The sequence below is a fragment of the Osmia lignaria genome, chromosome 9, assembly GCF_051020975.1.
Source record: "Osmia lignaria lignaria isolate PbOS001 chromosome 9, iyOsmLign1, whole genome shotgun sequence".
In the NCBI taxonomy this organism is placed as follows: domain Eukaryota; kingdom Metazoa; phylum Arthropoda; class Insecta; order Hymenoptera; family Megachilidae; genus Osmia; species Osmia lignaria.
This window is the reverse complement of record NC_135040.1, coordinates 11,432,015-12,403,705: the sequence shown is the minus strand read 5'-3', so window position 1 is coordinate 12,403,705 and position 971,691 is coordinate 11,432,015. Positions and strand designations below refer to the sequence as shown.

The following is a 971,691-nucleotide window of genomic DNA, read 5'->3' as shown; positions in this document are numbered from 1 at the left end:
CACGATTCACATGATCGTGAACCGATAATTATTACCAGACTAAGATCTCCACCTGTTCCTTATTATGCACTGTTTACCGGTATTTTCATATCGTTACACTTTTTTTGCATTTTCATTACATCAACATCAGAACAACCAAACCCATCAAACCGACGTATTTCAGACTTCTTGTTTTCATTATAAGAACTAATGAAGTTTCATTGTTTATTAATTTTTGTGATTTATTTTTAATTAAGAAATGGGTGTGTATCCAAAGTTGGCTGTTATGGTGTTAAACTTAAATGGCAAATTTCGATAAGAAATTGAAACGAATATGCCAATTCTAATGATTAATTAAGGGAAAGTGTTAGTAGAATTTAATTTAGTTTAAATTAGTCACCTTCAACTATTTTAGATCGCAGATTGATTCATTTCTACGTCGCAATGCAAGTTCCATTAACGTTAAATTGTTTTTGTTACAATTTTTTAATCAAGAATTTTCCACACCTGTATTTACATAACACCTTTTTCTGATTTCTTCTCGTCAAACGTAACGGTAAAACACGATCATTTAACTTTGGAACATCCTATATGTGATCTTGATACAATTCAATGTGTTCGAAGTGCATAATAAATGTTATTCGCCCTTGACAAGCGACTTCTCTGTGATAACAAAAAGTGTGATCATTTCAGAACGTGAATATTCCATTGCGTTGCCACGGTGTTATTAAACACCGAAGATTTATTCATTTTGTTACATATTATCGCCGATGGATGCATAAACAAAATTAATTAACGTAAGAGTAGATTTTTATTGCTTAGCAACATTGAATAAAGATTTACATGCGTATGCTACCATGTTAAGATAAATTCATTTATACAAAACTTAGTAGTTCAAAAATTAGGTTCGCCGTGAAATCAGAAAATGATCTATGATCTATGAAGAGGAATAATAAAAATTTTCTATGCTAGATTTTGTGATTGTATAATAAATATATGAACTCTTGTTTCTATCGTTACACTGCAATATAATTAAAAAAAAAAATTTGTTTGCTGAATCAAGGGTTAATAAACTATAATAAAAATAATATTATATAAACATGAAAATCGTGATAATTTGCAAATTCTTTTCTAGAATTACCTCTAAAGGAGTTAATTCCTTGATATCAGTATCTCCTCTAGATTTAAAAATGATTATATATAATTAAGCAATCATTTTCGTTGTTCTCTGGTATAATAGGAATGCATATTGTGAATGGGTTCGTTCGTCACGAGTCTAAACATAGAACGAAAATCAGGGATAATAAATTACCAGCACGTGAGAGAACTTCACACGGAAGAACGACGGCTTTATGATGGATATCGTTAAAACCATACCCTTGTTGTATGTAGAATTACGACGATATATCTATATAGAGAGAAAGAGAAAACAGAGACACGTACAATGCAAGAGTGCTCTTAACGAGTACATGCAGTAACCTTTCACGATGATTCAGCAAATTGGTCATTCAAATTCTGAATCGTATCATATTAAGTCGAATGAACCTAAATCGATGATCATTGTTAAGAGTTAGAACTATACCATTCATGATTTGATAATTAAATTATATTCCTAAATTAACTATTATAGCCTATTGAATTAACACCTATGACATATATAAATTTAATAGTTTATAGAAAATATGGAAAGGATACTGAAAATTTCATTTAATATTTGTAATAAATGAAATTAATAAATGTTAATTTGGCAAATTTTAATTACAAGATATAGTCGCCTCAAATAGTCCTAAAAATTAGATTTTATTTTTTTTCCAGGACCACTGAAGACCCCCATAGTATTAAATATTGTTTATAATTTCTAATATCTCTAACTAATAATAATCAATAACAGTTATTTTTATTGTAGGATATAGTTGTTTCTATCTGCCATCGCTGATATACAATATATTTAGAAATGAATTTCAGAGGATCCCCGATTGATTGGAAAACGCATGAAAACGTAGTAATACGTGACGAAATATAAGTGGCAGGTAATGGTGTAAACGCGACTAGATAAAAATCTAGCCTTGTATCGCAGGTGTGGTCTAGCATAGTGTAATTTTTACATCGGTCTCGCGTCGCTGTAATATGAGTAATAACGACTTTATCGCTCAACTACTGCTCGTTATCAGGAATAATTCTGAAACTGTGCAAGGTGCCGTTCAACTCGACCGTACCATGTATGAATTTCTTTCCTCTATTTTTCAATGATTTTACTTACTGATAAGTGAATCGATAGACAAGTACGAATGAAAATGTGGAAACTTTTCGATAGTGATTAAGATTATTACTGTTATGGAAAATTAATTTTCTGAATTTCTAAATAGCGGAGGAAAGATTTGGAGAAAAGAAAGAAGGAAACTATGTGGCGCAATAATATTGCCCTTGTTCTATATTGTTTCTTTGAACAGTTTGCATTCAACCTCGGACAAAAGTGGAGGCCAAACACCGATAGAAGGGGGGAAAGCATTGTCTACAATGTTGAAACTCTGTGCAGTCGTAGACAAATGATTTAAATAAATACAGTCTGTTCGAAAAGACTGAGTATCCCATTTTCTATGCACTTCCTAATATCAATAATTATTGGTAGAAATTAATTAACCCTCGGACAATGCAGACTGAAAAGAGTTTCGTTTAAAAACTATAATTTAAAGAATGAAAAAATAAGATGAAATACGAGAATTGGGGCTCTCTCCATGGTCCGCCATCCGAATCATAGGTTTAAAAATGTATAATCATTATAAAAATATTTTGAAAGTGGTGCTATTGATAATTAGCAATCACATCGTTGAAAATAAAATAATTAGAAATGATTTATAAGAACATTTTTCAAATATTATTCAAATTATAAGTAAATACGACACGTCCTGTTTTGATGGATCTAAACGAATACGATGGTGATCCTTGATATAATAATTAATAATTAATTAAGCTGTTTGTTTACCATAGGAATTTAGGTACATAGATCCTCCCACACGAGAGTGTACGGGGATAGTTGTAATACATGCTGTATACGTCGAGGTCATTGATTATGTAAAGCACACGACAAAAACGATCATTCAGTATCAAGAAACGGGTATTTAAATGCTGTCAATTAATCATTCTAACTCATAATAACAAATAACGTATACCCGATTAATTGGTCGTTTAGTACAATTTATTCGTTAATTATTATCGATCATATTGATTCCCTGTCAAAAAAGCAACTGGTTTTATATATATCAAAATGATGAGTGAAATTTAATTATAAATGAATGATAATGTAATATCCTCAAAATGTTAATTTTTAAACAAAGGCATCTTCTAATCCTTGCATAAACATATAACGTATGTACGTGATTAATTCTAAAGAACAATAAGAAACATCATGATAATTATTGTCTATCATTATTATCAGAAGATTCACGATCAATTTTCCCATAAGTTAAAAGTGTTTATGATCTGTTGGTTTATTCATCGACATCATTCACGGTGATTTCAACGAGTGTAAACGAAACAAAACAAAACGAAAATTCACAATGGAAGAAAAACCTGGAAACGAGTAATTAATTACGTTAATTACGAATATTTAATTATTCAAATAATACAGAAGTGCATTTTAAGAGCGTTTGTTGTGATTTCTTTTTTTATTATCATTTAAGAAAAATAGATAAATATTTTTTTTTCAAATGTTCTGTTTTTAAAAGAATATTTCATTTAATAAATTTGATGTTTACAGAGCGAGAACAGGTGGATAGGATAAATGTGCAGGATACGTATTCCTTGTTGATAATTCTGGTACGGATGTAGGCGTGGAGAGTATAAGTCAAGGACGTTTTACTCTAGAAAGCCTGCATCTTTGTGTTCTTAGCGCTCTACAGTAGCCATCTCGATGTGTATGGCAATTATCGTTTGTATACTTTCGATCGAACCTTCTCAAGAATTAACCACAAGAACAATTAATAATGAAGATAATTGATTCTGAAAAAGTTGCGTTAAATCCATAGCAGGAAAATTCATGGAATACTGTATTAATTGACGGATCTAATCGTGATGAAACGATTGCAATAGAGGAACTAATTAAAAATACAAACCGATGCTGGCAGTTTGTTCAGACAATGGTTAACGCTTGAATACCTGAGGGGTCGCTAGTGATCAGCATCGCTAATTCGATATAATTGAATTATCGAGAGAAGAACAATTAACTGAATAATAATTAAAATGCACTCCTTCTAATTAACAACTCTTGTGTGAAAAACAACCTGTACACTATTTATACAAATAAGAAAATTATATTATTTATTTTCATTTGTATAGCTTCTTTGCGATATTATTTTCTGAATGCGTGAATAGTATGCTAATTTGAAGTGATTCAGAATCATTTAGCTTTCCAATGCAACTAGGAACTTGGAAAGCGAACCCACCGGCCGATACCGTGGATGATAAAAATTTCAATCGCAATTCTAATTTCCCAATTTGTAAGAAAATAATAATGCATTATCAGTTAGTAAATCATAAACGAGGCCAAAGTGAAAATCTTCCGGTGATTTTTCAACAGAGAAACTCGTCGTTGTTTGGTTTCAACCTCGACCTCAAGTTCGACGGAACAGCAACTTTTATTTTCACCTGATTTCGTTTCGTCAAGGCAAAGGCAAATTTTCAGATTTCTCCTTTTGTTTTTTCACTCGTGAATATGGAACACTTCTTTCATAAAACGAACGATTTACGAGATAAGAAAATAATTATAACAGCCGCTGATATAATAACCCTGTTAGGGGTAATTTTTTCATCCCCTCATTAGAAACATAATTTCTTTTACGGTTTTTCAAACTCATTCCTCGAATGTATTGCACTAAAATGTATTTCAGCTATACGAGCAATTTATCTTTTTTAATGTTTCACATTAGCATTCTGCGAATGATTGCAATCATTACGCGAAGACAAAGTTACAATTGAAAAATGCATCGGTTTTTGCGCTTTAAATTCCGTGCATTTTTCTCTGCTGAACTATCGTAGATTACTGGGTTGTATAATCACGTGGTTATCGTAGTTAGTAACCGATTTCTTGTCTCTGGTCATCATCCAATTTCTCATTACGATTTGTACGATTTAATAATTGTTACACAATCGTAATTACCAGCCGATATTTCTTTGTCTTTTTACTGAATATTCTTGTATGTTTTAGTTGAAATATCTTTTTCAAAATTCCTCTAATTCTAAAATATCTATTATACCTATGACAATTGTTACGTTAGATTTTTGTCATTAGTATAACTGTATTTCATTGATTAATTTTTTTAAACTGAAAGTTTGAAAAATCTTCCAAGTGTTTGAAGGAAAAAATTGCGCGGGTGAAAGCACATCCTTGTCATCTAACGAGACTTCTAATACGCTTCATTATAGTCACAGCAATTCCTCGCGATTAACTTCCAGTCAAAGTTAATTGAGCGATGAAAAAGTCAGGAAGCTGTCATTCGGCTTTGTCAAAAAATGGAAAAATACAAAGAGGACGTTCATTTGCTCAAGGTTCGCACGCGAGCATCCTCATTTTCCTTTCAGTTCGAGGTTAGAAGAATTCATTTGATATGGTAAACTTTACTTTCATTATTTTCATCATTTTTATGAAGGATACTAAGAAGTCTAAGAAAGAAGACGATAAGCAAAGATTCAGTGTTCCCGTTTCCTCTTTGAACCATCATTCACCATAGGGATACTCGGCGATACTTCAAGACATGTCAACTTCGATCAGATTGAGTGACAACTTCGGAGACGTGCAAAATGATGAAATCGTTACGAGTAATGGTAACTCGGACAAGAACATCGAAACCTCTTGGAGGTCTCTTTGAGAATCGTAGAATGGAACTCGTCAAAGTTGCACTACGGAAGCAATGCAAGAGATAGTGTCCCTAATCGAACCCTAAATTTTGACCCTCTTGTCCGAATATCGGCCCTGATTTTAATTAATTAGGCCGCAAATTCCTGTCCCTTCATTGGGAATTTCTCTCAACTTCCTACTGGTCCACTGGGAATTTTCCCCAATTCTCTACTGGTTCACTGGGAATATTCCCCAACTCTTCTACTGGTTCATAGAGAATTTTTCCTACCTCCTAATGGACGTCATTCATTTTTCAAGAAAGTCAAATATAAGAAACCGAGTTAAGGATTTGAGGAGAACAACAATTTTTGAGGACGAATTTTTGATTCTGAGAAGAACGGGAATCCCTGCCAACATTCCTGCTTCCTCTTATGGTACTAGGAATTATTATTCCATATTATTATGAAAAAAAGCGTTTTATGCTATTTTTAAGTATAATATTAAGTGTAATAGCAGGAATTTATTATTTTATGGATTTTAGCTATTCGTTTTGTTTTAATCTAGGATTGGCTTGACTATCATTAATTAATGACGAGAGAATTATTTGCACTTCAAACGGAAAAAGATTCAATGATTTAGATCGATTCATTATTGAGTCTATGATCTTTCTCATTCATGGTTTATTATTTGCAAAGTAAAGCGTTTTTTATGAATCGTTTTTTTTTCTATCGAGTAAATGCGGATAAAAGCAAGGTTAATAAGAAGCGATAAAAATAGAGCGAATTACTTTGCTGAAAATTTAAATGTAATTAATCACAGTCATTCATGGTTGCTAATACTAATTGATCAACGATAAAGCGTTAAATCGAACAAACACATCATCGATCACGATTGAGATGTTATAAATACCTATATTTATAATGTTACTAGCAAAGCGTAAAATCTAAGCAATGTATTAATTACAATAATTAGAAACTATCATTTCATTGTAGACATATTCCTAGGTAATGGATACACAGCACAGGTAAAGTATAAAATACTCTTTATTTTACTTAATTTCGATTACTAATTAGAAATATTCGAATCTGCTTGAATATCTATTTCAAACATTCGAGGAATTAATTAATCGCTTTGATTCTTTAATTCGTTTTTTCGTGTCAATGATAATTAAAAGAAAAATACCTCTTTGTGTGTTCACGAACATTACATAAATTCGATCGCAATTCTTGATTATTTCTAACTTTAAAGCTGGATTCTAGCGATTTTAATCCACATCAAAGTGTTCATTAATTACGCAACCGCGTTTAATCGTTCCGAGACAGTCGGTTAATTAATCGAGTGAAGAACATTATCCATGTATTTCTGTTGTTAACTATTTGAAATTGTTCGATTTTTTTAAAATAAATACTATAGCAGATTAGATGCTATATAAATTCATTTCCATCATCATCGAATCAAAGAAAAATCCTAAAATTTAATTTTTAATTTTTGTTAACACAATTAAAAATATAAATAAAGGAAGCTGCAGATTCTTAACACAAAATTCTCAAATTTCACAACGAAATTAAATTGCAAAATTGCACAAAAGCAAAACAGCTTTTGTAAAATGTATCATCAATATAGATCGACTGTGTAATTAAACAACTCCCAGGTAATTAATATTAATTATTCTTACACGGAAGCGATACATTGTATCCGGTGACTCTTTTTACGCGATGCAATTTTTGCATTTTGACTGATCCATATCTCGACTGTCTTATAAACAATTATCATCAGCATCTCCTTTGTATGAATTGATTAATTAACAACGAACGACGATTTAATCTTAAATTAAAGAAGGTTTCTCGAATGATCATGTGATGGCAATTTTTCTTAGATAATAATATTTATTGCTTGTATTAACGATCCCAAGCCCCAGGCAATCGCCTACGTGACGTATTTCATTACTAACTTGCCTACCTCTGCTTCTAAAAACAGAACAGTGGAAACCTAGAAATTGATCTCATTACCAGAGGAATTTAGTTAATCAATAATTGATCTTATTTAGGATAAATTTCAATTTTTTAACCAAGTTTGTAAATACAAGGGGTTCCTCGAAGGTTCGAACGCCTGGGGCCCCAGAAATTTTAATTCGGTCCTGATTATATTTCAAAGTGGATATCGCGGAATAAAAGGATATCTATTGTACAATTCACGTTGCCTCTACACTGTGCTCCGAAGGACAGCAGTTAATGAACCTCGTTATTAGCTACTTTTTTCCCCCGTCTCAGTGGTTGCACGCTCCAATGATGCTTCCTGTTCCGGTACACGATCGAACGGCAATTCGCTCAACCATTCGCTAATAACTAGAGGCTCTTATTGGACGTTGATTTCGATAGGAAACTTTATTCGATGCGTTAAGGTCATCTTCGTGGTACCGAGAAAACGATTTAGGTTGAAAAACGTAATCGAAAAATCTCAGCTAATGAGTTCTCGATAATTCTGATTCATAATGGTAACGATGACTAATCGCGAAAACTTTGATTTCTAGATTTCGAAGAATAATGATGGACAGGTGTACCGTGTTACATCGTTGTGTTGGAACGTTTTAATTGGATAATGGGAACCGTATTTATTCATTTTTATTTATGTATACCTATGTACTCTATCATTTATGGAATTATTAAAAATGGGAGAAAATGTTATATATAAAAGTAATTTGATTTAATGGGAGAAATTTAATCTATTAAAACTATGTTATTTTCAAGTTGGTATAATAATTATTATTATAAACAAAATATGTGGCTGAGGTAAACAAGCGAAATATTTAATTAAAAAAAAAAAAAAAAAAAAAAATTGTATCCTTTTATAATTAATTGAATTTAGAGTTTCATGATAATTAAAAAGAAATAGGCCAAGGGTGTATTCCTATAATTTTGTGAATGATATCTTGAAAAATTAAATTCCTGTTGAAAAGAAGAAAAAAAAAAAAAAGAATTGAGATTGTCATTAACGTAGTTGTGTTTGCATGCAGCAATCTTGCAAAAAGTGTCAATCAAGAAGTGCAATTACAGTGGCAATTGATTCTGTTGATAACTCCCGTTACGTAATTGATTTATTTGCCTGTGACGATCGATAAGGATAATGTAGCATAGCTATCCATTATCACGATAACCCTTTCCTTAGATGACGCACATGATTTAAGACTGTCTGCTCATGGATGTGGGCAGACCTGTCCGGCAGCTGTAAGAACCAGGCCCCTTTCAGACCTTGAATTCTCTTATATCCCGGTTAGACACTTGATCATCCATAAACAGACATTAGTTGCACATCTATTTAGACAAATTGTATCTTAATCCAATAATGGACAAGTGGGATGCCATATATCCTAATTTAATTAAATTGTATGCTCTTTGTTTGCATCGATATGATTTTGACCTCCTTCTGATGGGACAGGTCCTTTAGAAATTTGGAAATTTTAGAATTTTGGAATTCTGAAATTTTATAAATTTGGAACTTTGGAATTTTAGAATTTTAGAATTCTGAGATGTAGGAAATCAGAAATTCCGAAATTTTGGAATTCTGAACTTCTGGGATTTTGGAACCTCAATATTCTAGAATGTCTATATTAATGAAGGTCTATATTTTTAGGGAGGAACCAGACCAAATTTTTGGATAGGTAAAACCCACCATGGTTCCTACCTAATTACTTGACGTCACATCATTCAGAGAAAGTCCGAATAGTGCGTCATTTGCAAATGCAGGAAAACCATAAGATACAAAAATGACGATTGCAACTTAGAAGCGAATGACTTTCACAAACAGTAAACATTCAATCTCATTTCGCTATCGATGAAAAAATAATATCCTTGATGAGGAGTTTCCACGTGTAAGCGCAGTTTATATTAATTAGTTCTTGGATACGAACTAGACGTAATGTTAATTATACGTGTCAGATCGTGACAGGTAGATCTTATATTTATTCAGAATGGTTACTTGGAAAAATATTCATAATATGAGGGTTCTGTATTTCATGGTATAACCACTTCCTCTTTATCTCAATTAGAGGATAATTCGAACGATTCTTCAGGGTACTTTTCTAGGTAAAGAAACATTCCATTCGATTTTGCAACAGTTGTAAAATGAAATTAAATTTATATCTTTCATAAAATATGTTTCTTCATCTTTCACGCCTCGAGTCGCACCTTGAGCAGTTCATTGCCTCGCCAGGGGTACTCTTGGCCAACGAAAAATTCTTCAAGGGTTGTTGTAACCTTGACAGCTTCGTAAACCCATCTTTTTTACTCGTGATAAGCAATCCGTTAAGTGTACCACACGCTTGATTCCTCGAACAGATATTCATGCGCGATAATGATATTAACCTTGGGACCAGAGGAATACGCGGAAAAGTCAATTAAACATATTGGATTCACCTGTTTGATCATATGTGACCAGAGTGTAGATGCTCCTGCATTTATAACGCATCCAGACAGGTGCAAAATCAATAAAAAATGTAAACAAAACTAAAAATAAAACATTATAAATTTTGTGATTTTCCATTACTATATTATCAGTAGCAATAGATATTACATTTTATTAAAAAAAAGAAAAATGGAGTGATTTTCCTTTCAACTTTTAATTAAGTCTAATTTGCATATATATTTTAATATCTCTGATCGGTGCCATTTGTCTAACATAATTAATTAACTCCCTTCTATAATATATTCCCAAGTTGCGAATGCATTTTTCGCCCTAAAGAGGGGGTATGCTTTTACTTCACTCCAAAGTCAACAGATTAATAAGATATCAGTGACAAATTAAATTTAACGATATCGAAACAGATACGCACCGCGTAGCATAGCCGTGCCATTTTAATACAATATGCAAAATATATGCATTATGCAAAACGTATGCAATGTCAATACGTCACATATGCGAAATAAAAGTCGCACATTCTAAATCGACTTGCGGCACATTTTGATATCGTTCTACCGTTTCCATCAGTTTCCGATCGAATTATGCATAAGCGTTTGCGGTTTCGTTAATACGATTTCCCGGAATCGTTTAGAATTCCTTGCGGTTCCTTCGTTCTTAGTAATATTTGTCGGTTGTAAATAGAAAAAAGTACAGTGTGACGTTATTTTTGTCAAAATCATACGCAGAAACGTTCGCGGGAAAAAGAGGAACGATCGAACGTACGGTGAACTGCTATGGGATTCCCCAGAGGAAAGGTAATCACCCACTGAGAGGAGAATGGGTGGTCGGAAGAATGAGAAAAAGAAAGTTGCCATCAAGAAGATGTAAAAAGTTGAACGCGCGAACAGGTTTCAGGTGAGAAGCACGTTGGACGTCAATGGACATTACGAGGGTTGAGATACCTGGTTAAACCTCTACTTAAAAATAATGACTCATGAAAATATTTGTATCCTCTTAATTAATAACTGGCCACATGTGATTTTATTTCTGCAAATGCAGCACTTTGATATTTGATGCAATCATGATTATTGATTACAATTAAGTTAATTAATTATTATTATTATTAGATTGAGGGAGTTTATACGTTTACAAGTTATGTGAGGATACTGAAATATGATAGTGAAGCAATGTTTTCAATCACTTGGAAAGCGAAAATATTTTGTAAAAACTAATATTTACATATTGGTAACACAAAGTCCTAACGTCAATCTCAATGACCACGTGTGAGTAAAAATGAAAAGAGAATTAAGGAAATACGAAACTTTTTAAAAAATTTTGTATAGAAACGAATAATAAGTTTTTGTCAACTCAAAATAGGTCATCAATATACCTCTAATGAAATTAATATCAATCGATAGGGTGCTCTGAAAATATTAAATTTTTCCTCTGAAAAATAATTCAAAGTACAACACTGGAAAACAAATCGATCAATTCGTCCTGATATTTTAATTGAAACAAGGTTCAATGAAATTGCAAGCTTTCGAAAGTGTTCTTAGTAAAGCGACAAGTGACAAGACTTATCAACTGGTACTCGATCGCGTCCAGTTGCTTATGCCGCAACGCTCGCCCATTACATACATTCTAAATAATTGCAATAATTAACGATCGATTTGCATCTCTTACTGTCTTGGGTTTCACTCGAGATCCACACAAGGTCGGCAAGCACACGTAGCACGCGTGTCTCGTTATATCACAAACCCGATACACTGTAAAAACAAGCATGGTACTTTGTCGATATGTACCATGTTTTTCCTTACCTGCCGATCGTACCTAATTATATGTGCTTCTTATCGGATAATGCTCTCTCTTATCAATTATACATTCTAAACATTCTTTTTCAGTCGAATGTTACCCACGATTGAAATTCTTTCTATATTTTTCAATAATAAGTACCTGTAAGAAGTATTTGCATAAATGTTAATTAAAATTCTCCCGCGTAAAAGTTTGAAAGTGGTGGGGGACTATAGACGTATAAATAGAGAGCCTCCACCCCCGCATCGCCAGTTTTTTCGGGAACGCCTAAGGGGAAGGGTGGCAGCCCGGAATAATGCTGGGAACCCCGAAACCCTGGAGGGAGGGCTCGGAACCCGGGGAAACTCGCATTAGAAGGAGGATAGGACATCGTTATTTTTCGTGGAGGGGGGCATAGACCTATATGTATACAGAGCGCTTCCACCCACACGTCGCCAGTTTTTTCGGGAACGACAAGATGAAAGGGTGGGAGTTCGATAAAAGGCTGGGAACCCCGGGATGCCTACAGGGAGGGCCCGGAACCCGGGGAAACCCACATTAGGAGGAGATTAGGATACCGTTATATGTACCATAGACCTATATGTATACAAAGCGCTTCCACCTCCACATCGCCAGTTTTCTCGGGAACGACTAGGGGGAAGGGTGGGAGCCTGAAAAAAGGCAGGGAACCCCGGGATGCCTACAGGGAGGGCCTGGAATCCGGGGAGACCCACATTAGGGGGAGGCCATTTTTCCTGGGAAAGCCTACCATTCTCGGCGCTGTACAAATTGAATTCTTAATTACTAATCTTAAATCAATCTTCTTAATATTCTTAATTACTATTTTAAATTTTAAAATCACTAATTGTAAGAGGTGCCATAATACCACCATTTCCTCTATCATTATTCAATATCAATACAGTCAATTCAGCGCGTTTTAATATAAAACTCACTGGACCAATGAATCGCGCCATAATAAAGAAAAGGCGGTACGTCGTTGAAAATACAGTTCTTTGTGCACGAACCAAGGATTAAAATATTGGCGCTCGATATTTGTACGCCTTTTACCGCTAGGTTTTCATCGTTAATAAAAACCTATCGTAATATCGTTCAACATGATTTTAACATCGCTCCTGCTAATGTATTCCCTCTTTCGTAACACCCTCACGGTGCAACGTATCTGTCTTTCTTTATGTTCCAAGCGAAATCTAGATTCGTTTACTATTGTTAAGAAAATATTAAGCAAATCGGTATGAAAAATGCAAGTCTCTCTCGAGGGAATTATTTGTCTTTTCTTTGCAATTCTCTCCTCTATTTCTCATATCTCTGACAATAGGTATTATTCAAAATAGACATCACAGTGCCATTGTCATATTCATTTCTAACTATTTTTAACTGGGATTCCTTTTTAGCTGATGATCTATTCTATTGACTTTTCTCAAAATGATGCAATCGTGTCTAGGTTAACGTTCTCCAGGTAGCCGTTCCAGATCGCCTTTTCGAATGGTCGCATCGTCCGTTTTAGCTCGCGAATAATCAGCTGATTTCGTAATGCGACAATGACGAAGAGCGTCGGTTTCCGTCAGGATGTCGGAGTTGCTTGGAAATCTCTCAGTTATCGTTGCTTATCCAGAATAAGTGGTTCACGGGAATCTCTATGAAATATACCCGGTTTTACCGGGCCATTTTCTCTGTAAAAATGTGGCGACATTCGAGCGGCTCAACTCGCCCACCATAAGAATTATCGTCGCATCATAGAAACGATTTTCCACCCCAGACTACTTAGTTTCTTCTTGACCTTTGAGAGAATCACCCCTTTGATTTATTCACAACTGGACATTTATTCTGTTAATTATACGAATAACTCGAACTCGTTGAACTTCTAGACGCAATAACCGATGATCTTAAAAGAGTTTCAACAACGTTATGACAAACTGGTTGAAGTTATGCAAAAAAACGGAGTGTCAATGGAAGAGGAAAAAATGATTCTGGGCCACAGCGACCCAGTATCTTGTTTACCTTTCGAAGTATTCGACGCGTTGATTGCCATATTAATTATTGGTGACGTTTGAATTTCCATAGGAATTGATCACTCATGTTAGAAGGAATTTTCTCACTTGCTTAATTCGATATTTTCATATTTGATTAATGATCACTTCTATTGAATTTCTGCATGGGTGTCCACTGTTTATCACAATTGCCTTAGCCTAAAAAGCGATCAGTGACATTGGAATAGACGCGAGTGAAAGACACTTCCTCGTGGACCAATGTGTCCTTCCAAGGAGTCACGAATTGATCGGTTAAACGCGAAATCAAGGGCAAACATTGGAAACGATATCGCAGGTCACTCATTGAACGTGATATATGGCATGTTGTTAAACCGTGATGAAAATTATTAAGAATATGAATAAAGAAAATCTAAACCATCGATTTGGTGTTTTGCATTTTAATTGCTTGATGCAATTGATACTAGAAATTAAATATGAAAAAAAATTTAGAATAGCGTTAATATTCTGTAATAATGGAAAATGACTAATTTGTTAAAATGGCAATTAAGGCGTTTACAAAATAAATTATTGTATTTGCTTCTATCTTCATTTTTTTTTTTTTAATATTGCCCCATAGAACACGATAAGTAATAAAACGACGATATTTTTTCGTCCGAATGGAAGATTCAGTTATTGAACGAAAACAGAGCATCAAACGTGAAATTTCCAAGTGTCACTACGAATCTACGATGAATCAGACACCAAACATTTCGATCTTACCGTACCGGTTGATCAAGTTCCTAAAAATAACACGAATTTCAATCGAACTATTAATGGCAACTTGATTATCATATACTACTATGCGGCAACAATAAACGTATAATGCATATCTAAATATAACGTCGTCTGAAAAGGAACACCCACTGCTTTAATCCCTTGCCTTGTTTCTCAGCAATCGAGTTTGTCGGTATACACTGTATGTGGATTCGTTGCTGCAATGTTAAAGTAAATCGAGAAAGTTGAAATAAATATTATGCATAATTTACATTTAACGATCCTTGACTATGTAAACTGTAATTAGGATTAAACATTCGATATCACAGTACAAATTACGTAAGAAATTCAGAAAATTTCATTTTATTTAAAAAATGTTTCAAATTTTAAGTGTACTAATTAATTCGGTACCTCTTGTTTTTTTTTAATTAATTAAAAATTCATTCTTGCGCCATTTTGCAAATTCACAGATGAGCAGGAAAATATTCAAATTTAATATAGTAATTAAAAAAGTGTAATGCTAAAGGTATCAACCTAATAAAATGCTGTATGGATCACTAAAGTAATTAATTTCAATTTTAAATTACCACTTAAGCCAGGGATCCATGGAAAAATATAAATTGAAAAATATTTGAGATTTTAAAAACACGATATAGAAACATTCTAAAGGTACCAAAAAATCCTAATTAAGGGAAGGGGTTAATTTCGTTCATAGGGGTGGACGAAATCGCGGAGCTCTGTCAATATTCTCGAGTTATATCAACGTAGAATCGCACGCGGAGGTCAGAGATCGTTCATTCACGAATATTGCGTCGGTGTTGGTGCAGAAACGTCGCGATTGCGAGCCCTCGTAATTATTAAAATCCACTCTCCGTGGTGTGACAGAGTGGTGCTCGTGCCATTGGCACGCTCATTGTTGGCCCGTCAATCTCAGGCCAATTTCCCTTGAATCCTCCCACCGAGCCTGACTTCGATTCTACACGCGGTATCGACGGTAAAGATGTTTCCAACAAGAAAAACAAAATGCAAAAGAAGGAATAACCGGTGTTCGAAAATTAAGAAATGCTGGACACGAATCATGGCTGAGGTCCGCGAGATGTTCAAGTATAACGAACGTTGGAAAAGCCGATGCAAATATCGTCTACGATCGTTCGGAGCATACAGATTTACTTACGACATTTACCCGGTTGTTGACTCGCGACAAGCATTTTCCTTTACGCAAGAATTACAAAGAATCCGACAGAACGACCTTCCGCTAAGTAAAATCGCCTAGTAGGCGTTCGAACGCGTTCTCTCGCCTTAAAAGACACATTAATACTTAGGCGAGGAAACCGACAATGGTGTTCTTCTGGGGATAATATTTGACGAATTTAGATATGTTGTTAATTAGTAAGAGTCAGGGATGTCAAAAGGGGGTAGAAAATTTTTCCCTATCTTATTAAGTAGTATCCTCATTATATTATGTTTAATTTTCTTCACTTTTGTTCATTCATGACATTTTTTGAAATTATGAAAGATATTAAAAAGAAGGTTTTTTAAAATATTTTAACCCCCCTAATTACGCTACAGATAGAAGCCCATATATCTAACAATAAGTACCTGTAATTAATTTTACCTCAGCACTGTTACAACTGTTCTAATTAATTTTCATAAATTTTAATATAATGCTCGAAGAATTTTCTCCCATTGTCAATTATTGCCAATAATAATTGGTAACCCTAATCTGAATTTATCATTTTATTCCTGATATTGGAAACGAAATGGAAATCGATGAAAGAGTATAGAAAAAGGAGAGGAGAAATTGGATAAGTGTCGAAGGAAGTCGCAAGCGGAACCTGGCCGGAACGGCAAAACGGATCCTTCGTTGGGTATCCTATGAGATCACAAAACGATCTACCAGTCGCTGGGATAATTGATCCTTGAGTTTGGTTCCAACCGAGGTCGAATTGCTTTCTGTTTCGCGTTAATCGCCCCGCCCGGACGTGAGTAATCGTCGAGTAATCGGTGCATGTGTTGTTAGACGGTAACGAACCGGTACACACAAACCAGCGACCGTCTGTTTCATGGTACGAAAAGAGAGAGGGAGAGGCATTGAACTCACCCAGACCTTAATCGACGAAAAAAATTTTAAAAAAATAAATAGAAAAAAAAAAGGGGGTATCGTTCCTTTTGACGGGAAAGTCCAACGCCCGTTTCTTTCATAGAATCGTGTCTGTCGTTGTCGGTGCTTTTTACTTTAACTCGAATCGCAAATTAATTCTATCGCCGATCGCGATAAAGAACAATTGATAGGTTTTTATCAAAGGTACCTTCGATTCTTTCCGCTGGTCGAGCTCGACTGCGCACACGATGTCACGAATTCTCGACCTTGCGACTGGAAGCTAGTAGAATTCCACGTGGAATGTCGTCCGAATGATAAAGTTTCTGGTCCGCGAGCACCAGCACTCGTTGCAACCTTTTTAACCCAGTTCCGTCTCGATTCGATCCGATTCGCGTGGTGCTTGTTCCTTTTTTTTTTTTTTTTTATTTTAAATTTAATAATAGTTAGGTGTTCTTGCAAGAAAAATTATTAATGTTATTAGAAGAAGAATTATGAATCTCGAATTATTAATGTTGAAATCTTGAATTTACCGCACACGTCCATTTTCATACTGTCTTAATTGAACTTGTTAGAAATTAAAAATCGTATAAATTTTTTAGGACGACTTAATATATTGTACTTTTTATAACTTTACTTGAAATACACGTAACACATGTCCCACGATCCACGTAGTAACTTATTTTCCTTATCGACAATCGGCGATCGCGAGAAATCACGATGCGAATTAAATCGATGATTTATGAAACTGGATGACGATGAATATTGATCGATTAAGTATGAAACGATATTTAATCTCGCGCCACTTACGTGCGGCCGAGCCACGGATAAATGTTTAATCAGCCACTTATGAATCTCGCCGGTTTACACACCCTCGGTAATGAATATTAACAGGCATTAACTGCCGGCACATTAAATATGCCTAACGGGTACGTACAGAAGCGTAATCAGATTTCATTTTGCAAAAGCTACCAATCTGGAACATCAAATATAACGGATACTTTATTATTACAGATTTTTCAGAACTATGTAACTGAGAAATAAGTTATAACAGAGGTAAACGAAATTCCATTACTGAAATATGATAAGTGGATTGTTTTGATCGAAGACCGTGTGTCATGTTAGGTCATGTAACGACTGTCGTAATGGTCTTTGATCGACGTAACCAATTCTTTCCAGACGGCGGGAATCACCGATCAAACCAGCTGATTACAGCACCCATTGACGTACTTTAAAGGTTCGCGTTTCTTTGAAATTCGACTTTTCCAGTCCTCTGGGAATAGAGTGAAAGAAGTTATGATATGTAATGATTGGAGAAGCGAAAACGTCATTCGAACAACGTTTACCTATTTTTAATTGACTTCGAAAAAGAAGGACGTTACTCAATTCGATCGGTATATTTTTTTTTCCCCAGAACATTAGATTAATTGTAGCAGGCTTGTTATTTTGTATAAAAAATATAAGAATTTTCTTTAAATTTTCTTGCTTTTTTTTCCCTCTAATTTATTTGGTACTTAAATAAGAGTTTGAAAGAATATCAAACGGATCCTATTGCGACGAAAGGCTCGACAAACGGGACTCTGACTGATCACGTAACCAAGCATAGTAATGAAAAGAAGGATGCCGAATGGACGAGTTTATTACTAGTGTAATTACCATAATCGAGCCCCCGCGTTAGGAAAACAGCTACGTCGTTCAAGGCGCGTCTACAAGTCGATAGATTTGCATTGGCGAACTAATTATCCGGGTATTGTATAAGTTACTGTCTGTGTAACGGCTATCAAGCACAAAACAGAGATGGAAAAATACTCTGAATATACTGGTTGCATTGGGCAAGGTGGTCAGCGATTGTCGGTGTTTTGTATTCAACATCGCGAACAGCTGGATAACGTGAGAGGGAACGTAAATTGCATGCTTGTTAATGATAAACGAATATATTGCAAATACCGGGAGCGCTATCTCGCGTTAAATCTCACTAACTCCTGTATTGCTCGTGTTTAATACGATGAAAGAGAATTAATCGACTATTTATCGTTAGTAAAGTGCAACTGGTTGTACGTATTGCATTCTGGTTTCTTTTAGAAAAGGCAATTTCTATTTTTTGAAAATCATTTGAAAGGTATATTTTTTTTTATTTATTCAGATTTATATTGCAAAAGTTTAAATATTAAATAGGGAGATTCATTGTCCCGAGATTTCGGAATTTGGCAATGTACAATATCGAGCAAAATTGACTTCCCTATGGAAAATGGAGATATTGGAAAAGGACTTCGCCATTTTCCATAGAGAAGTCCACTTTGTTCAATACTGTACATTAAATTTAACAAATTCTAAAATCTCAAGGCAGAGAATTTTCACATCGGCCATTTTTCTTAGGGAAGTCTACTTTGCTCGATACTGTACATTAAATTTGACAAATTTTAAAATCTCAGGACAATGAATTTCTTTACTTAATATTTAAATTTTTGGAGATGAGGGGGCTTCGACATTTCCCCTAGAGAAAATGATAATATTCTGAATTGTCTTCTCCTCCAAAAAATAAGAATTATACAGTAAGTAATCACAGGTATAATTTTAGAAAGAACGTTCAAAAAAGTAGATACATTAAGTTTCATATAAAAGCCACGCTATTTCCATACGAATTCATTATAGTCGGGACAAAATTCTTCAGCGTCTGCTAACTGCACGATTCACCGAATTCTGATAACATCATCATGATGTACGATAGCGTTACCATCTTCAGGTGTCCCGAAAATTCGTGACAGAGAAAGTTGATAAGAGCTGTACGTGTATCGGGTTACGCAATGGGATTAAAAATGAGCAGAAATATCCGAAATTACCGTGGATCGCGTGTCGTTAACCTTGTTCACCAGATATTTACGAATCCGGGTCGCGATTTCTATAAAACAGAATTCAATACCAGTTCGATCGGGTTTACACGCGAAAGGCGACCTTAAACGCGTTTCCGCGAGCTCCGTTCGCAATTAACGTTTCGCGACATTCCTCGAGTTCCAGATCCCGATGGTTGTCTTCGATTTCATCCTGAGAAACGTAATAAATGTCTCTTTGTATTCCTCTGACGTATCAATCAGAGCCACGGTTCTTTTCTTCAACACGTAACACGGAAACGGGAAATTGTTTCGAGCTTCTTAAAATCGATTAACGTTTCCAATAAGGCTTTGGTAATTAGTAGAACAATCAAGACACTAAGTAGTTCTACGATCTGTTTATACAAATCTGATCGCACGTCAATCATCGGTAATCCCAGGCATAATAATGAATCAGATTATAAAAAAAGAAGGGACAGATGGTGAAATATACTAGGAAAACATCGAATTCATAGGAAACCTGCGATAGATTGTTAATCGATTTTGATTTTGATTTTCCTCCAAGGGAAATGATCTCCCGTCTAATCGGTGTTCCTTTTATTACTTTTCCTTGATATGATTTCTAAGCAGGAAAATTTCGCGTAAAAAATATTTCGAGAGATTAACAAGAAACCATTCGCGTCAAGGATAGAGGAGGTTGATAAAATATCAGTAAACCGGACAAGAACAGGATCATTGCGACAGTGACGCGATGCAATGTGAACAGCAATGAAAATAGGCACAGATTAATATATCTTGGCGATGAAAACCGACAGTGAACTTTTCGAGACGATATTTATTCACCTGGGCTTGGATGTCCGCGACTAATGGAAAATTGTTGAAATTACTACGCCGGAGGATAAATTAATAGGAATTATAACCAGACTTATTGCGTTATCGCGTTTCCACAGAAACGAGGATACATGGAAACATAGTTTATCCCTTGGCTGGTAGATCATTAGAACAATCGTAATTTTAATTTTAATTTAGAAAATTTTTTTATTGCGATAATAAAAAATTATGATAATTTCGTTTTAGAAAATTAGGGTGTGAATTCTTCCCCGTATGAATCCTGGAGGAGTTCTCAGTTATATACTAAATTTTCTAATATTTAATAATTAGAAAATTATTTAAAAAATTTCTAAATTAAAAAATGAAGGTTTTGAGAATACCTGTTTCTCCTGTATCCCAATTTTCTTTAGGTTAACCTGATTTGATCGCGAGTGTACATACCGAATTTAATTCTACCACCGATATCAAATAGTCATGAGTTTCGTGGTTCGTTGGCTATGCATTTTTTCAGCCAGCGAACAGGTTCGGTAAACGTGACACCGATTTATGTCAAATTCGTTGAATATCAGGATCAAGGCCGATGATTTTCATTCGATCGCCAATGAATCATCGACTTGCAATCGAATAACGATACGTTTCGTCAGATATTCGACGGTTGAGTAGTTGCCATAATTCGACCGTTCATTTGTCGCTAATTAGCATTTTATATCAGTAATTTTCCTGTAATCATAGGTGGCACCATTTTTGCGTCCACACGTAAGTACACGTGACATATTGGTGTTACACGCGCAATAAACATCTTTTTTCTTCGTTCAAGAGAGGAATCCCCTCGTGATCAGTCTCGGATTCCTAATCTTGAAATATCTCGGATGAAATACGTGCATGTGTTTCGTAAGTGCGTGCATCGCTTGGCCAATTAACATTTCTCCTGCCGTCACGTATCTTTAATGATTCTTTTTTCCTTTATACTGCCAGCAGATCCTAGTGTTTTATAAGAATTCGGACACTTTGAGAAAAATTGAAAGTAACGGTGCTTAATTGTTTGCTAAGTACCATGAGTCACCAACTGAAATCGATCTAGTTATCTTTGCAAAAAATTTATCCAAGGTTTATTAAAAAAAATTAGTTCTTTAACGAACTAATCATTATGGTCTATTTATTGGTCTGTCGAACCTTTCACCGACATATTCGTATGGTATTATACATAGGCTTTGTATCAAAGCTAACCATAGAGAATTCTAATTAAGCAATTAAGAATGGACCCCATAAAAATTCAAGTGATCTTCATGTATGCTAAAATAAAAATAAAAAAGAAAGTCAATACAAAGAGTACCGGAGTATATTTGACATACCAACATTTTGATCTATTACTTTATTATTTTGCGAAATAATACCCCATTTAATATCCACGTAGATGACATTTCGCTCGGTCGCGTCTCGATCTTCGCTTCAGCGCAAAATCAATTCAGAAGAAAAAATGTTGCCGCGTGAATCGAACGTTTGATTAGACCGATCTGCATCGATTTAGCAACCCGTAAATTATCAGGTTACCTGCGTACACGCGTGTTGCCGGTCTGACGTAGAGCAAGTGCCGCTCCGTTTCCGTGCTCTTAGAGCAGGCCTTGATGCATGAAAGTAAGATCTCGTCTCATTTAGAACAGCGCTGCTGGAATGGAGGCGCGTACGATCGCCGTATACGTAGATATCCTGCCGATCTATGCAGCTTAACATTGTCAATGATACTCCTCTAACGTTCGATCTCTTCGACGAGATAAGGAGGAAGGCCGCGTACAGGACTTCCGGCTTGTCTGTTCCACGCGTCCTGACATCAACTTTCGAGGAACGATTCGACGAATTACGGATTGGTCAGCGATATCGCGTGACGATTTGTACACAATCGGAAATTCAGCGCTAAGGACATCACCTGATGGTGACGATATCGCGTGACCGTTTGCGAATCGGAGGCATTTTCAGACGCGGTTCTTCCCTGTCATTGGATTTCCCAGAATCGCGTGAACGCGAAACGTATCGATTAGGAAAATTGATCGCGATTCTTTGAACGAGCGAAAGAAACAGGTGATAGACATCTGCTTTTTTCTTTTCTCTATGGGACGAGATTACTCGGAATGAATCTCGACTCGGGGAATTCACGGTGAGAGTGGAACGAACGGTGTGCAGGTATCGACGGAATGAACGAGCGCAGTTGGGAGTTTCCAAACGCCCGTGTGCGGCTCGTGACGCGTTCGTGACGTGGTTCGGCAACACGGAAGAAACGAGGCCCAAGGAAAATTTTCATCCGAAGAAACGGCCGCACGTTTCGCTGTAAATAGCGTGTCGCCGCTATTTATAGGATCCGCGATTCGATCGCGGTTTCCTGGTTTCCGTTTCTAATTGCCCGATGACAGAGCGTTTCGATGCTGTTCTTTGTCTCCTAAGCTTCTAATTTACTCTTGATAAGTTGTTCCTTAAAAAGTAAAAAACAACCTCCAGGTTGATTGTGCTCCATATCACTCTTTATTCGATTAAACGCTTATTGAAAGACTTCCTCGGAGTGTCTAAAACGTAGGTATCGATACCGAAGGAACGACACTTGTTACGAGCTCCGAGGGTCAATCTCGATGGGTAGGAGCTGTTGCTCGAAGCACCTCGTGGTGTTCGAAAATCGGTTCTGCGCGGACGTTGGAAGCGTCGTCGTTGGAGCGGCGAGGACGTGACGGTGGTGGTGATGGTGGTGGTGGTGGCGACGGCGGAGTTGGCGGTGGCTGCAGCTGATGGACCACCCGAAACGAGGGTGGGGTGGGGGCACCCCTGACCCCGACATTAGCCGGCGGTGAAGGGAGGCAACGTTTATATGCGGCGGCAATCCGCCCCGTAGGCGCATTCGCTCGCACGCTTCGTACACGGGAACCACCCGTTATTAATTGTCATCAGCGTCGTTGTTGTTGTCGTTGCCATCGAGAACAAGGATCGAGACCGACTAGCAGTGTGAAGAATCCAAGTTCGACGAGCACCGATTCGATCGAGAAGAATTCATTTCGTGATCGGTGATTGTCTCGCTGATAAATCGTCGTTGATCAACGGTTCGATCCATCCGGTTCGACAGTAGACGACGGTGTACACTTGCTGCTACACATATACAAGTATTCCCGGTTTTTCCGACAAGAGATAAACCGAGAGACAAAAGCAGCCGATTTCGGGCTCGAACAGTTTTCTCAACGAAGAACAACACGACGGATATGATGGCTGTCGCAGCGGCGCAGAAGAATCGCGAAATGTTCGCTATCAAGAAGTCTTACAGTATTGAGGTGAGTACTTTCTGTTCTCAACATGTTTTTTCTCTTTTAATTGAATTCGTGGTACCGGCCATTGTATATCATTCAACGTGTTAACTAGCAGAGTTTGGGTTAATTAAGATCCAAACTTACAAAAAATATTATTAATCCAAAATTAAATGTATAATTTTCAAACGAAAGAGTTTCATATAATTGGTAAAGAAATAGTGTAAAATTTAGAAAATGAAAAAAATATGAAATATGACATTAAATTAAAATTGTGGCTCTCTCCATGGTCCGCTATCCAAGGATTAACGATCTTTTGAATTATTATCGTAGAATCGTGGTGAGATATTTTGATAGAAATAAATTGTTTAAAAATATAATTTTATAAATAATTAATAAAGTAAAAGTGAGTTTAAGGTGTCGATTGGGAACGCGAGAAAGCGCGGGAAGTTTGCCGAACGTTTAAACCTGCGGGAACTTAGCGCGTAACATTGTAATTGCGAGCACTCTTATTCGCTTTCCCCGTTTAGTATTATTAACCTGTTGCATGATAGCACTTTCAAGAATGATCTTTTCCAGTTAACCCTTCTATTATAAGATCTACAAGATCCCAACTCAGTTTCATTCATTTAAATTTCAATTATGCATCTATCTCATAAATCAGCTTAAAAGGCAATTAAAATTTTAATTTTATTATGCTCATTGCTCTATACTTCATCAGTGATGGCTAATATTGTTAATATATTCTACTTATTATTAACTTTTCAATGTCTAAAATATTTGATTATTTTATTACGTCTCGAAATGTTAATTAGGACAATTAGTGAAGGTCTTTGAAATATAAATATAAGGTCTTTTTTTATGAACACGATAGAAGGATTATTACTGTTAATTTCGATGTTAATCTAGTCAAAGTTGTTGAAACGAGCATAATCATTATCGTTTAATCATATGATAATAACACGTGGTCGAACAGCAACGCCGTATGTTACTGGGACGTCTTAAGAAGTAGGTTTCCACGAGATTCGTCTGAGTTCCTCGGAACTTTCTTACATGGAAGAATCCTCTTTCTTGCTTGCCTACGTGACTTCGTGATAAAAGTCCGGTGTATTTCGTAACAGGTAAAAAAGAAAAAAAAAAATTACATCAAGAGTTTGTGTGAATTCGTGCATGAACACACGAATACACGCGTCTTTTTAGCCTTCCTTCGAAAAGGCCGTTCCACCGTACGAGTGAAATTCTCCGGTTGGAAATGAAGAAGAGACTCAGTATAGAGAAAGTACAGACGATTAATTATTACGACTGTTGCGCAACATTAACGACCTTGCCGTTCAATCGTTTTGCATTGTATTCGAGCAAGTCGAATCAAGATCTAGACTTTGTGCAATCATTCCTTCCTCGAAACGTTTCACGGGATTTTGAAAAAAGATGAAGAATTCTCGAATGAAAACGACGGCAATCAACCTTTAATCTTTTACTTTTCCCTTGGAAATACACTATCGTTCATAAATAATAGGATGCTTTTGGAATTTTCAAATTTTCAAATTTTTAGTAGTACTAAGATTGCAGAGTCCTTATTTTATTATTATTTTGAAATTTTCAACTTTCTATTCCAGTATTGTTTACCTTACAAAATTCCACCTAAAAAATTAATAACTTTGCAAATTTATTGAAAATTTTACAAGTGCCCTGATACTCGCAAATGGCAAAGTACAGTACCGAGAAGACTTCCTAAGTCAACTGGAAAAAATGCTCAATTCTGTACACTTTCCACGAAAAGTTTGCACGTTTCGTTCAACAAACGAAAGCCTTATCTATTTTCAAAATGACGCGAGTCGCCATGTATGGTTCGCAATGAGGCAATAAATAACATCATCTAACGTGTAATTAGCGATCCTCTAAGAACGTTTAATTTTCAATTCCACTGTAAACGAAGTTGGTAAGGTCGCTTCGTTTGTCTTTTCCTATGGCAAACTATCGCTCCTTAGATCGTGCAACGATGACTTTCAATCGAAGTCTCGATTCGAGGCCGAGTTTCTTTTTTCCATTCATAACGAGAGCTCCGCCTCGCAGGAACAGGTCCTCCGAGAATTAGAATCGCAAGGACACGTCCCTGTGCATTTTCCAGTGCATTATAGAAAAAAAAAAAACGAAAAAAAAAGATAAAAAGAAGAAAAATCGTGCGATATGACGTTCTAATTGGTATCTTGGCAAGGTCTGCGGGAAACTTTTTCATTCATGGCTCGTTTCATCGCGTCGATCGGCATTTATTTATCCCACGCGTTGTTTTTCATAGTTTTTTATTTTCTATTAAAAATTAAGTATTCACAAAAATAATTTTATATAATTAAAATGATTAATATTCAAACGCCACTTATGGGTAGCGTTTGGAATCGCTAGAAGGAATAAGAAGATATTCGAATGAAAAATAGTAATTAACGAGAGAAAATTAACAAATTTCTAGATAAACGCGTTCCCATAGAAAGCACGGTGATCCGCGAGATGACCCGGCGATCGGTTCGCTGACCCGGCAGAAAACGAAAAACCAAAGATCACGGAACGACGTGAAATTTCACTGGCGAAGCAAAGATGTGCTCTTCGCTCTGATCCGTTACTTTCTCCGCATATCATGAATTCTACAGCTTCTTGAGCACTTCTTCGGCTAACACGAGTTGTAATTAGGCGATCGCGTCCTCGGCCGGGAGTCAAGCTGACGAAATTTTCGAGATTATTGTATCGGAAACGAAAAATCTTGTATCACCCAAACGAAAACGTTCTGTTCGTTTCGTTTAGATTTAAATAGAAAAATCGACTCGCGTATGATTGCTACACAATTTACCAACATTGTTAACGATAATGGCGAACAACGACGATGATAAATCTGAGTCATTCGAACGGAACTCGACCGCACCGGATCTAGGTTCGATCCAGAATCCGTTCCACGTGTGCCGGATAGATCCTTATCGAGCGTGTACCGCGTTACTTCAACGAGGGGTGAAAAATGACCCGATCTCGGTTGCGTTCTTAATTATTTACCGTTTCAACTATAACGCGTATCTCTGAGTTTATTAAAAAGTCCGTTAGTATGATAGATAAATGAATAGCAATTCCAAGCTGCAGAATCAATCAACCTGGATAAATCGATCGATTATGGAATCGCGCATAAGCAAATAGCTTAATCGGTGCACGGATTTATTACAAAATCGCGTAACTAACTCTGAACACCCTCGATTGGAGGCAGCCATGTTAGCCGATCGCTTCGCAGGATCGTGTGTAATCGTATCGCGTTGCAAAATCGCTCGGCCTCGGCTCCCGCATGATAATTATGAATATGTTATAAATATAAGAACGAAGTGATTGTAAGTTCCCGATGATAGAGAGAGTCGCGGAGAGGCCCTGAACAGTTCCGAACCCCCGTTATTCGCCTTTGGAGGCTCGCCGTACCGACGGTAACGCCTCTGACCACTTATCAACGCATTAACACGATTAATCATGATCCATGCTACGTTACATACACAGGTAAATCATATACGTGTATCGATGGCTGCTCGTTGATTTACTATGCTAATCGCTCTATTTAACCCGGTGAGCGTTAGATTAAAAAAAGAAAAACATTGCAGTTACCGAGCGTTGGGTGCGTACGGCATGTGCACATTATGTCTTTATCGAATTATCAGTGCATTTCAGTAATTTTGTTATTAAAATTATTTCAGTCAGATTTAAATCGAGTTAACTCAATTTAACGCTTCAGTAGAGCCATTTGGGTCATTCCATACTACTTAATTTTTCAAATTTGCAAATTCAAAATTTCCATCTAACATTATAGTAGAATCATTTAAGTTATTTCATGATGCTTAATTTTTCAAATTTACAAATACAAAATTTCCATCCAACACTCGTTAGATTGAACGATACTGTTTTCTCGAATTTCTACTTCGCTCTAAGAAAAATCATATTAATGCTACATTATGAATGCTAATCATGTGACAATTTGCGGTTGTTGTCGCCTTGCAACTTCTTTTTTTATCCCTCTTGTTGCCTTATGCATTTCACCTGCCGTTTGTTCGCTGTTAAACAATTCTCACACGAACGATCGTGTGGTCGAATTTTCGGTATCGCGGTCTATCGTAGAACTCGTTTCGTTATCTAACAGCTGGTCACGTTTCCATAGACTAACTATGTAGGTGGTTACATCGTGGATTCTGTTCACGTTAATTAATAACGCCACGCGAGCTATGATTTTAATGGCGAAATAATGATCGACCTTGGGCACGTTTGCCACGGATCATTAAGCCTCGTTTTACCGGCAAAAAATTCCAATCCACCGTGGAATATTTCACTCAACCGCGAAACTCTTGTGCGTATACCAGTTGCATGTTTCTTGGAATGTCGTGTGATTAACAGGCAATGATTTTTCACTGGATTACTTTGCGAGGATTATTTTGGAAAATTAACACTTTGCACCTGTTCGAAAATCACAGGAAATTCTAAGCAAACGGAACAAAGGATAGCGTATATAAATTAATTAACCACAGCTGGACAATTACGTGAATCAGATTAATCAGCCAGGTGACACATTTGAATACGAGTCATCGCTCCAAAGGATCGACTCGTTCGATACTGTTTAGTGTGTTTTTCCTTCACCTCTGTTCGAAAAAACAATTTTTCTGAATCTCTCTACGGGATAATCAAGCAGGTTGATGCAATCATTCGACAGAGTCATCGGTCACCTATCCGTTCCATTGGCAAAGTACTTGGCCCACTTCGCAGCGATATGTCGTCAAAGGGATTACTACACGTTTTCTGTAAACCGTGCCAACCGCTTAACTCGGTTGGAAAATCAAACCGGGTCTCGAGCCATTCATGAAAACCACCTCGTAAAGAATTTGAATGACATTCAACGCGTCTGTTCTTTGCAATCAGCGGTAAAACACGGTGACATTTCTAACGAACAACTTAATGATCCTCTACAACAACTGGTATTCCGATTAACCCGTCGGCGATGTGCTGGAAAAATATTACCACGAAGTATGTCGTATACTTCAATCAATTTCTTTTTTTCATTTAAATCCTGTGTAATACATTTTTGCGCCGTTCCGTTTGGCAATCCTCCGTCCCGATTGTCCAGCATTTAATATCTCTATAAACGTGGTTCGTTGGCGCGTGATCTTCTTTGCGATTGGGAGACGCTTTGTCTTCCTTTTGTCAGGATCCGCTAATTTCCGACCCTTCAACGACAGGACGGACACCGGGGAAAATTAATTTCCGTGTCTTTGCTTCGTGATCGAATCTTTCTGACCGAGTTGGATAAGCTTTGGCCAGTTCTAAATCAGACAGGATATCCGTCGTTTAAAGTTGAACCGTTGAATGACACAGGGAGTCACTGTTAATTAGTAACTGATTTCAATTTAATTTTAGACTCATTTCCTAAATTTTGAATTAAATCTTTAGATATATTTTTCTAATTTTAATCAAAGCACTTGGCTTACTGAAAAGTGTTTATTTGATTTGTTTAGAACGGATATCCGGCAAGAAGGAGATCCCTGGTGGACGATGCTCGTTTCGAAACGTTGGTTGTCAAGCAAACGAAGCAGAGCGTGTTGGAAGAAGCTCGTCAACGTACGAATGGTAAGTTTTTCTTCTTTCATATTATAATGATACTATTGTCTATGATATTTTCTATATTTATGGAACGTTGTACACTTTCTAATGCATGAATTTATCTAAAGTGTATTCGTGCTCCAAATAGCTATCGAACTATGTCATTTAAATAGAAGCTGTTCGTGTAACTTGATTACCAACTATTCAACAATATGTAATTAAGCGTATCATCGATGTTGCATGATAATCTTGTTTGCTGTTAGACTCAATAACCGATCAGGATCACTTAGAGACGGAACGTTATGCATCGTCGAGCGACGATGAACAGGCGGAGACGTTGGCTTGTGCTGCTAAACACGGAGGTTTGTACTTAGAAAATTTTTAATACCAATCTCTGGACTCGATAATTAGTTTATATCATTTTTATTCTAATTAAAATACGTTCAGAGATTGTAAAAATTCGAAGATGTTAGATGTTGTATTAGTACGAGCATGGAATTGTCTTTGACTTACAGAAGCCAAAGCGGAAGTTTCTTCATCGGAGAGCGATGGCAGACCGGACGAGGATTACAACGATGGTAGGTAAAATTTTCAATTGAAAAAATCCAAAAGATTCAGATGGTTCCAATAAGGAGGGGAAAGTGGTTGAGGTAAATTGAGAGTGAAACAGCCCCTATTGTGAAGAGTATATACCAGAGCAAAAAGCTACTTTTCTCTACACTTGGCTGAATTACGCGGACGACCTCTTTCCACCTTTTACCAACCGTTCTTCGTCTTTTTCCAATCCGCTTTGTGCATTTAGAATCGTATTAGCCGAGGACCCTTTTCCCGCGATAAATGTATAACTCGGTTATTTCCTCTTTTTGCCTTACTTCATCTTCGCCCGCGGACCGTCACGTAGCTGGCGACAATAAGAGCTACTTTATTCTGTCCTTATTCCCACCGTTGCCTCTATAAAACTGGCCGACGGTTCCGTGGAAATGGACTTTGAATTGCTCGATTATTACCGTCCACGGAAATCACTTAGCGCCGCGAAATAACGCGTAAGAACGTGGAAAATGATTTGGTATTCTACGCGAAATTTTCAGGCATTATCCCTGAATCACGTACATAGAGACTAGCTTAACTTCGCTTCGGTTGAAATGAAAATAAAATTGCTATAATGTAGGGAGAGAAAATGTCGTTTCGTCTCGGGATCATTTGCTAGACTCTGCCCCAGACGCCTATAACCCCGCTTTTTGGAACTCATGCCGGGGGAGCGCCAGCGAGAACAGACTCAATCCCGCCGCCACCTGGCGGTCGTCGACCCGAGCTAATGACGTCCGGGGAGACTCAGCCCGCCTTTCCCCTCCACTAAACGCCTACAATAAAGTAAAAATCCTCTGTCGAATCCATCGACAGAAATTTTAATTCGCGAAGATCAACCCTCACCGTCTCTCACGATTCCTTTCAGACGCCGGATTGACCGAGGAGGAAGTGGTGCTGGCAAAGACCATAGCCGAATGTCCCGAGAACGAGAACGCCGTTCAGAAAGCGGCTCTAGTTCTCCGTCTACGCGAGGGAATCAGTTCACTGGCGAGGATCCTGAAGACGATCGAGAACTTCAAGGGAACGGTCACCCACGTGGAGTCGCGACCTTCGAAGAAGGAAGGCCTGCAGTTCGACGTTCTAGTGAAGGTCGACATGACCAGGCAGAGCCTGTTGCAACTGATCAGGAATCTCCGTCAAAGCGCCGCTCTAGACGGCGTCACTCTGCTCGCGGACAATTCCGTCAGCATCAAAGACCCGTGGTTCCCGCGACACGCGTCCGAGCTCGACAACTGCAACCACCTGATGACCAAGTACGAGCCCGATCTCGATATGAATCATCCCGGTTTCGCCGACAAGGAGTACCGAGCTCGCAGGAAGATCATCGCGGAGATCGCGTTCGCTTACAAATACGGCGATGCAATCCCGAGCATTCCCTACACCGAGACGGAGAACGACACCTGGTCCCGCGTGTTCAACACGGTCGTTGACCTGGTACCGAAGTACGCTTGCGTTGAGTATCAGAGAGTATTTAAGAAGCTGCAAGAGGAGAAGATCTTCGAGGCTCATCGTATACCTCAGCTTCAAGAAGTGAGCGATTTCTTGAAGAAGAGCACCGGGTTCACTCTGCGTCCCGCGGCTGGACTGCTCACCGCTAGAGACTTCCTGTCCAGTCTTGCGTTCAGGGTGTTCCAGAGCACCCAGTACATTCGTCACATCAATAGCCCGTACCACACGCCAGAACCGTAAGTATTTTTCAATGTTTTTCAATTCTTTTGTCAATATGATCATCTAATGTTAAATGGGGATTTTATAGCAAAAATGAGCACAGTCGCTTCATGATTCTTGGAATAATAATTTTTAGGGCAATCTAAGCTTCTTTTAATATTCAATGAGTTTATATTGGGAGGAGATCTGTTTCATACGACTCGATGGAGGGCAATCGATCGAGTGGGTTATGATGAGAGAGGGCTGACGTTACACAGAGAACGATAATAATAGAATTACCACGCTTCTCTAAGCTCGTAATGGAGCTCTAATTGGCTTTTAACGACGCGATGGCGTTGATAACTTAGTTTCCAGGGATGCGATCTTGTATCTAGACGGAAGTACCTTCCGCCTTGGTGAAATTTTCGATTCCAACGAAGGCATCTTCTGTTAGAGAGCAGTCATCCTGATGACAAACTCTTCGATCCTTATCAAACAGAAAATTATGCAAATTTCCATTCATTTTTGATCTTCCATTTAATACAAGTGTTTCTGCTATTATTTTCTTTTCGCATTGCTCTTTCGAGTTACGTTGATTTCGTTTCACCATGAAATTGTGGATAACGAAATTATATCGTTATTAATGCAGAGATGAAAGAGCCCCTATCTAATTTCCGGCGAACTTTCACCCCTGCTTTATGCTTTCATCCCCTTTTTCGTTAAATTGCCTTCGCTCGGCGCCGATTAAAGAACGACCATAATTATTCCCGATGATATTAAGCGTCTAATTAAAGACTCGTTTAATTTTCCTCCTTTCGTTAGAATGAAATTCTTCTCTTTTCCATTCGCAGAGATTGCATCCACGAGCTCCTGGGACACATGCCGCTGTTGGCCGATCCAAGCTTCGCTCAATTCTCTCAGGAAATCGGTTTAGCTTCGTTGGGTGCCTCCGACGAGGAAATCGAAAAATTGTCGACCATCTACTGGTTCACCGTCGAGTTCGGTCTCTGCAAGGAGGGTCAAGAGGTGAAAGCCTACGGCGCTGGTCTTTTGTCCGCTTACGGAGAGCTGCTTCACGCTCTCAGCGACAAATGCGAGCACAGAGCCTTCGAACCAACCACCACTGCCCTTCAGAAGTATCAGGATCAAGAATATCAACCGATTTATTACGTGGCAGAAAGCTTCGAAGACGCCAAGGAGAAGTTCCGTCGTTGGGTATGTATATCGCTCTGTCGGAGACTTCGATGCTGAACAGACGGTGCGCTCTTACGCGAATCCATAAACGTTAATTATAATTTTGCTCGATTATTTTCTTGCGAAATTTCCAATTAAATTAAATTATCAATAGTTAATTTCTCAAAGGTTTTTTTTCGGTATTTTTTTTCTAAATACAAATTTAATAATGTTAATTGCAAAAAAGGTTTTCGGTCAAGATAATACTGAAAAGTGAAAACGAAAAGTGAACAGGAATCCATAAACGTTAATTATAATTGTGCTCGATTATTTTCTTGCGAAATTTCCAATTAAATTAAATTATCAATAGTTAATTTCTCAAAGGCTTTTTTTCGGTATTTTTTTTCTAAATACAAATTTAATAATGTTAATTGCAAAAAAGGTTTTCGGTCAAGATAATACTGAAAAGTGAAAACGAAAAGTGAACAGGAATCCATAAACGTTAATTATAATTGTGCTCGATTATTTTCTTGCAAAATTTCCAATTAAATTAAATTATCAATAGTTAATTTCTCAAAGGCTTTTTTTCGGTATTTTTTTTCTAAATACAAATTTAATAATGTTAATTGGAAAAAAGGTTTCCGGTCAAGATAATACTGAAAAGTGAAAAATTCTAGTTTCTAATTATTAATAATTCTTTGATTCCAGGTGGCCACCATGAGCAGACCCTTCGAGGTCAGATACGATCCCCACACGCAACGTGTCGAGGTGCTCGACAGCGTGGACAGGTTGGAGAACCTAGTGTCCCAATTGAACACGGAGATGACCCACCTTACGAACGCGATCGACAAAATCAAGAGGTCCTTCGCGTAAAGACGAGGAGGGTGTTTCATCCTCGTGACACGATACGGTTCTTCCTTTCGCGAATCACCGAGCATACTCGCTCGAGAATCCCCGACGTTTTCTTTCTTTTTCGAAGCTCTATGTCTACGTAGCGAATTTCAATCGATCGAAAGAATCATTTCGAGAAAGGTGATACACGATTTCGAGGGCAACGTTTCTCTATGGAAAATACGTCGAAGTCGTCTAGGCACACTGGCTCGTTGCTACACATGTCACGTCATTTCCATCATCGTTCGTCGTTTCGCATTAAATCGTCCTCACTCTCTGTATAAAGTCGCTCATCCGCGTGTAACCGAAGCGGATTCGTCGTTGGCACACGCGCGTGGACCGTATTCGATGGAGCCAATAATTTAATCGTGTTATTTATTCAATTAGCGTCCCTCGTCCACGCGCGTCATTCGTGAAAATAAGAAAAAAAAAAAATACTATATTTATTGGTTAGATGATTGAAAACGACTCGAGCCCGAGACACTTGTCAGCGTGGAAATTTCGCCGTTTACGTTACACGCGTCCTATTGTATTTTATTCTATCGTGTTACATCTTATTATTATTGTATTATTATTGTGTATTAGTCGTAGAATTATTGCGTAGTTGTGTTTTCAAGTAGTTACACGTAGCCATACAAAAGTATCCACCGCGATAGTAAGTGATATCAGCGTGTCGTCTTCGATTTTAGATCAATTGTACGAACAGGACGACTAGTATTAAACAGGCAATCGTAGATTTTCTTTTCTTTTTTTCTGTTCTCGATAACCATTAACGAAACTTTGATTCTTGGGAGACAGATTTGTTCTCTCGATAGATACTATGGATGAATATAAGAGAGGATCGGGGTTGTTTCCCAAGGAACAAATTACTATTCATGGAAATGTAAAACTTCGTTAACGAAGTCACGGATCAATGTTGTATTAAAAACGCACCGTTTAGAGTGTAGTGCGAGTCCTCTGCTTGTGCACCCTGCACTTATTATTTTCTTGCTAACTCGTACCAAATACTTTTTCCTTCTCGTTCGAATGCGTTCGAAAATGATCCGGCGCATTAGATTTCCTTTGTATTATATTGTAAAGTACTCAGAGCATAATAAAAACCTAAGATATGAATCTTACACGGTGCTTTCGTTTATTTCACCTTGTCGCTTTTAATTGATAAATTGAAAAATTAATGTTACTATTGTCGTAATTAGAAATTAATACAAAATCAATGTAATTTCTGTGTCAAGTGCGAAATGTCAAACAGCTAGGGAATAAGGTTACACCATTCGGTCTTTCTTATCCGAATACCGATCTTTCTTATTTCGCTCGTAAATTCTTTCATTTATTTTAAGAAGAGGCACCAGACATCCTAAGAATTCCATATTCATCGCCGATACCAGTTGGATATCTTTGGCGAGAATCTCAATAAAATACATCAGTAGGGTTAATTTTAGAAAAATTTGAAAAAAATCGCAACTATGCTGACGTCTCTGTTCAACGTTCAGACACGCGCGAAATCGGTACGAGTTCCGGTGTAGGACATCGGATCAGAACCATATGTAGAAATTTCGTTTTTCTAATAAAAATTTTTTGGGTTTATAGAATGATCTAATAACAGAATGACGAGGAGCCTTGATCACCCTTGGGAGGTGAAAATTAATTTCAAAGTAAAATGACATTGTCATCTTTTGACACGTGGATAATTTTCAAAATGCAAAAAATGGAAAAAAATATTTCAAACAGAAGTTAAATGGTGAAATAACCAAATCTTAGGGAAATGACAGGGCATACGAAATAAACTTTGCTACGGTTTACATTTCCTAATTTTATTTAAGAAAAATGAATTTAAGCCGGTCCTAAATCGTCGAATAGAGGCTAAAACGCATACCGTTACAACCGTTACTCACGTGAGCGACACGTTTCGAAGTGAAATTTGCTTCCTGATATTTCGATGCGATCTCGCATCGATGAACTCCGTTGCCACCTTCCGTCTCCTGTTCGCGTGCTACTAGAAACATGACGATCCTCACGTAAGCACCGATCGAAAAACTAACCGAACGACGAACGACTGGCCGGTCGATTCGCGACGAACATGAAATTCCTGCTGTCGGTTCTGATCGCGCACGTGTTACAGTGCGTGGCATCGAGATCGAACAGCGACAGTAAGTGAAAGTGCGTTCGCGCAGGTGATCGATATGACTTCCTTCTTCGTTCGACAGGTTATCAGGAGGATTCGTTCAGCGTCTTTGGCTGGATCAGTTACTTGAAACGCTTATCTCTGATAACGTTGATGATTTCCGGTGTCGTTCTCTATTACGTCCCCGAATCGCGACCACGTGAGTAACAGGGAAATATTTTTTCGTGATTTACGAAAAAGGGTTATTACGTTTCCGTCAACAGATGCGAGGAAAATTTGTCGAGTACTGATCGATCTCACGGCGGATGGTTTGAAAGCGGTGCTGAGCACGCGCGAGGACGAGCAAATTTACGAGAAGATCAAGTCCAAGTATCATCGTGTTAAATACGAACAATCTCTGGCGGCTCAGAAACGTGTCTCGAGGGAGGTTCAAGACGATGAAGATTTCGAGTTGATGCAGAAGAATCAAGGGAAGAGGGCGAAGATGTTCGTCGATGGCGATGGATTACTGATCGGGTCGGTTGAAGTTGTCGATAGTAATAAAAAAAATGAATTTTATTGATTTTAATTCGCGAATTAGGTATGATTAGGAATTAAAGAATATTTTAGACTCTTCTTCTGTTCCCCCAACTAAATGCAAATGATGAGAGGCTACTCCCTCTTCATTAATTTAAAATTTATGCAATATTTAATATTCAACAGGAACAGAGAAAAGAAGAAAATAAACATGAAACAATGTAAAGAGCACCGACACTCTCGTCAACGTCTGCGTGGCAGTTTCGTTAAAGACATTTCCGGCGAGTCCTCGACGGAAGTGACGAAACCAGTCTACTTCTATTCTGACAAACTGGAGGATTTATCAAAATATTTCAAGAATAGTCTGTACGGTGCGAAACGACCCAGCGAGGCCTCTGTTGAAAATTATGCGCTTCTGATCAGGTAAGAATATCATTAATTTATGATACAAAACATCAGCAAAGTGTTTTTCATTATTTCGAGTGTTATAGTGGCAGCCCACAACAAATGGCAATGTTAGATGAAAAATACGACAAAGATGATGTGGTCATTGTACAGGATCCTTATGTTAAGCTAGAATACAGGGAATGTGGTACTTCGACTGATAAACTGTCCTCGATAGCGGAAGCTTCCGTCTTGGAACAGGAAGGACCTACTAGAGATTATAATGACCATCCAACAGAACCGGTAATTTTAATTTAATAACATTAGATTGTGCGGTATTTGTAATAAGCGGAGATTGTGGAAATAGAGTTCTTTAAAAATGAACATAAGAAGTAAAAGAGGATTACAATCAAACAGTAATTAATAAATTAATTTGAATGGTATAAAAATGACATCAGGTCATTGCAAAATAATTAATATCATAAACTGAGAAAATTGTATAAGGTATTTTTTAAATTTAATATCTTCCCGAAAATTCAAAACAGTATCACTAGCACCATCTAGCAGCGCGTGGGAAAATTAACCAAACAGAAAATCATATTTTTCTGCAAAATGAATGATTTTTATAACTTGCTGACAATTAATCCTGAATAACCTAATAATCTAATTTTAAGATTATTTGGAGCATTATATTATAAAAATAAAAAAATATAGTTCTTCATCTGGGAAACAGATGCTACAGTCATCTAGCGGTGGAACCCCAGAAAAAAGTGGTATTATTTTCAAATCGTCCAGCAAGAAATTAAACATTCAAAAATAAGGCGCGCGAAGTATTTATAATTTATTAAACCAGTTATTTTACAGTAATATGATGTCACTTAATATTGCTATATAGTTTAATTATTGATTAGCACTCAGTTTCCCAATTCCACAGCGATCTTTTCTTTTTTAAATTTAATTAGAATAGAAAAAACACTGAATCTGTTTGTGATAATCATATGCTCTAGAATTGTCATTTTGTACCACTACAGGGAATGGAATCGTACGTTAAGGATGTTGACTTAAACTCAATACCTGAAGTAGATTCTAGATTTTCAGTCAATAAATCAATGTATCAGACGAGTGAGTATCAGTGCGGTGGTGAATGTTGTGATAGCGGATGTTCTGATATTCTTGGTTCTTCAGCTGATACAAAGAATGTACTAAAGTAATTAACTACTATCAGCATGACAAACAACTAGCCAATGGAAATATTGTAAATCTTCAAAAATTTATTCATTACAGATCATCTCGAAGCATGTTGAGCTCGAAATTGCACAAAAAGATAGAGGAGAACAACGAAAACTTGCAAGCCTCAAATTACACAAAGTACAATCACGAAGGTGGTCGTTTTATGAAGTTAAGTAATTTGAACAGTCGTAAAGTGGATTTTCGAAAAGAAGATAAAATAGATCATTCTCATCAGGTGATTAAAATTTCCAAACGAAAAACTAATATTTAAGAAAATACTTTCTAAGTTTTAAATTCGAACATTTTTGTTTATCAAAAGTGGCAAGAAAATGGACATCAATACGAAAGTACATGTAGAAACGTTCGAAGGAAGATTTCTAGGACCAACAATCCATTGAAAAGTTCCTGTTGTAACGATGTTTCTTATTTCACTGATCGAAGCGGGGAAGCTGATGATGAAATTTCTCATCTTGGTGAACGAGTAACAGTGAAGCATGATCTTGATGAAAAACCTCAGAGGGAAAATTATTTGTACAAAAGAAATTCAGACGATTCGATTTTTGATCACATTTGCAACGAGTTTGAGACGGAGCCTATTTTAAAAAGTACGTTCAAAATATTTCTCCTAATTGCCAATTAAGCCTACTATTAGAGTCAACCCCTTTAAGTACTAAGGGCGACTATAGTTATTTAAACGATAACAAGGATAAAATGGAAATAAAAAAATGATTATTACAATCAAATACACCTCATTGTAAATTAAATTTGACACAAAGGATTTTTTTTTATTTAGATCGAGTAACACCTGCCTTAATCCGAGCGGTAAATTGGATTTTCGGTGGTTGCCCGGAAGCGAGGAAAGTCGGAAAGGAAGGAAGTCCTGAAACCACTGGCGAGTGGCTCCTCTAACGAAGAATATTAAATCCATCTCCGCAGACTCGAACCGTCGGCAAAATAATAACTCTACCATATCGAAACCACTTCTAGTTTATCACATCCTTTGAAAATCATTTCTATCGATGTCCACAAACGATCTTAAAAATCGTTCGCAGATCGAGAACACGATTTAGAATAAATCGGAAGCCTCGCAGCTGTACTTTTGCTTATTTTCCAAACATAAACGAACACGTCACCGCAGTTAATAATAATAACGATTCCGATCGGTCTGTTCCTCGTCGGTTTGCAAACACCCGTTCGATTTGCACGCGTAACCGGAAGAAACATTCCGTGAATTACTTTACGATCGCGAACCGCCAAGTCAATATTTGTGTCGATTTAAAAACGAGTACAGTCGAGTGCAAAAGAAGAAATGATCTATCGATCGCCTTATTCACCTTTGTTCCTTAAACAAGGAGGAGATTTTAACAAAGGCTGATAGATCTATATCTAAAATAAGCTAGTTTAAAAAAAAATTTGGAAAAACGCATAATATGGGATATTCGGATAACGTCCCTGACATAGATTTCAAATTTTTTATCAAATCACATAAATTACTATATTTTTATAATTATAAAAAAATATTTCTATCATTTCTATAACTGGAATTACTTCTATAATCATAAAAAATAATTGTATAAAAAAAAAAAAAAAAGTTCACTCGACTGGATTCGAACCCGTGCCAAAGTATTTGAACTCTACATTTGCTGGCTGGAAGCATACGGTAAGGGTCTCCCTACGTTCCCTCAAAATCAAGGGCTAACTATATGAGCCTACATTGCACCCGAGTGTACAAGTTTTCGAAACACGACCTTCTTCTGGTTGGTGCGCACTCCCGCACCGGAAGTGAATATCGTTCGTACGTGGCTCGACCGAGCAATAAAGAAGGCCCGGACTCGCGGAGCCGCCAAAAGAGAATGGGGAGAGACAGTCGGTCGGAGACCAAGAAGCGAGTCGGATCACGCAACGGAACCACTATATTGTCAGGAAACACGTGATTCTCACCATGCGAAACTAGATCGACTAGTCGGTTCCGTGGATTCCCGATATCGATCCCTTCCGCTCCGTTTCCCTCGATTGTATTCGGACAGGTAGCCGTTCGCGTTCGATAACAGATAATAGGAGGAACGGTATCGCGTCGCGAATTCACCTAACTTTGATACTCGCTTACGTTCACCACAGGCCGTTATGTTCGCCGGGCTAACGAGCTGATAGAAAGTGTTTCGAGGAATGCTGAGAGAGAGATACAACGGCGCGTTCTAACCGACTGGTAAGTAATCCACGTCGATGAAGAAAGAAAAATAACGCCGCGTTCGTAACAGTTATTGGAAATCCTATTGAATGCTGATAGACTGGCACCTTGACTTACTTATTAAATTAGAACGTTCTTTGTTTACGCTTTGTCAATTTTCTCCACGGTCGAGGAACACGTTCGATAATCTTTGAATATGAAAATAAGTAAGGTATAATGGTCGTTGAAATACAACGTGGTTAATTAACAAATTTTATTAAGTATCTTTAAATATTCCAAGTATTAAAGAAAATTAATAGTACGTTGCAATATGCTGCAATTTGGCGCGTTATGCAAATTTTTGCATTGCAACGCGATGCACTATAGTCCGTCCTAAAATTTCCATGTTTCCATGGTTACGTACAATGCCCCATCTTTCTAGGATTAAAGGTGCGATCCACACGCGGCACTACGGGCATTATCGTCGAACAATGTAGCCGTTCCTTCGTTGTTAGAAAATCTTTATTGTATAATAAACACGTTATATTTCCGCGACTACCGTACCTGCGAATTCAGGTGTACGGTCCGCTATGAAAACGCGGTCGATTAGAAATCCACGGGGTGTCTGGTATACCCATGACGCCACTTACGCGCGGTGATGGTACATCGTTAGACGCCAGAGTAAATTCTTCAGATTCCACGGTACATGTGCGAACCGTTCTATTAATGTAACCATCAAGTCGGGCCTTCTCTGTTCCACGAGGTTTGCACGCACCTCGATTCCGTCGCTTCTTTCTCCGCCTCCGTTTCCCCTCGTTTTCTTTCATCCGAAAGACGCCGAGGAGTACGGTGTATTTAAACTTTCGTTCGAAGAGGAACACGAGGCGAAACGGCTCGGTTGATCCCGTTTTGATTTCGAAGGGGAGACACGAGACAGCCGGTAAATGGAAACGGGTGCAGGATATTTGGAAACGTCGACCTCTTCGACATCGGAGCAGTCTCATGCAACTAAGATTTTCAGTAGCTGAAGAGAAACGTAGAGGAAGGAATTTTCCGACACGGGAAAAGTATCAGGCTCTTCTTAAGATGAAAGCAAATCAAGAAATTGCATCCATGGTACAAATTGGAAATAAGCGAAGATTATTGGAAATTATGTTTCTGGACTGAAGAAAATTAACTTTTGAATGACGCACCATGGAGAGAGATAATCAGAATTTTATATCATTTACATTTTTTTAAATTTTATACCATTCGTCTAACTTTAGACAGAATGTAAAAGAAGAATATGAAAAGTAGAAAAATTTTAGATCAGTGGATCACGAGGTGTTAACTAAATTTTATGAAAATACAACCTTCTCGCGTTGTTTTCCTTGGCAAACGCCAACAGAATGCACGCTACCTGTGTCGCTTTCGAATATTTTATATGAAATTCGGAGTCGTAATCGAGGCTCGTGGAAACCGGCCAAGGAAAGATGTAATCGCGACAGATTTTTGCGGTCCGCGTTGAATACACACGGCACCCTTAATCCGCACGTTCAACGCGTTTGCTAACGTTACGATCTTCTGTTATACTTTGTTCAGTGACAAATGCGCGGAGCATGACGTCAAATGCGATCAGAGGTATTCGAAGAAAGAAGAGTTCGCTATGCGAGGTAAAAGTGGCTGTTATCGGGGCGCCAGGAGTTGGGAAAAGTGGTGGGTATAAGAATTATCTTAAATTTCAATTATATATTAATTTTCATCTTTTCAAATTTGAACCATCGAACGTTTGCTCTAATATTTAACCCTTCCTCTTTACTGTGCTCGAAAGTGTAACATCACTCATTTTGCCTAGCAAATATTATTATAGTGTTATTAATAACTCTATGATATACTAATAATATTATAATGATCAATTCTCTCTCATTAATGTGCTAAAAAATAAAACACTGCTCTATAATACTCAACCCTTTCCAAACAAGTACAAGAATCATACTTCCATCGAAAAGTACATATTCGAATGATATTCAATCAGATCGGTATGAAACCCAAAGAAGACGAAGAGGAAGAATCTTCGAAGAAAATGAATCAGCCCAGCTGTTAATTCAAGTACAAGTGCACAAGTCACATGTTAACGGGTGACCAAGCGATAGGTGTGCGCGCACGAGAAACGTGGTCAGAACCCAGAGAGAAGCCAACCCGGGTGTATTTTTGGTAATGGCACGTGTAAGGCATAGAGGTGAATAAATAATTGCCTTAGATCCCGGCGATTATGCGTTCCGCCCTATTTATAAAATTTTATTTCAATATTTCCTTGGATCACGTAACGTCGCGATCGCGTTTTCTCACGAATAGAAGAAAAGAAAAGAAGAAAAAAAAAAAGGAATGAATCGTAGATATCGGTTTCGAACACAACGATGACGGCAATGTTTTCCTTGCAGTTTTCGTTTGCTGTATTTTTAACTTGCCAAGTAATTGCTGGTTTCGTCGAAAGAAAGGAAAGGGGAAGGGTGGTTAAAGTTGATTCGGGTAGCCGAATTGATCCGCGCAGGAAATTGGCACGAGGAGCAGCAAACTTTTAACGAGCCACGCGAGGGAAAGCGTCCAAATGATGTTGCTCGGTGGAATCGAGCAAGAGATACCCGATCGCCGATAAATTTGTTCTCTATGAAGCGTTCAGGTGGTCCTGTCAGTCACGGGATGAAACGTGCTCTAGTCTTCGGGGATCCAGACCCGCTGTGGCCAGTCTACAATTTTAGACGCCTTGGAAAATCACTTCCTCTTCTTCTTTCGATTTCACAAATCAAAATTCCTACGACACGTTTAGTTTCGGGCTAGTTTTTCATTGAATTTTCAGACGAAACATCGCGAGCTGACGTTCGATGCTCGTGCAAGGTTCTGTAGCACCGTGGCAGGTTCGAGTTCGAGGTAAAAATAGTGCGGTATACCTCGAAGCGGGTCACTAGGCTGTAGCTCTCGTTTCTCTCGATCGAATCACGATACGTTGGAACGTGCATTGTATCGAACAAGATCGTGTAAGTTTCCATGATATCGAGTGGAAATTGATTCCTACAGATAGGACAGGGAGAGTCAAAGTAGAAGAAACTGGACCCTTAAACTTAGTTAGTCGTCTCTATATTTCTAACATAGAATTAATCAAAATTCTAATTAATGCATCTAGAAAAATTTCAGATTTATAGAAAGTATTTCAAAATAAGTAGTAAGATCCTAGCTACAGCTCACAAGCTGTTATTTTGAAGAAATGTCTATCATTGCACTTGTTATCTTATGCAATTCGTCCCTGTTTGGAGCTAATCGAATATCATAGAGGAACCGATAGAAATAGAGCGCTTGGTTCTGGTAAAATGTAGGTTGATAACTTTCTAACAGATATGTGCACGGAATTTCTATTGATGTATGCACAATCTAATATGTGTCACACTCGTCCACCTACTGTCCTGATAGATGAAAACGGTGCCGGAGGAAAGTTCTAACGATAGAAACTGGAATCGAATAACAACGCTAATTCAAGCTAATTCCTATGAACGTTTCAAAACGATATCACAGATATTCTTTTCACGTTCCAGCATTGACAGTGAGATTTCTAACAAGGAGGTACATCGGGGAATATGATCACCAGTCAGGTAAGGCACATCTCGATTTACAAGATGCGGCTTCTCGATACCAGAACGAAACGTCGATAACAATGTCGCGTATATTTCCATACAGTTTTCTTTTTTCTTTTATTTTGAAAAATTGCCAACAACCGCGCTGAAGCACCTAAAAGGCTGCGTATACTCTCCCTACGCATACCTTGGGCTGCGTCTGGTCTAAATTTATCGAAGACGAATTTGACACTAGACAGGACGGGTACTAATGCGAGGTTGATACTCGTACAAAACTCCTTGTTTTGTTGAAATACAGAAGCGGGATAGACGAGACGAGGGACTTTCTTGCGAGCACGTGTCTCGTATCGAGGGGATCTAAAACTAGACCGGACTAGAAAGATCCACTAAACAGTCTTCGGCTACCTGATCACCGAATGAAACGCGATGAAAATTTCTTATATAATTTCTTTGTTCTGACGTCTTTTCGAATGCGTTGGTGTAAGTTATTGATCACATTAAAATTGTATTATTTTTCTTTTTCTTTTTTTTTAGAAAACAGATACAAGCACGAGGTGTTGGTGGACGGTGAACCGATACTATTTGAAATTTTAGACACTTGCCCGAAGGTAAGAAACGAACGGTTTCGTTAATGACAGAGGATAATGAAAAAGTATATTTTCCGATGTTACAGAGCGAAGATGAATTACCATCCACGGAAACTCTACAATGGGCTGACGGATTGCTTTTGGTCTATTCGATAACCGACCGAGGTTCCTTCAATTTTGTTCGAAAAGCGAAGGAAACACTGGCGGTGGCTGATCCGGAGGCTACGATGCCTCTTGCTTTAGTTGGAAACAAAGCCGATATGGTTCATTTGAGGCAAGTTAGCACCGAGGAGGGAGAAATACTCGCGAAGGACTTCGAATGCTGGTTCAGTGAAGTATCCGCCGCGGAACAGGTATACTTTCTATTCGGTTCGACCAGGTAAAAAAGTTTTCTCTCTTGGATAATTTGAATGTAACAATATTGTATTGTTTTAGGTAACTCAAGTTGCCGAATCGTTTCACGAACTGTGCCGAGAAGTTTTGGCTGCCAGGAGGAGGAACAAGCAATCGTTATTGGATAGGATGCTCGGTAGCAAAGCGACCCGTGCTTATTCCCGGGGGAAAAGCGATTCTGCACTTCCGAAAGATTAATTTCTATACGCGGAGTCTTTCTAAGAAACATTTTTCTATCTATATTTTTTTCTTACTAAACGGGAAATCGTGATGATTCTATTTAAGAAAATTTCGAAGCGTAACGAAACATATTTTATGCATGCATACACGTACTTATCAGTAAAATTTTAAGTACCAAAGATTTATGTAGTTTCAAGTAACTATGATTTATACTATAACGTGGTACGTACATTTAGAAGCTTTATGTTAGAGAATAATTTAAGCGTATAACGTTTCAATATGTTGTCATATTTTTTACTGAAACGCTTTATTGTCTTGCAAGATATACATATTTCCATCGAAATTCAATTACTCGGTTCACAATGTGTGAAAAGTGAATGGCTTGTTCGTTTTACAAGGCTGATAATGAATACAACATACACGAGTGTAGTTTATATACATACAGAAACCTGTGCTAGTTGATCTAGATTTATTTTGTACTTATAAGGTAAAGTTATGACAATAAATATTTTATCTATTTATTATATCACGATGATATGTAAGGCTATAATTTTAACTTCAAAATAGATGATTTTCATAGAAAGTTGATCATATTTAATCATGATATAATGATAAATCCGTTCTTATTTATCTTTCAACACTTAAATCACAATTTCGTATTATTTACAGACATTAAGTAAAGTCTATTTTGTATCATCGTATGTTTCCAGAACATCTGCCAAATGTTCATTATCTCTTGGCCTCTTGAATTGTTTCCTCTTACCGACTGGTTTCTTTCTTTTGATCGGAGCCGGTTTCTTAGGACCGTGATCTTGCATCGATCGTATTCCTTGTTTCTCAAGATATTCATCAATCTTTTGATCATCCATTGCATCAACAGCAACAGCCCTCCATAATTTTTGAAATTCATCGTCTATTGGAAACTGTGCCGTTTTATCGTTATAGAATACAATCTTTTTCTTATCCATGGGCCTTGTTATAAATAATATTTCGTTTTGTAAACTCTAGAATTGTGAAATCACCGTTACTATCACTGTTTCACACTACGCACTATCAGCCACACACCATTCACTCTTCTACTTGCCTTTAAATGTTTATCACAGTGTGGCAAGCTTTCCTGTATATCCTCTAATAAAATTCCCCCCAGACCTTTCAAGTCCTGTTGTTTTAGCAATCTCAACAGAGATTTCTTATCTTTGATTTTATACATAGCTTTGAATACAAATCTACCGTCCGAAGTTACCTCAATTTTTGGATTTTTAATAAGAGCTTCAGTTTGAAGCCATTGTTTTACCTGACCAACAAAAATCCCCATGCTCCAAATCTATGCTAATATTACTTACATATTATTAGACTTACCTTAGATCCAACATCTAATTGATTTGTCTCATCTAGAATTTCCTCTAATGTCAAAGGATGATCGTCACCATCCTGATGCCTAGTTTTCATGTGTTTCACTATCTTGGCTAAAACACCAAACTTGTATTGGGTACTACCAGACATGGTTTTATAGTTAACCATGTCCAGCTTTGGCCCTGTAGACACAGAGGATGGCTTGGGTTTCTTTTTGAGGGGCTCATCTCGTGCAGAGTCTTTATCCTGTTCCTTTTTCTTTTTTTCTACCCTGTAAACATAAATTTTACATTTTACATTATACCATAAAGCATATAGTATGTGTTTAAACTTTTAAATTTTTGTGAAACAGGTAATTCATAAGTTTAAACTTTAATACGAATGTTATAATAAAATGTGTCTATGGTACTTTTAAATTTCTACTTTCTATACAGATACAGGTTAGAAACGTAATTTGGTATCTAATACTTACGCTGGTGTGCTTAGAGCTCGTTTTTTAAACAGTTCTCGTTCTCTGAGTAATGCTGGATCCATTGTGTTTAAAATTTACAATTATACAAATACCAAAACCACTTATTTAACTCTTGCTTACGATCTGTCACTTTTGTCACATGCTAATCTGCTTGACGAGTCGTTTGCCAATCCAAAGACTCCATTTCTCTTGGTGCGTCGAACTGCAAGAAAACTTATACTGCGCATGCGCCAGTTTGCATTCGCTTAACTTCGATAGTTTCAAATCTTCGATACTTGTATCGAATTAGTTTATCGTTAGTGCAGTTGTGGTTTGCGTCGTAAGTGTAAATTGGAAGAAATATACAAATATATTTATGAATTATAACTAATTACGTGTGTCCATCATAATTTAAGGTGAGTCTTTACACTTATATCCCTGTTTCAAGTGTAATTGTTACTTAATAATTAATATTCATGAAAAGAACGTGTTTATTGGACATGACGCCCCGTCGAGTCTTGCAGTAGACGTCAGCCCCCCTTGCTTCTCTGGAGTTTTCGGCATTTTACAACATTTTTAGGTAAGTGCTTAAGTTCTCTTGGTTAAGAATAAGTATAATTGGAGGAGCCCACTACATTTAGTCTTATTCTGAATAAATAACGCCAATGATGGGATACACTTCCTCTACATCTATTCTAGAAAAGTATTTGTAATTCTTGGACAATTCATTTGATTCATTTCATGCTTTACTGTACTTCCAATTTCGAAAGTTCAATACTTTTATCAATATAACATATTCATTGATATTCTTTATGCATGCAAACAAATTCTTTCCCGCCAATTGCGTTACATCCATACGGCCGCCATTTTAGTACATAAATATTCGTGGAAATTTGCTTTACCGACGCTTACCAAATTTGCTTTTTCGATGAAATCAATCATTAGCATTTATCAAAATCATATAACACCTTTCGAATCTACCAGTATTTAACACGTGCCTCTTAATGTTGTCGTTGTTTTATTAAAGACCATAACCTCGATTCGAGCATACAGACCTACCGTGGTTCTCAATAATACTCGAGAACGTAAACAGATCGAGCGCCGGTATCAAACCAGCCAGTACACAAAAACCAAATCCGGCGAAGTAATCGTTCGGTAACGTCAACAACATTCCAGAGCAGGTTCGCTGGTCGTCGCGGTGTTTACGTTTGATAAGTCGTTCCCGACTAGTTCCAGTTGTCGGAAACATCGCGCGTAGATTTCTTCCGTACCAGCGGAGCAACAGTATTGCTCACCGGTATCCGTCGCGTCGGTGGAAAATAACAGGAAACGTCTTGTGTTGGGATCGCGTGTGGCGCGCTTCTGTCGTGTAACGTGCGCGCGAAGGATGGCTTTCTGAACGGAAAAAGATGGGGATATTAGGTTAGGGAGCGAGAGAGCGAAAAGATGGCGCGAGAGAGGGTTGTGCGTAGGGGTTGGTTGGTAGAGATGGCACCCAGACCATGATCCGCAGAGGGTGCGATGAGGAAACAAGAGAGACGATGAGAAGCGAAGGGCAGAGAAGGGAAGGGCTGGTATGGTTGGTTAAACGGTGGCTGCTCTCGGTCGAGGGGGTAGGGGAAGGTACGCGAAGGTAGGAGAGAGGGATGCTGGGGCGGTTCAAGCGGGATCGAGTTCACGCCGAGTGAAGTGCGCCAGTTTGTGTCAGACCACGGAGCACGGAAGATGCTCCCGGTAGTTCACGAAACGGGTGGACCGCCCTTATCGCGCCGGCGGCGTCGCGCGACCATTTTTCACGGTGTCGTGTCAAATACGCTTGAAAACAGCAGGAACGTTGGAAGCTCACGTATCACCAGGCCGTTATCTACGTTCACCGTCATGACCACGGCGTTCAGCATACTGATGGTCCTGCTGCCCGCTGCCTACCCGGACAAGATCTCCATCGGTGAGTGTCTTTTACGTGTTACAACGTTCAGCGAATTCGCGTATGATACGCTTGCAACCGGCTCGCGTGTGTAGCGACACGATCGGTCGAACGTTGTGCAACTACTCCAACGGTTATGGAGGGTTGTTGCACTCGGCTCGTTGCTGTCTATTTAAGATTGGACGGAAGTAAATATTCCGTTCTTGATGCGCGATTTTTTACGCTCGAAAGTGTGCATATTTCTCTTCTACAGAGAGAGAAATATAGAGAAGGAACGATTGCTTAATCACGTTCTTACTCGGGATAAGAAAAAATTAGGCAGTCAGTGATTAGGTCTGCGAAGCTTCTGGAGCTTTAGTTCATGAAAAATAGAAAGTAGACAGTACTATCACACAGTTAATATTACTAATATCACTGCTACGATTTAAATTTGAGACTGTGAAATTTCGTCGGTCATCAAAGGATTAACACGTTCGTTGCCACTTCCCGTATTGTCCGATTTTTCATATGATAGCATTGAAAAGTATAATGTACAAACGACGTTCATGGACCGAAGTTACATTATTTTATTTTATTAAAAGAGCTGTCCTATTTTGGACAAATTTCTATTTGGGTGCTGTTAACGAAGGTGTTGAATAACAGGTTCTTCGTGATATATTCATTCGCGTGTTCATTCTTGACGATAAACACGCGTTCATGTAGAACAGTAAACAGCGATTCGGGTGGGGTTATAGAGTAGGGTGTTTTCGTTATTGCTATATTTCGCGTAGGTGATAGGTGTGCACGATTGCAATGAATCGCTGTAGTCATTCGGGAAAACGTATCGACAAGTTTCGTCGTTGAATCAATAAAGAAGGGATACGCATTCTAGAAACGTTTTTAATACATCATACGCGTGTCGATATGAACATCCGTTTTTAAAATTATTTTATAAACAACGACGAGAGGCGAGAAACTGCAATTTATGATCTACATGAAATAACTGATCAAGTATTGATTTACAACGCGTTACACGAGATGGTAATTGGATTCTCAATACAAAACAGCATATGCATGTCTTTTAATTAAAAATGAACCGGTAGAAAATCAAAAAAATTTGATATTGAAATCATAAAACATACACAATCAAATTCATTGTTTCCTTTAAACAAAATGCCGTTTCCGAACTTATAATTTTAAATAATTTCTCTTCAACGAAATTTAATGTTTCATCAGGAGCATGTTCATATTTAGCCTTAATTAACAAAAGCCACGTACAATACAATTTAATTATTCCCCTGATCAAAACAATTCCATCGGATCAGACTATTCATTCTCTGAAACCCCTAGACGTCCTTCGTGGATTACAGAGTTGTTAAATAATTCGATTTAATTAGATCAGCTCGAAGTTATTTCATACGAGACTAGCAACTTTGATATTAACTCTGACCTCGAGTAATACGTACAAGCGCTTGGGAAGCATAAGTTGCAATGGTGCAACCGTTTCTAATTAAATAAGAATACGAAGAACCCTTTCAAATATATCACATCGAATTTACTCGTAAATAATTCGTATGATTTGAATAATAATGTCAAGCGTGTGTCTTGAATCGTTAAGAGGTAGTTATTATTCAACGCGTTTAGTTCAAAGTTCGAAGGAATGAAATTGCATCCTCTAAACATTCGTACATCGAACCATCAAATTTCCTTTCTCAATTTTTCCTCCACCTTTCGATAAGCTCCGTTGAAAAATCGGCCACGGAAATCTGCGGGTACCGGGAGAAGCGTGATATTCGGTTAAAAGCCTGGTAGATTACCATCAATGCACATCTCAGCTACGTAACGGTGGAGGTTGCGGGGAGGAAAAAACGATGGAGAAGAAAAGAACGAGTGAATCTGGCGAACGGGTGCGTGAAAGAGGGAAAGAAAGAGAAGGGTTGCGGAGGGGGATGTGTTTTTGGAGGGTTGGAAAAGGAACGGGGAAAGTGAGCGCGAGACGATCAGACGCAGAAATAGAGGGGTGGAATAGAGAGTGAGAGAGAGAGAGAGAGAGGGCTAAGGGATTAGAAGGAGAAAGAAGAACGTTGAGCGAGGAGCGAATGATGAATGCCTATAGAAATGGTGGTGTCTTTCTTCCACTCTCGTATGTATGTAGGTAGAGAACTGGTGGCTAAGTCGACGGAAAGACGAGGAGGAGGTCGTGGCACGAGAGGGTGACGGTGGTGACGTTGGAGGAGGTGGAGGAGGAGGATAGTCGAAGGTTCGTTGCCTTGCCAAGTTATACCGCACACGGTGGCTTTCTTTGCTACTCGAACCTCGATGCCTCTCTCCCACTTCACCACTCGTTCGCTATATTTTTACGGAATTATGCGAAAGACCCTGGCGAAAAATATATCAGACGGACGAGTCATCGCTACTTGACCCCACTGTCCCCTCGCAAAAGGGGTTGGTTTCGCGAACTACCCTACATGTCTTCTCGTATAAATCGTCAGGTTGAAATACGTTTGGAGTGGACAGTCGTTTCCAACAGCTGGATAAGAAAAGAATATTTGTGGACTTGTTTTTATTTCTAGAATTCTTCCTGTTAAATTTAAATGAAAGTAATCAAGTGATTTTTGATAAAATACCTCGTATTGCTATTTATGGAAACTTCTGCTTATCTTTAATAACATCTCTCGTTTTCTGCAAACTTTTATCATCTTCTTTACATGTTCTATCTATTAAAGTACTCGTGCTTCAGAATTTCGTGCTCGTTTTGCAACGAATTTTCTCTAATCAAAGAAGAAATGTGTAGAATGTCGGATATGCAATTTTTAACCAATTAGATACATTTTGCATATAATAATGCAAAAATTCAATTAACTTTGAAAGTGTATGATTTAAAATTATTTTTATAAATGAAATTGATGGAGGATTAATATTTTATCTTGCTATATTCCTTTAAGAGTCTCGTTATCTATTTATCCAATTCATGCTTCTTTAAGTTAGTTAATTAGCTCGGTTCAAAAGGTGAAACGAAAACGTGATTGCGATTAAACAGCGATCAATTATTTAAATATGTATATTTAAAAATATTTCTTCAGGATATAAAAATGAAATATTCAGAAATTCTATATAATTATTTAGAAGAATATTCCATTCTCAGAATACCTCGAAAATTCGCATATGAATTTAATCAGTGAATTTCATTGAAGCCGAGTTAGAATGGTCAATTTAGTCATTTGATTCAATGCAGCATGAAATGTTCCGTCTTCTTGGTGCATGTTAGTCCTGTCTGGCAAGGAGCATCTCGGGCAACAGGAGCAAAGATAGCCTGGCCTTTGTAGAGCAAGGTAGAGGTGCTTACCACTCAAGAGACTCGCCGTCCGACTAATGCGATTAATAGCACCAAGCTATCAGACAAGGGAGACATGTCGGTGCTCCCATAGCTTCTCCATCGTGGCGCATATCGTCGAAGAATTTCCCTAGCCTCGCTCGGGGCTGCTGTGCAACGGGACAAAATCGAATTTCAGTGCGTCCCGGTCATTTCTAGGGGAAATGAGTGCTCGACGAAGTAGGAGGGTCGGGGAAAAAGTGTCTGCTGAGCGTTTCATGGAAATATCTATCTTCATAAATCATTCTAAAATTGATTTATTCAAGCTACGAGACGATGCGTTCCGTATTTCATATCGAATAGATTCCTCATAATGAGAAATGACAAATGCGATTCATTATTTTCATCCTTCGAAATGAAAATTTATTATTTTCCAAGGGGTTAAAGTTCTTTCAAATAAGTATTACAAACGTATCGCAATAGCGGATGTAACGTATCACGAAGGTAATTCGATTTCCTACCGTTTGCCGATCGATACTAGTCGCATGATGACCAAGAATTATACTAATTTCCCGTACAGAATGATCGGAACAAAAGGGTTGGCATTCTGCTGGCTGGAATGGCGAATGTCTCCGGGTACGGCGCGCGTTCGAATGCCAATTTATTATTCGCATAATCGGCTGCAATCGGAGCGCGTTATTCGGTTGCCGTGATAATACGAGACCGGCTGCTCTGTGTTTCTATAATTGATGCATCGGTTCGCCTATTAGAATGACAAAACCGCCGGCTTGTGTACGATCATCGACGCATATTCTCGACCAGCCACGAACACGACGCCCGACCACGCAGCCAGGATATCTGTCTAAAGCGAGCTTTGCAATATCGTATGTTATACGCGCAAAGTTACTCGCCATTAAAGCTACCTATCCCCGTTGAAATCGGCCAGCGAAGTTTCGTGAAATTACCCAAAACTCGTAACCGGCTATTACAGGTTACTTCAACCTTCCTACCTAGAGCAGACGTTCATTAATTACTCGGATGATCGTACTTGTTCTTCACCTCTAAACCTAAAGCCTAAGACATAGAATTTCATACGTGACGTTCGATGAAACGAATACAGATAAAAATGTTAGGTCGTTTCAACGATGGTCGCATTTTTTGATTTTTGATTTTGACAATTTTAGAGCAGATAGGGATTGAGATAAAATGATTTAATTGTTGGCCACTCTGCGGATGCTCGCTCTAACCGACAGCTCATCGATCGTTTACAAGGCGTTTTCAGGAATTCAGGACGTCGCTTTAGGACGAGAGAGGTTGTTCAAGTTGTCACGGTTGCTCTCCATCGACAGAGCATACACGCGAGAGGGTATCAGCTTCCTCGTGGCATCGTATAGGATAGGTATCTTCGATCAAGTACACTCGCCGTGGTAGTTACACGGAATGGATATCGTCGATAAATTTCCCGCTCGTAAAGTATAACCCTTTTGCACTTTGCGTTCAACGAGAGAATAACAAGGTAGAGGCGTTAGCGTATCCTCGATATGATATCTGGAAATATTTACATATTCGCTTTAAAGCGTTCTCAATGATCCAGCCTGCTAGCAGCGTTCTTTCTGCTCTCTGATCGTTGAGCATCAGTGTCAATGGAATGTACCTACCCCTTTGCTATTGGAAAATAACGTTACACTCCCGGTCGTCGCGTGTCAGCTTTACAGCATCTCCGGGGAGGGTTGGAATACACCCACCGTTACGAGTATCGTAGCAATGATAGAAACGTAGAAGCATCAGACGCGAGCTAGAGTAATCCGATATTATCGAGCTGCTTTTCCATATGTAGAAATGGGTATGTCTCTCCCTGGAAGACATCCTTAGGGTTTTCAGTCGATGTAGCCTTTCTCCTACGAAGGATGCATTCAGTGCAGCCACGTAATGCGTCGTACGTGGGATGCACTTCGTGGTCACCTTTGTTTTCACTGTCTTACGTTGTTGCAAGAAGCTTATAATATAATATTTATTTAACAAAATAATAGCTTTCTAGCGTGGCGTATCTGAGCTATAATTATTTAGAAGGTGATTATTTGTTAATTTAAATTTTCCATTTATTACCTTCTAAAATTAATATAATATTCTTGTTATTTAGAATTCTTTTGAATAGTCTTTTCTTAATTATTTGATTACGTTCAATTCGAGGCGTCGATCATGGTTGACCTCCATAGCAATTAATCGGTATTGTAGCATTAGTATCGTTGTACAGCAAACGTTTACGTCTGACATTAATCGAATAGCATTCTCAATGGGCAAAGTGGCGCGTACGTCGCCACAGCTTCTGCATTAATTCGAACAGAGAATAATGTTAGCTTCGACACGTGATGCTAGCTGCAGTATCATCATCGATACATGTTCACAAACGCATCCCCCTGTGTTCTCTGAAATTAACAGCACTCAATTACCAACGCGTTAAAAAGAAACCGGAATATATTCTGAACTATTCATATATTTATCATAGAAAATTCAAGTTTGATGTTCTATCGAAGAAGTTTCTTTCGTTTCCATCGCGACAGCGCACGCCGGCGAAATAAGCTTGTCGCGGTCGAGAAAGACAAGCAGAGAGACGCGCGGTGGCATCGCGACAGAGGGGAAAAAAGATAACGAAATGGGAAACTTTGACGGCGGGGAAAAAAGGTTTAGAAAATGGCACGTAAAATTGCGCGACAACCTCGGTGTATCGATTGTTCGTCGAACAGACAAAAGCAGACTCAAGCCAGACAAGTAGGTGGTAATGGAAACACGCGACGAAGGGGTGAATACTGAAGTAGAGAAACGACGAATAGTTGGATATAACGGGGACGGAACATAAGGGAAGATAGATAAGCGGATAGATATGGCTGGGAAAGTGTAGAGGGAAAAATGGTGAAAACAGTGGAAGAGGGGAACTGATAGTCATATGAAAGCGCGTTTGAGTTTCAACGAAAATGGAGTCGGTGGCGAAAGAGTAACGAAAAGAAACGAGCAGAAGGGTTGAACCATGGGTAAAGGAAAAAAAAAAAGAGAGAACGAAAAGCAGAAAGTAAGGAAAGTTAGCAGAGGATGGAAGTAAAAAGATCGATGCTTGACTTCGTCGAGCTTGGATACCTTCTCTCTATTCGGGTTCCATAGCCACCAGCGATGCCGCACAGCCATTTGCCAGCTTCTTCTTCTTCTTCTTCTTCTTCTTGCTCGGATAGGAGACGGTTATTAAAACCTGCGTGGCCCACTCGGTTCCCTGCTTGCCGCTCAACTTTTCCCTGCTTTCGATTCTTCGGAATTTAATTAAACTTTGAGTAAGAAGCGCAACATCCGGCTACGATTTTTATAACGACACGTATCTATTAAAGATGCATTTGCATGCTTCGAACCAGGAATAAGAAAAATGTTTTTGTCGGCTTCATTTTCTTTTCGCAAGTTATGATCATTTTCATACGTCTATTGTTCATGTAAATGTAGATAGGAAAAGGTACGAACGTCTTCGGTGTTCCGTGTGTTTCGCATCGAAATAGTTTTCAAAATTCGAGAAAATCCAAGGTCCCACTCGTAATTTTCCGCTTTGATGACTCCGTTGCGAGTTACCCCGGAGCTTGGCCGAAGGACCAGGATCCTACTTGGCAGACCGCTGTGGCTTAGAAACTTGACAGTGCCTACGATCTCTTCTATACCTTCCTGGATTCGTCCTCTTATTCAGTTCGCGATATTCCTATTTATACGTCAGGGCACGCAAGGATCCTGACTCGGTTCCTTCGTCCAAGTATAAGTTGATTTCGCAACTTTTTTCCACCGCCATGTTTTGGTTATCAATTCAAGGGAAACGTTTAATATTAAACAAGGACGAGTGGGATCGGGCAAAAAGTGACTCTTGGTTTTGCGAGTCTCGGATTTGGAACGCGGTGCTTTGTTGCGAAACAGACGGAACGTAAATGGTATCCGTTTTGGTTTCCCTTTAATGGCGAAGATTATCTAAGATAGGGAACACCGTGGAGGGTGAATTCCACGGATAACTCGAAGTCGCCATCGCCAAGGGATATTTCCAACGATATTTTATCGCCCCAGCGTGTGTGATACGACGTCCCATTAATCCTCTTCTTGTTCGCTCTTCTATCTCCGTCGGCTACTGTACGACTGTCCTCAGCCGGAAAGATGATAACAGGGTCATGGAAACAGTTTGTTACGTGGCACCAAAAAGGCGTGGAACGTTAAAGGAGGAAAAAAGGGAAGTACTGTATAGGGAAACGTTAGGGACCAATCTTTCAGTGGATGGTTAATATTTTGAAAACCCTAATCTTCCTTTTGAAATGGTCAGATTTATTGCCTGTATCATTTTGGACAGTTTTATTTGCGAGCAGCATTAATTTTTATAAATGTTTATATTTATACGTTACTGTACAATCCTTTGACATTGAATTAGGATCACTGAAAAGATCATTAATAATTACTCATATAAATTGCATGATTGTATAATAAATATATGGTTTAATATTGCTAAAAAATGTACAATAAGAGATGGTGTTTCTTCGAAGTAGAGCAGTCAGCGATAATAGATGGCACGTCTGACCTATTATAGAGCTATACTACTGTCACTACTCACTGCCAGTTTTCACCGCGTTTATGATATTAAAAACGCTACTTATGAATGAAATTTCTGCATCAGAGCTTTCAGAATAAAATATTTAACATTTGAAACTAGATCAGAAATCAAAGATATAAAAAAACAAAGAATTTTAAAGCCTCGAATGTCCTGAATAGCAATTGTCACTCTGGAAAGACTTTTTATTTTGCAACACTACCATTAATTTACCTTAAAAAATGGATGGCACCGATAAAAATTTCAGCCCCATTTTAACGAGTAAATTTCACGAATTTTTTATTTTACCGCCTTTCGCACTGAGATTTAGTGAAAATGCAGCGGCCATTTGTTCCTTTACAGTTGAATAATTGAAAGTACTGCGAGTTACACGGAAAGTAATGGCGTTAGGTATACCCAGCGCGGGAAGACAAGAAAGGAAGGATATAAAGGGATAATTATAGGGGAGCCGGAAGTCTCGGGGAACGATTTTACGCGCGTTTACAGAATGCATGCGGGCTGTTTCACGTTTCATGTCGCGCGCTTCATGTTTCGCGTATGTAATGGGAGGGTAACTCGCAAGTTACAGTCCCAAAGTTGACTCTGGTTTTGTCTTTAACGCCGGATTAGTGTGGCTTCGTCGAGACTCGTGGTAACGTTTAATCATTTCCCCTGTACGCGGAATATGCCGGTGAATCCTGAAAACGCGAGAGAAAGGCTGACGATGAGGAACGAACGGGATGAGAATGGAGAGGGTGACACGATGCTTTATCCGGCTTTTCTCTTGTAATACTATAATACCATAAATTCGGTGCAATCGAATCGTTGTGGCGCAAAGGGTCTTCCATGCTTCTCTATTAAATAAAAATCAAGTATAATATTCAGCTATTAGGAGGATAATTCAAAGGGCAGATAGGTAATTAAACCTGCCTCTAATTACGCATGAATTTGATATTAAATTATTTCGAAACGATTTAAATTACATACTGATGTTTAAAAAACCAAAATTTAGGGAAGCCTTTAGAAGGATCAGAGAATCCTTAAAAACTGCACTCCATTAGGTGATTTATTTTCTGTCAAAACTTGCTCCTCTTTCAGGTCCTTTCGTCCATTGCACCGTTTTTTCGGTCGAATAGAAACAAAGCTTGTTATTCGACTCGTTCGAAGTTTATTTTAAGGACAGCTTGATAGTTAAATCTGCCTTCGATTGTGTGTTTGATGCAAAAATTTCTAATACAATTGGAAAGGTCTTCGGGACGGTTAAAAGATTCTTAAAAACTGTACTCCATTAAATGGCTCGAAATTCAATTATTCGTTGAAAGTAGATCGGTATTACGGTCTACTGCACGATCGTAAGCGTTTATCAGCTATTATTCGATAATTTCACGAAATTTCGACTATTACCAGAGTCTCCGCTCTCCGGCGACTCGGTACGCGTAGTTTGCCTTATGAATAGCGAAGCGGGGGCGGTGTTATATTCTAACGAGGGATGGAAATAACCGCGTTGCGAATCGAGCCAAGAACTGTTTTGGAATTTGTATCGCGGAAGGGTGGGCAGGGAATCGAGGCGAAGCGGAAGGGGTTACAGGAAGGTGGAAGTAGACTCGAACTCGAGAAGATGGCCAACTGATCGCGGATAGAGGAAAAGAGTGGATCCGGCAATTGTTTTCCGTAGCACTAAAACCTAGCGAAGTTTTCCGTTCGCATGCATGTATGCTCGCGTCGTGCGGGGGAGGAAAAATCGTAAAAAGAACAAGGGTGAAACGGTAAATGGATGCGAAGAGTATTGGAAAGAGGAAGCAAGATGTGCGCCAGCTCTTTACAAATTATATTTGCTTTCGGTTTTAGAAGACGAACAATTCTATTTGAACTCTTTATTTTCAACATCCAGCATCGTTTTACCAAGTGTTTCCCTTTCGAAACATTCAGTATCTCGGAGGGAATCTTCTTAAATTAGCCGAATAATCGTCAAAGTATTATCCTGTGAAAAGGATTTAACGATGTTAAACGCGCGATCGTGGAATTGTAACTGATAGGGGGAGACAGCTGTTGAACGTTAGGGATGCAAAGGGCGGGTTAGCGATGTCGCCGAAAAAGGGAGAAAGATAGATAGAGGGAGAGAAATAATAAAGGCAGCGACAAATCCGAATGTTTATTTGGTCCAGAAATTTTCAGCCGGCAGTCACAATGAATATTTTAATGACTTCCTGTGGATGCTCGCGCCTCGAAGCAGTTGCAAAGTCGGCATCTAAGGAGTGGCGTGGAACTGTAGGAAGGGTTAGGTCGAGGGGTGGTACGGAAGGAGTTGAGAAGAACAGACTGCACCAGAAGGGAAGTCCTCGGTCTTACTCTCTCTCTCTCTCTCTCTCTTTCTCTTCCATTTTCTTGGAAATTATAATCGCGCCACTTACCGTGGCACAGTCTCGTCCGTTTCTACGTTTCTCTTTTCCTTTCGTTTCATCCCAGGGCTACGGGTCTCACCCTGCGCCCTTTACAGGACGTTGGTTTCATTTTACGGTAATTGTGTTTACGGAACGACACGCGAGTTACAAGCCTTTGTAATTCCGTGGAATTGTCAGCCTCTCGTTGCTGCTTCTCTTCCTCTCATCAAAGCGAAAGCCGCGCCGCGGAACCGTGTTTCCTCTTCGACGAGAAGACCACCGAATCGCTCTTCGAAGAAGCTCTTTTCCCCTTTCCTTTCCTCTCCATTTTTTTTTTTCTTTTTCCTTTATTCTGACGATCCGTGCATATACCGTATATATCCCGTGGCAACGGAGCCACGAAAACGACTATTTCACCGTTCAATGGAAGGATAAACGTCGTTCCTTTTACCGTTACGTTTTCGCTCTTTTAATAAAACGACACGCGGCGCAGCCTGGCGGCAAGAACGTATCTGGCCGCGAGCGTGTTCACCTCTTTTTTCGAATACGGGGCGGAATTTATTCGGACGGAAACGAAAGTGCGCGCGTTCCCGAAGCGGGTATATTAAAAACGCTTTTAAAAGCGACGGAGAAAAACAGCGAACACCGCGTTATAAATTACTTTTTAACCGTGCTTCGGAGGTGGCTTTTAAGGGGGTGGATGGAACTTGGTACTTTGATACTTTGTCGAGTTTCGTCGTACGGCCACGCATAAATACACGAACGCCCCCTCCAGTAATTTGAGACCTTCCCTAGATCGATAACTCGAATTAGACGGTGCGGATGCATGGGTTTCAGTTTCCATGGAACTTCAAGGAATTTCATTCCGTAGCGAAAGATATCGATCCGCAACAACGTTTAACATACCGTTAAGTGGATTTCATCGATTCGGTTAATGATCTTGGCTCGTTTATTAAAGATTCGTTCGGGAGAAGGATCATATTAATATTAAGTAATTTATGGCAACAACGATGTAACATTTATTCGTCAAACATATTTAAATTTTAAAAATTAACAATAATTGCAATCTGCATCTACATTGAAGTCAAATCCATGTTTATTCAAAAAAAAATTGGTCAAGCCGAATTCAAAGCACGCTCCGTTTTTTTAATAAGTTTCTTTTTAAACGCATGTAAATAACCACTAACTCGGGAACACAAATTGCCTTACTAACTTAGACAATGTTAACATAAATATTAATATTAGATGTTAATTTATTTTATAAATGATTTAAGAATATATTAAATCTATAATATTTAACTTAAAATACGAATTATAAAATAATTAAATTAAATTGTATTTTTTACTATTTTGATAAATAAGACCCGAAGTTCAATGGTGTGACAGACATACAAAAGTCCTGACATAAGCCCACTCTTAGGAGCGTGCTAAAAAGATATTCATTAATTTTATTCCGAATAATTATTGCAAATTTATGAATTATATTTGAACTCAGAAAATTTCAACGTGCACATACGTGTCGGTATCCTTCGAGAGATTAGATATTCAGATACAGACGGTCTTTCAAAGTGTCCATACCGTCCCTTTTTCCATTTCCGGTGTCGCGTTCGTATCGTTTAGAATGATCATCGCGATATTCAGCAGGCAGAGATGATCTGTTATCGTCACGTCGCCCGTTCCGGCCTTTCAGTTTCATTGAAAACGCCCCTGGCTCGGGGGGGGGGGGGCAAAGTAAATCTAATCTTGATTCAGCCACCATAAAAGCTAGCGTGACATCTCATTTTACGATACGCCGACTACCTATGTTATATTTCACCTACGTACACCTGCGAAAGTGTAAGATGTATTAAGCAGACGACATATAACCGTGGTAATATTCCATCCTTCGAGCTCTCTGCAAATCCTTAATCGAGTGCTTCGACGATGTTCCATCGTCGCGATGCTAAAGCCGCGATCGGAAGTCTGATTCGTTTTTAGCTTGGAAAAATTGAAAAGAAAATGAGGGGAAAAAAGTGATCAATTGTCCATCGCAAAGTGCACTGCATTTGAAAATTGATTGATTCTTAGAAATTCTAATCGATGCATGCATTTTCAGCATGCTGTGGGTTAATTATTGCATAACACCCGGTAGCATGATTCGCTATCGTTGCTTTGCAGATATTAAATTCCTGCCGTGCATATTCCATCGGGAAGCGGAAGTTAGAGGCTACGCGTTATCGAACGGCTACCGATTTTGATTTCGTGTGATCAATTTAATAACAGGTGTCTCGAACGCGAGCTGTGGTAGTTTCTTTGGCTCCTGATCGATTGTTACGATTAGATATATTACATCTACTCGAATGAGCTTCATCGAGATGCAGCGGAGTAGCTAGTCAACGACGTTATTGAATGATAATTTCTGATCACTCCTTTGGGAGATATGTCTCTTGGCACCGTTGGCAGCCGTGTAACCCAACCTCCAAGTAACGTCAGCATCCATTATGTCAGCTGTTCTCTTAGTTTATGTTCACCTAAATCTTCAACGTAGCATGGTAATTTTCCATATTTTATAAAATATCTGTTTCTTGAGATTATTCAAATTTCATATATCTTTGGGGAAATTTATTGACTTTCTTTTATGTATTCCGATTCCGTACCTACTCTTGATTCATTGGAAAAAATTATGAGTAGAAGCTAAACTAATTTCTAAAAATTAGAAGTGAAGTTTCACTTTAAAAAGTGAAGTTCATCCTTCCATATTTCCGTTATTGCAATTGCAATTTAAATTTCAAAATTCTGAACTCGTCGACCGGTTGGAGTACTTATTTCCGAGAATATAAATTCTTCTATTTCACCAATTAGCACGGAAAAAATGTGATCAGAGCAGAGGCAGTATTCGCAATGGCGCGTGTAGTTCTCGTAACGACACCCGAGGCACGAAAATGATTCGAACGCGATATTATCAGCGATAATAACCAGTGTGACGTGTTCAAAAATTAATAACTCGGTGAATTTGGAAGTGCACTCGTTGCCGGCAAGTGAATGTAATCAGGCGAACCGATATAACGCAATTATCGTTCTCGATCTTTGTCATTCGATTAAAACTAGCTGCGCTGTTCTATGCCGTCGAAGTTAATCGCAAACATTTCGATTCCTTTCGAATAATTGATAAACTAATCGCGCATCGAGTCTCTTATTTGGATCAATTATAGAAATTAATTGAAAATTAATCCAGCTTCGGTCGTACGATTTTTCTCCCTCAGGAATCGTAAGTAAACACCAGGTTTTCGATCGAAGTGGTTCTTTCGTTTGTCTGCTGAAGCGATATCCTCGGAGAAGGTCGGAACAAAAATTTTTACGACGAGATAGATATTGGGCAGGGGCCAATAAGTCTCCCGTCGAATTTATTTGGCAAACACCTCGCCGTCGAGTGTTATACAGGTCGAGTAGCAAATATAAGCTACATGAAAAAGGATTCCTTTTTCTCTCTCAGTTGGATCACCGAGTGACGTGGAGAAGACTTATTTCTGTGATCCACCTGAAAGGATTCAATCCTTTTATTTCTTTTTCGAACACACCTTGGATCGTTGGCGCTGGGGATTAAAGACAAAAAGAATTCTTTATCTCTATTTCGAAAATTGATTATCTATTTTAATTGTAAAAATTGAAGTCCCTCGTATTTCACTTTTCTGTGCCTCGGTTACGAAACGAGGAATGGAAAAATAGCATCAGTAGAGTTGGTCGGGTAAGCTTTTAATGCGTACATTGGAAATTGAAACTTTCCATTCCCGTCGAGTAGACTCGATATTTCCTCGCGGTTTCAGCGAATGCTAGTTGGTCGATGAAATTTTCCCGAAATAATTCACTTTCGTCGAACTATGCGCGTCTGCGGCAAGCGTTTGATCGAATACTGGCCCGTGTACTCGAAATGGTCGATCGACGTTTCGCCTTTCCCTTCGGAGAATACAGATTTCGGGACGCGTGCTAGCGAGGAAAGTTCTTAAGAAAATACGCTTCGAGCAATCGGTAGCGGAGTGCGAAGTCTGGTTCGAAGTTTCGCGACCACTCTGGCTTGCTGTACGACCGCTAAGCAATCTTCTTGAAACTCTTCCCGGTCCATTGGGAAGCGGGCAACTGCAGTTAGTTTTCTGATAAACAACAGTCGCTCGGATAACGAATTATTGACAGCGTCCTCTTTAGATTCGTGGAAACACTCGTGGAGCAAATATTTTAATGTTAATCGTGTACAAGGGTGTAATTAACCCATTATATCTGCAGTGCAAAAAGTAAAGAGAAAGCTTTGACTGTGTAATTGATTGTAAAATTTTATTAATTTTGAAGAAATTAAAAATTATAAAAGCTTTGGGTGTATTTGCGCTCCCTGTACACAGAGAGAAGATTCAATTATAACAGTATCCTTTCATCTTTTATTTATTTTCATTTATTTACCGATGTTACCAATCTAATATTTATATAAAAGCATACAATTTTATTTAATATATTTCATACAGATATTTAAATAATTACTTTTCGACGAACGTATTCAATTTACTCAAACAAAGGTAAGCGAAAGCAGTATTTCTTTTCAAACAAAACAGCATGTAATTTCTCGATGAAGGAAAACTCAGTTTTCATTTTCTACAGTTTCACCATAATTAACTTTGCTTTGATGAAACACGTTTAAACCAGGGCAAAGTAACGCGAACAATTTTGAAAGAACGCAAAATTTTAATTAATTTACACGGTTTCGATGATCGAGTGTTTCCTATTGGGCGCAGTGCTTTCGTTCGAACAAAAGTATAAAGGGGGAAAATAGAATGGTACGTCAAAACGTCAAATAGAATTGTCTTTTCTTCTCCATTGTTTTCCTTATTTCCGCTCTTTCTGTTTGATCGTTGACTCAATATTCGATAAGACACGATCGCGGCCATCGAATGAAATAAAAGTCGTACGAGGTAAAACGTCGATCGCAGTCGAGTGTCGGATCGACGTTCGTTTGTTCATTTCAACGTTACTCAAAGAGGAAAGATACGTTCTTAATTTCGCAATTCCTTCAAATTCCTTCGACGAATATTTCGAAGCATCGACAAAGGATTTAATTGTTTCGCCTAACACATTGAACGACACAGTGAAATTGGGCATTTTTTGTGGGACGTATTAAAGCTCTAATTATTAAGAATAGTAATAATTAATTTTGAAATTTCAAATTTCAACCTTTCTATTTGCCATTTCTCTATTGTTTTCTTTTAATTATTCAAGCGTGTGTAAATTGCGAAGCCGGTCACCGGTGACCCCCGTGGCGTGTTAAAATACAATGCTCATTGCGGGGAATTTCTCATGAAACCAACTTCGTTTCTGGAATACATCACTCGAGGTTGTTTTCCCCGAAAATTTCCCGACAGATTGATTTTCACATAGTCGGCAACCGGAGGAAATTTTCGAACGGCGGAAAATCGCGAATAGTGGAGGAAGGGGTAGAAGCGGAAAATGGGTGACAGGATGCAGATGACGCGAGGTCGTAGCTCTGCGAATTACAATTAAATTTAATTACGTAGCTCCGGTAGTTACACAGAAATGCATGGGAGATTTTCCAGCAGAAATTACTCGTCGACACGGCAGCGGAAAACTTGTCCGGCTTCGCCTTATTTCGTACAGGAGCCGTTTATAAACGACACGTGGAACTATAAACCACTGTCCTCGAATTCGATCGCGGACCCTGGACCTTTTCATTGTTTAACGAACAAAAAGCCTTGATATCGTTTGATTTCTTCGTCGGTAACGCGGTTGGATATTATCTCTCTCTCTCTCTCTCTCTCTCTCTTTCTGTTTGGAAACGACGAACAGTCTGCTGCCTCTTTTACGGTTAACACAATGCGCCAGAAACAAAAGCCACGAGGCTTCGCTGTAATAATTAGCGACCATGGAGAATTAATGTAGCGTGGAATGCGAGAGGGAAGGGTAAACTTTCGAGTACTGTGAAACAACGGCATACCACGTTATAACGGTATCATAACAACCACGAGCCCGTTGCTGATCATTAATAAAGCCGGCAGGCATTGCTTCTTACGCTCTCTTCTATAAACATGCGACAGCCTGACGTCGACTTACGAATTAATCCCTTCATCCCTCCGTACCGCCGCACAACGGCCATTCATCTTTCGGACAAAAGGAAAACTTGCATCGACTTTTTCGTTAATAACCCAGGCCAACTATAAGGATATTCATCCTCGTACGGTCCAAATTACCGTGGAAATTAATGTAGTAAAAGAAAAAGAAAAAAAAAAAGCGAAAAGAAAAACGTCGATATTGATAATACGGTGAGATACGGCCAGGTTTGTGAAAAGGATTTCCAGCCGATATTTTATAATTTTCTACAAAAAACGAGCTTCGTAACGAGCTACCGCTCCTAAGAATATTAATCATCCCGTGGACTAAATTAGCTACTGAAAATAGTACGGCGATCTAGTCAAAGGATTTTCCGCCAGTCTTTTACAATATTGTTTGGTCGAAAATTGTAAAATAGAAACATATCTATAGTTTGGCTAAATATGACCGTTTGTTTGAAAAGAATTTCAAACGGGTTTTTAGAAATTTCGTAGGTGAAAAAAACTTCATTTGGAACGTGAAATAAAGAGGACATACCTTGAACGTGTATACGTATGCGCGACGACTAATTACGAGGATGGCTGCCATTCGAATCTCAGGTTGTTCCAGCTGCCGACTAGAGAGGATGAAAGTAATTACTACCCGTGCGAACGATTAATTAAGTAGCTGCCGGTGGATGCGCGAATTGTAGATGGCCAGAGTAAATTGGAGGACCGTTGACGCGTTCTGGTGTACACACAAGCTCTCGTATACACTCAGGCCCATCTAGAACGTGCCAGTACCGTCATTGTACTATGAAATACTTCATGACATTCCGAGCGGAAAATTTCTCGATGAAAATTAATTTTCAATTCTATTCGAGCTTCTAGCGGCCGAACGAGACCTCCGAGCCTTCCGTGATCTTCGTTTTAATTCACCTGCTGTTAGGTCACCCCTTTGTTTAGGTAATTTGTTAAAACGATTCGTTCTTCGTTGACGTGTTTAGATTTCCATAGGGATACACGAGCCGTATTATTAGGAATTTTTTGAATAATCTAATTTGAAATAACGGATAAAATAGGTATAACGAAATTTGTAATAACTTTTCGTCGAGGTTGGTTCACGAGGGACGCGCGGAGATAAAACGCAGCTCGGACACGGGAAACGCGTTTTATCGAGAGAAACATAGTGTTCTAATAAGTGTCACGGGGGCGGGAAAAAAAGAAGCAGCCGGCTAGGACACGGTATGAAAAATTCGTGTTAATTACGGCTGTATAAATCAAGAAGCCGAAGTAATTACACGTTTGAAGAACGGCCCCCGCTTTGATACTCGTGCCGCTCTTGAATTTCTCAAAGAACATCGCGACACCGCGACGCTTTATTAAAGCACCTTGGCCCTTCCCGTTTGTGTGCGTGTGTTTGACATAGATATGCGGTCACACGCACACTCTTAATACGCCTCTTGTCCGTACTGCAAGCTCGTCCACCGACGTGGCTGATGCCACCACCGACAACGGGTTAATGTAATCATTCCTGAGTGTACCTGCTGCTATACGTGTCGCGGCATGCACCAGCTGCACCTGCTCTCTCTGATCAACGTCATCGTCTTCTCCTTTCGCGCACGATCGTCGCGAAAGAGGAAAATCGAGCTACAACCGCCTCTGCTCTCGAAACTTGTACGTGCGTGGGAGTACGTGTATTTGTCATTGTGTGATTGACCTCTTAACTGCTGCTATTGCTCGATCGACGCGTTCAGAATATATATAGATAGGTGAATAATGAACATGGTGATCAATTAGTGGCGCAATAATAATTATTAGATAGGGGTGGACAATTGAAAAATAAATTCTGTTCATTTTCGTTTATTCTAGATAAAATATTTTGAAATTTATTAGAAAAGAAGATTTTTAATTAAAAAATTCTTTCCATTTTTGTTTATCCTAGACAATGTATTTTGAAATTTATTAGAAAAGAAGGTTTTTAAATTCTTAGCAGGAGGTCGATTCATATGTTCAAGTTACAAAAATTCTCAGAATTTATTGGCTGGAAAATATTTTATGAAACGAGGTGTAAGTTTAAAGAAAAATTTCGCCATAGTTCTGAGTAATAGTATTCTCACGGTATTCTTGAATTGTTAAATACAAGAGAAGGAAAACGGAAATGGTGCATCAAATTAAATGTTGCCTCGTTGCCGGTTAAATTAAACAGGTTTATGCTTTTGAGGTGAGTGTAAAGGACTGAATATTTTATGTCTTTGCTCGAAGTTCGTTGAAAGTAGGGTTTTCAGAAAATTTCCTGTGGACGAAAGTACATGCGAACTTCGCCGCGGAAGCTAATAATGATTAAAGGCGGTTAATATTGAATCTGGCCGGAAGTAATATAAATTAGTTGAATTTTTATCAAAAGATTTGCATTAACGAGATTCGAATCTGCTCGTTTTCTGCGAACGTACCCTCATCTTTTAGAGTTACCAAAAACCGTTTCCCCGAATTGTTGTACAGGGTAGCCGAAATGGACGTTATTTAATGCGAGCCATATCTCGCGATAAACGACACAGCCGGGAAAAACGTTCGCATTGTTGACGCGGATAATTATTTCGGGGGTGATTAAACGTGAGGATAAGTTAGCGCGCGAGTGTTCACGACGGCGGAAACGGCACGGTTTGCACAGTAAATTGCACGATTTCGATATCTACCGTTGCCGAGAGCAACAAGAGAATTAGTTACAGAGATTTCAGCGAAACTGTTTCTGTATACCTTGACCAAACTTGGCGGTTGGTATCTCTTCGATTCCGGTATTAAACGAAAGTTCGTCAACGATAACATTGCCTATATTATTCGCTCTAACTGTTTTCAGTATTACCATTGAATTATTAATTAAATACAGTAAAATTACTTTCTCAACACCATGTGTGTATTTCATCGATGCGTCAATTACAAGAGGAAAGTAATTTTCATTTTCACGATTATGGAAAGTTCGGGCAGTTTGGTAGGAAAGTTTGAAAATTATAGCGGGTGAAAATTTGCCGGCGAACAGCTGTTGATCATCACGGTTGCGCAAGGAGAACGGGCGAGGTCAAACTTAATTGTAGTTAACGATCAGAGATTAGCGTTTGGTCCCTGGGTGGCTACTAGATTATTATTAACGGGATGCTAGATACACATAATTGCTGGTGTAGCTGCGACTGCAACTGCGACTAGTAATTTTGCCGCTGGTAGGATGATCTTGACGGAACATGTGTCTTGAGTCATCGCTAACGTAACGTTACGTCGTTGGTGATAAGCTTAACGACCCCATCACACCTGACGCACACCATCTAGTTAAAGAGTTCTTTGCGAATTCAAATTACTGCAGGTAGACGAGGACGATCTATTCTTTGAAGTTCGAACTCTAACTCGACGCTATTCCACGCGTCGTAACTCTGCCAGGTGCGAAACATGTGCAGTAGTTAATGCTTCCAGGCACGTTTACGACTTTAGTTTGCAAAGTGCGATGGATTTACGATGTCGAGTGAAATTGGCAGCTTATGAAAATTAAGTACTGCATCCTGTTTAATCCTTCAATCCGAAGTTCAATTTGAAACGAAGTGAAATTAAAAACGGGCCTCTCTCCATGGTCCGCCGTCCGAGGAGGCAAACGAGGCAAGAGGAAAATAGATCAATCTTTTCGTCAAATTTTCTGTCAAATTTCACTCGTATCGAATCGTTCCACTTATATTCATCTTCCAGACTCGTTCGATTGCATTTTTTCGAAATATCCCGAAGAGGGTAAACTACGATCCCCGCGGCACCAGTTGCATTCGCGAAGGGGGCGTTAAACTTGGCGTTGACAGAGGCGCATCTGAAACGTCGCGTGAAACGTATCGCGGCTTGTAGAACGAGCGTTGCTACGAGTAAACGTGTCTCGAGTCACCGGCAGCCAAGTATCGTGTATCACGGTACAGCGCGTAGAGCCCTCCTACGCGTTGGATGATAACGGTGACTATTATTAATCTACGTAGGACCGCGAGGCAATCAATTACCCTATCTTATGCCACCTCTACACAAGAGAAACCCACGTAGCCAGCTTTCTGGCCGCGAAATGGTAATACTAGCGAGTCCATGGAACAATCTACTCAACGTATACGGGTAACGAGTTTCCAGGCTTGGCTCGTTGGTATCGTATGTAAGAGTTAAGTTACAGGCGTTCTGTGTACCGACGTGTTCCTCGTGTGCGCCCATACCTGGTACGTACAGGTGCACGTTTGCCGTCCGGACACGTACCTTCTCTACTTCCATCTATGAATTCACGTAGTCGCAATTCCTGTACAGATATACGCGTACACCTGAGACGTGAACGCGCAATCGAAGGACACCATTAAACCGTTCATGCAACAGGAATAATACGTTGCGAACGTGACGTAAAATCGCTTTCGTGTGGTCAACTCGGTGTTTGGTACGGTGTGTGCACGCTGGTGAAATTGCTGTTTGGCCAACAAACCGAGAAGAGAAGTTCTCGTATTCGTCTTGGGAAAGTTACTCGACTGCTGTTGCTTCGAGTAGAGTTGTTACTGTATTATTAACAAAAAGAGAATTCGGAAATAATTTTTCAAGGATCGAAGATTGCACTTTCCAGAGCAATTGAATCACGCGAATAGGAATCTGAATCTTTTTCGTTAAATCACCGAGAGATGTAGGGTAATGCGTCTGCTTAGTTCAATTGCTGTCCGGATAGGTAAATCGTGGAAATCGTTCGAGTCGAAAGGGGAATCTTTTCGAATTTTTGGGGCCAAGTGGACGGATAGATCCAACGACGGGGAAGTTTCAGGGAAGATTTACCACGAACGATCGAGCTTTCGACAAAGCTCCGAGCCCGCTAATCGACGTGGACGCAAACGACTCTCGTTATCCCCTTTAGATGCTTATCGATTTAGCGAATCGCACGAGTGGAATCCGTTTAGACGATGCTATTTGTCAGTAGCAAATGAGCCGATTATATCCGACTCGCATATACACTCTAGCAGACGCTATTTAATTAGAAACAGCTTGCTGTTGCTGTATAGTCAGATTGCGTTTAGAGAGTCAAAGGACTAACTCGTTAATCTAGTTTGCATCGATAGTAAATAGGATATTCGATGTGTAATTAGGAAGTTATTATATCGTTCCGTGTAATAATTTCATCGACTATCGAATTTTGCAGACTACAGAGACGAGAATTATAGTAAGAGGCAAAAGTAAGTAGCCACTGTTCAAAATAGAACAGCTCGGTTAAAATTGGACTAAATTTGAGAAGCTATAAAAATTAATTCACTAAAATATGTATTTTCATTGTTTTAAAAAATTACAATTTCTGAAATCGTGAATAAAATAGTGAATGGTAATTTTTCAATTTTTTTATGTGAGTCTATTTAAATCAATTTTAATCAAGGTATTCTATTTTGAACAGTGTCTACTTACTTCTGCCTCTCACTGTATTTAAATAAGAATTAATACTGTGATGAAATTCATCTTTTTCATTCGTTTTCAAAAATTCAATATTTTCTACCATGGTTCCTTGTTTCTCGATTTCATGAACGACATTGTTTCGAACAGATTATACCGAAAAATTCTGGTGGTCGTGAAAGTATGCACGTCCGTGGCAAACAAACGTGGACGAAAAAAAAAAAAAAAAGGTCATTCCAACGTGTTTCGTGGCATTTAACGCGGCGTAAAAATTCATCCTGACGCGTTCCAAAGCTGTCGTTTGCAGCGACAAAGTTCCAACCTCCAGAGATTTGAACCGTCCAACTTATGAATGGATTTTCATAACTGTACACGCGTGTATTCGTTTCGTATTTTCTCGTTTTACGATACGTTGATCCTTTCAAATCTTCGCAGAATATTTTGTTAAATTTATTACGAAGAAACGATCGAATTATTCAGTTTCTAAAGTGTTGTTGTCTTGTTGTCTTGTGAAAGGGTTAATAACGCGTGAAGAATACGTTTATACCGAGAATTTGTCGTCGAAAAGACAGCGAACCGAATGTGTTTCCCGAGAAGAACGATTCATATGAAATTTAAGGCTGATCTGCTTGCACGAAAAGTCGGGGCGGATAAGTCGACTGTGGAATCGAGATGGTGCGCGGTAGGGTGAAAACGGGCCAAGATGAATATTCCATGCTAAATCCGTGGCGGAATCGCAGGAAAGAAATCCAAAGTCGACGAGGCATAGGAGACGTAAGGCGTGGTAACCCTTTTTTCCTCGAGGATTTACCGTCCCTCTTCCGTTCTTCAGAGTTAACGTTCGTTTGAAAAGTTAAACGCACCCTCATTTTACAATTTACAATGTCGGATATAGTTCGCTATCGTCACCTTGATTCTGCCTATATTTTATGAAATCAATAACTAAATGAAATTAATATTATAAAATAGAATTATTTAATATAAATTAACTTGTAAAAATAAAATGATACATCAACGCGATGTTGATTAACGGATATAATTTATTGGAACTAAGGATTATACAGATGATGATATTATCAGACGCAACTTTATCCTCTCTCAATTTTCAACGACACTCCCCGACTCTCGTTACAACTCTATTCGCTTTCCGCAGGGAGAAACCCTTGCTGGTCCTTTTCTTTTCCCCCACGATCCTAGAAGCATCCGCGACACATCGGTCGATCACCTAATCGTTGGGTCTGGCTTTTGTTCGTCAGCGCTTTCACTTTTATGACCCTCTTCCTGTTTTTAAAACTAAAGTTCTCTAAAACTACGATACTACACTTTTTATTGCGCGTTAATGGAAGACCGAAGAATATGTAATTAAGAGCAAGAAAAGGAAACAAGAAGTCCGTCTTGATACCTCTTTCAGCAAAGGTATCCCGCGGTTTCGTTCTTTTGTACATAATTTTAGGTCGCGCAGCGTAAAGTCAGACCGGTGACTTGATGCATCAGCCTACTTCCGCTCGAGTAAATAAAACGTTAATTAACGCCGCGTCTGCTCGCGCCTTCCTTTGCAAACTCTCGCCTGCATGGACTCGCGACATAGCGAAAGGGACGTAATTCAAATGATTGTCCTACGAATGAGCCGAAGAACTAGCAGGCAGAGAAGGGAACGACTATGAAAATGCCGCGTTCCTTTTCCCCTTTCTCGAGCGAGCAAATTAAATGAGGGCAATCCTAATTTTACTCGACGAGTTTCGTTTCCCTTTCTTCCATTTCGCGTTTCTTCTTTGATGGATACTTTTAAAGCGTACGTTCACGTCGAAACGTTTCTCTTGATGATCCTTCGAGCATCGAGAGTTGCTTGTTATTTAGCAAAATACAGGAATTAACATTCGGGTAGTATTAACAAATTCATTCGAAAATGAATTATTTAACATTTAATTATTGGTATACGAAATAACGTGAGAATTATCGGTGATTGATGCTATAGAATTTTGAACGCTGATAAAATTATATCGATGATTCGAAACGGAGTAGGAAGGTATTTAAATAAGAAGTTAATTTGTAACGTTTGTAATGGGTTGATTGCAACGAGGTTTCAATTTCATTTATAATAATAGCTTGTTGGGTTTTAATTTAATAGCTATCGCACAATAGCATAGGAAATATCATGGAAATTATCAGTGATTGGTCAGGTAATTAATAGGTTGATTGTAATGGTGGTTAATATTGATGGATGGAACAGATATGATGGAATTGAATTTTTGCAAAAAGAAAATTACTATTATATTGATAATTTGAAGCTCGAATTATTATAATTTTATATTTTAAAGGAAATCATTGAGAAATATAAGTCTCGAAACTTTCATTTAAAAAAAAATTAGATTATCTTCGTGATAATCGAAGTGTTAACAAATTCAGTGGTCGTATAGTGAATCAGTTTTTCTTTTTATCGTAAAGTTTGAACGAGCGTGTGATCCACGTCTCTTCGGATCATAAAATGCGATTTCCAGAATCCTTCGGTAAATAACATTTTTAGGGGCGATATTCGAGGACGTGACTGCCCCTCTTTCTCTACTTATTCATGAGTATTTGACTTATTCAGAAAGCGAGCGGTCCGAAAATGTTTGAATGCTGGCAGCGTTGGTCATACATCCACACTCGATGCGAGGGTATTATAAATCCAGAAGTTAAACCCATCTTGCATTCTCAAACGCTTATGAAAAGCGTGAAGGGAAACTTCGTGAAATTCCACGCTTAATAAAAAAATAAAACAAGAATTTAATCAAACTTCGAAAACGTAAATAAGTTCTTCAAAATATTCTGCTTTTCTTTTTTTCTGATAAAGAAATTTTTCACAAGAAAATTTTTACTTTAGAAATGTTTTTTGGAATTTTTCGACGATGCTATAAATGTTTGGTACATTTTTATCGAACACTTCGAAGTTTCTTAAAGTTTCTTTTGGCATGACCGTACGCCGTTTGACTCGAGTTTAAAAACTTCAACATCCGTTGATGTAATATTCTTCGACCTCGAGGTCGCCTCTGATTGGCCGTCAACGCTTCCGGTCTGTGTTTTTGTCCCTCGGTGTCGTCTTAATACGGATCGAAGAGGACGACGAAGAAAGTTTCAGTCAATTCCACGTTCCGGCTAATCTTCCAAACTGCTCGAACTTTAATCTTTTTTTATCGTTCCTTGAAATCTATGTTTCGAGTCTGTTCAACTTCATCTTCCGTCAAGCGATGAGGGCAAACAGGAAATACACGTTTATATTTGATTTCAAATTACATGTCTTTGCATTTTCTTGCTTTCGTCGCAGCCATCGCGATCTACAGCGTTACAGAGAATTATTCATCTTTCTTCCCGTCTTTTCGTTTCGAATCGACTTCTGAATTTTAAGAAGTCTTCAATCTTTTAGTATTTTCAACTTGATTTGAAACGAAGATGGAAACGAGTACCTAATGATTAACACGAGAGCAGAGAAAATGAGCCGCTCATTTGATTATGAAATTCGAGGACATGCTTGAGGCTGCAATTCTGAAACTCTTTGTTGACAATGATAACGTTTCCTAAATGTCAACTGCCTTGTAAGGTGTACCGGAACGTTGCAGGTTTGCGAACGGGACATTGAATAAACCATGCATGGTTACTCGGCTAAAATCAACAACGAACGATTAGATTAAGTGGCGTTTAATTCGATTTCTTTAACACCTGCTGCACTTTTTTACACGACCCGTTAATTAATCAACTTGCACACGTTTGCGTTTTGATCGTAAAACTGATGGTAAACGAGACGGCTATTTGGAAAATCGATTAATTCCAGAAAAGGAGAAACGAAAAAATTGATAAAATATCAGAAATTAACCGCCAACCGAGTGCTTTGGTACTGAAATTTTAAAAGAATTCAGAAAGTTTAAGCAGTAAATATTTTTTAAGTTGCATTTATGTCTTTGAAAGAAACGAGGCAATAAGAAGGTCGTTAAATTATTTCCAATAGAATATCCAATGACTAGGTACGCTCGTAATACTGCGGAATAGATGATGCGACGCTGAAGTTCAGGATATGACAACGACAACGGCGGCAACGACCTCTTTTTCTCTCGCAGACCATTGCCTCCGTTCGTCGTCACCTTATCACCGACTTTCTTCGAAGTAGAGTACTTTCCTCTCACCCCGGTTTTACCTACACCCTCATCATGGTAGGTCGTGTTCCTGGATAGCGGGACACCGATATAACTTAAAGCTAGCCTTCTTCAAAAAGACGAATGCCAAGCCGTCGACTGGTCTTTTGCCCGGATTAACAGTCTTCTCCCTTTTTTTCGTTTTTACCCCCCCCCTTTTGGTAGACTCGAGTTCCCTTCGGTGTCTCGGGGTATTGCTCGTAAACAAAGCCAGGATAAATTGACATCTCTCCATCCCGTTCTATTTATCACCCTTCTTCATGGTTTCTTCTTGCCACCCTCCACCTTGGAGTCAGTCGTTTCTCACCCTGGTGGATATCACGCGGAGGGTGGGCGACTCGTAATGCCAGAAAGTTGGATTTTCGGCTGTTAGAACTAACTTTCGACTTAGGTATTTTGAAATTTACATCTTACACCTCTTATTTTGAAATTTTAATATTTCGAACTCCTAACAATTGAAATTATAATATTTTTAATAATGAATTTTATCGCTTATTAATTGCTTGTAAATTATGTAACAACGAAGTCCTCCCAATTATTAAAATATGATTATAGCGATGAAATTAATTCAAAGGAAAAGTTTCAAGTTACTCATCGTTGCGATATTCGCCATTATGCATGGAGCCAAGAAAAAAAAAAAAGAGACAGCGAACAATTGAAAGTTCAACGAAAGTCGTTTGGCACTTTGTACGATGAATAAAAGAAAGAAACATTCTTTCAAGTTTCACGTGAAAATGTGTATTTTAGATACGAACGCGGAGGACGTTTAGGACTTCTCTTGGTGAAAAGTTGAAAAAAGATGAGCGACAGAAATGCATTCTCTTTGTTCCGTTTCGCATTCTCGGTGCTTCTTTTTAGCGAGGAGCCACTTGCGAGAGCTTATTTAAAGGAGAAAGATAGCGAGGTACAATGAAGGATAACGCATTGTCCACCGACGGGGTAGTTAAAACTTGTCTCATAATTACTCTCATTTAGCACCATCTACCTCCGCCTCCTGCTACTCGTGCCTCTTCTTCATCGCCACTGTCGAGCAGCAACTTACTGACGCTCGTGTTTACTTATTTAGATTATGCCGCGTTGCGTTGGAATAATCTTGCTCCACTCTACGTCATCCTTTTTTCAGTTTCCTTTTTTTTTTACATAAGACGACGTGTAACGACATATTCTGTGGAAGATGACGATTAAAAGGACGTAGAATAAACCTTTTCTCTTGCAAGACTAAATTCTCGACAATTGACATAACATAGTACAAAACACAAGTGTCTAATTATTTTAATATTCACTAATGGTTTATTGTATAATTAACTTAAACAAAGGTCGCAAATTGTTAATAAATGTAAAATTACATAAAAAAATTGCACCGAAAATGAATGCATTCGGTTGTTCACCATTTGACAGAATTTCAAGTAGTACGAGTCAAGCATATTCGCCATCAGAAGGTTTTTACCATTTCACCGATCAAAGGACCAATTAACACATAACGTATTATTGTTCGTTCTTTTTCTTTAATATCAGATCATTCGATCGTTCTGTTACGTTGACTAAAAAGCCTGACTTGTTCCACTTTTTCCACTTGTTCCACGGAAAGAGAGAAACGTATATAGAAAGAGGATCTGGCTGAGGGGTAGGACTCTCTCTCTATCTCTCTGTGGAAACTCTGTTAGTATCGATCGAAATTCGTTTTATACGACCGCCTGTAGCTACATCCTTTTCAACGGCACTGTCGCACCGTATCTTCGTCATATTTCCATTCGTGTTTACATACGGAATGCACACAGTCGCAGGATACCGGCAGCAGCCACTGTTTGAACATAGAGCGACAACTGTGTTGCGTAGTCAAGGATTTAATTTTCGATTGATGCGATTTTAATGGCGCGTGTTTGCTTTGAGATCCAGTTTGGCATTCGATATTCCGATGACAGCGCGACGAAACTGAACCGAACAAATACAAACGAAAGAAAAATTCGTTCGAGATAGGCTGTCTTCTGAAATGTATATCTTCTTCAAGATGTAATATACAAAAGTATTCTAGAACGAAGTAAGGGGGTATTTGTCTTGAAAAATTGGTCGACAATTTTTTTTATGATCTAGTTACTTAGCTAATTATTTCTAAAGTGAATTTTCTATAAGAGTATCTACGGAGATGTTAATAACCAAGAGACTGGTCGATGATCGATTCATTTTTCCTTCCCACCGCCAATTATAAATTGCTTGATTGACTGTCTGTCAATTTAATGCAACCACCATGGTTCGACGGCTTCTATTTATAGGAGGTTCAATTAGCATTCTCGGAAATTAATTAACAATTTGCGGACGCAATGCCGTGGCAGTATTCGTAGCAATTTCCCCGGCACATATTATAATGCCGCAATCTGTCCAATAACCAGCTGTGCACGCTGGTTGGTTTGAACTTCGGCTTTAATAGTTTCGGTATAAACGTCGCGGCAGCGTCAAACTGGTCGGCTAGCTGCTAAACTTTATTCCCCTCGTTTCTCGATGCTGCCCACAGCGTTTTCATTTTAACGACTGATTCAGCTGCTACGCGTCGCTTAATCTCTTCTCACAGCGATTCCACAACTTACCTGCTCTTCTGTTTCCCGTTAAAAATTGCCGACAATAGATCATCCAACATTGTGTCGATAATTTCGTAGAAAAGTTGTTAGCCATAGCCGTTTACTCGCGTTGAAATCAGGTTTCTTTAGGGAAAATGGCAATATAGGGGGAAGAGGCTTTCTCCAAATCTTAATTATGAGGATATTAATATTAACAATAATTTAAAAATAAAGTAATATCATTTTTAATTATTATTTATTATAAAATTTAGTATATAGCTGATAAATATAAATAATAAATTAATATCAATTTTCCCCCGTAAACGTTTACGTTCAAGTGGTGGGGAGACAGACCTATATAATTGAGATTCTTCCTCAATATTGTCATTCTTCCTCAGGATATCTATGGGGAAGGGCGCAAACGCGGGATATCATTATTTTGATCGTGAATTTATAATTAAATATTTCAATGGGAAAGGTAGTACAAAGTTATTTTATATTTAAAATCAGTTGTTGGTGTAATCATTTGATTTATGCTGTTGTGGTGCCTATATCATGGGGTCACAATATCAAAAATTGAGTAATTCTTACTATCGTCATTTTTCTTCATTTTTTTTTCTCTTCTGAAGGACATGATATGAGATTTAGGTTCCTCTGTAAGCTCGTCTCAATTTAGTAACAGTGCCATTGTCGCCTTATCAGGTTCACGTTACGGAACCAATTTTATCGACGACCAAGTAACAATTTACTCGCTCTGGCAATGTTCCTGGTACCGTGGTAGACTTCCGGTGACCAGGCCAGCTAGTAAACGCTTCCGTTATCAAACCACGTTTACGTGCTGTAAGTTAAACGACCGGTCCCTTGGAAATTCGCCTTCTACGGCATGTAAATTGCTAAATGCATACGAGAATATTAATAACGTTTTGTCATATCCACGCGTTATTACGAAACACAGTATCTTCAATTTCCAATATAACGAATTTTTAAGAAATTCTATTTGCAATGCAAAATACTTGAATTTTCTCGATTCGTTATCCTGGTTTCTTTTTTAAAAAATGAAAAAGTTATACAGCTGAGAGATCGGTGTACTTTGATGCGCGCAGATGAGCAACGATAATTTATATTTCATCTCGTCAAAATTAAGGATTTTCTGATGTAACCCATACCGGCGCATAGAATTTCCTTCCGTCTACCTTTCAGTGAACGTACGCGCACCCATACCGGAAATGCATGCACCTAGATGTATAATACAGGGAATATAGCGGTGGCGCGAGGCCCCGGGGCGCTGCGAAATAGAAAATTGGCCCATCCATTTCTCGTAACACTTTTCCTGCCAAGCGGGATTGCCCGAGCCGCGTTGAATAAATGCATGTATCTCGAAGGCATAGCGAATTTCAGACCACCGGCGGTTTTTCCAGTTGCGTATTCTTATTTGCTGGTTAAAGGTACCAAAATAGGAAAGGGTTAAGAATGTAGGTTGGAAATTTCATTTTTTAAAATAGTATAAGACCAACATTGTCCCATATTTGCGATTTGCATTTTTATCCACCCTATCAGTTTTGCAATTTGCTAATAAAATTGCAATTTGGAAATAACTAATTTTTTAAAAATTTTATCTCTGGCAGTAATTTTTACTTTGTATCAAAAAGCGTAAAATTGCAAAAATTATTAATTTTATCAAATTTGCAGCGATCAAAGTGTCAAAGGTTCAGGATTGACTATATTATATTTGATAATCTTTCAGCATTGAAACGAAAAACGTTGTTCCAGTTAAGGTGTCATAAATTATTTGGTTACCCTCATCAGCAAGAACAATGATTCGATGCTTTCATTCGTTTCGCTGTTGCTGGAGAACCCTTCTTGATTCGACGGACACGAGGTATTAGGCTCCTCCCGGCTGGAAGATTAATTACCAACCTCCCCCTTTTATTAAGGCATTTGCAATAGATCGGTGCGTCGCGATAAGCTAGCCTGCCATTTGCGAGCCTTCACCATTCGGGAATTACGTTACAAGTTTATCGGTCTCTTTATTCATTAATCATTTGACGGTATTGTCGGAACGTCAGCATACTCGAGGGTCGCTTTGGAACGCCGATTATCTCTGGACAAGTTGAGAGACAACTTGCATCGTAGTATCGGTAATAATGTATACGTTCGATCATTCCGTCAGTAATTGTTCTTATATCTGGAACACTGGAATTTCTCATTACGGTATGCGGATAATCAAGGAAGCAACATATTATTACTCTATATTACAGTTAGATGACATTGAAATTCTGATGGAATATTTTATTAGAAAATTTCGAAATTCGTTTGAATAACATTAGATTGACAATTAAATTCACCGAAATGATTTGAATTCGTTGAATTTTCATAAATACTTTAGCTATTTTCGTCGTTTCTCGCTATTTTCATCGTTCCATGCGAAACGCTCGGTTAATATCGAATTTTATACACTGATTCGTGTCTGGAGAAGTTCCGTTTCATTCTTACAACGATCCGGAAGAGGAGAACGTTCGAGTGTCATTGTGTGGCAAAGCGTTAGGAGAACGTGAGTTCTGCAAACATCTCGGTCGCAGTGGTTCGTGAAACGAGGTTGAAGGAAGAAGCCAGAACGAGGGGGAAAAAGTTCGTCTCGTTATTCGAGGCTCAAGAAAATCCCTCGTTCTTGAGGTGTTCACCGACACCGCGGCTAACGGTGCACAGGTGAGACAGAAGGAACTGTTGTTTCGTAACGTTGTTAGCTCAAAACGTGCCGCAATTCTGTCCTCGCGATTCATTCGATTAATCAACGTCTCCTTCGAAATCTTACTCGTTGCAGTTTTTTCATTTTTATGAAAGCTTGTTCTCATCATTTTTCCAATTCTGTTTATCATCATTTCATTCGAGTAGGCAATTTTATTTATACACCGAGGACAATTATTATATCATTTTATGAAAATTATTCTCTAGAGTCATCAATCAAAGCTTTCGATTTTATTTCCCTGCAGAATTCGCAACAACATCGACCGATTTTAATAATTATTTCTAACCATGTAACGCTCGTCGATGAATTCCAGCTATTAGAACAAGAACAACCGTGGAATTTGCAAATGAAATTTTGCCTGCGTACGACACTCGAAATTATACCAACGTAATACAAACATCATTGAACGCACTTTATATAATAATAATAATATTTCATCATGTTCGACCGTGTAGAATAATTCGAAATTAATTGCAGTCTCTAGCGATGATAATTATGGGTTAACTAGGATCCTTAGCAAATGATTTCGAAGGGAAATAAGCGGAAAACAATGACGTCTCTATTTCACACACTCTTGCAATAATTAATTTCCAACAAAATCGCATTTATAGAGTAATTTTTCTATATTAGAATATTTCGTTATCATCGACGCGTCTGAACGTATGAATGCGCCTTTGAGCGTACGAGCAAACGCAGCGTTTTAATTTCCGCAAATGGCAGCGGGTAGTGATACCTAGGTGATATCATTGGGCATTCGATAGAAAACACGGTGAATCCGTCGGCGATGGATTTTGCGCCACGGTCAGAAAAGTAAATTCATATTTAATATGCCGATATCGAACACCGCTGACCGGTTCGAATAATTATTTTCCGTAGCAAAGTTGACTGACGTTTACCCGGTCAAATTACCGTTATTTGCGGTCGCGTAGAGAGGTAGGCAGACGATGAAAGGTAGCAACCGGTTGAAAATTAGGTGATTTTAAACGTGCCAGCATACGGTGCCACGTTTGATGTATCGCAGGGTACACAACGAACTGTCAGCCGCGTCAAAGGACGTAATTCGAAACCGAAATCACCAATTTCTGTACGCGTATGGATGTCCATTAAACGTTACTGCTTACTGTTGCAACGTGTTAATGTCCATGCTGGTAAATCACTTTTCCAACGGGAATAAATTTGGTGATGTAACAACACGCGGGAACGCGACTGTCCCTAATGAGATATCGATACCTCTTTACGGTAAGGAGCGAAAATTGGAAACATAGAATTTCAAATATAAAGAATATTTGATTTAATTAGAATTGATTTATTTGATTTAATTAGATATTTGAGTTAATTAGAATTGATTTATTTGATTTAATTCGATATTTGATTTAATTAGAATTGATTTAATTAGAGTAATAAAAATTATTAGGAATAACTTCTAGGTACTTATGTTAGAATTCTAGCTAATAAAAATAATGAGGCTTTCAATAATTTCTACATAGCAATCGCAGTGTATTAATATTTCGCAAATATTTCAGTAAACGATAAAAATTATTGGAAATTATCGAGTTTGCTATTTCCACTTTTTCCACTTTTTCGATTTCCTTCTGATTCACCAATTTTTTGTTCAATTTATTGCGAATTCAATGAGCAGAATTAACCAGCAAACTGTGAACTCCTCTCGAAGAGGAAAATGCTAAATTTTCAAGCTTTTCTCTATCGATTACGCGTTTCATTAAGTACCGCTCCGCGTCATTGTGCACGTATTTGAAATTTCCATTGAAAACTGCGATCAGAAATCAACTTTCTCCTCGTAAATACGTGCGCTACGGTTAAATGATTTTCTCTTTCGTAATGTTTCCTTTTAATTCGATCATTAGCGCGTTTAGTGGGGGCTGTTGCGAGGGAAACTGACGTTTCATGGGGAATAAACGGGAGCCGGGCATCGCGTTTTATGTTGCCTCGGTCCAATTTCATGGCGGAACGAACGCATCCGCCTCACGTAGAACGTATCGGAAAGCTTTATGCTTCGACGAGAAGGAAATAAAACGAGAGAACGTTTATGCTTTAAGCGTAACAAAACCGAACCGTTCTTCCTTCCGACCGTGATCGTAGTGAGGTTTCTTTGCAGCTGGCCATCGCGACCGCGTTGTTTTTAGCTCGTGTAACGCTTTCGAGCGGATAGAATTGTACAGAAAACAAAGAGCTTGATACGTTTTCAAACAACAAGTTTGTCTCGTTGATCGTTTTCAAGGTATACTACCAGTCAAAAGTATTTCACGATGTACAGTTGCTTTCGTTAATATTCGGATACCATTTAAAACAGAATAATTTTTTTTAAATTAAATTGAAATTTTTTTTTTTTAAATTCTTTTACAAGGGTTTTTTCTTAAATTCTTTAAAATTTTTTTAAAACATCTCGAGTTTTTTTTTTTAAATTGGGTCTAGATTTTTGGTCTTCTGTACCATTAAATAGATAAAATTGGAACTTGGAAATTTTTTTCCAAGTCTTCAGAGCTTTCGTAGATACGAAAGATCCGCCCGGAAGGTCGGCGACGCACGGGACTTAGACTCTGTTCCCTCGGTATCAAGAGGAACTTCGATTTTTCACCTCCACTACCATTAAATGGATTGCGATACTTTTTCTCATTTTCTTTTAGTCTACGTTCAATGTTCTCTTCCCGTGTTCCTTACATTAGCGAGTGTAACTCGAAGCCGGGGAGAATTTCGAGATTTTGCCGGTCATTAAAGAGCTTCCAGCGGAAACTGGAGAACGAAGGGTAACTGCTTCGATTCGTTAAATAATTCCTCGCTATCGGGACAATTAATTTCGAGACACCGGCAGCCCGGGGCTGAACGTTTTGTTTTACTCGCTCGAACGGACCGGAACGACAATTGAAATCCTTTCTTTAAAACAGTAGAAACAATTTCATTTTTTTCTTTTCATTGAACAACGACGATACTATCATTTTATTCCAGTAAGAAACGTTGTAAAAATGTATTCTTCTTTATTATTAACCTTTTCATTCGTACCTTCTTATAATTCTTATACTGACGATGAAAAAAAAGTAGGGGCGTCGATCGACGAGTCAATCGACATCTTGTCCCCCATAATATCCCATATTGAATAATCAGAAGGGTTGATGGCGAATGCAGTTGTGACGCGTGACGATGCCACGGGTCCTTTGGCGTAATTGAATGATAGCCGACAAACGATATTAATGCACGAAGATTGGCACCAGGACACATTGGAATGGTCATGGATTTGCGGCAGTTCGGTGGCTTTCACAAAGCGACCGCCCGTAATCCGGCATCCGGGCTTTCCAGCCGGTAGAGGGGTGGAATTTCTGTCATACGTACGAACTGGAGAGAATTATAAGCGGAACTCGATGCAGACGATCCGTCATTACATCTCTACACGGTTCATGATAGATGCGAGCCCTTGTACGAAGACAGTGGGCCGTGTCAGTGAACGAATTAAACGGGGGCCTCGGTATGCCGAGTTTGCATGCGAAATTCCGAACGTGAGGGATGACCCGACGAACGGGATTGTCACGATTGATGGATCGTCTTCGCTCCGGAGCGAACTCTGTTCGGATCTTCGCAAAAAGAATTAGGCTCTAAAAGAAAACCCGTGTACTTCTGTCATTCGTTAAAAAATTCATCGTTCATTTTCTATGACATCGTAGCGGTGAATAATTAGCTGCGATAGAAGGAATTGCTGAGAAAATGATGAAGCAAGGGGTTAAAGAGTAGTCAGTTTGAAATAAATTCTCTTCAGAAGGTGGATTAACCAGTTAAAACGAAGAGGATTCCTGTTACGTTAGTGGATTAATATCGCGGTATAATCGTGGCAGAGCTCGGCTATTTTGTAAATTCTTCGTTTAACTCGAAGCTTGTTTCCCTTCTGTTTTCCTCCACCTAACTGTTTTCCTCGAATACGTGTTGCTGTTTTTATGCCACGCGTTTCTTTCTTACTTTTTCCCCAGCTAAATCAATAACCCGAGTTATTGGATTGATTGTCGATATTCGTTCTGTCCACCTCGACTCTTTCTCTGAAACGTCGATTTATTTTATTGTATTGTAAGAAATCTGGAGCATTCGAGACCAATTCGTATTAGTATTAATAATACTAATTAGTCAACTGATAATAACTAATAATAATTCGTATTATCACTTCAAATAGAATCAATTTCATAGGAAATTTCATCTCGAAATTGTTAATAAGATCATAGAAACGTACTATCTATAAACACAAACATATATCCGTGTATCCGAATTCCGTTTCGTAGGTAGGATTAGAACAGATCCGTCTACGGTTCGACTTAATGGTACGTGTGATTACGGCTAGGGTATCCTGATAGCTAGCACGGATAGACAGCTGTTCCTCTCAGCTCGCGCCTCGGTGTATTCGATAATTGTCACCGGTAGTTTCGACGATCGGTAGCAATTATCGCGCGCCAGAGAACGATGCCCGTCGAATACGATCACCGGTTTGATGAAACTGAACTTTGCCGCGTCGATGTTCCGGTTAAAATCGTGGCAAAGTAAACGTTTTCCCGATGCAACGAGCGTTTTCGTGTAGCTCCGACTATATGGAACTTCCCTCCCCCGCTTCAGCCGTATAGAGGGATATCGATAGAGCAATCTGCTCGATGCAGTTCGATGTTCGCGCAGATGCGTTCTCGCCTGGCCATCGATACAACTCGATTCACCATTGGTCGATGGGAGTATTCGAAACGTTCGAGCGTTTTTGAAATCGAGATCTCGTTGCATCGTTCGAGCGTTGTCGATGACGAGCTAGGGAGGTTTCGTCGCGTACACCCAGTTCTTGATAGCGAAACAATTACACCGACGCGTTTCAGTTTTCAACGAAACGTTTCGTTGCTTTTCCATCCGCGTCGAAATGCTCTTGTTACTCGCACCGATGATAGAGATGCATAGAAAAACGATTTTTTCTCTGTTTACGATATGCCGTTTGATTCATGGTTCGTTTAAAAGAGAGGAACAATTTTCGTTTATAAATGTAGGGACAAATTTATGAACTTAAAATTGTAATTATTTAGAATATAACAATTTTATTTTCAGATTCAACGCATTGAAATTATTATCATTATTACGGATAATTAATTTTTCTTAAACGAACTCTGAAGCTTTAATAATTTTCTGCCTGTTTACCATTTGAAATTTAATCTCCTGCATCCCACGAACTACGAGAGATTCGCAAAGGTATAAAGAAATCGGTATTAATTTCTCAACTGGAACACCAACAAGGGAATTTTGATGAAATTTCGGTTGCAAAGCAAATCTGATTTTTTAAATAGCTTTCGCCAAAGGGTTTCGATTTACTCGAAAGAAAAGCGAGGATTTTCCTATTTCTCTCTATTCTTTTTTCCTTTACGAGATGTACAACTTTACTACCGCGTCACGAATAATTCTGAATACGTTTGAATCTGTTGAAAAGTATAATCTGCTCGGTATGAAAACAGCCTTTTGAAAGTGCGCAGAAAGGGAGAAAAAAGTAAGCTTGATTAGCGAGCATGTACATCGGGTTGATTTTTGATCGCGTTCCACGAATATATGTATCTGGTAACGCCGACGGATATGGGAACGGTACTTGACCGCGTTCGAATTGATATTGATTTTAATAGAACGTTGATGGTTCGCATGCAAATCAGTCCATACGAATCGGTTTTCACAGACACATAAGGATGTGGCAGTAATATGTAAGCCATTATTACTTTTGTAATACCTACTCTAATTATTATTAACGCGTAAGAAATTTAATAGAATTTCCATAGGAGACAATTTATAACATTACCTATTTAACTAACTTATCTAATTTGTCTGTACTTTACTTTCGAGCACACAAAATTCTCAAAATTGTCTCTGCATTTATTAAGTTAGGCATCTATTAATTTTGTGTCCTCTATCATAAAATTTAACCAAGAATTCTCTTAAGAAACAGGTAATTTCATAAAGCTTTCGAATTCCAGCTTTTGCACAATTAATTCCAACGTTAATTTCACAGTTAAATGTTCCTGTCTTATGGGAATATTAACGTATCAGTGGAATCCATCTATGAACGTGGTCTATTTACCAAGGTATTCCGTGTGTAACGTATAACAATGTATATGGTCAGACCGTGTCCCTGATATTGCTGTTGATGCTTGAAATGCTAGCAAGACGGTACTGATTGTGAGAGGTGTATCTAGTATCAGTGTTGTATCTGATATTAGTGTTTGTCTACGATATTGTTCCAAACCTATGATTCTCGTTAACGCGTGCCTTTTGTTCTCTTCTTGCTCTGAACCAATTATAATCTTCTGAAATAAGAACCTTGTAATTTTTAAAAATAAATTAAATCTTTCGTAAGGCACTGCAATTTAATAGTCAATTTTTATTTTACTCGGGAAATTCACGCATGGTATCTGTCATATCATCGCTGTAACATAAACAAAAGGAAACAATAATACCAATTCTGTTATTCTTCTAATGGCTCGTGTTTTCATTAATGAACTAGCTCGTTTTGATTTCCCTGACCCCGTTCATCCCCTTTGTTCGTCGATTCGTAGTATGCAGCTGGTCGATTCAACCGTGAAAATCCGAAATTGTTGTTCCAGAATTTAGCATTCAAATTCCCGTTCACCCTTCTCCGTAAAAAACGAGTAGTGGAAATTTTTGTTCTGTCCGCAGTCTCCTCTCTCGGTGTCAATTTGATGTTTACATTCCCATTGAACGGAGATTTGAAATTGTCAATTAAAAACGAAAATACCAGCGATGAAAGATAGTCGAAAGGGTTGCGAACGGTCGAATTGAAAAACGGATGGTTTCGCAACTTTCCCTTATCGTTACCGTAGTTTTCACTGATGGCGTACACGCATGAGAAACACGCGCACCGTATGCTAGCATGTTCGCAAAGCGTTCTCGGTACAGCGAACGTTGAAAATAGTTACCGCGAATCACGAGTGCACCCGTTGTCCTGTCCATGTACCCTCTTCCATCCGGCATCCGGTATATCTACTATATATATATATATATATATATATATATAATACGTCGGCGCACAAATTTGTGCAACTTTTTCCTTCTGCTCCGCTTGCATGGCTCCGTTTCCGGTGGACGGGTCGCGCGGCTCGTTGAAATAGGTTAATTATGAAAATCGCGACCTCTTCCCTGTTCCGTGAAGCGTGTACAGTTTGAAATTTTCTTCTTGCCCTCGCCCCGCTACTTTCCACGTCCTTTGAAAACAGACGGGACAACGTTTTCTTGCGCGTTTACGTTTCAACCGTTTTTTTACGGGTTTCGACGTCAATGCGCTTAATGTAGCCTGCATTGTGCAACGCGCTCGTCGGGAAATTTCGCCTCCCTAACGTTTCTCACGTAAATCTATGTATATACGTGTATGCGTGGGTGTCGTGGTCGCGTCGCGTTCCTGGTCAACCACTTGGCACCTGAACCGGCTATGCGGAACTGGAAAATAGTTGCTGCGAATTTTTGCCATGCTACTCGTTTATTTTTCACCGAACTGTACCTCGTGTTTACCGGATGCAACTTCCCCGTTTTCCTCCGTACGGATCTTCCGGAAGGAAGAAATTTATGTTTGGAGATGGTCGATGTTTGAGTTTAACCCTTTTGGATATTTGGTTACTGGGAATTGAGGTATATGTATTAAATAACAAGTTGTAAATACCGGTTGGTTTGTTTGGAATATTTCGGTGAAAAATCGGTCGGTTGAGAATTTGCAACATCGTTAACCGGGGAAAATCTGAGGGGGTGTGGGATGGATTATTCGGCGGCGTGTTATCGACAGAAAATTAGTTTGCTCTTTCGTGGCGACGGTGGTGGCGGCGACGCAACAGGGAGCCGATGGAATGTCTGCGCTCGAGAGGAGGCGCGTGTAATAATGACGACGCGTCGTTTGCGTAACGATCGATCGGGTTGGAATGAAAGTACCGGGTTAGGGCGGGGGAGGAGGTTGCGGGATTTTCTGAATTTTCACGGTATTTTCTCGCATTTCCTTGGAGCGCCAGCGAAGCTTTTCCTACGCCAGCAGGTTTTCAGGCTGCGCCGCGGCGCGGAGCGAGCTCGACGCAGGGATTCGGGTCAGCCACAGCCCCGACGTACCCGTTATCCCTCTCTTCCTCTCTCACTCACTTTTCCACCAGTTCGATCCTACCTTTTCTCTCTCTATTCGCGTCTGTTTTACTAATATTTGAACACAATTAATCCGTGCTTACGACCGCTTGCCTTTCTGCAACCTCGTTCGTTCGTCCATTTCATGGGAAGTTCGACTTGTTACGGGGAAGTTTTCCTCATTTTTGTTCAATTTTCTTTTAGAATTTTTTTTTTCAAAAATGAGAGATTGTAATTATCAAGCATACGTTGATATAAAGTTATTATTTCTTTTCTTTACTTACATATTTTTCATGATACTTCATCAGTTCATTTAAATTAATTACCGTTAATTATGTACCTTGAACGTCACGAAAACGTCTTATTTCGTCTGCTCATTCAACTGTTATCGCAGTTATTTCGTTTGTGGTGCTTTTGTATTGATTTAATGTAGTACATTTGACAATCGTCGATAGAGATTGATAATTCAATTACATCGCGATAAGTTATCGAACGAGTGACACGTTCGTTCGTCGAAAGCGGCATTCAATTATGAAAATCCATTAAACTGTATCGTTTAGTGGGCGTTGCTACACGGATTGGTTGTCGATGAATTACAAATGAAATGGAAATTTCGTATGAAAATTCAGGAACCTCGGTAACATTGTTTGCAACCGAACAGTGGAAAAGCTCGTTTCTTATAGAAACTATCGAAGAATTAATAAGTGATACGTCGAACGTGATTAAACGATAAGGTAAATTCTGTTGAATATTCCTTGAAGTTTGCTTAATTTCTTTAAGAGCAACGGTACGTTTGCTGAATTGTAGCTTTATCTTTGGTGAAATTTGAAGAATTCGTGAAGAATCATTGAAACTTTTTAGAATGGTAATGTTTGAAACTTTCTGGCATAAGTCGCTTTCTCGGTCGATTATCTGAATTTTAAATTCATTTTTTACCTAGTGCTTCTATTAGCTGTTTGACACTTCCTTTGTTTAATATTGCAATTATTTAAAATTTACTTATTACATTTTTTAATTTAAGCTTTATATAATTAGCGTAATATTAGTGCTACTCCAAATTTAAAATTCTCTCCAAAAATTTTCAATTTACTTGAAAATAAAATAAATTTGAATACTTCATTGAAGAATAAAACAATATTATAGAAAAAGTTTTTCGTACTTTTTCACAAACGTATGAAAAAGTGAGGCTGTTTGGTATCGAATGGGTTAATTCAGCCGAAGGATCAAATTTTCTGTCAACACCGGTACTCGTAAGAGGAGGGCGCGAGAGAAATTCAGCGTGGAAACAGGGATTCGGTGGTCGGTTTTCCATGCGGAAGCAGCGAGGCCGAGACGAAGCCATTGTCCAGTTTGACGGTGCGCATCCAGCCAAACCGGTGCTACTGAAAATATTTGAATGTGAATATAACGTGGACGCGTACCGCGACGCTGAAAATATAATTCAGAAACCATTTCAACAATGGGAAGGGGCAGCCGGCCGTTTTATCCGTTATGTAAATCGATGCAAAATAGCGTCGGTGGTGTGCGCCCCGACGCAGATGCGTGTACAGAGCTTAGCCATACGTTGCTGTGTCCAACGTCGAGCAACACCTCGAATTAAGATACACTCGTTACGTCGCGATTCAACAGATTGCCAAAAATTTATTATGGAACTATCAAAAGATTATCCTTCAAAAGTATCATTAGAACACCATCACATTATTTGAAAAATATAACATTAGGTGTTTACCATATTAATGTTTAGAGCTTTGTATAATTTTCCTAATTATCTATTTAGTGAAATTTTCACTTTAATTGGTTTATTATATTATATTATATATTTATAATGAAATTGTAGCACAAAAATATTTTGGATCGAATTTGGCCGATTTCTTCAGAGTGAGCAATATCGGGTACCCAAAGATTCGAAGCCCTCCTGAAATTTTCCGAGCCCATAATTTCGGTACCTTTTTAAATTAGTTATAAGGGGATTTTTTGATAAAACGAATCCCACATTAATTGCTGAAATTTTCTGCTAATCCTTCGCGCCATACAATCATGAAAACTTTATAAACAATGGCTAGCTCTATGTGGGTAACGTAATTATTGATGTTATGGAGGGCTCGTAAAAGAGGAAACGCGAAACGTGCGCAAGTTTAATGGGAGAATTTTAATAATAAGTAATATCGGCAGGTAAAACAATACGGACGCGAGAGTGTTTGCCTTTTACTGTCGCGATAACGTCACGATTTCAGTGTATTTATAATTCTACAAATACTATTCGAGCGATTTTCGTCGTTCAAATCCGTAAGCTACCTCGAATGAATAGGGGTTTATATTCGTGCAAGCATCCATTACATTTGAGTATTTTAATGCACCATGTAATGGCGGTCCGATTTCCTCGCGTTCTTCATTTCATACAAAAATTCCTTTTTAAAGTGGTACATGTTTCGATTTATAGATATTTTAAAAAGAGAGTTAAACAATATTTCACTCCATAAATTAATTCTTCGAGTACCTTTAATTTCACTGAAATATAATTAATTGGATTTCCATTTCGGGTCAACCTAAGTATGAAATATCCGAATTATTTTAATATTATATAAATTTTTCATAAAAATTTTGTGAAATAATTATTCTAAAAATTAGTAAAATAGGAAAAAACTCCTAAAATGCTCTTAATATAAAATTTTAATTTAGGGAGAAATTAATATTGTTTATAAAGTTATAAAATCATCAACGTTTAAAAACACGTATTAGATTCTTCTGGAAGGCTACTTAACGACTGCTTAACTTGGCGCTTTCTCGAGTACATTTTCCCTCGTAGGATGGTTAAAAGTTTCGTTGGGAATTACGAAGAAACCGATGAAACGAGGCGCCATGAACACGAGTGTTCCGCGTGTTCCACACACGAGATAAATGTTAATAGCTAAGGTAGACGTTCGACAGCGTCTACGATCTCTACCAACGTCCATACTCTTCTATTTTTTTTTCTTCTTTTTCGTCTCCGCTCTTCCTCTCGAAAATCGCGGTGAACAAACGAGAGGAGCCTGGAGGCTACGGCAATCAGCAGGGTTTTTCAACGATCTCGTTGATTCTCCTTTTCTTCTCGCCGTTGCTCTCCTGCTTCCTCTCCGTTCGTTCGTTTCCGTTTTCTTTCTTCCACGCTGCGCAGCCACGGAATCGTGTAGGATTCTACAGCTCCTCCCTGTCCCATCGCTATCTGATGGCCCGTGCTAAATCGGCCATTATCCAATTGTCCTGGTGTGTGTAGCGCATGTGGTTTCACACACACGTGTAATTCGAGATGGCCGGATAGGTAAAGGTAGTTCGATCGTCTTTCCTCCTTTTACCTTTCTGACTTTTTAGTTTAACCCTTTCTCTTATGATTTTACATATTATTTACATTTTATATAAATAACCATATTTCTCAGTTGTTGAAATATTTGAAAATTATAAAATAAATTTTCCATTTCATCGTCCGCTTTTCAATTCGCCACGGTCGCGTCGGATTATTAATAGAATTTTGCGGGTGATCAAAAATTTACCTCTGTCTTCAGTTTTTAATTATTCGACTAAATTAAATGCACAGCGACGATCACTGGTGACCCCAATGGCGGTCTGCGTATTAAACAAGCGCTCCGTGTATAAGCTGACCTATTTTTAATCTATACCGAGGGGTATGGTAAAAAGTAACTTGAATTAAAAAAGTTCGATGCTACGGAGAGACGTTCAAGAATGTGTCGAGCGGTTTATTAGAATTTCATGGAGAAAAATTGACCAAACGAAGAGGCGGGGCGGGAGACATTTTGGAATTACTTAAACGTTTTAAGAGGAAACTTGTGCTTTCATTTAACCGCGAATGAGGGAAAAGTGGGCCAGGGCATGGTTTAATCGTGCACGGGATTTTATTGGAAACTTTGAATATAAAATAGCTTCACGTAGAAACGTTTCGCCGTGTTGTAGTCTTCGGCAAAGACCTACCGAGTTTCAGCATGAATTTTTCAAGGAACTCGTGCTACGTACAATACACTTAGGGCATTATTCATTATTCTGCTTTCCTTGGGTAAAAAAGTGATGTACGAAAATGACTTCGCTCGAAAATTCCAGCAATCCAATATCTAGCGGAAAAGGGTGTCTTTAGAAAATAATATTTTTCACATACTTTTAGATTGAATTGAACATTTAATATAATTATTTCTATTAAGCTTCAAATTGATTCGACATAAATGCCACTTTTCTCTACTTTTATGTCATAAAATCAGAATAGATTTAAAACATCTCAGAATCAATCCCTCTTTGATATAATTGGCAATAATTCGTTTTGTATTCATAATATCAACAAAAGCTTTATGCAGTGATTTTCTTTGAATCTGAAATTTTAAATTTACATAGCATAAGTGGTACTTTGTGATACTTCTATATCATTAAATTGTATCAGACTTCCATAGTAGGTGAAAGGGTATAGCAGGATAAGATGGTCAAAAGTGCCCTTGAGCCGAATTTGCTTCGCAATGCACCATTCGATAGCATATCCCAAAAAACCATGGTACACCAAGTTTCAACCCTGTACCTCAACCGGGAGGGTAGTTACAGGGTAAGAAAGAAAAAGTAGTTTTTGCCATATTTTCCCTATTTAATGGCATTCAAAAAATCTGAAAAAATTCTAGAATATTCTAGCCATGTTTCTTTATGATTGTGAATTTTCTCAGATTTTTCGGTTGCAAATCCTAGGCGTGAAAAATCAAAAACGCAAAAAAAAGTCGAAAAATAGAGATTTCGGGTAGAAGCTTTCGAGACACTAGATTTTTACTTTTACAGTAGTTAGATATTAGCATGACTGGTGTCCTCAATTTTTTTCAGATTTTTCATTCTGGTGCGTCAAACCGAAAAAAATCAAAAACCGATATTTTCGACATATTTCGTGCGATAACATGAGAAATACTTTCAATTTTTACATTTCCTTTACACACTTAGTGCATTATGTGATTTCGAACATTTTTGCACTGGATGCAGTAAAATCTGAATGGAGAGAGTGAAGTTATTATAAATAATTGAAAATTACGCACCTTATCCTCTAAAATATTAGAAATTTTTTCAACGTCGCCGATGGATAAGTCGGTAAGGTGTCCGACTATGGAACCGCTGGAAACTTTTTTGTCACGAGTTCGCGCCCCATGAATGTACAATTCTATTTTTTGTCATAAAACAATTTTTTTTTAAATTATTAATCACATAAGAATACACAATAATCATTTAATAACGTATGAAAATAATTTTGAAATATTTTATTATTAAGTATACATAAAAATCAGTGGTACACAACCGACTCTTTGGCTATATGTACAATTAAGGTAAAATATACATATCTGTATTGCTTTCAATATCCATCATAAACCAACAACCACACAACTTTTCAATTAACAAACAGTACGAAATCAGAAAATCGGTAGTGCACCACTTATTTTTATGTATACTTAATAATAAAATATTTCAAAATTATTTTCATACGTTATTAAATGATTATTGTGTATTCTTATGTGATTAATAATTTAAAAAAAAATTGTTTTATGACAAAAAATAGAATTGTACATTCATGGGGCGCGAACTCGTGACAAAAAAGTTTCCAGTGGTTCCATAGTCGGACACCTTATCGACTTATCCATCGGCGACGTTAAAAAAATTTCTAATATTTTAGAGGATAAGGTGCGTAATTTTCAATTATTTATAATAACTTCACTCTCTCCATTCAGATTTTACTGCATCCAGTGCAAAAATGTTCGAAATCACATAATGCACTAAGTGTGTAAAGGAAATGTAAAAATTGAAAGTATTTCTCATGTTATCGCACGAAATATGTCGAAAATATCGGTTTTTGATTTTTTTCGGTTTGACGCACCAGAATGAAAAATCTGAAAAAAATTGAGGACACCAGTCATGCTAATATCTAACTACTGTAAAAGTAAAAATCTAGTGTCTCGAAAGCTTCTACCCGAAATCTCTATTTTTCGACTTTTTTTTGCGTTTTTGATTTTTCACGCCTAGGATTTGCAACCGAAAAATCTGAGAAAATTCACAATCATAAAGAAACATGGCTAGAATATTCTAGAATTTTTTCAGATTTTTTGAATGCCATTAAATAGGGAAAATATGGCAAAAACTACTTTTTCTTTCTTACCCTGTAACTACCCTCCCGGTTGAGGTACAGGGTTGAAACTTGGTGTACCATGGTTTTTTGGGATATGCTATCGAATGGTGCATTGCGAAGCAAATTCGGCTCAAGGGCACTTTTGACCATCTTATCCTGCTATACCCTTTGCTTTGAAATATTCTTTATAATATCATAAGGTCTTCTGAATCGAAACGAACCACCTCATATGTGTACAATACATCAAACGACTTCTATCTTTCTCCACTTTCGCATTTCTTCCAGCTGGGTCTTCTGTCTCCACCTTTTATTCCGTTTTTCGAGCAGTCTCTACTGCGTCGAGCGGATTCGACCGTATCGTTCAGGTTGCACAGCGACGTCGTAAATTGAGCTCTTCCCTTTTTTCTTTCTTCTTCGTTTCCGTCACACTTCCCCTGTTCGCGTGGAAATAGCCGTTCGATTTTTTCCGAGCGAGTTTTCCAGATCTACGCGCGCGGAATTCCGTCCGCTTCGAATTTGGCAACGCAGATACGCATCTAATTAATTCTAATTATTCCACTGGCGATTCATATTTTTTTAAGTACATGGTCAGATCAGTGTTTTTTCGCGAGAATATCGAATATTTTCTCGACGTCGCGATACGAAATCCGGCGGGACAGCCGCGGGGAAATTTCATTTTCAATCAAGGTATCGCGAAATGAATATTCGATACCTGTACTCATCGCGATATTGAATTCCTGTGCATTGTTCGATGAAACACGTTATCAAAGTAGAGATTGATTTGATGTTCTCCTGTATTTACTATATCTTTCGAGGGTACTGAATTTTCTTCAGAAGGGTTGATGATATTTTAGTACTTCAGAGTCTTACAAATATGTAATAATAAGAGTAATAAGAAATTTGATTAAACTATAGGAAAATTAATTTATTTCATAAAATTTGGTAGGAAGGTTTTGATTTCTGAAGAAACTAAATCAAATTTTTATTTTTATTTGTATTTGTTGATACTTCTATCCCTATGTAATAATTCAAAAATAAAAGATCCTTTCATTAATTATTTAAAAGTACTTAGTCTAAAGGGTTCTCAGCCTCATTGTACAAAATTTAATTCATCCCTCAGCTTAAAGTCTAATTTCCAATTTCTTTTGTTTTGTTTCGTTCTATAATATACATTCTATTTCACACAGACCATACTATAATTAATTTTCATCGCGTGACTGTTATTGTCCGAGATCGGCTCAATCCCGACGTAATTTACGTATGAAAATATCGGTACGTGTTGTCGATAGATCGATCGTATACAATGGGTACTGGATGCTCTTCAAATTGTCCACGCTTCCTGCATTTAACGAGGGACAAACGAATCGGTGACTGTGTAGTGCGCTAAATAATAGCCATTGATGGATTTATTAAACGAAAAAAAAAGAAAATGCAAACGTCGCTTCCCTTAAAAATATCACTAAAAAAAATCACTTCGAACATTGTGATCACGGGTGGCCATTACGATTAAACAACTGAAAGGAAACAAAAATTTGTCATCCCGATGACAAATTGCTATTTCCAGTTTCGCGTCGTGTTTCCACGAGTTGGAACCTCGAAACCGCAACTGTAATAACGTTTCCTCGAAAGAAATATGAAAACGTGCGAGACATCTCTCAAAACTAGCTACGTCCTACGAAAACCAACTTTGAATACATTGAAATTTTTACGTAAGACAGGCTGGTGTCTTGTTAAGCGAAGCACGCTGAAGAACCTTAATCAAGTCTGAAGGTGTAACGAACGAGGTGTGAATAACGCATGGAATTAAGAAGGATTAATTATCGTTCTTTCTATCCGGCCCAATTAGAATCAAGGAGGTAAATAGAGAGGTGTAATTCATTTGACCGTTGTAAACTTTATTATTACATTGGCTTTGGGTGACGAATGTAATTTTGTATAAATAGAAAATGAATTGTATTTTATAAATTTATCCTTTCCGAGGATTTTACATAAAGTAGTGTAAGCGTAAAACAGCGTGGAGCAAACGGTTAATAAAGAGGATAGATCGGCGAAGTTCTTCTCGCCACTTGATTTTCACTTTTGACGAAAGAAGAGATCCCTGTCGAAAGGTCGGCGGAGGTGCAAAACGTAATATTCAGCATTCCGAAAAGTTTTCAGTTGATTAAAGTCAGTTAAGAAGCTTGGCCGATTCTAAAGGCCGTTAGAAGTTGCCACGACTCCGGCTGTATCTCGACAAAGAGTGGTTGGCAACTGTTCGCAAACACCGCAGCCCGCTTCCGGCATTATTCAGGTCGAATTTAATATTCGCTCATTATTCAAAATTAGCCCGACTTCCCTGGAGTCTCGTTGCCGTTCCAGTAGGTGGCCGCTAGCTAGTAGAAATCATGATTATTACAAATCCCGAGAGACGAATCGGGGACGTAGTCGAAGAAAAGGGAATAGGAAAACAAAGGGCCTGACTAGGCTTTATTAATTTGCGATTTTATAAATTATTGCTCGAACAGATCTGTCGATTTATCTGCGCTGTAGGTGGATATTTTATTTTAATGGCTAAGATTTGAATATAAGAAAATAGCATTCATTTTCAACTTTGGGTAAGGAATTAAATCGTTAATAGAATTAGGAAAAATAAGTGGGAAGATTTGAATAAAATTTCTTATGAATCATAAAAATATTTTTTATTATTCTGCTTATTAATAAAATAGAGATAAACCTGAAGGAATAAAATTAATTAGTTTGCTGACTATTCATGGTTATTTCTGTGTATTCAATTTAATAGTTCAATTTTTGTCTATAACGTCTGACACAGTATGTATATTTGGTGGTGATCAGATCATTAGCATGCGTGTAGGTCGTTTTAGCCGATAGCACGGGGCTATAGGCAGCGTATCGTCCGATTATTTGCCAGGGGTGGATACCCTTTCGTGTTGAGCGCGGTTAATATTGCCTATACGGGAAACGTGCTCCAGGGGATGGGGATACAGCGAAGTTAATGCGATCGCTATTCAAAGTACCATCCTGAAGAACTCACCCCTTTCATCGCTTTACTATAAAAATAATATCAAAAATCGAATAACAATTTTAAAATATAAAATATAAATATGAAATAATAATTTTAAAATATACAAGTATACTAAAAATTTGATATCCATATCGAATCCTTTCATTCTTCTTCGTTCGCGTCTACTCGAGTCTACAATCGTATTTAATATCTTTCCACGCGGAAAACAATTACTAGATTCCCGTTGCGGGCTAAAAGTATCCATCGTCGGTTCGCTGACGCGGGAAGAAAAAGCGGAGGGGAAGCGCGATATCCTATTATAATCCATATCAGGGATGAAAAAAGGGCTGCGAGATTGCAGTAGAGGCGAGGGAAATCGCATTCAAGCATGGTTAGATTGCAACGAGAGGTATAGGAAAAAGAATCGCTTGGGAGGGTGGAAGAAGACTTCTCGACTCGGCACGTCGCGGCTACTTAGGGATTAATCCGGTATCGTCTGATATCTCGTTCGAACGCGAAGCGAAGCGAATAGGATAGGGGATGATGAAAAAAGAGAGGGATGGATGGAAAAAAAAAGAGAAGGATGCGTGGATGAAATTACTCGGAGGTTCGTGGTGGCTGAGAGGTTATGACGTAGACCGATGGACGGACGAGGGAGAAAATTTTATCGGCGGTCAATCGGCTATATGGGATTATCCTGTGCGGTGATGTGTACGAGTGTGTGTGTGCGCGCGCGCGCGCTCGCACACCGAGCCGTAATCCAGTTGGGGTCGGACAGGATAGTTTGCCGATACACCTGTACCGGTGTACGTGTTCGCCTGGTATCGCGTACATTTCTATGTGTGCCTGCGTCTCTGAGTTCGACCGCGTATATAGTTGACAGGGCCAACAATGCGGAGCGCAAGCCGACCGCAACGCAAATCGGCCAAAATCCTTTTGCTATTTGCTCCCTCTTTGAAACGGCGATGATACGCGACGTTCGAATGCACGTCTGTCTGTTAATCGAACGAACCTTCGTTGCATATCGACGAGAATAAAAAGGGGCGACCGGTGGTATTCGTTGGACCGTGGCAATAAATGGATAGAGATACTATCTGGGATCTATTATTTTATGGAAATTTTAATTTTTACTTGCTGATCGGTACTGCGAACCTATGCACCGAGTTAAAATAGTTATTCGATGTTTGACCCAATTCGAACGTTATTTAACGAAGTTATCAACTTAGAATAATTGATTTTATATCGCTTTGTACGCGATACGGAACGTAGGTTCGAAATGTAATTTTGATTTCTAATCGATCAATGTACCTGTCGCATTACCATGTAGATCTCTTGGATTATCCGTGATTCACGTTCGAAATATTTCAATGTTTGCAGATCTTGTTACTTCATTAAACCGATCCGGGCAATTGCGCGTACCCGCGAATTTTTGATCGCGACATAAATACCGTATAATCCCATCGGGTTTCATCGTTACGGGATTTCGAAGGGATTTTCGTTAACAAATGCGTCCTTTCCATCGTTGCACACCATCCTATCGTTTCACAAAAGGGAGTTGTACCATATTGACCGAAGGCATCGTTGTATTAGCAGTAGAACAACCAGCTTTCGATGTATACTCATCGTATATCGTGCTTTCATAAACTTGGTGAAAATTGAAGTACATTCAGAATTTGGTGAATTGATTTTCACTCCTTTCAGGATATCATTAACCCTTGAACGGCGAAATCTGGGTCAATCCTGATCCAAGTTTATAAAACATAAGGACATTAACCTAAAGTTAACTCTCTCCGGGGCTCTCTCCATGGTCCGCCCTCCGAGAGTTAATATTATTTCCCATATGCAAACCCATAAACAAGGCTGCGTTATTTTCGTCATATTTTTTAAGACTTTTGCTTATCAGAGACTTTTCATTCGTTCCAGAAATTCACTTCGTTGGATACTTTACAAAATTTATCCAAGTTTGCAAAATCTTCGCATTCACTTTAAATTATAATCTTATTAGACGACTTACATTAGACGACATTAATTCATCTGTAACGTTTAATAAAGACCCAGAGTTTTGTCAAGCGTGTAACCTCGCGTAACGACCGAACGATAGTTTGATAAATGATCGGTAAAATCCGATTCGACGTAGTTTTTAATTAAATCCCGTAAAAGAGGTGGTTCACTTGGTGTCGTGGTTTATCACGATCGATAGAGTTCTAATTGAAAACAAGATGATCCGAAAAAAAAAAGATACACGAGGAAGATTTGGAATGAAACTGGTTGGTAGGAGGCTTGATATAGCGGTTACAAAATTTGATCCGTTGCTCGTCAACGTAAAAGAAAACCGTAATCAAACTTCACGGACAAGGAAACGCGGCAAGGGATGCCGGGTTTCTTCTTTTTATTCCCGCCCCGAGGCGTCTTCTTTCAGCGCGGAAGCTCCTTTCATCTTGCGCTTTAACCGCTTCCACCGTGTTCGCGAGTCGACGCGAGTGGCCCGTGTCCGCCAGGCGTAAATTGGGACGTAAAAGATGACGGTCGACGAGTGATAACGTTATCTCGCGATAGAGAAACTTTTTATCCGTCCCCCTCTATTTTACGTTCGTTTTTTTATCAGCCGTAGTTACTCGGCTGGAAATTGTTTTCTGCTTGACAATTTCTTCGCTCCATTTCACCGTCTGCGCCCGCGAATCTCGGATCGCGATACTCCATTTACCTGGCAACTGTACGAGTTCCTCGTTTGACTCGTTGCAAGTATCCTTCTGATTGTGAGACCGAGCTTCAATCCCTTTGCGTTCTCAGCTTTCTCCCTTGGCGAATTTTTTTTCACCTGCTTGCAGTTTCTTTCCGCCGAGTGTTCGCTAATTGGGGGGGTGTAATTAAAAAAGTGCCGATTCTATGCGTAAACGTGGAACTAAATCCTTGTGAAATGCTCCGTTTTGGAGAGAAACGAATGAAAATATTTTTCAGTATGTATTTTTACATTTTTTTTTAAAGCAAAATTGAATCACAGAATTTGTCATCGTTCATCTAATAAAGAATCGTTGTTTGATCCTCTCTGGTGTTTCATAGACGTTTTGAAAATCACGAAAAAGACTCTTTCCTCTTCGCAGGCTGACCTTTTCTTTTTTTTTTTCGTGTTCAGGGATGACCTATATTGGCGTATAAAGTTCTACCGAGTAGATTTAACGGAAGGCTTTTGGGTTGGGTTAGAACAAGCCAGGTGCAGCGAGCTGGATTTCTCCGGTACAAATGGATGTAAATTGCGGAAATGAAAAAGCGATCGCACGTGAAGCGCTGGTTAAAGCATCGGCCCTCTCCTCTCACGTCGACCATGAATTTCGTTGCCTTAGTATAGCCACGTGATCGTAAGGCAATTCGATAACGAAAGAGATTATTCAAGAGGTCGATGTAAATTATCCTCTTTCAAGATTCCCTAAGGAAATAATAATTAACCTTTGTATCTTCGTTCAACGGTTCAATTTTCTATTTAGAATGATCATTTCGAACTCGTCGAACTATTCATTAGAGGTGTTTGAAACTTTGCTGATAGGCAACGATGTCACACAATTATCCATAATTGTTGAAAGTTGCGCGACCTATGGTTCGCCTCTGAAAGTTTCAAACAACACGAATGCATCCTGTCCCCTTGGTTGATGATCTCGTCGAGTTCAATGACCGTGATACGATCCTGTCGAGGGAACGAAATATAATACAACGTTATGTATGCATTATTCTTGAGAGCATCATCCTCGAACGATATTCAGACGCTCGTTTTCGGAATCAAAGCACGTACGCCGAAACGACATCGAGGCCGGCCTGCTTGTTCTTTGTATGATAACAGGCGAAACCTTTCTGTCATAAAGGAAGGAGCAAGTTTTTGACGAGTCGCCGGAAAGGATCAGCCACGTCGATAGTCCAGGTGAAAGACTGTATAGGTCTCGCGATTTATTCAGCTTTAGTCGAGAATCTATTCGGCTCGTGGAGCAGCGGGGTGTCTTTGATACACAAAAGAATCGTTTCCTTATTTCAAGGCACCGCGTTCCATGCCTATTCGACCACGAGCTATTCGAATGGTGAGATATCGTTTCACGGTTGCGAAAGATTGTAATTTTATCATATGGTAGGAATAGGGGATCCAGAGGGGAACAATGGAAGCTAAGGGATATAAAATGACATCAACGTCAGTAGTGAAGATTAATAAATAATTTTGTAAAAGAAGATTTTTTTTATGAAAGGAATGAAATTTTGGGTTTGTTGCAATTGGAAATTTTAGATAAGTTGTAGCTTAGATTCTAGATTAACCCCCCCCTTTCCAACACTTATTCTGAGGAAAATTACATTAAATTAAAATTTACAGAATTAATATCTTATAATAAATAAGTATTATTGGGATAATGAAAAATATTTATTATAGAAGTTGAAAATATTCTTATATAATATAAAAATTAGTGTCTATTTCTCTATTCGTCGCTGTATATAAATCGTAATTAGAAGAAATTTCTTGACACGTTTCATTGGAAAGCGTGCATCGAAAGTAAAGAAAAGTTGATTAACCGTGTAGGTTATTTCAAGATCTCGTCAAGCGGAAATTCAAAGGCGACGTTGCTGGATGCATCCCTTTTGAAGCGACGCCAAACGAGACAGTCGGATGTTTTCTTTTTCTCTGCTTCTGTTACATCGGTACAATTTTGCGGTGACTTTTGACAACGGAATCCTCAGAAGTGTCGTTATGATAGGCGAAACGACAAACGGATACGTGGTGTCGCTTCAAGGATACATCACGGTTCGTTGAAGAACACAGGCCGTCCATTTTCATAAAAGTTGACGAGACGGTTGTTTTTACACGTCGGAGACGCGCCAGGCATTTCCGTGCTCGTGACCACTTTCGTCTTCGTCTTTGTCTTTCAGCGAAGATACGCGAGAAGTCGCGATTAAAGTGTCCTTCCACACGACTGCTTATCACGCCACGCGATATAAACGTCTTCCACTTTGTCATTTTTAAGACGCGAAACGTTTTCCCTCAGCCAACGACAAAAATGGTTGACAGTGACTGGTTGTTTTTTATGATTAGGTAATTGGGAAAAAATTATTATTTTTCACCGTGGAAATTTTTTTCAAAATTGAAAGAGATTTTAATTTTCACCATTTCATTCTTTTCTATTCTAAAAATTCAAAAGATCACTTTGAAGGGTTTTTGGAATGAATCACGTTCCCTGTATCAAAGGTAGATTTTCAATTAGCAGAATAGAATGCCCAACGTCATATACATGTTGATTTTTCCGATTTTTTACGTAAAACCATCGTGATATATCTGTGTGAACTATGAGCCTCCATTTCGCATATTTGTATAGCAAAAAAAAGAACTGTCACATATAACATATTGTATAAAACGTTCAGTTTTGTTGTTTAATAGAATCTATAGGTACGGACGTGCAGGGATGCACAATATTGAATTTAGTTATTAAATATATAGCATGGTCTGTAACAATTTTCCATATATGTATATATGTGGAAAATATTGGTAACGAATTTACAGAGATTGATTTTCTTTTTCAATTTACAATTCATTCCTTGCTTTGCAATATTTCATAATTTTTCTAATCAATTAATGCTAAAACAAATTACGATGAAATTATTTCCAAATGGAAGTAAAATACACTAGCTTAGAGATAAATGAAACGAGAATGGTTTTAATTCTCATTTCGTTAATAGAAAATAAAAGAAATCGAGTTAAGCAGGGGTATCAAAGATCTCTTCTTTTCAATTTTCTCGGAATGACACCGATGAGAATCCCGTCTCGGAAAACTCAGTTACGTAATCTTAGCCGCGAAAATTCAGTTTCCCGTTCTTTCGCAGCCGCGTGTCTGGCCGCCGGATAAATTTAAGCCAGCAGAAGCATTTCCAGCCGTTGTACTCGCACGCCACCGTTTTTTCCGGATACCCGATCTCGGTCAGTGGTTCACCATTTAAGTCGCTTTTCATCGAGCGACACTTTGCCCTGCCAACTTTTCGTTTAACTTGCTCGACGAAGAAAAAGATGCGGTGCTAGGTAATCGACTTGGAGTATCTTCGTTTTTCAAACCCTACGTCTCGCAAACTCCGAGGATTTAATTAAGAAACGAGTTTAGCTGAAATTTCGGCGCACTGATTTCATTTAATTATCATTAGACATCATTTTCTGGCGTCGAATGAGCTTAATTAATTTTCTCATTATCAATATTAGAACTTTCCATTACTTAATTACATGTTCAATTATAATGTTAAAAGGAAGCTTAATAGCGAAATTTAGATAATTTTAGTTATAGCATCTTTGTAGTAACTGTGATTAGATTGAAATTTATTTTCGGACCATTTTTTCGTTAAGTATCATTATACTAAATTAATGAGTACAAATTGATTTGGTTTGCAGTATTTAAAAATTCAACGACACTTTTAGCACATTCATTTTTGAATACTGTTTCCAATGAAAAATTTAAAATCTGAATTCACTAGAAATTCGAAGTTGACTTTGCAGGTCTTTAGAAGTACTGTACATATATATGATATGAAATATCCGAAGAAGAAATAACTTCTGCGTATATTTTCTAGAACCTCTGTTAAATGTGTAACGGGGACGTTAAAATGTTCTCACTTGGTGGAAGAATTCCGGCAAAATTATCGGGTTCGATAAAGCGGCTATAAATTATTCCCGGTAAAAGCAAAGTTATGAAAGGCGAAACGAAGAGAAAGGAAACGTTTCTTCGTGAAAGTGTCTACTGAAATTCAATGTACATATCAGATATATTCTTTTCTGATTCCTCTTTCCTCCTCTCTTTCTTTCGAATATTATATTCTGAAAATTTGTCAGCTTGTTAATTTCTTCGAGGTAGTGAAAAATATTGCCGGTGAAAATTCATTTTTCAAACTAATAAAGCTGCGTGTTTCGTCTGATAATTCAGCGCATATTTTCCGGTTTCTTTCAACGGGGAAACAGCGAACTTTGTATACATTACAAGCTGGTGAAAAGAAATAAAAAGGGGCAGTCAGTAACGTCGACTTCATCTTTTGTGGTGGATCTTTTGTACGAGGGGAAGAAGCGTCGTTGATGTACGAGCATTTAATGATATTGACTGCAATGCAGAAGAGGGTTGGCCTGCACGATGGTGTAAACGACGAATCTTCGTCCCTGGCCTCTTTCTAGGTCGATTTCAATGGCAGTTTTATGGCAAATCAGATAAAGCAATGGCCTTACTTCTTCGGGTTGCCATCGCGTTGAATACGTTTCGTGATTTCATGCTACTTTTCGTTTTTACCTTTTCTTCCAATACCAATTTCCCTGAATCGTTGATGAAACGACGTGCGATTTCAAAATGATCTGTACTTCAATTACTAGATCATCCCCTAAACAGTGTCACCTTTTATATCTCAGTGTCATTTACTGTTACTTACAATCATTTATAAAGAATTTATTGTAAGAATTATTAGGAAAAAGAAGCAGTAATGAAACAAGTAGAATAGATCAGTGTATGGTCATACAGCTGTGATAGATTCAGTATATCATTAATATTAATCAACCACAGCCCTCAAAAAGATGGATTTTAGACTTCTTATTTTAAATTACACATATTATTAATGTTCTTCTCTTCAAAATGCATGATTTTTGTTGATATAGAGAACGATGCTTGATCTATTCATTTTCAATCACGTACACGTCTATTACTATTCATTCCACTGTTGAGCAAGTAGAATAAGAGTACTATAGATCAGACGAATATTATACCATATGTCAGACAAGTAGGTTGGGAATAAAGAATAAATAAACTAGGTCAGTACATGGTCAAATAAACGTAATAAGACCAAAACATGACCAAGTAAGTCGAATAGAGGCAATTTATAGCCAGATAAGTACAACAGAAACTCGGTGTGAGTGCACAAGTAGAATAGAGGTCATGCATGATTAAACAGATAGAATGTGTACTGTGGTCAGCCAGATAAGTAGGAATACGGGCGACGTATGGTCAGACAAGTAGAATAGGTATACGGTGCATGGTCAGACAAGTAGAATAGAACAAGTTTAAACATGCTGTCAGCAATCAAGTATACGGGTATACATTTCTATGTTATGTTTAATGATTTTCTAAAATTTAGAACATTATTAATTTCTTAAAATTTAGAAATTTAGAATATTATTAATTTTTTCAAATTTAGAAATTTACAATATTAATTTTTTCAAATTAAAAAATTTACAATATTAAAACTATACTAAAGTACCTGTTTCTATATTTCTTTTTTTCCAATTTTCATTAAAAAATATAAATTAATTCTTATCACTATTATACGACATATCGAAGATTTATTCTTTTCTGCACCATTGTACCAAATTTTCTGTTATATCGCGATAGTTAGAGGGATGGTACAGAAATCGAAAAACAGAGTTGGAATCGTTCTAATGCGCTTTGACCGGTGACTATCGATCGCATCGGATGTTAGAAGGAATGTCGACACGAACGATACGACTCTTTAACCGCAGTAACCCAGTGGCACGTGTTCAAGTCGGAAAACTCTCTAGGGGATCATTAGAATACCACGTAATCGCATGTGTCTATCGCCTTTCCTACGAATCGATGACCACTCGAATCGAATCCAAATCGGACACTGAAACGAATCACCTCGGACGAAATCGAAGGTAGAAAAGGAGGAATGAAATGGATAATGGTAGAAAAATCTGTGGTTCGATAAGTCTGAATATTTTTTCAAAATAATGTTCAAGAATAGTATCGACCCTTGATAGTAAAAAGCGCTTCTACCTTTCTCAAATTTTTCTCTTTTTTTTATATATAATCATTCCTGAACGTATTAAATTTTTCTTAAAATATAGAGAGAATGAAAAAAAAGAAAGATGCGCCAGGAAGTGATATGAAAAGCCATTATGACACGAGTTGCTAACCCATCGGGTCGAAGGGCTGTGAGAATGGTAGGATCGTAAAATCGTATCGTAAAATTCAAAGTAAAAGAAAGGCGTAACGACGGCGGACAATAAAGCGTCGTTTCGGGCCGTCGTGCATCGCATGCACGATGTCTATTGCGATAAAACGTCGGCTCTGCTTTTTTAATGGGTCGTGTCGAAGGAAAATCTGGTATTACTCGGATGTGCATTCATCTTTACTTGTTAACATTACAACTTTCTTAGCCAGTGATTTATCATTATATTTGAAAGTTTTCTGAAGGGGAATGGAATATTTCGTGTAACCAGCGATGGGTCAAATTAATAATATATTCATGATCTTCTCTTGTTCAAAAGTCAAAACACTTATTATAATTTCATAAAGACCAAAAGGTACATGGAATCATTAAAATATCTAATTTATTATTTCTTTTTATAAAAATTCAGCATAATTATTATTTTATTTATTTTTATCAATCTACTAAAATAATTTTTCTATTCTTATTAATTAAAATTTGAGATTCAGACCACTGATTCATATTAGAATTATTTGTTTATCCAATAAGTCTTAAATCACTGAAAAAAACATTTCCCATATTTCTTTCCACTGTACACGCTCATATAATTCTTTTATGCTGTCCAACATAGAAAAAATCCACGTAGTTCTTCATGTACCAAATTTATTACCTGTACCAGGAACCTTAACTCTGTCCAGGTCAGCAGTAGAAAATAAAACAAAGCTCCTACCAATTTCCCATTTAACGACTCGATTTTCTGTTACTCGTAGAATTCCTAAAACGTTCCAAGTTTATGGTTATACTCCTCCTCCACGTTTACGAGTCTCCTTATCGATGTTAACTCGACAAATCACTCAAATCAGTGATGAAGGTATATCGTAAGATACAATCAGTTTAGCTAATTTTTTTCGTATCATGGAAAAATTCATTTCCTTCAAATTAAAATTACTAAAACAATTTTAATTAAAATCACCCTTATTCCCCTAAGTCTAATACTCAGAATTATAGGTAATAAAAATAAGTATTATCTAGTGAAACTTTGAATGATTTCAACGTGGTAATTAAGGCGTTAAGGAATAACAGATTGGAGTTGATGATTTTAATGAACGTAATCTTTGTATATTTCATAATGCTGAGTGTCGATTGTCATAACAGCGGTGTTAGAGGGTTAATATAATAACCGGGCTGATTCGTCGGAGGAATAGGAAATTTCGCATGGTTATTTATGAAAGCGAAGGAATACTTGACGCTATAGGAAGCATGAAATTCTTCGGAGGATGCCCTGCGGCACTCGATATTGCCTCGAACTCGAAGGCATCCGCGGTTCCAGGTAGGTTTGAAGTTTCTCGTACCGGCAGCGGCGGCGTCGGCAACGATTTACGAGGTCCCGAGGGTACCGACTATCTTCCCAGGAAGTAATACCTTTTTCTTGGCGCGAATACCAGATACCAGATATACCAGGATTCCCGGGTATATTTCCCATGCCCCTTCCGTCCTTCTATGTACCCAGTCCGTTGCTCCTCGGAAGGTCTACTGACCCAACAGCGACCGAACGAAGCAATCTTTCGCTACGTAGCTTCGAACCATAAATTCTTTCACGCAGATTCTAGCCGGAACACGCTGCGAAATCATGGATTACGATGTCGGCGCAACGCTTCTCTTCGACCCACTCTCTTTTCAGCTTTCTCTATTCGACCATCTCTCCGCTCGGCTATTGATTTCCATTCACGTTCGACGTCGTTTATTACGAACGAACAAAGAAGCGTCCACGTTCATCGATCGCATTTATTTAAAACGCCGCGCCGCGCCGAGTCGATTTCACCTAATTCATTGTAAGATACTCGATTCTTTATATTCTAAAGATTAATATTTTCTTAAGTATTCGTTCTTTTTGCCAAAGAAGATATTAATGTGGAATTAATATTTTTCCTTAGGGGATGTTAGTGCGTTTCAGAGTGTATAGAAATGATAATAATTGAGAAGCTATCAATTTTCTAAATATAATTGCGTAAGTAAATTTATGGAAGTCAGTTTTGACTTACGAGAGAAAGTATCTGAGAAGAGACTGTGAGTTAGGGAATCCAGGGTCCACGATCCATCAGAGGAGTAGAGGGAAAGGAAATCGGCAAATCAGTAAAGAGAAGAGAGAAGCAGAGGGTGGGTTGGTTGACGAAGGTGGATGGAAGAGAAAGCTGGGAAAAAGGCAAGACGACTAAACTCAATTACAAAAGTTACGGGCTCGCAGCTCTTCAACCTCTTCTCCTCTCTTCTCTTTAGTCACCCTTCCGCCCCCCGCGAACCGCCCCTCGTTGGTCCGTTTACAGCGACCCCCTTTTCGACTAGCGTTTCTTCGATGTTGTGCTTCGACTCTCCTTCCTTTTCTTTTTCTTTTTTTTTTTTCGTTCTACTTTCAACGCAATCGTTCCCTACTCGTTTTCCCTTCGTCCCGTCGCGTCGTCGCTTTCCCTTTAATATGCAAGACGCGATTCCTAGACAATATGAGAGAGAAATGGCGGGGTTAGAGGAGGCGCGAACACAGAGACAGAGGTGACAAGGACATAGGCGAGGGTGGAAAATGGAAGGACGAAATTGGGATGACAGTTCCATACGTTTTATGGTAATGTATTTCCGGGGAATTCTGCTTTCGGTGATTATTTTTGAACAAGCACATTTTCAAATTATATCTACCTTTTTTGAGTATTGAAGACAAGATGGACCACTTTTGAAAATTGAATAGGATGAAGGATAAGATGAAGTGTCATATGTAATTTCTCTTTTTGACTTTTTATTATTATTGTACCATTCTACATATAAATATAAAAATGAATATGATTCAATATTATAAGGTAAAGGGGTAATAATTAAAGAGTAGTGTAACACTCCAACTTTTATCTCAATATTTTAAGTTCGATTTCTAAATAATTTTCTTAACAAACCATTAATTCTCACCAGAATAACTGAATACGATAAATGAAAAAATATTGCCTTACCGAAAGTGTTGAAAGGGAATTCGGCTAGGAAATACGATGAAAGATTTTCCTGTTTCCTTGTCTATGGTGTAAAAGGGGTCGAAATGAGAGATAGAAGAATGCAGGAAGAAAGATGCGAGACAGAAACGGTTGCGGGTTTGTCATGTCCGGCGTGGAGATGACAGTTCCGTTCGTCTTAAAGTTTGTTGTCTTTTTGAGGCGGGAAATCGTTACGTGACGAAACTGCGTTAGACGTTCTCGCGTGGTGGCAGTTCGAGGAAATGAGTTTCTCGAAGAAGGGAAATTTACGAAAAGAGGGGGTGGGCGGAGCGAACCTTTGCAGGCCTGGTAATATCATTATCTTTGGCAAAGATGAAGGGAGATTACCGTTCATCATGTTTCTTCTTTCCCTCTACTTCGCGGGATCATCTCGTGTTCCTTCTTCTTCGCTCGGAAAATCGTTGTAACGCAAACATCTCGCGCCGGAATCTCAAACAAGCTCGAACTGTTTACGAGGGCAGTTATTCCCGCCACCCTTCGGCTAAGGATTTACGAGCTGATTCAGTTATCGCGTGGAATTGAACGACTCGATCCTGTCAGTCCTTCGTCGTCAGTGAAACGCTGGATCAACGTGAAACGATCAATCAAAGTAGAACGGTGCGAAGTGACTAAACTCGTGGAGCTTGGGATAAGAAATATTTTCAAATGACCGAAAATACATAATTATTAAGGGTGCGAGGATACTAAAAAATTATGTCGGAATTGGGTCAGAAATTTTTTTCCAAACTCAAATCCCTATTTATTTATCAAAACAAAGAAAAAATTCTAAAATCTAAACTTGCATTTTTCTATTTTTAAAAGAGTGATTCATAATGAATGAATTTCTAATTGACTGCTCCTAGAGAATGTGTCAATTACATTCTGCGGTGACATTAGCCGAGGTGACGATACTTAGATCTTGACAAAAGCATGCCTCTGTTGTTAGTAGAATTCTCCGAGAAACGAAATAGTTCACGCAACAGCGATCACAAACGCGTTTGCACCTTTGTCGCGATCGTACACGACGGTAGTTTTTAATCGCGCGAGGAACGACGACGGGACGCCTGAAAACCGGTCAAAGTGAATTTGCATTAATAGCTCACGCCGTCCATTAGCCAGCTAACTGAATTTTTGTTTTATTCTCATCGCCATGTGCGCGACCAAGCGTCGTTTAACGAAGTCACAAAGCGAACAATGTTACGGACAGGCTGGCTTAATGGTTGATTGAGCGTACATTTCATGATCGCGTCAATTAATCGCTGATACTAATATCGAATGATACATGTACGTATACATATTTCCCTGCATGATACATTTTTATTATGTTTATCAATATACGAACCTATGACAGCGCGAATCTGTTAATTTTCCAAAGAATATTCCATTTGACAAAGAAAATTTTGAATTTTTCTTTTGATAAAATGAAAGAAAATATATCGTTAGGTTTCTTTTCGGTGTTCTTTCGAGGAAGACAATTAAATTAGATGGGCAGAGAAAAGTAGCAGCTCGTTTCTTGGAAGAATAGTTTATAGTCCTTGTGTAAAACTGATAGGATGATTGCGCTCGCAATCAAGCATCATCACCGCGTGTACTCGCCTTAAAATCTGCCCTCTTTCGGCCAGGATGCTCGGTAGGAAGATCGCAGCAGACGCTCGCAAACTCGAAGGGTGGAATAAAACGCTCGAGCGTTCAGCTTCGTTTCATGGACCATGGATCCAATGTGCAGTCGAGTCGAACAGCTAATTCGAAACGTGCAACGACTAGAAATATCTAGGCAATGCCGATTCTTCAGCAACCGAGAGAAACGGGAACACTCAAGTTTAGGACGGAAATAAAGAATGGATCTACCCTTGGAGAGGGTTGAAATGTACCTGAGTACCTTCAAGGGTGAACCAGTTAAACGATGTTTTAACTAAAGAATTCACTGTGTGTTAACACTTTTTCGATTACTATGGTTCGACACCTGATCCAAAATAGGGAGTATTATTATTATTTGATTAACTCTTATACGTGCAATATTTATTATTCACAAAAATATCAAAGTTGATTTTTTGGAACCCCTTCAATAATTTGTTAGTAGATTTTATATGAATATTAAAAAATGATAAAGTACTAAATTTCTATTTCGAAAAATTCAATTCAAACGATGGTTAAAATATTCATTGTGGTATTCGATATAGTTTTAAATAAATTTGATGTTCAAAATTCGTGGACTGTCGTATGGATTTTTATTGAAAATTTTGTCAAAAAATGAAACATTTTAGAAATCAGAATTCAAATGCATGGTATATTAAGTTGAAATTATTTTAATTGAAGACTATCTAAGGGGTTTTTCTCGCGATGTGAAATCGTCGGAACAAGAACTATTGGATGTGTAGGCGAAAGTTCGTGAAAGTGGCGGCGAGATCTCGAGAAGAGCACAGTAGCAATTCCATAGGGCAGTTACCCTGGTCAGTATGGCATTGTCCGGTCGGTAGCCGCAATGCGACGTATTCTCCTCCCTTCCACCCTTTCCCTCTGCCGAAATGGAAGTTTTAGGCTGGTTGGTTGTTAGCAAAGTAGCAAATCCGGTCAGGAATTCCTCCGGTTGCTGGCCTTCATCGAATCACATTCGTGGTTTTGCGCGTTTCGCGCCCTTTCCGTATCCTTAGCTTCTCCTATCTTCGTTTACACCTGAAACAAAGCAGAAAATTTCTTCTCCATTTCATTTTTTTAAATCTCAATTTTAACACACGGGTGAAGAGTGATCCGGCGTCGAGCGGAAAAGGGTTAAATCACTCATATCGGTTTTGATTCTGATTTCTGTTTCACGCAAAGAAGTGGAAGAAAAAGGAAGGGGAATAGAAAATCTCGGGGGGATTTGTCCGGCGTCGTCGAAAACGGACAAAAGAATTCTTTGAGTCCGACTTGGCCGCTCGGTTCCAATCAAAACTCTTTTCTTTGTCCTATTCGGGCGCAAGGAATCCATCACCGGGACAGAATTGAAACGTAACTCGCCGTTCGGTCTCGGACACGCGTGCACCTGCGTCACACGTACGAATGTGTGTCGTCAGCACACATTCGCACGCTTGACGAATTACGAATCTTGCCGCGTCGCACGCGTCGGCCAGCATTGTCGCGGCTGATTGGAATCCGGCCGCGTTTCTACTCGTTTTCATCCCCCTTCCGGTCGCGCCGTACCGCCTCGCATGAATTCTTCCGAATCGCTGCTGCATTCATGGCCGAATAATACGAACACGCCACTAGCCATTTCATCCTCTATCCAGCGTGTTAATTATTTCGCGTTTATCTCTCCTTCGTCCGGGCTTTTGTTTCCCTTTTTTCCTTTCGAGGAAGATGAATCATTTTTATAATTTATATATCAATTGCTATTTTTGATACTGTTTCATCTAATTTCTGTAATTAAATTTAAATGATTTATTATTGAATTATTGTTTTTTCAAGTTGATTATTTTTTGCATTTCTAAAAATTTACGAATTCCTTGCATTGTGTTCGTTATTTCAATGTATCCTGCACCAATGAATAAATTTCACAATATCCATGTGGTTTCCATGAGAATTTTCCAGCCGCGACAAAGATGCCGTCTTGAATGCTGGGCTAAACGGCAGAAGATTTTTCGGTGAAACGTTGAATAAGAGGCGTTTTGATAACGCGTCCGCGGCAAGAAGGATCCATATAGTAGTCGACGAGATGAAAGTCGATGCGATTGAATCCTCGAGAGGAGCGCATCGATAGCCCCCGATACCGCAACCCACTTTATTTCTTTGTGCTCGAAGCTGAAAGTCTGCCACCTGGCTTTTCTTCTCCGTTTCCTTTCATCTGAAGAGATCGCCTCTACCCGTCCATCAATATTTATCAATTACCCTCGCCTCGACGATACCTCTCGCTTTGCTTCGCGCATCGAATTGCAAATCTTGGATTGCAGGGGTGCTCGAGAAAGCCGATGTTCGTATCATGGTCATCATTAGAATCAGAGTTGAACTGGTGCACGCGTCTTCTTCAGATGTAAAAAAGGTTCATTAATTCATTATTGATTATTATTGAAGTAGTAGGTATGTTCGTTCGATGATTTTCTTTTCGTTGAAAATTATTTAAATTAAAAAGGAATTGTACTGATATTTATCTTTTGATCATAAGCAACAAAATAATAATTATTTTTTTCATTTGATTTTTAAAACTTTAGTAAGCTTTGTTATTTGAAATCCAATGAATAATAATTATTATTATTTTTCTTACGATCAGAAGAGAAATATCAGTACAATTCTTTTTCCACTCAATAAATCTTAATAAGTAACAATAAAATCAATCTTGGTGTAAGTCTAGCGTTGCGTTTCATGGTTTCTATTTCTGCAACAACGTTCACCAGAAATAGAAGGATCAAGTTTGTTCGATCGAATTCTCGTCTCGATAAAACGGCTACTGTTCCTCTCGTGACAATCCGAAAGCTACCTTACGGTTTCCTCTTGCTCTGTTCTTTCTCATCCGTGTCTTTTCTTTTTTCTTTTCTCGTCTACCTTTCGCCCCTTGTTCCATCTTCAGTCACCGTAGACGTTCTTACCCCACGCTCTTGTTTCCCTTTCTTCCCCTTTCTTTTCCCCCCCTCACTCCATGGTATCCTGGAGTATCCGACCGCCGCCTCGACCGACATAAAACTTCATAAAGAGGGAGACGCCCTCCGGGGACTGTTCGCGCTCCAACAAATATTTTCAGATTGTAGCCGGACTCGGTCGCCACGTAGCACGATGCATTATTAAAATTTACACGGGCACGATATGGGGCTTATTAAGAGGAACCCGGGAGAAACAACGTTCTCTGCGGAATATCCTTCTTTTTCTGCGTTATCCTTCAATTTTCGAATGAAGTTTGAGATTGGAACTTATTTTGGGGTGGACGGGTTCACAGAATTTTTAAATTTTGCAATTTTAGAGTTTTAGAATTTTCGATTCTTAGAATTTCAGAATCTTCAAACTTTGAATTTTCGAATTTTTCGAATTTTAGAACTTTAGAATTTTAGAATTTTAACACTTTGAAATCTTAGAACTTTCGAATTTTAGAATTTTAGAACCTTGGAATTTTAAAATATTCCAGAAATAAGAGGTGCCAATCCACATTTTTGGAAGTCCAGGCCCACCCTGGCCCTGCCTAATTACGCCAATGCTTATCAATGCTCATTAATCACAGTAGAGACAGTCATACTTGAATCTAAAATGATACCAAAATTATTTTAATCAAGAGAAGAGGAGAAACATTGTATCGTCAGAGTTGTTACACCAAGCTTCAAGGTCTTACGCACGAAATGAGAGCTTAGTTTCGTAAGTTCCTCTTTCAGAAGATCCTTTTCTCGTTCTTTAACTCGAATATCATTTAATCGTGAAATTCAAACGACTTTAATCTTTCTGTTCAAAAAACTCCATCGTTTCTATCTTTCTAAACCTAAGACGAGTATATATTACTTTCAATTTCGTCTAGCTAGAAATGCAAAGTATTGCGCTTTTAGCAGACACTTGGTACGCTACCGTTCCCAGAGGAAACGGCGCTAAGAGTTTAAAGAAATGTTTCCTTTGTCGTCAAATACGCTTTATTTTGGAGCGGTGCTTGCGCGAGCTTTTTTTCGCAGGGTGGAACAATAAAACAGAGACGTCGCATAAAACCGTGCAAGGGCCTGGGAAAAAAGAAGAAGCTCAAACGTAAAACCGTGGGGAATGGGGACGTTGCGGAAATCTTGAAGGGTTTATCCTGCGGCCTTCAGTCAGCTGTTTCGTCGTTTCTTCACGACAAGCTACGTAAACGAGTATCCTGGTTACGAGGACCGTTACAATTTGTAATTTCAAAAGACGAGGTCAGGGGATAAAAGAATTTTTAATTTAAAACAAAACCTACCAGTGAATAGCATTGAATCATCTACAAAATGATAAATCAATAATTTGAATACTGAAACAGTTCCATGCCACCCTTATGGTTCGCTAAAATCATAAAATCATAAAATGAAAAAGAAGAAAAAAGAAAACGTTATTTAAAGATGCTGAAGAAACGTTTCTGTTCCGCGTGAAGGAGCAAGCAGCCGCGGAAATCTGTCGAGAGGCTGCAGCGACACGCTCGATTCCTCGGAGTGGAAAATATTAAGGGCGCGGTAAGAAAAGCGGCTGCTGCCGCGTGTAAACGCGACGAACTCACTCGCAAGTTCGGTCAACTATGAAACGTTTCACTCGACTCGCATACACGTGGTCCAGGTTTCTTTTTAACTTGGAAACTGTTCCCTCGTAAACCGACAACTTTATCCTTCCCTCGCGTCCTTCGCGTCGCGTATAAAGGCGGATTGCCGTGCGTAACGCGTACGCGTTGTAGGGTGGCAAAGAATAGGTCGCTGTATGGGGTTCGCCTAACGCGGCTGACGGTTATAAAAATATCAACGGGAGCAACCTTCGACGGCACCGTAAAGCCAAGGACGACAGGGATATGCTTTTAGCCAGCTTTCTGTCCGCAAGGTGAAACTTCTTTGCGTCGTGCTAGCTGGAAAGCGTGTCTCCACGTTTCTAACGTTCGCCGCGATCAGCTTGTTTTTTATTTGCCGCTCGATCTGTTATTTGTAACACCGTGGACGGTTTAGCAGCGAAGGATGTCTACTTTTGGATCCTCGAGGTTTTTCTCAGAGAATCAGGTCGCGTTGAAGGGCTTTGGAAATAGCTGCGGATTGTCGGCTGACCTGTCACGTTAAAAATATTCAGGATCCAAGAATGAAATGGTAGTTTTTACGATTCTTCGGGCTTCAATTTTTGATTAATTTATATATCTATTTCTACAGAGACTCGTCAAATTGATGGGCAAAGAAAAACAAGTATTTTTTTTAAGAAGACGATTAATTTAATTAAAAAATAATTTTTTACAACATTAACAGACTTAATTAATTTATATAAACTTCTTAGCTTGGGCGACAGATCTATTTGTAGATATTAGGTTACTTATATTTGATACCGGAGAAATAATTTCATGAGTAAAGCCGATTTATTACGATTAACTATGAAATTAGCCAACTTATCAATTTGATGGTTCCATAGAAATAGATATAATACATATAGATCTTAAAAGTTAGAAAGCTTAGAAGGAAATAGATGTGTCTTTATAATTCTTCGAATAAAGTTACTCATCTACAGTAGTATAAATTGTTTAGAATTAATGCTATAGTTTATTCGAAATTTGAAATTCGTCAAATTGATGTAGAACGTGTTAACAACTTTGGCTATAATTATAATTGAACATCATCTTTTATTTCTATTTATTTTGAAAACTTTCAAAGTGTTTCGCGTATGTTTACGCGGTCACAAGATATTCTCGTTTGAACGCGAAATCGTTGTATCTGAACGGTCGTAACGTCGCTGAAACTCGTTCAAGCGTAAAATACAAAAGTCGTAGAGAATGTTCCACGAGGTGCGGTCCGCGTAATTCGCGGGAGAGAAATTTTATGCCACGTACAAATCACCGGATCGTCCACACCGACGCTGGTGTAACTTTACGACTGCTCGTCACGACTGCTTGCTGTACGAGTACACCGGAAGCTTATGAATTACCCACTCGCTTCCACCTACGTGTACATTATGAACAGCTTTTTCTCCTTCCTTTCTTTGAGACGTCGCAGTAAAATATTCTTTGTTTATGAAGAAGTCGGATAGATACTTTGTTCGAATCGTGATGATTTCTAATTCTTATCAAAGGGTTAAAATTATGCATAAAACAATTTTGAAGGGGTATTCAATTTATAATGTGCTATTATACATAAAAAACACATTATATTGTATATAAAAAAAATTTTTATTTTTTTCTTCTGGTACATAACCACCCCCTAGATAAAAGTTTTGAGTATAAAGATCCCATAGTAGGCACGACTGTTCCATATAAGGGCCTCGTTGTTGTTAAGGGTGAAATAAAACTGAACAGACGACACGGTACATTTACATATCCCTTGTACCGTACAGTTATAGCTAGGCCACGCGAAACGTCATACTTTCGTCTTTACATGGAGCACTCGTTTCCGTGTCGCGCGTTTTATCGACGTCCCATTCGGCCAACGTTTCAGACGGATCCCCTTTTATTCCCATTTGCCTCGTTACGTTAGAGAAGAGGGCCGCGTCTTTCTGCAATAGGGACTCTTTTTATTGTCCTTAATCGTATCCGCGACTTTCGACGCGAAACAAGCCTCGTTTCGGCTAACCATCCAAACGAAAGCTTTATTATCGTCGCGTGAACGCGTCCTCGCGGAATCGTGAAAACGACCAACCACCTTTCCGCAACCTTCTTCTTTCCCTTCTATTTTTTTTGCTCGTCGATTTCCAAGCTGGAAGTTCGATTCAATTCGCCTCACTCGTTGCCCAATTACAATCAACGTAATGGCGTTTTCCCCGGCTTTGCCTCGTCCCGTCACTTGCTCCTGATTCTTCTCTCTCTCTTTTTTTCCTACGTCACACGGCTGGATTATTGGCCTGATTGCTGGTTCTGATTGTACGCGTCGGGTATCGACTAACGTCGGGCGAAAATTAAACGTTAAAAATACCGTTGAGACGAGGCGGCGCGGCGCGACGCGACGCCGGCGTCTGTCAACGGGCTCTGATCACGCCACGGGTAATTCTACTTAACGAGGGAATGCCTCGTTAAGGTGATCGTGATTAGTCGCTGTGGTCTAATTTCAGAAGGACGTTGATGGTATTTTCGGCAGGTGTTTGTAACGCATGAACCGTTCTCCCTTTATTCTGACGGCGTTCCAATTGATTATTAGGTGAATTCTGCTGGTAATTGTCTTTGAGCTGATGCAAATGACACGGTGCTTCAAGATTTATTAGTGATGTTTCATTAGGAATCTTGAATGTGTAGAAATTGCTTGGATATAAGCTGTATTAAATAGAAAAAGGATAAAAAAAATTATTGGTATTTATTTTTGTTCATTAAAATATTACAGGATTTACTTTATTTTAATAGATACCGTTTCTCTTGAAATGTATTCTAGCTTTAGATAATATTCATTTTTAGGATTTATTGAATCAGAATCTTATTATTTCAATTCATACAAATTACCTATACAATTACAATTGAAATTAGGATATAATTTATGACCATTTATAATCCGTAGAAATGTGTGAAATTTGCATCTATGGTATATTCTATTCCAAATTTGAAGTTTTAAATTAATATATCATAAGTGCAATTTTATCAAACTAATATTTGATCAAATTTGATATGCAACGAATTCAACCGTGTGTATATTAAACATTTTCCTATCTTAACACATAAATCCGTCGCTTTTCATTCACTCCAACGCTTTCATATTTCCATCGATTATTTTTTTCACCCTCGCTCGTCCGAAAGTTTATGAAGAGTTTGCGCGAAGCTGGACGGGCTTCGCCACGGGCAATCAGATAAACAGAATTGGCTCGTTACCTCTTAATTGTATGATCGCGATTGTGCATCGGAATTGAAACGATACGTAATCGTATTCGCGAGATCGTTACGTTGCAACCAGACCAGATCGCTTTTAATAACACGAACCTGGTGTAGCCGGTTAACAATCAGCATAATGTGCGTCAGAGGGTGGACCAGGAGGGGGAGGTGGAAGTTAATTAATTTTTCAGAAGCTCGTTACAACGATACACTTGCGTGAGTGGTTGTCTATTAAGGAAGTCTCATTGACGATACTTGCGAAATGGCACATTGCCTGGAGGACGTATTTTCGAGAGTGGATTACCCTTTGGAGGGCCACTCGTTGGCTCATGGCGTCTTGGCTGTGATCGTTCCATTTCCGGCTCCATCAACGACGCCGATTCTGCCTGCCGCCGCTGTCTCGGCCATCGCTAATCCCCATCCCTGCTATTAATAATCCGAACCAGGAGGGATTCCTCAACGAGCAGCGGAGGGAATGAAACGACGATGGGGAAATGCTTTTCCATTTGCTTGGCCGATGTTCCTCTGCATTGCTTAGACGCGTCACTTGTTTTACCGGATTGTACGGAAGATTAGCTTGGAAATAATTGCTTCGGATCCCGAAGATATTCGTTGGATCAGCTTTTCTTTGAATTATTAAACGTTTACTGGCGATAGCAATTGATTGATTTACAATTTCTGAGCTTCAATTTTCGTTTTTCTCAAATTCTGAGCCTCAAAATTTCAAATGGTATTTTTAAATAATTTCGTATCTGCATTTTTCCAGTACAAAAGAATATGAAATATGAAAGATTCAATATCAGGAACAGTTTTCAAAAGGTTTCAATGAATCAAAGGGGAACAGAAAATGTCTGATTAACAATGAACGCTCGAAACACGCGCGACTGTTAATAGCCGGGACACGTTCCAATTAATTAGCAAATTAAATAATAATCCTCGAAGCTACACGATAAAACAGGCGGCGAACGGATTAACTGGTATCATGAAACGAGTGGGAACAAGGATTTCGGGAAAATGGTGCGAGAGAAAAAGCGATCATTTAGTTTTTTTTTTTTCTTTTTCATTTAACGCCTTCGCTGGTGGTTGCATCTAACACGTCTCATTTTGGACAGTTTCCGGGTGCGGCATTTTTTCTTTCTATACGTTGCTCGGTTTTTGCGCGAGCGGTTGTCGCGCCTCCTCGAATTAATTTATTACAGCGTGCAGGGAGTAGGTAGCTCGGCGATGGTAACTCCGTTAATGGGTAACACTGTTTACCTAGCTCACACGTGGACAATGAGAAGGAAAGAAAGAAAGAGAATGGCAAACGAGGCTACGGGTCGAACGAGTTTTTCACCCCCAAGTGACCCAATTAATTCGCCGAGAGTTCGCGCCGACAGACCACACGAAATGCACAAAAACTCAAAAACGTTCGCAGCCACGGTGAAACGTATATGGTGCTCTTGTAATTGCCTCGCCGAAATTGAATTCTTTCTTTCCAAGTAACACCCTGCGTTTCTTCGGCGACTGTTTTACTTTCACACGATTCCTTATAGTAGACACAAATCAGGGATACTAATGGGTTTCTGGATTTTTAACTTTTTAATATACATATAATAGATTTCACAAAGGTGACACTAGGGTGGGAAACAGAAAGTTATGCGATCCATTAGAGACTCGTCAAGTTTACGATGCGTCAAGGGAGGCAGGCGAAAATTTCCAAGTCCCAAGTGGAGTTCAGAGTTTTCCTTCAAATGCTCGGTTATCTCGAACAAGGAAAACGTGTCGCGTTTGCGTCATAAAGCCCGCAGACGTCGCTTCGTTAACGATGATTCCGTCGCTGATTTCTTATCTCGAAGCTGTTAAAATTGAAAATAATTTTTTATCAGTACCTGTTAAAATATGCTATACTGAAATTTTCATCCTGATATTTGATACACGAATGCATCAGTTACTTTGTTTGCAAAGTTAATTAGATTTCTATTATTTCTCAGCGGCGTTGATAACGGTTATGAATCAAACAGCGGGTGTCTTTCGAAGAATGCGTTTCTGGTGCAAATTAATCAGACGTCGGTACCACATGAAAATTGCGAAATATTTTCTCGTACGGGTAACGCGACCCGTAAAATGACTCTTTATTAGAAAGCGCCGTAACAATGAAGCTTTAATAAGTTAGCCAAGGCCGGGCGGGCTACTGTATGAAATTTAATTAAGCAAACGCAACACAGTTTTATATTTCAGGTAACGCGTTCGCAGCGGGAACGGCAAAGAGCGCGGATCGGATTTTTAATATTAAATGGCGGTAGGGAACGGTTTATCGGGCGCGAAAATTAACGAAGCTGGTGAACGGCATTATCGTAAAACGGAAAGGGTACCAGCTTCCATTTCGTCGTTCCGTCCAATCGTTTCCTCGAGAGAAGATCCTAACCGATAAAAAAAAGTATCGAGGTATGTCGGCCGAGGGGTTACGCGACCGCCGCCAGCGTAAAAAGCAAAAATCACCTGGATCCTCCTACTTTTTCGAGGGGGTAAAAATCGCGACGTAAAGCTCGTACAAAGTTTCCCGGTAATTCGAATCAAAGCAATCGACTGGAAAACGTAGGAACCGTGGAAAAGAGACAGAGGATGAAAGTTGGTAAGTTGACAAGAGAGAGAGAGAGAAAGAGGGAGGAAGGTTGGTAAGGGGGGGGGGGGGGGGGGGGGGTAGAAATTTCAGCTCCGTCACTGATTTTATGTCATTCCCGCCATTCGGCGGCTTCCATTTCCAGTCTGGACTAGCGGAGCTCGTAATTCAAACACCACCCAGGAACGAACGAACGTCGTCGTCGTCGTCGACTTCCTCCCCCACCTTCTCATCCCCCTTCAGCTCGTAACTCACGCCGACTTGTTCACCCCCTTGCCCCTCCCACTTTCGCGTCCGGTTTTCCTTCATACTCTCTGCTACTCTCTCCCTCAACCACGGCAAGCCGATAAATTCGATATTTGTTTCAACTTACGCCGCATTTCATCGACCCTCTCGCTCCTATTTCTGTTGTTCCCCGAACGCTTTCCACGCTCACGGCTCGAAGAAAATTGTTTTCTGCACCGACGGCAGAAAGAGCGAACCCTACGCGCCGCTTGTGTCAGACGCATACACCCCCTCGCGATGATAGACGCCTGCCATTACTCATTGAACGTATAAACGCGGGCTATATACGGCTCATATAACGCTGCCGCGTTGGCTGCACCAGTATTAACGATCGAACAGCGTCAAATCTCTTCTCCGATCGGACGAATGAGAAAAAAATTGTCGAGCGAATTAACACGTTCGATATCGCGAGAGTTACCGATCAGTCAAAATTTATTCTTTCATCCAGATAAAATTTTTAGAATGTACAGATTATCATAGATCATCCTGAATAACTGAAAGTTTCCTACTAAAAAAGGTTACGAGGGAGATAATAAACGTAGGGAAAGAAGGAAGTTTGTTTCGTACCCCGTAAACAAGGAACAATGTTTTCTCGTAATTTTATATTTTTATAGATACGAGTAACTTTTATTCGTTATAATTTTTCCCAAATGTGAAGAAATTTATAATATTATCTCGTTAAACGAAAGTGGAGACATAAGAGGTACTTCTAGGATACTTATCAACACTGTAAGTAGTATTACATTACGCATGGTCAGACGTCTCGCGCAATTAGCACTGCAGCTACTATAAGTCATATTTCCTCTTGAAAAATGAAAGATTAAAAAGTTATTTTACAATATAAAAGTAAATAACGCGTCAGATTTAGTAAGTTAACTTTTTCCTTTCGTAGAATTGCAATTTCCATGGAATGCAGAAAATTCTTCGAAGCCATGAAATTACGAGAAAAAGTACCTTTATACAAGTCGGTATTACCGGCGTTTATAAAGGGGTTAGTGAAACATTCGGTGTACAGCTGTGCTGAGCGTACAATGCACAAAAGAACCGGATATAGTTTTTTTTTTCCCTTTTTCATTATGGTTTTTGCCGAGCGAGCGTATCGCAACTGGCTCGAAGGAAAAAAAGTATCTTGCGTGGCATTTGCATCTATGTTTCTGTACGCGTGTGTACACGTACACGGTCCGTGCACAGGCCTAGAATGGAATTATTTGTTGGTTATTCACGTCGAGTGGAGGACGAATGGTTCTGACGTGAAAAACGAGAGAGCTTTTCTCCTCTTCCCGCGATGCGTGACCATAGTATTTTTAACGGCGTAACGTGGCGTTTGTCGTGGTCGGACCTTTGCCTTTGCAAAATTCACGTTGAAATCTGCCTTTTCAATTTTTCCAACCCTTTCCTTTTAACATGGACATCGAATTGTTCGAAATTTATATATCAAATTATTCATTCTGCGATTATTTTATTTGCTTTTGATCGCGGATGTATTGAATATCTATTCAGCATTCATTTTATACATTAACCCTTTGAGGGACAGTGGTACGTATTTGTACAACCTTTCTGTTTTTAGGTTTTTTTTAATTTGGAATTAATTTACAGATTTTTTTAACATGTGAATACTTTTTAAACTCTTGAGGTTCAAAATTATATAATTTTCATGGAAAGCTGTATAAATGTGTTTACTTATAATTAGTTGTTATCAATTAAAACACAAAAACCTTGGTTTTTTTTCAGAATAAATTCTGTTATTCTTGAACAAAAAGTCCTACAGCTCTGAAATATTTTTTTCAGAATTTTTCGCATGACAGTTTTCTGGAAAAAGATTTGTGAATTTTCCAATAATTGAATTTTGCAATTCTGAAAACCTGTAGATAACCTTTGACTTCAATAATTTGTTTAGAAGAAAAATATGCCCCTTAAAGGGTGAAGTTATTTAAATTTTATATCAAATTATTGATTCTAACGAAAAACTACAGTTTTCGAAAATATATTGTTTAATTTAGTTTTTTAGGATAACCAAAAGCATTGAATTTGAATTTAAATTTATATTTCTAGAATTAACTTTAGGTTTTGTAATATTTCACTTCATTGAATTCATCCATTTTCTATGCGCATGAATGTAACATTTATTTCTCTATTTACTGTAATAGAGTGAACACTATGGACACCATTAAACGGTGTTCAAATTGGCAATAATTCTTTGATTATTTATGAAGCTATCCACAGTTGGTTGAATGGACGAATGTAGGGCACCTATGTAAATCAAAGTATCACCTTTCACTGTGCTCGTAAAAGTTTTTACTGCTTCTAGTGCATGAGTTGTGACCCTTTATTTCAAGAGTTATGGTAGCACCGTTTACAATCTTTCTTGTATCGGTTTTTCTGTTCAAAGATCAATAAAAAGGAAAAAAAACTATACAAAATTGTCGATGCCTCTGAAATGTTTGTTTAAAAAGTACTTACTCGTATACCTTTCGTGTCACGTTCGAATATCGACGTCGCTGACAGAAATGGTGTGAAAAGAGGATTTTTTGGAGGCAGAAAAATAGCCTCGAACCTTGGACGTTTTGATGTTTGAAGTACAGTTGCTTTGCCCGTGTAAAATATAGACATATGTCAGTGGGGCTATTAAAAACGGAAACGTCGTTGATTATAGTAAAAGCTTCGAGAATTTACATACCCTCTGTTGATATTTTTGTTCGAATACAAAAAGATTTCAAACTTCAAAAAATTACACAAATATGTTCAATTTTTTCCAGTGAAAAATGTTTCTTTAATTTAAACAATAATCATTGCTAAATTCTTCACGAATAAACGGAGATAGCGTTAATTTCAGCTCGGCTAATTAGTTTAAAATTAAGAACTTGATTTTCATGCGGAACTGTCTCAAACTTATTGCATCTAACAAGAATCTGTTTAAGCGTCAGAGAACAATTAAACGTATCTGTCTTTCACTGCGTTACATCCTCTCGTCTCTTTCCATTCTGCTCCTTATAATAGAGCTTAGCTCTTGTTACACGAGCTTCTAAATGCTCCCGTTCTTGAGACGCAACCCTTGTTCCAGAAGAGATTCACCAGGATTTGATGTTCTTGTCGAACGATAGTTAGCTGGAGACATCGATATCTTGTTCCTTGAGACAGTCGATATAACGGATAATAGACTCTGCATTATAATGATGCTTGCACTTCTGTCTTAATTATTTTTAATATACCAATTAACGAGAGAGTCATTAGCGATCGACATCTGAAATTTGATAAAATTAATTAATCAATAGAAAAAGGGGAGAAAGATAAAAGAAAAAAAATTATATAAGTTTCTTGATTAGTCTACGATGGTAATTAGAAATATTATATTTTGCATAAATTTCAATTCTGATTCAATTAATCGAAGTACAAACTGGGATTAAATAAAAATGTCATCATTAATAGATCAATTAGTCTATTCATCAATATACCGTTAAAACACTGTTTGCGAAGCAATAATAATCTCCGTACACACATGAATCCCTAATCTAGTAATTACGCGCACGCGTGCACGATACAAGCTGGTTCGGTTCTTGTTTAGCGAGATTCGTGATGTTATCTCTTCAATACCTTTGAATGGCCGATCACCGAGATCAGGTTCGTTCCCTATTCCCTTCGGCTTGGTATATTCCCATGGAACCGATAGGTACCACCAGATGTTGCCAATATCCTTGGATCGTTCGGTGGAACAGCAAACATAGTAGGTAACTGGTTCGGGGGCTAGTGGATGTGGCAAAGGAGCTGGGAACCAAGTTTCTGGAACGTAACCCTGTAACAGTCAGGAGATTTGCCGTGTGTGCAACTTGCCACGATCGCCGAATTCTTGTACAAAGCTGAAGTTTCCCTCGATCTCCGACGAAATTTCCTACCCTCCCGACTCTGCCTCGCTTTCGTTCGTTACGAAACAACGAAAGCCTTTTGTAATGCCACAATAATTAGTGAAAGTACGATAAAAGTACCGTTTCAATTAGAGTCGCTTTATTTCGAGAAATTCGAATACTACAACAATTTAACCTGCTTATCTTACTAATAAAATTATACATTTTGAAATTGACCTAATTATTTAAAAAAATTGTTCTATCATTTTTCTAATACATAATTTTTTGGTCTGATTACAGGTACGTACACTCGTTCAGTCATGAAGTTTCGAGACGAAGCGGCAGGTACCAGAAAATGGTAAAGTACTTTTAGATTTCTTTTGACATAAAAAATCATTGATACTCGAGTAACACCTTTATTATTATCGCCGTTGCGCGCCCTCGTGCCGCATGTCCTATCGGCTATGAAACGAGCCACGTATCAGGAATGTATTTATACGTCGGTCGATCGTACGACATGTAACATTTTCTTTCATGAAACGATCACGCGATACAGAATAATCTCTGTGTACGTACATTGATGTAGCTTGTATTTTCTGGCCGCTTCCTACGGAACCGGGATAACAGTATTTCCAAGGGAACAGGGTGATGCGCGTTTGTCAATATCGGGGTTGTTAGCGAGCTTCGTTAACGATGACGTTCATTGTACGGGCATCATTATCGTTTAGGGTTACTCGCCTCTTTTCAATTGCGACTTTTAAGGGAAACACCGTGTACATATTTTTATTATTATTAAAATCTCGAATTCGTCTTCTTCGAAAGATATAAAACAAATGAAAAATTGTTGAAATTACTATTTTCTATGTGAAAATCAACACCGTTACAAGAGAGAAATCGAAAAATTGTTATTTAACCGAATTGTGAGTTCAAGATGGAGACATCAGGAAAACACGTAGGGAACATTTCGAGGGTCGGGTAAATGAAATGGAGGACAATTTTTCCTTTTTTCTTACTTTCGAACGTTGAAATAGCGAGCACATACGCACACGTTCTTCGAGTTCTAACGTAGTATCTTTGCAATCAGTAACTCGATGCGGCAGAAAATCGTGTTCCGAGGGCATCGTCGATCGAGGTTCACCGTTGCCCAATCTCTCGAAGCACCGTTTGATTTCTCGATTTTTCTTTTCCATCCCTTCACCTTTCCCTCAACTTCTTCATCTTCTTCCCTTTTCCTTTACCTGCTTTATCTCCGATCCACGGCAGCACGTTGGTCCGCGAAGTAATGGGCGTACCTTTGCTTCCTGGCCGGGAGGTAAAGTCAGGGCAAAGGGAAAAGAGGAGAGGCAGTACGGTTGGTTCAATTTTTTTTTCTTCCCCCATTTTTCTTCCTTTTTTTCAATTGGTCCAAGTTTTCGGATGAAACGACTTATTCCGATCGATCCAATCTGTTCGACTCCAGCGTTCACCGTGTAACCGTACCTGAAGAGAATTCTTTGTCGTTGATGTTCGCCGTTGGATCTTTCGGATTGATGTTCGATGAACTGCGATTTTTATTCCTCTCCTTCCACTTTTAATCGATCGACCGGTAGCAACCAGATTCTCGCAAAGGGCCTTTGAATCTCGCGATAAGGAAACTTTTTTTCCTCCAGTTTTCTTCGAAGATGAAGAGAAAGCATAGAAGCTGTAACGTGGAATAAAGCATTCTCCTTGCGATTACATTCGATTCCATTCGACTCGAATCACGTTCTATTAATTACCGCCGATTATATTGATTCGCTTCTTTTCTTCTTCTTAGCCAATTGAAAATCGTTCCCCGATGGCGAGCATCCTTGACCAGAGAATGGTTGATTCGATCGGTATTTAACTTAGAATTTAAAACCGCTATCTCGATGGGTGATCGATCATCCATATTTAGTCGGCGCACACACGGAAGACGTTTCCTGAATCTTCCTCGGATCCAGATATCCGGTTCATCCGTCGAGGAAACTAATTGGCCATCAAACGTTTCGATTGAATCGCGATTCGCTTCGTACGTTCGCTCGTTCTTTTTTTCGCCGGCATCGCCTGGAAATCTTTCGACTTTCGGCTTAATGGAGGGCTCATCTTTTCCGCGGGCAGGATAAAACGAAAGGAAGGAAGGTGGGGAGGAAGAAAAAAAAAAAGTTCTTTCAACGTTCCATCTCTTTTTCTTCTTCTCTCACTTTTATTCTTCTACCATTAGACAAAGTCGTGGCAGGCGGTCGACTTATTCCGCTCGATCCGTTCTATATAACCGCAACGTTTCATCCGCTCGACCGTCCATCAAGGATTTAGTTAGCTGGACGAGCCCGCGCGCGTGTACGCCCGCGGAGCCACGCTGGGATAAAGCCGTTCGCTATATCGTTTGATTCAATATCGCGGCAGCCAGGATTGGAGGATTTATATCGGAGGGAAAATTGCGTTAGCAACAGCTGCCGGTTACCTAACCCATATACCTGGCCTCTTAACGGCCACGAGAGCCCGTTACACCGTAAGACGTGTTAATAAAGCCACGTAGCCCCGAAGAACGCTACGCGAACCTTACCTTTTCTCGGCATCGCCCACCCTTCTCCATCGACCCTTTCCAGCCAACCAACTGCCAGAGAGATCGCTCAAGTGCCAAGTTTTCTTTCGCCAGGAAAACGCGGACAATAGTTACGCGGTTGAGCCTCGATGGTTATTGGGTTGGAATATTGAAGGTGTTCACTAGAGCGTGCTCCGTCAAATTCTTCCGCGTTCGTCGTATATGAAAGGGAAGAATAATAAAAAAAAGAACAATGCTAATGGGTGCGATTTAATTGATCATCGCTTTGTTTTTCGATACACCTTGTTCCATGACGTTGGTTTGGTAGTTTTGTATTGTTTATTATTTAATTGAATTCGATTTCAATTAATAGTAGGTGCACTAATTAATTTCGTACCATTTCTTTTTTTTCTAAGTCATTGCAATTGCAATTAATGAAGTAACCGTAATTATTATTATATTCTCCGTCACTTTTCAAATATTATCAAAAGCAGGGAAAAATATTGAAATTCAGAGTTCTATTAGTAACTTGCAAATTTTCGTATCAGTAAAAAATAGAAATATTCCAAATAATTCATACGTAATTAATAATAATTAATTGATAGTGCTGGAGAGCTTAAATTCTTCGTCAATAATTTCAGAAATTTCAATCTGCTCAATAATCTCAAACAGTTATCGCAGCTTTTATCCCTTTTAACATTGATCTCGTTCGTATTCGCGAAAAACACGTGGTAGTAGTGGAAGAATCGTGAAACAAGAAAAGTTACGAGGGAACGAGGTAACGAACACAGCGACGCGATCCGACGCGGAGGCGAAATTTATCCGGCCCGATATAACGGTCTAATTTCTTGGCCACGCTTTTTTCAAAGCTCATAATAAGAGTTACGGTTTCAATATTCCTGGGAACGGTTTTACAGAGTCCGCAGCCAGTCTCCGTGGAGATTGGGCAAAAAGATTGAATTTATGGAAATCGCATCGAGAGCACGCGAAGAAGGAGCAACAAAAAAGAGACGCTCTCTGGCTTCCATCAGATCGTAATTCAACGAACCTGAATCTTTCTCATGGATTTTGTTTTGTTTACCAAGGGCGATTAACAATTTATAGGGGATAAATAATACTATGGTTAAGGATTAATTTCAAAGATTATACAAAATATTATGAAAAAGATCCAGGACTTGGATTATAAATTTTTATGTTAAATTTCTAGACCATTATTAGAAAAAATAATTGCAATCTTGAATTAGGGCTCAGGCATGGGTCAATGGTGACCCAAACTTACAAAATATTAACTTAAAGTTAAATATGTAATTTTCTAAGAAAAGAGTTTCATATATTGAAAGAATAATTTTTAAAGAACTGTGTAAGATTTAGAAAATGAAAATAATATAAAATACAAAATTACATTAAGATGATGGCTCTCTCCATGGTCCGCCCTCCGAGAGTTAACGTATTAAGGACAATTTTTGATTGTATGCATGTCAAATATTATCCTTGATAATAATCTTCAAATATAAGGAAATGGAAAGATATATAAATTTTTGCAAGCCCCTAGTGTATTACATTTGAATAGATTTAATATAGAAAATACTTTCATCTCTTACAGTGACTTAACAAATAATTCTTCCACATTTTGCCAAATTTATCTCTAAAAATGGATCAAAATAACCCTGTAGTTAATAAGTATTCATAAGGAGCTTATCGCTTCGCACGAATACTATCATAATTTAACAAGTCCTGAATCCTGTTCTTTAACACCCTACAAATTCTTGTGGTTCTTTGAAGATCGTTCCAGCACGATTGACACGTTCAATACCCGCTATCTTATCTCGAATCAACGATTAATCTTCAGAGAAATACAAAGTTAGGATTCGCCGAAGGGATAGGAAAAACGAGGGGCATCGATAAACCGTGACGAGGGATGAAGCGACGAAGAGAAAAGGAGTTAGGGTCAGAATTTATCCCGACGGTAATATTTCTATTCCATCGGTGTCCCGTTAAAGCCTGAGATTTCACTTTCCCTTTTATTCCGGTTATTTCATATCGCCCGCACCCCGTCGCGCTTCTGTTTTCAACCTGAGATAGGGCTGACATAATTTTCCGAGATAGCGCCTCCTGGTCCAAAGTCCCGTCTACGCCAAACCCCTGTTTCCACTTCCTTCCGTCTTCGAGCTCGCTCGGCGTTCCAACTTTTCCTTTTTTCCTTCCCTTTTTCTCGCTGAAAACAAAGGGTTCGCGTAAGTCACTCGATTCGAGGATCATCGTTCTTCCCTTTTCCCCTCGCTCCTTGCTTTCTTCTTACATTCATCGCGTCTCGCAATGAAAACTCGGCTTTGCGTATCCGTTACGTCGTTTCTGATTGTTCTTACCTTTGATACAGACCGGCTGATTCATCTTCAATTTTTTCTTCAATTTTTCCTTTTAATTTTCTGTACGAGTACGGTTATGATGTTTTTATATTTTAGTCACTATGATTGTATAGCGTTGCTTATGAATTTTTCAATCTCTCGTGGATGCAAAATCGTATTTATAAAATAGCGTTCGAAGAGGTGGACGAAGAAGCACGTTTCCCAAGTTACTTCGTTACTTCCGACCGATAGGAAAAATCCAGGTGGAAAAGTTTCGAGGACGCGTACGCGGGAGGATGGTTTCCATGCACTTTTTTCTTCTCTCCCTCTTTTCCCACATTTTCGTGCCTCGGACCTTTAACTCTTTACCTTCAGCCTGGCTGGGTGGCTGACTTTTATCGGAAAGTGATATCGCTGAAGCCGCAGGCAGTGCACTTTCGCGCAGGGGGGGAGAGAAGAAAGTAAGTCGTTGTGTGGAAAGGGTGAGAGGTTGAAAGTAGCTTAAAGAAAGTAGAAATACGGTGAATGAAGAGGAGGAGAAGAAGAAAAAGATGGATGAGGGAGAAGTTTGAAAATACTTGATCGGTTTGATGCTACGCGGAGAACCTTTTAGAGACCGATCGCCGTCACCTACCGGGACAATTTCTTCAAGAAGCTGCTTCTCCTCCTTTAACCGTCGAATTTTCGAACGTAGACGTTGGAAGTTCGATCGTGAGGACCGGCCAGTGAATTCAGCGACACGGAAAAGCCATTATTCCGTGAAAAGAAGCGAACTCTTTCGTGGCTGCGCAAACCGCTGCCTTGATTCAGCGTGTACAGTCGTTGCAGAAATATAGAGGTCCACCGTAGATTGGTGATATATTTCTGCAACGACTATACACCAGTCGAAATTCGTACGCTCTTCTCGGCAAACCTTGTATTCAAGTGTCGGCATCTTTGAAAGTTGAAGTTGAAATTAATTTCTTGCTTTGTCATCGACGATTATCACCGGTACAAAGGCGTTGTTACTTGGAACGACGAAGGAAGCAGCCTGGTTTCACGAATTCCCTGGAAAGAGTAAAGTTTATGAGATCGATTATATTCTCTGCGTGAGAAATTCAACTGAGTTGTGACGTGCTGTTAGGGGACAATTAGAACGGATTCAACTCGAATGGCATCGCTCAATTAGGCAGGCAGTAAATTAACACTTTGAAGAGTGATTACTGCGAAGGAAAATTATCTTCGCTCCTATTGTACTTGGTAATAAGTTATACAAGATAGGTGGAAGAAGGTATTAAATTCTTTTATATTTAATATTTATTATTATAAATTAGCCAAATGTATTGGAAGGTAAAAAGTGTATACAGAAGGACATTTGCCTTTTTGGAATGAGCCTCAAGTTGAAATTCCACGTAGAAAAAGAGTAATTCCACTTTCGAAGTTAAAGTTTAAAGCAGCCCCCATAACCCGTATAATTAGTTCAGCCCGAGAAAACCGGCAAACGAAGCTCTGTTAGCTCGGAAGGGATCCCACTGAAGAGAATGCACCCCCTCCCCAATAGATGTTTAATTGCGTGCAACTTTCTCGTAATACACTCTCGATATCCGAGTTGTACGTTTGCAGATTCGCGAAATTATCGACTTTATCATGTTTCCTTCAATCTTCTCATCCTGTTGCGGGCTTTCGAAGCTCAAAAATTAATCAGACTATACATTAATCACTTATAAGTTATTATTAGCACCAAAGTAACACGAGTAGGTATCTACGTGATTAAAATATTTGGCAATTATTATTTATGTAAAAATGTGAGTAAAAACATACTTTCTACTTCTATTTTCCAAATTTAGAATTTTTTCCATTTTCCATATTCCAAATTTAGTATTTTCCATTTTTCAAATTTAGAATTTTCCCATTTCCCATTTTTCAAATTTTTTCATTTTCTATTCCGAATTTTTCCATTTCTTTATTTCAAACTTTTCCATTGTTCATTTTTCAAATGTTTCCACTTTCCATTTTTCAAATTGTCACCGATTCCTCATCAGATATTCTAATGATGGCTATTAATCTGATCTGAATCAACCACTTATCGTTTTCGACTATAAATCATATCGATACGCACACCCTTAAAAAAAGCAAGCATAGAAGAAAGGATAGGAGAGGTAGGAAGACGTAGAGGTGGTATACAAAATTCATAATATGAGAGCGTTATAATGTTTGCCAGTATAGCATAACGGTGTAGAAAGTCCTGCTATGCATAAAGTACGACGATGTAGTGGTATACGATGAGATCCTTCGAGAGGGAGTTGTTTCTGGCCAGGGATGAAGGGGAGTGTTATGACTGGAAGCAGCAGGAGACTGTAATGGATCGCCGTGAGCTGAACACGGCCGACCGAGCTGCATTCCCACTTTATAAATCACCATCTGTATTTACTTGTTGAAAAATCGGCGAGAATGGCCGGTGGGAATAACCGAGGCTGATTTTTTCGCAAAATCATCCCTTCTTGCGTCGATAATGGTGCCCGAAGAAGAGAGAATGCTCCGTTGTTGGTGGATAGCTTTGATACCTTCTCTTCGAGGGATGAATTTTATTTGAGATGGTGTTACAGCGGGAAAGAGATTGAAAAGGGTGAGAACGAAACGGTGATTTTGCGTGTTTAGTGGGTGAAAGTAAATGGGAAGGTTTGATCGAGAGGAATGATCGAATTTAAAGGGATGATGAAACACTTTCGTTTTCATGATACAATAATTATGAAATTTTAAGCGAATTAATATTCACACTGTGAAATTAAACATTTATTTTATTCAGAGATGGATTATTTAAAATTGTAATAACAGTGGTAATGTACGTCTGTGTAATGGTACAGGATCCCATAGGGAAAATGGCGATATAGAAAAAGTAGAAATTCTCAAAATCTTGATTTTGACAATATTAATATTAAAAGTGATTTAGAAATAAAATAATATGATTTTTAATTATCAAATTTTATAAAATTTAATATAATGTATATATCTGGAAAATGGAAATAACAAAGTAAATATTAGATCAAATTTTCCCCGTCATTTTCCCCAGGACCGCCAAATGGGGAAAGGTGGGAGTCCGGGATATAGCCATTTTCCCTGGGAAAATTTAATTTGACCACGAATGTATATACAAAAACGTAAAATTGTTTTTAAAAAATTAATTCTTCCCCAATCAGAAGATATTTAAAATTTCAAACTCAATTATCAAACAAGCGAATCGAAGTTCCTACATCCACCCACGATGTTCACCCACCTTTTACCATAGAAAGCAAAAAACAAAGAAGCATCTAGTTTTCTTTATCGCCAGTCCAATTCTTTCATGATTAAACGAAAGCGTAGCGTTTCACGCGAGGCGAATGCACGCAAAGAATCAGTTTTCTGGAAAGAAGATTGGACAACGTAAACCGGGCAAGAAGTTCTAAGTAAGAGGCGACCAACCGAGGAACATTCTTAATCATGTAAATGGGAGGTTGTCTTAAAAGCTCTTTCGTATAATAGCGATGGTTCCAACCAACGAAAGATCGTGGCTTCGAGATCTTTTGTTCAAAGATTTACGAGCCAGCCATGGGGAGCACGAACGAGTGGGTCCCGTTAAAAATGCTCAATTCGATCGTCGATATAACGTTCCTTATAGAAAATAAAAGTTGTCAGATTTTTTTCATTCGATTTTTCTTGCTTCGTCGATATTAGTCGAACCTTCGTTGAGGATAATATTTCTATTGAAAACGGAAGTGTTGTAATTTATTTTCGGTATAATGCTTTGTACCTGGGAAGCTTTGAAATAGAAGAAAATACTCTAGATTCGAGGAACTTCGAAATTTGAAAAGAAAATTCGTGATTCAAGAAATTTTGAGGAAATTCTAAATGTCAGTAATATTATATTTTTAATTTGAAATTGCTAGGTTACAAATATTTTTAATTAGGAAGCTTCGAAGCTGGACTCCCTTTAGAATTGCGAGAGTAATTTCAGCTGAATCGTTTTGATGAAGGGTGTCTACAGAAGGACAGCTTTCGAAATTTATATTCCATGGTTGTACTAGGCTCGACGACAATCTATCCATTCCTGGTAGACAGTTGACCGGAAAGCTATGTGTTTGGGATGGGTCGTCTGCAAGTTCGATCAAGAATCGTTGCGGGTGCTTATGAGCATGTTCGTCGAGACTGATGTACCCTATCAAACTGTTTGATGTACTGCCTCGTTGTAGAACTCTATTGGTGTTCTCGAGCAAGTCATAAATTTCCACGATCCAGTCGAGTACGCGATCGAAGATTAGGTTGCTTCTATTTTTCACGTTGCCATTATTGTGAAACGTTAGGCACGGATTATTTTCCGATAATCATCCTGCAAGCTTTTTCCTGCTCTGTGATTTTCAGACAAAATTGAGAAATACTTAAGTTGGTGGAAACAAAATTTCTTCTCAAACATTAAAGCTTCTCAAGTTAAAATTTGTTCTAAAATTTTAAAAAGCATTTTTCTTTTTCAAGTGTCAAATTTTCTTCACAAAATTTCAAAGTACTTTTTTTTTTTTTTAATTTTAAAGCCTTCTAAATTTTACACAATTTTTTCCAAATTTTAATTACTGTTGTAATTAAAAAAATTTTTCTTTTCAAATTTCCAAGGTTCACAAATTCAAAGTATTCTCTTCGCAAATTTTCAAATTTTTCAAATCCAAATTATATTTTTCCCAAATCTCAAAGCAGTTTTTTCTTAAAATTTCAAAGCCTTTCAAATTTTACACAATTTTTGCCAAATTTTAATTACCATCGTAATGCAAGGGACAATGTTCGTTTGCAAGCTTGCAACTACGATGATTCTACTGCAACCTGTTATTCGGTAGCGTACCATCCCAGCTGGCCGATAGTTTAGGAAAATTATATCTCTGACGAAATTGCTGGGTAGCTGGTTGGTGTTGTAATTAGGAAGGAATTGGTCGTGGCTCGAATAAGGAAAAGTTAACCGCGTATAGTGTCCAGCTAGCCTATTAGCAAATTATCCATCGAGACGAGGCTTATCTCGATACGGTGGTTGTGATCGAACGACACCCTCGCGAAGCAATTTGCTGTGCCAGCCTGGCAACGGTATTGGCCGGCGGGACAGGAATTACTCGGTATTATCCCGAATTGCAGACAAGCATGAACGCGAGCTCGTAAACGCGACCAAGTCAAAATTAAGCAATAAGTTATTCGCTATTGCTGTTCGCGCCGCTTGAATTTTCAACTTCGATTAATTGCGCTAGCAAACTTGCGAACGTTGAACGAAAATCACCGATGCTTTTAATTTTCAACCGCTTGTTTGGACTTTCGAACAATAGTTATTCGGCTTTGAGAACTTCCAGTTAAGAACTTTACCCATTGATTGGTTTTTAAGGAGAAAAATATTGAATCACTTCGACCATTGATCGATTCATCAATTATTTTTCAATAATTAGAAATAGTTTAGTTTCTTCTAAAATTAGCAAGATTTCTTTATTTCTTCCATGATATTAAATATTCTACAACTTTTCCTGAAATTCAACCAACTTTTCGAATATTTCTAGGATAGATATAAAGGAAAGTTTATAATCAGCCATTGCTATAATTATTCAGAAAGATTCATAAAATTAACGAAAGTGAGAGGTAAACTTTGCGTTTTTAGATCCGTCCAAGTTTCTTCGCGTCTCTTCTGTAACATCAAACACTATTTTCCGTGAAATTCAAACAGAACTCTATTCCCTCTCCCTTCTCCAAACATTTCCATCGTCGCGACGATAAAGAAAGTTTACAGTCGGTCGACGCTGGAATCAATTCTGACCGAACGGCAGAGATCTCCCGGTGAAACCGTTCATCAAATCGCTTAATCGAATTATAACCGGGGCGAAAGCTCGACGAGAAGGGACGAAACGAGGCCTCGGTCAATTCACGAAGTTCATAGGGACGAGGAGACGGATCGGTCGGTCGTTCTTTCTTTCCTCGAGGCTCAGCCGGACGAGCTTTCGGAAATTATTCGAGTCGTTCAGATTCCAACGAGACGGCGGGGATCACTCGGTATTAACATAAAGTGGATTCAATATCTGCGGCTAAGAACTTAATTTAAATCCTTGGAATATCTTAAGGGACACAATATCGGATCGTCGACGAAAGGGAGGAAACGTCTGGCGGTTCGTCTGTGTGCCCAGTCAACAGACGTCTAGAAAGATATTGGGCAGGAATTGAAATCGAGTTAGCTCGTTAGATCGTCGAAGACGAACCAGATTTCTCGTGGTACGCTTTGATTAGCTACCACCAGCAGAGAATAGATTCGCATGGTTAATACCGCGAATTTCCAGATACGAATTTTCTCATTTCGCCTGATGAATTTGTTACGGTAAAACTTTGTCTATTAGAGAACTTTGGGAAATAGAACCGTGTATAATAGACAATTCGTGGTTTCATATTTATGCTTCCATTACAGTATCTACAATCTTCTATGAATTCTATTTTTCGCTTTTAAATTGTGCAAATAGAAATTCACATTTATATAGAGTGTTCAAATTAAGGGATAAGCTCTATAAATTGCTGATAAAATGAAAAAAGAGGATTATTCTTTATAATACAATTTTTTTCTTAAATACTAATTTCATTATTAAATTTTTGTATTTAAAGAGCTAATATAAATAATAATTGCCACCAGAGATATGAAATTTTATAGTAGAACAAGAATTTTGCACAATATTCAAAAGTAAATGAAATGGGTTTGAATTGATGAATACATAGGATTAGTAAACACCAATGAGTCGCTCGCAATTTCCAGCCTCGCCACTGTAAACAGAAATCAAAACATAGAGCATCAGTTGTCGCGCACACGTTGTCTAGTACGGTTCTGTAAAGTGAGATAAATTTTACATTTAACCCTCGGAGAGAACCCCAATTTTAATGTAAGTTTGTATTTTGTATTATTTTCACTTTATAAATTTTACACTACTCCTCTAAAAATTATTCTTTCAATATATAAAAAAAATCTTTCGTTCAAAAATTATGTATTTAACTCTGTATATGTTTTGCAAGTTTGAGTCACAATCGATCCAGGCTCTCATTAAAAATTACATTATTTTATTTCTAAATCACTTTTATTATTAATATAATTAAAATGAAAATTTTGAAAATTCCTGCTCCACTTCAATATCTACCATTTTCCCTAGAGAAGCCTGAGTGTATTTAAAGTATTTTTTAAAATATTGAACACTGATAAATTCTGCGCTCATCTAATACAAGCAAATGCTTTAACTCGATGCACAAAACACGCGTCTCTTAAACACAACCACGAAACTTCACTTTCCAAGCAAATCGACGAGGTCGTTGGAGCAAAAGAGCGGATGACTGAAAGTTTGATCGGCGAAGCTTGAAATTATCGGTGCTCGAAGCGGAATGGAGGAAATTTCGAATAATGGCCGTTACAAGCTGAACGACATCGAACGATCGACAATGTCGTTATGTTTCGGTTATTGCGATTCGCTTCACCGTTTTCCATTAACTTTATTCGTTATCTTTTATTATGGTGGTACGGTGGCCGGTGCAGTCCGCGGAGTTTATGGTGGACGAGCGTGCGCTTTCTCGTTAAAGCGAAAAACACGAGCGCAGAACGGTGAATAGTGTCGAAAATAGTGTTCGCCACTGTGGAACATTTCGTTGCTGAAAATTACGTGAAATGTTTAAATAAAATACAACTCCAACCTGCGTGCAGTCGAACGGTTTTAATATTCCGTCGTGAACGATTAAAAAAAAAAAAAAAAAAAAAAAAAAGAAAAAGAAGAAGAAGAGAATTGTAAAGAATGTTCAGCTCGTTCGCGTTTTGAAATTGTTTAGATATCAGGAAGACAGTAGTCGCTTGTCAGTCGTCTCCGGTTGATGGAAGAAGTAATCCATTCCCGGCGAAAGCGATTAAAAGTTTTTCAATTTTTATAGAATGTTGAAACTCGAAAGTTATCTGCTGTGAGAAGCTTTTTCATACGCGCATGAAAAACAATATTTGACGATACGAGGGACGGAATATTGCGCGGAAATTAAATTTTTCCCGTTTGACGGCAGGCTGACAATATAACGGTTTGAACTATTAAAATTTTCATGTAAACCAGGTTACACGAAACTTTGTGTTTTATGACGCACTTTGTAATGCAATCTCTATCGCAACCTCAAAGTGATTTCATTAAGTTTAATACGATTATTCGTGCGAACGTTGCATCCGCGTTTCCGCTTAATCGATAGCAAATAATATTCCTTCAATTAATACTTTCGTTTAATGTATCTTATTTCTGGGTCAGTGAATGCTTTGCTTTTCTGCTTAGATAGAGGGATTCGAATTTCCAAGCTCGCGAGCAATTACTTTTCAATGCAAATAGAAGAAATTAGCGAAACGGGGAAATTTGTACAGGCTCCAAGATTATTAGATATAATTTGAAGTTTCTTAAATTAAATGGTAGAATTGCGAGTATTCTTCCAACAAATTGTACCGTCAACCGATCCAATACCTTGGCAAACACAACAGGAGATTCGAAACGAAGGAACGATCCAACTAGCGAAAAGACAAACGTGGAAAAAGAGTGTTCGACGGTTTTAGGAATTCACGTAGCGACGGAAGGAACGCGGAGAAAAGGTCGGTTGATTCGTCCAAAGCAACTGGGACAAAGCAACCGCCAGAAACAATAAAAAGGAACACACGTAGAGGACAAAGAAGAAGAAGAAAAAAAAAGAAGAAGAAGGAAGGAGACACGAGTGAAACAAATTACAGAACGAGAAAACGATTAAGCTCGTAGCCACAGAAGCAAAGACAGAAGTTCGAGACGGAATTCTAAGCCGAGTTCAATTGAAGAAGAGACTGCGCCGGTAACAAATGAGGGAAAAAATGAGGTAGAAGCGAGCGGGTTAAAGCAAACGGCGAATACCGATGCCGAAATACGAGCTTCTCGAAAGAAAAGTATGAAGCGCCTTCGTGAGAGGCGGAGGAGAGTTAAAAAGGTGGAGACGTAGAGAGTGGTGGGTGGAAAAATGGAAGTTGAAGGAACAGGGTGAAGAAGGACGAAGGACAGGGGTTGAGAGGAGAAAAGGGGAATCAATGTGAGTGTGAGAGAGTGGGGATGCTGGGCACCAATCAATAGACGCGCGGCGGCGCCCCACCTGTCAACGCTCGCCGAAGTAAACAGGGACAGCCAAATTGCTATTTAACCTTCGCCCCAGACGATACAGCCTCATTTTTCACTTATGCCTTAAAGGACAATGAGAACCAGCCGTCTCATTATTTGGTGAAATTTCTAAGTTTCTATGTTTCTAAATTTCTAAGCTTCTAAACTTCTGAGGTTCCAAATTTCCAAGTTTCTAAGTTTCTAAATTTCTGAGTTTCCCAATTTCTAAGCTTCCAAGTTTCTAAATTTCTAAGTTTCTAAACTTCTAAACTTCTGAGGTTCCAAATTTTCAAGATTCCAAGTTTCTAAATTTCTAAGTATCTATAAAACCTATTTAAAGATTTCCATTATAATAAATATGGAATTTACCCTTCTTGGTATTATCATTGTTTTCTGAATCGATAAGTTTTATTCATGAAGAAGAATCATGGGGCTGTAACCGATGGTACGGCAACGGATCGTGTAAATCCAAGACACGTTAGATCATAAATGGTTGATTGTCTGCGAGCAACTTTACGGCCGTAACTCATCAAACTTCTCCCAACTACACTATTAGAAGCTTGTTTCGCGAACAAGCGTCAACGTCTTAGGTGTTAAACAATGTTTGCGCTACCGCTTGTATCAATTTCTGTTCATTATTATCGACTTATGGGCCGAAGCCATTCGCCCAACAATTTACTGGCTTCTAAACAATGAAATATAATTGTACAGAACTAGAAGATCAATTATTTACCAGTCTAAATTTTTTGTTTGAAAACTCGTTGTAAATTACGTATGCAGTTTTCTATGAAGCTCAAGTTCTGACAACATAACAGACCAAGATTTCACGAATGTCAAATGATTCTTCTTCTTTTCGACAGAAGATTGTAAATTTCCTCCAAGCGGTATTCTCTCAGAGGAATAACGAAAACGAAAATTCATGTAACTACGGAAATTCACGAAGACAAACATCTCGACGGGAGTATCGACCTCAACTTTCGACCTGTTTTCAAAGAATCCTGACAGAAAAGTCTGTGAAACAGCTGCGTCATGTTCGCATTATCTCTTGACCGGGTTTATTTAACATCATCCTGGATGAATTATAATCTTTTTCGTCTTGATATGGTTTTACGAACCTTTGTGACGTCGCAGTGGAACGATTCAAAAAGTAGAAACTAGGTTTCGATAAGAGAAAAGAGAGTTCTGTTGATATCTCATCAAGAGGGTAAAAATCAGGCCGGAATTTTATAGTTTTTCATGGAAAGATAAAAATATGTTTTCTTTGTAAGAAATATCTAGCTTGCTTTGTAATATAGCGAAAACACCTGTTGGTAGGGTGGTACATACATTATTTACTCTAACGAACAATTAGCCACTTTATATAAAAACTATTAACAAAATGCTTATATAGTCATTTTTAGCAAACCTTAAACTTTAAATTGGTGTAGCATATATACTATTTTGAAACACTTTTCTGTCGTCAAATTGTATTGGACTTCAAACGTTCCAAAATTAGTCATTGTTTCTTTGAATTGACAATCATCCATTTTGTATTAAAAATATTTTTGAAATGTTTATGTAATAATTTTCAGCAAACCTTAAGCTTCAAATTGATATATCATAAGTGCCATTTTATGAAACTTTTATGTTATGAAATTATGTTCTAATTTACAATCTTAAACCCAAAGAAAGAAAGGAACATTAATATTTAAGTATTGACGCGCGTTGGTTATTTACTTTGATTGATAATCGACTCGATAAAGTCAGATGATTCGTTTGTTAGCGATAGCAGACTCTTTGAGGATTTCCTGGATTGGGGAGACGTTGAAATTGCGCGAAGTGGTACGTGCCTGTAGCGAAGACGCGATACGAGAAACAAGAAAAATCCTGGAATAATATTACGTAAAGTTACGGGGGTGCTGAGAAGTTCTCTCATTTCGAGGGGAAAAACGAAACACTCGAAAGAAAGTTGAATTTAGCGTCATGAATTGTGCGAACTCACCGAGAACGCGTTTTCCACGCGACCTCGTTGCTTACTGTTCAAGATTTTACAAATTTCAGACCGAAAACAACACCTATGCTTCGCGGAAACATATTGTTAAAAGAAATACGTGTCGTAAGATTTTTTTTAAATGAATCATATTTGAAATAACGAACGAAAAAATTACTGTTCACTTTTTAACCTTTTATAATAAGTTCATTTTTTAAATTTCCATTGCAATTAATTTAATAAAAAATTTTGTATTGCATTATAGCAAAATAATAATAAGAATAACAATTTTAATATTTAATCTAATTCCTATTCTTTGACTTTCTGATCTTTGTATTATCTTCTTTTAATTATAAGTCCATTAATTTTTTCACTTTGTCAATATAAAAATATTCTTTCGTTTCAAGTTTTTTCCTCTCGATTATACGTAAAACTGCGGAGCTTATTCCCAAATCACTTACTCGCGTCTGTGTACATTAAGCACGTTTCATTTCACTAATACATCGACGGGAATCGATAATAGATGCATGTATCGAGGAACGTGTATCGAAAAAGGCCGCGAGCTGACCAGCTACGATCGAGGTTATTATAATTAGAAATTTAGTAGAATATCGGTTACATGGGTGGTTTAGGGTAAACCGTTGGACAGGCGGCAGCATTAATATTGGTACGTATTAAACGGCGAATAGATCGACGTAATTACACGAGCAGGAGGGTCGAGGGCCGACAGTGGCTGAGCAGACGTTGGCTCGTACTACTGTACCATATGCGAGTAAACATAGTTTCCGACCGATCATAGCTCCAATACAATCTATGTACGTAGGATTATTACATTCTATTTTATGGTAAACCGGATAATCGTATTTTCTTCGAACATCGACGGTGCTTGAAATTCCATAAACCGAATGATTTATCCATAGTTCTTGACTCATGGATGCTTGATCTTTCATGAAATTTGGAATTTTTAATAAAATATCATATGATCTTCCCATAATTTTTTCATGTTATTTTAAGCAAAATTAAGAAATTATATGATGATGGTATGCACTATATTGTATATCTTTGTGCACTGTGAAGAAAAAGATTATTTCAAGAATTTATTTGATTTTCTTTTTTTTTTTTATTCGAAAAAAAATTATTTTAGAAAATTGTCAAATTTCATTTTAATATAAATGTTCATGTTTCTTAGTGATAGAAGGTATTTCTTATCGTTAGAACACAACTGATGTGATATATTTTTGATTGCAGGTGCAATCTTCGAGCAGGGCACCGACGAAGTGCAGTCAGCCTTCAAATTTGCGATGGTCAACCACAACCAGAATACCACAACTCGCAAGTTTGAGTTGCTGGCTTTCGTAGATGTAATTAATACTGCGGATGCCTATAAGCTATCCCGCCTCAGTAAGTAGGAACTTTCTCCATTTGTACTATTCTAATGTCATACATTTCTAATATGCATGCATTTCTTTCAATCGTTTCAAATGATCAGTAAATTCACCTATATTCGCAAGTGAAATGGTTTATGCTGAAAAATAGAACGCAGTAATAGATTTTCTATGTAACAAGTTTTATCGAGAATTTCACAATTCTATTATTGACAAGTCAAGAAGTAAAAGGCTAACGATAAGTCATCTGCCAGCTACGATCCAGAATTGTGTTTCTCAGAATCGCATAACTTTTCTTGATCCCCAGAATTATCGTCCAACTTCTTTATATATTACTTTCGAATCAAGAGCAAGAAGCAGATTTTTCTTTACAATAAAGTCACACGAATGAAATATTGTGAAACTAACGGATAAGATTTCGGGAAATTTTCTATAACGCTTAGATTAGAATAGAAATCCATCACCTATGTTATTAGGAATTTTGTCATTTACCTAATTAGATATATTGCTATTAGCAATTCTGAAATTTACCTAATTAGAAATATTGCTGTTAGGAATTTTGTTATCTACCTAATTAGAAATATTGCTATTAGGAATTTTGTTATTTACCTAATTAGAAACATTGCTATTAGCAATTTTATCATTTATCTGATTAGAAATATAGCTATTAAAAATTTTGTCATTTACCTAATTAGAAATATAGCTATTAGAAATTTTGTCATTTACCAAATTAGAAATATTGCTATTAGGCATTTCAAATTGCAAATAATAGAAATAGTAAAATATTATGAAGATAATCGATAAGGTTTGTGTAAATTTTCTACATAAATTTTAAATTTTCATCAAAAGGCAACATTCACATTATTAGAAATTCTTTGATTCTGAAAATGTTTTAAAAGCAACAACCCTCCAATAAATGTCTTTTATATCGCAAGACAATGCACAGCGTGACGTGTTATTCGAGCCGTCGCGGATGTAATATCTTGGAGTTAGCTTCCTGTTTGCGGTCGATACGATAACAAGTGTTTCGATCCGCGTCGTGGTACGTGCACGACTTCCAAAGACGAGAAATAGAAGCGTTCCGATGAAGCAACAAGATTAGTATCTTCGGCGAAACGTTACTTATTTCGTGGCCGAGATGCAGCGCCGATTTCAGCTCGTGTCAGCTTCAATAGGAAGCGTGATGTCGCGTGTTCCGGCACGTACGAACCTGAGCATTGTCGATCGGTCGATGTTCCCGATACCAACGCGATACCCCGAACAAAGTGACGTCGATTCTTTCGATTTTGATACACAGAAGGTCGGGCACGATTCAATTCGAATTTCCTATATTCAGAAAAACAAGTAATAATGATAGGTACTTTGACATTACAAGGATTTTTTATTTCTCTAAATTAACAGATTTATCAATTATAGTAACTTACAAAGATTCTTAATTCGCTCAAAGGTACATATTTATTTAAGAACATCAAAGTAGCTTCTTAATGGGAAACATTTCTAGAAAGGCATTGTATCAATTTCCTCTGTTAATCAACTTAAACAAGTATTTCCTTAAGAACTTTATTCTATTAGCAGAATAATAAGAAGCTTAAATCGGTAAAATAGATCAATAATTTCAATTAATTTTTCCTTTTATACTTTATTATTTATTCTATTTGAAAATACCATTCAAACGCGATTACATTCTCCCTGTTACAATATTTTCGTGCTGTCTTTAATCCTTTAATTTTGTTGATAAAACGCTTTGTTGAAATTAAATTTTTTTAAATGAAATATCGTGAAGCGTTATTTTACAACTGCTATCCACATAGTTGAATAAATTAAATAAAGGAGAAAGTGATATGAAAATTTGACAAGTGACTACGTTTATTAATGAAAGGGTTAAGAGGGCAATGGTAAATCAAGTTGGTGCAATGAAAGAAATCGATTTGGCAATGGTGGAAATTAATTTCCATCTGAGATTCAACACGGTCATTGTCCACGTGAGGGTGGAACGCGTAGATTTGAAAGGCGAACGAGCTGGCCGTCCATCCGCAGGATCGTTTGACGCTTTCTAACCCGAGGGTGTCGGCCAATCGAGCCGAGGTGAAATTGCCTTTGAAGCTGATCGAGTCCGTTCTAAACCGTAAACGAATGGCCACCTGGGTGCCAAAGATATCGCTGTCTTGTCATCGATGAAATCCTTTATAGAAGTTTCGGCCAACAAAGGGACACTAGCCTTTCAATTGTAACGTTAGACGATTTCTTTAACTCGATTTGTTTCACGAACGACTGGTAAAATTTAATTTTTTATTAGTACAAGCATTAAAAATGATGAAATTGATATTAAGGGTTTTTACGAATTTGGACTTTTGGAATTTTCGAAATATTACGAAACAAGAATTTTTAAAATATTAATTTGAACGATATTAATATTAAAAATGATTTAGAAAAGAAGATAACTTAGTTTTTAATTGTTAAATGTTATAAAATTTAGTATGAATAATAATACCGATATCAATTCAAATTCTCCCGCGTAAATGTGCATATGCAAGTGGTGGGAGGTCACAGACATATATACATGGGCCCGACTCCCCTACATCGTCAGTCTCATCGCGGCTGCCTAAGGGGAAGGTCGAGAGCGTAGAAAGGGGTACCAGGGGTTCCAGGGAACCCAGAGAAACTTACGGGAGCGGGGACATCGCCAGTTTTCCTGGGAAAGCCTACCATGCTCGGTACTGTACAACAGTCAATTTTCTAATTAATTAAATTTCATTCTCAGAAATGACACGTTTTTATAGAATTGCGTAAAGTAATGCATATTAGAGAAATATTCTGAAATACAAATAACCGAGCTCGACATTCCACAGTAAGCGTGACATCATGCTCGAAATCGTTAAAATGCTCGGTAAATAGCGATCGTCTCGGCAATTCCAAACGGTGAATTCCTTCAACGGAATTCCATCTACTCGATTCATCAAATAATAATTCCACCATTTCTCCTCGCCTTTGCTCCCGTATATTCCCCTTTCCGCTCGTGACCTGCCCGTCTCTATCTCAGTCGCGCCCGTGTAAATCCTTTTAGGTATCCTTTCTATCTTCGGCACGACGAACGTCATAAAATATTCGAAGCACAGAGGAAACGTATAAGGGCTGGGATTCGGTAATAGAATTCGTCGGCAGGTCGACTCGCGGTCGCTTGGACCCATGGAATCGCGAATATTTGGGCCAAGTCCAAGGGTCAGAGGTGCGCTATGCAGCACGGGTTACGCCGCTTAGGGAAGCTCCGCTAATTGTATTAATGCTGCTCGCTTCGTACGGATCAGGAGGCCGTTGTTATAATCCGACGGTAAGCTGTGTCGCTGGCTCGGTGTATTCATCGTCGAGACGCAGCCCGTTTAAATGTTTCCGCTCGTTGGGGAACAACGATCGACTTCCTTAGGATCCGCGAGACTCCAACTTCCTCCGACTTGGACTATGAAAACTTGCCTCTTCGTTTCGGTTAATTGGAGCCGGTTCGATGGCGAGGAATATGGAAATGAGTAAATGAAAGCTGCTTAATTCGTTCTGTTAATTGACCAACTGGGTCATTCTTTAGAGGCAATTATCGGGTTCTTCTATATCAAAAGGCAGATTTTAGTAATAATTTATTTGAATGAAATAAATTATTCTCCCTTCCGATTTTCTTACCGAGAAGCTTCGATTCGTGTACAGTATCAGAACACATAACAGATATCTATTTCTTATCTTTGTCGTGTAATATCGAAGCTGTCACATTTTTCTCTAGAGTATGGTGTGTATCAAGAAAGGACAAGTGCTATTTCGAATTTCACGATGCAATACCAATATCCCAAGAAACACGGTCAATAAATAGGTACAAGGAGGAACTTCTCTACACTTTTACAGACATAGCTGTACGAACAATTTGAAACTTGGTTTCAAAAGAACAAATAATTTTTAACTTTTCTTATAGAAAAAGGAAAATGTTTTATTGTCGTTTCAATTTTTCAATCATCCAATGAACAGTAAATGATTCGAGGAATATCAGACGTTTTATTCTTTCCTACTGGTTTTGCCATCGATCGATTTTGAGTTCTATCTTGTAATTGATTCCAAGTGAATTCATTTTTCCCTTCGTCAGTGGGCTCGTTTCAACTCGTTCCAGTTAGCCGAGCTGGGTATAAAACATATTTTGCCGTGAAACGGGAAAAAATGACGGCGAACGGAAGACACAGGGGCGGAGCATAAGTTCTCATTTGGGTTGCTCGCGTCTCGTCGAGCGAAACGTAATGCGATAATGCTGGCGTCGTTATCGCAAGATCCGGGACGAGAAATTCGCGTAACGAATACCGATTTCCCTACAACGATCGTGCGCCTCCGATGGCGGATATTCAATCCCAAATGCATCCCCGACGACGAGGCTCAACCACCGGTAAAAATGTCGTTTAGAATGTACATTAGGTGTGATAGAACCTTACCGAATTCGAACATGAGTTTGTCGGTGTGGATAATGCAGGGTGGGTTAACAAATGTTATTTTTATTATTAATTTTATAATCTTCTTGGCGATCTTAGATTCTGAAAATTCTATATAATTTATTATATCTAATTAATCTAACATTTAACCCTTTGAATTCGTATATCATGTTGAAGATGACACGAATTTTTTTGTAAAACTTATGTTTTTTTTTAATGAAAAATATAAATTACCTAATTTGACATAAAATAAATACAAGTTGACGCGCGACAGCATTGAAAACAAATCTAGTTCAAAGGGTTAACAGAAGGATCACTCCTTGCTATTCACCAATTCCTTAAAAACCAACCACCACAAAGAATATCAAAGAATTCAGTCTGTAAGAGGGTAAGAAAAAAGCCAAGTCGTTTTCACGATCGTGGTTGTACGATAGACGAGTAGCAAGAGAACTTTCTCACCGAAAAATCACATCTTGAATGAGCTCGAAGGTGGCCAAGAGAGATCATCTGGATGAAAAAGAGAAAGAAAGGAGGAGGAAGAAGAAGAAGTGCCGCAGAACATAGTACGGTCGTCTTAGCGGAACGTAATAGCCATCTATCAAGTTTTGGTGCATATCGTATAATATCCTGTAGGATCTTTTGGTTAGAAGGTAACCCCCGTAGCCGGAGGGTGGATAGGGCTGGAAGGTATACAGGGTGCAGAGTTGCCAGCCAGCCAACCAGCCAACCAGCCAGGGGCGGCATAAATCTGCCGAGAGCTCCCGAGGGTATTTCCCGCCTTTTTTTCCTTCTATACACTTCTACCGTTTTCTCTACCATTCTTGTCCGCTGTTCACCCGCCACTCCTCGCTTTTACACCCTTCTCGTTCTCCTTCCTTCTTTCCTCGTTTGCTCGCAGCCCCGACGGTAGGACGCGAGACGAATCCCGAGCTTCAATTCCCGCGTGGTTTATCCCCGAGCAGACATTGCTCTATCGTCACCGCAACCGAGACGTTCCGCTGCGACAAAAACCGACCAAGCTGGTAATATTTCCGCTTTCCTCTCGATACCACCGCTGCAAGACACGATTTCGGCAGCGCGATTTCTGCTCGAAAGCCTCTCGATCGCTCTAGAATGGATTCCCCCTTTTTTTTCTTTTAATTCATTTTTCAATGGATTTCTCTGATGTTTGATCGTGCACGACAGGTGAACTGAGGTTTTGTTCTGGTTGGAGAAATAGGGGTTGATTGAATAGTTGATGTTTCAAAGGGATGGTTCTTTATTGAGAGCGTTTAGTTTGAGAAGATTGGGAAATGTGAAAGATCGTTTCTAGAGAAATATAATAGAAAAATTTGAGAGGTTGAGGATTTTAAAAGGGAGGAAAATTTTATGGATCATTAACATATTAATTATAGCAATGATAATATTTATAGTAATAACTGTGATAGCGGTAAATATATTTTAGTTACAGTGAATATTAAATAACGTAACGTTTAACCCTTAGCGAGCCAAGTGTGCCTCCTAGGCATGCTTTGAAGTTTGAAAGTTTTAACGAAAAGAAAAATTCACAAAATTACTTTCCATCGTTAGTTTCCTCATGAAACTTAAAATCTCCTTTAATTTTCTAACATAAAAATTCCATTAAAGATAAAGAAACGTGGTTCATTACGAAAGGATTAAATAATAAAAATCTACCCTCTTGATATTCAATTTGCAAATAGTTTAATTTGGCATAGGAAAAATGAATGAAGTTGTTGCCGGTGCGTTGGTAAAATTTTCTACATATTTATTTTGTAATGAACCTTCGAGTTAACTTTTTTGGAGCTTCGAGCGCGAAACAACGTTAGAAGTCAATTTCAGTCGAAAATTGGACCGCCGTCAACGTGTTCCTCGAACTTCAGAATAATATACGTTCGCGAATAGAGAGTTTAAACGGTTGTTTAACCAGCCTCGTGGCATCGTGACGCTTCTTTCAGCCGAGAGAAGTGACAATCGGAAATAACACGATCCTGGAAGCTTCGTGGCCACGGACGAAACAAATAGGGTTTCTCCACGGTGTCATTCTAACTAGGCTTGCAACCCTTTCGACCAGCTAGGAATAAATATTAACCCTCTTAGACTCGAGTACTTTTGTAACTTCCGGATACTATAAATTGCATAATTTCCTTTACATAGACCTCTACAAATTCTTAATTAATAATAATATTGAATGATCTGGGAAAATCGGATCGAATAATTAAAAATATATCAAATTCATCTGGCGAATGCCTAATCAGTTCGCAGCGAACGTGTTAAAACTTGCATAAAAGGAACATGAAATATAAATGAAACGGGATATCGCGAATTCTGAAAATTTTGATTACACGTCAGAGGAGTTCACCTTCCAGCTTATTACTTCTTCGGCTTAAAAACTTTCGAATTGAACCGCGAGACACCGGGGCTGTTCGAAAAGTTTCGCCGGCGATACAACTACTCGAATGATCGTGTCTTTTCGCCATGTAAAATCTCACCTTCCTTTTACTGACTTTCTCGCTGGATTACTTTCGATCGTTTGTACTTCCGACTCGCAGACGTTTCATCGTGATTGGCTAGCGAGCCATCGTCGTCGATTAATTCTCCATCGAGTGGACCCGATAAATTCCTGTTCGTGTTCCAGGTTAGTTACTCAGCTCGGTTACGATCACTCGTTACGTTTAGCAGGCCGTATTTTCGAGAGGTTCGATCTCGTGGAATACGAGGGTGCTTCTGATCACCCGACGAACGCGTTCCGGGAATTTAACAATGGCTTCCGGTGGTAGGAAACAAATCGGAAAGACTTTATCATATTTTTCTGGTTCGTCCGTTTTCTTCCATTTTTGCTATGATTTTTCCACTGTCCAGTAGTCGCAAATTAATTGGATTAATATTAAAATAATATTTAAATAATAAAAATAATATTTCAATTTGCCAAAGATACCAAAGGAAATATAAATGTAAGGGTGGTGAAGGGGTGTTGCGAGTTATTTAGCTATTCCATAGGGATTTACTTGAGCATGGTTGAGAAACACTGAAAAGTATTCTTTATCAATGTTTCACCGAAACTCTATTCTTTCTGGCCAACGAAAGCTTACGAACGTATGTTTTATCGGTCACCTGGTGATTCTCCTTCGAGGAGCATCGTCCTTCGCCGGTTACTTACACTGTAGCGAACTTTACTTAAACTCCATAAAGGTTTCAGGTCTCTCAGGAGAATAGCCCTCTACTTTCGCAGTTTTCACGCTTTCTTAATAACTACACAGTATCAACGTGGCTTATATTTTTACCCAACTAACGTTATAAATAAAAATTAGTCGATTTAATAAACGAAGAGGGGCGAATATTCTTCAGAAATTTTCACATTTTCTTATCGAGTAAAGCCATTTCTCGCGGCAGGCGTCGCTGATTTCGTTCCAGACAAGTACGAAATCGCGGTACCAGGCTGTTCGACGTAAAATCGATAGGTTCGATGAGGTACGTCGTCGTTTCCGCTGGATTTTCTCGTCAAAAAGAGGCGGCTCGATCTTGCTGACGATGAAGAACACCGGGTTGCGAGAAAGATTAGCAAAAGGGCGAGACGAGCGAATAACGACACCCACGAGACGAGAGTATCGAAGGAACGCGTCGAAGGGCGAAAGGGCATTGGTTCGATTGGATCCAGAAATAAGGGAAAATCAGTTTCGAGTATCTTATCGGAAGTTGACTCTTAAATGAATATAATGAGCGCAGAAAACAATTTGCTGATGAAATGTTTCTTAATGAATCGATGCCCTTTGATCGATACATTTTTTTAACAGTCGCGTTGCTGATGAAGGCCAAGGTTTAGAGACCCTTGAGACGGTCGTCTTGAAAAAACGCTTAACCCTTTAAGGGTTAAAGCTTAAGACTCGAACAGTGGAGTTTGACGCAATTTTATTTAAAAGATAAGAGTACTTCGTGGAATTATTTTTTATTATTCAATCATAAGTTAAATAAAAGGAAAGGATGATTAAGGTAGAATAGGAAAAGAGTTTTCACCTCCAGCCATTCTTTTCTTTCCTCCTTTCTCGATGAACTTTCTTAGTTCTTGCTCGCTTCGATGGGTTAATTAATATTGATTATTAAAGAACGTTCTCGCGGGTGATCAATTTTCATCGGTATTAATATTCGTCGTTTAAAAAAGAACCTAGCCCTCTAATCTTCCCTTTCTCCTCCGTCCTTATCGTGGAGGTTGAGCTGGAATGTCGCTTAATTAAAATGGAAAATGAATGTTGATTAAACCTTGATAAGGAGAACGAGGCTTCGGGGGTTTTTATGTTTTTAAGGAAAGGTGGTTAATCGTTAGTGTAATTACTCTTGATTACTTTTATATATCAAACCTTTATGTTCGAATTTTACAGCAGTGACTGAACATTGTTACAGTGTTTAATTAATCAAAAATCCATTAGAGATTAGTTGCAATTAGATATTCACAGAATTTGGTAATTTAGTAGTCGAACTTCTTCTGTAATGCCTGCGTCTGACTTATGATTGATCTTTTCACTTAAACGCTCACTTACCCTCAAGTTTGTACGTTTATACTACTTCTCGTTAAATTTCCACGTTTCTATAATGATGATAATTAAAACTACTAATAACTCTTTAATTCAAGATTACTATATGATCATTTAATTACTGATTATCAAACGTATTGATTTTACTGACGATGAATATTGTATCCATATTATTAATTCTTCAAATACATCTGTGTAATATTAAACAAATAAATTAAAAATTTACAAACTATATTTTATATTAAAGCTTAAATGTTCAGCCTGCTGAAAAGATTAAGCTCTTTCAGATTTTAATTGCAATATTAATACTGCTTAAAATTTTCTATCATAATTTGTCACCAATGAGTTAGAAGAATAGTACACGGTGTTGGAAGGTTGCTAGTTTCTTAAATACAGACGAATGGTGGCAGGAAGTCGATGAATTTTTATGATTCAAAGGATGAACGGATAACGCGGCAAGGAAGACGTGATGCTTTTCAACGAAAAGGGGATTTGCTGCATTAATCGGTGCTATTAAGTCGGCGTTCTGTGTTGCTCTCGGCGTGGCAGAGCTAGTCGGAGCGGGGAAAACCGGCATAAGTACCCGGTATAATTCACTTCGTTTGATTTATTCGGCCCGATTTATCTCGTTTGCATATTTTTTCCCTTAGTCGGACGGTTCCGAGCTAAATCACGGCCCGATATCGCGGCGGTTACTAACAACGTCCGAGGTGAATCCTTAAAAATCACGCTCTCTGCTCGCTGGCTTCTGATACCGTTAATATTCTTCGATCCACCAATGAGAAATAACGACGTCGAGAAATATAAATCGTGGCGAATATCTGTCGAATGATGAGTTATGAAGTTAACCTTCGGTTGCTTGCAGCAATTCACATTATTTAATGTGAAAGAAATGAAACATGTTCGTGCGTCATATTTTTAGAAAAATGAAAAATTAATGAAGAAAAATATACGCATAATAATCGTGCAAAATTATATCCGAATGAAACTACCTATCGTAGAAAAATTGGTTGAAAGCCATCGAACGTTGATGTCAATTTATAACCGATCTTCCGTTAACCGACCGCATCGCGTCAAAAGAATTTGCAATTTATAGTCGATGGCTAATAATCCGGCTCGATCGTCGGATAACCAATTTACGATTATAACGGGACGAGAAAGTTAACGAGAAAAGCGGCCGGCTCGGTCTCGTTCGCCAGGATGTTGCAGACTCGTTTGTTAAACTTAAAATTGATCCCTCTTCATCGTTCGATAGGGAGGGTAGCATTAATTACATCAGGATCACTGCAACGGAACAGGATTTTCGATTGCTATACATTGAAATCCTTTCTTATATTCTCAATCTCGTATAATCTTAAATATCATTATATTGCACGTAATTGATTTTATTTGGCGTATGATTTTGCAGTTTTAATTATTCAAATGTCAACGTGTTATCATTGTAATTTTAATTCCGTACATAATGCGTTATATTCTTGGTGCAAAACATAGCTATAAATATGCTTTGAAGAATGGAATTATTACTTCCTTTAACGTAAATTAATAATACTTTAAAAATGCTCCATCTCAAAGGGTTAAATAATGCCAAATATCTGATCAATCTTTTCGCTTAAGCCCTGATTTTTCAGTGTCCGACTTATGATCCATCTTTTCACTTAAGCCCTGATTTTTCATTGTCTGACTTATGGTTTATCTTTTCACTTAAATACTCACTTTTTGGATATATTTGCCATTTTGGAAGTGCCTCTACTTTTAAAACCGAGACAAATCTTTAATATTAATATAAAAAAAGAAAAATATTTACTCGTTTACAAGAAACAAAATACCGACCAGTGTAATCATTCCAATTCAAAGTGCACGTCGATATGAATCTCGTCGAAGAAAGCAAGACTCGATTTTTTATTCATTACGCGCAACCATTTCTCTTCCAGCATCCCTTAGCTCGACTGGCTGCTCCCTCTTTATCCTCCTTCATCCCTCCTTCGCTTTCCACTTCGCAGCTTCGGCTAGCTTTTTACAGCTGGTCGTTAGGAGCCGGACCGCAAATGTCTCCGCATGAATTCTAATGTCCGACCCTTGCTTCAACACCCCCCCCCCCCCCCCCCCCCCCAACCAACCCTCGGTCGTCGTGGCCCGGTAATCCCGGCCAGTTTTCCTCCCCGTCTCGAAGGGGATGTTCAAACTACCCCTCGCTGTCGGGAGCCGTTGGAATTTACGCAGGGTCACGAAACGCGAATTCCACGGAAGTCGTGTGGCACCAGGAAAAGCGTTTTGTCTTGCATTTTCATAAGACTTTGCCGACCGACCGTTAGGGCTAATTGTAATCTTTCCCCACTTTCTAATTTACCGACCATGCAGTTTTACATGCTAACGAGACGCGGCCAATTAGCGCACCGTTCGAGCCCTCCGGTCGAATTACTGTTTTAGGAGTGAATTTTTAAATTTATTTTGATGGATTTATTCATTTTCGAGAGGTAAAATGTTTCAAATAATATTATGTTGAGAGAGCATTAAAAGTAGTGGAGTTTTATTTGCTTTCGACCAATATTTTGAATTTAATGAAATTCATAATATAATCTCCAGTTGTTTATAACATATGATCTCGCAGAAATCTGTCGAGAGTGCAAATAACCAAGGATCGATCAACAAATCCGCGGAGAAAGGAAAATCCCTGTTTACGCACGGAATAACAACTCGTCGTCACTGGACGATTCCGCTTACTGGAGAGTTCTCTTTTTTAACGAACCTGCAGGCAATTCGTCGATAAAAATGACAGAATTTTATCAGAACGCTTGGACATGCTGGTTCGATAACGCAGCCTTGTTTCGCGATGTCGGAATTCTTATCATAAACAACAGATCAAGCTTTATTTGTGAAAAAGTTGGTGAAAAATCATTTCTGATCTTCGTCGATTTTAGTGTTTCCTTTGATCCTTTAATTAAGATAGCTGCAAAGATATTTATTATTTTGGATATTACACCTTGAAGTTTCAACTATCAGCTTTCTTCTCGCAGCACGTTCGAAGTAAAAACGATCGAGATTACCGGACGGAAGTTCGCGAAACGGATAGGACACGCGAAGGACCGATTTATTTCTCTTACCGGTAATTGTAAGACAGCTATTTTTCTCGCCACTTTCCGAATGCTTTTTTCTCAGCCAGATGTTCTCCTGTACGTTTCCAATGAAGATGAACGCTCCACCAAGTGACGTGTTGGGATATACTCCAAGTTTCCCATTTCTTTATTTCAAAATCTTCGAATGAAATAAGTATCTAAATAAATATCAGGTGTACAAATTAATTCTGAGCCTTTTCTTTGTTCTTTCAATTGAAGATTCATTTTTAGAAATTCGTAGCAGTTGCAAATATTGAAATAATAGTTATTCTTATCATATTCTCGCGCCACTTCTCAAATACATAGAAGCGCGGGAAGATATTCAAATTTGAAATAAGAAAGCGTGATTCTAAAAAGCACAGAATTTATTTATGCATCTAAATTTAAAATTCAATTTAAACCGGAATCATCAAAGATTCACCCACATCAATTCTCGAGAAGAATCGTAAAAACAGAAGTTTCACTTGCGTTTAGAATAAGAAATTCCGATCATCAGCAAGCGTTATAGGGAAGAATCGCGACGATTATCGGTTCCAGATCGACCGGAAGTGTATAAGGGATCTCGCGCGCGTACATTCGTGCGGAAGTTAACCGACTCGGTGCTGGCTTTTATGGAAATGAAGAGGAAAGTTGCGCGTTTACCACGTTGGGGAAAAGTTTTCGGTGAATTTTGGATGACAAGCGACACGTTCAAGTTTCATCGTAGGGTCGAAGGGTCGTCGAGCGAGCGGCTTCAAGATGAACTCGGTGCTGCACCCACCTCGTAAACTTACCACCACCGTCAGTCCGCTGGTGAAGTTGGCACGCCGAAAATTTTCCAACCCTTTTACCGGATAAAGGATATTGAAAAACTAAAAGTTCCCGACGGTTTCGTCAAATGCGTGAAACTTTCCGCTTTCTTGTCCTGCCTTTCGCATTTTCTTTCGTTTTCTTTGTCTCCGTCCCCATTGTGTTTCGTGTCGATCAGAAAAGTTCCCCCTTTTCCTTACAATTTCTTCTTTTTCTTTCCATTTCCTTCGTAGATGCCCAGTCGATCCCGCGATATTGCACATTTTATTAATATTTCTAAATCAAAGAATATTTACATTGCCTTTGCGAGATTATTCGAAGAGCTATTCCTTGTCAGATTTCAGCGAAAATAGAAACGAATTTCCACCCTTTACGGTGGTCGCAACGAGTTCAGACAAATTCACCTCGTTTTTCTCCCTTTATTCGCCCTCCCGCCCTTACGACAGCTGCGTTAAAACTTCCATGGATACCGAAATGAAATTCTGTACGAAGGAAAAATCGTGCTTGTCGCGGGTGTCGACGAGAAAGTTTATAACGGTGGTTAAAACCGAATGGTTGAACAAATATACAGGGTGTATATTTTTCGATACGAAGCCACTGTAACGATCGAAACGAGATTACATCCATTAAAATCGAATTAATTGAAAATAACCCGTTGTATTTCGCCAGTGGGCAAATCGTCGGATCAACGAGAGCTTGTAAACATAATGCACCGCGATCGATGAAACTACCATAATCCTGACTATTCACCGACGATAATAATCCGGAAATCTAACAGAACAAAATTTCGTCGAAGCAGGGAAAATTTATGGTGCTTAAGAGACGGTGGGTGGCGGAGGAGGGATTGTTGGTCTCTCAATATTTCGTTTATTCGTAATCGTTGCTGGGATGGCCGGTTTTATCGATTTCATTTCTCCACGCAAAATGGCCGCGATATTTACGTTTTATAATTTAGCGAAGTTCATTCGGTTGGTTGAATTGGCAGCACCGGGCACACACCGTATATTTCACCGACTCTACCCTATAATTCTTCGTTTCGCCGCGTTTTGTTTTCCTTCCCCGCTATCCGCTGTTGTTCCACGATTGTTCCCAGGTATCGATGTTTGTTTAACGTCTTTTTCGAGCGTGACTTCCTTTTGTGTATCCAACGTTTGCTTTCCAATATTTCATTCGACAGAATTAACAGGGCTTCAATCGATCTATCGGGGAGACATTAAGCTCGAAGGGTGTGCGGTGTATTTGTATAAATTTAAAAATTGCTTAGTATAAAATATTATTTATCTTTTTTATTAATAGGTTTTTTGACAGAATTATCAATTAATAATTTTTTGATTATTGCAAATTCACACGTAACACAGTCGAAATAATGAAAGTTAGATGTACTTTAATTAAGAGGAAATTGAAAAGGAAAGTTACATTTTTTAATCTTTAATTACGATTAATTATAAGGTGGTAGTTCGGTATCTATTTTATTTAGAGCCGGTGGATAATACGTTAATTAAACAGAGTCTTGGAAAGGGGGAAAGAAATGAAACAAAGAGACAAAGGTTATATTATAAAGCAGAAATGGCAGGCTCTTCAGAGGATCCAGGTCAGTACGAATATATTGAATAAGAGTCGGGGCTAATCCAGGGTGAAAATAATCGTTCGTTATCAGCGTTAAGGTCACCGGTACGTGGGTGGGTGTCCGCTAATCAGACTGCAATATAGAGAGGACAACGAACCAGAATGGAGAGAAGAAAGGTGTGGGAAGAGAAAGAAATGGAGCGAGTACCGTGAAACAGGGGTTTCAGGAAGGGTGCTCGGCTAAGGGATAGAAGCAGAAAGGTGCGCGTGTGAAGCGTAGATGTTGAACGAAGATGAAAGCAGAGTAAAAGAGGTCGTACCTAGAGGGGTGTGAGGGTGGTCCTCCCAATAGGATTAACCCTCGTCCCGTTAATCCTTTTATTGGGCCGGCAAATCCTGCGACAGGTCACGAAAGAGGGTGCCTGCTGGACCCGGATTCGTAGCCGGATATCCAGCAGGATGGAGACCAGGGCACGAACTCGAGTATATCGAAATCGTTACCAGACTCGATGGTCCAACGATTCTGATAACGGTTTTATAAGGACCCAAGTATCGTCTGAAGGGTTCCTTTTGAAAATTTCCCTTCTATCCTTTCAAGATAATTGACCAATTCAAATGGTAAATGATGTGTGTGTAAAAAACTATCAAACTTGAACCTGGTATCTACCAAAATAATGGATTTAATGGTATTTAATTAATTTCCATTTGAAAAGAACTCTACTTCTATTTTGTACTTTTTACTCTACTTTCTACTTTGTTAAATCCATTATTTTACACCTACCAAACCAAAAAAGGACTCCCACTTTGGTATCGCTGAAATAAATTTGAATATCGGTTAAATGAAATGAGCAAACAGCAGATTCTACAGAAGCTAATACCATTTGAAGGAAGTATCGATTGCACTCTGGCGGCATTCTCATAAAAAAAGAAAAGAAGAACACGTTCGTGCACGACTGGCAAACGGTAAAAGGCTTCTCCCTATATATATATACATATATCGAAGCAGGTTCTCTTAGCTGGGAAATTCAGCCGTACGGATCGAAGGATAAAGTAATTCCGTTTAAATGCGCGCCGGGCTTTTTCACCTTCGACGAGCCGGATGCGATCGGAATATGCAGGTAGGCAGAATGAAACGACGGACATGCATTAGCCTGTATCGGAAGCGAAAACGGGAACAGGAACGTCGAAGGGATGGTCGGCTGATAAATAGGCGAGAGAAGGATACGTCCGAGAAGGGTGAACGTACTCTCTGTTCCGTACACGAGAGAACGTGTGTACACGAAGATGATGGGATAAGCTTGTTGGATCTCGATCAAAAGAGGGGCATTGATTTTCATTTAAATGCGAGCCAGGATGCTGTGAAACGCCACCGGTTGTCTACCGATCAAACGACGAATTTTAGCCGCCCTTTGATGTCGGCCTGATTAAGTTGGCCCTTGCACGGTCAGATTCCTCGAGACGTGAGGCTGAAACGAAGGAGATAGATGAGGTCGGACGGAGAAAGGTGTGAAAAGGAGAAACGAAGGATAAAGTTTGAGGAGCGTGAGCAGAGGAGTGGGGAAGATGAAAATTGAGGGATAGAGGGAAAATAATATGGTAATTAGACAATTTTTATCTTGGAAAATTCTTAATAATTCCAATTTTCTAATTTTTAAATTTTCTGATTTTCTAATTTCCTAATTTTCTGGTTTTCTAATTTTCTAACTTCTTTTCTAATTAAGAAAGTAAAACGATTACCTGCTCTAAAGGTACTAAATTAATAATGAAGACTTGGCGTTTTGATACAAAATAATCTAATTCAATTTCTATTTTTGTTTATTTAACCACGAGTTATAAAAACTTAAAATTAGAAGATAATTATTATTAACAAAATGAATTGTAAAAGGTTCTCACTACTCGGTAAAAAAACTGACTTGGTTTTATAAAATTTTCAGGGATAAAAATGTTTCTTTAATTGTTAAAGGTAATACTAAGGCGTATCGTTTCTTGCAGTTAATTCTTTTATTATTAGGGCCTTTAACGAGCACCACAATGGTAACAGTTGCTTTGCATAATTTATTTGGCTCTCGACAATTATTCTGTTTATTCGCTCGCAGACCGTTCAAACATACACAATACTGAAACGCTCGTAGTTCAAAATAAACTTCCGTACCGCCAATGGAACAATATCACGAAAATTGGATCTGAACAAAAACAAAAGTGGAAAATGGTTTCTTTAAATTATGAACGATATCATTTTAGTTTCACGTCGCATCAGGATAAAACGTTGGTAAGAAAACAATTGAATAAATTGTTGAAATTAAAAAGGAAAATGTAAATTTAAAAAAAAAAGAATATTTTTTTGCAGGTTCCCGCCCTTATATTATTATAGTATTTTTCAATTATATGCTAAATTTTATGATATTTGATAATTATTATAAAAATCATGTTATTTTGTTTCTAAATCAATTTCAATATTATCTAAGAATTTTTGTTTCCCTTCTATTGCCATTTTCCCTGAGGAAAATCTGATCTGCTCGCGAATATCAATCATTGGTGACCCTCGCACTAAAATGTTAATAGCCTCGAACTCCTGCTATTGAATCAAGAAAATCCTCGGTAAAAGACAAATCATGAAACATCAAGAAAATCCTGGCAATCTTGCCAGGGCCATCATCGATCTGTCTCCACAAATCGTTCGAATCACTTGTAAAGACGAAACAGGTGTCATTCACGATGCCATCGGACGCGTGCCGTGGAAATTCCTCGTGGAGAAGATTAATTACAGGAGGAAAACGAAAGATCGTACGTGTCGTCGTTTTCGCCGAGACAAACGGTCCGGTCGGACGTATTCGGTGATGTTATCGGTAACGATAAAACCACCGGTTTTCCGCCATTCTATTTGTTAGGCCGACCTCTCTGTTCGTATTCCTTTTTCTTCGCCCGGAGCTTTGCCACCCTTCCGCCATTAGTTCTCCTTTCTCGCCGACGGTGTCCCTTTTCATCCCCTATTTCTTTCCTTGTACTTCCGAGACCCAGCGACCGCTCATTTTCTCTCGGCTTTTCGAACCTCGATCGGATTTGTAACCTCGCTCGTGCGTATCTGATCGCAATCCTACACGTGGATAGCACGATTCTGGATAAACCAAACGAGCCTTTTTAACTCGTATCAGATCTCCCGGTTTATTGGCTCGGTTGTTGAATTCGATGAGGCGCATCGTTAGAGAGGGATTCTTTTATTGGTATAATCGGATTCAGGAGATCGTTCCGGTGTTTGAAATGAATTTTATCGTATGGGGTGGCGCGAAAACGACGAAAGGATTTACAGAAGTTAATATAATTAACACGGTACTTGGATTTATTCTGGGGAAAGCTGGAGACACGAGAGGGGTTCGTTCAGATCCGTAGTAATCATATTTTCATTCTCTGAATTTAATATTATTTCAATTTGGATAGTGGAAAATTTTTGATCCACCGAAAACGTACTATGTATGTACCTGGTAGTATTTTTCGAAATTTAATACCATTGCAATTTCAAAACTGCTAAATTCATAGTGTATATTGCAAAGTTTATTTTACTATTCGATGTGTTAAAAAATATATAATAGCTATCGATATCTAATTAATCTAATCTCATAGCAATTAAGCTGTAGAAATATTTTATAATAAAGCACACAACTTTCGTGCTAATTATAGAACGTTTACACGATTGAACGAACAAAATTTGCATTCGTTAACCAGATATCATAATTTTTTCAAACGAAGTTAATTCGTTAATTCGCTCGAGTAATCGTGATATTGCAACACGAATTCGTAATTAATTGAATTTTTGTTTCAAACTCCGCTACAGGATCCTCGAACATTTCCAGTTCGGATATTTGTTTACCGATCGTTAATTTCCTTGGAATTTTTCCTGCTTGAGCATGTGCTCGACAGTTTATTTCGATGTTTACGATACAAAATTCAAATTGCAAACAACTTCACGACTGATTAAATAGGAAATTATATCGTTTCATTTGCTTCTGCGATGTCTGCACCTCGTTTAATATTTCAACGATTTATCCGAAAACAGCCGAGACGTTTCACTAAATTTCTACGTTCCGGAAAAATATAAATTCGTGGAGAAATTATGGCGTAAGGATAAAACTCATATAAACATTCCCGACAAATATTTCTCTCCGAAGCTCTGGGGTACAATACCGAAATCGCACGATTTTCGAATGTTTTCGTTGCGTACACGTCCCGAGGAATATGTATCTCCATGCAAAACGTCCGTTCCCAATCTCGCCGTCCTTTAAACTCTACTTCCTGGAATCTCTGCTCTTTCTGCCGAGTTATTTCCAGGGATTTTGCAAGCTGGTCCTTTGCGATAAAACTGTACGGTAGAAGGCAAGGGCTTCAAGAGAAACTGTATTTCGCCTAGTCAGACCTACCAGCTTGCAAAATTTCAAAATAATTTTTATATCTTGCATTAGATTTTAATTAGTTTGGATAAATATAATTATTCGGAATATCAATCTTAATAAATAAGCAGAGAATTAAATTACCATGCTCTCTATTACCCATTTATTAAAATTAATTAAATAATAAAATTTTTATTTCGTATAATAAGGAAATGGCATCAATAAAAAGAAGCTTGATAAAATAAGAGGAATAAAAGGATCGAGATGTTTACGCGAGGTAGGAGAAACAGAACAGAATTTAATGGAAAATAATAATAAAAATAAGAAGAATGAAATTAGACTGTTATCGTTGGTGTACATTTAATAAAGTGACCTGGACTTGGAACATCTGAAATTGTTATAGGGATTACATTTCCACGAACGGGTCGTGCTTGGTGGCCGATAATGGGACCACTGTCGTTTCAATTACACGATAATACAACGAACTTCATGTTCGCAGACCTTGGAGCCTGTAAACGCGACTAAAAATCGCTATTGTTGTTTTCGTGAACGAAGAAGGATTTAGGATGTTGCTATAAAGATGTAATATAAAAATAAAATAATAAGATGTATTTTAGAGGCAAATTATACAGAAATTATTTATCTAGAGCAGCGGTCACCAAATTACGACCCTCTAAAGATTCTCATCCGGCCCCTGACTTTTATTTATAAATATTTTATATAAGGAATATTAATTTTATAAAATTTTATGATTTGGTTGTGATACACAAGAACGATTCTTCGTGATTTGGTACATTTTAATAGATATTTTCCATTATAAATTCCAATATAAACTATATTTGTTTACACATGCAATGTAAATTAATATTCTAATAAGATTTCGATAAGAATATTCTTCGTCTGTCCCCCAATTTTTAAAAATTTCAATCCCGTCCCGTTTCTCAAAAAATTTGATGACTCCTGATTTACAGAGAAGCTAAAGTTGTTTTAATAAAAATTGATTGTTTAATTTTTCATCATTTTCCATTGTTAAAATGGCAAAAGCTATTTTATTAAATTAATTATTTTCCAAAAGATTTTGATGGGATATTTTTCTTTTCTGAGGGTTAGTTTTAAAAATTGATGAAAAATCTTATAAAATGTTTATGAATTCACGGTTAGCCATTGGTTAGAAGAAAAAGAAAGTAGGATCGTTGATTTAAGATGTATCGTTCGAGAGGGCCAGGTGCTCGACGTCGTCGTTTTCCGTTCTTTTTCCAGGAGAAAGCTGTCAGAGACAGGCAGTTTCTTATCGTAACGATGATCTTTTGTAAAACAAGTCGGAAAAGGGGACGTCCACGGCCTTTTCTTCGCCGTATTGCCGTGTGTTGTGTAACCCGCCGTAGTATCCGATACTTTTTCTCACTGTGGTTTCGCGTTTGTCGGGAACGATCGCGATACAAAACTTTTCACGCGTCATCCGCGATCTTGCCTCCTTTTTCCTCCTTCCACGGGGCTAACTTTTCCGATCAAAGTGCAGATTGAGCTTTGAACCGGAAGAAAATCTCGTGGCGCCGTTATCTCGCGGCAAAGCAGGCTGAAAATCGAAAGGGATGGTACAAGTCGGGGCGAACAATTTCTCGTGGTTGCTTCAAAGAATCTTCCTACGGTAGATTGTTTTCAGAATTTCCCTTTAAATAAACAAATATTCAACTTTGCTTTCGTTCTACTGATTTTTATCCCATCGAAAGTGCAGAGGAATAAATCGTACATTATTCAGATTTTCTTGAAAATTTTACTATTTATTTATTTCAATGTAATCATCGAAATGTCGAAAAGAAAATTAAATTTAAAAAATAGTCGAGGTGTTAAGAGCAATTTCTAAGGACACCGCTTGTCACAAAATGGATACAGCAAGCATTTCTTTCTCTTCTCTATCTCTGTTCGTTCAGAATATTGTGCAAAGAACGTAGGAGACCGGAAGGTTTCCAGGACGATAAATTCCCTTGAATCTTGACGCGATACGATTTCGCTCGCGTCCCAGCGCGTTCAGAGGAAACGTTTCTAGAAGCCACGAAGACGAAAGGTTCATCTCACCGTTGGGTCTCAGGAGGGAAACGGTCAGCGAGCAGGAGGTAAAAAAAGGTGTACCAGGTCCTACAGGAAAACCGGACGGTCCTTGGAAAATTCCACGAACGTTATTACGCGTCTCTCGTACCACGTATCGCGAGCAAAGAATAATGGCCGCTTCCTGCGTCAACTTGCAAGCCCGTCGAAATGAAACGTCCTCGGACACACGCGGATTGTCGCGTGAAAGAAATAAAGCCGTTGCTGCTTTTGATGCTTCTTTTTTTTATGACAATATCCTCCGCAAAGATAAATATCGCAGATAGAAACGATGTTGAATGGTTTAATCCCCATTTGTCAAAGATTTACCATTTATTCTAGCGGATAAAGTTGAAGTTTAGATGTGGAGGTTGGACGGGGGGATTATGCTTGGGATTATTAATTTTATGATAAGTGTTGGTAATTTTAATTAGAGAAATAATTTGCAAAGCTTGTAGATATTAAGGTAGTATTTTTCGATCTCTAAGGGGTGCATTTTCCTCATAAAATCAAATTCTTTTTCTCCAAATTCCGAAGGGTTTATTTCTCCAGTTGGAAAATGCTCCAATTTCCACAAAATTAAATTACTTTTTTCCAAATTCCAAAGGGTGTGTTGGAAAATACTCAGATTTCCACAAAATCAAATTACCCTTTTCCGAATTCCAAAGGGCGTATTTTATCTAATTAGAAAATACTTAAATTTCCACAAAATCCATTTGCCCTTTTCCAAGTTCCATAGGGTGTAATTTCCCAATTAAAAAAGAATTTCTGTAAGTTCAGCTGTCACTCGTTTCGTCTTAAAAATTCTTATAGCAATTACGAAGTTGGAGAAATGTTCGTGTCGTGTAACTACCCTTTCCCAAGTTCTAAGGGGTGCATTTTCCCACGTCACGAGCGAAATTTTGAAAACGTTACCACGATGGTATCGAGCTGATACGCTTCTCGGATTCCCCGCATGCCTGTTCATCGGCGAATTCGTGAAATCTCATCCAAACCTGCTCGAAATCCCGAGATAATCGGTAAATCGAGGAAAGTTTCTCTCTGCTGTAGAAGGGCAAGTTTGTGGGGTAAGGTACAGGGCTCGCGAAACAGCGGTCTGATAATTCTGATAAGAAGTGCATGCAGTTACGTGTGCACGCGTACACGACTGTTAAACGACAAGTAGGAACACACGTGTATAGTTCGAGTTAGCAACTTAAATGGTCCGTGAACTGTAGTTAGAATTACTTGTTGTCTAGTTGCTAAATATAATACGAGGCAACGATTCGAGATACGCGCCTATACTTGATGGTAAATTACGGTTTCCGGTGTCTTCGGAGACTCGGAGGATCGTAAAATCATGCTTGCGATACTTACTGTTGCCAGAGCATCTCGATGAACAACGATGAATGTTAAAAATTAAAAATTAAATATATAATTTTTAAACAAAAGAGTTTTATATAGTGGAAGAATAATTTTAAAATAATTTTAATTTTAAATTCGTGGCTCTCTCCATGGTCCGCCGTTCTCGGGTTAAGATCCAAAGACTAGACTTATTTCCCCACGCCCAAAAACTCAAAGTTCAACGTGTCCAGAACAAGGCCTTAAAAATAATTCTCGATAAACCCAAACGCTACTCAACTTAAATGTTAGGGATACAATGATATTAGCAAAGTTACACTGACAAGAAGGGTCTTGAAATTTTGTTTCAAAAGAAACTCCCAACAATTCTAATAATCTTCCAGAAGGTAAGGAAAGAAAGCTCGGGTTGCAAACTCATCTTTCACAATTTATCCAATATATCACAATAAGCTGTCACGTACTATTACATTACCTGCATTACCAACTTCACAGCTGACGTGAGTCTGAATTTTTCACCAACTCGATATTAAATTTTTAGTCGAAAATTGTGTCAATAGGCTTTCAATCGATAAAGATAGACGTTTTTAAAATTAGACGTTTTCATTCATCAATGTCATATTGTTATTCAAACGACACAACTTCGTACAAGGGATACAAGGTTATGATTAGATAGCAAGAGTGGCATCTGCAAGAGCTTTGCAAAGTAGAAACTTCGCCAGCATCGTTACTCCGTCTATGACCGTATTTTACATAATCATAGACGTTAACTAGTTCGTACCAATAAGAGGAGTCGATAATACTGTGGCCATGTGCCGTCTACTTTATTGCGAACCGCCCTTATATACTGGATACAACTTTGGAACACATATTTCGCCCGTTGGAGAAACAGGTGTTCAAGGACTACCCTAATTAATTTCTTATTAAAATTAATAACTCAATTTCTTTTCATTCGTCTGTAGATTAAAAATTGAAAATTTTCTAAAGCTTCTATTTCCCTTAGAGAAAACTAAAATTTTCTTGAATTTTCTGATTGGATATTTAATTTCGCCATCCTATTAAAGTAGAGGTATTTCTCATTACACTGATATGTCAATTAATGATTAAGAATTAAAAATTTTCTAAAGCTTCTATTTTCCTTACAGAAAACTAAAATTTTCTTGAATTTTCTAATTGGAATATTGAAAAATATTTAATTTTGCAATCTTATTTAAAGTAGAGATATTCCTCATTACACTGATATGTAAATTAATTATTAAGAATTCAAAATTCTCCAAACCTTTTAATTCCCTTACAAAAAAATAGAATATTCTTGAGTTTTCTGAATGAAATATTGAAAAATATTTAATTTTGCAATCCTACTTGAAGTAGAGAGATTCCTTATTACATTAATATGTCAATTAATTGTAATTAAATTAACGCATAGAGAAAACTAATACTACAGATTTAGTAATATAAATATAATAATCCATAATAAAGCACCCTGAAGTGAACTAGAATCAGATCATCTTCAGTAGGAAGACGTAGAGAAACGTCTTCCGGAGTAGTAGCTTTCCTTGTCTCCTGCGAGTCGAAAGACGTGCACAGAATCCGCACGAGGATCGGCTGCGCTTCCCGCATGCCTGTGGCGTGTGTTTTTCAGAAGGAGTACATACGTAAAGCTGATAATGGGGCGGCCATTTGCCAGGCTGGCTCGATCGTGCATCCCTCTCGCGTACTCGACGCAGCCGGGCCACGGCGTGTGCAACACGCGGCATCGCATATCGATTAGAAGCTTTCGTGGCGAACAACGGGAACCGAGAAGTCGACTTCCATTCGCGACAACCTGCGACACGATTGCAAAGCTAATAATCACCAGCTATTTTCAAGCGGAACGGCTGAAAAAGGTCAGGAAATGCTGGAACACCATAAGAGACTAGCTCTTCGAGATATCTTTTGTAAATGGGAAGGAAAATTGGGACCCCTATTGTTACTTTGATGCTGATGGTCGAGTAGGATTAAAAATGGAGAAATTGAAAATTGAAAAGTAGATACATTTTATTTTTAGCACAATTTAATGATTACATAATTTTCTACATAGGTGCACAGAGGTATATACATTTTAGGGCATGGTTCTATAGGGGTTAATTTTTGAACAGCGGAGTCTGGGTCAATCTAGACCCAGATATTAATTAAGCTTGAATGCATAATTTTTAAACGAAAGAGTTTCATATATTGGAAGGATAATTTTTAAAGGAATAAAATATGAAATACGAAGTTAAATTTAAACTGTAGCTCTCTCCATGGTCCGCCACTCAATTTACTAAAATCAAGGTAATCTATGTATCTCTTAAACGACTCCGTCAACAAAAAGCCTACTATTACTGCATACTACCACTCTCCATACAATGCATATTTTATTTAAAAAATATTCTTCCTCCTGTTACAATTTACGAAATAATGAAAATGGTAACAGTCTACCCGGCATATCGCCCCCCTTGTAACAATTTCTGAACATAATCCTTCCGCAATTTGTCTTGCTACTTACGTACTATGGTGTCGCATAAATGAATATGAAAATGAATGATTGGAATTAATAATGATGAAAGAGAGAAGGGAATGGAGTGGAGGCGTGCCGCGACGGTACGCGTCACGTTGCCCCATTATGCTTATGAATATAAATGTACCCTTGGTGGTGGCCGCAATAAATGCCGGCCACAGCGGCGGCGGTTCTCGGAATTCTGTGTTGGAAACTGGCCTGGCTAGTACACGTGGTGTTCTGGCCATGGAACAACTGGAAAATAAAAGGCGTAGCTCTGCCTGCGGCCAGTTTTTCCTCTTTTTCCTCTGCGTCCCTTTACCCTTCGCGCGCAGTTACTTCGGTCCTTTTGCTTTACGTTCCGACGACCAACGCCGCCCGCGAATGGCACCACGCGGTGGGCCGCATAAAAGAATAATTAAAATAAAGTAGCGGAGTAACGTGTAATTCTGCCGAAATTGTGGCGCGACTATGATAACGAATAACAACGAAACAGTTAATAAAAGGAAGGTGGTTCGGACGTGGAACATCGCGTTGTCTAACGCGTTCATTGTCACAATGAAATCTGTATTATAATATTAATTATCATCCTGTTAAACGGCGCGCTAGCCGCCAGGAATTTAATTCCCATAGAATAAGACAATTTTAAATAGCGTTAATATTGTTATAACTAAAGCAATGGCACTGTGGTATTCGATATGGTAATTTTTAATTTTACAAAAATAGATCAAAGAAGATTTCTTTTCATTTATTTACTTCGTTTCATTATCTCTTTTGCGAGCAATGGAAAGAATTTCCTCGGGAAATTTCCCTTTGCAATTCGTTTAATGTTGTGGGAATGAGGTATCGGAATTTTGGGATTTATACAGTGGCACGGTTTCCAGGTTCATGAATTATGCAGGCGTCGGAGGAAGTTCTCGAACAGGCGGTAATGAGAGGCGAGCTGACTTTCTTCTTTGGAAACACTGGTCAATGAACCTTCCTGTCTTTCGTTGTTTGTTTCTATTTTCTTCCTGGAGTTCCGATTTCATGAAAATCCGAGACGTATATTTGAAACTTAATGTCTGTGATTTTGCATAATGAATTCTAATATATTATTTTTAATTTTTCTCCAAAATATCTAACAATTTTCTTATCTGTATATAAAAATATGAAGATCATTTCACATGGATAAAAATGATCGATTCGAATTTTTCTTCAGGAATAAAGTTACAAGCGAAGCAACTTATATCCAACTTACCTCCCTTTTTCTCACCTTGCCACCTCTTTCATCCTGGGTGTCCACGTATACACGGTTGGCAGGCTTCCAAACGTTTGAATCGTTGCCCGATATCATATCGCCTCTCTTCTTCTCACGGTTCCCTCGTTCGAAACTTTTCTGTCCCCGTTTTATCGCGTGTCGGGCATCGCCATTTGGCGCAGGTGTATCGATCACGTTGCACGATTTTACGCCAAGTGTCCCAAATTATCGGAACGTTCGCCAGCCGTATTTAGCTGTTCGAATTTGTCCGGTATTTTCGATCGCTCCGCTGCCGTACCGTTCGGTCTTGCTAAAAGGGAATTAAGTCGACACGTAACGGCGAAATCGTTCGGAAGAAAAGCGATGTAAAAGGATTTGAAAAATAAATTAATTTCAGAAGTTTAAATAGAAATTAGAAACTAATGTTATAAACGTTTCCTTTTATCCGGAATTACATTATTTCAAAGACAATTTTTGTTAAGGCAAAGTAAAACTTTGCTTCTTTCGTCGGGAGGTAAACGCGTTATCTGTTACATCAACCGCAAACACGCTTATCGATCATCTGCGACACGTCTACCTTTCCTCTGCAGAAAAGCACGAATAAGTGAAAAACTATGTTCACCTTCGATATACATTTTCAGCTCGATAGAAAAGAATCGATCAATCAATCAGGGTAATAGACGATATAAGAACATTCAGCTTTGGTAAATTGTCCAAATTATTTTCTGACCCTTATATAAATTTCCACAATCAGCTCTGATGTGTTTAATATTTAAAACATATAAAGGAGAAATGAAATAAACGTAGTTATTCGTTAATCCTCGGAGGGCGGACCATGGAGAGAGCCACAATTTTAATTTATGTAATTTTGTATTTCACACAATGTGCGTATGGGATAATTAATTCCCCGCTTTAATGGGAATGATATGTTTGTCTGTTGCAGTCTGCAGTCAATTCAGCAGAGGGGTGTTCTCCATGTTGGGTGCAGTGAGTCCAGATTCGTTCGACACCCTTCATTCTTACAGCAACACGTTCCAGATGCCTTTCGTCACGCCCTGGTTTCCCGAGAAGGTAAATAACAGCACACTTTCACCCGTCAGCTAAATAGAAACTTGTAACGTCATCGAAGGGAACACCCTCGACTATTTTTAACCCTTCGCAACCTCGCAGATTCCCCGCTACCAACCGATCAACCTTCGACCTTATTTTTACCTCGTCTCTGAACGCTCATCTGCGTTCAATTAAAAAGTTGACGCGAACTACGTTCCGTGATTTTTTAACGAAGAATAACTTACGGTATCTGATTAGTTTAGAATTTTCTAACAATTGGAAACTCTGATTTCTTGATAAGTAGTTCGCGAAGATAAGATGGATCGAATCTTTGAATAAATTTGTAAATCACTTGCAACGATATCTGAAAGAGAATCTCTAATTAAAATCTATCAAACTGAAAAGATTTTCTAATTTAATTAATCGAATTGCCAAGATATTCCTCGCGAAGAGTAGAGGGAAACAATAACGCGACGTTTCGTGATACCGCGAGGGAAAAATAACGTGGCTGGTGGAAATTGAAAAAGATCTCCTCGCATAAATGGCGAGCCGTAACTGACCAATGGAAATGCGAGAGGAGGATAAAAATAAAAATGAAGGGAGAGCCTCGAATTAGCATTACTACGCGATTAGCATTTAAACGACACGGACGTTCGTTACGCGGTCGACGGTGTTCACTTACCTTCATACGTGTAATGCACGTACACACGTGTGTACACCGAAAACACAGATCGGATAAAAACGCACACTTACGTCCAGCCGGAATATACGGCCGCGCCATTCATCCAATATGGACGTACGATATCAGTTTTGCAAGTGGTACCGTAGACCGATAAATGCACCAACGTTCGCCATTCCACGCGGCGAATAAATTTTCAATCCCCCCCTTTCTCTGTTCATTTCGAAATTCAAATTGTAATATGTTTGTATACACCCTCTGTCCATACATATTCAAGAATTTACGAGCAGGGTGTGCACCCTCTGCATACGCTAATTATCGACACGATCCTTGCGAAATTATTGATACCGATTCGAATTTCCTCTGCTAACAAAGAGAGTTTAGAAAGATAGCTTTTACCTTTGTAGTTCGATTTTTTTTTTTTTTTATGGTCAATAGGAACTTCGTTATGTGAAATGAAAAATGCGTAGTAATACAGGAAATACAGTTTATTTATTATAAATACAAATAGTTTATATTCAACTATCGACTCGCTACGATTCGCCACAAAATCATGGTAGCCAAGCTGATCCATGGAACAAAAAAGCGACGTCCTGCGTCTCGCATGCGACGTACACGCATGCCGCATGCTGCACGCTGCCGATTAAATCTATCGCCACAGTTGTGTACTGCACGGGGTATGTTAGACTTCTCCAGGTTCCTGGCCCTCACCATAGGATTCCCGTTCCCCTGGTTACCCGATAGTGACCTTAGGAGTTCCAGAGATCCCAGGTGCTTGTTTTACCAGTCCCTATATCATCACACGTTGCAGTGACAGCTAAGAAGACATAATCTTGACTCCTCTTGATGGTATTCTTTCAAAAATCGGTAAAAATCAGCATAAATCTAAAAAATTATTAAAATAATTGTTTGAAAAATTTGTATACACTTCACGGGGTTTGGTAAATAAATCATTATAAAAATGCAACTGAGTTGTTAATTAATTTAGAAAAGATTCTGAGCTATTTATTTAATTTACCCAATTTCCTTTCTGTATCATTTATGTTTCTTCTACAGAGGTATTTATTTAACTTACTTAATTTCCCTTCCAAGTTATTTAGATTATTTACTTAACTTCATCACGCAGTTATTGCATCGCTGCATCTCTGCATCCCAAACATCGTTTTCTTGCTTATATACATGCATTCCTTACCTCACTGCATCACACTTATATCTCTGCATCCCTTACATTTTTGCATCCCTCACATCCCTAGATTCCATACATCCCTGCACCCCTTACATTTCTGCATCCCAACATCCCTAGATTCCATACATCCCTGCACCCCTTACATTCCTGCAATCCAGATTTAAATTTTCCTCGAAACAATAGCGCCCTCTAGCGGCAAAAAAAGGAACTAAAGAACGAATAAATTTTGCGCCCTCTAGCGTAGAAAGTTTGAACTAAATTTTTCTCGAAAAATCAGCCCCCTCTAGCGGCAAAAAAAGGAACTAAAGCACAAACAAATTTTGCGCCCTCTAGCGGAGAAAGATGGAACTAAATTTTTCTCGAAAAATCAGCGCCCTCTAGCGGCAAAAAAAGGAACTAAAGAACGAATAAATTCTGCGCCCCCTGGCGGAGGAAATTTGAACTAAATTTTTCTCGAAAAAACAGCGTCATCTAGCGGCAAGAAAAGGAACTAAAGCGCGAATAAATTTGGCGCCCTCTAGCGGCAAAAATTTGAACTACATTCGAAACGTCGAAACAGCGCCCCTGGCGGTAAAAATGGTAACTAAATTTATCACGATTCTTCGAATTCTTGTATAGATACAGAAGAGATGGAGGGATGTGAGGGATGCAAAGATACAAAGAAAGCAGAGATGTAGGGAATGCAGAGATGTAAGGGATGCAGGAATACAAAGATGGCAGTGATGTAAGAGATGCAGGAATATAAGGGTGGCTGGGATGTAAGAGATGCAGAGATGTAAGGATGTGAGGGAGGCAAAAATGTAGGGGATAAACGGACCTAAGAGGTGCAGGGGTGTATGGGAATCAAGTATGTAAAAGTTGCAGGGATGTAGGTATAAAAGAATATAAGTGTTAGATGGTTACATAGATATAAGGGATGTAAGGGATACGGGTATACCATGTGGTCCTCGCGAAGCCCATAAAAAGGAATAAAATAACAAATAGTTGGGAATTGTGGACTTTGGACCAGGAGGAGGGATAAAATGAAAAATAAAAGGGATGGTCATCCGAGAGATAGAATCATAAATTTCATCCCCCTCGTGAGCTTATTCAATAAGCTATGAAAGTAAATAAAATAAATAAAATATACTTCGGAAACAAATTAAAGGTATATGTACGTTTGACAGATAGATCCGCACCCCTCGGCAGTCGCTGTAAGAGTGACTACGTTTCACTTTACTCTAAACCTAGAGTCTAGGTCAAACTTCTCATATTGAGAATTAATTACTGTGTTTTAATTTAGGTGTGATTTTCACATATTTTATGTTTTTAATTTATTAAAAGTAACACAGTTATTAAATGTTGTATAAATAGATATCTGAGAAAAGAAATTACGTGCATTAAATAAATAACTGAGAAAGAAAATTGGGTAAATTAAATAACAATTCAGTTCCTTTTTAAAATAATTTATTTACCAAGGCACATGAAGTGTATACAACTTTGCCAAACAATTATTTATACCGTAGTCTGTGGTCTCCACCACTTGCATATGAACATATACGCAGGAGATATTCAATTAATATTAATGCTATTATTCATTAATGTCATCGAAATTAAGATTTTGAAAATTTCTACTTCCCCTGTAACGCCATTTTCCCAAGGGAAGCCTTCTGTGCTCGGTATTGTGCAAATTACCATAACTTCCAAATTATGTACAATATTGTATCGTGATTTTTCTGAGTAAAATAAAATTTAAGTTTTACCTAAAAAGTTTCTAGAGAATCATTTAAAGTACCTTCAATCATCTTATTACAATTTATTTATGGACTTTGAACTATCCTATCTGAACTTGTATACAATGTGTAATTAAAAGCAAACACATTGCATAAGGCGATTAAAATGGCTCGTTCCTCGAGTAATTTTAACAATCCACTAAATTGAAAATCTGGTCTATTAACCGTTCGGGTTAGCAAATTTCTATTTCCATTAATCTTTATAATATTTCAAATTTATTTAAATTCAAATCGCTAACATAAGGAACGTAACACAAGATTCGCTATAAACGGACAGACTTTTGCACAAACACCATAAGTATTTATGGTGTATGGCTACACTGTTTAACGTTTCCTCGGATGATTAGATTTTCTATCGAGCGCATCGAAGTGAAATAAAATCTGAAATTCGAAGCTTCGACTGTAAGTACCTGTTTCCTGATGCCATAGGTTCTGACACCGTCCTCCGGTCTCCTGGATTTCGCCATAAGTATGCGCCCGGATTATCATCGTGCCATCATCGACACGGTACGATACTATGGCTGGAAGAAGATCATCTACCTATACGACTCCCACGATGGTAAGTCTCCTGGCTTTCTCATGCATTTCTCATTTTACAACGTAGCCTATACAGCCCTCGTTTCACCCCCTCATACTCTGCGAACCGGTACGTGGCCACTTGTATTTTTATTTCATCCGTTCTCCGGTTCTCCAGTGGCCAACATTTCTGCCAGATATCGTAGAAAATCGGCTACAGTCGTTTGCTCGTGCAACACCGATCTGAAACACAAGGATGGTAATGAGAAACGTTGAAGGCGCAGAGTGGAAAAATGGCTCATCTTTCCTGTTATGCAATGATTTTTAGGGTTACACGGTTTTGTATTTTAAAATTGCAAATTAAAATAACTCGAAGATTGCATGTAGAATATACAAATTTTGATCCTTTTGAATTTTAGTAGATGCGGAATCATGGAATTCCATTGGTTTCGAATTCGAATATCTTGGAGTTTAGAATACTTGAATAATTTTGAAAAATCTTTTGAGGTACTTCAGATATAAAAAAGACTTTCTTGAATTTTCTGCACAGAAAATTGTAAGATTCTAAAACTTCTAATATTCTAATTTGAAATGCAAAAATTATATTCAAAATTATACCAACACCAAGTTATAATATTCACATTTGAATTAAAATAACTTTTGAACCTTAAAAAATTTGAGCAGTTCTCAAATCTCTTGAAAGGAGATTTCTTGAATTGCTCCTGAAGATGTAAAATTGCAGGGTTTTAAACAAATCTGCATTGAAAAGTAGGACGAAAAATAAATCTTTTCAGCTTACTCTTTTAAAGTAATTACTTAATTGAAATTTTTCCTGTACTTTTATTTAAAGTCTAAATTAACTAATACAGGCGTGAATTCAAGGAATTGCGTTTTTCATCTGGGCGAACGTCGAATGTCCTCGGGCGACGTCGATCCTTAACGCAGTATACGAGAAGGAAATGCATTTGCATGACTAACTACGACACTGTGTTAATTTTAATTTCATACCTTCACGGTCTAGTAGCCGGCAAAAATGGGATTTTTCATTTCGACCGTGATTCGATATGCAAACGAAAATGTAGGCGACATTGAGATAGTCGAGTGGTGCGCGCTAGAAACCACGATACACTATAATCTACGATGTTTCGCCTCATTTGTGCGATCTAATAACCGTACGAAAAAAGCAAAACGATTTATCGGTGTAGCTATTTAAATAGCACAAGAATGTGCAGACGACATTGAGCCTTAATTATTTCCATATTCAAAGAGAAACCTTCATGTACCAAGGATTTCAATTTTCTTAGCAATTATGTTTGTGTAATAATTACCAATCAACTTAAGATTGTTAATCGTAATTCGTCTCAATATTTTTTATCTTTTTAATGATTATGAAAATTTGTAACAAAGAGATCAATAAGTATTGAAAGCGATTTGAAAATTTTTATTTTTCTGCCAAGTAATAATTTCATTCAACTTAACGTTTCGTTAATTAATTCTCGCAATCAAGGATTTACTGAATATGTTAAACGAGTATATATTTATAGATACGTACAAAAAAGTTTCATAAGGAAACGTAAAGGTGTGTTCACATGCAAATTAGGTCATTTTTCCTGGAAATGTTCAGTTGTTCGAAAAGTTCCATCGCTTTATTTCGTATATATGAAATTGCATCATAATATTTAATCATAGAAAGCTATAATTATACTACATTTACTATGCCAATTTTTATATGTACTATGCAATTATTTGCAGAAAGCTGTAATTATTTAATGAATAACGGTGTAATATAGCAGAGGCTAAAATAAATATCTCAGAATTTTTTAAATAAAAAAATTGTTGATTTGTGAAAAGTTAAAGTGTGCTTGCAATAAACCTCATATGTCACTGGCAACCTAGATGTTACAAAATACGCCAGGATCTGAAGGTTTAAGGAAATAATTTGGCACGGGAGGTCGTACCAATTATGCAGCATCAAGGAGACGTTTTTCCTCTTACTTTCGCCATTTGCGTAAGCCGTCGATCGTTTCTAAAACGAGCTGTGATTATTTGCCAAACGATCTGTCGTTCGATCGACGTGTTGGTCGAAAGTTACAAGAATACAAGGAATTTCTCGAGTCTGCGTCAACGGGAACAGTCGCTAAGTACTTTGTAAATTTCTGCTTTAGTCATTCGACATCCTAACGTTTACCAAAGGTGACAATTTTCGGGGAATAACGATTTTTAAAAAATTTTAAATTAACACGTAGATTGTGACGTCAGCCACCAGTGACGAATAATTGAAAAGCAAACAAAATTAAATAACAACGCTATTATAGAAGATTGAGAGTTTTGAATAAAATTTTTTAATTAACACGAAGTTAAAACAGAAAAAGTGATCACGCTTGAATATTCAAAATACCTGGCAACTGTCCGATAATGCAAACTCTTTCTCGCGTTTTTATGAAATTTTCACAATCACCTCGGCAATCTTTCGAACTCGATTGCCTTCAACGGATTGCGAACGTGTGGAACAATCAATTTACTTTAAAAGTTGCGCAAGTAATTGCTCTTTCAATGGTAGGTGTATCAATTTCAGATACGTCACGGTTTGTTGATTCTATTCATTCTCAATCAATACTTTGAATAAGTGACGAAGCAACTTTGAACGGTTTAATCACCGCTTAAGCTACTTTGAAATTCATTTTTGTTATAGTATGCCAATATTTTCTGCAATTCTATTTATATCCAAACGACTAGTCAACAATCCGTTATTTCAAGTTTTAATTCAAGAAATATGAATGAAAATATGATGAAAGAACTAAGGTAATATCTACAGTAAAAAATGATTAAAAGGATAATAATTAAAGCAGTTAATTAATTTAACAATATTGCTGTTAATTTCTCAAATGCAAGGATAAAATTTAGAAAACTCACAATGTGAATTCATAATTTTTTGAGCTGAAAACTCTAATTGTATAATCTAATCATATAGAGTTATAATTAAATGAAAATGAAATAGCTTGAAAATTGCATCTACAGCAAGGTTCTTCTTGAAAACAATTTAGGTGTCTCATTCAGGGGAAGGAATCGCTCAAGTCTCTCTGATTTGTCCGAAACATTAGCCCGAAAAGTGGAGGAGGAAATTTAATTACTTAATGAAGCCGGTGGAACGATCGTTCGAGCGAAACGATTAATCACCCGCCCCCTCGTGACTGTTTCGTGCCTTGCCGGTTTCCGTTTCATTATAACTCGGTCACGCGCACCCAAAGCTATTTAGGATTCCGACCAATTGCTCTTCTTCGACCAGTAAACTCCGATAAGAACGAGCATCCCGCGAACGGACCAAGTTTAATTACCGAATGCAAATGCAAATATACTTTAGGGACCGTCTTCGTGCATCCCTGTGCCTTGAATGTCCCTTACAACTTGCTATTTAAACTTGCAACAACGAAAATTGGTAGCAAACATCGATGAAATTTTCTATTTGAATATGTGTTCAATGATTTATTCAGAAATAATGATAACAATTTGAAACTATATCCTAATAAACTAGATGTATTTTTTTACTTTTCGTGATTCAATTTTCAAAAAGGTTTGCATTTATAATAAAAGAAAGGCCTAATTTATCAGTGATACTTGTGGAGGATAAAATTTCCGACACTTTTCATTCCAGAAAAATAAATGCAATCTGAGTATCCTAGTCTAGATGGTAAGATTTTGGAGTTTCTTTTTTATTTTACTTTAACTCGAATTTCAGAACAGTTGGTATATAAAATAGAAAAGAATCTAATTTAGAAATAGAATAGGGTAACGTATGCAATTGTTAACCCCTATAAAATAATTGATCCTTTTCCTAAAAAAGTAAAATCCCTAAACCTCTGATGACGGACCATGAAGAGTCACAATTTTAACTTAATTTTGTATTTCATACTATTTTCTTTTGTTTAATAATTATACATACAATTTTTCAGGAAAAGAGTCAATGATTATATAGAGGGCAGTAACTGTATACGTTATCCCTTATAGAACAGGAAATCAAGTATACTTTTCATTGAAGAAAACTACTTACAATCTGAGTATCCCAGCACAGATGTCAAAACTGCATTTCACTGAACTCAGTTTTCCATCAAATGGATTCTTTCTCTTATTTCGACTCAAACTTTAGAGCACCCAGAGCATAAATAAAGAGGACAATCTAACTTACAAATAGAATCCTACTTTTCATCCAAGCCTACTTTTCATAAAATAAAAAAATTGTTACAATTCCAGAGCAGACATCAGAGCCACATTCCACTGTGCTCGGTTTTCCTTATAGCTCTTTGCTTGTCTTATTTCTTCTTGACTTTCAGACTAACAGGGACTTCCTTTTTCTGTATTAAATAGAATTGTACCTTCAAGGTCGAGTTGAAGGTCTTCGCCTTTCTGTCATCGTTCTTAAACTTAACCCCACATCTTCCTGGTGGATTATTTCGAAATCGGGATGCTGGCTGGCGCGTTCCAGCCACTTGTGACTTACGAAACGCCTTTTTAAACGAACTTGGCCCGCCTCAGCAATTGGCCATTCAAGGCCATCGAGTTAGTGACCCCTGCGATACGCTCGCTTCCATTTTTCTCTGCTTGTTTTGCTCGAAACAGAACTGTGTTCGTGGAAAAATGGTAGAGGAACCGGTATTCAGCTGTTTAGCTCGTAAACTGGGTCGACTAGATGCGGCCGAAGTTTTGTGAGAATCGTTTACGTGGTCAGTTTAAATATTTTTTCGCTCTTATGAAGTCAGTGATTCCATTTCTGCACCAAAAAAGGGATTTTTGCAAGTTAAAACGAAATAAAGTAAAAAATGAAGCAATTTATATAAAACAAAACACAGTGAAAAGAAATTTAAAAAGAAAAATTAAAATTAAATTTTGGAAAATTTCTATAATACATATCAGGAAAATGTAAATCAATTTTCAAATTCTAAACAATACACAGTAATGTAAATAATTTATAAATGATTGAATAAGTAATAATTTCTCTAGTATAAAAAATTTCATACGAATCTCCTGAAAAATATATTTTTTTCGAGCACACCAATGATATAATATAAAATATTAGAATTAATAACAGTTGCAACGGTGGATTGTAATAAAAATTGTAGCAAACTCTATCGCGCACATGGTATTCTGAATCTCTGGCATGAAATTGTTTGTTTTTCGAATGGAACACAAATTCTGTGGATTTATTTCGCATCTCAAACAACGGGTATTTTAAACAAAAACTTTAATCGAGCCACAAATCCACGATTAATAAATTCATTTGTTTTAACCGGATTCGCATGGAAAGTTTGCTTATCAGTTTGAATTTTATTTTTCATTCGATATTTAATAATTGCCACGAATGATCGGCTCCATTACAATCGAATGTTGATCCAAATAAAACATCGATTAACGGGAATTTTTCTCCAAGAATCGCGTATTTTTGGCAAACAAAATAGTAATGAAGAGATATCGATCAACAATGGAGAACGTGTAACGATGATTCCGATGCTCGGTGATCGTATTATCCATTTTGATGGCGAAAGTTAGTTGATTTAATAACATTTGCTCGAATAACAATAATCGTACGCTTTTAATTAAAACATCATGGAACTTGTTCGATATTTTTTCCTGCAATGCTGTGAGGTAATACAAAACGCGATTGTGTATTGAGTGATGAAAAAAGATTTTTAAAATTCAATAAATTGAACGTGAAAAATTCGATTCAGGTGCTTTGTGAATCAATACCATCCATTTGAATTAAATTCTTTCACCTTTGTAGTATAAGTCAATTGTTAGACAATATGAAATGAATATTTATTTTAATTTCAAAATAATTGAGTTATAAAGTTTGTATAATTTTCATAATTAATTGATTGAGTATGGAAAATTCAATTCGGGTGATATGTTTATTAGATTTACTATGTATATCAATTATTTAATTAGAAAATATAGTATTACATATATTTATTATAGAAATCAGAAAAATAGAACTGTGCTGATATAATTTATATTTTATGTCTATTGAAATATGATAGAACAGTGCAACGATAAATGTACTTCATACCTGCATAAACAAGATGCACATGCAAGAAATTGCATAAACAGATACAATGTCAGCTAAACAAAAGCAAACAAAATTGTACATTAATTGATCTGCTATGTAACATTGTTCAATATTTACTTTCCACACATCAATAATGATATTCAATTCTTATTCACGTACTCGTACTTGATTACAACGAAGCATTGCAAGAAATAATTATACAAGATTAATTTTGTAACTATTTACTGATAGAAAGTCGAAACAAAAGTTTATTTGTTTGAAAATATTATAACATTATTATAAAAGATTCTTTTTCTTAATTGAAACGAATAAAATAAAACAATTCTCTTGGAAGGAAAAAAAGGTACCTGATAAAATTATTATGATATATTCTCGGAGCATTCGAACGAATCCTTGAAGATGATTTTCCAAGAATCATCGACGATCCATATCTAATCTATTATTTTTATGCGATCGACCGGTTCTCGCGCTGCTCGCAATTAAATCCCAGCAAGGAAAATCAATCGTAGATTGAAACCGCAGCTCCGTCGAGCCTTTTCCTCGACGAGGAAAATCCTCGTGAAACCAGGATCGATTAACACGGATTTCTCAGTTACCTCGGAGACTTTCGTCGCGAGGACAATCGCGGACAACAGGCTGGAAAGAAATAATAAACGTCGTTTCTCGCGCGTCATACGCGGTTTATAAAAGTCGACGGAGTGGGAATCGAACAAAATCACCGGCTGTTTTACGTGTCTACGTATCGGGACCGAGTTCAGTTTCCTTTCCTGCCGTGTTTGAGGATGATATCGACCAAGACCGGCGCCGAGACACCGTTCGATCACGGACTTTTGAAATCTCCCGCGTACCCGCTCGAACGTAGCGATGTTCTTCAATGAAAAGTTGCGAGAAAATTGAAAGTGATGTACTCGAAATGATCGAGAGAAAAGGAGCTTTCCATTGGTGACAGAGATTGCTGGGACAAATGAAGCTGGATGAAGAAAAGTGATTGTGTTCTAACGTTTCGTTCTGAAGCGAAAGCGGATAGTCTCTGGAAGATTCATCGAAAAAGGAACTTTGTGTCGAGTCGCAGAATTACTTGAAAATTCTTTACAGTTCCTGGGGATACGTTCTGATTCTATGACGGTAATTTATTTAATCGATTTGTGGAGTTTTGATGAGTCATTTACGAGCTAGATTGATTGTTAAATAATTTACTGACTATGTGATTTTGAATAGATTAATTAAAATGTGAAATGATGCTAGAATAATAGGATAATGATATTCATAATTAATATTTCAGATCGTGTTATCAGAATTGATTTGATTGAGCACGTGGATTTCTCTTTTAGTATATCAAACGATTTGTGGTTTACTCTGATGATTTGGTTTTGTGATTAAAATTTAAAAATAATTATGAAATATTATTATGGTATTTTCTATAATTCATTAATTAAATTTGACAGATTCAAAAGTCTAATTTGCAAAGAAAAATAATATAAAACTTGATGATATTAAAATATTGAAATATTAAAATGAAATATTTAGGAAAAGAATAAATTTTTCATAACAAAGTGGAATAGAATGACATAGCTGTAATTAGGTTTAATAATAAAGAACCTTTAGTATTCATATTCCAATCACTTGGAACTCTGTTAGACAAGCATACTTCGTGTTAATAACTTCTAAACATAGACAGAAGATTGGTTGAACCGTGATGAAGAAATAATTACGATTTTTCCATATGCGGGTTTACTAACACCGTTTATTACCGAGGTGATAACGAAGCCGATGACTCCAATACGTCTGAAGTGTCATAACTGTGTTATCTTTGTCGCTAATTAATTTGACGGGGTCACATTATGTAGACAACGAGTTACACAGATAATTCTGTCTTATGAAACTATAATTGAAAATCAAATATAATTGCTTGATAATTTGAAACAATTGAAAAATCTTGAAATTACAATTAGATATTTATTTCTAACACTATTTAATTTTCTAATCATGCAGATCTAATGATTTCGAAATATTTTTATATTCAATTTTCATTTGAAAATGAAATGTCACCTAAATTAAATTCATATAATTAGCTATCTGTTCGATAGTAACGGGAGCGATCAAACGAATAAGATAAGATAAATAAACTTTTTAATTCTCAATTCTCTTCACGATGCAATAATATAACAAAAAGTTTCATTAAACATAGCGTATCAAAGTATCTTTATCACGGATATTACGTAGCTGACTAATCAGAGAAACCGTGGTAAATGTTGCCACGATCTAGGCACACGTTTCACAAAACATTCTGTTAGGAGTTTCGCGAAAAGCCATGCAACGAATCAACGAATAACGAAGCCAATTTAGGGCTTGCGTGGTACATCAAATTTTCCCTTGCATATCTGCTCTCGAGCAGTTCGCCTCTGAACACGGGCTCGAAAGCTTTTGCAACTATAACACACATTTGGACGCTGGTATATGGAAACAACTTGTTTACAACGTCAAAGAAACAGAGCTTGAAATTCTAAATAAATTGACGAAGAATTAAGGTTAACTAACTGGCATGCGGTATGGCCAGCGTTACGAATTTCATTTAGTCAATATAATTAGAAAATTAAAGGTAAAAGAGAAATTTTGTACACCGTTAAAATGATACTAATATTAAGTTGTATGAAATGGTGGAAAGTCTGGCTCAATTTCATTGCATAAAAGCACCGCAAAATGACACTTCACGTATATCAAATTGAAGCTGAAAATTTGAAGAAAATAACCGCATAAACCCTTCGTTAATATTCTCAGTACGAAATAACTGATCCTCGGTTATATCAAGCAACGACCGATTTGGAATCATGTAAAAGTCTAACAAAATTTGATGACATAAAAGTATCGCAAAATACCACTTATAGTACGTCAATTTGAAGCTTGAAATTTCAAGAAGATAATTATGTACCTAATTGTAATTAGTTCAAGTGTTCCGTAAGCTTCGAAAGATTCTAAAATAAAAAGCAACAATTCCCAGTCATAAATACGGTAGAAAAGATCTCGGCGATCGGTGTACGCTAATTTAACGAATCGATAGAAAAAGAATAATAAGAGAAAAGCTTTCGAAATTGTAAAACGATGAAAAAACACGAGGAAGCTTTGAGCGTCGAGTGTAACTTCGTTTCCTGTTCTGCGATTTATTAATCGGGACTCGCGCATTTCCGTAGCAGTGGAACGGCAGATAACTCGGGATAATAATTCAAGCACTCGTCCGCGCTGGATTTTCTTTCCTAACTAAATATTCGCCCGGGGAAAAACAGTGTCGTAAATTATACGGGAAGCTGGGGATACTTTGGCGGAAAAATACAATCTTTCGGGATTGCGTTTCTCAACGCGAAAGGGAAACTGTGATTTTGCGCGAAAAGAGAAAGAAGAAAGTACCGAGTGTCCCGATAAAATATGAACTTTTGAATAAGTACGTGGGACCTGTGCAAAAATTCTACGGTAAAATACTATGATTAACTGTCGAAGTTTATTTAATTAAATAAATAAAGAAGATTCTAAATAATATTGATAGGTAGAAATAGTAAATTGAGTCATTAAACTGAAAACATAATTAAGAATTCTTATAATGTACTACACGTAGCTATTTTTACTTGGCATAAGTGTTGTAAATTATCTTGTAAATGATTGCCCTTCACAATGCTGTAATACTTGTTAATCATTGTAATTATATATTATTATTGATGCTAATCGAAAGATGAACAAAGATTTTAAAGTACCTGATAATTATAGGAATATTACCTAAGTAAATTTTCCACAATAATTATGAAAGATTATAAGCAATTTGAAATATCATTGTATTGAAATAATTAAAAAATACCTCCATCAAAAGAATTTCAATTTTCTTATTTCATAATTTTAGAACACAAAGTTCGAGAGAAATATTTTAATTACAAAGTAAACGTTGATACTCTTATATTGTAGTTTTGATTAATGCTCAAAAGATGCATCATTTAATTGATTCAATACAATGAAGATATTCAATTATGTCTTCAATCAAGGGTACTGTGTTAATAAATATTGATGGTCCAAAGTTTACATAAGCCTCCTGAAACAACAGAGAACAGAATGAGATTCCTGCAATACAGCGTCTAAACTGGAGACAATCTATTTAGACTCGCGTTGCACCGGCGCAACATTATGCAATCGTGGAAGATGCATTATCTGTATTACGAATCGGCGTAATTACATCCTTAAACGTCTGCTAGAATTGCGTAACGATTGCGCGTCAACGCTGATTACGCGTTTTTCCACCCGCACGCTTTGAAATCCGCCTCGGGAAAATAATGTTTCCTAAGATCCTCTAAACAACTTAACATTAATAATAAAACGTCAGATTTTTCAAATTAAAAACAGGGAAAAGAAAGATTTCTGATATTTTACAATTCTATCCAGAGTGGAAATTTCCTTGTATTATAAATCGAACGGCGCTTGTGTTATCAGTAATTAAGGATTAATTGCTCGACAATGTTAATGGACAGAATTCGCGTGCTAATAATTACGATAATAATAATATGTATAATAAATGACGGTGCAGCTGCGTTATCGACCAGGGGGATGACAAATGGACAGATCAAAGATTTGAGTCGAGCGAACATTAGTATACTCCTGATAAGCTCTGCCTTGCTTAGAATATCTCCTTCTACTGTTTAATTAAAATATGATATTACAGAGGTTCTTGAACATTATATTACAGTTCGATATGATAATAACTTCTGCAATTAAATCGGTCATTGCTTGCTATAATCAACAACCAGGTATTTTATATTTTCTCACGTAAACTTTTATATGCAAATGATGGGGAGGAGGGGGGTACAAGTTTGCCAAATTAATTAACTTTGAAAAAACGAAATATAAAGAAATTGATAAAATATAAAAGGTTAAGCATCAATTAAGTGCTGTGACACTCAAATTTTAACAAATTCACAAATTGGAGTTAATTACTTTAGCCTGTGGACAGCTCATATATGGGGCCCCCTTCGCTAGACTGTAATTTTTCCTGTGACTGTCTATGGGGAAGGACGAAAAGTCCATTTTCTCTAGAGAAGTTCTCATTGATCGCGAACGTGTTACATATCAACATTTTTATTTTATATCAAATTTTCTATCCTCCAAAATTCACCAACTTAACAATTATCCCAATATATTCTACAGCCTCAATGATCACTTCATTTACCAACAATTTACCAACGAAATGGATCTCGGAATACTAAGACAAATGTTCATTGGAATTATCTGTAAGTACCATCCTCCCAAAGGAACCAATAAAATCATTCCCTCGACAAATATTAAAGAAAGAAATAATCGAAAGTATTTTAAATAAACATACAGGCAACCTTCTGGTGATCGATAGCGGATTGAACGAAGGATGGATCACTCCTATCATACCAAAGTTCCAACAAGACGATCCTTTAAGGGTGTCCACCGACCAAATGGTCTGGGTGGTGAATTTGATGTACGTTGGAGTTGGTCTTGGTTCGCTTGTACCGTTTCTTTTGATGGACAGGATTGGTCGTAAGGGAACTTTGCTGTTCGCTACGATACCAAAGATTTCCAGCTGGTTTCTGATCGGTCTGGCAAACTCCATTCCGCAACTTTACGCGGGCCGAATATTGGCAGGCGTTGGGTGCGGGATAACGTACGCAGTGATGCCGATGTATCTCGGCGAGGTTAGCAGTAAAAGGACACGCGGTCCTTTAGGTATTATTTTATTTTTATTTTATTATCTTTCATCTGTCACTCCTTTTCTATTCATTTCTTAATACTTTACCGATCAGTAGCCTATCAATCTATTATTATCTATTATTGAGTTACAATTGTGTTTAGATATTCCTAAATAATTTTTTTAATCTTACCCTTCGCTGAAATAAAGCGATTAATGTTCAACCGCTACCGGTCGGTAACGTGTTAATTACTTAATCAATTACGTCAACTATATCAAACATATTAACCCATCGTCCTTGAAATCCAAGAAAATTACCGATCGATCAATCACGAAATCAACGACACCAAGATCGCCGATAATCGAATCGAGTTATCCAGGTACACTGATGGCGGTGCTGTTGAACACGGGCATGCTGTTAGTGTACGCGATCGGTCTATGGGTGTCACGGTTTACCATGTCCATGATATCGGTCGTGATTCCCATCTTGTTCCTCGTGATGTTCGTCTGGTTACCGGAGAGTTCCGTGTTCCTCACGAAGAAGAAGAAGCTTACGTCTGCGGAGAGAACGTTAAAATGGACGTTGGGCAAAGAGGACGTGGTGGAGGAACTGGAGGAGATCAAACGGATCGTGGCTACGGAGGATTTGAAGCCGGATGTGACGTTCGCTGGATCTTTGAAGGAGATGTTCACGAAAAGACAGAATCTGAAAGCTTTTCGCATAGCTCTGATAGTATTGAGCGCTTTAACGTTAACGGGCGCAGCGCCACTTCTCGCTTATCAATCGTTTATTTTCGAAGAGGCTGGCTTTGATATTTCCACCAATATCAGTATAGTGATAACAGGATGCGCGATTGTGTTAGCCGGCACGGTGTGCGTAGCGTTGGTGAGGATTACAGGCAAAAGGTTGTTGCTTCTGATCTCAGCGCCAATTTGCGTCTTGTCCCTGATGATAATGGGCATCTTCTTCGGGCTGCTGTCGAGAGGAGAGGACGTCTCGAATCTGCGATGGGTGCCCTCCGTGTTCTTGGTGATTTATGTGCTTGGATACGGGCTCGCATTGAATCCTATTCCGCTCGCATACATCGGTGAAATCTTTCACATAGATGTAAAGGTACCCGCGGCGATATTCTGTTCTCTCTATTACGCCATTACCACAACCACCGTCGTGAAATTCTATCAGGTAGGTTTCGCTGCGATTAATAATCGCCAGAGTTGTTCTTAAAATCATTATAGATACAGAAAATTCGAATTAAATAAATTTTCATTTTCGCCGCTTCAGCGATCCTTTGTGTAAAGTTGATAAATTTAATAATAATGCGTTATATTATAGCGTGAATTTTCCATGATAAATTGCAAAGTGTATTAACGTTAAGTTCATTGCAATCACGGTTGAATTCAAAAGCTCGGCAAAGAATGATGTTCGAATCTTTCGAGCCGAACCGAGATGGGTCAAGATGTTCGAGAGTAAAGTCAATAGTGTGAAAACATTTTCGTAACGCATTAATGGAACGCGGAAACAATGAAGAGCTTACAAAATATTTTCCCAAGACGACCTGAATTTTCTGTTATTATCGGAGCGAAACGGGAGAATCTGTTTCGATTGATCATCTCTTTTTCATAATTAACATACAATATTTTTAATGAATCTATAGAATATAAAAAAGAGGATTGATGTATCAAGTTTAATTGTAGTATTTGTAATTAAGGATTGAAATAATGAATAATTATTAATTTTTATGGAATGAAAAGTTCGCTGATCAATGGAAGCAGACTGTAACAGCAACATCGATTCTTATATGAAATTTACAGACAATCAATTGATCAATCGGTTTACTTTATTTATAGGTTTTGCAAGAGTCCTATGGAACATACATGCCTATGTTTGCCTTCACTGCGATTACTGCTTTCGTATGGCTCTTAATTTATCGATACGTACCGGAAACGGAAGGGAAGACATTGGAAGAGATACAGACCGAATTGAAAAGCAAAAATTAATATCATGGATATTGAAAGAAATAAATATTTTTACTAAAAAAATCTACAGTCTCCTTTTTTTATTTAGAGTTATTAAGACTGAATCAAGAAATTATAAGTTTACTTTTAAAATAAACGAGTGGAGTTAAATACAAGCACCGAATTAATTTGTACGCCTAATATTGAAACATCTTAAAATAACAATATTATGGATAAAGTTACCTAATCGTAGCAAACTTACACTAACAACCATCGCGTCGAAGTACAAACTGATTACTTAAACATCCTGATCGCAGAGAGTTTCGAGAAGAGTGAGGGGGAGAGAGAGAGTAAAAAAGAAGGAGCTGGATGATTTCCTTGGAATCAAACACGAGGAAGAGGACAAACTGTAATTTCGACAAATTACACTCGAAACTAGGAAGGAGGAGGCGGAGGTGGAAAAGAGCCGTGGGACTCGTTTGATCGTGAAGTTCTCGTGTGCAAAGAGAATCGCTAAGCAGCGACACCGTGCAACGGGTCGTTCTCTCACGCTTGCATTCCGCTCAAAACTATTTGAGTTTCAGTTGAAAAACGCGCGTGCCCCGTAACCGAGCCGTGTTTCCAACGCTAACTTTCTCCGTTCTGTTTATTTGCAGCGGGTCGTTGCTGATTTGTTTGCCCTCGCCGCGTCATACGAAATTTTCTCGAGCTAGGTACACACTTTACTGGTTTGCCCTCCTTCGACAATCTATGTTTCCTTTTTTTTTATTTTACCCCTTCCGTTTCGACGACTACCGCGACTCGAACAATGTCGCGACACGATATTTCTTACCAAACGATAAAACTGATAAACAGGATTTTACAGCGTTTTTGAAAAAAAGAAAGTTTCAATATTTCTTGAAAATATCGGATATGATTTTATAAAAATTTTACTTTTCGAACCTCTTATAATTGCGCTAAGTTTAGACAAAATTGATACTATTAGATTTCATCAGTAATTGAAAATAGCAAATTAAAGGATTCTATTGTAAAATCAATTATAATATACTGCGGTAGTGAAAGGGTTAATAATTAATTTCAGTTAATTTATACTGCCCTTCAATAATTAAAGAGGCATTGTTATTCATAGTTACAGGAAGCTATTTGTGATTTAAATTAGCTGCAGCACGATACAGTGCCCTTGAAAATTGCTGGTAACCTCAATGAAGAACTATTCTACATGAATTCGGGATGCTATGTCTGACTAAATATAGATTTTTTTACTTAAATTCCAAGACCGTCGTCTGATATAACAGAGACACTATCTACTGTATCTATAAATTCTAATTTAACACATCACAATTTCTTTTTATTAAATTTCCACAATTTTAACTCAATTCTGAAACTCAAGTCTGATATATTACGAACCCTTTCTACTTAATTTTGAAATGAAAATTTGACACAGTGTAACCATTTTTTACGACTACATCAGAAAATTTTAGTCCGATGTAACACATATATTTTCCATTTCGCTTCAAGATTCCAGTCTGATATATTACGGTACATTCTACTGCGTGCAGTTGCTGTCTGACACGTCGTATCCTCGTTCCACTGCGTTTTAAAATTTAATCCACCACAAACCGTTTTTTATATTTTATTCGAAGATTCTAGCTCAACGTAGTGCAGTCACTTTCTATTGTGCCCGTTGCTGTCTGCCTGTCATAACACAAACCCTTTCTACTTCTGATAAAACGTAAACTGTCACGATGAAAAATAAATATCCAGAAAATTATTTAATCCTCTCCTGAAAATATAATTCTTTAATTTTTCAGCGTCAGCCATTATATCAAAATGGATTCTTAAATTTTTAATATTGCATCAACATATTTTATTTCAATAAGTCTCGAATGGATTCGAGGATTATAATCCTCGATTTTCTACCGAAAAATCGTGCGAGTCTTTCGAACGACTTCCATTTGGTGAAAATTGAAGTCGCATCGAAACTCTCTGATCCTTCAAACAGAGAAAAGTCTCCAGACGCGGAGCGGTTGAAACTAGCGAGCAAGTTAAGTTCACGGCTGTTCCTTCGCGGACAAGTGGCTGCCATTATCAGGATTGCAGCCGTTGCATTAGTTGAGAAAGCCAGCCTGTACACACTCTCATCGAGATAATGCACCCGCTAAGTGGATGCTCCATGCGTGTTGCGACTCGCAGCCTATCAATCTTGATCTCGCGAGCGCATCCAACGACAGCCTTGTATTCCAGACACGTGTGCGTACGATTCACCAGCACGGAAACGTATTAACACCCGTAGACGGCTCAAGTGCGACGTGCATGTACGCTTAAGTGTCCAGGAATACGTAAAACGTGTACACGTATTGATTCGCCTAGGGTTTCGTAACCCTTTGCTAAGAAACGTCCGAGATTCGTTCGATTCATATCAATTCATACACTGTCTACCAAAATATAAGTTTCGGTATTAGAATTTTAATTTTCTTTATTAATAATAATTTCAGATACTCTCATTGTAAAAATGTCAACGTCTATAATTGTCAATTTTGAAACCTAGAGAGTCTAATTAAATTTAATGAAATAAAAGTGTTTAATTAGTTATATTAATTATATTAATTTAAAGGTTAGAGTTCTGTGAAAATGACTAGATAAATCTTTCGTTAGTATTTATAATAGAAAATGAATTATTGTTGATTACAGAGAATAATGAATCTACTTCTAATCAATGATACATCTAACACTCTCCAGTCAATAGATTCGTCATAGAAAAAAATTTGCACACGACATTTTATTTAAATTGTCTTAAACAACGAGTATGTATGCTGATTTGATCCCATTATAAATGGAGATACATATTTCTGGAGTTTTCCCGGGTTTTGTAAACGTTCGGATAAAAGGGTGGCAAGAGTAAGAGGGAAGAGACAAAAAGGAATAACAATGCGATTCGAGAGATTTAAAGAGGTATGTTAGCACGAAAATCCATGGCACGATAGAATCGATTGTTTTCGTGCGTTCGGATGTTCGATAAAAAACGCATTCGTTGTTTAATTAAAAAAAAAGAGATAATAAAAAGCGAGTGTGGATCGAAAAAAAAAAGAGGGCGAGAATTTATTTTATCGGGCAAAAGCGTTCCGTTTACAAAGCCATTATTGTAAAAGCTGCTGGATTTCCGAATATCAGGACGCTTTTAAGAGATGTAAAACTAATTCCTTTATGCCCTTTAATTTCATTAAATGATGTTGCGGCAAAACGAATATCTCGCTGCTTGACACGCGTTATCGTTCCTGATTATCCGGTAAAAATTCAACATTTGTAGAAGATATTTGCATATCAATCGATGAAGAATAATGAACATTTCCGCGACATTTGTTGCACCGAATATACTCATCATTTTACTAATAGGATTAATTAATTAATTCGATGCAGAATAAAGATATCAAATATTTATCATTCGACCTGATATCTGTTTATACAAGTTTAACAACTGATTATTATGTAATGAAATATTTTACAGCTCGTCGTTTTATTTATTCCATCGAGTATATTAATATTGATTAGGTTATATAAATTCAAAGAAAATCTCATTTTCCTCTATGCACAGTTTTGTAAAGTTTCCTACGTTTTGCTGTCAATAAGTTTCAGAAATAATATCAATGGATAATTTGATAAAAAATAAATTATAGAAGCATTCTCGAGATAAAAATTTTCTACAATTTAAATGTCTTGTTGTACGATACCGTTTTATATCGTTTTATACGTGATTAATTTTCCCTCACACGTCGCTAGAATAACAGTGTAACGCTTAAATGTAGCTGTAAAATAACTTACCAATGGATTGTTACGCCTTCAGTTGTCCCGACGTGTAAACAGACCCCATCCATTTCCGCGTGTCGCGTATAAGCCGGTAATTGCAGTTGATTCATCACCGCGATCGTTCTTCATTATGGTTGAAATTGTCGTAGAAGAGTTAAAACGATTCGAGCTAATGTGTGTTCGCGACCAAACCAACCTTCCCTAAGAAAAACATATAAAAATGACTTAGAAAAAAATTAATAAAATTTTTCATTATTAAATGCTATAAAATTTAGTGTACAACTGAGAAATATGGATAATAAATAAATATCAATTCAAATTCTCCCGTATGAACATTTATACGCGATTAGTGGTCCGCCATAGATCTATATATATTGGGCCTCCACCCCCACCCCCACATCGGGAACGCCTAAGGAGAAGGGTCGAAGGCTAGGTAAGGGGAAGCCTACAGCAAGGGTCAGGAACCCCGAAACCCGAGGAAGGGGAGGTTTACGACAAGGGTGAAAAACCCCAAAATTCGAAAATATTTACAGAGGGGGAGGGGCTGGGAAAGCCTAAGGAGTGGGGGCAACCCCATTTTTTCTGAAAAATCTGACTTGATCGCTAGTGTAATTCCCATTAGATATTTTAACTTTGTCCCTCCCTCCAAATTAAAAATTTCATCCACCCTAAAATAATTGAAATTTTAAACCACTAAAAATCTGAAATTATAACACATGCCATTTGCTGCTGGTATATATCGTCTATCATTCTATTTTCTCTTTATTACGTTTCAACGATACCGTTCGATAAATCCCGTGAAAATAAAAGAGCAGAAAGCGACAAAGCATGGCTCGCGACAGCCGGAACACGTCGATGGCGAATTATCCACTGTGGCGGATCAAACACAGTCTTGGAAGAGCGCTTCACGCCCATCTGCTCTGTGTCTGCGGGACCAAAAAGACCCTTCCAACCCTCGCGGACGTGTATCGTCGCTGAAACGATGTTAAATTGATCGAGTCCACCTTTGTCCGCATGATAGCTCAAGAAGTATGGCTGCTCTTCAGAGGATAAAGGGGAAAGGGATAGGAATTTTTTACAAGAAGAGGTAAAGAACAAGAAAAAAGTCTATCTCTTGTACTTTGAACTTTGGTACAAGTTTTGGTTAAATTATTTATGAGAATTTTGTCGGAGATAATAATTTAAAAAGTGATGATATGAAAGATTTGGAGAAGACTGTTCATCTCAATATTATTTAAAAAAATTAAGAGCTGGTTGCATGAATTTCAAAATTCATTGGCGCCCCGGGAGTCACGAAAGAAAGATTGGAAAGTGGAAAAAGAGAGATAGAGGATCAAGGGAAGGAACATCGAATTGCTTCTGGTCCATCGCAATTTCGGACTCACCATGAAATTGAATTGATACGACTTACAGGCCGGTCGTAAAATATATAAGCTGATTGCTTTCCTGATCGTGACACCGACATCGATACGAAATAACGTTAAATGTCGTTCGGTGGAAGCAACTTGAACCCGTTTCCCTATCCTTGTAATCGTTTATTACTACACTACCGAGAAAACGTCCGGATCGTTGCGTTTAAAGAAATAAATAGCGAGAAAGAGAGAAGAGAAAGAATAACGTCTAAACATGTACAACGCGCATAAAATGAGAATAGGAGGATGGAAAGAAAAGTGGAAGTCGAGGGAAATAAGGAAAACTTCCGTTCGAGGAAATGGATTGCTGCAATTATTCTGTGGTATCGAATTTCGCTTGTTGGCTCTCTGGATATTGTTGTAGAACCTTGCGTGTCTGTGTTGAATAAAATTATCGGGGTACTTCTACTTGCAAGTCGAAGCCTTCGTTCTCTTCCAGAGAGTTGCTCGATTACTTGGATTGCAGATGCTGCTTTCCGAAGGAAACGTGAATTTTTGAGAGTGGAAAGTTGATATTAATATTAATAGAGCAGCTGGAGGGAAATATTGGGATTTTATATGAAAAAATATAAAGTACAATTTTTTAATAAAGGCCTTCGCTTTTGAGAAAATCACCCTTGAATATTCTTGATACAAAATCACAAGAAAAGAAAGAGAGAGGGAACATTCGAAAACCTAAAAGTGATTTTGATTTTTTTTTTCATTCCTAATTTATAGAGAACTTCAAATACTTAAGTGATAAATGAATTGCACTTCTTAAAGTGTATTGAAAATTTTCTTATTTTCACTAATATTTAAAAAGGCTGTAAGAAATGGAGTGAAATTTTTCTAACGCTCTATGAAGATAATAGAAATTATCTAGCCTCAAAAAAGACTTGTTAATACTTATTATAAATAATTAACACCTTCTATCCCAATGTATTTAAGATACTTTAACGAGTTTGGATAATTAAGAAACTCGTGAAAATCGATCTGGAAAACTGTATAAAGTCAGACAAATCGATAGTACTGGAACATGAAGCCCTCTATCGACTCTCGAGTCGTAAGACTCGATATGAATGACCCCTGAGATGCTAGTAATACCGACTATCCTTGTGTCATGGGAACAGACCTCAACAACGATGGAACTCGACCACCCTAGGGATCTAGATACTATTATCGATAACATCCAGTTCATGGGATCCAATATTCAACGGTCTAGAAAAGGGCCGTATCAGCCATAAGAACGTTATGAAACTTAATACAGAGAATTTTTAATTCTCAAAAGTAGATCTAAGAATATTTTTAAAAATACATCAAATTTTCCATCGTCCATATGCAATATAATTACATAAAATCTGTTCCCTCCAGTGGAATCAAAATCTAATTTTTATTACAGTTCTTTAATTAATTTAGAAACGAAAGTATTAAAAACAAAAAGAAGAGAGAAAAAACAAAATGAAATCCAATGGTAATGGAAGAATTTCATTCGAGTATTTTCTTTGTCTCATTCGCCTCGAAAATTCTTTCTCTCCTCTTCAATTTGAAAAGCTCCACCATTCCGTGGATCCCGTCGATTACCAGCACGAATCAGAATCTTTCTCGAACTTAGATGCTCTTGATAAAGCAATGTTAAATCTATCGAGTGCAGCTTTACCTGTCTTCTTGAGCAAGGGTAATCGTCTGTCAGAGGATACGAAAGGCAACTCCCTTTGGGATGGTAAGAGAACGAGTGAAGGAAAAATGTTTGAGATAGAAGGAAAGGAGCAGAGGGAGTATTAAGATAATCCTTGAGTGCTGGAACGCCTCGTTCTATCTTCGTCAACGTTTCCCTACCCTGCGAGATCTCATCTCGTTTCGTCGAGAAACGCGAGCACTCTTGTAATAAACTTATGTTTAAAAACACCACCACCAACCTTCAGGATCGTACATAGGATTCGACTTGTTATTTCAAAAACCAAATCATTAATATTTCTTCTGAATTTTTTATAAATCAATTTTAGAGTAGATTTTGCTTAAGGGTATGTGTACTTTGAAATTTATTTACTATGTGTACAAATTTTTTTATCGAAGATTTATTTTTAAAAAGTCATAGTAATTCCAATTATTATTGAAATTCTCGCGCCATTTTTCAAATACACAGAAGCGCGAGAAAATATTCAAATTTAAAATAGTAATTAAGAAGACGTAATATTAAAGCCATTGAATTAATTTGTACGCCTAATATTTAAAAATTTTGACATATTCTGAAAGTATCTTCAATTTACAAAATTTGTATTTCTCCTCAGAATATTTTATCAACCGTAGAAAACAAATTTGCCAACATCGTTAGCAATAATCTCGCCTTGAATGTCGCAATTAAAAAAATTTATCCCAGCTGTCAACGGATCTTCAATCGAATGGTAATCGCGTGGCACTTAAAAATCGCTGAAAAATATTGCCGGGAGATTGAAGTACTGTGCTTGGATAAATAAATAATGCAACATATTTCACCGTGACGTGGGACAAATTGTTTCGGGACGAAAATGCGTGGAGTAAATAAAAATTGACAGAAGGATGCCGAAAACGCGAATAAATATCAAGCAAAAAAAAAAAGATAGGTTAATGAAAATAGAATAAAGGGTATGTGCGTGAGGGAGAAAAAGGAGAAATAATATTTTTCAGCGAGTTCGATAACTTCGCACGTCGATGAGAAATTGCTCGTGAACGAAACGTAACTCGAAAAATTGTAACTAACTTTTTTAACAATTTTCTACAAACCTGTTGTTAGTATAGAGATTGATGACACTAGTGTCAGAATATACTCGGTCGCTCGATCAACTTGAATTATTGTTAATTTCATGAAAAATAATAGTCAAAATAATATTCTCCATAGATGATTTAATAACGGGAATATAAAATGAAATTAAGAGAAATTTTTGACAACCATTACAGTAACATTATATTCACTCGACAGTCTGAATGTTTTAATTATTATAGCACTAATTACCTAAAAATACTCACATCAGAAACTTTTTACTGAATTGCCAACAATTTTCATTATAACAGTTATCAATTATATCAAAACAGTAAAAACATTTTAATTAACGAACAGTGTTCTCGATACCGGGAACCTCTGGCAAAACCTGCGTTCATTCGCTAACGAGTCAAGTCATCTCGGGATATTACGAAACCGGAGAAAAATTTCATACACGCCACGAATCCATGGTACCCCATTGCTGTCGTTCTATCGTCGAGATTGCGTTTCGTACATTCTCGAAATTAAATTGGTCCTATTGGACGCTTGAAAAGTGCTAACTTTTACCTATCAACGAAAACTCGTTTTTACGTTAGAAACTCTGTACGAACAATTACACAGGGATGCGTGTACAAATGCATTTTGCAAGGCTAAACGAACGACGTCTCGCTGGATGTCGATCGATCGTGTCTCCAGGGAATCGACTTCGTTCCAAGGAGCTACACCGGTGATTATTAAATTGCTTTGATTATTAATTCCGCGATCGATCGTCCGTACGAGGTAATTAGCCTTCTATGCTTGATTTTCAAATGAAATTTCAAAATCTGATATTTTCGTCGTCAAATTACACAGAGTCGAAAATACACTGAAAATTGAAACGGAATTAGGAATCGTAGGTCGAGAGAATAGAGGGTGGATATTGGAAGCATACTCCGCAAATCGGCAGAGACGACAAATACCCGTAAGCGAAACAAGAATTTCAATTTGCGTCACGTACGTGGCGCGCTTACCGAGCGACGAAAAATTTCCTCGATTCTCTCGACGAATCCCGGCTACTCGCAAGGTACACCCAACTTCCGGTGTAGCTACCCTACACGTCGAATATACATCGTCCATTTCACCAGGTGGAACGTTCTGCAGCTGTTTTCATAAACCGTTTGCTTGCTCGACGGAATTCCAGCGATTTTCGAAGATGCGCCCACGACGATTACGTCCGGGTCACGTCGAAATCGTGCGCTGTCGCGTAAATTGAGCAGGAGACGAGAGGAGGACAAGCGAAAATCACTTTGCCGCCTGACAACGTCGGGGGATCGAGACATTTGGACGGCGACGCGTCGCAACTAGCGTTGCGAGTTAGCCTGAGACGGCTAATTTTCCGAGAGACGAACGCAAGACTTGTCGCTAATAAGATACTTAACCAGGACCAAACAGCGTTCGGATAATCCGAAGCTAACGTAACCTAGATTTAATCATGCTTGACCTAGACCTCGTTTATAATAGATCTAGATCCAGCTTGATCTAGACCGGGGTTAACTATATACTCCTAATCGTGTCCGATGGAATAGAATGCTTGATCAAACTTGAACTGGCAGGATTTAAAGGGATTATGTCTGCTTCTAATCACTGTACACATATGGCTTTGATTGGCTTTCAATTACCGAATGTATTCTATATCTAATAAATTTTGTGACATTCTTTGATTGTATTGTAAATATAAAATTACATTAATGTACACTAATTTGGGTGAGGAGTATGTCTAACAGTGTTAGATGGAATAGATCCTTGATCAAACTTGAACTAACAGGATTAGAGGAGATTAGATCTGCTTCTAATCACTGCACACATATGATGTGAATGGTCCACTTGGGATCTCAGAATAATGGGAAGTGATAGAAAATGAGTATCATGAATATAATTAGTGATATTCTAATTTCAAATGAAATTAATTGCTGCAGTTTAGGAATTGTGAAGAAAATTCTTCAAGGAAAGTTTCAGTAACACGAGTCCCTGGAATCCATAGTTTTAATTATATTTCAGAAAAATATCAATATGAAAGAAGCTGAAAGCTCGTGAAATGGCATGATTAAAAAAGTTAACCGAGACCGATTGTTAGCCAGAGGACTCAAATATCGGTGGAGGTAGATGTCTATAAAATATTGCGTCGCTTTTCCTTTGACGAAAGCCTCGGTGAAATAATAGGGAAAATAAAGGATGGGGGTGGGAGGAAGCGGTGTGATACGAGATCTCACGATCGATCCCCGGGGTAACCGTCGAGCGGGCAGAGTCGAACCAACATTTCCGCTCGACGACGCCACCGGCGGAACAATGCGCCGCGATATGTCACGCGTTCCAAAGTGTCCTCGACGTGCCATTAATTGGAATTCAAATGGACATAAACATCTAGCGGGCACGGTCGGTGCGAGCAAGATGCACCGATCGAAGGGTCGAACGCCTCTAGATGCGGACTGCGACCCGCTCGTAAATTACGCTTCCTTGTCAACGCGTTGCTAAGCGTTTTCTGAATTCGAATCGGCTTCCTGTTTAATCGCATCCCTTGTAACGTTCAATTGTAAAGGATTTTGATTTTGCTCGCGAGAAATTTTATCGAGAGAAGTGGATTTCGAAACAAGATTTTCAGTAGTATAAATCAATAATATGTCAGGCTTGAACAGGGTTTTTGTTTTATCGTATTCGTTTTGCCTCGAATTTCAGAATAATTTAATTTGATTGTAGAGAAATATTATATGAAATATCAGTATAAAAGACAGGGTTGTAGATGACGGGGATGTATTCATAGTGATATTCAGTAGTACGAGTCAATAATATATGATTTCTTGACACATGGCTTTTGTTTAATTCCTTGTTACTTTAAAAAGTAAACAATTTCGATTTCTTTTTGCAGAAAATTATGGGAAATATTAGAGATCAAGTTGTAAATGACAGAAATGCATTGTTTGTGATTTTCAGTAGTATAAGTCAATAACAAAATCCATATTGATGAATTATCTTTCTATCTGCAATTATCTTTGGATCTAATAATGCACAGTAGAAAAATGAAATTTTCTAATCACAATAAAATGCAACAACTTGCTGTTCGGCACATAAAATTCGATTACAATCCAATCCAATCCAATCCAATCCAATCCAATTTATTTGTTCCTCCAATACTTAAAAACAAAAAATCCACCTAAAAAAGACAAAATCAACTAGTGGCTGTGCAGTAACTCGAAAAAACGAGGCTCGTAGGAGAAACGCGGGAAAATGTGGCTCTGCCAGCATGAAAAATCCTCCGCTCGACGAAGCTGATGCCTCGAGCGGGCACTCGCTCGTCAGTCTCGTCTCGCGGCGGACAATTTAAGGTGGACGATATTAAAAGGATATTAATGTCGGCTAATTAATCCTACCTTTTTCCCGCTGGCGCGAATCGACGTCGCTTTTAAAGGTCCCCCTAATCGTGCTGGATACGCGTTCGCTCGCTCGCGTGCACGCTGCGAGAAACGAAGATAAAACGTGTCCGAGGAACGGCGAATTTGTGACGATTTCTCCTCGAAAATTTGCTGGAAATTTAGCGTTGACGAGCGTGCACGCGAGGGTCCAGCAGCCGGAACTCTTTCGATCACGGTTACCCGGTAATCGAGCGGAAATGCAAAGAGTCGTCGAGAAAAATCGTCACCCCGTTCGTGAGATCCCGTCGCGCCCACGTACGTGACATCTCTTTTCCTGCATTTCGACGAGAGAAGCGCGCACTTTCTCCCGTGAACCAATTTATGGAAGCTCACGATCCGCGGAGCGTTCTTTCCCTCGCCGATTCATCGCTCGTTTATGAGAGACGGCTGCGTTTCGCGCGCCATGTGTTTCCCGCGTCAGTTGCCGCGAATTTTACATAATGACGGCGATCGTTGCGTGGGCGTAACGGGAAACCGATCCGACCGCATTTTCCTTTGTTTTTCGGGCAATTAGCGGCTTCTCTGTAATCGATTTCATTAATGGATCATTAATGAAAAACTCATTTCCACCAACGAATCCAATTGCTATTTGTTCGTAGATAATGACGGGTCCGAAATTGTTTTTGTTAATTATTGGACTTTTCATTGGCCGCAGAGTGAAATTTATATTTGAAGAAAATTCGTGTATTTCAATGGAACTTCGAATACCATGGAATATAACAATGGGTGGATGCAGGAATAATTAAAAATGTAAATTAATTGTCTTATTTTATAACTGGAGTCAGAGTACAAAATGGAATTATTTAATGTAACCGTTATTGTACTGTAAGATAAATATGAGGTTTGGTTGGGTAATTGGTAATACAAGAGAATACGAAAAGAAATGTATTCTTTGGGTTTTTCAATAGTATAAATCAATAATAAGTCATACTTGCAGGGGGTTCATATTTTATTTTACTTCTTGACTCCTGGAATTGCAAAGAAATTTAATTTGATTTTAAAGAAGTATTATACGAAAGAATATTCTGTAAAATAAGACTCTAAGTAATGGAAATGTATTCTTAATAATTATTCAGTAGTATAAGTCAATAATATGTCATCCCTCGAATAAAATGTTTATTGTATTGGATTGTAAAGACTTTGAATTTCCTTTCAAAGATGAATTTAAAAATAAGATTATAAATGACAGAAGTAAATTTTTGTCATTTTAAGTAGTATAAGTCAATAACATGTCAATGTCACTATATCAATACATTTAAAAGTGGTTACCAAAATCTCAATCGAACCATTATCAATCAAGCCCAATGAGCAACAGGTAGATCGTAAAACAGATATCCTCAGGGTATTTCATTTTATACCCAAAGGAACAGAAACCCCCATAAAAAAAGAGATATATTCTTCTTCCCAAAGGACCTTTAACCCTCAGGTCCATGGAGATCCAAACACTGTCCTAACTACCCTTAACTATAAATAGCTTCGCTCCGGAACCCGAGTAACCAGCAGTAAACTCCGCGATGCAAATGAATATTCTTTCATCGGAGTTGGTAGCCAGGACGATGACTCGACGATGACCGAAACTACTCGATGAAAATGATTCCGGTTGGCATAATGGAATATTCTATTTACCCGGCATGAGCGACACTAAGCGGGAGACAATACCGGCACACTGTGTTGCCGTTTAACTCAGGCTTAACGGGGTTTAACCATGCCTTCCTTTACCCCTGTGGCCTCTGAAAATGGTTGGCACAGGTATCCAAGTCGATCCACTGTTTCAATTCATTCGCACGTGACCATTATGCTATGAACCCAACCGAACCCTACCTCTCCGTTCTCTATCCTACTCCTTCGTCGAAGGGTAACAATGCCACACGGGGGTGGCGCGTTCCGAACGTAAAATTCACCCCTGTCGTCGATCCGAGAACGGGTTATAACTTCCTATCGTGAAACACGAGCGAACGGTCTATGAACGTTGCGTGAAATGGCCCTCCTCGTAAATGCCAACAGACTGCTTTTCGTTTCATTTGAGAATTTCAAAAAGCTGTTTCAATTGTGCTTAAGGACGCGAACGTTGGCGCGTATGATTCGAATGGTAATTTTTATTCGATCGACTGGATATAAATAATTGGTCAATATTAATACGCGTTAAACATTGGTTTAACCGTTTGACTCCCAAGCAGCGCGGTCGCGCTGTTTAGATTTTATGTCTAAAAGACCCAATATTGGGTTTATAACACCGCTATTGTGCTGTTCAGTACTTTTCGACAATGTTTTTTTTTTTTGACCCCTGGGACTCAAACGGTTAAAAATTCACACGAAACGCGAGTTTCATATTATTCACAGGGAAGGTATAGTCGAGGGACAGTCAACATTTTTTCCACGCAACCCGATACGTACACATTCTGATTACGGCTCATCGGCTTTCAAGCCGATCCTAATTACCAGCAGTCGTAATTTGAACCATCCATTCACCTAAATACTCATTGTCCACGCGTTAACCCTTCAGTTGCGAACGACGTATAGGTATATACGTTAAGGGCCGCAATCGGAATCGGGTTTATTATGTACTAGCTATTGAATTTCAAATAATTGTAATATCTGACTAATAATTGTTAATTATTGTCAAAATTTGGAAATCCCAGATTCCTCTAAGAATTTTTTAAAAAACCACCCCCAACTTACGCCTAATTTAGTACCTCATTTCACAAAATAATTTCGAAGGACAATTCCTTGATTAAAAATTTGAAAATATCGACTCTCGAAGCTTTCGATAGCTTTGCAATTAACTGTTACATTTGAGCCTCCTACAGATATCGCTACTGTTAATTGTACAAATAATAAAAAGCTGCCGTTTGCTATATCACACCTACATTTAATGTAGGTAATTAAACACGTGTCTCTTGTTATTTGTTTTTCATTGAGAATTGAAAATACAAACAGGTGTGAACACGATTTCGAATGAACGTTTATTTCTGTGATAATAACCGTGACAAGTAAATAATATAAAATTAACAAATAACACTTTGTCTCTATTTAAACACTTGGGTGATAATTTCAAGACTGACAAATATATTCTGTTCTTCGAATTTCATTAATTTTTGTTTAATGAAACGCGTTTAATTGAGAGGGTTTAAACATTCAAATATTTGTAATAATGATTTAAGCTTCACAAGTACGTAAATCTGCACGGTCCATTGATCATCGTAGCCGTGGTCCGATAATCGAGTCCCATTGAAAATTCTTGGTTAGCCTGGCGGATTTTACCGCGATCAGTAGCGCGGTTCAAAGAGGCGTGCGTTATCGTATCGTCCACGAAAATACCGGGAAACCGTGTAGCCGGAAATAACCATGAAAGCCGAAGAGGGATAAATACCCGTGCGAACGTGATCGTCACGCTTCGCGGTTCCTGTGTGTGACCCAAATCGAACCTATCCCCGAGGGACACCATGGAAATCGCAGTTTCGATTTTGACCGCGAGAAACGAATGCACTGACAAGGATACTTTTCCTTTTTTTTTTACGATGACTATTTTAACACCTTTATTATGTAGACTGATCCATAAAATTGGAACGAGTTATATCTTTTTTTTTATTGGGAAAGCAGTGCATTTTTTGCAAGTGCAACGATGCACATGCATTTTGAGTGCATACGTATATTTTTCTAATTTGCATAAAGCAATATTTAAATAAATTAATTGTACGATATATAGTAAATGATATATTTATCAAAGGAGATATTTAAATAATGATTTCTCAATTGGATGCAACAGTTGGACCCTTTTCTTTTTAAGATACAAAAGTACATCTTTTATATTAATTTGCATTTGCATTCTATTTGAACAAAATATTGAAATTAAAAAATTAAAAAATGGTAAAATAAATATATCTCCATAAAATCACCAATTAAAGGGGTTGTAGGAAACGAATAGAAGAAACTGAGAACAGTCTTGAGCGTGCCGTGAAGAATTATACATCCTCGTGGTTGGCTTCGTTATGAAATATATCTTCATTACGTTAAACCAGCGTTTCCGGTCTCGTTAAAAAAGTACCAGTTTTCAAGGATGACCTGTCTAATCCTTCTCCAACGAAAGGAAAAACGTACGGAAGCTTCACCCTTTCGTATCGCAGCAGTTTCTTGTTAGAACGAGTGTAATAATTACACGTCCGCGCGGTTTTTCAGCTTCGCTCCTCGAATAGAAGAAAATCGCGGCAAAGGGTGCAGATTGCTTCAATACATTCCCCCAAGCGCCGTTAATTGAACAGGAAAAAATTAACCGTTCCCAGCTTATTAGCGGCAGATGAGAAAATGAGTAACGTTAAATTTGAAACGAGAACGATTCAACTTCAGATTTTTCTTTGCGGCAAGAAATTTAATACGAAACTTACAAAACCATGTGAAGGGAAAAGAAGAATTCATAATTTACAGTGGCAAGTTAAATTAATCGTGTAACACGGTAAACAGTAAATGAAAGAAAGAATAATTAAATGTAACACTGGCCATCAACAATAAATCTTCGGAAGCAAAACAAAAGAGAATGTAAAGCAATTTTCAGCGTGGAATCTAGTATCAGCCGGAGAAGAAAAGAAAGCTGAAGAATTCATGGTGACCGAACGGAAGACAAAGAGGAGCGTCCAATCAGCCACGAAACTTTCAAGACCCCCCCCAGAACGTCCTGATTCCTCTCTTTCATCGCAGCGTCTTTCCTTTCAAACGAGCCCCGCTTGAAACAAAGGTCCGACAGAAAAGAATGTTGAAGAAGCTCTAGTCTAATATTCACCGCGTCTAAGACGCCTGTAACGATGTCTGCTGGCAGGATCTCGAAAGAGAACGAGGACGATTGCCCCCGAGGACGATTACCAGAGCTACGGACGCGCTAATCACTCCTTCGGCCTGTGTTATTCCCGGCTGATCCCGGATATTCGGCTCGTTTTCGACCCGCTGCCACGCGACCGTAGCCCACGTTTAATTCGCCGTACCTTCGAATAGTCGCAGTTCTCCGTTTAACCGATGCGATCGCATTAAACGGCCGAATGGTCGCGTCATTAGCTCTCGCAGTGTCGATTATCGACACCGTTACTAATGCCATTATTGGTCTCTTAGCTCGTGGAGCATCCCTCCGAGAGGGATGAACTCTGTCTCTCGACGGGTCGCGAGACCGTGTTCCAATCGGTTTTCCGACTACCCCGTCAAAGGCGTTGACAATACGATCGATAATCGGCGTTACGCGTTAATGGGCGACGCAACGTGTGACACGCGGCTCGCGCCTAACAGAGATCGATGATTCTACGAGAAGCCGAATTTAACTGCACCCTTGTGATCCTCTGTCCGAACTAGCTCGACCTTTGTACCGATCTGTTTCCGTCAATCGTTCAAGTTTATGACCGTTTGCAAATATATTAGGTAATTCAGAGAATTGAGACGTATTGATTTTCAACCCTCTCTGTACTCTCGTGTAACATCTATCGTGAAATTTTTTATTTTCCCTCTTCCTTTTCGTACGTCATAAATGCATAAATATTCACAGTCTAATAACAACTGTAACTCGTATATTTACTGTTGTTTAGAACGTGACTCGTTTCGTAAAACGTGCACGAGGCGAACATTCATCGCGCGCGGAGAAACAAAAAATATTGCGCCTCCTGTACGGAATAAATAACAGGGTACGAATAAAAAATATATATATATATATATATACAAAAAAAAGAAAGAGAAGCAAGTTGGAATGCCGATGATAAAGGTCGGAATATTTAAAAAATCGAACCGTGGGGCAAACAATCCGTTTCAACGCTGGCCCCCCGAGCTACGTCGTGAACGACGGGCTGAATAAAAACCAGGCCAGAGCAAGATCATTTGCCGCGAACGTTTGCGAGAAAAATTTTGTTTCGTGCCAATGTTTGAAATGAAATTACGCTTGACGCGAACTTTTAGAGAAAATTTCCCTCCCGTGATCCTGCCGCGAGGAAAATTCGACTCGACGCACGCGCGAATCTTCGCGAGGAAATTTTCCTTCGCGTGAACACACACGGTAAAATGTTTACCGATGGAAATTCTACTCACCGCCATAACGTGGTTAAAAAGGATTCTCCTCGATATTGTTCTCCGTTCAAAGATTTTAAGCACATTGCTTTCACATTCTGTTAATTGTTTTTCTGTTAATATTTTTAAAAGCACTTAATGATTCAAAGTATTTCGACCTAATTTTGAATTTCCTAATTCTAAGTAATCTTTTCTTGAATCATCCTTGTATTATACTGTACCTTTTTATTTCATTGCAAAGTACATAAATTATATTTTTGAAAACACTTGATAACCCAATGTGTTTCAACACAACATTTAATTTTCTAATTCTAAATAATCTTCCCTCAAATCATCCTTGTACTATATCTTTTTACTCTGTTGATGAATTTTCAAAACTTCTGGCATTAGAAAGATACTGACCGCTTGGGAGAACAAGAAATTGTTCACTTGAAGCAAGAGGCAACGAGGCTTACCGCAGATAGAATCAGACGACAGTCGATGCCAGGGACTATCGCCACTGTCGTCTATTTCGACGTTAGTTTCCGGCAGTCGCGATGGCATTTCCGTCTCGAAGTACACGGCACGAGAAACCGCAGAGCTTCTGTATGAGGCGGCAGACAGGATTGTTCGCATAGCGAAGCTGACGTGCCGTATGCGTTCATCCCTCCAGCCATTCGCGAGGATCGTTGATCGTTGAATTCTCGCGTCAGAGAACTCCTCCTATGCTTGTTACTACTCACGATTGTCTGTCTTAGGATCGAAATGAAAAAAAAAACCCCTCCCATTGATCATCAGCAGAAAGTTTGATTATTTTAATAATATTACAATGAAAACGAAAAAAAAAATTCATCATTTATAACGAATCGATACGCAACAATGTTAATTATCACCAATTCAAACAAGACGACACGGTTGCAATTATGCAAGTTTGTGCGAGGGTTACAAAACAGCGATACTAATTAACCAGAAATCTGGTACGATATTGAATGCAAACTTGTTCGAACAGAGGAGAGTCCGTGAATAAGCTAATTAAAAAATAGGTCGAGCACTGGATCCTTTTTCAAGCAGCCAAAGTTTCGAAAACAAGTAAAATGTACACGAAAGGTTCGATGTTTACCAGGGATAAAATAGCAGTTCGATAGAACCGAAACGAATAGAACAACGCTGCTTTCAGTAACAAGATGAAAAGTGCACTCTTGAACACTCGAGAAGATAACGACGAAAACAAGGGAGAACATGAGAATCGAATTATCACATTCGAGGACCTGATTATTCAATTATCGATCGGCAGCGATCTCGAAGCCGCGTACGAATCCTTGGAGACACCGTGAAACGATTCAGACAGATGGAACACGATAAAGTCAATTATACGTATCGTTTCAAAGTTCATTAGCTTTTCTTTTGATACGAGTGAATTGTAAGAGAAAAGTAAAAGTAGACACACGAGACAAAGGAATACAGAAAAGATCTAGAAATGAATCCAGAATTCTTGCTTTGAAAAGAAAGACGATTTATTAACCCTTGAAATATGCAATCTGGGTCAATCGTGACGAAAAACTTACAAAATATACAGAAGGATATTGATCTAAAGTTAAACCTCTCATATATTGAAAGAATAATTTTAAAAGAACAGTATGACAAAATTAAAATAATGTGAAACAAAATTAAATTAAAGTTGTGACCCTCTCCATGGTCTGTCCTCCGAGAGATAACATTTCTAACAGTCTAATAAAATTGAAATATTAACAGAAGCAATTTTATTTTATAATATTAATTAATTTTGAAAAATTTCTAAATCCTTAATTTCCAAATTCATAAAAAGAGCGAAAGTAATCGAAAAACAATTTTGAAATGGGGAAAAACTAAAAGAAGAAAGAAGAATAAAGAAAAGCGAAGGAAGAAGAGTGAGAAGAGATGGGAACGGGTGTGTTCGAACAAGATTCGTGGAGTATTTTCAAAGTTGAAAGCATGCTAGGGTTTCAAAGGCTGTCTCGAAATGAAATTCCGCAGGAGCTGGTTCCTTCGACTAATTTGTCTATTATTACGTTGCCGCTGCTTCTGTCGAGCATGATCGCTTGACAAACGTACGCTTTTAGCGTAATGCGTTCCTACCTACCAGCCTTCTCTAATAGTCGAACAAAGAACAGAATCGCTGTGAACGGAAAACACCTGACTTATACCAAGCGAACAGAAACGCTTCGTACAAAAGAAAATGGCTTTCGCCAATGCTTTAACGAATCCGATGCTTCTGTCAGATAAATATCTTTTGACAATGACAGAAGAACATTATTATTTGAACGTTCGTTAATTATGGGAGCTAGACAATCAGTAGTTTTAATTAACCAAATCATTAAATTGTTGAATATGAAACGGGCAATTTCAGAACATAGAAAGCGTGATACAATTTCATAACATAAAATTATCACAGAATAGCACTTACGATATCTCAATTTAAAGCTCGAAGAGAACAATGAACAGTGAAATTGACCTATGATACGTGTTATAATAATATTTATAACAAAACTAAATATGCTAACATTTTTTAAAAAGAAAAACTACATATTTTGAACTGGAGTTATTAAAACTTGCAACTTGTAACGTTGAAAATTGCAAACGCATTTGAAATCTCGTCAGCGTCGAGCAGTTTTTTAGCTGAAAAATTCAAGAAAAGTCTGTTACAGCTGCATGCTCGCCGGAAGTGGCCACGAAGGGTTGTTGGTTTCCGGGTCAGTTGGGTGGATCGTCGAAGGTTGCGCGACGTTGTTGTCGCAAGAAACGGGAAACGGGAAAGAAAATGGGACCGGCAGAGGGGGGACAATGTTCACGAAAAGCTCCGGCTTGGTGCTCGTTGAAATGCAAGCTCTTTTATAACGCGCCGCTGGGCTTACACGCGCAGAGCGCTCGTTAACCCGGCCATCAGTTTCACGCATGGCGCTGCAAAAAAGCAGCGACGACAGCTTCAAACGTAGCCCCCTGTTGACTTTTCCACCCCCTCTCGCCCGGGCATCCCTCCACCCGTTGTTCGTCCTTTTATTCCTGACTCTCGTTTTTTTTTTTTTCCACCAACCCAGCCTGCCCTCCGTTTTCAACCCTTTGCATTACGTGAATCCAGTCGCGGCCGCGGATCGGTCGATTCTTTGACCGCGAATCCCCGATTGTTCCGGAAACGATCACGTTAGCAAACAGGAAAGCATTTAACAGCGGTCTTCTTCGATACACACGGTTCGAATGCGACTCGACTCGGTTCAATTTCAACGAGATTCTACGTTACAAATCAACCCTTTTTATTTGAAAGAGATTTGACGAAATTAATGGAATATTTGAAATTGGGGATGAATTATTTTTGAAAGGGGAGTGTTATGATGATATTACGTGAGAGAAGTTATGAATGTAAGTTGTTTGAAGAAAGAACAATAGAATGAGAGATTAATGTGGAGGGCAGTGTAACAAAGGTACTTTGGTTGGTCTTTGTTAAGGTTAATAATTGTAATGTATAATGACTCTATAGTCTTAAATGAAAAGCAGAGGTATGTAATTACAGGGTGCCATTTAACTGCTGCAATCAGAAAAATTGAGATTGCATATGAAAAACTAAAATCTTTTCTCTATGTGATTTTAGTTTCTATTAGATTGCTGGCTAATATATAAAAATGAAAATAAAAAGATCAACAATTAAAAATCGTATCATCCTATCAGAGAACGCGTTACACGGTCCGCGTCGTCCAATTACAAAACCAGAAGTGGTTTCGCTCCAATCACCGATGTAACGTTTCGGTGTCGACGCGAACCGCAAACCAAACACTCTGCCAATGAATTACGGACAATGTTACGTGCAATCGCGTGCAAAGTCGTTTTCGGAAAGTGTATACACTGCAATATAATACGTAATGACGAGCGGTAAACCGCGACGAAACGCGTTCACCAAGGATTTTGCGAACTAGAAAACGATCAATGTCGACGATCAATTTCCTCCTTGTTTCAGGATTGCTCAGGCTGCAACAGATTTACCAGGGTCTGAAACCAGGCAACGAGTCCTTTCAAGTGGAGACTGTTAAACGAATACAGAACATGTCCGAAGCGATTGATTTTCTCCGGAGCTTGGAAGAGCTCAATCGGTGAGTTTGGTGACTTTATTTTCTATCAAAACTTCCACTTTCGACGACATAATATAGAAAATTGTTGAAATTTTATATTTTCAACACTTTCGATTCGAGCTCTAATTTAGGAAATACGCGGATACTTGAATTACCTGTAAGAAACTTCGATTTTCGACAAAATAATTAAAAAAATTATTGAGATTTGATATTTTCAATCCTTTCGACTGGGGTTATAATTTAGGAGATACGCGGATACTTGAATAACCTGTGAGATACCCTGATAAAGAAAAATTTTCCGAGTAGGTGGATGTGTCATGAGATATGAAACAGTAGAGATTCGAAAATCGAAATAAAAGAAAGATTTCAAATTTCAATAGATTGAGAAGACCGACTAGTCTCTCGGCTACCCGAGTATTTTACAGGTACCCGAATATCTCGAGTACCCACTCCGAATTAATAGCTCCATTTCCAACCCCTTTTTTGTCAATTTACAAAATATTGAAATATAATAAATATAAAGTGAATATCTTGCAAAGGTAAGTGAATATCACTTACAAGGTAAATATCTTGGAACTAAATGTTCTCTATACGTGTCCGCGCGCTAGTGGTATTATTTTTGGAGGATGGTAAATTCTGTCCGCATTCGGACAATCTGACGGATCACACTTTAGTGGGAGCACGAGTGGTCACCGCGTATCTGGCCGCAATTTACCGCCGGCCACGCATTTGCACAACCCGGGTAATCAACAACCATTCCGGACAATGAGCCAGTATCGAGTAAATAGTGCAGTCACCAAAAACGGGACGCGAAACGTTCTCAGAAAACGCGCGATAACTTCGTTGACAAAAGAAAGAGATAATTAAATCTCGAATATAAAATAAAATTTCTTCGCTTACCCCGGCTTCTTTTTCGAAAAAGACACGATGAAAGTATTCGAATAATTCACAGGTGGAGCAACAAATACGTAGTGTTGGACTGTCCTACGGACATGGCGAAGGACATCGTGGTGAGCCACGTGAGGGATGTTGCCCTAGGGAAGAGAACGTATCATTATTTATTAAGTGGACTGGTGAGTATGCTAACAAATTAATTTTTTAATTTACTATTTCATAACGAATCAGAATTTCTGAGTTATCGAAAGAAACCCTGATCCATCAGATATTTTTGTATTATAATTCTATTGTTTTTGTGTGATTAGATAATGGACGACAGATGGGAAAGCGAGGTGATCGAATACGGAGCCATAAATATCACTGGTTTTCGCATCGTGGACGCTACACGACCCTACGTCAAAGATTTCTTAGCCAGTTGGCATCGACTTGACCCAGCAAATTCTCAAGGAGCTGGTCGCGAATCCATTTCCGTACGTACCGTTTCTACCCTTCAATTTTTAATATTATAATTTCAATAATTTATTGAAAGAATGAAAAAATTGTGTAACTCGTGAGTGTTCAAGAGATCTAATAGTCTGACAAGTACGATTTATTTCAAAATAATCCCTACAATATCAGCTTTCTCCAATAAGTTCGCTATTTAGCAGTCTCCAGCAGGCTTTAGTCGTCTTTCCAAGGGTTAGACGAATATTTGAACTAGACTGATCGTCAAGAGCGACTTCGAGTACTCCAATTTTCTAGTCTACTCCGGTTTCCGTCTTGTTTTTCAATTGCTCGCGTAAGAGCCACCACGATTCATCGACCACACAGGAAAATCAAACTGGGATCTGTAATTCGAGTAGAGTGACCGCGTTCAAAGGTGAAAGCTCCAAGACCAATTTAAACGACGGATCTCGAATGTCGATTTTACTCTTCAATACTTCCAACCTTTCGTTCTTTTCATCCATTATTTGCAACACTATTGATTAATTATAATTTAAGTCTAGAAGAATCTCATGGGATGTGTATAAAATTGCAAAAGAAAAATTCTGAAACTGTAATAATTTGTTGGTTTGTGATTCTAATACTAATTCGACGATGTTATTCGCCTTAGGCACAAGCAGCGTTGATGTATGACGCTGTGTTTGTTCTGGTCGAGGCGTTCAACAAGTTTCTGAGAAAAAAGCCGGACAGAAGTAACGTGAGGAGAACTGGGATACCGGGCAGTAATCAGATTACAAACGGTACCAGGGCTTTGGATTGCAACAGTAGCCGTGGATGGGTGACACCGTTCGAGTATGGCGACAAAATTTCCAGGTTACTGAGAAAGGTGAGCATTTTTAAAAATTAAAACCATCGCTGAATTTAAGGGAAGTCTAAAAAGGACCTTTCCAATTACTATGTTAAAAAATATTAAATGAAATATTATTTAATTTTATTTGAAATTAATTTTTATTTTTGAAGCAAGTTTATCAACTAAAAGGATTTGATAGGCCTGGGTTCCAGAAATCTTAATCCAATTCTGAATAAAACAGAAATAATTATAAATCTGATGGATAAGAAAGTTGCAGCAGTTGATCAGTCTCGAAATTCTTACTCTATGAGCTGCGGATAGAAATGCAGAAACAGTCGATATGTTTCGAACAGCGTGGCAACCGAAATTGCCAGGGACTCTTCCCGACGTCCCTCTGCTATTGACAGTAATTGGCGGTTATTCCGACTCTCTACCGGCATTCCTATGTCGACGTGAGATCTGTCTCCCTTCGTTTCTCTACGTACATACAATCACACGTTTACACCGAAAATGTCTGTCCCTTTTCCGTTGATCGTTCGCTTGTCGCGCGACAGAATCGAACACGATAATGTCTGTCAATATCAGGCGGATCATTATGCAAATTTTTCATCCGTAACACTGAGGAACGTAGCGTATTACACGTATGATTAATCGTTACCATAAATACATTCCTTGTAAATAAAATTACAAAAATAAAATTATTTTTTTTAGAACCTTAGGTGAATATGGAATTTGTGAACGTAGACACATTGAAAATTATACAATCAGTGGAATAAATAAAATCAGAGAATGGGTATCGATTAAACAAGACTGAAAGTAGTGGAGAATTGTTAGAAAGGATTCAATTTCCAGGAATCAACGACTGAATATATTTACAAACGTGCATCACTTTATCACAGACCCACCCACACGCGTGTATGCTATTCGAGGCTGACATCGGTTGTATATATTTAACTTTCAGGTGGAAATCGAGGGACTGACCGGTGAGATACGCTTCAACGATGATGGTCGACGGCACAATTACACCCTCCACGTCGTCGAGATGACGGTCAACAGTGCCATGGTCAAAGTAAATATTTTTCTGCCTTTTTTCGTGCTACCAACCCGCCGCGTGTCCTCTCGTCGTGTCACAAATATTCGAATTTCTATCCTGTACGAAACACGTTTCAAAATATAAATGATCGAATTGTTTTAATTCGTGCACTTTCAGCTTCACGATTTTTTTTTTTTTTTTTTTTTTAATGTGGTTTATAAATTTCGGATGTGATCAATTTATCGATGCTTTCTGATTTGTTTTTGGAGGTGGCAGAATGGACGGACGAGGCTGGGTTTCAAGCGATCGCCGCGAAATATATTCGACTTCGACCGCATGCGGAAATTGAGAAGAACAAGACTTATATTGTCACCACCATCGTGGTAAGAAATTAAATTTCATGGTATTTTCCATAGTATTTGATTATGTACGTACACTGATGATCAAATTAGGTTTCCCCGGGGGAAACGACGTTCGGGGCTCCCACTCTTCCCTGTAGCTATTCTCGGGGAAAGTGATACTGTGGTGAAAGGGGCCTCGTATATATAATAAGTTCATGGTCCCCCCACCACTTACCTATAAACGTTTCATATTTCTCAGCTATGCACTAAATTTTATAATATTTAGTAATTAAAAATTATATTATTTTACTTCTAAATCACTTTTATTATTAATATCGTCAGAATAAAAATTTTCAGAATACGAATAAGTTTTTCTTCATTAATCACGCTCTCATCGCTTAACCGATAGAATAAATTGTTCCAATTAAAAGAAACTGGGTAATATTGATTACTTCCCTCATTAATAGGGTGTATTCGTTTCATAGGAATTGTGTTAAGATGTTAGAGATATACTGAGAAATTGATTTTTTAATACAGGAAGAGCCATACATCATGAAGAAAAAGTCGGAAAACGGAGAAGTACTCACTGGAAATGATAGCTACGAGGGTTATTGCAAAGATTTAGCTGATCTTATAGCTAAGAAATTGGGAATAACGTGTAAGTATTATCGCTAATTGTAATAATGAAAAATTAACATCTTATAACATTTTGATATTAGAAGGTTCTAACATTATTTGTTTTTTAATTGGTAAATTTTTAAATCAAATTTTCTGGTGTTAACAAATGGCAATGATGGCAATTTCCTCAATTAAATTGTAAATATTGTATTAACAAATTTAATTAAATTATATAATTCCCAAATGCTACATATTGTAACACTCTCGTGTTTAATCTAATTTCCAACGAAATATCTCACGAAATACTAAACCGAGAGAATAGTAGAATTAACGCTTAAATCACACTTCCATTTGCTAATTACACAGGGAACGTGTGCTCACAGTACCAGAGCACTAACAAACTTAATTAAATTGAATTAAGTCACACCGTCTCATCTATACACTCTCTATATTACCATATAGCTGCTTCGAGAATTGCAAGTATCACGATAATTCTCGATTAATTAGTAATTAATTGATAGAAGAATCATAAAATTAGCAACAAATTCCGATTATGTTAATTGTATAAGAAATATAATGTCTATTTAATTACTTCACTCTTGATTAATTCAAAAGTACCATATTATTAAAAATTTTTGCATAATTGAATTTTTCTTGTCCAACTAATATTTTCTTTTTTTTGTTTATGAACATCTGAAAATTCGAATAGAATCATTGCATAATTTCCAAAAATAACATTCTCAATATTTCTCTTTTCAATAATGCAGATGAATCATTAGCATTTCCCTCGAAATATGCTGATTTTCAGGAGATACGATAAAAGTTCCATCGTATTCTCTGTTACAGATAATAACTATGATTCCTTTCGATTTTCCAGACGAGCTACGGATCGTGAAAGATGGTAAATACGGCATGGAAAACCCGGATGTTCCCGGCGGTTGGGACGGGATGGTCGGCGAGCTGATACGCAAAGTAAGTTCGTAGAGATGCTAATCGCGACGATTCCAACCGTTTCCAAAGCGGAACACCCCGGAAGTGGTGACTGCAACCCGACCCGAACAATTTCACACAGTTACGACGAAAGATTCTACTATTGATCGGTGTGCTTCGACTCGAAACGAAAGCTGAACAAGCTGTTTTATCTTCCAGCAGAAAGTCCGAAGTTCTTCCACCAGATGCCTGAACCATGCAACCCCTTTGCCCTATTTCCAACTACATCTGGTGGACGAGCTTCGAAAGAGCAAATATTATATTTCTACCCTCAAAAATATTACATTTTCAATACAAGAATATTTCTACCTCCAAAAATATTATATTTTCAATATAAGAATATTTCAACCCCTAATGATATTATTTATTTTTTTACGAAATCTGTAATAATTTTTACTGATCGATTAATAATTTTGATACTGTTACAGGAAGCGGATATTGCAATTGCCCCAATGACAATCACGTCTGAACGCGAACGAGTGATAGACTTTAGCAAACCGTTCATGTCTCTGGGTATCAGTATCATGATAAAGAAACCTATTAAACAAAAGCCTGGTGTGTTCAGCTTCCTAAACCCTTTGAGCAAAGAAATTTGGGTGTGTGTCATCTTTTCCTACATCGGCGTGTCCATCGTTCTATTTACCGTGTCCAGGTAAGTGATCATTTTTCAGTGACTGATAGCTGTTTTCCTCGGACCGCAGTAGTTACGGTCGGTATATGGTCAGACGGTAAAGGAAATTTCAAGCGTACTACTTGTTTTTTAGCGCTTACTTATCTTGATACAAATTATTGATCTTACAAATACCGTACAAAAAGATGAGAAAAAAATTAATAAATAAATGATTCAGTTACTAATATTCCAAATATATTTTATTTAAATTTAATAAGATTGGACATTAATAATCAATACTATGTAAAAATTTTATAACAGCATATTTTATACTTTTCTTCCTCAACAATGATAAAACTTTGCAACTTTTGAAGAAACATATGGTATTTTTCCAGCAGTGTTAACTTCAGGAGGTAAAATCACTTTCAAAACTTTCACCCCTCTGGCAACTTTCAGTGTCACCAAAAGTTCAAGTTCTATCAGAATAAGAAAATCATGTTTTATAAATATTTCACGTTAACTTTCTGATCTCTAAAGTGTAAATCAACTGTTCTAAACCACAGAATAGTAATAAATTTTATACCTCAACCACTAGAGCATCGAAATTATTTTTTTTAAATCAAGATATCCAAGTACCTGAAGGTAAACATAGTCGACGTTTATTTAACCCTTTCACACAGATTCTCGCCTTACGAGTGGAGGGTGTTAACACTGAGCAGTGGAGGGGATCCTACAATGGGTACAAGGAACGACCCCACGTTACAACACCCCCATGGATCCCAGGGATCACCCCATATGCCAACTTCGAGCATGGCGAACGATTTCAGCATCATAAACAGCCTATGGTTCGCATTAGCTGCGTTCATGCAGCAAGGTTGCGACATATCTCCCAGGTAATCATTCGTTCCAAAAAATTAATCACCCTAATTGTACTTAATTACCACATTTAACTTTTCTTATTCATTAAAACTCCAGAAAGACTGAGAGATGATTCGTGAAATTTACCACTTGGAAAATATTGAAAATATGCTCTGCTTTGTTTATCCACAAAATTATTAATTCCGCTTATGTCTTGGTTAATTAAAACTGTTATTTTAACAGTTTATCGAATGATGAAAAAATGTTGAATCTTTCCATCTAACGATCAGGATAGATAAGAGAAGTTGGTCTCTTTTGTAGCTAATTATAGCCACTTTCACCGTAGCTGTTTCCGTTTCCGCGGTACAAGCAAACGGGGCAAAGTACATAAAGGCTTCCTTTTTAGTTGAGACAGGTCAACCGTGCTGTCTGCTAATAGGATGAATTGGCGGGGGAGGTGAAGTGAGGGGTTGAAGGGATAAGATTCAAAAGGTTCGTCGCTCTCGACGAGAGTTTAAAGTCTCCTGTGTAAACGTTTCGCAGTTCTTCTTCTTCTTCCACGGTGTATCGCACCGTGTCTTTCGTTGAAAAGAAGCAACTTCTGTGTAATTAGCGACGGGGTTCGATTCAAGAAGCGGTAAAGCGTAACGAAAGTAATAAGCGTTCTTCGTAAACGATGCCCGCCCTCTTTGCTCGGGCTAATTGCATCGAACAATGTATTACAATTTGCGTTTCGCGAAATGAACTTTTCCTCGTCGTTTAAACTATCCTTTTCATGTAATATTTCTATTTATGCCTGTTTTCGTAATTAGAACTGTTCTTAACAGATGAACACTTTTAAGAACCACCTTTGGATATTACATTGCAAATTAATTTCTATTTTGATTATCGTCGTGAAATTAAGTAGAATGTAAGGTATTGGATAAAAAAGTAACTGGACAGTGTTATTAAAAGACATAAGTTATCAATGAATTCTGAAACTTTCAGTGAAACTTTATTGAAAGTTTCAACTGGTAAACTCTTCCTCTAAATAAGATTCAAAATGTCAAGAACTTCTACCACTATTATTAGATCGCTATCTATACCAAAAGTTTACGCTTTCTTTACTTCAAAATAATACCCTCAGGGTCACAATCGAGCAGGAGGGTCAAAGTTAATTTTACCCAAGAATTCAATAAAGAATAAAGGAAAAAAAATGACGAAATGCCAATTATATTAAATCGATATTCTACTTGGAAAATATTATTTCACATTTTATTGGAATAAAATACCTTGATCAGATTATAAATTTGCAAAATTTCCAGATTCTTAAGATTTTTCATTTATAATTCAGAATTAATTATAATATGTTTAATATCAAGTGTCCTTCAATGCATAATCCCCATAGTTAACCAGCAGATAGTACAACAAAGATAACCTTTAAGAAGGTAATTTACGAGGTTGACCAGCAAAGGGTTCAGGTACACGGTAATTACTGTTGTAAATTCCTACGTTTAAATTACAACCGCGTGCCGGATAAACAACGATTATAACCGGCTGGTTGGAATTATCACAATATAATCGGATTACGTTTCGTAGCCTATCGTGCTCGTTGTAATTTAAAGCAACTTCGTAAATCGGCACCGCGATTAGGCCAACAACTCATTTGAATGAGCGTGTCGTTCTGAAAGAGCCGCAGCTTGAAAATTCCATTAGCGGCACGCGCCTACAACCGAGGCCGAATCGTGCGTTTTCAAGCGGTACCAACTTTCTTGTTCCTTTACTTTTTCGAATAATTTCACTGTTTAATTCTAATTGTCCTTCGAACATTTTCCAACGAAAGGCAATACATACTAAGGCGTCTCATAAATTGTGAAAGGAACGATTGCAAGAAATTCGCAACGTTTCGACCACTTCGAAACTGGGTCTCGATTAATTTACATTTCGCAGTATCCACCCATGTCGCGGTAGCCTTCTTGATTAATGGTTTAAATATTCGCACCGCGACGATATGAATTGTAAATTTCGTGGAAACCTTCTGTCTCGCCAACATCCGTCGCTTCCCTCCGCATCTACCATCCGCTTTTCTTCCTTCTCCAGCATTTCCTACACCCTGATTTCGGACAGGACCCCCGTGTTTCGTTATCAAACGCCATCGTCTCTATAGAATGTACTCTGTAATTCGATTGCAAGTTTCGTTTCGAAGAAGAAGAGAATCGAATCAACAAGATGATGTTATTTTTAATGACGATGTAAAATCAATTAAACGCAATAAGGGTTGATTTTTATATCTGTTGCGAGGGAAATAATTATGGTTTCTATAATTATTAATAAAGAGGATATACTGTGAGAGGATATAATTTTACAAAAATATAATTGATCAAAATGCAATTTTACAGATCAATATCTGGACGAATCGTGGGCAGTGTTTGGTGGTTCTTCACCTTGATCCTAATCTCATCTTACACAGCCAATTTGGCCGCGTTTCTAACAGTCGAAAGAATGGTCGCACCGATTAATTCACCGGAAGATCTAGCCTCCCAAACGGAAGTACAATATGGGACACTCTCGCACGGATCTACTTGGGATTTCTTTCGCGTAAGTGATTCAAAGTACAAAGAAACTTCAAAGCAAAGGTTCTACGGGTTTAATGAATTTTTATGGGATTCATTATAGAAATCGCAGATCAATCTGTACAGCAAAATGTGGGAATTCATGAACTCACGAAAACATGTATTTGTTAAAACGTACGACGAAGGTATACGAAGGGTCAGAACGAGCAAAGGCAAATATGCCCTTTTGATAGAGAGTCCAAAGAATGAGTACATTAACGAAAGAGAACCTTGTGATACGATGAAAGTTGGAAGGAACCTTGATGCTAAGGGTTTTGGCGTCGCGACGCCACTTGGATCTCCGCTCAGGTAAATTTCATTCATTAATCTTTCCAAATTTTTCTGATGATAAAAAAATTCGGAAATTTAATTAGTATATTTTATTTATATTTCGAGGTAAAATAAAATTGAAATTCGTCCAGAAGCACGTTCTGTTCGCAGTTTAAAAATTCAATTCGCTGATTGAATCAGAGGAAACGAAACAGATACGCGTTTGATTATTCCACGATAAATTCGATGTTTTCAATGATCTTGCAAGGGATAAAAAGCCAGTAACATAAAACTGAAGAAGTGTAGTATGCGTAGACTAAACGAACAGACGAGTTCGACCTATTTCTTCCGTACGATCGAGTAACCAACGAGGTTTTGTTAGAAGGGAAAACTCTATGAAATCTCGTCGCCCTGCATCGAAACCTCCCGGCTCAATTAGCATAGAAAAACTCGTACGGCCATTTTTCCGTATCATTACCTCTTAAGGATCCGGCTCGAGCCATTCTCCTCGTCTCGACTTGCAATTCAATCTCGTTCTACTTCATCTTTCCACTCCATTCCACTCGCCTAACATTTTTCAATTTCTTATTTAACAGCTTCCACGCGCGATGTTTACGATAAGATAAAAGCTCTTAACGTTAGAGCAGCCAAAGTGAATGGACACCTACTTTTAAATGAAAAACGAGTTGAAAAAATAAATATATAAATAATGGAAAATATAGTGACTTGAACTATTATTTTCTTTTCTTGATAAAATTTAACAAAAGTAGAGTTAAAGTTTATTGTTTTTCAATTGTTCTAACGTTAAGGGATAAAAGATAATGTTAATCGATATTTTTAACATTACAGAGACCCTATAAATTTAGCAGTATTATCGTTGAAAGAAAACGGGGAATTAACGAAACTGGTGAACCGATGGTGGTACGACAGAACAGAATGCAGACACGGTGATAAACAGGACGCGTCCAGAAACGAATTATCCCTGAGCAACGTGGCAGGGATATTTTATATTCTTATCGGTGGTCTGCTTTTAGCGTTAGCAGTCGCTCTATTGGAGTTCTGTTATAAATCGCATACTGAAGCTACCAGAGCGAAGGTAATCGATCAGATTGTCATCAAACAATCTCAAAATACCTCAAATTTTCCCTATAATTGGAATGTTAAAAATTAACCACCGATCGTCTAATATATATATTTTCCAGATTCCATTGTCGGACGCGATGAAAGCGAAAGCCCGATTGACGATCGGTGGTGGTCGAGATTTCGACAATGGCCGGGTGAGTGACAACGACTCTCTACCACCCTTTATTCCTTCTTATCTATCATTAGAAACAGTCAAATTGCATAGAACGTTGGTTGGAAATAGATAAGTGGGCAGGAATCAAGATATCTCAAAATATAAATGAATTTCTGTATTAATAATAAATAAATAAATTTTCATAGAATCCTCAAAAATCCTATTTAAAAACTATAGAAATTCATTTCAAAAGCAATAGTACGTTTCTATTCATCTTAAAAAAGGTGTTTCTAGCTCTGCCCCGATCTTGACCCAACGATCTTGATGTACCGTGTAACATACTCTCGTAACGAGGATGCATTATGCGCCATTCGTGCAATACAACGACCAATACATACATACGTATACGTAGATACATAACAAATAGAGTAGGTTTGGCATGCAGTTAGCAGCGTGTAAGTGTGCTGTAAAGGCGATCGAGAATTTCGAACGGTTTACGAGGTTCTCGAGGGTAAACAGTAAACACGATCGACCCAAGGGCGATCATCGATCGTGAACGACGCTTCGTGTATATATAGATAATAACGAGTATAGATATTATACATATATACATTATGTATAGATATATATATACGTACATGCGTGCGATGTGCGGCTGGCTGGATGTGTTGCGCTCTTTTCTACTTCTATCTATCCATCCTCGTCTTTATCTTTTCTCTTTCCTCTATCTCTCTTTATATACTCGATGGATGCTGAAGACGTAATTTGCTCGTTTTGCGCGTTTCGTTCTACTTTTGTTTTTGTCTCTAGTGGTACGGACTGCAGAGTTAGACGGAGGATGCATGCGCCTTTCCCGGGACCATAAGTGAGTACTATAGTCGTTAATTTAACATCCCAATCGTACGTATCGTTTAGTGTGCCCTCTATTTTCTATCCCCGCTTCGTATAGTACCGAGCAAAGTAGGTTCCCCCCCACCCAGGCTCCCGTCCGTCCCGCTTGACGGCCGCGCGCAGACTGACGCTGGAGGGGAGACGGTCCCGTATACATAGGCCTATCTACCCCCACCACTTGCGTATACACGTTCGCGCGGAAAAATTTGAATTGATTTAATTATTAATAATAATTAATAATTATGTTATTTTCTTTCTAAATCTGTTTTATTATTAATATCGTCTAAATTAAGGTTTTGAGAATTTCCGCTTTTCCTGTAATGTCATTTTTCCCAGAAAAGCCTACTGTGCTCGATACTGTACCCTACCTTCATAGGTAATAAAGAAGAAAAATAATTACTTTTCGCCTTAATTCTTATAGATCATTATCAAAAGATTCACCATTGTCATTCACTTTTCACCGTCTGTTTTGTATCATTTCAAAGTCACGTACATAATTTTTGCATTTTGATCGTGCACGTGAATGAAAAATTAATAAATGAAAATAAAATTTGTATCTTTAATATCGACACTTAATTAATACTTTTGGTAATAATTGTTTTTACATTCCCTGTTAACAAAGGGACGACGATCGAGATTTAAATTTAATTTTTAATTAAATTCAGTTCATTCCAGAATCTATTTAATCAAAACCGTCCTTCTACCTCCTGCTTTTATTCCATACTTTTCTTTTAACCTGAACAGCTTTGTATATCATGAAAAGGCTGGCTTCAATTCGCGGAACGAGCATGGCTTGAAGCAATTATTTAGATAATGCAAATGAGAAATGATTTGTCGAATCGCATGTCGCTTCTAAACAACTGTTATGCTTATACATTAGACTACATTTACTTCACAAAATACGTCGAAAACTCTGAAGAAACCTCGACAATGAAACAATATATCAAATTACTGTGAAACTAATTTCTCCAAATTTTCAGATACATATTTCGCAGAAGATAAATTGTTTACTGGAATGATGAACGTTACATTAATACTTTTTTTTTAAGGATGGTGGAAAATTTCATGGAACGATATATCAACAATCTGAAGGATTCTTGAAAATTAGACACTTCAGAAAATCGAAAGAATTTCAAAGAATTTGAATAATTCTTTGCAGAGGATTTTGAGCATATCAAAAACACCAAAAATTCAAGAAAATTTCACAGAGGGGAAATTATAAATCACTTGTCAGTGTAACTTTGGACCTCTGTAAAAATCTCTACTCGTATCAGTAAAACCTTTCAGAATTACAAAATCTTTAATTATTAAAAGATAAGAGTGAAACCTTACAAACTCCCTGAAATTTTCAGAATTTTCAAAATTGTCATTGATATCCGTGCTTACAAATATTAATTTGCTATGCTTCTATAATCACTAATCTTAATTTGTAGGTATTCAGAATGTTTGCTACAAGTTTCTATAATCTACACAGAATTCTTCGAATTTAATATTTTACAAGAAGCTCGCATTTACCTACCCTCGATTTCACAAATTTTCCACTAATCATAAAGGAATTTCCAATTTCCCAGTACTGCTTTCTTTATTATCTATCGTTTCAATCTATTGTGACAATCTAACGAATCTCTTATATGGAATGCAAATCGAGCTGAATCGCTTATATTGGTCTCTTCTCTCGCAATAAATAAAAAATGGAACTCGCTTTCTTCCGAAATACATTGTGCAAAAGGCAGGACGGTAGAACGACGACTGAGAAGAACTGCACTCATTGTTCACCATACACTAATGAACATTATGCAATTCGCAGCACAATTACTTTTTATCTACACGATAAATTTCATCACCTAATTCATTTCTGTTATTCCATATTTACACGTTGTTTGAAAAATTCTTCACACGAATCTGGTAGAATCATTATTTACAGACTGTGGATGTTTATGCAGATAAAATAAATAGATTACATAAATGAAATATCAATGCAATACGTGGGAAAAAATTGTGAATATTGACAAAGAAGTAAAATATTACAATTAAAAAATCGAAGGTTGAATTTGTTATTTTCTGTGAATTAAAGAATTGCTAAATACAATATAAATTTCTAATTTTTTTATCTTTAATTAGATATATACTTGAAATTCATAAATGAGATTTATGATAAAAAATAAGCAAATAATTTTCTGAGAAAAAAAAATAGTATGACTACTCGTGGCTGTACAAGCAATAACGAAGACATAGGAGAAAATCACGGAACTTATCTCGACGAGTATTGCTTCACCCCTGTACCGTAAACGATTTATCAATCTCTATTTTCCCTGTATCCCGTTCTTAGACCTTCCAGCGGTATTCTCGTCAAAAATAACCATCTCGTCAAACCTCAATCCAGCAGCCATAAAACCGATCTATCCAACCACAATCTACTTTTTCTCCCTCTTTCTCCCTACGAAGGTACAAGCCGGCGTAAACATCCGCAGTTGAACCATCAATCATCAGGAAATCGTGCACCGATACACCCTCGATCACTCCCCCATCCCCCCATACCCCATCCACCGTGTCATCATTTTCTGAAAATCCAATCGTCTAACGCAACATTGGTGAAATTTTCCAGTACTACGCTCCGGCAAACGCGATTGGCAATACCGAGGGCGACCAGGTACACAGCAATACGCATACCCAGGTGTAAGTTACCTGGAGAGCCCGAGTGAGTCGCCCGCCATCTCCTTGCCCACACCGCCACCGCCGCCAGTGATAGCGGTTCTGCCTCCGCCACCGCCACCACCGCCCAGAAGACCGGCTCGACGAAGCGTCACCTTCGCGGAATCGCCGCCCAAGAGCCCGAAGAAGTCCAGGTTCTCGCCGTTCCAGCGTCGACCTAGCATCACCTTGCTAGACATCGCGGTCCCCTGGACGCCGGCCTCCCCTCGTGTCTGGAGCGGTCGTATCGGCGATTACAAACCAGAGTACATCATCTAATGTCGACATGAGATTCGAAAAAAAAAAAGCGACGATGATTGACGATAACCTTGACCCACAACCCTCTTTCGCAACGCGTTTACCGATAGTCGAATTCTCGCGTCGCTTGCTCCCTCGATGATTTATAAAGTCGGTTCCTTGGTGTAATCAGAGATCGGTATAACGAGGAATAATTCTAACTTCGTTTTATACAAAGACTCTGACGATGAATACGATCGTTCGAACGATACACCATAGGGATTCGTTGTTTTTCTACTTCAAGTTCCTCCACGCTCGACGCGTACTGCCATATCGTGGAAGATCGAGCAACGATCAATCGCAGGAATCCTTTCGGAACGATCGATTCATCGGCAAGGAGCCCGACCAGGAAGAATAAACCGTTTGATAAACGCTGAGAAGGTCGAGGTTATACGGCTGAGGAACCATGATAGAGTCCTAGCTGTTGGCCATGTTTGTACATTGTATATATATATATGTTGTAATCGAACAGCGAGACGGTTCGAGGAGAGCAGGGTCGCGGGATTCGATAGTAGAATTCGATGGTCCTGGGGTGGGTGCATGTGCAAATCGTGAAACTCGAACTGAATATACTCAACTGCCATATTCCTTGTGGGGGAACGAGAGACCCTGACACACGCGAAACACTGAACACCTTTAACGTACACTCGCGCACATTATGTATATGTAAGTATCGTAAAGAATACGCGTCGACCGTGATGAAACTGCCAGGTGAATAATAAATGACTAGAAGATCCCTGAATCGTGGAAGTTTCATGGAACCGAGGTGCCGATAAATGGACAGATTGGGTCGACCGTGGGGACACTACTATTATTATTATTATCATCATTATTCTGAGTATCATTACCACGTTTTTATTGTCGATTATAGCTGATTACGGATCACTGTGTACACCGACCGGTGCAAACTATTTTGTGGATCTCGCGAGGATGGATTTATTCGTTGCGCAGGATGCACCACTACTGAGACGCGGATACGTTTTTTAACTGACAATGGTGTATAATTGCGTGAGTAATGCGTGTGTGATAAATGTACGATGGGGTGAAAGTCGTAGCGGTGTTGGTTCGTAATTATACGATCATTTAGCAAAGACAAAATTTAATTAATAATCTTTGGATTTCAAAGCTCTCTAATGAACTATATTATTTTTATGCCATGCATATTTTTAAAGAGGGATTAAAACATCGTATTTTTAATTCTAATATCATTTTTATCAAATATTAGAATCCTATCTATTATAAAAAAAATTAATTTAGATATGTTCCATTAGTTTTGCTGCCTATTGGCTTATACGTTGACTTATACTACTTACTAGTTATCTAAAAACACAAGTCAATACTTTAACAAAATTTGACTCGTACCCTTACGACTTTTATCTCTCCGTATATAATATAAATATAAATAAGAAATATAAATATATATATATACAAATATAAATATAAATATACATACGTATAGACGTTTATTGAGAGACGTGAATGAACGAGATACGAGCGTGTTACGAGCGTGTATGGCACATAGGTTAACGATATCGTGTAAACGCATTATTAAGTACCTATAAATGCCAGTTGACGGTGATCCGAGCCGAGGGAACGTCGTTTCTTCTTTTCGTCGAATGACACAATTTTTACACTAGCTATGAACAGACCTCCTTGCGTCGTCGGATCGCCGTGATCTGGCTCGAGGAACAACGTTTACGGCCAAGGTTTTTCGTGCCAAAAGACGATATCTCTCCCGACAATCTAACATCCGGTGCTACGAGCTACTCCAAAGAAATAAGGAACTTTTTAACGATACGCTGAAAGGTGGGGAGTTAGGTTGGGTCTTAATGCAAGATCAGGGAGGGAACTTGAAAGGTCTGAAGGTTTCTTCAGAATATGAAAATTCAACTATGTTACATCGAGCTATGTCAAAATTAGAAATAAAAATATAAACTTCTCGACTCGCATCAAAATCAAAAATCAAAAGTATAGACAAGGCAAATGTTTTCTTCGAGCCTGGAAAATACTCTTTTAAGAGCTTGGCTATTAATTGTTCCTACTTTTTTATTTTTGTTACATGAAAAAAGGAATTTTTGAAAAGAAGAATAATTTATATTTTGAAATAATAATTTGAAAGGAGTAACTGCAATCAAAATTAAAAATAATAAACATCCCAGAGTAATCGTAGCACCGTACAAAAAGGGGGAGAGAAATCGCAGAGCCAAATTGCATGTTGCGACGTATAAAACTATTTTTCTGGAGCCCAAGTTAGCTAGCCGTTCGTATTTGTTTAAACAAATCAAACTGCCACAGAGCCAATTAATCTACGAAGAAATCTTCTTGTGTGTTCAGTTCCATGCAACCCTTTCGAAACTTCCACTGAAAGACGATCGAGCCGAGCGAGTTTTATACGTGGCAGCGACGAGACCGATCTACCTATCATATCGCCAGATTTTCTTATTACGACTAATTGTTATTTATCACCGGTTAATAACGATAGACGATGCGTATATCGGGTTTGAAAGCCGTTCGATGGTAACGCGATACATTTCAAGAACGGTTCGGAAGAGAAACTCGGGAGAAACTCGTCTTGATCGAAGGCCGCACGTGTTCTCACGATCACTTTAATTCGTTCGAAATTGTACCAGGTATTCAGAAAAATAATGATCATGACTTACTCAGGTAATTCTGCATAATATATTGATTGAATATTTGCAAAATAAACCCAGTCAGAAAATTTCAATTTAATATTCCTTTAATTGATTGCGATCGACATTAAAAATTTAATATAATCGAGTAAGAAAATTAAAAATAGCATTAATATCATATTAATGATGCAAACGAGAAAATGTGAAATTTAAATTAAAAAATAGAAGGATCATGGTACTTCCATCGTGTAAAAGTGTTTATTAAATTTATCAAGCTTTGCTTCGAAAAATAAACCTACCTCACAAAAAGGAATCATCTTTACAAAATCATGATCATTATTTCGATGACACCCTGTACGATTGCAGCAATCGCTACGCGGAAGCGTAAACAATTCAAAGGAGGAAATGATTCGAGAGAAGATGTACAGATAACAAAGTTGATTCGAGTGGCATGAAATTGAAAAATCATGATGATGTTTTTGTTCCCCCCCAATCCCATCGTTGTCGTTGACATACCCGTGTTGCTGTTCGTCGTAACTTTTTCTATACCCTCGAAGTTTAAGAAAGAAACTAGTGTCTGACAAGTAAACGATGTAACAGTCCCCGCATACCGTCCCAAAGTGGTTACGAGTGCAGCTCGATTTTTACTTCGTTCACTTTGTATTCTTTTTATTCTACGTGAAGCACGAAATTCATGTTCTGTACTGGATAACTGTACATACTTCGCAAGAACATAAGATAATTTTGATTTATGAATGGTAGAAAAATTAATAGTACTATATCTGAGTAAATAAATTCTGATCGAATGAGTTGCATCTTAATATTCAGGGAAACTCAGTGGAAGAGATCAATGCATAATCAGACAAAGAATAATAGAATATATTATATTATTTCTTCTTTATGAGAAATAATTAAAAAGCGAAGAAAAAACTAATAAACTTTTCGTTAATTTGAAAAGGAATCAATTTAATCAGTGGAATAAGTCAACGTATAATCAGCCAAGGTATAATGCAATACCTTACACAATTTCTTTGTTATATTTACAAATTCAAAGGAAATTAATTTAAATTAATTTATATTCGATAGAAAAATTAACGTCGAGTGTTTAGAGGGATCCAGTAGAACAGCTCCGTATTTACTCCGACATTTAAGATAATTCATCTTTTTTGTAATTAAAACACTTAAAAACCAAAGCACAAAATATCCGACAGAATTTTGTATTGTTATATTCTATGCTGGATGACTGTAAATATTTCTCCTTTTACAAAATGAAAACCATAGCTGATTTTATTACATAAAATTAATAAATTTTTCAATTTTATACACGATCAAAGAAAATCGATCTTCTAGAAACATTCGACCACTCATCAATGAATCATTTCATATTCAGACAAGCTTTAGCTTTCGATCAGAGTATTTACAGAGATCCAGTAGAATAACCAGATATCTGGTCAGACGAACCGTGAATAAAAAAGCGCGAAGAGACTAAAAGCGTAAAATGAAACTCCAAACGAAGCATGATTACCCATAAACGAGCATACTCGTCAAATATGATAAATAGATTGCGGATGTTCATGCAAATAGATATTTTTATACAATATCGTCTTTTTTACACCGATTAAAAGCATCGTTTCATTCTTTCAATTTAAAACATTCTATGTATTCTAAATGTGTTCTGCAATTTTTATAATGTAAGTTTGTTATTTTAAATTGTAATAACAATAGGAAAAAAAATTACAACACTTACGATCAAATCAGGCTTTCCTAGGAAAAATGATAATACAAAGGAAGCAGAGATTTTCAAAATCCTAATTTTGACGATATTAATATTAAAAGTAATTCTGACAGAAAATGGTATAATACAACTGAGAAATATGAATAATAAATAAATATTAATTCAATATTTTGGTGGTCCACCACAGACCTATATGTATGGGGCCCTCTCCCACACATTGCCATTCTCCCCCTGGTCACCTATAGGGAGGGGTGGGAGCCTGGAAAACTTACAGAGGGGGGCCATCGACATTTTTCCTAGAGAAATCTGATTTGATCGCAAATGAACAATCTTATAACAAATTATAATAAAATTATCAAGTAATTTGTTATATAGTATAAACGTGATTTTAGATATAATATAGACTTTGTGTGTGTCTTGCATGCTTTCATGCATAAAAAATGCATAAATATTCGCAGTCTAAAAATGAAGGACGAAATAAAAGAAATAAAATAGCGTCTTCCAGTTTGCGCTTTCACTCATCGCTGCATAAGAATTACGCTCGTACCTTCGATTCGAGTATCCTTTGTCATCTCCCGTACCATTCCGTGGCATGATACGATCGATTCCCTTGTAAACCGTTGTATACCAATCAAATTTGTCACAATACAGGATCGTTTATTTAAATGTAACCCGTGATGTCTTTCAATTCGATCTACCTCCCCTTTAAATCAATTTTCAAACAGAGTGAATCACTCTGTCAAATATTAATTTTCGTAATTAATATTTTCTTTTTCCAAAGCAAAACATCGTCAAACTGTATGATGTTAAAAATTGTTTATAATTTTGTGTACCATTAAGAAAACACAATTTTCATGTTCCACGTGAAATTATTCTCTCTCCGATAAACTAATTTGTAATTTAATATTGGTTACCGTCAAAAGTTCGATCGATAGTCAGAATTTCATTCGTAAAGCAAATATTTGCTCTAATTACTTTATGGTAGAAGTTACACGTATCCAGATGAAATTGGACCTGATTTCTCTGAGCTTCATATGTGTACCGAAATAAATTCGAATTTAGCAAATACACTCGTTATGGAAATACATAATTATTAATTATTATTAATTACTGTTATTAAACGACACGAATTTTGTAATAGAAATTCGCGATGTTAAACAATTAATTTACGAATCTAGGTATTATTCTCCAAAATAAGTAAATAATAAAATTGAATAAATTTCTTTTTAAAGTAAGAAAATATTATGCACTTAAAGTTCAAAAAGATACGAACTCATTTTAAATTTGATCTGTCGCATAAAATATGATAACTTACAGGAAAGTTCCAAATGAAAGCTGTGGGCAACAACTTCAAATGCGACTCTCGTACACATAATTTCTTTGGTAAATTCAGTTTCTTATATTAAAGGGAAAATGGTAAAGTTAAACCATAGTAAAGCGTTTCGGATAAGCAGATCTTTCCGCGATCAAAGGTTGCAAAGTGTCTAAGTATTCGTCCATTGCAAATCAGCCGACCGCAATGCAGAAGCACCGGCAATGATTTATGCAGAGACCTGTCAGAAATCCCGGTACACTTTTCTGAATGCGTCGTTCGCCACCAGGAAAACCGGAATATTGTATAAAATATCCGCGTTTCGGCAAAAGGTAACACGGTATAAAGGAGTTTCCGTCGTAAAATACAGGCCGTTCAAAGTGTTTTTTTATTAAAGAGCAAAACAGCGAAGCGAAACGAAGAGGCATCCTCGACGAATTATCATATAATGAATAATAAAGCAGCAGAAAATCTGCTTTTACGATAAGTGCAACGTAAAAACCGTTTTGCCCGGGATAATAAAGAAACGCCTCGCTTTGTATTAAGTACAGAAATTAAGGTAAATTGCTGTTTAGCTGAGCGATGGAAAAAAGAACGTCTTTTTTATTGTTGCCTCGCGAGCTTTAAACTTTCGCAATGCGATAGATTCTCTTGTAAAATACGATGCTTTTACCGTGTAATTTTTAACTTATCATTTTTCACCGACCATTCAGTAAAAACATCGTTCTGCTATCAAAACAGCTATGTTAATTTTTGAAATTTAGTTCATCGAGATGGAAATTCCGCGTTCCAGAAGAAACGTGGTTAAGTGTATAAACATTTCTATTAAGTGATATAAGTATATCATTCTTGATACTTTAATTAGAGTTTTCTTTCAAAAATAATCAATTTTGATAGATGGTCCTGAAAAAATATTCGACATGAATTTACTAATTTACAGAAAATTTAAGGGGTGAAAATTACGCTTGTTTTCTAATTAACCCTTGAATAGCCGAGCCTGGGTCAATCGTGATCCACATTTAACCTAAAGTTAAATGTATAATTTTCAACCAAACGAAAATAATAGAAATACAAAATTAAATTAAAATTGTGGCTCTCTCCATGGTCCGCCGTCCGAGGGTTAATTCTTAAACTGCCTTATTTTACACAACATTCAGTCCGAATGCAATTAATATCTCAGGAATCGAAATGACCGTTTTCGGAATCAGCCTCAAAGCGAGCAACGCTCGTGGAAAAGGTATCCTCGTCAAAGTCAGCCCCGAGCGTAAAGGAGGAAAATCATCGTGTTCGTGCAAAGAAGGATCTAGCAAAGTTTCATCCGACTGAGAACGCGTCCGAAACTATGAAAAGCAAGGCGAGAGAATTTCCGAAACTCTCTAAATCGTGATTATCGCGAAACCGTTCGCTTTGAAAGCTTCTACGACCAGGCAGAAGCTAAGTAATTTCGCGATCCTTTCTACGATGACCATTGCGAGACCCGGGCTCGTAAAGGTAGACGCGACGTCGTCTATTCGGTTGCATTTGCATTCGAATTATTTCAGCCAAATGGCCGGTGATCGATGGATCCTGCGACCCCCTGCTATCCCGTCGCTAGCCGAGCTGAATTCGAACGACTCGCTGCTGCCTCATTCACATGCTAACGACGAACGAGCGGACGATCGATGCGGCCCAATCACGGGACGGGACGACGCTCCAGATGTATTATATACACCGCTATGATGAGCTTGTCGATAAACATTAATCATGATAATTTAAACGAACTTCCTACGGAAGACCGGGGAACGGGTATCGATCCTCTTCGTCCACCTGGCGGGACGAGGAGCGCGCTAGACGCGTCAGGGCTTGAATTTAAATAGCTGGAATTTTTGCAGACATCTTAAAAATAAATCCTTCTCTTTTAAAAATAACGCAAAAGACATAAGATACTTTGTGATAATTTATCGAATAGAAATTGTCATTATCCGTAGGCGCGGAAGAATTGATCGAAGAGTAATTAATTGTTACTCATTTCTTATCATAAGTCTCGTTTGGAATTTGCGTGAAAATTTTAGAAACTTAGATGAAATAAAGACAAAAAGAATTTTATGAGTTTCCGAAATTTAAGAGTAGAAGCGTAGGTGCGGCTGTGTGATATGGGTGTAATTAAGGGTGCATTGTTTCGTCGGAGGGCAAACAAAAATGTTGAGGGAGCAAGGTTTTATTAAAAAAAGTTGTGGATTTAAAGACCGTGGAGGGTAAATTTAAAGACATTTCGCGTAGAAAAAGTTCCACAGAATTAACCACGAGACAAATAATTAAACAATTGTTATAAAAATTGTCCGATAATATTAAAATAGAAGATGAGATAAAACTTGAAATAGAATAAAATGAAATATTTAGATAGATCAAATCGAACTCCATAGAAGGACGCTTTCAATGGGCACGGAATTGAATCGAAAGGGTAAGGACATTACCCAGCAAATTTAGAAGGTCCGTCCATCGAGCTGACACTACCATTCAAAACTATCGCGCCGATTTATCGATACCCTTCTCGCTCACGATGAATCGTTCCTAGTCTTATCTACATCTGGATAGAGGCCGTCTCGTAAAACCTACGTATCTCTCCCGACAGAGCAATAAACAAAAGACGCATCGTTTTGCACAGCCTCGAATGAAACTACGACCCTGTAAATTCATGACAATTCAGCATCTAAAAATCATGGGACAGTAGCCGTTCAATAATTTCCCACCATAAAATTCCTTACTGAAAACATTAATCAAAAGTACTCGTGCACCCAATGCTCTCCCTTCTAAAATCAACAAATGTATAGCTGAATAAAATGAACAAAAACGCGAAGAATGTTCGATAATTCCCTGTTTCTTAAACAGACCCACCTCTAGATCCTGGAAAAATGAAGGATCATCAAACGTTTAGAGCAGCAAGGGAAAAGAGGCTGCAGGACACTATCAGCCCAAGCCTCGCTTCGGAGTCTGTTGATCGGGCGTCGTTCGAGCCGCCGCCTCTCGCTGGTTGGCGCCGTCGCAGAATGCTTGTTTATATCGTCTCGGGAAAGAAGGAGAGGCAGCCAAGGGTCGCGAGACGGAAAGAGAGAACTCGGGCCGGATCATGGAGAGCGACGGGGTGGAAGAGAGACTGTGACGCAGTCGAAGGGGAAAGAAAGAGGGAGAAAGAGGGGTGAGAAGGAGATAGACGGAGAAGAAGGCTGAGAGTTGTAGACAGAATGAAAGAGAGAGGTGAGAGAGGAGAGAATGTGGTGGTGGGGTACGGAATGGATGCTAAATATAGACGGGGTTGCCAGGTTGCAGAAACAGCCGCCGCCCCTTTGAGTACTGGGACGGGTTTGGTTCAGCCCGAAGGGGTAACGTAGGTTTGCCAGAGGATGGCGGAGGGTGAAGAAGGGCAACAAGGTCGCGTCATTGATCGAGGGTGGAAGGGGTGGCTGTATGACGCTCCTGGTGACGTCATGGCCAGCTACAACCCCCTTTCGAACTACCCGCAGGCGCCCTCTATCTTCTTTCACCACCTCTGCTACCGTCCTGTTTGTTACCTCGCCCTGATACACCTTATTCCCAACCCCCTCGTGGACCGCGCACCACCCCCTCTCTCACTCTCGTCGTCTTTGCTTTGACTCGTACTGTGTTCCTTTTTTTCTTCTTCTTCTTCTTCTTCATCTTCTTCTTCTTTTTCGTACGCTTTACTTAACACCGCGACGCGGTTCGACGCGTTGCTCTCTTTTCACGCCGCCCTTACTAGATTTCCTCCGTCCGCGACGGTAAACGGAGGGCGAGGATAATTTCGGCCGGAATATGGAGCATCTCTTGGCGAACGAGAGGGAATGACACCACGGAGGCTGCCACCTCGGATCGATTAATCTCCATTACAAACTGTTCCAAATGCGTGCCACGGTTTTGTCGTCGATTCTAATTACCCCGAGCACCGGGGCTCCTCTTTTGTTCGCCGAGCAAGAAAAAGCCGACTGAAAATCCACCCCACCGCGATAAGTCTCCCGACTATGACTTTTAATCGTAGCCTTGAAATATTGCGAGATAAAGAGCCGCCTGAAACGAGATCCTAATTTATATCTTTTTCTTTCTGTATGAAAAATTCATCGAAAATATAATACACAAAGAGCGCATTGTATAAAATTGTACGAAACAAAGAATTCCTTCACGATGGACGAATTTCTCCGTTCTCCAAATACTCCGACAATCTATCCGATCAACCACCAAAAAGAGAAAGAAGAAACGAAGGAAATGGTCGAGCAATCGTGAACAGACCACTGTTTTCCACCGACAAAAAAAAGGGGTTCTCTTCAACATCGTCGAGAGAACCCTCGAAAGGGAACAGAGCGATAAAAAAGCCCAACTGAAGGAGCGGTAGAACGCAGAGACACAAACGAATTCACGTAAGGGAGCGAACGGAAAGGGATGTTATAAAAAAAAAAAAGAAAAAAGAAAAAAGAAAAGTAAAAGGTACGTGTTAGCCGTGATCCAACAAGCTATGCGTGTTCTGCAGCTTTTCGCTCGACAGTTCGGATCCCGGCAGACCCGCGCCAGCTCTTCGGTTCCTAGGCATGACGGGTATAAATTATGCCGCTGGCCTATTTACATGGCTGCCATCCTGGCCAACTCGACCCGTTCGCTCTTCACGCCAGAGATACCTACTTACGTACGCAGCTTTCCACATTTCGTCCTCCGCCACTTGGCTCACTCGATAGCGAATGACGCTGATTTACCCTCTGAAGGGAAACTTGGACGATCCGTCGGGGGTTAATAAGCGGATAATGGGATAGAAAAGGCTTTGAGATTCTTAGTTTTTGATATAATTCTGGGAGGATTGGAGATAATATTTCGGCTCATTCGATGGCGACAGAAATTTACTGAAAGGTGAAAAGGAAACGTGGATGATGTAGAGGAGGCTTTGAAATACATGCTTTTCCATGTGTAATTTGAAGATAACATTTGCGATAGACGCTGATTCAAAGGTGAAAAGAAAGGGTGGATTATTAGAGAAAAGCTATTAGAATCGAGAGTAGGTAGACACTGATAATTTCTAACATTTTCTACGCAATTTCGGGGTAATAAAAGTTGACAGTAATAAGTGTGAAACTATCTGGTTCCGAGATTACATCCGGTACCTACTGTAAATTTCTTCTTCGTCCCTTATGCTTTTTGCTCGTTTCTTCAACGAATACCTTTTACTTCTAACTTCTCGAACATCTGCTTTTAACATCTTCTGCTCACGACACGATCCGAAATTTTGTTTAAAGTTCAAAGTGTACCATGAAACTTACACGTCGTTAAAAGTTATAACGAAATTATTATTTCACCGAATAAAAACTTTATTTACGTACGAAATAATTCAACGTATATGAGATTACCTCAAACTATAGTTCCATTATTATAAAAGGCTGTTCCATCTATAACGAATGAAATATCACGTGTATAAATATGCCAATAAAATGTCAATATTCGCATTAAAAACGAACGTTAAAACAAAGTCATAAATTCGAATCAGTGTAATAGATTACGTGTGAATATACATATATAGTCTTCCTCTTTTTCTTGTATCAACATACACATAATAAAAGTAGGAGGGCCATAAATTTCCTCGTTTCACGACTAACAATAAATGACCACGATATTTCACAAGCAAATATATGCGAAAGAATAAATAAAAATTTATGCTCGCTAACCGAGATGAGGAATCAAACCCGCCCTTCGTTTATTACTAAATGGCTGCAATTAAATTAACAAAACTCTTGTGGAATAATGAAAAATATGAAAACTTTTGTATCTCCGAGAAAAAGAGAAAAATAATAAAATCGTGTGTGAATATAAATCGAAAGAAAGAAAAACAGAAGCAACCGAAAGTTTTTCTTTCGAAAAGAAATTATTCAGCTAGTTGATGGAAGCTTTGTGTCGAGGTAATTAGGATCAAGGTGTTTCCAGGTGCGCTCGGTACAAAAATAGCAAACTCTCAATGATTAAAATGCCGTTTCCTGTTCCTTGCACGCTCAAGAAAAGAAGCGATAAAAAGGAAAAGGGAAAGAAAGAGAAATAAGAAAATCGAAGAAAGAACGACGCCTTTCAGGAAAATAAAGCGTTCGAGTTACTTTGCACGAGGAAAGTAAATTTTTTTCCAAAATATTTGCTTTCAATTTCTCGAATATCTTTTCCGGGCACGAAAATCATCAGCTGGAAACAGAGAACCGTGAAAAGAAGAATTCACGGCGGGGAATGAAAAGAAGAATATCACGAATAAGAGAGAGAGAGTGAAATAAAGCGCAAGGGATGTATCCACGCATACCATTTTCCACGACATTGTCTTTTTCACGCTACAGCTTCGACAAAGGTCCTTCCTGAACTCACGACCAACCATTTTCCAGTTCAATTAGAAACCAGGGAATAAAACTGCTTTCTCCCTGATGCGAGATACACTGGCTGTAGAAAGTATTCCCACGGCAATTAATTTCAAACAATACTTCGTCTCATTCCGGAAAAAATTCAGATATATTTTCCAAAATCTTTTTAACTAATATTGTACAAAAAGGCATTGTTCATTAAATTAATATTTGATATACCAAAAATTTGATATTTGAAATTTCGCTATTCTGAATAAATAGAAGTTCAACGCATTGAAAATATGATTTGAAATATCATTTACTATTGTTGCTAAAATTGAAAGGTTAAAATTGTGAAATTTGAAAATGAACTTCTTCGCTATTTCTTCCTGTTTGTCGCGGCACTCTGATTTTATTACTCAAAATTGTTTATTGTATCGTATCCTATTGTGTGTCGAGGATCGTAGCAGGAGTGAGAAGGCAGCGATAACAATGGACCGCTCGACGATCAGCTCGTAACGTTAATCGTTATTGCGGTGAAAAGCAGGAGAGGGATCGCGTTTGAGAAACAACGAGACGAACGTCTCCAGAGGGATGATCGACTTTCCGTGGAAAAGCAAAATGATCCGCGAAACTGGGTTACGAGACACGTACATAGATCGTATTTCCTGGCGTGTTCCATTGTGCCGGTTCGCAAAAACGGGCAAGAAAACGCCCGGCACTTCGATCTTCCGTTCCCCTAACGATACTTTGAATCGTTCCTAGACCGACGTCTTCTTATTCGCGTGCACCCGACCTCCGCCTCCTTTTCTTCCTCTCTCGTTAAATATAGTCGACGATCGTCGAAACGGAACAGCCATTTTTCTGCCGGAACAATGGCCGCTGTATGATTGATCGATCGCCGTTCAACATTTCGCGAACATCCTCCGACGGACCGTATGCTAGTTTACAATTCGAAACTCCCGCGATTCAGCTGGTTAAATAAATTTCAAAAACACACGCTTTTGTTCCCGGCTGCGATTTGTCGGCGCTAACGAAACGCGAACGATCCATAGATGAAAGGGTGACTTTTTGTTTAAAAATGGCTTTCTCGTGATGAAATAATTGAAAAAGAAAAGAAGCAAGATTCTAAAATTAATTATTCATCATATTTTTAAAACTCTCATCCGTACACAATAAAAAAGAAAAAGAAATATTGAAATATGTACGACGATAAGAATTCCTAAAATGATTCAACAAAGATTGCAGTAAAACGAGATGGAATATTTCAAACCTCTCGGATGTCTCGGATAACGTTTAACGATAAATCTCCAGAGGAAAGGGAAGCGAAGAAAAACCGTTAACAAAGACAAAACAGTGAAAATTATCATTGTTCATTGATCAATGTAGAGCGATAAATGTAACCGGCACAAAACGTATCTTTCATCGTAACCATCAATTATCCACTCGAACAGTTGGAACTAAATGAAGCACGAACTCGCGATTTGGCATTTAAGGGGTTAAGGAGAGGAATAAAGTTTACAGCGAGCGTCGCGTCGGCCTCGTATAGCCTTCTGAAATCGGATCGATGAGAAACGCCCCCTTAAACGGCCCCTGGAATATGTAAATTGATAAACGGTCCGCTTGAAATTACCGAATCGTGTTTCCAGGGTGTTCGATTGGCCGGAAACCGATCCCCCGGATCGTTAAGACCGATTTTCACCGAGGACGGAGATATGGCTGGCTTGATCACTGCCACTTGGCTCAATGAATTAATTACAGTTAATTGGCAATTACCACCTTGCGCCGCCTCGCGACCCTGATAGCTTGGCGCAGTGACGCTGCGGAGGAAAATATATTTTCTCGGTAATGCAATCTTCACCCGTGCCGTTCCGTATTCTTTCACCCTCCTTCCCTGAATTCATTTAATAAAATGCTGAAACACCTTCCCCCCTTCGTTCGACGCCTTTCTCTCGGCTCTCTTCCTGTTCAACGAACGGCTATTAGGTTCGACAACGAGCAAACCGTATCGATACTTCGAATCTCACCGATACCACCAGCTTTATTTATAATCACTTTCATCGATGGAACCGCTTAATATAGCCACTATACCGTCCGTCCTGCCTCGGACCAAACGACGACGAAGGCTTATCTCTTCGAGCTACCAAGAAATTCAGGCTAAGGGATGAATTGCGTAATTTCGAATTATTTCTGTTACCGTACCGTTAATGAAACGATCTTTTCTTTATTTTATTTTATATTAGGGCAATGTATAATTATTACTTGTTAAAAGTTACATGGGTACTGCTTTGTACACTCGCGATTAAACATGGCTTCCTTATGGGAAAAAGCGATATAGACAAAATAGAATTATTAAGAATTTTAATTTTGATGATATTAATATTAAAAGCGATTTAGGAAAAAATAATATGATTTTTAATTATTAAATATGCATTATCATTCTCCTCGGAAATGCCCATGGGAAATGGTGGGAACCACCACGATCCTTCAGGAAGCTGGTTTTGATCGCTAGATCGATCTACTCCAAAGACTTTACGTTTTAAATTTTAAATACATAGAAATTATGGAACGTATTCTACGGGGAATATAAGTTACGTGCCATATGCAAATGTGACCGAAATCATTCTATCCTAAACCTCTGAAACAGCTGAGACAATAATATACTAAATAAGTATAATTCTTGAACGCAAGCAAGTGTGCAAATTTCAAGCGAGTGTACTTGAAGCAGAGTACTTTGCAACGAAAAGCTTGAAAATAAAATAAAGTTCGCCGAGAATTAACACAGCGTAAACACATGTGCGGAAATTATGTATAAAAATATTCTAAAAATTATAAGAAAGATTTTCTCGAATGCGATGAATTACAGAAGAAGATACAAATTGAAATAATTTGGTTAGCAACAAATAATCGGGAACGCAAATTTATTCGAGGAAGTATAAAAGAGCGTTTGTAATTTTATCGAGCCAATTGAAAGAAAATTTTTAATTAGAGCGATATCGTCGGAGTCAACTACGTGCAATTTTCACGACGTGACTTTTTATTTTTCAGCTTGCACTCGAGGCAACGCATCAACTAAAAAAAAATGAAGAAAATATGAGCTCTCTCGAAAGTATTAATTTGCTGGCTTTTTCTTAATTGAGCAAACCAATTAATGTTCGTTTAGAATTTTTTACCCGTCTCGTGTAACTGATATCACAATCGACCTACGTAAATTTCAAATTTCAACTGAAACAAAACGCGGAGCGCAAAAGAATAAAAATGATTGTTTCATATAATTAATTGTATTTCGATTCCTTTCGCGTGCGGTATACCGTTTTGTATAGAGTATTTTTCCCGAAAGAATAGTATTAAATTTTCGGATGACGATCGCGTGCGTCGAATCTGAATCGCACAAATAAACGGATTCGATTCTCGTTTATTCGCGAAACGAGCTATTCAATGCGATAAAGCTATGGGACTTTATCGCCGGCGCAAAGCAGAATTCTCCAAAGCCAAACGTTTGTCATGAAAATCGACAAAAAATATTGCAACCTTATAAAAACATCCACGTTTAACGCGTTGACTGCCGTTCGAGATTTATTTAAAAAAAAAATAAATTTAAATTGCATTTAATAATATAAAATTGCGATCATAATATATGTATTTTATTTAATAAATGTTTACCAAATTGATTCTGTATTTTTGTTATTACACCTTTTTAATTCCTATTTCAAACTTAAATATTTTTCCCCGCTTTCATGGACTTGAAATAGGCGCTAAAATTTGATAATAATAACGATAATTTGAATAACTGAAGTTTCTATGAATAGTAATAAATCTTCAATTAGAATTAATAAATATATGACACAATAAATTTACATATATTCATCCAAGGCTATTTAAACGAACCGACCCTTCGAAGCCAAGAAACGAAACTCAGACATGAGTGTAATTAATTAACATTCGAGATTCGATCGAGCAGGGTGAGGGCAGGGGGGTGTTACAGTTAATTATCATGGCCGCGATAATCTGGAACTAGCGACAAAGCGAAGCGGATAAGATGGCTCTCTAGCGAGCCACTATACGAACATTACGATTGATCGAGTCTGTTAATGGAGTATCAGACACCATGAGCATAATTCCGTTAATTGCTAGCACATGTTCATTTGCACGCGCGACGACTTTGCCTGGTTGGATTAATTAACCGCGTTACACTCAGCGACTTCTAGCCAGTACCTTCCTCTTGCCTTTAATACTTGATGGAGGGTCCACGGGAAATTTACGGGGTTTAATGTTTGATTAATTTCCCGAGCGACTCCGCTTCCTAGCCGTCTCTAACGTTGCCAGTCTTCTAACAACTCAGGGTTTTAGTGGCGCGTTAATTACTGACCCAAGAAGGTTTGCCAGCATTGTTTTCACAACTCGGTAAACTGTTGTCGATTTTGTTTACCTTCAACGTGCTTATATACACAAACATCCTATATTATTTAAAGTTAATCGTTAAAATTATTAATCATTTCGTCGATTTTATTAAATGTAAAAAATTTTGTCATAAAAGTGTTGCAAAATATTAGCTGTACATTCGTGATCAAATCATCCTTCCCTGTAGACATCCGGAGGGGAACTGACGTAGGGGAGATGTCCCCTAATATATAGAGTCTGAGGTACTATCACTTGCGGGTAAACGCTTACGCGGGAAAATTTAAGTTTGATATATTGTAATAAAAATACCAAATTAATTTGTACATCTAATACCCCTTACGACACATCGATTTGAAGTTTAAGACCGAATAAAAATTAATTTTTTAAATAAAATACTGTTAACTATAAATTACAATAAACACAGAAAGTCTGGTGATCTCGATTGAAACGTAACAACACCTTTTTCTCTCTTCGAGGCTACCAATCTCAGTTACAAAGCGAGTGATCTCATTACAGTTAAAACGTATCCCGTTACATATGTACACGGTTAAGGTGTTAGGAAGGATTGATTCGCGTTCAAAGAGCGACGATGCATCGCGTCATTAAACCCACAGTCTAATTTACTTTCCCCTTTGGTGTTCCTTTCATTTACCTTTCCTTCTGCGGGCCAGCGTAGTCTAACGCGAATCTAAATTAAATCCTCCTGTGAAAAGGTGTACACAAGCGGAGGACAGGTGAATGAAGGTGGAGGAGCAAACGTGTAAGCTTCACATTAACCGCAACCACCACATTGTGCGCGTCACTCGTTGCACACTCGTTAAGCGTGTTGCCGGTACGCGGTCGCGCAGAATGTTGCGATTCAACCACGCCAAGAAGCCATGAATAAGCTGTATTATACTTAGGAAGGTAACTGAGAGCCTCTGTATTAACGCCTCGTAGTTGGAAAAGTCATCGGCTTAACGCTGGATGAGACAACGAACGTTCGTCTACCAGCCATCCCGTTTATTTCATTTTATTTCTATTTCAATGCCGTGATCGTATCGCGACGATGCTCGTCGACATTCCGACGATCGCGATGAATTTTTGCCGTCGAACCGGTGAAACGGCTCTGTTTCAATCGTACCAAGCCGGATGAATGAACGTTTCAGAGACGAGGATCGAATGAATGCAGAGGTTTTTAACGTGGGTCGCGGCCAATGTAAATGGAAAACAGCGTGGAGGGAAATGGTTCTGGTTTCTGGCGAGTGTCACTTACCGAGTCTCGGTGCTTCCCTTTAATTTCCTCGAGAATTTCGTGAAAGAAATACGACGAGAAGTTTCGAGCGTATCGTATTTTTAAAGGACATCATTTTTCCCTTCAGTTAATTAACGATTTGGCAACGAAATTCTATTTAATTAATTTTGGTAAATGCTGAGACACATTTTTATTTATAAGAAGAGGATTCTATTTTATTTGATTGCTCGATAGTTTCAGAGATATTGAACTATCTGCTATATGTTGTATACTTTTTAACGTTCCTGTACGCCTGCGACTATTAGCTGGGTAAATAATCGCGCGAATTTCTATTTCGCATAGCGGTCATGCAAAATTGCGGGCTAAAATGGCATCGTTCCAGCTCATTGCGTTGAATTATGCGTCGTTGGATCGCGCCACCCTCGGAGCCCGTACGGTGTTACAAAATTAAATAATTACAGGAATCGTCGTGACGAATGCTCGCCAAGGGGGCCAGAACCTTAACGATTTTCCTGAATGTTCCAGAGAATCTACACGAACGAGTATTCAACAAAAATGTTTCTATTATCCAGGCGTTAACGCGGTTACTGTCATGAGATCAGCTTCAAATATTATAAAATTTAATTATTAGGAACATAGACTAAAAACTAAATATTAATCAAAAATAAAAACCTAAAATTTGGAAAGATTTTCTAATTGAAAAAAAAATTTCTATTTCTAATTTCTGTAAAAATTATTGAAAATTGATTGAAAAATAAAATTCAAATGAGACGCTGAAAAACAGGAGAAAATCTAAAAATCAGGTTCTTGAAATCTATAGTTTCACGAGAAGTTCGCTTTCGAGACCTATCACCAAGCTGTCCAATAAACTGAAAGTTCAATTCGCTTTCCTGACGTCTTAAATTTATAAAAGAAGGAAATTTCCAAGTTGCTAGCCCTCAGCAGTTTTCTGAAAAGAATTTCCCTCGGTGACGACGATCTACGGTTCGAGGGTACCGTCTTAAAAATCAAGAATTATTCGAGAACGTAATTAAGATTTCGGATAAAAGAAGAACAGCCTCGTAATTATGATATGGAAATGATAACTCATCTCCGTTCCATTTGTCTGATCAATTATTGACCTTATTTCAAAGTTACTCCCTCATTCCGCTTGTCTGATCATCTGCACATTAAATCTACTTCTCCCGCTTCCCAAAACGATCTTATTTCCTTTGGTAATATTTCAAGCATCAATCTTCGTTTTTACTCGATAATCCCTTTACTATAACGATTTTTAAAATCTACTAGAAAGAGTAAAAGGGAATAAACTAATCCTTAGCGAACTTTCACCGTTCCGCACGGTACGGGATTATCTCCGACGTTGAACTTCGAGATTTATTGCAATTTATTTAGACAAAATAAAACTCGGAAGTTGAGGAACGGAAACATATTAAATTAGCAATTAAATTGCTAACGATGTTTAGCTCCTCTGGAACGATGTTTATTTTAATTAAAAATTGTTACTCGTTTAATTGAGATAATTCTACAATGAAAGGATTTGAAATAATTTAACCCTTTACAAATACTTTGACAAACAACGTAACGATTATTCTTTCTATGTGTCGATAAAATTACAAATAGAAATTATCCTCGGAATACGAATTTAAATCAAGAAAAAATAAAATCCAAACCCTCCTGCGCGATGGATTGAAAAAAATTCTTAAAGGGTTAAATCACCCGCATGAAATGCCAGAAGCCTCTTCAAAGGCTCCTGCACCGCGAAATCGGATAGTTTCAAGAATCATAACGATGATCGTCAAAGGGAATCGCAGTTTCCGCGATTGATGCGCTATCGCTTCGTGGAAAACCCTTGATTCCAAGGGATACGAACATCCGAGCCCGTCAAATCGCAAAGAATCCTGCTCTTTGTCACCGCCTTTCGAGGACTTTTCAGATTACCATTAGCCCCCTTTCCGGGACGAATCAAAAGGCATAATTCGGTAATGCTCTCTTTAGATCGGACGAAGCAATGGTAGCGTGTAAACTCGGCCGACTGTTCGTGCAAAGCCCCCCTCCGAAAGAATACGCGTCGACTGTTAACAAAGTTTTAATTAATTTCACGTCAAAGGACGTCCGTTGTCAGACAGCAACCGTGTTACGTGTGACGTCGGGTCAAGGCTCGAAGTTTCTTTATATTTGCCCGGGGTGGAGGCCTCGAAAGATCAAAGTTTTTTTTTTTTTCGTCATCCCTGGCCAAGAATACTTGGTCGATTGTTTCGAGTTTTGGGTAAAAGAAACTTTAATGTCACGGGAGTGGTCGGATCTACTGGAATAATTAAGAAGAAACGATAGAAAAGTCAACCTCGATATGGGAAATATTTCCATTCATAAGGTGATAGAAATAAAAATTAATTGAAAGAAAAATCGAATAGCTTTTGATGCTCTATTTGAATATCAAAAGCTCCCTCTGTATCTTCTATCATCGAACAAAGTTCGCGCCAAACTATTAGAACATTTCGACCCAATTGTACATTTCCCATAACCTGAGATCGCAGCAAACGAGACCGGCAAACACGGTTGATCCTCAATAAAGTCGTCAGTTTTGAAATAACCGGAGGATTGTTCTCTCACAACTTTCCAACAGAATCCTCAGCCCAGTTCCATCGAGCCCGAAACTCAAACGACGTACAATTCACAGATACGACAGCTTCACCCAAAGTCCCCCGGTAATCCTTCGTTCAATCGTTCGCCTCTATAGCCGGCCGCTATTATGGCCATTAATCGTACGTGTACAATCCGTGGATCCTGGATCCCTGCCTAGTCGAGGACAGGATCTCGGGGAATATCGGTAGTGTCGATAATACATTTGCCAGCCCGTCTATACAACGGAACGTAAGCCGAAACTTTCGATTGACTCGACCAAGTCGCCCGCAGCTATGGGATCGAAATAAAGCGCTGTTGCACGGCTTTCGAGAACCGGCTGCTTTCGACCGGGGCGGGAAGGAAGAGGTAAACGGTGGCTGAGACTTAAATCAATTCGATGCATTCACGCTCGAATACCTGGTAGATATATTATGTACCCTATTATCGGGAAAAGCAATCCACCGAATATCGGCGGGCTTCGCGAAACGGAAACTCGATTTCCCTAATCGAGTAACAGTTAGTTAACCGCGTCCCTTCCGTGTTTCGAAAATCTCGCGAAATTACTGAATATCGCGAACAGAACGATGATATCCAAGATTTTTATAACAATTTTCCACGTTATTGAGTTTTGTAAATAGTAAATAATTTTCCTTACATTTACTTCAGCAATTCTATGAATTTCGATATTTATTCTAAAAGCTTGGAAGAACATCTTTACTGTGCTGTGAACGAGCAAGGAATGAAACCTCCTGAAAATGCACGCAGAAAACTGGCGCCCACTTTCAGAAGGAAAAATAACGGCCCCGAGCCTTTCAATGTATTTATTACTAAATCAGACCTTTAGGTCTGGTACGGCTCGAAACCCATCAACTCTGGTGACAGAGCTAGACCTTTGTCTGATGGTCAGTGTCCCTCAACGTAAAGATTCGTTTTTGTATGCAGATAATAATATTATTCCAACAGTATTATTATATTCTTACTTACATATCTGCAGATACACACATCCAGCTTTTTAGCGCTGTAGAACTTCAAATTCCAGGTCTCTTATATTTCCTGAAACAAACAGAAAGCTGATATCAGTAAAAGAGTTTCTATAAAAAAAATTATATTTGTACAAACTTCAGCAGTCTATTGATAACCCTTCGCTTTCACTTCCAAAGACCAAACTTAAATTCAAAAATTTAGCAAAAGAAAAATGCAAATCTGTACTTCTAATTAACCCTTGAACAAAAATAAAATATATAATTTTAAAACAGGATAGTTTCATGTATAAAATACTTGTGACTCTCTCCATGGTCCGTCGTCCAAGAGTTAACAGAAACTGTTCATGCATAATATCAGATCGTGACCAAGAAATATCGCTTCCCGAACCGCTATAAAGTGACGTGATTCCGCCGAAGTTTCCGAAGATTCGATAATGAATTTACAAAGCACCGCAGGAATAGTATCTGTCGTTCGATCGTCATGAAAAGCGAAGATGGGGTTGACAGGCGGTTGCCGAGTCACGGTGAACGAGCGAAATGCTGAGCGGGATAGGTCGGATTCGAAGGAAAACAGAGGATCCCGCGGAAAAATCCCGAGGCGAGATCGTGAACGAGAAAGTCGCGCGCTGGTCGCTGGCACGTTGCATCGACTGAATAATAAATACCCCGAGTCCGGGCACTGCGACCCCGAGAGTGGTCACAGATGCGCTAGGCTTAGGGATGCACTTTACTGCAGTGCAGTGCCGAGCCGTTGCACGCCGCTGTACGCCGCGTTCCTCTATAATGCAACGTATGTACCGTAAACCAGCTCTTAAGTATCCACCTTTCGAGGCTTTACTTTTTCTGCTTGACGAGATCGTTTCGATTCCGCTCTCGTCGAACGTCTTTCGATACTGTCTACGAGCTACCATCTACTTTCTTTTTCATACTCGAAACGTGTTCGTATAGATCTTTGCGGCTGATAGCAAAGCAGTGTTTCATAACCCCTCTATCTATTATCCATAATTTCATTTGCGTTCTTTATAAATGTACCCTAAGTTAAACTGCGCAGAGTCCTTATTGAATCGATGGAACAACAGCGAAAACAAAAAGTACACTTAAACCCCTCGATTATTATTCAAACACTCGATGTTTTTCTGTAACAAAGAAATTACTTGACCACTGTTTCCCTCGGTCATGATGAATCGTTCACTTTTATCGTGCAATTCGCTGAATATGAAATTAGAAAGCGGCCTGAACGAACGTTAGCGATCACGAAATATTGTGATTCCGATGGACGGTAAAATGAATTTAATTTACATACAATATAGTCCCGGAACGTACCGCGCGACACCGGCAATGTAAAATGTAAAAATGTAAAATTGGGATTAAATGAAAATTTTTTCCATTTTGCTCGACGACCAGTGATACTATGAATTTGATTCGATCAGATAATTAAGAAATGAAAAAATGTATGTAAAAAAAAATTTTTTTTTTCCAATAATCCTATCATCCGTAATAGATATCTCGAGTACGATAAACATTTCACGCTAATACTCTGCTGAAATCCCATCGAAAAGCATAGAAAAATGCAACGTGTGCCGGGAAAACGGAATTTTCAACGTGAAATTTCGTTCGGTGCGGTGTTACAATAGGCGAGCGTTGTTCGCTCACGGCCGCAAGGTAATCCGATGGCATTTTCGTGGTAGCTAACTTCGCGACAGGTAAGAAGCTTAAAACGCTACCGCCTGTATGCACCGTGCACACAATGTACAACACAACACGAACACGTTTTGACGAGTTTCGTGCGCCGAGATATCACGCGATAAAGCAACGTCGAATCGCCTAGTCGAGTCGAAAGTAGACTTCAGTCGTGATCAAACGTAAAAAGAATCCTTGAAAGAAGCCGAAAGCTTTGACATTTAAAAAAAACATCATTGAATATTTCCATGAATCTATGATCGATTGAAAAGAAAACAATATGGACTTTTATGATCTTTTCAATTCATTTTCCTTTGGAAAATAAAGTTTAGATGTGCTCTATCATTGGTGCGTGATGTTCTTTAAGAAAAGCGAAAAGATCAATAAGAATCGAATAGACAATTGATCGAGTTTCCTTCGTCGTATCCTTCTTCCCCATTTAATTATCGTTCAACCACCGATTACGTTCGCCGCTTTCCACTCGCAAGCTCTAACGACGATCAGTTACCGATATTCTCCATTTAATACTGGAAATTACCAAGTTTCCAACCCCCTTCCCCGCTCTGTTGGTTCATTTTTCATCGTTTAATAGAGATACTACCCTACACCCGGTTATAATGTTTCATGAATTTTCAATACATTAATTATGCATGCTCTTGCACTCCCATTAACCCGTTCGTGACCAGCTTCTTATTACAAGACCATCCACTGCAGCTACGATTTCTCCTATTTAAACTTTAATTATTTAGGATACAAATAGTTGATTTGCAAATTTCAGCTTCAAGGATTATAAGGATAAAGACGACGGATTCGACACACGGTACTTGGGCTTCTAAATTAACATTTTTAACTCTCGTTCCACCAGTATTATTTTCCCGCATTAATAATAATTAGGAAAATGATAACCTACACTTAATTTGCACATATTCTACATATAGAATTTAGTAACTGATATTCGGCCTGATATTCAATGATGAACCATAATGTCTTAAAGGGGTTAAGAGGTAGATCCTGGCAATAAATCGTAACCCTTTTCTGCGAAGAAGGCTCTCGATCGTCGTGGATCGATTTTCATCGCTAGTGACGATGACTGAAACGATTGAGACCGTTCGAGCAGACGAAGGTCGAAGACGAAACGATGGTGAAGAGAGGGGACAAAAGACACGAGCACAGGGGGCTCGAAGCAAAGGTAGACGCGGTAAGGGGATGGGTTACCTTATCGGACGAGCCGACGAGCCGTGAAATCGATAGCTCGATACTTTGCGCCGCGCCGTCGCGAGCGGCCTCGTTCCGGCGTGAAATCTTTCTAACGAGTTTCCGCGTTTTCTGAAACCATCCCTCCCCTATCACCTCTACCCGGTGCCGCGATCCACCGCGAATTTCCTTCGATACTTTTCCGACCGATCCGTTTCCTCGACTTCTCAACTTCTACGCTCCTTTCCGCGGCTTGTCGCGCGATTGTGCGCGCGTTTTCCGTCATGAAAACGGTATACAGCGGGGCGGTGAGTTGAAAAACGCGATTCGAGAATCACCAAGTGGTTCGAGAAATTGAAAATTACTCTCCGAGTGGAAGAGCCAGATTGAAGTTAATCCATTTTCACCACTGATTTTTGAAATATTACAGTTCAATTTGTCAGTACCTTATAGTATTTAATTAGAAGAGTAGTTGAAATTTGTTTTCTAAAGTATTTGTAAACTTTGAAAATTTTGAACTTTGAAAACTTCAAATTTATACTAATTATAATGTGTTGTATTTGATACACTATAGTGCTATGCAAATAGGGGCTATACAAGTATAAAAATTATTACAATAATCACAGTGTGTGATTATAAAAATATAGGAAAAAGAATGACGAGGTAGAGAAGTAAACACGTAGCGATTCCTCTAACGTAAGTGGAACAATCAATCATAAGATGCGATGTCTGACCTATTGCAGGGTTATACTACTGCCACTGCTTATCACTCACTGCCAGTTTATACTGTACTTATGATATCAAAAAATATTAGTTATGAATGAAATTTCTATATCAAAAGTTTCAAAATAAAACACTTAATATTTCAAACTAGATGAAAAATAAAGAATTAGAAGAAGACTGAAATTTTTTGTATATCCAATTTGAATTCAAGAAATTACAATTTCTTTCCTTTTCCATGTCAAGTGATATATCCTCCTTAATTAAATTAATTATTTCCCTTACAAAAACGATACAAACTACAAAACACATTTCTATATTTCCATATTTCTATCGTCAAATATTTGAAAGTGCCCACAGTGTACGAAAGTTGTTGATAAATATCCGAAATAGCAGGGTAATGGTCGAGGCGTTTAGCGAAGTTGAAAACTGTTCAATAATCCATGAAGTCCGGCAAGCTAAACGAAAACTGCAAGAGTAAAGAGTTTCCAGGCCGGCCACCAGTGAAATTTCCTCTTTCCAATTTTCCACCAGCCAACTAGTCGCTACATCGAGCTCGTTAGCCACCGCTCTCTCTCCCTTTTTTTTTTTTTTTTTATCATCCCGCTCGACGCTGGATTTCTTAATTGAGCTTCGAGAAAAAGGTCGGAAGTTGCTTATCCAGTTTTCAATTTCCTGTTATCAGACTCGGCCGTTGCCAGGATAAAGGAAGGACTAACTTACTACGCGATAATCGGTCGGAATCTTGATTGTCTAGGGAATCGCGAATATCCATTTCCGATAGTAACGTCCAAGAGGACTTTCGAGTGGCGTGGTAAGAAGCACGCTACCCGTCCACCGATCGTTCATCGATAAGGAGCCTCGATAAGACGGCTGATAAAACGGCGCCAATTGTAACTGGACGCGAACGTTTCGTGAACGTTTCGAACGGAAACACGCGTCAAACTTGAAAGCAGATTTCTCGTTAACGAGAAAGGCTTATTCTATTCTAATGTTGTATAGAAATATTTATCAAAACTTGCCTATCAAACTTTATTATCTATAAGAAATCTTTGATAAATTTATTTTAATACAAAAGGGTAAAAGTTATGAACTCTGACATATTAATTTCCATGAGTTGAATAACAATGCTATATGATTAAAAAAAAAGAAAAAAAATTTGAATAATTTGAATAGTCCTTTATCTCAAGATAATCTTACCGACTTCAAGGCCTAGATCGAACAACTTAACCAGGACACAGCATGAGGCCATGTAATCAGAATAAAGATACCCAAATAGCCTGGTTACCAAGAATTTCTAAATCACGAATCAACGGTATTAATCATTCTCGAAACTGGTAGCAGTGATTTCAATGTAACTCTAAAATAATCCCCTTTGGACACGATCCACTTCTGTCAAGGAGAGAAAGGCAGACAAAGAAATTGGCTGATCATAATAAAGTGTAAGAAGTGATCGATGAGTCGTGACAAGAAGAGTATCCTGTTACATCTGCATGTTAAGGGGATACTCTGGACGCGCCTAGGGCGGAAGTATTCAGAGCTCGGAGAATGCAACAGGCACGACAAGGCTAGGCATAGATAGTGTTCTATATCTATAGCGGTTGCTTGGTCGGTCGGTCGGTCGGCCGATCGGCACCTGGCTCGAATCGCAACGATGATTTTCCAGCCTCCGAGCCCATCCCCTTTTTCGTTTGCTTTTCTTTCCCCAGGGCGTGGCGCTCAACAGGCTTGGCGAGCAGCCAACTTTCTGCTTTTCTCCATCCCTATATCTCTTTCTTCCACCCTCGCAACCTCTATACTCAGCCCTGTTCTCCTTCCGTTTTCCTTCCACCGAGCCTGACTACAACAACGAGGCAGAAAGGATGAAAGAGCTAAGGGTGCACCAACACTATCGACCCTTTTCTCCCTAACACACGTACACGGACATACCGTTATTCGTATCATATCAAGTGTGTATATGTGTTTGTGTCACATATACAGACGGATCTTGGTTGGATCTATTGCCGGACTCTAACTCGCATTGGATACATCCGGATGTATTTATGCGCGCATTTACGTGCGGTCGCCCGAAAGCCGCACGGCCACTAACTTCCTGTTACTCGCGTGGCTTCTGTCTTCCTATCTGTCCGTGTACCAGCCTGGGATTGCGAGATATACCGAATAATAAGTATTTGTTCAACGGTGAAATATATATGGGGTGTCGGTAAAGTTCGGTGAATAGCATTATAATTGTCAATGAACGTGCTATGCAAATACGGGGTATTACAAACAAAGTTGGGCATTATTTCGAATAATCTTCCGATACATATTTTGAATAAAATGAAAATATTTGAAGATAATATTTTAATGAAAATTTATTTATGGATCTTTGAATAAAAATCTTGAATATAATTAAATTATTTGAAAATAGTGATTAATTTTCAATTTAAAGTCACTTTCGTTTTAAATAAAATTTGATTTGTCCTGCTATTTTCAAATAACTATTATAATTGAATTTTTAATTATTCGAATGAATAATTTATTTCTTATTTCCTTTGAAATAATGCTCAATTCTTATTACAAGCAGGATCTACATAACAGCATGAAATGACTACTTTTTTAACTGTTACCTAAGAATTAATTAATAACACTAATTTCTGTCAATGAATCACCCGGTGTGTCTTCGAATGTGTTAATAATTGAGATATAAGCAAAGAGGCTTACTTAAGGATGAAATGGCATAAAAATGAATTTTTTTAGGGGGTTGTACGCGTGTAACATTATCACGGCGAAATACGAGCCCCTGCACAGAGGAGGGAGCCTATTTTCCGCCTGAAGCATGCCACTTCCGCGTGGCACGACGCGAGCGTTATTATCGTAAAGCGTGCTTTTTACGCGGGATAATTTCGAGGGAAGATTTCCAGCTGTGTGTTTATTATTTTGTTGGGAGAATGAAGGCTCGTTGTGGTAGATTGGTGGTAAGCTTCGTCACGATGGAATTTGTTATTTCATCCGGACAGGTGTGTGCCTTTACTCGGGAATCTTGAAAACGTTGGAGAAGAGAAGACACCAGGAGGAATGTTAATGGAAAAGTTTCCAACGACTGTACACGAGGAAATGAAGCTGCGACGGTCCGACTTTCAGGAGAATTAGCGACCCGATGGTGCATTCTAATTTCTCTATTCTTCTCAAGACGATATTCATTTTTAAGTAGTCCTTCGACTCTACTAAATACTCGAGGCACTCGCGAACGATAAATACTGCATAAGACGCGAACTTGTAAGTTTCTTGAGTTAAAGGGTTAGCTTAATCCCTCTGTAACTGTTTAAGAATTGAACATTCATCTGACTGAGACAAGTGTATAAGGGAAAATTAACTAGACAGCAGATTAACCTAATTAATGTAAAAGAGAAGGCTCCTGTTACTCTAGCTCCAACAGTAATAGAATATTTAATTTTAATACACAGCTGAATGAAGGGATGCTCATTATAATTGTAATAAATGCAACTTGAATACTTCTGTAAATTTTATCATCTTTTATTATAATAAAAAATGTGTTATTTTAAACAGATATTCTTTGAAAATGTTTCCTGCATAATGCATAAAGGTTTCTAAAAATATTTCATATGTATCTTGCTTGTAAATATACTGATACGAGTACTTTCATACAACCAACGTATCTTTTCCTATTAATTTTCTTTTTTATTTACTACCACACATTCATTTCAAAATATATTATCCTTTAAGATGGTGTTTATTCTACAAATTTTGCTCTAATTTATTTCATTTATCGCGAGTGTACAAGGGTTGACGGTGGATGACTATAATCAACCCTTATTAGCAAAAGGGTTGATAGAAATTCTTAGAGTTCATTTTCGGCTGGTATACGAATGTACTCCCCTAAATTTCTAATCAAACGACGTAAAAGCAACAATCTGTCTGGTCATAAAGAACTGAACCTAGCAGAAGGGTGTCGTTAAATGTGTTGCAGGCGCGATTCAAGCCTTCCTCGTCAACTTATCTACTCGTTCATCGGTTGCTTGCATAATAGATAATAGAACGACGACAAGGTTTTCACCTACACAGGTGTCCAGATGATATCTTCTTACTCCTATGCTATATCTGTCCGCTCGACCGTCGATTTTATCCGACCGCGTGTTCCCCGCGAACGATAAGACTTCCGGCCATTACAAGGATTTTGCTGTCCGTGAAAACACGAGCGTCGCCGAGCTTCTGCTTCCACCAGCCGGTAATAACGCTTTATCGCGAGAAATGATCATTCTAGTCGCGGGTGAGATAAATGAAATCGTGGGATTAGAAAATCGCCAAAAGGAAACGTTACGTCGAGATATCGCGGCCATTTTTTCCAGGTACAGGAAATTTATTACGCTCTCCGGTTGAAAATTTATTCAGAATTCGAAATAAAAATTTTTCACACCGTCGGAGGGATGCGACTCCTTAATTTAGAGGGTAGGTACGTCCTCTGAATTATTTCTACGATTTCAATAATGCGTTCTAATTAGTGATTCACGGATATGCCGGCACCTTCGTCGAGCTAGATTGGACAGTCTTATTTATGAGGAACACGGATTCCTGGAGAACCAGGGACGTCCCCGAACCGTGCCGCGCGATATTACGAACCCGGCTTCCAGGCCATGAAACAAAACGACAATCCTAGGTGGACAATCTAGCCATTGGCGACGGAAAATTCGGAACAGAACGACGGCCGCAGTTTTGAAACTTGGCTTCGTTGCGAACGCGATCGAAATTCGCTCGCAATGAGAATACGGGAAACTAGAATTTCGAAGTTTATCAAATCTGTGATTGTCGAATTATTTCTTTCGGCTGGAAGCTTCATTAAAAATGTATATAAATAAGAATAGACCGTAGTTGTTAAAATTTTAATCAATGGTATACGTATCACAAATGCGAATTTCAAAATACCAACTGAAAATAATCACTAATTTTTAACTCAGAGAAAATAGCACCCTTCTTTACCCCTTTTTAATTTTCTCACGCAAACAAGGATTATCTGGAGAACAAAATTTACTGTGACATCCTACTAGAAGCAACAGAAGCATATGTATAATTTACTCTCAAAGAGAAAGTATTAGCGAGACATGTGTTACAGGGTATGTAGGAAGGGTATAACCACCCAGGCATCTCCACACCATACTCGTAAGGTCATTACAAGAGGCAGTACTTCATCCACTTTATCCCTTTCTCTACACCCTCAGATAACACAAGTCAAAGTAAAATTCTGCTGAAAGTAACAAAAGTATGTAGGTAATTAATCCACCCCAGAAGAGAATGTGTCAACGAGACACGATGTTATAAGGAATATGCAGGAAGAGCGAAGCACTTACGGGAGGTAGTACCTCTTACTATTCTCTCTGACTCCCTTTCAATATCATCATACAAAACAAAAATTACCCATCCGAAATATTCGTAGCAAAATCCTGCTAAAAGGAACCAGAAGTACAATCAATTCATCCCCGAATAGTAGGCATCAATAAGAGGGTGAAAAATAGTAAAAGTAGCAAGATCAGAAATTTAATCTACGACTCTTGTTGAATCTAACGACCAATCGTTGAATAACGAGTCGTATCTTAAGGAACAGCTCAATTATTTCGTTGGAATAATAAATCCAAGCATTATTGTTCTACTTCTATCTTAGTTGGGGATGAAACTGGGGTCAGAAGCGGGATGTCGCGTGGACGTTGGAGGGTGGCCACGTGGAGGCGCGTTCTCGCGTTTGTCTCGAGGGTTAGCGTTATCGTTCGGGCCGGTGCGGTCTCTGGAGCAGGGTGAGCGAAGCGAAGCGGAGCCGCGGCGGGACGAGGCGGGTAGCAGCGTACAGGAGAGAACGCGGAGCCTCGTTCCGGCGCGCAACGTTGGCCAAGATCAATAGGCGGGCCACGAGCCATCATCCCAGGCGACAGAGAGCCCGCTGGTTTTGATCTCTCGCGCAAGCGCCCCCATCTTTTCCTTCGTACACCGGCTACCGTCGCTAATAACAGCCACGCTACCGGCTATAATGATAACGTCACCGTGGCAATCGGACCGGGACAGAAATTCTACGCAGAACCGCCGCCACGATCGGCCGGCGAATACGGGCTCTTTCGATCGAGATTACCAACCCCTTCGAACCTGCAAAATCCGTTCGATTGATTTGATTCGATAATTTCGTTTCATACGTGACGGATACAGCGTATGGAGAGATATGTACATCAAAAGTATGGAGCCATTTTATAGATAATGATACTTTAGTTTTTGGTGCTTACTTAATTAACCCTCGGATGGCGGACCATGGAGAGAGCCACAATTTCATTTTCTAAATTTTACACTGTTCCTAGGAAACTCATTGCTTTTAAAATTGTACATTTAACTTTAAATTAATACCATTGTATATGTTTTGTGAGTCTGGGTCGCGATGGTTAAATAGTTAAACATTATCATCTGTAACATTGACCTGATGTAAATTTCCAAGAATTAATAAAATACAATTATAATCGATATTAATCACTTTTTATTTATTAATCAATTCAGGCACAAGTATTTAAAAATTAGCAATGAATTTTTAACAAACGAAAATATATTTTAGTATCTAGTTTCCTCGAAACTTTAAAGCGATAGAATAAAAAAATGTAGTACAGAAATAGATGGGACATTTTATACTCCCGGTTAATGGATTATTCAATGCACGAACGTAGTATTTCACGTGAATTTAGAGAGTAGATAGGTGTTAGAGGGATGATTGAAACAGCGTCGTTATAATTGAAACAACCATCCGAGTCGGGCCATTAGAGGGGTTGAAAATAGCGTGTGCGTCTGACCACTGACCCATACTACTTCCGAGGGACTCCATTGTCGTTGCTCTAAGACCGGTGTTAGAGGCAAATGCTCTTAATATATGCCGATTTATTTCCGTTCTACGATAAACCTCTGACTATAGGGACGACACGTGATGAAAATTAAATTTACTGCGAGGACAGGCTACGTAAATACACGTATATTATTATAGCAAAGATAATCAAATGAAATACTTATCACTGATATCATCGCTTATCATTAAAATCAAAAAATTACGAAACATTATTTTAAATTTTGTTCAGATTTCACATTACCCCTTCGAACATTACTTTTTAACACACAAAATCCTTTCACGACTTTAATCGAAATACAACTTTGTCCATTTTGTAGATCTGGGTCAGGATCGACCTGGATACTCTTAACTAAAGCGAAATCTTTCCATAAATTGTTTAATGCAAAACAACGTGTTAATACGAAACAATTCTCGGCGGAAACATCGAGATACTTTGGTAACTGTATAAAAACCTGCACGACGATGCCTTCGGACTTTTGTAAGTTTGAATATAAAACAGTATCTTAGTACGTCTGATTTACGCGTTTCTGTAAAATTGTAAAATTACACTCCGTACGCGAATAAAAGCAGCGATAAACGAGCCAGCTCGGCAACAAGATACGCATCGAGGATAAAAAAAGTAACTCTCGTAAAAGTACGTAAGCAGAATTATCCTACCGTAACTTACGAACGTGTACGTGAAACAAAGGAGAAATACCCTGAACGTTTATCTTTCACGGGCAGAGTGCAATGTTATCGATCAAAGAATCGTTAATCAGAGGAAAATAAATAATTCAACGGGGCGGAAAACCGCGAAAAGGGTGAGAAAATGAAGGATGTTAAGCAGCGTTGAAAGACGAACTCGCGGAATTATGTTGCGTCTGCTGGGAATTCATGGAAATCTCTGCTCAACGACGTAGATTGCGACGAGATAGAGAAGAGAAACAGGGAAATGAAGAAGCGACAGGAAACAGCCTCCGCTTGTGCAGCCTCGCGACGAACGACGAAGCGGAAGTCGCGAAGCTCAGCTTAAGACGATGATTCAAGATAGAGAGAATATGTGTTTTCATACATTTGTCGATACTTTCTTTCGAAAATTTTTTAGACAATTCAATGGCACTCGAAACTTTCAAATCCAAGCTACCTGAAAGCTGCTAAAATTTTCAAATTCTTCAGAACTTTTAGAAATTCCGAAAATGACGGATTTTAAATTACTTGAAAAATGACTTACTAATCTGTGAATGAAGATCCTCTCGAGACACGGAAACGATTAAAAGTGATACGGTCTCGATTTGAACCGCGCGAAACTCCCAGCTGATACTAGTTCTCTCTAATTTGCTCGAGATGCACGCTCGTCCAAGACGCAGCCGCGTCAACGACGTCGGCCTCTCTTCTTTTTAATTAAACGTTAGTCCCTTAATTAGTGGCGGGAATTTTATATCTGATATCACGTCATCCGTCGTGGCTTGTAACCAGCGCGACGACTCTGCTAATTAGAAATCTTTGCTCGTTTATTAATTTTCTTTTTCTTTTTTTTATACATATTTCCCCCATTACGTTAATCGTTCGATGAATCGCTAGATCGAAACTCGCGGGCGATGAAAACGCGACGAGTTTAATTAAAAGGTTCGCCCCGTTGAATTCTAGCCTTTCTTTCGACAATTTTCTCTAATCAACTCAATTTTCCGCAATTAACGCGTACAACCGGCACATAGGTTCGCGTGAAAAGCGTCGCGTTACGCGGCGACACGCTCGAGGCCCGCGTCGAGCTTGAATTTTAAATGGAACGCGCACGGTGGACGCGATTATTAACGCGAACAGAGGCTCCCTTTTAATTAGCTGGTATCCCTGTGGACGCGTTAACAAGGAAATAACGTGCTGGATTGCCACCGTGTCGCACAGCATTCCTGTCGAACGTGTCGCTACGAGAATGTAAAATCGATCCTAAGTCGACGGAGCTTTTGCATTCGATACCGTTTCCATCTGCTTGGCCCCGATAAGCAACCGAGCGGACCTTTATTTCGAATAAAAGCCAATTTTCCAAACTCGAGGGACAAAGACGTTTATCCGGCTCCTTATTCTTCGACGGATAAACTGTTTTGATTGCGGCTCGCGCTGAAAGTTTTGAGAATCCGATTGTATTGTCTTCTTACGTATGAAATGGATGATTTTCAGACCAACCAAAGTCTGACGTAATTTCATGACATAAAAGTATTACGAAACAGCACTTGTGATGCATCAATTTAAAGCTTAAAATTTCATGAAAATTATTATATAAATGCTTCGTTAATATTTTTCATAAAAAATAGCTAATTCCTAATTTTTCAATTAGTAATGCTCATTAGTGAATTTCTCAAAATGATACAAAAATTTTCAATTTATCTTGATCATAAAGAATTTATAGATTTCAATTCTGATCAATTGAAAGTGTATTACCGTTTCAACCAGGATTCTCCAAATTTTCAGAGTAACCTAATTGTAGACGTGTAACAATGGATTTTCGAAAGGACGAGCAGTATTTCTACCCTGTCCCCGTGCGGGCTAGCAAAAGAGTAAACGAAGAATCTGAAGCAAGAATTTTCTCTCGAACCTTGAAGATGCACCGGAAACGAGACTACTGTACTACGAATTCGGTGAATCGAGGAATTCACCGAGAACTCGACGGGACACTCGAGGATTATTTTCATTCCCGGAAATTCGACTGCCGCTGCAAGCTCCTTTTTTTTTCTCTCCACTTTTTTTTCTCTCTCTTCTCTCTGTCTCTTTTCCATCCTACCCCTTCGGTTTCCCTCGTCGACGATCGCAATTATATTCGAAGCAGACCCGCCACGGGTAAATATGTACCCAGAAGTGAGCGCGACGAGAGACAAAAGCGTTTTCCCCTGCTGTAATCCGCGTTTATGAAAGAGAAACAAAGCGATGAAAGAAATTAAAGTAGATTTTCAGCGAACGGGAAACGGTCGGAACGCGACCGGGCTGAAGGGTCGTGGCTGGAGGGGTGGAGAACTTCTAACAGGCTGAAATTAGACCAGTCGCTTCTTAGAAAACATCGTAATAGCTATGCTGACCGAATAAGCAGGCTAAAATAACTCCGCCCTCTCGTGCGTTAAAGAGCAACCCTCTAGCGATCGAAGCTTTTTAGAGCTCCGCGGTGTGCGAGCATGCGAAATAAAACGCCGGCTCCGCTCGCAATAACTCGCTCTAGCCGATATGTACCGGCACCGAAGAGAAGGTCAACGATCGTTCGAGCCCGCGCCAAGATACTTTCAAACTCTGCGAAACAAGCCACGTTTCTATCTACCCTCAACGACCATCGTTTCCCTTCGCCCATCGGCGAATTCGCGAAAACAGCCTCCGAATGGTCACTCGACGCCGACGCGCTTCGATCGGGCCAAACGTTCCATTACGAACCTGTCAAACGCAATATTTGCAAGGCAAATCCTGTGATTTTTACCCGGCAAGCTGTCGGTGTTTGTTTAAAAAAAAAATTCGTAGAATCGTTGAATTTATCGTGTAAGGGGTGAGTTGAAAAGTTGTAAGCTGATTTCCTTGAAACCGTGTTTTCCGAGAGGGTGAACAGGAGGATGAATCAATATTTTTGGTTAAAATTTTTATCGAACCCGCGTAACACTTTTCTTAAGAAGGAACGGATTTATGAAGATCGCAAAAGTTTGAGAAAGTTTATTGAAGTTGATATTTCATGTATAACCCGGCGAATTTTTAATGAAACTTGACCTCCAAGTTATTAATTCCATTGTAGAATATTTAAAGCACCGATCACTGCTGACCCTCATAGTGTCAAGGGTTGAAATTGAATTACTCGTTGAAATTTAGCTCGCTGAAGTGGACGTAAAAATGATTACGTTTCAAATGTGTACCTACTAATACGTTATTCAAGAGGGCTGTTCAGTATCTTTTAATCCTCCCGAAGAAATGCATTTTCCGTGATGAGTTCTCTGCACACAAAGCGTACGAGATGTCTTTTGTAGCGGGAGAGAAATACTTGGATAAGTCAAAGGAGTTTGTACGCGGATGAGTTCAATGATACAAAGGCACAACAACCATTGATGATTTGTTTAATCGAGATTTCAAAGCACTGTGCGTTTCAAAAGGGGATGAAATAGTCTTTGATATTTTTAAAAAAACATCAAACGTTATAAACTTTGCAATATAAAATTAAATAATATCGTGTTTAGAGAAGGGGTAACCGGTGCTTTTATTAAATTCCAACAAGTTTTTAATTTCCTACCTTATTGCTATTGATTAGTAGTAATTAGGGGTGTGGGGGTATCTGAAATTACAGGCTCGGGGGGGCTCGAGGGGGATCAAGGGTGTTTAAAAAAATTGGAGTCTTCATTAATTTTCAAAAAATTTACAATTAGCTACATTATTATTATTAATTAGTAATAATTAGGGGTGAGCGGATACTCAAAATTTCCCAAAGAGGGGAAAAATTGGAGTTCGCTCAGAAGAAGTCAGGCAAACACCGTAATTCTACCGATGAAATAAATTTTCAAATCCCCCATAAATATCATTTCTTTTTTAATAATGCAAAGGGGCAGAGGGGACTGTGGAAACGAAGATAAAGAGAAAGGATTGGTCCTCGAAGAGACCTATCAGTTTCGAGGATCACGTCAGAGGATCGATTGCGAGGAAGATTCAGCAATGGGTTCACGATTTACCACGGAATGTCATCGTTAAACTCTCGAACGGAACTTTTGCGCAAGTATCGACTCTGTTACTGTGTTTCTTTCTCTCTCTTTCTTGCACACATCCCACTTCCATTGCAATTCTCTCTCTTTCTCTCTCCCGGTTCACTTCCTGCACATTCAACCGAGCGAATGCACCGGGTGAAACCTTGCGCTCGGTTAATTCGCGGACACCACCGATACCTGGGTCTTCCTGGGAAATCGGAACCGAAATCCTTGTTTGAACGTACACTGTGTCGTTTCGTAGCGTGCTCCCTTTGTAATCAATGGCAAACCCAGGGGAAAGGGCTTTCAACCTTTGATCATGTACCATCTGAAGACTCGATTGATCAGAGAATTGCTGTAAGTTGTTCGGTCACGCGCTTGTTTGAATTTGGTGATTGATTTTATTCGATAACAACTATCTTTGAAATTGCTATAATTATAGTTTTCTTTATTAACATTAAATGATACTTTGAAATGAGTGTGTAATTTAAAAGATAAATTTTTCATATTTTCACCTGAATATTACTGATAGAGAAAAAATAATGAGTGACAAGTAACGATAAAAGTCTGGAATACATTAATTTACTTCTATTTACGTTTCACACGTACCATCTGCACACGTTTTCACTGCATCAGAAATCCTAAAAGCAGTGGAAATACTGCAACGAATAAAGGCGTTTTTAGGCGTTTTTAGTCTTGAATCTCGGTTTTATTCAGAGATATGTAAAAAATATATAGAGATGTAGATGGTAGAGAAGAAAGAAGGAGCGAAATAAGATCATCAAAAACGAGGTTTTCACGAGCGGTCTAACGAGGTAGCAACTTTTTAACCCCCTATAAGTGAAATCTTTTATGTTTGCGAAAACAAGATTACCTGAGTCGACATTATTAAAACATAGAGAATAATATATATGAATTGTACGATGAAGAATTCATGATAAAAATTTATCACGTTAACTAAAAGTCACACAATTTTGCAAAGATTTAAATAAACAACGACACCTCTTTCATAAATAATTGTAAGCTGAGAGTTGTTGCAATATTGTCAAACTGTAATTTAGTCGAGAGAAAAGAGCAGAGATGTTGAATAAAAATCCAGCTTCCAAATTGTTCCGTCCATGAGACATTTTCTTAATGAACATAACGAGTTGACTTTTTATTAAACATTGAGCTTAACTTGTTAAAGTTAAGGGGTCGCGTACTTTTATGTACCTCTTGCCAAGACAACCTTACGTTTCATAGTGTTCCTTTCGGCTTACTTTAGCATTTTTCAAATTATATATATACCATCCGCTGCGTGGAAAACCGAGTCTACTCTAAAATTCAGACTCCGTTACAAGACACGCGTTCCACCAGGAATCCAAATATTGCGACGGGATCTTAAGGTAGCGTTATGCGTCGCATCCCGTTTCCAACACTGGCGAACACCGCGGTAAAAAGAAGCTAATAAAACTTCACTCTTCGTCGTATACTCCTCTTCTCATTCTTACACGTTTATTTTATCCTTTTCCCCTGCGAGCAACGGGAAGGGAATGCGAACACCGTGTTTACCCAAAACCGAAAGCTTTAGACAAAAATCAGTTTGTTTATACTGCACTCCTTGTTTAACATATCCCATCTGCTGTATTCTGTTGTATTATTTTGACTTTTTAGCATATGTATTGTGGAATATTTAAAGTTATCTTTAGGGAAAATTAAAATATTCTACGTGGTTTGAGGAAATTTAGAAATAATTTTATTTATTTTTTAATTGTACTATGAAAAAAGAGAAGAAAATAGCAAATATTAATCAAATTACATTAAATAAATAAAAGCTTTCAGTTAAAAATTGATCTTCAATACCTTTAATAATTTCTGTATTGTATGTCGTCCAAAACGTTGATATTACTACTGGGGCGATCAATGTGTTAATAGTACTATGTACTTCGAAAATTACGGAATACCAGACGTGGATGAAAATATTTTTTAAAAATAGAATCATATTTCAATTACAAAATTGATTCTAAATACCTTTAATAATTTTTATATTCGTATGTCGCATTAAGCGTTGATATTACTACTGTGACGATCAACGTATTAATAGTTCTACTTAGAAAATTACAAAACACCAGTGATATATGAAAATATTTCTTGAAAATAGAATTAAATAGAGTTATATTTCAAGAAAATCTAAAAAATTGATCGAGAAATAATAAAATCAACAATTTAGAAGGAAACTGGTTGACGCAACGATCAAACTGAATCGATCGTCTTCACTTTCAATTACCCCCGATCAAAGGACACTTTCGATTAATGAAATTTCTCGTTCAACGATCGCAACAAGGTTACAGGTATCGACAAAGAAATCCCGCAAAAAGATACGATTCCCGGTATCAAAGCAAATACGAGGATAGGGGTAAAAAAAAAAAGCAACGTAAAGAGATTTCGTGAAACTGAATCGTACGTCCTCAAAGGTGGATGCTTCGATGTGCAATTGAATCGAAAAGGTTTCGAGCGGATACCGAGCTAGTTTGGCCAGGCGTATGCAGGCGTTTGCAACGCGCATCCAATGTTTATACCGCGAGCGGATCTCTCGATTCAGAATCACGCGGTCGTGAATAACGCTCGTCCGCTCGGACGGGGACGATTTTAATTATCCTGCCCCGCTGGATGCACGCAATAAGAAGCTACGATATTCTTTGCGTAGGCGCGTTATACGCGTCCTTTTCCCTTTTGTCGTAGTTCACTTTGTCTTTGTGACGCAAACATTGCTCGCCGAGACGAACCGAATGAACTTTACAGCTCGAGAACAAAGTTAACAGGCAAAGTTCAAGCTGCAGGTGGTTGAGAAATGAAGAGATTCTTCTACTATACTTTGAGAGAAATGTAAATAATACGGAGAAATACGAATGTCAATTTAAGTCTTGATTCGTTGCAGAAGTTTATATTGCGATGGCACTATGGTCACTTGTGAATGACGTCTTGAATTTAATTGAGTTACCATGACACAAAGAGATCCTGGATATATTATTGATGTTTTGTTAATATAAAGAAAAGGCAAATTGAATTTAATTAAAAATTGAAAATATGAAAAATTCATTTAATGTTTTAATAAAATTTGAGCATTTTCAAATTTTGTTTAATAGAGTAATTAATAAACAAAAAACGAAGGTAAGCTTTAAATAGTTTTAATATTATATTAATAGTGTAAGGTACCGATTAAAAGTTTATATTTGAAAATTAACTGATCACATTTTTAGTAATTACAGGTTTGGTATGTCTGACTATACGTGGCCTTTTCTACTGTAGCATTCAATGTGTTAATAGAGTAGTTCACTGCCGCAGTAGAAAAGGTCGAGTTTAGTCAGACATACTTTAACGTAAGACGCTCTCTATTGAACACACTAATTTGAAATCTTTTTATCATACTAATTGGCTACATTTGCATTAAAATTCACAATATATATATTGAATTATGACGACATTATATTCACAAATGCATCCTTTAGAATAAAACGAAAATACCAGAAATGTAAATAATAAAACGGTTTATTCTTAAATAAATAGCTTCGCATAATAAAATATTCATCAATTGAAATTTGATTGTTACTTTACGTGCGATGGTAAACGTTTGCCATTTCCCTGTTCCGTAATTTCTCTTCAGAAACAGAAAGGAAATTCAGTTACACAGAGATAAAATAAATTTCTGAGAAGATCAGCTAGAATTCTAAAGGGACCCTCTCAGCGAAGTAAGATCGTCGGTGCAGGTAAGACGTTCCAGTGGTTTCAGTGTAAATAGATTCGAAAGGTTCAGTCGACCAGTGAAAAAGAAGCTAGCGAACCGCGGATAACTGAACGAACGATTGATCCAATCTTGATCAGAAAAAGAGGATTACAACGCGGATCTTAAAAGCAAACAGTTCACAATAGCGTTCAAACAAAATCAAACCCCCTTAAAGAACAAAACACACGAACAATTTATAAAAATCAATTAAAAAATAAACAACATCAAACACCAGACGACGAATATAACGAGGCAAATTCAATCTCCGAATAAAATAAAATAAAAAAAAAAAAAAAAAAAAGAAAAAAACAAAGATATCCAACTTGTTGTTCATTAAGAAACCTTGAAACACCGAATCAAAGAGACAAGAACGGAATTCCAAGGGGAAGGGAAACGCAATCGCGGAAAAGGAGTTTACAGCGAAATAGGCAGTCGGGAAAAGTAGTGGAGGTCGGTTGGAAGCATCCTTGGCGGTTTCGAAGCAGCCAGGTAAGGGAAGGCCTAATCAGGGGGTGAAAGAGGTATACAGGCAGGCAGGGAGGCAGGCAAGCGGGCAGGTGGGTTAGAGATAGGCAGGGAAGCAAGCAGGAAGAGAGGAAACGAGAGCGCTTGCGCGCTGCTACGGCCGGGCTAGACGCGAGAGCCGCCACTCCCGAGCGCGTAGCGGTGTAGCGCGGGTGCTGACCGAGTGTCCCCGTGAGAAGAGCGAGAGAGAGTGCGAGAGCGAGCGAGAGTGCCGAGAGCGGAGAAGAGAGAAGAATGTCCATCGTCGAGGGAAGAAGGATCCTGTGGAAGCGGAGCCTGCGGCAGGACATCTTAGCCGATCAGGCGGTTCCGACCTTGTAGAAAGAGTACAACGAACAAGAAGGATCCACGACCAACAAGAATCTCGCCAACAGTTCTCCCTCCTCCGCCAAGCCCCTTGTTCGTTCCCTGGACCCAGAAACCTCCTGATCCTTTATTCCACCCCAGGTGAGATCGAAAAAGGCTGCGTGAAAGCTCTGGATAAAGAGGGGACGAGATAGAAGAAGCTCTGACTCTATCGCGACATCGGCATCGATGCTCGGAAATAGGATACTCGCGTTACTTGGTGGAACAGTTAGATCCGTGCTCGTGAACTTGAGGGCTGATCTAGACGCGACGACGCTCGTGTAGATCGTTATCGACTGCACCGTACCCGCTGGTGGTGCCCGACGAAGAACCGCGGTGAGGAAACGATAGAAATTTACGTGGCCCAGATTCTTCTCTAGCAAGAATCATTAATCTCTCGTTGTGATCTCGTTCGCGAGTGGTGACAAGAAGCTGTAGAAAAGGACCGGACCCGAGTGTCGCAGCACGTCGAGGTAGATCGTGTGAGGTGATACCGATTTCGCAGAGGGATCGAGAAAAGAGGGAAACAGTGTTACGAGGAAACGTCGAACGCGAGTGTCAGTGAAGGGGCAGGATCGGGGTGAATTCGAGATCGTAGCCGAGGCTAGAGCAGCAGCCTGTACGAAGAGTAAAAGGAAGAAGAAAAAGGAAAAGGGAAAGAAGTAAGAGAAAAGTGGAGAGCGAAAAGCAGACGACGAGAGCAAGACGGAGGTAGGAGGGCGGGGCGGGTGGGAGGGAGGGTAGGAAGGGAAGAGGAGGACGAGGTGGAAGAAGGGGTGAGGGTGAGACGCGGACGGCACGCAGAGAGGCGCCGGGTCAACGCGCCAGGTAACAACGCCTCAGGACACCCGCTGGCGTCCTCGCCGACGTCCTTCTCGTTGTCCTCGTCGTCATCGTCGTCATCGTGAAACGGCGAACGCGCCGTTGTGATTCACCTCCAACCTGGACAGCCCGATCCTTACCACGGATAATATGAAGTCCTTCCACGCCGCCTCCTGGAGCTTCGCCCTCCTCGCGGCCACGGTCGCCTTGCTGCCCGCCACTCATCGTGCTCCGTTCGCGCAAGCCGCGTAAGTACATATCATTCGTATCTATCGCTTCCTCCCTTCATCCCTTCTCTTTCTTTTCTTTTTTATTTTTTTTTTTTCTTTTCTTCTTTACTTCTTCTCTACCATTCGAGTTTACGTTCGATTTCGATTCCCTTGAACTTGGACCCGATTCGCGTTAGTAGAACGAGCACCTGTCTGACTTCGAATTAACGAATTCATTCTACTCGAATGTAATTCCGCTCGGATGATTAACGAGTACCTGGTTGAAAAATTCACGGTTCGCGCGTAATTGAAAAGTCCCTGTCTCGTCTGCTCCCCGATACTGGAGACGTATAATTTGCGGCTTGGAAATGTAGCCGCAGACGTCTGAATCGATAGCCGCTGAAACTGTCCGCGGACTTACGGCGTGTGACCGAACGTCTCTTTGAACTTCCTGGACAAACTTATCGTACACAACGAGAGAGATATCGAGAAGATACACGATCGCGCGTTAACCCCTTAACACTTATGGGGGCACGTTGAAACGTCTAATATACCCGATATAAGTTATCACTTATCACGACTACCCATATGAGTGAGTAACATTTAAATGTCTCTAGGAATCCATCATTCGCGTTATTAGAAATGATTTAAATTTAACTAATTAGAAATACTCCTATCAGAGAGTATCTATATTTGAAACAAAGGATAAGTGTACCAAAATACCTAGGCGTTATATTGAAAATCAAAGCGATAAGGGTTTCCAGGGAATTGTCCAAGTGTAAAGGTGAACAGTGTGAAAATCAAATTCTCCTCGGTGACCTCGAACGGACACGCGGGTCGATGTTAATCGACGAGAGCCTAATGCGCCCGGAATACCCCGCCTCGCGAATCGATACACTTGCAGCTGATTCTACGAACGAGCCGGGGCACAAGGATTTAATTAATGATCCATAATCCTGTATCTCGATTACACGTTTCGCCCGTGGCTGTGGCGTGCACGCGGATGCCTTGGCACACGAAATTGCTCGATAACCGAGTATAATGGCCGCGACACAGGGGAAAAACGTGAAATTTGCTTCTGGTTACCAGGCGTTACGTTTCTCTTTAACCGGCTGTTGGACCGTCTGGTTCGAACGGTAACCACTTCTAACTCACCCTATCCTTTCCACGTACATAAACGTGGGGGACATCTATCTTTGACACGACACACGACGCCGACAATACGATGCTGCGAGCTTCCACAGCACGGGCTTACGGTGTCTGGATGCACGTTCGTGATTGCATGTAAATGAGCGGAAACGTGCAGGAGGCTAGGTTCCATGGCCAGACGTACGGCACACCGGTAGGCGCACGCTCTTTCAATGATCACAATGACGCCAGCCCTCGTGACTTCAAGACAACGCCGAGTAGTCGTCTCGCGCTTTAATCGACGCGGCGCGGCGCGTCCGTTGCGTCGAAAAATTCATTTGTCAAACGATCTAATCGTACCGTCGATCCTCCACGCTGCTTCTCTAATTGCTCTGACTTTAATCTACATCTTTGCCATTCTTCGCTAAGATTTTAGAAACACCCTTCAAAGGTTAATCCACCCTCTAAATCTTCCGCAATATTATTAATAATTATGTTCAACTTCCTGACACACCCATTTTGAAATTTTAAAGGGTCAAAGGGTTTTCAACCCTCGGAGTGCACATGCACTCGACGACTTTACCAACTCAATTTTCTTTAAAACGAAAGCTGAAACGAAAGAAATGTCGTACTATCCGACCCGTGACACCGTGTATAATTGAATAATAATTTTCTAGGAAAATATTATTCTCGAAATGATGATGACATTTGCCGCGGTGCGAATCGAAATAACTCGCGGGACAAAGTAAGCTCGTTAAATGAAAAACGCGTAAGAGCGATAGGATCTCCAAAACGTGGGAGCGGCCTCTCTGTGTAATAACCGAAATGGAATCTACATTCGGTTAATAAATATAAAGCTGTATGGGGAGGTAGACAGGCTTAACAGGTACACCAGCCACTGTGCCGAGAGTGACAGCGGCATCGTGAGAACAATGGCGAAGCTGAAATTAGTTGTACCGGCTCATCCATTCTTGCATTAACGTGCGATCCGCTCGCTCCGTGTACCTACACATATACGCGTAATCCAGCAACGTTTCTGCAACCCGACCGACTGATATCGAGCGCTATTTTCTGACAATGTTTAACGCGTTTACTTATCGCCGAGAGTTCGTTGCGTTCTAACGCGTCGAATACCGATAGGGATCGTTGGTGACCAGAAATTTAAAACAGAATTATAATTATAAGCGTAATTCGCTATATACGCTCATTTTCGCTGCAGTATTAATTAATTACAAGGAAGAATGATTTTCTTCGAGTTACGTTAGCTTCTATCAAAAGGACGACTCGGATTTTATAAAGTCGTTAAACTTTACGAATCCTTTGGCGAAATTTCATATGGTATAGATTATGATCCTGAAATCCCTCGTATAACTTCAGCAGGATTAACTTCTGAGACGGTATTGCAGCGGCGGAAGGGTGATTAATCGCTTCACCGTCGAGCACCGAGAGGGTTAAATCGATTTCAAGATTAAACAACGTCGAGCGTTCGGAGGCTAGGAGACGGTAATTAAGCGTTATATTGAACTTTGATGTATATTTCGATGATTAAAGTAACGCGATAGCGATTAGAAACTACTTCTTCGATACCGTGACAGAAGAGAACTTTCTTTCAACTATGACAAATATCATTCAGAATATTGAATTTATGAAAAATATACTTTTTTAAAACCTAAAAAAAAATACTCGATAAAAGTATATCAATTACATTTGCATACTCGGCTTACGTTCCATATATATCCAAGCAACGAACCACCCTCACCGTAAACAATACAATTTCCTCCGATAATTCCAATTCCACCCTCGGCATGCGGAGGCAACAACCGGCGGAAAAAAGAATCGCATCAACAGCAGGCTGGCCCATCCCCAAAGATATCGTCGGGGGAGTAAGGAAAACAGGGAACGGGGCGCAACAATTTCGTCCGGGGCTGTGATCTAATCCAGGAAGGATGGAAAACGGTAGTTAGGTACAGTCGAAGGGATTATCAATATTTACGCTCTTCCAACAAGCACAGCTCCGGTCGTTCCACCTGTTTTCTCCTCAAGGGCTGTGCCTGTCTCTCTCCCTCTTTCACTCTAGCCTCCTCCAAGCCCCTACGAGTACCAACCGCGGACGTTCTGTAGTGTGGTGGTATCGGTGATCGCAGTAGAGCTCTCGAGCAAGAGGGTGCTCCCGACGTGGCAGAGCTCCAAATCCTCCTACGCTGCCACCCTCTCGCACCGCTGTCGTTACCACCACCCTCGTCGTACACTCCCCCCCACCCGCCAACCATACCATCCTCGACCATCGACACACATCAGACTTCTTTTTCTTATCGAGAGAAACTGTCCTTTCTCGGACTTGTACGTCTTCCACACTAGCCACCCCTCTCTCTTTCTTTCTTTCTTTCTCTCTTTATTCACCCCTTTCTCGGTCACCCGGACCAAGCTCGACCCGCAATCGTACACTCCTCTCTCGCCACTATTCTTCCTTCATTGACGTTTCCTTCCTCGAATGCTCGCTCATTGAGTATGCCGTTCGTACATCCACCACCGTGGACAACCGATTTCGTGATTGAAACAGCCGCGGCGTGCGCCACGAATACCAATGTTTCTTCCACATTTTACTTTATTATCTTTATCCTGAAGATTTATGCAATTCTAGCATTTATCAACTTTTGACGATTGAGGAAAAATGATGGTTCTTTTTAAACTATTATTTGAATTTAATAAAATTTCAAGGCGATGAGTTGTTGATTCAATTTGTATACGAAAAATTGTACAAATTCCCAGAAAATTGAATAGTTTCTTTTCAAGAATAAAGAAAAGAGTTCAATACCCAAGGATGGTTCTTGTTAAGCTATTATTTGAATTTAATAAAATTTCAAGGCGATGAGTTATTGATTCAATTTGTATACGAAAAATTGTACAAATTCCCAGAAAATTGAATAGTTTCTTTTCAAAAATAAAGAAAAGAGTTCAATACCCAAGGATGACAATTTATAATACAATCCTATTTAACGACACAATACTTGTTCTAAAATTTGGATATTGAAAACTGAAGAAGAGAAGTATCTCCGAGGGAAAAGTGCGCGATCTTTGAACGCTGGATAATGATCGCGTGGTCGTGAGTGGCAAGCGGAAGGGCGCGTGGCACAGGACTAACAGGAATTGAAAACGCGACGGATACTCGTGCGGTCTCGAATAGCCGTGTTTTTGCCGTGAAAGCGGAGAGAATCGTCGTCTAGCACGGAAACGAGAGAAAACGTGCCAAGTCATTCGGCTCGCTCTGACCCACTTTCCTCGGAAGCGTAAAACGCGCGCACTTCGCGACGACGATCCAACGAAACTGATTTCGTCTCTCTTTTCCTCTTCTCCCGGTTCTTCTGTACGGTTACACCGCTACCTTGGCGCTTTTTCTTCCTCTTCTCCTCCTCTTTCCATCCTCTTTTCTTTTTTCGGCAGACACAATGTGAATGACGCTTGAAGAGCGTGATTCGCGAAAAAGAAATCCCAATTTCGCGGCTACCAGCTACAACTTCGCGATACTTTGCCGAGGATACTACTTGAGAAATTGCCTCCTAGTTTCTCGATTCAATACGACAGACTGTTTTCCTTCGTTCGTTTTCATTTTTCGAGTTCCTTTTCATAATCTAACGCGACGAGCTCTGAGGATGTCTTCTTGTATTACATACGTTCAACCGTCTATTCAATGCTTTTCTACTTAACGCGATGATAATTAAACTTTTTATTTAGTGAAAGATTTTTAAAATTAAAGAAAGAAATAATGTTCGATAAAAGTGACTTGAATTAACATTCTCAATAATTCTTGTTCTTTTTTTTTAACACGATAATTAGTACGAATTTTATTTAATAAAAAATAGTTTTAAAAAATTAGAAACTGAGATTATAATAAGGATTGAAAATCACGAATTGAAATGTTAGATTGAAAAATGAACACTTGGTATTCTTAATAACTCGTATCATTGTTTATCACAGCAGACGCTGTTTCACCTGTGTCCGTCATAGTGTTAATTATTGTATAACGTCACATTAATTACTTGATTATTAACACGTTGACGGGCGCAGTGAAAACGACCGTGTGTAACACGGAACGATATAATTGAAATTATTCAGGATACGATCGTTTTACGTTTAAATTAAGCTCTCCACTTGCTACCTTCCCTAACTAACATAATACTGAAAATTCTCTTTCATTTGTTTCCCTTAGTTATTCGATTATATTAAATTCCTTATGGTAATGAAAGTATCCTTTGACAATAATACCTTTCTTATGATTTATTATACAAAGTTTATGAAAGGACAGCAATTTATGAAACAATCAAAGTTGCCCTTTAAGCTTCTGAATCGAAACATTCGTCGGACGTTTAGCATTTTAAACAATTCATTAGAAGGTGATCGATAGCGACTCTCCTGGTACAGTTCTCCATAAACTTTGTCTGTATTTTCGTCAACAAATATAGATGTTATTTTAAAACAGCCAATTCTTATTCGGAGGATCACTGTTTGTTTTTCTCTACTTGAAAGCTTTTCTTTCTGTGATGATTTTGAAAGAAACAACCACAACCTTTCTACCTCGCTCAGATGCTATTTTTCTTGTATTATTTTCAATTTAGCTTGAAATATCATGTTTAGGAGATCAAAAAGATTTCCTCCTTGAACGTTGTTTTTTAGACACCCGTTAAAACTTTTTCAATGCAAAATTTCTGATTGAATTGTGTTTATAATGAAAAATTCAATAGAGAAAACCATAAATTGGAGATAAAAGTTCGTTATCTCAAAATTACACGAATGCATTATGAATGAACGGACAGAATTGGATGCAGTAATAAAAGCAACTTCCATAATCCATCAATGATTACCAAGTTACCAAACGGCCCGGAAGAGCTTGATGCTTTGAGTTCATATTCACGCTCTTTGAACTTCTGTTTGCCCACATCGAGCTTCACTGCAGAACTCTCTGGCGTAATTAGAAGCACAAATAATTATCCACGGCTACGAGTACGAACAATTACGCGCGGTAACTTCGGTCTCGCAAGCAACCAGCTTACTGGTCGACGATTTAAAAAGAAAAAGATTCAAAACTTACAAAGCGTCTTTGCTTCGCTACGAACGAACAAAAAGTATACAGTTACCCTTTCAAAATCTACCGGATATAATTCTTGCCACGTGGAAATTATTCCACACGATTTTCCATCGATGTTATTTATGTACGCTTGCGATCAAATCAGGATTCCCCGGGGAAAATGGTAAAGTCTCGGGCTCCCACCCTTCCCCTTAGGCGTTGCCGAAGTGAATAACGATGCAGGGGAGGAGGCCCCGTACGTATAGATCTGTGGGATTTACGCGGGAAAATTTAAATCAATATTTTAGTTATTCGTACTTTCCAATAGCACATTAAATTTTATAATATATAACAAGTAAAAATTATATTATTTCTTTTCTAAATTACTTTTAATATTAATACCGTCAAAATTAAGATTTTGTGAATTCCTGCTTCTCCTATATCGTCATTTGCCCTAGGAAAATTCAGTGGAAGAATAAAAACGATTTCGTAAGTAATAAAACAAGCGTAATTTCGAGCGTATACAGTCGCGATGACCGTAAATCAGTGAACTGTTGTTAATTATCGATGACACTAATGGACAGGATTCGATTGCGACATCGCGATACCATGGATCGACCGAGTTCCACGCGTGAATTTGATAATTCACGCGGGACAACACGTTCGGGTGGTGCGTTTTAAAACATTGAAAACCGGCTCTCTCTCTCTCGACTGCTGTTTAAATCGCGCCGAGTTAATTGACGGGGACGATTAACGAGTAATCGGCTATTCGGGGACAGTTGAAAACGCGAATGAAGAGCGCATGTAAACGCGGAATGGAAAAACCGGAAAACGAGAGCGTGGCGTTCGCGTGACGCGTATTGAATGCGAAAGGTCGACGTTCTCGACGACCCAATTTAAGAAAAAGCGAGGGGGAAAATAAAAAAAAATGAAACTTACGCGTGAAGAACAGCTTTCCGTCGCGCAGCAATTAGTATGGAATGGAAACTGTTATGGTGTGTAGCCTCCAGTTTGTTTTGAAGGGTGAAAACAAAGAGCTCCCTGGAACAAAGTAGAATGTTTCTGTGAACGAATGAAAAACGGTTTGTAAGAAAACGAGCCTTGGCATTTACACTCTTTATGAATTAGTTGCAAATATTTACAACCTCTTTAACAGTGTGTATTACAATTTAGAATTGTAATTTTTTGAAAATCTGTGATTCAAATTCATTTATTAATAATAAAAGCTACAAAATTAGAAAGATTCTAATTAAATAATTAAAATGCCAATCACTATATAGTTCATCTCATTTAAAAAAAAATATATAAAGAGAAACAATTCTCCTCGCATTAATTTGCTGTGAAAATATTGTAGCACAACAATGGATCGAGAAATCATTCTAAGCGACAGAAAGGAAAAAAAAATATGTAAAATGGAATCATCAAAAGAGGAAAGAAACGACACGGTCGACAAACGACGAGATGCATATTTAATGGCAAACGATTATTAATGCGCGCTTACCAGATGATTGATGAAACTGTGCACAATTCTACTCTAATGACTTCCGGCTACAACGCGAGGATACTTGCTGTTCGACTGTTCGCCGGAACGACGATACTTTTCGGCGAAAGAAACGGACGACGAAAGGAGAGAAACAATGAGAGAACGCTTGCAAATATCACCGCGACCTTCATAATGTGCAAGAACCGTTTGAAGAATTAATTAGAAGCGACCAAACGACACGAGTGCAGAACGGTGAAAAGGCTCGGATGCTGAATGCACCGTTTTACAATGCACGTTATTAACCCTCCGACTTCATTTATTTAGAGGCCCCCGTTAATTATGGCTTTTGAAACAACGGCGAAAAAAAAACATTCGGACAATGCGTGCCTACTGGTGACACGCTTTCGCCGTTGCAATTTGCTGATTCACCGGCGATTCCGTTTTTAATTATCATTGCCTTTTCAAACGATAACCCAAGCTTAAGTCCTACTTGGACGTTTTATTTAAAAAACTCGTCTACGAAATTCTTCCGAGGATTACAGGATAAAAATGCAAGGTATTTGAAATTAAGATCGTATTGATCAAGACTTTCAATTGTTTCATACAGAACCGTTCAGAAAATTTAATATCATTTTTATGAACATAAAAAATTGTTATTTACAGAAGAGGCTTTTCAAATACTGGCAATAATATTTTTTTTGATAGAAAGTTATCGATACGATATAAAAAAAATGATAAAATAACAATTTTGATTTTATTCAAAAGTGCCTGGAGGGTTGTCTCCCTCCTGTTTTCTATTTTATCGCTTCTGATAACACAGAATAGTATTCGATAACATAGGATGAATATTTTCATCGAATCTATGCGAAAATATCGAATGAAAACATATTTTTCACATTGCAAACCGAATGATTTTATTTGATTTTATTGCAAACTATTCTGGTTCTATCTGTGTCATTAAACACGCGTGGGAGAGAAGATGGGGAATCAGGATCAGGATCGATGAACGAACCTCCCTAGATACGTGGAAATCAAATATTCTTCAGTGACTGCAATATCCGGCGTTGCGGTTCAATCGAATCGGGACTAGGTCTGACTACGCGTCGAGCTATACCACTGCCGCCGCAAATTACATATTCCACGGGACAAGGATCTCCGTGAAATCATTGCTACAGATCGATGCTGAATCATTCCGTCCGTGGCTACCGGTCGATTCCAGCTAAACGTCTTGCCAGCTTTACTTAATTATTCAATCGTTTCCACCCTTAATGAGGTTTCGCCTTCGTTTCCGACAAGATTATCGCGCTTTCCTTCCAACACGATCGCCTTATCCGTACCTTATTATACTTTAATCGCTTTCGGTTGATACTTCTGTTATTCGTGGCTATTTATTAATTATAAATATCTAATATTTTATAATAAAATAGATTCTAATGTCTTACTGATATTTATAATCCTTGGAAATAGAAATTATTTAATATTAGAATAATTTGGATTGGATGTACGATAAATAAAAGATGGAAAATAAATGAGAAAATAATTTTAAAATTCTGAACTGGTACTATCTTTAATTACAAAATAATTGTTTTGGATAATTAAGTCTATACGCGTACCGTAACGAAATTCAATCTAACATACGCTAACTGTAAAACTCTGACGATAAAGTAACAGCAAACACAACGGATTCTCCCAATGGGATAACAACAAGAACTCCCACGCTCTAATCTCTTCAAGCACTCCCTCTTCGCTTCTAAAACTTCCGCCTCTCTCGTTATTCTCTCTAAAACCTCCGCCCATCGTGCACCGATCTCCCTTAAGAACCCTCCCACATTGTACACACTCGTTATCACCACTCAGCTATTTTCAACGCACGCACTGTTTCCAGTTTTTTTTTTTTTTTTTTTCTCCATACGTTGCTGAATCAAAACGCGATCAATCCCGGCGGGATAAATCTTCGAAAATAAGAAACAAAATAACCGAGCAAACAGCGAGGGTCGCATTAACGATCGAGTTAAGTGGCAACAATCGAGGAGAAAAGGTCGAGCGGTCACGCGATTCGGAAATTTTCCCCTTCGTTTCTGGATTTTCATTGGTGGTCCTCGAGCTTCCTCGTAAATTCATGGGTCGCGGTGAGCCTCGCGATTAATATGCGGTCGTTACACCTCTTGGCAGGCGAACTCGCGACCGTGTCGTGTTTTCGAAGTACCTTTGAATTATTTGTTGGCAATTGCGGGCTAGTTATAATACGGGATAACGAAAAATTCACCGAATAATCAGTCACCCTCGGATCATTCGTTTACGTCCAGTATGGTAATGAACGTTTGCTAATTAATTTGGAAACACGCTGAATTTGATTTTATCCTTGATAATAATTTACACGTAGACATTTATATTTTCTTATTTATTTACTTTTTTGTATTTTCACGACAGCAATAATAACTATGTAAAATCTTGAATGTCAAGAAGAAGTAACCTGTGACGAATCGATTAATCAAGAGAGGCCACTCCATCACGATCACCCTTGAAAGAACGAGCACACTTACACGGGAGAACCTAAAGGGAAACCCTTAATTCCATGTTCAAAGAACTTTGAGAAGCCACGAAAAACATCTCATTGAAATGACTTTCCATAGAACTTACAGTAATTATAAAATAATCAATAAAAATGTATGCTTTCCCAATTACAGTAAAGATAGTTATTCAAGTTTTATACAGTAAACTAAACAATATCATAGATCAATGTAAACCTAGAACAGAGAAACTCCTCGGAATGATCAGAATATCAACTTTCAATCTTGAAATCGTAACCCAGGGATCTCTCTTCAAAGGAACGATATACGAAGGACAAAAATCGCGTCGAAACGACGACGTGGGTCAGATAAGTACGTTCGCGGGTAGACAGAACGAGTGCACGCGGTGCATTCGTCCCTGGCGAATAGTGGGAAGAGCACGGGGTCGTGGAAGAGGAAAGAAGTGGAAGGAAGCGACGGAGAGAGAGAAAGAGTCGGCATGAAGCGAAACGTTGCACTGGCTGCTGGTAACGGAGAGTGTTTGTGTACTGGTACGTGTGTGTATGTATAGTTGAAGAGAAAGAGGTGGTCGACGAGGGGGGTCGCAGGAGGTCGAAGGGGGTTGTCGGAGGTTGTGGGTGGTCGGCGGCGAAACGGGGGTTCCTCGCGTGCAGCCTTGACATGGGCCAGGAAATCAATGGGACCTCCAACACCAACGCAAACTCGGTCAGTCGAGCCGCGCACGACCCATGCCTATAATTCGCAGTCGCACGCGGGAATGTTCGGCATCGTCGACGGGCAACGATCGATCCCCGCGGATCCAATCGAGAAACGCCTCTTTCCGTACGGGACCATTTCTTTACGCTTTTATTTGGCCGATTAGAAACGTAGGTAAAACGAATGGAAGGAATGGGGGGGGGGGGGAGGAAAGGAACACGTCCAAGAACGGGCGAAATGCCGACGCTGCGCTGCCTCTAATGTCGCCACGACCCGAACATACGAGATCGTGACCTCGATGAAACGTTCATTATTCGGTACACGGTGGTCGATTATTGGGAACGTTGGATGCGCGTCGTTTCTTCGTTCGTTCGAACCCGTCGATGAGAGAGAAAGAAGAAGGACGAACGGTTCTTCGCCGTTCGCCATTCGATTCGAGGGGTCGACGCCGATGACGGGTAGCATCGTAAAGATTAAAAGGATGGATGAGGAAAAAAATTGGGGTATCGTGTGCGGAGAAAATAAGAATCCTTTTTTCGACGCCCTCGCTGGTGCAGTAGATACAACCGTGACTAGTCAGACACGACGAGAATCACTTTTCTAACGTCATTAATTTTTCTATTATAACGTTTCGAGTTGTTTATACAATTTTTGGCTGTATTCAAATTTGACGATGACACGAAAAAAGTGGAGGGTTTAAAGAGAATTTGTTTTTCAATGATATATGGCATGGTTATTAATACAGTAGAATAAACCACGCCTGGTCAGACATACGAACGATCACTTTTCTAATGCTTCCATTTACTAAATCGAATTACCGATGCAATTTCTTGTCATTAATGAACATTTATTAATCACACGATAGAAATGAAATTTACAATACCAATCATCGGTGCCCTACATAGCAATCAATCAGTTCAATAAAATGAAAAAGGGTATTGAACGCGAAAATCGAAAGAATGATGGAAATTCATTAACGAACGGTTGAAAAACGATCGTGTATTGACTTTATAAAGAGAATTCGTTCGCTCGACGAAGCATTTAAGTAGCGAGACAGACAGAATTCGAAGAATAATGCTTCGGGTATTGTTCGTAATTCGATTCACCGATCGAGAATTCAATTTCGCACGGTGAAAAGGGACGAGGTGGGTGAGGATAGGAGAAGGGAGAAAAAAAGCTGTTAATGCAGTTCGATGGTTTATCGGTGGAGGAAAGGTAAGCGGTAATAGATCGAGCACACCTCGCGGTCGAGATCTCGATACAATGTCCATTGCAACGTCTGTCCCGATGACGGCACCGATACCGATAGCTAGGAAATGAAACGACGTTTCGAAGGAAACGTCAAACAGTTGAATAAGGACACATTGATCACGAATAGAAACGGCGAGAACTTTCTTCCGACTTTCTAAATCTATTTCTGACCTTTCGACTTCTGTCAACTTCCCCCGCGAACAGTTACGAATTCTTTGATACCAATTGATTTTCCTTGTTCGATTAATACAAAAAAGAATTTCGTTTCTATTAAATTGATGCAAAAATAATTGCTCCATATTAATTCTAATGGAATAAAGTACATCTTTTTTAAAATAAATGTTAGAGAAAAGAAAAAGATTTCCCAGAAGAAAATCGAGATCCATGTCCAGTGTAATCCGCAATCGAACTGCGTGTTCGAGTGATGAAACCTTGACGAGTACGCGGCCAGGGCTGCCAATCAATGGCGAGGACATCACCCTCGCCGACCAACGTCTACGTCCATGATCGTCCGTTGGTCGCCACTATTAAAACTCCTACCCCTTTTGAACGATTGCAATATTGGAAAGAAACAACTGTCGTAACTCCTGTTAATTCCCATCGATCGGGTGCACACTACATTTTTCACCTCGTTACAAAGGTTTCGATGGTAAAGGGTTAAAAAGAATTTGAATCTCTTCGATTTTTGATCCGATATCATCGCCTTTAACAGCAAGCAATTTTCAAAAAGGAAGAAAAGAGAAACTGTCCCCGGTAACGTCTCCTTTCATCAACCGCCATCAACTCTGGTCCATTCTCTCTGCGTTGATCACCCGAGAGGAATAATTATTTCCGCGCGTCGCGCTGAAGAATCACGAACAAAAAGGGATTAATCACGGCGAAAGACATTAGAGTTCCAAAAACGGCCGTTCAGCGGCAAACGAATAGGGAAAGTATGCTTTTTTTCAATCCGGCATGGCAATAGGATCAGAAGCAGCGGCTCTCGTCCGCGCGCACACGCGTACCTCTGTCAAAGTATTCGGTTGTCGAATGCACGCCGTACACACGGACGGTGTAATGTGTACGGCCGAGTACGAGTGTAATAAAAGAGCTTTCTGGGTCGCATTAAGGTAATGCTTCCATGGCGCGGCTACGCGGACCGAGACCCGGCTGAAAGTTAGGCGAAATGGCGGAACAACGAACAACCGACGGATTTTCGGCTTCATGAAAAGGGCGAACCGGTTCGTCTGTATCTTCTTAACCCTTTGGATACGTCGTAATTTTCTTGAAAATCATCTTTTATACACAGGATAATATTCGTAAGTTTGTAAAAAATAAATTATTTATCGTTGATGAAGTATTTTAATTTCTTTTTTAATTTAATATTAACCCTCCTTTGCTCAAAGAAAAAGTACTCCATCGTTTTAATTAAAATAATTTTCAGGTCGCACTGACAATTTGAGATAGTAAATAGAAAGATTGTACATATTACGAAATTAACTTGCAATATCATAAATAATCCATATTATAATGTGCCGTACTAGATATGGCTATTTCTACTGTGACGGTCAACGTGTTAATAATACACGAGTATCGTATGTCTGACTAAGCATGACTGTTTCCACTGTGGCATTCAATGTGTTGATAATAGTATAAGCATACATTTTAACTTCAGAATGAACAGTCCGTTTTCGATGCTATCGTAGGTGTTTATAAAATGAAGAGCAAAGTTTCAAAAGCATAATTAACCAATTATAAAAATGAAAGAATATTATTATAAAATTAGATCTGAAGATCCATTGTTTCTAGATTAAAATCATTCAATGTTCGTAGTGAAATTAAGTGCTAAATAGGTTTCAAGATTCTTAATTCTTTTCATTTTATAAAATTACTCCGTAAACAAATAACATCTATTTCTTTCGAAAATTAGATTTAACATAAAATCATCAGTCAGTATACCTCACGGAAGAAAAATTCTGAAACTAACCCATTAATTAATGGAAAGCCAATAACGCAGGCGATAAATTACGATCTTATCGATCGCCAGTTCCGTTTTCTTTTTGCACGGTGTGTTTCTTCATTGTTCCCCGGCGAACTGCATTAAACCCTGAAACGCCGATCACTGCAAAGCTCTATAAATATAATAATGAACCGAACGTTGCAACTGGAAGCGTCATTGACTAGCCATGCCCGACTAACTTTATGAAATCGATCGCGTCTATGTCAGGGTCGCTCATAGCCGCTCGTCCTACGAAACCCGTTAACACGTTTACGTCTATGATGGTCACTAAAGACCGGCGCTACGAACTTAGTTTAATCGAATAGTTATAGAACGATTGAAGAAAAAAGAAAATTCTAAACTTTCAATCGGCTATCTTGTCCGCTACCAAACCATCGATACATCGAAAATCATATTCCTTGCTCCTAAATCACTTTGAATATTAATATCGTTAAAATGAAAATTTAGAAAAATCGTGATATTTCCCAAGGAAGTCTACTTTCCTCGATACTGTACCGGTATTATTTCCGCTGCGGTATTTCACGACGTAACCTCGTTTTCCTATGAATCGTGTTTCTGTTCGCCATATAAAGCTAAAGCTTAAGCTCAAGTGGTCAAGATTCTGAAAATCTCTATAGAAAATTTTCAAAACTACTGGACGCTAATTACCAGCGATGAAAAAGCATACCCGACCCCGCGAAAGCTACAGAACATACTGCCGAATAAATTGAAGACGGAAGAAGAAAAGGAACGAGGAGGCCTCCTATCTTCTTCTTCTTTTTTTTTTTTTTTTTTTTTTTTCGGTTAAGGATCACGAGGAGGTTCTGTGAGCACAGTTGGTCGAAGCGATCCCCTAATTGGATAAAACTGAACGACGAGCCGGTAACTGGTAATTTCCCTACAGCAACGTAATTACTGGCCCGTATTTACGCAGAGGGCTGTACGCGGACCAAGGTGGCGCGAGTACAGGCCAGGTGGAAAAAAGGCAGCAACACGGAGCGGCAACAGCAAACCCTCGCGGTGGTATAAAAAGCCATCGCAATCTCGCGGTATACTGGCACGCTAATGGGACACTGATATAATTAACTGCTATACCTACGCTCTTATCGAGCCCTAGCGACGTTGCTGCCGCCACCGGCGTCGCATACCTTGAATAAAAATAGCGTTAATCCTATATACAGTCCCCGACAAAAACACGCGTATCCATGCTGCTTAAATTCAGAAAGCAGGTAAACGATATACCCGAGCGTCAAAAGTGAATAATTTTTAATAGAAACACCTCGATAAATCGTCGAACACCTACCTAATTTTATCTTGACGTTTACATAAACGCTATACAACTGCAGGGGGATATATTTATTTTTCCCACCGCCTGTACGTATAACAGGTAACGCTTTGTGATATCGGCCAGAGCAGCTGCACACGCGAACACGTCATTTTCTTCAATTTCCCTTCCAAGTCTTACGTCAATGCGCAACGGGTTTTTCGTTTGCATTTCACTTACCAAACGACACGTTTCTTTTTTCCCGTGTACAATCGGTGTCACGCTGGAGGGATGCTCGTTTATGGGGGCTTAAACGAACAGGCGAGTCACGAAAAGGAAAAGGGACGATGAGTCGACACGTAGGATATTTGATTTTTCTCTTTTCAAAAGAATTGGACAGGTTATACCGTTAACTGATTTCAAGGATATCCGATACGTAGATGAACGATATTGTCGAATTGTAAATTGTGTCACGAACCTGACTCGATGTCATAAAACTAAAGATTAATAACGGTAAACGTTCATTCCGGGATACTTGAGGATGCAATAAAGAAGATTTTCCATGAATCGGCTTTCGCGATCTTCGAAATAGGACTTATAGATCTTAAAGATAAATCGAGGATTAGACCTTCGAAACCTTATTGCGAAGCACGAAATACACTTTCGACTCGGTGACCCAGTTATCCTACCAGTTTCATCCAAGAATATCTTTACGATCTTTCTGAAGACCTTTTAAGAAACCGAACTACCGCCTATTCAGTCCTATCCTGTTTCGTCTTTCGGACAAAAATAACGAAAGATAAACGAACGGAACGTAAATCGTTATCGAAACATGTGATCTATTTGTGAAAATTCAATGAAAATTCAATGTCTCGATTTTAATCCATCGATTGTCGTGTGCGCCAGTGAACTGCCGCTAATTTTCAGCCACGTTGTTCGGGCTACTTCCAGGAATTTCTCGGTTTAATTGGAGCACGTTGTTTTCGACCGACTGGAAAACGATGTTCATTATAAACGAACACGGGAATGGCCGGATGGCGGCCAGGGGATATCGTGTCCTTGCAAATTACGCGAATAAACAGCCGTCGAAATTGATGTCCATTATAATGAACAATGTGGCCGAAGACGTCAACGCCGTTTAACGATTCACCGATCGCTTAACTTTACGAATTAGCTGCTAATTGAAACACCGTGTCGCGATATCGACCTACCTGCGCATATATTTTTGCCAATGTACACGCAAATACTTTCTCATAATTTCCTGGCAATCAACGAATCGAGGTTCGGCTAATTGCAACTGGTCAGAAACTCGTTTGTTTCTTCCTGTAATTTAACGATTCACTGATAAATTTTTGTCCGTAATTTGAAGCTTAATTCATTTAATAGATTAATAATTAACTGAAAATCTCGCGCAGAGGTTTAGGAAAATTATTGGCACACTTTGTATTGGCGATAGTTTCTGCCCGATGTTGGTTAATTAAAGCGCGGCAGGATCGAAATGAAAATTTTCAATGAAACGTTCAGGTGCGTGATAACGCGGCCACGCGATGACTGATAAGGAAAGTAAGGTCTGCGTGTCAGTGCCTTCTCGTTTCCATTCAAGATGCGCGATTTTATTCGAAATTCAGAGTAATCGAGAAAAAGAAAATTCAGTTTGACTTTTATTATTAATTTAGTGAAAAATTTTATAAGGTGAAAATTAATCCATAAATGAAACATTGGTGTCGAATGAAAAACCGAATGAAAGGAGTTTCATTCGCTCCTTTTTACCGCGATACCTAATTATAAATGTTCTAAAATAATAAGAGAAATACGAAATGTATTACCGTTAATTTCATTAATTTTACAGTATATTATATTATAGTAAAGTTTTCTTTATTCCGATAACTATTGTACGTTCTTTTTCGACCCGTATGTTTCGGGTAACGTTGTTAATTCCCGGCCATTTTTCTCCAGCTAAGGTCTTTGTTATACGCATCGAACATGGTACGAATTAATCCCGTAGTAGATTTTTTGCTCGTTGCCAGCAGGTTTTGCGAATTTGCGCGAAATCCTATCGGAGTTGGTCAGTGTACAAGGTTCGTATACGCGTGGAACATTAAGCCGTCCGTGTAGCTTGCATTTAATCTCGAAAAATGAACACGCTACGTGGTTTCTGATGTTACCGTGTACGAAGTTTTTATTCGCCGCCGGGTGGCACGCGTTATGGGTAAACTTTGTCGAGTGCAATCCGGTGAAACGTTCGCTTTCCAAGTGTTTTTTTTTTTGCAACGTCGAGGGTTAAACATGCGGGTATGCGTCTGTCAGAATTAATTAGAAGGAGAAGAGACGGTATCCCTGTCGGACGATAGAATATAAAATTAATAACGAGGAAAAATTTGTCGTTCGTTAGAGCTAATTGACAATCGTTTCATCGTTTCATTCGAACGACCATCTGAATTGCAGAAATATATCGCAGAAATAAGTGTGAATAATAGTACATGATCGATAACGATCGTGCTGCGTCAACCTGTCTCCCTATTTACCAACCTAAATATGAATGTCCCAGTGTTATCGTATCCTTCTCTAATCTTCCACGATCAATCACGAAATGTGAAAGACACCCACTTACTTCCTTTATCACGTAAGCCTTTCAAATCTGGAAATAAGAAGGCTTTTGTGAACTGGAATGAGAACGTCGCTTTGAAATTATTTGCTGCATAACTGTTGAGATCGGGATCAATTTACCGTCGATCCAGAACGTAAATAGAACAATTTCGTGATAAATATACGACTGTTTTTACGTAAGAGTTATGCAAATTTATTATTATTCATGAAAGAATATTGTTTCTCTATAAATCATTTTAAATACATTTGTCAGAGAAATTATTGATACAGATTACTTGCGTTATTTTTTCAAAATTTATCAAATTTATTTATGGAAGAGAAAATGCTAAATATATGAAGTAGAATATTGAGAAATTATAGTATACTTCCCACTGTGACAGTCAAAGAATGGAAAGCTAACTCTATCCACACTGCAACAGCTCTAAGTAGTTTATCCTCGTAATAAGTCAGACATGCAGTCTTAATCTTCTGCGAGCGCATCTATGACACATTGCGCACTACAAACGATCACATCTATCATTTTATATTTCTTCATTTAAAAATACACCCATATAATTAATCCTCATTTCATAAATCTTATAAAAACAATAAAATTTAAAAGAAACCAATGTAACTAAAAATGCCATTTTATAAAATCAACATAATATTACGATTTTACACGATTTTCTAATCCGAGCAATTAACAATGCCAATATCGCTATCTAAATAACTTGGAGAGCAGGTAAAGTTGATGGCGATAAGAGAGCAGGGTAAATCCGTGCCGTAACTAAAAGCCATTTTCATCGACTGTCCAAGGCCCGTGTAACGCGGTTAATTCCTCATCCACGTCAGCTAACCGGGAAACGAGTTCACACGGACGCCAGTTAGGAACAGTGAAATCAAAGTAATCCGTTAGCCGGTCGCTTCTGCACGTTGGACGGACCCTTCCATCGCACACGGATGTGGGAACGGTTAGCGAACCGATGCGGACACGTACGAGGCACGAGGGCGCGATTACGTCGGCACCGAGCATTATCGGAAAGTGCATTAGCACCGCGTCGATCTCAATTCCTATGCGCGATTTCCACTCGGCGCCGATACGCGTTCAACGAGCCGAGCTCGTGGTGCTGCTTCGTGATCGACGCCCAACGATCGCCCGAGGATTACCCCTTCGTACCGATTATAAAGGCAGAAGCTGGGATTTCCTCGTGTAATTACTCGTCACACCGACCGTTCGTCAAACTGCATCGACGAAACACCGAATGGACCTTGATTTTCACCCACGCTTTTCGATCACTTCGTTCCTTTCGTCGTTATAATTCGGAAGCATCTTCTTATAATTACAGATAATTTTAAATCACTTAGAATTCCTCGAGTCTACGGGTTTAATGATCGAAACGGAGAGATGAAAAACACAACTAATATTCACAGCAATTACCCACAGAATGGCTCGGACAAAATAAGGTTCAGGATCTAAATTAAAACCATCAAGATTAACGATAACAAATGAACTCGAGCGACGTTTGAAATAATAAGAAGATAATAGCGAGCAGATAGTGGGAGAGAATTATAGTACTGTAATATTCATGGTGGAATTCACGAAGCACACTGTGCTCTAATGCACCGTGGAAAGAATGAATACTTTCACACCTCCGGCTAAACGAAGATTAATCACGATGATAACCATGCTACAGAAACATAAGTCTGAATTTTATATCATAGAACTAATAATTAAAAACGTTTCAATTTACACCTGTATGTAAAACGTGGATAGAATGATGAAATGTAACCGATTGAAAATGTTAATTGAAAAATTGAACAATGTTCGAATAAACGATTGACCAGGATAATAACTATATGTATTAGCCTAGATGTATGGTAAAATGAATCGAGGGTAGCGAGTTATAAAAGGAATAGCAAAAGGGAATCTAAAGTGGTCACTATCGTGAACGCAGATCTTCATTGCGTGCTAGAGCTACCCTATAGGTAAGCTGCTGGCAATTGCAGGGCTATGCTTATCGGAAGTGGTCTGATACACACCGCTTTGCCTTTTCTTCTCCCGTTTCCACACCTGACCTGGCCTATCGAGAACGACAAAAATAAATTGCAAATGTTCCCAGTGTCGTTCGACGACCGACCCCTATCGTGCCATTTTATCATTCCTCTTTTTTTTCTTTCATACTTTGGTACCTGACTGTACAAGATGTTACGGGATTCTCAGACGGAATGAAAATATTAATTTGAATGATGATCTTTGCAAAATATTCGACGAAAATAAAGAGAGAACGAAACGATCGTTTCGGTCGATCTCATTTTGTACATCCTGGCACGAACAGGGTGGCTTCGCGTTTCCAGAAGCCGAACTCCTGATTGGCAGATCGAAGTAAGCCGTGTTCATGTCAGAAGAAACCCTCCCATTGGCGCGGAACACGATAAAGCGTAACTTTATGACAAGGTCTCGGTACGCCATTCGCGTGGAACTGTAGTTCGCAAATCGTTCCAACTTTCTAAGACACCCATTCGAACAATGGTGTCATTGTTCGATGAACATACGAAAAAAAAAAATCGGTTACACTTACGAGAAAAGTTATGTTTATCATGTAATATTATAAATTAAATTTAATCAAATAATTAAACCGACGTATCGTTAAAATCACGCTGGTAATTAATAGCGAATAAAAGTATTTAGATTATCAAAAATTGATCCCTAATACTATTTATCATTTGTATGTCGCGCCAAGCGTTGATATTTCTACTGCGGCAGCAACGTATTAGCGTTAAGTAGTACAACCTAAAACTGTTCAGCCCAACTACACTTACATAGTTCTATATAATTTAATTGCTGATTAATTATAAATTTATATTTCCTAAATTTGGCTTATTTTATTTTATCACACCCTAAGGAAAATATCATAAAACGAGGAAAAAGAATGATAGCGTGCCAGGGTTGCATTACTCCCGGCAAAAACCGAAGCCGAAATGAAAAATGTTATTTGCCAAGATTACAGCTGCTAGATGGTACGTATACGATGCATAATCCCCTGCCGTCGATGAGGGGGGAGGGGGTAAAATCAGGCAATTTCTCCTTTCTAGCTATGCAGCCACTTATTAGAGGCCTTCAAATGATTTGCATGCTGCGCGAGAGGCGCAGTCCCGATTTACTGCTTATTGCTTATCGATCCACGCTCACGCTTTACCAATTCCCGTCAAAATCATCGCGATTTCGCGTGCCCGCTCCATTTTGCACAGACCCATATGTCATTATCGTCGATAACAGTTGTCCGTCTTTATCCCGCTTCTTCTATACGTGAGCGTAGATCCCGATCGCCATTAAATCACGCTTAAATTGCGATTAGATTCGATTAATAAGTGTACTTATCGTTTCATCAACCTGATTTTCATTATTCTTGATGAAACCGGTCGATTGCTTATGATTCTATGAGAAATCGCAAGTCTAAAGTGAGTAATTTTCACTAATGGAATTTAACACGTTGACTGCCATAGTCACTTGTGATCGGTCTCTAAAATTTTGTGCAATTAAATGATTAATAAAAAAAGAGAGAAGGTAAACTTTAAATAGGTTCAGTATTATACTAATTATGTAAGGTACCGATTTAAAAATTTACATTTGAAAATGAACTGATTGTACCATTAATAATTATAGATTTATTGTGTCTGACTACACGTGGCCTTTTCTACTGTGACAGTAAACGAGTTAATTATTTATCCTATGATAAGCAAAGAATATTTTCAGATGCTTAACTCGATCCTCGATCAAGAATCTTTCGCAAACAACCGGCAGAGACGGTCGAATCTCTGACGAACGATAATTACTCTTTCCATCTTACGTAACCGCGCAAACAAAGTTGCCAAGCCGGAAAAGTAAACGTACTGCATTGTTCGCGCGGCGTCGAAGCGTCAGTCATCTGTGTGCCAGCTCGCTGGCGAGGGTATTAAAAGATTGTTTCATCGGGGCACCGAGACAACGTCGTCCGTTGTCATCCACGCTCGTATCCATCGATCTTAGTTAATTATACGAGCGATAGTGGCGACCTTTAATGGCTTTAATAACGTTGGCTCGCACTGCAGGATGCATACGGAATGACATAAATCGTGGACCTAACGTTTCGCATAATACGGAACGACTTTATTGCCCGGCGAACGATATACGCTCTGCGGGAAGGGTAGTTTTATACCTTTAACCCCCTTGTCTTACTGGCTTCAGCGTCGTACAGTTTCGAAGAAAATCAGTTTCTTGAAAATTATTATTTATTTACACGTTAATAGAGAGTGACCGAAATATTCAAATTTTTTAATTTATTTTTGAACATAAGTGTCATTAAAATTGTACGAAACATTTTAAATAGTAAATGGAAGCATTGGGTCATGAAAAATTCATTCTTAATATCCTTGATAATCTCTACTATCGTACGTCGCGCCAAGCGTTGATATTTCTACTGCGGCAGCACCGTATTAAGTAGTAAAACCTAAAAATTCTCAGCCTGAGTGTGCCCAGATTAATTATGAAATTATCTTTTAGTTTGTATTGAAATTATCTTTTAGTTTGTATTGAAATTATCTTAATGTTTGTACTAAATTATGTATTAGAAGAAAAATTAAATTTCATTTAATATTAATAATTGAAATTTGCAAACGACAACTTTGACTTCATTTCGATTCCCGCTTAAATGACCATCCTCGTCCCCTTTTACCCGAAGACAAGAGATAAAAACTGTTGGAAAAAAAAATAGCAGCATTTCCCAAACTGTATCTAATATCTCTGAACGAAACGGCCAACATTGGCCGAGTAGAAGTCGAGGGAATCGCGTACAAGTTCCGATTCCGTACGGTCTAGGCCAAGGGATGCTTATCTAAATTCCCAGGAACATCGCGTGCTTCACGGATAAGCCGGCCACGAATTGTAATAAGGACAACGAGAATTTACTTGCGGGCAAATACGAGAAGGCGGCGTCGACTTTGTCCGACAAACTTTTATGAGAAAAGCTAACCCCTACCACCGCATCTTGGACTCTGCATTCTCGAAACGCGAAATTACTCGTTGAAATTCGTCCGCTGACTTTGTTAACTCGAAATCTTTTCCCACAATTTCGTTCGATGTGTATGAAGCGGCACGGAATATGTCTGAAAGTCGAACAGAATCTAAAACGTTTGCGATACGCTCGAGAAAGGTTTAACCCATGGAATGTGCGCGGATTGGTCTCGTGTTTCGCGTCAAAGAATGGAGTTCACTGATTGCTATCGACAAAGACGAGGGACTTAAATTGAGAGGAAATGATTCTTTATGCCTGATGAATCATCACAAATGTTCTCTTTTAAGCGTTTCCATTTATGAAAATACGAAGGAATGAAAATTACTTGGGAAATTAAAATGTAAAAAAATTTTTTAATTTTACGAAACAAATTTTATTGCGGGAAAATAACTCGAGAGGTAATAAATGAATTTCGTGCAGAAGATACCTCGACTTCCAACCGCAAAGGGTCAATTTCCCAACTACCATCGCGAAACTTTCAAGAACCGTTCTCGAAGGTATTTTTTAAGTACACAAAGGAAAATTCGATTCTTTGAAACTGCTGGCGTGTTCGATGTAGAGTAACGAGTATCAGAGGCGGTGAAAGACGATGGAAAGGTTTCGACGAAAAACTTCTTATCTGTTAAGGGTTCTCGGGGACACATCGCGTGTCCCGTAGATAAGCCGACCGCAGAGTCGCAATAAAGACAATGAGAAGTTGCTTTCGAGCGAAGTGGCCGGGACGAGGGTGGCCGTGGTCTCGTCGACGATCGTTCTTGTTGTTTGTAACGATTGTCGTCGACCGTTGTATCTTCGATCTTGGTTAATCGTCCGGGTTCGTGATCGTGAACGCGTGACGGGTAAAAAGGGCAACGAGTGGCAATAAAGACGAGCAGAGACCCGTTGCTCGTCTTTGTTGAGCTTCCTGCGTATCTCTGATCTCTCTTATTCATGCGAACTGACACACAGCCTTTCGTTATTTACGTCCGTCACTGTGAACACGGCCACGGTCAAGAGGACGTTGAATGGCGATAAAGAGAGCCGACTGTCATCCCCCATTGACCAGCTTGTAACCGACAACTCCTACGATTTTGATTACGATTTCCATTTTCATTCAGACTAAAGATTGCTCATTCTAGTTTCTCTTTTTTTACGCGAAAATAAATTTGATATTATTGCTATTCTCTGTAACTTGAATTTTCAACGTTTGGGAAAATAAATGATAAAGTTACTCGCAAAAGAAATTCTCAAAATTCTAATTCTGACGAAATTAATATTCAAAGTAATTTAGAAAAGGATAATATTATTTTTAATTATTGTACATTATAAAATTGAGTACAAAATTCCAAAGTACGAATGGCAAAGAAAATATTAATTCAAATTTTCCCACATAAACAGACCTACATATATGGAGTCTCCTCCCCTACATTGTAATTCTCCCTGGGGATGTCAATAGGGAAGGGTGGAAACCCCGACCATCACCATTTTCCCCGGGAAAGACTGATTTGATCATAAGTATACTTCTACTTTAAATTAACTTTTGAATTCCATTATGTTCCTATATCGAAGGTATTTTCTTTTTAATTAGTTGTTTAATATTACGGAAGGTAGACGTCTTCACTTTGATTCGAAACAAAAGTTTTATTCAGAGTGCATACTCGGTCTGGAAGAAACTTTTCTAAAGAGTATTCTTCTACAATTGCAGAAACGGTGAATATACTTCAGATAATGAAGTTATGCGCGACATTCTGCATAATGAGAGAGATTAAAGGATGTAATAACTTGGAAAGTTTGCACGCTACATCCAGGCCGAATGTCTGTCTAGCCTTAAGAAAACAACTTTGCCCGTTTCGTGGGCCTATTTCCATATCTCAAGTACATGCCACCAATCCTATATATCTAATAAATGCTATACCGAGCTTGTTTCTAAGATTCAACGAGTTAATTAACTCATTAGAAATCGAATTTTTCTATGCTCGCAAAAAGAGATGGTAAAGTGCCTTTAAAGATACTTGTAATTATAATTTACAATTTCAAATTTATGTAATAAATTTGTAAGTTAATACTTTACCAAATTTAATTTACACCTTCTCATTAATGATACCCTTTAAAATAAAATCTGAGTACCTATGTTTATTTAAATTTCTGGTTACATTCATCCTAAGTACTATTTTATATTTTTAAGTAAAATAATATTTTCAAATAATATCCTAGACTTCATATCTCAGTCTTCACTATTTCTATGTCCTGATGAAAAGTCACCAACCATTTCCATCATTTTTCCACACCCTCGACCTTAATTATGCGGTTCATCGAGCCACCGAAAGGAGAGTAAACAAAATCAGTAATCACGATCCTATGACAATTCTCGTGGACGATGTTGTCAACGCGTAAGCAGGGCAAAAGTCGAGATTCTCGGCGTGTTCGCCGTCTAAAACGGCCCAGACAAACAGAGAAGGGGGGAGGGGGGGAGCTCGCAGGAGGGTTGGGGGTGGATTGAACGGAGAAAGAGAAAGGCGCAGTATTCTTCATTTGAATAATATATGCGCTTGCCAAGAGGCTGCAGGATAAATGTAGTCGTATTTGCACAACAATTTCCAGCGTGTAGCTCTTGTGCTGTCGGTCCGTTTGCCGAGGGAGGAGGTCGACGTTTAATGAGCCGTGTCTCACCCTCGCCCTCGCCCTCACCCTCCGTCTCCTTCTTGTCCTCGTCTTCGTTACATCGCGAGGGATCGTTTGACGCGCGCTACGTTGTACATCGTCCTTCCAGTGCAAAATATGGAAAAACGAAATCGATATCGAACGATCCCCGTCTCTGTGACGTTAGGCTACGTAATTGCCGTCTTTGAGACACCTTTGGGCTATTTTTGGACAGATTGCACGTCACGAAATTTGTGATACATGAGAGAATTTGAAAATTAGATGGAGAATGATGGTACTATTATTAACCCTTGGGCTACTGAGATAGGAACAATTTAATTTTAATTTTATCTTCTAAGCTTCTCAATTATTTCATTATTTTTCCTGTAATTTTAATCAATGAAAACTAATATCATAAATATTTAATTTTCTATCAAGATAACATAAGAAATCTACAAGAATCCCTGCATTAGCCTAACACTTATCAGATTCTTCAGACTTTCATGAACTGGATGCTTGCAATTGAATCTATTAGAAGCTTCCGACTATAAACCGTGCCCTTTAGGGAAATAATCCTGAGGTTTCGCCGGTATAGTAACTAAGTAGTTCCATCAGAAGTTACCTAATCCCTGGTCTCAGTTGCAATTACAAATTTTATTCAAAATCACTGCACGAAGAAGATCTCAAAAATCCACCGTTTCAACGTGTATGATAAGCTAAAATGTAAATTTTCAGCTGCTTTATACGAGGAAAAACAATTTTCCGCGGAATAATTCAAGCGTTTTCATGTAAAATACGCTCAACGAAGCATTATAACGTTTCAATCCCCGCGACCCAAAATCACGAAAAACAGAAATTTTTGTATATTACCAACATCAATTTATACTTGTAAAAGTTTTTCGTAATTAAACTCTTAAATAACAAACTATAATAAAAATCATAAATCGCGTTAAGCATTATCGATTCAGAAGGGATGGAAGAAAAATTCATCTTCGCGACAAAGCAATGGAATCCTTTTCCAAAGTTCTTTCTCTTCTCTCTTATTTACAATCCAAACACGCGAACTTCCGCGAAAACATATCAAGAACGACGACAACGAGGCTTGTGGAGGGAGAATCGCGATGAAATGTTATTTTTTCGGATTAATTTGCAATGAAACGATGCGAAGGCAAAATAGGAGAAAGAGCAATGGAAGAAAAACGAAGAAAAGACTGATAGCAATTTAAGTGTTGCCAGGGGTGGCTCGACTAATAGGTCTTCTTCATCTTTCTTAACCGCCCCCCTTTTCACTGTGAGCTACGCTTACCTAAATACCGGAAGCGGTTGCCTGGAAAGCGGCGACGACACTCTGGCTACACGTCCGTCCTCTCCTTAAGCCGGTCTGAAACAAGAAACACGAATGAAAGGAGGATTACGCGGAGGCCAACCTTCTCCCCCCACCCCAGGCTTCGTCAACAAATGGTTACAGAAAGCTCGAGCGAAATAGTTTGAACATTCAAAACGAGCAGATTAAGTTTTTCCTTGCTGTGTTGAAAGGTAAACCGGTTATCCAATTTCTTTCTTGTCCCCCACTCGTCAACGTACCCTTTCCAATTACAACCCTGTCCACGTCTAAACCCATCTGGAAATTCTCGTTTGCCCATTTTCAACCCACTGACGAGTGACATTGTCACGCGTTGATTAACTTTGAATGACGTGAATTTTAACAGGGTGACTGTTATGCGACACATACGTGGCTGATGCTTCGATTTCCATAGGAATAATCTCTTTTTTTTCTAAATTCCCAGTTTCAGAACTTTTCCCTTGCGAGAATAAACGATCGTGTCGAATGACAGTGCCAAAAATGAAATATAAACCGTTTGGCATACCAACACGCTTCCAGCCTCGATGTCCGATCGTGAAATGTGTACCGGTTCTCTTGGAATCGTCGGTAAATTAAATGAGGAGCTTAGCCTGGGCAAGTAGTGGCGTTAAATAAATTGCTGGAATCCGTTCTTTAATTACGATTCGCCTTGAAAGAAACACGAGCGACGCAGGGAAAAAACAGCGAGTTTAATGAGCCGCGTGAAAGGCGAGCTTAAACCGAGCTCGTCTTTTCATCTGGCTGAAAATTTCGCGAAAATTCGTTCCGTTTTCAGCACGGATGATTTTAACTCGGCTTACCGCGGCAAAACAGCCGACGTATCCCCGTTTATCCCGGTTAAAAGTCGGCGATTCGTTAAGAATCAGTGACCTCTGGCTACCGTGTACGAACAGGATGGGGAGCGGAAAGAAAACTCGTGCAAGAACGAGGTGGAAAAAATAACGCGCAAAGTGTATCCCTCCCGTTTGCGAGGGTAGAAAGTTGGCCAGAGGATGCGTTCCACTCGTGCACGTGGCTGTTTTCGCAAGCTTACAGCCAGATCTGTACACAGCCAAGGGGTTAACCGACCGCGTATCCCCTGCTATCGTCATAACCCACATAGAGGGCGTCACACCGACCAAAGAACGGGTCGGGGCGAGGGTGAAAGGAGGTGGCCAGTGACGTCAAATTCCCCTCGCACACGTGCACACAGGTTCAACACAGATGCGTCGATAAGCTTTTGCTGGATGCTGCATCTCCCTCCCTCCTCTCTCCCTCGCTCTTCGGCCTTTTTTTTTTTTCTATCCTAACTACCGAACTATGACGTAAACCGTTTTGCCAACGGTTCTCCATTTATCTTCCGTCTCTTAATTTCCAACGGAAAAATCGAAAGCCCGCGTAGCTGCAGACCCGCGATTCCAATACATTTCTGCGTCAAACTGTCAACGCGTGCTCACTCGATGGAATACCGGGGGTTAGGTGGATTTTCTATCGATGCGCTTTGCTGTTCATTTTCCAACGTAGAACGGTGCTACGGGCACTGCATCGGTAATTGTACGCCGACGTTTCGGCGAAAAGAGATTTATGACGCGAAATGAAACGGGAACGTCGTTCCGCAGAAGAGTTGGACAATTTTGAAATGACATTACCGTGCGGCTTTGATTAACACCCAGGGTTGGGATCAAGCTCTATATATTTAGAAAAGGTTCGTTTAAATATATTTTACAACGTACCATTTAAGATATTTCATAATTAACCAACGTGTTTATAAATTAACATTAGATATTCTTGGGTAATTAATCTGTCTCTCGAGAATAAATTAATTTATTGCAAACATTGATGGCTTTGCATCTCCTTGAAAAATATTATTATAAATTTACTTCGGAACAAGTTAGATTCTTGATGCATTAAGGGTAAACCAGAGTTTCCATCCCTCACGTATAGACAGCGACATGAGTTATTGTAGCAGAATTCGCAACATATTTTGCTTTGTTGTGCCACTATCGGTTAACAAATGCATAAAGTGTGACACGGAACAAGCAATATCCATTGACATGTTCGCCGTTGTATGCCTTTCTTGTGTAATCAGCGTAAAACAGTCGCCGAAGCGGCAAGAAACATTAGGGAAACTTGTGGATAACTATTGATATCACAATGGTTATTATTATATTTTTCTACAATTACTTGCTCTGAATATGGCAAATCGTAATAAAAAATAACTAAATATGTAAAGAAAATGTATTTCTTTAATTTGAATATTGCCGCGCTTAGAAAAGATCGTGGGATACACGGTAGAAAGAGAAAGATAAATAATTTGCACGTGATAAACCAAGGTTATTGATAAGTGATTAGGATAATTGTAATTAATAACATTAAATGTCGTTTCGTTTATTGCAGGTAGGAACATTTGTAAATAGTATAAAAAGGTAGGATGTAAATAACGAAATATAATCTTTTATTACAGTCACTTTTCCTAATTAACTAACACCACATTATAAATATATTTTCACTAACAGTATTCCATCGGTTATAGAATATTCATAAAGAATAAACTGCCACAAAATGTCTGAAAACTTTTGCATAACTTTGTTCGATTGTTTGCAAATATTGTAACAAGTCAAACAAAAACACAAAATAAAAAGGGGTATCGCGTATTCATGGAACGCTCTTTTATCGTTTCAAGCCCTAGACCAATCTCTCGGAGTAGCGATTTACAATTCAAAATTGTTCTAATATATTCAAAACGGAAAACAGAAACGACGGAAAGCAACGGGATGGTGAACGGTGGACCGTCGGAGCATACGTATCAGCGCGTGCATTAATTATACTTCCGGTGACAGGGCGCGAACGAAAATGGACGGGTATATTATACGCCTTAGGTGGGTGCAGTTCGCGCGCGGCATTTAATTACCCCGGAATCCAATCTTGGTTAGCCGACAATGAGAGTAATTCACCGGTGCCTTTATTAAACTAACATCGCCGAATCTGCCGTAGCGGTGCGTTCCGGGGGGACCGGCAAGCATTTTAATTGAATTTTAAAACGGAGAACCCCGGCAAGAGGGAAGAGCAAACGCTTTGGCGATCATCCAAACAGCTTTCTACGTCTCCGAGTTCGGGCCAATTGTCTTCCGTTCGATTAAAAATCAACGGAAATGGGCGAGAGTATCGTTGAACGCGCCGTTTAACAGGGGACGATGCTTGATTCGCGTGGAAATCTTAAAAACGTTAACCTGAACGGAGCCTTCCAAGACGCCGAATAGATGACCACTTTAAAATAACAGAGTAATTAAAAAGAGAATTGAAAATTTTTAACGGCATTGCTATTCGCTCAGGGATTATACAGTGGGTGATCAAATTATTCGAGCCACTCACATAAATTGACGATTTTGCATAAAAATGATTAATTCTTAAATGAAAACCAAGTTAAACAGTGTTTTTATTATTTTTTTATGATGTATCGATGCTTGTAAAATTATGATACACAGTTGAAAAAAGTGAAAGTTCCTGACTGGCCTGAAAATTCTCCGGACCTCAACCCCATCGAAAATTTATGGAAATATTTATTATTAGTAATAAATGTCAGAAGTATGGGCCAGAAATAAAGCAATCAAAATGAATTTAAATTGCAGCAAAAGGCGGCGTTACGAAATACTAACGTACATGTGTAAATATAATCTTTTAAATGTATTTCTTTATTTTTATAAGTATTTTTTTGTGTATTAATAGCGGAGGATTATTGATTAAAAGTTACACAATGTAAAAACCTTAAAATTGTGGCTCTATTTCTACACAAACACGAAAAACCTATTTTTCATACCGTGGTTCTAATAATTTCATCACCCACTGTGCTTTCTAAATCCGCCAATGGATAAAGAAATCTTTTTTATTCGCAATGCGCGAACTTTCCGTGTCTAATCCTCCGAGGACGATCGATCGGACGTAGACGGACGTTTCGCGAGATTTTCGCGCCTCGATGCCGACGAAAGCGACGAAGGATGAAAGGATGGGAGAGCCGAGGGATAGACGGTGGACACAGGGCTAGCAACTCATTCGGACATTGACAAATGGTTCCATCGATGGGTGGGGAACGTGTTAAATGTATCTGGTCGCGTTAGGATCGGATGGATGACTGTTGGTAGTATCGGGTCGGCTCCATTTCGAATTCTTCTCCCGGCTTTTCTTCGTTATCGGCCTCGCGTCCGTGAACGCGCTTTTCCGATCCCATTACCCGCGTTATTTATTACCGGTCGCCGCGTGAAAATAGCATCGCACGACGTCAATGGACGCGTCGTCTGATAATTATGTGGCCACGGGGATAAAGAGAACGAACAGGTGAGACCACGTTGAGAAACGATCGGCATCAGGTCCGAGCAAATCGTGCGGTTCCTTCTATAGCCGCAGGGATTCTGAATACCTGATGGTGCGTGATGGTACCTGATGGTCTTCATTTCGAGGAAATTTACAGAAAATAATCATTGATAAATATATAAATTCGAAAGAAGATTATTGATTAATTTATAATTTAGATATCGCCATTTTAATATTTCTAAAAAAGGAAACTTTTTGGAATCTGTAGTCTGTGAAATGGAAATTCATAAGATACCCCAGGCAGAATGAAGAAATACAATAATATATCGAAATTTTATGCAAATCACCCAGCTCCTAAAACTACGCCAAAGAGTAAGATTCCACTCCTCCTAGAACCACAGTAGAAACAATTCCCGGAACCCTCCAAAAAAAAAGGAGCATCCCCATTTCTCCTTCGCCGGGATTCAATCCAAAACCACTCGAACGAGTAGCAGCTTATAAATAAAACAGCCGTTGTTTACGATCCTCTTCTCCTTTCCTCGATCCGCCCTCGTCGCGTGGAAAATACATTAACCATCAGCAGAAAGTTTGAAACTTAATCAGAATCCTCGCTCATTAGCTATTCCGACGGAGAGATATTTGTCGGGGAAACGGGGACGGGCGAGAAAATTTGTGTTGGCGGTCGGGAGGATAAAAAGCACACACGCGACATCGAGCGCAGCGGAAGGATGCGTCCGCGCACTTACCGGCTTCCTGGCTGCGGTCGAGCGTGTAAATCGGTGCCGAAATTAGCGTAAATCACGCCGGGGGTAGCGTTTCGTTCTCGCGCACGCCTGCCTTTTTGCGGCTGTGTTGTACGTAGAGAATGTCCGACGGGCAGAATATAACCCGGTTTTTCGGCCGATGCGACCGGGGTGGCTCGCTTATCATGAATAATTCATAACCGATAGCCCGGCGAACGTCGGCTGTTTGGCAAAGGAATAAAGAGGAAGAACGAGGATCGAAGGGATGGGTAAGAGGCCGAAGGGCGACGCCGGGACGACGTAAAAGCAAGGGGAATCCTAACCGACGACCACGATCGATCCGAGAAGCAGCCAATAGACGGCGTCTTGTAGTCGATAACTTCTTAATTGCGAGAAGAGATCCTCACAAAGGCTTCGGGGCTTCATCTTTTCAGGGACACTTGCGCAACTTGCCGGCAACAACGTTAACGAAACTCGTGTCACGATTGTTTAAGACACGGCCATTGTCGGCCAATTTAAAGACGACGATGAACCTTTATTCTGGTTAACCTTTACCAATTTGCTTTTGAAATGATTAACTCTTAAACGAAGGAACCAAGTTTTTTGATGATCCAATGTACGATTTAGAACTCAAATTCTATTATAATTCTTCTATTACGAAAAATTTAATTAAATCCTCGAGAAAAATAAAATTTAATTACTTTTAAGTAATAAGTATTACTTCTAAGTATTTAAATATTAAATACTAAATATTAAATAAATTATTAAATACTCTTGATAATCTCTACTACCGTATGTCACGCAAAGCGTTGATATTTCTACTGTGGCGGCGCAGCATTAACGCATCAAGTAGTAAAGTCTACAATTTTTCAGCCACGCTCTACTTAAACAGACATCCACGTATAATTTTATCGCTGCCTCATTACGAACCAATAAAAATACAAATAAAACACCACGAAAAATATCATTCTTACCGAATGACTGAAAGAAAAAGAACGAAATCGAAATTGAAGTTACATTAACACGACGACGAAATTGAATCTGTTCCAGCATCGCTCGTCGAGAGATTCGTTTGGCAAGTCGTAAATATATCGTCGTGTTTCGGGCGAAAGAGTACGTACAGTTTTCTCTGGACAAAATTACGACGTCGGAAAGTAGGGAGGGTGGCAGGAGGGTGGGTGTCGCAGGGCGAACGAACGAAAGAAATCGGCCACGAAAGAAGCTGTGCATTTTAGTGTGTTGGAGGGTAAAGCTGGTACCGCCAGCCGGATCACAAATCAAATCGAGAAGAAGTACGAGAGGATTTCGTGGAACGATCGAGCGGAGAGAAATTCTCTGATACACTGGTCCTCTATGTTCTGCGGCGACCCTCCTCCCTTTTCCCTCTGTTTCTTGGCAAGCAAAGGGAATGGAAGACAAAGTTGTCGCAGCGTGTAACGTACAGAAGTGTTTGGAATGGGCGAAAGGTTGAAGAGGAGCGTAAGTTCGGGCGGTAAATTCTTAAGAAGAGGACGAAAGAAGGGAGAACGAGTAACCCAGACCCCGAGGGCGAGACAATTGCAACGGAGACGAAAAGGGAAACAACGGGGACGGGGTTGAAACGAAGGAAAAAGACAGGCTACCGCTCGTGAAGAAGAAACATCGACGGGTCAAGAGCTCTTGGATATCTGAGAGATTGAAATTCGAGGCGCCACGACGCTCGAACGGTCCTCCTCCTTATTTACGCGATTTTCAATTACACTAGGCTCCGCTCGGAACCCTACAACTTTTCCATCCCCTTTCCTCGATACTTTCACCACGTGCTTCTGACGTGTCCAAACGTTACGACGTTCAATAGCAGGCTATCGACACCCGTCGACATTATCATACCATGCGAAACGTCGGTTCCTCCAGCGATTCTCTTTGCGCTTCGACGCCTCGCAGACTGACGCTGATGCCAGCGAATTACGGTTATCGGAATTTTCTCCAGAAACACTATCCAAAAAATCTTTATGTAAATTGAACATTTTTCTAAATCAAAATTAACAAAATTTGTTTGAAAATTTTTAATAATCGAATAGATGGATCGATCATCAACGACTGTACAGTGTAAGGATAATTAAAAAGCAAACACAGTTCAGGAGATTAAACGAGCGCGAATAATCTTTCAAAAGGCTAGCAAACGAGCGGCAAGAAAAGCGTAGGCGTCGAGCTGACATTTCTGAGGCGAACCCTCTGAAAAGGCTGTTTTTCCCTAGCACGCGTTTCACGCTTTGCTCGTCCCCCTAGCGACCACTCACTCATCCCGAAACCAGCACGTCTTCCGAATATTTCAACCGATCGAAAATGTCATCCGTCGAGGACACTCTGCCCTTTTCTCGTCTCCGTTAACAACGACCGACTACGATTCGTACGGATCACTCGGCTCGAAGTTGATTAAAGGAGCCTGTAGGCGGTGCGATGCCTCTCAACCGAGAATGCTGCTTAAAGATGAGGAAGAAAAAAATAAAAAGAATCGAGCCTTCAAAAGGTGCAAAGAAATTTGAATAACGACTTAACGCGTCGCCGGATGACATCTGTTCGCGAGTCTGAATAAATTCGTGCTTCTTAGATAAGGGTGCAGCCCGCAGAGGGAAACCGCTACGAGGACATTTTACACAAGGAAACTTTCCGTCGGCCAAATTAATCACACGTGACTCCGCGCCAGCTCCACGACGCGTTTAATCCGCCGGAATTTACCGTGCCTCCAAGTTTACGGCACTTTGGAATTCACGGTTCCGTTTTCCACGCAATTAGCGTCGGCAACCGACCACTGTGCTCTCATCTCAGCCGCAATGTTTTTTCAAAGAATTTCGATGCTTCGAATCGTTTGCCAACCAGGCTCTTCGCTAACGTCGATCGATAACGATTAACTAAATTATTCGATGAAATACGTTCCTAATGTGGAGCCAAGAGACATTATGTAAATGGGCCTTGGTAACGAGCCTGGCTGTGAGCGAATTCGATAAGAGAATGAACGGTGATAATGACTGCATCTCTGTTTAAACTTAACGTCGAGCTCGAGTGACACCGATTAAAGGAAGAGATTCGAATATTGAAGAAAAAGGCAATTTTTAGGAAATATTTCTATATGAGAAAATAATGTTTTCCAGAAAATCAATCTAGAACTCGTTTAGTACGCGTGCACTTGATTACAGTTCCAACGAATCTCGCTATAAAATATTCATACTTCCATTTATATTTGTTGCATTCGGTATGAGATTGTAAAATTTATTGAACAAGTTGTGCTTTGTAAATGCATCGAATTTTGTCAAAACTGACACGTTGAACGTCGGTGTTTCCAATTTATACTTTCCATTTATCATTTCTTGAATTATTCCAGTTTTGAAAAAGAACATTCCAGTGTAAATATCTCATTAATAAAGTTCTCTAACGAGTAAAATATAGCAATATTCCAACGCAGCAGTTTGCAACCCTTCAAAATTCAAAAATTCCAGTACCATCGAAGATGGTATATTCTGTAATAATACAATTTTTACTTTTTAAATTCCATAAAATTTAGAATTAAAAAGTATGAATAATAATACAAATATCAATTCAAATTCTCCCACATAAATGTTTATACGCGATTGGTGATCCTCTATAGAATTATACCTATGGAGCCTCCCCCCCTACATCGTCATTCTCCCCGTGATTACCTATGGGGTAAGATGGTAGCCCGAAGAAACCTACAGAAGAGAGTCCTCTCCAATTTTCCTAGGAAAGCCTACCTTGCTCGATACTGTACAATCATCAAACAACACTAAAATTCTTATACTATACATCCGAGAAATGATCCCTGAACCACTAATCGAGAAGCATTATTCTATCGTACAGTAATGTTCATTAAATCGTAACGAAGGTTTGTCGGGAATAGCCAAAATGATTGCGACCAAGGTAATTTAATATAAATGGATCGTGGCTGGCCATTATCCTCGGGACAAGAGTGTGTACCTGCATCCTGGCGCAGTGTGTATCCGTGCACACGTTGGCAACGGTGCTATGCTATTCGCACCCTTGTTCTAAGAGCGGGTATCTGCGTCTAATCGATACGCCTAACCTCTGACCTATTATCGCAGCCCGCTAGTAAGTTCTTCGTAGATATCGTTGCGCAAGATTTAGTTCACAGCGGGTTCTGGGAGTTGTTCAATAAATCGCCCCCCAGCTACGTACGGTCAAAGGCACTTCCACTGGGTGCACCTGTCGACCATCTCTTTTTTAAAAATAGTGGAACGACGACGGTATGGCGGTTGTATGGTGATTCCAGATTCACTCTCTCAGTGGATCGGATACAACGACCGTGTTCCCTTGTTTCATCGCGAATTCTCGCGTACAGAATGTCAACGAGGAATGATGAATCGAAGGACAATTTTGTGTACCAGCTGAACCACTTTGTTCACCGATCGTTCATCGGTCCAGTCGGAATAAAATAACACGTTCCCTGACTCGGCAAGTCGAACTTATTAACAGACAGAAACAATAATTTACTGTATCTCGGAGGATTAGCAAAGTTTTGCTGCTTGTCAGGATCTTAGGGAGTTTCGATGGTTTCTAGAATCGGAGGGAATTATGGTGACTCCAGGGACCTCCGAGGTCCCCATTGGTCCCAAAGGAGTCGAAAACTTTAGCGAGCTTCAGATGTGTCGTGAAATTCTAGGGATTCCATTAATGCAAAGCAAATTCAAGGATTCCACATTTACGAATGGCTCTATGGTTTCGAAATCGCTCTGGGAATTGTAAACGGTTCCAAAGGTATCACAGGGCTCCGAGACGTTAATACCCTGGAATTTTTAATGGATTTTAAGAATCGTGAAACTTTTAAACAGTCCTCGAGATTTTCAAAATCCTTTAGAATTTCTAAAATTCATAGAAACTAGCTAATACAAATATCCTGTATTTCAACAATAGTCAGCATACAATTTATCAAAAGTAATTTAAAATGAAGAAATCTGAAGTAATTCTTCTTTTAACGATGAAGAAATAATTACAGATTGATAACTTGGTCATTGATATTAGAATCAGTGCAATTACTCAGGTACCGTAATGAGATGCGAGGTGTCGAATTAGCAATGAAAGGGAAAGTCTCTCACATTTCAATGTAACATCAGTGATCACGGATAACCAGAGCTCGCACATCGCGTTACCCATGTCGCATCGGTAAATTAACTTCGTCATGCGGTAATTTCTATTACAGTCTATCTCGATCGTGCATTCGGTTGACAAAGATCGCGGCTATATCGTATCGCTCAGCACGAACCTCGCGATTCTAATCTGCGTTCTAGTGCACCGAAATTGTTACGTTTCTAAAGGTTTAAGTTTATAAAAAAAAAAAGGCCACAGAGAATTGGATCGGGCAAAGATTCGAAGTCGAAGGCAGATTGGCTAACCGAGTCCATATCTGCTGACCCGTTAAGTCAAACCCAGACGCTCTGCATTTTATGCGTCTAACCTTGCATACGAGCTTCTTCGTGCTCGAGTACGTTACACAGACTGTTACAATGGCTGCTGGTTTGGAGAGAACCGCCAGCAAAACGGGAGATAAGAGGTGGACGATAAATTATCGCGAGGATGAGAGAGGATCGTTGGATCCTCGTATCTGTGATTGCAAAAGCTTCTGTGTCACAGATTTTTTTCTCATTTTTTAATCCTTTCCCTATTATAATTCATTATGAATAGTAATTATAGTCCTTTTAGCTATTATCACCGATTATAATCTATTGGCTGTCGTCTCTTGCATATAAAAAAGTCTATGAAATAAAATGCAATATATTCAATTTATACTAAAGAAATTTATTGCATAATTTGATCATCTTTAAATGAAAGGGTCAAAAGATTTTAGAAGAGAGAATTCTTTGAACCAATTGGGAATTTGATTAACTGTCTGTTGAAAAATCCCACAAGAATCTAATTTCAACTTTTGTTTTCCAGTGAAATTTTCGATAATTGTTTTTGTTAATACCGATTTTAAAATACATGGAAAGCATACGTTTTCGGATTGAATAAACAAAAAGGCTGCAAATTGACGAACAAAATCCATGGATTAATAATACTTCAACGACAGGCTTCGAAATATAATTATCTCACGCCGTTTCGCGTCATTGACCATTTAAAAACCCATCAACTCGTCAAAAGCGTATTTTTTTTTTTTTTCAATTTATCTCGACGCGTGATCTTGTTTAACGTTATACGGTAACACATTTGGCGAGCTTCAAAATCGATCCCTCCGTTGACGTATGAAAATTTCGAGCATTCGCGAGACAGAAAATTTACGTTGCAATCGCGACGAGAAGCCACGAGAGGAGCAAAAAAAAAATAAAGTTACCGTCCTAAATTTATGGTCGCCTCGCTGTTTCATAATTAAAGCGCGGTGTGCACGGTACACAGAGGGATCGAGGATTCTTTTTTAAAGTTCGTCATAGCGTACGAAACTTTAATATCCACGACGTGGCTCAAACGTCGGACTTTATATACCCTATATACAGCTACCTGTAAGTTTTGAAACGCTTCAAATAAAAAGTCAGCTATCTTTTAGGAAAATATGGTCCTAAGCTTTTTTTATTGTAAAATTATATATTTTTGGAAGCATTCATTTTGTATTTACGAAATTTCGCCATTTTTTTATTATGTAAAAAATCATGAAAACTCTAAGAATCTTAATTATGATAATAAAAATATAATCCTAATTCTTTTTTTAATTATAGAACTATATTTTTGAAAGAATTAATTTATATCTAAACAATTTTGCCATCTTTTTATCACATAAAAAATCATTAAAACACTTTAAAGATCATAATTGCTACATGACGATGGACTTACATCAAATTTTTCTAAGAAAATTTCAAAAATCCTGGACGCCACTATAGAACACATCCTGTAAATCGTAACTCGTGGCACGTCGGTCATATTAAAAGTGTTTCCCGCGTGTAAAACGATGCTCGTGACCAACCACCGTCGCTCTCTCCTACCCTCGTTCATCCTCGATTCAACATTTCCTTTTTTTTTCCCCCCGTGTCGGCAACTTTCTCAAAATCGTTATCCTTTTTATATTGCAGAACCGGCGGAGGCAGTATGCTGGGTGACGTCAACATCTCCGCGATATTGGACGCGTTCTCCGTCAATTACGATAAAAGAGTAAGGCCGAACTACGGAGGTGAGTAGGGAGACACGAGATTTCTTTCCATCCCCCCCTACCCCTATTATCTCACTTAACCCCCGCCTATCGATAGTCTGATCATTCGACCACTGTGTGGTAACGTCGATATCGTGAGCAAAACCGCAATCACCGAGCAATCAGGCAACGATTAACACCGGCAAACGTGAGAACGGCTTTGATTAAGTCAATCCAGTTTGTTCATTTCGCTTGTAAACGGAACGGTGAACGGTTTCGCTTACGATGCTCGATTACTTTCGCATACCTGCTTACTCGTCGCATTTTTCTGATAGTCGTTGCACGGACTGGGCGTATCGAAAGTATTCGTTTCGCAGCTAACGAACGTAAACGAGAAGCTGATGGAGAATAAATAATTACGATCGAGTTCGTTCGCTGCGAACCACGCTGCGGAGAAGATCTACGACGTGTGCTTGGTATAAAGTGTTAATTGAAACGAGATTGGTTAGTAAACGGTGCTGGAACGTGGCTCGATAACAGATGGAATCGATCGACGAGAATGAAACTGAAACTGATCGAAAACGTTTAAACTCGAATACCTCTTTTTTTTTTCTCTCTTCCTTCGATTTATTTTTTTTCTTTCTCCTCTTTTTTTTCTGTAACGAGAGAGAAACACGAGGGAGAAGGACGTAGGTAAAAAACAGCTGGATGAACGAGCACGCGGCCCGGAAACGTTGATCGGGACACGACAAAGGGATAAAAGCTCGACGACAACGCGGAGAAGAGGCAGAACGCTCGGGGAAATATTTTTGACGCCGCTTACTCTTTCGTCGCGGACGATACAGAAAAGAATATTCGGGACAATAGGGAGCAAGCTCGTGGGCGTGTACTTTGCAGTGTTGAAAAAGCTTGGCCCAGGGACGGACACGGAGAATGAAAAATCCGCTTCGTCCTGCCTTCGATCTAAAGCGGGCCAACTAATCCGTTGTTCTCCATCCGTCAGATTCGAAAATGATGCCCTTAATAACCGGCGACGATCGATGAAAAGAAATCGAGAGAAACGTTCCGTTTCCATCCAGCTTCGTTTCATTTCGTTCGTTAAATTCTACACCTTCGTCGACAAATAATTGTTCATTTAAGTATGAATAAAATCATTTTTCAATTGGCTAAATAAGTTCGGTTTCCACTAAAATAGGTAACAGATCCTTATGAAAGCTAACCCAGATATGGCTGACATAGCGCTCAAAGTGTTGAATAAGGTCACATCTTCCACAGTTCACCTATCCTTCAAAGTATGAATATTGAATTCGCGCATCGTGTGTAATTATGTTCGCAAAAGGTTATGGGGTGGGTCGTTTTTCGAAAAGTGATACTATGCTCTTCTAACCCTCGGACGGCGGACCATGGAGAGAGCCTGAATTTCAATTTAATTTAATTTTATATTTCATATCATTTTCATCTTCTAAATTTTACACCGTTCTTTTAAAAATTATTATGAATGTATTTTGTATAAAAATCATACATTTGGGTCACGATTGACCCAGGTTTCGTTGTTCAAGGGTTAAACAGCGGATGTACGAGCAGAGTAAGCTCGTGTTTTGTACAACTTTACCATAGCTGATAGAAAAGGAAAGTTGGTTCGTGAGATAGTTTATGAACGCAACGAGGAATTTAGACGCGTATCGATGAAAGGGAATGGGAAATTTTCAATTGCCGCGAAAGTCGAATTTTCGGGCGAAACCTGTGGCAAGTCAGGGCGGGGCTGGAGCGCTTCGATAAAACTTGGATCGATGCTGGGACGCGGCACGGGTTGCCACGGGTTACCGTTAACGGCATCTCTGCTTCAGCTACGCTCCGCCACAGAGTTCTTCACCTTCGATTACAATTTCAACATTGATTCTGTCAGCCACGAGCCTCCTCTCCGTCATCGTGTACCTCGTCAAGCGTTCTTAACCCTTTGAGCGGCGACATCTCCGAACGCGAACGCTCGACAGAGACTGGAATCAAGGGAAACCGATCGTCCGGTCGAGTTCGTCTTTGTTTCTTTCTTCGAATCTTCACCGGCATCCAAATTATCAATCCTTTGGATTTCTATCTTATCTGATATTTCTCTTTGATCACAATTCGTGAATGCAGATAAAGAAATGAATAACACTATCATAAAATTTCAATATTTTCCATCACCTTCATAAAAAATTGTATTAGAAAAAAGATGAAAATTTTACATTCATGAATCTGTCATAAGAAGAAAGATGTAACCCGTTCATTGAATTGGTAAAATTCAGTGGATTTTCCAAGTTATTCGACTACTCCTCCGAAAGGATTCACCCAATACTGCACTGTTCGGTATTTTCGGGTAAAAGAGGACGTTACCGAGAAGAGACAATAAATCGCAAGGTAACGGGATCGTTCGAGGGAATCCTGACGGAAAATTTCGTACGATTTTCGTGGAGGGCAGAAGGGAAACGGTAAATAGGCTTTATTTATTCGCCACCGCCTCGAACGTGTAATCATTTTCGTTCCGTCCCTGATCCCGTTCTGGGACAGTTCCAGCATTGACTGCTGATGCTGGCCCCGAGCCACGGTGACCCACGTAGGCATACCACAACCGCGGTTTCTTGCTCTTTTCCCGCGAGAGACAATACCGGTGCAATTCAAGACACCGAAAAGTATGCCGACCGTGAGAACCGTTCCGAAGTACAACCCCTATATCTGTTCCCCTTGTTCCGCTCGAACGATCGATTTCCTCGCTATTGCAAACTTACCACCGTCGAAATTTCTCGATCTATCAACCCTTTCGAAAATATTAAAAGTCAAAAAAAAAAAGAAAAATATACTGAATTGAGTAACCTCCTCCTTTTTCGAAGTCGGTTAAAAAATGAAGGATTTTCTGGGAAGCTAATTTTAGATGAAATCTCTTGATTTTCCCGCGGGACGTAAAGGACTCGAAACAGAATTACTTTTGCGGCGAAAAAGCGTATAGATCAGAGTAACCGGAGTAGATAGTCGAGGTAGAATTTATATTTCGACACGAACACGTCGAAAGCTTCATAGAACTCTCGGAATCTCCAATCTCCCGTGAAGATACCAGTTAACGAGTTCCTCGGGAAAAAAAAAGCTCCCTCAGTTTCAACGGGATTGATCTTCACGCAACGAACGGGCCGCGGAAACTCCCGGGATCGTAAATAAAGCCGGAATTTCGTGCGGAATTCGTTGTTTCGAGGCGCGGCTCGATATCGCGTCCAATAGAATGCATTATTCGCCGCCGTACGTCTCGAATTTATCGGTGCCCGGTAAAAATGGCTATAAATCCCGGTGAGAATTTTCAATAGCACCCCGCCCGTAGTCTCTTTATTTTTAGCGATCCCGGATACGCGTAAACGCGATCGTATCCGTCTCCGTTTCCAACATTTCGATCTTCCGGCCCCGCTAGGGGAACCGCCGTCGCTGGATTTACTTCGGCTTCGCGGAGAATACTAGGTTTCAACATTTAAAATTTAGATGGACCTCGAAAGCGTTACGAGCTGACCGAAACCGTAGGTAGCATGCGTCGAACTGGATAAACAGTGCGCTCCCGGTCTCTGCTTCCTTTTCACCTAACCGTCCTTCATTCGATATTCCCCGTAACGCCGAAGGATTTCCGGCCATCGTTTCCCAGTCCTGCTCCAAAGTCTACGTAAAAATGACAAAATACGTGACGGGCAAGCTCGATACGAACGCGTTCCTCGACTCGGCTCTTTAACGACCTGCCCTGCGGCTACCTGTGCACCTATATATTCGCGCGTGCAAACAATTCGATCGATCGCCTGCCGTACGTAATTCAATATAGTTCAAGGACTCGATTCAACGTTCCGCCTTCGAGTGTTCGTAAAACTCGCGGATCGATCGGCGCTTCGTTGCTTCGTTATTAGCTGCAACAATCTTTAGACGGGGGTGGATTTTCGATCAATCGCAGCAACGGTGGAGAGATTCGATAAACCTTACGAATCGTTTTTCTTGAATAAAATCGTCATCGCGATGCGATTTTATGAGAACGAAGTAAAAAGTTGACGATTTCTTTCGGAAGATAAAAAGCATTCGCGTTATTGAAGAGAAAGAGGAAATTTATACATGTATGAAAATATGCAGGAAGAGCGTAGATGAAATCAATATTTTTCGTCAGGGATTCGGTTCAACCGATGCTATTCACTCTTTTTTTTTTTTTTTTCATTTTTCCCCAGTTTTTCCCTGAAACAAGTCCTCATGGACGATTGGGTCGGGCAGGCAAAACCATACCGACGCATTTCAATTAACCCGATACCCAGGTCCGTTCGTTGCGTTTTGCAACGTGTACGCGAAACCGTCATTGTGAAATATGTGTCCCATATGGGACGGTAGCAGGCTATAGGGTTTTAAAAGCATCCCAGAAATGGAAATGAAGATATATCGTGGGCGTAGAGCTCGGTGCCTCTGGCAGGCCTTGTTGTTTACGAGTCAACTTTATCGTGAAAACGTCTGTTCTTGGGCTTTTTCTTTTTCCCTTTTCGCCAGCATTCCCGCTCTTATTTTTCACTCGGCTCCTTCGAACTTTCCCGACAACGACCGTTTCTCTGCTCTTCCCGTTCTAATGAAACTCTAATGCCCGATGCGAGGCTACTCGATGTTAAGAACCCCCATCGTCCACCCTTGCCGCCTCCACGATTTCCTCTAACTCGATCGTTCGACCGTTTCCCCGATCGCTTCCACTTCTGCTCGAGTTTATTGTTTTCATCGGGGTATAACAGTTCGGCTCAACTATAACAAACTTCTATTTCAAGTACTCGTTACACGAAACACCGGTTAAAGAAGTTTTCACGACTTTGAACGGTTCTAAATTGGAGAAATTTTAAAGGTGCGAAGAGAAAGAATCGATTGGTTCTCGAATGATTTATGGAAAAAATATACTATTAAGGTATTTGCGTATCGAATAATATGATCTTCAAAAAAAAACTAACGATCAACGTTTCAGCACTAATGAAAAAGAAAATCAGAAAAGAACTCGATCAGTAACCAAGCACACGTATCGGGAAAAGACGATCCTGGTGGTCCTCTAATCGAGAGTAATTACCACTTTCAGCGATCCATCCGACGTAGCGATACCACTCAATACCCATGACATTCCACACTCACAGTAAAAAAAAAAAAAGTACATTTCACAAAATGAAACGAAATGAAAGGCAAAGAAAAAAAAAATATATATATGACAAAGCATCTGTTTAGAGAGTTAACGAGAATGATAATAACTTTTTAACGATCAGTGAACAAAGTAAAAAGCCATAGTCACCCCATCGTGTAACATATCCGCGGCCGGAAACGGCCGACTCAGTCTGACTAACCTTCGATTTCAGGTCCTCCTGTCGAGGTGGGCGTCACCATGTACGTCTTGAGTATCAGCTCGCTATCCGAAGTGAAAATGGTACTATACCTCTAGGTCTTACTCAGTCATTAAGCTGAAAAATCGATTACTAAATCATTCCTGATCGTTCGACTAAAACATCCCCCTTTTTCTCCCTTTCTTATTATTATTATTATTATTATTATTATTGCCCGAGCAACCATTTCTATTTTAGTGCCCGTGTATTTGAGAGAACGATTGTCGTCAATCGTTATTAGACCACGATCTATCGTCCACACTGTGCATATACACACAGGCACACGTATTCGTACAGTTCTATACGTGAAAGAGAAATCATACCAGAAACGTAACACGGAACAACAGAACTCGCTCCACATTCCTACACACTCGATGCATGCACGCGCACAGGAATGCATAGATTCCCCTCAAGCTCCGTCTTTCGTTCCCCTTTCTTCGACGGCATAATATTCGTGAAAGACCGAACCATACTTTCCCGATACCTTTCTTTGCCGCGCGCATGCGCGCGCAAACATACCGGAAACGCTTTGCCCTGGCAACTCTTTCCCGAAGGGAACGTCGCGGGATATCACGAGTTTTATGGAAGAAACGTTTTAATTCTTTTTTAACAAAGATTACGGATTTTTCTCTTGATCAAATTTGAAACTAAAATAATCACGTTCAGTAACGAAGAGATTAAATGAATTCTATTCGCGTTGAGTTGCAATGGAAGGACAGAAAATTCGGCAGGTTTAATCCGGTTCGATCGCGAAAGGAAAAAGTAGAAATGCTCGTGGGTGTTGTACGGAAGCGATTGCTGGTCGCTTGCTCGTTCGATCGTACGTGTCGAGGCTCGATTGGCGCTTCGTCGATGAAATTAGTTCGGTTGCCGTACACAGAACCGCATCGCCTCGAGCTGTGTGCTCCTTTGATCTGCTCTTCGTTTCGCGAGAACGCCTGGAACATCGCGACAATCGCGTAACACGATTACGATCGAACCGTCCTCGTGTTCGAACTCGTCTTCCGCTCGACGTCCAATTTCTTGGCATGCTGCTCGACCAAATTTTCATCGATCGAATCGCGACGACCGATACGCGTTTCGTTTAATATAAAAATCGTCAATTAGTTTCGTTCTCGAGAGAGTAGTTGCAAATAGGAGAACTTAAAATGTATCCTTTAAAAAATATTTCGTTTGTTACACATATACAGGGTCGTATTCACTGAAAATCGGGAAATTTGTAAACGTTATATCTTGAAAATTGATTAAAATCGAGTGTATGCATAATCTGAAAAAAATATATGGTTCCATTTAAAAAATAAAACTTGACGATCATATCTCTTAAACTAATAATGCAAAAGATTTTTCACTTCGGCCAAAACATAGATCCCCTTTTCCCATGCAATTTCCATATCAACAATTTTTTGTATCATTAATAGTTACGGAATAGAAGCTCTGTATCCGTTTAAATGAGACACCCTGTAGAAAGGACGGATATGTTTATTTTATACCGCTGTACAACCAAAATGTATACGGAGCTACGTTTTCCCCCCTGCTTGAAACCAACATCGTATTCGTTCATGCATTTTACATGTTTCCTGGTACAGTGTAAATATAAATAAACTATTGTCCAGATTGCGGAAACCGTAACATTTTATCCTGTTGCAATATAAAAAAGGATGCATTTTACGTTCGAATATTAACACGTTCAGTGCCACGAGAGGTACCGGTTAAATTGGAGAAAAAAAGAAAGAATTCCAAATAACATTAACGTCGCGTTAATTATCTAAAGTAAATGAAGAATGAAAGGATCATAATTCGAATTCTTCGAATTATAACGCGTCGGGTGAAATAAGTATATTTGAAATTAAAGAGAAATTTAAGGAGAGTTGAACGCAACAAACGCATTTCAAGGGGCATAAACGTATATCAAAGTAGGTATATAAAATAATACTTAAGTGGCAGGTGTAAACGGTTACAGTTAGGAGGGTGGCTTTGCCAGCGCAACTTCGAAACTAACGAGATGAACCCAACTCGGTTAAGAGGTCTGACCAGCTTGATACGTTGCATTACGTCCGCCTGGTTACCATTAGTACATACTACTCCGAGTGTTAATGTCGAAATAATTGTGCGCGTGCATAGCACACCGACACCCGCACACGACACCGCGCGATAAACCACCAAACCAAAGAAGACAACCAGACACCGAGCCCCAAAAATGGACAAAGTACTATTTCGCGTGTGTGAAACGATGAGAAAGTGCTCGCATACCAAAACTAGGCTACACTCAGAAAAAAAGAAACAAAGGGGAAAGAATAAAATTTCTCCCAAAAAAATGAAATTTTATATTCACATGCAATTATTCGTTGAATCGTAGACGATCGATGGTTTGTATTTTCTTACACATTGCATAGTTCTCTTAGAAGGCACAAAAATTCTCTTGTATTTTATCAACTTTTTTATCGCTATCTCTATCCGACGAGTCTCTTCGACTAATTTTAATACGAATTTACTCTACTTCGAATAAACCTGAATATCGTTTTTCCGAGTGTAGACGAAGTTATTTATTTACTCACTGTCTCCTGCTTGTGTTACATCATACTTTAATTTATATATATATATTTTTTTTTAAATCTTTTCTTTAGCCTATAAGCTGTCTGAAGCGTGATATGCTGTTGTCCGAAACGACAGAACGAACGAACACTTTTGTTTCCTCTCTTACAGTAGAAGAATAGTATCTTGTTCAATTTTGGATATTACATAACGCACGAAACGTCCCGTTAGACAATTTTTTTAGACGCTAGCTGCTATGCCGCGGTTGCTGACATGGGCTGCCCGCCTGCCACCACTTATACAATTTATTATTATTCTCTATATTTTATAATTCCCGCCGACAGAAACCCTTGTCGCCCGAGCGCCCCTGACCCCGATCACCGTCACCGCCACACTACCTTCACCCCCCTCAGCCCCCGCCCCCGCCCCCGCCCCTGTGTCTGACACCGCACGTATCACACGTTCGTTTACGAACACGAGAATAGAAAAATGAGAAAAAAGAAGAAGAGTTACCCAAAGGTTCCACGTCTCTCACGACGTCCACACGTACGTCCGATAATATAAAACCGATTCGTTTCGAAATTTCCTTCGATTCGATTCTATTTTACCATCCTCGCGACTTACGATCCGTACGGAATCGACAATCGCAGTGACAATGACAGCAAACATGCGAATTATATCCGTTTTCTGAACTCGTGCCAGACTCGATGAAGAGAAAGATAATAAAAACGAAAGCAAAGTAACGAAAGGAAAATCAACAAACACGTCGCTCGGGAAATGGACAGGTAAAGGACGGGGATTAAAGGGAGTGAAAAACACCGGGGAGAAACACGAAATAAAAACCGGACCGGATAGACGTTCTTTTTAGAGAGACCGCGATATTAATTAGATTCCGACACGATAACAACGGTGCAAGATGAGACACTTTCTAAAGGGTAACAGAAGTAGTGTCAAAGAGAATAACGAGAAAAGAATATGAAACAGAAGATAAAAGAAAGCGAAACAGAAAAGACGGTAGTCGTGTAAGGTAATATATCACCTTGCTACACGTGACTGTGATGGGTGTGTATATGTATGTAATAAGGATTATATATACATATATAACGGTCAAGTGTGAATAATTCTTCTAGCTTGGAAAACAACGTGGCCGACGAGTGCTGTTGATTTGGTTCCGTGCAGGGTGCGAGCTCTCTTCGACTTGTACGCTTGCATTTTACCCCTGACTCTCGTTTTCATTCAAATTTGGCAAATTAAATATAATTTTATCGAAAAAAGAATATTTATATATATATGTGTATACATATATATGGAATATAAAATGAAAAATAATCCCCCCTTTACGATTCTGCTCTGAGACACGAACCAAATCGCTCTATTCGTCTTTTTCTTTATCATTTTCCAGAGGAGCACAGCCTCGTGTCCGTGAGTCAGGGGTAGCACACCAACTTAACTGTTATAATTATCTACGTACAATCTCTACCTGTCACATGTACGGAAAACATAGAAACTAGCGGATAATCAGAGCGACCAAGGCCGGATGGTTTTGTTGATTGCAGGTCCACCAGTGGAGGTTGGCGTCACCATGTATGTCCTCAGCATCAGCTCCGTGTCCGAAGTGTTGATGGTACAGTTTTCATTCTCAAACTCATACAGAACTCACATCCGAACAGTTCGTTCGTTCATTTTCTTTCTATCTCCCTTACGTATAATTCGGTCGTCAGGTCGCGTGAATTTCGATCCTCCCTTTCTTTTCTATATTTTTTTTTCTTTCTCTATCGAATCGCAATCGAATCAATCGATCGAATTCGATCCTATAGATCGACGACGGATCTATCGTATCGAACGTATCGTTCGTGGGATCAGCTTTCGCCGATCGCGATACCGTTCATTCCACTATGCCGCTTGTTTCCGATTCTTTGTTTCGCGATTAAACGGCGCGCGTGGGTGTGCGTGCGCTACCGGGGCCCCGCGTGAAATATTCATCGCGAAGGAATTTTTGTAACCCGCGCGGTTCGAACGAAATTTCATCGTCCCAAACGAGAAAAATGTTTTCCCCGTTTCGTCGACGAGGGGGAGGGAAAAGAAAAAAAAAAAAAGAGGTCCAAGTATCGCGATCGATCGCGACGCGTTGCAGGGCGCGGAGGAAGGGCTTTCGAATCGCGGCGTGTACTTTGTATCCGAGTGGAAATTTTCGAGGAATTCTCGACGGGTGACTGGGGGTAAAACGCGCACCAAGGGATGCATAGGCATCGCGACTCGCGATATTTATGTTGGCAGCAAGGGGCATATTGGCACGTAACACACACCTACATATTTGCATCCATACGCATATACGTTCACGTACATGGATATACAAGGAGAGAAAAATACATACATAACGTACACGTACACACACTACACGGATGGCCTACTAACCTACGTTTTTATAGCTCGTCACAGCTGTTTGGTTGGCTGAACTGTTACAAGGGAACCTTGCTACGTTCCACAGTCTTCGCAAGATATATTCTTGTCCACTTCGTTTATGGTTTATGGTTGACTCGTTTAATTCGATTTGCGATGTTCTTGTTGCATGGCCCTACCCGCGGTGCTCGAATCGCCGACGAACTCGCACCCACCCCCACAGAAAAGAAAAAAATCGTATAAGTACGGTACCAACGGAAAAATCCGTTATAACGACTTTCATCGCGATGAAAATTTTTCTCTGATATTTTTCATCCAAATTTTTCTCGAAATTAAATTTTCCTTCGAGTGAATCGAATAAAGGAAAGGATCGCGATTCGAGCACTGCAGGCCGCACATATACGTTGAGGCACGCATATATACGCGTAGACGTACACGTACTTTCGTAAATCATAGATGTATACGTATATAAGCGTGTGTACAGCGTCACGTATGGTATACATGTATATATATCTAATATATATATATACACCTGTATATGTACATGTATATTTTCTTTCTCCATATTTAAGATACGTATATAGCGTAATGATATAACGTATTGTGTATTGCGTATACTCCTGTAGTATTCAAAGGTATGTGTTCCGGTGTCTGCAATCAGTTGCAAACTGGCACGTAACTGGATCGATTTCCATTTTTCTTCTCCGCTTGTTTTTTTTTTTTTTTTTTTTTTTTTTTTTTTTTTTTTTTTTTTATCGAAATATCTGGTCCACTCGGAACATCCGTATCCATAAATTACACAATTTTTTTTTTTTTTTTTTTTTTTTTTCGTCCATCGATACCGTTCGGTTATCACTGAACGAAACGAGAATCGGGACAACGTAATCTCGCGATAATTCAACGAGGGTCGTAAATCGAGATAGAGAAAGTCGAGGATAACTCGATCGAGATCCAGAGTGCGAGTTTGAAACTGAATGCACGAGACTGGACCCCAGGTGTTGAGCCCTGTGCGGAAACCAAATCAAGTCGACACTGTCACCTGGGACGTGACTCGCGATTTTTCTACCCGTTGGCGAGCCTTCAAATATACATTCCGTCTTCCTACCGAATCCTCCTATATCCTAGCTCGAATTCTCCTCGAGACCGGATCGGAACCGGACCATCGTTGCCGATCGTTCGATCGGAAACTGGTCCGGTTCCACTTTTCACGGAGTCTCGGAAGAACGAAGGCAAAGAAGCCAATTTTCCTACCAATTTCCACGCCCTTTTATCTCCCACTGTCCGAGAGTTCCATCGAACCAGCCGAGAAATCTCGCGCCACCCTGCAGGAAAATCTCCTCCCCTTTCTCCCTCTCCATCCCTCTCGTGAATTCTGGACAATCGGGTTTTTTATCAGACGGACGTCACGACTAACCAAACGACCAGAAAGAAAAATATGCAAAGCGAAGTGGGAAAGAGAGAAATCCAGTGATACGATTCGACGAGATACATGACCGTGTCCCTTTGCATCCCTTCTTATCCCTTTGGCCAGCCGACGATGATTTCACATTTAGAGAAACCAAGTGTATAGCTCGTGCTACGTTGCCACTACGATCGAGGCTATACAAAAAATGATATATTATTAACTTTTAGATATAAATATTGTTTCGTACATTTCTATTATGATATATAATACGACACCTATATGAGCTGTATCATTGTCAGTGTGTGCAGTACGCTTCTGGTCGCTATGAATCACTATGAGTATTGCCGTACACGTTCTAATTATTATCTATCTTTGTGTGTGTGTGAGAGTGAGTGGGTGGGCTTGTACGATCTTGTGTGCACATTAATACACGCTGGTGTGTGTCGCGAGATGCGTGCACGCGTACACAGACGAACAAGCCACTCGTCAGGGCGCAAACAGCACGATGAAAAAAAAAAAAAAAAATAAAAATAAAAAAAGATATATATATATATTTATATACGTTGGGCGAACCGCGCCCTCGTACGAGCCTCTCTTTTGCCTTCCGTCATACACACGTTGCGTTATCTTTCTTCTTCGTTTTTTTCATTTTTATCTTTTTTCTTTTTCCAATTTTCAGTTTCGATTCGCTTTGCAAGCTTCTGCTTGGAACGCTTCTCTGTATATGTAACAGCTTCGTCACCTGTGCCATAGACGTTTCGTTACCTTCTTCTGGCTCGTTTCTTTCGCTCGTAGATCGTAGGCGAACGCTTCTCTGCTCGTCGCTCTTTCTCTCCTTCTCACGGATAGGTAATGTTTAATGAAATATCGTCTCGAACAGTGTATCGAAGAGATCGGGACCGAATCCATTTTGCAATGTTTCGTTTATCGATTGAAAGGTTAAAGTAGAAATCAATAATTTTCTTCTTTTACATTTATTTATGAAATTGTCTAAATTAGCATTATTTCAAGCTTAGCCTGTATTGATTCATCCATTGATTTGTAATGATACGTTTATAATGTTTAGAGTTGATTTTTAGTGGAAGACACGTCACTCTCGAAAAATAAGAGCACACGGAAGAGGAGTATGATTGCAGATAAGTATGGTTGCGATAGTGTTGCAAATTGAAAGGTATCAAGCGTCAAAGAGGAGAGTAGGACAGATTAGACGTCCAGTGTGCATCAGGGCACGACTGCACTGCGCCTGGAGGAACGCCAAACGAAGCGAAGCTTGCTTGCCATGACAACTTCCGCTCGAAGTGACATCAACGCCACATTACAACGGAGTTACTTTCGAGCCCACTTTAATTAAAGTTACATCGAGAGAAACTGGTACCACTCGTATCGGATACCACTTACGCCGATGCTTCTACCTTCTCCAATTAATAACCAACGCGCAATTTTCCGAATCGCGAATTCTTCGGTGAAGTGGACGAAACCGGATATCGAAATGTTTTCCCAGGTTAACACCACTTCATGGGTTCGAACTTTGAGCAGAAACCCGTGAAAAAAACTCGTGCGGACGTATTAAATTTTGTTTGTACGTTTCAATGATTCGTTTGATAAATTCGATATAAATGTAGAGTTTTAAATAATCTATATTTCAGATACGCTTGATTCATGTTAAATATTCAATTAAAATTATAAAAAAATTACAGCTTCGGAGAAATTGCAATTAATACGCTGCCACTAATTGAGAACCGCTGAGTACAGATATTAATTTATAACACTTGATGAACGGGATCCTTGATAATGATCCTCTTTGTCCCGAATGAACGTTTCATACCGCACAATAAAGTATGCAGCGCGACTGCAAATCTGTTCAAATATCTATGCAAAGCCTATTCAGAAACTGTGGATCAAGCGATCGTGTTCGGGTGATAAGTTCCAATTAGTTGGCTTTGTCCAAACATGGAACAATGTACCGATCCGTTTCAATAAAATAAATATTGGAACTATATTTCCTTGGTGTTACTTAGAAGTTAAAGAGACATATAGATCATTCTTAACTGAAAGTGGAACTCTAAGCATTAACCCTTTGCATTGAATTATAATTAATATAATTAATACATAGATTCGTAGAAAATTTACAACTTTTTCTTTTCAAATCTGTCGCGATTTATTAATAAGTAATTAAGGGTTAAGATGAGCCAACTAATTACCAACAACACTATACGTTCACACGAGTTCTTTCCATTCACCGAAGCGAATTTCAGCCGTGACAATTGCACATTTATCCGGCAAGAAAACTTTCCGCGAGTTGAAAATGTCAGAAAAATATAACGTCTACATATACAGAGTCGATGATGGCGGTAAGCGTCGCCTCGGGTTGGAATCCTTCCACAGTCGCCGAGTGAGTGTCAGCCGTTATTGGAGCCGTAAAATGTCCAAGTTGCTTCCTAAAGTTTCCCAGATATATATACATCTCTCTCTCTCTCTCTCTCTTTCTATCGCGTACCATCGAAATTTCACACCTATAACGGTAGCAGAAAATTCCCGGAAGTTCGACGTTTATAATGCTCGTAAAATTTCCGACGTTGCACGGACGAATGTTACGAAAATGTAACGGAGTGAAAAAAAAGAAAATATGGGGGAGCAGAAATTCGTACACGGCTACTTACGAGCCTGGATTTATAACGGCGATTATTATTTATCGGCCACGAAACAAGCGAACGTTCTCTCGTTTTATTACTCGCTCAGCTAAATCAGAACTTCTCTGCTGGCGTGAAAATCATTTTCACGAAACTCTCGGAATTCGCACGGTTCGATTGCGAATACGTGCGGGTGAACAGGCTCGACAAAATCATGAAAGCATCGCTTCGACTCCAACAAATCTGTGTATTCGTCGATTACGATCGGTAGAGAAACGTTCGATCGTGTTCAATTGTGTACTATCTGTTCGATACACTTCGCTGGACAATGATTTCACGGAGAAGAGTTTTGGTTGATCGTTAACCCTAGAGTGGGCGAGTACTGTCTCGCAAATGAACACAGGATGTTCCAAAATTTTATTTTAGGAATTCAATGATTTTCAGAAGAAAGGAGTTTTGAAACTTTACAAAAGAACACACACGTAAAAACACAGAATTAATTGTCATTGTAGAAAAATACTTTTACCTTTTTGAAAATTTCTTCTGGACAACCATCTGAAAATATAAGCAACGGATGGAAGTAGACATTGTTTCAGTTTGCAAAGTTTTCAAGTATTTGAAGTTTTAAAGTTGTTTGAAGTATTGGAAGATGCTAAGTAAATCTCAATGTCTTTATCGAATCAACTTTTATTCTTTTCTTAAGAAGGTTGAGTAAGACCAATGACATTTTATTTTGCAACCACTCTGATTGAACCACTCTGCGATGTGATTAATATTAAATATTTAATTGTTATTGAATCTGCAGTGTTCACACTCTAGCTAATTATAATAATCTAAAAAAATAAAATTTTCGATGGAAAAGGAGATTCAAAAAAGAATCCAACAAAGGACACTCATATTCGATTTAAAATCGAGTTATTCTTTGCATTCATTGCATTTATTAAACTTTCATTAATTTAATCCCATGATTAATAAATAAATCACGCCTACTCTATGGTTAACAAAAGTGTAATAATTAATTAATAATCGGTGTCTGAAACGAAATGAATCAGCTTAATATTTTCACACTATAATTCCACCAACTTTCAGATCCTTCTGTGTACCGTTTGCCAAAAGTTCAAAGTTCGATTAGACAATAAGTATTCACTGTTTAGATCGAAGGTTCTATCTATGAGAACATTACACGTAGACAGTGCATGGTTGCTTGATACTCGTGTTTCGCAGCATGTTTGCACGTATTAGTGTCGCCCAAAGTAGCGATAGTCTGTGTATGGAATACATATAATCACCATATACACGGTCCATGCACCTTAACGCTTTCGCGTGTACACACGAATTAACCCTCGCGTCGCGAAACTACCCCAACCGAGATCGGTCACGTCGACAGGGCTTAATTACGAATTTAACCACCTACCAAACGACACGACTTGATTCGACTTCTGGTCATTTTCATACGTCGATTCATTATCTGTTAAAAATTTCCAACATATAACACGCGAGAAAATTCGACCTGATCATCCATCGTTTTAATTAACAAATCATCGAATGAATAATTAATACACTCACGATTTACGAATATTTAATCGTTCTTTTTAGAAAAGTAAAAAATTAAAATAAGAGAAGATGCACAATTATTTTCAATTTCAATCCTCCGAATCTTTTAAGCGTAAAATTCTTGAATGGGAAGAAGTTTCAAAATGTTAAGCAGTTAAATCTTGAAAGCTTCTCGAGGCTCGAACGCATCGAGTAATTAAACTTTTAGTAACAAGATGCAAATGCGATCAAATCTTTCGTTTTTTTTTTTTTTTTTTTTCTTCTTTCTGTCGTACAATCGATAAGCACTCGGGCTTTGATAAGTGAACTTTTAATAGCGTCTTTGCCGGCTGGTGGAACTTGAACCGCGTTTAAATTCGCTCACTTGTAATTACGTCCCCCTAATAATAGAATAATCAAGAAACTTTAACGTGGAATGATAAATCTAACCATCGGACGGTGGTTGATCGTACTCGGCCACTTAAACTTTCTTTATCGGATGAATTTACTCGGCTTCGCGACTAGGGAATTGATGAAGAACGTCACGCCACGCGTTTCAAGAATTCATCGTCGATTTCGGAATCGCTATCGAAGTAATCAAAGTTTCGAACAAAGATCCCGTGATATTTTGACACCTGTAACATAACGATCGTTACACCGAGGGTAACACGTTCGACGTTAAATCCATTCGTTCTCGAACCGCTTCAAACGGAATCGTGTTCGTTCAATCGCGCGCCGATTCCCCTCTTCATGCGTAAAATTGTTTCACAATCTTCCGTTCATATGAACTCGAATAACCGACCGACGAAAATCGTTTGATTTTATGTGATTTTCAGGCTGACCTCGATATTCCCCGCAACGCTATCTCCAAATGTTTTTCATTTAAACGAAAGAACTTCAACGTTGTTTAAGCAAAAATTTTAGCAACGTGAACTTTCGTTACTGTCTCGAATTTCCATAAAATTGCCCTTACGGGAAGCTTCCAAGTAAACTGTTCTAAGCTCGGAAAATTCGTTGCTAACTAGGAGTGCGCGGTATTGCCAATTCTTATGCTAATCAACATTTACCGCGTGTAATTGTTAAGTAAATTAAATTAGATAAGAAAAAGAATTTCTAATAATAATGTTAATGATGTTTCCTATGGAAATTCAGGTGCCATCCAGATATGGAAATAAGATTCTCCTGGTACAATTAAAAAAATTATATAAACGTGTTCAAAGAACAATTGGTGTGACATTTCCATAGCACTTAAAGGGTTAATAACCGCACGAATCAAGTCGAGGTCGGCTCCCAGCGTGAGGTGAGAACGAAAGGCTCGAAGGAGGCTCCTCGGTAAAGAGTTACGTGAGTGTTCAAGTAGCCGATTTCGCGCGTTAAGATAACCACGACACGTGGTACGTGCCACGGAGAAGAGGACGATATCGTTCGACGAAGCTTTCGAGGCACCTGTCGACGTCCACGATCTCGGTACTGCGTTTCCTCTTCCCCATTACCGACCGCTCGAGCGAAACCCACCCCCGCCAACCCCCTTAATCTTATCCGATCGCGTCGCTCTTACGTTTCGTTTCCCAGTTACGTCTAGCTGTTTCCTCCGATCGTTTTAATCTCGCCATCGTACAATGATTTCTCGCGGGACGTTACATTCCCACGGAAACACGCTGAATTCTCCTTACGCCTGGAATAGTTCCCTCGCAAACCAACAGGAACGAGCACACCGGAAGAACGAGGAACAACTCGAAAAGATAATCGCGTTTCTTTACTACAGATTCTAGAAAATATTGCTGGCATTCTTTCACTAAAATTCAATTGTAATTGTTGTTATATCAACCATCGACTTGTAACTTTAAAAAACTTCGAACGATCTATCTGTAAAACATACCGACAAATTTGAATAAAACAAAATTCGGACACTCTGTATATATTTGAGGGTAAACCGAACGTATTCAACGGGAGATAAACCGGGTATTTCGAACGGACGACGTATCAAATAAATCAGCGAATTTAATCGACGCGAATCTATTTATTTGTATAAAACCGGGATCAGTGCGTGAGATAGAAGGTCCCCGTTATCCGACCATGATACTCTCATTTTATATATTTTTTTTGTCACGTTTTACTTTCCTTCCGCGCGTGTTCAGGAAATTCTGTTATTTTTAACGAAGGCATTGTCGCGTAATGCTGTTACCGTATACGTGTCACGTTTGCATTGTTCGCTTGATCCTCTGGACCGACCATTGTAATTTCTGGATCATCGTTCCCGACCGGAAATACCGTTCGACGAGAGGATTTTTTTACCCCTGGATCAAACAGAATTTGTTTGCTCGAGTTTTTTCCACGTTCTTCCCGTGGCCGTTCGCGAACAACGCGCTAGAAACACACATCACGATTTTTTGCGATGATACTAACGGATACCCCTCGTGTCTCGTGCCAGGACTTCACGCTGGATTTTTACTTCCGGCAATTCTGGACGGACCCGCGACTCGCGTTCAAGAAACGAAAGGGCGTCGAGACGCTGAGCGTCGGCTCGGAGTTCATCAAGAACATCTGGGTACCGGACACCTTCTTCGTCAACGAGAAGCAGTCGTACTTTCACATCGCTACCACCAGCAACGAGTTCATTCGTATTCATCACTCGGGAAGCATCACGCGTAGTATACGGTGAGTGTGAACAAATTTCATATTTATTGTAGACTAAATTTATTAGAGAAAATTTGAATTTGTTAAAGTACCCATCAGCTAATTAATTTTCTAATTCCCATGAATTCCAATTAAAGAAAAATAAAATTTGCATCTTCTATTGTATTATTTTATCAGAAATTTAATAATCTTTGCTAGAGTTAAAAGCATAAATTTTATCTTTATTATTAACTAAATTTATTGTGAAATAAAATTCGAATTTGTAAAAATAATTATCAGGTAAGAATGTCTAATCAATTTTCTAATTCCCATAAACTCCAATTAAAGAAGAATAAAATTTGCCTCTTCATAAGTTTAATAATCTCTGCTCGAGTTAAAAATGTAAAGATTTCATTTGCAGACAATTCAGGGGATCGAATATACATATCTAGGACAGAAGAAACACGCGGGGCGTTTAATGACGCCGGATCTTAAGTAACTAACTAAAAGTAAAACGTTTAATATTTAACTCTTAAAGCTCTTAAAGTATCGAGCAACTTGGCGAACGATAAAATCGCTCCCGGCTGCGTAACCTTTTAATTATTTTAAGCAGGGTATATTTTCAGCCTCTTATCGTTCGAATACTCGGCGATATTGTTGCTAACTTTTAACCGAAATTTCACGCTAAAGTGTCGTTTCTTGAAACGGGGGGAGGACCAATTTCGATGCGAACGCAGAAGAGGTCAGCGGATACTTGGTTGCAGAAAAGTCAGTGAACCTAGAAACGGAAGGAAATTTTCCCGTAATGGAACGTATTTTCTCGTGCAAAGAGAGGCACGCGATAAAACTGCCAACTTCAGGCGCGATTTTAACCCCGATTCGAAACCCCGTACCATCGAAAAGCACCATCTAGACACTTGAGGGAATAGTTGTACCAGCCGCGACAAATTTGTTCTCGTCACACCACTTCCAACCCTTTTACCAATCCCATCGTCGATTTGTTACAAAAATAACACAAACCGGGAAAAGTAGATTTTCCTACTTTCACAAGAAAAAGAAATTTTATTCAGCTATGAGAAAAGTGTAATTTTTCTAACAAATATCATCCCCTTCAAAGGATTTCAGTAGTTTCAGACTGCTATATTCAGACAATCCATGCATACCTAACTTCCTTTGCACGTCATTCCCTTCGATTCAGCAAAGGAGGAACATTGGAAGAAGAGAAAATAAATTCCGTTCATTCGGAGTGAAATTCAATCGACAGCTGTTCCTTGAAACCACGGTAGAATTGGCAAATCGTAAGGGTTTCTTCTGTCCCATTTGAAATTTCCTTTCTATCACGGTAGAATCGTGAACTTGACATTCGTTCTGCTAACACTTTCTAAGATCTCTCAAAATTCATTGAAACCTTCGTTATTTTTACTCAGAGATAATGCAATTCCATAACCTTTTCATTTGTGTAGGTTACAGTAGATATGTTAATTTATTAAATGCATACACGTATTGGCTAATGTATGCGCATACTAATTTAATGAATAAATGCATTCGCGCGCAATGAAATTTCAACTTTTATTAGCAGAAGCATACATCGAGGTTGCGATAAACGTATGCATTTACTGGAAATGGTAAATTTAATTCCACAGTAAAAAAAATGCCAACACCCATTCATTTGGGGATTGATTAATGAGAACTCGGGGAAGGGTTAAACGAAAACGAGGAATCTTTAAATAGAATGTAAAGGCGATTTTCACGTTTTGTTTCAGTTTAACGATCACGGCATCGTGTCCAATGAATCTGCAATACTTTCCGATGGACCGACAGCTCTGCCATATCGAGATCGAGAGCTGTAAGTACGCACGTGTGCGTGTATAAATGCATACATACGAACAAGTGACGATCTGAGAAAGTTCGACACCCTCGCCTCCGTCCACTGTCACACAGACACGCTACATATACGAACATGAATATACAAACTATCCAAATATATCATTGGAGCATCAACAGTGTCGATCTTAAAAATGGCAATCGATGATTCTCGATATAATTTGAAATTTCATTGAATTTCTTTGATAAAAAGAAGACAAATATCAACAATGATTCGAAGAAGATATCGACTGCCATTGATTAAACGAGACTCAACAATACATCGCTTTCAACCCCTTTTTCAGATAAACTCAGAAAGACGCTTCTGTCATGCGTACATGCATCGAGACAATGAAAAAAAAAAAAAAAAAAAAAAAACAAAGAAAAAGAAAATCAAAGAAAACCTCGTATGTTCTTCTTTTACATGCTCATACGAAATATCGTAACACCTACAACCCTATCACCCCCGTTTAACGCAACCAACAAACCGTTCCAACAATCCTCTTTCCCGAACCACCCCCTTTTCTCGCTCCCCTCTTTCTTCTCTATCTTCTCCTTCTCTAGCTATCTATCTATCTGTCTGTCTGTCTGTCCATCACTCGCCACTTGACACGCTCACTAACACGAATCAATCACACGATCCACGGCATCGTCGTGGGTCATTTTCATTCACTCCGTCCACTCACTCGCTCACTCACCAGCTCTCGCTCACTCTTATTGAGTTTTCTATATACCATTCACGATGACCGTTGCCATAAAAGTGGCTATTCAATTATTCCGAATATCTGCTGTCTTTTCATTGTTAAAGTGTCAATTTGAACGAGCCAGTATCGTTGCGTATGAGAAAAAAAAAGATGGGTTCGATTGATAAGGGGAAAAAATGATGATAAGACACGGGTACTTGCGTTAATTGAATCTCTACTACATCGTGAATCTGCGGAACCGTGCTCGTGTTTTTGATCATGAATCATTAATTTTGATTTGAAATAATTAAAGTGATATACTGTGGGTTGCTGGAAAGGTGGCAAATGGAGGAAATTAGGATTAAATTAGTTCTATTTTTCTAGATCTATCGTTATTATCGAACAACGCGACGTGCCAAGCGAAAAATCTTTTTCAGCAAATAAAAATATTTGTCGTTCACTTTTGATCCTATCCAATTTGATTAAAACAGAAGAGAAACTCCTGTGAAAGTTTCCTTTCAAGATGGGCGCTTGAAAAATCAGCTGATGCAAAGAAAATAGCCCACTTACTCCTGTGCCATCCTGCCAGCAAGTCAAAGTGGTTCTCGAGATAGAGAGAGAAGCTCTTGAAAAGGTATCTACGAACGTTGCGGTTCGATTGAACGGCGACTGTTTCGAGAGCGAATCAGGTGGTGTTTCGGAAACGTACAATCGAACAATTTCGACTCGAATCACGCGTCCGGTTCCGTCCAACGAGGCACAAGTGTTCGAACAACAAGAGCACCTTGACGAGAGTCGTCCGCAATTGCTAACCAACGATCGTCTCCGATCGGGACGCTCGTTGGCTACGCAATTTACATTATCGTTGACTTCAGCACGGGACGAGTCGGCGATAAACAGACATACACACACACACACACAGACATATACGGCTCGATCAAACGACGAGTCGCTGCTAATCAGCGTTACTAGGCTAGAGAGAATAACGAGAGGTTCTCGTAAGCGAGGGATGAGCTAAACACACCAGTGTACGGTGGCACGTACGGGGAAGCCTAAAACTAACCATCTGTGCGTGTGTGGGGTGTGTGACTGCGACAATTATCATTTTCTTTTATTTGCTTGTGTACGCGCGATTGCGTGCGCGCCTGCGCCGATCATCACTGCTGCAAATTGCACGCGAAAATTGGGTGTGTGAAACCGAAAGAGGATGCCCGGATGCTCTCTTTGATAAAACATCGACTACCCAAACGCTTATTGAAAAAAAAAAAATTAATAAGAACTCGCGGAAAATAATCGCGGTGCGGTGTCGATTAATTGGCATCGAAAACTTATCGTCGACGGTTCGAGCGTGGCTCGTTAGAAATATTTCTCATAAACTCATGGCATGGTAGTCGATTAATTCGTCGACGGTAATCGGGTTGGCGGTCTTGATCGTTCAACGGCCATTAAATCACTGCTCTTCTATCAATAAGTTCGGTAATTGTACCGTTTAATCCGCTGGCGGTTTCTACTCGCTTCGCCTAACGACGGGATATTATCGACGAGCAAACGCATAAATAAACGGTTAAACGACGCGACTAATAACGATCGAATTACGAAGCGATCGTCTCGCGTCAGAGGGACGGACAGGGGTTGCGATCTAGAAGGAGGAGAATGAAAAAGGATCGTGAAACGCATCCGGTACCTTTGATTACGTCGGTCTAGCCCCGAGATTGGTAATCTATACTGGGGACAATGGAAAAAGTTTCGGCCTAACTCGTTCCGGCTAAGAGATCTATATTAAAAGTCGGTCGTTCGCAGGATACGAGCGAAAGGCCGGCGGAAGTCGGACGCTCGAGATATCAAAGTAACTTGACCAAGTTCGTTGATTAGTTTCACCGAGTAGAAAGCCGGATCGTGTCTTCGTCCTTAATTGCTCCCCGCTTCGTACCGAGCGAAATTATTACCGTCGTTAAAAGTATTTCTGTCCCGATCTGTCGCGGACCACGCATTACCTCCCCTACTTTCCGAGTAATTAACATTCGCGTAATCGTCGCTGATCCTTTCGAAATCACCTCTGCGATTTTATATAACTTTTTACTACACATTTAAACAGAGCGCAGTGAAACATTTCCAAATTATTTTTCAAAAATAATATTAATACTACTTACATGCCGCCCACGCTAATTATCCAAAACCTCCACGAACAGCTGAAATCAGATAAAATGCAATTAGTATATCAATGATTTAAACCCGTTCAGGAAATTTCCCACGTTACAGTAAATTCTTGTAAACGAACATCGATCCCCTGTAATTCATCTTCATTAATCCAACCTTATTCACCCGTTAAATTCCTCATGCGTCTGATTAAAACATCGACCGATTTGTAAATTCAAAAATTGACTCGCGAAAAATGATACATCCCTGCGCGCGAGGGTAGACGAGAGATTAATTAAACTTTCCCGAACACGATTCATTGGCGTCGTTATTTTTAATCTCGTTATCGTTCGACAGTAGCCGGATACTCGTTATTTATCGGAACAACGCGGCTCGTCAACGACAAGCTTCCAACCGGCGAATTTATTTGGTTCGACTGAAAAAAGAAAAAAAAACGAAAGACGACCATTGTGTGTCGGGCCAATTTATGATATCGTTCTGTCTGCGTAACGCATTAACGATCGTAATTACGCTTGCTAGATCGTCGACTAGAGGGGACACGTGCAATTTGCAGTAAATTCGAGCGACAGGTAGCGAGCTGGATCGCGCAGAAGTACGGTCGATCGTCGATCCACCCCTTGGCGGATACCGAGTCGACCGGCGTTCACGCAGCGAGGGCAGACGCATTTCGTGCTGCTTTTCACGGAATAAAATGAAATAGACCTGAAGAAAGGTCGATTTTCTGCATTCGCAATCAGCGTGACGTGAACGTGAAACGAATTTACGAGCATCCTCCGAAGGGTCTCCACTCTACCAATTCACCACTCTTGTGAAGTATCACATTGGTCTTAGCGAAATTTAGTGTAATTTCTCCGCACCCACGGTTATCTCGCGTTGAAGAACCCAACGAAACGGTACGTTTATTCGTAATAAAAAAAAAAAAGAGAAAAGAAAAAAAGAGAAAAGACATATATCGACGGAGAAATCGCACAAAACTCGAGGAAAAATAAATCTACCATAGAGCACACGCACGGCTGTAAATACCAGAGGTTTCAAAAAAAAAATAAATAAATAAAAATAAATGAAATAAAATATAAAATACTGATCAAACCCGTTGGCTCCGACGACTAAAGTGTACGAACGTGTGCTACATGAACACCAAAGTCACTATATGCCACTGTCACAGAATCACCACCACCACCACCACCACTACCACCACCACTAACCATCACTATCACAATACCAAACCCCTGGCCCCTTTTGAAATTAAAATATATAAGCCTCCGACATATAGCACTGAGCCTCGTGTCCGGGGACGTAGTAAGGGCCGACGACGGCCAGCCCCGAAGGAGGCTAAAACACAGAAAACGACGTGTCGACTACGGTGCGACCGAATTAAAACGCATTGTGCATCTAGCCCAGCGCATGTAAAGAACGAAACGACTGCAGCATTTAGCCACGAGGTGACACCGTGGCCCCACCCCCCCCCAACCCCTTTCGGTATGCCTAATTATTCCAAATATGTATTATCTTAATTTTCGTTCCGTATACTCGTACATACCTTATTTCCAACCCCCTTTCTCTATATTTTTTTGCGTATGCTGATCAATAGACGTAACCAAGTAGTAGATGATTCCTTCATTTTTTTTTCTTTTTTTTTTTTTTTTTCATTTTGACCTGGATGAAAAATCGTAAAGGCATGCCTTTGGCACGACAACATTTTGTTACGCTGTCCGGTCCAGGACCGAATGAATCTTTCTCGACTATAATCCACCATTAGTCGGCATCGAGTTTTTTGCTTCCTATTTTTCTTGCGCGTATCTTGACGACGCGTTCAACGCAGCTTGCATTAACGCTCGTAGACACGATACATTTTTATTTTGTGTTTAGCGATGTATTTGAATTAAATATGGAGATTAGGACGATCTCTTGGAGCGATAAATCGTGATCTACGCAAAGTAATGCGATATTTCCTTATTTTAATTGGGTAAGTAGAAAAATAAATATATCAATTGTAGTCATTTCGATTTGTTTGGATCACGATGCGCCCCGTTGCTCCAAGAAATTTCCCTGACGCTCGTCCCTGTATTAAGTGTTTAATTAGCAGACGAGAAGACTAAAAATGCAGTATTTTTATGTTTAAACGTATCAGGGGATTGAATTCGTTGTTTGACGGTAAGTCGTGTTAATTCGTTCGTTTCAAACGATTTCTAATTTTCGTTCGGAGAGGACCACCTCGATGGACGATCGTGGAACGCATAAATCGATAGTACGAATTCGATTCGAGCTATTTACGGGATTGGATAGTAACGTGATTAACGTACGGGGGAAATATTGCAACGGAGGATTTTCAACGGGAGTGAAAAGATAGTTAAATTCCGTGTTCAGAATTTGTGTCACTAGTGAAAGCACATAGCATGCGGCATCGGGAATGACGTAGAAAATTACGTGGCACGAAGCATGCGATCGTATATATTGCTAATTGCATGTACGTGTGTACGTGTGTGTGTTGGCGCGCGCGTGTACCAAACCACCACCTGTGTATTTTCCAAATCCCGCACCACCTACGCATGACGATGCACGATACTTTTTTTCTTCGCTTCTCCATATCTACTTATAACACTTTCCACTTATCGTCTTTATACCTAAACTTGCTACCATCACTATGATCCTCGATTTCTCTGTTATAATAATAACAATGCAATTCTCCTCTACTTACGGTATTCGATAAGTCACCGTTTCTAACCATCTCCCATTGACCCCACCACCCTGTAATGCTTAACGTTGCCCCAATCCAGGATATTTTTATCGAGAAACAATTCATTTGTGTATGTTGCACCAAAATTACGTGCGACGATCATCGGCGAAAAGAGTATCATTCGAAGATATATAGCTACGGGAAAGTCGAGTTAAAATAATTGAAACAGATTCGAGGAAATTCGAAACTTTGCTAGCTTACGTGCATTGTAGAAAAAAAAAAAAAAATTAACCTTTTACTATTTTAAAAGAAAATACAAGGGAGAAGTTTAGAATTTAGTCACCGACCTAATCAAATATTATTACACCCTCTGGAGAAAATATTTTCTATCGTACCTCGGTAGACTGGCAAAGTTACGAAAGGGGAAATCGATAAACGAAAATAATTCAAATTTATTCGGGATCGTTGGTCGAACTCTCGTAGATCGTTGAAACATTGGGATCGGAGCTGGCAATCGGCGCAAGCTGGAAACGACGAAGAACGTGCAGATAAATCTGTCGGGCGGAATTACGGCGTGGCATTTGCTCGGCTGAAAATGAGCAAACGGAACGGGGTGTGCGCGATAGTGTTTCCGTGTTCCAAAAACAAAAGCAGTTAATCTCGAATACTCGGTCGTGGATCGCTTAATCCACGTTTCGCCGATGTTCGCGCAATGTGGCCACCGCCGCGATGGAATGCCACTTTGGTGCCTGGAATGCGGTGTAACGATCGTAATCACCTAAGATTCAGTTACGGAGGAATGTTTCTCGGGCCGGTATGCGCGCGTTCGAGGCCGCGCCGAGGAATTAGAGGAACATAAATAGGTGCGAATTCCGATAGATCGCGGAAAATTTCACCAATTGGAAAACTCATTCTTCTACGATTAAACGATCTGTTCTAATTTCGAACGGGGATCGTCTTTACTTTCGTAAGGTACACCTTCCTTCGTTCCTTGCGGCCTCGATCGCCCAAGCTGACTCTACACTATCTAACATTTTTTTCTATTAATACAGCAAATTTTCTCATGGTATCCATCAAGTGATCGGTGTAATTAAAAAAGAATTATCAAATATTATTGTATGACAAAGTTCGATTGTTTTAGAACTAGTTATAAAAACATATTGTTATAATACAGTTTGTTTTATAACATTCTTTTGCTACATAGTGTAGACGCAGCTTCATAAACGATCAAAATTATGGACGTATGAAAAGCGAATCGTTGAACGTTGTTTCTTTTTGAAACAGCTGCTTCTTATGCGTCCATGATAAGCAATTTAAACGCTGCACTCGCGCAAAAATCTGGAATTACTGTTTTTTGATCGGGTAAAATGTTTAAGTGAAATTAATTCAGTCATTTCGATGGACGAGTGTTCTAAATCCGAGTTGAAATAATATAAATTGCAAACAAGGTTCTGATTAGATGAAAAATACAATTTTAGGATAGAAACTTGCATGGAATTTAAATCCTAATTACAATATTTTTTTGTACCTCTTTAAGTAAATTTTATCTTTGTTTATTTTTTTTCTTCAAAATACTATATTTTCAACAATAAATATTCAATGAAACCAAAGACATTAAATTTAGAAAGAATTGCAAGAGCGATTATTAGTTTAATTTAATATTAAACGAAATCATTTCTTTTTTCTCAAAACTTATAAAAATCAAATTAGAATTTATATTTCGACTCGATGAGCAAAGCTCGACTACGCCAAACGATTTTTGGAGTGCAGAAACGCACCTTAAGCCGACTTAAACGTGTGTAGAATAGACTAGAGTAGCCCAACGTGGTCTAATTGTAAGATGTACAGAATGTGTTCCATGTAGATGTGTAAATAGTAAAAAAAAAAAGAAAAAGAAGAAGAAAAGTAGAGGGAAAGCGGTTTAGGGTGCTCGATTAAGATTTTTTGCTTCTTACCTACAAACTCCTACCCCGAATCAAAGCGACCACCCTAAGATGAACCCTTATTTTCTCCCGGTAATCCAACCACCTAAACACAAAACTTGAGTGTCTAATTATTGTATGTTAGAGCGAAGATATTTGTGTTCTTGTTCTCCCGGCAGTTGGATACACAATGCGCGATATTCGGTACAAATGGAACGCCGGCCTACAATCGGTCGGCATCTCGAACGAGGTGGAACTACCGCAGTTTCGCGTGCTCGGTCACAGGCAACGACATTCAACCATACACCTATCTACAGGTAGATATCCCCCTCTTATTAGTTCTTCCTTCTGAACTTCGTCCAGAGGCTCGCGCAGATGATTAATAATTGTATTGAATTGTTGTAAATTAATTGTTCACACGCCGTGTACACGCCGTATATACATAATACCATATGTATAAAGCAATCTTCTTTTAATCAATGATTCTTTTTTATCATTTACTTTTTCTGTATATACAATGTACTTTATTTTACATTCGTTGTTTGTCCAGTTTTTGTTCACCTTGATTCGCACCGATATGCACCGATACCACCGTGTTGCCTTACCGCGAACACATTTGATTGTTCCTTGATCAGGGAACCGCTTTACCCGCTAGGACGATACGTCCCCGGGGCTAAACTCATTCGACCAATCGACCGATCGACTTAATCAATCGACTTCATCGATATTTTTTAATCCACGGAACAAAAGGACGAAGACGTACTTCCCGGTCATACGAATCCATCCCTTCCGACCTCCTTAATCACCGTTCGAGCTCGACCGTATACTATTTATCAATGCAATTCGTCGATTTGTTCTTTAACCGAAAGGGAAAATGAAAAAATTCTGATCTGCTTTGAATTCTGGGAAAACGTAGGAAAAATCTAACGTAGACTCTCTTGTCCCAGCATGTATTATGAAAAACAAGGACGGAATAAAGAAAGTGGTTAGATCTTTCCCTTACTATTTCTCTGAATCTTTAATGAAATGAAAATAGTATCGAGTCTAACTCGGACGCACTATCCACAACATCAAATCAAACCGACACGACGGGCTCTCAAAGAGACAAAAGAATAATAAAAAAAAAAAAATTATCGTAACCCTCTGTTTTCGATCGTGTCTGAGATCGACTACGAGATGAACGATGAAAAACGAGCAGAACGAATGAATTTCGCTCGCACGTGTTCCCTCACGTTCGTATTCGATCCTTGTCCACTTTTGTTAAGGGATGATAAATAAAAGGATGAACGGAGAGGGACAGATAGATAGAGAAGAACGGTGAGAGAGAGAGATAAAGAGAGAAGAAAGGATAAGGTGGGAATATTGCGAGAAGGAAAAAAAAAAAAAGAGATGGAATTGAAAGAATGAACGGACTTGTTGGGGTTTTGACGGGGGTGCGAGGTAAGTGGAGGCCCCCTCGGAGCTGATACGCGTTTGAGGGCTTCCGCGAAGGTACGTACCAACCGCGGGGGGTCTCTCTATTTTTTCAGTCGGATACACGATGAGGGACATCCGGTACAAGTGGAACGAGGGACCGAACAGCGTCGGTGTCAGCAACGAGGTCTCCCTCCCTCAGTTCAAGGTCCTTGGTCATCGTCAACGTGCCATGGAGATTAGTCTTACTACCGGTAACGTATCAATAGAACCCCACCCCCACCAACAACCAATTCAAAAAATAATTAACAATAATAATAATAATTCAATGATCGTTTTTAACGTAAGGTATGGGTAAGGTGGAGAGACACGTTTGCGCTATCCGATGTCCGCAGCCACGATGTCGTTCGCAGCAACGTTTTATTCTACGTTCGAATAATCGTCGATCGATCGATCGATATCTCTCTCTTTCTCGCGATTTTCTACATAAGCACGAACCTGGTGGATGTTAATCGGCCATTTCTTTTTTCCCATGCCGCTTGCTTCGTTGTCGCTTATCCTACGAATTTTAATCGTTTCCTTTTTCTATCCTTTCGGAATATTCTGTTCGAAAAATTCCAGAGCAAATCGAATGAAAGAAACTCTTTCTAAAATCAATTCAGCTATGTTCCGCGATTTTTGAAAATGAATTCTTCCTGAAATTTTTCGAATGGAATACATTCTCTACTCGTGAATAATTCTTCAGAGAAAACGTTAGATTCTCCTCGCGGTAGCGCTCCTCTTTGACGTAGTTCTACTACGTACTCGAAGTTAACGACCGGGCTCGTAACAGTGAAAGCCAGAGGCAATCAGGGTGGTTCCAAGGAAATCCTATTTTCCTGCCAGGAACGTCGCTGATTTTTCTGATGATCCGTAGCGGAGCGTACAGCTGTAAACCTGGACTATCTTTTACGGCGAACGAAGGAAGAAACGAGAGGAGCAACTAGATTTTTCTATCCACCATTTTGCCCACTCGCTTCCAGCTACGTATTTCCTACGGTACACGCGATCTTCTCGCTCATCCACTCGCGAGACCGAGCTTACACGTACAAGCACGCCACGCGCACCAGATCCATCAACGGCTAGAACTTTACTTAACATCTCGCCAGCCCTCGTGCATCCACCTATCCATCGCGCGCAACCAACGGAAACGATGAAAAAAAAAAAAAAAAAAAAAAAAAAAGAAGGAACAGAGTCGGTGGCGAATTACCAGGTCGCATTTTCCCTGGTTTGGACTGATCGATGAGAGAAGGCAAAGGGGAATGTCAGAGAAAGAGAGAGATATGAAGGAAGTAAAAAAAAAAAGAAAATAAAGGAAGGACAGAGAGACAAAGGGAGAGACACAGAAAAAAAATGAAAGAAAGAGACATTTCATGGCGCCTCTCCGTCCCCCTGTCCTAACTGTCGATCTTTTAATCGTAGGAAATTATTCGCGGCTGGCATGCGAGATCCAGTTCGTACGGTCGATGGGCTACTACCTGATTCAAATCTACATTCCCTCGGGCTTGATCGTCATTATCTCGTGGGTGAGCTTCTGGCTGAACCGAAACGCGACACCGGCTCGAGTCGCCCTTGGAGTCACCACTGTGCTCACCATGACCACCCTTATGTCGTCGACGAACGCGGCGTTACCGAAAATCTCTTACGTCAAATCCATCGACGTTTACCTGGGCACGTGTTTCGTCATGGTGTTCGCATCGTTGCTCGGTAAGTTTCGTTAATCGATCGCACAATTTTCACTCCAACTTGCGCCCAGCTGTCTCTTACCGCGTAAAGGGATGAAAATCAGATATTGGTGACCGTTTGGTTTTCGCAGAATACGCGACGGTGGGTTACATGGCAAAGAGGATTCAAATGAGGAAGAATCGTTTCCAAAAGATAGCGGAGAGTATGAAGACGGCGAGAGAGAATCCCGGACCGCCAGGGGTGCCCGGTGATCACGGCGACCACGCGCCTAAGCAAACTGTGAGTGCAACATCGACCAGCCATTTCGCGCCCCTTTTGTCTTTCTTTCCAATTAGTGACTTTCTTTTGCCGTCGTCATTGCCACGCGTTCCGCCTTTAGACACACGTAGGTCGATGAAATTTCTAAAGATTTCACGACGAGCTAGAATAGCCTGTTCATTAGTGCAGATCAAGCGTTTATTTTCTTTCTCGCGATGAACTGGTTCCTTTTGTTTTTCTATTTTCGACGTACCATCGCCTTTTGCTGATCTAGTTTAGCCATCAACCATCTTTTATCCCACCTTTTCAGCCCCGATTCGACGACGATTATATTCGCGATATCGTGCGAGAGATATCGTTCGGTATTACTCTTGGAAAAAAAGAAACAAGAAAAGAGAAACGGAAGAAGAAAAAAAAGAGGAGAAAAATGTTTTTTTCACTCGAAAAACGAACGAGCCGCGAAAGGTCAAAAGCTAAAAGGTTCTGTGAAATGAATTCCCATTCGGTCGCGTTGCGCCGGGCCGGGCCTGGCCGCGTGGTTCGTGGCACGACGAAACGCGATGCACTATAAATTTTCTTTTAATCTCGGGAATTGTGAAACGAGAACGAAAAATATTAAAGGGGCGCGAGGGTGAACGGCGGCGGGAGGGTGGCGGAAAAGAGGCTGGAAAAGAAGGCGGTGCCGGCAGATGGACGACGAGGGTGGCCGCGTAAAAAACTGTCGCCGGGATAAGGCGTTTTAATTAATTCTCAACTGGATTAATTACTCGTTCTTTGACACAACGTACAAGCCGGGATATCTTCTTCTCAACGTCCACGAGTCGTTTCTTCGAGCTGCTTTTACGACTTTGAAAAAATAGCACCGCGAACGGACGGACATTAATGATAATTACAGGTAGAAAGAAGGCGAGTGTTAACGATGTCTTTGGTATCCTCTTCCTCTGTTTTCTTATTTTTCAAGCGTGATTAAACTCGAGCATGAAGCGCGCATTATAAGCGTGGCAAATACCTTCGTAGAATATATACAACGAATCTAATTACATTTTGAAACACGGTTCGAATGCGAAAGTTGGTGTCTAGGGGAGGAAAAAGGAATCGCGTGAATTGATCTTAAAGTCAGGTGAGTTGTCTGTAGATCGTTCTAACCCTTTCGTCACTAAATTAGACTAGAATCATCTATCATTTAGGATTGAAACTGATATGCAATCTAAGCATTTGATGTTGAAACTCATATGCAACGAAGAAGAATGCAACTCGGATGCATTTAATTTCATCTTACAACGTATCGTAATGGTATAGTTTGAATATTTTTCAACCGAACGTTCCCAAGGCGAAAGGGTTAAATCACGGCGTTAAATAACGAGAGGAATAAAAAAGAGAGAAAGAGAAAGAGTAGCCTATCCTCGATGTCGCATGCCAATCTACCAAAGTAAGGGGTTCTCCTGAAAGAAGGACACCCCACATCGAACTGCCGTGTCTCTTGTAAGTGGTCCCGTGTTGTCCAGGAGGTGCGGTTCAAGGTGCACGACCCGAAGGCACACAGCAAAGGTGGGACACTCGAGAACACCATAAACGGACGAGCCGACGAGGAGGCAGCGCCAGCGCCCCAACATCTCATTCATCCTGGCAAGGATATCAGCAAACTTTACGGTGCGACTAAATACATCGATTCTATCGAAATATTATATATATCACGAATCTAATCCGATTTTAACCCAAATAAAAGTGATCCGATATCCTTCGTACGAGAACTGAATTTTCCCAATAATTTTCCCTAATTTTCTTTCCTCTTTCCGCCAGGTATGACGCCATCGGACATCGACAAATACTCCCGCATCGTGTTCCCGGTGTGTTTCGTCTGTTTCAACCTGATGTACTGGATCATCTATCTGCACATCAGCGACGTGGTGGCGGACGATCTGGTGCTTCTCGAGGAGGCGAAGTAAACGCGAACAAATTGTTCGTTGATAGCGAAGGGAACGTGCGGTCAAAGACAGCTACGAAAGTATAAAAACGACAAACGGGGGTGGGATGGGGGGGGGGTGAAAGCAATTCGCAAGCGGAACTAGAAATAGATCGAAAATCAATGTCCTGCATATAGGACGGACTAAAAATAACGCTGTGATTAATTTGAGGCGAGTGGAGGTAGAGAAACAAAAAAAAGAAAAAAAAACACACAAAAAACTGTATAAATTAAACCGAGACACAGGCACGCCGGATCGACGAACAAGGAGACCAGCAAGAAACAGGAAGAGAGAAGAAAACGATATCGTTTTACCGATACGACGACGACGACGAGGGATGGAAAGTGTCGAGACCAAAAACAAGTGGACGAAGAACAAGTTGAACGAGCCTCGCTTTTGTGATTCGTTACGAAACCAGGGGATAAAGTCGGTTGCTGGTCAGACCGGTCGGACGAGAGAAAACCGTGCTGTGACTACTTTCGTGACATTCCAAAAAGCGTAGCACGCCGATCCGTAAATATCCCGTCGAAGTGATATTTCCCGATAAACGCGATCCCTCTCGCCGACGAACGCGAGATAGCAAAAGTGAGCAAAACACGAGGGGAACGAGAAATAGAGAAAATCGAGCGAATACCAGGAGCGTGCATACCTTTAAAACATTGCCAGTCTAGGTACCTAGGTCTTAAAAAAAGAAAAAAAAAAAAATAAGAGAGAAAACGAAAGAAGAGAATACCTTCGATATAAACACTTGTCAATTTAGCCATCATTATATACATACATATATATATACATATATATATAGTAAAATTAACTACCCCGTACGGGGAGAGGAATATAAGAAAAGAAAGAAAGAAATTAAGGAAATTCGTCGACTCGAGACGACGAATCGGGAGACGGCCGATGGAGAACAAGAGGTTCGAAGAGAAGGTAGCTCGGAAAATGGCGCTCAGAGTGTAGATGAGATCGAGCTGAAACGAACGAGGAATCGCAAGAATCCCGTATACACATGCGAGACGGCGCGAGAGTGGACGCGTGTGTTCGCCACTGTCCTTACAAGTGGCTTTATTCGAGAGTGCGTGTGTGTGTGTGTGTGTGTGTGTGTGTGTGTGTGGTTCGCGTGGGTGCGTGTGCATGTGTGTGTCCCGCGAGCGCCAGGGCGCGTGCACGAGATGAAAAGAGCCGATGTGAAAGAGAACAAAAGAAAAGAAAAAGGATAAGGTTTTTATTTCGTACGAGGAGAAAGAAAAAATGAAAATCTAAGAAAACGGTTCACTACCGGAAACTGGTGCGACTAAATCCGTTTAAGTAAGTACGTTCTAAGTATCTACGTATGTAAGAGAGGATGCGTGACGATTAGGTAATTATACGTGCATAGACACACGTACACGATGATCCGCGGGTCGAACCCGGATCGGGGGAATTGAAAGAGAAGCCCAGGTCTGGTCCGCGCGATCGACGCGAGTCGCATCATTTCGAGGTAGAGCTGTTTCTCGAACGTCTTTTTTATTGCCACGAACGTTATGTGTGTCCGTTTCATTTTATACCACTTTTTTACCATTTATAGAACTCGTCGGACGAAGCGACTTTTATATTTCCGTCACCTCTATGTGTATGGCCGCGATCCTCCCTCGGAATCGTTGTAACTTCCGTGATATCGTCGCGGCGCGCGACCCTGTACGCGTTCGTGTACGTGGACCACGCTGAAAACGTGGGGAATTACTTTAGCTGGTATAAAACCACGTAGACCGCCAACCGTTTACGTAGAGATACTCTCCTGGGACGTCGGAGTTATTCCAATTTTCCGATCGACAACCGAAGGATAGGAGGTTAACGTATGGCGAGCGAAGGAGGGATAAATACCTTTCTTAGCCTTCTTCGTTTATACGATTAACAGAGGGAGAAATGAAACAGCTGAATTCCTCTGTTTCGCGGCACGCGAGTATAGGGATGAAAAACGTAATCGCGGATGGGCGGGAAGAACGAGAGCGAAAGGAGAAGGGTTGAAATAAAAATCGTCTCTTTTTCAACCCTCACAAGTTATCCCTCTGTCATAAATGTGGCTACCTAACACCTCTTCTTCCTCATTAAAGCTTCTATCGAGAAAGGAAGAACGGAAGTTGCAGGAGAACAAGCGCTGCGATGGTTTACGTGGCAGGGTTGCATAAAGCGAACGCGACAAAACGGGCTCGCGATCGCGTTTATCTCGGCGCGTGGATTAGTTTCACCGTCGGCGCACAGCCGCGTACATGTGTACGGTCCTTCCGTAGAGAGGCCCTTCGCTTTCCACGTGCGCCTACCGTCGCTACGTTTTTCCCCCGAGTTAATTAACGCCAATTGTATGCCGTTCTACTTCCGTCTTTTGGATACCCCGCTGCAGCCTGTTCGCGTTTTTCCTCTCGCCTTCTCTCCTCGCGGTGTATACAAACGTACACGCGTCTCTACCCCTCTCTATTTCCCTACCCTTCTATTCTCTCTTCTTCTCTCTTTCCAGCCCTCTTCTTCCTCTCATCGCTCCTTCTCGCTTCTCTATCTTCCAACGTGGTTGCCGACTGCAGACTGGGTCGTGGAAGCTTGCCATTCAAGATATCGACCAGCTGACACGCCCAACCCACCCTCTACCCTCTGTGTCTCTGCTGTAATCATCTTTCTCTCTTCCTCTCATCTCCTATCTCTATCTCTCTCTCCTCCTCTATCGGACCAGCTCTTCGCCGCGTCGCGTCGCGTCGTTTTTCTCCACAATCGCCAAACAGTCCGTTTGCCAGACGCTCTTGCTCATTGTGCATTTAATAAGGAGCTTCTTGCCTCGCTACTCCGCGAGAATTCTTTATAAAAGTAGGTAATCTTGCTCGAGGATCTCCTCGCTCGCCATCCGCCCTCGAATATACGGGAAAGAAAAAAATCATGTGGCCGAGGGAAGTTCGTGTTTGACCGTCCCGTTGTACCACGTTCGACCGAGAACAACGGGACGAGTGGTGTGTCCCTTTCTGAATCGCGCGGATCGTTTGTATTATTTGATATATATTTCTTTTTTTTTCTTTTTTTTTCTTTTTCGAAATTTCGAAGAAATGAAAGAAGGAAAAGAAAGGGGAGCAATCGATTCGGTGGCGAGGTGCGACGGGACGCGAATCGACATTTCTTATCCCTCGTTCGTCTCTTCGTTCTGCACGTGTTAAATGATAGAACGTAAGTTATATCGACGATACTTCCACGTCCGCCCCACCGGAAGCATTACTAATGCAATTTATATATGTATAATTGTACATCCGTTATCTACTTGGAGTCTCTATTCTTAGCGAGGAAAACGAAGGAAATGAAAAGTGGAATGGAACTAGCGTTTTATCGTTGTGATATATTCTATAGTGTCTATATGCATTTATTCATACGTATAATCCACGTATGCGTTTATGCATACCCACGTGTTTGTACGTATGTACGGTTATAATACGTGTGCCTATTGTTTACGTTGGATCTACGAACCGTGGTGCGAGATCGTTGCGGAGGAACTGGCGCGTCACGAAGCCGAACGACGAGGATAAGCTCTTCCGTAGCTAGGCGAACATTATTAACGTTAGGCAATTAATCTAAGCTAAGGTGTTACACATCTACGTAACGATAGAACGAACAATGGACCTTCATACGTTTCATTTATTTACAATTCGCGCGGCGCCTCTCCGCGAATACGACGAAATTAGAATCCTCGAGGTGCACGCGACCATTCGAAACAACTAAATTACGATACCCGGAGAATCGATCAAGCTAATCTCCGATAAATCACACTCGTGTACGCTCCGATATTTCCCGCCCATTTCTCGCTAACACGATTACGAATGTACATAGGCTTATCTGACACGTTTCCACGAAGAACGGCAGTGCTGGAATTCCTTCCAAATGGCGTGAAATAGAAAATCTCTTAGATACGTATGAAATGTTTGGAAAAAAAAGGTCTAAGATTTTAGAGATTTATTCGAAGAAACAGAAGATATTTAACACAAGTTTTAAAATAATTTTAATAAATTCGTTCCTGAATAGGTATCGTTAATTCCTCGTTTCAAATTGCAAAGAACACGATTGAACAAAAATTGATATTTGGAACGTATGTTGCACTTCTGTTCTTTCGAACAGAAACGTGTTAATTACAAATAATTCCTGAATTCATGGTATGTATACTCGCGAATAAATCAGGGTTCCCTGGAAAAAATGCTAATGTCCCGGGTTCTCACCCCACCCAGTAAGCACCCCAGTGCACGAGAGAGGATCCCCTATCTATAGGTCTGTGGCAGACCATCCCTTACGTGTGAACGTTTACACGGGAAAATTTGAATTATTATTCTATACTAAATTTTATAATATTTAGTAGTTAAAAATTAAATTATTTTATTTCTAAATCAGTTTTAACATTAATATCGTCAAAATTATTTTTCCTAGGAAAACCTGATTCGATCGCGAATGTAGATCATCGACGATGCACACTTGTATCACGAACAAGCTGACGCACGTGTTAAACGTGCCTTGAAAAGCGCGCCAGTTCCTCCGAACCGGCCACGGTCAATTATTATTATTATTACTATGATTGCTATGATTATTATTGACTATTATTGATACTATTATATATATATATATATATATAAACGTTTTATGGAAAAGAAGAAATTTACGACGATCTCTGTCCGCTGGCAGGATGAAAGACAAAAATAAGAGAGAAATGAAAATGAAAAATATGATTTACGTTATCGACGATCACTTACGTATATATATATTATATATATATGTGAAGAAAAATAAACATGATCGGGTATTATGTTACCAAAATAAATGGTATCTCGTTGATTAACATCTCGGTATTAAAAGAATGATAGAGGAACAGTGAAATCGAATAAGATTAAAAAAAAAAAAAAGAGAAAAACAATGAAAAAAAAAAACGTGAAAGAAAAAAACCTATTAATACTATACAAATCGATCATCTTGTAAATACGAGTTTTATACAGAGCGATTGTATTCGTTAAAAAATGAAAACAAAGAAACAGAGAGTACCTACCGCGAAGTAATATTATACATATTATATATAAATATATATACGCAAATGTAGTGCACACGAGAATGTGACTGTTCGCACATATTTAGGTAAAATCACTTTTAAAGTATAGGGAGATTAATAATAAAACAAAAAACAAAGTAGACTGGAGGCACGTCCGGGGACCGAAATGAGTACGTACGTTCGTTCATTCGTTCGTTCATCGAAAACGTTTTCAATTATTAGCAAAGAACGATGAGAAAACGCGCGATTGCCGACCGAGAGTATTTTCCAAAATCGACGATTCGATCGAGCAACCTGGACGAAATAACTAAATAAAAATAAATAAATAAATGAAAAACGACGATGCCCATGACGTTCGAATCGATTTCACGGTATTTCAGCGTCGTTTAAAAAAAATATATATAATCCTCAAGATACTCGACGAATAGGCGCAAAATTAATTTCTACACGATTCTAAACTATCCAAGGATCAACGAATAATTTTGCACGGTGATTCGCGTATCTTGGGACGTGTAAATTGCTCAAAACGAAGCTTCACGATTGGCGAGGATCGAGAGCTCTTTAGACGGTGTCCACGAGTTTCTCCTTTTGGACCAAAACAAACCCAAAACATCGTTTTCGCGTGTTGGTTACCTCGATGCCTGCCAGTCCGTTTCTCATCTTGACTGACGCGAAACAAAAAGAGGATACCAACGAGAGAAGAACATGTTCCTACCGAGCGCGAAGATACTTTGTTAAATCGTCGACCAACAGGAAGTGCGTGTGAAATGAACGATATTTAACGATTCGACGTCGTGGACGTCGTTGGTATCGAAGAAAAAATAGACGAGCGTGCACACGACAAGACCGTGTCAGTTCAAATCGCGTTGTAACGAAAACTGCCAACTTCATATTGCAATATACGTTTTAGTCAATCGTGACGATACACGGCGAGGCACGCGATCAAACAAAAGGAATTTATGAAACTGCAAGGAATTGGGGGATGAAAAGATCGGTGTCGAACGCCGATCTTTTCGATCTGACGATCGATCGAGATCAGGAGAATACTCGAAACGACGTTTATCCCGTCGTATTTTCGACCGGTTCGATTTCACAATAATGAAAAATTCTTGTCGCACCTTCAGACGGATGAACGTGTTCGATTTTCTTCGTTTTTAACTCTCATAGGATCGTACAGGTGTACAGATATAATTATTTATTTATTAAAAATATATAGAATACCCTATGCAATTGGACTAGACTAGACTACATTTCTTATGACAGAAAATTTAAAAAAATTTATTGAGTAAAACTTGTTCTAAAGTAGAGCTAATAGAAACGTTCAAAATTTTAAGGTTTTCATCGGTTCTTTTTTTGTTTTTTTTTTTTTTTAATGGAACTGTGTATTGTTTGAATACCAATCGATACATTTAATTATTCTCTACAAAAATGGCGAGACACTTGAGTGGAAAGTTGATTAGTCCAAAAGATATATTTCAACTTCAATTTCATTAGTAAATACAGTACTTGCGTTCAAACGTACATAGGTCCAAATATAATATTGAGAAATTGAAGTTGAAATATTTTTACATTTTTTTAGAGAATAACAAAACACAGTCCCATTAAAAAAAAAGAACGAAATTAAACTTGAAATCTTTGGAACACCTCCATATTTAATTTTGTCTAATGAAAATTTCTATCTTCTTTTATTTATGACGTTAAAGTACATATTTCTAAATAAATTCTAGAAAAATATAAGGAGGAATTATTTGAATACTCATTTTTAAAATACTTTCTTTAAACAATGTCTGAGCTTAGTTCTAGAACACGGTCTTACGAGGGTTCGTGTAATAATGATATATGCAAATTAATAAAATTTAAGTTCGATTTTAAATGAAATAGTCGTTGCATATTTCTACAATATTCTAGTCTCGTTGCATCCCTATCACGTTTATTATCGAAAGAGATTTCTAAGACTTCCATGACCTAGGTTTTTGCACTTCATATTGTTCGAGGTTTCCTAGGGTATAGATCATTTTTACGATCTTAATGGGTCTACTTCAACACCGTCGCAAAAACGACCGACAAACTCATTATCCAGAATAGCTTGCATTCTTAAGTAAATTAACCCTTTACGATCCAAAGTCACGTATGCCATTATTGTACTTAAGTCGTGTTCCAGTTCCTCGATCAAAAAGAAAGCACAATTTCTTTCAAGGAGAAATTACTTCCCTAAGAATTGCAAGAAAAAAGTATCGATTGAGAATTGAAACTATGCAACCAGAAAAATTTCTGTAATTTACAAAGATCTACACAAAACTTTCTAAATGATCTATTATTATAAAGAACCGGGCAAAAATAAATGATGACCGAGGATGTAAAATTACTCTTGAGTAAATCACACCTATAAACTTCGATTAATATTATTCACTGCAAAACGAAAATACACTTTCGAGAGTAGCCCGCGAGAAGGATATATTTCTGTTCGAGTTTGATCAACAGTAAAGTATTTCCGGTTAAGTATTAGGCAAGTTTGCAGTTCGCGAAATTGGCAGAATTTCTTGGAACCTGATACCCCACTTTCCTAAATTTACCCAAAACTAAAATCAAAAGAATCTTTCACAGATCATTCGCGATCTTCCTCCAAAATATAGTCGAATCACATTTCCTTTAATAAAATCATTTTCTTTTTCTTTTCTCGACTGAAAATTGAACACAAATATGACCAAATAAATATTGATAAAAATAATGGTCGAACATGAATAAAAATACAACGGGAAAACGAGCGAACGGAATGTTAAACGAAAGAAAAAGAACGAAAGTACGACGAAACATCGCGTGACGAATTGTCTCGACGAGAGTACCAAATTCTAAAATATATTTAAATAACACACACCAACATATACATGCATACATACATACACATACACACACTAACCGCATTATGTTGTAGAAACGTATTCTACGATCATTAACGATAAGGAAAAATACAATGTAGATAACACAACATGCTCGGAAATGAGTTCAAACATAAACACACAGGCATACCCCGTAGGTATTGGGCGATTACCATCTCGAAGCGATTATACATATATATATAAAAATTAAATATAAATATATATATATATATATACATATACCAGCACTCGGTAGATATAGGTACACCCATACGTTTACCTATACTACCTTAACAAAATAAATTAAAAAGAAAAAAAAGTAAAGACACTTCAACGTGGCTGTAAAACGCCAATTCTACGAAAGTGAGATAATAGAGTGAAGATGAAGAAAGAAGATAATGTTGAAAATTGCACGACAGAGGAGTATAGCAGTGCGAATTATACATAAATAACATATAATAGCGTAGTGTTAATAGAAAATCCGGAGAAAAGCGAATGTCTGCTTCGAAACGAAAGTGTGAATCGTCCGTGAAAGAATGATCCGTGTGTATACTCTAACCGCGTGTACGATGTGTGCGAGTTATCTTCGTGATCTGTATTTTATTGCGGAAGTTCCTGTTCCTCGAGAATTAACGCGAACAATTAGAAGAAGCGAGATAAGCGTGACGGATTCGATCGAACCGAGAGGAGTATCCACCGAGATTTTGTAGAATCATTAACGATCGTGCGGGTGCCTCGATATCTGCCCGATTCATCGATCCTTTCCTATCTTTCATTCGAGATGTTCACCTTTCGTTCCACGAACGACCGTTCTGTTCGTGGACGAATCGTAAATGGATCTCGATTAGAAAACGTTCGATCGGTAAACTTGATTTTCCTTTCGACGATAGTGAAAATAAAAATAGAAAAAACCAAAAAAAAAAAAAACGGGCAGGTTACGGTACGCCCCTTATTTACGATTAGCCGTGCGCCATCAAAGAAACCGTTTTTTGTAATATCCGAATAAAATGCATGGTCGACGACAACGTATATGGATATCAAGCTCAATCACCATTGATCGTCCCAGAGAAAACTATTCGATCGACTCTGTAGAAAAACCACCCCCCACCCTTAAAAACAAACGGCTAATAACGATGAGAAATTGGACACCCATGATCGCGAATGAATTTCTATCGGTGGAAAATAAAAGTTCTAGTCTACCTCGGCGCTCACCGAATGCCAGAACTGAGTTCGTTTGAAATGCATCAACATTTTTTATTTTTACTTTTCTCATTTAAAGTTGAATGTATGTAGCCAATGCAAATTACAAATTTACTTTTCTTTCTATTTGAGGGCAAACGTTTGTTTCATAAATATTTGTACGCAGTTTTGTTCGAACTTTGTTTAAACAGTTTCGAACAAATGTTTTAGCTCAGCTTTTTCTGTTACCTATAATACCGTTACGTTTGCAATCCTCTTGTTTGCAGAACGAGCTCAACAAAAATTCAATTGCACCACGAAAGTAACGCGAAACGTGTAAATTAAATTACGATGACCTCTTACCGACCTTATCCTTAATATTTTCAAACGAATATTGGTTTACAAGCAGCCAACGAATAACATTACTATTTTTAAAAGAAGCAAATCCTTCTTTTTTATCTTGCATCTCTACGGTAATTAATAGAATTGATTTTACATTAAATCTAGAGAAAGCATTTTGCAGGTAATATTTTATATTGTACCTGGAAGTTACAGCTGTTTGCACAAATCACCTTGCTCCATTTTCTTTCTCTGTTTCATTTCATTTCCGTTTTCCGTGAAACAAAAGGAACAACGACCTCGTTATTCCGCGAACGAGAAAACTGGCATCCAGCGAGCGCGGCCCGAAAGAGACGAAAGGACACATTGTAAATAAATCAAATAGAAAGTGGAATCGAGCGATAGGAAAATAGATAGAGAGAATATGAATGTGGGAGAGAATGAGAGGGTGTAAGTGAAAAAAAGAATTAGAAAAAAAGAAACCAAAGAAAGAATGAAGAAGCGCGTGCGTGTATTATTAAGTTAGAACACACTACTGTATTAACGTGCGTCAGAATTGGAGAATTGCTCGCGCTGACTGCCGAAATAAAAAAAAAAAAAAGAAAATGAAAATGAAAATGAAAATAAAAGAAAAGGACGTATTGACGGGACGTAAGCGTGTCCCTCGCGCTCGTATCGTTAACGGGATTTAAATGGAAAGAAATAACCAAGATGAGGAAGAAGTAAGAGAGATAAAATGAGAGGCGGGCAAAAGGATAAATGAAGTAAATAAAGAAAGAGGCTCTCCTAGTTACTTGCTCATTGAAATAATATTCTAAATAACGTTCGTTACGGAACAAAAGTCTAGATACGCATCAGTATAATTGAGAAAAAATAATTTTACGTACAAATAAGTAAGGTTTACGCGCGCGCGGCCGCAGACATGCGCGCGCACACGCCCGCCATATTTGTTCCGTTTTTTGGCGCCACGCGAACGCGCACTTGCACCGATTCATATCGATCTTTAAACCACCGACTCGACGAATCGATATTGTTTCATTAAATCGTAAATCAAATTACAAAGTTAAACTATTATCGGTATTTTCCAGCGATAGGTACAATTAAAGGAAAAATTAAAAAAAGAAAAAAAAAAATAAGAAAGAGAATAAAGAATCCTTTCCTTCCTTTTTATCATCTCTTATCGATGATACGTTCATGCTTCCTGACAAATCGTAATCGTATCGTGAAACACCGGTTAATCGAGACCTTATTGTATTTATGATTGCTACTTGAAATTATAGAACTGTTTATATTCCGTCAGACACGAGAAAAGAAAGAGTAGCTTACACGAAAAAAATATACACCAAATTGCTCATCAAGTGTTCAGTAGACGGGATACATCGAAGTCACGGACAAAACATGTGTTGTTGTTTCACCGACAATGATTACATATTTCACGGACACTAATCTCGACCGATTCTATGTAATCATCGACGAACGTATAAAGCATATTCGTGAACTTAAAGCTGCACAGAATATTCAATTTTATAATCAACGTTCAACAGGTTAAATAATAAATACAATTAGGCAAATTGCCCAATTATAAACTTTTCAGAAGCATTGGCACATAATATTGTAACTTTGTAATTACATGATTACATTAACGTTTGTATATTAATAAAATACGCATTAGTAACGTGTAACGATCTTTACTCTGTTTGATTGACTGTAAGCTTAAAGTATGTCTAAACAGTGTCGTGCCGGTAAGGTCGGTCAACTCGGCATTCTTGAGAACGCGTATATGTAAACATTGTCGGTACATAACGCGTAGGTCAATGAACGTGATTAATATAACGTCGAAGCAAACAATCTTGTCGATGGTATCTTTCGAATCGTTACGAATGATCTCGATGCATCTCTAAATTAGATTGCTTTTGTATAAATTGTAGAAAATTTTTGAGATAGACGCAATGGCGTGCGCATGCCTGCTCGCCGTTACGCATTCACGAAGGATCACGATTTCTATACATTTAAGGTCGATCGCTGTGAGCCGTACAATTTACAGTGAGCATGTACGGCCTGCGAGCAATTACAAGCTTGTGTAATTGAGAAACAAGAAAAAATATATATGGCAACGGTAAAAGAGAGAGAAAGAAATGCACGTGATAACCACCTTATGCATACTTATGGACAATGACGGCGAATATGATATACATTGTTACGTAAAACGAGTAATAAAGCAAGAGAAAATCGTGTCATTGCATGATCGATATACCTAAATGAAACTATTACTACGTGATATGACATTATTATGTAAAAGTTTTTATTGCGTGAGTAAAATTATGTTATGGATGAAAATGCCTACCTTATGCTTGTGAATAATCTCGTCCTTTCGAACAGCGTTCCCCTTGAGCAGCGACCTCTCACACACGATTCAAACGAGACCCCGGCAACGAACAATTCTCGTTCACTTTTCCCGTGTTTACTCGCGTTACGCGCGTCAAAATACTACTCTACGTTAAACATTATCCGTTAGTTAACTAATTAAAGCGCTACTTTTGCAAATATCTCACTAAAACGTGCAAAAATCGCATTAATCGTACGAAGAATTTAAATGCGTCACTCCACGATAGCGTCCCGACACGAAATGGCGACTACCGGCCCTCTATGATCACGTGACCCTAATCCCCCGTGAGCAAAGCAGGTATCTGCGACTAAATTCATGTTTCTGTGCATAGATGGCGTGACTGTTTGAAATTACAGTGCTTCTCTTGAAGAATTTTTATTTTATTTTACAAGGAAATTACTTGTAAAATGATAATTTTTATTTATTTATTAGGCACGATTGATTAGTGTTACAGTAATGCGCAAATTATACAAATATACGTATATACACGCATCTTCAGTACGTGTCTGGTTTGAACCAGAAAAGACTTAAAAGGAATAAAGTTTTCAAAATATTTATTTATAATCAGTCAGTAAGCATTTGAATAAATATTTTATTAAACCATGTTCATACATATCAACAATTTTAATATTGTAATCAGTTGAATGGTTTAAAATACAAAATAAAACGTTAAAACTGACCTAACCTTTTGATTTTTTAGCAACCTCTTCGTAATATGTATATATGTACAAATTATTTATCCTTTAAAATTCATTACTTTAATTTCATCTATTTTCTTCTATTCATAATATTTTTATTGGAATAGAAATAAGATGCAATATTTCTACTTTTGTGTCTTTGTTGTATTGTTTCTATTTACAAAACAAGATCAAGGTTAAGAACATTCACTTGATCCTCTCGTATTTCATAATTTAATACTGATGCATACACAATTATTTATATAAAGTATTGATAAAGCAAATCTAATGTTTAAAATAATAAAAACTATATCATACTAACACAGTTTTACGTTTTCCATTATATTCCTATTATTTTTCGCAAAAAACAGTTCATCTGAGAATTTTCTGGTACTCTCACGTTTATACTTAGAAATAACGTAATACTTTCGTTACTGTGTGTAGATTTTTAAAAATACGAAATTTTACAAATTATACAAGAAAAATTCGAATTAAGTTATTTTTATAAAGCTAATACTAGAACAAGAATAAAAATTAAAGCGAATTGTTACGCAAGTACCACCACCAATACAGATATGCAAACGTTATCATTGATCGTACTTTCTTATTTCGGACACTTTTCTGTATTATATAAAAAATAATTCTTTTAAAAATTTCTTTTAGAAATTCTTTAAAAAAGAATATATTCTAAAACTTTATCTAATTATTTAAGCATCTGCAATCCTTCTAAAAACAAAAACGTTCTCTTTGTTCTTAAACAAACTGATTATTATAAGATTTTGGAATTTCTAAAATAAACGAAGAATCATTACGAAATTTTAAAAATACTTGTTTGAAACAAACATTTTAATGGAAATAATATACAAAATTTGCTTTCCATAGACCTTCAGAAAAATTGTAAGAATTAATGTTCAACTAAGATGTTCAGATCCTGAACAAAAATATTGGGCAATTAAACTTCATAGAAAAAAGAATATAATAATAAAAGAATGTTTTTAAATATGGTAAATGAAAAATTAACAATTCTATTTTGAAAAAATGGTTATTGCTAATACACTTTTTTCTTCATAATTATACAAATTTGTAATTAAAATTTGACGTTTCTACATATAAGAAAGATGTATTTTAAATTGTTTTTAAAGAAAAATATAATTCTTGATTGCATGCCAATTGTATGAAATATTACTAACAAATAATGGGAGTATATCAAGTATTCTACGGATATAATGTTTGATAGCATTAAATGTATTTAATATCCATGTGCATATACGTGTCATTATACCATTTTTGATGTTTACCGCATATAACCTTTTCTCAAGACTCTCAGATTCGAGATATCGCGACGTTTCTAGACATGTGCAGTAATGTCGTCATTTCCGTTTACTACGTGAGTGGACTTAGAAACTACGTACTCTGTCACACTTTTTATACTTAATTCAGTTAATTTTACTTACCAATTGTTTTTGAAATTTAGAAAATTAATTTTCACGATATTTTCTTTCACAAATAACTTTGAAAATGCGTGTAAACTGCTTGTTATTAACAACATATTTGATAGAATGTTCGAGTAATCGGGTGGGCTTCCGGTAAATGCCTTCTAGAATCTTCAAAGCTCGATAAAAGCGGCTGCTGCGCGCCACTATTCAATACTCTGAAAAGTGACGGGGAGAGAGACTGATCGCTCGAAGCGAACGCAAAGCTACATTTCCTCTGTGAATAATACATAAAACGTATTCTGATCGTTTGTGCAAAGGCTACTATTTTATTTCTTGTGCATCAGTATTATTTATATAATTATACGTAATTAAAAACAGCGAAGATGCCGGACGACGTGATGATGTCTGAAGCCGGTGAAGTTGAAACCTTCGCGTTTCAAGCCGAAATTGCTCAATTGATGAGCTTAATTATCAATACCTTTTATTCTAACAAAGAAATTTTCATCCGAGAATTGATATCCAACGCATCTGATGTAAGTAAAAATTACTTCTACGTTTATGAACGTTTTTAAAATATTTCATGTACCGAGTATCTGGAATATTCCGAAGAATTTTTGTGCAATTGAATTACCCCGAAATATTCTTTATTATAGGCCTTGGACAAAATTCGTTATGAATCTCTCACAGATCCATCAAAATTAGATACCTGCAAGGAGTTGTTCATCAAGATTATTCCAAACAAAAATGACCGTACCTTGACTATCATGGATTCGTAAGTATCAATTTTATTTTGCTAACACTATTAAAATTTCAATAACTTTTTCAATAGTTTATTTTTGATTACTTTTCAGTTTACTGTTTGTGTATGTTTTAACATTATAATAACAGTAATTGAATTTTGCTTGTTACAGTGGTATCGGTATGACAAAGGCTGATCTTGTTAACAACTTGGGTACTATTGCCAAGTCAGGCACAAAGGCCTTTATGGAAGCTCTTCAAGCTGGTGCAGACATCTCTATGATTGGTCAGTTTGGTGTGGGTTTCTATTCTGCTTACCTGGTTGCTGACAAGGTGGTTGTAATTTCAAAACACAATGATGATGAACAATATGTGTGGGAATCTTCTGCTGGTGGATCCTTCACTGTTCGTCCTGATAACGGAGAAAGAATTGGAAGAGGCACTAAAATCATCTTGCACATCAAGGAAGATCAAACCGAATATCTGGAGGAATCAAAGATCAAGGAAATTGTTAAGAAACATTCCCAATTCATTGGTTATCCGATTAAGTTGGTTGTTGAGAAAGAGAGAGACAAGGAGCTAAGCGAAGATGAAGAAGAGGAACCAGCAAAGGAAGGAGAGACTGAAGATGAAAAACCCAAAATTGAAGATGTTGGAGAAGATGAGGATGAGGATAAACCAAAGGATGAAAAGAAAAAGAAAAAGAAGACAATCAAGGAGAAATACACAGAGGATGAAGAACTTAACAAAACAAAACCAATTTGGACAAGAAATCCAGATGATATTACGCAAGAAGAATATGGTGAATTCTACAAAAGCTTGACCAACGATTGGGAGGATCATTTGGCTGTGAAACATTTTTCGGTAGAGGGTCAGTTGGAATTCCGGGCATTACTCTTCATCCCACGACGAGCGCCGTTCGATCTCTTTGAAAATAAGAAGAGGAAAAACAACATTAAATTATATGTCCGCAGAGTCTTCATTATGGACAACTGTGAAGACCTTATCCCAGAATACCTTAACTTCATTAAGGGTGTTGTAGACAGTGAAGATCTTCCATTGAACATTTCTCGTGAAATGTTGCAACAGAACAAGATTCTCAAAGTTATCAGGAAGAACCTTGTGAAGAAATGTTTGGAACTCTTTGAAGAATTAGCTGAGGATAAAGAAAATTATAAGAAATGCTATGAACAGTTTAGCAAGAATTTGAAATTAGGTATTCACGAAGATAGCCAAAATAGAAAGAAACTTGCGGAACTGCTGAGATACCACACGTCTGCCTCTGGAGATGAAATGTGTTCACTGAAAGACTATGTTGGTAGAATGAAAGAAAATCAGAAACACATCTACTATATCACCGGCGAAAGCAAGGAGCAAGTAGCAAACAGTTCATTTGTTGAGAGAGTTAAGAAGCGTGGTTTCGAAGTTATATACATGACAGAACCTATCGATGAATATGTTGTACAGCAACTAAAGGAATTCGATGGGAAACAGCTAGTGTCTGTAACCAAAGAAGGTTTGGAGCTTCCAGAAGATGAAGAAGATAAGAAGAAACGCGAGGCTGACAAAGTCAAGTTCGAGAATCTCTGCAAAGTTATGAAGGACATTTTGGACAAGAAAGTAGAAAAAGTTGTTGTATCTAACAGGTTAGTTGATTCTCCCTGCTGTATAGTCACATCACAGTATGGATGGACTGCAAACATGGAAAGGATCATGAAGGCACAAGCTCTTAGAGACACGTCAACTATGGGATACATGGCTGCCAAGAAACACTTGGAAATTAACCCAGATCATCCAATCATGGAGAACTTGAGGCAAAAGGCTGAAGCAGACAAACATGACAAATCTGTAAAAGATCTAGTCATGCTTCTCTTTGAAACTGCACTCTTATCTTCTGGTTTTGCTCTTGAAGACCCTCAAGTACATGCTTCCAGAATATACAGGATGATCAAACTTGGTCTTGGTTTCGACGAAGAAGATGCGCCACCAGTAGAAGATGAGAAAATGGACACAGAAGTTCCTCCCCTAGAAGGTGATGCAGAAGAAGCATCCAGGATGGAAGAAGTAGATTAAGATCTTTCATTATTTAAGACTATTTAATTAAATCCAAAGACTTCTAGGATGTCGAAAGACTGTTACAGATTAATTCTACTTAAGTATTCAATCTTATTTTTTTTTTTTTCGTTTTGTTTTTCTGTATATGACAGAATGGAGTGCCATGCTTAAGTATTACGTAGTATAACTCTGTAAATTAATATTTCCGTATTTATTTGATAAATATTGAAGTAAACGCGTGAGCTCGGTGCATTCTACGAATATTGCACTTTATAAATTGAGCCTGCCACTTGATTCTGTCCTCAAATTCTTTTTTTATAATATATCATTTTCACATGACTCTTCAACAATCATCTTGAGTTTTTTTGTATATTTTCATTTCTCACTTTCATCATTCCATTGTGAAATTGTCATGTAGACGAATAACATCAAAATCGCTGTAAACAGTTTTGTGCGCAATAAAAATGACCTTACATATTTAAATTACAGTTGTATTTTCCTCATCTCTTTTTACTCTAATTGTAAGTTATAATACAAATATGTTTCAATCTTCGGAAAAATTTGTTAAATACCAGAGAATAAAGTTGAGTGAGATTACTAAATTATGGAAATGATTGCATAAGTATTTTTAATAAAGATCCTTTTTAATCAAAGTAGTTTTATATATTAAAATACTGATATTTATTGTAAAAGTACATTCACGACGTAATCCACAAATTTATCGATTACTGATGATTAGATATAATAATAAATAAATTTTATAATGAGGTGAATGCAGGATATTCAGTATTAAAATATTAAAAAGCGATATATATTGGTAATTTCCCATAAATTTTGTTAGCATAAAATTTGGAATATAAAGCATTTATTAACATATGATGCGTGTGCATAAAAATGAACGAATAAATGCACATTTTATAAAATTGCAATGCTATTATTTTTCTACCGATCAAACTATCAATATAGGTTGACCGATAGAGTGCGACACTGCAGATTGTCGAAGTGTTGCGTGTTGCCACATCACCACCAAATCAAACGTATTTGGATGATGTTTCTGTGTAGATTGCGCTCGTGCCGACTCTTCCACAATACGTGGAAAGCGTGAGTTTCTCTGCTTCAATCCAACATGTCAAATTTTTCTTGAATTTCTGACGAATATTTACTGGAAAAGGAAAAATCTACGTATAGGCAATCTTGATTTATTGAAGAGCTCTCCGGGCACAATATAGATTCAGAAATTATAGATTTTTTTTTGGTATTTAACGGAGTCAAAGTACTAAACGAACGACACGATGAGCGCACCGCAGGCGCAAGTGAAATCAAGAAACGGAGTAGTAAAACAAGTAAGATTCTCGTATTTTATAAAAATCTCTTCCTTAAATAATATTTTATCCAATTGTAAATATAATTTATATGATTACTGTCATATATAACCTTATATTTTGACATGCGTGCGATCACATTCAACACAGTTGCAGAGAATAATCGGTACCGAAAACATATGGTCTTCGGACCAAAGTAATTTCATTCCATACTTTATTTAACAACAATATCTTAATTACCGTATAAATATTTGTAATATTTATTTGTAATATGTATTTAAGCACACATTTATCTATATTTATTTAACACATCTCTTGATTTAAAACCCTCTACTTTAAAGTTTTAAGCAAAGCTTAATTTTATCTTCCTGATCTTCTATGAAAAGTATATTACTGTTATATACGATGTTATTTTAGGAGTTAAGAATAGATTTTTCAACTTTGTTTTAATCTAGAACTTTACATTTTAAGGTTGCTTCTGGAGATACCATTGTTATTCGTGGTCAGCCTATGGGAGGCCCTCCTCCAGAAGCTACCATCACGCTATGTAACATAACTGCTCCAAAATTAGAGCGGTGGAAAGGAAATGATAGGTATTCACATATAGCTATTTTATATTTATTTATAAGTTATAATAGTGCCGTAAAAGTTGACCGCTGCTTCGGATCGAAAAAGCCAACTATCAAAGAAAACATTGCAGGAAATCTCGGGTATATGTTTCATCTCCGTTGCGAACGGATGAATTTTTCCGAAAAAATGGCAGTAACGATCAACCTTTATGAAACAATTAACGGCTAACTTTCTTGAAACTACTACACTTCATTACATTATAATAATCATAAATGCAACTTGTTCCAGCACGGACGAGAGCAAAGATGAACCATATGCTTGGGAAGCTAGAGAATTTTTACGTAAAAAACTTATTGGTCAAGATGTAACTTTTGTTACAGAAAAATCTATTAATACAAATAGAACTTATGGTACTGTGTGGCTGGGAAAAGGTATATCTTTATATGAAAATTTATTACGTTCAGTATGTATTACCATTTATCAGAAACTGACCTATGAAATGTTTTAATAATTATAGATAAAAGTGGAGAAAACATAATTGAAACATTAGTATCCGAGGGTTTGGTAACTGTTAAAAAGGATACTCGAAATCCCAGTCCTGAACAGACGCGATTAATTGAATTAGAAAATGCAGCTAAAGCAGCTAAGAAAGGAAAATGGTCAGAATCGCCATTGTCTGAACACGTACGCGATGTAAAATGGACTGTGGATGATCCTCGAAAATTAGTTGAGAAATTTGGCAAGAAACCAGTAAAAGCCATTATTGAATATGTTTTTGATGGATCTACAGTGAAGGCACTTTTATTGCCCGATTTCTATAATGTAGTATTGATGATATCGGGCGTTCGATGTCCTGGTTGGCCAAATGGAAGGCGCGAATATTCTGTAGGTGATCCTTATGCAGATGAAGCAAGATATTTTGTGGAATCTCGCCTTCTACACAGAGACGTTGAAATAGTACTTGAATCTGTCAATAATAATAATTTCATTGGTAGCATTCTTCATCCAAAGGGTTGGTATATTTTAAACCACATTCAATTAGACCTCTGATTATTTGAATAAGCATTTACAAATTCTTTCTTTCTAACAGGTAATATTGCGGAAATTTTATTGAGTGAAGGTTTTGCTAAATGCCAAGATTGGTCAATTAATAACAGTAGAGCTGGTGCAGAAAAGTTGTACCTTGCAGAAAAAGCTGCAAAAGAAGCACGTTTGCGTTTGTGGAAAGATTATAAACCATCAGGTCCACAGATAGAGTTTACTGGAACCGTTGTTGAAATTGTGAATGCGGATGCACTTATGATCAGAACTCAGAATGGCGAAAATAAGAAAGTCTTCTTAAGCAGTATCCGACCACCGTCCAGAGAGAAGAAAGCTAACGATGAAACTAATAATGCAAATAGAAAAGATTTTAAACCTCTTTATGACATCCCGTGGATGTTAGAGGCTCGTGAATTTTTACGTGAAAAATTCATCAGAAAGAATGTGAAAGTTGTTGTTGATTATACACAACCCGCCAGAGACAATTTTCCGGAAAAATTGTGTTGCACTGTTACCTGCGGTAAAACGTATGTTATTATACTTTTATATACAATACTATGAATTAATTTGGTTTAAGTTAGATTTTTATTCAATTTTAAATATTTTATATTTTTTAGGAATATTGCGGAAGCGCTGGTTGCACGAGGTTTAGTAAGAGTGATTAAATATAGACAAAATGACGATCAACGTTCATCTCATTACAATTTACTGCAAGTTGCAGAAAGTAAAGCAGAAAAATCGCAACACGGTTTGCATGCAAAGAAAGATGTTCCTGTGCACAGATTAGTAGATCTTTCTAATGATCCTCCAAAAGCAAAGGCATTTCTAACGTCCCTTAAACGAGCACAGGGCATCAAAGCTGTTGTCGAATTCGTCACAAGTGGTTCACGTTTGAAACTGTTTTTACCGAAAGAGGATCAGCTAATTACATTTGTTTTGGCTGGTATAAGAACTCCTCGATGTCAGAGATCGCTACCTAGTGGCGGTGTTGTTAAAGCAGATGAATATGGTGAGAAAGCATTAGCTTTCACCAGGGAACACTGTTTTCAAAGGGATGTGGAAATAAAAATTGAAAGTACGGAAACGAAAGGAAGCGGATTTATTGGATGGCTGACAGTGAATGATATTAATATGTCCGTTTCTCTTGTCGAGGAAGGACTTGCAGAAGTAGTTACCTTCCCTGACTTCGGAGAATTAACGAGAACGCTTAAAGCGGCTGAAGAACGTGCCAAAACGAAGAAATTAAATGTAAGTTAGCTTAATGGAAATATCATTTAAAAGTGGTTTGTAATACTTGCAAATACTAATCAGAGTGTATTATGTATTACAGATGTGGAAAAATTTCGTAGAAGTACAAGTAGAAAATGAAAAAAATGAAAACGAGAAAGAAATTGTGGAAAGAAAAATTGACTACCAAGAAGTAGTCATTTCTGAGGTTACTGACGATCTTCACTTTTATGCGCAAAGTGTCGATCAGCGCAGTATGTTGGAAACTCTACTGTTGCAATTACGTCAGGAATTAGCATCCAATCCTCCGCTTCCGGGTGCTTATAAAGCTACCAGAGGCGATTTAGCAGTTGCCAAATTTACCGGCGATGACCAGTGGTATCGCGTTAAAATAGAGAAGGTTTCTGGTACAAATGTCAGCGTTTTTTATATTGATTATGGTAACAGAGAAACAGTTAATGTTACAAGAGTTGCTGACTTACCATCAAGATTTGCCACTGATAAACCTTATGCCCATGAGCATGTTCCCGCTTGCGTTACACTTCCGGGTGATGTAAGTAGTTCCTTAAAAAACACTATTATACAAATTTTTAAATATTTTGAATATACTAAACGTTGTGTATTTTATGTATTTATAAATATTTTCTAGAATGATGATAAAAAATTAGCAGTCGAGTCTTTCAAGGAAGATGTAATGGATAAAATTTTATTATTAAATACGGAATATAAATTGAGCAGTAGTGTTACTGCTGTAACCTTGGTTGATTCTTCTACTAATGATGATATCGTGAAGGGACTTATTTCTGATGGATTATTGCTTGTTCAGAATCAACGTGATAGGAGGCTCACGAAATTGGTAAGTACATGTTTTACATTATTATCTGTACATACATGGAACTCTTCGATTAATACTCCGAAACAAAAAAATATTTTTTATGATAATTTACAGATCGAGGAATACAGGAAAGCAGAAGAAGATGCGAAACATAGTCGACGTAATATATGGAGATACGGCGACATTCGCACAGATGATGAAAAGGAATTTGGATTATAAAGAATTAAATGCTCAAGGAATGGTTAAAAAAGTGATTGATACAGGGAAAAAGACATCATGTTATGCATAATAATTGCAACTGCATAATAATTGTGTAAGAACCTATTACATAGATTAACGAAAAATAATAAATGTCCATATGAGAGTTATATATGTTGCATTGTTTATGATGCAATTATACTTCATTACATACAAATATGAATTGTATATACCACTTTCATTGATTCTTGTAATTTTTGAACGAAACAGTGACGTAATATATTCGATAATATATTGTCATTCGTTATTTGTATTACAATGTACAATTTTGTTAACACTGAAAGGTACCGTACACGACTATTTCAAATTTTACATGATGTATACGTGCAATTTATTTCTATTCATTTACATTTTTATTGAAAAATATCAATGTTTTTACATGTTTACGTCGCATTCAATCTCATGCGAGAGTTATATGAACACATATAAACTCCATAATTGTACATTTCGTCAAGCATACTTTGTTATAAGTATGCAAAGACTTATATTAAGAAAAGATACTATATTTTGGTTAAAAGTAGCATCAGTAAATCATTGCATAAACAATCTGAATGCTAAACGAAATTATACAAAATGTACATACAAAATCATTCACGATATATGTATTTTTTTCAATATTTAACTTGCATTTATCCTATTGGATGTTAATATCGCTTCAATCTGCGATATATTTTTACTTCAATCAGAAATAGTACTTTATGAAATAAATATCGATCAAATTAAAGTTAATTTCTTTTTTCTTTCTTCTTCCACGCTTTTAATTAGCGCAAATATATTTGGATCTTAATCAATTCGTAAAATACTTATACTGTATTTTTTTATTTTCTTTGTTAATGGCTAACAGAAGGAATAATGAATTAGAAACAAGGAGTTCAATTTGAGACAAGATACTGTAAATTTAAAAAGAAACAGGAAAAGTTAAAATTAACAATGTTTCCATCTGAGAAAATCGATATAATCGATACGTAATATATATAACTTAAGAACGTAAAAAAGTTAATATTTACGTGTAACGTGCAGATGGAAACATATGTTACTCAAGAACAATCTGTTAAAAACTAATTAAATAGTAGATGTTTATAATCAAATTAAATAATATCTGATAAATTTCTATGAACATTTATCGGTTGAAGTATGTAAACAGCATATCATTGAACATTTACTGTGCTAGAATTGTACATCCTATAATCAAGAATTTATAGATTTACTGGTGCAGAAAAATTAGACTTATGATTTTAAGTACATTTCAGTAGAAATGATAAACATATTACTGGTATAAGTGAACATACTGTAGAATCAAATTAAAACAATGTAGCTTCGGATTATTTATGAACATCATTTCCTAAAATTTTGTCCATACGTATATGATGTTAATCCCTTGTAATTTGTATATTATACTATACATTTCACGTTATACTACCGAAGTATCTAATGAAGAATTATATTAAACGTTTTGTAGGACATTGTGTTCATGTACACTTATATTAAATAAATACAAACAATCATACTATAAGAGAATGGGTATATCTAAATTTGAAAAACAATTTAGAACCGTAAAATTTGTAAGATTAATATCTTTAATTTAGCAATTTGACTGATTTGTAACTATTTCATAGTAACGTATATCGTATAATGTGAACTGCAAATAAATCATGAAACTTTTTTATTTACATAATTATTTTTGCTCTTTAAAAAATGTAAATGTTATTTAGGATAGATTTTTGTTGCTTTTTTCGGTACAGTACCATTTATTTTATTGTTACTGTTTAAGAACCTATAAAGAATTTTAATAACTGAATTATATTTTACAAATAAAGTCTTGTGCGGGTTTGTTTTCGTTTTATTATATTAAAAATATAAAAATAAAAATGATGGAGAAGAACACTGTTTATGTGGAAAGAAAATTAAATTAAATACGATATAAAAATCTATTTTTATGTATAGAAATGAAATTTAATACTAGCTTACAAATAAACCGAGTTTAAATTATACGTATATTAATAAGTATTACACATTTTGAACTGAATGTATTGTATGTTTCAACACTGTATTATCCCAAGAACAAGAATATAATGCATCTTTAAACCATGTTAAACCACGGACGAAGTCACTATGACTTTCATCCTTGTATATGGATGAAAGCTGACTGTTTGTATCAAGTACTTTTACAATATTATCATCACAACAACACGCCAATTCTTCTGACCTAGAACATAATAATACTATACAGTTTCTTGTATTATTAACATATTTTCCAATAATTCAAGTATTTAATTTCTTGACTTGCATTACCTTTCCGAATTCGGGTTAAATAATAGTTTATGTACCGATCTAGGAAATATACACGTTTCCTCTAATACTGAGGTATCTGTTTTTCTAATATCAATCAATACTACGTCTCCACCATCGGTACCTATTGCTAAAATATTATCTGAATTGGGATTCCAATTTACCGCAGTTAAACCAATATCTTTTTTTAGAATACCTGAGAAGCAAAGTAAAAAAGATAATGGTATCATTCTGCAAGATTTATTTTTATATATATTTTTTATGTTATATCAATATGCGCTTTGTAAACAATTTCATTTGGCGGTAATCAACGAAATTAGTGAAACAGAAAATTGCATTTTTTAGCAAAATAAGGGAGTTTTGTACTTCGTTGACACAAAATGAATGTTCTATGATTATAATGAAACTTCATTAGGGGTATTATGGTACGCTTCGAGCGTTAAAATCAATAATTTAAAATATTGCATTTTTAAACACGCTATAAAACACTATAGCCACCTAGCGGTAGAGTACCGGGATTAGTGAAACTGAATTTGATTACTTCTTTCATCTTACAAAATGCATTCCAAATCTAAATGGAAGAAAAAAAACTTTGCCCACTATAATTCTACATATGATGAATCAGGATCTAATAATTTTAGAACTTATAACTGTTAGTATCTGGTTCCTCAGAAGCTGATAGTATTTTATATTTGTACTAGGACTTCAGTACATACTTTGTGCTGGTTTTGACTGTCTTATATCCCACATTAACGCCTCACAATCTGATGATGTTGACACAAATGCTGTAGTACTTTTGGGCTGTGCATCGACACAAGTGACTACATCTATATGTGCATACCCAAATGAATGGGTTACTAGTAATTCAGATAGATCCCATACTTTTAAGCTGTAATACAATTAACATCCTTCAGTATATGTCTTAAATATCTTTTGGCTTACAAAAGAACCTTTGAATATCTTACCAACAGTCCATTCCACCTGTGACAACATGATCTTTATCAGAAAATGCAGAAATAGATAGGGTACTGCTGTCGTGAAGACAAGAATATCCCATGCATTGTAATTCTTGCAAATTTGTTTCAGCTGTTTCAGCTAAACTAAAAATTTGCAAAACTCCACTATCTTCAGTAATTACGAATTTATCCTCTTCTAGATATATAGCATCACAGACACCACTTTCTGTTTTTGTGGCAACAAAACCTTTATCTCTATTAAAATCTGAAATATCGTTGTAATACCACACGGTACCGCTCCAGTAACGATCTGTCATGTTACTACCACCAAGAATAGCGCTTTTTTCTGGGAATAAATGAACATGCAAAGTCTTTATATGTATTTAAAAAGATAATACACAAATTATTAAATTATTCATGGAAAATTGAGCTAGTTTGTTATAAAAGCATTAAAAAAATCATATAAAAGATTTAACCTGTACATTGTTACCATTATAAATCAGAATAAACTGCAAATGCTTATCGGGGACAGGTGGCCTATCGGCTGCTGTCATATTTCTATAAACATCGGCATTTAAATTCGGATCTATTAAAGAACTCATCTTAAATTTCTTAATTATTTCAAACACCTCAGTGAAACACAAATTTAAAATGAACCATGCGCCAAACCGGCGAGAATATATTCATGTATAGATTGTAAAGTGCCGCGAACAAACCGAAACAAGTTAATCACTTCAAGATGCGTAAGATTACCAGCAAATTTTTATCAAAACGTAACAGAAGATTACCAATCAAAAACAAGATCTATAATTAATATATTTTCAAACAGAAGTTAACATTCAGAATTAAGCGAAATCATAATTTTAATGTTTCCAAATTGATTTATTGGTGAAACAAGAATGAAAGTGATAGAATACATACATTAAATTCTTTATAGAGTAACCAAATTTCAGGAATTATAAATTATTTATAATATCTGTGATAACAGAATTTATAATTTTATTTTGTCACATTACGATTAATATTGATCAGTATCTATTAACCGAAGTAAGCAATATCGGTAATTGCGTAGTAGCTTCTATCGACAATCTTTTTGATTTCATTTTGTTCGAACCGTGTGTCTTTAACCGGTATTCCAAGTTTCGGGATGTGCAGAAGTAGCGAATATGATTACCGCGGTAACGTCTCTTCGTGACGTAACGGCTATACTCCTGATACTTTCCGTCGTAACGCATGCGTATTTGATTCGGAGCAAAAATCAGAATTAGTCCAACGGAATCCCGGAAAGTAGTGAGACACGGCGGTGCCGTTGTATAAAATCATAAGCAGGGCTGATTAAACTGTCAAGACGTAGTCTCGTACAAGTTATTCACGCGTTTAAAAAGTGTTGCGACTAATCGTCCCTGGGATACGGTCAACAGTCAAGCAGGATGGTGAAGCCTGAGCAAGTTTTAATTATCGAACCGCAAAGCGAACTGCGGTTCAGGGGTACGCTTTAACGACGAATCATTCTTTGATAAGCATTTTCTTCACATGTTTCTTCCTTATCTTCTGTTCTTTTCGAATTTTGCCAAAACCATGACTGGCAAACGCATTGTTGGTTCGTTATCATGAACTGCACACGGTGCGCTACGTTGTCAAGATGACGTAAGATTGATTTCGCTAGTTAATTTTGTTACATTTTCATTTGTAACTAAATAGGATTACGTACGACGACCCAGCAGAAATCATCGGCCTTCTTGTTCGTACCTAACCCTATTCGTTGTACGTCATTCGCTGTCAAAGCTAAGTAGAGTCATGATTGAATCCTTCGATTCCCCCCTCTCACCTCCATTTCCCATTAGCCGATATACAGTCAGCATATTTATCGAATTGGAGCGCATATGTTTATTTTCTCTATATGTACCTGATTTATCCCAATGTCCTCGAAATTTTTTTAATAAAACATTGTTTAAATTACGTTTCTATTGAACGTCACATTTCGGTTGTCGTTTAATGTCGTATATAACGTATACCGTCGCATTTGTTGAGGACGTTTTGTATTCAAGCGTTTAGAAAGCATGGAGAAAAAAGTACTTATAGTATAATATCTGTTTCTTCTTCAATAATGTTTGTTAACAATATTTATACTTTGTTATTTATCAAGCAAGACATTTGAAAATGTTATCAACAAGTAATTATTAACATTTCAATATTTCAAATACTTCATTTAAACAACAAAGGGAAGCAATTTAATTGTTAACATTTGTATTTGATTTATTTATTTTATTATGTTTTATGAAAGAACTGTAATAAAAATTGTGCGTGTAACATTTATTTCATGAGTCATCTCTTCTTTGTAAGATTTTTTAATAAAACAAAAACATTTAAAAGTAACATGTTTAAATATTATTCAGGATTTATGTTGTATTACAGGCCCGTTCACAGGATCAACAGTCACATCTTATATAAAATTAACTAATCCATCGAATCACAAAGTTTATTTTAAAATAAAGACAACTGCACCTAAAAGGTATTGCGTACGTCCTAATTGTGGAACTGTTAGACCAAAGGAAGTCACTCAAATAGCTGGTTAGTTTTAAAGAAAAAAGGTCTATGGTGTTCATACACTTCTTGATTAATTTATGAAAGTTATCAGTATAGATTTTTTAAACTACTTAATTTACGTTCATTTTCAGTGACTCTGCAACCATTTGATTTTGATCCAGCAGAAAAAAATAAACACAAATTTATGGTACAAGCTTTAATAGCTCCGGATGATGATGATGAAGACTATTCCGATGTGGTATGTAACATTGTAAAGATTTGTTCTTTTAACATTAGGTAGAAATGATTATGTTTTGGGGTCTTTGTTAAATATATCTAATACTTAATTTCGTATGCAACCCAACTTTTGAGTTTCTTTTAAAGTGGAAAGACACAAACCCAGATCAATTAATGGAATCTAAATTAAAATGTGTATTTGAAAATCCTGTAACTAATACAACAACTGCTAAAAGTCCTTCAACTGCAACAACGACTAAAACGGAAGTGAACACAAATAATGGTAAAAACAAAGGAGTTGGTGATTCTGTTAAGTCATCACCAAAGGTAACGATTAATGTTCAGTGTATTTTGCTCTTACTAAAATGATTGCTTATGATGTAACTAAATGACACATATATGTTATCAGATTCTTGGGGAAACAGAAGAAAAATTAATAAAAGCAGCACAGGAAGTGAATCAGCTCAGGGTAGAAGAGAGCACTCTTAGGCAGGAAAATCTTCAATTGAAGGTAAGAAGTTAAAGGGTTTATGAATTATGTGGTTATGAAATATGTAACACAATACCGCAAGCTGCATTTGATTAAAAAAAGGGAAATTTACATAATAATAGGTAAATAGAGAATTAATTGTTATTTGTAGGAGGATTTATTGAAATTACAAAACGCGGCATTGGGTAACGATGCTACTTTAATAGCGGCTAGAGGTTTGACCTCACCAAGCAGTAGCCAATTGTCACCAATTCCTACCAGCGTCCTCATTGCTATTGTCATGGCCATACTAGGATATGTGCTGGGAAAATTGATCTGAGCAGCCATTACTTTACCGCATAACTTGGCACATCCCTTCTTCCCCTGTGTTCCTTAGCCTGCCCTCTGCTACCATATACCATGTACTGATCGTAAGGATCGAAACCAGTCATTGTATTACACGGTTGTTCATAATAAATATTATAAACATGAACGGGTAGTGGTTTACAATAATAGAGTTATCAGCTGCAGGAGTGTGCTTATATTTTGGTAAAGCGACCGAAATTAAAATCCTCTTTTAAGAAATAAGCGCAGTGCTCGAATGGTTACTGTTGGAGTCTTGTCGCAAAACTTTATGACAGATTTTGTTATTATGTATTAAAAAGAAAAAAAAACGTACTATTAGTTTAAATAGAAAATTATAAATAAAAATAAAGTATTATATATTCACATTTATAAATCGCTTTTGTTTCTATATTTCTTACAAAAGGATTTTCGCTTTACATATAGGCTTACGATTGTATCATTGAAATCATGTTGTCACTAAGTGAATTATGTATAGGATACAAACAAATTTATTAAATACAATTCCTTTAAACGAACATATACGATTCAAAAGAAAGTAAATTCTGTTGTCTTGAGAATTGTTGGATTCTCGTATGAAAGCAGAATCCGAATCTTTTTTTTCTCTTCAACATTCTCAGCGGTACTTAACAATCACACGATGTAAGATTGTACATAATGTATCCATTTTAAAATAATGTATTAATGTCTAACATATAGTCAGGAGGGGAAGGGGGGCTGGCCGAATTGGTAGTGGTCTATGACTCAGAAATTGGACACGCTGGCTTTATCCATCAGTAATGGTATATCACTTAAGGAGTTAATGCATTAATGTTTTTGACGCTTCAGTGTATTTTTATTTCTTTATGTTTATCTTATAAAAATTCGAAATAAAGATGTCAGATGGCGAAACTTTTGTATTTTGTACCTTTCTGTCGGTTATCAGTTATTCAGTTGTTTAAAGTGGTGCATGGTATACACAAAACGTGGGGTACCATTTGAAATTTTCTTGTAACGAAATTATAAAAGAAGTTTATATACATATATATATATATATAGACATACTCATAAGCAGTTTGTAGAATCTACAGTGTAGATTGTCACGTCACTAATAATATTCAGCACGTCACAGTTATTTACACGTGTGTATGTATGTATACATACATATATACGCATTAATATATCTGTGATTTAGAAGTAGAGAGAAAATTATAACTTAATCGTGTTTCACTGACGTTTCATTATTCTAATATTTCTTCATTCTATATACCCCTGCTAACACCTTCAGATAATGAAAAGTTAATTATTGTAGCATAAAGGTGTGAGCTATTACTAAACTATCAAGTGTAAAGATGTAAACATTCGTTGTTTACAGATTATATAATATTTATTTCGAAGTCGTATATACATACATATATATACATGTTAATATCTGAATATACATATATATTTTGTATCGTTAGATACTTTAATCATTCTTCGAGTTTCTGATCGAAGTATTTTGAATTCATTTAACAGCTAATTAACTTCATAAATATTTCAAGGAAACAAGATATCAGTAACTGGTAGAATGATGATGTGTGCAATGCAAAACTTACATAACACTTTGTTCTTTTTCGATTGAAACTTTTAAAACAATTCATCGTTTTACATATCCTGAGACCGAATAAAAAGCGCAATCAACTTGAATCTCTATATCGTGTGTTTGTAACATAAACAATTACGAACAACTGTCCAACTATATGCCTAAGGTACAGATACAAGTTGCTTTTCCGTGTGGTTACAAGAAAATGGTTTGAGAATTCTTTGGTAATGTACCGCGATTTCTTAAGCGGAAGAACTTTCTCTTGGTTCTTGTTAAAAAATAAAAGGAGTTCGTTATGAAACTGATAAATATACCATCGTGTAATATGCATCAGCACAAAATTATTTCGTCCGTGGAAAGACTACGATCAAAGTTTTTTTGTATATGATCGCTTCATTGTCGCTTGAATTCTTGACCCATTGTGGAGTGTCTTGACGTTATTGTATTTAATATCACTGTTGTGAAGAATATGTAACAATATAGAATTAATACCATTAAGTGGGATTGCTGTCGAATTATTGTCTAACTTAAAAAAATAATCCAAGCAATGAGTAACTAATATTACAACTTCAAGTTATGAAAATTAAAATATCAATGAAACATTTCCTTTATTAAGTAGTTTTTGTAAGGAACAGACCTCTTTTTGATTTTGCTAAAATATAATAAATCTTCTACGTGTGAAAAAGAATAACCTCATCCTTATCGCATAATTAATTTGCATCAGATAATTGTCTGGAAATTATTCACATTGAAATTTTAGTTTATAAGGTTCCAATACTATTCTAGAAAAATTTCTGCGAACCCAGGAACCTGGTGAAGCCGGGGGAGGTGGGTGCATCGTCATTTTTTTTGAGAAAGCCCATCATGCTCGGTGATGTACCGTGTTTCGCTTATCCCGACTAATTGTACGTTCAGAAAATTTTAATTTAGTATTATTATTTCTTTAATTTAAAAATAAAAAATATTTATAATTTCTCATTGGCGAAATAGAAATATCATGCAGAATTGAAATGATAACAAACCGATATCCACGCACGGTATTTATTTTAACATTCAACTGACAACAATATATATATGTACAGTTTACGTATACGTAATATCAGTGTATATATACTCATTAGATTTTTATATATAATCATAACGTTAGCTATCGTCCGCACCTGTATATTCTTATTTATTATTGCAAGCTACATCGACGTTGATTACCTGATACCTGACGTATCGTTAATAAAACTTTGATAACGCGAATCATCTCTGACAACTAACTTTACAGCCTAAATTCGTGTCTCTTCGAATAAACAATCCTCTTGTTTCATGCTATTAATTGCATCTTAAATATGGATGGACACGACTTCACACACCTTTTCTCGAAACTTAGTAGGATATGTATAAATACAACGAACAGAATTGAACAAATTCGAAACTTAGAAAATAGTGATATTCCATTCCTCCTATCGTTGATTAAGCACGTAGTATTCTCTTGTAACATTGATACGTTTCATTAACATTTTTTTTTCGTTCATTCCACTGATATTGATATGAATCCAACGGACTTTAAATTAGCGTGTAAATGTATAAAGTGCGCTGTTACAATTTATAATAAGAGAATCTTATTATTAAGACTCTTTATTATTGTCCATTAATTATTGTCTTATTTATGGGGCAAATAATCGTTACTCCATTTTGTATTTGTACCGCTTACTTAATTTTGTTTTATCATTCTGAGCAATAAGTATTAACGCTTTCGGCGCGGATGGCGTAATAAGACGATAGACCTGTCTCTACCGAGTGACGTCATAAGACGCCATGCTCAGTTTAACGATATCGCAGTAAAAGTATTGCGATGACATCCGTTCTAAAAATGTCAAGTGTTCCATATAATCGTTAAAACATGGAGGAACACGATATAGTAGAAAATTTAATAGAAAACCATTAAACAACATCAGCACACTCTATACACTAACGTAGTCTTTCGAGTCCCGAAATTTTGAAAATGATATGAAAACTGAAAATTCAATCGAATGAATTATTGTTCGATATTCGTATGTTTCGTGTTCTGAAAGAACGCACGCGAAACATATAATAGTGAAAGAAATATTTGTACTATTCATCGCAAGGGAAATTTATCGTGTTTCACGCGGCAGATTTACATCCTCCACTTATTGTCGGTTTACATTTTAAAAGACACTTCAACAATTATTTACAGCTACATCATATGAATAATCATAATATGCGAGTACGAGTAAATCACTAATCGGTTGAGAGTAACACAATTTTCGGGGCAATCATTAATTCGATAACAGGATCTTAACAAGTACATTAACGATATTTATACAAGGTGTCCCACATAACTGGGTCAAGCTATAGCTTCAAAACGGTAGAAGATAGATAAAAATGCTATCAGAATATCCCCAAGAAATTAATATTCTTATTAATATTTTTTTTTTTTGTATCTTTTATCATGTTAAAGTTATAGTTTGGTCTAATTGTATGAAACATCCTGTATATAGGCTATGTATATTAAATCGCGCTTATGTTATCGTAGTTTAGCACCTTCTTGGTAAACAGAAAAAAAGAACGAATATACAACTATCACTTAATCGAAGATAAAGATAATCTGCTCATTCTTACATAACGATAGACTAATTTTCGGTATTGTGTGCGAGTTCTGCAACTCTCTCTTTTCCAAACCGCTTCAATTGGAATGGTATATGAGAATTTGTGATATCGAGAATTTATTAGAAAGAGTTAAAGACCATACCCAAAAGCGCACATACAAAATAGAGAGATCCGAAGTACAAATAGACGCGATTAGGCGCATCTCGCTACTGTTCTAGTCTCTGCTAGTGAACAGTTTTCTCCCCTATCGAAGGAATAGATTTAGTTTTCTCCTTCTCGTAAATGACCAATTTCAAACGTTGATTTGAAAGAATTTTTGAAAAGTTTTTTTATATCAGTTGAGAGACCAATTCCTCGACATTATAAAATTTTTCTAAAAAGTATCCTATCTTAATTGCACGATATAAATAGGTAGAACATTGCAAAAAACTGAAGTTTCAACTTAACATATAAAATACATTGTATAGTCAATAATACGAAAATATACATATATGAGAACGAAATTTATTCTATCCCTTCGACGCACCAATTTCTTGATAGGCCTTTGTGAATGTGCAAGATAGTGCAGTGCATACATTGACCTTATTATTGTCGTATTCCTTTGATTTCAATCGATTAGATTACATTATTGTCGTTACGATTTTCTCGTCATTGTTTTATTTTTATTGTCCTTACACGCTACGAACGTTCGTCGTAGAATATTGACGAAATCACGGGAAAATTGCAAAAAGCAAACTCACACGCTTGACATGCGCTCGTCTCATGTTCGTTTCTATCGCTATCATATACTTTCAATCGTGATAAAGCTACCCCAATCGTGCTGATCTATCTTTCTGTCCATGTGAACACTCTTCATTGTACAGTACTGAACATAGTAGTCTTCCCTGGGGAAAGAGTTTCAATTGGAATTTTGAAAATTTCGAATTTCAGAATTTTAGAATTTTACAATCTTGGAATTTTAGAATTTTGAAAATTTAGAATCTTAGAAACTTAGAGTCTTGGAATTTTTGAATGGTGAGGAGTCTCACCTCCTCTTTCGAAGGGGTACAGAAGGGGATGAATTTTAGTCCAAAAAATAAAATCATGGGGTAGGTTAATCTTGTTCTCAAACTGAAAATCAGGTTTTTCCATTTTTCCCTTCAGAAAAGTACCATGCTCGATAGATTACACAGAAATAAAGCTTACAAATTCGACGAGAGAGATATGTTGAAGTTTCATTAAAATAACTGATGATATCAATTAAAAACACAGCTACAGTGGGATATCAACTATAAAAATCCATCAAATTTGGTCATTCCCTTGAACAAGATTTTGATATGATTCTCGGTTACCTTCTTTCTTCCATACTTATTGAAATTTTCGAATATAGCTTGTATGAATTCATAAAAGGTAACATACAATGATATGATCAGAATAAAGAATTAACCCCCGAGCACCCTCAATCGTAATCTATACCTACGAATTCATAAAATAATAATTCTTTTAAAATTAGCCATTTCAATTTTTGAAACTGAAAAAAGATAACATCTGAACAGTGTAAAATGATAAAATGATAACTTCCCCTTTATAATATTTTACACGTATACCTTTTTCGTTTTATTTTTAGTATTTAAATATTTTAATATTATTCAACTTCCAATAGCCTCTAGTTCCTTTTATCTCAATTATAACTTTGTTTCATAAATTTCTTTAATATGATATAACCAGCATGAAGAACAAATTGAATTAAACTATAAAATTCAATAACTGAGATGTATCTATATTTGTATAAATCAAGAAACTGCAAATTCAACTTGAATTTTATTTTTTTCTTTAAGTAAAACTTCCAGTTTCTTATTACCTTTTCTATCCCCTTCATTTATTTCTTTTCATATTATTATTCAGACTTACCTTCTGAATGAGTATTGACATGTTTATCATCGTTAAATGATTCAGAGACTCGAAACACAGCAGAGAGACACGTCTATAAACGAAAAACAACCCTTAGTGATTTTAATACTTCCAAATTTATCTGTACTTTGCTTAGTTTTCAATCTAACCATGTCCTAGATTCTCTTATTTATGAAACACCGTCTATGAAAAAGGTCGTTAAATCTTAAATATAGACTGAATTATATAAATGTCATATTTAGAGTAATTGACACGGTACCCCCTTGTAATACGCTAAAAAACAAAGAGGAAGGATATCGTCAAGTATCAATATTAAACCGAGGCAAGGAATGAAATTTATAATTAATCATCAACGTTGATATCGGGTAAAAAAATGCTGTTTCTCGGTCTTTGAACCATTTAAACACATGTTAATCCAACATGCACGTGGATAACCATTCCTAGGTGAGATCCTCGTCGTCGTCGCTGGGACCACCGGTCGGGCAACACAAACCCTCTGACCCGTCGCTTCTTATACAGAATAACAAAGTTTCGGCTGGTGTTACTTCATGGGGCACGATCCCATGGAATTCTTTCAAATCGGCCGCGGGGAACCAGGCCTTCTCGTTATCCTCGATTATCAGTATTCCAAAAAGTCTAAATCGAGGAATAAATCGTTTACGTGTGAAAATATGAAAATACTTAATTTATTTTAATTATCTACTGACTGAGATTTTTTGCTAAAAATGATACTTAGTTTATAGGCTAATGCGGAATTAAATACATAAATAAATGAAAAATTAAAAAGAAACACTTAGCGAATAACTTGAGCAATGATATAGGGATATAGGGTTCAGTCAATAAAGGGTTAAATTATTTTGAACAGGATGAGTAGGTTAAGTAGGTTGAGTAGAGTGAATAGAATGATTCAGTAGAATGGTACCTGCAAATAGCAACTGCAGGAATCCAAAGAACAGAGGCAAGAATAAGAAGACCAATGAGACCAATGGACCACATGGGCCACTCGTGCTTCTCTGTGATACCTTTGCTGGCAACCCAAGCTGGATAACCACTTCCATCGACAAGGATTTCCACGACCGAGGCAACTAAAATGCTCAGCATGGCTAACGGACTGAGATATTTCCAACAGATTAGCCAATAAAGGCCTGGACGGTTGCCAGTCATCAGTTCGATATCATCGGCGAATCTATGAAACCCATAATTATGACGATTCGAATGATCCTGTGCATATATATATATATATATATATATATATATATATTGTTGATAATAAATATATTTGCATACCTCTTTAGACCGTACACGTATGATACTGCGATGCATTCGAAGAAGGCGATAATCAGCAGAGGAAAGTTTCCACTGAAATTGTCGAACAGTACAAAAACATAGCTACCAGCACCATGGGCGAATGCCATTGAAATCACGCAACAAACCAAACAAATACCACCTATTTTGTGAACGAAACGAAACCTGTCAAGTGAATTTAAATTGCGCGAAGAAGAATTTTATTGAGTCTCACCGACCTGTAAGGATCTCTTTTCGAAGGTTGGGAAATAATTTCATGTCCACGATACTCGTGACTACACCCTCGAGGGTACCAAACTGTGAATCAATGCCCAATGTGAACAACATCAGGAAGAATAACACGGACCAAAATTGGGCACCCGGAAATTGATTGATTGCTTCCGTGAATATGATAAACGCTAAGCCTGTACCTGATGCTGACTGCAATATAAATTCGAATTAAAAATATAATGGGTGATTTAAATATTTGGTAACAGAACCGGATTAAGATTTCTGGAGCCCCGGGACTATTGAACATTCGAGGGCCTCTTTGGTCGATAAACTTGGTTCAAAAATTAAAATTAAAAAAAGAAGAAATTTAACTCCATGTAAAGTGAGACGCAGGGTTGTAAGCACCCCGCCTGGGGTGAAGCCACCACCTAAAACGATCCTCGGCGTCGGCAGCGTTGAGGAGGTTCAGGGGGCCATGGCTACAGGAGTTCCCCTCTGAGTGCACGACATTGGAGAGCCCCGAAAATGTTCTTCGGAGTTCCCGGGGCTTTCCTCGCAACGCCCGGAGATGGTCGTCGCGATGGTTCAAAAAGGGGGGCTGTAGGTACTCTTAAATCTTCCCTTAATCCGGCGCTGTTTGCTAAGTAATTCGCGGACTCACATTATCTAATTCTTTTTGAAGATCACATTCAGGTAATTCTGGCATGATTAAATTGTCTAACGTTCCATTCCCTGTGGTGATATTTAAGAGTGTTCCACTGATTGGTATATCGTCTGGAATTTTATCAATCTGACCAAAAATGTTCATTAGAGTAGAATTTCTTTCTGATAAACAACGTTCGTAAACCAAGGTAGCTTTGAACCCTAGAAATTTTATATAAATGGATATTTATGTGTCTTATTTAATATTTGTGATTTAACCCTTTCGCTACTTTGAGTGACTATATATTGGTATGACAATTAGAATTAAAAATTTCTCATTGCAAATGAAATTATTTCATTTATATTCGAATATTGGATTTTATAATTTAATATCAAACTGTATAAGTATAGCTTCTGAAAGGGTTAAGATGAAAAGAGCAACATAATAATTACCGATGATAGAGAATACCACGATCCCAGCGAACATAGAAGTGAAACAATTTGTCAAACTAACCATAATGGCATCTCGATAACAATTATTATTTACGGGGTTGTAAGAAGAAAATGCGATCAGACCGCCAAACGCCAAACCAAGGGAAAAGAATATTTGTGTGCCCGCTTCTAACCAGACCACAGGATCGGTTAACTTCCACCACTAAACAAATTAATCGAGTGTTGTAAGCGAAAATTTTGTTAAGGTAGCTTATAAATATTTTTCAGCTGAACGTGTTAATTAAAGAGCTGCCATAATAAATGTAATAGATCACCTTTGGAGTAAAAAGATGTCGCAGACCGTCAGACATTCCCTTTAAAGTAACACCGCGAAAGAAGAAAATAATTAAAACTATATACGGAAATGTGGCAGTCACGTACACAACCTATAAAAAGACATTTCAATCTATAAAGTTGTTTGAAGAACGTGTAATTAACATTGCTGTGTTATGTAACGAATAGAGGTATAGGAAGACCCAAGGTAATGATCCTCCGACCCTATGAGACCTGATATTCTCGGGTTCTCGTATATCTCTAATAATTAGCATTGACTAATTTAAAGGAATACCTTCCCTGAAGACGCGATACCCTTGATCATGCACATGTAAACGAGAATCCAGGCGATAACTAACGCCAATGCAATCTTCCAATTGAATAACTCTGGAGTATTAATGTCATCGGAGATCATCAAAGTCGTTCGATACCAGAAGTACTGCGTGGGACTGCTTACCTGAGGAACAAGCACTTGTTTATACCGCAATCATTCATTTAGTTTGGATTATGTTGAAAGATAAATATGATCGATCGTACCACACACTCTGGCTCGGGTGCGTACGATCCATTCTGAAAGTAGATGTTGGGACACTCTGCCCATGGTAGCTGTGATTGGAAACTCTGGAAATAGAAATGAAATTTAAATGATATTTAAATTGAAAATTGTACAGTGGATCAATGATGATTTATCTAAGGGTTGACGATTGATTTTATAGATTTGAAATCGATTGGTTGCAACTTACTTGGACAAAGTAAAAGAGGCACCAAGCGATAATAGTGTTGTAATAAAGAGCTACATTGAAGGATACTACAGCGCTGCTTATTCCGATACCACCCATGTACGGAGAAACCTTTGATAAAAATAATACACGGTTTGTAAAAACTCGGTTTCTTTCTTTTGATAAATCATAGCGGGTACTTGTAGAATATTTACCTGATTCCACACACCAATAGCACCCTTTCGTAATCTCTGGCCAATCGCCAATTCTAAATAGAATATGGGAATACCCTCGATAGCCAACATTACGAAGTACGGGATTAAAAATGCACCTGTTTTGAAAAATAATTACGTACTTACATATTTCTGTTAATTAACATCCCTTTATTAACAGTGTCAAGTATTAGAATTTTGTAATTTTGAAATTTTAGAACTTTAGAATCTTAAAATCTTAGACTTTTGGAATTGAAAAATTTGGAATCTTGAACAGTGAGGGGGCCAGTTCACGTTTTTAGGGGGGGGGGCAGGTCTACCTTAGCCCCTACCTAGTTACCCTAATGTTCCTGAAAATAAACGCACCTCCACCATTTTTCTGAGCGAGATATGGAAATCTCCATACGTTTCCGAGTCCAACAGCATATCCAACGGTTGCTAATAGAAAAGTGAGCTTACTATCCCAATTTTCCCTCTCGTCTTCCCCAGCTTCCGGTCGAAAGATTGCTTTTCCTTCGTTACTTCCGAGCTTACTAACCCCGCCCCCATTCCCCGTTTTGTTCTGCAACAGAAAATACTTGATATCATTTTCTTTCATTCATCTTCCTAATTGCTCACCTTCGTATTAGGACTGGAGTCCTCAAAGGCTGCGTTCGTGGCCCCATAATTGGCAGTGGTGATGTTCTTCCTATTATCAACCACTAATCTCCCTCTCATTTCTTTCATTTCGAGCTTGTCCACGCTTTTTTGGGGCTTCAAATCGCGAGAGCTTTGCCGACGGACCAGATGAGCCGTGTTCGCCATTCTTGCCTTTTATCCTGCGACCACGGTTTTGTTTTCTTTGCAAAGATCAAACGGAAATACCACGCGCGCCTATGGACTCCATCCTGTCGGAGATAAAAAAAGGCGATGATTATTATAATTGAAATTCATTATTAAGAAACGGAATATAAAATTCGGAAAATTTGATATTTATATTTAATTTAATAAATTTTATGTAATTTTATGAAATTCAATAAATCCAAGTTTAATTATTCCGTCCTCGGTTTCGGAATAATTGAATATAAGCGTATTTAATTGTTCAAACAACAACGTAAATAATATTAAATAATCATTGTAAATTTTCCATACTTGCAAGTGAAAATTATTTCTATTTTCAAAACTGAGGGGTCAGAATTTCATTTCTAAAAGAAAGTATTAAAACATTTTTTTTATTTTCATTATTAAATAGAAAGAAAACTTAAATGTATTGTTGTCATCTTTGTAAGATTAAATCACTTCTTATATTTCAAAGAAAAAGCGGATTAAATAAAAATCAAATTTTTTAATTTTGCTCAAAACACCTTGCATCGTGTTTTTCATCGATACGACAGTCACTCAGGAGGGAGAGATATTTGCTTTTCAGCTTTACCACGACCCTGACCTCCTACGCGAGAGATCTTAACAGTAAATTACAAATTACTTCACATCCTCTAAGTGTAACTACACTGAAAGAAACATATTTCTTATGGGAAATTGTTTACTTTTGTTCTCCATCATGTTATCGACTACTACTACCACCTTTCCCCTGATCGTTTTAAAACAAATTGATAAATGAAAAATTATAAAAGAGAGAAAGATGCATTTAGAAAATACATTGTCACTGCCAAATCTCTGCGTATGACTAATAAAAATCAAACAACCTATCGCTGTTAATTGACGAGTTGTTCAATAACACATCGGGCGGCAATTTGACACGCGTAACACGTACTATAACTATTGTTCCCATTGACGTCATGGGCGCACCAGTCAAATTCGTCCCACACGTATTTCAATAAAAAGAAACATTCATAAAACAATTTACAAATAATAAAAAATCAATTTTTCCATTAACTGCAATTGTACGAATGAAATTAATAGTACTTCCTCGAGGGATCCGGGAGATTCAAATAAAGATCGGTCCTTATTGTTTTCGCGTAATGAAACTGTACGTAACAATGAAGTACACGATTTTTTTAATTGAATTAGTAGAACGAAATGATGTTTCTTAGTCACGATAAATCGTAACTAGTTCGCCACTGACCTGTTGGGGTGAGATAAAGAAAAGCGCTAAGGCCTCCTTATGGTTCGAGGAGCAGTTAGCTACTGTGGCACCCTCTACTAGGATGGTAACTTTTGAAATCACGATATCCAACGGAATCAATAGCAAGCGCCGGCGCCCCAATGCCTCACTGTCCTACAGACCGGAATATACCCGAACCCTTTTTGTCAGGAGATTGGTCGATGATCGGCGAACCGATCGTAACGACCAATGTCAACCATGTACATAACAGGGTTTTACCAGCGACGAAAAGAATGAAGATAACTGACAGGATAACTGATGCACTGGTTCATCGAAGTTGAAATGTTTTACAGAAAAATTAAATATTTTTTATGAAACGGAAAATGTATAGACAAGTTGTTGTCATGGTTTATTAATCTTTTCCAATAAGAGATAATTAAATAAAGGATTGGATTTGTATTTAAGAATCTGAATTCATTCAATTCGATTTGTATTGAGGTACTTTTGTTAGAACTAGAGGGATGCAAGTGTAATTTTTAGTAATTTTTTAATTAACAGAAATGGATAATTAAATATAATATTGTAAATGAAAATGAGTCACTTGTAACCCTTTCGTTGTAAATGGTTTAATTGAGGTGGAAAAAGTACATGGTAGTTATATAGTGGGTGTATTGTTCGAATGTATAGGATTTTATTCGCATATTAATTATATTGGAGATTCTTGTGACAGATTAAGTACAGGCATTTAACCTTTACAAAAACTAAATCGATAGAGTAACTAACACCTATCTTTATAAGCTATAAATAGAGAAACACGTCCAAATTATGGAATTTAGAACTTTTCGAATTTTTGGATTTCAATATTTCAGTATTTTAGAATTTTAAGATTCTGAGATTTTGGAATTTTATAATCGTGAGATCTTCTTATTCACTTTTGCTAATGATCGTATGGAGTATTGTAATTGCTGTTCGATTAATGGTTGCTTCCTTCAGTTACCAACTATTCACATTACGGATCAGTAACAGGAAGAGAGTAAAGGTATGACAGTAATGCAATAATCGTTAATATTGTTTCGTGTATACGCTCATTTCGATTAAACAGTATACGATGAAACTTTTATAATTTCATTATTCTCATTTGTCCCTAATTGATCTTAAAAATAAAAAATAAAGAATTATGTATTCTTTCTATTTCAATACTTTTAAAACAAATTCAAATTTTACGCTGTAAATCGTATAAATGATGGATGGTTATTGTGATTTCAAATAAAACTTTTGTTCAATAATACTTGTCGGGAACACTTGATCATTGGATAATACTAGCGAAGTTGTAGTATCCTTTTATTGTCATCATTTGCAGACAAAAGAGGCTTATTCATTGTTTCAGTAGATAATCCTACTCTTAGTCAGACAAGTAGAACACGTCTGCGTGCGTCAGCTTCCACAACGTTTTAAACTACTTGTAATGCTTGTTCCATGAGGAATTATTATTTGTAATAATAGCATCATCTAAAGAATATCGTATTTGGTGGTTTTCGTCTACTAATTGTAAGAAGCAGTGTTTGGCATCAATTGATTACAAATTCTAATTTAATTTTTAATGAAACAAGAATTATTTGAAAGACATATTTTTATTTCAAATATTGCTATACAAAATTTTTTATAGAAACATTCCTTTTTTAATTTATATTATTTAATCTCAATAAATAAGGTTCTTCAGCGAACAGTTTCTTTTATTAAGAATTGTGTGGAACCAAGTATTCCTGAAATAAATTATCAAAATTAAAAATATGTAATTTTCTTTTTTAATTTTTTTTAATTTACTTATTTATTTATTTATTTATTATTAATTACACATAAGTACTTACGATCCATTCGTGATCTTTTGAATCTATCTTCAACAAAAGACTTCCTTAAATCTTCGATCATATTTTCGTCTTTATAATCACACTTTCTTAAATTTCCATTGATTAAGAGATATCTATAATCTTTGTAAGTTTAAAAATTTTATAAAATCAGAATTTGTACTGTTTTTGCTATTAAAGGATACAATTCGTGATAATGATTAAAGGCATCGATGGCCCATTCCAAAAGTAAATTTAATCTGGGTCTATAAGGTGATCCATTAATTAATTCTTTCATCGTTTCTTCGTTTAATGAAGCTTTACTTCGAGCATCTTCTAAATTTTTCAACCGATTTTTAAGGTCCTAAAGCAATATTTTGATAAATAATATAATCCTATAATTTTCATTGTGTAACAAAAATTAAAGGTTATTTTGAATTTCATAAATATATTTTTTAAGATTTAAAATAATGTTTGTTTTTGAATAAAAAGTAGAACTAATGCAAATTTAAAAAGGACTCAACTAAAAAAGTTTAAAGAAACATCTTATGTACTTGATTAATATTATTGAAGCGCGTTAAAATATCAAAAATTAATACGAGTTCGTTGTTAATTCCCATAAGAATTTTAAAAATCAATCTTTCGTGTACTTCGTCCATCTTACAGAGTTCTGCATCATTGACCTCTTTGCTGTAACAGAACGACATCTGACGGTAGAACTTGCGCTTTAATATCGAGTTCCTGCTCTAACAATCATTTGCACCAAAGACGGGTACTTGTTATGAGATTCGTAAAAAAAAAGTGGAAAATTGACATTACCTTGTTACAAGTCGGAGTTGCTCCGATTGATTCCTTAAGGCTTGTATGGGTCGTTCAGCTTCTTCAGATAGTTCCTTCCATTTACAGTCTACTTTCTCTAGTTGTGAGAAATAATTAATCAAACATTTGTGGAGGTCTTTTGCCATGATTCTTATAGGTTATTCTTGATAAACTCAATGACTACAGATGTAGAAGACTAGACATGCCTTTGTTTTCGAGGGGTCATGATTTAGGGGTTCCTAGATCGTGTTGCGCACATACCAGCTGAGAATTAGTTCTTTCAAGTTCGTAACAGACCACGCAAGTGGCTCCACCAGGCCCAACGAAAAAACTGCTGCTATCCCCTTAACAGTCCTTCGTCGATGGAGTCGGTAAATTGTCGAGTAGTTTCTGTCGTTTCTGTATAGATGACATTGAGATCGGTTTTTAATAATTTATAGTAGTTTTTTAAAATACAGATTTGTCGAACAGTTATTTCAAGTTTACAATTAATTTATAATCACGACTTCCTATTGCTTTAGAATGCTTTAGTGACAATGGGTTTGGTTTTATAGAACCTTAATTAGAAGTTTCTTATTTATGTGTTTAATAATATACAAATTAACAGTAAGTATTATATATATCAAAATATTTATTTTTGAAAGTCATATGTTTCAATATACTAAAAATATCTATTTAATTAAATACTTTTATTAGCTCTCAAAATTTTAAGCTGAAAACTATTTCATACCAGAAAGTTTCAACGGAATGCTTCATGTTCTAGAAACGAAGTAAGGTAATTGTATGTTAATTTCCGATAGTTCTACCTTAAGTATCTACCTTAAGTCGTTTGTCAGGTTTGTGAAAATTGCTGTTATATACCATCCAATTAACTGAATATCGAATAAACTACGAAGGTTAAAATTTACATCTACTTAGTTGAAGAAATTACAAACTATTAAGTTAATTAAGTTAATTAGTTAATTAACAAGTATTTTCATCATTAAAAAAAACCACGTCACGAATAATTCATAAACCTAATAGATATGAATACATAAACTTTTAAATGTTGGTATATGTATTTTCAAATGTCCGAAATGTATCTATTTATGTATTCTATGATCTGTATTATTAAGAAAATAAATCAAAAAATGAAAAGGAGGGCGCTGTAGATTCGTCCTTGGCGCCACTTTCTCAGATCTGTTCGCGCCCACAGGGGGAGTTTGACGGAGACATCTGAAGTAACTTTCAACTTGGCAGCATGATGCGCACGCATCTGACAGTACCCCTTGTGTGTTCGGTAGGGTTCGGTAACGGTCGGAGAACGTTTGGCTGGTTCGTTCTAACCGCGAGCACAGTATACCGCCGACCGACAACCCCTTCGCGTGCGACGATGTTGCGTTGCGGCTGATCAGAACCCTTTTTGTCTTCGCTGTTTTTTAATTCTGTCTCATTTCGAAAGTTGTTATCAGTGCAAGCAGTTGAAATATATCATCGGAACGTCTTGCACCTGCCGATACGTATCGACGTTTCGCGGCCAGCAGTGTGTGACAGATCGAGCCGTGTTAAGTCACAACTCGGTCTATCGTTTCGTTTCTCCCCTTACCCTGTCTTTCCCTCTCTCCCACCCGTTGAAAAAACATGGCTGAAGCCAATGGGAAGATGCTGAATAAACATGAGGACATTGATGCTGCATCCCTCGGTGCTGACATTCTCAATCCCTTCGTGCATCGTCTCGAACTCGACACAACCTATGACAAGCTCAAGGTTAGTAGCCCTCACAATTTCCTTGCATACGGAAATCACCCCGGGATCGATGTTCGCGCGGCCGACTGTTTTAACAGTCGACCGAGGGCGGGGCGGGGAATTTGATCGTAACCGAAACAAGCACCACTTTCTAATAGACAGACACCATGCCTTGATGAACTAGAAACATACCCTCCTCGTAAAAATAGAATGGTATTTTGCCCGTATGCCTCGGTGAGACTCTTTGTGCCACTGTTCCACCGCGGTACTCTGTTTCGTCAACATTTTCAGAGGGCATCGTCGACAGTTACGTAAAATTGAAATCCCCGGTGCAACATAAATTATCAGTTTTTTACTCATATTATTTAGGGTTAATGTTCAAATGACACGAAATCGGTTCGTTGCGTTCGAAAAATATATTTTGTGAAACACTTTCGTGTTGATAATAACACTGTCGATCATGAATATAGAACAGCCGGCGTATACGTCGTTTTACGTAATATTATCATTATATGCACTCCTGACATTTTATAAATTTGGTTAAAAAAATATTCCAGTGAAATTTATTGCATCATTCGAAACAAGTTAATTTACCATGTAGAAATATTCCTAAAAATTTCAATATTTTCGAAATTACCGCGATTTTTGGGAGCGCGGACCAGGAAGAGTTTCCTACAATTTCGTAGGGGAAGTGATTGACTCTCGTATTAAATCAATAACTAATGCACATATAGTCCATAGTATTAAAACAATGACACAGCAAATAAAATTAATGAAAGAGAAAGTATTTATATTATCGGATGTTCAAGCGTTCACCACGTGGTTTGTAAATGACTGAACAACGATTTTATCGATCTAGATCAGTATCGCGATGTACGTTGGCGTGACGATAACGTCAAAATACTTTTTTGCTCGACACATGTGCTAATTAAGCCGTCTACACATCTGTTTTATAACTACACTGTACGTGCGAGCGCATGACTTAAACACGCCTCGAAATGCATTCTTTGAATAGAGATTCGAAAGCATGCGGATATACGTTGCTTTTATATACAATAGCGATCGCACGTATTCGTGACCGTCACAGAGATGAAGAGATCTTTTCCTCATTTTGTCACCGTTTCATTTTTTATTTAGAATCGTTTAACAAAGTAGATTTCATTTATTTTGGAAACGTTCCATGTGTTCGCAAAGTCGTTGTTTGAAATTGGATATTTTTAAAGAGATAAAGAATTAAGATTTTAAACCCTCGGATGAACCATGAAGAGAGCCCTAATTTTAATTTAATTATTTTCATTTCCTAAATCTTACACTGTTCCTCTAGAAATTATAATATATGAAACTCTTTCGTTTAAAAAATTATACATTTAACTTCAGGTTAATATCCTTGTACATGTTTTGTAAGTTTGTATCACGACTGACCCAGACTCCGCTGTTCAAAGGTTAATTTACTTTCTTGAAATTATTATATTGAGTGCACCACGATGATGTAACGATGATCTGGCTACGGTGTTGGAATTTTTCAAGAATTTTTATCAATTCTGATTTATTATTTCATAAATGATAAATTTTTAAATGATAAATACTTCGATATATTTGGTTTAAATATTTGTTCAAAATATAAGAGATAGTAATCTGAATGTGCAACGTGTAACACGTGTAAATATTACAATAATTTTAACGGCATCTTTAGGTACCGTTAAATTTGATGTTTACTCCAAGTATAATTGCATGGTGCATAAGAGTAAATAGGCAAGCGTGTTTCGAAGAAACAGCGTTTATAACTTAGTCATGAACTGATAATAAAAATAACGTGATAATTTGTAGGTGAATAAGTGTTTGCGCACACATTATGCCAGAGATAAGGCCTCGTTTCGTATTTTTTTCCGAAACTGTATTTTTTTCCGAATTCAATTCTCTGTTATTGAATTACACTTGCAATATATTAATTCCCGTTTCGTAATATCACACGTGTGGGTGATAATTTAATTAAACTGTACATGTGGGAGTAATTAACATGTTTCCAATGGTTACAAAATTTACTTTCACAAATTGCAACATACGTAATTTAACAAATCTGTGATAAAATTAATTTTCAATGGATTTCCAATTTTCAATTGGAAAAAATTTGCAGTAAAATTCATGCAGTCTTTGGACGAATTGCAATACTGGTTTTTAAGGTAAAAGGTTCGATACGGCTACGTATTTAAATTGAACTTTCTCCATACGAAGTGAACTGATCGTACCGGATCTGAAGTAACCTGAAATAAGTTTAATAAAAAAAAGGAGCACCGTTGCTTTTTAGTACAAATTTCAATAAATAAGACTTTTCTTCGAATACACGTAACCTTTCAATACCCTTTCTGTGACTATTGCAGTGGTATTACGTAACAGGAACCTGAGAGTAGGATAAGATGATATTACAATGGAAACCTGTTTCCATAGTTCCATGCAACATTGATCTTCGATAATTTTTAATAAAATAATTTGCGGTCATCTAGTCTGAAATGTAACATTTGTGTTTTCTAATTTCATTATACTCCATTTATTTACATCACTGTGAGTTTCTGTTAAATTTCATTGAATTGCAAAAAATTTCATTTTTACACTTTATATTAATATTTAATAAATCTTGAATTTTATGTTTAATAATAACAATAAAAATTCCAGTTGCAATTATCAGTCGCCAGAGAAATATTTTTGAGTACATGGAGCATAAGAAATGATAAATTTGTTATATTTTCCTCTGGATTCTTCATTTGTCGATTACAATTAGATATTGCATCACAGTAATACGAGATGTACATATATAAAGACAATACCTATCTAAGCAATATTGAATTTCGAAGCCTGTAACTATCGTTTCGGTTGGAAAGGAAATCTTTTTAAGTATTACATACTAGTAAATCTGATGTCTGCATGTTGCATTCATGATATGCTTCTTGCATTTACAGTTGCTTGCTTAAAGTAATTTAATCCTGAAAATCAATTACCAATATTAATTTTTAAACAAACCAATAAATATCCAATCTGCATGAAGTGTTTGGAAATTAAACTTCGAGATTCTATTAGAGGAAATGCTTGTTGCATTCTTGAATAAGATTCATTCTACTTAATCAGGAAAGCAGAAATCCTTAAAGATTATAAAAGGTGCACGTATTAAGGAACAATCTACTGTTTCTTTAATGTAGCAAATTAAAAATGAAATGTGAAAATTGATACCATGCATATCTTATGATTAGTTTAATCATTCTAATTAGCATAAGAAAATAAGTTGATTTTACTTTTACCATATTGATATATATTATCTACTAAAATATTATATAATTATAGAATCTTGAATCAGTATTACAGTAATTGATATTAATCGCTTATAAAGAAGGATTTAAACTAAAATTGCACGGAAATGCTTTCAATACCACGTTGCTTTTCACTTTTTGCGTTGACCCAGTTTAATTTTCTTCAACACATTATAGAGAATAGAAAGGTCCGAAAGAACTTTCGCAATAAACAGGAACGAAAACGCTAAGAATTTCGGCTTCTTATCAACAAAGTTGGGTTAATAAAATATCGTTAAGTCGGAAAACGTGAGCGATGTAAAACGGCTAGGAAAACAATTTTCTTCAATTTTCATCAGGAGAAGAGCAAATCTTTCGCCGCGGCGAAATGTGGGTCATAAGTACGCCGAGAACCTACTCTGTGGAACGTATTCTCTACAAAGAGTTTAAAAAGGAGCAGAAAATCGTTCCGACATTCTTTTTTTCATAAAAAAAAAGAATTATATTTGATTAAAGATTATATAGATTCCTATACTCAAAATTTTAATAATAAAAGAAGTAAGAAAAAATTTCATTACGAGATTTTGAATGTTATGTTCAAAAAATTAGAAGAAGCCTGCGATAAGGTGAAACATTTTCTTAGCATAAAAGATTGGCTGTGTTCATAAAAATGAGCACGTATTTGATAAGACGTGTTATACATAACGTATGTAAGTACATATGCATATACGCTTAGAAATAGTATATAAAATGCTCGTTGTCAATGTACATAGGCTTGAAAATGCCTTCTTCTCCTTCCTCGTCCTGAAGAGCCTTGACACAATTTCTAACCGTCAGCCCAAATAGCTACAAGTTCATTAATTCACATCATAATGTTATACGCGCGAGATTAAATTCGTGATTCGTTCACAGGTTTCGTTTTATTACACGATTCGCGATTCTCAATGAACTACCTTTAAATCACATACAGGGTGGTCCATCTAACGCGACCATCTTAATTTTTCTTCTCCTTTTTTTAAAATTTAAGTTCAATATTATATTAACTATTTATAGCTATTAGCGATACTTTTGTGTTTATATTTAATTTAAATTAATATAATTTTAATTCATTGTAACAGTATTATATTTGCCAGATACTATTTGCAGATATCAGAATTTAACCCTTTGCACTATAATTGTTTTCTTAATTGTTCTCGTTCAATTCTAATTTAATTTTTATTCAGTCTATGACTCAAGCGTTTTAGGGAGAAACAATTTGGTCACGCCAGGGGTGACCTCGTAGTGCAAAGGGTTAAAAAGCAAAAGTTTTTAGAGAACCGAAAGGGTAAATTAGATTTGCAAAATTCAGCTGGATTTGAACCCGAGACCCTTAGATTGATAGTCCAGATAATAATGAAACTAATTGAAGTGGCTAGATTAGGAGGACCACCCTGTAGATATCTCGCACGGCATTGAAAAGTTCATTGTAAGTTCGTGAACGAAAGGCTTACGTATCACAGCACTCATTCTTCTGGAATACTAATTACGGTTTTAATAAACGTCTCACGCGATTAGTAATCTGTGTTTGATCTGACGAACTCGTTTTCGTGACCGTGAATGCACTTGTGGAAGGATCGTATCAAGTTTAAACAATCTGAAACCTTCCTAGGCAAACATATTTTCTCACTTTCTGTAATTGTAATATTTACAGAAAACTTATATTGTACAAAGAACTCATTTCTCATTTAATTAGTCATACTGGCAAAAAATAACGCTGACGTTAACTAATGAAATGAATTCTTGATTATGAAATGAAGATGGCAGTGATAGATTAACTTCATGGGAATTTTTAAACTGTGACAACAATAATTTACTCTAAAAATGAAGGTTGATCTTGTCATTTGAAGTATATTACACAAGAAATATTATCATTTGAAATTTTTCATTAAAGCAATTAAAATTAAATTATCAAACACAACAGAAAATAATATTTAATTAATTCTCTTAGGGAGCAATTAAATATTTAAACGTTTGAAAGTATAACATCTATTAATTGAAAGGTATCTTGTTTAAAACTTGAAATAAGATACAAGATAGCTAGAAAATATAGGTAATAGGCAGTCTTGAGCTAAACGAGTTTTTAAGGCTTCAAGATTTATTCTACAGTTTATAGTTGAAGGTACACTTCTGTAACTTTGTTATTCACTTTCTCCAATAAAACTAGCTTTTACTCCATAGATTGAGAGCGGACGCAAAGAAATAAGTGGTACAAACGATATTTTCGAGGCATTTGAAAATGATGTTCCTGTCATGTCTAACGATATTTCTAACAATCATTACATGTAAAGATTTATAGTACGATTTCCTTCGTATAATACGAGTCTCGAACAATCTAAAGTCTTATTTCAAAAAGGGGACTAGATAAAGAATATATGACTAGTGAAATATCGACTGTTCGAACAATTTCACTATTTTATTTTCATTTCTTTTATGCTGGAACATCTACATATTCGATATCAATATGGGTCTCCTAACAAAGGAAACTGGTACAAAAGGCATAGTTACAGATTTACATCTTTTCTACTTATAAATATACATTTATCTTCATCCCTTACATAGCCATTTTCCCTAAGGAAGCTTACTATGCTCAATGTTGAATAATTTCCACTGTGAATGAGCATAAACGAACCTTTAGAAATTATTATACGAATATCATACCACCTCCCATTCTTATTAGCCACGTTTTTCTTATTAGACCGCAATCAAAGGGTTTAGAATCCAGATAACGAAAAAGATTACTCGGTCATGACCTCGATCTTGAAAGACTCCTGTGACCAGTGTTATGTAAATATGAGCGCGTAGTTGTTGTACAGGTATAAAATGAAGTTAACAGGTGAAATGAAGCCTAACGGAACAAACGAACGGTACTCGTTTCTCCTTTTTTCTTCTCTGCTCTCTCCACCATTTCCTTCTCTGCCTTTCCGTTGCTCTTCTCTTTCCATCCATCGGATACCAGCATCTCAAATCCTCTTCGTTCCTGTAACCTTGGCCCACTGAAGAAAAAAGTAGTTCCTGACCGAGAAAGTTTATTCGGTGAACCGGCGTTGAACACGGTACTATAATTTTTAAACACCTTGAGTGTGGTCATCTTTCTATGGGGTTCGATGTGCCTTCATCGACTTCAGTCGTCATCGGTAAATTTTGTTACCGGAAAAATTAGAAAACTATTTGAGAAATAGAACAATCGATTTTGACATTAGAAGTTAATCAGGACGATCCGTTTTGATATTAGAAGTGATCGAAAATTGTTACTATTTTATTTTATTCTTGGCATTTCTTAATTTGTATTTTAATAAAAAAGAAGTATTGTAAATATTCTAATTTTTCAAATTTTATAAATTCGCAGACTTTTCATTCTTGGCCTTGACATTTGACAATATCTGAGCTTAGTAAAAATTTTATAAATTGAATAAAAAATTATTAGAATCGACACACTTTTGATAGTAAAAAAGATTTATTTATTTTGGAAAAATAAAATTTTGCAAAATTTTGCAGTAGAGAAATTTTTCGAAGGCATTTTAACTAGCTGCTTAATGATTAAAAAGAAATTTTAGTAACCTAAGATTCCAGAAAAATGAACTTTAGAATTAAAGTAAATAGCGTACAATGGAAGAATGAAATTGAATTTATATGAGCAATCAAAATATAGGGTGTTGTACTCTTCTATAGAAAGCAGTGCAATCTGATCATCACACAAATGCTTTCCTGTGTAATAGAAGTACCGTTCATTGTCCGTAAAGAATCATAGATCTTGCTGATCGAGGCTTCTTTCGTCTTATCGATGAAAAAGTTTCTTTATGCACTTCAAACACCGTTAACACCACCTAAAAGCAGTGCGAAGCATCTTCAGCGTTAACCCAATAAAGAATCTTTTGAGATTCAATTTAATAGATGACCTACTTCTAATGTTTTCAAAATTTCATTTTTAATTAAGAACTTGGCTCTTATATTCTATGTATATCTATCGAAAAAATAAAGACGTAGAATGGGAGTATTTTATGATCGAGGAAAAATCGAAAATATAATATGAGTAAACAATAATTTTAAATATAAAATCAAATGTTTTTTGTGATACTTTAAATTTAGCACTCTGACCACTACAATAAAAAAGAAAAAAAAAAAATACACATCGAATTGAGTATCCTCCTCCTTTTCAAAGTCGGATAAAAATAGCCATATTTATTAGGCTGTAGCATATAAAATACTGAAACAAATTTCAAATGAATTATCATTAGGAAGAGTAAAAAATAAGCTTTTATATGATCTAAATACATTTTCAGAAAATATCTAATTAGAACTGATAAAAAATTATTTGACAAGAAAACTAGGATAAACAATTTTAAACGACGCGATCCTATTCCTTTGACTATTATTAACCTGTAAAACGTTTTAAAATAGTTCACCATTGACCATAACAATCAGGTGTACGGGATACTAAAGAGGTTGTAAACTTGACGAGCATTGTACCATTGTAGGGTTAAAGAACTTTCCGGTTTCCATGCTTCTTTTCCCCTGCGTTATAGTAACACGCCGATAGCAACTACTAAAGCGGAAATACTTGATGTTTCAGACCGCATTCTTGACGGTAGCTCTTCTACCATTCAGGTTGGCTGCAATCACGGCTCTGGTGATCATGGCCTGGCTTTTAGCTTGTCTAGGTCTCCTAGGACTGTCCGAGGAAGATCTACGTCGAGCTCCTTTGACCGGATGGAGACGGTATGAATCAAGCCGCAATTATGTTTCTTATCTTTCACATTTTATTATAGCATTTCCTTGTTTTTGAAGCTTCGAGCTGCAATTGGTACCCTGTCACTCCATTATAAGTATCCAATATTTTTTGTAAATCTCAGCTTTGCGAGATACTTATAATTTTAAATTGAGATATCAAAAAAGTCCCCAAATTTGTTTTCTAAATTTTATAAGGCAATAATAATTTCTGATATTTTTGTGGTACTTCTTTGAATGCTAATAGTGGCCTCAGTTTTTAAAGAGAAGTTAAGAAATTTAAAATGAATGATGCATTTTTAATTTGGTGTAAATTAGTGTTATAGAATGCACACAAACTCATTTCATATAAAATATATAAAATTAGAGGTATCCATAATGGAGTAACAGGGTACATTACTGCCCTCTTTAACTAAAATATCCTATTTACCATTCTCATTATTTTTTAAAATACTTTGAAATATTTGGAATCGTAAGCAAAGTTGAAATGTACTACTTGGTTCTGTAGCAATCTAAAAATAGTTTAATTTATTTTTCCTATCTGGTTGTTGGATCATTTTATCATTTTTCAAATGTTACTTGGGATAATTGAACTAAGGAGGGCAGAGTAAAAGCATGTATCTTTTGGCTGTTTATTTCCATTAAACGTTTTCACTCAAATTTTTTGTTTGCTTTGAAATAATGTGTACTATGCTCGTTTCTATTAATTACGCTTTTACTTTTCGCTTGTCTTGATGGTTGCACTTTAACTTTCATTTATCCCGATTCTTACATCGCATTCACAATTCATTCACGTTGAATCTAACTAAGCATGACATTTGTACCATCCAGTTTAGAATACGTTCATGTGTCATACGTTAGTACTTGGAAAAGAGAATAATAGAAAGTACGTAATTCGATTTAGTTTGATGCCGGTTTGTAATACGAAGCAGTGGGAGCAATATATGTTATTGAACATTTAGCTATGAAATTGTAGGTTTTTAATTTGAAATCATTGTTTTTATTGTTTAATTTTAAATATGTTTATACCCCGTTTATTTATATGCAATTATAATTGATCTCTGATTAAATAATATTTTTTTAAATTTGTAAATATATTTTTAATTTGTTGATTGTTAATTGAAGTCTTTAAATATTAAATTTAGGATTTAGAATATTAGAGTAGCCATTAGTTTCAAAATAATTCTTTAGCAATTTTCTAAATGTATTTTCGAATGTTTATAAATAGATAAACATTTGGATGCCTAAAATTAATTAAACGTCACACTTCTTATAAAGACACTTCTCCATAACATTCGGAGAGAGGCATAAAGAATATTTCTCCCAGAGATACATTGTAGTCGGAGCAAAGCGGGGTAAATAAATTGCGGAAATCCGCTGAAGAATTTTATTTCATGAACGCATACTTGAAACGATTGAAGATGTCGGAGGGGGAGGGCGTGAATGACCGCCGCGAAGAAACGAGCGAGGATAGGATAAAAAGAATAAGTAACAGGAGAAAGTATGCATCAGACAAGTAGCTTAGGTCTAGCTTTGTATGGACGTCGAATCGATGGAATTCTTCGTTCGTGCCGATCTTTTCACTTGTCACGCGTTCATAATTTTAACTCATAATTTCTAATCACGATGCAAATGCAACAAGTGCACTTGCAGCCTGTTCGAGTTCCAATGCTACGTATTTACTGTCTTTCTAAAATTTTGAGATTATTATTGCTTTGTACGATGACAGTAAAATTATGCTTCCTTAATTAGTTTTTGAGAATATTTGAAAGTATTGCAATATATAATGTAATTATTTTGAATAAATAGAAAAATTAAATTTTTCCTAATAATTAGTAACTGATTAAATGAATCAAAATTAAATCTCCAAGTAAATATCACATTAATGACATTAAAATAAAATAAAAAATAGAAACATTTTTTTTTCCTATTTATAATTTCATTCACATTGGAACTTGAATAAACTGTATAACTTCAATCATGCTTTCAGCAATATTTCTAATTTTCTTCATGTTTCTTTTAATAATTTCGCATATTGCGCAAATTTATTGAAAATCAACACAAGTCATTCGATTAAATTTTATTGCAATTGAAATAATAACTCCTGCAGTCATAATGAGACCCATAATTAATTAAATTCGACAATGTAATATCGATTAATGATTAAACAAATAAATCATTTATTTATTATTAAGGAAGATTATTCAGTCGATAAATTTAAATTGAAATGTGTGTCAGAACTTTCGTTGACACTTTCACGTCTGAGGATCGTCCAGAATAGTAAAATGTGTCGAAAGTACGGTTTCAAAAGAAGGAATTGTTATGGAAAATAAATATTAGTCTGCATGAGATGGCGTAGACGCTTTTCGCCTAGAATTGCTTCTATTTCGCACTTGTACCGTTAGTTGTTTAGCATTCATTATTAACTAAAAATCTAATGCTTCGTGCACGACGTATTTTCAATTATTGAGTATATAAATAAATCAAATATAAACAACGAGATATTAAACGAATAGAATAATTCAACTTATCAATTAAATTATTTCTTATTTCTATTTTCAATATCATTTTAAAAATACTTTTTTTCTAATCCACCCTAAAATTTTACGCGTTATCACACTTCACTTGGAATTATTTATAAATATCTAATAGTTTTAGAAATGTTAAAGAATAGTACTTATCATTGGTATAATCGTAGTCTTCACTAGTATAATTACACACAACTGACTTTGAAAAGTATCGAAAAAGGGTGAATACTAAATAACGAATAAAAAGTGTCTTTTTAAACTTGACTCTATACAGCAAAATTTTCCACGATTGTTTGCTTTATTTATGTAATAATCGATAAAAGTGGTTCTTTAGATCTAACTGCTACGTGGATCTATGTAGTTTCTAATAAATTATTCAGTAGCATGACCTTAGATTGAGTATAGTTCTGGAAGGGGTAGTTTCGGTTTCGGTATAAGCAAACTGTAATAACGCGTAGAATAACGTTATTTGACTATTTGACAATTTCTCTTTGTTTATTTACTTGGAAAAATTAGTGGCATGTTTTTAAACCCTTATCTACCAAGATTTTCTATATTCCTCTCAAATATTTGGAAATTTCTTATTATGTAGAAAAGCATCTCAATAAAATCAATGCATGTCTCGTCAAATTAATATTTTGAATGTTTAATGCAACGACCGCTGTTTATCATTTTTTATAATTTTAAAAATTATGTCTTTTTATTTAAATAGTTGCTTTGTTGCTGTATTATTTTTATTATTTATTTGAAGAAAATTTTGTTTAGTTACTGCCGAAGTAGAATCTTGATTACTAGATCAAAATTTAAAACAACATCCAATTTCATAATTTCATATCGTATAAAATTTTGTATAGCCATTGTTCAAATAATTTTCAGTCGACAAATGATGTTTAATTAAACATAACATCAAATATATATATTTTGCGGTGTAAACATTCGTGTAAACAAGATTCTACTGATAATTGCAATATTCTTGATTAATTATATACGAGGTGTTCTACGTAATTGGAGCAATTGGTTACATCTCTTTTCTGATTGTAATCAAAAAAAGATGAATAGTTCAAAGAGATCTACATTTTCAGAATCGTATTTTTTTTACAAGTGTAATGATGCACCTCTATTTCATAGTTGCATTATTCTTCAGTAAAATTTAAATAAATAATAAATTAGTGATAAGAAAAGTAGTTGATTTAACATATATCAATTATATAAAAATGATTAAATTACTATGCTAATTTATTTGTTACCTTTTATTTATTTACATTGCAAATTTATCTTCAATTTAAAACCAGATATACATTTAACATTGATTGTTCTATTATTAATAGAAATATTTATTTCAAACATATTATTAACTAATCATTTCACATCTATTTTATTCTAATGATTTGAGAAGATATAATTTACACAAAAAATAACATATACTTATAAAAAATATATGATTCTGAAAATGTACGTAGTTCTATTTGAATCATTTAAATGCAGTTCTCTTTTTCCTGTAAATGCGATCAGAAGAGATATGTCTTGTTCTACTTGCATACGAAAAGATACGAAAGACAATTGCACATATACCAAACATATACTTACAAAAGGTTCCATTCAACTGGTTGAAAAATAAAACAAAATTAAAAAAAAATAATAATAAAAAAATAAAAAAAACAGAGACATGCGAATTGTGATCTGCTGGGTGATGCGAGCGTTGTTCATCTGCGGGGGATTTCACCATCTGAAGGTCAAAGGTCGTAAAGCGGAAACAAAGGATGCCCCCGTGTTAGCCCTAGCCCCGCATTCAAGCTTCTTCGATGCACTTCCGGTCGTTTACCTCGGCGGACCGAGCATCGTCGCGAAGGCGGAGATCGGGCGCATTCCTTTTTTCGGAAGTAGGTCTCCCACTTTTGCTCTGTCAAGCCATCAACAGAGTCGTCGTTCCATCATTCAAAATCGTTCGACATGTAAAACTAATTAACTGGGAGAAGAAAGTTTAGTTTCAAATTTAGTTACTTTCTTTTTGCATCGTATAAAAATAATGACAAGTCTTTGTGCCTTTAACCGATTCGAAGATTAAGACCTGTTAGATTGCTTTTCTAACAAATTTTCTATTAGTTATAGAAGAAACTGTCATGAGTTAGCGAGAATATCTTGTAAGTATATACATACATGAGCATTTTCGTGATTTCAGTAGGTCTTATTGCCCGGAATTTCATGTCCTAGTCATCGGTTTTGTGTATCAATAAGAAGTAAACACCATCTGAAAAAAGTGTGTCAGAAAAAGATGTTTTCAAGCCCATATTGGACATAATAACAAATAAAAAATATCTATACTTGCGTGCTGGAAAAGGTTCCTTTTTATTTATTTTCGATCCAAAAATATTATTTATTCCTAAATACTGGAAATCTGAATTTATCTTTCAAAATATCATGAGCAGAGTATCTCTTAGGATAAATGGTAATTATGTATAAACTGGTCCATCGAAGTACATCCAATACCTGAAACAAAAAATTAATATATTAGAAAAATAATATCTAAAAAAAAGAGTATAATAAAATAAAATTTTAAAAATCATAATGAAAATGAATTTGAAATTAAATTAAAACTTTAAGTAATTAGCAAAGACTCTGCTCGATTATGATAGTTCAATTTTTAAAAATACTAAATTATGAAAAGAATTGATATAAAATACAATAAGTATATTGGACTTAATCATTTTCCATAATTTTATATTAATAATTCGGATTATTTTAACGATCCTCTAATTACCTACGAACCTTACGAAACGATGGAACGCGGCTCTGCCTTCATTCCACACAAATGAAATTCCATACATAGTAATTTTTCAATAAATAGAAGCATCTTCTTTTATATCATTATCTTATATTATTACTTGTTTCATAAAGAAGGAAAATTAAAAATTCATAAACACAAATGTCATAATTAACACATCAATTATAATTATATCAATCATATAATTCTGTAAACAGGAAAAGAATATAAAATAATTATTACTCAATTGATTATTAAATACATGTTATCGATAATTGTGCAAATATACATATATGTTATTATCTTATTCAATATGTGTCTATCAGTGATTAAAACAAAAAGAAAAAAGCACATAACTCTATAATGTGGAATAATATACATACATATACACGTATAAAAGAAGAATATTTAGAATAAGCTAACAGAAAATGTATGTATGCGGTGAATGGGAAGACCTATATTGCTACTAACAAAGTCTGGAATAGTGGGCATACATATGCTACTAACTGACACTATTAATGTTCTGGATCACAGTTGGAGGAGCACGTTATTTATTATTTCGAGGTTCAAAGGAACGCTCGCTTTTATTTATTTTGTTTAACGCTTAACGATGCCATCAATCGCTTCGTATATTTCTTTCTATCTCTCTCTTAAATTCTTTCTAAAGTCTATTTTTTCTCTTTCTCTTTTTTTTCGTTTTATCACTTTAACATAATCGAGAACTTTGTGTCGCGATAAAGTCACATTATAAATAAATTGTATTTTTAATATGAAAACAAGGAGATGTCGAAATTGTCGGGTACTCGTAGAGTAACGAACTCATAGCTGCATAAACTTTCTCGTTGCAATGTCACTTGGCTGCGAAGCAGTAAAGTTTCACTCTTGTGCAAATAAACCGGTGGTGGAGTTTTCTACCATACGGGTGATGAAGTTTTATGCATCGTCGAGGAGACTTCGTAAACAAAACCATCAACTCTAATAGAGTGCTACAGAATTTAATCGGGCACTTTTATTTCTTTGATAAATTATTTTCTTGAATGTTCATACTTCAACACGTTGATTACTACGGAGATCATTGGTGAACGTTTTAAATTTAATAAACAAACAAAAATTTCAATAATATAAAATATTATAGTAAATTGAAAGCTGTAGCATTCTATTTGTTAAAGGTACTTTCCTGTTACGTCAATCCAAAAATATAATTGATTCTCAGAATTTTATTCAAAAAATACTGAACGTCATAGAGTGAAATCATTGAGGATAATCAGAACATTTTTCGATGCTGACTGTCATTACGATAAAAAAAAGTTACTTATCTGCGGCTAAGTGGTGGTAGAATTATTTGAAATAAGAAATTAAGAGAATTTGTTTTTACTCTTTGTTAATCATAGGGGTGGTTAAGAATTTTTGTAATTTGACGATAAACGGTATAATAAAAAATTAGTCAAAAAATTGTAATATATGGGGAATCGCGTTCGAGGCTTAACGTTTATATCGCGACAAATTATTTCGTGTAGAATAAAATGCAGAACGCGTTAATGTAATTGGGATGCGTTAACCTGCAGCAAGATAGTGCCCTGGCTGTGCTTTTTTGGCCGGTTGACATACCAGGCAGGAGGAATGAGAATCATTGTACGTGGAAGACAAGCAACCAGGGCTGAGGCGCCGATCTTGGTGGTTGCACCCCATTCAACCTTCATGGACGGTGGGATTGTCTACATAACTGGCTTTCCTTCCATCATCGTAAGACGAGAATCGGGACTGAATCCGTTCATCGGAAGTATGTGATAATTATTGAAAGATTCCGCATTCGTTTTACCGATTAAATTATCCCGATAAATATTAATTGCTCATATCACTTCGGCTGAAATAACATTTTTTTAAATCGATGACAGTAGGTAGGAATACTTGAGAAATATTTAGGGACGTAGGAGTCTAAGGTTTTCAAGTGTAAACAGAATCTCTTTGAATACTGATTTCAATGACCTGATTGAAAATCTCAAGAGTTGGGCAAAAATTTGATTAATTAATCCTTGAACAGCGGAGTCAGGATTAATCGAGATCCAAATTTATAAAACATATACGAAGCATATTAACGAAGGATTTTATATTATATTAAAAGAATAATTTTTAAAGAAACAATATACAATTTAGAAACTTAAAATAATATTAAATGCAAAATTAAATTAAAATTGGAACTCTCTCCATGGTCCGCCGTTCGAGGATTAAAGGTGCCTGATTTATAATAAACACGAAGTAAATTATTTAGATTGACTTTCTGCATTAATAAACATTTTAATGACTCATTAGTGCATGCAAATAAGTTACCAGTAATTTGAATAAATAGCACTTTGGTATAATCTTGTCAACATTACTTGTTGAGAAGAATTATTATGAAATAGGTATAACGAAAATGAGTATGAAAGATCAATGAAATAACAAGTAAATGTTTGAATAATTATTTGCCAAAGGATTATCCCATTCACCACGATACATACATGTGTGTATTTATTTACCACATTTTTATTCATCGATATAACGTGTATATTTCTCAATTACATATAAGACAAAGATATATTAAAAAGAAAAGAAGGAGAATTCTATTTAACTTTATTCAAATTGATATCAATTTAGACGTGATCTAAGTAGAGATTCATATTAACTAGATTAAAAGACGTTACATATAAGTTACATAGTAAAAATTAATTTCATCTAAGAGTTCGTCATTTCAATTTGATATATATATTTGCATTTTTTTTTTTATACTACGCTCACAGAATTAATCAACTATACACAACCGGTCTATGTTTGGAGAGAAGATCCGAATTCACGGCAAAATACCATCAAGGAAATTATTGAAAGGGCTACATCGAAAGAGGATTGGCCACAGGTATTGTTGAAATACAATTTTTAATTCCATATGAGAATGAAAAATAAATTTGTAAAATGAATTACTACCTTTCTTAAATGTAAGAAACAATTTCAAATTGTATCGATAATTTTCGATAAGACTGACGCAACTAGATTCTATTTTTCAGCGATATTAAACTCGAGAAGTAATTATTTTTAGCATGTCGATTTCTATCAGCATATGTTTGATTCAATCGTTCTTCATAATTCATCGCATAAAAAATTTCAAAATGATTTATTTATAAATTGTTTACCTGTCGAATTTCGTCACCCCTATAGCAAATGAACAATTTTTATTTAAGGAGTCTTCTCAGTGTGATGGTTGAAAAATGAAACGATTTTTGAGAATTTTTTTAATAAAAAAATTTGGAAACCTTTTGGAACCTTACACTGGGAAGATATTTGTACAGTACATATTTTCTTGTTTTTAATTTACTAATAAATCGGTAATTTCTTTTCTGCAGGTTATGATTTTCCCGGAAGGTACATGCACCAATCGATCGTGCCTAATTACTTTCAAATCAGGTGCATTTTACCCTGGTGTCCCCGTTCAACCCGTTTGCATCAGGTATCCCAATAAATTGGACACGGTAACATGGACATGGGAAGGTCCTGGAGCGTAAGTATTCTTAAGTCTTCATCGATTTTAATGAATCAAAGCTGATAAGAAACTTTATCAAATCGATAAACAAATATACGTTTTCATCAAATATTTTCTCCCTTCAGGTGATTGAAAGTATATTTTAATTCGGCTGAATTACAGTTTCTAAACGAATTGAAAAATATTATGATTTTAGATTGAAGTTACTATGGCTAACGTTGACTCAACTGAATAGCAGTTGTGAAATAGAGTTTCTCCCTGTGTACAAGCCGAGCGAAGCTGAAAAAACAGATCCCAAGCTTTATGCAAACAACGTGCGACGTCTTATGGCAGAGTGAGTACATTTCATTAGACATAGATATGTAAAATTGAAATTAACTTCTCCAATTTATTTTCAATTTTCTACACGATTTAATCCCCCATATGAGTAATTCACAGGCCAAGTTGATTAACTTCATTTTTTGAATTTTTTAAAATTTTAGTACCAAAGCATTGGATTGTTAAATTTTAATATTGTATCAATTTCTCTAATTTTTTTTTACATGGAATTAATCGATTTGACAAATGAGCTAAAATGATCATAATTCCAAATGTTCATTATCCGATGGTTAATAATGTACGTATTTTTTAGGGCACTACAGATTCCTGTATCAGACTACACATACGACGACTGTAGAATTATTACTAAAGCTCATCAATTGCACATACCACATGCGTCCACTATAGTAGAAGCCCATAAGCTTCGTAATAAACTCGGGTACATATGCAACAAAAAAAGAGAACTATGAAATGAATATTATATAAAATAGAAATTAATATAATATAAAATTTCTTCTCTTTTTTTTTAATAGCTTAGTTACAGCAAAGACGGAAGAAGAATTAGTTCAAAAGAAGACAGAAAGATTTAGCGAAGAAATGAACTTGCACGAATTTGCGCAAATCCTTAGAATAGATGAAAAGGAACCTGCTACGCAACAACTCTTCCGAATACATGACAAAGTTTGTATTATTCCGTTTGACTTATCAGTGAATGTTGCATTTCTTATTATAAAATGACAAGTTAGATACTGTCTTGTTATCCATAGAATGATTAATACGTTGAATGCTAGGGGGGTCACCGGTGAGTGGCACCGCAAATTAAGATATATTGGAATGATTAAGAGGAAACAATAGAGAAATGTTGCTTCGAATAGTATTACTACTATATTGATAATTTAAAATAACTTGAAATTTGAAAATTAACTACTTATTTTTATTATTAATAATTAGAGTTTTGGTACCCCATACAAATGGAACAAGTTATAATTTTAAAATGGTAAATGATAAAAAAAATTACATGGCGTCGAATAGAGTGTCACACGATCCATGCGTCGGTACCGGAAGTGGAAGCGTTTCAAAGATTTCAACGTCAACTACATTTTTTAAACGGCGTTGTGTACTTTGTTATACATCAATTGAAAGGTTTTTTTATTCCCTACGAGAAATTATTAAGGTACTTCGGCCGAAAACTCTTCGATTCAAAAGATATTTTAGGGAGAGACAGGGAGAGACTAATGGTCTCTCCCTAAGATATCTTTTGAACTAATGAATTTTCGACCCAAGTACCTTAACACTTTTTTATAGAGAAGAAAAAGACGCTTCGATTGATGTATAACATAGTATAAAATTCCATTTTCAAAAATTTCATTGGAATTGTTTATTAGAATTCAATGACTTCAAATATAATATTTTAAAGAATAATACGTAGCTTCATACATGAATCACATTATACACATTTATTGTATTCAGAAAAAAAAAGAATTCTAAATATTTTCGAACTTTCTGACGTAGTTGCAGGAATGACCACTTAAAGGAAAAATTCGATAGCATTGTAATAGGTACAAGATTTATATTATAAGTCCATGTTATTTCAAGGAAGATAAATTTAAAATTAAAATGACACTCTTTGTGCACGATATTTCATGATGTTACAAAAATCTCTCATCAAATTGTAAAAAAAGTAAATATGATTTTCATATTACGAAAATATTTTCTTCTTACAAAAAAAATTATAATAATATAAATGTCAAAATATCAGTAACTATGAATCTGTATAATTACTGTGTGTACAATAATTTTTTTTTTTTAAATATTTCATCTGTTATAAATCTTTCAATTATTCCAGCAAGCGAAGGGTATAATAGATTTCGAAGAGTATTTATTCATAGTATTAGCCACAGCAAAGGCAAATTCTGAACTAGAAAAAGTCGAAACAGCGTTTGAAGTAAGTACAAATTAATTAATTTTACTAATAACTAGGATTTTTATTTGTGATAACATTACCAAAAATATGAAGTATCTAGCACTGCTTAATTTTAATATAAGAACAATATCGTTCATCTTAGCCCATACCTAGTTACACCAATGCACATGATCATTTATCGCATCCATTAATTATGAATTTAATTACAGGTATGTGGCACAAAATCATTGTCCTGCCTGAATAAAATGGAACTGCGAAAGGCTTTGAAACTAGCATTAAGTTTACCAGAGGAAGAATCGGACAAAATCTTTCAGAATGCTAAAATTGATTCTGCTGATACGACAGTAAATTTCGGTAAGCATTTTCTAAGCTTCGCTTATTCGATAATAACTATTACTTAGTTTCTATACATTCGTAATTATTTTCAACAGAATTCGTGCTTGCCGCGCTAGCAGCGCGAGCAGAATTGGCACATATATTCGTTGGGAACACCGAAACGAGGAAAAAAAATATTTGAGAATATTTAATCGACTCGTTCCGTGCTCATCGAAGATGCAGGACACATCGCGTTTGCAGCAGACCGCTTTTAAATCAGGCATGCGTCAGTCCTGTATAACTTTGCTCCTCTCTTGCTGATATTACCCTTTCAACGAATAGATAGCCATTTTCTTTTTTTTTTTAGTATTATTATCGTTGACGAAGCAAGAAGTACCGTCTAAGGAAATAAAAAAAAAAAAAAAAGGAACGAGAAGATCGAATAGTAATATTTAAGAATTTCATTGAATGATTAAAGAAGGGTCTGGATAACGTAGATAAATTTCTTCGCTTCTAGAAGAATTTTTTCGTACGACTAAAGTCATCTCTCAAAATAGAAAAAAAAAGATGTATTTATTATTTAACATACATTTTTACCATCTTTTTTTATTTACCACTTTAACTGATAAGAATCTAAGTTTTTATATTCTGTTATTTTGATCGTAGTTAATACGAATGTAGATAAAAACTTGATCTTTCTTTCTTCTTTTATTCGTTACGCATTGTTCATATGCATTCGATAATTGTGATATAGTTTCTCATTATTTCGAATACTTAGTGGTTAAATAAAAAGTGAAATCTCACGTTTATTTTGAAATATATTTGTGTTCTTACTCGTTTAGAGATTTTTCTCTTCAACAAAATGTCACATTCATGTTCAGAATCGTGTAAATAGTTATTACACCGAAGGTTTCTTAGACTTAAGTGTGCAAGCTTCATCGTGTAAAATTTACACATCATGGCAGATGGATTGTCTATGCAAAATAAATATTCTTAGAGCGTTAGAATTATTATAGATTGCTCAGGGTATCGATGAATTCATGGCTATTGAGTGTTACGTGAGTTGTAATAAATAAGACGTGGTGAGCGGTACACCAGTCACAAAACTTACCTAAGTTTCTGATATGTCTAATGAAACCAACATGTTTAGAACAAAAAGGCATTTAGAATAAATATATTATAAAATTTATTCTTTGCACGGTAATAATATATACTACAATATTTAATATTTAATAAACATTAATGCATATACATGTGTACACGTATATATGTATATGTATATGTAAAATAATGATACAGTGGTCATGAATTATCATTGTATATACGCATACATTATATACATGTATTGTATATGTATATACGAGAAACATGTAATTGTATATATATATATATATAGATACAATAAAATATTCTTACAAGATATGAATTATTTTAAATAAATTTGATTGCTTCTTACCATTCGTTTACAGCTAAAAAGAAACCTACTGATTTATGTTAGGATTGATTTAAGTACAAATGTACAGATATACGTTAGCTACAACAAATCTATGGTATCACACGTAATAAAAATAAAGACTATGTTACTTCAAATATCAAATAGTAATACAAAAAATGAAACGATCTTTTAAAGACGTCAACGCTTGATAATCACAACCGATTTCTTAAACTGTTAATGTACCTATAAGATACTCTTATGTAATTTTAAAATATAGTAAATATTATTAAATCCTTGTTAACATTATTTTTAAAATCGTAATTGCATTATGGCAGGATATATTTCGAATTTTTTGTTTATTTGTAAGAGCACGAGATGACGTATACGCAGTATGAAAACTATCTATAACACAGTAAGCAATGAGATTCATTTTAATAAATATATTGCAGTTTGATATAATATAAAGTAACAAACTATAATAACATTTCTCTTTAAACAAGTAATCTCGTACAGAGCTATATAACTATTTTAATACACGATGTTATACTTAATTGTGCATTCGAAAGCCAAAATTAAAACGTTATTTATTGACTCTTTTTCCTAAATTTGTTATCCTTCTAATGGATTGAATTTTATAATTCTCATGATTTAAAATTGCATCTTAAAAGGCACACCATTATAGTGATGTTAATGATTCTTTAGTAATATTTAACTATAAAATTATACCGCGATTTTTTTTTTTAAACAATGCGTAAAATTATATTCCGATTCATATAAATTTTGTGCTTTATTTGTACTTGTAATTGTATAAGTACAAAAGGTCTTAAAAAAAGGAAATTATAGAAAGAAAAAATTTTATAAAGAATAGGCAGAAACATTTGTCCCTATTAATAAAACAAAGATTTATCTTACTTTTTTCGAAAAATACTAGTCATACTAGGCGAGCTAGTTTTCTGTTGAAATATTTTGCTCACTCTTTGCCTCATATCTTCTACACCTTGCCCTACATTTACTGTAGCCATTGACAATGAAAGCCCGGAACTCATTGATAATGACCTAAAGAATAAGAAATAATTTTTATAAAATTGTTGAAGCAGTAACAAAAAATATACGCTATAAAATATGACAAAATAACAGCATGGTTTGAAGGAATACATATGTTGGAATAAAAAGAATTCTATTAATATTAAGGTCATTCCTTCATAAAACTAATTGTTTGAATATTTATTGAAACAAATATTGCAATTTAAAATGTTTTATTATATTTAGTTTCTTCTAAATAGATACTAATTATAATTTGAAGATCATAATATTGCACATCGTGTAGTACGTTTGGGTTAAGTATAATATTGTACGATGATGATTATTATATTTACCTTTCCATTGGTTTTGATAAATCCTGTCGAGATTCAGCTTCTCTTAACAACGATCGTACAGCTTCTTTTTGTTGTGGTAAATACTGATTAACTAATTGCTCAAGACATTTTAATCCTGGTACCAACATACCAGAAACACATTGATTGCTAAGTGGACAGTAAACCAATACAGAATATGCTTCAACCAAAGCATTAATAAGATCAATTTTACGACCTTGTTGTAATGCCGATGAAGTGATGCCAACTAACTGTGCAGCAATAACTACGTAAAAATGAATAATCTCGTTTTATCATAAATTACACTAAAACTGAAAATACAAATTTGATTGAACCTCTTACCGTCTTCTATATAATTTTGAGGACAATTAGGGGCAATAAATGCTAATGTCGAAACCAACGGAAGTGCTAAGGTTGGTGGGACACCCTGAGGTTCTTTAGCAATAGTTTCTAAAGTTAAACGTGCTTTATCGCGTACTTCTCTAACCTTGCACTCCGTTATCAAACGACCAAGGGAAGGAATTGCAGCAGATCGAACAGTTCTAAAAATAAAGTACTGTTACAAATGTGTACATAAGTTCATTAATAAAAATCTGTGAAGTTTATAAAGACTAATATGGTTACTAATTCAAAATAAAATATTTACAAATGTATCTTACACATCGGAATCACTAACGAGTGTTACAATTGCAGGAACTACCTTCGCGCTTGCTAACCTATCGGAAACATGAGCTATTACACAACCAAATAGTGTTGCAGTTGCACATCTTACAATAGGTCTTTGGTGCACTACTCCTATAAAAAAATGGAGGAGAATTACTAAACATCTAATAAAAATAGAAAATTCTACGTAAAATGTCAGTGAGACTAACCATCCCATAAACCACTAAGGACATACTCTTGCATATGCTCTTGGGAGCATAATATAATTATTGCAATTTGTAAACTAGTAATACTGGTTCCACTCATAGATAAAGCAACAAGGAACTGTTTTAAAGAGTTAGAAACCTTGGTACCGTTTAAAGTGGACAATATAATTAAATATGCTGGAATTAATGTTAAACTCATATTCTTTTTATCTGTTGATAATGTCGTTAATTGCTGTTCAAGTTCAGCTACCTCAGATGCAAATATTGGTTGGATCTAAAGAAAAAAAAAATATCAGCCATAATTTCTACACAAAATATAAGGTTTATTAAAATATTGAAATTACCCGAGTTTCCGTAATATATTGTCCAAATCCCAAACACAGAGAATGAATATACGTAAGAAGAGCATTTAAAATGGATTCTTGTAAAATATCAATGGATTTTACCATTGTCAAAATTTCCACAACTCTGAAAAATATCAATTGTAAGTATTCGATAGTAACGAATAAAAATATAAAAAAAAAGTATCTGTTAATATACAATTTATTAGTGAACCATTCCAATTCTGGCCAGGTATCATTTTCCCACGTGTTCGCAAAAAACGTGTTTAAAAGAGCTCCTATATTTGTATCTCCATCATAAAATACTTTTGGATTTACGATATTGGAATGGTACAAGTTCAGGAACTCATCCGCTGCATCATAATTAAAATGAATTTATGATCATTTATAATACTTATATGCATTCAGATTTATTATACTTACGCAGGTCAGATGATATTCCATGATCAATATAAGTTTTAACGATCTCGGTATCTGCTACGCAAATAACTGTATGGGGAAGTAAATACTGTAATACCGCAATTGATGAAACAATTCTTCCTTCATCGATATGATCTTTATTAGGTGAGTGTTGAGAATGTCCAAGTTTTAAATGATTCTTTATTTTGGACGTTATACGCGGTAACAAATGCGTCTGCAATCTTTTCAGAGAGAGCGCCCATTGAGCTAAAATCGGTAAAAGTATAGAAGATGCGACTTCAACCACAATAGGCGATATATCGTGAAGTGCTGTTAATGCTAATTCTTCGCACTGTAAAAATAATAATTATTAAAATAATACACCCAGATTTCTGTTACCAAAATTTATGTAATTCTAATTTATTATGTACCTGAAAATATTTATCAGGATCATCCATTAAAGCTATAAGCAATGCAAGACTCCTTACTACACTAGCTCTGACTGTAGGATCTTTATCTTCGAGTAACATTTGTTGCAACATGGAAAGCATTAAAGAGTTCCTTATGCCAACTGACATGTATGGAGTTAATACGGAACAACACTCAACAGCTAGCAATCTTTTCTCAGGATACTTGTGTTGACTCTGTTCCCAACAGATAGTCAATATTTCTTCACCTTCCATTGGTTCATCTTCAAGTTTAGCCATTGCAACGAAACCTAAAAATAAAATATGTAAGTAAAAAAAAAAAAGTAATAATTTACTTCATTACGTATAATGATTTGTATTAACCAGCTAATATTAATTGTCTCTCATCCTCCTGCGGCCTCTTCTTTAGACTGAACAAAAGTTGTAGTAATTTTTCTCTTTCTGCAGAATCACTATGTAGTCGAATTGCACTTAATATTAATGGTATCACTTCTTCGCGTCTATTCAAAATAATATTGGGTACGATGCGAGGTAATGTTTGTGATAGAATTTGAACAAGAGTGTCGCGCGTAACTCCATTTTTGAAAAGTTCTTCAGTGGTAGAAATGATAGAACTTGGTATATTTACTAAACAATGTGCTATTACCTCCATCTTGAATTTCAATGGTAGATTTCTGTGAATAAAATATTAATATATAAAACATTAAATTTCCACGTAAAATGCTATTTATGAAAATATACCGTGATGGAGGATTTGGAAGTATCGATGACCCTTCTGTCACGTCTACCCTGGGTAACTGAATTCTCGTCCACTCTTTGTCACCAGGATCTGTTTCACCAAGACTAACAACAACAGAAACGCTATCATCTTCTTCTGGTTCTTGAGTAACAGTGGACGTATCGCGAGCTGGTGTTTCAAGGAGTTCAAATTTATCTGGAGTTGTAGAACTCGAATTTAACGTTTGTATGGTTCCACTGCTATCTTGCTACAAAGAAAAAAGTATACATCAGTTATAAAAATTTAAGTAACGTTCATGAATATTTGTTATTCATTATACCTTAGTTGGATTTTGAGATAAGCTTCCACTTGTAGCAATAATTTGTTGTAAGTCTAATTTTTCCTGTTCTAACAATATAGCCTGTTGTTTAAGTTCTTCCACTTTGTTTACCATTTCTTTAAATTCATCTTTATCTGTTTCAGATTCTATCTCGCAAAAATCCGTTTGCACACCAATGCTCACAGAAGGTGGTTTATCATACCCATTAGCTCTCATATATTCTCTATAAATTTGTATTAATTCTGCAGGTTTTGAAATATTCAATCCTACATCTTGCCAATCTTCGAAATCTTGATTTTCATTCTCATCGCTAAATGTAATTGATGTTAATTTATAAGAACGTGCTAATAAATATTCGTTAATAAGAAAGTTTAGAGCTCTTTGTTCATGGGGTTTTATGGGTGGTTTGCTAACTACCTGCTTATCAGAACCTTTGTCAGATGTGGCTGCTTCAGATTCTGAAATGTTTGGAAGAATAATATAAAATACTATAAATTTGTATTTAGCAGCTTTCATTAGTCAAGATGAAAAAACCTGTTACTACAGTGAGATTCGCACGAAGAGCAGAAATACTTTCTCTTGCCTTCCTTAGTTCAAACTCTAAAATTGCTACTCTTTCATCAACGCCTCCACCATCTTCTGAATATCTGGTCATATCCAAAGAATCTAAAGTAGCCTGACTAGAAGACCTAGCTAATAAGTTAAAATACAAATATTAAATTATATTATTCTTACTACTTTTGATATTCAAAAATGTAAAAAAACATGAAAGATAAGAATTCAGACAAGAATATATCTAAATGTTTCTTCTTATAAAGTTAACAAATTATTATACGAATAAAAATAAATAACTCTAATAATATTATACATACGCATAGGAGTATATGGTTCTGGTTTAATATTATGAGTCTCAAAATGATTTGGGTTTGAGAAAAAATCTCTTAAAATAGGCAACTCTTTTCCAGCTTCGCATAGTTCCGCGTGTAATTCCAAGGCCGTTAATAACAGTTTTTCATTTAACAGTTTAATGGCAATCTCTTCATAAGAGATCAATGATTTTGTGACTGGACATCCTAAAATTATATAAAAATTACATGTTATAACAATTCTTGGAAGACGATATATCATTCATAATTAATACATAAGATTTAGTTCGATTTAACTACCGATGACGTGTATACATTTGTCGAGCTAGTATCAATGACACAATTTATATATATATACCGCAATTCACCAGAGTCCATAACTGCGAAAAGACCAGTTTTCGTTCTTCGCGCTTCTCCAGTGCGCATCTTCGCCCTGATTGGCGATACTCCCAAACGAAATGGAAAGCGATTAGCAGAGAGCTCGCTGCGTTCCCCCACCATCTTCCAACCTGCGCGTCGCAGTTATGGACTCTGGTGAACTGCGGTATATATATATTAAGGAATTTCTAACCTCAATACTTTATTTGACGTTATAAATACATATTACATTTAAAATGTAAAATATGAAGCTCTGTTATCAAATATAATTGTTAGAATATGTTTATTACCTTTACTGTCTGTGGGCAGAGAATCCCTAACCTCCTGTACACCATCAGCCATAGCTTTCACTTTGTTGGGTCATCAACCAACAATGACATATCTATTTAAAGTGACGGATAAAACGGTAACCCACTCAAGTGCGTGCCATCCCTTCATTAATCTAATTAAATATATTAATAGAAATTCCTTGACTCTATCCAACACAATACATCATTTATAATGACAACAAAGCCATGTTACTAACTCCAAATATCCAAACCTACTGTATTTTCTGCTGCAGTGACTACAGATCCAACAAGACTGGACATGCCTTTGTTCTCGAGAGGCCGTGATTTGGGGGATCTTAGACACCCCAAGATAAGCCTGCTCTAACATCTTTTACCGCATCTCACACTGACAGCTGAAAAGAAACAATGTTGACTCTCTTCGATTCTATTTTCTTAAAAATTAGTCAAAATCCGCACAAGATCGAAAAATTATTAAAGTAATTGCTCGATAAACTTATATTCTCAAATCTGTGTTTTAAAAAGGCCGCCATAAATCAAATATTTTTAAAATTTGACTCCAGTCCCATCTATATAAAAACGGTGAAAACTATTCAACACCTTACCGACTAGGTTCGAAACGTGTGGCGGCCGACGTCGATGTCGATAAAGAAGATAACGCCGTCAAGGTTATTCTCACCACCACCTTTTTCAAACTATATTTATCTGTTCATTTGTCATGTTTAAAACAAATTGGAATTGCTTTTATGAACATTCGTTCTTCACTAAATCCTCAAACCATTAAGACATGTCAACCTTTCAAAATTCCCTTTTCAATAAATCTTTTAATTTATACAACCGAATGTTTTAACTTTTAATTTTTAATTTGGGCTAAGACACTAGCTCCGTCTATCGGGAAGTCGCTGAAATTACTAGCCAAGTACATAGGTTCAACAACTTCCCGACAGTTGGCGTTAATGTTCCGTTGTTTCTGAAACAGTTGTTGATGAATGCAATATTACTTTGATTATAAGATGTATAGTAAGCAAGTAAGCACAATTTATATAGTAAGTAAGCACAATTTGTATAATAAGTAAGCACAATCTGTATATCAGTCCATGGGCAAACAAGAAAGCCTAGGACTTATTGAAATAAAAAAAAAAATAGTTGTTGAGTAGTTTCCGCCGCTTTTGTATAGTTGGTACTGGAGACAAATTTCAAAAATATTTTATTTATAACACCTTTTTAAAATGCAAGTTTGAGAATACAAGTTTATCAAACAATTACTTTAATAATTTTTTGGTCTTATGCTGATTTTGACTAAACATTGTTCCTCTTCGGTTTTGAATCCGAGGTGTGGTAAAAAGGATGCTTATCTTCTTCTACAGTACTTGGAGCAGTCGCAGTAAACGTCAGTTGTATAAAACACATGAATGAATGAACGTGCGGAAATAGGATGTGTATTGACGCAGGTTATATATATAGTATATGCATTCGTGGCAAAGTAGTTTTATAATTTTATGTGGATATTGTCATTTTTATATGCAGCTAAGCAATAATATAGTATTCGCTTATGTACCCTAATCCTAACATACTGGATAATTAATTGTATCAGTTTTACGGATTTGACGCTGTTCTATATAAAGTGCAACTTAAATGTAAGTTTTATTTAGTAAATACTGTAAGTAATTTAAGATTCAAGACGCGTAAAGCAAATGTAAAGGAAAATTATTCTTCGTATAGCGCACTTTATCTATTATCATCCTAAATAAACGAAAGATATTTTTTTGCATCCAATGATAAGAGAAACCTAGTTATATTATTAATTTTATTTAGAAAATTATATTTTAATTAATATAAGGTTTGTAAATTTGAAATGCTGTGTCGTACAACACTGAGCATAGACTTCTCCGATGAAATTGACAATGTATGAGAGGAAGCCCAGTACTTACTTAAGTATACTTGATGTCACGAGAGTCCATAACTGCAAAAAGACCAGTTTTCGTTCTTTTCTGCGCATTGTCGCTCTGATTGACGATACTTCCAGCGGAAGTGGAAAGCGATTGGCGGATCGCTTTCCCCCACCATCTTCCAACCTGCGCGCTTAGTTATGGACTCTCGTGACCTCAAGTATAAATACAAAGGGCTATAGCTCCCCACCACTTGCGCATAAACGTTTACGCGGGAAAATTTTAATTAGTATTTGCTTTGTTATTCATACCCTTCAGTTATATACTAAATTTTATAATATTTAATTTACAAATTTATATTTATATTAATAAACAAATTTGAATTTATTACACTTTTTAATTTTGCAACACTATATCTATATACAGATGGATAATGCACAGTTAAAAAAATGTTTCTCTGACGATACTGTATTCAATCTAATCAATAAAATGTTTATAACATTACAAGATAGTGAGGTAAAGAGAAATAATGTGTATCTAGAGCTGGTATGTATTTACAATGCTTATTCTTATGGATTTTTGACAATAACATTGTAACAAATTTTTTAGAATATAATATTAAATTCAATTGCAGGTAGTTAAAACATTAATAGAAAGAATGAAATCAATGAATTCATTGTTTGAAAAAGCATATAAAGAAATTATTTTTTGTGGTAGTTTTTATAAAGGTACAAAAGTAGGCCATCCAAATGAATTTGATTTAAATATTATTTTAAAACTTCCAATTATCTGTGATTCTATAAATGTAAGGATATTGTGAATTATTATAAATATCAATAAAAATATCTTCTTTTATTATTATTATTTTTTAAATTATTATATCTCTTATATTTTTAGTTTAGTCAAGTAGAGCCAGCTTTCATTCAAATACTTGTAAAAGAAAATTCATTTGCATCAAACTATAATAATCTTTCAAATAAAGAGCAGAGGTAAACAAATATACAAGCTATAAACTATTTAATTATATTTTTATAATGGTACATGATATGTACAATGTTTAATGTTACTGTACTTATTATTATTCAGGTTACTCAGAACATTTATGTATAATGGCTTTTTAAACCCAGATAAATTTCGTCAATGGGTTGAAGGAATTATAAGCAAAGTTATTAGTGAACTACCAAGAGTTGGAGATAAACATTGCTTAGAAGTAAAAAATGTTTCTGCTAATTTTACTACAAGAATTAAAGTAAAAAAAAGTGGTCCAGCATTTACATTGATGTTAAATATCCCACAAGAAAATGATGAAATACACATTGATTTAGTTCCTGCATTAGCTTTTAATATACATTTACTTAATGGATATTTTAAAAAATTAACTGAACTTCATGGGGTTAGTAAATTGCATTATTATGTTTCCTTCACTCTAGAATAATACAGACAGTAGATTACAGAAAAGTTTCCTTCTTTTAAATTATTACACTTGGTAAATATAAAAGTCATCTTTGATAAATTAAATAGATATAGTATTTTTTATTTGTTCACGTGAATATAGCTTCTCTGGCAAATAATAATGGTTTAAATATAAATTACGTGAAATAGTAGAGGTATTAATAATTACAGATTTACTTTAAGTATAAGTATGTTTAACTGTATGTTCATATTATAGTAAATAATTTTTTTTTTTTTCAGTATCAAAATAAAACATGTTATGCAATTCCACTACCTTTAAAAGATATTAATTCTGATGCAACTCATTGGAGACTTTCTTTTTGCAATCAAGAAAAAGAACTTCTTTCGAAGTATGGCCGAATAAAGCCTATTATACGTCAAATGAAGGTTTATGCAATGTAAAGAATATTGAATTTTTAATATAATTGAACAGTACCTTCACATTACTGTACTTGCAGAAATTGAGAGACATGCAGAACTGGAAAAGCATAGCCAGTTATTTCATTGAAACATTATTTTTAAACACGTTAAACAAATCAGAAATGGATTTGGACAAAATACCTTCAACATTACTTTTCTACATGGTAATGTATACAAAATTAATACATAAGGCTTGCATGATACATTTATATATGAATTGTATTTATACATATGTAGATGCTTAAAGAACTACATCAGGCTTGTGAACAACACAAAATACCATTTTTTTGGGATGATAGATATAATTTATTAGGAAAAATTCAACACATCGAAATGTTTAATATTTCTTCACGTATGAATAACATTATAAAAATGATTGAAAAAAATATAATGACAAACAAATTTATATTAGCTGAATATATTTGTAAGTTCGTATTTTATTAAAGGATGCATATCTTTAATCTAAATATTTACACCAAATTTCTAATAAAATTATTTTTTTGTATTGTTACAGTAACCAAACATGAAATGGAATTGCTGATTGCTAAACAAAGTCTAATACACATGAGCTTACCTGCTTACAGTTCTTCAAATAAAGGAGACGAGCCACAGGAAAATGGTTCGATCTGTTCAATATTATGACTTAATTTTATAGATTGCAGTTTGTTTATAAAATAATGTTAGTTTTATCTTAAAATGATAATTTTTGTATCGAAATTTTAACTATTATATTTAACAATTCAGATATCATAAACTACTAAAAGTATATTGTAATAATTTTATAAAATTTTGATAAAATGGTTTTTTAATGAATATTTATAATTATAAATGTAATAATGATCACATGCATCTTTCCTAGGTAAAATAGAATTATATGCTCTAAATATTGTATAGAAAACATCATTAAAAAAGTTACTGATGTAACATACATTGTGTTACTCTTTCTCTTTGTCATAGTTAATTAAAGGTGTTGCTTTACAATCTGCCCATTCAACAAAATAGTTCCCTAATTGAATTGCACAACGTATCATACTAAGGCAGTCTCCTTCTGCAGTATGAGCATTTTGTGGATCAGTTCCAAAAATATGTTTACAAACGCTAGACAATTTAAAATTAACTGGCTGTCCACTTGTAAAATGTAATTTTCTTCTTGCAATGCTTTCTTTTCTCTTGTGCAAACATTTATCCATATCTTGTGATTTTATAACTTGATTTTCAGGTGTTTTCTCATTCATTTTCTGTATTTTTTTATAACAACTAGTTTTTGGAGTGTTAAGTATATTGGCAGCACTAGAATTACTTTCTTTATTTTCATGGTTATTCTTATTATACTTCTTAAAACTTGAATTCATAACAGAATCTAATGCATCACATAATGCTTTATCATAACCATCATTTAACAAACTCTTAATATCCTCTTTATTAGACATAGAGGAAGTGGTTTGTATGTCATTTCTATTTTCTATTGCGTTTTCTTTCAGTGAAAAAAAATCTTTAATTAGATTAAGCATGTCAATGCTGAGAACATCTCCACTGACATCCTATAAAGTATAAAATTAAATTATTCATAAGCTCAAAAATTATTATTACAAACTTATAAACACCTTATTAATATTTTTAAGTTCTGATAAAAATATTGGATAATCAAAGTTATTTCCATTGTATGCTACAAAGCAAGTTGGTGGTGTCTGTCGATTTATAAAATTCATAACTAGATTACATGCTTCATAGTTAAAATATTGAACTTCTTCTAAATTTTTATTTGATAAACCTGTAATAACATGACTTTAATAAAAGAATTAATGACTTTAATTAAATATCATTAGGGATAAAATACCTGTTAAATTATGAATTAATTTAGAAATATCTGTATTTGGATGTACTGGCAAAACTAGCTTATGTAAAACTCTTGGTAAAGGATCCATAGTTTCACATATAGCATTTCTTGACACTGCAATTAATGATAGTTCTATGATCTTGGGCATAACTTTTCTTTCAATTAATCCGGTTGTTTCCAGATCAAAGAATATAAACGTTTTAATCATTTTTAAAGACTGATCCAATGCATGCAATTTAATTCCTATTAAGAAAATATAGTTCATAATATTAATACTGTCAATCCTTTCATTTATGTTATAATGTAAAAATTTATTTACACTTAAATTTTTATTTAATGGAGTTAATATTATAGTAATCAGTTATAAAACCTACTTACCATGCATCTAATTTTTACATTTATAAATACTAAGACTTTTATTTGTATGTCAGATAAGCATATCTCTCATGTATTGGTGCCTATGTGAGATTAGATAAATACGATTTTTAAGATTACTTTTTATCAAGCATATTACTTTCTTAAACATGATTTTTCTGCTTGCTCTTTGTATATAGATACACTATCACTTTCTTAAAATAAATATCATTTCGTTCTTTTCATCAAGTATGTTACTACATTAAATTGTGATTGAATTCTCCAATTTGCAAGAAATGTTTTCTATGTGATATTCAATTACACATTGAATTAATATATAGAAGTAATTTAAAAACACCAAAAGGTCTGTTTTATAAAGAATAGTTGCATAAAAAGGACTGAAACTATAAAATCACAGAAAAGCAGCAGTTGTGTTAGGTTATCACATTTTTTACTACATAACACGTATTTATTAATTTAATTACTGATAAGCAAACATATATTTTAATTCGTAGTTATTTATGTTTAATAAAAACATGTAATGAGTTATTTAATGTGTATACATACATTGGTATGTAAATCAATAAACTAAACTGATATCAATGACTACAGATAGTAGAGAAAACTGGACATTAGTGGACATGCCCTTATTCTCAAAGGGTCGTGATTCACGACTCGTGAATTTGTGCCTCGAGAATGAGCGCCATCTGCTCTTTCCTAGTATAAAGGTGTTAAAAACACCACCCCCCTAAATGCATCCCACTTTTTCCGAGGGGAAAATTTATATCATATCATACAAAGATGTGAAACGTTTCACACTGCACTAGTCTAATCACCGACGAGATGCATGCCCCTGCAAACTATGGTAAAACAAGCATGACTGTTATACGGGTTGCTGCCTGTACGGGTTGACCTAACTTCACCTGGGGATCTTTGGCACCCCCAAAATCATGACTTCTTGAGAACAGCGGGATGTTCTGGCCTTTCGTATTTGTAATCTCTGATAATTATTAAAATTGAAAAACGTGAGAGCTCTCTTGTGGAGAAAACATTGAATCACATTTAATGGGAAGCAAAGAAGCAACCGGTTGTTTAATTTAATGTCATTATTGTAAAATTTGCTTTTTTGTATACAATGAAAACTACATAATCATTTTAATTATATATGTTACAAAACATTATTCACTATGTCTGTGGATTTAATGAATATTGATGGGAATATAAAACGGGTGCAGAAGGAAACTTTAACCCCATACAAAGTAGCAACTGTCATTTTAATTAAAGAATACTGTAATGAAACAACAAAAGGTAACTTTGGATATATTCTTTTAAATATTGTAACATAACTTCTACATGTGATGATACTATAATATGTGTACTGATTGTATAATAAATTACTATAGAACCTGTAACTGACCAACATGTGAAAAATAACATTAATAATGTATTTTTATTATAGCAATTGTTGAAAGACGTGACTTTTGTTTAGCTGCATTAAAATTAATTCAAGTAAGTATTGGTAATTTATATATAACAGTTTTAATGAATTTAAACAAATATAATGCATTACAATGTAATTATTACTGATTATTTTCAGTCACCTGATATGGAGTTCAATGCCCTTTTGAATATACTGTACTCTCCTGAATATATTTTGCATCGTTTTGCTCATCAATTAGAAGTACAACTAAATGTGTTAAAAGGGAAAGGAGTTGAAGGATTATTAGATTTATTTGACAGTGTTGGACGTCTTATGAAACCAACAATAGATCTTGCTTTACCCGCACTGAATAAAAATTCTGTTCTTGGATTATATATAAGAAGAGTTATCATTTTTTTCGAGAAGTTACCTTTTGATCAAGTTGTAGCACTTTATGAAGCTTTAAAAAAATATTTAGAAAGAAGATCTAACGCTTCTGAAAGTTCTGGTATTTGTATGGGTTCAAAGGCAGAAGATTCTTATTCGAATGAGTATGTATTTATAATACATATAAGTTGCATTTATATTGTGCTCATTTAAACTGTAGTATTTTATATTATTAATAGAATTAAAACAACCTGGGGTGGAAGACAAGCTGAATTACTTGTTGCACAGCAAGCACACGCATTGCAGACAGACGAACACAAAGCAATGCCTCCTGCAGAGCTCCAAGTTCTTGTAAGGGAACTTTTAAGCTGTAGTCCTTATTATGCAGAAGCTGTGAGTACTGTGTGGTAAGAATGTTTTTCTGTTTACATGTTGAATGTAAACAAATATCTTTTTATATTACTTACATCTTAATGTGTTTCAGCATTATTTAAGTTACTTAAATTGCTTAAGAGTTAACGAGTACTGTGGTGCTGTAGATAGTCTATATCATTGTTTTGATAGATTAGCTGCTATGGAAAATCGTTCTGCACCTGAAGATAGGTCCCGTATCTTTAGATATGCAGCTTTAAATTTAGCAGTCCTACATGCTCAATTTAATCATAAGTATGTTCCAATATGTTAATACTATGATGATAGGTTTAGTTGATTCCTAAGTAAAATTTATGTTAATGTTTTTTTTATTATTATTCTTTTAAAGAGAAGTAGCACAAGCTGCTTTAAAAGAATCTATCATGATGGCTCAAGAAGCTGGAGATAATGTCTGTTTGCAATTAGCTCATGCTTGGATGTATTATTTAACTACTAGGCAAAAGTAAGTGTCAAAATTATTTAATAAATATTGATACATGTAAATTATCGTATATATAATGTTTTCTCTTAGAGGGCCACTTATAGAACGATCTGTTGGTAAAGCGAGTATGTTAGGAATAACTCATACAACTGGATTAGGTCTTATCGCGTATGCTCATAATTCTGCTTTAGAAGCTAAGAATCCATCACAAGTGTTTGAGGTATGAATTTACATGAATGTAATAATTATAGTTCTAGAAATGTCGTCCTTGTTAAGTAATTAAACTTTATTGTAGACTTTGACAAAATCTGACGTTTTAAATTGTCAACATTCCATGACAGATTTAATGTCAATAACGTATGCTGAGAAATGTGCATTATGGGCGTATTATGGTAAAACCGAGATGTCTTCGGTTTGCGGGCAATTGTTACTTTTACATAATACAGGCGATAAAAAGCAACATATGTTCAATGGACCATCTACTTGCCAGGCTGTTGTTAATATTGCAAATATTTTAGTAGAATTTGGTGAATATTCCATGGTTGATATTGTACTTGCTCATGCCAAAGATAGATTTCCTAATGAACCATGTAATAAGGTATTATTTATTGATAAAAATAATTTTATTTAAACACAGTAGATATACATATCACTTTATAGTATTTCCTATGCCTGTTTAATAGATATGGATGTTAAGTGAGCAACTTTATGTATTTACACAATTAACGAGACAAGAAAAGTGGAGCGAAGCCGAGGCAATAGCGTTAAATATATCAAGTTTAGATTTATTGGAATGTAAATTTAGGTACAATAACGTTCTGAAGCATTATTTTAATATTATGTATTGGCATCATTTTTATATGGAAACTGAATTTTTAGGTTAGCAGAAGTTTATTTAGGGAAAGGAGATTATCCCAAAGGTTTAGAATGTATCAACGGTATTGAGAAAGATGAACAAATTACACCTCAAAATAAAATAAGAACTATGATTTTATCGAGTCAAATAATGTGTGCATCTGTTTCACCAGAGAATAGAATTGCGGGATCCAATTCTTTAGTGCTTCTAAATACAGCCTTGGAATTGGCTGTAAAAAATCATTTATCTTACTACGAAGCTTTAATTAAAATGCATCTTGCAAATATTCAGGTAATTAAATTTGCTAATATCTTTCTCTGTATTTTTTTCTAGTAATATCGCAATGATAATTATTTTTTCTATTAATTTTTAGTTAATAATGAATATGCCGACTTTAGCAGTAAACTTAGTGGAAGAAGTAATAATACAAATTTTAGCTCACGGAGGCTATTATGATCAGGGTAGAGCATTTGTTTTGTACGCGAAATGTTTGGTTGCTACCGCTCCAGCAAACGATAAAGCACGAAAAGAAGTTATTTTAAAAGCTATTAAAACACTTTCGAAAGCAAAAGATTATTTTATGAAAGTCGAAGCGTATGGAAGACTTCGTACGACATTGTGCCTAGAATCTTTATTATGCCATGAGATTGACCTTAAAACTGAACGAAATCAATGTGCTTTCGAATTTCGTCAACTAGATCAACAACTTCTCACAAAGCTGGACAACTTGTCTTTATATTGAAAGCATAAGAAAAGAATAAAAGACACATGAAATTTAAATACCTCTTTTGTATTGATAAATAAAGTAATTAAACAGATCACTTCTTCATTTATTTTATGTTTAAGTATTAAATATTTATTTGCTTCCTAAAACACAAGATATTATCTGTTTGGTGAAGAAACAAAAATTGAAGGAAAGCGAGGATGCGAGCAACGACAAGTATACAATAGAAACATTTATTTATAGAATCCGCTGCAAAGGTACAACGGAAGTTTTGATAATCTAGTTTTCTACCTACTCCACGTACAGGAGTTAGGTATAATTCATGCGAGTTGTTTTCATCTTCCATTTATTTTGCACCGTCATTTTCTTGAATTCTTTATTGAAGATTCAACTCACACGAATCACGTAATAAGTGCACACGAGACACAGATAGGTGAGCGACGATACACGGAAATTGCAGGGATGAATTTTCACTAAAAGAAAAAACAAAAGTAGAAAAATCCTTTCTAGGAGGATTAATCCCAACAATTTTCGGTGACACGTCAAAGACATTAGATGATGCTTTGTTGAGGAAAGTTTAGATGTGTATAAGTGATAGATTACATCCGGTACAACACGTCAAGAAACACGCATATAGGTTTTGAATTCTATCAGTGACGTCTTCTGTGAGCAATTTTTATCTTATTCAAGAATTTCCTATATTCGAAAAAAGCATTCCTTTTCTTTACAGTGTTGATTATCTTTTCTCTAGTGCTAATGGTGAGACTCATTTTGCAATTACATTTTCTTTTTTTTTTTTAATCAGATATGTTCTTTTTTCTGGAAACATCTTTTTCGATTAATGATTATAAAAACTTATTTTAAATAAACTTGTAACATTTTTTTTTTTCAAACACAGGTGCTCACTTTACAGTACAACGAAGAAAGGGAAGACGTACGAAGATACACAGCCGGGTTTACACACAATATTTCTGTTTTTAATTCTTCTAAATACAGCAGTGTCACGATTTAGAAAAGATTACTATATTGTCACCATCTTTCAATTTGTTTCAATGTACTAAATCATTATTAAATTCATTTCTTCTTACAGAAAATCAAACAAAAATTTGCAGAGTTTGGGGTTTATAATCTTGTAGATATTTCGTTTATTTTAATTAATTCTAAATAAAATTTATTTAATAGAATCTTTCAAACTCACATGTAATTTTGTTGTACCTAAATAATTATTAAGAATATTATCATTATTTTTATAATATAAAGCAAAAATTTCAATAAAAATTATAATTCAATATTCCTTATATAAAATCCAATCATCTCGACACTTTCTGGGTTATTAGAATAATTATAAAAATGCGTTAAAAATAATTGTTGGCGTGTCTGTACTATAAATGATGAAACTAAAGAAACAAAAGAAATTAGATGTCCGAAGCTATACGTACTGTGTTCGCGATATTTTTTTGTTCGAGGTAGGTTTTCCTTCATCTTTTCATCTAACGTTATTCTGATTGAGCATCTAAGAAGGGACAGACTTTGTAGCCGGGGGGTAGGTCGCACAAGAATCAAGCAACGAGAGACCCTCACCTCCAGAATTGCTTGTTTTATCATGATTATCCTTACTTCCACGGGATCCTGACTTATTCGTTATCGAGAATAGGACGGCAGGGAGGTCGTACAGAAGTAATTTACACGTCATTACAGAAATACAACAGATTGACAGAACAATCAAACTTCCATAACTCTTTGCACAGAGTTGATATCCAGAGCGCAACTGCCAATAGTGTCAGGTGAATCTTGGAGGTATTCTTCAGATGGTGTCACACCTGCGGTTCTCATGTCGTCCCTCACACGTTCCACCTGTACAAATACTTTTTATCAATATCTACACAAAATTGGCTATCTTTCAGCCTGTCGGTTAAGAATAAATTTCAACCTGTCGCATGACCCTCAACAAATTTAGACCAGCGACTTTCTTTAAGTCCAGCACGTTCCACTTGCCACTTCGAAGAAGTTCAGCGAATAATTCTGGATACTTTGAAACATCCTCAAGTCCTCTGGGTGTTCTGTCAACAGAATTGAATGATATATCCTTCGAATTGAGTATCATTGTTCGAGTTAAGTTACAATATGAATCTCGTTATTCATTAATTCATTATTTTATACATGGAATACGATGTTTGACGACTGCACATACTTGTTTATACCATCGAAATCGCCACCGACACCGATGTGGTCCACGCCAATTAAATTTCTAATGTAGTAGATGTGCTCAGCGACATCCGAGACGCTGGCTTGAGAGCCACACTTTACAAAGTAATTATAAAATGTCACCATTACTAATCCACCGTTATCAGCCTGCAAATGAAGTCCACAGATTAGTACAATTATTTAGTAGGAAATCTTTGGTTTGCAGTGTACAAAGTTGACAAGAACAAATAGATTTCTTAATTTCTTTTTCACCAAGGGGGTGAAGAGGAGAACTCTTTAAAACTCGACAACAGAAAAGAATTGCTGGTGGTTAATGTTTCCAGCTATTAAAAGCTCATCCACCGAGGGCCGAGATAATTATCTATCTTCCAGAGAAGAAAGTGTAGAAACTACAATTTTTCTTTTCTTCATTTAAGACAAATTAAAATTAGAATCCATTATATAATCCAAACTATAGCTACATTATTTGACTAAAAAAGAAATGGTCTATGGTTTTTACTTGAATGCTGGTAGTGAATCAAAATAAATCAAAGAAATATGTTACTAAAGCATGTAATTTTGTATGTACCAGCTGCCTCAGAATGTCGTCGGGAACGTTTCTCGACGAGTTACAAATGGCAAAGGCCGAGGAATGAGAAAAAATGAGGGGTGCTCTGCTGGCCCTTAAAGCGTCCCTCATGGTAGCCCTCGCTGTGTGACTAAGGTCTATCAGCATTCCCAGCCTATTCATTTCCTGGACCACTGCTCTTCCGAATGCCGTCAGACCGCCTCCTGGAACAAAGGAAACTTTACTTTCCACCCTCTATTTACCTTTGAAACAAGGTGAGAATTGTGCCCTCTGTATCTATTGATCTTGTCTCGTTTGTCAAACGTCTTGTGAGTATTATTTATCTTCGGATAAAAGAACGATGGCGAATGCTCGATCAAATATGATTCAATGGTATAATCTTTTGTATATTTTTCAGATTTTGTCATATCATTCATAACTGAATGACGCTTGAATCTCCATAAAAATTCATTATCTATATTATAATTCTTTGATTTGGGTTAAATCTGGTTTACCATCTTCATCCTCGTCTTCCACCGACGAACTCTTTGCCCAAGGTGTGTTACAGGTGTGCGTGAGCGTGAGATACCGAACACCCAATTGATATAGCGTCCTTAAAACGGCTAAACTACTTCCTAGACTATGTCCACCCTCCACTCCAATTAGGGAAGCTATCCTGCCTTTTCCGTGGGCCTCCAAGATTTCTGAAAATCGTCGATACACAGAACCTGAATTTTTCACTTCGTATTTCCTTGCATTCAGAATAGGAACATTGAAATTTATCCTTGAGAAGTATTTGAAGCTGTCAGGCAAGAATATCAGATTAAAAGCTAATCGAAAGATTTTACTGAAGATATTCACCCCTTGAAGATGCAGCGAACTGCATGTCTTGAGAGTATTTTTCTATGAGCCTCTTAATGAGGTCCACCTGCTCCAGAGTCAACTGGACTGCGTTGAGATGCTGCGACTCGCATGGCACATAAGCAGCCCAAAACTATGAACAAAAAATCCATTGGATTATTCTTTAATTAATTAACTAACTGTCCTTTGTGTTTCATATATCGTACACTGGCTACGTACAATATTTTACAATTAGAGTGCTCCAAGTAGATTAACTCTGCTGTTCTCTTTGCTTACGTTTTCATTTTATCACATTTGAATTTTTAAACAAATTATTCGTAAGAAGAAATTAAAAATATTAAAAAAGTAAGAGAAAAGAAATCTTTAAAAGTATGGTACATATGGAAGTGTAATTTTCATTGTGGGTCGTATAGACCCGAAGGGAGACAGGAGGATTAGGAAATTATTGTTCTCTTTATTAACAGATACAAAAGGATATGTTTCCAAATATTTATAGCCACGATCTATGGTTGCAATTAGCCGGGCGAGCTCGAATTTCGGTTGATTATTGCAGTTTAATAAGATCCCTGTCCATTATTGTTTCCGAATTTATTACTCATTATTTCATAGCGTGCTACCGTGACAAATTTAACGATCGTGGTTTTACGCTTATAATTTATCGTACCGCAAATAATGGTATCACGTAGCGTCTATAAATAATCCTCTGTATGAAAATTTACTGAAACTTATAGTTGGATAGATCATTATGATATGGTGTAATGAGGTGTCGTTAAAAGTTTCTTATTCAAAAAGAAAAAGGAATCAGCAAGTATGCAATTATATAAAAATTGCAAATATTTGCAAATTGCAATTATAGAACATTTGATTCATCCCTGCCGATTTGAATATTAAACCAACGCTTCCTTTGAACTCCACAGCCCATTAATGACCCACGTAACGCGTTAATGCAGCACGATTCCGCGTTTGGAGAAGGATTTAGCGCCATCGCGACTTCGTGCTCTCGAGTGAAGAAATCGTGGTAATGATGTACCCGGTGAGAAAGGTGATGAAAGTAGGATATAAAAACAGGAAAAAGTATTGGGCCAGGGAGAAATGCGGCCAGCTATGGTACAAAAAGAAACTGCCAGAAAACGTAGGGAACCGGTAACGAGCTTGCGGTCGAAAGCGCAGAGACAGAAAGCAACGCGCGGCTGGAACGTAATATCGAACCACCTTCCTGTTTCATTTCTGCACACCATAGCCGGGTGTTTCATTATGAGTGTCGCACGCCGTTATTACACGGTAACCTTCATAAAGAAAGGAACATTTTCTGTGTCATCGTTGTCATGTCCTTCTTAATATCGCGACTTTACGGGATATCCGCTCTGCCGAGTGGAAACTAGATAAAAATTCGAATATTGCAATGTTTTCGAGTAATGAAAAAGGATGCTTCCCATGGTAGATCTAGAAATATTATTAAACCTTCTTTGGTTTATGAGGATCACACCCTCAAATTTTTAAATTAAGTGTGCTTCGATAAGTGTTAGTATAAGTATAAGAAAATTTGTTTAATAATAGGGGGTTGATGATATATTCTTTATTTCACCCTAAGACATTGGATTTACGAGGCAACTCCCCAAGAGTTACATTTACTTATTAATGAAACTTTATTACCTTATAGAGTCCGCCAAGCTAAACACTTCTGTATCACATTTTTGGGGTAGACAGTTAATTGCTGAGAAGATATTTTAACAATTCAAGTTAATTATTCGTTATATTCTAAAGTAACGCGTTTATGTATGACTTCAAATCTAAAGGTCCATGGTTCGAATCACGGTTCCTTCATATTTTTTTTTTTTCAGGATACCTTGTTTTTTTTTAATCTAATCGTTATGATATAGATGATTATACATTTATTTATAATAAATGAACCCTGATTTATTTATTTTTTTGTTCTCTTTTAAACCCTGACTTATTTCTTACTATTTATTTATGCACAATTCTTATCGTTTTAACGGAATAATAACGTAAAGGGCTAAATGAAATGCTATTTAGAAAGATAATTACCTGACCACCGACCATGCCTTGACGAAGTCTAACCAGGTCAGTCTGACTCCAGGCGCTTTTACTCCATGGCGCGACCTGTCGTAGATCCTTATCAAAGTCAAAGTCGGCCAACTGATTGTGGACAAAGTTTCGAATGTTCCAAGGTAAGTCATTGTGCCCGTCGATCAGAGGCACCTCCGAAAGAACCTGTCGCACGGTCTCTAGTCTTTCCTTAGATGTCAGGTGTGAAATCTCGCCATCAGCTGGTCGAGGCCCAACTTTGCCAATCCAGCTTCCAATTGACAGTATGATCACGCTCGCTGTCCAGACACCGCTCTGACCAACACACTGTAACCATCGATTATTGCTTGTTAGTTGAAAATTGTTGGATAACAATTTCAAGAACTACAATTAGAGTACGTGAAGTTTGATTGAGGGTAGGTGGACTGGGAAGCTACTTTTTATATTCAAATTTACGAGGTACTGATTTTAGATATTCAGGTTTTATATGGATAGCATTCTTTGGTACTGCAGTAAAATTATAGTAATTAATCATTATTTACAGTTTTCCAGATTTTATTATTGAATTTATTAGAAATTTTTAAAAATCTTTCAATTTAAAATGACCGCTACCAATTATACCACAGGCGCCATCTAAGAACAAAGTGCGGAACCTTGACGAAAACATTTACCTACCGGGGTTGAAACATTTTGTCGATTACCGACTGAGATTAAAATAAATTATTTTAACGACAGATGGTACTCGCAGCATTCTGAAGCGCGTATTATATGAAATTAAAAACCTATTTTTAAACAATTCCCGTTTATTATTTTTAGATTAAAATAGAAATTCTTTTCTTAATAAGTTAATTAATTGAACTCAGTTAAAAATTTTAATATTACAATGATTCGAAATTTCGGTGCCTTGAAATTTAATAATAAAATCATTTTATAAAATAAGTATCAAATCTTGTTTGTTCTTAGATTAATTGTAAAGCAGTTTCATTATTCTTAAGCTTGACAAAAGTTTATCTAATGACGTTTTCGATTAAAAAGTGATCGCAAGATTAATCCACCGTTGATTTAAAAATATATTATTTAAAATCTCAACAAAACATACCATCATATGAAAATTAATAACATAAATCACTGGTAATATGCGCTTAACAATTACCATTTTACATAGACAGATAATTTTATCAATTTCGACCTCAATTATCGAGAAATTTCATTATACAAAGGGTCGTTCGATCAAAACTTCATCCGGCCAGTAATTAGATTATCCGAAATCTTGCTGGTCTACGAACTCCGTTAGTTCGGTGCTAGTTTAATCAACCGGTTAAACGCTGTTCATAATTGCGTGTACCGTGGGAATAACGATTTTCAAAGACACCGTGCCCTTTTACAAAATCTTCCTAATTACACTCGGATATTAATTTTCGGTGTATGTATTTCTCATTAATCCACGGGTGTTTGTTTGCATTTTGCTGTCAAGTTTGTTTCTATAGAACGAAGCAAAGCCTTCCCAAAGAGGCAAAGGCAAGTGAGCAGCTAAAGGGAACGAACAGCTTTGATCCTTTCATCTAGAAATAATTTACTGTTTCGTCTTGTGAGTTGCAAATGTTCCCCGGGACAGGTAACTGTCATCACAGGGCTGAAGGAGATGAATAGTTTATGATCTTCGTCAAAGGAACCTTTTCCAGCAACAATTGTTGCATGTGGCTTTCAGAACGCGTTCAACTCTATCAGATTTGTACTTTTCTCCTCAAATAAATCCTATGCTTTTATTTACCTTCAATAAATAATTTTTTAGAAGGGAGATTATTAAAAATTTGGAGCTCAGGCATGCACTGGTGTACTTATGATAGATAGAGCTCCCTTAAAATTTTAATATTTTAAAATTGCATTAATTACATTAATTATAGAATTGTAAAATTTTGAAATTTCAAAATTTCGAAGGAACTTTTAAGAGAATAAGATACAATGAAATTTAGTTCCAGTATGAACATTTATATCACTCACTGAGGAAATAATTTATTTAAAAAGGTTTGATCAAAGGATGGAACATAAGATTAATCCTTATAATTGCATCCTTCTTCATCAAACGGGATCGCTTCGTCAGCGGTAATTCGTCAAAGGGACGACGGATTGCTTCTTGCCACAGGAATGATTGATCAGCTTGATTAAGACGGAAAATCACTTGTCAGAGTCCGTCCAGGTAGAAGACAAACTTCCCTTTTAATGTCGCTCGAATCGTAGGAAAAATCTGTTGGAACGAGCGAACGTTAAAACGACAATTTGATCGTGAAGTGGAAAGTTTCACGATCGTACGTTTCACACGTGAACTTCCATTAACTGATCCTTTCAGAGGGGCTTTCAACCTGTACCGCGATACAATGAACTTTTACTCTTTCGAATTACCGAAGGTGAATCTGGGAGAAAGTGTACCGTAACATTGAAAATCTGTGAAACTAATTTTCCAATAAATGGCGAGCAAAAAATCCTTTCGAGAGAAGTTTCAAACTTTATTCTCCTTTGTGCAATGTATACTTCTGTTCAAAAGTCAGGATTCTGATAATTTTTATTATTTAAATGATACAGCTTCGTTGCTCCATATATTTACTTTTCTTTAATCATTATTAGGATTGCAATAATTTTTTTAAGGGCCTTTATGAAATTTTAATAAGTGCATTTATCAATTGTAATATGTTAATTTTATTAAATTCACCAATTTTTAAACTTTGTCTATTTTGAAAGGGAACTATCATAAGCTGTTAAATTAATAACCTTATGAAAATTATATATAATAAAGTATTTAAAATATTCCAATTGTATTATATTTATTTAAATCTAGAACCATATTAAAATAGAATGAAATTAACTAATGAAAATTGAATAAGGTTTCTTGATATATCATTTAAAGAAAATACTGGACTGTAAAAGATTATATGGTATCAGAATTTTTTGTAAATAAAATATATATAAATTTGTGAATGTAAAATATTATTCACGCCATTTGGTTAATACACAAAAGACTGCAAATGCACTAAGAAAAGAAAAACTGCAGAGTGCTGAACAATGTAGTTTAGTTGTATACAGCGTCTGACCAAACGGCTACCTCAACTACTTGCCCGCTAGACTGCAGTAACATAGCCGCGTCTGATCTAACACATGATTTTCCACTTGCCAGCGACCGAGTTTCCTACTACCCTATGGGAATAACCGTAACATGCTAATTTTATCTTATCTTGACTTCGTTACTAAAGGAGATTCCAAAACACTTCTTGCTTCACTTATAGTAACAATTTTGCTAATATTATACAAATTTTCATTTCATTTTGAGTAGAGAATGGAATACATTTATTAAGAGTTTGATTGCCATAGTGGAAATGGTACAATATAATTGTAATTTATTTCTCAACTTGACCCGTTATATTTAAAGTATGATTCTTTTATTTTTTATAATTCTTTCATTTGTTTTTTAGGAAATTAATATATTATTAATGCTATTTCGAGTTTTAAAAAATTTCTAATGTTGTCTAAAATCTTAGATTCTTTAATTATCCTTCTTTTAGTGATTAATTGAAGATTAAAATAAAATAGTAATAACCTAAATCTTGAAAAGAAACACAAATAAAATTTTATCAAAACTCCCAGGTGAAAATTTCAAAAAACGACCTCAAACCTGAAGAACTTCCTTTTCCTATTCCCGTGTTAGTCGATTAATACTGGTCGTAAAAATTCCAATATCAGCCGACAACCTCGAAGAAGAAGAAGAAGAATAAAGGTGGAGTAGGTCCGACAAATCTTCCTCGAGGTAGCATCGACACGAAACCGGCTCGCAATTTACATTCCCCCGGGGGCGTTTTTATTAAAAGATCGTAAAAGGGGTTCGTGGAGCCCTCGATTCTTCGTTAATGTCTTCGACGTAGCAACGGAGACGGGGAAAACAGAAGGGACCTAACGACGAGAAAGCAGCCATTGCCGGAGAGGGAGCGTTGAGCAGAGGGGTAGGAAAGGTGGTTCGTACTGGCCAGCATCCAAATGTCGAGCGTAATAAAAGGTCGTATTAAAGGAATACGCTGGAAGAAAGTCACGGACAGTGGCAACAAAGGACGATCTATTGATTCGTGGCTGGATCTATGCATCGTATTCGGTGAAACCACAATGGGGTAGTTACATCGGACTAAAGTTGCTAACGACCATCCCTCTTTTTACTTTTCTCCCTCTGTTTTGTTCTCCCTTTCTCGCAGCTTGATTTTTTTCCTCATTCAATACGTGATCTGATTGAAAGATAATGAACTCTTTTTTATAATGTATTTTTAAAAATTTTAATTTCATCTTTATAAACTATAATAAAAATTGTTTCGTTACTTCGAGATAATTTGATTTTTAAAAATGTAATATAGGAAAACTCTTATGAACATGCTCTCATTACTTTTGTATCAGACCACGTATATCGTTACTTCGAATACAGGCTGGAATTTAATGTGTTCTCCCTCCAGTCCCGAATTTATCACCTCGCTGCTCGAGACAGCTTCCTTGAAATTGGGTGGCAAGGGAGAGATCCACGTTGACCCCGTCGAAATACAGGGTGAGTTACGTCATTTGCGTTACGTAGTTGTTTTGTTGAAGATAGAAAATTCAATTTCACCGTACTTTTATGTCATAAAATCATCGAAATCGTCATGGCTCTAATTAGCAAGTAGTACAAACGACGATAAATCAGAACAAGTAATAAAATAGGCTTCTGTGGGTTATTTCAACTCCAAACAAAAAACGTATAATATGTTAAACTCGTATGGTAATAAGAAATTTCTTTTAGGGTGGAAATCATAAAACATTAACAAATTATGATAAATAATTGTTGCTTTGGATTAAACTTTGATATGGCACAATTTTAAAGAAAATTACGCCATTTTCTTATCGATATACCGAAGTTAAGGAAAAATTCACGTGTGAACAAGATGCATTCGCGATGTTTCGTGAGCGTACAGAATCGTTTCGTCCGTTGGGTTCGCATCTTCAGCTACCATCGCACAGTCCCCAGAGAAATTTCCATGAAATACTGTAGCCGGTCACGTAACGTGAATTGCGACCGTCGGAATTTCCAATTCACTTCCTTGACGCCCCGGCATTTACTCTTAGATTTCCACTTACTTGCATCCACTTTATCGGGCAGGTCGCCGACAGTACGTGATTCAATAATTTGAAAATATAAGGGGAGGCTCGTGCGTGACGTGCCGGACGAACGGAGATGAATAAGAATTTATAGAACCAGAATAATCTGCAGTAACATTTCTTTCAAGTAATAAGTTTCATTTCCACTTAATACATTATAGCAATTATAACAATTCAAATTAGAAAATTTTGTATTTTTTTTTAAATACAGTCTGGTGCTATTTAGGCTTCCTTCGTCCCATCATTTATTATAAAAAAAAGAATACTGCAAATTTAAAAAATCCTAATTTTCAGGATATTAATTTATAAATTAATGTAATTTCTAATTATCGAATATTATTTCAATAAAATTTTCCTAAGAAATTATACCAAATAAATTGCAGTCAAATAAATTCATTTGATGGATCAGACCATGAATCTCGAAAGGTACAATGGAAATGGAATGTTTGGGGAAACGACGTTGGGAATGAATGGGAAATAAAATCAAGCTTCCTGCAGGAACGTATCTACAATACCTACGTCATCTGGAACGAGCTTGGAACAACGGATGGCACTAATAAATCGTGATACATCGTTGATAAACGAACGCACTGTGAAGCCATTGAAAAAAAATGTTTGCAGCACGTGATGGCAATTTGAGCACGTTGTATCTGTTAGTTTAACCCCAGAAAAATTAGAAGAACGTTCGTTTTCCAAGGGTTAATCATTCTGGGACGGGACAGTAATTTTTTAGCGGTAATTTGACCTGTCCTATAATTATCTGATAGGGCGATTAAGCACACTTAGTCAAGATAAATGCTGTTTAAACTTCGATACTTAGTATCAAGAAGTTTACAAGTTACTCGAGTAAAACTATCGATAAACCTTCTTTGAAGCAAAAAGTAATTGCTTCTGGGTAGTTTGATAATGTTACATCGAATTTGTGAAAGGGATTAGGTTTTGTGAAAAGTAAATAAAGATAATGTGATTAATTTTTTTTATATTAGCTCTTGCACGTCCAAAAGTGTGGACTGTCCTCCTCATTATTTTAACATTTTAATATTCTAATGTTTTAAGATTCTCTTGTAAAATTTTGCGAATTGCAAGAATATTAACTCTGTTGTAACCATAATTAGAAAACCAAGCTTTCTGATTCATTGATTTTCATCAGATCCTTCCATTATAACAATAAAAGTTCTTTCTTTTTCTTTTGTTTTTGGAATAATGCTTCGAACATAAACAACAGCACAGTGGTAGGAATATTCTTGAAAAGGGAAACCGTAACCGAATACGAGAGACAACAAGGTGGAAAATAGAGACTGCCGTAGGCAATTCCATCCGAAATCTGTACCAATATTTTCAATATTTTCCGACATCATTTCATGACATAAAAGTATTTCGAAACACCATTTATGACACATTAATATAAAGCTTAATGTTCATTAAAAATGACTACGTAAAGACTTCGTTAATATTGTTGATACAAAATGGCGGGTTGTGGATCGCAACGAACATAAGGTCTAATACGAATTCATGACATAAAAGTATAACGAAACACCACTTATGGTATGTCAATTTGAAGCTTAAAGCTCCACGAAAATGTCCATTATTTCACCAAAACGATTAATCTCCATTGAATGCCCAAACGTTATTAAATTCAATTCATTATAGGTACAAGATTTTGTAGCACAACCCTTAAATCCATTTCGTTTCAAAACCATTCTAAAATTATATTTATAGACTATATCAAGTGCTCAAGAATGATAAAAGCTCGTTACAGTTTATAGTTGAGCCGCAGTTTATAATTTTTAACTACGGTCTCGAATCCATTCTGCTTTGGGTTTCAAAACGCGCCAGCCTCTCGAACAGGGCAAACAGCCCCGCGGTAAATTGCACTTTTACTTCGGAACTTTAGGCGGAACAACGAGCCAGGGCGAAGAAGCGGAAGTCGTTTAAAAATAAGATTACCCTTCAAGATTTTTTACGTTCACGCGGCACTCCAGCAATTTCGAAACCTTACGACGTCATTTCGTAACGAAGTACATTAGCTGTTTTCCCTTAGCCCCTGGCCTCACATTGTTCGTTGCAACTATAGGAAACTGTGTGAATGTTAAGATTACGTTTCTACGTTCAGGTTAAATGACTCTTTCGTATTGTTTTCCAAGTAGAACGACGTCCAAGTGGTCGTATAATAGTCGTTACTGTTCTAGATCCTTGATCCGTGATTTAATGACTGAAAAGTTGCTGATAACAGCCTGATAAGAAAATTTATTCTACTGGTAGTTTATAGGGACAGTGGTGGATAATTAGAGTGATGGATAATTGGGTGTTCGAGGGGTGCAAGTGATGTGCACTCATTGTCAATTTCTAAATTTTTATAATTCTAAAATTTCAAATTTCTGAATTTCTAAATTTTTCAATTTCTAAGTTCCTAAGTTTCTAAATTTCTGAATTTTTATATTTCCAAATTACCAACTTCAAAAATTTGAAAGATAAATAATTTGTAAGTGTGAAAATTTATTATTTGGAAATAGACAAAAATCCGAGAGGTTTATCTAATTTTTACTTCAAACAAGATAAATTTTCACCTGCACCCTAACGAGTAGTGCTACGCGTAGCACGTATCGAAATACAGGTTCAGCAAAGGCAAAAGAACGGCGACGAAAAAGGAGAAGGAGAATCAAGCGTCAAAAGACCCCCGAAAAAACGAGAAAAGGAACAGCGCATTCGTTTAATTTTCGACGAAGGTAGAGAAATAAAAAAAAAAAGGAGTCTCGACGTGCACGAACACCCCTGGCTCCTCGCTTCTCCCGCGACCTTTTTATTTCAGACCAGTTTTTTCCCTCGTGAAACAATTCCGCGGTGCCCCTGTTCATTGTTGAATCACGCGATTCCTTCCTCCCCTTTTTTCTTCCTCGGCTGTGCGGGTAAAGGAAACAAAGAGGCCGAGAGAAACCCCGTGGAAAAATGATAAAACTGTTGCAAAGTTTCTAAAGGAACTTTGTTATTCCCTTGGCCAGGAAGATTCATAGGAAGTAAGTAGCCATGGATGACGGGGATGGTTCGACCATCAGCCAACTTTCAGTGTGAAACTTTCAGATTGGAAATATTTCGTGAAGATCTCTTTTTACCCTCGTCGACCCCCATTTCGCGTGGCATATAAATCAAACGATCGAGTGCATGTATTGCAGGAGATTCGAATGATGGCACAACTAAGACCCTTTTTCTGATAGAGTCTTTTGAACAGGACAAAGACTCTACCAACCCCTTGGGGAAGTGATAAGCATCACGAGAATGGGACTGTTAGATGATCTTGATATATTTTGTGGACATATATCTTGATTTCTTTGGATTTAGGGGTTGATCATCGGAGAATTTGCAGTGGATCAGGGAGGAATCGTGAAGAGTTATTGAGAGAGGGATGAAAAAGATTTTGATATTAGGTTTTGGAAGATCGATCTACTTTTGGAGATTTTGTTAAGTTAATAATTGTTATTAACTTAACATCCTTGGTATGATCTAATATTTTTTTAATATTAACTATAGAAAGAATAATTTTGTAGCAATTTTATTTTTAACTGGCAGAGTCGATGGTACAAACATTTTATTTTCCTGTATTTAGAAAAAGATTAGAAATCTTGTTTAAAGTTATGGATAATAAGGGGGACGATTTAACAGTGAAAAAAAGGGAAAGGTACCGCAAGGGACACTTGCTGAAAAATAGAATAGCTAAGGTTGAAAGGATGACAGCGGCTCCAAACCGCTTAGCAAACATTTTCGACGTATACTCGTGTGATCCACTCAAAATTTTATGTACCCTCTGGTTAATATTAAAACCTGAATTAACGCTTCCCCACCTGTCTGCGGTAAATACACTGAATTTATCAGATGAACTGAACGTTTCATTGTGTCTTTAATAATGTATTTCAATTTTGGCAACACCTGTGTTTCCCGAATGTTTAACTCTTGTACATGGGACAATCGGAACCCAAACTTATAAAATATATACAAGGATATTAATTTAAAGTTAAATGTATAATTCTGAAAGGAAAGAGTTTCATATATTGGAAGAATAATTTCTGAAAGAAATGGAATATAAAATTATTATATATTAAAATTGAGTCTCTCTCCAGGGTCCGTCGACCGAGGGTTAACATAAACGAAGATGTACGAAATAAAAATGCCTCCATTTACAAGAAATTCTCATCAATTACCACAGTGTATCCTCACCGTAAACTGTGAAAAAAAAGCATAACTCCTGTGGATATCCGCAAATTTCAGCTAGCCTCAGGCTGACTAACAACGATTCGAAGTGCAACGTGTTTTCGCAGAAGAATTACGCGGTCTGAGGAGTGTCGTGTACCCCCGGAAGCGACTATAGACGGTCTTAAATTTTACTTAACATTATCTGGCATCGGTTTGCAAGCGTGGATGCGCGCAAGACCAGCCAGCCACTCGTACCGAAGTTATGCACAGCATTTGCCCGCGAGGACATAACTCTAAGCGCAAAGTTGGCAGAGAACAGGGTTGGAATCCCCTCCGTGCTAGAATAACCTGAAAGCCAGAATAACAAACCACCTATGTTACTGTTCATCCTTTCTATCTCCGTGTCTGTGAAACCCTCTCTTGAATTCAATTTAACGCAAATTCAAAGAACCCACCAACAACCTATATAATACCTTCAAATTTCGACTTTTGTTATTCGAGTGTCAATCTCTCGAAACGTTGCATTAAGAGAATAGAATAAAATCAATTCAGGCATTTGTTGTAAATTTAATTTAAGCAAATAATTAAGAAACGAAAATGAAAACGCTAAATTGAATTTTGAAATGAAAAATATCATGTCTGGTATTCTAAATAATTTATATTATCCTATCTGTCTGACTGTATATCGATGTTTCTACTGTGGCAGTGGAAGAATCTAAAAAAGACAAAACTTTCAGTGGAATATGATCCGCGTGGTTGAAATATTCTTGCGGTAAGTTTCAAGCAGCTAGCTGGCCCGATGTTTCGCCAGAACGGAGAAAACTAATTATTCATCGAGCCTCGAAGCAGTTTCCGGCAGCCGTAATGGAAAAGTTTCTTGCCACGAGACGTTGGTGTAACGTGTGGCGTCGGGTCGCGTACGAAACTTTTATTTACGGAGCGTGTAATAAAGACGATAATAGAATATTCTATAAACGGAGGGAGTAGCAGGCAGGCACAGGCTGGTTTTCATAACGTATTCCATTAGCGGAAGTTGTACGCGGCGAACTTCCACAATAGCTGGCGGGAAAAATGATAATGGAGCTGGAGGATCGTGGAGAACTCTTTGTAGCACTCTTCAAACTGTCGATAATTGATATATAACATTTTCGATCGAGTAAAATTCTTTATTTTTTTTATTATTGTTGTTGCTCGACGGATGAAGTAAAATCAATACGAGAACGAGTGTCAACTTTTCGAGGGGTTCGGTTGTTCGAAATTTCTCCCGTGACAAATATAAATTTCTGCTCGCTGGGATACGGGAATGGAAATAAATATGCTCGGCGCTCGTCGCGAACCGGATATTCCCGGTGACGGAATTTTTATGAGAGTATTCTGCACGGAGAATCGAACAAACAGGAAGGATCTTCGCATATTTTTGATTTTAAAGGATTAATGAAAATTACTATTGTTGCTATCTCTGCAAGTAACGTTCCAATGCAAATGTTCTAATGGTTGGTGTTTATTGAGGCAGTATCTCTGCATATCTTTTTTCATTTTTGTTAACTCAATAAACCTGTTACATTTTCTCTGGCAATTATTTACTTGATCAAAAAACAAATACAGATACAGACACTTAATTATTTATACTTGTCAATATTATTGTTATTATCATTTTAAGTGATGTTTCAATGACTGGTGTTTATTGGGCCAGTATTTCTGTATCTTGTATTTTTTTGTTAATAATTTAATAAACCTTTTTTCCCTCACATATGTATTTATATTCTGACAAAAAAAAAAAAAAATAGAAATACAGTATATACTGGCCAATATATTCATTTACCATTAATTAATAAAAATGATCAAACAAATAGAAATGATATTCGAATATCAAATGATCGTCTACCTAAACAAACCCTCTGTAAATACTTAAAAGGACAGAATGTCCTTTTCTAAACGAAGCAAGGATTTAAGATCAGGATGGAAGTTTCAGTCGCTGCCTGCAGGTGTTTGTTATTATAATTACTGAGACGGTTGGAATATCTGGACTGAACCGAGCACAGGAATATCGTGGGACAAGGAAACAGAAACGGAGAGGGATGTTACCCTTGTCGGTTGACGCTGTTATCTAACATAACATCGCGAAACTCGAAGAGCTCGTAGATTGTTTCATTTGCATTAGATATCATGCGTGAAAGGAGAAATACAATATTTGCGTCAGCTATCCGTCTACTAAATTTCAAGGCTAATTAAACTAATTAAACACAATTCTTTCGTTGTAACGAAGCGAGCCTCTATATTGTAATATCAAATAATATTAATCAATTTCGATCGATCAGCTAACCGGAAGTAGCATTCGAACCGCGAGTCGCTCATGAGAATGAACGCGTTTCGGTTTCGGGAGGATTGGGATCGTATTAGGTGGAAAGAAAAACATTCGTGTGCAGTGTGCGGGATGTCGGGCAATTTTGTATTCCGCCTTCGCGGCAATATTTCTCCAAGTAGAATCCTACGTGCCTTCTTCGTGTTCTGGACCAACGATACCGGCTAGAACACACCCTGCCGAACGAGGTCGCGCCTAGTCTTCGAATTCCGGTCACGACGACCGCCGGATCCGCCGCGGAAACGGGCTACCTGCCGTGGTTACATGCTTTTACACCGGCATTACATGTTTCGAAGGCTGGTTGACCGTCCCCTTGTGAAAATAAATCAGCACTGGCGCGTCTGAATAAAAGGATCAACGAGCTCGATGCTCCTATTTGTTGACAATCTTGTTTCATGAATGATTTTTAAGCTATTAGGTGAATAGATGGATAAAATTTGGAGAAAAAATATTTCTAATACTATTGAAAATATTAGATGCAACGAAGTTCAAATGAGGAAGCGAAATTTTGACGAATAACATAATTTTATTTTACATTATAAGGAATTTTATTTTCTGAAAATAATATTTCTTTTTTTAATAGATGAAATTTAGATTTTGACAATTTTTAGAAGATTATTTTGAAAATTAATTTGGGTGAAAATAAGATGTCTTATTTATTAAAATACCTTTTCAAAATACTATTCTTAGATACAATTTTAATTTATTTAACATTTCACTTTACCCACGTGAATTTTCATCACCTATGCATCTGATCCAATGATTCTAACTTGTGTTACCTCAAAAGTTCTCGAAAACGAAACACGAAACGACGGGATCTCTGATCCTAAAATCTCTCACGATAGCATGCAGGCAAACTGGTAAAATCCTCTATTTCGTGAAAGCTCGAGGAAAATCGTCGAGTAAGTAGAATCTCGTTCAGATGCGAGCCAATCGTTCGCGAAAGCCAGTTCAACAATCGCTCGAGACTTGGTTCGTGAATCCAGGATTCGCGTTGCGTTACGTTTTACGGGTTCGTTCTTCCACATGGTCGGTGTTCGCATTAGCAGATAACGAGCAGGGAAATACGGCAATTTTAGCGAAATTTACCAACAACGAGTACGTCTGTTAGTATACGGTAGAACGATGACAACGATTTTTAATGGAACGTAGAACTTGTAATGTTCTAGCAACCGGGTAGGAATGCAGCTGTTGGAATAAATTCGCTTCGTGCCAGAAACTGCCACTCTGTAATTTGCACGCTTCGTGCTTGAGAACAAGCAAGCAGTCGGACGAACGGGACAGAGCTTTTGTCTTTTGGACAAGAAAATTGCTTTCGAAACGGTGAATTGTACTTTTGTGCTGGATTTATGATACGTGGATCGGCGTAGAGTTATTTTAGGAGAATGTTCATTTGAAGGATCATCATTAGTGTAACTAGTTGCTTTTATGACGTATGCTATGTATGTTTGGAAGTTAAACATTTTAGAATTCTAAAATTTTAGAACCTTAGAATCATAGAATCTAAAAATCTTAGAATCTTAGAATCTTAAAACTTTAGAATTAAAAAATTTTGGAATATCAAAATCTTAGGATCTCAGAATCTTAAAATTTTAGAATTAAAAAATTTTGTAATATTAAAATCTTAGTATCTCAGAATTTTTTAATTTCAGAGTTTCTGGCCCCTACTTACTTATTCCAATGAGGATCACCCTTCTCAATCCTTTCATCACGAAATAGGTGTGAAAAAGACGGAAAATCGTAAACAGGAGACACAGAGAAAAATACAACCAGTATTTTTGGGGAATAAAAGAGTGATAGAGGTAAATAGCTGATCGTAAACTGGAGTTAAAGGATAATAGAAAAAATTATAGCTTAGATAAGAGAAGAGTCACAGAGATAAGAGAGAATACTATTCAGCAATGAGAAGACTGAAAGGAAATAATCGAAGGAAATGAGAAACACTGAGGAAATAAAAACGAAAGAGAAACAGAAAGAAAAAGAACGTAGGGAGGTGGTAGTGTTGTCGAAAAGAGGCGATTAACCGAACTAAATTTTATGGATCAGGTGTCTATGTTAATGGCAGACGATTTTCTACTAACGACTGTCACGTTCCCTAGCGTTTACGAGTTCAGAAACGATTCCATGGAGAAAAGAAGTGGAACGAGGCTCTCTTTGACCAGCTTGAATTGCTCTTCCTTAATTGTCTTACTCTCTCGATGAACAGCCCTCTTCAGACGCGAACGAGGAGCATCGAAAATGGCTAGGTATCTTTTCAAATCAAAGAAGTATAAAATACAAGGAAAAAGAAGCAATATCGAATGTACATATATTTCAATCAAGAATTATATGAATTTTAAATTCAAACCACGACAGTCTCCCTTGCCATAGAATGTTTCTAGCTTAGGTCGATTCTAATTAGAAATTCTAGCGGTCGTTGGTCGAAAACCGGGAACAGGGGTAGGAAATAAAAGGCAAAACGTTTCGCGAAACTTACGAACACGTGACGGGGTTGCAAAGGAAGGAAATAGAAAAAACGAAAGGGAGAAATCTGTGATGTCGAGAAGTTTTAAAAAGGGGTTACGAGGTCTCGTTCGAAGAGTCGTGCTTGAAAACCACCCAGTCTTCAATATCACCAGGAAACTTCCTTTCTTCCCTCTCAATCAACCTTAACCATTTTTAACCTCTAGGAAGTAATTTGTTGCTTATATATCAATATACATTAGTAACAAACTTGATACAAAACTTAAGAAAGTAGTAGACAAACTATTGATAACATCATAAGATCATAAGATTTTTTGGATTCTTTTTAATAATTTGATATTTACTCAAAATAAGGAAAATCTGTGATCCTAAAAATGATAGTGATTAATAAAGAACTTTAGAAGAATATGCAAAAATAATTAACAAAGAGAAAAAATAAATATGAAACTGGCATAGTGAGCAAAAAAGATCGTTTAGATAAAATGTCTTTTCAACTGTATGTAAAATAAAATAAATTAAATTTTGTTTATTAATATTTTTGCAATGGTTTGCATCGAGGTAAATATAACTTTTTCAACGAACCCTCAGCAAAAAAAGTTTGCAAACTCCCAACATTTTCCAATAACTTTTCATGAAATTTTGTATCACCACTATATGTTTCATGAACGAACTGGCGTGGAATATTATTCAATACGTAACCTGCAAGCTGCCTTTATTTACGATTCCCACCGGGAAAGGAAGACAAGCTTAAAAAATTGTTCTCACGAGGTGCATACGTGAAAATCGTCGATTCCACGGATTTCCCTGCAGACCTTGTTATACCAAAGGGTTGGCGCAATCTGAGGATATATTTCCTGGAAAATTATTCGGTAGCAGAGAAACTTCGAGGAATGGTAGATTCTTCAAGTTTCAAAGAGTTTTCGATGATCGTGTTTCGTATTTTCTTTCTATATCATAAGCTCATTTTCTTTCTCTGCAATTCTGGTTATTATTTTATAGTATATTTGATCGAAGGAATAGGTGTCAAATCGTTGATAAAATTAATAATGAAATTCATGAAATATCTCCATAACAATGCCTCAAATTTTCATTGATCCTATTATAATGTTGATCCTGTTTTAATTAATTTCTGGGATAGAAATAGCTAGTTGCAGGTTTAGCACAGCATATGATATGATATACTATATCATGTTATATACTATATTATGTTTAAAAAATTTCAAACTCTTGTCCATCACCTCGTGTGTCTACACGATTTCCCTCGTAATCGTACAGTATTTCTCCCTTCTCTTTGATTAAATATTCTCAAAGCAAAATTATCGACGAAACGTCAATAACGATGAAAGAAAAATTTCCTTCACCGATTGAAGTTGTTCGACGATAGCACGAGGAACAATTCCGGAGAACGCGTTTCATGGTTAACATTTCCGCTTCGACACCGATAGTCCAGCCCATCGTCGAGTCCAGCCGGATTAAATTATAACCCGGTCCCTGATTTACATCGATAGCGCTCGAAACTCTCCGCTGGTTCGTTAGAAAGTTCCACGGAAGTGTCGCAGTTGGTGTGTTCCCGGGTACTGTCACCCTGAGCAACGATTCTCATGCAAACACAAACGCTGTCATCCGGTCACGAATGCTCGCATACAGACGCCGGTTATCCCTGTCGTCCTTTCCAGCTCTATTTGTTTTCAGTTACTTTTCCACGGAAGTTGCGCATCGACCCCTCTGCTGATTTACAATTCCCCGCTTCCTTCGGTCCACTGGTGGTCGGTCATGCATATTTAATCGGTCTAGGGCCATCAGCGGGTAACTAGACCAGCTCCCCTTTTTTATTCCGCATTCTCGTGGAAACTTTCCTGTTCGTTTTGATCCTTTGTCAGATTCCATTGGGATGTGCTTCTTTTCAAAATGTGCGCTTTTAGTACTCCATTTCCATGGCATTCTTCGGTATTTATTTCCATGAGATTCGTTGATTGTGATAGAGATTGGAAAACATCGAAATTCTAAAGCAATTTTATCACATAAAAGTATTTCAAAATTGCACTTATGATACATCAATTTAAAGCTTATAGTTCATTAAAAATGAATGTGTAAATATTTCGTTAATATTCTTGATAGCAAATGAGGGGTTGTGGATCGCAACGAACAGTGATCGATTTGGGAACATGTAAAGTCGGCTACGAAATCATGCCATATCAATTTAAAGTTTAAAGTGTAATAATGATCATTACGTAAATGTTTTATAAACTTTGATTTATAAAATCGTTCTAATTTCCATGTTAGAAACAGTTTCTCTAAATCACACTGTTTTTTCACTGAACAGTAGAGGAAGTTAGTCATTTAACTGTATATCGAAAGCTATTTCACGAACATTGGACGTAAGAAAAGTGGGATAACTAGTTCCCTTCCTTTCGTCGATCATCTCCTCAGGATTTTCTTGTTGGCCGTTCAACTGTGCTCTGTATTCGCCTGAGGGTGGTTCTGTTCAACGAAAGAGGCTGAGCAAACCTCTCTTCCACTCGATCGGTAGTGCATCATCAATTCGTAATCAGCTAGGATTTGTCCTCCGTTTCCTAGGCAAGGTTCTCGTTGAAACGGTAGATGCAACGGGTTCCCTTATAAATAAGATAGAACGAGTCGAGCAGACGACAGCTGGTGAACTTCGACACAGACGTCGCCAACTGTTGGTGGTTAAACGGAAATTGCTGGAGAAGTCACTCGTTGTGGTTAAAATTTTGTAAATTATTTAGTAAATTCATTTTTAAAATTAATTTTTCTCTTACTTTGAATCCTAATGTTCGCTAATAAATGTATTACGAATAAAGTTTTAAGAATTAATCTTCTAACTTTCAAAGTTCCAAGAGTGAGTTAACAAATTATTTATATTAAATATTAGCAATACAAATCATAAATAATTTTTCATTTTATTTATAATAAGTATAAGGAACATAAAGATTATAGAACAATTTTACTACCATCTTAATGAAAACTGAAAGGGTTAAATATGATCTTCATTAAATTAATTGAAACCATATATTGCTAGTGTTATTAATTAAAATTTGTAAGAATATTCTTTAATTTATTTTTGAAGAAGAATTTCATTAACTGGAATGTGAATAAGAAACTTTAAGAGGTCTATAGAAAGTTAGCATAGTAACTTATTTTCTGGACGAATAATTTTACTCCATAATAGCAGGTGAAGGGTGAGTATCCATAAAAGAGGATGAACTTATACGTGAAACTTCAATTTTACGAACGTTCCATGGAGAGAACGTCAACGTTCTGCAAATATTCAAGCTCTGCAAAATCTAGAACACTATACAGACGAAGTATAGTAACTTATTTTCTCCATGCAAGAGTCTTCTCTATAACAGTGGACCAAGTATGAGTATAAAAGAGGGGTGAACTTATATACATGAAACTTCAATTTCATGAATGCTCTAAAAAAGTGCGTCAGTTTCATAAAAATCTACTTTGTCGAAATAAATTAGAGTTTGTAAAATTATTATGACGTATAACAAACTGCTTTTCATAACAGAAATAACTGTATTTATTATTCTTTTTTATTTAATTAAAATTTCAAAATTTTTCTTTTTCAATATTATATCTTTTACTTAACCCAATTTATTTTTCATCTAATAATAAACATACACTCTAATGTTAATTAAATAAACTTTTTAGCATTGATAACCCCAAGGTATTCAAAGTCCCAAAAAACCTTCCAAGTTAAAATGATTCCATAAAACCTGTTCAAATAATTCCATTAGTGTCAACCTTTTATAAACCTAATTACCTACTTTCTTAAACATAAAATTTCCCCCACATTATTAAAGCAAGAAGAAAAGCAGTGAATTTAATCCAAATTGACTGGAATCTAAAAGAGGTGAAGTTTAAAGAGAAAACAAAAGAGATCGATGTTCCCATTAAGATCCCCAAAGGATCCCATTGATGTATGGATGTAAAGGAGGTTCAGGGTTAGTTTATCAAAGGAAAAGACATCGATTCGACTGGCTTAACGGGGTAGTTTTGTATGGGACTGTTTTTAAAGGAGACTAGGTAATCCGTTTTAGCACGTTTGTCAAGGAATCTTTTGCAAGCCGTTCTATCGGGGTCCTTTAAAAGCGAGTATCCTTTTTCTAGCTATGCCACCTGCAAAGGTAATTCTCTTAAGGACTTCCTACGTTCATAAATCTTCTTGTATACCGTTCTGCGTGTTTGTAAGAACATTTGCATCCACGAAACAGGAGCGACGAATGGCTAAGAAGCTAAAATAAGATCGAATAGTCTCGTGAATAATACAGGATGTTTCCTCTTTTCCTCTTTGAAATTAAGAAATTGCATGGAAATATGAACAAATTACCTATTGTCTGCAAATAAAATAAATTGACAATAACTCAGAATTAAAAAGAGTAACCTTGACTCTCCATTAAACCTAACAAAGTAATAATTAAATAGCAAATAAGCGAAATAATAAAATTGTAAATAAAAAAAGCGAAAACGAGGGGTTTTGAATATAGTAATAATTAGAAAAATGAGAAAGAAGGAGAATATCATCCAATATCAATCTTTTAATTTTCTATCATTTCCCAAATAAAAAGTTAACACTAATTCAGAAATTTTCCCATTGACAAGGAAAAAACTATTTGCTCATGGCGGAGTATTGATTAACAGAGTCGTAGGTGGAAGATTACGATGGTCCGATACGTGTGGTGTACTTTAACGAACCGCACCGAGCACCCATTGACGGTCATCTTTAATTCAACCGACGATCAAACACGGTCCAGCTCCTTTCTCCGACCGCCTCTTTGATCCTTTCCACTTTTCATTCTCTTCCGGATCGTTGTCGGAGGGAAAAGAGAATCCGTCCGTACACGCCATAGGATGCGGGTGTTTCTGTTTCGCCCTTCGCGTTCGTTCTCGCGGAATCGATGCTACGCGTTGATAAAAATCTATGAATTTTTTTCCCGTCGACGCAACGTCAATCGCGGTGAACGAGAAAGAAAGGGAACGAGGGGGAAAAAAAACCCCCAGAAAATTGTTGCGAACGAAATGTAGGTCGCTATCGAGTTTCCAACGAAATAAAGCTCCCTTTGAAGCCTTCACACTTTTATCGCAAATTCGATAGTAAAGCAACGATACACGGTTAAACATTACGGTTTAACGTTTCCCTTACCAAATCCACAATTTCAACCCTCGATAATTTCCCTCTCGATTCTAATTCGTTCGACATTTGTCAAATTGTGAATTGATTTCTTATTTTCCAAGATTTATGGATGTATGGATCCGGAGGGATGAATATGTTGCTCGAGGTATGGCTCTCTTTTGAGGGGGTAAGATTTGATTGAAAAGGGGTGGTTTTATTCCGGTTTGATCCGTCGCGAGAGATTAAATTGCTTCGAGATTGTATCCCTGGGATCACGTAATTGGTACGGTTCAGGTTTATGGCTCCGATGTTTTATCAGATTTGAATAAATTTCTGAACACCCCCTGTGCCGCGTGGCACGCCCTCCCTTTCAATAATTTATCAAAACTTTTGCAGATTGGACTGTAGATCCGGTCACGTATCGTGCTATCGTAAAAACCATCTTTCATTCGATCAGTTTTATTCTTCGGCAGGAGACAGGGAGTGGAGACGAGAAAGGGAAGAAATTAATTGAATAATTTTACTGAAGAAATATAAAAAATGATAACAAGTATTCCAATATTCTGTTAACTATGGAAGGTGTCGGGTCAGAGTTGAACGAATTAATTTTCAACCCCCAGGTACGTCATCGTGTTTAGTATCGTCAATTAAACAACAAGGAGCAATCTCGCTTAAACGCATCGAGATCCATACGGTGTTGGAATATCAGGTATTGAGGTAAATATCTCCTTGAACTTTCGAACGTAATGGGGCATTACTTGCAATTAAACGGGTAGCCAGTGGTGACCACAACGCGTCGATGCAATCCGTAGTTCGCAACTTGGACCAAGTCGTTGCTGCATCGCGGTTTTCCCTTCTCCCCGCGTCAGATGTTGTTTGCGCGTGAACTGAAAGATTCGATAGCAACAGAATATCGGGGCAAGTTACTAGATTCTCCTAACTTGTTCCAAACTTAGTAAATTGTTTCGTTTGACCTACGGCTCTCCCTGTATTACCACCCCGGCTGATTTCACACTTAACGCCCTCGACCCTCCGTCAAGTATGCAATCAGCGGTTCTCGTTGCTGCCGATAGAGGATTATGGTTCTGTTTTGCACAGTTTCATCCCAACTCGAGATGATGGGCGATAATGTTGCACGGTTACGTTGCAGGTGGCTCTAATTAGTGGTACTAGTTGGATCTCTCGGAAACGACTACCCTTCTCGCGTGCTTATACATTCGCTGGGTTTTATGCTTTGAGTGCAAACGGTTATTTTAAGGTTTTTTTGTTATTGATTTTTAATTATTATTTGTATGTAACTGAAGGATTAGTATAGAAGGGTAGTTTCTATGGGGTATGTTTGGAAAGGCTTCAAGATATTTTCAACCCCTCAAATTGGTAATTATGTAATTATAAAAGATTCAAATTAACTAGAATAATAGTAAAATATTAATTTTCATCTGAATGTAGAAAGTGCAATAGATGCAGAAAGTAGTAGCGGTCAATGAAAGGTCTGACATCAGGCCAAAAGTAATTTTCATTTACATTTCATTTGAAAACTGATTTATGTAGAAAACTAGAGAATAAAAATAACTATTTCTAAATGATAATAACGAGCAATGGAAGTCAATTACCTTATTAATTTTATAAAATTTACATTATTTCAGTGCATAAAACCCTTTCGTTCGGAGCGTCTAATTTTAGTTGAAAACCATTGAATATGTAGAAATCTTTTTGAGAATAATATATAACTCAGTTTTAACGTAGATATATACCTTTCAAAAGACGAAACGAACTTTTGACAAACGTAACTTAGGATCTCCAGGGTGTTTCAAGTTGTTAATATCGTATAATTGAAGGACAAATTTCGGGACGACGACAAACGAAGGAACTCTAGCGAAGTAGAGGGACTTGCTTTCAACATTTCACGTTCTCGAGTGCTCGTAGAAAAATGAACCTGGCACAGTTTGCTCTGTTACACCGACGATCGTCGACTCGCTAATTACCTTCCCGAGGCTGGATTCTTCGTTACTCGAGAACCGAGAGAGATTCTTGAAAGATGTGAACGTTGAGGCGAGATAATTCGATTCGCAAAAAAAGAACAATATATAAGAAGCTCATATATATTCTTCTTAGAAAATGATCTATTAAAAATTATTGACTAGTACCTCCCTTGAAGATTCATAAAATTACCTGTACAGGTAAAAAATATTAATTTGATAATTTAAATTAAAATCAACAATGATTATCATTATTTTATGATTATTTGAGAATTGAGGAAATAATTACAAAAAAAAATTAAAATTTGTAATAATTCTTCCTATAATAATGCTAATTAAGCATCGTTAATTAAGGAAATTTTTCATAAATAAATAAATGAATTTGACTAGTTCTGTTCCCAAAAAATTAAAATTTGTAATAATTCTTCCTATAATAATGCTAATTAAGCATCGTTAATTAAGGAAATTTTTCATAAATAAATAAATGAATTTGACTAGTTCTGTTCCCAAAATTCACCATTAAATTTAAATTAAATAAAAAACAAAGAAACCAGTGTCTTGAATTTTAGTTGAAGCAGTATTATTTCGTAATTAATCAAGTCACGACTACTTTCCAAGATCATGTGTCTTTCGAACCGATTAAATCGCAATTGAACGCGGCGTTGCATCGGAACGATTAGCGAAATTAATGCAAATCTCACTGGCAAACGCGTCATTTACATGTATAATTACCGCATGGCCACCCATGACCCTAGAATCGACTCAATTACTGGGGATCGCATTTCACACCTTTTATATTTTTTCAAAAAAAAAAAAAAAAAAAAAGCGCTTAACGACGTCGAATTCACGGAGGTCGCATTATATTCGAGGCTTGACTGTTGAAAATGGCCGGCTCTACGTTTTGCGAAAATTTTCGTGGTCCACCGCAAACAAACATAATCGCGGGCTGCGGCCATGTAATGTGAAAGACAAAGGGAGCCGTTGAAAAGGGTTAGCTGGAACAGGAGAAAAGATGGCAGAGGAAAAGAGAATTTTTACATGAAAAGAGATCAAAATTCAAAAGGACCAGCGGGAAGCTTGTTAGCTACAAGGAATAATGAAAATGAAAAGCGGGAAAAAAGGTCCTGAAAGCGACGAAAATGACAGGAATAAAAAGAAAGGGTGAATGAAAAAAAGGGTGCGGTCGAAAGGATACCAGTGGAAAGAATAACGATCGTGGAAGAAGATTCACGAGAATTCACCTTAATCCGCTTCGGGTACGTGACACTGGAAAGCAAACGTTGATCTAACGAGCACTGGTATAATTGCCATTGGGTTAATCACAATTCTCGGGTGCTTTCTTAAAAAATACAGGCTCAATCATGACCCAAACTTACAAAATGTATACGAAGATGGTTCCAATACTAAACATTCAATTTTTAAAAAACTTGATACCTATCAAAATAGTTTAAAGTTTAGAAAATTAAATTAATCAATAATGTATTAATAGAGTAGCAAATAGTATTATGAAAAAAATATTTCATTTTGCTGTAATAGAAAATACTATATGTTAAATTATTTTTTCTATTTAATATTTCAAAGGTTTCGAGGATTCAAGGTGATTATCCTGAAATTCAATAATTCAGTCTGTATATGAAGTTGAAAATAAGAATAATGGATAAAATTGGAATAAAGTAATGAAAAGAGATAATTTTTCCAGCTCCCCCGACTCAGCTTAATCCACACGGTATCGTTTGTTACTCTGTAAAGCTAACCCATAGCCGGAGGTAAACTTCGCGCATCTCGTGCCATTCAATTATTCCTCTTGATTTGTGTTTCAAATGAGAGCAGAGTGGTTGCTCGTCGAAAATTCAACGTTCTCACGCCACCTATCGCTACACGTCCCCCTACGTTTTGTAGCAATTGCGAAATATCTACGAATTGCAAAATTCTTTTGCACTCCACTTTCTTTTTAATCCCTGATAAAGCTTTCACCCCGATACTCTGTACTCAAACTAAACAAGAGAAAAAAAAACTGTTATTCGATTTTAAAAATAATGAAATAGTCTCTTCGTGTAAATAAATAACTTTTTGTAAAATTTTCACACGAAAAAAAGTAACATAATTGCAATGTTTTCTAATCAGTTGACTGGACAAGTTTGTTCTTTATTTATCCGGGATTTAATATTTCTAATTAGATAATTAATCGTCCTCAAAGAGATAATAGCTCCTGTTCACGGTTTAAGTTAATTTTCCAGGGAAAATTTTGCACGAATTCACATGAAAGCTTTCCTCTTTCGCAGAAATCACAAAGCAGCGGTACAATTGCGAATCAACCATTACCTTCACCCCGTTTCACAGTAATTACCGTACTGTTGAAAATTGTGTAATTCTTCCTCTCATTCTACTACTGTCTTTCGTTGACAATTTTTCAACGTGTTTGGTGAAAATTTTGCACGATTACTGTTCATCTTCCCGTAATAACTCACCTAAATTAACCCTTCCCGTTACATCGTTAATATCTTCCGTATTTTTCATTATTTTTCTGTACAGAAATTACTACAAAATGAAGATGTATTTCTCAAAATAATGAAAGGTTTTCTTCTTTTCTTTTAAATAGCCATAAAAAAGACAAAATTTCTTTCTTTTTAAATAAAGCTTCATATAATTTTTTATTAGAAGTATATGTTTTTTATCAATTTATATGAAGTTTCATTTTAAGAAAAATTAACTGAATTTTAAATTAAATTGTTAATATCAAAATGTTATAATGCTATAAAATTTCGTTTTTACAAATCCACAGAAAGTTTAGGAATAATTCTAACGACAACGTTTGCCAATTTTTCTTGGCAGCCTTTGCTATTGTGGCAACCGAAAAATTTCAGCCAAATCCGTATTACAGGTTCCCGCAATAATAGCTTCGTTCTTCTGGCGGCTTCTTTTGCCAGCCTGCGCACAGTGTCCGGGGTATTCGGGAAACTGTCGTGCAAAAATTGTATCACGTACACGCCTCTGCACAACTTTCATTAAACTCTGTCCAGGCTGCTGTACAGGGTGGCCAGGAGTTCGCGAAAAAAAGCCACGCGAAACTTCTCGCCCCACATCGAGCAGCTCGTTACTCGACTGAAAGCGATTAACATTCGACTAGGAATTATGTTTTGTTGGAAAATACGGTGTACGAAGTCGATTCATTCCGCAGGACAAAGGTGAACAGAGACAAAGGGATTTTTGAGTATTTGTTAATAATAATAATATAAGCCATAAAAAATTGGAAGCTTTTTGAAAATTTTGAAAAGCCATTGGTGTAGGTAAGTAGGGGTTCGGTACCTTCTAAGATTCTAAAATTCTAAGATTCTGAAATTTTAAAATTCTAAGATTCTAAAATTCTAAGCTTCTAAAATTAAGATTATCCTCTCGCATTAAATTTCGAACCTTTCGATTTTCCTCCTCCCATTGAAAGCAGCTGATCTCCCTTAGAAAAAAATCGTATTCTTGAAATGATTTTGATGTTAGATATTTTACTCCCGGTTCGCACAATAAATGGGCGATATCGAGCGAAGCGTAGCAGCAGGTCTAGCCGATAATCGTCCACTTCGCACCTTCACGAATTCGACAGGCAGTGGCTAGTGCCGTAAGTGGTCCCAGTCAATTGCTCAGGTGTAATTTTGTTCAGCACAGACTGGTTTGCTTTCAGCCATCGCTACGGGAAGCCTCTCTCTATGCGGAGTTTCCACTTTGTAGGCTACCTTCACGTGTGCCGACTAAAACTTGGATTAGTTTGCTTTCAGGTTCGAATGTCATTTAAACTGGCCACTCAGAACGGTGTTCCTCGCTCTTGGCTTCCTCCATCTACTTGAATCACGTACATCGCACGATATGCGGTTGACGTTACACTGATTACCGATAAATTAACGTGAAGTACACTTGTAGTTCCCGAGTAGGGTGTCAGCTGAACGTATCAGATCATTCCATGAATAATGTCATTCCCACGTACAATTTCAATATATCATAATAACAACTTAATTATCATATCAAATTGCTAATTCAGAAACATAGATATTCTGACGTGATTTCATGACATAAAAGTATTTCAAAATACCATATATAGCACATTAATATAAAGCTTAAAGATCATTAAACATGACTATATATTCGCTTCATTAATATTTTAAATATAAAATCAAAACAATGATCGGTTTAGAAATGCAAAAGATTCCCAAAAGAAAATGTATGATTTCATGACATAAAAGTATCTCAAAATAGTACTTGTAATAGATCAATTTAAAGCTTAAAATGTAATGAAAATAACTATATAAAGATTTTTTCGATATTCTTTATACAAAATGGCAGATTTTTCTTTGAAGCAAACAATATTATCCAGTTAATGAATATTAACATCACGAATTTTTTTTCTGTATGTATTTTATTTTTTATCAAGTTAAATTCATATTTATATTCGAATTGAAACGTTAGAATATCAAATTTCAAGCAAACATCGTGAAAGTCAGCATTCTAAGGACCATGATTCCCATCGAAAGTGGAAACACCTTTCGCATACGTAACAGCGACACGGTAATAGGAAGAGAGACGGTTAGTTCGACTTGCCAGCGATGTTCTCGTCGTTTTGGCGGGGTTTCAAATTTTCTTACGATCCCACGATCTCTCTGTGCTACTATCGGCTTGCTTACGAGGCAATTTAAGTCGCCTCGCGGGATATTCGCGACATTTTCGCCGGATTTGCAAGCTTGTTACCAGGACTTCTCTCGGATATAATGCGATCCTGCTATAATTCCCTGTTCCAGTCTCGAGGACGTTCTGATTTCTTTTAAAATTACACGTCAACGTGGCTGGAAGTTCGGACATTCGTCGGCTGCCAAAAATAGTTTAAGCTAAACTTGCCATCGTCCTTCTACTCGCTTTCGAGAAGTTTTGATTTTCATTTCTATACATCGTTTGATTAATAACAAGTACGCTCTGAGTTCATACACCTTCTGACAGATGATTTTCTTCACATTTTTAAATTTACAAAATTTATTTCAAAGAAGGGGATGTAAAATTTAAATTGCATCAATTTAAAAACATAGCAGGGTATACGAAAGATTTAACATTATATTTTTAGATAAATGTAGAATTCTCAGTCTTATTTAAAATAAAATTCTCAATTTCTGATCTTTCAGACAAAGGAACAAGGTACAATTGATTTTAGGTAGAAGGATTCGTAGAGACGGGGTAACGAGGACAATGCAAAATTATAGAGCTCATTAAGACGTTGTTAGAGTTACTGTTTCCGCCTGTTTCAAAGGCAATCCGAGAACTTGCCAGCTTCTTATTAGATCCTGAAGGGACGTGTTTGTATCTCGTTAATTAAATGATAAACACGAAGCGGAGATCATTAAAAGCATACTGTGCTCTTTACGGGTATCCTAGACGTGAACATTGTTAATAATTAATAACGTCGGACGTTTTCATAAAACTATGGTAAATATTATCGCAACAATTAGGAAAGTGAGAAAATTCAACAATTGTAAAAATTTCTAAAATTGTTTACCGTATTAAAATTTTAAAGTTTCATTGGTTACATCTTTGAAAACATCTGGAATTATTCTTGTATTTTTTTGAAACCACAATAGTTCAAAATTCAACAGAGAAAAAACGAAAAGTGTATCCTATTCGAAATCGTAAAAGCCAGTGGTAAATATTTTTGAAACCGGATGGAACACGGTTAAATTTATTATTCGATACACCACTGTATATGCATCGATTTTTCCATTGACTTTTTTGTCTGTCCGACTCTTGTTCATTCCCCACAATTGGTTGCAGCTAAAAGCACGACTATTTCATATATTTTAAACTATTAGCTCCTTTCTACGATCAAATGGATTAATAACATGCGTGATTTTCATTCTTTTCATTCACTGTTCCCTGTCAATTTCATTTCGTTTGAAAAAAAAGAAAAAAAAACATGCGTTCATCGTCGAACACATACGGTGAAAATTTGTTTCCGTTTTTTCCTCTAATTAATTGCATTCGTCGCCCTGACCGGCCTCTGAATTAAGCTTAATCCTATTTTTCAATGGACGAATCAAGCTCGATTGTGCCTTTAATGGGATAAATTAAATCGTGTCTGCTGTTTCGACGACCAGACGGATCTCGTTTAATTCTTTTTTTTTCCATTTTTTGTTACTTTTCAGCACGGTTAATAAAATCAGAATATGTACAGTAGTCGATCAGCAACAACGCACGATTCATTTATTATTTACACAGGGATTTGATGGATATTTTGCTTTAATGTAGAATTTTATTTCAGATAAAATATTTGAAATAAGCAGGCATAAATTAGTCGGTCCATTGTTTATTTCAACAAAGAATCAATTAATTTATTATACAAAAGTTCACTGAAAGATTATCTATCTATGTTATGGAATTTTTCTGAAATCCAAAGACCTTATTCAGAAGATGGATATAATGGAAAATAGTGGGATTTCTAAAATCATGAGTACTCTTCTGTTCAACGTATCTTAGTTCGTAAAAGTTCAACACTAGCGAGTCTCGGTCGTAGAAACCAATCTCGACGACCTCGGGTTCATGAAAATCAATTTCAACGACTTCCTTCGAGTCGTGGAAATCGATAGCGACGACCCATGGGTTATTCCAGTCCATACTTATGGTACCGAGTTAGAGATATAGATCTTAATGAGTCCCAAGTCGAGTAGACCAGTATCGATGACTTTCACTGCTTGAAACCGAATTTTATTGTACCTACTGCGACTTATGAAAACCCTTTAATATAACTTCGAAGCATTAATAATTTATTTGGATATGAAAAGCTCGTTCTATATACCTTGCAGATTTTAAATTCACCCTTTCATTTCCCTTATCAACTCTTAAATTTCAACTGTAAAATTTGTTGAATTATTAAACATTATTTGTATTAATTTCTAGATAGAATTATTTGTAATTATAACATCTCTGTTAGCCAAAAATTTTTATATTCAGATGGAAAAAAAAGATATATTATATTTAATTAATCAATTTATATCAACTTCAGTTACCATAAAATTAAATAAAATAATTTCTGCATAAATGGTATTCATTTATTTTGGAAAAGTTTGAATTTTAACTTCCTAATTGTAGAAACTGCCCTTAGGGTATAGAATTGTCCAAACTTGCTACGGGGATGCAAAATCGCTCATTGTTCGTTTTATTAACCGAATCCTGTTTCTGTTATTGTGATTATTATTAATTACATTCGTGGCGCGAAGTTCGTTTAAAATAAATGAAGCTGCGGGGTCTGGCTTGGGCCGATCGTAACCGGTATGCAACGTTATTCATGGTAATTAAATGGCTCCCCGTTATTACCGTTTTCTGCTTCAACGCGGGTGTCCTGTTCGCCGTTCTAAACAACCACAATTTTCAGAATTTACGGGACACCGTTGGGAACCAGGGATACGACACTCCCAACCGGGGGGAACGATTAAAAAACTCTTTCGCTGAAACAGGAGACTGTGAAATAAGATAGGACGAATTCTTAGGTGTTTTATGAAGGGACGTTTAAACTGTTCAGATTTTCAGATAACTTGTAATAAATGGAAGAAGGAATTTGTAAAAGATATAGTGGAGATATTAATCTTTGATTACATGATTTTATATTAATAAAATAAAATTGTAAAATTCTAAAAGAATGTAGTAGTAGAAAACTTCTGATAAACAGAAAAAAGAATTTGTAGAATTTTGTTTAATTTTGAAATGGAATACAGCATTTGAAACGTCAACTCTACTTTAAAAAATTAAAAAGCGAAAAAGCATTCGAGAAATTCGTATTTCGGAATGAAAATTCTATCGTCAGGCTTTTGTTACTTGCCAATGCAAGATGAAATGTTAACCTAAACGATGTGAAAAGAATAGAGGAAGATTTCTTTTGCTTTAAATTATTCGAGTGAAACATTCGTCATTGTAATCTTTGTGTAAATTGAAAAATTTTAGAATCAGTTCATAGTTAACGATAGGAAATATAAAAAATGATCAGATGGAGTCCCAGTGTAGACAGAAAGTCCCCGAGATTCTCCTTAACATTGTCAAAATTGACCCTCTTTCCACCGTTTGTACATAAAAATGATGAATCATTTTTTGAAACGACAAAGGAAAAGCCAAAGAAAACCCGTCGTGATCGCCGCCCACCCACTAAAAAGGAAACAATTTCCTTGGGTGATAATATTTCTACGTGTAAGAGTCATCTGGCAGAATCTTCCGCGAAAAATGACCCAGCAGAGTATGTTTTGTGCAAAGATGATTGCGGATGGAAGACAATGACGTGCAAAGAGCTTCATGATACAATTGAGGAGGAAACAAGTGCGTGTTTTATAAATATATATCCAGAGTGAATTTTATATTATTCTTTCTTATAATCTCTTTAATCTTTTAACTCTTTGAGGACGATAAATCCATATACAAAATTAAATATGGCTCACATTCATTTTGGGGAAGGACCGATATTGACATGTACCATATATGTTATGATTCTACTCATTAAACAGAGTCGATTGACACAACTCTCGACATTTGACGAATAGATTATGAATTGTATAACTTTTATATCGATATCGATCCTTCCTCAAAGTGAATATCTACCTTAATTATAATGATTTAAAAATTCATATACACTATTGATAAATGCTTTCTTGGCACAAATAAAAATTGTAAATACAGACATTAGAAATTTACGATGTCTGTTTTGAAGCAAGAAAATGTTAAATAATTTAGAATAAGAAAATAATGCTGAATGTAAAATTAAATTTTACTTTTATAAAAATAATTTTAACCAGTGACTAACACTACAAATTTATTTTTGTCAAATAATTAAAAAACAAGATTATAAAATAATTTAAAATAATTTGAAATAGGAATTTAGAATATTTATTAAGAAATTGAATTGTTAATATTTTTAATATTTTATATTATAGTACGTTGCACTATATATGGCTATTTCCACTGTGACAGTTAATGTGATAAGCATTGTGATATGTTTTATAATTTCCTAGTAACTATAAACTGGAAGGAGTAATCCGTATTATCAAGATCCTCTTATAGTTAATATTGTTTGAAGCACTGATATTGTGTGCTTTAATATTGAAAGTACTTTCCTTCTGAATACAGCTTAAACTTGAAAGCCGTAAACAGTATTAACCATTTCATTACTAAGGGTGACTTACTATAGTAACTCGGTTCAAATTCAGAGATAATTAATACAGAAAAGAAGACCTTCCTATATTCTAAAATATCTATAAAATTTAGAAAATAGGAATGGAAACGAATTTAAAATTAAATTTAAATAAAAAATTATCACATACCAGGATATTCGATGAAATGGTAGCTGGGGTGATGCTGAACAACTTTTTCCTTCACCTGAATTATTAATTAAAAACACTGACCAATCAGAGCGCACATAGCACGCAGGCTGAATCACAGGAGTGTTGGCTACGAGAAGCGCTCTCGACCGCGGTCGCGAACAAACTACTCGTCGCGTCGGTTCGCAGCCGACACTGCCGAGGCTGCGCCTGCGTCTTATGCGCGCTCTAATTGGTCAGCGTTTTTAATTAATAAATCAAAAACTGTGCCTTAACGAGCATTTTGGTGAAGGAAGAAGTTGTTCAGCATCACTCCAGCTACAATTTTCCCAAAGGATGTCCAACCCCGCCCAACACCCTCCAAGGAAATCGAAGGTGTTACATATGCATATATACGTATGTAACTCTGCCAGTGAATATACTAAGGTAGAGTAACTGCAGAAATATAGCCTAATTTTATATTTCAATATACTTTAATATTTTAAAATTGAGAAATTATTGAAATTAAGAATTTCCTAAATAATAACTTGATTGAATATATGAGTTAATATACAATAAATATAAAATTGAAATTATTAAATGACCTATAACTTATAAATTGACAGGGATGTATAGACATATAAATATGTCTTCCACGGTCAAAGGTCTGTCACTGAGTCGATTATTGAGCCCAAAAGCCATGGTATTTATTTCATACGGTTCACGTGTCATGAATCGTCATCCGTTGATGTAACCATCGATCACATTTCATACGAGTTTTTTGGCCAGTCGATACGTACGACGATCACTCGATCGCCAGGGAGTTGAACGGGTTCGATTCGAACGTTTTGTTGAAACGCGATGATCCGTACATCGATCCATAAACGGAACTTCCATCGATAGTCGTTACTATGCACGAGTTTCGTTTCGATATCACACCAATATCTAACCATTTATTTCTTTTTTATAACCGTTTCGGTTTTTTTTTTTTTTTTTTTTTTCACGATTCGTCGCGAATCTGTGAAATTTTTATCATCGAATCGAGGTGAGAAGAACGATTATTGTTGTTGGATGTTAGGTTTAGAAACAAAATTATTATTGTAACATCAAATAAAGGTTTCAAATAGCATTTTAAATAATATAAAGATGTATAATTATTTCTAATCTAAATGTCAAAAGAATAGATTTTGAAAATATTTTTAATTTTTATTTTAAATACTATTTTACCCAGGAAATATATAAATTCAAACAAGATTTGATGACATAAAAGTATCTCAAAATAGCACTCATGGCATATCAATTTAAAGCTTACAGTTTCACATAAATGGCTACATAAAAGTTTCATTAATATTTCTGATACAAAGTGATTGGTTGCAATTTACAGCAAACAATGAACAATGTAGAGGCAAAGGTGTAGCATGTTACAAAGGGTGGTCAATATTGATTTTCGAGATACAGAGGTCATTAAGATTGACGTCCACGACCACAGGTCATCGGGGTTCCACTATTCGAGGACCGTCATTATGGATTTTGAGATTGGTTCCTATGGACCGCCATTGATTTCAGCAACTCGACAGTTATTAAGATTGACATTTGTGATCGAGCTCGTCAATATAGATTTCCATATTTCCATGTTTCAGAATTCACTGCTGAGACTGATGTCTACCAGTTCAAAGTTTTCTAATTCCTTTTAATATTCCAAAGTAATATTTTTGCAATAAATCCAAATTTTCGAAAATATATTAAAATTCTATTCTAAGACTTCAATAGCTAAAATTATAAAAAGAATTTTTAATGGTTGATGTAAAATCTTATCAAAGAGAAAATTCTTCATTACTCGTCTTTTAATAACGCAGCATTCAGTGATCCTCTTAGAAATGTCCTTTGTACCTGAGCGACGCCGAGATTTTCCGCTCAAGCTCACAATGCGGCACGATTTCAATTGTTTATCCATTGTTTATGTGTGGCAAAGTGATGCCAGCGTGTTTTTCTTGCCGTTGAAAACGGATTGCATCGTCGAGGTTCAATCGTCGCTGTGTACCCGCACAGCTTTCATTTTCGCTTTCAGAGAAATTTACGCGTGTCATTTTCGACATTCCTCACGAGGATCAGGAAGAAGAAGAGGAGTACGAGTTTGAGGATGAAACGGACCCTGACGAGGAAAAGGATGAAATGGGGTCGTGGGAGTTGGGTGAATGCGAAAGTTTTTCATCCCTTAGCGATAACGAAGAAGAACCGAACACCACAGATCCGTGCATGTCCCATGAATTGTAAGTATACATGGTAAAGCAAAAACCTCAACCTGTATACAATTAGATAAAATGGTGTTTAAATCAAATAATGACCCCATGATATCACTCGTTGGCGTAATCCCACTGTAGTTTCCTCAAAAATGTGGAATGCCCCCCTCATTATTTTAAAATTTTAATATCTTAATGTTCTATAATTCTAATATTCTAATGCTTTAATTTTCTATAACTCTAATATTCTATAATTCTATTATTCTACAATTCTAATATTCTATAATTCTGATATTCTATAATTCTAATATCCTATATCCTAAAATTTTTTCAATTTCTATCAAATAACCAGCTATAAAAAAACCCATTAGAAAATGCATAAAATAACGTTTACTAGGATTTGTCTTTAAAGGATAACGTTGGGAGATTTTCTCTATTCATCAGACTTCTTCACCAATTTCCGTCGAATCAGTAGAAATAGAAGCACCGATGTTTACTAATACCTTCCCTCTCTCGGAAGATTTTCTTTACCGACTAGCCAAGACGTAGCAACATCACGGCTATTTCACGACCAATTTCCGTCGGATCACCAGCTACCAAAAAGGCCAGCAAACACAACGAAAGGGTCAAAGCCGCACCACTTTCCGTACGATCAGTTTGGTGTAATTGAACGAAACCATCGCAGTTACATTTCCCGCAATTTCCGGCCAGTCGTCACCTACCAAAAGGTCTAACAAACCCCTCAGGATGGTTACCGTGATCTTTTCAAACTGGCTGGCTGACGTAAATGAACGGAAGCCACACGTTGATGATTCTCGTTTAACGACCGTCTCCTCTATTCGTGCTTTTCGTTTCGCTATACAACATGGAAAAGCTCGTTTCATGCGAGTAAATGATGCCGGATCCCTGGTAAATGAGTGGGATACTCCTTTCCGTTCAATTGTTCGGTTTTAGCTTTTGAAATTAATATTTATTTACGAGGGAAGTTATTCGGATATTGGATTAATTAAAAAAAAAAAAAAAAAAAAAAAAAATACAGAATGGAAGTTATAACACTCCGACTTCTAATAATTGAAATAAGTAGCAATTAAAATTTTTATAAATTTGCATTTCTTTTCTTCCAAATAAAATGGCAATAATTTCACCTTTTAATTATTCGTTTGTTTTTTAGGTACCTTCCATACTATAAGATACAAAGACCAAGATATTTTGAATCCACAAACACCGAGTCAGGAAATATTATCATTCGTTTGCCTAGAAGACCTCGATCTCCCGTTAGGTCTGTAATTTTACTTATTATTCAATTAAATAATTAACAATTATCCCAACACTGATTTTCAGATACCTATTTATTAAAATATTCCTTGCGTTCTATTATACTACAATTATAAATTAATCACTCAACCTTGATAACTAATTTATTCATTTCTCATTAACCTCCCTACAAAAGTCATGGAGAATCAATCTTTCAAGTACCCCAAAATCCCAGAATCCGAAAGTTTCATTCGCAATATCGCTGACGAAACTGTTCTATCTTTTTGTAATGGATTTGAAATCGCAGACAAATTCTACCGGACAAGTTTGAACTGAAAAACGCTTACATGGAATGGGACCGGAAACGACGGGTCTCGGAGAGGAGAAAATACTTGGAGGAATCGAAAGAGCGCATTTCATATTCGATCGGACGTTTATCCATGGCACCAATCGACGAACGTACTCTGATCAGCTCTATGGTTCTTCAAATGGTTTGCGAACAGGTCACATTGACCCTGATGGATGTGGAGATTGATGTTGACGTTCAAACTTTCGTTAATATCGCTGCTGTCTGGGCATTGTCCGAGTTGGACATTTTTGATTATGGCGGGTTATTGGATGAGAGATATACTCAACCAGAAAACGCGAGGTTTTTCAATTGGAAACGTAAGCTTTTCACTGGCTGTCAGCCTCGTTCTATTATTAATATTTTCATTGCCACTTTAAAATACCAAATTAACTCTTCGCCGACACGGTTTGTTAAGTTCTAGGTGAAATTCTCATTTCTCAGAATTTGCTCTCCTGTTTTTATTTTTATTACAAGAGGTTTAAAAATTTCACTTAAATATCACTTGTAAGTTAAATTAAAAATTTTAATAAATATCTCACAATTTTGTCAGATATTTTTAAAACCTAGAACAATATAAAATCAGACCCGGAAATATAAGATCTATTCAGCCTGCCATGTTAATGAAAAAGGATATTATCACCGGAGGGTTAAGACAAACAAGTTTTTAATGATGTAATAAAATTAACCTTTCTTGACTGATTTTGTGTAGAACAAGATATTATCGATGTAATGGGAACTGGAGGGATGCGGAAGATCTTGATGGGAGCTTATAGACCACCGTTCAATCGCAACCTCTTCACGAATTTTCATCGTCGTTTACCTTGGCCTTCTGTGAGCCCGTCGCACGCACGAGGATACCCTAAGTTCTACCCGAATGTTCGTGAACGGATCGATGAGAAAACGAAAGGAAGCGAGGAAGCACCGTCCAAACTGACCCATGTGCCTAATTTGACTTGCTTCCATCTTAGAGAAGTTTTGGATAAATCTTACGTGGCGTATAGAAGAAAATCGAAATCCTTCTTCCTCAGATTCTTTTCTACTGAAGAGAAGAGTGATTTGTTTATACAGTTATTGAGTTTGATGTAATGGATCGATGAAATATATTTTCTATTTTTGTTGCTTATATATTATTGCAATTTAGTTCTATTTTTCTACTTTTTCAATTTTCTATTTTTCTAATTTTCTGTATTTAAAATTTCTATGAAATAGAAAACTGAGCGAAAATTTAAAAAATTAATTAATCAAAATAATTAATAACAATTTTCCTCGGGTCAAAATACGGTCCGAAATATAATTTCATACAACTGGTTCGTTTCATCTGCAGGAATCTAACGAATTATCGTTCGAAAGAAAGAAATTTTCTTCTTGCTGAGTATATCGTCGGATCGATCGGTCGGGCTATCGCGCGGAAGATTTAGCCGCTCGTTGTTTTTGGCTCCTTCTATTTCCTGTTCTTCCATTTTCCGGGCATTCGTCTTTGCTGCCGAAGCCACGTTTGTTGTTCGTGAAAATAACACAGAAACGTGGGGGCGCGGGAATAAGGCAAGTCAGTGGAATCGAATTCCGGGACAAACTTCCTTTTTCGGCTCGACTCGCTTTAAATCGTCCCCGAGCGGCTTCCACCTATTTTCCCAGTGTAAAAACCGTCCTTTGAGGCGGCCAGAAAAATCATCGTTACTTTATCGGCTCGTCTAATCGGCCGTAGCCGATCAATCGACCGGAAGCTATTGTAAAACACCCCGGTTAAGTGTTTTCAAGACAATTTTCGGAGATCATTAAAAATCTGGTATTGCAAAAATTATCCAAATAATTCTATGGAAAATTTATATAAATTATAACAATATTTCAAGCAAAAGTATCAAATATTGAGTAATATTTTTTCTAGAGAAAAATTTGATTTATTAAATAATACTATCTTATTGTTAGTTCAGTCTTTATTCGAAGTCTAGAATTATCGACTACACTGTTCGAAACATTTAATTTCATTTAAAAAATTCGCGAACATATGTTCGTGAAATCGATATATCGAGTGAGCAGATGGAGAAATAGACAAATGGTCTAGAAATACGAGAATAAAATTGAGACGATGATTCCGAACACGAAGGACTATTTGTCAATCAGTCTAACTATCGATCCTGCACGCTACCGAGTCGAGGGTTCTCCACGTGATCTATTTCATCTTTTATCTCTTTGAAAAAGAGAAAAAATTCTCTTTCCCTTTGTTTCTCATTTTGTATGACTAATAAATGGCATATCCTTTAATACTTTTTTATGTAAATAAAATATTCCAAAGAATCTATTTGTGTAAAAAAGCTATGCAGTTTCATTCAGAACAAAAGTGCAATTGCACTTCTTTTAGTCTTATGCATTTTTCCTACCATAAAAATACGCCTGCTATTTGGAAGATCCATTATATATACAGAACCTTCCATTTTGAAAAAAATAATTTCTATGATTTAGAAAGAATCAACGAAGACGTTTATAAATAATGAAGAAAAGGTTATGAGAAAGGAGGAAGGATCGAGACACCTGTGAGCGTCCTTTGCACCGATAGATCCTGACGTAATTTCACCGCTGAATCAGCAACTGCTGCGGCTGAGCGGTTCGTGAAGTGGAAAGTCCATTAACCGACATCCTGTTGCCCCTTTTTTTTTCACTGCTCGCCTCTTCCATCGTCTACAACCTCCATTACGATAATACCGAGTCCTTGTAGTTCGACCTCGCGCCAGAGAAGATTAGGGACAACCCTTGGGTAATAGAATGCTTCTGGGAGAGCTTTTCGCGCGGTTCTCTATCAAACATCGCCGATACTCGAGATATTGAAAATTGAAAGGCTCTTCAAGAAGAAACGACTCCCACCTTAACGCGTTAATTCCAGACGATCCGTTTTACGAATTCTTTTAAAGGAATTTACTCCTAATAAGACTTGGACGTAAAGTCAGATACAATTTTATGACATAAAAGTTTCTCAAAATAGCACAAAATAAAGCTTAAAGATTGACGAAAATAATTATATAAGCGCCCCGTTAATGTGATTAATAGAAAATAATTAATTTCCAGTTAGAGCAAGCCTTGATTAATTTTGCTACGTATGAAGTTTAATACAATTTGATGACATAAAATTTTCGTAAGGTAGTACTTATAACACATTAATTTAGAACTTAAAGATTATTAAAAATGACTATATAAACTTCTCGTTAATATTTTTAGTATGAAATCATTGATTACAGATTGCAACGTACATCTAATTTGACAACATAGTAGGTCTTTTATTATAACTTGTAATTAGCCATTTTGTAACAACAAAGAGTTTATGTAACTCTTTGATATAATATAAATGCTATAAATGCTATAGCATTTGAGATACTTCTGTCATAAAATTACATCTCACATCAGTTGGTATGCAACAACCTGATGTAATAACTTCTGTTGAGATATAATCATAACCTGTACATTGAAATTTCTGGGCAATTAAATGCCACAGTAATCCAAGGATTGCAATGTTTGGTATTTCAACGACTGTATTCCAGAAATTCTTGGTAATATACAGAGTTGATTGACTATAATCAACACAACCGAGCTATGCAAATTCTCCATAAACTGGCCGATTTCCAGGATGAATAAACTTGAGAAATAAGCGTTTAATTAAAAGAACCTCTGTACTCCTAGAAACTACAATATGTATCTTCATTAAAAATTCCTTTATCATACACCATTTTAAAAAAAAAATAAATTATAAAACAAGTAATATAGTTTCATATTATTTTTCAAATTACACGACAGAGCTTGATTATTCGTCTATTTTAAAAAGAACGAATTTTCTGCAGTAGATGAATGAACCTCCATGCTCGAGTGATTAAACACGACTAAAGTGTCAAGACAGTGACAAACCTGCCTCTATTATTCGAAACTGGATGCTAACCGAGTAGCGTGCATCGATCGTCCTCGGTAACAGGATTGATGGGTTAGATCCTTTACGGTTCGACTGAGGTGTTCCGGGACAGCAAGTAAATTCAAGGGCAACACCATCGAAACTGTTTCTCTCTCATAGTTAGAAACTTTCAAATGGACAATTTTTCAATTTCACTAGAATTTCCCTGGTACCTGCTGTGCCAAGCATTTTCCGACGCTTCCATTAACTGTTTAAAAGCTCGTCGTCCATTGTAGTCAGTTCAGAACCGAAACACGGTTATCAAGTAATAATTAATGGCTGTAGCTGATATAATGAATTATTCTTGCACAAAAGATAATTTTAAACTTCATTAAACTTAACACTTTCGACACGACACATAAATTCTGGCATATAAAATTGTTTCAAAACTGTCATCCTCAATTTTGTTAAGGACTCAGATCTTTCTGTTCGTTTTGACAAAATCAAATTCTTCGAACCTCAAACCATACAGGAATAGTTTGATAAATATTCATAGCTGGATGATCGTCTCCCTGGTCGTTGTAAAATAACGGGGTCAAAGTTGAACGACACACAGCCACAGATTGAACCCTTTGATGGCAATCACGGTGGCTGACAGCGGGTCATTTAGCCCTTGAAGCAACGGAAGTCGATCGAATTGACAGGCTGTCTAGCAGTCCGTTGGAGGATTTTCTATCGCTAAAACTTGGCGGCCAACGTCAAAGGAACTCGACTAATATCGAGTGCAGGAGAGAAGGTGAATTTCTAGGTTACTGGCTTGGATCCAGTTTAAAATGCAAAGAACCAAGTGGTTCGTAGTAATCGGACATAAGAGCTTCGGGATATTTGATTGGAAGAAAGGGGTGAGTTGGACGAGTAAGTAGGAGAATTAGATTATGCTCGAATCGTGTGGGGGATGAAAGTGGGTTGCGTGAAAGGCGATCCTTCTTTCGGTGAACATTCAAGTTTCAATTTCTAATTTAAAGAATGCAACATTGACTTATAACACCGAGTCACATTCTATTTTACAATTTTAATTATAATTTGCACAGACAAAGGATTGCTGAATGACAAGTATGTGTGATATTTCAATTTTTTTATATTTCTTTTGAATAGTCAATTATCACTGATGCAACTCTCGAAAAAATCATAAGGAAAGGGGTTAACTTCTAATTCTCAAAAATATTTAAAAAATAAAGGCGATTCTTCATAATATTTTTTCCGAATTTGATACACGCATTTCAGCGATTTATCCGTGATACTAAAACTCAAACTCATGATTTGCTAATCAGCTTTCTACATCGTTTCGATAACAGGGATCAGCTGTTTACCCGTGGAATAATCGAGCTCTATTAGGCGAGTAGCCGGTTGCATCCCGAGATTCAACGGTGTATGCTTTCACGGTAACGTGTTACATTTTAATCCCGTATTACCAGCCAGACTGTACATCATAATCTCGGACCGAGCAGGTCCGGCTAAATGCGTTGCACGTGTAATGGCGATGACTTCGTGGCTCGTCCGTTAACGCGCCTCGTAACTGGAACTAACTGTCGTAAAGCCAAGGTTGCTACTTAATTCCCTTCACGACCAGATCCTTCCTTTCACGCGATCGAAGATACGAATATTCCTGATCTTTAATAAATATGTATTGACTGATTCGAAAATAATTTAAACAAATTTTGATACTTCTTAAAAAACATGTGACATCTCAATATAGTTAAAAATATTCAAAGACTTAGAACAGCTGTAGTAACGATATTCAAGTTACAGGATTTCTAAATCACAGAGCTGTGAAAACGAGTAAATCTACTACCTTCCAAACGAAGTAACAAATTGTAAGGCGGCCAACTCTCTAGAAACAAAAGCGGAGATGGCTTGGTCCCTTGGAATCACAATAAACCTCGGTTTAGAAACTCGAAACCAAAGGAGCAGCGCACTAGGAAACATGAGGTGTACTGTGTTCTCGTTTAAAAACTAGAAACTCGATCATCCTAAATTTTGGTTCAACATGTCGCAAACATAGGTCGGCAAGTTTGGAAAGTCGATCCAATTTCCAGCCAACGAATCTCCTTTTCTATCCCCGTTGATTCCAAGTTCACGCTCTTATCTTAAACTTATCATTCCAGCGAAGAGAATCCGGTAAAGTTTAATGCACACCAAGATATACACGAAGAAGGAGGAAGCAACAGATTCCAGCTCACCCGATAACCACATAGCCGTTCTTCTTTCTTTAGAAAAGTCCTCGACGATTCAACAACGACCACCTCGTTCCCCTATCAGGGCTCCGCGGAGATACCTAGTGTTCCGTTATGAAACGTCATCAGTTTGCCCATCCATTATACTAATGACACTCATTGTTAGCAAAACATTCTAATGGACACTTGGGATCATTAGAATTCCTCAATCGTGTCGGTTATATAATTATTTATTAACTCTTGATGCGTTTAGTACCGCGATGAAGACGTTAAAAATTTTGTCAAATGGCATTTCTATTTCTAGCAAATCTTGTCTATTATTTTCCATTTTCTATTACATGAGGATTTTTAATTAGGTAATTAAGATTTTTTATAAAATGGATGAGTTTGTTACTATGATGAGGACGTTGAAAATTTTGTTAGATAACATTTCTAATTTTAGCAAATCTCGTCTATTATTTTCTATTATTTATTAAAAGAATTTTTTATAATATGGACGATACACTTTCTATCTATGAATTCTAACACCTGTAAATTTCAAAATGACAACTAAATCTCCTGTCACTTCATCCTTGACGTTCACGATCCCTCAGAATCCCCCTCACACGAAGATTTGCATAGAAAACAACGAGAAATAATGCTAGGAACATCGGCGGCGCAGTTTCAAGGCGGGAAGAAAAGAACAATGTCCTTTCTCTCGTTAGACGCGAATCGCCCGCGCGATGTCCAGGGGTCGGAGATGGTGTCTGCTGCATTTTTCTCATTACTTCCGAGCCTTCGTGGAGCAACACGGATCTGCAACGGCGAGGGGTGTTTCGAGCTTGTATCACGATTCACGGTAGCCTGAATACGCTGGCGAGAGGTCGCGTATCGATTTTGAGATTCCTTTCGAGCAACAACGTGATGCTGCACCAACCGGGTCAAAATGAATTGACGAGAAACGTTGAGACGTTTGCTTAATGGACGAGTTAATGATGGACGTTAGATAATATCCTTTACAAAATTATCAAACCATTCAATCGAAGTATTAAATTGTAATGTGTGAATTGAATGGTGAGTTTTGAAATGTAGAAATTATAAAATTATTTCATGACATAAAAGTATTTCAAAATATTGGTTATGGTATATAAATTTCAAGCTTAAAGCTTATTAAAAATGATTACACAAACCCTTTGTTAATATTCTGAATATAAAATGATGGGTTGTGGATTGCAACAAACAATGACTGATTTTGAAATGTCCAAAGTTCGATCAACTGATCAATCAAAATCTACAGAATTTTCAACAATTTTTAATTTCAAAAGCGTGTTTATCATTTTATCACGATATCACCAAAGGGTTCAGCTTGTCAGGGGATGATTAAAGAAGAGCGTACTTCAAACGTATTTAGGGAGTGAAGTATAAAGAAGGTTCGCTGTTGTTTCTTACGACCTTCGTAATTCTTTCATTATTACCATTGCTCTTGGCGCTTATGAGAGCTTGAAAAATTCGCTCGCTATGTGCTATGGCCAGCCATAATCACCTAATTAATCACTATGAGTAAGCGGTTATGAAAACAGCTAGTTGTTTGAACGAAAGAGAAATGAAAAATTTAATATACTTCTGAGAATCCACAGAATTCAAATTGTTTGTCGTAGTATATTAAATCCTGTCTACCGTGTTAACGTTTCATCTTTGCCTATGAATTCAACGTCGACCGTAAATAAAAGAATTTTCAATTTATACCAGAATCCACTGCCTTCATCCTTCACCCTTAACCCCTCAAGCAATTTCCACCTTTTCCCTCTAATTTTGTCCGTCCCTTCTGACAGATCTTAGCCACGAGATTCACGACACCTTTTTTCACCTAGTTTTACGATGCTCGATGAAACGAATGATCCATAATATTTTCCCACGGTTGTTTCGACCTTTACGGTCAAACTCGTGGCGACGACATCCGGACGCAAGAAATACGATGGAAGATAATCGACGAGGAAGAAATACACCACCACCGTGTAGACACACTATCGTCACTCCTGTTTCCCGTGTTTTATGGATGTTCTTACGATTTTGTCACCATTAACCAGCACAATTTTCTTCTGTCCCTAGCTTGTTCGGATGATAACGTTTCGGTTTTGTTCGGAAAAGTTTCTGTGGAAATAGAGGGTAGAGGGTTGTGTTCTTGTTATGTTCAGAGGAATATTGAGGTAGGGAATGGAAGAAACCAAGACCACCCAAAAATATGGACTATACCGTTTTAAAAGTTTTAATCTTCAAATTTCCAAATTTCTAAGTTTCTAATATTCTATAATTCTAATATTCTGAGATTCTAATATTCTGAGATTCTAATATTCTGAGATTCTAATATTCTGAGATTCTAATATTCTGAGATTCTAATATTCTGAGATTCTAATATTCTGAGATTCTAATATTCTGAGATTCTAATATTCTGAGATTCTAATATTCTGAGATTCTAATATTCTGAGATTCTAATATTCTGAGATTCTAATATTCTGAGATTCTAATATTCTAATATTCTAAAATTCTAATATTCTGAAATTGTAATATAATATTCTAATATTCTAATATTTCTAACATTCTAATGTTCAAACGTTCTAACATTTTCAAAATTCATAAAGATTTATTTAAATCATCCTGAAAGCTTCCGTTATTATTCTTCAGTCGAAATTATTAATTTGTACGATGTAAATCGCCTGGGACAAAGATAAATCATAGTTATATAGCAGGTATCGCGATATGAATGATTGGAATCGGTTGCAGAACCTTTCTCATTCCCGGGAGATCAGTCAAGAATTTCTCTTCCGATTCACGATCGTTTCTATCACGAAACACTAGACCTTTTTCATCGATGATACGAGATTTTTCATCGGTGTGCCACGTTTAAAAGCACTTTGCATCGGGCAATGTAAAAGGTGGCGATGAGTTATAGGGCACCTTCAATTTCGTTCGCGTTACTTTAAGGAACGCGTCCTCTCTTCTTTCTTCTTTCCTCTATTTACGTTGCCGACTATGAAATATTGCTTCTGTCTCCGTGGCGAAAAGAATACCCGTTTCCAACGCGAAATAAAAACCAGTCTCCTTGAGAAAACCAACATCCAGGCTGTTGAAACTGTCGTAAGAATTCTTTTCTTTTTTTTCTCCTACCTCCTTTCGAGTTTTCAAAGTTTGCTGATCCGACGGAGTTGCTGAGAACACAGCGAATCCGAAGGAACATTGAATCAGGATGAAATACAAGAAAGTTGTTCAAGAGATTTTGAATATTTTACTCCAGATATAGTGTTGTAGATGATCAGAAATGCAAATTGGATAGAGAGAAATAAATAAAAGAAGAAATAGATAAATATTACTTTGAATTGCATTAATATTTATTATACTAATAATGCAAGATAGGAAATTGAAAATTTAAAATCTGATATTTGAAAATGATTAATTATTATCATTAGTAATTTCAAATAATCATTATAGCAAAAATTTAAAGTGATTCAATATGAATTTTAAAAATACATTTGTTATTTAAAAAATGAGATTCGTTCAATTGTTTTGGGTTCACTATCTGAAGATTTACAGTTTCAAGTTTCAAGCGTCGACAATGTCTGATCACAAGAGCTGTCTGGAGACCCTGAAAAGGGTTCTACCGGTGAATATTGCAACGACCATTAAGAAGGGACCGTAGCCCTGCGCTTGTGTTTGTTAATTTTTCAGAAGCCTTGCCCACCACGAACCTTTGCATATTTATCCCACATGTATAGCGCTACCCTTCAACGAGCACTCGTTTCGGTCACCTTTTATTGACCACCAAACTTCGTATATCCCTCCTGATATGGGTGAAACGCGTCACGTGTTTTCCTTTGGTTTATTCATATACGAAGCTAAGGGATTTTGTCATTCTGGTTGATATTTTATAATAAAAATGAATAAATTTTTAAAAAGGATCTAAAGCAATTAGAGGGTTCATAAGTGCCTTGAATTTAATATAAAAATATATTTTTCTAGAAAACAAATATTAGAAATTAGAGATTGGAATTTAGAAATTAAATTAGGATTAAAAAATTAAATTAGAAACCAAATATTAATAAAATATAAAAACTGTAAAATATATAAAAATTCTGAAAATTTACTGTGAAATGTCAACGAGATAAAACATTCAACGTTGGCTGATTTTTCAAACACTGTCGTCGGTAGCAAACAAGGTATAAAATAAAGATAAAATAGTGAACGTGCCGGAAGGGGACACCGTAAGATCTCCGGTAGGAATCATGAGCGGTGCCAAGGAAATGAATTACACAGACGGTAACCAAGAAGCAAGAGGGTTGGGGGGTACAAACGAACAGAAACGACTCCCTTGGGGAACTCGAAGGGAGAAGAAGTTCGTTCTTCCCTTCTGGAACCGAGATCCTCACTCTGTATCGTGCAACAGGAGATTAGAGCCGGAGAATTCTGAGAAAAGTATGTACTTCCTATATATCTGACCTGTTCTTCCTGCGGGAACGACGTCTCTCGGCTGATTTTACGCGTACGTTTCACGAAAGTATGACAAAAGTTCACTTTACACGAGCTGTGTTGTCGCAAAGCAGAATTAAAGTTAAGTAATTAATTGTTTACAACAGGTAATTATTTTTCGTCGAAATATTATACCGTCTGATTACTTCGTTTCATATTTAATGAAAGTTATAACGACTTTTCTGTTATCTCGATTTCATTTGAATAAATTAACTTGTCTGATGTTATTAGTCTCCGGGCGACTTACTGATAAGATAAGGTAAATTAACTTATACCCTACAAAATAAAGAATAAAATAAAATGTACGTTTGTGAAAGTATAATTCTTTGGAAAAAGTTTAGTATATTAAAATTCTGAATACAAATTATCTAATGATAGAAAAGATGACACACCATTTTATAATATTTACACAGTTAATATTTTAATTAAAGGGGTATATCCTGAAGCTTAAAATGAAAAAATCTAAAGTTGAAATTCAAGAAAAAAGTAAATAAAAGAAATTATATGAATCAGAAGAAATCATTAGTTTAATTTATACAGGACAATTCATATCTAATAAAATTCCGATTAATAAAATAAATTTAACATCAAAAGTTCTGTCAATTTTGAGGCAATTCCTCTATTCTTTTTAGAAAAAATTCGATCTGAAAATTTAGTAATCAAAGTCAATCCGATAACGTGTAACTTTCATTCTCACGTAGCAAGCTGGAATTTAATTACGCGCACTTGCACCCCTTGCGCCTAGTTCAAGCTTCGGCCTGTTTAAATAATCAATATTGACGTAATAACGTGGAAACGTCGATATCCGTTCTCCAGCAACCGGGAAACGGAAGATTTCCACCAGGGTATCCGTGCGCAACACCGTTGAATAATAAAACGGATATCGTGGAAACGTTCGAAGCGAACAAAAAGAGTCGAGAAGAATGTTACTCTTCTTCTAACTCCAAACATTTTCTTACCCCAATTCTCCAGCCTCGTCAATATTTACCCTCAACGAATAATTTTCCTCCTCTTATCCACAGAAAGCTAGGGAAATGTTAATCATCGAAGCGTGTAATATTCGTATTAAAGTAATTTTGATTTTCTGAATTTTTTCAATTTTTCATTTTCCACTTTGTGTTTTTGCTTTTTTCAAATTTGTGAATATGCACCGTCAGATTTGAAAGGAAAGTACTAGGACCAAAAATAATTAATCTTATAATCAATCGTCTGAAAATGTAAAAAAGGTGAAGAGAAAAAGCAAATTAATATAATTTAATATATTGTATGAAAAACGTTCAAAAATAAATAAAATAAGATCTTATGAATTTTTACTGAAAGTGGCAACAAATAGTGCACCGTCAAAATTAATACAGCTTGCCCAATCTAGCCCTAGAGTTTTAGTAGTAGAAGTAAATCGCAACTTATAATTAAGATTTCAGTAGTATAGGTCAACGCAGGATCAGACTATCGAAACCAGAATGAATCAGAAGGATAATTTCCAAAGTAATTTTATTATTTATAACAAAATTGAACTATTACTTTTATAATATTTTATTAATTCTATTATCCAAAATTTCAAGTACTTAATACAAATATTTCTAATTAGATAAACGAAAGAATTTCTAATACACGATGGAACAGCAGTGAACGTGTTAAAATTTTGCGAATTTCTTTAGAAATCCACAAAAATATTGAAAACCAATCACGATACATTCTGCTGCATAATAAAACAACTCCGTTCGAGTACACTTTATCTTGTACCAATACACACGAAGCCTCTTTCAGAATCGGAAAAGGAGTAGGATCAAGGAGAAACGCGGCAACAATTCAAATCGCTATTGAATTCGAAAAGCTGCAGAACCCTGGCCAGAGATTGAAGCAATATTTTTCTTGAACACGTGCCGGAGAAACAGAATAAGAAAAGAAGAGAAATTGTGGACGAGGCTGGGTTCCAGCATATGGCTGGATAAGCGACGCCGACGTAATAACGTCTAGACGAGTTCTAGGGCTTTGATAAAAGGGTTCGATGTAAAAATTAATCCTATCTCTATTTTTTTTATCAATATTCTCTATGCCGTTGGCTTCTTTGTCTAAAAGGTCTTGTCTAACGAACGCTCGTGAATCACACGCGTCGCTAAAGTCTAGAATTATTAAATTCCAGAGCCGGCCTCTGTCTGAAGAAATTAAAACCGGAGTATGCCGCTTTCGTGTGAAAATGAGGAATCACCTGGAATTCTAACAATGTTCTTTTGATACAGATTTGCCTGGCTATGAATGATTAAATTTTGTTTACAGGCTTTTACGTGAGAAATCTTTGTTAAAAGTGTAAATGCTCTGTTTGGAATAATAAATGAAACTTTATGTTATGAAAAATTCCTAATTTTTATAATGATGATACACATCTGGGAGTTGTTGAATATAAGCTCTAGGACATTTTCTGTTTCTGTCAAGTACTTGGCGCCTGTAAAGGGCTACTGGATTACTTGCTGACATTTTCCAATTGCTCATTTTGCGGCCCTGGTAATCCCTGTTGGCGACAGGGCTTTTTGCCGCGTCGCCTCAGCTCACGGCACACGATTACCACCCTTTATCGTCTTCGGGGTTAACGATACGTGATACAAGATCAAACATCGATAATGGACACCCCGTTTCTGACAGCGTAAACCGAGATACGTTTATCTCCATGGACGATCAGTTGACGAGTTCTGCTATGTATCGTGTTAAACCGGAAGTTAAACCGATTTGTGTTAACACGCTGCTTGCCAACGACTTCGTCAGTGACGATCACTGCGGTTAACGATGAACGCTGAGTCAATGTTGATTCAGACTGAATGATTTGAATAAAATTAGGCATAGTTTGGAATAATATAAAGTGGAAAATTGAAAGTTTGAAAATAAAATCACTACAGCAAATACCACTAATTATCAATTGCATATTAATCCACTAATAATTTTTCATACTATTATCATGTCTACAAGGATTTTTCAATGATTTGTTTCGAGCTTCTGAACGAGACAAAAAAAAGGTAAAGAACGAGTAGAAGCGAATTTTTGAAGTACAATTAAAACTCCCTCTACTCGAAACTTTTCACACAGACAGCCTTTCATTTTAATTTCGCTAATAGGCCTGGGAACGATTAATCCGAGATATCGTTACTTTATACTCTCTCTGCGTTTCATCCAGGAGCCTTTCAAATTGGATTCTCAAAGGGTATGATTGAATTCTCCTTGTTGCGTTTCATACTTTAATCAAATTTAAGAAGATTATAAAAAGGTACGGTAACAAACTCCTGGAAAATGATCGTAGTAAAAGTAGCAAAGAGAATAAATTGAGAGTAAATTATTACTCGACTCTGCTAGAGAATTTCTGACTATATGTCGACTTATACTACTGAAATTCTAGATAGAAGCTTATTTTCTTGTCTTCTGCAGACTAATAGCCCTATAAATTAAGTAGATATTTTTTTCATTAAAAAAATTAAAAATTAAAAAAAGAGAAGTCATAATAACTGCAGTTATTAAAATGGTTCTGGTGGAGAAGGTCTGATTATACATTGACTTATACTACTGAAATTCTGAAAGGACTTGTTAGGTAAATAGTAATATATTTTTGCTACTATAACAATTTTACCCCTTTCATAGATTTTCGTAGAAGAGGACTACAAGAAGAAAAGAAAACAATCTATTTTGTTTACAAAATTCAGCACAATATAAAAAAGAAAATTTACATTTTCTCAATGCTAAAAGGAAATTTATCGCACCCCGTATTGCGGAATAAAAATGAAAATTGCCAGGATTATTTCCCAAGGTATTTATTAGGCTACAAAATAAGAATCATAGTGTCCCGTCCCCTCGTTTCACGTGGCAACATTTCTCGCGATAAAGCCGCAACGACTATGGCGTCGCTTTTGACCCGCCGCCACCGAAAGCTAGAACGTAGCTGAACAATAAAAATAACCGTAACCGTATCGTGGCACTTGTGCGTGAATTTATTACGCGGACGTGTACGTGGCACACGCCTCGTCTCGAAACTTCGTGCACATTAGATTACGTCAACGAAGAGTAGAAGGATAATTCGACGACGTCTTAAGCCACGAAGGGAACGAGAACCACCGTCTATAACTTCCCGGTCCGAAACTTCCGGACTGAATTCGACAAACAATGAACTTCCTAACACGTGAACTTTGCATCGCTTGCGTTCTACACGAACATCTCGATGACAATTCACGCAGCTAGGCGCTCTGATAGGTTAACAGCTAACTGATTAATCTCGTTTCAACGTCGAGTTTGCCTCCAATGGAAATCTCGTGGGAAAAACTGGCGTATTCAATGGGAATTGTTGGAGCACATATCAGAATCACATTCCATATTATTCAAGAAATTTTAAGCTTCATTTAAATGGTATTTTACATAATTATTATTTATTTATTTATTTTAATTAAAGTCGCATCGACAGCGAGGGTCATTAGCGACTTAGCCTGAAAAGGCCTACAATGTTGGTGGTACATAATAACATAAATGAATAGTGATTAACATAATATAAATATAAATATGTATAACATATTACATATAATGAACATAAGGTTCATTAATTCGGTGATTGACGTGAAAATATTATTTTTAGTAGTCTATCATAAACTGTTAAGAATTTAAACTATATTTTTTTTCTTGTTGAATTAATTCAATGCAATATTAAAGGAATAAAAAAGATATCTTGTTTCGTTGCCAGGAAAATCCAATGAAATTTAATTAAATTTCTATAGAAATACCTGTTTGTTATGCATTAAAACTTGACAAATATATCTGTATTGTTACAGTTGTTCAAACATATCGAAACTCGATACACCTTTTTAATATATTCTCTAACGTGATTTCGTGGAAAAAAGTCATCAATAAATATCTACTGCTATGTTTGCAATGAAGTATACGCGGAGTTACACAGACCAGAAATCAATTGAATTGATTTGTTTTATTTTTGAAATTTTCCAATAAATTTGTGTTATACGAACTTCTATCCATTTTCGATGGAAAATAATTAATCAGTTTAACGTAATCCTTTCATATAATTTTTTATTTATTCTGGCTGGTTAAATAATAAAATTGGAATTTCATATAATTAATAATGAACCAGCTTAATTACCCGAAATTTAATAAATTTCATATAATTAATAACGAACCATCTTAATTATCCGAAATCTAATAAATTCTATGAGAATGTCAAACTCACGAATATAATATTATCTTTATTAAAATCTTCCAAATCCTCCTTCAAACTATGTCTCAGATTACATGCAGCTAGGATACCTTACAAATAATTAACCGTATCAATAACCTGGGAGATAATCCTAGTAATTTCCGGCTAATTGATACCAGACACAAAATTGTCGACGTTAATGCACAGTCATAATATTTCAGGCTCGTTAAACGTGATAATGCATGTCGTTCCCTCAAATTCTTGACAATAATTTCGAACTTCGCACGGGCTCGATACTCGTATTTACGGATCATATTTAATACACTCGAGAGCCTCTACCAATTCGATGCGATATCGTCATCTACTCTGGGAACATGTAAAGTCGGTGAATAAATTTAATACACATACACGAGTCGAGTATCTTTTGATGAATTTTTAGGTCGTTCAAATTCGAACGGGATGCTTCTTAATGCGAATAAGCTCTCGAGACTTTATTGGATACCTTGATTCTTAATCCTTTGGCTTATCACGCCGAGTCACGGGTGTGTCATAAATTATGGGTCAAATACGAGAAGCGAGGACTTATATTTAAGGTAATTTTATCGAGGTCGAGATAAAATTCAGGATTTATGAAGAATTTTATACTATTATTATATAAATTTGAAATTCAAAGTTTTAACCCTCTCATGGGGGAGAATATATATTTCTGATGAGTAGTGAGTGAGATTCATCGTTAAAGTGCAAAGGGTTAAAATATATTAACAGAAAGGAGGATTAAACTTTGCTGAATCGCACAGGCTGGTAATTTTATACACTTCAAAACAGTAATTTAGACCGCACGTGTTTAAATTAATTTTGAACGCACTACGTCTTTATGATTGTGTCGAGAGATATAATTCTTGTTATAATCACTTGAGCGTTACGTCTGACCGTATACGATCCTGTTTCACTTGCTCACCGCGCAAGCAGAGATTACAACACCTTATATATTACGTTCATTTCTTGGAGGTTCATTACTACGTATTTTATCGCAAATTAAAATTATTCGCGTTCAAATAAAACATTGATACGAATAATCAACGTTAATCTACAGAGTACCAGGACACATCAAAATATGAATAATTAAAACACTATCGGTTAAAATTAATAATATTAATTCAAAACATGGAGGGAAACATGTGTAAAATATAAATTCACTAAATAATACAAAAATAATTGTTTCCGTGTTCAATATTAAACAATCAATAATGAAACTGTTTCGCGCGCGCGCGTATGTGTGTGTGTGTCAGAAAATGTCAAAGTCCTGACGTTGACAGAAATATCGTCCAATTTCAACCGAAGCAGGAACAAATAAAAATATACGGACATATATTTTTTACGGTATTTCGTACGAAACTACGTGCATCGTTTTAATGATCGTGACAATTTTAACAGTCCACTGCTGGTACCGTTTTCATATTTTTGTTCGTGAATCTCGTCCAATGGTACGATAAACGAGTTGTCTCAGTACGATACAGTTATATGCATATGTATATTAACAAAATCTTGATTACCGTGTGCCAATTACGTGTTTATACACGAAGAATATGCTTCGCCAAATTAAAGCTTGTGATTTTGAGATAGAAAGAGAAAGAGGTATCAACCGTGACTTAAAATTATGAAATATATAATAAGAATGTGTGAAATATAATTAGATGGTTAACACGTCGACTGCCACAGTGAAAATGGGCAATTGTTGTGGGACTTGTTGAAACTCAAATTACTAAGAATAGGAATACTTAATTTTCAAATTTCAAGTTTCAAGCTTTCTATTTGTTGTTTTATATTATTTGTACAATAGCAATATTATTTAAAATAATGTTCTTCTATTATTTTCATAGGTATTCAACGTGTTAAATTTTACAGTGAAAGATTTTTATGTATCAGAAAAATATATTACAAAATTAAATTGAAATTATTGATCCGCTATTTGAGAGTTAATTGAATTATCCTTTCAGTTCCTATTAATTTCCTCATTATAGTTCTCTATAATAATTCTCTGCCCATTCCTCAGCGGTCCTGTTCAAGCTTGATACACTCAGGAACCTAATATCGTTACAATACCCCAGCAACATCCTCAATCGATGTGCAATTCAATATCTTATCAATGGATAGCAAAGCAGATGTATCCTGTTCGAGCATACAAATATGCTCCTTTGAATTATTCGAGGTAACATTATTAATCCAACGAAAGTTTGGCTGCTTTGAAGAGGTCTTTGAAGCCACGCTCCTGCTCGTAAAACTTTTATTAAAGACCCGAGACGATCATTTCCTTCTTATCAGAAGACTAAAGAGCCTGGATAAGGATTCGAAGAACGATCAAAGGGCAACCTAAATTTTGCATACGATCAAGAGCTTACAAGGATGAAAAACAATTCTTGCTTAATTGTAATTTTTAAGGAATTTATATTTAATAGAGTTTAGAAGATTTCAATTTTTTAACGTAGGTCTACCTTCTTTTTTTGAATTGGTCGATAAGAGAAGACCAGTTGTGGAATTTATAATTAAAATTTAAAATTAAGTACAGAAAATTTTAAATTGCTATGAAAATTAAATTATGAAATTTCTAGTGAAACAAAAGTTTCAAGTCTCGACCATTTTTCTTTCTCTTCCAAGTCGATCAATCCACTTTTTAAATCTCTTGTCAGAAATTAATACTTTCCGTGGTCGTTCGTTGGAGGGTAAACAGTCATCGTTACTTTGAGCAAAGAATTTTTCATTAGCCTGAACCGGGAACGCTTTTGCCGTAGCTATACCGAGCCGGATGAGAAAGTAAATAACCAGCGAACCGTTACTTCCGGCATGGCTCGTAAAGAAACTCGCTAACTATTTAATTCCATTCTTTCGCGAGCCCTGTTAAATTTTCATACGCGACGTCACGTACAGGAGTAGGGGGATCCTTGCCGGCTGCATAAACGAGTTTCATAAAGGAACAGCTCTGAGAAATTGCGAAACATTACGGAGTCTCTTTCGCAGAGACCTTGTCATGGCTGTCGCATCTTTTTTCAAGCTGCTTCTTTCGCCACCGACAACCCCTCTATTCCTTCCAAATGGATTCCAGTTCAAGCGGAATTCGTTACGAATAGATGATCAATTTTTTTTTAAATCGATATTACAAAAATGAGGACCATTTATTGCAAAATTACACAAATTAAAAATTACTAACCAAAAAGTTCTAAATTAGACAATTAATTAAATTTGTCTACCAAGAAAATTCTTATGTATCAACTGTTAGAGTGAAAATAATTTGAAATCTGAAAATAGTGTTCTTGTTCTTTAGAAATTAATTTTGCCAATGTTCACCCAACTTTCTTGTACGAAATGGATATAACGTGTTTGTTCGTCGAATAATTGTTTAGCATAGCCGAGTACGTAGAGGACAGGGAATTGCGCGTGAATAAAGTTGAAAAAGTTCTCATCGCCAGCTCGGAGTAAAAGGAGAAGAAAGCACTCGAATCTCACACCTGTGCGCTCCATTGAAAATTCTCTCTTCCAACTTTTTGATCGTAGTCATTTCTATAGCTACTACAGCCCCGAGACACGCTATGAAAACGGCTCTTTCGAGACGCAACATTTGCTTATGCAAACTATCCGCATCGTATCCTACATCCAATTCCAATTTTCTTCTGTGATGTTATTCGACAATTACATCATAATCGTACAAATATCAATAAAGATAAACTTGTCACATTATTTTTTCAATTATACAACCAGAGTTTGATTCTCTATCTTGAAGTATATAAAATAAAAAATTATAAATAAGCTGAGAAAAACATGATATTCATAAGCATTTTCTATCATTTTATTTCTTATTCCCAATTTTCAATTTTTGATATAATATAATTCAGAAACTTTATTAATGAGTTATTCACAGAAAATTACTATTTGCACTAATTAATAAAGTAAATGAGAAATTTTTCAATATCGAGCAAAGTGCAACGAATAATAAAATACTGTTAAATAAATCTTCTACATTTTATCTCCGTAGCAGAACGAGAACGACCCAACATTAGTGCGAGAATTGATAGCATTAGAAGTGGAGGTATCGAGCGGATGTTTTTCAAAGAAAAGCATTCTAGTCTTTTTGTTTTCCCTCATAATTATGCGGGTACTGGGAGGTGTGGCAATGGGTAGCAATAAGCCCAAAGGAATAACTCTTAGCCGAGCTAACAAACGGAATACAGAAAACTGGGACGCGCTTGTACCTCGTTCAAATATTCATTCTTCTTCGGTGCCACGCGGTCAAGACTGACTTCTATTCTCGAAAATAATTTATATTCCACTTGAAGCATGTTCGCCGACAGAAATTTAACGAACCGAAAATTATATCCGCGGTCTCTTTTAGGACAAACCTGAGAAAAATAGGGGTTGGACCGGTTTAAGAATTACTCGCCGTTCTTTTCATCTTTTGTTCCTAATTCACTGTCAAAATCTGTTGATTCCATTAATCTTGTGAAAAAACAAGATTTAAATTTAACAATTCAACAGGTTTCTATTTGATTGTTTTAAGAGAATTATTACAACGAATATTTGTAGATTAAAAGATTATGCGCTTTTAAGAAGTTACTGAAAAATATGAGTTTTTTTAGTAAAAGAGTTCGAGTGCATGATTCTTTGAAATTGCCTCTTGAAAATTTTATTGTTATAAAGTTTTATACGAGCTGCCGTTAATGAAAAGGATAAGGGCTTGCTAGAGATGAAAGTTGTTAACAAATTTTTATTCGTGAAAGGAGATTGTGATTTAAACTTTGATAAGATTCGGTGAAAGGATAAAAAATATCATCTAAAATTGATAAAAATGATTAAATTCCAATGGACTAATTTTTTAAATTATAATATTGAATTGAATGTTATTAAAATACAGTTTTAAACGATGCTTCAGTAATACAAACTTTCTGTATCGAGTAAAAGTTGGAGTCTGAAAGTTGATTAATTAAAATGTTACAGCAGATAAAACTGAAGCATACAACAAATCGGTAGTTAAAATCTCGGTGCTGTTTGTATTTTTTCAGAAAGTGGAACGTTCTGTATTTCTACATATTTCTCTGTTATATCTTTTTTCCGCTATCGCAATTAATGTTTCGCTAGAAAGCAGTGATTCGTAAAGAAAAATCCGAGTAATTCATAAAGAAAATTCATCTGGATTTTCGTAAGAGAAAGGAATAATTTTAAATAAAACATGGAAAACCGATGTTTCTTTTGATCATCTCGTCGTGAGAGCGGATGTTTAATTCCTCATGCGATCGTTATTATTGCAACTGAATAAAGGCCGTTAGCAACTCGGGACCGCGTGTCGGCCATTAATAACCTTGCAGGACGAATGACCGGACGTTGCAAGTGGTCGCACCCCGGAAGTGGTTTTCGCGTCCGACCCACTGACTCTACCCGAGAGGGTAGAAAAAAGTCCTCCCATTGTTACACGGTTTAATTAATCGTTTCTGATTATCAAATTCTCTTCCTGCTATTTCAATCTGTTTGTAAACAGGAACCTGAATCTGTATTATTTAAAGGAAATTAATTTTTCTATTAAAAACTGTGATTTAATTATAAACTACCACTGCCAGCAGTTTGTAAAATATTCATTTTTGCCTATAAATATCTGATAATGCCAAATATATACACTAGGATAACAGAATAAAATAGATTTAATATAATCTTGCCTTTTAATATTAAGTATGTCAAGCAGGATACAAAATTCTTATGAAACAAAAAGAGGAGTAACAAATTATTAGATTTAATGTACAAAAACAGAAAACAAAAAAATATGTATTCTTTTATAAATGGAAGGAAATATCTCAAATTTAAGGTGTCTATTTTATTCTGTTACCCTGGTAGATAATACGTAGCAGTGAGGGTAGTAATAATAATATTAATAATATTGATTGAAATGAATAATAGCAGTAAAAAAGACCACTAATAAACTATAATGATGACAATCATGTAGTGGTAATAATTATAAAGATATAAGAGGGTACTAGCAGTAACAGTAGAAGAGCTGTAGTATTATTCCTACATTTAAGTAGTACAACCATATAATATCTACTACGCAATTGATTACCCTCTCTTATTTAGAATGTTCACCTTATTCCCTTCAATTCTTTGATGTTAAAAAGAGAGACAGGTAAAAACTGAGTATGGAATAAACGAAAACATACATCTTCATCAATATTTGAACAGTTAAATGTTGCTTTCTGAAGGAATGAATTTGCCTGGCGGATTTATCGCGCGGAGGCTGAGCTAACACCACGGCTAAAAACTATTCCAGTTTTTTCCATGTCAAACGCAAAAGTTCGTAGCCGTTGGGACGTGAATTAATTATTCTTCCTCATTTTACCTCCACACACGTGATTTTCGTGTACAGTATGTTTCATAATATGTGGGATTCATTTTAGTGGCAACCTAAACTTAATTCAATTAAATATCTTAATCCTCAATTAATAGATTGATGCAATTATAAATAATGGTACAAATAAAAATAAATACAATTATTTATGAATCAGTTTTGGGATAACTCGGTGAAATAAATTATACATTGCTTATTATCCTTAAGAGAAATGTTCATTTTTGTGTCTTTTATTTAATTTCTTCAGGGACGAATATTCAAAGTGAGAAAGAAAATGATTTAATTTCTTTTCAGTTCTGCCATACGAGAAGCTTTTTGTATGAACAGTTCACCAATAGATTTTAAGTTCATTTTCACTTGAAATAATTAAAAAAAGAACTAAGTGTTCCTGAAGAGATTAATATCGAAGTCAATGCTACATGTTACGAAACACCCTGTATTTCCCTGACCACGTCTCCGCGATCTCCATTTCAAACACTAATGCACACGCGTCCGTCGCATAGATGTCCTTCCCCGGCTATGAAAATGGATGCTTTCGTAGCGACTGTAAAATATATATACCCGACGTGTATGTTTGCCTGTCATACGTCACCCATAAATTCAACCTCTGGGAGCGCACCGTCAAATTGTTGCATACCCTGACACGATGACGTTCCTCCTCTCGTCGCGCGTACGCGAAGCGAAAAACTTTTGCAAAATACGTCGAGCGTGTTACATCCGAACGAAGCAGGATCAAGTAACGAGGGAAACGAACGTGTCGTTTTGTATTTGTTGAAATAATGTTGGTTTAAGCCGGGGATTTGCCTCTCGTACATTTTGCCATTTAAATACTAAAAAACCATCCCCCCCCCCCGTCGTTCGCGCATAAAATCGGCCATTTTGTACAGGATGGTCCAAAAAATATTACAACACATATACACAGAATTTTCAATTCCTTATTTTCAATTATTGATTTCACAATAATTTTAAATAATTCGCAAGATATTTAAACATGTTGAATATTAAAATAATTTCTTGGATAAACTGAAGCACTTTTTCGTTTGTTTCTTTATGGACAAATATTTTATGTAATTTCCTGTACACTGAATCGTGAAAACCGTGCCACAGTCGTGGTTCGATTATTTATCACAAATTTAAACGAACGCATCGCCGGGGAAAAGTGTTTTTCATGGTAACGAGCGGCGGGCCGTGTTCGCAGTCGACAGATTGCTCGGTTTTGATTGAAATCTCGAAAACGGGGCGACGTCACACCGCTTCGTCATAATTCTTTAAAACGTATCCACGTGTGTGCACGCTCACAGTGATCGATGATGGCTAACGATGGCTCTTGGTAATTAACGGACTAACCACTAGCCGCTCTAGTTGGTAGACTCTGGAACTTGCTGAGAATTTTTCTTATATCCGAAGGGTGGGGAAATGTTCGTAACATGTTATAGAATTTTTATTTTTATACGAATATCCATCGACACATCGGATTTCATTCGGTTTGAATAATTAGAAAATGATTAGAATAGCTCAAAACACCATTAAAATCATGCTAATTATTATAAACAGCGGACTAGAAAATATTTAAATAATTTATTCTATAATGTATTAGGCAAGTAGAAGTTTTATTAATTTTTAATTTTTCTAAATTAATTACAGACATAATAATAAAAGGATCTTTTGTATTTATCTTCCTCTTTAAACATCTTTCATAAATCAACAGCGATAAATAACAGAATTAACCGGTGTCACACTGAATACCGTCCAGTCCAAAGGAATCAAGTTTCGGAAGAATCGACATCAATCGATGTCATACTGTATCCGAACAGACGAGGAAAAGGAAAAAAAAATGGAAACTCAGAGCTGGGAGGGCTTTTGTGCAGCCGTGCGCCGAGTCGAAAGAATTAATCCTTTCAGCGCGGTTGACGTTGATCAATGATGCAACATTCTTTAAAAGCCGAACACCCCTTGAGATTTTTCACGAGACGGATCTATTTACCCAAGAGTGACCCTCGTTGAAAGGGCTTATTACGTGATAAATAGCTAGTCAATGACGCATCTAGATTTTAATCAACTTCAGAATAATTTGCAATCCAATGGCAACTAAAAATATTTTCAAGCTATTCCTTCGTCATTTAGCTTAATTCCAAAATTAATTTAAAAATGATCCTATAAACAAATCTCTAAACGAAGAGTTTAATTTTGAAAATTAACTAAAGTTCCTTCACCTATTTCCTCTCTCTACCATCAGCATCACGTTATAAAAATAAAAGAGCAACGATCGAATGATTATTTATCGACGATATTAAAAATACTCTTAAACGAACACGGAAGATCGGGAATATATTTTTCTTTGATAAAATTATAATTAGCATCGACGGGAGGGTTGAACATTCGCGTAAAGGGGAGGACTCGATCAAGGATCAGTGAGAAAACGTTATTGAACGATAGAGAGCATGGAAATTCTGCTTTCCCCGTATTTCACCGGCTTCTATTCGACCTATTCCCGCCATTATGATTGATTCTCGATGGAAAAAATGCTGGCGAAAATACAGGAAAGATATTTCTGGCAGGCGGATGCGCCGTAGGGGCGTGTCGCCATTAAACGGAAGCTCTCCCTCAATTAGTTCAACCTAAATAATCCAACGAACCTGTCCGCCGGCTAAGTGGAATATGATTCAGAAAGGTGAAAATAGAGCATCTCGATGGAACGTGAAGTGCAAACGCGGCCATTAATCTCTGCCCTTCGAGCGGTGCAGAACTTGAAGGGGTTAATTTAAGGGAGTATTTTCGGACCATTTTATCGCTTTTGTTATTTATGCTTTGGAAGAAAAACGAATTTTTCTTTATTTAACAGCTGATTCTCCTGTCGTTATCGAGGCTTCTGTTCAGTTATTACCTTTAAGTATTTAAGATACTTGCTCAAGTATTCCAAAGTTAAACACATTGACGTAAAATCGAACTATAGAAGGGGGAAAGTTTCTATCGAGTTAAAGTTTATTACTGTCCAAACAGCCGCCAGTTTGACGGTACATTAATCGGAGTAAGATTTATAAGAAAACTTTATTTGTATTTTTATGACAAACTTCATATGTCATTTTATGCATCCTTCAATTAATAAACAAGTTACTCGAGGAAGAGAATAAACACTATTTATAATTCTTAACAATGAATTGTATATTAAAAAAGAGAGAACAATGATAAAAAAAATCAATAGCATGAAATAAATTACTCTTTAAAATATTTTACTTTTGAATTTAAAATATATCAAGAGCTATTGATATTTTTAACATTGTATTTATTTTTAAATTAATTTTTTTTTAAGCGATCTAATAATTTCCCGTTTGCATACTAAATACTTGTTCTAATCAAAGTCATCCATGAAAAATTGCATCATAAATTCATCTCTGGAAAGTCCTGACTGAATTTACTGACTCAAAAGCGATTATGAATTGCATGCCACACTATCAGCACGGGAGTCGAATTTATTGACCCATATCCCTGATCGAAGTCATTTCGACCGTGAGTTTATGGCGCTTTCGACACCTGCTATCCTCTCTCAATTTCAAAGAAAAGAGAAATCCCGAAGCCTAGAAGAGATAGAGAAAGCAACGGTACTACGAAGTCGGTTCGAAACTTGAATCGTTAAACTTTATAGCATATCTTGCGTATTTACGAACCGAAGGATCCTTCATCGACGTCGCCGGGAAGCGTCGGGACCACGTAAAATTCCGGCCTGGTCTACGGCAATGCAGGTGACGCACCGCGACTGCGGGACTGTGGAGAGGGGTAACGTTTCGATCCCATAATACCGGCAGAAACGAACCAAGAAAAATCTTACGTCGAATTATTTATTTAATGGCCCTTCGATTTCAACATGGGGCACTCGACCGTGACGCGTGAGAAATTGGATCGCGTTGACCCCGTTCGAACGGTTCGACGATGGTCGCGTTTTATGAGAATGGGCTACGCTTCTTTTTTATGGCAAATAAAGTGTCGGGGGTGAAGAGTTTTCGTGGTGGGTTTATTCGAATAGATAAATAAAAATGATGCAATAATTAAATAATCGAGAATCATAGTCTGATCATAGTGTCTTATTTTTTTTACCTTTTAAGTATATCACGTCAGGTATAATTTATGTAAGCTTTCTTCGATCCATGAAATTCATGCAATGAATAATTATTTCTTTACCGTCACGGCAACGATTAATTTGATTGGACGAGTAAGGCGAGTAAGAAGATTTATTAATATTCTCCTGACATTCCTTGATCCGAATATATATTTCTCCATGAACAGAGCTTTCAGAATTAATATTAAAATGACTTATATTTCAAGGATGTTAATAATAACTGACGATTAATTTATTTTATTTTGTTTTTGTATATCAAATGACAAATTCGGAAACATATACAATCTGATGTACTTCCATGACATAAAATTATTTCAAAATGACACTTATGATATATTAATTTAAAGCTTAAAGATTTTTGAAACTAATTTTATAAACGTTTTGTTGATATTTTTAATACAAATTAGTTGATTCTTCTCGCAATACTTTGTTGTAAATTGAAGGAATCATTATTTGTTTTAACCAAAAATAAGTCATTTTTTATTAAGAATATTTATAAAACTCTTAAGCAATTGTGTTTATTAGATCTTAAGCTTTAAATTGATATATAATAAGTGCTATTTTGTAATACTTTTATGCCATGAAATAGTGTCAGACATTTTACATTTTAAACTCCACCATTTGATATGCAACAACCGAGTATAATTGCACAAATTGCATTATATTACACAACTGATATTAAGCGAGTTAACAAACTGAGAAGGTTTTGTTAAGATTAACAAAAGCCATTTCTGTGCCGTCGGAAATTTATTATTTAACAGCCGTTTCATAACAACGAACCTCTCGAAACGCATAATCCTTTGTGTTTACGGGATTAAGGTTCGCAACGTTTGCACGGTTATGACAAATTTGCACAACGAAGCTTCCTGTTTCCTCTACGACCCGGAGAATTAATAATATTTGCATGTAACAATTTTCGGAAGTGATTGCTACAAAAATTTACATTGTCTTAAGAATTTCGGATTCAATATGAAAAATTCCCTCACACTTGAAGGACGTTAGAATATTTATAAAGAGAAAATATTACATATAATTGTACGATATTTATACTGCAGTTATTTCAATTAACTATTTTAAGCAAGAAAATAAGCACGCCGGAGTTGTCAGTAGAAAACACTACGATTAGTCAGACGCTTTGATTCCACAGTGAAAATAACAATGTATGGTACAACGCATTATAATATTTCGTCATATTTATTTATCTCTTTTCTAAATATTTATTTATTAGCAAGAAAAGTACATTCTGATACTTAATAAATATAAAAAGATAGTTTTGATGGGTGTAAAAAATAATTTAAAGTGACTGAACTACAAATTTAATTTAATGAAAAAATTGATAGAAATTAAAGAAAATTTTAAATAGTATTAATATTATATTAATTTCGTAAAGTTCCAAGTGAAAAATTTCAACATTAGCTTATTTTTATATCAGCTTAAATAATATTAAATGTAATGTAGCTATTGCAGTTCAAATAAAAAAGGTGTAGAAACTTGTATAGGGTGTTTAACCTGTTTAAAACAAACAAGACCTTCCGTATGGAGCTGACTACTTGAAGCATGAAAAAAATAAAAGAATCCCTTTTTATCCGATCGATTTCCAATAAATCGACAACAGCATCATTGTTCCGAGACGCGTTGGTATGAAATAATAACAAGGAAGAACAGGGAGCTGGTTCAAGGAAAGCTTGTAACGAGATAAAATAAGATGGTTGCGATGCAAGTGTAGGCAACTGTACAGGATAATTGTTATCTCGATGGGAATAGCTCGCTTGTACGTTCGTTTTTAGTGGTGCAATTTCGCGGGAGCGAGCTTTTCAGATACCGTTGCTCGCTTCCCTGGCCATATTCCCTTGATGACCTTTACTTTTACAAATGCTCGACTAAATTACACTCACAATGCTGCTTTCGCGGCGAGACTTTCATTTCTTTTCCTAAGCAGTAAGTTAATATCTCGCCAGATATTATTCGCTATGGTGCAATTAAAAATTCTCTTCTTCAAATACCATTATACATAGTTTCTGGTATTCCTTAAATAATATATTTTCGACTAATGAAAATTCACGAGTTAAGAACTAACCCTTTCCTATCGAATGATGGAACATTTTTATCATTTTAAAAAATACTGAAATGCTTCCAATATTAATTAGAAAACTAACTAAAAAAATTCTTACTATGAAAATTCTAATGATCATGAAAATTTTCTAATCCAGAAAGGATTGAAGACTCTTTAGTGTTAAATAACTTCGCTCATCTCTAGAATATCATTTGATTGAATATCACGAATGCAACAGGAGTATCTTAAACTTTGCTAATGCCCAGGATAAAAATGATCCCGCAGTTTTTCGAGGACTCGCCAAGAGTTATGGGACCGTTAAAAGGATCAAAGTAATGAAAGACAAGGATGAAAGCATCGATTCGCAAAACTTTCCTGCTGGTCGATCGTTCGACATGAAAGGCGAACTCGGTAAAAGCTGATGGTTAAATAAAAATCGTATAAGCCGCGGGATGTGACAGGAGATGTGTCTCGGACAAAGTGCAGATTCGCTTGGATTAGTTTATCAAAATGTTCGAACGGGAAGTTCTCGGCTTTACGGTCGAAGTTTCGTCGCGAACGAGGTCGTAGAGGAATTTCTTAAATGGCGTCTAGAATTCGCGATAAACGTTTGCGAAGCAACGACAACAGCCATCCGTATTGCTTGCTTCGATAAATTAGATTCGATCGGGGATAGTTTTGTTTTTCTAGCTGAGATTGCCGGCGCTGTTTCGCTTCGGTTGATTTTGATTTCGTTTTATTCGCAGAACGGCGAAGTTTTAATCCTAAATTCGACGAGCGTCGAATTTCGAGGAGGATAAGAGGATAAATGTAGATCAACATCGCTTACATGGTTCATTTAATGTAGATTCAACTTTTTCGAATACCAAAGTGTAATGTAAAGTTTAATCGAGCGTAGAATCCCTCGAAAGAGGAATTATTGAAGATTCCAATTTGTTTAATATTTTTACCACGAAGCTAACTCAGTCCACTTTGTCAACTATTATAATTTTCAGTACAATCTTTTTTTTAAAATATTTCTGTATCGAGCTTTATTAATTTCCCAAGTTTTAATTATTTTCAACCTCACAGCTGCAAAGTTATGATTTTCAGATTAGTCTTTGAATTAATTTTTAAAAATTTATTATCCCGAGCAAAATCGTTCGCTCGAATCAATTTTTCAAATTAAAAAAAAGGAATTATAATAGAGTGGAGTCAGTTAGGTATCGACCCCGAAAACCCAAAGCAGACATAACGATCTGACTCTGGCGTAAAGAACACAGGGAAGACGTGTACACAGACATCGGGTCATCCGCATGTCCTGCACGTCTCGCCGTATTACATATGTATGACGTACATTTCACCGGTTCTGCCGCAATGTACCGTGTATACATAACACACGATCGAATATTCGACGCGAGGATCCAAATGGATCAGAAAATGAAAAAAAAAAGTGTATGTAAATGGAATCATATTGAGTTCGTGTCGAACGTATAAGATGCTTTAAAATATACAGGAGATATGACCAACGAGAAAACAGGATTAAGTTAGACAGAAAATTTATTTATAAATATATAGGAGAAGCAAAATTGAGATATTCATTATTTGAACACTGCATTAGATTATTACACGTAAAACAACTGATTTTGAAATACAGAAAGTCTGGTAAGGATTCATAACATAAAAGTATTTAAAAATGGTACTTACGATATATCAAATTAAAGCTTAAACTTTGATGAAAATAATTGCATAAAGACTTGGTTGATATTTTTAATACAAAATGGTGGGTTGTGGATTGCAACGAACAATGACCACTTTGGTATACATCAAGAAAATGCTAAGTATACATATAGATTTATACAAACTGTTCTAATTACTTTTGTATATTAAATTTACTCGTAAAGAGATATCTACGTACAGCGAAACATTTTGCATGGGAATTTTGAAACTTAATAAAGTCACATTTACGTGCGGCACCAATAACGAACATAATTTCAATTCCATTCGCTTAGATTGGTATCCATTTAAGCAGATTCCCAATGAAATTGGAAATACCATCGCGAGGAAGCAATAGGATGCATTAAATAAATCAGATAAGCATCGCTCCGATGAATGATTTTAACTGTATCAGCTTCTATCGGAATTTATAAGTATGCAAATATCGTTTCCAGTATATACAAAGTACTTCAAAAAGTAGTAAATTAAAATGAAAAAATGAGTAGAAAATGAAACATGCAATCTCTTTTATAGAAGATTCTGTTTCTTGGAAAATTGCAATTAAAAATTTATTAATATTTATCAGGATTCATTTTATAAATTCATGGTTTTTCTCCTTGTATTGCACATATTACACATTATGGGACACCTTGGATAAAAAGGAATTCGATGTTTCATGAGCGAGCGATTTATCCGTTTAATCGAGTAAAAAACTTAGATTGGGTTTGATCATATTTCCTCTTTTTTTTTTACCCTTTTCCCAACGCAAATACTGCTTCCACGGCCTGGCGTGGTTTTGCTAGATAAACATTGAGAAAAGTTACAAGAAGCTGAAACTGTGTTATCTCAGAGTGGAGCTTCGCTTCCAGGAAGACTTCATTCCACATAATTCTGCAATCGATAGCCGGAATAAATTGAATTTCCTATAAAAGAGCTTTTGACCACGTTTATATTAAAAGCACACGCGTAACGGGTTATATTTTTCAAAATTCAACTAAAAGTATCAGATTTACATAATGCTATTCATTAAAATTTTAAAAATAATAATTTTCGATTAAAATAAACACCATTTATTGTCATATTTGTTGTAATTTTTCAATCTCTATGCAGTAACAAAACTAGGATTAATAAAACTAGGATTAATTGTGTCTTATCACCTTTGCTTCTGTAACAAAAACTCTACACCAGATTGTTTTTAAGAAACAGAATATCCTGGTTTTATATTTCTGCTTGGACTTGAATTTCAACTAAAGGCTAGAAAGAATTAATTTCTTTTTCTTATGAAATTGGAGGGCCAGTGCAAATTGATTAACACCGTGGAAAATACAGGATCGTAAGACGATACTTAGAAATTTTAATCCTAGTTATTGTAGATAAGTAGATTAATTCATTATACTTAGGAAATAAGCTCTACAGCTTCTTTTAAGCATAGCTAATTATCTTCATAACGATAGAATAACAAAATGAAGTGTATAATATAAATTAATGATCGCGAAAGAAGCTAGAATCTTAATATAAGGGTAAACAGTATCCCCCAAATCCCTGAAGTAAATTCCACCCTTGAAACTCTACCATTCTTACAAACTTTGTCTCACTCGACAAACCAGCATTCTTTTCCCCAGTTAAACATTTTAATAACAGAATATTTATTATGATATTACAAACCTTTATTACCAGGTTTATTGAATCAAAAGGATAAACTGCAGCTTCCACATTTCCAACACAAATTCACCCCCCAAAATTGCAATATCCTTACAAAATACGTTCTACTCTTTCGGGGTAAAGAATAAGAAAATTCACGATGCAATAAGAAACAAAAATTTTTAAATAAGGCAAGATCTATTATGAAGGTAAACAGCTTGCGTATTCCCGACACAAATTCAACTCCCAAAACTGCAATAACCTTAGCAAAATTTCTCTTGTCCCAGGAAAATGGTATCTCTGAATGCTCTCAATTCTCCCAGGTGGTTCCCTTGTATCTACACGTGTAACGCAAGAGAAAATACATATAACGCGTGGGAATTACAATACATTCGCGCGTTCCTGTATCGGCTCCAGGTGTCGACGTCGGTCCTGTAAAGAACCCTAACACGTACCCGATTCCCGAGGGTCGCCGTCCGTTCTTTCGTCCATGGACCAGGAAACTATAACTCAGCCACGTCCCAACGAGAGTAGTCTCTGCTTGTTTTCTTCTCATTGTTTCGTGCTCGGTGCCGAGCGTGGACGTTGCTTGATAAATCGAGTGAAAATTTCAAGTTTCGAGGTGCCCGCCGCACGCTTGATAAATAGAACGGTCCTCGCTTTAGCGAAATTAACAGTTCCAATGGACGCGGAGAACGAGACTCGACGAGATAAATAAATGACAATAGGGGAACACGCTGTCGCGTACGAGAAATGGGATCAACGACTATTTTTTCATTTATTTTCGAAGAAGGTGAATAACGTATTCAGAAGGTTAACTGAAGCTCGCTCGACGGAGAATGTTTATTGTTATCTCCTCAGGGAACGAGGGGATGCTTTTGAAATCTGTTTCGCGATGCGTACTCTCGCGGGAAACCGGGAAATTTACGGTGAAATGCTTGAAAAATGAAAATTCAGCCAGTTGAGTTGTGAACAAGTGGTATTCGATGATTTCAAGTAAATCAGATGCTACTTTTAACTTGAAAAATTTTAAATATCAATTAACCATCTAATTTTTTAGAAGCTAATAGAATAAAATTACCAATGGTATCGGTAAAATATAGAAATTCATGTGATTAACGAAACATCGAGGGAAACAGTTTGTAAGTGACGCAAAGCAGGAAGGATTAAACGCGAAGCACGATATCACGAGCAGGGAAAATCGTGAGTCGAACCAGGGAACAGAAACGCGAATCGATGTGTATCGATGCTCAACGACGTGTGTGCGTGTGCCAATTCCTAGCCTATAACCCATCCCAGGGCTATACTGCAAATTCGATGGTCATTAATTTGTTCCGTAACCAGATACCCGCGAAAACCTGCATCCGGAGGGCCTGATGGATGCGCAAACCCAATGGCGTGGATCTATCGCCTCGGTTAACCCGGATTATTTAGAAGCGTTTTAATCAACGTTTCTCGTTAGAAATCGTACGATTCGTTTCGATCATCAATTAAAAGCAATTGCTTCAAACGTTACCCATTAACAGAGAATGGATTTTATATGATGTTTTGGAGCAATCAGGTTAAGAGCTGAGGATATCGTTTCTGCATGATGGGACATAAAGTACATTTTGATGACTCTTACTGCAATTTTCTGTTATTTTATTTTTCACTTTTTAAAAAATTGGAAATAGTCTCATTTTAAGATTGAACGTACACAATTGAAGTAGATACTGTTTGATTTGTGACAGTGATTTTAGGGTGGAAAATGATTGTGAAAAATATGGAAAATGGAATTCAATTTTTCTTTGTTTGTTATATTATACCTTTCAGTGAATAGTGAAATAAATAGAAGTTAAATTATACATTTTTATAAATTAGAAAAATTAGAAAAAAATCAATATTTTCAAATTATTTAATTATTGGCTCCTATAAAAAGATACTCGGTTCAGTTTTCTCTATTTTCTTGATACGACAAAGAAAAACTGAATACAAGCCTGTCGAAAAGATGAAAGATTGTAGGTTGACACATCGATAGGTTGAAACTGTCCTCGAATGGTAGGCGTTAAATGACAGATACACAGAATGATAGCTTTAAAGCGAAAAGAAACGAGCTCGTTTCGAGAGAAGAGGTCAGTTATCGGTCTCCCAGCTGCAGTTAACCGACGTGATCGGAAGTTAATTTAACCGGTTTCATAAAACCCGACATCGAGAACCGTTATGAAAGATCCAGGAAAGAAACTCGGCCAGAAAATTGAGTGAAGGTAACTATAAGCTCACGGTGCCATCAACTAGAGCAAAATGGCCCTTTCGAACGAGGAGGTTCTTTAAGATGCGATTTCGTTCTTTTATGTTTACGATCGATTAAGATCATCCTTATAGAAAAAATATTGATCAATGTCATTGATTATGAAGGCAATTTTCTTAATTAAAACGTCCTATTTCCTATTATCCTCTCCGTGGTCCGCCCTCTTGGGGGTCTCTCCATGGTCCGCCGTCCGAGGGTTTAGAAACGCATTATATTAAATTTCTTACTTTTTTAGAAAATAAATTATTACATACTGACAATTTTTATCAATCTGTCAAGTTTCAGATTCCATGTCAAAGTATCACGAGAGTAGGTATATACATAGGGATAATCTATTCTCAGCGAGTGGTACGAGTTACAAAGCTGTATTTCACTGTACCTACGAAACATAGAATCGCGCGATAACTTTGAAACGGAATATCCGATTATAAATCGTCATAAATCTGCCGCTACTACCGCGATACTTCCGTAATGATGAGCAATTAATATCGAGTGAAAAAGGTCGGATTTTATCATAACCACGGACACAATATGTCATTGAAATCGATGAAAGTTTAACGCCGAAATTCTGGCCGATTCTGGAACATTTTCAAATTCTATCCGCGAATTTCGTCGAATTTCATGGATGCTTGACATTCTGATGCAGTCAGTTATCCTCGAGTTAAAAATACAATGGTTCAATGATCGTGGTTCGATTTTATTTGGCTTTTTAGATTTCGAGTTCATTCTGAAAATTTGGATTTAATTTTAAGAATAAAGAATTGGCAATAATTTTCAAGCAATGTAAAAGAGAAATAATGATTTTCAAGAATAATTCCAATTTGAAATTATATTAATTATGAATTAATAATTCATTAAGATGAATGATTTAAAAAAACTGTATAGACAAATCAAATGACGGCCACCATACGTTCTTTTTAATACACTGTAGATTTCATGAGCAAAGTCATTTGAGAGTATTAACGAGCTCATACGTACCATTTACCGGACAAATTTCCCTCTTCCCTTCCGCCAATTAAGATTACTAATTGGAGTTCCCGAACACGAATCAACTCGCGCGACAAAACCCAAAACGATCTGATATCGTTACCGTGGAAACCAAGATTTGTGGCAAACGAACCGTGATCGAACCATGACCGTACGCCATCCAAAATACTGTCGTAAATCAACCCCTTAACCGTTCACTTATTATCTTCTACTGTAGCGTGAAAACATTTCTCAGAAAAGAAAAAAAAAATTAACTCTGTCAATGTCATTTACTATCCATGATACAACACTATTTCTCACCCTATTGAGGTATAAATTAACCTTTTCAAATTTTATTTGTAATGATAAATTTTTTAATTAGATGCTATAATTTTCAATGATTATAAAAAAAATTTGTATTTGAAATGTAAATACCTTGCATTTGACGATTGTACCAGCGAAAGGGTTAAAATCATTGGTAGAGAAAATAGATAAGAAGGAGGATTTTCCTATTTCGATGCTTTTGATGGATTTAACGAGGATTTGCATGCATTTCGTGACGGGCTGCCAAGCAGAGGGGTAGCTTCGTCTCTACATGCTTTCTCCATCGGTTTATCGGTAATTTAATTATGTCGTATAGCGACCAAGGTAGCGTTAGCATCACGCGGCTCCGTAATTACTATCTCGTCCCTAATAATACCGGATAATGCCCCGCCGCCGAGTCTACGACACGTACAAGTTAGTCTGTAAATTAGAGACGTCCTTTCGGCTCGCCTCGTATTCCTGATTTATCGTACGTGGCCCTGCTGTTATCGTTCACCGCACACTCACACCCCCCGAAGAAGAAGGCTTGATCTCGTCTCGAGGAAGCGGTAATTCAAAGCGGCTCCGATGGCCCACTAATGTTCGATCTTTCTTCCTTCCTTTCGAACCAGACAACGATACTTTAGACAATACCCCGAGCATTTATTGCCTCGCTTCTTCCTTTTTTTTTCCTTCAATTTCAAACGTCAAGTACCTAAGTAACGTCTGTTATTTATGGGAGAATGGTGTCTGATTTATGTGGAATTTACTACTGAAATTGCAGCAGGATGTATGGACAGCATAATTCTTTTCTTTTGTGAATATTGCAAATTTATTTTCCAATTTGTTAACAAAACAAAAGAAACAAGGTGTTTCTTCAATTATTGTCGAATAAGGTGTTTCATCTTTGAATTAATGAAACATTGAGCTTTCAGACGCGATGATTAAACGAGCGATTATACACGATTTATTTCGGCGAAGATAGATGTTAATTTCAATAAAAGTTTATGAACACCGAGGCACGTAATCCAGTCAAAAGTTTTTCGAAATAATGGACGTTGGTAATTGGTTGGTGAGAGTATTAAGGGTAGTCACTTCGCCCATCGACACCTATTGAGGTGAAAATTCATAACGTCCAGGAAAAAAAATTCTCGCGGAAATTACATCAGACTTGATTAAAAAGCAATGTTTTAAACCTTCAGTTCCGAAGTTACAATCATTTCATTTTTTATACAAGTAACACGTTGACGATCAGTTAATATAAATTGTTAATCAAAGAATAATTTCTCATTTCATCAAGTAATACATTGTTAAAAAGCGATGAAAGTTTTCATTTAGTCTGATTTTATCTCAAAAATAGAAGTCTTTTCCGCTAAAATTTCTTTGGGCAGAAAAAAATTTCCAAGTGATGAGATTATAGGTTTCATGAAAAGGAAAAACGAAGGAGGTAAAGGGCGATCGTTTTACGAGTGGAACAGAATTTTCGGAATGAATTCGATTAGCGAGTAATCTAAATTCAGCTCGGTTACCGATAATAGGAAATCACAGACGATGCAATCTCCGACTATTCTTTGAAATTCTGTGATAGTTCGTTCGCGAAGGCAATCAATGTTTTAACGTAATTGCACAGAAATGAAAGCTTTCCAGTAGTATTAGTTTTTATTATAGAGAAAATTTTTTAAATATATAATTTCCATATTTTCAATTAGCAAATCGAACTTCACGAAATACAAAAAGGTGAAAATGATGAAATTTCGTAAATGGCAAGATAAATTAAATTTTCAACATGATTATCTTTTTCTGCTTCATTACATTCGATCAGAAATTGAAGTCAGCGAGGCTCGTTAAGTTGAAAGGATAAATATTATCTCGTTTCAGGAAATATTTGATTATTTCAAGAACTAAATACAGTCACTTTAAGTTAATCAGCCATGGTATTGATTTTAGATGATGAAAATTATGATCTGGAAAAGTTGGATGTAATTAGATTATTCGCAAAAGAAGAAGAAAAGAAATGGAAAGCTTTCTGCTGCTTAAACCATCACATTTTTTACGAAAGTTGTAAAATTAAAACGCGTACAACTTATAGTGTAAAATAATTCGGACTGCACGGAATTCGTATGAATTTTTCACGAGCATAACGAACCTTTATGCATATGGAACGAGACTGAGATCGCTGTGAAGAATGTATAAAGGTCGTTCCCATAATTTCTGTTTAATTAAACGAATTCCAACGACGTACGAATAAATGTCGCTAAAATTGTGCCTGACAGAACCGTCTACCATTCTTTTCTCTTTCAAAATTCTACATTCCTGATTTTATAATGTATTATATAACCTTCAGAAAGATGTATAAAAGATTTCAACGTTTTTAACACCGGTATAATTGAAACTCATCAAAAAACGAATATCAGGTTCCTTATTTTGTACTACAGAAATTATTAAGGTATTTTTAGAATAATATCGGATTTAATGAATATCAGGTTTCTTGTTTTGTATCAGAGAAATTATTAAGGTATTTTTTGAATAATATTGAATTTAATGTAAATTCTAAAAGGGTTGAATATCTTGCGATCAATTCAGACTTCCCCAGGGAAAATGGTGATGTCCCGGATCCAACCCTTTCCCATCGGGAAAAATGACCACTTGTCTATAAACGTTTACGCGGGAAAATTTGAATGAATACCTACTTTACTAAATTTTATATGTTATAATTAAAAATCATATTATTTTGTTTCTAAATTATCTCTATACATTTATTCAGAAATTATTAGATATCTAAATTCAAAGCTACCTCATTTCCCTTAAGCCCTAAATTTTTCTCTTATATTTATCTCCAATATCGATACGTAATCCATTCGCGTAAATTGCCGATTTTAGGATGAATCAAAATGTACATAGCAGGCTGTATTCGCTACATGTACCTTGCTACGCGTTGCTATGCCGTTTAGACCGATAAATTATAAGCTCTGTTCATTATGCGAGACTGTTTAAACGGATATCGGATGCACAAGGTGCCATGTATCCAGTGGTTCAACTGGTAAAACTAAAAATATTATTTTTCATAAAAAAATAAAATGAAAATATTAACTTATAGAACTAACTCATTAACATATAGAACAAATGTAAAATAAATATACGTTCCATTTAATGTTAATTTTTCTAAAAACAAATCAAGAACAATTTTTATCTTATTTCTTAATGCAGAATCTAAGGTATACTAGTTATGCCATTAGTTATATAATATTCAGCATATCCTTTGCCTGTACGTATGCAGATGTATTTAAATGAGGCTTAGCATCTCAGAGTAACGTAATAAACAGAGATAATACAGTGTCCTGGCTAACATAATGCCGTTCAAGGAACAGCATATAGACAGCCAGGACGTTTAGATGGACAATAGGGCAACTCATGGACATTCTGTAAATGTTTGGGACACTTAGGCGAACAATGGAATGCCCAGGTCGCTTCCTGAGGACGTTCGTGAACCTCCACAAACAGCCCGAGCTCCTCGAGAAGAATTCGCTTAAAGCAAATAGTTCGCGATCGCGGGGAACCCCAAGTACTACTTGTACGTTCAAGATTCAATTGTTCGATGATTATTCCGGCGAAGAATCCGTCTTTCATTTTCTCACAGAAAATTACAGAAAGGTGAACTTTCCAAGTGGCTCATTCAGATTTTAACGAAATTTTGTGAATTAAAAGATCAACTTGACTATTTTTCAGATATCCTTCGTTTCATTTGCAATGAAAAGGTTAAATAATTATTAAATTGATAATCCATAATTTCCATTCATCATTAAGTAATAAATAATTGAAAATAATCACCAGAAATTATCGAGCATTTATTTAACTCATTTGCCAATCGATTTCCTATCGATCGATCATTTCCTTTCAAAGTCGGAGCAAATTTTCGTCAAACGTGGAACTTAAAGTTGGGGTTGAGCCCCGAGGGTTGTTGCACCGCCAGTAATAAATTATAATGGATGGATTCGCGGCGCTAGAAACATAATACGTTAATCTATATTCGGCGGCTGATTAATTGATGCGTTGACAAACGATTGCGCCAGCTACGATGCTATAGTTCATTCACAAAGGATAATTAATCCTGGCCAACGAACTGCGTCGATGAACCAGCAAATTAAAAAACAACCAAACAAAATTGGTTCATCGTGTTATAATAAAATAATCTTTGGTTAAATCAATTTTTTTTATTAACGAAACGAAACGAATCAATTACTAAATGGACAAACAAACAGAAAATGTTCAACAATACGCAAACATTCAACGTTGCACGAAGCATTAATTTTCCTTGCGGCAATTTTCTTACAAAAGAATTCAATTTTATTCAAACGCAAAGTTATACGCACGAAAGAAAATTACCGAGAGATAAAATAGAAACATCTTTTCCTCCATTCTTCCAAACAGAAGAAAAGGAATAACTGATCGGACTGAAAATGTTTTGTAAATGTTGAAAGGGGAATTATCAAAGGTAGGAATGTGTCGTTGGCTAATAATTCAGAACAAAATCGATCAGAGATGTAAAGATAAGAGTGAAACAATCGGTAGTACAAGGATCAGCTTGAACACAAGGGAGATTTAGCAGACGGATTTACACGTGCTGTAATAAAGCACCGAAAGCTGATCCAGGATCTTAACCGCTCGAAGGGGATTATAAATCAAGACTTGATAATGATCCGTAATAGATGGTTTCCCTCCTTCAGGCTTCTGGCCAATGTAAAGTTACCTCTACGACGACGAATCATCCTGGCATCACGATTATTCATGCTTACCTACTTTTCCAACCTTTCAAGAATTAAGTCCTTACACACGACAGGAATCCTGATACCTTCTGCTTTTTGATGGGCGAACATTTTTAAAATTGCGAACGCTAAAAATTCCAAATTCCAAACTGTTGAATAATCGAAAGTAACGAAGAAAAATTACCTCGTGTTTTCAAGAAAAATCTTTATTTAACAATCCACGGGTTAATCCTTCAACCATCCCTCTATTTGATACTCAAATATTTAATTAATTCAAAGCGAAAGTGCGCTGTAATTGCGCCGCATAAACACTAGAATCCTTTCCCTAAATCTCTCTAAATCTTCGTACAATTATTTAGAAAGCGAAAAGAGCACGTATGAGCATAATTCAGTTTGCAAACCTTCCCTTAAACGAACCCGGTAATTTCATTTCTGAACGTCGCTCGACTCCCCTCGGTCACATAATCAACTCCCTCGCTGAAATTTCGTCTCCTTTTCTTTTTTTTTATTTTACCCAGTAATATCGAATGGGACCATTTCAGTCACTTCATTCGAACGTAACGAAACGAAACGAAAGCAACGATAACCGAAAAACAAGCTGTTCCGAACGGGTAGAAGCGTACAAAGCGATTCCACGGGAAATTGAATTTTCCCCGGGGGCAGGGATGAGGCGAAAACATTTAGATCGCCACGGGATTTCTACCGTGAAATCCGCGAAATTCGATGTTACAGTTGTAATGGATTTCCATAACGACAACGGGACGAGAATCTTTTTCCAGTCGTCCCCCGACAACGTGCCTGCAATCCATGAATAAATAAGGAAACAACTTTGGAAACAAGTCGACTGAAGAATACATCGCGTGACCCGTTCGCGAGGATACAGGAAATTCAATGACTTCGACGAACCCTTCTTTATTCTTCCATCCGCTTTACTCGCAGCTTCTTACCCCTCTGAAGCTTTCAAGGAACATCTTTGAAATTTTTCATATATTATGTAAACACTACAATTTCATCCCTTTTCTTTTTTACTGTATTGCTTGCTGCTGTTTTTGGCAAATTATCCGTCGTCGACGATTCCCGCCCCAAGGATGTCGTCAGGTAGTTCCGTATTTTTTCCAACCGGATGCTCACGCCTCTAACGAATCTCTCGAATTTGAGCAGCAAGCTGGAATGGATTCGACCGACTGGCCCCGGAAAGCGTCCTCCGCGACGAACAAATTGGATGTACCATTTTGCCATTATTTTTCTAGTTTCTGTTTCACACAGCTCAGAGGTGGAAACGTATTTGATTTTAAAGGATGATTTACAGCAAGCGGTAAATCTTTCTACGATTTAAAATATTTTCAAAATTATAAGAGAATAATGAATGGAACTTATACTGGGAAATTGTATTTCTTTTCAAAATTAACAAAAGTCAATCTACGAATACTGTTTTAATAATCATTAATTCGTCAGTCCTGAATACCCTATTTTTAAAAATAGAATTAATTAAGTTCAATGAATTAGATTTAATTAGGCCAATGACTGAAAAGATGGGTGTCAGGGGTGTATTATTCGCTCGTTTTGAATCGAGGTGTCACGATCGATTTCGCGAGAAAGAAGAACAAAACGTGGCCCTTATTCCTGCTTGTTAACAAACCCGGTCCATTCGATAATGGCTTTCTCTGATACTCATCAAACTCTGCTGATTCGTGGTATTATTCGCCTAACCAGCTCGCGTAGCTTTTGTTATTCCGTATTTTTTTTTCAGTTAAAACCGCAACCGAACGACCGACACCATTTCTCATTACTCTTCGTGATTTTGCTTCGCACGGCCATGCGGTCGATTTGAGACTTTTTCAATCGAATTTCTCTTCCGTAAAATTAGAAATGAAATTCCATCGCGGATATTATACTTTCTCATTTATTTTCCACCAGTATTTTGCCTATTTGCAATCATCCTGTCTGGTTAAACATTTCCAACCTGAATCTCTTACTCCTTTATAGAACTAATTATAAACAAATCAACATTGCTTTTATATTTTTTAATTTTTGGATTCTCGTTAATGTATTCTTGAAAAATTGACATAGTTGTAAGCACAGTGGTGTTTAAATATAATGATAGCAAAAATTCAAAAAATTTTATAAGAGTATAAGTAAATTAATGCTGAAGATCTCTAATGACACCCTCAGCACATAACGTGTTAAAATAAAATAAAAATTATAGATGATAATGGTGTTTTTCTTACACTCTCTCAATGGGTTTAAAGTTGTTAAATGATTCTAAGATAAGTGTAGACATTATCCCCGTTCTTCTTCATTTCTTCCACGTTTTACACGATAACTAGCCTCAAGTTAGAGAGGTTTCGATTGAACTTTTCAATCGTATCTGATTGCCAGGAATTTAAATGCTACTCGTTTGCTACACGAATATCCCGGAAAGTTTTCACGGATTGGCATGCTCGGGATGCTTACAGGATGCTCGAAAGAAAAAAAAAGAAGGCCTAAAGTTTCACCCATAATCCTTTCTCCCACCCTTTCTACCCATCGCTAGACTTTCCTTTCAAACTTTTTCATCGATTACCATGATTGCATTAAACATGCAAATCCATCCTGGCCCGAGAGATAACTCTTCTATCAATAATTCGATCGCGTTCCCTCGGAATAAGTACGCTATGGTGTGCCCCATCGAAATTACCGAGGGACCAGGGTATCGCGACAGCTTGTTGCTGGTAAAAATTCAGCTCGGCTCGGTGCTTCGCTTAATACCATGCAAATCAGGAACCGAGCTGAGCTGACTAGAAATTTTGATGAAGCCAAGAAACCTTCGCGAACTTAGAACATTACTCGTGTCTTTAATATAAGTTTGTAATTAGGCGTAACTTGGAAAATATTTGAATTCAACGACTGCGAAAGAAAAACAAAATTTGCTGACAAATTTTTATTACTTTATTTTTCCGTGCCAATTTCGTGAAAATTTGCCAGGTACTTCCGATTTATTTTTTAGCACTGTATAAAATCGTGTTTCTCTGTTTCGTTTTTGGTGACAGACAGGCGTGAATGCAACAATGTATAATTTCCGGTGACCCAGTTAACTGAAAATGTAAGAGGATTATGAATACACAGCGAGCCAGAGAATTTCGACCACTATTTTCACGACCAGCCTCGTTGAAATGTATTAGCGAATCGTTAGATTATAGCCTCCGACAAACTCATAACGATCAACATTTCCCTGGCTAATTATGAGATACTGTTAATGAAAATAGCTAGGATAAATTTTCACCAAAGAACAATCAATTCATTGGAAAGTGAAAATGATATTTATTAGTCTGGCAACTAAATTCCTGACACTTTTGTGTATTTCCCAGCAAAATCGTTCGAAAATTATTTTTCAATGCTATTTTAATAAATTTGTACCGTTGCCAAATATGCAATCAAAAATATTGACAATCAATCAATAATTATATGTAATTATCGATGCCATAGAGATTTTGAAATTAGAATCTTTCTTTTCCTTTTTTTATTTGACAATATAAAATATCGCTCTCTATAAATTTTAAAATGTTCTAAAATTTCACGTGTTTTATTGTCTCTCCTATATCTGCAATTTCCATCAGAGTTGTTCGCGCAGTCCTTTTACGAATCAGAAAAATACATAAAATACGAAGGAACTTATGAGCGTGTGCCATAACTTTTCACGAAAGACAGTAAATCGAGGATTTTCGAGTGGCGTGTTTGCCGACGATATTCCTGTTTACCAGAAATTCATTCGCGCGAAATCAAATCAAGATGGTCCGTTGAATCGGTAAGCTGATCGCAATCGATCGATCCGATCGAACTCGAAGCATGGATACCGATCAACAGGGACATGGATAATTAGAAACGGGCATCGTTAATTATCGCGTTGATTGATAGTCGATGGTCGCATAGATGGAAATGGACGGACGAACAAGAAACGGAAATCGAACACTGTCACGAAAGGGAAACGAGAAATTTGTGGACGGTGGAACGAACGAAATTTATTGTAACATTCACGCGAGTTGGTTGCGGAAAATTTCGCGAATGGTACATAGAAGTTTGGGCCGTGAAACTGGAGCGAACGACTGCGCCAACTCTGGAGAAACTCTAGCAGCATTGCTGGGCATAATTTTCCGAAATCCTCGGAAAATTCTTTCGGAAATAATTCTTCCTTCATTGGATATGTTCATAAATTTCATATCTTCTGACAGAGATATTGAAACCCCCTTTTTTTACTGATTAAATAAAAATTATCGAGAATCATGGTTTGGATTAAATTCTTAGATGAAAGATATTGCTCTTTCAGAATGTTTCATTAACAAATCCTACAATTCTCAAAGGCAGTTCGATGTAGTTTCGATAATCGATGATCGTTACTTCCTTGTAACTGGAAATAGAGCGCGTGTAGAACCAGGAAAATGGTTGATTTTCTTGGATTCTACTGGGACTCAAAGGTTCTACGTTACGAGAACGTCAAAGAAGACCGATATCAAGGGAAACGAGAAGGAAATTTTCAAATACGTCTGTTTCGAGAATTTCTCCTTTCTCTGCAAAGTCTCTCAAATCTAATATCATCAGCCCATGATTGAGTGATAGTTGATAAAAAACGACGGAATGAAACAAAAAATTTCATGATTCAAAATTATATCATATAAAATATAATATATTGTAGTTGTTTACGAAAACCTGAATATTTATTCATAGCCAACAGGATACATATAAATAATAAATAAAACAAATTGATAAAAAAATTAAATAAAAGCCTGATAAAATGAAAAATTTGCATGATAATATATACATACAAAATTCATCCATCTTACTAATTGAAGTAAAAAATAATTGACACAATTATTGAATAGTTAAAAATGGAAAGAAATTGAAAAACAAAGGTCGGTGAAATTAAACATTTTTCATGATTAAAAGAACCGATTCGAGGATAAAGCATTGTCGTATATAAACTCCTCCACGTATTTACTGTGTTTTACTATTGACACGTGGATCAAAGAAAGCTCGAGAGAATCGTTTGACCCAGCTCTGCGAGCCTCGTTTTATTGTATCTTCACTAGAGCTATACCTGGTATATTTACGGTTTGCTTCAAGCGGACTGAGTTTATGGACGTGCAAGAAAATTGTTTGAAATGACTTGCAACAGAGTCGCTGAGCAACCTCGTTTTAGAAATAGGAAATAAAACGGCTATCATCATGGAATTTCTAGGCTATTTTAGCAAGATTAATGTTGTTTCACTTTTGGTCCCGTTGATGGTTATTAGTTTCATTGCAACCACTGTAGATATGTTAATTATCTCTATTTACTAAATTAGATCTTTTAAACGTTATGCTTGGTCATTTTTTAAATTTTGATTTTAATTGTCTAGCATTTGATTCGTAGATAACAATTTTCACATTTTCTATTACAAAAGTATTCTATTTTAAATAAAACAAAAATTGTAACTGCAAATACCATTTTCCAAGCATAATGCTCAATTCATTTTTCAATTTTCCATATAACAAGTTTTCATTTCAATTGTCTAGCATTCGATTTGTAGACGAAAATTGACAAATTTCCATTGGAAAAGCTTTGAATTTCCAAATGAAACAAACGGTCCCTTTATCAAACGTATTTAGCGTTGAAAAGGTTCAAGAAATGAAGGATGATTTCGTCTTGGTAGAATAACAATGGGAATCACCTTGTACAATAGGGTGATTGTTAATCGAATTCCCGGGGGTTTCGTTGGTAAACGAAACCAGGAAAGAAGTTATCTCAAAGTAGCCTGACGGAAAGTTTGAGTTCGTAGTTTGAGACGATGAAACAAAAGCCACTATTTACTTAAATACACAATTTCTCTTGAAAGTTCTGTTCATTGTGAAAATTTGAATAAGATGGATCATATTTGAACGTGTACTTACTAAATGTTTGAACAGCGATAGTAATCTAACAGGTAAATGGATCATTTTTTGTCTTTAAACAAATGTAAACAGTTCGATAACTTATTACTGCTATCGTATAGGAACATCACGTACGAAATTTCTTTATTTAAAGAATTATTGTAGGAAGAAATTTCAAACGAAACGAGATATAATAGAAATTTTATCAAATTTTAAAATTATTACAGAAATAAATTCAGAAATTCTTTGAAATTTTCGATCGTCCAAGTGTTAAGAACACACGTATTCCCTTTCGTCACGATGCATTATACTAAACTTGACCCACTTTCGTGAAAATGCTCTTCAACTGTTGTATCAGCCTGCATTACTCGTCGTCTTCGTATTAATAACGCGATTAAGGGGATCACGCGAGCAACTCGTCGAAGTTTCAAGTTTAATTTACAAGTGGCTCGTTCCAAATTCAAGTTTCCATAGGGTATCATACCCTTCAACTTTGTTATCTCAAAGGCTGACGCAGGGAAAAAGTTTTCCCAAGATTAGCTATTGCTTTCTGAAATTATACCGACGTAGGGACAGAAAGCAATAATTTTGTTTTTTATATAAATTAAGTATTACGTTATTCAATGACCTTTTTTCCAATTTTCTATTTCACATACTATTATACTCAGGACTAACGCCATTATACCTGCCATGTTATCCAAAGGAATTTTTATAAATAAAAATAATAAGTTTATTTTTAAAAAATTTCTAAAGAAACAAACACTTCGGAGTACATTTTATTTAATTAAACCCAATAAAATAGTTTAGCTTAACTTTTTAGTACAGGTACTCTACTGTGTATTGATTCTACGAGTTTCGAATGGAAATAAGGTAAAATAATCGACGACAAGGGTTAATTTACAACGAATGCTATTTAGTTTCCCTTGAACGAAGACAATAATCTCGCCAACAGCACGAACATCGTAACTGCGTGAAAATTAGGAGAAACGTTTACCCCTCGATACCGTTCGATCGATTCCTGTATTTTCCTTGTGAAAACACCAATTAAACAGCCGGTGTCTCATTATGGATTTAATCGACGCGGAGAGATTTCATTTACTTTGCGAACACGTACGACGAATGAACGAACGAGCTTTTTGCATCGTCTTGATTTCCTAACTTCGACTTTCCATTCCGGAATGATTTTTATTCAAATCTAATCCGAGATCATTTCTGTTAGGGTTATTAATTTTGTCTTATATGAAAGATAAAGGAAAAAATTATAATTTGTATAATATTAACTGGAAATTTTATCGTACTAATTAGTGAATAAAATTATTTCAAATAATTAATATATTGTATAAACTCTAAAATCCTTTTTCCAATACTGGTCACGGGTAAAAAAGGAAACTTAAATTGATGGTCGAACCAACACGTAGGGATGCGTAAAAACACGCCCTATCGCGGAAGAGAAGGGTTTAATCCCGACACCGGTCACGTGAAAATAATTACAACCCAAAGCTGCGTAGCTCGTTCAGCGTGCAATAAATCAGCACACGCAACGGGTGGGTTTAAACGGTAACACTTACCGCGGATGTGGTAATACAGAAAATTCGACCTGACATTTCATTGACCTTTCGCTATGCGAGAGCTTCTCTTACCCTGTCGTCTTATTTGCATTCCATTTAATCGGAGAATCCATTTAATACATATGCGATAGAAACGTTATTTCGACAATAGTATTTAACGACGTGTTACACGTATACAAAGATAAAATCTAACATACATTGGACCAATATTTTTCAAATTAACATAGAATGCAAATATTGAAAAATTCGAAAAAAAATCAATAACGAGATTCTACTGTACTTTTCATTTCAATAATATAAACTTGTGATGATGGTTGTAAACAGAATCTGAATATTTTTAATTTTCTTCATACTTGCAATTTGTATTATTAAAATGGTACCTTGTAATTTTATTGCAAGATTGATACAACCGTTTTTAATTAAAAAGAATTTCAACCTTTTCCATTTAAGATTTAACATTCTAATTCTAATAGTAACACATTAAAAATTTCATTAAAATTTTTGAGAGTCAAATGCAGCGTGTGAGGGTTAATTTCCAACCCCCAAAGCGACCGAATATCTGAACGTAAAAGAAACAGTAGCAAAACTCACCCTCATGGTCGTAGGCTCACATGGTTCCCCCGTTGCGGAAAAACACCTTCAATCCCGGATGGACCAGTAGCCCCGTGTCTGTCACCCATTCGCCATGCCAAAACGAGACGATTCGTCACCTCGAAGAATCCTCGTGCAGTTTCACTTCACTGGAAAGATTTTCTTATTCACGTTTACACTTGTACTCTATTACAGAACTTTCCGTGGAAAGTTCGTCACTCGATATTGTTCTATGTAAGAAATTGTCGCGTGTTAATAGGGAAAGGAAATGAATAATGAATGGAACACTTGAAATTCGCGATGTAAAGAGAAGCGTGGCGTGATATACGATCGTAAAGGGAAGCGGAAACCGAGTGAGATGCGAGGTCGTGGCCCGGCAGCCGGCGACTGGCTGCTGCTCGAAAGCTGGCAAGCTCGAACCAACCACCAGTCGGCCTGGCTAAGCGCAAACTCTCTACTCGGCCTCGAAAACAACCCCCCTCGTATGAAGCTGCCGTTGCCCCTGAATTTCTTCGGCGTGAAATACTGCGAAAAATACCGCATGCTTCGTACACGCCTATTGTCTCGAGACCGTCGATCGTTTCGTGTTTACAACGCGTTCTTATAATACCTCGTCCAATGTTGTGCTTATTTCGAATTCAATGGTGATTGAACGTTTACATTTGAGGCAAATGCCTGTCGCGATGAAAATATAAACACGTTGATTGTAACGGCTGAATATGTAGAACGATACATTGAAGTATAATATTAATTATGAAACATACAAATATGAATTTGATTTGTATTACTACGATTGGAAATTAATTGTTGGTACTACGATAGGCAATGTGTTAAAATGAAGAAGTTCAAATACCGGTTATTGTAGCGAATATACTTCAGCGTAGTAACTTTCAAGAATGATTTCGATTGCAAGTAGAGAAAAGGTGGAAATTCCTGCACTGGCACACAGTAAAATCGCCGATTAAGCTAAATAACTCACTTCGAATCGCCGTGACGTGACTTTAACGTCTTTCCACGAGCACGGTTTTACGTCGTAACTACTTGAGTCAAGTAAGCGTAAGTACTACTCCAATCAATGCATGTGCTTGCGTTTCGGTTTAAATAAGACCCCACTTCCGGTGGTACTTTCTAAATCGTTATAGAAGCTACAGTGATTTTTATTTATATTTATTATACTGTTAAGTAAGACCTATCAATTACAATAATCCCCCTGTCCTATAACATGAGGAGTACGTTCCGTCTTACACGAGTCACTTAGATTATATAAACTATTATGTAATTTACATGTGTAAACACGTATTTATAAAACAGATAAATATTCCCTACTCTTCTTAGGACTTTTCTCCATGACAGGAATCATGATTAAAGACTCGACTTTTATATAACTTAACCTAAAAGTTAATCAAAAGTTACACTTACCTAAATTATGTATGTTTATGTTGTTTTCTTCATTGGTTCAAAACACTTGACTTTAAACACAGTTTAATTGATAATATTTTCCAAGAAATGACACTTAATTTGTCCAAATATAATAAGTTAATACACTGCTGCTGTAAACTATGTTTTGTTCAGCCGTCCCCTCGAATATATGTGCCTCGTGGCTTTCGAAGTGTTAATAACAATGGCGTTACACCCGCGAAAATATAAATGTACCGCGTAATACGAATCCGCAATTCATCAGGAATTCTTTGTATTAATTTTTGACGCGTATTAAAAATTCTTTATTGCGATACCAGCATCGTTTTATGAGTAAAATCTGGGGCATCCAGTATTAACAGAGAATCAATTTCATTTAAAAATAACACCTTGCTAGAATTAAAAGCATCTTTTTCACATGAAATGGACCAGTGCTTTCAAATGCGAGTACTGAATTAATTATTATTACTTGTTCGTTGGGATATTTTCACTTAAATTTTTCATCGTACTTTACATCACTAAATCTCTAGCAGTATAAGAGATAAGCTTTTCTGTGAAAATTTCACGTAATTAAAAACGACACCTGAGTATAAATTTTAATTAAATAAAAAACGATACTATGATTACATTTCATAATTATGATTAAACGTCAAAATTTAAATCAAGAGTCTTAACTGATTTAGCAATAGTTATATAAATTTGAAATAGGGTCATATATAAATCTTCTGACCAAAAAGCAACAATAGCAAGCTCTATTATTCGCAGTGCAACTGTAAGGAAGTAAGCTAGACATAACTTATAGCTCAAAGTGCAATTAATTTCCATTAATTATTCTCGTCGTTCCATCAACTTTTCAACGCAGTTTTCTCGGTCGAAAGCTTGATTCGGCTGAGCTAGTGATTACTCAAAAACAATTGCCCGTAAATGATTCCATCATTTAATGGCCACAAAGTTAGGTAAGCTAAGATAAACAAATCCTTAAACACTGCAGTGATTAATTAAACAGGCTTTATACATTATTAATTACAAGCGTTCGTATAGGTAGGAATCATTAGCATTTATGAATGGGTAACATGAATATGCAATTGGTTCATTATATGACACCAAGTAGTATTATCTTTCGCTATTAAAAATGAAACAAATGTTCTGATTAATTATCATTTCATTCTCCCCGTATAAATTTCTTAAAAATTCTCCTCGCGTTATTTCGTTTGCACATGTAGCAAAAGGATGATAGTCTAAAATAAGAATAAAAATTTGCTTAAAATCAGGGTGGATGAGACGTGGTTAGGGTGGGTCTACAAATGCAGCAACCCCCTCATGCTGAGACCTGAGCAATCGATATTATTTGATCTGTGTAATTATGATTTGTATTATCGACGGTGTAATACAATTATTAATTATACAGTGCAAATAATGCGAGCTAATTGGCTGCAAATTTTCCTCGTCAAGAATTATGTTCATTATCGTATAAATCTGGGAATTATTCAGGCACTCATTTATATAAACAATAAAAAGCTTTGTCATATATTTCAGGAGGACAAAGAATTAAATTGAATCAACATAATTTGTTATTTGAGGAGTGATTCATTTTCACTAACGTTATTAACAATTAATAACGAATTACAGGTTTCAGACTTTTTATTTCGAATATTCGAAATCAGATTTATCAGATTTTATTCTGATAAAAATTATTTCGGTGAATTACGAACGTGACTGAAATTACAAGAGCCATTGATTCTTTACAATATACCAGCGTCAAAGTGTTAATTACTGGAGCCATCTGATGAAATTTTCAGCACGGACGAAAGCACGATTGGATAATGCCCAGACTGAGCTTGCGGTTGGTCAAGAACAATTGCGGCTCGACAATTGCCCGCAAGGAGCTTTAATGGGGCGCGATGATTCGGCTACGGCCAATTTGTGCACTTTAATTAATTTTCTTCCAGATACAAATCTTAACCGTGTACCTGGATGATTCCGAAGCGAGAATACGTCGACAATTAACAGATTTCATCCTTTGAATTTCACGCTGCGCTTGGTTAATGACTAATTCTCAGCAATCTAACCAGAAACCTTGTTATGCTTGCATCCCCTCGCTATTTAATATTTAATAGTAAAGCGCAAGGATGCCGCTGCACTAGTGAACGTTATTCGAAGCGCCAGAGGAATTCGAGCATCGAATCTTGCGGTTGCTTGATAAGCAACCTCGTGTTTGCTGATAATTATAGGGGTTCGCTAGTGCAGCATTATTGATTGTAAGGTTTCAACATGGAGAATATAGGCTTAGAAAAAAAAGGTAGCATTTCCTTTAGCCTTGTCAAACCATTTTCTTTAATTTGCTTCCTTGAAACATGAAATCATCAACTCATAGAAAGGCAGTAATTAAAATTTGCTAATTAACTCTGAGAAGATAAAATTATTTTCCACGGAGTTAATTTTTATTCCATTTAAAAATTCAACCATTTTCACTCGCCAATTGAACGCCGAATTAAATTCAACGAGTTAAATTAATTACAACGTTTGACATTAATTATTTGTAATTTTACGATTCAACGGAAAACAGGTAGTAAGCTCGTTCATCGATCGTTTCACCGTTTCCTAATTAATCATGGCATTATTTTGTAATGTTTGTCATTTTTTCATTAATGGTTCAGTTTGAATTGCAAAGAACAGTACCAATTAAATTTTAGATCAAGGTATCAATAAACATCGAACGGTATCAAACCCTTCTTGATCGATATTTAAAATTGAAACATTGAATAAAAATTGAAAATGAAATTCTACCAAAGGTACAGACATCTTCCATTCGACGTAACTCAAAATTCTCGTACAGAATCGAGGGAAAATCCCAGTTGCCATGTCTAACGGTTCAAATATTTTGCCGTTCGCAATAATTCCGGCAGTAGTCCGCACGAAGGAATTTATCGCTCGTGATTCGAAAGGACACGAGGAAATATCGGGAGATCGAACGGGAACGGGGTACGATCGGTAACCGCGTAACCGTACAGAAACGAGCATCTCCAACAAGCAGGCATTCGCTTTTTCGAATACTCCTTTTTATGCTCGGCTCGTTCTGTTAAAAATCCATCCACTTTTTCCGACTCTCGAAAAGTGCACGCACACGCGATCGATACTCGCGTTTAATCACCGAGGCATTAACCCGAATGATGGGATTGTGCCGTTGCTGCGCGACTAACTTCGACCATTTTCTTTTTAATTACTTGTGCCACTCCGTTGCTCGTTTACGCGGAAACCTGGCGCACGTAGTTTTCGATCAACAAACTTCCGATTCGTTATGTCCTCTCTGTTCCAAAACGGTGCGATTAGAGGCAGCTGTGCCGCGCGAACTTCATCGTTCTTCCACGAACGTGATCCTGAGGAATTAAATTTCTTGCCAATTGCTCACACTTTTATTTCGTTCGTTCTTCAACGTTTCTTTTGAAACATTCTATATGGTACTGTATAAATTTAGATTCTATATTTTCTTTTTAGAATCTCAATTTTTCCGATTACGCAATCATTTATGTGGGACTCTATTTATACTAAAGCGATACCTACGTAAAAGATCAAACAGAAAGAATTAATCTCGTTTAAACCAGTTCATCCATATGTTTTCGTTAACGTCGAAACCCACGACAATGTGGCTGAGCCATTGTTATTACGCCAATGGTTGTTGTTCCACCAATAATGTCCCTCAAAGGAAAACATTTCGCTACCAATTTGCACGATATTCATATAGCTGTGTCGATGAGTCTCCCAATAATATCGCAATGCAGGCTAGGGATGAACGAGAATAGCAGAGTCAAAGAAAATCCTGACTGAAATGTTGGCTCTTCGTTGGTCCACTTTCTAAGCCTGGAGATACACACAGAGGACTAGAGGTATGTTGGAAAGCAAAGGGAAGTGTCCTTCATCACGAGAGACTGTCCATATCAAAATTCTCTGGCGATAAATGGACTCGGTATACAGAGAAACGTCCAGTTCCATCTCTGGCCGTAGCTCAGCCAGAGTTTCGCAAACTCCATTCTACTCTATGTTGGATGCATTCTGCCAGGTTACTCGACTGATCCCGGCTGGATGAAGGGCTCGTAAATATGATCGAGGATCTCTGTGGACGACTCGACGGAACGTTGATCCCCTATCATTCGTCCGTTCTTCATCTGGGACAGGAAGAAAGACAACATTGGCGTAACTAGCCCTTTTACTACCGAGAATGAATGTTGTCGTCACCGTAAAACCATCGCTGAATTGTGAGAGTAACTATGCTCATCGGTGGAAGTAGCGTTTCTTCTGGGGTGGGTTAGCTCCCTTAGAATTTGAGAATTTAGAACTTTAGAATTTTGGAACCTCAGAATTTTTTAATCATAGAATTTTTAAAATTTTGGAATTTCTGAATTTCAGAACCCTAAGATCTTTAGAATCTTAGAATATACAAATATGTGGATAATCAAGTGGAAGAAGTAGAGGGTGATAATGGCATAGGTGAACTTCTTTCTGGTCGTTTCGAACTGTAATCAAGAAGTGTCTGGAAGGGCAACCGTGTTCTCTGTACGAATTCTCTTCTAATGACAAATGGTCGTAGCACCCCGTGGAAACTCGATTTAGTTTCTATCGTCTCTGGGAGATAGTTTCGTAAACTCCATTTTCCTCCTATCCACCCCTTCTGGCAGATCGACGATGATCGAGGATCGCAGAATATTCCTGAGTTGGTAAACGAGACGAAGTAAGATGTGTTCTTCTTTTTTCTTATCTTGTTTCTCCTTTGAGAAATGAGTGAACGTGAACACGTCCAAATATCACCAGATAAATTTCTGACATGTAATATTTTGTCAACATGATTCTTTGAATTAATGGATATTGGAGTCTGAGTAATGGTGCTCCATGGATTTCTTTTTTTATTTCTGATAATGAATTAATATCTTTGATTTTTTAAATTACAATTATGTTACTATTGACTCCATTACATAATTTTTAAATTACCGAAATTTTAATATGTTAAATTATTATTGTATTCAAGTTAAGGTGTGGAAAGTCATAAAAATTTTTACAATAATGTAACTTAACAGATGGATCGTTATTATTTTACAGATGTAGAAGATATTTTCAGAAATTTCCAAGAGAATGTCTTTGAATTAAGATGATTGGAGGGATTAACCCAGATTAAATGCAACACATATTAAGTAGATTTAATGTATTACACGTTCTGTCCTAAAGACCGTTTAAAACTCGTCCCATTTCCTCTCTGCTGTTTCAGAATTGTTGCTTTAATCTCTTGCTCTTCACGCATTATTCAGCTTTAAAAAATGCACTCACTCGTAATCGCTGTTTATGACGTGCTTATTTATCTCTGCTATATAAATACACAGCTCGTTAAATTTGCATATTATTGCTTCCCATTCTGAGAAACATTTTTCTGTAGTGAAACTAGCAATAACGCCGATACACAATAACCATAAATTAATCCTTTTTAAATAAAACAACAAGTTAGGTTTATAAAACCATAACTCGAATAACAAATAAAAATTCCATGTTCTTTATCTCTTTCAACTCGAACAGGATACCCTACGATAATTCATATGAAAAAATACTATGTGATATCAATTCTGAAAATTCGAAAAGCAAGGATTAATGTTACAGGTATAAAAAAAAGGGGGGTGAATGTTGTTTCTAGAAAAATTGAAAAAATATCTAACACGGAGAGATGATTTGAAAAAATTCATGAATATTGTTTAATACACCATGAAAAATTGTTTGATTTTATATTATTATTCTTAAGCTTTTGTAGCAGGAAATGTTTTTTTTTTTCAAACTAAATTGATCCCTTTATTGGTCCTGGTCACCAACGGTTTCCCAGGGCATTCAACCTGCCAATGTTCCCAGGAAGGAGGAAAATAAATATTGATCGAACGGTTCGAAACAAACGACAAGGTTTTATCAAGCTCGATGTGGAAACGTTTCGATTTCGCGGCAACGATTTTCAAAAACCACGAAGGTGGAAAGGAACGTAGCATCGTGGCTCTATTTTATCACAATTGATCTTGGCTCATTTTTCCTACTTCCGGCCACCATTCCTCCGGCCATATTTCACGTCTTGGTACAGCACACCGCGTGATCCTCGCATACGTGACCGAGCAGGTTCGTAAGACGGAAAATTAGGAAGATTCACGAGCGCTTCAACATCCGCGATTCGTTTATCTATCCGAGAACCGTAGGAAAGACACTTACAGAAGAACGAACGTGGAAGAGATTCGAACGTGATTCGAAAGGAAGTTCCTTGCATTCCTTCCCTCTGTTCGCGTCCCTTGAACCGGAAGAATGTTTTAAGACCGACGAGAGCCTATTTGTCTAACGGTGACCCCGATGTTACCGCGACAACGTGGCTCAATCCCATCAGTTTTCTCATATTTTTCAAGATCTACCATCATACCAGACACTGTCCGTTCCTCCTTTGTGGTTTTCCTCTTGAAAGAGATGAAAATGAATTTCCACCCTTTTAGATCCTTTTGTTCTTTGCCAGAGGATTAATCGTAATTGAGTTCTGTTTGGGTGGACAGATGAAAGGAAGAGTTTTTGGAGGTTCATATTTCTAATTAATCATCGGAGGGTAGCTAATTTATTTCGTCTTAGATTCTATATTTCTTTTTTTTCGTTGAGGGTAAAAATGACATCCACAGAATATTCTCCTTAGATATTTATACGTCGTTTTGTATAAAATATTGAATTTTCCTTAAAAGGACCGCCACCTGTATGTATAAATCTCTCCTAGATCCTGTGATAATTGGCACATCAACGGACCAGACAACCAGACGCTATATTTTATTTGGCCTCCATCTGGTTTTACCCGTGAAATGGGGTGATAATGGCCTAAAATGGGGTGATTGTGTTTTATCGTAAGCTAACCGTTGACGTCTTTGTCAGCCTGCAGGAAATGTTCTTCGGGTATTATAGTATTACATATTGCATTACGTTTTGTAATTAAATTAATGATCCAGAAATGTGTTCGAATAATAACAAGGTCCAATTACAGAAATTGTTCCAATTAATTTCTCTTCCTTAATTTTGTGTTATTTTATATCTCTAGTTGAAAATATAATAAAAGATTAATCAGTAAAAGAAAATTTATTATAACTGAAATATAATTTATCATAGAAAGGTACAAGATTTAAGCAAGATACTTACAAAAATAATTTTAGCTGTTCGAATCAAGTCTTACTATCGATTGACCTAAATAAAAAGTCGATTTCCTTAAGGAAGAAAGCCGATTTAATAGAAACGGCAATTATCGTCAGTGCAAGAGCACCTTCGAGCAGGCTTTCTTGAATCGTTCGAAGGAGAAAAGAATTCCAAGATAATGGCGTGTGCCGGAAAAATCGGAATTCTTTTATTCGTGCAATCTCAGCGGATACGGAGGAAAAGTATTAGATACCAGAAATAATTCGTGTGGAGTTATAACACAAGCTATGTATCTTCGATCTTCATCGGTTCCTTCTATTTCGTGTATCGAAAGATCCCATAAACATTCCCATCCATTAAACACACCGGCGTGATATCATAAATGTATACATGGCTTGCTCTACAGAATATTGCGAACTTCCACCAGCAACGTCGGTGTTTAATGTTTCGTTTAAAAATTGTGTTCGCCCCTAGCGAGCTTTTCGAACAAGCTGAATTTTCACTGAACTGACGACAGGAAAGTTACAGGGACAAGATACCTAGAGCGAATATTCCTCTTTTGTTAGTTTATTGCAATATGAAAGCGATATTATGGTTGTTCTAAAATATATTTCATCTGTACCTAATACAATGAAAAAAAGTGAATTTTAAGTATAGTATTTTGGATTTTTCTTTTGATAATTTATTATCAGAAGAAAAATTTCTATAACTTATATGTTAAGATTAGAAAAAACCCAATACGAACATCTTTAATTAGAGAAGCTGTTCATTTGCCAAATTGATTAACTTAAAAAAAAAGAAATAGAGAACTTGATAAAATATACAAAATTATAAATCAATCAAGTATTTTGATGCTAAAATTTTTAAAAATTAAAAAAGTAAAGTTAATCACTTTGGCCTGTGGAGGGCATAAATGAAATAATTGTTAATAATATAAATTATCTATTTGTGGTGTCGAAGAAGATTGCCAACATCCTGTACGTTTCTTGTAATTAATCCACTCGACCATTGCACGGTAATGAGGCTGACAAATTCATAGACCGATGAATTTTGCGGAAACCTTCGAAGAATCTCTCATTACCCGTCTCCCAATAAACGATGAGACAGAAAGCTGGCAAAGGTCTCTCATTGCATTTGCTTACGTCGAAACCGGTAGAATTACATCGTCCTGGGTGTGTAAAGCTAATAAATGACTGATCGGATGAATTAGCGCAGCAATAACGGAGTAACAAAGCGTGTTCGCATAACGAAATGTCACAGTACGAATGCGTGCAAGAGCCGTTAATTAATCAGACCTCTCGCTTCCTGCCTCTATATTGGCTTGCTCGAATAAATTGCGGACCATTGGAATCATCTTGCTGGTAGATGATAAATATCACTGTATTATACGTTATTCATATTACGTATGCATATATGCATACACGAATTGCATTGTTGAGAATGAAGTGGCGGTCACGATGAACGGGACTCGGTTAATTCAGCAGGAATTTACATATAATAATATTTCCTTTTCGTCCAACCGAACACAGTGATTTTTTCTTCCATACGAACGTTTTGTAAATAATTGTTCGATGGAATACATGAATGGGAAATATTAAGTTTATTAATATTCAAATTTTACACACTTTGGAGGGACAAAAATTTGTTAAATTTGATCAATCATTTACTTTAATCAAGAACTGTATTCTCGTATTAGTATTAAAACTGGAAATATTAATAATACTAATAGGTGTTGATTAAAAAAAAAAAATGAAAGGGAGGAAAAATTAAATTTGTAGAAGATATTAATTTTCAAAAGCCTTTAATGACTTTCGCACCGGTCTCTACGTTTTATCGCAACACGGCAATTAAAACTTGTTACGTTTTCATCGAGATACGCGGGATAAAGTTTACTCGAAAAAGTAACGAATCTACACGACAAGTTATTTAATAGTTTCAGCATAATTTCGAGCAGGGAACTGGTTTGTTTGTGCGTTCATTACGAGCGTGGGACTCGGCTACGTTTAAATGCGCGTAATTTTTAATACCTTAGATATTCCCCAGATGAGACGTTAAATAGAGAATTTCTAAAGTGACACCGATGAGAAAAGTGTGTATACAGCGAACGGGTACACTTCCACCTATGCAATGAAACAACCGCAAGCTTTCATAATGGAATAAATAAGTAAGCGAAGCTTCTGTTCCCGAGGCAACCTGACGTTTTAATTTCCTCGAGAGATATTTCTTCTTGCAGCTCTTCCTTCCATTTACCACCTAACCATTCACTTTTTTTTGTTTTCACCCCAGCGTACTTTCTTCTGGAGTAAGTCGCGGCGAGTACTTTAGAATGCAAGAGAATATGAAATTAAGGAACAGCAAAGCTACCTTATCGTTCAAATATTTCCTTTCCTTAAATTCGAAAAATTTCACAAATATTTCAACCTCCTAGGTAGGCTTTGCATTTACCACTATCCAATTTATATTTCGTCAAAAATGGTATATTTGCATAAAAATTTAAATTCCAGTGATTAACATCTCATCAGAAATCCATTTTAACTTTAGTTATTTTCTCACCTGGACAATTATTTTTTTGTCGAGTTCGAGGATTTTAATATTCCCTTGAATTTTCACGTTCTTGACGCCTTATTTGTCGTTGGACGTTAGCGTCCAACCGGAGAACGTGTCTGAAAAATTGCACGAAATGTCAGCCGTACAAAGCCGGGGTTATTTTCCGGAGGCCAGTAGTAACAGGACAGCCTGTGTCCAACAATAGAGCGGAACGAGAGAAAGAAAGGTAGGAAAGAAAATTAAAAGTCCTACATATGTAGCGCGGCGCAAAAGGGTTAATGAACAGTCAAGGCGATGATTGAGGAGGCCACCAGTGGAAAAACGATAATAGGACACTCCTTTTTATAGAGACTATGAATCCCTTTTTCTCTGAATCCTCTTCATATCGGTCTGCAAATTCATTTCTTCTACGTCTATTACGTGACACGAAGCGTGACGCATTGCATTTTGAAATTCTTTTCGTGTTCAGACGTCGAGCGACCTAGTTTCATTATCTCTTTTTTTTGTCGTCACGCAGGATGACTATGTTAACGTCCTTAGAAATATGAATATATTCCAGAAAAATATCTTAATTCCAAAAATATATATATTAATTAAATATTGACTTGGTGAAATAGAAAATAAAACGTAGAATTTTAATGTTTTAATCAAAGTAGGGAAAATTATTTTTTGATATGAATTCCACTCCAAGGGTTCTAAACTTTGAGTATTTTAAAAATTTATAATTATTTTACATAATAAAAAAGGTTAAGTATTTATAACGTTACTTGTAAAATTAAATTACTATATGTCTGAATAATTCTTATCTGTTTAAGAGAAAAAGAAAATCAGGGCAGGAAGATTCAGGACACAACATGAAAAAGCAATTTACCTTGATGCAGACGCGTGCATGGGATTAATCCACGTAGAAAGCAGGGCGTTCTACTGGAAATCAGTTTTTCAATTGTTCAATCTACTCAACTGGTAATAGTAGAAAAGTTTGTAGGGTGCGTTTGGTATTTATTGATTTCCGAAGTCGGCCCACTTCCACCCTTATTATTCGAGACAGAGGCTGATGGTAAATTCGCGAAGCGGGGTGTTAACATCGAATACCCACGATTCCCAATTACCCTCGCTTTACCGAACTTCCCGTCGGAGCGTTCGCCGGCAACTCCGTCACTCGATAAAACTTTGCCGAATTATTTAAATGACCCGCACTCGATCGACCACTCGGTAGAATCTTGCAGAGTAATCGCCGTCGGTTTTAACCCTCTCTGCTTCGAATTCAATCGTCAGTCTTTGTCGTTGAGATTGCCCCATGAAAAGTAACACACTTTATTCGTTTCATTCAAGTTTGCAAACGATTTCGGCAAACTTTGTTGCCTTTTCGTCTCGTTGGAATTTAGTTTCTGGAAAGTTTAAAGAGAAAATTGGTGAGGAATACTCTCGAGTAATTTCAAGGAACGCGTGAATAATTGATATTTCGTTTCAAATAATTCTGGTAAAATAAAAATTAGAAAAATTATAACGCGTAGAATTTTGTGTAATTGAATAACTGGTGGAAGAAAGGAGAAGGTACAGTTTGAGCGGCGTTAGTACTATCCAATGTAATGCCAGAAGGTGAATTCCAATAAAGGTGCGGAATTCCAGGTCATCCTGGAATGTGGTTACATCGAGAAAAATAGGATCAGTTCCCCTCGGCGATTCAGAATTGTGTAAACGAAAATAATGGCAAAGGTCGTCACGTTTTCTTCTTATTTACGCCAATTAGAAATCATCCTATCACCTTCAACATTCTCTCTGTTCGATCTATCCCAATAAATATACGACTGAAAATATTATATTGGAATTTTTAAAAATTATTTATTTAAATCAGATAGTAACTTTCGTAGATTCATCGCACCGGCATATTGGTTCATCGATGTGCAATCAACTAACAAGTCCATCGTATTGATTGATCACCCAATCGATCTACACTTCTCCATTTCTAAAATGAAAGTCAATATTTCATGAACAGATAGCTGATTATAGTTTTATGAAAGATACACAGTATGTTTCAGTAGCACACAAGTCTCGATTCATTTTATTCTGTAATCTATACGAATCATTCTAATAATTTTCTAATATCTTTCAAATGGATGAAGGCATAGTAGAAAGATATCTCATTAACTATTGATTTTTTACCAAATTGCTGCCCTCTATTTTTTTCAAATTATTATAAATAACGAAAATATTCAGAATAAATAAAATTAAGATGTTAAGTAATTAATTTTCTCCAAAAATCCAGCACACGATTGTCGACAATATTGAAACACGCGCGAAACCAGTGACCCTAATATGACACCTCCTCCCAATTAACAATCGTCTGATCTCGTTAAAGTTGCTGATCATTCCGTGACAGAAATTTCGTATGTGCATACGCTTAGCAAATCCAGGTGCCAAGCCTTCGCGTGATCATTCAGGGAACCTCTCACTCTCTCCCTCTCCCACGTGTCGAAGCACGAGGAGGAGAGAGCAAAGGAGAAAATCGTGAAAACCTGGGACGAACGAGGGAAAGAGACGCGGAATAAGAAGGCGCGACCAAGAAACAGCCAAAGGTAGTAGGATCGGGAACGGCGAACGTTTCTTTCTCTTTCTCCCTCTACCTGGCCCCCCAGGTGTATCTCTGTCGCTGGTACACCTGAGAATCGGGGAATGTCCTCGTGGCGAGAGCAGTCGTCAGTGTCTCGGTAGACCTCCATCTGGAGCCTGGTTCTCTGCACAGAAAGAGGTTCGTTCGCGTGTGTCACGTGTGCACGCCTTTCGATCTCAAAGCGAAAACACGCTGATGATAAATTCGGGAAGCAGAGAGGAGGAATCGCGTTGATCGTCTACGTATCCCTCGTCTTCCGGTACCGTGTCGATTTTACTTCCGACTCGATTTTCACGCCGTTGAAGCGCGTTGCCTGGCTGGCTGCGAGTGGTACGTGTGAAGTGAATCCTTAGGGGGATGCGGGTTCGTCGAAACGTAAATAACGCGATGAAAGGGGAAGTTGGAGCTTCGATCGTGTTCCGTTCTTGGAAATTTGTTATTCTTGCAGAGACGAGCACAAGTTTCTGTCTAAAGTTTAGCGATCAGGTTTCCCTACAATGGGAATCATGATCGAGCGATTAACTATGATAATTAGCGAACGGGCCCTAATTCCTCGACACGGCCTGTTTACACCGATCGATCATCTGCAATCAATCAGATTCCACGTAACCGGTGCTTGACCAAACAAATTATTTCCTCCCGATTAGAGCCAGCTTCATTCCCTCCCTAGCATTATCCGGTGGATCTAATGCAGTGAAATCGTTCGATTAAACTGCACGCGAATCGTAAACCGCACTCGAGCTTTTCCGAACTCACCACCTCCCCCCTTTCCATAGCTATTTCGAACAATTTCCTTGGTGGTTAGGTTGGACTGCGCTGATGTAATGTCATCAGGATCGCGGGAAAGAGCGATGGCTCGTTTAACGTCAAACGAGTCGGCTATTAGCTACACAATACTACTCATCAATTGCTCGTAACTGTCCGCGTTAACAGCGTACACCTTTCTCGTCGTTTAATCGTCACTCGTTAAAACGTTCGTGTACCCTCTCTGCCATGCTCGAACTAGGTGTTGGAACACTCGTGCTTGACAATCCTTTTAGCACATGGTAGCTGATAAATTGCTTTTTATCGGTATTACATAGAACCTTGTAACGAGCCTCTCTTTATATTTACCGAGAGAAATTGATTCATTCAGATCAGATTTTTTAAAAAATTCTTATTTAATGAATCGTCTGGCGTGTAATTGGGAATCTTTGATTTTATGCAATTTTTAATTCCTTTTTATAATAGTATTGCATTTGAGAGTTTCAGCTTAAAAATATAAAAAAATTATTCATTTTAATTGCAATTAAAATTTGCATTACATTTGCATCTCAATTAAGATTATTAATGCTGATATTATTGATATTATGGTTACGTAATAATTTTCGTTAAAATCGGAAGCTTGTCCAGTTCGTATATTCGGCAACCAGTTTTCGCGGTTTCACCTTTAAAATAGCAAAGATCGATGACTTTGCTAGCTCATAGCAAAAGTGACTGAACGATATTACACGCAGTAACGTTCCGGGTTCGCTGACATGAAAGGAGCGGAAATCTGTGCAGGATGAAGTTCCTCTTTGATACCAGGATTTTCCTTCCACTTGGAAATCTACTATTGCTCGCGCCTTAAATTCACGGAAATCTCTCTCGGGAATTCCTCCTGCGAAAAGGGACAACGCATTCCAGGTGCTCCATTTCCGATCTCTAGAGATGACGAGGTATCGTTTGGTCTTTGATCTTGAAAAATTAATTTTGAAATATGCTCAACATTTTACAACTCCAAGTTTCGAAAAAATAACGAAGGTTACTCATCTAGAATAGTAAGAATGCTCGAATTTATTTAATACGAGCTCTAGTTGCAAATATTTTACTTTTTTATCAAGTAAGATTAACGTTAAAATGTATCTAATAAATTATTCTTACTTAATCTACATCCTACAGTAATTAAATTCACACTAATTTTATATTTAGTTTATTTCGAATATTATAGCACAGTGTTTTTGTACTTGAATTTTGGCGCTGTGCTGTGAGAGCCACGCCCCTAGCGGTCGAACTCGCGAACCAATATCGATTCGAGAGTACTCGATCACGTGCGCCATTCCGTTCGCGCGTTTCTCCCGGAGCATCGAAACTCGTGTGCGTCCTTTAATTGTCCGTTCTATAATATCAAATTCTCTTCAAATTATATAATATTCGGTACCGAAGTGTCGCAATCCTTCCGTGTTAATCGTATTAACCTCAATCGAAACCTCCAATCGTGTGAATAATGTTTATTCGCGAACTCGTTGCCGGTTGTAATTGTTGGATCGTTTCGTTTCAGTGGCGTTCATACAAGGGTGTACTTTAGCTGAGAAAAGTGAGAAAAGTCGAGAATTTTAAGTGGCATTTTTTAGTGACGCAGGTGTGAAACTGTCTTGCGTGTTACATCGTATGCAGAAGTAGCCGAGAAAAGGGAAGAACGCCTGGGGAGGGATACTTTTGTCAACTCGAAGAAATGGTGAGTCAAACAACGAGATAAAGTTTAATGGCTTCTCTGACGGAAACTTTTGACGCACGACCGTGCAGAAAGTTGCTGTTTCGTGTTTTCGAGACGGTAACTTTACTACGCGATTAACAAGTAGACTCGCGATCAATTCTGGTTTTCCCAGGGATAACGATGATGCCCTGGGTTCCCTCCTTTCTCCTTAGACATCTCCGGCGGAAATGACCACTAGTGTATCAACGTTTACGCGGGAAAATTTGAATTAATTTTTTTAAATTTCTACTTTTTACTCGCGTACTTAATTTTATAATATTTGATAATAGTATATGAGTGATAAACGATGAATTTTACAAGTAATAAATTAATTATATTATCATAATATCGAGATAAAGGAAAATGATAAGTAGCTTATACGAGCAAATCGCTAATTAAATAAGCAAGAGAATTATTTCCGTTCGTAGGAAGTTAACTTTCCAAGGGAGTAGAATTGTTCTTGATAATTTTGATATATACAGGGCACACGGGATGGTATTAATTTTCCGGGAAATTAGTAACGACTATGGGGGCACGATGGTATATTTCTAGTCGAGACACTTTGCTTGGCTCGAGAACAATTTAGGAAGAATCATTTCCAAATGTGATCGTAATTTTGGAAATTATCAGGGGTTCTGGAATAATTTGTCTCGGAAATAGTTTTCGAAATTAGTGACGTTATTTTAGTAATACACTTCGTATTGTCACGTTGCTATCGTTTCCAAAGTTTCGAACATTATCAAGTTTCTCCGGAGGTGTATCAAAGTAACTTCCAAGAGGCTGATTTATCCGAAAAGGGAACACTGATAGAAGCCGTGCACCGTAGTCAAACCAACGAACGAATTTACCGAACATTTGCCTGTTAATTCACCTATGCAAGCGTCGTAATCCGGTTATGTTGCTGAAACCGCAGGAATGTGCGGCTAATAGAACCTCCACTCGTATCCTCCGTGACCGCGTGTTCCGTGCACGTCCACGTGCGTGTACGTGTGCAGATCCTGTGAAACTCCAACAAAAGGGTGTACGAGACTGGAACTGGGTCAATGTGATTTCGCGAACTCTTTCGCAATTTAACTTCTCGAACTTGGCGCTTTCGCGAGACAACGTTCTTCCCTTTCATCTTTTCTCTTATCTCGGCGTGGTATTTTGGCGAGAACAAGCCTTGACGCTTTAACACGTTGAAAATTATATCTCGAGAGTAACAAGGGTACTACGCTTGCAAACGACGAACGCTTAGGTAAGGTGACGGTTAAAAATGATCAGGCTCGTGAAAGGGTGAGGTTGCTTGAGCGCGAATGAACGAATGAGATATAGAGAAAAATCAGCAGCGGTCGCCTGGCTCTCGATTATCGATTCTACGTTCTCGAACTGCTTGCTACGTGTCCCGCAATCGAATTGGCCGGTTTGCTGGGGCTTGCCGAACATTTGCTCGCCAATTTACTTAGGCACGACGTGCGTGAACCTGCGACAACCTCGTTAGCGTTATCGGGTGTACGGTAACGCGCAAATGCGATGTGATAATCGCTGTCTCCTAACTGCACTCCCGTCTCCGTTTCTACGATTACAGTTTTCAACCTCTCCACTGAATCGTGGTTGCTATTGTACTGTTGGAGGTGAAAAGATTCTCTTTTGATAAATGTAGATGGTTTGTTTGAAATAAGCGTGAACGCAATTATTTTAATAATAAAATACCTGGGTGTGTATAACTCTGATGTATTAATTTTTAGGAGGTTGGGTTTAGACTTTTAGTTAACGTCTGAAATAAAATTATGGTTAGAGGGACAATTTTTAGGTAATTTAGAATGAAAATAGAAGATCACAAATTTTTATTTAAACTTATATTTTATTAAGATTACTGCGGATCATTTTTGATTTCAACAGTACAATTATTGATCTCTGAATATGTATAATGTAATTCGAAAGTTCACCGCATTGTAAACATATCAATGTTGCAATATTGATCAACGAAAATTGAAAAAGATACTGATTCAAATGAAAAGCTGAATTTACTTATTAAACATTAACATTGCTATGAACAAAGAGCAATACGATTGACAAGCATTCGCGATCCGAGGTTAAATCGCGAATTCAATGGCACAAAAGGCTGCTGTTTACAATTTACACATGATAATAGATCGACGTAATAAATTGCATCTCAGTTTTGAATGCTTCCTGTTAAATATTTACAATGGAGGAAACGCGGTGGTAGCGTGTATCGCGAGATTCTTTTTTTCTGGAATTTACTTGATGGCAAAACAATTTTATCGTTTTCAACGAAATTGCATAAATTTTATAATCAACTGACGGAACAGAGTTTCGCGTTTCCTTTTTTTCATCGTCCACGTACGATCGTAAAGTATTTATATTTGGAACATAAAAATCCGCCCTGTTTGGCACAATTTGTTCCGTCAGCACAATTTCTTTAATTTCCGTAGAATGACGAGGTGATTGATTTAAATAATTCTTGTTTTGATTGATTGATAAATCAGTTTGATTCACGGTGGAATAAATTTGGGAAGTTCAATGTGATTTAAATACATACGTTTGATAGGCTAATATTTATTTGTATTAACTATTGAACATTCAGTTTGATTTTTATTATGTGGAGTAAACAACTGTTTTTAATAACTTTTTATTTTATTCTGAGTAGCATTATTTCTTAATTATCGTATAAATTAATTTGAAGACTGATCATTTACTTTTGCAATGATCCAATTGAATATTTCTTAATTTCAGTTAACAAATTTTTCCTGAAATAAGAAATACCTTTTGTTAATTGGAAAGTATTTTATTTCTGCAGTTGTAATTTCTCCAATGAAACATTATATAATTCTGAAGGTAACGAATCCGTAACATTGAATGCAGTCGAAGCAGTTGAGAAACTTGAGGTTGTATACCAAAACCACGAGACGTCGTGAAATAATTGCAGCTGCGGTATCCTGTCCGTCAGTGAAACCGTCGTTACATCGCATTTCATGTTGTTCTGCGGACATTGCAGATCGTGCCATTTCCATGGTACCATTCCATTCCCTTTCCCTTCTACGCTTCACTTTCTGATCGTTCGGTGACATCTCCTCCTCGCTTTTCACCATTCGTCTCTAATGAAATAACATTCTGTCTTAAATCCACAAATTCTTCTATTCAGTTTTTCATCATTTCCAAGCTGACGTAGAAATTCTCACGATATTTTAATTTCCGAGATTCAAGAATTTTAAGATACCAAACAGGGGTGTGTAAATTGAAATTTGTATTTTGAAATTAATTCACGTTCATAAATATAGAACTAAGGGTGGTAGGCTTTTGTAAGAGAAATGCGAATATAAGGGAAGGAGATTTCACCCCTCGCGTGGAAAATATTTAACAAGCCCTATATTATCCATAAATAATTCAAAATCAATTTAAAGTCTCTGGTGAATACATTGTCGAAGCATAGAAAATCAATGAAAAGCAGAGCTCGTATACGTTCACCGTGCTAACCAATTACACGCGAAAGGGTGGCAGGTAGCGTTTAAAAATGCACACGGCGTGCTCGTAGTTGACGTAAAAAATTAAATTGGTGGTAGAGGGTGTTGCTACGGAACGTCCCGTCTATTGTGAAAACAACGCGCGATAATTGCTCGGCAATCGGCATGCGATCGCGTGCGCGTATACAAGAGTTTAATTGCGACTATGTTACCAACCATCACGTTGCATTCTATCCTTAATGCTTTCTAATGGCCGACGATGAAGCTCGCTCGTCCTTTTGTTTCCATTCATGTCACTTGAACGGCGCGTCATTCTTTTCCTGTTTCCCTTGTTTCGCGACCCGCAATGCCATCCCAGATGGATGAAGGGAAACCGAGGATTCGAATACGTCCAAGTGTTCACTTTCTATCGATTCGATTGCAAATGTCGTCTTTGATTACGTTGCTGCTTGCTCTGTTTAATTTCGTAATCAGTCATTTGCGTTCGTTGCATTTGACTCGAAGGTGAATAAGAAAATGGTATTTAATAGATTACTTGAAATGTGTGTTGGATTTAAAAGTTAATGCCATCTTTTTATATTAACCTTTGAACAGCGCAGACTGGGTCAATCGAGACTCAAATGTTAATTTCAAATTAAATGCATCATTTTTAAACGAAAGAGTTTTATATATTAGAAGAAAATTTTTAAAATAACAGCATCAAATTTAGAAAATGAAAATAATATGAAATATAGAATTAAATTAAAATTAGAGCTGTCTCCGTGGTCCACTGTTCGAGGGTTAATATTCCGAACGAAATATTTAATATTATTAATTAGAAGTAATTGTGAAATTCAAATGGAACAAAAGATAATTGAAACAAATAAATAACATTTAGATATTTTCACTTGTAAACAAGATAGCAAGGTGAATTCCTTAACATAGTTTGCGCACTTTCTTTCTTGGCTACGTCGAGACACAGAATTCGAGAGACCTAATTATTCCGACTGGGTGACTGTCTCTTGATACTTAACGCTAATGCTTTCTAATGCCCATCGACGGGGCGCGCGTGTTCTTTTGTTCGGTATGTATACAGAACGGCTGAGTATCGTAGGGAAAAAATTGCTCGCTCGAACTCGAGCTATTTCGCGATTTTGCAACGTCGATTATCCGCGATGCGCGAGATAAGCGAGCGGATTTTCCGCTCGAGCGTTCCATGGAATCGGGTCATCCAGTGTATTTCGAAGCGGATCCAAAGATCACGTTGACTCCGTCGCTTGAAACTAGATCTGTACAACTTCGAGTAATTCGAGATATTCCAATTACCAAGTTACCCGAATTTTTGTAATAAAGACAGCTTCGTCTTCGAAATAAAAAATTCAAATCCCACGATGAGATACCTTTCATCCTTTTGCATAATTAACCAGAAATAAGAGGTCCTGATGACGAAACAGAAAGCAGCGATAAGACAAAGTTATAAAAAATTAGATGTTTAATTCATGAGCTCGCACGCTTGTTAATTAGCGGGTTTTCGAGCCGCGGAATTCATCATTGCTCGATTCAGTTTTTGTTGAAACGGCTCGGTAATTTTATTAACTCTTGACCCAATTCGTATTATACTTTTCTCTTTGAATTTTTCTTTGGTCAAGGTAATAGAACTTCTTCTTTGATCATATTTATTGCTGCAGTCTGAAGGCAGAAAGAAAATGAAGAAGAAAATTAAATCCAAATGTAATTTATACAGATAATTTATTTTTGATTTTAAAAGTTGTCCATTGCTTATCATTAAAATTTTGAATTGAACTAATTTCATCGTGATGCTAATTCGACGCGCGAAATACGAGTAGGTAAAGGTTTAAACGAAGAAAATTAATTAGTTAATGAAGCACACGGGATAGGGTAATTGGATAGTGTAACAAAGTTGTGTAAGTCATTTTGGAGGCGTTAGCCTGGAGAAACTCTCTCTGGTATAAAATTTATATCCACCACTTCAAACAGCTTCCACTATATTTAATATTGAAACATTTTCTCAACTTTGGAACTACTGTAATTACAAAAAGTTATCCTAAAGTAGAACGTAAACACCGCGAATACAATGGTTCATTCTGTTCCATTCGAATGATGAATTAAAAGTTTAATGGAAATTCATTTCCCATGTTTGCAAATAAACTGATTCACTTCTACGACAGTTGTTATTAATAATTGATGTTGGAACAAAACTGGTTTCGAATACTATTATTCTTACTATAATGAAGTAGAAAATTTGATCATTAGTTTTGGATAATCAGAACACTTTTGTGTGACAATAAAAATTAAAATTAGTAAAATTTATTTTAAAATTTAATGTTTTTTTTTTCATTAAAATATTACTTACAAAATAGAATTTGTATTCATTTACTTTTCTTCTTACCTAAAATGATTATAGATAATTCGTATCTTACATAACACAGAAAATTCTCAGTATCATCAAACTTTCTTTTAAATAAATTTCTAAAATAGAAAAATATTTTTTATTATTCGAAGCTGTATTTTTTTTTTAAATCAACAAAATTATGCAACGTAGAGTTAAAGGATCGACTATTCGTGTCTCGAATACCTCAATTGCAATGAATCACAACAGATATATTTTTCAAATGAATTAACAATGGATTTGACCTGAAACGGTTCGCGTGCGATACAACTGGTATCCTGTTTCCGATTCGGAGCAGTACCGTTTAAAGTTAACCTCGTTGTGTCTCGTTACGAAAGCAATTATGTAAGGTCATCGTGTGACAGTGAATGCAATCGGGTGTGTTTATTGTTCCGTGGTCGGGACATAATGGCGTTCTACACTTCCTTCTGAGATCGTGCGGTGAAAATGCACGACTGACGCAAGATACGAATGCTTTGTCGATTTATTTCCCTTCGCGAACACTGGAATTCGACGTTCGCGAGGATAGGTGTGCGCAACGTAAACAGAAACACCTCTCACGGCTTTCCCGTGATGTAACATAGAAATTTTCATCTGAACTCGATTCTATGAAGTAGGCGGTTAACTGTGATCACGATAACAATGATTTAGTATAATTATGACAATTGGTGTAACTAGGAATTTTTTCTAGGGTGGGTGAAGTTTCCTAACGTTACTAAAAGTGTCGAGAGTCTAATTCTGTTTAATTCCTTTTATCCATAATTTTCGATAATTACCAAATATTTATTTCTATTAAGATGAGATTTGACAAGGACGTAGTTTATTTCGTTATATCAAAGTAGAAAGTAATTTCGTGTGAAATAATATTTGAAGTAAAAATAAAAATACAATTGTGTGTTTCTTTTTCAAATGAAATATCATTTTTCTCATCATAAATTTCATCCAGAAGCTGGTTTATACGTAAATGCTCTACTTTAAGAGAAATAATATTGCAAGAATTCAGGGAAAATGTAGTCTGATAACTCCGGAAATCAAAGTAGCTAGCTCTTTTTTATTCTACTTTCACGATTCTTTTTAATATTAAATCTCCAGCTCCCGATTCTGCAATATTGAAAACGTAAAAATGTAAGAAATGATAACAGAATCGTGCGAGACAGGTTTTGCACTTTCGTATTCTTCTTTCGTTCGATTCAGGTGCGGTGAAAGTTATTTTAAACGCAAAATGAAATATGATTTTCATCTTAGTATATTTTGTTTCGAAAGTGTATATAACAAATAAGTTTTATTCTTCTCATAAGGAGACTATGTTTCCCCAATTTTGCAGAATTGTAATCCATGTGTGTATTGTCAAAAGCCCAATTACATTATCGAAACACAGTAGTACAATTAACAAATCAAACGTCAAAATATAATAACCTAATAACTAAAGTTCCACGATAACCAACATTTAACACTGTACTGAAAATCAATATAATGCATCGACATGTCATTAATTTAACTGCTTGTTTCCATTACAATGGCAATAATTAATGAACATGCTATTTAGACTTGTGAATACCATATAATTTAAAAAAGAAGAGAAAAATCACGAGATAAATTGGTGATAATTTAGGGAAAAAGATTGTAATTTCGTTACGGAACCACGTACGACTCTTAATTACATGTTTCTCCTTATCTGATGTTGTATTAATGATTCGGAAGTCGTTTAGATCCCTGATACTTTCGATTTTAATGCAATGGACACATTAATTAATTGAAATGCGGTTGGTAATCAAAGTGAATTACACGATCAAGGATCTAGAAATGATCCGAATAAAAATGAATGCTAATGAAATTCAGAATAGATATGATTTCAATCATTGTTCCTCTGGAGAGAGGAAGAAATGAAGTCACTCGCTACTGTTCCCATTACAAAGAACCAATGCATTTATTAAACCTGTTTGAAAGTATGTTACACCTTAAATACTTGGCGAATGACGAAGCTGTTGAAACAACGCCTACTTTGAATTAAAGGGGTACACCGCCCTAAATACCTAAAATTATAATAGATAACATTTTCAAATTTTTCTTCAATAAACAATTATTAAGTAAAAAAATTCGGATTTTTCTGGCAGTGAAAATTGGTCAAAAATTAAAATGTCTGAAGCATAAAATTCATTTTAGCACGTTAATAGAAATTTGTTATCTATGCTTTATTAAAAGTAGTAATAGAAATAGTTGCACTAGTAATTCCTGAATTTATCGAAAACGAATATGTAATTTGATTGTAATGACGGGAATCTCCATAAAATTCTATGGAAGATGGTCAGACGTCGCGTCGTGGATACGTTAGAAGTAGTTCAACTAGTATAAACACCGCAGACAATGGGCAAACTTTAACAACGATCGCGATAGAAGCTTGCTAGATCCATTTAGGCTCTGTTGAATTTGGGTGACCGTAGTGGGCATGCTTAAAGTTTGGATAGACGCGTTTAAATTCTGCTAAACTTGACTAAACTTCTACCAAACCCAAGTTCAACGCAGTTTTATCACTTTCACACTCTTTTAGGATCCTTAGACGCGTTTAAAATGTGATGGAGTGGATCAAAATGCGGCTAAACTGAAGTTTTACCGCGATTTTGTTACCTTAGCGTTGTTTTGCAATTTTTTAATTTTTATAGATGGACTTTAGATGTTTGAAAATTGCATAAAATGCAATTTGAGTATTTTGAACATTTCGGAAGTTTCATAGAAATATTTAAATTATTTGAAATTTAATTAAATCCAACATTTTATTCGTTTTTGGAATATTAAAAGTTCGTCAAGTGCTCTTAATTTCTACTAAATTTAATTAAAGCTAAGCTAAAATTTAATTTTACAACTTTCATATTTTTCGATAATTTTAATAAGTCCCATCGTAATGTAATTGCACCCAGTTATATTAAGTTCATTAAAATCTTATTACATCTGAAATCTACTCGATTTTCATATAAATTAGGTGTAAGCAATCAGTTACAATCAATAAATTAGGTAGATAATTCAATAACATAACCAGCGATCCTTTATCGTGTCGATAGTTGCTTGTTTTGCTGTTTGCTGTAGATTCTCATTAAATCGAAGAGACCTTCGGGGTAGAATTATCCCGGTCTAATCACAACGTTCTAATTACATTCTACCCGATTGAACTAACTTACTTTTACGATACCAGCTATTGAATTGACGTGCTGCTTTGCCAGCTGAGCTTTGATTACATGCTTTGCAATTGACGATGAAATGCCTCGTATTCCACAGGCATGTAAGTCGATTGTGTAATGCTCTATTTGATTTTGATCCGATGATGCTATCATGCCTGACAGACAAACTATTAGTCTTCGTTGTTACAAAATAGTTACGAAATAATTTCTTCAACAAATTCAGTGTGCTAAACTTAAAATTAGAAAATTCGATAATTGGATCTTATTGTATACAATATTTCACCTTAGATGTAATGTAACTATTATTCAGCGACTTTTTTTTGAAAAAAAAAAAAAAAAAAAAAATTGGGTACTGTTTAAAACAGAAAATGGCAGAGATGCACTGAGAAGAAAACAAGACAAAGAGAACAGAGTCTAACAATAAGTACCGTGCGTCGCCGACCTTCCGGACGGATTCTTGATATCTACAGGGGGACAAAAAATTTCTAAATCTAAATTCTATCTGTCTGCTGATACTGAAAGTCAAAAATCTAACTATGTTCCACTCGACACAGGGGAACGGAGTCTGAGTCCCATCGAAATCTCGATCATCGAAATTGAAGATCTGTTAATTAATTTTTAGTCAACAAGTGTTGTTAACAAGAAACTGTTGGAAATCTCTCCCTTCAACGTTATATTCTACATGTGGAATCGTTTCGATTTCAAAGCAATTCACGGCTAATTGAAACGCACGGGGACGATATTCGCGGCGGACTTTATTAACACGAACGGCGATGAAAGTTTACGCCCTGTGTTATTCCTTCTTAAACGACCGCGGAGAAAGTTTGTTCTCGCGAGAACGGTTCTGCTACACGTAGCCGCGATAAAACCTCTCCCCGTTTCAAAGTCGACGAGAAATTGCAATGATGCGGAAGCAAAGAAACGAACGCGTGTCACAATACAAAAGCGGCCTTTCTTAAACGGATACGTCTCTTTCGGGAATGAGTTCCGTACATGGATTTTAATGTGCACCGCATCAAGCATTATGTAATCAGCGTGTAGTATTCGTGAAGTAGAATTGCAATAAACGTTGACGACTATTTTCATCGAGATCCCGCGGATTTTACGGAAGTCCGTGTTTGTTGTTCCTTTTTATGCACACGGAGAATCGTGCCTTTTAAACGAACGAGGTGATCAAGATAATTGCAGATACTTAAACTTGTTTTTTCCTTTTATTGTACCATCGGTCTTATTGTGCAATTTGTCCTAATTAGGGCGTTCCATGGGAGGATTTGTAGTTCGTAGGAATTTTATTTATGTTGAAATACTCGATTAATCATTTATTATTCCTTGTCCTTTAACAATTTAAGTCGTGTTTTCGTCAATTTTAATTGGTCTGTCGAACCTTAAACGACGATTTATCGTCAAAGATTGCATTAATTAAAGGAAAATTCGTTTGTGTAATCGCGATTGGTTCGTTGAAGCGTATACACCGGTGGAGAAATACAGAAAAAGTATTAAATTTTCCGGAACCTTTATTTACTGGAAATCGTAGCCGGTGCTTCACGATTTTATTTGGAATCAGTGAATGGAAGAAAATCCCTGAAACAGAATTTCGAGGCGGAAACTCGTGCACGACGACGACTTCGTTAGCGTCCATTTTCGAAATCGTCATCCTCGTAATTACATCTGCTGGTCGGTGTGTAATTAGCAGTTTTTATTCCGTCGAACGTGAAGCGTGTCTTATGAGAGAAAATAACGCTGGTGAACATAAAAAGAAGGAAACGTTTGATCGTTGATAGATTTCCTTCATATTTTGTGTAGCACGAGAGGAGGTAGAGGAAATGAATAATTTTCAGTGCTAAATTAAAAAATAATGGAAAGAGGTATTAAAACTATTCAAAAGTTTGAAGATAAGTGAAAGAAATTTGAAGATTTTTTATTGTTTATATTAATAGCCAATGTCATGTGTTAATGACTTCTAGCAGTAATTTTCTACACCAACATTTGTTGTATTAGATAATAATTTTAATTTGAGAATTAATCATTTTATGTGTTCAATTACAAAAATTCTAAAATACAGTTCACTCGAAAAATTGAAATATATGAAGTTATAAAAACTATTAATTTTATAAAACATACAGCCATCGAATTATTAATCACCATTGAACTTCAATTAACAAACATTGATATTGCATTTTCGTTTCCAATTAATTTCTCTATAAACTGCTCTTTATTTCTGGAACACTACAGTTATTTTCATGAATTAATAGTTGGTTGTATGCAGAATCAACGAAACCGATCGAAAGCTAACAAAGTGGAGATCAAAGCGTTAAAAATTGTTTAACAGCGAGAGAGTAAAATCGTTCTCTGTAAGTGTTTCTATGGCTTGAAAAGCGGTCTGTTAAAAATCGTCAAAGCTGAGCTGATTGTTCGACAAATGCTTTTCCGTGCAAAAACTGTAAACATTTTGAAACAACAACATACTCTGATTGATTCAAACGGTATACAAGATTTATCGAAAAGAAATTGACTACAATTGCGAATAGAAATAGTTAAAAGTAAATAATTGATTTGAAATAGCTATTTGATATATAATATTGTGATATATTTAATTTTATTCACTGCATTGTTTTTCAACACTCAATTTCAGATATGAGAATAATTTTCCATTGCAATCTGTGCAATGGGTCTTCCATGATATTTTTTTCAATATTTTATTTTTGAAATAAATAACGGTACCGTAGATGTTTAAATTCTGAAATTTTGTCAAATTTAATATAAGCAGAAATTGAAATTTTCCTCCAAAAGTCAATAAAAGCACATTAATAATTTCTATACTTTAAAATTCATTTAGAGAGGTTTGGTAGTTTCGGTGTTAATATTGTCTAGTTTCAAAACTGAACAGTTGAATTTTACGAAACTTTATCGACTGCGATGTAGAAATTGTTAAAGCACCGTCTGGTTAACTAGGAACGAGCAAATTAGCGATTGTTCGGGTAGGATTTGGTTTACGCAGCGTTTCAGCTGACATCGTTGAGCACAAAAACTCTTTCGTTGAATTGTCTTTCGGCTAATGAGCGTTTCATCCGCTCATCGGACTCCTGCGTGACAAATGGCCGTTCCCTTGGCGAACTTGCTTCATTAAAACGGCTGCGTTAATTTGTCACGGACTCGAGCGCTCGAATCTGGAAATCCTTGGCGCGGAATCGTCAAGAATAAATCGTTGGGAATTCGTGAAATTCTCACCTCTCCGATCTTGAATTTGCGCATCGAATTTTCTTGCTAAAAGGTGCCTCTGCTTTTGCTCGTTGAAACGAAATTACCGTTTCCGGTTTCGTGAAAATATAAACAGAAGACTCCAGGGTAAATTATTTATTTCCCGACAAATAATATTTGTGAAATGTATTCGCTTTAGAAAAAAACTGTAATTACTGTTCTCTTTGATTACATAAAAGTCTATTGGTCGGGAAACGTCAGAGGACAAAAAGGGGGCTCCCATTTTATAGATTGAATCGTATTTGCAGGAAATTCTAAGGTATTCATCGGAATGAAAGCGACCAGCATTTTCATTGCAAAAAAGGGTGAATAAAATGGATGCTTGGTTCTTGATATCTACCATAAAAAACAAACGAAAATAAATCTCTAATAATATGCCAACAAAAATTGAATTATTCTATTGAAATAGAATAATAAATATGAAAAGTTTCTTTTTGAAATTTTATTTATGTATTTTTTAACCAAACAATATGAAATGTGTAAATATTATTAATAACTTGAGAAAGATTTATTTGCTTTGAAAGGAGAAAGAATTGAATGCACAATATAAACCCTTTCATTTGCTATTTTAAAGAATTTTACATAGATTTTTTTTATTTCATAATTGTTTATATTACTTTAGTACATTTTTTCGACAGTAAAATTAAAATTGTTCCATATTATCTACAGTTACAAATATCTCATGCTAATTAGACAATGAAAAGAATTTCTAATAAAATGACGATCGAATTCCTATAGAAATTTAAATATGGGTGACACGAACATTCATAAATCGGATTAAAAATCAGAAATCGAAATCGAATCAAAATCTTGATTCGAGAAAGGAATCCATCGCATTTTCTCAGTGACCTACATTCGATGAATCGTCCCAATGCGAGTCGAAGTGAAACGATCTCGCAAATCTATCGCTCGAGAAATCGAGTTGTTGACCTGCCAGACAAACAGGCAATCAGCTGGCTAAGGAGCTGATGTTTACCATCCCCTGAATCTTTTCACCTGCGCTCAGGTGTACTCCAAATTACCTGCCTATCTATTTCTGTGACTTTTTGGAGGTGGTCGGTGACGCCGTGGAAAAGGTAAATCCTGGCTTCAGGTGAGCAAACAGGTGCATTCGACCAGGGGATCAGGTTACACGAGAGATCGGCCAGGTTGTGTTTCGAACCGGTTTTCCGTATTGGAATCTCAGGTGCGCGATAGGTGCCTTATGCATTCGTGTTTACGTTGCTTCAGAGACGTGCATTTGCCTCGGTTAAAGGGGAACAATGCTTATAAATTGGGAATAAAATGAATTTTTTACTAGTGAAAACTATTAACAATGATTAAAATTTCGATTTTAAAAGATCTAATTATTCAAAGATATAAGAATAAATGTTTAAATATGTAATGGGATCTATTTTTGTGAAATTTATGTAAAAATTAACCGTCGAACGGCGGACCATGGAGAGAGCCTCAATTTTAATTAAATTCTGTATTTCATATTATTTTCATTTTCTAAATTTTACACTGTTCCTTTAAAAATTATTTTGCCAATATAATAAAACACTTTTGGATAAGAGAAAATAATAAATTACAATCTGCTGAAATTTTCAAACGGCTTCGTTACAGTATTCAAATATTCGATTCTAAAACTGGTTAAAAATCAAAATTTCCACCGACACGGTTCTCTGTCTTTTATTTTTCCCACGATATCAACGCCACGCTGTGTTACATATTCAACGGTCTAGACGCGACCAGCCATACTCTCGCGTGAAATACAGTACATACCTTGAAAATGCAAAAATACGAGCAGCTTGGCTAGTGAGTTTCGTTGAAACACGAACGAGAAATGAAATAGGAGAAGGACCGAGGTGATTCGGCGGAGAATTGCCGGTCGAGGAAAGAAAAGTACAGGAACGTTCACAATCCTCCTCGTAGCTTGGTGTCCTGATATTGAACACCTGTTCGCGCACCTGAATCACCTGGAAACGCGAGTTTATCTGCGCATACGACCACTCCAGAATCCTCCTCCTCTTCTTTACCGCTCTGGTAGAGAAACTGACGTTTTGTTTTAACCCTTTCGAACCTATAATTTCCTTCTCCTAAGAGGACAGAGTTTAACCCTTACGACCTAACATCGGTATACTGTACCAACACATGCTCTCATATGCAATAGAAACTTTAATATATAAAATTGTGTAAAAGCTCCTGTTACAAAATCTCATTATTGGTAAATAATAAATAATTATTCTGGAAATTATAAATCAATATTTTAAATATTTTGGAAATGGAAATTTGTATGGAAGGAAATTACTATTGGTCATGTGAAATGCTGGGTCTGGAAGGTGAAGGGGAACAATACTTATGCATTTATCAAAAAAGTGCATTTTTTATAATTTCAATCCTAAAGATATAAATATTCAAAGATACAAAAATAACATTTTAAATATTTAGTGGAGACTATTTTTGTGAAATTTCTATAAAAATTCATCCTCGAACGACGGACCATGAAGATAGCTCTAAATCTAAGCTGAGCTCTACAATCAGTCAAAATTTTTTCTCGACTGATAATCGCATTTCTATTCAATATTAAATTGTGATTATTTTCTAATTATGAATCCGGCATTTTTCGAATATTTTTATATCGGGCACATTTGTATCTTTAGAAATGAATATTGGAGGAAAAGAATTTTTCTTGAAACTGGTGCATTGTATCATATATAAGGTGTTAATTCACACATTATAATATTTCTTCTGAAAAATTATTATGCATACTAAGAATACTTGTACGATTTGCTGTAGTTCAATCGAACATCAAAGGATCGTTACTCTTCAATTCAGGTATATCGGCCGATTCTGAATGTCAGGAGAGCAGCAGGTGGAAAGACGTGCAGGTATATATACAACGCCAATCACGTTCCACCTGAGACGAGTGCAGCGTAGAATGTGCAACGTGTCTTGGTGCACTCGATGCTGTGAATATGGTTGTAGTGCATCCTGGACTAGGGCAGTATGCACGAACCACCCATCGTTACGCTTCTATCATTCTTATAGAAGTGTAAGGCGATGGAACGTTTGATACATGAATCCCATGAATAATTGATATTCTTGATTATTTTTTATTTTTCATAATAGTCAGATGAAATGTAACATTTCAAAGGAAAAGATTGCTTAACATTTGATTTGAGATAGAATCTGAGATCATTTTATCAGCTATAATATGCAATATGAAAAGTATTAGTAAATTAATATTTTGCATAAGTGAAAGTAATGCAAAATCTATTTGTCATATTAATTTGAAGCTTAAGTTATAGTTTGATGAAAGTGACAAATAGAAATTTTTTCTCGGGCAATAAGTTCCAAGTAATTACACATTTCCAACGAATTATACAGATCGTTGTTGCATGTAACAAACTAGCTGAAATGCTTACGCTTTCAACGACGATTTCTTACTTTCTATTTAGCGGTAATAGCACATTTTCACAAGCCACAAATAGTATTCGCGGATTGTAATCATCCTATCCACGGATCCATAAAATAGAGTGAAGTAATATTGAATCCTGTTTAATAGATTAAATTGAAATTCTAAATAAGAGTTTCAAGCATTTGTAGTCTAGCAGCTTTACAGAAAGTAACAATATATATATATAAAAGAAATAAAAATAATAATATTCGTCAGGATCTTCAGAATGTTCTTCTATCAATATTTTCAATAAATTAGAGAGAATTTTTTGATTATCAATCTCTTTGATGCCTAAATGAACGATGTGTAGCAGATTTTTTTCGATTCGGTGCTTCACTAGGAATCACGAAAAAATATAGAAACGCTGATTTCGTTTATCCTAGATAGGAAAAAAGAGTGAAAAGTAGATAGACATCGAGACGATGGTACCCTGTCAAAATTCCTGTTTCTATCATGTTCGTCGATATCGTTGCTGAGCGAGGACGGGTTCATTGACAGGAAATCAATAGGCAGTGTATTATTTACGTAACGAACGGAGAGGAATACACATTTACACGTACATTTTTCTGTATTTTACTTCTACAATCATCCAACACCGTCAATAATAATCGATAAATCTAATCAAACCTATGAACAAATGGAATGACAAATTGAGACATGGAAGATAATAAAAACGAGCATTCAATCTGATCTACAAACATTTGTTACATATTAAATTGCTGATTTTGAATCATGGAAGGTTTGATGCAATTTGATGGCACAAAAGACAGTTCAACTTTATATAGTTGAAACTTATAATTATATCAATTTGCTGAAAATTCTACATAAAATATGGAGACAGGACTGAAAATTTCAAATATCAACAAATTTTACTTTTAGTAAGTTTCTGAAACAGGTCAGATTAGGTAGAAATTAAAACATCAATGAAATATCAAAAATTAAATTTTCACATTGTTGATAGATTGGTTCAGAAAAATTGATTATTTATAAAATTTTGTTCAAATTCAAACGAGGTCGTTTTGCATAGAGTAGTTCTATAGTGTCCCATGACTTATAGAGAGTAGCGTATGTGTTATTCAATGGCATACGAGTTGTGCCAATTGTAGTTGGTGAGAACTTCAAATTGGCAACCCTTAAAGATAACAAATCACCAGGTAGGTAACAGTCGGTCGACGTCCAACGGTTTGTTGTTAACCTGTTACCTTGCCGTGTGGTTTACCCCTACCATGATCGTGGAACATTAGCAAGAGGAGAATGAAGAAAGGTAGGAAAGAAGGAAGGAATGAAGGGGGGTAGGAGGCCAAGAAGGGTGGGGACGCAAACTGTTGACCTTACACCTTGCCAGGTACGACATCCTTGCTTCTCTGCTATCCTGTTCACCCACGCTCGTGGAATTCACCTGAAAAGGAAATCCGAGGCTCCTTTACCTGCTCACGCGCAACGATCGCTCGTCTTATCTTCGTCTGGCTATCGCGTCGCGCTAACAGAAACACGTTCCGAGAACATTGACACGTTTCGCGGTTGGGCAACTGGTAGTTCTGGTCTCCTGGTAGCCGGGAATCGTGGAAATCATCCAGACTCTGCGTCCACGTGCAAGAGTACCCGGTACTCGGTTGACTTTCCAACAATCAGTAGCTTGGTGTATGTGTCTGATGGATTCGTTTCTGGATGGTGGAGTCTTCGTTGAGTTTAATCCCTTAGAAAATCATTTGAAAAACGCGAGTATCCGTCGTACATGTTTCGTTGGCCTGACTTATGGTTGACCTACTCAGTGACGTTCAAAGGTTGACCTTAAATTGGACATGAAATGATTATTTCCATATCATTATTAAAGTGCGTATGATTAATAAATTTAACGTATGAATTTTGGGAATGGATTCAGACAATAATAAATATCTATTTATTTATTTACATTTTTTATAGTTTATTATAACAGTGAGTATTTGGAACATTGAATTTGTGATTTAATTAAAAATAAATTTGTTATGATAATAAAATATACTAGAATTTCTAAAGTTAAGGTAGAAATCTTTCCTTTGTAATTTGAACTAGTTACAAATATTCCAAAATGGGATATATTTAGTGAAACGAGGATCATCTTACAGAGTTGCAAGTTAGTTACTAAATTACCAAGCGAGTAGCCAGACTTTATGTAAATTTAATCTCCCAAGTGGAACACCAGTGTAGCGATGAATAATACTTCGGGAAACTGTATTCGTTTCGAAAGTAGATAAGCCCAGTCATTTACCTACGCGTAATGGTTTTGCTTCATCTATTGCATAGGTGTTACTCATAAATGTATGACGTATGTTTTTAAATAACAGGAAACATGTGAACACGTGCTGAGTCATTATTAAATGACTGACAGCCATTTTCAATAGGGTGTACACTTGAGTGAAATACTTTCGACAGTTTCTCCCGCGAGTTTCACTTTCAAGTAGACATATATCCTTATGGAATCTTTCATTCTCTCTTGGGGTATATTTGGAAAAAATTTAGAGATGATTAAATTTATGTAAATCAAATTTTTTCGAGCCGACACAATTTCAAAGCTTCATCGTTTATTTAAAGTTTCGCCTTACTCTGAATGGAGGTTTTAATGAAAGAATAACCGAGCGTATAATGTATCAAGTTGGTCCTCGGAGAAATTTTTAATTTTAAAACTCTCTGTTATAAATTAGAAGGTTAGAATCAGCCGGAATATCGTATAGCCGAAAGAGCAGAGTAATTTGGTTAGGGACGAGAATGGTGGAGGGAGAAGGTAGGAGAGAACCTTTTGAAGGTAAAGGTGGGAGGTGTGGGCGTTGGGCCAGGTAAAAGGCTGCACCTCTGACTCACAGGCGAACAGCAGATCGAGGAATCAGCTTGCATGCAGGCGCAGGTTGCACCATTATATCGATACTGAAAGTGCTTGTATGCAATTCTAGTTACCAACCGATATTGTCTATCATCTCGCAGAATTGTCGATGCAAACCCTGAAACAGGCGTTCTATCTCGATCGAGCATCTTGATGGAATCGTGTAACTGGAATTTTAGCCGGTGATTACGGTGAATCTGAATTGATGACTCCTAGAATGCATTGGAATTGCATTCGGTATAACATGAAATCGTCGATATTGAATTAGTTGATTGAAAATGGAATTCAAGTATACTGAAAGTAGAGTAGTTAGGAATAGAGTACTTTGGAAGTGAACTCATCGTCAGAAATAAGTTTGAACTTTCAAATGTCACCAAATTTTGACCCCAGTACATTTAAAACTTCATATTCTTAGTGTTGATTCCATTTAGAAAAAATCATTTCTCTGTGTTTGTAAGCTTTTAAAAAAGAAATTTAGAACAGACAATTTAATTTAATGACAATGGTATATTTTTTGACAAAATAAAATTTAATGATTTTTAATTCGATTTATAAAAATAGTAATTCTTTATTATTGTCTTTGATTGGACTAATGTTTTTTCACTGCTTCTTTCGAAGCATTATTAAAATTGTTTGTTCTTTCAGTGAAAGAATTAAGCTAGGTAACTAAGTGTTAAACAAAGATCTTAAAGGTACACAAGAGCGAAAGTAATTTGAGAATACAACAACGTTAAGTCTCTTATTACCGAAACAATTAAATTCTTCACGTAAGCTGCTTAACTGAGTAAGTAGATTACGTGGATGGTTGTACAGACTGTACCAAGTATTAAGAATGGAGGGTATGCTATTTGTCTAATGTACTATTTTTATTATTCTTGATGAAAGAAATGCCTTATTGTGCAAGTATAATAATTATTTAACGCTGGAGTAATTAAACCTATAAAAATGATGAATTTTAGATTTTTCATTTTAAGTTCAATTGAAGCAAACTAAATCCTTTAATTTAGGATTGTTTATTATCCACAGAATATAGATATCTTTGATTAAAACTTTTCTCCAACAACAAAAACGCAGCAGAGTAATTTCCTTTCGTTTGGCTGAATCAGCGTAATTTTGTGTCCATGTTCATTTATCATTCTCTTTGCACTTTATCTTTGCCACAATCGCTTGGAATTCTAACGGTGACAGAGCGTTTTATCAAATTCAAGGGACGAGGTCCTGGCTTTTGTGAAATCCCCTATCACGACTTCCAGTCATCCACCATCGATTAACTCTGACGAAAAAGTTTCTATTATTATGATATTTAACTTTAAATTAATAACATTTCAGATTTATAACATATTCATTCATTCTAATTATCCGTGTTCCATGTTAATTATAAAACTTCTCTAATTAACTTCTGTTACGTACAAAATTAAATGTAATGACTATTTTATTGTATAGCCTTTGTTAATATTAAATTTACTAATCAGAACCTAACAGAGTTTAAGAAAAATCTATAGTTTATAGTTTGCCGCGGTTCAATTACTCGTGCATACAAAGTATCGTTAATTTTCATTCAATGTGGGATTTGTATTGAGAGTATGAATCAGGACGTTCTGGCCAGTGTATTGGTTTCCTATTTACAATGCGCTATGATTTCGTTTTCGGTTCCATATGGAAATAGATGGAAATAAATTACGTAAATGATTGTGAGAGTGGCTCGAGGTCGTTTTCGACCTCGGCAAGACTGGGCTTTGAATTTATGAAGGTCGGTGCGTGCGCGGATAAACGAAGTCGATGCCGGCTGAGTTGGAACCGCGCTCGAGATAGGGATAATCCCTTTGCAAAAACAGTACACAAATCAACGGAGTCTTCCCAAACGCAAATGTATCATTCTGCCACGAACCTCTCGTGCGCAAGCAGTAACTTCTAGTTCAAATATGCGTTCGCTTATATATTTCTAATTTCCAATGGAACAGTGGTGGTGCAAGTGAATCAAAGTAGAAAAAAGTGCACCCGTCTATCTATCATTGTGCATCCGAGGCTTCTTGGCGCCAGCATGGTGGAAACATTCTCCACTTGACACCGTACAACCACATACACACCAGACTACAGATTTATGACGTGTCAATCGCTAAAAGTATGACTAGTCTTCGAACATGCGAAAATTCTTCGCTTCTCGAGTAGAAAGAGTCTCTCGTTATATTTCATTTCTCGATCACGTAAAGCTGAAACTGTGTACAAAAAGTATCACGTAAAACGAAGGACAAGTATATATAGTATATCTCTTTGTCATAGATTTTGACAGAAAGGAACGTGTTCGAAATTCTGGAATATATTTTCGAAGATCCAGAGAATTTATCAGTGAATACGAGGTTAGTTTCCACGTAGGACATTCCATGACAGACGCCTGCGTGATAATTCCACGAGGACTGAGACGTGGATGGTGTCTGACGTGGTCACGCAGGTGCAAAACGCAGCACGTTGCCGCGATCGACGTGCGCAGAGTCGCTGGTTATTGGTATCGCGTTAACAGGAGACCAGAAAAGAATAGGAGTGCCTTTCTGTTCCGTTGGACACGAAACAGACGCGAATCCGAGTCTCCAGTCACGCCACTTTCCCCTTGACGATCGTCAGAGGGAAGCCCAAGGGTCCAGTTCGGAGGACGAACCGGGTCGTTGATCCTGCTGATCGAGTAATTGCAACAAAGACGAGGAGACCTTCCTGACCGATTAATTATCGTCTGGAAAGGTGGACCGGTGGCGATCGATGATCAAGGTAACATCTACAGATAGAGCTTTCTATGTACTCGGCTTTGTGTATTATTCTTTTAGGATTGTTTTTTTTTGTAGAATTGGTTTTTAAAATTCATTGATTATTTTAAGGAATTATAATTCTGAAGGATTTATTAGAAAGATATAGATTGTTGTGATTAAGAATAATTAGGAAAGATTCGTTTCTATGGAGATTTGGTCTGACCTTTGATGATCCTATCTACTGACTTTAGCGGAGTCGTAATGAGAGAAACTAGGAAGTAGAGAAATCTATTTTGTAGTTAGACTTAACTGTGAATATTTCATTGATCAAAATTTTATTAAGAGGTTCATTGCTGGAGTGAATGTAACCGCGTGCAATATGATTTATTAGTTAATGATTATTATAATATTTCATGGAAATATGATGAAAATTTGCCGTATTCATGTAATATGATTTTAATGAAATTTAAAGCATTATTTGTACGGAGGTAATTATTTTAAAAGATTACAGGCACAAGTAGGAGGGTATATTTTACATGTATTTCAAAAATTATTTAACCGTAATGAAAGAATATTTAATTCGTTAAGTGCTATAGCGAGAACGGTCATATGTATTCTTGAAATTGTAATTATTCATTTTCCATTTGAATCCTTTCATTTGCTACCTTGAAAAAAATTAATTACTATTTGAAATTCATATCTATATCAACATTGGGTTCTTTTACTTCGATAATGAGAAAAAGGTATCAAAGTATCAGATCAAATTTATGAGAAATGAAACCAATTCGTGATAAAATTTTCATTAGAATTAACGTGATAGTTAACGTGGTAGAAAATTCATAGCTACCTCGATATTGGGTCGATATATTACGTCAATCAGAGTGTCGTTAAACCGTTTCCTTTCGCGCGTTGGCCGCTTTACGATGACGGAACGAGGTTGCGGTAGCGTGTAACACTCGACGCATAAGAGGATATCATGAGAACGAGAAAGTGATCCCTGTCGAGCAAAAACCCTGACATTCCGTGAGCGTTCGCTCACACGCGAGGCAACGTTCCCGCTGCATAGTCAGCGATTAGGTAAAGTTGCACAAGAAACGCTCCGAGGAACGCTCCTTGCGTAGAAAGAGTTTCGCGATGACTCGTTCTACAAAATCAGTTGGTAATAGCTGGAATTTCTTAGATGATCATTCATTTTCTTGAAAAAAAATCATTTTCGAGGGTGTTAAAAAAAGTTCAAGTTATACTAGTCTCTCAAAAAGTAAGTGGATGAAAGATTTTAATTAAAGAGGACAATTTATTAATTATTAAACCGAATAGAAGAAATTGTTCCATGAATTACAGGAATGATTATTGTTAAAGTTGCATTAACTTATAATTAACAGTTAATTGTTTTTATCAGTTATTATATTATCAGACAATAAAGCACAAAATGAAAAAAAACGCTTAGAAGGATGGTGGAAAAACACTTTCCTTTAAATCAGAGTTTCACTTTCAACATATAGCGGATCGAATTAAGGTCAACCGGGTCCCATAATTCAGACCGTTTAATTACTAAGCCGGGTGGGACGGTAAAGCTAACAGCAGGTTGCAGAGTCGACGAAAAACTGAAGAGATCTCGAGATCTCGTTCCATTTCTAACCGTCCTCTACATTCGACAGAAACCGTCGCGACGTTTAATTAAATTCCGCATCCAGGAAGGCTGATTGTAATCCCGGACTAACGTACGCACGGTCGCTTACGCTTACCATAAAGCTACCCCTGGAGAAATCCGGGTCCAGGTGAGCTCCCGGGACAGGTGTATCGATCAGGTGGTTAATTAAATGCCTCGTACCTCTCCCTGAGGATCCTCCAGGAATCGCCTGAAACCCTGTTACCCTACACGACTCGCTTTCCTCGCGGTTCCAAAACCAACCAAAACTCTTGACAGACCAGAAAGTGGAATCGGTATTTTCATCGATCAACAGGTGGCTTATAGTCAACACTCGTTCGCCATCGCGTTTCTAACGAAGCCTGATCTTTCTGCTAGGTTTTAAATCAGATTTTTGAAGATTTAATAAAACAAATCGCATATACAGCCTATTACAAAACTTAGAGCCTGACATCATTAAAAATTGAATTTTATATATAAATAAAATTTTATTTCGTGGCTTTGAATTTGGATGCAAAATAGATTTTTCTCAACGCTATAGACGACTACGGTCCTTCCGAAAGAAAAATATAAATTTCATCAGAGGCGTTTTACTCCCCTGCAGTACTTCCCATAGACTTCCAAAACGAATCGCCAGGATACCTAAGAATCGTGATCGTTTTTCCATTACCGGATACGGTAAAAGGTTTTAACATTCTCCGAGAGCTGTGAGAATGAAATTTGTAATGCGTCGCGATTAGCATACAAAAGAAAAGACCGCTATCATGGGTATAGGCACGTGGTGCTGGAATAGGAGAACGTGTTTCTTCACGGCTGATTCGAATCCGTTCTGCGTACGGGCAATTTCGTTGGCTAGTGAAATTTTAATCGGCATAAACGAACGTAAAGCCAGTTCGGAAAGTAAATTACCGAGGTGGCTGGGAAATAGTTAGGCGGTTAACTGGCTTCCAACAAGCAATGGTAGAGAGGAGGGTTGCTCTTTCCATACGAGACGTGCACGGAAACAATTATACCAGTGCGTGGTTTTCATTCGAGGCATACCTGGAAACAATTAACCGGTCTTCCATGACTGGAATTAAGTTTTGCTTCGTATACACCACACAGAGTGTGAGACGCCTAACCCGCTCGGCTGACTTCTATTATACAAACGGTGCTAATGCGATTATCTGTGAACATACGAGTCTTGACTTTTATTACTTTTAAATATTGTCCAGCGGTGCTACTGGATGTTTAATTTTACAACTGAGCTAGGATTTGTTCGTGTATTTGACAAATAATTAATTTCAAAACATTGAAATTCAGATCCGATTTTATGACATAAAAGTAATTAAAAATAGCATGGGATATTAATTAAAAGCTTAAAGGTAATTGAAAATGACTACATAAACCCTGTGTTAATATTCTTGATATAAAGCAGGGGATTATGAATTGCAACAAACAAAACCTTCTTTGAAGCATGAATTTAATAAAAATGACTATGTAAATATTTCATTTTGAAAATGTGTAATTTTGAAGTACCCTGGGATTGAGTTCCGCTTATCGAATCTTAACTAGTTCAAGATCGTTCGGCCAGTAATGAAATTTCAAATTCGACAGAAATTAATCCTATTTAATAGCGTTAATTTATTAGTCCATCTCTGTCGGTTGTAAAATATTAATAACGGTATTTCACAAAACATTTGACCTCGTTTTAATACTCGCAACTGATTGGGCAACTGTTTCGCGAATTTCATAACCGGAAATCGAACAAACGTTTCCGTCAGTAATTATACGTTCGTATGATTAACGCAGGCGGAATAATTAGATGTAATTCAATCAAAGTTCGTCGGGCAATTATCAAAACTTGGACGAGAAGCCATGCGGGCACTGTTGAAACGATTCCTGAAACTTGGAAGCTATCTGGATAGCATCCGATTGTTCCCGTCATTTCCTTAATAACGCCGCGTTTCTGTTCCATAGAATTATTGAAACACCTTTGGTGACAATTTAGTGCAAAAGAATTTTCCATAATGCATCGAAGAAAGCTTTTAAGGCAGATTACGAATGTTACAGTTACAATATTTTATTTTATTTTTCGCCAAGTAAATTATGATTAAAAAATTAAATTCTTCGAAATGTAAATCAAGCCTGACACCTTTTCAAGAATTCGAAGTCACGCTTTACCAGGAAAACACATAGACAGCCTCGTTCCCTTGCGTTCAAAGCAGAAAACAACGATCCCGGGACATTTCTCGTTCGGAAAACACGCGTCAGCCGTAATGTCGACAGCAGAAGAAAAATATGTCTATACACAGTGCGGCTATTTCTTTCTTCGACATCATGTTTGAATTCTGCCACGTCGAGAAACACTCCGTGGTCTATCTATAGGCGGAAAGGGGCAGTAAATGGATAAAATATCGGGCATACCCGTCCACGTCGAACGCTTCTTTCATCCCCTGTTTTTACCTTAACCTCGCTTCGCTGCCTACCATCGTCTCCCTTTAACCTTTCACCCCGATTTCCATTATCCCCTTTCCTTCATCTCTCGGGTGTCTTAAGTACATGTCGATACGGCCTCTTGCCGGGGAACAAGAGGCATCTGGAACAAATAACGAATATCGTCTGGAAGGACACGAACGATGAGCCAAGGGTATAGTTGTTAAACCATTAACCCCCGTGTACCGTTCATATTTTTATTACACTCATATTATCGAGAACAGATTAAATTAATTCGGAATGGAAATTCAGTGTTTAATCATTTTTTTGATGGAATATTCTATTTATGTGAAATCTGCTGTATAAAATATTAGGAATATGCAAAATTTTTAATAATTAGGAGGTATAAATAATAATAAACAGGAAGTATTTTAGAGAAAATTGTAACTCGAAGTGTTTTATTTTATTAATATCGATCAATTTGTACAAAAAATTGCTGTTAATTAGTATATGAAATTTTGCAAATTGAATGACCGTTATTGGTGCATATTTATAAGAGGAATTAGATATTTTTATTAACCATGATTTTTGTTGTATTAATTGTGTAATTGATTCTTGTTTGAAATAATTGTAGCAGGCAATAGGAAGCAATTGCGACGTTCAAGCGAGTTTATCCTCTCGATTTCCGGCCAAGAGGACGGGTTAAACTTTCATCTTCCTTAGGCTTTGTTCCTCCACCCGTCGTTCTTAATTCTCGCCTCTGCTCGATAGGACCAGAAGCGAAATGAGAGTTTCTGAGGTTGCCATTAATAACAGTCTCGCTATCGTAGCCCTGAAAATTTATTTCTGTTTATTTGCGACCTTACGATATTGCTGGATTAACCCTGAATGTTTCTTCTTTTTTTCCTCTCTTTTTCTCTGTCTGTCTTGGCTGACTCTTTCACGCTTCGATTCCTCCTGACGACTCGTTTCTCCCGAGAATTACGCTCGTAAAGAAGCATAAGCGCGCGGATAAATTGGCGAGGATCGTGTCAGAAATTTCAGGAGCAATTTTCAGCGACCCCACCGGATTGCTTTCATTATTCGGCTCATCGTTCGTGGAAGGACCAAGGGCTCAACGGAGTTTCCTGGATATTTTTCAAGTACATTTTATCGCAATTTCTTAGATTTTCATTTACCTACGACTTTTAGCTCGCGAGGAATAATTTCCCTGGAGTTCCATTTTGTTCGTTCAATGTCTGAGATTGTGAAATGTGGAGGTATTACTTTTTTAAATTAATTCTGGTACTCATTTTAATACAATTATAGAAACAACATTTTTAAAATGTAAGTAATTTATTTGCATAATTCTCATTTATTTGCAAAATAGGTCTATTTTCAGTGATATTAGCTTTTAACTTTCTTCTTTTTTTTTAGAAAACATATTTTACAAATCTGTCTTGAAGAAATAAAGTTTATGAATATTTCAGTAATTAAAGGGGAAACATTGGTGCACCGTGCCAATTCCAAGAATAGTTGTTCCCTAACATGTTGCTCCCTTTACTTACGTTAGTACCCAAAGTTATGTTTACGTACCGCCAGCTAATGAAATCATTTTAGAAAGTTTGAACCTTTGGCGACTACACACCGGCTAAAGTTTCCTAATTGTATTATACGCGTACAACTATTCGGGTCACGTTAGCCTTCGTTCACAATAATTACTGTCGAAAATATTCCAAACACGACTAAACATCTAAGATTCTACTTGAATTCTATTAATGTTCACTATAGATTAGATTGATCAAAATTACAGAAGTATTTCCAGAATTAGTATTAATGAAACAAGAATTTAAACAGAATTTAAAGTACATATATTAAAGTGAAGGGTACGTGTATTTATCTTGAAAAAATTAAAACTTTTCATTGAATAATTATCTAAGAAAAAGGTTTCAAAATTTGATCATAAAGTGTTTACAAAATTTTTAATAACTCTGTCATTTTGTAATATTTTTTCTATCTAAAAATTGGAATATAAAAATGAAAATTATATAAAAAGATGAAATTAGTGTACCTTTCTAAATCAACATAAAACTGCAACAAATTTACCAGTGACAAACAAAAAACCATTTATTGTTTTCCAAGATTCGCTGTATATAAATATTGTTAACAAAGTTCGGATGTTCGTTGAAGCCAAAGCGGAAGTGAATATCTTGGCGGTGAATAAGGCCACCGGTTTAATCTCTGGAGAGCTACTTAGGAAGGAAGTTTGTTCGATCGGCGGTCTTTCTTGTGGAACCTTGCCCTTACCCTTTCCAACCTTACCGGTTCCGTGACGAACAGCTCTAATTATCAGTTGGTCGGATGTGGCCGGCAACCGTGGCGGAAATTCCCTCGCAAATCCTTCTATTCTTGTTACAGCTGCTCCTCATTTTTCCTACAACTTTCCAACAGAAACACGTAAACGGTTTCGTACACAGTTTGACACGAAATCTTGCTACGTTTTCCGGCTTCTGTTCTCTCGCCGGACAACGTCTTTTACCTTCTATCTCGTGGAACGTTTGAGAAATGAACGTGCATCTAGCGTGTACAAAAAGCACCGTACGTTCTTGCTTTGATAATCCTGAGATTATCGGCTTAGTAGAGAAAACGCTGCAGCAAGGAACTGAAACTCGGCATCCTGTTTCTTTTTCTGGGAAAGACTTAAAATCTGAATTATTTCCTTCGAGGGTTTTGTAAATTGATTTCATCTAATTTGATAAATTTCAGTATTTATCAAATGGAATGATATGAGTTTTGTTTGGAAAAACTCTGTATATTTGTGAACAAATAGAAACTGTGATAATTTTAAAAAGTAAAACATTGTAAATATGTTTTTTGAAATATTTCACTTGTTTAGCTTCAAAAATTCAATCTGCGGGAATAATTATTTTTTAATTTTGTCATGACCAGTGATAAAATCACTGTCCAAACGAGATAACAAAGAGGCTGCTCCAATATTGATAAATGTACAGGATTTTATGAAAATTTGTACGAATCTATGTTCGATATATCCATATACATGAACCCAGTAGAGGATTTAATTGAATCGTGCCACCAAATATGAAAGTTAATGAAAAATGTTCCCGCAGTGAATGTGATAATGGATAAAAGCGTGGACAAATTGGAACATTGAAATGGAAATTTGGTAGCTTTTCGATGAAACGTGATTTAACTAGAAAAAAAAAGCATTGTGCCTTTTGTAAGCACTGTAATGTTATTATGTAAACTGCGCGAAGCAGGGGGTATCGCTCTGATAGCAAGTTCAATATCTTAGGTGTGTTTGTGTTTACGTTTTCCAAAATGGCATCAAACGTCATTGTCGGAGAGGAGGGAAAATAATATTTAACAGTAAGGTCAGTGCAGAAAGAGTCGTTGCGAAGTGTAGACGTATCGAGAGAGCTCGTGGTATCCTGTTTATTTTATAATTAAATATTGTTTTATACGTGTTCAATACTCTTTCACCTACAATTACTTGTGAGATGACATAATGTTTGCCGAGTACTTAGAAGTTCCTGTAGATCTTCGAAACTGTAGTGGTAGAAGTATCGAATCCCTTTAACTACTTCACAAATTCTACTGTCTTAGCTTATAGGCAACAGCATAACTCTTGGGATGTTGGAGAACATAAATATTTAAGCACTTTGATCGTATACACCACCTGAAGTGTCCGGGTAGAAACTTTAAGTTGGCTTCATAGCTTATACTTCAGGTTCATGACTTTGTCAAGTGTATTATGGTATTATAATAACAAGTTTGCTTATGGATTTTGGTGTTTCTTGTCAATTTTCCATGATCGTATCAGGAATTTATATCGTTCAGAAGATTGGTAAATATATTCTTGTTAATAGTTGAAATACGTGATTCTTATTGATAAGTTAATTAGTCATTTGAATTATCAATATTTGGCACTTTAAGGGGGTCAATAGAAATTGCTATCTGATAGAATTATTTATTTATTAATTCTTCGACGAAAATCTGTTGTATTAGAGTGCATCATTTAATATAAAAATAATAATCGATGCAAAGTAAAATAACATTTCCTAAACTATTGTATTTTGAAACACCAAAATATTAAAAGTGATATTACATTTCTAACAAATTTAACATAACTTCTTCCATATTTGGGCAAGAAGTTAAATACCATCCCAACTTCGTTCTATTTCCTTCCTGTAGGAATCAATCTTCCTCGTTCCAGGGCTGTTCTTCGGTTTCAGCTTTTCTATATTTAAACGTTCCTTCCCGGAGTTCATAATGCAACGTTAGCCCGGAAGTAAAATTGGAAGCGGCACCGATATCTACCTATCGATCGGCCCCGAAATCGAAATGCATCCTGTTTGCCTTCGCGGCACGCGATCTCCTCTTTTATCCCCGTCTCGGATCAAGGCTTCGCCTCGGTAGAGGACGAGGAGAGCCAGGTCTCGATGAAAAGGGCCAGGGAATATATTTTTAAATCCGGCTAACCGTGAAACGAGCTACGTGCAAGTAGCCAGTCTTACGTCTGCTCAGGCGTGAACCATGATCGATGGATCCTCGAAGGATCCTCCGAGGTGTTGTTCCGCTTCGAGTGCATTCGTCCACCTTAGAATGTATACGTGAGCTTCCAGAGCAACTGGGGATCCTTTTCGAGGACCTGCACACGATGTTTTTCCTTTGGGAAAAATAGAAACTTTCACGCTATCCGTTCAAGGATTTTCCGGGATAGCCGGGGAAAAAGAAAGGGATAAGCCATGACGAGAAATGCAGGCTACGTTGGACGACTCGTCCATTCTTTGGATCTGATCTGATCATTTACGAAGTAAGCTTCAAAGAACTGTGATAATTATACCGAATTTTGCAAAGAAATTTTAATAATACGGCTAATAGAAATTTGAAAATCATTTATCTACCATTGATACGATAAGGATGATATATCTGCTTAAAATATGATAAATAGCTCGTCGAAATAATTTTGATAATTCTAAGGAATATTTCAACGAACGGAATAGTTTTGAAACGAATTCGCTGTTGGCGGATTTAAATGCCGCAGATTCAACTAAAATGCTGAACCGTTCAGTCAGACGATAGCAGCGGAAACGGAAGCAAGATATATTCCATGTAATAGTTGGAACAGGACGACCAGTATACACTATGAAATATTTCTTTGAGGATTTCGAAGCTCGCCGAGTATACGGCGAGGGGAAACGTTTCGTTTGCCACGCGGATCCAGAGCGTGGCAGGTTACGCGGCTCTTGCACAGTATTCAAGAGCTTTGCGCCAGTTTCCATGAATATGATCCGGCGCGAAGCATAAGAGGAAAGTTCCGTTCGTGCGACGACGGCTCTTTATCCGCGAAATTAACGAGATTCCAGCCAGCGCCGGTTACGGATACGAAAAGGTTGCCTTTCAACCCCGCTGGAAATTTTGTGAACGATACTCTAGAGGTGAACGCTAGAAAATTGTTATCGGTGTTGCATAATCGGAAGTGCAGTGTTGTATTCTTCGGTTAAACCGCCTTAAATTCCAATCCATTCGAACCTCTACGAAATTAAATTTCAGGTAAAATTGGGACGGATGATTCATTTTCTAAAATTAGAATTATTTGTAAAATTAATAAAATCAATTAGCAATGTGTTAATTTAGAAATTAAACTTTACATAACAAAGAAAATATATTATAAGTTAACTAAAAATATCGTGCTGCAAAATGGTGGTTTTTTATTACACTCCATCACACCAATGAATTAATCACATAATCTACTAATTAGTAAATTTACCCACTTCTAAAGCGTCTATTATAGTACTTCAGTGATTATAGGAACATTATCGTCACCTCAGTTGGCAAATACAATAGAAGGATTCCGGAGAATTTGCATCGAGTTAATTCCCTTTCCACGATATCATTCAGAGCCATATTTCTCAGATCCTTAGAATGATAAAATACCAAAATTATACGATTATCAAAATTTCATTTTTTTTTTTTTCAAATTAAAATCAAGATCGAACGTTAAGGAAACGATATCGGTCAAGTCAGAATTGTTGGACAAGTATTTCAAAGTTTCGAGTGGACTTATCGAGTGCTAGTCCTATCGACTTTGACGAGGGTCGAAGCGTTCGAATCACGCTTTCTCGGTGCAATCGAGCGAGGAGCAGCTCGTTAATTAGTTTAAACGATCGAACTTGCGAACGGTCCGTGTCTAAGACGTTGGCACTTTCCGCTTCGGTCGTCGTAGACGCGGCTCGAAGGCACGTTTATGCGGGACAACAGGAGAGCAAGACAGCGGATGACAGGTTGGCACAGGCTTTACATTAATGAGCGGCCAATCGGGACCGGTAATTGGCCGACAGCACGGGATCTCATCGAACAGGGTCGCTTTTGATTCCTGAACACCCTGTCGCCAGCTGAATCTTGCCAATGACATGAAAGCATTAGGACGATCAATTACTCCAAGGGACTAGCGATTGCTGTTTCGTTAAACAGTCTGTCGATCATTCGAATCAGAATCGATCGTATCATTTTTCTGGGGAATTTTAAGGAAATTTCTGGTAGCCTAAAAGTGTTGTCTTCGTGAGATCTAACTTCTCTAGGGAAGATTTAATAAAAAATTCTTTGTTTTTTTTTTTAATAGAAATAATAAGATAATAAGAATTCTTTGAATTCATTGTTCAGATTACATGAGAAGTCTAGGATAATTTCATGACAGAAAAGTATGATATACCAAATTGAAGCTTGATATTTAATAAAAGAAACTATATTAATGTTTTATTAAAGTATGAAATTAAATAAACAAAAATGGAGTTTTTTGAGAAATTGTACTTAGCAATTAAAATTTTAGGAATATGTGCTATACCAGTAATGAATTCCATTATACTAATTTAGGGTTTTGTTTTCAGGTGAAAATGGGAAGGTGTCGTGTGGGTTTTGTCGTGTGGTTGGTCCTTACCTGCTTCACCAGCGACGCACTCCAGCAATACAGAGAAAAAAACATAAGTAAGTGATAGCATTTCCATGTTACATTCCAGCTAACAAGAAGCAAATTTTAACATTTGAATTTCAAATTAATCAAAATGAATTTTAACCTTATTTCTATTCAAATTTGTAAGAGGTATATTTTCTTCAATTTCATACACTAAATAATTAAAAAAATAATATTTCAAGGCAAGCTTTCAAATTCTGGAATAACCAATTATATATTTAAGTTTCTAAAAAATAAAACTGGGCGGCTGTAGGAATATTAGAAACAATTTTAAATAGATTTAAGGTATAAATAGGAGAATACAAAAACATTACAATCAGAAAATTTAACATTATTTGGTGAAGATCCGTTTTTTCACAAAGCGGTTTTCTTCGAGCATCTTCAATTCTGCTCACAAGCAGTTCCTCATCAGAGATGATGCAGAGTTCCAACATTTTCTACTACTCGGTCGATGAAACGGTCTTCCACGGGATTAAATCCCAGGAGAGGACAAGAAGTTAATTAGAACCACGTGTCTTTTCACCAATAAGAGTTACAACGTTCAATGTTCTCTCGGTGTCATGTATTCGTTGAAAGCAACTTCTTGTCATTACTAAAAGTTAGATTAGATCGCGAAATTCGATCCAGCACCTTTATAAATCTTTCACTAGAGATCGAATTAAATCAATGAAATTTAACTGCAGATAGAAAATATAAATTTCCGCATTTTTCAGCTTTACTTTCATCTTAATGAAAGTAAAAATGAAAACATTTTGTCGAAGCTAATATTTTACTCGTTATTTTTTATTAGAAAATTATATACCTATTTAATATATTTAAGCATTTGATTGAAACTTCAATGAAATCGTACGAAGCTAGAAACACACAGGGGAGACATTGTTAGGGAAAATAAATGTTCCCTGATTCCTGGTTTTGTAGCCTGATTCGTACTAATTTTCTAAATTAGCCCGTCGACGCTCATTGTACTCTCTCTCAATTACGTTTGTTCCTCTGTGTCCAAATTCTTGTGCACACTTCTTGCACTGGGATCTTCCTTCCTTCGATCTATCTCTTATTTAAATACCCTTAGAATTCTCTTAATTTCTTTTTCTCTTCTCTAATTAGTTAATTACTTTGCTAATGAGTATGTATTTCCTATGACACACCATATCTTGATAAAACAGAAGAAAAGAAGGGTAACTTCTTTATTGAAAAAATATTTGAATACAGTTTTGAAATTTTTTCTCAAAATCCTTTTGTCCAAACACTATTCAGTGACAGTCGAATCAAAGTCTGCCATTTGATGGTTAATAGGAGTCTTCCTTTCAGAGATTTTTTTCTATCATTCTATTTAGGTGTAAATGAATTTACCGTCTCGATTACGAAAATTTCGACATGAAATTTTCGTGAATCGATAGACGGCGATAAGAGCGTGCATATACAGCCGCGCGCATATGGGACGTACACGTACGAGATTCTCTATCCGCTCGATAAACTCGACGCATCGAAATTGAGGGGCTTTGGAATTTACCCAGCAGGACTCAAAAGCTCGACGAATACCCTCTGATATTGGGAGCAGATTGGAAGCCAAGAATCTACCTCAAGATTGAAAAGTTCACTCTCGATTCTTGTGCAACCTTTACCGCAAGAACAAGACGTTCTACGATAGCGATGAGACTAAATAGCGTTCTATGGTTTCTTTTCATAACAATGTGCCGATGATTGCAATTTCATAAGAGTCCATTACTTATATTCTAAGAGATTCTTTAATTAGAAAAACTTGTATTAAGAATTCGAAATGACGAATAATAGAAATGTTGAAATATTTTGAAAATAATAGATAAGATTCTTCGATAAAGTAATGAATTAATATCTAAAAATATGAGCAATCGCTAAAGAAATATTCTTCTTTTAGAACGCTTTGCGAGTTCAAACGGAGCGAAACTGGCAATCGTATTTTTATATAAATCCTCGGTATTCTAGCGGAGAAAAGGTTGGGTTGAAAGTGAAGCGACAAACGTTCTCGAAGAAAATGCTTCCTTTGCTGGCAAATATTTTCCCGATCAGAAACGGAACAAATGCGATTCGATCTCGAAAAAGAGCCATCTCTCCTTTCTGATATGTCTCGGGAGTTCATTATTCGTACAACAGGCAATCAGCAATGGAACAGTAGTAATTAAGGCGGAATCGAAGCGGAGCTTTCGCTAAAGCAACGACTAAACTCGTCTCAGGAAAATTGCCTTTTAATTGATATTCTGCAGATGGGAATTGAAATCGCTGTTTCTAATTGAGATCCAGCCGGCAGTTTAATGGGAATCCTGTACTTTCATTGGACGAACGCGCAAGAATGATTCAACAACAGTTTGGAATATTGATCTATTTATTTACAAAGGCTCGAGTGTAATCCTTCCATTGAAATGAAAATCCCCCACGTACTCGAAATGCTCGGATATCTTTTGTGTTAACCTCCTATGGCTTTTAATGGAATAATCCTATTACCTTCGATGTCTAACTCTATGGTAATTTCAGGAATATAAAATAACTTTGCCGTAATTGGTTTTCTTTAATAAAATATTCGATAATTAAACTATTCTTTTCAAAGTCATACAAATACACTGGTATTAAGGATTTTTGAAAAATTAGTATTTTCTACTTTAAATTAGTCTCCATTAATTAAAAAAAAAAAATTATGTATAGAACATGAAATTTATTTTTTTCCCAAAGTATTCTAATAATTGGGATGGTTTAACCCTTTAATTATTAGAGATGGAATTGGCCCATCTTTGGTCCATAAACAACCAATGTTTGAAAGGAATAATTTAGGAATTCCTTTTATCAATTTGCAATAAGAAGGCATCGAGTCACAAAAGGATACTTATGAATATTTATGAGCTGTTAAAAGCTTGAAATTTGTTTCTATTCAACCTGCCTCGCCTCTGAAAGAGCCAGGATCACGCACTTTCGTGAAATTAAATACCCAAGGAAGATTTAGACCGTCGTTTCAACTCGCAGTCAGCACGCATGTATATCTGTCAAGCTTCGAGATGGTGAAATCCTGTAAACGTTCCATAAACGAGTTTCATCGGGACCTGGCGCCGTCGCAAACGATTCTCTGGTCTCAGCCTCCTTTAAATTAAACAAGAAACTCTTCACGGTGTTAATCGGAATTTTAATGGCATCCGCAGGAAGTTTCCAGTTATCATACGATCACGATTACGACGGAAACTTACTAGTGAATCTATTTTCATTCAATTTATTGGATTATCACTTTTCCACCATAAGTCTTTAAGTCTATTAGTAACTTTGTATCAATACGATTATATCGGCGTTAAAAATATCTTTGAAGACGTAGAACTCGATAAAAATTTACCTTGAACCCGTCAAATTCGACGCGAATGTCCTCGAAGTAAAATCGGATGTAGACGTCTTTAGAGTCTTGCATTTTCAATTTCGTACCACTGGATACAGATATCCTTGGATCCGTAAGATCCGATAAAAATGTTCTCCAAGTTATAGAATCTGGAATAGACATTTTCGAAATTGCAAAAGTAAGATATGTACATATATTTATATTTTAACCTTCATAGAAATATTCTTGGAGATTTGATGAGAAGTCGGTGTAGAAAATAGTGGTTCTACTTGAATCCTTCAGAATCTTGTGTCTCGTCTGGAAACCATGGAATCTACTCAGAGATTGTTTGCTAAATTCCCTAGATGTTCAGAAGCATCAGAACCACCGGGATTCTAGGAATTTTCTAAGCCTATGAGATCTGTTGAATCCTCCAGATTGTCTGGATTCTTTGGACACCCAGAATCCTAGAAATATGGGGTCATTCGAAACCTCCAAGATATTTGGATACCTTGCATTAGTATTCCATAAAATCATAAAATTTTTTAGAAATAATTATTCATTTTGAAACAATTTTATTTGTCAAATTGTGTCAGTGTTTTGATATGCAACAACCTAAAAAAGAGCATTATGGTGTAAGAATTTTCAATTTCTAGAAATTTGTTCTGAACTCCATTCGAATCGTCGATTCAACACGTTTCAGGCAGCAAAGGAAAAGGGAATCGAGGTTGTCGATCGAGGGAAGAATATCTGAATAACGATTTTTCTTTGGTAATTTATGCGCATACAAAAGTAAACGAATCGATCGTGGAAATTGTAACATCTGCCTCGTGCCAGGAAGCTTTGTGTACATCGCTTAATTGGTAATTAGCCGGTGTATTTAACGTGAGCAACGGCGGGACAATTGGTCCCCGTATTCTCTTTCCAAATTCGTTTAACAAACGAATCGCAAACGCAATGATTACCGAACCTGCCCCTGATTGCGATTTTATTGGGCCATCCGGCACACGTCGATTAAGCTTTTTGTTGGAATAAAAATTAGTCAGTTCTGCATTCTCATCGTCCCAATCTACCGACCCTATCGCCACCAATGTAAACCCTCCCTTCTGTTTGATTGCGAATGGAAATCGAGAATTGAAAATTTATTGCCACCTGAGGCTTGTTTCGAATTAACTCTGTTTGCTGTCAATGATTTGTATTGAACATTTTCATTGATTGTTTTCGGAAGTTCATTTTATATCATTCAAATAGTTGATTAAAAAAATACGTAAGATCTCAATACTTTATTTTTCATTGTACGTAATATTTTATTCTCTTGCATTAAAAGTTCATTAATTGAACCATTAAGAGATAAAGTCAGAAGAAGAATTGTAACAGCCATAAATCAAAAGGTGTTCAAAAAGAGATGGTACGCGGAGTAATTATGTTGCAAAATTGCATTCGTGACTTCGTTCAGATAAGATTTCCCTCCAGATTGGATCCATTCTGGCGCTTACGGTGGTCCACCATGGGGGATTCGAATCTATTCCGAGATATGATTTACGTTACGCCACCACGAACACACCGATCTGCCCTCCCTTCTCGCCTTGTTCTCGTTCGAACGAAAAAAAAAAGAAGGAAAAAAATGGCCCTGGGTGCCATTGTCTGTCCGATGCATCACGCCGCATTGTATGCAAATACGAACGACGCTGCAGATCTTGAATTTTCTCTGTGGTGCATGTCCACCAACAGACGTGTTCCACTTCTTCGATCGTGTAATTAGCAATCTCGACAATCTACCGAACGATGACTAATTTGGCACAGATTCTCTTCCACTTAACACTTCGATAATCTCATATTTCGTGGAATCTATGATATATTCTATTCTACTCGTAGAAGAATATTTCCAACACTACTCTCTCTGATGTAATGGATGTCTAAAAAAGTATGTTACTTCAGAAAAGAAATACTTTTGCAGAAAACCATCTTATTTTATAGAAAAGTTCACGGTAAAAGAAAAGAAAAATTCGCTCTCTTATTGTTAGAGATCGACGTTGCACACGTGTGACAACCAGTCGTATAACATACGAATGCTCTATTAAGGATACGTGGAAGTTTCAACATTCTTTGTAAAATTTTTCTTTACTTTTGTATTATATTTAAAGTACAACTCAGTGCTGAAAATACGAATTCAATTTACACCCAAAAAATTAAAATTATTAAGTTCTACCCTTCCTCATAGGCATCCTGAGGGGAACTGGCAATTAGGGGAGAAGACTCTCTCTATCATTTGCATATAAATGTTTACGCGAGAAAATTTAAACTGATATTTATTTATTATTCATATTTCTCAGTTATATGCTAAATTTTATTATATTTAATAATTAAATATTATCAAAATGAATATTGTCAAAATGAAGATTTTGAGAATTCCAGGACTTTTGTGTTTATTTAAATGTAACAAACGTTTATTGTGTTGATTGGTACGGCGGCAATAGGAATAGTCGTCTCAAAGTAAAAGTAAAGCTACGAGAATGGGATTGATTTTATTCAAGCAGAAGGAAGGATGATTTCGATGCTGGAAGCTTGCAATTTATTATCGTCCGGTTGGAAGACAGAATGGACATTGTTCGTTCCGTATCGCATGGTATTCGAGGAAAGGCCAGGCCGACGGTTTCAATGAAACTTTCGCGAACTCTCTGCTCCGTCGATTTGCGATGCGAGCAATAAACGAAAGGAGGTCACCACTGGGATCATTGTACAGAGAAAAGTTCAAGCTACGAAATATCTGCGAATAAGAATGAAAGCTCTGACCTAGGTAACTTTAGATAATTGCTGAACGAACCGAAGATAAGTTTCGATCTGTAGAAAGAATCGTGCAAAGAATTTACAGTATCATTTGCATCCTCCAAATGTTTCCTTTAATTTCTTTAGACATCGCCGAGAAACAAAAGGATGTTTTACGACAAAGTTCAATCAGAAAGTGTAATAATATTCTTCTGAAGACAAGCAGAGAGAGGACCATCTTAAAATTATTTTCCAACAAACTGTAACAACGCAATCTTCAAAATTTTGAAAAAATATAATCATGTAAATGTAGATCAAAAAATGGAAAAACATTCTGATTTTTCAAATCTTAAGCTGTGTCAACAGTAGCCAAGATTGATGTCGCGTGTGTTGAATGCAAAATTGGATGTAAATAGGTATAGAGGTATTTATGTAAAGGTATACACAAGGAAGGAATATGAAAAATGCTGAACATCGTGAAATTTGCAAGACAAATGACATTTGAAAAAAAATGAAAAATATGATGCTTGGAGATGAATCCTTTATTCTTGATTAAATCATTTGTCTTTTCTATCTCATTCGTTACACTGTAACAAAAACTGTGTGTAATATCTGAAAGCAGAACCGAAAATTTATCATATCACCTCTCTGCAACTGATTTGTAAGAAGTTCGATTGTTAGCCAAAGGAAAATGATAAAGTACGCTTCTTCCCAATTCTTCCGAAATTTTCTGACTTTCTTGAACGTGACGCGAGGAACATTTTCCTCTTAAGAAAAACGACATCCGCCTAAGCACCTGTGCCTGCTGGATGTTTCAAGAAACTTTGAGCTTCAGTATTCTCTTATTTTTCTTCAAGAAACAGCCATCTTTCTATCCAGTACATTACAGGAAGAAGATTATAACGTCAGCAGATGTTGAAATAAAATGATACAAAAATATAAAGAATCATCCCCAATGAAATCACTCGATTAATTAATTTGTTAAAAATTTCTCATCGAACCCATTCGACATTTCGTCGAGTTAATTATAATCAGTTTCGCGATACGGCAGGAATTTTATTTGTTTATTATTTCGAAAACAAAACCATCCATGGCAAATTCAGCAATACCAGCGTTCATATTTACATCTCGCTGGACGAACGATGGTCGGTGCTCTCCATTCAACTGTAGCCTCTTCTCTCTTTTTTAGGTTTTGTTTTATTTTCAAGTCGCTAACGAGCAGCAGCCAATTCGCGGCCCTATTTCTCGTCGATATTTCCAAATTGTCGATTACCTGCACGAAAGAGCATTTTCGATCGTATTTTATGTTTTTTTCGCATGGGCAAACATCGAGCCGGGGACCCGATCGAACGTGTTTCGCAAACAATCCCTCGGAACTCTGTGGCTATGAAATTGCACCGTGTATGTAAATATACAATATCTATCTCGCGACTGGATATCAAATTTCTTCGAGAAATCAAAACGAGCCTTCGTTATCGAACGATTTTATTATTATCGTTATTTTCTTACAATTAAAGATTATTAATAATCGGTTCCAAAATATAAATATTGATATGGATTACTTTTACGTTCGTTTATAAAGCGAGGTAGCAAGCTAAAAGGTTAAATTAAAAAATTTAGAATTAGCTATTTTTATTATTAATAATTAGGGTTTCAATATATCCGACAGGGGTCCATTTAAGCCTATAGATTTTTTCAAAATTCTGTGAAATCTTGGAGACCCAGTTTCTCATGATTTCTGACTGAAAAATCGGTCAATGACGAGCAGATGGAAGAAACGGACGTGTTATTAAGCTGGTTCCATTGCTCGCGAGCAAAGTTCCGGCTCGTGTTCCATTTTCTCGGACGTTTTCCAGCTACGCGACACGACGACCGCGACAATTGGTCTATCTTATGAAGCTTTCAAGGGAATTTCCAACGTGCCGTGAAGCTTCTCTTAAGTGCACCACGATTTCCCCGCTGTTCCAACTTCCATTATGGCTACGGCTTCTAAGCATCGCTATGCGAAAGAACCTTAAGGGTGCCCTCGTACTTTCCACTGTTCAAACATCTGTGCTGATAATGTAATCATAATTGCAATAAGATTGCTAGTCTGACTAGAGCGCGATCGAAATTAAAATGGTTCCATCGCGGAGTAAATTGCTCCTTCTTTGATCCTTAGGAATAATTAACCCTCGAATCGATTCCGTCAGAGCCGCTTAAACGATTATCGATTCGCTAGGCATTGATGTAATTACTTTTTATTCTAAATGCGCGGATTTCTGCTGATTGCTCGGCAGAAATATACTATGGAAACTTTAGGAAATTTCAGATTTTAAGACTTTAGGAAAATAGGAATTTAGAGAATTAGAGACTTAGAAACTTTGAAGCTTAGGAACTTAGGAATTTAGAAATATAGGAACTTGGGAACTTAGAAATATAGGAACTTTGGGATTTAGAAAGTTGGAAACATAGGAACATCGAATCTTAGGAATTTAGAAATTTAGGAACTTAGGAACTTAGGCACTTAGAAACTTAGGAACTTTGGAACTTAGAAACTCAGGAACTTAGAAATTTAGAAGCTTAGAAAGTTAGAAATTTGGAAATTTAGGAACTTCTGAATTTAGGACTTTAGAATTTAAGAATTTTCCAAGAGAATTTAACATATTTTTACACCATTTATAAAATATTCACCTCTACCAAATTATCTTACTTTGTAACAGATTAAAAGGTTTGTCAAAAAAGAGAAATTAGATCAGCTGTTGTCCAGGCATTCAGCGATCTTCCGGGTACCTATGTTCTATTTCAGAGTAATTGAAAACGCTTTTACCAGAAATCGTCGATAGGAAAAGAGGGTTTTCGTGGGGATCGAATCGTCGTAATTTCACTGTTCCGCAGCTGGGTTCAACCATGTACTAGAATCGTTTCCATTTAACGACCGCTCGTTTTAGGATTTCGAAGTGTCGCGGAACGACTGTAGCCCTCTTTCTCGTATTTATACGAAGTTCCACTCGGTTCTAACGAGATCGACAAGTCGTGGGAAAAAAAGGAACTGACTGAAAATCGTTCTCGACACGACTTCGTTGAGTTTGAAACGTCGCGCCCGCCCCTTTTCGGTCTCGAGTTAGATTTAATTGAGCCCTTTATCCCGAATGACAAACCCCTTCGAAGGATAATAAATTCACGATAGCTTCTTACTCTTTTTTGGCTCTTTCTTTAGTAATTTGTTACTGTACGTGTTACTTTTTTCCGAATGATTCTTAAATTTATAAAAACCAGTAGAAAATATAGCTTTTATGATATTTATTTAAAAAAACAAAAGTGGTTTGAAGAATACAGAAAAAAAATAACGATAATAATATTTATAACCAAAATTCAGATTTTGTGAGAAATAAATCAAATAAAAATTAATGATAATTGATCTCAAATCAGCAATAATTACATCAGCTAGGCAAAGTATCAAATATAACGAAACAAATTTTCCAAGGAAAGAATTAAAAATTCGGCAATCGCGTTCCGAGAATAAGCCCGTAGGAAAGCTTTGAGAGAGCGAGTCGCAAAGTCAACGGCAGCAGACGTTCTCGTGATTTTCTTATTGCCGGTAACAATTTCTTCGCCGACGTTGATCTAACAACGAGACGGTATCGCTACGGTACTGGGAGGTGGCTTTGTCGGGGCTCAAGCTATTTGCCCAGTCTCCTTGTGCCCTGAAAACGAGACGGTGGTAGACGAAGGGGGTGAGTTTGAAAGGAAGTCGAATTTCATTATAGAAGAGGGAGAGACATGTGTTTCCTATCTTTCGCGAGACCGCGGGACTAGAAGAGGAGGCCGAACAATAGGGTGAAATGACGGAGGAAGAGAGACGCGTGGAATAAAATGGCAGAAAAATGAAAGAAGAAGATTCGAGGGAAACAAGAGAATCGAAACAAAGTTTCGTGGATAAGAAATGCAGCGAGATTGCGTTCTACTGGAATTTTTCAGATTATTCATGCGAACAAGCATTTCTTCTTCGATCTAAAAACTTTACCGATAAACTGGCAAATATATATTGTTTCTTATTGATTATTGCATTTGCCCTGTTGTTTTTACGTAAAGGGGTGACGTTTTTAATTATTTTCCTTTAATTATTTTCCTTTGAAACGAGGGGAACAGCTATAATTTTACTGCTTACAAAGTTGAAAAAAGATACCATCGTTGTGAAATAAAACAAAAATATCGAGGAAAATGTATTTTAAAGTTAGAAACGTAATCCAACGTATTTGGAGGTAGGTAATTGTAACCTGTCCCGAAAAATTAGTGGAAAATATGTCGAAACGTTGTCGAGACATACTGGACACAGGAGAAAATTTTATTAATCACCATTATGCAAGTGCATTGTAATGTTTTACATGTACTTTTTATCCATGTATAACATTTTATAGGAGAGATAAATTTTCATGAAAATATGATGGGTACTCTTTTACGAGATAAATTATACATTCAAGCAGACCTGTTCTTTTTTTTTTAAATAAGGATATAATAAACATTTGGTGATCTTTTAAAATTTTCAAAATGACATTCAAAAAGTCATCATTTTGCTGGTTAATATGATCCAAAGCATCCTATATCAAATCGAAGAAGTCAGAATCACAGAAAATTTCAGTACAATTCACCTACATCCTCTACAAAACAAATTATTAAAAAGGATAGTTTCTTAAAAATAGCAAAATTTTTATCTCTATCATAAGTTTCGTATTTGGCCCTGACATACATGTTTGCCCTTGCTCCTCTTATTAGAAAGAAGGAACAAAAGCTAAGAAAAAGAAACTCTTTATATAAAAGGGGATGAAAACGTTTCCGTAGGATCGGAGTCTGAAAAACAATGGACGAAGACGAAGATGGAAAGAAAGCTGTTACTGCTTTCCTCCCTTTTTTCCTGACGAAAAAGAATAGGAATCTGTAGAGAAACGAAGATCGGAAGTTTGCCAAGGGCGTTCGACGATTAACTGAAAGAATGATCTAGCCTGGGGAACGGAATTTTTGGCAGAATACGTATTAGCAACGATTAGATCTCGATGGGAGGTTCTTGCTTTGTTTTTCGGATGCGTAAAAGGGACCTTTCGTCTCGTATTTATTTGGCATCCTTTTTTCCCGGGGAAGATGGAAAATGGAGAAACTGTCAGGCAATTTCAGATCGGAAAGCTGCCAACAGAGCTTACGACTTGCGAAGACATCGTTCATGGTTGGTCAACAGGCAAAGAATTTTTCGCTGTCGTCGTGTATTTTCTTTTACCATGTTCAGAGAAAAATAATTGTATTCTTTCTTTCATCGAGGAAGAAGATTCGTTTGTTTTTAAATTAATTGCCTTCAAAATAATTAAAATTCCAATGAAAATTTGTTGGATTGACTATACTAAATTAAATTCAGGATAATTAATGAATTAGAAAAGTGTTTGTATAATTCTCAGAATAATTTGAACAAAGCAAAGATTAATTTATACAATACTAATCAAGCCCAAGTAAAATCCTTTACAATTCCACTTTCAATTCACCCTTTGTTCACTATCCTTCTTTCTTATTAATTTCCTGGGGAAAGCAGTAAGAATCGCACAAAAGGGTTCAAGTTCCTGCTAGCTTGTGCCCGAAGGTGCATTCGCAAAATGGACTTCCGTAGAGGATCCTGGAAAGCGCAAAGTGCAAGACAATTGTCTTTATTATCAAGGAAACCTGATTCTCTTCTTGCAAACCAGTAAGTGCTTCTGATCGCAAAGGGGGAGAAAAAAGGAAAAGTTAAGGGGGACGAAGAAGAAGGAAAGGTACGGGTACATACGCATGAATGGAGGAAAGACCGTTCTTATTTCCGGCGCGGTTCATTGTGCATTGTATGTAAAATGGAAATGGAGCTGACGGTAATTTGCCTTTGAATGAGAGTCCCCTTTTTACCTCCTTATCCTTCCCGCCTTTTTCATCCCTTACATCCCACCTTCCGGATTTTTTGGCCTTTACCAGGGGTACAGGGGTAAGAAAAGCAGCCTGGAATAGCGTTCGCGGTCACGAAATCGTTATTTTCTCGGTAAGACTTCACTTTAGTTATTGTAATTAAATTTCTTGAATAGGTATAGTAAAAAGGAAAATTAAACACGTGTACGTGGAATTTTATACTATGTCAAAATTGAAGAAATATTGAATACTTAGATATTTAATACAGAATACCATTAATTTAGAATTTTCGAATTTTAGGATTTCCATATTCAGAATCTCAAATTTCAGAAATTGTGAAATTCTAAAATTTTGATCGAGTTCTAAAATTTTAGAATTCTGAAATTCCAAAATTTAAAAAATGTACAATTCTAGGATCTCAAAAATATAGGATTCCAAAATTTTAGAAATCCACAATCTTAGGATCTCAGAAATTTAGTATACCAAAATTTTAATAACTCTCCCATCTAATTATTTCGCTTCTAAGCTAACATTACACCAGAGCAAAAGCATATAAATAGAAAACAAGTTGTCAAGCTGATCTTTAAATGATCCTTATTTCTTTCTACTACGCTTTCGAGCATTCAGTCGTTTGCTTTGGCGTGCCTCGTTTAAATTCTGCGCTAATTAAACTCGAGTCTCGTTAGTTTCACGAATGGTTGGCATAGCTGGACTGTAGAATCGGGACTAGTTTCTAATGGGTGGACATTAATGGAACGATCGTTGCATTAAATCCAACGTTACATCTCCGATCGCGTGTCGACGTTGAGGAGGCGACCTTTTTCGTTGGATGCTGTAATTCAGACTGGTTTAATTTATGCAGATGAACCTGGGACACTCGATAACGTCGAGCGGTGAATATGAAACGGGATTTATGGAGAAACTAATTGAATGATAGGATTTAATTGATTTAGAACGGTATATTGTTTAAATACAGTGAAATATGTTTAACCATAACTCTTCAAACACGTCTGATCGATCAGCAACCATAGAAATATTACCTTGGCAATTAATTGTGTTACAATTATGAATTTCATTAAAGTATAAAATAGATATTTGCATACTTTATATAATTATAAAATAAAATATTGATAAATGACAGATTAAAATTATTTTAATGTAAGGATATAGAAATAAAAATTTAAAATATTTTTCATGGATCTAAAATATTTAATTCAATTTTTGTTTAAATATGCGATTTAACAAATAGAAAAATTTGAAGTGAAAGAAATTAGTTTGCCAAGTTCAAAATTGGAATTTAAAACCTTTGTGATTTTTAATTATTAATTCAATTTTCTAGTGAAAGTTGTAGATTTATTGTTTGACACTCTTTTTATTTGAAATGAGAAAGTATGCTTCGAGGAGATTAGCGGAATTTTTGTCAAACAAATTGTTCAAATACAATTTAAACGCGGTATACATAATAGACACCACTTATTTGAAAACGAGCTTTCGAACGATTTCACTTTAAAAGAAGAAACAAAAATTTTACGAATAAACAGAGGCAACAGCTAGTGTAAACTCTTAAAAGTAGTATACCTTGGTCACCGTACGTGACGAGTGGCTTAAGTAATTGTAAACAGAGGATAAGCATTATGCGAGAGGCAGGTTTCATGTATCATACTAGATAACCACTTAACAAATGTCCAAGATAAATTTATTGAAATATAACAATATAATATCATTGAATATTTTAATAGTCAAATATAAAAATAACATTGTTATAATTCCGCAAGCAAAATATTGCGAAATTGTTAAGTTTCTACACTGAGTATTTTTAGTTAAATTATACTATTAAATAAATAACTTTTAATAATATGCAATGAAAATCAAAAAAATTCTAAAAAAAAAAAACAATTACTGGTCGAAACGTTACAAAAATAAATGAATTTTATTTTTTCCAAAATTCAATATAAAACTTCAATTGATTGAATAACAAAAAAAAATGAAATTTCCACTTGTATTAAATAGACAATTTTCAGCGTTTATTATTTGATTTAATGGAAAAATATTTTTACATTATTTTTTTTCATTAAATAAATTTTACAATGTAGTAGTTTTACTAGAAAGAATGCAATATTCAATAGAAATGTTGTATTCTCAGTTAATTTGTTTATTTGACTTTGTTAGGTATTAGGTATTTCCATCGAAATCTTTCTGGAGCAGGTATATAGCTAGGACTGCGACTTCCTTTACCTTTTTCGTATATAAGATTATCAGAAGCTTTTCTGTAAATGAATCTCGAGAAATCCTTATTCGCATAAACGATCGTCGAGTAATATGGTTCGCGGTCCGTTAAACGATGCAGTTGTTGCAACTGCAACGAGACACGTCTCTTTCGAAGAGGACAACTCCTCACTGCGCGAACCATGTATGCACCTTCTGTCTGCGTACATTTACTCTTCAGTTCCTCTTTAGGTGCCCCAAAAATTCTAAAATGACAGGAATTTTCAAATGAAAAATTCGTCTGATTAGAAAATTCTTATTAACTCTCGAACGGCGCGGCGGACCATGGAGAGAGCCCCTACGCTGTTCAAGGGTTAATAGCCTCTTATTGCAAATTTTCACGGTTAAAAATGATCTACTGTGAAATAAGCATATTTCTGACAACATATTTACGTTTCAAATTCTATCGATTGTTCGTTTTCGTTTTCGGTGCTCTTCAAACAAGGAACATGGATTTTCCTCATTAACATAATACTCGAATTGGTTTTGCACATCGCGTCCGTAGAATTCTCAGAAACATTTGCGCAATCGGTGACCACAGAAACATCGTTCTTCGAATGATTTTCACCTTGATTTATTGACTCTTCTGCTTTAGTCATACCTTCATTCATTTCGACTTTAACCGACTCGCTCGATTCGTTATCACTGTTTCTACGGAGACTTTCTTCCAGTTCCAATAAATCTCGGAAAAACGTGCGGCCTTTGAGGCTGAACAGACCTGTTCTAAAACAATTGTGTGTGTTTACTTAAGGCAAACTTGATAAATATTACTAAATAAACTTTTCGAATTTTAAAACGTCCAGGATATTGTTGACTTTTTGTGAAATCTAAGGATCATACACGGTACCTGCTTTTGGAGTTTTGTTTCTTTCTAGGTATCACGGTTTCTGTATCCGAATGAGCCCTTTTAAGTACAATTTCCTCTTTCTTACGATGCTTTTTCAATTCGACGATAATCATGCGTCGAACAAGAGCATTCAAGTCTTCTTCCTCCTTACCGTGATCAGTGACCGGCCTATAGCAAATTTGGACTTTCATTATAAAAACTGTTTGCCGTATAATGATACGTATGACAAGTGAAAGTGTGGACTTTTTAGAAATTTAATAGCAGTCGTCAGTGACATCTCAACGTTTCGTTCTCCTTTTTCTTTCGAAGAAATCACACACATTGCAAACTTGTGATTTGGTCAAACGGACTGACAATGAGTAGAAAGCGTTAAATGATATATGCAAAGTAAGTGATTGTACGATGTATGTGATCATTCCGAATCATAAGCAATTCAATCATGTTTGATCTAATTTGTATTTCTTTAATTTGAATAGGTGAATTTAATTTTCAATTTAATTATAATATTATAATATTAAAATTTAAAAAATTGCAAGCTTTAATCAAAGCAATTCTTAATGGATCGAATAATCCTCTATTATGGTTGTTTACAAACCTCTCCACTTTTCCCTAATTTATACAAGAAAGTTTGGCAAAATCTCAACTCATATTTGATTGATCCTGCTAATTAACTTACGACAAATCAGAGAAACCCGCAGATTCAGAATCGCGACAATTTTTCAGCGAATTCGTATCTGGAGGTGATCCAAACTCTTCACCCTTTTCTTTCTTTTCGACTGGAAATTGCGTGGCCCCTTTACTCGAATGCATTACAGATTCATTTTCCAGCAAGTTCACCTCTTTTTCTGGAACAACTCCAGACTGTTCGCCAGGATAATCGTCCTCCGTTCTCGAGCATATTTTATCACTTTCCTCTGCGAACGTTAAATGTTCCTCGAGCTTATCAGCCAACATTTCTGAGCGACTTTCGTCATCGAACAAATACGTATCAGAATTCTCTTTCGTTTCTTCATTTTCTTCCATCTCTTTGCTTTCTGGTCCGAATACCTCGCTGTCCCGTAGAATCGATGCTAGAAACATTTCTGCCAAAGAACGAATAAGTAGACTTTCAGCATTTTCATTGATTTTCATGTTCGACCTTGCTGAATTATCATCCACATTATATCTGGCAGCTTTTGAGCATGATCCAAATTTATGAGAAGGTAGATCGTTGTCGTTCCCTGTTACATCTTCGTTTTTACGCTCGTACACGTTCTCCGCGTATTTTTCACGCTGCTTTCCTGCAACATCGGAGCTGTTTTCTTCCGAGGTCACATCGTTATTAAATTTTTCTTGTGATTGATCGATATCTTTGTAGAGAAACCTGGTTAAGTACTCGTGGAACGATATTTTGTTCGTCGGGCTTGTTTTCTCGTTGATTGATGATTGTTTATTCGGTGTTTCCTCGTTAAGGACGTTGTAATTTGATTGATTATTCATCGTGACGTTGATTCTGTTGTTCGATGATTTATTTAGCAAATTTCTTAGCCTTTCTACGCTCTCTACTTGGGCAGAAACATGACAATATTTCTGAATATTTTTATAAACATTTATCAAGATCGTCAGTAGTAATTTTTCTATATATTTCAGTACAATTTTCAGTACTTTCTCGGGTAGGCGTATAATAATTTTGAAATTGGAGTTAGATCGTTCTTCTCTACCGAATTGGGATTCTTGTGCACTGAAAATAAATGAAATTTCAAATTTTTTATATTACGATATGATACATTTCATCTGATAAAATAAAAATTAAATAAATCGCAAGAATGATTATAATTAGATTGGAAAAATTTCTTTCTTCAAAAATAACCCTTTCGCGGTTGTATCATAATTACACGATTCGAAATGATTTTTAATCCGTCGTCACCGGTTCGACGTAAAAAGCTACGTTCCTAGGCTTCGAAATTCATCGATTTTTTACGATCGTTCGATGTCCAAGTGGCACGATTTAATTACTTTTTATCGTGACGACGAAAGTAACGAATTCTAGTCGGAGGAAAATTCATCAGAGCCGGAGTTTCGTGCAATCGAAGCGATACAATCAATTAAATTCAATTACGAGTTAGCCACGCGTGCGAACGAGCTTACGGGACAAAATCGGCGCAATTACACTCGTTCTCGAGCGGATTGCGAGGGAAAAATTGATTTCACTCAGACTGTGAATACCAGGGTAGGTTTCTCGCGTTTGCTTGATCCTTGCTGGATCTTTTCGAGCTGGAATTTGTCGTCTCGAGGATCGATCGTCTTCTCGGAACGTTCGATGGGGCGTGGAGAAGCTTCCACCCCACGCTGCAGAATAGACAGCCCCAGATTATAAAGAAAATTAACTCGTCCGGTATCCAGGTCTTTAGGATTTGCATAGTAACCGAGTTATGGGAGCGATACGACGATCATTACGTGAATTTTTCCATTGTACCCATAGGGAACACTTCAACGATACATTCTTACTAATTTAAGATTTTAACAAGAAACTTTTTGTTAGACGTTTCTTGAGAATTTAGGTTATCCAGAGATATGAATTTCGGTGAATATGTAGTTCATTGATTCGATGATGTTTTGCTTTTCATGCGAACTTAGCTATGCAGGTCAGCCTTTAATAATTCTCTGAATTAATATTTTCAAAATTATCATTCGTTAAATTTTTAACCGACTTCGAAAAAGGAGGAGATTACAAAATTCGATCAGTATTTTTTTTTCTTTTCTTTTTTTTCTTTAATTATTAACGCTTCGAAGTATTAGAATGCATTGCCTAGTATATTACTAGACAAGAGGAAAATAAATGAATCGCTGGATAAACAAATCATCGTATCTCTTCCGTGCACAATGATTCGCGATAAACAAGAGACCGACAGCATCAGGCAAGTGTCGTTTTTCAGCGTTTCGGTTCAAAGCGTTATCGAGTAGCTCCAGTGCATCCTTTAATCTACACGCATCGCGTATTCGTGACGTTGACGATTCGAGGACACCCTTCAACGTCAAACGCATACCTGCCTAGCCAGAACTCTCTACTGGAGTGTCCTGTCAGCTCGAGGAACTCCGTTGCATTTCATTTACCTGTTACCAGCAAACCCAGTTACACTTGGCCCGCACCACTTCATCCTACTGACGCTTTTAACTCTTTGTCTTATAACACCCGAGCCATGCTTCATGGTTTTTTGTACCGAACACCAGAAACACGCGTCAACGACAGGATAACAAAGTGTATCAGGTGTGACTGGTGAAAAAACGACTGGATTTTTGAAACTTAAAAAGTTGAAGAGTCAGATGGAAAAATAGGAGTAACTGAACATGATAGAAATGGTAAATGCCATGGGGTTTCCTAGAATGACATGGAGATTGATTCTTCATAATTTTACAAAGTTATTATTTTGGGACTGTTTCAAAGATTACGAGACTCTATTTGTTAATTAGCTATCGAATGCTATTTGTAGTTCCACTATTTATCTGGTGTTTTGAAGAAAAAAGCGATGTATCCATTGTAAAGTTTCCAGTGAAATTCAGCGATACGGCTAGCGAAACACCGTTTTTTGCCAGATCTAAATCCATCTGACTTCTTTCCTTTTTCCTGAAGCCGAGTCTGCTCTCAAGGGAAGCCACTTCATGTCAGTTACCGAAGTTACGAAAAGAGCGACGTAACTTTTGTGGAAACTGACAGGAAATAACTTTCTTTGATCAGTGGAAGAGTAAAAAGTGGTTTGAAGCATACTGATAAGGAACCGAATTAAAATATAGATTCCTTCATCAAAATTAATTAACATTAAAATTAACATCTTTGTATTCATTAGTCATGATGTGTGACTAATGAATAAAAAAATAAAGAAATGATGATAAAGAGATCTTGAAGAGAAGATAAGCTAATGAAGGTGTAGATTAATCTTCACTGTAGATTAACCTTCAGATGACGGACCATGGAGAGACTCTCAGATTCCGTCGTTCAAGGCTTAGCTATATCATGAAAATTATTTATAAAAATATTATAAAAATACAAACTGTGAATTGAACTGAACCTAAGCTATGGACTACGCTACATCACCATGAACTTACGATAAAATATTGTCTGATGGCTTTGGATGATGGTTAATCCATATTGGATCAATGTCGGTCAACGCTGGTTAACCGAAGCGTAAAAGGAAGAAGAGAATCTCGAAGGAACACCAAACAGATCTGCGATCGATCTTCGTGCAGCTGCAAAGCTTCTCGAGAGCTTTCAAGAGTTTACTTAACGTCCTTCTACCCTAACAAGAAAATGGTCGCTGCCTGCGTAACCTCGCAAGCTTCTTACGTCAAAGCTTACATAAGCTTCATCGTTTCAACCGAGAGGAAGACGTATTATTGTTCCCAGCGAAACGATACGTCGAAACGACGAGCGTATAGCTGATATCCGAAAACACGTGGAACTGGTACACTTGAAGATGAAGTAAATCTCGTGCTCAACAGGACTGCGTGAAAAGGAAAACGAGACCACTCAGCGGGATGAATAAATGCATCCAAGAGATTAGAAGAACGAAATATTCATCTGTATTCCTCTACATTAAAAATGTACAAACACAAAATTAAATTATTTTTCGATGATTGGGACGAATAACTGACTCTGTCCATATTTAAAAAAAAATATTTTTCAGCGACGAGATTCTCCTCGAATGCCAGAAATGAATGAAGAAGAAAATAGAAATGAGGAGAATATAAAGACACATGGATACTAAAGATACGTATTTTTTGGGGATCGAAAGTGGTCGCGCGCGAAAGATGAGAAATACCGATACGAAACACGGGTAAAGAGAAAGAAATAGAAAAAAAATATTGGATTACCAGAGCAACATCATTTCTGTCTTCCAGGCGGGGCCGAGACAGACGCGGTTCAAGCGATCCTGGCCAGATACCTTCAGAGACGTCTTCAGGGCTCTCAGCTGTCGACGCCGCCGCCGCCAGCTGTCTTCTTCAGCAGCAATAATCAGGCCAGAGTCAGACAAGCACCCCAGAGGACAACCGGTAATGCATTGCCGAGGAATGACAGCGAAAAAGAGAATAGGGAACCCGTGGAGGATTATGAGGATTATGAGGACGACCTTGAAGGATTCGAGGACAGCGAGAGGAGCAGGACCAGATTCGATCTGTTCGCTGGTAAATCCTTGAGATTCCTTCAATATACGTCTTCGGGAATTATTTTAAACCGTGTTCTTCGCAAGTAACAAATTAACGTTAAATTGATAATAATTCACAGAAGACTAAATTGCTCGATGCTTTTGCAATCTAAATTCTGTTCGGTTCAATTATAATCCTTTCGAATATTAAGAAACTATGAAACAAAATATTTCATTGAAACATGATTGAAAATATTTCATTGCAGTGCAATGATGCAACCATAATTAACTGATTCTACGATTCACGGGTTTCACTAGAAAATAATCTCCACTAATGGTTGAACATTTCGGTTTACCACTTTTCACTGGCTCGACGCAGCTCGTTAAATACCCTCACCATAGTCAACCCTGTGTATTCTATCAGTCCTCTACGTGCTTCAATTCGTTAACGTTACAAATTTCATTCACTGAAATAATTAAAAAATGAAGGTAGAAAGAAACTTCTGAACATCGTTAAAATTCATTAAACAATTCTAAATTAAATTAATCGAAAAAAAAAAAAAATTTATCTCATTAGATAGGATAATTAACTCTTAATTATTTTTTTAATAATGATCTTCAAAGGGTTGGGTTCAAATGATCGTCGCATAGTTCGTGATGAATTTCGCGGTTGATTCGCGAGGGGGAAACGAGACGGTCGTTGTCCATCCCTCGAAATTACCCACCTGTAATGTGATAACAAGGGTGTATGGGAGCGTGCATTGACGTCACGACGAAGCACGCTCCTGTTCTGAAGCGTTTCGTGTTGAATCGTTCGACAGTGGAACACGAGCGACGTGACGGCTGCACGTTTGACCCACCGTGTCGTTTCGACTCTGGAATCCGTTGGTCCATCACAAATGCCCTCGGTTTACCGTTCGCCCTTGCATTTCTCCGTCGAGAAAGACGGATTTTCATCGAGCCCGGCATAATCGGTCCTCGGATTCCGCGTTTCCCGCATTGTCGCGGCTTCGAATAAAGGTTCGAATAAAAATAAGAAATATTCGAAAATTTTCTCACAACGTCAGGGTAGATTCATTTATTTTGCTTATTCTTCTGAATCGTTCATACAAAATATTGAAAAGATATTTCATGGAGTTAAAACGCTCAAGCGATAAATCATCAGTCGCATTCAGAATCCTTTGAAATTCAAATATTCTGTAAACGAGTTCAGAAAAGTGTTTACACGCTTCAGTTTTTCACTTAAAATTCAGAAAAAAGACGTGTGGTTTTGGAGATATTAATTTTTAAAACAGATATTTGAAATGCAAATATTAAATGAATGTGAGTGGCAAATTTAAAAAGGAGTTTATTCATCCCAAATTTCATCACGTAATAAAATATATAAAATATTATTGAATTCTTCTGAATGTGCGTAATGTTTCATATTCTTATTTAAATTTTATTTTCATAGCAAGGAATAATAGCAATATCAATAATAATAAAATACATATTGATGGCAAAGTTAATCAACTGCATCTTTAATTTGCATTTCAGTCTCCATGAAATAAATTGCAGTATTTGTGGATGACACACATGATACTTTTCATTTATATATTTGTTTATAAATTGATGTACAATATTCACAAGAACGATGTTAGAAATTCATACAATTGTTCGAAACATTGTTTCTCTCTCAGCAAGAAAAATGCGATCTCATAGTCGGTGGTTGTCTCGGTTTGCATTTCATTTTCATAACAATCCTCCGAAATTTGCGAGGAGGAAATTTGCCACGCTTCATCGTGAAAGAACGAGAGTCGGAACAATTTCCTTTGTCTTCCGAATTTCAAACTCTCAAGAATTTCCACGCTGACTGCGCAAAAATTCACTGGAAAATGTAATTCTCATCTTTAACTTCGTATTATGCGAAGCTTATCTGAAAGAATGGAAAATTTTTTCAAGTACTGAACAATCTCGATGGGCGTAAAATTCTTGGAACTACTTTATCGCTTAATAAATTATTGCGGCTAATGAATCTCAGGGAAATTACAGGAAATTGTATTAACAGTTTTCAAGCAAGATTTCCACGTGTTTTTCCTGGAGAGTAGCTGCAGAGAGACGAAGTAATCGCGACAGGTTCCACACGGTGAAAGCGAATGCTTCTTGCATTTTTGAGCAGCCGAGGATTGAGCTCTCGGTGTTTGTTTTTTGAGAGATGGTGATTTCTCTCGCGAAGAGGAGCTCGTGAATATTATAGTTTGCGCGTGATAAATTTAGACACGCTACTGAAACGACTGACGTGATTCGTAGGAGACACGAGCTAAATTTATTATTTCCTTTTTACTATAACGTCTTCTACTATTTTTATCTTGGAAAAGAAAATCAAATTAATAATAACAAATAAAAGAATTAGTAAATACTGATTTAAGTAGACAGGATTGCATTAGTTTAAAGTCGTTCCCAACAATACGCTGGAACGAAATTAGGATAGCAACCTCTGAAATCTATTCAGAAGTAAAAATACAAAGGAAGAACATACGACGGAGCCGAGTTTCCCTAAACAAACACGAAGTAGCTTGCGTAACAGAATTTCCATAGTTTAGTTACACTTCCCCGAGAGAAAGCGCGGAAGTACGCGAAAAAGCCTGAAGTTGCACTCTGAAAATATTAAAGTAACATACGTGAGTGTAAACCGAGGAGAAAATAAATTTTCAACGCGAAAAATGAATTTTCGTTTACGTTCAAACAACCGGCGAAGAAGTTTATATTTTTTAATTGAAATCTCTTTTCCTTCCCTTCGAAGTTAATGCACCCTTTTAAACTGTTATATATGTACGAGATGCTTCTTCATATTTTACTGAGAACTGTATATACGGAAAGAGTTTTTCTACTTTCGCCAAAGTTTTCTGTTTAACCAAAGACTCGGGTCTACAGCGTGAAACTTTGCATAATCATCGCGGAGTACTTGAAAGTGCAGTCTAGAAGGTAAAATTTAAAAATCCAAGGGAAACTTTGAAGAAAGGTAATCTAAATTTCCTCTAAATTTAATCTTTCCTCTCGAAAAATGAATTCTGGTTAAATGAAAAGGGAAATTCTTTTTTCCCATAGGATCGTAAAGAGAAGTTAAGATTCATACGAACTTAAGAAAGTATCCCAACTTTTATTTGATGTTATTAATAATAAGTTCAGGTAGTAATAAGAAGAATATCTTGAAAATTTTATAAGTAACATATTTTTTCTCTTTTATTTTTAGTATTTCTAATATCTGTTTGATGTTATTAATATTAAAAGCAATTATTTTATATAAGTCGATTCAAAGTCGAAAAAAGTTAGAAAATTTTTAGTTAATTTAATATTTCACATCTGAATATACTTTATTCATGATGATTGACAATCTTATTTATGAGGTGACCTAACAGATATCTTCATTCGCTTTGCCATTTCACAACTAAGAAATTAATCATCTTTCTATACAACTTTCTCAGTAATAGACTAAAAGTGAAGTTCCACTAACGAGGAACGTGTACAAAGAGAATTCGAATGCAGCTCGCAGAAATCACTGCAAAGTAACGGTGGCGAATGTGTTTTAGCTAGAATTATCACGCAAAAGTGTGTAGAGCATCACGTTTCTAACTGCAATGTCTCTAACAAAGGGCAGACAACAGTCAAATTATGTTACTCTGGTAGTGGTACACGGCTCGTTCGTGCAAGAAGTGTAATTAAGAGCGAATCTGGCTCTCGTGTTCCACGTTTTGCTGTCTGACGCTTGTAAAATCCTAGTCAAGTACTATAGGTAAATACTGGTAGCTCTAAATCGCGCTTTTGCTCGAGGAAAATCAAACGACACGAACGAGAGACAATGTAGCAATTATTGTAACGAAAAAGAAAATTATCCTCTCTTTTATCATTAATGATAGACCAAAATAATGAAGAATTAATTGTCAAAAATAATTATTTTGCAATTGGACCGGTGTCGTGCCGATTGCTTTGCATAATATAAAATAAATCAAAAAATAGTTCATTTATTTTCATATCAGCTTAATTATTTAGAAGGTTCAAAATCGCAACGTTTACCAAATAAACTGGTCTCTGAAACAACACAGATTTTCAAACACAATTTTCTTTTTTTTTGTTTTGCGTACTCAACACTCATTGCTGGTAAGTCGCGACATCGTAGAGAAAAAGGTAACTTTCTCGTTAATATTAGAAAGTGTGGTAATTTTAATAACGAGGCCTCGACGTGTCGGGTCGCGAGCCCTTTGTTCGGAGCCGTGCTAATTTCAACGGCAAAACTGTGTAACCCTAATTAAACCGGCACCGTTTAAATTCCGCGATTGCGGCGACACTCGGCCGCGTTCACAATGCATCGTTGCCAGTGAAACGGCTTAATTAGCGTTTTACAGCCATGGGCAAACGGAAACTTCAATTCCCACGAAATCGTGTAAACTGATTAAAAGTTTGAAATAGCTTCGGCCGGATGTCGAGCAGGACCAACCCTTCGGGACGTTCGTCAACTGGCAATGAGTAATGGAATTATTTAGTCGCTCCTTCGATCAGACTTAATCGCAAACGTAATTTAAGTTTCGTGAAAACTTAATCAGGATTATCGTCGCTCTATTTGTAAGGAAATATCCTTATCTGAATGTTCATTTTTAACGCGGTTTCTGTGAATTCATTTCATGACAATTATAAGCCTAATCGTGTTCAAGTATGTTTATAATGAGAATTTCTTTTTATAATGGAGAAATTTTAATTATTTTTCATGTGAAAAAACTGCAGTTATAAAACTATCTCCAAATAGTTGTATTTATTAGTTATTCGACGCAAACTGTATTACGACATACGATTACTACGTCAAGTCAAACAGAAATTTCAGAACGCTAGTTCGCGAGATGAAAATGCATCCTCTGGTTTCCTATTAGAGTTACGTTTACTGAATTAAACTTTAGACAAACATTTACCAGAGCGGTCGTTCCCTTTCCGGTTGCCCATAAACGTGGTAACGTAATAGAAAACGAGCTTTAATTCGTTACATCGTTTGCGAGTATTAAATAAAGTTCCACTCCATTTCCTACCATAAAAATTTGAAATAATAATTAAAACACTAGAAAGAAAATTTAATTGCGAAACTAGTGATTCTTAAATTTGGTCTTCTTTCAAAATAGTAATTAAATTTTAAATTAAAGTTCAAACATTTATTTATTAATGAGTTAATATTTGATTTCATTATAAAATATTATTATGCACATTAAAGGGATTCTTCACACGGAAATCCCATTATTCTTTAATTTGAATTCTTAATTACATCACGAATGATATTTCAATTTTTCGTCTTTCTAACATGTTCTATCAATCTTCTAATTGAATCGTCGATGAAATTAACGGAACGTTGCACATCCTAAATATTCTCAACAAAATTATCAATTGAATTGTCTGGTGAACGGAGCTGGAATAACAGAAAATGGCTATTGTCGGGTGCGGGGCGAATATGAATGAGCATCGGTGCGCATTATGCCCGTGGATGGACAATTATTAATTCCTGTCAAGTGTCGAGGAAACGACGAAACGATATAGTGGAGCAGGCAGCTGACAGGCGATGAGCAGATATCGGGCTCTATTCGCAATTTCATCACTATTTTGCACGATCAAGCCGGTTGCTAGCGTATGCGTTCCGCGTGTATGGCTAAACGTAATTCAACCAACTGGTGAAATTGCATCGCAGCTTCGTAAATGGGCGTCACACGGTAATTCGTGAATATATCTTCGCTGAAAATGTTAGCTTGAATCGTTTCGAAGGATACTATAGATCATTAGAAATACTATGAAGAATATATTAACAAACTTTCTTTTACAATTAGCTTAGATTTTTATATTGCATAAATTATATTCTGAGATAAAAATATCATTAAATGGCAATTTTGGTGCATCAATTTAAAGCTCAGAATTGAATGAAAATGGCTGCATAAACATTTTATTAACATTTTTAATATTGATCTGTTTTTAATTTCTAGTTTAAAAAAAATGCCAGGTAATAATTAAATGTCTATTTTGACCCAGACCTCACACGGGTATACTAACAAAGAAATATGTTCAAATTTCTCCAAATATTCAAAATTTTATTATTAAACAGAATTATTGATAATACAGTCTCACGCTTTGATAAAGTAACTAAAATGCATCGTTGCACATGCATCAGCTCCAACAGTTGCACTCAACAGAGGATGAAAAAGAATATAAATTAAATTAATAAACGTCATCCCTGGAAAAGCTCGAGATTGAAGGATGGATAATATTTATCGTATTATTCATCCCCCAAAATACAAACAGCCTTCTGTTTAAACGTTTTCCAGGGAATTATCTTGTAATTAAACGTGTCAACGAAAGTACTAGGACGAAAATGCATCTACTACACGTGTCATACAGAATGAAGTTCCTAATAACAACTGTTAACTAGTTTCTCGTTTATTCATACAAAATACGTGTCGTACAATAATTTCCAGCCCCATTATGCATCATATTAACTGACACATATTAAACAGCGGAACGTCATTTTATCAATATGCAATTTTCTGCATGCATTCGCGAACAAGTAATTAATGAGAGCGACGATGCAATAAGTGTGTTTATTTTCCACCCGTTTTGTTCGTCAACTTACCAAGTCATCGTGAATAATTATCCATAAGTTCTGTCAACTCTGTATTAAGTCAGTCAATAGGTAGTCAAAGGGTTAATTTTACAATCAAAATAAAATTTTCTTAGCAAAATTTTGGAGGATCCAAAGAGATTATTAATACGTAAAAGAATTTTATGTTTTTTTTCCTAGTATTTCCTAGTTTTCTTAGCAAGTAGCATTTTCTTTTTCCTTTTTTATCATTCTGTTTGCAAACGATACGAAATGAATGAGCTCCAAGCAAAGTTCAACGAACCAGTATCATCTTCAAAAATAAAAGTGCAGGTTAAACGACCTTTGAGAGTTTCTTCGCGACTTTTCCTAGCTCCAATCTGTGCAAACACACCTGCATATCTGCTAATTTCCGTCTCGCCCCGAGCCAAAGAAAACTTTCAAACGATGGAGAACGAAACACTGCAAACACTTTCAACACTATTCCCCTGGACAAGCAAAGGGGACGAAATATTTGCAATCTACTGCGAAGTGTATAGAAAAATGAAAAAAAAAGAACTTTCTATTTTCTAAGTTCTTTATTCAATAGAAAGAAATAATAGATCGATGTTTTAGAATAACAGTATTGAAAATAACGAACCGAAACGAAAATCACTTGAAACACTTATTTCTTCTTTTACTTTCAAATAAAATTGGATCAGGTTCGTTGCCAGTAGTGCTCTTGTTTACCCCCTAAAAAAAAGGGATTTTCGACAAAATCAAAATCGAAAGAAGAATCGCCGGGAAATAGTTTACGAGGGAACAATCCGCAAACGTTTAATCGGATGAATGTCGCGAACGGGAACGATTGGAAGACAGGGAACAAAGGAAAGGGGAGTACGGACAACAAATAAAACTTATCAACAAGTCGGACGGCTGTTGTTTCATCTGGATGCAATCGATGGGCCACGAGGGTTTGATTGGATGGCTCGCTCGAATGCATATTGCAACGGACGAATATCGAAATCCCTGGCGCTCAATTAAAACCACGACAAGGCACGTTCGAAATATCGAGCTGACCAACTTCCAATCGTTCAACGAAAAGATAGAGAAATAAAAAAAAAAAACGTTGACCCCTTGCAATTTTATTTTTTCGCGCGCTAACAGTCACAGTGGGGAGAGTTTTAATAGATTAATTGCCACAGTGAAAATTGTCACGTGTAGTCAGACATGCCATAATTTGATTTTCTATTTAGGCCAATTATTTGAAAAAATAATTTCTTTTCTTTTAATATTATCACAGAAAAATGATGGAAAAATTATTCAGGATATTAGAAAGAAATTTAATCTATCATTTTCATTTATCGTATAACAAGTTCCTAACGTAATTTTAATAGTATTCAGAATTTTTTTACAATTATTTAAGTAATGATCATTAGTAACCTCTGCAGCATTCAATGTGTTAATCATTGCCTAACATTACATTAACTGTTTTGATTAATAGTAAAATGATACTAATTACCATATCATTACCATAGCTAAGAAATTTCAAAATTCAAAATTAAATGAAACATTTCAAAACTAAGAAATTGAAAATATCCAATGGCCACTATACAAATATAGCAAAAGATGACTCGATACAAAAAAAGAAAATAGAGAAGGATAATCTCAGTCGCGTTTACTTCGATCGGGTTATTATATACTCATCGTAGCGATGCGCTATGGATGCTCTCAGCAAGGCTTCGAGCTGTCTGGATCTGGGAGACGCTGATAAGCAGCTGCAGACAAAACGAGCATTATGATGCGATCGTTTCCGACTCCGCAAGCCTAGCTGAGCAGGATCAAGCCTCTTCCGCCTCGAAGAGGCTGTGTTTCCTTGCGCGAGTCACCTGAATGAAGCTTTGAATTTGCTTCGTTGAATCGTATCCTTCGAGTAGCTGTTCGAATCCTAAGCTGTTGCAGAAGTCTTATCCTCTGTATTCAATCCATTGATGGATGCAAGAGCAGTATATCTTCAATATTTTGCAATCGATTTGACATCGTTAGTTTTGCTAGGATCAATCCTTTCTCTATTACAAGCGAACATAATCGTCTATCACAAAGTAAAATGTATCCATGTCACAGGGTAACTCGCATTCTCTTTAATATTCTATTCGATGGATAGCAAGTTAGCATCGAGAGCAGAAGCCGAGATGTCGATTCTCCGGAACTCGTGGTTGTTTTTCATTATCGAAATTTCCAATCGATCGTGAAAGCGGCGTTATAAGTTACAAGAAACATTTACATAAGACGGCAGGCTTCACGGTAACCGAATGGTCACAAGATTTACGTTCAATCTGGAGAAATGTATCGTAAAGTGTATCGAGTTTGCTCTGCCAAGGCCGGTCCACTATGGAGAAAGCGGTTTCGTGACTGGATAGTTGGTAGACCATGGTGTCCAGCCGATGTCGATCTTGTTTGAACATTTTTCGATTCGTGAGTTTCGAATTTGCGAATGAATATTTGCTCGTATACCTTGGGAAAAAGAATTCATCACTATTCACTTTTATATAACATTTCGTTCCATTATTCTTGCCCTCAGCCAAGTTGAATTTATTTATTGTCAATATTAATTTCCATAAAACCATCAGCCTCTAATTGATATGCCACCATAAGTGTCATTTTTATGTTATCAGGTCGTATTAAATTTGTTATGTTTCTAAGTTTATCATTTGAGACGATAAAATTTAATAAATATGTTTGAATTTTGCTACATTCAAGACACTGATATTTATATTCGAAAGGTTTATTCGAATAACACCAGTTTGAAAACTGTTGATCGCACTTTCGAGATAATCATTGCTACTTCGAAATCGATAATGCACTCTGTAATTAACTTCAATCAAATGTGAGCAGCAGAAACAGCAGCATTGACATTTCATACCGTTGCAGTTTGCATTCCATGCAGAATACTTGTAACTGGTCTTCGTAAATATATTCCCAAACGTTCAATTTAATAATCATAAATACCATCGAATTTTATTACGCTTTAAATAATGGGAAAGAAAATACCTTGCACTAAATAAAAGTAGAAGAAAGACTTTATATCAAAGGGTTAATGTTTACCTGTTTAACCCTCGAACGACGGACCATGAAGAGAGCCACAAACCTTTAAAAATTATTTTTCCAATATATGTTTTGTAAATATGGGTCACAATCGATCCAGGCTCCGCTGTTCAAGGGTTAATTAATCAAAGGGTCTGTCGAATAAAAATAAAAATAGGTACATTTAAAAATGAACAGAATGGAAACTTTTAGACTCTCATTTGAAACAGTTAAAATGAAGTTAGTTCATTTAGATAATTGTTTAACGCAATTAACATCTATCTTCGAAGAGGTGGGTACGATTACTTTCCCCACTGATTTTACTGCAGGTGAAAATCGGCTAATTATCGAGGTTCCGTTTCAATTTGTGTTTCTAGATCAACTAGCGGTTTATGTATTATCATAGATCGCAAAACTTGGTTGCAACAACCTGTCTTTTCTTCTAATAAAATTTAATTCCAATTAACGATCAACTTCGCAAGAAACTGATTTTCTCAGGAACTGATATATTGTTTCTATTTACAATCTGGTAACAATAATTCAACGTTTTAACAGCGCTCAGTAGGTGGAAATGTAGAAATGGTGCATTTAAGATAAGCGTAACGAATGGAACAGTAACTAAATACAAATCTCTGCTTACGTCATTTCTAACAATTAACGCTTCTTCATTAAGCCGAGGCATGTCTTAAGTTTTCCTTAAGCTACGACGAACGAACACTTGTTGCAACGAATGCAAATTCACCGAGGTTGGTTCAACTAATTTCAAGTTTAGATCACTGTTCGTTGAAAGGATTGTTAAGACAGAGCATAGACTTCTAACATAATATTCGTGAACTTCATTTTAGTTTAATTATGAATACTCTGTCATTTATGTTCTTAAGGATTTTATTTTTTAGTAAATGTTAAAAATGATGATATTTAATATTAGATGAAATTCAATTTTCTAATTCATTCAACAGAACACATTTTATTGAATTTTAGGGGAAAAGAATCAAACTCAAATGCTGTTTTTTTCATTTATTTTGATCTTCAGTGAGGATATTACATTTAAAATAAAACTAATGTTTTTCCAAATTACATGTACATATTTATATTAACAAAAGAATGGAAGTTAAATTTATCAGAAAAAAAAAAATATGAAAATTTTACATAAATTAATTTCCAAAGCCTAGCAAAATCTAATGAAATAATCTAACAAATAAAGCCTAATGAGGTCTGATGAAAATTTATGAATAACGTGTCGAAGTTGAATATTTCGCAGAAATATCTTGATCGAGTTTGTCGCAGCTCGGTTATTCCGGTTGATTTGATTATTTCGAACAGTTTCGCGTGCCAAGTCTGGTCCGCGGCGTTGCTGGATCGCCAGAAAGAAACTGGTCGGCCCTCGGACGACTTTCATTCGAGATTTAAACGGTAACGATTGAAATTTCCACGGTGTCACTCGCCACGGCCGATCGAGTTAGCCAACCTTGAATCGGTGAACGTGTAAGACCCACTGGCCGTTTAGATTGCTCAGCTTCGTCCTTGTCAAGATCGTGGCTAAGATCTCGCGAATCCTCTTCCAGGATTTTTTCAAACTCTCACCCCGGTCTAGCTTGTTGGACGTGTTCCGAACGAAGCATCGTATCCCCGGAAGCCGATTCGACGCGACGGAGATCTAACGGTTGAGAAATCTCGAACACGTTCCGAAAGCTTTCAGGAATTTCGATGGCATTTCGACGTTTCTATTCGAACGCTGCCTTTAAAGATGAAAATCTGGACCGATCGAAATGGTGGAAGAACTTTTGTTTGACTTTTCATCGGGTATTGGTTCGATGGAATATTCCTATGCACCATTAAATTTGCTCTATGTTTTTAGAATTTTGTTTTGAAACAAAAATATTGTCAAAAGAGTTTGAAATTATACGTCTACCTCGAGCTTGGAAGTTTTCATATTTTCAGCTGGATCTACAGCTCAACGAGCATTTCCATGTTTTTCAGAATGTTGAAAAAAATGTTTCTGCAATTACGCTTTTGTTTGAAATAACATGAAAATGGTAAATATTATAATATCATAGATAAGAAGGAAACGAAACTTTTTAATAACATTTCTATTTTTTCGATAAGGAATTTTATTATTGTAATTTTGATATTCTTTTTTGTTATACTTATCAAATTCATAGAATTATTTCAGGAAACTTAAAAATTTCAAACTGTCAGTTTTGTATATTTTGCAAATCTTCACATGCCACATCAATCATGGAAAATATCCTCATGCCTGACGTGAAGTTGAAGTCAGTTATGTAATGTTATTAATGTTAATAGGTCAAAATGTTATGTTGTCTTTACTTCTGTTCACAATTCTGGCCAAGTCATCGGGATAGAAATAGAAAGACAGAAATAAAAATATTTCTAATCAAAAATGCAGAGGATATCTTCGCAAGAAAATAAAACCTCGAGAAATCGAGACTCGTTTCATCTACTTAAAAATTCATTAGAATACCACTATGAATTTTTTATTTATCAAATTTTGCCATGATTTTCATTTCGATTCTCCTGTCATATTTCAATTAGGTAATTAACACAATCACGAAACAATAATATCCAGGAGGATATTGTATTTCGAATATCAATTAGATACCGTCTTTGATCCAACATTGTGACGAAATAAAATGGAAATTACCTGTTGCACGATTCAAATACTGAAAACGTTGTCCACGACTGTTGAATATTTTAGGAACGAAATCAAACTTTGGAAGGGGTCGGTTGTTCACTGCTGAAAATCATGTAATAGACATTCAAATCATTTCTTTGGTAAATGTGCTGAATAAATGATCACTTGTCTTATTATAATAACTGTGATGGGTGGAATATTTACAAGGAGAAAAAATTTAATATTTCATAACATAATTTTGCAATTTATAAATATAGAAGTTAGGTTCTCCTTAGGCTCTCTCTATTGCATTTTAATTAACTCCTATTTACATTGAACTTGATCTCATTTCTGATCATCAATATCTCAACTATAATTTCATCACCAATTTGCAAATTATTACTAAGGAAAATTCTTGAAATTTTTCAAATTTCCATAAAACACACTCGCCAGTACCTCGTCTCATTTATCATACTCCAATGCCATAAGACATCAAATACTCCATCATACCATGAAGCTATAATTGCATTAAAAGACGTGCATCTTCTTCTATCCCGCGTAATCTCTGCCGTATTTCGGTGGCGTAAAGAGCGTTAGACGAATTAAATGGCTTGGGTGCCTTTCTAAGCGTGACCCTGGTTACGAAACAAGCCACCGTGGAATCTCGACTTTCATTTTCTATCTTGCTACCTTCTTGCGACCCGCTTGGCGCATGTTATTGCACGTGACAACCGTTGCTGGTACACGTGTACCAGCGTGTGTCCACTTGCGACAAGTGCAAATGCCCGTAAACGTGTTAAGATGACTATAAATAGTAGCCTGTTCCAGAGACGAACTTTCAATCTAGGACAACCACTGAATTGTTTACAGTTTTTTGTTTGACAGGTGCTTAAACGACACTAGGCTCTGGATAATCCTTTTACTATTTCTCTGTCAAGTACATTGATAAGAGGATAGGAGGATAAGAGGGACCGACCTTTAGTCGATTCAATACTGAAGAGTGCCTTCAGGTATCTCTTGCAAAGAAAATTTGAATAAGTGCTAGAAAATCTTTTATTTTGCTTCTATTTTTCTTTTGGAAGATACATTGATAAGAGGATGCAAGGTTGACCTTTAATGGGTTGGTTGTTGAAAAGTACCATCAGGTATTTTCAGGATAGAAAATTTTAATGAGTGTTAGGAAATTCTGTATCCCTCTTCTGGTTTTCTTCTCAATTCTTTTACCAGGTACATTGATGAGAAGATGTAAGATTGACCTTTCATTGGTTGAATGTTGAAGAGTGCCATCTTCAGGATCGGAAACTTCAATGAATGTTAAGAAATGTTCTATCCTTCTTCTATTTCTCTTTTTCAATTTTTTGTCAGGTACATTGATGAGAAGATGCAAGGTTGACCTTTAATTGGTTGATGCTGAAGAGTATGAGGTATCTTTCAAGTCTCTTATTTTAGTGCTTATGAAAAGAAGTTATGATTCAATTTAAAAAGGCGAAGGTTATATTAAAGTTCTTATAATTCTTTCACCTATAGAAACGTTTTGTTTGATGTAAGTTATGAAACAGCCACTTCAAAGTTACACAATTTTTATTTCATTCATTTTTCTTTGGATGTAGCATTGACACAAATAGAAGTAAATACCTTCCAATTAAGTTAATCTTAAATTAAACACCTATTGCTTTATCTGAAATTGGTCCTTGATTAGACAGCTCTTATGTCTTTTTTATTTAATAGCACACATGATTTTTATCTCCTCCATCAAGATGGTGTGAGGATAATAATCGTTGCTTCATTTCTTATTACTAAACCTTTATAATTTTTTCTTTTCGCATTCTTGCAGCTATATTTCAATTCCAATTTTGATTGTTTGAAAATTAGATTGAATATAATTAATCATATTTCACATTTTCCCCTCATTTTGAACGCACCATATTTTTGAAAAATATGAATATTTCATGGTGTCGTAAAAAAATGTAATTGCTAGGATATTAATTAAAAGTGTACAGAATTGAACGCGTATATTTCACGCTGATGCCTCTTTCTCGTGGCTGCTTTCTTTAATCCTTTCTCTTTCTTTGGAATTCGTTTTCAACTGACCTGATCCTGACCGAGGCCTACATTCCTGTTACGTGTGTTCACTGGCAAAAGGCATTGCGAAAACGATCCTGCCGTTTCGTTCTGCTATTAATGTACTTATACAGGGTGCACTAAAAGAAATGTACATCCCTCTCAATAAATCATGAAATGTTTTGTTTTTCAATAGAAGCTTTAGAATTCCTAATTAGAAAAGAAATAACTGTCTGTCACTCAATCAACTCTTCTTTTCAAAATATCTAAATATTATAGGACTCTTTCGATTCTTTTCTTTCCTTTCTCATCACCTATTTTGAAACATCTTCTATAAATCATGTGGTGATATTAGTGTATGATGGCTATCCATCGCGTGGAATACGAGTATCACTTAAGAGAAGAGTAGAGAAGCAAAGATACCTCGACGCGTTTTGTAAGCTTCTTAATGGCTTAGATGATTAACGCGACAAAAGTGTGGTAAGAAATGGCACGAGAACGGTAGCTTTTTTCATTGACGTAGAAGAAACGATGGTAAAAAGAAGTGTTGAAAAAGAATTACGTATTTATTGTTTGCCTGGCTTCATTCACGACAGAAGCTGAATATTATTATATTTCAAAAGGTTGAATGAAATCTTTTTTAACAGTGGATCGACTCTTAGAATTAGACCTGAAATAAATGAATGGATGATAAATGATATTGAAGTAAACATCGAATAAGCTAAATAAACATTTTGGAAAGTATCATGAATTTTACAATTTGAACGGTGTAAAAGTTTCTAATTTATTACACCTTTGTAATTGTATATATTCAATGTTCTGAATACAAATATAAAATTATCATATATTAATTTCAATTAAGGAAGAGAAATTGAATTCCAACTCTATAAATTCTAATAAAAATTTCCAATTTTCACATTCAGAATTCATTTAATCGATGAATAATAAGTTTAAGATAAGGAAATTTATATTTTCCTTCATTTTCGCAAATAATAAATTGAATAATATCATACTTTCTAGTTTGTAAATCTTCAATTCATGGCATCTCTTTTATGCTCGAAATATTAACAATAACTATTATGTCACTGTACATCAAATGACGAATTTCGAAACGTAGAAAGTCTGACATGAATTGATGACATAAAAGTACCAGAAAGTAACACTTATGACACATCGATTTGAAGCTTAAAGTTTAGTGAAAATGATTATGTAAAACTTGCATTAATCTTCTTAATACAAAATGGCTGGATGTCAGTTATAATAAGCAATGACAGATTCCAAAGCATAGAAAGTCTGACACGAATTGATGACATAAAAGTACCACAAAATGGCATTCATGATATATCAATTTAAAGCTTGAAGTCTCATGAAAATGACTATGCAAACATTCCATTAATTTTTTTTTATATAAAATCAAAAAATTTATTTTTCATTTGTTACTTTACCTCTAATGCTATTCAAAAATTCTTATCTCTTTATTTTTTATTAATTATTCAACTGCGTTCAATTTCACAACAATCATCATATTAAAACTACTTTATCTTCGAACGTGATGGATAAAAATAGAAAAAATCCTTTTGTAGGTATTTCAATAGTCGAGGAACGACACTGTCGATCTGTTCTGTTCGTCGAACAACGTACATCACTTTGCCCGTCGTCTTGTGTTTTATTTCGACGTTTCGCCGTGATTGGAGGCGTGATATATTTCCACGGCGACGACTCATCGTGTCGCGATGGAAAATACAAGGTATACGATTCTCAATCGGGTCGTGTCACGTGGATGTCGTCGAATAATCTTGGTTAGAAATCTCCCTCATGAATAATTCGAACAAACTGTCGATACTTGCATGTTTGCACTTCGCATTCTGTACTGACACCTGATTCGAACCGATCGTCTTTGTAAGTATCCTCGACATCCGCCCTGACGTCGTCTCTATTTTCCGCGGAAAGTTCATCACCAGGAGCGCAAACTTTGCCCTCGAAACACGTCCCATATATTCCTTTTCTCTCGATGGAAAAACATTTGCTTTCGATTCAACGACACGGAGAATTTTCGAAGTTTAAAAAGAAATCTCGTTTCCGGAAACCTTTGCTCCTTATACTACTTTTCAGTCATTCAGAAGAGATTCTTTTTCAAAATGAACTAGCCAGATTCATATCATATATATTGCAATTTATTTTTTATAATTTTGTAAAGATATCAAGATTCAATAATTTTTTAACTTTCTAAAAAATCCTGTGGCGAGATGAATCTATTTTCGCTTCGTAAAATCGAAATTTCAAGCGTTCCAAACACGCTTCGACATACGAACCCAGAAATTCCCGAAATCTACGAAGCTACCAGCTACATTCCTCCGATCATTTTATCTCACGACGAATTATTATCTTGTGGATATTCGCTGACGCAAATATTCCTTTCACTCGGGTCCGTTTTTACGCCGACATCCGGTGGACTGTTGGTACGAACGAACGGTCGAATCATCTTGCCGCAGCATCGCTGGCAGATGGTTTAGCGATAGCAAATTCACTATAGGAGATTTAAAATTCCGCCAGCTGGAGAACCCTTGGCCGAAAAGCGAGCTTACTTTACGACACGTATCATCCACCGGCATGCGGACCAGTCTATGGTAATCCAAAGTGGTGGTCTTCAGGATGAGGGAACCGGCGAAGGTCGACCAGCGTGGAATCCGATTGAAAAGCGAACGTAGAAGCCTGTTGCCGTTCAGTTCGTCGTTGTTTGCCCAACTGGGTTTACCGGCTGTTTCTCGCGCTGACTCAGGTACCCGAAAATTCTTTTTACGGTTCCTCCTCGTTCTTGATCCTCTTCTGGGAACAGCTTTCTGCAAAATCATAACTTCTAGAGTTTCACTGTTGGTTTTTTGATGGTATCGTAAAATTTTTTTTAGAATAGTATGAGGTGTTCCATGAGTGCTGAACGTGTTAGTTTTCTTTAGAAAAAAGATCCCCCATCGCTTGATTTAACGCTTGAGCTTCGGATCTTGAAATAAATGAAAATATTTCAGAAGTTATTGATATTAATATTCGCTTTGATAATCGCATACTTAATTACCAAGTGGAACAACTTGTTTTGAAAGTACCCTTGGGAGCACCCTTTGATTTTACTTACAAAATTAAAAAAGCGTTGAAGATATAATACCAAGTGATTCTACTTCGATAGCCAATGGGTATAGTTGCAAAACAAAAACCTCGTAATTGTATGAAATTTGCATAATGCTGTTCTACCCGAAAATCATTTGTTGCTCGTTACTTAAGTGATCGTTGATGCTGCTCTAATTGGAGTCTGTCTGAAGTCAGTCGATTGATTAAGGATAGCTTAACTATCAGTTGTTGGTAATAAGATTTCGTTACGTGATTCTATTGTCTTGGATAGATCTCGAGGTTCGTAATTGTGAAGCAAACAATGGGGCGGAGTAAGTACGTAGGGAATAGGTAAGAGAAGGTTTCCGGGAGATTTACACTTCGATGGCTTTAAACGAGCGATTGATTTCGGATGAACCATAAGTTCTTCAGCTTTGAAAGGATTTCCCGTGTGACTATAATAGAACGATCGATGTATCACGATATAATAATTGTATTAATTATAAAATATCTCGAACTTGATCCGCTATAACAAATTCCCCGAGGAATTCGTTTCGCGCACAAAGAACAGACTCCATTGGAGGTCAGCATCATTCCAATCCTCATGACTCACTCGATCCTTTTCGATCCACCAATTTCTCCCAACAGAATCGGCCATTCCTACCGTTTAACGACTGTTAAGCACGCGTTCGTCGAATAGCTGGTGCATTTTCGAGCATAAAAAGCAGCTAGATCGCCGATCTCCACGACATTCCAGGTTACAATCCGTTCGCGATAACTCGCACGTTTGAGAAACCCTCTCGGCCGCACGTGCGAGCAAACTCCATTCACTTTCGGACCGTGCGACACTCAGCATCTCGTTGATCCTTGATCGAAAGATCGACCGATTGTACGCGATTGTGTGATTACAAAGGACGATTCGACTGTTAGATTAGGACTTATGGTCCTACGGTGGACTGGTACAGCTGCAAGAACGACTAGGAGGGATGAAGGACAACATGTCGGGGCTGATTATGTTCGTTTTACTCCTCGGATCATTGGAGGCTGTTCCTGGTAGACTCAACGGTATGTGCACAGTGTTCTGGGGGGGTATGATGGATTTTCAATTGATTGTTCAAGTGTCGTGCTGCTGTGGTGATTTCTATGGAAGTGTTTGTGTGAGTTTATCTGAACAATTTATGGTTGAGAGTGAAACTGAATGAATCTTTATGGGAAGTGTCTTGGAAATATTGGGTAAAATAGTTCTGCAGAATTTCAAATTACTTGTTTGATTAATTAATGTAAATGTAATGGTTGAGAGGTATTTTTGAAAGGGAAGTTGAAATGAATCTTTGTAGGAAGTGTGTTTGAAAAATAATTCTATAAAATTTGAAATTCCTTATTTGATTAATTAATATAAATGGGTAGTGGATAATCTTCATTTTTCCTACGTTCCATTTAGGATCCCCTTCAGATTTATTATGTATCTTTATTATTCTGAATTTACTTTTTAATTAATGTGCATCTCTATTTTTTTTTTTTTAACGATCCTGTAGTTTCTGATAGATTCTGATTCCATCGGTTTCGACAACTTTCGCTGACCATGATCGCGAATACTTTGTCGACCTTGGAAGCTATGTTCATTGAGCAAGGATATAGATCGTGGTCGTAGCCTCAGGTGAATTCCACTCCTTCGATCTAGTTTCCCTCACCTTCTACCTTGTTAAATCGATTGGATGTCATCGATAGATATCTCAATTATTGATCTGTACAATGGATCAGACAGATGAAGGTTATTTCAGTGGATCACCTGTTTTATTAATTACCCTTCCACAGCCCATTTTTAATTTTCATATTCCTATGGTCTGGAATAGGAAAATACATTTGCTTATTTTCCTACAATTTTTATTTTATTTCATTTCATTTTATTTATCTCAAAAATGAAATCATAGTTGCATATCTTTGCTCAGCAGTGTCTGCTAAAATAACCAAATGTCAGTATGTGCTCATAAATTTTCAAGATTTGGAATAAAACCGTTGCTGATGCAACTAATAGCTACATCAAAAGCAATGTAAACGAAACTTCATAATTTAGAAAGTATAATCTCAACTCACCGTTCACCTTGTTGATATTTAGCACTAAACCTTGTATATTATCAGAAATACTGCAACTTCGACAAAAAGGTTTCCCTTGATAATTTTCAACACAAGAGACTGAGACTTGTTTTCTTGTTGCTTCATAATCAGAACTTAAAGGTTATAGATTAATCAAAATAAAATGCAGGAAAAGGTAGAAAACTATTCAGTTATTGTACTAAAGTCTCCTTAGATGAAGTATCAGTTAAACGAATAATGCAACGTATAATCATTCTTAACATTAGAAAAAACTTTCACTTAAAGAAAGCTGACCATTCGCACAACATTCATGCACTTTTACCTACTAGATTTCACTTGATGTTAAAGTTCATTCGCAGACAACTGTGTACTGTTACCCGACAATTTACAACACGAAATCACCGGACATGCATTTGAAATCAACTTCTCGATTCCGATTCGTCGAACAATCTAACTAGTTCGAGTCGGTTTCCGTTCACTTCCGTTGGTCCTCGAACGATTACGCGAGGTCCTTTCCGGTGTTGCACGTGGTAAGCACGTGGAACGATGCAGGAGATCATTAATCACTGTACACGATAGCGGGACAGTGAAAAAGATTAACGAAGCTATTGTGAGTAAAGAACATTGGTTCGGTGGTGTTACGAAACTCCTAAGAGGGAAGAATTATCGTCAGGAAACTCTGCGGGTTCGATTTGACCCGTAATGAAATTATGCCGATACCTGGATGTCGATTTTCAGATTAAATTAACTTCAATTGCAATAATTATAGAATTATAATGAGAAAGGGATGTGACCTTTTAAAATAGATTAATGAATAAATTACAAAGGAGAAAATGAGATTAAAGTATTATATTTTAGAAAATCTCTGAATTTTTCAAAGTGCATCTAATGCATAGGTCTCCTTAGCATTAGATGCAACGAAGCAGTGTAATACAATGTAACGTAATACGATATCTACTTTTTCTAAATGAAGTGATTGCAAGGTCAATACTAATGATTCTAATTCACTGTACGTTCTAATGATATAAAACGATCATTTTTATTAATAGTACTTTTATCTCTCTGGTTCTATTATCAAAACCAGTATGCTGCAGAATGTAGAACGAAAATTGAATTTTCAATTACAATTGAACCCAGCAAATAACATTTCGCGTAACTGTTTCTTCGTTCTCAAATTCCGCATTAAAATAATATCACACCGTTGAATTTTGTAACTCGAGCGGATTACACGACGTTGCACTCAGCTGCGCGCAGTCATTGCACCGCAATGCACTCGATCTGCCCGGTAGAGCGGAAGTATGAAGCTATGCAAGCTTTCCTTTCCCTCTTCTTCTATCTCCTTAATGTGTCATATCCTGTATTTCCCTGTCTCTTTCTTACACCTACTGTTTCCAAATCCTTTGCCCTCTGTAATTGTGTCTTCGATACTCTTTCTCCTGTTTATCAACAATTTCCTCTTGCCTCGATCGCTCGAATTCGGTGAATGCTCGTCACGCTTCAAGAAATTCATTTGCAAATAAAATGTTACTAAACGACACGTTGACATTAGCTGTTTTGATTTTCACCGTGCTGGTGAAACCAGATTATTCTGGAAAGGAGGTATACTTCCACATTGGGTATTTATATGACAGTACAGAATTTATTTATGTAAGGAGAATCAGGTATATGGAACACTGCATGTTTAATAACAATTATAAATAGGTATTTTTAAATTCACCACTTGTAAGAAATTTATAAATTAAGAATTAAAATTGCTAAGTAGCATTGGTAGTAGAATTTTAATTTATAGCGTTTGAACTAAAAATTATAATGTGAAAATAAATAATAAGTGCACTTATGAGGAAAATGGCGGTGCCACGTGTTACCACATTTCCCTCTAGGTATTCCCAGGGAAAATGACAATGGAGTGAAGAGACCCAATATATGTATATAGGTTTGTGGTTCTTCATCACTTCTGTATAAGCCCCTTATTTAATAATTGAATTCATCTTATTTTGTTTCCAAATCATTTTTAATATTAATATCGTCGAAATTAAAATTTTAAGAAAAGAGGTACTACATAGCAAAATAAATGCTTAAATTAAAAAATTAATCCCTGATATTTTCAATAATTAATATTTGAATGTGTATTGCAATATACAGTCGTTTTCCTTATGGCATGTTGAATATTTGCTCACTAACTGTTAACGTAATGCGCTTTCGTAAGAGAAACATTGGTTTGATTACATTTTTTATGCAAGTCTGATCGTGGTCTTCCGTTTATCCGATCGTTCCTCTTGTTTTACTTAGTTGCTAATGATCGTGGATTAACCAGGTCTGGTATCCCGGAGTAGTTTCTTGCGAAACATTCTCAGCTCGTTACGCTCTAGAAGAATAATTTTTCAACAAGCCGGGTCCGAGAATGCAAAATAGGCGAAGTAAATATCACGAAGGAGGAGTTTTGTGGTTTTTGAAACGATTTGAACGCATGATTTCAAATAGCTAACGATGACCGTAGGCGTTAATGGAATTTTCCTGTTTAACATTGTTGCGTTACAAGTTGATCTTGATTAGAGAATGTTATATGACATACAAAATTTAAAATCGTATTTATTAACAATTTTGGCCAATGGAATTTTATAAAGTAATTACATTATTGAAACAAATAATCCAATGATGCACTGACAGAACAATTTAATTACTATTTAAACGTTCAAGATTTTTGATCACATTTTTGATATTTATAAAATCTCATACCAAAGCCAGATATTAATATATTAATATGCTTTTGCAAGGTAAAACGAATACTTCAATTAATAATGCAATTCGCTATAATTAAAATTATTCATTAATACTAATGAATTCGATACAGTCAAAATGTTTTTAAATATTTCAATTGTATTATAGTTTGAGAACTTCCATCGGCAATTATATACCATCTGATAAGAGTAATTAAAAAATGTCTCCATTATACATCCAGTTTTATAATAAAATAAATAAAATAAGAACTCAAGTATGGGTTAAATTACAGACTGAACCCAATACATTTTTCTTCTCTTATAATTCCCTCGGCAAAAATAAACTCCTTATTTCTGGCTGGAATTTTTTACGAAAACTAAGATGGAGTTGTTTTTCTTCTGCATTCCTCCCCGCCATGAGTAATTCCCCAGAGGAAGCTTAATTATCCTGTCTCACGCGAAAGGTCATCACGAATTGACGCAAACAGGCGTCTGTACAACATCGACAGAGAAAGTTTCAGAACCGGTTGATTCTACTCTCTTCGGCAAGCTTCTGTTACGTGAAAGAATAAAAATGAACCGTTCGAGCTGAATGTACCTCGGTAATTTCAAGTCCTCGGAATAATCGATATGCTTCCCCGTAATCGTATTACGTTCGAGCTTCTTTTTTAATATCAGAATCCTCTGCTCTATCGAGGGAAAAGAGGAAGATATAATGGATATTGACGAATGGAATTATAATATAATTATGGTCGTGAAGGAATTGATCCTTCCAAGAAATTGTATTGCGTTATCGCCTATCAAATGGCTGATTTGGGAAGATATAAAGTCTAACATAAATTCATGACATAAAAGCATCACGAAATAACACTTATAATATATCAATTTAAAGTTTAAAGCTTGCTGAAAATTACAATGTAAATGCTTCTTTAATATTCTTAATAAAAAATGAATTATTGTTATTTATAATGCTGTGTAACATCTTCGATTGTGCAAATTAGTTGGTCGATATAGATGTTCCTTTGAACTTCCGGACGACCCTCTTATCGGTAATTTTCAAGTTTCCCGAATAATCTTTTGTCTGTCGAAAGAATTTTTCGAGCCGTCCTAAAAAGCTCGCACCCCTTTCACCGGTCGAACTTCCACGGGAGAACGTTTCCGGCAAAGTTGTCGGATTAAATTTTCCAGCCCATGTATCTTCCGTGGTGCACTCTTGCGCTCTGGTTTCACGAAGAATTGAGATAAATAGGAGGATAAATACGTCCATGCCGGAGGTGGATAAATACGAAGAAGCATGGTGAAGTTCACTTTTACTAATTAACCTGAGTTAAAGGGTGCCTCGAATCTTCGTGTTCTTACGACGAACGTTCAACGTTTGCCTCTGTAAGTGGTGGAGATCTATTTAATTAACTTTCACATTCATGGTGTGTTCTAGTGTGGTTAAAGTTTTTAATCAGATTATATTTTCACATTTATTAAATATTGGCAAAATTATTCAGCATTACTCAGATATTTTAAATGTATTATATTTATTGATATTAAAAAGTTAGTTCATTTTTAATTAAAAATTTTTGTTTATATCAATTCTCAAGTGAATCAATTAAAATTCAAAGCTGAGTTTACCCTCCAAATATCTAAGTTACAAAATGTCACAGCAAGAAAATAATTAGAATTTTAATTTTGAAATCAATTTACCATCAATCTCGTACACTTGTCAAAATCTTCAATGCAAGCATCAAAAAATGTAAATTCTTAGGTCTCTAATAAGTATTAATTAATGATTATGCAATCATTAGTGAGAATCTTAATCGACGATCAGAATTTTTCATGGAGCTAATTATCTCTTGTATGTATGTACGTTTTGCGTTTCGCCAGGGGGGCCGTCATTGTAATCAGCAGCAAATTAGGTCAATCGTTGCTCATAAAATTATAGGCTGGCCGGTTGGACGTGTTCCAAACAGCTGCCAGGCAAGTTGAATTTACCAAGCGATCCCTGACGTGCGCCAGCTTTTATAACGTATTCATTAATTACCGAAATCATTGGTGAATTAACGCGTTTTCGATCGTTACAACTTTGGAAGGCATCCTCGTGATAACGAACACGCGTTTAGTAATTGTTCCGGTCAATCGGACTTTGCAAATGAAGTAAATAAACGCAATATTTGGCAACAAACAATTGTGTGGATAGAATGACCTAAAAGTGATGTACATAATGAAAATTATGTACCTTTTACGGTAAAGAAAATTACAAAATTGAAACTTGGAAATTTGCAAACTTACAAGTTCATAAACTTACGAATTAACAAGCTTATAAATTGGCAAGCTTGGAAATTTGCAAATTTACAAAGTTAGAAATTTACAATTTCATAAACTTACGAATTAGCAAGCTTATAAATTAGCGAACTTCAAATTTGCGAACCTACAAATTAGCAATAGTCAAATTCGTGAGCTTACAAATTCGCAAACCTACAAATTTGCTTCTAATTCAAACTTCCCACATTTCATTAAATTTTCACCTAATTTTATGCCTCCATAGATTTACCAAAGGTGAGCAAAATGAAAATTCGATATTTTTGATTAAGGATCGTCGATTCGCAAATCTCGTTCGTATTTCGAAGTCGACAAAAGCGTCCAGTGACGGTGGACGTGTCGGCGCAGCTTTTAAGGCCGGTAATGGCCGTTCGCGGATTTGTAAATTCACGCGATGGATTTCGATCTGGTGTATTGTGAATTCGGTATTGTGCCGAACATGGCCGTTTATTGGCCGGTTACGAAATCCCAAGGCTTGTCGATCGTACTCCGTTAATTACACCGCGTCATTTTTATCGTGCTATCACACTGGGAATAAATTCCTGGTTCACTGTAGAATTTAACTTTTGATATATCGGATAACGTTATCGAACAAAGAAAAACAAGTTAATTCGATCAAATTCAAAGGTTTTGTCATTTAAAGTTGAAAGAATAAAAATCTTTTAAAAATTAGGAAATAGTTTAAGGGTGACAATTTTGGAGCAAATGTGAGAACATTTTCGTTTCTGAAAAATATTCCATATTTTAATTTAATTTAACATTTCATACCATTCGTGTAATTTTAACGATGGTTCAAATTTTCTTAATTATTTGGTCACATCGAATAAGTAGCACAAATCAATAATTGACACCCTGCCTATCATAGAAAGATTGCTAACTGATATCATAAGTTTAATTATGTTTAAATGACTGAGAATAATTCCGAGAAATAACTCCTCCTAAAGTCCATTAAACTTTTCGAATCCTCGCATCGGAAGCTTCAGTTCATCGAAAAACAGTCGTGAACTGAATCACGTAGCTAACCCAGACTCTAACCACGGTGTTGCGTGTCAAACTGGCCACTGCATTGTGAAACAATGGTCGGAGGTGCTCAATGAAATTTAATAGCACTGACCAACGAACGAGGAACTCTACGATTCGACCCATGACCATTCTTGGATATCTGGGAAATCTCCTTAACACGATTACTGTCACACTCGAAACTACCCTATCATAGTATAACATATAGTGATAAATATTATCATTCATTATTTAGTTGAATTATTCGAGTTATTACGTAGTATTATTAAAATTGTAATTATTGTTATTTATTTTTAATTGACCCAATGCATCAAAATAATTACTGAATATATATTTACCTCATTAAAGGTGTTAAATTGTATTTGATAGAATTGATGCACGCCTTTCTGTCAGATATTTTTATTGAAATTTCACGAAACAATGGCTCTGGAAAGGGTTGTTTTGGTGGGGCGGAGAAAAAAGTGGGACAGGAAGTAAGAGGTAGCGGTGTCTATTAAGAGTTCCGTTGAATATTAATGCCAGGAAACGTATTCCAGGACCACGTCGCGGCGATTAACGGAGCGATTATTAAAATATGCAAAACGCCATTCTAATTAGCCCGTTAACGAAACCGAGAAGGCGTTTTGTTCGTCCGCAAGCAGCTCCTTTTATTCCTGCTGAACGAAGAAGAAGAAGATGATGATGAAGATGGTATCCTGAGCAACTTTCTCGCGATGCAATTTTCTCGTATTATCCCGCTCGATTACGCGAATACCTTGCAGTGGACGCGATAACGGCACGATGCCCGTGGAAAATTAGGATTTCTGAGCAATTCTCGAAGAGATAATCGAAAGGTTAATGAATGTGTCGAGCATGGAACCTTGTTAACACTTTTGCAACCAGCTTAACAATTCAATTTACTTAAAAAAAAATTTGATTTCCCTTCTAACAAGATAACTGAATTTCTTACTTAGAGGCAAAAATAATTTTGAGTACAGGGGAAAGGGGATTGGTACTATGAAGGAAAAGGACTTCTTAAAAAAATTATTAGAGAAAAACTATTGTACAAATCGATTTAATTTCTTTTTTATTAAAAAGAGAATACATTAAAGATTATTTAGAAAAATTTTCGAAATTGAATATAAGCAAATATGGCTAAAAAATTAATTTTTGCACTTAAGTGTAATAAATGAATGAATGAAATTTTTAAAAATACAATACAATAGCTGCGGCAACAAAAGCTTAATACTAAGATTTTCTTCACGTTTTCTTTTACAGATGACTGCCCGAACTGCGTGGACGAGCACAGTAGCAGCCTGGCGGCGTCGAGATGGACGATGCCATTGTTGAAGCTAGGCGAGAAGAGATACTACCTGGGGATCTTCTTCAAGGTATCACAGCTGCCAATTACTTTGATTTATCTAACCGTCCGGTGAACGCGGCCTTCCGGACTTGATCAAATTATTTCCAAGCTCGTAAGTTTCCCGCTCGCCGTCTCTGCACGCTTTACGGTGCATCGAATCCTGGACCAACCTGTTATCGATCTCTTCAGCTGAGCGTGAACCTCATGCACGCTTTGTGCAACGCGGAAAAGTGAGTCTGACCGATCAGAACCCTCGAGAAATTGCGATGTCTTCCCCTTGAATGACGTAAAATAAGAGATTACCTTGTCAACTTATTGCCGAGACGGGGAAAACTTCGTTCCACCTTTGATAGGCAATTTCTTGTAAAATAGTATTCATGAAGTTGACGTTCACTCTGTGTTTCACGGGTACCTTCGATAAGAAGTCCTTTGCTCTTTTTAACGTTGAAGTAGTCGAGCATCGAATAGCGTCGCAGGCGGTTGACACAGGATCAATTTTGCATCGTGTCAAAATTCTTCTTCCATGACTGAGAATGAAAATAAGTTCTTGTGAAGTAAACGTTCAAAGAAAGCATCAGTATGCTTAAGAATTTTGTTTTCTTGAAAGTATTTTACCTTTTATCGTCTAATGCTCTTTGGCTGAATATTTTAATTAATTTACAGAGAGATAAGTTTATAAAATTTATTCAATTCAGATGAATTACTGTGTTTTAATTAAAAGATAATAAAACTGGCTATGGAATGAATCTGATATAAATGGATGAGTTTGAGGGATGTAATAATACAATATGAACAAAGCGTTAAAATCTGTTGCATATAATAGGAAAAATAATTAAATACGAAATAATGCATTAATATTTTGAATGCCATATTACCTATAGCTGAATGAAGTATAACTTCGTTTTAATGAGAGCAATTTTAATTAATCAATTACAAATAATCTTTTCCATTTCTTGAAGATTTATCCAATAAAAAGAGCCAAATGTTATAAAAATAGTATACCAAATTTATCGAATTTCTACTTTCTTTTAGTATTCAAATTACTATTTCCAAATGAACATATATCAGTACCTCGTCAACACATGCTGGTTTAACGACTTCGAATTTCACATTCACCATTCTAATGTACAATTCTAATATAGAAATTTCACAACGATCCCGTTAGTTCGGAATTAGGAATACCGTGACACCTTTAGCACTTCGAGGACGATCGATGCCCAGAAGTACCATTAACCCATTTATTACGTATTCGTGTCTAGTTTAAACCCATCACCTACTTCTTTGCCGTCTTCCATCTAACCTAGACCCCCCGAAGACCTACTTATCGCGACCACGAATTCATGCCAGAGCAAAATCTTCAAACAATGTCTGTTAAGAACTGACAGCTTTTCTGCAGAGTTTCTGAGATTTTAAATTATTTCTATTTCATTCCTTTAATGGTAGAGTCTGCTTTATTCAATTCCTTACCTACTTATTATTCATTTAATTCACTTTTATGAATATTTAATCTTCATCACTTTTTTGAGAAAAAATATTATTTTAGAGTTGTAAAACCATCATTTTTTTATAACAGTATACAATTTGAGAAAAGTTTCTTCAAAATGGGGTGATTAAATATTATTGAAATTGTAAAGTGAGGAATTTGAAAAATGTGTTTAAAATTATTTGTTAAATAACTTGATTATCTGAAGAGCAAGCATGAGTTGACTCTCTCGTTTCCGAATCGCTGTCCGAAAATGGATATACTTACGGATGAAGCGATGGAACAACTCTCTCTCCGTTGCTCCACCTCGGGTCACCTACTTTCCTTGACTCGCACGCAACGGAACAGTATTATTAAGAGAGATTTTGCAATCAGACAGCGTGTCCGGTCTGCGGCCTTGCAACGATCTCTCTGAAAGGGTGGGTGGAAATGACGTAAAGCCTTCCTCGGCCGATAAACGGGTGTTTCGCAAACAGGCCAACGTTTCTGATCTTGATCCTCCGTGTAATCGGATCAACGGAAACGGAACGTCCTTTTGAACATCCCTTTTGTTTCGTCTGCAAACAATCACTTTATAACGGTGTCCTTTGAGTAAAACCTTTATTCTATATTCTTAACCCTTTCGCTGGAAAAATAACTCAGACGCTTTTATATTAAATTCATTCATTTTTCAGCTGTTTATAACTCCTTCAATTTTTAATAAAGTATCTTATAAAATTTGAATTTTTACTTTAAATATACATAAATATATGTGAAAAAGCTCAGCTTATCATCTTTCATAATTTTCTTGAATTTCAACACTTTCTTTAAATTATTATTTATTTTCTATTTAACATAATATGATGATTTCTTTAGATTTATATCTTAGAATTCTTCATGGACGTTTTCCTTTCGTTTAATATTGGAAATTGTCTGATACAGACTTATACTGTATCAAGAAATTTCTAATGAAATTTGTTTTTTGAAATGCACCATACGAGGCAAAGTAATTACATTGTACCGTAGATTGTAGATATTTGGAATATTTCAACGGCATTGTCGCTGGGAAATACACAAATGTCGTATGCAGGGTACACTTTTCTTTGCGTTCACCCTATCGCGGGAAAAATATGAGAATGCTTGTTGCTCGGTCATTTGCTAGCTGTAATGGAGCACCAAGGGAAATTTATGCGGACCTGTGCTCGCATTTTTAAGCTCGTATTTTCGGAGTGATGTGTCCGCTACTCTTTTCATCCGATGATAAACGAACTGAACGAGAAAGACGACGGGTATCAATGTAGATTGAAATGAAGAGGCAACATTCGTTTGAAATTAAATTTAATTAACTCTATTTCATATAATAGACGTAGATGATTTGATTCTACCTTTGATGATTTGATTATATCGAGATGTTGCATATCAAACGAAGGATTTTGGAATCAATGTATGAAATCTGAGTGAGACAACTTCATGACAGAAAATTATTTCAAAATGGCACTTATGGCATATCAATTTAAAGCTTAATGTTTGATGAAAATTACTGTATGAAAGTTTCATTAATATTCTTAATACAAAATGAATAATTAAGAATTGAATATTCGCTAATGGACAACAGATTGATTGATCCATTATTCGTTTCAACGAAACAGCAGCCATTTTGTATCGAAAATATCAATGAAACGTTTGTACAATCATTTTTCTGAAAGTTTAAGCTTTAAATCCATATGCCACATGTGCTATTTTACAAAAATTTTGTGTCATGAAATTGTCTTAGACTAATTAAATCATTAAGTACTATTTATTTTACCAAACAGTTTAATCTCCCCTTTTCTCTATAAACACAGTATTTATTGATAAGTAAAAAGCGTTATGTGCATAAACAGACGATTTCAAATGGACGAGTTATCTTTCATCGATAAATCGATACGCAATGTTTCATATTTCCACATTAATGAATGAACGTAGAAAACGATAACATAATTCACAAAAGAAATGAAAAATGAACGAAAGAGATACAGGGAGGCGGATTCGAAACGTTCGAATAAACTGGAACGTGCGCTCCTTCTTTCATCGGGAATAAAGTAAAAGGGTAATTACAAGGAAGAGAAAAAACTGGCGAACTCGTATACGCGATCGGGAATAATTCTTTTCACGTTCATCGATTGCCATGGGTAATTTGCTGGACAAAACGAGTGGCTTGGTTCGCCTCTTCTCCCATAAAGAACCGGTATTTTCATCGGGTTCGAATCGTCGATAGCAATTCGCGAATCAATTCGATTACGGCATTAAAACGCGAATTAAGCGAATGCTCGATCATTCGGGACCTTTATGGCAACTCTGGCGACGATAAAAATTCCAGTTGCGAGACGACGAGGAAAGTTTATATAGCTTCTCTCTTCTTTTTTTTCTTTTCAATCTTTTATCAGAGCGCCACGTTGAAATGCCGAAATGTCGGCAGAAATTTCTTCGAAAAACGAAGAATACACAGGTAGAGGTATTTCTTTGATTCAAGAAAGAATTTAAACTACAATTTATACGATACGATCATGATAAAGGAATTTTAAGTGATATTTATATTAAATAAAATTTCCTTTTTCTTTTCCTTTATGATGCAAGAACGTTCTCCCATAAAGAAGCCATAAAATTCGAAGAAAAATTAAATGGATAATACCAGATAGTAATATGGATTATTCATTTTATCTTTATGTAAAATGTATTACATAAATTCAAATTATTCCTCATGAAAGTTGTAATGTATATCATTGCCGAATATAACTCAAGATTATGATGGGTCATATTTTGACGTGCTTCTTTGTAAAGGAAAAATATAGAAATGGGGAATAGGGTTTCGAAAGGATCCAATGAGGCAGCTGACGCGACAGAAGCATAGAAGCATCGCGATGGAAGAACGAGGAAGGAAAAAGAAAAGGATTTTGAACGACACCAGCGCAATCGCTGCAGGGACGTTCTATTTACTGCGCTTTATTTGCATTCCCGTCGGGTTACACGCGATTTTTCGTGTCCTCAGTTCACCCCTTTTTCTCCTTCCCTTCGTATACGAAGGTGAAACGTGTGTCGAGCAACCTCGGGGAAAACATTCCTCTACGTCGACACGAAAATCGCATTCGTTCCTGGCGAATTTATGACACGGCCAGCCCTTTGAACCGTGCCCACTGTCCACGATATCTTGCGCCAAAAAAATATTGACAATACCCGTGACACGTTCAAAGCTCGGCCGATACTTGTGTCCGAAAACAATCCTTTCATACAGATGTCTTCGTTTCGAACATTTACGATACCATTCGATGTTTAGGGTTGGATTGAAGGGGTTGGAGAAGCGAATAGTTTTCTCAGAGTGATTACAGATTGATATTAATTAAAAAATGTTGTGCTAATGAGGGATTTAATTTGAACAGCTAGTTGAACATTAATTAGTTAGTAAATGATTTTGATTTTCTGATTCAATTTAACCTTTTCTATTTCTAATCAATAATTCATCACCTTTCATGTAAGAATTAGAAATTAATTTTTATTTATGAAAATGATTATTTGAAAAACCATGTATTATTATACAATAATGCATGGGTTTAATTATATTACAATTATAGTCTCCCAATTATAGGTAAAGCACCAACTAAATAATTATTTACCTATCCAATTATATGTTTGAATTAATTAATATCTTCGGAGTTATTAGTTGAATACATAACGGTAATTAATTACCCAATTAGCTTACGTTTGAATACCATATTACATATAATTTATCAAACGATTATTATCAACGTTTAAATTCCGATACCTTTCCAAGTATATCAGTTTTAAAAGTAATATTACAATAACATCATTAATTATTATTCAGATTGGTATACATTATTCGCCCTTCGCGATCCTCATTTCTTATCCACCTTATTTAGTTTGCCATAAATAATCAGATAAGACCGTTTTTCCATAGTCTTCGTCGAAGCTAAAGGATCACGCACCGTCACTAATGAGGCTCTGAAGCTGTTATTCCTTCAAGTGATTACAATAAATTAGGAAATTCTCTTCGGTTCATGTTTTATTAATAAATGTTCAGTACACTCGGGGGCAAAATTCAATGAACCACAAGTACATTCTTTATAAACCAGGGTTTAATTTATTTTCAATAATGAACTTTTTCTATAATAATATTATATTTGATGTGTTTCAGGCTAATTGGTACAGGGCGTCCCAATATTGCCGGTACCATGGAATGCATTTAGCGAGTATAGCTTCGCAAGAGGAGAACGACAGGCTCGAGAAACATATCAAAGATTTTGGCTTAGGGCACGAACATTTTTGGACTTCCGGTACTGATCAGGCTGAAGAAGGTACCTTCTTTTGGATGGCCAATGGCAGGCCTATTACATTTGAAAACTGGAATGTCGGCGAACCAAATAATTTCAGGTGAAATTCTTCTAATCTTTGTACTCTAATTTAGATATTTTAGAAAATGAAGCGATGGTATTATTAGTAATTATAATTATTATAACTGTAATTTTCTGGTACCTTTACATCAGAGGTTCTCAAACTTATTTGGCCTATCGCCCACGATGATTTACTTATCGCCCAAATTAATTATCAGTTATTTACACCAAACTTTACGTTTGAAATTGATATGCCATAAGTGGCATTTTATGGTATCTTTATATCAGAGGTTCTCAAACTTATTTGACCTACCGTCCATCATGCAATACTCAGCACCCAAATTAATTATCAGTCATTTATACCAAACTTTAAGCTTCAAATTCATATTCCATACATGCCATTTTATGGTACCTTTATATCAGAAGTTTCCAAACTTATTAATCTACTGTTTCTATGCTTTACTCAGAACCCTCCGAAAATCTACCTTCTTTAAACGAACAAACAGGAAGATGCAGTGACCAATTTATACCCCTCGATTACATTTAAAGCCACTACCGCCCCCATGAATTGTTCCAAAGCCCATAAGAAGATAATATCTCCAACTTTGGGAAGCACTGCTTTATATTATCCTCAATTCGAAGTGGACCATTAAAATTCAAACTCCAATAATTTCTCATAACACCTCTTGTAACAAAACAACAATAACAGAAACACAATGCAATCTTTTGTTCCTTCCAGATACGAGAACGGTGAAGAGGAGCATTGTCTCGAATTATGGAACAGGGATGGTAAAGGGTTAAAGTGGAACGACAGCCCATGTAGTTTTGAAACTTTCTTCGTCTGCGAGGTGCAGTGACGAGGAACGTATTCGAAAGTCATCGATTCCATTCGATATACTTTTACGAGTCATCGTCAGTTGTTGCTAAGAAATTGAGTGACGAGTTAATTATCGATTTCCTTTCGTTTCTGTTGCAACCTGCCGAACAGACTGAACGTGAAAAATAACCTTGTGTGTTAGCCATGTGTTTCGAGTGCTAATCACGGGCTGTATCAGAAGGACCATTACTGCCCTTGAAGGGACGGTACAACGATGGATCACTTTTTTTTGGACTTATTGAAATGTGCTGGTCAAAACTGAAAAGGTTTGATATTCTATGTGTGTGTTCTACTTGTGCGTAGAATGTTTTCTTTAACATTCTGTCTTCAGGTGGATTAAGGACACTTAAGTGGCCCATTTTGTTTCTTCTCACGCTGTCTGTAGATAATTGTTTATTTTCATAGAAATATTAATTAAGGACTCGTACAATTTTAGTTCGCGTTAGTTGTTTATAAGTAACGATGTATGTGTATGTGTATAACAACCATCTCAGACTGCGTAGGTATACTCTGGTATGAATTATTCTCGTTCTAGATATTCATTCTTTACATGTATGATTTTTCTTTTTGTTTATATAATGTGTTATTAATACGAAATTGTAATGTACAATACAAGGTATAGCATAACGTAATGTTAAAGATAGGAAATAAAAGGAGTAATATTTTTTAATACGAATAAACTTAATTAACAATTTTATAAATGAATATTCATTTTTCAGAACAAAGGCAAGTAGTTCGTTGGTTTGCAAAATTGTTAATTTTTTATTACTTTTCTCTTCATTATTAGAAACTCGTTATACTAATTTTTGTATTGGCGGATTTTATACTTTATTTACCAAATTAATATAAAATTACCATTCGCCAATTATTAACAAAGTATGCACTTCTATAAATTAATTTTCATATTTTTTGTAAAAAAATAAGAGATTTAGTTTAAGATGCCAATCAATGCATAGTTCTATACAAATTAACGACTATCTAATTAACAAATATTGCAATAAACCACTTGGTTTTTAATTGAAAGTAAGAATTCACGTCGTACAGTGTGAAGCGTACAGTAAAGAAAGGAATTCGTTTGATAGAAATTCTGAACGAACTTTGTGCTTTTACGAGCTTGTTGAGCGTTGAAGCATTAAACCTCGACTTCGAGAACACACGCCATGATACATGGTATCGTTCAACATTATACAGTGAAATTTCAATTACTCTCTAACTTTTCGTCGTGTTTCACATTCAAAAAATGGGGTGTTGAAATTGAATTCCTTAAACTATTCGACGAAGTTATTACTTATGAATATTTATTTTAGCCAATCAATTTTTAAATTAACTAAAGCAAATTTAATTAACTGAAGCTGATTTCTGTACGCTTCAAGTTGATTGGCTTCTGAAGATGTTCACGTATCAAGTCTCATCGAAGGATTGCAATGAAACTAATTTTGTAATAGAAATTAATTTCGGTAATATTGAAATGTTTCATATTAGCAAAATTAATATAATATATAATTTAAGTATAAAGAAGAAAATTAAAAATAAAATTTTCATTATACTTTTATTATGCTTGTATCGTTAACCATTGTACAGACGGAACAAAATAAGCAGACTTATGAAATGATCAAATACCAAAATTAAGTAGAGTCTCGTTATCGACAAGTAAAAACGAATGGAACAAAAACAGGATACAATTCAGTGTACAACTTTTCGCTTGCGGATTGCACGTTCCGGCAATTCGGAACAACGCATCGGTTGCTTCATTTTTCGCGATTGGTGCCGTTTCGAAGCGTCGAAATCGCGTGCCGCGAAAGCTTGGCCGCGCTTATTGAAAAAGGCAGGCGAGCCAATAACAAAAGGTAGAAAAGAAAAACACAGGAACCGGCCAGAAAAAGCACGCAACTGTAATGAAAGTTGTTCTCCCGGAACGTTGTATTCCCGTAACGAATCTTTCCGGTCGACGTGACCCATGCTTCGTCGTTTCAACGTTCCTCCCTGCCCACCGACCACCCTCCACCGTCCACTGACTGCCCTCAACAGGATTGACAGAACCAATTAGTGGTTCCGTCGATTTTTCGCCGTTTCTGGGGAAACAACAATACCTTGGGGAGAGGTAGCGAGCTAGCAAAAGCGGGAATAAACAAGAATAAAACGAACGGTGCTGAAGGGACTTGTAAAAGTATGGAGCAGGCGAGGCTAATGAAAATGAAATCGATGGGCTACAAAGATTATGTCAGATCTGATTTACGGTACAGTTTATATGTTGTAACGTAAGCTTTCCTTAGTTAACTCCTTTGCATGATGATACTGAAACAGATACGTGTAAATATACAACAGATTCTCGTTATATTACCATGTGAGCGATTTGACATTCGCATGGATTTTTAAGGAAATTAGTGTCGTTCTTCCATCATTATAGTTTACGAAGATCATATACCACTATCTCTTCTTCTCTTTCTGTAAAATGAGAGCTTAGAAGTTTGGGAAAGCTTCCTCATTAGTGGGGATATGTTATAATGACAGTCTACTGTATAACATTGTTTAGTCATATGCAATAATCGGGTGCTAAATAACTATATTCATCCTAATTATACAGTAACCAATTAGGGTAGGTGATTGTAGTTTTCCTTAGTAATGAAATAGTTGAAAGGAATTGTAGAAGCATCCTATCATCTGTCACGAATTTGCATCCCTCAATTCTATGCATTGCTTACATCTCTGCATTCTTCACATCTCCGCATCACTTACATCCCAGTATTCCACACATCCCTGCATTTCTTATATTCCTGCATCCCTTATAGCCATGTATTACTTATACCCCCGCAACCCTTACATCAATGCATCTCATACATCTCTGCATCCCTCATACCACTGCACCTCATACATCTCTGCATTCCTCATACCACTGCACCTCATACATCTCTGCATCCCTCATACCACTGTCTCCCTTATATCTCTGCATCCCTTACACCTTTGCATTCCTTACAACCGTGCATCCCTTACATCTCTGCATCCCTCATACCACTGTCTCCCTTATATCTCTGCATCCCTTACACCTTTGCATTCCTTACAACCGTGCATCCCTTACATCTCTGCATCCCTCATACCACTGTCTCCCATATATCTCTGCATCCCTTACACCTTTGCATTCCTTACAACCGTGTATCCTTTACAACCGTGCATCCCTTACATCTCTGCATTCCTTATATTCCGGGCATCTCTTAGGACTTACACAGAAATCAAAATATTGTGATGACTTTAGCTTCCATTTTTGCAGCCAGGGGGCGCTGTTTCGACGTGAAGATATTAGTTCAAATTTTTGCCGCTAGAGGGCCAGCGATTTTGTATAGATTTAGTTCCTCTTTTTACCACCAGATGGCGCTGTTTCGACGTGAAGATTTTAGTTCACATTTTTGCCGCTAGAGGGCCAGCGATTTGGTATAGATATAGTTCCTTTTTTTACTACCAGATGGCGCTGTTTCGATGTGAAGATTTTAGTTCACATTTTTGCCGCTAGAGGGCGCTGTTACGGTTTGTTTCTTTTTTTTGTATTTTTTTTTACGTGGAGAAATATGGCATAAGACCCCCCACCATCCTCCATGGAAAGAATGAAAAAAATAAACAACTGCAAAGAGAAGCCTTGGTCCACAAAGAGTAGGAATAAGATAAACAATACCTGGGAAGGGTGGTCTCCGCGGGGCCCATAAAGAGAAATAAAATAATAAATAATTAGGAAGCATAGGTTTCGCCCAGAAAGAAAGATAAAATAATTAATAACTGATAAGGGTTAGCTTTAGCCCATATGGAAGCATCAAATAATAAATAACTGGTAAAGTGGGGCTCATAAGGAAGGATAGAATAATAAAGAAAATGGGGTGATCAGCCGAGGCCCAAAAGAGGGATACAGTCATTAATGTTATTTCCCTTCGATGAGCTTATTTAATACGCAAAGAAAGTAAATAAAGTAAATTAAATAAACTCCGGAAGGAAATTAGAGGACAATTATTGCACTGGTTGTGCCCTCTTCATACGGACCTGATATCACATTGGGGTGTTAGGGACCCCGCAGCGCCAGTGATTCTTTCTGCACATCGACATATCATCTTGGAGTGTTAGGGACCCCGAAGCACCTATAACAGTCTTTACTTACCGACATTATGGCATCCGGGGTGTCAGAGACCCCGTAGCACCGGTGACACTCTTTACATACCGACAATTACGGCATCCGGGGTGTCAGGGACCCCGATATATCGTTGGCGCTCTCTACATACCGGCCTGATATCATCTTGGGGTGATAGGGACCCCGAAGCACCGATAACACTTACCGACATTATGGCATTCGGGGTGTCAGAGACCCCGCAGCACCGGTGACACTCTTTACATACCGACATTACGGTATCCGGGGTGTCAGGGACCCCGATACATCGTTGGTGCTCTCTACATACCGGCCTGATATCGTCTTGGGGTGTTAGGGACCCCGAAGCACCGATAACACTCTTTACATACCGACATTATGGCACCCGGGGTGTCAAGGACCCCGATATATCGTTGACGCTCTCTGCATACCGGCCTGATATCATCTTGGGGTATTAGGGACCCCGAAGCACGGTGACACTCTTTACATACCGGCATCGGTTGCGGTGTAGGGCTATATAAATTAGTGTTCTTTATGTATTAATTAATGAAAATGTGGCTATTGCGGTAAAATTGCATCAGTAATTGTTGACGCCGATAAATTACGCGACAATTATATCAACGGTAGGTAATATAGGGAAACAGGGAATTTAGGATAGTGATAGATACAACCGGATCTAGCGAAATATAAGACCTGGATAAACAAACAAATCGCGAATTAGTGAGTGCAGGATAGCGATGGATTTGACCAGAAATAGGGAAATATAAGACAGTAAAACTTAAATAGTAAAAAAGTTCCAAACGGGACTACGTTGATCTTAATATTAAAAATAAAACACCAGCTGTGTAGTATACAAAACAACAATGTTTTATTTGAAACAACATACAATCACGTGCCACATATGTTCCTTAAAAGCCATCGGTTCGCACATTCCGCGAAATGATTGGTCAACGATCATCCTTTGTTCTCCATCAACACCAGTGATATCCTCGCGGAATTCGCGAACTTCCTTTATCTATTATTTCTCCGTCTCAACCTCCGTTTCTTTGATACAATAATCTTATTTCTCCCATGGAAAAAAAAAAAAAAAATAGAAAACGTACGCTGACACAAATACACAGACCCTTTCGAGGCATTTCGAAAAGGTTTCCGGTTGGCGAGGTTTATTTTTCGTCGCTAAATTTATTTTGCTGGTCTAACACTAATCTTAGGGTTCTCTGTTGCCCGCTAATATCCTCGATGGTGAAGACGTAGAAGCGCGAACTCGAGTTTCTTCGACGATTATCCAAAAAATTTGTCGCACTTATGCACATATCGTAGATGAGTACACGCACGAGTTTATACAATACAAACAAAGTACTTTTCTTTTTATACCGTTTGTACACGCATTCGTTATCATACGTACGATCGCAATGTCGCGGCAATCGGAATTTTCTTTTTAATTAGCTATCCTTTTTCTTCTTCGTATCTCGGCACGAAATCGATCATCGTCCACGATGACGATGAATTTTGATGCCTCGCGATTTTTACTAATCTAATTCTTTTAAATCCACTGAGAAATGCGGTTTTAGATTTATCACGGACGTGGCTTGGACCCTTTCGATCTTCTTTCGAAAGTTCGTCGATCGTGAAAATGAATATTGTAAAGTGGTTGGTTATTGCTACTATTATCGCTATTTGAGGTACACGAATAATGTAGAATTTTATAATAGTACCTTTGGAACATCCTATGATTTTCAAATGTTAATCAAATATTTTTGACACCTGTTAACTATTATTACAGGACTATATTTTGGTCCTATTGGAAAATTCTACAAGTAGGATATAAAATGACTTTTATACTTCTATGTGTTTGAAATTTAATTTAATTAATTTGTAATTAATATAAGTGGCAATCGATTCTAAATTATATAAAGATACTATGAATATGTAAAGTTATAATAAAATTTTGATTTGCAAAGAGAAGAATTGTCACAATTTTTACTTTTTTAATGAATCTACCTCATTTTAAAGTCCTTTTCAGGTCTTCTTAATTCTTAAAAAAAGAGAATTCAAGAAAATTTCAAAATAATCTTTAATATCTTTGATAATCGTTATTTTATTTTAAATTATCCATAGTGAAGTTGAAAAGATTAATAAATTCTGTAATCTTACTAAATATACTAATTTAATGAAATGACGACGAATGATTGATCGAAAGAGTCCCGGTAAGAAATGAGCGTGCGAGGAACACGAATCTAGGATGAAAACGGCGGAAGGAAGCCAATCGTTCATCCCAGAATGACTAATCTACGATTACGGGTACGAGAATCTTGGGAGATCACGAGTACGACGCTGAAAAATTATTATTTAAGGCCGCTATTTCGTGTGTGCGCACGATTTCTCGGTTCGCAGGGTTGTCCCGACTGTTCGTTTCGTTCTCTAATTACGAAAATATATTTTTACACGGTCTTTCGTTATTCGTCGAAGTGTTTTCTTTTTAAAAGGAAGAACTCGTGATCGCCGATGAAAATTGAATTTCTTTAAACTTTCACTCGTTTCTCGACGATCAAAACTATCATGGACTGCTTTAAATATTACATTTTAAAAAATGGAAAATTTTTTCTTCAGTTGAAATTTCTATAACAACGTCAAATCAATGAAAAATGTTATTCGCTGACGATTGAGCAGTCGAGGATAAATTTCCGAGTTAACTCCAAATGCCTGTTCGTTGTATCGACGCGAATTCTCGGATGAAAATCATGCTCCGTTATAGAAAAATCATTCCATTGACCTGTACGCACCATCGAGTATCTCTTCGTCTAATAATTGCGAGGAATTACATGAGGTTATTCTTAAACGATCATTCAGTGGCGAGTGGGCACACGGTGAAAAGGAATCTCTCTCGTTTTTTGTCGGATGGAAACAGCGTAGATCTCTGTCGATCGAAAAATGGGCTAAGCTTTACGTGTTTAAATATTTAACACTTTGACGGCAGCTGATTTCGACGCGTGGCTTTTCACATTACCATTTATCTATATTTATTAGTATTTCGTTAATTAAACTTTAAAAGAAGTCTTGGAAAATAAAATTGTGTAAATAGAATTCTATAAAAATTAATTAATATTCTTTAAAAATTAATTAAAATTGAAGAATTGAAAAGTAATATATAAGTAAATGAACGTTAAATAAAATTGGGGTCGCCAGTGATCAACGCTACAAATTTAATCTGCAAATTAAGGAGTTAAGTCAATCATATGTCAGACCAAGCGAATGTAGGCAAGTGCTTTGATTAAAATTAGGTATCGAAATTTTTTAATGAAAATAGTATCCAAATGAATATTGTAAAATTTAAAAGAGGGAAAGTTTTCAAATAATAAATTAGAAAATTAGAAAATTAACAAATTAGAATTTCTTAGAATTAACAAAATTCTTTTGCAGCTTTTCCATTATAATCAATTAATATTGTCGATCGCCAATAACCCTATGACATTTAAATTATTAAATAACAAAAGAAAGTACTATCAGAATTGAAATAAAAAGAATCCTTAGTGTTCTTAAACCCGTATTATCGTGTACTGTAAAGTTTCCTATTACTACTATGGTAACCAACATTTCAATACAACGAGAATTAATATAAAATTACAAAGATCATAGATCTCATAAAATGTATGGCCGTTAAAGTGTTAACAATAGCGGATAGAGATGTTAATCATAGCATGATCGACACATTCAATCCGATTTTCTTTCTTTATCATAGCTTTCAGAGGAATAATTAATAATCACATTCTCTCGCTCACTTTCTCTCTTGACTTAACAATGTAACACTTCCATTATCTTTAACAACAACAGTAACAACATGTTCTTCGATAGCAAGATACTATCGTTGGAATTGTGAACGGAGCACTCGTGTCTCATCCTCGAAACAAGAATTAAATCATTTATATAAAATTCAGAATGCCAATGGAATTCGATAAAGATTAATGAAAAACTTCGATTTTATATTATCATATTCTTTGTTCAAATATTTCTGAAGAAATTTTTATCGAATCTTCTTAAAGGTGTTAATTTTATGTGGTTGCTTTGAATTTTTTTTTAATCTGCGAGGAGTTGAAACAAGTGCTTTCGAGTGGAATTTTTTGATGTCCAGCGTAAGCCACAATAGCTGAGCCACAGGAAATAAGCCTGATATATATTTGTTTTTTCAAAATTCGTAGCTTTTCTTCGATACAGTTTATGCTGTTGGAAGCATTCAGGTTTAATATAGATTTTGAGAATTTTTGCAACACTTCATTAGTAATTCTCTATTTCAGATAATTTGGGATCAAATTAGAAATTAGATTTAAGATTTAATTTCAATCATAATTACTTAACACATGAGTGTGTGTCAAATGTAATGTAATCCAATAATTAGAAAAAGAAAAGAAAAGGATTGCATAGATGGAAAGTTCGAAATTTAATTTTGAAAATGAACTATTAATATTTATCCTTAGTAATTAGAATTTCAAATCCAATGTTAACATCGCTTACTTATGATAATTCTAAAAAAGGTTACAAAAATTCTGAAAATTCTTACAATTTAAATCTAAAATCTCACGTACTATTATTCTGAATAACTTTATCTGAAAATTTTAAATTTGAAAAATAAAAGATAATTCGAACGACTGCAGCATTTGTACAGCAAAAGTTGTTCAACAAATAAATACTTTCCCAGGGCTTGATTTCTGACTTACACGGTACAATGCGTTCTATGTACAGCAAACGTAGTTTTTAGAACATTAAACCTATCACTGTCGATTTTTCCTACGCGCACACACAACCACACACGCAAATGCACACGCTCACAATATTCTTGGTTGCCCAGTTTGTTTTCTGTTGTATCAGAAGAACTTGGCCTCCCTCAACTACTCCTTACGAGGATAGATTTTCATCAGCGAGATTTGCGAAGTGTCAGGACGTCGAATCGCAAAGTTTCTTTTTCCCATTTAATGAAACTCGATGTTTCGTTTATGCTAGAAAATATTTCGTATTAAAAATGTCACGCGATAAGATTCAGTCTCAGGCACCGTTGCATATTGTAACGTTCTAATTTTTAGTTTCGAATTTGCACTTTTCTAATCGTCCTGATTCCCTTCTGATCGAATTTTAATTCTTAGACAATCCAATGATGATTATTTTGAAATATTTTTCAAGAAGATAATTCTTTGACGACAATTACGTAGAGGGAGAAAATATAATTTTAATAATATTCATAAATAAATGTGTGTATTAATTATAAATAACCAATAGCGAAATTGCAAAATTGATGTATAAAAATTATTTGTTGGCACAAAGTGAAAAATTGACCAATTTGTTAATTTAATTTAACCAAGTTAATTAAATTGTTAATCATCACTGGATCGATCTTCATTTATTTCGCTAAAAATTTGTCGCACGACACCTGACACTCCCTCAATGATTTTTCATTAAATCGTAAACACCCGGTGAATTTTATTACGTGTACATTTTGTTGAGCATATTACGTCCTCGAAGTGGGTTTCTTTTAGAATATTTCATTGTTTACCACAATATACATACTTAACGTGTAATAGTATCTCGTGTGTACATTACGTATTAAATATAATGTATATGTATATATGTATATATGTATATATGACATACTCGAATGCCATAGTTACATCATTTATGGTACACATTGACATTTTCCATCAAGATGTCGATTGGTTTAGCAACGATTTGCTCACCTTAAAGTTCGTTTTGACGAACTGTCGTTGGCTCGAATGTGCGCCCTATTTATTTTTCTTTTTGCAAAAAAGAACAAAGAGGGACCAAAGTTTCGTACAAAATTTCAACGAGATTCTCAAAAGATTTCGGAATTTCAATAACTATCTATTGCATTGTTGCTGCCTGAATAATTTTCTTTCATCGATTCTCATGAAATTACTTATCACCTGCTATCAAATAATAATAATAAAGGATTGGAATTTCATTTTATTGGCGTTATCAAGCTGCAAAGTCAATATGCAGTTTTCGAAATGTTGAAATGGAACGATGTATTCGTCGAGTATATGAAAATCCACGATTACAATCTCAAAATTTCATTTGAATATATGACAATTGGATTCCTCGAAACCGAGTATCGTTTCAACGATAAGAAAAATCCTTTCCCTTAAGTTTATTAAAAAATGTATACATTAATTTTCATTTCAATGACTGTCGTTCGAACGACACCTACATCGAAGAGAGGAAATAATAAAATATAATAGTAAAGCGTTCTTATGTTCACAAAATTACTCGATTCACGATTAATATCTTTCAATTTTTCTTACTTCGAAATCCAACTGATATTAGGTTATTGTAAACGAAATGGCCGATTTATTTACAAAGTTTTTCAATAATTATACTTTCGATTCGTTACAAAATCTCCTAATTAAAATGAAAAGAAAGAAGAAAAGTACATATATAAAATTTCACTTAAATTCATTGCATGTTGCAATTGACAACCAACCATTAATAAAACATTTATATAGTAATTTATATTAAACATTAAGCTTTGAATTGATATGGCATAATTATTATTTAACGATACTTTTCCCTTTAGACTGTCCACCATAGAAAATCAGCCATTTAATATACAACAGCCTAATAATTCAAGCAACCCATTTCAAATCCCATAAAATGCCAACCTTATCTCCCGGCTGCTTTCTTATTCAACAAAACGTGGGCAGAATTTCAGATTCCTTCAAGAAATCTTCAGTCCGATCCCACCGGGGAATTCGTTCCTTAGTTCGTCGACACGGTGCTCTTCTAAAGTCTGATAAACACCATAAAATTCGAAAAAATCGTCCAACAGCATCCCAGAACTTGGACGCAATCACAACATGAACACCGTACAGATTTCTGGCACCGTCAATATCCACAGTTCGACAATCAGAAATAATTCGAAAGGGGGAACGATCGATTTTCATTTTTCTTTTCATCTTCTTCGTAGGCACTGAACGTTCACCCGTATCTTCTTCCGGTATGAAACCGGGATTCTCGAAGACTGTCCATAGATGGTTCAGAAACTTCACACGATGGTCGTGCACCATCGATCCGATTGTTTCGTAACGAGGGAAGCCTCGACGAGGCCACGAGGCATTGACTCGTTGTCCGAAATTAGGGAAGCGACTGGATTCGCTTTTCCGGGACTCTTACACGCTTCCTGAGGGGTTGGGCAATCGTAGCCGGCTCTCTAAGATCACAGAACTGTTTCCATCTCGGCGATTTCCGTTCTGGCTGCACCGTCGTCCGGGATCCTGTGTTCGAAAGATAGAGCTACCTTGAAATTTCAAGCCACCGAGAATTGAATTCGAAAGATTGCGTTTATTTGGTATCCAGGGAAGATAGGATTACATTACTTTTTATTAAAATTCATTTTACAAGTCGAGAATCAAAATCGTGGTAGGTTTACCTGTAGATCTCAGTCGGCAAAAATTTTTGGGAATACTCTGTGCTGACCACGTGGTTCCTAGTCATGTCCCTTGGCCTCGCCACGTCGATGGCGTCGATGAATCTAAATCCAACAGAATGTCCATGTAATAATTTTACCTTGCCTATAAGTAGATAGATAAATAGACACACGTATACAGAGTGAGTTGCTTAAAATTAGAATTCAACGTTTCGTTTTTGATTTGAATAGTGAAATTAAAAAATCAAGGATAATATCACAATTTAAATTAAAATATTGTATGTAATCGTAGATGAATGGATCGCGAAAGATGTTTGTTAATGGACCATTTTCGAAACGAATTTTCCAGCGATTTTCAGTTGCCAGGTAAATACATCAAACTCTATTCTTAGGCGACACACCCTGTACAAATGACTCGGTCCGCGCTACATTCTTTCCCTGGCTTTTCCTAATTCCCAGCAATTTCCTCGACCAGAACAAATCGCCCTGCTGCACTGTCGAGCTGTCGGCATCGTGGACGATTTATCGTTCGCTACGCGTTTTTCGATACAGTCGCCACGAGTCGATCGAGAATTCGTCGTTCAACTGGCATGCCATGCTTCCGAGCACATGAAAAATGTGGGCAGATCGATGTATACGATTACGAAAACACGATCTCAAAACGGAGAGAGAATGTTAGAGAGTTAAATTAAAAAAAAAAAAGGTGTAGTTGCATATATGCAGACGTACTAAACTACCAAGCAAAAGCAGCTAGTCTATTATTACTTTTATCCTTTCTATACTGTCATCGTCGATCCCCCTGCAGATCACGATCATTGTTGTTGATTCTGTATTTTAAGTGAATATTATTTTATAATTTTTACCATTTGAAAAATAATTTCATTTTGATTTAATAAATTTTAAATATCTGATAAATTAAATGAACAGGTCTAATGAACAGAAAAATTGAAATTATAAGTTTATAGTAATCTGTCAGAAATAGATTTAAAATGAATAAGTATTTTATGATTTAAGGAAATAATTTTTGGATACTTGGATAATAATTCTCTCTGCTCAGAATCGAACAAAACTGACCCTAATCAGCCTCACGAGGACGACCATACCCTCTCTGTCAGCAGTGCACGTATTTATCGACATTTCTACGTTCATAACAATAACACTTTCGTGAAACGACCGATAACAAAGCACTGACTCGTCGATTTTTGCGTGCACCCCAAGACAGTCATCAAAGCGACGTAGGAACCTTTCTTCCAATACCTACAGGAGAAAATGACCACGTCGAATATAAATTATCCTAATTCAATATATCTTTAAATTACCGAAATAAATTTTAAAAATATGACTATCGGTGTGATAAAAATTTCTTAGGCACACCTGAAGAAATTGCGATAGTTGACTAAGCGAGTTTTTCCTTCGAACCAGTCTAATACGATTTCATTCGCGGAATGTACTTACTGGGTCACGAAGACTTGGCAACGGAACTGATTTCAGCTGCCAAATATCCCGAAAAATTCACGCTTGTTTATTCACCAGCTGGTGTCACTTCTGGGCAGAGTTTGCCATTTAAAATGAACCGAGACGAAAGGGTTGCGTAACATATGGTACAAGCGTAACATCTGCTTCGTGGATACGGTACAGTACGATTGTAAAATCGGCGAAACGTGAAAATACATGAAATTCAAGTCCTCAAACATGAATTTCAAAAATATAATTTACTCTAACAGGAAATAAGGATCTCAACAAGACGCTACTATTTCTGAGGCGTTGGGATTCATTTTGGTTTATATATTCTCTTCTTATAAGACTTAATGTGACCAGGATTTGTCAGCAGATTTTCTCGAGCAAAGTTCTCGAATCGCACCCTCTGGACCATGGAACTTAATTTATGGCACGGTCTTCCTGAGCAAGGGACATATTTTTCACATTTTCGTGGGCGTTGTACAGGATCGATCAAAATGGGCTTCCCTAGGGAAAATGACTTTTCCAAAATTTATTTCAGTAATTTGAAAATATACCAGTTTCATTTTCTGTCATAAAATTGTATCAGACTTTATGTATCTCAAAATCGGTCGTCGATAAATGTGAATATCATTCATTTATTATCAAGAATATTAACGAAGAATTTATATAAATATTTTCATTAAATTCTAAGCTTTAAATTGATATATCATAAGTGGTATTTTATGAAACTTTTATGTCATCAAATTATGTCAGATTAACTATGTTTCAAAATTTATCATTTGATATGCAATATCTTGTTATCAGTTAATGTTAATAATTGTTCGGTTAAAAATGTTAAAAAATTGATTGAACGAGGTATTTTATTATGGTTCATACGTCGCTGAGGATTCTTACGTGTGGTGGGTGTTGCGGACTTACGAATCGAAGTATGGCGGTAGCGGATGCGGAGCTTCCACCGCCAATGACTCCGGTTGTGAATGGCGGTCCGAGCTTTGAAAGCATCCTCGCCACCAGCCGAGACTTCCGGTTTTCCTCCTTTAAAAAAGCCGACGTGGATATGTGCCTGGCTTATCTTCCACCATCGTTCCGTCATCAAACAATCTCATCTTTTTTTCCGACAATACCTCTCGACACGAGACCTCGTTTTTCTTATTACACACCTTCTACCTTAACTTTGATTTTACTTGTTTCATATTCCAGGAGGATATAAAATACTCCCGAGAACCTTTCTCAACGGCGAAAAGATATTTGAAAAGTTGTGAATTAAGGACACGAGTTACACTGAATGAAAATATGAGACCTTTTACGAAACGAGTTTTTGTTCATAGAAATTTAAGGACGAGAAAAAAATTAGAAAATATGATTTTAATAATTTTGGTAATTTAAAATAAGAAATTAAAAGTGGTATTTTCTAAATAAAAATTCCAAGTACCATCGAAATTTAATTAATATTTTGAATTAATGTCATTAACTTTTTAATTATTTCAAAAATGAAATTGTTTAATTACAACGAAAAATTAAATTTTGTTACTTTTCATAAGTATTAATGTAAATTCAATGCAGTTGAAATGTTAAACAATAAAAATCAGAGTTCATTAAAAATCATCAAAACTTTATTTTTTCTCAAATATCACGAAATTTGAACCCCTATTTCCGGGAAGTTCGATTAAACTTCGCTCGTGATTGGTCCAAACAATGTATTCTCCACAAACGGCCTCGGGTTTATTCCAGGCTAAAAGTTTTTAAAAGAAACTTTCTCAGCCGTGAACAGCGTAAGTTCGCCGAGATTTCGTGTCGTTGAGAAGTTCTACTTTTCTACCAGCAGCGTATATTTTTCCTTTTCTGCACGTTACGTTTCTTTCCCTCTTTCAATTCCACGGCGTAACTTCTTAATATAAACGAAAATTCGAAGCCAATTCACTGTGAAACAGTCTCGTACGTGATGCAGCGATAATACACTATCGATCGTGGCTTTGAGACCATCTACCTTGGTCGTGTCAATTTTTCTACCTGGTAAATATTCTTGAATTTCAAGGTATTCGAGTAAAGATTCTCGGATAAAATCGGAGAACGAAAAATCTAATTACTTCGCAGATTTCGAACGATGCTTTTACGAATTGAAGGATTTCAATATTGAATTTTTGTGAATCTTAATTAGTCTCCTTCAAGTAGAACGAACTGAAAATTTTTCTATGCTATGCAATTTAATTTTAATTAATTTCAAGGTAGAATTTCAGCGCTGGTAATGATTTCTATTAAAGAAATCTAAAATAATTCTAATTACTAATTACTATTGACCTACATCTACATTCATCAAACGTAACGAAGAAATAAGAATAAATATTACTACAGTTTCAAATTTTTCAAATTAATAATAAAAGCCAATATATTAAACAATAATTAATTAAAATTCATCTAATGAACTAACATAATAAAAAGCTACAAAATAAAGAAAATTCTATAAAATCTATGATGCTTGTTTAACAACTTCAACTCATCACACAGGATAGTCTCGAACTCACGATCGCCAGTGTGCATAAAGAACGACGGAAATAGATAAGAATATAACCAGAAATGAACGATACGTTCGTGCCGTTATCACGATATTAATGTATACATTTCGCAACTGTGTATACAAACGTATATGTATACACAGGTATGTACACTACCGCTTCAAAATTCTTGGGACACTGTTGTGTTTAACAAAATTCTGAAATTTTACTGCAAACAGCATTCATGATAGTCATTAAAAGCACGACAATGAGAGGATCTTTTGTGCAGAATAATAACTCTTCATATACGTGGGGAAAGTGTGTTAAACTTGTTTAGAGCAACTACAATGCAATTATAATTTTGTGGAAAAATTGTGAATAATGAATTAGAGAAATAATTGTTAAAAACGTGAAACACATCCATGAACACAGTTTCATTATAAAAAATACTAATTTTAAATAGCCTTTCCATCAGTTTTTTAAAAAGAAAAAAATGGCACTTTTGAAAAGATTCTTAATAATTAAAAAGATTCTTAATTAGTAAAGCATGATTAACAGAGGTGCCAAAATAAAATATATCAGAATAATCATTCAAAGTTTTCCATTGTTTTCTCTAGTTTTCTAACGAAAATTGTAATTATGTAAAATTGCATTGAGTTGCAATTTTGGTAAAGGGATAATCACCTACAAAAAAGTTTGAAGTAATATATCATACAATAAATCAAAAATGTCTTCTAGAAAAATAAAAGAAATATGATACCTGTTAAAAAAATGGCAAACAACAAAATACTTTTCTTTATAACCCTGAAGGATATTCCCCAATTTTCCAGTACTTCGCGTGAAATGTACCGTGTCCCAAGACTTTCCAGCGGCAGTGTGTATCTGTAGATAGGTGTGCATGCTGTGCGAGCCAGGCTCCAAGTGACGTCAGAAAAGTAGGTCAGGATTTAAGCTCGATTCGCACGTTCTATCGTGAAATTACGGGGAACCGTGGCTTTAATTAATCGACCAGTTAATTGTCCAACGAAGAAAATTCTCCGCGAAATCGAGTTTAAATCCTTGAAAAATCGAACGAAGGACAAGGTGAAATAACTATGCAGTGACATGCGTAAGTCTCTCTTTACGGGTCCATTTCCGCTTTCGTTAAGTGTCTCCGTGATTGGAGAAAATTTTATCGTTCGGAAAGGAACAAGGAATTTGACGAGGATACAAGCTGCGAGATATTTTCTTTCGGAAGCGAACGATACTCGAAGAAAAGCGAAAGAAGTATAAAGGAATATATTGGCTGGAAACAAGGATGGCACGTCCTTCGTTTGTAAATGTTATATGTAGTAGTTCTTTTTAAAAAATCATTCGAATATTTAACTGTTCAAGTTTTCTTTCGTTGTTTTCGATGATCGAAAGGATCTCGAAGATTCAATATTATAATACGAATTTTATTAGCCATGTTCTGAATAAATTTGAAAATTTTTCTTTGAGATCCTCTCGAATATAAGTTCGGGAGTCTCAAATGTGTCGAATATAATACTCTCGGTTATGGAGAATCAATGAGTTGAATTAAGTTTTTACTTACTTGGCGTGGCTAGGTTTTATCCCATGAGCCTCGAGATCCTTTTCCAGTTGCCTTATCCTGATCCTCGCCATGTCTAACTCGTGCTTCACCTTCCATAAATGGGTGTCACAGATGGGGTCCCTGCATCTGTGGTACCTTAGAATATCTTGTGCCTCGTAAACTGCCCCACGGAATGTCAGCGATTTTCCCATACTCTTTAAAAAGAGTATTCAATCCATTGAAAATTATTTAATTTCAACTTGAAAAAAGTTCATAATCATGGATCTTGTAATTAAATTCTTTTTTAATTAGGCACTATTAAATTTGAAAAAATAGTAAACGATATAGCGGTGTTACAAGTGCAGGTATTTTCTGTTGAAAAATACCGTTCATATCAGGCGATATGTAAACGTCAGCCATAAAAATTTCAACATACGAGCGTTTGGCTTTTCCGATGATCAATATTCTTCGGATAAGATGGATTATGCAGGCTGGAAGCAAACTTACCAAGCTGAAAAGTGCGCAACATCCGCCACCATCGCTTCGCGCCAAATGCTGCCTGACATATTTGAAATACAGATGCTCGAGAAGTAGAAAAGCCGCGGCCAGAAGGATACCCATCATCAATAAGAGAAACGCGGATAAAAACTGTTCCAGTGCCAAGGGGTCGCTGCTCTTTTGCACCTCTTTGCCCGGCTTGCAGGTACCCGTCATCCAGTACCTCCTGAGACGTTCAAGATCCCCTGGAATTTTAATATTCTCCTTTTAATAAAAAGAAAAAAAAAATATTATACCACTGTGAATAAAATTGCAACGACACTTAACACTGAGAAAATTTAATTTTTTATTTTGACAAATATTTTCCTGATAAATCAATTTCTTGAATATAAAGAGTACGGGAAGTTAATATTTAAAGAAATATTATTTCTTATTCGTAGAAAATCCTTTTCTTCTAGCTGTGCATTTTTGATCACTTATTCTACGAGAATTTTCTTCATTTAAAATTCTTTATTTAATTTTAGTAAAATGATAGATATAAATGTACCGTTATCTCTGTAGTCCAACAGACGTTTGTTGAACATCTGCAAATATTTGGAATTCCTGGAGAATGCCAAACCATATCCAGTCATAGCGTACCAGGATCCTACGGTCAGTAATCGACAGTCCTCGTCCTGCGCAACCAAATAATCCAAAACCGTTCCATCGTAGATAAAGGCGTCCATTTCTCTGTTACAGAGGAAACGACGCTGCTGAGAAAATTGAGATGAAGACGAAGAAAGTTCAAGAGGAATCGTTCAATCGAACGAATCGTTCATTCCAACTTTTCGAACTCTCTTCTGTTCTAGTTTCTTCTGAGAGAATACAAGTTTCTGGTCTTGTATTGGTTTGTTTGACGTTCCTTTGAGAAGTTTTGCAAAGATGTTTCTTAGATTCGAATATGAAAAAATGAATAATATATATTTTCCTATTATATTTGTTATAAATTTGTATTTTTAATTGAACGAATGTAGAGATAAAAGAATTTTCAAAAAGCTTTTCTGATAAAAGTTACACTCCGTTTCAATCATATTTTCTAATATTTCAAACGTTGTTTCATGAATGGTTATTTCAATAACCTTTTCAATCGATGAATCAATATCACTTATTTCATTGGAACATACGTGATTATACTATTTTTATGTATGAAAATAAAAAGATACTACATGAATCAAGGGAAGGGGCCTCTTTCTAGGCTTTTCATGTATTATGTAAAAAAATATTGAATAAAACATTTTTTCATTGTTGCCGTGTCCTTTAATTTCAATTTTTGATAAGGGTCTTCCAAAATTTGAAAACCTCAGGGCACCAGAAATCTTAACCCGGTCCTGTATATGTATGCATCTAATAATAATAATAATAATAATAATAATATTTTCAAGCTGTCGAATTTTCCTTGCAAGTAGAATGTACCCTACTGATGATATTGATCTTGGAAGACTGCCATTGTCTTCATCGTTCACAAGAAATTACCATTATCTCAAACTAAATAGCAAACACTAATTAAGCAGAGAATGCAATTATCTTATTGCTATCTAGCAATAATCGTAACGAAAACAGAGGAAACTAGGTGGTAGATTAACGAGAGGTCCAACAGTTCTGTTCAGAAACTTCGATAACGAACCGTGTACGTATCGTCGCCTGTTAATGCATTAAGCATCGAGATATTCAAATTACTGCAGAATAGCTGAGAAATTTCTGTAACTGACATCGTCGGTGTTTCTCTGCTTACCCACTGATAACCGCCTCGATCCCTTCGGCGACGCTGCTCTTGTTGAACTTCTTCATGTACGCGTGCATCTCTTTAAAGTACTTGGCGAGTGTGCTGTCCGTGTGACTCCAGGGTATGGTACCAAATTTGAACATGGGTTTATGGGACCATGGCTTCGCCAAACGGTGATCGTCCACCCCTGTGAACTCGTGGAACTCCTCCCTCGTGATCATGAAGGCGGCCAGGTTGGCAGTGTAAATGGCGAGGAACACCACGGCGAACAACGCCCACACGTTCGTCATGAATCTGAATTAAACATGGGTGAATTTATGTCAAGGGATGCTTCTGGAAATTAAGCTCTAAACTCAGACATTTGAATCTTGAATTTCTGCGAAATATCAATCTTTACTGGGAAGTTCCCAATCTGCAACTTTTAACACATTTGAATAATCAAAGAAAACCATTAGAAATATTTTTATTTGATACTTGAAACTATGGATCATAGAAATACTGAAATATTCTAAAAATATTTAATAAGACTTTTAAAAAATAAAAATATTATCTAATGGAATTTTCAATGGTGTTTGCTTGGCAGTTAACGTGTTAGAAAAGTTAAGTACCATCTTCTCAAATTTTAATAGCTAACAATTCAAATTTCGTTTGAAACTTTACTTAATTTTCATTTTCTAAATGTTAGACTTATTTTAGAAACGTCTATTATTTGATTATATATCAAATTTTGATAGTTCCTCATGTATATCACAAATTACCTGATTCTATCATTAAAGGTTTAATAGAAGGAGATCCTTTTCAGGCTCTAAATGTAACACTTTGGAAGTCATACAAGGAAATTATCATCGAAGAACGTTTCGCGACGAGTATAAAATGGCAAAGAAGACAGAAACGCTTGATAAAGAATGAAAATGTAGGCAAACGGATTTCCCAGAGATAAACGCGCCTGGTGAGTATTCAATAACCCTTTGATCCTCCTTTCATCGCACTTGAACGAAGAAAAAACACGTTAATCAGACTCTTTCTCCCTGTTCTGTAAACGCGTCACTGCAAATATAATTCACGGCAAAGATTTTAATTCGAATAGAAATTGTTTTACCAACCTGGCTGTGAATCCCCTGGGAGAATCGATATGGACGGCTGCCTGAAATAATACTGCCCAGACCAACCAATAAGTACGACAGAAAGAGAATCGATGGTTGGGCGATGGATTTTTCTGTAACCAACGAAAAAACCAGCCTCGTTTTCATCCATTTATGATCGTGCTCGTGGACAGCGTTGCGATAATAATGCAATAATAATAAAACGTTTCCTTCTCTAACAGGGATAGGATACATGCGAAGATACATCTATACGGTGTTGAACGAGCTCAAAGGGATGAGAAAAGAAAATCTAGAAGAAAAATGGTGGAACTTGAAGGATACTTCTTGTTTTATTAAAATTTCACCGACAAGGAGGGGTACTGAAGTTTAGATGAAATATAAATTTAATAAAGTGTATATTACTCCGGTGAGATTCCTAATTACACGGTTCATTCACAGAGCAAACTGTGTGAATCTTAACAGTATTTTCAAATGACAGTAATTAACAGCAACTTTAATAGAATTTAAGGGACTTTGATTCTACGTTGAAGAAAAAAGAAAATTGTTCCTGGAAGCATGCATATCTGTGCAACAAAATATTGTATAAATAAATCATGCACACAATTTCTATTTAAAATTAAAAAATAATCAGGGTGCAAAATTAATTATCTCATAATTAATCTCTTTTCTTTTCAATTTCAGTATCACAGGGTGCAGTGTCACTGAAAATAACGACATCGTTCGGTGAGTAATAATATTTTATGGGGAAATTTGTGCTGTGAGGGTGAGAAAGTATACACAGCTCTAATAAGAAGCGAAATTAATAGTACCAGTATCTGAGCAGCGCCTGAAGGGTTTACCTTCATGTTGAAACCGGAAGGCGACAACCACTCGAACAGCAATATCATGATTGTGGCTGCGTGGATAGCCACAATGCCAACCAACATCCAAGATGCGGTGTCAAATGGTTCTGAAAATAATCACTGAATTGTTCTACTCCCATTTTCAAGTAGAATAATAATACTTTCAACCTGCTTCTGAATAAGGAAGAATTAAATTGTCGAAAGCACTGTTAAAAATACATGGTTTCCATTTCATCTTAAAATCAAAATTATAATAATTCTTATAATTACGGTAATAATTGCGATTAAAATTAATCAAAGCTGAAAGTTTCGATACGAAGCAAAATTAATATTTAAGTGCTTACCAAGAAAGGCAGTAGGAGATATTATACCAGTCCTCTTTGCCACCACTATAGCAATTCCAGTTTCCATGTACGGCACTGTAAAGTCAACGACGGCTTCCCGTTCCGAATTAATCATCAGGGACGTCATCACCATGTCCGTCTTCCGGTTCACGAGGTCCGCAATCAGCCCGTTCCACTTACCGTTCTAAGGGCAAACGAACGTGCCATTAAATTTTATGTTTCGTTTGATCGCTTCAATCTGTATCGTGTAACTACACCATAAGGTGTCGTAAGGGGTGATCGTAGATTGTAGAACCTTCGAAAGCACCATTTACAGAAGTACTTAAAATAAGAAAACTATGGACAGGAAGAAATCTATCTAGATTCGAATAAAAGGAAATTTGTTCGAGCTTACTTCAAGCGTGCCCCATTTGCCATCTTCCACCCTGACGAGCTCGTAAGTGAAGCCTATCTCTTCGGAGAACTTTTGAAGAAGGTCGATGCAGAAACCACTGCAGCATTGATAAAAGCTCTCGTTCTTCTGCGCCGATTGGATGTCCACCCTGAAAAACGACAACCACTGGGTAACATCGTGGTTCGTTTTCTCCAGAGAACGTTTTATTACATCGCTTCGACACTTGAGGGGAGGAAAGGGTCGTTTCTCGATCATCCCCCGAGCGAAATTCTTCTCGAGAAATTACGTGTACGATAGCTGGGAACTATCTTGTTCTCGTGATTAGAGATTCGGATAGCTTATCTTACAAATTGCTCCCAAGGGATCGACACTAATTCAAATATTTTTATATTATCCATAGGGTGGTTAATTTTGATAAATTAATTAAATAGTATCCTTCTTTTCAATTTTGCAACATTTCAACTCCCTATCGAGATCTTCGATCATCTTTGTCTATTCATAAATTCTAAAAATCATTTATTTTCCATATTTTTCGTTTCACGAAATTAATGACTTTAGCTTACAGCAAATTTTGATCGCGTTATGGGAAATTCTATGTATTATTAGCGTCACGTTATTCCTCGTGCGTTTGACAAGGAGACAGCGGCAGGCGAACTGGCGGAAGTAATTCGTATCCTGCGAGAATCAACATCACTGACGCATACTAATAACAACAATATTAATCCTGACAGGAATTTACAGGTGACAGGTATCATTGATCGCGAAACGATGCCCGTTGATTGCAAGATGTCCGTCCAGCGGGAATGTATCCTAATTAATCCAACACACCGAGCGTAATTGTCGAATAAATTTGCGGGGAAATGGGGTTTAATGACGCGAGCGTTAGACAAACGAAGAAGCAACGCCCGCCTCCGGGACTATTATGCTCGAATTTAGCCACTGACAAGGACCTCTGACATCCCAATAACTACCCTCTGAATATACAGTTAGAAGTGTATGTAAACCTCCTGAATTCAGAATTCAAGTAATGGTTCTGTGTTATTTCAGTGGTAACATTCGGGTAGTTAAGCTTCGGTTACCGATTAATTTGAATGCTTTTCAATATTTCATTTCTAGACGTTATATTTTTACATCTCGGCGAGGTCGATATTTAATTGAAGGGATTTAAAAAAAAAAAAATTATTTCTTGTTGATCAGAGAACTTTTTCTTCCAGATGTGCATCTTCGATCACTTATTCTACGCGAACGAGATACCTTTCGATTTTTATCGCGAAACGCTAAGAGCAATTATTATCTTTCTTCTCTATTGGCACTCTGCCATATCGTCCTCACTCGAAGAACAAAGAGATTCCATCACTATTCTACGCTTTATTCCCAGAGAACTGTTTGGCTCTCTAAGCCTTTTTTACTGCTGTCCCTCCGCATCGCTCTGTCCGAGAGCTGTGAATCAAACGAATTATACTGAAAAATTGAAACTACAGAGAGGATTCTGTAATAACACCTGTTTTCCAGGAATTCTACTCATAGAATGTAATTCATTACCATTTTTCTCTTCAAATATTTACGTTTCAATTCTGTAAAAAAAGCTTGGCCCAAGGAAAGTTTAGAAATAATATAGGAAATTTTGATCGCTTAATTGTTTAAAGGAAAGCACGAGGTGACCAGGAAATTGGTAAAATTTCCTGATCAACCTAGATAAAACGTTCGAAGGCCGCTATCGCTTGAAACTTGCTAGAACTCGGTTAGGGACCTCGGAGTACAGGACCAAACTCGATTCACGCAAAATCCGGTTAGCCATGTTAGAACGTGGCTTGACATTCCGGATTGACATCGTCAAAGTTCGACGAAACTCGCTAGAAATTCGAGGAACTTTGACAGATGTCGCGGAAACTACGAAAACCCTCTAAAACGTGTCTGCGTTCGATCGGGCCTTCTAAGTCCGTGTTTGCGCGACGGTCAAATATGTTTCTCACTGACCAGTCCGAAACATTTACCTCAGAATTGATGTCTGTGCCGTAAGTTTAATCGGTGCGCAATTAAATTCTCCGAGAAATGAAATTCAACAGCTGGTATACCCAATCCACGTAAAAGCACCCTTATTCTTCCCTTTCGACGAACGCTACGTTCCGGGTTAACGTTTACGCGCAACCCTTCAGGGAAAGTTGAATAAAACAGTGCTGGAAAGGGATCTGAAGTAGGAAGGGAAACGTTGGAACACAAATAAGCTCGTAAACGTGCCGCGCCGTAAAGCACGCGCGTTAACCATCAAGAGTTTAAACAGTCGCGTTTATATTCTTTCGGAGGTAACCATAAACAACGACCGTAAAATTGACTAACAACAATTTCCCGGCACGTGGAACGTTATAAAGACTCATCTGCGAAACTCTTTCGCGTTTTACACCGGCTGTATTCGTTAACTGAAAAGCGATTGGAAGTATCGTGGTCCGTGAACCGCGATGGGAATTGGGATTTAGAGCCGAAGGAAACAGGTCACGGTATTTAAGTGGTAAGCCAACTCGCTGGTTTGACAATTCTGCGGATAGGAACAGTCTACGAGTTTGCATGTAAAATGGTAGCAGGCGGAAATTCGTATGCGGAAGCTCGTGAAATCGATCACCGAAAGGACTTCGACCCATTGTATCTTCTTCTCCTGGTGTTTCAATATTTCTGCATCCATGCTTTTATGCTGATTGCTTTATTTCCTTCGTTTTTATTGAAATTTTAAGACCGTAGGTTGGATTGAAAAAGCATTCTCAGACGTAACAAGTCTGACGTAAGAATCTAATTGTTAATCAAGTAGGTCAGTTAATGAAATATGAATGCAAGAGAGTAAGATTCATCGCAGGGAGTTTTTCTCGAGAAACGAAGCGTGTATAGCACAAAAGTAAAAAAGAAAAACAGATGAGACTGGAGGATCTTCATTTTATATGCATCCTGAAGAGTAACCACTTTTCAACGCATCCGTCGCGAGTCTCACGTAGTTGAAGAATAAGGAGAGATTCGGATTTATACTCGAAACGTGAACAGCCTTGATAATCTTAAAGTGATATTCTTATTATGTTAGAATATTAAATAGATTTGATATACGAAAATTTTTCACTAAAAAATTTGATTGCCTAATTTCAATCACTTGATGTGTTACAATTAATTCTGTTCAAAGATTTAAAATCAAAAGATTTGTTTATTAGTTTTTCGTTAACTCTGACCTATTTTTTTATATTTCTGCTGCATTCATGTACTTTCTGCAACAACACGGTTTCATCCTGTACTTTTTTTTTATTTTTTTATTTTTATCTGTTCTGTTTTATTCTATATTTTAAAAAAAAGCTTACACGTTTACACGCCCGTTGTATACTGTTTGCAAACTAAGTTTTCCCTTCGCTATCTGTGCAGATCAAAAGGCTTTCATGAAGTGTAAAAAATTTATGCAGAGGATTAAAATGAGGTAAATAGTAGAAGGGTTGAGCTGGGATAAAGAAGAATAATTCGTAACTGTCGTATATTTTACAGAAGCGAAAGATCAGACATTTTATCATTTTAAAATCCCTAACCAGTAAATAACCAGCTTGTAAAAGAGAGTATGTAACAAGAACAAGGTAACAGAACAAAGAGAGTATTAACAAAAGGAAACAACTGCTTATTAACTTTTAATTAAAATCCTGGACAGACATTACGGTACATAAAACCTCTTTGTTATGGAATATTTACTTTCTCATTAAATTGATACCTTAATGGGACCTATATTTATTAATAGAAGTGACTAAGAAATATGAATAAAATGAACTACTATAAATCATTATTTGTATGAAAAATAAAATTGCAACTTAAGTTTCCATAGAAATAAATCTACTATTTATGCAAAATTTTATTCAAAATCATTTAGATTGATTAAACCCTATTAGAGCTGCCATTCACTGATTGTAAAATAATTAATTAATTAACTCGAATATTATAATACACTTCAAATCTTTGAAATACAATAATTTTTTCTGTATCAATTGTTTAGAAAAAATGACGTTTCAACCTACACCTGTATAGATTCCAAGTGAAAATAATTTAGAAAAATCTAAGAAAAATCCTCTTGTTTCAAATATCATTTAAATCCGTATTCTTTTAAGAATTTTCCACGGAACGCGACCCCAAACGCGACAATTTCAATAGTTTCACTATTGTACGGGGAATCAGATCAATCGAAGGGGTCGTACAATTCCCCAGTCGTTCGATATGACTCGGCATAAAATGAAAAGCGATCTGTAGACGAGTAGCGTTGCATGAAAGAACGGGAGAACGGACGCAGAAACCGGAAAAGGAAGTAACCTGGCGGTCGTATATCCACGAAGCTGAGCCGTGGTCGATGACGCGGAATGTGGAGGCAGGAAAAGCCCCGAGGATACCGTAAAGGACACCCTGCGCGTGTAAAATGGAAATGGAATATTGAGAAACAGGTTTCTCGGTTGAGGGAGTATCGAAAATACATTTACCGTATGGGGTGTCCAATTTTTACTTTATCATAAAATGCAGTCCAATATCGTTCAGCTGCATAATCGTAAAAAAACGTTCCTGAGAGAAGTTGCTTCATTTTGAATTTCATATTTAATGGCAATGATAAATTTTTCATGCAACAGATTTACAAGATAAAAATTATGAAGTTAGACATTGTCTATATCTAGTAAAGGGGTTGTAAATTTAAAAATTGATATTTTTCATTTGCAAAATAAATTTTGAACTCCATAAATTCTTAACTGAAAAATTTACCATTTTAACTTAAGGTGTAAAATGCAAGAAAAAATCTTGCAAGATTAATAATTTTCTTAACTAATTAAGATTGTAAATACTAAATATTATATGTATTTAAGAGGAGCTTCAACCACAAGCTGAAACTTCATAAAGAATATAAACTTTATAATTTATTTTATAATTTGCCTGAAGAGGAGAGGAATTAATTCAAATGCAATTTTCTACTAGGAAAACTTCACTGTTTTCCTTAAGCACTTTAAACGTTCTTTACGATGGTAAAATTTCAAGAAAATCGCATTGAAAGAGCTGTTTGATGAAGATAGGAAAGTTCTTAACTCAAAGCGATGTCTTGCCCTAAATTTCACGAAGATGTTGACTTACTTGCCCTTTTTTTCAACATTTTTTGTTGAAGCTGCAAGATAGCATCAACGTAAATTGCATAAAGCAACAACGACAAAATAGGGAAAAGAATTTCGTAGACGAAACTTCAATACCTGGCAGCTGAGACCGAGACTTTTTATGGCCGTCATCGTAAAATACTTTGGTCACTTGCTCTACATAACTGCTGTCCATTCTGACCCTTACGAGGTACTTTGAAGCAGGCTAACCTTTTAACTGACAAAAGTAAAGCTTAACCCCTTCAACCCCCTTGGCATTACTCCAGGATGAGTTTGTGTAAACAGTGATCTGCACTGTTTGCATATAAATGAATAATTAAGTCATTAATAATTAAAGTTACATATTAGCAAAATTTTACCTTAAATAAATATTATTAAGTTTAAGTAAATACTCACAGTATTTATTTTTAAATTGAATAGGGTTGAAAATCTGATTTTTTAAACCCTTATTTTCCATATTTCCATTTTTATTAAGTACTAGTTAAAAATTCTAATATTTATAAATTGAGTATTTAATGAAAAAGAGAGTAACAAGTGTTTTATAAATATTCAATCCATGTTCCCTTAATAGGATGAACATGACCCCTCATTATGAAAGATACTTAAAAATTTTCAGGTTATTAACTTGAAGGATATCGCTTCCCCGATTACTTGCTTAAGTTTTATTCAATTACGTATTCAGAATTTCAAGTGGAACTTCCTCTAAAGCATGCCTTATCTCATTCCTTTGGTAGCAAGCTTTCCTATTTTACATAATATATGACCGCGTTATCTAAAACGCTAAACCTTGTACAATTAATTTAACCTGCCATTAATCATGCATGCACGCGTAGATTTGAAAGTTACAAAGTAGAACGTTCGGTGTTCAAAGTATTATAACATTAAAACGATCCATCATCCAATGTACATAACAGAGAACAAAAATATCAAGATTATAAAAATAAGAATAATTTAAATTATAGACATGTTTTTGATTCTCCTTTAAATGGTTATTGGGTTAATATCATAATGCCAACAATGCGACTAATGTCATCCACTATCATGATCCAAGATCGTAACCAAAGGGGTTAACCATCGAGTGAAATCGTGTAATATTCAAGGAAATCGGAGTCCTCGAGGGTGCGTTAGCCCAGGACGTTAATATGCCACGGTGAAACGAGGCGTTCAAGCGATCACGTTTACCGGAAATTTAATGTCCGCTTGAGCAACGTGGTTCTTTTGAAGTGGTCGCTCTTTGCAGCTATCGCACGGAAAAATGTCAGGTGAAAAATGTTTCCGGCCGTGAAACCTTCGAAATTCGATTTCAATAAAAAGTGTTGTATTTAGAAAATTTCCGGATATCGAACGTTTATTATATTTAAAAAATCAACTTGTTCTACAGCATCTTTGTAAATATATATGCTTTTCTCGATTTATCTTTCCCAGAGTACTTTCCACAGCGATCGATCAAGAAACCCATTTTCAAGACGAGTGGTATCGAATTAAAGTTCTCCACGTCTCTGACAACTAGAAGACTCACTGTTCGTCCATTAACTTTATCTGTGTCTCACATCTGCTTCTTCGTATCGCTATTTTTCTCCCTCTATGCACACCCTGTACGAAGCTGAAACGCTTTTCCCTTGAAGAAAATGAGGAAAAGTGAAATAGAATCGATTTTTGTTTTACGACAATGGTTACGTATTGCAATGATCGAATAAAACTTGAAGTTTACGATACGGCTGTTTTCTTTGAAATACTATTCCCTGCTCTCAACTTATCCTGTTTCTCGAAATCTACCCTTTGAACTAGGCAATATCTATTTATTTAAATTATAGGGGAGAAGGGAGCCCTTTGATAGAAAAACGCAGAAGTGTAACAAATGTCACAGAAAAAGTATAAAAGTTTCTTTTTTGAAAATTTAAAAATTTCATAAACTCAGTAAATGCATTTGGTTCATTGAAATGAAGTTTTAATTCAAACTAATAATAGAGTTTTCGCATTAATAATGGAGTAATTTATCTGAGAGAAATGTAGATTTTTGAAATCGAGTTCCAAAGTTTAGTCCAAACTTAAATGGATTAATTGATCTATTGAAAATATTCATCTGATTAGAGGAACTTTAAATTGACATTAGTTTTTGGTCAACGATTTGTTGGTTCTGAGCAAATACAAGGTAACAAGGGCAGTCATAACCAGGGCTCAGCAATTTTCAAGCTTTCTGATTGCTTCTATTCTGGCCTTTTCAATTACGCGATTTAATCGCTAAGCTTGCAGCAAACGTTTGAACGAATCTGTGGAATAAAGATTTTTCTCATTTTTATGCTCGACACAACGAAAGCATTTTCTTCTCCAAGAGCATAGGACAAGCTCGCCTGACAACCGGAATTTTTAATTACACCCCGGCTGTAGGTAATCTCCACGAATTTCCTCTTCCGGTTTGTAATTGAACCGTCTGTTTTTTCAGTAAGATAAATTCACGTTCCTCTATCATCTTGTTTAAAAACATTCGAAAATATTAACAAACTTTTATAATTTCAAGCTATTTCAATTTTCTTATTTTTTATTCATTAAGAATTCATTTTAATTATTTCGATAATGTTTATTTGTTAATTACATAAGCCATCGAATTCGTTAAATTCAGAAGTAGAATTCAATTGGTTCTGAAGTTGAAAAGTTGCAGCGTTCAAGGATGAGAAGTTCGAAGTTGCAGAGTTCAAAACTACCAAACTTGAAAGGAACAATTTCCTTGAAATAATTCTTTTCAACATCAATCTGTCATTACTTTTTCTCTTCTTTTGTGATGTGTTATATATTCTGTTCAAATTAATGTCAACTGCACTTTGCACAGCAGAAAAGACAAGTAATCTCATGAAAGCTTTCAGAACCTCTCAGGCTAAACCAATAATTGAAATGTTAAAAAATGATCACATTTACGAAATGGAATCAAATAAAGAAAATTCTTGAAGTGCAATTAGTGTAAGCGTTATATAATTAGTAAATGCAATTAAAAGGAATGCATAATTGCTAGGTCTCATTTTGAAACCACCCTTTCGTAAAATCAATGATTTCTTGATCATAGAATTTTCATTCAACATTTGATTTAAATAAAAATTTCTGAAGGCATTTTAACGAGTCTCGTGACTGCATAAAAATACTCACGAGATTCTAAATAAAATCATAATTCAAATCTGTCAGGACCTGATGCAAAATTAAGGGACGGAAACAGTCCATAGAGGGCAGATTGCAAGGGAGAAAAGGAGCATGCAACGAATAATGACATGAAATGCGTTGGAAACGAGTCCATCGGGAAACATTTTCCAAACTAAGTAGCTACTATTTGGGAAAGTCGCTTTCAACGCTCCATAAATTGCTGTTTATTCCCTGGTAAGGGACCTCTCTATATTATAATTTAACTAATTCCTACTCCGTGCTGCATAGCAATGAACTAGAACTCACGTACCATCCGAAAACCATTCCACAAAATGCTTGAACATTAAATTGATGCCTGACCAGATTGAATAAATAATCATTAAAATTTTTTGGGGGTACAAAATCTACACTTGTTCTAAAACTAAATTAAATTGAAATTGCAACCCCGAAAAAAGAGATTCTCGAAGGTTGATAAATTTTCTAAAATATTCCAGAATCTTATACATTTTATCTTTGAATTTAAATAAATGAAAGTTGAGAAATTTGCCTGACATTAGAGAGGTTTCTCTTTGAAGTTAGTCAAAGGGGAAGATCTAGGCGAAGAAAATAAATCAGTTTTTTGAAACTGTGCTCACAGCTTATGAAAGACCCTTGGGCTCCATTGAGCGGCAAAGATTCAAGAGAGAAAAGGCTGTAGAATATATTCGACTTACTCGACCATGTCGGACTCCTTGGCCACTCGACAGTGAACTCCCCGATCCATCAGACATTTTCCGCTCACAGGGTCCGGGGGTGCGAGATTGATGTACGGCGGCTCCTCCAGGAAGGTTATTTTCAAATAAAACTTCTCCGGTACTCCTTGAGGAGGCGTGTGGGTGTTTCCAGGCCAGACGATATCCTTGATGTCCAGACCCTCCTTCTCCCATGATTTCCACACACCGATCTGTTCGCACAAACGAGGATAAAGGGTTGATAAATCGCTGGATGTCGAGTGCTGTGCGCTGCTTTTATAAATCAACATCAATTTTAGATGTATGGGTTCGTAGCTTCAATTTCAGACTTCCTTTACGTAAAAAAAAATTATTTATTACTTAGAATTTTGTTTAAAAAGCAAATCTCCGATTGGTTGCGAAGAATATTTCTTTTTCAAATTATTTGCAATTGTTACTTAATGAAATATTACAGGTAGCATAGATATTATAATAATATTTCAATCCTTAATTACAATTCTGTTAATGAAGCTGGATATACCGATACCTTTATGATTTTCTATATCTATGGTAATTAAATGTCAGGGGTGTATATAATAATCTATCAAAAATAAAGTGATTCGGTCAAACCAAACACAGGAATCAGTGAAAATTCAATTTCCAACCAAAAGATCAATTCGAATTTGCGAAGTAGGGATTGAAACTGAATGAATCATAATCCACTTTCGTGTCATCAATCGTCGGTAAATCAAATTCCTGTGGAATTTATTTAACGATTATCTCCCTTTTTTGCGATCACTCTTTAAAGGAATTAACTTACTAAAAAAAGATTAAACATTCAACCTTGTAATCGTTACAATTTTTATTACAACACTTTTATTTCCACGAATATTAAAATTTTAATATATCTTAAACGACAAGACAGCAAAAAAGTTTTCATTCAAAGGAATTGATTACCCTAGTTCAATTACCGGTTCGGCTCACGTAACAAGCTCGAATGAAGGTAAAACTAATGATCCCTCGTTTAATCATGATCTTCATTATCGCGGCCACGTTACTAACGAATCGCGTTGCATATAAATACGAGCCATTTCATCCGGTCGTCAAAAGTTGCCGCGACGAGAGGGATTCACAAGCGTGAGTAATGAGCCCGATTAATTTTCACGTGTCATTTAAGGGGTGCGGATGATACCGTGAAAGCAAGATGCAAGGGGCGCGATCGTATAACAACGTTACATACGTCTTTCAGCCAACGTAATAAAGCTGGGATAAATGAGAAATTTAATGGAACCACGGTGGCTTTTTCGGATCCTCGTAAACGAAATGAACCTTCAGACGCTCGTGGATGAAGAAGCGGAAAAATAAATGGTCCTTCGATGCGAATGAGGGGGATATAATGGTAAAACCTCTATGGATTCTCGAGGAAAAAAAGCATTAATGTCGTATAAAATGTATAGATGTGAATTATAGGAAGCTATCGACACGTTCAGGAGGTGATCAATGTCATTATGATCGCTTTGAAATTATCATTTGTTGGAGATTTGATTCGATCAACAAATGTATTATTTCTTTTTTAGTAACGTATAACAAACACTGTTAAGCTTCTACAAATATTAAAAGGCTTTTTAAATATACAAGGTATCTATTATTTGCAATCAAATTAATTTTTTTATCTATTCATGTTATCCATGATACAAATTTTATTTTATATATAAATGTAGAATTTTTAAATAAAAATTGTAAGCTGAAATAATATTCTACAATTATTTTGTATATTAAACCTAGTTCTATGGCTAATTAATTTTGATTAGATCAATTCAATAATGAAGTATCTAATTAGTTAATCAATATCCTGATAATCAATTTCGACAAAACATTATCGATCATCAAATTGTTCCCGGACAACAATGTAACACCACTGATTATTCTAAATAATATCAAAGTGTATAAAAAGTTCATACGAAGACAACCAGTTTCGGCTAACCTAACGACGGAATACACTTTCTCAGGAACACGATGAAAAGCCTCGGACATTATCAATTGTGAACGAAACTTGCCGGAAAGTTTCCTGTGTACCGCACGATCTCGTTAGAAAGCCGTTGTTAATCACGTTCCATTAGCAGTCAAACATTAGAGGCGGTGTTATGGCTTGTTAGGTAGTTTATTACTTCACCAGATGCTATGGTGTCTGTAACGGTATATTAACGCTAACAAACTTCTTCTCCCGGTACTGTTCAACCTATGTATGTATATAGGTACTGCTTTAATTACACGCAGTATGTTAAACGTTGATTACTCGTTAAAAACAAATGAGTATAGGAAATAAAAGACGTATTTCAGAATATTCTGGATCTCACTGGCGACGGCAGGGGAGTCGCAGGGGGTCGACGATCAGTTGACGACGACGACGTATGGGGAATAGACGTGCCCTGCGACGAGTCTAGGACGAATCTGCGACGAATCCGTTTTATTCATAGTTTATGTAGTTTTACAGTTTATAATTAGTTTAGGCACCTAGAGTTAATAAAACCTATGTCGCAATCGTTTAGTGTAAGGGGTTTCGTCTCCCCCTTAGAGACGGGGAGTACGCTAGGTGGCGGCGCTCGCCCGGCATGCGGCTCAAATATATATAAGTTTCGAATTGCGGTATGATAGGTGTCTGGGACAGGGGTCGTCTGTTATCAGCCCCACTGACGAGTCTGACAGACGATCCCGAGACGAAACACCGTTTGTTTTCTCGATTGCTACACCTGTATGAGTAGATTAATTTTTAAAGCGGTAATAAAATTTTTAATATTGAAAAATTCAATTAAATCTTAAGCTTTAAATTGATATTAATGATTAGACCTTGATACTTTTATATCATCGAATCATGTAAGATTCTCCATCGTTCAACTACCCCTAAGAAATAATGATTTTCTCCGTCTGCCATAAATTCAACATTAGAAATCAGAATCATCTCCTCCCTGTATCGCGTTCTTGCCCAGAACCTACGCGTTGTAGAGTCAATTGGTGGTCGTAAAACTTGATCCAGAAAGCGGGATCCATGGGGTCGCGTAAGCCTGCGGCAAGTTTCACAGGAAGTTCCACAGATTAGAGGCGACGTGCTCCGTTGGATGGTCCCTTAACGATTATGAGAGGCATTGCCGCGATTGGAACGTCGCCAAATGTCGCAACTTCTATCAGTGGCCACCGGAAGTGCTTTCCTAAATACTTGACGGCGCAACTGTGGCCGTAATGTCTGGCTCGCATTTGCATACACTCGTTAAATGACCTCGATTATCGCCATATAGGGATATAATTATAATTATCTGGAGCATCTAAGTTTCGCAACTTCGTATACCATAGTTTAGAACAAGTTATTATTCAAAGATTCTATTAACAAATTACAGTGAGGTTTTCTTCAAAATCGTTTGGAATTCGATTAACCCCGTGTCGGAAATTGAAAGCCGGAGTCTTGAAATGGTAACATCTGTCCGGCGACAACGCAATGCGAGCAATTTCCTTAATTAGCCGAGGATGCACGCGTGAATTGCGTGCCGGAGTTCTGCTGATGCCACACATGTGTGCACGCGTGTCCATCGCTAATAGGAGCGCATAACGTGTCCGTTATCGGGATCCTTTACCTGCCCACGAGAATGCCGGATCGAAGCGTTATTATCGAAACTACAGGCACCCAGTCGATCCATTTCCACCGGTTAATTAATTGTCCGCTAATCCGACGTGGATTACTACTTTGCTCGCGTCGAATTATTAACGAGCTAATCTGAGGATCAAAGAAGTCAGCTGGTTGAAGCGATAACGCTTGGCTGACGCTATGATCCATCGTTTGTGCGCCTCTTAACTCATTATCGACTAGTGGTTTGGTATAACAGCGGGGAAAGTATTTGTACGAAAATAGTAATTTCAATTTTTCTTTTCAATCATCGTAGCTCTATTTCAGTAAATTCCATCTGTCGATACGAGAAAGTTGATACAGATATCTATTTTCCATTAAAATATCTGCTATTCATAGTGCTATGATAAACGAATCCAGAGAGAATCGACGTGATCGAAATCAATTTTCTCCCCTTTATAACAAACCCTTTCTGATCTGGCTGACGTCATGCAGGACCAATCTTCGTGGATGTCAGAGTTCGTTATAATCTCGATTCCGATTCGCCCTCGCGAATCCTTTAAATGTTGCTGTATCATGGTCGTGACCACAGAGAAGATTGAAACCGATTTCTATAGGTATATCTTCCTACGACTTCGATTTTCTTATAATTGCAACGATGCACGTGCAATATGCAGTTGCATCCTTTTCTTAAGTAAAACTGCATAAATATTAATCTACATATGTAGATCAATTCTTTAGAATCTTCAGCATGATATTAAAGAAATTGATAGTTCTAAGATATTTGAATTAAAAAAAAGATATTTTGTACAAAAATTTGAGATACTTCAAAAGCCATGGTTTATAAGAAAAACTGAGCTCATTAATTTTGAGAAATCTTTTCATTAATTTTAATATACGAGATCATTCTAAGCTATCACCTGCCTGTAATTACCCATAAAATCTCATCTTCAGCCTACTATATATTAAAAAAGAAAGAAGTTAATCAACCATAAAAATTAAGCTTCGATCTATATCGAGAACAAAAGAAGATAAAATATAAGTTTCTTAATTGAAATTAAATTACAGCTGTTACGTGGCTATAATCAACCGTAAAAGAGTAACCTTCACCCTATTTTATATTGCATGATAAAAACAATTTCCAATGTAGGTTCCTTCATTAAAAGTTACAGTATTAGCCTGGTTATTTGCTAGCCTCACATTCATGAAAGTCTCAAACCACAACAGCTACAATTTCACGTGGTTATCGACAGGCCATAAATAGCTTGCTGATGGAATACATAGCAGGAAATCCCATTTCGGATTTAATTAGTCGTGTCCTGTTGGAACGTTGCTGAAAACACCGGTTTTCAACGTTCCCTGGTTAAATACGCCTCGTTCACCAATCAACCACTGACGAATAAAATATCGATTTCGAAACGGATCAACGCTGATTGGAAATCGACGGACAATGCAATTGGAAGTCGAAAGGTGGACGACAAATATTCAAAGCGAACGAGGATCAACGAAGGTCGTAGTATCGTTTTAGGGAGGTAAATGGCGCTATTAGTTAAAGTGATCGAGGTAAAACTTCGTTTGGATATTTGTCTTACCAGAGGGATGATTTTAGGGGAATAAGAAAGAGAATTGTTTGGAAAGAACAATAAATCAACGTTGATCCTTTGTTAAAACCTCTGTTACCTAAGTTTCGTTTCTCTTTGTAATTAGTAGATTTAATTATTTTCTTTAAAAGACTAAGACCACCCTGGAATTTCAAAGTTTTCTTTCTTCGGTCCGATAATAATGATTAATTGACCAACGATCAGCACTTTTCCGATGCGATATCGAAAGCAGAGTCACAAATTCCATAGAAATTAGTTTTGCCATTCAGTGAAGATAGAATAAGTGGTTCGGACCCTCGTTTTTCCGACGCTATTTATCATCTCTCGTTCGCACTGAAAGCTATCGAGAGTTCAAGAGTTTCCTTCGTGCTATTTAATTATTTCTTTCAACGAACCGAAAGCACGCGCTTATCGACACGAAAATAATTCCTCTTGTATTGCTGTCATTTGTCTTTGCAATTTCAACTTTCAAAAAAGGTAAAACAAATAAAATCTATCAATAAAACCTTTAAACATTGATTAGTATTATATTTGCGTGAGTTGATACTGATTCAAGATTTCGAATCTATTTAATTAATTAATTAACGTCTGCGATAAATTCTCTCGGTGCATAATTATGACTCCAGTTTAATAATTAATTAACTCATTCAGCTTATTTAAGGACACTGAATCTAAAATTTTTTATCTACATTAATCTTCTATTTTCAAGTTATATTATGCAGAATTTAATTTTACATACTTAATATAATTAAAAATGAATTTGATGAAAGTGATTTCATTAAATCACTATCCCCCCCCCAAAAAAAGCGCAGAAGAAAAGAATACTTATTTACACAGCTGCAAAAGAAAAGGGACGTGGACGGGCGATTCATTGAGGCGAGAAATGAGTCGGTAGACAAAAGAAGGAACCGTGAAATGGTGAGATCAGAAAAAGATGAGCGAAAAGCGGTGGGAAATCGGAGCTTAAGAGAGAAAGAAAAGCTGGGGTTACGGGAAAGGGTGCAACAAAAGCATCGTGTGACGGTCAGAATACGTTTATCCAAGGATAATCCACGAATTGTATTTCCTGGAATGCTACCACGGTGGTCGACGTAGTTCACCGCAATTAAATGGACATTTTTAATCTGTTACGACCCAAATCTGTCCCATTGACGCGTTTTATCTTTTCGCCTGAATGAAATCAAGCGATCGTAAAATCATTTCGCTGCTTTTCCAAAAGCATATCTCCTTTTTGCGAGCGTGAATTATATCCGGTGAAAAGGAAAAAACATGAAATCGCTGAATACGACGTTTTAAAATGAAATCTGGTGTACTGGATGCTTTATAAAGTATCATTCATGGAGAATTGAAAAGCGGAGAACATATACCGATGGCTAACCGATTCATAAAATTATTTCAATATGAAATTATGAATAAACGTGTTAAGATTTTAAAACATAGTCTTTTCATAGCCTCAGAAATTTTTGCTATTTATTTGCACTGAATGATATTGGATAATTATCAGTAAAATTATATTCAATGGTATAGTAATGAGCACAGTCGACTTTTCTAGGTAAAATGGAGTTAAAAGGGAGTCGGAAATCTTTAAAACCTTAAATTTGATTATATTAATAATGAAAGAGATTTAGAAAAAAAATAATTTAGAAAAATAATACCAATGAATATGCACCTCTATTTTACCAATGTTTCGATAAAATAGAGAAAAATAAAAATAAAAATACCGAGTTCGATAGAGAGTCGATGACTGCAATTTTATATCATGGAAAGGGCCGAAAATCGAAAAATAAAAAGGTGGTGGCAGTCACACGAGATGCAAAACGTTTCGGTCGATGTTTACGCGAGGATTTGCGAAGCTAGGTCGCAAAATTGCTATGAAATTCAGTAAGCTCTGTCGAGTCACCACCGAAATTCTCTTTGGAAAATATCAAGCTTCTAGACGCGCTGTAAATAAAAGTTCGAACACGAAGAAGTTAAAGCAACTGCTTCGTTATAATTTTCAGCCACGTGCGACCTGTTTTGCAGCTCTTAATTAACGGCGCGCGACTACTCGGTTGGATCAAAATAATTTTTCTGTAAAAAAATTTATAAATCGTTTTTAATAAACGCTTTTCTATTTTAAGAAGCTTTTAGTAACTCGTTTTTTCTTTAAATAATTTCTAATATCTGCATCCATAATTTCTAATGTCTACTTTTTTCTTTATAATAAATAAGGTACTTTGTACGTTCATACGAGCTTAAAGGATCTCAAAGGATTAATGTTCGATGATTTATTTGTGATAGATACGCATCCAAACATCATCAAACTCGGTGCAGGATTCGCATACTCGATCAATACCAACTGCACGCTAATTAAACGTCAAATGCATCTGTTAGAAAACGTGATCAAACTTTGTTTTCTCGGAGCAATCAAAAACTCGATTTGAAGCTGAATATGGTTAACAATATCTCTTCATGACTCAAAGCTTTGTGGTGAATCATGATTCTATTTCGAAAGATAAATAATGGCTTTAATAATTGGCTCTGAAATATGAAATTTCAAATTTGAAGTGGAAATATAATTTGATAGAATTATCAAATACGAATAATAATGAATTGTAACGTTGTACATAAAAGAGAATATTTTTGTTTTTCAAAAAACTACCAGTTATTTGTTTATACAAATTCATTTTTACCTCCCATCATAAAATTTTATGAAAGGTTATTTTCTCACGAAAATTTAACTGATCCTATGAAATTAATTTTCACCCTTACTTATTCTCCCTCCTCCATGTTGAAAATTAATTGAAAATTAATCCTTTCGTTCTTCGATTAACGGGTTCAATTAACTTCATTATTGAAATTACCGACCGATACGTTTGAATCAACTATACTATCCACAATTTACTTAATTATTAGTGTATTAGCTCGGGATATATTAAGAGTCTGGCATGATTTGATGACATAAATTAAAAGTCTGTATCTATGAAATCAAATTTTTAAATCAATGCCAGAATGAAATTTAAATAAATCAAGATTGTTCGCTCGAATCATGAACCCACGACTCTTTCTGTGTTCGTCTTTTCCACCTGAATTCTCCCATTCAAGAAATCTGATATTTCCCGGCTTCGATTCCTGGGGGAATCGCTCCAGGACTTGCACATCAGATTTTATGCTGATCTTAGCCAACCCTTACCAGATTGAATCGTTCGTGTTCGGAACATAGAATTCCTAGCGTTAACGGTTGCGAATTTGTCGTTGCAAATTCGCCAATTTTTCTCACCGTGAACCTCGATGGTTTTCAGTGGAGCGGCATAAAGATTCAGAATATTTTCGACTCACCTCTTCCCAAACGAGCTGTTTGCTTACACCCGGACGGAGATTCATGATTTTCAGTTCAGCCGACTTTAAAACACCGTCCTGTGTAAATTCCACGTTCGGCTTTCCTTGGTCACCTTCTACTGAGACGTTCTTCAAATACCTGTGGAAAGATAAGAAGAAAAAGAAGCTGTAGTTTAAACAATCATGGCTTATTTTTAAATTTCAGTAGTCTCACTTTTTGTATTTCTTTTTATTCATTGATGCTGATTAAAACTTGTTATAATAAACAGGAGATATTAAAAATTCTTTTTTCTTTCAAAAGTTTTAATTATTTTATTAGAATCAAGTAATGATGCCGCAATCAAAATGTCTGCATCGCCTGAAGCTGAAATATCCGATTGAAATAAAAATAATTACTTGAAAAATAAATCTCCAGTGTTCCAGCGAGATTCGCCAAAGCTTTCTTTGCAGCTAAGTTGTGTATTTAAACTGAGATGTTGATTATTTTCATCTTTTAAGAAGTCCTCAACACCGTATGCATAAACCTTCACTGCTGTTGTGATCTCGCTGACCAGACTCTCGGTGCTGGTGTCGAAATGTACACCTAAAAACATACATCAAACAGAAAATTGTAATTAAACATAATTAAATGTACCGTTCGTTGACGACTGATAGTTGGTCATGAGAAGCACTTTAACCAACTGAAGCTGAGTATACTTTAACTTAGCAATGAAACTATACGAGCAAAACAGTGAAATGACGGTACAGGGAACTCAAGAATAATGATGACGTTGATATAATTAATGAGAATACTGCAAGGGTTACTGCTGGATACCACGAATTTAACAGAACTGAATAAGTTGAAGAAACAAGATTTAAAATAAATTTACGTGACATTATGTTAATTTTGTAAGCTGGTAAATATAAGGTTTAAGTTAAAAAATGAAATTATTAGATTCTGATTAGTTATAATTACAATTATAAAGAAAAACTCTGAGTAATATTAATATTATGTTAATTTTGAAAGGTGACAAGTGGAAAGCTTAAACTGGAAAATTAAAATATTATATTTCGAATAATTATAATTACAAAAAAAATTTTAAGTAGCATTAATATTATTTGAAACCTTACATTGCACCATAGAAATGAAGAATTAATTTTTGTATTTGTAATTAACAAATGTAAATTTTGGTACCTCCCAATTTCTCAATTTGAAATCATTGAATACACCCTATTGTGACAACAGATTTAAAAACCAAAAAGTCTGTTCGAATAAATGAAAGCATCTATCGAAAGTGCTCTCGTAAAACGGGATTTTTGTCAATACTGTACAACGACCTTCTGGGATTCGAACCAATTTTTGTCATTTCAGTCGATTCTCCCGCGAAACGAAGCCAGTGGAAAAGTGACATCGTTACTGGACGCTTTTTTTTTCTCTCTGCCAGAGATATTGAATTCTGAAACTCTTCTATCATCAACATCGACCACTCGTTCTATCACAGGGATTTCATGGTCGAAAAATATCAGAGGATTGAATGATGCGCGCGTAGAGAGAGGGAAACAGGGATACAAAGATAAAGAGAAGTTTCAGTGGAATTAGAGAAAGGTCGGTCTCTTGCCACGGTAATTTCGTTTCATAAACGTTATTACCGTGCGCGTCTCTCTCCTGAGGCTTGTGAAATTACCCAACGGGAAAGATCCTTCGGGGTATGCAGTTGTTTCAGGTGCAGATTGTTTCGTATTGCACGTAAATCTTGCTCAAGCAAGTGATAAACGTATGTGTATGGTAATTAGATTTTCAATTAAATTCGCAACTTGTTATTTCACTTTCAAATCACTCAAATTCTACCACGTAGTAACGAATAAATTACCATAAATGAATCTCAAGTGTTGCTTACTTCGATTGAAAATTATTATCTCTTGAATTTTAATAAATCATTCTCTAGTGAAAATAATGCGAAATTTTCTTTTTCATCAAATACTTTTTACACTTCTCTTGAAAATTCGAAATAATAATTTAAAAATTAAATGATCTTTAAATCATCAACATTTCCATGGGCTGTCCGCTAATAGTTACAGTTTAGATCCCTCGTTTTGGTGCTTCAAGTAGTAAAGGTCAACGTTTACCCCGTCCATTTAACTCTGATCGAAGAGCGGAGGAAACTGGTTTCGTGATCATTAGAATTTCGCTCGATATTTCGAGTGGGCAGCCGATGAAAAGAACACTCAGCAACTAGGCGAGAATCACGGAAATCGGAAATTGATGTCTTCCTCGAGATTCCAATTCCTCCTCCGAGGAATAAATTCATCGAATTCTATCCTACGGGAATATATCGAATGGTGTTTGTTATACCTTGAATCTATCCTAGCTACAGAAGAACATTGAAATATGACTCCTCTTCAACTTCGATTTCTGTTGCATAATGAAGAATCGTTCGATCGATTCTTCGATGATTATAAACGATGCTTCGTATTCATATATTTTGTACCTGTTCGAATCTTGTAATTCTTTTATTCTATTTTTTCCATTTCAAATTTCAACAGAAATTTTAATGAAAAACAGTAGCACTTCTCAGGAACGTCATAAATTTTATCCAATTTCAAGTTCTCTGCTTATTACCCACAGAAATTTAATCAATAAGCAATTAAAACTTGGAAGACCTTCAGCTGGCAAAAAATTACACATCACGAACGCAAGCACCATTTTTCAAGAACCAGAGAGGAAAACTAATTGTTCCCTACACAATTTTCCAACGAAACAATCAGAAAATTTCATCAAAAATTACACACTTCAAATATAATGATCAACAAAACTATAATTTATATTCCAAACAAATTTTCTATTACTTTGAAAATTTCCTTGAAAATGTAAATTACCTTTGAAACTTCAGTGAAAAGCTGAGTTTACCAGAATACGAAATTCGTGCTAAAACTGAAAATTCACGAGAATAAAATTTTCGTTCCGAATTACAAATTCATTGGAATAAAGGTTTCGTTAAAAAGCTCTGCAAAGTGAAACTTTTAAATATTCAAAGCATAGCAAAAACAAAGTTTTCGTTGAAAACGGGAAAATAAAAAGTGCAGGCATCTCTTGTTCCTCCAACCATGGACAATTATTTTTTTATATAAAATCACAGACTAATTTCGTGTAACTCACCGAGCATCCCGACCGGAAACTTGCTAGGTGTATGCAAGTTCTCGATAACACTCTGCGTCACAACCCACACGTAATTTTCCCCAGTGATTTTGTAGTCGTGGGCGGCGGTCAAGATATGGGTGGCCTCCTCTCTGGTCGAATAAAGCAGCATCACCCTAGATTCGCTGTTAACCAGCTCGAGAAGATCGTGCGGCTCGGTGACCAGGATCGCGCTCAATATCGTAAACTTAAATGTGTCCTGCATGTCGGAGATCCTTTCTCGGACGGCTTGCACGAAATCGTCGTGTCCTGCGATCTGTGAGGTAACCACGCTGAATTGGTGCCATTTGTACCTCTCGAGGATGCTCAGCATCGCGGCGGTTTGATGTTCCAACGAAGGTGCCAATTGCAGCTGCAGGTTACTCTGCGAGGCTCTCTGAAAACAGAAATCCGAGGCGTTTCGTTGAATAGAAATCTTCATGATAAAGAGCTGCTGTGATTTTCAAGGATTTCAGTATTTCAGTATTTCTGTATTTTGAACCAACGCTAGCCATTATTTGAATTTCGTATAAAATAAAAATATTTTTATAGGAAATAGGTGGCGAAATAAAATAAATTTACACAATAAATTAGTCTTTTATTGATTGAATTTATTTAAGCCACATGAAAAGGCACGTCTTTACTCAACGGAGAGAACTATAAGAATGAATATCGAGAACGAAAATTCGACACGCATTCATAGACCTTCTGGATCCTATCTCACTTTTAGTCTAAACAGTAATTGAGTATAAAGAACACAGCTGCATCCTCTCGACTCGAAACTTGAGAGTCAAATATATACAAGGATATTTCAAAGATAATTTTTGTTAATAAATCAACAATTTTTAAATAGTAAATGAAAATAGAAAATATTAATAATGTATTTGATAGAAAATTTTTTTTGTGGACAGCAGAGTAGAGTACTGAGGAAACGTTTCGCTCAACTCACCCGTTCTAATCCCGAGTTATCGGCATTCCAAGCAATTACTGGAATTCCCAAATAGCCAGCCAACTGCAAAAAGTATTGAGCACTGGCAGTACTGCGACCGTATTGTTCGTAGTTCATCAGGTACAGAATGGCAGACACGTTCATTGGTAAAAATTCTTCGCACAGCGAGTCCAAAATTGCTGAAACATATATCATTAATCGCTATCATCTGGAATTATCTATCTTTATGATTCTGCACGATTCGATTTTCATTATAGTATTCAAGGTATTAATACGTATTCATCATACTCGTACGTTTTTAGAGAGATTTCATTCAAACGTGGTATAATGACTTTATTTGATGAATGATTTTGTCCAAAATGTATCAATAACCAAATTTGATATGAAACATAAGTGGCATTCATATATGTGTAATATTGTACATAATGGAATAATTTGTATGGTCGTAACAAAATTTAGTTAACCACATTATTATGATTTCACGTGGAATATTACAATATTATGCAAATTATGAATGTACATAGTCTGTTACAATCTGTTAAGCAAATTAGATTCATGTTACTGTAATATATTACATTGGATCAGGATCAAAGTCGAGAATACTTTCACTCAATTATTACATCGAAATTATTTTGTTATTTTTAATAAAACTTTCTGAAATTTATTTGTCACAGGCGTAATGAAAGGCACACTTTTCTTATTTGGATTGCATAATTTTTACATTAGATTTAAATAAAAGAAGACCTCAGATTCACTTCGTGGAATATTCATTGATTCTGTCATAGAAACTTTGAACTGTGAACTAAGCTACTGACAAACTTGGCAAAAGCTATTATATTGGTGGAAAAGGTCCATTCCATTTGATTAGAAATCAAATTACCCATCTTGATTTATTTCTGAAATCTGTAAATGAAGAATTCTTGAATAAAAAATATATTAAAAAATTTTAAACGGTTGTAAATATTTCTGTCTGTAAATTTTTAAAAGAGTTTTTAGTTAAAGTCACTGGATATTACAGGATTTGAAATTCAATCTCTTTTAAAAACACTAAAATAACATACAACATTTTTCGGTTTAACTTTTGCATTATAAATAAAAGCACTTTCATCGTATATAGCATACTTTACACGCCTATAAAACCATCATAGAAAACGTTCCGTGTCACTTCATAAAATAGGAAACACTTAAAATGTTATAAAACTTCATACTGCGTTATTTAACTCCTGGAGCTGCGGACCATGGAGAGAGCCCCAATTTTAATTCCATTTTGTATATCATATTATTTTCATTTTCTAAATTACACTGATCCTTTAAAAATTATTCTTACAACATATAAAACCTTTTCGTTTAGAAATTATATATTTAAACGAAATTAATAACCATTTAAAATACTATTCCATCTTTCGAAAATTCAAAAATTATTTTTCTGTGAAATATATAGAAATGCTATATTGTTCTGAAAAACTACCGAGTATGAATATTTCTGTGATTCACTGTACGTAGCTTCTACTTTCTAATACCGGCTGATCGGCCGACTCTATTGGTACGTCTGACCACACGTGTCGTGCATTCCTGTGGCGCATTTATGGCCGAGAAATTCCCTGAGTTTTTCCACTGCTTGAACCTCAGGAACACGTCCGTGCTTGAGTTCCATGAAAGAGAAATAGAATCCCTTTTATTTTTCAACGTCTATCTTATACCATCGTTATTGTAACAAGCACTCCTTCCGAAGTGATTTCACGAAACTTTCAGTGAGAAGCAAACGTGACCTACATCGAAGGATCTTCTATGAAATCTTTCTTCTACGATATCGAGATTTTCCTTCATACTGATATAACAATTCTATTGTTTTAAACAACTGTTCTGTCTACTATGTTTATGATACTCTATTTTTTTATTATTCTATTTCAACAATTAGAGCAATCGTAGGCTGATTAAACGTTGAATAAATTGTTTAACCCTTTGACTGTCGTATACTCTAATAAAAAAAAATTAAAAATAATTATTTTATTAATTGATAATATCGAGGCTAATTTTCATAAAATTCTCCAAAGAAGATATTCCTATCTGTATCGAACGAAAAAGTAATGTATTACTGCTATTATTGTGTGCAACATGTGGGTTGAATGGTATGTTTTTCCTATGAAAGATTGAGTTTCGTTGATCGTCGACATATGTATGTTGTTGGTTTCTGACACAAGTCAACCAAACTGACGTATGTTCGAAATGCTGAAACAATAACTGGTATTCAGTGTGTCAGACACGGCTGTTTCGTGTTCCAGAATGCACATACCGAATCGCCAACAAGAACAGTCATTTTGCGCAATTTACTGGTTACAAGCAGTAATATCAATGATGTATATTATAACTTCATTTGTATTGATTCTGGTTAATTAGTAATTTCCATCAGCCGAATAATATGTGTCAAAATGAGCAACTCGACACAGAAATGATTTTTAAAGGAAATTCACTGTACCTCTGATATTATTCGAAAGAATCTTATAATTGCAACTATATTAAATAGTACCGATTCGCGATTGAAATTTCTAATAAAAGACATTCAAATTCCTTCGTGTATTAAATCACGTAATCTTATTTATCCGTTTAGTTAGGAAATTTCATAAACATCAAACCGAACAATCGCAGATCACGCGTATTATCTCGTTACCGTCCAGAAAATCCTTCATTATACTCGACCTACTTAATGGAAGCCCTATAATAACTCGTCTGCCACGAGCACGATGTTTCGTTCGACGCGGAATCCGCTTTAATGACGGAATGGCATTAAATTTGCAGGTCAATAGCACGATTTATCCAATGGGATCCTCTGTGCATAAGTTTCGCCCTATCGCGAGCCGAGAAAGGGCTTGTAATTCGATTATCAAAGGGTGATAATCGAAAGCGCCGTCTATAATATTGTTAACGCTATAAAACGTCAGCAAAATAACTTCGAAATTTTCACTATAATGCTGATATTCGGATTATCTAATTGCTCTGTGATACTAATATTTAGATGACATTAAATTAATTTTGTAGATGGTATTTTAAAAATAATTGTAAATTTAAATTTCTATATTATTCTACGACGTCCAATATATACATATATATTACAAGAAATAGAAATTTTTTAATTCTATTATAATTCAATAGGTATAATTAATATTATATGGTTTATAAATAACCCCATGTTTCTACGACTATATTTTTACATGTACCTGTTGGACTCGGCGTTAGCCTCATCTTTGTCAACCGCACCGCATCCTGGGTGAAGTTGTACTTATCCAGAAAGCTGAACCTGGTCTGTCCCTTCATCTGGGGTGAAGGGCGATCCTTGGTCCGGTGCAAAGGTCTGGCGTGACCCCTGTGGAGGCTGCTGACCGAACGGTTCACAGCCTTCGTGTACTCTCGCACACCGAAGTTCGTGTGGGGCACTACCAGGCCGATGGTCAAATTTGGAAGCGATCCATTTCGATTTCTCTCGGACTCACTCATTCTCGATCGCCAGCCACAATAGGCGGGGATCACGAACGCGGCGACAATCAGAATAACCTCGACTCGCATCTTTCCTTTCCTCTCAGACTTTTCTCTGCTTGCCGTTTCACGCTCGTATCACATCGACGAACAAATCATTTCGCGCCGATTGAAAAACGAGATCGACGATTAAGCCATGGCTTACGAAAGTTAAATTAAGGATTAAGGAGATCGTCAATAGTCTTGAGAATCCTTCGGTACGAATTAAACTTTGCCGAAGGATCGAAGCGGGATTAAGATCGCAACAAGGGGGACAGCGAGGTGATTTGCAAATTTTTTTCGCACTCTAGCCATCTTTCAAAGCATGGAATTGGTTCGAGATCGTTAAAGTGATCGGTGATTTCTACATTCCTCGGTATGATTTATTTAAAGCCTTTTTGTTCAGTTGATTTTGATGGATTCTGATTGATGCTCATTGTGCGACATTCTTTGAACACTGACTGTTCCAAGATTGTCGACGGTACTTTAAAACACTCCGTATTGCACGAAACGATAAGACACTTTTGATTTATTTTTTTTTTTTTACTTATATAGATTACTATCTAAACGACGACTTTTATGTTTCGGTAGAGGAAGACGACGATTTGATTTCACGGTGGTTTGTTATTTGGTAAAGGTGCGGAGGGGTTGAGTCGTTTCTAATGTATCGGAAGACACTGCAAAACATAAACGTATCTCCTTAGATCGCTGTCGTTTGAATTTCTTACACTTCGTTGACGATGGAGCCTCGTATACCATTTTTAATAGAGCGGAATTTATAGAAATTTAATGTATAGACTTTAGAAAATTAATTTTTCACCATTATACGCTACAGTGGATTTCGCATTTTCCAAAATTTGCAAACAATTTTTCATCTTCAAGTACCGGAAACCCTAAGACAATTCATCAATTGGTCCTTCCAACAATTCTGACGAGAGAACGTCTCGTGTTTCCGTTCAACAACGATCCAGAAGTTGGATTCAAATCGAGAGAAAGTCATTATGAGAGGTTGCCGGAAAGTTTCGACGGTACAATCGAGTACACCTTCCGTGGAACGGCGATAAGATTGGCTGGAAGTAATTACGGGGCCCTCAATTAAGCCGACGCCCGATAATTTCGTGCGAGGTTCTGGAGCGTCAGAATCACAACGAGGGTAATTATTGAGATTTTCGTCAGGTAGGCTGACAGGAGCCGCCGCGCCGTGTAATTCAATCTTAATTGGTAATTACGGAAACCTATCAAACGGTGAATTACTTTAGACCGGTCATATCGTCCCCTGTTTTCATCCTTCACAAAATTGACGGTCCACCTTGCTCGAATCTTCCTAATAAAGAATTGTTTGTTCAGTTTTATCGAACGAAGAACAACAAGTCTTTGATGAAAGGCCACGTCAGGATTATTAATTTCAAACGTTTGATTCGTTAGAAAAATTTTGATGGTAATTCATTTATTTTGTTCTTAGATATTTCAAAATGTTACTTAGGATAATTGGACAAAGGAAAGCAATATACAGTTAGTATACATTCAATGAAATCTAATTTTATCCATGGTATCTAAGGTAGATAAGCAAAGGGTTAATTTGATTACAGAGTACCAGGAATCGATATCTAGAAAGGGAAACGGAGAATCTCGAGAAAGCAAAATAAAACAAACAGGGTAAATGAAAATTGTACTCTTTGTATCGAATTCATCAGGGGGTTTACAAGCTGGATACTAGCGTTAACACGATGAGACTGGCTACCAAGAATATCCAAGTCTGTTTGCCAGGAACTCAGACAAGTTTCCAGGCGACGTAGTCGCGAAATTGCCAGTGGAAAGTGGGTCTAAAGTTATACACCGGGAAAGATAGCAACGTGAAGTTTGTTAAGAATCTGGCTCCACGAGGGATCACCGTGGAAACTTGTATTTTATATGATCAGTAGAAATTAAGAGGGAACTTTATTTCTTGGTTATCGAGTTCGTTTCATCTAGATGACATTCATTGGGATAGAAAAATGAAATAATTTCACGAAGAATAGGAAGGAAGAAAACGAAACGATGGCTTCAAGTAATTGTAATACTCTAAGATCTTAGATGTAGTCAAAAATGGTACCGCACGATTTCACGAGAAAATGATGGAGGCCCCCTTCGTACCTGTGTCGAATTTTCAACGAGTTCCTATTCGTTGAATCTCGAACACGTTCCTCGGCCGCAAATGAAATCCCCCTAGGCTATCCCGAGGAACGCAATTTCCCTAGGATAGATCAGATTGGATTTATCTGACGTTCGTATAAAGTGCCGATAACACGATTCGTCGAAATATCCCGTCGCGTCGTTGATACTCGACAGAATCTCGTCGATAGCCGGCTGCTCGACGTTTCGACTTTCCGTCAGGATTATCGGGATAAAATTCACCCTCTGTGTCCGAGCTGGGATCCCAGCTCGAGATTCTAGTCTTGTTTTATTTACACCGAAGCAGCCAGATAAATTATGGAACCGTTGATAGCATTGGAAGCGAAACATTCAACGATTCCGTCATTGGATAGCCATTATTTTAATTTTTCTCATCGTTGCTCTATTCAACCCTTTCATTCAGATAGAGAAATTCATTCCAATAAACAGACTGCATCCGAATTATTATAAAATATAGATCAAGTGTTAATAATTTGATTACTTATTTAAGCTTTGAATAGTAGAGGAGATCTATTGTTCAATTAAAATTTAATTAAAATTAGTGATACCTAAAGTAATAATAGAAAAGTTCTATATTCTAAAATTTCAATATTACTTATGAAAATTAATATACAAAAATCATTATGAATATTTGATTAATAAAAATTAAGGGAATAGGACAAAAGCAAGAGTAATATGTGAAATCAATTTCTCGACCAATAGGATTTTCCAACCCAAACAAACTCGCCAGTTCGAAGTGCAGTAGGTTTACTCCGATAATTGAAGGGAGAATCGTCGACGTGTCATGGGTTCGTGAGAAATTAACCATCGTTAATCGATATTTCACAGGCTAATGGCTATTGCTATCCTTAGAGTGTGTGGTTGCTCGGTGACACGGAGCAAACATTTTCGAAGAAAAATGTTCTCGTTACGAACTTTTCTGGCTTCCGGTTTTGACAGCATCCAACAATATTTCATGGATTTTCGCTGACATAACACCAGATTACTCTTCACGCTACTCTACTATTGCAATTGCTTTATTTTTCTGGATTATCGTCACCTATCATCTGTTCTCTGTTGAAATTTTGTTAATTTAAAGAAGAAATTTCATATTGTAAACAAAAATAAAAGTTTGTAATTATATATATTTACTTAATGATTTTTTTTGAGAAATATTTTGAAAATTATTAAAATCAAACTGTTAAAGCTGTAAAATTCTATTATCTATACTTTGAAGAAAATTAATACTCTAATTAGTAATTAATGCATAAATAAAATTTGAAATATACCCATATTTTGTTTCATTATTTTCAAGTTAGTGTATTTTCGGTAATAATTCCCAAAATAAAGATAAATCCTTGTATCAGATAAATTCAATACCCTCAATAGCATCAAAAGAAAATTACATTACACACAATTGTCCTGTGGCTTACTCTTCCAACGAATAAACGTCAAGTAGAGCCCTGTATTGAAGGGAATAGGAGGAAGGCACGACCACAATGTTCAACTTTCAAAGAAGGAGCTTTGTGACCCTCAATTTCCTGTCGTAGCAACAATTTCCTTTGCTAAGAACACGCTTGGACCGTCGGTTGTTGCGTTTTATCAGCCACAATAGATCTCGATTGAATTCACCCTCCAAATCTCTAAACTACTCGGTCAAGTATTCGCAATATTGTGTTATACTGGATATCCAACCACGTGAACTCGACTGTGACTTAGGATAATCCCCTTCAATACACGGTACAACGAAATGCATCATGCACTCGAAATCATAATGATTTTTGGTTGAAAATATAGGTCAAGATAGACATATCATTTTCTGGATAAATAATTTCAAAATTTTAACAAGTATAATACAATATTTTATGAATACAATACAGTATTCAGCAAAGCAGACTTCCCTTGAAAAAATTGTGTTACAAGAGAAACAGGAATTCTGAAAATTTTAAGACCATATTAATAGTAAAAGTAATTTAGAAAAGAAATACAATTTTTAATTATTAAAAACAAGTATGAATAATAATTATTACTAAGATATAATTAAATTATTGTTAAATATACTAATAAATTATTAATAATTTATATTATGACGATATTAATATTAAAAGTAATTCAATAAAAAAAATCATTATCAATTTTTAAATTTCATAAAATTTAGTATATAATTAGGAACTGTTAATAAATTAATAATAAATTAGTAATGAAAAACACTGACTAATCAGAGGGTGGATAGAATGCAGGTTGAGCTGCGAGAGTGTCAGTTACGAGAACCAAGCTCGACCGTGACTGCAAACAAACTACTTGACACGGCGTCCGTAACATAATATAAACATAATTTCCGTCACGCTTGGTTTGCACCCGACACTCTCGCGACTGAGCCTGCGCGCTCTTTTTTTATTAATAATTCAAAAACTACGCCTTGGTGTGCATTTTGTCAAAGGAAAAAGTTGCTCAGAATCGTCCCAGCTACTACCCCCTGCAGAAAAGCCCACCCCTAATCAAACACCCTATAGATAGGGCCTCTTCTTCCTACATCGCCATTTTTCTTGGAAAGGGGAAGAAAACGGAAATCCGGAAATTCATTAAGTATTTATAAATATATCGATAATAATAAAGATTTGAAAATATTGACCTATTTACAATTGCCCCAAAATATCCGTTTTGTTTTCTCTCCTCTTTTCTCTTACCCTATTGTATCCAAAGAAAAGGGGGTAGTTTCTATTCTGACACACTATTACGAAGGATAACGATAGCCAGTCAATTCAAAGAGTTCGATTATTGAGGAACATACTTTCTTTCCAACCATTCAGCTTCAAATTCCAATAAGAATAGAAACGTCGAGTCAGATGAAGGGATAAAGCCATCCCCTCGGAAAATGTCGTTTCCTGATAGAGCCTAACATTTCTTCCACCCGTTTTCTCTAGCAATTCTTATAGATTAGTCGTAGAAAAGGTTGATGGATAAATCAGTGGTGGATACTTGAGAGCTTATAACGATTGTTAGCAAGGGTAGCTTGCTTTCTTTGTTCGTTATCGTAGGGTGGATTTCATTGGTCACGAATCGCATGATTTGCTGTTATATTTGAAGTAAATGGTGAAACGAAAATGAATTTTGTACTCTTATAATGGTTTTAATATTTCAATCATAAAATTTCATTCACCAAAAAATCATTTAATTTTCCAACAAAATACAATTTTTGAATTTGGAAAATAGGAATGAGAAAAGGAACAGAACCTACATTGAACTTTGATTTTCACAGCTGCGGTAACAGATGCAAATTACTTATAGCCAATTCGATAACAGCTGTAGGTGCAATTAAATTTCATTTGGAATGGGCGCTAATTACCGTGAAATCAGCATTAGTCGATTTCTACCTCAAAATCGTTCGAGTACTCCATCGACGAGCTTTTCATATGCACGGATGAAAATTCTGTCGAAAGAAAAGATTTAACGGTGCAATGCACCATAAAAAAAACAACGATAACAAGGAGTAACCAGGAAATTCTAACCCGGGCAAGTCGGTGACGACGTTTAACTGGCGAAATCAATTTCCTGGAGTGCACTAGCTCGATGTTTTGGTAAGAGCACTTCCGCTTTAAGTTGTTTGCGAGCTAAGGCTCCCCGGGAAACTGAAAAATAAGTCGAAATGCTGCGATGTTTCTGGTGATAGATATATGGATATAATTCTTTGGTAAATAAGAAATGATTAATGTTTTTCCTTCGCGACATTAGATTCACTCCTGAATTTATGGTGTCTTTTTGATTAATTAATCAGTTCAAACATTGGAGTGTAAAAAATTAAATTTTCAAGACACATGTAAATAATTCTTAGTAGATAAGAAATGATTAATTCTTCTCCTGTGACACTGGCTTAGCACAGAATTTGCGGTATCTTCTTGATTTAATTAATTACTTGCAACTTGTATGTTCACTACTTAGTTATAACTTAAATTCACTGGCAATTTATTTATTAAATTTTAGTATAAACAAGCAAATTAAAAAAAATATTAATTTTGAAAGTGTAAAAAGAAAATTCAGTCATTAAATTCCAGGCATTTAAAGTAATGCTAATATTTTTCTTCTTTCTTAGATTCTTTCTGTGAAAACTATCTCCTTTTTCCAAATAATATCCGTAAAGTAATGTTCATCGTTAACCTCAGAAGCCTTTCTTTGTTTCGTTCGTAAATTAATTTTCCTCGTAACACGAAGAAGATTCACATTGGAATCTCCAGTGCGATACTCATTGGATGAGGATTTCACGATTCTCGTAATGGCAAAGCTGTCATCGTTAACGCATTTAATATCAAGATATCGCACCCATGAAAATGTAGTGCCGCAGTAATTGCAGACTGAAGCCAGAACAATGACCTGACAGCTTCGAATTACAGTGAAAAACAGAAGAAATTCGCTAAATCTTAATTATTCCATTCGATATCGTGGTATTTAAGGTTTCTCATACAAATCTCGTTAATTTCCCACATTTTAATGCATTCTACAATACTATTTTTAATTAGAGCAAATCTACTTTAATACCAGCATGTATTCTGAATTCCCTAATATTTGAAATTTGAATCATAATAAAATCTATAAAGTTCAAAATTGAAAATTAAGATTTGAAGTGAAAAATATATTATACATGTGTTGCAGCAGCATAATAAAAATTTGTATTCTTTCAAACTTAACAAATAAATTTCGATAAAGGTACATAAAGGAACATAAAGATATTTTAATTACTTGGAACGATAATCTGACACCAGAATTTATGTAGAATACAAGATAGAAGTTAGTGCTTCAAACACAGTATTTAAAATTTCAATTACAATCTCTGAGATACGAAAGTTAAATCTGAGTTCAAATCAAGCTTAACAATTCGCATTTCTTCAAACTTAAGAAACGAAATTTTAGAGATACCTTAAGAAATCACTATTTTAATTATTTGAACCAATAACCTGAATTAAGAACCATGAATTTCAGACTCATTGTTTGAAATTACAAATAGATACTTATGAAAGAAAAAGTGTGGTATAATAAAAACTTCCAAACTCAAAGAACAAAATTTCCATGCTCCAATTCAGAGGATCGAAAATCTATAGGTTGTTTCCGTGGCGACATACGAAAATGGAATTCAAGCGTACAGCAGTTGAGACGGCCATAGATTTTGTTTGCATCCGAAGTAGGCAATTACCGTAACACATCTTTCATTCCAAATGTCCTTTTCTTTAAGCGTTTCCTCGTGTCGCCACAAGCCACCCTGTATAGGGATTTTATCTGATAATTTATCGTAGTAGATGGGTGACCCAAACGTAAGACCTCAAATGATTGCTATATTTCTTTCTTTCCTAATGGAAAAATATTGCTCCAGAAGGGAGTATAGCATATAAATGTTTCAATTTATTTCTTTCAAATAATAGCTCTTTCAACAAAAAAAAAAAGGAATAGGAAGCATACTTGTAACAGGTGTTTCTATTATTTTAACAAACCTCTGTATAAACAATAGAAATCTTCTTTTTTTATAATCTAAGTAGTTGGAAAAGATTCCAACAACGGTGAGAGATGAAAGGGACCACATGCTTTAATTACATCCTGTTACCAAACGTTTAACGCAAAGCGACAAGAACCTGGAATAAGGTATTACGAACAAACGCGAAAACATTTTAAAGGATTACTCGAGCAGCGTTCACGCCCAATTATGAATTAAATCCTTCTCGAGCACGAATAGCAAACAAAATTTACGGCAACGAAAATGAAAGCAAACAGTAGCGAGTAGCGAGTTGGAGCAATCAAACATCGGCTACGTGTTTCCTCAACGTTTCCACAAACATTGAGGGCGAACGTAATATCGAGCGAACAACGAAATATCTCACGCACGGGAAAGGAATTGTTCTTTGCGAAAGGAAAGCCAGTGGATTTACCTCGTGACTTGCAATTTTCAGGGATACCCGCCGTGAATTGCAAAAATATACGTACCCTTTCAATTAACCTTTCAGATCTGACGTAGATGAATACCAGCGATCAGATCTGGCGAGGTAGGGAGAGAAAAATCCTGAAAATCTTTATTTTGAAGAGGTTTGCAAACAAAAATCAATTGACATTACGAATTGCGACGGTGTATACAGAGGGGTATGAGAAAAACAAATGAAAGAACAAAGAGTAGATTGCGTGGGTGTAAGAGCTTATCGACTGGTATCGAGAGATTAATCAATGTCTCCCCGACGCGTGTCTATGTGAAAAAAGTTCAATTTTTCGCCAGTCAGAGACGCCCTTGACCCCTTATCAGAAACGGGTGTTTCTGACAAAAAGTGGAGAACGTCTGGAAATCGACGTTTCGAATTATGCTGATTCATTGGAAGCGTTAGGAATTCAGCGTACGCGTTTGAAATAAAAATTTTCAAGACAAAAGATTTCGAAAATAGCCGGTACATCTTAGGAATTCACTGTGTAACGAAGTGCTTTTAGAGTATCGAGGTACGAAAGTAAGGTTTGAGGGATCGCTTTTAAGAACAGCCACGTTGCAGAAAGGGTGTCTTTAAGAGACAAAGGTAGTAACAGCAAGGAAAAGGGAGAATTAAAAACACTCTCAAAGCGTAATTGCAGATTCCCTTGTTACTTTATTCGACATAGAACCAGGATACTTATAATGAAGCACCGAGGACAAATTTACCAGATACCCTATTTGTATGCTAACGTCGACTTGTTTCCGGCACCCAAAAGCTCTTCTAATGAAATACAAATGGAAAGTATTGTACACGTGAAATTTCCGATTTTAGGATAACTGAAAAGTTTATAAAAATGTTTGTATAAACGATGTTTCGAAGTTTCTTGATAATATCTAAATTAGAAAATGGAAACGAGTAGAGTTTGAAATGAAATTCAAACTGTTGCCACGTACTTTGGCAATAAAATCTTCATAAAATCGCGTATTTCAACCCCGTCGATAAACTAAAGCTAGAAATTATTTTCCAATAGCAACGACGTTCAGAAACAGAAATGGAATTCGCGTAATTAACCAGCTGTCGCAAAGGTGAACAAGAATTTACAAGGAAAGAGACATGACCGACTTTTAGTTGGCGAACAAAGAATGCTGATACCAGCGGCGAACAACACGGCAGAAATAATGATGGAAGGGATGAAAATGAATCATGAACGAGGTACGATCCATTAAGGATGTTTACAGACTACTACAACCCAGATCCAGTGCTTAATCAATGCGTCTTTTAATTAGGCCCTCGTTGACTCTGCATTCGATGCCGCTGAAACGATGAAATTTTAAAGATTTGTCTAGCTGGCCTGCTGGTTTTGAATTATGCGATCATTTTTAATGCAAATGTAAATTATTCCAGAAAAAAGTTTAAAGGGATCATCTGGTGGGTTCAGAAGAATCGAAGAGTGAAATCAAATTTAAGAAAAAATATATTTTAAAAAGGTGTTTGCAAAAATTTATGTATAGATTATTTAAAATTTTGCAAAATAGAAAATAGAGAAGAATGTTTCGATGCCACTAGTTTATTAGCCAACTTAATTAACGTAGATAAAACGAAACCACGTGTGAAAATTAATTACTAAAGTTACCTGGCGTCCAAGAAAATTGAATTCGAATAATGATTAATCCCTGATTTCCCAATGACAGCGCATGAATGGGACTCCTTAATGCAAAATCGAGCCGGTTGGACACGTCGTAAATTGCTGTGCAAACAGTATGACAGGTTGAATACGACATGGCACGTTAAACGTCGTTGAATCCTACAAGAACAATGGGCGACAATAATTTCGAACATCCGTAGGGTACTTTTATATAACAACAGCGACGGATAATAGAATATATGAGGAAGAATGACGTGAAAGCATTTAGACTGACAACGTTCACCGCGAAATTGCAATAATGGAAGGACGAAATGGCGAGATTCGTTGCGGTAATTTTTATTGGAAATTTAATCCGAGTGATTAAAATTCTTCGTGTAACTGGACGATGAATGTATGAGAGAATATTTCATTTTTTCGACCATTCGTAACCCATTTACGAAAAAAAAAATAGAAGAATTATTTACTATTATTAATACTTGGCATTCTATTATTAGAAATAACAAAATAAAAGTGCAGAATTTATGGTGTAACTTGATGTCTTCTGAAGCACCCCTATGCCAATAATTCAATGCATTATTCAAAGAGTATAAAGTAGCAACGCTACTTTTCATGAAATCGACATTCATGAAAAACCTGACCCTCCTGTACCTAATTTTGTATTTTTCCAAATAATATATTCAATGTAAACTTCTTCATTTTCCAATGAATTACAAAAATAAATTTTTTAATGCAAAATAAAATGTAGCATATTGTACATAAAATATAATGAACAAAATCATTTTACTCATTTTACGTATTGAGCTGGACAATTAAATATATAAACGTACAAGAGCGTTCCTGAAAGAGAAAGAGTAGTGAAAGGATTAAACAGGTTTATCGAATAAAATTTCAAAGCAAACGACTTCAAAGAAAAAAATTATTTTCTCCCACCTCTAAGCGGACGTATTCGAACGACCAGTCCTTTAGAAAATACTTTATTTTTCCAATTGTTCAAACGATGACCTAAATCGGTTATCACAATAAAGGACACTCGAAAGATTCACACGTTTTTCCAACATGTCGTGGATCGTCCATTCATCGCGATATCTCGACCAGAACCTCGATTACAATTCCATATTTGAAGGCCACACCCCTTTCGATGTAAATCCGTACCGTTTTTCAGAGCATGCCCGAGATGTCCAAAAGGCCCTTCGGGCTGATTTATGCTCAAGATATACATAGCGGCAACGAAGGGTCAAGTGCTCTCAACCGAGCGTGTAGCTTACTTCCGTTGGTTCGAGTGCGATGTACATAGGTGATGGAGTGCAATTTGACAATTTCACGGGTCTCTGGTGCCTTCACTAACGGGATAATCGGTAAAACATGTTACCATCTTCATTGCGCTATTAAGTTGTATATCAGGTGGCAAATTTCGAAACGTAGGAAGCCTGATAAGGTTTGATGATATAAAAGCACTTTCTAATATCACTTATGGTATATCAATTTAAAGCTCAAAGTATGATAAAAATGACTAAATAAACACTTTATTAATGTTCTTAATATAAAATGGCTGGTTGCCAGAGAAACGTCCTACTCTAATTGATGAGATGATTTTTTAATAATTCCCTGAGTTATATTGAAAATATTAAGGAAAGATTTGTACCATTATTTGTATTCAACTTTAAGCTTCAATTTGATGTATAATAAGTGTTAATTTATTCTACTTTTATGTCATCAAATTGTGCCCGACTTGACGTGAATTTCTTTGTCACGAAATCCTCCGTTTGATATGCAAGAATATTAAATTTTTTGTCGTGAGTTAAATCCACTAACTCAGGACGAAAATAAAGATAGCTGACTAAACTGTAGCATTTTCCCATGGCGTTTATCGCGTTGAACGCTTGTCAGGCTCGCTTTTTCATGTAAATTGGTGAACCGACAGTGAAAATTACAGCCCTCTACTATTCATCGCGCTTCTGAAATATGTGTAACACCGAGTACCAAGTATCAAGCCCAACATTGTGAAGTTAGAAATGGGAGCAAACGATATTTATGTTCATCGTTGGATACTTCATTCCACGTAATTTTTATTTCTTTCGTATCCAACCTCGTGAATAAAGTTAAATTTGATAATAAATTCATGTTGTTTCAATTCCAACAAATCTAACCTTCAGTATTTCAGCAAAGTTATAGCTGAATAAATAATAATCAAAGTTTTAAGGCAATAATCTACAGAATCGTAACATTTTCCTAGTATCATCAATTGAAAGTGTAAGTGATAAAAACGTCCGAACTGAAGTATAAAAATTCGACGGTGATTCGTTTGGAATTAATTACAGCCAGCCACTGGAGCCACGTGTAAAATATTTCTATCAATTTTAATCATAACATCAATCAATCATTTTGCCCGTCCGATCACAAAAGTCGATGCCGAAAACCTAACCGCAGGGGTGCTGAAGAGCAGAGACAGAACAGGCTCCGATGGAGCTCACTTTCCTAAAGTGTAATTAAATTACCAACTTAAAGAGAACCGTTGAAACGCACGATCTTTTAACGGCCACTCGAGGGACCGCTCTATAATCTCCGCATAGTTAATACCGTATGAAACTATTTAGGCTTAATCGAGGGAGGGAAAGAAATCAGCACACGAGGTGTCGGAAAATATCAGCTTTTAGAGGCTCCAACGTCAACAACGAGTAAGTTCGAACGTACTAAGAAACTATGCCACACCTGCGACGCAGGATTATCGGTTAAAAGCTTGCCTGTGTTGATCGAGGAAAACAGCTGTCCGCACGAAAGACAACGAGTATCGTGCAACGTACCCCATGCGTGAGATTAATTTTGGCAGTGTTATCGTAAAAGACGATTATCGTCTGTTCCCGAAGCGTGTCAAGGTTCGACGGTTTCGCAATCGATCTTCCTTCTTCCCCGGATGAAATCAGGTCATCCCGATTCACAATCGAAACGTGCACGCAGTGAATCATCGGTCGAGTCTATGTAAACACTGATCAGCTTGCCACACGGACCTGATAATTGTTCGGACCGCACGATACATTGATATCGATCAACAACAGTCACCGCTTTCTTCGAGTATTCTTCGGACCTGGACGAACCCGTTCTACGATCAACTGTCAGCATCATTTTCCGCTATCCTCCGAGGGAACTCCCTTTCGATTGCTCGGGGACAATGAGGCCAGGTCCTCGCGCACTTGGTAAACAAACATCACCGTCGACTGACTAGACACGCGGTTACCGGGACCATTGATCTCGATCACACGTAATCGATCAGGGTTAATCGATCGACCGACCTACCGCGACGAGAACCGATCGACGATAGGCTGTTCCACGCGGAACGAGGATCGTCGACTATGGCACACTTGGCTCCCTCCCTCTTCGTCAAACCCTCGCTACGATCACGTGACCGGGAAGTTTCACTGGCGCAGCGAGACCGAAGGACTTCCTGATCCGCCTTCCGGCTACGTGGGGCCCGCTCGAGCGTCCCGCGGGGCTAAGTCGGCTTTCCTCGGCGATCGGTAATCTTCCTCGCAGTCACACCGTTAACCAGCACTTTCACTTCTCTTATTTTTCCTCTGGTTTTGGCGCGAAGCAGCATGCACGTGCACTCGCGGGCCTGTCCGTCTTGCTGGTCGCGTGACACGTGTCACCGGGCTCGACGAAGAAAAACAGAAAAGGGAGAGGGCAGGGAGAAAGAAACGATCCCGCGATGAATGGGAAAACGTAAGGAAACGTGTGAAGATTTACGGGACGAGGTAGACGAAAGATGACAGAAGGGAAGGAAAAGACAGCGACAGAGAGGGAAAAAAAAGACGGCCACCAGCTCTGTAGCCTTCGATTTTTAGGAGGAAAGTGAAGGCTGCAGACACCGCCCAGCTAGCCGCCCGGGTGTGCCAAAGCGAAAAACCACCCCCGTAGTGTGCTCCACAACGGATGCCCCGAATCCCGGCATTGCCCATGCGCACCGTAACCTTGGTTACCGCTCCCAAGCGCGCCAACTGTCGCCCTGGTGGTCTTTGCTGACACTATCACCCTTGGGAAAGTTTCGCGCACCCCGATGTGCGCGGTTCTTTGCACACCCTCGCGCGATCCGACGATCTCTTTTCTTTCTCTTTCTCTTTCTCTCTCTCTCTTTCATCTTTCCTTTTTGTTGGGGTGGGGTACCCTGGCGATTACTTTTTCAGTGGGACGCGTTCGAAAGATCCTCGGCATCCCGATGAGTCAGCGATGCAAAATTAAAATGCAGGGATGTAGGGTGCGTTTCCGAGTCGAAATATAAATTCTGGTTTGACCCCTCTGATGTCGTAGTTACTTTGATATGTATCTCTACCACCGCAACAGTAATGCTGTTTAACTTCTTTTACGTCGTATGTGGAGATTAAGAGAATTTAAGCAGAATTATGAGATAAATTTTTTAATTTTGATTTGACTTTGGGGATTTACAAGTACACGTATGTTAATTAGAAGATAAAATTATTGGAAATGTACAGTCTCATTAAACAGGATAAAAAAAAGAGAAATGTTAAATTTCCTGCCTGAAAATTTTATATAATTTGATAACTTAAAGTTATCATAATAATACTTTAAGTAATAATTTTTTAAATATTGATATTAAAGTCTTCGATTTACCAGTTTAATTAAATTCATTTATCCATCAAGAAGCAACACGCGAATCGATGAATCATCGAGCAATTACGAATTCAAGTCAAACATCTACTCAAACTTGTAAGACACTTACGACGAAGAGGAACGATCGCGAGGTATCCAGGTCCCTGGTTTTAACTATGTTTACTCGAGCAAATAGTAGAGAGGTCTAGATACCATGCAGAAATTACTTATGCATCACGTCATTTCCATTGCTAGGCGTAACGAGGGTGACCCGTATGGGTGGCGGCAGCCCTCAGACCTGTGGTTCACCCTACTTTCTTCCACGTAAGGGCGGAAACGTTTTCCCACTGATGTAGTATGTGGTTGATCTTCGAAGTAACTAACGATTAAAAGCTCTGGTTTGTCTTTATTATATTTATGATGGCGAATCAACCGAGAACACGTGGCTAAATCTATTCCACCCTTATTAATTGTAATGTCCTATCTACCACATTTTCATTCTTCAAGATATTTTGAAATACTTCTATTCTGATATGTTTATTATTTTTGAAATAAAAATAGATTACCCTAAATGATTTGTATTCGTTTTAATTTTATTAAAATCTTATGATTTGATTATTCAAATAATTATTATTTGTCTGGAAATACTCGCTGCAATTAAAGCTTTCTTGCATATTTATTTCATATACTAAAATTGTGATTACCTTTCAAATGTTTCTCTTTGAGCTCGATATTTTCATTTCTACCTACTCCCATGGAAAATCTCTGTGGGTGGAAATCACTCTGCGTACACGAGGGATGTTTACACAATCGATGAAAAATATTTAATGAAATTCAACCTGCGATTTATTGCCGTTCGTTTAAACACAATATTAAAAAGTAAAACATAGAAATCCATCGAAACACGACGGTATACGATAAAGTTTCAGTTTATTGTGCTGAAACTCAGCGTGCGATTACTAAAAGCTAACATTGTTCAAAGTTTATAATGTTTACGGAAATTTCTAAATCTAAAAAGAACACTGAATTTGAAATGAGAAAATTCAAATGGTTTGTATTTAATGTTGTTCAATAATTCCATAATTACTTTCAATGTAAGTACAAGATGCAAGTGTATTCGGTGAAAAATATCGGTTAACTTTAGTTAAGTTTCCCGGAACTTTGTTAATTCCTGCGATATTCGTCGCGGTAGTACCACTTTAACGTCAGTTTCACAAAGTTTTCAAGAACTTTTAAAGAAACGTGCTTGCCGACAGCAACTACTGACGTTTTAAACACCTTGCCTTTTTACTAAACGGTTATACTTTGCTGAGGATTAGTACATTTCTAAGAAATTATTATTGAAAGACTGTAAGAAATCAGTATTTCTTACATGACGAATATTATTAACGTTATACAAGAGTTTCTGTTACTTTGTTTCAATATCTATTATTCATCTATGAATCTATAATTTTACGTTATTTTTACCCTTATATTTTCCATCTTACATAAAATATTTTCTATCTAAACAGGTGGTATTTATTGAATGGTAACTCTGGTCTAGAATCGAAAATCTAGATTATGGGTCTGAAATAGATTACCCCTAGATACATATATTTCAATGTATACTAGTACGAACACATGTTATAACAAACGAGGTACCAGAACCAATTACGTTCGTTATAGCATACCCCAATGTAATACATTAGATTTAGTAATCTACCTTAATATCTTTCGTAATAAAGTCTGAAAAGAAGCAGAACAGTAGTTGAAACGTTGATAAAATTGGATAAAAGGAATTAAGAAATTGGTCATTAATAGTATTTGATATTTCACACTTTAACAGAAATCTTTAAACAATTCACAGTTGGAATTTATTTGTAAAGCTTTGAAAAAGAGGGAAACTAAATTTGCATATACCTAATATCAAAGTTTTTTTTTCCATAACATGATTTTTTCAACGAGCTTCAGGCGATATTGATATTTTTGGAAATGAAAATTCTGCAATATCAGTGGAAAACTCTAATCGAAATTTTAAATAGAATTTAAACACGTATAGCAGACAGAATTATGAATAACAAACATCTCTAAAAATAATCTATTTTTAAAAATTCATTAAAAAATATTGCTTTTCTTCTGAAGAATTCATAATTAACCTACGGCTAAATAATGGCACTGTTTCAAAAAATTTTAATTAAAACTTTAATCAATTTCACGTCAATATTCAAATTTCCAAGAATCTGGAATAGGTATATTCAAAGTAACTGATACGACTGTATAGTCGACGAAAAGGAACCGAAATTAAGATAGTTTCATCCCCCGTTAGCAAACTCACCCCATCTTTCCACGGATAGCGCTAAAGCTACATTATACGTACACTATCTTACAGATATGGGGTAACGGTACATAAACGAACCCCTGAAACGAAGAAACCCACCCTTGCTATCACATTCTCGCGTACAGTATAGAAACCATTTTTATGTTAATGTAATAAGCGCTCCTGTCGACGTCAAGGCGTCACGAGCTCTCTGAACAAGTGTGTTTCAGGGTTGAACAACCCTCGCGTTTAACCCTTCCATTCTACTTCAGAATACCACTATATACCATTGACTTTTTGCAAAATTAACAAAATTCTTTTCACTTTTTTGAATACCATTAATAATTAATCAGACCTTAAAATTAAATCAAGCTTACAGCTTTAAAATTCAAACATAAAATTTCAATGGAAATCACTGCTTTCGGCTCACAAATCTATCCAGCTTGATTTCGCGAATAAATAATCATCAAACTTTTGTACAGTCTTTTAGGAATATAAAAATGTTTTGAAGATAATATCCGATTGCAAAATATGAAAGATTTCTCAGCCACGACAGAATTTACCTTGTAAGTATCGAGGATTCCTACCGAGAGTCGATTGTAGTATCACGTTTCGAATCTCTCGCCCTCTGGAAGTGCAGGGCGTGGAACAGCTCGCAAGGGACTTTCACAGAGGCGTAAGAAAATAGGGGTGTACTTTCATCCAACATCGATGCTTTTACAAAGGAATAGGAATGAAAGAATGCTGGCTTATCTAGCCTCTCTCAACCTTTTGCAGCCAAAACACGATTCGTTCGGCAACTTCTACTTCGAGAATACGATTCTTTTCTCAGAGAAGATTCTATTTGAGGCTATTGATATTCTTTCTCATATTTCTACCTTTCATCGTGAAATTCTAAGTATATTTTAAGGAGTTAATATTGGGCCAATTTAATGCAACTTGCTTAGAGTAAAGGATAAAATTAAAATGAATATTGCAATATAAATTAGAAACTAAAATTACAATTAACTTGACTGATTAATTTATTAAATGATTCTATTTGTGATATTGAAATTTCAAAGAAACTTCAAGTTCGTAAATATTATAGAAAATTTTACGATTCAAATTTTCGAATTGAAAAATAATTGTTCAGCGCACAATCAATGACGATTGTATCTAATTAAACTATTGATTTCCAGTTTCAAGTGTAATCTTTCGGCCTGCCAGAGTAAATGCAATTAATTGGTGCAACTGGGTGCTGCACGGAAATTGGTTGCCTGCAGTTTCCGGCTTCAAGTAAATAACGATTATTGCATTCGGCTAGTGAAAAAAAAGAAATTGCAAGGGCTCGAGAGTAAAATATAACACTGTAAAAAATTCACGCGCACCACTTGAGTGGCGAACTATTTTTAATTTGAAACGAATGGCAATCATATAACAAACTTCAATTTAATAAACAAAAAAACAGACTGACACAAAAAATATACAAGGTGCCTTATAATGAAAATATGATCAAGTATTATAAACATTAATGTGATTGCAAATATTTCATAGCAAAAATTGTTTAAATAACTATAATAAAAATGAATTTCTCACGTTAATTATACAATACGATGTCTGTTCATTTTTTCATTTAAAGAGAAGACAATAATACACTCTGAAACATGGAGAAGAATGTTTCGAGCAAAGACAGCAAAGGCATGCTGCTAATAAACGTGAGCTAATTTTTTCACAGATACTTCCCAAAACACAGCACGATCCTCTTCCATTGTATACACAATTTCCTTGCGTTCCGTTGTGAAATTCAGCTTTGTTCAATTCTATTAAAGGCAGTGGCCGTAAAAAAGAGTACTTTTCGCCTAATACAATCGGTAGCATAGAGGATTCCGTTGGTTACGATAGATCTATTGTGTGCACCGATACTTTAGTGCCTATACGTGTAATTGCTGGGATTGAATAAAAGAAAGGTAAAGAGAATGAACAAAGAGTTACTGAAACCTCTTCTTCTACCTTGATTTCGTTTCTAATCATTAGATCAAATTTATTTTAACTATCTTTTATTACTTATGTCAAACATTGAAAAAAATAAAATTCTATTTTTTCAGATTATAATCTTGAAAAAAAATATCTTTAGAAAATTTCTATCTTTAAATCACCTAGCTAGCTGATCATTAGCTATAATAAATTATCTTCATTCTACTTTCTGAATACATGATACATCGCGACATGAAAGCACCCTCCTAAAGGCTTCGTTAATTAACAACGAGGCTCGAAGCTTTTCACAGAAGAGAACAAATGATGAAAAAATGAAGAAGGAACAACAGGTACACGATGCAAAAGACAGGAGTCAGAGATGAGATAACTGCTCGAGTAACATCGTTCATCAACTTATGAAAATTATCGTACCACTTAAAATATAATAAAAAGAGTGCTGTTCTAAATTGTTATTACTTGAACAGATTAATTTATTATAATAAAATTATCCGGTTATATAACAGTTTAAAATTATGTGAATATTTGCAAGTTTCATATTATTAAATGCAAAACTAAAGATGTAAAAATAATCGTTTCAAAGGATCCAGAAGGAAGAACAAACCAAATTGACTGAAGGGAAGAAATTTTAAATTTCCATCAAAAGCATTCACGAAAGCTTTTCTCATAAGACTTAAGCACAAAAAACAATGAAACGAGCATAGTGCTATTAAAGAGTAAAATAATGGAGGACTCTTCAATGAAGTTTAAACGGATGCAAAGCAAATTGCATAAAATTGCAAATTTCATGTCGCTTGGCGATATTCACAAGGGAAAAGTACGGGTGGTAAACGGCGCTTTCGACTGCGCAGTCGCATACATGTAAATTCAGACACAAAACATGCTTTTCGATTTTTGTATCCAGCCCCACGTTCGCCGTTTCTGAAGAAAATTTCGCCCGAGGGAAAACAGCCACTGGGAGATCGCTTTCGAAATTTCGAAAATTCCGCGTGCGTCTGCGAATCCCAATTGCTAACAAGAACTCGAAGCTCCCGCTGGAATTTCAGGCATTCGTGTGAATCTGCTAGAAAATTCGAGTTCCGGCAGGTTGTGGAAATGGTAGCATTCGTGAGAGAATATTCCTATTATTTTAACAGGGGACGGAGAGACAGCGACGCAGATGGTTCCCTCATGAGCTAGCTTTTAATAAATTCTTCATGGAAATTATGAACAGAATTTCGATCTTTTCACCAACCTGATTTAATAATAATTCAAAAGAAATGCGACTGATCGGGACATATTCAGTGGACGTTTCAAAATTTTGATCTTTATCGAATTCTTATTTGAATTATGAAAATTGTAATGGCTCTGGAAATTTTTTAATTAAAAATATTTTATGAAGAAATTTATGAAGAATAAAATGCATCAATGCTAGGGAATGTTAAAACGATTATTCTTACCAAGTAGTACAAGTTAAGGATTACGCAGACTGAATCCATAACCAATAATAATCACTTGAGATTCGCAAAGCCTTTAATACTAAATTCGAGTTAAGCATTAAATGCAGTTAATATCCATCATTTGACCGCAACCTAATTTCGCCATAAACTTTAAGCTTATGAAATTTCAATAAAATACTATGCAATATAAACTATCAAAATACCAAATTTCTAGAGAATGTGTAAATACTACTGAAACAGGAGATCATATTTCGCATCAAACAAAATTTTCAGTTTATATTCCGTTGTAAAAATTGTCCCAAAGGTTGTTTAAAGTTTATGTCGCATCAAATTGACTGCAATTTTTCGATGAGACAAGATGAAAAGGGTGATGGTTATCAAGGTTTTCACATCTTTCCGCTATTTTATACATGAGGAGATATCGAATTACACCTTACTCTACTTTAAGTGACTCATTTTCCACCGTGTGTACAATCTACCGGGGAAGAAAATAAAAATAAATATCAAAACATCTCGGTCGCGACAACTCTACAACCCCCGGTGTGTTGCACCCAAGAGAGTACAACGAATCGATTCAATTTTCTTACACTCGTCTCTCTTTTTCACTTTGCCATGTGTATTGCCAATGTATTTTCTACTGGTTGCACGCCGTGAAACGTTGATGTTTATTTCCTGTTCCAATTGTTAACACACACGAATTATTTGGAGTACAATAAACCAACAGGTGCTTTATACTGTAACGATAAATAATGTCTTCATTATTTCATTGATTGCATTATGTTGAAAATAATAAATGAATTTCATTATCAATGAAATTATAGAAAATGCAAAACTGCAAATTAAACTATTTTCTTTTTTTACGTTTCGCCCGAATAAATTCAAGTTCATTCATCGAACAAGGGACATTTTTACGACAGCACTCTACAACAAAAATATAAATGCCTATACCACGATATATCGGTTTCCCATAAGGATAAAAATATCGACATCGATGTACTTTATGCTACCACTTTGGGGCAAAAAACTGATGATCTTTAGCCATCGTCGCAGAGTCCATTATCAGAAATCGCACGTAGGTGGAGCGATACAAGGGGTGAGACACCCCGGTGGAAAACACCATTAACGTCACCGTCTAATTTCTCCTTCCTTTTTGTTGATCGACAATCGCTAGCAACTTTCTCGCACAGGTAAAACCAGAGAAGATTGATCGACTAAACGATTTGATTGGTCATGGAAACATTGATAAATGATATACTGGGTGGTCTAGAAATATCTTATTAGGGCGTGTTCATTAGCGATCTAGGTCATCGATTTAATGTACTTAATAATTAGATAACTATTAGTGACTAAATTTAATCATTGAATAATGAAGTCGGGTTATTAATGTTTTATAATATAAATGTTAGAACCTACTTCATTTTTATTTCGGCTGATTTACTAATTACTTAGCTAATTACTGAAAATATAATTAACGAAAATTATAATAACATATTATGTATCACTTTTGACTGATCTACCGTGGCATGGTATCTACTTTATAATTTTATTCTATTTAGGTAATTAAAAAAATCTTCAATCAAGTATTTAAAAATATAATTTATAAAAGAAACTAATCACCTTGAAAATAGTGGAAGCTTCTAATGGCTTAATATAAAATGATACTCATTTTATAATTTTTCCCCTTTTAGAATTATCTAATTACAATTAATTCTACTGCTTGAAAATATAATTAATGAAGGAAATTAAAATATTACAAGCTGATCAAGCATTAAGATCAAAGTGTTCGAGCTGTTCAAAGATTTTCGAACACCCTATGTACATCAATACATTCATCCATTATGATCAAACTAAAGACTTCCTTTTAGAATGGTCACGATCGAGGCTTCCACATGCAATACCGCAGGCCTGATTGATTTCCCTGAGCATACTGCTGTAGGATTAAAGCGAGACGTGCAAGAAATTAATCAAACCGACCTCTTTTTAAGCCAGGATAATGGTTGGACTCGCAGCTTCGCGCAGGATGAATCTGGTTTATTGGAGAATAATCATCAGAGTAGGTTCGAACTCGATTGGCTTCCATTGATTTCACCATTTCAGGAACGACAACCAGAGTAGCAATTGAATGGATTACTCAAAATCCGATTGGTTTTCATGAACAGAATAATGAACTAGGTATTTTAAGATATTCAGAAATCGGAATCATGTCATTTCTATTTCTCTGTTATTACATTATCAAAGTTTCAGTAGGAAAACTTAGCAATTCTTACCCATATTTATGAAATAAAAATATTTATATTACTTTCATGACAAATTAAATCATCCAGATTATACCTTTAATCCAAAATTATTTTTTTAACCCCATCATTCCATTATTATAATTAGTTAATTACAAAAAGTTCTATTGAGTATTTGAAAATATAATTGACGAAAATTATCATATCAATCTAATAAAATCGTTCACTGTGAAATTACAAATTGTCCCTTTTTCTTTCTGTTCTATTTTTTATTTATTTCTTTCCTCGTATCTAAACCCCCATCGACCCCTTATCTTCTTCTTATTCGTTGAATTGGTTTGCTCTCGCCAAATACAAGTTTCCCTCTTCGAGGTAAATTTCACGAGGCGAAAATCGAGCATAGCAATGGGATGAAAGGAATCTCGATTTCATCGAAAGTGTCGCCGTTGAACGGTGGCTAGGTAACATCAGATTTCCTTCAATGGTTAAACTTCACCGAAAGCCGAGACGAAATCTGTCGGTCGCAAGCCATTCACGAAGCAGAATGAAATTTATCCGTAAGGTCGGTCTAGTTCGTTGAAACAGCTTTTCTGATCGAGACATCCCTGTTCCTTGCGATACTTGTTCCCCGATCGACCGTATATAATGCCGGCGATAAGCTCGGATAAGGGCAAAGGAGGATGGGTGTCATACATAGAAAAGGGTTTACAAATTTTTTGTCTGCGGTGACTGGCTGGCCCTCAATTGATCTGTTCGATAAAACGGACAAAGTATATAAACCAGAAAATCTTGCCCATCAAATTTGTCGCGTTTATCATTTAATCCTCTGGAGGATAAAAATGCTCGTAAAGAAAGTATGTTAAAATCGAATATATTCTTTACGTAAAAAGAAAAAAAAAAATAGGAATTAATAGAAGCTAAAAATATCAGGCTAAATAATTTTGTTCCTCAACATTTTTGAACCTAAATAATTCCACAAGGCTTCCAAACTCTTCCAATAATACCACTTCTTCACTACCCTATAATACTTGTGAGATAACGAGAAACTTAAATCACACTCTTCGCATACTTTCGAAGCATTTCAAAGATCCTTAATTGGAAAAGTTTCATTTTAATTTCGAGCTTGCAATCACGGCTGTCTATCAGCAAGCATGCTGGACAACGTCAATTTTCATCGTCCTACGTTGTTTGCCCGTCGATATACGAATAGTTGACACACTTTGTCTTTGACTGTGCGACATCGTCGAAATTAGATCAGACTTGGATTGATTACACGGCTACCTTGAGCGTTGAATTTGACCGTGACCACAAGCGACGTGACCGCACCCTACGCAATTTCGTTTATGACCGCCTTCTATAAACCATTGGCTCGTACACAAAGTTGACCTACATATAGTGGATGTTAAAATGATAACGTCTACGTGTTAAAATTATTTGTATTCGATCGAATGAACGAAAGAATTTTGAAGAAAATTATTAATATCTAATGTCAAAAGACATACCAAATAAAGATATCGACGATTTAATTGTTTCGTTGATCTTCAACGCCGGATAACGTAACACGAGTAATTCATCAGACAAAAAAAGAAGGACGTTAACGATCAATTTATCCCGGTAGATTGCAAGATTGGAACACAGGAGATGAGGCAACAGGGAGGATAGAAGAGAAATGGCGATACAGAGCTCGGTTCATTCGCGGTTTAATTGGTAATTTGTCAGTGACACGAACCGACAAAGTGGTTCTGTACACCGCACCGCAAGCAAGCCTCGGATCAAATTCAATCCCTGCCGCGATGAAAGGGTCGCGAAAGGCGTATAAATCAGCGAACAGTCTTCAAACGGAACAACGAAGAAGAAAGTTGAACGTAACGAAAGAAACGGAAGAGTAACTTCTTCCTTTTTTTACTACTTCAACTTCCGGAATGTATCTTGATTTTCTATCTCGCCCAAAGAGGAACAGCCGACATCGATAAGAAGTTTGCGATAAGTTTCGCGGCTTAAGCGTCAATACCGTGGTTGATTGCATACCTTTCCTACATAAATTTGAACTTCCGTGTTGAAATTTATGGGCCAGGCTCAGGACAGTTTTTTTTATAGAGAAATTGCATTGTTTTGTGGCTTTTTTAAAGCAACTTTTACGTTTCATACTTTAACCCTTGAACGGTGGAGTCTGGATCAGTCGAGACCCGTACTTACAAAATAGATTCGAGAATATTAACCTAAAGTTAAATGTATTAAATGTAAAGTTAATTTTCAAAGGAATATTGTAAAATTTAGAAAATGAAAATAATATGAAATATGAAATTAAATTAAAATTGAGACTCTCTCCATGGTCCGTCGTCCGAGGGTTAAACGGAAAAATAATATTTATATATTTAATTTAAAGCTTAGAAAAGGAACTCTTTCGAAATCTAGAAGTAATTACTCCTGTATTTTGTTTTGAGAATTATTAATGTGGGAATAATCAAAGTAATCTTTATATTTTTGAAGAAATCTTTAAACCATTTTCCAATTTCGATGGTTAACTGACTATCAATCGAACTAACGACGTGACCGAACCGTACCTTTCATTACGTGCTTCCTCAAAGGAAACCACAAGTAAAGGGGTTAAATGAGACGTCCACCCCTTTGGATCCTTTTCCTTACACGAACAAGAGGTGTAGTATGCTTTTTGGAAGAGGACCTTGTAAGGAGTACCTTAGGTATAAAGCTAATTTTTAATGGAGAGGTAGAGATACATTTATCAATTACGTTCGTGGAATACGCGCGATGAATTTTGAAATATTAGATTCTCTACATTTGGACTAAACTTTCTTACGTTAGAAACAGAATATCTCATTGAACTAACGAATTTCTAGAAGTATGAATATTCATATGCATAATGAATTTAATTTTCGATGAACTGAAATTTGTTATAAAAGAATGTAAAATGAAAATCACTCTAGAAATAATATTTCTCTATAATTTTGTGATGTCAATAATCGCAACACTTAAAGCAGTCAATATATTAAAAAGAATATTGCAAAGAAATATTAACAACACAAATTAAAATGTCAATTAAACGTTATTTTAGAGTAAAAAGTTGAAGCATTCGAAGAGAAATATTTAAAAAGGCGCGGTGCAGCAAGTGTGTTTAAAAATGTTCAGAGACCCTTCGCTAGGTGGCGGCAGCTTGCAAGGAAGTCTCGTCGCTTGGGGTAACTACCCTTATCCCCTCGACATCAGACAAATAACCGGATTTTAAATAATCAATGAGAAGCAACTACAGAATCACAGAACGATATTAGTGTATTATACGGTCGAGGCTGCAAGTTGGCTATTCAAATGATGGTAGACTCGAAAAGGGTTAATCTTAAGAGGGTGCAAGTTATTAACTCGTCTGGTAAGAAGATGCGGAGGGTGGTAACGGTGCATGCAGTTAAAAAATAGAACTACAGATTTCGTCTAATTCGTAACCACTGACGTCTCACCTTTATTATCACATTTCCAATATTTATTATTTTATATCATTTAATTAAAAAGGTTTGAATCTGATTTGGAAAAAAGCACTTTACGTAGAAGAAGAGTATAACTTCTTCTTTTCATAATTTTCTTCAATACTGCAGCCTGGATCGTTTCAAGACTATTATCAGGAATTAATTGAGAATCAGTGAAGCTAATGGAACTAATTATTTAATGTTAGGTTAACCAATCTAGTGGATAACGAGGTTAAATAAGAATTACAGTCTTCGTTCGAAATTTTCCTATTAAGGATTTTTATAAAACTGAAGATAAGAATGAGAAATATTTAATAATTTCAAAGAATTTATAATGCAATTGAAATTCTGATAAGTTTTACTAATAACACTTAATTAAATTCTAAATATAATACTTCTCAATGAAAATTTTCACTTTCACACAGTACATCCTCATATTTCTGATAAAGAAAAATCCAACTGAAATCTCATTCAACGAATCACTTGCTAGATGTATTCCTTCTCTAAACAGTACATTTAAAAACAGTTACCGAAATACAATGTACTAAACCATAAGGAAAACCCTGCTCGATCTTCCACATGAATGAGAACCATGTACATTCGTTCTTTTCAACGACCATCCATCACATGAACGGATACTGCTATCTTCTAAATTGACAATTCCATCTCGACCATCGCTTATATCGAACCAGCGACCCAAAACTGGAACAACATAGCTACCAGCACGCTTCAGCCAATCGTAAAGTCCTTTCAAACCCTATCAAGCGATTTCTAACATCACTCATCGACCCTGACAATCGCTATAAGAATGTTTCAAGAACTAATGAAAATTCACGAAAAAGTGAAATCAATTCGACAATCAGAAGCCCTTTCTGACATAGCTACTTTACCTAATAATTTCAAAATTTTGATTTGTGGGTATACTGTAGAATTTGTCTTGATAATAAAAGTGTGAAAATCCACCTTGAAGAGATATGGATTCATTATGTTATAATAATTCTAAGGCTATATCTTCTTTTGCTGCTTCATCTCTTACAATATCATCCATATCACTGTAGACTTCCTTCCACTTGCCCGATGATTTATTTGAAGTATGTTCCACGGTACACGACTTCCTTTGTTACGAAGTAATACAGCTTCATCCAGGTCGAAGAACAAAATGAAAGTCGGTATGACGTCGCGTTATTCTTAGACAACAGCACACACCAGGCGTTGGTCACTTATCTGTGCTACCTGACGTTTCTATCCGTCAAGTTGTGTCAAAATTGTCATAACTTCGCGAGGAGCACCGTTCACTTACATCAGAGGAAGAATTTCCTGTCCATCGTGGACACGTGAATTATTCCAGCGTCTATTGTTCCCGATAAGCTGATATGGAGACCAAGAGAATTTATCGCAAGCGTTTGAAAATTACCTTCGCGGATCGATTCGGTTTGTTGCGGGGTCCGTGTTTCACCAGGACGTCCAATTTGCTCTGCGGCCAAGCCATTTCCAGGTTTATGGGGCCCACGGTTACGGACAATGTGTCGGCCCTGTTTCCTGTGATTAATAATCTCACCACGCCCGTTTATATCGCCTTATCGATCTGCTCGTGTTAATATTTTCCTTCGACTTTTCATCGTTCATTAATACCTAGCGCTGAAAATTAGTCGCCTAATTTATGCCGGAGTGTTAGTTTCACGTGAACGAACGTGAAAAACCGTCCGCCGGCTGGAGAACGTTTTTCGCGAGTAATCGAGAAAGCAAAGAACCCGTCAGATGCAGTGCGACAAATTAGAAGATAAAGGAATTCGCGAAGACGTCGCTGATCTAATAAGAACCGGCAAAAAGCTCTACCTTCGCTTGAATAATGCAGGCGATTAACGACAGTATGAAAGAATGAATCGAGCCTGAATTTCATTTGCATACATTCGAATTTCACCGTACACGATCCCCTCTTATGGGACTCTGTATGAAAATCTCATTAACATTCCTTGTAACACGTTTGGATGATAATCGAATGGCTAATTCTGCATTAACAGTACGGCTAACGATGCGTCGTAAAATTAACGCGATAAAGATATGTTTGGAGTGTTAAGTAAATCGCATAAATGAATATATTTGTACGAAATGTAACAATCGAGAGTGAAGAGTATTCTGATTTTCTTGGAATAAAAATACAAGATCTGTCGAGAAAATCAAACAAAGGAATATAATCAGAAGACTTGATAATTATCTACTCCAGCATTCAGCAGTAAAAAAGCAGGAAAAAGGGAATAATTACAATCGATTTCTCAGTCCTTTGATTTATAGTAAAGCTAACTAAAAGAATCATAAACTCTTTGTTTTCACTGTCCAAGTAACGAAAGTGCTTGGCTTTGTTTTTGTTGCGTAAGAGAAGATTGCAGAGGATATTTAAATTATGGGGATGTTTATCGATCCCCCTTTGAGGATGGAATATATTATGGAGTATTTTCTAAACATGAATAAAATTATAGTGCTTTGTTATGCGTTTAGTTACTATTTACTGTAAAATTCACGAACTATGGTTGTTCATCATCCTATAAATAAAAAGTAAATATTATATGGGAGTTGCTGTACCAGGAACACCTAGCTGTCGTCCAGGTTAATCGTAATATGATTCGCACAGGGTAACTAAACCTTTTTCGTTTGGCGAAACGTAGCGTTCAATCGAGTTAAATTTCCTTATAACACAGTATACAGGAGCTGTTCTCGTTTTCAAGCTACATGCAATTAACATCATTATCGAGATCAGAAAAAATGTCCAAGAGAATATATTACACCTAACAGGAAATATTTGTGAAATTTAAAAATCTGATATTTTTCGTATGTGTAATAATAATAATAATAAATCGAGTGCTTTGATGTTTTCATGTGATATGCCTGAAACCTTTAGCTTTATATTCCAATTTAAATGATTAATTATGAGAAGCAATTAAAAAATCGGACCCTAGGTAATCTATTATAGATTACATGAAAAAAAATACAATTTTCATTGACGTCACGAAGAATGTTGTTATCAAACCACGCGAACCACGAATTTTTGTCAGCAATGTGTCCGCTCTGTGGCCACAAGCGGTACGAAACAAGTGTGACCTATGAAAGGGGTGAAGCAGAACCATTGCAAACCCCTGATAAGCCTTTATCAGGATCCGACCATCGACTCTTTTCAACCAGCAAATTTACGATGTCACCTTTTGTATGGACTGAAAATTATCAAACCGTTTGCAGGCCAACTAAAGGGTTGCTTCGTTAGCGATAATTAAATTATGGCTGAAAGTCAGATCCCTAGCAAAGGATCAACAGCCACGGAATATCCGTTTCAGACGAACGATTTACTGTTGATTAATTGTTTGAAGCTTGTTGCTTCGTACCCGCGTTAGAAATCAGCAGTAATTATTTTCATTTTGTAAATTAAAATTTTTGCGCGTCCTTTGAACTTAAATTTATTAAATTGCGATTATGTAAAGTGCATTTTGATTGCAAATATTTTCTTAACGCGAGATTTATTATAGTAATATTGAAGTGAAGGGAAAAAGTGGAATAAACTACTTGGAAATTTTAATATCAATTTATGGGATTAACCCTCGGACAGCGGACCATGGAGAGAGGTCCAATTTGTGAAATTGTGTCCCAATTGACCAACATTCTGCTGTTCGAGCGTTAAATGAAAATTAGAATTAATGATAGAAATTTCTTACTAAGGAAAGTTTATACCCTATATGAATATATATTATTTTCTATAACTTTTCACATAAAGGATAAATGAACTTTTATGTACCCTCCCTGAAATGACCACTGATATTAAGTAGATGTGTGACGAGAAAAAGTAAAAGTATTTTTCTGAGGGTGCAAAGCTTTTAGTTCCATTAATCTGGCACTTCTACAACTTCTCGAGCTTTCCTTCGACATCCTGATTTTTTGTCGATAATATTTGTGCCAATAAAAAGAAGAAGCAAGGCTTCCTTGCGATGGCTTTAGATACAAACATGTTCAGAATCAAATAAACAATTTCAAACTAAAAAGAAGACAATACTTCAACCGAAATTTTGAAAATAAACAAAAAGTGACTGATCTGAAATGAAATTAAGTTGTCATCTCTTTACGATTAATTACTGAAATTATGGTAGAAAATTTCAAATAATAAAAGTCAGTGATCTGAAATTTTTCACCAGTAGCGTATATTGATCTTCCATTCGTAGCATCCTATTCCATCCCCTAACTCCAACGTCAAACCGCAGATGAAGCTTATCTACGTTGAGTTTTTTCCCCTCTAGACCGAAAATATGGGAAGCACGCGCGTGTCGAGCTTACATAAATCAATCGATTACTTAGCTGGGTTCGAAAGCTCCTTACAGAGTGACACCGACGGACCGTGAATCTATTTAAAAAATTAAAGAGAAATTGCAGATAAGAAAATAAATAACTAATAAAATTCAAAAATAATAACTAATTAGAATTATAAATTCATAATTCTAATTAGGGTGAATTAGACAACTTACAATTAGAAACACGGTTAAATGCTTTCCCTTATAATATTAAATCATACATGTATTATATGTTCTAATTCGAGTGCAATAAAATGAATTGTATTAAAGTCGACAAACTTTGTTATTATTTGTCTTAGCAAAAAAATAAACGAAGCAACCAAGGAGGTCTGCTCGTTGTCATTCGTTGAAATGACCACAGATACGGTTTTCCAGTATTTTTGCAATAAAACTGACACCTCTATAAAAGACACGAACGTCGCGAAAAATAACCGATCCCCGAGATCTTCGTTGCTTTTTATCCTGACGACGCCTGCTAAAATCTCACGAAGATTTACGACCTTTGTGTAAACCGTGGTACACATAAACCAAGATTTTCTGACATCCATGTTGAGAAATAAATCTTTCAGATTTTTCCTAAAGGTAAATATGTTAATTCTTTTAATTTCCAATGAATATAAATGAAGAATCTAGAAATTCTGTATAATCTATGAATATCTTAAAAGAATATCTTCGATATCTATCAATAAAAGAACTCCTCCATACATCTTCCTAAAATCTAAACATCTTTCCATCAATTCATCTCTTCCAGAAGCACAGAATTTTACCAACTTTCGACCGATATCTCGTAGTTTGTTCGAAACTTCCCATAGAAACGTGATTTTTCTTTCAAGACTCACCGTTAGAGATCGTCCTAACGCGAACAACACTCGGTTCGATGAATTTATTCGGTGGTGAGTTTGGCCACGAGATTCTTGCTCTCGAATCAGTTCAGACAGAAGTTTCCAAGGAGTCCCATAGGCTGGTCCTTTAAGTAGGATCAAGCCGAAAGTCGGCTCGGAATTTATATTCGTTCAGATTCAAGCCGGTCGGTTCGCGAATTTCATTTAACTTTCCATTTATCGCGAGTTTCCACAGTGGAAACGTTTCATTCACGCAAAAAGCGTGACTCTCTCTCTCTCTCCTCAATTAGAGCAACGAAGGCGAGAGAATTTTTCATTCAGAAATTTGTTCACGCCCCGGATGCTTGAAAATCTCGTTCACGTTTGATGCGTTTAATATTGCTCGACCAACAAAGTGCTGTTTTCCTTTTCAAGGAATCGCTTGCAACTGAGAAAAGCGAGAGGACTTGAAACGATATTTCTCCTTCGAAAGTAATTTACCAGGAAAACGTATTAAAAATATGGACGTTCTTTATTTTATCAATTGAATTTTTAGCTTTTTTTCGCGTTCGCTGTTCTGTTTTTAGAGAGGCTGCTGTCAGTTTTTCGGAAATTGGTTTAGAGAATGTTGTTTTCGTTCTGTTTTGGTTCGTGGTTCATGGAAGAGATGATTAAACTACTCGTTGCTAGGCAAAATATTTTCGTGCCTCAACTTTAGATGCTTCAGAAAATATTTTTCATACGTTCCCCATTCGGGACTTGTTTAATCAAAATATTTGGTTACTTTCCAGGCAAACAAGTTTTACAAGAATTATAATTTTACTTAATTTTATTATAAATTTTAAAGTTAAGAACGACGATAATTAATGTAATATCAAAATTAGTCTAGTTTATCGTATTATAACTTTTTCTAACAAAATAATACTAAAATCCAAAAGAATCTTTAGTGAAGAAATAAAATGAAAAATAAAAATAAAGAATATAAAAAGGGTTAAATACTATTACGACTATTTTCATTGTATGACTACATACAATAACGTACGAGGGTCTGACTTCAAAGTTTCACGGCGTCATGCAAGTTGAAACGGAACTAAAATAACAAGAATCCTCATTTCCCTGATACTTTCTCATTTCCTTGCACTCTTCAGCTCGTAATCTTATCGAAACGAGAGAGACCGACGATCGAGATGCTGTAAAGCTTTATGTTTTTTCTTACATAGCTCATTTTATTCGGTCCCGAAGGAACGTTCACTAGAAAGGAAACGGTTCACAAGAGTTCAGGGAGCTTTAGCGAAAAAGTGGCTATGGTTACGTTTACGGTTGCCTCGTAAATAAGTTCTACTCGCTTCCCCATGGATTCGTTATCATCCTTCACCGTGTTCCACGCTGACGTCACTTGAAAAACGTACTTCACCATATTTCCTTTTCGCGATCTATACGGGTTACTCGAGATACAGCTAGCTATTTTCAACTTCCGCTCTGTTTGCACATCAACGAGATTCAACGACTTTTGAATAAACGTCTACATAGGATGGACGTGATAATGGATGGCCAAAGGTGTTTTTAAGAATCTATTTTCTCGAGTAGCGTTCGATTTGGTCTAATTATTTTTATAGAAATTGATCATTTTATAATTATACAAATGTGAGATTTTTGATTTATTTCTCAATTATTGGAATATTTCAGGGAACATTTCGTTTGTGAGTGGAGGAATTCTTGAGAAATTCGGACTGCGTCATCTAACTCGCTAACAAGGAAGCATCACGAACTCTTGCTCAGAAATTTGAATGAAACTTTGCGAGTTTGTAAAGTGATCCAAGAGAAGAAAAACGACATGCCTCATTCGTGCCCAATCGTCCTTTAAAGATGTGAAAACTAACTTTAAAGTTAAATGGCCAATTCCTACTGTTTCTGTTATAACTTTTGAAGTATATATAAGAGACAGTGAAAATCATTGCGAATAAAAGTTTAATGGTACAATAAGCGCTTCAAACTGGCATTAACAAAATTTTTAGAAAAGTTTCTTCTCTCAAGAAAGAAATGTTGAAGTAGGAATGTTTATTTGAATTTTATGTTAGTTTTCTCATCCTTAAAGGGCAATTAAACACGAATGCGGCATATCATTATGTCGAGTTATATTATAAATTCACAAAGTATTATTTTAGACGATGTATCCCTTTGTAAGCTAACGTCAGTAGTTCACTTATGTAGGATAGATTAAGTTAAAGAAATAAGTAAACTAGTGAAATAACAAAGTAGTAAAATAGCAAAATAGTCAACTATTTAATACTATGATTTATTTGATAATTTTCTTCTAAAATTAGAGACTAAATTAGTCTCTTTTGAAAAATTAATGGGCAATTAAAATAGATTCAGATAGTTAAAGCTGTGGACCAGACAGGAAGTCCTTATACGCTTTATCTTCACCCTTTCCATGAGAAATGAACCATAATTAGATTATGAAGTAAACCAATGTTTGAGGAGCAATTTTCATCCATCTTCAGAATGAAATTTTTTTTACCCATTCACCGTAATTCAATTTAGCGAAAAGGATTAAGTGAAGCCGTCTGGCAATTCTTAATTCATGGTGAGTTTTTACTCTCGTTAGGTGGATTATCGCGGGAATAATGAGGCAGAAACAGGACAAAGGACCGTTGCAAGCAAAATAGAAATCTTCGTATGTAGATTCTATTATACCTAGCAAGGAAACTGAGTCACATGCGAACCATATCGTTACCAAATACTAAATTATAGAGCAAGTTTCTGTAATTCCGAGTCTTCTATCGAGAGTTGAATTTCTATTGAAGATTAAATTTATAAATACAGTATCAATATTCGCTGATCGTAAAACGTTATCGATCATCTGTTATGATATGTACTTCATTAACCCTGCTCTGCTTTCAGCTTGCGATGATAATTAAATATTAATACGTTTATTGCCACGGTAAAAACGGATATTACGGTACATTAAATCATCAATTATTGATGAAAACACCTTTGGTTAATTTTTAAATTTAAGCTTCCTATTTACTGCGTACCTGACTGTTTAAAATATTTCCTCTTGTTTCTTTAATTAAGAGGCGCCTATCATTAATGATTCCGTCGATAAAATCAATTTGTATAAAATTTAATAAAGCACTTACCAGTGGGACTGGGTGTCATCGCCTTCATCGCCACCTTCACATGGATGTCGTATCGTTCAAAAAGTTTTAATTTTGGGCTTCTAGTGCTTTTTTGAAGCGAATGGACAGCCGACGTGACCGCCTTTGTGTACTCCCTCACTTTGAATGACATGTGTGGTACCATCATGCCTACCTGTTAAACAGAAGAACACATTCTCACGTGGAAAACCGAATAATTTTGTCCAAAAACGCGCACAAATAAAATTCTATATTTGAAATAAGAGAGTACTAAACAAGTAGCATTAAAAATACGAAAGATTCGGAAATGCAAAATTAATTTTAATTAAGTTTATTATTTAATGAGGCTTCTTAACCTGTTATTTGTGAAGACAAGCATCACGTATATGAACGAACCGAAAAAATGCATTCAGTGTTCACTTTATTATGGCCAGAATGGATTAACGAGCACCTGTTGCTCGAATCGATCGGGTCAGATGAATGGAACATGGGCAGAGAATGGACAGTAAGTTACATTTCTGCCTATCACGTCGAAACTTTCCTCAATCAGATTGTATCTTTGACCTCCAAGCAGAAATTATCCAGCAAGTAGTAAACTACCACTGACACAGTAATTAAGAGGTAACTTTCTGAAAGTTCGCGGTTAGAGCAAGAAATCCCGTCCTTTCGTTCGCCCTCTTCTTCGTTCCCATATGGTTAATTAGAAATGTAAATCATTTCTTTGGTGCAATTAGCCGGTCACGACCCAGTTTTCCAAGAAGTATGCCACGGTAATTGTCACGGTTCTTCGCGGTAACTTGAAAAATTGACTATCTTTACTTCTTCTTTTCTGATTCTACATTTAATTCACCCACTTTTAACGACTTTTACTTATCTTCCTCACACTTATCCCTGTACCTTAATTTTTAAAACTTTAATTCTTATCCTTGCTTCAACTTTTTATTACTTTCTATTTCAATTTATTTTCTTTTTCTCTTTCGGCAGTTTTACGAACCAGTTTTTCTTTCGTTTATTAAGAATAAATTGAACATTAACTCGGCCAGTATAATCGTAGCGTTCAAAGGCAGATTAAATTAAAGTGATCGTGACGTTAATCGTTATCAAGCCATCGAAAATAGTCCGCTCTAACGTGCATTAAGATGATTAAATGTCACCCGCGGAGCTGATCGAAAGCGATATTTCACAGACCGACGAGAATTGAGAATTGAGAATAATGGAGATTGGGGATGAAGGAAAGGTATAATTACTTCCGGAAACTGGACACACCTTTCGGTGGCGCGTTTCAAACGATTACCATAGGAAATTATAGCTCGCGGAAGAAGGAGTTTGTAATTACAACGAGGCTAATATTTCAGTCGACAATCGTTGTAAAATGATGGATGCAAAAAATATTGGTAGTGTCATGTAATTAATAGGAAATAGCGATTATTCTCCTGGAATTAAATTTACGTAACAGGTCACAGGCTGTTGGTAGAATTGAAACTGTAATGAGAAGATACCTACCAGGAAGGGGATATTAATCTCTTGCACAAGGTTTATCGTGTATTTGAATTCTAATTAAACTTAGGAATCTTCGTTATGTACTGTAAAAGAGGATGAACAGTAACATTGTCTCATAAAAAGTTTGTTAAACTAATTATAAGACAAACGTTGATATTTTAAATGACTTAACATCTGACAATAAACCTTGTTCTACTTATTCTGTTTAAATTAAAAGAGCTACAATAAATGAATAATTTTGAATAAATTACCTACATATTCGTCCTTCTCAAAAAATCAAATTAAAAACTTCTAATTAACTATTTCACCTTTTTTTTCTAAATTTTTGCTGAAGAGATTTAAAGAAATTTTAGGGCAGATTAAATATGGAAACACGTGTGTGTAAAAATATGATTATCCAGTTCAAAGAAATTCACGTTCGACACGATTCTGGAGGAACTATGCACATTATTTATTCACTTAGATTGATCTTTATTGGATGAAAGAAGACATATTGCAACGTTCCCAGGAACACGTTGAATCTTTGATCACTCCTCTTTCGAGTAAAGACCAAGATTCTTCGAAAAGTCAGCCAATGTAAGGATGTAAAAGCAAAAAGGGAATTGCTTTTAGTTGAGGTAAAATCTATCCTCGTTTGCTGTTAGAAATTCTAAATAGAAATGTTGTCCTTATTACAGCTACTCAAACTATTCGTAGAATGAAATTATTGGAGATACTATGTTACGAATGCAGATGCACCAAGGAATAGGGTCACCTAATTTTATCAGTCGAAAGCTTCTTCGATTTTTGGTTATCTTAATACACATGGAAGAGATGTGAAATAACAGAAAACTAAAAATAGAATCAATCTAAATTGAGCAGATAAATTTTATATGACAGCTCTTAGTTATATAAACCATTATTTTTATTTAAATTAAAAATAATTTATGAAGATGCCGCTTAACCCTTGAACAGCGAAGTCTGAATCTAAAGTTCAATGTATAATTTTTAACTGAAAGAGTTTCATATATTGGGAGAATAATTTTGAAGAAAACAGTAAAATTAAGAAAATGTAATTTATATGAAATACAAAATTAAATTAAAATTGGAGCTCTCTCCATGGTCCATCATCCGAGGGCAAAAATTAAATGGTTCTGTTTACAACAGTGTATAAGCTATCTTGATTTTCAATCACAAGTGATTAACGATATAATTATTATATAGTATTTTAAGTAAATTAACATGAAAAAAATTGTACGTACCCTCAGATAAGTGATGTTATATTGGTTCGCGTCCGAAGAATGCGGCGCATGAGTGGATCTAGGTGGTGGTGGTGGAAGCGTGGTTGTGGTAGTTCGGAATTGCCTCGTAGAATTTGGAAATCTCCCCTCGCCAAGTTTTACTCCCCCATGACCGCGACCCCCCCATCCTGTTCCCTTAGAATGCGTTCCCCTGTCGCTGGTGCCGATTTGTATGCCGCTGCCACCCCTGGTTACGCCTCCACTTTGAAAGCTGCACACCACCGACAGCAACGACAACAACGCGTACAGAAAGCTCCTCATTTTTTTCCGTAACTAACAAGGGAACGCTTGTTAAGGGTTGATAGTAGCCCTTTTCACCAGTCTAACGTCTGCTTCTCTCGCACTTGCAACCACCCTCTTTGAAGCGCGCGCTTCCATTCAGGAGGAACTCTGCCAGCTCAGCCTCGACGCGTTGACGTTTTTGCGCCCGAGCGGACATTTCTTGCGCTCCGACAACCCTTCATCGTGCATCGGTATTCCTGCAACAAAGATCATTTTTGTTAGAGATCATTTTCTGGATGACTGTTCCGTTGTGTGTACGCTATCATTCAAAAGACTTGCTCGTATATATTCTTCATCGCTCTTTGCAGAACAGCTGACTTTAATGTCTACATTTTTAGTTAAATATTTTTTTTCCAGAGCCTTGTAATAAGAAATTTAAAAAAATTAATGTATGTATAGAGTAATTAAAGTGCTTATTCAATCAGCCTAGTAATTAAATATTATATAAATAGCTAGGAGTATTTAATTATTAATCGACAAAGTTACATTACGTAAAATAAACGCATAATGTTAATACGAATTCCTCTTTTCTACCGATAATGTCTTCTACATTATTCATTAATACCGTATTTTAAACAGTAAAAAATTAATTGCTGCAATATTAATCGCTACGTACGAATATTAACAAAATTATTCAGTTTTTGGCAGTCGAAGCAGAAATACGCATAAATTACACGGATTTATTACGGTTCCAATCCATAATACAGAAATCGATAGATGTGTGGAAACGAACAAAAAAGCGACAGATAATTTATGCATATATCTTAAAACAACATGACTATCGAACAATGCAAATACTGTAAAATCGAATACGAATTATGGATTAATTATACGACCCTTTGAATATCAAATGGTGAAATGACCACGAATTGTTTCAACTCTGCTAATTCATTTATTGAAGTATCGCGTTATTAAATTTTTAAAGAAACATTGAAATTTAATAGATGGTGTTTAACAATGTAATTTATCACCTTCTTGTTTCTATAACGACTTTAACTAAATTCATGGAAGCTAAAAGATTATTTTTCATAATCCAACTATCATTAATTTGAAGTTTGAGATTTTCCCTTTACGGGTTGTAGCCCTGTGTACATCAAGAAGTTACACAGTAGAATTTGCACTTCTTGTGTGCATGTTTAATATATTCTACATAAGATGGAAACAAACATTGACCTTCCTAAGATCTTAATAATTATAATGAAGCTAAAGCTCTGATGATAAAATCTCTTCCACGTACTGAATATGAAATATTGAATAGGGTAAGAGTATGAAAATCGAAGCTTTACCGTTGATGTTCGAGTTACAACATAATCGATAACTGCAATCCTTTTCGCAGAAAGTTTCTCTGCTTAAAAGCAGCAGCGAAGTGTTCGCGTCCGTTTACTTGTATTAGCGCGCCGTTTAATGCAAAGTGCATGGGTCTATTGAATTATTCACGATGAGTGGAATTCAGCATGATTTCCCGTAAATCCCCAGAATCTCCTTAGAATAAGTGGACCAAGTTGTGCTAACGAGAAGCTCGACGCAGATGCTGGAAACCGATTTAATTCGCCGAAGATGTTGGTAAATGGCAAGAAGGGTTACGCGTTTCCTTCATCCTGTTTGCCGGCAAGGTTCCAGAACAAAACGTCTTCGAAAATTTCTTAAGCGAACAGTTCATGTCGTTGGAGGTTATTATTAGATTTTTTCTTTCTGAAGTAGATAATTGAAAGGGTATTTTTAAAGATGAAATAAATGATACGAGGATTATTAGTTACTAAACATAAAAATTCATAAATTAAACTAAATTAAATAATTCATATAATTTATCTATTATATACTTTTATTTTTATTTAAAAAGTGTCAATTTGAAAAATTTGGAATTTTGCAAGAATTGAGTGAAGAATAAAAAAGTGATCAGGACGTTGTAAATAAAATAATCACAGTCCTATGAATCTACGTCAGGTCTCAATCCCATATCGATTAAATCTAACGAGCTTCCATATGAAACATGTTCAGGTCACAACTTTCTCGCAATACCAGTTACGAAATTGTGGATTTCAGTTTCAAGATTTATCCACCGCAGCTTCGGTTCCGGGATTGTTTCAATTCACCTCGTTTGAGAGCTTATATGAATAATTCCCTTTCCCAAGGTACACATTTCCGTCGGTTTTCCTTAACGAACAAAAGGCCAACATCTGGCAGAAACCGTAAATCTTCGCGACTTCCTTCCGACAAGTAGTGAAATGACGTATTCCACTTGTCGAAACTTCGCAATGATAATAATTTAAAGTTTTGAAAATTTTTCAAAACTTTGGGAGGTGTTTGAAACATTTGAGTGTTAAGTACCAAGTCAAGTGCGTGCAATTAATTAAACACACAATGCGTTCTAATTGTTAGAAGCATTTGTAGAATTACTGAACTGGGATTAGAAGCTAAATTTTCCGCTTGTCAGACGACTTGCTGTGCTAATTAAGCTATCCAGACCGTCAGCGAATATTATCCCCGTAACTCATAAGACTTAAATTAGAATACATTAGAGATATAGCTCATCTGCCATCCACCTTCTTGTCAGCTGCATAACGATAACATCCTTGAGGCTTTCACGGTCAGAATTATTAAGATGATGCTAGAAGTTTCCACTTTTCGACATCATTGCAGTTAATTTTATAAGAGATATAAAAATCCATGGCAATTAATGTATACAGAATTTTCGGTTACAGGTAGACACCTTTTAAGATGGTAGCTGAGATCACTCTGAACAACTTTTTCCTTTATCAAAATGCTCGGTAAGGCTTAGTTTTTGAATTATTAATGAAAACACATCGACCAATCAGAGCGCGCACGACGCGCAGGATCAGCTGTGAAGCGTTGGTTACGAGAACCGCGCTCAACCGTGGCCGCGAACAAACTAAGTACTCGATAGCGCGCCGGTTCGTAGCCGGCACTCGCTCGACTGAGCATGCGCAGTATGTATGATTGCTGTTTTTAATTAATAACTCAAAAACTAAGCCTTAATAAGCATTTTGGTAAAGGAAAAAGTTGTTGGTACCCACCCCTCGCTTAATACCCTCCATAGGGAGATGCTCGATTTAACTTTGATGCCCCCCTAAGATCTACATGATCCAAAATAATGATAATTAAAAATATTTTGGTCTAATACATATATATTAAAATTCTGCACTTGTTTCTTCAGTATTTCACATTTCTTAAAAATAAATTCAAGAATAAAAATCATAGGTACTTTAATATAAAATGTTTCGAGTTACACGAAAATTTGCTTTACACGAATTTTACACCATATGTGGCACATCGTACGATAAAAAATACAAATAAAAATAAATTTTCAAGTAGACCCTATTACATTAGCAGTCACGTCGAATCGAGTACACCCTCTCTTACGAAGCAAGCCATGTTTAAAAACGAGTGATAAGCACCCCTTTTACCCTCACCATGGGCCATGAAAAAAAGCAAACAGAAGCCACTTTGAAAAGAACACGTGTACATACGCGGTTTCTTCCACGATGTGTGGCCGCGCGCGCGATTTATCCTAATCTCCGACGAGGGAAAAACAAGCGGTCGAAAAAAGGAAGGAAAAGCAGAGAACACGAAAACAGGGAAGCAGTATGGGGATGGAATAGGAAAGGGGTCGGCTCGTTCCATTCACTGCGATAATATAGTGCCGGAAGCTGTGCTGTTAGTTGGGAAACGAAATCGTGGCATGGAACGAAATTAAATAAGCGAAAAAAATTCGACGGTCTCCAACGACGATATTTCTTTCTTATGATGTGCACCCTTGAGAATTTCCATAACAGAAAAGTCTGCTGGCAAAGAAGAAGTTTGAGAATGAAAAGTATCGTTATGCAAAGGTGGTAGCAATTGGAAGTTTCCAAGTATTCCAAATTTTATAAGACAGCAACACTTTCGCAGTGCATCATAATAGTAATAATAGTTTTGCTATTAACAATAATATTCCTATACTACAAATATATTAATGTAATTAAAGAATTTCAAATTTAGCGGATTGAAATGAACCCAGCAACAATTTGTAGAAAAATATTATTAATTTTCAAGTTCAAAAGAAAGTTATCACAAAGATACTGCTTAGTAAATTTTCTAATTAATTTAGTGCTATACTTGAAGTCTAGAGGCACATTAAACAATAACTAATTCTAAGTGTGATATCGATTAGCACAGCTCAGTAGTAGCCGTGCGGTGTTCAATGGCGATTAATTCGATTGTCTGTGATTAACGTAATGAACAGCATTAAACTTCGATCGATTGAGGAAACGATAAACGTGAAACACGTGGTTTCGTTATTAATTAGAAATTCGCTTTATCGAGGAATCGTTAAAGAAAGACATAAAAGAACCAAACGTTAAGTATTATTGCGAGATAAAATTGCAATCATTTAATTGCATTAAAATTATTATAAATTTTAAGTTTATAATGGCGGTAAGAGGAGTAGGAACGTAACAGTAAGTTGAAAAGGAATTCAATTTCTTTTCCTTTGTTTCACTCCACACGACTGCATTGTTAAACCAATTCAACTCAACTACCTCTCGTTCTTTTCACTTTATTTTCTCGTTTTGTAAAGATCATTCAGCCTGAAGAATTCAAATATTTACTCGTAACTTTAAGTAAGACGATTAACCATAATGATTGTTTAACTTCTCGACTCACTTCGTTCAAGCACTTCATTTGAATTAACTATGCGGTTTTCTTTCAGTAAGAAATGTGTCAATTTATTCACATGCAATACGAAAATTATTGCTACTATACTATAGGAAAGTAAACTTCATTCAGTACTGAGGAATTAATGAAAAGATGTAATTTATCACAATTAGTACTAATTGGATCAAAGCTCGACAAAGGAAATCAAACGAAGACAATTCATTTTCACGGTTGTCCAATTATGTCTGAACGACTAAAGCTTACAAGAGATTGAAATGCTATTTGTTCCATTAAGAAGGATTACGAAAGATCAAATGAATAAAACACTGTATTCTCTTATCTCGAGCTCAAAATAGTTAGCTCATATTTCATTGGATTTCTTGCGCATCGAATCTCGAGAAAGTGAACTGTGGATCAGGGTAGACGATAGTGGTAAACCTAGATCCCCCGTCGTGAATTCCTGCGGTTCAACGCGATCTCAGAAGCCCTGAAGCCCTCTATTAAGGAAGACTGACCGCGCTGTATATAGCAAGGTTCACCAGCTTTGCATTAATTAATGAGAGATACGTGGGTCGTGAAACATCCCAACATATTGTACAACAACGGTTCAACTTAGAACCTTGTGTAGCTTAATTAATGCCCTGATTCTATTTAAGACCGTTCATTTTAATCATGAATTATTTGATCCTTCATAATCACTACTTCCCTTATTTTGGAAGTAATTAGCAGTTTACGTTGTCACAAGAGAAAGAGCTATCTAATAATTATACCATCTATAAAAATAACACTGAATTATTTAATTTTGACGCAGTCAAATTAATGGAAAATTATTTTGATTCAAGTACGAAAATAAGACATGTAAAATGTAGAATCCATAATCTTATTAATTGTATAAATAAGAGCAAGTAAGTATATTAAATACGAAATAAAAAAAAAAATAAAAAAGAATTGAAATTAGGAAAGTGGTTGCATAGGGGTATTCACTATCTGGCTGATTAATCATTGACTTGTTCTACTTGCTTGCCTGCAAAGCCACTTGCCTGACCAAACGTTGGTCTCTTCTACTTGATACAGTAAGTATACTTTTTGGACAGAATTCGAAACTTTTTTATCGATTTACTAATGATAATTCTTAACTTTATTTATTGTATATAACTATAAATAAAAATCTTGCAAAACTTTTAGTAATTTATACGTATTTTGGAAAATGGAAATTTCTAAAAACGTACATACATGATCTTTGATGATCTTAAAATTGAAGCTTAACAAAAATCACAGAAATAAATAAAAATTTTGAAAACTTATTAATCGTTTAAGATATCAGATCTTTTCTGAAATATTTTATCACACATCCAGGAACAAATCCAATTTTTCACGAATTTATTTTTCAAATAAGAAATTCTATATTCAACCTATATTGTATAGAAGATTTGCTTTGGCTACCATCTATGTTTCGCGTACCAAATGGCGCTCTGATGCAAAAAAGATACTTCCCTTTCCATTTTTCTCTCTAAACGGGGCTATCTGTTATCTCCTGCAATATCTGTACGCAAGTTATAGAGGTAACCATAGGGAAGATGGGGAAGTGCTACAACTTGTTATACGGATATTTATAAGGGGTATTCGATTGAGAGGAAACACGTTATCCGATTACGGCTTCCGCCTTGATTAAACTGCTCGCACGCCGAAGACGTTAATTAACGTTGTTACTGCCAACCGCGATTAATGGCCAGAACCACTAGCTTCTTCCAACGTTAAATAAACGCCGTAAATCTACTGCTATAATGATTTAAGACATTGCACCCGCCTTAAGTGGAGAAAAAAACGACTAATTCTTTCATCCACCTTCCTTCGATGCTCTTGTTAACCTAACGAGATGTCAACAGGGTTATTTATTTTCTCGTTAAATATCGACGATGAAAAGGAGATTAAAAAGGAGATTAAAAAGGAGATAAAAATTGATAAAGTATTCTTATTATAAGATTTATTCTACATTATAGGTAGAATAAATTGAACAAAGGAGATTTCATTTTTAAACTTAATATATTTGACCTGAATTTTAATTATTTAAAATTGTTTCGTATAGACATTTTCTGCGGTTTTTTGCAAGTATTACAACTTCTGAAAACATCGTCAGTATTACAGCAAGCATGCTTTCATTTACCCAGCACAGTTTTATATTAAGTTTTTATTGCCTTAACCTGCGGATAACTACGTTTACCGGATATTTCGTAGTCCAAGCTAACACGAATACCGTGTTAATCGTTGGATGACCGCTTAACACGTTGCACGAAACGTTTCAGGTGCCATTCAGATGGCAATCGCATCGAATATCAGAGCAGATATTGCACTCTTTCATTGATTTATCGACTTGCTCCCAAAATGCTTTCTACATAGCTGTTACCTTCAGCTGCAGTTTTTATTTTACTCATCTTGATCAAAAATTCATTAAAATTGCCACGAAAGCTTGAAAGATTTCAATATCCATCAAATTTATTAAATTCGAATTTACCAATCCCTGCAAAATTAAATTAGACAATCTAAAATAAAATAAAATTACGCCTCGAGCGTTTCATTTGTGTAAAGAAAAATGAACAATAGATAGCATCAATAAAAGAAGGTAGAAAATGAAAGTGACGAAACAAAGAAAAATGAAGAAGCAAGTGAGAGAAGGAAGAACAAACGTGCGATAGAAAAAGGATCGTGAAAGGAAATTGAACAAGGAAAGAGGATGGAAAGTAGTACAATGATTTTAAGAAAAGGAAAAAAGAACAAAGGGGCTGAAGGTAAAGCCTCCACGAAGAAGGGAATTTCAGGCTTAGCCTCAAGATAGGATTGTCAATAACACTGTTAGTAATAAAATCTATGTTCTGGATGTGAGATGAAGAAAATAATTATAGGAAAAAATATGTAAGATAGGGGAGCACAATCTTGTTGTATGGGGCTGTGGATTTGGTTTGTATTTGGGGCTTAGAATAAATTAATATAAATTTACAAAAATAATTAATATTATTTTATATGTAAGAAATTAAGAAGAAAGTTTTGTCTGTCGCATTTTTCTATGAAAGGTTTATTTCATTTTTGCAATTTTCTACAAACGACCGTTCATGTACCGAGTTTTTCATTTTTATAGGATTTTGACGTTTCATTGCGTTGTTTTCGCAAATCCTAGCAGGGCCTTTACGGATAAAAATTTAATTAAGATTGCGGTGTTATCGCGAGGCGAGGCATATACTTGCGTACATGAAATAATTCTGGAGAAAAGAGGAAGCTATGAATTGTGAGAAGACTTTCAACCAGGATAATATCACGGACAATGCTAGAAGTGAGATAATGTCAGACTGCATAAGAATAAGAATTGTGAGATAAATGCGAAGAGAATTCTAAAGTAGATCACTCAGGTTTCTACTTTCTGATTCTGAATTAATTCGAAGTATTGAAGATGATTGGTATCAGTTGAGAAATGAACATCTGTGTATGTCGATAATGTTTTATTAAAATTTTCCACGCTAGATATATTTATTTTCATTTTGACAATAATCGTGTTAATCATTAAATTACACCTTTCACAAATTTTAATCCTCCCGCCATTCCCTCAGTCAGTAAATTTAATCCGACATTCAAAAATCTGTTAAATTTCGTGTATTTTCCAGTAACGAATTTTCGTGAAAAAATTACAGAGACTAATAGTCCGTTTTCATTCCGTGTAAACCGATTAAGCCAAAAAAAAAAGTATCCATTTTTGGAAAATGCTAGAGTGGTTTTACCCCTTAAATAAATCATATTTATGAAACTTGTTCCTGCCCAAATGTTGTTATGTAGATTGTATCAATTGATTTGTTGCAACCATTTAATTTCATCGAAAATAAAATAACAAATATTGCATCAGTTTTTAGCAATCAAGAATATTACAAATGTGTTAGTTTTTATTTGCGAAATTTCACTCATTGATTCAATATTAATTAATGATTTTTATTATTTTTACTAATCTGTTTTTACTCAATATCAATTAATGTTAAATAATGTTCGATTTTCCTATATTTTTAGAAGCTGTTCAGGAAAGTAAATCTTTCTTTGCAGTACTTTTTCTAACATTGTATAATAGAAGTAAATACTTAGGTAAATCATTTTCTTGGGATTTACCTCAGAATCCTGTTTCTTTCAAATAAGCTTCTCAGTAACAATAATGAACTGAGTGAAAATTCAGGGAGACAATGAAAATCCATTTAAGATAGTTATTTTCTTGAATTTAATTCTGTCACATTCATTAAATTCAATTAATACTCGGTGTCTCAAAGTGTGAAATACGTCATTTTAATGATAATAGAGAATGTAATAATACAATTTTACTGGAATTTTATTACTTTTTTGTATATTAAAAATATTCTTTATTAAATGATTTTTAAAACGTTATAACATGTGCAACATATTCTCTCATTATTTTTCAACCTATTGCTACTTTTTATGTAGCATACATATATTATATGATATACCGAGGGATCGTAAATACGCACGTTAGCAATTTTTCCTTTATTTTTGAAATCGAATATCATGCACATTTTTAAACAGCATTAAAAATTAAAATCTGAAATTAATTCTCCAATCCTATATTATAAATAAAAATTAAATATTCCATCTGTAATAAATGTTTTACTATCTATACAGTGAAATCTGAGAAATAATTAAAAATAGAAACTCGATCATATTTCAACTGAAAATAAACAGTGTTCACCAAACTTCTAAATTAATTTTTGAATCTCCTGTTTCATGAAAACCTTCCTATCCCATTTCCCTAGGACAATGTCAATCTCGTTCTATATTCAGATAGGAATGAAATTTTCTCGTGCCAGATTTATCCTTATCCACGCTGTGTTTCAATCATTTTTAAAGCAAACAGCGAGCCTGATCCAAGTAGGACTCGATCTACTTCGCACACGTATCCTAGTCCAACAATCTTCACTTCAATCGGTTCTATTTAATTTTAATCAAATAGTTTTATTTCCATCTGGAAATTTAATCGTTTCATTTTTCGATCAACCCTTGACATTCAGCACCTACTTTTGCTGTTCAAATACTGATCATTATGGTTTGATATTCAAGAATTAATGTCAAACAAAAGAATTGAAGAAAGGCAATTGTAATTTCTCGGTAACGTTCTGAACGCTTCATGAATATTTCTTGTTTCCAGAATCATGGACTAGAAATTCTTGGACTTTTGAATGAAACGTTTTCCTTTCTTTCATACAACGTGAAGAAAGAAACTTTGTATTACTATATCCTTACTTCCATTTTTGCAAAAATAAGTCTACATGTTGATCTTCTGTTTCTGAATATACTCAACGTCTTTGTAATATAGAAATCTTAACATTGTGATAAAAATATGTTGAAACGAGTTGCTATGTTACCTCGAATACCCTTGCATACATATTAGGTTCAAAAGGTCAGTAACATTAAATTTAATTCACACACTCTTCTTACTTGCAAACATTTTCTCCATTTGTCACCCATCTCAACGAACTTAGATCTACAAGGGTGTTAAATTCAATAAAACGAAAGCAACCCTCTAATGGAGAGAAAGCCTTCTTCCATCCAGTATTCCATACAGCTTTCAAAGACGTCCATCATCGAATAATGAGAAGAAATCGAATGATCCTAACCAAGGGATAAAGAGGGAAACACGATTCTCCAAGTATCTATGCATTTGTTCAGCGTGTCGTTTGTAGGGAACTCGAGAAACACCTACTTTCCCGTGGGTAAGAAGTTTCTTATCCCATTCCTGTGGGGTTGCATTCCATTCGAGGTGGAATTCGAAGAGGGTCAGCTGTCTGTTGGTGTCCCGCGATGAAAAACGGTGGGAAGAAGTTGGTTTCAAGGTGGAACGCCTGCTGCGAGCAAATGGGAACAGAAGTCGGCCACGGAAATAAAGATAAATGGAGAGCTGCGGAGAAGCTGATGCGAATTTAAATCTTCGAGCAATTTGCTGAATCGTACACGAGGCTGAGTGCAACGTTCTTTCTCGATTCCGTCAAATTTTTTTAAAATAGCTTCGCTGACAAATACCGTAACGTTCAAAAACATTAATTCCTCTAAAGTTTAGAGTCGATGCTCTTCGAAGAGACTGATAAAATATTCCGTGCAGCTTTATGAAATGCACTGTTTTGAAATTCAATTTATAATCTGCAGATACTCTGAGCACAAGTTTATTATTTGCTATAGTAACTTTCAAGCGACTGTAGTCTAGTCGAAATATTATTTTTCATGACTCGCGTAAGGAGATTAACAAGTAACTCGCTTTTATCGAAGCCGAACACTTTGCGCGACGAAAGAATACGCTCGGTGTCGCGCGCGATGACATTAATTCATCCTGCCACGGAATTTCATTTCCTCCTCTATCGAGATCACTGACGGCGGGGAAAGGTAAATTCCATTTTACCAGGATGCGAGAGCTCTCGCCAGCTTACTAGACGCAATTTAACGTGATTATGATTATAGAATTCCAGACGCAATCTTCTGAGGAATCTGGTTGCTGCAATAACAGGATCGATACGCAACACGTGTAACCTTTAAACGATGCGGTCGACAGATTCAAATTTTTCAACGATAAAATTTTAATTCAACCCTTTGACTGCTGAATACTCTAAGATTGTACATTCTGTTTCTACAAAATAAGAATTAAGTCAATAACACTTGTCATTTTGTCTTTTTTATTTCCCTTCATTTCTCAATTTATTTTTTCATTGTTTTATCAAATCATTATAATTTTATCAACATGCATTGATAACTTTTATTTGATTATAATTAAGATATACAAGAAACAAATTAAGTATGTCCATAGGAGTCAAAGGGTTAATTATCACCTATACCATCAATTTTGTAAATACATAATACACTGATTCAATAAAGAGTGCAAACTGTGAAAGGTCAAAACTGAAATTCATGAAATTTCGATCAGAACGCTGTTAGTGATTTCTATCGAACCCCATAAAAATAGTAGTTTGTCTTCGAAGTACAGGTGAAAGAAGTTCACGTTCCAAAGTTAATGGAAGACAGGTTCCAGATGGAGGATGTAGGAATGGTATTGCAGGTGGAGAAAAGCAAAGTGGAGGTGCAAGACAAGTCCCCTCTTTTCGTATAACTTCTCGGTAAGCTCGTTATTGTCGGGGTCAGCCAACGGATAAATCCGAACTCATGGCCGTTGCCACTTTTCGAAACGCGAAATCCGTGTACACCCTTCCGGCGGTTGTTATATATCCCCAAGGAAACGCATTGTGTACATTTCACGTGCTCCAGGAACGAGAACCTGGAGAATCGCTGAATTTATCTTCGCTCCAAAACTTTACGCCTCGAGGCTGAATTTATGTATGTTCAGTTCGTTGAATTCGATCGAGAAATCACTATGATTGTCATAAAAATAATACTTGAGAATCAGGGTTGAAAGTTGTACTTATGGCGTATCAATTTCGGACTTAAAGTTTAATTAAAATAATTGAAATGAAGAAATCTTTCAACCGTCGAACGGCGGACCATGGAGAGGGCCTCAATTATAATTTAATTTTGAATTTCATACTATTTTCATTTTCTAAATTTTACCCTTTCATTTAAAAATTATACATTTACCTTTAGATTCATATGCTTGTATATGTTTTGCAAGTTTGGGTCACGATTGACCCAAACTCCGCTATTCAATAGTTAATCGCTTAAGAATCACGAAAATGTATTAAACGAGATTGCTACTTCAGGACCGTATGCATGGCTGAAAGCTTGCTAGAGATAGCAACATCGAAGGATTTCATTGGTGATCGTGTTCTTGCAACGATTTGAATGGATGTTCGCGTTTTGTTTGCCCGAGAAAATTCGAACGGGCGAGATTGGAAAGCACTGGATGAGCGAAGGAAATTCGATCTTGCGCCGATCTTGTCTGATCGTTTTTGAAAGTGGATGTTTAGAGGCACGGTGCAGTAACAGGTTCGATGTTGATAGAGGGTAATACGATTTAGAAAGCTGAGAAAGATGTAAAAACCTTTCCAGTTTGCTCGCAACTTGATAGAAAAATAGATTGTTCGAGTTATTAGGTATAAAAATCGACAGCTTCAATGTTTTCCTTTTCCATCATTATTGTATCACCATAATTTATCATTTTTTAATTTTACAGTGAAGATCATGAAAACTGAATTTTTTTTAAATTGCTCAAAGTATAAATGAACAATTAAAAGACAATGGTACATCAAACCTCTGCTTCTAAATCCCCCGTTTTATATGTAACAATATAAAAACCTGCCTTCCAGTTGAACTATCCAACTTAAACTGTGAAACAATGGAGTGGAAGCTCCTTCCCACCATAACTTACTCAATGTTTTAAAAGGAAATAAAACCGTTCTATCTCTAGAATATTTCAAACATTTATAACAAATGCAATGCTTGAAAATATCATATAAATTCGCAAAATATCCCTTTACTTACTTTTTCATTTTCCTACTACAAAAGAACGAAGTCTTTAAAAAAGTCAATTGTTTGCTGCAATAAATCTCCATAAAGGTCGAGACAATTTTTCCTATCATAAATAATATCTAATAATTCATCAAATATTGAAGGATAAATTTCCAGGGGGCGACAATATTGATAAACCAGGGCACCGTTACCTTTTTTCTCCAATCGTTGTTTCATAATTCCGGAAGGACAACGCTGGTAGCCTAGAAAGGCATAATTTAATAGGACGATGACGTATTTCGCGCGACGCGCGTGTCTTCCATAAATACAGTAGCCCGTTTGGGTCACGCGACGAATAACTTCATGTACGTGATCCTTCTACAAACGAGATCCGATTTTGCAACGTTGGAATTTCATGTCGGTAATTCCTCGAGAACTTGGGCTCAGAAGTTTACTCTTTTTGATAAATTTCAGCCGTACGTTCAAAGTTTCCTAGGATACACGCCAGCCTCCACCTTTGCGAATCGTTCTCCATTCTCCTTTTTCATTCTTTTTCAAAAAAATACCCTTTGTCTTAAGCACACAAAGCGGTTGCAGGATAGTTCTATGTTCAAAAATAAAGCGGAAATGTAGAGTAAAATTTTCGAGCGCTTTTCAGGAAATTCAGTTGGAAAATTCTTCCGGATATTTAAATAATTAATTTGATAATTAAAGAAATTTTTTTAATTAAGAATATTTTGAATGATTTTCGTGAAAAATTGAAATTATTGTGTCTATAATAGATTTTCCAAGTGAAACTGGAAATAGTTCAACTCTACGCCCGTAACATAAAATTTTCCCTGCAGCAATTTTAAAACTCCCAATAATTACTCGTCGAGTTACGAGTATTGACGTCATTTACGTCGGCAACAATATTCGTATAAATGTAACTATTCGAAACGCATCGTTACCAGTGGCGTTGATCGAAATAGCAGTCACTGTAGTATCTAAACGTGAAACAGAAGAAAAACTGTTGCCCTAGGCATACGCGTTTCCAACGATACAATGGGACGACCCGTTTTTCCGCTGACTGATGACAGCGACAAGCGACAGCCCAGTTTATGGACGATTTTTGCAAATCACGGAAAACTGCAAGCAATAGATCTTTGCTGAGCGTTTATGGGAATGACGGCTGTTTTTTTTTCTGTTTGAAAGGTCTCTCTGTCAGTGAGATATGAGAAAGGGAATTGCAGTTTGCGACATGGCGATTCGTACATGTCTTCTTATTTGAAGAAAATAGATCACCGAGAATGTTAGAAGATAAAAAATTGCTAAAAGCTGGAATAATATAGTAAAGAGTTAAAAAAAGGAGCTCCAGAATCGCTTAAGCATCAGCTTAAGCAGTCACCGTATTTTTCACGGATCGATGAATTTCATTATCGTTACAGTATTGTTTACGGCTAATAAACGCGGCGTCGGTTTCGAAGGGTGCCCCATGAACGCGTCTGCAGCGTCGAGAACATCGTGTATTGTTTTCACCCAGGACAATCGTAATTCCATTCCATTATCTGGTTCGCGCCAGACGAGCGTCGACCAACTTTGCATAGAGCACCGTCTCTGTGGCTCGATATACGTGGCACCGACCGTCACCAAAGCCTTCTCTGTGTCCGTGAAAAAAAATTAATTACATTTACATTTTATTGCCAGCCAGAGAGGCTGTCGATCGAGTTCCCTCTTTGCCGCCAGTTAAGTCAATGAAAAATTGAAATACTGCCATCAAGTTGAGGAATACATTTGTGTCGATTTGCATGTGATTCTTTCGACGAGCAAAGAGACTGTTGGAAAAAGCTGACAGTGGCTTACAAAAGCAATTTTTGTATATGTTGAATACACAGTTTCGGAACAATATAAACGAAAAATTCATTTAGACCACGAAATTGAATTTCAATTTGAAATCTTCAATTTAAAAAGAAGCAAAAAATGCCTATGTTGAAAATTAAACTGTATGACTTTAAGTACGTAATATAAAAATATTTGGAAAGTAATGCTGTCACCTTCAACTTTTCCGTCCATTCCCATGGAAGTCAACACCCAGGGTCATTGAGTACGTAAGGGCGCATCGAGGAATTCTAATTTTCTGCACCACTAGACTTTATATTTGTCGAGTGTCGGCTGACTGTCGATCCAGCTGATCGTGTGATGGAAATACTGACAAGCGTGAATTATATCGGGGAATGCAGTGACAGTTTTGAAATCTCATTACCGGGGGAGTATTACATCTTGGAAACGAAGGCGAGAATTAGTTGCTCAAGTCAGTGCTAAATAAACCCGGGGTGTATTTTGAAAAATTCAGAGACACTTTAACTATCCTAAAATTTATTTTAAGAAAATTTAAAGAAAATGAGCAAAGATCCCCTATATTTAAAAGTTGAAATTCAGAATTAGGTCTTTTCGTGTAATCTTTCATACCACGCATCTTTTTCTTCTTTCAAACAAAATATCTTGATAGTGCGAGGCTGTGATTATCATTCCAGGAAGGGAACTCTCCCTGTTACTAAAATCTGGCCGTATGCCAGACCGCCCTGCTAAACGCCCGTTGTCTTCAGCGTTTAGCGAGGAACGAAGCATCGAATTACAAAGCTGTGCTACACGGTTCATGGATAACAATTCGTAACATTCGAGGCATTCATCAAGTGCCCTGTGCACTCTGGTATTTCCAAGACACCAAAGTCCTGCATACTACCGAGCATCCTATTCAACGAGACAGTCGTTGAACAATCTAAATCGTTTGAACGCCTCGATTCAAATGCTGCGTGTCACGTAACATTTCCTGCGAACAGTATCTCGTGCGAAATCCCTTTTCACCGTTTCATCTCATATATCAAAGCAATGAAAAGGTGTGATCTATCGAAAATTTCAAGTAACAAAGCATTTACACCCTTTGATGATCTGTTGCGTTGGTTTTGAGAGAGAAAGAGCAAACGATTGCATTAAATTCCACCAGAAAATTAGCGGAAAGATTGCAAGGTTTACAGTTTCGAAATTCTCCCGGATGTGACATATGTTCGTTGGATTAAGAGTAAGGTCTTAATAGCGGTGCCTGTCTTCGTGCTCGTTCCAAAAACTGACCAACCCCGTATCTCCCGTTTCAGTGTGTTCGTTGGATGGGTGTATCTTTGGAACGAGGTGGAAACTCCACTCGGTCGAACTCTCTACTACAGAGAATGTTAATTCTAAAGGACTCTGGAACGTGATTTTACGGTATCCTTGCTAGATGTAAAACTGAACATTAACCAACCCCTAATAAATGAAATTTTCTAATTACTGTATGTTGATTGCAGAATAATTTGCTAGAGAAATTACAGGATACAGAAATCTGTAAGTTAGGAAGGTGTATAGAGGATTGAAATAATGGCAAACCGATTACTCTGTGATCTACTGATAGATCACCGATTTCTCTTGTCAGTACAGGTTGTTATATACGAACAAACCGATCACGGTCCTTCAGTCGTGCTATCTTCGTTTTCATTGGCAGGATAATCGAATTCCGCGCATAACTCGAGCCAATCGCAACGAGATTCCGTTTCTCAACAAGCAACGTGAATTCGCGTTACGGGAGAATACAGAATCGACGGGGTGAGAAAGGCCCGACAAGGTTGAAAGGATGGTATACGAAAGAGGAATTTCCATTTAAGAAGGTCGTACGTGTTTTATGAGCTGCGAAGAATCGGTTAATGCTATTCTACGCTCCTCTTCAGAGATTTGTGTTTCACGGGAGATATTCAAATTTCACGCTCGTGAATTGTCAGGGTAAAACGAGTCGTTGTGTGCTTGTTTCTTCTACCGTGATAATTTAACGATACGCCTAGTGATTTATTGGAAAATATCCGGTTATCACTGGGAACTTGAAGGGATAACGTTTTTGAATTTCGAGAAGTAATGGTCTGTATTCGAGCCATTTTTTCATGAAAAAGTTCAATCAAATTGAAAAATACAAGGGAGAGGCATTGACTGTTAAACCTATGGATACCAGAACTTCGTCCGGAAGATCGGCGACGCACGGATCTTTGTAATTTTTCCCTTGGTTTCGAGTGGAATTTAAAATTTGACATTCAATGCCAATAGATAAATAAAATTAGAGCTTAGAAACTTTTCCCTTGGTCCTCAAAGTCTTCTAAGTGCTATACTTTCCTATAGAAAGTTTTATTCAAATAAAAAGCAGAATGCAGCAAGAAATAATACTTTTTCCTGGTGCATGGAATATTCTATCTTTTTGAAATTTATTAATTTACGTTGTTTGTATCATGGTTTCTATCGATTGACTTTTTCTCATAAATATACACTGTTGAATGCTTTCCGCGTGCACGCTAGGGAATAAAAATAGAAAACACTGTCAGCTTTTGTAACGAAAGTTGGAATAAAAGCAAGCTGGTTTCGATGCAATAAAATATGTACGTAATTTGCAGGACCACTTGTTCATTAGATTTTTTGCACCCCGATTTTTCTATTAGCACCCATTTCAATGGAACTCTGTAGCTGGATAAAGAATTGAAATTATTCGAGCCACGTTCAGTGTATATGAGAACTCGGTTAGAGTGTTTAATAATAAAACGACACTCGAATCTTTCGAAGTTTAGATTTTCCGGAAAATCTTGAAAGAAAAGGTAAAGTAAAAGATTAAAGTCTAATTCAATTATTAATTCTAACTAGTTTGGCATTTCTCCTAATCAGAAAAAGGGTTAATCACTAGAATTTATGTATTGAAAAATTAGAAAATATTCAAATATTTTTGCATCGATATATTTCTGCAAGGACTGCAGTTTCCAAAAAGCAATAAATCATCGTTTTTAGCTAACATCCTTTCAAATGAAATATCACCGGTTCCACGATTTATTTGAAAACTGCTGTTTGTATTTGCGATTTTTCGAACGATTCGATACTTAGCTTATCGTCAAAGGCAATTGACAAACCCGTGATCTCTTTTCAGTCGAGAAATCACTAAAGCTTTGACTACTTGCATTCGGTCGATCGAAGGGTCTTCTCAAATAAAAACGCTTCGTTTGTTCGTCTTTTCGCTGTCGTTTCCCGTTTTGACCCTGCTTCACCTCTTTTCCCTCTATCTTTCCCGGCTACTCTTTTTTAATACACATCATTTTATCGTCTACTGCATCGTACTACGTTGCTTTCCAGGCGTGCTCTCGTTTTGCCCGGCAACGAAGACGAAGCGTCGGTGCGCCAGCTGATTATGCGAATCGCCCTGGCAAACGACGTCGTAACGCTATGTCCTTCTCTATCTCCTGTTTCTCTGTTATGGCTCTTAAAATGCTCGGAAAAAATCTCGAGCATCCTTGCTACCTCGACGGCAGCGACTTGCCTAAGAACCAACAGTTTCCTCTCTCTTCTATCGATTCAGATAATTATTCATAGAAATGTATAATTTCCATATAAAGATGAACCATTCTAATTCTTTTAAATTTTATTAAAATATTTTGAATTTTCTTATCCAAAAAATTTCCGTGATAATAAAATTCTGAGAGAGAATTCATTTTTGTAGGCTTTTTTCGCTTCCGGGTTTGTCGAAATTTTGTTTAGTACTCCCTGAAGGTAATTAGCGAAAAGTGGAATGTTAGCATGATGGATAAAGATGAATGGAATATTTCGTGATTAATAGGGATGGTTTTGAAACAAACGTGGTTGGAATAGTTTCTGAAGTAGCATGAATGATTATAACTTTGAGAGAATTCGCTGCTACTATACTTTGGAGATAATTGATTATTCATAGAAACAAATCTATTACTCATCGAATGTAATAATTCAATTCCATTTAAACAATTAAAAATTTTAATGTACCTTAAATGCATAAACATCTACAGTTTAATATAATTGCCTCTAATCATGTTCCCTAAAGTTCTGAACAGCACAAAGTGCTAACTGAAACTTGTTAATTACTTCTTCACATCACACGACATTCCTGGCAAACCTCTGTATAATTTGTCCTGTCACATACATTACATTCCCCCAGATGCAATTTGATCCCAGGTGGTTAATGGTTAACCCATTCCAAAACCATAACACCGACTATAATTTATTACATTCCTTATCTTTCCGCGTTATCCTCGTCTAGTCAGGCTGTTAGTTACTCCCGCGGTACATTAAAGCGAGATTAATACCGTGATAATGGATTGCAAGCATTTTTATCAGGTTAATTCCCAGTCAGGCGACCAACCAAGCTACACGTTAAGAAACGAAACATTAACCATGAAACATCTTTATTCCCGGTCGAAATTCAACTAAATTCGAAATAAAGATCGTGCGAGAAATATATTATTTATATGACATTTCAAATTAGTTATAAACGAGCAACGTACAATTTTGATGAAAATAAAAATGAACTACATATTTCAGGAAGAGATTAAAGTTCTATCGAAGACATAAATCACACGGGAAAAGAACGTTTTGATTAGATTGAAAAGCATTTCGAGTATACACGTGCAGGTTACAGGATTTCGAGGGAAGGATGCTTGCGACGAACGCTCATATAAAGGGCTTGAGAAATTTTCAAGTTGAGAGGGTTGCTAGCAGGTTGACGTGCTTTCAGCCTGAAACGGTTATTGTCCTTTTCTCAGGGTAGAATTTTATTCTCCTACCTTTCTGCATCTCCTTTTCGGTTGTTTCGAGTCCTCTTTTCAAATCTAAATCCGAGAAACTTCATTCTTATATTCTGTTCCACGTAGCAAAGTAATTAGCTCCTCTAAAACTGAATTTTACGTTTATTCTCCTATTTTTCCCTGCTCCATATTTTCGGTACGTTTATTATAATAAAAACAGAATGTGATGGAATAAATAATTTAAAGAAATGAATAATTATCATAATTTTTTCGAAATATAACTTGTAATTGATGACGATTGCGAAGAATCGCGGACTTGAAGTTCTCTAAATGAACAGCTCTTACGGGATTTAAAGAAGAAAGGAACAAAGGGAATCAAAGACGAAGAAAAGAGTTGCAACAAGAATACAATGGGACAATCGACCAGAAGAAATCAGAGTAAAGAAAGAAACAATGAGAAACAAGTGTACCTATACACCAAATAAAGCCACAGGAAACACTCTGTGCTCGTTTTATTCCCTTGTCAACGAACATATAGAAATTTTATGAGCACCTTTTCACCACATCTGTAATCGAAACTGAAACTAATGTAACAAGATTTATTGCACGATGCAGTAGAAACTAATTTAGCCGTTTAAAACAGTCATAAATTTGCGCAATTAAAAAACTGCAGCGATGTGATCTTACGTTAAACACGGAAGCAGTAGCATGAATTATAACATTGGAAAAAAAGAAGAATTATAAATAAACTTTCTATGCAGACAAAATTATACATATAAATAGAATTGCAGGAGATTTAAATGATAATTTTCCTTTTTAAATCTTATAAAAATGAGAAAAATTTTCAAACATTCCTAAAGCAGTTTAAATTCCTTCACAGGATAAAACAATGTAATTTGCAAGCAACCTTTTAAAATTAATAATGGATGCTTTGATATATTATAAAGTCATAAATAATACAAAATGTAGGTAACAAGATTAAAATCTGAAACATTTGCAAACTCATCATTCCTGCCAATTACATTAACAGGCTTTAATTACATGTAGTATAATTAAATATTTTATTATGAATGTAAACGTCCTTTGTAATAGCATTATTCCAAATTCGCATTCACACGAGCCATTTAACAGTAATTATTATTTATTATTTTATCTTCGATGTACGCAATCAGAATTTGTAATATACGGACAGCATTTAATAATTGAGCTAATTAAACATTTAAGAAACAAAATGCAAAGGAATTTTATAATCTACAAAAATTATTATCAATAAACAATAAAATTTGATTTCTGACATTTACATTAATCGTTCCATATTCCTGTTCATTAGATATTATTTAGATATTCTGTATCAATTAGAAAAAAAAAATAATAAACGTGCGTTAAAATTAAGAGATACCTAAATGAATCTCCTAACAGTACATGTCCACCCTTTTCTTTCTACTATTTTCCCATTTGCAAGACTTTCTTTAACTCCTTCCACTTTTTTCCTCTCTCCCAATAAAACTTCGTCGTTTTTCACTTGCAGGAAAGTTTTAAAGCAAGATTATCCGGGATTCACGGATCTAAATTAAGGCTGCATTCTGATAAATCACTCGGTAGATACCCTAAGTCAAGGTACAAGACCAAACTCTGCTGCTTTTAGCGCGAGAACGCTTTCCGAATTGTTTGAATTAATGGCCATGATGAACTGTGAAAGTTTGGGAAAAACTTGCTACTTCCTATACGAGAAGACCATATAATTATCACGAAATGTTCATTGATCAACTTAACGATCTCTTTTACTGAATTTTTACGAGCGAAAATGTGAAAAAGTTTCTTGCATATCCAATTGTTTATTTTGAAATATGAATCGTCTGACACGATTCACAAGGTGAAAGTAATTCAAAATAAATCTTGTGGAATATTAATTTGAAGATTACTCTTGCATGAAAATAAATACATGAAGGTTCCAACGATGTTTTTAATACAAAATAATTGTTTCTTCGTTGAAACAGTTAATTAATTATCCGTATCAATGACACTCTGTACCATGTAATTAACGCAATTATTTTCCGCAAAATTGACCTCCATCCCTTTTATCACACCCGGAATATCCAGCGGTACTCAAAAGTTAACGATTACAGTTTAGTAGGTTCCTTAGTTTTTACAAAGTCTCGAAATAGTCACTAGGGTGAAAATTACATTTTTTACAATCACTATCAAACATTATACGACTTACAGGACGGAATTTTCTCCACGAGGAGAAATCCTTGCAGAATTTTCAGAGATTCACCATTTCATCCTACATTCTTTTCTTATTTCTTTCGCAACGGGACAGAGAATCTTTCAGCCATTCGAATAGCATATGAAACAATCGATTCGGTATAAAACGCCTTCAACTTCATCGAACTTGAATTTCTGGACAGAGAATGATACAGTACACTGAATTTCACAGAAACCGTTTGAATCAGGTAAATATCCAGCTATTTTTAAACAGCATTTCTGTTTGCAACGGAATTGAAACGAGAACTGCAGTCTTTTCTCTTCGATATTAAAAGCATATCTCATTTTCTAAGTTCCTTTAGATATTATTTTACCAATGTATGAAAGCTTTTACTTTGAAGAAAATATTTAACTATGAAAATATTTATTTTCCTAAACGAGTGCTGTTAAAAATCCTAGAAGACTTAAAATCTGGAAAATAAGTGAATTTTCGAAGGAAGATCTTTGCCTCGAATTTTACATTCAACCACCAAAGGGAATATTTGCTAGCGTGAACTCGACTTTAAATGAAAACGAAAATATAAATGTTATTTTTATAACAACGTTTAAAATGGTCACAGAGATTTTCAAATATCACAAAGTAAAGATGTTGTGAACATTTAAAATCCAGGTTAGGTGGAAAAGCATACGTTGAGTAAATAGTTCCCAAAGTTCTATCGATCTGGTACGTTGAACTCGACGTTCTATACAGGAATTGCAGAATATTCAGCAATTCAAATGGCTTTGATATGGTCAATTTAGCGCAGCTCAGATACACAGGGTTCGTTAAATATACAACATGAAATAATTCAATTAAACCGGATTTCAGTTAAATATATAAAGATAGAGGTGTTTGCAAAATTTGATGTCGACCTAGATTATACGGAAAGCCATTAGGAGTGAAACAGTATTTAACTCCTCTGTGCAACTCGACTTTATTCCTAAAGTCTATAGTTAAGAGGATAAAGGGTTCGCGATGCTCGTGCTCTCGCTCAGCTTGCATTTTTTCCACTCGTCACGGATGCGACACGACGTTGGCGGAAATGGGATTGGATCATTGGAACGGGCACGATACCAGCAGCCAATACTACTCGAAATAAAGGTAACCTTGGCCTCTTGACTCGATTCGACGAAGAGATAACCACTGCACGACTGCGCGTCCTATCGCAGCAATCCATGTACAGGATTGTTCAAAAATAATATCAGCCATTCAGATTTTTATCAAAGATAATCTGTTTTTCAAATAGAACCATTCTGTTTATAAAAATTCCTGATGAATTTCATTAAGATAAATTATTAAACTCTTTTCAGGTTCAAAAGATAAAATTATCGATATTCTTTTTGAATAACCCTGTAGGTGCATCGAAGTGTGCAAGTCGAACGAACAGCTGAATTGAGATCGACACGAATTCCTAGAAGTTTCTGATATCGAGAAAATTGTATCGATTTTGATTAAAATTATTTAGCTATCAATTAATAACATTAATACCCTTAACCCGATACTTACCACAATCAATAGAAATTTAATGAAATATTCATTTAATACAACTTTTAAAATATTTGCAGTTTGGAGTTTTCCTATCACGCTAAAAAACAGTCACTTCTTTTGTAAGCCAAAGTTTGTATGATATTCAAAATCTTTGGGTATGAAGATATAGTATGTGGGTATTAAGAGAAAGGATTAACAATCTACCAGTAGGAGCGAGTCAAATTTAACCCAGATTACTTTGCACCAGAATTCCCGATAAATACTCTTTTATGCCGCTGATGGAAATAATGCGTCCATTTGATCTTTCCTTTTGGTCGTTATTCAATTTAATAATAATATGGTGTGAAATTTATTCCTAATTAAATCGATATAACCTGTAGTATTTATTTTCTAAAAAAAATTTCTATGGCCCATTGATTGCGAAAGGATGTATATGACCGTACAACGTGTTCAGAAAATGCTCTAATTAAACATTGTAGGTAATAAAAGATTCTAGGGTAAATACAGTCAGAAGGTTCGAATCTCACGGTACACGGTTCGTTTCGCTAAATTTTCGACGACGTCGCTCACGATTTTTTTCGCGTTCCACGGGAAAGACGCTCGTTAGCGGCTCGTTGACAAACTTTGCCGGCTCGATTTCCCCATGCAAATGTTTTAACAAGTGCCGGAGAGAACAGAGGCGACGGCCCAGAAGTTGTAGCCTCGACGGAAATAACGAAGTTCACCGTAGTCCCTGAGGCGGGAACAGGGACGGATGAAAAAGTTGAACGAAATAAGTTCAGGCGAAAGTTCACGACCCCGGTAACTTTCAAATCGTTGACAGACAAGCTTGTCGACGATGTCAACATCGTATGTTCGAATAAGTTACGAGTGTTCTGATTGAGAGCCCTTTCTCACCATTTTCCTCGAATTATCCCTTAGAACTAACTGCTTTACACCCGATTCGAAGAAAAACGATGATCTCTCCTTAAGATACGATCGCTTGCTGGAATCGTCGCTCGAATCGATTTCTTTTCCCTTTTCAGATAACACCCCTTCGTTTTCAGTGAGAACTGAACGACGAAATTGAAAGATCCGTTCGATGGTTTGTTTTGTTCGTCGAGTGTTTGGCAATCCAAGAAATTAATTAGTTTGAGCTGGATTAATTGAAGGGGTGATTCCTTTCATTGAATTTCGTGGATTTTCTTCGGATTTTTAAGCACTTTGTTTATACTCAAATAATTTAGTTAAATCTATATATAGAATGTTTCAATTTTTGTATAATAAATAAAAGATGTAATAATAAATGAAACAGATTTTTCTTCAGTTTATCATTAAAAGAGATTGATAAGAGATTAATAAAATTTACTGTACTGTAAGTATATTATACTTATTCGAATGTTTAAATGAAATGGAATGAAACATTTTATAAATTTAGGAAAAAATTTTTAGATCGAGAAAAATATAAATTACCTGGAAGTATCTCTACAAAACCATCAATTTTTTTTCTTTCCCTTCCAATGAAATCCTATCTTACGCAGCTGCTTTCCAGCCCTTTAACCCCTATCTACATTATGCTTTTCCACTCAACATACTTATCGAGATATCCATTTATAGATAAAAAAAACGTTGCCTTGAATGTATCTTTTCAAAACGTATCCTGAAATTCTTCGAATAAATCATCTCTCCTATATCACCTATGCTTTCTATGTCAAACTCAAATACAGACATTTTCTGCTTCATTTTTCTCAACTTTAAAAGAAGAGAAAGTAATAGATCTTTAGGAAATTTTGATAAAAGGGAATGAAAAATATCTGGAAATAATGCTTATAAATCCTGAAATAAAGGACAATGGAGGATGTTATTTAATCTAGGCGAAAAGAAGTAAATAATGTTTGCGAATTAAGAATTGAAAAAAGAACAGAAAATAGCAAGTGGCAATGCTTTCAAATCTGAAAGGAAAGAAACGACAAGACATTTCTAAAGCTAGAAATAAGAAATGAGAAAATAGAAAACACTTACGTCCACAGAAAAAGGAGTGAAAAACACTTAAATCCAAGAAAGAAAATACAAAATACCTTCAACAAAAAGGAAAGAATAATAAAAGACATATATCTGAAAGAAAGAAAACTGATTTTCTACTAAAGCACAATTTAATCCTCCTAAGACTTGTGAAATATACGCATAAGGTATTTCGTAGCTACTGATTCAGGTACAAAACTACTTCGTTTCACCCATCAGAGCTCCTCTATCGACTATTTCAACCCAAACATAATTACACGAAACAGAGAAATAACGGGAAAACGAGTTTCCAAGAGTTCGCAACGGAGGAGTGTCCTTTGTTTTTCGAAGTCGTCCTGGAACTCGTTCAAAGAAACTTTCCTAATGAATACAAACGGAAATACGTCATAACGAAACAATGTTGTTACGTAAGACAGGGTGAAGGAAGAGAGGAAAGAAAGAGAGTTATTTTCTTTTTTTCTAACTGATCGTAGGAGAAGATCAGTATAGTCTGTGGGAAGAATTCTGGCGTATCGCCAATGATGCGCATCGAGTTGGCGGGTTACACGGTAATTTTCACCCACCTTGAGGACTTTTCTCCGTTTCAGCCCCCTTTTCTTCTTCGTGCAACTGCAGAAGCATCGAGATCCAGCCTGAATCCGGTTGAACAGACTCGAAGGCGACGGTAACTTGGTGGTTTCTTTTGATTTAAGACGAACGAAACAAAGGAAAACGGAGAAGAAAGGGTGGCTTCGCTGCGGCGACCAGGTCTATTGACTTGAAATTGAACGAAAAAGCGGGACGTCTTGAAGAAATCGTAAATGACTTTAAACTGGAGCATACATTACGCAACGAGAACGTTTTTGAAAAAGAAAAATATTATAACTGAAAATCGAAGAACAAAGCAAAACTGATGAGTGAAAGCTGGATTAATAGCTGATTTCAAAATGTTACGAAATCTAATAAGATTTGATGACATAAAAGTATCACGAAACAGCACTCATGCGATACCAATTTCAAGCTTAAAGTTTCAAGAAAATGATCGTATAAACTCTTTATCAATGTTCTTAATATAAAATGGCTGAATGCCAATTGCAGCTAGGAATGACCGACTTGGAAGGATATAAAGTCTCAAATGATTTGACGGCATAAAAACACTGGAAAATAACACTTATGCTATATCAATTTGAAGTTGAAAGTTTTGCAAAAATAACTATACAAGCATATTTCTAATATCAATCTAATTGTAAGGATAATTAATTATTAGAAACCAAATTACGATTTTCTAATTATTATGCAAAGAATAATTCATTCGCGTGGAAAACGAGTTGCATACTAAAGTATACTTTAGTGGAATGTAACAATTTCTTAGGTGAAATAAATCTTTTTTCCATTAAGGAAGATTTAAAGAAGAATTTAAACTGTGTGGAAGAAATCAAGAAAATCCTATAATTCCTCGAAGCCATTAAACTGTTTCTCACTGTCCTGTTACCGATTTCTTATAATCCATTAAATTTAATAAAAAATAATGCAATATGTAAGAACATAGCCTGTTTACAACACGCCTGTAAATTTCTAAATTAATATGAATTTTTTTAATTCAGTCACAATTTCCTCTGTTCCTTTTACAACATCAACCATGTGTCCCTCTTTTATTCTCCTTACACTTTTACAAAGCTTAACTAGTCCATCGGGCAGCTCGTGTTACTTGTTTACGGGGTGGCCAAGCGTATCGTTGTTTTCTGATTCGTTGCGATTTCCGATTTCCGTCTACTGTCCCCTCTTCCGCTTTGCTCGGCAAATTTCGTTTGTGTTCACTAGACGCACGATATTGCTTTCACCTGTCGTGTGTCGGCATGCAATCATTCGACTTTGTAAACCACACCGTGGAAAAGTTTCACATTGCCGCCATATCCCTTTCGTACACCGAGGATTTCAGGTTTCACGCTCGAACGGTGGAATTTTTGGGACGATTTGTCAAGCAAGGGGTATTTGAAACGGAAAAGCCTCGTTGAAACGTTAAATCTGTCACTTGGAACCGTTCGAGGCCGTGAAATAAGGCGTCTTTGAAACGTCGAGGAGATAGCGACAGATATATTGAAACAGTGTAACTTCAAATGTTGATTTAATTTTACAAAAAGATGTTCAAAATTCTTTTAAAATATCTCGTATTTTTAACTTTAACGTAAGCGATGGAAATGTTTGCATACCCCTAATATTGAAAATAATTCTAAATGCTGCAATAAAAACAGTTGCATTCAGAGTCAAGTCATTAAGGATGCATTCGTCGAAGCGAAAGGGTTAAGAATAACGCTTGACCTACATTTTTTTGCTAACTGAAAAGACGTTATGTTATATAGCAACACCTTTAGCAATTACTAAAAGAATTATACAACTACATATATCAAATTAAAAATAGTTAAAAAACTTATTTCCAGAATGCCCAGAATATGTAATATGGTCATTAAAAATAAATATGTCTTTTGATGGACGCCTTATCAGAAGGGGGATAAAGAATATAAAGCGACGAATTCATTGAGGAAGATTTGAATTCTTTCGTGCCGAATAAGCTATATATATATATATATATGCAAGCCATTTTTATTACAGCACTGTTCCCATTCTTTGCATTCGATGCCTCGCATATTTCACGAATGCCAAAATATTGGATTTCCTTTAATGTACGTGAAAATTCTTAACGTTAAATATTCCATGAAATTTTCATTCAAATAAAAACAAGATCTATGATTAATTCTATTTTTTTATAGAACTATTTGAAATTTCATAGAATAAATAAAAAGTAGATTTGGGTGAAAGGAACGATTCTAAAGGCGTGATAATATCGAAACTCACCCTTCTATTTCGACTGAAAGTGTGAATCGAATTCCGTCGGTAATACTAAGCTTAGAACTCGCTTAACATCCTCTGCGTGAAACGTACAACTTGCAAATGCAATTCCACAGAATCCGTGATACCGATACAGCTAACGTATCGTTGAAATTGTAATTGAGACCAAACTAACGACCATCAACTTGTGGAATAAAATTGATGAAAGTAGAATAATTATTGAAAATATATTACACATAACATTGCAAATAAAATTAAGTTAACATACAAATGTAAGGAAGAGTTTTTTGGCAGAGTCGTAACGTTTATTATTTATCATTGTTTATTCGTAAATATACCCAACTCTGACTATAAACAATTCTCACCTGCGATAAATGCACACATACATAAAGAAAGCATTAATTTTCAGCTTGGTATTTTGCATTCGGCATAATTCAAGCAATTTATTATCGCTTCTTTCGCTAGCTGCAGTAATTTTGTCAAAGATTTGCACATTGAAACCCAAAGGGATTTATGAAATGACTCAATAATTCATAACCGAAGCTGGAAGCTAAGCTTACAGTTCCTTAATGGGAGATATAAATTACTTTTACAAAGCGTATTCACAAACGCTATTCCGTGATACAACAAATCTGTTTGTACAGACAGTTCATACATCAAAAATGCATGCTGCTTTTGTAGTTCAAAATTTATATTTCGATTTTGAATCATTGATTCCAAACTGAGATTATTATTTTGTTTAATTATCATTTTACCAAATTTATTTTGCAATATTTAGAAATGTAATAAGATGATAGAAGATTGCATAAATTAAAACAAAATTAATTTTAAATGCATTATATCATAGTCTGAAGAAGAGTTATGCAAAGCTTATCGTTCACCAATGCAATTCTATGAAATCAAAATCATGGAATACAGGATCTAGTAGTAAGTAGCAATCATATGGCAGACAATGAGTACACGAATTGTGCTTCAGGCAAGTGGAATAATACCATATCTGGCCAGACCAATGTAAGATCGCCTGTGAATACGAGGGAATACAGCCAATCTAGGCTCAGACAAGTGGAACAAGATCGTTTGTGGTCAGGCACCAAGAGAACGATATTCCCTGGGTAAATAAGTAGAATAAGACTATATTTGGTCAAACAAATTATCAAACAACATTGTTCAAAGATCTACCATAATAAAAACACAATTGTAATAGTGTAATAATTATTTAATTTTTCAATCTAACCTTCCACTTTCCTACCCTAAATTATTATCATCTAGTGTTAAAAATACTATTTCTTTTTTTTAAATCATTTTATAATAATCAACGAATAATTGCTTATGTAACATAGAAAAGCATATCTATGAACTTTTAAATATATGTATCTTTAAATTTGAGGGGGTTTCTTCTGAATTAGCTGTTTTGCAAAGACATCGAAGTTTCGTGATAATTTTCGTCCCCAGTGGCGTATCTAGTGTAGCATTGAAGGTGTTAAGCAGCCAGAGATAAACACTATTCCCGAACATGCGATCTCCAAGGACGACTCGTTTGAAAATCGGTTCACGTATCCTGTGCAATCCTGTCGCATCCATTGGGTCAACGAGCAACCGTCGTATTAATGTTAATCCTGTTCCACAGCTGAGCACTTTCCGTGCTTGCTATACCAGCATTCCACACACGACAACGTTGCGTTTGCGTTTCGCAAACTGAATCGCGTATAAGACCAGGTTACACATAGGTCCACGATTAGACTGCTTGCACGCACAGAAATTGACCACTGACACCCGCGTATCCATTTAATTACCTATCACGTGTACGCGCATTAATGTCGGACGACCGCGAGGTGAACGCACCCTTCGAAATCCTAATTTCTCACAATATTGCCTTTTCGATTTATATCGAAAATGCGAAAAGCCTCGACGTAATCATCGCCGCGAATAACTTTCCACGAAGGATAACAGGGGATTTTTGCTCGTAACCAAGCATGAAGTTCTGTAGCTCAGCCGACGACGGAACAAAGGAAAAGTGAGCGTCTACGAGTAAATTGCATTTTAAAAGTTTCGCTTTGACATCAGGCGAACGGATCGAAACGCATCGCTATCTGCGTGCGTGATTCTCGCCAAGTGATATTAGCAACTTTGATGACTTTTCAACGTAGTTGGAAGAAAAGTTAGGTGTCTGCGAGCGAAAGCTGCTAACGCGAAATGACTTAAGTTGTTCAGCAGAAATTTCATTAATCTAAGAAGTTTCTTCGGGTACAAAAGAAAGATTCAGAAATATTCGGAAGCATTCTGAACGCATTATCAAAACCTAATTGCCACGAGAATCATAAGAAAATTGCAAAAAAGTTTTATAATTTACACTCAGCACAATTTTTTCCTCGGAAGATTGATTAGAAAAACAAAATATATTGATCGAATCGAGTAACCTCCTCCTTTTTCGAAGTCGATTAAAAAATGTTTCGAGGACAGTGGATTCAAAAATCACAGCAGATTATCTTTTGTCTGTGCTAAATACCATCAAAATGTTATCGTGTTTTGACATTCCATGACACGAATAGATCGCGATGTTACAAGGGGTCAATTGCTCTGACACCGAAAATCCCTGCCATCACTCTTTGGGAATCTCTTTTCCGTCGCAACGTTGAGGAAAAAACATATTTCCGATTACTTCGCTCGTATTTTCTTCTCGTCGCATATTGCTCTTCCGCTCTTTCAAACATACGACAACGTCGATCTCGTGTACACGGTCGAATGATCCTGACAGAATATTTCTAGTGAACGTTCGGTCGATCGGGGAAACTCTTGTCACGCTCTGACTGAATCTTCACGATTGGATCTGTAGTTCCATGAAAAATGCAACGCCACTGAGAATCGCCAACGGGTGGATATCGCGGTGATATCGGGGAAAGGTGACAACAGACGGAGCAGGGTTATAAAAATCGACAGATCGTCCCGAGTTTCTATTGTTCGTGCGTCTCTTTAAACCGGTGCAATGTCGAGAGCTCGAGAAAAAGCCTTTGACTGCTGTTTGACGTCTGTCATCGAAAGTTTGCCTCGTAAAAGTGGCGGGAACGAGCAATATTTTCCCGTATAACAACGTGAAAATATGTCGCCCTGTCCATCAATGATTTATCGTTTATTTGATTACACCCGGTCGCTGTCAAATTTCTGGTCTAGTTTAATGGATTACTCTATTTTCCTATCCTTCGAGATTTTTTATTGCTACTAGATATCATTTGTGAAATACGGTCTGATATGTTAGAACGAATAATTCTCATTTTATGGAAGTTCTGGCGTGAATTTAGAGAGGAATTTCTGATCCTAACGATTTTCACACTAAAACTACTAAAACAGTCAGAACTACTGGCTTCAAGCTTCTGATTTTAAATTATAAATTTTATCGAGGTATTTATATTAAAATATATATTGGCTACTGTCGAGATAAAGAATATAATTTATTCTTGATCGATTTAATTTTCTACGTCGTGATATAGCATCGAACGTCGGTAGTTCTAGTGTTAATATTCCTGAGTCATATTATTAATAAAATAAAATAAAAGTTGAGGATAAAGAAAAAAGACTACCTTTCTAATCGATAATTAACAGAATTGGAATAAAGGGGAAGGAGTTCCACAGAATTTTGAAAGAAAAATTCCAGAAATTGAAATCAAGGAACTGGAGATTGTTATACTAAAACAACATAAAGTATTCGTTTCCAGTTGGCTCTGTAACATTTGATAAAACTTTGCTAACATCTAACATTCTTTTCCAACTTCTGAAACTTCTGAAACTTTTATTCGAACGTCACAAATCAAAACTTCGATTCACCAGTTCTAGCGAAATCTATGTCTTCGTGTAACTTCTGTCTGTTCAGAAGTAGTTTAACTCCCTACCATGTATAACAATGTAAAATTCATTTCTTTAAAAAAAATGCAGCATGGAACATCGATAAAGATCTAGTACACTGAGTAATTCGAATACTTAATTCAACTGAAAAAAATGAAACACATCTGTATGCAAAGAGATACTCATAACTTTGCGAAATTTAAACCACCCCCATAAAATGGACTTATTATAATGTATAACAAGTTTCCATTATTATTAACTAGTCTGCCACACGGAATTATAACATGGACATAACCCGTTTCAACAGTACTTTTTTTACTGTCTACACGTACATTCGACACTTTTTGGAACATAAAAGTAAGTGATATTGGAGGACATTCCGTTTCCTTTTAAGTAGAACTGTAGCTGACTGAAACCATCACAATGGTGAAGGAATCTTTTATGAAGCTGGCATACGTGTTCTTGAAAATTCATTAGCTTTTGGCTAAAAATGGTTCTTTTTGTTTCCATTCAACGAGATTTGCTGACAATTCTTGTCAAGATTTCAAATGAAGATTTTATACAGTGTTTCCAAAGGCAGCAGAGGTGCTAAGATAATAGTATCAAATCGTATTGGGATTATTTTCAAATATATGGATAATTGGAAGTAAACATTTGATATGTTTTGTTTTCATACAACACTTCTAGAAAGCAGAAGCTTGTATCTTGTAGACAACATTCTTCCAGGAGTGTAGTCCTCTTCCTGTTTCTTCCCATCTTTCAACTGGGGCTACATCTGTCTGCATTTGCAGCGTACCGTCCTGGTTCTCCAGCATCCCGAAGGACCCCAGGGCTTCACATAATTACGAGTGTACAGCAGAAAGCTTCCGGCTACGTCTTCATTGTCTCGACTTTCGCCGGTCCTCCGAATAATTTCGTTGTTCGCTTTGGACCCGGGTTGTGTCTCCAAACTGTGTCGCGTTAATCGGACTTGTCACATCGCAACGAAGAAACACGAATCTTGTCTTCGCGTGGAAATTACAATCCACAGGAGAAAATCTTTTTTCCGGAGAATCAACAATCAAGAATATCCGTTCTTTTTTTCATGGCACGAACTGGGAAAACGTTTTGGGACTTTAGAAGATTTACATTTTGACGAGCTGCTTTTACTTTTCGCTTAATCTCTTGATGATCGAAACGATCGTAACGGAGAAATAAAGGCGAAGGAAACACGACGCGCCTCCTGGGAATCTTTTTTTTATACGTTTTAAAAGTTTCATTTATGTTCGTTGTCTTCTTGTGTTAGGTTGCTGCATTTTAAATGGCTGATTTCGGAACATTGTTATTCTGACAGGATTTCATGACACAAAAGTGTGACATAAATAAAGATTCTAATCCTTAATTTGTATCAAAGACTATCAGTGATTCAGACAAGACGAGATATCATTAACATCAGAAAATAATGAAGATTCCGAATAACCCACACGATAGGATGCATGATAAATTTCAAAAAATAATAAAAATTGCAATCTTCAATCTAATTCAAGAACCACCAATCACCCAGACGATACCAGACACTATAATTTTCAAAAAGTAATTGAGATTCCGATCTTTAATCTACGCTCTACTTCAAGAATTATAATCCCAAAGAAATTCTTGGCCAACGATTTATGCGAATTATCACGTAAATCTTTAGAAGTACAGCGTTATACGCCAAGAAAACATACGTTTAAAAGATCGGGTGTAAATCTTGCTGTAAGGATGAAACATTGGCCTATCGTCGATTATAAAGGAGCTCAAGGAATCCTTAAACATTTCTCGCAGTAAAAATGTATCTTCGTGTTCGTAGAGGATCGATACGAATTCTTGTATCTAATCCGAAAATTACTTCTACAGTTTTATTTAACATCGATGTACTCCGTGCGTGACCCACATTCCTAATAAAATTCGAAATTAGAAAACTAGAAAAATCTAATAAAGTTGGAAATTAGAAAATTAGAAAATTTTAACAAAATTATTAATTACAAAACTATTTTTTTAATCTTCCCCAAGTAAGGCAATATCAAAATATAATTTATCTATGCATGGAAAACTTTCTAATCGCAATTTTTTATAAAATTATATTTAATTTTTCTCCTAATAATGCGAGCAGTTTAATATTGACCTAGGTATGCAACAGTGAATTTTCATTAAAAACTGTGTGTATCGGGAGAACACGGTTCCAGCACAAATGTCAAAGCAGCAACGATTTCAGGAATGTCGTCGTCCGTTGTCGGACGCTTCGGTATTTCTAAAATCATTGTTCGAGATCGATAATTTGCTGGAATTCCAATAGCTCGAACCTTCCTTTCCGCAAGCAACGCATTTCAACGTTCGTTTGGAAACTTTAGAAGGAAAAACGCAGAGCAATGCAAAGGATCGAGAAACCGATCGAAAGAAATGAGAGAAATCACGCGAATAAAGAAAGGTGATAATCCTTTCAGGTGATATCAGTTTGGATGAAAGGATATCGGTCACCAGGGAATAATCGAGTATCTAAAGTTTCCTCGGATACCAATCGAAATGAGTTTCTTTGCTTCCCAATTACTATTGCTCGATATCGAATACTTTGTTATATTTTTAATGGTAACACGATACAACTCTCGTTGTATCTTTAGATCCTGGTACATCCGTTTCAAAATAGACACCTACCTCAAAAATTTAATCCTTTCTGAAAATATTCAAATAGGAGGATAAAGATATTATTAGAATTTCCTCGAATTTTATCCCACAAATAGAATACATTTTTTATCACAAAATATTCTAAAAAATTACACAAACAATTTTAATACTTTGTTTTTCAAGCATTCACCAAAAAATACGGAAAAATTGAAAATCAGTAAAATTATTACATAGTCGACTAAAATTACAAAGTTCTTAATGTTTCTGAACGACAGTGAAGTTCGAAAACTTCATTGGAAATGTTCCACGAGAAATGATTGAATTTCATGAACAACAACGCTATTGCTAAAGTGGAACGAATGAACGTTATTAACTACGGTCAGAAGCATCCAAGACTGTTTCCAATGTAATATTCAATTTCTGTTTGCGTTTCTTGTAATGCGAATGTAACCGAGTTAAATTCCCGCGCAAACTTTCGCTTCGACCGTGGCCAAAGCACTTAGATTCCGTTTACCTTTCATCCGGGCTGCTCCCCCGTGGACGTGGATCGGTTAATTAAAATTCTCACCCGGGGAATCAAAGCGATCAAATCGAAGATTACGGATCGGAATTTCTACCCGTAGATTTCATACTTTCGTTCGGAAACGAGAAATCCTGCCCCGTGTAATCCCGATCGTGACACGTAATTCATTAATAGCTACTTCTGGCATCGAATGCTTATTTCCCCGTTTCACGTAGTTCAATAACGATTTGAAATGGTGAAACGAGAAAGCGTTGCGATTTGAAATTAAAAAAGTTTCAATTTCCCTTTACAGAATCGCGAGGATATGTTACTCTGTTGCTCGACAGGTGAAATATTAATATCAATGCAAAGGGTTTCATCGATATTTCCGCTAGACCAAAATGGAATATTCCCTCGATAATGAAACTTTCTGTAAATACAGTAGTGTGAGTTCTCCTAGTACCAGACGGCACCTAGTATCGGACATTAGCTACAACTAAAAGAACTGAAATGTGACAAAATTGTTTCGTCAAACGTTTGTTTTATCCTCTCCTTTGTTTTGACGGTTGAAACAATTTTTCCACATTTCAGTTCTTTTAGATATAGCTAATGTCCGATACTAGGTGCCGTCCTGTACTAGGGAAACTCCCTACGTGTAATTTATGTTCGCACTAAAATTCTACCAAAGAGATATATTGAATTGCGGAAGAAAGGGTCGAGTTAACAGCGCCAAGTTGGTTACCCGGCATTATCTCAGGGAAAGTGGGTCGTTTGAATGCATATGGAGGCTAACGACGTTAAGAAAACCGCGATACGAACGATTTTCCTCGAAAAGCGTAGCAAAATCGAAAACGGAGAAGCATGTGAAAATAAAACGCTGACTTCTGTGTGTAAAAAGAAAAAAACAAGAACAGAGTCCTCTTAACGGTTGGATCTTCACAATGGATCTGAAGCAACGGAAAAATAACGGCGAAGGGAAGGAAATATCCTAGGAATGAAAGAAGCAACGAGAATACCATTCCGTGGACAAAAGCTAGGGAGAAAGAACGTTAACCGCGTGGTTTGCCACGAAGAGATGAAGCTTCCATTATTGAAACGTCTTGACGGTGTTCGACGACTTTATCTTTCGGTAAAAAGCTTGTCTCTTGTTGACCCTCATAAATTTTTCTATCAACAGAATGTTCGTCACAGAAATCACGAAACGAACGAATTTTTCAGCTACTCGATTTCTAGCACGATTTTAAATTTATTAAGATATTTGTTGTACATTCGCAATCAAATCAGGCTTTCCCGAGGAAAATGACAATAAAAGGAGTGCTATGCAAAATGGAACTAATTGACAGTTAGCCATTGTATAGGACGAATGTAAACTTTCGGTAGACTTAAGTGCTTCTATAGTTAACTAATTCAAACTCAAATTCTGTGGTTTTCATGTATCAATGTTGGTGCAGCGTGAATATTGTCTCACAATTTAACTTCTCTGGTCAAAGTTTCGAACAACATATTGTACGAGACCTCAACGTGTACTAAACTATCGGCGCCAATATTAATCTGCAAATTATTTATTGAATTCATAACATCTCTAATTGTACTTTCTGACAAAGATCTGAAGTATACAAATGACGAGTATGATTTGAAGCTATACTATTTTGTTTGTAAAATAGAAATATTTATTTCTAACGAAACTGAGAATAATCGGATTAATCAGATCTGTAAGATTATTTTTCCAGGTTATCAAGAAACTCTATGATCTGAAAGATCATACCGAGACTAAAGAAGAATTCCGAACGTTCACAAAGTAAAAGCTACAAGATGAAATTGCAGGACTGCGATCGAGTAATTTTCAGGTGTAAATGGTCGGTGCCAGGAATCCAATTCCGCACAAGTTAAACCCCGATCTCTCTTTCTCACTGCTTCCGACCAGTCGTCATTGATTAAAGAATTCTCTATTTTTCCTTGAAATAACGTTCGTTCGTGTAAACACCGATCCCGATCTCAAATTCCACGTCTGGATTTCAATTTCGCGACTTATTTACCTACAGACGTATCTCTAAGGGCTCAAATTTTCATCAAATTTTCTAGCTCGTAGGGTTTGCACACGAATCTAATTTCCGTTCGTTATTATCGTTACTGGGTCGAAAATGAACAAACAAGTTTACGACGACTACCGCTATTTTCATTCTGCCAAAATAAGCACAAATTGAAATTAAGATTTGTTGTTCTTTAGTGAAAATCCAATGACTCCAGTTATTACTATGAAAAGGGCGTTCACTTAGAACACTTTACAATTATAGATAGAATTAAATGTAAATCAAATTTGAAAATTAAAAAGTCAATCAACAGTCAAAATTTTATAATTGATTTGAGCAGTTTAATATTCTTATTTAAATTTAAAGAAAAGAATTGGTGCAATTTTCTTTTCCAAATCTTAAGAAGAATAATATATTCATTGATAAGGAAGAATTATTACTTACATTAATTGCCAGACGAAATAAATTACTCAAGTCACGAGGCACAACGAAGCACTGGTTAAGGATCCACCTGAAAAAGAAATTTAATATAACGTAAACCTGCGTGCTTCAAGTAATTTTCATTTTTCGAAGTGGTATGCAAAATATTCTATAAATATTTAAGCATTAATTCCACCATGCTACCATGTTAATCATTAATATTTGAAACATATTATTCACGGATATGATGTCAACGTGTACTGCTTTCGAAACACAAAGATGGATTTAAACAAAGCGAACAGAGTACCCTTTTAACCCCAGTCTCAACCCTCTGCGGTAAATTATTCGATAAACATTTCCTTACCCATTCTGTTTAACTAACCACGTATCGCAAGCACGATGCATTAATTCTGGTTGAAATGACAGAGTTTGACAAGCATCTCGTAAACTCAACTAACGGAATGAGTCATCAAACGCAGCAGTTCATTGATTCGTCAAAAGTTCTGGTTAACATCTCTATAGCCCACGGTAATTCTTGACAGAAAGTGCATTTGCAACTTGAAACGCTAGTCATTTATGGTGGCGGAAAGCCGGGCACTCTGACCTAGAAGCTTGGCCGACGAATGTCATCCAGCAATTGGCGAGCAATAATTCAGGAAACGCTTGTGTTGCCTGTGCGAACAGAATTCGAGATGCACGTTTACAAGCGCGGGTACTTCCGCTTCGTAGCGACGAACCAATGTAGAACTGTCGTTTGGTCTAATCACTCCAAGTCGCGTACATATTAATGCGCTAGTGTGCTTTCAGCGATGCACTCGACCGGTTAATGAAGAGAACATTAGGTAGCAAGTTCTATGTCTATTTCCCGGTAAACGTGACACGTGCCTGACTCACTTGCCGCGTTCAACCCTTTAGAAAACACACGTACCACCGTACCGGTGTTCCGTGAAACACCGTTAAGTTTGCAACTTCATAGCCGGGTCATTGAGAAGTTTCGTAGATGGCTCGGTTCGTTGCTTGATTGCGTGTGTATGAACGCTGAATGGTTAATACACCGACTGCCAGCGCGAAAATGAATACGTGTACTCTCTACAATATTGCAACCCTAGTTACCCTTTATGACCGCGAGCTTCGTACGGCTAATGGAAATCTCTTTACGTATGAATAGTCACTCGCGATATTCCTTCAATTATGTGTCCTGACTTTTTAAATTAATTTTGTAGCATCGTAGTTTAGGACTTAGAGTAGTTTATATTTTTAAAGACAAGAAAAGGGCCACAAAAGAGAAAGTGACGAAAACCAGACCCAAAGGGTCGACGAGGGTTTTTCTGAGCGGGGCCTTAGTTTTAGATTCTGAGAGTACCTTTTCAGAGTGGGAAAGAATTGAGTTGATTTTTGGAGAACGAAGAACTTTGATTTTACAAGCTACTTTGATGTAAATTCCGTATCCTATTTATTAACCTTTTTATTATACATTCTAATAAATTATATTCATTTACGTTACCACAATCTTTTATTCTACTTTCAATTTTAATTCGAATGTACACCATGTTTTTGGTGATTTCAAAGTTCCAAAGCATCGCGTGTTCATTTTCAACTTTTTCACCAGTAACATCTTGCGAGTTTTACGAAGAAAGAAGCTAAAGTTAAGATATCGCCTGCAGAATCAGGCAAGAAAAAGTCGATAGAAAATTCTGTCGCAAGAGAAACACAAGGATTGCGCTCGGTAAATTTGTTTCTCCTAGATTTCGTTCCTGTACGTGTATTCAAAGTGTACAACGACAAACTTCACGCCCCTGTATTTTTCATGTCTCTCAAAAAGCATGGAAGTTTCGTTGGAACGGAGAAAAATTTTGCGAAAGGAAGGGAAGAAATTCTGACGGGGAATAAAGTGAAAATGCGGCAAGGACACGGTGAAGTTTCAGATATAAGAGTGACATTCTTGGTCGAAGGAGAAGTGGTAGGTGCTTGAAAAGATGACGAGTACTATACTAAAACCGCTGTAAGGTGAAACTTGATAGAAAGTCGAAAGGCTAGAGAAGTTAAACATTTTGACGAGCAGCTTCAAATTTTACGCCCATCGACATCCTGTCTTGAGTTCGTCGAACTTCACTGATGTCTTTTCATGTTCTTACATATATCAAGAACTTTAACTCAGCGTAATTTTGAAAAGGTATGTACCTTCTTAATTTTCAATAAAGCAAATAAGAAAATAAGAAAAAAATATTATTCTTAATACTACATATTACTATCATATTAATAATGTAAAGTATGAAGAATAGAAAGCTTGAAATTTAAAATTTTAAATTTTAAAATTCTGATAATTTTCTTATTCATCTAATCAAAGACTAATATGCAAATTTTGTTTATTGAAACACATTGTCAGATCGGGTGTGAAACGCGTTTACAGCGAAGACTCGATGCGTCTCTTCAGGATAACTTCAACAGGTCGAATGAAAAACCGACTCGAGCTTTAAGTGCATACTTAGACCGACGACAGAACGATGCGCATCTAGGTATAAATTTATTCCAGACAGTCTGGATCGTTTTCAAGAGCGTGCAACGGAGCTTCTATTTGGTTACAATTTGTGGCTGACATTAAGTGTAAGTCAATGCATTTGACACAAATATATGACGCAGATAATTTATTCATTGATTCATTGATTTCCTGTTGAAACTGGAGAATCTACAAGAATGAAATTGCTCCTTTATGTGTAGAATTTCAAAGGATAGTCATATTGCAGTTTTCATTATTAAAATATAAATTTTTCTAATAATATTCAAAACAAAAATTATCTGACGTAGGGTAAACAGTTGTTGATCTCTATACAATGCTTGACTCTTTTCCTAAAAGAGTAAAAAATAAAATATAATGCGTTTCTAAACCCTCGAAGGACGGACCATGGAGAGACCCCCAAGACCACAATTCTAATTTAATTCTGCACTTCATATTATTTAAATTTCCTAAATTTTACATCGTCCCTTTATAAATTATTCTTCTAGTATATGAAATTCTTTAATATAAAAATTTTACATGTAACCTTATTTGAGTCACGGCTGACCCAGGCTCCGCTGTTCAAAAGTTTAATAACAAAATATAATTATTTTTCGTAGCCCAAATACTTTTTATTTTCTACTTTTCAAGGAAAAGGATCAATTATTATATAGAAGTCAATAACTGCACTCGTTACCCTATTCTATGATCAACATTTTCACAATTACAAGTTTCTGAACAAAATATCGAAATTGAGATTTCAACGAACAGTTTAACATCGATAGGTTATTAAAATTTTTAAATTTCATATCGACAACTATAACATTCTGAAACACGCAGAGAAAAGAACAAGCGTTCCCTCGAGTTGCATTTCCAGCACACACTTTGCTAACGTAAATCCTATTCCGTCGACAAATTGATTCGAAAGGAAAGTAAATATAGTGCGATATAGTTCCTGTTCGAAAAAGTTTTCCCGTATTTTCTTTTTACGAAGCGGGGGAGTATCGGGCCTGTCTTAAAAGGAAAAGCTCGTTATGTACTTTGTCCGCTGTCCATTGTGGCTTACTTCTTAAAGGAAGAGTAAATACCACGTCGTTAAAGTAGCCAGAAATTCGACGTGTACACTGTGTGTGTGTACTTACGGCCACTTCGGCGACTGGAATGAAGAGATCCAGCAAGAAATCTGGAGAAAAGTGCAATATAGAAGTAATAGAGGAAACTTGTCAGAACTTCCACGATCTAACAAGGTGTCGATCGACAATTTGAAATTTTCTCGAAACTTGTGATTGCCAGAAGTGCAATTAATTAACAGGCCACCCCGGATGCTTTGCTTGCATTTTCTGCAATTTCACGCGGCAAACTTTCCGGGTGAAATTTTTAAGAACGATTGAAAAAGTTCTGTTTACTTTGCAATACTCCATCACGGTATAATGAAGCCTTTTAGTGAACCTTGCAAAGTTTTATTTTTCTCTTTTTTATTTTATTCTTCTACCAGTTTTCCAGATATTAATAAGAGTGGGATTTAGTGCGGTGAAACGAAAATTTTAAAATATAAGAAATTTTATAATTTTGAATTTCTGATAATCTAATAATATTTTCTAAGGAATGAGAAAAATTAGTCTATAAAAAGTGTAATAAATTCCATACGGTTGTGTAAAAAATAAAATGAATTTTCCAGTGTAATCGCTTAAAATAACTTCGTGCAAAACGTAAGCTCGTCTCGAAACAGCTAGATTTTACGAGAAAATATTTGTACAGGAACGGCACAAATCAAGCGCGAATCCGGATTTGCATTTGCAGAATTGTAATTCCTGAATGACCACTAATTCGAGGTTTCGATAGAAGAAGATTCCAATGCAAGAGAAACTTCAATTTAAATCTATTCAAACTTCTTTTCAATAATACTATAAATATTAATCACGGTGTACAATAATAAGTAATTTATATGTTTAAATACTGAACTGTATTTAAATTCGTAAAGGTACTATAATAATTCATGAACAATTATAGTGCAGATAAAACATGGTCAAAAATTGACGAGGAGTTCATTTTACACCCAAAATGTCTGACTTATAATTGAGGTATACTGTTTGCACAAGTCGGATTAAACTCGGACCCGTTCTACTTGAAAATCACTGACCACGTAGGATTTAGTTTCGCTAGAAAAAAAATGTGCTGAAGCATTGAACAAACTTTTGAATATTTTGAAATATCGCGGAATAGTGAATGAAAGTTCATTATAATACCGTATAAATATAAACTGAGGTCGCTAATAACTACGAGGTGTATGCGATCTTAAACAATTAAATTAAATTAAATTAAATTAAATTAAAATATAAACTGAAAGAATTTTGCTATTTTTTATAGAAGCTGGGTAAAAATATCAGGCAATTCTTTCTCTATTTTCTGGTATATTGTGGAAACTACATACAACAGATATAAAAGAATTATTAAAACAAAAATTCAATGGCTATTTATACCTCCTCGCAGAAAGTAATTTGAAAGGACATTCAAACAGAAAGCTTATGGTTATCCCAATATTACTTTGGACTCAATCTACCGAATGTAATGGAACTTAACATTCGGAAATCGATGTAAGTTCAATTGAGCACATAAGCTAAAAGGGTATATGGAATTCTGGGAAGTGAACTTTGAAAAGTCACTAACAGTGTGGTACTGTGGTACTGCGGTTCAAACACCATTTAATTCCAGTGTTCAAGATCCTTATCGAGCCTCAACGATGATCGTAGACAACGATATGTCGTTCCACTTAAACGTGAATTGCTAAGAGAGTAATTTACTTAATTGCAGAGATTAAGTTAAATGTGATCTCGGAATTGAAACGCGATGAGATCCGATAGCAACAGTTTCTTTACAACGATTACGTTAAATAAAACTTTCAAATTTTCTGTTTGGTATAAAAGAAACAAGAAGAAATCCTACAGGAATCATATTTAAAAAATGTACCTTTGTTAAAGTATTAACATTCATCTTTTTAAAATAAAATTGTGAAAAATTGCTACTGTTCTCAGTTACAGTGTAAACTTACTTTGGACCACGATAAGCACCCCTATGACAGGACATGCTACTGTTACCGATTTAGAGAAGACGATACGAAGGTATCAGATATCAATACACCAAGGGTCGTAAAATAAATAAGGGGCGTCCTGTAAAACTGTTGAAAGCTAAGGAGGTCACTTTATTTCCACTGAAAGATTTTCAATATTTAGTTGCTACAACTTCTTGAAAAAAAAATTTCGCCAGAAATTCTTTAACTCTTTAACCCTGGGTGAATCGAGACCCAAATTTACAAAACATGTACAAGGATATTAATTTAAAATTAAATGTATAATTTTTTGACAAAAGAGTTTCATATATTAGAAGAATCATTTTTAAAAGAACAGCGTACAGTTTAGGAAATGAAAATAATATGAAATACAAAATGGAATTAAAATTGGGACGCTCTTCATGGTCCGCCATCCACATAAACGTCACGCAAGGCTTTCTGTGACAACACGGATAAAATTACTAAGAGGATTTTTAGTAGAGACCAGCGAAACAAGTTTTAGGCAGGAATAGTTTGAAAACTCGAGGATTAACGCTTTGTACACTATTAATTCTGTTGTTTGAATACAAACTCTTTAGTTTCTGCAACTTTTCTATTAAGCTCCATGTTCTACATAAATTGATTAAATATCCAATCAATCAAATAGCTTCCCATGAATTGCACTCAACTATGTACAGTATAATATCGATAGCAGTTCGACAGCGGTTTAACATTCGAACCATTGTATTCTATAATTCATCTTAATAGCAATTCCAGCCGGATTCTGGAAGTTTCAAGCGAAATAATTCATAGGATTACGGCTACGATAATCTCCTATAAGACATGCCGCCCTTAATGCAACGTATCAGGCATTGGTCAAGTAATCGAATCGATTTCTATTGAAATCGTTCCACGAAAGGACTCCTCAGAAAGCGATTTTATTTCTGGCTCAAGCACACGAGAAACTTTTTCCAACTTTTGTTATACGATCTAGCTACAGCAAACTTACAACGATTCACACGTTTACTTCTATACCACCAGACGTTTATTCGTGTAAAATAAGTGCCATATACAATATTTTAAATAACATTTATACGTTTAGTTCAGAAGAAAAAAAATTAGAAGCATCATAAATATTTATAAATATTTAAAACGCTTGAGACTTTTGAAATTTTTGTAATATAGAAAATTTGAAAAAATATAGAAAGCGATAAAACATTTGTTAAACATTTCACGCTTTCTCTCTACAAATTTTTGCGCGTTGGTGTGAAGAAATATGTGAGTCATTGTATATCCATCGAGAAAATGACAATTCTGTGGCAGTTTTCAACGAACAAAAACCTGAATCGAGGATCTTTTGAACCTAGAATCGCTTTGTTCGTAGGAGAAGACCATTCTTGGAGCTTTCAGCTCGCGTTCTTAAGTCTCGTACAGCAGAGTTGAACAACGTGTTCAACCTTTTCAGGAAAAGATATGGCGAAGTACGACTGAAAGAAAAGCTGTTGCAAGAGATTGGGCAAGTATCTCCATAATGACTGAGTGAAAAATGGTAATATTGAGAAACGAACGATGAAAAAAAAAACCGAGGATTCCGGATAACGGGACAAACGAGAAAACCCTGCGAACGAAATATTTTCTGCTGCAATTTGCAATTTCTCCTAGTATTTCTTTTTTCTTGGTGTTGATATGTGTTTCAATTTATTTTATTTAACGTAAAAGCAATCAATACACGTTTGTAGAAAATAGAATGCAGAAGAAATGAATTTTGGTTATAAATTGTAGGAAATCAAAAAATTTCAGGAAGAATTCATTTTTTCAACGAGGTTCTTACTTTAAGAAAACTTAAAATTGACCATAGAATTAAAATAATCTAAGTAATATATATTTTTTTATTTTAAGTGACATAAAATTCATTTATTCCTTCTAATGAATTATTCGGTACGTATGTACATATGTAGGAGTACACGTACATAGATACAAATGCCACTCTGTACCAGTATAATTTCGTACTCTGTAACTTTAAGCTTTGTAACTCCAAACTCTGTCTGCTACTATCGAACTCGGAAACATTAAACTTTAATACGTCAACTACGACTTCTAATACACATGAATACACAATATTCCATTTCATGATAAAAGAGCATTACACGTGTACCACGTTTCCCTATAATTGGATAAAAGTATTATAAATAAAATGATTTTTATATCCCCCTGAAAAAACTTTTAAAAGAACTCACATATTTTGTGATAATTTTAAACTGTTGGATAAAATTCGACAGGAGACATATAAATTTAATGCTACCCTTGTAAAGAATTTATCTCGTAATCCGTGTTGCTGAAAAATAACAGTTTGCAGTTGTAGCTGACATATTTCCGTTGTGTGGGGCATGTTACACGTACCTAAAATTATTGAATACATCAAGTTACGTACTACACAGCTGAACCAACGAAAGTTTTAATTGATGCAACAGCACGATATTCTACAAACAATGAGACGATGATTAACGACTTTGTAACTTAAGGTTTTCTGATATTCTATCAAATATGCAGTTAATTACACGGTTTTCGTGTAATACATCTACGCTGCTATTCAAAGAATATTAAATTATTAAATCTCAAAATAAGCTGAGCAAAATGTTGAAATTGTGATGAAATGTAATGAAATGAGAATTTTGAAACGACTGACTTCAGGTACGTATATGTATGTACAATGTAAATTAATGATCATTATGACATGATTAATGATTACCTTGGTACTAGAGTTGTGATGAATGTTACATGAAGCACGTGTAACGTTTATTAATTGAAATGAAATTGTTCCAGCTTATCAGTGGTAATCCACTAACGTTTGAAATTTGAATAATTGAAGAAAATTGAAATTCCGACTGATATTTAATATTACAGTAGATGATTTTCGAATTTGTTAAAGTTACTTATCATTTTGAAAATATTTAGCTATTAGCAACCCAATATGCAATTTTGATGCAATTTTCATCATTTGCAAGAGGAGAATACACTTTATTGAACATAAAGGTACAGTGATTAAAAGCTTGTCAAGAGGATCCTCTCTCTTATTATTCTCATCGAGCGCTGTAATCACGACGAAACAATTCTATCCGTGCAATAAACCGAAATAAATTAAGGTTGACCTCGAAATGTCTTTGGCAGGCTTGGTTAATTGAAGTCCACCCTCAAGCCATCCACGGTTCAATTTCCCGGCCAACCCGTGTTCCCCGTGTACGTGCAATCAAATTGCCCCTAACGGTCTGACGTCCACCTTTTTTTTTCTGGCCCACGTGGACCACTTCCATGGATCGTGGGGAAAACGAAATCGCGGATGAAACCGCAATCCTTGTCCACGGTAATAACCCAGCGAGCCAGGACACGGATTGTTACGAGGGCAAAACGAAAAAAAATAATAAAACGACAGAGGATGTACGATAGAAAATTTCGTTCGTATACCACCGACAATGTTCCCTTCGTTTCTTCGCCGCAGAACCGATTAAACCGACCATCTGTCGATCGAAGATGGCACGTTATCCTCGGGATCGTTGCCGTTTTCCACGGCGAACTTCAAATAATAGAATTCTTCGTATTTACATAGACTGCGATCGAAGGGAAGAGAACCTTCCTATTAGTTACAAGAACTGACGCAGCAATCCTCAACTTGTAATCCCTGATTCAAGGAATGGAAAAGTTGAAATTTCTTACTGAACTTTGACGATGATTTTAATTAACGCGGCTAATATTCGCTATAATTTAGAATCTTGAAAAATTATTTGAAAGAAAGTTTACGAATACAGATTTATTAAGAAGAAAAATTTGACCTACTTTCACTTTAGAACATTTTCTAGCAACTGTACTTCAGTTTCTGAAATTTAGCGAATCTTAAGAACCGAAACTTTTATGCAAATATTTTTCAACTTCCTTTACCTTCTTCATTTAGTCCAAAGTGACAAAAAGACTTTGCGTAAAATATTCCTCATTACCACAAAACGGTACAAATGAATCCAAGCAAAACGCACGAATTCATTCTTTTTTTTTTTTCTATAGTTTCATTATAATTGTTCGTAGAGACCTTGTACACCCACGAACTCGAGAATTATTGTTACAAAAGCTTCCCGGGTGTGACCTGAATAGGATCGCACGTATACGTGCATGAAGGCTAACAAAAATGTGGATACCTTTTTCTTTCCCTCCGCATTTTCCCGTTCACCGAACGTCGAGCATTTCTCGTTTCGTCCCCGCTTGTGATTAATGCGTTGTCGTTTAAACTGCATTTCCCTCCGTTATTTACGACGCCGGTTTCATGATACTTTTTCTTTGAGAATGTGGCACATTCGTCGATGACGATTCGAGGAAGAATATAATATGTTCGAAGAAAATTATAGCCGCCGTCGAAGATCGAAATATCGTTGAGTAAAATGACATTTCTTCCAGATTTCAACAGCAGAAATCTTTGAAAAATTAATCCGATACAAGATAAGGAAGAATGACAGAGAATCGTTAAAAGACATTAAAAATATTTTTGTGAGAAATTCGAAGGAAAAAATCTTTTCCATTTTCTGAGTGCAATTAGAAAAGAGTAATAAAAGAAAAAAAGTACAGGAAAATATTTGAAGTATACTACAATTTCAGAACGTATTTTTTTGCAACAATGAATACGCATTCTGCGTTTGCGCTGCTTTTTAAAATAAAAGGGTAAAGTAAAATATGGGCAGAACAAAGCATTGTGGAGTCATATTTTACTGGTTCCAGGGAAAACTTTCCCAACTAAACAAACTTCCAAAACCAAAAAATAAACCTGGCATTACAATGCTTTCTAAAGGTGCATGCAGGTCTCTAAAATTCAAAATTTGGAAAGAGATTCAAAAGGATAGGTCTATTGTAAATCCATTCAGAGAGGAAAGAGAATTTTTATTAAAATAAAAATAAAAGAATAGATTTATTTCAGGTTCCAGCAAATGTCCAAATGTGTACATAGAGGTACTCCTTGTACTCGTACATCTTCATATACAAATGATAACTTAATTGTCCTATTTGTAAGATAAGCAGAATGCAATTCCAGAAGTTTGTACGTTTCAGAATCCCTTTATACATTCCGTTTACTGCTAAGCACTTAATCGGAAATTACCATTGTTTGCATACGCTTGAATTCCTAAATCCGTATAATAACTTACCTAAGAACATTTGGTAAAGTATCAAAACGAGATAAATTAACAAACAGGTACAACTCGTACATAAAGATATTCCAGAAAACTTCGTTCTACCTCTTTTTCCACTTATGACCAAGATAAAAGTACAGTTTAACCCTTCTCAAAATAAAAGAGATACGAAACATGTTTCCTTTTTAAAGAATAAATGGTATACACTTACAAAGGAATGCCGTGAATTTACTGAATTAACCCTTTCATTACAAAACTGTTGCTTTTAGAAGCTTAGTGTGTACAGAAAGCAAAGTAAATTATCCATTTATGTTTTAACGTGATACTTCCCCAATATCGCCATTTTTTTTTTTAGGAAAACCTGATCTGAAAGCGAGCGCACACATCATCTGTCTTTTCGTACAGAAATGTGACAAGAGAAGAACAATGAAGATAGAGATAAACATCGAGGATGGGATTACAACGTTACACGAATGCATAAAATTACTTTTCCCCGCGTCGACGACTACTGCAATTTAACCGACGACAAAAAAGCAGTACTCGAAATTGCGTCTGTGCCCGACAGACGTTCCTGTAATACACCCGCTGTGCCGGATATCAAAGGTTCGAGAATAAGATTTCCATTTCGAGACCAAACGGAAATTGGACAGGGCAGGAAACGTGCGGCAGCCACGGTGGAAAGAGCTTCGAGCAGCGCTTAAAAATAGCTTAACACTTTATCTGGATCATGAAGCTTTTCATATTTCATAGTCCTAATGGTTACCTCGTTGTTGCGAGGAACACGGTGATAAATCGCACAACGGCGAAATAAGAAAATTATTCTAACAACATTACATGCAAAATAGTTCAATTATTCAGAGGGGTTTCATAAAGGAAAAGTCTGAAAGTAGAAATTCATAAATTATGAAACCTTATGAATATGTAGGAAATATTATATTAAAAAATTCTTCTTATCTATTCCTTTGAATTCTACAATTACTCATATGAATAAAAAAGGAATAATTTTATACTAAAATAAAAATCTAGCCATAGAAAACAATAATTTTACAATTTTCTTCTTTATAGAGTATAGAGCATAAAATTTTCTTCAGAATCTACAATTACCCCTATTTAGCAAAAAGAATAGAAGTAGATACACTTCCACGTACTCGACAAGATGATTTTGATTAAACCTATGCATCTTCTTAGAAACTTTTAATTCTTGACGTTGAACGTCTGGAATCACACTGAAGACTAATAGAAGCAAAAGGTGTTAATGGTATCTAATTGAAAAGTTTGTTTGGTACTTGTTCTCGACACTAACGGCGTCGGAACAAATTATGAATATCGTCAGAATTGCAGTTTGATTTCGACGCTGAATCAAGATCGAATTGCAGCCTGCAGTACGGGCGCAATTAACTGAGCGGAAACAAGATTACCGGAAATTTAACGGTCCTATCAGACCGGAATATCGTTTGTCAGTAGGGCAGCCGCCTCTGTAATTGTACATGCCGCTTTTAAAGTCGTTAGATTTCGAGGTGACGAGGCGTTGATGACCAAAATAGAATCGTACCGCGAAATGAATAGCAGGAAATGAAAGCAGTTTGCCGCTTTTCCCGTGTTTATCCTTCATTACGTGTGACACGCGCTAAAGAGGGACGTGAGCAAACTGAACAACGTGGAACTAAATTTTTTGGGGGGAGAATTTCGTTGTTAAAAGGGAGTTTAATTTGAAAATCCTCGATTCTGCAAATACGCGACTCGCAATTAAATGTTGGAGGTAGAAGATAAAAGGAGAGGATTATAAAGCGTTAAAATTCTGTTTTAATTATTAAATTAAATGTTAGAATAATTTTGGTTACAGTTACACAATTTTTGGGATACACTCTGAGAAACAACAATTTTTCATTTATTCAGAAATTTAATTTAAGCAGAAGTGCATCGAATTATAATTAGATCTCAAAGAATTTCGAAGCCCTTCCCCGCAGTGATTGATATGTCGTTAACCCACGTCAAACATCGAACAGGTACCACTGGAACCACGGATCGATTTTGCAAATAAAGGGCGTGTACAACGTCTCCTCATTAAACGACTACACAGATCGCGTGAATTTCAAGAAACAACTTGGCTACAAAGTGAACTGTTAATTTACTTTTTATTTACTTTGAGCGCAGAGCGACCGACATTCGATGCACACTTCCTTTTAAATTGAAAATAAAGTGGTAAAATAAATTACCATATACAACAGAGGCACCTTAATGAATTCTATAATTAAAAATAAGGAACTCGTAGCCATTCAATTTGGTAGTTCTAAAGTTAATTTACTTTTACTTTTAATTACTTTCTTGTTCCGAGACGATTTCAATGACCCATAATTAAAGTGATTAAACGAACAGATTTTAAAAGCACTGTACCAGCTTAAATTCCCTACTGAATGCTGCACTAATTCTAAAAACAAAAGAAACTCTAAAGGTTTGAAGGAAGAGTAATAGAAACGACTATATTAGTGACAATACTGATACAAAATCCCTCTGAAATTCACTCACGTATGATCAAAATACACAGGCACGTTTGGAACAACACGCATAGATGAATTCAGACTTGATTAGAAGCGAGTTGTAACCAGACCGGAAGTTAGTTCTACAATAGTTGGATGGTAGCTATCAAGGAGTTAGTAAACATTGTTGTGCAGAATACGGAACTGCTACAGTCGATATTGCGAACTTTTATATTTATTTTTCAATTCAACGGTTATTTTAAAATGGAAGATAAATAAATTGAACATCCTTAAAGAAAAAGAACAATCAACAGTAACCTTATCAATAATAGTATTTTCCCCAACATGAACATTTATTTTTTATACAAAATATTTCGTTTCAGTAGGTACTTGATAAAAAGCAAAAGAAAGATAAGCTAAGCTCGTGTAGAAACAAAATAACTAATAATATCATGAAAAAAGGTGTTATGCAAATCCGGTAGTAGAGATACTCACATCTCCTACTCAGCTAGTAGTAGAGCCAGGGATTAAAGCGACGTAAGCACCTTCTAACAAATAACAGGGAAACGCGACAAGAGTTAACGAGATTACGCAAAATCTCCTGCGTAATCTTGTTTTCACCTGGTTAATTATGCCGGGAACAAGGTCGAAGGGATAAGTTTGCGCGATCAAACGCCGCTTTGATAGAAAATCGATTGGCAATACTCATAATTCATGATGATCGCGGGTCTTGGTATAACCAAACGAGATATAGCTTGGTATCGAACCAGTCGATAAAGTGGTGAAGTTTAATAGTCAGTGAAGCAGAAAAGTCTTAAGAGATGCTCGACTTCATTACCTTATTCGTATCGTGTATCCGATGCCGATACCACGACCTGAAAAGAATTTTCTGAGGAAATTCTGAAACCAACTCTGAACTGCCTTGCCTCTTTAACCATCCGACTGCGTTTATGCTAGTCGTATGCATAATGGATGCTGAGTAAATATAGCCAAATGATAAACAATTTTTTGTACACGCTCACAAGAAAATTTTTATTTTTATTTTGAACATATTTTACGTAGAATATTTTGAAGAACGGTTCAGTTGCACTAGAAAAAAGTGCATCTGCATTTTTAGGTGCATCCTGTCGCTTATGAAAAAATGTAGTAGAAAAGTTAGAATATATTCGGTATCAAATACTAAAATGTTATTTTTTCATTAAGTAGTAAAAAAGATTTTTTTATCCGATTGTACAAAGCATCAACGTTGCTATCCACTTTCCATTAATTCCATCTAAATATTCAATTAAACTTTTTCAAAAATTCTGAAACCGATCGACGAACAAACTAATTAAACATCAGCTCGTTCAAATCAATCAAACATTCACTCGTCCGAATTAAATTTTAAATGGAAAACACTTTCCGTACGAGTATCGAATATTGTCTACAGTTGAAATTGTATATGAAAGCTTTCAAGCTCGCGTAACGTGGCACACTGGTAATTTCCAGTTGCTCTTAATTATTAATTTCGCGATTAATAAACGGCTGTCTGGACCAATTTTCAAAGAGCAACGAAAACTGCGTGGACTTCGACGAATGACCGTGTTCTATTAAAAAATCATTGCTCCCCGCTGAATGAAAAAGCTTTAAATTTACAATCAAACCTTGCATCTCAAAATCATTTTGTTATAAAAATTTTTCTACAGCAATTGCACGAAAATCAAGAAAGAATAGTTGAAATTATCCGCTCAAATAGCGTGGAAAAATGCTAGCAATCTACAGAAGACAATTTTCTTGACGGATCGTGACTGGGAGGCAAATTTCTATCGACTTCCTTCAAGAACGATTGAAAAAAGAAGATTAATGAGAAAATGAAAGAAAGAGAGATGGGGCTACGCTTCTCTCTTTTCCCATTTGAAATTAGAAATTCAGACAGCGCGAAGCAGCGAGAAGCCTGATCGAATAGAGAATCGTTTGATAATTAAATTTGAATAACAATGAACGCGTCACGTTCAACGACTCGATCTTTCTGTTTCCCGTGGTAATTAGATTCCAGCGTCGGGATGCTGGTCACGTTTCTCTATTTTATGATTCGACGTGGCTCCGAACCGAAACCGCAAATGTGGACGCATTCGATTTCAACCTCATCACCTGATATCTCATCAAAAAATCGAACGGTGTCGCTCATTAACGCATCAGCCTGCATTCAATTGCCCGACACCTCAATTTTCATTAATTAATTCGAACTATCAATGAGCATCGATGAATGAAATATAGACGCAATTTTACAAAATAAAAAAGCTATAGAAATTGAGTTACATAAACCCGAACGCGGTAGAAAGTTTAAGCATAAATGATTGCTACCTGGTTGTCAAGATACTTCATAGGATTATGTACTTTGTGGAGGATGCCTTTCAATTTTAACTTGTTGACGTTTGTGATTGATAGATGAAAATGTGACGTCAAGGTTTCAATTGGATGAATTATGACTTTATCATGCTTGCTTACAACGTTCTTATAAACGACCATTTATAAAATGAATGATTGAGCATACGATGCTTGATTGACGGTAGAAGAAGGAAGACTTTGTGCTAAAAATGAAAATGTCAAGATTGGAGTCGGAAGATTCACGATCAACTTTGGAAAATGAATATCTAATTTTCACGAGATTTTGAAGAAAAAAAAAAGGTTTTTGTCACCTCAAATACTTCGCTTCCTAAAGCAAATACTTCGATTTCCTTTCGAACAAAGCATATTAGGACATTTACCAGATGCTCTAAATACTATTGATATTTTCCTGCTTCCTCGCTAGCACATGTTATTGATTATTGGTCGGTTTGCTTCACGAGTGCGTTAAAGTGGCGTGCAGATTAAAGTGGTTACGATATCGTCGAACTGCGCCAAACAGGGGTTCGATTAAATCGAATCTCGCGAGAGGAAATTGTAGAGGAGGATAGAATTCTTACACGGATGCACTAGTACCTTAAACAAGTCCCTTATTACTGATATCAGTGAACGATGAACAAAACGATTTCCCATACTTGTCCAATTCTTTGGAGTTTCAAGAAAATTCTTATTACCCTTATTATTAGAAATAATAAAAATTTTATAAAATTGAATTTACCAACGAGTCCTAATTCATCCATAGAATTAATGTTTCATATTTTATCGTGTACCTAAAAACAGGAGCTCCCATGACGACAGTAAGAAATCAATTACTGCATCAAGTTTTAACTGCCCATTTGAGAATCGATAACGATTCATCGTCAACCAGTTATACTATCAACAATAATTTATCGTCGTCTCGTTATATGGTGATCGAACGTATTGAATCACGTTTCAGGCCCAATGGGCTATAAATACGATTCGTGGTGGGAATATACAATTTTAGCCCTTTAAGACCATTCGTTCATAACATTGTCACGGATAGGATAAATTTCGTCTTCCTTTGAATAATAACGACTCGTGTTTCATTTTCTATCCAAATTGAAAAAAATGATATACAGAATAAATTTATAAATATTTCTAATAATTTGACGAGTTTACTTGCACTCTAAATATCTAACCTATTAAAAATTAATTTCGATCTTTTGTTCTTATTATGTTATAATTAAACATGCGGGGTTTATTACAAAATAATACCTTCGATATTCTATACAAAGAACGGTCAGCCAACGTATCAAGGAACCCTTTATCGAAATTTTCATGGTAAACCACGAGAAGCGTGAACCGTCGAGTTTTTCGTAGAAAATTAAGATTATCAGATAACCCAAGCTCTAATGAAAAATACCAGGGTAGTTAATTTTCATGCCTATCAAATTCTTGTGGTTATTGACGCGTGTTTCCCTGTTGATGACGAGTACAGACATATTTTTCAAACATTTAAATTTTGTAACGATCCTGAACACACTCGCGTCACTCATATGCACAGTTTTTCAAGCTTTTTAAATTGAAAGAATTGAGAGGAAACAGCTTTTAAAGAGGCGTACGTGCGCCGGGGTTAACTAGATGAAGTGGTCGTGGAATTCGATAGATGCGCATGTTGAAAGGTTTAACCGAGATCGACAAAGAATTGAATTTTTTGCGGCTTGAAACGAAGCGATAGGTGAACAATTGAATTCTCTCGAAATAGTCAGTTTTCGTGAAAAATGCGAGGATAATTTTTGAACAAAATTTCGTGATGTTATTAAACGAAACGGAATTTCAATAGTAAAAGCTAATGGATAAATGAAAATTTTTAATAAATTAACACGTGCACTTTTATCTCGCCGCAAATTTTATTCAATGAGCTGATAAAAGAATGAAAAAATAAAGAACCTTTTGAGCTTCGTTAAAATTCTACTCTGTAATTCGAAGCAGTAAATGGAAGCGTCAGATTGAAAGATTAATTCTTGATAACCTTACAGATCTAGCGTACAGGACATGCCTGCTCCTCTGTCACAATGAACGTATAATTAACTCTTTAATTTAGAAAAATGACAAAAATATTTTTATATTACAGCAAACATATTATTTCTTTAAAAATTCATATCTTCGCGCTTTGCTTTCGTATTTGTCACATAAAATTATTTTAAAAAAAGTAAGTTTCGTGAAATTGAAATAAACTATATCAACAAATATTTTCTTATTCCATGTACATATCGTATGTCCCTTATGTATCCATCGAAAAGGACACGTTCCATGAATCCTAGCAAGTTTTTATAAAAATTCGATCCGCCAACACATCCGCTGGATACACGCGAGGAAAAGATAAGGGTGTACGAAACGAGGGTGAAAGGAGATAAACGCAGAATCGATGCAAAAAGATGAGGAGAAAGAGCGAGAAGGAAAATGTTTCCTTCATCGAAGCTAATATAAGTTCGGTATATATAATCGAGAGGAGACGTGTGACCAAGGGATAATTCGAAAGTAAGGGATGCGTCCCTTCGGGAGTGGACGCGACGTAGCATTTTCGAGAGAAACCGGGGACTAACATTTTGATAGAAGAAAGAAAGCTTCTTTCGTTGGTGGAAAGGAAAATTTCATTCTTCGTTCTGATTAGGTACTAGGTTCATGTAAAATTTATATTTGCTCGAATGTCTTCCTGAAACAATCGTGGAAGAAAGAAAAGAGCAAAAAATGAAAAAGAAGGGCAGGATTCTGGAATTTCAATTTCCAAAATGAGGAATTCGATCATAATTTCTTAGAATATTTCATTACAGAATAATAAATTTATGAAAGAACAAAAATGAAAATATTCTAAAGAACTTTATCATACTGATTGTGAGTATTATCCACAATTTGAAAATCAAATACATATTCTGTAGCCTGTCGCGCGCGTATATATTACTCCAATATTGAAATTTCCATCAAACATGCAGTTTATCATTGTTAAACATAATGCGATTCATCAAAGTGTGATTGATAAACGCGTAGAAGTAACTGTTGTCACATGAATTGGTTGAATTTTATTAAATTTAATAAAATTCAATTTCTTCCTCCCTTTGTGCTTTTCGATAATTGTGTTTACACACAAAATGAAAAAATCGAAAAAAGATCGTACAATGCAAGGGATACACGTTTAAATTCCCTTTCAATTATAATAATGAAACGTATACGAAAATGCACGTATTATATTCCATATGCAAATATTGAGCTGTATTTCATGACAAAAATTACAACACCTTTTGTTCTTTATTTTCATACATTCGTTCGACAGCACGTGAACTTTCATTAAATGGATGAAAATGTATTTCGTTACAATATTGAAGGAACGAGAGTGGAAAACGAACGAACGTTCTGTAAAAAAAAATATTAAAGGAACAAAATTGAATGATAACACGTTGATTGGCAAATCGATTATCGATTACCAATACTACGAATTTAATTTAGTGAAATAATTAAAAGAAAGAAACAGAACGAAGAAAATACTTGTTATCATTGAAATTACATTAGCAAAACGAAATAATAGTTAAATCATCTTTTTGGCATATAGCATTCCTTAACCCTTGAATAAGGGAGCCTGAATCTTCTTGCGGCTCTCTCCATGGTCCGCCGTCCGAGGGTTAACAGAATTTCTACTTTTCGCAAAACACCTAAATGTCTAACCGAGTGTCTATCATTTCACGTACAATGGAACGAGCTCTAAAATGGATGAACTTCCAGGGACAAAGGTTGCACATCAATTTCCTAGCTTTCGTTAAGAACAACCGATAAAAAAGGAAGAAATTGTAGCTTACTCCCTGCGGAGGTAGTCTTGGTTACACGACGTAACACGAAAGCACGTCTCTTTCTTCCCGGAAGTAAAAAGCAGCAGGGAAAGAAAAAACGCGAACAGTTAACCAGCACTTCCCCGCTAACCTAGAATTATCCTGCACGCGTTATCGACGTTAATTGATCGATCCTACTCGACCGAGGAGATTAATGGACCAAATACTTCCGTTCGTTACGGTTCGCTTAACAGTGTCGCGAAAAGACCTCGATCATCGTGCCAAGGCTTGATATCGTTAAACGAAAAAAAGAGCGCACCCATTAATGGACTGACACTTGCTGAATGAATTACATCTATCTTTCATTGCAACCAAGCTTTGCAGATAAAGAGAATTTTATAAAACTCTTAAACGCGTAAAAATGCGCGAATAATGCTTTATTTTAAATGAAGCAGTAATGGCGATAAGCGAACATGCGATATCATGAAATTCATATAAACGTAATAATAGAAGGAATCGAACGGCTGAAATGAAATTTGATAAAAAATTTTGTATGATTCTAATAGCAGTTGAATACAGTTAGCGAGCTCGGATTTCTACTGTTCCTCTGTTTGAGTTGAAAATGTGCCAATTCTATCCGTTCAGAAATATTCCTATTGCACTTTGCACTATTTACGTTGAAATAATGCGTTTCAGAACAGGTAGCCATCGCAGCATTTCATCTCTCCTATGCTCATTAATACTTTTTCAATTCAAATCACAGTAAAACATTCTCGGAATGAAATTCTATTTTTACTGAACTTTCAACGGTAATCAACAAAACATATCGCCGCCATAAATACGTTCACGATATTCCATTCTCAAACTCATAAACGTATTCCACTTTTTTGCTCGTAAAACCGAACTGCTGGCTATTAATATTATTTATTGACATTCAAAGGATTAATTCAAGAATTCATAACTTGGTTGGTTTTATAACGAATAAAAATTTCAAGAGCTTATTGCGAATTTTATCGGATTACAGATTAATTATATCTATTTCGGTTCAAATAAACATTCATTTTGCAATAAATATTTTTCTGATACACTTGAATAATTATTTACGAATCACTGAAAAATATTTATTTAATGGAGATAAATATTTAGTGTAAACAAAAATGAACATGTATCTTTCGATAATTATCCCGTTCATTAATTTTCGAAAGAAATGTCCTCAATATTAAAATACCATAAAAAATTAATATCGTATCAAAACAGAAGGGAAATATTTTCCATGAAAACTCTGTGGAAATCTAAAACATCTCTGAGTTGGTGCGTTTAATTTCACCGGAAATTAGTATTCATACGATAACCTCTGGCTCCCTGGAGTTATTATCGTATCATCGAAACGTTTGTGTTCCATGAATTGATTTATTAATGTAATCGATAACCGTGTATTAAACGTGTATAAGCCAATTTACATTATCTGTTTAGATACGAAAGGATTGATACAACGGGCAGGTTAAGACAAATGTTTGTTTAGCTGTTTAATTATACAGCGTTGTATGGTGTACTGTCAAATGAACTACTATTAAATTTCATATTAAATTATTAGTGTTGCCTGTCCCATTTAATTAAAAACAAGATGAGAAGGATTTGTAATATTTTATTTGGCCCACCCTGTAAATTCAAAATATAAAATCAAATTTTTGCCATGGATTTTAAATTATATTCGGCTCAATGTATAAAGTCCATCACACGACCTGTTTTGAAAGGTGTTATGTTGTGTAAATGTGTAATAAAAATACATCCAAATCCAATGGAGCTTAAATAGAATCAATAGCACGAGTAAACTTTGAAGGGTGTTGCTTCGAAAAGCAATGAAATTTTAAAATAAAACTGGAATTGACAAAAAATTCTAACTTACTCGTTCTCGAACGACGACTCTGTTCACTCTGTTATAGTCCATTTCCAAAAAACTGATCTGTAAAAGAAATAACTTGTCACTGTGGAAACTTTCTTGTTAAAATTTCCCTAACTTATCAAATGTTTCCAAAAAGCTAATAACATGAAAATTGATACGAAACGTTGAAAATAAATAAAAAACTTATGGTATTTCTGTCATTTTTATGTACTACTTCTTTCTTATATGAAAGAGGACAACGTGATTCTTCTGCAATGCCTTCTTAAGAAGAAAAATAACAACTTATACACAGCCTAATATCATTATTAAAACGAATGCAAAAATCTTATTCATCCCATTAGATCCAATCTCCTTTATTCAACTACTTTCTCGGTATCAAAACAGGCAGTATTACTTCCATCTTCCTGCTTTGAAAACATACTATTCCATTCAAGAAAAGAAACATGAATATGAAACTAAATATCACGGAGAGATATTACGGACAGAGCTTAAGCCGTAATTTGAAAGAAGAAGATAGTGAATGTTTAATACACCAAATATTCAATTATATTAAATTTGTAATCAATGTGTTAATAAAATTGTAAAAATAATTTGAAAATGTTTAAAGAGGACCAAAGCTCCACAAAATTCAATATGAATGCTCTATTGATTAGATAAGAAGAAGATCGGATTTTAACTGGTATTAAGTAACTTTATGAAGCATTAAAAGCGATAGAAGATCGTCTTCGAAATTTCCACGTGAAAAAGGGCCGTATTGACCGCACCAGACCTGCTTTTTATCGTATAGAACGCGTTTGCACAATGTGGTAATGGGGGTCCAGTCGATCTGGTAACAGCTAGCAGAATTCTATTTGAAAGAGCCCGTTTCAGTATCTTCTTTTGATCTCTTTTTTATCTGACGGGAAAAAAATGGGCTGGATACGAGGAGGACCATGCATTCTAACCACGTGTCGACCTATTTCCGCTGATTAACAACTGTTCACTCCCCGGTGGACTTCCTTATATATCGACTGAAGAATGGCACGTCCCACAAAACCTTGTCCTTATATCCCAGGAATGTCGATTAGCATCGAACGTGCCTGAACCGGAAAAAATGTAACCCTTTTAAAAATATAACGAATTTTATCAGATCAATACTGATCAGATACACTAAATTTCACAGAATATAATAATGATTACTTGAGGGGGATCAAACTAATTGCCGAAACTTAAAAAAAATAAAGAAACAATGATTCAAATAGAAATTTGACAATTTTTGTTTTTTATTACTGAAGGTAGACAAATTATTCAGATAATTAATTTTAAATACCTCGACCCGTAAATGGTACTTAAAATTGTATGAAAAGAAAAGAAACAAAAACGTATTAAGCATTCACGGTGCCACGTATCGCTTTTGCGTCCGTCCGTTTGCTAGTCCAACTTATTTATCTTGAAATACGGTATACGTTGAAAAAACCCTGCACAGCCATTCCGGCAGCCGTAAAAACGCGGCTTCTCGAGTGAGTAGCGCAATTAACCTGGCCAAACCCAGGGTTATATTCATTTCAACCCTTTTGTACCACTTCGGTGTCGTCGCTGGCCGGCTTAAAAGAGTTACCTGACAATTTTTACCGTCACAATAAAAGGCTCGACTCGGAGGACTCGGTTCAACGAACACCGGATGTATTTATTTTCAACGAAATATCACAGAAAATTTGCTCGACGGTTTATTTATTTCAATTACCTTCAGTAACGCGTGTTCTCTGTATGTTTCGTGCAAAAAACAGTTTCTCTATAATAAATTTTCAGCCTTTAATCATTAATGAATTGCATTTAATAACGGTATTAATACCGCAACAACTAACACTGGATACGCCTACTTTTAACCTTCCGACACCTATTAACACCTACAATGAATAACAATGGAACGAACAGTTGTTTGAAACCCTATAAGAGGATATTTATAAGAGTTCTTCACGGCTTTACGAATCGCTTATTTCACGCAAACGACTTGCAATTCAAGTGCAAGCAACCCTTTCACGATCGCTGGATATTCAGAAGATGATATTCCCATGGGTACAAAGTAATTAATCCTTGCAACAAGCAGGTTATTTAGTACGTCCCTTTGTGCTCGTCTCGTCTCTACGAGTGATTCGCGTTTAATTAACAAGCCGATCTCGTGTCCAACGCACGCGAAACGAGTAAAAGGGTGAAGAAATGTTTTCAACTGGATCCTCCAACGGCCCACTATACAGGATGATATTTGATCACGAAATACCATAGATGAAGATGAGAAAATGGATATACAGGATGTGGCAAAAATAATTAACCGATTTTAATTAGACCTTACTTCTGTACTATATTGAAAATTATTATTATTTGAATCTTTACATTGAAAGAACGCATCACAATTTTTTTAATAATATTAGACAGCTTTTATAGCTTCAGATTTTTATTTTGCAAGGATATTTAACCCTTTCGCTGCCGAAAATCTTTTTGTACAGCATCAAGCATAGTAGGCTTCCCTAGGGGTGAAAGAGAAAGCAGAAATAAAAATCGTTTTTAATTAATTACTTCTACCATATCATGTATTTACACATTCGGGTTGTAATTCTAGATAATTAGAACATTCGTCTTTTGACATTTGGTGAATTTTAACCCGAACCATTAGTGATCCATGAATTTTGCACGCCCGTTGCAATGCTAGTGACGAGATATGTATCTATATTTGAACGCGGATATGAATAACGCGTCGCTGTAAATCACCAGTAATTAACGAGCGGAGGGAAATATTAATTGGGTCAAGAAATTTAAAAAGGTTAGTTCTATTTTTGTATGCAATTAATGATGGCCTCGTTTGTCTCCTGTTATTTCTATTAATCTGTTCAAGCTAGAGAATCACTGTTCTAGAAACAATACGAAACAAGTGCAATTACGAAACTCGTTGAAAGAAATAAATCGCACGGTGTTAAAAATAGCATGTTCATTTTTTAACACATTCGAGCTGTTTAGGAGGAAAATTCAATTAAAATGTAAGAAGATCAATTAAAATATTTGAAACAGTAATTCGAACAATTATTATTATTTTATTTAGCGAAATTGCAGTATAATGGAGCGAAGGATTAAAACGTGTATTTTTAATAAAGGCACCTTTTCAACTACACCTATCGACAGTTTCAGCTTCAGTGTAATCCCCCAGCAGATTGGGTATTTCGAGTTTACAAAACTGAGGGGATATAGTCCAATTAAAAGTGACAAACATTCACTGTTTGAAAAATTTCTAATCTTTTGATACAGAGAAAAATTCAACCAAAATATAAAAAGCCGTATTAAAACCTTTAGTTCAGTTGAAAAATAAATCCTTAACGCCCTGATAATTAATAAACAAATGAACCAAACTAGAATTTTTAAAATTGTCAAAAATTCATTGCACTGTGGTAAGAGATTGAATGCTAGAGTTTAACAAATCTAGCGGATTAAGGTTCAATTAAAACTGACGAGCATCCGCCCAAAAAATTTCATATTTTGTTATGTTCGAGTAAACTGTTGTCGGTTATCGTAGAAAGCACAACTACTTCTATAGTATCAACTGTACTATTAGTAACATAGACACGTATTGAAATTAACTAACACAGAGTTTGAAAATTGTCAGAACCTGACTATACTGCTATAGCAGATTGGATGCTCAAGTTTTAAAGAGTTACAAAGGCGCAGGCTAATTAGAACTGACAAATGTTCATTTTTGTCTATAAAGTTCTTAATATTTTCATGCCGAGAGAGATTTCACGAGAATACGAAGATACGTTTCATCTAACGAAAGGCAATTATGTCTTCGACAATAATAAAAATGTTAATTGTAAGATGTGCTACGTTGCTCGCGTTCGGCGCTGTCTGCAGAACTGCAACGTTAATTAACTGAGTTCCAGCGACGGGGTTGTCGGAAGCGTAAACTAATTAACGACGGATCCTTTTTTTTTCCCCCGCTCATCCTTTTCACCCATTTCTCACACGTCCGCACGTATCTTAATTCGGAATCTTCCACCACTGTATACGACGTACCTTTGACTATTTCGAAATCCTGAAAAATTTCTCCGTTTTATAAGAAACGTGACGTGCCAAGGAACTTCCACTACCACGTCGAACCTTAATTTAAACCAGAAACTTCGTGCAATGTTGTATCGTTCGGAAAACTTGAGTCGAATGAAATTTAACTGAAATTTCGTTCGAAGCGAAAGTCAAGCCTGGAATTTATTCGGACGAAAAGCGCAACGGAGTTACACGCTGAAATCGATGCGTAAATTAACCGAAGTTACACTTGAACTGGGAATTCTAACGCGGTTAAACTGAACGCTCGTCCAACCGCATGGTTGAATTTATAAGCTTTGTTTGTTGTATTTAAAGTATTTATCTCTCTCCGATCAGGAGAGAAATTGGGCAGCGATAAATGGTTGTTTATCGTTTGTCCATGCAACAATTTGAACAATGAGTGCTCAAATTTATGAAATGTTATTACACCAGCTTCAAAACGATAATAATACGTTATGCAGATCCTTTGACAGACTGATAATTATCATTTGTTATTATATATCGAATAGCCAATTTCGAAACGTATCGAGTGTGGCTAGTTGATATTGAAGAATTTAATAGAATATCGTTCGGTGTTCATTTATTCCGCGCCATAAAATGTAAAAGTCAACGAAATAAACTGCCACGCTGAACGTATCAATAACAAAGTCAATAACGAATAACAGGATTTACTGACAAAGTCGATAATTGTGTCGCCTTTCGAACAGCTTTGAGCAGAGATACACAATCGAGTATCGTGTCGCGAGGCGAAGGAATCGATACTCGATTGTCTCGGCATCGAATACTATCGAGGCGATTATAGAAGCCATAATCAATCAGCTGTTTCGTTTCGATCCCAGCAACGTTAATTCCGTCTTATTAAGAATGTATTTGCAATCGTTAATAAGCTATTTTTAATATTTTCATACAGTGAAAATAAAAAATGAAAAGCAACTTTTAAAAAATTAATTTTGTTAAAAAATACTTTGAAATAAAAATTTTCTTGCTACTCTGCACTATGGGGGGATTTATTTTAGAAAATCGAATTACCATATGTGTAAGGGTTGGTGAATATTTTTAATCGACTTTGAAAAATAAGAAAGTTACTCAATTCGATCAGTACTTTTTTTTTTTTTTTTTATGGATTAATGTTTTAAATACTAAAATATATAGAACAACATTGAACCTCTCGAACCGTGGCTTTAACAAGTTCACCCTTTGATTCTTTTTTAACGCTACAGAAAAATACCCTTCGTTTGTCGGTTAAAAGTTTTTGAAACTTGGAATATCCTTAGAAGGCGAGGAAATTTCTTGGGAAAAAGAGGTAGCATTAAATAACTTTTGTTAACTCATCAACGTTGGTGTAGAGATATTGCAATCTTGACGCTGTTTATCTTTGCAAAGACGAAGAAAAAGAAAACGAGATTTGATCTTGTTAATTAAAAAAATATATGAATCTAGAAGAATTATAATGGGAAGAGAAAAAGTCTTGCTGATGATGTAATTAGCAGAAAAGAAAGAAGTGGAAAGCTTATAAATTCTATCGATTACTTATAATCTTTGACCTTATTTCCTCGTTCGATCCGAATACTTCCTCACCCTGATGAAGGAAAAAGGAAATCTCAACGACAGAGATCACGACTCCTGTCACGTATCGAAGGATAAAGGTGCCAGAAAGTACGCAGCTCTTTCACCAATCGATAGAGACATTTTTATCTGTCCAAACCAAGCGAATCTAACTCAACGTCGACAGCGAATAAAAACATATACATATGTATCTTCTAGATTTTAGTACTTAGCAAAATGTTATGTTTTTTCGAAAGTATACTTCGTTTTAGAGGTACTTTAAATTTATCCAGCTAAAACTCAACATTCACAATTTTCCATTTTCACCTTTCGAGGGGTTATTTTACCCGTTAAACATGAAATTTCGTACAAATGAAATTATATACCTATCTCTTAGATTATAGTAACATTATATTTCTTCTAAAGTAAACTCTGTTTCAGATATATCTGAACTCTTCCATTTGTGGATTAAGTTTCACCCCTCAAGAGGTTATTTCACCCCTTAAACTTTGATACAAATGAAAAAAAATATTTAAAAAACTCCTAAGCTTTCGTAACATTATTATACTTTTTTCTGAAATACACTTTGACTGAAGAATATCTGAAGTTTATCAAACTGAAATTCAAACGTTTGTGGATTGATAAATTTGAGCTTTCAAGGGGTTACACTTCAACTCTGGAATTTGAAGTTTGATACAAATAAAAAAGCATACAAAGCTCGTGTGCCTTCGTGCTCGGTTGCATATTGTATTTTTTCTGAAGTGCACTTCGTTTGAGGGATACTCGAAGTTCACCGAAGTGAACCTCACTTACTTGTAGAAAGACATTTTTTCAGTTTGCAAAGGGTTATTTGATTCTTCAAATTTGAAGTTGGGTAGAAATAGAAAATACAGGTATCTTTTAAATTACGGTGGCTGCTATCATATTTTTCCTGAAGTACACTTCATCTGAGAGATACTTCAAATTTATCGTACCGTGACTCACCCGTTTGTGGATTTTCATCCTCGGAAATTAAACTTTGATAGAAATAAAGAGATAGACGATTCTTTTTAACTTCTGCTAATTGCGATTAGTGGCATGTTAAATTTTTCTGAAAATTCAGTACCGAACAATAACATCCCTTATGAATGCAACATTTAAAATTCAAAAATGATGTAAGAATCGTAGAAACCGCATAAAATAAAAATTGAATTCACAATTAGACGAAGTTAAGAAACGTCAACAGAGAAAGTCACTGACCGAATTAAAGAACATGCTACAAGAAAGAAACCACTTCTGCGCCACTGAACTTCAGATACAAAGCTGAACAATGATCATCCTCGTTATTCCGGCGCACTTCAGATTTTCTATGAAAACAGTTTCCATAATAGTAGAATTGAGAGCATTCTCACGAACTTCCTCAACTTCCTTCTTACTTCCGTTACCTCGCCGGAAGTAGGGGGCGAAATTCAAGTTCGTTAAGACGCATCTAACGCTTACTAGAAAATCACCCTCGAGATTCAATCCCTTTCTCCTTTGTTTCGCGACAGAGAGATTTAGCTGATGCCCTTCGAGTGAAGTGTTACCCGTCTAACGACGGAACGCTTGAAACGAGACTTCCGGCCAATGAATCGAAATTCTTGTGCAAAGATGCGAAGACAATTCCCCTTGTACGCATTAATAATGCAGTTCTCGGTTAAATTACGTCTGACACCGGAACGAAGGTTGGCGTTAATCGCGAAACATTCCCGAAACTTGTAGCGAAATTACGAGCTACCTAGCTCGGTGTGTAGTTTCCCTTGTGTGAATATGGAGGAAAGCAAACCGGAGTTTCCCACCAAGTTTCGTGTAGAATTTTAAGACCGACTCTCGGCTGATCCGTGTGTCGCGTCGAGAAACGATCGAAATCCGATGGGAACGCCTCTTAAAAGTTTCGTTAACTCGTGTGTATGTTGCGACCGTGGGACGCGTGATCGTAAAACGCGATTTTAATTTCTACGCAAATTCGTGTCAAAGCTTTTTTGTCGCATGTTTTTTGCGGTAACTCAATGCGAGTTGAGGTTTCACTGGAATTTTATGAAAAGAAATCGCGTAGCGCGAGAAGAGAAGCGAATTATACATACACGGTTTCGCGCTTTGGAAAGTTCACTTTTACGGAGCTCAAAGAGCCATCATTTCCATGCCTTTAATATAGTAGGATAATTAAAGAAGAAAAGGAAAATATTGATTATCTTTACTGAATGATGTCTGCAATTTAAAATAAAACAAGCTCAAGTGAACTAGAGCGAGATTCGCTCTAGAGCCAACCCTTTTCAGCCACTTCCGGTCAGACCGGATAAAAAAGGATAATTTCGACCATTCGCTGAGACTGACCCATTGAACACAATGGCGCAAGAATTTTTTCAATAACTCTTACCGTTTGGCCTGAACAAAAGTGATAGAAATTCTAAATGCTATAGTCCCCTTATCAAGATTTTCAATTTTAGTTACGGGTTGGTTAAAAATTTGAAGCAGATTATGTATGTAATCTGATTCCACTAATAAGGATCTTCTCACTATGGAAATCGATGAATTAATAATATACAAACAAATAGCACATAAATTCCATGTTACTATGTGATTATATTTCATTAATTGATGTCTGATTTTGATATGATGGTTGTAAGAAGATTATGTTTAAGCTCGAACAATTAAATCCGATAATCTAAACAAGTACAAATACCCATCGGCTAATTATTGATTCCAATTTCATAAATGAAATCACAATTCACGATATACAACCATCATTTATCCTATTTGCCACCTGATTCAACCCTTAGAAGGCAGAAGCAGGTCTGTGCGGAGCCAGCGTATGATTTAGAGTTTACCTTTAACCCTTCTGCGGATTATGGGGGTCTCGGTGATCCAACAAATCTTTAAACTAAACATGCTTTAGAGCAGGTTGATATAATTACTTGAAAATTTATTTGATCCTGTATTATCTTATCAATTTTTTAAATACTGCAAAGCAAATTTCCTGAGATTTACTAATTTGGTGAAATTCAATGGTTAACATAGAGTATTGAAATAATGAAATATTTTTCACTATAGACAAATAATTTCAATTATTAATCAACTAGTAATTTGTGAGCAATTATTATTTGATAAATGGCACAACACAGAAATGGTAATTTTGTTAAATTCAACCAGTAACAAATCAATATATCGAACGAATTAATAATGTTCCATTACTAGCGATAATTAACGATTGAACTTCTCTGTTCGATCGGTAACATTCCCGCGATGGTTTGAGAGAAACGAAAAAATGAGGTCGATAAAAAATCAAGATTAAAATTAATGGAAGCAGAAAATCGTGAGAGTTTTAGCGCGTCACGGAACAAAAATTCCATTAGGGCTCGAGTGCGAGCCAACTTGGTCACTGCAAAACCGTATCCACTTCGTTTTTATTGAGATTTCAGCCGCATTTGACCTCCAACGATCGAATGCTTTTGCTTTTTATACCGATCCAGTTAACTTCTTCCTTTAACGTGACGCGATCAGACGCGTGCTCGCAAGTTCTTTGCTCCTTTATGGATAGAATCCTTCCTGCGAGCGAAATCGGGCTCGTTTGTTGGCTCCGCTTTTCGTTGAATGGAAAAATCGCGGAAACGTTTTCACCATGAAAACATTAAATTTCTTTAAAATGGGTGATTTTACGTTTCTAAGTTCCTCTAAGCCTGCATAGAGTGCAGTTTTACTTATAAATCGTTTGGTAAATTTTTGGAAATTCTTTCCATTACCCTTAGTACCCTTTTGTGCTAAATTAGCTCAGAAATCAATGATTATAATTCGAATAATTTTTGAAATAATAAATATTAATTTTGAACAATTATTTCAATTTATGAATGAAAAGGTCTACCACTTTGTTCTATTAACATACTAACCACAATAAGGATTCTAGCTCACCCTTGAGCACAATTTAATTAAGATTCTTATCTTTGACTTTATATTAACTTTATTTCCTGCAGGACTCGCTATAATACCCGATACAATCTAGGCACGATACATTAATTCTAATACACCGAATAAATGGACAGTGAGTGGTTAATTTACTCAAAGAAAATTAAGAGAAAAAAATAAGAAAATTTCTAAGTGCCATTAAGCTTAAATTCCTAATTAAAAATTTCAAAATTAATACACTTAAAATGGGTTATATTATCGCGGGTTACACCAGGCACAGCTGATTCTCCTACCCCAATCTAGCTAAACAAAGTGTCGCATTATAAAAAATTCAGGAATTCCAAAAAAGAAAGCTGTTATTGTTGCGTCTAAAACAATGTTGTGTTACAAAGAAATAAAAGAAGTATGCGAAAAAACGTCCGTATCAATAAATAAAATCATCCTTCAATGTCGAAAAGGATGTTGAAAGAATTCCACTCGTTTGTTTAACAAATTCGCTATTTTTCGCGGGCTGTTGAACTTCAACGAGCTCTCTTATCAATCACTGAAAGGTTTCACTCACGATCACGTACGTATGTTCCATGCGTGATTGGCGGGGTCGTGGAGCCGTTGGAATCGCACGAAATCGCACTGGAATTTCACTTGAAGAACCCACGAGTTCCGATCAAACGAAAAATCGCGAACAATGAAAAGGAGCCTCGAGGCGCGGATGGCCAGTCGCGAAACGCGAACCAAACCCAACTGAAGTGTGACGTTCCTGTACCCGCGACCGCACCCCCGCCATCACCCTCCACACCCCCTGTTACATCCACTCGCGCACGCGTTGCACTCCTGAACTCGAACAGGGGCTCGATCGCGTTTTCTTCGCGACCATATCCGCGCTCGACACCTGGTTGTTTTAGAATTTTTCTACCTTTCCACGGTGGGGCAAAGTTTCCGGATCCAACAATCCAACATAAGTTGAAACGAACTTTGCAAATTGTTAGGGGTGCGCTTTTAGGTGCTCTTCTTTCAACTCTTCGAACTTTCGAACTAGGTGAAGTGAAAGATCGACCGAAAGTGTGTTAATGTACTAATTGCATTTATTTTTATTTAGAATTATTATAAGTTTTATTCAGTAAAGAGAAGGAACATTTGGAAAGTGCTAAGGGTGCACTGTTGGGTGCTCTTGATTGAACATTTTAAAATTTGTAAGTGATATATAGAGTTACGTTAATGTAATTATTATGGTTGAAATTTATTATAAATTAAGGTTGTTATTCAGAATTTTTACAATCTTTTAGGGCAAAGGGAGAGGAATCTGTGCGCTATTGGGTGGTCCTGATTTCTAAGTAGGTCAGCTGAAGGGCTAACACGTTGACTCCCACAGCAGAAATGAAAATTTGTAGTAAGATATATTAAAATACCTCTCAGCTTTCAATGTACGTAAATTGTTATTTGGAATTTTTCTAAATTTCGTAAAAGAGAAAGTTCTTTGTCACGAATCTAGCAGGGGACGAAGTGAAGTTTATCAGTTCTAAGGGTGCCCTGGTAAGTAATCTTGTTTGAACTTTCTATGGTTCAAAGCTACGTGAGGTGAAAAGTTAACTGGATAGGTGCGTTTAGAATTTATCAACTGGGATTGTTATTTAAAAGATAATTTAATTTGTAAGCTGCTAGGGGTACACTGTTGAGTGGTCCTGTTTCAATGAGAGAATTTCTACGAGAGTAAGTTTCCACCATAAATCAAGCATAATTGCTATGGGTGTTGGATCGTCTTATTTGAACTTTTCAAAGTTTAGAAATATGTAAGATGAAAGCTTGGTTAGACAGGTACATTAAGATACCTATTGTGTTTACTAGGATCAATATATCAAACTTTTGCAAGTTTTATACCGAAGAACGAAGTTTCTATAATAAATCTCACATAAGGTAACATAAAGTATATAAACTGATAAAGATGCACTATTAAGTGATTTCCTTTGAACTTTTCATGATTTAGTAATCGATAAGATGAAAGATTAATTGAACTACTTGATGCGTTAATGTACTTCTTGTGTTTCGAATTAATTATAAATTGAGATCGTCATTCAGAATGTTTGCATGTTTTATACTTCGACCTGGAGCGATGTAAAGTTTAAGTTTTTAGGGATCTCTTGGTCTTGTTTGAACTTTCTGAGGTTCACAGGCAAAATAAGATGAGAGGTCAATTAAGGAGATGTATTAACACCTTGATTATCACGAGGATCATCGCGAAAGAATTGGTTCGTTATAATCTTTCCTCGAAATTTGCATGGTAAAATGCGAACAGAACTTTTGCACGCGGCTAATATCGAGTTGCAACAGTTTCAAAATCTGAACTATACCAAAAGGAAATTATACTTTGTGCGTATGAAGGGACAGAGGAGATGTACATAGTGTGTCATGAATTGCTGAAGGAAGCTGAAACTAGTACATCTGAGAAATACAATCTAATTGGTAGGGATGCGTCGCTGCACCGTCCTTTGAACTTCTCCAGGTGTGGGGTGAAAGGTAAATACGAGAGATGTGTTAATATACTTATTGTGAATTAGTATCATTAGCACCAGGAAGTGGTGAGGTGAAAAGCAAATTGGAGAGATGAGTTAACATGTTTATTGCGAATTAAGATCATTACTTTCGATGAAAACGAACGATAAACTACATCGAGTGCATTGTAATTAATTTATTTAATCAACGCTCTTTGTAATTATTAACTTCGCTATTAAAAATAAGAATACCTGACCTCTCAAAGGAGCAATATTCCTCGAGAAAAGTAAAACGCTTTCAGCTACCATAAAGTGACACATCTTTCACTTAGACATTTTAATCAACTTCCATCAACTTGTCGATCGAAGCACGTAACTTTGAAGATTTCGTTAATTTCCCGAGGAAAGTTCACGGGTTTGCGTTGCTGCAAGGTAGGTACTACTTCTCGAGTTGCATCGGAAAACTCGAGTTTCGTCGAAGTCTCGATAACGCACAGTCTTTAAGTGACAAGCACCGAGTGACTTACTTTTCGACGTAAACTTTCCGACGCGAACGTTCAATTTGGGTCTTCATTTCGCGATTCATCGTGCACGAAGGAACGTCACAAGCCATCGGTTTGAATTCAAACACACTCCTGTATTCGCGAAATATTTTGATACGTTCGATGATATGTGTCGTAACGCGGCTCCTCTGCTTCTTCGGATGGCATTTCTGAGAAATGTACGTGTGTTGGGATATCAGTAAATGGATCGAAAGTCAAATTTTCCCGCGAAACGAAAGCATAATTTTGCGAAAACACGAGCAGGAAGATTGAAGATCAAATTCTAAGAAAACGTATTTTTATAGTAGGGTAATAACGTGGAATTTTACAAATTTTTATACACTAAAACATCAAAGGTTGAAATATGAGTACTGTAATTACTGAACATTGTCAGTAAGAAATTAATCAAAATTATACATTCATAATACATATTTATTAAGTAAAATATTCTGTTCATCTGAGATTCATGTTTTCAGATTAAAATTTCCCAAATTAACGCTGTATTGTGCACACAATACCTGTTCTTTCTGCAAATATTGTATTAAATTACGGATAGCCTTCATTGTGATATACTCTAATTGAAATTTGTAAAGTATTATTACAATACACGTATATTCATGATAATCCGTTGTTTGCTTTAATGAAATACTAGCCATTCTATAGAAAGAGTATTATTAAAATATTTACATAATTTTCATTGTACATTAATTACATATGTACATTGTACATATTTGTTCATCAGTATGTGTTACGCGCTTTTGTAATTTTAACGTTATAAGCTGATCTTGTAGCTCGCAATAAAGTTAGAAAAACAGGAGGGTGAACCTCAACAGCCATTCCAATGGAAATTCTTCGATAAATGCCCTAACGAAGAGCTTCCAATTAGTCTTCGAAAGAACGCATTTCATCTAAACAATTTCTAAACTATCGGCTAAATTCATTGCATAATTCTCTAATGAAATAAATAACGATCTACCTAATAATGATCTACTAAATAATAGTCTGTATCTAGCTCTTACATTGTTGAATGTTATCCTAATAATGCATAACAAATTTTGTTATATTTCTAAATTTTTAACTAAGAAAAAATGTCATAAATTTGATTGAAGAGGAATAATAAAACTCTGTACTAAAATGTTTTGTACGTTGTAACAAAACAATCGTTCCGGTCAAAATATTGGCTATTTCACGAGAAGAATAGTGGATATGGTTGCGCTTAAAAGAACGTAAACATTTTGTATGAACACGAGCCAAACAATGTTTACCTTTATGATACCAACGGAGAATGGATCAATCGAATGCTTGTAAATTTCCCGTCAACGTGACCGAAATAAATATTTTTCTGTTTATCGAGGCATACGCGTAGCGGTGTGCACAAAATGTAAATATATGTATATGGACAACTGAACATTGAAACGTTTTTCTGATTATTACACGTGTAAACAAATATATCTGTTAAATCTTGTGAAGAATAAATAGGATATCTAGTTTATTTAACCCATAGTACCTTTTGCAACAAATTTTTCTCATTTTTTCTTATAAAAATAATTTATAAAATTATTACTGGTTTTGTTTTATTTTAATAATAAATTCCTGTCATAGAAATCGGTGTTTTTATTGTTTCAAATGATTCACGTAGACATCGAATACGTTTGACACTGATGATTTTTCAGTGAAAACTGTTTCAAGGGAGAAGACACGATGACAAATATTCCGCAATATTCGTCCGCTTTTCCGCGGTTCACCGTCTCTCGGGAAATCCTGGATTTCCCTATCGTTCATCCTCGCAATCCAGCAACGTTTCTATCTATTTTTTTTTTTCGGATCGTTCTTCATTACCGTTGATTACGATTCAAGGAAACCGTGAGAAACGTGGCACACACCGCACCGTACACGAATATCCCGAACTTTAGCAAGCATTAAAATGAACCATTAATATCGTGTAATTTTCCTCTTTAGGAAACCGTAATATAAACCTCAAACACGGACAAAAGAAATGATAGTGCGCCTCTTAAGCATAAAACATAACCGTAAGCTTCTTATAAAAGTATAGCGAGAGAAATGTTTCGGTAAACTCGCCACACAATACGGTCGTCTGGCCGGAAATGCAAAGAAAATTGTGGAGAGTACGCGGGGAAAACAACAAAAGATATTCTTCTCCGAGTGTCATCTTAGCAGGAAAGATAGTTCTTATTCATAGTGCCCTTGGTGCAAAGTTACCCTCCTTATTCTTACACTCCATATGCTCTCTTTCTTCATCATATTTTCATGTTCCGGAGAAACACTACAATTTATCCCGCAGAATCTAACATGAATATTGCAGACTCACCGACAAATCAGACTTCCCCAGGAAAAAAGTATTTCTAAATAACTAATTTGAAAATAATTTTATCTAAGTTGTGATTCAAATAAATTGACTAAAATCTACCCAAAAGTCTGTGATTCTAATACACAAGTATCGAGTAGCCCTGTTCCTATACAAAATATGTACATTTCAAAAAGTTGTAGAATCAAAAGCATAAAAAAAAAAATGGTACAGTAACAAATTGACGTTTTAACATTCGCCCGGAAACAATGTGTTCGAGTTCGAATCGGAACTCGAATCACGATGACCTGGAAATCCTACAACTACCCGGTGATAAATATTTTAGCTTAACCATCGACCTTCTAACTCTTGCGGATAACGAACATATTATATGTTCGATTAAACGGAGTTTCTTGCATAAAAGATAACGCGATGATAGTTCGTAAGGTGTTAAAATATGTAAATGTGATTGGATATGGAGTTAGATATAAGTTCTTTTTAGATATGAATTATTATACCTGGAGTTTGGTTTACAGATTCCTCCAGAGAACCGTTAAACATGCGCGGTAAAAGTTCATATACGAATGCAGTTGCGTTTTCTAAAGAGAGTTTCTCTGCAGTTAGTATATTTTTACTGATAATTTTAATGCAGATAAAATAGAGAAACTTCTAATTCCATCCGTGGGAAAGTGGAGCAGAGGAGAAAAATTTGATTAAATGAATTTCTAAGGACAATAACTCTATTGAAATAAACTATACGCTAATAAATAAAATTATTCAAGAATAAATAAATAATACCGACGGAAACTTTCTATATAAAATGTAACCATCCTCTGGAAGGAATATTAACGTCGTCAGAGGGTAAATCGAGCCGATATTTGTAATCTTTTATTCACGTGTTGTCGATGTCACGGGAAATGCTCTTCTACTCGAGCAACATTAATTTCCCTCTGGATCGCTTGTGTTTTGCAAAAATAGTGAAACAGCGACGAGATTTTGGTATCTTCTCACGCGGTGCGCGATCGTGCAAACTCGAGAAGGAAAATATTTTGCATGTTTATATCAAGGCTGTATCGTTTCCCTTTGACGAGCCACTAAAATCCTAATAGCAGCTACAACAAAGCATTCTACGTATAATAAAAATAACAAACTATTGCAAAGCTGCATGAAATTTAGCAAAAGTAAAAAATTATCATCTGATGAAATTTTCAACAGCCAGTCCACGATTTGATATAATTTATCGATGCTTAAATCATTGATAACGATCTTACCTTATTATCATAAAAGAAAGGGAGCCAGGGATTCCAGGGCGAGCCATTTGTTCGAAAAGGCGAGGAAGACCTTTGATAATTGCCTCGATATCAGACTGATCCTTCGAAAGGCGACACCTCCGGTTGTTCGTTATCAACATTTGTCACAGAGCAGTGGCTCGTTTCCTGCTAGGAAACACGCTTCCTCGCGTAAAATGGTTCTAGTCAGGTGGACGCCGTCCTATCCATCTCGTCGATTCTTCTCTTTTCTTCCTTCCACGTACGCACACACACTAGATAAAGGTAACGATACAAAATCGAAGGGAAGACGCGATAAATATCTTGTTCCAAGCCGTAGATGTCGTAATTGCCTTCGAACCGAGATTAATGAGAGACAGAAGTTCACACTGATCGCGGAGCGAGTAAGTAACGTAGCTTACTCGCGCTGCGCCGAAATTCGACTGAAGCAACGGCGGATTTCTCAGATAGGCCGAATTAACACGACTTGAAACGAGCTTCTGCGAACGAACATCTACGATTTGGATAATCCTTAATCGGATTATTGGGATCATCACGACCTCCAAAACAAGCATGCTTCGGTGTTGATATAACGATTTGAAAATTTATATACATATTATCCGAGTTTCTGAATCCTGTACAGTAGATCAGTTTGTACTTACCAATTGAAATTAAAATAAACTTGAAGAAGCATCTATATCTCAACGCATTATTTATCTTCTTATTCAGTTTCTTCTAATTTGAATGTTGCTAAAACAGACAAAAATGAATTTCTATTAATAAAACATCTCAGAATGAGTTTCAATGACTTGTAGAATATTTAAGAAAATTCTCAGGGAATTTTAACAAAGCTCAACGAAGTATATAAATAAAGGTGGTGAATTGCATAGCCTAAATACTCAGATATTTCATGATAACCCTTATTAGACCACGTAAAACCTCCTGACTCCTAAACTCCTCCCCCACCAATGTATAAAAATCACGTCATCATTGCTTGGTAAGCGGAAGAACTTTAACTTGAGGCTATAGAAGAATAAAATATAGTTAACAGAAGGGATCCATTCCTACCGTGATTCTCGACACGCAGAGATTTCTGCGGGCGTTCAAATCCGTTCAAAGACAGGAGTGTGCTTCCGGCGTGCACGGAAAGCAATGCAAAGATAAAGCTTGTCCGCCAACGACGCTATTCCTCTCACGAAGACCATCCTATCAGAAAAATGCCGCCTGAAATTGGTGTGAATAACCCTGGACCACCCTCGTAAACGTTTATCACTATCACCTATCTCGTTCCTAGTAGGAGGATCCAAGTGTTCTGATCTTCTAACCGAGTAGCTCGTTATTTATTAATAAATATTTGGAATATTCATAATGCAAGATGATTGAAATTAAATTCACTTCTGCAAGGAAGAGTTGGAAAAGAGGTAGAACAATAAGTTTCGTGCAAATAACAATGTTTACAAGGTAAGCAATGGTAATCTTCGTTTAAACATTTTCATGTCCAATGGTGGTTCTGCGGCTGGAAACTGACGAAGAATCTTAACTTATACATTAAGATTCGAACTACGTTCGGAGACCTACTTCGTGGAATAAGTAAGTTCCTTCAAAGCTTTGCGCTTTAAAGAACAGCAAAACCTGGGAGAAACTTGAATACGGTTTATTTTATTCTTCTGGCACTGACGTACATGCGTGACATTTTTAAGATTTCTCTGAATATTTGCTATTCTGTGTTTGCTAGATTAACTCTCAGATAACGGACCATGAAGAGAGCCACAATTTTAATGTAATTTTGTATTTCACATTATTTTCATTTTCTATAATAATTTGTACCCTGTTCCTTTAAAAATTATTGCTCCAATAAATGAAATCCTTTCGCTTAAAATTTATACATTTAACTTTAAGTTAATATTTGAGTCACGATTAACCCAGACTCCACTGTTCAAGGATTAAAACGTGAGATCTTTTGGAGATCAAATAAGGTGATTCTACGCTATTTAAAATGAGAATCTATTGTATTCGAAACACGTACAACCAGGTGTTGCACTTCTCATGGTCGATGAAACACCCAAGAGACACAATACGGACGACCATAAACTTGCTGGGTAGAACATTGACAATTTTGATAGCACTCAAGTTTTGCAGAACTTGGAAACTTTGAAAAGATCTATGGTAAGGGCAAAGATCTGCGGGGTTCAGAAGGTGTAACAGACCGTCGAGAATCCCAGGAATTTCAGTCTGTTTTAGTGCTTTTAAATCTTGGAATACCTGTTGGAATCGAAAAGATGTCATCTCTTTTACAGAAATCTGGGAATATTAAATTCTAAAGCATTTAAGATTCTTCTTGAAATTGATGTGAATTTATTAGTTTATTAAATCACTGAAATCTCCAAATACTCTTATGATTCATCCTATCTAATAAATTATTAGGATTTCTATGTTTGATAAATTTGAAAGTGATGAATTTCCAATTATTGCATTAGCAGATTTGTTTAAATGGAAATTGAGAATTTAGATTATTTGCGCAAACTTTCTAATATTTCATACCATTATATGATGTCTATTACCGTCATTATGAAATTTTACACAGATCAGATCGTACACTTTTTCCCTGAGGCAGGAAATGCAATTTCTTTTCATCTTTGTCGGAATGGTGCAAAGCGCCTTTAGGAGCACACGCGGCTATATTTCACCAGTAGGGCTCGTGTCTATTGTGGCGTAGACGTTTCATCTTTTCACACGTGATCGCACGGCACAATAACACAGCTTTTTATGGAACGTGACAGGAAACGAGGAGAAAGAAACTAGATACCAGATAGAAACTGATGATCATTCATTAGGAAGTACAAGAAATGGTGGAGCAAAAGATCCTATCGTACAATTGAAAAAATATATAAAGACATTTACTTGTGTCTTGCACCTTAATTAATGGTGGTTCCAATAAAATTGTAATGAATGGTTTGAAAAGGGACTTCAAAAAAAAAAGGCTGAAATGTAACGTTTAGACAAATTCAAGATAACTAAATACATAATTGAAGTATTTATGCAAAATATTAAATGAAAAGCTTAAATTAAAAAATGGAGAAACGCAACATTTAGAAAAATTCAAGATAGCTAAATACATAATTAAAGGATTTATGCAAAATATGAAATGGAATGATTAAATTGAAAAATGAAAAAATGGTATTCTGAATCATTCTGAGTTTGTCAAATAACCATCCATAATGCAAAGAAAATGATTGCATTACAAAACTGTTGTCATTATTAAAAATAGAAAATCTTCTTCTTTAAAATAAGACATTCCGTTATCGGGAATTTCTTTAAAATCAGTATCATAATTTCGAGGGGTGGAGTATTCCTTTCTCACTTGCATAATCGTATTTCTCTTTCTAGCACCACTGACCTACCTTCTAAAACCCTTTCACGACGTGCAGACAGTGACAGACGGTAAGTCATCATATTTTTTACTATTACTATCGCTACATACGCATTTCCAGGGAAAAAATCTAGGTCAGAACATTTCCTGGAATCCCAGCATTCATTCATTGATTCCTGCGCCCTTAAGTAGCTCACTTTAAAGTCCGATATCTCGGCAACTAAATGGGTTATCGAGTTCGACTAAAAACCATTGTCGAAGTTGCACATCCTACCATCTTATAAGCGAAGTTTTAATATAATTTTATAAATGTTCATCTTGAATTTTAATCTCCTGTTCAGAAATAGTAGAATATTTACTTGCTTCGATGATCTTTAATTACACGTTTAATGCCGCATTGAATTTGGAATTATATCAAATGTCATAAAATTACGAAGAAATATTAAGATCGTGAAATTAGAAATATTCGTGATGCTTAATTATAAAAAGAAATTGGGGTTGTGCTGTACTCATTAAACTTTCCTCATTTCATTAAAACTGTGTTCCTGATAAGCATTATAGACTACCGGAGCTTGTTAATAAGTAATATTCTATTAATATCAAATATTAAGTATAGCTACTTCATTCTTATCTTATTTTAAGTTATTTTAGTTATTTTACCCTGACGTGCGTACAATTAATTATTATGTACCGCGTTAGGTAACGGATAGATTAGTTTTAGTCAAAGGAGTTAAAGACTACTATACACGAAAAGACGATGTTTACGTGCTGATACCTTCATGATGTATGCTTGTAATGCGAGTAGAAGCGTCATATGGTACCGTGTATGTACCTAATGCGAGATGCCTCACGAATATCTCGTGCTACACACAACTGGCTTCATGGAATCATCGATCAACAATGCGGCATTATTGTCGACTGTCGATGCATACTCTCTAATTCCTGCACTTGCGATATCCCAGTTGATATTCTCAATTTTTTGATCAAACAATTAATTGAAAATTAAATAAAAAATTTTCCCAGATAAATTCACCCTGTGTTTTTATAATATACGTCAATCATAAATATGTATATGGAGTTATCAGGAATTAAAAATTATCGAGGTGTGAAACATTTTTAGAAACAATAAAATGTCTGATACATTTCCGTCTGAACAATTTTGACTGAATGCTTCAATAAACCAGAGGAATGAAGGAGCAAAAGGTTGGCGAAAATTTGACATTCGAAAGATACCTCGTCAGTTTTATTATAAATAATATTCTTGTTTTACGAGAAATTCTATTTTGCACTTTAAGTTTCACGTCGGAAGTTTCAGCAGAGAATCATTAGATCGTTGGATAATTTTGAATTATGTAATTTGATTGAAATTAAAGAAATGCAAATTATTCCTATTATGAACAGTATTTTTTCCAGGTCAATAGTGATTTTTAAGAAAATAGTAATTTATTAATGATAATTAAAAAAAATGTTGAAAGATGAAAAAAGTTCTTTAATAACCTTTTTGCATTTTGTTAATTCATTAAAATTTCATATGCTATTTTGTTTTAAAATTCAAAGGGGCGATTAAAGATCTTCTATGGTGGAACGGTTAAGTGATTTTTAATAACGGACCAGCTTGAAAATTGAAATCTGCATTTAATATTAAAACGCGCTCGTTCCTATAGCACTAACCTTGCGAAGGGTTAATCGTAATAAGATTTCAACCCTCATCTAACACCTTGCTGCTCTTATGGAAAAAAGAAACTCAAGTACTCTTAGCTTCTTATTCACCACTTTCCCGTACTTTTATAAAATTAAAAAGCTGTTTAAAGTTACCGCAAAGTATTTTAATAATTATGGAAAATTATTTACACTGCTGTGAATAAAGAAATTTCGCATAATATATTCCACTACCAACAATTGTTGCAGAACTCTATGTAATACAATTAACTAATATAACTTGCAAAAGTAAACCAAAGTAGAGATCGGTGTACGTAAGGTTTATAAGCGAAAGGTGCGAATAACGATATTAAGTGGCCTGAAGTAATTAAACTTCGCCAACTAATTTATGATGAAGATGAAATTTATCTACTGTAATACTACTAAATACACCTACTGAGAGTTCTTTTTGAGTGTCGATTAACAGAAAACTAACGACTATTTCTCTCTGATACCACGAGTGCACCTACAAGAAAATTCTTAATAACATGCACCGTTAATAACATGCTCATTAAAATCTGGACGAGATGCTTGAAAGTTTATACTAACAAGTCGCAGATGGTTGAAACTATGATGAAAGCAGTGCCGTATCAAAATGATACATTCATCTACGACGATCGATTTACGATTAGCATGCTCGTAACGAAAGGGTTAATTATGCTGAGGAACTCGTAACGATCGAATCTAGGAGGGACGCAAGGTCCAACGGAGGGAATGATTAGCACCCTGGACGGTGGTGAAACTAACTGTAAGTCACAAATAACGGATTTGGATCAACTCCCTGGCGGCGCGGTGAAGAGCAAGCCGTTTACAGAAGCAAGCCTTGTTGTGGCAGCTGTGAAACGGAAACGGCGTTATCTGTGCTCTGGATGTAGTGAATCTATGAACAGAGGAGAGCCGTCACATGGGGATCAAAAGCGTCAATTATAATAGGAATACTCGAACAGCGTTGCTTGATGTTGGCAATCGCCGTCAATAAGCTTACCAGCGACAGGGACGTTTCCATCTTCGCTGCTTCTACATTGACAGCTCTGCGGGGCTAGTTATTGCTGGCTCGTTCGACTGAAATTGACTGACGGGATCGATCATCGTTCGATGACTCGAGTTGAAATTGCGCGCCACCGCGGAAGACCAGCTGTGTCCCGTGGACGTTAGTTATATCGCGATCCACGGTTTATTAATTAAAGAGACATAGACAATTTAGCATTGATAGATCTACAGGGTAGATTGTAAATGCAGGCTATTCAAGATAAAATAGTGCGAAATTTAATTAATCCTCTGGCGCACAATTGATAGAACCAGTAATGAGAATTTATAGAATTCCAGAAGCGAACGCTATGGTGTTTCAACGGTAGGAAAACTTTAAGCGATTTCCTTTAAATCAGCGTTTTGTCTTCCCTCATCCTAGAAATCAACTCGTAAAAGTTTGCACGTTTTTCAATTATTCAAGAAGCTGCACTCGTTTACCTTTATTTATTCATTTCATCTTCTGTATTCATTTCTTTCGCTGTCTTAATTAATTTCTCATTTCCAGAATATCAGAAGTGGTTCCAAAGCCATGGAACATTATTCAATGCGTATTTTGTTTTGTAACATCCATTGAATATTTTGTATTCCAAAAAATTAATATCAAAGCGTGTGAAAGAAAAAATTAACTCCCCACATGGGAAATGAAGAAGATATACTTTTTCTTGTTTAATAAAAATTTTCTTGAAAATTGAAAACGATGGAGAAAAACGGTACTTGAGAGGCTCTTCAGCGTAGAAAATTCTATCAGAAACACCTAGCAAGTGTTACAATGACAAAAAGAGGAAGTTAAAATTTGTTGGAGAGTGTAATTGCTTGCAACTCGTAACAAGTTTCCAAGACATTACATTTCGCTCAAACCTCGCGGGATTCCTCGAGCAGAATAACAGGAAGCATCCGAAAGACAAACAAGAAAAATGGTTTGAAAAGAGCGGAAAAGATTCTTATCAAACTACGCGATACCGCGAGTTTTTCCCGTAATAAAGGAGACTGTATGCACGACTTCGTCCACAGAAACTTTTAATCTATTCCAAATTGTATTGGAAGAAGAAGAAAAAAAAAGGATGCACCCTGAATCCGTAACACCCTACAAAACTTCCACGACCCGCTAGAGGAACGTGTATTTCAAGTTTGTCGATACATTTCTGTGGGAAATGTTGAATAATAAAAATCGTTTCAAAAGCGTTTTCCTAACTTTTGCTGGAAATACTTGAATTGAAAAGATATTATTTTCTTTTAAATAAGTAAAGGATAACGAAAGGGTTAAATATCAGCCTTCAAATATCTGATAAGATGATGAGAATTTCGATGCAGAAATGAAAATTTAGGGTTGAAGTATAATATTCATCTCTTAGAATCATTGGACAATTTTTTTGTTAGCTAATAATTATCTTTCATTTCACATCTCTTTCGAATCTTCCACTAACGCTTCTAATAGTCGAACGTGACTTCACAAAGCAACGTAACAAACATTGTAGCAACCGCGTATTTTGGACGTGTCGAGAGGGGATTACGAATTGTGATCTCCTTAAAGACACGCCGGGAAAACAGATGAATCGCCGGATATCCTGGTTGAACTTAATAATCCGTCGCGATCCCTTCTTCCAGCCCCCGGTTTGTGGTCTTGTATCAGGCTAATGACTACGGAATAACCGAGATGGCCGTAACAACCGGTTAAACGCGAAACAACACTCCTTAAAATGGAAACTATCCCTGGATATTAGTGTCGAAACGATTTGATCGAGATGTTGGAGTCCAACTTTCAGATTAACTCTGTTTAACCGGAAATTATGTTTATTTCCTTAAACGTTTATGTAGAGATATAAAGATACTCTGGAACGAAGTTAACAATAATAATATAATTCGAATAAAAGTTTCGTTGTCACGATTTTGACTAAATCTAACGTGAAACAGTGACCTAAATTATCATAGTGAATTTAAAAACTTCAATTATAAATTTTTGTTAAAGAAAATTAATTTTTTTACAAATGTACCACGTGTTTTTGATAACATCACACATCACTGGTGATACAAAACAAATTGGCTATCATTCGACTAACAATAAGTGGATATTGAAGCGCGAAGACAGGAAATGCTGGGTGTGCAGAAAATTGACAATGGGGAGATCTGTTGGAAATTGAAGATGGAAGAAGAGGAATTATTATCTTTGAAGTTATTTAATAATTTCCTTTCCAAGAAATTTCTGGACTTATACCACAATTACATTACTTATTTTCGTAAATGAATGAAATTCTCTTTAACAGATATGTATTTCTAATAGCTTACGCATAAAATACATTCAGCTCATTTTGTCAATTCATTTTCACTCTACCACGACTTCCGGTATACCTCGAGTATTGATCAGACTAAGGGATGATTACAAGCGGCGATCATGTCGGAACATTTCTAATGGATACGATCCTGGTATCTCGTCTGCAATAATTGATCGCTATCGGTAATTTTCATTAAACGTACGACAGTAATTGCCAGGGGTTACGATTGGTGGAAACGATTCCTATCAGCCTGTGTGTTCGCGTAAGAGCACGGTGGTTGAACGTAAAGAAAAAGAAACGCCTTCTTGCTGTTAATTAATTGCTCTTGAAAGTAGTTTAACGACCGTTCTGCCACGAATAGAAGGTTTTTAAGGGAGAAGCTAAACGAAATCGTTCTACGAAAGGTGGGGATAGAAAAAAAACGAACAAAATAGTGTACGTTTTCCTGCTCTGAAAACGAAAAAATAAGTAGAATTCGCGGTTGTTTCCTATCGATTAAACGAAAACAATATCTCGAGACCCAACAACGATTGTTGGATTTCACCAACTGCTGGCACTATCTCGATGGTCTGCTTTAACAACGCTAAATTTTTGATCAACCGTTCTCTATGGAACTATTGAAATGAAAATAACAGAGAAATAGGCGTGCAACGGAAACCAGCAGTTTTCCCAGGAGTAAAATAAGTGAGAAAGGACGGCAAAGAAACGTAGACGTTGGCTCGAGGATATCGTCTTCGTTTGTAAAAATAGAGGGATGTTTGTAAAGAAACTTTAAAGTAAAGGAAGCTGAACGAACGTAGATAGAAATTGAAAATTCTAGCGTTTAATGTTCCTTTAAAGGAAAAAAAATACTGATCGAATTGAGTAACCTCCTCCTTTTTCGAAGTCGGTTAAAAAGAAAGGAAAGGTGCAATTGCAATGCACAGAAGTGCATCAACTTGCATTCTATAATATGCATCATTAATCATCAATTAATTTTATCTTATGACACATTTTCTACCTATCTTTAACTATTTTAAGGAACCAGCTTGACCCAATTACATAAAACATCTTGTATCGAAAAGAAAGCACCGGAATAGGTAGACACAGCATCCCTTTCGAACGAAAATTGGGGCAAACGTTTAGAGGATGGCAAGTACCGGGCTTTGTCGATGAAAATAACTTAAGACGACACGGTTACTTCGTGTTAGAGATGAACTGTCAAATTGAAGCTAAGCAAAGAATTCAGCAACGTCGTAACGAAATAGTTCACCCTTTGAGGAACGCTTACTGACGCTAGCACAAAGGCATTATTCAAATAACGCCTTTACTCGGGCCTCGTTTGTCGATCTGCTAGAAGCGGGAACAAAATTTCCGGACACTTGCTATGCGACTTAAGATTATAAGGAATTTCCTCAAACATAATAGTAAGAGAAACTTTCGCAGGAAACGAGACCAATGTGATTTAGAGGAACAGCCCAGAAAAAGAAAGAAAAAAATTAAGTTGGGACTGGAGTAACTTCTTATCTTGATTAATAATTTATAGATATATTAATTTGAAAATAAATGAACTTGGTGGTAACTTAGAAATAGTTACGACTTTAATACCTTTCTAAGAAAAATTATTGCATCCCTTGTACGATATTTATCGACACCCCATTGCCTACGAACAAATCTTGTATCGATCTTCAAAGTAATAATGCCAATCGCAGAGAAATATTTGTCCAATTATCCGTTCCGCGACGATTTCCACGATTTTCTGATAAACGACACAGCTGACGTTTGCGATAAAAACGACACATAACGAAGTAGCCGCGGGCTATCAAATAGAGCTACGTTCTTGCATCGAGATTATTGCACACGGTAAATTCTTGTATGCATGTATATGTAGAAAACGGAACGAGCGGTTCGGATTTTATTAAAAACAGGAAAACTGCTGCGTATCCACTTTTTGATACTCCACTCAAGCTTTTTCATTATTCAAACAGGATTTGAGATAATCGACAGACTGCGTATATTTATGCAATTCGAATGCATTCATAAATATAAATTAATCAAAAATTAATTTTATTCTCAATAATCTTTCAATTTAATTAACGTAGTAATAATAGAATCAAAATAAATTAAAAAATTATAAAATCTGCGTTTATATTATATCATACAAATTTATAGAATATGCTCCAAATAGGACAAAATGGCTAAGCAAAAATACGAGCATACAATTACTGTTGAAGAAATACGAGATACTGGAATGAAAATTCGAAAATGGTCGAAACGAAGCGGGAAATTCGCGAAAGGAATCTCCAAGGATTAACGTGCCGGGACATTGTATCGGGTTTCTGCTCTTTTTGCGGTGACTGTGTGCTCGCAATGCTGCCGCATATTTCATAACGAGAACAAGCCCGAGGACGTCGACGACGCCGGCGTCGCGTCGTGACGTAGAAAAATGAGAATGGAAGAGTCGTTAACGTGAAACAGAGGAGATCATTTCCATCCACGCTCCATTTTTCTCTCAGAGACTTATCCGCGATAACGAGCACTTCCACGAGCTCTGCCTTTCGTCGATTTTGCAAATACTTTAACTCGATCACAGCAATAGACTTTCTGTTATTAGTTATTAATGGACCGACGATAGAAATATTCTATGTAGATAGAAATTTCTATGTATTTGTAGAACATCGAACAAGTATAAAATACATATATGTACCTTTTTAAAAATAAGTATAAACAATGCCATTGCATTTAAAATGATTTATCTTTTTTAATTATCATTCATTTCTAGTGTTTTACATTCTTCTGAAGTGCACAGAAATTCCCACAGATTCTTTTGAAACTTAATTACAAAAAGCAACTACAGAATTAATATTATAAGCCATTTACATTTTATCTGTTCCAGCAAATTGGTTTTAAAAACAGCCCTTCTATTTGTGAATAAATTAAGTATCCCTTTGACGTCTTTTCATTTCAGTAACTGAAACGTATTAAAAATGAAGCTTTCTTATTAATGAGAAAGAAACTACAAATAATCAAATGCTTTTTTATTACAGAGATGCATGAAACGCAAAGATTATTAGTGCATACACGACTCGTTACACGATAAAAATAAAAACAACTGTTCGTTCGTGTACAATTAAACGAGAGGTATTAGTAATTATTGCTGCAAACGAACAACCAAACGGCTTCTTTTCCAATCGAATGTCGAACATCGAACTCGTATTTCCTCTATTTTTCTAATCGATTAACCGCATCGATCATCGCGGTCAAACGTTTGCGACCAACTTCTCAGATGATCTGATAGAACCTAAGATCGTGATGTGAAATCGATCGGAAAATCAAGATTTATTTAATCTCAACCAGATTGGAAATTGTTTTCTGGTCTATGGACGAAAATAATGCACTGGTAATGTTAGATTCAACATTAGATTTAACGTTAGATTTAACAAGTTCTTCTGTTGGTCTTAAAGATATGATTGTTATATCTTAATTAAGTTAAAGAATCCCAAATGATAAGATCAAACACTCGAGTATATACTATTCAATTACCACTGTGAGAAGAAAATGGAAAAGTTTTCTTCTTAAAATCGCAAACACCGTTCGCTCGGGTTAGTGGGTTGGGTTCGCTTCAACGGTCGACATCGGTGACTTAATTAAAGCAATTACAGGTAGGATGGGCCGGGATCAACGATATCTCGAGGAGCAATTGCAAAGGAGGGAATCAGAAGTCTCGGAATTGCGTCGGAATCACCGCGAACTCGAAGCAAAATTTTTCCAGCTAGAACGAGCTTTTCAAGTCAACTTGGAACTTCAGAACCGCCAAGAAGTCGAGTTTAATCGCGTAAAACTGGAAAATCAGGGTAAGTAGCATCACGTTCGATGTTTCCCTTATTCAACGAACACCGAAGAATGGTTAAATGAGAAATCGTTTAAATTGAAATGTAAAATCGTTCCTCGTTTTTAATGGAAGCGAACAGGCATTATTTAATCGTTAGCATAAAGCATATAACAAAGCACTCCAGCAAACTTACATCGAATTTTGCTGGACTTGTTAAAACTACGTAACTGGTCGTTTACTTGGAGTATTCTCAAATTATCTCGATCAAATTACTCGCAGCATTGATAAGAACGTATATTTTTCGCGAAAGGGGATGAAATTTCCCCTATTGAGAATTTATGAAATTCAATATGCTCGTTAACGAACGTGCAATTGTTTTCATACGATTCAATAATTCGTATTCGGTTATCTCATATAGAATAGCTTTAATTTAAGATTTAATCAAAAAATGTTCAACAGTTATTACCTCGTTAAAAGCAATATTCATTAATTAACACATGTTCAAAAAAATATATTTTTTAAAAAAATCACCAACTGTTCGAGAATTATAAAATTGATTATTAATTATAGATATGATTCTAAAAATATCCTGATCCTATGAAGATTTTCCTTTCCTCCCTGAACTTTCAGAAAAATTCGAAAATTCGTTACCTACATACACGGGCATTCAATTAAAAATTCGAGATTCCCTCGCGTGAAGGGGATTGATGACTTCTATTGAGGTTCGTGGAAACAAGAATAAAGTATAAAAACAAGCGAGCAAAAAGGATCTTATGAAAAAGTGTAGCTGAAAGTTTTCTAAGTAGAGTTTCCGTCGAAGCTCGACAGATGAATGAAAAGATTACAGGTACGGAGAAATTAATATCTGACTATTTCCCTTAGAACTTCGAGAAATCAACGATGAAACCTTACGGGTGAGAACGGAGCTGAATTCCCGATTAATGAACGCAACGATCGAGAAGGATCATTGGAAAAATGCTTTTCTGCAACAAAAGGAATTAATCAACAGGTACGTCAATATTTCTCTCATATAAGTGAGATTCATCGAAATTGAATAATCGGTATCATCTGCTTTCTTTTCTAATGAATTTACGTGGAAATTAGACAACCAATAATTCCAAGAAAGCTAACCCCTCTTGATAAATCCTTCCAAAGTAAATCACATTCCTCGATACTAAAGAATTTCAATCCACGATTCACCATCGGAGAGAATCGATTAAAGTAACGCTAATCTGTCGAATCTCGCCCTGTTCGATATCGAAACTCCATGGAATGCAATCGCGTCGAGGACGTACCTAGAGAGGATCAAATTAATTAACATTCGGCACATACGTTTACAGAGATAACCTAGCTACGTCTAACACTAGCAGCTCTCTTGTTTATCATTAATCTCGATTAGTCGATGAATCGAGGGAACGTTTTTCGCGAACGAAGAAAAAGAGGAGAGAAAATCGACGAACATTGGCACAATTTGATTCGTCACGAATCTATAGGAAATCCAATTGCGAATTGACCAGTATAGACTGAAACAATCGGGATATAAATGTGAAAAATACACCGGACGATATTCCATCGCAATTGTTTACTCGATCTTCTGTTATGAATTCAAACGTCATACTGACTTTGTTTCGATTGAATTATTAGCCGAGCTTTAGATATGATTTGACAGAAACTTTCTAATTTGATAGATTATCCATTTGATATATGTATACAGTTGAGATATAAAAATTGTTGTTCCGGGTAGATGAATTTTCAACAAATATAACTCGATCTATCATAGTTCGCTATCGAAACTTTTCACTCTTCTTCCTTACACAAACCGTAATCCAAGATAAGAATGATAAGCGATGAGCCTCTATCAATTTCAAACGATTTAAAGAATTCTTCATTAATTTTCTCCTCGATTTTTTATCATTCGTCCCTGTCTGCAAATTGACGAACAACGCAAGGAAATATATCGGCAGGTATTTTGGATGAAAGCGGGAGTTACACGCGCTCATGAAACTATTAGCGCAATTATGGAAATTTAATGGCTTATTTACGTCACATGGCTGCACTACGTACCGGCTAATTCGCTATCGACGGATTATTACATGTCGGCCACAGGATCGAGGAAATGGAATATTTAGAATTACACCGATCCGAATTCGTGCTGTAATTGAAATTTTGCAAGTGGTTTAGACACCGTTGCGCATATCAAACGCATACGCGTTCCTTTGTAAATGCAATAGCTAACCTGATTTAATGAATAATTTCATGTAGCTAAGTATTTTCACTTTGACCTATCAATGAATATCAAAATTTAATCATTTAACGACGAAAGCTGGGTCAATCTTGAATTACACCGATCAAAGATATGAAGTATATAGAGCATCCTGTGTTAATAAAGGCGTGAAGATGTATTATGCGCTTTTCACAGTCAAAGAGTGAACTTCTTAATTAATTCTACATTGTTTATTCTAACACCCTCTGTTTCCCTCCTTCGTTGCCAACTATCGTTTCACTAATTATGAAAGCGCCTCTCATCGCGACTGCGAAAATCTCGTATAACTGGTGAAACGCTTAATTATGAACGCGTATAATTAACAACGTCTACGACGGCTCGCCTTTACGCGATCTCTTTTATAGCCAGACTACCCTTGGTGATCCTCTCGCGCCTAAGCGAGCCCATTCGAGGCTTCTTAATTAACGCGTGGCAAACTAATTTCAAGGGATCCAATTTCGTGTTTTATTCTTTAAAGGGAGACGTTCGAGCAATTTGCATGCCGACGACTGGATTCTCACGTATCGACCAATTTACAACGTTGTTTACCGGAAAACGGTGAATCGAAGCAGGTGCTATCGATAAACCGATCTCGTTTGCGCGATTCACACTCCACGAGCCCTGTTCCCTTTTTTCCACCCTCGATGCGCCATCGAATTGAATAGGAAATAATATAGAATAATTCGTTGTCTGTTCAGCTCGCTACGAATTGTGTTGTCAATTATCGGAAAACCGTGGAGGACAAACTTGAATAGAAAAGCAACGTTTCGAATGACGAATCATCCGAAATACTTGCTCATTTTGATTTATTGATTTTATATTTAATCACCTGCTGAGTATCTTTATAATACGACGAATTATAATAGCAATTATTCCCTTTTTAGTTTCCCTTTGTAGTAAAATTACCTATACAAATTTTATCAAATAATACCTTTATTTTATTTCGAGCAAAGATATAACTTCAAAGTCCGCGCAAGTACCCGTATAATTGTACCGCCATATGTTTGAGTATACACGGGCATGGAACTTCTAATTCCCATTATAGTGTTAAATACCATAGTGCTTACAACAGCATCGCGAGGCCATTAATAATTCGATGCCGCGATGTACTTTACAGCTTCGCGAAATGTCTTCTCAGTGCCACGTAAATTCACTAAATTGTATTTTAATTTTCAGGTAGTAATTGTTTTCCTTGATTAATAGCACACCTCTGCATGAATATTAACTACAATTCCTGACTAATAGCGAAACCCTTGCGAGAATATTAATTCTAATACTTTGAATTTTTCTATCTGCTTATAAATCATTAATAAATTCTTTGTAGAGCCTTAAGATTAAAAAAGGAAGATTACAAATTTTTTAAACTTAGAAATGTTAAAAAGAAAGAATATAATAGCGAGCAGCAGTTCCAGTAAAGACCTCTTAATCTTTACGTATGATATGGTAAAATTAAAGTAGTATTACCTACTTCTGCGGTGGAAAATACAAGGATCAAAGAAACTGAGAGTTTAGAGGGTAAAACGAGGATTTATATCTCCGCTTAACAATTTAATACATTTTACCAAGAGTTTTCAAGAAGTTATTACGGGAAATAATGAGAAAATATCAGAGACACAAAACGTTCGATTACGAGAACAATTCCTTAAACATAATACCTCTTTAATATCCCACGAATTGATAGTGAAACACCTGGTATGCATGTTAAATTACAAAATCGATGAATGGTGATTTTAATAATCGCGATTTAATTTCGCAGTCGCGTCACAGTTCTCTGAGCCGAAAGTAATTAATTCGCCGACAGTTTTCATCGGAAACGAGGATTATCATTTTCGATCTATCGTTCGCGTGGTTATTGAAATCTTACGAACCGCAATCGAGATATAAATTCGTTTATCCGAATCTACTATTAGCATAAGGAATGAAAGTTGGCTTTTGAAATTCGACAAAAGACCGAAAGATTTATGGAATCGCTCGTGCTTGGTAAAAGTTTGAAGAAACGACTCGACTAACTTTGCACATACCCTTCCTCTATTGTTCGCGACACTTTCGACTTTACCTAGCAGTCTAATTTTTCAAACTTTCCGAAAGCATCATCCTCACTTTCTTTCCATTTACGTTCATGGTCATTTTCTCCTTCTTTGCGAATATACTGTGCTTCTAACGTGAAATGCATTATGTTACGTGAATTCTTCAAAAATTAAATTAATTTTCTATGGCTTTTTTTAAAATATAAATGATATTTTAGAACTTTTCGAGAAATCATACATTTAATAATAAATATCTCATTATCATCTATAATTATTACAGATTTATTGCTACCTTTCTAAATTAATTGTCGATGAAATTTTTAATAATTTTAAATAAACGCAGATATTGTCTCGTTTCTCCAATAAAAACAAAATTTTCTCTTTTCTAAAATGATGAGAGTTGGTTAGAAAGGAACGAAGTCAGTATTAATGGATTAATATTGCTTCCAGCGCGATATGAAACACAACCTGACAAAACAGGTAACACTAGGCTCGCTAGTTCGCCAAGGCATACACGATATTCATGCGTGTGAATACGCTATCAGCGAAACTCGCGGGGCTGAAGAGATAGTGCTCCTGCACCATCGTTCATCTCAGTCGCGATAAATTAATTCAATTCGCGTCGTAACGCAGCGCGAAAACGCACACCAAAGTCCACGAGAATATTGGGTAAAGTTACAGGGCTGGCAATAAATTATTATCGGTTTTAAAATTAGAGCAGCGATGAAAAAAAAAAAGAAAAACGTCGGTTGATGAAAATCTATTGGTTGAACGATCGTGCTTTAATTTCATGATAGAATTGACACGATAAATTCTTCTCGTTCTACTGATTTAAATTTAATAGGTGTTCTCTCGTAGAAATTCCAATCAGACTGTTTTACATGTGATATTCACTTCTTTGATTGAACCGTTTTGTTATTAAGATTGGCTATCATGGAATCATTTTATCAAATATGATCAGATATGAAATCTATCTTGGAAATAAAATATTTTTTCTGTACAATGAATTATTTTTTTTATAGCAGTAAGCATTGAATTAAAATAAAATTTTTTATTTCATTGAATAATTAATGGTTAGGGTTGAAAGAAGCTGATGGTGAGAAATCGCGATTAAGCTAATCAAAATAAACTATCAAATAAATAGGCTAATTTTTCAAGAAGGTGATATTTACACAACAGCGTAATTACAGATATCGGGTAATGAAAATGTAAATAAACTAGATATACAGCGAGTTTGTTCAATAAAATGATGAAAATAAAAAGAGTTTGACGAATCGACTGTGTATCCGTTCGTATCTAACGTTGCTTTATAAAATGTTGAGCTAGCATCGACGAAAAACGAAGAAAAGTAAAGTATACAAGAGCCCTCGCGTATTTTTATTTAATTTCGACTCGAGAAGCTTTCGGAAATTGCAGTTTACATGCTGCAAAACGTTATAGAATATTCTTTCATTCAACGGACGCGAACTAGGAGATAGAGGGAATACAAACAGAATAGATCAAATATCGATCAATTTGAAATGATCAATTCTGATGGACGGAATTCTCAATAGACTACAACAATTCTGTAGAACCCGCAGTCCTTTCACCTTTTTCTCAACTAATGATCCATAATGAGCATTTAACTTAGACAGTCGCTAATAATCTCTGATGTTCATACGACCATAAACTCCAAATGAAAAAAAAAAATGAAAAAATTCTGATAGGAACATTAAACTAATGACAACAGACGTGTTACAAAGCTAAAAAATAGATACTTTAATGCTAGTAGTAAATATATTCAACAGTGAAATATTTGCTATATCAAATATTGAAACTTATGATATTTTAAATATTCAATATTCCAATCAAATATTTATATTTCAAGATTCAGAGTATCGATCTTCTAAGCATTAACTAACCCATTACCGTATTTCATGCATTTTTTTAAACTTCGTAAATAATATTTTTATAAATAATAATTACACGTACAAAGTGTCCCATTCATCCACCACGTACTGATAACATTTTTAATTGGTTGGTAAAATGTTAGTTTGAAACTATGCTTTATTCAACTTATCCGGAACAAAAGGACTGAAAAGCGCATTTAATTCGTCGAATTCATGAATTTAAGGATAAATCCCGACACATCGAACACAGAGCGTAGAAACCACTGAAACAATATCAGTTTACACGGCTCGTGTAACCATAAATCCAGTGTGTTACCGGAACAGGACGTTTACTCGATTCGACGGACGAATCGCAATGGTACTGATGAATCGTCAGCAATCAATGCTAAATCATTTGACTTTTCTCTCCTCTCCTCATAATTCTCTCGATAGTTCTACCGATACGTGCACACCATAACACTTACGGATTTCGCTCCTCATGAATAACGAAATTGATTGAGCGAGAATTACTCGCTTCATAAACGAATTGGCAAGCTTATTGTTTGTTAACGAGCGATTTTTCAACGATTGATAGTTTCAGCGAAATGATACTGGATGATTTAAAAGAAAAAAAGCTAGAAATATTCACTTTAATTTGATAAATAAAAGAATTTAAAAATTAAGCAAAATATGACATTTTGAAAAATGCATATCTAGTTTTTGTAAGCATTTGAAAAAAGAATCTAATTTCTGTACAATTTGAAAAAATGTACCTCTTTTTTCTGTGTCCTTCATCTATTTACCAAAATTGCGATCGTCCAAAAATTATCAAAAATGTTTATTTTTTCTGCGATGTATTTTTATTGTGAAACTATTTTCGACTTTTTGGGGAAAAACAAATTTAATTGGTAAACATGCGAAACGAATTAAACGAAAGTGGATTCAAAGCGTTTATATAGATGTCAAACAGGTCGTTCGGGAAATGTGCACATTTGCAATTTCGTACAAACTCTGTGATTAACAAGAGAATTCAATTGACGCAACAATTTTATTGAGTGTTATGCCGCTTGTGACATGAAACAAACAAACGGTTTGAATAGAAAATCTAGTGAAATCCAAAGGGATCGTAAAAATGGTAAAAATAAATATGGGTTGTTAAATCATAGCGTGTATTATTCCTGAAATTAATTTTCCCCGATGATCTTTCGCATTTTTAATTACATAATCAAAATTCAAGTTCTCGGGAAATGCAAAAGAAAAATAGGAAGTTAAAAATACCTTTGAGAAATCATCAAAGCGAAATGAAGGTACATAACGTGATGTTCTTGAAGGTACATGACCTTTGATCAGCGTTACTTCAATGTAACACGGTTTATTTAGAAACTCTTCCATATTTTTAATTGCATAATTAATAGTGAAGTTCTCAGTAAATAAAGTAGGAAAAGGAAATGTAAGATAAATCCGAAAAATCATCAAAATAAAATAAATTCATCGTCAGTATTTATGATATTACGAAGATGATTCGAGTTAGGCGAACAAACTTGTGTATACACCTGCTTGTTTTCCTGCTCGTCGAAAGTACAATCGCGTTGATGAACACGGCTTCGGTGTTGATTTGCAAATTATGAATGAAATCGAATTGCTTCCTTAACGAGAACGCTATCCTGTTATTCGCAATAAAGTATCTCCCAGTGATGAAACGATTTACAACTCCAAAAAAAGAAATTCATTAAATTTGGGCACTCTGTCTAATTTATTTAGTATCTTATAATTAAAGATCAAAAATATAAAAATTTTGTCTATAAAAATAATATGAAGAATTATTGAGAATTACTAATGTTTATAGAAACATCTTGCAGTTATAATACTAAGGTATACTACAATTAAAGTACCAAATATACATGCAGTTTATGCATAAGCACGTGAAATTTGCATCACATATTAGCTTAAGGCCAGGATTGTGTTTGTGACAACATGGAGGCTTTAGGTAGGTTTGTTTGACGAAAGGGAAACGGCAAACTTGTAAGGAACACTGACAAATAGCCTGGCACCGATTAAGTTGAGAAATTGAGACAAAGATTCCGTAAATTGAGACAGAGACTCGGTAGAATGAAAGCTACGTTGCAGGTGTTATATTAAGAAGGTACGTGGTGCGTTTCAAAAGTAATGAGACTATATTCATTAAAGTTTTTCTGTGTCACATTTTTTGTTAGAAAAGTCAAATGAATCCTTATTAAAATAGTCCCCTAGGAGAACGATACCTTAATGAAAATATTTTTTTTATTTCTTATGGTGGATACTTTAATAAAATTTCATTTGGTCTAACAATAAATAGTAATTGGTAGGTCAAAATTAAGATTTTTAGAATTCCTCCTTCCTCTATATTAGCATTTTCCTTGGGAAAGCTTAATTCGATCGCGAGTGTACAGTTTCAGTTTGGTAATTTATCGATATTCGAGGGTCACTGAAATATTGATATGGAAAACTTTCCGAAGATTGATATCCCGTGAAAAAGTCGACGTTCCTTAACACTGAATTTCTAATAAATTATCGCTGCAACCTCCAACATTTCTCGAGTATCATTTACTAACTATATAATGCACTTTCATGTTAACGAAATGGAAATTAGAAACTTTTAGGTAAGTTGAAAGTTTTGAATGGATTCGTCGACAAGGATGCAATCGAAACGGTACTATGTGTATACTACAATATTATATTACGATTATTATATTCTCTTTGATATTTTAAGATTGAAATTTTTACTGTTAGATTAGGGAAGTATCTACTAAATTTTATATTTATCTGTTGAAATAATGAACAAATTTTAACAAGGAAAAATATTACAAATAAAATCATTCACTGCCCAATTAAGAAATTTAATTGTACATCGTACGGTTTGTTTCCAGCAACAACATTGAACGTAACAACACGGTGGCAGAGGTTAAACGAGAATGCGAGGATATTTTGAAGACGACTCGGGAAACGGCGGAGAAACAATTTCAAGAATTGGTCGAGTTATACAATGGAACCAAAGAAAAGGTACACTTCAGAAAGTGCATTAAAGTCTTTGTTTCAATTGTTATAAATTTAACGTGAAAACACGTTACATACACGCGAGCAATCCAAAAGTAAACATATAATACTTTATAGTTAGATACTATTCAGAAAGCAAGAAAAAAGACCATTTCTTTTAGCATAGAAATATTAAATATCATAATTGGATAAAATTTTCGCTTTTCCACGAACTTGTTATTTTCCAAAGAGAATAATAGATATCTTTGGACTTGTAATTTATAAGTTACACAACGAGAAACTGCAATTATGTCCGTAACGAGCTGCTTTAGAAATGTGAAATAACAAAGGATGTCCGAATTTTCCTTGGTACGATGGACAGTAGTTCAAAAGGTTTTGGACGCAATAGCGATGATACATGCATCGTAAACCAACATCAAAGTACTTTTTTAATTGATATGCATTCCGCTGTTGTAGCCAGCCTTTTTACAGAACGCCCAGTCTAGAACGTGTGCACTTTGAAACGTCGCCTTTTTGATACGCGAAATCGAAGTTGTCACTTCTTTTTTTGGCCCTTTTGAATATGCAGTACCCGTGCAAATCCCGAATTTCAAACGACTCCGATATAAGCTACCGTTGGCAAATTTTCAAACTACTGTCTCCTAACATTTAAAGCCATTCTGTTCCCTACTTTTATTCAAGTTTTATTCAACCGCAAAAGACCACCAACCTTTATTTTTTCCTTTTAAGTTCCGTATTTCTCCCAAAATATGCAGAGGGTGTTCAAGAAGGGGTGGACATCCTTGCAGGTGATGGTAACTGGGATGATTTTTAAGAACTTTTTCTTTTACTACAATGCTCATTAAACCTTAGTTTTTGAATTATTAATTGAAAACACTGACCAATGACAACGCGCTAAGCACGCAGGCTCAACCGCGGGAGTGGTCGCTACGTGAGCCGCACCCGACCGTGGTCGCGAACAAACTACTCGACGCGTCGGTTCGTAGCCGACACTCCTACGTCTGCGCCCTATGCGCGCTCAGATTACCCGTTGTTTTTCATTAATAATTCAAAAACTAAACGATAATGAGGGTTTTGGTGAAGGAAAAAGTTGTTTAGAAGCACCCCAGTTATCACCCCCTCCGAAGATATCCGCCCCCAACCGAACACCCTCAATATAATTTTATAGAAAACATATCAATCTCATAAATAATAAAACAATATGAATAGTCTAAGTACAATATATTGCAAAACGCAAATGTTTCAAATAAATAAATGATAGGATCAATTTCACTTTCTTCTAAGAAGACAAGAAAAATTTCGATATAAATAATTCAACTCTTCTATAATAGCTGACCCGATCAGAGGAGGAAATAGGAACGTACGAATCCTCCCGGCAGGAATACGAAAATCGAACTTTCGAACTGGCGAACTTGCTTGAAACTTTAAAACGTTTCGAGGTGGATGTCAGCTCTGTCTGTCAGCTTGTGGCGGAAGGTACAGCATTATTCGCCGTTTCGAAATTCGTTTGTGTAAGTCGAATATATCCGGTCGGTACAGCTTTGAAGAACTTGACCGAACAAGGAAACGTATACGAGGAGAGCATGAAGAATCTGAGGCATCTCGTTTGGACCACAAAAGACAGAAAGGATGAACCGGAGTTGATTTTATTAAGGAAGCAGAATTCCGTTCTGAGAGAACTTGTGAAAAGTCTTAAAAGGAAAGTATGAATCTTTGATTCTTATTCCAAAAGAAAAGTGACACGCGGTAGATGTTTGAAACTAATGTAGACGCGTAAGGATATGTTTCAGCCAATATCATATTTCCTATTTTTCATCTCTTGAGGGATAGTGATGTGTGAATTATTGATCATAAGTATGGGATTACTTATACCGTAATGATGTTAAATATATAATGAAAAATGTCTGGAAATAATTTCATTTCCTTCCTTCTTAATGGTCTGATGTAATAGCTTACAAATAATTAATTAAGATCGATAATCTTTATCGACGAATATAAACTCATATAAAAATGTACACATTTTTTTTCATAAGCAATGTAGCGATACGTTTGAAGTTTCATGAGTTTTTTTAATATTTTGTTTTTGTAGAACGTAATTACAACAGCGTACTAATGAACGATTAATAAATACTACAGCTAAAATTATCTCATTTTCCGTGGAAATAGAAAACGGTGCGAAGTGCAGAATGAGTATATCAACTCGTTAATAAAAGTTAAAGCAGGTGAAAGTATGCTATACAATTTTGAACAAAATTCCTATTTTAACAAACAATAGCAGAACATCGAAAGGACTTATTTAGTGATATATTTTCTCGCACATTTAATGTGAGAAGGAATGATTGTTACATTGTTAATTGCAATATATAAATTGCAAGCTACAATAAAATATTCTAGCATATAGGTAACATAAATTCAACCGAATGAAACCATTTCCCTGTTTTCTGAAAATCAATTGAAACATACAATACTCGTTCTCTGGCAAACCACGCAATACTTTTATTTGTTCAAAATTTTCAATTGTTTTTTCACAGAAAATATGAACATTCATTTATAATACTTGTCGATGTGAAAATAGTTATCCTGCTCTTTAAAAAATATTCATGCTATTTTCTTATTATTGATTCCAACAAATAAAAGATGAATTATAATTATTAAAATTCAAGAAGAATTATTAAACCGTGTAAAAGTTAATTTAAAATATAATTAAATATCTTAATCGAAAAGATACAAATTAACGATAAAAATGGAATAAGTATTAAATACAAATAAATGGCAAACCATCGGAAGTAAATTTTCATATATTGCAAATGCAGCAAGATAAGAATATTCGTACCTTAATATCGAAGCTAGCTACAAAATTACACGATCGAAAAATTATCCCCGTTTCGTTTCACGTTTCTTTCCCATGTGATATTCTTTTTCATACATAAATTCTACGTCGCCTCGATCCGAACACATATAACCGTAAATAGAATCGTCGACCGCGAAAAAAGTAATAACATTACATTTTTCTCAAAACTGATATTGCAAATGTGCTGAATAAAATTTACAAGATTAATTTATTCCTTTATCCCACGAAATCTTATGAATAAAATTTCTTTAAAATACTTTTATCAGTACTTTCAAGTTCTATTTTTTCCACTGCCTCCATTTTGTGCAAAATTTTCAACAAAATTTCAAACAGTGAAATATACAATACTTTCCTAACTTAGTAATCAATCGTCATAAATCGTTCGATACTAATGAACACAAATCCCTATTAATATTCAATGTTTCAAGAATCCTCATAAAACTCGTTAAAAAGTTTCAGGTATTACAAGAAACTCACAACGAGACTGCCAAAAGAGCAAACGAACAGCGTACCGAAGTTACATCTCATGATATTGAAGTAAATTTGCAAAATTGTGAAGAAAACTTACCAAAACAGATGACGTTGGATAAGGAGTACGCTTCAAACACAGAAAATCACAGAAATTCGTTAATTAAAAACAATAATCACAACTTTAATACGGAGAATGATGCAAAGACGCGCGAACCGACTAAGGCGCTCGAGAACTACAATCGAAGGAGCGAATTCGATATCGAGAGTAGCACGATCGATAAGAGCGGGAGATTACTTCATATTGAATCGCATACGAACGGCGTGCTCTGCGAGGAGTATATATTGAAGTTATCGAAAGACCGTGAAATAAAAATTAAATATCCCGTTTTTTTGAATAATAGTGAGATACCAGTGAAAATAGAATTCGTCGATGACGAGAACGAATATGAAAAAACATTATCGGACGGGATGGTGATATTATTTAAACATATATACGCGTTTGTGAATGTGAAACAAACTGGAATACCCTGCAGCACTCAAACGGCCAAAACGAAAACCATCAACAATTTTGCCCAAACTGCAATGACCGGAATCAATTCATTTTCACGTCTGAATGTTGGCGCCACGGTGAGTGAACATTTATCTGAATTTTTGCTTTGTTACTGTCCTTTTAACGATTTTATTGTTTATCCACTACAAAATATTTGGGGGAAAAAATTCTTATCAAGCGTACGTTTTATAACGGTATACCGGTAGTATACAATTATTTGTGATAATAATATTAGAGATTGATTGGTCTATATACTTATATTATATTTCATACAATACAATTGAGAAAAGTACATTGATTTTTATCATCATGACCGGTACAAAATGTAGATTTTATTTAATCAAATATAGATGCTCAATAGTGAAAAACGTGCGATAGAGAGAAGTCTCTGGAACCTGGAACGAACGGTCAGGACTTTAAAATCTAACGCATTAAGTCAAGCACAAATCATGATTAGTAAAGATTCACAATTCTGTGACAATAGTGAAATATTTGATTATATCAAGATACTGACTCAATAACGCTGTGCACAACAATGCCTATCGTTCTTCGAGGTGCACGAATTCCTAATATTACAACAATGTTCGTAACACGTAACAGTATCGAAGTAGGTTTATCATAACCGTAGTAATACTCATAGTATTGAATTGTACATAAAAAAATACCGCTAGCAGCAATTAGTAAAGATGTCACGTGTTTAGAAAAACGTTAGTCGTTAAAAAATGTGTTACGAGGTGAATCTTACAGATAGTTATACACGCACGGTTGTACATTACATACATACATATATAATAAATGTACATAGCTAATGTTTAATCATATTTAAAACTGTAATATATTATATGTATATATCACACTATTTTGAGTAAAAGTTAAACATTCTCGTTTGTTGCCAAAGATATAGGTGCGTTTTACTACATTATTGTACGTGAATTAACTTTCTTTTAGATATTCTCAGAACGTACTTATCTTTTTACATTGAAGTGCGATCTCGTTACATTTGTGTAAATTGGAAAATTTTTATTAAAAATGTGAAATGCAATCTCTGGAAAAATACGCATATGCATAAACTTTAAGTGGTAAATGCTCAGCTTGTCTCTGGTATAATTCCTTCGATCGAAATAGATGGAACTTTTCTTTTTATCCATAATTTCCTCCGTTCGTCATTCCGTATTCAAGTTTTAATTACAAATAGATAAAAAGATCAATAATTATACTAAGTTTACCGTTAAGTAACAACGAAAAAATTTTCATTTGTAACAAACTATCTCTTACAATTACGTTTGCTTTTTGGCAAATAAAATAAATAGCTTCGGCATGCACTATATATCTTAATATTTATGCGTTGATTCTCAAATCGTAAAAAGACAATGTCAGAAACAGGCTTGTATCCAATCATCCGAGTAAAATACTTTTAAAAACGCGACGAGTAAAAAGATCCAGGAAAAGGCAATATTATATTAAAATATGATAACACATCAGAGGAATGCCATTTCAAAACCCTGCTCTTTCCCTTTCTTTTCTCATTCATATTCTTTGATTATTTGCTAATATCCTACTTTGTTATCAAAAAGATTCAAAATTGATTGCTAGATACTTATTTATACCTATACCTATACCTCCTCTCGTTATTTGTGTTTGAGTATACAATTAATTGTTTCTAGAAATGGAAAAAGTTTCTTCTCCGGCAGCTCTGAATTTATCTTTTCTGTTTCTTATGCCTATTTGAGAATGTTCGATTATAATCAATACGATGAGCCTGGCACTAGGAATTTGCATTCCTAGTGATACTTTGAACAACTCGTTGTCCCCACCAGGCTTCAAGGTTGAAAGGTTCAAAATCTGTAATCATAACAAAGATACCAATTAATATAGATTAATATGAACTCTTAGAAATTAGGAAGGTTACCCTTGAGTTGTGGATTAGGTTCTCGTTCTTGATAGTATGTAACAGATGCTCCATTTCTATAATTAGAAGAATTACTATGTGGTTGATTATGACACATATCCAATTCTCTGGATACTGTGTTCCATGCTGCAACACATATAGGAAGCTTAGCAACTGGAAACATTAAGTTTAACGCATTTAAAAAATACCACGAAATACTTACAATCATAAATATACTTAATTAAATCAAAATGTTGAGCTACGGTTTCTGATTGATGTCGCGATGGGATAGAGGATGGTCTCTTCCCATTCATCGCCGTCATTTGTGATCGACCGCTACAACATACCATTTTGAAAGAATTTTTTAAACGTTCATATAAATTTTCATTACATGGTTTACTCCATTTCAACATTTTACAATCTTGTAGCAATTAAAAATAATTGCGGAATGTTGAACGAGGAACGTATCGGCATGAAATTATCGACTATTAACTTAAAAGGTTAAAACATGCATGTAAGATGTAAATATGAAAAACAGGAAGAAAACATTCATTATAATTCATTGACGTATATGCAGTAATATCTACAGCCTGTGCAGTAGAAGGAAATGGACGCCATTTTATTGATACGCATACAGCTTAAAGCATAACCTATTTTATACAATGACATATATATATATATATATTTAGACTTATAATATGGAATATTATAAAGCAAATTCATAATAAATAATACTATAATACAAAGAAAAAAGGATGATAAATTCAGGTTATTATTAATCAGTTAGTATCATGCAGAGGCATCTCTCTTGTCAGAAGCCACGTATACCGAGAATTTCTTTCCAATATACGAATGCAATTACATTTTTATTAAAAAGCCGTGATAGAATACATCGCTAAGAAACATAATTAAAAAGCTGGAATGAATGAAAGGATTATAAAATGTTCAGTCAGTCAGAAAAGTTACAAAATAATTAATGACAGGAAGGGAACTTTCGAAGAGAAAATGTCAGTGGGAAAGATGGCGGTTCCAGTATGACAGCTAATGCGATGTTTTGTGATTCCCGCCTGTTCCTATTTCATTCGTTTAACACTGTTGCTTCTGCATGCTCACAGCAATGAAACGACTGGCAAGCTGCCAAAGACAAATATGAGACTATCCAGGTGGAAAATATCTTATGGACGACGCAGATCAGAATGAAATGGTAAAATGTAGAGACGCGGGAACGAAGAAAGTAACTCTTGCGATAAATACCTCATTTTCTTCGTTCTGCGTCCAGCCCCTTTAACACCGGAATTCCGTGAAAATCGCTACTCTCAAGGAAATTTCTACTCAATTTCCACAAGCGCAAGTATAAATGCTCCGGGGAAAATAAACAGTCGAGTAGCTGCGCGAAGAAAGCGTTTGTTTCTCGCAACAGCTGCAAGAAGCTTTCTCCGAGAACTGTCAACAATAATAGCTCGAATACAGCGCTCGGATGGTAATGTAGAAAGTAACCGCCACTGGCGATAGGCCAGTGTCACAAACGAGCTATAGGACAGACCAATCACCTTATAGGAATTCGTGTCGTACGATCTGAAATACCGACGTCGCGACGTCCGAAACCTTGTCCACGGACGAGGCGTACGATAGACCACTCACGTATCGCATTTTTGAGTCACGTAATCAGGAAGGTCTAGAACTTAGAACCCCCTTATCATTTCCGTGTTATATCAAATAATATCGATTGATATTACATTACAGCGCTATTGATGATAAGAATTAAAATTAAAAAAATTGAAGAACTTGTTAGACCTTCTGTACTGTCTACTTATAAAATGATGTTTTTGTATTTAATTTTGCATTTGTTTCTATAAATACAGTGAAAAGTGTACTATCTATCTACCATTATTGATTTACTTTAGATTTATTTATTAAATATGAATTAGAATACATCTACAGTGTCGTAATTAGCGTTCACGTGATATGGCATACGTATGAAATATATTTGAAAATATTAAAATCGAGGGAACATTATCATACGTCGGCATTAAATTTTTTACTATATTATCGACTTGTATTCTTTATGTTTCTGCATTTTACCATTAGATGTCTAAATCTGTAAAAAGGATTTTTAAATCAGACTTTCCTATGGAAAATGTCACCTTACATTTTTGATTTATTATATATCTATTTCAAAAGAAATAATTGTTCATCTTGGATAAAGGGACTGTACAAAATAATCTTAGCTTTATTAACCAGTATGAATTTCTTATACAAACAGCATATTATACATAGTCATTGATAATGTGTAATCAGACGAAGGAATGATGATCACTAATGGAAGAGATAATGATATTATTTTACAAACAGAAAAAAATGAAATCGATCATTAATTTTTAATATGGCTAAAACTTAAACCTATATACGAAGTAAAAAACATTATTTACAATAATTTCAAGGTACACACAACATTCCATTGAATAATGGATTCAGCACATCAGAGACGATCTAAGCCACTGAAAATAATAGATTATTGTTTTATAATATTGCAACTTACTATAAAATAATTATTAGGAATCTTACGAACCTCGGTTAAACTTAATTTTATGGTTCCATTTTGCAAAGGATCTTTACTCTCAAATATACCTGTGATGAAATTAAAAAAAAAAAATCAGCACCTATAAAACATGATAATAAGAAAAAGAAAAAAATAAAGAGAAATGTACCAAATGCATCACTCAGATGCAATATTGCCGAGACAAAATCGCCAAATCTGAGAGTTCCATCCTTCCTCATGTATCGAAGAATTAAAATTGAGAGTACGTCTGTGTTTAATTGGAATCCTACAAAACGCGTTATTAATTAAATAAAAAGATGCAATAGCAAGAAATTAACATTAACTTACCAACTTCTAGCAATGCATCTCGTAATCGTTCCGCTTTAAGTATACCAGTCTTTTCTTTAGTATGATTCTTAAAAGCCGCTTGCCAATACTTTAAACTACACATGAGATCCTTGAAATCGTTGAATTTCAATCGTCCGCTACCTGAACTCTGTATATCGATAATTTAAGGAAAACAAATGAACGTCAAGTGTAAAAATGTTCGAAACAAACAATTTGAAGGATACATCCATCGTGAGAACCACCTGTCGACATACTTCCATACAAGCGCAGCTCTTTATGTAATCTATGAAAAGAATATCCCTCGGTAATTAATTTATGTATCTTTCGTTAATTGCACAGTTTTGTAGAATAATTTACCGTTTGGCAAACAAGCTTCGAGGAGTTCTTGCAATTCAAACGCGTTCACCGTTCTATGTTCATCAGCTAGTTGTAGAAAAACAGCTTCGTACTGCGAGAAACCTTTGCCTTCGAGGGGTGGTGCTTTGATAATGGCTGATTTTACTAAAGTGGGTGGGGTATCAAGAAGTCTAAGACGAACCAAAGAACAAAGAATCATATAAAAGATTACTTTATAATACAATTATAGTAGAAGAAAGGGTGATGACATGACTCCTTGATTTTACATTTCTTCCTGAAGTTAATTAGCAGGGGAGCATAGAACCACCCTTTCCTCTATTATAAAGAGGAATATATTTGCAATTCTTACTTAAGTTTCAAAGGTTTACTGCTGTAGACTCTCAATGTGAAACTCGTTTCTTGAGTAGGCTCGAACGTGGTTGGTACTAATAAATAACCACCCTGATCTAATTGACACCTGTGGCTCACCTGACGGCTGTTCGTGTACTGCGAGTTCATGAGAGACTTGTTCTTTTTGAAAAATTGTTTGTTTATCGATTCGGCGTTGTTCTTCGGCAACGTGTACGCGGTGAAACCAATCACTTTGATCTCCATTATGGAATGTTGATACAAAGAGACGATCACTTCTTCCATCTCGCTCAGTATCAGATGTAATTGCGGATTAATATGGAAAGTTTCTGTAAAACCCGCATAGAGTAGAACGATGGTTATTGTGAATTAAACAGCTGGCCACGTTACGCATTACCGGATTTCCTGTGTAAAACGTTCATTATTAGAGTAAACCGCAAACGAACCTTCATTGTTTCGACATCCTCCCGCCGTCACGCCCCTCCTCCAGCTACCTTGATAGAGTTTCATTTGCCAGGTATGTTTACTATGCAATGATGGTTCATCTCTGGACGTTTCGGCATCAAGATGTACGACTTCTAGATGAGTGAACGTTTTCACGAAATCCGAATAAGATATCCTGCGATCAACAAAGTCTTCGTTAGTAGAAAATGACGATGTTTAATTGAAGGGATACTAGCGAGAAAATTATTCTACCAAAATTCTCCTTCGGCCATGTTTCTGACCGCTAAACGTTCCCTTTCCATCGGTGGTACTTCGTCCCATTCGAGGCCACCTCTTGCCCAAGCCCCGACGTATTCTCTGCCAGGTCCAAGAGGATTTCTTAACTTCACCAACTGCACCGCTTCGCCGTTGAACGTTTCTACCTGGATTTCACGATCCTTCGTTACAAAAATATCGATCAAAGATAACGGAAACCATCGGTGATCAGTATTTACCCTCTCGATGGCGTATAGCCTGTAGTTGATGCCCATCTGGATACCATTGGCGAGTTTCTCTGTACTGGCACGAATCTATGTTACAAAATTACCATTCGTTTAATCTGCCCGTTTATTCTTCACCTTTGCATATTCGTCAAGACTTACTTGCTGTTGATTATTATTTACTGTACAAGTGATAAGGGAGGTCATGTCCAGCAATTTCGCGAGTACTCTTCCGCAAGCCGTAGGATCCTGACGAATCGCGATACTTTCTGTGATTCCTCCCGTCAGGTCGGATAAACCATCCAACAGAGTACCGTACTTCAAAGCTTCGTACGAACCGTGAAGCCTGAAATAGAAAAAAATCAATTTCTCCGTTTCCCAGGTACACATTCTTGGCGAAAGAGTCTTCAAGTACGATCGAACAGAGTCACAAGGTGCGCAGGCAATTCTATCGTTGGTTTTCAACGAGATCTTTGGTATTTCAAGTCACGTCTCGTTTTCTCGCAGAGAAAACTCGCGGAGTTTTACTTTTCTTTTTTTTCTTCAAATACCAGTTCGCTTAGAGTGGCCAAGGGAAAGCGGATGGTTAGGATTTTTCGACCTACGACCTTCTTCGACGGAGGTACGCATGATCGCGATTTCTAGCGCGTTCTTCATCGATTCCCCCAAGAAAGTTGAACCGTTGCATCGTTAATCTTCCGGCACGCAACAAGCTTTTGTTCTCGGTAAACGAAGAGTCTGATTAAGCCGGCACAGTCGAGTTTTCGCTGGAAATCATCGCCGAGATAGAAAGGCGAGATGCGGATCTGCCGCGAGCTGATAACCCAGGACGATATCATCTTACCTCTCTGCTTCGTTCTTAAATTAGCATTCTTTAGATAACGGGCTGGATCTTTCTCTTTTAACTACCTCGTCCTGGTAACGCGAACGTCTCTCCGCGTACGCAAAAACTCGCGAGCTTTGGTGGCCGCGCGTGTGCGAGAATGCGTAAGTTAATCTCTAAACCGTAACCATTCACACGCACGAGAGCATGGGCCAGTTGCATGGGTATTTTCTCAGGGAAGGCGAACGCAACGCGACAGGAGAGCGGATCTGTTTTCCAATTATGTCCCATATGGCGTTTGGATTTCGTCCGTTCCGTAATTAACTCTTGAAAAGAGCGGAAGAGACTCGGAAGTGGGGTTGATTCAGAATTAGAGTGATAGATGGAGACGAATTAACCATATAATCGTCGAAACTCTGACTCTCACTTGTTTTGCTGACCGAAGCAGGTACAACGGAAGTGAATGGTTTGACGTCAATAGGCATTGATTACTGAAAGGCTGTAATTAAATCTTTCTCTGCAGAAGGGATCGAAATAAATTCAAAGTACGAGATAAGAAATCATTAAGCCGAAAGATGTTTGAGGCTGATTGCAAGGGTCACCGCACCTTCGAACAAACCTGCAACAGTCTGCTGACTATGTAATACTACCGTTGTCAGTTTGTGAGCGAACGGTAACACGAGTCTTGCCATTGACGTACTTCCGTCCTGTGACCATCTAACGGGGTGATGAAGTCACATGCGGATGTGCAATGTCATTTGCAGACTTTTTTTTTTTACACGCAATCGTCATCTGTCGATGCTTTTACAACATTCTTTACATCATTCTGTTGAGTACAATGAAACTTGAAGAAATAGACTTACAAAGGAACTCGTGCAATTATTTCTTTGAGATATATCGAGTAAAATATTAAAAATTTTTGCCATCTTAAAATCGCTTCAAATAACGAAATCTCCCATAACTGATGGACAGGGTTGTACATGCTCTTCCAGCTGTTGTCGTAGTAAGTTGAAGACATTTCAAGATTGAGAAATCAGATAAGGTGGACAAACTGTTAACGAGGTTCGTTTTCGTGTGCCATTAACACGGCACGGTATCGCGGCAGTTTCGTTGCCGCAGATACGAGCATGGACTGTGGTCACCGGTGCACTGACCTCCGATCCATTGCTGGCAACCAACGAACCAACTACTCGCCGAGTGAAAGTATCCATGGATATACTTGCTTAATATACTCGTGCCTCGGTGGCATGTGCGTGCACAAATATACAGACGGGCCGAATATAGCCCGACATACCGACGTATCTCGCAGCTATGCCGAATTCTGATTTCTCGTTGGTGAACTATCGTAAACGTTGCTGAAAATTTTCCCAGATATGAATCATTTCGTTTTCGAGTTTCTATCGATTGCTAATTGCTCAGAGTCATTTATGCAATTAGGTGGAAGGTCAGGGTGGGTCTAACCTCGGGCCATAATGTACACTGATTTCCTAGACTCACTCCACTAGAAATGATTGAAATAAGTAAAAGAATGATTATGACTTCGTAATTAGCCCTTTGATAGCGTTGCTCAATTTACCAGTTATTTCCATACGCCATTAATTATCGTCCATCAACATTAATCAAAGATTAAACTTATTTTCTATGTAGGTGCTTGGCAATATTCACTTAATCAAACTCTTAATTAATTTTTTATAACAAGCTCAGCTTTGTACTTCTCATTACACCATCAATTATAAGAAAAAAAAAAAAAACAGTATCTTAATTACAGGGTGTATTGTTGCAGTATCATCCGGTGTTCGTACGTTGTACCTGGACTGAACCGTGACAGTAATATTCTTTACCGAACGAAATCATAAGCGAGAGCTTTATAAATCACAATTCTCCGGGCGATGAGGGTATTTACACGGAGGGTAATTAAAAATGGCACTTCCTATTCGTAGGAGGTTGAAGTTACGCCGAACGAATTAATGGGTTTAGTTAGCGATTCGTTTGATGCTTCGTCTACTTCGTCTGGCGCGAAACGCCAGTGGCTTCTAATGGAAATCACGTGGACGGGCATTAATTCTTTCGTTCCCTCGGCTGCGCGTGCTGGCACGCGAACGTACGAGCTTTCTAACTGATTTTAATGCCGTCGTTCGATTAATAAGCCTGGAAACGTTTCGAATCGACGGGGATCTACGGGGACAGGGTTATCGTGAAAGAAGAAAGGTCAGGCAACAAATGATTCTCTCTCCTCGTTGAAAGAAGTGTGTCATCGGCGAGATGGCCGTTGCTTGGGGAACCTCGCTGAGCATTGAAACAGAACGGAGCTGAATACTAATCCGTCGCTGTCATGAAAGTTCCTCTTTATTCGTATGTATTGTTGCGATTTACGTTTGTTGAAATAATTAGACGCCGATAGACATCCATCAGTTTGGGTCAGTGTTAAGCAGATACCCATTTATTTTATAAAATTGTAAATTCTTCAAATTGATTTGATCGCGTTGCAAGAGGAGGCCTCGTTAGACATGGTTCGCTTAAGTTATGTACAATGTTCCAGAGAGATCATTATCAATAGAGCAATTGTAAAGAATCCGAGTAAACAGTGATGATGCGATTATACGTGTTTTTCCACGTTTAGAAAAACGCATACGAAATAGATACAAAAATTCCTCTTCGTTCGAAACAAGAATGGACATTTTGAATTTGAAATATTTTGAAATTTAAAATGATTTGTGAATGAATTTGTAATATTAATATATGTAATTCTCAAGTTATTCTTCATTCTGTTATGTAAAGGTGGCTGCATATATATAATTTCCGAATGATGGTTATCCAGGAGCATCAATTATCCACACAAACGTTCAATTATTCTTGCAACAGTGGTTGTACTCGGAAATTACTATATTCAAACTGGTACCCCAGTGGAAAATTGATGAGCGTTGTCGAATAGCAAACATCTTTCAAACTTTTGTCGCAACGTGTATTAGCAAATTCTATTACGAGTTCTTGTAAAGGGAAATCGCATTTTCAGCATACGGAATACTTTCAAGTCGCAGTTGTCTCTTGATGATTTCGAACGATTCAGCATTAATCAGTTGCATCGTACATTCAACGGTGAACGGAAGTCATCGAGAGACAGCAACGCGTTATCAATTATTAATGAATCCCGACCTCGATTCCTTTGCTGGAGCTGTTGACCGATGTAATCTTTAACAGGTACAAAACTTGCGTAGCAACATTATTATGCAGCGATTTTTTAATAAAATAACTGATTTAATCAGACTGATGCTTTTCTGTTCGAAGGAATCCAACAAAACCACCTGGTATATCCAGGAAATTTATGAATCGCTTAATTAAACCATGACCTCATGGTTTAATAATTTTACCTCCATTCTTTCTGTTTTGCCAAACCGGTTGGTCTTTCCAGTCTGGTACTTGTTTTTGTGCTTTCGATTTTGTAAATTGAAGGAGATTTTAAGTACCATCAATATCGTAATTACGTAAGGTAGTAAGTGGAAAGGTTAAATTAAAAAATTAGAAAATAGCATTTTGAATATTAGCACGCATGAAAAATGTTCTACTTGAAGAATTAGAGAAACGATTGAATGAAGTAGTTAAATATTCAAGTTACACAAACGAAACGTGTAGAGTTAATTAGAGTTTGCGGTCAATTGAACAAGATTGAAACGAGCAAACGAGGACGGACGCGTTGGAATTTTGTTAGTTTCATTTCGTCAAACTGGTGAGAATTTGTAGATTACATCCGTTCGGTACGTTTTTGCACATGATCAATTATATGATTTAAACGTTCGAGGAAAATCCAAACGAAGATTAAGACTTTATACCTCACGGCGATACCGTCTAACCAGCCATTAAAATCTCCAGCTACTGTGGCTCGCTGCATTACGAAACTCTCCGCACAAAACGATGCATAAATTGCACTTAATTTACTACCTAATTTAAAGTTATCATCAAAGTGATGCTGAACTCAATTTTCCTTAACACTTTGACGGCCACTGTTATGTATACGTGACTTTGATGTTTAAAGTTTCACACTGTCACTCATCACTTCATTTTCTATTCAATTAGATGCTAATTTCAATTTGAAAACTATTAATTTTGCAATGCATTTCTGTTAATAATTTTTATAAAAAGAAACAACCTAAATTCGCAATAGTCATAAATTCTACGAAATTATTAATACATTAGATTGCAAAATGTAATGCTTATAAAATTTTCTAAAGAAGTTTACAATTACCAATCAGATATTCAATGTTTTGCATTTTACCACGTAGCAATATTACTGGAAGAGCGTGTATTTGTCGACGTGTATGTAAATATCGCATTATCGCCAATGAAATTTGTCACGGTCGCGGTTTTAACGAATAAAAAGCGAATGATAGGATTCTCGCCGATTCTTATCGACGGATCTTGCTCTTCTTTCGTCCGTTGGATCGCGAGGTCGTCTTCCTCTTCGAGGCCGTCACGTTGCAGTCGTTTCAAGAGCAACGCCCAGCCGGGGCTTATATTCCTGATGGCAAGAAACGAAGAGAAGCCGAGGAAGGGAAGCGAGTAAGAAACGGATAACGAGGTGAAGGAGAGAAGAAGGAAGAAGGAACGGTCATCAGAGGAAAGATTAAGAGGAGGAGCAAGGACCTCCGGCAAAACCGGTCATCGTCGTTCGTTCGTTCGTCCGCGTAAACGCATCTTCCACCTCGGGGGAGAGATCGCGCGGAACCATCACTCGCGACGAGGATCCGCTTCGTAGATCTTGCGAGACACCACGAAATAAACTTGTCCTTTACGATATGACGTCCGGTTCGTTTACCGCCTTTATACACGATTCTACGTTGCTCAGAGGGACATTTACAAAATGTTTAAATAATTCTAAAAATTATCTGCCACAGTCTTTATAGACTCAAAAGAGATTTGATATTATTCATCCTGATGGAACTAAGATTTATGGAAAATTATCAAAATTCCTGCTCACTGTAATAATTACACCGCTCATACGATTTACGAGAAATACTAAACGTTAGACTTCTTACGAGAATGAAAGATCGTGGGACGAACGGATATGCAAATACACGAATAACTTTCACGCTACTACGGGCGGTTCTGTAAGTTCCGGTGGGCGGCGTGGGCGTTCACCAGGTGGACGTTGATGGTGCGTTAGCACGAAGATCGACCTTACAGAGATCGAACGATGAACCTCGATCAGCATCGCCTTATATGAAATCGAATGCGATCGAAGCTGGTCAATTGGTTGCTTTGCGACGACCAAATTCGTATTCTAAAATCATTTATTTCCTACCACGATCTACCCTGCAAAGATCTAAAATGCAAATGCATCATTTCACACACATATGTGAGAGAAAATTATTTCTCTACGTTATTGAAAATTTCTTTGAACTTCTGTTGACTTCTTAAGACAACCTGTTCCATGGTTAAGGACAATGGATGAACAAGGTGCGAGAAGAATCTTTGCAACCACTTGACTGACAATGAGCTGAATGGAAGTAGAGGATGATACTCACTTAGCGTACGCTTTCTCCAGAAGAGCCGGCCAGAATTGATCACTGTGACGACTCTGCACAAAAGCCAGCCGTCCGTGAATCGTTGGTAACCTGTCGTCGACGAGAACTTCGACCCATGCGCCGCACCACCACAACCGGAATCTGAACACTCCTGCGTATTCTGCAGTCGGTGATCCAGGTGGTTCGCCAATGTTTCCGAAACCCTGGTCAGCTGGTACCACTCTGTAGAATAATCCTTTGCTCAGGTGGAGAACGCCCAGACAGGAGACCAACCATTTGTCACCTGAATTTAAATATGGAAGTCAGTTTGGTTGGTGAACATTTCTGCTCAACTTTCAATGGGTTAAAAATAAATACAGAAAAACTGATAATTTAATGATAATAAATTTTATCTAGTCAAATGAAACTACTAAATAATTAATTACTATTAATAAGTTTCAAGTTTCTTCAGAGGTGTTCTATTATTGAATGAACTTTTACTGAATACGAATGAAGTGTTATGCGCGAATTGCATAAGATAAACTCATGTTTAAAGATGAAACCTGAATAGTAAACAATGAGAGGTGGAGGATGTATGCTTACTGAATAAAGGAAAATGTATCCTGATTTTCTACTTTGTGATTAGTTTTTCTAAAAAAAGAACTGCATGTGCGCAGTGTTGCAATCCAGGCTAATTGACTCTGCAAAGATACTGTTAGAATCTCGACATTGTTGTCGTTAATTAATTAAACGTAACATCGTGTGGAACATTTATAACTGTATATCCTTATCACAAAAACTGTATTTTAATTACAGTAAATTGATATTGGCGTACGCGAATAAATTTGCGTGAAAAACATTTAACGAGCGGCACGATCGACGATTAAACACGTTCGCGAACGAAAGTGAAGCGGATAGAAGGTAATAATGTGTAGCGTCGCGGCGCTATTCGATCTCAGAAAGTGTTCTCACGACGTTACGACACGCGTCGAGCAAAGATTACCAATCTGTTTCTTTCGACTTTCATGAAGTTCACCGCGGCGAACGGAACAATTGATTCCATAATTTATCGAATAATTATAACGTTCGTTCTCGCGTATTTATTCATGGATTCTCACGTTCACTTCTGATCATCCGCGCGCAAATCGGCTGCATCGTTACGTAACGATTCACCGTTTAATTGTTCGACTTCCGAGAGAGAACGTAATCATCTCAGATAAAATCGACCGGTTTGTAATTTTATGGTGCAGCGTTTATATAAAAATATCTTCGATCATCAAGGGTCTTTTTATTTCTGTAATTTGCTAAAGATAACATGGTGGAAGAACGCCTCTGGAGTATTCTTGGATTAAAGAAAATCCAAGAGGCAGATTTCGACACAGGGATAAAAATATCGCCCAGATATTTTCCTCAACTCTTTCGCTTCGAAATAAATCACTTTATTTTTTTAAAAATAACTCTAATTATTGTATAAGGTTTAAAATCAAAATTGCACACCAAGTAAACATTTCAGGGTTAAAAAGAAAATTAACTCCACTTCGAAATTAACCAATTAAGTTAAATTAACTCCAACAGTAAATTGGCGAAAACACAGCTGATCTTTTAGCGATCACGTAATCGCAATTCGAATAAACTGAGTCTCTATTTAAACGATGTGCTCATCGATCCACTTTCGCTAACCCGTTAAGGCCCTCCTTTGCACAACAACGATTACATATGAAATAAACCCCGGTGTTTAATTTTCGTGTGGATAAACAAATATTTTCGTGCGTCAGCGAAACCTGTCGCAAAACCGGTTGAAAACCACCTTTAAAAAAAAAAAAAAAAAAAAGAAAAATCGTCCATCGTAATTATGTCCGATGTTTGCGTATAACATTGGTGTCGAGAAGTGCAAATAATATTGTGCAACGACGATTTCGCGAAATTTACAGAATCGTACGTGCTCAAAAGAACTTTTACGACGGTCGTCGAGGAATTATCTTTTAACAGCGTTGTTTCATTGAACGGAGAACGTTTAACTTACTAATGCCGCGAAAGTGATTCGAAATTAAATGCGAGACGACGATCAGCTTTCCCCGGCTGGCACGAAACTAAAGGATAGTCAATGAGGGCTATTGAATCGCGGTTACAAAGCGTAACATAATTCCGTAATTGTTCTTTAATGGTATCGTCAAGTGGACGCGTGCATGTTTCACTTATTAAATATTGAAATACTAATTAAACGCGATCGCGTTACGCTTGCATTTTTATTTTTCATCATTAGATGCTAAACATGTGTGCCAGTGGCGCTTGTAGAGCGGAAACAAGACGGCCTGGTTATTCAAATAAACAAGGAAAACCGAAATGTCTATACTTGTGGAAGCGTGTAATCAAATTTCGACTTTCATGCATATTTTACCAATAAACGTATTCATAAATTTTTAATATTTCTTACATAGAGCGTTAATTTTTCAAAGAATTTTACGAACAATCTAATCGTTCACTTTCGATTCGAATTGCAAGAGGGGTCATTTCGAAAGTCATCGGGATGTGGGTCAAAAATGAAAGAAAAAAGAAAAAGAAAGAAACGATCAAGCGTATAGTTATCCCGGTCGGTCGCGCGTGCTGTTACGTGGTTATGCACGGTAACGGGACACGGTGCTGCGAAAGCCGCGTGTTCGAGAACGCGCCTGCACGAATTCCCGGATCGTTCGACTTCCGTCCACGATGCAGCTACACGCTCGTGAATTACACGGCTTCCCTACGGGACCAGATTAAGTTCGCGATGCATTCCACGATCTCGTCTATACTTGGCCTGACCGTAGTTCTCCTCCCAGCTGCTATGCGAACAATTGGCGAGAACTGCAGTAATAAAGATAACACTGCTTTCTCTAGACCGCAGACGTTGATCTTTAAGGAACTGGTATTTTTCTTTTTAAAATTTAAAAAACTTTGTAAATTTGAAAATTAATTTTGTTGAAATTTTGTAAATTTAAATTTACGAGTGGAAAATCATGTTTCGTCGATCCTGAGAACCACTGTTATCCACATTCTTTCGCAGTGATGTAAAAACGGTGATACACGAGACGACCGCACGATTATCACACAATACACACCAGCGTCACGGTTATTCATTAATTAAATCGCGAGGAATATCGAGTAGATCGTGAAGCGACGATGCCGGTTTCTCACACGTCGAAACAGCACGAAGAAAGTCGCTTGCCTACGACCCATCGAGGTCCATGGAAACGACCACGCTTTATCTCCCACGTTCGTCAAAGGTTACCAAGCCGCTTTCAGGGTTTCTGCGATTTCGAGGTCGTTCATAGAAAGAGCCGATACGTGTTTCCATACTAGTAATAACCTCGCGATGCTCCATGTTAAAAGGAAAGACGTGAAAGTTACCCGAAGAAGCTAGGAAACTACAAACTTTATTAGAAGAGAATTTCTGTTATGCATTTTGCATTTAACTTAATTACAAATTTTGCTCTTCTCAAGCAATGTTGCTATAAAAATTTTCTTTGTTCCTTTTTTATTTCATCTTATCGTTTGATTTGTTATTTGAAATACCTACTGTCAACAGTAAATAGTCCGGTAATCTCAGCTCTTCTGTTATGTATTTTGCATTTAATTTAATTATCTGTTTTCTTATTTCAGTATTTTGCTCTTCTTAAATAGTATTGGTATATAAAATCTTTATTTATTCTTTTTTTATTTTATCTTATCATTTGATTTGTTATTTGAAATACCTACTGCGAACAGTAAATAGTCCGTTAATCTCAGTTGAGATTAAAGAATCCAAGGTAAGATGATTTGCAGGTTTACCTGCTCGTACACGTGAACGGTATCATTACGTTTCATCGCGTGGATTCTACGCGCTCTAAAAGGATAAAATAGAAAAGGTAAACTGGAACGACTAGTTTTACTTATTCGTTCGCTTCTTCCTCGTTCGTTTCATCTCTCATGGAGCCCTTTTTACTCTGGATTTTCAATTGACTCGAGAGAAATGCGCGAAACGTCGATAATGATCTAAAATAATATAAATGTTTCTTACCCATTTTCCCGGGTATCACGTCGAATTGGGCCGGTGTGTCGCTCACGAATATTGGACGATTGCATAGTTCCTGAAATGAAAAAAAAAAGAAATATAAATTATTATTTTTACAATCTCCTATGGTATTCAAAGTTTTTGCATATTCTGCACGACCTTGGAACAGAATATTTTCGCGCCAATTAAAATATTTACATCGTGTTGCATGGTATTAATTTGTCAGGACCTGCCTCGTCGGAACTTCCAGCCAGAGAACAAAAGGCTGATTATATAACGCATCGTTTTACGTTCTGCGGCACGTTATTATTCTCAGACAAGACGTGGAATGCAATTTGCAATGGGTTCTTCGCATCGACGAACCTTCGAAGCGAACTTTTTTCCCTCCAAACACTTTTTATCGTTCTCCTCGAAACGGTTTTCACGTTGTTTCCGGTTACAGAAGAAAGGAACAATTTCACGGAATTCCTCGTGATCATTCGACGCAAGATTTATACTACGCGTTGCAACGCGACAGGCAGTCGTTAATTATGTTTAATTACAATCTCAGAACGCGTGTATTGTTCGCGTTACCATTGTCACGTGCGTTCCACTTTTACCATAGTATTTTCGAATTTTATTGGCGGAAATAATGTAATAAATAAGCCTAACTGGCAACGATTAAGCTTTATTAAAATAGCCTTTTCAATATTCTGCAGACAAGGATTTTAATTAACCGACTTCGAAAGAGGAGGAGGTTCCTCAATTCGATCGGTATATTTTTTTTTTACGAATAATATCATTGTATTGGTTATATTATTCTTTTAATAGATATTATAAAATTTTATTACTGAATACTAAATTTTTACAAGTAACAAAAATGCGTCATTCGATTGGAAATTTCGGTTATTATATCGAATCTCGTATGTGCATCATGTATCGTGACATCATTATATGTCGTTTAAATAATTTTCCTTTGACTCATGTGTTAGTCATTGACGATCTTCCGTTTCAACACAGGATATTCAGTTCATCGTTCCTCCTCATCACTCGTGTCACGCTCTCCTTCGATCCTTTCCGGTCGCGCCAAAGCGTGGCAAGTTAAACGCCAGCCTCGCGTAATACCGATTGCGTAAACGCAATCGTCGACCTTGTCGTAGAAACGCGGCACGATGTTAGTAGCTTTTATTACGATCGTTATACGCAACATGGAGAACCATAATGTCCCGTTCCACTGGCTAAATAAGCTCCAGTTACGAGTCGGCGACATTATTCCTTACTCTTTCTCGGATCGCGCGGAGTTTCGTAATTAATTAGCATTGATCTCCTCCATTAAACCTCAGATGTCGGAGCCGGGTTTCTTACTAATCTAAAGTAATCTAAATTTTATAATTTAAACGGCTAATTTTAATTGATAGCCTTCGTGGACCTGGGTCACCATTGGATATGGGCGCAAGGCGCCTGGTGGGTGTTTTATCCCACTCAGGTTACCTTTTTCGTCCCTATATCAACATTCCTTACGTCGACAACGAGTCAAGTGTTGGGTCTTCCGTACCCAGAAACGATGATTGGCCAGCCCATGAGTGGACAGTTTATCCAAACCCGGCGCCATTTGGAAGGTGATGGCTGCTGGGGAGTAAATTTATTTTTAGCGCAATTTGCGTCCTTTACCACCGTCGATGGTAAAATGTTCTCAAAGTTCTCAAAGCTCCCAAAGTTCTCAAGAACCTCCCAAGCTAAAGCTTGGGAACAGCAAAGCGGGCTATTAACTCCCCAAGGCTCACTTTCCGACAATAACCTGTCACCATTAAATCCATCCACCGCCATTCAAATGGAAATGGTGAATGAATTTCGTGCGGTGTTTATAAAGCAATTACGAAGTCTTCGTTAGTTATATAACAGAATTCTGTCAGATGAAGACCCGTTAACCACTGTCGTGTACAGTAAAGATGCTGTTACGCGATTATAAACACGCAGACGACAAAGACATAAGACTATGTGTCAAGGCTGCGCACTGTTTCCGTTACGGTTCCTGGGTTTCAGATTCCTCGTCCTTCCGCTCTGGATGAACTAGAGCAAACTAATGCGACTAATATTCTTCTACTCTTTGTGTACACGTTCAAAGATGCAGCATTTTTTAAAGTTTTTTGACTTTCATAATAGAAATCGAATAGCAAATTGATAATTATGAATTATGCCTTCCTACGGATATTAAAGGTTTGTCCGTAAGGTCGGCGACGAACGGTCTACCGTATCTGTGTAATTAACCGCAAGGATAGATCCAACGAAGATAATGAAATACAGCACAATTATACAGTGATATTTAACATTCTTCTGTCATGCTTTGTACTGTTATTTCATTGTATTATGATAGTATTTATTACCTTTGGTCTTTTCCATTGAAATTGAAACGGAGGTGTCTGATGATAGAAAACCGAGGTCTGGGTCGCCGGAAATTCTGGATCCTCCCAAAGTTCTCCTCGTTTCAAGCACGAACGCTTGATTCGTTCGTACTCGCTCATTACGTCCTGCAACAATAAGATTCCAACGGTTAATTACGAAAGCAAATTAAATTCGCATTCATTCGACGCGTAACAAATTATATAACTATCCTTTTCATTGGATTTCATTAATATTCCTAGACCGTATTCCTAGGCGAATGCAATCTGGATCAACGTGTTACATTATCTTAATTAATATTTATAACGAGCTGGATATAAAGGATGGGAAACTAACGGTACCTCTACCTACTCGCGTATTTTTCAACGCCCCTCGTACTCCAGTTACGTTCGGAACCGTACAATTACCCACGGAAGAATTTCTTTCCCTTGTTTTCATTCGCAAACATAGGGGAACGACTTTTGTCGAATATTAAATATGTCGTCGCAGCGATCGACGTTGCTGAAATTGCGCAAAAAAATAACGAGCAACGAACGTGGAGCTCGTTACGACCTCGATAGACGTGATAACGCGTTTCAAGAACTCATCGAACACCCATTGTATCGAGGTCAACACTTTCTCTCCCTTGGATGGAAGTGTTTGCTACCCAGACGACGTGTAACCGTGCAAAACGTTATTACGACCGGTGAGAGAAAAAGAAAACTGTTTAAACAACCATTAGAACCAGAAGATAAATCTCGTCCCATCTCCACTAGATGGCTTCTCTTACACGTGTAATGTTATGCATAACTTTCGTCTCGTAAATTACGTTTCTTATTAGCGGCCAACAATGCAAACGAGTCGTGAACGAGTTTTCTATTATCTTGTTTGAACAAAACAACGCTGTCGTTTAAAATTGAAACTATTAGTAAGTTATTATTATGATTTCGAAACGACGAAATTTTGTAATGACTGTAATTAGTCTGAAACGATTCGATGACATATAAAAGCATCGTAAAATAGCACTTATGCCGTAGCAATTTAAAGCTTAACATTTTCCTGAGGAATCCGTATAAACCTTTCACTAATAATTTAAATAATCCACCAATTAATATGCAACAATCTAACCGAACATCTCGAGACGCTTTCTACAACCCCTTGACCGCGAGAATAATAATCACGTACGTATATACAATAATTAATGATCTAGTAATTACAAAGTACAGTTATATTTCGCAAGGCAACGTTCTATAATTAAAACAAAAAATACCAGCGATCGTTACTTTTTCTTCCTTTCTAATGGTGCACGCAGTTTCTTTCGCCAACAGCTGAACGCGCGGTGCCTGCCGAGGGGTCCGTAGAAACGTAAGCGCTTTCGAATTCAAACGATTTCCCTCGACGAATAATCATCCTTCGCCACGAGCTACTATTGCTCCGAATCATCGTCACGGAACAGATCACAGCGAGAGATCGATATTGGTCATTTTGCACGGGCGAAGGAGGATGTTGGACACGGTTGAACGATCCCCAACACCTCTCGATTATAATTCCGCAACGACGCACAACTGATAATATATTTTCATCGCGTAGGCGATAAAGCGCGAGAGAAGGTGTGCGTCTGTGCCACGATGAATACTCGTGAAAGCGTCACGATTGCGAAACAGGTAATTACACTGGTTGGACCAGCGTTGTCCTGGCCATTGTTCAGCCGGTGGTCGGTTAACCAGTCTGCAGAACAATCCGGTGCACCAATTAAGATCGTAACGAATCGGTGCCGAGTTGCGGCTAATTAGAATGCCTAAACGAGTCTTCCCGGTTTGAACGATTTCAACGAAACGACTCTTCGATTCGTGTCGCGACGGCGCCACCTTGGAATACCAGGCCGAGGTGCGTCTTTTTCTATTGTCAATCGTCGAAGGGTCGCACGCTGCCTTAGAAATATTTAGAAATAATTCGTAGCGATAGGTTTAAGTATTTCGAAAGTATAAATAGGAGATCTGGAAAAGTTCACTTGCAAGAATTCTCTCGACTACTTCTCGAGTTTTGCTATCAAGTGGACACCGGTTATTCTCGTGGCAGGCAAGGTGTTAAATGGATATAACGAACAGAAGAGTTGAACCGTGTCGTAGGTAACGCGTTCGTTGTACCGTCGGAATGATTCAGTCTGTCGTAGATAAATTTTAATTCAACGAACCGGTTTAAAGGTAGTTTTGTTTCGGTAGACCGGTAACGAAGAGGAGCTTGAAAGGCTGAACGCTTAAATCCGCGCTGTTTGCTCGCGGAAATCTAGGAGAAATCTCGTCCTGTTATCCCTTGAAAAAAGGGAGCACACCGTGTGCACCTTGTCCCTTTTCCTGAATCTGATTAAGTTCTCGCTGAAATCCTGAAGAAGGTTTCGACCTAATTTCATTCTATTCTATTCACTTTATCCTTCGATCTAAGAGATGCTCAAGTTTTATTTAATCTCCCCTAAAATTTTTAATAAATATCCGCAACCTGAGTGAAGAATAATTCAGTTTGAACAAAGAGAACGGACCCAAGACAAAAGAATCTTGTCTTCATTGAAAAATTTACAAAAAACCATCTCTCTCTGACATGTTCAGGGTTCTGTCGGTGAACGCCGATCGGATTTCGTTCGGCAAAAAAACCACCGTCAAAGTTTCATTTACTTATAGAAAATCGCTGGTTGCACGGTTACCTTTTTCCTTCTTCCACGATACCGGCGTGTAATCGTTGAATGAAGGAAACCACGAAAAAAGCATGCTTGCATCTTGAGCTGGTACCAACTTAGCGAGTAGATATCTAAGTATTCCTGGTGGAATGGATATAACATGGTAGTAAAATCGGTCAACCGTGAAAGTACAGGAAATTCGGGCCCCGACACACGAGTTTGAAAGATATTGAGAGTGAATAAAATGCCTTGTCCAGGGCTGTACTGAGATTTAATGTGTTTCTATGACATAAGGACGAAATTTAAAATTAATATGGTTCAGGGTGCGGTTATATCAATAGGTGACATTGTTTTTTAGAAGCAGCTTGGTCGCTGTGTGCCATAAGGTTTGAATTTTGATGAATCCAGCACTCGATATCGAGTGAGGATCCTGTTTATATGATGTCCAATATGATCTTCCAATTATTAAGGGTTAATATTGCCTACCATTATTATTAATTTACAATTTTAACATTCTTTTCACCAAACATAGTCAACAGGTGGCATTGCTTTTTAGAAGCAGATTGGTCGTTGTGTGCTATAAGATTTGAATTTTTATGAATCCAACACGCGATATCGAGTGAGGGTCATATTTGCATGATGTCCAACGTAGCCTTCCAACCCTTGAGGGTTAATATTATTTTTCCATTTACAATGAAATTAACGTTTTAAATTACGACTTTAATATCTTTGCACCAATCACAGCAGCGTGGCGAGTAGATAGCCACGTACCGGGTTATTCGACTTCGCCTTCCGCTAAACCGAACACTTTGCCGATCCACTATATACCTTTAGCTATATACCTAATAGCTACCATACTCTCGTACCGGTCGGACTAGTTTCACGCTTGGTTCTCCAGCGGCCTTGAAGCGCACCAACCACCGCTGCAAAACTCTTGCTGAGGAAACCTTTACGGTTTCGCCTCTCTCGACGTTAGACCCCGTGTCTGTAAGGATTCCGACTCCTAGCCTTCCGGAATTTTAACTGCGATTTAACATTTCTTTTTTTCCTTCTCTTCCCTTCAAAACTTGAAACGTGGCTCTAGAAGCAAATTACAGGTGATTCCTGGAAGCTCAGCTTTGGAATGGTGATAATAAAACGAAGTCGTGAATGCACCTTCGGATCACAGGTATATACGGTTGGAACTGAAGAAACGCGGAAATGAAAGAGATATTGCTTTTGTAATGAGAACGGTACAGCGTACAATATTGCAAGATGAGGAAATAAATTTAATTTTCAACTTGTAGATAATAATAGTACCATTGCTCTAGGATCTTCTGAACCCTTTAACTAATATTCCATTAGAGACTCTCGAAATTCAAAGCCTACTATTTACATTTTGGAAAAAGATTTTTATTATTTTTCTACTTCGAATGGATTTCAAATCCTCGAGAATTCTCAGCAATTTGCACGTCATTCAGTATTTACCTCCTCGATGACTAATCGTACACTTTCTATTACCTCGATCGTTTTTTTCTTCTGCGAACGTTCATAATTCTATAAACAAAGCGAGCGTTAACGAGCGCGATCTAACAACAGAGACACGAAAAATCGCAAAAATCGTGGGAGAAAAGAAAAACAAAAGCCGAAATCAAGGTTTTTCTTTTCACTTCCACGCACTTCACTGATGGTACACCAGTACGTAGAAACTACCAATATTCATTACGTATCATCAGTGAAAATAATTGGAAATTCATTCGATTCCCATATGTGATCGATTATGGTTACGGTGGATAATAGTTGAAGCGATTGTGGCTTCGGGAGATTATTATTCCTCCGATGTTTCAAAGCGGTCGTGGCAAGTTGCTCGGGTAACTGAACACCATAGACGAGTATTCCCTCTAACATCCTGAACTGCGACCTTAATTTCCTTTTTTCTATTATGCATCGTTCTATTTTCCCTTTCCTCGCGCGCACCCTTTCCGACTGCCGCGATCCGATTGTTTGAACAGTTACAGTGAATCGGTATTGTTTCAAACGTAATCCGTTGCACGAATGCTCCAAGAAAAACAATAAATTTTCACATACAAGCAGCGCGGAATTTATGGCGAGCGTACATAGCGTGTGGTGAACGGCCCTAACTCGCGATGAAGTTGTTGAAAGTCAACTAATAAATTCTAACAAACATAGCAGCAATTCTAACGAAATCAATTTCGCGTTCTTGTAATCTTATATTATTTTGCCCAATTTAAAAACATTACAAAGTGAATTTATTTGTATTTATTAATTTCGTATAAAATAGTCACAAGAAACCATCAGGAAATTGCTACATTTTTTCCTGTAATTTTAAAGCATCGACTGTTTAATTCTCGTCTGTGGACACAGAAATTTGCGTAAATCTGAAATATAGCACGCAGTGGTGCTAACTAGTCGAGAGAAAGTGTGCCCAACGATCGGAACGAGCACAATTTGGCGATTTATTCGTAATCAAAATCATCTGTCGTTTTCTAGAACACATTTTTCAAACCGGCACAAATTACCAGAATTACAACAACACTAGCATTAATATTTTTTCTGATGCACCATCGATGAGAGAAAATGAATCTTGAAATTTGCGATGCTACGAAGTGTAAATTCCAGTGTTACTTTTTAAATTCATATCTCTTTTTTTTAATATTCACGATGTGTACCTGGAAGTTAAATACAATCGAGCAACGTTCCAACGTCTCATTAGCCAGGAAGCGATTCTGCTCTATCGAATCGCTTCCTGTCTGTACAGATTCCGCGCCAGCAGCTTACGTAATCGTATATCCTGCTCGATATCCCGAGTAGCCGCTTAACTGGTCGCAAGATTTCCGAGCTAAATTTTTATCGGTTTCGAAATCAGGAACCTATCGACCGACTACGAGTTTCGATTTACCTGCTCGATCACGAGAAATCGATCGAGAGCGCAATGCCGCGGGAGAATGCGGCACGGTCGGACGGAAGTAGAGGAAGTGACGGAGAGACACGGTATATTTTTACCAAAGGCATTGCAAATTGATGGAAATAAAATTTAGCAAACATTACGAAGATAGACGAAGGGTCCAAAATATAAAATTTATGATTTAGAAATCACTGATTTTCAATCGCGGTCGTCGTTATTCGGAACTCTGATTTTCCAGATTTTCCGGAATCGCAACCGCGCTCCTTATTATCCTTGGAACCGTTTTACCCGGCGATTTCTTCGCACGATAATAGAACAGCCTGTAAACAGTCGCTCGTGCTTCTCCTACCTTGGCAAATACCGGAAATTTGTGCAAGAGGCTTAACGATATCGCGGGGAAGAATCGAGGAACCACGAGCCTCGATCTTCCACGCACGCCTGCCGTCTTCTCTTCGGATCTTGCCTCGTCTCGTGCGCTTATGCATCATCGTGAATGCAAAGTGCACGAAAGAGGAGAGACTATACCTGGCCAATGGCTAACCTACGATTTATCTCGAGTATCCTTCGTTGGACACATGGGATCTTCCTGATTCTGAGCAGAAATAAATTGATCCTTGCGATCGTGCGACTTTGAGAGACGAATTACAGTGGAAGATCTTATTGTCTTTCATGGAGATTTGATCGATCGAAAAAATTGATATCAGTGTCTTTGGGATTCGATTTATAATAAATTTCTTTAGAGACTCTGATAAAAATTTTTTATAACCGTGTATTCTCTACACATTTGAAGTCTGAATCGACGATATCATAGTATCGTAAGGTGATCTTGAGGAATACTATAATGAAGACCCTACGATGCAGCGAACCTCGCAATCGTTAATTCACTGGATAGCCTGTAGGCGACATGGAATTGCTCGGCGCCATGCTATCCCTTAACTGACACTAATTTTATCCTGAAGAGATTCTGATTTACGAGGACTCGACCGACGAGTCGAGTTTCTTCTTTTCGCTTCGAGCACCAAGACGTTTTTCCGATGTCGTTCTTCGAGGTTGTTACCCTTTCGATGATCGACGAAAGTTCATCGGATCGTTCTATTCTCTGCTTCGAAATCATGTTAAAACGCTCTTCATTAATTACCATAATAATGCGTCAGTATATTAAATCGCCATTTTGCTTTTCTTAGCTTAGTTGCTTTAATTGATATTTTTAAACAAATGAGAAAAATAAGGTGTTGTCAGCTTTTTGACATTACTTTCGCCCGTGTACTCGACATCTTTTTTATTACTTTTCACTTAGACTTTTAAATATGCAAAACGTGTTTTAACCCGATCTTGACGAAAATAACTTTTTCACCTATTCTCGCAAAGAAGCCTATTCAAAAATTTCGCAAACCGAATAACAATTGCTGTGTAATTTCAGAGAAACTACCGTTTTTTCGAATACCCTCATTTTTTGTTTACACGCGTTACATAATTTCGCGATTTCTTTCCTCCAAGTTGAAGCACGATACATGCGTTTGCTATAGAAATAGAAGAGAAAACGATAACTCTAGGTGAAGTTAATAATTAGAGCCTTGATATATCTTCCTACACACGTTCATTATCACTGCAGTAACGCCTTAATTAATTCTATGAAGATATCTAATGTACAAATCCATTCGACTGCTCCAGGCTACGTTCTTGATGAAGACTGAGGTCAGAAATGACCTCAATCCCTTCGTTCCAACCACCCATCACTATCTGCCTACATTAATTTCTAAAAGACCTTGCAGCTAGTGTTCTGTATCTCTAAACTTGGTAATGGCTTAAGAAGAACGCAAAACGAGGACTCGAAAGATAAATTACAGTTTTAAGTAGTTAATTAATTTGAATAATTACTCTGTCCATGATACATCACGTTTGTTATCCTGAACTGAAACTATGGAATTCCGAATTTTTTCGAAAAAAAAGAAAAGGAAAACCATCCTTCTTTCTCTCCCGCGGAACGTAATAAATCGCCATGGAAGCAAGAGATTCTCTTCAATTTATAATCCCGCTTCGTGGGAGGAAAGGAAGGCTCGGACGAAGAGGTAGTAAATTCTAGGAAACGACACCAACTACGAGGAGGATCGGAAGCGTTCGAACCACGACTTTCTACGATCTCACAAGATCGTCCCCGTAGAATTCCTGGCAAAGAGCAACATCGGAGGATCACCGGTGCACGAGGAACGGTACGTTAAACGACCGGTCTTTCTCTCCTATGTACACGCGTTACTTCGTGCCTCGGTAATTTGTGTGTTTCGAGGTCGTGGAGAGAAGAAGACCCGGTTTCGTGGCAAGGGAATCTCTCGCGAGGAGGTAGAAACGTGTTGGTCGAGTTCGAGGTTCCTCGACCATATCCGAGACGAACAGGTGGGTCGTCTGTATGGTGTTCTTTTCTTTCAACCATTCGACGATTATTATGTTTAAACACTTGGTATATGAAAAGGTTTAAACGATGCTGCTAATCATCTAATTGTCAGTTCTAAAATTTAGTTATTACCTAATTCTTAATTGTAGTTCTACAATTTCAAATTGGATTTACATGAAAATCGAATCCCTAATAGATTAATTAGAGTTTAAACGATGGTACTAATTATCTAATTCTCAGTTACAGTTCTAAAATTTAGTCATTACCTAATTCTTAATTGTAGTTCTAAAATTTAAGTATTATCTAATTCTTAATTGTAGTTCTACAATTTCAAATTGCACTTACATGAAAATCTAATATCTAATGGGTTAATTACCCAATGACACGAGATTGTTCTTTTGTTAGAAAAAATTTCGAAGACTGACCTAACGCAATGTAAAAATCCGTATGCGGGATGTGTCGAAAAACGCGTGTACGATTACACCGACCTCATAGAGAGCCGCGTTACAAAAGCATCGAATGTGGGCGATCAAACGAGAAAGTGAAAAATGCTCCAGGGCCGTGTATATTGTCTTCTGAACGTCGTGCCATACCGCCCACTGTCAACATTATCGTAATCATATGCGGGCACTGTGTTCAGATTATGAAACCATTCCACGATCAATGAACGGAAGGATTTTGAAGAATGCGAGATCACTTTCGACGTATAGATCGTTATTTTCCGTACAGCCTGAAGCCTTTCCTTAAAAGCATTTTATAATTACCACGCTGGCTTATTGTTAGAGCTGAAGTATTTTACTTGAACCAGACTTGAAAGTTAATAAATTCAAATGAATTGAAAATCGTGAAGTTTCATGGTAGATATACTCTCTTAAATCATTCAAATAAGAATAAGAAAAGAAGAGGAAAAATTTATAAAAGCGTCCGTCGTAATTACGAGCTGATAAAAAAGAGTGTTTGAAACGCTTATCGTAATTACGAATCGAAACAAGTTCGTTAAAAAAAAAAAAAATCTTCGAACATAGAAGCAAGCGGAAAACACTGAAGAAGAATTGCACGAGGAAACGAGTGAAACCTAAGGGGTGGAAAATTCATTTCAAATTTATTCGCGTTTCGTTCACCTTGCACGCCACTAACTCTTACGATTACAAATTCAATTGCCTTCATTTATAATATTATCGAGGATTAGAAAGAAGAATATCGCAATTTTTCTCCCCTTTTCCTCTATATCTTTCACGGTTTAGAAATCACCGTGGAATACGAAGGATCTCTCATTGAATTTCGTTAGACGTACCAAGGCGACGATGCATGCAGGTTTAACAGATCGTGCCACGGGTATCGGAATCGTTTTGCAACAGGATCTGTTAAACCGGAAACGAAACGTTCGTGCCCGCGCGCTACCAACGACGGGGATGAATTACGTTCGATCACGTAAACGAAAGCTCGTGTCCGGAGAGTTAAAATGCATACGCCGGCTTTCGAAGTCACGAACCGCGTTACAAGGAAATCTCCGACTCTTTGTTACCTCCATCGCTGTTGCTACTTCGGTAAAATACACGCGTTTCGTACCTTTCACTAGAAAGGTAAACGTATCCGTACTACTGGAGACATATGTAAATATTTGTACGACACGGTACTTGCATGAATAACGATGCTATTGAATTAAGAATTTTACGAATGGGAATGAAATTCTGCGAAACGTTGAATTAACGCAACATTTGCTGTCTTTCATTCTGGTTCGAGCTTCTTCACCGATTCTTCCGCGTGTTCGCATTCCGGCCGGATGAAATAGTTTCCATTTCACTAGGTAGATTCGGTGTACCATGCCGGGGTGACTTTCACGTAAAGAAATCATTCTGGTCACATAGCACGGCGCGCCTCGCTAGAAATTCCATAATGACCTACTAGTACCAAGGGAAATCTTGACTACGCGCATCGCTAACTATTCTTTTGTCCGCGGGTGTATCAGAGTATGAAGGAAAAGAACCCGAAAAAGCAGACGAATTCCTTTTCGCGCCATATGAATTATCCTTCGAATCTAACTTAATAAATTTCCTCCGCGAACGATTAACCATTTTACGCATCGTTCGACTGCTGCTCGTTCACCGAGCAGAAAACAGTTAATGGTATAATCATGTACGAGTTATGATATCCTCTTTGAATATTCGAAACTGAACAGAGTAAGTTTCTCGGGTGTCTCCTATCGTTTCTTTCGACTGTAGGAAACGGCGCGAACGATTTCATAAGTAACTACTTTCTCCGGTCTCTCCTAATGGCCTTTGTATCGGAATCGAATTGGCGCAAGAAATCTGGAAATAATTACTCAATTTAATCAATTAGCGTCGTGTCGAAGCAGAAACGTATCAACGGGTGAAGGAAACTATGATTGATCAATCGGTTTCCAGTTTCAGCTTTCAATTATCATTTGCTACCTTGCGAAATTAATCGTAACAATGATGTTCGGAAATTTATTTAATTTTTGGTACCGGTCAACGATGGTCCTCGCGATATTAAGAGGGGTAATTTATTTGACACGAAGGTTAAATCGAACTCACGTTAACCATCCGTGCGTTTCCGTCGCGACGTCTCTGGAGGCTGTCACCTCTTCGCGGAGGTCCTCTTCGAGATCCTCCTCAAGGTCGCGCCCTCCTCTCACTTTATCACTGGTTCCCGTGTCGGAGGAAAGGAGAAGGTCCTTTACGCACACACTGACCTTACAAGCACTTGCACTTTCATCGATCGACGGTCTCACTTTGCGTGGAACTGACGTTACAAGTCCACGAAGAAGAGATAAGAGGATCCGAATGGTAGCAACGCTGCTGGACGGGACGCGACGAAACGGTGTCGACGACAGATTAAATAATAATACGGGTGAAACTCGTGCGAAATGAGACGGGAAAGGAACATGTCGCGGCTCCGTAGGACGGAGCAATCTCGTGCACTACCGAGTCGACTACAACCGACTAACTGAATGACTGACTGACTGTGAGCTGACTACCAGCCGTGAACTGCCAGTCGCGGATCCAGACCCGATCGCCACCATCCTTAGCTGGCCTTCCTTCTCTTTCTCTGGTCGCCGAGTTACTGACGACCGTCCTCTCTCTTTCACCTGTCCCCCCACTTCAGCAACGCGCCGGGGTCTTTATTGTCCTACCTCAGCTATCGAACTCTGTTTACGATTTGCACGAGATACTTTGATTTACTGTATTTTAACCCTTTCCGAATTAATTTTGTATCAAATGTTTCATTTGCAATTCTTTTTTTTTCTTCATTCAGACAATTTATTGCTGGCAGTTCTAATTTTATGTAATTGAGTAATTAAAGATATGTATACTTTGATTAACATGAAGCACTAAATTTTTCTACTTGCTATCTTTTCTTAAATTCATATTAATTTTCTACTTTAACTTGACTGCGCGCGGATATAAATTGCTTCCGCGATAATGATCAAACGAGATGAGCGGATATATCCTGATGCAAATTGGTTATGAGAATTAATGCCCATTGTGATTGAAAGATGTAAGGAGCATTGTGATCGAGAATTATTACTGTACTTTTGGTATAAATTAATTCCATAAATCGCGTTTAAAAGAATCGAGTTCTTAATAATTTAGTGTACCAAAGGTCAGACTTCAAGTTAGCAATTATTTAAACAGCAGTGATCAGATTTCGATTGAAATGCTAAAAATAGATGTGGAATGCTTAAACGATCGATTACAGTGTCGAATTGTTCCTTTATAACGGCGGACGTCTCGAATAATGGCGATGGCAAATGACGGAAATGCACGAAATTTACCTTTAATGGCGGGCAAAAAAGTGCGCGAGAAGAGTAGCGAAACGGGAGCGAGCAAGGGAATGTACTGGAAAAAGAGAGCAAAAGGAAATGGTGGTTGAAAGAAGAGAAAACGAGGATCACAGCCAGGGGCTACAGGCTGTTCTGGTGAAAGCTCGTACCGCGTTTGATTGTTCGAAATACTCGTTTCGGCATTCTGCCAGAAACTGTTCTCCCCGTCGAGCAACAGCTGATTTCTCAAACTTCCTTTAATCCTTTTCTCATTAAACAATAAACGTTTATATTCGTATTCTTTGGAAATATATTTTGTATCCTTTGGCTTAAATGTTTTAACTTTCTTCAATTTTCTGCTAAAAGAATAAATTTGAATTCAAATAGATCATTGATCTATCTGATTTCAAATTGTAATGCAGCGCTATCCTGCAGTGCGGTGGAGTACTTCCCATAAATACACAGTGATTACAGATTCAAACAGTGTATCAAACAATTATGATAATAATTGTTTAGTCTTGCCCTGCTTTTGACTGATTCCTAAAAGAAAAAGAAAGAAATAGAATCAAAAGAAGTGAAAATTGGGTCTTTTCAGATGTCAGTCTGAGGTGCGGTAAAAGGACTGGTAAAACAGGCTGTGCTTTCTACATACAGACCTAATCTAGTGACTATGTAGTCACTGCCTAATCTCATCTGGGGGTGTCTCCCCCAGATATCCTAAATCATGACTCCCCGTAAACAAAGGCATGTCCACTCTTTTGTGTCTATAGTCACTGAAATACATTTGTTCAGTTATTTCTAAACAATATTCATAAAACATTAGTGAAATGAAAATACAAAATAAGTATGTATTTATCTATTATCTAAAAAAGATAAATTACCCCATGGGAACTTGAAAGCGTTTTACCATTCCTTTGCCACATCCTACTGTACCAACTGCAGTTGGAATTCTATCACAGCGCTTCTAGTAGTGAGAATTGAAATTAACTCATTTAGTATATTATATACCATCAGATGGTACATAATCGAGATCATTCACTCGATCTTTGTTAACAACTGAAATACTAATCACATCAATTACTTTCCTTTTCTTGGTAATAATCTACGTTCCTGTCAATCTGTTGCAATGAACGTGTACTTATCGACTGAACTTCGAGTTCAAACGAATAGTTTGCGCCGCTTTCATATAGATGGCACAGTGGCATATGGCTTGGGGTGTTAGGGACCCCGAAGCACCGATGATATTCTTTGAATATCGACATTATGGCAGCCGGGGTGTTAGGGATCCCGGTGTATCAATGGCGCTCTCTGTATACCGACCTAATATCATCTTGGGGTGTCAGGGACCCCGAAATACGAGTAATACTCTTTGCATACTGACATAATGGCATCTGGGGTGCCAGGGACCCCGAAGCTAAAATGTGCGACCCATAGAATTTCTATAAAAAAATTGGAAATAGTTTTCAAGTTGAAAAGTGACACGGACGAACGTCTTTGCGCTTTATATATATAAGATTTAAAAACAGCTAAAAACATTAATTATTGCATAACAAATATGTAAGTTTCAACGATTAGTTTCATTACAGTAAAATTTGCGATAATTTAACTTACTTAAGTATTCACAAGATTGGTGGAAAACTAATATGAAAAGAATTCGAACTGTAAATCGAGGCTAACACAAATGAATAATTTTTTAGTGCACCACAGAAACAGAAGGTAAAGAATTCGAAGATTCCAGGCTCCGTGGTAAATCTTTAGGATCGCGATCAACACATTGTTTCTCATTAAATCGAAGCCGTTAGAAAACAGAAAGGATAAGACAGGAAGGAAAAGATAGAAACGATCGGTAGTGATATGCCACCCGTGGTTTTCTATGAACTTCGCAGCTTCACGCTCGGATTCGTTCGTGGGATCTAAAAGTAAAAACCCGTACGATTACGACGATCGTCAGCAGCGATAAGAAGCCGATCGGATGAAAATCCACGGGATACGATAATCTAACTTGACGTTCGTTATCCTCCCGTGTTTCGTCTCTTTCTCCATCCCGCCATCCTACAGCCCCCATACAGCGTGTTTCTCGATACATACAATTAATAATCTTTTAATTTTCAAGCCAGCCTACCGAGTGCCGCTGTCGCCGGGAATTCAAATAAATCGTATACGGATTTCATAGTCCCATCAAGAAATATTACTACTGGTTCTGCGATCTTATCGTTTCACGCCAGCCGATTTCCATCTACTTTATAAGGCATCAAAGTCGCTTAATTAAATATTCAACGACAAGGATGTCCCCATCGGGATCGCAACGTTACGCAAATGATCATTATTAATATCGGATGATACGAAAGGATTCATTTTAACCGACACGAAATTACTCGAACTAAACAATATTACCATAAATAAGTAACCGTTATTAGTAGATTAACATTTTTATTCAACGACAGATAAGAGGAAGAAAGTATTTGAAAAAAAAAAAAGAAAAATAAATAGAAAAGAAAGAAAGGAACGTTTGACTTTAAGTGCGAGAGGAAAGTTTAAGAGTAGCCAGGTACAGCGAAACATTATCTTTAACAGCGTTTAAAGTCGCCTCCGGGCGGTTCTCATCGGGCGACAAAACCGCGCGTGAACAGAACAGAGAAAGGATTACAAGGGAGGCACACCTATATACTGTTGGAAAACAGTTATACCCGTTGCACGTACCAACGACCCTTATTTATGTCGTATCTGCAACGTTCCCTGTACACGGCCGTACGCCATACGCACGGTCCTGTCTCCTTCGTCTCAGTCGTCGCCCTTTTCTCGCCCTTCTCGTCCCGACGCGACGCCGCGCCGCCTTTCCTCTTTCGCATTATCTGACCGAGCGGCAACGCGCTTTTACGGTCGGCGTATATCAATGACCGGGGCCCGAAGGAATACGCCGGGCATAGGGAGCCGGAGAAAGGGACCAGAAAGCCCCCCGTGACAATGGCCAGGATATAAAAACTTGCGTAAAGCTGTCCCACTTATGGGGGACCACGGTGGCCAGCCAGGCTCGCTCAACGCGACACGCAATAACCTTTTATTTATCGGCGACTTAAACGACGATTTTTCGCGTCGAAATTGAAGGCTTTCTGCTCTTATAAAAGCTATCTCGCCCGAAACACCGGATTCCGTTTAATCCTTTTTTTCATCGGAATCAATGAGAATAAAGTCTAACGAAAGGCGAAACGAATGGAAAAAAATGGTTTATAATTTCGCGATTAAAGGAACCGACGACTTCCGTGATGGCGCGTTTAAACCCGAGGCGACAATTCGATTTGATATCCTGGAACGGGATCACCGGGTGAAAATGTTCACGCGAAAGTTCTCACACTCGGTAACAGATCGCCGGGTGCAGACCATTGATTACCTACATATTTTCCGTGATACGAATGCGTAATAATTCTTATCGTACGTCCTACTACTGTTCGACCCCGTGTTACTTGTACGCACACTATTTCGTCTATGCAATAAATTATCGTTTCGCATAGTACGTGCTCGTTAAAATCATAGCCATTTATAATAATACGCGCGTATTAGGCTCGCTATTAACGTCCACGTAGTGTTTGCATTACACGAGTTATTATGTAGATCGTTACGTGAACAGACTCGGTAAGGTGGGTACACGGATGAAGAACAAAAAAAAAATGAAAGAAAGAAAAAATTAAATATATACAGATGCAAAACTTTCGACTTACCTTATACAGATGGATTCCGTGGCAAACGATGGACGTGGATTATTTTAGGCTGTGTCCAAAACGCCAGAGGCGACCAGCATCGAGTTCCATAGCGACGATTACGAGACGAACAACACTAACTCCAACCTCTTTGCCAGCACGTTCCCCATTAGAATTACAAATATACGTGCCACACGGCACGAGCCTTAGGCGGTGAACTTCGTTCTGGGTTAATGTCAGACATTTTGCGAGAAATTCATCATAAGACCTCCGGGCTAAGAACGCACCTTTACCACTGGTCTCTGGTTTAGAACAGAGAGACGAGTTTTAGAACAACAGGACACCGGATGGTCAAAGTTTGCTCTTACTATTCTAATTACCTCGTGGATTGTAACTTTGTTGTGTGGACGCGTTTTGAAAACTTTTGTCGAACAATTGGAATCCTCGATGTTACAGTGATAGGTTGAAACATCGTTGAAGATTAACTTTTTAATTGGGTACGACGAGCTAATTTGTCATTGAAAAAAGCTTCTCCAGTATATAACGAGATATCCTCTTATGAAACTTTGAAGGCAACTCATGTACAATTAAACTTGATACATTTTTAACCTTTTATGTGGGGAGCTAATTTATTAATTAATTTATTAATTATATTAAATTAATTTTCTAAGTATATGATCCTCCAAAGGTTAAATAATTTTGTAAAAAAAAAATAGCAGGAGATTATTTAATTTACAAGCATACAAATCATACATTATAGATATCAGAGCAGAAACTGTTTATCGAATACAAATCTAAGAATGCACGTAAAAAATGCATCAAATTCTACTGGAATCGTGATGAAACGTATCGTAAACTCATCGACACGTAAAAATCGTGATGCACAAACAACTGTCGATACGATAAGATCGAACACAATAGGGTGTTGTCCCGCATCTGTGTTAATCGATGCATCCTTTCTGTTTCGAATCCCTCCAGGTGTCCCAATCGCTGTCATCGATGGGGAGCTTGAGAACCGACGTGACTTTTTAACTCTCACGGTTACCATCAGATCCGTCGTAGATCGTCACAATGATTCGCTTTGCAGACATCGTGAAATTGTTGAACGAGAAAAAATCGCTATCGTCTTTTGTACGGAATGATAAAAACCCTCCCTATTTGCGGTTCCCACGCCCGCGGTGGATGAGTGCATATACACAGATTTTTCGTCGCTGTTTCGCATTATCGTCTCCGTTTGTACTTATCGCGAAAGTCGACTCCGACGATACGAGTAGTCAGATTGCGACCACATCATGGTTGGTCCTTTCTCGTCCAACTTCTCGTACACAGAGGTTCTCATTTTTTTAAGGGACACCTTGTTGATCCTGTGGAAAAACAAATGAAAATCAATTTAAAAAGTAGCTTCATTAACAAAATTAACTTAAAGTACTTGGAATTGCAAATATCAGTCAAATCTATTGGCATAATTCAGATTCTTTTTCGGGGTAGCTTTTCCAATTGCAATATTTATTTTTATTAAAATAAGATTTAAAAAAGTGAGCGCAGTACCCATTTTGGCCCTTTATTTCCAGTTATGCCAATGCACCTTCTAAATATTTTGGCTGAAATATTTATTTTTATTAAAATAAGATTTTAAGAAATGAGGTCAGTACCCATTTTGGCCCTTTATTTCTAATTATGCCAATGTACCCTGTTCTTCTAACGAATACCTGTCGACAGATGATACGATGAAAAAACTTTCCTCCCTTAGCGTGGCTGTTGAACGAGGAACATGCAAATGGCCGGTTAGAACAAGAGCGTATTCGAGATACCGTAGCACGATAATATTTCAATGTACGCTACCAGTATACGCTGTTGGCCGGGTTAGCGTACGGTGTCGCCTCGTGTGAATCAACCTTGAAGTGGTGACTTTCGAGCCGGTTAGCCCGAACGATCATCGGGGCAAAAGAACCAAACGAATACGACTAAGACTTAATTAGCCGGCGGAGCCTCGGTCCAGGGTGCTCCACGTCGTTACGACAAAATCATTTGTGGCCTCTCGTCGAGCTCCCTCGACCGCGTCCGATTGGTCTCGACGCGACGATTTAATTACCGCCGTTCACCTACCCCCTCGCCTCTACCACCTTCACACCGGCGCTCTGCTTCGATAATTAATCGCTCGCTTAATTGATTAATCGATTAATGGCCGGCTACGATCGAACGCGAGACCCACCGAACGACCAAATAAATCCTCTAACCGCTTCGACCTGTCGCGAATCACCAACTCTACTCCCTCTTCCTTTCTTTTTTTATCATTTTCTTTTCTTCTTTGTTTATGCTTTTTCTTCCCTACGCGCGCGAGACAGGAACACGGACACGCTGTCGTACCAGGTAGAAGGTAAAGTATCTTCAGTAGTTACTGATTTAAATGTGGTTCATTTTCATGTTCGATCATTGCTTGCGAGATCTTTCTTCAAGTTATTGTAGAATCAATGCATGGAACAGGTTTGTGATTCTAGCGACTGTCTACCCGGTCGTGTTGAATACAGGAAACAGAGCGTACCTATAGGAATCGATGCGGTTTCCGTAGAATTCTATGCGCGGAAGTTTGATTACATCGTGGAATTAGTTCGCCACTTGATTTACACTTGTAGAGTACCTGAGTTTCATTGAGTTCCGATAGCAAGTGCTTTCGGTAAATCAAGATATTTTAGTAAAATTCGTTAATTAATAACAAAACATCGTGAATTTGTTTCGATATTATTGAAATTTTCACCTTCACCTTAGTTCGATTCCGCAATTCTATTCATAGAATTTTTCAGAATTTCAGTTCCATTACCGTGGACACACAATTTAACTTATAATGGAGGATGTCCTCGCCACCTCCTCTTTTTTATCGCAATCTAAACTTTCAACGAGCATAACTTTCAGGAATAAGTAAAAATTGGGAAACTCGTCCGGTGCTGAGGCGTAAATCCCAGGTGAGACTGACACTCCTCTCCGGTCGTCGTAACAAAGTAACACGACTCGATTGTAACGAACATTCGAACTAATCTAATTTACCGGAAGCCTCTGTACACGACAGTGTAACCACGTAGACACACCAGGCTGGTTTCGACTGTTCTACGTAGAAATTAGTTTCCGAAACAATTCGGAATTGCAAATGGTCCTCGGTTCGACCACTGCTTCTCGTTGAAATTCTCCAACTCCGGATCCCTGGTACCTTTCATGTAAATAAGACCTTAGGATGGATGAAAAATTATTAAATACATTTCTTTTTTTTTTAAATCACGATCGCGCTATTTCGTTCGTGGTATTATTTTTATCATGGTTCAGTTCATCTTTCTTTTACCAAACAAGAGTGTCTCCGTTACTTCTTTTCGAGGTACGTGTCCGGTTTGTTTAGGAGGCAGTGGAGAACGTCGGAATAAATCCAACGTTTCGTCAGTCAGAGGGTCAACGGAGCCTTTGATCTGGATGAACCTCTTGCCGGATCCCGTCGTGCAACATTTCAAGTTTCTTTCTCGAATTCCTAGATCCTCGGTCATACGTTCCAGATCGTGTACGTGATCCGAACGAAGCAACGGATAGGATGCGTTTCCATTAAATTTCATTTCTTCGCGCTTATACCGCTCTCCCTTGCGTCTTTCAATCAACGTCGTACTGATCGACAGGATCGACTGATTTAATTAAACGTTTTACTTCTATCCAATAAAAAATAACATACATTCGTTGGAAATTTTCTATCTTTCGAAACGGAGCATTTGACATAAATTTTCAAGCAATTATATCTTCCAGAATAATTAAAAAGAAGAAGCTTTTTTTATTATATCTTCCACTTATTTTGGTACGTTCCATACCTGTAGAAGTTAATAACAAATTTTCTAATTTTGGAATGAACTATTTGTCATTAATTTCTAAGTAATTATATCTTCCGGAATAATTAAAAAGAAGATGCTTTTTTTATTGATATTATATCTTGCACCTATCTCAGTACGTTCCATGCCTGTTGAACTTAATAACAAATTTTCTATATTTCGAGATGAACCATTTAATATAAATTTCTAAGCAATTATATCTTCTAGAATAATTAAAAAGAAGCTTTTCTTGATTGATATTTTATCTTCTACCTATCTCAGTACACTCTGTACCTGTTGAAGTTAATAACAAAGATAGCCTTTGCCTTACGTCAATTAGCCTAACTAATTAGCTGGAAATAATTCTGAGAAAGTTGATAGAGGGTACGAAGTACAAGGAAGGCGATTCAGCAATATCTTTTCGAGTATCGCACGTACGCGACAACGTCAACGTTTCGAGACAGTTTTCGAGAGGATAATGTCGACGATCCAGTTTCGTACCCGGTCCGTTCTCCGTCCGTTGTATTAGAGGCGGCGATAACTTGCCTCGTAATCAGCGCTCGATCCAGCCTCGTAAAAATATAATTTAACGAAGCGGTGGAAAAAAAAGAAAAGAGAAATGGCAGATGAAACGAACCGTGGAACAGAACCATCCAACGGGCTACGTGCGGAACGAGCCGCACCACGATGGATGCGCGGTATTTATTATGACAGTTTAAGAATATAGGTAATTATTTACGTTTATTGTTCGATCCTGATGTTTATGGTTTATGTAAATTATATCCTGTAACGGGGTAGTTAACCCCCCACCCCATCGTTCAGTTTGTCGACCGACTCGCGAGATCTTATTGTTCCAACGACATCCTTACCCCTCCTTCGTTTCTCTGTACCGTCGTAAGCTCGATCTCGATCGATCAAATCGACGTTGAATATTCAACACGCTGTAACATTGCTCCCCCTTGGGAAAACATTTCGATTATACCAGCGTGTGCGGTGTAATTGCTATTGAGATTCAAGTGCTGCGATACTTAAAAGGGGAGCTTCTTTTTTTTAGTAAGTGATGGCCACAAGAATTATTTGATAAATTTTCATGGCAAAATTACTGATGCAGAGGAATTTGCTTTATAATATTTAATTTAGCGATTTCGAGGGTCACTGCGCCCCCGTAATTCAAAGAAGGGTTAATAAAACTTCTATTATAGTATTAATCTATTCGAGATCAAAGTGTTGTAAAATATCCTAAAAATTTGGAATTTGTTTCCATAGCTACCAATATATTTACAATTACTCAGGATGTAGATACTCGTAATCAAATTCGTTCACTTTATAAAAAATAATTTTTGCAAAATGAATTTCCATACCGATACAGGGGATCGTTAATGCAGCTTGTTAATTCACCGCGATATTATTCCCATGATGAATATTACGAGGTTGTAACGCAGTTTTAGCCGGTAATCTGTTCTCACGGCCGATGGGCGAAGAGGTGGAGGAATTGGAAGGACATCGGAAGAACGCGACGACGACACGACGACGACGAGGATGGTGTTGGTGGTTGCCGACGTCGAGAGGAGCTTTAACGTCGCGTTTGCAAATTGGAACATAAAATCACGGTTGTAACGGGCGGCGCTGATTGTTCGTTACCTGTGCTGCCTACGCAGGACGCGTGTGTGCACCTGCAGTACAACGTGCCCGTTCATGTGTATACTCGTTCTGACGGAGGCTAACTACCACGGAACGATGCATATAAAAGGCCGTTCCAATATTTCATCGCGCGGTATGCGGTAGAGCCATCGAACGCGTATCGGCAGCGAATCGATTTCTCGTTCGATCGTTTCGCAACGCTTAGATCGTACTTTGGTCAATGTATCTTATTGTCTGCTCGATTTCTCGGTTAATTGTTGTTTGAAGGAGATTTCTAAATATTTCTTTGAAATAATCCAACTATACAGTTGGTTCAGTAATATTACTACCATGGACGATTGCGAGGCCAGAAAGTCGTGTCGTTCGCATGCGTGAGAGACGTTACGCTGTCTGAAAGGTTGGCCGGCGTCTTTCCAGGTAATTACGAGGAATAGATTCGGTATCTCGATGTCTCCTGGCCAGCTAACCGACGAGTAATCCAACCTGCAGGAAGGAGTTCGATCGGTCGTTTCCCTCTTAACAAATGTCCATTACGGTCGTCTTCTTGGTCCGCGTCGAACGTACCCTGGTCAGCCGTGGCCGGTTGACATGTTCGGGGGCGGTCAGGGCCGAAAGAAGAAGAGGGCCCGAAAGATATTAGCCAGATGAGGAGGAGGAGAAAGGGAGAGACGCGCCTTTCCAAGGCACACAGGGCCCCCGCCGGGTTACTAATTGCAATCACGGTCAACAATCTGCCGAGGCAAGAGGCCATCGTATGCGTTGCCGAAGAGAACCTTATGCTGGCAAGCTCTCTGCTTTGCCGACCATGCGGAATTAAGCCGCCTTCACAGTGATCGAATCTGATCACTTTTAAAAGATTTCTTTTACAACTGATGAGAAACATTTTTTACAATACCCCTACTGTTTCTTTGTGAATTTTCATCATGTAGCACTGATAGAATAAACAAGTGCGGTCAAGACGGACTCGAAGCACGCTCCTTGATTCAATAAAGCAATATTTTTGTTAATATACCTTGAATGAATTCCTCAAATATCGATTCATCATAAAAAAATAAGTTTAATTATATTATATATTAAACATAAATTTAATATAATTAATAGAAGTATATGACCCTTATTCAAAATCTGACAGACACACAAAAGTCGTGACATAAGCACACTCAATGGAGCGTGATAATAAAAATGAGATAAAGAATAACATCATAAAGGGTTCAAATTTAGATTCACGAATCCTTGACACCGTTCCTTAAAGTGTTAAGCTCCGTATAAAAACTTTCATTTAATCCCTGATATGAAGATACCCTAACGATGTCTTTCATACCATTGTCGCGGCCGCGATCGCGTATACTCGTTAACAAAAGTACACGTACATAGAGGGTATGTATCTGCATGCAGATTGCATTTGATGCATTGACAAGCAGACTGATATCGAAAGCGATGAAACGATACAGCTTAAAGAGTCATTGTCCAAGCATAATCCTGCTATCTCTTCGTGTTATTTAATTAGTATTTCGTGGGAAAGATTTAATAGGTCGACGGAAATTGCCGTTTTATCTGAGGTATCAATTTCTGGCATAGACGAAGGCTCAATAACGGAAGGTTGATTCGAGTGCACTTTCGGTGACGAATGTACATACGAAGAGAAAAGGAACTGGAGGCAGGCAGATTGGCCGATAGTTCGCATGGGCTAATGGGAATTCGCGATGGTTACTAATTGGGTAGATCGTCGCTCGTCGATATTGCCCGGCAGCCCCAGTGCACAGCGTCCAATGGAATCTCTCTATCGGCGGAACTGACATCGGCTTTTGTAAACCGCGGCTCCGCAGCCTGGAAAAACGTGCCGGACGGCGGTCCCTTCTTTTGCAAAGTCCAAGGAAGAAACCGCCTTTCGGTACCCTTTGCTATTCCGCCGATTCGCTCGGCGCACAAGCGGGTTCCTCGAATTCCTTCGCCCTGCAGCATCGCTTTTGCGGCCAACTCCGGTTCCCGCGAAACCCTTGATTTCCCAAATGGACAATTAATTCCGTTTCTTCCCTGATTCCATGGACCACGAGATTTCCTTCGCTTCTGACCCTCCGGTACGCGGTGCTGGATATTCCGTTTCATCGGTTTCTTCATCCTTATTGTTTTACGTTTATTTCGAGGTAATTGCTTTCATTACGACGCCAAAGGAAAAATAACCTAAATTGCATGCGTTACTTTATATGAAAGAGATAAGAAAGGGTCTGAAGAATAAATTTTCTGGGAAAGGTTACCGAGTCTTTTGTCTAGGTTCTAGATCCAACTTCAACCTGTAAAATATACATCGGCCAACGGGCATATTTTAGGGTACCGTCGGAACAACGTCCAGAAACGACGCGAGAAGGGTGGCACAGTCCCTTCTTCTGTACACATGTAAGGTATAAGGTTATACCGTAAAGTCGCGCCGAGACGATAACGCGTCTCCGATACCAATCTAGCATGACGCATGGTGTCCTCCTGGAGAATTATGTTGGTCTCAGGTATTTATTGCCAACAGTATGTCCGCGGCAAATCCAAAGAGATGCTGCTCACCAAGAGAAACACGAGGAAATCCAAATTCTAGTGAAATATTCGCCAGAAACTTGTTCTTTTTAAACGATACTTCAAATTTTTCTTTATAAAAATAACAGAAAAGTGAAATAGAGAATATGTGACATGAAGAGAAATTGAAAATACTAAGGTCTCAATTGAAATATGTTAACTGCCCGTGCGTCGCCGACTCTCCGGACGAGATGAAGATCGTAGTTATTTTTAGCGAATAGAAATTATATCAAAATTGAAAAATTTAACACGTTCGCGATGGGGCCTGAATCTAGTGTTCCCGCCGTGGGGCGGGGTTAAAAAAAATTTGTTAATTACAATAATCAGTTATTTAAATGCTATAACGCGATAATAGCTCATGTAACACCGGTTGCTCAGCCTGACCAATGAAACACCCCGTCGCGAACGTGTTAAACAGTCTTTTCAACTTCTACCTCGATCATCTCCAAACTTTTACGATCGAACGATCATCAGTGACCTTACAAACAAATACCCAAGTTTTCGTCCTTGTGGTGAACCAAAATTGTTCTCGCGTTTTATGCAGAAACAGCAGCAAATGAAAGATCCCAGGCATCGACGAAGAGTCCTCTTCGACTCGCAAGAACGTCCTTGCGGCCGTTGGTGAACGGCCTCGAGAGAGCTGTGCCTCGTTTCCGGGCTGTGGCGATGTGTGCCAGACACTCTCGCACGCCTAGGAATTCCTGACCCTGCCCACCTTGACTGCCTACTACCTACAACGCACTGCTCGGGCCACTGGTTGGAAGCGTGAACCACTGGGTGCCTGCAGAAGATAATCGCGGGCGTGAGCGAGCGCGTGCACGCTTCTCGCGCACGCGAAACTCGCGTCTCCGGGCATGGGCACGGCCGCTTCGTTGGCATCCCTTTGTTGCACCTACTAATACACGACTATTTATAGAACAGCTAGCTAATAGGCGTACGTACCAATTCCTCCAGCCGCCTTCGAACCGTCGAACCTTTTCGTCGCGACACATTCAACTGGACAGACCGCACGAATTTCTCGATCCGCGCCAACTCGTTTTCTAATTATTCGCATAAATCAGCGAACCCTTGAGGGAGGCCGGTCTAGCGAAAGCGTGAACACGTTACAAATCGCAGTGTGGCCCGATGCAAATTGCGATCGAGCATTCGCGTCCATCGGTGGACCGATAAATCAAGATCGATGGCAAATACAACGAGGCTCGTTGTACTGTACACTATCGAGTCGATCGAGTACGAGGGCTATTTGTTCCACTCTGAGTTATGTCGATCGTGTTTTCGCTTGAAACGTATCAATTTCACCTGACAAGGTATCGACACTTTTACAGAAAGCAGCTAACAATTTCGACGAGATTTAACAACGCTTCTGTGTTTATATATCTTCCAACGAAATCTGATTAACAACGTGTTTTATATTAGTTCGACTGAGATTAAGCATTGTTCCGTGAAACGCGAGAAGAATTTTTCAGTACGAACTGTAATTGACATCAATCTGATTTTTAGAAATTCGCATGGTAATTCACGTGCTGAGAGATACAATGGACAGGGCGGAGGAGGAAAAGCTTCGAAAGCCATTGTTGTGACTTTTTTCATGTCTATACTACCACACACCGAGGTCATGCTAATATCGAGCAAAATTAACCCTTGCGATATGATTAAAGTTCGTGGAGTTTGCATTGCTATCTTTAACCCTCGGACGGCGGACCATGGAAAGAGACACGATTTTAATTTAATTTATTATTTCACATTATTTTAATTTTCTAAATTTTACACTGTTTCTCTGAAAATTATACTTTCAATATACGAAGCCTTTTTGTTAAAAAATTATGCATTTAACTTTAGGTATTAACCTAAAAAGTATACAAAGTTACTCCGAGTTAATAATAGAGACTTTGATAAATTAAGCCTTTGTAAAATTTCATCGAAGAGAAGAAAGCCAGAAACTTTATCGTACCTCTTCAAATTCCAAATTTACGAGACGCAGAACGCAGGCTGACATAATGCTGACTAAATGACGTTTAGGATGTACCATTACAGCTCTTAAACCAACCATATGTTGTAGCTGTAACAACCGTTCGAGGATCCTCTTATAGAGGCTTCGGAATCCTCCTTACTGCTTATCGAATGGGTCGTTCGCTTCATCAGGAAGCGATTGTCGTGCCGGTGAGAACACGTGGGACGACAATCATCGTAGGAACGATCGGCGAGATAGACTTTCACTGACATTCTCCCGCGGTGCTGACTCCCACACCGTGCGCACGTGGTGATTAGCGACGAATTACGACGCCCGTTCTCATCGACAATATTTCTACCCGCGATAGCACGCAACGTGGGCATTTTACGTGTCTTTCGCGAGTCCTCATTTTCATCGAAGCCGCGTTGCAATCGGCTGACAAGCGATACACGCTCGAGAATCGTTAAAATTAATGAGATTTAGAGACATTTCAATATTTATCGATGGCACTTGGCGGAACTTTGCCTCACGCATCGGTTGCAATCGATTAGAAATCGATCAATCGGTTTTAGAACCTGACAGACTTTCACCGCCATTCTCGGACACCTACGCTCACCAGGAAATTCCCCCAAGACGAATTAATTCCTATACCGCGATGGCCTTTAAGGTCTTTCGGTGCATTCACTTCTCGATATATCGAGAATGGCATCGATGGAATGCGAGTGTTTTGTCAAACGTCCATGGCAATTCCAGCCTTGTGGAAATCGTGCCTCGTCAATGAACGGAAGTTTTCATTCTTGGAAATCGAATCGTTTGACGAAATCAATTATCCCTCGAAAGATACTCATGGAAGAAAATTAACCTATCCCGAGATCGAAGATTATTATACCCTGTTACTCTAATTACGACGGTCATCTTATTTACGATATCACGGTCAGAATATTTCAATTGCCGCCCACTTGATCAGGACGGCAGCAGGTGGTCGAGCGAACATCGGGAACGGTGTCCGCCAGGAAGCATCGCTGGTGTTCGAACTCTAAATCCTAGCTTTATGAGGTTTCCGTGTAAACGAACAGCGTTTACTGAAATTTATTATCTTACCGAGCACCTGTGTGCGCTCCTCGCGTTTCGCAAAACGACGACTCTTAAGAAGGAATTCAGCTCCTCCGCCTTATTGATTATCTTTCCAAATAAGGGAAGCTATTTCTAAATCTAACTTTAAACTCCACGTAATTTCATTATTTCTTTTCCAAAATAAAATGAAAATATCAAATAAAATTCAGGAGCGCGAATGATCAATCACGGGGAACACGGTTGAAACTTGGCAAAGTTCGTCCGGTGTAAATTACGTGGTAAGCGTAAAAAGAGATCCCTAGGTGGTCAGAACGCGTAACAAGGTGGAAGAGGAGAGGTGCGGTACGGTGGAGCAGGAAGCGAGCAACAGGGCGCAGTGTGTCTCGTTCAGCTGGCATAAGTCTCGTCGTTTACGAGATATCCACGTAGGCGAGTGGCGTTTAGCGAAATTCATTACTCCGCTCATTACCATCGCGCCTCCCTAGCGTGCCTCTAACGTTCCCCCTTTTGCTCTCGAACGTGGCCGTTTTCAAATCGCTCTATGCTTTACGATCTCTCCTCTCTAAGTTCCTGCTGCTGCTCCTTCATCGCGGGTATTTAGCATTCGCGGCCGCGTTAAAGCGTGTACGCGATACGCGTATGCTCGCGCGGTTAATATAAATCTCGCGGAACCACGCGCGGTTTAAGGCTCATAGATTTATGCGGCCACCGCATGTGAGAAAAGGACGCGTTTATCGTGTATCCATAGGGACGAGCGAGATGAGGATAGAAGAAGAACAGGAACTATTCCCGAGTTACGGATCTATATATTAATTGCCTTGTTAGTTGCAACCCTTATGCGTGTACGTGGAATTGTTATGGTAATGGGACGCCGCGTGGGTGTTGTCGACGAGATCTTTTTGCCCCGGGTGGTTCGTTAAGGCGAACGAGATTAAAATCGATCGGATAGATAGGAGAAAGTCATATTTCTGTCGATTCCTTAACACTTTCAGTGCCACGGGGAACATTGATTACTGGCGCTGATAAGTGAATTTTAATTAACCCTTTGACTGTCGAGTTTTGTGTGTACAAAATAAGAATTAAATCAATTATAATTTGATAACACGTGATGTGTAATTAGTAATGCATTGATAATTTTTATTGAATATAGCTACTAAAATTTTTATATCAATCTGTCGAAAACATCTTGAACTTGAAATAATTCTCCCCGCAGTCAAAGGGTTAAGAAACGAAGGGAGAAGGAAAATTTGGAACGCAAAGTGTCAAACTAAAAAGAATAACACAGCTGTGTTAAGTACGACTTGAATAATGTATCCACCCTTTTCCCCATCGGCTCGCTGTACAACTGAATCGTCATGACACAAAGGATCAGAGTAAATGGAAGAGGCGTATTTGAAGGTAGTCCTTCGGGCGACGTACGTAATTCCAGATAATTTGAAGGGGGATTGAAGCATCGAAGTCAATCGAGCGCAGAGCCTTTGGTCCGCAAAAGGTAATCAGGAAGAAAGCGAGGTAGTGACCGGTTAGAAGCGGTAGAAAGGACGGGGGAAAAAAGGTATCGCGAGCGTCGGGAAGATCGATCGACGATTCCCTTCGAACGAGGCCGCCCTTCCTGTCCACCGTCGAATGCTCGCGATGCGTTTGCGACCACCTCGAGCCTCGCAATTAGCGAGTTACGGCTGACCGGAGGCCGTTAATTAAATCGAAGACCGATAGGCAGCGAGAGTAAGCCGCCTTATTACTCGCGCCTATGATGCCTACTCGTTTTCGCCCAACCCTAGATTTGTCTCGCCCGGTAAACTCGACGTCCGCGACTAACGATTCCGCGAATCAGCGAAAAGAAACTCCCTAACACATTCGACGGTTACACCGGTAATCAAGATTAAGCGGCTCACAATAAAATCACAAGGGCGTGTCGCGAGCCGTGTTAGACATACCCGAGACTTCTTTGAAACAGAGGTAACGAATCGGTAGATGGACACGGAGGAAGTTTGACGCGCTACACCTGTTATCAACCGTACTCCGAGGCGTGTTCGACGATTTTTCAAACCGGATACACACTGTCACAAAGTTGGATAAAAATGTTTCGCGATGTGATTGACTTTGATATAATGATACGGTTCGAGGATGGTAGAGGAACGATTAATTTGTTACGGTGTTGTGGTTTTAATCCAGCCCGGGGTACCGATACTCTGCAATGTTGGAAAAATATTGAATCCGTGAAAGAATGATTTCAAGTTTGAAGATGAAAGGTAGCAAGAAACGAGGATAATAAACGAAATATACATAGAGGATGGAATCGTGTTCTTCAATCTTTCAGAGGTACGATATATAATCAAGCGATCATCCATCAGACACAACAAACATTTCAATCTCTCCAACAGCGTACCCGACTTCAATGCTATGCTCGTATGACAGCACTTAAGACTAGCCACCGTGCTGCACCTCGAGCAACGCTGCAGGACTGCCAAACGAGTTGCAACAACTGCTGGATAATACGGATGAGGAATAGCGGCAGCTAGTTGGCCTTCGAGGTCTCCTGAGATCCCTTACGAGTCGCTTGTCCGTGCGTTACACCGTAGAAAGAAAGAGACTCGCGATTACACAGTCGAGTTACCTTGCAGGTAGATAGGACGGATATCGTGGCCAGGACCATGCCGGTTGCCTATATGTAACCCTGTTGTGCGTATACCAGCTCTGATATTTATTGGGTACCGGGTACACCGGGTGGTACCCTTCGCGTGCACCGTAACGTACGGTACCGTCTTCGATATCGATTCCGCGCGAGCAACGCGAGATAACGATCGTTCCTGCTTTTCGGATCGCGGTTCTGCTCGTCCGGAAACTCGGCTAGCTTAGAGGAGCTGATGGTTATTACTTACCGTCCCGCCGTTTGCTCTTGTAACCGGAGAATTACGAGACACCGAGTATTCGACCATTACCCACTGTGTAAACGGCGAACTCTGCTTATTCCATCGTACTTTTTCCTTTATTTCGAACACCAAGCTGCAAGGCTCAATTTAGTTGAAAAATTGTCTTGAACGATATTGCCATGAGTCACAAGAGTAAATTCTTGGACAGTACTCTCCTTCAGCGTATAGGGAAAACTCTACTTGTTTCATCATACTTTCTTTGTTTATTTTTAATATTAAGTTGCGAAGCTTAATTTAATTAAAAAATTATCTTCAATATATTCTTTTACAATATTGCTATGAGCTGCAAGGATAAACCCTTGGAGAGTATTGTCTTACATTGTACAGATTAAACTCTTCTTATTCCATTATACTTTTTTTCGTTAATTTTTAATACCAAGTTGCAAAGCTCGATTCAGTTAAGAAATAGTCTTCAACATATTCTTATTGAACACTTCGACGAGCTAGAAGAGTAAACTTTTGGAGAGTACTGTACTACACTATCCATTAACACACCATGTTTCCCGTAGTGCGAGAAGCTTTTTTCTTACCAGATCCATTGATACACCTGTACCAGTCCAGCGTTATCTTATTCTGGTCTCGCGTTACGCGTGTCATTCGTCGTTCCCTAGCTTATCAGCTTCGATTCCCAAGTATCCTGTCGAATATCGTAATTTCCAGCACGGTCCGAGCCGTGGGAAGGGATATTTAGGTAGTCGATAAGTGGCATCTAATTTTCGTCGAATGGAACACGGTATCTGAGACAGGAATCGGATCCACCGTTGACACGCGGCTGCTTCTTCTCCCTCTTGCGGAGATTCGTATCGGTTCGCTTCTCTAAAGAGTTGAACGACTCCTGGTGGTTATTAGAGGTAGAGAGGTCTCGGTTAAAGAGGAACTGCAGGAATTCCATGTTCTCCTTCCTCGACGATTCGACCGAGTGTCTGGTACGGACCTACTGTTCTGTCGTTCGCCGGCACCGGCAACGCCCGTTTTGCATGCCGACGCACGCCGGATGCTGGAACGAGCCTCGTACACCACTCGGTCCTCTTCCCCTTTCCGCGTGTCCTTCTTCCTCTTTCTCGATCTTACACCGAGTCCTCGCTACCTTTGCGCGGGAAATGGCCGTGTGTCCGTACATGGAAGCGAGTCGTTAACGCGGTGTCGACGCTTTTCTCCTCTTGACAGTTCTTCGGCATTGTTGGCGCCTACCTGCTTGAATTCCAGCAAAGCTACACCTATCAGCCTCACCCTCGCCTTTCGTCCTAATAAGGCACACCGGACGCGAACCACCTTCCGTGATCGTCCAACCAAGATCAACTTTATGGATCTTCTTGAATCGAGCGAGATCTCGGAGATCGTCCAGTTCACCGATTCCCTGTGTGCTTCTGGGGTTTGCGTTGAAATCGTGGGAAAATGCATCGGTTGTATTTTAATAAAAATTGATGTTAAAAAATATATATAGTTGTTGATCCAAGTAACGTCGATTCTTCGGCATCGCAAAGGTACGTTGCAATTAGTTTTAATCGTCCGTCGCATGGAAGGATGGTACAAATATCTTTACGACAAATATCCTCCGTCGTTAGATTTTCACTCGCGCGTTAAGTATAGTCGTGTCGGTGTGACACGAATTTTCAGATTCACCTTTCAGAGCGATGATTTCGATTTGGTATACGAGAGAGTAAATTTAGGATCTGCCTGGGTGGTTCCAATTTAGTCGACGGTCGAAAGGCTGAGGATCGAACGCGCATGTCGTTCGTTGATTTCAATTTCAATGAAAGCAACCGAGACATAAATTCGGCCCGGATCGAGTACCGGGGCTCATCCATATTAACCTTAACGAAACGTCTCTTCCGGGTGTGGTCCCGGCAATGATGCCGTTCGACGGATTTTTTGCCCGATCCAAGCGAATCTTGCCCCGTCGAATGCACCGTTAAAAGTTCCTCTAACCGGTTGCTCTTAATTTCCCTTCGAATTGACCCTTAACCTTCCACGTTCATTCGAGAACATCCGGTTGATATAAAATGTCCGCTCGTTTCCTTCTGTTTCGTTTACAATTCTACCTCTGCTCGTTTCATATGCACGTTGAAATTGACATGACATAAAAGTGGATGTATAATTTTATTTTAATTTGACAGATACATTACGGGACACGATAATTCTTTGAGGAAAATTACGATGTACGGGAAGGAGATCCCAGTACTTAAACGTTCACCTGGTTGTGTATTAAATTTTAAAATATTCAATAATTACAAGTTGTATTAACTTCGATATCGATCTCTTTAAAATTGAAGATTTTCAGAATCATCCTCTGTCAATCGTTAATTGAATAATTAAGTTTCTGCTGCTCGAAATACAACTCCTGGAATCGATTTCCAGTAGGTCGAAGACTTCCTTCAAAGCGGCTACTATTTCAAGCGATACGTGCCATTTAATCAATCGTCGATTTCCAAGAGGCGGATAGCTGCTGGAATTTCGCCGGGATACCTTCTCGACGGAAGGACGAAACGATAATCGCGCGAATAGTTCGGAGGCGGTGGCTTAATGCGTACCCGCCGATCTTTAGAGCCTTTAATAAGGGGTTTTCGCAAATAACGAGCTCTGCCCAGGTAAACGTGTCTATTTGCGCGATCTGCGGCCACGGATCCTCCTTTCCTCGCCCCCCTTTCTAACCAGTGTAATTCAACAAAAGCCATCGGAAGTATCGAGTTAATTTACGAAATTGATCGCGAACCTTCAACATCATTGTTGCGGTCGTCGTTCAACGTCTTCTTCCTTCGGATAAAATCGCTCGATTATTTCTAAGAACGATGGAAGAAATTGATGCTCCCTTCAACGACTTCATTTAACGAAACAATCGTACCTGATGCGTCTGATTAGAATGAAAATCTCCTCCTGTCGAAGATTTATCATCGAGCTAACGAACCAAGCTGCTTCGATGTCTATAGCAATTAACCTCCATTCATTGCCTCTATTGTGAACAAATGACTCTAGGCTGTTTGCAAGTTACCACCAGGCTATTGCAATTTTCGCGGTATTCAATGGTTGCTATTAGAAAAATAACAAGTAGGTATGCGTTTGAACCGGACGTCGCGTATAGGCGGCGGAAGAAAGGGGCGACGAAGCGGAGCGGTAACACGCGATTACTAATCGTCGTATCGCCTGGTACCCCAGGGGTCGTGGGGTTGGCCGATGACCAACGACGGTATACATTATTCGTAGAGAGGCCGAAAATGCACGAAATCTCTTCCCCCTTCTTTCCCAGCTGTGAGATACGACCGGACGTTTCGAGTTCTCGGAACGAAGAGGTCGACGCGCTGCGCCGCGGCGAACCGCGGGGATCCTCGCCCACGCGCGTCGCGCTAACGCCGAGATATGAAAACCGAATTCGATTCGGGGATCCCACGTTCACCGGGACCGTAGCTCAAACAGGTGAAGGTTCACCTTAACGGCCCTGGGACGAATTAATGGGGCCAACGAGGCCCCCATGCCCAGCCGTGTGGAATCGGCTTACGGACAAGCCTGATGCTGCTACTTTCTTTCGACAAGTAGATCGCGCTTGTTCGATCTTCGAGTAACAAGAATCGAGCTTTTTACTAAAGAACCTCGTTTCCATTTTACACTGGTGATGATTTAAGAAAATACTTTGTTGTAATTTGATGTAACATCGATGGATTTTCAAGTAGAAAGTATTCGCTATATGACGGATACAAGAAAATTTTTATTTTTGAGGCGAGAACAGCCCTTAAAATTGGTTACAGTTGGTTCCCACGATGGCGGTGGGTGGAAGTTGAAGATTTAAAGACCGTTCACGACAAATTTAATTATTTCAAGGGGCTAGATATAAAAGGAATCGAAAGCGTTATAAATATTCGTAGAAAGGAACCGACAGAACGGACGGAAACCTGTTTCTCCTTTATCGTGAAGAATTTGTAACCCCTTTTTCGATTTTGAATAGAGGTCGACGGTGTTGATGGAACGGCTTGAATTTTAATGAGACAGCCTCGTAAACACATTACGCCTTATCGGTCTAGTAATGTTAGACTTTTTATAATCGATGTTCTCTCGTGGATACCTTTCGACTCCGCACTGGTATCAGCAGAAATTCGAACGGTGAATCTCTGCGAGTTGTAACGCGATAAACGAAGGAAGTGTTAATTTCGTTAATTGGCACGATGAGTGGTATCATTGATGACGATAAGGACGCGATTTCGCACGGCTATCATTAACCTTTCTCTACACGTGTAATTTTCGCAGAATTCGGTAACGTGGGAACTGAATATCGTTTATACTTAAGAACCTTTCTTTACTAATTTAAGTGAATTTATTACTCAATGAAATATTTTATCCTTTGAAAGTTGCTCGTAACGTACGAATTTCTTGACAGAACAATTTCACTTAAAACACTGTATAAATTTATCAGTTTCAAAAATTTCAAGATACGTGAAAGTACTTCCTTTCTGTGTAGATATTTATACTCGTGAGAAAAATGAGATTCCGTTTTGAATTACCAATAAAAAAAAAGAGTGAAATAAAAAAGAAAATTGTCCTTTGATACACCAGTACCTGCAGGTAATGTTACGCGTGTAATATCAAGGTAAAAGAATGCTGCGGAGGATGGTGCACGACGGTACCCTCACCGAAAGCTTGTACCTCTTCAGGTGCAGCGGCACCGTGTCCTCGGAGAACCATAAATCCTCGCGAGCAAGATCGCGCTGGGGGAGGTTCGCCACACAGGTCGTGCCTAACCGTGGTAAGGTAATTGGCGAAATGTGGTAATCCCTAATTACAGCAGATACCGCGCCTAATTCCATAACGTATTGCACCGAATCTTGCCGCAGCTGTTCGCAGCTGTGTTGTTCTTTCGCCAATTAATTGGCGAACGTAAAAACGGGATATTCACGAGGAGTAAAATATCAACTTACCCTCGTATTTTTCCCAGCTTTTATCGAGGTATCGCCGTTCCTTCCAGTCGTACCAAGAAATCGATCGCACCCAATAGATCGAAGACACGCTTTCGGTCCAATCACCGGCGATACGGAAGGGAAAGGTTCGAAGGATCCCGATTTATACGTCTTCCCTATCGAGACGTCAGATTGAAAATGGTGAAACTTCGAACCGGATCCTGTTAAATTGAAAAGCGCAATAAATCGGTACAGCGTAGTAGATAAAGTGGCTCGTAAAGCGAATAAAATACACGTATATCAGTGCTTTGTTAACAAATCCGGTGACAAGCGGACGACAACCGGTGTCGTTAAAGCGAACTTCGATGCATCGCTATGTTTCTCGAATTTTACGTGTTCGGTATTTACACCGGTGAAACGTGGGTTAGATGGTTCTAACTGACCCTCCCTCCCCCTAATAAAGATGTCTCCGCACAGTTTTATACGGCTCTATCCAGAACGCGGCAGCACATTTTACGATCCCGTTTACATGTATCGTCGCGGGTTACATCGACGAGTACGCGTGTTGACGGCGACGCGCTCTGCTTCGCTATTCGTTCGCCTCGGTTCGTCGGATTGCACCCGGTTTTAACACCTCGTAAAATTATGACCAATCGACGTTTAATGGTGCCAGGATATCGCGAGTTACGAGACGTCCATTGTGTCCGAACGGCCTCTTTGATCCCGCCAAACAGCTGGAATTCGCGCGTTATCCTCGTCCGGCCTTTCTCTTCCGATATCGCCGCGTGGGATCCTTTTCAGGGATCCGCGAAGATATCCGCCGCCTTTCGACGATTCTCGCTTTACTGCCTTGTAAAATATCCGTTGAATTCATTCAATTTTCGTGAACGAATAAACAGAATATTAGGAGACAGGTTGTAACCGATGCGAAGGGAGGATATAGTGGGTGAGAATTTTGAGAAATTAGTGCTACCGTTCGATTGATACAGATTTCTTAATTAGTTACTCTTAAAATTTATGAAAAATTCGCTCATCAAGATCGGAGACTGGCGATATAAATAGCAGGTGCAAACTTACCACAGGTATCGGGGATAAGGGTGCTGAAAAGGGAAATCAGAATGGCAAACGAGACGCTTAGATAAGCTTACGTAGGTGAGAAAAGACACGTTCGATAAGGGGCTGTCTTCCAGCCGGGGTCTAGATGCCGGATGGTATAAATCAGTGCTGCGTTAAGTGGCTCTCGTATTAATTAAGATAGCCACGTCGCGCACCACGCGACAGTTCGTGATCCCGGGGACGAGAGGGAGAAACGCAGGAGGAACGTGGAAGAAGAAGAAGAGGATGCCAAAAGGGAAGAAACAGGGATGCGGATAAGGCAGGCAAAAGGAGGCACAGCTGGATTATAGCTTGGATCCGATCCGATCCGAACCGGCATGGGGAAACTTTGTCGTGGAGGGGGTAAAAATTTGTCCCATGTCCGAGGGTTCTGGCATCACTGGCTTGGACCTTATATGCAGGCTCCACGAGCGAGGCGAGGAGACGTAAGAAGCCTGGCATAATGGCGTAATTATCCGAGGACGAGACAAATTGCGTACACGCCTGGCCGCGACACGCCACGGTCCACATGTCCGGCAGACACCGCCACCGCAAACCATGGCTCCCATGTAGCGCGTAGGAGTCGAACTTCGCTCCTAAGGCGACTCCTTAAGTGTACATCCGTGCGATTGTCTCGTTAAAGTCGCCGCGGGACGTCTCGAGTCCGCGTGGGCGTTCCGCTTATCCGGATCCGAAATTAATGAGGGAATTACAAGGGGACATTCGTAGTTTTCACGTGCGCGTACCTCAATTTTCATCAATTGCCACGCGACCCTTATGCTAACTCAAAGCGACCATTCGTGTTATTCCTATTAATTTAATATCAAAAGTGCAAGGGTTTATATTGCACAAAAAATGGATATTGCGAAGAAGAATATCGTGCTGTATCTGCTCGATGAAAATTATAAAGCACCTTCGTCCGACTTTTATTGGAATCCTTCGCACGAGCAGATTTTCAGTGCAATAAATCACGCTCGTTTGTAATACATACTGTCCGAGGGAACACCTTTTGTCTCGAGGGGTAATAAGTTGGGAGGATGTTGCGTTAGCATCGAACTCTCCAAGCAACTTTCTTCGCTACTAATTTCGATGCGCACCGCTAAAAGAGCGGCCGTTGCATCATTACCGAGAAGATATAGCGTGTGGAATGACCACCCCTTATTACGACACCCTTTCCTTTATCCCTCTGCTCACGTATCAATTTACTTATCTACGAATCACTATCGGTCTATCTATCCCCGACGCAGCTCCGACACCGTACAGTGTAATAGGAAAAGTAGTGCCGCGTGTGTAATTCAGCTGCCATAGCCGGGAGGATGTTTTTCTGTCTGATGAAGTAGCAAGGATCTTTGAAGATTGAAGATCGACGCAAGTGAAATTGCTATCTCTGCTAACAAAGGAAAATCTTTGCTTCTTCGATTAATTTTCAAATACATTTTTTAAATCATTAAAGAAATTTTGTTTCCTTTTCGAGCAACGAGAAGACATAGAATATAATTAGCGTCACCAGGTTATAAATATCGAATTCTCTTCGCAAGGTGTACGCTGCATCAATTACAGCCTCCTTGCCAACGCACTGTCAGTAGCACTGTTCGCTTCTGGACACATCTAAATTATCCAAGAATTTCCTGTTGTCACATACAGCATGGGGATGAAGAAATCTCCGCCTTACGTCCGCGTGAGAACGTTTCTTCGACACGTGCGATTGTAGGCAGCGCAACCTCCGTATCCGCGAAAGGTGGAACGTCCATGAACGCGACAAAAGTTTCTCATGAAACTAATATTATCACGTTTAACCTTTCGTTCTATCCAACGATTTTGCATAAATATCTATCAACAATCCTTCGATACAAAAAGAAATGAAAAATTGCAAATCTTAAAGCGCGGGTTTGAATGATCATCACGCAAATGATGTTGGTACACAGAAAAATCTTTGTCGCGGAAAAAGTGCATTTTCAATCAAGCGACGAACCGCAGCGGCGCGTCGGCGAGACGGAAGGAAAACGCACGAACGGTCGCTCGTAAGTACGCGGTGCATCGCAAATTGTATTACCGTCGTCGCGGCGTTGTGTATGCAGATAGAGCCGCAAACGCAATTGTCCCCGGTCGTAGGGAACGTTCATGGGGTAGCAAAGAGAAATGAGGAGAGGCATTAAACGCGCAGAAGGTAACTAGTATAACCGCGTGCAAGAAGGCGTGTTGCGTGTGCCACTACCGTCCAACAGTCTGCGTGACCATTTTTCCAACCTCTATGCTCTTCTCTTCGGTGTTGGCTACCTTGCTGTTGCCGCGATTTACGAGTCTATCCTTCTGCTCCTTCTGCTTAACGACGGATGCTTATGCATAATGCCACGTCTTCCACCATTTCCCCTCTGTTCACCTTTTCACCGTGCTCCGAGTTCCTTCTCCGCTTCGTTTCACGTAATTTCTGCGTTGTTAGAGTCGCCAAGCGGTGGACATACCATAGCGAGGCGAAGTTTTGTCCAGGATAATTCTCTTTTCTCGTAGCCCGTGCAAAGTGGACGATACGAGGAATATTGATGTTTGAAATTCAGAATTTTCCTCGGTTATTTTTATCGCTGAGCCCTGCTGATCGCGAACGGGTTAAGAAGAACAAAGAATAGATCGACGCGTCTACGACACACAGTCTGTCGAGGAAAGTGAGACGTTAACGGGTTATTTAGAGTCGAAACGTGCATTAAGAGGTACACGAGTCGGACCGATACTCTTCCTTTAGAAACAATGGCGCGATAACTCATAATAGCGTCGGGTATTATGGTATTGATAGGACGGCCGACCGCGCACCCCATGAATGCCAATGAGAACTCGAACAATGGTCTTGCGTAGGTAATACGCTTCTGTGATCCGTATTCTTTCGTTCGTTGATTTAAGCCGCCTTTTATAGAATCGCGCTACCGGCAGCGTGGCTGAACGCATCCACTCGCGCCGTCTACCATCCCACCTGTCATCAGTATTCATTGGAATTGTTTTAGCAAACTCTGGCTATGACGGTTTTCCTAGAAACTAGATTCGAGATAATAATCGAAAATGATACTAAAAAAAAAATTAAGAAGAATCTTTATTAAGTTTTCATCCCCCTCTAACAAAAAAAAATAAAAAAATTCCGTCATCAAAGCGTGGTTCCTCTTTCGAAACGTTAAAACCCGAGCCCTGTTTCGAATTCCCGTTGTAATCGCGCTCGCTGGCTAGCAAGGCTTGTTTATATTTAGTTGATCTTTCGATCCGCGTCGGTAAACGGTGCGCGGATGGAATCGGGTCCTCCTTTTCTTCCACGGCATTCTTCTCCGTTATTTTCGCCCTCGCAACCGCGACGCGTCTTCTAAAAGGGGTCTCCTGCCGTTTTAAAAGGAGAGGACAGGGGGTGAACGGGTAGCAAGTGGAAGAAGATAGATAGAAAAATGAACAAATGGTCGGGGACGCAGAAAGACAGAGCGGTGGGACATCGAGAAAAAGAATCAAAGAGCCAGGAACAGCGCCTACGCTCTGCCAGAGACTCCCTCTATTGTGATACTTTCTTCTTCTTCTTCTTCGTTGTCTTCGTCTTCCTCGTCTTCGTGCACGCATGCCAGCCACTGACTAAGCACTCACTCCTTCTGACAATGAGTCAGTGCACTCACTGCACGCTTCTCGACGTGAAAAATAAAAAAAAGAATAAGAGGATACCACGAGAGTCAGAGGATGAAGAAGAAGAAAAAGAAGAAGAAGAAATCTCGCTCGAGGAATACGGGTCAACGACAGGATGCGATACATCACTGTCGAGAATCGAGCTCGCTCGCGGGTCAAAGTTTACTGAATCGGGAGGACATTTCTCCTCCTCATTCTCGTCTGCCTTCTTTTCGCCTGCTCTCCATTCTTTTTCTTCTTACTACCGAACCTCATGCATCATCCCGAATCGCCTCGCCAACGAATACTGTCTCGATCATTCGTAACTTAATTAACTTCCTCCGCGTTTGACTTTCAATCATTTCGAACCAATTTTTGAATAAGATCGAGACTGATGTTTGATCGAATTAACCCATTTGGTGTACCGAAGGTCTTAATGGGTCGACGTATTAATTCTCCGTTTGCAACCTTATTTTTATTGGCGCTATTTTTATTTTTATTTTAATATTCTTGGCTTTCAAAAATCTGCAAAAATTCTGAGATACTTATTGAAGTTTCTACTTTAAGATATAATCGTCGAATCAAACGTGTAAAGGATTAATTAACCCTTTAACTCCGGGTACTTTTAGCACAATCGATCGCTCTAATTTTAAATTACATTACTGAAGTGATATTCTATTTTAAAACATTTTGTTTTATTGTAATTATTTTATTTTTATTTTAGTGGTATATAAGCCATAGCCGCTATTTGATATTAGCAAAAATTAACATATTGTTTATATACCACACCCGCCTCTGGCTATAATTTTAGTATGTGGTTTATAAACCACACTCGCAGTTAAAGGGTTAAGAAAAATGAATATTTGGAAGACAGTTTGAAGAAAGTTAAAATTCGTAAAAGGGTTAACTTCGGTACCGTTCGAGTATAATTAACTGAAATAATTTTGTTCATCAAGCAGCTAAAGGAAAATGGCACGAGATGACGCGTGCTTCGAGTCTCGAACCTGTACCAAGTATCCGTGCAAAAGAATAACGAGCCACGGTACACGTGTGTGCTCACTCCAAGTGAATTTCCCCTCCCAGCAATTACCGTTAAGTACCCTAGCCGAGCGTTTCCACGGTAATCTCGATTTCTATAATCCCGCGTGCCATCCTCCTTGCTGGCAATTGTCCAGCTGTCAGTCGACGCGAGAATATAAGCGGCCGCGAGAATCGCTTTTTATCTAAGCTACCGCGACGGTTCTTTCGCTTCCTGCTAGATCGCCTCCTTAGATCCCCGACCAAGGATCTATTCTGATGCTGGAAGCCCGAGGAACGCGCGATAAGCTCGATACGAGGCGATCTACATCGATAAGAAAGCACCGTAGCCATAGGCATGTTATCGCGGGGCAACCGTTGTTTCCTGGATGCCGAGAAATCCAGGTAGGAAAGAAACTAGAAACTAAAGAAAATTCACCTGTTCAAAGAGAACGGAATTGAAACGCTTTGTCCACGAAATTTTAAGCGCCATGCAAATGACACGCACGAAAATAATCTCCCCTCTGTCTGAAATTCACTCATCTCGCATAAGAAACGCGGGGTACAATGAATCGCGTTCTCGAGCAATCTCGACGCAACGACGCCGGGCAACGAAGTGGAAATTCAAAGTCGCTGAAAACGCTTGAACCGGCGCCAAACGGCGCGCAAACGCGCAGGGTGGAGGAGCGTTGAAAGAACGTGCTCGTCGATCGTCGCTTTGCATTCCCTTGCCTAAGTAGCGCGCGATCCTCCTACCCTTGAAATAATTTCACTGTTTCAAAGCAACGGAAGAATCATTATTCGCCCGATCCTCGATAGATACCGTTGATCTAGCCGAGGGAAAAGTAATTCCGTGCAAAGTCTAGCGCGCATCGAGTTCCCTGTCTAATTGACGAGCATCAGTCACCGTGGACAAATATATTTGTAAACAGAGAGCAAGGAAGAAGGCGGCTCGGTCTCCCGTATCGTATAATTTATTCCCCTAACGTAGCCCATTATGCGGTACAAGATGTCATCTGGCTCACAGATCTGGAAGAGCGAACCGCAGAGATCTGAATGCGACTGAGGGCCAAGAAAGTCGAAGGCGGACGTTTGAAGAAAGAGAGAGAAAGAGAACCGCGGGGAGCAGAGAGGAAGGAGAGATCGGTATCGATAACCAGTAACACTGGTAACACAGGTAACTGTTAGCGAGGTGACGATTTCGACAGTAGGACCTACCAGTCTGGGACGAGCGTTCCATCATGGCATTCGGCCCCATCGTGTCACCACGTGGATCCATGCCGAACGATATGTTTTCCCTTCCGTTTCAATGCCGAAGAACACCGGCGTCGAACGATCCTTTTGCTTGGCCCCGATCGATCGGATAACCCTCTCCACCGTTATTCGATATCTTCTTTCCGGGGTTCGCGAGCAAAGGTCTTTTCGAATAATTCCGGCTTCGTTTTAAACGAACTAGATTTGGAAATTGTAAATTTTTATTTTAGAAATCAGTCTGCCCTTCGACAGGGTTAAACTCTGGATTGCAATTGATAATTTATCAAAAATTTTTGATACCGAAAGCAGAAGGTTCGTCACGTCTAACAAAGGAGTAGCGATCCAGCTGGGTAATAATCCGCGAAATCGAAGGGTCGCGCTCCCCGCTGACCTTAGCGCGATCTTTGAAACGAGGCAAATCGTAGGCTCCTCGCGCGATCGATCTCTCGCAATCGAGAACTCTACGTGACGGTATCGAGCGACCATTTCGTTCGATACACCGCGGAATTACCGTCCTCGATTTCCCGTTGGCTCAACGATGCCTCCGACTCTGATATCGTTATTCAACGCGGAAATCAGACCGGCCGAGCCGAGAAAATCGAAAGGAGCAGCATTTTAATTTCTATTTAACCTTTTCGTATTACACTTGCGATAGTTGATGGAATTAGGAAAGATTGAGGGACGGAAAGGGGTTCGCGACTATGGTGGCGGGAAAGGATCGTTCCTCTGTACGAATGCAATACCGCAGAAGCAATCATACGTTGCCACCGATTACCGGGAGGTCGTTCACGCTCGGTTATTCGCGCATATGCACGCGTACCCTCCTGTCCCCGATACACATGCACATTGGGTATCGATCGAAAATAAAAGGGCCGCACCGAGCGCGGCCACTACATCGGACAATCACCATAACTCTGGCCCCGCTTGAAAGGCATCTCGTTATCTTTAATCTCGAAACAATACAATACGTTGGTGGTGATGGAGAAAGATAGAGAGGAAAGGTGAACGGTGATGGAGGACGGAGAATCGGCCGAAAGATCGGGACGAAGAAAGATGTATCGACGGTGTACGACGGCAGAAGGAAAACGCAAAAGGAACGTGTAGAAGGGAAAGAGTCGTTGGCATGATCCAAAAGATCGAGCATAGGAAAAGGTATATCTACGGTCGCGCGAATAAGTAAAGGCGAAGAAACGGGAAGAGGAAATCTACGCGGCGTCGCGGTTCGTCGATTCCCAAGAGAATAGAGCAAAGTGAAATGAGAAGGAGAAAGGATAAACAACGATGGAAAGAAGAGAAAAGGGATGGATGCGTCGATCGATCGTTACGTCGGCTCGCGTCCGTGCGCATGGGTGCACCATAGATCCAATGGGTCCGCGAATGGACCATCAGTCACCAGATAATCTTTACCTCCTCGGGAATATTGACAATGACAAAGGGGCCCGATACACGCGCCAGCAAACTCCGCTTAGCCTGCTACCTGTTCCCATAACGCGCCCTCCCTACCGCCTTCGAACTCGTCAGCGAACCCACATCTACCTTCTCCTTTCGTCTCGGTTAATTTCCCTCCGCCACTTTTTCCAGCTGCCTTTCGCTTAAACGTACCACTCTTATCAATCATGCCTGGAGATCTCGATCCTTCGTGCTTCGCTTCCTAACTGATTCGACTCATTGTGCTGCGTGGATGGAGAAGAGTATCTCTTCTAGTTAACATAAATATTTTCGTGAGTGTTTCATTTAGAAATCCATAAATCTCGTTGGTAAGGAACCGTGAAGTCGCAGTGCCGTTCCATCGGAGAATTGAATTTCCTTCTGGCGGATGTTATTTCGCGGATTTTGCTTTTCATCGAGAGATAAGTCGCAGCACTCGCGTCTATAAAGTGCCGTTTTCCGGGAACTTTGAACACGGAAGCATAGGCTCGTCAGGGACAAGTCACCGTACGGTAGCACCAGTGTCCTGAACGTCTACCGAGTATAACAGCCGGTCTATCACTCCTACCAGATATCCAGCCGTGTCTAGGCAGACCGGCCTGTATCTTTGCTGCGGATCGGCACGAAACACCTCCCAGCTACTAGTCGCTTGCTGGATGCACGATAACGGTTGTGCCTGCACACCGACCCGAGATTAATCGTGCCAACGATGGACAGCTCCTGTTTTAGGATACACGAGTTGGCGAATGCGGGGGTGGATCGCAAAGAGGATGTATAGGGAGTGGAAACTGTGTCCTGTTCTAGATACACTATGATGTTATTAATTTTATGGTATCATTTTGTCGATATTTTGATATTTTATGCTATCCCTCCTTTTTTCAAAAAATTAGATTTATGTGTTAATATATTACTCATATGATGAAGGATCAATAAAAGTTAATTAAAGTCATCTCTTTTGCATATTTTGGGGATAAATTATTTGAGTATAATAATTTGTACTTTAAGTTGGATGACTTGTAGAGTAATTTGGGAATTCTTCTTCTTCTGGCCCGCTTAATTTCTCAATTAGCAAAACGAATTATACTATTTTAACGATGAATTTGAAATATCATATAATTGGTATTTAATTGAATTGATCAATACCGAACAAATTCAAAGGTAATTATAGAAGAGAACTTCGTAATTTGCGATTTTATTGAATATCTTAATGAATTCGACGTCAAGGATAAAATAACTCGAGATTAGCTATCGAATAACTACTTTAGCTTGTTAAATTTCCTGCCATAAAGTGGCTCGTAACATTTTCACCGAGATATTCCAAGCACCGTTTCAGGTATTAAGCTTCCTTGTCACGAAACATTTCCTTTATCTACACTTTAATTTCTGAAATGTCTCCGCTTGGATGAGTTGCTCCGTATTGCAACATTTTAACCGAGAATATTCACAGTCGTTAGAAATTAGCATCGGGTACCTGTAATGTTGTAAAACGTCGAAAGGAAACGGGGTCGATCAATGAACTCGCACCGAGTTGGAAATAAATTTCAGATTGACGTAATTGGGCGATGCTAAAACTGTCAGACGTTGAATTGATTTAGAGCGACGATTTGCATTCTTCTTTAATGTTAATTTCTCCTGTCTTAATGGACGTGTCTCGATCCGTCTAACAAGCAAACTTCACCGAAGCTGACATAAATTACGTAAAAAATATACTTGTTGATACAAGGTTCTAAACATTTTATCACACTGACTTAGCTTTCGTTTTCGAAAATCTCAATATTTCCATGTAACCACGGTGAAACTTTGTTTTTCCACTTTCATTTATTCCAGTTCATTTTTTATTGGCATATTCGTTTAGCAAAAATGCATAAATATTTATCGACCTATGCATCGAAGAAATGACCGATCCATTCAGTTTTGACACGAATAGACAGACTGATGGATCAAAATATCTTGGACACGAATGTTAGAATGCAAGGAGGAGGTTCGATCGAACCATTCGTCAAAGAATCCATCCGTAACTTATCCATTGCTTGCCCGGCACGTTCACGCGAGCCAGTCGGATGTAACCCGTTGAATTTATCACCTCTTAGTGGCCGAGAGCCCGATTACTGCCATAAGTAATGTCTTCAGCAAGATGTTTCGCCGCCGGCTGTTCCGTGTGGTATGGGTTTTCATAAGGCTCCTGACCAGCAGGGGCCACCGATACCTCGAGGTTACCTTTCATCGCTAAGAAACGATTCTTCGGCTGTCCTTGACCCTGAAATTTTTCCTTTTTATCCACTAGAAAAATGTCCAGGCGAGGCACACCCCGAAGAAGAGATCGGAATCGCGAGACCTTCTTCTTTATGCAAACTTGCAACATCGTACTTGCGGTCTACCATCGGATTCGATGGTTTCTTCGATCGAGATACATAGTATTAAAACAGCCCCGTAAGAACGATGGATGCTATTTGTTCCACGCGGGAGAGCCTCTGTTCTTCAGCAAAAGGGAGCGAAGAGATGATCAGTGCATAGCAAGAAAATCGACAAGCTCCCTCGTTCGATTCAGTCACGATTCAACCGTTTTGTACCCGCGAGACAGTGCTTGTACCTTGGCAATTAGGTGGTCAGATAAACACGTTTCAATGGGGAAACACACAAAGACCGGTGGACAGGATAAGAAGCGCAAAACGTCAGAGGACGGAGCAGAAAATTCAATAGACATCTGCACGCACGACAGCTTATAAACGAATATAACGGATGGTAATTCGAACACAATTTTCTTGCTGTTCGGTGTAACAATATTACAGCTAATTATACCACAGCCAGTTTCGTCTTCTTTTTATCGACAAACCCGAACGCTTCGACATCCTCGATTTACATATCCCCGTTTCGTTTCTTCGTTTTACAATCACGAGACAACGTAATCCAAGTTGAACTCGATACGTAATAAAACGGTCGATTCGATGGCTCGTTATCGACACGACGTTGAACCGATTCTCTTTGATCGGTTTGCAACGCCCAGTTCGCAAAAAAGGAGTATCGAACGCTTCTTAATTAGCCCGTAGTCGGTTGGTTAATTAAAAACACCCAAACGTGCTCGTACACACATTAATAATAAAATGAAACCCTTATGACCCGCATCGGGTAGAATAATATTTTTAAATAAAATTTGTTTAACAGAATATTCGATACTCCTTTTTACAAGTATCAGCATCAATTTGAATATTATTCAAAGGTTAATAATCTCGAAATCATTTGTAGTGTACTAGAGCGTACAGAAAGTCCATAAATTATGCGATGGATATAAGGAAATGAAATCCAGTATGCAAAGTGTGCAAATGAAGACGATACCTTAAATAATTTGAGGAAAGAAAATGTTATAAAAATATATATTTTCATAAAGATCCGCAACCTAATTACGCGTAGAAATTTAAAATTTCCATACTTTTCATCTCAAAGAATCAGTTTTATTTCAAGGATTTTTCATCCATCGCTACTAAAAGAAAATAAGATATGCTTCATTGATCCTCTACATAATCAAAGAAAAAGGGTCTCATCAACAGAGCGAGACGAAAGCAGGATAAAAAAGGGAAATTGCTAGTTTTTTCGTTTGGCGAACGTACAAATGACGAGTGGAGAGAAGAGGTATGAGGATACGGGGGAAGAAGGATCATGAATGAAGGCGAAGGCTGACGAGCCGGTGGATGCACGATTCTCGATGCGGATAGTCCCGGGTCAGACACGGAGTAAGACTTCTCGTCCGTTCGATGAAGAGCCGTAACAGAAGGGAAGAACCCGTTCGAACGAGAGTTTATATACCGTGTATAGCTTAGGGCAAGGCTGCGGCAGCCGCGATACCGTCTCACCTGAACAGGTTGCAGAGACTTCCAGGAGTCCGCGATGCAGAACAAACGATTGGCTTTCCTCGTGCCACGGCACCGATTAGAGTAGCCGCGAGAACTCCGATAATTGCCGTCGACTGTTTGCGCTCGGTGATGCGTGTCGATTATTCCAACGATACACAGATGAAAATTCCTCCGGCTTCATATTTATTATTTAAACGATGAATCACCTCGACGACCGTAAAGTTTGCTTTGAAAATGCGATATAAAAATTCAAATCAAAGAGGAGATTACTGTCCGAACGGAAGTTAACTGGAACTTGTCGAAGCCATTCAGGTACGATCGGGTAAACGTGAGATCGATCGTTCTTTTCCCCGGCGTCGTGCGTGTATAATTTCTCAGCGGTTCGGTAAACGCGAGCGGTTTCGTGGCGAAAAACAGACGGAAAGAAAGGTAGAACGAAAGGTTGTTGGTTCTTTTTGCACGTAACAACAATCACGCAGCGGAGAGATGTTGGAAGGACGGGAGGAAGAGGGAGTACGGGACGATCCCGATCGTGATCGGTTGTCATCGAAAAGCAGGTTCCCCTCGGGAAAAGAGGAGAACCGAGGATCGCCGCGGGGCAGAGTTACACGTTCCACCGGTGGGGCCCCCGAGCCCCATTATGGGCGCTACCTCGTCGTTGCCGATATTACCGCAAATTGCCACCCTCAAAAGAGAGGAGCGGCCATGGTGCTCGGTTGCCAGAGCCGAGGAGTCTCTTCTCAATTGCTCGGTGCATCGCCTACGTCTCGGAACGTCGGTTTTACAACTGCGCTTCTTCCTCTTATTCTTCTTCCATCGTGTCAAGTTTTTATTTTTCTCCTCTTTCTGTCAATGCGATCTGCTATTTTATGTCAGCATCGCGACGCTAATGTCATGAAATTAAGAACGTCGATTTTCTAAACGTTTTATCACTAATTCGAAAATTTACTTATGGAATCGTTTATCTGTCTTTTTATTAGTTAGGATAATTGATGTTCCAGCGTGTTACGTTTGAACGTATCCTTGAAGGTTACTGCACCGCGAGGGAAAACAGGACCGGACGTTGGTAGCCGAAGAGTAGCCCCTGTGGTAGCAGCCGAGTGGTAGCCCAAGGCTACTAGAAGATTGCCGGCAGACAGGTGGGTGAGGCGAAGGATGGCTGTGAGGTAAAAGGTAGAGAGGATGGTACCCCTCCACAATCACCGTCCTTATCCCCCTTCCTTCTCTTCTTTGTCCTCCTCGTCTTCTTCATCATCATCATCATCATCTTCCTCTTCTTCTGTTGCTTCGCTCCTTTCGGGGCTCCTTTTCTCGGGGCCCACTTAGCCGCACGCGAGTCTACCAGTACTCGAATAGAAGCCGTTGCGTTCCCCGCGGTTTCCTCACCCTTCCTGTTCGCCTTTTTCTTTCTCTCCTCGTACACGACTTCCAGCGCCCTCGGGCCGCAGGGAAGCTAAAAACCAGAGCACCAGGCAGGAATACCACGGCGCGATGAATGAAGAGAAAGAGGAAGGGTTTTTGATGAAAATATACGTATCATTATTAACGGGACGGTTTTCTCATCGAACGTGACACTGCGTATTCACGCCTTTTAATTCATTTTTATGACGCGAAGCTCGAGTGTAATTTCTTGGATTACAAGAAAAATCTTGAAGGTATTTATTGCACATTCGGTACTCATCGCTGTACTCGATGAAACGTTGCACCGGCGTTCGGTACATTTGACAGCAGATGAAAGTGACTGGAAAAATCGAAGACTTACGACTGTACGCTTCTCCTAGTACGATTTCACCTTCGACCCCGATTATTACTAGCCTCCTCTACCCGTTCCAACTCACTTAAGTTTCAAGGATCCTCTAGTAGATGTACGAAGATTTATGTCATACAATCCCGACGTTATAAAGTACCGAGAATCGGAGATACTTCGTTTCTGAACGATCCTGTACAACACGCGTTACCCCGTGTCGTTCACGTTTCACGATCTCTCATATACATCAACCGAGCCGTGATAAAAAGTGGCTGATCGTTGAAAGGTAATTCAAATTACGTATCAACATCGCGGAATTTTAACGAACTTGTTTCCCCAATATTTTATTCACTGCCCCTATGCATCAATCGTCGCGCGCGTAAAGCCGTCCAATAAACCATCATCGCTTGAATAATCCGGAATCGTCGAACCGAGAAAAAGCAGCCCACACCCGGCTCTCCTGATCCGTAATTCGAAAAGCAGAGTTCCGTTTTCTCTCGATATTCAAAAAATGTTAAACTCTGGCTATTACTCGAGTTATCTTCCTCCTTCTTTTTCTAAACGTTTCGAAGACTTTCCATCCGCGAGGATGTCGACGCTGTCCACGATTACACGGCCAGGGTGAGATACCGAGGCTTTCAAAGGCTTTCGTAAGAGTAATCGTGGGCCAATCGCGAGCGAAGGTCCACCGGTTGGGATTTACGAGCCGGTCGGCTGCTATTTTATCAATCTGGATTAGCATACGCCGCATTAAACCATAACTTACACGGCTCTCGTCGGGGCTACCTACGTCTATGATACTCGTCGCGCAGGAAACCGTTGCTCTCGGTGCTGGTTAACAACGAGCAACGGTGATCCGCGACGCGATAAATCAATACCGCCGACTTATCTTGCCACCCTTGCCCGGCTATTATTCACGCCCGACTGATTCGCCGCGAATGCACACCCGTCGAAACTCTCATTACGCTTTTTTCCCGCGCCCTTCCGCCCTTTGATTTATCCGAAAATTCGACGAGGAGCTCGCGGAATCGCAACCCCCTATGATGCACAGGCAACGAGTTTCGTTCGATATAACGAGAGAATTTCTGGGATTTAATTAATTCATTCAATTTTATGCTATTCGCGATCACCGCGAAAGTGTTAAATCTACGAAACGGAGACGTTTAAAAAAAGTCTCCTCACCGAAGGTGGTCATGCTCGTTCGCGGATCAACATTTACGCACACAGGTTCGTGAATAAACACGAAAGGATGGAGAGACAAGCTCGTCTCGGGAGGCAGAGAATCAAGCCGGCGCACGGTCGAATCTCGTCTTGAACGGGTGCGCAATTAAGAGGTACCAATTACACGCCACGAAACGTCGGTGGATCCAGAAAGGACACCGTACTTTCATAGGCGGGGAGAGCGAGCGGCGACGATCTTCTTTCCCAGCGGGATACGTCGGGCCAAATCGCGTCTTCATCCGGCCGCACGGCCTAATTGGTCGGAATGCTCGCTTACTAATTAAGCATTCGACTAATTATTAATTACATCGACGCGACCCGTTCGAATTAATTCGCCCGGTGACAGTGGGGTGCCAGCGCCGTGGGGCATGCGAGGCTCTCTGCATAAGCATCGCATTTAATGCGCGACCGGGACCTCTCGCGACAGCCCCGCGTGTTACGAGCCGCGAGGACGATGTTTCTAGCTGCGACTTACGCGTCCGTTCCGGCCACTTGTCGCCTTCCCTCGATTTATCTACTTTGTCGCTCACTCGTTACTCCGCGCACTCTTTAAGAGGGAGCCCAGGTTACTCTTTAAGGTGTGAATCACCCCAGGGGATGGTAATCGTTTCGAATGTACCGGGTGTTTCGTGATTGGACCGTGAAAATTCATTCGGTTTGATTATTGGCAAGAAAAACAAGATTCCTTGATTTTCCACGAAGCAATATCAATCACGGGATCTATTAAAAATCCATCAAAACCCTTGCACTGCCAATTATCCTGCGTCTTATGTCCATATCTCATCTTGCACGAACTAATAGGACACGGCAAGGTGAATCTGAGGTTTGCTCACAGACGGAATACTAGAGTAGTCAATCACGGTAGGCGAGGAACCACGAAGGAAGCTCGCGCTTTCCACTAATTACGCAACCTAATCCCGAGCTGCGGAGTGAGATGAATTACGTGTTCCATGGTGGTGATTACCGAGCTCGGTTCGAATCCCTTGCAGCTGCTAAGTTACACGTTGCCCGCGGATGCTGGGATGGATAAATCGAAAGGAATCACGAGGCATCGCAACGATACGTCACCGCGGGACTCGCGGTCTCATAGAAACGCTGGACGTGCTCCCGGCGGTTAACCAACGGTGTCGTTGGTTAATTAAAGTTTCGTCGAATATATAGCGCGATTGATTCGTAATCGTAAATAAGCCGGGATCAGCGTGAACGCGTGTTCAGCCGCCTCGACTAATTACCAGGACTAATTGTCGCGCGACACCTGCGGTCGCATCTGCGCTTAGCGAACGGTATTCGTTACCTCGGTGTCTTACAAACTTTAGAGTATTTCTTGAAATTCTTCAATTTCTATTAGATAGATACCGACTACAATTCGAAAATTAGTGAATTAAAAAATTTTTTAAAATTGCAAGAGTGATTGCCAAATGCTTCCGGTGTGCGAATTAACGAAGCTTGAACGATATCCCGTGGTGTCAACTCGTAAAGCATTACAGATTCCTTGTAACCATAGTAAGGTGGTGGAATGGAGAAGAAGAGGCGCGCCCGGACATTTTTATTATCCAACGACAGGACTAAATCGCGTGGAATAGCGAGTAGTACTCGCGACGTATCCGCGTCTCGTGACCGTATATACCTTATTTCGATTTATCTACTTTGTCCGGTGCTCGGTGTTGCGAGCTCTGGTAAAGGGTTGGTGGCTGGAAAATAATAAAAATACTAAAGTCCAGTCTAAAGTATCGCCAGGGCGTAGGTGCAGGTGTGCAAATACACACGCACAGTAGAGTAAGAGCGAACGTAGCGAGCGAGCGAGCAAAGTCTCGCAATTTATTTCAGCGATCGCACGAACACACTGAGCCGGCCTTAGGTATTATTTATGGTTATGGATCGGTGCCGTTTATAAGTTCGGTGGTACTTTGACCGACTACAAGTACCGGTTGTCTCGCAGTGAGTATATCATTAGCAGTTTTATTATTAGTAATCTCGAGCTCGAACAGCGAGCAACGACCGCGGCTACTAATAAATTCCACCAGCCAGAGCCCGGGTGTACACCCTACGTGCGTGCAGGTTATTAATTCCGTTGAATTTCATTTCGTGTACGCGGCATTGTCGACCGCCTGGAAATCCTTAATCGTTCGCCAGCCTGATCGTTTCTACGCTTATTAAATTATTCAACCGCTTTGCATCCCGGGCTCGTTCTCGCCGCGCGAACACGCCCACGCGTGTGCAAGGTCGATCACGATATCGACCGACGAATTAACCTTTCGCTTCGATTCTTCGTTTCGTCGCGTAGATCACGACTTTCCGCTCGGAAGTTCCTACGATTCTCTTTCTCCAAAGAGAGAGCGAAAGAGAGGAACAAGTTCGGTATCGAACCTGAAGAAGAATCCTCCTACGCTACACCACCCCACCTAGACAGACGGGTCAATCGAGATAGCGTTTCGTATTAACCTGCGGCCAATTAATTACTCCCTTTTTCGTTTTCTCCTCGATAACCTCGGAAGCACGGTATCGCGAAAACCGGACAGAGGAACACGAGACCGTGGCGCGGGAGTGAAGAGACCACGGACGAATCGCTCGCAGAAAGAAAGAAAGAAAGAAAGAAAGAAAGGAAGGAAGGGAACACAGCAGCGCTGGAAAGAAGCTGAAGATGAAGCAGAAGAGAGGATGTGCGTGCATGCCGCTCACGTAGCGTGCCAGCCAGCCTGGCAGCCTCCTCTTCCCCTTTACAACCGGGTAAAAGCGAGTTCCCTCTTCGTTCCTCCTTTATTCCTCTCTATACGCTTGTTCTGCAGCGCAGTGTTACCGGACCGAGGGTATCTTCCTCTTTATCAAACTGCAGCCTCTTACCTGGAGCATTCCCACCCACAGCCCCACCTGCGCTACGACCGGTACACCGCAACAGGTGAGAGACTACCGAGAGCGTGCTCCGCGTGCCCTTAAAGTCGTATCGCCAGCTCGATTCTTTCCTTATTTTTTTTTTTTTCTCTTCTTTTTCTTCATCTTCTCTTGGTCCACGAATAGAAGCTCCTCGTGGATCTACGTGGGAGAGTATACGAGGATCCAGCGGGACTCGTTTATCGAGAATCGCGTTCTGATTTAATCCGACCATCGACCATGGTCTATTCGTTCGCAACATTTCATCCTTTCTCGCGAACCGGTGAATTCTGATTTTCAATAATACACTCGCGCAGAACTTGTTCCAGAGTTTTATTTCCCTTTTATTTTTCTCGAAATTAATCGGATATCGTTGCGTTCGGCTCGAATCGGAATTCGTGTTCACCGCGGAGGGAATAATTATTTTTCTTGTTGTAACGTCGGTGGTTCGAACACCGTGCTGGCGGCGAACAAGGAAACGCGATAAGTTTCCACGAGATTCCGTTCATTCGGCAAAGGATTAAGCTCGCGTAATGAGATTGTAACACGTTATTTACGTTAACCAGTTCACTGAATTAAGTTCACCGTCCTGATAACGCGGAAACAAGTTGTACCGAGCAACAAGAGCTGCTCTTTGGAAAACGATTTTAACACGAACCTATTTGTATACAGCATCGGTTCGCCGTGTTCCGTACACCTTTAAGCCCGAGTAACATTCATAAGTATGCAAATGAGATAACCTTGCCGAGCGTTATCGAGTTTCTTGATTATCGAGATGCGACTCGGCTCGAATTCACTTTCGCTCGTTTTCACCGTCGAATTACTTTCATCGATATCCGCGAGATACTTCTTAGTCAATCGTCGCGAAAACGAACGGCGAGTGGAAGAGATGTAACGCGAAGGCGTTTGTATTTTTCCTATCTCCATTTTAATAATCATCCCTCAACGTTTATTTACGAACGACTTTAATAATATCGTTTTCGTCGAATGAAATTTCACGACGCAACAGGTGACCAGTGGATGGAAAATAGAAATAAAGAAAACTAGGGACTCGGAGGGTATCAGGGGAAACGATATGCCAACGGATACCGCATGGCGAGCGTGGCCGCGATGCTGGCCGCAGCATTCTGATAATCTGCCCGCGTACGTGCCCCGCGTTGCAAATGAAATTGCTCTCCTCGGTGCGTGGGTTCGATCTGATGTACGAGCCGGCGTCGGGCCCCCTTATCGTCTCTTATTAGTTAGAAATTCCAGCGAGCGCCGGTATTTTATGTTTAATTACGCGGCCTCGCTGCGCTCCTAATCTAAATTACCCCGTTCCAGTATCTGCTGGTAATTCGCTTGGCATCGCAACTTTCGATACCTCTGCTTATCGCGATCATAATGCTACTTTGTGGTAGCGATCATTTTTACTAATACGCCTGCCTCCTTCACCCCCCACGAATCACCCTGTTATCCGCCTTTTCATGTATTCTAAATTGCAACTAAAGTAGGTAATTTAATTTGCAAGCTTCTGCTTTAACGAGGTGATTATTTTTGAAAGGGTAGATTCTGATACTGGGATCATTAGCGGGACTGGTAGCCATTTTGCAACGTCTTTATTTGCTTAAGAATTGAAATGTAAAGTTGAAAGTTGCAATTATAAATACTTTGAAAAAAAAAATTTCCGAATTTAATTTATTTTTAATCTCTTTCAAGATGATATATGTAATTGAACCTTTCGAAACGGTCGTTAAGTTAAATGAATTGCATGCAATAAATTTTTCTTCGCCGCGTTGCAAGAAACTTGTCATTTTTTTACGGGCTTTCAACAAAGTGGCAGTACATTTATCAAATTAACAGATACACGTATATTGTGAATTCAAGGTGCAGGTTTCTTTCGAAGGAGGTAAGCGACCTGTTTGCAAGTTTCTTACGAAGTTCGAGTAGGTTAAGAGAGATATACATCTATATTAAAATCCATCACGTTTGTCAATTACGATGATGCACATCCACGGTGCAACGAAGTTTAATTAAGGATGCGCTAATTAGCCGGAACGTAATAGCAACTGACTCGGTTAAAATGTAACTCATGCTTTTCAGTGCGAAAGTGCAAACTCATCGCATCCTCGATGATGAATATCTTCTTACGTCCGAACGTATGAATTAATCATTTATAAAAGGTGTTCACTTCGAAGTGACTACAAAGAAATGAATTACCTAGTCGTCATTTAGTAAACCACCCTTATAGAAATGTTGATCGTAGGTATAAATTATACAAATATTTCCAAACGTTCCCTTTGTTCTCTCGTTACCGGCCATTAATCGTGCGAACTTGCAACAACCGTGTACGCGAGTGATTTTTCTTCGTGTACCTATAATCTTTCACGGTGAATAACGAGACTAGTAAAGGTAGAAACGGAGTGTTGGGATTAATCGAAACAGTTTATCTGGTTGGAATAAAGGCACTGGGTCGAAACACACGCGAGTTATCGCACGGTCTTAGTACACCGAATAAGAGCAATTCCGTAGTGGAACGTGGCTTTTGCGAAACGTTCTTGTTGCGTGAGCGAGTGCGTGCGTGCTTGCGTGCGAGCGTGCGTGAGCGAAATACCAAAAACTTTCAAGACTCTGCTCTACCTTCTCCTCTTCATCTTTATCCTACTCCACCTCCTCCTTCCTACCTTTCTTCTTCTTCTTCTTCTTCTGTTGCCGCTTTTGCTCTGGTTGCTGCTTGGCTGCTCGTTTTTTCCTCTTCCACTCGCGGACCCCCTCGCCGGAAGCGAAAGAAGCTCGCAGCCCCGCTGCGATTAACCTTTTCAGGGATGAATTATTTCGCTCGTCAGGTCGCCGGGCGGCTTGGTAAAAATACGACTGCCCGATTCGTCGAATCAGTCACCTGCTGTTTACGTAGCCCGAAGTGACGCAACTCGTCCTCTCCCGTCCTCTTCGGGCACACACGATCCAATCGATCGATTTCTATCGATCCGATATAGAGTTTATAAGGGATATCTGCTGAGGTTGATGGTTAATTTAACTCTTATTCGACCATTCCGCTATCGAAGGCGATTATAGTCCTTCGACATGTAAGAAATCAGTGTTCTTCGAGTATGATTGTTTCTATAACGATCACCGTGTTCATTGCGAAACTCACGGAAAGCTGATTTCACGGTGGAATTTTTATCGGTGTTTTCATGTGAAACACGCCTGCACATCGTTCACCGACGTTCTACTCGGAAGACGGTATGATTTCGCGAATTTCCAGGCGGGAATAGGATCGATTCTATTGCCCGTTTCGTCGAAGAGGCAGGCTTACCGCAAGAAATGCATCGGGATCTATACTTCGGCCGGACGTATTGCTACGTCAAGTTCAGGTTTTTTACACGGTGCTTCGTTAGGGCGAGCCTTAACAGTAAAACTGATCCGCGGAGCGACAAGTGGTATGCAATAATCGATACAGACAGTGCGGATTAATTGAGAATGAGTGGACATTAATTGAAGGGGAAGAAGAACGAGGCACGCGCAAGTTTCCTTAAGTAGACGAGCCGCGTGTGGATACGGCTTAAGGATCGTGTAAGCGATAGTACACGGTTAAACGCGCGAGAATTGTAAGGCACGGGAAATTAATTGAGGGTAACAACGGCCATTATCATCGTTCTATCCAGTTAAATATCATTCTTTCAATGTTCTGCAATTAATGCTTAACAAACTTCTTTGCGTTTATTTTCTCGAGAAACGAAGAGGAAAAGAGATGATAAAATTAGTGAAAGAAGTATTCTGATTGACATTGTTAAATAAGAGCATTTACCAAATTGATTAACTTTAAAAAAATAAATTATTATCATTATCATTAATTGAGTGATATGGCACTAAAATTTCAACAGATTCAAAAAGTGCAATGGGCTCCAATATAATTCATCGTCTAATTTCTTTTTAAATATGATATTCCCTAAAATTTCACAACTTTTACATGTGAAAAATCTGTTGAAATTGAAAAAAATAACAATGAAGAACAGAAAAATCATCGGTAGCTGGTATCCCATTGACGTGTATGCAAAAGCCGGCAGCCAGTGGTGTTGGCTGTGCATGAATGAGTTCACAGGAGCTACAGACACCTGAGAAGCTATCGTCCCTCGCGTGCAGCCGAGTGCATCTCTCGGGTCGAGTGCCGGTGCACGTTCTCTAGCTACGTACATAGTTGTAACGGCCCAGGATGCGAGTCTATCGGCAGACCTTGTAACGGTCAGTCACGAATTACACGAACAGCTACGAAACTCACGTGCTCCATGTGCCATGACGATGATTTTTATCGCGACATACGGAACCACTTGCCACGAGATGACTATGGAATCAATGTCCTTTGTCATTGCAATGACTTCCTAGGGGATCATTAATAATCGACACGACAGAATTAATATAATTCATCAAGACTTACGAAAAATATAACAAAAACTTATAAAATGAAAATAAGAAAAATGTCTAAAATTAAATTGAAATTATTGCCAACGTAGCGGTTCGGCGTTGAATATGTTTAAAAAAAATGATAATTATCATAACTATCGATGATATCATTTCCAAAGCGTTTCATAATTAATAGGAAATTAAATTTTCCAGTATCGAAAGAATTCATTGCCGCATACCAGCGAGCATCGATTACTCTTGAAATCTTTTCCTGCTTCTATCTAGGAGCGTGTAAGTAGACGGTGTGTATCCAGGTTGAATCGCGATACGTCGGAAAGTCGTTCCGGGCCAGTTCCTGACCTTTCGCCCGATTTTTCCAGGGTGTGGCACGCGTTTGCATACGAAGAATTAACGAGTAAATACGGAGAGGCTATTACGATCCACGATCGTCTATGGCGTATGCAAAGGAGGCGGAAGAACGACCGATGAGGAAACACTGTCAAGCTGTTAGTATTCAATGAGATAATGAAGAAACACCAGGGAATTCAATGACCTAGCCAGCAACGAGCGTAGGACGATAGTAACTTCGCGGCTTCTATCGGGATTAGATTAGCATACAACCAATGCGGACCCCGGTAGATCGTTCGATTTGAATATTCCGTCCCCTTATTGCTTCTAGCTTGAAAATACTGCGTTACTGCGTGCCAACACGCATCGAAATTCATTTTCACCCGTCGACCTGTGCTTCTCCCCGTTCGAACAACTTGCTTCTGTCCTTGCAACAGCTCCATACATTTAACTTTATCGCCATTGTATATTCTATTTAAATTTTTTTGTTTGTTTTTCAAATAAAATATTTTTAACACGCGTACCTTCTTGAATTTAGAAGTAAAAGTACACCTTCCATTTGTTCGGAGTCAAAGGGTTATGCCGCGTTCGCAGATGGCTCGTCTTGGCCCGATTGCATTGCAATCTCCAGCGAAATTCCTTGCGGCGACTCCGTTGTTTTTATTGACATACCACGAGCTCGATTCGGGGATACTTAAGGTGGGGCCGAGGGAGGTAATTCGAGAACCGTAAGGTGTTTCGGGACAGCCGCATCGGAGCATTCGATACCGGCTCTGCGGAGGCGGACGATACTTTTCCCTTGCACAGCGCGATACGTCAAACCTCGTCCTCCCGTGGATTCCACCGGTAATCCCGCCGGATCGGATTACCACGACCATAATACGTGAATCGTGATACGCCCGCGATATTCCTTCCGAGGGGGCTGTTCGTCCGAGGATGAACCTCGCGCGAACACCGGTCATGGAACGAACCCCGATGTCCTGCTACGTTTCACCGTGAGATCTCAACGAATTTTTATCTTCCTAATTTCTTTTTTTTTTATTCTATTTAGCACAGAAAAATTTTAGATAATTAAAAATAATTTTACTTAACCAATTGCAAAAGTTTTTATTGAATATCTACTTGAATTTCTATCTTCAGAAGAAATCGCCATCGCGGTTAAAGTATCGTTGAATTCCCTCTGACAGTCTATTTGTTGATACAGCTCGAGAGAGAAAATATCGCTCGGTCGGATGCGGTGGCCGTGTTTTTAAGGCAATCTATCTTAGCCTGCTGGCTGCAAGCTTATTACTTCCTTGGCTCGTGTTCACCGCAACCCTAACCGAGCATCGTTAAAGTAGCTTGACTTTTCAATTAAACGTTTATTAGATCGGAAAACTGGCAACAACCCGGGGCGTATGAATTTTAGTTTCAGCTTGTATTTACAAGTTACCGTCGCTCTTATATCCGTGTAATAAATGCAACGCGGAGGATATTTTATTGAATGGCAATTCCATAAATATTCAACGATCCTTTCACCTGTTCCTTACCAATTTATTATAAATTCTCTACGAAATAACAGCGAGTATAAACAAAAACCCTACATTTTAGAGTTCTCCGTAGTACCGGTGTCCGCAAGGACAAATTGAAAGAAACTTTCTAAATCTTATCTAACACCTGTATCGATCTCTGAAAAAGCTCGATCACTCGAAATAATTGAGGTTTTCCGCAATTATTCAGAAAAAAAAAAACGTTGAGAAAAATTAAAACGGTGCAGAGATTCTGTCAGCGGATTTCACTTTTGGGAGCGGGATATTATCGAGCGCCAGCAGGAAGATCGCGTAGGGCGAGGCCATGGGCCAAGCGTTCAGGGGCGTAAAAGAAGAGCGGCCGAGGGCCCCGAAGATTCGAGCAACCGCTCATTACCGAAACCGCTTTTATTGGTTACCGCGCGTGAAGATGTACACAGAGAAAGAGAGACGGCCACGAAGGTTCGGAAACGACGTAAAGAAAAACAGGCCGCGGGACACAGGGTTTGGGGAGGGCAAGAACGAGCAGAAAGGGAGCATCGCAGGCTATCATCCAGCAGTGGCGGGCCAAGAAGCCTGATTATACGGTGGGAGTGGCATGAGGAGCTCCAGTTGGGCATCGGCTTCCTTCGTAACTTCGTAATACGTCCGAGATATTGCGCCTGCGGCTAAGAAAAAAAAAAAAAATAAGAGCACTCTTCGTTCCTTTTTACACTGGGTACGAAAGAAAAAAAAAATGTCGAATTTCATAGAGCCACCGCATGCGATACCGTGTTAAACCCGCTTCTTTCACCTTATTTCGAACGTTCTGACGTTAGCAATTTGTTAACCCTTTCACCTTTAACGGGGATCCGTTCTGTGGGATATTCTTATGAAAAACGTCTTTGAACAGGTGTAATATTGTCACCTGGATTTTATTTCCGTCCAATTACGGTTCTGGTCGAACAGAACGTCTGTCGACGTTCTTGGAATAGCTCCACGAACCGAGACATTCCGTCGCTCGCGAGGATTGTCAGCTCGCTCGCGGGACTCTGATTGCGGGCAGAGATGACGGTGTTTCGATGGAAAATAGGGACGGTGCTGACCTGCCAGAAGGAAAGAAGCCCGTCACCCATTAGAATTCCATTCCGATGAAAGCACGCTCGAAATTTTTGCCTTGACCGACTAAACAGAACTGTACCCCCAGCGTTAGTTTCTCTGTGCCGTCCAAGTTGCTCTAAAATTCTTCTTTCAATTTCATATAATTCTATATCTATCAATTTTCAAATGCTTTCTTGGTTCCTCTACACCGTTCAACTTCCTCTAAAATCCTTGCTTCTAAATGCTCTAACAATTCCATATTAATGAAGCGAAAGGGTGAATACCTAGTTACCTAATCCTTTACTTAGACGTTAATTACATGTATTAATATTCAAAGAGAAAGTAGCAATAAAAAGTGGCCAGGCTGACGTTAATCTTTCAAATAAATCACGTTACCGTCATACTCGATGTATTATACAATAATTTTCTAAGTAATCAATGGACACAAGAGGAATACTATTAGAAGCGGTGAAACGTTGAAGAAATCTCGGTTGATTAAGGTACTTCACCTCCAGCAAAGAATCGACGTTACAGATTCGGGTGTAATTGATTCCGACGTCAGACCTGTTGCCCCGAAATAAAAGTGGACGAATCGACGCGATCTATCAAACGATGACTTAATTTCGCCGGTGCCCGGAGATTTCCAGGGCGGGAATTGAATCAATAATACGTCGAGCCGTGGTAGCCAGTGATATTTTATCGAAGACAGGTCCACGATTAGAAACGGAGGCCAGACGGTTCCAGTTTATGGTTTCTAATTCTATTGGATCGGTTCGCGATAGATCAAGACGGATGGTTCGTGACGGGTAGCGCGTAATGGATAGATCATGATGGATACACATCGGGTAGCGAACAGATATATATTCCGCTCGGGAATTGCCACATATGGAATTAGGCAGCGATCACCGTTCAAGATCCTCGTTGTTACCGTACGATATCGATTTCCCAACCAATCGGCTCCCTTAATTATTCGACCGCCCGTACGATCGATCCCCTTCGTTTCCTATTACAACACCCAGTTCTCGAACGGTGAACGGCTACGATTCTATTACACGGCCTGTGTAAGTAGTAAATAAATAGAAACAAGCGCCGGCCGTATACCTCGCGACGAGCCATAATTCATATCGTTATGTAACGGGAACAAGAAAGTATGGAAGTGTAAAACATCGTGTATCGTTAAATCGACACCGGCCGAAGAGTAATTGCCACGTTTTATGATCGGATCTGCGAACCATTGAAAACTTTAGTCTACTATCCAGGGGGTAAAAGGTGCCGGCTTATTCCTGGAACGTGTCACCTACTGCAATATTATTTTACGCCGGTTTTCGCGTAACATAAAACACATACACACGCAATTGCACGCATTCGAACGATATATAATAGAATATGAAAAATGGCACGTGCAACGTTACAACAGTGTTCGGGTTATAGCTTCGAAACAGGTACAAAGAACGACGAATAAACGTCACTGGGAAAATTAAATATTTTTCGAATTTTTATAATCGTGTAACATATCACCGACGCACGGTCGCAAAATATGACAATTTCTTCTTAACGAAGGGAAGTATGCAAGTTGGAACAAAGATGTCGAGACACGAAATAGCCGAATCGTTGAATTTATGATAGAGACGTTCGCTATTTATAGCGAATATTGAAGAATTTTTTTAAATAATCCAAATGTGTGCTTCGTGACTTTGAAATATAAATCGTCTGCTATTAATATCTCACCATAATCTTCCATTTGGTACGCAATTCAATTTCCACCTGGCAGGAGCGAAAATTGAAACCTTCACCCATCCTCCTGTGGTCACCGTTTCGACCTAGAAGGATGCAGGTGTTCCCTGGATCGTGGAAATGAGCGATCGTAAAGAGAGTTCGAGGAACAGAGTCGTCAGGGTAGTGGCGTTGGCGTGGGTCAGGATGCCGACGCGTCCCCGTCGAAGGAGGGCCACGTCTGGCCGCGAAGAATCCGCGAACGGACGATCGATCAGGAGGGGGGCTGACACTAATTGCGGGGAACACTTGGGGAACACGCGTGGTTCCACGCTGGCACGGCTGGAACGAAAGCCGCGTGATTTATCGCTTATCGGAGGTGCTCGTCCCGCTGATTGGCCGACGAGCAAGACTCCGCATCGCCGCGACACTCTTGTCTCTGCTCGATTTACGATCGGACCTTGCTCGACGACCAGCGCTCATGCCTGGGACACCGACGTCCGCGTCGTGTCACCGACACTGCCATCGTCCCACCTCTGATTGGCAGCGAAATCGGACAGGAATCGGCCTTCGACGGTCTATTAGCTCAGCGCAAGAGATACGCGAGAGATCTAATAGGAGCGGCGATCGTCCTCGTGCAAGCTAACAGGAGTAACGAGCCTTCGATAAGACTTTCCAGTCTATGCAATGTTATTCGGCGTTTCATTAATTTCTTCGTGGAAACTAAACGTCGATCCTTTTTACCGGGAATTAATCTATTTCTCTTAGTTCTTCGAATGGAGATTGACATTGAGCTTAGAATTGAATGCAAACCTTTCTACTAATCTAACTTCTAATTTCACATAAATTTTGTTGTATCTTCAGTGGAAAATAATCTGACTCGTAATTGTAACTTAACTATATTCTTACAAGAACTTTATTATAATTATCGCGTAGAATCACGTGGCTGTCGCTGGTCTGTTCGCTCTCTAATTACGTTCTAATTGAATGAAGATTGACATTGAGCTTAGAATTGCAAGCGAACCTTTCTACTAATCTAACTTCTAATTTCGCATACATTTTGTTGTATTTCTAATGGAAAATAATCTGGCTCGTAATTGTAATTTAACAATTACATTCTTACAAGAACTTTATTATAAATATCACGGTGAATCACGTGGCTGTCGCTAGTCTGTTCGCTCTCTAATTACGTGCTAATTGAAATCTGCAATTATCCGGGGCGTTGATCACGTCGGTAGGGTGGGCGACATTTTAAAATCGGTGTACACGTATAATACATTTAGAATGATAAATTTAAAACGTTCGGTGTACAGTTCTCTTTGAAGAGGAAAGAAGGTACGATTAAATGGTAAGAAAAGGAGAGCTCGGAGGAGTTGAACAATCGGAGGAGAAAGAGTACGGGACAACAGGTCGGCAATTTGCGAGACACGCATTCCTAGAAGCGGAATGACCGGTCACAACAATGTCCGCCAATTTTTCTAATGCGATGCTTACGGGCATTGGCTACCTTCCGGGAAGCACCGGCATTGTGTCGAGGATTTTTCCCGCGACGGGCAGGCTGCGAGGCAGCTGGTGGAAAGCGAGGGAGAGGACGCGGACGGTGTCGCGCGTTCTTCGGGGAATCGAGCATGCACGTCCGCTATTGGTATCGATCGTACGATACTGTTCTGCCATTTGTAGATACCAGACATGCACACGGGATCCTTCCTTTTCAGATCCGAGGGGAGATTGAAACGCGACACGGTGTAACGCCTTTTCGGGACACCGCGGTGGGAGCAGCAACGACAAACGACCAATGATCATTTTGATAACGGCAAATACGAATCGAGATTGCTCATAATTGACCTGTTACTATAATGTTCCATTATGATGATGGATTTATCCCTAGATTCACTGGTGTAACTATGATTTCTATTTGAAAGTCACCAGGTCTTTTAACCCTTCATTGGCAATGTTCTTTTTTAACCGACTTCGAAAAAGGAGGGGGTTACTCAATTCGATTAGTATATTTTTTATTCTCATTAACGCAATCGGTTAACTAGGTCTTTCATTCTTGAGCCTGATTTTATATTATTCTAGACTTTAAAAGAAGTCTGAAAAAATTCTGAGATATTTATTAACCCTTTGACTACTATCTGTTTCTTATGTATCTTAATTATAATCAAATAAAAGTTACCAATGCATATTACTAATTACACGTCCTATGTTATCAGATCACAATAATGTAATAAAACAATGAAAAAAAAAAATGGAAAAATAAATTGAGAAATGAAATAAAAAAGAAAAATGATAAGTGTTGTTGACTTAATTCCCATTTCAAATCTTTAAGCCTGGAGTACTCAGCATTCAAAGGGTTAAAACTTCTAATTCATTTAAATGACATATTTCAACCTTCTTGCAATAAAAATAGAAACTCGAAGGTAAGTTCTGAAAAACGAAAATTTCGCCTGAAACTCAACGTCAAGTGTCTGGTATTGTTTAAGAACATATAAAATGAATTATGTAGAGAATAATTCCCAGAATTTTCAGAACATCCTCCTCCAAAGTATCGGTAATAAGGGTTAATGACACACCTGAAATAAATTTCCAAGTAGAATTACCCGATGATAAATGATACCGATCGAAGGCGTCCGTTTTACGCAATTCCCTCTAATGAATATCGTCCGGTACGCGTAACCGAACATTTAACATCGCCAGGATTAATCGATCGCGTTAGCGTATCTTTTTTTCTTATCGGCGATGGTAGCCGGGTAAAAGGATTACGCACGTGTACGAACTTCACAATACGGATGCAATTATAGCGCCTAAATTACAATCGTCGCCGATCATACGTTTCCACCGGATAAAAAATATCTGCTCTTCTTGGCCGCGACGTGATCCCCGTACCAGATGAGCCGATCCGTGAGGCACTGGATGAACCGGAAGTGGCTGGACGGACCCAATTACCTCGACTGCAAGTTCAAGCACGTACCGTTATCAGACGCGTACGAAAAGCGAGCGGAAGACGGGACGAAGAAAGAAGCAGGCCACCCCGAATGAAATTGCGTGCCTCGCTGTTTCGCGAGTTCTCGCGAACGCGGAAACCCGTGTATCGGTGGCCAGGTCAGCCCGATATGAAGCTTTCGAGACAGCCCTCAGGATATATCGCGTTTCCGGACTGCCCTCGGGCCACGACCTCTTCCTCGCCGTGAATTCCTGCACGCGGTGAACGCTCGCCGCGGAGGTCTGTCCTCTTCGTACGCGACCCAGCCACTATCTGCTGAATTTTCGGCGGAATTTCACAGAAAACGTTTAGAGAACTAGAATTGAGCGTACGAATAATGACGGAGGGGTGTTGATGAAATATAGGATGAAGGGTGCAGACTATATGTAAATAATTAACGAGCGTGTGAAATCGAACGGTTGCAAAGAAAGCAATTATGAGCGAACTGTTAAATTATAATGACAAAAAACCTTTCACCGTTCATTAAATACTCGCGATGCAAAATGTGAGAGAGGCATGACTGGTCAGATCGGAACGAATCCGAAGTTAAAGTGTTACGGAAACGAGGATGGTTTTTGCATGAATTTTCGCACGGTCTACCGGATGCGCGGATGTACACTTTGGAACAGTTGATTACATATTTTCAAGCTGCTCCTTCTCCGTTATTCGACGGGCTGAACGTTCGAAATTCATTCGCGAGAACCAGGTTCATCGGAGGTGCCACGCCGGAATTCGTTATCTAAACGAACCGCGATGTTCGTACGCGGGGAAACCGCTCGCGTTCGTAAGTGGGTTTCAAGCACGTGGGAAGAAGGAACAGCGACGCGAACGAGGCTCTATCGAATCGCGAGGATCGCTCGACGAATTAATTACGGGATTTTATTAGCGGCGCGCAGCAGCGGATAATCGATCGCAAGCGTCCGGACGAGCGGAAATAAATTTCTACGGGACGTTTCCTGGAGAGAAAGGGCCGCGTCGGGAAGGGAATAAATAATCGACACCAGCGAGTTACCAGCTGCGAGGGTAGGTACTTAAATGCGTTTTGCGCCTCGTGGTATCCTCTCGCGGCTTTCGACGAGCAGAACGTGGCTACGTCGACCTCCGACCCCGGCCAAATTATCGTTACCCTATAAAAACCATGCTACTCGCCATTAGCATTCGATCCTGGCTATTTTACGAGCCACGCGTTCAGGGGCCACGCTCGCCGCCGATAGATCCGACACTCGACTCTCCTCTTTCATCGTTGATCCTCGCCACGTGTGATTTTACCTGTACGATCGCGACAATAAATTCGTCAATTCGATACACACCGTGGAAACGTTGAATTCATTAAACAAACTTTCTACCATTTCATTAATTAATTAAAAATATATGTAGGTAACTTCGTTTGAAAAAATAAACATACGAGTAGCGAGTAGCATGAAAGCTGTTGAAAAATTTTTAAATAATTCTTTATTTGTTCTAAATATCCTTGATAATTGAAAGAACCAGAATTTCCATACATTTTTTATATCATCCCCTTACATTAATAATAAAAACCTTCATTGTTCAAGCCGACAAACTATGATTATTTCTTGCTCTGTAGCACTTTTGTTTATAAGAGGCTATGCCTGCATATATTGAAATAAATAAATAAATAAATTGTAACTTTAAATGTTGTGAATGGTACATTTTAAATGAATATTATATCTGGTAATTTTTTACCTAATGATTGCCAGAAATCTTGAAAAACAATCAAAGTGTCGCTGAAAGAAAAAGAAGTAACAAATCACCGTAGCCACTCGTTACCGCAATTTACACGGTAATCAATGCGGGAGCGCAAAAAGCCATCGTCACACGCCGTCCAGAGTAGCGCAAACACGGTGCAGCAGGAGGAGGTGGCAATCAACGAACGAAGGTAAAAATCGCGAGAGGAGTCAGCTGGAAAGCCGAAAGGAGTTTACGAACGGAAAAGGACGAGCCGGAATTCTTTATACGGCGTTCTGACCCGACCGATACGATACGATCGATCGATCGATCGAACGGACGATCATCGACGACGACCCGGACGAACCGTCGACTCGCGGCTCGCCGGATCCACAAACGGTGCCGCAACTCGAGGAGGAGAGAAACACTTTTTACGATGATGGATCGCCGGTCGAACGGGCAGGAACGTCGGTCCGCCCGGTTCCTCGTCTGCTCGTAGCCATTCGTGCACGCGACGGAGGGTACCCAGCCCGCGTACGTCGTGTCCCCAGCGCGCACATAAATTCGTGTAAACCCCCATAAATCCCGGGAGAGGCGCGAGCGGAAAGCGACACATCAGAGGACGGACAGTCGCGTATCCGCTTCAACGCGCCTCAAATGCCGGACTCGCGGTGAAATTCTCACCGTCTGCGCATTTTTCCTGCCGAAATTCTTCGGCTTTTGTATCTTTCAAAACGACGATAATAAAAAACCGTTCTATTAGAAGGTATAAGAACACAACAATTACCCTGTGTTTCTTCAAAGCTTCGGAGAAATCAGAATTTTCGGACGATCGAAGCGGTGGTTCGCGGCGTGACGTTGCAGAACGCCCTCTAATTAAGTTCAGGCAATTATCGACAGCTAATGGAAGAAGAATGGCCGCGTTGGGCCGGGATTCCATGGCGGAAAGAAACACGGGAAGAACGGTTTCTGGACATCTATCGTGGCAGGTGTACGCGCGATTCAGCGAGAGGCCGGGGTGGAGGCAGGAAAGAGGATGGATACTCGGTTCGCTCTGCTCGCGCGCATCAAGCGGAGGAGGAGATCGAAGCAGAGTCCGAGGGAGGTTGAAAGAAGGTGGAGTAACCGTAGGAGGAGATTGGTCCGAACCGACGGGACCACTATTCCAACAAGCGAGGCGACCGGCAAAAAGTTAATGAAATAATATCAATGCGGAACGCGTATCGCGGGGGTACAAGTAGTGGGCCAACGAGTATCCCTTTCCCTCTCCTTCCCTCCATCGCCCTTCGATGGATCCCTTCTTATCCGTTGCTTCGCCGAGCCCTTCTGGATCCGGAATAAACCGGGAACAAAACTGCCAGTTGGTTTTATCGATGCCTCTTTCGAATTCGGAGCACTCTTCTCGGAAATGTATAATATTGAGTTGTTGCATATCGAACGGTTGATGGTGGAACATAGAAATCGATGACACGAAAGTATTGCAAATAAATATTAAAATTTGATAAAAATATCTGGTCGGAGAGGTACCGAATGAACGTAGAAACAAAGAGAGCAAAAAGTGAAAGAAATACAAGGAAAGGAATGATTTCGCAGAGCTACCCTTTCGTAACCCGAACACGCCTTCTCTCGAGGAGGAACTCGCGCGGAACCGCTCGGTAGATCGGCCGATAACGGCACAGCCCCCGTGCGATTTCTTCGACCCGAGATCAGAGCAATACGCACATCTCGCTTTATTCTGGAACGCCTCGTTAATAAAGCGGCGATCTTTTTCTCCGTGCCGTGTACCGGTGCGTATTCGAGCTGAGCTTTACTCGCGATCGAGAGATCGAGGAAGCGAACGAGATGACCGAATCTGGGATGCGTTCGCCGTTCGAGATCGTGCTGATATCGTTGCGTTATTAATCGATGTATCGAAGAACGATGCGAGACGAGCGATAAAATTAATTTTCTTTACCCGATGCGAACCACTCGCCGATCCAGACTCTTCGTGAGTTTCACGTGGATCCATTGTTTTCTCTGATGGACAGCCGCCGTTTAATGTTATAAATATTTATCAAGAGCGAGCGTAGATATTTTTATCAAACCTTGAGCTCTATATTGTTGTATTTTTATCTCATCAATTCTTGCCAGACTTTCAATGTTTCAACATCAGCCATTCGATGTGTAACAGTCTAATAATTCACAATTACCCGGTGCCATTAATTCAATATCCAGCGTACTGGTCGAGGAACGAGTCGTAGCTATTCAAAACTCAGTGACTCGGGGAATTATCAAGAAACATAGGGTTCGCGATCAGGCAGCGTCGACTATCAGGATGTACGGCCGTATCGCGTGCGCTCGTGCCACGGCTAGACCGGCAGCGAGCATTATTTATCCGGCTCGGTTCGAAAATTATTCTATTAATAAATATTCCCGGGACGCTGCTAGACGTCTGGAAAGTATGCTCAGGATGCGGCCGAGTCCTGGCTGCCGGCTGGTCAGCTATGCCAGGCTCGCGGACCTGAAGGATAACGCAACCGGCAGTCTTTCGTACACGTACCACGCGCAATTCCAATGGACTCTGCATTAAACATTAAGGCAAACCTCCCGCAGGAGTGCACCAACCGATCCCGATAAAAACCAGTCCCATTTTCCACGCGTACAACCGATCTGACGCCCGACTATGGCATCGAACGATCGCGGCATCTCCTCCTTCTCCAGCTGCATCGAAGGAGTTTCTTTCCGAGCGTCTCTTCCTTTTCCTCGCTCTCGTCTCTCGCTTCGAAGAGGCAATAAATCCATCCTCGTCCGGTAATTCGTGACCGTGCACCTTCTTCGTGTCTCCGTTCCTTCGCTCTCATCCGCGGGTTCGATATCGATCGAACACCGCGAACAGATTTCGAGAGAACCGAACCGAAAGCTGAAGATCTCTGGAAACTTTCCTGGAATTCCTTTTCTCGAAGAGGATACGAACTCGCCAGGCGTTCCAGAAATTCGCTCGCAGCCTTAACCGTTAAACTCGGAAGTTCAACTTTGAAAGGCTCCGTGCCAGTGACCGTGACGATATTTTTCCTCGCGATATGAAATATTAACCCTTAGGCGAAAGATTTCTACTCGAGTAGCAAACTACTTGCAGATGGTAATATTTACTGAACGGTGTATTGCAACTTGCAATCCGCGATAGTAAATTATGTCTTTTCTCTGCTCGAATTTCACGGAAATCGACGTTTATCGCGGAAAGATCGTGGAGTCGCGTCGTTTCATCGACATGGATGGCTAGCTGGCGCATGTCGAAAAGCGGACCGAGAAGAGAAGCCTTTTACGAGGCGAGCGTTCATTCCACGGGCGTCTCGACGATCGGCAAAGCTCGCGACAAAGTCGAGTCCAGACATTTTCCGCCGGTTCTTGCAGAGGTGGAACGGTTTTGCCATACGGCAACGGAGATCATCCGTCTTCCGACAGGCGGACAGGCGCGGCTGTTTCTCGGCACCGGCGTCGGCTGAACCAGCTCGCGCGACGCGTCCACTCGGTCAGACAAAAATCTCGGTCGATATTTCTCCCGGATGCGCCGCGTCGACAGCATGATTGCGAATGTGAGAATCCTTATCTCCTCGGGCCTCGACGGTCCGCCGTTTTGTCGCGTTAGGACAGAAGAATATTTATTGCACGGCTTTTTTGAGCCGCGAAGGCGTTGCGACGGACCACTGCTACGGTTTCAACCTTTATTTCTGAGAGATACTTTCTTCGTTCTTTTAAAAGTCGATAATGACGATTTAACCCTTCGGGGACGAAATATTGTTGAGCTTGCACGGAGCAATTATTAATTTAAAGTGAAAGAAGCAATAATTTCATTCTTCAAAGTATAATATTATAAATCTTTACTGTCTGCGCTTATAGCTGTGTTGTTATAAATTACTGTGATAATTAGGTTCGCAAAGGCTTAACATATAGTTTCGTAATTTTTCGTTTCCAAAAAAATAAGAGACGAACCTGACTGATTAATTTTGATAGAAAAGAAAATTTTTGTAAATCAAATGATTTCCTCGTTGCATTTTTAAAATTAAATTCCTAAGAGCTCTAATTTAATATTAGTCATTAATTTTGAGCACAGAGAAAGGATCAAATTACTAGACATTAAATACACAATTGAAAGAAAGAGAAATCTTTCAACGATCCATACTTCCTCCTTTATTCCCTCTTTGGTACCGCTGAAACATCGACAGTGACTATGAGGAAAAGGAACATGGGAAAAGGAGAATACCCAACAAGAAGACTCAGGTTGCGCAGGTATTACGATGGAATACCCGCGTGGAATATTAAAACCGTAAGTAATCTCGATCCGACGTGGTTGTTCGCGGTACTTGCCAACTTCTACCGGACTACGCTGCTACCGGTCGATCGTGCAATAATATAAATGTTGATTAATTAACCGACCAAGCCGGAGGTGGATGGTCGTGGAATAAAAGGAAATCGCTGGACGATTCCATCGTCGATGGATTCCGCTCGAACACGAGTAAATTGAAAGCAGAATCACGATCATTCAGCGACTAGTATCACCGGTTTCATTATATTCTGAGAATCACTTGTGTCGACGAGACGCACGTGAAACATTTATCACGACAGGAATTAATAATCACGGTTAAGAATTATTGCTATTGATTACTGTATGTTAAAACAGGATGCTAAGAATCTAAAATGTAAGAATTTCTTACAGACGCCGTCCGGAAGGTCGGCGACGCACGGTACTTAGACTCTGTTCTTTTTCTATCTTGAAAAGAACATGAGAATTTAGGCTGATAATAGTATTAGACAAATAGAATTAGGAGTTAGAAACTTTATCCTCTGACTTCAGTCTTCCTGGCACCATGCTTCCCTATAGATACTAAGAATTCTTCCGGGGAGTCGGCGACGCACGGTACTTAAGTAGTCAATTTAAAATTTCCAACTCTTATTTCGTGAAAATTTGAAAATAGAGACTCGGAAATGTTTCCTACTACCAACTTGTTCCTAGCACTATGTTTAAGCGCCGATGAAATATGAAGGATTCGCGGTGAGAAATTTTCTAGCCGCTTTCGCGCTCGTCATCAAATGTTAACTACGCGGCGCGGCGGCAGGAAGTCGAAGAGGGAGACGAGTGGCGAAATGAAATAAAAAGTCGAAACAAATGGGAGGAAGGAGTGGAAGATTGAAGAGGCAACTCCCGATGGAGATTCAAGAGTAGTTATTGTCATTTCGCGTTGCATAATAATACGTGTTTTGATTAATTAACGGTTTGATAGATTGCCCGAAGTCGTACGAAGTATGCAAAATAATGAATCCGGTATACTAACTAGGAAGATGAAGATGAATTATTGTAACTAGAAGAAGAGGAAGAAGAGGACGAAGTAGAAGTAGAAGGGAATGAAGGGGATAATAATAATGATGATGACGATGTGAATGGAAGGAAGGTTCTACCAAGTAGCGACTATCGACATAGTCTCTTTCGTTGATTTTCTTTTCAAATTCAATCGAAGTATCAATTTTCCTCGTTCTTTTATCATCATTATTGCCTCGTCGATACATCGACGTCCCGTATGATGCTTCATTTGCTGCATACAAATTCTTGCGCAAGATTTCGAATTGTAATATTCATTGACGATTGTTCGACAACAGAGCGATCGAGCTACCTCGTGGCGTAAACGTTTGTAAAAAGTAGACAAACAAGGGTCAGGAGTGAAAACACGAACGTCAATGATCTACGATCAATTACAGGCATTAACGTAACGATACCCGGTAATTAACATAAAAGACAATAGAATCGACCCGGAGATCTCTAACGCCACCTATGCATGCCAGATACACCGATATTCAAAGCGAACCACCTCGTTCCTTTGCATACACGCGTCGAACCGGTAATTTGCTCGCCAACTCTGTGCCGCGAAATCGAATCGATTTGTAATATCGCGGATGGATGCGAAGAAATCGTTCGTTCTATTAAACAAGATTATCTCGAGGTCCAAAGACCGGGCGAAATGAACGATCGACAATGACTAAACGATCGCCGTATAAGAAGATACGTTTACACCGAAGTCTTCTTGAATCACCCTGCGTTAAAACAGAGATCCTCCGAAAAAGAACTCGAATGAAATAGTAAACGAGTATTGCACCAAACGCTTTAATCTCTGCAGGAGTCCCGATCGTAGAAATTAAATTTCAATTCAGGAGGGGATGGAAAAAGAAGATAAAAACCGGAGAAATCGCCGGCAGTAAAGCAAACGTACGAGCGGCCCTCCCGGATCCCTCCTCCTCCTCTTCACCCGTTCCCGCATTGTCCCATGTAATTAGGTGGCCGTTCGGAGGAAGGCGATCGCCGTAGAAACGCGGGTGCTCCAAGCGTTAATGGGAACCATCCTGGCCTATCATTACGCGTAATACGGACGTGTAATACCGGCCTCTGCCACGCACATTCGTACACGCCGTCGTGTACAGGTAAATGCATACGTGTAACAGGGAGCTCACGTAAAACCCGACGTTTCTGTCCGACGAGCAGCGTGCTGAGCTCTGCTCTCACCTCTTCAGAGAGAGACCCTGATGAAAAAGAGAAGAACATGCAAAAGACTGATACGGTGGAGCGTGACGTTCCCCGTACACTATTCTGGGACGCTTAGATGCACGCGTGTTCACCAAGACGTAACGAAAGAATGCAACCGGTGATCGCGCGCCATTCCGAGGACGTTATATTGTTACCATTATCATTAGCATTGCCAGAGAAGGTCTTTCCTCCTCTACCTTTCGGTTGGCAAGGGTGGTCGACGCGGAAACGTTCTTCGCGCCGGTTGGCTAAGGAGATCCATTAGAAACCATTAGACACGTCGCTAGCGATGGACCTTCTCCGCGGCAAAGAAACGGAATTATCCTTGGCTTTAAAGTAGGAACACCTAGTGTTCCGAGATACACAAGATACTTATTTCCTAGCCTGGACGCCGAGTACCGGGACGCCAAGGTCGCAATTTACTGGTACCGTTACCACTTGGTCGATTAATTACCCGAGCCTCTTTCAACGCTATCCTTAATGGTGTTATTGCTGTTATCGGTGTCGTTATTATAGATGACTAGTCTTTATGAAATCTTGAATATTAACTTTAAGAATAAATCGTTCGGGCTAATGCACTCATTATTGATTATCTTAAAGAATTCCATGCGAGAATAGAGACACTTTCCTACGCGTTGATGATATCAAGCTATTATCGCATTGTTTCGCTCGACAGCACCGGGTTCAATCGACACAGACTTAATAGCATTTTCTGTAGGTGGAATCGAGAAGGAAACCGGTAGCCTTGAACGACATCTAATCGCGAAAGCGACGCCCAAGGCGTCCAGGAGCTGGTTCGCGCTATCCAGAAACGGCGCGTGAGTTAGTTATCCCGAGGATTTAATGATATCCTGCAATCCATATCACATTTTTACAATTCTAAAGCAGTGCATATTATTTCCTTAACTCTATAAATTCAAATAATTTCTTAACGAACGCGAGGACAGCATTTCAGCAGTCCGGGTAAACGAACCCTAAGTGAAGCTGGTACGATAAAGGAACACGGTCTCACGGGATGCATTAGGCGATTAGAAGTAGGAGGCGATGGTAGTCCCTTTATCTAGCGGTAAATAGGTTTTCTTTCATAGTCGACGAGTGGCCGATCGAAGGAGCGTTGCGTTTCATTAGCAACTTTTTACTTACCGATATCGTTTCATCTAACTACCCGGTTCGCTCCTCTTCTCCATCAATGCAACGAGCTATGATGGAATGTACGAGGGCGACGATGAAAGGATGCACGGTGTACATACTTATCGAACAGCACCGTCTTTCCTGCCTTCCCCCCCTTTTTTTTCCCCTCTCGTCTTTTACGATCTCAGTAATTTTCCTCGGTCGCAAACTAAGTTTCATCGAGTAATTTAGTTGTAAAGCATCTTATCGCCGGTACGCTCTGAGATTTCCAACATTATTTAAACGACGAATTCAGATAACGAATCCTGGTGGATTTCGCTCGGCGCGAAACAGGTTCGTTTCCTTATCCAATACGATCCTCGAGATACGCGATAATTACGGTAATGGTTAAACATTGTGTGTCAGTTCTCGGTTCGGAACGACTTTTCTTCGTTTCGCGCACGTATCGCGCAGCGTTGATACCGGGCGGCCGTGAAAATTACCAACAGCAGAAAATTATGAAAACGAGCCGGCAAAGTAAAAGAAGTTAAAACACGGTACGATTTACGCGAACGTTCCGTACGGCTTCCACGAAATTCGCACCTCGAGGTCCTTTTTCTCTCGGCGCATCCTGAGCCGCTTTTACGAGCAAGAACGAGCGCGGACCGGCTGCACGAACGGCAACAGGTACAACGTGCGCGCGACCCGATCGCGTGTACACTCGAGCTGACGAAAAAGGAGGAAACGAGGCGGACGTCGGTGGTAGCGGGTGATACCACCCATTTCCGGCAGCCCTCAGGCCATCGGCCATCGTACGACCGCGCCAAGTACGAGCTGCGTGCCGCGGTTCAACGTTTAAACTCGCTTCTTCCCTTCGTTTTCTAATGCTACTTTAAGGTTGATGATCTTCCTTCTCGCGTCACGCTTGTCTCTCGCGCGAAAATAAACGAAAACGAGATTTCTTGTTGCGTCGAAGTCTCTCGGAAACGACGGAGACTTCAATTAGACGAGCACACACTGGGTGTACCGATAGAATCTCTACCTTCGTTTGTTTAATAATACGTAGGGAATCGTGTTTATGGGATTTTTAGATTCCCGCGAAATCGTGTTTCGTAGCAGCATCGAGTACGCTAACTGACCCGGAACACGGTATTTAACGCGTCATTTTCTCCTGTTCTTCGCGTGCGATGCAGCGGATACGCGATGTACCACGAGGAAATCCAAGAATGCTGATCCGCTTCGTTGGACGCGCGAGTAGACACGTATCTGTAGACGTTGCATGGATAAAATAAGCTACGATTAATATACTCCTCGATCGAACGAATTATCAGCTGTGGCATTAATTTTTTTTTAAATTATGCTTCCGATTCGTACACCTGCACACGGTAAAAAATTACTATCTGGTGACATTTTCATTGCATTTTTCAGGTTCCCTCGATCTTGATACCGATACAACGAGCTCGTCATACGAGCAGAGGAACACGTATTTATCCTCGGCACCGTACACCCAGGGTACACGGATATCTCGCCTCGAGGGCGGTTACACAAGGATAATAATTATCGTCCCGGCGTACCAGAAGAGTCGTGAGCGGTGCTGATCAAACGAGTCCGCCGAACGAGTCGTTGGAAGTGGAGGACAGCGGGGATGGGAAAGGAAACCATGGGACCCAACGAAGAATCGAAGAGCCCGGCAGCACCTGCCACGACGTGCCCTTAGGGTCCCTAGGTCGCGGATCCTCCTCCGTTCGTTTACACCTTCGCGAAGAAGCCTTTTTTCAAATTTCTCATTAACAAGATTATTGAATTCAATAAATAATTTTTTGCGAGGTATAAAAAGGAACTTAAAATGACAAAAGTCGTAAACGTAATTTATGATCGTCGATGTTAGGGGATTAAAGCATGGAATATTATTATTATTAGAATAAAAGTGATTTGTTTAATCATTAGGTCGATAAGGATGTGATATCGATAAAGAATGCAAATAGTAGGTGGCGCATATTTCCTCGAGGAAATATTCACGCTATAACCGAACAACTTTATAGGCAATTAAGATATCGAATGTTAATACGGCCGCGTTCGCTACTAATTAATTCGTGGGAAAGCATTGCGCGTGATCTTTAATAATCCCCTGGCTACCGTTGGAAAAGTCGAAGCACGTTCGATTATTTATTAAGAAGCTGGATCGCGGTGGCAGAGGAAGCCGACGTAGCCTCATTAGAATACGCGACAGAGAGGATCGCCGCGGGTGACATCGTTTAGCCTTTAATTAGTTCCAACGGGTATTAAGATTTGCGATCCGCCCCTCAGTATACGTGCAATCCTGTTCAAACGAATACACGAACGAAACGAAAAGCGATATCGCTGGACCATCGGGCGATTCGCCAGTTGCTACGCCTTCTTCTGACCCGAGGCACCGAGCAATATATATCGAATTTGCGCTCGACAACTTAGCTCCGAGGCGGATCGATCGATAAAAAAAATCGTTTTTGACAGACACGCGCGAAAGGGTTCCAGCTTCTACGCTACCGAATTCGATTACGCGAATCGAAACGATCGGTGCAGATCAGATTAAAAATATTTAAGCAGCATATATGTATCATTGTACCTGTTCCTTTATTAAGATCGTAAATTTATCTAAAATTGTACATAAAAAGTAAATAACTTCGTCCTGTGAAACGATCGTATTGAATCAACTTTGCATGATAAATTTAATAAAAAAGTGTCAAGTGGTAGGCACAAATGGTAAATCTAATTTATAAGCAAAATATAGAAGCGTCTGCAGGTATGCATCTTATCTTAAGAAGCAAAGTGAATGTCCCTGTTTTCGCAACACTCGATACGCTATCCTTTCTTCGACGATATACCCGCGTACACCGGTAAACGTATTATGAATGTCCGCAAGGTGTTAATGAACGAGTTATACAAAGTTACACCTTCCAGTAGCCTAGGAGCAGTGGCAAACGAAGCGGAGAACGAGTTTACAACGCTATTAATTCATTCCAATGAGTAGGGCAAAGAAAAAGATCGTTGCAAGAAGGAGGCCCGTAACGAGGTGACAAAAACGAAACTCGAAGCCAACGGGCAGAACGTCGCGGAATAAGCTGGACGAGGGCGAGAGCGGACAAACGACACCGGTGTCGCGTGCCTTTTAATTTTCCCGTCCAGCTTGCACCCGTTAGCGACCCACTTAATTGCATCCTTTCGTTTCTGACGTCGCTTGTCTCGTCTCCGGAACACCGATCGATCACCGCCGCGGACGCACCTGCGATAAAACGTTGCGAAATCGGACGGCATGTGCGCGGATCTTAGGCCATGTTCACACCACGAATTTTAGAAGCCTTAAATTACCAGAATTTCACAAATATTCCCACCTCAACGCCTTCAATGAACGGCAGACGAAGAAAAAATAAAAAAATGAAAGAAAAAAAAACGTCTGCAAGCGAACCACAGCGAACGAATCTCATTCAAGCGGAGTCACGCATCTTTCCGTTTCCCTTGGTCCGTTCGTGAGAGATTTCTCATCCCCGCGAGAGCAGAAAACCTGCTGAAATTTGCACCGCAACGGTCTTCAAACGACGATCACGTAGAGTCGCGGTGAACACACGACGACCGCGGGCAAGTACCATAATCGTTCGGTTAACGTGGCCTGCGGGTTTTCGCATAGCAGTTTCCTTCTCCGCCACTTTCACCCCTGGTTGACGAAGAGTCCACGTAGGTGGGCATGTAGGAACCGCGACGTCCACTTGGTATCTCCGTATCGGCTGTCACGAGTACCTCTTTCTTTCTCTGTCCCGAGAGTATCAACGTTATAGAGGGACCCGTAGCCGGACGACCGAGGTGTGGACAGAACCCGATCTACATGAGAATACGATGGGCTCCCATAACGAGAGAACGTGTAACGCCCACACGATCGCTCTGGTATCCGCACTTCCACGACACGGCTCATACACCATCACCTTCCTCCACCTCTTTCTACCCTGTCTGTCCGCGGCGAGGAACGATGATGAAGAGCGAACCCCGCGCGGGCAGATCCATTCTAACGAACGCTCGCTGCCCGTTGGATTTATGTCGCCGTTTATCAAGCGTCCGATGAAAACGTAAGCCCGTACGAATAGAGGCAGCCCTCTTGTGCGTGGTGATTCGAAGTAGAAAAGGTATCGATACCTCTTACACACTCTGCTGTTGCGTTATTATTACTCGTACACCGGGCACAGTAACTCGGTAGCCGTCCTACGGGTTCGTCCTGTTCCGAGCTGATCCTCTACCGGTCTATGCGGTTTATGTACATCGAACATAATGAATGAAACGATCGACGAACACCGCGCGACGATGCACGGGATTGTACAGGGTGCGCGAGCAGAGTGATCCGATTCGATTCGATGACTCGGAATCTTTCGAAGATCCCCTATCGATGATAGATACCTTGAAACGTGATGCGAGGAATTTATATCGGAGTTGTTAAAGTCTTTTGGTAAATTGAATTAACGTGCAGCAGTGGTAGAGAGGTTGTTCTGTTAATATACGAGGAGAGTGGGAAAACATGGCATACTGTGAGCAATTGCGGGTTTCACGTTCTTCTCCGTTAAATACGAGACGAAAATAAGGGGTGAAAGAGGAAATCTCAGAGGAGTAAAGGTATATAATAGGTTAAAGTTGGCGCGGTAACCGCGGCTATGGGGTAACAGCTATTTACTGTACTTACCTTGCCGACCGCGAAGAGAAATTGGAAGCCGTCCCACGGGTTTGCGACGCTACAGTTCGCAGCAGGAGCCAGCTCGATTGATGGGAAGCTGTAATTACAAAAAATTTTTTATGTAAACGAGAACCTTCCAGTCTCATCTTACACTTAAACTGTGCCATCCTCTAATTTATCAAACGCGAGCGCGTTACTTTCGATTCTAATTGCAATTCTACCGTATATTTTGTGGAAATAAAACAATCATAGAAAGCTACCCATCGAAAAATATCAGGCGCAATAAAACAATTGGGATTTTCCAAGTTGTTTTATTGCCGATGACGTTTTGGAGTAAGGACAGTGCGTCCTGGCTTTCCACATTTCAAATAAAGTTATTCTTCACTAGAAGACTATCTTAGTAACTTGCTTCCCACGTATCTTCAACGTATTTCAATTTTATTATATTATTAAGACCGTCGAAAAGTTAATTAAAATCTCGGCATTTTAAAATGAAACGTTACTTTCCTTCAACAGATACAAAATTCATCTATCACTCAAAAGATCGTTTAACACCTACGCGTTTTCTCTCTCGTTCTTACCGTCCGATTACAATCGGCAACTAATTGCACGCGTTTCCCGGTAGCGAAAGATTAATACAACCAGCTAAGTCTCGCGTAGGAACAATCTACCGCTGCTGTAGTTACACGCCGCCGAAGGCGTACAACTTGTTCCGCGTCTTTCCGTCGATTCATCCCGCAACACCATGATTCCCGGTGCACCGTCATCGCTCTGATGCCTAGTAATTGCGGTTTGCATCGTCTAAGCGAGCTAATGAGTACGGCCAAATGATATTCGATCGTTTGTGGTGGACCTTGGGACAACCGAGGGAAGAAGAGGAGACGCGTTCTAGGAAGAACGAAGGAGCGGTTGATCACGGTGAAATTATGAAAAAAAAACCGAGTACTACATCTTCATCAATTAGCGATGCCGAGCGACCGGTCGAAAGCGACGTGTAGGAAGGTTGGAATCCATTGTACCAGGAATCGCTGGCCTCGTGGCTTCTGATTCCGCTCCCGATTCAGCGTTCGCCAACCAGCCGAGCCCCATTGGCTCGCGACGAAGAAGCAGACGGACGAACGCTCCCTAGGGAAACCAGGACGACGCGGAGAATGCGATTTCATTCCTTTAGCATCGCGATCAGGAGCCCGAACGGGAGATTTCATTTCTCGAAACAGCGCGCATGACCTTCCAAGGCGAGTTCAGGCTGGCCGATTCTGGAAAACCGGGGGTCGCCACGACGTCCAACACTTGTACAGGGGGAAAAAGTTTTCCCGCCAATTAGAACCGCGATTTGTCGCTACGCGCCGTGTGAAAATTACTCTACTTGGGTTCCTGTTACGCCGCTTCGCTCGAATTAAACATCTGGTTTAAATACGTGCACGATTGAGGGAGAACTGGGGTTAATTTCAATATGGTAACTTGGCACGGTGATCAATTAAGGATCTCCAGGAACCGTTTAACGAGGATACCTCTTCCCACAAATGGCGCTAATTACCAAAGAGTACACAGAATTTCTTGAATCGTCAAGGTTCAGAGTCGTGTCCTCGGCGTGTTCAAAGGATCAATTCTGGACCATTCCGTGACAGAAAGCCATGCGCTTTTAATTGCAGCTTTCGGGAATTGTAGCTTTTTTTTGTTGCTAATGCTCGTTTGATCGTAACGCAACGTTCCAGTCATGGTTCGTTTTTGCTGAAACTTTCTGTCACGCTTGGGTCTCGTTTGTCCATCTACTTGCCTCTACCCACATTAGCTCTGACCCCTCTTCAATCTTTTTCCTGCGGTATCGTCCATTTTACCTGACCAACCACGCCGCTACGTGAGCCTCGTTATCTGCCTACTCGTTTAAAGGAGATGGGAAAACAATCAAGACAAGCGGAAAAGTTCATCAGCGTGAAACGTAAGAGGGAACGAAGAGGCGAGGATCGAATCGGAGGCTGGCCAGTTCCGGCGGAAAAATACCAACTCGAGATGATTTATGCCTGCTACGTTCGATTATCGCCAACAGGAGAGAAACGAGCGTTTCTTTGGATTACACGCGTGTTTCATTAACCCGTCGTTAATTAGTAATTAATTCAGGGCTGTTCTTATCGAGCACCGAATATCCTGTTTCTGTTGCAACGTTCTATTAAACTTTTAAATCTTCAGTAAGAAGAAATTTATAATTATTTTTGCAATTTGAAAGAAAAATTTCTGCGTTAATGATCCTCGCGTTAAAATAGAAAATCTATATGAAATCATTAAAAGGAGAGGTCAAAGGAATGGTCATAAGAAAGCCTATCGCAGAGGCCGGTAGAAAAACAGAAGGAGATTCGATCGTAATTGAGCAACGGGGTATTTCGTTAGCGACTACCGTTCGGTTCGATTGGTTATCGAGAATCGATCAGGAAAGCTTCCGGTTGTCGGGTGTTCGCAGTCGTAGAAACCACCTACTTCTTGCCTCTGCTGCGGCTCGTACCTGTTGAAAGATATGACGTTGATTGCTCGTCGTTGAGGACCTCGGGATGAACCGTGCGAGTCGATGACCTCGAGGATGCTTGACCCTTCTTAGAAGGAGAAACAGGCGAGAATCGAAAAGGTAGTATCGAAGAAAAGTGGATTTCCGTTCCGTACTTCCCCTTAGTCGCGGCATAAAATTAAATGTCACCGAGATATGACTTCTGGTTTTCAAGATGACAAAATTCATGACAGTAAAAGTCGCTGTTCGCCGACACGTGAAAATATACCTTTTGCAAACAGAACGAAGGAACGGAAAATAAACGTTCGTTAAATAATAAAAAGCATGATTAAACTACTATTAAAGTCGAGCGTAAATCACTGTGGAAGACAAAGCGAAATATCGTTTATCGCCGTGACTACCGCCCAAAGGAATTTTAATTGCTCTTCAATTATCTCCGAAACCTTTTGCTTCCTCCTACCATAAACACAAAGAGTTTCTATCTGATGTACAATTCGTATCGTGATGGTTGAAATGAAATATTTTTTATCTGGAAATAGTTTTCCCAAAAATAAACCATTGAATTTTTAAGAATCTGAGGACACGATTAGAAGGCGAGTGAAGAGTAGTTTCTCTTGATTTTCTGGGTTAATAAAGTTCTCTGACGTGGTCTATGACGTAGATAGTAGTAGGCCGTGTACTCTAACTCGAAAAACATCGTAAAATTAAAATTTTGTGATTTCCACAGTCCGATTTGTAGTTAATAGTCTAAGTGCAAAGTTGGGCATGATTTTAAATAATCTTCTGCACTACTTTCAACTAAAATGGAGATTTTATTTCAAATAGAAATGTCTTTAAATTGAAAATTATTCGCTATCTGAAATAATTTCCTTTTATTTGAAAATTTAATTTAAAGAAAAAATTATTTCTAACTTTTCAATATTTCCATTTTATCCAAAATATGTATCGGAAGATTATTTGAAATAACATCTAACTCTGCCTCAGTGTAAGTCATATTCAATAGGAAAATATTTTTGACGTTTCACAAGTAATTATCTTCATCAAGGATCAACACTAATTGGACATACCTGAGATAGTATCAACGTGGTAAAAATTAGGAAAGACAGGATCAACGAAGTTTTCATTTATTTACGAGGAGGTGGAGAAGACGGCAGCGCGTCAGATAAAACGAGCAGAAGAGGCGGAGAGTTTAGTACGAGTATCCGATGGGAGTCCAGCTCGTTCTCCTCCACCACGGTGCCTTTACTCAAAGTGAATTTGTCGATAACGTCCCACGCCTACCCGTCCGAATAATTAATCACCTGTTCCCGATGAACTGACGTACCGTTAGAGAAACCTGCCCTCGAGGCTCCGTCGATCTTCTAGCGGGTGAAAAAACAATTTTAGGAACATAATGATCGCGCCAACATCAAAGAACCCTAACGCCATAGATTGCTTATCGCTAAAAAAGTGAAACAATTTGAAAATATTTACTAATAAATTACGAAATTTTTCACTTGATTAATTGATTAATTATCCTCCCAACCAAAATCCACCCCTTTGAATAAAATATTGATTACCCTTTAAGGACAGAACATTTCTAAGCTTGCACAGAGTATTATTAATTTAAACTGTAAAAATTAATTATTCCATTCGTCAAAGCATATATGATAAATATTTACTTTCTACACTTACAGCTGAATATAACGTAATAAATAAAGAATTATAAATTACTATGACAATTATACTATTTGAACATCCATATGCACCCATCAGCCGCAAAGGGTTAAATATTTTTTACCTAAGAATATCAACCTAACAAAGCAAAGAATCCTGAAACGAACCACGTGTATCGAGGAAAACACGAGGGCGAAGAAACCGAGCACCAAGGCCTCAATGTGTCCCGAATTTCGGGGATCCTCTCAGGTGACTATAAAGTGCTGCATCCTATAGACCGTAACCCCGAAGCCGGTAAGAAGAACTCCGGTAACCCGATATCGTCGAATTTTACCAGGGAATTTTTATGGGGCCGCATAATGGTGTTTTAATTGCGCGGCCTCGCCGTCTGGGCTTGATTAAGCAGTAAATTCACGTATTCATAAAACACTGTAGTTTACGAACGCACACCATCCACACACGCACAAACAAGCGCGTGGGCAACGTTGAATTTTCATTTTGCTTTCGTACACCTCAACCCTGTAGTTGACGCTCCTTCTTCATCTTTCAATTCTCTTTTTTTTTTTCATTTTCTCGCGGAGAGGCAATTTTACGGGATGTACACGGGTCGGTGTCGTTCCGGAGTTCCAAGATGTCCTGGCCAATCGCGGGGTATCCTTTGGTCGCGTTTTACGAGGAGACAGATGATCCACGACAGCTTCTTGATTAAGCGAAATCCACTCTTTAAGTACATGACTCCGCGTTATTTACAACACTAATTAGCTGCTAATGACGATCAGCGAACGCGTCTTAACCTTTCCGGGGCTGCGTTCAACGGATGGTGCAACATTGTTGCGCACCTGGTTCATTTCTTGAAGAACCAGAAACGGAACGATTATCGTTCAAGAACTGAAGGCTGTGCAATTCAATTGCAAATATATAGCTCGAAATATTTAATTAACCGTAAAAAAAACTGCTATCTATAAGGAAATAGTGTAAAATATAGAAAATGAATTTAAAATGAAATTTAAGCTTCAAATCGTAAATTAGCAAAGATTCTCATCCCGCAGTTAAATTGTGCCATCTAATTTATCAGTGCGTTAATTTCAATCTTGATTGCAGTTTCATGGCACATTTCAATTTTGATATTAAGACGCTAAGAAGTTCATTAAATAATAAAATCTTAGCATCTTCTACTCCGCCACTGAAGGGTTAAACAAGCGCAACAACGCTTTCACGATGCCTGCACCTTTATCCAGTGATTAAAGGGTTAAAAATGAACACAATATATACTTTCTTCAAGATTGAGCAAGGGCAAGCTTACAATTTACCTGTCGCGTTCATGTGCAACTAAAGGTTTCATTTCTTCCTTGATTTTTTTTAATCCGTTACAGGGTAACTGTTTCGCTTGGTACATTTTAGAGGCTTCCCTTAGAATGCCAGTCTCGCTGGTGTACGCTGTTCGAAAATGAAGGAGGCGTGTGAACGAGAGAACCAGCTCTGCAAAGCAGAAGACGAGGACAACGACGCTGAAGAAGAAGAAGAAGAAGAAGATGAAGAACGAGAGTGAAACAGGAATAAGGGAGGTGTGTCCGTGTAGCGGCTACCTGCAAAACCACTCTCGAACGAGCTATATATCGCGAGTCCCTCCCCCGCGCGGTATCGCTTTAATTTTAAATTAAAATTCATGAACGGGTTATTATCTTTTTGCTGGATCGAGTTACGCACTTTTTCGGCGTTCTACTGCACCGACTCCCGACCTATCTATGCGTACATCGCCCCGAGGATGTTCATTTCACGCCGTCGTAAACGTACCTTCTCCTGTTTACAGACGAGCCGAGGTGCATTTAAATACGCCCACTTCCTCTTACTAATCCGCTTCAATTCAAATATTAGGTTGATTGGAAAGTTCTGTCGTTGATGCATCACGAAGATAACGGAGATTGGTATTGAATGATTAGGAAGAAAATCGTGTCCCATCCTATTTAATTATATTAATTTTTTCTAAATTTTAATTTCTTCAAAATCAGGTTTTCCTCCTTGCACGGTGAAGAGTTTGACACGCGTCGAAGACCGAAACTGGTCCAAGGTGAAACGAACCAGCAAAGTTAGAAACGATTACTCCTTTTCCCTTTCAGGATAACAGCCACCTTCGAACGAAGGACGACACTTTCGCGGTAGCCTTGGTCCTCCAGCACCGAAATTATTGCTCGGGAACGATGAATTCTCCGAATGCCAAGGACGTTTCTAACGCGAGAGCACGACAGCCATGTTTAAGCAACGTTTAGCAAACCCGACATTACCGCGAATATCATCTAAAGGACTCTCTGAACGGCAACCAATTATCAGCAGCGAACTCTAAGAAGTAGGTCGTGCCTGTCGAACCGGACGGATCGTCTCCGCGTTCAACGAGCGGACGATTTCTTCGGGTTTTCGCACACGAAGAGTACCGCTCCAAATGACGGGGCAGAAATTTTCGGCTATTCTATTAGCGCCGGGGATGTCGAATCTCGTTCGTGATTCATCGCGAACGAGATCTCGTGATCAGAATTAACCGTACCACCGTCATTAATTAGTGCTGGAGATTCATTTCGGTCCAAAGTTAACACATTGACGTAGCTAAACACGGAGCCTAGTTCACCCCGTCAAAAATAATTGAAATAAGTAAAAAAGAATCCTAGTTACGCCAATGAGAATCACGATGACTCAAGCAGGAAGTCTCGTGGCCGAAATCAAGCGTCATTAATTAGCGCCTGAGATTCATTTCGGTCGAGAGTTAATGAAACCTCGAACAGAGGTATCCACGATCGAATACGGCCTAGCGATCGAGAATCGTGGATAACGAGAGGATCAAGCCTCGGGCTGAATGCTTCTCTATTTCATCGACAAAGCACAATAGCGTACAAAGTGGGTGCAATAAGGGGGGTACCCGCCTTAATTCGAGATAAGCAGCTTTTCCAAACCTACGCGGGATTACTCGTAGTCCTACGTGGCCCATTGTCGACGGGTCGGCACCGCAAAAATTCACCTCCGCCGATAGATTGTTCGGTCGAGACGCTCTTTTCCTCGCGCCTGGCTGACCGGGAGGACGTTAACGGCTCGTATTTGCATAGCTATCGATTAAAGGGTAATTGAACGAAATGTACGGCGTACACGTCCATCGTGTCCGCATAATACGGATGCCAGAAAGTGAAACTAGCCTGATGGAAGAGGGAGAGAACAGGGTACCGATGGAAACTCGTTCCCACGTCGCGAGATACGCGCGCGTCTAGGAGCGTGTGGGCGCGTGTAACGTCGCGTAACGCGCGTATACAAGGTGTTCGCGTTAAATTTACGCATAATTTTTTAGCCATTTGTAACGATGTAATAGAATAATATATCGTATTATTACTTTAGTATGTTTTTCCCTCGGCACAGATGAATTTTAATTAATAAAATTATCGTTATATCGGTGTAAATTAATGAAAAATAGTGTGTTGAGTTGGCGAACACCTTGTATATTGATCGAGGAAGGCGAAATCCGGTCGAACGTTTCAGATACATATAATGAGAGTCGATTATTGACGGCGTGGGTGGCTTGAAAACGCTTCGATCGGCGGATACGCATGGCCGGGCCGAGTGTAATTCGAGCCTCGGTCAGGTGCGACGGCTCGATTACCTTAATACACGAAACTCGTTCTCATCTTGATTTACGGAGCATCCGCGAGACACCCTGCTGTCGCACGCTCCTCGCTCTCTTCGTGAAACGCGAGCAGAGTATCCCTTTCTTCTGGTCACGCTTCAAATTCGTCTCTCATTAATTAAAAGTATCAATAAGAGATTGATAAAATACACTTGGTATCTTTGATTTTTCAACCCGTGCTGTATCATTCCATAACAGAGGGCTAAAGATCAACATACAATTAAATAAAGATAATTATTCAGCTATCTGAAAGGTGGTACAATAATTAATCAGGTATTCAAATGATGCAATACCGAATGAGCAGTTATAAGAGAAATATCCAAAGAATGCAGTTCATTAGACTACACCGGTCTACTTGTACGTTATTACACGTTTCTTCTCGTTAGAAAATGATTGATGAGAAAAATCTAGAATCCCGGCCAGTAAACACGCTCCAAAAAGAACTACTATTAATTTTATCTCAAAGATCAAAGAACGCGATTCTTTCAGTTCCAAAGGTCTACGATATTTTGATAGATTCGTTGCGATTCAACGGCTGACCCGCGTAACGAGCGTACATCGGAAACAGAAAAAAGGAAATCATGTACCGAGGCAGCCGGTAACGACTCGGCATCCCTGTATTACAACGCGCAGTGACATTAGCTGCTCGCTAGATTAACCATCGAGAAAATAAGACTCGGGAGGGAATTAATCCGTACGGCTCCGTACAAGCATCGACGACGGTCGTCCGTCGTCGGGCGATGGCTAGAGAGAGCTTGTTAAAACTTTAGTTAATCACCTGCTGGACATCGGTCACACGTTGTCGTGCTTAATTCGCGATCTGCCGTTCAACGTTCTCTCTTTCTCTCCATCGCGCGCGTCCGCCCCGCCGGCGTCCAACGGTAGATGTATCTCGGTCGTCGTATCGCGGAGCTGAAAACTCAATTACAGCTTAATGAATTGGCGCGGGGTGAAGCGTGGCCTCTGCCGAAGAGGATCCAGCACGAGGCAGTAGCGGAGGAACGGGTCCGCTTGGTAACGAGCCAGGCGCAAGCTGCACGTACGTTCCCTACGAAGATACCAGATTCCAGATACGAAGATCATGGGAATCGATTTTCCTTCGCCGGCTCCGAGATCAGCACCGTATCGATCGCTCGCGATCATCACCTTCAAAGCGAAGCCTGATCCATCTCCCTGGACGGGGTCCAGGAATCGTTCGATTTCAAACGTCTCCAGAGAACTGTTCGCGATCTTTTCATCGGTTCGGAAGCATTTATCTTGAGAAGATAAGATGGAGATCGTCAAATTCTTGCGCTAGGTTCTACCCTATTTCCTTCGTGGTCGTTTCAACCCTCTTCGAAACTTTTATATTCCAAAAATGGGAATTGTTATGATGATATTTTTTTCCTGGTAGCAATCATTTCCACGCATAAGATGCGTTTATCTTGCAGAGATGAGTCGTTCTGCGTAGGTATAACAGAAAAATTTGTACGTAGCTACCGTAGACTCGATTTCCCTCTCGATAGCGCTCTAAATCTTCCAACGAAATCGATAAAAGCGACAGTAATAATATATAGACGGGACGCGGCAAACGAGTTTCGCGTTTCTGGCGCACGCCTAAAAGCTGCATACAGGATACCGGCAATTCTGGTTCGACATTTCGAGCGTACGTTGCCGCTGGTTATAGAAAAGGAAACAGTGGGCCTATAAACCATCTCTCTTATCTATACCTTTCCCCTTTTTTTTCGTAATATTATCGATTAACAAGCACGGTACCCAAAGGATTATTGGAAAAGAACCGTGGAATAATAATTTAACGACCAGCGACGAATGAGTTATTATCGTAACGATATATCCCTACTGTTTTAGATTTCCGGACACGAGCAGAGAAAACATTGCTTTTCTTTATAGGGTGTTCCAGGTTACTGTGCGAATATGTTTTATGAGAATAAATAAGCAAAAAACCTTCTATAAACGCAGCCTCATAAATGTTTTAATGAAACGATAACGGACTTGTTCTTAGCGCGGCGCTGCGAGGAATTGATCAACGATACCTATCTAATTTGTTTACGCGACTTCGATTTATTATTTCCAAGTTACTTTTTTGTAGCGACATTAAGCTATCATCGTTTTAGAAATTTAATTAATATCGTTGATTATCATCGCGGGAAGTAACATCATTATGGATCTAATCGTGCAAATTAATTGCGCAAAAGATACAATTAAATTTTCCTTACAACGGTAAGAAAATCATGTAGAATTGACTCGTGTCAAAGAATGGTTCGCCGAAAAATAAACAGTCGAGTCACAGATGCTTTGAACAGTCGGTTAAACACCGTCGAGATTATAAGATACCGGAGATAGGGATCGATTTAATTAAACCGTTCGTCAATCAGGGACGATGCGATAATTAAACGATAATACGAAGCAGAAAACGAGATGAACGCTTACGATTGCATCTCGAACGCGTATCGATTCGAGGCTACGGGTAATTTCGACGACGCTCGAGCATCGCTCTGGTAATTTCAATGCCGGACGCGAAGTGTAACGCCGCTCTGTTGGCCGCGCAGTGAGAGGCGAAAATGTTACGAAAACCATGGCGGAACCGATTATTCTCAAACGAATTCGCTTCGAAAAGGCGGGGGAAAGAAAAAACGAAGAAGCGGTAATAAAACAACAAACAGAAGGGGAAAAAACGAGGAGATATCCTCGTTCTCGGAGCGGCGCGAAACAGTTCGATTCGCGTGCTCGTCGAGTCGAACAGATTTCGGGGATGCGGTTCGCGAAATTACCGGTAACTGCGTTCCGCGAGGAACGAGCATGGAAGGAAAAGTTACGGTGCGAGCGGATAAAAAAGAAGCACATCTGCTTTCGCCTTCTGATGCACTGTTCGCGAAGAAACCGTGCTTCCTGTTCCCCATCGCACGGACCTCTCTCACCTGCGATTTATTTTTCGGCCAAGTGAAATTAAGTTTTATATCCAGAGGCCGTAACGAGGCTACCTCGCCGGTGGCCACCGGAACAGCCAATGAAAACTACCGTGCGCGATGATGACTCGCGGCGTACCGCGCCGATTTTCAAGCTGATTCATTTTATCCGCTCGCATGCCGTCCGCTCGATGACGGCAAGAACTAATTTTATCAGCCTCGAATATTATATTTGAGAACAATCCGATTGCACCGGGATAAAATAGCATTTAGGGAACGAACAGATTGAGACGTGCAATAACTTTGAACTTTCCGACGTTTTATCCGTGATACCGTTTGAAATATCGACATAATTAAGGCAGCTCGTATCACCTTTCGAAACTATTCATACCACGACTATCTTTTAAGGAAAGTTACTAGATAACACGAATTTATATCAACGAGTCTTGGAGAGACTAATTAATATGACGCTTATCGACAATGTTCCAGCATGGACCACGATAAAACTCGAACGCACAGGTAGGAAAGGCTAGCCAAGGACGAGAGCGATTTCTAAGAGATTATAAGAGCATGTCGAAGGAACTATAGGCATTTATTGCAAGCCCGTTAAAGGTTCCTGGGCATCGCGTGGGCGGGCACCGATAGAGTCTACATGCTTCTCGGCATGTGCAAGCCAGACTTCGTGGTTGCTCGACTTTTTCGATTAACTCCTCTCCCTGTCTCTCTACTTTCTTTTTTGTTTTACTTTCGATGCCCGCTGCGCGTGGGAGGATCGCGCGAGACAGTCCGCTGCGGAGAGCCGAATTTTAATAGCCTCTGCACACCTTTGGGAATCGGTGTTTCAAGGTCGATCAGGCAACTCGCTTTCGTCCCAATGGAATTTCAATCTGAATAATTTAATTTGCGAGCGAATTTAATTTTTCTACGCTCCAGATGAAAACACGAGATATTATTTTAATTACCAATTAACCCTCGATGAAAGTAATAATTTATCCCAAGTTGGAGGCAACCTTACCGCAAAGTATTCTAAAGCGAATAAAGTTTTCCATTGACGCAGAAAATCGGTGTCGTTGGTAGCGAAACGCTGGCAAGCGGAATCGATTAACGCAGAGAGTTCAAGGCACTCGAAAAATTATGCACGCCCGTCCTCCTACACCTCCCGAATGGCGAAGTGGAGCATCGACTGGGGCACAGTGTTGATATGAATATGCAACACGCATCTATAGGCTCCGTCGTGGAGCGTATAAAGGCGCGCTTACACGTGTGGTCCGGTGACGAATGCGTGCAGGTACATCGGTAAGCACACGTGTAAACCGTGCGTGCTTTACACGTGCGTGCCGAGGGTGGGGCACGTGGGTGACTTTCCGTTCCACCCACACGTCACGTTCTCCGTAGCTCGGTCTTTCGACAAGCATGCCGTGAATGGCGATAAACATCGTCGGAAAGGCTTCGTGCAAGCGACACCTTCGGTTCGACGGAGCGCTATACCGTTCGGAGAGAAATTAAAGCTTCTTAATTACCCCCCGAGATCGTCGCGTCCGTCCCTCGTGTTTTCACGATGCGAGAACCGTCCTTCGATGAATATTAATTGCCGTCGTAGTCGTCGCGAGGGGCGACGTTATCGCGACGGGACAAGGTGTCGTAAATAACGCGGCTCGATGCGCGTGTAATAGTAATACAATTCAGAAAACTTATTGCTCGAAATCGCCGCTCTCGTGGGAACGTGCCGTGACACCGAGCTGATTTCGTATTCATTCGTGCACGCGGCCGGCAACAACCATCTTCGCGTCCGCAGCCATGAACACGCGCAGAAAATTTAAAGAGTTCGCATCATTTCTCCTATGAGATCGTGGTTCTTTATTTTATTAAATTTTAAAGAAAGAAATGCGTTCTTCGTGGAGGTAAGAAGCATAGAGAACAGCTGAACGAATGATCTTTGGAAGACAAGGGGGATCGAAAATGATAGAATAAAGAAGAAGATAGGGCGAGGAAGGGGAGCAAGGTATAAGGATCGACTGACAATGGTCCGCAAGAATAAAGAGGATAGGCAGGGTATATCTGGTCGAACAACGACAATGCCCGTGCTCTTTTATACGCCTTGCGTTGGCGATCCTCTTGTTCGCATAAACTGCGACCGGAGAAGATAGGCTTCGATGCTCGTACCTTCGATTAAAACTATCGATCGATACCTCTCGCGTACCGTTTCTCTTCTCTCTTACCCCTTTCATGATAATCCGATCCGTTCCGTTTCGCAATGAAATTCGAACGATCCAGTTAGATCGTCCTCTTATCACGAATTGGCAAAATCGTGAAACAGAAAAATGAATTTCTCACGATGCTCGATGACGACGTTCGATCGATTATTCGTTAATGAAATCGGCATCGTGCGAAGCTCTGCTCGGGCGCTTAATTAAATTACCACGCTTTGCGGATTCACGTGTCGACGTTACACCCGCGAACGTGTATACGTGATCCGACGACGCCCGCGTCGTGTGTCACGCGAACGTTCGCCGAATTTACACGCGCAACGCGGCCGGGACCGGTGCTTTTATCGCGGCGCGTTCAGGTTTTCAGGGTTGTCGAATCGCATTCGGTTATCTAAATTGCATCGGAATCGATGTCGATGCCCACGGTTTCCACCGCGGCGTCATAAACCAACACCTGTTGATACCGACGCGTGTCCAGGGTGGTCCCGAGCGTGTCTCTCCTTCGCCAGCAAACCCGAGGAATACTAAAATCGTCAAAGGATCTCGTTTTCTCGAAATCTTGCAAATGATGCAACATTTTCTAATTGCACTATTTCTACCAATTTTTATATCTACCACGAGTGATTAGAAATTCATAAATTCCTTGATAGAAAAAGAACCTTAGAGCCTAGCAGAATAAAGTAACATTTTTCGCAATGATTAAACGAAGCATGCTTTACAGAGAACAATTTATCACACCCACGCGTGTCAGATATTTCTCTTGAATAATCAATCTACATCCCTGGTCGTCGACGAATAGAAAAACACAACGGGAGCTCGATTAACGATCCACTCTAAATGTCAATCTATCAATGATTTCAATTAAATCTCTCAATCAGAATAAAATCAAGTTACAATTCTATCCTAGCATTTTCTCTGCAATATCACGAAACCACCCACGATTCTTTTCCAGGAAAGCAATTCCTGGCCTTTCGATCACATTTCTGAAACCGGTCGTCGAAGTTTTTAGTACGTTCATCCAAGGGGAAGGGTACACACGGAGCACGGATTCTTCGCGGAATATTTCATCGTCTGATTAACGCCCCTGCTCTAATCACTCACACGCGCGTTTCTTCGTGAACGTGCTGCGGATGGCTTAAGGCGAATTCACAGACACGAGCAGGTTCGTACGGCCACGCACTTGTCGCCTCGCGATAATCTGACACTGAATAATGAACCGTGAATAATTACGCGAGGTGAAAGTCACGACAACGGGTTCGTTCGATGCTTCGACGCTAAGTTTCGACGATTCCTCGTGCTCGTCGTAGGGAATCGGTTGTGGGTGAACCTTCAAAGTCGAGGTCATCGGGCGGCCTTCCAAGGTAACGAAGAAGCGAGACGCGAGCATAGAAATGAACACCGAGTCGCGAGAAATACCTGGTTGAAATCTTGGTTGTACGTTCTGAGTTTCTCAGAGATGATTTCATTTCCTATATAACTAAATGGTAATTATTTAATATTTGGACTTTCAAATTTGACCTTAATAAAATTTAATTTATAAAATAAGCAGTCAATGTTGTGATCGAAATAATAAAAATTCCAAATTTCATTCCCATGGTTTTCTTCCACTTCCTCTGTCGAATATACAGGATTATCCCTTAGCATTAAATATTCAGAAGAATCAATCTTACTTAATGATCAATGCCCGATAGCGCGTTCGAAAGTGGCAACACTTCCATCGGACAGGTACGCGGAGGTGTATAGGTGTCTCGGATAAATTCGTTTCGTTTTCAGACCAGGATCGGTACAAGCACGAGAACGACGATGATTTATTTGTGAATCAACACGCGCGTCTAGGAAAGAGCCGCATCGGAACCGCGTCGGACAAAGACGAAGCGAGTCGACTCTACCGGCTCATTAATTTTCTCTATTAATGACTGCAATCAACGGCGCGAGTGTGCTCGCGGTGAGCGCTTAATTCTGTTCTCGATTACGAATGAACTCTCGAGGATACGATGTTGACGCCTGACGACCATCGAAAGTAGCCGATCGTCGAATCAAGTAAATAAAATCTCTATTAAGATAATGAAACTTCAAATACTTCAACTATTCTTCGAGTAATTTGGATAATTCGTATGTTCAAAAATATAATATTGAAAATATTAGTCTGAGATTAATTTTCATATCAACTCTAGTAATATTTTTGCTAACCAACCCCTTGAATAATTAATTCAAGCAAGTGTGCTATATAAAATCATAAAAAATGAGTTTCGTACACATGATGGTGCAACAGAAATAGGGGTGGGTTATTTCCAGGGTCAGCCATAATAGAACGAAGTTGTTCAAAGGTGAGACCACCTCGTGGTATTTTTAGAACAGGGCCAGCAGGAGGATAATCTGTGCTCAGAAGGGTGGTAGAGAATCAGCCATCATTTCGGGCTGTTCCTCTCTGTATCGTATCAGACATGTCTTTCCTTCCTTCCTTCCTTCCTATCCTCAGCTGTCCGCATTTCCCACACTTCTTCTTGAAGGGGTGACCGTTGTTTTGGATAAAGATAAATTTCGCCTCCTCCTGGCCCTGAAATTTTTCCCCCCCTAGGGAGCATTGTCGGTTTCCACGACGCGCAATTTACCGAGGAGCAGTCGTAAAAGTGTGCGATTGTGTCCGTGTCCGGTTCCCGAAACGACCGGTGCCGCTCTCAAGGGTGCTCGGAAAAAGCGCACCCCTCTCCGACGAAACGACGAGTTCGCATGGACGAGGCGCGATGAAACGAAAACCCTGGCGAAATTAATTGGTCCGTTTAACTCTTTGCCACGATGCTGTTCGATGAGTAATGACGATTCATTTAGAAACACGAACGCATCCCGGAGATGCGATGCTCGTTTAGAAAGCTCGCTGCGTATATAGATTGCGAGAAGACATTAGGACGCCTACGAAAATTTATGGAAACAATTGTACGGCGACGGTACAGGATGTTTCGTTACGTGTGGGAAGTACCACGGGGTCAGATTGGTAACACGAAAATGGTAAAGAAACGTACGAACTTGTTCTGGAGTTACAACCAACAGGTTGTGTTTCCATAATATGTAAGTTCTTTATTTGCGATAAGGAATCCATTGGTTAATTTTCAAATTTGTATATTCAATGTATACTATGTGCTGCAAAAAGGGTTCATCCTGTATAATTTTGATAAATAAATAAATAAATAAATTTAAACCTCAAATTTGATATCTTAGATCATTTACTTTATTCAAAATCATTTTATAGATTATTTAATTAGAATAATTGAAATAAAATGAATTGTCTATTTACCACTCGAGATTCTAAATGCAAAGCGCAAGCAACCCTTGAGTCATCTTGAGAACAAGCTTACGTAGCATCTGTTCGGGAATTCCTTTACCCTTACGCATCTGTCGGTGTGACGTAATCTGACGTGTACCAGGTAACGGGTCCCTTTTCGATGACGTCATAGAGAAAGGGAGATCCCTACCGAAAGCAACCCTCGTTTCGTACACGAGCACCCATATACCTGAACAAGAGGGAGGAACACCGAAATTCCGGATCTTCCGTAGAAAATAATTACGAGCGATCTGGTTTTTGCGCTGAATCGAGCCAGGGGGGAGGATTTTTGCTGCTTTTAAATCGCGACGATAAACAGGAGCAAGAAAAGCCGGCAAACGTTTGCACGTTCGAGCGTTCGTACGAAGCGGAATGCCGTTCGACGAAGCGACGATACGCCGAAGAAATCGTCGAGGGAGAAGAGGAATCGAACGATTACCGAACGTGACTGCTCGAGACGCCTGGCGTAACTTATGTTAGAATCACGAGCAGCCTGCAATAAGAATAACCGAGGAATTCGGTTTTTCTAGCCGATGCAATTGAAGCGTCTGTCGCGTCTCGTGATCGTAGCTGCCATTTCGCTGGAGGTTCAATTAAACGTTCCGTACCCGCTTTGCGACCACGCGTCTTCGAGTACTTACTCGCGTGAACAGAGAGAGACAGAGAGGTGGAAAAAAAGGAAAATCGTGTGCTGATAATTGAGGCATTCGTTGCATTCCCGGCTGACCTCGTCGAGCACACTTACCTACCTTCGAAGGTCTTTCGTGTCTCACCCGAACGCGCTTGAATAATGCAGGAACCGGAAAGTGAATATTGATGGTCGATGCTCGCGTCGGCCATCTCGGGGAAGAACAAAGCCGAAGAAAGAAGAAGAAGAAGCGGAGAATGGAATCGATGCGAAGATAAGAGCGTTCCGAGGAGGGAGAAAAATTTGTCGTGGGCGTTTACGAGGATCGTTTGTGTATCTTTTTCCCTTTTTCTTCGAGGGGCGCGATCGTGCTATATAAACCGGGAGCTCGTTAATGCGCGTGCAACTCGGAACATAATGCGCCATCAGGCACGCTAATAGTTGTTTCGTACCGACGACAACTTGCTGAAATAGGTCCTCTCTGTTGTTGGCGCGTACGTGTAACAGCCTCGTCTACCCACGCGAACTTACGGGATGATTCACGCGACGCCTCTTCGATGAGCCGACACCGAGGTAAAATTTGGCATTTCTTTCAGAAATTTCGAAAGTCGGAATTTTTCGATGACGCGTCGACGTTTGACGATTCGGAGAGCGAAACTAGAATTTATATTTCGACTCGTACGAACGAATGAACTCGATAAAAATAAAAAGTAATCACGAGATACACGATACAACGAATTTCCAACCCCTACAAATCTCAATTAACGTTAATCACGAGCGAACCGATAAGCAAGCGCGCTCTAGCTCGTAGTCGAGGCGAACGAGAACTTAAAACGATTCTTCTCTTTACAACGACACCGAGCCTTCTCTTCCAATTAACTTATCTCTGCAATTGAACAGACATCGCCACCTTGCTATCTTAATCCGTCCGATCGTTTCGCGCTATTCACCGATCGGCATTAACCCTCGAGGACGATATTCCGCGAGTACGTCGCTTCGCTGAGATAGCGAGAGGATAATTTACACGGTCCAGATGCTGGTTAGGGCTGGTAGATTCGCGCGCGGACGCGTGTAACTCTCGTTGTAACGAGACGCGTTAGCAGGACGTAACGACGAAGTAATGGGGACCTCTTACTGGAACAATGGCGTTGGCGACACGACGAGTACCGCTGGTTAGACACCTCTGATCGTGGGCAAACAGATTTCTTTTCCTTTTCGCGTCCTTCTCCGCGAGGAGAAACACCGGTGCGTGGCAGACGCACCATTGTGTTCGCCGCGTTGTCAAACACCCACGCGCCCAAGCATCTTTCAGACCATACTGCGAGAACCGTCTGTTAGGCTTGTTAATTTAATCTCCGTGACTTATGCCGAATCGACTTGCGACAAACGAGCGATTTTTTTCAATTGTTCCGTGATAAAACAAAAAATTTGATATATCAAGAATTCTTAGTAATTGTTATTAAATTCATAATCTTGCCAATATATGAACCTAAAGAGTCTTTCAAAAATGGAATAAGAAAATTCAATCGAAGCACAAATTACATCGCCAACAGACAATAATTTAATACAAGACCAACTCTGAAACATAAATTAAAGGACAAAACCTGCAACAATAGCTAAAAGACACAAAAATATACAACAAACTGTAAATCTACCTTACGAGTCGCTAATAATATAGGTGGTTGATGCGACATTAAATAATCTAAATAAAAAAATTCAATTGAACGTTGCCTAAACAATCGAGAACCCAGGTGTTCAATGATCGTGAACCGTAACGACAGATAGAGGACGGATATTATGGAATGGCCTGAGGTGAAGTAGAGATTTCCCAGCAGCCCCCTGGTCTCGCAAGGTGGGGTAATGACATGTGGTTCGAGTAACGAGGGTGTGTCACGAAGAAATCCAGCCACCTTTGGCATGCCTAAAGCTGCTTATACTTGCATTCCCACACGTGCTCGCCCTTCTTCAGAATATGCTGGGGGTAGCAACATACCCCACGTGGGAGTGCATGCTTGAAAAATTCCTTCACAATACTCGTTCCCCCACGGGCTGCCTTCAAACAAATATCATTGTCCTCCGCGTAACGCGCTCGTTTATGCATTGTTTGAGCGCGAAAACCTGAATTCCCGTATGAATCTCTAAGCATTCTAGAATTACGAACGTACTTTTTCAATACCGTCGAGTGATGATTAATTCATGATATTAATCATATAAAACGCATCATTAAATGATTGCGTAATTCTATCCGATTTGTGGATCTATAGATATCTATGGAGGAATTTTTGGCGGGAAACCATAACCACGTGTACCCTAGGCCCTTAATGGATCCGACACGAAGGATTCCCATTGTTCGAGCAAGGACGATGACGCGGTGCAAGTGTGTAGCAATAGGAACGGTGACGTAAATAGGTCTCCACCGGCTTTTTGGCGGGAAGGAATAAGGTGTCCCGTTTCCATCACGCCTGCGCAGCTTGCGCGATTCCCACACGAGAAGCTGCATGCTTCAAGATCCCCCTGCTCCGTTCCTCGTTAATAACTCCCTCGACGACAATGGAAGGGCTGCTTCTCGTGTTCTTAGGTAGGGGGATGCTGACTGGAAGGAGATTGCCAGTTACCACCTGGAGGCACCGTCCTCTTCAACGTGGGAGCCCCACACCTATGCCACCCTAAACAAAAACCCTGCTCTGCGGATTCCCTTTTTCCCCTCGCAGAATTTATGTTAAACGTCAGGTTGCGGAAGACGATGTCGAATACGCTAACTAAACGGCGAAAGTAACTAGGACTAGCTAAAGGTTAAGGTCGGCTGGAAATCCGTACATTTCGTGCATCGTCGAACGATAATCCGAGGTCATCCCGAGGTTCTGACTCATCCCGATCCTTATCGATCCTGTCGACTCTCTCGTTGCACGGGGAAAGGTATCCGAGACAGGTAACCCTCGGGTGCCCGGAGATAAGTCACTGCATGTCTAAGCGTCGGACGATTATCATCCTCGTCGATCGTGCTTGATTATCTGCAATTCAAAATGCCACGGAGACCACGACATCCGAGCCGGGCACATCCGCCTTTATGCGGGAGTCCTCCGATGCCACCGGCGTGTTAACTTTCTCGTTGCCAATCAGACGCTATTACGACATCCTCACTAACTCGTCTCTCGTATCCGGCCAGTGTAACGGACTTTATTTTCAACCGATATTTCCTTTACTGTTTCCATTCCATTCCGTATACCAGCGGCGAAGAATAACGGGAAAAGTTTCGCGTAACACCTCTGCTCTTACAACGTTGTTACTTTTTCTCTCTTTGCTTGTAACATTAAACAATAACAGAGAAAAAAAAACAGCCGCGTTATTAATGGAAAGAATTCTTGAATCGCCAACACCGCGGTCTCTCTAGAATCTTTTATAAGCAGGAACAATTACAAACTCCGAGGTCTGCAGTGGCATACAATTGCATTGTTGGCGAAGAACAGCGACAGTATTGGAACTTAATTAAAATACGCGACTGAGAGAGTAGGTATGTATGGTAGAACCTCGGAGGGCGTTCGTGGGAACGCGAGAGAAGAGGACTGCGAAGGGATTTTCGAAAAAGGATATCGAGAAACTTTTTCTTTTCCTTTCCTTCCTTCCTTCCTTACTTCCTCTTTGGTCTTGCACAGGACACGTAGCAACAGTGTTCTGAATGCTTCAGGGTCGTAGGAACCCTTTCGTGTCGGGCCAAGTCGACCCCTTCGAGGCTGGAACTTCTCTAATTTGCATTCGCAGGGCCCTCTTTTCTCGCACGTGTTTTTCTCGTCCTCCTCCTCCTCCTCTCGCTTTGACCGAGTAAACGGCTAGTAAAAGGTGACGTCACGTGATGCCATAACGCTGCGAGAAAGCAACCCCGTAGAACAGCTGCTCGCGATTTCTCACGCGCCCAAAAGCCACCGGGAGACAATTGAACTTGATTCCGGTTCGCCCGGGGTGGCTCCTTCAAAGCGTGTACGCGAGACCCGAAGAAGGAGAGGGAGAGCAAGGTCCACCCATATGGGCACGCACCTTCCTACCATCGTATCCGAACCGGTCCCTTCTAGCTTCCGGAAAAAATCGATAGACAGGTGGAGCAGATGTAATCAGAAACGTCACCCCTCGCGGCGATCTAATGCTTCTTCTAGATGGAAGACCTTATTGTCGCGGATTACGGGCCGATCTTCTCGTCGACCGATCATCTGTTACTCCGCAAACTTTCCCTGAGAAGCTGATGGGAATCGGATGATCGAGAAATGCCTCCAATGCTTTTCCATCAAACGCTCTGCTCTTACGAAAGAATACAGCGACGCTGTATAACATTACTACGCGTACGTCCTTCTTTTCAAATTCTTGGAACTGCAAGATTTTGCAAGTTCAATTCGAGAAACTAAAAAAGTTCTAAGTCCCTGCAACGCATCTATTCCATAAATGTATCGCGAGATCGTCGTATTATTCGCGAGGTGAACTCGATTTTGCCGAAAACATTGCCAAATACGTTTCGTCACGATTCTTTTTTACTGTACGCTACGCCGTGTTCCTCTTCGATCCAAGGATCTGGATCCTGATCAAGGTGGCCCGACACGACGGTAGCACGGCGTTTATCGATACCGAACTATCTCCAGACGATTCGGCGATTCGGTCTCATATTCAGAGCAGAGGTCCTTGCATCCTGATCCGGCTGTTTGGCTCGGCTAGATATCCTGAGGTAATATGCATTCGCCGGCCAACCGAATGAATTATGCAGAATCCAAGAGACTCGATCCGCAGTCTCTCTTTATGCATCGATCTCTCTTCCTTCTCTCATTTTTCTGTTCTTCTTTGTTTTTTTTTTTTTTGTGATCTTTTTATCGTGCGTCGCGCGCTCCTGCTGACCTAGAACCTAGATCGTCTAGGAGCTGATCTGAAACGGTTGTAAGCGATTTTCTGTTTCGAGAACGATATATTTTAGCAAAGCCGGAGAACGTGGATTATATTTTCTACACTTTAATATATCATAAGTGCATAAATATTCTCAGCCTACTAATAATTTTCTAATGGAAATTTTAGTTTTATTTGTTGAATTACGATCCATATAATTTCTATGAAGTTCCACGGGCGATACTGTGTGCATAATCAATTTTAAAAGCTCATCAATCGGTAATTGAATGCAGAAGGGGAAGAAAATTTATAGGCGAAACGTTCCCCGCGGTATCGGCTTAATATACGATTAAACTATCGCATGAAACTCGTGTTACGCGTTTTCGCAAACGTGTCGAAGCAGGAGATAAAAAAAAAAAGAATCCACCACGCAATATCTGGCGGAAAATGAGCGGCGATACGCGAACGGCTGTTAGCCAGAAAGCAATTAATTTTCCTCGCGATCCGAGGCAAGTCGGCGCCTCTGGTTTTCTAACGCAGCCCACCAGGAACATGTTGCTAAGCGAATCTAGGTCCCATCCAACAGTAGAAACTGCACTCGACGGGCACGCGAATCTACATTCATTTATTCGAACGCGACCGATCGACGCAGTCCGATTTCCGCAAACGATGCTAATGCCGGAGCATAGCAATTCGTCCGTTTGCAATTGCCTCCCACTCTGCTCTTCTATCGGCACCGGATCGTACCAAGTGGAATATCTATTTCGCGCTATTTCAATTTCATTCGCTTCAACGTGTCGAGCATTCTTTAACCCGCAAGAAAAAAAATAACAGATACGTTTTTCCTAAGACACGCGCCACGTTGTAGATTAAACTTTTACACCTGTAAAATGCACCTAATCCCTTTCTCGTTATTCATACGTACGCGCAACGTTTCACAGCTATCATTGGTAATAAATTAATAGAAACCAGTGCCTACTTAACGCAACCGTGATCACTTTTTTTCTCCTTCTCGATGTCCGTGCGATCAGCGGCGATCGTGCGTGAATTTTCCTCGAGCGGCGTGTCGTCGAAATCTCTGTCACGCCGCGTGGAGAACATAATACGGGACACGCTCGAGTACCGGTAGTGATCGATCGATCGATCTTGACCACAGACCAACGCGTATACGTAACGTCGTGCAAGAGAAGGCGCGCAACTGCAATATCGGAGCATACATTAAATCCTGTCCTGTATAACCGTGGCGAATTACGGTTTCGCGAAAAACGATTAATTACCATGGCGGAAACACGACACGCGACGATCAATAATTACGACAAATATCGGCAACTATGTTGCTTCTCCGATATAATCGTTTATCGAGCAACGGTACCTTTGATGCAACGATGAATTGCATTTAGACGATACCTATTGGCCTAGCTACGTTCCATGAATTTCTTCAATTACCAAAAAAGAAGGATGCTCAAGGTTGTCTTTTAGCATACATCAATGCTTATCTTCTCATGAATTTTTATACGCTTGCGAAATACTCGGCTTTCTTGAGCCGCGTCGTTTGAAGCGGCAAGTCGAAGAAATTAAAGAACGATCGTTAGAATTTTCGAGGTAAACCATCGATTCCTTTCCGACACAGACGGTCAAGGACCTGCTTTGATCGGTGGATGAAGCAATTTTTATCGCGAAACTTTAAAATATTTAACACGTAAAATTCAACACCTGGTTGATCATCGTCTGAAGAGGATAATCAATTACAAAGTCGAGCCATGGAATTACCACTAGCTATTTCAAACGAAAACAGATGATTACAAAAGAACACCGTTGATTCTTAATTAATTTGCTCGACTGATCGAGTATCAGGTAGATTCCCGTTCCACGGAGACATCCCGTTCTCTATAACTCAGTAGCTCGCGACTGGCTTGGCGCAGCAGTTAATGAAACGCCCAATTGTCGCGATGCAGATTAATCGTCGCTCTATCGGCGTGGCGAGATCTCGTTTTAATTTAATTCCCATCATCGGAGCGACTCGAGTAAATTCACCGCCTCTCTCCGCGTAACGTGTTCCTTTCTCTCCTCGCTAATTTCTCGTTCGCTTTAACGCGAGATGGTTAATTAACCGAAGAGGTAAACGAGTGAACGTGTAATAAAACGCGAAAAGTCGGTCTGGAGCCACCTTTTCGAATCGTCCATTCAATTTCACTCGCGCATAATTTGCTCGAGCACTGGCGAGCTTTCGTCTCGGACGCGCGCGGAATATCAAAGACAAACGTCTTAGAGAAGTCATAGAAATCCGCGAGCGAAGAAAAGGATAAAAAGGGAAACTCGAACGAGCGAAGAGAAGCGGCCGTTGTCTATTCACGGATGAAGCGCGTTGCCGAGACGAACAGGTCCGTTTGTTTATATCGGGCAAATTGTATTAATATTCCGCGTGCGTGCGGAGCGAGACGACGATTCTATGGATTTCACGCGTGCCTGCCATGCAACGTTTCAGCTCGTTCCTTCTTTCGCAGCCAGCGTAGCTATTGCAACAGCGAGATTACACGGAGTCGTTGGTCGCGGCTCGACAACGCGACACCGACGGAAGATGAATGCTCCACGCTTTCGCGAGCTCGCATCTTGGGCGGGACGAGCGTGTTTCTGCGATCCGCGAGCAACGCGCGTCTATGATGAATGGGCCGATGTTAACCGAAACAATAATTCAGTTAAGACTACCGCTACACCAGTTTAACTCGTCGCGTTACATCGCGACCGTTTTGCTCATTGTCGCGACCGCTTTAAGCGAATTCCGTGGATCGCTACCGGCAGCGATTTATATGCTCCGTGTCACGCTCGTTGCACGAAACGGATGAAAGCAACGCTACCTTGTCTTCATCGCGATTATCTGGGTCAGTCGGACGAAACGCGAATGAAAACTAACGATATCGTGATTGCAATCTATTTTCATTTTCTTTTCTCCATTTTTGATAAGATTCAATGTTTGATATATGTTATTGAAATTCCGTTGGATTATTTCCAATGAATGCGCGTGTGATTTTGAAAAATTTCCAAGAGGAAGTTTCGAGTATCCATCGTTAACGAGAAGCGAGTATTACGACAATGGAGATTCCGCTGAGTAATTTCAAGATAAAGTCAGAAGCGAGAATGCAACAAAAGCGGAGGTGTTAAACTTCGAGACACGAAGAAACAAAGCTATCTCATCTGCACGACCTTACAACTCTCGCTTTCGTCGAGGAAGACGACGACGGCGTAGGAGACGAGGGTCTCTCCAGCGAGTATAATTATCAGTCACGCTGTGGTCGGAGGATATATACCTGGGCTGTGGCCTGGGTTAGGGCCCTGCGTAGATTTCATGTTATTTCCACTGATTACATTCATTATCGGATTTAAAGTTAGTAGACCCTTGGTTAGAAGCATTCCTACCATCTCGTTGCTAAAGTTCAACCTACGAACGAAACCAGACGGTGGTATCTTACGTTCGAACCACTTATTAATTTTATCGAATTACCAACGATTATTTTCGCCTCGTTCCTTTTCCTCTGGGTCCCCTTATCAAATTCGCTGAAAATCGCGCTTTCGTTGCACGCCGTTTCGAACGATCGAGAGAAGAAAAGATTCTTTCCCTCGGTCGTTTGTACGCGTATTTACAAGATTCGCGGGACGTTATCGCGTCAGCCAGTGTTACGCCCACGCACGATAACGCGTATCGCGAAATAAAAATATTCCACTCGCCGAAAATCGAAGCTTTTCTCGTTCGCGTGCAGATATACGCCGGCGAAGAAGAAGAAATCACGCCGACGACAAAAACAGGGTCGACACGGGTCATCGATTCAATGCAAAATATTTTGCGAAAGAGATGCATGTGTCCAAGCGCAACAACGACCCCAGCCACGTTTCTTCAATGAATTCTTTTTAGTTTTATTCATCAGTACCGTATCGATAAGAACGCGCGATGGATTACGTGTATCAAAATAGAGCAGCCACGATAACTCTGGTGACGAGCAGTTTCACGTCAATCGCGATGACGTATTCTAACGAATATCAATACCAGAATCGAAGTTTAAATTGTACAGTTTAAATTTGTCAATCTTAGATAAGATTCGGGAAATCAGAAGTAAAATATTAACTTAAAGATCTTTGCTCGAATACTTCTGGAAAAATTTTACGTAATTTTATAGTTCTACGATGATTTTAATGTATTCGAATTGCTTCGAACGAATGTTTTCGTAGTGGGTGGATAAAACGAAGAAACAAACACGAGCAAACAGATACAACCACGCTAATCAACGATGAATTATCAGCGCAAAATAACAAAATGTTTGAATCGCAAGTTGTTTACGGTGGGCAACGTAACCGAGGATAAAAGTTTTGTCAGCGATATGCTTGTAATATTCAATAAAAATTAATCAGATTCAAGGAAAACGTTGCTTCGTAACCATTAAGGTCGTGATCTAGGAGCAATTTAATCACCGCGATTAGTCGGAAAAATAGAAAAATCTCTTCCGTGAAAAATATTCTCTTACCAAACAACATAGAAATTATTTTTCCTATTGCGTATCGACGCGGGAATGGTACGATCAACGAAGAACGTCTGAGACGCCCACACTGAAAGTTACGCAAACAACGATAATCCCTTCTTATCGGGTGTTTATTTATAAATCGCTCGGATGGTTTGCTCGAACCTTTTCTTCGATTTTGCAAAGAGAACAAAGAAATACGCTTTTCATTTATTACGCGGCTTCAATTTTCTTGAGTATGATCATTGAATGCCATGGGGATCACCGGTGACCGGCATCGCAAATGGCACATGCCTGAATAATAGAAAAACAGTAAAATATCAAATAGAATATATGAAATTTGAAAATTCCTATTCTTAATATAATTAGAGCTTCAACGTGTTAATTTTGAATCGAAGTACAAGAAACGAGCCCTACAGGAAATTCGCCGAGCCGTGGAGCGATGATCGCGTGCCGATCGCGTGCTGATGTTTCGTGAACGCCATCGATCCGCCACTCAATTACCGCATCTTCAATATACATTCGATTAACATATTATATTTACTCTGGTATAATTAATCGAATCGGCTCATCTCGTCACGGTGGTAACGATTTCGAAGGCACCGGACGGGGAGCAAAAAGATAGCTTCGTGGAAGCTGAAATCGGCCAGCCTACGATTCTACGAGGATCCTAATTATTATCGAAAGAGCGTTGCGTGGGTTTCGGAGTCGAATGTATCGAGAAGAGAAGCTCGATGCATCGGTGCTCGAGCGCTATCGATACATTAATTAAAACATCGGTGCACGGGCGCGGCTGACAGCGCGCTCACGCCCAGGCTCGATCGTCCGAATATAACGCTCGCGCTTTTATTGTCGTCCTCCACCCTTCTTCCCTCCGACATTTTCTTTTTACCTCGTCAATTTTTATTTCTCCGCTCCACTCCACCCTGCTCGTTCGTTCGCATTCCAACGCGGCTTCGACACTCGCTCCCTCGTGTACGATAATCCCGCGTGTCTTCCGCGTGACTTAATCACGCGAGAGCCACGCTCGAGATACGCCCGGCCTGGCCCGTTGCTCCGACCGCTTGTAAATCGGAACTGCCCGCACGACAGCGATTAAAAATTGCTAAATTAACGAATTACGGTGTCGGCGAACCTCGAGGGCTGTCCGGCAACGGGGCGCAGATAAACCGACAGCTTATAAAACCGAAACGCCAGAGGTAAGGTTACGCCTAACGGGGAACTAATTAAGATATCCCAGGTGCACGCGTCGTAACGCGTGCACCGCGTCATAAATTCTTCGATACCAACTCGCCACGAAGTCCTTACATCCTCCGGTCGAGTACGTGATCAAAAGTGACTAGAGATTGCGCAAGATTACTGCCGAGAGTGTGCCTTGCGCGATGCAACACGGTGCAACGTGCATGCCTGCTTCTCCAGCCTCGGTGCAACCAGTTGCGTCCAACCTTCCTATCGTCCCGAGTACAACAAGACTGTACAAGCTATGACTAGAAAAGATTTCGATCAACCCTGCCTCGAGCAGAAGAGCTGGAACTTTATTATCGAGACACAAGTAGCGATTTATATTTGAAACACCTTCCTTTTAGTTAAAAATTTTTAAGCATCTTTTTAAATTCTATTCGAATCTTAAAAATCTTGATTTTGTGGTAACTGATTGTGAGAAAATAATTTTGGACTCGTGAACTCGAGTAAATGGAATAAGATTGTTTATGTCATTGCTAGCGCGAGATTTATCATTGATCGTTTTTGTGTACATGACAAATTAAGCAATATTCAAGATAAATAAAACAGAAAGCTTTTTCACTGATAAATTTGTAAAGAAATAAATTATCTATTTCTTTTATCAGACAGAACCAAAGAAGTCGATCACCATTTTGGCGGCAATCATCGCATCTTTAGACAATCTATCAAGACTTTCAAATAAATTTTAAAGCGATTCGAAATTTTCTTCCAAGTTTCATACGTAGCCCGTCACTAGATTTGAGTATAGAGGGTGAGAAAGAAAGAGGGATTTCGTAGGGATTGAGAGGGTGAAAGAAAGAAAACAAGGGGTCGTCTTTGCTCCTCTGGAGTACCTTTTGCAAGGGAGGAGTCCGCGTCGGTGACGTTAACAAGGAAATGGAGGAGGGGGAGGAGAAGAAAAGGGGAGGAGAGGAATCACAACGCGGCGTGGGAATCAGAAGGGAGAGACCGCCTAGCCACCCCTCTTTTCCTGTCCCTTCAGGGGGCGAGTTTGGCAACTTCGAGACGCAGTTGCCGTCGACGATAATCGTTGCTACTGCGTAGTCGTTTGCCGCGTGGGCCACCAGTGACACTCACGAATCCGTACACTAAACAAGGTGAACCATCGCTATCCGTGGAAACGTGCTTTTCATTCCTATAAACCTTCAGTGAATGAAATAATGTGGGAGGTGGTGAACATTGCTGGAACTACGAGTTGGTGGATACGTTCTGACAGTTTTAAATCATCGTAAAGATCTTAACCAAATGGTTGAATTGACGTACTCCGCGGAAAATCAAGAGAGAACAATCAAAGAGGTGAGTACATTTTTACTGTCAAATTATTATTTAACCTTCTACACTAGTATGTTTGTCCTCAGTGATCAAATTTAATTTACTTTTTAATATGAATATAATTAATAATCGTACAATTAAGATTTATACAAAGTGCAAATTAAAGAAACTAATTCTGATACACTGGGTTCAAGCTGTTACAAGTGCAAAGGGTTAAACAATGAGTGGGTGATTGCCTATCGGAATCTTAAGTGGCCTCTCTCATTAACACCCCCAATTAACGATCGAATGACCGATTACTCGAAAGCCTGAGAAAAGTCGAGCGAACGGGTGAGCAGAAAAGCGTGTTCGGGGAAGAGGTGCCCCGCGTGAACCAAAGAGGAGTAGGAGAAAGAGTAACGAGGGGAGGTCATCCCCTCTTTCGATGACCCTCTCTCTCCCCACCAAAGGACTCGTGTCGCGTGTCCTACCTCCCACTACTCCTACCACACGTATCCACGTACACAGACACGAATCAGTGAAAACGCATACACACACGCGCGCGTACCGTCACATCGAAACGGAGTGGACGTGCATCTGCAAGCGGTTGCAGTTGGTGCGTGGTGTTGCATCGAGGAGTAACAAGGAGAATTGCTGGCGAGAGAGAAGGAAAAAAGGGGTTGTACTGTAGGTGGTTTTAAGGGTGGAGGGGTGAAGAGAGAAAGAGAAGAACGGAGGGTACCGGGTTAGGGGAGGGGGAGAAGGAACATCATACGTGTTTCGAGGTGCATGCACGCACTCGTGTGTTGGCGGCCACACGTGTGGTGGAGAGAGAGACAAGCCAGAAGAGAGGACGAGAGAAGAGACGAAGGAGAGAGAGGTGACTCTCATCGGGACTTTAGTTGCCGACTGTCCGCTACTACGCGCGGTGTTACGCCATCCTCATCGTTGTTTCCTCTCTTTCTATCCTGTCTGCCTCCTTTCGTCTTCGTTTCCGTTCCTCTCGCTCTCTCTCTCTCTCTCTGTTTCCCTCTCGCCCTCCTGTCTCTCTCACCTGTTGCCGCGCGTTTCTTTAATCCGCGATTTTCCGCGTCTCGCGCCGGACACGCGCATCGGTCGCGCCGTTTCTTCGCGATTTCCGTGGAAAATTGAAAGCTGAAAAGGACTCGCGATTGACTCGCGACCAAACATGGTGAACGATAAGATTCCCTGGAAAGGGCTGCGAAAAACCGAGAATCTTCCTGTTTCGTGAACAGTGGCTACGTGCAGGTATGCCGAACAGGACGACAGTGTCTGAGAATCGTCTACCAGCGAGCAACCGAAATGGTAATTCCAGGAATATCAACGTAAAGTCAACGGATATCGACAACAGCGATGGTACAAGTTCAAAACCATTATTGGAAGGAGTCGGTGTTGTACCGAACACCATAGACAATAGGATTCCATGAAATTCGCCTGTTTCCCTTTGTCAGTACGTTCCAATACACGACGACCGACAATATTATGAGAACTTTACCGATGATGATCGGCAAAACTGTGCGAACTAACGTGCCAGACATTTCACGTTCGCGATAGCGTTGCTCGATTGTGAAAGGTTAATTAGAAACAAGAAGCGGACTAAGTATTCGAATTTCGGAGCCACCGGTGTATTTCGAAAGTGAATTAGAGAACACGGGCAGTATTGCGCGAAATTAGCATATTTATTGGACAATCATTGAAATCGTTGGTAGAGTGAAAAAGGAGAGACTCGAAGGAGTTTCTTCATGAAAGCAGTGAAGTGGAGTGTCGGAAGTGTGCGTTTGGTCGAGCGCGTCTTTCGTCGCCACGATTGAACGAACGTCGACTAGCAGAATCAAGCTGCCGTCTGCACGAGAGGTGAGAATATTTTGAATATTCGGGATAAATGTCTACAATTAGGTCCCAATGAGAAATCAATTGAAAAGAGATAAATTCTATGTATTTTTGCCCCTCGAATCCAAAACTGTTGATAAAATTTGGGGGACGCTTGTATTTTTTAAGATACAAAGGTTAAGGTCAGGTTATCAAAAAGACATGACTTACCTCACGGCAAAAACTTGACCAGTCAACAATAGTCTTCTCGAAAAGAATAACTTCAAATTTTGAATTTAAACGAATTGTTAATAATAGTACGTGGCTAGCTAATTCTAATCTTGATATCACGACGATTGCACGTTTTATTCGATAAGTTCTCACGATTCGTCCTTCGCACTGTGAACTCTATGAACAGAAATTAGAACTGAGCAAGGAGATTATTGTTGATTGGTCAAGTTTTTGCTGTGAGGGATTCGGGGGGAAAAAATACATAGAATTTACCTCTTTTCAATTGATTTCTCGTTGGAACCATAATTGTAGACATTTACCATATTCGATTGTCTGAAAATTTCTGCGAAATTAGATATTTATTCGCCAGGGACCCCATTAGGTTCCCCTTCAAAATAACTCATAAAATAACGTAGAACGTCGAGCTCCGTTTGGAGTTAAAATTCATTCCCTCGTAATTGTCCCGTTACGAAGGTAACGTTGCGAATAGTTGCCCCTATAGAAAGTAGTAGGTTTTACTATCGCAACGAAAGCTTCGTACACGTGAACATATTCTCATTGACGTGTAACGTTGGCCGAACGCATCGATCGTTTATCTAGCCGGGCTATCGGAAGACGTAGCGTGCTAATTGCTCTAAGACGGGGGTGGAATGCCAAGCTTAACGAGTAAAGTCATCATTAAGACGAACGGTTGTTTTGCTTATCGTTAATCTCTAATTACCGGGCACGGTCGTCGCGGTATCTCGATCGTCGATGCCTATTCGCGTGCTGCTTTCTGCGACGATAATTAAATCACTCACTGTTCTATTACATTCCTCGGAACAACGGTAGGCAACGTAAAGCTGTCAACGAGATAAGAGCAACGTTAGTGCTTTACGACACCTTTCCACAAAATAACATTCGGCGCTGTGAATGCCTTTCCACTGATATCATTTACGACTAACGTTTTACCGAGAATATGTTTAACGAGCGATAATAAAACTATCTAATAAACTGCAAGATTAAAATTAATTGATTGTGGTAATCGAGTTTATCGCGGTGATCATCGATGGTTGCAATTACACTTCCGCGGTTACTTTTAACGTGGAATAAAATTTGCAATAACGATCAAGATAGAATCTACATACTGAATCTGGTGTACTATAAAAAGGATAAGATATTTTGTTAGCACGTTGATTGCTCTGAGGGTTGCGCTGAAAACTAGTCAGGTTAAATTAATAAGAAAAGGGAAAATAAACTTTGCATAGAATCAGTATTAAATTAAAATTTTGATCGATCTGGGAAAAGATAGCAAAAAATTATTTTTATATCGATCGTAAATTTATTTTATAAATTCATCTATCGTAGTATTAAATTTAAAATTAATAACATAAAATTTCAATTAAATTAACCAATTGAGTTCCAATATATCTGTTTCTACTGTGACACTTAAGCATCAACTCGATAAAGTCTTACGAATCCTTGTAAATCAAACAGCGGATATATAAAATAGAATAAAAGAAAAGAATGAAATTGCGAGATAATGGTGGTAGACAATGCAGATATGCATGCCACTAGCGAAGTATAACAAACGATACTTTCATAATTCACATGCAGTAGCGATTCAGACGTTACGTAACGTGGCAAATACAGCAAATATCCGTGGAACGTCACACGACCGAGACACCGACCAGTCAACGTACGATTGTACGATTTTGTTTCATAAGCGAACCGCGACCGCTACCGCTGCACAATACGCGTGTGTATTACTCGCAAGTTTCCTCGCGCGACCAAACAGACCGGAGAAAACGTTCTGTTCCCTTCAGATTATTTTCGTTTTCTAATGCATCGTTTACTTCTGTTCGAAACTACACCCGACCACGTACTCTCATTTTATTACGACGACGTAACTGTTGCTTTCCGCTGACAGACCCGTATTATTATCAAGCCACTAATGAGTTTCGATTGATCGGTAGCTCTTGGATTGGATAGATAAGCGCGGTAATAAGGCGTTTCTTAGGCGCGAATAAAGGACAGGTGTACGAGTTAGTTCCTAATTAAGTTACATTTCGACGACAATGTTCATGTGGGATCATAAAATGTTCTTTGCCATCTTGTTCCTTTTACAATGAAACAGCGAAATTACTTTTCATTCCGTTTATTTGTAATTAAGCAATTACCTTTACCTTGTATTCGTAATTATTGCAAATTTACCGCAACCGGTAGATCCTTTGAGCGCGGCAGGACATCATTGTAATTCGCCAGAACTTGTAATATTGTAATTCAACTTGTTCAATACTCAACGAGTTTGGTATTCCGGTAGCATAGCAACTAGTGACCGACCTGCCGGCAGCATTTATTACCCTCTCAAATGTATGTGCACATGTAAACGTCATAGAATCGTCTCGCGTGCCCCAAGTCGTTCGTTGTTGCCCGCATACGCACGCGCGTCTTTGATTTTACACGCGAATCGAGTAGATTATACCACGCCACCGTGAAATAATTACTTTTGAAATTACCGCTTTAAAAATGGCCTGTTACATCGAACGAATGGATTCGCACATTCGCGGTTTCTTGGGGTAGCGCACGCGTTGCAGTTTTGCTACGATAAATGCGTGCGCCGTTCAATTGTTAAAAAATTACTTCGGATCATTTATTTAGGTAACGCTGAAACCTGGTAAATACTTAATCGACTCTTGTTCTTACAAGCTCGGCGATTACGCGGTGTTTGGTCGATCGCGTTTACGATCGTGTTTGTTTTTCCCCGTAGGAATAAGCGTGCCTCGATTATCGACAATCGACTACTGTGTAGAATCGAGCGGAATTTCTTAGGTAGTCAACGCGAGCGTCATAAAGAAATTCCAGCACGGTAACCCCCCGGGTTTCTTCCTGTACCGGTAGCTCGGTCGACTAGTGGTTGGATGTAGCCGACCTTATATATCCCTCGTATATCACTATGCACCTTGGTTGCGTGCGCGAACTCGACACGAACGCGTACACGCGCGCTGCGTGCAAAGAGCTGCAACTCGCGACGCGTGTGCGTGTAAGCTAGAGGAGACAGATGCATAACGCGCACGCATTTACATCTCGACACGCGAAAGACCCCTCGACTCTTTCCTCCCTTCGCCGTTGTTTGCCTCGTCTGGCTCGATTCTACGATCGGGACTCTATTCTTCCTTCAGGATCGTTCCGCGTCGGCCATTGAGCTTCTTCTCGCGTTTGCAAACATATAGAGTTTCTTATTTTTCAATTACACAATCGATGATATTTAAATTATTGCTTGATGAAGCAGTACAAGTCTATGTCATTAATGACTTAATCTTTGAACTGCGAAAGTCTGGGTCAATGGTGACCCCAATTTGCAAAATATATACAAGGATATTATCCTGAAGTTAAATGTATAATTTCTAAAGAAACAGTGTGAAATTTAGAAAATTAAATTCAATTAAATTGGGACTCTTTTCACGGTCAGTCATCCGAGGGTTAAAAGTCAATGCAATGCTTAACCTTTGAATATAAAAAAATGATTGCCATTCAAAAAGGGCTAGAATCACGATGAACACTTTCAAGGCACGCGCGATAGAAAGAACTTGCGAATTCTACCTAGAAGCAGCTGTTGCCACAACGTCCAAAGAAACCTCGAAGAGTATCCTAGACTCACGCTCGTCCTAGGATCGTGTATAGAGAGACGGAAGATGGCCGGGCAGACAGACAAACGGAAAGAGAGATTGACAGGCGGAAGGTCCTGCTTCTCGAAAAGATTACGACGCCGGTAGCACGTGCCCCATTCAAGACACCGAACAGGGGAACCACCCTCGTAACTTAACCTAACCTAATCCAACCTCCTTGCCCCGACTATTCAGACCGTGACGAGGCAGCCTTCTTTGTTCAGCCGGATTCAATCTGAGAGGCAACGATTCAAACGTCTCTCGGTTTCTTCCTCTTTTCTTTACCCTCCCCCATCGGCTTTCTCACTTTTTTATCGCGCCACGCATCAGGAAGTTATAACGTCTGCCCTTCGAAGTACTGCCCTTTTGATTCTCGAATTTAGACGGCCAATTAGAGGGAAACGAGACCGGTAAGAAAAAAATAGGATGCGATCCGACAACGTTGTTCTTAACTCTTCAGACAGAGGATACTGAGTCATCGAAAAAGACCGCGACACTTGAGTGAAATTTAAGTGAAAAATAGATACAAGAAATTGAAACCTAGAAAAATAAAAGCTACGTTATTACCGCCGCGTCGTACAGTCTTTCGTAAATTGTTTTCGATTTTGTCGAAAGTCAACGATCTTTAATAAACTACTAAAAGAACGGCCTATCGTTTGGACGTTCTGTTTTTTGAACGGCAACTTCTTGAAAAGATCTGCTTACGTATCGGGAGCCGGGTACCGAGCGGGCAATTTGTCAGTGGCAAACGGTTTCACGCTCCTTCGTGTACAATAAATCAAGACGAGTTTCGGATAGTTAGACCGTTTACACGCCCTTCAAAGTCCACGGGACACCATTTACCAGCATCTTGTAAAAGATTATGTGCCGCGGCACGTCGGTTTCGCAGCTACTCTGACTTTTCTTCAGACAGAGATGACCAGCTTTGTAAGAAATCGCCCACCCGCCGCTGTTGTTTGCCCCGTTTAGGATCAATGACAATGCTAACACGCCTACAGCTTGTAACGAGCACCAATGCTGCTGACCATCGTCCAGTTCAGAAAAATGTATACAAGCTTCTGCCCTTGTGGAAAGGGCGAGGAAGGTTTCCTGAACTGTACTGAATGGAAGAAAAATTGAACGAGGGAGACTGTGACCTCCCTTTAGAATCGGATTCGGGTCATCCTTCGCAACTGTCTTGCCCATGGGCGCGTGCTAAGGATTAACGTCCAATATATTGAAAGTTAAAATTGCAATAACTAAAGGTGGACATAGGTTTATAAAATTGATAGAGAAATGGTGGTATGCAGAAAATACAAAAAATTCCTCAGAACCGAACATCATTATTCAATCACTCGCGCATATAATAACTATCTTTCTCTGGCGTAATCAAGCGTTCCAAAGGAAGCATCGTTTTTACTAAACGACACCAGGCTTTCATTATTACCCGCTATATTAAAGCCTGTTAGTTTCCTCGGTTAATCATACATTCGCCAGGATGATCCTATTCTAAGCAGCGGCGAGTAGTTTGCTTGGAAACTTCCGCGTAGACGTTCTAACCACGATCGAGGCATTATGCTCCTCGTTGTATGACGCTCCACCTTCGGGAGCCATCGATAATAACGTTTATTGGATGTTACCACGCGTGTAACGCAACGGCAGAACAATTTGCGTCCCTTTTGATGCCTTCAGCTTCTTTTCATCGGCGGCTCGAAAGGATCGCGAAACTCCGGCCTGGTAGAAGGGAACGAGAAGCGTTTTGTGCTGTCGCGTTGAAAGGGAGACTCTCCGGTTGCGAAAGCATCGGGAACGATGCCGCGGGCAATCGTTAATAATAAGAGTGTATTATAAGCCACGGAATCAAAGTGTAGCGTGCAATTACACGTCAATTCCGTCAACGTATTTCGTCACGCTGCAGGATGCCTTCGGTGACCGAAAAGGAACGCCCAATCTTTTCTCCCTGTACCGAGAGGTTGTCGCGTGTTTATTACTTTCTTTTTCAACTTTTCTCTTCTCCCCCTTTGAACCTCACTTTCCTAGGTATTCCCTTTGGCGTAGTGAGATTACTAATAAAATTAACAGCGAAGCTTCTATTATTCAATCTCTAAAGGAACATTCTCATAAATTTAATATTTTACAATGACAATTGGAAAAGTAACTTTAAAAATTCCGCGCGGCATCGTTCAAAGACCTCTGGCTTCCCAAAGATACCCACCAAGAGGTAACTTAATATAACTCCTGGCTCCATTATTCTTTCGAACGAAAGAGAGCAAATAGAGACAGCAGAGGGTTACATCGCACCCCTACGGTTTTCGTTTATTCCTGCGCCATTGTTTCGAGGCAACGTGCAACGTGGACCACGGGTCTAAAAGGCGCGTATAGGCGCGCGTAACACACGCACGTACGGTTTACACGTCGTGTAGAATGCAAGCTGCAACAGCGAACCTCGTCATAACGGTCGTCGACGAGGTTATGAGGAATACGGGCAACAGGACAGGCAGCCAGGGCCATTATTGTGCACGGACGACGATCTTTATGTTAGATCTTACACGAGGAGAACCCATGGGGTCCTGCGGCGCACGCCCATCACGCGGAGGGTGGCTGCGGTTTCACTATTTTTCTTACCCTCTTCCTTCCTCCTTCGGGAACACCGTAATCTTTCTTCTCGTCCTTTCTTCCATCTACCCCTCCCTTTTGCCGCCTCGTAAATCTCGAGGTGTTGAAACAGTCGAACGAAGGACGGGGTTTATGCCACGAGGGTAGAAAACACGTCGAGAAGAAACTTATGTACGACTTCTGTGCGCGGACCTATGAGCTTTCATTAATTTGATACATGTACATATACTTGTACAATTAACTGAACGTATGTCACCCCTTTGGTGGGGGTTAATCTGCCAAAAAGCCAGAAATTTTACTCTCGGCGGGGAAATCGTGATTGAAGGGTCCCGCTAGCGGGAGCAGCAACAGGTGTCAAGGGAAAAGAGTCTCCGGGAAGGGAAAATCAATCGTGAAAATAAACTACCCTTGTTCGTTTCTATATTACATATCAAGTACAACTCAAACAACATCCACGACTAAACTAAAATCATGGTAATCATCGTGTGCTCCAAATACTATTGAAAACGATCAGAGCTATCGAAGACCTATACTCGAAATGAGATCGATCATACTACAACCTGTCTCACAATCATCATCGTTGACAATTGACACGATCGTCGATCATTAAGGATCTTGTAGCTACAAGAACTCTCGTTCCGAATTACTTGCATCTTTTTCTTTCGAACGATACCGATGGCTCTGTCCGACTCCCACCGGCTGTCCATCTGGAGAATGCCACGAGTAGGCTCATTAATTGGCCCCGTTCGAGAGAAACGAAGGGAAAAATGTTCTAGCGGTGGCAAAGGCACGGTCGCCTTCTCTTTGCCAGTGGTTTCGTGTACAAACACGATCGGTTAGGTATTTGTGTGACGATAGGTTGGTAGGGGCGAACCCTAATGAGGATCCCCTACCATCGAGTGGCGAACGAGCGGCGCAAAGTAAATGAGCAGGTGCCTCTGGTATGCGCCCCGCCTACGCTTTCCACTTGCTCTTGTCCCCGGTCCGACTTGCTCGAGCAAGTCTCATCCTCGTCTTTTTTTCATGCCAGCCCGTAGATAGCATCGCGGAAAAGTGGTTCTTGATATATTACCAAAGTCGAGCGGCGCGGACAAATTATTCTCATATTCCCCTCCCTTCTGATCCGACCGGAACCGATTACATTAGAGTGCATTAGGCAGAATCTCGTGTCATAACTCAGGATTAATTTCTACGAGGGAAGACTAGTGGTGTCTTGGTTAACGAGTTATAGGAGTAACATTAAGATACTTCAGCATGGATCATTTAACAGGCTGTATTGCTTAATCTTCACGCTGCATAATTTATTTATTTAACGATCCATGGAAAGTTAACATTTTCAAGAAATAATTCGTAAGATTCTTGGTGTCTTGGCAAAATTCTGATTTATTAAGTGACGGTGATTTTAAAGAGTCCAAGCAATTATTGTTTGCGCGACTCGTGTTCCTTCGGCGTGATTTGCACCTTCACTCATCGTCGGTCGTTAGACCTTTCAACCTTGAGAGGAGACCTTCTCAAGGTGAGTAGACGCCGCGACACGTCGCAGCTAAATCGGGAGGAGAGTTCTCGGAGCTAGACTCCTCTTCTAGGGTGTATAACGTACCCGTAAAGTGGTCTTCGAGACAGAGCAAACGGTCACGCTTTTTAATACCAGCCAGGGCTGTGTTGCGTGTTCACTGTTCACGCATCGAACGTGCGGACGTACCACGTGTTTGCTTAAAATCTTGACGCATGACCGGCTGATTTGTTTTACCATTCTCAGGGCCGCGACTACTTGCCTGTCCATTCAAATAAATTTTAATAATCCTTCATTTCACATTTATTTCATTTCGATTCGATCATTTTTTGGTGATAGAGGAGGATGAAATTTGCAATTTGACTGAAATTCTTCGTTTTTCCACGTAAAACTGTGAAACTTTTAGCATAAATCTCCTTTGCATATTCGAAAGTTGTGAGATTCGAGTAAAATGAGTTCGAGTCTGTTAGTTTACCGAGAGACGAGTCATCGTCCGTCCTTCGTGGATGTTGCGCTATTGGTGACACACCGAGTCTCCCTCGTTTCCTTCTTCTCGATCCTCTTTTGTGCCTTTACTCCCGCTTCAGAGGACAGAGGGCCGTCCTCTACGGTCCTTCGTTCGTCGCGGTATGTAAATACGTGGAACGAGAAGGCTGCTCATCTCGGACGACCGACCGACCGCGGTGCATCGTATCGTATTCTGCCGCCATTTGTCTTCGCGATCCGGGATTACGTTACCACGATGATACACGATGACATTTATTTTGGGATTTGTACGGGTCGCCGTGGCCCTTTTCTCCACACCGTATCCTACGTGAAACGCGTCTTTCGTCGGTCTGCCTACGCGTTCCTCTTGTAACGAACGAGGAATGCTCTCCAACTGGAGTTTTCTTGTTATCGTGTAAACTAGACCGGTCAAAGCAACATTACACGTACGCGTACGATTAAGCAGATCGAAGGATAAAGTAGTTTGAAAGATATTCGGAAGGTATTCGCGATTCTTCGAAACGACTCTTATCCAAACACGACGATGAAGGAAGATCGATGAATCGTCGCGAGCCGGAATTGAACAATCGCGTGAGAATTGTGTAAACGCAGATGCCCTTAAGAAGCCACCCCACCCCCGATTTAAGGGAATATAAAAAGGGAGCACGTGGCAAAGATCAAACAGCTGGATCATCTCGTGCGTGCGTGCGTGCATTCGTTCCTTCGTGCCTTTAGGTAAGGATCTTTTTCTTGCGGAAAAGGTGGGTACGCGTGCGACCCAGGTGCAACCTCGGCAACCTTCGAAGGCGTGCGTGACAATGCGAGTACGCACGTGTGGGATACGTCGTCGTGACATGAAAGTCGCTCGAAAAAAAAAAAGCACAGAACATCTTTACAAACGGCAGATAACGTTCTTGCTACCGTTTTGATTGAAAAGATGGCGTCGCATCGAATCAACGCGACCAATTTTCACGCTATTTTCTGAATATTAAACACGATCGATGCGGGCAAGGAATCAAGGAAGTCGTAACGAAATATCTTATTTATTATACAAGCGTAAAGTGAACCAAGAACGTCGTCACACGGGAGTTACGTCAACACAGAGTAGAAATTGGCAAAGAAATCAGGAAACAACAGGCTGAATGACGCGCCTATGTGCTTATATCTATGCATACGCCAACATCGTGTCTATAATTATGTTTGATTTTGCGGATCTCTCGTGGAACGGCCGCGTGGGTGGAATGTCGAGGAATCGTTTCGAAAGTGCAACGGATTCTTTGACGGCGTCATCGCGTCGATACTGATTCATTAAAGTTATTAATATAATCGATAACCTATCAGACTGCTTAAACATGAGAAAAAACAGTTTACCAAATCGCAGATCTTCTCAAAGGATAAAACCCACGCAATTACCGGTTCAAGCTTTAAACTTTCATTAATATCCTCGAACGGTATTTTCTGCGAATGAAACGAAACTCGTTCGGTGAGATGGGAAACACGCGTGTTAAATATGGAAATGCCGCGTTAATACGTCGCAAATGAGCTGCGTGTAACGCTTAAAAGGAAGTAGACGAGCCTTGAATATATTCATGGCACACGAGCTCCTAAAATAAATCGACTTGAGTATTCTGCACTTTACGGTTCTCCGTGTGCTATTGGACTGTCGTGCCGGTTCTTCCGTTAAAGGAAAAAAAATGAAAAAAAAAAAAAAAAAAGAAAGAAGAAGGTAAACACGAGTGTCTAGAAAAAATTGAAATGGTCGAGCGGCCACTTAGCGAGTACTCACGACATAGTGGACACGTGTCTAAAGCGTGGCTAGAACCTTAACCACGTGTCAATATCTCAAGGGACGATTATTTACAAAAGTCATAGAAGAGGCGAGACGCGTTAGACATTTTTATCCAAGACTTCGAAAGAAACCACCGGATGCTTATTACCGCCTACTGCGTACAAGTTAGAACATATATTCTCTTCGAATAATTCAAAAAATTTCATTTCATTACTGGCGTTTCGCTAGAGGATTCGCACTTGTTGCGCACGCAAACAAAGCTGTCAAATAAATGCAAACGTACCTCATATTTACTCACCTGATCGATGCGTGGAGAAATTGAGTAATTTATCGGGAAAAAGCGTTGATCCTGTCGAATGCGCGGGATTTTCATTGACGGAAAGGCAGGATATTCGTGTTCGGAAAGCTTTTGCGCGCGCAAGAACTCACCCTCGGCGCGTGGGCAGGCCCGAGTAGAGAAACCAGTAAGAGACTTCCCTCTCTGTCGTCTTGTTCTTCTCTTCCACCGTAGCTACTCCGCTAGGTTTCGCTTTCTCTGTCTGGCTATCGCTCACCTTGCCGGTAAAAACAGCACGAGGTAGCCGGTCGCGAGTATAAGGGTAGGGGGATAGGCGTGGTTCGATTCCCGTAGGTACACCGGGAAACGATAGTGTTCGTGCGCCCACCTCGCGCCTACTGAGCTCGGTTAGGTCGAGGCGAACACGAAGGGGGGCGAGTCTACCCGAAGATAGTTGATGGTGGGGGTAGCTGGCACGGGTTGCGCAGTGGGGAGAGAAGGGGAGTTAAGGTTCGCACACACGAAAATCGGTGGGGACGAGGCCTGTGCACGTGTAGGAGACGGAGAGGGGCGAAGGGAGTCGAACACGGCCGAAGGTGAAACCCGCGAGCCGTCGTAGCCTCGCAGTCGGCGCGAGACCGCGCTACTGGAAGGGTCGGTGTGTTGTCATATTATGTGAATGGTACGCAACGCCTCTCTCAGATTCTCTCTTTCCACCATTTCTCGCTTCTAATCAGCTCGTACGCGGCAGAAAAGCGACAACGACTAAACTAAATCATAACAGGAGCGAGCGTAGAGAAAACCGGGAGGAAAGAAGATACGCTACCGTGGCTCCGGTGTCCGCGAAACCACCCTTTCCCGCTCGACTTCAGTGATTGAACGAGGGACAGTTTTGTTCTTTGTCATCTCGCGCGTAAGGGAGACGCGTTCGCAGATCGTATCGATAATCGAGTATTAATCGCGATACGATTGAACAGCCACCGGTCGCTGTACACGATATTTACAATTCGATAAATCATCGAAGAAACGTGGAGATGTAACACGAGGAAATCCACGATCGGTTGGATACCGACGGACCGAAGAATTCTGTGATCTCGATGTGCCTGGTTGTATATTATTTACGAAACTTATCGGCTTCGAGCGTCCTACGACGCGATCAACAAACAGAACTGAGAAGTGCGTCCGCTCCAAACGTGTCTGTTCACCGAGCTAAGGATACATTTTTTTCTGTGACGTTCGATCGTAAATACCGAGGAACATTTATCCTCCCATTTAATTTTAGTGCCATTTGTTCGAATGAAGTAAAAAAAAAAAGAAAAAGATAGTGAGAGACAAAAGATTAGTGCCGTGCTGTTATAGATATGAAAACGTAAGAAAGATAACAGCCTCGCGGCGTGTATTGTGTGTGATATTTCGATCGCGATCGATCATCGGAGGATTATTGGTGTTGATTTGTTGTTTCATAATCGTCTATACGTATTGTATTTCCGGTGTATTTGTGTCGACCGATCGTTGAAGAAACTCCTCGCGACGGCTCGGAGACGATCGCTAGCTGTGATAACGAACGTTCTTTCGATTTTAAGTAAGTTCAGTGCCTGGCCTCTCTGTGATTTCGTGACATTATATTTACCGTCGGAGCTTTACTTCCAACCCATCGTCCATTCCACTTAAGTGTCGCAAGGTGGAAAGGGTTGAATTTTGAGAGGATCGGATGCGCGGGAACCTTTAACCATTACTGGGTAAGCCAGAGAAGGCGATTTTCCTAAGCGTTGACATAAGCAGCACGCCGCTTATGTCGATGATACACGCGTTATCTTTGCAAGGTTACACGATCATCTTTCGATCCGTACAATGTAATTATCGATAGGTATCCTCGTATCTATCGAACACGTACGCTTCGCTGTTTCATGTTCCCCGATTCGAAAAAGTATACGCTTTAAAAATAATTTATGAATTCGAAATGAACATTGAAGAAATCTCTCGGAACGGTAATGATACATTGTCATCTAAACAAATCGGAGCAGCGACGCAACGTGCCGTTTTAAGCTCCCGCCACAACGTGCAACTCGATCGCTTTAACGCGTTAAATGCCACAGTGAAAACAGACGCGTGTAGTCAGACACATCGAAACGCCACTGATTTTTAAATTTAAGCTTTCAGTTTAATACTATTGTTATTCAATATTTGTTTCCTCTCTTATGATGAATATAATGGTTAAAATAATTAAAATTGAAAAATTAGGTCACTAGGTTTCGAGTAACTAATTCCTGACTTGATTCCATAGTGTCGCAACCCAGGATTTCTAGAATACAATGTATCACATTATTCCTAATGAACGCCATTATGAATTCTTTCCCTTCGAATTTATATTATTTTATAAAAATCATTTTAACAAGGACAAGTTTCGCGGGATACGATAACTAATAGTTGGTACAAAAGCCTTTTTCTTTTCTTCACCCTCGGTGCACAGCACACACAGGTGCATTTATAATCCGTGTCACACAACTTGCCCTTCCATCGTCACGTGCGAGGGCGGTTTAACAGCATGCGGCGAGCTCGTTGAAGCGTCGCGGCGCTAAGCGTCGGAAGTAGAGCGGATGCGCGTGTTAGGGCGAACGCGTATGAACACATCTCTTTTCACGCTCGACCTTTTCCCTCTTATAACGTCGTAACGAATTTATAAGCTCGTTTAATTTTATCATCGACAGATCAAACTTGAGTATAATTAACTGTTAACACTTTCATCGAATGATATTTAGAATAGAGTGACGTTAAGGTGTCGTTTATCCACGTTCCACGAGCATCCGGTTACTTCCGAACAGGGGTGCACGTAACGACGAAGCGTTTTTGTAGGATATTCAGGTGCAGCTAGTAGCGTGTCACGTGCGAGGGAGGTTTTAACATCGGAAGTGGAGCGAACACGCGCGTTAGGTCAGCCACGTAGAACGATCAGCTACGACCAATCTCTTTTACGCGTGTCCCTTCACGGCTCGTGACTCTGATGCGCGTGCTAATCCTTTGTGTCGATGTAACCAACGTATGGGCATTGCACGCGCGTGCATTCAGCTAAAAGTAACATCGACTTAAACGAATTTCATACGCGAAACAATATAGAATCGCTCGTAAATCCTCTTCCTTCGATTGTCTTCCTCTATACGCGTACACGTAGCCGAGTTATAGAATGGCGTTCGCAAATCGCGTTGTTTCGTATCGAACAGGACGGTATTGAAATCGTACGGATAGGGTATTCAAGGGAACGGAACGGAACACGAAACGCGAGACAATATATTCGATTTCGCGATTGACGAAAGAATTTAACACCGACGCGTAAACAAACGTGAAGGAATCGTATTCGAGCGAAGAAAATCAGTGCATACACGACGCGTCCCTCGACTTCGTACGTAACGTAAGTTTATTGACGCGCGAACGGCCTGGTCAATGGAACGCTAATCGTGCGAACTGTGCCTCCTATTGTCTCGCTCGCGTTCCTTTACCTGTGTAACGATTAAACGAAGAAAAAGCGTGTTTCGGACGCGTGAAAAAGACACGCTGCAAGACGACAGTGCACCAGGTGTCAGGTGTCACGGCTGTCCGGTTTCGTTTGCAAACACGCCGAACAACAAAAACGATTTCTTGTCGATCCTCCTCGAGGAGTACCTCCTCCAGGTGGTTCCTTCTCTGCTCGTCTGCTTCTTCCAACCGCGGCGAGAAAATATTGTTTTTGCTCGTCGACTCCATAAAATGCCACTCGAACCCTGTTATTTCTTTTCGATCCCGAGGCGAGGCTAACTTACGAGAATCGTCGCCACGATCATCGATACGCCGAACAACCTGTCAGTTATTACGTTCTAACGGGCTTACGAGCACCGTGGAATTACCATTTTTTTTTTTACCGATACAGTGGAACATTGATTATCGTATCGCTATCAAAATTTCAAGCAAGTAACAATGTTTACCTGTACTTTGGAACAGGTGTACCGTTCTAATGGTTTGTTCAAAGCGACGCGAACGTCCCCTGGATTTCACAATTCCTTGCACGACTGATGTTAAGAGAGGTGGCCGATGAAAAAGACCGCGGAGCACCGCCCACCGAGCGACTTGTCATTCGTCGATCCGTATCTTGCCGGACGATTTATCGTGTTTTATGCACATATTCGCGCCCGCCGGTTGGCGCGGCGGCGACGGTGCAGCGTCGTCGCGTCCCGCATGCGGGCAGCTGCTGCATCAAGAGCAGGGCTACCCTGCGCATAATGATACATTGCGCCGGACATGAAAGTTATAAGCTTTAATTCGAGGCTCGCGCGATTCGCCGTACGGTGACCGTATATCGATCGCCAATTTGCTATGCAGATACCAAGGCCTTTCGGTGCGTTCCCTGAACGCAGCCCCTGCAATCTTTTCCCCCTCTGCTCTGGCTGCCACCCTTTACACCCTTTGCTCTCGTTCTCCGGGCCCTCTAAGGGAACAGTGCTCGTGCAGAAATAGAATAAGCGAAGATTAAAGTAGAGCCTATCTCTGCGATAAGATTATACACGTCGAGGATCCGAAGACGATTATACAGCTTGTCGTTCGTTCGCGCGACTTTTCTTATTTCTCGCCCGTTCCACGTCCTCCTGTTCTCTTGATACGTGCATCCAAACGGAATTTCACTAGTTCGTGGAAATGTTCATCGGGACGCGTCGTGGGGGACGATGATTCGTTTCAATGACAGCCGATCGGGGGTGAGAAACTCGTTGGATAAATTGATGCCGGCTGATCGAATCGGATCCACGATGAAATGGACGTATTCCATGGTGGCCGCAGACACACGCGGCACACCGCAAGAAAGGAAAGGGAAAACGTGTCGGGACCGGTATCGGGATCGTTCGCCATTTCGTTCGTACGGGATGCTCGAACGCTGGCAATCTCTTGCGGCGCGGCTCTTATGCCGCAATTAGGAAATCCATTTGGTGTAATTGCGCGAACGAAGGAGATCGCCGTCCCGCAGCTACCGTGCTTAATCAAACGCCCTTAATCGTTTACCTATACCCATAGACCGATATCGAGAATCACCGCGTATTTCCCCGTGCAGAACCTTGTCACGATTCCGTGATGGAAACCACCGCGTTTCTCCTGGCTAATTCGACCAGATCGAGCCTTGAATTCGCGAAAATGGCGATGGGATGCACCGCGAAGGAAGAAGACGATAACGAAAACGACGGTGTCGATCGTTGACGACCGTAATGGCCATCGATTAACGATTTAACGATCGCTCTTTGATAGTCTGCCGTAAATCGTCGATATCTCTACGAAACTGAACGTTTACGAAGACGATCGATGTTTCATGAACGTGTTCACCGTGAAAAAAAAAATGAAAGAATATCGTTGTTTCAATGTTTCGATCGATTCCTTCTTTATCTCCCGGTGGACTGTAATAAATAAGAATTAGTAACGGTTGTTTTTGTTCGTCGACGAAGTTCGTTGCTGGCGCGCGATTTCGAGCGTACGCCCACGGAAATCGTACGAACGGTGTCGTAATGATCGACCATTATGCTAATCGAGTGCGAAGGCAAATCTCACAGCGATGATACACGCGGCGAATTGTCACCTGCGTGTACGAAGATTGTTGTACGTACCCGTACCAGATATTCGATGCAAATTGCAGCCGTTCGTAGTTCGCGCTAGACCTAGCTGGCTATTACGTTCGAAATGTAAACGTCGCATAAAGAATACTGCGTATTGTTGATCTTAATGATCTGGCCAACTCTAAACAGCATCGAGGATAGAAGAAATGATCGAATGATACGTTTGAATCGGTCAGGGTGGAGTCGCCGAAGAACTCATAGGTGTAGTTCGGGTTAAAGCGATTAGAAGATAGCAGAACGCGAGGAATTTGCACGCGTTTCGTATAAATCACGCGGTTAAGTAACTCCAACAGTTTCGTATAATATTACAGAGTGTGGAACAGGTTCGGACCCGGTAGGAAAGCGTGTGAATCTTCGTCTACTTAATTCGTGTCTCGTCTGGGTAGATAATACCATCGAAGGAAGCGGCGCGTAGGTGGTTGTCCGTGGAGTTTCTTCATCGGCTCGCAGGTGTAACGCTGGTTAACACGCGGCCAATCCCTTTCAACCATATTTTATCCCGACTGTCCATGGTCGATCTCCGACGAGAATCACGGTGGAAGGTATACACGCTTACGTAAAAGCGTTGCCGCCTATTCCTTTCGGTGTGTCCTCGGGCATCGTGGATCGTCGGAATTATTGTCCTCGTGAATCTGTCCCCACGAAGCACCGGCATAAATTCTCGTTTCGAGCATCGAACCGCGCGTCAACGTTCACCGTTATGCTAATCCACCTTTCTCCGTCGCGTTTTACTTCCTCGTTCATCGAGGAAAGAAAGCTCGGAGAGGCTGGAACGTCGGAAAATTAGCGAAACGATGCCCGCTCGAATCCATTCGAGTATTTTCATTCTCTTTATCAACACGTGCGGATCGGTCCGCGTGCGTACGGACGCGAAAGAGGTGGAGTTCTCGAGATGATCGAAGCGCAGATAACCAGCGAGCAGAGGATAGAGTTGTTAACCGTACCGTGAAGCGTTACACAGGGATTGCTCGTTGGGGTGGCGGTGGTGGTGATGGAGGTGGGTGAAAGCGAAGCGAGGGTTGCGAGAAAAGCTCGGAGGGGTTGCTTCGTCCTTGACCGTGAATTCATCCCTGCGCCACAGCCAGCAGCAGGTCGGTTGGGTTGTACGCTAGGATGCACACCGAAGGCTATCTTGTCTCGCCGTGCCGCGACGTGCTTCTCAAGAAATCAATATCCCTCTCTCTTCTCTGTGCCAGCAGAAACTGCGGCAACCTCTATACGCACCCCATCCGGTGTAACACGTTGCAGAAACGCGTAATTCCGGCGCATTGTTGCGATTTCGCGTTGGCCGCATCGCGCGTACAATCACCGTAAATGTTGCGAAAGAACAGTTACCGAGGACGTTTTAACGTAAACCACGCGTTCCGACCAAACGGTATTTAAATTCGAGCACATTGTTATGCAGATTTTATGGGAAACCTTGTTTCCGGTTAACGAGTGGCTTGTTTTAACGAGAGACGGGGTTGCAGCCTGGATCGAGCACCGTGCCAATTTAATTAATCGTTCAATGAATAGACAATTTTCCTTTTGTTACCTTCAGACACCATTTACTTATCTTTCATATTTAAGTCAACATAAATTCGATACAAAAAGAGCAGAAACTCGAGAGAGTGAATATGCAAAAATATATTTTTCTTTCACACTGGAAATTAGATTGAAACGAAATCAAACGCGATACGATATTTCCTGAAGAGATTTACGATTTGATCGATGTATGTAGATTTTAATTTTGCAACGTTACACTGTTACGTTTGCTCGATACTATGTATGTACAATATATTATCGATTGGCCGCCAGTGACACGCGGGAGGTTTTCCATCAATCCGTGTAAAAAAAAACAAATGAAAATCCTGTCTATCGGTCGTGTACGCGCCAGTTTAATATGTTCTTACAAACAAGTCGAACGATAGTCGCTCGTATCTGTCGACGTTTTATGCCCACGGTGTCCTGTAATACTCCTACTAACGCGAGCTGGTTTTAACAGAGTAATTAACGCCCACGTGCGTTTAACTGGCAGGCGCGATTGACTTTGCTCTCAGGGCAGGAAGATTTGTCTTTGATACGGTGCTTTTCACGATTACCACACGACCGGTTGTCAGTAGGAATAGTAAAAATATCATAAACTCTAGACGAATGAAAATCCACAAAAACGCGACTCTCCCACGCAGTAAACGTTAAATCTTACTCTGATCTGTATTAAAAGTGAAAATCGATGTTATATGAAGCGTGAAATTCATACGATTTTTTGAATAATCGGATTAAAATAGAGCCGGATCAAAGTTTTACCCTTTCCTACTCGTTGTCAATTCGAAAATTTCATTAATTAATAATTCGATCGAATGGTACGTTTCCGGCGTGCCGTAGCTGCATTTCCGGGCGGTACGCTCACTCCCGGAATTCCTGGTGTTTATATAGGTCAGTAGGGACGCGTGGCGCCTATCGATCGACCGTGCAGTTGGAGTTCAAGGTCGCGCATCTTGTTTCAGAGGCTGCGCCGTGCGCGCGGCTGGTACACGTGCAATCCCCGCGAACCCTTTGCATCTTCGCACATGGTTCTTCGTTCTCTTAACGATGCGGTACAGTTAAATCTCGTCTGAATCGATGTCGTGATGAGGAAATGAAAATAGCGAATATAAAAGTATCGATAAAGACTAATGAAAAGAAGCAGTAGGCGCCAAGATGAAGAGACGAATCGATCGATCAGGATCATTTAGACGCGTGTTTTACGATCGCTAATCTCGATGATTCGTAAGTTATCTTCTCTTCTGCTTCGTTCCTCGCCGTATTAATTCGCGTACTCTTATTTCGTGGCTGCCGGTTCGTAACGATTATTGAACGATCGTCACCGCTAGGAAAACGATCGTTCTCGATGGTCGAACAGGTAGCTGGGTTGGGCCAGATACTTAAGTTGGTGTACCTATACCTACCTGGCGCAATCACCGAGTCGCCAAAGAGGCTGGCTACCGGAGTTAACGAGTCTCCGCAATAAACTGGACGTCGTTTCGCCTCTTCGTTGCCTCGACTCGTCGTCGCTGTCGCGGCCGTTGTGTTCCTCTCGCTCTATTTTTACCCTTTATTCGATCCGCTCCAACAGGTACCCGGTCTCTCGAGCCACGCGTGGGTAGATAGATATAGGTCCGGACCAGCCCCGAAGGGGGAGAAATGCATCGGGATATCGATAGCCCAACAACCACGCGCCTTCGACCGAAAATGAAGAACGACCACCATACTCCGGTGTTCTCGTACGGACGCGAACCGGACGTTATCGAGCATCCTGATCTTCCTTCCCTGCTCCTCGAGCTGCACGTTCCTTTCCTGTTTAACAGTGGTTGCCAAAATGCAGAAACAGCTACCGTGCCAACGTCTTTCGGAACGGGATAATGCTGTTAATACGTGTTTTTATTGCTCGCTCGATCGGTAGCAACACCTGTCCCCATGGAAATACGATAATCGCGAAAAGTAGTCATTCCTTTGGCGAACGCGTATCAGCTGCGGGTGTATTTGTACCTTGTCAGATTTATCATTGCTCGCAAAACGGCGACGCTTTATTTCTTTGAATTAATACTTATCTACACCTGGCGGATGATCGCGACGTTAATTGTTGAGATTAAGAGCGTTAAGGTACTGGTATCATGATTTTTCCGACATCTGTAGAAGGTGACGCTTGGAAATTTATCCTAAGTCCAAGTTTCGCGTGGCTCAGGTGCATAGTGCATTCGTCGAAGATGCACTCCGGTACACCTGTTACGAAGCTGGACCTACCTTTTCTCTTTCTCTCTCGCTCCTCATTTGTAGGTATCGCGGCCCTCCCACCTCTCCGTTATTTGTTCCTGCAGCTACCCTAACTGCTTATGCTCGGTCGTCTCCTCTCTTCGGGGACCCGCGCGGTCCTCGCGCGGTAATAAATTCTCTTCGCTGCTACTTCTTCGCCTTGTTCCACCATCTCCTCCTCCTACTCCGCCGCGCGCGGTGCCACCATATTCTACCGACAGTTTTTCTTCGCCTTATGTTCCGTCTCCGCGACTCTCCATTGTGCTGGGCCGCCTTTAAAAGGTGCTTTCAGGCGACTCCGAGAGAGCCGAGCGAAAGGGTATCGATCTTCGATAGTTTCACCGGGAACGTTTGATGCTCATCGTCGACGCGTATCGCTGAACGTACAATGAATGAAACGAAAAATAAATTGAAATATTGTTAGAAGATATTGGTATCTTAATAAGCAATGTACAAGTGTAATGAAACGAGATAGATATTTATAGTTGAGGTGATTACAAGATAGCAAGGTGTACCACTATTTCTTCGATTCACTGTAGCTTTAATTCCTGTTTTTATTCCTTTTTCCAAGAATGTGGAATTTATGTTTAACAACGTTGCAAAAGGTGCGCCCATTCAAAGTTGCTCGAGGAACGTAATTTATTCCGCGTTAAAGTTGCGCTACCCATCGATGTGGCGTCTAAATCAACTTAAGCTACTAGTACCTGCGGCAAATCAACTCGATAATTATTAGTTGGAGTTGCTGATGTCGATACACTAGATCTCCGTTATCGATAACGGTCGATAGAGAGGCGTTAAATATCGGAACCACGGGAAAATAATCGCCGCTCCGCTCTAATCAGCGTGCACGAACCGAAACGATAAGAATTTATTAGCCTTTCAAACCTTTTCGTTGTTTTTCGTCGCTCCCGCGTTCGTTAATTTTCTCGATACCGATTCGAAGATTATCGGACACGATCGATTCATCGATCTGTGCTTACGCGCCCCTGTCACTCGGTATCGAACCAATGAATTTTCCGATCGATGTCATGAATGAATGAACCGATCTTACAACGGCGACCAGTTTAGATCGCAAAGGCGGCGATGCTGTCGAGCGTTGATTAAGTTCGCTTCTAAAAGTGCGCTAATCACACCGATTGCGACCGGTTATTATATAAAAAGTGTTACAATAAAATCGCCCCGAAAACCGACTGAAATCGTTAAAATTATTGAACTGCACGAATCTCGTTATTTAAACTTTCGTCAAATTATCTGCAATTCCACCAAATTATATGTAGGTAATAGTAGGTGATTAACGGGTAGAATTAAATCTAATCATCGGGACAAGTTTCATCGGAATTGCCGTGTCACGGGCTTTCGCGAATTTATTTCTTAGCTGAACGTTCGCCAGCAATTAGAGAACTATTCGAGTGTTAATTTTCTCTTGCGAGGCGGTTGCATAGGCGTTGAAGGAAGCGTTCGAATCTTTTCAGATTGATCGATATCGAGCCTGATTAACGATTAATAACACAAGGTAGCCGAGTCAGGCTCGATTCAAAGCATCGACGATCGTATATACATTGTCTACGTCGATTACCAAACTACCTTTTCAAATCGTTTCTCCTTGGTTACACAGGAGCAACGCGTTCGAAGAAAAAAGGCTCTTGATACACGCAAAGAGTGTTTTATTACGGTTACTTATTACTTCCTTTATTACCGGTTCACGGGTAAAATCGCGTGCAGCTTTTTCTGTAAGAAAGTTCACCGCAAGAAACCAACAAAAACGACAACCTGCGTTACATTGTACGCGGGGTTTCGACATTCGCTAATTACACGCGTTTCACTAATCGATCGTTGAAATCGAAATTACGCGATCGTCGTCGAGAAAAAGGATCCAAAGAAATCGGCTGGAATCGATAGTTTGCGAATTGGAATTATACCTTCAACCGAAGTGATTCATTTTAATTGGCGCCACCTTTTGCTTCCCCCGCCTCTTTCCCGCTCTCTCCTCGAAGATATCTTCATCGAGCGTGATTTACATCGATGATCTTTCTTTAATCGGATCTGCATAACGCCGTGCTAAGATGATGTATAATACTTATCCTTTTCGTCAGGAAATGATTTTCTTAGCAAACGATACGGCGATATTTAAATCGATTGAAATTTCAATTTTAACCCTTAAAGTATTCTGTGTTAGGGTTTCTCCTGATTATCCGCAATTCGCCCTTTTACATCTCCTGATCCTTCTTTTTCTTCTTTCTTGTTCTCGTTCGGTTGCCAACCATGAAATAAGAAAAGTAACGCATACTCCCGGCTGTTCTGTGCCTGGGACTTTGCCCTTTGCAACGATTGGCCGGTTGCATTACGTCATCTGGGCTACCTGCGGTCTTGAAGGGAAGGAAAAGAAAAAAGAAAAAAAAAAGAAGGTAGCGCCTCGGGTCCGATGCAAACGAGCGAAGTAGGTCGTCTTCCTAAAGTCTCTGGTCGTCATCGGAATCCTCGAAGAGGCTCCTTAAGGGGTTCTCAATCTGGTTCACCGTTGGCTCGTCTATGATATCGTTATCGTTATTGCAGCTCAAAGTAAAAGATCAGGTTTCTTATCGAACCGAATTCAAGAAAATACTGATATTAGGTGGAGAAATTGTTTCTTTTCTTGGCTGGATTTCCGGACGTCTGCCGACCACGTCCTCTCTCGATAAGAACACCTTGCGCATGGAATTAAGCGTAATCTCCAAGGGAAGCGGCTAACCAGATACGGAAGTAGGTCGATTAGGTAATGTCAGCTTCGAATCACTGCAGTGGGTGTGTGCGTATTGGAATCTCCATGAAACTTGAAATAAAATCGTTAGTTACACTCAGAAGGAAAAAGGGCTGATACGACATGAGAACCGCCGTTACGATTCACCTGACCCATAGACCGCTAATTGCAGTTAGGATGCACCGGTGCAACGATGCAGCGAGATTCAGCGGTAGCGCTATCGTCTGCGCCGGTTCCCCTTAATCCTCGAACGGGCGTGTTCCTTACCTTTCGAATTCCTAAATTCCTGGATTCTCAGTTTACGACGAAAGTCCATCTAGAAGGCCCGCCGCAGGCTTGTCCCATTCGTTATTGGCAGATAACCAGCCCCTCTCGTCCCGCCGCTCTTTTCCCGTTGCACAAAAGACTGGCGAGTTCCTTGCATTCACGCGTGTTCTCCGATCGAGCCGAATTTCCAGCGCACACGAGCGATTTTCGATCGGTTTTTTCGCGCCGTTATCCATAGCATCCGTCACGGTTCGTCCTTCGAGCAAACGCTTCCGGATTCGTTTATAGAATGCGGAGGAAAATTTATTCCTGCCGCATTCCGGCTTCTATAGTGGCGCAACACGGTCGCTCGCGAGAAACAACTCGGCCACCGTACCTGTTCTCGGTTTAATGGATTCATTTTGACGCTTTTACGATTCGCCGGGAGGTCGACGGTCTCCTCTCGAAAATAGACCGTCATTTGGGACATTGTCGCGCATATCCGTGCGCTTCGTGGAGGAACAGAAACGCGGTGATGAGGGACGAGGATGAACGGAGGAAAAAGAGAGAAAGCCATGGAGTGGCAGTGAGTGATTTAGAAAGCTGTGTCCGCCAACGCGCGTAACCACGCTCGCGATCCACCGGATAGAAGCTCGTCCTACGCGAACAACGTCTCTATGATGTCCTGCCGAAATCGACCTTCCCTTTGGATTTCGCTGAACCCTTCCGACACCCACGACGCGACATTCGCCAACCTACTCGAACTCGTTAGTCCTTCGATTAAGACGCGTCATTATCAGTGACACGTATCGATTACTTATCGTTGCGTCTGTCTTATCTGATTCTAATTTTAATCCACGTCGAAACGTATCGTTCTTATCTGATCTCGATAAACGAAGATTTCGAAAAAAGGGAACTTTAAATGTATAGAAAGTACGTCAAACTTTATGTATGGATTTATCTTCTATTTTACTGGAAATTTCGTTAATAGATATATTAAAGATAAAATGACTAATCAGAAGGATTAAACGTGTTAACGTTGTCACCTGAACAGCAATCAGAATACAAGTTCTCCTAAGTACCCGCCTATTACAGCTACGAGATTCTACGCTAATTTTATTGCTACATTTAATTACGAAGGAGGTTGCAGCAAAAATAATGCGTGTAAACGAGGTCTTCAAAAAGCCAGGATAAGATTTCTGCAAATGTTCGCAAGGATTTTGAAACAAAACTACGATAAGGTTAATTAAAAATAGCGATACATGGCGATTAGTTCGAGTGCAGGATATCTGAACAAGACGGCGTATCAGGAATTTAATATTCTTAATAAATAAATTCAGAATCGGCTAATTCCGTAGGGATAAAAATCTAATTAACCTTAAGTTTATCAGGTATCTAGATACAAGTAGCGAAGGTTAGATCGTATCCACGGTCGAGTTCCTTTGAAATTTTGAAGGACCCTCGTGTCGTTAGTCGACCCTGCCCGGAACGGATGGAATCCTGACTAACCTCCTGTCCCCGATTCCTAGGCTGTTCGGACGATCCAGGTCGAAATTTACGAACTTGTCACGAATGCCGCAGATAATTCCTCGCGATGATTAGCCGTAAACGATCTAGGACTATCGAACGGATCGTCTCAGAGGAGAACGACGCGGGTGGACATTCTCTGAATCGTTTCTGGCTCTGCGGTTTTTTCCTCGCTGGTCTCCGTTTATTTCAGCGAATTTAAGAGAGGCATCGAGCGAAGGAGTCGGGGGCAGGAATTCGTTGGGAAGACGAGAGGAACGTCGCGTGGGGCCACCATTACGTGGCTCGATGGAACACCGGTAATATCGCGCGATACCACCGCGGATCCCTATAACGCAATAATGTGCCGACTTTATGCGACGATTATCGCGAACGGCTCGTGGTGCAGAAAGACGGGGAAACCGGCGAAATCCCATTAACCGGCTATGGTGGCCGACCCAGCGTGTGGCACCTGTCCAGAATTGCGTGTCTCCTGCTCGCGCCCGCTTTACCTGTCCACCCGTTTTCTTCCTCTCTACCATTTCAGAATCCTTCATTGAGAAGGCAAACATTCGTTTAACCCTTTCACGACATAGTATTTCTAATCTGTATACATAGAATGCAGTTTCATTTCTGTTTTATCCGAAGTATGCAATATTTCTTCTTTCACCATGTCGAAGTCTTTATTTTTAACCGAACACTTTCATTGTGTCATATCTTTCATTTTCCCAGTTAGATCGTAACTTTTTCTGTCTTAACATTAATCCCGATGATAAATCTGAACGACCAATAAACGATATAGTGATTGATTATTAGTAAGCGTGTTCGGTTGCTAAATGGTTGGGCTCTTTCTGTCTTGAAGTATCGAAAGTGGCGCGTTTCGTCGACCAATAAATCCTCGAGTATTAACGACGTCCACGGGATGCACGCGAGATGAAAGTCGATGAGTGGGGATCGTTAACTCGCGGTCTCTCAGTTTGCCGCAAAAACGGATCGTTCCTTGGAAGGTAGCGATATCCTCGCGGAGACGCGACGCGCCTTCCAAACGCTTGCTCTCGATCATCCTCGATCCATCCTCGTCTTCTCTTTTCTCGCGTTCCGGTCGCGCGCGCCTCGAAAAAGTGCAAAAATTAGCCCTTTGTTCGATAATTAGTCGCGATATTTAACGACCGGCAATTATTCGATGCTTCGTCGAAACGGATGAAAGAAAATTCATTTATTTCGCTTCTTCGCGTCACCTTTCTCTTCTCTTCCTACGAACACGACAATGCTGGGGCCGAGATTGAGCGAAAAAGTATCTCCTGCAAAGGAAGTGCGATTACGATAATTTTCCCCGATGGCAAAGAACGGGGATCGAAAGAGGGACAATAATACCATCGGTCGCGACCGCTGGCGCTCAAAGCAAGATCCGCTCCCGTATCTCGATTTGCGGTTTTCCTTACCGGTCAGCCAAAGGAAGAGACTTGTTCCATCGATTTTTATCGTGGTAAAAATTTCGCGCGTCGCAACGTACCGCGGTCGCCGCGGTTGATCGCGTTTTTCCTGCTACATTGTAGCCTCGTCGTCGAGAATCGTGGGCGCAGCGAAGCATTTCATGCCAAACCGACTCGGGGAATCGGGAATATTCCTTTCTTGCACGACGTTTTTCTCCGGCTCGAGCAAACGAAACCGCGCGAAATGCTCTTATTGCCGCAATCAGAGCGCGTTTCTTCGCCTGCGATCTCACGATCGTCGAAAAGATCGGTTAATCCATCGATAAAGCGGTGAAACGAATATCGAAGCGAGAGGAGGCGGACAGGAGGCGCCATAGGTATGGACGTAGATATCTCGTGACTGGCATAAATCGGTTTACGCGTCGCTCGATTCCGCGTCTCGTCGCGTCGTTTTCTCGCCTCGCGTCGCCTCGAATCGAGGAACGGTCGAAGCATAGGATGGACGCGTACGATGGCTGGAAATCTCGTTGCTACGCCGAGCCTCTTGCTTTTCTGACATTCCTTTCCCCATTCAAGCTATGCCAGATGCGATCCTAGCGAACCGTTTAATCGTTCCGCGTGGTGAGTCGACGTCTGATCAACGACCGGAAAAAACTCTGCCGGGCGGAGAAAGAGCTTCGATTTTCGTCCCGCGTGATTCCGATCGAACGAAACTCAGCTATCACTCGCCTTTTCAAACGTAACAACATCGGTGTTTTAATTATTTCGATGACCTATTCGAGATTCACGCTCAATCGTACCCGCAGCGGGGCAAAAACGGAGCCGAGTCGGAGCGGTTCAGGCGCGAAAAAATAAAGGATACGCGTTCGTAACGAGGTGCAGTGGCGTGCTCCTGGCGTGGCACATACAATCGTACGAAGGATTACTTAGCGCGGTAATGACGATCGGTCGGCAGATGGCGGCCACGATAAAAACTCGCCTCACCGCGTCCGTACTCGCCATATAATACCTTCTCCATCCGTTCATCCATCCTCACTGTCCATCCACGTTCCCCTATCCTTCCTCTCGTCGTCTCTCTCGAACCATTTCTCCGCTCGTACGGTACGTCCTTCGAGTCGAGGTTTCTTCGTCGCGCGGGGTGGTTGGGTTCCTCCATTTATCATGTTCCAATAATTTCAACGGTAATAAAATCGTCGAACGGCAATCGAGTTGACTCGCCACGACACGGCTCGATTGTGGATGCTCGCATAAATTGGGAGGAAGGCGGCGAGAAACACGTTGCTCTCTCGCTATGGGGCGGCGTTGAAATCACCGGTTTTCGAGCTTCCTCGGCACCGATCGAAGTGGCACGTGAAATCGACGAATGGTCTCGCGGTAGACTCGGCCGGGACTTTTTGCATCATCCGGCGCCGTTGAATCGTTCCCTCGTCGCGTTATATCGCCACGGACGACTCGGCCGTGTGCAATTTCGTGCAGCGGCTCGTTTGAGAGATACTGTTTTAACGCGGTTAATCAACGCTCCATTCGACGGGATCGGTTTTTGTCACGGCCGACGCCCCGCTTGCACCGCACCCGTTAATCTCTCCGCCGGCCCTGAAGTTTCGTTTCGTAATTTTCCTGCACTTTAAGAAGCGTCTTCGTGGCGTGTCGGAGTGGGGAGCACCCTGGATGATGCTGCGGACACCCACGCCGCGTGTATTGAATGTCCGCCGGAGATTATCCCGTATTGATTTACGTGTTCTCAAGCTTGTTCTCGACACTCCGACGCGTCCTTTTAACGCTCTACCGACCGGAAGCTTATTAACCTTCTGCCTGACGATTTATTTTCAAGCAAGCCTGCGCCTTCTCGTCGTTCTCTCCGAAGAATTACTTTAGCAGGGCAATTTGAAAAATAAATATACAAAGTTTTCTTAAATTAAAAATGGGTTCGTGATCGTTGTGTACTGATGGTAGACAGTAATGCCTGAAGCAAAACAGAGTTTTCATTGAAATATCGCGAGGAAGCTAGGTGAAACGATCGATAGGGAAGCATCGATGAGAAGGGTAAAGTCGGTACCACTGAATGACTCGGTTTGATCCGATATCTAGATACCGGTGATATCGCTGGAAGGGACTTTGAAAATCCGCGAGTAGAGTCTCGTGGTCGAGCTATATAATTTCAAAAGGTTCTTTCGATGTCTGCCAGTGATTTATGTAGGACGCGTCGCGCGTTACTTGGCTACGTACAGAAACTGGCTGCGATCGACGAAGCAGCCTCTCGTACCGATTTCAACGCGGATAATCCTATAAACTCTAGTATATTTCACGTTTACGGTGCCCGCTGCCGTTCTCGCTACTTTGCTCGCGTTTGAGAACATCGACAAATATTTATCGTGCCATTCAACGACACTTTTTCCCGTCGCACGTTTCTTTACGCGACGCGAGTAAATCATATAGCGTCTGATTAACATAAACGTGGTAAAAAGATAAAAACAGGGCGAACTTGATATATTCCATTCCATTGAATTGCGAGTGTCGAGCGTTTTTGTCTCGCCTAGGAGATGCTAACAATCGCGAATGGAAGCTCGCGATAGCCTTGCAACGGGGAAAATTTCCACCCATCAATTTTCCGTTTGAAAAATATTCTCAGTGTATTATTACGTTGCAACGGTATTTGAAGAACTAATCCTCCACGTTAGAAGCGTGTCGAAAAAATCGTTACACTGCAGGTATTCCTCGATCCATGAATTTTCTCTACTTTTCCTGCTACCAAGCAACCGGGCATCCTCTACTAAACATCGAAGCGTTTCATTATCAGTAACGATCATCTGTAGAACAGGTTGGCTCGTTCGCAACATGGTTCGTTAAACGAACCGCAAGGCATACTCGTTTGTTCGTTGCGTGGAAATGCTTGACTTCATCGAATTTCACGATGCACTTATGGGATCGGTTATTTGCATGTTCGATGCCTGGAACAAGTCGTGAAAATTGGTCACGTATCGGTAAACAACGGTGGAAATAATAATGTTGCTATTTGTATCCAGAATTCCGATCATTAATTATCTCTCGCGTACACCTGTTACGTTCCTCTCGGTGTTAAATTACACTTTCATTCTTTCCGTAATACACACGGTAACGAGAAAAAGCAAACGTCGAGTGTTTTCGTAATGCCTGTGCCATTTTTTTCTTTAGCAACTTTGACAAGTAAACGAAGCGCGACTCGAAAAACGATGATTCGACGTTACGCAGTGGCTGGCTCGTGCTCGATTAAAGGAATGCAACGATAATAAAATGCCGGAAATGCGTACGAGCAACGCGTCTCCCGTTGTTTCGACGAAGACGAAGAGTCGCGAAATTCTTGTTGAATTCGCGTAACATGCGGATGATCGCGTTCGCGATGCACGTGATGATCATGGGATTCCTTGGACACGGGAAATGAGAATCGAGAGCTGGATCTGCACGTCGGGCATGCCGATTAACGGCACGACACCCGATTATATCCATATTTATTAGACAACGATATCGACTTGTAAATAAAGACTCGCCGCTGTCAAGGGAAACGAGCGTTTTGTAAAATCGTTAGCGAATGAGATATAGAAAAGGAAAAAAAAAGAGAAGGTTTCAAAAATAAGTAGATCCGTATCTGGAGCGTTCCAGTGGAATTCCACTGGCTGGAAACGAGCAATTTCGTAGTCGGTTATTTAGTTTTTCTATTCTACGCCTGCTCCCGTCGCGTTTCTTATCCTTGTTCCTTTACGGAAAAAACGAAGGGAAGGCTCAAAGTCCGTGGCCGTTAAAAGGGTTCCGTCGCGTTAATTAATCGTCCCCGTTAGCGCGGCTCTAATTGGACATTTCCATTTTCCGTTCAGCCTGTGCACTTGACTCTGCGCTCGCGTTTACCATCCGCGACAGGATTTCCAGTAAGATCGCGATCTTGCCTGACGGACCTTCTCGAACCGTGTTACACTTTTGTGTATCGCGGCCTTGCTCGAGTTTACAAATCGCGATTTTTCGTGCATTCCGACGTTTCGTGCTCGTACGAAACGAAAACAAGGAAACGAGCTCGACGAGAAAAAGGAGAGAGACTTAATTTAATCGGATCGGCCACGGATGTTCGTCCTTCTGTTCCAAACGCCTAAGGTTTGTTTGGAATACAGCGATAACGTGGAATCGTTTCGTGTCGCGTACAGATAATATAAATCCAGCAACAGTTCCCGCTGCGATTCGTACTCGACCGCAAATGCCGGCAGGGAAGGATCGCGGGGAATTAATAGTTAATTTAGCGAGGCACGGTTGCCCGGAGCTTTTAACGCTGTCTCGCGATCGCAAAGACAGATCCGCGCGGCGAGTGGCACGCGACGTTCATTAAGCTTCCCAAGGCCGGCTGACGAGGCGGGTGTTTTTTATTATTATTATTTTTTTTTTTTTTTTTTTTTTTTTTAACTGGAGGCACGGAACGGTGCCCTGTGCGATATTACGTCCCTGCTCCCTCGTTTCTGACCGCTATTTCACCGCCGTCTCGTCGGGGGTGGTTGCTTTACGTGCTGGCTAATTTGCACCGGCCACTCATCATCCTCCGCCGACTTATTACCCGGCTCCTTCTTCCATTCTCCTTCTATCCTCTCCTCTTCCCTCTTTCCGCCCGTCTCTCTTCGTCCCGCACGGACGCGAAAACTTCGGGACAAAGCGACGACGGGAGTTCGTTCGGGAACACGCTTCTATTCCTACAAAGATTACCCGGCAGACGTCCGGTAAATCGTCGAAACAATCGACGTATGGAACGAATCGCGACGTCTCGATGCCGCATGTCGTCGACGGAAAATTTCACCGGCGCGACACTAAATAACACGTAATGGGCTTGTAAACGCGCCGTCTACGCGCGATGGATATTAAATGAGCGGGATTAGTCGAGGCCGAGAGGCCGCTCCAGCTCCGGGCAATTAAGTTTCGAGGGGACGGTATGTACGTACGTAAGTACTTTACTTACATTTAGAGGCCGGTAGCGCGACTCGCCGCGCCGCCTCTCGTCGCGCGTATAATTTTGATTTACCGGCTCTATATATTCCCTTCTCACCTGTTTTGCCCCGCGATAATTAACGCGTTTACGTAAAACCTGCATCGGCGACACCAATTATCCGGCATTTTCCTATTTACTAAGTCGATCGACGCTTTACAAAACGCGATTAGAGCGAAACTTCACGCGTGACTGTCCACGTGGCAACGGAGGAGGAGGAAAATCGCGACTTTGATAAGTCCAGCTACCGATCGAATGCCGTCGATCGGCACTGGGATTGGTGGTGGTGGCCGAGGTAACCGGTCCACGGTCTCGCCTCGTCGTTTCGCGATCCGTCCCCTTCGCGAGCGAACGACCGACGGGACGTGTCACCGTCTACGTATCCGTTGAATCCTATAAATCTGTTCCCTAATCATTTCGCGTATCCGACGACGACGACTTCGTAATTCATCCGCGATGAGACTCGTTACGCGAATCATAACCGCGCTATGATTATTTTCACGAGCGAAACACACCGGTCGTCCGTTCGTCTAAGTTGGTCTGCTCGGCTCGTTAAACGCGGGGGCTGACATCAAAGACGGGGCAAGAACCACTAAACTGTAGCCGGTTGCACTGGCTGCACCCGGTTGCGGCTCTTTGCTCGACTGCTTTACGCGATGGCGTGCAAACTGCTTCACCGCTGCGAGGGAAACACAGGGAAATGAGGAGGAAGGAGGGTGAGGATTTGCATACGAGAGATCGGTGCTCCGCATATGAGGGGAATGTTTACGATATCTGCATAATGAGGGCGTGGGTGTTTCTATTAAGGCATGCAACTGCTGGCCCTGCACCGGCAAACGTTACCCTATCCGAACCTCGGATCTCTCGGTTGCCCTCTCCTTTTCGCTCGATGCGTTTATTCCTTCTTGCCATCCTTTTCCTGGAGTAAATTTTCCTTTTGCTAAGTTTCCCTTTTCTCTAGTCGCTCTGATATCCCTAACCTTTTGTACAGAGTACTTCATAAAATATGGAATATTTATTTCTAAAACCCTTGCCGGACATTCACCCGATGGTATCTTGTTACCACCGTTGTCCTTCACTGACCGATTCTTCTAATTCTAATTAACGAGGAACGGTTTTTCTCCGGCGCCAGCGATCGCGGATACGTCGCGGATAAGTTATTAGGCTAATGTTTCAACGGAATCAGCTTAAATCGGTCATTAATCGGTAACGGGCGCGGAAATTACAGGCGTGCTGTCGGTTCGTGTAGCGAGGTTATAAAAAGAGAAAAACTAAACGCGAGGCCGGATAATAAATGACGTTGTCTAACGGTATGCTAGCTAAATAGTTAACCGTCGGTGCGTTACTTTTTCTTGATCGTTATTAGCGAACTTTTATGCCGTGCAACGGACACTTTCTCGCGTGACCCGGACTTTTCCGTGTACGAACAAGGAACACAGCCAGAAGGACGAAGCGACGGGACGCGACGGGACGCGACGCCTCCAGGTGAACGGAGATTCCAGGAAAACGAGAAACATCTCGGCTTGATCGTTGCGTGCTACCGCGGTCGAGCGATAAACCGAACAAGAGACGGACTCGACGGAGCCGCCCACGCCCGTTGCGCTGTCGCCTGCCAGCCTCGAATTAACCCGCAATTACGCGATAACGTACCTCGCACGAACGCTGCTCGCCAGATTCTCTCATCGATGCGAATCGGCTGGAAACCGACCGACAGAAAACGGAATCTCTTCCCCTGGCGAGTTTCATTCCGATATAAAATTAATCCTCTCCAACGTGCCATTATTTCGTTTAACAACCGTTTCATCGAGTCGGCCAGTTTTCCACCGTTTTATTTCAAAGCGAAGACGTTAAACCGATGATAATTCATCCATCAACACCAGAGTTATCGATGATCCACGCAAAACACGGTTAATAACCGACGTCGTTAATTGTTAGATATTTAATTGAAACGCGATTAAATTTCTAATTGATATATGCTTCTCTCGAAGATACCTGCCACTTAAATTATTACGCGTACACGAAATTACCGTTTATTTGCCGAGATATTGATGCGAGGATGATTGAAATTCATGACTAGGAAGGAATAAATTAAACTGACGAATTAAAATTATTATCTTGATCGTGTCGCACGATCGATATTAGAGGGATGAAGAAAAAGGATGATAGTTGATCGTGATTGACTTCGGTTCACTTCGATGATCATCCACGTGGCCGTAGGCTGCTTTCCTCGATCGATTCTCTTCCGATCGAGACACGCTCGCTCGCTCGCGATTCGAAGCCAGCTTTCACTTTATTTTTCTCGAATTTCCTCGATCTCGCCGCGGGGTCGAGCGAAGCGTGTAACAGCAGTCGACGGTGCATCTGTATTCCGTAGGCTGCAGTTCTGCTGCACTGCGGTGCAATGATTCTTCCGATGCGGCTAAGAGACAGCTTCTCGCGCGGCATGCGACCGGGCTCTAGCGAATGCCGCATTCTGGCAATCCTTTCGAACCGTACACCTTCCATGAAAAATGTTTATTTCCGCGAGGAATTCTCTGGCGAATCGCGACACACTCGTTTCACTCGAGTTTTATTTCTTTTTAAACGACGGGAAGATTTTTCTTTTATCTCGCGTTTTATTACAGGAAAATATTTATTAATTACGGAACATAGGATTGCATTTTCTTTTAGAAAGTTTTCACGGTGGATGACAGGGTATAGCAATCCCTTTCGCCGAGGGCGTAGCAAAGCGTTTTAGTTATTATAGCCGACGCGTTATCTACGCCCGCGGAGAAGATTTTACGATCTTTGCCTCGCATTATCAAACGTTGCTGCGCGAAGTAAGCGTTTGCAAACGATGTTGCTTGTTACGCGGTCAATGTTATTAGTTCGTGGAATGCTTCTAGTCTGGCGTGACGCAAAGAATCGAGAGCAAATAGGCAAGCAGGAGCAAATGTTAAACGAACCAGCTATTTGTTTGCCGCGCGCGTCACTGACCCTCGTCTACTTAAGAATGACGACGTTTCGTACGTGCTCGTTGTCCTGCATATTCTCATTTTCATTTTATTTTCATTAATACGTTACCGATGGATATACAACATTTATTTTCACCCCATATCAGCCCTTATAGTAATCAACGAGTTAACAAATCATTTAAAACCTTTCCGGTATTCTTGAGAAATAAAAAAACGTAGCTGTCGAGAAGCTTAAGTGAAAAGCTGTTAGGTCCGTTGAAGCATCAGAGGAAACAATTCACCCGCATGAATCGGTTTCACAGCCGGTACAGGTGAATGTTTCGACGAAAGGACTGGCTGTTGGCGGCTTCTCAGCTGCCGGTTGCTCACCGGCTCCTTTTTCGATTTGTTCGAGTGGCGGATCGCTAATGATTCTCGCGCCGGCTGAACGCCGAAGAAGTCGCGGGAGGGTGGAAGAAGGTGCGAAGGGCAAAAAGCTGACGACGGTGACGGGAAAATCGCGAGAGTTTAATTACCGGAGGCCGGCTGGCTTGGTTGCTTGGTTGCTTGGTTGCTTGCTTGCTTGCAGGCTGCTTGACTTCTTCGACGTCGACTCGGTCATCCGGCACGAACGGATTCGCCAATCCGATAACGATCGTTTCAAGAGCACGATTTTCAATGGCGCCGCGAGTCTCGAAGGTTGATGCGAGCGCAAGAACTCGCCTTCCCTCCCGTCGATGCTTCCTCGTAATGGCAGGCAGCGCCGGTGAAATAATTACACGGCGTTCCCGGCATTTAAATAAGAACGCCGCGCCAACGGGAGGCTCGTCTTCTCGTCTATCTTGCATGGCGGCCAACGAAATGACGCGTTAAATATTAACGCGGGATCGGTCGAAGCACGCGCGCAATCCGGGTCCAGGGACAAGAGACGGAAAATGAGAAACGGAAATGCCGATACGTTAATAACATCGCGCGGTTAAGTGATCGAACTACATGGCGGATGCGCGACACTGCGATCCGTCTTTTTGGCTCGATCATTCGTGTAACCAGTTAACTGTGAAATTTAATTTTAAAAATCCCCCACGGTATGCGTAATTAAAATCAATGAAAAGCCGTAACGAGTATACACGTCGAACGCAGGGCAAATATTATAAATTTTACGAAAAAAGGAAAGCAACACGAAAAAGGATCACATTTTTATTCGATACAAAATTAACGATTCATTGTTGAAAAGGTTATTGTTATTAGAAACTTAAAAAATTATTAAAAAATAATAAAATTCATAAACAAAAAAAAATTTTTTTTAAATAATTTTAAGGTGTATACGTGACGAACGCAGTTAATTGATTTCTTGATTGATAATCGTCGCATTAAAAGATTCATAAAACTAGACATTATCATTTTTCTTTCTTTAAATTAGGATTTTTCACAACTTTCGTTCACCGTCCTTTGAATCATAGATTCAATATGAATATTGTTTTTCGTAGAAGTACGAAACAGACTCGTGTAATATTGTTTCTTTTTTCTCCATCGAGGGGATATTTTTTCCGACATTGTTTTTACTTTTAAATTAGATGCCACGCGTTTTGTATTAGCCTCGTTTTAGTCATGCAGTTATAGCGAGCGCCAGTTGAACAGGCTATAAAAGAACGTCGTCAAAGGCCGTAAAAAGTTCTAGTTTTGTAGGATGCTTACGAAGCAGGTGCAAAGGGTGAGAGGTGGACAAGGTGAAAAGAGCGCGAGGTTCAGAGGAAAGGGCATCGTAAACGTCACTTTACAGTGTCGTTCTTTACAGATTTCAAAGTCGCTAGATTCTTTTTCACCTTTGCACCGTGCACGATCTTCTAACATTTTGTAACACAGATACGATCGAGATAAATTTATAGTAAACCTTTCATCGTCGCGTTTTTTTAAAAAGGCTCTAAATCAACGACTTGGAACTCTTATTGGAAATTCGATTAACCCGTCTGAAAATGGAAAGAAAGTAGGGTAACTCGAGCAAAGAAAGCGACGAAGAAGTTGTCGCGTGACTAAAAACGTACCGAGAAGAATTGACGTCTTATTAAGCGACGGATAACGTCGACTAGGCCAGTCGTTCGTTCGGAGCGTCAACAAGCCGAGAGGCGAAGGGCATCGTCCGTTATCATCAACCGGCTTGTCCCGATGGCCAAGTGATTCAGCGAATTCCCGGCTTCCCTTTAGAGCGGTACCGGCCAATCGATTACACGCCAATCGGATCGATCGATCGCGCTAACTAGATCGTAATAGCAGGCTGGTGCTACGCCAACTTGTAATCGTGGCTACCACTTGAACCGAACCTGTCGTCGAGTCCCTGGGACGTGTCGTCGAAGACCCTGTTCTACATTGATCAAATGTCCGATCGTAGAAAGAGAAGTTCGAATGACACGGGTTTCGATGAACCTCGAGATTCGAAAGGGCTTATTAAGCTAATTAATACAATTGAAACGATCATCTCGAAAAGATCATCTCCGCTCGAAGGAAAAATGTATCGCGTTTCGTTCTTCTTCGTCTTTTCTCTCCTTCGATTGATTTCCGAACGATCGTGTCATTTCAAATTCTCAACTCGTCCTCTCTATACCCTTGCAAGTATTCCTGACTTGCCTATAGACAGATCTGACTTGCGTTTCACCAACGAGCAACAACTTGGACTGAAGTTTGCTTTGCAAGAAAACGATCCTCGAAGACCCGTTGCTCCGATCGGAACCGAGTTTCTTGAATAATGGAACTCGGGGTAATTTGATTTGCAATTCCGACGATTTGTCATTCATCAGGCCGTAATCGTTGCTACGGACACAAAGCGAGGGAAACTGTGTCCGTGAAACGATGTAGAACGGTGTTTGGCCGCGTCTCACGCGGTCAGATCCCTTTTCAGTCAACTCTGACACAGAGAAAGGGTTAACGAGGCAGGGAAAGATCGTTCGAGACGATAGTTGTCTTTCCCTGCGCTCCTTGTACCGGGGCAAATCAATTGTTGCAGAAACAGAGATAGAGAGACGGATAAATTGATTTCGATATCGCTCCGATCGAACCAGTCACGACAAATAATTAATAATCAAATCAATGTTGATCGCATGGAATAAACCGTGCACGAGCAAAATCACAAAAAGGGCCAAGCTACCGACAGATGGGAAAAAGTTTATTAACGAAAGAAACTGTAAACGCAACTTATTTTCTCGCGCGTTTCTTTATTTTCAATCACTCGATTCCAGTATTCAAATTAATTCTTAATGATCTTCATTAATACTCCTGCATGCTTCACACCTGTGTTTCGTCTCCTACGTATCTTATCATATTCGTGTTTTCTATTCTTCACAGAAAAACGTGCCCTCGCTACAATCAGGAATATTAAAATTTAATTAACACTAGATTTCCGGACTCACATCCGTCAAAATAAGTATAGCACATATGGATTTTTGGAACTAAGGGAAGGACTAAGGATGTTTTAAAAAAAATAATTTAAGTTTTTCTATATATATAGCAATAAAATCGTAAATGAGTCAAATTGATTCGCCCCGGCAATCCAGTGTTAAACCCCATCTAATTAATTTCAGATATCATTTTTATTCCGCAATTAATGAAACCGAGCGTTTTACTTCATCGATTCGGTTTCTTTTTCAAGCGTTTTATAATCGTTCCATAAGCCGCGATACTTACAACCGTTCCCCGGCTGACGTTAAGTATGACAGTCGGTTTTTGCATCTTGGCGGAACGGGCAACGAGCGGTTGTTATTTATCGTCCGATGGGCGCGCGGCTAAAGACCGCGATGAAAGTGGTGTCGCAAGCTTGTGCGCTTTTCGAGCCTCTTATAAGCGAGTAGCTGGTACGGCTTCTCGATCAAACGACGAAGAGGAAGGAAGGAACGGAGAAAGAGGAGGAACGTTAGGGTTCGCGTTCGTGTAGCTCCTTAAATCAACCCTAGTTGCCCTGTCAGCCGAACGACGCGCGTTCCCTTTCGCGGTGCACAAATTACCACGCGTTTAATTACCGTCCGATATCCGAAGGAGGGTCATTAATCAGGCCGCCGATAACCCGTAATTTTCCAGCTACGATAAAATCTGTCGCGCGACGCTCGCTCGGTGTCCTCGTCGCCGCCTCGATCGAGCGACAAAGAACTCGTTCGCGGATGAAGAGGAACGATCCTGTTGCTTCCACAGAGCTTTTTCTCCCTTCGCCTACGTGCACTTTCTCCTCTTCGTGTCCGTGGGCGTTCTCGAGGAAGAAAATAGAGCAGTGGAACCCTCGTCGTGGTCGGTGTGCCGGGAAACAGTTCAAGTCCGGACGATCGATAGCGTGAAAACGAGAGCGAGATTCAACGCTGCTGCGACAGAGTTCGCTTTTAACACGGTGCATGTGATAGAACGATGCATCTCGATTCTAGATCCGAGTAGAATGATACAGGACGATGGTCTCTCTAACGTGGCCTATGTAGATAGCAACGATCGGCTTCTCTTCGGTAGCCCGTCTGGTTTTTTGGTAGCAGTTTGCCGGAGTTCCAGCGGCCACCGATGCAAGCCCGTCTGCCCTAAGGCCACTCTTTCCTTTCGAAGGTGGAACGCTGGATGGACGTTCAGCGATGGCTTCGAACCTTTCTTCAAATAATTACCATTAGAATTTAGAATGTTCAGATTAGAATCAGACGATTCTTCGGTTACTAAACAAAGAATCTTGGCTGATTCTTAACCCTTCTTTTTTCATTAACGCGTCTTTTATTTTGGGGCCTGATTTTATATTTTTCTAGGTTTTAAAAAAATTTGAGAAATCTCTGAGATATTTATTCAAGCTTTTAAATCTTTTTGCAATAAAAATCAAAACTCGAGAAGTAAGTTCTGAAAAATGAGAATTTCGCCTGGAACTCAGAAAACTGCAACTAAATTTACTAAATTTAGAAATCTCCAGCTTATGTATATTAAATAACGATTGTTGAAATTGTTAAATAACGATCGCGAGAGGTTCGTATCCATCGTGAGACGGACAGATCGCGCGGGAGAGAAAGATCAAGCGCTCCACCCACGCCCATGTCTCAACCTGTTCTGTTTCTGCTGTCGAGCCGCGGTTACAGGTGCCTCCCCGAGGGCATTCCTGCTGGAATTCTTCACCGATGATCTTCTCTCGGCCCTCCTGCAAATTCTGCTGGCGCGATTGCGTCGCGGTTTACCGAGTCGAATCGAAATCTTCCCGAGAAGATACCTCTCACTCTCCCTTTACTCGCATCCAAGCCTTCCTCCCATCATTGTTTCTCTTACCTTTTTTTTTTTATCTCGATCGAACAATCTGAAGCGACTCGACTTTTTACCGAATATCGGAGCAATCTAACGAGCCGATTAAATTTCTCCTGTCTAATGAAACGCGTTAATCTGGTTACGTAATCAGTGACGCAAAGCGCGGACCGTGGTGATTTCTTTCCTCGTACGCCGACGCCACGTCCGGACGAATCAGCCTCGAAATCAAACCGACCGATCATTAAACTCTCCTAAGTGCCCTTCGACGAAGCGTCGAGGATAAACTCTCCTAGCCGAGAGAAAGGGAGGTAGGATCTCTGAATTTCCTCGCGAGTCAGGAACACGACTTCTCTCGATGTCGCGGACAGGAGTGGCGAAGGTGAATAAGAAAGAAACGGAGGAAGAGACGATGCCAACCACGTACGCCCACGCCTTCTCGTCGGGGACCTGTTCTCGGCTTTTACGTTCTGACATCTTTTCACTCCGTTTACGAGTCCCCTTTACGTTTTACGACCGATCATCGGGGCGTTTTCTCTCCGCGAGATTCTACCGAGCGTGGCGCGGCAGAAGGAAAAGGGAAAAGACGATCATCGCGATAGGAAGAACAGAGACGATGATCGCCGTGAGACTCTCTATGGTCGTATACGAATATCATGTCGAATGGAATATTTTATTACAGAAAATGGAAGATTCGTCCATCGAGTATGAGATAGGATACAAAGACGATCGGCGTCGATACGTTATTTTCATCGTTGATCGGCTGAGTAGCTGTCGTTGAAAGTGAATGTTCGCCGATCGGATACAATGTAGACCCTTGATGTGCTATGAATATTGCGCGGGAGCTCATTCGAACGTGTTTGCGGTCGATTCGTTCGAGTTACGGTAGATCGATCGCGAAGTTGAAAAGCGTTTCGATCGACGCTTCGACCGACGCGCGGACATTCCTGCCAGCCAATATTTTCGTCCGACCCGTTCAATTCGCTTTCGAGTACGCTTGGTTAGTTCTTTGTTAACCGAGTGATCGACACCTGTGAAAATTCATACGTCACCCGCATACCTGCGTGAACCAAACGATATCGCAAAAAGCCTGATCGTAATTTTCGTGGATCATAATTTTTACAGAGTTTAATTAACTGATTGCAACACGGCGAATGGTTGCATAGGTTTTTAAACATTCTCCTTCATATTTTTCTCGAATCGTCGAATGAATCGAACAACGTCAACAGGGATCAATTTGATGAATCGTCGTCGCTGCGATTAATTACTTTTGAGCTAATGCGTTAAAAGGCGCCACTCATCGTCAGACGCCGCACGATGTAACCTTTCTTCGAGATATTGTATGATTCATATTTTTTTACCCATTTCCTATGGAATATACCAACAAGTATCGACTGTTCTCTTTGAGTGCGAGATAAAAAAGGATAATAGAGGAGAGGTGGTGAAGGTTCGCAGAGGCGTAAGGTCGATAGACGGATTGCTCGTTCGTAATTCAGCGGGTATTGCCGCAAGTTTTCGCTGCACGGTCGCGCTTTCAGCGTTAATACCGGCCAAGGCATTCGGTCGTTTCGCCATGAAAGGATCCGTTCGCCGAGAGGAACTCTCGGGATCAAATCGATTTGAAAGAGCGGTAACTGGCCGCATACGTGCTGGAATGCGATAGGCTGGAATCGCTGGAAAGTCTTGGCCAGGACATCTGTGTCGCGGCCGCGCCTTCCGGGAAGGCGAATTTCTATTCCGTTGATGCGACTAATTGTCCTATTGGAAAATCCTCTAGCCTGTGCCCGTCGTCGATATCGTCGGGTTTCGCGCGTCCCCGAGAGGCTGAAACGACGTACGAGAGGCGCAGCGGCGCGTTTCATCCGCGCTCGCCACTCTACTCCTGGCTATATATTTTACGCATAATCGCGGCAATAAATCGCGATCGAAAATTTCAACGATCCTCGTCGCCGCCGTCTCGTTTGCCGTGGCTAATTTAGATAATCGTCGCGAGCGTTTCACTCCCGCGTATAAAAAGCGAAGAGAGTTTCTCCTCGTATTTTTCTAATGGCACTTCGATCGAGCCACGAGCTGATCGCGCCTGACCTATTTAGAAGCTCGCATTCTTATTTCGTAATATAAAATTTGAAGTCCGCTTTTCGATTCGTTGGTATAAAGTAAAACGGAAATTGAAGATGTTAGAAATTTCATACCGTCCCCAGGAACGAGTCTAGCAACGTTCGAGTTGATTTAAAAAAACTCGTCTACGCTAAAAAACGAGCAATTTAACTGGACTCGTAGTTTGTACGCGTTGATTCATGCGCTGGTTGTGCGGCGCGCGATTTAAATTTCAAATGCTCGTCGGATACACCTCTCGACTTGCACGTGGTTTTATGACGAAGTGCCGTTGTCGCTTGGAACAGGACGAGCGGTGTGGTCCCGCGGTCGCATTAAAATAAGCAGACAACGGCTGGGACGTGGCTAAGCTGCAGCGGAGCCGAGGGAATTTTTTCCCGTCCCTGGACTTCTTCTGCGCTTTCGCTGAACGCGGATTGGTCGGCCGGTATCGCGACGACCGGCGAACCATTGGTTTCCCTGCTCGATCGATTCTCTCCTACTCCCGAGTTAATTAATATGCAGCGAGATTCATTTGAAAGGAAAATGAAACGTCATCGAGGTCGCCTCATGCACGGCGACACGTGTAACGCCGCGGTCGAACGTGCAGCGCTGCCCGCGTCACCGATGCCATCTCGAAGTCGAAATCGATCGCGCGATCGTCTCACGTTTTATTTAATGGCTACGCTAGCCTCGACGATAATCGGTATCGCGTCTACGTAAGAAAGCGTCCCGACGCGTTAATCGTGATTCGTTGCGGTCGTGATACCAGTTTCTGTGCTCGTTGGACGCGCCCGAATTTCGATCGGGTCGATCGGTATCCTGAGCGACCGGGAACTCTGGCTTACTCCTGTCTGCTGGTAACGTCCTCGCCGTGGTTCGTCGAGTCGGTAAGCAATGCACGATGCGTCTAGTAAATCGCTGCGTTGTAATAACGCTGATAGAGAAGATAACGTGAGATAAGGTTGCAAGCGTACCGCGTGTAGCTAGCGGGAAATGATCCGCGTCCGACAACGTCCGAGATCGTGCGGCACTAAAAGGATGATTCGTAAAATTACGCGCGATCGACGGTAGAGGGGCTTGGGCTTTCGTAAGCAATAGGAAACGAGCGCGCGGCGCATGGCGTAATTGAACAATATGGAAGATTACAGGGAAGGCAAGAGAAGTAAGAGTGGCGTGTGGTTTGGATGTTTCAGGACGAGGTGGGAGGCAGTACGGTGGTAGCCGAGGGTGTAGTAGGCGGCATAAAGGGCCCAGGCGGCGGGTGCCGCGCATCCTCGATGACGATGGCCGAGAGCGCCGTGGAGGACGCTGCAGCCGCGCCCCCGGGTCCGGCCAAGCCGCCACCGCCCTCCTGTACCAACAATAACACCCTAGCGGCGACGGCGAACCGGAACCACCGGAACCTTCGCAGACGGAAAAGGTTGGACCAGGTGTTGGACATCCTGCAACACCGTAGCTCCCCTTCCGAGGGCGAGGTATTGAGATTCGAGGGCAGTGGACCAGCCTCCGAGGAAGAAGAGGACGTGTTCGGTTCTCCAAGGTCGTCCTCAAGATCCGCCGCTGATCCACCGTCGGGCATCAGTCTCCTTCCCCTAAGGCTGAAGAGCGAGGAGCCGGTGACGCCCAACGAGGAAGAAGCTAACGCGAACTCGAACTCGAACGCGAACGAGGGGAACGGCGATCAGCAACAGCAGAATCATCATTCTCATTATCCGCACCATCCCTCGCATCATCATCGTCATCGGCACAGGCATCATCAAAGGAACAACGCGAATCACCTGTACGATCATCTCCATCCGCCTCATCCGAGATCGTCGGCGCCCAAGTACGCGGGATGCACTTGCGTCCAATGCTCGCAGTCCGCCACCCCGCCGATGATGTTGCCCTCTCCGACTTCTCCCTTGACACCCCTAACGCCACTCACTCCTCTCACTCCTCTAACATTGCCACCGTTGACGCCCGGATCTCTGTCGTCGTACAGTTTCGAGCATTACATGCACACCAAGTACCTGCCGGACATCTTCCGAGGACGTAGCCACTCGGATTCGGACCTGGTGCCGGGATGGGACCAGAAACCGCCGTTGTCCAGCTCGTCGATGTTCCTGAACCAGCCGATGAGAAGCGGCTCGATCGAGAGCGACGCGACGAGTCCGCAGGAGTCGCCGTTGGACCTTTCGATGAAGAACCTGATGGCGTCGGCCGCGGCGGCCGCTGCTTTCGGTAGACCACCGGCTCTTCAACTCTTACCACCGGGTATCGTGTCGAGGGGCTCGGTTAGCGTGCCGGTGGTGAAGGGGGACGTGGCATCGCCTACCACCAAGGAGAGCGTAGCCGTCAGATACAACCTCGAAGTTTCGCCGGTGGTAGAAGAGATGCCACCTGGCGCGGACGTCGCGTACGTTTGTCCGGTTTGCGGTCAGATGTTCAGCCTGCACGATAGATTGGCGAAGCACATGGCGTCGAGGCATCGCAGACAGGGTCCTCAGGACGCGTCCGCGAAGGCGTACCTCTGCGACGTGTGCAAGAGGAGCTTCGCCAGGTCGGACATGCTCACCAGACACATGAGGTTGCACACGGGCGTAAAGCCGTACACGTGTAAGGTCTGCGGCCAGGTATTCAGCAGGTCGGATCACCTGAGCACTCATCAGAGAACGCACACGGGCGAGAAACCGTACAAGTGCCCGCAGTGCGCGTACGCCGCTTGCCGTCGAGACATGATCACCAGGCACTTGAGGACCCACGCCAGATTTCCCGACGTTCAGACGCCTAAGAGCGAACCTGGCCTCCTTGCCGGCGAGGATAGCCCGATGTTCACCCAGGAGATGTCCTCCCCATCGGCCACCATCAAGGCCGAATGACGACGGCCAGGTGGATGAGCAGCCGATTCAGCCGGATATCGAGCGGCAACTCGTACCTCTTCGACGTGGTCTCGCAGACGACGATGATAGCGACGAGGATTGAGGAGGACGACGGTGGTAGGCAAGACTTGTCTCGTTCGAATTGGACCAAACTTTTGCGAGAGCTTACGATCCCCCTTAAAGTTAGGAAAATTTATTCATTACCGTGGAAATTCGGTATTTTCTTGAAATTTATCTTGCGTATCGAAATCGAAGACTTTCAACAGTATTACCGTACTCCATCGTCTTCCCCTTGTTGCTTCCCCCGAACGATCTACGTCTTCTTTCTTGCCCTTCAAAGATAGTCCCAGCAATGTTCGCCGTTTCGCGCCAGATCTTTTCGCATTTTCTTCTATTTTCATCGAATCTCTGTCAAAAATATTGTTTCTGTTTCCTTAGAAAACTTTTCGGCGCAAACTACGATCATCGCTGGAATCTTTTCGAACGCGGACGTTCCGTTAAACGTTGCCTACTCTCCGTCAATAGATATTTCTACATTTCGAACGCGAACGAATTGCATATCCTTCAAAGTGCGGCATCGTAACGCCCGAAATTATCTTCCGTTCAAACGTTCCGTCGCTTTGCAAAACGCTTGACGAAGAAATGATGAGGAAAAGTTGTGCCAAATTTTCACGGTCGGGCCGTAATTTAGGTCGCGATCGAAAAGAAATTGCATATCGATAGAGTAGAGTGCGAAGCAGAGATCGTTGGCGGCAGTTTTGTCCTTCTTTCGTTAATTCTAGGAGAAAAAGACTTCGGTTTTCGAAGAAAATAAATTTGTTTGTCGCCAGCAATCTTGAAAGCTGTTCGTCGGGGCAAACGAAATCATCGATACGCTCAATGTTTCGTCGCGCTGTCCTCGAAATCGTTGTTTGGACGTTAAAACGATCTACCGAGCGCGTGATCGGTAAAGTTAATTGTTATAAGAAATTTTTGCACAGGAGAGAATAATTGTTTGTTTTATTGTACGTTGCGAAATTTCTCTCGACAGCGTCCTGTTGTATATTTATCGAAACCCGTTTGTTGCTCGCGAATCGAAGAGAGGTGTCGAAGAGATCCTAGAAATGAACCTCTGGAGGAGATTGAAGCTCAAGCCACGAAACAGACGCGACGAGATTTTCCTCGCTAGAAGAGGAACGAGAAAAACGTATGAGATATGTGAAAATGAAACGAACGTAAAACCGTACCTGCAGAAAGAAAGAAACTTAAAGCATAATAAAAAAAAAAAGCGTCTACACGTAACGTTAATTAGTGGGTAATGTTATTAATATTATTATTGCGTTTTAATTATTATTATTAATATCGATACTATGATTATTAATATTATTCTCATTGTAAAATGTCGGCGTGAGATTGTTACTAAGCGTGTGCAAGGAACAAAGATAGAAAGATATTTTTTATACACCGTCGAAAAGACTTGAAGGAGAATAAAACACCGAACCGAACGAAATAATAACGATTGTTATATCGTTGTTTCGCGATTCCGTTCAGAAACAATTTCGGCAACTCGCAAATACTCACTGTTTCACAAAACGATCGGTCCAAGTAGCTGTATTCTTTCCATGGACATTTTGTCGACTGATATTCGAATCATATCAAGCGTACAATAACCGCTCGATAATTCGCGTTTAGGGCTCCGTAGGTGGAAACGAGAAATTAACGTGGGGCTACTCTGTAAAATTTTGTTTAATCCCTATGGGGAATAGAAACTCTCGTCGACAAAGTGTCGGGAGTTGCGATTTTCGTGTCTGACGAAGAGAGCACGCGCGGTGTCAGTCGCTTCAACCTTGCTCAACCTCGACCGTTTGCCTTTTTCCTTGCCATAACTCGGCCACTGTCCAGTCTGTCTCCCGTTCCGTGGTCACGGTGAAACGGACAATGACGAATATCGCGAGTCACGGCCAGCTCTCGAACGGGTGTCACCGTAAGTACGTATGCGTGAAAAAATAAAAAAAATAAATAAAAGGTGTGCGCGTGTGTATGTGCGTGCAATCGACGCGTGCACGCACAGGTAACGTATAACTGTATTTTTATATACCGAGGTTTTTTTCTAATTAGTCTACCGTTTCGAAGGAAGGGGAACGGAACGAGTAATTAGCCATTAAGGGGAAACTGTCGCTCTCTGCTTGCCATTTTAAACTTGCCTCTGTCGATCGTACGATTACTCGGAATGATGGCGGCTTTGTCGGAGGGACAAAAAGGATACACGAAGGAGAGGCCTCGAGACGGATCTCGAAATTTCGTGAAACCGTACATCTCGCGACCCCGGGCACCTCGATTTCGTGGGAAGTTTTGTTTAAGGTGGCGCGTAGCTACTCAAGATTGCTTAAAACGTCGTTAAAAATAATTGTTCCAATTTCTTTTTCTCTGTTCTCTGTTTCGGTTTGCTAGAATCGTAGGAGCGAAACTTGTTGGCTCCAAACAACATTTGTTCACGTTTGTAAGTTTGTCGAGATTTAGATTATCGTTGGATCGGTACCGTCCGGCTCGACGCCGTCTTTCGTGTGGATTCAGCCTTAGAAACGAGCCCTTTTTCAAGTGAAAACACGAAAGTAAAGGGTTAAAAGATATCTTGTGTAAAAAGCGCGTTCGTAGGTAAACGATCGCCGTGCCAGACAACCTGCTCTTGTAATTATTAACACTCATTTAGCCATTCGTACGATTATAATTATTTCTATGATTATTACAATTATTAATTATTATTATTAATTATTATGCCTAGTTACGTTGTTAAGTGATTAATCATGTTTAATGCTTCTATTATTTATTTTGTTATCCTATTCGCAAGTCAAGCTTCCTATTTTTCCTTCTTTTCTTTACATTCTTCGATCCCTCTGTTCCCTTGTTCCTCGTTTCATCGAAAATACCGTTCCGTTTCATCGTACGATGATCAGGGTGAAGAAGAACGCTCCATCGCGCGAGTTCTTCGTGGAACGCACGCGTTTGCATTTATAAAACAATCGTTTCGTTTCCTTTTCTTTTCTGGCAGTTTGTTTTCCATGCTGCGATCGAATCTCGAGCTTCTTCTCCGCCCTCTTCCCGTCATTTTCTTCTCCGACGAATGTACGAATAAAGAAAAATGGAAAAAAAAGAAAGAACGAAGAGGGAAGAAAACGCGACGAACGATGAAAAGGGTGTTTTGCGGACGATTTTTGAAATCCTGCGACAATTCTGTTTATGTTCTTTTTTTCTTTCTCTCTTTTTTTTTTTTAACGACGAACAAGCAAAGAAGAAGCGAAAAAAAAAAACGCTCACGGGGGTTACTGTAAATTATTGACGACGACGACGATTGTGTATGTTAATTTATAAATTATGTTGTGTTTACGAATCGTGCCAGAATGGAAAAAAAATATAATTTTTCAACGAACCTTCGCGCGACTTATCATTAGCACCAAGATCCATCATATTCCTCATTTCATTTCTAATCGTTTCCATTTCTTATTTTTCATTTTAGCTGTTCGTTTCGAAGACTGTCGTGAAAACGGTACCGTGCCTTCGTTCTGCGTTACCTTTCGTCCGAGAAAAATCTAAGCCGGTGTGGAACGTTGACAAATCAGAATAACTTACATATCATTTTAAGGCTGAGACTAACGAGTTACGCGACAAATACTTAAACGATAGAATATTTTTTCTATGTAGAGCCTCGAATTATCCTAGTCGAACGTAACTGTATGCGCGCGGACAACCGGTGTCGCGCGAATTACGCTAATTATTCAAGAAAACTGAACGGCTCGATCTCGAGCCGAGCGAAACTTTTACATTGCAAATCGATTGTCGTTGATCCAATTCATCGCCGATAAGTTTCAATTAATATTCGACGACAGCTAGGTATCGACAGATACGGAATTCATTGAAAACGATTAAATGCCGCGTGCTTTCGTTTGAATACCATTTAAATAAAAATTTGCCCGTTTAATGCGCGACACTGCCTGATAAGTCTCTCGTCGACGATTGTAAATCTACACACACGGCCTTCTTATTTTATCTTTCTCACCAACGGAAAGGACTCGAACGGATTGGTTACGCGTTCCCTTTGTACCCGTTTCTACGATCACGAATTTCATGATCCTTGAAACTATATGTCGTTGCACTCTTACGATGGAAATTAACTGTTTATCCATCAGGTGTAATTCCTAAATAGCATCGCCTTATCGTTCTTGAAATTAACTACATAATCGAAGGACGAAGAACAGGACGAGACGGTAGAGCACGGTACATAATTCCCGATAAGATTGATATCGCCGTAAGTGAGATGTTCCATTAATCTCTACAAAGGAGATAAAATTGAAACAGCATCGT

The 971,691-nt window shown here is 37.8% G+C and overlaps 27 protein-coding genes and 6 long non-coding RNA genes across 67 annotated transcripts; 20 read left to right on the top strand and 13 right to left on the bottom strand.

Annotated features, from left to right (window-relative positions):
* The first annotated feature begins 23,382 nt into the window (after nt 1–23,382).
* Nucleotides 23,383–34,335, top strand: ple (tyrosine hydroxylase ple). The gene is made up of 7 exons (XM_034325683.2): nt 23,383–23,822; nt 29,312–29,423; nt 29,660–29,758; nt 29,912–29,974; nt 30,850–31,669; nt 32,483–32,846; nt 33,513–34,335. The coding sequence occupies exons 1-7, from the start codon at nt 23,754–23,756 to the stop codon at nt 33,675–33,677; spliced, it is 1,692 nt and encodes a 563-aa protein (XP_034181574.1). The 5' UTR covers nt 23,383–23,753; the 3' UTR covers nt 33,678–34,335.
* A 1,289-nt stretch (nt 34,336–35,624) lies between these two features.
* LOC117604998 (uncharacterized) lies at nt 35,625–39,246 on the top strand. Its single transcript, XM_034325697.2, has 9 exons — nt 35,625–35,842; nt 35,900–36,016; nt 36,081–36,333; nt 36,520–36,756; nt 36,825–37,020; nt 37,749–37,924; nt 38,002–38,182; nt 38,267–38,552; nt 38,741–39,246. Exons 1-9 carry the CDS (start codon nt 35,773–35,775, stop codon nt 38,854–38,856), a joined length of 1,632 nt encoding a protein of 543 aa, XP_034181588.2. The 5' UTR covers nt 35,625–35,772; the 3' UTR covers nt 38,857–39,246.
* A 542-nt stretch (nt 39,247–39,788) lies between these two features.
* On the top strand, nt 39,789–45,405 carry LOC117605037 (ras-related and estrogen-regulated growth inhibitor). Of its 2 annotated transcripts, XM_034325824.2 has the most exons (6): nt 39,790–40,153; nt 41,696–41,809; nt 43,681–43,737; nt 44,254–44,327; nt 44,393–44,659; nt 44,742–45,405. In XM_034325824.2, exons 2-6 carry the CDS (start codon nt 41,713–41,715, stop codon nt 44,895–44,897), a joined length of 651 nt encoding a protein of 216 aa, XP_034181715.1. In that variant the 5' UTR covers nt 39,790–40,153; nt 41,696–41,712; the 3' UTR covers nt 44,898–45,405. The 2 variants fall into 2 exon arrangements, with proteins under 2 accessions (XP_034181725.1, XP_034181715.1); XM_034325834.2 differs by lacking the exon at nt 43,681–43,737 and having other exon boundaries at nt 39,789–40,153.
* A 149-nt stretch (nt 45,406–45,554) lies between these two features.
* TfIIEbeta (transcription factor IIEbeta) lies at nt 45,555–46,908 on the bottom strand. The gene is made up of 4 exons (XM_034325811.2): nt 46,705–46,908; nt 46,239–46,503; nt 45,964–46,173; nt 45,555–45,883 (listed from the first exon to the last, which is right to left on the bottom strand). Exons 1-4 carry the CDS (start codon nt 46,764–46,766, stop codon nt 45,563–45,565), a joined length of 858 nt encoding a protein of 285 aa, XP_034181702.1. The 5' UTR covers nt 46,767–46,908; the 3' UTR covers nt 45,555–45,562.
* A 16-nt stretch (nt 46,909–46,924) lies between these two features.
* GluRIB (Glutamate receptor IB) lies at nt 46,925–228,699 on the top strand. Of its 5 annotated transcripts, XM_034325651.2 has the most exons (21): nt 46,925–47,099; nt 47,168–47,263; nt 48,510–48,628; nt 142,401–142,553; nt 169,492–169,619; nt 173,665–173,794; nt 208,827–208,959; nt 209,891–210,011; nt 210,141–210,305; nt 210,929–211,144; nt 212,070–212,177; nt 212,411–212,524; nt 213,020–213,140; nt 213,978–214,072; nt 214,519–214,742; nt 215,381–215,593; nt 217,937–218,135; nt 218,214–218,458; nt 219,269–219,515; nt 219,622–219,696; nt 223,153–228,697. In XM_034325651.2, exons 3-21 carry the CDS (start codon nt 48,562–48,564, stop codon nt 223,225–223,227), a joined length of 2,829 nt encoding a protein of 942 aa, XP_034181542.1. In that variant the 5' UTR covers nt 46,925–47,099; nt 47,168–47,263; nt 48,510–48,561; the 3' UTR covers nt 223,228–228,697. The 5 variants fall into 5 exon arrangements, 4 of the variants coding, with proteins under 4 accessions (XP_034181542.1, XP_034181550.1, XP_034181529.1 ...); XM_034325659.2 differs by lacking the exon at nt 48,510–48,628 and having other exon boundaries at nt 223,153–228,698; XR_013062795.1 differs by lacking the exons at nt 46,925–47,099; nt 47,168–47,263 and having other exon boundaries at nt 48,341–48,628; nt 223,153–224,201; nt 224,407–228,699.
* Nucleotides 170,771–349,985, bottom strand: LOC117605043 (uncharacterized). Of its 3 annotated transcripts, none has more exons than XR_004581563.2 (9): nt 349,702–349,985; nt 327,963–328,001; nt 292,548–292,622; nt 272,722–272,823; nt 244,798–244,866; nt 209,839–209,972; nt 191,271–191,456; nt 173,646–173,994; nt 170,771–171,162 (listed from the first exon to the last, which is right to left on the bottom strand). It is a non-coding gene; the product is annotated as an uncharacterized LOC117605043 (long non-coding RNA). The 3 variants fall into 3 exon arrangements; XR_004581562.2 differs by having other exon boundaries at nt 170,772–171,131; XR_013062796.1 differs by lacking the exons at nt 170,771–171,162; nt 209,839–209,972 and having other exon boundaries at nt 173,788–173,994.
* Nucleotides 180,072–187,564, top strand: LOC117605026 (trehalose transporter 1-like protein). The gene is made up of 5 exons (XM_034325798.2): nt 180,072–180,934; nt 184,988–185,070; nt 185,165–185,533; nt 185,876–186,678; nt 187,344–187,564. Exons 2-5 carry the CDS (start codon nt 185,028–185,030, stop codon nt 187,491–187,493), a joined length of 1,365 nt encoding a protein of 454 aa, XP_034181689.1. The 5' UTR covers nt 180,072–180,934; nt 184,988–185,027; the 3' UTR covers nt 187,494–187,564.
* Rdl (Resistant to dieldrin) lies at nt 265,315–342,697 on the top strand. Of its 7 annotated transcripts, none has more exons than XM_034325752.2 (10): nt 265,315–265,631; nt 304,705–304,802; nt 314,239–314,306; nt 323,082–323,308; nt 325,030–325,112; nt 334,098–334,235; nt 335,443–335,727; nt 335,837–335,985; nt 337,470–337,614; nt 337,765–342,697. In XM_034325752.2, the coding sequence occupies exons 1-10, from the start codon at nt 265,534–265,536 to the stop codon at nt 337,908–337,910; spliced, it is 1,437 nt and encodes a 478-aa protein (XP_034181643.1). In that variant the 5' UTR covers nt 265,315–265,533; the 3' UTR covers nt 337,911–342,697. The 7 variants fall into 7 exon arrangements, with proteins under 7 accessions (XP_034181643.1, XP_034181653.1, XP_034181633.1 ...); XM_034325762.2 differs by lacking the exon at nt 314,239–314,306 and adding an exon at nt 310,127–310,194 and having other exon boundaries at nt 337,473–337,614; XM_034325742.2 differs by lacking the exon at nt 314,239–314,306 and adding an exon at nt 310,127–310,194.
* Nucleotides 349,986–352,046: 2,061 nt separating the features above from the next.
* On the top strand, nt 352,047–354,776 carry Hsp90 (heat shock protein 90). The gene is made up of 3 exons (XM_034335895.2): nt 352,047–352,389; nt 352,510–352,628; nt 352,768–354,776. Exons 1-3 carry the CDS (start codon nt 352,240–352,242, stop codon nt 354,665–354,667), a joined length of 2,169 nt encoding a protein of 722 aa, XP_034191786.1. The 5' UTR covers nt 352,047–352,239; the 3' UTR covers nt 354,668–354,776.
* Nucleotides 354,777–355,675: 899 nt separating this feature from the next.
* Tudor-SN (staphylococcal nuclease domain-containing protein 1) lies at nt 355,676–360,150 on the top strand. The gene is made up of 9 exons (XM_034334666.2): nt 355,676–355,992; nt 356,443–356,564; nt 356,830–356,972; nt 357,059–357,553; nt 357,632–358,109; nt 358,200–358,830; nt 358,913–359,362; nt 359,459–359,665; nt 359,759–360,150. Exons 1-9 carry the CDS (start codon nt 355,942–355,944, stop codon nt 359,861–359,863), a joined length of 2,682 nt encoding a protein of 893 aa, XP_034190557.1. The 5' UTR covers nt 355,676–355,941; the 3' UTR covers nt 359,864–360,150.
* An 82-nt stretch (nt 360,151–360,232) lies between these two features.
* On the bottom strand, nt 360,233–364,215 carry LOC117608929 (methylosome protein WDR77). 3 transcript variants are annotated; one of them, XM_076690368.1, is made up of 5 exons: nt 364,069–364,215; nt 363,157–363,493; nt 362,908–363,080; nt 362,195–362,387; nt 360,233–362,108 (listed from the first exon to the last, which is right to left on the bottom strand). In XM_076690368.1, the coding sequence occupies exons 2-5, from the start codon at nt 363,462–363,464 to the stop codon at nt 361,910–361,912; spliced, it is 873 nt and encodes a 290-aa protein (XP_076546483.1). In that variant the 5' UTR covers nt 363,465–363,493; nt 364,069–364,215; the 3' UTR covers nt 360,233–361,909. The 3 variants fall into 3 exon arrangements, with proteins under 3 accessions (XP_076546483.1, XP_034190587.1, XP_034190595.1); XM_034334696.2 differs by lacking the exon at nt 364,069–364,215 and adding an exon at nt 363,638–363,864; XM_034334704.2 differs by lacking the exon at nt 364,069–364,215 and adding an exon at nt 363,624–363,735.
* A 192-nt stretch (nt 364,216–364,407) lies between these two features.
* Vap33 (VAMP-associated protein 33kDa) lies at nt 364,408–368,679 on the top strand. Its single transcript, XM_034334714.2, has 6 exons — nt 364,408–364,635; nt 365,563–365,718; nt 365,826–365,932; nt 366,058–366,237; nt 366,320–366,421; nt 366,552–368,679. Exons 1-6 carry the CDS (start codon nt 364,578–364,580, stop codon nt 366,717–366,719), a joined length of 771 nt encoding a protein of 256 aa, XP_034190605.1. The 5' UTR covers nt 364,408–364,577; the 3' UTR covers nt 366,720–368,679.
* Nucleotides 368,680–373,255: 4,576 nt separating this feature from the next.
* Nucleotides 373,256–377,472, bottom strand: LOC117608916 (sodium-dependent neutral amino acid transporter B(0)AT3). Its single transcript, XM_034334678.2, has 13 exons — nt 377,287–377,472; nt 377,035–377,230; nt 376,672–376,787; nt 376,481–376,588; nt 376,275–376,358; nt 376,033–376,194; nt 375,740–375,850; nt 375,426–375,627; nt 374,992–375,194; nt 374,339–374,540; nt 374,103–374,262; nt 373,738–374,001; nt 373,256–373,451 (listed from the first exon to the last, which is right to left on the bottom strand). Exons 1-13 carry the CDS (start codon nt 377,470–377,472, stop codon nt 373,256–373,258), a joined length of 2,190 nt encoding a protein of 729 aa, XP_034190569.1.
* LOC143305711 (uncharacterized) lies at nt 375,509–376,166 on the top strand. Its single transcript, XR_013062823.1, has 3 exons — nt 375,509–375,649; nt 375,735–375,945; nt 376,027–376,166. It is a non-coding gene; the product is annotated as an uncharacterized LOC143305711 (long non-coding RNA).
* Nucleotides 377,473–380,337: 2,865 nt separating the features above from the next.
* LOC117600054 (uncharacterized) lies at nt 380,338–381,593 on the bottom strand. The gene is made up of 5 exons (XM_034315043.2): nt 381,373–381,593; nt 381,108–381,243; nt 380,760–380,917; nt 380,578–380,690; nt 380,338–380,472 (listed from the first exon to the last, which is right to left on the bottom strand). Exons 1-5 carry the CDS (start codon nt 381,516–381,518, stop codon nt 380,426–380,428), a joined length of 600 nt encoding a protein of 199 aa, XP_034170934.2. The 5' UTR covers nt 381,519–381,593; the 3' UTR covers nt 380,338–380,425.
* A 1,044-nt stretch (nt 381,594–382,637) lies between these two features.
* On the top strand, nt 382,638–402,865 carry LPCAT (lysophosphatidylcholine acyltransferase). 2 transcript variants are annotated; one of them, XM_034335431.2, is made up of 11 exons: nt 382,638–383,118; nt 390,985–391,130; nt 397,994–398,208; nt 399,206–399,318; nt 399,803–399,957; nt 400,136–400,273; nt 400,571–400,696; nt 400,791–400,938; nt 402,104–402,202; nt 402,391–402,535; nt 402,613–402,865. In XM_034335431.2, exons 1-11 carry the CDS (start codon nt 382,993–382,995, stop codon nt 402,696–402,698), a joined length of 1,497 nt encoding a protein of 498 aa, XP_034191322.2. In that variant the 5' UTR covers nt 382,638–382,992; the 3' UTR covers nt 402,699–402,865. The 2 variants fall into 2 exon arrangements, with proteins under 2 accessions (XP_034191322.2, XP_034191313.2); XM_034335422.2 differs by lacking the exon at nt 397,994–398,208 and adding an exon at nt 395,330–395,547 and having other exon boundaries at nt 382,639–383,118.
* On the bottom strand, nt 395,506–410,206 carry LOC117609265 (RAB11-binding protein RELCH homolog). Of its 3 annotated transcripts, none has more exons than XM_076690395.1 (18): nt 409,934–410,206; nt 409,272–409,472; nt 408,934–409,092; nt 408,400–408,857; nt 408,083–408,327; nt 407,705–408,015; nt 407,345–407,631; nt 406,938–407,265; nt 406,714–406,867; nt 406,518–406,641; nt 406,177–406,447; nt 405,964–406,099; nt 405,647–405,846; nt 405,308–405,569; nt 404,844–404,987; nt 395,990–396,154; nt 395,825–395,915; nt 395,506–395,633 (listed from the first exon to the last, which is right to left on the bottom strand). In XM_076690395.1, the coding sequence occupies exons 1-16, from the start codon at nt 409,983–409,985 to the stop codon at nt 396,118–396,120; spliced, it is 3,369 nt and encodes a 1,122-aa protein (XP_076546510.1). In that variant the 5' UTR covers nt 409,986–410,206; the 3' UTR covers nt 395,506–395,633; nt 395,825–395,915; nt 395,990–396,117. The 3 variants fall into 3 exon arrangements, with proteins under 3 accessions (XP_076546510.1, XP_076546512.1, XP_076546511.1); XM_076690397.1 differs by lacking the exon at nt 409,934–410,206 and adding an exon at nt 409,566–409,679; XM_076690396.1 differs by lacking the exons at nt 395,506–395,633; nt 395,825–395,915; nt 395,990–396,154 and having other exon boundaries at nt 404,700–404,987.
* Nucleotides 405,804–407,301, top strand: LOC117609339 (uncharacterized). Its single transcript, XR_004582573.2, has 4 exons — nt 405,804–405,923; nt 405,998–406,657; nt 406,942–407,078; nt 407,164–407,301. It is a non-coding gene; the product is annotated as an uncharacterized LOC117609339 (long non-coding RNA).
* A 1,005-nt stretch (nt 410,207–411,211) lies between the features above and the next one.
* Nucleotides 411,212–414,344, top strand: cGlr1 (cGAS-like receptor 1). 2 transcript variants are annotated; one of them, XM_034335492.2, is made up of 9 exons: nt 411,213–411,567; nt 412,246–412,365; nt 412,454–412,624; nt 412,717–412,808; nt 412,906–413,212; nt 413,512–413,658; nt 413,730–413,855; nt 413,929–414,115; nt 414,206–414,344. In XM_034335492.2, exons 2-9 carry the CDS (start codon nt 412,246–412,248, stop codon nt 414,331–414,333), a joined length of 1,278 nt encoding a protein of 425 aa, XP_034191383.2. In that variant the 5' UTR covers nt 411,213–411,567; the 3' UTR covers nt 414,334–414,344. The 2 variants fall into 2 exon arrangements, with proteins under 2 accessions (XP_034191392.2, XP_034191383.2); XM_034335501.2 differs by lacking the exon at nt 412,454–412,624 and having other exon boundaries at nt 411,212–411,567.
* Nucleotides 414,345–414,626: 282 nt separating this feature from the next.
* Nucleotides 414,627–416,754, bottom strand: LOC117609325 (uncharacterized). Of its 4 annotated transcripts, none has more exons than XM_034335530.2 (5): nt 416,450–416,754; nt 415,907–415,986; nt 415,529–415,642; nt 415,296–415,462; nt 414,627–415,232 (listed from the first exon to the last, which is right to left on the bottom strand). In XM_034335530.2, the coding sequence occupies exons 2-5, from the start codon at nt 415,911–415,913 to the stop codon at nt 414,627–414,629; spliced, it is 894 nt and encodes a 297-aa protein (XP_034191421.1). In that variant the 5' UTR covers nt 415,914–415,986; nt 416,450–416,754. The 4 variants fall into 4 exon arrangements, with proteins under 4 accessions (XP_034191421.1, XP_034191406.1, XP_034191414.1 ...); XM_034335515.2 differs by having other exon boundaries at nt 415,529–415,771; nt 416,450–416,752; XM_034335523.2 differs by lacking the exon at nt 415,907–415,986 and having other exon boundaries at nt 415,529–415,771; nt 416,450–416,752.
* Nucleotides 416,755–416,793: 39 nt separating this feature from the next.
* On the top strand, nt 416,794–420,207 carry ida (anaphase promoting complex subunit 5 ida). Its single transcript, XM_034335409.2, has 11 exons — nt 416,794–417,190; nt 417,342–417,391; nt 417,480–417,853; nt 417,929–418,082; nt 418,174–418,355; nt 418,450–418,563; nt 418,633–418,762; nt 418,838–419,140; nt 419,226–419,347; nt 419,422–419,689; nt 419,772–420,207. The coding sequence occupies exons 1-11, from the start codon at nt 417,070–417,072 to the stop codon at nt 420,138–420,140; spliced, it is 2,187 nt and encodes a 728-aa protein (XP_034191300.1). The 5' UTR covers nt 416,794–417,069; the 3' UTR covers nt 420,141–420,207.
* Nucleotides 420,208–421,028: 821 nt separating this feature from the next.
* LOC117609298 (dipeptidase 1) lies at nt 421,029–509,834 on the bottom strand. Of its 2 annotated transcripts, XM_034335464.2 has the most exons (11): nt 509,665–509,834; nt 508,246–508,394; nt 425,782–426,108; nt 423,736–423,868; nt 423,390–423,578; nt 422,896–423,098; nt 422,314–422,474; nt 422,053–422,182; nt 421,704–421,976; nt 421,562–421,635; nt 421,029–421,337 (listed from the first exon to the last, which is right to left on the bottom strand). In XM_034335464.2, the coding sequence occupies exons 2-9, from the start codon at nt 508,249–508,251 to the stop codon at nt 421,845–421,847; spliced, it is 1,281 nt and encodes a 426-aa protein (XP_034191355.1). In that variant the 5' UTR covers nt 508,252–508,394; nt 509,665–509,834; the 3' UTR covers nt 421,029–421,337; nt 421,562–421,635; nt 421,704–421,844. The 2 variants fall into 2 exon arrangements, with proteins under 2 accessions (XP_034191355.1, XP_034191348.1); XM_034335457.2 differs by having other exon boundaries at nt 421,562–421,976.
* Nucleotides 454,924–461,304, top strand: LOC117609291 (uncharacterized). The gene is made up of 5 exons (XM_034335444.2): nt 454,924–455,401; nt 458,444–458,645; nt 459,787–459,894; nt 460,177–460,535; nt 460,928–461,304. Exons 1-5 carry the CDS (start codon nt 455,071–455,073, stop codon nt 461,302–461,304), a joined length of 1,377 nt encoding a protein of 458 aa, XP_034191335.2. The 5' UTR covers nt 454,924–455,070.
* On the top strand, nt 475,070–476,788 carry LOC117609340 (uncharacterized). Its single transcript, XR_004582574.2, has 3 exons — nt 475,070–475,206; nt 476,221–476,380; nt 476,439–476,788. It is a non-coding gene; the product is annotated as an uncharacterized LOC117609340 (long non-coding RNA).
* Nucleotides 509,835–522,098: 12,264 nt separating the features above from the next.
* LOC117611482 (uncharacterized) lies at nt 522,099–611,420 on the top strand. 3 transcript variants are annotated; one of them, XM_034339482.2, is made up of 7 exons: nt 522,099–522,325; nt 524,295–524,471; nt 556,758–556,854; nt 576,820–577,104; nt 603,919–604,031; nt 609,655–609,890; nt 610,590–611,419. In XM_034339482.2, exons 2-7 carry the CDS (start codon nt 524,469–524,471, stop codon nt 610,705–610,707), a joined length of 852 nt encoding a protein of 283 aa, XP_034195373.1. In that variant the 5' UTR covers nt 522,099–522,325; nt 524,295–524,468; the 3' UTR covers nt 610,708–611,419. The 3 variants fall into 3 exon arrangements, with proteins under 3 accessions (XP_034195373.1, XP_034195393.1, XP_034195347.1); XM_034339502.2 differs by lacking the exon at nt 522,099–522,325 and having other exon boundaries at nt 524,434–524,471; nt 610,590–611,420; XM_034339456.2 differs by lacking the exons at nt 522,099–522,325; nt 524,295–524,471 and adding an exon at nt 545,806–545,829 and having other exon boundaries at nt 610,590–611,420.
* LOC117611371 (uncharacterized) lies at nt 570,866–574,543 on the bottom strand. Its single transcript, XM_034339322.2, has 5 exons — nt 574,150–574,543; nt 572,621–573,664; nt 571,945–572,112; nt 571,491–571,820; nt 570,866–571,303 (listed from the first exon to the last, which is right to left on the bottom strand). The coding sequence occupies exons 1-5, from the start codon at nt 574,341–574,343 to the stop codon at nt 570,985–570,987; spliced, it is 2,055 nt and encodes a 684-aa protein (XP_034195213.1). The 5' UTR covers nt 574,344–574,543; the 3' UTR covers nt 570,866–570,984.
* Nucleotides 611,421–615,868: 4,448 nt separating the features above from the next.
* On the bottom strand, nt 615,869–794,979 carry Nmdar2 (glutamate ionotropic receptor NMDA type subunit 2). 6 transcript variants are annotated; one of them, XM_034328851.2, is made up of 23 exons: nt 794,776–794,979; nt 770,650–770,737; nt 769,991–770,262; nt 753,862–753,918; nt 732,631–732,697; nt 694,630–695,147; nt 691,892–692,063; nt 654,340–654,518; nt 653,373–653,787; nt 650,633–650,819; nt 650,237–650,375; nt 641,705–641,934; nt 632,728–632,875; nt 632,334–632,517; nt 631,957–632,096; nt 631,148–631,260; nt 630,054–630,338; nt 628,830–629,011; nt 628,292–628,527; nt 627,806–627,999; nt 624,659–624,775; nt 622,283–622,384; nt 615,869–622,127 (listed from the first exon to the last, which is right to left on the bottom strand). In XM_034328851.2, exons 6-23 carry the CDS (start codon nt 694,927–694,929, stop codon nt 622,070–622,072), a joined length of 3,381 nt encoding a protein of 1,126 aa, XP_034184742.1. In that variant the 5' UTR covers nt 694,930–695,147; nt 732,631–732,697; nt 753,862–753,918; nt 769,991–770,262; nt 770,650–770,737; nt 794,776–794,979; the 3' UTR covers nt 615,869–622,069. The 6 variants fall into 6 exon arrangements, with proteins under 6 accessions (XP_034184742.1, XP_034184761.1, XP_034184770.1 ...); XM_034328870.2 differs by having other exon boundaries at nt 631,987–632,096; XM_034328879.2 differs by lacking the exon at nt 624,659–624,775.
* LOC117606501 (uncharacterized) lies at nt 669,636–670,295 on the top strand. The gene is made up of 3 exons (XR_004581968.2): nt 669,636–669,831; nt 669,900–670,063; nt 670,176–670,295. It is a non-coding gene; the product is annotated as an uncharacterized LOC117606501 (long non-coding RNA).
* Nucleotides 781,612–889,750, top strand: LOC117606470 (uncharacterized). Of its 2 annotated transcripts, XM_034328939.2 has the most exons (9): nt 781,612–781,733; nt 781,823–781,935; nt 781,996–782,187; nt 783,048–783,174; nt 791,230–791,362; nt 792,688–792,832; nt 792,896–793,059; nt 794,661–795,305; nt 889,550–889,750. In XM_034328939.2, the coding sequence occupies exons 3-9, from the start codon at nt 782,001–782,003 to the stop codon at nt 889,673–889,675; spliced, it is 1,527 nt and encodes a 508-aa protein (XP_034184830.1). In that variant the 5' UTR covers nt 781,612–781,733; nt 781,823–781,935; nt 781,996–782,000; the 3' UTR covers nt 889,676–889,750. The 2 variants fall into 2 exon arrangements, with proteins under 2 accessions (XP_034184830.1, XP_034184820.1); XM_034328929.2 differs by lacking the exon at nt 781,823–781,935.
* Nucleotides 795,394–798,579, bottom strand: LOC117606491 (MAPK regulated corepressor interacting protein 2). The gene is made up of 4 exons (XM_034328995.2): nt 798,371–798,579; nt 797,340–797,452; nt 797,138–797,263; nt 795,394–797,070 (listed from the first exon to the last, which is right to left on the bottom strand). Exons 1-4 carry the CDS (start codon nt 798,373–798,375, stop codon nt 796,994–796,996), a joined length of 321 nt encoding a protein of 106 aa, XP_034184886.1. The 5' UTR covers nt 798,376–798,579; the 3' UTR covers nt 795,394–796,993.
* CalpC (calpain C) lies at nt 799,327–825,366 on the bottom strand. Its single transcript, XM_034328901.2, has 15 exons — nt 824,858–825,366; nt 814,343–814,486; nt 811,986–812,055; nt 807,974–808,256; nt 801,794–801,977; nt 801,647–801,721; nt 801,405–801,574; nt 801,155–801,327; nt 800,710–801,037; nt 800,361–800,530; nt 800,228–800,286; nt 800,004–800,151; nt 799,825–799,941; nt 799,686–799,744; nt 799,327–799,614 (listed from the first exon to the last, which is right to left on the bottom strand). The coding sequence occupies exons 1-15, from the start codon at nt 824,864–824,866 to the stop codon at nt 799,588–799,590; spliced, it is 2,016 nt and encodes a 671-aa protein (XP_034184792.1). The 5' UTR covers nt 824,867–825,366; the 3' UTR covers nt 799,327–799,587.
* Nucleotides 830,483–934,367, bottom strand: LOC117606479 (uncharacterized). Of its 2 annotated transcripts, XR_004581966.2 has the most exons (4): nt 933,924–934,367; nt 892,824–892,911; nt 848,683–848,882; nt 830,483–831,145 (listed from the first exon to the last, which is right to left on the bottom strand). It is a non-coding gene; the product is annotated as an uncharacterized LOC117606479 (long non-coding RNA). The 2 variants fall into 2 exon arrangements; XR_004581965.2 differs by lacking the exon at nt 848,683–848,882 and having other exon boundaries at nt 830,485–831,145; nt 933,924–934,363.
* Nucleotides 921,232–970,605, top strand: klu (zinc finger protein klumpfuss). 3 transcript variants are annotated; one of them, XM_034328914.2, is made up of 2 exons: nt 921,232–921,594; nt 965,689–970,605. In XM_034328914.2, the coding sequence occupies exons 1-2, from the start codon at nt 921,544–921,546 to the stop codon at nt 967,351–967,353; spliced, it is 1,716 nt and encodes a 571-aa protein (XP_034184805.1). In that variant the 5' UTR covers nt 921,232–921,543; the 3' UTR covers nt 967,354–970,605. The 3 variants fall into 3 exon arrangements, with proteins under 3 accessions (XP_034184805.1, XP_076546400.1, XP_076546399.1); XM_076690285.1 differs by lacking the exon at nt 921,232–921,594 and adding an exon at nt 922,158–923,424; XM_076690284.1 differs by lacking the exon at nt 921,232–921,594 and adding an exon at nt 934,454–935,656.
* Nucleotides 970,606–971,691: the final 1,086 nt, after the last annotated feature.

Excerpts from the sequence above, each read along its gene's own strand:
- ple (XM_034325683.2), top strand. The coding sequence starts at position 23,754 with ATGATGGCTGTCGCAGCGGCGCAGAAGAATCGCGAAATGTTCGCTATC. Across the intron at positions 29,424-29,659 it reads AGCTCGTCAACGTACGAATG|ACTCAATAACCGATCAGGAT; the intron begins GTAAGTTTTTCT and ends GTTTGCTGTTAG. Across the intron at positions 32,847-33,512 it reads AGGAGAAGTTCCGTCGTTGG|GTGGCCACCATGAGCAGACC; the intron begins GTATGTATATCG and ends CTTTGATTCCAG.
- LOC117604998 (XM_034325697.2), top strand. The coding sequence starts at position 35,773 with ATGAAATTCCTGCTGTCGGTTCTGATCGCGCACGTGTTACAGTGCGTG. Across the intron at positions 36,334-36,519 it reads GGCGATGGATTACTGATCGG|GAACAGAGAAAAGAAGAAAA; the intron begins GTCGGTTGAAGT and ends AATATTCAACAG. Across the intron at positions 36,757-36,824 it reads AATTATGCGCTTCTGATCAG|TGGCAGCCCACAACAAATGG; the intron begins GTAAGAATATCA and ends CGAGTGTTATAG.
- LOC117605037 (XM_034325824.2), top strand. The coding sequence starts at position 41,713 with ATGACGTCAAATGCGATCAGAGGTATTCGAAGAAAGAAGAGTTCGCTA. Across the intron at positions 41,810-43,680 it reads GCCAGGAGTTGGGAAAAGTG|CATTGACAGTGAGATTTCTA; the intron begins GTGGGTATAAGA and ends TTCACGTTCCAG. Across the intron at positions 43,738-44,253 it reads GGAATATGATCACCAGTCAG|AAAACAGATACAAGCACGAG; the intron begins GTAAGGCACATC and ends CTTTTTTTTTAG.
- TfIIEbeta (XM_034325811.2), bottom strand. The coding sequence starts at position 46,766 with ATGGATCCAGCATTACTCAGAGAACGAGAACTGTTTAAAAAACGAGCT. Across the intron at positions 46,504-46,704 it reads CGAGCTCTAAGCACACCAGC|GGTAGAAAAAAAGAAAAAGG; the intron begins GTAAGTATTAGA and ends TTATGTTTACAG. Across the intron at positions 45,884-45,963 it reads ACTGTGATAAACATTTAAAG|AGTTTACAAAACGAAATATT; the intron begins GCAAGTAGAAGA and ends TCACAATTCTAG.
- GluRIB (XM_034325630.2), top strand. The coding sequence starts at position 48,409 with ATGCTCCCGGTAGTTCACGAAACGGGTGGACCGCCCTTATCGCGCCGG. Across the intron at positions 210,012-210,140 it reads ATTATTTATTAAGTGGACTG|ATAATGGACGACAGATGGGA; the intron begins GTGAGTATGCTA and ends TTGTGTGATTAG. Across the intron at positions 214,073-214,518 it reads TCGGCGAGCTGATACGCAAA|GAAGCGGATATTGCAATTGC; the intron begins GTAAGTTCGTAG and ends ATACTGTTACAG.
- LOC117605026 (XM_034325798.2), top strand. The coding sequence starts at position 185,028 with ATGGATCTCGGAATACTAAGACAAATGTTCATTGGAATTATCT. Across the intron at positions 185,534-185,875 it reads AAGGACACGCGGTCCTTTAG|GTACACTGATGGCGGTGCTG; the intron begins GTATTATTTTAT and ends CGAGTTATCCAG. Across the intron at positions 186,679-187,343 it reads CCGTCGTGAAATTCTATCAG|GTTTTGCAAGAGTCCTATGG; the intron begins GTAGGTTTCGCT and ends CTTTATTTATAG.
- Rdl (XM_034325711.2), top strand. The coding sequence starts at position 265,534 with ATGAAGTCCTTCCACGCCGCCTCCTGGAGCTTCGCCCTCCTCGCGGCC. Across the intron at positions 323,309-325,029 it reads AGCATCACGCGTAGTATACG|TTTAACGATCACGGCATCGT; the intron begins GTGAGTGTGAAC and ends GTTTTGTTTCAG. Across the intron at positions 334,236-335,442 it reads GGAGATTAGTCTTACTACCG|GAAATTATTCGCGGCTGGCA; the intron begins GTAACGTATCAA and ends TTTTAATCGTAG.
- Hsp90 (XM_034335895.2), top strand. The coding sequence starts at position 352,240 with ATGCCGGACGACGTGATGATGTCTGAAGCCGGTGAAGTTGAAACCTTC. Across the intron at positions 352,390-352,509 it reads TGATATCCAACGCATCTGAT|GCCTTGGACAAAATTCGTTA; the intron begins GTAAGTAAAAAT and ends TCTTTATTATAG. Across the intron at positions 352,629-352,767 it reads ACCTTGACTATCATGGATTC|TGGTATCGGTATGACAAAGG; the intron begins GTAAGTATCAAT and ends TGCTTGTTACAG.
- Tudor-SN (XM_034334666.2), top strand. The coding sequence starts at position 355,942 with ATGAGCGCACCGCAGGCGCAAGTGAAATCAAGAAACGGAGTAGTAAAA. Across the intron at positions 356,973-357,058 it reads TACTGTGTGGCTGGGAAAAG|ATAAAAGTGGAGAAAACATA; the intron begins GTATATCTTTAT and ends TAATAATTATAG. Across the intron at positions 359,363-359,458 it reads GCGTTACACTTCCGGGTGAT|AATGATGATAAAAAATTAGC; the intron begins GTAAGTAGTTCC and ends AATATTTTCTAG.
- LOC117608929 (XM_034334696.2), bottom strand. The coding sequence starts at position 363,749 with ATGAGTTCTTTAATAGATCCGAATTTAAATGCCGATGTTTATAGAAAT. Across the intron at positions 363,081-363,156 it reads ACAGGTGGAATGGACTGTTG|CTTAAAAGTATGGGATCTAT; the intron begins GTAAGATATTCA and ends ATTGTATTACAG. Across the intron at positions 362,109-362,194 it reads TTTAACCCGAATTCGGAAAG|GTCAGAAGAATTGGCGTGTT; the intron begins GTAATGCAAGTC and ends ATTATGTTCTAG.
- Vap33 (XM_034334714.2), top strand. The coding sequence starts at position 364,578 with ATGGTGAAGCCTGAGCAAGTTTTAATTATCGAACCGCAAAGCGAACTG. Across the intron at positions 365,719-365,825 it reads GGAAGTCACTCAAATAGCTG|TGACTCTGCAACCATTTGAT; the intron begins GTTAGTTTTAAA and ends GTTCATTTTCAG. Across the intron at positions 366,422-366,551 it reads AGGAAAATCTTCAATTGAAG|GAGGATTTATTGAAATTACA; the intron begins GTAAGAAGTTAA and ends TGTTATTTGTAG.
- LOC117608916 (XM_034334678.2), bottom strand. The coding sequence starts at position 377,472 with ATGGCGAACACGGCTCATCTGGTCCGTCGGCAAAGCTCTCGCGATTTG. Across the intron at positions 376,788-377,034 it reads CGCTCAGAAAAATGGTGGAG|GTGCATTTTTAATCCCGTAC; the intron begins GTGCGTTTATTT and ends TTTTCAAAACAG. Across the intron at positions 376,195-376,274 it reads CACCCGAGCCAGAGTGTGTG|GTAAGCAGTCCCACGCAGTA; the intron begins GTACGATCGATC and ends CTTGTTCCTCAG.
- LOC117600054 (XM_034315043.2), bottom strand. The coding sequence starts at position 381,518 with ATGGCAAAAGACCTCCACAAATGTTTGATTAATTATTTCTCACAACTA. Across the intron at positions 381,244-381,372 it reads CAACTCCGACTTGTAACAAG|CAAAGAGGTCAATGATGCAG; the intron begins GTAATGTCAATT and ends GTTCTGTTACAG. Across the intron at positions 380,473-380,577 it reads CAAAAGATCACGAATGGATC|GAATACTTGGTTCCACACAA; the intron begins GTAAGTACTTAT and ends AATTTATTTCAG.
- LPCAT (XM_034335422.2), top strand. The coding sequence starts at position 382,993 with ATGGCTGAAGCCAATGGGAAGATGCTGAATAAACATGAGGACATTGAT. Across the intron at positions 400,274-400,570 it reads GTGCGACGTCTTATGGCAGA|GGCACTACAGATTCCTGTAT; the intron begins GTGAGTACATTT and ends CGTATTTTTTAG. Across the intron at positions 400,697-400,790 it reads AAGCTTCGTAATAAACTCGG|CTTAGTTACAGCAAAGACGG; the intron begins GTACATATGCAA and ends TTTTTTTAATAG.
- LOC117609265 (XM_076690395.1), bottom strand. The coding sequence starts at position 409,985 with ATGGCTGATGGTGTACAGGAGGTTAGGGATTCTCTGCCCACAGACAGT. Across the intron at positions 406,448-406,517 it reads AATATATTACGGAAACTCGG|ATCCAACCAATATTTGCATC; the intron begins GTAATTTCAATA and ends TTTTTTCTTTAG. Across the intron at positions 405,570-405,646 it reads TCAAAATTATATAGAAGACG|TTATTGCTGCACAGTTAGTT; the intron begins GTAAGAGGTTCA and ends ATTTTTACGTAG.
- cGlr1 (XM_034335492.2), top strand. The coding sequence starts at position 412,246 with ATGGATAATGCACAGTTAAAAAAATGTTTCTCTGACGATACTGTATTC. Across the intron at positions 412,809-412,905 it reads CTTTCAAATAAAGAGCAGAG|GTTACTCAGAACATTTATGT; the intron begins GTAAACAAATAT and ends ATTATTATTCAG. Across the intron at positions 413,659-413,729 it reads CTATTATACGTCAAATGAAG|AAATTGAGAGACATGCAGAA; the intron begins GTTTATGCAATG and ends CTGTACTTGCAG.
- LOC117609325 (XM_034335515.2), bottom strand. Across the intron at positions 415,463-415,528 it reads ATTAATTCATAATTTAACAG|GTTTATCAAATAAAAATTTA; the intron begins GTATTTTATCCC and ends ATGTTATTACAG. Across the intron at positions 415,233-415,295 it reads AACTTAAAAATATTAATAAG|GATGTCAGTGGAGATGTTCT; the intron begins GTGTTTATAAGT and ends TATACTTTATAG.
- ida (XM_034335409.2), top strand. The coding sequence starts at position 417,070 with ATGTCTGTGGATTTAATGAATATTGATGGGAATATAAAACGGGTGCAG. Across the intron at positions 418,763-418,837 it reads ATCCATCACAAGTGTTTGAG|ACTTTGACAAAATCTGACGT; the intron begins GTATGAATTTAC and ends ACTTTATTGTAG. Across the intron at positions 419,690-419,771 it reads TGCATCTTGCAAATATTCAG|TTAATAATGAATATGCCGAC; the intron begins GTAATTAAATTT and ends ATTAATTTTTAG.
- LOC117609291 (XM_034335444.2), top strand. The coding sequence starts at position 455,071 with ATGATCAGATGGAGTCCCAGTGTAGACAGAAAGTCCCCGAGATTCTCC. Across the intron at positions 455,402-458,443 it reads TACAATTGAGGAGGAAACAA|AGAAATTTACGCGTGTCATT; the intron begins GTGCGTGTTTTA and ends TTTCGCTTTCAG. Across the intron at positions 458,646-459,786 it reads CCGTGCATGTCCCATGAATT|GTACCTTCCATACTATAAGA; the intron begins GTAAGTATACAT and ends TTTGTTTTTTAG.
- LOC117609298 (XM_034335457.2), bottom strand. Across the intron at positions 423,579-423,735 it reads GTTCGCTGCATCTTCAAGGG|AAATCTTGGAGGCCCACGGA; the intron begins GTGAATATCTTC and ends GACGATTTTCAG. Across the intron at positions 422,183-422,313 it reads GATTTCGATGGTATAAACAA|AACACCCAGAGGACTTGAGG; the intron begins GTATGTGCAGTC and ends TTCTGTTGACAG.
- LOC117611482 (XM_034339456.2), top strand. Across the intron at positions 577,105-603,918 it reads CAGATTCGATCTGTTCGCTG|ATGACTGCCCGAACTGCGTG; the intron begins GTAAATCCTTGA and ends TTTCTTTTACAG. Across the intron at positions 609,891-610,589 it reads GGCGAACCAAATAATTTCAG|ATACGAGAACGGTGAAGAGG; the intron begins GTGAAATTCTTC and ends TGTTCCTTCCAG.
- LOC117611371 (XM_034339322.2), bottom strand. The coding sequence starts at position 574,343 with ATGCAAATCCTAAAGACCTGGATACCGGACGAGTTAATTTTCTTTATA. Across the intron at positions 571,821-571,944 it reads AAACAAAACTCCAAAAGCAG|AACAGGTCTGTTCAGCCTCA; the intron begins GTACCGTGTATG and ends CAATTGTTTTAG. Across the intron at positions 571,304-571,490 it reads CAATCGATAGAATTTGAAAC|AATTTTTGGGGCACCTAAAG; the intron begins GTAAATATGTTG and ends CTGTCATTTTAG.
- Nmdar2 (XM_034328851.2), bottom strand. The coding sequence starts at position 694,929 with ATGAGGAGCTTTCTGTACGCGTTGTTGTCGTTGCTGTCGGTGGTGTGC. Across the intron at positions 632,518-632,727 it reads GCAAATGGGGCACGCTTGAA|AACGGTAAGTGGAACGGGCT; the intron begins GTAAGCTCGAAC and ends GTTTGCCCTTAG. Across the intron at positions 628,000-628,291 it reads GTTGCGCACTTTTCAGCTTG|AGTATGGGAAAATCGCTGAC; the intron begins GTAAGTTTGCTT and ends CTCTTTTTAAAG.
- LOC117606470 (XM_034328929.2), top strand. The coding sequence starts at position 782,001 with ATGGGCCGGGATCAACGATATCTCGAGGAGCAATTGCAAAGGAGGGAA. Across the intron at positions 783,175-791,229 it reads CAAAAGGAATTAATCAACAG|CAACAACATTGAACGTAACA; the intron begins GTACGTCAATAT and ends GTTTGTTTCCAG. Across the intron at positions 793,060-794,660 it reads TGAAAAGTCTTAAAAGGAAA|TTTCAGGTATTACAAGAAAC; the intron begins GTATGAATCTTT and ends CTCGTTAAAAAG.
- LOC117606491 (XM_034328995.2), bottom strand. Across the intron at positions 797,264-797,339 it reads AATTAAGTATATTTATGATT|CATGGAACACAGTATCCAGA; the intron begins GTAAGTATTTCG and ends TATGTGTTGCAG. Across the intron at positions 797,071-797,137 it reads ACCTAATCCACAACTCAAGG|ATTTTGAACCTTTCAACCTT; the intron begins GTAACCTTCCTA and ends TTATGATTACAG.
- CalpC (XM_034328901.2), bottom strand. Across the intron at positions 812,056-814,342 it reads TTCAATGGAAAAGACCAAAG|GAACTATGCAATCGTCCAAT; the intron begins GTAATAAATACT and ends TTTTCATTTCAG. Across the intron at positions 799,615-799,685 it reads TAAAATTAAGTTTAACCGAG|TGGCTTAGATCGTCTCTGAT; the intron begins GTTCGTAAGATT and ends TATTATTTTCAG.
- klu (XM_034328914.2), top strand. The coding sequence starts at position 921,544 with ATGGTTGAATTGACGTACTCCGCGGAAAATCAAGAGAGAACAATCAAA. Across the intron at positions 921,595-965,688 it reads AAGAGAGAACAATCAAAGAG|GACGAGGTGGGAGGCAGTAC; the intron begins GTGAGTACATTT and ends TGGATGTTTCAG.